Source organism: Chionomys nivalis, chromosome 11 (assembly GCF_950005125.1).
Source record: "Chionomys nivalis chromosome 11, mChiNiv1.1, whole genome shotgun sequence".
Taxonomy (NCBI): Eukaryota; Metazoa; Chordata; class Mammalia; order Rodentia; family Cricetidae; genus Chionomys; species Chionomys nivalis.
In genome coordinates, this window is record NC_080096.1 from 44,679,538 (window position 1) to 45,608,743 (window position 929,206).

General features: G+C 41.8%; 5 protein-coding genes, 1 long non-coding RNA gene and 1 pseudogene across 10 annotated transcripts; 3 read left to right on the forward strand and 4 right to left on the reverse strand.

Annotated features, from left to right (window-relative positions):
- Window positions 1-118,061: 118,061 nt before the first annotated feature.
- Window positions 118,062-651,912, reverse strand: Pde4b (phosphodiesterase 4B). 4 transcript variants are annotated; one of them, XM_057785528.1, is made up of 17 exons: window positions 651,761-651,912; window positions 562,822-562,934; window positions 554,247-554,485; window positions 238,447-238,641; window positions 230,062-230,098; window positions 229,894-229,964; window positions 221,337-221,386; window positions 155,017-155,129; window positions 134,698-134,791; window positions 128,753-128,931; window positions 127,410-127,508; window positions 127,100-127,264; window positions 125,265-125,364; window positions 123,309-123,463; window positions 123,095-123,217; window positions 122,260-122,442; window positions 118,062-120,347 (listed from the first exon to the last, which is right to left on the reverse strand). In XM_057785528.1, the coding sequence occupies exons 2-17, from the start codon at window positions 562,861-562,863 to the stop codon at window positions 119,982-119,984; spliced, it is 2,211 nt and encodes a 736-aa protein (XP_057641511.1). In that variant the 5' UTR covers window positions 562,864-562,934; window positions 651,761-651,912; the 3' UTR covers window positions 118,062-119,981. The 4 variants fall into 4 exon arrangements, with proteins under 4 accessions (XP_057641511.1, XP_057641512.1, XP_057641514.1 ...); XM_057785529.1 differs by lacking the exons at window positions 554,247-554,485; window positions 562,822-562,934; window positions 651,761-651,912 and adding an exon at window positions 496,393-497,086; XM_057785531.1 differs by lacking the exons at window positions 554,247-554,485; window positions 562,822-562,934; window positions 651,761-651,912 and adding an exon at window positions 305,542-305,670.
- On the forward strand, window positions 208,109-224,633 carry LOC130884435 (uncharacterized). Its single transcript, XR_009058022.1, has 5 exons — window positions 208,109-208,306; window positions 209,825-210,043; window positions 211,456-211,546; window positions 213,048-213,210; window positions 224,571-224,633. It is a non-coding gene; the product is annotated as an uncharacterized LOC130884435 (long non-coding RNA).
- On the reverse strand, window positions 411,897-413,390 carry LOC130884433 (uncharacterized; annotated as a pseudogene).
- On the forward strand, window positions 582,584-583,851 carry LOC130884434 (nucleophosmin). Its single transcript, XM_057785533.1, has one exon. The coding sequence runs from the start codon at window positions 582,668-582,670 to the stop codon at window positions 583,544-583,546; it is 879 nt and encodes a 292-aa protein (XP_057641516.1). The 5' UTR covers window positions 582,584-582,667; the 3' UTR covers window positions 583,547-583,851.
- Window positions 651,913-750,657: 98,745 nt separating the features above from the next.
- Window positions 750,658-755,553, reverse strand: LOC130884267 (PRAME family member 18-like). Its single transcript, XM_057785320.1, has 3 exons — window positions 755,470-755,553; window positions 751,346-751,657; window positions 750,658-751,228 (listed from the first exon to the last, which is right to left on the reverse strand). The coding sequence occupies exons 2-3, from the start codon at window positions 751,630-751,632 to the stop codon at window positions 750,949-750,951; spliced, it is 567 nt and encodes a 188-aa protein (XP_057641303.1). The 5' UTR covers window positions 751,633-751,657; window positions 755,470-755,553; the 3' UTR covers window positions 750,658-750,948.
- Window positions 755,554-771,182: 15,629 nt separating this feature from the next.
- LOC130884349 (PRAME family member 12-like) lies at window positions 771,183-773,774 on the forward strand. Its single transcript, XM_057785450.1, has 3 exons — window positions 771,183-771,469; window positions 772,068-772,643; window positions 773,252-773,774. The coding sequence occupies exons 1-3, from the start codon at window positions 771,183-771,185 to the stop codon at window positions 773,772-773,774; spliced, it is 1,386 nt and encodes a 461-aa protein (XP_057641433.1).
- Window positions 773,775-780,490: 6,716 nt separating this feature from the next.
- Window positions 780,491-868,346, reverse strand: Lepr (leptin receptor). Of its 2 annotated transcripts, none has more exons than XM_057784008.1 (19): window positions 867,852-868,346; window positions 848,584-848,643; window positions 842,898-843,227; window positions 840,022-840,145; window positions 828,130-828,335; window positions 821,124-821,266; window positions 819,524-819,668; window positions 812,400-812,690; window positions 812,130-812,247; window positions 809,543-809,742; window positions 806,950-807,098; window positions 805,206-805,365; window positions 805,012-805,094; window positions 801,844-802,060; window positions 797,914-798,096; window positions 796,390-796,485; window positions 794,439-794,544; window positions 793,295-793,370; window positions 780,491-783,986 (listed from the first exon to the last, which is right to left on the reverse strand). In XM_057784008.1, the coding sequence occupies exons 2-19, from the start codon at window positions 848,621-848,623 to the stop codon at window positions 783,162-783,164; spliced, it is 3,492 nt and encodes a 1,163-aa protein (XP_057639991.1). In that variant the 5' UTR covers window positions 848,624-848,643; window positions 867,852-868,346; the 3' UTR covers window positions 780,491-783,161. The 2 variants fall into 2 exon arrangements, with proteins under 2 accessions (XP_057639991.1, XP_057639990.1); XM_057784007.1 differs by lacking the exon at window positions 780,491-783,986 and adding an exon at window positions 784,791-787,122 and having other exon boundaries at window positions 867,852-868,343.
- Window positions 868,347-929,206: the final 60,860 nt, after the last annotated feature.

Below are 929,206 nucleotides of genomic sequence, written 5' to 3' on the forward strand. Positions count from 1 at the left end.
TGGAAACACAAGTACCTTTCCTTCATTCCTATCGCACTAACTAGATCATTTTTTCAAATACACATCCTAGATCGGTGTCCTCTAGAGAACAAGAACCAAACAGGCTGAGATATAGTTATACAGATCTACATAGACGCATGTGATAAGGTGGAACATGAGGCATGGTTCTGCGGGAAGAGAGGTCCTAGGACCTACAACATGTAATCTAGAGGCCCCAAAAGCTGTGATGGTTTGCTATAAGCCCTAAAGCCCAAAGACAAGGAAGTCGGTGTCCAATGGCAGCAGAATATTGATGCTTCACTTGAGTAAAGAGAAAGATTGAACCCTCCCTCTGCCTTTTGGTTGAATTTAGGTCCTCAAGAGATTTAACGCCACCTCCCACAATGTGAAGATGTGTCTGTTTTTACTCTGATTCAAATGCCAGTGTCCTCTAGAAACATCCCTACCATCAGCATACCCAGAAATAATGTTTTACCAACTGTCTGTGTGTAACTTAACCTATTTAAGTTGCCACAGAAAATCAACCATTACACAGCCCAAGTCATTTCTCGATTACTCCATGCCCTGTAGTCATTGTTTACCCTAGTACCTGATGGGAAAAGGATCCTGATGTCCTACTTGAATTTCTTGATTGTCAGAGAATTCTTTTTCGGCCAGGTAGTGTCATGGCTTAGAATACAAGGGATTACTGATCCAAACTAGGGTTAGGCAACTGTCTCTTGATCTGCCATTCTGACTAAAGTCAGCACTGGTTGAGGATTGCTCTGGGGTAGTCACCACAGAAGACCACTCAGGCACAGGTTCAAGCCAATAGAAAGTCTTTATTAGCAGATCAATGACTATGCTGGGTGTTCAGGACCCAAGTGCAGGTCCCAAGCCTTTCTCAGGGTGAGTTTTTAAATGTGAAAACCACATCCTGAGTTGGCACACCCCAGTTAGCAAGGACAGTTATCCAGAAGTTGAAGCCAGGAAGCCAGGTTAGAACATTGAGGGACTTCCCCAGAACTATGGACTTGGATACATTAGGCCTTTGTTCTCGTTTTGGCAGGTGGTGCTTCCTGTATGCTGGGTTGCAAGGCCTGAATGGTACTTCTGTCATGGCAGCACTTGTGCTAAGGTCTGAGAGCCGGTTACATGCCAGAAACCATTTTTCCATGAAGGTATGTAATGAAAAAGAAACCTGTAACCATTGCAGCTCAGATGGAAAGGTATCCTGGCAGTCAGGAACTACAGAATACCACAAAGTTCCTGTACGCATAGCAGTTTAACAGCTGTGCTCCAAGGGAAGGTCTCCCCAGTGCAAGTGTAACAACTGCTTGGGTAGGGGAGGATTTTCCCAGAGAAGTTCAGCATTGCTCTGCTCTGGAGAATTGTTACAGCTCTGTTCCACCAGGGGAAAGTTTCCCTAGTGAAAGTGTTACAGCTCTGCTCCACTCCAGTTCCTGGGAAAATCCTGACAGCTAGGCTCTGCTACAATGAAAGTCACACTGCACAACAAACCTCATTAAAGAGATTTATTGGGAAGAAAGCATCCAGAAGGGTGGCTGTCTCTAGGGTGAAAAGCAGCAGTGAACTGAGCAGGATACAGAACTTATATAGTGTCTCTTTGGGGCGGGGACAGAGTTTTCCAGTGTGGCTTCAGATTGGTGGAAATTTGTGGCGTGATTCTGGGGAAAATTCACGGATTGGTGGAATTTCAAGCCCTGGTCCTGGGGTCAAGTCAGGATGTAGGATGTTTTTTTCTTAGCCTTTTTTACTCTACAAAATCTACAAGAAAGGACCATATATTCTAATTTTTAGTTATTTCCTACACAAACAATATTATGCTATATATTACATATATTTATGGGCACAATAGTTATTTTATAAACAGATAGGCTGTGCTTTATTATATAAATCCAGTAAAAAATAATACTTCTTTTTTTTAAAAAAAAATCATGCTTATCATAGTTCTTTATGGGTTTTGTTCTTGTTTTCCCCAGCCAAAGCTCCACCCGTTTAGGTCTGGCTTTTGAGATTCAATGAAGGGGGTAATTTTGTGGGATTATTTCTATTCCTCCTGGAATTTCCCCAGCCTTTCGGGGGAAATCAAACGGAAGTCTTTACAGTTCTTTAAATATCCTCTGCTTGGAAAACCTGCGTGCAGTAGATAATGAAACTCTCACGGAGAGAAGCAGCCAGCTTTACTGACGGGCGCCTGTTTTTCTTATTGCTCCTGGTTAGAGGAATGTCCTTTGCTTGGGCTGTTGGGATGAAATATCACAGGTATAATTCATAACAACAGAAATTCACCTCTCACAGCTGGAGCCTGAGCAGTCCAGGACCAACAGCAGGCTCAGTATCTGCCAAGGGCTGCTATGTTTCTAAGATGACCCCTTAGAAGACGCCATTATAGGATGGGAGGGAATGACGGGTAAATGGTTTAAATGCTGCGTGAAGCCTACTTTAAAGCCCTTAATCCTATTTATGAGGGAGGAGCCTGTATGATATAATCTTTCTCAATACTACTGCTTCAGAAAATTGAATCTCAGCGTGGATTTTAGAAGGCATACATACATTGAAACTGTACTGAGTGACATTGTGTTCCTTCATGCTGCTCAGATAAACATAGACTCTTCTTCTGTCACTTGCAAAAAAAGAAAAAAAGAAAAGAAAAAAAAGATACTAAATAAATCAGCCCACCCCAGGAAGTGCTGGAGTCTAAAATGCAGTAACACTGGAACCTGTAAGCAAACTCAAGAAACAAATGAAATACAGAAGCTGAAAGAAAAGCAAAAACAGGAAAATGTGAGTCAGACAGCACTAGAGGTGGGTCAGGGGGTGAGGATGGGATGGATGCCATCCCAGACCATTTATTCTGAAAGAGCTCTCCAAACTCAGAGTTCAGACAGCACCAGGAAGTGTGTCAGAGAACAAGAACGGGACCGAGGCCACCCAAGACCACTGATTCTGAAAGAGTTTCCACCAAACCTGAAGTTCTCTCTCTTTTTTAAAAGCTTGCTAATCAAAATGAGAATCAAGGGTCAACTTAGTTCAGGGACACTGGTGGGGGTTGATAGTGTAGCTCAGTGGGAGGCAGTTCTTAGTATGTTCACCAACAACCCAAAAACAAAATCCAAGAAGCAAAACAAACACAAAAACACCAACCAACAATAACACTCCCCTAAAATATAGATATGAGTGGAAGGACAGCCATCAGGATTTTGGTGGACAAAGCATTCCTTTTAGGAATGGGGTCTGAAAAGGGGAGCCTCACCCTAGAGTAGTATTTTCCACAAGTATTTACACTTTTTAAAAAATGACCATTAAAACCTAAATTATGCTCTAGGTCCAAAAAAATAAAAGTAATAATTTCAGAAGGACAATTAAAGACAGCTGAACATGCAATGAGTCCTATTGGCTGAGGAGCTTAAGCTGCATGGAACAAACCTTGGAAGGAAAAGTTCCATGGCTCTTGACAAATTTAGTGTCACTGGGATGCTGGGGTCTAGGTTAGGAGATAATCCGTCTGTGATGATAGACCTAGCAAGCACACACCATATCTAATTACTTAGCTGTGAAAAAAAATACAAAAGCCTTCTCACTCTGCGTTTTCATTTTGAAAACATAATTTCATAAGCTTAATTTCCTAACTGAGTTTAACTAGATCAGTGTCAAGCCGTCAGCGCTTAGAATGTTAATATTCTTTGAGTTCACCTTGGGATTGCCATAGCTCCGGAGGACCTTAGCGCTCTGATCTCTGAAACGGAGGGGTGAAGGCTTGGGTTGAAGCTTTAGTTAGCAAATCCTTTCCATTTAAAAGCCATAAGCTCCTTGTCCCTGTCAGCAAGAGCCCAGAAGGGGCTTTGTCAACAGATCCCATTAGGAGGGGCACAGTTGGGAGTAGAGAGAGAGCTTTGAGAGTGTGTGCTATAATTAAGTTCGACATACATATGCGTATGTTCACATGCAGTGTGTGGGTGACATACATACATGCGGATGTGTTGATCAGCTGAAACTGAGCTGCCTTGCATACAACAGAGCACAGTAAAAAAAAAAAAATTAATGAATTATCCCTGAAACTGCTTCTTGGAAATTGAGTAACTGTGGTTCAGAAGAACAAGGATATCCAGTCCAACTCACAGCAGAACCTACCACCATTAATATGTGAACCATATTTCTGAGAGTTGTTAATGAAATGAATCAAGGTGTGACCGTGATGTACTAATATTAGTCATGCAACCTATCCACTGAAAGTTGAGGTTCGGGAGGGCTCAAGGCTGGCACACAAGAAGAGTGAAATGATCTGCCACCAAAGGGGCACAGCACAAAGCTCCCTGATCCTATCGTTTGCACAGATGACAATTAAACCACATCACGACATCTGTAAACTGGAGTGGGAGAAGAGTCTTGCCGAAGGAATCAATCGCTTTCAAGGTTGCTTGAAAAACAGTGACAGGTTTGCCACTCCTGCGAGGTGGAGCACTGCACTTTCAGCTGGATGTGCACATTATTAAACCTGACAACTGGATGGGAATGATTGTTTCTTTGTGTGATCTAAAGTAACGCATGGAGTGCTCATTTCATTACATCATTTGTTGACTACAGTTCAGTGTGTTAATTTCCTATTGGGGATAAGCTTTTCCCTCCTGGTAGTTCTGAACTATAATAGATGGGAGTGTATTTTACCCCCATTTAAATCCACCGTTGTTGATCTCTTTTGTCTGCAACCTCAGCTGTGCCCATAGTGAGTCTAACTTGAGAAACGCTGTAAAGAATGTTAGGAGCTGTGCTCACTCCAAACAGCAGGTAAAGCCTGGAGTTATTCGTTTGTAGGAAGCTCTGTAGTTCGTAGGCAGCTCCTGGATTCTGGAGTGTCGCCTTCCGTTTATCCTGATCTCGTTGGTTGTCTTGCTGACATCTTCATACGGTCTGCTTTACAGACACTCACTTTGCCCTTCCCAGGCAGTTTCCCGCACCCACACCCACTTTCTGCCTCTAGGTTTACATTGCTGCACACAACATGCACAGAGGTTGTGGGGACAGAAATAAATCAGCAACAGATGGCCACCCATCTAGTAGAGGGCATGCCTTGAAAGACAATGGGGCTCATGCAGAGATGGAGAGAGCCGAAGACTTTATAAAGAAAATAGGGCACATACAAATATGGAGAGAGTGGAGGAAATAATTTGGAGGCCGGAGAATGGAGGATTGGGAAATGGCTGCAGTGAGGAAACCTAGGACCATGGAGAGAATGGATGTCTTTAGGGGAAAGTGTTCAAACCAGTGCCACTGCTAGGAAAGAGCTTGTGAGGCTGTATGGGATCGCTTAGTATAGGAGCCAGCACCGGCTTCCTCGAACCTCAATTATTTAACACCTATCTTTCACATCTCACTTGAGTAATTCGAATCGGAAAACTCTAACCCAGAGCCATGCAGGGAAAGAGATTTTAGGAACGCGTTTCCCTGGTCCAAAGGGAAATGACTATCAAGCTGCTGACAAGTTAACAGCAATCTAGCTCTCTTTGGAATTTTGGCATTTACTCCATTTCTTTTGACAATATTTAACTCATGGATAATAATCATAGAAATAACATCGTGCTTTTCCTTCACACAATGCAACCGACATTTAACAACAAAAGGTTTAAACACCCCCTTTCCCCAAGGAAGAGACACTAAGTCCCACACATTGTTTGTAGGATGTCTAGATAATTTCTATCCCTCTTTAGCTATGTTACATTTATTCCTTTGAAATCCTTTGATGCAAATAATAAATATGTGAGTGACATATAATTATAAAGTACTAGGCAATATGAGATGGAAGATAAAAAAAAGAAAAGAATAATCCGCTAATGTATGGAAATGCAAACCAAAACAATAAAGACAATGAACACAGTCATTATTGGCACCTGATGATTTGGTTACAAAATTTTCATCTTTCTTACACTGTTCTTGTTTGCTTGCCCTCAGAAAGTAGGCTTATTTGCCTGAGTTCTTTACCTAGCAAGTATTCTTCCTGGAGGCCCCTGCTCATCAGCAGTCCTGTCTGTATTAGATTTCTATAGCTTACCCTCTTTGCTTGCCATACGGAGATATTAAAATGTATTTAATTGAATATTTAAAGTTCTAGTTTGAATTCCTTAACTCCCATTTTTTCAGTAGAAAATTAATTTCCTTCTATAATGATAATGACTCTCCTTATTTTGCAGGTGATTTGGCGATATGAGATACCCTTTGTAGTCAGAGGGCAATGTGGTGTTTTATTCAAAGTAATTATTTTATATTCATGGATGTGTAGGGGTTTGGTGGCGCACAAGTGTAATCCCAATAGTTGGGAGGAAGGAAGATCAAAACTTTAAAGCCAGGTTCAAAGACAGCAAGGCTCTGTTTCAAGCAAGAAAGACAGATAGTCAGTCAACCAGAAGCCTAGCCAGGCATCCAGCCAACAAACAAACAAAAAGCAATAAGCCAAAATGGCAAGAATGAGAATTACATTTTAAAAAATGTATTTCTCTTATTTTTTGAGAATATCATACATGGGTACTGTGTTTAGAACGTTTCCACCCGTCCCCTTCCAATTCCTCCCATATCTCCCGACTCCTCAAATCCATGGCTTCTTATTCAGAGTTATGACCCACATATTTATCAGTACAGACTACAGAGTTCATTTGGTATTTATTGTTTATATGTATATGTGTTTATGACTGATTACTTGGGATTGGACAGTCTATCGTGGGGCTCTTCCCTGCAGAAGGTTGCTTCTCTCAGTATAAAATGTTTTTGATGGGTTCTTAGGTATAGAATGAGATGACCTATTTCGTTTTCACACTGAGATTCCCAAATCCATGCATCTGTATGTGAGTGAAATAATGTCTCAATAACAATAGACTAATTGATGATTCAGAGAACAGGCGTCATCCTGATGTTGATGTTTTCTGTAAGCCTTGAGCGGCCAGAAAGCTGTGCAGGGTGAGAGCAGGGCAGATGCTCAAGGATGGTGGGAAATATGGCAAGCCAAGAGAACACTGAGGGAATGAGGCTAACTTGACATTGATCTTCACTGCTGACAATACCTGCATGGAACAATCACACAGCAAAACAAGGAGTTGTGGGACTCCGCAGATGATGGTTCTAGCAGAACCACTCAAGTACGAAAGAATATTTGTACACATGTCCATAAATGTTTGTCCCAGTAAGAACAAATCGTGACCTGCCCCCCACCCCACCTCAGGACAGTTGGCTGGTCTTCCCTGGGAAACTGCCACGCTCATGCTGGGAAAAGAAGTATTTATCATTCATATTTGCTTTGCTCGGTTTTCTGAGCATACTATCAGCATCAACACACACATCACAGGAAGACTGAGCCTTACTCAAGTAAGATACTTTTCTGCTGGGCCTGAGGCTATGGTCCTTGACATAGCCACACCCATGTCATACAATGCATATACCCCCAGGACTTCATTCACTCAAGGCTTTCTTGCTACCCACAACAATATCCCATGACTAAAAAAAAGTCTAGAGTGGGTGGTGGTGAACATGCCTGTAATCCCAGCACTCAGGAAGCAGAGGCAGATCTCCATGAGTTCGAGGCCATCCTGGTCTACAAAGTGAATTCCAGGACAGTCTCCAAAGCTACACAGAGAAATCCTGTCATAAAAAGCCAAAACAAATAAGCAACAATAAGAGAGAAAGAGAGAGAGAGAGAGAGAAAGTGCCCAGAGAAACAGATAGACTTCACTGAAGAATTCTACAAGGCCTTTGAAAAAGAACTAGCATCAAATTCTTCTCAAATTATTCTATATAAAAGAAAAGAAATGAAAGTTTCCAAACTTGTTTTGCGCACGTGCGCGTGTGTGTGTGTGTGTGTGTGTATGTGTTTGAATCTAGTGCTGCCTTGATACCAAAACCAGGTAATGGAACAAGATGGAAAATGATCAACCTATTACTTTTATGCACATAGACACAAAAATTCTCAATAAAATACTTGCATATCACATTTAAGAAACACCAAAAAGATTACATGCAGTGACAATGTTGGTTTTATTTTTGATATTTAGGATGACTTGACACAGATAAAGGAATAAGTAAAATAATTGACACAGATAAGTCAATAAATATAAAAATCGCATAAATGAATTCCAGGACAGAAATCACATCATTGTTTCAATAGATGCAGAAAAAGGCTACTATGAACATAGCTGAGCAAGTATTCTTGTGGTAGGATAAAATGTATTTGGGGTATATACCCCGGAGTGTTATAGTTGGGTCTTGAGTTATGTCAATCCCTAATTTTTTGAGAAACCACAATACTGATTTCCAAAGTGGCTGTACAAGTTTGCACTCCCACCGGCAATGAAGGAGTGTTCTCCTTGTCCCACATCCTTGCCAGCATGATCTGTCACTTTTGGTTTTGATCTTAGCCATTCTGACAGGTGTAAGATGGAATCTCAAGGTAGTTCTGATTTGCATTTACCTGACTGCCAAGGCTGTTAACATTTCTTTAAGTGTTTCTCACCCATTTGACCTTCTTCTGTTGAGAATTTTCTGTTTAGATCTGTACCCCAAACCTAGAGCGATGAAAATTCCTTGCAATGTACAAAAACGACCTTAGAGAAGATTCCTAGTAATGGGGGCTATGGAGTCTGAACTGGCCAACTTCTGTAACCAGGTAAGGCTTCCAGTGGAGGGACTGGGATACCAACCCAGCCATAAAACCTCTGATCTACAATTGGTCTTACCTACAAGATGTGCTGGGGTGAAGGTGACACAGAACTTGCGGGAACGGCCATTTGGTCCAACTTGAGACCCATGCTATAGTCTGATACTGCCAAGAAGGCCACGGAACAGAGACTGGATAGCCTAGAGACTTAGAATAGAACAAAACACAACTGGCAAAAGAAAAAAAAAGTCAGTGAAAAGATTCCTAATGATATTCTGCTATACTAGTAGATCAGAGCCTAACATAATAGTCATCATAGAGGTTTCATCCAGCAAGTGATGGGAGCAGACCATTAGTTGAACACTGGGTAGATTTTGGGGAATCTTCCAGAAGAGGGGGAGGAAGGATTGTAGGAGCCAGAGGGCTCAAGGACACCACAAGAACATGGCCCACAGAATCAACTAAGCAGGGCTCACAGGGGCTCACAGAGACTGAACCAAGCACCAGGAAGCTTGTATGGGTCTGACCTAGCTGTATATATGTTATGGGTTTTATAGCTTGGTATTCTTGTGGGACTCCTAACACTGGAAATGGGGACTGTCTCTGACTCTTTTGTCTGCTTTGGGGGACTTTTCCCTCTTACTTGGTTGCCTCATCCAGCCCTGATACGAGGGTATGTGCCTAGTCTTATTGTAACTTGTTATTCCATGTTTGATTGACATCCTTGTGAGGCCTGTTCTCTTCTGAAGGGAAATGGAGAAGGAGTAGATCTGGGCTAGAGGAGAAGAGAGAGGAGGGACTAGGAGAAGAGGGAGGGAAAACTGTGTCCAGAGACAATGAAAGAGAGAGAGAGAGAGAGAGAGAGACAGAGAGAGAGAGAGAGAGAGAGAGAGAGAGAGAGAGAGAGAGAGAGAGAGAGAGAGAGAGAGAAAGAATCGAAAGAAAATTCAGGCTAAGAACTGAATAAAAATTTCAAAATAAGATATAGAAGTTGCCAGTAAGCATTCTTAATGTAGTCATAAATTTGGAGAGATTGCTCAGAGGTTAGGAATACTTAAAATTAATTCTTTTAGAGAACTAGAGTGTGATGCTCAGCACCCATGCTGGGTAGCTCACAATTGCCTATTATCTCCAGGTCCAGAAGATCTCTCTCTTTGCCTCTCTCTCACACAATACACACACATTGACATAAATAATAAGCAATAACAAATCTGTCCAACATTCTAAGCCATCAGGAAAATGCAAATTAAAACTAATTTGATATTCTATTTTCCCTCAAATGGAGCAGCCATCATTAAAACAAATGAGAATGAATACTGGCAAGAATGAATAGAGGCTATCCACCACTGGGTTAGATTGACTATGTTCTCAGAACAACACTGTGCAGTTTTGATACTGCCTGAGTGAGTCATCATATCATCATGTATTTACGTAATTCATTGATGTCTCTAACTCCTGCTAAGCTGTAAGTCTCAGGAGAGGCTGCTGTTTTTATTTACCACTACATCTTTTGTTTATCATTACATCACAGGACCTGACACACAATAGGCACTCAGTAAATATTTGATGCGGGTGTCACTGGATAGCATCATACCATCTCTTGCAAGGCAGACAGCAGGATACCCAGGAAAACACAACCAGCAGGAGAGGTCTGTTCCAGTGCCACTTCAGTGACTGTCTTGCTGGATGACCACAGACGGGTCCCCTCACTGGATAATAAAACAGCTTTACCCCAGAGAATGGTGTCAAGGTTCTTAGTGTAACTTCTCTTGTGGTCAAATATTGTACATTTGATTTTAACTTTGGTGATTGGCATTTTTATCTAAGCAATAGCAATCAAAGTCTGTAGGTCAAAGCAGGAATCCTTCTTTGGATTCAAGGTTAGCAAAGTCTTCATTATTTTATTCATGTGGCCAGTCTCAGGAACTATATTGATGCCTCTGTTTTTCCTACAAGCTATTGTTGCTGTCCATCTAGTTCTATTTTCAACCCTGAGTCTGTGCTTGCAGGTTGCTTGATGTTGATGAAATAACCTTTGGCAGTTTCATATTCCTCTTCCATAAAAACAAGAGTGAAAATAATTTCCCTATAGGATTACTTGAGGAGTAAAATCAGATTATCTCTGTGAATTTGAAACTCTAGTGATAGAATAAACTGATATGAGTTTAAAGTGAAGAAATTGAGACAGTAAGAAAATTGTGTGTGTGTGAAAGAGAGGGTAAGAGAGAGACACAGAGAGAGACAGGCAGGCAGACAGACAGATAGAGAGAATGGGTATATATATATACACACATACACACACACATATATATGTGAGTGTGTATAAGCATGGGAGAAGGGTGTGTGTGTGTGTGTAAGGGGGGGGGGGAGAGAGTTGCTGGAGCTCATGCAGTTGCAGCACCCGCTTCTCTGCTCTGTATAGACATCCTTGGTTTATCTTACCTAGGTCTATCCCGAGAAAGGGGAAAACAATAAATTATAAAACAGGAACATCCAGTAAAGGGAGCCATTCATCCAGTAGGCACATGGGGGCATAAGCAGTTCTCGGTGTGAAACAGGGGTGTTAATGATACTGGACACTTTTCTTGTTATTTCTTTAAAAGGTTTTTAAGTTCAAGAGTAGGGGATAGGGAATAGCGTTCCATCTTGGAGAGCACTGGGTACAAAGCACAATGTTTTATACCGTCAGGTGTATTGAAAGGGTGTTTTATTGGGATCATGAGGACCATGGGAGGTGTAGAAGGGGAGGGAAGATGAAGGAGCCCCTAAGCTGTTTTTAGTCATGGAGTTTTATCACATCCTAGAAACCCTGAGTAACACAGGTAGGGAGAAGGCAGAAGCCGTTCATTGCTTGTAGGTGCCAGGTGCCATGAGTCAAAAGGGATGAGTTCAAAATGAAACTAACATTTAAGGAAGAGAGAATACATGAGGATGTTGAAGCTGGTAATTATAGCTGGGCTGCAATTAGAAAGGTCTAACGGTGGTTTAGGGACTTTGGGCTGTTTCGTTTTCTTTTGGCTCGATTCTGGGAAGTTTCCCATGTGTCTAGAGCTGGTCTGGTCCAACCTTGAGCTTAGCAATTCTCCTGCCCTCGCATGTGGAGGGCTGGGATTGCTGGTGTGCACTATGGACTCGTTTGTTCTGCTTTTGCAGCTAGTTTCTCTAGCAAGTGAAGTCCGAAGACATATCTGCACATCTTCTCAGGCACCCTTTAGCTTCATTGGCATTGTGCCCCATTTCTCCAGAATTCATCCAACAGTGGACATGTCGATTAGAATTCTGTGACTAATGTACCTCAAATTATATTCTAAATACATTATTTTACAACAGTAGAACACTGGCCCTAAAGGACCTTAGCGAATATACATCCAACTCTCCCATTTTGTAAGAGAAGAGGTACAGAGGGAATGTGAACTTACCCGAGGTCACAGCAGTACTGCAGAGCTGGGTGGAATCCAAATCCTTTTCTCTTATTTTGTGTCTAGTCTACCTCACCCTTGCCCCAAGATGAAGACCGAACCTTGGGTCTTGCACTTGGTAGGCAAGTGTTCTACTATTGAGCAACCCCTAGAGGTGTGTGCCGTCATGTTCAGCAACAAGTTTTTAAAATTTATCTTTATTTTTTGGGGGGGATGGTCTCCAGACAGGGTTTGTCTGTGTAGTTTGTCTGTCCCAAAACTTGCCCTTTAGAGCAGGCTGTCCTCAGACTCAGAGATGGGCCTACCTGTGCCTCCTGAGTGCTGAACACTGGGATTAAAGGCATGTGCTACCACCTGCCTGGCCTGGGATCCAAATGTGTTTTTTTTTAATTAATAAATTTTATTTATTTATCTATGTATTTTTCACATCATGTATCTTGAGCCCATTCATTCCCTGTCCTTCCCATCTGCCCTCTTTTCCTGCACTCCCCTGAGTAGAACTCAAGAGAAAAAAAAATGAAGAAAATAAAATGAGAAAATTTAAAAAAAGAAAAGTAAGAAACTTAAAATCTTATCATGAAAGCTACAGTGTGCCCCCAGAAAGTCATGTTGTATACTCTTCGGCCCATACATCTCTACTTGTAGGTGTTCATTGCAAAGAGTCATTGGTCTGGTTCAAGGCCCCTGGTCTCCACTACACATTCACTCCTGGGCCCCCTCTAGGACTCTTCCTGGGCATCCTGCTAGTGCCCTGTGCTGTGGAGATCCTGCAGCTTTGGGTCTGTGGGTGAGGTCCCTTCACATGCTCCCATGGACTATAGATGGTATGGATGTTGGAGTAGACCAAGTAGTAGTCCTGGGTCTGGGCCTGGTTAGCTATAGGGTTAGAAATGAGGGCAGCTCTCCCATGCTCACAACTTCAGGGTTGGCTCACTCATCCCTGTGCTAACAGGGTTGACTCTATTGTGCTGCCCCGGTGAGGTGCTGGGCCTGCTCTCCCAAGTGTTGCAGCTTGTGGGGGTCAGGGATAGTTCTCCCACTCTTATGATCACAGGGATCCAAATTCTTAACAAGCCCTAATTTAAAGACCATGTTTGCATTAGTTTAATACCTTTCAAAGGACTTTTGTTAGTAAACATTTCAAATACAGAAGCTTACTGAGTTTAATATGTTAATATGTGTATTGATGTAAGTATGTATTTAGATATGAGAGTGAAATATTATAGAGTTGAAAGGCTTCCCCCCAGAATTCTCCCAATTTTACCACTTCTCTCTTCCTTGGGGGTAGTCATCATGACAAACTTGGCATTTTTTCAAGAAACTCTTGTAGGAGTCTGTCTAAAAGGAAATAAATTCTGAAACAGTTACATTTTGGCGAGCTTTAGTTTTTATTAATCAGTGTGGACCTTTAATGTTAAACGTAAATAAAGTCCATTTACAGACCTCGTTGCCTGGGGAAGAAAGGAGAGTGTCCTAAATGGATCCTTCCCAATGGAGGCCCACACTGAAATTAGTTTTACTGAATCAAGATAATGGTTTCAACTATAAGAACTGAATCTTGTTTTCCTAAGAGTAAAAATGGAGAGAAGTGTTTCTAGGTCTGACTAACTTTGTGGGCTGCTATCCTGCAGTCACGCTAAGCTCAGCAGCTCCTGTACCTCCACACTTGGTTAAATTCTCTGCTATGTGTGGTGAAATCCTTGGTGGCATCTTTATTCTGCTCTCCTGTTGCTGACTGCATAGCTGGTACTGGCCCCTAGGTGGCAGCCTTAGTAGGTAATGGTTGTCAAACACGCTTTGTCCTCAGGAGGGTGTATGTCTGCTTTTAGTACTCGGTCTAAATATTGCTATGTATGCATCTTGCTTTTATTCCCCAATGCAGAGCTAAACAAGTAGGGTCTTTATAGGCTAGCCATTTCAAAATGGGAATGGGTGTGAAAATGCCGGCAGGTACTCTGCCAAGGAGAGACGGTCAGAATTTCTTTTACAGGTAAAACCTAGCTGCAGACATGGGTCACCCCCATCCCTCAGTTCTCAGGCAAACTGAGAACTTGGAAGTTGAAATAGAAGAAGGGAAAACAACTGGCAAGATGGCGCATTGAAATTTGAACTCACTTGTGTTTGTCTTCAGAGACCACAGATGGGAGTTTGTCTGGAATCTAAGGAAAAAATTCCAGGGGAAACAATGCAAAAACAACTGTATAAAAATGAATTCTAAGTTTCTGTCCATGTGCTAATTCATGTCTTTCCACGGACACAAGGAAGACTTCTCAGGTTTGCCACGTACCTGCTTGAACTCTTGGTTACCAAACAGATGCAAGATTCCCATGTTGCTATCCATTTCCAGGAAACATGCCTCTCAAGTTTCCCAGGAGCATCTACAGCTCCAGTATGTTGTCCTAGTTTCTTTTCAAGTTTTCTTTCGCGTCTCATGCAAATGAGCCTTGACTTGTGGGCTTTGGAATCATAATCTCACTGCAAGGGAGATACATATTTAAACTGGTATATTTCAGCCCAAATCACCAGCAACCAACTCTATTGACACCACTCTGAGAGTGTGCCAAGTCACACATGCTTCTGAAGTGCCCATGTATATCCAACTGTTGGTAGAAGAGTTAAATATTTATCATTGGGTTCAATGGCAGCCTATGGAATCTGACACCATTCAGAAAATGTGGACACTTTTCAGGAGAGAGGGACCACAGGCCTGCACTACCATACTTGGCTCTTATAGGCTCTTTAAACATATTATACATAATTTTAAAATCTATTATCAATTAATTTGAACCTACAAATTACATTCTATTTAACCCTGCAGATCAATATTTCTGCTCAATCTTGATCTGTAAGATTTCTGACTGTAAATTTCTTTGGTTGGAAACGTGCATGTATTGTAGAAAACTAACTCTGACATGTTTTCTCCAGTAGAGGTCTATTTGTTCTGTCTATGTCTGTCAAACCACCACTATGGGCCTACATCTTTATCTTTAACTTAAAGTTTGCTAGCTGCACGGGTGATTTCTTGTCCTGTGTCATGTGACCTTGGGCTTGTGTTTGAGAATTCTCTGAAATCTGTTCTTCTCTGCTCTTTCCACTTATGGTCAGTTTTAAGAAAGCAAATTCCCCTATTTCTTTCTCTCTGGGGTACTTGCATCCCCTGAATGTAATCAGAGACTGCTCTTTTGTTCCTGGCTGCCCAGACACAAATAATCACACCAAAACTGTATAATTTACAACACAGGCCAATGGTTCCTGCATATTTCTCACTAACTCTTAATAGAACCCATTTCTATTAATCTATGAATCACCACGAGGTTGCAGCCTACTGGTAAGGTTCTGACATCTTTCCCCTATGGCAGCTACATGGCATTTCCTGACTCTGCCTTCTTTATCCCAGCATTCAGTTTAGTTTTCATGCCCAGCTCTATTCTGTCCTGCCATTGGCCAAAGTAGCTTCTTTATTAACCAATGGTAATAAAACATTCCCAGCATTCAGAGGGGCATCTCACATCAGCCTCTGGTCTTCCAGGTGAAGGATGAAGGAACCAAAGATGATCCACAGTCGAATCAAAAGCTATTGGTCTCCTCTTTCTTGTCTGGTTCCCACACGTCTTTATCTCCTGGCTTATTTTGTTCTAATTCAGTTACCTCACAAATACTTTTATCAAGCCATTTTTAGTGCAGTATTTTAATAGACATCCTCAATGTTATTTAGCATGTCTGTCAGAAATAAACTTCTAGGAAGTAGTTTTTCTGAAAAAAAAAAACCTATTACCTGGGCACTTAAATGCTTTTATTTTTAATTCAAGGGCTTTTGAGCATTAAGAAGAAAGCTCACTTGAGGGAAGGAATCACGGGATACTGTCTACTTAGATGAGCAACTAAATGTACTCTGTCCACAGAAGTTCCCTTTCAGGCATCGGCTTCTTCATTCAATGCTCACCAGTTCAGTTTCATTACACTGACTGTTTCCATGTCTCTCAAAAGTAGATTTATTATTTTGTTTTGTTTTGAGACAGAATCTCACTATATAGTCCAAACCAGGTTAGAACTCAAAATTCTACTGTTTTAGCCTCCCAAGTGCTGGGTTTATAGGCATCTGCCACCATGCCCAGAATCAATTAAAAGTATCTTGATTGACTAATTGACTTGATTGCTGGTTTATGGTTTTCTTGTAAGTCAATGAAAATCATACTTCTGAGAAATAGTAATAGTAATTATGGGAAATGATAAAACATGATTAGAGAAGAAAGTAATGACTGCGAATGAATGTTACTTATAATAACTGGGATGTAACAACACCTACAATAAAATTACTATTGTCCTTTATTATCTTAAAGCTTTAATCTATGTAACAGACATAAATTTGGTATAACAAATGCAAGAAATAATCCTTACTAAAACAGGTGACATCTATGCATTGTTTCCAGTGTTACACTGTTATTACCTAATAAAAAAATTTAAACTTGAGGTTCCCATTCTCTCTCTCTCTCTCTCTCTCTCTCTCTCTCTCTCTCTCTCTCTCTCTCTCTCTTCCTTCTCTTCCCTCTCTCCCTTCATGCTCCCCCAGTGTGTGTGTGTGTCTGTGTGTGTGTAAGGTTGACATCAGCTGTTTTCCCTCATCATTCTGCACCTTATCTTTGGAGACAGGACCTCTCATTAAACCCAAAACTCAGCAGCCACTCTGTGCTAGGGTTATAGAGATGCCCAGACAAGTCCAGCTTTTATGTGGGTGCTGGGATCTGAACTCAGATCCTCAGGCTTATTTGGTCGGTGGGCACTTTACTGGCTAAATCATCTCCCTGGTCTGAGATCCCAATTCTTTTAGAAATTGAAATACATAAGAAATATATTTTAACACTATATATAGTTACTATTAGCACTTGTTTTATTTCAGCTTGATACCAATAGCATATTATTATATATAAATGTATCTATAGATAAGTTTATATATTCTTACAGATAATTCATTGGCATATATTAGTATGCATTTTCCATCTAAATGTAATTGTTTAGGTTGTGGAGAATCAAGCATATTTATTGTGGTGCTCACGTTCACTTACTTCCACTGCTAAAACAATCATGAACCATTCACATGTAGAAGGCTTCTCCAATTATTTTCTATTGAAAGCACATGTTTGAAAACATATATGTTCTTTCTACATATATATTTCTAAACACACACACACACACATATAGAGAGAGAAGAACTGAAGTAGTGAATTATTGAGTGCATGTTTACTTTAAAATGTATTAACTATTGCTAACTAGTTCTGAGAAGCAACCCCATTTACTTCTCTCCCAGAAGAGGCACATACGTGCTCTTCCATGCCAACACTCTTCTCAGCACTCATCAGCACTACATTTTTTAAAACATTTGCCTATGTGAGGGTTGGTTTTAATTTGTATTGAGCCTCTCTCATGCTTCCACTCTGCATAGTGTTGTGCATGTATCCTGCCCCTTTCAGAAATGTAGTTACTTTGTTTTCCTCACTGAACTGTAATAGTCATTGATGCATTCATTGTTCAGTTATGCTTGATATAAATATTTGTTCTGATGTAAATGTGTCTTTCCCATACATTTCCTATTGTCTTTTGTGAGCATACATGTTCAGTTTTGCTGTAGTTGAGTCATTCCCAGCTGACAATTTTTTTTTATCTCGTTTAATGGCTCTCTCCTACCCAAGTACATGATAACGACCTTCCTAGATTTCAGACTTTGTTCTATTTGGTAGAGATTTATTTTCAGTTAAAATTTTTACAAGTATTCTTTGAGAATGACATACAGGTTTTTTAAATTCACTTTCATTCCCTCTTCTCCAGCTGTTCCCATATCCTCCCTTGAAACTTTTCCTCCCAACTTCATGTATGTCCTCTTTTAACCACCAGGTCCAATTCGTACTGTGAGTATGTGTTGTGGGGATAAAACCATTGGCTGTATCTTGGGCAATTACCCAGCTGCATCCCAGAAGAAAACTAACACTCCTTCCTTGACAACCAGCAGCTGCCAACAGCTCCTCAGCTAGGAGTGGAGTTTTGGGAGCCCATCCCAATCCATGTTGGAATTTTTGCTGGCTTCATCTATTGTAGGTTTTGTACGTGTAGCCACAGTCACTGTAATGTGTGCAATAGGACTATCATACCCAGAAAGCAGTGTTTTGCAACAGTCCGCAGCAACCTCTGGCTCTTCCAGCTCCATCTTCCAGCTCCATCTTTTCCAATGATCCCAATGAAGGGAGGAAAATCAGCCCTGGGACTCGCATTAAGCGCCATCTACTGGCAGTGACTTTTTCATGTTCATAAGAGGTAAGATTTGCATTTCACCTTTTCCAGACCATTCACCTTGTCCCGGCACTTACACCACGTCTTTTCCTGTCTGTCATTTTCCAACTTTACTGAAATGAGGCACAGTCTCTGTTCTTTCTATTTGACTCCACTAGCCTACATCTCTACTATGGTTTGTTAAAATGACCACGAAGGTCCCTGTGCTAACATCTTAGCTCGCAGAGTGCTACTGTTTGGAGGCAGTGGAATCTTGAGGCGGTAGGTCCTAAGAAGAGGTCCTGAGGTCGCTGGGTATGCCAGCAAAGGAGACTGGGAGACCCTGCTTTCTGGTTGTAATGTCAGCCATTTTGCTCTGTCACGTGATCCACCATTGCCATCCAATACCTGCATCAGAGGCCCCAAATCATGGAATCGCTCAGCCCTACACTAGAACAGTGATTTGGAACCATAAGTCAAACAAATCCTTTCCCCTCACAAGTTGCTTTGGTCCTGGCATTTCATCACAGCAATGATAACTCTGGCTAGGACACGGCTCCTAAGTTATATGGAAAACCTTGGATGGGATTTGACTATTCATCTTATTTGAGTTGAGGAGTTGGAGGGGATCTGCCCTCTTGTCTTAAAATCTGTGAACATTTACTTAGATCTTTAAAGTCTTTCAACAAAAAGTCTAAATTCTCTCAAAAATATTACACTTATTTGGATAGATATAATTTTAGTTTTTTTTATTTTTTGGTGCCTATATACAAGAATACTCTTAGAATACATGCAGATATATATTTCCCATTTATGCATGGTTTTGTGTGTGTGTGCATGTGTGCACACAGTATGCTCTATGCCTGAACCTATGTATTTTTCCCTGTCTCCGTATACGCATTACACCCTGCACAGCTATAAAAATCTCAGTGTAATTTTAGGTGTCTGAGTTAACACCTCAGCTGCTTAGCCCTCCTTTTCTGAAGTTTACACTGAAATTGCCTCTGCTGCCTTCTAAATCCAATGCATAAATTTACTGATTCCACTTGTGAGGTGGACTTTTTCATTTACAAGCAATCATAAATCTCGGAATATACAATTTTCCCTATAAAAATTATCTCTGGATAAAAGCTGTCTCAGAGCAAGAGGCAAATGCTGGTGGCCCAGGAAGTTCCTGCAGTCCCCGACTCTCTAAGTCACGCCTGCCACATCTAAGGGAGTGTTCCAGTGAGGCTTCACATTTCCTGACGTGAGATCTGTGAGGCTGCTCACAAAGGAATCACACCAGGAATCTGTGAGTGGTGAGGATGGTTCCAGTGCGTAGTGGACATTTACAGTATTCGAGGGCTCCAGGCATTGTTTTCAGTAACTTACATCTTTTCTCTCCTTTCGGTTCCCACTGACAGCTCTACGAAAGAGATACAACAATCTGTGCTTTTCATCTGTAGACAAAAGGGTCCAAAAAGACACCTCTCCCAGCCAGGAGGGACGCTGCTTGTCTAGATCACCTGATATCATTTCCTCCTAAGCACCTCATGCTTAAGCCAGAGTGTGCTGGAAGGAACTAGAAGCTGGGGGAGGCTCTGCTGCTCTAGTGAACAAGTGTTGTTTAAGATCACTGAAGGGATATTTTGAAACAAAGGTGACGACTGCATGGCATTCTTGTCTCTTACTGGTTCTCCGGCCATCAGTCACACTGATCTGCTTGTTTGTCATTAAACTCTTATGTCACAAGGTCACATATCCTAAAGGAGGGGTCTACCAAGGCTGACAGGGCAGAGCGATGTTTGTCATTAAATCTAGCTATTCTTCCCAGTTACAGCCAAGCATCTGAATTTGGGCTGTCTTTCTAGGATGCATCCCTGCTCAGTTCCATGTTTGCTCCTTCCTGGCAAGACATGGTTTTGTCCTCTCTGACAATCTCAGCATGATTAGAAATACCCTAATTAGCTTTGATTTCTGTGTCTCAGACCGCAGGACAAAGGTGGGCAGTTCTACAGCCCAACGCCCTCTTCCTTGTCACCAAATTGATGACAGTGACTTGCAGAAAGTCATTCTAGAAACAGACAGCTACTCTCACACACAGAATCTTATCTTGACAATTACTTTTGCTTACCCAAACACGGCTTTATAGTAATACACATAGCAGTGAATTTCCCTACGGCATTTCATGCAGGATCTATTTTGTTGATGCATATTTTATCTCTTTCAGTTCCCACCACTCTCATCCCTCACCCCCACCCTCTCATCCTTCACCCCTCCCTTCTCATCCCTCATCCTCTCATCCATCACGCCTACCCTCTGACCTTCCCCCCACCCTCTGACCTTCCACTCAAGTATTTTCTGGAAACTTAAGTCCTTCCTTAATTGTATTCTTGATGGAATTATGTTTATAGTTGTTTTATTGGGAGCATAGAGTTATTTCTTAGTTCCTTATTTATATACCTAAAATTCAATAATACCTATGAAAACTTTAAAAATGTAAGCAGTTTTCTGATTTATTAGAAAACATAGTTGGCCAGGAAACCTGTCCAAAATTGATATAGAACACATCTAGTCTCAAAAACTCATGAATATGTTATAAATTTTGATAATGTTAAGAATAAACACATTTTATTGGCACTGAATCTCTTAAAATAAAAACTACTTTCTTCTCAAAAGTTAATATAAGCACCCATAGATGAATATTAAATTCCATTAAAATATTTCAAGTATCTGTATCAATTCTACTACATTTTTAATTTGTTGGTCTGGTTCAAGGCCTCTGGCTTATGGTACACCATCAATACTGGTCCCTCACTGAAACTCCTCCCCCAATATCCTGCTGTTGCCCTGAGTCATGGAGATCCTGAAGCTTTGGTTCCACAGGACCAGTCCCTTCACAAGCTCCAGCAGGTCATAGACGGGGTAGATGTTGGGGTGGGACAACTCACAGCCCCGGATGTGGGCCTGGGTGGCACTGAGTTGGTCAGTAAGGATCTCCACCAGGACAGACGCCTCGAATGAGGGATGAGACCAGCTCTTTCGAGTGCAGGGCCTGTTCTTTCTTTGCTGCAGGCAGTGAGTGGAGTAGCTCTCCAAGGGCCACAGAAGGTTGGGGCCGGCTATCCCATGCCCACGCCATTGGGGCCACTTCTACAGAGAGAGTGGTGGGTGCAGCTCCCCTTCTGAGACAGCCAGTGAGGATCAGACTAGTTCTCTCAATCCTAGTCACCAGGGCTAGCTCTCCCATCCCTTCAATAGTAACACAGGGATGGACATGAACACAGACCCTGGCTAGAGCAGAACCACAGACTCAGACACAGCCTTTGGCCACATCTTGGGCCTGGTTGTCACCATGGTCTTGGGGTCTGTGCAGGCCACTCGGATCTGAACAGACCCAGTGGCAGCATGGTCCCCTGACACCAAAATGGACTCAGGTGGTGTCCCAGACCCTGGGCGTCCTTACGGTTTACGGTAAAATGAGCCACTGGCTTCAGCACAGCCCCCAGCTGCAGGAGGGTCACGGACCCAGATATGGCCCTCTGTGGCAACACAGGCCTAGATATCACATGGCCCCAGGTGGCAGCGTAGACCACAGAAAAGCCTGTTCCTCATCGCCTTTGCGCCTTCGGTTCTGCTTCTCTCCTCAGTGTACAAACCACTCTACTTCCCCTTTTCTCCCACTTCCCTACCCACATATCTGCCCATCGTAGTGGTGCCAGGCCACCTGGGGTGAGGGGCGCCCGGCAGGCCAGTCCAAAATTCAGTTTCATTTTATGTCTGTAGGTGTTTTGTAGGATCGTCACATGCCTGCAGTTCCAGGGAAGACCAGAAGAGGGCGGTGACTCTCCTGGAACAGGAGTTAATAGATGTTTGTGAACTACTGTGTAGGTGCTGGGAGTCAAATCCAGGTCCTCTTTAACAAACGAGCCATCTCTGGCCTGGCCTGCCCTTGCCACCGTTTTTAAATTTGTAAAGCTGTAGGTTTGCTTTAGTTATTTTTCTATTGCTGTGTCAAAATAACCATGATGGACCCAACTTATAAAAGAAAGCATTTGATTTGAGGCTCATGGTTCTGGATATTAGAGTTCACGGTCAGAGAGCAGGGAGCACAGCAGTAGGTAGGCAGGCATGGTGCTGGGGCAGGAGTTGAGAGCTTATATCTTTGTTTTGTTTGGTTTTGTTTTTAAGCTAAATTATTATTTTTATTTTTTTTAAAGAAAACAATCTTTTTTCATTATATATACCAATCCCAGTTCCTACTCCCTTCCCTCCTTCCCTCTACCTACTCCTCTACCCCACCCCATCCACTCCTCAGAGAGGGTAAGGCATGCTGTTTTGAGTAAGGCATCCATCCAAAGAGAATAGGTTCCCAAAAAGCTAGTACAAGCAGTAGGGAGAAATCCTGGTGCCACTGCCAGTGGCCCCACAATCTGCTCCAGCCATACAACTGTCACCCACATTCAGAGGGACTAGTTTGGACCTATGCTGTTTCCTTCCCTGTCCGGCTGGAGTTAATGAGCTCCTATTAGCTTATGAAAACTGTCTCAGTGGGTGTCCCCATCATGGTCTTAACCTCTTTGCTCATATTCTCACTCCTCCCACTCTTCAGCTGGACTTTAGGAGCTCAGTCCAGTGCTCCAATGCGGGTCTCTGCCCGTTTCCATCAGTTACTGGAAGAAGGTTCTATGGTGACATTTAAGATAGTCTGAGTGCAGGGCAAGGCCAGTTTGGGTACTTTCTCCACTATTGCTTAGGATCTTATCTGAGGTCATTTTTGTGGATTCCTGGAAATTTCTCTAAAGCCAGGTTTCTTGCTAGCCCCATAATGGTTCCCTCAATCAAAATATCTCTTTCCTTGCTCTCATCTCTGCCCTTCTTCCATCTCGACTATCCCATTCCTTCAAGTTCTTCTCCCCGATTACTTCTCCCCTCGTCTTCCCCTTCTGCCCTCCCTACTTTCCCAACTCCCATGCTCCTAATTTTGTCAGGTGATCTTGTCTGTTTCCCCTTTCCAGGTGGATCTGTGTATGCTTTTCTTAGGGTTCACCTAAGGGTTACTTAGCTTCACTAGGATCATGAACTGTAGCCTCAATATCCTTTGATTTACAGCTGGTATCCACTTATGAGTGAGTACATACCATATTCATCTTTCTGGGTCTGGGTTACCACACTCAGAATCTCAGAATGGTTTTTTTCTAGTTCCATTTGTTTGCATGCAAATTTCAAGATGCCATTGCTTTTTACTGCTGAGTAATACTCTAATGTGTAATGTGCCACATTTTCTTTATCCATTCTTCAGTTGAGGGGCAGCTAGGTTGTTTCCAGGTTCTGGCTATTACAAATAATGCTGCTATGAACATAGTTGAACAAATGCCCTTGTAGTATGATTGAGCATCTTTTGGGTATGTGTCCAAGAGTGGTGTTGCTGGGTTTTGAGATTTGAGAAACGGCCAGACTGATTTCCAAAGTACAAGTTTGCATTCCCACCAGCAATGGAAGAGTGTTCCTGTGTGGTCCTGGGTGTCACGGAACTCAGTCTGGAGAACAGGCTGGCCTTGAACTCACAGAGATCTTCCTTTCTCTGCCTCCCTAGTGCCAGGATTAAAGGCATGTGCCACCACCACCTGGCTGAGGGCTAATATCTTGAGACAATAACCACTGTGTGGCAGAGAGAGAGCTAACTGGGTATAGCATAGGCTTTTGAAGCCTCAAAGCCTGTTCCCATTAGCATTCCTTCTCCAAGACCACACCTCCTAATCCTTCTTAAACAGTTACGCAACTTGGGACCAAGCATTCAAACATATAAGCCTATGGGGGTTGGGGACTGGGTCAGGGTCCCACTCAAATCACCATAAGGTTCTAAGAAGCCTTCCATGCAAATAATTAGACAAACACAGAAGGAATCCTGTTGTGCCAGCAGCCAGTGATAGCCTAGATAACATGTGGTCCATTATGACACTGTCTAGTGACTGGGATGATTTATAATCAAACCTAGCTTGAAGAGACCTAGAATCATGTAGTGGAGAAGCCTCTGGGTAAGTCTGTAAAAGACTTTCTAGGTTCTGTTAATTGAGCTAGGAAGATCCACCCTAAGGTGGGTTGTATTATTTCCATAGGCTGGGGTCCCGGTTTGCACAGAAAAGGGAAAAGCAAGTGCCAGCCTCTTTTCCTGCTTCCTTACTGGAGACACAATGTGACCAGCTACCTCACATTCCTGCCACCGTGCTGTCTACCATGATGGATTGCACCCTCAAATTGTCAGCTAAAGTAAAGCCTTCCTTACATTGCTTTTGTTAGCTACTCAGTCACAGAAAGAAATAACTGGTATGATACCTAACCCTAGAGGCTCCTTAATTTCTACTTTAGTCCTTGCAATCACGGCCCATGGACTCCATCAGTCTTGTAGCATGCACTTGTGGGAAGTGTCCTCTTTCTCCACGCTTAGGCTGATACAGTGACTTCTATGGCATCCCATGGTCACTTACAACACAGAGAATTTCCCATGGCCCTCTGGAATAAATGTGAGTCTTACTTTCTGTTTGTTTTCTGGTAAAAAAAAAAAAAGGCAATTACAAGAATGCCTTTGAGTACACGTGGCTTCTCAGGATACTGACTTCAGGAACAAGTACAAACAGGTAGGGTATCTGGCAATCGGCTGGTTTAAAGTGACCCTTACTTGAGTGCTCCTTAGAATAGTTTTGTCATGTACGTACAGGGCTGCACACACTTTCATGGCTGTGCAGTGTGTGTGATACGTGGTGAAGAATCCCTCAGAACTGAAGAAAAGCAGTGGTTGGTTCACATCAGAATTTGGGGAAGATATTTCGTCAAAGAAGCAAAACTCTATGCTCTAGACACAACATAAAGTGGAGCCAGCACCAAAGGCTAAAGAAGCAGCAGAATCAGTGTGAACCCGAGAAGGAAATGGGGTGGAAAGAGCTTGGAAAATGTTGTGGAGACTGAAGCACCGATTATCACTGGGTACTTGTGATCTCCTGAGTGTTCTAGATTCACTCAGATACTAGGCCCTGCATGAAAAGAACCACAGGAAGTGATCAATGGAAGATACAGTCACACATTGCTTAGCAACAGGGATACAGTCTGAGAAACACGTCTTTAAGTGATGTTGTCATGAGGAGAGCACACAGTTTTCGCACATAAACTAAGATGGTCAGGTGATAAAATATCTTTGAATCGCTGGCATTGACCTCAATTTTGTCACACAGTTTGAAACTACACGTGCCATATGAGAAATTACATCAAGCGGTTTGGGGATTTTTGTTAGTGATTTTTTTTTCAATCTGTAGTAATCTCCACTCAAAAGGAAACTGTCTCAATGAATTTGTTACTTGTTAGAAATGTCTATGTTTTGGAAAGAGGTAAAATAAATCATCTTCTCTACACAAATTATTTGCTAAGCTGGGCTGCGTCAAATATTAAGACTGTGCTCTATGTAAACACCATATCCTTTCAAAGTTCTATCTGGCTGATTTCTATAACCTCAAATGAGATCAACTTCTGGCCGCCCCCTTTGTACTTACTTGTTTACAGTTTATGTCTTCTGTCCTCTACCTGGACACTGATGTCATCTCCTTTTCAGGAGTTGTACATTGGTATTCATTATGTCCATCCGATACTCAGCTTCACCAGGGTTTATTGTTGGCAGCTTCTATGAATTTTGAGTTTTTCAAAGACGGGACTCAAGTCTGAGACATTTCTGAGTGTCCAAGGCAGGACCACACAGGATGAACTCAATCAACACCACCCTGTAGATTTTGTTATCTCTTGGTGTCTTCCCTGTCTTTATGATCATTTAGAGAAGATATTTTCTTTTTCTACATTCTTTATTACATTGTATTTTTCTCATGTCAACAAACATGGAATTATCTAGTAAACAGGATGAGAATGCAGGGAGGTGGTATAACCTTTTGACTCTTTTAAGGTTCTCTTTTTTCAGTACCACTGAAAATGGTGTGTCTGCATTATAACTTGCCTCGTACAACTTTGGCTGCAAAATGAACACAGCTTTATAAGCTGAAAGATGAGAAGAGAAAGAAAGGCCCTGTGTAAGTGATGCTAAGCAAAGCTCATTATATAAATTGCCCACTCTGCCGCACCAGCAGTCACATGCAAGGCAGAGAAGACAAAGAGCATAAACACTAGAGTCTTTGCTCCTAATAATCCTATCCTGGGGTTTTTCCTGATCCTCAGTAATATGCAACTTGCTGATATTTTCAGGTGACCCAGCATATGGAGACCCACTTCAACTTTTTTTTCTGGAGAAGTGTATGGGTGCCACCAAAATCAAATTAAGGGAGTGAACAATTTGCCTGTTTTCTCAAAGGGTGACTCAAGTTATGGATTTATTTTCAGTAGCAGGAAGGATATTTGGCAAGAAGAGTGACTCTCAAAGCCTCTGGCTTCAGTTTGATGAAATGAAGACCCCTTTCTGCTCTATGTAATGAGGCTATGTTAGCTGCACAGCCTCCTAGTCCAGGGGAAACATTGCTAACATTTATACAGAATCTAATAATGACCTGCAACAAGGGCGGCCCTCTGCCTAGAGGAAGGTTACAAAGAGTGGTAGCAACTTGGCTTTGGGAACTCCTGGTCTAGATGTGGCCAGCTGAGTTTTAGATACAGCATTGGGAAAAGATATGAACTTTATCAGCTTCTTGGGCTGTGAGGCCAAAGTCCTCTTCCACGTGTTGCATCTAAGGAGGTTTGATTGACAATTTCTCTTTTCAGTCCTGGGTACATCCCCAGCCCCTAAATCTGGTGAAGCCATGTGTCTAGGTTTGGTGAGTGGTTAGGACACAGAACAGTGCGTGTCTCTGGATGGCAGCAGCATTTAGGTTGGGTGTGAGTTCTGCAGGATCCTTATTTAGGGAGTTTGAAAAATGTTTGGTACACAGCCCTCAAGTGGAAAAAGCCTGCTGCCCCACTTGGGAGGTATCTTAGTTCAGTAAGGCTACTGTAATAAACTAATAGACAGGCCGGGCAGTGGTGGCACATGCCTTTACTTCTAGTGCTTGGCAGACAGAGACAGATGGATCTCTGTGAGTTTGAGTCAGCCCGGTCTACAGAACAAGTTCCAGGATAGGCTCTAAAGCTACAAAGAAATCCTGTCTCAAAAAAACAAAAACAAAAAACAAACAAACAATAAAAATTAATAGACCAGGTGGCTCATGGCATACAGACATTTGTGTTTCATAGTTCTGGGGTTCAAAGTCCAAAACTAAAGGAATACAAGAGCCACATTTTAGTGAAGACCATCCTCAAGATTGCAGTTTCAACTCCTTGTATTTTCATGTCTTTTTGTAATCTCATTCATGAGGACCTTACCTTCATCACCCAACTACCTGATAATACTACTTCCCAAGGCCTGTATTGGAGGGTATATCTCTTAGGGTCCTTTTTGTTATCTAGGATCTCTGGGATTGTGAATTATAGGTTGATATTTTTCTTTGCTTTGTGTCTAAAAGCCATTTATGAGTAAGTATATATGATATTTGTCTTTCTGGGTCTGGGTTACCTCATTCAATGTCATGTTTTCTAGATCCATCCACAGATTTCAAGAAGTCATTATTTTTCCACTGTGTAAATATACCACATCTTCTTTATCCATTCTTCAGTTGAGGGACATTTAGGTTGTTTACAGGTTCTGGCTATGACAAACAATGCTGCTATGAACATAGTTGAGCACATGTACTTTGTGGTACGATTGAGCATCCTTTGGGTATATATTCAAAAGTAGTATTGCAGGGTCTTGAGGAAGGTTGTTTCTTAATTTTCTGAGAAATCGCCACACTGATCTCCAAAGTGGCTGTACCAATTTGCACTCCCAGCAGTAATGGGAGGAGTGTTCCCTTTACTCCACACCCTCTCCAGCACAAGCTGTCATCAATGTTTTTGATCTTGGCCATTCTTACAGGGGTAAGATGGAATCTCAGAGTTGTTTTGATTTGCATTTTTCTGATGGTTAAGGATGTTGGGTATTTCCTTAAGTGTCTTTTAGCCATTTTAGATTTGTTTGTTGAGAGCTCTCTGTTTAAGTCTGTACTCCATTTATGTGGGATGTCCTTCTGCATATGGTTGTTTTTCTTGGCTAATGAATAAAGATGTTTTGGCCAATGGCTTAGCAGAGTAAAGCCAGGTGGGAAATCTAAACAGAGATATAAAGAGAGAGTAGGTGAGTCAAAGAGATGCCCTGTAGCTGCCAAAGGAGAAAGATGCCAGAGTAGAACCTTACCCAGTAAACTATAGCCTTGTGGCGATACACAGTTTAATCAAAATGGGTTAATTTAAGATGTAAGAGTTAGTTAGAAATACACCTGAGTCATTAGCCAAATAGTACTGTAACTAATATAGTTTCTGTGTCATTATTTACATCTGAGCAGTTGGGAAACAAACATGAAGTTTCTACCTACATCCCATTCTTTTTATTGGATTATTTGTTCTTTTGATGACCAATTTCTTGAGTTCTTTGTATATTTTGGAGATCAGCCCTCTATCTGATGTGGGGTTGGTGAAGATCTTTTCCTATTCTGTAGGCTGACATTTTATCTTGTTGACCATGTTCTTTGCTTTACAGAGCTTCTCAATTTCAGGAGGTTCCATTTATTAATTGTTGCTCTCAGTATCTGTGCTACTGGAGTTCCTGATTTCAGTGGGATCGCTGGGAGTTTCTCTCCATTTAGTTTGATGTAGGTTTTTGGCTTGCTGTATATTGCCTTTATTATGTTTAGATATGTTCCCTGTATCCTTGCTCTCTCTAAGACCTTTATCATGAAGGAATATTGTATTTTTTCGAAGGCTTTTTCAGCATCTGATGAGATAATCATATTTTTTTTCAGTTTGTTTATATGGTGGATTGCATTGACAGATTTTCGTATGTGGAACCATCCCTGCATCTCTGGGATGAAGCCCACTTGATCATGGTGGATGATTTTTCTGATGTGTTCTTGGATTCAGTTTGCCAATATTTTATTGAGTATTTTTGCATAGATGGTCATGAGTGAGACTGATCTGTAATTCTCTTTCTTAGTAATGTCTTTGTGTGGTTTGGGTAACTGTAGCCTCAGAAAAAGAGTTTGGCAACGTTCATTCTGTTTCTATTGTGTGGAACAATTTGAAGAGTACTGGTATTAGTTCTTCTTTGAAAATCTTACAGAATTCTGTGCTTACAGAATATCTGGTCTTGGGCTTTTTATTTTTTTATTTTTTTGGTTGGGAGACTTTTTATGACTGCTTCTATTTAGAGAAAACATTTAATTGTGGTGGTTTGCTTATATTTTCAGAGGTTCAGTCCATTATTATCATGATGGGGAGTATGGCAGCAGGCTTGACAGGCGGACATGATGCTGGAGCTGAGAGTTTTATATCTTGCAGGCAGCAACAAGTTGACTGAGACACTGGGCAGTATCCTGCACATAGGGATCCTCAAAGCTCACCCCCACAGTGTCACAGTCACACTTACTCCAAGGCCATGCCCACTCTAATGAAGTCACACCTCCTAATAATGTCACTTCCTATGAAATTATGTGGTTCAATTACAATCAAACTACCACACCATGTATGACATGTATTTAAAATATGTATTAAATTGTTACTCTGAGCTTAAATAACTTATGGATTCATTAAGAGTTTTATTATGTTTTATCAGTTATGGGATACCTAATGAATTCATGCTTTTGAGGAGAGTGGAAACATGCGAGTTTGCTTATCTTAATATCAAATGATTTCAAATACCTGCATATCAATGACATCATAAGAAGAAATGAAAGAAAATTAGATTTTTCTTTAAATATTTATTTATTATGTATACAATATTCTGTCTGTGTGTATGCCTGCAGGCCAGAAGAGGGCACCAGACCCCATTACAGATGGTTGTGAGCCACCATGTGGTTGCTGGGAATTGAACTCAGGACCTTTGGAAGAGCAGGCAATGTTCTTAACCACTGAGTCATCTCTCCAGCCCCCAAGAAAATTAGATTTTGAGATTAAAAAACATATGTCATATGGGGAAAATGAGATTGTTTTTATACATTTAAAGGTTTTTCTTGAGAGCAAGGGTGAAGCCCGTTTTGTGCTGGGGCAGAATTGGAAGCCATCTCTGAGGAATCCAGATCCTAATGAACTCTCTGATGGGTAGAAGTGGGCCAGAGATCAGTTTGCCATTCACCAGGCTTATGCCTCCTTATTAGTGGTACATGACTTAACGCATTCCCTCCTCTCCCAGGCGTCATGCTGGTTGGGTTCTGACTAGCGGAGTACAATATTCATTGCTTTCAGACCTGGGCCATTGTTATCTTGTTTGTAGTCTTCTCTCTTTTCACTGGACTGATGGTATTGGTAGCCTTGGAGCTACCTGCCAAGCATAGAAGGAGCTTACATCCTGGTTCAGTACTTAGCAGAGACCCTTTATCTGACTGGATTTATCTAATTAGTATATCAACTGCTTTTCTCATTTCTCTGACAAAATATCAAACAAGAAGCAATTTCAGGAAGGAGGAGTGTACTCTGCTTTGTTCAAGGGGATGCATTCTATTATGGCAGGCAAGACATGGGAGAAGGAGAATGGGGATGGCTGTCACACTGCATCCACAGCGAGGAAGCAGGGAGCGAACAGGAAGTGTGGCTGGGCTGTAGGTCCTGAGTGTCCCACCTCTGCCATCTTTAGGCCTCTAGAACAGGTTTGTGAGAGGAAGGTAGAAAGTTCTGCAGCTGAGAGCTAAAGAAACCATACAAGGGCAGTGTTTCTAGCTTCCTCTCACAAGCCAGTTCTGAAGGAAGGAACTTAGAACTTGATGCCTTCCATTCTGGTGGGGAAGGCACGGCAGAAGGAACATGAGCCCATTTGGTCATGGGCTGCATTTGCAACCAAGAAGTAGAAAGTGAATCAGAAATGAAGGCAAGCTGTAAAACCTACAGGACTGTACCCAAAGCGCTACTTTCTAATGCTTCTAGAGCTTTCGCAAACACTGTTCCGAGCTGGGGACCAGGTGTTGGAACTCCTGAGCCTATGTGGGTTAGTTTACATTCATACCCTAGCTAGACTGTCTGCTGTAGACACTGGCTGTCCTGACACATATAAACATGTCTGAAAATAGAAAGATCTCCACGGGAGGTGCCTCTAAGGGATTCTTTTAATAGGGATGCCTTAGGAATGATTAAATACTTTATGAAAGGGTTGAATTGTACATTTTTTTAAAAAAAGTTTTCTTCTACTGCAGTGGTTTGCCAGGGGGGTCATGACCCCTTTGCAAACTTCTATCTCCAAAAATATTTGCATTATGATACATAAGAGAAGTAAAATTACAGTTATAGTAACCAAAATAATTTTATGAGTGGGGATCACCACAGCATAAGTAATTGTATTAAATGGTGGCAACATTAGGAATATTGAGAACCATTGCTCTACTGAAGTTTTTGTATTTTACTTGCCCAGGTATCTTTTTAAATTTTTTTTTTTTTTTTTTTTTTTTTTTTTGGTTTTTCGAGACAGGGTTTCTCTGTGGTTTTGGAGCCTGTCCTGGCACTAGCTCTTGTAGACCAGGCTGGTCTCGAACTCACAGAGATCCGCTTGCCTCTGCCTCCCAAGTACTGGGATTAAAGGCGTGCGCCACCACCGCCCGGCTCCAGGTATCTTTTTAAATTGACTATACTTAGATATTCACCTTACAGTTGAGAGCTTATTTTCCTCAAATATCTCTTCCAATTTTCTGTTTGAAAAATGCCATGAGTATTTTAGGCAACCAGAGTTGTTAAACTCATGTTTAAAATAACAGCAAAGACCAAGTGATCCTATGCCACAATAGAAGTCATAACTGGACATGTAGAGGACAAACCCCTTGCAATTAAAGGCACAAAGAAGCCAGTGATAGTTAACACTGTTTTCCAGGATTGCTATTGCTATTTAATGGATTTTTCTTTACATTTCCTATGTTCTATCTAAGCCAAAAAAATAAATAAACAAAAAATAAAGCAAATCCTTAGTAAGCCATCAAATCTATTCAATATTTTAAAAGTTAGGACACATGCATACACTTTAAGCTAAGATCCTTGGTGTTGATCCATGAAATAAGGAAGTCTACTTCACACTGTGAATCTTCTCATCGCCATGATTTGTGTGCGCATATGATGTACTTGCCCTTCCCTGGTCTCCAGATAAGTGATGAACTTTGTTTGCCCTACTTCCATTCTTGTTTCATTGACACTCATCACACTTTCTCCATTTCTCATGGCTGTGTAGAAAGGCATAGGAAAGAAGCAGCTGCTTTTAGAGGAGATGCTAGAAGCATTTATCTCATTTTTAAGGCTCATTTCACCAAACAGATGTTTACATACCACCTGTTGTGACCTGACTGACTCTTTGATTAGAGCAATTGTTTATGATTGCAAGTCTTAAATGAATGCTTTTGTAACCAACAATTTTGATGGGGTGAGGTATTGATTTTTATTCCCCACAGAATCAGAATTGGGTCACACTCCTTATAATTCTCTTTTGTTAGTCCCTGGCTCCCAATTTACCTTTGAATTACCATCCTGCTTATTTGTCCTCCCCTTAGATTATGCCTGTTATCTTATATAGTTGTCAGAAGACATTTTTCTCTTCTGTTTTACTTCCTTCCTTAACATAGCAATTCAGGAATCTTCTCATGGGAGGAGAGAAAATAACTACACAATGATTAAATGACTGGCAAGTCAGGCCAGTGGGCTGAAGGTTGAGCCTTGTCTAAACCGAGCCCTGACAGTATCACATCAACCATGAGTGAGGGGACACTGTCACCCCACATTCACACATTTGCATAGGTGGAATTTAACGGTTTGAGCCATAAATGTTCAGGAGTTTTGGCAACGAAACGATTTGAGCAATTATCAGAGAATCCCAGACCCAGAGAAAGAATCTCATACAATCCCTGGACCCAGATTGTCAGCGAGTACATGATTTCCCCATAAATGATTGACAGTACTTGCAGGGGGCTCAGGCCTTCCTGGATGATGTGAATCCAGAAGGATGTGCTGAATGACAGTCACACTGAACAGCCTTTTACCCACCCCAATCAGAAAGTAGGCTTGACAGCTGAGAAGGGCAAAGCACTTAACGTAGATGATGATAATGGTGACAAGATTTCTCTTCTGCAGAGAAAATTGTGGGTAGGTAAGAAATAGAATTTTTCTTACAGATAAGAAAACTGAAGAACAAAAGAGCTTAAGTTGCTTGTCCAATGTTAAATATTCGCTTCAATATTTTATATTAGAGATTAAAATGGGACATATTTGATATTGAAGTCACAAAGTATATATATGTATATATACATATATATTATAATGATTTGCATAAATTACCTTTAATTCTCATAGGCCGGCATATCTATTTTATAGTGAAGGACCTTGAGGTTAGTTTTAGTGATGTAGCTGTGGTCACTCAGTATGATGGTTGGCTGGTTATAATGTCAACTGGACTGGATTAACAGATGCTTAGAACTGGTGGGGACAGTTTTGGTAGGTCTTTGGAGGATTTCCTAGAGAAGATTGGCATATGTGACATCTGACCTAAGTATTGGTGGTATCATCTAACCGGTCGAGAGCTAGGATGGAAAGAGGTTGAAAGAGGAGGAAGGGCTCACTAAAAATGAAGTCCTTTTATGTCCTTACCAAGGGTACCCATCATTGTTGTCATTGCCCTAGACACCTGACTCCAACTTCATGCCATTTCCCTTGGACTTTCAACATAGTCCCAATGCCAATGGCCCTCAAGTAAACCCCAAGCCTTCAGTGAAAGTCAATACCTCTAAGGCACTCAGCTTCATGGATTGAACAACTATTGAGTTGCTGGATTTCTGTTTGCAGGCATCCACTGTTGGACTAGTCTCTATCATGTAAACCAGTTTCACAGTCTCCTCCTCTATATATTAAGATACGTTTCATTTCATTATATATACTAGATATATTTTATTTTTAGTTATGTGTATTGACTTCTGGCCTTAGCACATATACACACACAAGTGCATGCATACCTGTAAGTATCATTTGCATATGTCCATATATATATATATATATATACATACACACACACACACATGGAGGAAAAGATGAATTATTGGAACAGTTTCTTTACAGGTTCTTAAACCTTGGAAACTACCCGTTATATATACCGGCAAGAAAGGGTGTGCTATCCTGAAGGCCCTTGTTTGTCCTGTGATTTATGGTGGTGTTTGGCTTGTCCTGGACAAAAGTCTAATGTCTCCAACTATCTTCACTTCTTTATGTACCAGGGGCCCTTGCTAGCCATCCTTTGCTTTGCAATCTATGACCTGTGCAGGTTTCTCACCCTCCTGAGACTCCCAAGATGAAGTCTCTGCTGTGGCTAATGTGTAGCTGGGGTCCCTCAACTCTGATGGGGGGTGGGAAGCAATCATAGCACTGAGATTTCTAGAGGTGGAACGCTCGTCTTTGTCTGTGCACTTTCAATGTCTCTGTGTAAATCAACCTGCTGGGAGTAGACACCTCAGCGTGGGGGCTGGACAACCTCAAGTGGCAGATAGGAGGCTCTACATGTTGGTCTCCTTGTGGATGCCACACTCCAGTTGATGAGATCTGCCCCCAGCCCCTGAGGGTAGGGTTTGGCTCCTCATATGTAAAGCCAGCCTCCTACTGCCTACACTTTACAGCTTGTCAGTGTCTCAGCAGGCCCCACCCCCTCAAGAGCTGCCTCTCACACCTGTCTAGCTCCTGGGAAGCTTGTGGATTAAAGCCAGGCTTCCAGACCATAGTTATTCCTTATCCACAAGCCCCCAGGTTGGCTAGGTTTTAAAAAGGACCCCTCTCTAGACAGTGCCCAGCTACTGCCCTCAGACTCAAAGTGACATAATGAGCTCCATCCATCAGCACTGATGGCCCATCTGCTGGAGGGACCCGGTCCCAAGAAAACCTGGGAATAGATTTAAGGGCTTGTACTCCAGGACAACCCAGTTTATGAGCTTATGTTTTGGGAGTGGCTTCTGCTTGCCTTCCCACGGAGTGGAGCAGCTGGGCTCAGCCATTGTTTTTCCAGTATTGTCCGTCTTCGCTCTTTCCAGGTGGTCTGTCCCAGCCCAAAGCTCTTCCCACTTTCCTCTTTGGAATATTCTATGCTATTTTTTTTAAACCCAGGTCCCAAACAGGTAGCTTCTAGTCTCCTGTAGTACCTGGAAATCAATCTCCTTTTATATCTCCAGTATTTTGCGACAAAACATTAACTTTTTCTACTGATTATGACTGCAGTGTATGCACAGTGGATTCTAATTCGTTAAACATACAGTTACTTTTGTGTTTCAACCTTTTTTTAATTTTTTACTTTATTGGTGTTTTTGCCTTTACGTATGTCTGCGTGAGGGTGTTGGATCCTGGAGTTATAGACAGTTGTGAGCTATCATGTGGGTGCTGGGCATTGAACCCAGTTCCCCTGAAGGAGCTGTCAGTGCTCTTAACCACTGAGTCATCTTTCCAGTCCCCAGTGTTTCAACCATTTAAATGTAAAAATTGAAAATCATTCTAAACCAGGTGAGGTGGCACGTGCTTTTAAGCCTTTAATCCCAGCACTCAGGGGGCGGAGGCAGGCAGATCTCTGTGAATTTGAGGCCAGCCTGGTCTACAAGAGCTAGTTCTAGAACAGGCTTCAAAGCTACAGAGAAATTCTGTCTTGAATATATATATATATACATATATATATCCTCTTTCATACTTTAAGAACTCTAATCAATTCTCTAGCTTAGTTTTAAGTAGTAGATTTAATAAAAGATATTTGTTCAATGAAGAAGAAAAACAAGTTCATAAGCAACTAAAAGAAAATGAATTCTTTATAGATATTTATACATAGTAGATATTGGCCCTTCAGTAGCTAAATATTAATATAAAAATTAAAAACATTTTAAAATGATACTTGAAGGGGGAAACCATGGCATAATCACAATTTTATTATTAATTCATCCTTAGTAACCTTAATCTCTTACGGTTATTATATTAATTATATATTAATGATATTTATTATGACATCATCATAGAATAATAACTATATAATCACAGTTTTAAAATACTGTTTAGCTGGCCTCATCAACAGCCAGTGATCTAATCACAGTAGAAAAACAAGGTAAGAAAGAATCATGGAAGGGACTGGATTAAGGAAGGGGCAGAGATGCCAATGCCCTTAGAGCAGTGGTCATCTAACTCAGTCACACAGCCAAGCCCATTTTTAAAACTGAGTTGTTTGTTTTCTTGTGGCTTAGTTCCATTGTTGTTTGCTTTGTGTTTTAGTTCTTTGTGTCTTCTGGATATTAATTCTCTATCAGATGTAAAGCTATCACAGCTTTTCTCCCATTCCCTAAGTCAAATAACATTGCTCTTTGTTTGTTTGGGCTCTGCTTGTGAAAGGCTGTGACTAGGCATCCCAGGCCGCCTGCAAACTCCTCCCCGCAGCATGATAATAAAATTTTTTTAAAGTACTCAAAAGCCTTAGTTATCAGGGTAATACAAACTAAAGCTACTTTGAGAGCCTATTTCTCTCCATTCAGAATGGCTGTTACGAAGAGAAACAATAGCAACTAATTGGTGGAAGTGTAAACAGGTGCAGCTCCTGCGGAAATCAGTGTGGAGGCTTATCAAAGCCGAGGAGCAAATTACCAACACATTCAACAATCCCACACACCCAAAAGACTAAATCCTCTTCAGATACATTTGCACATCCATGTTCGTTGTTGCTTCATTCCTAACACCCAGGAAGTGGAACCAACCTAGATGTCCAACAGCTGATGAGTAGATAGTGGAACTGTGGCACATATGCGCAGTAGAATTTTACTCAGTTAAAAGAGGAAAAGAGAAAAGGAACTGAATGAAACTGGAAAGAATTATACTGAGGTACCCCAGGCTCAGGAGGACAAACGGCATCTCTCATTGTGAACACTGGCTTTGCACTTTTGTGGTAGCATGTTCAATGTTGAGTACCTGTAATGATCAGGAAAACAGAAAGAGATCATTAAAAAGGGATGGGGGGAAGAGGTTCTAAGGGAGGGGAACAGTAGAATACATGTGATATGTAAGTGGAGGGGGCATAACAGGCATAATGGGGGTAGAAAGGTTTAACTGAAATTAGGGGTGGAAGGCAAAGAGAAAGGGTGGGGTAAGGTAACCAGATAAAGGATGTTGAAGAAGCCTTCTGGAAACCTGTTTTGTCAGCTTATTAAGACATATAAATTTAGAAAAGAAGAAGGGTTTGAAGAGAGGCACTGTGCATGGGGGTCTAGGAATCCTCCCCAAAGCCATAGGCTACTAAATGAAAATTCCAGTGCCATATGGGGACACCTTTTATAGTCAGTGAGGTCCCTGGAGGCCCCCAGATCACACAGAACTAAACGATTAGACCCTGTTGCTAAAGATGCTATACTCATGGGTTGCTAGAGATAGAAAGAAAAACTAGACTTGAGCTGGAAATTTCCTCCCTGCCACATAGCTTCCATTAGTGCCAGATGTTCTTCAGGCTGCTGGGGGAAATGAAGCAACAACAGTCTTACCCAGTTGTGACCCAAACAGCTACAATTTGAACCTGCCAGCCTGATGTGCCCACTGGTGCAATAGCGCCACCACCGTTTTTGAGGGTAACCAACTACTTTCTTTGTGGATTTTAGGCCTTTCTACATGAATGCACTGGTTTTTAAAACTGTAAACCTGACCAAGAGTCATAGGATCTAGGGAGGAACATACTGGTGTGTGTGTGTGTGTGTGTGTGTGTGTGTGTGTGTGTGTGTGAGCACACACGAACACACATGTGCACCAGACTTTCATTTTGAATGTACATATGGGTACAATATAGCTTGTAGAAAAGAGAACAGGAAAGGATAAATATTAGAGGGTGAAGACAGACCAAGTACAGATAGACACAAGTTATGGAAGAGCATATGGAACGATTTTCCTGGTTCTATTTCTGTCATGAGCTTTGGATGGTAGTTAAGTGCATGAATATATGTTTGAAAGTGAGGGAGTAAAATCGAATGTGAAGTGGCTGTTCTAGGTGTGAAGCTGTTCTCCGAGGCAGACTTTGGGCCCGGTTAATTTGGGTGTGTGATTTATTTTTAACTTGCAAGATTTCCTTTATAATACAGTTTATAAACATTCAAAATGTACTTATGGCACCCACTTATTATCAACTTCAGAGACCTCATCAGAGAAACCCCCTTTTGCAGAAGATGGTGGTTAAATCAGAGTCTCATACTGGACAGAGTGCCAAAGCTAAGTGACTGTTGAGTGCATGGCTCCATACCACCCCATACCACCCCTTCCAATGGCCTGGGGACATCGAGGAAGAGGAGGTAGAAAGAATGTAAGAGCCAGAGGTGTGCTGCAGAAACCTAACATCTGGACATTATAGGGATGCTGCCGTGATCAACTCATTGTGCCAGGGCTCACTGCACAAGATTGGATTTGCCAGCATTTTATCACAGATGTTGGAGAAGCTTATGAGGCCCTCCCCATCCTTAAAGGACTAGAACAGTTAATGGTTACTGGAGGAGCAGTGCCAGTTTCTTCAGTGATGCAGCCACTGGTAAGTTACTCTTAACTCTAGTAAATAAACCCTCACCCATGCTCATGAAAATAACCATAATTAAATTCAGTGGGTCACATACCCAAAGAGAACAAAATATAAAAGTAGGAGAACTTATTGGAAAGAATAATTTAGTGGGAAAGAGAGGAGGTGAGAGGGGATAATGAGGGGAGCAAGTGACAGAATTCGCGACATACATGCACAGAACCATCGCTGAATAAAGAACACATAAAACATCTCTTTCACCAAAGAAACTGAAGAGAAATAAAGCTTGGAAGCTGCTAGGATTTCTGGGTGGCATCAATGGCCAATGTGCTAGAAGTAACTTCTTTTCATCTTATTTTCATCTTATTTTTAACTCGCTCCTCATAAACTCAACCTTCCACCAACATTTGTGAAAGTCCTCTATACATAGAAGGTTTGCCTTTGCAATGACTTGGGTAAAAGTTGTGTTAAAAACATTTGAACACTGAGATCATTTTATACCTATAGAATATGGAAAAAAACTTTTAGGGTGTTTTCAGCTTATAAGATTTTCCATGTCATTTATGGAAAATGGTTTTAAATTGTGGCTGAGAGAGTTTTCCTGTGGAAGTACTGATTTTTAAATAATTCCTCGGTTTGTGGGTATACACATAGTGATGCATGCATTATATGATAGGAACACATCGCGAGAAGTGAATGTTTTAGTGACTTTTCATTGTGCGAACATCATTAAGTGTGTTTACACAAACCTAGATTTCATGGCTGTAGAAACATCCCACACTGGTCTCATACAAACTAAGATACAATCCATCAGTTATGTGGTGTGGCCCTGATACAATCAAGGAATGAGATAAATGGGAGATATGAGAAGCTGCTGCCCAAGCAACACAGATTTCTATCTTTATGCTAAACATTGCTTATTGCTTTTCTGCCTTTTGATTGACATCAAGTATAGTAAAGTTTTTTTTTATAAATAAAAGCAAATGCTAATACAACAAAATTATAGCATAATGAATACAAGTCAATTTTGGCATTATTAGGTACTAGCCATTACACATTGGTGTGTGCTACACTTTTATCTGAAGGGCAGTCCAGGAGGTTTGTTTACGGCAACATCATCCTAAGTACATGAGTAAGGTGTTGTGCAACGGTGTTGTCATGGCTACAGTGTCACTAGGCAATGTGTATTTCCCAGCTCCATTACAGTCTTAAGGGACTAGAATCATGTGCAGGCTTTTATCGACCAAAATGGGACCGTGTGATCCAAGAGTGTGTGAGCATATGTCATCAGACACAGGTGTTTTCACAGTTACTGCACACAACTCTAGTACCTTTTACAAGACAAATGCAGCAAACCAAGATAATCAGAATAGAGAGGGTTTATGATTCTGAATTGTGTGTATTGTTTCCCAAATTTTAATAACACCATTCTATTCGTTTAGAAGACAATCTTCTCTACTCTTCCCTCAACATTAGAAATCTTTGTAAACTGATGTTCTAAGACAGGAGTCTCTTTGTTTCTTTATTTCCACTGCACACGTTATTTAAAAAATTTTATACCTACTGTATAAACATACTCTCAGCCACTTTTAACATGTTTTTCTTATCAGCTTATAAGATATTGTCTTGTATTAAATAAAATTTAATGTAACACTTTATATACATATTTATATATACATGGTGCTTATGTATTTTAATTTGTTGCTGTACTTGATTTGATTATGGAACTGTCATGTTTAGGAGTTTAAAGTTTTACATGACTAAGTCTATAAAACCGTGTATTTGGTATAAATAGATTTCCTTATAGGCATTCATATCATCTTTTCTATTTTAAGGTCTCATCCACATTTAAGAAATTCTGTGGAGAGTATGATAGCTCCTTATAATATTGAAAGTGTGCACCTATTTTTGTGTTTATCAAAATGTTACTGGTGCCTGGCATGGTGGCTCATGCCCTTAATCCCAGCACTCAGAAGGCAGAAGCAGGTATATCCATGTGAGTCCGAGGCCAACCTGGCTTATAGAGTGAGTTCCATGCCAGTCAGGACTAGCGAAATGCAGTGGAAAGTTGGGGAATGGCTTCAAACTAAAGTGGAAGAAGTGGTTTTTAAGATTCTTGGTTCTTCAGATAACTCCATTAATCAAAAGATCGCTGTCATTCCCAAGATGTGTTCAACGGGGGAAGAAAAATAACAGTTCTATGTAGCTTATAGTGGGATGGGCCCATTATTTAGCCAGGCATGTGAGAGTAGGGACTTGCCTGGCTTGGCAGTCAGTGAGATTCTGCCCTACTAAAGGGCATGGAAATCTTCTCTCCTTAGGCATCCTTCCTCCTGGCTGAAGCAGAGGTAAGTCTTACACAGCTGCACAGAGAAGCAAAGGGAATGAAGACTCTTCCCTGATCCAATCAGGAAGAGGAGAAGCAAGCTTCTGCTCAGTGTATTGGTCAGAACTGCATAGCATGACACAAATAGCTGATCATCGGTGAAGGCAATGGAATGACCGTAACTCTAGATAAACGCACGGGTCGCTATTTGTTTCCTAAGAATGGGAATGTGTGATATGTTATGACAAAATATATCAGATAATTAATTTATAAGATAAAAAAGTCTCTGTTTGTGGCCACAATTTGAGCCCCCATTCTGATTGAAACTGTTGCTTTTAGGTTCCTGGTGTGGGTGAGGGTACCACATAGCATTGACTGGAAAAGCTATTGAAGCAAACTATTTACATAATGAGCAGGAAGCAAGCATAACAGGAACAGGGAAGTGCCGGGTATCACAGTCGCTTTTTGACTGATGGCGCCAACAACCTAAGGCCCTCCCAAAAGCCCGTACCTTATAAAATTTTTACCACCTCCCAGTTGTGTCAACCTGGGCGTTGAAGCATCATCCAGCACCATCCTGCAGTAGCGATGTCTCTGCTTTTAGGACTTCCTCCTCTCTCTCACAAGAACCGTTTTCTGCACTTCTTCCCAAACAGCGGAAGGTCTGAGTCATACAATCAAGTCACTTGTGCTCTTTGTTTAGAGAGAATACAGCTGCGTTTGCAGTTAGGAGAAAGCAGGGGTGAGGCTTAAGAGAATGGCTGTGTTTCTGCCACCTACACGGTAGCTGGCTCTCATGCCTGCCCTGAGAAGGCGTCCTCTACTGTAGTTGTGAAACTCTGTGCCCTTCAAGCTCCCTAAGTCCTGGGCTCATTCCCCAGGACTAGATTGTTAGAGCGCCCCCTGGGGGAAAATTTTAGATGGTCAGAAATAAGCCTTTGAAAGATTTGTGGGATCTTTTTTTTTTTTTTTTTCTTCCTGGATATGCGGCCAGCAGTTTGTTTGCCACACTCTGACTACCATTTTCATCTAGTATACTCGCCAGAGAGCTAAAAGCATCAATGTGTTTGCCGTGGCGGTGTTAGCCCTACGAGAGACTGGCAGGGAGAAACGGCACTGACAAGGACAGTTGGTTCTAAAGGTTTGATGTGATAGTAAAGGAGGGGAGAGATACAACAGAAAGAAGCTTTGAAAATTCTACACACAATCTCGAATATGAACTTGTGCTTTGTAACCTCAGATTACAGTAACCATGATTTATTCTATTGGCCTTTGATATTGAGATGGATGTTAAACATTTATGCCAATTGTTCAGTTAATTCACGAGGGAAACATTGATTCATCCCTGACAAGTATTTTATTTTGTTTTTTCAAGACAGGGTTTATCTGTGCAGCCCTGACTGTCCTGGGACTTGTTCTGTAGACCAGGTTGGCCTTGAACTCAGAGATCTGACTGCTTCTGTTTTCTGAGTGCTGGGATTAAAGGTGCTCACCACCATCGCCTGACATTGAGAGGTCTTTAAAGTTTCATTTCCGATGTTCGTCTTAGCCACTCGTGTATCGCTTATAGAAATCATCTTCAAAATGTTCTCATTCTTTCTCCCTTTTAATGTTTAAATCTTTCTAGCTGAATTTTGTTTTTCTATATTATGCGTAGAGCAAATGATTTATACAAATCACATGTTTTCTAACTATACATATTTCATGTGAAATGTAGTAACTATTGTTGTCATCATCTTCTATATCCATGATTCTCAACCTGTTGGTCGCAACCCCTTTGACAGCCCTCTTATCTACAAAATTATTTACATTATGATTCATAACAGAAGCAGAATTACAGTGATAAAGTAGCAATAAAAGTAATTTTATGTTTGGGGCTCCCCACAACATGAGGAACTGTATTAAAGAGTTACAGTATTAGGAAGGTTGAGAACCACCGATCTGCATGAAATAACTCATTCCCAAGGAGGTTAAGTAACTTGTTCGTGGTGACACAGTTCTAGATGACTCTACAACCTAAAGTCTGCCCCATTATTTCTGCTTAAAGGGAGGCCATCACTGAGAGCAGGTCCCGAGTTCAACATTCATATGACGGAGGATGCTTGCCCATTCTGTCTCGGTTTTAGAATCGCCTCTCAAGACATGGAGAGCAATAAGGATGTGGATGTCATGACGAGTTGGCTGTAGGTTCTGCCCTTACAGGCCCTCCAGAGATGCCTTAGGAGGCCAGCAATTTTATCTGTTCTGTGTTGTATTGGTGTCTGAGGAGGGTGTTATTGAAAATGCCAGGAAATGATAGCTAATCTCTGCATCGGAACATAAGCAGTCGTGGTAATGAGCAATTTGGAAGCAAGAACAACCTGTGTCAAAGACAGAGCCCCGGGGAAGCTGGACCTATCAGGGAAAACAGTTTCAGGAAGAGAAAGGTTGGAGATGCGAAGGCTCCGGATTGACAGCAACAGAGGAACAGGATGTTGGGTTATCCTGGAGACAAGAAGATACCCTTGGGTGCTTATTAGCTGTTGTCCTTGAGTGAAAGACTAGCCGAGATCCTGAGTGTCTGGGAAACACACAAATACACTAAATAGGATTTGCTTTGTTTTTTTTTTCTTTAAAAGGCTGCTATGTCTCCACTCATTTTTTAAGCAAATAAAACAGGATTATTTATTATTACTGTTTGTCTTAAACCTTTGCTTTCTTATATTAGCCAAACTTGATGCCAGAGTGGCTTGGACCCTATCTTTGGTCCCTGAAAAGATTTGGTCCTCATTGACCTTGACAATGACCCCATTCCCAAGCCAGATGTTCTAATCCAGTGTTGAAACTGGGAAGGAAAACTGAACTTCACAGTCAGCAAGTGCCAGTTAGCATCAAAGTAGCCAAATGTGGAGACCCTGGCCTCCACTCCATCCATTCTGGACATTACAATGTCTGTGTCTGGAAATCAGAAGTCACCAGAGAAATGACGTGGTTTTTAATGTAGTGCATTGCATTGGTCATGACATCATCTATGAAATGTAACAGTTAGTGTTATTGTTAAAAGGCCTCAAGGCTTGAAGATGACATCTAAGTCAAGAGGGAGTATGTGAGAAATCTGGGCCTTGCTGATTTATCCTCCTTTGTGCCTGCTCTTATACTCTTGAAAACCCTGAAGCCTAAACACAGTTCTAATTAAAGCTCTCCTTTGCCTCTTTTTTTTCCTACTTGTGGTGTGGTTGCTAATGAGACTCTGGACAAACTAGTGTGAAAGGCGAAGTAGATGACACAATGGGGCAGTTGTACCTATGAGCTAGGAAGGCATTGGCCAGAATGGGAAACAGAAAGCCAAGCCTGTCCATGCTCCTCTCCCTCACTGCCTCTTTCCTCTACTGCGGGCATTGACTGTTTCCGGCTGGCCCATGTGTGATGTAAAGACTGAGCCACAGATGTGGCTGTTGGAGATGAGAATCTGTTTAGGTCACTGGGGTAGACTGTTGAAGGGGACTGTGGGACTGTTTCCTCCTCGTTACTCTGTTTTGCTTCCTGGCTCTGGGGTGTGCATGTGCCTCCTAATTCCTGCTTCTTAGAGGCTGCTCATTGAGCTGTCTTCACTGTTCACTCCAAGAGAGAGGAGGAGCGCGGTTTATGAGGTGAAGATACTCAGCAGGGACCAAACATCCAAGAAAGACAAAGTCAACACATCTCAGCTGGAGGGAGATGAAGTGGTACAGGGGCTTCAGGTACCTAAGATGTATAGCTAAGTACATCTGGTGCTGTCTTGTGGTTGCCTCTGCTATGACTCACCGACTTATCTCACCACAATGAGATCAGCACACAGTTTCTTATCTTCTTCCATCTTCCCCATTGATGTTCCTAGTATATAGGACAGTGCCTTTCGCTAAGCCACATTGGAAGAGTAGACACTAAAAGTCTTTTAAAAATTGACTTTTAGAGAATGAAAGCTTCCCATTTGTTCCCAAAGGGTCCCGTTCCAAGGACTTTAAGGGACACCGAAGGGTTTTCTAGGCAATCAGGGGCTCTGTGTCTTCTTCTGCTCCTGACCTATTCAAAAAAGCTCTGCTGGGGCTTTTTGGTGTGTGCAGCCATGTGTGCCTGCATGTGTGTGTACACACACATATGTATGTGTTGTGTTTCTGTATATGGTGAATGTTGTATAAACACAATTTGTCTTTTATAGGATCCCATAAGGTGAAAATGTTCTGCCTTGATCTCTACCCAGGAACTGTTCAGACTGAGCTATTTCTCCTCCACCTTCCTCCTCTTCCTTCCTCTCATTCCCTCCTCCTCTTCTGCCTTACTTCTTTACTTCCTTTGCTTCTTCTTTCTTCTCCTCTCTTCTTTCTTCCCCTCCTTCTCTCTCCCCTTTCTCTTTTCTTCCACCATGTAGATTCTGGATATTGAAGTCAAGTCTTCAGGCTTGTATATTGTACAGCAGCACTTCTATCCACTGAGCCACCCTCTCAGTCCTCAAAAAAGATACATTGAAAAAGTCCCTTCGATGGCTGAGTTTCAGGCTGTTCTCTAAATCCCTTGGTTTCCTTGGTTTGAATATGTGTGGCTACTATCAGACGAATTTACCCAAGTCCTAAGCTACTCACACTGCAAGAACACTTTGAAAACTTGATACCGGATCCATATCTATTTAGTTAACTGTATTTATTCTTATGCTTTAAAAAAATCTTTTACTGTAAACATAATATCCACCTTTGAAATTTGCTATGTACCATGCACTCAATTCTAAACTGAAAGGTTTTATATTTTAAAAAGCCTTTGATTCAACCAATGAAGTAGACATTATACCATTATTTAAATAGAGAAACTGAAGAGCAAAATAATAATTAATCTGACCCTCAAAATCTTACACTTGGTTAAAAACTGAGGCCATGATGTAGAACAGGTACTTTTTAATTTCATATTACTGTTATTGTCTGCACACCACAAACAGATTGACCCTTGGCTGCTGTAGGCTCAAACCTATGCAGTCAGTTAGCCTCACAGACCCCAGGTCTTCCAAATCCATTACCTGAGCTCTGTAATTGCCTCTGTCCATGTGACTGACCTATGTCTTAAATTTATTTCTCTCTTCTGGTGCTTTGGTGTGTTTTCTTATTAGCAATTGCACATTCAAGAGCTGAGTAGAACAGCTGCTGACTGCAACACATCTGGAAATAGCAGCATGTTACGTGATGCAACCTCTGATTCCATACAGATAAGCTGACAGAGGGCTACTGCCCATCTGATAGACATGGGAAGCCATCATGCAAACTTTCTGGGTCAACTACCCATCTCTTTTACCTTTGCCTTCTGCTCAAACCTGTTCTCCCAGGTAAATCTACTCAATATTTTCTTTGTATAATCATTTCAATATCATTTTAATGATTTATTCTAGTAGACCCTTGCTGAAGAGCAGCTTAGTCTCTCTAGCTGCTCTTTCTGTCTGTTTCTGTTTGTCCCCTCCTTGCTTCACCCCTCTCTATCATGTGACTGACCATTGCCTCAACATCTTTTATCCAAACAACTTCAGCTTACAAAGTGATGGAGGTTACTTTCATTTAATAAAGAAACTGCCTTGGCCCATTTATAGGCCAGCCCTTAGGTGGGTGGAGTAAACAGACAGAATGCTGGGAGAAAGAAGCCGAGTAAGGAGTCGCCATGATTCTCCCACTCCAGACAGACGCAGGTTAAGATTCTCCCTGGTAAGCCAGCTCGTGGTACTACACAGAATATTAGAAATGGGTTAGATCAATATGTAAGAGCTAGTCAATAAGAGGCCGGAACTAATGGGCCAGGCAGTGTTTAAAAGAATACAGTTTCCGTGTAATTATTTCGGGGCATAAGCCATGCGGGCGGCTGGGTGCCGGAGACGGAGACCCGCCGCTCCTATTACAACAGAGTGGCACCCAACGTGCTAATGAACTCCACGTAAAACCTGAGAGGGCTTAAAAAGGACACAGAGAGAATTTAAGACAGCTTTTTGCTGTTTGTGGGTTGCGTGCAGCAAAGAAATTGTCCTGACTCAGCAACAGGAAAAAACTGGCGGTTTTAAAATGCCGGCTTTCTGGGCTGTGCCGCCATCACGATCTCTGTCTGGCTCCTGCGGGAGACAGAGTCTTTGAATGGAGCATTTGGAGTAAAGTGCTATGGCTTGCTTGATGGCAATGTGGACTGCTGTGTGCCTGGAACTGTATGTGACTCAGGGGCACCAAATGGTTCTGATGCAGGATCAGCTCAGCTCCACCATGCAAAACTCTGCTGGTCTCAGGCAGGAACTACCGTAATTACTATAATAACAGTGCAGTTAAGGTTTAGACTGGGCAGGACACAGGCAGTACCGTAATACCTCTAAATGTTACAACTTAGGTTTTTAAGAAGCGCTTAACATTTTAAAAAATACTCCTGGATAGTAAAAAAATTACAGATTCACAATAGAACAGATTTCAGACATAGAAGATCTATAAATGAGTCACAGTGTTGGATGAGTGTACGTAGGCTTGAGAGAAAAAAAATAGAAAAAAAATAAAGTTAATGCCCTTAAAAAAGGGGGGATAAAGTCTTTAAAGAGACAGAGTACAGATAGTTGTAGATTAAAAGAAATAAAAAAAATAAGCCACGTAAAAATGAAAAATTCACAGAGAGTCTGGATTCTTTGTATTATTGTGTTTTCTTTAAAATTTTTGACTGTAAAGGAGCTAAATGCAGAGAGACATTTCATTACGTGGGCTGCCAATCTAAACCAGAATGGATATAAGGGTATTATGATTTCGGAATTTGGGACTAAGGATATGATGCTTTGGAGAGGGTCTTCTTTTGTTTTCACAGAGGATGCGACCCTGTGGATTTCTTCTATCCCAATATGGTATGATAGACCACGCCCTCCTGAAAGGTTGCTGTGAACACCCTCAAAAAATTACTTCACTCAACTGCCAACTGAGATGACCCTGACACACAGGTTACACCATAAAAGATCTAAATACAGCGCCCCCATTCAGCAGGAAGCAGTTTGGAGAGAAAAAACTGCGCCCATATTCCCAAATATTGTTTATGAATATTCTTTTACATTTAAAGGGGGATATGATATAGATATGAATAATTTGCATTGGTATGGATTTTAAGGTCAATTTTGTTATATGTATATGTATTTCTGATCTTGATTAAGGTATTGTGATTGTGTAGTTCATTTTTAAAATGTAATGTATAATTAGGAAATATAGGTTGTTGATGGATAATCATGAATAATAGTCAAGCTTGTAGTCATGTTAGTTAGATTTTCTGGATATATATATATATATTTCAGTTGGATAGACATTCTTCATATCTTTCAAAGACAACAGAATATGGCATTTAAAATATTTTAATAACTTAGGGCTTTTCATGACAATGAGACACGTCTGCTCCTGACAGCACCAATCTACTTCAAGAGGAAGATGGGCATCGAAGAGGCTCCTTATGGAGTTTGATAGCCATTTGGGCAAGAAACTGCTCTTGCCTGGACTGTTGCATAAACTGGACACAGGGAACCCTCAGAGAGAGGACTACTGAACTTGCCTAAAGGTGAGATGGTCTTTCGGGGTTCCTGACTCATGAAAGAGTCTGCGAGACATTCTTCAGGACACAGCAAAAAGTGACTGAACTGTCTTTGGAATTTCCTGCTTGATGAAAAATGTCTGCTGGATAGTATGGGCCTGAAGGCTGAAGATGGATGCCCCAACAGTACAAAAGAACTTTGGGTGACTGTCCAGGCAGTGAGATGTCTCTGTCATTTCTAGAGTTTTGGATTTCTTGTTTACTTAGGTAATATTATATCCTTCTGGAGTCTTTGATGGAGTTGAAGAATGGATAGATAGTTATAGTTTTCCTTAGTTATGATAAGAGATAAAATAGATATAAATATTATAACTAATTCTTGCTTGATAACCATTTTGTTATATGTAATTTTACTATGTTAAAGTTAAAGCCTTTCTTTTTTGTTTAAACAAAAAAAGGGGAAATGATGGAGGTTACTTTCATTTAATAAAGAAACTGCCTTGGCCCATTTATAGGCCAGCCCTTAGGTGGGTGGAGTAAACAGACAGAATGCTGGGAGAAAGAAGCCGAGTAAGGAGTCGCCATGATTCTCCCACTCCAGACAGACGCAGGTTAAGATTCTCCCTGGTAAGCCAGCTCGTGGTACTACACAGAATATTAGAAATGGGTTAGATCAATATGTAAGAGCTAGTCAATAAGAGGCCGGAACTAATGGGCCAGGCAGTGTTTAAAAGAATACAGTTTCCGTGTAATTATTTCGGGGCATAAGCCATGCGGGCGGCTGGGTGCCGGAGACGGAGCCACGCTGCTCGTATTACAACAACAAAGTCAAAGAGAAGTAGCAGCTATGTTCTGGTATTACTATTTTCTAAACAAGCAGTTGAGAAACCTTTTTTTGTTTGTTTGCAAACACATTGAATATTGACAAAATTTCTTTAAAATCTGTGGTGGTTTGAATAAAAATGGCCCCCACAGGCTCACATATTTGAATGCTTAGTCACCAGGGCGTGGAACTGTTTGAAAGGATTAGAAGGATTAGCAGGCGTGGCTTTGTGGGAGAAAAAGTGTCACTGCAGGTGGGCTTTGAGGTTTCTAAAGCCTAAGCTAAGCTTAGAGTCTCACTCTAGGCCTGCAGATTAGAGTGTAGCTCTCAGTTACTACTCCTGCACCGTGCCTGCACAGGTCATGTTCTCAGCCACCATGCTCCCTGCCATGATGATAATGGACTGAACCTCTGAAACTGCCAACAGGCCCCTAATAAAATCCTTTCTTTCATAAGAGTTGCCTTGGTCATAGTGTCTCTTCACAGTAACAGAAGAGTGACAAAGAGAAGGCCATAAATTACTTCTCTAATTACTAAATAAACACTGTATCTTAGTAAAATACTACAATTGGCTTTGACTTGGTTTATAATCTATTTCAGAGATTAAGGTATATGGAAAGCTGAAGAGGCAAGCAGTCAGTGATAAACACTTGGGTAATCAAAGAAATGGGTTGGTATCAAAAGTTACATGTTGAAGTTTTATGTATGCCACTAGACTTTATGACATTGGCAATTTCTTCTGTATTTTTGTATAATCTAAACTTATAGAAACTTGAACCATATCAGTTATTAGGACATGCACTGATTACATGACCTTATTTTAATATTTTGTTTAGAAATCAGTTCTAACTTATTGAGACTTCTTTCATTTCACTGAAATCTACCAGATAGTTTATTTCTACATCTTCCAAAGCAAATAAACAAACACCAAAGTGCTCTGGCAGCAGGATTACTGATTTAGTTTCTTGATGATATGTGTTTCTTTCTCTTTATTGTATCTTCACATCATAAACTTCCACTTGTTCATATTCGTTCTTACTTCCTCTGGGTTGGGGAAATTGAGGGAGGCCTAATTATCAGGTTTGAGAAAGGTATGGGGGAGGGGTGTGTGGGACAGCATGATGGTATCACTGTAGATGGGGAGCTGCAGACTGTGTTTCCACCCAGCTCCCACATGGCTAGCTTTATACCCGTAATAACAACACACAAATTGTATTCTTTTAAACACTGCCTGGCCCATTAGTTCCAGCCTCTTATTGGCTAATGTTAACATCTTAATTAACCCATTTCTAATGATCTGTGTAGCACCACGAAGTGGTGGCTTACCAGGAAGGATCTTAACCTGCATCCATCTTGGAGGAGAGCTGTAGCATCTGCTCACTTCCCTTCTTCCCAGCATTCTGTTCTGTCTACTCCACCTATCTAAGCTGCTGTCCTATCAAAAAGGCCAAGGCAGTTTCTTTATTAACAAATGAAAGTAACAAATAGACTGATGACCCTCCTCCATCATATCACAGATAATAAATGTCAGATTCCAAAAGGAAAAGTGGGCCGGGAGTGGTGGGCTAATTTCCCAAATTTCCCTCATCAGTTCTGTCTCCAATTAAAAGCCATGAGTTTTACACTTACTAACAATATTCCCTTTGACTTTATTTCTATAAAATGAGAATTCTGGTAGACCATCACTGAGAAACATTTGGTCTACTCCTCTAACCCTGTTTATGAAGTTCGATTGACAAACAAAAAGACTGTATACTAGAGTTGTGGGGATAGCTCTGTCTATAAAGTGCTTGGTCCTTAAGGATGAGGATCAGAGTTTCTAGCTCCCACATAAAAGGTGAGTGCCTGAAATCCTATCACTGGGGGTGAGGAGCCAGGAGGATCCCAACTGCTTGCTGCCTAGTTAGTCTTATTCAATCTGTGAGCCCCAAGTTCAATAAGGAGGGTACCAATAGAGGAAGACCTAGGATACCCTCTGGTCTCCATATACATTCACAAACACACACACACACACACACACACAGAGAGAGAGAGAGAGAGAGAGAGAGAAAGATTGAGAGAGAGAGAGAGATTTACAAAGGCATAATATATATACACACTTATACACACATAATTTTAAATTGTGTATTAGGTATTCAATGTGATATATATTTATATTGAGTATATAGTATATAAAATATGTACTAAGTGTACAATGTGATGATGTGATGTACATATATACTGAGAAATGATCAGAGTTGGGTTAATAAGTTCAAACTTCATTTATAAAATATGTGATTAGTCACTATAATCACCATGTCTATATTAGATAGCCAGAACTTACTCATCTTATGACTAGAATCTTATATCCCCTGGTCACCATTCCTCTTGATGAAAAGGCTCTTGGTCACACCATGTTCCTGAAAGGAGAAGAAAACAATTGTATGATGGAGAAATGTAGTTTACCCAGTTCATCCAACTAACTATGAAGAAATATGAAACAGAGGTATTTGACTTTGTCTAGAGAAACTGGAGGGAGGAGGTTCAAGGGAAACAGAAGCAAAAAATCTAAAGATTATCTCATTGAAAGAAGGTCTAGTTACCAGCAGGAGATGCTCAAATCTACTGTTTCAAGCCAGCATCTACCTTTGAATCTACCTTTGATCTCATTGATTCATGTAGATATTCATCCAGATCTATTATGCAACATGGGTGAAATATGATGGCAAAGAGGAAGTGTTCTCAGGCTGATTATGATCTAGCTGGATCTTTCATTTGTCACGGATATGCAAATCGACTATGCTATGATAGGCAAACGAGAGAGCTTTATCTCGTACTGCTCCTGCGCTGACAGTCTCAGCTCTGTCTTACATGGCGTGGGTCGAGAGTTTCATCTCTTCCGATGATTGAAGACCTTAGAGAAACATTTTCCAGGCTGTTGCTGATTCTTCCTTGTGTGGGAAAGGAAGGCTCCACTGTTGTTCAGGGAACCTAATGACACAAAAACACACTCTTGCATCTTGTAATGAATTGGATAAACTAAATTTCTTAGTGTGTGCCTTAGTCTCCTAGTCTTGAAGTTGCAATTCTGTTACTCAACTATTCCAGTAACTGAGATGATCCTAGAAATGGCATCAGATGAAAGGCAAGCTGAACTTGCTGCAGGCACATTTATACTTAGAGAAGTCATTTCACCTCTCAAGGTCTTAGACTTGTTATCATTGAAAAAAGAAATGCTAATTAGGCAATCATTAAAACTCTTTCTAGTCAGAAAAAGAGCAGGGTTATAGACATTGCCACCAGTGCTTTTCCAGAACAAAGAACAAATACTCTGAAGACTTTGAATCTAATTCTAAAGACTTTTTTTTTTTTTTTTTTTTTTTTTTTACTTTTGGCAGAAGGGTAGAAATACAGCAATGGAGCACACACATTGGGAACTAATATGGGAAAATAAATGTTATTAACTGAAGGGAGAAAAATTCCAAACTTGGATTACATAAACAATCTTGGTCAAACATGTGTCAAGAATTGAAAAGGGGAAAAATAAAAAGAGATGCACAGGTGTCATGGAAACCCTAAATCATAAGCAACACTTCCAGATCTCTTGAGGGAGGAAGAGAGTGCAGACAGACCAGAGCAAAAGGAATTATAGACCGGGCCCTGGTGTGTGTGTGTGTGTGTGTGTGTGTGTGTGTGTGTGTGTGCATGTACATGACACTTAGGGATCAGCAAGTGTTTGGTGTGCTGGGAGTTCCAGGTTTTGGTAAAGAAGGGTTGGGCATGACATGAGAGAAGCGGGGGGGGGGAGGATCAGACTTGGAAGTTGAGTGAGTCTAAGGAATGAGACTGTATCTAAGCATATTGCCCTCACTTTCCCCCTTTTTCCTGAACACACATGTCGGGTTTCATTGTGTAATATTTTGTTTGTGTTCTGACAAATACAGCTGGTCTGGAGTCAGCAAGCAGAACTAGCCACTAGTTAACCATAGAGTTCCAAGGACTACAGAGAGAGGATAGGAAGTGATCAGGCAGGGCTGAGACAGGACCTCTGCCCATTTGGACTCAGGAACGGAAGGGATAGGAAGTCACTGTGGCTGTTCCACTGCTTCTCTGTTCCTTCAGGTTTTTACCCCATGCCTGACTCCTGGTTTGTACTGTTACGATTGATTAGATTTATGCATCAGGGTTTATAGTTGCATGGGGGACTATGCAAAACTCCACTCCTTCACTAACTTCCTTCCATTTTGAACTTTGAACCTGCATTAGGGCAGATCTTGTGTAGGTGCAGCATCTTGAACGTCCCTTGAGCATGCAGGGCATCCCTCACCTCAAGACTCTGCTCTGGACTCTGATAAACTATTGCTGGCTGATGACACAGGTATCCCAGGGAAGATCACATCGTCACATTTTCAGGAATCTCTGTTTCTGAGAACGCTGCTTTTCTAATTTGTCTTCTCTTAGCTAGGCTGGTAAAATAGAAGATTAATAAACCAACTCTAGCCAAACAATTTTATTTATTTCTCTTTTCTTTCTTTTTCACTCTCTTTATCCCTTCCTTCTTTCTCACGTGTGCAGGGGGTTGTGCAAGCTACAACTGTTGTCTTTGTTTCCGTTCTCTTGTTTCATTATCTACGGCCATGGAACAGAGCCATCTCACCAACCAATCCACCAAGCAAACTTCTTATGAAAAACAAACCAAAATCTTCCCTCATTGCACTCCAAATCATCCTGGTTGATTCTCTAGGATCCCCCAGTTTCCAGGGAAGAAAGCAACCAGCCAATTCTTAACCACAAGTGACCATGAGGAAACTAGCGGTCCCTCCCTTCAGGCTTATTTCTCCCCAAATCCCATGGTGTTCCATTTCTACTGTTGTGAGATTTGTCAGTTAGGTGCCCCATTGCCAAGCCTTTGGGTAATCTTCCAGAGCCCAGGCTCTTGAAATAAGGCATTTTAAAAAGTATTTGTTATCTTTCGGACCTAAGTTTCAGCTCTTAAGTGTTTGTTTAGGTTCTTAGATTGTTTTGAAAGTCCATGGCGTTTAAAACTACACCATGCCTTTAAGGAGTCAATAATGCTGAAGACAGTGCAGAGGGTCTCACTGAATCCCTTCATTGATTAGGAGAGCAATTAGGATAAAAAGATATGAAAGGTTTTTTTTTGCCAAAATCACATACTTGATATTGGATATGATAACTGCATCAGTTAAGATGCTTCTAGTTAGAAGAAACAGGAAACTCTTATTCTAAAGGACATCCCACAGTAACAGAATGCATACAACAGGATTTCCAGAGCTGGAGCAGTCAACAAGCCAAGCTTGGGTTTCTGTGTCTTAATGGTTCCATCTTGGTTGGCTTGTGGCTGCCTTTAAAATCATATCTATTCTGAGCTGGATTCTCAAGCAAAGAGAGCAACACTGGGCCTGGCTTGAAATATCAAAGCCCACCCCCTGGGACTTCCTCCAACAAGGCCACACCCACTTTACAAGGCCAGGTCTCCAACAATGCCACTCCTTATGAGTCTATGGGGCCATTCTGCTTGAACCTATGAAGACCCTGTGCATGCTGCCATAGTATGTTCATGTGAGTTCATATGCGTGTCAGTCCTGCCATGTCAGCAAGACACTATTTTCCTGATGTAATTCATTCCCTCTGGTTCTTAACAATCTTTTTGTCTCCTCTTTGTGTAATTTCCTGAGCCCCAAGAGGAGGAGTCTGATGACCGAGTGTTCCAAAGTCTCGCAATTTCTGCACATTGACCAGATGTGGCTTTCTGTATTCACTAACATCTACTGCAGGACAAAGTTTATATGACGATGCTTGAGCAAGGCTGATCTATGAGCACAGCAGAATGCCATTGGAGGTCATTTTATCACCATGTTACTTTAACAGAATGATAGGATTTGATTTCCCCTAGGTTTATGGCATATCTAGTTTTAGCTTTTTGGCCACCACACAGTTTCAGGCACAGATTCCATAGTGTAGAATGAGCCTTAGATCCAATCAGATAGTGTTTGTTGGTTTGCTACTCCCTCAATGTCTGTGTCCCTGTTACCATGCAAGCAAGTCAGCATTGTGGATTGCAAGGTTTGATTGCCTTTTTCCTCTGGTGGTGTGCAGAGTAACTACTACTGCTATGAAGACCAGTCAGTAGGCACGAATGCTCTAGTAGGGCCCCAGACCCACTTCTCCCTTTTGATGAAATATGTAAGTTTTTTCTTCAGCAATAGGGCCTTACCATAGTTAGAGAAAAATCAATCAAGAGCTTTGGTAACATCCTGAGTTGTTTGGGGGGTTTCCAACAACTCATGTCGAGGTCTGTAGTGGAAGCTGTCCATGGAGATTGTGTCCATGGTCTGTGCTGGCTCCAGAAATAATGCTGCTGTCCACAAGCTGAGCATCCACTGGACACATTGTTTCCAGTTTTGGGGCCATTATGAATAGGGCAGCAATGAACATGGATGAGCAAATGTCTCAGAAGTAGGATGTAGCATCCTTTGGATAGATGCCCAAGAGTAGTACAGCTGGATCTTTTTTTTTTTTTTTTTTTTTTTTTTTTTTTTGGTTTTTCGAGACAGGGTTTCTCTGTGGCTTTGGAGCCTGTCCTGGAACTAGCTCTGTAGGCCAGGCTGGTCTCAAACTCACAGAGATCCGCCTGCCTCTGCCTCCCAAGTGCTGGGATTAAAGGCGTGCGCCACCACCGCCCAGCTGCACAGCTGGATCTTGATGTAAATCTACTTCCAGCTACCCAAGGAAGCATCACACTGATTTCCATAAATGGTTTTACAAGTTTGCACTCCCAACAGCAATGAATAAGTGCCCCCTTTCCCCCATATCCTACCCAGCATGAGCTGTCATTTGTTTTATTTACCTTGGCCATTCTGACTAATGTAAGATGAAATCTCAAAGTAGTTTTGATTTGCATTTCCCTGATGACTAAGGATGTTAAATATTTCTTAAAGTGTTTCTCAGTCATTTGGGTTTCATCTTTTGAGAACTCTGTTTAGTTCTGCACCCCATTTTAATAATTGGGTTTTTTTATTGTTAAATATTTTGAGTTGATTTTATATTGTATGTGTAATCGGCAAAAAGAGTTTCCCATCCTGTAGGCTGCCACTTTGTCCAAATGATGGTGTCCTTTGCTATACAGAAATTTTTCCGTCTCATGAAGTCCCATGTATTAATCATTGATCTTAGTTCCTGTGCTATTGGTGTCCTGTTCAGAAAGTCTTTCTCTGTGCTGGTAAGTTCAAGGTTTTCCCGCTTTCTCTTCTATCACATTCAGGGCATCAAAACCCTGTTGAGGTTCTTGATCTATTTGGATTTTAGTCAGGAGGCTAATAAGAACAGAATGTGAAAGTCACAAGTTCACAGCTGAAATCGAAAAACTCTATGCTCCCCTCTCAGTAATGATAGCACAAATAGCTTTTGGCTACCAGTTATCATTGAGAAGATATAAGCAGCATGATCCAGGATTATTATAGCTCACCTCATCAGATTGCTCTACTGAGCAACCTCAGAATAGATATGATTTTAAAGGCAGCTACAAGTCAGCCAAGATGGAACCATTGGGAGCAGGACATACAATGCACATCAAGAAATTTAAATGAATTAGAATTATAGAAATGCCTACTTTTTTATTATGCTGAAATTGACCTAGATATCAACAGGAAAATATTTTTAAAATCCAGAAAAAGTGGAAATTAAACATCACAGTTTTAAGCAGCCTGTGGTTCAAAGAGCAAGAAACAAGACAGATGCAAGATGCTGAAATTGTGAATGAAGAAAATACAAATAACACATTTAGATTCATGTGGTACAGCTACAACAACTAGACGAAAAGACAAATAACATATTAGAGTCATGGGGTAAGCTACAAAGCTACTAAAGGAAAATATGAATAATGGATCTAGATTCATGTGGTACAGTTATAACACTGCTAGAAGGGAAAATTGTGACATTAAATGTATACACGTGGCTGGAAAAGTTTCTGGTCAATCGTCTAAGCTTCTAAAGAAGAAAAGAACACACTACATCCAAAGATAATAGAAGGAAATAAAACAAAAGGGGCAAGAAGCTATCAATCCCAGATAAGTTGATAGGGAGACTGTGGAGTGGAAAGCTAGTTCGTGGAGATGACTCCTAAGCAGATGACAAGGAAGCCAGGCACACATGATGCGAACATCATCTCTGTAGCTTACACAGATGTTAGATTAGGTGCTAAGGGGAGACGTGAGCAAATGCCTAGCAACAGCGCAGTTTGTTTGCACGAGCTGGTTGTCTCAGGCAAGTCTTCAGATGAGTGAGTGACGACAAATTCTTGACTGTCACACTGGCTTAACCCACATCTTGATTATAATAGCTGTGTACTCCTGCATATGTTTATCAAAACTCATAGGACTCTATACAGCCACGGTTGATTATTTCATATAAAGTAGCTTCTGCAGGTTAAGCTGGTGTGACTGTTTTTCAACACCATTGACACATGTCATTGTCATACCTAACCTTTGTACTTTTTCTGTAATTTAGTGGTAAAGACGCAGTAAATAGCAAAACAGTTGCTAAAATTATTGGATTGGAGGCTGGAAGAGGCTCTGCAGACATAGTGACTTCATGCAATGTGGAATCCTGAACTTTCCCCTGGAGTGGACAAAGCACATGCTGGGTAAAGCTATTGATGATAGAAAATAGGAATAATACAGTTTTAAATATATTATTATTATTATTTTGGTTTTCTGAAATGGGGCTGCTCTATATAGCCATAACTGCTACTGGACCTCTCTCTTCAGACTCAGAGTTCAATCTGCCTCTGCCTCCCAAGTGCTGGGATTAAAGGTGTGTGCCACCACTACCTGTGCTATTATTTTTAATCTATTTTTTTTAAATTAGCGAATATAAGAAATTCCAATGAGAAAAGGAAAACTCAAAAATGAAGGTCAACAACACACCCTCTTTGGCTGGAATGCCTACTCATGGGTGTCTCACAAGGTGGCTTCTATTTTGAAGCAAAGGCCACAAGACAACGATGTACCACCAAGTGTGTGCAACTTATTTCTTTTGGGTCTTATTCATGGTCGTATTTTACGGTTCTTAAGAAGCAAGTCTCAGACTCCCTAAAGGGAATGACTGAAAGAGAATGGCTAAGGCTCATCTACACCTTGTTACAGTAGGCTTGATGAAGCTTTGTGTGGGTTTATAGAAAATTAGCTATTCACAATTAAGAAATCTGGTTATACCTTTTAACACACTTTCTTTAATAGGTAAAAATTTGTATTTAAAAACATTTTATTATTTTATGTGTCTGAGCTTTGCCTACATGTATGTATGTGTACTGCTTAGTTAGCTAGTGTCTGCAGAGATCAGAAGAGGGTGTTGGGTTCTCTGGGACTTGAGTTCCAGAGAGTTGCGAGCCACCATGTGCTTCAGAGAATCTAGGACAGGTCCTTTGCAAGAGCAACAAGTACTTTTAAATGCTAATCCATCTCTCCAGTCCCCAGATTCTTATTTTGAATAAAATATCATCTTGTTGATATAACTTTCCATTTCTTCAGAAACTACCCCCCACATTCTTTGCAATCTTCATGCTTTCCCTATGGCATGATATTCACTCTTGCTACACAGGTACCATCTGAGCCTTAAAAAAAAAATCTTTTCTCATAATACTTCCTCAAATATCTGTATTTTCATGGTCTATATATCATTGACACCAGCAATCTTCTGATGGAATTTCTACAGTTTATACACTTATGAAAGGGGGGGGCAAAGCTTCTGGGGACAGTGCCTTTAAGATGTTAGTGCATCCACTCTAAAAGAATGGGCCAGCACAGACAACCCCTTAACGTGCAGTGGAAACAGACATACCTTCAAATTAGAAGAGTCTACTCCAGAATCTGATCTTCAGGACAGCGACCATTTTTATCATTCTGATAACCCTTGATCCATATCTCACTAACAAAAAAAACAAATTGTCAGGGCAACTCTGCAAATTGAAGATATTTTCTTACTTTTATTACATTCAATTACAACTTTCCTACACATAATTCCTAAAAATTAATGTCTTCCTTAGTGCATATACATGCATATAAACATATATGTAGGAAGTTATAGGAAATATTAGTTTCTTTGCCTCTAAAACAAAATATAATTTCTTCCTTAGGCTTATATTCAAGCAATAATGGGACCCAATGCTTCCGATTTAGTTAGCTTCGTCATATGAGGGTTTAATTGATTAAGGGTAAACACCATCACTTTACACTTCCCACCCAACCTTTTCTTTTTTTTTTTTTTTTTTTTTTTTTTTGGTTTTTCGAGACAGGGTTTCTCTGTGGCTTTGGAGCCTGTCCTGGAACTAGCTCTGTAGACCAGGCTGGTCTCGAACTCACAGAGATCCGCCTACCTCTGCCTCCCGAGTGCTGGGATTAAAGGCGTGCGCCACCATCGCCCGGCCCACCCAACCTTTTCTTTATCTGATATAGCATCTCGGTTTCTGGGGAGCCCTCAGAGCCTTATGACAATGACATAACTGTGGCCATGTCATAGTTCCCAAACACTCCAAATTCCTCTGTCATTGGGCTCACCTTCATGCTCCTCTTGGAGACATGAAAAGCATACTGTTTCCTAGAATCAACCCTCCTGCAAGTGGGTAATGGAACTTAGAATTTGCCCCTGGTCCATCAACCTGGGCGCCCTGCAGAATCTCCTCTCTACTCTTGTAAGCACAGTGGTGTGGGAAATCCTATGGGTACTTGCTGCTGTCTAATACAAGTAAAAAGACTAGAAGAAGAATCCTCCATCATTCCAAAGACCCCAGTTTCTCTGAGTGTGTAATGACTTTCACCCACTGCTTTGGAGTGGAACCCAGACGGCATAGGGATTAGATCTCACAGGTTGCAGTAAAGTTTAACCAATTGCTAATTATGGTTTGTGTTAGCTAAAATACTTAGAGCAGATTTTGACACATTTTCAGCTTGGTATGAATATAATGTATTAATAGTCATACCCAAATTGGCTACTTTGTACTTTTATGGGAAAGAGTTACATTGAGATTCAAAATTGTTGAGATATATTGAAAAGTAGATTTACCGTATCAATTACCATTATTCGCTATGATCATTATGAGAGCAGTACACCACCGCTGTTTCCCTCTCAGTCCCAGCTCCACCACTCTAAACTATGGCATCCTTCTTCAACTCTATTTTGTGTAGTCTGCTGCCAAGAACAAGGAGAGTGTCAAAATAAGCTTCCCCAATATGGTCAGACTCAGCCAGTCTTGTCTACTCTCACTGCTAGATTTAGGTGAAGGTCATTGTTTTAAGGACTCTGTTACTTGCTGGACTGGAGCAAGGGGAAAAAGTATTTGACCAGTCATCTTTCCCAAAGGATCAACTTCTGTCTGTGCTGTTTGCCTTCTTAATTAAGAACAGCAATTAAGAAAATGTTAAAGCCTCAAGATGTAACTTGTCCCTACAGGTGTTTATAGTCCAGGGGTATATCTGGTCACTTTGAGTACTGGTTATATATATTCTTCTAAGACCTAGGAGAGCAATTGTTTGAGAATAGAATGCCTTTCTGTTTGGGTAAACTCTGAGAGTAAGGACGGTCTACCTCAGTGAAGTAAGAGCCCTTCGGGTAGGAAGCGGCTGACTGCTCTCGTTCCTTCTGTTCTCCTTTCAAAGCCTCAGAACTCCGTGTCATCACAGCTGGTACTTTCCTGGTCCTCTGTGGTGCTCTGCTTTAATCCTGATCTTTCCTATGAATTATAAACCTGTGAAAAGAACCTGTAACACTGGGAATTTGTGAATGTCAAAAGTGTCAGTAAACACAGTCGAAAGAAGTGAGGAACAGCCACAGACAATATGCATTAAAAAGAACTCTTCCTTTGCTTTGACGCTAGTTACAAACTGTGCCAGCACCTGGCCTAGGGAGATACATGTTGTTCTTTTGGCCGTCACTGCCTTAGGCTTGTGTGGTTTGAGGTCAGGGTAGGAGGCTGATAAATGACTATCGCTTCTAAAGTAAAGATCATATATAAAGTATATATGTATATTTTTTACAAGTTATACCATAGGGTGGATCAAGAGCTGCCTCGTATACAGGCTGATAAGATGAAATCTCAGGTCACAGGGGTTGGAAGAAGCCTTATTCTATTAGATCATAAGGGAGTTAAGATGTGTGTTTTAACTCTAAACAAAGCTCACAATCTTGTTTGTGAGATCGTCAAGAAGTTACAGTTTCACTGCTGTGTGAGGACTAAGGTTAATGCCCTCAAGTGTAAGGCATGACCATGGCAATTGTTACTTTAACATTTTTGCTTGAAATATCTGTATAAGAAAGGAATATTGCCTTTACACAGACCATCTTCAGAGCAAATGTTAACTGTGCTGTTGTTAATTCTTAGACAAAGAGAAACTGGACTCTGTGGGAAACCTCCTTCCTCCTTTTTCTTTTCACATCCCTTTAATGTTTCCTGTCTTTCTCTCTTGCCCAAGTTTCCCCTTGAGACATTGGTCCCTTCATCTTAAGGGTTGATGATGGCTGAAGATCCAACAGAAACTTCTCCATTGCTATAGATCTAAAGTCTTGACCTGCGAGATCAAGGGAGAGGACAGAAGACAATTCTAGCTTGGAGAATGGAGGATCATCATTCCTCAAAAGTCTTCATTTACTAGAAATCTCCTGGCTCCCTTGGCTCCTCCTTTCAGAAGCATCAGTGAGTTAAGGAAAGATGATATGCAGGAGGAGTCTAAGAAAAAGGAGCCTCAATCATCCACCCCTGAAGACGTGGGAGCTGAAGGAGATGTCCTTCTCAGCCTCCACTGGTCACCCTGTGGCTTCGCTTTCGTACTGGCTAGCCCTCTGCACTGCTCCATTCTGGCTCTGGTTTAACAGGGACTTGTTCAGGGAAAATGATCAGGATCCTAGAAGAGTCTAAAAAGTTGTATCTTTAAAACTTTTGTCTCAACATGGGTGAAAAGCTCACAGGAGCTGTATCATGGAGTCCCCACCAATCTAATTTATAAAATCTATTTCTTTTATTTGACACCTATTCAGCTAGGAATCAGTTAGAAACAGAGTCCTTGAGTGGTCATAGTTCCAAAGCAAAATACATAATATGATTCTGATGAGATGGTATAACTTTAGCATTATGTCTTGAATTAAAACTATGAATTGATGAGCTCCAATAATTTTTAAAAACATCTGTGGGTAAAGCAATTTTCTAGGTGTCAAGTGTATAGCAAGAAACTCAGTTTTTGCAACAACTATAGAGGCTGCTATGGTCCCTGCATGAGTCATACTGAGACTATGTTTCTTGCCCCAAACCACAAAACTAAGAAATGAAAGAACTAGATGTTACGATGGTGAGCATTGACCTTGTAAGTCCTTGTGTCTGTGTCTATATTCTGCTTATACATTCTGTAAACATATGCATGCATAAATCCCCATGGCATTTCTATAGGAACATTGGAACTTTACCCAAGTGTAAATAGTGTCGACACTGGCCCTGGGATTTTCTTTTCTTCAGATGACAATATTTTCTCTCCAAAGTTCTCACCCCTTGCTTCTTTCTCCTAAAAAAATCATACTCTACATTGAGTCGGGCTCTGTAATCGTCCTCAACCTCTTTCAGAAGGTCTTAGTCTCTTGTGTCTCTAATTTACAATACATCAAAAAATGTGACTGATTCCTGTGGTGCTCCACTTGGATTGTCAGCTTAACTGATGAAGAAATGCCCACAAGCTTTAGTTCCTATGTGGAAGGCGTCAGTGAGGTACATCTTTGGATGTGTCTGGGAGGGCATTTCCAGGAAGAATTAACTGAGTGGGGGACTCCCTCTGAATGTGGGTGTTACTAACTTATAGGAAGGAGGTCCCTGGCTGAATAAAAAGGGGGAATGCTGGTATTCCCATCCTTTCTGCTTCTTGATCCCCTGAGATGTGAGCAAGCAGCCTCTTGTTCCCACACCTTCCCGACACAATGAACTAGAGACCCTAAATTGTGAGTCAGAATAGACCTTCCCTCCCTTAGTTTGCTTCTGGTCCCAGTATTTGATCAGAAAAACAAGAAAGCCAACTAAATCTTCTAGGAAGTTAGTCTTGGCCTCTGGACATAGCATATCTCTGAACCCAACCTTAAGGAAAGAAGTTCAATTAGGCTGACAACGCAACTGGTGTCTGCCAAGTGGGTCTTACATCTCCCTTCTACTAAGAAGAGAGACACGGGAATATTTGGGACCAAATTAAAATGACTTCTATCTGAAACATCTGGCTTGCACATGGAGGGAAAGGAATCGAGAAGACAGCAATAGATACTTCCTGATTAGGTAGTAGTCTGAGGAAAGAGAGTGCATATCTTCTTACTCTTTAAGATGAAGCTGGAATAGAATGTTATCACTTGCATCTTTAAGAAATCAGCATCCTCTGAACTAAGTCAGATGTTTTGCTAGTTACTAAGTGTAATATAAGAGGCAAAATAACGGCACTATGCTCCTTGGCTTCTTGGTTTAAAAGGCACATTCTGGTTCATATCTACATGACCTTTACCTCTCCCCTTTGATAGCATTTACTCTTTTTCTGTGGGAAGAATTTCTCTCTACCAGGCACACACTATGCCCGTCCACATGTCTTTATAGAAGACCTGGAGGGCTAATATCCTTGCCCTCATTAATTGATAGAAATCCAGCAGCTTGCTTGTGATTATACAGCTAATTGGTAGCTGGGTCAAGATGTAAACCCAAAGCCCTAGATTGGATAGTGTCTCAGTATCCACATACTTCCCCATGTCTTGAGTGTGACTTTATTTTGAAAGAGAGTTGTTGCGAATGTAATCGGCTAAAATGTGTTTATAATAGAATAAAGTGGCGTCAACATGGTTCCTGCCCTTTAAGAGGAGCTGAGGGATAGAGAACTGTCTTAGTTAGGGTTTCTATCGCTGTAAAGAGACACCATGACCATAGTAACTCTTTTTGTTTGTTTGTTTGTTTGTTTTTTGAGACAGGGTTTCTTTGTAGCTTTGGAGCCTGTTCTGGAACTTGATTTGTAAACTAGGTAAGCCTCGAACTCAGATAGATCCACCTGCCTCTGCCTCCCTAGTGCTGGAATTAAAGGCATGCACCACCACCACCGGACTTCACAGTAACTCTCATAAAGGAAAATATTTAATTGGAGTGACTCACTTACAGTTTAGAGATTAAGTCCATTATCATCATTGTGGGGTATGGTAAGCAGACATGGTGCTGGAGAAGGAGCTGAGAGTCCAACATTTTATTGGCAACAGGAAGTGGACTGACTCACTGGGTAAGGCTTGGGCACATATGAGACATCAAAGCCTACCTCTACAGCGACACACTTCCTCCAACAACACCACACCTACTCCAACAAGACCACGCCTCCCTTTACATCCACTACTTGGGGGCCATTTTTCTCAACCCCCCCACATGCTCATGGGGGAGAAAACCACATGATAACAGGGGTAGAAGTAAGAGTGCTGATAAAAATTTCCAGTAATGTTAGAAACCAGGAAAAGCACACAGAATGTGCTATGTCCTATTGCTGACAGGGAGAGCATGGCCTGCTCATATCTTGGGGCTTCTATCCTCAATGAAATACCATAACTTTCTGTCATTTTAAACTATCCAGCTTATGGCATTTTGCTATAGCACATTTAAGAAACTATTGGGACTCAGGATTTATTGCCCCTGACATTACTCATTGACATATTAGCAGGTGTTTATTTTTGGAAATTGTAGACATAGTAGTTGTAAGATGATTTGACATCTATTGGCAGTCAATGGCCAACAGGTGAAAATCCCATCCTCTGATCCTCTAGGCAAGGCACAGCTTTTAGTAACTTCAATGAGAAGGCTCTGGCATGGAAGAGCAGCTGAAGGCCAGGACTCCAATTGGTCCCAACAGTCTATAAAGGAGATTTTATAACTCCGAGAGCCTGTGCTGGGGAGAACAGCTCCTCAGAGGGTGTCTGTCACCCTAGGACTCTTATATGACAGCAGGTTAATCTTTATCACCATGCGTTTGCTCGTCTCACCTCCCAGTGTGCACACAGCCTGACCCTACCACCCCAGAGCCTGGCTGCCCTGTTAATCCGGCTTTTCCTGAGTCTCATGCTAATATGAGACTCCTGCATAGATAATTGCTTTTGTATTTCTTCTTTTAACCTGGTTCATGTTTATTTAATTCATAACTCAGCTAAAGATTCTAAAAAGTTACATGAAGCTTACAGAAGCCCAAACAACGTAAACTCTCGCCTGTTTGTGTAGAGCTTTGAAAACCATGTGCCAGGAACTCACGATCCTATGTTCCAGAGCCCACCACTATGGGCTGCATATTTGTACGTTTCCCTTTGCTCTCTCCAAAGGCCAGTCTAACTGCAACTGCCTTTTTTTTTTTTGGTTTTTCAAGACAGGGTTTCTCTGTGGTTTTGGAGCCTGTCCTGGAACTAGCTCTTGTAGACCAGGCTGGTCTCGAACTCAGAGAGATCCGCCTGCCTCTGCCTCCCAAGTGCTGGGATTAAAGGCGTGCGCCACCACCGCCTGGCTAAATGTGTAGCCCAGGCTGGCCTCGAACTCGTGATCCTCCTGCCTCTGCCTCCTTCAGCAAATCCTACCAGCGTGAGCCACCACAACCGGCCTGCATATGCCTTTTAAACATATTCAAAGACCTTATTTGCATTTTATTTTCTTCTGTTGCTTGTTTAGGCTCTACTTCTTGTCGACTCTGCTTTAAAAATATGGAAAACACCTGCCAAACTCAGAGCTCCACTTTCAGTGCCGTTGCCATCATCATGTTAGCTTCTTGTAGAGCCGTCACCTCCATGACCTCTGTGTCACTAGGTCTCTGCAGTTGGGCACCAGCTTCCACTAGTGTCAGTCTGACGAGGCTCAGATTTGTCTCGCCATCTATATCTCTTAATCATATGTTCATATATATAATTGTTGGGGCCCAGAATGTCCAAAGTATACAATACATACTTCAAAGCGTGCATTTTGACATACATGAGGGTTTTAAGTAAAGAATGATGACAGTCTCTCTGACCCCCTAATTCTCCTGTCTCCCACTGACAGGACACTAAATCAGAAGGAGACTTCTCTAAAGACCTGCCCAAAGATAACTCTGCAAAGGAGGAGAGTCTTAATGAAATCCCTCTTCAGCATCTTGCCCATGAGAGAAGATGAACTCACAAAAGAAGGCCAATACCACATTGTTACAGGCTACCACATGCTCATCTGACGGCTTCTCTGAGTCAGGCTTTATTGCCCAAGAGCCTTCTCTTTTGTACAGCAAGACATCCTCCCTTACCTCATTTCCTTGACGAGCTTGCATAACTTGTAGCTATGTCTACGCCTAGAAGACCCAAGCTCCTTTCCCTTGGTAGCTAGGGATGTTATAAAAACTTCAGCCGTGCTGTGCATTCCTTCTTTGACTCTCATAATTTACATACACTCATGAATAATGGACATAATGTAGTGTCAATATATTTTACAGACTCTGTTATTGAGCCTTTGGAGGGCCCAGAGAGAGTTTTTCTTCTCCCTATACCAAATGGGCTTCATGGGAGGTAGTTCCCTCAGGTTCTATTTCCCAATTCTTTAATTGTGTCTTCAGCTCCGTTACATTTATTGTCTCACTTACTTATTATAATTTGTATGTATTTGTAATCTATAAGTTTCATTTACTTCTTTCTAAAATTTGCCTTGGTAGTTTTTGTATACTCTTGGTTTCATGCTTGTTTCTAGTTTCTATCCGTCTGTTCTATCCTTTAGCCTTCTACACATGACTTTTTTTTCTAAATCAAGAAAGGGTTTCTGTGTGTAGCTTTGGCTATTCTTGAAACCTCTCTATAGACCAGGCTGGTCTTAAACTCACAGAGCTCCACTTGCTCCTGCTTCCTGAATTCTGAAATTAAAAGGGTGCACCCCTCCCTGTCCCCTGCTACCTTTGCATTCTTTATCAGGTCGTTCTAACATCTGAAGTTTTGGAGATCATTTAGATTTTCATTTATTTCTTTACTCTTACTTACTCTTTGTGTTTGTTTATTTGTTTTAAGTTGTTAACTATATTACTGAATGGAATGTGTAATATCTAAAACCCTAGATGGGCACCAACTGCAGAATTTTCTTCCAGGGAGTCTGACACTGCCTTACTCACTGCTGCTCCTGGTTTAGGAATTAGTCTGCTACTCTCACTATTTAGTTCATAGATTTCATGTGTTTTCCTTCACTTCTGTAAATGCGCCAATGCATTCAAATCATCTCTATTACATCAACATAGCTAATTATCTGATGGTGTCTTATCTGGAGGGTCCTATAGAGTTAATAGAGCTATAACATTTCCCCAGAAGTTGAAATCTATATACTCCTTTGACAAGTGAAAGGCTAAGAATCCTAGAACTCTCCATTTTCCGGAACGGTAACGCACCTTTTCATTCTATAGGGTTAATTTCTCTCTGCTTTACTTTTCTAGTAAGAGAAGTGAAGGCTAGAGGGATCAAATAACTCTCTTCCAGGTTACTTCAGTGGTTGAAAAACAAAGTAATGATTAGGACTTTGTACTGGAAACTAAGGCATTCCTTAGTCTCAGCTGGTAGTTTGTGGAATAGGAGGATTGAAATCTAAAGGCAATGGCAAAGAGAAAGCTGACCTAACATTAGCTGGCTGCTGGCTTACACAGGTCACTTAGGATGTCAGGCAAGGGTGCTGTTTCTATATCTTAAGTACAAACTGTAATTTTCTTTATCTCAAGTTTGGTGGGCACCTATAAAGTATAATCATGATAAACAGAAAGAAAACAAAATTGACTCACTGATCCAGTGTTTTTAAAGTCTTTAACATATGGTGTCTCTTTGGATATTACAGTATGTATTTTTTAATCACCGGATGTTTTCTTCAACAGCACATGGGAATTAGGCATAATTATATATGCCTATAATCCTAGTATTGAGAGGTTAAGGCAGGAGGATTGAGTTCATCTTGGGTTGCATAATGAGTTCAGTGCTGAGCCACATAGCAACACCTTGACTCAAAAACTCCAATCCGAGGATGCAGCTCAGAGGTAGATTGGATTTCCTAACCTGGTCAAAGTCACAGGTCCAACTGCTACTGCCAGATAAAGGAAAAACAGAAAAGAAAAGGAAAGGAAAAAGTAAAGACTTGATGCGAATGACCCAGAGCTAGGACTTGGGAATTTGTATTCTCAGACTGCTGTCAACTGGGTGTTTATCATCTAAGAAGATTTTGCAAGGTCCTCTCCATCCCTAGAAGTACCCACACAGGGGTATTTCTCATCATAGACTTAAATCTGCGATGGCCCTGACATGAAGAGGCCACTTTTCATCATGGATGAAGGAATGAGAGGGAGCTATTTTCTTGGTATTGAAGACAGAGTTATTGGATTCCTTGTAAGATACCTGTCAGAGGAGCAGAGAAGACCTCTATGAATTCAGCACACAGGCTTTTGTAATGAGTGTTTCCTACACTGCCAACTTCTAGTTTATGTTGAGAACAATCTAGGCATTTAAATAAACACAAAGTGATTGGATTAAAAAATAAAAACAGTAGTTGAGCAAGTGTCCTTGTGGTGTGATTGAACATTCTTTGGGTATATGCCCAAGAGTGGTCTTGAGGCAGATTGATTCTCATTCGAATCAGTACCCAATTTTTTATATCTCAGCAATATTCATAATAGCTAGAACCTGGAAGCAACTTAGATGCCCCTCAACTGAAGAATGGAAAAGGAAATGTACATATACAAAATGGAATATTACTCCGCGGGGAAAAAATGACATAATGAAATTTGCACGTAAATGGATGGAACTAGAAAAAGTCATTCTGATGTAACCCAGACCCAGAAAGACAAACACAAGCCTTCATCCAGTAACTTATGGAAGCAGATGCAAAGATCCACAGCCAAGCACTGGACCAAGCTCCAGGAGTCCAGTTGAAGAGATAGAGGAGGGATTGTGTGAGCAAAGGGAGTCAAGATCATGACAGGGAACTCCACAGAGACAGCTGACCTGAGCTTGTAGGAGCTCATGAACTCTTGACCGACAGCTAGGGAGTTGGCATGGGACCCACCTAAGGCCTTCTCCATGTGGGTGACAGTTGTGTAGTTTGGTCTTTTGTGGGGCCCTTAGCAGTGGGACCAGTATCTGTCCCTGATGCTTGAGCTGGCTCTTTGGAGCTCATTCTCTATGGTGGGATACCTTGTCCGGCCTGATGAAAGGGGGAGAAGCTTGGTCCTGCCTCAACTTGATATGTCATGCTTTATTGACTCCCATGGGAGGCCTTACCCCTTCTAAATGGAGACAGAAGGAGGAGTGGATTGGGGGGGGGACTAGAAGAAAAGTGGGGGAGGGAGGAAGGAGGGGAAATTGTGTAAAATCATTCAACCAATCAGTCAATCAATAAACAAAAATAAAAACAGTATACAAGAACCGCTTTTTCTATTTAAGAGCAATATTGCTTTTCTGCCACTGGGTGGTGGTATAAAACCACTCATGCACACACACAAATGTGGGCTTCTCTGCTTGCTGGGCTGCCGAGCTAAAGACTCATTCCACTGCATGGTTAGTTTTTAAAAAACACCTCAGTCTTGGCGCTACACTGCTTCCTTTTTTCCAAGAAAAACTAGTTCCATTTTCAAAGGTGACAATTTTTCCAGCAATTCTTCGAACGCCGGGTCCTCACTGAGATGGCTCTGCACCTGACACTAGGAAGGCAGGGGCATCCGTAGAAGAGGCTTTTGCTGTTTTGAACCTGGGGTGGCAGTAGATACTAATTAATAGAGAACAAGGAAAGCAGTAACTCTGAGCTTTAGGTCCCTTCTTGGTAAATTCCTGTATGCTTTGCCTGAAGCAGAAATACTCAACCTGGCTGTGATGATCAGATTGTTTGTCAATGACCCAAGGAATCTTCAGAGACCATTCTAGTCACCAAGGTGTGGGGTTGTTGTTGTTGTTGGTGGTGGTGGTAGTGGTGTGTGTGTGTGTGTGTGTGTGTATGAGGTGTATGTGTGTATATGTGTAGGATATGTGAGTATGGTGTGTGAGTATTGCATGTGTGTATATGTGTTGGTGGGGTGAGAGTATGGTGTGTAAATATAGTGTATATATGTGGAGGGTGTGAGTATGGTGTGAGGTATGTATATGGTATATCTAAATATATGTGTGCATATATATGTGTGTGTGGTGTGTGTATATGCATCTGATATGTGAGCACATTGTTTGAACATTGGTCTGTGTAGGTGTGTAGGGGGATGTGAGTATATGTGTATTGTGTGCAGTGTGTACGTGTGTGTATGTGGTGTAGATGTATTTATATGTGATGTGTGAGTGTTGTACACGTGTATGTGTGGGTAGAATGAGAGCGTGGTGTGTGAGTATGGTGTGTGTGCACACGTGAGTGGTTGGATGACATGTATGTGAAAGCAGGTCTGACTCTTCCAATGATTTCAAGCAATTCAACTCCATGTTGGGATGGGGTCTGTTCTGGTTTTCTTCTTGGAAATGCCAGCCTTCATTAGAAGAAAGCCAAGCAAGCTACACATCCCAGCTACCCCAGTGCCCCTTCCAGCACATACTTTGTTGTTCTGGGTTCTCTAGTTTCTGTGACTGAATTTTTTACTCTGGCCTACTTGTGTGCATACCACGGGGCTGGGGACTTCAGACAGCCTGAGACCAGCACTCCATAGAGCATTTCTCACCTGCAGCCCCTTGCTTTTCTCTCCCTCCCTCCCTCCCTCCCTCCCTCCCTCCCTCCCTCCCTCCCTTCCTTCCTTCCTTCCTTCCTTCCTTCCTTCCTTCCTTCCTTCCTCCCTCATTCCTTCCTTTTTCTTTTCTTTCTTTCTTTCTTTCTTTCTTTCTTTCTTTCTTTCTTTCTTTTATTTATTTATTTTTTTGGCACTGTCTTCTTGCCGTTACTCTAAACTTTGGCTTCCTGACCCAAATCAAGTTACCACACAAGCCAAGGGCTTCTGGAGAAGGACTGGAGAGACCCAGATCAGAGACAACATGGAACTAGAAGTAATTAGGAAGAAAAAAAGAAACCCTCTTCTTATAGTGAGCTAGAGGAAGAAGGCATGCAAGTACTGAATGTCAAGGCCCTCAAGCAAGAAAGCATCAACCTAGGGCAGGCTGTGCGTGGAGTGAGGAACAAAATGCACAGAGAAGGGACTGAGGGCAAGAGAGAAGATGATGAAAATACATAACGAATGTGCTCTGAGAGTACCTTGAGTGCTGACGCTGGGGACATAGAGAGCTCTGTAATAAAGTCTCAGGAGATGAGAAGCAGATTTATAACTGGAGAGCTACAAGATCGTCTACAAGTGCTTCGAGAGTAGACAGGATAGGATGCTAGGACGATTCCAAAGAAGCCCAGTGTCGGCTTGTTTGAAAGGATTCCTGGAGGTACTAACACGACTCAGGGACCAGGGTTATAGTCACCCTTGTTTGGTTTTTGACAGAAATGCTTATGCCCCATCAAGGGTCCATTTTCACAACTGATCTCGGCTTCTAGATCTATAACCAGACTTAAGGCTCCTTGGGACCTTAGAAGTAAGCTACAGAGTATGAATAATGAAGCAATGTACTATACCCCTAACTTGAGTTTTCAAATTAACAGAAACAGAATATGCATGCAGATGGATTATAAGGGTGTGGAATGATTGGAGAAACACAAAACTAGATCAGTTTGTTGCTATGGGTTCCACAAGGCAGAGATTTTGGCTTTACTATTGCAGCTCACATAGTTTTAAAAGGTGTTAAGGGTTTATGCAACTGGTTGGCTAAAGTCTGCATTCAAAGAATCGAATAACCGCTATCTCTTGGCTTAAGGTTGTTCGTGGGATTCAAAAGATCAGAAGCCTTAGAATGGTGGAGTGGATTTGCTGTGTGAAGTCTATCCTCCACAGCAGGAGGGTCCAAACAATAGTTCTTCAACAATACTATAGGAAACAGATTTATGAGCTGGGAGGCAGGTCAGCCGGGAAAGCGCTTGGCATGGAAGCATGAAGACCTATATTTGATCACCAGGACCATTTTTAAGCATGTCATGGCACCCATTTGTAATCTCAGCAGTTCGGAGGCAGAAATAGGCAGATTATAGAGGTGTATTGGACAGCTAGTCTAGTCTAACCAATGAGTTCTAGACCAACCAAGAGACGTTCTCTGACGAAACAAGGTTGATGACATCTGAGGAAAACATGTGAGGTTGACATCTAGCCTGTACACACATATGTGTGTGCATGCTATGTTACGTGACAAACCTTTTTTGGGGGAGAGACGGCACACATACCTATCCACCACAGAGAGCAAGCCCATGACAAACCAAATTATGGATACCACCAAAGTCCAACTTGGCGAACCAATAAATTTTATTGGCATAACTTACAGGAATAGAGGTGAGGAGTTACTTAGAGGAGCAGAAATGACTCAGAGACAACTGCATCACCAAAGCCTGGAGATGTCACCCAGCATGAGTGATATCTCAGGAAACCTGGGGTTCTGGAGCACCCCGCACAGCCTACAGGCAACCCAACAAATCCTTTCCAAGAGACTTAATTACTCCAAACCTCTTCCAGGCAGCTTGGCTGGGTTTTGCTTCTTCCAGGCAGTGGGTCTGCTCTCAGAGTCTTCTTTACAGCTTGACTTCTCTAAGACAGACTTTCAACTGCTTACTCTCGGAAAGAAGAGTCCAGTGAATCTGGTCAGTTTCAGGGATTTCCTATGCTATTTATAGTTATTTGCTTTCTGGCTTATGAAGCTCTTCTTTGGATGAAAGGTTTCAATCTTGGAGAAAACTGTTACACAGCAGAACACACACACACACACACACACACAGAGAGAGAGAGAGAGAGAGAGAGAGAGATCAAAACAAAAAGAATAGAGAAGAAATTGACAAAATTATTACATGAACAGTGTTGAAATTAAAAAAAAATAAACTCATACAATGAGCACCAGGGTATTCGAAGAACTCATTACTACTTTTCTATGTATGCCGGACATTCTAGTGGGGGCTGCAGATACTTATTTTGATAATCTAATTACCATGGGACTATTAGGAGCCCAGGTGAGCAAGGGCCAAGTGGCAGTGCAGAACCCTGAAGGCAAAGTGAACGTAACAGACAGCACAGGTAAAGTGACATTCATAATGGTCTGATGTGTGTACACCTTTGGCACTAATTAGTCATGGCATTCCCAGAAACGAAATAGATAGGAAGCCTCCTAAGTGAGTTGTAGCTTGATCTGCATAAGCAGAAAAATTCCAGGATAAGTGAATGACAGAGGCAACCTTGAATTATAGCACAGAAAATCAACTAATTTCCCCTCAACCAATTTCCTGATTTGAGCAAGTTTACAGATTTAGAACTAGTTGAATGAAGAGCAGAACATGTCTCCTTGAAAAGGGACCTTGTTATGATGACTGTAAGTTTTGCTATTAAAGTTTTAACCAAAGAGCCATACAGTCTTTTCCTATGGTGACTGTACATGTGGGAAAGGAATAAGACCTTTGGGGCCTGTTAAATATGAGGTCTGTATTGGCGTTGATTATGGGAAACCCCAAAAAAGCACTGTGGTCTTTCAGTTAGGAACCTATGGAGGCCAGATCTTCAGTGGAACTTTGGCTCAAATCAGAGTCATGGTGGGAACAGTGGGTCCCCAAATTCAGTCTGTGGTTATTTTTCTAGTTTAGAACACATACTTATGATAGATACTGGCAAAAAATAAACATTGGCTCACTGACCCTTGGAATAAAAGTTGGAAGTCCGTGGGAGCCATCTGAACTTCCTCTTGCATGGAAGATAGCAAACCCAATTCAATATCACATCCCTAAAGAGATTCCAGACATTAGTGCCATCAACAAGGACTTGCATCAGGTAGGGATGGCCTCCTTTTAACTCTTCAGTTTGACCTGTGTGGAAGACCGGTCATGGAGACTGGCAACTGATTCTAAGGTAGAAGCTACTGTCCCAGAGGCAGTTTCCTTACTTGAGCAGATTGTTCTGCCTCCTGGCACCTGGGAGGCCACTAAGAATCTTCCAAATACATGTTTCTCCACACCTGTCCGTAAGGACTACCAAGCAATTTTCTTTCATTTAACATCTTTATTATTTCACCTCGAGGTGATATTAATTCTCCAGTCCAGTGTTATAATTTAGTTCACAGAAGTCTTGAGAGCTTTCCTTTTCCACATAGTATCACAGCAGTTCATTATATGGTTTACATTACACTGACTGGATCAAATGAGTTGGAGGTAGCAACCACTCTGGATTTTTCGTGAACTGAAGGGTGGTATATAATTCCAGCCAAAATTCAAGAGCCTTCTACTTTACTAAAATTTCTAGATGTCCAGTAATATGGGTACATGCAGAGAAATCCCTTCTAAGGTGGAAAATATGTTGTTACTCTTTTCTGCTATCACCATCAATGCTTAATGGGCCTGCTTACATTTTAGAGGCAACATGTTCCTTACTTGGACGTGTTATTCTGTCTCATCTATGGCAGCCAACAGACCCAATGGCACTTGAACTATTAGTGCAGACAAAGATGCTGTTTAGATGCCATGGCAGGCCCCTGTATGTGACTCAAAGTGAAAGCCCTTGGTGTTTTGGAGAAAGACTCTGCTGTCATCTGCAGACTACTATTCTACATTTTAGAGACAACCCTTGTCTTTCCATTGGGCCTTAGTGGGTCCTGGAGACTTGGCAATGGACCAACGAGTTATTATATAACCTGAGCTACTCTACATGAGCAGCACAAGTAAGTTACTTGGAAAAGTTTCCCCCGGGGCCTGTGGATCTTATTCCTCTTGAAGTGTCTTCTACCTGCAAGACACTAAGGCCTCATGGGATGTGCCCTATAAGCTGACTGAGCAAGAGAACACTAAAGTGTAATTTACTAATAGCTCTGCATGCTACACAGACATGATCTCATAAGTGGACACTCCTGAAGGGCAGCGTGGAAAGGAAACCTTCACAGTGGGCAGAACTCCGAGTAATATAAATGATCATACGCTTTGGAGAAAAAAAATCAGCCAGGTGTGTGATTGTATACTGACTGACTCACAGGCTATGTAATCAATGAACTTGGCACGAAAATGACTGAAAAACTGGTGGGAAAGACATTTGTGGAAAGAACATATGGACAGATATTTCAAATGGGTAGATGTGAAGAAGGTTGTATCTCCTGTAAATTCTCATCAAAAGCCAACCTCAACAAAAGAAGAGTTAAATAATCAAGTAGGTAAGATGGATGACCCATTCTGTGGGTAGAGTCGACATCCTTTCCAAGGCATCCCTGTCATTGTTCAATGTACCTAGGAACAAAATGGTCCTGGTAGCAGGGAGATAATTCCATTCATAGTTGTCTTTAAAGGTACTTTGTAATAAATCTCGCCAAACAAGTCAATTACCCCTGTAATAAAAACTTCAAAACTCAGAAAGAAATCGGAGAAGAGAATAAAATGTAAAGACATTCCATACTCAGGGATTGGAAAATTAATATTGGGAAAATAACCATTCTACCAAAAGCAATATATGGATTCAATGTATCAAAATTTCCATATTATTCCTCCCAGAAACAAACAAACAAAAAGCCTTAAAATTCTTATCAGAGTTAAAAAGACAGCAGGTGTATCAAACAATCCTAAGTGAAAAGAATATTAGTGATATTATCAAGCCTGGCTTCTAGTTATTCTACAGAGCTACAGTAATAATAACAGCATGACACTGACACAAAAACCAGCATTTAAGTCAAGGGAACAGAATAGAGCAACAAGACAAAGCCATGTAGGAGCCAAAGACTGGACAAAAGGCCGGCTTTCTAAAGATAACTGTGTTGGGAAAACTGGGTATGCACAGACAAATGCAACCAGATCCCCATCTCTCTCCTTGTATGAAGTCAGTTATTGGGCTGGAGAGACGGCTCAGTGGTTAAGATCATGCTATACTCTTACAGAGGAACTGAGTTTGGTTCCCAGAACCCATGATGATGGCTCTCACTCATGCTGATGGCTCTCGACTGCCAATAACTCCACTTCTAGGAGATATAATGTGCACACACATAGATACCCACACATAGAAACAACCAAAATAAAATAAATCCCAAAAAAGAACCAACTCCAAATGAATCAAAGACTTTACTGTAAGATCTTAAACTTTTGGAGGGAAAAATTAAACCTTTAAAGATATAGGCATTGGCAGGAACTTTTTGAAGTCTCAGATACTCAGGAAATAAGAGCAAAAATTGACAAATGAGACCTTATAAAGTTAAATATAAAAAGCTTTGTATAGCAAAGAAAACAGCTAATTGGATAAGTACATAGTCCACAGACAGGTAGAAAAACCTTATGTAGCTATATATCTGATAGAGGCTTAATATCTATAGTATGAAAAATCTCATGACGTGAGCAGATGTTTCTTACCATATACAATACAAGTGACTAGTAAACACACAGAACAGTGTCCCACATCATTAACCATTAGACAAATGCCAACTTAATCTACTTTGAGAATCTATTGGTAGTCATTCAGAAAATGACAAATGCTGACAAACCAACCACCATAGAAATCATTATTGAGGTTCCTCAAAAAATTAAAAATAAGTGAACTGTATGACTGCCTGTACGACACATCATAGAGATGACACCCCTCCTCCAGCTATAAACCACCCATGGTCCCTCAGGTGCACCCCATGTACCCCTCTGTCCTCCATGATTAAAAGTTGAATTTTTTCCTAATAATTCCAATGCTTCAATTTTTAAAGGCAATAAATAATGAATATTTGATTTAAGCAATTGCATTTTATCCACAAAGCTCTCATTCAGAATTTTACTGGTCTAACTAAAAATTGCGGATTTTTCTGACATGGTTTTTCTCATGCCCTTCTACCCTCTGTCTTCTTCCTTGGTCAAAAGCACCAGGTTGTCCATCTTATCATCTAATGCCTCAGGTTCTCATCTACAAATCAGAGATAATGATTTTGTACTGAAGAACCCCATTCAGACTTAATACATATTCCCTAAATAGACTAACGAACTGGTTTCACTAACACTAAAGTGCTATCAAAGATCACATCAATGGTCGTAATCTTGCAGGGACTCCCAACGCCACAGAGGATGTAAACTATTTCCTGACTTGAGCTGTAAAATCGTGCTTCTTCCTTTCAACAGAAGTGACACATTAACAATGTCAATGCCATGGAACTGTGTGTTTCTTAGCACCGATATATTTTTCCAGTGGTTTTTCCCCCCCTGCATTTTAGGGTTGGAAAAATTCTAGAAGCTGTTTAGTTGCTACTGCTCTTTGACATTGGAACATCGTGAAGCCTTGTGATAGAACTACTCGCTTAAACTTAACACAGCGAATCTCAGCAATATCGATCTTTCCCCTACCCAAGCACTATTAGTAGAATTCACCAGCCTCAGTTAAGTGCCAATAAAAACAAAAGAATCTAGCATTCCACTGTAAGTACTGCTGAGAAAAGGTGACAGATGTGATCGGTTGTGATAATCACTTGAGAGGGCTTAGGAGTCATAATAATAAAGTAGAAGGGCGACCTGGGTGGCTTTAGCTCCAGCTGCTTGAATCACTAGGAAGTTCAAACAAGGAAGGATGATTTTGATTTCCAAGGAAATGGATGGGCAGGCAGAAGTAAATGAATTGATAAGGTGTTCAGTCGTTGTGGGAGAAACCCGTATTAGTCAAGCTAGTCACGAATCACAAGTTCCTGAGTCAGGGGCAGGGAGAGGGAATTTGTTGGATGTAGATCTTTATTTTCTTTTAAGAAAGAATCTTGCTGTGCAGTACTGGTTGTGTCGTCTGTGGTGAGATCACAGGCATTGGCCATTGTGCCCAGCTTTAGAATATGGAACATTCAGACAAGCGACACGGGAGCAAGAGAGGACGGTCACTGGCATACTGAGGTGTCATCAAACCTTCCAAATGCAGTGTGACAGGCTTCTGACTGAACTGCGCTTTCTAGCATCCACAGGAAGTCCTTCCTGTGTTTTGCCTGCCTACTATGAGACTTAGCCATTCCTGGTCATGCCCAGAACCTGCCCAGCATCTCCTCCTCTGAGCTCCAAGAAGACTCACAATTCAGAACCAGAACATGAGAATGAGAGGAGATTTACAATAAAGATCCTGTCACTTCCATTTGGGGACGTATGATGCTTTCTGGGAGAATGTTTCCTGTGCAGTGTGGGCAGCAAATCAGCATTCCTGGTCTCCTTTCATCACATATCAGTAAATAGCTTCTCTGAGGTGGCATCCAAGATGTCTCTGTATATCATCAAAGGCTCCCGTGAAGGGAGGGAGGGAGGGAGTAAGGGAGGGAGGGAGGGAGGGAGAGCCATCGCCCTAGGACACTGCGCTCAGTCATCTAGTCACATCTGGTATCTGTAGAAAACGAAGGGAAGGGAGAAAACCACAGAGGATTTAGAAGTAAGTATTAGACAAAAACCTCAGTGGAAAAAAATCATTATACCTATATAGAAAGTAAAAGTGCCGAATACTTAAAAATATAGTAAGCATCACATTTATATCAAAGTTCCAAATACAATCACTTCAACATTCAAATGAGAATGTTGAACGTCATCGTTCACTGAGGAGTCTTTACCAACAAATATAATGCTTTAAGTGGCTTCCTACAACACTGCCCAAGACTTTTGTTGATCATCTCTTCAAATTCTTAGTGGAACTGATCAGCGAGAACCTACACAAAGTATAAGACTGTTAGGATTGCAGAATTTGAACCTGCAGAGCCTAATGGTGTAATCCTTTATAAGGCTGCCCCCAAACAACATTTATTTACTTATTTTTATTAAGTGTATTTGTGTGTGTGTGTGCACGCACATTCGTGCATACACAGATATCAGAAGAATCCAGAAGGGGTCAGAAGCCCTAGAATTGGAGTAGCAGATGGTTGTGAGTCACTGGAGAACTGGTGCTGGGAACTGAACTGGTATCCTTTAGAAAGAAAGCAAGTACTCTTCACCATGCAGTCGTCTCTGCAGCTCTCAGTGTTTAATTTTATAACAATGAAAAAGGTTTTGAATTACAAGCTTCTGCAGAGCGCATCTTAACATAATGAGTTTCTAATGTGCACATTTATATCCATATGCCTTGTAAAGTCACGTGCCAAGCAGGCTAGCCTGAAGCCCACTAAGTGGACTTCTTGTTCATCACGACAGATAGATAGAACATCTGGTATGTGCAAAGATAGAAATCCTGGATCAGTGTTTATTTATAGGAAGTGCTAGAGCCCCCATCATGCTTCTTCACTAACTCATCCCCAGCTGGTAGGCTGGAGGCTGAGCTGGTCCCGTTGATCCCCAGACCTTCCTAGGCTGTGCTGTAAGGCATTCTTCAGCTGATTGGTAAGATGCAGACACAGCACAGTGCCTCTTGACTACACTCAGAGCCTTGGCCTGGAGAACTGTGGGTAATGTGCCCATTGCCAGTCCTTCTCCCAGGATTTCAAGGTGATCTTTGAATTCCTACACTACCCATGATCTCTCCCAGAACTCTATGGCAAGGATACCATGGGCAGTGTCACACTCTAAATACCAAGGGACCCAGTAATTCACAGCACACACGACTTTGATCCGTGATATCCAGTGTAGGTAGGATGAGAAGTTCTTCCTGGGAAACCTCTGCCTAGTTCTGGGTGAGCTTCCGGTAGCCTAGTGAGGGATGTGACTTCCCTCAGGTCACACACTAAATTAGAGACAGAGCTAGGGACAAAACCTAACTCTTGTGTCTGTGTCTCCTGGCACCACACCCCTGTGGAGCCTTCATGTCTTGTCTTTATTTTCCTTTCCCATCTTCCTTCCTCCCAGTGACGCACTCGGCGCAGATCCCTCATGTGCCTCGCCTGTCAGTTAGGAACATTGACTTGTGCGGCTCCACATCTAAGCAGGGCAGTGCTTCTTACGCTCTGAGCAAGTAAGAATGGAGCTGTCAAAACAGATGCATTTTACTGCTGTGTGTTTGTAGAGAGTGGAAACAGGAAGACAGAAGAGTGGGGGTTCATGAGAGAAAGCCTGAGGTGGGATTTCTGTTGTGTGCCATCTAATCTCTCCGTCTGGGGTCAAGGCAGAGTGCTAAATCTCAATGGTCTTGAAGGAGCAACAGAGACCAAACGAGCACAAATACGTGCAAGTCTGAAATAACAGATTAACTATCTATACAAAGTACAGGTGATCTCATTGCTAAAAGAGCTTTGCATGTGTTTTCCAAATTCTAGTCTGCCTGGGAATCTTGCTGACAGCCTGCCGAATTTACCTAAGCAGAATAATTCTAAGCAACTGGTTTGATGTGAAGACTGACTGGATTGGGTTTAATAAGCACCTGGATTATCTCTTTACGAAACGCTGAAATAGGAGCAAGACCTCATGGCTTGGGCTTTATGATGTAGACATTGCCAAAGACTGCAAGGAAACAAAACCATTTTACATTTATTTGTATGTGTGTATGAGAGACAGAGAGAGAGGGGGGAGGGAGAGGGAGGAAGAGAGAGAGGACTATGGCATATGGAGGCCAGAGGTTAGTTTGTGTGGGTTGGTTCTCTTCTTCCACCATGTAGATTGAACTTAGGTCACAGTGCTTGGCTGTAGGTTCCTTTATTATCTGAGACCTCTCCCCAACTATGAATTTTTTAATTAAAAATTCTGATGTGTATAGGGCAACTATTATTTAGTTAGTTTGTGCTGTGATTTCTTTCCTAATGGACTGGAAAGATGGCTCTGTAGTAAAGGGCACTTGCTGCTCTTCCAGAAGATTCCAATTCAGTTCCCAGCACCATGTCAGGAGGTTCAAAAACCATCGATAACTCCAGTTTCAAGGTATCTGACATCTCTCTGGTCTCTGCACCTATATACGTGGGGTATATATACACACATGATGGAGGAAGGTCATTGGTTAAATAATAAAGAAACTGCCTAGGCCCATTTATAGGCCAGCCCTTAGGTGGGTGGAGTAAACAGACAGGATGCTGGGAGAAAGAAGCCCTGTCAGAGAGTCGCCATGATTCTCCCTCTCCAGACAGACGCAGGTTAAGATCTTCCCTGGTAAGCCAGCTCATGGGCTACACAGAATATTAGAAATGGGTTAGATCAATATGTAAGAGCTAGCTAATAAGAGGCCGGAACTAATGGGCCAGGCAGTGATTAAAAGAATACAGTTTCCGTGTAATTATTTCGGGGCATAAGCTAGCCATGCGGGTGGCCGGGTGCCGGGGACGCAAGCCCACTGCTCTTATTACAACACACACACATTCACACAAATTAAAAAAAAATTGTACTGGGACTGGAGAGATAGTTCAGTGATTAAGTTCATGTGCTACTCTTCCAGAGAATCCAAGTTTGCTTCCCAGTACCCATGTTGGGCAGATCACAACCATCTGTAACTCTGTTGCCAGGGCCTCCAACTTGGCTTCTGTGGGTATGTGCACTCATAGGTACATAAGCCCAAAACACACACACACGCACACATGCACACATGCACACACTATGCACTCACATAGTTAAAAAATAAAAATACAGCTTTAAATTATTTCCTAAAGCCAAAACAAATCCTAACAAGCATCAAGTAAGGAAAGTCCTTCCCTCTCTCTCTGCTCCTCTCCTCTGCTCACATCTGTTCTAAAGGTCAGGACACTGCCCCATTTGTCCTTACGTGAACGCAGAACGTTTGTATAAAGCGCTTGCCTTGAATGGAATACGCAGGCCACAGGCTTGTCCCGGTTTATAGCAACCTTATTGGGAACACTTCTGCTAAATGCCACAGCACAGAGACGGTGAACTGCTGACAGGCTTTCTGAATTAGGCTGTGGTCGGCAGCACTGCAGGGGCATGGCTCCAGCACACTGTACAGGCTGAGTTATAGTACAGTCTAGAAAGGAGCATATAAGCTTACTTCTCCTCTGAATTAATCCTGTTCAGAGGCTCCAGGGAGCCAGTCACAGACACATTCCCAGTGGGGTCCCTGTTAGTACCTGTACTTTGGTGGGGAATCTAGGTCTGATTAGCCCCTAGCTCAAATAGGACAGTCTAATGTTATACATGTGTTGTGTGTGTGCATGTGTGATTTCAGCCATCTTACTAATAGAGAAAGAGAAGATTCAAAATGCCTGAAATCCATATGAACTAATATGGTATATTTTCACACCTACTTCCTTACTTGATCCCCATAAAATAATTGTGAGGAAGGCAGAGTTGATATACATATTTTTTTTCTCATTTTTGAGGAAATAAAAAGAGATTGAGGTGTCTGTCGTGTGACTTTAAATGGGTTACATTGTTTGAACTCTGTCTTTTCCTCTCTCTTTGTTTAACCTATAAAATACCAGTTTATCCCCATAGCAACAGTATTTCATAACTAAATTGTCCCATAAATCATAAATCAAGAAAAAGATCTGGACCTAGATTTTCATTCTCTGGCCTCTTTGCACAAACTTTTGGATAACATTGTCGAGGAGGAAAACAATGTTGTTGAGGACTCACAGATTTTGATCCGTGTGCCTGGGATAACAGATCCCACAAACACTCTACGCTGTAATGCATTTGAAAAGCCTGGGCAGTTTGTTTAGATTGATGACTCCTCCATGTAGTCACATGTTAGGCTTCTGCCGTCCTGACTGAAGACGTTCCCAAAAGGCCATGTGCAGAGGGTCTCAGAGCCATGGACAGCACCAGGCCGTGGCATCAACCTCCCTACAGCATGGTCCAGCTGTGCCTCCACAAATAATGTTAGTCTGCCAGAGTCTTCAGGTGCTCACATCTGGATCCAAAAGGCCTTAAGTTTGGTCTATCCCCCTCCTCTCTTTGACAGTAAATGAAACAGAACCTTCTTTGAAATACCTAGCAGACATACAACTTCCACAGAATAGCAGCCAGCCGAGTTGTGAATTGGAAGGCTTCACCCTAGTCCAAGGTATCAGGTGACCTTAGGAAAGTCATATGACCCTGTGAACCCCAGCCTCCACACTTTCAAAGCCGACACAGCCTATTAACTTATCTCTAAGTCAAGTATTCTTAGAGTATCAACAGGTCTTGACAACCAAGCAGGAGGCCCTGCTTAACTGTGTCCAGACAGGAGTCATGACACTGGCCATGTTTTGGTAGGCTGACACAGTCATGGGGCACAAGATTCTGAAGTTAAGGGAATACTCTGATTCTGCCAGGGGTGGTCTGTGTCAATGGTGCCCGAAATACGGCTGGGCAGAGGACTCTTCAAACCCAGAGCATGTAGATATTTGTTATTCTCGAGGGAACTGGACATAAAAAGTGGGTAGTTATGCATGTACAATCTCCCTCTCTCTCTCATCTAAACCTTCTTTGCCAGTCCAGCTTTATGTGCAGATGATGACAATGGTTTCTAATTTGAATTCCCACCTCTATTATCCTGTCCTTTGTGTCTGTCTATTAAAAGCCATCTATAGTTTTCCTAAAATCTTCAAGACCCACCAACCAACGGCTGGCTATTAGCTGTCTGTAAGATAAACTCCCAACTCACTAAGTCCCCAGATTCTCCCCTTTTATGACTATCCACACCAACTTTCTGTCCAGTGAGTGAGTGTGGTGCTCTTCCTCAAGCAACATGCATTGCTCCTCTCTCATCCTCTTCCCAGTATGATCCCCTCCTGTTCTCCCCCCGCACCTGCCAGGGAAATTCTGTTCAGTTTGGAAGCCCAGGAATTGAATCACCTTCTTGAGTATGGTCTTTTTGACTATCCCTCGTGCTTTGAGCAGGTTATTATCCCTTCAGCTGTAGCCCAGCACTGCAACGCGGGCATCCCTCTCGTCTGATTTCCTGGTATGCTCTCTCTGCATCCTTGCTCACATCAGGGGGCACCTGGGGGTGACTCATAGTGCTGCACTTCTGTGTTCTCCGCAAGGCTCTATGAAGAGGAGGAACTCCCTTCGGGTGTTCTGCAGTCTTTACTCACAGAAGGCCTGGCTGGGTAAACAAGAAATCTAGCGTGCCTGGGCTAATTAACTTCTGACATTCTCCTCTGTTTGCAAAATAGAAGAATTAAAAACAGGATGCCTCACATCCCAGGATGTTATAAGAAACATTTTTAAATGAATAGTTGTTGACTAAGAAACAAGATGCACAGGTGCACCTGCCGGCTTAGATTAAGAAAACTTCCTTTAAATAATCCAACAGGCTTTCTTCCTTCTGTGAAGGGTTTCCTGACAGACATCCTCAAAAAAGACTTCTCATTAATAAATTTAATGAATGGCACAAAGAATCTGGGCCTTCATGGCCACTCTTTTATCTAATTTTCACAGGCACCTTATATAAGAGTCACTATTAATCTTGTTTTATAGATGAGGGCATTGAATTTAAGGGATGACATACTTTAGCAAAATTGCCAACTGGTGTGAAGCCCAAATGTGTACACTCTCATTACATTACTCTGCTTTGCTGGGAAGGCCTAGTATCCCAGGGCCTTTTAGGTGTTGCCTGCAAGCCAATAGTCTGAGGAGACTAAATTCTTGAGAGGGGGCTGTCATGTTTGTATCCTCAGTGTCTGGTACATAGTAGATGTTCTCTGAGAGCTAAATGAATGTAGTCTGGAAGGAGAGGAATAAAACATAGACTGTGATCTGTCCTAGGTTGGGTCATGATGGCCAATGATAATGAGCTCTATCATCCATGAAAGAAGCAGAGAACAGAGGAGCCCTTTAGCTGCTCTCAGAGACTGAGTGGAGAAAGTTTACTGTATCTTTACTGTAGCAACGTCACCTCTCCTCAGCCTCCCCTACAGTATCAATGGCCAGTACAAGCCTCTCATCAAAAACCAGTAGAGCAGACACAGCATAGGGTTAGATCACTTGCTGGTTGCAATCACCTGCATCTGCTTTGATCACTTTAAGAGGAAAGGGAATTTACTGGGGACCTATGGAAGCCCACAGCATTTCTACACAATCAGACTTAGAAATCATGCAACTTTTGGTGGATGAGGTGGTGGGGATACAAAACAAGAGACAAGGAAAATGGCAGCCAACACTCCTACTTAACAGCCTGCAGAAGATGGGCCACACACTGAGGGTGCCTAGAATAAGGAAGCTCAGAGTATATTAGCTTCCAGAAACAGCATGTTTTCTCTGGAGTGCAAAGCAAACCCTAGGAACACAATCGCTATTGAGAAGGAGTTCAATGTCTCCTGGAGAAGGAGAGGTATTTCCAGTCACTGATCAGTTATTTTGTTCAACATTTACTAAGAACTGTAGCAAGTTTGCATTGTGTTTGACCTATACATAGAAAACAAGAGAAATGGGGGAGAAGAAGGGGAGGAGGAAGAGGAAAAGGAGAAAGAAAGTATAATTGCTATTTGGTTCCAAGTAAGGACCTAAAAATCCTCTGTCTAAATTATTGTCTCTTAGCAAAAAAAAAAAAAAAAAAAAAAAAACCTGCAGGAATTTCAGAACTGTCCTGAAATTTAACTTTTAGTTTGTACATGGCTCTCCTTCCAGGTTCATACTGCTCCTTGGAGTGTACAGATGAATCTTGCCTTGTCAGTGGGAGATTTGCTTCAGCCTGGTTTTAGGGACAGCCTGCAGTGGGGCGTGAGGGAGGAGGTACTGACACAGCAGAAGGACCCGTGCGATTCCTTTATGTACAATTCATGTGCTTCACACCAATGCTTGAGACAGGCGCTGAACTCCAAGGGCAGGAAGCATACACTAAGGGCAGTGAGAATGGGGAGCTGGCCTCCTTCAAATCCCAGCTCTATTTATGCTTGAGGTTCTTAGACACTAGCCAAGGACCTTAAAGTCCCTGCCACCACAACTGCCTGTGTTAACTGGAGCTGTTGGTTGTTCTGAGCTCCATAAAGCATGGATGAGAGAACGCACTGGAAAAGATTCTTTTCTTTCTGCAAATGAGAGTCACTGGGACTTTAATTTCACTTCATGGACGGAAGCTGGCACTCAACTCAGGGCTACGTTTCATGTTAGTCAGCTCTGTGTCCTCAAATTCTGGCCTACTGCCTAGGTTACTAGAGCTCAACAAATGTTTATTGATGAAGAAATGGCCGAGGGTTTTAATCTTTGCCTGGAATTTCTTTGATATCTGATTCCAAGAATTGGAAATTACATCTGAAGTCATCTGTTCCATGCCTCTGCATCTAACCATACAAGAGAGGCCCTTTGGTGTGGAGAGACTGTTGCTCCAATGATCAGGTCAGAAAACCTCACTGTTGATCAATAGAGTCAACAGCACCAATGTGATACAAGGCCGAGCAAACCTGGTCCATCTTCAGGAAAGGCAAGTTACTTTCAACACAGGCCCTTGTAAGGTCCAACACTTCTAGAATAATTTTACCATCTGTATCTTCCTCTTGGGTTATGGGAAATTCCTCTTTAACACTGTTCTTCTCAACAACAACAACAAAAAACAAATTTGTGTAAAGCCCACAGGTTCCTAAATCAGTGGTTTGCATTTTTTATGGAAATCTATAGGATTCTTACTTGGGCATATTCCAAACAGAATAGAGCCATAACTTACAGATGAGGGAGTTTCTGTATGAGTGGGATGCCCTGAGAGGTGGCCATGCAATCCGGGGTTCAGGCTTTCCTGGATGGCAGGTCTTGTTGGATCTCAGCCAGAGAGTCCTCATTGGCTGCTTGTAACTTTTCCCATGTTGTCAGTCATACTGATGTTGTCTTCCTGAATAGACTGGTCAAGTAGAGAAGACATCGTTGGCTCGGTAGAGTCTTTGCACACAATTGTGACACTTTCAATGACACGCTAAAGTCTTTGTGGTTGTGAAGATCCCCATAGCCCAGTATCTTAGACACATTTGTAAAATGAGGGTAGAAACAGCTTGCTTCTCATCCTGTGATCCAGAATGTTTGTCCCTTGGCAAACATTACATTGATAGCATATATATTGTTTGGAGGGTATTTGAAAAAAATTTCAAATATATCGCTTTAAGCTCCAACTTCTTCCCATGTCAAACATTCTACTTGAGCTATCATCTCTGTTCTCTAGGATTTCTGGAGTACTGTTCACTCTTTAAAAGGGACTAATTTTAAATGAGAGCACAAGCCTCCTCTTCTAACCCATAATAATGCCAGGTCACCTGCATCATTCTGTATTCGACTAATTAATATCTCCTAGATCACCAGCAAAAGTAGAGGTGTCTCAATGCCACTGGAGTCTTGTTGAAGGCCGATGGAGGGGCTGGAAGGAGAGCTTGAAGCCTGGCCAGGTGCCTAGCTTGTGGGCTACAGTCGTCATAGTGGTTTTGTCTCCTAGGAGAATTGTAAGGCACAAGAACTAGATGTGTTTGATTAGAGAACATGATAGGAGCAGCTGAGAGAAGGAGAGAGATTGGCATCACAAGTCATTTTGGGAGGGATGAGGCAGGACCAAACATCCTGAAAACATCTCTGGGCGGGCCGGAACTCTAAGTCTACACACTGATGCTGTCTACGTGAGCCCCCGGACTCTCAGCATGGTGTATGATTGACTCCTTGGAATGTGACCAGATCTTGTCTTCACCACTCAGTCTCAAAAGATAAGACAGGGGAAGCAACGTTGGCGGGTGGGTGGGTGTTGACATATTGCCTTCCCAGTATGGTCAGAGGGGCTAGTAGAATCGTTAGGGGATGTTATTTTTATGCAGGAAATACGTTGCATTATCTCAGAACCATCTGGTGGCAGTACGAATGAGAAGGGAAAGGAGGCTGTGCGCACTGGTCACGTAGCCTTCTCTTGCTGTTTGCAAACACCAACAATCAGGCTATTTCCTGCCAGAAGATCAGGGAATAGCTTAGTCTCAGGAAGGAATGGATCTTCAAGGAATGAGAGCAAGAACCTGTAAAGGCTAGAGGGGGTCCTCTGATGAGAAAACTTGGAAACCCTGAGATGCGTGAAGCTTCTTGGAACATGGAACAGTGAAAGCATGCATGATCTTCCAACTGGATCTTTCCACATGAGACGGATCGGGATTCAGTGGAGCGGAAGCTAAGAGTCAGGGCCAGATGACATCAGTGGTTCCTGTGGCTCTTTCTAAATTCACACTGATGATGATGGAAGGGTTGGATTTGCCCTCAATTTTAAGGGTGTTGCGATCTTCCATGCAAGATCCAGATCTGTGGCTGCTCCTGAAGCAAGGATGGGCCATCTGGGTTGATGTTCTCACATAGCAACATCTGGCTGCAGCTGAGCAGCTGCTGTCTCCAGAAGCAACCACATCTGCTGCCCCACATTCCTCACTGACCACTTCACTCCGTCTCTGTCAGCCTCCTGTTTGCGGCTGCTGCTCCAGAACACAGCGGCAAAGGAAGCTGGATGGCACGCACGTGTCCCAAACGCAGCTTTAGCCCAGAACAGTCCTGCAGAGTGCTGCCAGCACGTAGGCCTTTAATACATATTTGTTTAATAACAGGGAGGGAGAGAACACAACCCTGTCAAAGCAGAGCAGATCTGTGTTTAAACCAAAGCTGTTTGATCTTGAGGGAAGTTATTGAATTGTCTAAGCCTCTGTTTTCCTCATTCGTGAAACCAGGATAAAAAACACTCGTCCTCCAGGGCAGTCTCAGAGAATAACATGATCAGCACATCACGGACCGCCAATGCGTATATATTGAACCCCTGAAAGCATGTTTATTCAAAAGGCTGTTTTCTATGGACCTCTAACTGGAATAACGTAAAAATTCATTTTATTTTAATCAAGTCAAATAGAGAATTGAGGTGAGCTAAGAAAGGAACACTGTGGTGGAAAAAAAGGCAGTTGTCTCACAGTAAGGGCTCAGTGGGCAGAGAACCTGGGGTTCCCCCTCAGTGCAGCAGCAGAATTTACAGGAGCAGAGAGGACACTGTTGGGAATGTGTAGGTTAGGCAAACTCTAGAGACGAACACTTTTAGCGTGTGTTAAGTGCTTTGTTAGGCTCCCAAATATACCAGGGACCTCAATTTTCTTCATCAACAAAGGAAGATGTTGATACCTATGGTGTGGTGTTCCATCCTACAGTACAAAGCAAATAAACAAATGCAGCAATGGCCACATTGGCCAGATAAAAGGATCCAAAGCGGGTGGTGTGTGCCTTTATTTGCTAAGGAAAGGAAAACGTTGAAGACTGCTGTTCTGAGCACAGGATTCTTCCTTCTGTCATCTTACTGTGCAGCTCCCAGGCCATCTGCTTTCTGTTTCCATTCCTGGAAAGTGAGTGAGTTTGCTGGAACAGGAGACCATGGTGTGTGGTACCCAAAGTACCCTCAGTGTCTCCCAGTGGCTGTCAGTATTAGCTACTGGTGGACCATCTCCATGTTTTTCTTTAAGAATTCCCCTTCCTCAACCAAAGAGAGCTGCCTATCCCAAGGTGATACCTAACCACTATGTATAGAGGCAGATCTATACAAAGCTACCATGAGCAACAAAGAGCAGAGAGATTAATTAGGGACAATCTAAAGGGCCATCCCAAGTACATAGATCCTTGCAGGACAAGCTGAAACATCTGTCTCACTACAGTTGACTTCTCTCTCTGCCCGTCCTGTTTCTTTCACCCCTTACAGTCGTCCTTGCTTGCCAGGAGTCCCCCAGGTACAAGACTCCACTCAGAGTCTGTTTCTAGGGAACTTGACCAAGGGTCCTTCAAGCAGTTATGTTAGTCTTTCTGAACTCAAAATGTGTTTGGCTTGCCGTATTTGGGTTGAATTACAAGGAATTGGCATCCATCATCAAGAAGGTCAAATATTTCTTCCTGACAATTCTCTAGTGAAGCCCTTGAGACTACAGTAGATTAAGGGAAATATTTTCCAAAAGGCCACAAAGCAAATGGCATACCTTATTCTGAGCGGGTGACAAAGGATCTGGATCTTGAAGCAATGCACAGTCTGATCAGACATGGCTGTGGGAGCCTCCCTAGGAATCTGACTGGGAAATCCTGTCTCAAGTCTAGAGGACACATGTGCGAAGCCCTTGAGGTTCCTTCCCCACACAGCAGCGGGCAGGTCTATGGAGGCTTCTTTATGCTCCAGCAAGAGAAAAAGGGCAGATGCTGCTTCTGTCCCAGGAAGAGGAAACTGACAAAATCATTTGGGACAGGGACAGTAAGTATCATCTCTCAGTACCAGCACTCAAAGGCTGTTTCCTCTCTGATGTCAAATGTCTTCATTCCAGGTCTGGCAAGGGGAGCCCATCCTTTCTGTAGAGAGGTGGGCATCTTGGCCATTGTAGGAAGATTCCAGATGTCCTTTCAGAAGTGGGAAGGCATGCTCAGCTTCTCTGAGTGTGGTTAAGACCCCTTCAAAAAGCGGTGAGGGAAGAAGGAGCTGCAGCTGGTGTTCGCACATGTTGTCCCTAGAGACCCAGACACACAGAGTCCTATGAGTTGGCAGCCTGGTACACAGTTAAAGTGCAGAGCCCGGAAGCTAAATTTGTCCTTCACAAAAACTCCCACAAGAGGGGAAGGAGAGCACTGTCGTCTGAATTCAGGGGAGGCCTCACCATGACTGTGGACTGGGAGTCTGAAGATGAGAGGTTCCAGCCTGAAAGTCTGTGTTGCCATGTTTCTAGAGATTCTTAAGTGTCCCAAGGTCTTCAAGAGGGGAGTTTTCCTCTGGTAGGAAAACTAAAGGCCCTGCACGAAGTATTTCACATTTTGAGTTTCTATTCTCTCCTTTGTGAGGTCCCCAGCTGTGAGGACTTGGTGAGAGCACACACCTCGCGCCTTCAGAGCAGAACCCACCACCCTTCGGCACACTGTGCCTTCAAGTGACTTGTCCTCATTCTCCAGGGTGACTGACTGGCTTCGAGAGGAAGAGCAAGGAGTCTAACAGTTTTGAGTGTCTTGCAACACAAAGTCATAGAGGCTTGGAGCTGTTACTGGGAACGGACCGGACCATGCTGTGTGTAAGTCTGAATTACTATCACCACCAGAAAAGGTGCCCTCTCCCTTCAGGTAGTTCACATGAGCTTCTCTTAATTCTCACGGGTATCCAGTTCACCCTAGAAGGAACTAGTGGAACTGGTTTCTCTCTTTTGTCTGCCTTTATTATAGTCAATTGTGGCTCACTGAATGGGTACCGTGTGCTGTCCCATTTACAGAGTGTATACTCCCCATGCTCCATAATGACCGAGGCAGCTCCATCAAATGTGATGAAAGTTTCGTGGAGTGGGGATGTTGGGCGAACACACTCTGGTCACCCTAACACTTGGTTGAGAGGCAGGAGTTTGAGGCCACCCTAGACTTCATTGGGACCTCCTATCCAAATACATACATACACACACACACACACACACGCAGGGGGGTGAAGAAGCAAGATGGTAACCAAAGTGTTTAGGAGATGCTTCATGTTCAAGTAAACTAGAGTTATCACAGGGCACAATAGAGGGTCCTGTCACACCCTAACTCCATGCCAAGGTTGGCGTTCTGTTGCAAAATTTCCTCCTTGCCTTCCTGTGTCTCTGAGCTAGAGTTTCTCCATGTCAAAGCAAACAAACAGATTCTTAGCCCTCAATGTTTTCCTTGATTTGGGGGGTCACCTCCTGAATTAATCCTTTCAGTCAACAAATACCTCTAGGGTGGCCTCAGGATTACTGGGGGAAAAATCCAGCCTTACTCCTGAAGGTGGACCTCTTCCTCAGGATTTCCCAGAAGCTTCCCTGGGGATTTCCCTCCAGACATGCTCTCCTTCTGTGGAACAGGCCAGGGCCTGCCAGGCTTCTTTTTCTCTAGAAAGATCTTTGAAAAATGGCTATTGCCTTTCTTGCTTGCTTTCCCCTTCTCTCACCCCCTCCTCCCTTCCTCTTCCTCCTCTCACCCACCCTCCCTTCTCATTTCCTCTCTTGTTCCCCTCCCTATCCCCTTCTTGTTTCCTTTTTTTTTTTCCTTTCTGAAACAAACAAAAAACAACAACAATTGCAAAAGTCCTTTCCAGACCGAAGGCTGAAGCAGGAGGATTGTGAGTTCAGAGCTACTTTGAACACAGCAAGTTCTCATCTCAAAAACAAAACAAAGCCCGGGACTATCTCTTAGATCTGATTTTACCACTCCAATATCTATGTGTTTGGGCACGTCGTTCACTATCTCCAGGCCTCCGATTCTATCCCTTAAAATGTTTGAAGTGTCTTTTAGCTTCCCTTTCAACGTAAGATCAAAGTTAATGCTAGATACCAACACCGGCAGATGAGACCTTAGCCGCCAGTCAGTCACCACACAGCGTGAAGCCTGTCTTTCCCACTTCAAGCATCTTCTTAGGCCAGAAAAATTACTCTGCCGCCCTGGATTTCCAGCACGGTGAAAAGGTTTTGAGGCACTGAGTCTCTGCACCCCACTGTGTGTTTGCTTTAGCTCTAAACCATCGCCATTGCTGACTTGGCTAATGGGCAAAATCACCCTGTAAGAAGACCCCATAAGCCTTTGCCCACTTCTCTGTCTGGTTCTTACTTGCTCGTTTCTTTTAAAGAATCTTTTTTAGATTTATCTATTTTATTTTACGTATATGAGTGTTTTGCCTGCCTTAGGTGCGCATGCCTGGTGCCTGTGGAGGTCAGAAGTAGGGTCAGAGGTCCTGCAACTGGAGTTACAGGTGGTTGTGAGCCACCATGTGGGTGCTCGGAACCAAATCCTAGTTCTTCTGCTTGAACAGCAAGTGCTCTCAATTGCAGAGCCAGCTCTCCAGTCCCCTTGCTTGCTCACTGTATAAACTTAACTCTGTCACTCCCAATTAGAGCTCAATTATAAATATAATCCAAGCTTCTTGATCTCCAATCCTTAAAAATATATTGCAAAGGTTGTGGCTAAGAATATGACATTAAGACAAACATACTAAATCTTCGTAGGCTAGAAGAAGGGGAGTTTCTTAAAGTACTCATGCGGGTGTTGTCTGTTCCAACTAAATAAAGTCTGAATCTCTGTGGATGGGCCCAGAGAGGATGTGCTTGTTTCAAAGTTCCCCTGATTATTCTAACTACGGGTCAGGGCAGAGTATCCCTCTGCTACATCCTGAGCCCATGATCCGGACCTGACTAATGCACCATGAATGGATCCAGGTAAGGGCCGATGATGACGATGACCCGGAAGCCTTCTCATTCATCTCTGCTTCCCTAAGTCACAGCTGGCGTATGTGCCTCAAAAATCCAAACGCACTATTTTTAGCCTGTGCCTGATCGAGGCAGTCTAGTGACCCTATCAGACAAAGAGCCCCGGCAATGACTCTCTCCATGACTAAATGCTTAGGTGCATTCTCTAGGCTTCGGCTCGGCATAATAGCATGAGATTAGTGCTTCTGAAGCCCAGAGTTTTGGAAAATGAGAAACTGTCGCTTTTCAGTCTGCTCAGATAATACTTTATCTCTACAAAGAATATTTTATTTCAAAAAGCTCCTCATATATATGCTTCGTGAACCCTCTGAGCTGCATTTTATATGAATTTGGGACTCAGTGTGAATTGATGAATCTTAATGTTTCTCCCTCCATTCATTACTTAGGTCAGTTTAGATTCGTGAACTATTGACTCAATCGTCCCTTTAATAAAATGGTTGATGGATATCAACTCTGTGCCAAGCCCTCTCCCAGAGAAGTTCTGACTTGTAATAAAACCCCGGGAGTAGCTGGGCCCAAGGGCTCACTTTGCTCTCAGGCCTCAGCATCCGAGTCCCTCTCTCCACTGCTGTGAGGAGGGGTCCCTTCCTTCCCTTTGCAGGAGTCCCAAGTGGCCAGCTCCAACATTGCTGTCTAATACCGAGCCTGTCTCTGCAGCTGTAGCTTGGCATCACTTTACGCAGTGAAAGATCTGTACAGACAACCTTCTTGTCAAAACTAGTAAATGAATGTGGAGCCCAAGCCTGCCTCCTAGTTACTTCGGGAAAGGTCTAGTGTACAGCAGCCAATGGTCATAGCCAACTTGTGTTCTCCAAAACATTGCTCAGAGCCCTGGAAGCCTGATTCAATACAGCCTACGTGCTGCGTGGCAGGTCCCTGGACCGAGAGTTTCTATAGTACACAAAACCCAATGAAATGTCTGTTGTGAAAAGGTGAAGTAATTGGCCTTTCTCTTTTTTTTTCTTCCTGCTCATTCTAATATTTTTCCAATTTTAAATATTCTGTGATTATGTGCCGCCGACATTTCCTTTACGTATTGAGGAAGTGCCTTACAATGGAGCCCTATTATTTGACGGATGGCTAAGTGTCCAGCCTTCTATAGTTGCTCTGAGGTGCCTGAAGGTGGGACTGGTAGTCTCCCTTGCAGCTTTGGCTTCGGTCTACCTCACTGATAAAGATCAATGCTCATTATTGTGTATTTAGGTCGACCCACGGCCTGGCATCCTCAGAACTGTCACAGCCACTGGTTGTCACATAGGGCCAGCTGACAAGTGGAAGATTGATTGACGTGAGCCGCACAGTAGGATGGGTGCAATTGGATTAACTGTAATCTAAACAAACAGCTTGAAAGTTTTATAGCCTGTATTTAAAAAATCTCTATTTTTAAAAACATATAAATCTCCACCTTCTCTGGGAAGAAAGAACAGTTCACTAATATTCTGCCTCCTCCACCTCCTTTTAATTCTTCTGTGTTCCAGGCCATGGCTCCTGGGGTCACAGAGTTGAATGTGGGTTTCCTGAAATTGTAGGTAATGGTAAAATGGTTTCAAACGTGCTATGAGCAAACATTAACTCAAAATCAGGCATATGATGAATTTGAGGTGTTTCTGGCAACACCCCCACCACACTGCAGTGTGTGACTTCACTGTAGGATTCTGAGCACACACGACATGTGCACTTTGTCCCATGCACGCCACATGGTATTAATGATGACTGCCCTAAACTCCTCAGCACAGACTCAAGACTTTTGCACATTTTGAATTGTCCTGTTTTGAGCCCAGATCCAAAGTTCTCTGCTCCTCTAGAAACCCGGTGATTTAACTAAGGATCACAAAGACTTAATGTTTTGCTGCCATCGTCCTTCAACATGGACGCATTAAGCTAGTATTTCTTTGATTATTTTAGAATGTTTAGTTTTGAAAATCGCTGTTTGGATTGCTAACTTGAGTTTCCTGGAAAGCCCTTCAATCAGTGTATTTTCTTTTTTGGCTTGGAATTAGGACAGAATTACCAATAATTCCTGGCATGACCCTAACCAGACTTCTGCTATTTTCTTCGACATACTTATGTAAAGTGGTATTCTCAGCATTTATTAAATTATAAAATCAGAATATCTATCAACTGTGAAAAGTGCTGGAGATTCTCTGTGTCCTGCAGTATCAAATATTTTTATATAAAGGTTTAAATCTTGACTAAATGTTTTTTAGCCCAGTGGGGAGCGGCGGCAGTGCTGACACCATCCTGGGCCTCCCACTCCAGCTCAAGTCCCTTATCGCTCTTCAACATCATCACGTGATCTTACTTCTCTGTTTTTCAGTTTCCTCGCATATTCTTCAAAATCTTCAGTCCCTGGAACACTCAAAGAAGAACTAGCTTCTCTGACATCGTCCTTTTTGATCCTCAGAGTCAAGCTGCTCTAAAGAGGGGAGGTTTCTGCCAAGTTTACCTCAGGACATTGGCGGAGAACCCTCAGCCCTACCCACACTGGGCCTCAGGCCCTGTCAGGACTATGCGAGGCCATGAATCTCAAGTAATCATCTACCACAGACTCTGAATTACTGTTTGAGAAGTCCCTTCCTTCCTTCTGGGCACATGGCATAGCTTACAGGCAATGGTGCCTTACTAGAATCAAGTTTTCTAGTCAGTCTCTGACTTGGGGGCAGTACACTGTTCTGAGTAATTCCCTCATTTTAACCCATTTAACACTCACCAGTGCCCCGTGATGCAAATGCTAGAATGATTACGGTTGTTTATTTGTTCATTGTCAGAGAAAACTGAGATTCAGAGAAATTCAGTCATCTGTCCAAAGTCCCACAGCAATGGCTTCACGGTATGCTCTCTGTGACTCCCCCAGTGTTCTCTCTTATGGAATCACAGGCAAAGAAAAGAGCCTTGGCTTTGAAAGGAGAAAAGTCTAGTTTTGCATTCATGGCGTGATATTGGCCAACTTGGTTCTCACTTCTCTACAACGTGGACAGTCTGTTCCATCAGGATAAGAGCCAAGTGCAGTGACGAATTTAAAACCCCTGTCCATACTGGGCTTGCCGCAAGCCCTTCCCTCTCTCCTTCTGCCAGCCTCTGTTCAAGACAATTGGCCTTAAGTAATTTCTCTTCCTTTTATTGAAGTAATCTTTGAGTTTTCTTACCCACAGCCTGGGCAGGGGAAAGAGAACACTGGCTTCTGGCCAGTTCTTCTCACACAAAAATGATTGATATTGTGCCCACACAAACCTGGAAACGCCCAGAGGGGATAGCTGCATCGGCTCTGACCCAGCAGAGATTTCCCCTGAATTCTACAGAGTTTCAACACAGCCGAGGTTCTTCAAGAGTGGGACAAGCTTCTGGAAACAGACGCTGGCTAGTGTGAGCGAAGTCAGCCCCACTCACCAAAAGGAGAGCCCATCTTGGAGAACAAACTTAGCCCCTGCCTCCAGGATGCCACGTTAAGAACTTCCACCCCGCAACTTGGCATTGCCCAGTGTGTCAGATTTCAAATAAAGAACTTCTCTGGTACCTACTATTCCTTTGATCCTCAGAGGCATTTTCGAAAAGAGAAGTTGCTGACAAACTGACCTCAGAACATAGGCTGAGGGCTCTGAGCCCTGTCCATCCTGTGCCTCAGTTCTCGTCAGTAAGAGCCAATGGCTTCTCTCTTCCATGTAATTGAGAAAATGCACTGTAATAACACATGTAGAACACCTAGGATGAGGACCAGCCTTCACGAGGACACAACCTTCCTTTCCTCCTAGTCATGATGGCAGTGACCCTACTAGCCCAGGGACCAAGCCATGTGCGAGAGAGAGAGAGAGAGACAGAGAGAGAGAGAGAGAGAGAGAGAGAGAGAGAGAGAGAGAGAGAGAGACAGAGAGAGAGAGAGAGAGAACTGAAACAAGTCTCCCAGGCACACTGCCACCACACAAAGAGACCTCTTGGGTGCATCAAGTCTGAACCTTTGTTCCTGTTGTGTGTACTGGAAGGGGGGAATGGGAGAAGATGAAGCCCCCCAGAGGTGTGAACCACAGCTCAGTGGTAGTGCTTGCCTAGCATGGGTGAGGCTTCGGGGTCAAAGGCCAGTGCTTGAAAAAAAAGTGCTCCCCAATTTTCTTCCTCACCTCACTGGGGTTTTCAGGGACCCTGAAAGCATCCCCCATATCCTCCTCCAGAAAGTCCCCTTCGGGCAGGCACATGCAGATTCTTTGCCTTAGTGCCTTAGCTTGAGCACCCTGTTCTCCAGGCAGTGACTCCCTCTGAATCTGAGACATCACTGTCACAAGGGTGCCTGTGACCCACAGCTGTCTGGAACTCAGACACGGCACATGTAGTTATGTCCTAGGCTGGGTCAGCATGGCTAGTTGCAGGAGGACTGTGTTCCCGGGCTGTGTGACTGAGGGGGCGGGAGCGCTGTTCCCATGGTAGCAGGTGTGCAGGGACAGTGGCACGAACAGCTTGTAGAGATCTGCGCTGGGGAGGGCAATAGTCGGGGGAAACCTGGTTCGTGGAACAGAGAAGGACCCAGAAGGGGTTTGGGAGGGAAATAGAATTATTTTTCTGTATCAGATCATCTCAGGACCATATTCAAGAGATTGAACACTTCTATTGTATCTTCTTGGTGACCTGGAGACCCTTATGTCATCCTCGTGGGTGTGGGGGCAAAGTAGAGAGTACATCTATTCATCTAAGTAGATGCACTCAGCAAGGGAGCATGCACTTAATTCTCTCCTCTCACAAACAACGGATCTGGGTCTCCAGAAGATGCAACTGTGCCCTAAAATTAGCTGTAAGAATTCAGTATTACCCAATCTTATGCACAATGCCATTCTACCTTCTCAGAGTCCCACCCGACAGAGGCTATTACCTTTTACCTTGTCCACAAAAGGAAACTGAGGCTCAGGGAGAATTAGTGACTTATCCATCACCACTGCAGGAAGGATGTGAACACAGGCTCTGTCTTCGGTGCTCAGCCGCCACCCACCCCTATCTGTCATCCATGACTTGAGCTGGCCGTTCTCAGCTAAACAGTTGTGGACCAGGCTTGCCTTCCGCATATCTAGAGGTTTTTATGACTGAAAATGCCTTCTGACCAAATCCTACCACTTCCTCTCCTGACTTGCCACTACTTCACCCCTTCTGCAACGACAGAGCTGCAGGATGTCCTCTTTGCACCACAGAAGTGCGCATGTGCATTGAAGGCAGGAAGCATGAATTAGCGGGCTCAACCCTCCTCCAGGGACAGCTAGCATGGCTTGATCTTGGGACTGGCGACCCTGCTGTCTGAGTGGTGGCTCTGCTGGGACACTTTGTACACGTTTTGGTGATTATCGCTTTCTGTCTGCTGGTGCCCACTTCCCATCCTTTCCACTGCGCATCTCCCCACTTGACGTCCATAGTTCTCCTTCTCACATCCTTTGTGACCTTTTACAACCAAGGTCTATTAGCCGTCATCTCCTACCTCCTGACACCCAATACTGCTGGCCCATGGTCATCTCATCACACCACATCCAGGCTCTGAGACTTCCTTCACCATCCCTTCTTCCCTCCTCTCGAGAAAAAAGAAAATGCTTTCCTGTCCTTCAGGGCCAGTACTACCACAAATGATGACTCTGCCATTCGAACTGTGTTATTGAATGACCCGCAATTTTTCTACCACTATAAACTTTAAGAGTAGGAGGATCTGAGCATGCACCCAAGAACTCGCATATGTGACGTGAGGTGGGGAGAATCTGTTGATTCCCCTTTAACTATAAACAGAGAACCTGTTGACTCCCAGACAAAGGAGCCTGGAATCCACTCAGTGGCCTGGGAGGTAGGTGAGGGCTGGTCTCCCAGGCAACAGAGAGTTTGGCCTGTGCTTTCTGTCTTGAGACTTGCTCACAATGTGTTGGAAAATTTGAATTGACCATCCATGATTCCCCCAAGGCACTGGGTGCTATTTTAAAAATAGCTTTGTTAATTTGAGAAATTGAATTCTATTTTTGTATTGGCTTGTTTTTATAAGGTTCATAATTTTCATACATAATTGGGCAATTGTATTTCTTTTCAAACAAACCATTTATTCATTAACGTCATTAATTTTTTGTGCCTATATTTTCTTCTTCATACTGATTTATTTTATGAACCAAAATGAATTATAATTTTGTTGAGAAGTCAATTATGCAAGGCTGAGAATAACTTATGTTTTATATACATGGCATGTTTTTGCATTTAATATGTCCTTTAATGTTGCTTATGGTGATTCCTGATGAAAAGAATTAAATGGAGAAAAATATTGATGATTTTTTCCATTGTAGTCTCTTTATTTAAAAAATTAGTTTATTCTCCGTGTGTGTGTATATGCATGCTACAACATGTATGAAGAACAGAGGGCCTTCTGGGAGCTAATTCATTCATTCCACCATGTCCACCTTAGGGTCGAACTTGAATTTACCTGCTGAGCCATCTCATCTACTTTTTTTATTTTTAGGTTTAGAAAAATATGTATCTTATGCCTTATAATTCATTTCTGACTTAGGCTTTTTAACTGAGTTAAATGTGAATAACACAGATGATATCAGAGAATTTTCTCTAAAAATTTCTTAGCCCTATATTGATCAAATTTGTCAAACTTTCCTTCCAAAAATGGTGCACACATTAAAATCTATGTATGGAGAGCTCAGTCTATAAGCTTTTGATTCTATCTCATGTGTCCAGTTTCTTAGCCTAAAATATCACCTCTTTTCTGAATACCATTTCATATAAAAATCTTTATTATCTGGAATTTTTTGTACTTTTGGTTTTAAGAATTCTTTAGCTGATTTCCAATATTTTTTCCTTATAAACCCTTCCTATTCTTTCTTACCTGTTTTTCCTAGGCACAGTGTTTTATATTATTCTTCCTCAATGATAGTCCAGCATACAGAATTTTACATATTCAATTTTACTGATCTGCCCTGTCTGTTCAGTTTCACACAGTAGTGCACCAGCATCTTGTAAATCACAATTCTTGCTTCTTGGTACTTGGTGCAGTCCCCAAGCTGCACTCCTTGCCCCGTGTCACCCAGCTATCCCCAGGTATCACATGCCTGTCTCGTGTCACACGCCTGTCTCGTGTTTTTCCCATGCCCCAGGCTGTGCTAGGCAGTGGGGCTCAGCCAATTTCACTTTTCAGCTCACCTTTCAAAATTAATCTTTCAGAGTCCTCTAGTTCCTCCAACACAATGAGGAGTGTGAGTGTGTGTGCGCGTGCACGCATACGTGCGTATGTGTGTGCATGCCTGTGTGCATGCTGATAACATTTTCTGGCAGCTTCCAGTGCTCATTTGGAGACTTCCTGAGTTTGGCATCATGACTTCCATTTTAGTTAGCTCCTCGGAAGGCGTTTACACAATTCATATGATACGTAAGCCTGTACTGGAAGGGAGAATCCCAGCTCAGAGGAGCTTGGAACCTTGAGTACAGCTCCCTGGAGCAGCGTTTCTGAGAAGCCGGTTGGAAAGCCGCCTGAGAACCACTACTGGAATGAGGTCATCTTTTCTGTGGGCTGGAGGCTCAGCTTTGGTTAGAATTCAAAGCAATGTGGAGCCGGGGAGTAGGGGGTGGGAGACAGCAATGTATTTTCCCTCTTTATCTATGAATGATATTGTTTATCATTATCTTCTTGCATTAATTTTGAATTAAAATATTGTATTAAGCTATTGTCTTGATTACTAATTTTGGGGGTACTCCCTTAACTTTGGCATTTGATACTAGAGGACTTTGCTTCTCCCAGTATCTTCCTAATGTTGCTAAAAATGTCCTCCTTGTAGGTTAGTTTTGTCCCCCTGCTTCAAAAATATGCCCATGCCCTATTGTACAGTCTGGAAATGCTAACTCTTATTTTTTTTTTAAGAAAAGTCTTGGGGGGTTTTCCTTGTATCAGTTTTCTACCTGTCCCTCAAACCCCCCCTTCCTAGTCATCTCTGTCAGTACTCTCCCCCTCCAGCCAGTCCCAACCTGATCTCTCTCATCCTTACCTGTCCCCAGTCCACCCAGAAGGTCCCTTCTCAGAGAGATCCATGCCCCTCTACCTCCCCCTGGGGCCATCCTTGTTACCTGGCCGCTCTGTGTCTGTGAATTGTAGCGTGGTTAGTCTTTACTTTACAGTTAATATCCACTTGTGAGTGAGTACATACCATGTTTCTCTTTCTGAGTCTGGGTTACCTCACTCAGGAAGATTTTTTTTTTTTGTCTAGTTTCATCCATTTGCCTGCGAATTTCCTGATGTCATTGTTTTTAACAGCTGAGTAACACTCAATTGTGCAAATGTCCCACATTTTCTTTATTCGTTCTTTGGTTGAAGGACATCGAGGTTGTTTCCAGTTTCTGGCTATTACAAATAAAGTGGCTATGAACATATGAACATAGTTGAGCAAATGTCTTTGTCATATGATTTCACATACTTTGGGCATATGCCCAGGAATAATATGGTTGGGTCTTGAGGTATATTGTTTCCCAATTTTCTGAGAAATCACCACATTGGTTTCCAAAGCGACTGTACGAGTTTGCATTTCCACCAGCAAAAGAGAAGTGTTCCTGCTGCTTCACATCCTCTCAGCTGAAGTTGTCATCAGTGTTTTTATCTTGTTTATTCTGACAGGTGGAAGATGGAATCTCAGAGTTGTTTTGATTTGCATTTCCCTGATGGCTAAAGATGCTGAACATTTCTTTACATGTTTCTCTGCAATTTGAGATTCTTCTGTTGAGAAGTTTATGTTTAGATCTGTACCCCATTTTTTAATTGAACTATTTGGTATTTTGAAGTCTAGTTTCTTGAGTTCTTCATGTACTTTTGAGATCATCCCTCAGTCAGATGTGGGGTTAGTGAGGATCTTGCTGTCGTTTTGTCCTATTGACAGTGTCCTTTGCCTTACAGTAGCTTATCAGTTTCATGAGGTCTAATTTTTTTAAACTGTCGATCTTAGTGTCTGTGCTGTTGGTGTTCTATTCAGGGTGTTGGCTCCTGTGTTAATGTGTTAAAAGCTATTCCCCACTTTCTCTTCTATCAGCTTCAGTGTAACGGGATTTATGTTGAGATCTTTGCTCCCATGGATCTACAAGAACAACCCCAACTAAGATTTCTCACGATAGTGAATATGCAGCCTAACCTGTGATCTAATTGGTGTCATCAAAGAGCCTTCCAGTAACTCATGAAAACATATACAGAATCCCACAGTTGAACATTAGGTCAAGCTGGGATAATCCTGCTAAGGAGAAGGAAGAAGGATTATAGGTGTCAGAGAGGTCAAGGATATCACAAGAAACTGTACAGAAACAACCAACCTGGTTCATAGGAACTCACAGTCTGAAACAACAACTAGGGAGCTTGCATGGGACCAACATAAACCCTCTACATATATGTGACAGGTGTGTAGCTTGGTGCATTTGTGGAACTCCTAATGGTGGAAGCAGGGGCTGTGCCTAATGCTTTGTCTGGCTCTTGGAAACCTATTCCTCATACTGGGTCACAATACCAAGCCTAAATACAAGGGGAGGTGCTTAGTCTTACTGCAACTTGATATTCCAGGCTTTGCTGATACCCATCGGAGGCCTGCCCCTTTCTGAACAGAAACAGAGGAGTCATGGATTGAAGAGGGGAGTGGAAGGAAAGTGGGGGAGGAGGGAGGGGAAACTATGGTCCAGATGTAAAGTAAATGAATGAATGAAAAAAAAAAAGCCTTTGCAGATATGATTAAGGATCTCAAGATTAGATCCCTCTGGATAACTGAATGAGCCCCAGATACAGAGGCAAGCATCTTCAGCAGAGGTAGACGAGGAAAAGTCACAGACACACAGTAGGGAAGAGAAGGCTGTAGGGAGACACGCAACCACAGACAATGAGGATGAGGAGTAAGAGAAGAATGAATCTTCTGTCTCTGGTCTGGAACCTTAGAAGGGAAAGCATGGTCTACCAACACCTGGACCTTGGGATTCTGGTTTCCAGCATTAGGAGGAATCCATTTCTGCTGCTCTATGCCACGGATTTGCATGTTAGCAGGCTTTCATTCACTTGATACAGCCTCAGAGGCAGTGCTGTAAATGTTGGATGCTCCAAAAGGTCAAGATGTGCTTAAAGAAGAAACACGGGAAGAAAAACAAGAAAGAGTTTGTGATGGGCTCTCTCTCTCTCTCTCTCTCTCTCTCTCTCTCTCTCTGTGTGTGTGTATGTGTGTGAATTTATCTGCTATTTATGAAGTATTTTATATGCTCCCCCCTCCACCCGTGATAAGAAGCGTGTGATGCATACAGAATGCCACCTATATCCCTTGTAGTTTTTGAAGGAGACAGCAAATCCTCTTCCTTATGACTTCCAAATATCCTGTGTACCTCTAGCCAGATACTTTACCCACTGAGTTAAAATGCACACTTTGCTTTCTTTCTGCTTGTTCCACGATGGCAAATTAACCAAAGCTCCTTGAAGTCAAAGACAGGGTTCCTAAGTTAAGTTTCCAGGTTCTAATTATGTATGTGTTAAAAGAATTAAACTAAGCTATTTTTTTATAACAGAACCCAAATGATATTTTGAAAGAAATTATCAAAAGCTTCCAATTTTTTGAGATGTGGAACACAGCCGTGTTCATTCTAACTTCAAATATATCAAATAAAAATTCCCCCCCAAACCAAAATCAATCTAAACCAAACCCCAAAACCAAAGAGATACCATGTGCAATCTGAGCCTAAATCTGTGGCCTTGTGACCTGGCAGTTTAGCTTGTACCGCAGGATTCTGATCTGGAAAACTGGGTGTGGCAGACTTAGATGGGCTGTTAGAGGAAGACTCTAGTAAATCATAATAGGTATTATCTTTCTTAGTTGACTACACAACCCCAAATGATAAACTATCCGTTTGTGTCCTTTTAAATATACTAGTAGAGAAAGGGGAAGACAAGAAACAGAGTAGGAACCTGTTAACGTCAAGCTAAGTGGGTGCCGGAAGTTTTCTGTCCAAATGATGACCCTACTGTTTCTGGCGTTGCTTTGAGAATATCTGTCCGTTCCACGCATATAATGGAAAACCTTACAACAGTGAGCTCTCCTTCCCACACCCTCATCCTTCTCCATTATCATATGGTATAGATTCCCAACCATATTGTTTTTGTTCCCATTTAAAAAGCCCATGACCTTTTAAAGAGATTTCTTAAATGAGAAAAAAAAAAAGGTACACATTTAATGGTGTCACCACTACGCTTGGCTTTCTTCATTCCTTGATGGTTCCTGTTCCCATCTGGTTTTTTTCTTGCTTGCTTTCTTGAACAGTTCCTATAGTGTGGGTCCTTCAGACACGTGTACTGTCAACTTTTCCCGGGTTCAGTTTTGGAAAGTATTTTACTTACTTGACAGCCTTCCCGCCTCCCCAGCACGTTAAAGACATTGTTCCATTGCCTTCCTGCTTCCATTCATTATTTCTGACAACAAAACTGTTCACATATTTATCTTTGCTGCTCTCTGTAAACACAAGGCTTTCCTTCCTCTGGCTCTCTGGGTACCTCCCCCTTTATTGCTAGCTTTAAGCAACTTGATTATGATGCATGTTATGGATATTTCTCCAAATGTCTTGCGGTTTGGTTTCACCAAGTCTCTCCAGTTTGTGGTTTTATGGTTTTCATCATGTTGAGAAAATTTCTGTCATGATTTTGACAGTATTCCAATGTATGGGCTATGTAATAGGAATGCATCGAGTCTTCCTGGCTCTATTCCTTGGACTTGAGGAAGGTTGTGAAGTAAAGCTGTCTTCAGAGTCAAGACTATGCTTTGAGAGACCTTGGAACACAATGGTCACAAAATGACTGGTTTGTTCTTTTTGTTTTTTTGTCTTTTTAAACTTCTTTTCTCTGGTATTCTGTTTTGAATTTTGTTGGGAATATGGTAACTGGCATTGATTGTCAATTTGACAGGATCTAGAGTCACCTGGAAAGCAAGCCTCTGGCCTACCTGTAAGGGATTATTTAGATTAGGCTAGCTTCTGGCCTGCCTGTGAGGGGTGATCTTGGTTAGGTTTGCTGAGGTGTGGAGAGACATCTAACTTAGAAGTGGCATTGTTCTTGGGCTGAGGTTCAAGACTGAATGAAAATGAGAAGGCAAGCCGAAGCTGTGACCAGTCATTGCAGGCCCCCAATATCTTCACTTCCCTATCGTGATGGGTAGGACTCTAAAACTGTGAGCCAATGCAAACCCTTCCTTCATTAAGATGAGTTTGTCAGGTGTGTCGTTGACTCAAGGAATCAAGTAACTCAGTTTAAATCACTGATCTTCTCCCCTTCAGTGCGTAATCTTCTATTAATCCTAATTGATACCTTTTTTTTTTTTACATCATCCTCATCTCTACCATTTGCAATTCATGTAATGCAGCATGTACTATATACTGCTCTCTCCCCCGTCTAACATTTCTACATCCAGGGTCCATTTTGCTTCCTTGATTTTCCTCCTTTCTTTGGCTATACACTTTTCTCCCCATGCTGGTAACTTCTCAATTGTAGGTATTTTGTAAGCTTTAGTCTTTGGTACCAGCAACTTGGTTTCAAAAAATGTCCTTAGAGTTGTTTAGTCACATAGTTAAGTTACTGGAGAACACTTCCATCTTTCAGAGTCTTTATTTATTTATTTAGGCTTTTCAAGATAGGGTTACTCTGTAGCTTTGGTCCCTGTTCTGAAACTAGCTCTTGTAGGCCAGGTTGGCTTCAAACTAACAGAGATTCACCTGCCTCTACCTCCCGAGTGCTGGGATTAAAGGCATGTGCTACCACCACCCGGCCCAAATCTTGCTCTTGATATTTTCTACTTGGTATTATAGTGGTGTATGTTGTTTTTATCAAAATCTCAATTGTTTGATTTTGATTTTATCAATTAAGACTAGGGAACCAAATGCTGGGGTGAAAGCCTGCAAGCTCAGAAAGACAGAGAAAGCAACCAAATGACCTTCCTCTTCAGCCAATGTGCCCCCAAAACTTTCAAACTAAAACCCTTTAAACTCAGTGTCCCTCCCTTCTACTTCCTGTGCATCTCTCTATCTGTCCTCCTGACTCCCTCTTACTCTTTGATTTTCTTGTTCATGTCTGTCAACTGGTTGCTTGCTCTGCCTCTTGACTTAAGGTTGACTTTATTTAATCCTGTTTATAATAACCAGAAGCTCTTGGGTTAAAGGTGTGTTCTATGGCTGAGCCACACAACAACTAGAAACAGGTGTTTTTGTTTTTGTTTTTTTCAGCAAACAATGTAATCTCAAGGTTTCACAGGGTGATCAAGTATCCTGCATCAGGCACGGTCCAGCACTGATCATTCTTTACCCGAGTTCTCTACACAATGTTGATACCTTTTTGTTGGCTGGTGAATGTGGGCATTGGTACCAGCCCTGTGTCGGCCCTGCCTTCCTGACTTCCCTAGCAGCTCTTACTCTGTAGGAGTGTTCTCACACCTAAGGTGACTGCCATTCTGTTGTGGACTTCAGAGCACTGGGTCTTCCAAAGTTCTCTTTGTGATCAACTCCCTCAGAGGTGAGAATTCTGGCCACGTGGCTCTCCCCTGACTCCCTCACCTCTGTCCCTTCAACTCAGCGAGCAGCTGGGCTCTGCTTGGGATAGCACTCTTTAATTACCATTTCTTGAAGTTCTTGAGACAGTGAACTGGGAGAATCATGGGGTTCATGTCACTCGCTGCCTGTGTCTCAGGGGTCACCCTCCTTCACTGACTTAGTTCTAGTATTAGAAAAGGAATGGTTGGCCACGTTTCATTCCTTTAGTGTCAGGCAGGACAGTGAGTCTAGCTGTTATTATTTTACCATGACTAGAAACCAAAGTCCTAGGTAGCTGCTCACACATCCCGTGTTCTGGACTCACTGCTAGGATTTCATTCAAAATCTCATCTGTGGTCTTAGTTACAAACCAGAGCGCCCTCCTTGCTCTTCAAAGTTGTATTAGTTATTTTGCTGTCACCATGACTAAGATACATGGCAGGGAAACTGAGGGAAGAAAGATTTATTCCGGCGTAGTATTGCAGAGGATTTTCAGTCCACTGAGGTGACAGAGCTGAGCATCAGGAAGAGCCAGGAGATAAAGAGACATTGGGTTCTGGGCTGCATCTTCCCCTTTCCATGTTCATTTCATTTGCACTGTAGCCCATAGCACTCATGCTCAGGGTAGGTGTTTCCCCCTCAGTTATCTGTGAAAGGCCCTCACAAATCTCCTCCAGCTCCTAGGCCAGTGGTTTTCAACCTTTCTAATCCTGTGACCTTTTGATACAGTTCCTCATGTTAGGGTGACTCCCAACCATAAAATTATTTTTGCTGCTACTTCATAACTATAGTTTTGCTACTGTTACAAGTTGTGATGTAATAAATATCTGTGTTTCCCATTTGGTCTTAGGCAACTCTCTGAAATGGTAGTTCAAGCCCCAAAGAGGTTGTGACCCACAGGTTGAGAACCACTGTCCTAGGCAATTCTAAAAGTAGTCAAGTTGATAGTAAAACTTGACCATTATTAAAGAATGTGCAGTGTGCCAACAGCAGCAACAGCAGGGACCTTAGCAGAAGAAGGGCAGAACCATGGGGGATCAAAGGGCATTGTGGAAAAGTCACAATGCATTAAACATTAGGTTCTGAAGCATTATCACAAAAGAGGCCTCTGTCCTTGCCCAAAGAGAAAAATGAAAATGGCTAACAATGAGTAATGAGTTAAAAAAGACAACGACTTAATCTATTAATGTTTGTTTTGTCAATAATCTCTCTCTCTCTCTCTCTCTCTCTCACACACACACACACACACATACACACACACACACACACACACACACACTTTTGTATCCTGACCATATAAATGGTACTTGGCTGGTATCAGATACTTGGTATACCATTTTTAAGTGACCAACTGATCAATAGTCTAGTTAGATGTACCATCAAGCTTAGTATTCAGGGGAACTTGGATCTCAGAAAGTCTATTCAATATTCCAATAAGCACTTTTTTAAACAATCAAGGAGGTAAGTAAGGGAAACACAATTCTATATAATTACAGCCAAAGAGAGGGTTTGAGGACGAAAGAGCAGGCAGATTTGGATAAAATTACTGTACCAACTGAGGACTGACAATAACTCAGTAGCTCAAGGAGGGAGCATTGCTGAAGCAGAACCTCTGCTCAGATGTTCAGTGAACTGAATCCCCAGGTATGTTCGTAGTCATGCTGGACCTCCTTTCTTTCAGCTGTACTGGTGGAGGAGCTTATGGTGTTTGAGATGGTGTGGGTTATGCCATTGGAGCTAAGGCTCATGCCTTGCATTTGTGGAGTCTATGATATTCACACTCATGATCCCTATGAATGAATACTCATAGACTCTTCCAGTGCTCCAGGATTTGGCGAAGAATAATGGTAAGAACTCATGGGACTCCATGACGTTAGTCTCTGAAATATTAGAGATTAAAACTCATAGAGAAACTGGGAGAGGCAGAATCAATTTCTCATAGTAAATATGAAAGTTTGGGACTCTTGGATTAAAGTCAAGGTCACATTTTGATAAGCATAGTAAAAGAAAAATTAAAAACAAATGGGGATAAGATGGGCAAGCTGAAAGCTACCAGGGAGGATATTCAAATATCTTGGTGATAACCAACCTAAGCACCACCTCCCACAAGTTACACTCCCCCCAACATGTTTAAATGAAAACACAAGAAAGACAGAGGAGTTTTGCAACTTGGGTTAACAGCTGGGAGGCAACATAGACCAAGCCTTAGCAGTAAGGCTTCTGTGGATCACAGAGAAAGAACTTTGTGGAGAATAAATGTCATTATGATCTCATGGGGAGAAACGCATCAAAGTGACAGAAACTCCCGAGCATCCAGCTCTCCTTATTATGCTGGAAATCCCCCCTCACCATCTGCTTCAAGAGTAAAGGCCTCTTTCTTAGGCTAAGGAGTCACCACATTCTATCTGGGAACAACAAGAAAAGTCCAAACTATCTTTGTTCTGAGTCCAGTCAAGCCTATTGATGGCTTCTCCCTGGTAGTGTGATCAAAAAACAGAAGCATCGTCTGCAGATATACAAGTTCATTACCATTGAAAGATTCATTTTCCTCTAACAAATCAATAGTGGCTCATCTTAGCATTCTCTAACAGATTATACGTTGATTTTAGGAAATAGCCCTGTTGATTGAAAAAAATGCCAAAAAAACCCCCAAAAAACAAACAAACAAAAAAAACCAATGTTCCCTCTTTAAAGGACACATAAGCTACCAATTGGAAGGCTCTCCTTCTTGTCCTTTCTAGTGAACCCACAAATGCATTCAGTCTTTGATGTACAGCAGTTTCCTCTCATGGAAGAAGAGGGAGGCTCAGGAGACTCAGGAAATACACCTAACAAGTTCAAGTCCAAACAAGATTCACAAGACCCCCCGCCCAGGTTATAGACCCAGTAAACAATTGCCTAGAGAATAGATTATCAATCTGCCTGCACATCATGCAGAGAGCTCCAGGCTTGCAGCTTCCTGCTGTGGTGGGCTTTTCTGCGAGGAAGCTGTCTTTGAATTGTTCAAGATCCTATTGCCTATGCTCCTGTAAGTCTCCCCAAGAGACTCACAGTTTTGTTCAGCTATACATTAGTAAAATCATTGTGTTGTGTTGGTATGTGGCCTATTTGAGCTAGTGAAGAGGTGTGTGTGTGTGTGTGTGTGTATACTGTCTCCTTCTTGGAAAAAGTCTCACATAGTAGACTTGTGCCCCTGTACCACTTCCTTCTTTTCTGTTATATTGGGGGAAAATGACTCTCTAAAAATGTATGTAATATTTAAATTACTTCCTTGAGAATTTCATACTCTGTATTTGTAAGCATTGCAACTTGGATAGAAAGGAATCCTGGCAGTCAGGAGCCAAGAATACCACAAAATCACTGCAAACATAGCAGCTTACAGCCCCGCTCCACAGAAAGGTTTCCCCAATGCAAATGTAGCAACTGTGATCTGGCAGGGGAGAGTTTCCCAATTTCATTATACCTCTGCTCCACACTGACTAGGTGAAATCTGTGACAGCTGGGCTCTGTTCTGGCAAAAATGTCACACAGCACAAGCTTCACTCAAGAGATTTATTGGGAAGGAAGAATCCAGGAGGCTGACTGTCTCTAGAGTGAGGAGCAAAAGCAAACTGAACACAGCAGAGAATTTGGGTGTGTGGCTGGGGAGGAGCTTTCCAGGGTGGCTTGGGATTGGTAGATTTTTGTGGTTTGATTCTGGGGCAAGCTCAGGGATTGGTAGGATTTTGTGCTCAGGGACTGGTGAGATTTTGTGCTCAGGAACCTCAGGGACTGGTGGGATTCCATAGACTGACTCTGAAGCAAGCTCCGGGGTTGGTGTGATTTCAAGCCGTGGTCCTGGGGTCAAGTCAGGGGCACGGTGTTTTTTCCTTGGCCCAGGTCGGATCTAGTTCGGACAGGATGTTTTTTTCTTGGCCCAGGTCTAGATCTAGTCAGGGTGGGGTGTTTTTTCTTGGCCCAGGTCTTGGATCTAGTTGGGGTAGGATGTTTTTTTTTTTCCTTGGCCCTTTAAGTCCTACAGTATTTTTATTCACATCTCACTCCTCCCCATGGCTCACCCCGATACCGGTCCCCACCCTGCTTTTCTAGTCCTCTCAACTTCATGTCCTCTTTTTAAAAATTACCCACACAATCCAGTTATGTTAACCATGTGTACTTCTTGGTGCGGGACTATCCACTGGAGTGTGATTAACCTACCAGAGGCCACACCCTCAAAGTGACTATCTCTGTTCCTTATAAAATGACTTCTAAGGTTGCTTTCTCCCTTAGTGTTCTGTGACACTCCTCTTCCACCCTTCTGGGAACATGTTATTATCTATTGGGGTTTCACTGTGATTTTTGGTTTTCTTCTTTTAATAGTAGAGGGATAATGTCCGTTTTTATTATAACATACTTAATTGTTCTTTGTTTTTTTTTTTTTTTTTTTTTTGAGACAGGGTTTTTAGGTACTTTTGGAGCCTGTCCTGGATCTAGCTCTTGTAGACCAGGCTTGCCTTGAACTCACAGAGATCCGCCTGCCTCTGCCTCCTGAGTGCTGGGATTAAAGGCGTGCACCACCACCGCCCAGCCCTTAAACAGTTGTTATATTTGAAGCTGCCTCCTCTAGTCATGGCTCCACCTCAAGATCTTCATGGCTTCTTTTTCACCGTGCTGAGCCTCTTCCCTCTTAGGTCTGTTTGGCCCTCTGCTCACTGACAACTAGCTACTGAACTGTCCCCTGACTGAAAAGGCTCTAACTTCACCAGTGGTCCTCGCAGAGATTTATTTCCTCATGGATCCAGTGGAGATTTCCATTCCTCTATTATTCAGTCAGGTATACTATTGTGGACAATTTCCTTCTGAAATTATTTCTTCCTTCAGGGATGGAGCATCCCTTTAATCCCAGAACAAGAGAGGCAGAGGCAGGCAGATGTCTGAGTTCAAGGCCAACCTGGTTTACAGAGTGAGTTCCAGGCTATGTAGACTCCTCAAGACGCAAAGTCCTCCTGGTAAGTTTGCAGTAGTATGGTTTCTCTTTCTTCTTTACAGATGTATGCCTTTGTATCACATATTACATACCAGAGTAGCTCTAAGACTAGTCCTGTGCTTACCCCTCTTCTCACTGTACTCTCTCTTCCTAGGATGTCCCCTGGGGTTCTGTGTAACATGAGATGTGCTACAGAAAGGTACACAAGAAACACAACATTAGAACACCTAGTAGAACACCTAGCTCTTTTTGTGGGAGTGGAAATTGGAGAATCTATCTCATAGGATATCAGGGTTCTATTGTGGGTAGAAATGAGCATATTTCAATGAGGCCAGAAGAGGGTATCAGATTCTCAAGAATGGTTGTGAGCCACCATTTGGGTATGGGAATTGAACCTGGGTCCTCTGGAAGAAGACAACAATTGTGCTAAACTTCTGAGCCTTCTCTCTGGTCTTCTGGGGTCTCTGAGCCTTCTCACACTTATATGAGGGTTCAACCGGACCTAATATGAGAAATGATCTCTGAGCACTGCTCCCTGGTCGCTATAGAGTTAGGTGCTTTCCTGTGGCCTCTACCTTAGCACTTCTTATACTGTTGCTGAAGTTTTTTGTGTACACACCTGTTTCCCCATATCTTCCAGTGCACAAGATGCAGAACAGACGTGTGTCTTAGCATAGTACCCATGTTACAGGCCTGTTTGGGCTCAGAAAACCATACTCCAACATGAAGGCTTGAGAAGTGAACTTCATATCTGAGCTTAATTCACCACCTCGTTCTCTGCACACCTCCTCCCATTCCAGGCAGCTTTAGAAACTGGAATTCCTCTTGCCAGAGTGGGCCATGCAAACCAGAATACCTTTTCCTAAAGTCAGCCATAAAAAATAAATATATCACTCCTACTTTCTTTATCATGTGGAAACCCACAAAACATTCTTTGGTCTACCAAACTTGATTGCAGATGAAAAGACTCTACTATAGAAAGGAACCCAGACTCAGAAAAGAGAATTCTGCACATTGACTGATTTTGGCTGATAGAAGAACCCTAACAGACAAGGATTCTTCTGCTCAATTATTATTGAATCATACCATTTACATGATAGTATTGGTTGTGACCTTTCATGATGGGCATGAAGGAGCCCATCCACCCTTCTGACTCTGTAGACTTAAGTGTGAGTTTGCTGATATATTCAATGTTAGGTGCTGAAGATGCATGAGGAATAGTAGACAGGCCCTTCTGTACTCCTTCCCTGATCTTCCTGAGAACGCACAGCCGTGTTTACCTGACAGATGAACTTAACAGAGCAAGAAGCGTTTGAGGAGCCCTTCTGTCATATAAGTGACGTCATGTCTCTAGACACATGATTTCCCAGGAATGAAAAGGATTTGCTCATCTTTTATATTGTTATCATGCTTTGGGGCCTTTGAGACACGAGAGAGAACACATTATAAATAATAAACCGTAGAAGTGTGTGATAGGCAAACATTATCTTACTCTCCAAAGTCAAGCGCTAAAGATTACCAGACATAACATCAGTCACGCGGCAAATTCTGAAAAGATTATGAACATGTAGCCAGGGAGGGAAGCAACTAACAGAAGGTTGCCTGCAACATGACCTCTTGTCTGGTAGTTAGGATTAGTAGATAGCACCAAGGAATGGATGTTTTAGAGATGGTCTGACTATATTTCAGTAAAGTATTTGAACTCATTTTTTTCTGTTATGCTGTTGGCCAGGTATACATAAAGGTGGTGTTATCTGGCTCAACTTGCAGTTGATTCAATTCCCTTGTCTACAGAGCACTGCTTAAGAGATCAGAAATGATCTGGAAGACAGTGGTAACAATGACTCCTTTCCTTGTCCTGTCCTGATGATCACTTTTATTCACAATGCAAATGAAGATATCCAGTGCTTTAGCATCAAAGATGAAGCTCACGAATGCTAAGGAGGACACGGCACCTGAATTAACAGAATCACACTCCAAGATAATTTTAGGCTAAAATTAATAGCAACTGGTAGTATGAAGATATTTTTTTGTATGTGTTATCTTATTTAGCCATGAGAGTAGGGTATTAATATTAGTTTTACTTGCTACACACTTGGAATGTGCCAGAATCTTTGCTTAATCATTCTAAATAATCTATAGATTGCATGAATCCCTTCTATAGAAAAGAAAACTGAAGAACCACCAGGTAAGGGCCCATCCTAAGTTCACAAAGGTAGTGCTAGCATGGGAATGCATGCTGAATATTTGGATGAAACACAGCAGGGAAATATAAATTTTGCAACAAGTTTCAGAAACTTGATTGTACAAGAATGGAAAAGATTTAGTTCATGGGAAAAGTTGTGGAAAGCTTTGCTGGCCTGTGTGCACCTGTGAATCATCTAGGAGAGTCAATGAGGGCCCCCAAACAAACACTACATCAGCTGTGAGGCAGTGCTAGCAACAAAGATGGGCAAGAGTCACACTATTCTTCAATAAATGAGATACACTCTTGGTTCTGTAACTCTGCTCCTGTCTGTATGGGTAAGTCCAGCATAAAGTTATCAGAATTGTCAAAGTAAATCACATGAAACATGGCTGCAGAATCTACAGCTTGGAAAATGTGCTACCTCTCCTTATGTGAAATTGGCATTCATCCATACACACTGTAGCTCAAACATTATTCTATCCTTTGATTCTCTTGATAATCATAAGATGAAGACATTATTATTATTGACTCTGGTATACTGATGAGGAAACTGGGGAACATTGAAAGTCTTATTTCCAAGTTGAACAGGACATTAGAAAAGGAATTTCATGCTGGGATGGTTATTTTTAATTATCAACTTGACACGATGTAGAATCACCTGGGTAGAGTCTCATTGAGGGATTGTCTAGATCAGGTCGACCTGTCTAGATCAGGTTGGCCTGTTGGTATGTCTGTGAGGAATTGTCTTGATTATGTTCACTGATGTTGGAAGAACCAGTCTAAAAGTGGTGGTACCAGTCCCGTGGTTTGAATCCTGGATTGTATGAAAAAGGGAAAAGTGAAAGGGCTACAAACGGGCATGCATTCATGTTCTTTTTGCTCTTGACTGTGGTTACAACTAGCTGTTTCAAGTTCTGGCTGCCTTAATTTACCCATGGTGACCGACTGTAACCTGGAATTTTGAGCCAATTAAACCCTTTCTCCCCTAAGCTGTCTTTGTCAAAGTGTCTTATAACAGGAGTAGAAATTAAGCTAGGACACATGCATTATTTGGGTGCAGATAGGAAGAGGTCAGTGAAGGTGCTATAGGATGACAATTGTTTCTGTCATAGAAACCTGTATGTAAGATATCGAGAATGAATGATGCTCAGTTCTTTACCACTGGATGCTTTTGATAAGGCATGTTTTTGGATGTATTCATGGTGTAGGAAGAGACAGGTATTATGATTTCCATACCCTCCCAATTCCATGAGCCTATCAATATCTATGAAGGCATCTGTCCTCTTGCAACCAGGAAACACATGCAGAAAGGCTATGTTACCTGACATTTGAGTTCATGACTTCTCCCCAAGTTAACTAAAATATTGTTTTGACTTGTGCTTTTCAAAGTCAAAGGTGATATTTCAAACATATTTTAATATTTATCCCTTCATATATGAACATGTAATATATTGAGATAAAAAGGTTTTGTTGATCACCCATTGTATGTAATCTTCTATATGATTCTACCTGCAGCTGTCTGTTAGTTTAATTTAATGATGAGACAATTCAGAGTCAGAAATATTAGTACACATACGCCCATGGTTAGGGAGGATCAAGGAAAAGGACATAGATAGACATAAGATTTTCAAATCCCACTTTCCTCAGGGTCCTGCATTCTTTACTCCCAAGAAATCCAAGGAGATGGATATACTTCAAGAGCTATTTCAATAAAAGCTATTTCTTTACTCTTAAATTGTGAAATTGGTTCAATAACCATCTCTGAGCACTCCTTCTCTTCCAAGTGTTCAGGTTTGAGTGAGGAAATGGATCTGAAAGGAAAGGTCATTGTACCCGAGGGAAATTGGAAGCTGGAGGGAGCGCCCAGAGTGCACATTCCTCACAGCCGCCTGCTAACTAGAGTCTTACAGTCGTCACTAGCTAGAGTCACTCAACAAACGTATGATTCCAGGAACAAGAGAACAGAGGAGAAGGCACCCAGTGCAGTTCTTGCCCTCAAAAGTTACCATTGGTTTAGACAGCTAAATTCTGGCCTGTTGTTCTTGAAATTTCTGTGTAGGACATTAATGAGACTGTGGTGTCCCAGCTGGCCAAGTTAGATGTGGGGCTAGAGAGATGGCTCTACTGTTGACAGCATTGGCAGTTCTTCGAGAAGGCTTGAGTCCAGTTCTCAGCACCCAACATGATGACTCACAAGTGTCGGTAACTCCTGTCCCAGAGTATCTGATGCTTGCCTTCTTCTGGCTCTGTGGGTACCAGATATGTAGCTAGTGTACAGACATATGTGGAGACAAAATACTGGTACACATAAAATATAAATAAATACATTTTAAAGCAAGGAGAGATTAATGAGAAGTCGGTGGGAAATAAAACTAGGACACAGCTAAAATTACTGCAGAAAAACCATCATCCCGAGCACACCGTGGAGGGTTCACAATGAACACTGATGGCCGCAGGCCAACACGGCTTAGGGCTGAGGCAATGGCTCCCTGCAATATTCCATCATTACTGTCACCTGGGGAGAATTATAAGAGGGTGACGTGTAGGCCTCCAGTAAAAGTCATTTTTGTTAGGATTCTCAAGGAGAGCAGAGCCCGAACGGTATTACGAACATGTACATTTTCCGTGCTAAGGACACCCTCAGTAGAGAACAGAACAGACAGTGTTTATAACTATAGTTATCAGTTATGATTTGTATATAAACTCTTGTAACCAATTCACTCTTGTCATTGTGTCCTATGGAAATGTCTGGTCAAAAATCGGGTGGTGGAGAAGGCCTGGCTAGAACCCACAGGCCAGCTTTTGAGTTTCTAAAGAAAGTCAGTAATTTCCTCTTACCGAGGGAATTCTCCCAAAGTGGGTGCTTTACTGGAACACAGGCCACTTCTCTGTGGCTAAGTTAGTAAGAACCACACACCAATTCTGTGTCACGTTTACACACGCACATGTGCACACACATGCATACTCACACACATGCATACGCATGCACACAGGTGCACACATGTATAAACACAGATACAAACACACTCACACACATACACACTCATACATATATGTGCATACACACGTGTACACATGCATACGCACACAGACACACACAACCCACACAGACACAAACATACATACACTTATATATACACAAATCACTCATACATACATATACACACACATGCATACACATACATACACAGAAACACATATACACACCTGCACACACAGACACACACACACACACTCATGATGACTTATTTCTAAATGATGACTTTAAGACTTTATAACATTTAAAGATTTCTTTCCAGAACAATGCAATCTACCAGCAAAAGACTAGACAGACTACTGGGGTAGCTGTGAGCATCTCTATGTGCTCTGAGGTCTATGGTCTAAGGTGGCTCTTTTGGAATCACCCCAGATTCCCCGTGTGTCAATGCATCAACAGGCTTCTTTGCAGTAAACTAATGTACCATGATTCAGAGTCATTGTCGCAGCAGACCGAGCTCAGCAGAGGATGGCTTTATTTACCTAACATACTAAATTCTCCAGAATTCTATAGAGGGAGAAGGAAACGGTTCAAGATGAACAAAGTGGTTTTGTTTGTTAGCCTCCGCCACCCTCCTTCCTGAACATCGACTGAGAAGAAATGTTACGTTTGAGCCTCAGGACATTTTGGACACGGAGAATCTGAAACTTCAGTCGTGATTCAGATGAGCAAAGTGGTTTGCTTTTTGGTGAAGTCAAGAAGAAGAAGAAAAAGAAAGCCTGCTTTAATGTATTAGAACTGACAGCGCAATGAATGGGCCCACAATCTAGTCTATTCATGCTTTTGTTTATTCAGCTCATATAAAAGTCTCTTAAGAATGCATCTGAACACAATATATAATAGTAATAATATTATAACATACATTGTGAGAAACTTTTGAAAACAATATAATGTCTACCTGGAGCAACGCAGTGTTACAGACATACGAACCCATTGGTCATGCACGTGTGTGCCATTTTCTTTAACTGATGTCACAAGGCTGAACTGAAGCATGACACATATTTTACAAACTGAAACTGACACCAGGAAGAGGCCTAACAAGTGTTATCAGAAGCTTCACATTTGTATACTTTACGACATCACTTCACATTCTACGATAAAAATTCACATTGTCATATTGTTTCCTTTCATGATGAATTTGAACGCGTCTCCCCTGCCTGTGAGCAGTGTGGAGGCTAGCTCTTCCAAGTCAGTAGTTTGGGAACACTCAGTATCATCTGTGAGCAAATGTAGTGTTGTGTTTTTAGAACCAAAGCCACAATTAGAGCAGAGCCCAGGGACAACCCAACTCGTGCAAACAGAGACTCGGATAGAACATGGGTAAAAACTGCATCCCAGTGCTCCTAGCCCCTATCAAACTGTACAAAATAAACCTCAGTATAAACCATTTAGTATCGAATGTGAGAATCCTGTTTGCAAAACCAGCTCATCAAAGGGTTGGGCAGAATTAGGGACTCAGACAAGGAAAGGGCAGACCCTTGAAACAATGGCCATTCCTGTCCTCGTTGCTAACTGGGGCTTCATGTTTCTCTTAAGCAATGTTTGGATTATATAATACACAATACAAAACATTACAAGAAAAGGTTGCAACTCTTAGGCAGAGTTTTCTACACAAATTTAACACCACCATTGGCAGGCAATGTTAGATATATAAATTAATAACTTACAAAACATTACAATATGTACACGATGTAATAAATACAAGGTTATAAACAGGAGTAGAGAGGAGTGTTAGTGCAGGAAGGCAGTGCGAGACGAAGGCGGCAGCAGTAAGTTGAAAGTCGTATACTCGAGTGACGAGAGGTGGGAGAGAAGGGACAGCAGGAGGCGTGCGAGCCACAGAGGCATGGAGGCTGGGGCACAGCAGCACACATGGCCTATGTGACTGGGCACTACACAGACGGATAGCAAACACCACAGCTTCCCCCGGGGCTCCTTGGTTTGTTCGGCCTTCTCCATCGGTTTACAGCAAAGCAGAGGAATTTCACAGGGGAAAACTACCCAGGCAGGCAAACATCGAAGTTGCAGGGACCGCTGTGGAGTCCGACTGGACAAAGAGAAAGAAGAAGTGGCGTGTGCTTAGAAGTGCATCTGTCCTGTCTGTTTGCCAAAGTTAGCTGGAGGAGAGCCAAAGATATTGCCCAAGGAAGAAGGGAGACTGTTTTCTTTCCTTCTGTTTTTGTTTTTCCAGAAAGACTCAAAAACTGTTTGTGTCAAATTTAAACACGTGTCTGTGCAGAGGTTGGTACTAAACTCTAGATAGTCAACAGGCGTTTCAAAGACACGAAAACGTACAAAAAAGGCACACAGGTTGGCAGACAACGGGGTGGGTGAGATTTAGAAATGAAGTTGTTAGTAAGTTCAGTCGCCTATTGGGACGGCCTCCCAACACCTAGTGCAGAGCATTCTCTCAGCTTGGTGGCCTCTGCTTTCAAGCCGTTTCGCTGTGATGGGAACTGGCCTCACTACCACATACAGCTGCGGGGCTCCGCCAAGCTTGCGGGCAAGGCAAGGCAGCACGGAAGGGCTATTTGCTTCACGGCCTCGCATTCTGGCTCCAAACTCAAGTAACTGGAAAAGGCCAGGAGGCCTTTGTCCTGGGCAGGCCTTGGCCATGGTAGGCAGGCCCTACCACTCGGCTGGCATGCTTGTCAAAGGTGGAATGTTCATCTCCAGATAGAAGGAGATTATGTGTCGATTGGGGACTTGTCTTCTGTTGCAATGTCTATGTCAGTCTCTTCCAGGGAATCCCTGCTCTCGGGATCGATCACACAAAGTGTCTTTGTGCTACTGAAGTAGCTGTGGCCTTCTCCTTCCTTTTCTGGTCCTTCAGAATCCTCTTCTTCAAGGGTCAGTTCAAATTGAAACTTCTCCATAAGACCCTGGCAGTCTCTGCTCCTCTCGTCCAGGGGAGGGGAGGGGCTCTGGGGTATCATACTCTGGTACCAGTTCCTGTTATCTTCTAGTGTGTCCAGAATGTCTTGAGCATCTGGCTGAACCAGGTCTGCCCAGGTCTCCCACAGTGGATGGACAATGTAGTCAATGAAACCAACCTGGAAGAAAAGAGGACCACACATCCTTTACTGCACGGGCCTTTGAGAACCTGGCACATTGTCGTGGTTTCTGGTTCAAGAAAGAAGACTAACCTAAGGGAACCAATAGTAAGAGATTCGTTTATTTGAACATTTGCTATATCTTAGGTCCTGTTCTACATACAATATAGGCAAACGTCCCTCAATCTTGCAATGTATTGTTGCCTGCTGTTTACAAAGGAGGACACTGAGAGTCTCAGAGACTAAACATGGTCCAGAGGTCATGCAGCTCATAAGTGGTTAATGAGGAACCTAGTCTCCACTTGTCTGATTCCAAGGCCTGTATTCGTCTCCCCACGATATACTGTTTTTCCTTTCATGTCTGCCAGCTAAGTCTGGATACAACTTGGAATGACTTTGTCACTACTTGGATTCTGTGAGTCATTTTCTGAAGAAAGCCCTAAATCTGAAGTGTTCTGAATCAACATTCTCTCCCTGATAACTCTAAAATATTCCTCTGCCCCCAAATGACAGAAGCCAACCTTCCACTCTTCTGGAACTTCTTAAGCCTTTGCAAGAGGACTATTTCACACAAGACAACAACAACAATAATAGTGATAACAAAATACTTGAAAACAATTCAAACCCTAAACAAGCAAATACCTCCTCTGTGGGGTATGGCTGCTATTGTTTAGGATCCATAGTGCACACAGTCATTTCCATCCATAGAAAGAAGGAAAATAAAAACAATTAAGCAGTTCCTTTTGCCCGCGTGCAAGAACATAAAATCCAAGGCTGAGGCTTTGCTGGGCTTTATGCAAGAGCTATACATCCTGCAGGAGCTAGCTGAGCGACCTGAAACTGACCTCCCTCTCAGACAAACAGGAAACATTGGCGATTGGGGCAGGTAGAGAGAGAATAGGCACCATTGCATGGGGGAATGGAATTCCCCTGTCATGGTGGGGGTGGGGCTGCAGAGATGCTGAGTTTGGGATCAAGAGGGAGATGAGCTAGAGTCTCTTTGGGACATTGTGTTGTTGCTACCTTTTCACTCTGCCGGAAACCTTCCTCTGTCATGACTTGTGATATGGCATGTGGCCAGCCATTTAATATATTCAGATTGTATATATAAGAACTCCGCTCATATGTAGGCTTTGCCCCCACTCACCCCATGTGTATGTGTGTGTGTACATGGGTATGTATATGTGAGTCTATGTGTACGTGGGGGGGTGTATGCATGTGTATGTGTGTATTGTATACCTTTTAATGGTTCTTTCCTAACTTAATATGAGCAAGACTCATAAAGCCAGGACAGCTCTGATATGCCTTGATTACAAGATTTTGGCTGGATGATTCAGATATTACTTTGCTCCTACCCATTCCTTTTTCTATCTTATCTCTTTACGTATGGTTTAATGGATTTTTAGAGGCCATTTTCAAAGTGTTTTCCAGGGCCTAGAAACAGACTCACAGCAATGAGCGAACATGAGTAACATAACACAGTGCAGGCGTTTCCTCTCTTTGTCTGCTTTACTTTTAGTAAGAAATGCTTCAGACTTTCATGAAAGGTCATTGCTAGCTTTTTGTTCCTTGGGTTCTGGGATGAGAAAACTCCCCATATCCTAACACAGATGAGGAGTTGAACTCCTAGATGGAGAGGGGACTAGGAGAAACCTAGGCAGTGGGATGGAATGTCCACTGGCTCGGATAAGGTCACAGACAATTGTAAATTTTGCCTAATCCCCCACCCGAGAGACCATGCATGGAGAAGACGAATGAGGAGTATAGTGGAATTAAATGGGTAATTGTAATTTTTTACACATACACACACACACACACTAGCTAAAAGAAAGGCTTTAGCTAGAACTCTCCAGTTGTAGCATTGGTACAGCTCATAAAAACATTGAAAAAAATTCTCAGTATAGATAGATACCTGGGATTTTTCCACGGAAGCTGTATGTTTATCACACATTGGGCTAATCTCCATTCCTCTCTCCCGTTCTTTGTCTCCCTGTTGGAAAAACTCCTCCATGATGCGATCAGTCCATTGCCGATACAATTCCAAGGACTTGGTGGGGTTGCTCAGGTCTGCACAGTGTACCATGTTACGGAGGACCTGAAATGATCAAGTTGTGGAAAATCCCATAAAACTAAGTATAAATACCACCAGAACATCTTATCCCTCTTACCCTAGTACACTCTGTACCAAGAACATTTTAGTCAAATATAATTACAATCCACCCATCGAAAGAGCAGTATTTCAATGGTGCTGGCCAAGGTTGGTTATTTACCATTAGAACCCCCAAAAGAAGCATGTCTATTTTCCTAAACTGACAGTTTTTAAGTTTAAAAACTGGAAGGGGTATTAGGAGCCAAATTCTGCTAACATTTCTTTCCTCAGTTTGGAAAGAATGCAAAGAATGACCCAAAGTAATTACTTCGAGATTTTCCATGTGCGGAAAAAGACCAGCTGATGACAATTTGTTTAGCCAAAACAGACCTAACGAACTTCCAGTTGGTGGAACTTATATTCAGATGTGAGTTTTGGGGACCAATAGTCACATACGTCCTATAACACACAGACATTGCAACTCGATTTTAGAACTAAGCAATTCAATGAAGAGTTAAACTCTATTTTCTTGCATTAAAAGAATGCCAAAGGTATCGTACTATAGGACTAGGTCATCCAGCTAACCAAATTACTATCTTCTTTTTTCTAGAGGCTGCTTGCCTTTGTCTGGCTTTGTTTCATGTTAAACATTAGGTACCTGTATCCGGTCAGTATAGTTGTCCAGAAGGAGAACACCCGAGCTTGTCACTTTTTTAGTTTCTACCATCGTTTTGAGGTCTGCCAGCAGGCTCATATGTTTAGACATGTCCGTTGCTAACACCTGGGGTAGACACAGAATTAGGACACTTAATCAAGTCATTCCCTGAGAGAATATGGCAAATGTAAGTGATGAGCGCAGGCTAGCATCTTACCATGTCAATGACCATTTTCCTGAGCGTCTGGCGTTGCTTCTTGCTAAGATTCTGGAAGATGTCACAGTGTTCCTCCTGTAGCAGTTTGAATCCCACAGCGAGGTGGTGGTTCTCCAGCACAGACTCGTCATTATACATCAAAGCGAGTTCTGAATCTAATAAGGAAAAATGACGAAAATAAAAATGCAATAAAATTGTAGAAGCCAAACACTGCTGTTACTTCAATGTGAAATTAGATCTATCTCTTTTTAAATTGTTCAAGAGCTATCATCCATAGGTCATTACATACTAGGAAAGCAGAGCAAAAAGAGATTCTAGGAGATATTAGTACATGAGTTTTCTCTTTCTAAAAATTCCACATAAAAGGGTTTTTTCTCTTTCATACGTGATGAATAATTTGACATCAGATAAACTATGCTTTCATTTCAGCTTACAATTTCCTTTAAGTTTTCATGAGTGTTGCATTTTGAAAAGAAATAAGATAAAAAATGCTTTGAAGCATTGTCAAATGTATTAAGATTTTCAAACTATACTCCCTTTATATATACTCCCAACCTCTAACAATTGTGAGCTTGGGTTTTCAGCAAATATAATGTGTTGACACAAAATTTTATTTTACCCCAATAACATAGCTTTTGGATGTATAAATATGAAAGCTAAGCATGAATATTTTTCTCAACAATGTTGATATTGAATTTTCTGTCTTCTGAGTTTCTATATCAGAAACTGCAATGCTTAGGGACCCAAACTACAACTTTAGCTTTGTTCTTTCTCTATTTTGACCATACACAGGAATCCTATCATCAAACTCATTAAATTATTCTTTATCTTAACCAAGAATAATAGCCAAGTGATGCAGTACATTCTTAGTGCACACTAGTCGTCTCTCCCTCAGAGACCATAGCTTTCTCTGAAGTCATTTAAACCCCTTTGCTCTGCTAACCTTGTCATCAAAGGCATAGATTTACATGCTCTATATGTCTCAGTACTGTATGTAGCTATTTTTCTCTTGTGAAACAAATGATCAGCATGCTAAACCGACTAAATTAATCCATGCAAAGAAACAGGTATCCAAAGTTTGTGGTTGATATTTTTCAAATAGAAGAATAAGATATTAAAAATGAAAAGGAAAATCAATGTGACCCTCAGATACTTTGAACATCAAGACAAAAATGAACAACAGAAGGTCAGAGAGCACTTTTATAACACTGCCAGCACTAGATGCCAATCATGATCATAACGGGATAATCAGCACTATAAAAAGAAAATGTGCTTGGGCTTTCAGCACGTATATATGGAGCATTAACTGAGACAATGAGCTTTCAATAGCATGGAAATCAGATGGTTTGAGTATGATAAAGTCCTGGGGATAGCTATAGATCCTCAGGCTGCTCAAGCGAGGCCCTTCTTTTGGCTGCATGCCAGTCTGAAGTCAAGGCAGTGTAGATGGACGAGAACGTGTGGACCTTTTAATGACTCTTCCTCCTGAACTGTAGAGACCTACCCAGTGTCCCTCAGGGAATGTTGCTTCTATATGAAGGCTGTCACGCTCAAGCCCAGCATCTCTGCCTGTCTTCCAAAACAGAGGGACTCTAATGACTTACTATGTTGTGTGTGTGTTAACCTCAAAGAAGACTGAGAGTCACAGTCCTCAAGTTTTCTTAGCTTTGGTGGGCAACTCCAAATCTGTTGTTCTTTCTTTCCATATTGTATTTTTCTAAACTTTTGAGCTTTTTTTTTTTTAATAGCTTGCCCTTGACCCTTTCTCCATGCACCTCTAACACTGTGTTGACAAGCTAGACACAGTATCCAGGAAAGGCCTGGGCAATTTTGATGGGATGGAAGGATTACCTCATTATTGCCCTTGTTATTACCCGTAATGAAAACATTAGGAGGAAAAAAGAGCTGCAGTGAATCACAGAAAGGTCTGGAATGACCGTGCAGTTGTGGACTCACTTGTGTTGATGAGAAACTGGTTGGAGACACCGGGATGATCAACATCGTGGATGGCAGCTGCAAAAATGGCAGCCAGGATTTCCAGGTCTGTGAAGACAGCCTGTGGGGACAAAAGAGCCCATTAGCTCTACCGTGAATGTACCTGTCTCCCTCTTCAATCAGTTTCTTCTGCTTCAAAGATCACATTTCACTCTTGTGGGGAGAGGCACTGCAGATTTTTGAAGCAGTTCAGGATGTTGATTTAATTAAGGATAAGACTCTGTTTATCACCCTGTAACCTCTGATGTGAGAAGGATGATGCCCAGAGCTCATCCCATCTTGGTCCCATAGAGGCTGCGGTTTGGTAAGTCATTAGAGCAATTTTGAGGGTATGTGTATATGCCTGTAGTTGGTGTCTTGGATTTATGGCAGTATGGTGATTATGTAACCACTCAGAGAAGCAAGTCACCCTGGCTCTGGGAAGGTGGCAGATAACAACCTTCACAGATAACTAAGGAACCAGGAATGGAAGAGGCTAAACTCCAGCTTTGGAAGACAAGTGATAAAATTTATTTTATAGTGAGGTCACAGGGCATCATGAAATCAGTAATCCATCCACATATCCTCTGAAATCTTACTGCAGGCAAGCATTCAAGTAATTTCTAGGAAACGAAGCCCAGTGTCACACCCTTCACTCCTTCACACGGCCATGATGGCCTCTTTGTCCTCCTCTCTCATGTAATTTGAACCTAGTTCTTCTTTGGCATGCAATGTTGCTGGTTTTTAAGCCTCCCTCTTCTGTTCATTCAAATACTGGCCCTCTTTCTGTCTCTCCTCCACAGACCAATCCTACTGCGCACCAAGCATTCCATAATCCTTTTTCTAAGTCTGCAACACTCATAGCCAATTTATAGCCAAACAACAGTTATCTATAAGTAGGGGAATAGTGCTCCCCTACTTCATGAATGTAAAAACAATATCCCCCCCCCCTTTAGGAGGATTAAACACTCTTAGCTCTATCTCACTTTAGTGTGCGTAGATTTCCTTTTTTAGATCATATAAAAGTCAAGCAAAGAGTTTAGTCTTTCTCTACCTCCCAAACTGAGTCTACCAAACTGGCTGGCCAAGACTTGGCTGGTCCTTTCCTTCAGCAGGCATTACAGTTTGGAAGTACCTGGTTACTCCCTATGGTCGTCTGCCCAGAGGTAGCATGGCTGGGCATATTACTAATTATAATAGCCCATGAGAAACTGTGATTTATAAAGGGAAGAGGCATAGACATTTCAACAGTATGGGTATGGGGAACAATTTCTGTTGGCTTCTCTTTATTAACCCATCTGCTCTTGATTCTCAGTTACTACTTTGAATTCCTAGGAAAATGAGTCTCTTGATGTTTAACCCTAACAGAGACTACACGGAACATTTCAGATCACATATGGATTTTATCCTCCTCGGGGCCTGGGATGAGTACATATTGGGCAATTCAGATGAGTACATACATGCATGTGTACTGTATGACAGACACTAAAGTTGCTTTGAGATGCACTGCATCCCTTACAAGGAATATGATGAAAATAAATCATGGGTCCAAGTCCTTGCCTGATAATTAAATAATCTTCAGTTGGAAAAGATGAAAAATAAAACATTACATTGATACTGAAAAATGGGGAAAGTAGATGTGCTAACCTATTTTTATAACCAACCCAAATTGGTGAATGCCATAATTACTAGAGAGAGAGAGAGAGAATTTCAGTACTCAGGGTCATTTAATTTTTATTTTTATAAATGTACTGCACATTTATGGTACTTTTAAAAATGTGATGGGTAGGTCTACAAAACAGATAGTAACTACTCACATCCAATGCTGGCGTAGAAAGGAGAACGTGCGTTGACTGGGCCACATCGGCAGCATGCAGGCTGTTGTGATACGCCACGTCAGAATGGTAATGGTCCTCCAAAGTCATCATGTAGGTTACAAAGGTGTCGGAGGAGATTTTGAAGGTCTTTAGAAGGTCTCTTTCCTATGGAGTAAAATGGATAAGGGCATGAATAAGTGGATGTCTAAGAAACGGGGGGAGGGGGAGAAACTGTTATAAAAATAACCTGGGATGTAAAATATAAAGAGCTGTGATCCCGGATTACCAGTGTTTGCCCCGCCTTCCTCACCTGAAATATAGCGTACATGATGCACGTGAGGGGTCGATTGTGTGAGTACCCAGCCACGTTGAAAATGTTAAGGCCCCATTTGTTCAGGTCTTCCAGCTCCTGCAATCAAAATTAGAGGGATTTAAGGATAACAGATTTATTTTTTTTAATGATTTAAAACGTTTTGAGAGATTTTATTTGGGGGAAATTGGTGGTTGAGTCTTTTCATGCATCTGTTTAGAGTGTCTGGTTGTATAAGAGTCGGAATGGTGAGCTGGGTATCTTCAATGTGGTAACTGCAGGTTTCTGCACATTATTTTGTGAAGAAATACCCAAGTGGGTTTGCATTTATAAGTTAGTGGCTGACCCCCACTTGCCAAACACCAGTGTTCAACTGATGCTGCTTTCAAAGTCATCTCAAATGAGCCCAGGCTGCTGGTCCTATCCCTCTGTCTGTCCCCTTGCTCCTCGATGGCCCATTAGCAACAACTGCATAACTGTGTCCAAGAAATTCCTCCACCCTTTGCTCATTATCCCGGAAGTCACGTCAGGGAGACTCAGAGTGTGTAGAGCTCACTCCTGACTTAGCATTAACTGCCTGGTATGGCTTTTATCTTAGGGTGAATGGACCACACACAGACCTGGAAGAAATATTGTTCAGACCTTTACTGTGGGAGTATTCCTAAAGTTATCTGCTTGCAGGAGTAATTTATTGTATTTTGAATAACAGCTCATGGGACTGACCTGATGTTTAATTAATTTTTCTCTAATGGTAGCTTTCAGGTCTCATGGAAGAAGTTTTGTTCAGAGGAACGCTTGCTTTACCTTTTGACCAGGCTAGCAAGGACACTGGCAGCACCCATGTAGCCTCCAAGAGGAGGAATGGACGTTTTTCTGACTTTTCCTCCCTGACTGTGCTTTGGTGTATGGGTCAGTACTGTCACTGCTCATGTTATCCTTAGCCCTGTCAATCATGACAGACATTTCTCCTGGTGCCTGACATCCTTTTTCCCACTGTCCTCTGGGATAATGCAGCCCAGCCTGTCGGCTTTCCCTAGGACTTTCTGTGTCTCCCACAGCAGGATGCTGTATCCACAAGGAACTCTGCATTACTGAACCTATACTCAGGAAAAAAAGAGTCCTTCAGTACAGAAGGACTTCAGGTAGGTGCTCCTGCAATGGACCAAGAGGCTATAGCAACTTCCTCTCCCTAAAACTCAACCATTAAACATATGCGATCCCTCTTTTTTAAATGGTGAATGAGGCGGGCATATGTGTGTGTGTGTGTGTGTGTGTGTGTGTGTGTTTGTGTGTGTGTGTGTGCAGTGGGGAGCTGCATGCACACATGCTCAGCTCATGCACACCTTGGCTAGATGATCTTCATTTTCCGTGTTGACTCCGAAGCGAGAGATGCTTGTGTTGTTCAGGCTTGAGCTGTGCATCAGTTTCTTTACTCCGCTTATCTGGGTCATGAGCTGCTGCTTTTTCTTCTTCTCCCTATCCTTCTGGGTGGGAGACGGGATTTCCACATCATTCTGCTTGTCTGCAACAGAACGGGGAACATGCTTTTGAGCACACGTGTGCCAGTGAACAGACAGTAATATCCAGAACAACTTGAACCATGTGTACTGGGGTTTCAGTTTTATACAGAATTCTTGTAGCGTGACCTCTTTGGACCTGCAGAAGGTCCTGTGAAGCAGGGGGAGACATAAGAGCTATTCCATGTTCCTGCAGAAGTAAACTGAGGCCCAGCGGACCAAGTAACTTATCTAATAAGTGGCAGAGTTAAGACCCTAGCCAGTTCTTCTGTTTTCAGTGCTACCTAGAATCACACTCATATTTTTAAAGTGGAGCATCAATACTTATATACAGATGATTCATTAACGTGAGTAATGTATTTTTGTATATAAAACATTCATCACTTGGGAGGCATAAGAGAAAACCTGTCTTGAAAACCCCAAAACTAAAAAAACAAATAAATAAATAAATATAAAATGTTTATTAGTGGATGTAGTGGCATGGGCTTATAATCCCAGCACAGAGGAGGCAGAGGCAGGAAGACAAGGGTTGAAAGACCTACAAGATGAATATGAGGCTAGCCTAGGCTACATGAGCCCCCATCTTAAAACAAACAACAACAATAGGTTCATTGTAAAACACAAACCTAGTTTAATAAAAGCAAACTATGCTCTGCTCTTTTTATTATATTTCTATTCTTTTTGTCCATGTAAGAATTCATATGGTTTCAACCAGGCTCAGTTTAAATAAGAGTATAAATGTTAGAAAAATAGATGGTTTCATAACCTTCAAGTAATTACTTTAAAGCTTTAGTTCCATTACCATTTGAGGTTTGGAATAATACCATAATTTGATTTCCTCATGTTTTGTGCCTATTAATTCTGCTTATAAATAATAAGGCCTCTCATCCATAATAGACCCTTTAGTTCTTAATATGTTTATTAACTATTGATAACCATCTCAGCTAGTTTTCTTTTACAGTTACAAGGTAGCCGTAGAACTAGTATTAGTAAAAATAATTGTATACCTACATGCAGAATCTTTCCTGTAGATTGTTATTAACTATAAAATACTGTATTTCCCTTTGTAGGGAGATGAATCCTGGGTGCTCATGAGAACTTATCACCTCTGTCCTGCTATGGAGATGCCTGTGGGTGCCCAAAGGCAACGATTGGTTCCATGGCTGTCTCACTTCACCCTTGAACTCAATGGAACCTGTGGCTGAAATAGTTAACTCGGCTCTCAAAAGTGCCCTTTTCTGTCTTTGCTTGTCACAGCGAAAATCAGCACGGCAAGAACATCCCCATTTGAAAATGGCAGGCTTCCATAGGGCATGCTGGGATTTGCTTTTAGCCTCCTGCAGATGATGGCACACTCATGTGTCCTCCTCGAGGGCATCTGTCTGCTGACAGGCCCTGGAGACACACCATCAAAGCAAAGCAAGAAAGGACCGGCTTCACACATAGCTTACCACCCGGCTGTTGGGGGGAATCTAGCATTTTCTATCCCCAGCGCCCCTGAAAAGCCTCAGGGTGCTCAGAGGCCTGTGACTTCTGATTGGAGGAGGAATTTTAGTCATTTCGATTAGTTTAGAGGTTTCCAAACTATTCAGTGTCAAACAGCACTGAAGAAATTTGAAAAAAATTACAAATCTATGGGCCCCACCTAACTCTACTAAATTAACACTTTCAAATAAAATTCCCCTGCTGTCTTGATGATCAGAAGTAGATTTGGGAACAAATAACAATCCCACACTCGCTTCTCAGATGAAGTCAACAACTTGTTCAAACTCAAGGGACAACCTAAGGAACAGTTATTTATTCTTTAACTACTTTGTACATAGTGGCCTAATAGCCCAGGGTCCAGGCCTTGAGTTTCTGTTAAAAATCTTTTTCCTAGGCTGGGCGGTGGTGGCGCACGCCTTTAATCCCAGCACTTGGGAGGCAGAGGCAGGTGGATCTCTGTGAGTTCGAGACCAGCCTGGTCTACAAGAGCTAGTTCCAGGACAGGCTCCAAAACCACAGAGAAACCCTGTCTCGAAAAACTTAAAAAAAAAAAAAAAAATCTTTTTCCTGCCACACAGTGGCTGGTGTGGAAACTCTATGTTATTTTAATTTTGAAATTCCCTTCCTCTCTTTCTGTCTATCATTTCATTGCTAATAACTACCACTTCTTGCGAAAATGAAAGGTCACAACACCCGTCCCTCTTCCCAACTACCAGTTTTCACATTTGGGGAAAAGGGTTTTAGGTTCCCCGGTGCCTCTGCAGATTGGAGCATCTCTAGTGGAACCAGCAGCTTTCCTGGTTTGGGTTAATTAAAGGTTCCCTTGCACCCGTAAGTAATTGAGCAGGACAACTGCTCTGTCTGGAACTCGGCAATAAAGAGGAGCAGTAGCCACAGGGGTACCAGTGACATTCATGGGTGTCCCCTATGCAAGCACTGGAACAAGGGGCAGGCTTCTCTATTCGGAATTTCCTCTGGTGAGCATGGAGCCAGCACACTGTGGAAACAACCTGAAGCAGAGACTCAAAAATGGCAAGAAACCCTCAGTGGATTAACACTTCTAGTGGGCGGACAGTGATGGGGACACTCTCGGCTACTGCAATGCACGCGCAAAAACAATCACGCGAATACAGAAACTGGTCTATATCCAAACACTGTTAGTGGTATAATTTGAAGTATTTTCTTTGCTAGAGTCCAGCATCCTATGATCACGAAAATTCTGAAATTCTTTTCCTCAAACCTTAAAAGTTCTAGCTTTCGAGATGAGATGTTAAGTAAATTCAAAAAGAAAATGTTCTTTATCTGTAAAAATATTAACTAGTTTTTAATACAACCTGTAAAAATCTTGCTTTATATGTGTGGTCTCCACCTATACCCTATTCAGTTCCCCTGAGATTAGATACTCTAAATTCCACTTTCCCCAGCAACATGAAAGCCCATTATCATATAATACCATTAATAAGGGCCAAGATTGGTCCATGACTTATTGCCTGGTTTTCTACATCCTACCTGAACATTGTCTTTTCAGATGGGAAAACCCCGACAAGGTTCACAGACACCAGGGTTAGGAGATTTCTTCCTTTCTGCATAGCAGGTTTTAACACCTTCCCACTCTTGTTGGGATATTGTTTTTAAGTTTAACTTCAAATGAAATGGTCATCTCATTTTGTTCTGCGATGATTGCCATGTTCAGAACAAAGCCTTTTCTATAACTAGAAATTGTTAATCCCTTATTTTCTTTCCAGCCATCCTGATTTAGAAAAAAAAAAAAACAAAAACCTCTAGAATAGCATCCACACCACACCCACAAATGGGATCCCTACTCCTTATGTTCTTAAGAATTTTTATTATGGAGGTGATGGTATCTGGTATTTACTTCTAAACTCCCAGAGAGTCAGCTCTGCCTCAGAAAAATATTAGCCAAGTGACTTTGCTTAGATTACTTTATTTTTCTTAACTTCAAGTCTGTTTCCTGTAAAATGAGGAAATGTATCACGAGGGTCTCCACCGCAGATACGACAGTTTATGCGGAGGGCTTCTGGGCCTTCAGGGACACTCCCTTCCCCCTCAGACAGGGCCAAGAGTCCCATACCCTGCATTTGCAGTTCGGAAGCAAGCTTTGCTTTTCTGTACAGATTGCATGTCTGGGGCTCGTGACAGAGGGTCAAGTATGTCTGAGGGAGCTGCGGAGCAACTCGCCCTGTGACAGACTCAGCGCCAAAGTTGGGAGAGGAGAAGGATTGCATCTCTGCTGGGGTTCTCAGACTTCACATGAAGCAGCTGATGCCTCCTGTGTTTGAATCTTTTTCCTGTGTTTTTCTAAGAATCTTCTCATTTGCCATGTACACATCCAAATGTGTGCGTGTGCTTGCATGTGCACATGCGCGTGCGTGTGAACACACACACACACACACACACACCATCCTTCTAACACTAAGGAATGCCATTTGAGTAACTCTTCTTGAATAGTCTCTGGATAGTTTAGTTTTTTGAACAAAGAGAAGCTAAGTTTTCCTGAGGGAGTGTGCCTAGATATCAAATACAGTATTCATGGAAGGATAGGTATTTGTCTAGTCTTAGGATGGAAAGGATTGAAACTAAATCTTATCAGCTCTCCTTCTTGATAGATACTGCTGATTTAAAAAAAATTATTTAGGACAATAAAATATCTTTCTGATCCTTAGCAAGTGATCCTCAGAGGGACACTGGGAAGCCTGCTTCCATCCTGACCTGACCAAAGGCTCAGAGATTCCACGGGCCTTTAACCCTAATCTCTCTAAGGGAAGCGCTAACCCACAGAAGCTCCGGGATTATAAAAGCTATGTGTCTGGAAACGAAGCTCTGATTTCAATTTCACTCTTCTCTCCTGTTGTCAACACCTGTCAAGTGTCCTGAAAACAGTGCCCAGCTCATGGAAAAAAACTGAAATTTTCATGAACCAAGATATGTATGTGAGATGCGGAGGGGAGGATTCCTGTGTTCTGAGATAGAGGGGAAAGCCTGGGGAAGGAGAGGATTAGGGGTTACGCCTCCTCTTTGCTTAGATTCTAGTCACCTCTGGAAGACTGGGTATGTGTAAATATTCCTCTCCTTTGTTCTCTGTTAAAGGTTGTTGCAACTGTAGCTGTGGACAGCAGGTGTTGGAGGGCACCCACACGTGGCAGGAGGGAGGATGGCCTCTGAGACTGGTCCGCAGTTTACGGATCTGCTGGATGACCAGAGGCTGCATGGTCATGCTGGTCCCATGAGAAAGCCCACTGCTGTGCTGTCAGAGGGAACTGCGTCCAAGTGAAAGAAATGGGACCTGCTTTTTAAACAAAGCTGCAGGCAGACCATGTTCTGGAAGGTAGCAAGGCAAATGATCATTTAATAAGAGGCTGTGCCAAAAAGGAAGCTGGGATGATCAGCTGCAAGAATGGGTCATTTCCTTGGAAAAAATGGAGCTACAGAGGCGAGGATGTTTCAGAGCCAGCAGGATCAGGATCTAGAGGCTTCCCATGTGGTTTTGAGGTACACATGCCCCCGATTCTGCAGGCCTCATTAAATTAAAACAGGCACGATAGGTTCATGATACAAAAGTTACCTCTCAGCCTGAGATCAGAAATTCCTAAGAGTCAAACAAGACCCAGGGAATAATTGAAGACTGCCTCTGGAAACCTATGACCAGTGTTATGTGTTAAATACCGTCCACATAATGTCAGAGAACAGTCAGGGATCAGAATGAAAAGTCAATGTGTTGCTTAGAGAAGACAAGGTTTCTTAAGACATGGAACACCTCCTTGCGTGCGCATGCATACACACACACACACACACACACACACATACACACACACACACACCTAGCAAAGCAACAGTCAAATTATTTCCAGAATGCCCTTTCCTGGACTCTGTGGAGGTAGCACATCCCTTAGAAAACACCTCAAAGCCTAGTTACTGGAAGAATAGAAAAAAATATCTGATTTTAGAGATGCTGACAGAGCAGCTTCTGGGTTTGGGTATTGGGCTTTCAGCTGCTCTGCAGGTCCCTCTATAGTGAGGGGTACAGTAATGTGCAGTCATGCAAATGCAATCAACCCATAACAATCTGCTCTATACAACAGGTATTATCATTTCAAAAATACTACCTTTCTGGGCTTATTGTTTTCCTTTAGAGATTGGCTTTAGCTCTTATCTTGGATGGATTTGTTTTCTGTGCTTAACCACACTCCAAATTCACAAGGATACCCTTGACCGGTTGTAGAAATTCGCCCTGCAGAAGCTCAGCAGGGTTCCTGTTAGCGTCTTACCTAAGAACGTGTTTGAAATGTATTCAGACACCTGGTTCCCTGATCTGCTCATCTCCGAGAGATGCGTCAGCTCCCGGTTCAGCATCCTTTTGAACTGTTCATAGAGAAAAGAAAAAGTATTAAGGACCTAGGAAAGAGCAATTGATCACTGTATTTCCAACTTTACTTTCTAGGAACCAAGAGACTATACAGCCAATCTCATTAGATTAACAAAAGCTACGCTACGCATCATAATGTCCCCTCAATTTGAAACCATTCCAATACCACTGTAAAACAAAAACAAAGATGTTTTTAAATTTCCTTAAAATCACCGATTTCTTTTGAGCTTGCAAACTCAGGGAAATGAATTTTAATACAGATCAAAATAATGTGATATCAAAATAATTACTTGAAAATATTGCTACTTTTTAAAATTGGAAATATACCCCCCAAATATTTGAGGTGATAACATATTCAGCGAGAGCAAATCAAGTGAAAAGTTTAATGGAAAATGAAAGGGAGGAGGGAAGCATCCTTTTAAAACAGTTTAGAGAAAGCAGAATTGAAACATATTACATACATTAAAACCATACAATAAAACATGCCCTTATCTCATAAGACGCCCCAGTGGATTAAATGTATACACAAACTCAGTCACTGCCAGTGCTTTCTACTCCACAGAAAACAGATGGATGGCAAAGCATTGGATTCTACCAAAGACACAGAACACAATCAAATCGACCCACCTTGATATAACCCCAAGATACAGATAACAAATAGTTTGCCTCAGGCATTTTGGAGGCTCTTCACGCCACAGTCCACAAATCCCTTTGAAAGAATTCAGTTCTAGGAGAGCAATCCCCAGAGGATCAGCAAAAAACGAGGCAGATCCAGTGGTTAGAGAACCAAAACTTAGAAAAGACAAAGCCTTGCAAATGCACAGTGTTTCCTAATCCACGGCAAACCCATCTTCATTCACACGGCATTCCTGCAAGAAGCCTGTGCACTGTGCAGGCAGAAGAGAGTCACGAAACCAGGAATTGCACTAAGGAACGAGCGCCGGTACAAATGTATTCAGCTGGCCAGCTTGAAGCAGTCCATCCGTCAACAGTCCTGATGCCCGGAGGGGTTCCCACCCTATGTTAGTCCAACTCTGCCAGGGAGCAGCAGGGAATCTCTTTCCCCCGGGAGCTGTCTGCCTGGGAAACAGCCATCTTTTAAAAAGGAGAAGATTAAAATGGAGGAAGCCCCATGAATATTTAAGTAAATCCAAGGTCCCCCCCCCCCCTTCCAGCTAGGTGTTCTTTAACTCTCTCTTCCTCTGCAGACAGCCAGCCCTCTGCAGAAGCAGCCTGACACAATGCTCAGCTATTGTAATTGCTTCCAAGTGAATGTACATTTGATTAATTGGCTCTGAGATTTTTTTTTTAATTGAAAAAGGTTGGAACTGTAGCCGTTATCTGACTCGGCTTCCAGTACAGAAGAATTTCTTTTTAACCTGCTTTAGGAACATTATTTGCCCACCAACTGGGATGCTGATGCATTTAGCCTCTTTTCACAGTAAAATAAAGAAGGAGAGAATTAATTCATTTGACGCAAAAGTATTTCATCCGAAATGTACCATTTTCTGCACTCAGCCGGTTCATTATTATGCTTATTAGGTCATATTCAGCAAATGGATTAAATTCATTTAACCTTTCCTTTCCATGTAGGATTCTCAAGTACATTAGGAAATATGAGATAACATTTGCGGAACGAACAAGGAATTATTTGGAGTTATGCTTATTTGATATTTTAGTGCTGCTACATCTTATATTTCATGTTAGAAACGTTTCACAGTTAAAATTATTTTAGTTTCATTTTAGCAAGCTGGGATGTGTTGAAAATGTCGTTCTTTTCCTGGCTCCCCTGCCAGTCCCTTCTTGTCAGCATTACAGTACAGGCAGTGGGAAGCCCTGACCAAGCAAGCTCCACTCCCCCCCCCCCCCCCCGCCTCCGCCCCCGCACTCCCCTAGGCCCCTATCCCTAGCCTTCCAGGGAGTTCCAGTGCTGCACGTTGAAGGATCAGCAAAGCACCATGGCAACAGCCTGAACTTGTAATTGGCTCTCTTTCCTGTGAGGCATTCCCCTTCCAAATGAGCATCCTGTATCTGACAATAGCTTCACTTCAGGGATCTAAGACTCAGGTCAAACCACTGCTTCTCCCAGAGAGCTGCCTTTTGAGGTGAAGCCCGACTGAATCTGGGTCTCTGCATGTTGGCTCCCTGTACCACAGGCTGTCCTCTGAGACACAACCTGTCTCTTTCTGGGTAGCCCTGCTTGCGTATGTGTGTGTTTTCACAAGTAACCAGACATCTCTGAGTCAATCATTTCTGCTTTGTAGGCTGACATGTAGAACCTCAGTGCAATTTTGAACTCCAGGTGAATTGCATAAATTTCAAGTTACTATTTTTTTTAAAGATATAACTGTCACAATGGCCTCTCACCTTCAAGTCACAAAACCAGCACTGACTGAAGATGGAAAGGTTAGAAAAGACAGATTTATAAGCGCTGATTGGTCTGCTGGCCTTTAGAAAAGAAACAAATTTTGCTTAAACTATAGTAAAAATATCTTACATAATGGCTTGGAGACAGACAATTTCTTCTGTAGCTATTTTCCCCCTATGCACAAGACTTAACCAAATATAATAGTCAAGCAATTGCCCTCGTTTTGGTTTCTTTCATAGCTACGAAATATTTGCAAACATTTTGGAGTTGACTAGGCTTATACTACTCCAATAAAGGCATTCTATCATGTTTTGAACAAACCTTAATGGAATATCTGAAATGGCCAGGCAAAGTGTGTGTGCATGGGGGGCGGGGGTGGATAAAGCAAATGGTCAAACAAAGAGTCCTTTTATGGCTTTAGTCAACTTTCATTCTAGTAGAATAGCCAGGTTTATTAAGACACCTTGGCTGGTCCACAGGCAACAACAGTCTAAAGAGGGCGAGGAGGACTCCTTAAGTGCTGTGGTTGGCTGCTCTGCTCAGGAGATGAGAACACATTGGAAACCCATCATATATGGCAAGATACCTCTCCCTAGCCTCTTTCTCCCTATAACATCCCTTTGCCATAGGGTCCTGTTGGGATACATGGTGCATCAGTCTGTTTGGTAGAAGGTGGTGGTTTTCAGCCATGGGGCTAAGTAAACTGCACACCTTCTCAGCCTTTACAGAAGGGCTCAGTGTTCTCATGCAAGCAAATAGAGGAATGTCATCTCCCCTTTTCCCATGCCTAAATGGATTCTCCTATGATCTTTTGACCAAGGGCAGGGCGAAGCACACCAAAAACAAAGTTTCCCAAAGTCATCCTAAGGTAACCATAAAATACACATGATGAAACATACAAATGGAGGCCATCCAGGGTCAGAAACCAATCTAGACCTTTTAAATGTTGCTTAGCAACCACCACTGGTTTTCCTCAGCAAGGGAGGGCCTTACCACACTGACTAAGGCAATTATTGCTGTCATCAAAAAATACTTATGAAGGGCCCACTTGTTTAAGGCTCTGAAAGACTAAGAAAGGTAGATGTGGCCTTCTAGAAGGGCAAAGTCATAAGGGTAGGGCTAGCCCTGGTGACTGGACAAGCCAAGGACTGGAACTGATATGTTGAGGTGACAGCTGATCGGACAGTTGGAGAATTCAGGGTAGGTAGGTTTTCAGTGTCTGAATTCCATATGGGAGCTGCTTCTGGCATGCCATGGGTATCCATGACACAGCAATCGAACCTCAACTTTGATCTTTTCTTTATGACTGGCCTTGTGACATCACTTCAACTCTCTTCTGTGAAATGAGAGTGACATGTAAGACTCCCAACCCATCTTTCCACTTTAAGTTCTCAAGATTGTGTGATAGATTCTCGACCAGCCTCCTACAGCTTGGGTACAGTATTGACCAGCAACTAGCTCCCCTCGGAAAAATAAAACTCTTTCTATACTGCTGAGGTCAACGGGAGAAGATGGACATACTTCTGTTTCTAAGAATAAACCACTACTAAGGGGAGAGGTATTTGTCCTAACTCAGAGCTCCACAGCCTGAGAGTCTTGGAGCCTCCCTGTCGCCTTACCCAGTTAACTTTTCAATACAAAGGTAAAATGGATCCTGAATGGAATCATGGCCCAGGGACTTGCAGGACTGAAAGGGAATGAATTTATTTACTTCACCAATTTAATTCTCCAAAGGCAGTGGAGAATTTACAAACCGGAGGGTGCTATTTCAAAGACAAGTGAGTTCTCACGTCTCCTGGACACAGATCCTATTTTTCTTTAATAATCTGTCCTCACAAGAAAGCCTTGTTACAGAGTCTACCTAGAAATAATGTTCCCAGGGGAAATGGCCAGATTCCCTTCCCAGCACAGACAAAGTTTGTGAATGAACCCTTAGAACACAAACCTCCCCACATCTCCCTCAAGCTGCATCTGTCTAACACCAGATCTACAAACAGCGCTAAGAAATTACAGTTCCATTTTGAAAAGAGAAGAGCTATCATTTTCTATAAATAACGTAGTGCTATTTTTCTAGAATATTCTTTCTTCGTAAAAAAAAATCATCTGTGACTTTTTAATGGTCTGCTTTTAATTTATTTAATTTTCATGTTCCCAGTATGACAAATAATAAGTATGTCTGTTGTTCAACACAGACTTCCTTGCTTCTAAGTAGCAAGAAGTTACTTAGAAAACATTTGAAATTAAATTTTGTCAGATCCCTTCAGTTTTCCTTCAGCTTCTGAGCCACTCTCCTCTAAAGTGATGGAAACACATCACCATTTTCTACTCCTTCTCGAAAGAGGAGCTTAAGGTTTGTGCACAGATCAGCAGGCTGTGTTCTGAGCTCTGAATGTCTTCCCAGGGAAGGGTGGGATGTTGGTAATACTATGCTTCTTAGAAGAAAAAGAAAGCCAGAAGGCAGATGGTACAAGGAGCTCACACTGAGGATGTGAAAGAGCTGCTGCTTTTAAACTAATCTGGGTTTGCTAGTGGCGATTCTTCACGATCAAAAATATCATTAAAGTAATGGGTTAAATATCTACCTCATCAAAGACCTAGCAAAAAGTCAGTACTTTTTCTCAATGATAACCTGATGAAGTCAGTGACAGAGAGTTTTAAGGACGGGAAAAAGGTGCCAAACAGAGGAAGGCAGCCCCAGTCATTGCTCCTGTGGGTGGCCATCTACGTATGAGCCCAGCTGTGAGACAGGCGCCTTATTGTGTAGGATCTTCCTGTTTTCGCAGTTTGAAACAACTGCCGAAGTCATTAAAGTCACAATGACTTTTTTTTTTTTTTTTAGGGACTAACTTTTGACTCATATTTTATACTCTTGTTAGTCATAATTTTATAAGGATTCCCAAGTATCAGGGGAGTGGAGGGGCTGACAGTCCCTCATGAGATCACAGAGCGCTCAGGGTGGCAGAGAGAGAAGACATTGACCTAGGTTAGTGAGAGATGACTGCAAGCAATTTGTAGCCTCGGGGGAAATTAATTGGCTTCTTATGACTCTGTTTCTTTAGCGGGGTAAGATAGTTGATATCTGAAGTCCTTACTATTTTTTTTTCAAATCTGACTTAAAAATAAAACAGAAAGCGAAATCTGGAGCGAGGATACGGTGTAGCACTTTAAAACCCCTCCCTTGTGAAGCCCACCATTTCCTCTGCTGTTAACAGCTCAGGTTGTCTGGTACTATGCTTCCACCCGCCTGTTCTCCTATGGCTCCTCCGAAACTCCATGCCCTGCTTCGTTAATGATGTGTTCATCTTATTTGAGGGGCACGTGAAAAAGCGCTGAGCGGGTTACTAACTGAGGGACGCAGGAGCTGCAGCCACAGCCACTGCCATGCCCCCTTTGCGCTGGAGTAGCTGAGCCAGAAAACACAGTTCCAGGGTGGATCATGCCTGCCAAGAAGTTCTTCTGCGAGCAAACTCTGGAGTTGGGGCACAGAGTTAGGTCCGCTCGGTGGTCCCATCAGAGAGACTCTCTTCTGCAGCGAATTGAGAACAGAGTAGTTTCTCTTCCTAGCTCCCCAAGGATGTAGTGATTGAAGATAGGTAGGAATCCCAGGAAAAGTGAGCATGAATCTTGTCGTCACAGTTTTGCAACAGAGTGCTGGTATTTCTGATGCACAAAGCCAGTTTTGTCCACCAGCTAGAAGACGAGTGTTTACTCAAGGGATGTATGAAAGGCAGAGTAGGGACAAAACATTAATGCTTTCATACAGAGAACTGGAAAGAGAGAAGTGGGGACAGTATACCGTTGTTAGGCGGGTTAACACTAGCTTCTCTTACTCTTGAGGGTCTTTCTCCCTACCAGTTCTCTTTACTTTCCTTTTTTGTGATTCTTGAAATCTTTTCAAGAGAAAATATGACACACATTATCTGAATGCTGAAATGCTTCTTAGCCTTGAAGTAATCCCCATAAGAATCTTTACAGAAAGTTCTCACGACCACATTCCCTCCTAAATTTCTGCAGTGACACAATTAAATAGACGAAAAAAAAATACTACGAATCTTTCTAAGCACTCACATAATCACATCATTTTATGTAACATATTTCTATATTACGCATGTGTAGAATTGCTAGGTTTGGTAGATAAAAATTCAAGATACTCTTTTAAATGTGAAATTCAGAAGAAACTTTCTGAATATATGTGTATTTCAGATATTACATATCCAAATCCTTCACAAGGAGTTTCAAAGCTGTACTCTCCTCACGACAATCAGTGTGAAAAGCTACATACACTTTTAGATAATTACGATTTTCCACCTAGTTCTTAAAGAGAGATTTTTTTCTTCTTTTGAGAAATAAAAGACCCTTAAGCATTCTTGGAGCTCTGAACTGCCTTCTTCCTTCTAATCTGCAAAGGTGTTTTGGTAGAGTTGAGTCCTGGCCTCACAGTGAAATACAGCTGACCTCCATAATCAACAAATGACCCAAATCATTGAGGCAATTGAGAAAAAGAATTAAGGAATCAAGGCTTAGTCTTGAGTTACTTTTTTATCCCCCCCAAGGTCACAGAATTTTAATATGACTCTAAAGCAAGTGACTAAAACACTTTTTAAAAAAATTACCCATCTAGAAACTGTGCAACTTAAAGTATTGAATCAGATGCATGGATCTGAGTCTGGAGTCCTCTCCTAGTGGAAAACAAAATCTACGGTTGACGATCTCCAGTTCTTCCGGAGGCAATTACACAAAACACGGTTCATCACCCCAAACATTCTTTACATTTTAGACCATAAATACTGGTCATGGGAAGCATTCTACCATAGGGGTTACATCCCCAGCCCCTAGTTTCTAAGACAGGGTCTTGCAATGTTGCCTGGGCAGTCCTTGTGTGTCCTGCCACACACAGCAACCCAGTTCCTTTAAGAACAGATTCCTACTTTCAGACGATAACATTGCTCGAGTTATTGTAAATTCCACCTTCTTCAAATGTCTACTATCGCCGCAGCTATACAGATCTGCAAAACTTTGTTTTGAGATTACCGCTCTCCTGTCCTGAGGTGCTCATGGAGCCTCTCTCTAATGGATTTGACATTAGCTACGCTGTTTTCAGCTGGTGTCTTTCCCATGCTCTCTGAGACACACAGGACAGTGGGAGGTTTCAGAGCTACTTTAAGAATCACTCCTCTGGATGAACATTTCTCAGGGCTGGTTCAGGCCAACAGTCTGTTAAGTTTCAAGGTCACCTCTGGGGTCTATCATGAAAAATTAAAACCCTGAGCTACGCAGGCTTATCCTTTTTTCTTTCTTGGAACAAGTATCTTGTCTCTTTTGGTATGCGTCACATCCACACTGAGAAGAATCTGCCAGAGATGGAAGGTTTAAACAAATTCGTAAACTACAAAGGATGAAACCAAGTGTCCCCACTTATTTGTAGCCTATTAGGGGAGATGGCTATATTCTGCATATTGTTTTCCTGTGACAGCTACCATAACTTAGACAAGATGGACACACGCCTTGACCATAGACTATCCCTGAAATGTATAGTTCTGTTGGGATGAAGGCAATTCCAGAGATGGACACCTAGCTCTTTCTCTGGAGAAGAGGGGACGTTCATTGCAGACCTGCCCTCCTAGTGGTTTCTGATGACACAAAAGCAGCCCTGCCAGAGAAGTCAGTAGCTTCTACTGCATGTGATATAAAGGCAGCTGATTGTTCTCTCAAACTCGGGAATAAACTCCCACACGGTAGCCTAGTCTGAGAAATTGTGCAAGTCACTGAGCCTCTGGGAAACCGAGGATTTCCACCGTTGAAGAGGGACGACTAGAAATGACACATGTCTGTGACCTAGTGGACACTCTAGGCATAGGATTTGTGTTTAAAGATAGGTTTTATTTCGGAATTTTAAGTCCGAACTAAGGCTCTTCCTCACTATGGGTTCACTGTGGCATGGAGGTTTTTTGTGGTTCCTTGGTGCCTAAACTCTTTCGTTGTTGACTGTAACTTGCATGACCAACTGCAAAATTCCCACAATATGTGTGATGTGGTGCCATGTCACCCTGGTTACGTGTGTGACATGTGGTACTCATACAGCTGCTGGCTGACATTTAAATGGTTCCTCAGGCTGAGGAGTGTAACCAGAATTGTGGGAAAGATAAACGAAGCATTTCAAATGAAAACCATAATTTAAAATGATCTTATACTGAGACCATATGATAAAAAAAAAAAGCCTGTTTGGAGAAGTCAGGATGTTAGTAACACTATTGATTAATACTTCTTTAATCTAGCCAATTTCAGCTAATTAGGAGACTTCGGAATTCTCTAGGTGTCGACCGAAGCTAGGAATAATGGCAGACTGCCTGACATAAGGATATCTGCACTGTGTATACATTTGCTCAGATTTGCAGTCAATCTGCTAACATATGAATTACTTGAATATGCTACTGGGGTAAGAGAAACATCAGAAAAAACGCCAGAATGAAAATTATGGCCCAACAGTGGCAAAGTAGTCAGGTGCCACGCAACAGGTAGAGAGGGCTGATGATTGATGGACACAACACATGCTCTTAAGTCCCACCCACCCCCAACACCCCAAGGACAAGGAGTATGAAACAGCAGCCATCACAGGGCTCTGAAGGCTTAGATTCACATCCTTTGGATATAGACTTTTTGAGAGAATGATAACCCAAATAGTGCCAAACTGAACCAGCCAGTCTCTAACAGCCAACATCAAGCTTCCATTTCTGCTCACAAGAAAAGTACATTTGCATATCACCACTGGGGCAGACTCAGAGGTTTCTGGGCATTGTAGTTCTGGGTCATGTGATTAAATATGAGAAGCAATGATGGAAAGAGCAAAGGCTTTTTCCTGAACTCTTCCTAACAAATATCTACCTGTGAGGAACTCATATCCATTCCTTTTCATGAAATAATTTACCACGTGTTTAAAAGAGGACCACTTCCCACCCAGGGCTTCCTAGTCTTTGGCTAGGTTGTCCTATTTTAGCACCTCGTTAATGGATTTCCTGTGGTAAGCACTTTTGTTGAGCATTGGGTGTCTCAGTGGGTAGGATGTTTGCTGTGCAGACATGAGAACCTGACTTTAGATTCCTCGCATCTACAGAAAAGTCAGGTGCAGAAGTGTATGTCTGCAACTCCAGCATGAGTGGAGGGGAAAGGCGTGGGATGGGTCCTGGGATTTATTGGCTAGCCAGTCTAGCTAAAATGATTTGCCATTTTGGTTCAACAAGACATTGTGTAAAAAAAAAATGGTGTAAGCAATAAAGACAATTTATATTGATCTTCAGACTGCACATGCACACTCACTATTGAACACATATAAATGTACACAGATACACACATCCTAAACATCCCCTGGAGCTTTCCTTGAAGAGCAACATACGACCTTTATTCGTTTGAAAATGTCACTGTTAGTTGCACAGTATGCCACTAGACAACACCCAAGTACTTTAATCTCGTAAAATGCTAGTACAAAAGTATCTATTGAAGAGCTCATTAAAAGTTCAACAACAACAAAAGAACCCCAAACTCTCCGAAATTAAATGATATGGACAAACGTTTAAAATATATTCCTGGTAGCTCTTGTTGAAACAGTCCCAAGGACACTCCCATGTAATGCTAAGGAAGATGCAAATAAGCTTTGTAACCAGATCCTGAGTGTTAAAAGGCAGCAGGGAAAAAAAAATCGGCGGTAGCTCATCCTGTCAAGAACACAAATAATGTACTTGCTTGGCCAAGAAAAATATGCCGAGTGTATCAGTCAACACGGCTGTATCTCAATGATCTGACTCAGAATGGAGCCAGCTGCGGTCATCACAAGGAGCAGGGGAGGGGTTTGTAGCTGGCAGGGTAGAGGGAATTCTGGGGAATGTCAGATCAGTTAGGTTCTCGGCTTAGTGGATATCTAGCACAGGGGCTAGAACACACTCACTTCACTAGAGAACCATCAGAAGGTTCATCAGCTTCCTATGGTCAAGAGGACATGCGGAACAAGACTGTAAACCCATAAAATCCTAGCTCCCTCCAAGGCCAGCTGTGATATTAACCAATAGGATGCCAAAGAGGATGGTCTGCAGAAATGCCATGAACAGTGTGTGCACCTGGAGAGGTTCACTGCCCAGGGCCTGACTGTGTGAAGGGAGAGGCCTCCAGGTTATGAGAGGACGAGAGAAGCGTAAAGGCCTGGGCTTATTCATTCGCAAGTGGTAGGAAGACTCTGGTGTTCTTCAGCCACGGTTTTAATAACTGTTCTGACGCTGAGGGTAAAGAGGAAGTTGGAAATCCACCGTGTTGACCAACCAGAGTCAGTGAAATTTTAGTATGTCTTTGCAATCTATCTCTACTTTTCCCCCATACTAAAATGAGTATTTGGGTTCTTTAGTGAGTTTCCCTTTAGTGTAATCTCCTATTCAATATTTTAGCTTTTGATTCAAGTCTTCTGGGTTTGGTTCTAAAAACCTAAACGTCAAATGTCCTTCTTCAGCTGAGGATTTGCAACTTTTCTCCTCCCTCTTTATATGCTAAGAACTGTCACCTTACTCTGCCACATAAATAATAATGCCCGGAGATGGGTAGATAGCAAAAGAGCTGAAGTTAGTGTGTCACGAATCCTTTAAACATGGAATAACTTTCTTAATAAACATTATATCAACACAATTAATTCTTCCTGAGTCATTTTAATTTCCCCCAGCATTTCTTCATTATAAAAAAATGAATAAAAGATAATTACTTATTCATATTTATTACAAAGTATTTGAATTATTTACCTCAGAATTCTAAATGTTAATAATAATAAACTCATCTTGAGCCACAGTGGGTAGTTTCCAGCAAACAATAAGCCTCTATGCTGTGAGTGAGATTGACCTGACTCAAAATGTTTATAAGCATTAATAACATTGACATTGTTTATCAGTGGGCAGCTGCCCATAGGATCGAACCAATTCCACTGTGATGTAGGTAATGGGACTCAAGAATGGGGAACTCAGATAAGTCACGAGAGCTTCACATTGAGACATTAATTTTAAAGAGACCTCACATGGGTAGGAAGGGGGTGACCTGAGATTCCCACCTTGATCCTTGATCTCATCTTGCTGGGTTAGCCACTCAAGCAACTGGAAAAATCCACAGCCCAGTGACTTCTTTTTTTTTTCAAATCCGGATGTAAACTCTCCATTTCCCAACAGACAAAAGGGAGAGATGAGGGGGTTCCAGCTGGATTTGGAATGAGAGCCTATCTCAGTACCGATATCCTCCCTTTATCCCTTAACTCTGGAGAAGTCATAGAAAAATAAAATTGCTTTTCAGTGTGATTATCCCTTGGATTTTCAAAGGTATTATATTAGATTGTATTATCTTAGATATTTAATCTTCACTTTGTATTGATAAGAAAATAGGTCTTATTTATAAAATATTTTCTCATCTATAAAATGGCTTCAAATAAATAGTGCTTAATTAAATTTTTTTCCTGAAAGTAACAGATGTAGCCCCCCGCTACCACAGAATACACATCAGGTTTTCCACACTGGGGGACACGCAAGGGTCCCACAGTCAGAGGACAGTAAATAAGCCTCACCGTGGGGGCACAGCCATGACCATGGTGTCTCCCCTGCCACGTGAATACATAAATAGGACTTTTTAAGTTCCCTTCTGGACTGAAAGTTTCAGGATCATAGCTAGTACAACTAAGTGAAACTATAATTGGAAATCAAACAGTAAAATTTTTTGTTATTTATCAAATTTCATCATCTACAGTAACCAAAATCATTAGTTGTCTGGTCAACACTTAGTTTACTTCGTCCTCTATATAGCACAACCAATCTAATTCAATTGGAAAGATATTTTTACTTAGTGATGAATTTTCTTATTAAGGTATTCAATGCCAATAATTCTTGTGCTAAATCTATTTTTTTATATACTGGTTTAATCTCTTTTTGAAAAAAAATTCTAGGTAGCTATACCTGATTTCATCTTCATAACTGTTTAAGGTTATAATATTTTTCAGTCTGCTCAGCAAACAAAGAACAATGTGGTCTTGTAAGGTTTTTAATAGCAAATTTAAAATTTACTATTTTTGAAATGTAAAAGTTAGAAGATTAAGATGGTTCCAGCCTGAAGGTGGGTTTTACCTTAATAAACTTGCTACACTTCGATCTGGGAGGGCTTGAGGCATCTGAAGCAGTTCACTATGCACGGTGACTGTTTCTGGAAAGGGACATATTGTGACTGCTGAGCAGAGGTACGTGGTTTCTAGCTTTAAGCTCTGCTCCATGAATAAGCAAAGATCATCAGGTGCTTTCCAAAACATGCACACAAGAACAGAAGATTCCCTATCGTCTTCATTCTCAGCAACTTAACAGTTCTTTCTTTGTGGAATCATTTGGCTACTTTAAAGTAAATCAAACAAAGGAAGTTACAGTAAAACCTCCCAGAGACTAAATAGTTTGGCACCAGCTGAGGGAAACATCACATGCCATAGGGCAAGACAGAAAGGAGATGGTAGGTCCCCGAAAAGAGCTAAAGCAAGTCTGGACAGGAAAGCACACTGACAATTGGCGTTATGCCGCCAAGAATGCAACCCCACTGACCAGCATGAGTGTGTGCTGGCGCCTTCTGGTAGGGTATTTTGGTTTTCCTAAACAGTAAATGATCCTCGCCTGCTGAACCCATTTCACCTAGAAGTTAAATATGTTGAAAGGATTGTGTAAGAAGAAGCCTCACCCCCCTGGCTTTTCTTCCATAGACAACAATGGCCAGGAACTTGGTGGGGCTACGCGAGTCTGGGACTATTCTCAAAGATGAGACAAGCAAAGAAAGGCAGGGAAGTAGAAAGAATGGAAACCGAATGCTTGTTCCATTACGGCGCTGCAGTACAGTATTTCAAGACGGCTATTTGGGGGTTCTAATGGACTCCCCTGCTCTACTGTTCTTCTATCAGCGGGTCAGAGTCTCACAGAGGGGGAAATTCCTTGATTTAATTCCTTTTGAGAGATGTGTTCATTTATAAAACTTGCAAGCAGGTTGGCTAGAAGACTGGATGAACTTAGGGCAGGATCCAGTGAAGGAACCAGTTCCTAGATACAGCGATGTAGGAATATTTAGATTAAGCAAAGTACTACAGATCACATTGATTTCAGAGGGCCAGCGCCCAGACTAACTGGCTCCAAACACTTTGATTTGACAGGTTTTTATAAGACTAGAATTTCAAATACTGAATCCCATTCAAGAATACAACTCTATTCTATAACTTAAAAAGCAATAAGAAGAGTAACTTGAACAACAAGAACTAAAGACTAATCAGCTACATGTCCCCTTTCCTCTCGGAAGACAATAAAATAAGAAATCTGTCTGAAACCCGGAGTTCCGCAGTCCCAGTAGCTCTGCTCCAGAGGTATGAATTCTCTATTTTATGGTCAGGCTACAGGCACTGGGAAGGACATTCTATAAGGCTAAACTTCTGCCATCATTTGAATGATAATAAAATCAAAACAGTAAGATGCCCCCCCCCTTTGGGGGACAAAGGGAAAAGTGGTTAGGCAGGGAACATGATTTGGAAGCAGACCACAGCTTTACTATCTTATCTTAAGCTAAGTTAGGAAAAACAAAGCGTGCTGGAATTTTGCACATAAATCCACAAGAAGCAAAGGATGCCTGACACCACTATTCCCATTTTCATGAGCGCTTAGGCACCATTTCTTAGAACTATGAGAGGTCCCCCCTTACCTGTGTTAGAAGGGCTGCCTTAGAGCCCAGGCTGAGTCTGGAATTACTGGCTAGGATAGAGGCTAACAAGGTAACTGCACTATAGAAATTTCAACCAGACCTAACCAATAAAGATCTGCGTTAGAAGGCTAAGACCTCCCACCAAACACTACCCAATTCATTGAAGAATTTATGTACGGGTACCTGTAAACTTTCCTTTCCATTTGTCTCCTCGGGATCCTGATCCTGATCCCCAAAACTCTCTCAGCCTCACCAAGTCCAAAGCCTCATGCAAGGTGTTAGGTAAGCACATTACCACTGAGCCATATCCTCAGCACCAATAATTGAAGGCGCGCGCGCGTGTGTGTGTGTGTGTGTGTGTGTGTGTGTGTGTGCACGTGCACATGTGTGGAATTAGAGCTGGATCTTAGAGCCCCATGCATAGTGGCAAACACCCTACCAATGAGCTACATTTTTAGCCATGGTGCTCTTACTCATGTATGTCAATCAGGCTGTTTCTACTAAATCCCACGTTACCCATCTGTAGGTAGTGCCTATTAGCAAAGAGACTGGATACTCAATATGAGTGAAGAACTTAGCCGAGTGTCTAAAAGCAGCATCTGCGCCCGTGTGAGTACTTTGGCTGTCTACCTCATAAAATCAAGACCCGAAATAAACCACAGAAATAATCTATTCCCACTACTTTGTTTCATAATAAGGAAATGAAAAGATATAAAACAATGATTTAATTGCCAGCCACGGTCGAGTTAGAACTTAGACTCACGGCTTATAGTCAGGTTCTTTCATTTTACTTTGTCTCTATACTTCATATAAGGCCAAGGCTGAGCAGTGAAGGGACAGAACTGGGTCAAAAAAATGCCCGCTTCCCCTCCTGCCTGTCAGGACTGATTTTCATTTTAGTCTGTCCACTAAATCAAGAACATCCTTAACATTTGTCAGGGCGATACTGCAAGCCTAAATGATTAAAAATATAAACTAGGCAATCTCCTAAACTTGTAACCTGACAGATAATCTATCACAGTCTGCAAAGGCAACTAGAGCTTAAACTCTTTCGTCTCTGTACCATACCCTGCCCTCTGCTTGTCTGAGCACTGGGGACCTCACAGGCAAGCTCAGGTGAGGCCTCTGCCCCAGCCTGCACATCCATGCTCCCACACACTTTCTCCCCAGCCCTATGCCGCTGCCTCATGGCTGTTCCCTGGGGCCTTGGTGTGTTAACTCTGCAAAAGCACATCCACACACAGGCCCTGGGAAGAGGGTTCAGAAGCCTTTGGGCAGAAAATGAGAAACTCGGTCACAGGCACAGTGAGGTGTGGAGGGGAGCACATGTCCCTTGGGTCTGGCCAAGTCCCTTCTGTCCAGCTGGAGGAGAACAAAGAACAGGCTAGGGGTCCCTTCAAGCTTAGAGCTCAGGACAAGGTCCCTGTGTTAAGGGAAGTACCTCTCTCCACATCATCATTGGATCTTAGAGCCCCATGCATAGCGGCAAACACCCTACCAATGAGCTACATTTTCAGCCATGGTGCTCTTACTCATGTATGCCAATCAGGTTGCTTCTACTAAATCCCATGTTACCCATCTGTAGGGAGTGCCTATTAGCAAAGAGACTGGATACTCAATATATGTGAATACTTCAACAGCCTGCTTCCCTTTGACCAACAGAGTTCCTAGATGAATCTTTTGGCTAATAAGATCTATTTTCTTTCGATTCTGCTACGGCCAGCATTTACCAGAGTTATTGATCAATTGTTCAGTGGTACAGAAAGTAGCTCATGCAACATTGGAGGCATTGGTTTGCCTTGGTCAGACCACCTTCCAGGGTCATACATTCTGATTTCCTAGCAGCTCCAGGCAGGTAGAACTGACTGACTTTATCCCCTCCCTCTCTCTTTACCTCCCTCCCAAGAGCAAAGGCATTTAGTCAGTACAGGCTCATGTAGAGTTGGAAAAATTAACCATCTGTGTAGCTAGAAGGACTCACTTCTCCAGTGATGATGGTATCTGTATGTGATTTCAGGGTGCCTCAAGAAAGTACCATTTATCTCCCATTCCCAGCTGGTGAGGCTCCTTAAGCAAGTGGTTACTGAAATACTAATATCCTGACTCTTCAGCCTGAAGGAAGCACTGGTATCCAAGACTGGACTTCTCAATTTCAGATCATCCATTTTCATCATCTGGGTCCAAATCTGTCCCAGGCAAAGCTGCTAGAGAAAGAAAGGTCCCAGAGGGGTCCCTTTGGACTGTGGTTAATGATTTGAATGTCGCTGCTGTTGAATACCAACAACAGGCTTGTCTTTGATATTCACCATGCCAGGTACTAAGAAGCCTCGTGATTCTTTTCACCTGAGTCCTAGATGAGAGACTGTGTTTCTCGGTCCAGAAGGGGAAGGAACACTTCCCACTCCTCCCCAGCCCTGCCCCACCTCCCTAGGATTGTTCTGGCCTGTCCTTCCTCAGCCTCTGTTGTTGCAACCCTGTACTTTTCGGCCTGCGCCTCTCAGGAAGGTGGCAGGAAACTCTAGTCACCCTCACAGCTGCTGTGCCATTCCTCCTATCCTCCTCTGATGACGTGGGTCGGCTCTGGTGACAGGAGGTCAGGAACTGAGCCACAGCGGAGGCCGGAAAGAGAGGTCACTGTTTATGCTGCACTCGGGCCGGGGATCCCGGTGGGGCTGTTGGCTTTCTTCCTTTCTAGACTGTTTCTCTTTCCGTTCCTCTTTCTGGGCAGAGCCCAGGCATCCTGTTTTCAAAACATCAGGCTGTTTTTCGGCAGATTAACTCATGCTCTGATGCGTTTTTTGCCTAAGAGTGAGACGGTTCTTCCAGGTGAGGAGGTGACAAGACTTGAAACACATCAATTCCTGAGCAAATCTCAGAGGGAAAGGCTCTGACGACCCCGCACCCCCCTCAACTGGGGCTGCTCCCTGAGGGGTCCAGGCATTCTTCTCACATCAGAAACCATGGCTGTGCCCTCCAAGCTCCTGTCACCTGTTCTGTCTTTTTGCCTTTTGTATTATTTTTATCATTTTTTTTTTTAATTTTGAGAAAATAGTCTCTAACACTAACTCATCTGGCTGTAGGATTCTCTAAAACTTTGAAATTCCACTGGACCTACAGATAGCATCTAGGGATCAAGAGAACTGTTTTAGTTGGGCACAGGAAGTTCATCCACCCTCCTGGAGAAGCACAGGGAAAGTTGGTTATACCTCTGATCGCTCCTTTACTTTAGACCACAGATGGGTCAAGGAAAATCACAGATAAACAACAAGAAAACATCGCCCTGCCCAGATGTCAGAAATTCTAAAGGCTCCTTGCTTTTCCTCTACAGAGCAGGCAATGCTCCACCTTGCCCACACAGACTGGCACCTCTGCCACCCAGTTACACTCCCTCCACAGGACAGTGACTCTGCCGTCTATACTCTCAAGTTCAGACCCTGTAAACAAAGGCCTCCAGGTTGTTCCGAAGTAAGGACACAGATTTGGTTTTGCAACAGTGTAGCAGGGCTCGTAAGTAATCACCCACCAGATTCTTATGCCATGCCAGGGGCACTTTACTAAATGCTGTGGGTACCCTAACCCTGGTGAGGCGAGGCCCATTCTGATATTGTAAAACCGAATCTTCGGTCAGTTAAGTAAGTCGGTTCATGTAAAACAGCGAGTCAGTAAGACGGACAGAATTTACACCATGCATTCCCAGATCCAAAGCTCTTCACGTTTTCTCGCCGCCTGTCAGTGTATTATATGAATACTCCCTTCCAGCTCTGGGATTCAGTTTTGCTGTGGCTCCTTTGTTCAGTGAGAGTAAGCAAAATAAAACCCAATCTGGCTACTTAGTGATAACCTAGACGGTATTTCCAAAGAGCTACTTACACGGATATCTCAGACAATTTCAGCATGTACATTTCAATGCAAAATATTAGTTTTATTGCGCATCACTTCGCCTTGCTTTTCCAAATAATATCAACTGACTTATTTCTGGCGGCCGCACTATATTCTCGTGCTATTATTTATTACATGGGCCATGCTTGCCCTTGCGCTTAGCGTCACCCAAGACAATGATCTGAACGGAACGAATCGATGAGCTGAGGGGAGAGAACTTTCTAACACAGCATTCTCCTGCTCACTCACTGGAGGTCTGCTGTGCCCCACCACCTTCCCAGGCACCCAGAGACCAGGCTGCTTCTGCTTCAGCTCACAAGCTGAGCTGTGCCTAGCCTTTCTTTGGAGTTAGCTCTAGTCAACTTTCATTGCTTCCTGCATAGGACACTCTCAGGGAGGGGTGGAGGCTTGAGGGACTGGGAGCCTCTGGTCTCCACACACACCTCCTTTCATATTTAGCGATACATACTAATAACCTTACAAGACAGACAGTGAACAAGGCCAGCACTCTAGACACACCGTGGACATGAAAACCAGTGGCAATGTGCAGATTCTTTAGGACTGTTCTGTTTCCCCTCTGGCTAGTCTCCTGCTTTGTCTGGGTGACTCCAGATACTCATGGCCTCGATGCCAAAAACTACTGAGAAGATCACCCTGGATCTTTTGATCCACAGGTTGCATCAAATATCACAAAAGAAGAGACTAAGGAGCATCCACTTGAGCTGTGAAGCAGGCAAAGCCCATGTGAAACATTCGATGTAAATCCCAGAGCGATTTGGAGAAGTCACACAGTGAAGCCCCCAGCATGGGGAAGCGGTTGGGTTTTACACCAACCTGGAAAGTCCCTGCTTACCAGGGAGCTTGAGAGAAGTCATAAAATACAAGTTAAAACCCCAATGTGTCCTGTTTCTTTATTCCCCACCAAGTAGAGCTCTGAGCTAAAAATTTTAGAAGGGGCTCATTTCTGCTCTGTTACGGATTGGTTCATGGAAGAGTTCCAGAGTCAGAAGGCCCCTACTACCACCATCTCTCTCTCTCTCTCTCTCTCTCTCTCTCTCTCTCTCTCTCTCTCACACACACACACACACACACACACACACACACACACACACAAACACACACCCCAGCATCTCCTAAAGATGCTCTGCTTCCTCTGCCATCATGGTCTGAAGAGGAGTCAGCAAGCTCTGCTCCAAAGTGATGCTTTTTACCCAGAAAAGAGGAAGGAGAGTGTGATCAGGGTGCACCGTGGGCTGGAAGAGTAGGTGTGGTACAAGTTTCTTCCAGCCTCTGAATGTCAGACAAGAGCACAACACCTCAAGCCTTGTTGTATGGGCCTTGAAGGTGAATTCTGTGAGGTGCAGAGTCCAGGCCTTCCCTCCAAGTACACTAATGTAGATGTATATATAACTTCATAACTTCTAACGCACATACACACCTGTGCACACATACACACACAGATAAAATTCTGCATGAAAACACATAAACAAGCAGAAAAAAAGACATAGCAATAACCTTCACTATATAATGTCAATAAATTAGCACTCTGTGCTCAGATGTTAATTAAACAAATGAGATAATGATAGATAATTAAGGCTACTCAACACAAGTTTTGTTTAGTTTTTCTGGATATTGTAAATAAAATCTTTCCCCCCCACGATGGATGGATTTTAATTTTAAATGATATCACCTTTAAAATTAGGAAAAAGAATATCAAACGCAACTTTCTGTGGTAAAAAGCAAAATATATTCTCTCTCTCTCTCTCTCTCTCTCTCTCTCTCTCTCTCTCTCTCCTTCTTCTTCTTTTACTCTCAAACCATGTCAACATCACAAAGGAATTGTTATAAATCCCCAATGCCCGTCTTCCCAGCAAGAATTTGTCAGCCTGGAAGGTTCTCATTAAAAAGTGGTGCACCTACTTTCTCGTCAAACACGTGTATGCAAGTCCTACCCTCTGCCCGGTGGACTCATGCAGATTTTAGTTTTCTGCTATTTAGAAAGAAAAGACATCTATATTTGTAAAATGGTCTGGAAGCTACGCAGATGCCCTTCATTTTTATCGGATACTATACCAATTCGGAGGTTTGTTTCTGGGTATTAATACAGATTAAGAAGTTTCTGTTTACTGTAGTACCAGGGCACAAGCAAAGAAAGTGTGGCACTCCGACCAAGTCCTCTGGGACAGATCATCGGACAGGGTGCAGTCTGGCGTTTCAGTTGTAGTTTAGAGAAAGGGGTGTCCTTACCTTGTTTGAAGCCATCTCGCTGACAGAGCGGTAGGTCTGGATGGTTTCTAGCTGGTCTAGACACCAGTCTAGTTCCTCCAGCGTCTCCATTGCTAGTTTCTGATATGATTCTTCTGCAAACAAACACACAGACAGGTAGTTAGGCTGCAGCGGCTGCAGGCTGGCCATAGCAGAGTCTCCTCCGCCTCGACTGTTCCCGGCGCCACTGACGGTGGCCCCTTGCTCCTTCATTGTTTGCTTGCCGACTCCTTGCTTCCAAGCTCTCTCTGGTGTTCTGCCCGGGGGTGGCCGGTGCCAAGTTTTCACCCCCTCGCCGGGATGAGGTGTCAGTGATCTACCAAGAAACTTCCTCAGAGGAAGAAGGCGGGAACCTGCGCCCAGACGCTCATCTGCATAACTGTGCCCTAAAACTCAGGGCTGAGCAGAGTTTTCTCAGGCTGCCTCTGCCTTAGTCATCCCGGGGCTCTGTGGGGTGTGTGATGTCATTTCTGAGTGTTTGCAGTCTGGAGGAGAAATGAGGAAGGCTTTCCCCTCCTCTTGCTTTGCTTCTAAGTGAACCGGGCTTGCTATGGCCATGTGGGGCAACTGTTTGACTGTGCTGTTCCCAGGCAGGGCACTCATTCATTCTAGGGGAAATGGTCTGATTGGGTCCCTTTGGACTCCACGACACTGACCCTGGGCAAGACCGAGGCATAAGCTATTGCTTTCTCTTCGTGGATTCTCTCCCTAACCTAGAGGTAAAATGAGGTCTCCCCGATGATAAGACTCCAGTCTAGAGAAACTGTCTGGAGTTTTACGTGAACACGTTTATTGGCCTGGGAGTCTTGTGGCTCTTGTTATAATAAACAAAGCCAAGACTTCCCTTCTGGCAGAGCCAGGGTCACAGAGAAACTCCGAACCGGACTTTCAGGTGGAGCCAGATGTACGCCTTGCCTTTGCATTGATGCTAGGGGGTCTCTTGTCACTTTCTGGAAAATTTTCAAAGTGTTCCACAGCAAAAACTAACAAAACAAACAAACAAAAAACCCACAAACAAACAAAAACGAAAAAAAATACACACAATGTGTTCAAGATCATACATCTGGCTATGATTGGAACACTCCTCTTTTTCACTTCCCAGGGCATGGCATGGGAAGCCAAAAGTTTGTGGGTCTCAATAAATATTTCAGGTTATTGACTTAAGACCTAGGTTAATAAACACAGAATTCATGTTATAATTTTAGGTGAATTAATGAAGCTTCAGATACATAAAGCAGGAAGACTCTCCACGTAGAAGTGAGAAGAACAGCAGTTAGTCCCCACACATTCCAGAACACAAGCATGCAACAGACACTGATAAGATACAACGTTGCTGCCAGCTTAGAGAGAGGTTTTAAGCATGCTTATGGAGAAGCTCTAGTGAGAGCCCACAGTCTTCCACTATCACATGAAGAATAATTTTATGTGTGTCGCAGCAAATACCTGACACAGAAAGAGAAAGAACTGAAGTTCGGTTCCAGAGAAATGAAGTGGCCTGCCCACAGAGGCTCGTTTCGTAGAATTGGGCGTTTGTTTATCCCCACAGCGTGTGCACACTTCAGGGTAAAGAGGGGTTAAAGCTCAACATCCTGTATGTCATACGTGCAAACCCACAAAACCACCGGAGGTGACTCCCTCCATCTTTTCCACACTCTTCAGTGTGCAGACAAGAATTTGGGTGTTTTTAATAAAACTCGAATTTCAAGCCTGACTTGCACATACCTGACCTCCCATCCTCTTCACCTTGGCAAGGTTACCTCAACTCCAAGGCTGCCCTCTCTCTCTAGTGTGACCTGCAGCACCCCTTCGAACTCCTCTGTTTCCTAACAAAAGCGCTTCTTGAAGAAAAGTTGGCCCAAAGGGACAGAATCCTTGCACCCCTACTTCCTCCCCAGCTGCTTGAGCTTCACTGCCATGGTGCCTTCCACATCACCACCTGCAGCCTCTGGAACTGGGACCAGACCTGCAGCAGGCCAGCCAGAAGAGGAGGAGCTTACTCAAAGCTGTGGGGATCAGCAGAAATGCAAAATGACTGTAAGATAAACCAGCTAGCACAAGGCACATTTCTGCACGAGGAAGAGGGGATCTGATCTCCAGCCCAGCTTCACATAGAAAGCACAGAAGTAAGCCACGGTACCTGATTGCTGCATATGGTGCCTGGGAAGTACTGCTACCCTCAGGAAAGCCTGAGATGTGTGTGTCCAGCCAGCAGATCCTGGAACATCCTGCACCTGTATCTATTCTTCTTCAGGCTAATCAGATGATTTTTTTTTTTTTTGGAACGGCTATTTCATCTTGAAATTCTGTTAGATCGATCACTTTCCAAATTCTTTTCCCTGGTAAGAGCTGCTTATTTACTAAAATATTTTTTATTAGTTCTTTCATAATTTCACACACTTTTCATATATATATATTTTCCAAATTCTTACCCCACAGTTAAGATTTTATGCCCTGCGTGTCACAACTAAGGCAGAGGCCACAGAAACAAATGGGAGGGAGGGATGTTCTATCCCTGGCTACTCAGGGTTGTAACAGGAAAAAGTATAACTTAGCCCTGGCCTCCATCTTGTGACTCTGTAGCCCTGAAACCACAGCCAGGTGTTTGGGACCCAGCAGACACCCAGGTGATACCAGTCCAGATGGAGATGAAATGCCTGGGCAAGCTGCCTGCAGAGCCTTGGGCGCGGGTGACGCAGAATAACTCACATACAATGTGATGGGAAAGCACCAGCCCTGCAGCAAGAACCAGGCCGGCTGGCTTTCTCTTTGAACGCTTACTGTGTGATCGTAGACTCCCATGCCCTACAACTGCAAAGGAGGATATGCACCTATAGCTTAGAAAGAGAGAGGGTGTGAGGATGTCTATAGCGCTTAGCAAAGAAGCCAGTGTTCGGTGGGTGAATGAGCAGTATGTAGGAGCAGTCAGTACTGGCAAGCAAAGAAACCCAAAGGCCCAGCAAGAGGGGGGACGCGACTGTGAAGAGGAAGCGAGATAGCAGAACTGCATGCTCAATGAGGTTTCTCAGCAAAGATCTACAGCCCATTTTTGCAGAGTCTGGGGCAAAATGAAAGTGCAAGGCCTCTGGGCCAAACCCCAGGAAAGAGAACTGTTGGAAGAGCTAGAACATGGAGTTTTCCCCTTGCTTCTGTATTCTCTGTCATTGTCCCCCATGAAGTTCTTATATTAAAATCCTTTCAGACGGACAGAGAACCTGCAAAGATCATAGAGTCCAGGCATTCTTGCATCCCGCTTTCCTCATTGCTAATAAGTGATTTTGCTAATAACTAATAATACTTTTACAATAGTGTGATACCTTTGCCTCAGTTAGTGACTTGGTGAGTTTCACTCTCCAGGAGACTTGAGGTGCTGCTTGCTTACAGCTCTCCAGCTGCTGGCAACCTCCCCTGCAGCAGCCAGGTTGCTGTGCTTTGCCTGGCCTGGGAAAGGCAAGGCAAGTATTTTTCCTTGTTGCAAGTGTTGGGCAATGGGGGTTTCTAGTGTCTTAATTCACAGCACAAGCACACAACTGTTTGGTTTCCCAGTAGAGTCCTAAGGGCACTGCTACCCCTTCATTGGACCTGCTGAGTACTAGGTCAGAGGTTGACACAAATTTGTCATTTGGGAAGAGGGAACCTTAATTGAGAAGACACATCCATTAGACAGCATGTAGCTAACCCTGTGGGGACATTTTCTTGATTCGTGATTGATGTTGGTGGGTCTACCCAACTGTGATTGGTGGTCCTAGGTTGTAGGCAGAGACTGCTCGTTTGTTTCCTGGCCACCCAGACCCAAATAATAACACAGAAACTATATTAATTATAACACTGCTTGGCCTATTAGCTCAGGCTCATTATTAACTAACTCTTCAATGGTAATAAAACACATTCACAGAACACAGGGGAATCCCACATCACTGGGTGGTATAAAAAGAAAGCTGAGAGAGTCATGGGGAGCAAGCAAGTCAGCAACATTCTACCATGCTCTGCTCGAGTTCCTGTATCCAGATTCCTGCTATGTTCCCATCTTGGAGTCTCTCAGTGATGGCCTGTGATCAATTGGAGCCAAATAAACCCTTTGCTCTCTGAGTACCTTTTGGTCATGACCTTTATCATGGCAATAAAAAGACTGCTAGAAGAATGTTAAATAAGAAGTTTTTGTCTCATGTAGACACAGGCTCTTTTTACCGTATTGTACCCTTGCCAACTCAGAGCTGGGACACCTTTTAACTATGCTCCACCATAAGACTGCATAGCACACTCTCCCAACCCAGATCTTGTGCCTGTATCCAGCCTCTGCTGGAGATGGTGGGAAGCAGTAGTCACAGATGATGATGGGCAGAAAGAGCCTGCATGGTTTCTGGGATGCCAGGGATCAGAGAAAGAGAATGGTTGAGAAAATCAGGTTGGAGATGTAGCTCAGTGATAGTGTGTAATCACATAACCCATATTTAATTCTCAGTACTGCAAAGAGCAAGCAAGCAAACAAACCAAACACACCTGTCAAAGAAGCAAATTATTTGAGAATTTGTCTAGGGGGAACAGACAAGTAGCCAACTTCATTTGCAAAACACTAAATTCTAAGATAAACTATGAGCTTTGTGGCAGCCAATATGGGCTCTTCTGTGCACAGGAAGCTGTGCAACTACAGAAGTTCTATTTCAAGAAGGCTGTCTCTGGTCCTGTCCTGCATAAAATGGTCCTGAAGAGAGCAATGCTGTTACCACAGGAGCAAGTCTCAAGGGAGCAAGAACAGGGACTGTAACCATGGAGGGTGCTATCATTAAGCCTCATATTCAAGGAGAAGCCACAGGGAAAGTCAACCTTCTTCCCTTTCATTCCTCCAATGGTGGCTGAGGAAGCTTTTCTTCCTTCAGTAGGAAGGCAGTAGGTATTGTATTTGATGAATAGACAAGGATTATAATTAATATTAATCTTGTAATGATATATTGTACTTAAATAGTTCTTTTCTCAAAGGAAATCCACAGTGTTCATTAATCCCTGCAACACCTCTATGTGACAGACAGGCAAGAGGGTATGATTGACTTATATTAGGGCTCAAGCCAAGAGCGAAATGAGAAGTTGAAGACAATAGTGCCCTCCAGATTCCTGGCAGGACTGGATTTTGCTCTATGCTAAAGAGGATTCAGCTTAGAGCAGAGCAGTGACCGTGTTCCTGAAAATGCTGCATTTAAAGTTACGTCTTACCAGGTCTTTTCTACTTAAAATTGCACAATTCTTTTCCTAAATGTTGTCAGTCCCGAGTCTTCTCTTCCCCTTTCTTGCTCATCTAAAGTAGCTCTTAGCAGAGGGAGGCTGTGTAACACTTCCTCAGAAGCCTGGCCTGGCCTTCACATTCATCTTCTACCATGGCTGATCTCAGGTTACTTACCCAAGGTCTGCAAGACTAAACTTCTTCACATATAAAAGGAGGTCAAGAGAACTATCCCGCTCTCAGTGGGAATGTAGAACCAGAGAATACGCACATAAACAAGCAATAAGCCTTTTATCATTATATGTCTTGCAAATGTATCTTCTTTATTGCAAATCGGATGCAAATGCATCGTAGAAAATTAGGAAACAGTAGAGGAGAAAACCTTTACATGATGTGAGTCTCAGTGGTGGACCCCATTGTTAACATCATAGTACAAAATTTTCATTTATGTACGTGTATTTACATATAAATTAAATAATATCACAATGTACAGACTGCTGAGTAACTTTTTTTTATTCAGTCAATGCTCTTTCACCTTTCCCCCATTTGTGTATATAAATTTCCAATTTATCTATTATTTGGGATCATATTTTAATTTCCCAGTCTTTTCATTCTAATCCAATAGCAGTACACATGTGCACGTGTGTGTTTGTGTGTGTGTCTAGAAGACGGACAGACCCAGAGAAGAGTCATGGTGAGAAAGCAATTGGAAACCTCTGAGTAGATAGCCAACTACTTCCAGTCAGCAAACATGTAATAGATATGAAGGCTTATAAAATCAGTGATCTGGCTGTCAGCAGACTTTAGACTCCCTAAACCTGCCGGGCGGTGGTGGCGCATGCCTTTAATCCCAGCACTTGGGAGGCAGAGGTAGGCGGATCTCTGTGAGTTCGAGGCCAGCCTGGTCTACAAGAGCTAGTTCCAGGACAGGCTCCAAAACCACAGAGAAACCCTGTCTCGAAAAACCAAAAAAAAAAAAAAAAAAAAAAAAAAAAAAAAAAAAAAATAGACTCCCTAAACCTGGCCCTGCAATGCAGGGAGCTCAATGTGATCTTATTACCCCCTGACTTTGGACCGAGGTGCCCTTCCAACATTGATACTGTCTCCCGTGAAACTCACCATAAATGAGGAGGTTGGAATTCAGAGAGGCAAATGCTCTATCCCACAAATGTACATGACTAAAAACATCATAGGATACCCCAAATATTAACTTCCCTTCAAATTAAGTGCTATCTGAATGCTGCCTAAATGCTACTCTGACATAGTCCCCTATATATCTCTGGTAGAGAAGAAGTGTAAATATCTTTTCCCTTATGACTCTCTTCTCATGAGAAGGTGGCAACTGCTTGCATAGTGTGTCCAACAGATCAGAACTATTACCACAAGCAACACGGAGGGTAGATTTTTCTAAGCACATATATAGTAGAAGACAAACAAATAAACACAGTTACCAAAAGAGACCTGAAATGACCCAATTTATATAATGTGCTATAGGGGCAAATTGAATCTATGAAGCAGGAGGGAAATAGTGATCATCTTGGGCAGGGGACAGGCATGTTGGTGACTAGAAAGGACTTTTATGGGGCTGGCCATGATGATGGAATCATGTTTGGGGACTGGCTACATGAATCTGATCATTTGGGGAAAGTTTATGTCTTCTTTCATGATTTGTTTCTTTTTGACATTCTGTGTAAGTTTTCTTTCAATAAAGTCCCATTTAGGGAAAGTCTAACCTAAAACTAACACCCCGCACCACCACCAAATACAAACAAAAATGGCATTATTTTCCTTCCTTCCTTCCTTCCTTCCTTCCTTCCTTCCTTCCTTCCTTCCTTCCTTTTTTTTACACAGTCAGGGTTCTTCTTCTTCTGTGTACCCTGGCTGTCCTGAAACTTGCTCTGTAGACCAGGCTGTCCTCAACCTCAGAGATCCACCTATCTGTGTCTCCCTAGCACTGGAATTGAAGGTGTGCGCCACCACCAAGCTCAGGAGTGGGATTTCTTAAAATGCCTTTCCTTCCCTTCTATGAAGCTATGGAAAGAAGCATCTGAACTGGGGCGTCAGTAGGTCTCACACAGCTGAGTGGTGTCAGCCAATCAGTGGGTTTTGGTATAGAACCGACCGGGATGCTGCTATTGACTCAAACGTCAGCAGCACGCACTGGAGTCGGATGGAGCTGTGTGTGAATCCTGCCTGAGTTGCTCGCAAGCCATGTGTGCTGGAACAAAAGACTCCCCACATCACATTCCTTCATTTCTTCACTTTATTTGAGAGCTCGGAGGCTTCACCAGCTGTGAGGATTAAGCAAACAACACATGCCAAAAACATCTTGAGAGTGTTTTTTGTTTTGTTTTGTTTCTGTTTTCTCACCTTCTTCTCTTTGGTTTCCACTCTCCTGAGAGTAGATTGACATGTTCCATAGCTAAATCATATAGAGAAACAGCTTGGCTCCAGGGAAGGGAACACAGGTAAGAGTGGCCACAAATGCCCCTTCTGCTGGGTTACTTCAGGAAAATGCCTCCTTGGTACTTGTCTAGATTAGGCTGTAGGTTTTCACCAAATCCTACTGACATACCAGAGCAGTAACCTATCAGACACCAACAATTGTACATGAAACTGTTCATTGATTCATCCACTCATCAGAAATACACTGAATATCTACTGTGTGTCAGGCCTGCTGCTGTGAACCATGCTGATTGTAACACTGAGTAAGTCGCCTGAGGAACCCAACTGTCCATGGTGTTGACTAGTCAGAGACCCACTTGCCATTCTTTAAATGGTGAGTTTATGAACTTAGAGGCCTTACCAGCTTCCTTTCTGTTTTTCCAAGGAAGTGAGGCATGCACGTTTGTTAGATTCTTCACACTCAGCTCATGACCTTATTGTTATGCACAAACTTCTACTTCTGTACTTAGTGTGGGGGCCTTGAAAGAAGCAGGGTACCCCAAAGTTAGCATGCTTATTACATTATGTCCTTCTCCATAGTGGAATGAATATATGTTAATATGTAATATAGTTTCATCTATATGGAAATAAGGCTTGCTATTTAAACAGGTTGATGCCACTGGCCTATTTATTTGGTGATCTTTATTATGATTTGGTCTCTTGCAATTAACAGTGTCTTCCTTCCTGTCAAGCTGTGGTGTTCAAAGTTGTGTATTTAATGTTGCTAGTTAATGAAACACACTCATGTTGGAATGCAACATCTCAGAAAAACATGTGTTTTGAACCTTAAGTAGAACATTCTTAGAACAAAGTGTAGCCACTAGAGAACACTCACACGCTCTACAGTGCAGTTCTTCCAAAGGAACGATTTATGAGCCTTAGGTGGGCGTTCCTTAGGCTGGATTTTGTTCATGTGTCTTTACAAATATGGGATATTGCAATTGCTTATGACAGGGACTTCACTCTGGGTGCATTCGCCGGAGAGTTTCACAGCCCTCAAGGGAATTCACAGCCAAAAAGTAGGTCATTCTGATGCTGCTGTCTTTAGCAACTTCTCAAGACTCCAAGTTGCAAATCTCCAATCCCAACCAGCGTTTGCGTATATAATGTGACAGCTTACCAGGCACTTTCACTGGCATGTCTCATTTTTCCCTTGAAAAATAAGCCCCATGGGACAGAGTAGCGGCGATGATGTGCAGTTTCCATGATGCACATGGAAAACCGAGGCTTAGGCACGTCCCCCAACTAATGCCAAGGCTTGAAGTGAAAGAGGAAAAGGTAGAAGGGAAAGAGAGGGGAGATAGAAAACCTAGGTTCTCTCACTCAAAGTCCTGTGGATTTTTTTTTTTTAAATAAGCCACAAGCAATGTTATAAACACATGGTCACCATTGGAGTTAGTCTTCCTTGGAGGCACACAAAGCAATGTGAGGTCCCTGGTGTGCCAGCTGGTAGCTCTGTTTTCATCTTGCTTCTTGCCACGCCCCCAACACACACACACACACACACACACACACACACACACACACACACACCTCAGCCTTTACCCAACTGAGAAATTTGCTCTCCAGAATGACTGTGACTTGGGCATTTGATTGTTAATGAAAATTTGTGCTCATCCGATCAAAAAAACAAAACAACAAAATGTATACTTCCAAAGTTAAAGGAACAGAATCATTGGTAGTGGTTTAAAACTTGGTCCCTGGAACACTGTTCTGGAAGTTATGGTCTAGACTCGTCTCTTTCTGTCAACCAATCTTGGAGATATTACTTAAGCTCTGTACGTTCATTTGGTTTCCTCACCCCCACAATAAGAACAATAGTATCTGTTTTTATAATGAATCTTAACTATGTGTAGTAGAACTAAGAGATGGGGCCTTTAAGAAGTAAATAAGTTATATGTGTAATGCCTTCATCGAATGGTATTAGCAACCTTATTAAAGGACTGAAGAGACCTAGGCTTTCTGTCCCTGCCTCTCAAAGAAGGACACGTTAGTGTCCCCTATAGAAGAATTCTTTGCTACAAGATGTATCTTAAAACAGAGAACAGTAAACATGCTGGGATTCTCATATTGGACTTCAGCCTCCCAAATGGTGAGAAATAAAATTCTATTGTCCAGTTCAAGTATTTGGTTCCAGCAACTGGTACAAACTTAAATATCTTCACTTTTAAATTACAGCTGCCTTTGCAGGGCATGATGGTGGCTAGCACCGTGGAGCCATACTGGAGACGGAGAGAGATAAGTGGACTTGAGACATCTGAGAGGGAAAACCTCTTGACCTCCTGAGGGGTGAAAACTCACCACCCTTTCAGATTTTCAGGTCCAGAGACATGACTTTTATCAGAATGTTCTGAGTTCATTCAACACAAACTAGTCCTATGCGTAAGAATCTAATGACAAGTCAGAGGTTAATACATGTAGAGGAAGAGTTTTATCAAAGGCTTTTCATGCCTTCTGGTCATCTTATCACCAAATTATACCCATACGATTGCTGTGTAAGCATAAAACTGGGAGAGCAGGTAGCCAAGCCTTTGAATAGCTCCTTTCTTCCAGCCCTCAGCTTCACTGCTGAGAGATCTTGGCGTCGGCCTTTGCACCTGCCTGCAGTGGCATTGCCAGCTTGGCCCACCTGGTTTGTGTATATTTATCTTTCAAGATTTGGCTTGACGCCATCGCTTCTCCATTTCCTAAGCATTCTAGGCTGAATTAAAATCCTCTAAGCTCTCACAACCCCTGCTGACCACTGCTCTCAACTGGCCTCATTTTACCCAACTGTTTCTGCTTACATCACACCACTAGATGCTAACCTTAAAGGCCAGTTGACTTCCCCAAAATATCAGAATATTGGGATATCCATTAGTGAAGGGAGAGGGACCTGTGCTGATCAATAGTACCAAAGACAAGGCATCAACAATTCTTGGTTCCTTATCCCTTTTGACTAGTCTCCATATAAGCCATTCTCGTTTCCAGTGACTTATTCAGTGTTACAAAAAGTAATGAACTCTGAGTTTCTTTTGCATTCTTGCCTAGGTTTTTAGAGTGACTAGTTTAAAAATGTGGGACATTCTGTCCATCCATCAACAGGACTTCTACAAAATCAGTTGGAGATTTTAACGTCCTCAAACGGCTCTCTTCAGCAAATTATTTGTCAATTTCTATATACTAAATGTTACTAGAATCCCAAGTGACATTTCTAATTGTAAAATAATATATATGTATATATTAATTGTAATATATATAGCAAAATTCAGAGGCAGCACAGATAGAGCTTAAGAACATAGGGATAAGAAGGTGGGGGAAGCCTTGGAGATGGTGAAGAATGGGTGTGGTTTTGAGAGCAGGAACACTGGAGCAAGCAGGGGAGCACATGCAGACAGGTCAGAAGTCAGCCACACCATCCAGTTCCATTCGGAGTAGCAGATAGGCCAGTTCTCTCTCTGGAACATTTGGCTTTGGGTAGAGTTGGATAAAGCTGCAGGGGTAATATAGTCACAGGCAAAGCTTGTTCAGGAAAATGTTTTATGCTGGACCAAGGAATCTGGCTTTATTTGGCAGGCAATGCGGAGCCATTGAATACTGCAACAAAAGAATGGTGTATGTGCAAAGTGCTTTATAAATCTCTTAATCCACTTTACAGTTGTCTAGTGCTTTGCAGATACAAATTACTGTCTATATGTCATTCTTTTGAATCCTCATCATACCTTATCTGAGTAGTCCGGTTGTCCCTACATCATAAAGAGGCAAAGGCTTGGAGGACTGCAGCGTTTCAACCAAAGTCTCGTAACTAGCAAGCATAGAACCCAGAGACTTGACTCTAGTCATGTCGGCTCCAAGTTCTCTGTTTTTTGTTTTGTTTTTGCTATATGTAATGAGCCTTTAAGAAGAGGAATTGATGCCTTGATTGTAGCACGCTGTAACATTATGTCGCGTGGTGAAGGATATGCATGAAATAAACTGTTATCAGAGATTGCTATTTGAAGCAAAAAACAGGTGCTTAAGAAATAATGTCTCAAATTAAGGTGAGTTTCATAAGGAATTGAAGGTTATTTATATCTTAATTTTAGCTTTATTTTTGTTTTTAAAAAATATTTATTTTACTTCTAATTCTCTCTCTCTCTCTCTCTCTCTCTGTGTGTGTGTGTGTGTGTGGTGTTTGCATGTGTCTGTGTACATGCATGAGTGCAGGTACCAGCAGAGTCTAGAAAAGGGTATCTGATATCACACAGCTGGGGTTACAAGTGTTAGTGAGTCTCCTATTATGGGTGCTGAGAACTAAACCCCAATCCTTTCCAAGAGTAGTCCATGCTCTTAACCCTGAGCCATCTCTCCAGGACCCAGACTTTATTTTGAGAATAAAAGAAATATCAAGAGGTAGTAGGTAGCCAAAGTATTGAGTCTCCTGCTGAGCTCAAATGTGGTTTGTGGAGAGGAGACCGGTAGTTTTCTGATCTCACAAAACGTTTTTGCCTAAAATCTCTTTCATCACGCTCTAGGAAAGAGTCTCTACACAGAGCTATCTTGGGTGACTCGGGTCGCATAGGACTTTAGGCAGGTCACCTGAGAGTGGCTTTGCATTTGATAGTTCATGTGCCATGAACTGCTTTAGAATCTGGGACTTCTGTTCCATCCAATATGAGAGCAAACTCACAGGGGTAGCTGCAGAGTACCTGAAATGTGGCTAGTCTATATAAAACATGCGGTAAATGTAACTTTTTTTTTGTATGAAAAAAATTAAAGACAATAGCTCAATACATGGTTATATTTTATAACAGGTTGAAACAATAGTATTTTAGATATAACTTAAGCCAACTAATTTATTAAAATTATTTGTATTCGAAATCTTGGGAGACTGCTCAGTGGTTAAGAGCATATGTCTCTTTTGCAGAATACCTGGGTTCAGTTGCCAGCACTCACATGTGGAATATCCCTTTACACTATGTGAATATATGCCACTGTGATTAGTTTAATAAAGAAGCTGACTGGACAGTAGCTGAACAGGATAAGTTTAGGCAGGATAACTAAACTGAGAATGCTGGCAAGAAGAGGGATGGAGTCAGAAGAGATACCAGGAGACAGAGGAAGCAGGAGTTATAGAAAATGAGGTAGCAAGCCATGAGCCATGTGGCAGGAGGTAGATAAGAAATATGGGTTAGTTTGAAATGTAAGAGTTAGCTAGTAATAAGGCTGAGCTATTGGCTGAGCGTTTATAATTAATAATAAGACTCTCTTTTGGTTATTTGGGAAGTGGATGCCTAGATAGAGAAAGCTGCTTAAACCCACATGGTGGTTCACAATCTGTAATTCCAGCTCCAGCGGGTCTAATATACTCTTTTGCCTTCTGAGGGTACTGAGGATGCATGTGATACACAAACATACATGCAGAAAAACTCATACATATAAAGTAACAATGAATTGTAAAAAAAAGTGTTTATTTCTTTCCATGTGTTTGCCAGAATTTTTTTAATTACCTATAGGGGTTTCACTATATTTCTATTGGGGCTATACTGTCCCAGAGTATAAGACTGTAGCTAAAACCATAATATTCCAAGGCCTAATATATGTAATAGGTAATTTTATTTTATGGATGAGAAACAGGGGAATTTAGTAACTTTCTCAAAGTCACAGACAGAGTAGAACTGAACTTCCGCCTTATTGAGTTTGCCCAGAGTGATCACAAAGGCTCTCACGGCTCTGTGCTGAGCAAGTCCCAAGAAGACTTATTATTATTTTTTCTATTGTCAAGCAAGACTTGAGAACTTGTGTATATCAACTCATCAAATATCTGAAACAATCCCAGTAAATAGTTACTATTCATATTTTATACTGAACAAGCAAACCAAAGCTCAGAAAGGCTACATGGTTTGTCCAGTAAGTATTGGCTAGAACCCAGTCTCTAATCCAGCCTGAATTTACAGCTAATTCTTAGTACCATATCAGTTTATGAATTACATGTAAACACCTTTGGGGCCATTCTGAGGTTAAATTCTCTCAGACTGGCTTCTGGGAAATTGTTTTTTTCAAAATTATTCCAAGAGTCTTATTCGAATCCAAATTTGGGCCTAAACATCCCATTTGATGCTTTTCAGACACCATTTTCCTAGGTGTTCCATTTCCCAGTCTCTTTGGATAGCTAATGAAATTTAATTTTAATTTTATAACAACAGAAAAGAAGCATGATGGCTCATGCCCTTAGTCCGCTTGGGAGTCAGAGGAAGGCAGATCTCTCTGAGTTGGTTTTATCTGGTCTGCACAGTGAGTTCCAGGCCAGTCAATCGTACACTGAAAGATTCTGTCTCAAATAAACCAAGCTAACCAATCAAATCAATCGACCCCAAACCCCATTATTTATCTCAAGTAGTTTCAGAAAGAGCTGGGCGTTCATCTCCACTGGACCCCTGCCCTCAGATCCCATCACTCAGCCCAGCACAGGGTGTGTAATGCTTCCATTAGGCAGAGGTAATCATAGATTTTAGAGATAAAACAGCCGGTCCTCTTGAAGACTTTCTTAGCTAGCATCTAAGCCTCTGAAGTTTGTGTCTATGTGGGGGGTGGAGGTGGGGCTCAGAAGTGGTAGATGTGAAGAAGGAACACCCAGAAGGAAATTCAGACTCTCAAAGAGTTTAGGGGTTTCTAGATGAGCGGGTGGGACTCCTGGCTGTGAATATAATAGATGAGACGGGCCAAGCCGAGACGGGAGTTTGGTGGAGTGTGTGTGTTAGGGAAGGCTAGCAGCGCGCCTTCTGCAGCCTCCCTGAGGAGACAAACACTTGCTGTGTGGCAGCTCTCGCACTTGCAAGGAGATGTAAAATTAGGGCCCAGGTTTCATGGCAACCCAAGTGGACACAATAGCAAACAAGAACAGTTGGAGAGTCTGAGGAGGCCAATGCCGAGTATGTCACAGCTAGCTGGCTCTCCTTCGGCCACCTTCTCCTTATTTAGCCTTGCTTCCGCTGCTGCCCCGAGTTCCCCGGGTCTGGAATCGACGTCACTTCACTGAACACAGTTCCAGACTTTAGAAAAACAAAATTCTGTATTGCCGCAGTGGCTTTCCTGGCCTTTCTCCCTCCGAAGAAGTTTAGTTCTGATTTTTCCCGGTTTACCCTTGGAGTCTGTAGCTGTCAGCTGTGCCTGCTCCTTCTCAGTTTCTTCCGTTCTGGTGCAGGGTCTGCTGCTGAATAACGCAGGGTCTGTTTAAATGTGATTAAAGATTTCATTGTTTGCTTTAGACCAATATTTACCAGTAAAACGCAGCCAATGTAAACGTGCAGGCTAGGTAGAAAATACTGGCTTCAATCAATCTCCCGGAACACAGAGAGACAGACAGACAAGGATTTTAATGGGAATTTTGGGTTTGGGCAGGCCACTTCTGCCATTTTGGCCATTTTTTTTCCAGATTCACATATTCACATATATAGTTGAAAACTGATTCAGAAACTACCCGAAAACGAAGAAAATCTAGATAATGCAATCTTACACTGTTCCAAAGTAGTCTTCTCATTGGCCAAGGTTAGGGAGCTCATTATTTTTCCATAGCGTTTCTTCTGGCACTTGTCAACGATCCCGTTATCTGGTTTAAAAGGTTCACTTGAATCAGGAACAAACTGAGTTGTTTGACACAGCAGTAAACTTAGATCACTAGGCATTTTTAAAATAGCTCGCGATCTAGTGTCGGGGCAGAAACGGAGAGGCCATTTTGAGGTTGAGTCAGCTTAGCCGCCTTCCAGCTTCAGTTTTGCAAACGTTTGCTTGATTTGGTTTATTCATTAGCTGAATTCACTGAATGAATGAGTTGTGGCTACGCTCTGAAAGAATTCTAAGTAGTTGTAGTGCAGGTTAGGAACTACTTAGCCTAGCCAGCCAGTCAAACGGAAAGCCCTAGTTGGCACCTAATAGGCCAGATCTCGGGGGAAGGTCGCAGAAGGATGAGACAGATGGGGATGGTCCCAGCCGAGTCCTCTTCTTACACTGTAAACCTGTGAATGTCACGTCCCCATATGGCACTTCTGTGGGAGGGAACACGGGTCTGAACTGAGGACCAATGAATGGTTCATCTCTAAGAAAGACCACTGAAATTGCTAACAGCAGACTTGAGGAGCACAGGGTAAACAGCAGGCACTTAATAAAAGTTCACTGGCTAAACATTAGGCACTTAATAAAGCTTAACCATCGGCTGAGGTTGTTATATGCATTTTGAATGAAATAATTTGAAAAAAAAACCACACCCCAAACCTGATAAGGGAGATTTATTACCATTAATTTACAAATGACAGGCTGGTGGACAAGAAGTAGCAAACAGGACAGGAATGGATCACCTGGGTTTAAGGAGCCCGCAGTGGATTACACTGGGGACAGCAAGAGCAGATACTCCAGCGGACAAAAGCCTCAGTCCTTCCTGCCCTCAAGAACCATGTGACTTGGGATGGGCCCAGAAAGGAGCACAGAACAGAAATGATGAGGGCATAATAACAAACCAGGTAGAGGCACCCACAGGCAGAAGGGCAGGGCCCAAATGGGATGAAAACAGGAAACGGCTAGATGTCACGTAGGACTTAGCGTGGAAGAAAAACAGGGCAGGGTCACGGTCTGAAATGAGCAGAGATGACTGGATCTGGAGGGGGACTGCAAGGAGGAGAGCCCGGGGCAATCAGGACACTGAGTGTATTTAAGGGGGCTCTCAGTGGGAAATGGCTCAATGAGCAGTTGCAGAGAACCCCTCTGTAAAGACCTAGCCTGACAGCCAGCCACGCAGGGAAATAAAGGTGCTGAGGCCAGGATGAAAGAAAAACAGTTATGTTCTAAGCCATGCTTTGGAAGCTTAAAAAAAAAATAGATCTTCATAAGCAATGGGGCACAAATGGACAACTCTCACCCAGTTCTAAGCTGTGGAGTGGAACACAAGAGATGAGGGGGGTGGGTGCCGAGTGGAAAGATGCCTAGATCATGTGACACGGCCTGATTCCCCTGTAGCCACAGGATTAGGGGTGGATCTCCAGCGAAGGACAGAGCTTTGTTGTGGAGCACCACAGAGTAGTGCCACACGCCTGGACAGGTTCACTGACTTCTGACTGGCTCCTGGGGGAACATCAGCAGGGAATATTTACAGATGAGCTCAGCACCTCCGTGCTCTCTCCCCATTTCACCTGTGGTGGGGTGATTCCCAGCTCCTCGGGGCACGCGCTTAATGTGGGAGGTTGCTTTGCTCTCTCCTCTCAATCTGTAAGCCACAGCGCCAGGGTTTCCCCGTTGGAACAGATTCTTAAAGCCAAAATGGCTCTTGGAGGCCAACCATGTCTTACCCGTCTCTTCGCTTCTCAGATGGTAAAATACCCGAGCACAGAGAAGACAACTAAAATCCACAAAAGCCTCAGCCACTGTCTACAGTTCCCCCAGTGCTTGAGGATACTACCAGTAAACATGACAGCCCCTACCGCTGGGGGATTTACAGTCCCTAGAGACTATTTCAGGGAGACTGATTGCTTTCCTTGAGTAAAGTGCTCGCAGCAGGTTTCCTGGAGGAAGGTGCATGTCGGCAGGGTAATGCAGGATGAATAGGAGTGTGACAGGCGGCAAGGGATAGCGGAAAATGGTAAATGCGTTCTGAGCAGAGGAAATGACATCTGTCAAAATTAAGAGAATCTGATACTCAGGGGAGCTTAGAGTTGCTGCAAGGCTTGACTTAGCCTCATGGCCATTGAGCATGGTGAGAAAGCACCGCTAGAATTAACGGAGGTGGGACTGGGAAGATGGGAGAACGAACAAGCATGAAGAAGACATTTATCGGGTGTGAGGCTGTAAAGAGTTAATGTCAGAACCACAGATGTATCGAGTGTCATAACGGGAGGTGGGCATCTTTGTTTTTAGGTCTTTGGACTAGCTATTGGTCTTTGGCAAATTCTCAGCTGCTGTGTTAGTGTGAAAGCCCACAGGCAACACATGTGGCTGGGTCCCATAAAACCGTAAAACCCTTTGCAGAAGCAGGCAGCTGACTGGGGGGACCCTGTTTGCTAAGCTTATTTCAGAGGGCTTGATGGCCTAAGGTTACTGTCCCACCTGGGGTTGCAGGGTCACAGCCTCCCAAACACTTTGGCACATTGAATCTTCAGTCTCTCTCATCCAAGGTTTGTTAGCTTACAAAGTCATTGGCAGAGGAGGAAAGACAGCAGAGTTCATGTTGTGCCCAGGCCGACTTCAAGCTGAACAAGATTAGTGGGAGATGATCCAGGTGGACCAATGACATCAAAGTTCTTTCAAGAGCAAGGAGCAACACAGGAGAATTAGAACAGCTGGGGGTCTCAGCGATGTGACACAGGGAAGGTTTAATTTGTTGGTTTTGAAGACAGGAAGTGGCTAGGAGTTAGAGTGTGAGCAGCCTTTAGATGGAAACAACGAGAACATGAGTGCTCCCTCAGTCTCTAGGAAGGAACACAGCCTTGCCGAAACCTTGGCCTGTAATGTTTGAAGTCACCCTCGCTGTGTAATGTAACCTCACACGGAGAGAAAATGCGCAGCACTCCCTGGGCATTCTGAGGAGCCCAGATGGCCCAGAGTGAAGAGTGCGTTTCTGTGTGGCCTTAGCTGTCATTTTGAGATGTTCAGGCTAAGGACCAGAGACAGGGAAAGAAGGCCATGTTTCTGGGCATTCAGAGTGAGAGATCCTCCTCAAAGGAAAGATTCCATGGATCCCACAGTCTAAGAGGCTCTTGGGTGCTGCGCTCCACAGGCAGTTCTCCTGGGGCTTCCCAGGCCTCAGTCTAAGGATTCACACCTAAGGAAGGAGGGAGGGGCTCTGGGTGTGAGGGGGAAGAGCAAAGTCACAGCGCACACTCTCTACACAAAGCTCCGGGTGGAGGCCAGCTGCCAGTAACCAGTCCTCACTCTCCATCCCTCTCGCAGTAAGCCTCTCGCCACACCCAGTCATACCACATCATCATTTGCTTCATGGGTGACGTCACGGGCTACTTTTGAGTATGTTGGAGAGGAATGAGAAGCTGATCCCATTGATGTTTGCCAAGCACAGCAGCAGGTGGATGTGAGCACGTGCTGCATATACCTTAACTTAGGGACTGCTTCTGAGGTGGTAGCTGCTGCTGCTACTGCTGCCGTCACACTGTGGAGGCCACCAGGGTCAATGGCCTCGTCTGGAACTTCTCTCAAGCTATCTGGGATGGCTGTGGGCAGACACTGTGCTTTCTAATCTCCTGGGCACACTGAAAACCTCCTAAAATCAAAGACCTCCCCCAAACACCTAACGCGGGACTTTTTCCTATATCAACAAAAGTCACTAGTAGTTAATAGATTAAACAAGCCACACGGAATCTGAATCTCATAGCTGTGATATTTTGACAAATTCATAATTTATCAAACATGTATGCTTGCGTCACCTCAAACCATTCGGAAAACTGTGCTCTGAGGTGAGTCCTTGCAAGCCCATTTTGCTGATAAAAATAATGCATTTCACAGACTGAAAAGTCCACAGAGGTACAATTGTACAGTTTATCCAAGGGAAAACTGAGTCTTGAGCCCACAGGTCTTTGGTCTTTCTGGATGGAAGTCGCCAGGCCTCTCTCTTCTTCCTGTCTCACTTCTGGAAACTTGAATATCTTCTCCATACTAAATTAGCAAGGTCTAGCAACTAAAACAAGATAACAGTTCAACAGAGGATACAGGCATGCCAATCTGATGATGATATATTAATATTTACAGTTGGTTGAATACCTACTCCGACAAGCATGATCCTAAGAACGTCAGACTTCCCGATGTTTAACAGCTCCTGAAGTAGATGCTGTCTTCCTCATTTTACAGCCAGGGGAACTTTTGATTCATAAAGTGTCCAGTATGAATAATCAATAATCTCATTTTCTCTTGATCCCAGATCTCACACACTTAGCTTGGTTCCTTGCTATACGCACTAAGGTCTACACCAGCACAAGAGAAAGATGATTGACAGCTCAGGACTGCGAAACATCGGCCAAGAACGCCACAAGGAAAAACCCTCAAGCCCGGCTCTTAAGGAGGCCTAGTTCCTGCATTGTTTCCCAAAGTGTGAGGCTGAATTCTGTCCTAGAAAAAGAGTTCTCACCTGGGAGCTGGGACAGCTGGGCCTCACTCCCAGCTGTATCATCAGCTCACACAGGAGCCTTGTGAGTTTTAGCAGGGTCTGTTTTTCAGCTGTGAATTCTGGATGTGCCGTCAGGCAATTCACAGGAGTCTCCCAGTTCTGAGGATCCAATATTCTCTCATTCATCTAAGGAACGCAACAAAGAACCTGGCTCGTCCAGAAGATTGCACTGGAAAGAGGAGGTCAGCTCAGCTCACTGAAAGCTCTGCCACCTAGGGCCCTCCCGACCCCGAAACCTGTGTGTGCCTAGTCATCACGTGGTATGTGCTGCTGTGTTCCGGCCTGCTCTCTGTCAGTAGTCTGGAAAGGTAACACTAGATAATAAAATTGTCCAACACTGGAGAACCTTGGCCATTTTTCCGGAAGACACTGTCAGAGACTTGAACATCAGCCACCATAAATGGCTGCTTGACGCTGGGGTGCTGTTATTAACATTATGAATTACAGGAACCGACACTATTTATTAGGATAATTCTATGTATAGCGTGGTGTGCCATGAGGGAGGCCTTTTCCCTCCTCACAATTACATGCTCCTCCTGGCAAATCTAAGGCGTGTAATTATCCCCATTCTCCAAAGAACCTGTGGCTACAGGAGGCTAACTAACTCTCCTGAAGTCACCCAGCCACAGGAGTACGGAAGAGCCTGTTTTCCTATTCAGGCCTGTGGGACCTGAAAGGCACAGTCCCTTCCCACCCTCTAAGCTCCCGTGGTGCTTTGCGGTGTGGTGCCCTGCATGTTGACCTGCGCTGAACATCTGACAAGATGCACTGCCAAGAGGGCTCATGTTTATTCTTAACCATACAATTTGCAAAGTTGCTTGCTCACCTCACGTCATCTGAGTCTGTGAGCAGCCTGGAGAGTAGTGAGACTGAGTGCAAACTCAGTGTCACAGAGGAAGAAATAGTGTCTAGGGAGGTTATTAGAACGTAGAGGCCTTAAAACCCCCTTCACTATACAGGTCACGCAATTGTCTAAATTTCCAACCACCCAGGGACATCATTTTCCTGAACACTTCGTCTCGTGTCTTTAAGAACACACAGCTATTTATATTTGTATTGCAAGACGGCTAGCAGAGGGCCTTCCCGGACAGATGTTACAGACCGGCAGCTGTTGTTTCCTTAAAACTTCTCCGGGGACAATGTGTACAAGATTTCCAAACAAGAACGGTGTGATGAATCCTGGTCCTGTGTCTTCAGGATAATGTTTTCGTCCTCTAAATGACAATGCACACTGAACCCTTTCTTGTGTTGGAGGCTGGTACGCGAACTGTGTTGAGCTTTGTGCCTTCTTTTGGTCTGTAGAGTCATAGGGTTTATAGTACTGAGGAGAGTATATCGTGTGGAGCTTGCTCGCAATGTTTGGCAGGTTAGGTGAAGTAAACATAATTAAATATTTTTATTGAAAATTAACTCTCTATGAGATTGTGTTAAATAAGGACGTTGTCATAGAAGTGCAGACTACATTTCGAGCGTATTTTCCTCTTCTCCTCCATTGTCCTGCTTCTCCACACTCACCTCCTGTTGGTCGTCTTTGCTCCTACATAGATGCACTTTTATTTGAATGTTGAAAAATACATGCATGATTTTTTGTGTCTGTATGACACCTAGGAACCACATATGAGAGAAAATACATAATATTTGATTTCTAAGACTGGCTTAGTGCAGTTAGTTTTATCTCCGGTTACATCCGTGTCTTGGCAAACATCATAATTTTGTGCTTTAAAAAGCTGAAAAAATTCCATTGTGTATTTGCAGCAAAGTTCCTTTATTCACTTCTCTGTTGATGGACGCCTAGGTTGTTTCCAGGACGGAGCTGTTGTGAGCAGTGCTACAATAAACACCAATGGGCGAGTGTCTCTGGGATGTGCTCCCTTGGAGTCTTGGGTAAACAGGCATGAGCAGCCCGACTCTATCATAAGTCAGACCTAGTTTTCGGTTTTTGAGGAATTGCCATAGTGACGTCCATGGTGCCTGGGTTAGTTTACATCTGTGATCACGAGTCTATAAAAGTCCCTAAATCCTTGCCAGAGTGATTGTTCTTTGTTTCCTGATCACTGCCATTGTGACTGCGGTGCGTGCCCCAAGTCTGGCCGAGGAGGGTGTTGTTGGATCACCTGGAACTGTAGTTATAGGCAACGGTGAGCCATCATGGGTGCTGGGAATCTAACTCGTGTCCTCTGAAAGAGCAGCCAGGGCTCCTAATATCTGAGCTTCTCTTGAGCCTGATCAATGCAGTTTTAATTTCCATTTCTCCAATGGCGAGGGTATTTTTATGTCTTTTTTTTTATCATTTGTCTTACATCTATCATGTGTTCACTGAACCAGTTATGGACTGGGTGGTTTAATGCCCTGATTCATGATTTTGTTTTTTATATATCCTAGATAGAAATCTTGTGTCAGATGTACATCTAGAAAATATTTTCTCCCTTCAGAGCCTATTCTTCATTCCCATATTCCCTTGCCATGCAGACACTTAAATTTCATGAGATCCCTTTTATCCACTTCTTGAAATTCTTTCCTGAGCAATGTATCTTGGAGTGTTTCTTCTATTTTCTTCCTAACAGTTGAAGTTCCAGGTCTTTCATTAATATCTTTGACTCACTTGGAGTTGATTTTTGTGCAGGGTGCAAGATATTGACAATTTCAGTTTTTTACAGGATATCCAGTTTGTGCAGCTCTATCTGAAGAGGCTGTCTTTTCTCCAAAGTACATTTTTGGCATCCTTTTCGGAAATCTGTGTTTATGTATGGTCCACGCTGTTCCATCCCTGTTCACGTTTTTGTGCCAGTATCATGCCATACTATTATAGATATGTAGTAAAACTTGGAATCAGGTGTGATGACACCCCCAGAAGTAGTATTTTTTTTTTTGTCCCAAGATTTCTTTGGTAGTCTCTGACACAAATTACTTATTATTGAAATTTACGACATGACAGGGTAATAGGGTAATGACACAAATTACTCTGACATGATATTTAAGATGGTTTTCTGTCTCTGCAAAGACTGTTACTGGTGTTTGATGGGTGTTTTACTGCACCTGAACATTGTTTTATAGAAGATGGCTGTTTTCACAATGCAAATTCTTGTACTCCATGAGCACGGAAGGTATTTCCATCTTCTACTGTGTTCCTCAGTTTCTTTCTTCAGCATTTTAAAGTTTCTAATGGAGCAGTCTTTCACTTCCTCGGGTAAGTCATTTGAAAGTTTTATTTATTTTTTGAAGTCATGTGATTGGGAACATTTCCATGACTTCTTTCCTAGCATGCTTGTTGTTAGTGGAAAGAAAGTCTACTGATTTTCGTTTCTTAATTTTATATCCTGCCATTTTTTGAAAGTATTTGTCAGACCTGTCTTTGGCATCTTCTTGTATAGCATCCTATGATCTGGAAATGATGGTACTTTGACCTTTTCTTTCTATCTGTAACTCTTACTTTCTTCTCATGCCTGACAGTTCTAGCTAAAACTTCAAACCCCATATGAACAAGAGTGAAGGAAGTGGACACCCTAGTTTTATTCCCATTATGGTGGGAACGCTGTGAAATTTCCCCAAATAATATGATGTTAGCACAGTTTTGCAGTATAAAGTCTTTATTATGTTGAGATATGTTTCTTCTATTCGTAGTCTGTTCAGGGCTTTTATCATGAAAAGAATTTGGCTCTATCAAAAGACTTTTCTGCATCTATGGAGATGATAGCATGATTTATATCCCTGAGTCCATTTATTACATTTATTAATGCAATTTATTATATTTATTATTGTTCCTATGTTGAACCATTACTATATCTCTGGAATGAAGCTAACTTGATCACGGTAAATGGTTTTTTTATGCTCTCTTGCATTTATTTTCAAGTATTTAGTTGGATTTTTTTTGTACCTGTATTCACTAGGGACTCTGGTCTGTAATTTTCTCTTGTTGTCCCATTATCTAATTTTGATATAAGGGTTATCCTGGGTTCTCAAAAACTATTTGGGCGTATTCCTCCCTCCCTATTTTATGGAATAGTGAGAGGAGTATTGGTGTCCGTTCCCCTTTGAAAGTCAGATAGCATTCAGTGGTGAATCTATCTGGGCCTGGACTTTGAGTTCGGAAATTAAAAAAGGTTTCAATATTATTGCTTGTTATAGATCTATTTATTTGTTTCATCATGGCTTAATTTTTTTTCAGGGCATGTGACTCTAGGATTCATATATTGCTACAATTTTGTTCTATTTTTGCTGTTTGTGTTCTTAGGCCTCTTCTGAGTTTAGTCATTGTAACTGTACTTGTTTTCTTAATTAATTTCTAGGAATATTTTTAATGCTTTCCTTATTAGTCTTTCAATAGTATGCTGTTCAACCTCTATGAAATTAGGTATGTTGCTCTCAGTTTCTAGTTTTATTCCATTGTGCTCAGAAAGAATACTAGAAATAATTTCAGATACATTTGCTAAGAATTTTGTGTTGGCAGTTATTACCTTTCAAGCTTGAAATACATTATTACAAGCCCTCCTGGATTTTAAACTTTCTATCAATAAATCTGCAGTTATTCTGATGGCCCTGCCTTTGTATAGTACCTGATACTGTGTTCTCCTGAAATTCATTTTGGGGGGCTGGAGAGATTGCTCAGAGGTTAAGAGCACTGATTGCCCTTCCAGAGGTCCTGAGTTCAATTCCCAGCAACCACATGGTGGCTCACAACCATCTGTTAGGAGATCTGATATTTTCTTCCGGCCGGCAGGCCTACATGCAGGCAGAACACTGTATACATAATAAATAAGTAAATCTTAAAAAAAGAAATTCATTTGGGAGTTTGATTTCTTTGAATATACGTATAATATTTAAATTCTTTGGTATATCATTTAGTACACTCTTATTAGAAGACATTACTGTAGGGTCAGTCATTTTTGAGAAACGTACTGCCTTAATTTTTCAGGTTTCTTGTGGATTTGTGCTGTGGCTCATGTACCTGAGGTTAGGTTTGGTGTTGGGTTTTCTTTTCCCTTTCTTTAATCACACTTACTCTTTTCAGTGAAGGTGCTTGAATTTTCACCTAAGGCTAGCTCATAATATCACTGAGATGTGATTTTTCTCTGTGAGGCTTATGTTTGGTATACCAAACTCCATGCCCTTAAACTCTGGATGTAAGATACTGTCTGCAAAAGCAGTCAGTGTTGAGCCTATTTAAGGAAAAATATTCCAGGTGTATCTGTCATTACAGCCCTCTAGAGTGAGATGGGAATCAGGGGCAGCGGAGTCACTCTACACGTGGGCCACAGCATGCTAGGGCGCGTGCACACTACATTTAAAATTAATAACATCTCTCGAAGGGTACCTTACTATTAACATACAGTAATAATCAAATAAGAAATAGTTACCCCTTAAACTCTAACCATTTTTGCATGTGAAGGAGCAGTGATGGCACAGTGTGCTCTAAGATGTTACTCACTAGTTCTGAGCAAGGCAGAGTCAAGGAATAAAGCAGAGTGAAACTTGGGATTAGTATTGATGGATAGAAAAAAGTCAAGGAGGGAGAGAAGGAAATAGAAGTGGGAAACACTGGGGTTGGGGAGAAGAGAAGCTTGCCTTTCTGACTGAAGGTAGAACAGAGAGGAAGAAGTAAAGAACTGTGATCTGATCAGGTAGTCCACAGATCCCAGGCCTCAGGGAACAGAGACACGTGGAGAGAAAAAGGTAAAGAAACGTGATCAGATAGACCACAGATCCCATGTCCCTGGGAACGGAGACACAGAGATTCCATAAACCACTCTGGTGTATGCTTTTTGTGAAAGCCCATTAAAAGGAAATTTTTTTTAAAAAGTAAGAATAAAGTTTTAAAAAGAAAGACGAGGGAAAGAAAGAGAGACATAGACAGAGGCAGACAGACACACACACACACACACACAGAAACAGACAGACTAGAGCAGGGCTGAGTTGGCCTGCCAACTGATGCTGGTTTAGATAAATAAGGAATAAACACACATGAAGGGGGAGAGCTGGGTGGAGTGAACTGCTTCTGAAGTCTTGCTGGGTTGTTGAATGTAGTCTATCTCTTACGATGCTCCTTTAGGGGCTCCCAAGTTCCTGTTACACTCCTGAACAGCCAGGTCACAGATACTGGCCATACTTTTGGGAAATTATTTAGGATTTGTGGTGAAAATTCTGTTCTTGCCCCCCCCCCCCCAGAGGTCCTCTGCAAGGTCAAGTATCATCCTGAATGCTTGTCCCACCAGTGGATAGTCCTTCAAGAACCAGGTCGTAGACGTGCTGGTCAGTCCTCTGAGCAGTTCTCCAGGGTTCCAATTGCAAATGCTGTTTCCATCCCTAGATGGTATGAGGCCAGGTCACAAAGGCTAGTCTCATCTTTACAGATCAGGCTGCAAATGTTGACCCTATTCTAGTGCAGTGCTTTTTCTGGTCCACAACTTAGAATCTGAGTCTACGTTTCCCTGCAGAGTTTGGCTCTGACCAATTCCCAGCTTACTGAACACTGTGGTTTTGATTCAGTATTTCTCCTGAAGTCTAGAGGTATTTTGCCAGCCAGGTTCCAGCAGACAGGCCCATAACACTTGCTCTGAGTTTCCAATAGTACAGGTCACAGAGGTCTAGGAACCCCCTGAGCCACTGACTCAGCAGGGGACTTCTAAAACTGGTAGCTGGTTGTCATTCTAGCTCACTGCCAAGAGGGCAGGCTCTTGCTAGTGCTTCTTCCTCCCTCCGCAGCAGGTGTGACTTTTTCCTCCATCATCTGTCTTTTGTTGTTCTCTTCCAAACATCTGTAACTGAGCTGATTTTCTGAGGTTTTGAGTTCTAAGTGTGGTTCCGATATTTCTTCTCCCTGGAAGGGGGCTCCCCAGACCATCCAGTCCTTACATACTCTGTTTGACCTTGTTCTGCAAGTTTCCTGTCCTACTTTGGGGATGACGGATTTTTCAGTTGTCACCCGTCTCATCTGATAACTGTTACCCCGCTTTCCTGGCTGTGCCTGCAGGTCATCCGACATCTCGGATCCTCCATCAATGCAACTTTTACCAAGTTTTATATGTGACAGAAATTTATCAGTGTCCTCTACTTTCTACCCAGTGAAAGCACACGTAAAATGATAGTGCCTATAACTTTTCATCTACCAGCCTCATGACTGGGCATCTCCCATTAGAGAACGTGGCAACTATTTGAGAGGAGCTAAATTGATCAACATAATTGCCATGTGCGATAGATAACAGGGACGAGGCAAAGCATAAGTGTGTGGCAGAAGAAGCCATATTCTAAAGCAAGTGGCAAAAAAAATATGATTCAATTTTTGGAAAGTTCTGAAGAGGCAAAACCTGAGCTGTGACATTGAAAGTCAAGCTAGTGATTAACTTGGCCAGGTTGGTAAACACAAAAGGAATCAAGGTTTCTCTGGGGCAGGCTACGATCCAGCTGTTGGTGGAGCTACTGATCGTGTGACTATGCTCATTTCACAAAACTCATTGACCTCTTAACTGTGATTCGTGTGGTTTTCTCTCAGCATGTTTGCTATGTTTTGACGACGATTTGAGTATGCCAAAAGAGTTCATGTCACCAACATAAACTCTTTGGGTGAGGCTTAGAAAGAGGTAGTGAAGTCACAGAGGGGACTGTCCTCAGAAGGAGTCACTGAAGGTGTCTAAGTGCCCTGGTTCTCCCGAAAGCTGTTATACTAGATCAGTTCTTCCTACCACGATTACCTCTGTCTTGATATAATGTAACAGGAAGACCATTGCCGGAGATGGTGTCACGCTGCTTGAAGTTCCTACCTTCAAAAGTGTAAGCTAAATAAAAAAGGCTACTTCCCACTAACCAACTGAGGGTATTTTACTATAGCAACAGTAAACAGACTGGTATAGTGTTATATTTCAATAGAAGGACACCAAAGACTCTCATTCCTTGGGCTTTCACACTTGTTACTAGCACATCGAGGTTGTTCTCTTGCACCTGCTTTCTGGGCTTATTAACGAAGCATATGCCATCCCAAATTTTGAAATTCCCTACTAAATTTCAACTATGTCATCTGTCCAATTTTTCCTATTATTCTTGACTGTTGAAGATAACAACATAGTTCAAAGAGGGTGTCCTGTCATCTACAGTGTGAGTGTCCTCAAGTAAACATCATTCAATTTGACTTTGAGTATTTCTACCTACAAACCTGAGGCAGTATTAAATGAAATAAGATGGTCGAAGGCCAACAGAATGTCTGGCATAAACATCTTCTTGGCCCTTAGTATGAATTTATTCTTCCAACACTTTCTTTCCACATTTGCCCAGCCATTATCTAGTATGAATTCTGCCATATTTTAACAGTAAATAAAAAACAAACACTGAACACACACACAGCAATGTGATTGCTTGATTTAATGTATGTGTTTTGGTATCAAGCTGTCAAAGGGAGGGGAAGTTGTGATAGCTAATTGTGATAGTTAACTTGATTAGATTAAGAACTGCCTGGTACAAATGGATGGATCTAGAAAACATCATATTGAGTGAGGTAACCCAGACCCAGAAAGACAAATATCACATAAGTGCCTTTTAGACATAAAGCAAAGAAAACCAGCTTACAATTCATAATCCCAGAGAACCTAGACAACAATGAGGACCCTAAGAGAGACATACATAGATCTAAACTACATGGGAAGTAGAAAAAGACAAGATCTCCTGAGTAAATTGGGAACATGGGGACCATGGGAGAGGGTTGAAGAGAAGGGGAGAGGCAGGGAGGGGAGCAGAGAAAACATATAGCTCATTAAAATCAATTTAAAAAAAAAAAAACAGAACTGCCTGGTAGATTGGCAAAGCACAGCCCAGGAAGTGTCTGTTTTCTTGAGGGCTCTAACCCAGTCAGTGGATGGCATTACTGGGAGATGGGACCAGGTTAAAGGAAGTAACCAGTGACAGCATGTCCTTGGGGCAATCTCATGCTCCAGTCCCTTTTTGACTTTCCTGTATCTCCGATTCCCATCCACTGTGATGTAAATAGCATCCTACACCGCTCCTCATGTCACGATGACAAGTGTGTGGGGCCAAGCAGCCTCAGAATGAACTCTGCAAAACTATGACTTAAAAGAGCAGATTGTGTCGGTGCTTTGTCAGAAGTACACAAAATTTCTAAAAAGACACCTCCCCCCCAACTCAAGAAGTTTTGAGAACCCCTGTCATTTCCATACCTTTCCTTTCTCTTTCCACAGCTGGAAAGCTCCAAGGACTTGTGGACCAGCCTTTCTCACAGATGCACTCCTGTAAGCTCTCGGCAGGACCTGACACACAGTTTCGACATCTGCCCACTGTTTCTCAACAGTTACTATCAAAACATTTACAGTGTTCACAAACTTCCACTCCCACTCCAGACTTCTCACTTTATCCAAGGAAAGATGTCCTTGAGAAGGCAAAGGGCGTTCTGAATCCTGTCTACGCCCCTGTTCATGCCTGAGAGAAGGCCTTTTGCATTCAGATTCCCCAGGCTCCTCTGGTTTCTGTGCTGCCCTCACTTACTGCTAATGTTGCCTCTCCTATTTATCCCACTGTTCTTTGGCCTGGCTCTTTGACCTGCAGACACAGTTACGCTCATCCAGCACAACCTAAAAGTTTTCCTGTAGCCCCTGCTTCCTTAATATTCCATCTTTCTCCATTTATTGCCACCCTCAAGGCAAGCTATGCGAAGTTCTTGTACTTCCTTGCTAGTGCCTCATTCAAATATTTGTAAACTTGCCTATGTTCTCGATATTCAATTGCAGCTTGCTCTTCTCCACCTGCCCCCAGTCTAACTTAAATAAACTGTAAATCTCCACTCTACTCTCCTATCTGGCAATGGGCTCGTCATTTAGATGTCTCCACACCTGTGGACTTTATCGCTTGTCAAAGTGCCAAGATGTCTATATTTCTAGCCAAGATCCGCATCTCATCTCATAGTTGTTCTACAAACTCATGACAAGACATATTGTAGGAAAGAAACTCTTCATTGCTAGGAAACAGCACACCAGTTTCCAAAATCGTCCATTCTGCTATCTCACCAGTAGCAAGCAAGCGTTTACTTTCTGCATTTTCTTTTATGTGAAACAAAGGACTGAACATCATCACGATGACTTCTCTGTCTATAAAATTCTATCATGCACTGTTTAGAAGGGATAATCATCATCTCCTTTGCTGATGGTCCAGCCCTCTCCTGTCTTCTATATTCTTATTGACCGCTCATGCTCTAAGTGTGACATTACGTTCACTTCTTCGAGCAGTTTTTCCTGGACAATATTTTCTGGGACTCCTTGTGAAATCCTTGTAGATATTCAAGGGCTGTGGTTGGATTCAAACTCAATGTTTCCTTCATTGCCATTGATGTTGAATTCCCCTCTGTATGCTATGAATATGTTTCATTACCATTAGTTATTAAAGAAGCTGTTTTGGCCAATGGCTTAGTAGAGTAAAGTCAGGTGGGAAATCTGAACAGAAATATAGAGAGAAAGTAGGCAGAGTTAGGGAGATGCCATGTAGCTGCTGAAGGAGAAAGACACCAACTCCAGCCAGAACCTTACTGGTAGGCCACAGCCTCATGGTAATACCAAGATTAATAGAAATGTGTTGAATTAAAATGTAAGAGTTACTTAGTAAGAAGCCTGAGCTAAGAGGCCAAACAGTGTTGTAATTAATATAGTTTCTGTGTTATTATTCGGATCTGAACAGTTGGGAAGCGAATGATCAGTCTCTGCTTACAGCCATGACTAGACACCAACTCTTTCTACTCAAAAGACAAGAACATTGTGTACCTCTGCTGTGACCCTCCATCATGATCTAGGCTGACTTAAAATGACTTTGTTTGACCTGAGGGTAGGAGTTGTGTCACCATTGTACCTAGAAGGGCATCCCTAGAAGACTGCAATAGATAGACCACAGAGGAATGGATTAGAACATAGCATTGTGCTTACACAAAGTTTTAAAATGCCATAGGTGGGCCCTGTGGGTATAAGTACATGCTATGTGAACTTGATTATGAATTCTGTTCCAGGATCTCATGATGAAAGCAGAAAAGTGACTTTGAAGATGTGTCTCCTGATCTCCACATGGATGCTGTGGCACATGCATGACCACACTTTCACACATTCATCTTGCACATGCCCACAATAATGATAAGTAAAGGAAGTGCGTCCTTAATGAATTATCAGGTAGACACATTGTCCAGCAGGAACGCTGGGAAACATCTGTGAGAACTGATGCCCCTCACCAAGCCATGCCTAGGGGCTACTGCTTTCCAGTCAGATTTGGTTCCAGAGAAGCTTCACAGGGGCTGTTGACATCATGCCCAGTCCCACTCTGGGTCACTTTCTTCTAAAATACACAGTTGTTGTATTTAATCAAAAAACAAACAAACGAAACTCATGATGCCTAACTGCATTTAAATTTCAGATAAATAGTATGCTTTTTAACTATTATGTTGCAATTAGGGTCTTTAAACCCCAAAATGCCTATCCATCTGAAATTCAAATTTAAGTGTGCAATATTTTAATTGGATACTCTGAAGGAGAGGACTGTCTGTAGCCATCTCTAGTCTTCCTACTGTAAGATGTTGTATTCAGTCATGGTTTAGGGAAGAATGGTGCTGCTCACCCATCTGCTATGTGCCTCTGGGTCTCTGCCCTGACTGGAGCACAAGACAGGGCCCTCCAATCTCTCTTGATCTCCCTTTGCCTTCCAAAGCTCCCTCCACAGACTGTGTCCTGTTACCTCAACGTCTTTTTTTTTAATTAATTAATTTATTTATTAAAGATTTCTGCCTCCTCCCCGCCACCGCCTCCTATTTCCCTCTCCCTCCCCCTCCCCCAATTAAGTCCCCCTCCCTTGTCAGCCCTAAGAGCAATCAGGGTTCCCTGCCCTGTGGGAAGTCCAAGGACCACCCACCTCCATCCAGGTCTAGTAAGGTGAGTATCCAAACTGCCTAGGCTCCCACAAAGCCAGTACGTGCAGTAGGATCAAAAACCCATTGCCATTGTTCTTGAGTTCTCAGTAGTCCTCATTGTCTGCTATGTTCAGCGAGTCCGGTTTCCTGAGTGAGGTAAGCCAGACCCAAAAAGAGGAACATGGGATGTACTCACTCATATTTGGTTTCTAGCCATAAATAAAGGACATTGAGCCTATAATTCGTGATCCTAGAGAAGCTAAATAAGAAGGTGAACCCAAAGAAAAACATATAGGCATCCTCCTGAATATTAACCTTCATCAGGTGATGAAAGGAGACAGAGACAGAGACCCACATTGGAGCACCGGACTGAAATCTCAAGGTCCAAATCAGGAGCAGAAGGAGAGAGAGCACCAGCAAGGAACTCAGGACCGCGAGGGGTGCACCCACACACTGAGACAATGGGGATGTTCTATCGGGAACTCACCAAGGCCAGCTGGCCCGGGTCTGAAAAAGCACGGGACAAAACCTCAACGTCTCTTTAACACCTGAGAACACCTTATTCTTTTAGGAACATGTCTTGTGTCTCTTCATCTCCGGGCAGAAGGGTTTTCTTGGGTTCACAGCTGTATCACCTTCTGCAACTAGAAGAAGGACCAATCTAAGCTTAATAATAAAAAATAAATAATAAAACTTAAATGGTTAGTACTGTAAATGAACATAGAAAAGAAATTAAATGTAGGTTACGACGAACAAAGAGGTTTCCAGGAGGTTACACTGATGTCACAAAGCAATGGTTTGGAGAGAGTGGGAACTGAATTATCTGAAGAAGCTGAAGATAATTTTCAAGTTTATATGACTTTCTCCCTCAGCTCTTCCTACTGGGTCCTGAGAAGTTTGTTGGAGGAGGCAATGCTGCTGGGAGTCAAAACACTCCTCAGCGGATTCTGCTAGGACCTTCCCTACCACCTACCATAGAGGATGGATGAGATCTGATAAGGGATGAAACATGAAGAAATGACATTATCCGTACAGAGCGATGTGAGATGAGCGGAACTGAAGAAAAAGAGCGCTAGGTTTCAGGGGATGTAAGCACAGAAACAGACTCAGCTCCTGGAATAATGGAGAACACAGGGAAGACTTTCCGAAGAAAATAAAACAATGAAAATGGGAACTCTACACTATGGCTTATGTGTGGCCAGGAAAGGATGCTATACCAAACACAGTCTGTGATTTTCGTCCATGTTTGTTTGGCACTCAGTCTTAGATCATTTGTAAAAGTACATAACTGTAGTAGAAAGTTTTTTCTAAAAGTTGACATAATCTCTGTAGTGAGCATTCTTTGCTAAGATGTATGTGTTTCTTAAGATTCTGTCATTGCAGAAGGGCTTTGCTGACATATTGGACAAAGTCATTTCATATGAGTGAGCTAATTCATATTATAATTGTGATCTTGTATATATTAATTCCTAAACACTTATGAGGGGTTTTCATGCTTAAATATGAGATTAAATGATGGACCAAATTTTCACATGATTTGTGAGTCCTAGACCTGGCTTCCCATCTGCCATATTTACTGTGTTCTGCTAATACGCGATTCAGATAGCATACATTGGTGTGGTTGCATGGCCTTAAACTGGTTCCAAATAGGAAAAGAGTTATAAATAGCCACATTGGCAAGTCCCAACGTCTTCCTGAAAGTGATATCGGACAGTGAGTGATGGTCTGATGTGAGATCTGGTTCCCAGCAATAGCACCGGACACATGAGTAGACCTGGTGTCACAGCTTATGTTCCTCAGTGACTCCAAAATATCTGCTCCTACCTTTTCCCCACGAAGTTACACAAATAGCAAGCAAACTCCATTCTTGCCAGTCAAAGGCCCTGCTTCTGGGAATGAGCTCATATCTTAGGCAAATGACCCACATTTGGTGTTCAGCCAGCCCCCTCCTGGATAGGGGAATGTTTTGGAAGTTTGGTCTGTGGAACATTTTAGTTAGATCAAGATGCAATCTCTGGAGGTCTCCTGTACGGCACTGTAACCATACTAAACAACAATGTGCTGAAAATGTCAAAATTACTGAGAGATATAAGTGTTCTTACCATACAAAATAGGTAAGAACGTGGAGTATATGATAATTCTCCTCACTTAATCATTATATACATAGAAAACCATGTTGTATATCAAAATACATACCATTTTGATTTTGTGGAGTATATGATAATTCTCCTCACTTAATCATTATATACATAGAAAACCATGTTGTATATCAAAATACATACCATTTTGATTTGTTCATCACACCTTAATAAAGCTGGGAGTTGGATGGGGGAGGAGCTTTCAATCCCATGTTTTAGGTGATTACTAGCATTTACTTAAAAAATTTTATCCATACCCCACTGTGGTGGATGTTGGGGTTACCCAGGAGAAAAAATAGCAGCTTGAGACCGACACAATAGTAAGCAGTCTCAGTGCCTCTATGGGGCTTGTTCCAACACAGACAACTGAACTAGAGTGGTAACAGCAGTGGTGGCAATCTCTGCGTGGCATGGAAGCCCATAGGATGCCATCTGTAACAGAGCCTTGGCTCTTCTTAAGGGAAGTGACTGCCATGTGAGAAACTGAAGGAGATGAGCAGTTAATGACATTGGAGGACAGGAGCCACAAGCAGAGCAGGTGAGAAGGCTCTGAGCTAGTGGCGCTCCAGAGGTCCTGTTGAGGCTGAGGAGCCAGGTATTACCAAAACGTTTTCTAGCAGATGCTAATCACCCTCTGGTGTATTGCACAAGAAAGCAAGGCCTCTGGCTTTTATTCTGCTTTCCGGATTGCCAAACCCTGGCCAGTCGCTTCACCTTTTGAAATATTGCATTTCTCATGGGGCAAACAACGCTAAAAATCTCCCGGCAGGGCTTTGTAGGGGCTCAGTGAAACGATGTGTGTGTGGGAAAGTGCTCTGTAACCTCCTAAATACAAGGGATTATTTTGCTAATTCCGGCCACCGCCCAGGGCACTCCCTATTTCCATTCCCCGTTGTCTGACCAGATTTACTCAGCTAATGCAAGCTAATTTTAATATCATCTGCTGACAGTAAATCAAAAGATGATCAAAAGCGGTACAACCAGTTCTTAAATTCTCCCTGGCCGTATAACACAGTCTATGCGGGATGTCTTTGCAACAGATAACAGTAAGGTGACCAATGGGAGAACTCAGCTAACTGGGAGATCTCTTAGTAGTTCTATTTTATTTGACAAAGGGGGAAACAGGTGCAGGGAGGGTCTTATGAGCTGACCCAGCTAGGGAGCAATGCTGGTCATAGGTTTACTATGCATTTCCCAAATCTACTAAATCGAATGGGCCAGTTCAGCTTTTTAGGTCTTTCTCAAGCCTTCGAGAAACCAAAAGGGACAGTGTATCACAGCTTGGAAGTTATTAGCCTCTCTCTTCCTACCTTACTGTTTAACTGGGTAATGAAAAACTCTGGGTTACAGCTAATCACTGCTGCCCTAACAATGGATTGGCTGAGGAGTAAACTCCAAGGTTCTGAAGAAGGTTTTCTCATTGTAAAAGCCCAGTGACCATGGTCGACGCATTACTCCAATCACAAACTAAGGCAAGGCCAGTAGCAATCCTGCAGGGAAAGGATCCTCATAACTCACATGGGTGGAACTCCCAAACCTTCCATTTTGGAAGAGAGTTGAATCATAGCATAGGTAAGAAAAGCTAAAGGGTGGATTTATGGTTTAATTATGACATGAAGTGCTCTCATGTCATCATTATTACTCTATTATATCAAATTTATGTGGTTGCAAAAACTTGTTTCTCTTGGGCTGAGGATGTAGCGCAATGGTAGGATGTCTGTTTAGTGCGCAGAAGACCCAAGGTTGACTTCGTGACATCCCAGAAAGGAAGGAAGGAAAGAAAGAAGGAAGGAAAAAGGTGAAGGAGGGAGAGAAAGGCAAGAAAGAGGAAGGGAGAAAGAAAGGGAGGTAAGGAGGAAGGGAACAAGAAATAAAAAGAGAAAAGAAAGTCCTCATCCTCTTGCATTTCTTAAAATTTAAGATCAGGTATCTTTTTACTTAACTAAAATAAAAACCAAACACTGTCCCCACAGTAAGAAGACTATGAATTATACTCTAACTTGAGCCACTGCTCACTATATCGAGGGTCTTGGCAAGACTCTAAGACCCTCTGGGCCTCAGCTTCTGAGGAATCTGGAGCAGAGAAATCATATCACTCCTCTTTGTGAATCCCGCGATCACATGGAACAGGAATGACAAAATTGAAAATGTGAAAGTGGCTTGAAGATTATAATCTGTGACTCCCTTGACTATGGTCAACTACGGTGACTCTAGCCTTATCCTCCTATGAGCTGGAACTCATCAAAAGAGAAGGGATCTTAACATAGTAGGGGAAGAGTTCCTTAAATTATTAAACATTATCAACTGACATCAAAAATCTGCCTATCCTGTACTAGGAGTCTTGTGAATTTCACATCTGTGTGAAATCTGGATTTATTTGTAGTTTATATTGTGGTCTGTGGATATACAAATATGTATGAGTATCTCAGCCAGCCACACCCCATGTATAAACACATGTGCATGCACATATACATACACGATTTCATCTCTCTTCCTCTCTTAGCTAAATAGGGAGGAAAATGAAGGCTCTTTGCAGCTAATTGCCTGATATTCAGAGAGCACCCATTTATGATTATTGTTTGTCAACAATGCTTGTCCGGGGACCCAACAATGCTATGTCTGGGGACCTCAGGTAGAAGAGTTAAAAGAACTGGAAGACAAACCATCTGCAAGGAGACATTTGGCTTCTGGAAATAGACTGCGTGACCAGCAGTGGCTCTCTAACCCAGCCAGGGCAGAAAGAAAGACTTCCATGGTGTAGAATCAGCATCTTAGCATAGCTCAGCTCCTCTGGGAAATCATAGACAGCTAATACACGGCATACAGGCCTTGAATATACACAGTTCCTCTTTGAAATCACAGCTACTCAGACTGTTGTTACCTACAAACATTAGCTAAATGCATAAATAGGAGAGTGGCTAGGACGGGGAAGCATTCTGAACCAGCCGTCGGGCCAATCCAGTTCATGCTCTATCTTTAGTTACACAGCAGCCACTCCAAACTGCTCTCCCAGGCAGGTGAAAAGAGAAGCTGGACAAAGACTCTCTGGCCAGTCCCTGAGTAGAGAAATGGTGTGTTGTACTCTCTTTCTCTTCCAACACAGTCTTCAGTTCCTTGGTGGGCAAGTAGAAGTGAGTCCAGTCTGCATGGTCTTAGGGCTACATGCCAGAATGCAAGCTGCCTGCTAGCAGATCCCAGCACTAAGTTGGCATTGCTCACTTTGGTGCTCAATGTCTCTTTTAGAAAAACTTGGGTTTAAAAAAGAGAGAGAGAGAGAAGGAAAATCTATAGAAAACAAATTCATTTAAGGGTGCCACTAACATTTGCTATGCCCTCTACTTTTTATATGATTAGCTTGTCAACCTTGAAAATCACTCAGGGCTAAAGAAGGCCAACGTAGGAAGCGCACTCGAGAGGAAAATATTCTCTGTGTTTATGTCGTGTAGCAAATGTTCTCAACATACATTTACCTGAGGTTTTATTTTCACTTGGCAAACAAATTTACTTAGTGTTTTAATAAAGTTCTTCTGCAATGGCTGCTAGGAACCCAGCAATCTCTACTTCACAGGCTGAGGAGGCAGTCTTTCATGGCCTGCAGATAACCCATTCTGAGCAGAAACTGGGGAGGGCATCTCAGATTCCATTGTACAGAACATGTCCCCTTAGTTTTCCAGTGACGTTCATAAAGTACAAATTTAAGGCAAATTTCTTTTATTCCAGGTAAGAAAACAATATAAAGAAATGTCTGTAAGCTGACAAAATTAAGAAAGCTCACAATTGTTAATGAGCCACAGGTTATCTGAAACTAAACAACTGCTGGAAATGGGAAGGGCTCAGAATGAAACTCTGGGATATAAACATCCCCCAACAAAATGGGAAAAGAATCAAGGATGCTAGGGAACAATGGGGCTAGCACAAGATCCAGGAACACCACTAAATTCAGTCATTTTCTCCAAGATGTTGAACCAAACTCTGTGCCTGTTCAAGGTAGTGCACAAAGATGTGCTAACGGATAAATGATAAGCACAGAGACTAGCTGAAATGACATAATTAATACTAAACATCCCACAGAACAGAAAGCTCCTTAGAGGAAGGCAAATGCCACCGCCACATCTGGCGTGTTGGTTTTAAGAGTCCCATTCAGGCGGAAGCCTCACTTCTGTCCCCCCAAGTTGCACACAATGCATATATAAAAAAACCCTACATAAGAATTGGTAAGATGCCCACATGAGTAAGAACTGTTATGAATAAGCCCTACCAAAACAAAACATTCATTGATCCAACAGGCATGCGCCAGCAGCTCTTATAGAAACAAATCAAAACCACAAGGGATCTTGTCCTTACGGAGTATGCAAGTCATTGATCAATGTTCATATACTCCTGACAACAGCAAGGGAAGGTTGCTATCCTGATGGGGAGTCTGGGGTTTTATATAACAACTTACCTAAGGTCACAGAACTTGTAACTGGTAAAGATGGAATTCGAATCCAATTCTGTATATTTCCAAAGTCTGAGCACTTAACTCCTTGGCTGACTCTCTCCTGTTAGCCATAGCAACAGCAGATTCTAATGAGGGCCAGCATGCCAACTGCCCTGCAATCTTTCCAAATGGAGGCATGCTCTGTTGTTTGTGCTAAAAAGACTGCACTGAACCAAGAGCTCACCCCACTGCATACCAAGTGTCCACCAACTGGAGTCTAAATTTATCTAAAATGTGTTAATCAGACATGTATTAAGCTAACTTAAGACTATTTCATAGTGACATAAAATATAGATTTGCCTTCAAGAAACCTCCCTGGCAAGAAAAGCATGCAAGAGTATTATATCGAATCATAGTACAATTAGGCATTCAACGGTGAATCCAGGATGGCACGGAGAGGGCTGCAAACACTCACAGGGCCCCAGAGGAGGAGATGCTGGCTCCTGAGTAGAATCTCAAGCAGTGGAAGTGGAGTGAGAAAGCACTGACGTGCTCCGGGCAGAGAGGATGACATGCAGGAAAGTGAGAGACAGCTTGGTGTTTGAGGGATTGAAGTCTTTTAGCAGAATGGAGAGGTGTTTGCACCACGCTTTGTGGTAGAGGGACTTGGGACAGGACGGACACTGGACAATGTACTGAGTTGTCAACTCTGTAGCTATGTAAAACAGGAGAGGAGGAGGCAATAGAACCAAATAGAAGTGCCAGGTGTCACATGTGTGGTAAGGCATAAGTAGGTTTCCCAGACCACGGGGACATGTGGGGACTGAGTCTTGATGTCATTCATGCTTAAAAAGAAGAATGAAAACCTCTGGTCTGGTCTGCACTCTGTTTGGGGGGTGTGCAGAGCCTTTGGGGTACCTACCGTCCAACTAGTCCTTCAGGAGACAGAAGCTGCCAGGACCAAACCAGTCTTACTTTCTTAAACATTTTCCATATTTCACTCCATCAGCCATTTGAACCCTCAGGTGGTTCTACAGATACAATCTAGTATTGGGGCTGTATATTTCTGATAAGACACAGATATTTCCACTTTAAGGAACTGATGAGAAAAATATACACACAAAGTGAAGTTGTAAGTAATTCCAAGAAAGTCTGAAACCTGTTGAAAGTTCTCGGACTCAGTGATGTTTTCCAGCAAGTGAATCACCCAGGAGCAGAGCCAAGGCCTGAGTCACACAGCAAACCCTGCACAGCACCTTTGTCCTCTGTTCCTTCACGGGGCTTCCCCTAGAAATTCCTTTTGGACTTATTTCTTATTTTCTCCCCTAACTTAGCCTGTCTCTTGCCAGGTTCTCCATTCTTTGATTTTTCCTTTACTGTATTTCATTTTGGTTTTTTCCTCTTCTTCTGTCTGATGATTCAAAATTCACAAAAATGTAGACAAAATACAAAAAAAATACATAAAATGTGAATTTGAAAAGAATTTAAGATTTATTTTTATATGCATACTACTGACCCATTTTTAAAGTACAGAGGACAAAGAGAAAACTGATAAAAGTGGCTAAATGAATATTTTTTTTAACAAAATTATCTGACTAATTTGGACTCTAAAGGTGAAGGAGACTCAGAGAAACAAATACAAAAGTCACTTTGGGCCTAAGGAAATTAGGTTTTATGGCCACTGTCAGGAGAGTGCCCAAAAAAGTGGTGTCTAGTTGGTCAGCACACACACCCATCTAGGAATAAGCATCAGAGATTGACTCTAAAATTGACTATATCCCAACTCAACTGATCTATCTTCTTTAAAAATCATTTCATCTCTCTTCTGTAAGGTATAAACACGGACCCCATTGGGTGGAACCATTACTGAACCAGAGACTTTTTGAAGCTGATAAAAAATTTGAGAGGATATTTGGTTTAGAGTTCTCAAGCCGATGACTGGAAACAGCCCACCTGGTCACCTTGAAGAATTAGTTGGTATCTTAGTTGAAATGTTCATACTAAGAGGATTTTGTTAAATTATATTTTCTTTGGTTTCTTTCATGTTTCAGACTTTTAAAAAATATATCAGAGTTTTATTAAGTTACCTACAGAACTTGAACATTACTGTTGTGTTCCAAATCCCCATGGCATAGGCCAGGAGAATGGTTCAGAGATGGTGAATGGTTCCTCCATCAACCTGATGCACTATGTGTAATGTATGTAATAGTACTCAGTAAATCTTAAATCCAATCACCTTTAAAATGGCCATGAAGGAAAAGAGTGAGGGAAAAAGTTAAAGAAAAGGAAGATCCCACTGAGCTAGTCTTATAGCTTGTGTTTGCGGGGGAGGAGCATCTCCAGGGGTACTTCAGACCATGGCTTCTCTTCCTGTCCTTTCAGATGCTCTTCCAAGACCTCTAGAGCAGGCTATTGCTGCATGGCAAGATGTCTGTGTCAGCAGGCAGAGTGAAAACACAGAGGATTTGTTCAAAGTCCCATGTGTTCTTCCCTCCTTCCCCATCTGACCTCAAGAACCCCAGAAAGGTAATTTTGTGAAGCTCTGGTGTGTAAATGAGAAAACCTGAATCATTGTACGTCACAACAGAAACCACTAAGCCAAATGCCACAGACCAGATTACCACGTCATCTTCAAATAGGTTGTTATGGCAGGCCTGGGCATCGGGGTCACCAGAATCTCTAGCTGAAGGTGCTTTCAGCTCACCCTTAAGGCGAGCTCTGGCTTTCTGCAAACAGCAGTACATAAAGTCATTTAGAACTTACCCTAGGTTCACTGAACTTAATGTGGGACAGAAAAGCAATAGAAATACTTATGCTCCTTTTCCCATGATGGAGTGTTAGAGTGCTTTGGGTGGCTTAAGGTACTGACCGTATCTGTAGGACAGAGGAAAGTGGGAAGTGAGAGGATTATCTGAGCCAATGGGACTCTCAAAACTGAGAAAAGAGCATATGATAACACAAGTTTTAAAATTTTGTCTTTTTATTAATCTTTGTGATCAGAATTCCAGAATGTTCTTTAACTTTCCAGCTCATTCCATTCAGTAACAGTAGATAATAAGGAATGATCAGATGCCACCTAGCATGTGCTCTGTGTTCTTGGTTCTATCTTTTTTTTTTTTTAACAGTAACTATATTTTCAGATGGTAAGTGGGGAAGCTGTGATTAATATTCATGGTCAACGGTCTACAAATAATGGCTTGCCTTCCAAGGGGCCAGAATCCTTCTAGACTATCATTTTTCCTTTCCTAAGTATATGTGACCTTGGACCAAGTTACTTAACTTCCATCCCATTTCTTTTATCTTAAAAGTGGGGCCAGAAATAGCCTGTCTAAGCGTTTGTTAGATGTGAACTCATAAAGTGCTGCTCATAGATAGTCACAGCTAAGTACTCAATCAGCTACTGGTTTCCATTAGTATTGCAGGCACAGTCACGTCCACTGGAAGATTTCATTATCGTCATCTTCATATGGACAGGACAGGAAGGACATTGCATGATCAAAAGGCATTTACTCAGTGGTTCTGAAGCACTTGTTTACATCAGAATCAAGCAGCGTTATTTCAAAGTGCAGATTCCCCAGTCCTTGCACAGAAACTCAAACTTCATCTTCAATCCTAGTGAGCACCACTGGACTCTGATTATGCATGGAAATGGAGGGCTTCCATACGAGCCTTCGTTTACAGACAACCTCTTAGGCCACATCACCCGACTGTGACTTGTTACCAAAAGTTTACCATCAGGATAGCCACAGCTGACCTAGGTGGATCAGATACCTAGATAGTGAGTGTGACCTTTCCGATTGACCTCAGTTATCAGGAATTTGTTGTAAAGATCAAATTTCGATTTGAAATTACACGGTAGGAAAAGATCAGGTTGTGGCTTGTCGCCAGAGCCCCTGCTGCTTAGCGTGGGCTATGTCACCTGTGTCAGCACATTCGACTTGAGGGGGAAATTTTCCCAGCACAGGTCACCAGGCTCACACAAAAACAACAAACCACAAGCTTCCCACTTTACCAGGCTCTCAAAAGAAGGAAATATGGGGAAAAAATCCACTAATTCTCCAACCACCTCCAATGAATTAATCCTTTATTTAGAGAACATGGGAAAAGAGAACCCAGTTTTAATAGAGCTGGAGATGACAACGAGAGCTTTTCGGAGTACGTTTTGTAGAACGGCAGCAATACATAACATGAAGAAATGAAGAACAGCTTGAGCTGGCAAGGATGCTTCTTGCTGAAAGAGCCTGAATCCTGGAGTCTGCTTTCTACTCTTGCCTTCCCCACTTGCACAGCTTTTTAGGTCTAGGAAAATATTTAATCTCTCTAAAGTTCAGTCTTCTTATCTGTGAAGAGAAGATTCCAAGGAAACCAAGCTCACTTGTTGTTTTAAATGTCGACGGAGATGCTGTCCAGAAAAATGCTCAGCTCAGCTCCTCACACAGGCACACACGTTCAGGAGACGTTAGCTGCCGCTATCAGAACATATAGAAGCATTTCGCATCAAATAGAGATTCTAATTCCTCCACATCCATGAAATCTTGGCCTTGCAGAATGAAGTAGTGAATACTTGGTGGAGAAAGGACCCTTGCCACTAAGAGAAGCCTGGCAAGGTTGACCAGATGGTGTCTAGCCTAGACTTCCTGTAGGAATAAAACTCAAAAGCATTCAATCCATTGCTAGCATCCTCTGGGTGGTTCTATAGCTCTACATATTTCTTTCATGTATGTTACAGTTTCCCCTGCTGAACAGTGTGTGTGTGTGTGTGTGTAGTATGTTTTGTGGAAGGTTCCCTGTAGCTAAGCCTACAAGGCAGCTCTATGAACATACACTAAGGGCAGGAATGACAGTGTACTCCATCATTACTCCTGGCATTGGAAACAGCCCACACCTTCAAACAGCACCAACTAAGTCAGTCCACCTAAGTGTGATTGCTGAATCCAGAGTAAGTCCCTTGTATTTGGGGTTGAATTCATCTTATTTTTCTTATTTAAGATCACTAATGGACTCTCAATTCTGCCTGGAAGACTCATTATTTCAATGCTTCTCTTAAGTCTTTGTTTTCCCCCAATAGAATTTAATATACCCATTAAAGTATGAGTAATAAAATTCGTAGATGCTTCTTGTTCTTCCTTTTTTTTTTCTGTGTATTGACTACTGATTGGCTTTAATACGCTCTGAACTGCTTATGGTGGCCTAAAGGCCCCACGTGATGTGTCTGTGCTCATTTGCCACCAACTCCTTTTGTACTGGATGGCACACTCCATTCCATACCAGCCGTCCTTCTCGCCTATGCCATCCTCAAGGCTCTAGACATTGCTCTTCGTGCTTCCTTCTTAGGCACTTGTCATCTGTTAAAGTCACTTCCTCAGAGACCCTTCCCATTCCCTTATATGGACTCTTTCACCTCCTCCTGTTCTCTCCTGCTTCACCCTCTAAATGTTTTTCAAAGCACTCAATAAAATCACATGATCTTGCTTATACTGTGTACCCTGCTTGGTTCAAATAAAGATCCTTTCTACTCAGTTACCAATGATTCACAAAATGCCCTGGATCTCCGCTAATACTTTACAAATGAAATGGGTTGCTAAATCAGTAACTCTTCAGTGTTCATCTAGCTGAGCGGTTGAAACCATAGCATGGAATCAGAGCTCTGCCAAATAGACTTCAAAAACTGGACTGTAACAAATTCCTCTTCAAGAAACTAGACCCTGGTTCTGGGGGTGACTGTGTCTCATAACCTAATTCTTGCTCCCATCAGGTTTTGGAGATGTTCCCTCTACAAACTGCTTGCCCCTGCTGTCTTATCCCTAGACCAGGTACAGTTTGTTTTTGATGAGTCTCTCTTTGCATTGTTAGATCACAAAGCAGTCTTGCCCTTCAGAGACCCCTTGTACCAATTCATTTTTCATTCTATTGTATGCACTTATTATAGGCCAGGAAGCAGAAAGGAAATGGAGTAAGCATAGAACTCTTTAACACATGTGCAACTCTTTTTATGCCTGTTCTATTATTAACATGCATTTATTTTTCTGGAAAATTGGTGTTCTATTTATCTTTACTTAATAAGTATGTTCAGAGAACATACCATGTGCCTGCCTAAGAACCATATAAATATTCATTTAATCCTCTTAACAAACTTAGGAGGTAGGGAGTATTATTATCATTATTTCATAGTGAAACTGGGGCAGAAATGAGTCATTTGATGAAGAGATGGAGCTAATAAACCGAGGGACCAGAATTTAGGCACAGGCAAGAAAGCTGGACGGTTCATTCCTCGCCAGGGCTGGAAGTCATCTTTCAACTCCCAAGAAGCAGAGTTGATTATTACTGTTCTGGGAGAAAGAATGTTGGCTTGGAGGCTAACTCTGCCAGGGTTATGCCATTAATTTATGTGTTCATAAATATTTATAGCAAGGTTATTCAACACTAGACATTGTGCTGGCTTCAAAGATATGCAGTGTTTCACCAGACACCATCCTAGGGGATTTTATGATCCAAATATTGCATGGTGATGGGGGACCCTGACATGGGAACTCACGGCCTCTCTATTATCACTTCTGAGACTCCAATCAAACTGTTGAGTTGCAGCTATGAATTCAGCATGCCGGGAGAGGAGGTGGGGCAGCTCTATAAGGCTTCACCGAGGAAGGAAGCCACCACTTACCACTTTTACTGCCATTTAAAGATAAATGTGTCATATTTCAGTATCATCCGCGTGTGTGTTAACTGTAATCTCCTTGAGGACTGAGACTAATTTGGTATTGCTCACAGTGCTTAGGATCCTGTCACACACTGACAGCATCCAAGAAGGGGCCTTTGAATGACTTGTGACTGGCTAGGTTCTTAACAGCAGCTAACAAAGCTGGCTATGTTGGGGATTTCTGTGAGCTACTTGAAGCTTGAACATTTAGTTACCATGGCAGTCACACAATAGCCTTTCCTGTCTCTTTGGGGACAGTGACTCAAAGAATAAATGTCATCAAAAACAGAGAGAGTACAGAATTCTCTTTACCAGGTGGGCTAAGTCCCATGTATTTCCAGAGTCAACATTGTCCTCCCCAAAAACCTCACAGCCCCCCCCCCCCACTTATTACAAAACCCTCTAGAACAGGAGTCCTGAGTGAAACCTTGGATTATCTCATCTTTATGATGCTAAAACAGAAGAACTGTGAATCTTCATTTTTTTTCCACCAATGCAGTGAGACGCACTATTCTCTCTCTCTTTCTCTCTCTCTCTCTCTCTCTCTCTCTCTCTCTCTCTCTCTCTCTCTCTCTCTCTCTCTCTCTCTCTCTCTCTCTGTGTGTGTGTAATTATGAAAAGAAACTCACTCATACACAGGGCTAAGACCACTGTTTGCCAGGCTGTATATTTGTTCTGGGAAATGTGCATTTATTAATAATAAAGTCTCACAATGTGGCGGCACATCAGGAGGTAATACAGGAAAAACCCCATTAACTCACCTGGGCTAGTATCTGCCAAGGCCACAGGCTATGTTTCTTCCTTCTGAGTTTGAATTGCATTTCATAATTAAGGTGAAATGCTAGCTGTGCTCCCTTACCTGATTCATAACTATTCAGCACGGCACACACTATGATGGGAAAATATTTAAAAAAATACAGAAAGTTATAATTCCTTATAACTTCAGCTCATGACCCCAAATAGACCCTTCTCCCATATTTACACAGGAAGAAACATTGACTAATAGGCTTCAGTTACCAGAAGCACGTGGCGTCTCCTGCGGAGACTCACGGCCAAAGGAAGACAAACCACCCTTATTTATTTAAGATTTATTTATTTAACCTGCTGGCGGGGCTGGTTTGTTGGATTTGGTTTTACATCCTGGATCATGAAGTTTATGATGGGAAAGAGTATCAGCTGTTTGCTGAAGGCAAAGAAGACTCCAGCTCTTTGGCTTCCACTCACAGAATGCTGGGCTTTGTTGGAGACCCGAAAAGGCAGCAGCTGGAGGGATTGGCCCTTCCTGCCTCAATCTTCTTCTTTTTCTTCTCATCTCCTTCCTCTTCTGGCAAAACTTCTGGTCCAGCCTCGACCACTGCACATGACCTCATTTCTTCTCATATCTTCCCACTTCATCTAACCAACTACTGCCCAGCTCTGAGTGGGTTATAAGTGTTTGATAGACAACCACACACTTTCCTTCTATCTCATGTAAGATAAATATGAAACCTAGGCTTAAATTAGTTGTCATAGCCCTATTGTCTTCTCGGGAGAATGCAGAATGAACAGGGATCAGAGACATGGGCTCAGGAATGTGCAGCAGGAGTTCGGATCCTGCCTCCATTTCTTTACAGTGAAAATGTTTGGGAAGTCAATATCCTCATCTGTAAAGTGGGAATCAGAATAGTGCTTACTTCCCACATCTGATTTGGGTGCTTGGAACAATACTAGTGAGGCAGATTTTATATATCAATGATGCCACCTTTCCAGGTATAAAATTCAGTGTTTTCTTTTTTTTTTTTTTTTTTTTTTGGTTTTTCGAGACAGGGTTTCTCTGTGGTTTTGGAGCCTGTCCTGGAACTAGCTCTTGTAGACCAGGCTGGTCTCGAACTCACAGAGATCCGCCTGCCTCTGCCTCCCAAGTGCTGGGATTAAAGGCGTGCGCCACCACCGCCCGGCTCAAAATTCAGTGTTTTCTATACAGCAGTTTTACTATGTTGATTAATCCTTACCCTAATATTATCTCTCATATACATTCATTGGTATGTAATAAATGTATATTATACCCTACTAGCCCGAGGCAAATAGTGTTGTGTCTTCTTTCATAGTTTTGCCTTTTCAGAATGTTTCAAATAAGGAGAGACACATACTATACACAACCCACAGCTGACCTCCTTTCCTGACCATCACAGTTTTTAGAATCCTCTATATTGTCAGAGCACACATTTCTAGGCTGTTTCTTATTGATAAAGGCTGTGGCATTGTTTTATTATAACACCTTCTGTATGGTTCCGAACCACTAGATAGATAGGTCAACTTGAGTTTCTTAAGAAAAAGAATGGTACTGATATTTGTGTTCAAGACTTTGTATAGATATACACCTACAGTTTCCTCATATGGTTGTTTGCGATTAGAATTGGTGAGCTATGTGGCCAAAAAGGATGTGTGTGTGTGTGCGTGTGTGCGTGTCCGATCCGAGAGAGAGAGAGAGAGAGAGAGAAAGAGAGAGAGAGAGAGAATGAGTATTGGAATTCCAGGCATGTGCCACCATGAAGTGTTGGGGATTGAACCCAGGTGCCTCACGTACGATAGGCAAGCATTCCATCAACCATGCTACATCCCCAGGTCTGAATGTCTAACTTTTGAGAATACCCCGTGTTGCTTTGAGTCTTAAACATTGCATAACAGTAGCCTCATGTAATGACACTCAAGGGGCAACAGAGAAAACATGTAGTTCCTGTTGCTCTTAGGTTGTCTCACTGCTTATAGTAAATGAGAAGGCTATGGCTCGGAAATGGTTAGGGACTTGCCCAAGATCATGCTGCTAATTGGTTGATGAACTGGGATCTAACTTTGCCATGTCTTCTGATTCTTTCTGGTTCTGTTTCTAGTCACAGTAGTCAACATTGTAGCCTCTACTCCAAGAAAGCACAGTTCCAATGGCATAATTGCCTGCTAAACAAACGTAAGTGGATCACTGCATATAACAGAAAACCCCAGTTTCTGTCCTGGGTGTATAAAGCCCTCTGGTATTTTCCTATTCATACTTACTGCCCCAACTCCCACCATTGCCAACCTTCCCTAACTTTTCCTTTCCTGCCTCCACAGATGTCTTCCAGTCCAAAAATAATCCCCACTCTTGTGGCGTCTATATATGTTTCTTATGTTTCAGTATGATCTGCTTTTTTAAGTTTGAATTTATGAACCCATACCCATTCCTTAAGGTAGAATACAGAGCGTCTCTCCTCTACTTTTCTTTCCTAACAGCAGAGTACATCTCTTCTACCTTTCTTCTCCCAACAGCCCTGGCAAAAACGTATGTTCTCCTAGTCCTGTTACTCATGATAGATGCAGTCAATGTGCTGGCTTGGGTTGGAATAACTGAAAAATTCAACTGTAGAAATATATGCCCTAGCAATAGAAATCCTAATTTTTAAAATTTAGTACACCTCTTTTTACGAATTCTTTAGAACAGCCTCGTACAGAGTATTATTTATCCTAGATAAGGCTAGGATTTCTAGCTGGCATCTGTGTTTCCGTGGAAGTTTACTCATGTTCTTATCACAGTTCATTACATACCACCTTGTGCGTTCTCCATAAGACTGGGAGCTCTCCGTGGAAGACATTGTGTCTTACTCATCCTGTGTCTGCATTAAGCAACACAATGGTTCATTCATGTTGCAGTGAGTTCTCAGCAGGGGCAAATGGGTAAACAAACGAGACGGGGAGTGATGGATAAATGAATCTCTTTCGCTGACACGGAAACGTCACAACCAGGTGCTACTCTCTTGTCTGACCTCAGAGTTCTAAAAGAGGCTTAAGCACCTGCATGAAGGCCTCTGCTGTTCTCAAATAGAAGAGCTATAAATAGGAAATGAACAAGTCAAATAACCTCATTTGATAATAGGACTCTATACAAAATACTAAATACTCCACTGGAAAGCACTCTGTTCTGATAAACACTTTCAAAAAACAGCAGGATCCAAAATTAACATACAAAACTCAGCAGCCTTCCTGTAGAGCAACCATCAACATGTTAAGGAGAATTCGGGAAAACAGTCCCATTCACAATGTTCTAAACCAACCAAGCAGGCAAGCACACCCCCCCCCCTCCGCTTGTAATCAACCTAACCAAGCATGTGGCTCACCTTTATAATAAAAAGTTTGAAATACTCCAAAAGGAAATGGAAGGAGGCACTACTGGAAGGAAAGACCTCCCACATTCATGGACTGGAAGAATTAGTATTGTGAAAATGTGCATCCCACCAAAAGAAATTATAAATTTGGTCCAATACTCATTAAAATCCCAACAAGATTGTTCTTGTGCAAAAATGCAATTGCATCGAAAATACAATCTTGCAGAGGCAGGCGGATCTCTGTGAGTTCGAGACCAGCCTGGTCTACAAGAGCTAATTCCAGGACAGGCTCCAAAACCACAGAGAAACCCTGTCTCGAAAAACCAAAAAAAAAAAAAAAAAAAAAAAAAAAAAAAGAAAGAAAGAAAAAAGAAAATACAATCTTAAGATTAACATGGAAGCAAAGAGACCTAGAACATCCAAAGTAATCTAAGCAAAATAAACAATGGGAGAAATATCACCACTTGTGGATTTAAATTCTACTACAGAGCCATAGTAACACAACTAGCATGATACTGGCATAGAAGCAGACATCCAGATCAATGGAATTGAATAGATCTAGATGTAAACCCACACAACTACAGCCACATGAGCTTTGACAAAGAGGTGGAAAACATACATTGGAGAGAAGACATCTCTTCAATGAATGGTTTTGACAAAACTGGGTACTCACATATAGAAGAGTAAGTCTGGATGCTTATCTCTTACTCTGTTCAAAGTGAACGCCAAGTGAATCAAAGACATTAACATAAGATCTGAAACTGATAGGAAAAAGTAGAGAAGACTTCAAGATAGCTAAGGACTTTCTGAACAGAATTCCAGTCACTCAGGAAATAAAGCCATGGCACCTCATGAAATTCAAAAGCTTCTGTATAGCAAAGGACCTAGATAATTGGGTGACGATATAGCTTATAGGATTGGAGAAAATAATTTGCTAACTATATATCTGATGGAGGCCTACTATCTTGCGTATCCGTGGAAATCAAATAACTAAACAAATAATCAGACAACTGGACCAATGGATGGGCTAGCGAAATGGGCAGTTCTCAAACAGAGAAATACACTGACCTTCAAATTACACACACAGACACAGACACACACAAGTTCAGGCTTAGTAACCATTAGTGAGATGCAAATCAAAATGACATTGAGATTCCATCTCACCTTAGAATGACAGATACGAAGACTGCGAATACCGACAAATGCTGGTGAGGATGGCAGCAGAAGGGAAATTTTGCACACTGCTGGTGGAAGTGCAAGCTAGTGCCAGCACTAGCGAAGTAAGTCTTGAGGGTCTTCAGAATTATCAAAATGGATCAACCTTATGGCCTAGCTAAACTCCTTATGGCTATTTATCCAAAGGGCTCCAGGCAACTTATCATAGAGACACAGGCATATCAATGCTGGCTGCAGTACCACTCACTACGGCTAAGTTATGGAGCCAGGCTAGGTGTGCAGCACAGAGGAGCCATAAGGAAAATGAGGTATGTATGCACAACGGAATTTCTTTGAATGAGAAAGAAAAATGAAGTTTCATCATTTGCAGAAAAATTAGATAAACCTGGAGATAATGAGATTGAGGGAATTAAGCCTGTCTCAGAAAGACAAACATTGTATGTTTTTCTCACATGTGGCTCCTAGATTGTGTCTGTCTCATGTAAATCAGGTATGTACATATGACTTGAAAGCAGAAGTAGAACCTTCTAGAGGAGCGAGGGAGGTAATGGAGGGGAATGGCAAGAACGGAAAGGGAAGGAAATATGTTCAACAAGATTGCTTGTATGAATGTCCTATTTAACACAATACCATATAATGCAATTCATTATATGCAACGAAATTTGAAACAATTTTTAAAAAGGAGAAAACTTTCTCCTCTTTCTATTCAGTCCTGAGGGTTCCTCTTTAAGATAGATCAGCTGATTAGTAAATATACATGTGGCCCGTTTCCTTTCCAACTCTTTACCTTTTTCTACACAAGAGCCAAGAAGAAAAGGAGAAGGGGGAGGAGGGCAAGGGGGCAGGGGAATAATTATTTAATAATCACTCATTAAGGGTTAATGATCAAAGTTCAGTTTGAACTTTTCAAGACCCAAGGCACATGGGGGCTGATGCGCACGTACAGTCACAACAATAATAAAGATGATTCTGTCATAACCCTCTGACTGGCACTATTTAAATGGTTCTACATGAAACAGCCCATTCAGTCCCGTAATAATTCAGAGTGGAGGGTTTAAAAGAGAAGGAAATGAAGATCAGAGGCCGAGGTTTGGGGAAGGCATGAGGAGTAATGCTCCTGAAAGCAGAACTAGGATCTCTGGTTCCAGAATCTCAAGCTCAGGGGTAGCACAGACTTCCCCCTGTGGTTTGCCTAGCACATGTAGGCACATGATGGAAGTCTACTGGTTAATTGCTTTGGCTACACTCGGGATTGGGAAAATACTAAGGACCTAATGCGTTGTGGGAAAGTGGTGTGATTTATGGTGGGAGGCAGTGGAAGAGGACCAAGGCTTGGGGGCAGGGAATGCATCTTGAGTGTGAACTCTGAAAGCCCCAGTTACTAACCCATGAGCTGTTCTTGTCTGACAAAGAATTACCCATCTTGACACCCACACACTACTGTTTCTGGGTCAGGGGCCATTTTGGCAGTTTGAAGGCTCTGTAAAATTTGATTCTAGAGTCAAAGCTTCAAACTATTGCCAAATAAAACAACGACTAAGGATTTAGGAGGGTTAAAAAATTTACCTCGAGTCATACACGTGGTTGGTATCAGCACCAAAATGTCAGTTTCCCAAGTTCCAGCCCAGTGCTCTTTTAATTAAGTTACACAGTTTCATCTGAGTTAGGGAAGTTGACAGAACAAATTATTCAAAATGGGACTTTCCAGGGCCTGTCTAGAATTGGATGAGTGCCTCCCTGTGTCCCTGTAAGGCACACCCTAGTTTCACTGCAGATCTGAAATCTAAGTCTCTCCTTCTGATGTCAGATGTCAGGGTACTGCGTAAGCAGCGGGTTGCACTCTGTCATGTCCTAAACACTCTGTCCCACTTCTCTTCCTACTGGGATAGCCTTCCTCAAATCCTCAATCTTCAGTGAAGGGATTTAGCAGAGAGAGGGGAGGGAGGGAGGGAGGGAGGGAGGGAGGGAGGGAGGGAGGGAGGGAGAGAGGGAGGGAAAGAGAGAGAGAGAGAGAGAGAGAGAGAGAGAGAGAGGGAGAGGGAGAGGGAGAGGGAAAGGGAGAGGAGAGGAGAGGAGAGGAGAGGAGAGGAGAGGAGAGGAGAGGAGAGGAGAGGAGAGGAGAGGAGAGGAGAGGAAAGGAAAGGAAAGGAAAGGAAAGGAAAGGAAAGGAAAGGAAAGGAAAGGAAAGGAGAGGAGAGGAACAGTCACCCCATTGGCTTAATTCTGTTAAGAGGAGAGAAGTACAAAAGAACAAAAAGTATCACCTCTAAATGTCCTCTTTACCTAGAATCTGGAGGCAAAAGCACACTCAGTGTAGTTGAGGCACTGATGAGTGCTGTCCAGAGAAAGCCAGGATTGAACAGCAGATGTGAACTTGCTCATGAGGGAGCTCACACCTTTCTGACAGGGGCCAGTGGGCACATCACCTCTATGAGATTTGTGCCAAGTATGTAGGGATTGGAGTGAAACGCTAGACTTCAGGTCTTGGCTATATCACCTGCTAACTGAGTATGCCTTCGCTATCACCTTTGCTGAGGTATAGTTTTATTGGTTATCGAATGGAATTACGTATTGACCTTGTGACTGTTGAGGTGAACAAGACAGAATTCCTAATAGCAAATACCATACTTAGGAAGTCTCCCTGACACTGCATTGACACATCTTTGCCAGTGCCTTGCGTTTCAAGCCAAAATTTGGAAAGAAAGAACAGACACAGAGAGCAGAATAGAATTTAAGTGGATTTATCAAACCAGAGTTCTGCCATCTGTAACCATAATACGGGAGTGTTTCCTTCCGCATGAGTCTACCCAGAAATCTGAGAAGCAGGGTAGTAAGCGATCCACCAACACATTTGCAAAGTGGACGGGAGAAGCATTACTGCTGCAGAGGAAGAGGAGGTGGAGGCAAATGTCTTCAGCACTAGAGCAAACAGGTCTCTTAAGACCTGAAGACAAGGCAAGACCTAGGGGCAAAGAACATGGTGAGCGGCTGCCTCATTAAAGCCACAGACAGCTCCCGCAATTGTGCCTGCTCCGTAACTTGCTGAGGCAGCCCTTCATCAAAAGACAACCTGGAGGTGAGAATGGGGGCCTATGTCTGTAATCCCAGTAGTGCTAAGATGGAGGATCATGAGTTCCGGAAGAGCTACGTAGCAAGGCCCTGTCTTTAAAAAATAAAATAGGAGCGAGGTGAGGCAAAGAGGGAGGAATGTGGTGTTAAGGTGTGTGTCCATCTGCGGTGTCTGCTGTGAACGCGACAGGTGATATATCCCAATTCTTCTCTGAAAGGCAGACACTGTCCTGTGTTATGGTGTGCACCTCTGTGGTCACGGGCTGAGAACTATGGTAAATACAAGTCTGCAATGGACTTGGGAGAGAAGCCTGAAAGTAGTGTGCTCTGCAAAGGGCCTGGGTCATTCTGAGTGACAGGAACACACGACCCAGAGGACGCATGCTGATAAGGGTGTTTGCTCAGCTCTGAAATGGAAGAAATCTGAAGAATCACTTTCTAAGTCAGGCTGGCATGAAAATTTCCAAACGCTGAGAGAGGGTATAGACCTTTCCACCTCACATCCTATCCTGCTCAACTCACCAAGTGCACAGACAGGACCCTTTAGCCTCTCTAACCTCCCCCAAGACATTCCTTGCCAAATTAACCTTTTAGAGATAACCAATCTCAAGTGAGTTTTCAGTAATTGGTTCTGAGGTCCGGGAAGTGGTTTCTGGTAAAGCTGAAGCCCCGAGTTTCATGATCGGCTGCCCAAGCAGAGTGGAAGGTGAGAACAGCAATGCTCCTGTCACACCTCGCCTAATGCACGTACTGTCCAGGTGTGCAAATACAAGGCTGTGCACGCCTGGCTGTGCACGTCTCCCTCTGATATCTGGCACAGTGCCATGAGCTGGGATTGAAGCAAGATGTCAGGACGTGGAGATTTTTATTTCCCTTGACTTTAAATATCTAAATTATAGCAAGAGAAGCGTCATTGCAGACTGACTTCTCTTGAGACGGGTTGTTTACTTTAGTGGCTGGCGGGTGGGTGCCTGTGATAAACGAGCTTGAGGTGTCAACTTGGCTGGGCTGCATGGTACCCGTTACCTAACCAGTAACCGGTAGCTAATTGCTGTACAGCTATGTTGTACATGAGGATGAATCCAAATTGGGAAACTGAAATTAAAGAAGATCTCGTCTATGCAGTCCTCGTGCAAACTCAAGATCAGGATCTGAGTCTTATTTATGAGAGCATCCCCTCTTCTTTCCTAAAAGATATTGTTTAAGAAATCTGTGTAGAGCCCATGGGAGGAGAGAAGACAGGCCTGGTTCCACGTAAGATGAATGAACGGAGCAGCTACCCACAGCAGGCAGAGGGAGAAGACTTTCCAAAGGCAGCAATTTGAACTGCTTGCTTTTAGAGGACTATCCAGAAGGAAGCCTGGAAGAGTGAGGGCCAAGGGAGCAGGGGGGAAGGAGTGGACAGCCTTGAGAGAAGACAGCTGAACTTTCTGTGAAAGGGAAGGAAAATGGAAAAGTATATCACTGGGAGCAGAGACCTATTATGTTGACAAAATTCTTCTGTAGAATGCTTGTTTTCTCCTAGAACAAGAAAGTCACAAACCAGTTTTAGGCACATCTGTGCGCACACGCACAGCAGCAGCTGCCGTAAGCAGACACGGAGTGTCTACAAGGGCACCTACCCTGGGAAGCTGCAGGAAGAAGTAAAACCATGCTTGACAGCCAGTCACCGAATGCCTAGAAGACTGGAGCTTACGAATGTGTGAAGAGTCTCTTCCGGTCCAGGGCCACACGCTTCCTTCTGGTAAGTGTTTACTTAGCTGTGTTAGGTAGGCTCTTCTGGGACAGTTAGGTCTTCTGAGGCCCTGTCCTTCCTGAGACTGAGGATGGGCAACTCAGAAGCTTGGCCTTATCTCGAGCTCCTACAGAGATAGTCACAAAGCCAAAGAGAATGAAAAGGCCCTTCCTTGGTGTTAGTTTCTGACCATGTAGATGGCAGTCCCAAGCTTTTGAAACTAATTGTACCCCACAGACATTGTTTCAAGTTCCCCAAAGTTGTCACAGCTGGACAGTTGCCAAGTCCCGCAGGCTTTCTGTCACTGAGAGAAATTTCTTCCTTCTCCAGATGTACCCTGGCTCAAGGAAACCCTCTTTGGGGCTGGCAAAGGCGCTCGCTGCTAAGCCTGACAATCTGAGCTCAATCCCAGGTTTTCACAAAACGGAAGGAAAGATCATCTGTAATTTATCTCAATTTCATGAGTGAGCATGCACACAGGCAAACAGACATGTGCACAAGCACGCAAACACATGTGCACAAACACACACACACACACACATACACACACATGCCAAATAAATAAATGTGATAAATGTTTTAAAATGAAAAAAGCCACACCACTAATTAGCATTATTTAGTGCCTTTGGAGAGTCTGGCACTGCATTAAACTCTTTACATACAATTGACTAATTCTGGTCTTATGATGATCCATTGTTCAGATTGGAAAACAAAGACCCAGATACGTTGAGTAACTTATTTGTAACGAGAGAGAGAGAGAGAGAGAGAGAGAGAGAGAGAGAGAGAGAGAGAGAGCGCGAGCGCATCTGCACAGGTACTTATATTGGACTCTTCTACACACTGCTGGAGAGAGTGTGAAGCAGAATGATGACTGGGCTATTATGGTGGAGGAGATCCAGACCCAGGCCCTGCCAATCAATCTACTCTGGGGCTCAGATTGAAATTTTGTGTTTAAAATTCAAATTATCTCATGCCGGTCTCATTCTCAAAATCTCTCCATGGCACCCAAGTAAACTGACAATAATGTTTACATATCTTCCATGTTCAAAAAGTGCTCTGCCCTCCTGTTCTGTCTTGTTCCTCACTAAGGCAGTAGCAATTGGGTCTGGGGGTGAAGTGCCTGGTTTCTCGCTCAGCAATCATCCAACCAGCTTCTGTTCAGTCTTTAGGTCTCAAGTTCAAGGTCACTGATTGGTGAAGATCTTCCTTGTGTCTCAATCTACTTCCGTCCCCATAGTAACAGATGACAACAATTAGAGAAAGTGGTAAATAACGCTAGGTAACAGAGTTATAAATGATTTACATATAAAGACTCATTTAAACGTTGCCATAGTGCTAATAGATTTTAGCATGGTTCCTACTTTTACATGTGAAAACCATTGGAGCAAAGACACAGCATCATGTGCCTTCCTGCATTACAGGTACCAAACTGTGCAGCGGTGCGTGTTCTCAGGAACTGTGTGCTGGACCCTAAACAGCTGGGCAGGGTCTACTGCATGCAGCAGTCTATAGGTGGGGAAATGCGGCCGGGCTCAAGAGGAAAGAACACGGGCTTTCTTTAATACAACATTCTAAAATGAACGCTTGACTGTCTGTGGGCACTCTGTGGGCACGTATATGTGAACTGAGGTGCCTTGAACTCCAGAAGAGGGCTTTGGAGTCTTTGGAGCTGGAGGTCTTTTGCAAGCTTCTAACTGCGGAGGCAGTCCCCACCCTTTACAAACAGATGTTATTTCTATTATGTTTTAATTATGTATAGAGGTGTGAGCGTGTATGTGTGAGTGCAGGGATCACGGGTTTCCAAGACACAAAAATCTAGATTTCAGTTCTGCCTTAATGCTTGTCAACCTGCTGTCCTGAAGAAGCCTGGGCTCTCCCCCAAGTTCTCCTCTCAATCTGTGAGCAACAATACCTGAAAAAACAATAGGCAGTAGATAATAGATCCGGAGGACCCCACAGAGGGACTGCCCCAAGGAATAACTGCTACGAGATCCTTCTTCTCTTGCTGGCAGAGGCAGGCATGTGGGGCTTTGGAAATTTCTCGGGCTATCTAGACTCCCGACCCTGGAAATGTGAAGGCCAGAGTATATTTGGGGGTTCACAACAGCATCTGTTGTGGCTGCCTCTTCTGGTTCAGTGAGTCAGATGACCAGCACGGCCTTAGTTCATTTTATAGGCACAGTGAAGAAGGGAATAGGAAATGTCACCCTTGGTCCTTATCAACAGCTCTGGCCGGGAGGAAGTCAAGACAATAAACTCAGATCCAGTGAGCTCTGCTGTCTGTCCTCTATTTCAAGGGGGACAGTCCCTGCTTTGTTTCTCTTCTCTCCAGTGAGACACTTCCCTGAAATGCTCCTGGTTTCTCAGAATAGCTCGAGAAACTGCACAGCGATTAGCAATGAGGCAGACAGCATCCTGTCTCCAGGATCATGCTGTCTCTGGGATGTTGGGATACTTAGAAGGTCCTCTTTCTTCCTTTGCTTTGGCCTAGAAATTTTTTCCCTTCATCCTTTTGCAGGCTGAGTTTGACTTTCCCCTGTGGAGAGGGGAAGGCAGGCAGAATATGTCTGAGGGTGCTTGCCCTGTCCCAGCAGTAGATGAAGGGGGGCTTGCTGTCTTTCTAGAAGTCACCTGCTTCCCTCCATGCTGGGCTCTGCCAGTGGGATTATTTTTGTCTACAAAGGGTAGCTCTGAGCTGGCTTCAACATCTACTCCCTGTTCAGCTGCCTGAGCTGGAAAAACCTGTGTCTAGAAAGGTGTGTGTCAACCCTCAAGGCTGGATTTAAACATGGTTGCAGCGAGCTGTGTGACTATACTCAGGCTAGCTCACATCCTCCTGGGTTTGTGCAAGAAAACGCTCAGATAACTAAAGTCTAACTTATCAGAGTCCACAGCCATTTGCTCTTCTTGGCAGTTTGCTTTTAAGGGTCATAGCCAGACTCAGTATCCTGTCATGTTCTCGACCAGCTCATTCTCTCTCCGGCTCCTCATCTTTTGAATCTATGTCTTAGAGAACCCTGTCTTCCACTCCAAATCTATTTCTGCATCACCAGATCTTTTATGGCAGGACGAGGCAGGTGTTTTAAACTAAGAAAGCTTTCCTTCGGGTCATACAGTATTCCCCATCACCTTCAAGAGACATATTTTAAGATCCCAGGACACGGCAAAAACTACAGGTTCTGCTCAATGGACCGACGGGTGCTGTTTGTTCTTATGCACATATACCTGGGATGACGTTTCATTTATAAGTTAGGCATAGCCAGAGATCAGCAGCAGTAAACAATAAAATAGAATAGTTAGCGTGGCAAGCTGAGTTGGGATTACTTGAAGACAGACACTGTGATAGATAGCACTGTATCCAATCTCCCAACCGAGAGGGTGACTAAGGAAATAACGGGCAGGTGGATTATACAGCGTGAATCTGCTGAGAGAACTGCTGACTCATGCCGGGCAGGATGGGTCAGGAGCGTACGCAGTTTCAACCCAATATTCAGAAGGGCATGAGACTGAAAACTTATGAATCCCCCCCCCCCCAAATGGAATTTCCAGTTTATTACTTCTGGACCAGGTTGACCAAGGATAAATGAAACCTTCAAAAGTGAAACTGCAGATTAGGGAGAGAGGGTTACTGTATTAGTGTGGATGGGAAGTCAACCAGAACCTTTCTGTTTAGGTTCCCTACTGATACCTGAAGCCCTGGGTTCTTAGCTTCCACACACGGACGGATCAACTGCTACGGTGACACACAAGGCATGCTAAGATCTCATGATGCATGCTATAGAAGGCCAATTGTAATTCTGGTGTTTTCTGATGGTTTTGCCTGTGTCAGGTCATTTAATCCTTATAAGTAGCCAATAGGGCATGTCCACTTTGTATTCTAATTAGAAGGTGAGACACACAAGATGAAGTAACTTGTCCTGGGGTCCCAAGGTGGTAGAGGTATAGTTTGGAATGGCTACTCCAGCTCACTGGTCCTGCTCCACACAACCTTCCTTTATTTACTTAAAAAACAATTTCAAGTAGAGAATGATTGGTCCGAGAGACTGATCCGGATTCCTAACTCAATTAACTTCAATATGCTATTAAGTAGCCTCTTTGTGCCAGGCACTACAGTGGGTAGAGAGAATGCTATGGTTTAATATGGTAAGCTCTGTGTATTTAGTCAGTTTCTTTCCTTCTATTTCTTTTAACTTTGTCATTTCTCTCCAAAGTGAAAGAACAGAGTTCACTTCACGTGCCTTAAAGGTCACACGCAATCTATGTTAGCCAAGGACGTCAGCCCTGAGCACATGTCCTGAGAGCCAGCAGGGTGAGGCAAGCCTGAACAAAGCCAAGGAAGCGAAACACCTCTGCCCTTCCAATAGCTTGGATTTGAGCTTGGGCAATCATTCACTGGTCCTTTTTCATCCCACAGACATTTATCGGGCATCTGTTATGTTTTACATTCTTAGTTGGGAGGATAAGACAAGAGGATTTGTATATGAATTTGGGGTACTCATGGTTTAGTAGAGGATAAAACAAGATATCGCAAGTACTATTTTGAGTTTTCAAGATACTAATGAAGAATTTTTGAGACAATAATTGGATAGGATTTGAGAGGGGGCATTCTAAAGATGACAGATAAGTAGAATATTACAGGATAAAACATACATGCTCCAGATGGAGATGGATGAGTTAGGTGGTGTTTTCTAAACACATTCTGTATACTAGGCCTGAGATCAAAACTGTGTGTTTATTTGAATCATCACTCTAGAAGCCAAGAAGCAGGAAACATATGCAGCCTTGGGAGAAGAGTCAATGTGGGAAGGCAGGAGGCAGGAGGCTGACATGTTGATCTCAAACAGCCACGCAAGGCAGGGGTGGGGCAAAGATAAGGCTGGGACAGAGAAGGATTTAGGAGCAAAGTTCTGAGAGCCAACAGTCTGCTAAGAAGGCTGGATCTTAAAGACCAGAAAGACACAAATCAGGAAAACAGTCAAAGAACACACACAAACACACAGACACATACACACAACACAATATGCACACATAAACACAGATGTATGCACACAGAGAAACCCATACACACATATACACATGCACACACGTATACACATAAACACATTAAACATACATAAACACACACACACACACACACATACCATCCCAAAACAAGACAAAGTAACAATAAAAGAACCTTTATCTAGGTTTTGAAGAAGCATTGTAGAACCAGAAAGATGGATGGGTTCAAATTGGCAAAGATTGTGGACAACAGACCACTTCGGAAGGTCGCCATAATGTTCTGGGTACAGGACAACAAAGTCCTTTCCTGCTGGAGAGAAGGGGAGACTAGAAGCTGGCTATCCTGGGAGGGGAGAGAAAAATCGGTGATGGTGACAGTGTTCTCCCGAATCACAGGAAAAAGGACAGGAAGAGCATGGAATCTGTGTCTCCAGATGAATTAAGTGGGGTCACCAAATGTTTCAAGTGTACCCCTAGCAATAAATAAAAAAAGGGGACAATCCACGGAGTGGAGGGACAAGTGGTGAAGTGAGAAATGGGTTCTACTGCCTGTATGGTAGATGATGAGGGCCAGGTCTAAAGAAGGTAATTTTCTGGCTCTGAGCCTCAGTGGTACAAGAGTCCAGGTGTGGGGTGAGTCTTTGGCAGCCATTCCAACTGCAGCTCAGGTAAACAGAGCCATCAGGCATTCCCAGGAAGAGGCAGCTATGTCCTGAAGGGTTTTCTCTGACAGGCCTGGAAGCTGCATGACCAGGCTTGAGGCAGGCAGCAGCTGGGGTTTGGGAGGACACGGGCACGTGGCTAGCCTCCTGTGGGTGCATGGCTGCAGAAGAGGCAGCCACGAGAAACAGTTTGCCTTCCCTGCCGCCTCCTCCACCCTTTGCTACAGAATCTCGGTGGTACAGCACGGTGCCAGCGGCAGAAAAATTGATTCAGAGGTGAGGGCAGCAGCGTTGAGCCACGCAGAGGCAGCAGAAAAAGGCAAATGTGTGTGTGTGTGTGTGTGTGTGTGTGTGTGTGTGAAGGAAATTGTTTATTTAAGGGTCCATACATCAAATACAACGTCAGTAGCAGACGACAGTGATTTGCCTAGACAATGTATGCCACTGAAATAACATCAAGATGGGCTAAATGGAGCAAAAGGCAAGACTCCTTTTTCAAAGGGGACTATCTTCCTCTATGGTCTCAATTACAGGAGATACTTTGGTGCACAAAACATTTAGGCAACAATATCTGGGTGTCTTTTGGAGGCTACTGTAACCAAAGAGAAAGAAAGGCCGGAACTAAAATGCAAAGAACAAAAAGAAACTGTTTGGAGACAGGTCGGCTCCACTGTAAACTTTTCCTTTTCTCTCATAGCAAAACCTGATGGTTGTCTTTGAAAGAAAAAAAGTGTCTGTATCTAGGTCCCTGGCAGTGATTTGCCTCTGGGAGGGCCAGCAATCTATTTAATGACTCCATTGACGTCAATCGCATAACTGAAATACTTACTAACATGCATGATTCCAGCTTTCAGGGGGAGGGGGTGGATGGTGTCTCTCAGCAGCGTGAAAACACGAGGTGGAGTCCTGAGGAATGGACTTAGCTCTTTCTGCAAGGACGGAGAGACTAGATGCTGCTGGTCCCCCGGTCCCATTTAATATGAGAAGAAAGTTTTCCAGCTAAATGAAGAAATTAATTCTGCACAAGTCAAAGCAGCCATTAATAAGCAAGACATTATTTTTGGCTCTGTTTGCTCGGGAGAAACATTTTAGTCATTCACACGTTAGCTGACATACTAATGATTTTGTAGTTACCTGGACTTAATTTTAGACATATATGAAATAATTGCAAATCAATGCAGACAGCTCAGTGTTTGTGTTTTGGGGTAAACTTATACAGGATGTCTATTTTAGACAAAAGAGGTTCTTTCAAATCATTTAGGGACCGCAGCCGAGAACTGCGCAGTTTTTCTGTGCAGTTCTATTCTATGGTTTTGTTTTGTGTGCAAGCTCTTTACACATTCACAGTGTGGAGTGAAGTAGATTGTCCCAGAGATTCAGGCCACGCCCATCTTTCCGAACACTGAAGAAAATGCCTGTTCTTTTTCATTTTCCCCTTTTCTCTTTGCATTTTCCTCCAGGATCTCCTTTATTCTGAGTGGCCAAAACCTTTGATAAGATGATTGCTCTTGTTTCTGTTTGCTCACATGCCTGACGCTTCTTGCTCAATGCAGAAATGAAGCAAAGGTTGGGTTTGTGCTGGCCTTCCTTTCTCATCATCCGACAGGGATCGGATCGGCTTTCAAGCCATAGTTGTCCTCAGAGGGACCTCTGCCTGCATGTATCAGTCCTCTCTCATCCTAGACCCTGGGAGTTCTAGCAAAGCCTTGACCGTCTCAGTGGATCAGGTCTCGAGCCCCTTCTCTATTTCTTAAACAAAATGTGCCTCTGCCACAATTACGTAGATCTCAGAAAAAGTCAAAGCAAAGTGAAGACACATGAGGAGTCATGTGGAGAAATAGGTTTCCTGAGAGGAAGCCTCTTCTTTGCCTTATCAACTGGTAGCGTCATCCCTTCCCGTGTGACCCTGAAGCCTAGTAGAAGACTTGGGCTCTCCAGAGCCTGGGAAGAACCTTAATTAAGGCTGTTGCTCGGAGAGGTCAGCACATTTCACGCTTTACTGGAAGACTTACACTTTCTCGTCCTAGCTCTCCAAATACAATCTTTGCCTTGAAATAAATTTTAATTGACTCCTGTTGAAAAATCACCACAGTTAATGCTGTGGACATCCAGGCTGAGGCAGACGCTGTGTCTGTGGCAGTCTGGCCTGAGGACCTCCAGGCAGTTAGCTCTTCGGTGATGGCGTTGACATAGTTGGTGGCCATTTCACATGATCCATCAACTTGTGGGCTACTTTAAAAACATAAGGTCTGTTCCAAGGGGCGACATTCACAACTTTTAAAGCCAGTGGTACATTTTAGAAGAAATATTATCATAGAGCACCCTACTCCACACATCACTCTGGCTGCTACTACACACCACTGTATAAGATACATCTTGGTGTAAATCAAGTTATTTTGTATGACTCAGAGGTGAGGGGTATTAAAAGCAACATTTCTCTCATCCTTTCATGTAGGAAAAAAAATCCTTCTGCAAAGGCAGTGAGTGGCCCCTTAGTCATTTATCTCCTCAGTAGGTTCTTTAATGACATAGTCACAGACACAGATGAGATGCGTGTAAGAGCCCGGGACAGAGGGTATGGAGAAAGTGAGACAGTTTTCATGTAATCACACTTAGGAATACACACTGATTTATTTTTCCAATTATCTGGTTTGTTTGCAGTCTTTCATTTTGAATATGTCCAGGTGAAATGATATGAGTTCCTGCCTTGTTTCAGACCCCCCCCTTTTATTCTATTTTTTCCCCTTTCTGTTTTAATCACATACAGGAAAAGCCAAGAATTCATGCATTCAAAAGAAAGTGATTATGTTGTGTAAGCTGAGCTGCTCATTAACCTCAGCCTTCGGATTTTCAGCACACTCAAGAGGATCTACTGTGACCTCCCCAGCCTATGCGCACGGGCTTCACAACTGCTCATTCTGGGTTTAGCCCTCATTATCGTTTGGTGGGCTTCCCCACTTCATTGGCAGAATGTCACCTTCTAATTCTAGTAAACAACACAGACTATGGAAACAAAACCAAGCAGAAGTGAATACTTTCCCTAGACACAGAGATACCAGCTCATTACTACCTCTATGAGAATTTTCCTTCCAAATCCAACTTTTACATGGTTCTGGCTAGTTTGATATTTACTCTGCTCCTACTATGCAGAAATAGTTTATCACATTATGACCTCAAAGAGAAGAGAAAGGTTCAGCCTCTGCCTTCAGGAGCCCAGGTTCCCACTGGAAAAGGTACAGTGCCAAGGAACCAGAGTTCATTTGGGAATTAAGAGTGTTGCCATGCACAAAACAAGAACAATCATGCAAAATCAAAACGACAGGATTTTTCTGTTGAGCCCCAAGGGCTGAGAATCGCCTTGGCCCAATAGCAGGAGCAAAGGTGTCTCGCGCTGAGAGATCTCCTCACCCAGAGTTCCGATTGTTCAGAAACAATCACAGCAAGTGTAGGGATCTCATCTGTGTTGGGAGAATTCACTTCTGTGGACAATCACTTTTCATTTATACGAATGAAGAAGCAGCAGAAGAAAAAAAGGGTAGAAGAGGAAGAGAAGGAAAACTAGGAGGGAGAAGAGGTGGGGAGGGGGGAAGAAAATTCAGGAGAAGGGAGAAAGGGGAAGAGGAAGAAGCCATCTTCCCAAGCTGCCTTCTACCTGCTACACACAATGGAAGTCAGTCAGGTTCTGCTGACAATGTGCGTTGTTGCTGAACGCGATGAAACTATCGTCTTGTACTTCTTACTTCTCATATTTCTATCAAAATAGACGAGTTCAAATTCAGTACTTCTAAATAAACGCCTGGTTTTCTTTTCGTGAAAAACCTAGTGTTTTAAAGCACGCCCCAGCGCTCCATGCTTTTGCTCGAAGCCATGTATTTTTCATTGCGCGTTCGAGCTTCTATTTAAACACACCTCTTTGTCATATGCTGATAAATATTAAAATAACAGGAAAAATCTGCCCGACTTATTGAAGCTGATAATAAGAACAAAACACGGGATGTGTGCCTCCTCCCTCTTCTTCTGACTGTGGTTAGCCGTTGGGAAGATTTTGAAACCAGCAATTATGTAATAATTGGTACCACCACAGTCTCTTCCCAAAGAAAACCCAGGATTGTTGTAGTTTGCCACAAAGACAGACAAAAACAAATTGCCTTAAGTATATTGTCACTTCTTTGCTCCATTGTTTCAAAAGCATTTAAGAAAGCTTCAGTTGCCAAGCTGGAGCCAATGCGCCAATAATCATAAAACATCTTTCAAACAGTGTTTTGGCTAATGAGTTCATTTATAGAACCATAAGCACTCTATACCCTTCTGGTATGTGTCTGTATTTATTACAAGAGAAAGAAAATGCACTCTAAATACCCAAATTGGTGTCGGAAACATATTGGCAGAATTGGCAAACAAAACCAACAAGGATGCCTCGTACATAGGCCAATAAGATGAAACAACGGGTGGTTCCAAACAGCTCCTTTGATCTCCCAGTATCCAGCTCAGCCACACACTAAGACCCTGCTCTGTTTCTTTTTATACCTAACGGAAGTGGCCCATCAGCCCGCTGAGGTTTTGAAGTCTGTGGGCAGAACACTGTTTACTGCTTTCTTGCTCATATCACAGGGCTCTGGGGTATACTCACCTGCCTTCACGGCTTTCTTTCATTTTTTTTCCCTTTTTGTTCTCCATCTTTTTTCTTCTAAAAGTTTTAAAAGTGTATACCACAAATACTTCAGAAGTCAATGAGCAAATGGAATCTACTGCCTTTGTTCCTTCGTTCAGAAGTTCGTCATTTGTAACACTCCCGAGATACTTACAGCCATCGTAATAGTTGAGAGAGCATAACATCCAAAGGGGAAGAATCTGAGTGTGTGTGTGTGTGGGGGGGGGCGGGGAGACTAGTGCTGGTAGATTCCGGGTGACCACGGGGAGAGCATCTTAGTTTTCTATGGGGTTTAGCTGCACTTCCCTGCTGTATGAATGAGGCAGGCTCAAGGGAGCAGAACTCGCAGACTGCCAAGAGGTCACCCAAGTGGTTGCATGTGATATGACAAACACATGTTCTGTGTTGTCCCCTTCCCAATAAGCCTTCCTCTCAGCAGATTTCAAGACAGGCTGATACACAGTATTGAAAGATGAGAAGAACTAAGCTGGGTGACCTCCAAGAGAATGACCGGGAAAGAACCTTTGGTTTCCCACCTGGTTGGGATGTGGAGCAAGCTGTAACTTTAGCTAATGCGAGGCGGGGGGGGGGGGGGGAACCATTAATGAGCCTTGGGGATCTTGAGCTAATGTGGGCACCCTGTGGGGGAGTGTTTGAGGTTAGCACTCCTAGAGTTCACTGAGGTCAGCAAGCTGAGGTCAAGTTGTACTCTTGACATAGGCCTGCCTCCTTCTCTCCCGGAAACAGCAGGACCGCACATTTAATTGTGAAGGCCTAGGCATACAGGGAGCACGTTGTCTCAAAGTATTTTTAGTTTGACTTCACTTAGGGTGAAGGCCCAATGCATCTTTGAAAAAAAAGTCACCAAGAGGCACGCTGCTGAGGGTTAGAGTGTGCCTATGAATGTTGTTATTCAAATAACAGGTCTGAATAGGAAACACAGTTATTGCTTTGGAAGAAGGAGATGGGTCTCCTGGCATTGACCTACCTTGCAGGCTGACTCTGGAGACTGGGGCCTGGCTAGCAGCTGGCGACCTCCTGTGGAAAAGCAGAAAGAGAGGCTGAGTATGCACTGAAGAGCCTTCGCCCTTTCCATGATCCCTGACCCCTGGGGAGATTTGCAGGGCATAATGAGTAACCCAGTGACATAAGGCTATCTCCGGAAGGCAGGCTCCTGGAACACGGGTAGGTGATTGCCGTTCTCTCACATCCAGATGGCCTGGAATTTCCCTCAGCGCAGCATCAGGATGCGGCAACTCGCCAGGAAGGACGTTGTTTACCTCAGATCCCTTGCCAGCCCCTCCATTTCAGGTTTTCTGTCAGGGGAGTCTCTCAGCAAAGGAGACACTTGCTGAGGCCTCAGTCCAGATGTCAGCATGAATCCCCATTAAGGACAGAAAGTCACAGCCAGAGAAACCCTTGGCGATTTATCCCAAGATAAATCCCGCATTCTTTTCACCTCAGGAAACTGAGATGTTTGAGAGAACAAGTCATTTGCCAAATGCCACACATGGCAATTGGCCACAGTGATCCGGGTTTCTTAATAGAGACACTGGCTTTCCTGGAGGAATGAGGGTTCCATTTTCCATAAAATCCTTACAGCAAGAGGAAAATGAAACAAGCAAACACACATTCCGTTGTTAGTGCAACTTTTCCTATCTGTATGCATGGTATATCTGTGTGCAAAAATGTGTGTGTGTGTGTGTGTGTGTGTGTTTGCTTGCCCATGCAGGAGTGGGTGATGGCTAGAGGATGAAGTTAAAATGTTTCCCCCAAACATTTCTCCATCGGGAAGAGGATGGAGCAGTGACCTCCCACTTCAGAGTAACCCGCAAGGCACATTAGAATACTTTGCTCTAGGCTGCCTCTGGTCTTCTGATTTAGTAGACCTAAAGTAGCCCTGCCTCTTGGGTCCCATGCAGTGGTCTGCAGTCAACCCTGCCTCTGGGGTCCCATGCAGTGGTCTGCAGTGGACAGATGCATCTGTGTTTCTGACAGGCTGCATTTCCCAGAGGCTGCTGGCACTGATGGTCTCACACAGAAGCCCCCTCAAAAGCCCTGTTAGCAAGAGTCTGCCCCACTGAGGAGCAACAGGATGTTGCTGATCAAGAGGAGGCCAGTGGTGCTGGGTGCAACTGTCCTGACATTAGTGAAGGTATCCTAAAGGGAGACACCTAAAGAAACCTCCCTCTGGTTATCAGATTTACTGAGACAATGGACCCTAAGAAATTGGAAGTTTTCCCAGAGGTCTTATGCTGGAAGAGAGAAATGGCTGACCCAACCAGAGAGTGAGCTTGTCTCTCTGAAGAGATCCACACAGTGCCAAGAACTGGTCAGACAACCTTACAAGACAGAACCAGAGCTGAGATGATGATGGTGGACCAATAATGGGCAGGACCACAGCTTGATCAGAACTTGTTAGTTATGGGTACCTCTTGCCTTCTATTTAAATCTAATATTCCTGTCAGGAGCCTGAAGATAGACTCGTATAGGTATTAGGGAGGAGGATGAGCATGAACTGCTTTGTTTCTCTTCCTAGTGTTGCGACACTGAATAAATCTCCCTTTTCTGCTTCTTACTCTCATTTGACTCTTTAATTGGTGTGCTATGAATGGGCAGCATGCTACTCACCCTGGGCCCAGGCGTTGATGCTCACAAGCTCTGCTAACTCAAATAAACCTCACATCCATTTGGGGAGGTGTTTAAGAAATACTTTTCCCACCCGAGAAGAGTCCGTTTCATATGTCTGGTGGAGGGCCTAGGGATCTGCATCTTAAAATCCTCTTTGCATTCCCATGCACGGGCAGGTCTGAGGAAGAAGTCAAATTCTAAGTGATGGAGAAAGGCATGCAAGGCTGTTGCTGAGGAAGACCCTGCCTATTGGTCAGCTATGGCAGTGACATCACATTCCCCTAAGATAGACCTTTCATGCAGCTCTCTCTCTATAACTGCAAGTTCATGGAACAGAGTCCACAGCCGCCATCAACAGATCCATAGGGTGATCCTGAGTCAAGTTCTCTTTGGTATCTAATCTCCATCTGTGACTGGGTAGGAAGTCCTCATGCCATGATTGCTGTTCTCTGCTGGATGCTATGCTTGTCCCTTCTTAGCTCTTCTACCGGGAGTGTTATCATTTGTCTTTAGGGACCAGGAGATGAAGATACACACTACAGGACACATGGTGCTTTCTAACTGGGAGGCCAGGATTCAAAGCCGGCTGGTTTTGAACTGGAAGTGCCAGCCCCTTTCTCTATCTCATTTCCTGAACACCCCTGTACTACTACCAAGGGCTGTTTTGGTTTGGTTTGGTTGTTTTGTTCGTCCATGACATTGAATGGTCAATTCCAAACTCCTCAGCCTGCCCTGCAAAGCTTTTCGCGGTCCATCCTTACCATAGTTCTCTAGATTATCTCTAGACCCCTCCTCTGTCTGACAGTTCGTCTCAGACCACAGGCTGGCTGTGTGTTCTCTCAAGTTTTTCCCTTGTCAAACTCCAAAATTGCAATTAAAATAGGAGCTGTCTAATTAGGGTTTGATATATAACTCCCTAGATCAAAGGTAAATTTTATGTAGGCAAGGGAAGGCTTGCTCACTGCTCGGTCCTAGGATGGTACCCAAGAAAGTATATGCCAACTAGTCAGTAATGTTTATCGTACGGAATGCTGGACGAACAGATAAAAAATTGATGTACATTTTGCTCAGGTCAAGGTTGGTCTTTTATTTTGCTTTGACCTCATTCTGTTCCTTTCTTATTGATGTTCAGGTCATTCTTCTGTTGGAGAAACTCTGCCCATACTAAACATCACCTACCTTCGAAGATTACAAATCTCCTTCAAAAGGAAATTTTATTCCCAATTCAAAATGGTCCCTCCTCTAGTCACTCATGACGCCATGGTGTTCTATCTAGACCAGAGATTCTTTTTCTTTTTTTTTTTTTTCTTTTTTTTTTTTTAGATTTTTCGAGACAGGGTTTCTCCATAGCTTTTTGGTTCTTGTTCTGGAACTAGCTCTTCTAGACCAGGCTGGCCTCAAACTCACAGAGATCCGCCTGCCTCTGCCTCCCGAGTGCTGGGATTAAAGGCATGCGCCACCACTGCCTGGCTGAGATTCTTTTTCTTCATGTGGCAATTCATACGTATATACCTTATCTCCACCACTGACCCCACAACCTGCTCACAGTAGGATTCAGTTTGACCTCTCCCTCTTTTTTAATCTTCTGCAGGACCCATCAACTTTCTGGCGAGGAGTAAGGATTCCCGAACAACTGGTGGACTATTGACGGAACCAGTCATTGGTAAGAAAGTTTTATGAAGAAGATGCCAACACACTCTCTGGCTGTGTTAGCACGTATCTATTAATATGCAGTCTTGACCCTTGGGTTGCCCACTACGCATGCTCTGTCACATTGCTGTGACTTTGTAGACATCTGGCTGGGCAGCTAACTCGTTTGTGTAACTTGGGACTGTGCTCGGGCAGTCGTGCCTACACTCTGGTGTGTGTGGCCCTCACCCGTGCCATGGAGTTTCCTATATTTTATCATCACACTGCAATGCAACCCCCATCTTCCCATCTCTCTCTTCAGCACAGTGTAAGGCAGGTAAGGAAAGACCGAGTCTCACTCCTAATTGCAGCCCTGTGGTCCGGCGTGGCATTTGAGTGATGCCCATTTCACTGTCGGCCCGCTGGGTTCACTGAACATTGAATTGTGCGTATCTTCCCGAGTTCTCTGGGAGGCTTTTGTGAAAGAAAACGGTGAACTAGGTCTTCTTAAATGTCAGAAACATCTTTCTGAGTAGCATGGTTACTCATATCATCCATTTTTTTTCCTCCACTATTTCTCTGAATTTATACATTATGTAAATTCTTTTGTCTTGGAAGTTACTTTGTGAAGAAAGTATGGCCTTTACTTAAGGTTGCTACTTCAGATAAGCTTCCCTGTGTAGGTGCAAGGGCTGTGCTTACTCAGTGTATCACCACTTCTTGATAAGTGGTCCAAGAAGGAGGGAGGTTCAGCACACTTTAATGACTGGATGCCTCCCAGAAGCCACATTATTGTTGGTAAGACATGAGCCTGGCAGCCAGAAACTGGTGAGTGCAGGAGGGAAACAAAGGCTATGTGCTGCCTGGTTTCCCGCCGTCTCTAACTCAGGAAAGAACGGGAGGAAGTTCCTTACCTGGTTGCTGAAGATGTTGCTAGGCGTGGGGAAGGTGGTGTGGCCACAGCAGTAAATGCTTTTCAGCCTCAATTGTGTGGTGGAGAGAGAGAACCGAGCCGCAAAAGAAGCCAGGAATCTTAATCCCAGTTCTGACTCTGACACCTTCCATGTATGTCGGCCCTGGCAACTCACCCGACCTCAGTTTCTTTCTTACTTGAGGATAACAGGCAGTAACTTCTATTTCTGATGATTTACAGTGTGTGAGGTCCTGTGTGAGGGGCTCCCATACATTTCCTCACTTACTCGGAGGAAATTTGGCTAGGTATTTTCCATATCTGAGTGTTCAAGATTTTATGATTCTCAGTTAATTTAAGTCCCATGCCAAAATATATAAAGCTCTGAAAGACATTCCAGATATACACTAGAGAAGATGGTTATTATTTTTTTTTTCAGAGAACGCCGTACATCATGATCCAACTCTGCCTTTGAAGAACTGTGAACGCAAAGATGACGCGATTCTCTGATCATCACGTGTGTCCCTGATTGCTGACGGAAGATGGAAGCGGCCATCTCGGTTACTGAGTGGTGAGGACATTCAGTGACACGGCTGGTCTTTTGGAAGCCATCAAGGGCTTCAGGGAAATGTTTCTGAATTACACAACCCCAAATGGAAAGCTGCAGCCTTCAAAATTAACTCCTGGGACAACGGAAGTGTAGGGTTTAATTTGCAGCCAAGAAATACAGGTCTGATCCCTCGTTTCATTAAGGTGCAAGGAAACCTCAGCAGAAACTTTAAGATTTTCACCCTTTGGGTGGCAGAGCTCAGGCAGACAATGGGCTGCTTTATACAGAGCAAAGAGCCAAAAGATAAAAGAAACCGTAACTTAGGAGAAGTATAGTTCTATGTGGGAGTTCCTTTTCACATAATAAACCACACTAGCCAGATGTCTCATGAAAACCACTCCAAGGACATAATTACTGCTTAAATGCTACATTCAAGACAGGGAGTGGCACCCTGGAACCCACGTTAAATATCCCAGAAAGCAGCTTCTAAATTCCATGGATCTTACAGCTTCAATTGTTAGCGTAAGCTAAGGCTTGTGGGTGGGATGGGGGATGCTCTCCTTAGGCCATGTGCATCCCTGGTAGACAATCTTCTCTTCACTTCCTGCTCTTTGTTGGTGGGTACTGACTACCTAGCAATAGAGTGGAGCGGATCAATGGACCCGCAGCTCTCCAGCCTCCTGCGGCCACGCTACTCCATTTGTGGCTTAAATCTGACACAGAGGTGCCCTCAGCTCCCATAAGGAAAGTTCTTGAGGATCTGCCTTTTCTTATGTTTTTGTCCTTTGATGTTGATTATAAAGAGATACTTTAAATGATCAACCTTGGATAGGAGTTCACACCGAGAAAGGAGGATTGCCATGAGTTCGAGACCAGCCTGAGTCACGTAGTAGGGTGGTGAATTCCAGGTCAGCCAGGATCGTAGAAGAACAACCTATCTCAAAATTAAACCATCAAAAGCCTCGAGATAAATAGCAAGGTGAACTCTTTAAATTACAGATGTGGGTCTTTGGCATCAGCGAATGCAGATGACTAACTCCTGGAGACACACTCCCACATTTGTCTTGGACAAACTGACACAGTGGGTCACAATTGGAGAGCTGGTCCTCAGTCTGAGAATGATAATGGCTCTAGGACCATCCTGTCTATGACATTTAGGATCTCACGATACTTGCTTCCAGGAACTGTGTGTGATCCGGAACATGCAGGGCTATCTGAAGACCCAGTTCTTGAGAATGTGTCATCAGTGTATCCATCAGCAGGGCTAGGCTGTCTCCAAAACTACCCACACTCATGCTAACAAACCGCACTGAGAATGCTGTGTGTACCCACTCCTTGGATCTGTGTAGCATATTGGTTTGGTTCTGGGCATCTTTACTCATCCCCCTCCCTGTCTCCACCTGTAACATTGACTCTGTGTTAATGTTTGTTCTTAGCCTCTTTGATTATCCTGTTTCAGAAGCTGTTCCTACATAACCGCTCAAGCCATCCAGGACTTACCGGGTGTCCTGAATAAGAGGATCACAGCAGTGAGAGTTGGGGTATTGGGTTCAAGGACACAGAAGCTCACTAGAAGCTGTGCAGGTGCTCACATTCAGGTCATTTAATCTCACCCAGCCTTGATTCCTTATCCATAAAATGGAAGTAATTATCTCTGTCACAACTATTGCTTGTGGAGAGCATTGCTGAGATAATAGATATAAAAATTCCCCTAGGTTCAATAAGACTAGTTTTCAGTTATAATAGTTCACAGTTACCATACCATATGTCACTTTGAGTGCTTTATGAATATTAATTCATTTAATCCTCACAATAATCTTATTTTAAAGTTTAGGAAACTGAAACCCAAAGAAGATAATTACCTTGCCCATACATATGATTTCCAAGCAGTAGAACTCTACGATGTCAACACATACAGTTCCAGAAACCAATTATATGGAGAACAGTGTGCAAGGGTAAGGAAATTTCCAAACTTGGCAGGAATTTTCTAAATCATTAGCGATCTATCTCCTAATAGTTCTCTATTCAGAAACACACATTCACACACATACACATGAGATATTTATGAGACATAAAATATGTGCCAGACATCCTACCACAGTCTGGTGATGGACAAAACCCCATAAAGACAGTGTGACAGGTTATTAGCATGCTGTCAGGTCAGATGGAGACCACTCATCATAAAAGAAGTCGGAGTTTGGCCACGCAGACACTGGCAGGGAGGAGACAGTTCAGGCAGAGAGAGTCCGTGATCAGGGTGGAGAGGGGTAGACAGAAAACTGCCAGACCTCGGTTGTTGAACGTAAGCCTGGGTGGCTGGAGACATGATCTGACTGCTCACTGATTAATCACCCCCCACTTCCTGTTAGAACGTAAGCTGTGAAAGGGCAGGGACCTTGTCTGTGTGGACCACTATGAGGTCATCTGTGCTTAGCGTAAAATGAATGGCCAGGACGTATTTGTGTAATTATGGACGTGCAGGAATGGCTGACTAGTGTGTATGAAATAAATACTGGTGAGGTGGATTAATAAATGAATAAACAGGAAGAAAATCTCCAAACCACGTCTTTGGGTTCTGTGTATTGTCTGCGTGTCTGAGTGTTGAAGATTTGTGATTTGTTTTCTGTTTATGTTTCAGATGCTGGAATATCTTTATTTACATGGTGAGAAATCCTGGGGATAAGAATCAAGGCTGAATAGAAAACTGGTGTGTTTCATATGCACTTCCCACAAATAACTTGATGGTAATCATACACAGTAGGTTCTAATTAAACTATATACAACCTGTCACCTGAGGTCAGATGTGGATCTTTTCATCCTTGGCATCAGAGCTCAAAGAGTAGGAATTTTAGATTAGGTATGTTCCCCTCTTACTTGCTCTAAATATAATACAACTAACTTTACATCCCGTTAACTTACTGGACTGTGAGGCATCTCAGACACAATGCACAAGCATCTATACTTGCTCATAAAGAGTGGTCCACTGTAGTGTCCAGGCAAGAGAATGATATAGTCACACAATCAGCGAGGAAGAAAACACACTCTGGCAGGAGTGCACAAAAGAGTTGGTGAGAGTCCGTGATGCTCCCATATCTAGGAATATGAAACTTGCTCTCAAAAGGATGCCTAAAAACCAACTGCAGGACCGTGAGAGGAAAGCGATTGTTTAACCTAGCCTGTACTGTCTCTGTGCTTCATCTGCTTTATCAGACTCTGGATGAAGCCAAGCAAATGACAGATGAAGACTTTGGATAGAGGTATTGACTGCTGACTGAAAAACCTAGAGTCAAGCCTTAGAGTCAAAGTTTCTTCCTTTTTCTTTTCTTTTTTTTCTTCTTTCTTTTTCTTTTTTTTCCAGGTAGGGTTTCTCTATGTAGCATTGGAGTCTGTCCTGGAACTAGCTCTTGTAGACCAGGTGGCCCTCGAACTCACAGAGATCCGCCTGCCTCTGCCTCCTGAGTGCTGGGATTAAAGGCGTGCGCCACCACTGCCCGACTTAGATCCAAAGTTTCTTTAACCTACAGTGAGTGCATTCATAAGCTAGTGGCTTTGTTCCTGAGGGCTCGAGTTTCCCGTCTATAAAGCAGGCTGAGTGAGTGGGCTTGCGGCCCTCTCCTAACTCCTCCCAAGATCATGGACTCTATCACCCTCTGAGGCTATGTTAGTCTTTGAAACACAAGTGAACCTCGTGGCCCTTAAACTTTCTATTTTCAAATGCCTTGTGTACGGAGGTTTAACGTGTAGGGCCGATTTCTAGGCAGTGTTTGTGCTCGGTGTTCGTCAGTGTTTGGGGCTTCTGTGGGAGGGAACTGTAATTCGGCTTACTTGTTGGGAGCTCCCTGGAGGTTCGTCAGCAGAGTGAAGTTGTTTCTTACACTTCGCAAGCTGGCGAGAACCTGCAAGGACAAGGTTTCCAAACTGGTTAGGGTCAAAGGACTGCATTTAAAAAACCACACAGGCGACAGGGTGGGGATGAGCATGATGCGTACATACCTGGGCAAACGGAGTGACAATCAGGTCGTCGCCGTGCCTGGTGGACACAGAAAAAGAAGCAGAGCAGATGAATTTCAATAATGACACACGAGTCATGCAGAAGTTCATCACTGTCAGCAGCCCACCTGTTCCAGTAACCCTTCTGCGTGGGAGGACGATGGGAGCTGTGAACTCCAAAGAAAAACAGCACCCAGCTCATGATTGCTGGCTTTGCGGTGTCTCCATCTAAAAGCTTTGGCAAGAGAGCATGTGTCCTCGGGGCATACAGTCCCATTAAACGGCAGGCCCAGAGTCCTATAATTCAAACTGACTTGTGGATTTGAGTTGCCAGAGCCAGGAAACTCAAAGGGAGGGCTGCCCATAGGCACACTGTGCGTTGGAAAAAAATGGCACAACAGTCTGGATAAAGGGTAACACTGGATTTCCTGGCTTTTGTTCATTTGAACCACAGCTTTAATACCATTTAAACACAGATTTCTGTCTGGGAATCACATTACTTTTTGTTTATAATATACTCTTTTTTTTTCCTCTTAAAGTACCCAAGGAAAAATTTTTAATGGGAATGTGCAGACTGAGCCTACTACAGCGGTAACAGTGACACTCATTTGGTCCCACCGAGCTAAATATGCTCTGTCTCCTGTTTCATCAGTCTGTGCCAGGGACCAGTGAAAACTGGGTTTGCAGCAATACACTTTCCGGGCTTTGGCATCTGCTTTCGTAATCGGCTAACGACTGCCTTCAGCAAGCGCTCTGCTGAAGGTTTGAGAAACCGCATTGGCCACCATCACGAAATTAGGTTAATTTGCTGGCACCTTATGAATCAGCAACACGGAAGCTGATGGCAACAAGCTCCCCTCCCTGTCTGGCCCACCCCTTCTGTCCTCCATCTTCACGCCAAACATGGCGCTTCATCCATGATCATGTGAGGGTACCCCATAATAAGGAAGCACCTGCCTGGTTCCAAGCACCATGTGAAGGCGGGTTTCAAAGCTGCAGACACACGCATCAGTAGCTACTCTTCTCTGATGCCTTGCTAACGTTGGGGCTTCCACTCTTGTCCTTAGCTAGGCACTCTCTGAGATTTCTTGGAGGCCCAGTTTGGACAGTGAGAAGAAAATGAAGACAAGCTGAGAAGTCGTGCGATGGGCCTCTGTGTACATTAGCTCACTTAACACTGGTGATGCAGCGGGAGGCCGGCACGTTCCGGGCAGCAGCTGCTAACTAGCACCCGGCTGGCAAATGGAAGATCTGAGCCTCTCTGCTCCCCTCTGCCTGTGCTTTAAACACGATAGTTTCTATTCTATATTTGCTACATAGTTGACAAATCAAATTATGCAGTAACCACAAGCTCTCCAGTCAAAACATAATAAGGGAGACCAAAACTACTTTTGAAGCTACAATACATATAAACAAAGAAAAAAAATACAAATAAAGGATACTGGGTGGGACCCAAAAGAGAAATTAACTATGGGTTAGTGGAAGTAAGGAAGGCTTGGCTGAGTCAGGAGTGTTTGAGATGAACTTCTAGGGACATAGCCTGTAAGAAGGCAGAAGAGTTACCTATGACAGAAAAGGCAGTAGCAGAGGGTCTAAAATGGGAAAACAGTGAGTGAGCTCCCTGGTGTCTGTTAGAGCACATCCACTATGGCGTATGGAGAGAGTAAGGTTAGAAGGTCCCATGCACCTGAGCTATGGTGCACACAGCCTGCTATGGTGACAATTCCCTCAACAGGAGGAGGCAAGCCGAGGAGGGCTCTCAGGGATGTGGGAGATGAGACAGACAGACTGGAAGAGGATTTCAAGAAGCAAAATACTAGGGGTGCTGAGGACAGCATGGCAGGGAGAGCCCCAGGAGGAACGGCGAGAAGGTTCCTGTCAATGAGAAAGAGCAGACACAGCCAAGAAAGGAGCAGGAATGACACACCGAAGAGATGCCGGGGATTCTGTCAGAATTCAGCACTTACTTGCATAACGAAAGAATATTTTCATTTAAAAAAAATGAGCATCTGAGAAAATAGTCATGAGCAGAAACCAGAAACGTGCAGAGGAGTTGGGAGTTGTCATGATACCCATGGAAGTTTGGGGGTGCATGTTGAATTCAAGGTGCTCAGACACACCTAGGTGGCATTATGGACCAGGGAGGTGGTGTGTCAGAGTTAGGCTTCCCCAAGGCAACAGGGATAGTTACAGGGGGGGAGGGGGAGATAGGGGAGTGAGCATGGCTTCATGCATAGTAGTATATGTAGCTAAGGCAGCCACAGGAGAAGCTCAGGGCTTTCAGAAAGGAGCTAAAAGGAGAGTCAGAAACGGTTGTTACGAATGGTGCCTGGTGGTTTGCACCCAACTGCCTGTGTTTTCATACGGCAAATGTCCAGATGGGTGAAAGACCTTGCTGTCTGTTTCAATTTTTGAGATGAAACTGACATGGCTCATAACATCCAAGGCTGATTCGGAGCACAGGACATTGATTTGGAGTCAAGCAGATCGTCTATGTCTCCTGAGTTCCTGGAGTTTAAATATCTGATGGCAATCAAACGGTTTAGGAAGACAAAACACCACCATGCATAGATCTGATGTTGGGAAAATGATCTGGAGAGGGAGTAAAACTATATAAACTAACAATCACAGAGAGGAAGGTCACCATGGCCCAATGTCAACAGGACTTGCTCAGTGGACTTTTGAAGCTGTGGCACCAGGATATTCAGAAACAGGAGTGGATTGGAGGATTGCCTGTACTGGCTCCCTAAGAGCATCTGAGCAACTAACTTAATGCTGTAGGTCAGATCATAGCTGGTAGGGAAATGAACAGATTTAGAACAAGAATCAGGGAAGAAACCCAATAAAATAAAACAAAACCTTCCCAGATTGCAGAACTATTTAGAAATCATAACTATGCTAGTTTACAAATTAAGAATAAGCAGAGATTGCAGTATCAAAATATGTGAATATGGATTCTTATTTAATTTTTAATTTCCCAGATTAGAGAAAGGCAGTGTGCTTTCTCTGAAACAAGGTGAAATACTCAGAACCGTTACACAAGCACCCTCTAGTGACAGAATCAGAGCATTACAATCTTTTAGTCCAAGCATGACCCCTCCAAGCTCAGAACAGCTTCTTGCAATTGGGTCTTGGAATTGAGAGTGTAGATCAGATCTTAACCATAAAACAGCTTTCTTTTTAGAAATCAAAATTGCTGCTTCTCACCACTAGACTCTGAGCTTTATTAATTTACTTCGTAATTGTTGTTTTTCACTATATGTGGAATTGTCTTTTGTTGGGCTGTAGTTGATTTCCACAGATTAGAACTGTGGTGGCTGAGAACACACATCCTGCCCCTGGCCGGCATTGTCTTATTTCCCAGATAGTTTATTAAACCGGTGAGAGTTAGACAAGCCATGTCTCTTCTCTGCAAATGGGGGTTCTGTAAGAAATGAGGTATCTTTCTTGGCAGATAAAAGCATTCTATTTATTTAGCCATAGGCATCAGTAATGGGTTCTTTATTATTGAAAATAATAAATGTTATTTATTAAATATAAATATAAATAAATGTTGTCTGTCTATCTTCTGGCTGGTAACAACCTCTTTAAGATACACCTTCTTTAAGCCTGTCCCTACTACAGTCTAGAGGACTTGACTTTCTACTATACAGTCGTTACAGAATGCTTTTGTAGATATTGTTGGGATATTGGAAGGAAGTACCTAGTTGACAGGGAACGATGCTGTCATCTACCATGTTGGTCAGGTGGGAAACTCCCCTCTGCTTCATTTTACCATCACCCACGATGATTTGTCAGTCCTGATCCACAAACATTTCTTACTGTCAGCCAAGCCCTCTCTGTTGTAGGTCCCCTTCCTTGATGTTACATACAGGCAAGGCCTAAGTTGCCCCCTTATTGACTCTTCAGCTCACCCTTTCTCCTGAGCTCATTTCAAACCCAGACACATCCTGATGTGAAGTCCTGCAGCTTCCCACTGCCTGGCTGCAGCAGGCAGAATAACTCCTAGGCCTTGCACAACGAGGGTGAAACCTGTTGCTTCACCGGCCTCAGCTCTCCACAGTCCTTCTTAGAGTTAAGAGCTGGTCAGTCACGGCCTTTTTCCTGTGCACACCCTCCGGTCCTCCTCTCCATCCTCCAGCTCAGCTAGCTGGACCTCCTCCCATAGACCAGTCACCCCGCCTGGCCAGGACTTGTACAAGGCTCTCTAGTTTTGCCTTTATTTCTGAATGTATTAAAGCTGCTAACTGACTTATTCATCGCTTAGATTTTTAAAGGTACAGAAAATCCCTTAATGTTTCCAGCTAAGTAAAGATTCACTAAAAGAAAGATTGAACATGGTGCATATTGATAGTTAGAAGGACAGGGAAATCAGGGATGAATATCCTTATTTGGGGCCTGGTGTGGTTTGCATCCTGGATCTTTGCACTGGCTCGCCATCTGGACTCCTTGGGTTCAAGCCTCTCTTCTCGTCCCATGCTTTCCACTTGAACTGACAAAGCTGTAGTTCCTACCACACCAAGGATACAGGGACTAAATTAATGACATATGCAAAGTACTTTAGCACGTGGCACACAGGCGAGGCTTCATCAATGTATGGTTTTACTTACAAATGATTTGGACCATAAGAGAGATCCCATGTCTTAACAGCCATGCTAAGCCAAGCAAATGAAGCAGCTGGGAGCCTTAGGTACCACACTGTACTTTTTGGTAGTCTATCAATAAGCAGGTTTTAAATTTAAATGGTCTATTATTCGTGCTTTTTGGGTTTTTTTTAAATGGCTTCTGCTAATTTTCAGTAATTTGGGTTCCCACTGAGAAACCTGTACCACAGTATGCGAAGGCATTAGTTTAAAAATGACTACAGCCCAGGAATTGAGGAGGGACCAAGAGACTGACACATCCAGGAGCGTAGCTGAGCTTGCTATTAGGGACCCAGCGAGGACTTCATTTTGTTTTACCAGAAAGACGCATTGCAAGCTATTCTCTGTTGCTAAAAGCCATTTAAAATTTCCCATTTGTATTTTTAACTTATTCCTCTACTCTCACCTAACCTGTAAGCAATTTCTATCTATTCTACTGAGACCGTTCATATAGGGAACATTTCAAAGCCGACATTGTCCTATGGCTAGGATTTAATGGAGCAGAATCATGCAAAGCTTCTCACTTTTGTCTTAATTTGAATTTTGACCAATCCATGCTAGATTGGAAGGCCTCCTGAGAAAATGCCATTCTGAGCCATCCCAGAGGCCTTTGCATCAGGGTGCCTGAGTTTCCATGACTGCTTTTTGTCAGAAAGATCTCTTCTGCAGAGACAGGAGCAATGAGGGGGAGACGGGGAGGAGCTACTGTTCCCATATTGAGTTCAGTTCTTCCTGCACAGTGGTCATCAGGAGAAAGGGCTTTAAAGAGCCTTACTTCGTGGGGCTGGAGGGAAGGCTCAGTGGTGAAGAGCACTGGCTGCTCTTCCAGAGGACCCTGGTTTGATTCCCTACCACCCACATGGTCACTCATTCCTGGGAATCCAATGTTCTCTTCCAGCCTCCGCTGACACTGAACACACATGGAGCACAGATATCCATCCAGACAAATAACCATATACATAAAATAAAATTAATTAATAAATAAAAACATTTAAAATACCTTAAAAGATAAAGGTTACAATTGAATTAGATGAAGGAAAATGTATATTCCTAAAAACATAACTAAAAAGTGGATTTTTTTTTTTAAGAACATCACTTTAGTTTAGTTGTGGACACCAATGTGAAACTGAGTTTTCCAATGTGGCTCTGACAAAATAAACTGCCAGAGGAAACTGGACATTATTTAAACCTTGTGGCTTCTCATATGGAGACGTATAATGTCCTTAAACGTCAAACACAAATTTTACAGTTATGCTTAAATATTTTCCAAACCAAACCCTTCACCCTCATTCAGCAGGGAGATTTTAATGTGCCCTGATATCAGTATGCGAAATAAAGGGGGGTTGTTGGCTCTGCTACCATCTGTACTTTCCTGGGAAGGACTTATCTTTACCGTGGGCTCTCGCTACTTCTCTTTATCTTTAAAAAGGGGGTTTGCTCAATGAGAAGAATGCTTTCTCTGCCGATGAGGACAAAGGTTTAACTCCTCCACGCGGGCACTGAAAGCTAGGCGTGGCCAAGTGTGACTTGAACTCAAGCTTTGGGTAGAGACATGCTGATGATGAAAGCTCCCTGGTCAGAAAGCCTAGCTCCAAACTGTAACCTTTCAGGCAAGAGGGCAGAGAGCAGGAAAGGAAAACTTTTGACTTCTGGCTCTGGCCTCCACATCTCCATCCACATCGTCAGTGCGTGCAACACACACACACACACACACACACACACACATACACACACACAGGGTAGAAGGGGAGATTAATAGAAATCAAAAAGCTAAAAAGGAATAATGATGCTAGATAATTCTTGTGTGTGACATTTTTGCTTTTCTAGAACTGAAGTTGGCAACACTGTACAGGTAAACTTGGGAGGAGGTTTTACCGGTCAGTGAAAGTACCAAGAGGTAAAACTGGTGGCAAGGATGCTGGCTGCTGAGATCCTCTGAGCTGTAGTTGCATCAGCTGGAGACTAAGCTGGCTTGTAAGTTTTAAATTATCTTCAAATTTAAACTCTCACTATAGATTTATCTCACACAAGGAAACAGCAGAATCTCAGCTGGAGTTTAATCAGCCTGTTCTGTAAAGGCCGAGTGACCTGAAGACTCACTGTGAGGTTTGGGGTGAGTTTGGGAATGAGTAGGGTAAGAATTAATCAAGGAGACACATATATTCCAAAGCTAGCTGTCTGTTTGTTAATCGGCGTGGGAATAGGTCTGTGCCTACTTGGAGCGCCCTGCATTTCCTTTGCTCCCCCATGATAAAATGCAGACTGTGTAGGTTTGGCAGTGGCTACAGCTTGGATGTCAGGCTAACAGGTAGCACATGTAAAGGAACCTGGCCCTCGGCACATGCTCATTCCATGTGGGTTGTGTCCTATGCTGTGGAGGTTAGTGTGCCTGTGTGTGACCCTCGTATCATAGTCAATTATTGTCGTCTCCCTGAGAAGACACTGACTCTTGAAGAACACGCTCTTGTTTGAACCCATCTCTGGTGTCTCATACTGTTTCACTCATTTTTTTTAAATCCCCAAATTTTATCACACTGCACAGTATATGGGAGAATCAGTAAATATAAGAAATGTGAATTTTGACCCACTCATGACTGGAATAATTTACGACCGTAGACTACCTTTTTTAAAAAAAGGCAGATTTATTTGCTTTTGCTTTTCTTGTATGCATATGAGTGATTACCTGCATGCATATATGTGCACCATACACATGTCTGATGCCCACAGAGGCCTGAAGAAGGTGTTGGATCCTCTGGAACAAGAGTTGCAGATAACTAAGCCACCATCTGGGCACAGGGAACCAAACCTAAGTCCTCTGTAAGAGCCAGTGCTGTTAACAATTGAGCCAGCTTTCCTGGCCCCCAGGCTAGACTACTTCTATTAAGATTGCTGGGAGAGAGACCCTGCAGGATATTTTCCTGCTGCCAGTCATAAAGCATTTCATGCCCTTTTACCGAGAAGGTAAATCTTTTGGGGTTCCTTTTTAACAGAGGACGAGAAGGAAGTGGACTTTCCTAGGCTGGACATTTTAGGGAGTTTTTGATACTTTTATAACATACAATGTTAAAACCAATTAGTGTGTGCCCAGAAACCTTTTAAGTCATGGGTTTTCAGCAACCAATTTTATTTGGGTTCAGAAATTTAATAAACAGGCAACACGAACCAGTTGTCCTTCTTTAAATAAAAAACAGCTATCTGCAATTAGTATCAGCAAAACAAAGATATCGCCTGTGCTTTGGCTGTTCTGTGTCTCACCAAGGAGCCAGGCAGCAGGTAGGTATGATGGTAAAATCTCACAGAAGGTCCACAGGCATGTGGCTGGATGACAGCCTAGTTAAATGCCCCTGCGCAAAGGCCACGGAGTGAGAATGCAGACAACCAACCACCATTTTTGTTCTGGCCCAAAGCCTCATACGCCCACATACCCAAGTGTGGTTTGTGAAACGTGTTAAGTTTTTCATCCCATAAATGGTTCAGTTCAGGAAATAAGCCCAACGAAAGTTTTCAGATAACAGATGTGAACTGAAGGCTGTGTGTGAGGGTTTTGGTTTGTTTTCTTTGTATGCCTTAGGACCCCCGTCAAAATTCTGCAAGTCCTGAAGATGGATGTCTTTGTCGCTCTTTCAGTTTTCTCTCCTTTCCCTGGGTTGGCAACAGTTGCTGCCTGCCGCTGCTGCAGTAGGGTTAAGGATGAGGTTATTCGCGAGACTGAAACCCAGAGAGGAACAGGAACAGTTTTACTTACTGCTCGCTTGGAAGCGATGAGTTCCTTGACATCGCTTTTGGTGACAAGTCATAGTCGCTGTCGGATCGGTAGAGGAAGGACTCTCTGCGTTGGCTGTGCCCAGGGAACGTGGCGTGAAGCACCAGCCCAGAAGAAGAGCTGGCCTGAGGGTCCAGCGGGCTCCGACCTGGGGAAGGGCCATTTTCCACATCGAAGCTATAAAAGAAAGGAGGGACAGTCTGGTCACTTGGGAACTGCAGAGAACAGTTTGCATACACAGAGAATTTCCAGGCGGCGGGCACTGCGGGCCAGACTCTTCCGGCAAAGCATCACAGATGGTTGCAATCCTTCCCATTTTGTCTGGAGGAAGCTGAATTCTACAAACTTCACTCATTACCCAGGTTTACTGTCAATCAATAATAACCCAAAATTTGGACCAAAGAGCAAAACTCATGACCTCTCAGCAGCGTGACCAATTGTGACAAATTCAGAATGAGAAGCAGGTGAGAGAAAAAACAAAGTTTGTTGCTAATGAGCAACTCCAGAGGGGGCATCTAGCATAGCTGGAGGTGCCAGACGAAGATATCACGAGAGTGAATCTTCCTAGCTGGAAGATTTCTTCCTCACATAAATATCAGCCTCATTAAAGACAGAATTTGCATATTTCTGAATGTTTTGGGAACAAAGTGTTATCCTGAAAACACTCGCTGTCTGATTAGAGAGGCCTTGCCTGATATTTAATATTCATATGTAAATTTAGCCACATAAATGACTTAATTAATCTGATAACACCAAATTACTGGCCCAGGCTGCAGAGCCAGGCCTCTGGAGAAGAATACCACCATTGAGTCTGGCAAAAGAGTGCAGGGGAGATTCTGATCAGTGGCAATCACTCAGGGAGGTGCCCTCCGGCCCAGTGGTATTTGGAAAGCTCCTATCTTGAACACAAACAGGAGCCCTGTGGACTTTGAACCTGTCTCTGCCCCATCCTGCTATCACCCTGGAGCAGCTTGTCCTTCCCACATGTGCTTTTCCCATTCCAGATGTGTTTCCTCTGCATACACAGCTCCCCTTGGCGTCAGATGGACAGTAACCACTCCCCTAGTTTCTCTCAGACTCTCACTGCTCTCCTGTTGAAGCTTGGCAGAGAGACGGTGAAAGAGGCATGCGACATGGCACTGCGATCGTCTTTCATCCAGTTCCACCACAAGAGTCAGCTTTGATTATGTTTGCCGAGCTGCCACAGTCCCCTCACTTATCCCAATCTACTCTTTGTGTGTTTTTTGTTGTCGTTGTTGCTTCTATTTCTTAAATTTACAAGGTGCTTTCTGATATATTATTGCATTTAATCCTAATATCCCTGCAAGTTATATAAGTTATATAATCCAATTCCTTTACACTGAAGGTAAATAAGGCAAAAGAAAAAAATCCATATCTTGTTTAAGGAAACATGCTAGATTACTGGTTTGCCCGTAGTCACTCGGATGGAGGGGACACACCCCGAGACCCTCAGCAGATGCCTGAAAGAGCAGCTGGTGGCCAGCTCCGTACATAGTGTTCTCTTCTACACAGATACACTAGTGACGAAGTTTGTACATCAGTAATGGTAAGAGGTTCACATCGATTAACACTGAGTCGATTCTAAAACTCTAAGGTAAAAACAGAGACACGACTCTGTCGATAAAATTCTTCATGTGAAGACACAGAGAACTGATTCTGGAGCCCCAGCACCTAAGTGGAAAACCAGGCACACCTGCAATCCCAATACTGTAGAAGTACAGATGTGTGGGGGACATCCCACATCAGACACGGATCCTGACAACTCTCTGGCCAGCTAGTCTATGCACATCAGTGAGCCCCAGGTTTGCTGATAGAGTCTGTATCAAAAAGCACGGTGAAAAGTTATTAAGGAAGACATCTAATGTGGTCCTCCATCCCGCACAAGCATGACTGCATATGTGTTTACATGAACACACACACACACACACACACCACGCACAAGAATTTATTAAATAAGAAATATTGTAACAAAATTTATCTACAACTCATGAATGTTTATTTCTAGACTTTTCCATTTCATATTTTTGAACCATTTTGATGATGGGCCACTGAAGCCACACGAAGACCACAGAGGAGGGACAGGCACTCTGGTTGCCAGATAGAAGCCACGTTTTCCCACTCCGTTTCTTTACGGCCTCGGGCACCTCGGGCTTCTCTCGTCATTAGTTCAGAATGGCATGCTGGATAATGGAATGCCGTTTCTTTTCTACCCAGAGTTGTAGTTGGTCTGTGAGAGTCAGTCTACGACCACTCTCGAATGATCCTCACGGGACACCGAGTGCCATCGTGAATAAGCAGGAAGGAGGCAGGAGATTGCCTTGAAGCTGTAGCTTTACTTGCAGCATGAGGAGCAATGACAGAATGCAGGAGTGAAATGCCACCACAGAGACAGTGGATCAAAGCTGCTTTTAGACTCCACGCAAGCACTGAGAGCAAGCCACGCGGGAGGATCCCTGGGGAAAGGCCGAGCAGGTGCCACGGTGACCTAACATGTACCACTATGTACCAGGGTTAACATGACTCCACAGATGGCCCTTCTCAGAAGTCCAGTGGTGTGGGACGGGCAACGTTCCAAGGCTGCAGGCAGGTGTGTAGTACCTTGCCCTTGCTTTCTTGCCAGCCGGCCTGGCTCAAGTGAAGATAAAATGAAGCACACTGCAAGCTCAGTTGGGTGAGACTCTACCAGCTGTTGCTTTGTGGAGCAGATCCTTGGCTGCCCCCCAAATCCCCTACGATCTGTATGTCCTGATTCTGACTCTGAGATCTTCTTTAGAAAAACATTTATTTAAAATAAAAACATTATTTTATATGTATAGCCTATTCTTCTGTCTTGCACCATGTGTATGCCTCGTGCCCTTGGAGGCCAGAAGAGAGTGCAGGGTCCCTTGGGAGTGAAGTTACAGATGGCTGTAAACTATCAGGTGGGTGCTGGGTCCTCTGAAAGAGCAGCTGGCACGCTTAACCACTGAGCTATCTCTCCAGCCCTCTGAACTCTTCTTAACAGCAAAGAGGGTAGGTTCTTCAAAGGTGAAACTGGCATCAGCCAGTGATGATGAGCCTAAGAGTGGAGTGAACTTTTAAATTCCATGGGCAATTGTATTGTTATTCATTTGGTATACATCTTCATAGTTTTTCGATAACAAACCCGCAGAACACAGTGGATATCCAGTTGCCCTAGAGGCTCCAGTATGGGCCAGACTAAAGTGTTTTGTTTGGGATGCCAGGTAGTCTCCAAATTGAGCTTTGTGATCAGTGCTCATGCGGTACCACTGACTATTGTGACCGTCACTGCTCTCTGCCCGCACCAACATCTTGCAGCTAGTATGCCCACCAAGTCTTAGAGCATTTCCCATGAGGTTTCTATTAGGGTTAATATATATTCATTCCCACTATCAGCATCCATGCTGTGTAGAGGCCACGCCCCCAAAAACACTAGCAGGAAAGTGAGGGCCTGAGGACGCTCTGTTAAGCTTACTAAGCACACCTGGTAGGTGACCCGGAACTAGATTCCTCCCTACAGAAACTCTTTCCTCTTTGGTTTTCTTTTCTTTTTTCATTACACTGTCTAAACTCAAAAGAGAGCTTGCTGGAATTCAGAAGAAGCCAGGGAAGAGGTCTCTATTTCAAAGAAGGTGTCTCAGCAAGACACGTCGTCTTTCAGATCCCTGGGGCACTGTTTCAAAGCATCCAGCACAGATGTACAGCTTCGGAACAAACGTGAATCACTACCCAGACACCAGACCCAGGCACAGCCAAATGAGTAAGCAGCCATCACAATGCACCCCACAGATCCAGGGAATAAGGGGGAAGTGTTGGCCCAGAGAGGAGACTGAAGGCAGCCTTATCAAGTGAAATGAATATACCACACAGAAATACGATCAGGAAGAAAAGCGAAGCTGCAATGCCAGAAACAAACACACAAGCAGGGTCGTCATTTATTTAGGGCATTTTCTAGCTCGGCCTTGATCAGGACACACATTTTGCAACCAGGCTTCTTTAGATTAAAAAGTCATTATATAAGCAGTATAAGAAAGCTCTAGAAAACATAGACAAAAGCCAAAGAGATGCATCTACTAGTACTTGTTAGTACTTTAGTATTTTTCCATCCGTGTGTGTGTGTGTGTGTGTGTGTGTGTGCTCTGTATGTGGGGGTGATATGTGGCTAGGTGGTGTGTGTTGGGATGGAGGTGTATCTCCCAGCACATGTGTGTGGAAGGCAGAGGTCAATGTTAGCTGTCTTTCTCAGCTGTTCTTTGCTTTCCTACCTGGGGACCCACTGACTTGGTTTCAGCTGATGAGCTTCGAGACTCTCCCCGCTCCACCCCTCCTCTGCTGTAGTGCTGCCTACAGATAGTCACTACCTTTTCCACCCAGGTTTTACATAGGTTTTGAGGCTCCAAACCTGGGTCCTGATCCTTCTATGGTAAGCCATTTACTAACTGAGCTTCTTCCCAGCCTTCATCTGAACATCTTTTCATACTGATTTGAATATTGATTTTATAAGGTTTCACTATTTACTGCAGTTTCTCCAATAACCCCTTTCCATAGACTACTTCTTGGTTCATCCAGCAGCTATACCCCAGTTTTCAGAACAATTCTCTTACATTCGGTTCCTATATTCACGATTCTAAGTAATTCTTGTATTTGGAGTAGTTAAGATTGCAGATACTTGGACATCTATTATTTGTGAAGTCATGTTGACGTCTCAGGTAAATCTGGAGGATGCCACTCATAAAGTTCTGACTATGTGGTTCCATCTGGACGGAACCTTCATCTGGCGATGGATCGAGATAGAGACAGAGACCCAATTTGGAGCAACGGACTGAGCTCTTAAGGTCCAAATGAGGAGCAGAAGGAGGGAGAACATGAGCAAGGAAGTCAGGACCACGAGGCGTGCACCCACCCACTGTGACAGTGGAACTGATCTATTGGGAGCTCACCAAGGCCAGCTGGACTAGGACTGAATAAGCATGTGATGAAACCGGACTCTCTGAACATGGTGGACAATGAAGGCTGTTGAGAAGCCAAGGACAATGGCACTAGGTTTCGATCCTAATACATGAACTGGCTTTGTGGGAGCCTAGCCTGTTTGGATGCTCACCTTCCAGGACCTAGATAGAAGTGGGAGGACCTTGGACTTCCCGCAGGGCAGGGAATTTGGACTGCTCTTCAGTATCAAGGGAGGGGGAATGGAGTGGGGGGGAGGGGGAGAGGAGTGGGGAGAGGGGGAGGGAAATGGGAAACGGGGAAGAGGCGGAAATTTTAATTAAAAAAGAATAAAAAAAAAAACTCAAAAAAAAAAGTTCTGACTATGCGAATAGGCCATATGGATGTGGTCGTTCATATCCAACATGTGGACCGCAACAGTTCTAAGCGCACCTTTCTTCCAGGATAGAAGGCCCACCCTGACGTCTGGCTCACTCAGCTCCTTCACTCTGTGTGCAGCTCCTCTACTTGGCTGGGCCTGCTTCTCCTACTGGTTCCTCTCAACTTAATCAATGGCTTATTGTCTAATGTCTAATGCTTTAACTGCCTTTTTTTTTTTTTTTTTTTTTTGTAGTGGGAGATTTCGGCTCCTCAGGAAGTGGTGGCAGGAGAGGCTATGCGTGAGAAGTGATGTCCCTGTCCCTGGAAGCACTTTCCTACTGCCGTCTCCAGTACAAGGCTTTCTTCTGAAATCTCGGATCACCTTTTCCAGGAAGCTCTCTCTGGCACTGCAGTCCCAAATTCACGTAGATGCCCACCCTTCCTGTGCACTTCCTCACGGTTCTTTAGGTAGAAGAGTTGCTATCAGAATTGCCAAGAGATCAATTACAGGACACCGCCCCACTCTGTGCCAAAACTCACAGCCGTAGGTGCTCAGATCCCTTTTATGAAATGGCTTAGTAGCGACATATAATCTCCTTGCCTCCTCCTGCGTAACTCCAATTATTTGGGGGTTGCTTATAGAATGCGAAGCAAATTTTAGATGCACAGTTGATACAATCTTTAATGCATGTTAAGAAAATAAAATTGGTACCTTTTACTCAGCTGTTTTCTGTCTGTTAGAGGGCATTCTCAGAACCCATGGGTACATTGGGCTGACTACTTCTTGAAATTACTTGCACACCTCTGTTTAATTCTTCATTTAATTAACTGCTTCCTAATAGATTGTCATATTCAAGATAGAAAATAATATGTTTTTTTATGTCCTCAACATTTAGGTCAGAGTTTTGTAAACAACAGATCCTTAAAAAATGGTTGCCTATTGAGGTCTTTCATCCATTTGGACTTGAGTTTTGTGCATGGTGATAGATATAGATCTATTTTCATTTTTCTACATGTTGATATCCAGTTATGCCAGCACCATTTGTTGAATATGTTTTCATTTTTCCATTTTATATTTTTTGCTTTTTTTTTTTTAATCAAAAATTGGGTGTTCGTAGATGTGTGGATTGACATCCGGGTCTTTGATTTGGTTCCATTATTCCTCCTATCTGTTTTTATGCCAATACTAGGTTGTTTTCAGTACTGTAGCTTTGTAGTAGAGTTTGAAGGCAGCCACAATGAGCCTCACTGAAGAGAAAGTAGGAAGCACACTTGAACACATAGGCACAGGAGACCACTTCCTTAATATAACCCCAGTAGCACAGACACTGAGAGAAACAATAAATGGGAGCTCTTGAAATTGAAAGCTTCTGTAAAGCAAAGGATATGGCCAACAAGACAAAACAGCAACCTACAGAATGGAAAAAGATCTTCACCAACCCTACATTGGACAGATGGCTGATCTCCAAAATATACAAAGAACTCAAGAAGTTGATATCAAATGAACAAATAATCCAATAAAAAAAAATGGAGTACAGACCTAAACAGAGAACTCTCAACAGAGGAATCTAAATGACTGAAAGACACTTAAGGAAATGCTCAACATCCTTAGCCATCAGAGAAATGCAAACCAAAACAACTTTGAGATTCCATCTTACACCTGTAAGAATGGCCAAGATCAAAAACACTGATTGCTGGTGGGAGTGTGAACTGGTACAGTTCCTTTGGATATCAGTATGGCGATGTCTCAGAAAATTAGGAAAATTAAGACCCAGCCATACCACTTTCGGGCATATACCCAAAGGATGCTCAACCATACCACAAGGACATGTGCTCAACCATATTCACAGCAGCATTGCTTATCATAGCCAGAACCTGGAAACAACCTAAATGCCCCTCAGCCAAAGAATGGATAAGGAGACTGTGGTACACTTACACAATAGAGTACTACACAGCAGAAAAAATATAATGACATCTTAAATTTGCGGGCAAATGAATAAATCTAGAAAACATCATATTGAGTGCCGTAATCCAGACCCAGAATTGTAAATTGCTTTTAGACATAAATCAAACAAACAAACAAACAAAAAGCCAGCCTACAATTCACAATCTCAGAGAACCTAGACAACAATGAGGACCGTAAGAGAGACACACATGGATCTAATCTACATGGGAAGTAGAAAAAGACAAGATCTCCTGAGTAAATTGGGAGCATGGAGACCATGGGAGAAGGTATAAAAGGAGAGGAAAGGATGGGAGGGGAGAAAAATATATAGCTCAATGAAAACAACAATAAAAGGGTTGCCTGAACCAATGACAGAATACAGTAACATGCTGTAAAACATTTCTACTGGTTTCTTTCTCTTTATAATTCCCCACCCACACCCCAGTCATCGCCAGCACCAACTTCTGCTATTTCCTTCAAATGCATCTATAAAGGATATAACTTTATTAGATCAATCTAATGAAGAAATGTTGTAAAAGTAAAATTTAAAAGAAACTCAGTTGTGTTTTCCCTGAAACAGACCTGCAGAGAGTCACACTACTATCTCAGAAGTCAGACATGGTGTCACCTTACACCAACTCCTGGGACAGCAGGGGCCCTCTCCCGTCACCCTCAGTGACCCTCTTCTCACGGCTTTCATGACCCTTTGCACATCTCTGCATTTGACTAGAGCAGGGACCACTATCTGCCCCACACCTCCGCTTGTGGTTCCTTCCATCCCTTCTTATCTTTGCTAAGCCAGCTCTGGGCTGGTGACAGGAGGGAGCCAGCAGATGGCAGAAAGCACCACTGTTTCTCAGGGTTTCCTGGCCTCCAATTTAAGCAGGACTTGAGGGAGATGAGAAGTCTACTGGCTGAGCCCAGAAGGGAAAATCGGGGATGAAGAACAGAAGCGCGAGGTGTGTGTAAAACCTTTGATTAAAACCAGGAGCAACTCTGCCTTCAGGAATGCGCGAGCTGAACTGGAAGGTCACACAATGGCCTCGCAATTGTCCCTAGGGTGATGCTTTCCTGACTCCCAATTATCTGCACAAGCCTGGTTTCTATAATGAAGAGTCATAAAGCAACATTCTAGGAATAGCTCATTTCTGAATCAGTAAAAACTTTTTTTTCTTTCAACCCAGCCATTATCTAGTTGAGTTTCTTTGACTGACTCTAACAAATATTCCCACTAAAAAGACAAACTCAACAAAAAAGATTGAAACTCGCATGTTTCAGAGTTATGCACTGCCCTGGGGAGCTAGCTCTGCTTTTTCCTTGGCTGTCTTTTTAAAAACGACTCACTAGGTATCATCTGCACTATCTAATCCTCACACTTTGCTAGGCTTATTCTTTTTGACCTATTTCCAAGAGGGAAAGAATCAAGGCTCTAACAAATAAAACTTCATTTGAAGAATCTTACAACATGACCTCTTTTTAATCTGCTGTTATATAATCTGTACCCAAGGTCCTTTCGTCCACAATCCACTCCTGACTCGGAATCTGTCATGTTGCAATGTCTTCCTCACCTTAGCCTCTCTCCCCAGAGACAACAAGCTCCTTGAAGCAAGACTTATGCCTCAATTCATCTCTGTGTCCCTAGAGCATAGAGTTGACTCTCAAATCAGAACACACATGGTTATTGAATGAACGCAAGAATGTCACAGTTGACATCTCTCATCTGACAAGCCAGATCCATTGGACAGTGCTTGGCAGCCAAAGATCAAAACAGAGTACCTGAGTGGAGCTGCTCCAGCGCTCTAACTTTGCCCTTCCTCTCCAACCTCTGCAAAATCCTAAGAATTCCATCCTGGAAACGACAGTGTCTATAGCCTTCATATAGGTTATGCGTATGTAGGGAGCATGTTCATGAGAAATATTGTCTCAGTAATAGTATATTAGAAAAAAATTACCCCATTTATACTTAGGATAACATCTTCAAAACACTTGTCTACACCAGGTGGTGGTAGTGCATGCCTTTAATCCCAGCACTGGAGAGGCAGAAGAGAAACCCTGTCTCAAAAAACAAAACAAAATGAAACAAAACAAAATGAAAAACTTTTGTCTAACATTTGGTAAAACTATTACACCGGTCAGTACGTCACTGAGTTATCTGGTACTGTAGAGGAGAAGCTGGAGGGATACATCTCTCTATTCACAATAACAGTGACCCACCTTTCTAGAACCAACCCGTGGCTTTCTGAATGAATAACTTAACTGCACAAAAGCCACAGACAGCATGATGATGAGTCCATGCCCTAGCAAGAAGCAGAACTTCTCTGGGCGCAATGATAATAGACTTTTGTGATTCTGTCTTAAGAATCCACTTCTGAACTCTAGGACTCTCCTTCCAGAGACCACGAGGAAAATTATGATGGTCAGTTAATCTGCATGTAGGAAGTAGCTCCCCACCACTGTGTTTTCCTTCCCGGGGGTTTTAAAAATGACATTCATTGGCAACAATCCCTGATAGACTTCACCAGAGAGAGTACTGGAACGCGAAGGGGTATGACCCCGGGGATTCTGGTTTCTAGAACCCACTCTGTGGGAATAAACCGAAACAGGGACTCCCTGTACTCTGATCCCACACTTCAATCTGAAGAAATCTGTGAGGGAAAAAATTTCAGAGGTTCCCCTTAGATGAGACATCTCATAGACATTTTGGTGGTAGAAAAAAGATTGTTTTTCAAGTGTGTATTTGTACTAATGGTGATAGTCATTTAAAAAAATACTTATTAGCACTCACTCTAAGACAAGGCATGGTTCTTGGCTTGCTATTATAGCAGTATGGAAAAGGGTTCCCGAGGTAAGAATTAGAATCAGATAATCATAATAAAAATGGTATTTGTAGATAATGTAGATGCTATGAAGAAAAGAGAGCACAGTTTCATGGCTAGTAGGTCTACCCTGTATTGCTGAGGCCTCTACAGCCTCCCCACAGAGGCACCCTCACTTTCCTCAGTCGTTACTCTCAGAGCAGAGGCAGGGCCGGGGAGTGACAGTGTGCTGGAGAGTGACAGTGTGCCGCTGGATTCTGACTTCTCTCCATTTCCACACCCACTTCAACCAAAGAGTTGGGCTGAACAAAGGTTGGGTTTATTTTATTTTTATTTTTTTCATTTTCAACATTATTTTAGTATTGACTGTCTTAACTATAATTAATATATACATATATGGGAGTACATGTATGTACATATAAATGAGTAAGTATTCATGCATTTACATTGCAAAGGCTTATATCTATAATATATAAGGATTTATACAATTCAACAAAGGAATCTTAAAACTCAATAATAGAGAGTTAAATAAAGAAACAAAATGGAAATATTAGTTACTCTTCTGTTGCTTTGATAAATATCATAACCAAAAGCAACTTAGTGTTTATTTTTGCTTTCAGTTTCAGAGGGATAAAATTCACATGCTAGGGAGGGTATGGTGACGAATGGGAAAATCATGGGGCAGGTGCAGGAAGCTGGCTGATCATATATACACAGGAAGCAGACAGAAAGAAATCAGGAAGTTGAACCTGTGTTTAAAAACCAAGCTCTCCCTGTGTGCCACTTCCTACATAAAATCACCAAATAGTACCACCAGCTAGAAGCCAAGCATTCAAGTACATGAGCCTGTGGGGGACATTTCTAATTCAAAATACAAAAAATAGACAAAGATTTGAAGAGAACCCCCATAGAAGGATGCTATTGTAATACACAATGAGCACCCTTAACGTGTTTTCAAAGCCATGAGTCATCAAGGAAATGACGATTTAAAATATAATGAGATACCATTCCCTTACCTATTACAAAGTTGAAAGGTCTTAAAATTGTAAAGTTAAATTTCTTTAAATGATATAGATTTTAACAATTGCTAAGCTACCGAGTTAATTTTTCTTATACTTTCCCTCTTCTGTGAGCCCCTCTCCCCACAACTATACTTGTATTGGTGCTGTAAGAATTCCTACAGCCAGTAGCCTTTAAGTCACCCGCCCACTTGGACATGGCCTCTTACACTATTTATGCCAATGTAAAATACATTTCTGGCCTCTTTTCTGGCTCGGGATTTGGTTGTTATTCCCTGTTCAAGCAGAGGATTGTGATCTGTGAGTCTATTCCTAAATAATTAACCCTCTAATTATTCTCAATTTCTTTTAAGTGTCCTTCTTCATATTGGTATCTAGGTATTTATTTGTGAATATCATAGCATTTGTCCAGCGTGACAGTTTTCTACTCATCTGTCCCAAGAGGGCTGTGCTCCTCAAGAACATAGAACACCTTTTACACACACACACACACACACACACACACACACACAGAGAGACAGAGACAGAGAGACAGAGAGAGAGACAGAGAGAGGCAGAGGGAGACAGAGACAGAGACAGAGGGACAGAGATAGATAGATAGATAGATAGATAGATAGATAGATAGATAGATAGATAGACAGATAGACAGACAGACAGACAGATAGAGAGAGACACAGAGAGAAAGAAACAGAGAGAGACAGAGACAGAAATCATGATACAGTCCTTAGCGTAAATTCCAAACATTCTTGGGCCCCACATCTGCTCACACCTCCCTGCCTCTGTTCTGGAGAACTCAGCCTCAGACTTCCCTGACTGAGAACCAGGCCGAACCTTAGCTCAGGGAAAGTGTTAAATAAAGATTTGTTGATGAATGAACAGACTCTGGCCTCTCAACTTGCTTAGCCTTTTGCTCTCTGTGCGGCTGCTTTCTTATTGTTTAAGCCTTGGACTATGTTACATACTAAACAGTTTCTTTCTCCAGCTGCTATTTAAACAGCTCCCCCTTTCCTTACAGCATCGATCACAGCTCGGTACCATTAGTATTTGTTTGTCTTCCCTTCTTTTCAATTCTAAACCCCAGTAGGGTTTTCTGCCACACTCACCAAAGGGTTAACTAGCAATGCCTGGCACTTGTCTGGGACACAGTACTAATTCTGAACAACCACCTGTCCAGTGGATTTACCAGTGATTATCTGAACACCAGAGTTGTTTTTGGAAATTCCCAGCACACCAAAATGTCACTTTCTTAGATTTTTGTTCACTTGGGGAGGGGCTGATTTACCTGTGTCCTAACTAAGTGACCTTCCACACAATTCGAAAGCAATTCAAATTTAAAATGAAAAGTGATGAAAAACTTGACATAGATGTGAAATCCTACTTTGTTGTTACCCTGGGCTGATGTTGAAAATGAGATTGTTTTTACACTAAGCTTCTAGGCCATTGGCCTTCCAGAGGCACCAGAAAAGTGAGAGGGGTCTGTATAAAAGATGTGTTCCTAATGCTCCTTGCAAAATGCCATCACTGAACATTTAATAAATTTTCTATTTAAAATTAATTTATATATTTTCTTTGGGATTAAACAGGCCACACACCTCCTTTTTAGTTGAGGTAGAAGGGGTGGAAGGCACAGCAGTAAACCAAATAATAATTGTGGAATTGGAAATCGATGCTTCAGTCTTCGGTCTGCATAGCTATTAGCGCTGTTTACGTCAGTTAGCATCTGGCCCCAAATGTTATCAGTCTTGAGCTCTGCACCTGCAGACAGTCTGACATTTGGATTTGAAATATGTGCTTTGGGAGGAAGAGGCAGTGAGAAAACAGGGAGGAAAAGACGTGAGATAAAATGGAAGAGTGAAATCCCAGGGTTATTCCTTCTTTCTCAGGCAGTCTGTACAGAAACACTGCACTTCGTTTCCCCAAAGACCCTAAGGACACTCAGTGTAGCGCTCCAGGACTGAGCACTCAATGCACGACCCACTTCAGGCCCCTGATCGCTTTGGGAGGAAAGAAGGAACCTTTTAAAAAATACGTTTGCTTATAATTTTAAAAATTTATTTCTTGAACAAATTTACCGGCACCACTTGTATGCCTGGTGTCTGCAGAGGCCAGAGAGGGCTGAACTGGAGTTACAGAGAGTAGAGAGGGCTGAACTGGAGTTACAGAGAGTTGTGAGCTGCCCAGTGTGAGTACTCGGAGGAGATCCCAGGTCTTGGGCAAGGGCAGCAAAGGCTCTTTTTTTTTTTTTTTAATTGAAAAAAAAATTTTCCGCTTCCTCCCCGCCTCCCATTTCCCTCCCCCTCCTCCCGCCCCTCTCCCCCTCCCCCCACTCCTCTTCTCCTCCCTCTCCAGTCCCAAGAGCAGTCAGGGGTCCCTGCCCTGTGGAAAGTCCAAGGTCCTCCCCCGCCATCCAGGTCTAGGAAGGTGAATATCCAAACTGTCTAGGCTCCCACAAAGCCAGAACATGAAGTAGGATCAAAACCCTGTGCCATTGTCCTTGGCCTCTCGTCAGCTCTCATTGTCTGCCATGTTCAGAGTCCGGTTTTATCCCATGCTTTTTCAGTCACAGTCCAGCTGGCCTTGGTGAGTTCCCAATAGATCGGCCCCACTGTATCAGTGGGTGGGTGCACCCCTCGTGGTCCTGACTTCCTTGTTCATGTTCTCCCTCCTTCTGCTCCTCATTAGGACCTTGGGAGCTCAGTCCGGTGCTCCAGTGTGGATCTCTGTCTCTATCTCCATCCATCGCTAGATGAAGGTTCTATGGTGATATGCAAGATATTCATCAGTATGGCTATAAGATAGGTTCATTTCAGGTTCCCTATCCTCAGGTGCCCAAGGAACTAACTGGGGACATTGCCCTGGGCACTCCAAGTTCAAGTCTCTTGCCAACCCTTAGGTGGCTCCCTTAACTAAGATATGAGTTTCCCTGCTCCCCTATCCAACCTTCCTTTATCCCCAATCATCCCGTTTCCCCCAGTTCCCCTCATCCTCTCCTTCACACTTTTCTCTCCCCATCTCCCCTCACCCCCATCCCACCCCACCCCCGAGATGCGGATTCATCTATCCAGCCTTCAGGAAAATGCTGGGAAGAGGTGTGGAAACTGAAGCCCGAAGAGATTATGAAAAACTTGCTGACAAGCATTCAGCTCTTGATGGTAAGTCCTCGGTTTAAACCCATGTTGATGACATACATTAACAAACCGGTCACCTTTAAACGTCTATTCTGTTTTCTTGTTCTACAGATAGATTTCATATGAAGCCAGCCTCTATGTTCTGAGCTCTGTTCTCTCTGCCTCACGACATACTCTCTCTCCTGTATCACCCTTTCCTTTGCACAACAGCAAACCGAACTGGAGGATCTCTATAAAACCAAACCGACCTCCAGCAAAAAGTGACACCCAGAAATTCTACTGGGCCTTAATCACCCACCAACCTAAGGCCCAAGGAATGTCAAGGAAAAACCTTCTGGCTGAAAGTAACACTGGATGAAAATCTAGTTTTATACAAAAGAATGGAGGTTTTTAATTATTAAAATCTCTTCAACAGATTATTGAATGAAAACTAAAAAATTTAAGGTATGTGCGAGGTTTACATATATATTTATATAGATAAATATGTTATACGTATATCTCTATATGTAGAAGTAAATTACATGACAACAAGGGCATAATGTCGAAGAAGGGAGAGATGGAAGCACATTGTACATTATGAAAGATTCTTATAGTATTTATGAAATGGTACCATATAGCTTTAAGTTAGAATCCAATAAGCTAAATATTTTACTATAACTCTTACAAACACAATAATTTTATTAAATGAGAAGCTATATCTAAAAAAGTAATGAAAGAGAGAAAAGTGACAACTAACTAATAGACAAATTTTCAAAAAAGAAGATAAAAATGGAATACAAGGAATGAAACTGAATTTTTCCCAGATGTACTTCATCCCTTGAGCCACCATGCAATGACTCCCCTGCCCCCCAAGTGACTAGTCAACAAACTGGAAGCCACCCAGTTGAATTTTACCAGTTACTGTGGCCAAGCCTCAGCCAAGCCCAGCTTCCACCAAGAGATTAGACCACGCTCAAATAAAACAAAAGCCAACCGGTGACTGGTCGGGCCATGCTGATCTCACTAACATTCTCTGTCTACAAATGCTGCCCAGCCATGCTTTGAAGTAAAGTCCCTCTGATTTTGAGGAAGGTTGCCTAATATGCAAACCACTCTTGATGAATTAAATTCTGCTGATTTGTAAAGAGAACGGATAGATAAGATGAGCAGAGAACAGGAGGTTTAAACCCGAATATGGTGATGATATCTTCAAGTAAAAATTGTCCAAGTTCTACGATAAAAAAGACAGATATTTCCAGGATGGTTTAAAAAACATGTCTCAACTACAACGCAGCTTCAAATAAGTCACCTTAAAATAGGAGGGCAGAAATAGGTTCAGAGGAAAAGATTACAAGCTGATGCACCAAGATGAGGATAGTGGAATGGAACAAGAATTCCCTAATTATACAAAGAAGAAGGTTTCAGAGCCCCAGATACTATCAGGAGCAAAGAAAGTCATGCCATAATGATTAAGGAAGAAACCTGTGTGGATATATAGCCGTCCTAAATATTTATGTACTTCACAACAATTTCAAAACACATGAGGCAAGATGAATAGATTGAGAGAAGAAAGGAAAAAAAGAGAATTATTAGCCTCAGTGATTGATAAAACAGAGGCACAGTAGCCCAGGGCCGACATAGAAAACCATGAACGGCCGGGCGGTGGTGGCGCACGCCTTTAATCCCAGCACTGGGGAGGCAGAGGCAGGCGGGTCTCTGGGAGTTCGAGGCCAGCCTGGTCTACAAGAGCTAGTTCCGGGACAGGCACCAAAGCTACAGAGAAACCCTGTCTCGAAAAACCAAAAAGAAAACCATGAACGTCATCAATTTTGACTAATTGACACTGGGAAACACTGCAGTTAGCAAGGGTGGGATTCACAGTGTTTGCAAGGGTTTGTGGAACATTAGTCAAGGTAGATGATTTCCTAGGCAATAAAATAAGTCTGAGTAACATAAAAAAAATTCAAATCATGCAAAGTTTGTTCTCTTCACGAATGAAATTAAATGAGAAATTAACAGTAAGTCCGGGTGTTGAGAAATCTGACTTATTCTAAATTGCTCATGGGCCAAAGGGGGAAATAACAAGTATTGTGAACTGAATAAAAACGGGAATTACATAGCAAGTTCTGTTGGATAAAGCTAAGGCAGTATTTACAGATAACTCCACAGTGCTAAATGCTTTTATAAGAAAATAAAAATGTCGATGGATTTAGTAGTTAGCTTAAGAAATCGAGGAAATGAGAATAAGAATCTCAAGTAAGCAAAAGAAGAAAGAGAAAAGTGGAAATAAGTTCGAAGAGAGAACAACTGTGCTGGCTAGTTTTAGTTCAACTTGACACAACTGGAGTTATTTGAAAGAAGAGCATATCAACCGAGAAAACACCTCCATAGATAGGGCATAGGCAAGCCTGTAGAGCACTTTCTTGATTGACGGTTGATGTGGGCAGCCCTAGCCTATTGCGGGTTGTGTCGTGCCTAGGCTGGTGGTCCTGAGTTCTATAAAAATGCTTTGCCTGGGCATTTTTTAAAAACTTTATTTATTTATTTTAAAAAACCAATCTTTTCTCATTTTACGTAACAATCCCAGTTCCCACTCCTTCCCCTCCTCCTGCTTCCTCCAACTTCCCACTCCAACCTCATCCACTCCTCAGAGAGGGTAAGGCTTCCCATGGGGAGTCAATTAAGTCTAGCACAGTGCTTTGAGGAGAACCAAGGCCCTCCCCACTATATCTACACTGAACAAGGAAGATATCCTTCCAATGAGAATGGGTTTCAAAAAGCTAGTTCAAGCAATAGGGATAAATCCTGATCTCACTGCCAGTGGCCCCATAGTTTGCCCCAGCCATACAGTTGCCATCCTCATTCAGAGGGCCTAGTTTGGTCCTATGCTGGTTCCCCTGCTGGCAGGCAATAGTCCATGAGCTCCTATTAGCTCAGGTAAGCTGTTTCAGTGGGTATCCTCATCATAGTCTTGACCCTTTTGCTCATATTATTGCTTTTTCCTCTCTTCAACTGGACTTCTGCTGTGGATCTCCACATCTGCTTCCATCAGCATCTGGATGAAGGTCCTATGATGATATTTAAGACAATTATCAATCTGAGTACAGGGCAAGGCCTGTTCAGGTACCCGCTCCATAATTGCTTAGGGTTTTAGCTGGGGTCATCTTTGTAGATTCCTTGGAGTTTCTCTAGTGCCAGGTTTCTTGCTAGCCCCATAATGGCTCCCTCCATCAAGATATCTCTTTCCTTGTTCTCCCTCTCTGTTCCTCCCCCATCTCTGCCATCTTGTTCCCTCAAGTTCTCCTCCCCTCTCCCCTTCTTCCCTTCTCCTCCTTCCTTCTCTCCCCACCCCATGTTCCCAATTTTCTCAGGTCTTGTCTATTCCCCTTCCCGGAAGATCCATGTATGTCTCTGTTACCTAGCTTCTCATGGGATCATGGACTATAGGCTCATTATCCGTTGCTTTATGTCTTATATTCACTTATGAGTGAGTACATGCCAGCTCATCTTTCTGGATCTGGGTTTCCTCACTCAGGATGTTTTCTTCTAGTTCCATCCATTTGTATGCAAATTTCAAGATGTCCTTTTTTCTTACCACTGAGTAGTACTCCATTGTGCAAATGTGCCATATTTTCTTTATCCATGCTTCAGTTGAGGGGCATCTAGGTTCTGGTTATTATCAATAATGCTGATATGAACATAATTGAGCAAATATCTGTAGTGGGAGCTGCGGGCTGTGTTCCTGCCACCCCAGCCCCTGGTCGTCTGGCTAGCTTATGCCCCAAAATAACAACACACAAACTGTATTCTTTTAAACACTGCTTGGCCCATTATATCTAGCCTTTACTCGGCTAATTCTCATATCCCGATCAACCCATCTCTAATAATCTGTGTAGCACCAGTCTTACCAGGAAAGATTCAGCATGTCTGACCTGGCTGCTTGCTTCATTGGATCTGGCTCTGAGAGGAGCTGCCCTGCATCTGCCCGGGAGAGGGGAGCATGGCGTCTGGGCTCACTTCCTCTTCCTCCCAGCATTCTGTTCTGTTTACTCCACCCACCTATGTTCTAACCTATGAGGGCCAAGCAGTTTCTTTATTATTTAACCAATGACCTTCCTCCATCAAATATCCTCATAGTATGATTGAGCATCCTTTGGGTATATAGTCTGGGCTTTTAGAAAAACCTTACAGGTTTTTTGCTTATATATATTACGGTTTCCAGTTTTGTATTTTTATGCCAATCAGCATACAATTAATATTAAGCCTCTGAGTGGATATTTAGGAACTGGTAGATAGGAGAGAAACCTACGGTTACAAACTTTGATATGGAAAAGTAAGGGAAATAAACCTTTTCCTCATCAAGTAACTTTTGGTCATAGTACTTCATCACAGCAATAGAGACGCCAACTAAAACAACAAGAATGGATAGACACTGGGTTCTGAGGAAAGACTGACAGTAAGTAATGGATATATGAGCTCATTTCTTATTTTTATCTCCGTCAAAAGTTTTTAATTTTTTCTGGTAGATAAGTGCATAAAATATATTTGATAGTGGATGTGTAAAATCCAATGTAAAAATCAATGGTTTGAGACTGATCTAACTGTACATATATTAATTGAAATCTCTCTACCTATCTATCTACCTACATCTTTCTATCTATCTATCTATCTATCTATCTATCTATCTATCTATCTATCTATTAATTTTACTGTGTGATATTTTTGTTTCCAAATTCTTTATGATAAGGTTTTTAAATAAGTTTTGGAAAAGAAGAAAGAAATCAATGAATCTCATATTCTTTGAATGACAAAATTACAAACCTGTAGTTGGATGGAGAATGAGAGAGAGAGAGACAAAGAAACAAACTCCCAATATAAAAAATCAGAGGGAGCTATGCCAGGGTCTATTCTAAAAGCAGAGGAATGGTAAACAATACCATGAATAATTTTATACCAACACACTGACAACATCTATAAAATGGATAATTTCCTTAAAATTATATAAGCTACTAATGTTCATACATAAAGAGATAACACGAAGGTGCCTGTATCTATTATGAAATTGATTTTAAGGTTTAGAACTTTCTCACAAAGAAGATTGTATGCAAAAATTTAAAGAAATTGCACTGCTTCTACCTATATTGGAACAAAGGGAATATTTATGACTCGCTGCACAAGGTCAAGGTTTCTCTAATTTAAGAGTCAGACAAAAATCACCCTAACAAGGAAATCTACATAACATCCCCACATGACAGGTATAAAAATTCTTAACAAATGATAGTATAGCCACTTCAATTATACATGAGGATTACTCACAATGGTCAAATCGTGATTATCAAAGCAATATAAGGTTGTTGCAATGCTCAACGGGTCAATGCAATTTTGTTATATTAAAGCCTAGAAAATAAATTGAATAAACATAATTACCTCAGTAGATGCAGAAAAGTCCAGCATCCATTCTAGATTTAAAAAGGAAGTTAATAGGAGAGAAATTATTTAAGTAAATGTTACATAAAAGACATTTGGCATCATAAATTTAGGCAAAAAAAAACAAAATTATTTTCCGTTAAAGATTGAAAAAGAAAGAATGCTTATTTTTACTACCTGTGTTCAGTATTTTGCTGAAAGCTATAAGTAATTGCTGTTAGAGAAGACAAACATCAAAGACATCAATACGGGGAGGGAAGACGTAAGATTGTTTGTTTGTAGATATATGTGGAACAGTCATAAGTTTGTCTATTCACAGATGTATGTGGAGCAGTCATTGCAGCTTCTTCACAGTGAGCACCTAGAAATGACACACAGGAAGCAGGCGAATGGGTAAGTGGCCTGTGGTGTGAATGTCTAATGGATTACCGTGTGGCACTAAGAAGAAATACACTACTGATCCCCACGCCAACCTAGGGAAAAACTAATGGTGTCAAGGTAAAGAAGGCACATAAGAGTGCCTGCTCTCGAATTTATTTGCAAAAAAGTTTTAGAAAATAAATAGTCCGTTTTCTTAAGCTCTGGGTCGTGATGAACATGAGGTCATATAACTGAATGTGAACGTTGAGAAAAACTGACAATGGTAAAAGATTTCTGAACACAGTGGTCGAAAATTAATTCAAAATCAAACATGTAATGGCTCAAGCTGTTCCTGGCACCTTCCAGCTTTGTTGCATTGTGGGGCTTCCCTGTAGCCTTGGCTCTGAACATGTAATATATTCATTTTGCATCCCACATGGAACACCAAGGCCATGCAACATCAAAAATACAATGAGACTATAGTATATGTGAAGTGCAGTGTTTTTACTTTTTAGATAAAGTTTCCTGTTCTTACAAAAGCAATCATTTCATTATGGAAAATACAGATTTCCCCACTTTCATTCTTCAGCATATACTACGCTAGTGTGTCCTTGGATTGTATTGTGTTAGAATGTTTAATTTTTTAAATCCTTAACTTGCTGGTCTGAGTTTCACAAAAACTCATTCAGTGAGTTTTTACTTTGGATTAGGAAAGAATTTCCAACAGTGTCTGAAATGATTTTCAATGTATTTGTGCTAGTTTGTGCCTATGTGAAGTGGTGTTGTGAGCGCTGACAATTTAAAATTGCAATATTGATTGACTCTGAAAAAATATTGAGCATTTTCTATGTTCTGCAGTACCAAATATTCAGTCAACATTTAATGCTCTGTGTAAGAAAAACACGCCCATTTCATTAGTACTTAAATTTTCTTTCATCTTATTAAATGCTAAAATTGTATGTCTTTCAAATAATTGTTTAGAATTAATTTATTTATGATTTATTATCAGTAAATATTATATAGATATCCATACAGAAGAAATGGGAGAGGTCATCAAAATGGAATGTAATGATTGTTTTCCAAGTGTGTCTGTGTGTGTGTGTGTGTGTGAGAGAGAGAGAGAGGGGGGGGGGGCCAGAGTTATTAATCTATTGTTCATGTGATTTAGTGCCAGGTAGTTGATATGCAGGCAGGGGAACATTTGTGTGCAATAGTGGGTGCTTCAGTATGCTGTTGCTAAAGCTTTAAATGCATTTTTCAAAGAACTAGTACTATACTAGAGAGAAATATATTCTATACAGCTTATTGTACAAACTAAGAAAAATGATAAGAATGAAAGAGTAATTTGCATGAGTTTTATCCAATTCCAACTCTTTTTTGTTTGTTTGTTTTTCAAGACAGGGTTTCTCTGAATAATAGCCCTGACTATCCTGGAACTCGCTCTGTAGACCAGACTGGCTTCAATCAAGTTCACAGAGATCCACCTGCCTCTGCTTCCTGTTGGAGGAAGGTCATTGGTTAATTAAAAAAGAAACTGCTTGGCCCTCATAGGTTAGAACTTAGGTGGGTGGAGTAAACAGAACAGAATGCTGGGAGGAAGAGGAAGTGAGCTCAGACTCGATAGCTCTCCTCTCTGGGGCAGATGCGATGAAGCTCCAACCCAGGATGGACGTAGGCTAGAATCTTCCCGGTAAGCGCATCTTGGGGTGCTACACACATTATTAGAAATGGGCTAGTCCAGGTGCGAGAGTTAGCCAAGAAGAGGCTAGATATAATGGGCCAAGCAGTGTTTAAAAGAATACAGTTTGTGTGTTGTTATTTCGGGGCATAAGCTAGCCAGGCGACCAGGAGCTGGGGTGGCAGGAATGCAGCCCGCAGCTCCCACTACAGCTTCCCAAGTGCTGGAATTAAAGGCGTGTGTCACCAGCGCCCGGTCAATTCCAACTCTTAAGAAGTTAATAATTAATATTCAAGGTGTACATTTTGAATGCTATATACATAACAGAGTATGTACATCTCAGATGAAAAGTAACAGAGAGCAAAAGTTTATTTACTGAGTGTTACTATTTATAACTATAACTGTGAGGGTCACTAATACATTTTTCTGATTTATAGAAAATTCAGTGTGCAATTTTATTACTTCCTGTTCATTTTTACAGCAGTTTATTACTTTTAGCCTAAAATATTTGTGATAATTTCATACCATGTGATTTTTCATCTGTTCATTGATGGTTCCCTGGTATGACTGAAACAATGAGAACCAGAGAAAGAATAGGACAACCGGCCAGTGCAGCAGGACACAAACCGGGAGACCAGCAAAGGCGGCTCAAAGGACAATGATTAGGGAAGGCTGCCAGGCTCCCAGCCTGCATTCCTGAGGAAGCCTAGATTCAGATGCAGGCTGTCATGTACTATTGTCCTCAGTTCAGGTGAAATCATTATGTAAAATGTATAGTCCTTATAAAATCATTTTGCATTTGTTTCAGGTACTTTTGTGATGAAATACCATAACAAAAATCTACTTGAGGAGGAAAGGGTTTATTCGGTTTAAACTTCCATATCACAGTTTATCAGTTTATCATTCAGGGAAGTCAGGGTAGGAACCTAAATAGGGCAGGAACTTCAAGGCAGGAGCTGATGCAGAGGCCTTGGAGGGGTGCTACTCATTGCTCCCCATGGCTTGCTCAGCCTGTTTTCTTATGTCATGACGCCACCCACAATAAGCTGGCCTTTCTTCATCAGCCGTTAACTAAGAAAAAACCCTACAGGCTTGCAGCTTGATCTTATGGAGACATTTTCTCAGCTTGGAGACATTTTCTGAGCTGAGGTTTCCAACTCTCAAATGATTCTAGCCTGTATCAAATTGACATAAAAACTAGCCAGCACAGAACTGATTTTGCACTAAAGACTTTCAAAAATAAATGGCATTTGCGATTGCATTAGTACTCAGGCAATGCCCCAGTCATCCTCACACTGGCGTCATTGGTCATTAGTTTTATAAATTAAATCTTCCTGTGATTTAGACCAACATCCCCTGAGTTGGTCATAACTATTTCTTCACCAGAGGAAGTTCCTTTCTTTAACTACCTAAGTGCTTTGGTGAGAAGAAGTCAGGAATAGTGAGGACTGGCTCACCACGGGAGCATCCTCGGGTAACTCTAGCCATCTTTTCCTTGACCATAGAAATCCTAAATCACTTTACAGGCTCCAACTTTCCTGCTTGGAGCATTCTTTTCCAAAGTGAGATAGAGGGATAGTGTTCTGAAGAGGACACAGAAGTTCTTGTTTTATTGAAAATCGATTCATACGATATTCTGACTACAGTTTTCCCTCCCCCAACTCCTCCCAGATCCTCCCTATCTCTCCATCCACCTCCTAAATTTAAACAGATGAAACTTCATTTTCCTCTTTAGCTGCAATTCCAACTGAGGCTTCATTCAGAAAGGGCTTTACTAGTCGGGCAGTGGTGGCGCACACCTTTAATCCCAGCACTTGGGAGGCAGAGGCAGGCGGATCTCTGTGAGTTCGAGACCAGCCTGGTCTACAGAGCTAGTTCCAGGACAGGCTCCAAAACCACAGAGAAACCCTGTCTCGAAAAACCAAAAAAAAAAAAAAAAAAAAAGAAAGAAAGAAAAGAAAAGAAAGAAAGGGCTTTACTGCTTTAAACACTCATCTTTCAATGACAGAGAGTGTGATTACCTCCAGCTCTCAGCCTGAGGAAACACATAGCAGAAAGTGTGATTACCTCCAGCTCTCAGCCCAAGGAGACAGAGGAGACACAGAACAGAAAGTGTGACTACCTCCAGCTCTCAGCCCAAGGAGTCAGAGAAGACACAGAACAGAAAGTGTGACTACCTCCAGCTCTCAGCCCAAGGAGTCAGAGGAGACACAGAACAGAAAGTGTGACTACCTCCAGCTCTCAGCCCAAGGAGACAGAGGAGACACAGAACAGAAAGTGTGACTACCTTCAGCTCTCAGCCCAAGGAGTCAGAGGAGACACAGAACAGAAAGTGTGACTACCTCCAGCTCTCAGCCCAAGGAGACAGAGGAGACACAGAACAGAAAGTGTGACTACCTCCAGCTCTCAGCCCAAGGAGACAGAGGAGACACAGAACAGAAAGTGTGACTACCTCCAGCTCTCAGCCCAAGGAGTCGGAGGAGACACAGAACAGAAAGTGTGACTACCTCCAGCTCTCAGCCCAAGGAGACAGAGGAGACACAGAACAGAAAGTGTGACTACCTTCAGCTCTCAGCCCAAGGAGTCGGAGGAGACACAGAACAGAAAGTGTGACTACCTCCAGCTCTCAGCCCAAGGAGTCGGAGGAGACACAGAACAGAAAGTGTGACTACCTTCAGCTCTCAGCCCAAGGAGTCAGAGGAGACACAGAACAGAAAGTGTGACTACCTCCAGCTCTCAGCCCAAGGAGTCAGAGGAGACACAGAACAGAAAGTGTGACTACCTCCAGCTCTCAGCCCAAGGAGACAGAGGAGACACATAACAGAAAGTGTGACTACCTCCAGCTCTCAGCCCAAGGAGTCAGAGGAGACACAGAACAGAAAGTGTGACTACCTTCAGCTCTCAGCCCAAGGAGACAGAGGAGACACAGAACAGAAAGTGTGACTACCTTCAGCTCTCAGCCCAAGGAGTCAGAGGAGACACAGAACAGAAAGTATGACTACCTCCAGCTCTCAGCCCAAGCAGACAGAGGAGACACAGAACAGAAAGTGTGACTACCTCCAGCTCTAAGCCCAAGGAGACTCATGTGCAAGGCTTTTCTTCCAACTGCTTTTCCTACAGGTCTGTCTGTTGATAGAATGTCTGAAGGGCCGATTTGTTTGACAGACTCATCCACAAATACTTCTCAGCTTTGCCAATAATCCCATTTCCTTGATTTTAGTTCTTTACAACCCATTCTCTCAACATGGATTTTTCTCTTTAATACCCAATTATCTTAACTGACTGGTAAATTACCTGGTCCAACAAAAACATCACTTTCAAAGGGACAGAGGACTCTTCACATAACATCTCTGGCCCACCCATTTCTGACTCACAGGTGCACGTACTGTTTTCTGTGCTATTTCAATAATACGGGATTACTTGGAGAAATGGGAGACAGCCTCAGCAGCCTGGCTGTATTTATTATATACGGCTTCTCAATTTTATAAGTGAGTCACTTCTTCACTATTCTTTCATATTTAAAAAAAAAAATCTATTCTGAAGCCTGACTGCTCTACAACAGACAAGGAAGTTCACTCATTCCATTCTGTATGCCGTTTTACAGGTTTATTCTATTTTAATGTATAATTAGGAGATGCTCCAGGAACATTTATCTAGTGTAGGCGGAAGCCACTTTCATACTTAATGGGACAACTGTGTGTGTGGTAGCTGATTCTCTGTTTTATCCATATGAAGCCTAACAGTTGTGCTAATGTACAAACCACAAATCTCACTGCTGTTTTGGGAAAACAATGCTAAAAAAGGAAAAGACACAAACTCTCAAATAACCCCTGCAGTCTCTTTAGTAGTGTTATCATATTTACTTAGGATGCAAGCGGGTTTTTAAACATTTAAAACAGAACAAAACTGAAAGAGGCATTTATCTGTCCTCATCTAAACCTCTAACTCGTCACCACTGCTGACTGAGAGTCAGGTTCTAACAATATGGTGTGGTTGTGAGAAACGCTTGTATGCCACTGTTGTTGGTGTGTATTGTAACCAAGCTGAGCCACACACTCTCCCAGAACTGGGCTCTCTCCCTTGTGATTGTGTTCTCCATACTCCTTTTCTGTCAGCATCATCTGGAACAGCGTTCTTGGTAACCCCACAGGTCCTAATGCAAAGGTGAGCAGACTCCGTGATGGTAGATGGGAAACCACTCGGCACCTCTAAATAGGAGTAACTCCTTAAAAACTTCCAATCTTCTGTTTGCTCAGAATGATCAGAAAATACTCAGAGGGACTCAGGGGATCCTCTAAGCAGTGGTATGTCACAGCTCTGACTCAGTCAGGGAATTTGCCCAGAGGATGATCTGGGCTTTAACAGAGGCTCTGCCCTTTGTCTGCTAATGGGTCATGGATGGAAGTTCTCTGAGATGTAGCATAAAGTAGTGGCAGAGGAGAAAGCCGAAAGACCACTGCAGAGACTGAGTGAAACAACCTGTGACACAGATATTCACTGTAGCTTCCCAGCCTTGACAGCACAGAACCCATTGTGGCAACACAAAAGCTCCTTGTGGGTCTTTTTAGAGGAGGGAATTGATAGGCAACCATTTTGCCTCATATCTGGACAAGCAGAGAGGTGGAGAAGGTCCAGAAGCCCTCATCCACATAGGGAAGCTGTTAAAGTTGGAAGCAGAAATTTAGCAGAGTTCACTGAAAAAGCTCAGTCTGGGAAGAAGTCAACTGGGGTAAGAGGCTCCAGAGATGATGGCCTAAGGCCAGAAGCTGAATAGGGTTTTGAAAAGTTAGTGAATCAGGAACAGCCACACCATGGGTGGAGGCATTGATCCTGTTGTCTAAAAGCTCATACAATCTTCGCCTTCTGCCTGGAAGCTAGGAATACCTTAGGGACATAATTATAGTCAATGAGATGTAGGCATGAGTCTTTGGTTTAAAAGATTACAAGATTGTGTCAGATTAGATTGAAATTGTCATAGGTTATGAAGTATAACTAAAAATTAGCCATTGCACCAAAACCAGGTAAAGACACAACAAAACATCAAAACCCAAACAATAGACCTGATAAACATGGATCCCAAAATGTTCAATACAATACTTACAAACAGAATAGAGGCATACATTGAAAAGTTTATCCACCATGGCCAAGTTGACTTTTTATCTGAAGTTCAACATATGCAAGTCAATAATTATAACAAACCACATAAATGGACTTAAGAACAAAAATCACATGAGCTTCTCAATAGACACAGAAAAAGCCTTTGACAAAATCGAACACATCCTTGTGATAAATGTCTCAGAGTATGTGGGATTATAAGGGGCATTCCTCAATGGAATAAATTCTATATATGAGAAAACCACAATCAACATCATTGTGAATTATAGAAAAACTTGAAGCTATCCCACTGGAGTCAGGAATGAGACAGGAGTGCCTACTGTCCCCAGTCCTTTTCAACATTGTGCTTTAAGCACTAGCTGGAGAAAAAAGGCAAGGGAAGAAAATTAGAGTGATCCAAATATGAAAAAGTTAAACTTTTCCCATTTGTAGGTGACATGATATTATGCATAATGAATCCCAAAAGTTCTACCAGAAACTTCTAGAAATGACAAACAAATTTAGCAGTGTGGCAGGTTACAGAATCAACTTCCACAAATCAATAGCATTTCTGTATACCAACAACACGCATACAGAAATGGTTGCACACCCTTTCTCAGTAGCCTCAGAGAAGACAAAATGTCTAGGAATAAACTTAACCAAGGTAAAGGACCTTCACAATAAAAACTTTAAACTTCTGAAGAGATATAGAAAGACATAAGAAAGTACAAAGACATCAGTGCTCCTGGACTGGTAGAAGTAATGTTATGAAAATGACCATTTTATCAAAAGCCATTTACAGATTCAATGCAATCTCAATCAGAATGAAGGACAACCTTTATTAATATCTAGAATATAAAAAAGCTTTAAAAATAGTTCAAAGGATGTTAAAAAACGCACCCCCCCAAAAAAAACCCAACCAACCAACCAACAAAAACTAACAACAAAAAACAAACAAAAAACAAAATAAAAACAGTAAGAGCCTGAGACCTGAACTGAAAGTTCTCATACATGAAAAAATGGATAATAAACATCTCAAAAACATTAATTATCCCTAACAATTGGAGAAATGCAAATCAAAAAATTTTTGATTTCATATTATCCTAGTGAGGATGGCAAAGGTCAATAAAGCAACAGACAACAACTGTTGAAGGGTGTGGGGAAAAGGGAGCCCTCATTCACTGCTGGAAGGGTGTGGGGAAGAGGGAGCCCTCATTCACTGCTGGAAGGGTATGGGGAAGAGGGAGCTCTCATTCACTGCTGGAGGGGTGGCAAACTGGTCCAGTCACTCTGCAAATCAGAGTAGAGAATTTTCAGAAAGCTAAAAGGAAATCTACCATATGACCTAAAGCTATACCACTCCTTGGTGTGTGCCCAAGGGACTGGACATCCTAATCTGCAGATACTTGCTCCTTCATGTTCATTGCTGCTCTACCTACAATAGCGAGGAGAGAAACCACCTCCATGTCCTTCAGCTGGTGAATGAGCAATGGACATGCAGTACATATGTGGTATAGACTATGATTGAATTGTGAAGAAAAGTGAAATTAGGACATGTACAGGTAAATTGATGGAGCTAGAAGAGGTCACTGTGAATGAAGCCACCCAGATCCAGAAACACAACTCTTGAACGCCTCTCTCATTGGGGGCAACTAGCACATCTTCAGAGGTGAGCACAGAACCTGGATTAACTGCAGAAACCAGGAAAGTAAAACAGAACCAATATCGAGTTTGAGGGTAGAAAAGCAATAAAGGTGGATTAGCAGACTAAATGTGATCATATGGGGAAATGGGAACAAAGGTGGCTCTAAATAGGGAGAGGAGGGAGAGAAATACAAAGGAGAGAGGTCAGTAAAATAGCAGTAAAGATGTCTGAAGAAGTCAAAAATAAATCATGTTATTAACTATCTACTTAAAATACCTATAATACATATAAGTTGGTGTATAAATACACACATATGCACACACACGTATACACATACATACTTTTAACAAAATTCCTATCTGGGATGACAATGCTCCCTGTAAGAGCTATAGACCATCTAATAAAACTCCAAACTCCAGGCATGAGAAGCCCTCTTCCAAGTTGCTGGTCATGGTTATCCAAGAGTTTCAAAACATTATAGGATATCTCTAATGCCCTTGGCTGCCCTTCGTAGATGGAAGGTGGTAAGTCCCTATTGTTTAAGACATCGTGCACTTCAAACACAGGGCCCAGAGGTCCGTGTGGTGGAGCTGAGCTGAATGCTTCTTCCCAAGAACTAGCTTTCATGGTTCCAGAAGACACCACACAAGCTTCAAAAGGAGGGAAGCCACCAACAGCCCTACCTTGCTATGACACCCATGAAACACAATGGCCCACATGACATGATAACCCCGAGGATATAGTAGTGGCACACATTCCTTGGCATTAACCAACAGCTGTCTAATTAGACTTAAAATCTGCTCCACAAGAGGATATTCATGCCTGATATAGGAAACTTTGCCAACTACCAGGGGCTAGTGAAGTAATGGATCTTATGGGAGAACCTACAACGGATGCTTCATCAAACCAGCGTAATCCCTCACTACATTCTAAGTATTTGCTCTTATCCCCACGTTAAGTGTAGTCCTCCACCCCATCAAGGAAACTTTTCTTAGCAACAGACAGAGACCATGACAGAAAACCACAACCAATTCAAATGCAGAGTGAACACCGGTCCCAAAGAATACATCTATAAAACAATTCCTGCACCTATGGCTCAGGAAACATTGAAGAAGAAGGAGTGGAAAGATTGTAGGAGCCAGTGGGTCAGGGAATTTTCCATGAGGTGTGCCTCTTAGAAATGTTAGAAGCTATATCCACAAAGTCTTGCCAACATGACTGCCTAAACAGGAGCCAAACAACCATGACACCAATAGCCACACTAATATGGACATGGGGGATAGCTCTTCAAGCCTCAGCCCTACTCAAAGAATTACAAGAAACTAAAGCATGCTGAGAGTGAGAGAAATAGTTTTATCCTGGGACAACAACAGCAATTAGTCATCGACCATCAAACGGACAGTTCTGAAAACACACACATAGAAGAAATATTATACAAAATGAGGAAATTGTATAAAAATGTGTGTAGCAACAACTAATGAAAAAAAGAGGCCATGGATTTGAAAACGTATCAAGGAGGAGTATACAGGAAGTTTGAGGGAGATAAAAGGGAGGAGAAAATAATTTACTTATAAGCTCGAGAAGAAAAAAAACAGTCATAATAGATAGTTCACCATATAGAAAATGAACTTTAATACTTAGAAATCCTTCACCATTTTTTTTAATCCTTTCTTTTTTCTATTTGGAATAGGAGCTTGATTCTGGGACAACAAGCAGCAATAATCTAGCATTGAGGTAGGCAACAGACAGGCAGAGGAAAATGAAAAGATGTTGAACCTTTGGTGACGGGACTGAGTGACATAAAGCCTTTGACTATCTACCCCTGAAATGCCTGCTGCGTGAGGTAAATCCAGTCTTCATTGCCATGCCACTGCAGCAGGGGCACTGTCTGTTTTAGTTCGAAACAATCCAAGTGGGGTCAGTTTGCAGACAATGAGGGAGATGACCAGCAGATCTTTATTGGATGGAAAAGCCAACTCCAGAGAAACTGGCTCCAGTCGCTGTTATACCTCCCATGACAAGCAACCCACTTGGATAGAAGCAGATCTGATGCTGCCTTTGCAGGGGAACATGACGTGATGGAAGAACAGGGGGAAGAAGAAAGGGAAAGGAGAAGTGGGGGGGGCAGCGGCATTAGGATGATTTAAGTTTTAAACATGGCAGTCAATCTAGCAAAGGAGGTATCTGGAATAGTGTGGGCATTTGAACATCAGGTTGAGGAAATAAGGGCACAGATCATGATATGTCTGCTTCATTGGAATAGTAAGTGGGCTAGTATGCCCATGCCGAAGAGAGCTAGAAGGATTCAAAGGGGTGATGAGAGTAGTTAACACAGAGTCACTTGGTTGGAAGCCTTCATGAGTAAGGAAAACCGATGCTGACTACAAAGGTGTCGCACCTGAACAACTAGAAGTTTCCAGGATGCCACCAACTGACACGAAGCAGCAGCAGCAGCAGAAGGTTCAGGTTTGGTGGATAAAGATCAGATCATGCTAAATTCAAGGCCACAGATGTCAAAGAAGAGGTGTCAGGATGGAAGGATCTGCACTTCATTGATGATACACCCACTTTAGGCCCATTGCAATGTTTCCTGCATAGACACACTGGGGGTAGTCTCTACAGGTTTTCCCAGAAATAAGCAAACTTATGTTTATATTAATGTACTTTAGGCTCCTAGAGTCCAAGAGGTATCTGATAATGCTGAAGCAAACAGCTTTACAAGTTTGTCAAATAACATAAAAAGCATATGTCAAAGTATATATTCAATAAATGATGCCAAATTTATATTACTTATATTGTATTACCTTAAGTATATTATATATATATATATTTATAATTGTCTGACTTTTGTTTAGCACACTTGTGTGAGTTATTTAATCTTCATAGTCAGTCCACATGGCATAAAACTTATAACTCTATCTATCTATCTATCTATCTATCTATCTATCTATCTATCTATCTATCTATCTATCTATCTATCTATCCATCCACCCATCCATCCATCCATCCATCCATCCATCCACCCACCCACCCACCCACCCACCCACCCACCCACCCACCCACCCATCCATCCATCCATCCATCCATCCATCCACCCACCCCATCCATCCATCCACCTACGCTCCTATCAAACTCGCTATCTAGTTAGCTATCAAGCCAGGGTTGGGGTCAGGCTGTCCTTGTACTCTTCATCCCCTGCACTAGCCTCCTGAGTATAAGAGCTGGGCTATGCGTATTCACCACCATACATGGTTGAGGTATATAAGATTTAATATTAAATTATCTAACCTATAAAACAGTTGTAATATTACCTGCATGTGTCAGAATGTTGCTACAAGGTTAGAAAACACACTTCACATTTTTAAGGAAGAGATAGCCCACAAGGTTTATTTTCTGGTTTCCAGTCATTCATTTTCCAACTTCAATGACACCTGAATTTCCTTTTAAGTAATTTTGCTTTAGCTGCTAAAGTCACCTGGCCTGATGACTACTGAGGCTCTGTATGACCAGACAAAGAGCCTGGATGTCACTCCATCTAGACCAAAGCAAGCGCCCAGTAATTGAAATTTAAATGCCCGCCGGAAGAAGGAAGGGCTGAAAGACTGCTGGTGCCCTCTTCATTCCAGTGAGGTCATCCCTTCTCAGATGCTTCCGCTTGTGAAGTCCTGATTCATCTTCAGGCCCATCTCAATTACTGTCTATTTTATGCTTGCTTTCTGGGCTTGCAATGGCTTTTAGGACACTCAACAACATTTCAATAAATTCCCCCCTGTGCATGTCAATCAAAGCCAATATCTGCTGTAAAAAAAAAAAAAAATCAAACAACTGCACCAGGTATATTAAGAGACACACAAATTTGGTGATGCTACAATAATAGCAATAAAACTAATACGGCTGCTTGCTACTTTTGACAGAAATAACCAAGGCTTACTTAGAAAAATAAATGACGATATCAACACCATGGTTTTCCCTGGTACCTAGGAAACAATTTCTACTTTTTCTCCTTCAAGGGAGCATGATTTCTGGTGATTGCTACTGACCAGCTCCCAAAACTTCTTGGCAACAATTTTGAGACAACTTTCTAAAGCTCTGAATTTGCCATACTGGTCACAGTAAACCCATGCTTGTGGCATTAAAAACAGCAGCAAAGGCCAAGACAGTATCCCAATGTGAGAAGGATAAAGCATGTATAAAAATATGTCAGCAACGAGAAAGAGTAATCTAATTTATAATGCAGAAGGCTCCATTAATGCCGTCTGTCTTAGCATACAAGCAATGTACAGGGCTTCTTCGCTGTTTCAATAATCAGCTTTTACAGCTAATATCTCCTTTAGAAGCCTCTCAATTTCATACTACATGAGACGATGCTAACTCACCAGGCTCCTGGGTGTCTTTCAATTCATCCCTTAGAACAGTTAGATGCCTATAGATCCTCTGGAAGGGGTGGAGCCTTAGGAGCCCCTCCCTCATGCATTATGGGATGTTACTGGGCACAGTCTTATGCAGATCTTGTATAAGTAATGGCAGATGCAAGGAGTTCATGATTACAAGAGCCACGTCACGTCCGGTTCCGAAGACAGAATTTCCCAGCATTTCTTTCCATCTTCTGACCCTTGAATTTATTTTAACCTGCCCCCTCCACAGTGATCCCCAGGGCCTTTGCAAAGGTTGATGCAAGTGTCGCCCTTTGGGCTGAGCATGCGACAGTCATTTACCCCCAGCACCTTGACTAGTCACGTGTCTCTGCATTCACTGCTGCCTACTACCAAAACAAGGTTCTCCGACCAAGGCCACGAGCAGCACTAATCTACGGGCACAGTCAGTATTTAGATGGCATTTTGGTCACCATGTCCATTTTGCAAAAGGGCATCACTATTAAGAAGTATTAGTACTTATACATCTGCCTCTGAGATGGGCCGCTAGGAAGAGCTACTTGGCTTTTATCAAGACACACAGTTTAGAGAGTTTAAAAATAAACGCATGTAGCAATTCTGAGCTGCACGCCTTCTAGACTTTGCTATTTCATCCATCAATACCAAATGCTGCCTTCAGCTTTCTACAGCCTGGAAAAAAGAGCCAGTCCACTTAACAGCGACTGGTTTTAGTTCAAAATAGGAAAATATAATTTGATCTTCACAGCTAAAACTTGATAAACAACTTCCAAAGTAGATGTCTACTTCGTGTTGCTGTATCAAATGTGCACCCTATCAATACGTTTAACCTGCTAAGATAGATAAATAACGTCTCTGCTCTCAAGAACATCACAGGACACATGCAAAACTCTGACCTTAGACTTCTACCAAGATCACATTTTCTGAAAGAGCAGGGAGAATTCCTAGAAGAGTCGTGGAATGATTAAGATTTGTTGGGTCAAGAGGGGTTGGTGAACACTGATATTGAGAAAGATTGCTCATCTCGGAGGAACAGAACGTTTCATAAACAGGGGCTAATTAAGGAGGAGGAGCAATAATTACAGAGTCCTACGTGTTGCTAGTGAGCCTTCTCCCGTGTTTCTCCTTTTTGTATTAAAGATAAGGAAAGAAAGAAGGGAGGCAGAGAAACAGAGATAGAGGCAGAAAGAGAGGAAGGGAAGGAGGAAGAGAGAGAGAGAGGAGAGAGAGAGAGAGAGAGAGAGAGAGAGAGAGAGAGAGAGAGAGAGAGAGAGAGAGAGAGAGAATATAAATGATTGCATGACTGCAACCAAGCCTCACCCTTGTCCTCAGTCTGATCATTGGTACTGCCTCTTCTTGCACAACACACATACCAGACAGTGAACCCCCATCTGTGCCCACAGGTCTGACAGAGGTACCTAGACTATTCCTAGGTGAATATCATGCTGGTCCTTCAGTGTTTGCTTTGTTTTTACTCTTTCTCATGTAGCTGATAGAATGCTGCCCACTTAATCTTTCTATAACAAAAAGAAGCAGCACCTTCATCAATATTGTTCAGTGCCTTCCCATCGCATTTACATAGTCACTAGTGAATGGATAGTCTCAACAACTCGTCCTCTGTTTTTCTTTTCTATTTTACTTTCTTAAAAGTTAGCCAAAAGCTAAACAGAATTTCTCCAGTTCCATTTGTATAATTTGGTTTTCAGCATCTGGGTTTTCCATCACTCTATCTCTTAGAGAGCACTGCTCCCTTCAAATCCTAGCCTTCCTCCAATGTTCTTCTCAAATGCCGCACCCAGAGAACTTAAAAATCACATGATTAATGGTCTTGAATTAATTCAAAAGCCATTTAATAAGTAACTGAATATATATAGTACTAGTCATGAAAATTAGGATTTAGTTTGTGCTAAGAGATCCACCCCACAACAGGGATGTGAAATAAACAGTTAACAGCATAGATTTACTCAGCAAATGCAATTACTGTAGCTACTAGACACCTGCTACACAGAAGGCTGAAACGAAATTTCTCTCTCATGGTTTTCATGACAGGGGAATTACTGCCTGTTCTTCTGTCTGTGTTTTGACTTCATAGCCCTGTTACTGGTTGTAATTTGAAAAATGTACCATTGCACTTTGAGAGTGGAGAGAAGGCTTGGAAACAAGAGAGTAAGGGAACAGACACACAAAGGGTGGACCTGGTCAAAATTTAAGTTTGGAAATGTCCGCTGTTTCCACAAACTGACCAAGTACACTAACTTCAGAAGTTTCAAATATTCTCTTCTCCTGAGTCTGGAACCTGCACAGTGTGCTGACATTAGTCCTGCTGAAAACACGCCCAGAAGGGCTCATCTCACTCGTAAATCTACATGGAGTTGGCAAACAGGTGTACCAGAGGTTCATATCCCCTACGCTTTATATATCCCCGGAAGTAAACGGAGAGGCAGGATCAAAATTCAGGAATAACTCCATGAAGCATATGAACTACAACCCCATTGATCTGGAATTCTTATGATCAGGATATCATGTTTGAAAGTTACTATTGGGCTCAAAGAGTTAATGGACCTGGTTAAAGCTCATCTAAAGGGTAAAGCTGAGGAGTACACGGTTACTCAATACCCATTCCCTTGGTACAGAATTCCCTTCAGAAGGATGTAGAGAAAAGACAGTTGGATGAACCCGGTACATCTGTGCCTAAGTGTGTCTGTGATTCCTGGAAGCACAAATGGATTTGGAACATTCACTGGCTATACAGTCCTAAGGAAGTCTTACCTCATTCACATCTTCCATTCTTTTTTTTTTTTTTGATGGCAAAATAGAGTTAATATATATTGACAACATCATAATAATGGATAAGTGAGATATTGTTTGGAAGACCCCAAATGTAACTTTCAGAATTGGGAATATTAGTAGGTAATAAATAGTAATTGTAGTACTAAACCTAGGATTCCACAGAGAAATGAAGATTTTGATTAAATAATATTTCAACAACAAATGTGAAACTGATAAAATTAACCAAGTAAGCAATTTAAACCCTAAAAGTCCTGTCGATTATTCTCCCTTGCCAATCTCTAGACTTATCCTTCAATCCATCCCACATCCTTCTTTGTTGCCTAGGCAACGATGATGTTTTTTTTTTTACCCCTACTTTTGGCTATGGAGATACCAGCCAGAGAGAGGAAGAAAGGAAACATAAGTCGGTACAGCTGTTTTCTTGCTCCTGATTTCTTGGCTCTGTTGTCTGGAAGCTGCTGTATTCTCTACCACCTTGTTCCCATCTCTTGATCCTCAGGACTACCAGTGGCAATCACTTCCGAGAAATTTTCAGGCAACTCAGCATCCTTCCATAATTTTTAATATTTTCCCCATTAGCAGCTGTTTATCAAATGTCATTTATATCCCAGGAGGACGTTATGATCCATTTGGTTTTATGGTCCCTGCCTGACCAATGACTGCACCAGTTGAAACGAAGCGGAGTTATCATTTCTCCTAATGTTAAAAAATGAATGAGACTGGACTAAATGTGGATACTATGACATATCCAGGCAGAGACTGGAAAGCCTAGAATGCCCCTCCCCTTGTAACTTCCCTCATGCTCAGTGACCAGCTGTGGTTTTTAGGTTGGGAAAATACATTTAGAGCGAATGAATGAGGCAGGAACCACGCACAATAGGAATAATTCAGCCAAATATTTTGTTTATCTCCAAAGACAAGGAACGTATAGCTGGGACTGGAGTCTAGGGGTATGGCCTCTCTTTAACTCAGTGTGCTGTCAAGATGGTAAGGCTAATGCTGAAAGCAGGATATCCAGGGAAAGGGAAAGACTGGGAAAAGCTGGAAAGAACTCGGCAAGTCAGTGACTTGATTGCTCCAACACAACCTCTTCCAACAGCCTTGCCTTTTCTTTGGCAAAACAGTTCATTTATTCAGCCCCTCTTTTCCCTTATACTCTTGCTTACCATGAACCAGTCACTTTGGAGGTGAATGCACCGAAGTCTGTTGTAACTAATAATGTTCCGAGACAATTATTTCCCATATATTTTAGGACAGTAAGATCAGACCCAAAATGCTTGTTATATCTAACGATTTCATGTATTTATGATAAAAGGAATATGTTGTATTTAAAGAGTAATTGATTCCAAGTACTAGGACTGTGCTCAATCAATGTCACACAGATAATTCACAAATATGGTTGAATATTCATAACTATGTTCAGTAATGCTGTTTTTATAACATTACTGCTATTACTTACTGCAAAATCCCAACTCTCCCGGGAATAAACTAAGAATAATTTTTCTAATTAAAAAAAATTGTACTCTATTAGTCTCAATTCTCAAGAGAAATAGAACCAACAGGAAATTAAGCTTGCCTACACTAGAGGGAATGACAAAATGCTTCACTCAAACGACCAAGAAAAATGTTAATCTCGTCCAGAGTCACCCTTGCAGATCTGTCTTGCGCTGTGCTTAATCAAACAGCACACCTACAGAGCCATGCCAAGAGACTCATAAATTTAACTACCCAACCTGCAAGTTGAGTGGAATGCTGAGGACCTGGAGGGTTTGAGACGTGATGCTTTACAGTTTTTGGAATATTTGCATATAATTTATTTGATTCAAAGATTCCCAAGGTTTTCAGAGTTTCTGACAAAGGCTGCTCAGTCTACACTCCCTCCCTCACCTTTTTCCGTCTGTTCCACTTTGATATAATTCCACAGTAACGTTGTAGACCCACCCCAGAGCTGTGTGAGCATCACTAGTTTCACAGGGTATAACTATACCCCTTCAAGCCTCCTCCAGTGCCATATCTAATGCCACGTGCTTCCGGTGTGCCTCCCTAGCTAGAATTTGGGCTTTGGTCTTTCACTCCCTGTCCCGCCCAGTACCTTATGAAATGGGGTAAGAATCTGGTTCTATGTCACCTTTTCATTTGTTCTTTCAAGATTTAATGTCCATGGAGCTAAGGGAACACTAGGAGGACTAAAGGAAGCAGAGAAATACTATGAAACCGACCAGACATTGGTCCAGGGAATCTCCCTAGTCTCCCTCTGGCTCATGTGCACAATCTGTTTTGATAGAGGAGAGAATACATGGTTTTCTGTGGCATGTTCAGATTTGGATAATTTTTTTTTATGTCTGATGGCTCTATAGTACTGATCTTTGGCCTTAATAGAAATCTATATCAGTTCTATGGTAGAAATAGTGCAATTTTATCAGCAAGTAACCAGGGTGGCTTATATCTTCTATCCTCTCTTCAAAGCTCCATGCTAACCTTTGCTGTGTGGGGTCACAGAGCCAAAGAATGAAATCCTTCCTCTCTGTAATGAGGCATAACCAGAAACTAGAAATTCCAGCATCAAGTCCAGGATTCTTCACACTGCTGCTTCTGTTAGCTCTTTCATCTCCTCTAGTGTCTCTCAGTCTCGGGCTTTTGACCATTGTATTATCTTTAAAAAGCAGTGTTTGCCGCTGCCTGTCAAAATGATTTGCCCTCAGAGAATACTTTCTGGCAAGGGTTTATACTATAATCTTTCCATGAACTGGCTGCCTATGAGACGCTCAGGGCTTTCTGACTGCTTCTGTATATTGCCTGTGCTGAGATTTCCATCTCCTAGCTCTGTCTGCTTCTCAAACCCTGTTACCTCTTTGAAGACATTCCCTTGCCTGTCACAGCTAGCGTCTCTTCATGTCACTAGAGTCTAGGCTCCCTCTTTATAGTCACCCACTGCTTGATTCATTTTCTTTCTTATTTATTTTTTATTTTTTTTAAAAGTTATCATTTCCCATTTTTACATACCAATCCCAGTTCCCACTCCCTTCCTCCTTCAGCTCCCTCCAGCTTCGCCCCCCACCTCCGATCCACTCCTCAGAGAGGGTAAGGCTAGGTGTTAGACTGTGTTAGACTTTGTTGACTCCTTAAGGGAAGTTCTGTTCATTTTTCACCTCCATCTCCCTCCTGTCCCTTACTGTCATACTCTTGGAGGCCTGTCCAGTGCTTCACCCGAGTTCCCATGGGGATTTGCTCCTCCAAAGCTGGTCCCGTGAGAGACAAGCATCTTCAGTTTCCTCTAGTTTTCCACGGAACTCTCTAGTCAGGTAAGATTGTTTGAGATTCCAGTAGTAGACACTGATTAAAAATCTGAAGCAGTATTTATAATGTGTAATGTTGGGGGCTATTTGGTCCATGTTCCAATTCTGCTTCTGTCACTTAAATTTTGGCAGAATAATCTCCCTAATCTACACATTTTTGATTTTTAAAAAAATAAAATTGATGTTCAGATTAAACAAGATGGATTTCATCAAATATAGGACCCTATGGGTTTTAAGGGACCTATGACATAAATATTTAACAGAACTCTAATAATAATATAATATAATATAAATAATAATCACATAATCTTAGAAGATATAATAATATATGTATAAGTATTTCATGCAATATCTCCCCAACCATATGTGCCCAGCAAATAGGCATTCGCCTTCAGCTCCCTTATATCTATAACTTTTTAATATCTTACTGCCTCTTGCCTCTGCAAAAGCCGTTCTGGGTAATAAAAACACTCCAGAAAGGAATTCTGGGATGAGTAAGAGACCTGGAGATACATTTGACTTTCATTACAACCTGAAGTTTTCTTCAGTAACAGTCCAAACACGGGGAATTCTAAATGTGTGCTGAAGCTTTGGAGTGAGGCCAAACTACACAGACCATGAATCAAAGAAGTATTTCCACATAATATAAAGGAAATACTGCTTAACTTCCATTATCTTTTTAGATTTTTATCCACTGATTTATCTGCCTATTTTCTTATTTATATGTATGAGTGTTTTGCCTGCCTGCATGCCTGCTATGTACCACTTGTGTACATAGTGTGACTTGTGTCCTCACAGATGAGAAGGAGTCAGATCCCCTGGAACTGATGGTCATGAGCTGCCATGTGGGTGCTAGGAATAGAACCTGGGTCCTCTGGATGGTTAAGGTGTTCTTAACCGCCGAGCTCACTTTCTCTCCAGCCCTACCTTCCATTGTCTTATTTCCCAGATCATAACATGTCCCTTACCACAGGTATGTGTAAGTGGCATTTTCATTTTTGACAGAATTTTTTTATACAATAAAAAGGAAGGCAATTGTATAGCTGGTAGATAAGTCTAGAAAAACAAACAGCAGTAAATTATAGGGGATATTTTGGTCATGATAATTGCTTAAAACTTTTTTCTTGAGAGTGATAGAGAATCATGGAATCATATGTTTACGTTAATAATGAGACAATTAGGGATGAAGGGCTGTCTCACTGGTTTAGAATGTGTACTGCTCTTCCAGAGACTCTGAGATTCATTTCCAGAACCCATGCTGGACAGCTTCCAACTGTCTGTAATTCCAGCAAAAGAAAACCACACACCCTCTTCTGACCTTTCTCTCTCTCTCTCTCTCTCTCTCTCTCTCTCTCTCTCTCTCTCTCTCACACACACACACACACGTAAATTAGAAAAATAAAATAAAAAAGGAATGAGACAATAGATAATACTGTTTGTATTTCCAAAATGATCATCAGGGTAACATGATACAGAACTGAATGAGAAAAGCAGAAATACTGTAAGTCTACATATGAACCAAAACCCACAAGGCATCCAAAATTAAGCGAACACAGGAGAGTCCATACATACACACACAGACACACACACACACGTATGTGTATATATATCTGTGACCTCTCTTAAGCAAGAAAAGAAAAAGAGACTTACTACATACAATTAGTGATTGCTCATAAAGTCAAGTTTCAGAGAAGAGATGATAAAAGAAAAATTGCATAAACGACACAATGCCAGTTTAAAAGATTCTCTGCAACCCATGACCTTGAAGTAACACTTTTTATAGTGCTCAACTAAAAGCGTCTATAAAGAACAAAAATGTCAAGCAAGTAGGGAAATGTCTTCTGAATAATGTGCTCACTGCAGAAGCATTAGGACTAAAATTTAGATCATCAGCCCCGAACTCAGAGCCAGGCATGACAGGGGAGTATTTATAATTCCAGTGTTAGGAAACAAAGTCAACATGTTCCTGGGGACTCATTGATCAGCCAATGTATCCAATCAGTGAACTCTAGGCAAACCAATGAGAGACCTTGTTTCAAAATAACAAGGTGGTCAGTGGTCAAAATAGGCTGCTGACACCAACCTCTGGTCTCTACAAATGCATGGGTGCCATGCACCTATACCGATACCTGTGCCCATAGCCACCCATTGCTCCATCCCACCCCCATATACACTAGAAATGTCAGAGGTATATAGCAAAGCTAAAACATCTACCAAATGGGTATCGGGTCTGCAAACCAAAAGCTATGGGAATTTAAAAGGTGCTAAGGCTTAAGAGTTTTTATCTTAATGTTGGGAAGAGAATGCCTGGAAATTTCTGTGTTACTTTCTAGCAACGGTAATTTCTTTTATGTCATTGGCACACCGTCAGGTCAGCCTTGAGGACAAGGACTTTCTTAGCCTCCTTTGTGAGGTTGCTTCATAGAAAAAGCAGGTGTGGGCTCAAGATAATTTCAGAACTTAACTGGGAGAGAAGAAAAGAAAGGAGAGAGGAGAGGAGAGGAGAGGAGGGGAGGGGAGGGGAGGGGAGGAGAGGAGAGGAGAGAGACAGAGACAGAGACAGAGAAGCAAATCCAGGTACAGAAAATAAGATCTGACTGAGAAATTGTCGAGAAGGAGAATCAGAACTGAGTGGCTCCCCTCAGACTTGGAAGCAGTTCATGCCACCTGTGGCTGATGCCAAACTCCTCACTGGGTGTTTTGAGGAGGATCCAGGGCAAGAACAGAGCTTGCTGCTGTGCTGTCTGCAGGGGAAGCAGTCTTCACATGTTGTCCCTGTTTTTCAGCTTATGTGATGGTGCTGGAAGCGTCGTCACAGACAAGGGACTACCTGGAAACTAAATCATGACTCAGGAAGATTATCAGGATGGGGGGGGGCTCCAGGGTTTGTGTCAGTGTGACAGGTACTTAATGTGAGCCTAAATCATGTGCCAGGATTAACAACAGGGCTCCTGATACGGTAGTGAAGACAAAGGAAAGGACGTTCAGTGCTTATGAGCTGCCAGTGGGAGAAGATAATAAAAAGATAAACAGTGAGTAAATTATATAGTTTATCAGAAATTAATAAATTCTATATAGAAAAAAATACCAGTGTGAGATCAAGATTAGCATTATGAGAGGAGAAAGCTGGGCTTTCTTTTACAATTCAAGGGAATAATCCACTTGGATGTGGAGATGGGCCGGAAATCAACATACACGGTACATTTTTGGAAATATGGAATTCTATGTAGCCCAAAACGAGAAGTAAATTAGAAGCCAGATAAGTAATCAAAATCTAAATGCATGTTGCCTTTACATACGTTATAAATGGTCAATGAAGTTAAAGGTTTAGTATTGATTTAGACAGATTCTGTGAGCTGAAATAAGAAATAACCTGGAGGTGGCCACGAAGGACACTATGGAAAAGAAATTTAAATTTTCTCAGTAGTTGAATCTCATGAGACACATCTTACTATCATCTTTTCTGAACAAAATAAAACAAACCAACAAAACAAAACAAGAGATGAGGTGTGGGTAAGTAGTCTGCCCACAAAAGGTCCAGGAGCCACTGTTGAGGGAATCCGAGAAATCCTCTTGCAGTGGCTTCGGTCACTCCGCGTCTAGAGGTAGGAAAGGAGGAAGGTGCAAGGCACTGCCGTGCATTTGGAATCTTGGGGACTGGACACCTCAGCGATGAAGACTTGAGTTCCCCACTATGTAAGAATGTCCATCAGCTGAGATGCAGCTGAGTTTCCTCAGGTAACTGAAATGGCAGGCAGCCTGAGCAACAGTGCTGTGCTCTGTGACACTCCACAGAACACCATAAGCTAGGGGTAAATGAGAGGCTTATGAACCCTGTCGCATTAGGGCTGTGGACCATCTGGCAACTTGCTTGGTTCCCCTAAGCTATACTTCATTTCAAAAAAAAAAAAATCAAAGCAAACTGAAGTAGCTATGTGTAATTCTACCAGAAAGATCAAATGAGATGCTGTATTCACAAAACATAGGACAGTGCTGATTTATCTATTGCTAATAAGCCAACATCATCTATTGCAAAATACAGCATTGCTACTTAGTCGGTCCTCAATAGAAATACAGAAAATTCATCTCTAGGCAGGAAGCGTAGCTGAGGCAGATGTCAACCACAGACAGCCCCTGAAAGTCCTCTTCCTACTTACTCAGTGGATTAGAAAGAAAAGAGTGGGAGATAAGGGGATTACTGGGTGCTGAAATCCAGAATGCTCATCTAGACTTGTAGGAGAATATGCTGATGATGGCCTATAGAAGGCTTGACTTTAACACAACTGAGAAGACGTGGCTGCCATCTTAGTCTTAGAAGATCATGTCATATCACGTTTATACCACATGTGATTCAGCTAAGCCTGTGTCTAGGTTGGTTAGCATGTCTGTCATATTTGACGTCTGTCATAGGCGGCACAGGGTGCTCTAACATCATGAAACCTCATACACAGTTATAAGACAAAGACTTCGGGCACACACATCCTGGGGTGTATTCTTCTGCTGGAGTGCCCCTCACGCACAACCCAGATTAGTGGGCCTCACTGGCATTTCTTGGGTGCAGTTGTCTGAGAACAAAGGGGTAATGTGCTAAGTGCTGGGAAGTGAGACTTGCATAACTAATTATGGCCTTATCACCAGAAGCAGGAATAGAAGGAGTCACAGTGACAGCTGGGACAGCAGTGCCAGCAGCAGACTGGGAGTGTGATGGGACGTGGGCCATCGCCCTGGCAGGTTCCTAATGTTCCTTGATAGCACACAGTTGCCAGAACTCCTTCTACAGGACTATTGATGGCACTAACTATCCTGCATCATGCCCTTAAATGACCATTTTTCAAAGATATTTGGATTTGATTTCTGCTGCTTGGAGCTACAGAGGCTGACTCAAACCGTGACGGATGTGATTCCTAGAAGAAAGGATAAGACTCCAGACCCAAAGAGCTGTGCCACCCCCTGGCAGATGCACCGCAATGCAGGCGGTCAATGTACAACCAAATGCATAATAGAGTACTTCTCCCAAACAACACGAGCAGAAACCCATGTTCTAGTCCATAAGATAGGCCTGCAGCCTTGAGAAAATTGTGTAGGTAATTGAAAATTGAATCTTCAGATTACAATGAAGTTAAAGAAAATCGCAAATTGGAGTAGAAGGTCAATAAATAATAATTTCAGCAAGAAACAGAATTGGATTCATGGTGCCACAAGGAAGACAAGGGATATCACATACAGTATTGGAAAAGAGGGGCTAGCAGTTCCTTATGCATAGATTGCTATATCAGCTGCAAAGGCCATTGCCCATAAAGAGTGAATGGAAAAGATACAGATGAACCTTATGGGGTGGTCTGATGGAAGACAAGTGGATCATTTCCCAGCATATATTACTGAACATCACCAAGGTGAAGATCCTGAAACTCCAGAGAATTAGAGCATGCTCATTGGAGTCACAACAATCCTGGCCTGCCACTTACTATTGAAAAAGTGAGACACGAAAATCCATTTCCTTTAAATTACCATTTTTCAATGACAATAGAAATATATATACCTCAAAAAGATGCTATAAAAATTAAATAATATGATATAAACCCAGCATTTACCACAGGCATTAAGTTATAGCTAATAAATTAATATCTTTTCACCATTGTCTCACTGACCCACTCCTTGAGGTCCACAAAGTAAAATAGAAAATAAATTGCACATGGTAATATCTATGTGTCATTGGAGGAGCAAAATGTATGTGGTAGGGCTTAGGAGGTTTATTCTGGGGTACATTACAATAAGCTTCTCCTTAAAGCCTAGGTCTTTCACACTGAGAGATACAGAGGAGTGAGAACTACTTCTGAAAGGGGGATATTGTACGTTCCCTTGACAGCACCTGTATAACCATCCTAGGAGACTCTTGATTAGTACCCTGAACTTTAGCTTTCAAACAGCTAGCTAGAGTAGGTAATGTCTCTAGGCCAAACATCATGCAATCTTCTAGGGTTCCCTTACCCAGTCTCCAGTTTTTGACACATGTACACTCAACTAAGTTGCCATTTGGGGCATGGGTAGTGGGGAAGAGTAAGATCAAGCAGTATAGATAATAGTTTTATGTAAGAGAACTTTTATTTGCTCCTCAACTTTCCTGCAGGACAAATTGATGAGAATTTCTTGGCATTTATGGGTAGTTTTCCAAAATGGCAAGAGATACTAAAAAGAGCCCATATAGAAAACATAGACCATCAACAAGGGAGCTGCTTAAGTCACAAAGGAAGCCATTGCATGCATAGAAAATACACTATGTCACTGTGCAAACAAGAGGTTTCCCTTGGGATTTATTTAAAATTCGTCTAAGTAATTGAGTCTTACAGAAGCCAGAAAGGTCACATTTCAGCACCTCAGAAGCTACATCATTTGTTAGGAACAAATACCAGATGATAAACAACCTGAGATCAAATGTTACGGTTCTTTGTGCAACTCTGAAGACTTAATTTCAGGATATGAAAATACTCAAGGCATATTTAGTAATTATAAGTCAATAAGAAGATCCATCCAGGAGGAATAATTATATAATTTCTGCATGGCTTCATGTGTGAAGCTTAGAGAACGGCACTAAGCAGATTCCTCTGTCATTAGGACTGCTGCTGGCGGTGACTCACCATTTGAACCGGGACTACATCACATCCTAAAATAGTGGGTATTCTTGTCTCCCCTTTGTACATATGAGTAGTAGGCAGACTTTATTTCCTACTAACTTAAAAACCTTTCAAAAAAGTTCCCCAAGTTTGATCCCGCTTCAGAGATTATTACCAGTTACAAGATAGAGCTGAATAAACAATGATTAAACAAGAAATCTGTTTTGAAATGGTTTTCATTTGCCTGAAAGAGCTTGCCTTGTTTGGTGGAAAGTTAATTTGTATTCTCAGTGACCTGCCATTATTTATAACAGCAAAATGCCATCTGTGTAAATAGGGGATCCGTTTCTAAAGTCATGAGAGTAACACTTTAAATCACATTAAGACATTTAATTTCATGAGTTTCAATCAAGAAGTATTACAACAATCCAATTATGCATGTACACATTAGGAGTAGGGAGCAGTGATATGTAATGTGTAAAAGTATGCTCATAGATAAGGAAGGAGCAACACGACTGGGCATGCGTGACATAAACAAACCATTATTTCAACCCTTTATTTCACAAAGAGTTAAGACATGTAAATGTTTTATTCTATAATTGACACTTAACCAGTGATATTACTATTTCTAGCCATAGAGAAAAATACAGAATTACTGCATTTCTGTTGAATACAAACCTTGCTAACTTTTTAACACAATGCGCCTTCAGACTTAGATTTCTCTTTCCATAAAGAAGACAGGGACAGCACACACAAGACCTGCACAGGTTCAAACCAGACAACATGTGCCTCATGTGTGTATTTGATGCTGTTTTCCTGGGCATCCTCCACTAGCCCTGACTCTCAGTATCGGTCCCCTTCTTCTGCATCCCTGTGTGCTCTGGTCATTGACTTCGTCTAGAACAAGGATCAGTGTTCAATGCAAGAATGCCTTTTGCTGGTTTTCCTGGTTGGCTGTTTGTGCCTACGTCATAATTACATATCTTCTTGTAGGGAATTTGCAGAGTTCTTTTGAAGGAAATTGAACTGAGTGGAGAAACGGAAAGGTGTTCCTGAGAGAACCTGTCCTGGCATCATGGGAGGATGCAGCCCAGGCCTGGGGAAAGAGATTATGTCTGACTGACCACAGGGGAGACACATGTTGTCAGCACTCAGCTCCTAGAACCATGGAGATCGGAGTTTAGAAACCTGGATTCCTGGAACATTTGTTGGTTCAGTTCTCTCAATTTTACGGCCGTACCCTCTGTTCCTGTTGGCACTAGGAGTGCACAGAAAGTCTCTGGCAGTTGGAAGGACCATGTATGCTTGAGTTCTGCAGAGAAGGTTGAGCAGTCAGCCTACCTGAGTACAGAAACATACCAGGGAGGCATCAGGTGTAGACTCCAGGAAGCAGAATTGGAAGGAAGGACTATTTACCATTTAAATTACTTTTGGTTTCCCTTTTCATATGCAAAATAGTACAATTAAGAGCAGTGCTGTGCTGTACAACATTATTGGGATGATATCATGGGATAATGGCTGTGAAAATGTTTTCTAACCCAGAACAAGCTGAATACTAGTTAGCAAATATCACTCCACCATGGGGGTGAGCAATGTTTTTAACAACACAGGGTTCCTTCCGTACCTGCCACCGATTGTTGCTGTTGCTGGTAGAATTAAATTAGGGATGAATGCTAATAATAAAATATTAATTGGAAAAAGTAAGATTGAATTTTTATATATTTGACCTATTTGTTTAAATACATGCCTCAAGATGAGCAATTTCTTGATTGGAATTTGAACAAATTCTTGGGTGTGTTAACATAATAGTGAACTATACCTACACAAGGAACATGAATCAGTTTTCAAATCATTTGTAATGGATTTACTATAAAAATTGCATTTAAAAACTTGTATTTGATCTTCACAACAGCTGCTTTATGGGGAAACCAGAAGAAAAATACTTTAAAATTCAAGAAATCACCTCTTAGTGGAGTAATGAAGAGACCTGGGAGGTAGAGTTGTTAGAACATCTGCCCCAATCCTCCGATCCCAATTCCCTGATCTCCTTGGATGGTGTGGAGACAATTATTTTCTTTCATCTGAACCTAGAACCCTCCATTCCAGCCTGGGCTATTTCCAGAAGGTGGTCTACTGGATGAACGTGACCCCTTGTAGTTCTGTCTAAAGAATTTACACACAGGAAAAAAAGTCTATGACAAGAAAAGTTTTTCCGTAGCCAGGTCATAAACTCTAAGTTTTGCTTCTCTTTGTTTTCTGTCACAGGGGTTAAAATGCCGGGAGTACCAAAGACTGTAGAGAACATTGTGCAAACATAGAGAAGAAATTCCAAAAATAAATCTTATGTCCCCCATGGCTTTGGAGTCCCTCACATTCTATTGCAGAAATTCCAAGATAAGTCATTACACCTATAGACATGTTTCATTTGAATTTGTCTTCTGTTTTTTAATCAAACACAAAGGAGATTTTTTTCTTTATACTTTACTGTTATTTTTATAAACTTTTTATGATGCAAATGTACTTCTTTGAAAACCAGAAAAAAAAACCCTCCAAAAATTATCACTTGCATTGGAAATGAATAAAAAGTAAGATTTAGAACTCTACCCAGCTTTTTTCAGTCACATAGGAGTGTGGTTTTCATACCCCTGAGAGTTGAGAGAGGGCTTGATGGTTAAAAGCACTTGCTGAACTTGCACAGGATCCAGACTCAGTTCCCAGCATCCACATTGAGCATCCAGTGGCTCATAACTCCACTCCCAGGGCAACTAGAGCTCTCTTCTGGCTTCCAAAGCCTCTACACGCACATAGTGCACATTCAGACAAGATATAGAAATTTAACTCGGTTGTTTTTTGAGAACCACAATTAACCACACATATACCCCAATTCAAAATAAAACAAAAGAGAAACACACCTGTACCCAAGACTCTCAAAGGAATGAAACAGGTGCGCCATAGACCACATGGTTGGATCTTAATCTCTAAATCCAAATGAACATTAGAAATATTAATTGTGTATTAGTACAAAGCTACTGATTGCATGATTTCCATTAATGTTCTTCTTGCCTTGAATCTTGTAACAGTCATGGGCTTGATTTAAAAAAGCAAAACAAAACCTTTGCAAAGAGAGTAAAGCATTGATTTCCATGGCTCACTTTCTTCATTTAGTTCAAGCACACACATTCTCCAATGCAACAAAAACAATTTTTTTTTCTAGTTAAGTGAAATGACAGCAGAATTTAACCAACGTGTTCAGTAGTTGGGCCTTCCTTTTTGTCGTCAGATTAAATGATAGTGAATTTGTGGCTCTCAGGAGATTTCTCAGAAGAAATCCCAGGTTATTGGATTCTTAGTTTCTTCTGGATATATATTTCTTTTTTGGTTTCTTTTTAGTATAATAAAGTTTTTAAATGATTTTTAAAAGAAAAATGAATATACATAAATGGGGAAACTAAACTATAGGCTAGGACATCTTTGAGATGTCTCCTTATCATCAGGAAAACAAGAAAAAGCAGTAAGGTTATATCTGTAGAATTTCAACTCAGTTTTCATTGTGAAAAATGCCATTTCTAAGTGTTTTGTTAAAAATAAACAGAAATATGGTGGGATAATCTGGTTGATGTTTTTCTTATTCCCTGTAACAATAAGTACAAATGTTAGCCGAAATGATAGAGTTAACAGCTATAGGTTATTTTGCTTTGGTTGAGAGAATTAAGCTTATTTATCATCGGCTGCGGCCAAGAATGTGACTCTAGGCTGAGTGTATAATTAGACACAGTCCTTTTTCAAGTGCAGAAACCTGGAGGAAAAAAACCCACATGCTTTTCAAACACATTTTTTATTCTAAATAAAGAGATCTAATTTAGATCTTAAGTGGGAGATTCGCAAATATCTATACCTCCCAGCTCCATCAAAATTAACTTACCAAGAGTGATATTCCTGTTTGGCAAACTCAAGAGGGACTGGAGCAACCTAAACCATCCAGATCTCAATCTTTGCAATTTGATTTAGCAAAGTCAATTACCAGCCTGCTTTCAAATGATGATGCTTTCCATTTGCTTTCTGTTCTTTTTAAAAATCTCTAACTCCTGCTAGGCTTCTTTATTTCTGTCTTTTTAAATGTCTATTTCTGTGCATTTGTTGTTCTTCTTACTTTCTATTTAGTGACAAACTCTTTCACCAAACAAATTACCAAGATCGTCATCTATGGTAGAAATCTGCGTTTTGCTCACACAGGGATAACTGATTTTTTTTTCCTCCCTAGAGGTCTGGTGGCCAAGGGCCATGTCCTCTGTGCTTGTAGTTCTATACCATCACAAGCCAGTTCTGAATCCCTTCCACACACCAGGTAGCACCCCTGATTTTCTCTCCCCTATAGGAAAATGCCCCCAGGTCCTGGATGTCCTGGACAGTGGCAGCATCTCAATCTTAGCAGTGAAGACTGTCAATGCAGCAGAGGGCAAGCTTGCCACACTCTCACTGCAGAGGGGAGATGGTGCAGGCGAGAACAGTTATCTAGTTCACGAAAGGGCTGGGCCTGAACCCAGGGCTCTTGACTCCCTGCCAAAATTCTTTTTTATTTAGCCTTGGCAGCCTGTGTTCAGTTTTTACTTTTAAAGTTCTTTATTCTTTTTTTAAACTTAATGCTGCAAAAACACAACACATTCTCGGGAGTTTACAGCTTTGTGTCATTACCAAGCAATCAATATCACCCTTGAAAAGAAATTCAATAACATGTTCTGTCAAAGGGTCTCAGTTACTTCTTACTGGGTCTCTTGAGGCCACCAAACATTCTAGTTTACTATTATATTTTATTATTAATTTATTAATGCTTACTAATATACTATATATTATTCAGTCAACTCTAATCAACAAGATGGAAGGAGAAGGACACAGAGGCAGAGGAGTTAATGACTCAACAGTATGAGAGATTTCTGAGCTAGACAGCATATTTCTCATTTTGCAGAGAAAACTGAGGTGGGAGACACTAAATAATTTTCCCAAGGATCTACATGCATGGCAAAGGTAAGTAAACTTGAGTCTCTTTGACCCCAAATCTCATTATCCTGAAGCAAATGTTTACAAACCAAGTAAAAAGACAGAGAAGAGGCTCTTTAGAGAGACCTAAGACATTATTCCTAAACACTGCCTTTTTTTTTAGACACTAACATTAAAAAAAAAGAGAGATCTGTACTATTTCTCTGACCCTTTGGCCATTTTCCTGGAAAAAAGGCCAAGTATTTGAAAGATTCTTCCAGTTACGCTAATAACAGATCAAGCAGTGGAGTTTAAACTTTTGGGTGATCCATCTATCAGACACTCATGTTTTTCTCTACATCCTAGGGAAATGTACCCGGGATGTGAACACCCTAGAGAAACACAAATTGTTCCCTTGATGCCTTATTGGCTTTAAAGGATCGCCTTTATCATAATCAGGTTCATTTGTCATCCTAAGATTGCTCATCAGAAAAGGCCATGCACTGAGCTCCAGAGAGAAGCCCCACACCACTGATTATTCGTTTTACAAAACCCACTTTTAAATAACATTTTATAAGACACATCACAAGTGGATAATATATGCTTCTGGAGATAAGAGCAAATCAAACTGCTTTCAACAATTTTTAAATTTATAGATAATACTGAGCCTTTAAAAATTATTAGTGGTAATAACTCAAGTTATGTTGAGTGCAACAGTTGAGGAAATATTTTCATACACATAATTTTAGTGAACACCAAGGGCACCCCTAACGTAAATTACAAACATCAGGTAAATGCTAATCTATGTTTTTAGTTGGGCTATGTTCTAGAGATACAAAATATTAATTAGAAATATCCTTTGCCCTACAGAAAAAAGGAGAACTCACTATATTTGTAATTATCTCCTTCAAGAAATATTAGAAAAGCAAACCTCAGAAATTGTAATATACTTGTTCATTTCGCCCACTTACATCAGAGCTCCCTCACAGCTAGAGTTGGAACCAGAAATTTTTGATACCAAAAGTTGGCCTTGTCTGTCTGTAGGAGTGTAAACAGTAGACATTTAGAAGAGATCGTTATGGGAGCAAAATTTAAGGAAAGTAGTCATGGACATATTCTAATCAATTATTTATATTAGTTTCATAGCTTCTAGCATATAATATTTATAACTTTAGCATTAAACTTTTAATTTATTTTACTTTATCTGTTTAAGTATTTTGCCTGCCTGCCTGCAGGGCTGGCAAACAGAGAGAATAAACTGGAGGAGAGATCTGGGAGAAGATCGAAGAGCAAAGCAAGGAGGAGAGGGGGATATCACGGGCAAGTCATGGGGTAAGAAGAAAGGTATATGGAATAGAGAAAGATAAAAGCCCAGAGGCAGAAGGTAGATGGAATAATTTAAGAAAAGCTGGGAAGAAACAAGCCAAGTTAAGGCCGGGCAGTCACAAGAAAAAGATTCTGTGATTTAATTGGGAGCTGGGTGGCGGGCCCCCAAAGGGCAAAGAACCGAAAGAGCTAAAAAACAACCAGTAACAACGGTCTATGGAGATAGTGACCACAGTCTTTAGTTCACTAAATGACATATGTGGGCTTCTAAGTCTTCTCAGTAGCAAATGAAACACAACAGAGACATGAGAGCAAGGATGTGTCAGTGAACTGAAGACATTTTTTCCATGTAGGTCATTGAGCTAACAGCTAAGAAATGAGCCCCGGAAGGGTGAAGGATTGGAATCACCCAGCTTCGGAACTACAAAACCGAGATGAAATTCGTGGTCTTCAGCTCCCTGCACAGTGGCTCTTTCATAAAACATGCTTTTCGCTGTGAGAGACCAAAATCAGACTTCTGAAAAGAATATGTCTCACACCCAGCTGTTTAAGAGATCAGAGAAATCACGATAAAATTCCATATAGAAATCTTTGAGTCTCTTCATAACTGTGGTGATAAGCTCAGGTAGCTCCCCCTCACTGATAGATGTGTACAACAGTAACCCCGTTTCCATGAGACTTTATTTTTTATAAAATCCATATCTTGTGTTATGGATTCACTCTGTGTCACCTAGCAGTTGCCAACAGATATTGAGCATAAGCTTTAGAAACAGAAAATACTTCTTAACTTCAACTTTCTTGGGTCTTTTTTAATGGTCTGAGAGACTTTTGACAAGTAATTTAACCACTTGTTTCTTCATCTGCCAATTGAGGGTTAGAACAGTGAACCAGACTGGGTGATCTATTCTCATAGGGGACACACAAACATGGCACATACTAAAAAGTCAGTAACTGTGGCACCTGCTGCTGTTATCATTGTATGTGCCTCAGCATTGGGCAATTACATCAAGAGATCATAAGAGGTGACAGTCTTCACATTGACACGAAGCACAAAGAGGCTTTTAGTGGAGACAATGAAACCTTTAGCCGTTGCTATGAAAACCATGTCTCCAGGTGAGCAGGCATTTCCCTCGCTTCCTAAGGACTGAACATATAAGAAAGGCTCCACTCAGCACAGTGGGTCCAGAGAGGAAGGAGAAGGCATGCTTCCTAAGGAGGTGTGGCCAGAGTGGACAGTGTCATGGAAACAGAGAATCTTAAGATCTTGGTGTGCAAGGGGATGGACGGGAGACCCAGGAGGAAGGGGCAGTTCGACTGAATCTACATTCTAAGCAAAAAGGAACAAAGGGTCATGAACATTAAACAGTTGTTTCTAACTGAAATATTAGGTCACTCACATGCCTGTAGGCAATCTAGTTTCAAGTGTCAATATTCCTCATATAACACATGCAATAACTTTTTTATGATATACGCATATATGGAAATAAGTCCAGTGGCAACACAAAGCAATGATTATATTGAAAGATAAGCTCCCAACAACATTCTTTTAAAATTAACCTTCATGAAGCTATCAAAATCATATAATGAATATAAATATATTCCAACCAAGCTTTGAAAATGATAGGTAGAATAGGAAACAATTTACCAAATTAAACCTTCTGAAAAATCTTTGTGCAATGGTGATAATCTTCTAAACCAACCATTCTCAACTGATTATGAGAACAGTCTATATCTAGGTGGTGTTTCCTGTCCTTATACCTCATCATACCCAAGCCTTAGCCTCCTGCCGCTGTGGAAAACGGTCTTTTAGGTATAGTATACCCCTGCTGTCTTGAAATCAGAATATCTGTGATTACCCACAGGAGATCCTCAAATGATTGTGCCCACGAACATTCCCTGGAGAGCGGGCTCGGGAGGCACATGAGTCAGAGCTCGAGTAGCTCATAGTTGGCCAGCAAAGCAGAACAGTAGGCACATGTAAGCTGCTTAAAACCCGCTAGGTAAAACTTCAATGGTTCTGGGGCCAATCCCCCTTCAGGTTCTCATAGGCAGCCCCTCACCCACTCCCCTGGAGTTTACTCTCTTTAAACTCATTGGTTCACCCAACTAAGCTTGGGTGGAATCATCTCTTTGGTCTGTTGGTGGCAAATAGCTCCTTGTTCTCATTGCCCTAGGAAAAGTGCACACCGCACGCACATGCCAGGAGCCCCGACAGTACCCACTGCAGGTTAGCCTGGTAAAGCAAGCTTCTTTTCCCAAAGACTGTTTGAGATGTTCCCACAATCTCAGAAACTCCTAGCCCAACTCCGAATTTTCTTCTATTCAAAATAGTAGCGCTAAGTGCTGGGCACTCTCCCTCACGCCATCTGATGACTTCTAGCAGCGCCCCACCCCCTCCCATTCCTACCTGGACTGAATAAAAGACTTGGAAAACTTGTCTATAATTGCTATAATCTCAAACTTATAAGTTGTCTGATGGACAGCTCATACTCAATAATATATTTCACCAAGTGAACTCTTATGACCCCACTTACTTGATGTTTTTCCCCATAGCTTTTTTCCATGAAACTGCAGCCATCATGAACGATGCTTTTTCCCCCTTCTCTCCTATGTTTTACACACTGTTCCTAGTCAGTTTTACTAAAGCACAGGTGAGTTTCATTTTCTGGCTAAAGCATGTAACTGTCTCTCCCCTCCCCTACAAATCCCTCACACTAGTATTTACAAAGAGCCACCAAAGGCCCAGCCTTGCCTTCATCAGATCCCAGCATTGTCTTTCAAAACAGCCTTTGTGTCGGTATCTCCTATGGAAGATTACTTTAGTGATGTAAAGATGTGTTACATTTGTTTACGTTGTGGGATATTACTTTAACTCTGTAAAGATGTGTTACATTTGTTTACGCTGCATCTGTTTAATTATGTAAACATGTGTTGCTCTTTCATCTTGCCTGCCTAAGATACCTGATTAGTCTAATAAAAAGCTGAATGGCCTATAGTAGACGGATAGGTGGAGCAGAGAGAATAAATAGGAGGAAGACTCTGAGAAAGGAGAGAGAGAGAGATGAGAATGAGGGCGAAAAACAGGGCGACACCCAGGGGGCCAGCCTTGCAGCTGCCAGTCAGCTAGGCGCAGACAGGATATACAGAATCAAAGAAAGGTAAAAAGCCTCAAGGCAAGACATAGATGAAGAGAAACAGGTCAATTTAAGTTATAAGCTAAGACTGAATGTTCACAATTAGTAATAAGTCTCCGTGCCACGATTTGAGAGCTGGTGGGTGACCCAAAAGAAAGCCTGCTACATATGTCCTTCCTGTCATCCCTCAAATCATGTAGACACTTGGCCTAAAATGGCTCTACTATCCGTTGCCTTCACTGCTAGAAATCTCATGAGTACTTATATAGTTCTTGGAAATGTCCTTTTAATCCAAGTTCATTGTCAGATATTATACCTTCATCTTGAACTTTGTTTTCCTCAAGATATGGGTATATGTGGATCCATGGTTTTTCCTCACTTTTCTAACCTTAGGAAGTCCAGTTGTGCCTTCTTATCCCTTACCTCAAAGCACATAACACATGCCAATCAATGCTTAATACCTACAAAGGTAGGACATAGGACTGGATAAAATGACAATCAAATGGTCTAGAAAATGAAAGCCACCGTGTTTTGTGAACTCACAGGAGCGGGGAGGATTCAGTTATGGTTGGCTGTATGCCGTGAACTTTGTTGCCTGCATATATGAATTGAAAGCTACTAGGCTATTGTGAGCCCTTCCCAGCTATTTCTGGCGGGGAATGAGAAGAGGAGGATGGAGATCATTCCCTTTTCCCCAGCAGCCAAGTAGTCCGGCAGAAGAAAATTAGCATTTGAACATATTTTAACACTAATATTTGGCCAAGTCACAAAATTGCCGTGTGACAGGTTTGAGAAAAGGTTCATTGTGGGAAGATGCCTTGGTGTTTAGAATTTATCATACATTTAATGTATTAAGCTGATATAAAATATTACACACACACACACACATCAAACAAAAGCCTCTTTCTAGGAAGTACTGCAACTCCACACTTCATTCCTGTCCTTTTGAAGGGGCCCTGAGTTCAGAATTGACAAAGTCTGCCCCTGAAGAGAGAGGAGGTGAGAATGGTGTTGGTGCTGAGCCACGCTGTTTGGAATGGCCCTGTCACCAGGGAAAGCTGTTTCCTAGGCCATTTTCTGCTTCATTAGAAAGTGGCCTGATTAGAGACAAACTGGCTGTGGGTTATGACATCTGAGAACTCCGGACAAACATGGCTCATTGCACTACAATCTGATTCCAGAAAGGCTTATGCAATTTGCATTCCTTGTGGAGGCTTTCCCACATTTCTGGATAACTGATGAATATTTCTTTTCTTTCCTTTCTCTTCTTCCTTTTTTTTTTGTGCAGGGAAGGAAAAAAACCTGCACATTACTTGACAGAATAGGGCAGCCACCTCTTTGGAGTGAGGGCTGCATTATGAATCAGTGTTTTTCTGTTTCTTCCTTTCATTTACCTGCTGGTTTACTAGACACCCTGGGCGGCTCTGAAACCTCTCAATGACGTCAATGGGACAGAGAAATTGGAGCAGCAGAGACAGCTGCAATGCACCAAGTCTACTGAGGTTTTATTCTTTTCTCCCAGGGTGACATCCGAGACAGATATTATCAATCAAGCTCTTCTGGCTCAGCACCAATCAAAGGCATTTTATCACGCAAAGCAGTAAAAGCTGCAATTAGAACATTGGTTTGGCTTTTTCCCTAGGAATATTTCCTTCATAACAATTAATAATGCAATTAAAACTGGATTAAATGGGAGAATGCTTACTAAAATATTTAATTAAAATATGGGAGCAATTTTCTTTAATATTTCATTTAGCACATTATTTAAGAGTACTCTGTATTTTGTATTAAATTTTTTCAAGCATTAGAAATACTGCCTTTCTTAAAATCACAAATAAAAGGCAATGCCCAAGAAATATGTACATTTCTTGGTCAGGCAACCAAAAGACAGTGACATCTGCCTGGCCTTTAAGGGGTCAGTGGCATCAAAAGTCTTGTGGCAACCAACTGGAAGGCAACTGGCCTTTCATGAATTAACATCCTTTGACAAAATCATTTAAAATAAAAACCAAAAAGAAGAAAAGAAAGCCAATTTCACAGCATATTATTTATCAATTTTAAAATTCTCTTCTTAGGAATAGTCTTCCATATTTGATTATATATAGCATATTAAAGCTGGAAACATACAACACTTAAAGATGTACTTTTTTAAAAAAAAAAAAAGAGGCCTCTCCTCTTTTTTTCCTCTATTTTGAGAAGATATCCTAAACTATTGAAGATGTCTAAAGCTCTCACAGTAAGTCTAAATAATAATTTTCTAATTCTGTTTTTTATTTTATGTTTTATTTTATGATAGCTAGGCATAAAACATTCCCAAAAGAGAGATGAGAACAGAGCCCATGGCAGGCTTGCCTGCTCCTCTACCTGGACCGCTTTTAGGCATACTCCAGTGGTATCATGTAAACCCCGTGGGATGGAGAGAAGATGGTGCATAGAGATACAGACGAAGATGTCAGTGTCAGGCCCAGGGTTACGTAGCCAAACAAACTGGACCTAAAGCCGCTAGTTGAGAAAATCAAATTGGCCGAGAGCTTTTCAGCAACCACCTACTGCCTTCAAAGCATTAGCATCAGCTCTTACACTATTGCATAGCTAGTATCGCAGATGATATAATGACAGACCCTAAAATATGAAAGATCATTGTATAAAGACTTAGATTTGTAATTGGAAACAAATAAAAGAGCATGGGCTTATGTGTCAGCACTGAGATTTGAGACCGGGTAGAGCAGACAGTAACACGAATCTTGCCAATGGGCCATGTTTATCCCTAAAGTGCTCTTGATTATTTGTATTTAAACAGATAAATTTTTGAAAACACCCTTTCATGAATTTAGCTGTGAAACAGACACCGTATGCAGCTGAGCCTCTTAACCGAGCTGCCACTGGTTTCTTCATTTCTGATTTTAGCATAATAGTATTCAGACAGGCATGGAGACTTAATAGGCATGCCTGTAGACCAGTTCTGTCTCCTATTAGGCCCATATCCTTGAGTGACTGCTTGGGGACAATGTAATGGCCTGAAATGACACATGAATAAAGCAGCTCAGGTACTCTAAAGGTGGTCATTACCTTTTCAGATGTTTGTGAAAAATTGTGTATTACTATGCTTCAGTGCCAACATGCTAGTGCACACACACACACACACACACACACACACATGCTCAGTTAGCAACATGAAATTTATTCTTTCTTCCTGCAGCTAATCACCACCAACAGTAGCAAAAAAAAAAAAAAAAAAAAAAATCAAATTAGGGCCATTTCACAGCTGTGGGAAGCCAACTCAGAGCCGGTGGCCTGCCAAAGCTCGCTAGAGTTATAAATGAGTCTAAGTGACCAGGTTATCTAGCCGCCAGGACTCTTCCTTTCTGGCCTTTCTTGAGTTAAGTTCCTCCTTTCTGGCTGCAGGTCCCCTAGTTTATGTCACTGCTAAGGAGTATGGCAGTAAGCTTATTAATGTTTCTCCCGCCTGGAACGTAGTCCACTTGATCATCCTTGTAAGTCATCTAGCCAGAACGCTTCCTGCCCAAGCCCTCCGTGGCTTCTCAAAGCTTTTATGGGGGCAGAGGAGGTTCCTAGCCTGTCTCAGCTGACTGACCTTACATGATATGCAGCTTGATTAATTTCCTAACTTTCTCTTCCTCGTGTGAGTCAGAATCCACCATGAAATCATCTTTCAAGTCTTTCAATTTGTTGCACCGTCTCATGTTTCCATAAATCTTCTGTCCTTTCCCTCAGCTCAACCTGCCACTTCCTGTTAATAAAAGCTTCTATTATGGCTGATGCTGACCAGACCACAAGCTGTATTTGCTCCCATCTGCTTTCTCCCTACTTGACTGAGTTCTGTAGAGTCATAGGCGCAGGGTATTTATTTCTTTGTCCCACCTAAGCAGAAATATCCTGCTGTTGTTGAAACATGCTAAATGGATCCATAGATATCACCATTTCTGATTTTACTTGCTTTATCTCACTGAGAAGGTTTTCACTACTTTTTGGTGTTAAAGGGATAGACTGATATAGGGGACTCATTGGCCATAAGTCCCATAGTCTAGGTATTGTTTCCACTGAGGAAACAGATATGTGTTGCCTTCGAGAGTCATGAGGAAGGATACTACAAGTTCTAGAAATGGGGTCAAATAAATGGATTTGAAGTCCATATATATTTTTTTAATGTCAAATTTTTCATCGTGAATTTGAGAGGTGGGGAGAAGCTTGAAGAAGCTCTGGGGAGGATAGTGAGCTCTGACTTACTCAGCTCGGGGACGGTGGGAAGTGAAGTGGTTTTCTCTGGTAGAGAACGGAGTTGAAAGCATAGTCCACAGATTCTAAGGGCTCCCTGTCCTTGTAAGAAGTGCATTGCACACCTTGACAAAGCAGAAATGCAGTGCAGCTTGAGGTAGGAGTCTACCCAGCCTGCACATCAAGCCCATTAGTCCCTTGTGGACAGCTAGACTGATCCAAATGAGCTGGATGTCTCGGGTCATTTATGTAGTTATTCATTTAGTAAATATTGATGGACAACAGTACCATTCTAGACATTGTAAATTCAATGTTGAGCAAATAGGGCAACTTATGCTTGTTGAGTATCTATTTTAGTATATTTCCCCTTATAACACATTTTGGGATATAATGATCACCCCATGAGGAGTACTCCTTTTGTCCACAGGTAGAGTTCTTCCCTTTCTAAGTCCATACTACTGGATCTTCTCCATGTAAGTTATGTTTCTTTCCTTCCGTTTGTTTTGTTGCTAGTCATCTTGTGCACTGTCCACTGTCTACTGACAAATGTGGTCACTACTGTCTACACATAGACAGGTCTTGACCTAGTCTGGGGTTATCCATTTTCCATTCAATGACTTGCTGGTTGAGTTCCCATGATAACACTGAGGAACAATAACGAATCAGGACTTTAAATGAAATTAGCAATAAAAAAATGAAGGTAGATCCTTACTGATAGATGGTTGATATCTATCAATTGGGTCCTGAAGGTACAAGATTCATTATCTAAAATAAGAAGAGCTGTATCTCTCACTTATATGCTACAATGTTTGTATACAGTGTATCTTCTGTAGTCCCTCTTTGCCCATAGCAAAAATACCATAAAAATTGGTTAACTGCTTCAGTAGGCAATCAAAATATTTTTAGACAAGATCATTAGTCATCAACAAACTGGATAATAAATGTTTTCTGCTTATAAAAGGTCACAAAAGAATGTAAATACACTCATTAACTAAAATTTAAATATTTATATGCTTATGCATGATAACTTAAAAGTTAAAATCATTACCAAGAAATCAGTAATTATGCAAATTGCATTTCACACATGCTGAAAGAGCAAGCATTTTAGAGTCATGCAGAACTGGGTTTTCATTCAGATTTTGCTCAGTGTGTGTTCCAGGAAAATTAACATTATCCAAGCCTTATCTGTAATGCAGATATAGGAGTACCCATTAAGCAGTTTCTCATGAAGAACAGATCAGTGTACATAAGGGACTCTACCTTGGCAAAAGTACATATTTTATGTTTTTAAACAATGTGATACATTTTAATTTATGTAGAGTTTGTTCAGGAGAAAAAAGAAAAATCATAAAATGGTGATTTCACAGTATGCCCCCATGAACTTTGTCCAAATACTATGACAGAGACATATCTATGTGCTTGAACACACACACAATGCATGCTCTTAATGTCCTTATAAAATGAAATGCCATTGTGACAAAAGATGATAATATTTTATTATGTGAATTAGAATTCCAATTCTAAGACGTGTCCTGTCTTAGTTATTTTTGAGGAATGACTGAAACTTTGCTGAACAATGAATGCTTCCAACTAACGCACATGCTAGTGTGAAGCTTAGTTTAGCCTGGGAGCCATTACAACGTGTACCTTTTTAAGACTGCAAGGCACTGCTGGAGCCTCTGATTGATTACCTGGAAATCAATAAAACGCCAAGGGCCTTGAGCTGAGGTTCCGAAAATGTCACAGAGCCTGAATATTTGCCACTTGTGCGACAGACACACCTCCAAGTTGCTGTGTTCTGACTATAGTTTACAATGTTGCTCAGAGCCAACCAGATGTTTCAGTGCTTGGGAACTTTGCTGTGTCAGCTTAAAGACTGGAACACCATCTTAGTTTGCAAATAAGTTCTCAAGTCAAGCGTTCCAGGAGTAAGAGGGCAACTGACCAAGGCTTGTCATATGTCATCTATACAAAATCACTGAAATTTATGGATATAAGTACATATCAAGTAGGACAATTACCCCCAACACACATACTTATTTATTAGCTTAAGTATTTGATGAATATTGTTAAGTGCTGTGTTAGTCTAAGCATATATGTACATTATCTACATCTGTCCATACCATCTATATCTAGATACCTATATCCATGTCACCATCTATACCTACATATCTATATCCATATGTCAATTAGCAAAACTGAAAAAATTCTGTCTCTAATAGAACTCACATTCTATTTCACTTCAGTGAGTGACATGCAATGTGTGGAAACATGCTGTGGGATAACCCCTCTTACGCTGTGAATATATGTTGCTCTCATTGGTTGAGAATAAAAGCTGCTTTGGCCTATAGCAAGACAGAATATAGCTAGGCAGGAAAACCAAACTGAATATAGGGAGAAAGAAGTGTAGAGTGAGAGAGACGCCAGCCAGCAGCCAGAGGAACAAGATGTCAGCAGACTGGTAGAAGTCATTGCCCCGTGACAAGGCATAGATGAATCGAAATGGGTTAATTTATATGTAAGAGCTAGTTAGTAATAAGCCTGAACTATAGACCAAACTTTCTATAGTTAATATTAAGTCTCTGGGTGATCATTTAGAAGTGGCTACAGAACAGGGTGGGACAGAGAAGCCTTTGTTTACAGGAACAAGCATACATAAAATGTAGAAGTCATACTGTAGGCTTTATCTTGGTTAGATCAAACATGCCCTTTTCTGTGTGCCTTTATCTGGAGGGCCTCCCTCACACTCAGCCCCCAGAGACGTGAAGTCCAAATGCCACCCCCTCTCTGAAGCCTGAACTAGCTCTCTATGGGGCTCCAAGGAACTTTATGTTACAACTCTTTTAACATCTCAGATCATCTTCTTGGCAGGTGTCTATCTCACTAACTAGAGGGTAAGGTCCTCCTGCACAGGAAAGTGGCGAGGACAGATCCTTCGTTAGTGTTCCATCACTGGGGCCACTGACCACAAGCACGACAGAGGAGCAATTTCAACAATGTCAGTCAGTGAACGAACACAGTCTTATTCCCGCAGAAAAGGGAAGTTAATCATGAGGGCAGCTGTGATTTGGGTACTTCTTTGCATTCTACCTACACTGAATCACTCATGAACCTAAGCAATATTTTGAAGTATTGTTTGAAGTCGAGTTAATTTGCATGAACTACTTTAGGATTGTTTTACTAAAAACTGATGTGGTGGGCATGGCAATTCAAAAATCCACCATTAATTGTTGACAGAAATATCATTAAAATGATCAACTGATATATTTTAGGGTTGATTGTCTTTGAAGATGCTTAATTCCATCTTTGATATCATTTGGATTAGTAGAGGAGCATAGGTGAAATGTTTAGTTCTTCCTGCCTTCTAATTATCAGGAGGAAATTGAATTCCTGCGCTATACTAAAGGGAATGGGGTTAGCCCTCAGACCAATTGTGTTAGCACAAGAGTACTGACTGGGGGAGCCGCAGGGTTGGAGTGGTCAGAAAGTGAATGAACCTGCAACCTTTAGTCAATACTGAGAGCAAAACTGGTCAGGCCTGAGGTTTTATAGGCAGAACTCTGAAACCACTATCAGATTTGGCAATGCTTGGCCAGTTGACCTCCAGTCTTGGAATCCTTGTTGCAGTCAGCTTGGGGAACTTTGCCCTTATTGATTCAGCTATGCAATAAAGAGTAAACTGTATCTCCTACAGGGAGGAAGGTCTTAGGAGCAAGTGAACATCCCTTCCTGCAATCAACTCTCAGGATAATTTTAGCTCTTCTACTGAACTGATAGCCCGAGCCATCTGTTTTACCCAGCTTAGAAGTTCTAGGTACCATTTAGACTGAATAAGAACACGTTTCTTCTTGCTCTTTTGTCTGCTGAGGAAAAAAGGTTTTTTGCATGCCTCGTCAGGGAAATAATCTCATAGGGTCTGTTTGTCTGTCCCCAACTCAACACAAGTGCATCCGTACTTCTTTCTCAACCCTGCCTCCAACCCTTAACTACACTCAGCTCCAGGCAGAGCACAGTGAGTATGCAGTGGATGATGGATGATTGACATACATGCACATTCTGCTTGAGTAGGCTGTGGGAAACTCCATTAAATAGCAAAGGAAGAACATTTAAATGTAGTTTTTCAAGCACCGTGTACATTTTTATTTCTCATGGAAATAAAATTGCAGACACTTCTTTCTGCTTATTTCGTGTATGGCTAAAATCTCAAGAGGAGAATGCTATCTATAGCACCAAAAAGAATCAGCTTGGGTGTCTATAAATAAATTAGCTGTTGATTGAAATGGCTTTTTCTTCTGTCTGTACCTACCAGTGCCTACCAGCAAAAGATAGTGCATCCAGATTTTGTGACTACTCAGAATTCACTGCCTTTTTTCTTCATCACAGAAACCTAGTTTCAGGCAGGTTTTTTTTTTCTCCTCCTGATGCTCAGGTTATTAGAGCAAAGGGTTATTTCTGAGCTACAAAAAAGCTGCACTTCACAACAGAACCACATGCAGAATTCTAACCTAATGGTTGTCAGAATTGGCTCTTGCACGGTTTGACCATTAGCGTCTGCTCAGAGTTGAGCAGCAGCGAATACGTTCTGTCAGGCTCTATGGATTTTCTCTTAGTTCAGAGAATAAATATTTACTCATTTCTGGTTATGGTAACAAAGTAGTCACTTAGTTCCTTGTGTGGATGGCTATGGTACTCAGTTAATCTCATCATCTGACCTCCTGGATACACTAAGTCTAGGTGCATCCAACTTTAAGGAGTGGTGCAGAACAAAGCATGTGACTCTGAAGTAGATGAGCTGGGTGCACGTTACTGGGTAAAGGACTCCCATTACGGAAGGATTTCTTCCGAGATTCCTTTAAGTTTAGTTCCAGCAGAGTATTAGAATGATTGTTTACGTAGAATTAACTGAATTGGAAGTAACTGAAAAGGGAAAGTGCAGTTTTATTTGTCATTTGAATTTGCTGCTAGCTGTAGTTCAATGGGAAAAAAAAAAAAAATATATATATATATATATATATATATGAAAACTAACTTTAAAACCTGTGTAAGTCAGATTGATTCAACTGGAATCAATTCACTCTTAACCCTAAAGGAGTTATGTAAAAAAAGAGACCAGTCACTAAGTGTAGAAAGTTTATAAATTTTCTTATGGAGGTTTCTAAACCTTCCACTGTCAAAACCTGAAAATATTTTTCTGTTTATACTTCAGCCCTATAATTGTGACCCCATTTCCAACTTGCCATTGCTCCACCTCAAAGACTACAGAGAAAGGCAAACAGACTCCTGTGGGCTTAGCAGCCTTGTCTAAATTTTGTCTTGTTAAAATAGAACACAACTCCATTTCTTTGGAAGTACCCTTGGCTTCCATAGAAACCACCCGAACTAGCCTCCGCCTCCAGGCTGGTGTCTCGTTGAGCTGCATCCTTTCCTGCTTGACTATACTTGTAGGCTCCTCATGGCTCTGTTCTGAGGTTCAATCAGCTTGGTCTGCCCTTTGAGTGTTGCTTAAAGCCATCTCTTCTCTTCTTGTGACTTGGGAACACCAACATTCCTTCCATCCCCAAGTGAATTTGGTTCTGCTATATGGTGACTGGAAGGTCTGTCTTTGATTTTCTGTTTTCCTATAACTTACTTATCCATCAGTATTCTAGTAAGGAACCACTTCCTTTTATAACCCCATTGAACACAAGCATATCTGTGTTGCCAAGGCAAAGCATGCACACATGTATGACTGTTGTAACACCCAATTTAGAGTTGCTTGTTAATTTTCTGGTTCATCTTATTTGATAGTTATACAACATCCATTTCCAGAAACCCAAATGCAGTAGCTGATAAATATCAAGTGTTCAACTAATGTATATTAGAAAGATGAGTAAATCAATGTCTCTAGGGCTAAGAGAATATTTTTAAAAATTAATTGTATAGTACATTATAGATAAAAAAAATAGGAATTTTCAGCAGTGTTAACCAACTTACAGATGAGGTAAAGTAGACAAAAATGGGATTGTCTGTATATGTTGAGCTCTTTGGATCTGATTCTAAGCTAAGTACCTTTATGTCTTATTTAAACACCATAGTCAGCACATCACACCCATATTAACTTTATTATGTTTCTGATATAAGCTTGGTTTTGGGACACTTCATTTGTGCCAGGACCTACACTGAGACTTCTCATCTGGTCCCAATCTTCACAACACTTTAAGGCAAGCCCTGGAAGCTCATTTCTAGTCAAGAACATGGGAGTCCTCACCCATCCAAGCTCAAAGAAGCTGGACTTTCCAGCTATATGGATTGGGCTCATTCCGGCAGTCCCATCTCCATGGAACACTATCGCACTCTCCAAACATGAGCCGTCCACTCAGCTTACATAGACATTTCATTCCCAAAGGGAATGCGTGATCAAATATGTTTAATTCACCCTTTCTCTTCTTAAAACAGTCTGCTTTCTAGAAAGTCCCATTGCATTGTTCACACAGCATAGTTCTGAAACCTAACAAGTGTTTCCTGTCCCTAGCCATCTCTTTGCAGAACATTGATGTTCTGCTCAGAGAAGCACATGACTGCCTTAAACAGGCATAAAGGAGATGGAAGTGGGGTTGCTAGTATATGTCGAGTTCTTTGGACCAGATACTGGGCTAAGTACTTCTATAGCTCAATTAAAGACCACAGTTAGATACATTTATACAAAATGAGAGGAAAATAACTCTTTTTTTGAACCAATTGACCAAATTTCTCTTTAAAATTCAACAGTTCTGAAGAAACAATACAAATTCTAAGCGCCTTTTCCTAGCATGCCTCCTGAATTTTATAAAGAAAATATTAACAGGAAACCTTGTGGTTTGACATATGAGGACTAACTATGTACAAAATGAAGAGTCAGAGTGCTGTGGTTTGACATATGAGGACTAACTATGTACAAAATGAAGAGTCAGAGTGCTGTGATTTCCTGATGAGTTACTCATCAATACTGTTGAAAGTGAAGACAGCAAGGAGTCCCAGGCTAGACACTGTGTAAATCATCATGCCAACTACCCCATCTGCCCTCTAGAACCACGGTGTGCAATGCTCAGGTTTAAAATACATGCGCAAGTTCCTTTGGAATAAATGAGTTTGGAATTGTTCAAGGGCACAAATCAGTTCTTGTGACACCAACAAGTATCTGCTTGGCTCTGGACTGTGCTGTTCTTTGCTCCCCTGCCACCTGTAATTCCCTATTTCTTAAAGCCATTAGCCCCCAAAATGGAGCCACAGTTCAGAGACAACAAGTATATTTTAAACAGTGCAAACTAATCTAAATCTCTTCTATAGTTTTGAAGAACACGATTAGAGCTTGGTTCTAGCACAGTAGTAGAGCAGCTCACCTAGCACGTGTGAGGCCCTAGATCCCATGCCCAGCACTGCCAAAATACATAAACAAAAAGTACAAGACTAAAAATATAATCCATGAGCCACATAAAATACATATTCAGACATGGTTTTTAAAAGTCTTTATGGTTTTGTAATAACTGCCCAATACTTTCTATTTCCTTTTTGTAGGAGTTTAATAGATGAAAGATTTAGAAATAAAGTCTTACTTTAAAGTTCAAGTCAAGAAAAATTCATATTCACAAACTTCACCCTGACTTGAATTAGCAGATTCCTTATCACTAAGGAAAAACTCCAATCAATTTAATCTGCATTCCTAAAATTAAAACAAAAATCAGAAAGTAAAGAACGTTTCCTCTCTGAAAAAGTAAAAGAGCTCTCACTATGCTTAAAACCTTGTATAATTTTACAAAGTGCACAGCTCCCCGCAAGCATCTGCTTATTTGAAATCTCTCGTCATTCATGTTTAAGCATGAAGCCACCTCCCAGTTCTGCTCGTGAAGTGTCAGATCAGGTTTGCGGCTACAGCAACACCTACCAGATCCACGAGTGTCGCCTGGGAGGAGGCAAGTCGCTCACGCGCAACATCCTGAACGCCGATACACTGTCAGCCCACCGCTCAGCAACTTAGCTCATCTTCCGTGCCTCTGCCTGGGTCCTCGCTGCCAGAGTTGCTACTGAGCCCTTTGTCCGTGCATTTTGCTGTCTGATGGCATGCCACTTTCCCTGGCAGGGTAGAGACCGTTCCAGTGTGAGTAGGAATGACTTAGCAAACGACACACAAGGTTGCAGAGGACCATCGCAAGTAGCTCCCTTCAGAAATCAGAGGAGAAAATTGACGTGCAGCCAAATCAGCATGAGAGCTTCCCGTGGGGTGTGTAGACTGCATGCAGTTTACCTCAGCGAAGCAAAGAATCTGAGTATCTGAAACTGCAGAGAACCCCCCTTTAAACAGTATTCATTTTGTCCCTCGCTCTGCATTTTCTCTTCCATGCCCGGTGATATGTCAGCATGTTTGGGGTTTTTTTCTTTTAGCCGAAGTTCACAGTGCTCACATTAATCAAATGAACTCTCTCTTTCCACCCTGTGCATTGCATTTCAAGCTATTGAACCTCCTGTCAGACTCGTTCTGCATTGTTTAGCCCATTCAGCCCACGATGAGAGAACACCTAACACACGGGGTCAGATTTCCTGAATGGCATATGTTAGGCTACAGCCAGGGAGAAACCCTGGAGGGATTTTAAGTCCTTTTCATTGCAGAGGATTACAAAGCAGAGAAAATGTCTGTGTTACACAAAGAAATAACAGTGAGACAGGAATAATGAATTCAACTTTCAGGCTTTGGTGGGCTCTCCCGGCTGCTCTCAGCACGCTGGTGTGCATTTAAACTTCTACCTCCGGCTTGGCTCGGGAAGCCTGGTCTCTCAGTAGAGGCAATGGTTCTTCAAGGCACAGGAACACCATTAATTCAACACAGCAGTAAGAGATTCAAAGACCCTCAGATTGCCCCCAGGGAACCAAAGTGATAAAATATACCCCAAAGACATTCAACAGGGAGGATGGGGTGCCAGCAGTCAGGATCTCCGGGTAGAATATGATCAATACTTTTGCTGACAACAGCAATCTGCTGTCAAATGAGAAGGTAGGATTAGTTGGTGTCATGTGTGTCTCATGTTTTGGGCTTTTTTTCTTATTCATCAACATTTTATATTCCAGTGGTGGGGTATTTTAACTGGATTCAAGTTCCTGGAAGGGTTAACTGGTTTATTTCAGATTTTCTTCTACTTCTCTGCTTCCTAGCTCTCACTATGCCTCAGAGAAGCTGACTTTAGGAAAGAACTCATTTTCTGTGATGGCAACAACTGGCGTGTGTAGTATGTGTGTCTATGTATGTGTGCATATGTATGTATGTATGTACGTATGTATGTGTGTGTGTATGTATGTGTGTATGTATGTACGTACGTACGTATGCATGTATGTATGTGTGTATGTATGTACGTATGTGTGTATATATGTATGTACAAATGTATGTGTGTACGTATGTATGTATGTGCGTGTATGTACGTATGTATGTATGTACGTACGTGAGTATGTATGCATGTACACATGTGTGTACGTATGTATGTGTGTATGTATGTACATATGTATGAACGTACGTACATATGTATGTGCGTATGCATGTACGTATGTATGTATGTACGTACGTATCTGTGTGTGTACGTATGTATGTATGTACGTGTGTGTACGTACGTATGTATGTATGTATGTATGTATTATGTGAGAAGGTCAAAGATTAGACATGACACCCAGTTTCCTACATTGACTTTGCTCATGTGCCCTTGTGTCAGTACAGCTTGCTTTCAGAACATCTAGAAAATGACTTTAAAACCCGAATCACAGGTCGTGCACCCGTCAGAGCTCTGCAGCTCACCTCTACTATCTTCAAAATCAGAACCAAAGTCATGTTAATCTCAAGTGCCACAAATGATCTTGTCATCTCAGCTCTCTGTCCCCACCTCCCATACGTTCAACCAGAAGCTTTTGCTGTTCCTATACCATGCCAAGAATTCTCCTGCCTCAGAAAAATTTCAGAGGCCATTCTCCTAGTCAAAAACAAAACGAAACAAAACTCTTTTCAACTAGGAGCGATGGCACGCATTCACAATCTCTGTATTTGTGAGTCTGAAGCAGGAGGATTGATGTGAGTTCAAGGCCAGCTTAGACTCCAAAGGGACTCCTGGTTTCATGAACACCATCAGCAACAAACTTCTCCAGGGCAAACAAAGCTTCCACTCACATTTTGTCCAGTCATTGCTCCAATGTCAGCTGCTTACAGAGACGGGGCTGCCCATTCTGGTTCTGCATTCTCTACTTGGCCACATCACGGTGTGTACTTGGTCTACTTGGCCTCACACGGTATCTATCACTAACATACAATTTAATATACATGGCATTTGTATCATTGCACAAGGATACCTCAAGAAAAAGAGAGTATGAGTAATCCTCTCAATGCTATATTGTCACGGTCTACTTTACTGCCTAGTATAATGTAGGTGGTCAACAAATGCTTGCTAAAAGCTAATTAAAGCAGGAAGTAAGACGAATGCCAGTCTGCACGTTTATAGGTAACAAAACAGAATATGGTTGTCTTAATTTGTAATTAAATGCGACTTTCATGGAAGCCATATTTCAGGCCAGGATAACTGTGTCCAGGATCTTGTGCATGTGCGGGCATGTGAAAGCACGTGGAGGTCAAAGGCCACGCCAGGCATCATCCTTGATAGTATTTTTATTTTATTTTCTTCTGGAGAAAAAGGTCTCTCACTGAACCTGGCGTCATCAGTTTTGTTAATACAGTTGGCCAATGAACTTCAGCGATTCGCTAGTTTCTTTCCCACTTGTCCTGGAGCTGAAGAACTAAGTCAGTGCATGGAGGATTTTGCACGGGTGCTGGGATCCAAATCCAGGTCCTTATACTTGGGCTGCAGGCATTTTACCAACAAAGCCATCTCCCCTGCCCCCAGGAGCTCTTAGAGGAAAGGTTTTACTTTTTCTAGTGGTAGGGGAACCAACCTACCAGTACAATGACTGAGCAGCGTTCAACAGGGAGGAAGGATGCTCTGGTGACTGAGAGTCAGGTATCTTGCTAGCTAGCAAGGCGGTTTTTGAATGCTACTAAAGGATTACTGTTGGGTGAAAAGGGAAAGATACATTTACCAAGAACCCCTGGGAATCTTTGACAGGAAGTTTTTACAGGTGAAATGTAGCTAATGTATCCTGTCCTTCACACTAGCTCGCTCCTGCAGCCACAGGGACAGGTTAGGATTTTCCTCTTGAAAAGAGGATAGAAAAGCTCTCCTTACTTTGTTTCACAGTTTAAAGAGATTAATGGAAAAGCTTGTGCACCTTTTATTTTAAATCAAACCTTAAGATATGGTCCACTTACTATACAATGTACCTTTATAAAATTTCAGTATTTCCACAACTGTGCGCCTATCGCCGCTATCGCATTTCTTAATACTGTCAACATCCTGAAGGAGACCCAATCTCCATCCGCTACCACCTTCAGCCCCCTTTCCTATTTGGAACACATCACATACATTAAATCATGCAGTGTATAAAAACATGAAAGATCATACTTGTATCTGTCTTCTATAAGTGTATGTCATATACATAAATTGTCTATATATAACATTATTGTGGTTGGTTAGTTTTAATCGCCAACTTGATGCAGTCAATAATAGCCTTGGAAGAATCTCAATGAAAGATTGCCTACATGGTCTTGGCCTGTGGGCCTGTCTACCTTGACTAACTTGGTGTATTAAGACCCAGCCTACTGTGAGTGGCACCGTTCTCTATGCAGGGGGTCCTGAACAATGCAAGAGCAGAAGCTAAATAAACCCAAAAGAAAAACATATAGTTAGCCTCCTGTATATGGGAAGTAGACAAGATTGCCGGGCAAATAATTGGGATCTTGGGGGTGGGGTGGGATGGGGGTAAGGGAAGATGGGGAGAGAAAAGTGAGAAGGGGAGGATGGGGAGAACTTGGGGAAATGGGATGGTTGGGATAAAGGAAGGGTGGATATGGGAGCAGGGAAGTATATATCTTAATTAAGGGAGCCATTTTAGGGTTGGCAAGAGATTTGAACCTAGAGGGACTCCCAGGTCCCCAGGGCGATGTCCCCAGTTAGTTCCTTGGGCAGCTGAGGATAGGGAACCTGAAATATCCCTATCCTATAGCCATACTGATGAATATCTTGCGTATCACCATAGAACCTTCATCTAGTGAAGGATGGAGATAGAGACAGAGACCCACATTGGAGCACCGGAATGAGCTCCCAAGGTCCAAATGAGGAGCAGAAGGAGGGAGAACATGAGCAAGAAGTCAGGACCGCGAGGGGTGCACCCACCCACTGAGACAGTGGGGCTGATCTATTGGGAGCTCACCAAGGCCAGCTGGACTGGGACTGAAAAAGCATGAGATAAAACCGGAATCTCTGAACACGGCGGACAATGAGGGCTGATAAAAAGCCAAGGACAATGGCACTGGGTTTTGATCCTACTTCATGTTCTGGCTTTGTGGGAGCCTAGCCAGTATGGATGCTCACCTTCCTAGACCTGGATGGAGTGGGGAGGACCTTGGACTTTCCACAGGGCAGGGAACCCTGACTGCTCTTCGGACTGGAGAGGGAGGGGGAGAGGAGTTGGGGGAGGGGGAGAAGAGTGAGAGGAGGGGGAGGGAAATGGGAGGCTGGGAGGAGGCAGAAATTTTTTCTTCAATAAAAATAAATAAATAAATAAAAAAGAAATCGCAGTTCAGAAATCACCATCCAATTAAAATTAAAAAAAAAAAAAATCTGGGGTATTGCCGGGTGGTGGCAGTACATGCCTTTAATCCCAGCACTCAGGAGGCAGAGGCAGGAGGAGTTCGAGGCCAGCCTGATCTACAAGAGCTAGTTCCAAAAGAGCCTCCAAAGCTACAGAGAAACCCTGACTCAAAAAACAAACAAACAAACAAACAAATAAACAAACAAAAATCTGGGGTAAGTGGAGTCTTATTGTTGAGTTGTAATAGTCCTTGGTATATTCTGGAAGCAATTTCCTCCACAAATACATGATTTATAAATATTTTCTCCCATTCTGAGTTATCTTACTTTTGTCCTTTTACTTATTAAATAATGTTCTTAGATGCAAAGAAAGCTTATACTTTTTGATTTTAAGTCTAATTGATCTTTTTTCTTTATTACTTGTGTATTTAACATCATATCTAAGAAACTGGATTTATCCAAGTTAATGGATATTTTTGTTTGTTTGTTTATTTTGAGTCTCAGAATGTAATCCAGGCTACCACTGAACTCACAGGGTGGCCTCAAATTTGTGGCAACCCTTTTGCTTCAGCCTCAACAATGCTAGAATTATAGGTATGTATCATCTTGTCTAACTATGAATATTTATTTACTCATATTTTCTTAAACTATCTTCATAGTTTTAACTTGGTAAAATCTTTATAGCTTTTAAACATGTGGTTTATTTTGAGTGAATATTTGCTTATGATATGACTAGAAATACAGCTCCATTCTTTTGCACTGTATAAAATTAGTTATCTTGAAATTATTTTTGAAAAAGAAGCAATCTCTCTCCCACCGCCTTTGAACTGTCTCTATCTTTTGGTAAAAAATACAGATTGATCATATAAGTATGAGTTTATTTATGATCTTTTGATGCTTTTCATTGATCTCTATATTTTATTAGCAAAGTACCATTTTAGTTTTTTGTTTTTGTTTTTGAGATAGGGTCTTACTGTGTAGCTCTGGCTGTCCTGGAACTTACTCTGTAGACCAGATGGCCTCAAAGTCAGAGATCCACCTGCCTCTGCCTCCTGTGTGTTAAGATTAAAGTTATGCACCACTACCACTCATCTGTAAAATACTGTTCTAAAATTAAATTTTAATTGGAAAACTCAAGCCTCCTACAGTTTTTTTTTCAGCTTTGTTCCAGCTATTCTAGGCCCCTTTAATTTCTGTATAATCAGCTTGTCAATTTTCATTTTTAAAAAATTGGTTGTTGACAAGGTCTGTGCAAATCTACTTTGGGGAGTAATGCTCTCTAAAACCTTCTGTCTTTTAATCCATGGATATGGGATGCTTTCCACTTGGCTCTTTTAGAACTTTTACCAGTGTTTGAGTTTTCAGTGTAAAAGCCTTGCACATCCTTGGAAATTTTATTTTGAAGTATTTTATTCTTCTTGATGCCATTGTTGATATACTTTCATAATGTAATTTTCAAGTTGGTCATTGCTAATGTATAGACTTACAGTTGATATTACGTGTTGGTCTTGCTTTTGAAATCTTGCTCAGCTCGTTTGTACTTTAGTGATTTCTGGCCTGTGTGGAGGAGTTGTATGTATTCCTTGGTATCTCCAGTGTAAGTTATTTAACAGTGAAACTGATTTAGCTTAATTACTGCAACTGGAGAAATAAATGTCCTTTGAATTTCTTGAGAGAAACCTACTGACTCTCCAGGGGCAGTCTTAGAAAAAAATGAATAAACTCTGATTTGCATCTCTCACCAAATGTTACAATATTAATATTAGCACAGTTATTATAGTAATAATAACAGTTATCACCTATGGAAAGGTTTATATGTTTCAGGTTTACCTCCGTCTTCTAAATAATCCTACAAGGTAAGGATCATTTTATACTTGTTTTAAAATAGAAACCGAACCTAAGGAAGCAGGTCATGAATTTTCATGGTCGCAGGTAATTAATGATCATTGCAGGGACTCCCACATGAGCCAGAGGAAAGAGGTCTGAGAGGGCTCATACCTGGAGATCTGGGCGTCAACTGTCGTGCAGAGCACTGACTACTGTTTCTTGTACCCTAAACCCTACAACCTATAACACTGGATCTTGCTCCCTTCCTAAGCACTAATGGAGAATCCTGGGACTCGGGAAAGGTCACATACAGGAAAACTTTATTCCAGGATTGCATCTGAAAACGGCTCCCTTTGGCTTTCTGTGAAAACATGTTCTGCAGACAGACAGGATCTTGGATCCAGGCTTGGCTGCCCCTCAGCCACCCACAGCCCCTTTACTGAACAAACAGTTCCACTGAGTGGGGATCGCTTGCAGAACCAGTGCGGTCCACCACAGTCTGGCCCAGAGCAGCTGGCAATTGCTTAACAGGGCCAGCACTTGTTTATGTCACCAGCCTTTAAATTTACTACTGTGGAATGACATCGTAAAACTGACTTCACTCTGAAGAATTTTAAGCATTAAAACATGACTTAATTGGTTAAAGTATACGGTAATAAATTCGCTTCTGTACAAAATCAGACCATTTGAAGGTTTGTTTACAAGCAATCTCCTTTAATGAGTATCTTTTCAATATGAAAAATCAGAATCTGTGCCATTTCACTTATAAATAATAAAAGCAACAACAATGCTGGTTGTGATCACTATTGAATCTCATCCAAATAAACATGCAAATAAAAGCAGAATTATCAAATGCAATTGTAGGGTTTTTCAGAGGACTTTCTCACGAGTCATTACATTTGGCTGCTACCACAATCTTGTGATAAAAGTGCGCTTATTTCCATTTTACAAATAAGGAAACTGATGTTCAGCCTCGGCCTCAACAACCACCGTCTCAGCTATCATGCTAGGTATTACAGATCGCTGTGATCTTAGCCACCGGTGTTCCTTATCTACCGCTTGAAGAGCCTTTCAAGACGAGTATTGCTATTTCCGTTCTGCAGGTGAGTCTTGGGGAGGGTTGAAAGGTGTTCAACACTGTAGCAAATAGAAAGCAGGGAAGGACTTGAGTGTATTTCTTTACAGTCTAGGTTTGTGCCCCTCTAGTAAGGAAGACAATGACAGCTCAATTCAGGAAATGGCCAGTGACCTATAAGGACACCGGGACTAATTGACTTCAAGTCCTGCTGGATCGGATCTTCTGTTTATTATAAGCAAAAGCACAATGGATAGCTCATTGATTCTTATCCTAAGAGTTCATAATCTTTAACTCTTTCCTCAGTTTATCTAATGCCCCCCATCACCTCACCTACACCAGAAGTCAGTATAGACTATAAGCAGATTGAGATTTATAGTTATGGAAAAGTGAGAAGTTAGCTGGCTTTCACACAGCCTGATGCATCCTCTAGCAGAGTTTACTGGATCTGTTAGATACTAGTTCTGGATGATAGCACTATGGAGTTTGGAGGTACTCCATCCTCCCCCATGCCACATTGTTATGTTAGTCTATCTCTCCTTCTCTCTAAACACATGGTGTGTGTGTGTGTGTGTGTTAGTTGAAAGGGGTTAAAGGTAAGCAGAACGGCCAAAATCAAAGTACGCAAGTTACACGACTCTCAGTCCCCAAGAGCCCTGTGAAATTACAAGCTTGTCCCTGCGCATTGTTTTTCCAACAGGGATGAAGTGAGGAGGCAGAGAATCCTCAAAGCATCTCAGCAATGACCTCATACTCAACTTTCACCGAATATTTGGAGTGTCCATAGACAACCCGTGCGTCAGCTATGAACAGGGCATAACTTTTTCATCCGTCAAGAGCACTTGGATTAAAACCAGAGCCCTCTGATGAGCGCTTGCCATGCATAATGGGTGTGATATGGGCACTGGTAAGTACCCAGGGTTTGAGACAGATTCTCATTGACCGTAGCAAGTTTATAATTTAGCCGTCACCAACACGGTTTCAAAGACAATGGAACCAAGTGTCTAAAAGTCATGTGCTTAAAATCACACAGCTAGTAAATTTGAGAGTCTAGGCCAGATGTGTTTACCCCCAAATCACAGACTCTTTCCCTGCCAGAGGTCTGAGCAGGAGAGCAGGGGGTAGGTGTGTGATCTTGAGAACCACGGAAACTCGGTGCCTTCATCCTAATAGACAGTGATAACAGGCTTGGGATGCTGTACGCAGAGAAGCAAAATTTGTGTAATGGTTGTAGCACTAACTCTGTCGGTTTGGAGGGAAAACAGGTAATTTCCAGGAAAACACCTCATGAATTGTGAGAAATCATTTAAATATAAATTGCAAATAATTAGAATTTCTGCAGAAAAGAGAATCTAAAAAGATGAATTGATTTCTTATTCAAAGAATTCAGAAACAGTATCCTGATATTTTAGACTTGGGCAAGTATCCAAAAGCTCCACCAGGGGACAGTTTCCCACACTGAGTCTAAGAACACATACCAAAGGAAACCAAAAGGCCATACTCAGGTGTGTATATGCGTGTGTGCATGTGTGCATGTGTGTGTGTGTGTTTCTTTTCAGTTTTGCAGAGTAACACCTATTAGTTTGCACTGGTTCTGAGTTCTGACCCTTTGTCAATCCAGGCCGTGATATGCTCTATGAATCTCTCTGCACCCAGTGTGAAAGCAAGGATAAGATGCTTATAATAACCTCTCTGAATGATGAGCTCCCAAGACTTAGGGGAGTATACTGTAATTTCAAAAAAGAAAGAGCTGCCTTTTTATCTTCCAAAGGTGGCTTAAGAATATTTTTTAATTCCTGCCTGACAGTGCGTGCGTCCTCTAGGATGAGACTGTGATCTGGAAATAATAACATCTTGATGTCGCAACAGTGCCACTCGCCCTACTGCTGGAGGGCCACAATCCAACTTGGCTCATCATGAAGCTGGATACAGGCACCTCCTCCAGATGAGCTTTGTTTTCATATTTAAATAAAACCTAGAGGCACAGTCAGTATAATTGGATCTTCAGGGGCACTAAGAATCACTTTGACATTAGAAAACTTCCCATAAAGAAAAGATCATCAGCGGCTATTGCCTCAAACCTGGCCATTTTACAAATAAAGAAACGTATCTTAGATACTCCTTGTGTGAGGCCGCTTGGACAGGTAGAATCTTTTTTCCAGTTTTGTAGATACGTTAGACGCTTGTTCCCATTAAAAAATGACACTAAGTAGATTGTGTCATAAGTTTAACTCTCCTTACTGGGTGCTAAATAAAATAATGGCAATTCAGTGTAGCAAATGGAGAGGGAGTTACTGGAACCACACAGACCAGAATTCAAATTTCATTTAGCTTCTTAATCGGTAATAGGTAATTTAATTTCCTGTGCTTTGAGGTTTGCAACCGTAAAGTGAGGATATAATATATGGCACTATTTAAAGAGCTTGAATTTGTGAGTGCCAAACAACTAATTAAAATGGACAGAACTAACACAGGAATTATTGAGCCTTATAATTAAGCCATTGTAATAAATGAAAGAGTAGAGGCAGTGCCAACCTCAAGAAGGACTGAATAGAAAGATTCAACAATGCTTGGTCCCTCACTGTGCCCTGCCTCTCGTCTCTATATGTCAAGCAAGGTCCCTCTGTTAGTCTGGCTCCTCTATACAAGGGACACAGTCAAGCCCTGTGCTTTGGCCTCGCTATGAGAGGGAAGGATGCTTCCCCGCTCTAGTTTTTCTTGTAAAAGTCCCATATGACAGCCTTCATTTGCTCATGTTGGTTACATGACAACTCCCCTAGACAGGAGGTGGCAACTTCAAAGTCCCTATTAAAACCTGCAGTGTGTGGATGAGCAAGAGAGACTGCTTACCTGAGGGAAGAGTGGTGGTTATTAATGACCGAGATAGCTACTATAAAGACTCTGGGTATCTACTATTGTACTTACAGTCAGTCTACTGAAAGTACCTAATTCAGGACTGCCATAATCAAAGAAGGTGAAGGACCGAAAATGCCAGGTACCTAGTTGGAATATTTATCTGACTACAAAATTTTTGATGTAATTTTAAATGTGTATCAGGCAAGATACAGAGTGTGTAAGAGTCTCTAAAGTAATCTGTAAGCGGCAAAGTGACATTATCCAAGGTTAATAGGACACTAGTCAGAGTCCTCATCGTCACTGGGAACCATGACACTTTACAAGAGGACTGGCCAAAACAGCTTTAAAGTTCATGTTTTCTCTTCTGATCTTTCACTAGGCCAAAATATAAAACTCCAAAAATAGGTTCTAGAGAAAACAAATACTGATCTCTCATAAGATTGAAAAGGGAGGCCTGCCGGATGGTTTGGCTTTTAAAATAATCACTCTGGAGAAATGACTGTGGAAGAGAGGGCAAAAGTAAACAGTCCTGTCAGGGAATATCCCAGAAGACAAGCCTGGTGTTGATGGGGCTTTACCTGTACAGGCAGAAGTGGTATTCAATAGTCAAATCCCAGGAGCACGTAGGCCTGCAGACCGGCTGACTGTGAAATGCTAGCCAGAGGTAAAGTCAGCGTTGACAGTAACATGAAGAACTTAAACCACACTGGAGAAAGTGGAATGCTGCTTGTTTCACAGCAGAGTCTTCCTGGGTCCTACTTTGGGGGTGTGAGCTTGAGGTCCTGGTCCACAGAGGGCAGGACTGGAGCTAAAGGGAAAGACTGGGGTGAAAGATGTGAGTGTGGCAGTCATCAGCAGACAGACAACATTGATGCCCAGAGTTCGGTTGGGACCATCTTGGATGTGAGAGGAGACAGACAGACAGGAACTGAATTGTGGACCCTTATGTTTCTGTAAGAGAAGCATCCGTTGAGACTGCTGGGAAATCAGTGGGGCTGACTGCCTGAAGCTAAGAAAAGCAAAGTGTTTGCAGGAGGCACACGGGAATAGACAAGACGGTTGGTCCTGATGGTGATTGTGCTAAAATCGACGTCGGTGGAGTTGTAAGGGTGTGACGTCATCACAGTGAACACAGACAGCTCGTGGGCATGGGAAAGAGGCATGGGGTTTATTTCAGGCAAGAGATGGGGCATCTGGAGAGGATGTTGAGAACAGAAGACATCAACAAAATGCACGTATACTCAAGATAGAGAGCCAGTGATGCCTTAGGAATTGAAAGTTTGAGCACTATAATATGTGTGTTATAAATTCCAAAGGCTGTACAAGGACCAGGTGTTTAATAATACGAATTAAGCGAACACTTACTCTAATCTTTCTCAAACTGCATCGCACAAGGCACTGCACTGCATCCCCATTTATCAGGAGCTGTGTCCCCCCAAATTATTATAGGAAGCACCGCCGTGAGGAGTTTTGCAGAGAGCTCCACTTCCCAATTGTATTGAGAATAGTTTTATTGACAAAGCCTATCCCACACCCAAATTAACTGTTAATAGAGAGCTATCTGTTAACGGAACCTGCCTCACATTCCAAACTATCTAGAGAACTAGGTGGGTCAACTTGTGACTTCCTGACCAAGGAATCGTGACCTGACCCATCGTAACCTCTTGGCCTACGTGACGGGCGTGGACCACGTGGCAAGATCCGTGCCCCAGCCCCCCAAGCTCCTCATCCAGGGGCTATATAAGCTGTAACCATGACTCTAATAAACGGAGGCTTCGACAAATCCGCCTAGCCTCCTTCCTCTCATCAGCCCATGTCTTTTAGGTGGTACCTCTCTGTGACCCTGGAATAACTGACCAGCCAGGCAGGTTACAGACCCTAGACAGAGTAACCCATCAAGGCGGTCTACACCCATTTCCAGTGTTTATGATGACATCACAAAAGTCGTCCTGATGACTTCTCATTTGTGTTCAACTTATAATAGTTACATTGTTGTCCACAATAATAGCTATTGAATTTGAAAAGTGAAGAAATCATTGGTGTTCCAATGAGCTCACCCATTTCAGTGCCTTTCACTCACTCCTGCCTATCACATCTAAAGACAGATGAAAATGCAGATGTTACTTGAGATTTACCTGTAAGGTTGTACCAAATGCTCCTGCAAAGAAGGCACCAGTGGAGTTTGAGAACTACCAAGGCATTGTTATCTAAACACAGAATTTAATCAACCTTTCTCTTAAATTCGTCTTCTTTCTGCTCTGCACTTCCCATCTCTCCTCATTCTTCCATAGGCAAAGTCAAAGACATGTAACGGCACACGTTTCATGAATAACCCTGGTTACAGGAAACTGAGAAGGGGCAGGACCAAAACCAGAGAAGTTAGTGACAAACACCTTCGGTGATAAAAGGCAGGGAATATCATGGTTTGATTCCTGTTTGGGGACTCTTGATGAGGGTCACTAGCTAGCAGGTCAGTCCTGGGGAGAATGACCAGCAGTCGTTACTGTTAGGGCAGGAGGACATCTTTTCACGGATATAGCCAAGGCTGCGGGGTGAAAGGTTAACTCTTGGTGAAATTTAAGTCAAGCCTCAGAGTAAAATATTAGTCAATGAGACCAAATGGGATCCTTAGAGGGGATGAGAATTCTGATCCTCGTGAATGCGTCTGTCCTTCTGTATAACTAGTGGATTGATAGGTTATATTGAGAATCGGTCTGCTATCAAGTCCTTTAGTTTCACTTTGTCTCACCCTCCATCATAAGAGTCTCTGTACCCTTTCAAGGCTGTCATCAAGAAGACCACACCAGATTTTGATCAGAAGCTTTAGCCAAAATAAACTACTTTTCTTTATAATTTACCAAAAATATATTATTAGCAGCCAAAACCTGCTGAATTGTCCAGAATGTACCATGGTTCCTGGCATCTTATGAGTTTTGCACACGCGCGCGCACACACACACACACACACACTAGTCCACTGGTGACAATGGAAGGCTGACATGTAATTAGCCGTTGGTTAAATTAAGGCCAACTAATCAATTAATCAATAATCAATCTATTGTTCAGTCCTAAATAAGTTTTAAAAATACATCTGTGGAAATATTAAAATTAGTTGTCCATGAGATATCTGTGTGGAAACTATATTTAATGTTGAAATGACTTGAGACTGTGGGAGTTGGGAGTGGCCAAGATGGGTCACATGAAATGGTGAAGAGTCAGACAGAGCATAGATGTGAAGAAGTAGAGGGGCCATGGAGGACAGGTAGAGCAAGGAGAAAGCAGAACAACTCTCTGGAGAGAAGAGGCATCACGAGAGAGAGAGCTCCTCAGCAATGGAAAACAACACAGACAACATTGGACTCCAGTGTTTCCTTGGCTTCTGTCTTGATCTCAGTCCTGGTCAGGATGTAGCTCACAGTTTGAGCCCCGTAATTGGAGGAAACATATAAATATGTCTCTTTGTAATCAGAAAGCACTAAGTGGAAGGGGGCATACTTTTAGCTGCATTTGCTCACTTCTTCTTTAAGGCTAAGAGGAAGGAGTAGTGGATGGGAAGGAGAGATGGACAGGGGAGACAGAGGTGGGGGAAGGAGAGGCGGGGGATGGAGAGGTGGGGGAAAGAAAGAAGGGGGAAGGAGAGGTGGGGAAAGGAGAGGCAGGGGACAAAGTCTGTGTTCTGTGTTCTCATCAGACAGAAGGAAAGAAGCACTGAATTCTTTTTGCCTTTAGACATAAAGTGTGTGGAGCAGCCTTCAGACTACACACACGCCTGCTAGCTGCTGGCAATGCAGTCTGCATACTGTAGACAAAATGATTGAAAGAGCATGGTTAATCATGAAATGTCTATGCCCCAATGAAACAATAGGTGGCAACAGAGAGCGGAGAATAGCACAGCCCCGGGGACATCATGGTTTCTCCGAAGCCCCTTTTCTTACACCCTCTATCTGTCTGTCTGTCAGTTCTCTTTCATCAAGCTGTCCTTTGCATGTGCTCAGAGCTCATTCTGTGAGAGTGGAAAGGCAGTGACAGATACGCGTCACACAGAGCTACATGGACCTTCCACAGACCCACAAAGATCATCCCCTAAGGATTCGGCACTGTGGCTGATGTTTAGATCACAGTGATGAGAACCCATTTGCTGTAAGACCTCAAACTAGTAGGAAACAATAAGATGACCAGCAAGGAAGGGTGACAACCCACAATGTATCCGGCACTGGGTCCTATGGAGACGCTGAGGAGAAACCCCTACCACCTTAGTCTTTCCGAGAGGTCAAATAAGCTAAGTCTTAAAGGAGAAAGGAAGAAGAGAAGGGAGCTTGAAAGAGATCTTCGCACAGATATTTAGAATTCCTTCCAGAGGCATTTTGTGATAGGTTAACTCCAAACCCAAATAATGAATTACCAGCATGGCATATATCAGGCATCTTAGCAACTGAGCTATTTTTGGACCCGCTGCCCTCCTTCATGCTCCTCACATCACACCGCTCACACTGCTCCCCCACAAGTCTTGTGAGGACAGAACTCCAAGCTCCCTGGAAGCCACTGTCTGGCTAATGCTCTCTGTTGGCAGGAGTGCTTAGGCGAAGGGACGCCGAGGGGAAGTGACTGCACCTCTCCGTCAGGAATTAACTCAGTCTACAAATACCAACGAACACCTACAGTTTGCTTATTTGCCTTCCCCGCAAGACTGCAGCTCCAGAGGATGAGAAGCTTGCCTAATTGATCTTTGTACCCTGGGAGGCTGGCACAGTACCTGGCCAGCTGAGGAGAAAGATGGGTACACAAATGAGAACCTTTCACCTGTGGGGAACAAAGATATTAAAACCAAACCAGACCAAAAATCATAATGTTCTGGAACAATTGAGGACACAGGAATAGAAATAGCTGCCATGAATATATTTAAGAATATTATGAAGCAGAGCAAGGAGACCTCACATCCAAGAACCGTTAGAGGTTCAAGGCATGATAGCTGAATGGAAAAGTGGCCCAGGTTGAGGAAGGCAAAGGACTCTGATACAGGAGACAAGTAAAAATAGGATACCTGGGATGGATGTGGGAGTCCAGGATAAGGATGAAGCATAGCTATTAAAATGGAAGTGAAAAGTTGAACCCTGTACAGTAGGACTAACTAAGTGTGGACGTGAAGGCATGATGTGGTCAAGAGAGGCTGGCGTTATGTGTCAAAGGTCCTTGTCATGGTTGTTTTTAGGGACCAATTTGGCAAGTCCAGAGGATCCACATAGTCGCTCATCTGAGTTGAGAAGAGGCTGTAGATGTGGTTGTCATCCTCCAACTGTTTTAAGTGAGGAACATTATCCTGAACAGTGTGCAGCGTCGCATCCAGTCGTCAGAAGAGGCCAGACAGGTTTCCAAAGAGGAGGAAGTTTTACCTCAAAATGGTAGCACCAAACCTTCCCAAGTTCTAACCTCATTGTCTCACCCACGAACTTCAGACTCAATCCCAGCCTAAGTAACTGGTCTGCCAGCTGGACTAGCAAGGTTTGGATTTGCCAGACTTCATGACTCTATGAGAGAATTCCTTGAAATGATGCCCTTTTACACACACACACAAACATGCACACATACAAGTAAGTACACACAAACAGTCTCATATTTGTTCTGTTTCTGTGGAAAACCTATGGTGATATGAGCCTTAATATCATATTAGAAAGAATTAATCTTGATTAGGTAGCATTGGTGTGCTGATAATGCTACAATCAGGGCTGCTTTATTACCTGTCCATCTCTGTATTGTGACAAGGGAGGAGATAAGAAACAACAGATCTGCGCCTGTCACCGGTAATTCCACCGTGCTCTTGAGTTTCCCCAATTCTAAGGCATTTCAGTCAACAGCCCTGGGAATTACTTCCAGACTGTGACAACAAAGCTTGTCACTGGAAAGCTTACAAAATGGATTTTCCCTTCCCTGGTAATAAGCAGCGCTGCTATGATCACCAGAATTCCCAAACACAGCTCGGTTGCATCCAAACCCTTCAAGTATAATTACATATCAAAACATAACAGAATTAGTTTTGTGTTTTCAAAAAGAGATGTCATCCAAATAGATTTTTATCATTTCATTTTTATAGCTACTTTGAGGCTTTTATGGTGCCTTTTCATGGGAGTTCAAAATGTGTTGCTGACATAATATGAATTTGTCATTCAGTAGCATTAACTACAATGAGCATTTATCAGCATTGCACCAGGTGTTGTGAGAAATACAGAGAATTATGATAACATCTCAGCCATCCAAAACGAAGAGGGAAATCTCATTCTAGAAAGCTGGGTCTCTCCATTAATTCAACGAATTATTTATTACCATGTATACTGTGTGTCATGAACTCTGGCAGTTTGGGGATGAAGAGATGAATCAAGCATGGTTCTTGCCAAGAGTATTTATGATAGGATGGGAATAGAAAGACAAACAAAAGTGATCCAGGGTGTAACATATTCCTTCCTACTATTTGGGGGGCACTAAAAGAGTCTTTATTATCAAGCTGATACTAGAGGTAACCCTTAAACCCTGAGTCAGCATTGGTCAGTCACACACGAAAGCATCAGAAATTAGGAAGCAAGAGCTTTTATGTGCAAAGTTATGGAACAATAGAGACTTTAATGCTTGGAAAATTGGACATAGGGGTGCATTGTCAATCTTCACATTGTGCCTGGAGAAGAGTACCTATTTATATGACCGGCTTGGCATAGATGGTGCCTATGGTGTGGAGAAACACAGATAAGAAACAAACAACTCCAGGAGATGAAGCAAGCCCCACATTAGCAAGAGCCATGATTCTGACAAGAGAGATTTACCAGGCAGGTGGCAGGGAGTTGCTTTAGCTCATGCTACTGTGGCTTTCTAAGCACCCAACAGTCATGTTCCATCACGCTGCATTCTTCCCTTTCTGTAAGTTCTTGATCCACCGAACACTCAACAAAGGAAAGTCCCAGGAACCGGGGGCATCACTGTTGAATTTTACCAAACACGTAAAGAAAAATGAACACAGATCCTTATCAAACCTTTCCAAAAATTAAACAAAAAGGTAAAGACTTTCCAACTCATTTAATAAGGCAGCACTATTCTGAATCTACAAGAAAAATACAGACTTGTATGAGCATAAATGTAAATACCAGGAAATTAAATCCACAAAATTTAAGAAAGCATTATATATTAAGTTGAAAATCAATCTATCTCAAGACCCAGCAAGAGTGGTGACTCTTAGGCATATACCCAAAGGATACTCAATCATACCACAAGAATACTTGCTCAACAATGTTCATAGCAGCATTATTAGTAAGAGCCAGAACCTGGAAACAACCTAGATGCCCCTCAACTGAAAAATGGATAAAGAAAATGTGGTACATTTAACAATAGAGTACTACTCAGCAGAAAAAAAATCAAAAACAAACAAACAAACAAAACAATGACAACATGAAATTCATAGGCAGATAGATGGAACTAGAAAAAAATAATCCTGAGTGAGATAACCCAGACTCAGAAGGACAAACACGATATGTACTCACTCATTAGTGGATATTAGATGTAAATCAAAGGATAACCAAGTGGGAGAGAAATTAAAAAGAGGTCTTGATACAGAGAGCCACTGTGGGGTTAGGAAGAAACCTGGTGCTAGGGAAATTCCCAAGAATATGCAACGATGACCCCAGCTAAGACTTCTAGCAATAGTGGAAAGGGTACCCCAACCAGTCTTCCCCTGTAATCAGAATGGTGAATACCCCAACTATCATCACAGAACCTTCATCCAATAACTGATGGAACCAGATGCAGAAATCCACAACCAAGCACCAGGCTGAGCTCCAGGAAATCAATCGAAGAGTGAGAGAAGAGAACATATGAGCAAGAGAGGTCAAGATCACGATGGAGAAATCTATAGAGACAGCTGAACCAAGCTCGTGGAAACTTATGAACTCTAGGCTGATAACTGTGGAGCCTCCATGGGACCAAACTAGGCCCTTTCCATGTGGGAGCCAGTGGTGAAACTTGGAATATCTGTGAGGCCCTTAACCGGAGGACCAGGATCTATGGCTGGTGCATGAGCTAGCTTGTTGGAACCCATTCCCTATGGTGGGATGCCACGCTCGGTCTTAATGAAGTAAGGACGGGCTTGGTTCTGCCTCAACTTAATGTGTCAAACTTTGATGACTCCTTAAGGGAGCCCTTACCTGGGTAAGGAGTGGATGGGGAGTGGGCTGCGGGAGGAAAGGGGAAGTGAGACAAGGAATGGCGGGGGGGAGAACTGTGGTTGGAATGTAAAATGAAATTAAAAATATAAATTAATCAAAAAAAAAAACATCTAAGAAACAGCTCAAAAAGAATACAAAGTTGATTTAATGCTTAAATATCAATTGCTATAATATGTCACATTAACAAAGATTTAAAAGAGCAGTTGTCTCTGCAGGTACAGAAAAAGCATATGTCAAATGCCACATCCTTTTATGATAGGAACACCTAACCTATTAGGAATATAATAAAATCTGCCTAACTTGACGAGGCATCTATGAAAATCTAGGGGCTACGAACTGGCCTTGCCCTGTGATCAGACTGATGATTACCTTAAATATCACCATAGACCCTTTATCCAACAACAGATGGAGACAGAGGCAGAGACCCACATCGGAGCACTGGACTGAGCTCCCAAGGTCCAGTTGAAGAGCAGAAGGAATGAGTATATGAGCAAAGAGGTCAAGACCATGAAGGGTTCATCCACTGAAACAGTTTACCTGAGCTAATGGAAGCTCATCAACTACAGCTGGACTGGGAGGGAACAAGCATAGGACCAAACTAGTCCCTCTGAATGTGGCTGACAGTTGTATGGCTGGGGCAGACTGAGGGGTCAATGGAAGTGGCACTGGGATTTATCTCTACTGCATGTACTAGCTTTTTTGGAACCTGTTCTCTTTGAATGTATACCTTGCTCAGCCTAGATGTAGTAGGGAGGGCCTTGGACCTTCCCCAAAGCAAAGTGCCTTACCCTTTCTTAGGATTAGAGAGGGGTGGGGTGGGAGGGTGTGTGGAGGGAATGGAATGATGGGAGGAAGTGAGAATTTGGATTGGTATTTCTTTTAAATCAAATAAATAAAAAAGAAAAGATTTTATAAAAAAGAAAAAAGAAAAGAAAATCTAGGGGCAAAAGTTACAGTTTTGAGGTAGGCCACTTGCCTAGCACATGTAAGGTCATAGGTTCAGCTCCAAGCAGAGTAAGAAAGGGGGGATGAACAAGAATCTCAAAACAACTTAAAATAAATTAGAATATGACACTGGCTTATCTAGGTATAGGTATGGTCATAGGCATAGGCATTGGTAGAGATACCTGTGTATGTATAGATATAGATATAAATGTCAGAACTGAAAGTCCAAAAATCAATTTGTGTATCTATGAACAACTGATCTTCTACAAAAGTGTCAAGACGATCCAATGGAGGAAATTATGGTCCTTTCCATAATTTTTTTTTTCGAGACAGGGTTTTTCTGTAGCTTTGGTGCCTGTCCTGGAACTAGCTCTTGTAGACCAGGCTGGCCTTGAACTCACAGAGACCTGCCTGCCTCTGCCTCCCGAGTGCTGGGATTAAAGGAGTGCACCACCACCACCCATAAATGTTTTCTGAGACTATTGAACATCTATGCATATAAAGTGTACCCAGACTCCTGCCTCAGAGTATATGAAAAATTATCTCAAAATGTATCATAAATCAAAATGTAAAATCTAAACAATAAACTTCTAGAAGAAAACAGGACGAAAATTTCAAAACATTATGTTAGGCGAGTTTTTCTTACATATAATATCAAAACCACAAATGGCAAAAGAAGAAATCAAAATATTGTGTTATAAATAACAGCAAGGGAAAAGCTAAACAATAACCCAGGGAATGGAAGAAAATACATACAAGTTATATAGCTGTTAATTGGATATAATTGTGTCCAAAATATCTAACAAACCTGATAATTAGGCACCAAACAATGCAATTTAAAAGTGAGAATTTAATTGTTATTTTTTAAAAAGTATATAGTAATTGAACACAGGAAAAGAGACAAGCATTATTCAAGACAGATGCACTTAAAAACCACAGTAACATATGCCTTATACCCTGTGGGATGGCAAGGAGACATGGAATAATAAAGTCACAAAAGGAATTGTTGGTCAAGATGTAGAAATGTCAAATATTCCTTAGTTTTTTGTAAGATACACTTGAGCATCCACTTTGAAAAAGTTTGTCAATTCCTCAAAGGTAAACAGGGCTACCATATGACCCATTCACAATAATCAGAGTGTAGAAACAGCCCAGGTGTTTGCCAACTGATAAGTGGATGGATCAAATGCATTAGATCCATATGACTGACGGAAGACTATCGAACATTTATAAGGAATGGGCCTTGGGGATAATTGTGGAAGAAGACAATCCCCAAAGATCACATATTGCCCGATTTCATTTCTGTGAAGCATCCAAAATAGGCAAGTTCATGGAGACAAAACGCAGATCAGTGGTGTCTGGGACTTCTGTACGGAATGAGTACTGAAATATGGTCTCCTTGCAGAACATAGAAATATTTTAAGTTCAGAATCTGGTATTGCCTACACAATTCTGTGAATAAACTGAAAATAGTTTATCTGGATACTTCATAAGGATGCGTCTCATGGTACAGAAGTTGTAACCAGGTATGTTAAGACTATGCATTTGCTAAGCTGCAGAAAGTTAGGCATAGAAGTTATTAGGGCAAGTGGAATCGTAGACAGAAGAGAATTGCAGAAGATATCTTTGACTTTTTCCCAAAGAACAGATAGGATTTGGGAAACAAAGGACCGTATCACAGAAAATCCCACAGGAAGCTAGGAAATTATCACAATAATGATACAGATGAGATGTGACTCACCACAATGAAGAGAAAGTATGTTTCTTTTTCTTTCTATTGTCTTGTACAAGACTTGGTGGGATTTAGTTTGAGACAGAACCAGTAGAGCCTCCGATGACATCATATCATTAAAGACAACTGTCCCATTCAGGGCAGGTCTTTTTAGTCTGGCTTCTCTTGTGAGTTAAGACAATTTCCAAGCGGATACTTTAACGGACAGAATAAAGTAGACAAAAACTGGTCCCTCCACCCGGAAACAAAGAATTGCTGCCGCCTGTAATTTGCTCATTCCATCACGGAGTTACACGAAATCTAAGCTGACAAGATTTACTGGATTTAGAAAATGGCTTTAACCCTGCACCAGGCATTTGAACCAGAAAAGGCAACATGATCTGTAATGGGCAAATGTTCTTCCCTGAACTTGTGTGGTCCCTGGGGGAAAGCTGTGAATGAGGACATTTGGAAGGTATCTGGTAACATGCACCAGTGGGCAAGAATTCACGGACCTTTTCCCAGTTCTCCCATGAACTAACATAAAAGTCAAGTCAATTTTGAACCCCTGGCAAGATGGCAGTGTATCTCAACTTATGGGGCTACTGAGTGAGTCAAATATAATGAATGAATGCTAACTGACTTCGTCATTCAAAACTGGTCATTGAATGGTTGGAGAAACGGCTCAACAGCAGAGGACTTCAGTTCAACTCCCAACACCCACATCAAGATGTTTTGCCCTCTGCAGGCATTGCACCTAGGTGCAAAAACCCAAACTCAAGACACATACATACATTTATTTAAAATTTAGAGAGAGATGTGTGGGGGCGGGAGAAGCTCTTGCCCAGTGTAAAGCACTTCCTAAGACAAACTCAAGTTATACGGACGAGTTTCAAGATATGATGTATTTTTCCTCCATCTGAACTGTTCTGCCTCACACTGGTGGACTGAGTCAAGCATCACAGGTAGTTCGCCTGTCTCAAGACTTCTGCATGGCCCATAACTGCAGTCATATATAAGATCCTTGAGAGCGTGAACCCACTAATGAAAAACAGGCTCTGCAGTTACATACAGCTCTGTATCAAAGATCCTCTTCAGGGTCAAAGGTCATATTGTGTGCAGGAAGTACAGGAACATGGCTAATTTCCTGGAGCACCAGCCTAAAGATAGTTTGTATCTTAGAAAGATGCATTTTGGAATACAAGCAAAATTGACATGCCTAGCCTTGTGTTCTCAGGTTAGCCAGTAGTCTTGGAGTGTGAGGTTCGGGTAGGCATATTACACTTAGCTTAGAGCTGTGTGCGTTGACTGTAGGTATTTATAACACAGGGTGAGAGTCGGTGCTCAAAGGGTCTGGTCTGAGCACTATTCTTGGGAATTGTGCTATAGTGTTAACAAGATGGACCTGTTCATGGAGGTGACGGGTCTAGGCTAATGAAGTCCATACCAACCACACTGCCCAAGCATAACCCTTCCCTATTTCTTGCTCAGTTATGGTCTTGACAGATTACCTTGATGCTATGGGAGGAAAATGAAGGCAATGTTGACCAAAAGAAGGTGTTAGAAGGCACTTCTAGGAAGCTGGGTATGGTGACACACACCTATAAGCCTGTAATCAGAAGGCAAGAGACCAGAGGACCAGGAGTTTAAGTCTAGCTTGGGAAAAGTTGTGTTTAAAGACAATAGAGCTGTATAGAGAGGAAGAAAGAAAGAGAAGAACATTGTGTAGAGGTAGAAGCAGGGGAGAAGGATGGAGGAAGAGAGGAGGCAGTTGTCACCTCCATGAATGTAGTTGTTGATCTATCAAACACTTTTCTAGTTTTACTGACTTTTGCAAATCTAAATAAACATTGCTATCATACAAGAAGCCACATACTTTTTCAAAGTACACATGAAATTTGTTTGGGGGATGGAATATGTGTGTGTGTGTGTGTGTGTGTGTGTGGTGTGTGTGTGTGTGATGTACATAAGTGTGAAACTATGCACAAAAGGCCCAAAGGAGGCATTGTCTTCCTCTATTGCTGTTGACCTTATTGTCCTGAGACATTATCCATCACTGAACAGGAAGTTAACAGTTTTGGCCAGCAAGTTCTTGGGGCCCACTTGACTTTGTACCCCAATGCTGGAGTTGCCAACATGTGTAACAGCACTCAGCTTTTTACGTCAGTGTTTGGGATCCAGACTCAGATCCTTGCACTTATAAAGCAAGAGCTCTTACACACTGAGCCATCTCTCAGAACCCTAAAAATTTTTAATAAAATCAGGTAACATTGCTCACTATTATAGTAAGGAAATAGTCAATAGAAATATAATACCCAATGTCTTCAAAGCTGAACCATTCATGTGGAGGAAAGAAGTGGAGAATCAGGAAGAAAAGTATCCTTATTATTTTATCTCATTCCATAATTTTTAATTAATTTTATGTGCAAAATTTTAATTCATTTTTATGTCACCCCCCAGTGTGTGTGTATGTGTGTGTGTGTGTGTGTGTGTGTGTGTGATACCCTGAAACTGGAGTTACAGACAGTTATGAGCAGCCATGTGGGTGCGGGAAATTGAACCCAGACCCTGTAAAAGAGTAGTCAATGCTCTTAACCACTGAGCCATCTCTCTAGGCAGGCCTCATTCTGTAGTTTTGAAGGACAGTAATTTTCAGAAATAAAAGCTTCTGTGGAAATCACTTACCATAATCTGAAAAGTCACAGAATTGATAAAAAAAAATACATAAAAATGACTCCCAAGGTTCATGACTCAAGGTCTCGGGGCACACTACATGTATCATACGAAGACAGATAACACCATGCCCCTATCCCTCTGAAAGTCCATTTTAACTTTTGTGCCAGAGAAGGGTTCACAGTACCTGAGAGTATAGCTGGATACCTGGGAAACACTACCCATCTAATTTGAAATAAGGACTATATATATCCAGATAAACAGAACCCTAACATACTGCAGCAGAATTCCTTCCAGCACTAAGTTATACTATCAACAAGATTCTCCTGAAGTCTGATAGTATCTTAACAGCTTGGCTTCCTATAAATGAACCATGCACACCCTTTTTTCAGTTCTCCTGTGTGCCTGCTCTGGAAACAGATTTCTACCTATGTATTTCTTTTTTCTGGTCAGGTTCCCATGAACTTAAGGGCAAGCACTTTGCTATTCTGTTTTGTTAACCTGGCACCTGCCATGGGGGCTGGCACACAGAAAGTAATCAAGAACATTTGATGAGTGTCTGGAAAGAATCACACGAAACATTCAGGTGCAAGCAGTAGAGTTTATGGAATGGTGCTGTAGCTCTCAGAGTATAAAGGGGTGAGAGTCTACTCTGAAATCTGAAGAAGGTAAATGTCTCACGGGTGTACTGGTTTATAGAAGTAAAGGTGGAAGTTTCTGAAATTATTTTCAAAACAGAGTAGCCATCTATAGCCATCTTCTTATCACAATCACATCTCTTAAGATGGTACATTTCAGTTACTTAGTTGATATACATATGTTTGACTTTTATGTGCCCTTGAATTAAGGCCCCTGATATAAATTATCATGACTCAAACTTTTACAGTACTAATGTAATCAGATTTTATTTGGGCTGCAGCTCACAAATAGCAAGACAGAGAGTTCTTATTAATTATGAAAGCTCAGCCTATAGCTTAGACCTATTACTAACTAGCTCTTAGAACTTAAATAACCCATTTATATTAATGTACACTCTATTATGTGATGTTACCTTTCTGCCATCTTGCACCTCCCATTTCCTCTCTGTCAGGCTGGTGATTCCACCTTTCTTTTTCCCAAAGTCCTCTCGGTCTCTGGAAGTTCTGCCTAACCTCTTTCTGCTATCGGCCATTCAGCTCTTTACTAAACCAATCACAGAGAGGCATCTTCACACAATGTACAAATATCCCACAACATACTGTTTCAATAACCAAATTACATTCCAAAGTTTTAGAGGTGGAATAGAGTATTTCAGAGCTGAAATAGAGTACTTTTTTTTTCCTCTGTTAAAATTCCCAAATCAGAGAATTTGTGACTTATTTCATAAAACTGTACCTTATTTATTATTATCGCATGTAAGTGTTTACAATGGGAAATTGTGTGTGGTTGCCATGGCAATCTTGAGGTCAGAGAACAAATCTTCAGACTGAGTTACCTGCTTTCCCTTTAAGTGGGGTCTGGGGATGGGACTCAGCTCATCTGCCTTGGGCCACAAACACCCTTATGCACTCAGTCATTTCTGCCCCCTTGTGAGAGTCTTTGGTATATTTATTTTCATTTGATCATAAACTTCTTAAGGCAGGCAGCCATGTCATGCATTTTTTTATATCCTGGGCATCTAACATACTCCTGATAATATAAGGGACACAGGAAATAATACTGGATTGATCTGTGCATGGCTATCCTACGAACATTTAATTCTTCAAAGGAAAAGGTAAAAGAAACAAAACTCTGGAATCTTTTGCAAAATGCAGATGTGAAGAGATCTCGAAAGGTCTATCTTTCCCCTCCCAGTTTGTAGCACTTTTAGCTCCCAGACAGAGTTTTCTTCTTCAAGTTGTTTTACTTTTCTGCATGAACCTCTGGTGTCAATCAGGATTGATGTCTGATGCATCAGCAGAAACTTGACCACGGTAGTTTAAGCAATTGTATTTCTCTTTTTACAGCAAGGAGTCTGCAGTGGGCAGCCCAGAACCCTTGAAGATGTCTGATTAGGCTCTTCATCTCTTTCCTCCAGGATCCTTAGTACAGGCCTCCTGTCTTCCTAGTCGAGAGATGACTGTCTAACTTTGCAAACTAATTAGAAGGAAGACTAGACAGGGAAGCGAAATAGGAGATGACAGCCCTGTCTTCCCTCCATCAACAGCAAAAGCAAAGAAACGTATCTTCTGGAAAACCTGTTTATTGCTCAATGACCCAAATTGAACCCCACAGTCATCTACAGCTGCAAGGCTGCTCTGAGAATGTGATTTTTTTCCCATGTATACTTTTCTCTCAAACTAGAATTAGTGACCCTATCACAAAGAGGAATGTTCAGAAGCATCTGCTACATAGCATCTAGCATCACCTGTCAAAACCTAGAAGAATCACACAAGCATCAAGGACCAGTGATATGACTGAGCTGGTGCCACGTTCAGGAGTCATGTTGACTGTGTCCGTCTGGCTTTCTTATCTTCTGTCAGGGTCAAATGCTGCACTGTATACCCTACATAGTACCTGACCTTGAACAGTTACTACTTTGATTCCCTCTTCTTGTTGATGTCAACCCTACGTGCTAAGGCTCCATTCAGATACTATCTCCATTGTAGCCGCCAACTTCCCTTGAGTCAACCTTTTGCTGTGTAGAGAATTCACAAGTAGGTAGCTGTGAATTGACTTGTTTTCCCTCATTAGAAGGCAAATCTTGAAAAGAGAAGCTGTATTCTGCCTTTTTTTTTTTTAAATATTGAGACAGATATCTAAGGAAAGAACAGTCACCTCTAAGTATTTTTGTACTAATATGAGACTCTGCTGATTCTTCTAGTGCCTTCCCAGCTTCTTGTCCATATCTAGTGCCTGGCTTCTGTATGGACGTCTTCATACATATGTTCACAGTATGCTATAAATATCTCTCCTTTTTTGCTTAAAATTATTCTTTATGTTGGGAGACATTTGTTTAGAGATTTGACTGGTAGCTGACATGAGTACTGAATCTAACCTTCAAATACTCCTGACTTGCAACTCCTTTGTGAATGGAAGACTATAAACTATAAAAGAATGACTCGATGTGACATGCCAAACAAAAAGAAAAACCAAAGAAACAATTAGCTATATAATCCTCTTTCATAATTCATATGCCTTAAGTTACCTGCACTCATCCATCTTCTTTTCCTAATATTCATCTTTCTTGTTCTAATAGAACATGTTTTACTGTATCCACATATACATGCCATTACATATGTCCTTGTAGTTTTAACTGCCAGGGATTTTTTTTCTCTTTTAGTTTATGTTTAATGGTGGATAAGTACATTAATATGCAATTTATAATTAAAATGCAAAACACAAGGCAAAGTTCCAGGGTTTCACAATGGCTGTTCTAGCATTGTAGACATTCACTGAGATGTATAGACTTAGGGTCTGGCTAAACTCACTGTGTGACTTATTTATTTGCATGTGCTTTATGATATATATATATATATATATATATATATATATATATATATATATGAGCAAAATTGTACCACCAAATCAAAACACAACTGTGGTACTTGAAAAGAAATAAAAAAAATTTCCTTAATGCCAATGCTAGATTTGTAACTAACAGCTATGTTTCAGAATTTCACTTTCACTCATAGACTTTTCCAGCACACACACGCAAGCCAATCCAGAAGCTGCTTCCTGTCACAGCAGGGTTATTTTTAAAGCAGGTGTTCTTGCAAATGAACCTCATTGTACCTGCTTTCTAATCTTGCACCGTCAACAAAAAAACACCGTCAGGGTGCTGGAACACTGACACAAGAAATTCAAGTTCCTCCTGTGGCTTCTTTATTAGGAAATATTTGCATACTGAATTTTTGGCGAAGTTGTAACTTTTCTAATTTTGGAGTGCTTTGCATGAGCAAAGTAATGTGTGAACAAACTGAAGATTTACTGTTGATGGTTTCCTTGCTACCTTGTGCTGTCTTTCTTGAGTTTATTTCAACCTATCCCTACTTGCGAGCTGTTTTCCTCAAGTGCTGTGTTTCAGGTGCTGTCTTTATGGGAGTACCATCTGACACAGAAGAGAAGCCCTTGTCCAGACATATAGCATCTTCCAAGGCTGGCAAGAAGAATATTATCTAAAGGTAAATGCTCTAAGATCCCATTCAAGTCTTGATTTTCACAGGCCCAGAACACAAAATCTACTCCACTTGACTTTCTTCTGCATGAGAAGATGAAGTCTACTCTTTGCTCCGAGATTTGGTCTTATGGAAGTCACAGCCCCGAACAAGGGTGAGCATCTTCTAAAAGGAGTCACCACTCTCTCTTCCACTCTAATTCCATCCTTTCATATCCCATCTTCTTCTAAACTACAGAATTCATACAGTCCAGATACGCTCAAAGCATCACCACCAATAGATGCAATGGACAAATCATTTTTAACGACAATTGCACTGAAATAAAGTCATCCCCAAGAAGCCTTGTTCAACCCTTTTTTTGCCTCACTTAATGTTTTGGTTTTTTGCATTCACAGAATTCTTTGTGTAGACTGCTGGCTGTTATTGCAGCAATAACCACAACATACAGTTTTAATTTTTCCCTCAAAAAGTATTTTGAGAGCTCTATGGACCCTGGAACCTATGTTTTAATAATCTTTTCTTGGTATTGAGGTCATTGCAAAGAAAACAGTAGAAGCTCAACAAAAGTTTAATAAATGAACAAAAAGTAATTCTCTAAACATACGTATACAAATGAACATGCATACACACATACACATATGTGCATGTATATTTAGCTTTGCTTGCATTGATATCTTTGACAACCAAAATCGAGTAAAACTCTGCATCTGCCAAGGAGCAGCATATGTGAAACTACTGTATCCAGACAGAGACTAAAATGTTAATATGATGTTTTTAAATATATCCCACAAGCTTCAAAACAGAGCTCTAAAACGCGAGTGGGCGGGGAATGTACCAGAACTGATTTCCACGAAGCTAATTTTCAAGGGGACAAGAATGCTGTGAAACCATAGCAAACAATCAGGGCTCTGCAATGCACCCATTCCTCCCCGTGAGGATGCGACCTCCACAGGAGACTGGACTCTCACTAACAGCACACAGATTCCACTTTTGCACGATTGTTAAATTAAATAATTCTCTGATTATTTATATATCCTTTGGTTGGAATATATTCACAGTCTCTGAAAGCCTTGGGAATTCACAAAAAAAAAAAAACCCTAAATTTGCATGAAATAAGTATTCCTAAAAACAGACAGAAAATACAACTGATTTCTATATTTTATGTTATCAAACAATGCCATATATTTTATATTCTGTGCAATAAAAATTAAGGCATATTTTGCAAGATTTTCTTCCATGATGAAAGCCATGCTCAGCTCTTTTGACATTTAAATGATATTTCCTGCAGCTTATGCAATCATGTGTCATTCTTTGCATTTAATTCATGGCTGTAAAAGTTGCAGCGTGTTCTTTGTTTGCTAGTTCTCTATTTTCAGCTCTGGGAGGCTTTGCTGACCTTTCCCAGTCTTTACATGGTTGCGCTGGCTGCTTTTGGAAGATTGTTACTGTATTGAGGGGTGGTTGGTGAGTGGAATAAACCACAAGGTAACAAAGTGAACTCGCACCCTTTGCATCATTTTTATCTAGTAAGAATAGATTGAGATGAGCATCAAGAAAAGGCATCAAAGGAAAAGGAGGTGCCTACTTCGGGAGGATTTTTCTCTGTTTCCATCTACCTGTTGTGGTGGGTGGTTTGAATGAGAAGTGTCCCCCATAGGCTCATGTGTATCAACACTTAGTCCCCAGTTGGTAGCACTGTTTGGGGAAAGTTAAGGAACCTAGGGGAGGGGCAGCCATTCTGGGGAAGTGTGTAACGGGGGCCAGACTTTGAGGCATTATAGCCTGGCCCCACTTTCTCTTCTCTCTCTGAGCTCCCTGGGTGGGGATGAAATGTGACCTTTCTGCTTCCCAACTGCCAGGTTCATCTTAGGCTCTTTCTACCATGTCTTTCCCGAAGTAGTGGATAGCTAGCCTTTCTGGAACTGAAGCTAAAATAAGCCCCCTTTTCCTTTAAGTTGCTTTTGGCCAGGGTATTCTATCACAACAATGGAAGGATTCATTTTATTTGAGACTTTGCCATTTCCATGAGGTAGAGTCTAGTGTTGACTGGCTTGAATTTGCCTCAACAATGGACAGACTGTCTTATTCGACTCCAATAGTGTGGCTACTTTCATTACCACCAGAACTACTACCTTTCTCTGAGTGCCTGAAATGGGTTAAGAATACATTGTACGATACAATGGGAATCTGGGAGAAAATCATTTTCTTTCAAATCATATCTACATCTTCTGGGGCTAGAACTGTATAGATAGCAGGCATCCAGCCCTGGAACAGATGTGTGTTCTTTTAGAAATAATGACTTCAGTGGTTTCTCTGAGTAACTCCCCACATTCCCTGAAGGAAAGTTGTTGACAGAAGAATCTCCAAAAGTGTCCAGGTTTTAGTGCTTCTGAATTTATGAAGACAGAATACTAAATAACAGAAGGATTTTGCAGATATTATTGAGGTTTCAGACCTTGAGATAGAAATCTGATCTTAGACTTTTCTGGCAGACCCAACGTAACTCCAAGAGCTGTTACAAGAGAGAAAATTCTACTCAAAAACAGGCAGTACAGGAAAACAGGGAACATCAGAGCTTTAGAAGGATAGACTTTTGTTGGTTTGAAGACAGAAGGAGCAACCTGACCAGGAAAGTGGTCAAAATGGAGGAGTCAAGTAACCCTCCCATTGATTGGGTTTTCGTGAGAAAGAGAGCCTTCAGGCACAAGGAACTGTACATGAGGACAGTTTCATCCTAAAGTCTCCAGAAAGGAAGACAGAAAAATGGATGTGAGCTTGGGAAAGTGTAGGATGTGGATCCAAATGATCTATGATCTATTTGCACTTTTGACCCACAGAAAATACAATAATACATAAGGGCTGTTCTACTAAGTTACTTACTATATGGTAACATGATAGACTATTAACCCAGAGATTGCAACCAGATGCTTTGGATCTCAACACAAACTCCTTCCCATAATAATGATGGGTACATAAATTAGAAATAAAGTCAGTAACTTTTTATGGAAGTCAAAGAGCTTCCATGAAAGGGGAAGGATCAAGGTAATTGCCCACTTGTTTGTTAATTAGTTAATCAGCACTATTGCCTATCATGTGACAGAGGGTGTTCTGGCTTAGATTTACTGGAAACAAAAGCCCTAAAGATGAATCTACCAACCTGAGAGGAGCAAAAGTCTAGCTTTGTGATTTGGGTTTAATCTCAGAGTTTATGGGCTTATATAAGTGTATACAAGCAAGTCTACCTGGACTACTTTACTCTGATCAGGTAAATTCAACAAACATTTGCTGGCCTTGAAGATTAGCGAAATGTGTGCTGGGGAGATGCAGAGATAACCAATAATCTTGATGCGCCAACACAGTGGAGCACTTGAGCAGAGACTCAACGACTCTATATCCAATGGATGATACAAGAAATGATGAGTATGATTTTTCAGTTTTTCCTGTAACATAACTCTTATTTTGTTCCTTTCCTTGTGAAATGAAGGACATTGTTTGTCCATCTTCAAGCTCCTTACCATGGTCAGATTAGGGAAAAAAAAACCATTTGAATCTTACCTGCAAGACAGTCTAGTCCACATGAGTCACCCAGACCCAAATAATCACACAGAAACTGTATTATTTACACTGTTTGGCTGGTGGCTCAGGCATATTTCTAACTAGCTCTTACATCTTAAATTAACTCATTTCTATTAGTCTATATATTGCTATGTGGCTATGGTGTTACTTCATTTTCTGCCTGTCTTGTTTTCTCAGAGGCTGGCTGGCTTCTCCTTGACTCTGCCTACTTTCTCTCTATATATCTCTATTCAAATTTCCTACCTGGCTTTACTCTGTTAAGCCATTGGCCAAAACAGCTTTATTCATCAACCAATAAAAGCAACACATCAACATGGGCCTCTTCTTCTGATACTTCTGATACTTCTGATTTGGGGGAACTTGCCAGTTTCATCATACCCATTAGTATTTATTACTCACCTTCAACTGCTTCATCATCCTGTTACAGGCTGCTTTGTGAAAACCAACCCTTTCTTCTTCTTGTTCTCCTTGAAGAAGATGAGCTTCCTGAGAGTAGAAACTGCATCACAGCACCAAAACTGTTAACTCTGGGGATGAGCAAGGTCAGCTCATTACTCAGTATCTCTTCTTGAGTTTGTTAGCTTCACGGGATGGTGGTTCCTTTCGCTATACTATGGAGATATTGGAGTTCGCCATCCTTGTTGGGTTGTTTTGAAGATTACATTCATTTACAGGGTCAGTACTCACTAAATATATATATATATATTTGACATCACAGTGGAGAGCCTCTGACAGTGACTAGACTTGAGAGGCTCAATAAGTATTTGCTAAAGCTTGGTCATTACACTGAGAGAAGAGAGGTGATGAAAGATGCATCTGATTTGAACTATTTCTGTTATTTTCTATCTTTGCCCCTTGTTTTTGGATGGACTAATAAAGATGATACACAAACATCTTTTAAGACTACTAAATGCCAATTTCCTGCAAATCTGGAGACTCTTGATGTAGTACAGACTGTAGCATTAGCCACCTGGGTGACCTCAAGCCGGTCACTTGCTGGTTATGAATCACCGTGTCTACGCCTTATGTTAGGCTTAATAATACCACACTATGCAGCTCAGCCCTTTCTAGTTTCTAATTGAGTGGATTAGAATAAGTGACTCAGGCCGTGAGTCACCACACTCAAGAGCTCTATCCCCAACTTCAGTGAGAAAATTCAAGCAATCCACTGTGATCTCATCCAGCTTTCTGCCACCACGGACTTCCGTGCCATGAGCAAAGAAAGGCATTGAAATGCATGCTCCTGTGTCACTCTTCCTTCAGAGGATGAGACAGTCCTCCTAATCAGTCGGGACCTCATTGTTGGGCTCTTGATCCCCTTCCTTCCCACATGCTATGAGGTTATGAAAGCGCCTAAAGGGCAGAGGCTCAGCTTTCACCGTCAGTCATCCAATTTCCTGACTCCTCGGATCAGTTCTCATTAACATCTGTCTTCCTTCCCTTGGCTATGACTTCACTTTGATCTCACACCTCTTTAGTCTAATATCTAGTATCTGTTATCTTCCTCAAAACTTCTCCAAACCCCTTGCCATCCCCCCACACATTTAAATAGATTTGCATATCAAAGAGCAAATGATACCCTCATTGCTAAATACAAATTTCATTCCTAAATACTAGCTTTTTCCTGCCTGTACCTCTTTATAGCATCTTATATTCTGATTATGTCCTCTTTATAATGCCATCTTTGTTAATTCTATGACTTTTACCATCATGGTGCTCCTACACCTCTGTGGTTACTGTTTTTTTCTGCCTTTTCTCACTTTTCAAATCATAGCTTCCTACAGTCATCTGTCCCCATTTGACTTATCTTCCATTATAAGCATTCTTGTTGCTAGAGAGGAGCATTGGGAGGGAGCATTGTGTGACTTCGTGATCTCAATTACCAACTCCAATAGAATTCCTCGTGTGCATTTAATATAGGACTTGAAGATGGGTTCATTCAACATTCATTTCAGTTGAGGCTCCAAGTGAATAGATGTCAGCTACATTTCAGACTACACCACTGGCCCTGAGCAGAACCTGAAGTGGATAGGACCACTTAGATTAGTGCTGTAAAAATGTACTAAGTGGTGCTAGTATTCAGGCATCTGTATTAGCCTGCCCCTGGGGGTCCTGATAGGATAATGCCTCAGCTGCAGCCACTAAGAGCACTTCCTGTGCACATTCACTATGTTCCCTTTAAAAAGGTGGGCCTTGCCCACCTCCCATCTTTCTTTCTTGCACCATTTTTTAAATTACAAAATTTAACAAGCAGGTAGTAATGGTACACGCCTTTAATCCCATCACTGGGAGGCAGAAACAGGCAGATCTCTGAGTTCATGGCCAGCCTGGCCTACAAAGCAAGTTCCAGAACAGCTAGAGGACTTTTACACAGAGAAACCCTGTTTTGAAAAATAAAAATTAAAAAATGTGAGCCTTGTCCACCTTCCCCACCCCCCTCTCTTTCCCACTACTCCTGTCCCCAGGGACCAGTCTCTGTTCCTCCTTCTCTGCCCCCTTCTCACTCTTCTTCCAGTGACCCTCCCATGTGAGCCCTGTTGTATGGCATGACTCTCTTCCGGCCATTTTTGTAAAATCATAACAAGTGAAATAACAGAGGGATGGGGGTTGAGAAAAGTCATAAGAGGACAAACAAAACTATAAACTTCTGACAGCAAGGGAAATAAAGTCAGTTTAGCTCGTAGACTGTTCTCCAATGATCCCATAAAGAGTCCTCATGGGAAAGAGTCACTTTGAAACATTTAGAACAATCAATTGAGTCCAATATCAGATTACACTGACACCAACCACGAAAGCCAGAGACACTCCCTCCTTCTCTTTCCTTCCACATCCCATCCTTTGCATCTCTGCATGCCTTAAGTGTGAGAGGGCAGGAGCTTTGACTTAAATGCCCATTTGAAATTTCAACTATTAGATATGACCAAATATTTTAGTTATCTAAATGAGGTGATTGGGAGAACTTAAGGTAATCAAGAGTGGATTTGGTGGCAGTCTCTCAAGTTGTACTGGTACGCCACAGATGTTTCTCTATCACTGGCCATGCTCCTTCTCTGAGCTTCCAGCTGATCATCACAGTGTCTGTCCAAGCATCTGCATGTGGGAGCTTCACACACCCCTCCAGTTACCTGTGCTCCATACTAAATTCTTTCTCACATAAACTAGTTTCTGCCTGTGATTTCCTTGATTACTAACATCAGCCATCCATAATTTCTATATTAAGGGCAGCATTTCCAAGAGTCAACTCAAGTACTGAGTATTACTCCATCCTTGCCATCATCCTGATGTTCCAGGCCCTGTCCTTGCTCCCTTGAACTCTTAAACAAGCTTGATTCTCTGACTTTAGTCTGAAATCTCAAATCTACTGATCTACGATTTGATCCTTCGTTGAGGATATCTAGTACAACATGAAGCTTGAAGTTACTAAATTCTTTGGTGATGTTTTTTTTTAATCACTGTAAGAATTACATCTGAGTTCTTTATAACAAAAAAATTTCTCTAGGTATTTATTATTTCAAATTGCATGGCCAGCTATAGTTGTATGCCTAATCTACCCTTCTTTCACAGTGACACCCGGCATTGAGAGGTTCGGTGGTTTGTTGATTTCTCATCTGGCATTGAGAGGTTCGGTGGTTTGTTGATTTCTCATCTATCTGGAGCACAGCTTCAAGCTCTTCCTACTGTACAACTCAGATTAGGAATTCCCTGCTGAAGCCAGCTGTGCTCCTCTTTCATAGACACTGTACTTATTTCTCTTACACAGGATACAATGATATTCTCTCTTCTTGGCATATACTATACAATAATGCACAGTCCTGTGTGCCCCATTTTTCATTAGATAATATTGATTAAACGAAGTGTACTTATCTTATTTATCTATATAGCTTCAAAACCTAAGCTAAAACAAAGTATTTGGCATACGATGGACACAGAGCAAGATTTTTAGAAAGAGAAAAGAAGGAAGGAAGTACAGAGAATCGAATACTGTATAAATCATCTTACATTTCATTTGACCATACAAACAAAATTGTGTGGTGGATATTTTCTGTTTCATAAATGTGGAATTAGCCTTAAATAGTATAAAACAACATAATACTATATATTCCTGCACCAGAATTCATAGTTAGCCCACCGAACCACATTGGCATTCTTATATGGCAGATCTATACATACGTGTGAAATAAGAATTGAGTATCTGATAATATTAGTAGGAGTTTCTTATACTCTGAAAGAGAGGAAAATCAAATGCAGGAGAAATGAAAGAGGGCCATGGAGTTTCTGAGAAGAGAAAGAGGGCCATGGCACCTTTGAGAGCACAGATGTTTTAAGTGTGTGTCTATTTTAGCGCATCCTGTTAGAAAGTTGAGCTTTTCATAAGCTGCCCATAATTGAGTTGGCTTATCCAAAGCAATTCTTCAGGGCCAGCTCTGCAATTCCCTGCACAGCACAACATTGGTCCTCAGGCTGAATCACTGAGTCTTCCCAAGGAAGCCAGCAAACTTCCGTCATGACCAGTAAACTGTCCTTTAGGTTCTTCCCACACTCATCTGTAGCAGTATCTCATTCTAAAGAGACCTGCCCCCTATTAACGGAAGCCCCAGAAGCCCTCTTCTCTACTTTGGGCTGTATGGTCCTTGAGAAAGCAATCTATTCTTCTCTCTGTGTGTGTCATTTCCTTTTTCTTTTTCTCTCCCATTGAAGCAAGAGGCAGGCTCTGATCTTTGTCCAGGTAAAAGTGGGAAGGAAGTAAGATTTTAGGACAGGGACAAAAGAGGCATAGAAAGAATAGGAATTTAGTCCAGCTGATGATTCTTCTCATTCCCTAGCTGGGGGCTTGGGAACAGAAAGGTCCTGGGAGTTGTTTTTTATTGAACTCTAGAACAGTGAGTTTCCTGGTGCTTCTAAATACATCAGGTTAGAAGAAGCTGGCTTAAACTCCCTTGGTACCTGTCACAGCATGACCGCATCAGCGACCTTCCTCCAGAGAGGCCCTAAAGAGGCAAGAGGATCAGAATAGGAGGATTCATCTCACAGTCATGATTTGGGGCCCCAATGGCCAAATGTATGTGGCTGCACTATGTTCATTCTTGCTAACAAGATCCGAGAACCATGAGTCACTTTAAGGGCACAACACCTAAGTTTGAGTTTTCTACCTAGTGAAGGGCACAGAGGCAAAGCTGAAGATAAGCAAGTGAGGTTGAAGACCGTAGTGTTTATTGCAGTCTAAGCCATTGTAATAACATACGTTGGGATTTCACCCAATACCTGATTGATGGTAATAGCCAAAGATGCCCACAGCATGGGAGAAGTAGGTTGTTTCCCTGGGCTTCAGAACTCTGTAGGGCATTATAGTATAAGGAAAATATGAACAGTGTTGAACAAAGGCCACTTCTGTATCTCTGTCTATCCTCTCTTGGTGTCCTCCCAAGTTATTCACTTTAAAGAAAATCACAAAAAGTACAGTATGGAAGGAGATTGCTGGGTCTCCAACCTGTTGTCTGGTCTCAAAGCAAGTAGCCCTGCTTGTATGTCTCAAATAACATGTATTATAGGTATTTTTAGGTAGTTAGCAATATGACTCCAATGACTTTTCCAAACATCCTTACTGTTATTTTTCCCTCCTCTGTACTTAACAGACTGCTGCCCCCAAAGGTGGCAGATAAGTTCTACTATTGAAAATGCCATGCACTTAGGTGCAGGGCCCAGAGACCCCTGAGCTGGAACTGATTTGAAGGCCTCTTCCTTGAGGATTAGCTTTGTTGGTACCAGAAGGCATCTTACAAGCTTTCATATGGGGGAAGCAACCAAAATCCTACCCTGCTGTGATGGCTATGAACCACAACAAGCAGGGCATGATAATTCTTGGGGTCTGGTAGTGGCACTTGGTAGTAAGCAGGAGCTCTGTGATTGGACTGAAGACCTGTTCCACAGGAGAAATACCATGCCTGGGACTGGAAATCAGGGATAGTGAAGCCATGGATCTTAGAAGAAAATCTACACCTACCACTTTACTAAACCAGTGCTGTACCATGAAGTCTAATTGGTCTTAATAATAAAAACCCAGAGTCAGATATTAACGGGTGAGGCTGAAAGCTCAGAGAAGCAGGGCAATCACACACTAGTTCTCACCACTATGAAATCCTCAGATTGAATGTGGCATCTTGTCTCTATAGGACCTCAGACTGAATGAGGCGAGCTCCTGTCTACTCCCATCTTACATTCCTCTCTCAGTTTGGCCGTTTTCCTTCCTGTCTCCACCTACCTATTGTTTGGATTAAAAGCTTCTGGCTCCCAAGTACTGGATTAAAGGTATGAGCCACCACCACCTAGCTCTGATTCTCTTTTAGACTGGATCAATCGTGTCTAGCCCAGGGTGACCTCGAACTCACAGGGACCCATCAGCCTCTGCCTCCCAAGCGCTGGGATTAAAGGTGTATGGCACCACTTTGGTTTCTATGACTAACTAATGGCTAGCTCCACACTCTGATCTTCAGGCAAGCTTTATTGGTTATAGCACAAGCACAATATTACCACACAGCACCATCCCCAATAATATTCTTAACATTTGTCCCTATAGATAAGTGTGCCCTTCACCCCTCATCAAAGAAACATCTCTTTGTGACAAATGATGCTCATTACATAAAATCACAACTAATCAAAACACAGATTTGTGGAGCCCATTCCCCAATGAGACATTTGGTAAACAACTTCCGGGCCTAAGGCTCAGGGGACATTGCAGAAAAGAGGGCGGAAAGATTGTGAGAGCCAGGGGATAATGGAGTTTGTTGTGAGACTGTGTCTCCTAGAAATTTCAGAAGTTACACTTATAAAGTCTCACCAACATACCTGACAAAGCATGAGCTGAACAAGGACCAAACAGACATGCTAAAGTCAACAGGGGAACGTCCACAAAGCCTCAACCCTACACACTAAGGAATACTGTGAGTGGGGGAAATAGCCTTCTCCAGGAAGAGCACACAAACTGGTTATCAGAGACCAAATGGTCAGCCCTGACATACATACAGGCATCCAGATTACATAACGAGTAGGTTGTACACACACACACACTCACACACACACACAATGTATATATATATGAATGCATATATATTCATATGTGTATGTATGTAACAGCGATTAATGAAAGAAAGGAATTTGAAAGAGAGCAAGCAGGAGTGTACAAGAGTGTTTGAAAGAAAGGGGTAACTGATAAAATTATATTATAATCTCAAAAATAAAAGAAATAAGAAAACTAAAGTAAATAAAATTTTTAAATCTATGGAATGTATAAAACCAAGAGGAAGCCTAATATAAAGTATTTTTTGAGATGATAATGATGTGTTAAGATATATTCTCTATAGCATGTATACCATGGGGATGATGATAATAGGACGCTGTGCTCCTCTGGGAGCAATGAATGTGTGGAAACGCTGTACTTTTAAGTTCAAATTGAATTGTTGAGTATAAACTGTTCCAAAAAAATACAATCTTGAAAAAAAAACTAAATACCTCAAAAAATTAAAGAGTTTCCCAAAGTGATGCAACTCAAAAATTTGGTAAAATCATAACATATCAAATCTAGACCCAGTTGATGACAAGAAACAATAAGAATCTATCGATGTAATAGAAATGAATAAAACAATACAAAGAATCAGTGAATTGAAGAGCTGATTCTTTGAGAAGATAAAAAAGACTGAAAGACTCCTGGCCCAACTACTCAAAATAAATGAAGAGAGGATCAAATTAAAAGAATAAAATATGAACAGGAAAACATTACGACAGTCCTGTGAGTGAATATTTTAAAAACCTGTACTCCATTTAAGTTGGAAAACTTAAAAGAAACGAATGGATTTCTAGGTTCAGCCAGACCATCAAAATTAAACCAAGTAGAAGTCAACAAGCTAAATAGACACATAACAAGGGAGAAGATTAGAATATTAATAAAAGGCCTTCCAACTGAGAAAAGTCCAGCAGAACTCTTCCAGACTTTCAAAGATCTACAGCCAAACTTAAACTATTAAAAAAAGAAGAAGAAAGAAACAGAAGAGGCATTCTCAAGCTCCTTCTGCAAAACCAACAAAACTCTAATATTAAAACCAGACAAAAACACAACAACAGCAACAAAAAGGAAACTATAGGCTTGCTGGGCATGGTGGTGCATGCCTTTAATCCCAGCACTGGGGTGGTAGAGGCAGGTGAACATCTGAGTTTGAGGCCAGCTTGCTCTACAGAGTGAGTTTCAGGATGGGTAGGGCTAACCAGAGAAAGTCTGTCTTGAAAAAAACAAATGAACAACAGCAAAAAAACCAACAAAAAGAAAATGATAGGCCAATATCCCTAATGAAACATAGATTCAAAAATTCTCAATAAAATACTTGCAAACAGAAACAGATATACATTGAAAAGATTATTTACCATGAGCAAGATATTTTATCCCTGAAATGAGAGAATGGTTCAATATATACAAGTCAATAAATACAATAAACTACATAAAAGGACTTAAAGACAAAAATGACATGATCTCAATAGACTCAGGAAAAGCCTTTGACAAAATGCAACGTGCCTTCACGATAAAAGTCCTAGATAATATAGGGCAGGAGGGAACATACTTCAACATAATAAAAGTTTCATGAGAAACCCACAGTCAGAAAATCATCCTAAGTGGACAAAAGTTTGAACCTAGCCCACTGAAGTCAGAAATGGTACGCGGGATGTCCACTATCCACACTCCTTTACAATATTGAGCTTGAAGTGCCAGCTGGAACAGTAAGAGAAGGAAAATAAAGAGATACAGGTAGAAAAAGAAGTCAAAGTACCCTTGTTTGCACAGAATAAAACCCAAGTTCTGCTTCAAAGCCGTCAAGTGACCAAGCTCATCTGCGGGATCGCTGCTTGCTCTGCTCCAGCACCCTCCCTCTTTCCCCCTCTTCAAAGTTCACCTCAACCCCTGACCCCCATAAGGTTCTGGATTGGCTTTTTGTTCGGAGACTCTTTTCACCTCACCACTGGGGTGTCAGCTGACACAGAGCTATTGCTCCCCCTTTTTACTTAACGACTCCTTTGGGACACCTGGTAAAATGGAAGGTACCAGCAACCAGGGGACGTGCCTTTCACTCACCGTACTAGCTCTATGGTTAACAATAATGGTTACCACAGGGTAGGCCCTAAAAACATCCCGTTTGAACTGAATTGCTACTACAGATTATGGAACTCTAACCTGAGAATCTGGCCAAACTACTCTAGAATCCAAAACTTTTCAAGTGGCCCTTGATGGCAGAAGTGGAAAATTCCACGCCATGAAATTGTTTTCAGATGGGAAATCATTTAAAATGTATAAAGTTGTAAATAATAAGGGATCTATGACAAATAAGTTTTGTGTTTATAATTATGATCCATTATGTAATTAGGTAAGATTTTATGGTGGATATGCCAGTTGGATTCTGAAATCCATGATACTTCTTTTCTCAAGCATTTCAGACAAAGGTACACAACTTCTACTAGAAAAAATCTAAACTGTCTGTTCATTTTTTCTTGCCTAGCTAGTATACATTTAGCATTCACAAAATGCTGAAGGTTAGTATTGGCATTGTCAGAGTTTCCCACTTACATTGTTTGACATTGTCAGATTGTTTTTAATCACAAATGCTGATTTTCTCTTGCATGCATAGCTTCTTTTTCCATGCATATGATTGTGTGTGTGTGTGTGCACGTGTGTATGTGTTGTACATATACAAGTGTGCTTGTGGAAGCCAGAGGAGGACTTTGGATGTTCTGCTCATCAGTCTACATTGCTCCCTCAAGATAACATTTCTTACTGAACCTTGCTGGGCAGGAGTCTTCCTGTCTCTGCCTTCTACAGAGCACGTTAGGGATGGGCTTGTGTGTATCCATGCCCCAGCTTGTCTCTAGGTACTGGGGAGTAAGCTTGGGTCTTTGTGCTTGTACAGCAGGTACCTTTAACCCCACCACCCTCACCGGGTTATCTCCTCAACCCTGCACAATTCTTGATTCGGTTATCTGGTTTTTACGTCACTTTTAAAAAGAGAAACATGGTTTCTCCTAAGTAATTTGTGTTTTTTTGTAATGCCTTATTTTACTCATCTGATTTTTGTTACATATGGAGAATAATAAGGTTAAATAAATATCTGCTTGGTGGAAGTGACTCATTAGCAAGGTTCCTGTAAGACAAATGGTGCGGTTGTCTGCTTCTTTTTTTTTTTTTATTAAATTAATTTATTTAATTATTAAAGATTTCTGCCTCTTCCCCGCCACCACCTCCCATTCCCTCCCCCTCCCCCAATCAAGTCTTCCTTCCTCCTCAGCCCAAAGAGCAAGCAGGTTTCTCTGCCCTGTGGGAGGTCCAAGGACCACCCACCTCCATCCAGGTCTATTAAGGTGAGCATCCAAACTACCTGGGCTCCCACAAAGCCATTACGTGCAATAGGATCAAGAACCCATTGCCATTGTTCTTCAGTTCTCAGTAGTCCTCATTGTCCATTATGTTCAGCGAGACCGGTTTTGTCCCATGCTTTTTCAGACCCCGGCCAGCTGGCCTTGGTGAGTTCCCGATAGAACATCCCCATTGCCTCAGTGTGTGGGTGCACCCCTCGCAATCCTGAGTTCCTTGCTCGTGCTCACTCTCCTTCTGCTCCTCCTTTGGATCGTGAGACTTCAGTCCAGTGCTCCAATGTTGGTCTCTGTCTCTGTCTTCTTTCATCGCCTGATGAAGGTTAATATTCAGGGGGATGCTTATATGTTTTTCTTTGGGTTCACCTTCTTATTTAGCTTCTCTAGAATCACGAATTATAGTCTCAATGTCCTTTATTTATGGCTAGAAACCAAATATGAGTGAGTACATCCCATGTTCCTCTTTTTGGGTCTGGCTTACCTCACTCAGGATAGTGTTTTCTATTTCCGTCCATTTGTATGCAAAATTCAAGAAGTCATTGTTTTTTACTGCTGAGTAGTACTCTAATATGTATATATTCCATACTTTCTTCATCCATTCTTCCATTGAAGGACATCTAGGTTGTTTCCAGGTTCTGGCTATTACAAACAATGCTGCTATGAACATAGTTGAGCATATACTTTTGTTGTATGTTTGGGCATCTCTTGGTTATATTCCCAATAGTGGTATTGCTGGGTCGAGAGGTAGGTTGAACCCGACTTTCCTGAGAAACCGCCACACTGCTTTCCAAAGTGGTTGCACAAGTTTGCATTCCCACCAGCAATGGATGAGAGTGCCCCTTTCTCCACAACCTCTCCAGCAGAGGCTATCATTGGTGTTTTTGATTTTAGCCATTCTGACCGGTGTAAGATGGTATCTTAATGTTGTCTTGATTTGCATTTCCCTGATTGCTAAGGAAGTTGAGCACGATCTTAAGTGTCTTTTGGCCATTTGAACTTCTTCTGTTGAAAAGTCTCTGTTCAGCTCAGTGCCCCATTTTATAATTGGATTGATTAACCTTTTACGGTCTAATTTCTTGAGTTCTTTGTATATTTTGGATATCAGACCTTTGTCGGTTGCGGGGTTGGTGAAGATCTTCTCCCAGTCAGTGGGTTGCCTTTCTGTCTTAGTGACAGTGTCCTTTGCTTTACAGAAGCTTCTCAGTCTCAGGAGGTCCCATTTATTCAATGATGTCCTTAGTGTTTGTGCTGCTGGGGTTATACGTAGGAAGTGTTCTCCTGTGCCCATGTGTTGTAGAGTACTTCCCACTTTCTCTTCTATCAGGTTCAGTGTGTTTGGACTGATATTGAGGTCTTTAATCCATTTGGACTTGAGTTTTGTGCATGGTGATAGATATGGATCTATTTTCATTCTTCTACAGATTGACTTCCAGTTTTGCCAGCATAATTTGTTGAAGATGCTCTCTTTTTTCCATTGTATACTTTTAGCTCCTTTATCGAAAATCAGGTGTTCATAGGTTTGTGGGCTAAAGTCAGGGTCTTCTATTCTATTCCATTGGTCGACTTCTCTGTTTTTATGCCAGTACCAAGCCGTTTTCAGTACTGTAGCTCTGTAATAGAGTTTGAAGTCAGGGATGGTAATGCCTCCAGACGATCCTTTATTGTATAAGATTGTTTTGGCTATCCTGGGTTTTTTGTTTTTCCATATAAAGTTGATTATTGTCTTCTCCAGATCTGTGAAGAATTTTGATGGGATTTTGATGGGGATTGCGTTGAATCTATAGATTGCTTTTGGTAGAATTGCCATTTTTACTATGTTGATCCTCCCAATCCAAGAGCAAGGGAGGTCCTTCCATTTTCTGGTGTCCTCTTCAATTTCTTTCTTCAAAGACTTAAAGTTCTTGCCAAATAGATCTTTCACTTCCTTGGTCAGAGTTACCCCAAGGTATTTTATGCTATTTGTGGTTATCGTGAAAGGTGATGCTTCTCTGATTTCCCTCTCTGCTTCCTTATCCTTAGTGTATAGGAAGGCAACTGATTTTTTGGAGTTGATTTTGTAACCTGCCACATTCCCAAAGGTGTTTATCAGCTGTAGAAGTTCTTTGGTAGAGTTTTTGGGGTCGCTTATGTAAACTATCATATCATCTGCAAATAATGAAAGCTTAACTTCTCCCTTTCCAATATGGATCCCCTTGATCCCTTTATGTTGTCTTATTGCTATTGCTAGAACTTCAAGCACTATATTGAAGAGGTATGGAGAGAGTGGACATCCTTGTCGTGTTCCTGATTTTAGTGGGATGGCTTTGAGTTTTTCTCCATTTAATTTAATGTTAGCTGTCGGCTTGCTGTAAATAGCTTTTATTATATTTAGGTATGACCCTTGTATCCCTAATCTCTCCAAGACCTTTATCATAAAGGAGTGTTGAATTTTGTCGAATGCTTTTTCAGCATCTAATGAAATGATCATATGGTTTTTTTCTTTCAGTTTATTTATATGGTTGATTACATTGATAGATTTGCGTATGTTGAACCAGCCCTGCATCTCTGGAATGAAGCCTACTTGATCATAATGGATAACTTTTCTAATGTGTTCTTGGATTCGGTTTGCCAGTATTTTATTGAGAATTTTTGCGTCGATGTTCATGAGTGAGATAGGCCTGTAATTCTCTTTATTGGATGGGTCTTTGTGTGGTTTTGGTATCAGGGTAACTGTAGCTTCATAAAAGGAATTTGGCAATGACTCTTCTGTTTCTATATTGTGAAATACATTAAGAAGTATAGGTATTAGCTCTTCTTGGAAGTTCTGGTAGAATTCTGCATTGAAACCATCTGGTCCTGGGCTTTTTTTGGAAGGGAGATTTTTGATAACTGTTTCTAATTCTTCGCGACTAACAGGTCTATTTAGATCGTTCACCTGGTCTTGGTTTAGGTTTGGTATATGGTACTTATCTAAAAAAGTGTCCATTTCTTTTGCATTTTCCAGTTTTGTGGCATACAGGCTTTTGTAGTAAGATCTAATGATTCTCTGAATTTCCTCTGTGTCTGTGGTTATGTCCCCCTTTTCATTTCTGATCTTATTTATTTGCGTGTTCTCTCTCTGTCGTTTAATTAGTTTGGATAGGGGTTTGTCAATCTTGTTGATTTTCTCCAAGAACCAACTTTTTGTTTCATTGATTCTTTGGACTGTTTTCTGTGTTTCTATTTTGTTGATTTCTGCCCTCAGTTTGATTATTTCCAGTCTTCTACTCCTCCTGGGCGCGTCTGCTTCTTTTTTTTCTAGAGCTTTCAGGTGTGCTGTTAAGTCCTCAATGTATGCTTTCTCCGTTTTCTTTAAGTGGGCACTTAGTGCTATGAACTTTCCTCTTAGCACTGCTTTCATCGTGTCCCATAGGTTTGAGTATGTTGCTCTTTGTTTTCATTAAATTCAAGGAAGACTTTAATTTCTTTCTTAATTTCTTCCTTGACCCAGGTGTGGTTCAGTAGTTGACTGTTCAGTTTCCATGAGTTTGTCAGCTTTCTGGGGGTAGCACTGTTGGTGGCTTCTAATTTTAATCCGTGGTGATCTGATAAGACACAGGTGGACACTGATTTTTTTTGTATCTGTGGAGGTTTCCTTTGTTTCCAAGTATGTGGTCAATTTTCGAGAAGGTTCCATGAGCTGCAGAGAAGAAGGTGTATTCTTTCCTATTTGGGTGGAGTGTTCTATAGATGTCTGTTAAGTCCATTTGATTCATTACCTCCAACAATTCTCTTAATTCTCTATTAGTTTTCTGTCTGATTGACCTGTCCATTGGTGAGAGAGGTGTGTTGAAGTCTCCTACTACTAGTGTGTGTGATTTGATGTCTGCCTTGAGTTTTAGCAATATTTCTTTTATATAAGTGGGTGCTTTTATATTAGGGGCATAGATATTCAGGATTGAGACTTCATCCTGCTGAATCGTTCCTGTTATGAGTATAAAGTGTCCCTCTCGATCTCTTCTGATTGATTTTAGTTTGAAGTCAGTTTTGTTAGAAATTAGTATGGCCACACCTGCTTTTTTCTTAGGACCATTTGCTTGAAAAACCTTTTCCCAACCCTTTACTCTGAGTAGATGCCTGTCTTTGTGGTTGAGATGAGTTTCTTGCAAACAGCAGACTGTTGGATCCTGTTTTCGTATCCAATCTCTTAGCCTGTGCCTTTTTATTGGTGAATTGAGACCATTAATATTAAGTGATATTAATGACCAGTGGTTGTTAACTCCGGTTATTCTTACTGCTTTTGGTAGAAGAGTTTGTGTGTCTCCTTTCTTTGAGTTGTGCTGTTGAAGGGTCGCTAGATGCCTGGGTTATTGTAGGCAGTGTTGGCAATGTTGGATTCCTTGGGTTGTGATTTTCCTTCTATTACTTTCTGTAGGGCTGGATTTGTGGCAACGTATTGTTTAAATTTGTTCTTATCCTGGAATGTCTTGTTTTCTCCATTGATAGTGAATGATAGCTTGGCTGGGTATAGTAGTTTGGGTTTGCATCCATGGTCTCTTAGTTTCTGTAGTACCTCTATCCAGGACCTTCTGGCTTTCATGGTTTCCATAGAAAAGTCAGGTGTAAGTCTGATCGGTTTACCTTTATAAGTTACTTGGCCTTTTTCCTTTGCAGCTCTTAATATTTTTTCTTTAATCTGTATATTTTGTGTTTTGATTATTATATGGCGAGGGGACGTTTTTTTTTGATCTAGTCTGTTTGGTGTTCTGTATGCTTCTTGAATATTCAAAGGAATATCTTTCTTTATGTTGGGGAAGTTTTCTTCCATAATTTTGTTAAAAATGTTTTCTGGACCTTTGAGCTGTGCCTCTTCTCCTTCTTCTATCCCTATTATTCTTAGGTTTGGTCTTTTTATTGTGTCCCATATTTCCTGAATGTTTTGTGATGAGAATTTGTTGGTTTTGGTGTTTTCTTTGATCAGTCCGTTTATTTTCTCTATGTTGTCTTCAGAATCTGAGATTCTTTCTTCTATCTCTTGTATTCTATTGATTATGCTTGTTTCTGTAGTCTCTGCTCGTTGACCTATATTTGCCATATCCAGCTGGTCCTCAGTTTGTGTTTTCTTCCTTGCTTCCATTTCAGTTTTCAATTCTTGGACTATTTCCATTACCTGTTTGATCGTTTTTTCTTGGCTTCCCAGGGTATCATTTACGTATTTACTCATTTCTTCAAACTTTTTGTTATACTTCTCATCCATTTCTATGAGGGCGTTTTTTACATGTTGTTTAAGGGACTCTATTGCTTTCAAAAAGTCAGTTTTTTCCTCTTCTCCTGTGTTAGGGTGTTCAAGTCCTTGTGTTGTAAGATCATTGGGTTCTGGTGTTTTCATGTTGTTTTTCAGATTGTTGGGTGAATTCTTGCCTTGGCGTCTGCCCATCTCCTCTTACCGATGCTATCTATTGGGTTTGATTTAATTGTAGCGGGGCAATCTGCTCTCAGTGCGGGCTTCACTGTTTCTTGCCCGCACTATCCTGCATCCAGTGCCTCCGCCGCCCGGGCCTGCCTGCCGGTGCCTCCACCGCCCGTAACTGTCTGTGCGCCGGTGCCTCCGCCGCCTAGGCCTGCCTGCCTGTGCCTCCGCCACCTGGGCCTGCCTGCCGGTGCCTCCGCCACCCGGGCCTGCCTGCACGCTGGTGCCTCCGCTGCCCGGACTTGCCTGCGTGCCGGTGCCTCCGCCGCCCGGGTCTGCCTGCGCGCCGGTGCTTCCGCCGTCTATGCCTGCCTGCCGATGCCTCCGCCACCAGGGCCTGCCAGTTGTCTGCTTCTTACTGGGTACAGCGCCAATCTCCATCTCTTCCCTAGTTCCTCTCTTCTTGTGTTAATGATAATGATTAGGCTCATTACCCTACCTACAGATGTAGTTCTGAGTAACCATTTCAACAGATCCCAGAGCCTCGAGATGTCAGCCTGGGACTGAGTTGATAAAATGACCTTGTAGGGCCATTTCTAAACTTGCACCCTACTTCACATTGTTGTGTTGTCAAAATATGCATGGCATTTAGAGACAATGTCTGGATGCCACCAGGAATTGCCTTTGTTGGGGTTGGATGGAAAAACTCCTTTAGCTTTACCGTCCTCATTATTAAAATAGATATTCAGGGCCTAGAGGGATTGCTTTCAGAGCCTATGTACAAAAGCTGGGCATGTATTGTAATGCCTGCGCTGTGGACGAGAGCTAGGATCTTTGGGGTTCCCTGACTAGCAAGCGTAGCGTACTCAGTGAGTATCAGTCCAATGAGAGACTACCTCATAAAGGGGGATAGTGCTTAAGTGACAATACCTAAGACTGTCCTCGGGCCTCCATGATGACATTCATGTATGCATAGATGTACACACAATAAAATAAAGGAGATTTTCCAGAAAACAGAGTAAGTCATTAAAACTTGTAAACTGGAAGTTTAGTGCATAACGTTCAGTGGGGAAATTACATCTAAGAAGTAAAAGGAATAAAATGGAAAGAAAGGTGAAATGTGATTCTGTAGCTCAAGAGGCTTCCACTGAGTCTACTGGGACACTGAGGACAGCATGATCTTTCAGTGATGTCCTAAACTGGGGCGAAATATAAGCCATGTCAGCTAGTGACTGGGTGCCAGCTACTCCAAGGAGAGAGCATGGTCCTAGACAATAGCCCACAACTGCCACCCCTTGAAAGCAGCTACGAGAGTGAGTGCAGATCAGTCCTTATAGGGATCTGAAAAATGCCCTTCAGCACATGACCCGTGGTGTTTGACATGTTCTTCAGCTAATTTCCAAATGAGATCACACATGTGGATAATGTCTTGCCTCACCCTTAGCTGTGAACACTCAAGGAGTAGTTGCCATATGAATGAATGAATGAATGAATGAATGAATGAAAACTGTTGAAGATGTTTTGGGTAACTGAGGTCATATCTTATCAGCACTTGCTATGTCCTCTGTGTTACTATACTTTACATGTCTCTTTTTGCCTTTTTTAAAGAGGATCTTCCAGATCTCCTGTATAGGGCCTGTTTCTGTTTAACAAATCAATCACTTCTCTCGCCTTCTTTGGCTGTCAGCCTATACTTCTCAGTTGATCAGTAGTCCCACCAAGGTCTGATGCCTATGAACTATAACAATGACCAGCATGGCAAGATATCCCAAAGGTGCAACACTTACATTTTGGTGGTAGCCAGTAACTGTCGAATTGGGCTATTATAATCCCACGATCCCCAACGTGCTCCCTTTCAAATTCATGGTCTCTTTTTTCATTAATTGTTTTATACACACACATATATATTTGTGTGTGTGCATGTACATATACACACATATATGTATACACACATATATGTATACACATATGTGCACATAAACACATAGATATGCATATTCATATATATATATATATATGTATTAATTCTCTTAAGGGCCACATAAGAGAAGGGAAATCAGGCTTGGTACTGTAAATATTGAGAACTTGATGGAGGTGGGTCTTGTATTTATCTGTTGCTTTCATTGGTTAATTAATAAAGAAAACTGCTTGGCCCTGATAGGACAGAAAATTAGGTAGGTGGAGTAGACAGAACAGAATGCTGGGAGAAAAAAGCAGAGTCAGTGAGTCGCCATGATTCTCCCACTCCAGACAGACGCAGGTTAAGATCTTTCTTGGTAAGCCAGCTCGTGGTGCTACACAAAATATTAGAAATGGGTTAGATCAATATGTAAGAGCTAGCCAATAAGAGGCTGGAACTAATGGGCCAGGCAATGTTTAAAAGAATACAGTTTCCGTGTAATTATTTCGGGTAAAGCTAGCCGGGTGGCGGAACGTAGCCCTTCGCTTTAATTACAACAAGAACTATCTGGGGCTAGTGAGCTCATGGATCTTAGAGGAGAACCTATTATGGCCATCTTACTAAACTAGTACAATTCCTAACTATGTTTTAAATATTTATACTTACACCCACAGCTAAGTGTAGCTCTCACCCTTAATCAAAAAAGCTACTTTTTTACATTAGAGACCATTACAAAAAAACTTCAACTGGTCAAAGTATAGAGACCAACTGTTTGTGGGGTACGCAACCTCGGTTGAAACCTCTGAAATACCTAAGGCTCAGGGCACACTTTAGAAGTGGGGCCAGAAAGATTTTTAAGAACAGGAAGACCAGAAATTTTGCCGTAAGATTTTCTCTTAGAAATGACAGTCTCCCTACCTCAACACTAACACAGCCTAAACAAGACCTGAGTACAACACCAATAGACATGCTTTCATGTCTCATAGAGCCCCACCCGTGGATAAAGATAGCCTATTGCTGAGAGAGTGAGATATAGTTTTTCCTAGGGATGAGCTCCAAATGTTTAGCCCTGAAATCATACATGTCTAAGCAACAATAAAGGGACTCATCAAGTTGCATTGATACATACACACACACACACACATATATATGCATATTTATTTGTGTATGCATATCTATGTGTATATGTGCACATATATGTGTGTATACATATCTGTGTATATATGCATGCCCATACACAAGTATATGTGTGTATAAAACAATTAATGAAGAAAGAGATCATGAATTTGAAAGGGAGCAGGTTGGGGATCATGGGAGTAGACACAGCTTGAAGGAGGGGTGAAATGATTGTATTTTAATTTTAAAAAGTTACCAAAGAAATTGGGTCAAGGAGGGTGAGTTAGGCATCTACACAGCTACGTGACTCACCTCTGAAGACAATTTCAAGGCCTTTTATAGGGAGAGTTAGACTGAGAAAAGCTCATCTGTGAAAGAAGTCACTTGCGATTTTCAGGCAACAGGCTACTCTAACAAGATAATATTTTAAAATCATTTCATATTAGCTGGCCCCATACAGGCAATCTCCAGTGAAAACAAAAGAAATCTCTTGAATTAAGAGAATATCAAATTTCATGGTTGCTTTCTTTACATAGTAAGAGTCTTACTGGAATGTTTCCTATAAGTTAAAGAAATCCCTCCAGGGAGCAATAAATCTCTACAGCCAGGAAGCTGGGACAGAAGGCTTGCAGCCAGCCTGGGACACATAGTGAGGGAGTTCAAGGAAGGCTGTATAGCAAGACTGCTTTAGATAGCCACAAAAAAATAAAAACCTTTCACTGAGTGTACTCTCGGTTTCTATTTATTTCTTTAGTGTGCGTGCGTGTGTGTCTCTGTGTGTGCATGTGCACGCTCACACGTGCCTATTCCTACATAAGGGTTATGGCAAGTGTTTGAAGATCAGAGGACAACTACAAGAGTCAGTTCCTACCTTCCATTTTGTGGACTCTGTGGTTGAACTCAAATCATCAACATGCTTAGCAGCAAGCACTCTTACCCGCTAAGCCATCTCACCGGGCCCTAGTAAGTATACTTTCAATACATAGTACGTTTAACTAACCATCTCAGAGGGTAACCATGCCTCATTTTACAAAGAGGTTTGAGTGTTTTGCTGTCACGGGGTCTCTGAGGGGCAGAGTTATGACTTTTAATTTTGACTGCTATGCCAATTCCTGCACTCAATCATTTCATAGTTACTTTGCATTATACTCTTCAAGATGTGTCTTCTCGATGCACAATTACTCACCTCTTCCATCACAGCGTCAAACATTTGTGTACCACTTAGAATCTAGGTCAAGGCTGCAAAGCGAAGAACGCAGTGTCTCAGAATTCAAGCACCCCCGTGGGCAAGGTCATGAACTTAATCAGACAGATCAGAACAAAGGCTCAGATTTTTGTGACCAGAATATACTTGGTGCAATTTCCCTAGTTTGAATTCCACCAGGAGAGTACGCAAAGCTAGGCTACTTGAGGATCTTTCAAATTGTCTTTTTAACAGGAAGCAATCACCTCCAACTTGAGATAAATACCAAAACAGGGTGAGGTTCTTTTTCAGCTTTCAGCATGACAAACACTGCCCTTAGACCGGGCTGCCTTGTCTCAAGTGAACATCCCAAGAGAGTGCTATTGAGACTCCAACATAAAAACATGCTAATGGTCATGGGAAAACCACATCATCTCACACCGCATACCTTAGGATGCTAATTGAGTGATGGCCATGACTCTGATGTTAATTTTTAAAAAATATAATGCCATTATACAAATACAGTCATCATGATCTTGAAATAACAAAAATAAAATAAAGTATTATTCTGAAAAAAAAATCTCCAATGAGAGCTATCTTATAACATAGTGTCTCCCTGGAGACTAGTTATGGAATTTTCTTGCAGAAAACATTTTATGTGATAAAAACCGTGTGCATTTGTTTCCTTGGAAACAAACCTTTCACCTTGATTGCACAGAATTCTAAGTGAAGGGAAGCCAGTAATTAGGCCGAGCATCTACCTATTTCAAACTAGTGAGAATTCAAACACCTGATAGCACTAGAAATAAGTTTGCAACAAAGCCCACTAGGTTCAGTTGCAGTCAAACAAGGAAACTATTTTAGGGCTTCACAACTTAGCCATCTGGCTAGGAGCCAGAGCACAGACATAGCAGTACCTGAACATCCTTACACTTGGTAAACTTGGGCAGTCCCTCAGCTAAAATCTGCAGCTGACTAGGATAATCATGTCATAAAGGCAAAGCCAAGAGAATATCAGGTGAGCAATGAAAATACTAGTTATTATAAGCTTCAGGATGAAATCTCGTTTCTGGGAAGACAGTTGCCTCAAGTCAATAGAGCCCCTGGAGTTGAAGAATAGTCCCTAATACTGCGTTCTGTTTTCTTCATGAAATTCTAGAAAAAGACTCTCTAGACTAAGTATATCCATTATCCTCTTTATTCCACATTCTCTTTAATATAATGCTTTAGACGAGTTTAAACACTATGCCTTGCTTCAAAGTTAAACTCATGAAAAAAAAATGGTTCTTCTAAAACAGAATACAAGTTTTTTTTTATAAATTATGACACTTCGAAATAATTTTAAACTTAGGAAATCTGTAAAATAATAGAGATTTAGCACTCACTCATCCTACTACTCATATGTTCATGATGCAGCTAATATCTTGTATATTCACGATACAGTAATCCAAGCAAAAGCAGCAGGGCACAGTTCTGCAAACCAGTTTTTCATTCATGTCCCCTTTCTGCTCCGCTTTCTGTTCAGTGTCTCAGATTGAATTTAGGACTTAAAGTTCCTTCTTCATCTTTAGACCACGATGTTTCCCTTCCCTTTCCTTCCTTTTTATCTTAGAACTTTGACAACCCCACAGTGATTTACTTTAAATGTCTTCAGAAGTAACACACCCATTAAGAATGCACTTTAGGGGATCAGTGTTAGTAGAAGACATCTTATGGGAGTTGACCTTGAGGGCCACTTTCAATGGAACCTGCTGCATTTTTCTACTACCTGGTTAGTCTTTTTGCTTTTGTAATTGGGACATGTTTGGGGGTAGACCCTTTAAGGCTATGTAAATACCTGGAATTTCTCAATTCTTCATTCATCAGTGGGTCTTGCTTGTAGCTGTTACTGTTATCTGTTATTGTTTTCAAGTGGCAGAGTTTGGTTTCTTTCTTTTTTTCTCTTCTTCTTCTTCTTCTTCTTCTTCTTCTTCTTCTTCTTCTTCTTCTTCTTCTTCTTCTTCTTCTTCTTCTTCTTCTTCTTCTTCTTCTCCTTCTCCTTCTCCTTCTCCTTCTCCTTCTCCTTCTCCTTCTCCTTCTCCTTCTTCTTCTTCTTTTTTTTGATTTTTTGAGATGGGGTTTTTCTTTAGCTTTGGAGCCTGTCCTGTCCTAGAACTAGCTCCTGTAGACCAGGTTGGCCTTGAACTCACAGAGATCCTCCTGCCTCTGACTCCTGAGTGCTGGGATTAAAGGCATGAGCTTCCACTGCCCAGCCAGAGTTAGGTTTCTTTCATGTCATTTATCAACTGGAATTCTGCTGAGAGGAGGAACTTTTAATGATTTTTTTTTAAATTTCATTCTTTACTGCTTTATTTTTCTGAAATATAGACAAGTTTTAAGAGATTAAAGCCTTTATCTTAAAAAGGCAGGGTAAAATAAATTGATAGCACTGTGGATCAAAAAAAATTACAGCCACATGCACATGGGGCTAAACAGAGGAAACATTACATTAGAAGTTTAGAATTCTGAAATTTTATCTGTATTGATGTTAATATTATGAGAAAATTGTTAGATCATGGGCCTTTTTCTAGGGGATGAACGACAATTTTCATATTTCAACTAAAATGTTCTCAAAACACTTCTCTATGCTGTCTGTCAAGTCAGTTCACTTCTGCTGTGTCTCCCCGGGTGTTCCTGGTGTTTACTGTACTTATTATACTGTATTTTCATTGCTGGTACAATAAGCTCCTTGACACCAGGAACCTTATTTTGTGCACCCTCATATATCTATTGTTTATCAACATAGTGCAGGGTACACAGGGACTGTGTACTCCACTATCTGTCAACACAGAGCAATGCACACTGGGTGCTGCAAGGCTGGACTGTGTCCTCTCAAAATTCACATGTCAGATGGTCAATCTTCATGTATTTTTGTGATAAGACTTTTTGAGAGACAAATAAAATTATATGAGACTATGATAATGAGACCCTATGATGTCATTAATGGCTTATTTTTTTAAGGACAGGGTTTTGCTCTGTAGGCTGACTTGGAACTCACTATGTGGTCCAAGTTAACCTGAGACTCAAGACAATCCTCCTGCCTCAGCTCCCTTAGTGTTAAGATTGCATGCATAAGCCACCATGCCTGGATCCCATCAAGTGCTGCATAAAAAGTGGAAGCGAGACACAAACTAGACACTGTCTCTTTTCAGTCACGTGATACCCTCTGCCAGGATATGATATGGCAATGCTTTCCATAATACCAAGAAAAGGCTCCGTGCAGTGAATCAAATAAATGTATTTCTTATCAATTATTCAGCAAAAGGTGTTTTCTTACAATAACAGAGTGGATTAAAACATGAGGCTTAGAAAAAATTAATATTTACTAAAATTTGACTTTGGGGATGGATAAAGACATTGATGGGTGGAAGTGTCTGCCCTCAACGAGTTAGGGCTCATGAGAATTCAAAGTGTTACAGACGAACTATGAGGAGAATACATTGAAGAGTGTTCAGGATTCAAGAAGTCAGCTGATTATACCAAAATCATTTAGCCTTTCTGAATTTTGGGTTCTCCCTATAATTAACTGATTAGATGATATGTAACACCCTTCCAACAGCATGCCCCATCACGCTCTCATTTATTCGGATGTCACAGGGCGATGAGACTGTATACTCCTCTCAAGGCGTCCGATGGAATAAAATTCATAAGCAAGTACACATATTCTTTCGAGCACCAGAACATTTATACTTTATCCTAATTGCATCAGAACAAATCTAGATCCTGTTTCATATTACTGTCAATCTGTTAGTTCTTCAGATCATTTGCTATTTCAAGCTGCGGCATAAGCAAGTATGGTATTTTGGTGCCTGGAACAACATGTATGCATTACGCTTGCCCTGCTTCATGCAAGTTGGAATTGGGAAGCATGTCACCTCTCATGAGACACACCCATGATTGGAGAGGTAAGATCCGAAGCTTAACGGCACCATACAGACTTCCTTTGGTGCAGGATTGTTTCCTCTTCATTTGTAAATGGAAATCCTTTCTTGTATTTGCTTTGCCTTTCTCATTTCAGAGGAGATTTCACTGTCTTGACTGTGTGTGGGGGCATCTGGTGCCCTTTCATGAGCTTCATAGAGGTTTTGTACTGTTGTTATTGTTATTGCTATATCCAGCCTGCAGAGGAACCCAAGGAGAGCTGGTCTTTTTCCCCTTACTGTACAAGTCAACGCCCAGAGCTCCGGGGAATCTATGGGGATTTCTCATGACTGCTTGCCTTGTGAATCCTTCTAGATTCCACAAAGAGCATTTCAAAGTTCTTGGTTCAAAGACATTCATAGCTTAAAAATAGATGACAATAAACCCAATATCACTGTTATTTGACAGACTATGCACTTTGGATGGAGAAGGGGACAGGTTTCTGTGATGAGGAATTAATGTCAATAATTGTTTGTTTGTTTTTTTTACCAGATTAGCACAAGTAGAGTGACATTAAGTCATATTTTAAAAAGAACCTCCTTTAAAAAATATTTTCAAAAGAAAAATTAAAGATTAAGAGAAAGAGAGTCAAGAGGGGAGAAGGAAATAAAATTTAGAGGGAGGAAAAGGCCATTCCACCTGTGTCCCCTTACCACTCTTAAAAAATCGAATGAAAAACTAGTTCAAACATCTGTGTGATGAAAATGCTTGCGTACGAAGCAAGTTGCGCAGACAGAAGTGCTGGAAGAGATGCCCTTGTGCGCAGTGTCAGAAATGTGACATTTACACACTCCCTCTCAAGCCTCTGAGGACTGCAGCTGTCAAACCTGTTGATCCTCCACTTAGAAGAGTGGGCCTATGTTGTTCTGTCCTGTAAAGCTCACAGAAAGGTATCAGAATTTCAGGTTCACTGATTTTAAGGAACGCCTGCTTACTAGTGTTAGGAAACCGCTGACCTTTTCAAATGCCAAGGTGTAATAGGCTGTATATTATCAATGAAGGAAAAGAAAGAAAGATGGGTGAATAGCACAAACTAAAAAATCTGAAAACATCCCCCCAAAAAAGAACCCCCAAGAATTCCTGTTTCCATCCACGTAAAATATTTCATCACATCCAAGTTTCTCCATGTCAGGGAGCAAAGACAGGGCTGCAGGACAGTGCCCATTGTATAGGGGATCTCCCATCAACATGATAACATATTCTATAATTATATGTGCCAAGGTTGTATGTGTGATGTTATTTCAGGACAAAAAATATGTTTACAATATGCGAGTACAACTTTTATGTCTAAAATTTATCAAAACAAGCATAAGCTTCTACTCTCCATACACACCAAGCTAGACACACCAAGAATGCAACATGAGCCAAGCCCACTTCTCAGTGTTCTGCGTGCATTAAGGCATGCATAGTCTTCTAACTTGTCAGGGAGAATTATTATTGATATTATTATTATTATTATTATTATTATTATTATTATAATGTGAAGATGAGGAAGGTGAAGCTGAAAGTTCTGAAGTTTCTCCAGCCACAGGGAGAGCTGGGATTAGACACAAAGCCATGAATCTCCAATGGTATTGCTCTTGACTGTCAGGTTGCCTATAGAGGTATCAAGGAAGAAGAGAGGGAGAAGGATGAAAGAGGTGGTAGAAAGAAGGAAGAAGGGAGGAAACAGTCATAGAGGGAGGGAGATAGCAAGATGCGCAGGAGATTGGAGGGCAAACTGGGAGGTAAAGGGAGACAGGACCATGAGAAAATCACTCAACTCGAGGATGGAGACAGCAATTCTCTCACCAAGCAGCCAGAGCACTCAACTAATAAGTTCCCAAGGCACTTTTAACAACATAAAGAATGCTAATGCAGACCAGGGAAAGTTGCAGCAGAATAAAGAACTCTGTAAGGAAGAGTTAGACCTGCCTTTGAGAGCTGTGTTCGACCAAATTCCCCCAGGCTACAGATAGGAGAATGATGAAAATTAAAACGAGAGATTTTCAACCTTGAAACTCTTAAATTAAATGCAGATGGGAGGATCCGCTTTTCTAGCAGGAGCAGCTCAGCACAGTCTTCCTGTTTAATCCTTAGCCACCCTCTCCAGCTCACCCCCATGCCTGCCCTCAGTTCAGCCAACCAGATTTATTTGCTCTCTCGTTTTTATTAAGTGCTCATTCTCTTCATGTTTGATCAAGTCCTATCATTTCATCTTTCCAAGTCTGAGCTAAAATACCGCCCTCACCACTGCGAACTCTCTCCACCAGACCCAGTCAGAAGTCGACTCCGCTTCCTGGGGGTTCTCTTCTTACTTTGTCTACACCTGTCTTCACACTGTCTTCCATCGTGAACCCACCACCCCAAGTCAGGACCAATCCTTGGTCTGTCTTTATAGACCTCATTACTTAAATTTGGTTTCCATATAGTAGACTGGGAGACTTCACATAGATATCTAATTTACATAATGCACATATAGAGACATTTCTGTAGTCATTATAGGACAATGTAAGGACATATATAGATTTGTATAAACGGGGGCACATCTAAGATATAAAACTTCAGCTAAATTAGAAAACATTAAGACTATAATGTCTACCCAACTCTCAGATTCAATTGTGTGTGGGCCACAAAGGTACTGTTCATGAGTGAAGACAGAACCAGGCCTTATGTTAGATGAGTAGAAGCTAGGAAATAAAATACTGCTACTGATAAAAACTAAGATGAAAGTTACAAAGTTATGTTTAGAAACATAGGAAAACAAGAGTCAAGACACTTTTTAGTTGTTCTTTTTATCAAGATCTGGCTCCTCTGTGTAATAGTCCTAGCTGTCCTAGAACTTGCTTTGTAGACCAGACTGGCCTTTTACCTGTCTCTGCCTCTTGAGTGCTAGGATTAAAGGCATATGTCTTCACACCTGGTTATGAAGTATTCAGAGAATCTTGGATCAGCAGAACATCAGGATTTGTTCAGGTAAGTATCATGATCCAATTCTGAGGGGAGTTTGTTTTGATCAGGATTAAGAAAAATACACCAATACTACATACTCCTCCCATTCAAATTCCAAAACATTTGTCTGTCTGTCTACTCAGAAAGGCAGAAGGGAATGTCAGACAGGGGCTATGCCCTATGGGGATTCCCCAGAGACATGACATTCTAATATATCTGATATCAGACTTAATTCTTAATTTAAGCGTGTTACTGATTTCCTTCTTAGCAGTCTTATGCAGGGTTAAAAATGTTGAATTCTGGACCTCAGTATTAGAGAAATTCACTGTTGGACCCTGAAGTCCAACTACCAGGAGGAGTCACCCCAAGAGATCATCTCTCACACCACAGTTGATGTAAAAGCATGAGGATTTTATTAATTCTGTCATGACAGAATCTTTCAGCATTCGAGAAGCCAGAAAGACCCTGAATGGCTGGTATAGGCTACTTTGAAGTAAAAAGCCACAGAAACAAGGGGGAGAGATGGGGGTGTTCTTTAACTATTATGATTGGCTTATTTAAAGGGATATTAACAATAATTGGCTGGAGAGCAGCTGCCAGATCAGATGAGGTAAGAGGAAACATTTGAGGGTTACTTTGACTTTTTCCCAGGGACTGAGTCAAAACAGCTGTGGACATCTGTGGGTTATTTTGTCCCAATTTCAGGAATGGAGTTCTATTTGGAGAACACTCACAAGGACTCAGGGAGATGGAAAGTTGCTAACATTTTAGTACATGCATGTGTAGTTGTTAGATCCTTGGTTCCCAGGGGAGGGGGGGGCATTACTGCTGAGAGGCCTCAGCTTAAAGTTTTACATTCACAAAATATGTCGCCGTGTCACCTAAGGTGTGTGGCATGGTAGCTCCTTGCATAGCCTAACACTCTATATTTAATGTTATTTCTTGACAATAGGGGTTTTCAATATTGAATGTACGCTTGCATTTCCTAGATAGCTGTTAAAAACTTGTATGTTTAGAATAATTTGAGACATTTGGGCCAATTTGATATTTTGTAGAAACCGAGTGGTGGTACATTTTAACCACTTTCTAGTTAATCCAAACTTAAGCAACTCCAGGGAACACTTCTCTACAGTAAAATCTTTGTAGGTTAAACATTAATACCTTGCTATTAATACTTATTGCATTCATTCTCCTTGATCAGACAAACTCAATGGAGGGAAATTATAGAAGGAAAGATGGTTATGTAAGAGATTAAAGAATTTTTCTGCACAGAAACTTCTCAAGAGTAAATTGGACTAAAATGTCTAATTTGGGAAGATGCTGAGGCCTGATAAAATTCAGTACAGTGTTGTCTATGGGGTGTTCTCTGCAAGGAGTTCCAAAATGGGGTAAGACATGATCTTTATTTTCAGTCTAAGATTTTTCTCTTTCATTTTAGATTTCATAAGCTTTCTACATCAATTATTTGTTCTTTATTAGACTAATACTATACAGCTCACAACTCAGGTATCACTGCTCTCTCTGCCTGCCCTTGGATTTCATTTTATCTGAGAAATCTGCTCTATTATTGGAAGGTTTGTCTAGCTCTTGCTGTAGAACCTTAGGCAACTTAGCTAGCTAAAGGTCAGTTTCTCCATCTTTGAGGAAGAGAGCAGAACTGAGTCTGTGTAGGCAGCTATGATAAAACACCATACACCGAGCAGCTCACAAACAATGGAAAGCTATGTATCCCAATCATAGGGGTTCAGTAGATGAAGGTCAAAGGCTTGTTTTCTAACCAGAAATAGAGTCTTCTTTTGTATTTCCACATGGTAGAAGGGACAGGGCAACTCTCTAGGGTCTCCTTTATAGGGGTACTGATCAATTTATGTGGTTCTGGCCTCTTAATTTAGTTGCCCCCTAAAAAGCCCACCTCCTAGTGTTATGGCTCTAGTGATTAGGTCATGTGATACTGGCAGAACAAGAATGTTTAGATCACAGCAGTTCATAATGATGGAAATGCTTGCTTTCCAATGGTCATGCAAATATTATGTGGAATTATATACATAAAATATATACATATATACATAACATATACATAATATGCTCAACACAGAATCTAGCTCCAAGCACATGCTTATTAATCAATGCTAATTATTATCTGTGGGTACTCAATATAATCAATGCATAACTGATGACCTCTCTTGTCTTGCTCCTCTTAGGTTTTAAAGAAACTAAAATCTCTTAAGAATCTCTAGAACCTGTTGATTGGAGCTCTAACAGTAGCACATGGAAACAAACTCATGTTTATGGTTATTGAGGAGGAAAAAAAGAGTTGTCTTACAGGAGGGGATCCCTGTTCATCCAGTTCCAAGTGACACTAAGATAGACATCCGAGGGACACCTCTGAATCAGCTGTCTTGTTTTTAACTATGTTTGAGCTCTTCATTGTCTCTGAGCAGCTGGATAATCTAATGCCAAGAATTAACATATTAGGGACTACTGCAGTGTGTATTCAATGCATGTGTGAAGGAGCTCAGATTAGGAAATGATTAAAACATAGGGCAGCCACAGTAATTTCGTACTCACTTGTCCTGATGAAACCCATTTTTTTTTTTTTTTTTTTTATAAATCATTAGATATTTTCCAACTCTGCCGGATAATGTAAATTGATGTTTTCCTCCACAAAGTGCTAGTTAAAGTAAAATCTTGGTGGCAATTATAATTGTAAATTGATCACCAGCTTTGAAATACCAAATGCAAATAAAGCTGCTCAAAGCCTAGGACATCTGGAGCAGGCTAGCGAGGCAACTCCGAGTTTGTTCTACAGAGCAAACTGTTCCGGCCGGGTAAACAGATTAACCTTTTTGGATGCTGTTCACACATTGGACTCAAACCCGTGGGGGAAAAGCACCTTTCAGGGATTGGAGAATTCTGAATGCAAATTGTGTTTCAAAAACTCCACATCGAGTGAGAAAAGAGCAGTAAAGAGCCTCGACCCCTTCAGCAGCTGCCAGCATGTGCCGGCGAGCTACAGTCCCCCTGGACTCCAAAGTGGGAGACCTGGCTTGAAGTTCTGTTGTTATGTATGCCTGGTGGTATCCACACCGCTGAGTTTGTTTTCTTTGGTTTTTCTATTCCTCCACACAGCTGTCATAGGGGTTTTTCCTTAAAAACTCGAAGCATACCGTAACTCCAAAACCCTTAGAATTGATCATATGTAATAGGGCTGCATGTTGGTGCAAAAGGCACAGGAGGGAAACACGGAAGATTGAACAGGCAAAGGGAAAGTGCTCTATAAAAAGGACACAGCCTTCCTGGCAGCAGATCCTGTGGACTCAGATGTGTCCTCCTTGCCTGTGACTGCCATCTCGGCGATGCAGATGGAATGCGAACCTACGTGGAGAGCATCAGTAGACAGACAGGAAATCTGATAATCCTCTTCAACTGCTAACCTATGGCAAGTTTTTGCAACTGTGTTTGTGTGCTTAATTAATGCAGTAGACATTTTCCAACGCTCCCTATCAGACTGGTGAAAAATAATGACCCACTTCTGTCCTCACTACACACAGCCCGAGGAAGCAGATGTCCACTGATAATGTCTTCAGATTCTTAACTGTGAATACATGCTTGAAACGTAAAGAATAAGATGAAGCGATCCAAGAACAGTTGATTGAGAGGTTGGGCTAGTTTCTAAGCTTTTGCTACTCCTGCCTTACATGAATGCTGAGATCTAAACCCCGCCTTCATGATCATGAAGGAGGTACTCTTTACCTTTGAGCCATCTTTCCAGCCCTGGATGAGTATGTCTTTGAAAGAGCTTCTCTCTGCATCAGTTTCATGGTTGCCATGAACTGAGCATCTTCCTCTGACTCACATACCCACCAATAATGCTCTCTCTTCCTTCTTCTTCAATACAAGCCCTAAAGCAAGAGGACTTGCTCATGAGCTAAAACTCCTGAACCCTGTACCAGACTTTGCCTCTTTGAAAGATGACTGCTGGAGATATTTAAGTACAATGCTGAATGCTATGATGAAAAACTCACAAACTAACTTGAACGACATGAGAGACGGTCTATTATAATGGAAATAATGCAATGTAAACACTACTCTGTAGCTACAGGTACCCATGTTTGTAGAAGCATTACTCACCAAAGTTGGACACGAGAGCAAGGCCATCTCTATCAACAGCTAAACGGCTGAGCAAATAATGATTATTATTTAGTTTTAGAAAGGAATGGCATTATAATTCATGCTACTATACAGCTGAATTTTGAGAACATGGTACCAAGTGAAATAAACAAGATGCCAAAGAAATTTTTTTTTTTAAGATTTTATTTATTTATTATGCATACAACATTCTGCCTCCATGTATGCCCACACGCCAGAAGAGGGCACCAGATCTCATTACAGATGGTTGTAAGCCACCATGTGGTTGCTGGGAATTGAACTCAGGACCTCTGGAAGAGCAGCCAGTGCTCTTAACCACTGAGCCATCTCTCCAGCCCCAAAGAAAATTTTTGAATGAGCTTCATGGCCATGAGCTATCTAGAGTAGTCCAACTGCATAGAGACAGGGCATGTCGAAACATGGTGGCCGTCATTAGAATAGGGTGCAGAGAGAGCACAGTGAAGCATAAAGAATTTAGGCCAGGATGATAAAATATCCTGGGAATGAATGGTGATGACAGTTATATAATGGCTCAAAAGGACTTGTGTCTGTCAATGATATACTTAAAAATGCTTACAGTGATAAAAAAATGCATGTGATATTTACATATTTTACCACAATTAAAGAGAAATGGATGTTGATTATTTTAAAATATACAGGACAATTATGTTTAAAACTGCTTCAAAATTTATATCATTTATCAATTTGTGTGTATATGTATATGTGTGTGCATGTGTGTGCATGTGTGTGCATATGTGCATGTGTGTGTATGTGTGTGTGCATGTGTGTGGGTGTGGGGGGGTGCTTGTGTGCCACAAAGCATGAGACAACCCTCTCTTTCCATCATGTGAGCCCTGGGATTTGAACTCAGGTTGTTAGGATTATCCTCAGGCCCCTATAACTGCAGCGCCATCTCACTAGCTCCATAAAAAGGCTTTTATTAACCTTGGGCATCATGTCTTTCCACGATGGTAAGAATTTTGTCTGTTCACATTTGTGATGAAAACAGTATCACTTCATCATGTGATCATAAGCAAATAATCTGAAGGTTGTTTTTTTTAATTGATTTTTATTGAGCTCTACATTTTTCTCTGCTCCCCTCCCTGCCTCTCCCCTCCCATAATCTGAAGGTGCTTTATCAATGCCTTAGTCCACGTGATGACTTTCCTGGTTTTTCTGTGCTTCAAAGTAACTTTCAGCTCTGTTCAAACTGGCTGCCCTAGTCAGCTTGTGACCAATTGGATCCATGTACCAGAAGCGGTCACACTGCAACACTTTAGTACAGTTCTTCGTGATGTGGTGACCCCAATGACAAAAGTATTTTTGTTACTACTTCATAGCTGTAACTCTGCTACTGTTATGAATCATAGTGTAAATATAAGCTATGAAGGATGTCTGGCTATGCAACCCTCCAGGAGGTCTTGACTCACAGGTTGAGAAACACTGCTCTAACTTCCCCACCAGGTCTCATCAGAGAGGCAAGAAGCACTGCTGAAGCAGTGTGAGGACAGGAGTCACTCCCCTCCTCGTAGCTTTACTAGAAACAGGCGATCGCTGAGCTGAGTTCTTTCCACGTATTAAGTTCCTTCACTCTGTGCACATCTCACCCATGTTTTCCTGGCAACCTTATGAGGCATACATGATTGCTATGATGAATGCCTTGGAGAAGTCAAATAATGTTCCCAGGTTTATCCGGATACGATTGTGCAAGCAAACGAGAAGACAAGTGGTTTGATTTCAGCATCTATGCTTTCGTCACCAAGCCTGCTACTCTTTGACTGCAGACTGCACCATTCATGCTCTGGATCCACTCACACAGCCGCATTGGTGGCTTGTTTAGAAGCAAACATGCACATTTGTGGGGTCTGTCGCTCATCTGCCCACTTCTGTTTCTCCAAGAGTGGACATGTGTTATGAGGTACATGTAATAGCTCTTGCCTAATCTAGCTAAAACTGCTTAAGTTGTAGATAGTGAGGTAGTAAAAATTTTCCAGGTCCTAGAAATACCCCATTCTTACTCTTCCCTATGCAGAAGAACAAGTTTTTACTTCTTCAAGCTCTTATCAGTTTATACCCTTTAAGAAAAGCAAGGCTTGGGCAATGATTGAAAAGCCAGGATCCTTTCCCCGTGCTGTGCATTTTTAAAGGTTTACAGTGCTTTTCCAAGAACGATTGGATTTTATGTTACTCGGCCCTACTGTACTGCTGGGAGTTTTACATTAAGCCTAATACTCAGCTGAAAATGTTAACAGGAAATTACTTGATCCTTATGCAACCAGACAAGTCTTAGAAAGACTTAAACCTCCCTTTGCCCATGAGAACCTAAACAAAAGAAAAAAAACGCTTACAATATTAATGCAACCTTTAACTTCACCTATAGAACTATCATTTCAACAATGTTGTATGTTCTCATATGTAATTAGATACATTTCAGAAATGAAAACATTCTAGAATGCTCCCAGGACATCTGTGATCTGTTTCAGATGTATCTCCACCAGGACATTCTAAAACAATTTTCAGACACTATGTTCTAACAACAATGCATTAATTACCTCATCTCTTAATGATCAGGAACAATGATTAGCAAGGGATTTTGAAATATCTTATTTAAAGTATTTCAAATTTTGTTTAATGTCCACCATTGAGATTGGAGTCAAGGCACTGATAGCAGAGCGTAACGAAATGATGTCACTAGTACAGGAATAGGAACCTCGCACACAAAGGTCTAACTTAAGGCAAAAAAGAGAGATTGGGCCAGATAGCTTTATTGCCTTATGCTATTTATTGGATTGTCTTGTTTTCCTGTTGGCTCCACAAAACAAACCGGAGTTAAAAATACAGATTGCGTTGGTTTTCACTGAACAACCAGGGCTCCTCTCCAACTTTACCGCGTTGAATCAGTGTCTACTGTATCCTCGCCAGCAGTCAGGAAAACATTCATTTCGCTCTGAGAGGATTTCTCCGGGCCAGAATGTGTCTCTTTGTTGCAGTTTTAGGAGCAGGGTTTTGCTATATAGCTTCGTTTGACTTTGAATTCATACACTTTCTACTTTATCTCACACAAGGAAGAAAACAAAAACATTGGAAACACTCATTTCATAGCTACATCCAGGGTCCTTGAGCTCTCAAGTGCTAGGCACACAGAGATGAAGCCAGGAGATGCTTCTTAGTGACAAGATGTCTCTTGTACATCCTTATGCTCAACAATGTTGATGATATTAATCTTTAGGTAAGGAACCTTGGTGGCTCTTTCAAGGCAGATGGCAGTTTTTTAACAAAGTCAACTTTATAAATATGAATATTCTTCAGTCCCACAACTAAGCTAAACACTTTTGGGGGGTTAATGACTTTACTCTATCACCAACAGGTGAAAGAGACGCCAAGGCCCTTACCTTAAGATTAATATCATCATTGTTGGACACAAGAAATGCAGAAGAGGCATCCGGTCACATAGAAGCCTCACCTGGCTTCATCTTTGCATCAGCTGCAGAATATATCATTTTCATAAAGAACTATAGGATACTTCCTTTTATATAATCAAATTCCCGGAAAGGAAATTGTGTTGTATTCCCTGGCCATGGACCATGAAGAGGTAAAATCTTACTACTGAAATTCTGTTTTAGGTATGATCCCTAGTAAACTGGATAGAAGGTTTCTTATGTGTAGGCTTAGCAGGAATTAACTTAGTGATAATAGAAAGGCACACTTGGACTCCAGGACGTGCCTGCTAAACTGAAGAAGCATCTCTGAGCAAACGCTGCAGGTTCCTCTGTATCACTTTTATTCCAGTAACAAAAGACATGTGTTGTTTTATGGAATGATGTGGATGTCAATTCTAAAAACATGAAAAGACACATACTTTGAAGTTGTTTTAATAGAAGCTGCCCATTAGAATTTTACAATATCTTTAGAGATTTTCATCTAGGTCCAAAGTATAGGATTAAAAGGCTTTGATGGTAATTCCCAAAACAACGAAGACACCTAGTACAACAATATCATAGTTCACTAAGTCGGCTCATCTTAGGGCAAAATCAGCCTTAGTGTTGCCCAGGAATTCATAGCATGAATGGTAACATCTTACTCACAACATCGAGCCTGTTTGGAGCTAGCCATATTTTCATAACTCTTTAAGATGACTCTGTCCCTGAAAATATTAGAGTGGAAATCCCACACTTAAATCAGCGTGCTACTTCAGGGTAGATTCATCTTCCTTAAAACAAACCCTAAAGGATAAATGGTATTTGTATATAAGCCAACCGATGCCTAGTAAATTAATTATTAAAATCCTGGGGACAGCCTTAACATTTGAGTAAATCAATGGGTCTGGGCACCTTGATGCAGCAATAAGGCTGTGGGGGAAGGACAGGCAATTAAATTCTACACAGAGGTCACTCTGATTACAGGTCACAGTGGAGGCAGAAGTTGACAAACCCTAACACAACTGGGTAGCAGAGGGGAATCTTAGCCAGACACTAGCAATTCAAGCCAAACGTGACCATTTAGATTGGTCATGTACTATTTTATTTATTTATTAATTCATCAGCGAATATTTGTTAAACTTAGGTCATTACCAGCTGTGCACCGGGACACTGTGATAAAATCACAGGATTGCATACAAGTCAAATAGAACACAGCTCACTGTGAGGTAGAGGGAGGAGGTGACATGTAACCATGAACACAGAACAGCAAAAGCTGGGAAGGAAACCAAAACCGATGAAAAGAATAAAGGAGAGGGGCTCGGAGGTTAAGAGTACTCGCTGTTCTTCTAGGGGACCCAGGTTTGGTTCTCAGCACCCACACTGTAGCTCAATCCCAGTCCCAGGGGATCTAGTGACTTCTTAGGGCATCCAAGGTACTAAACATGTAGTACACAGTCACACACATGGGCAAAACCCCAATACACATACAAGGAAAGGAATAAAGCCTGTCTAAAAACTAAAAGAGCAAAGTAGAAAGAGGATGTTCTCATTAAGGAAGGTGGCTAACAGAGGCCCCTGTGAGGCAGCGGCATTTAAGCAAGGGCTGGAATAAAGTAAAGAGTGGGATGGGAGAGTGTCTGCACGAGGCACACGGTGGGTGAGAGACCGCGGAAGGCGAGACAGATCTCTGCGTCAAACAGAATTACGGCTTTAATGCGCCTCCTGCTCACTGAAGCATTGAAGAAAATGCAAAAACAATCAACAGCTAACTCAAAATTTATCAATTTTCTGAATACTAACCTTTTATTTAATACTGTCAAATCACAAAAATAAATTGCTTTCAGATATTGGCTTTAAAATACGCTTGCTATTAAGATCCCAAGAAAATGCAGTCTGGCGGTTTAACTGGAATCGCAGTTCGCTCCACAGTTTCCTTGTACTCTTCTCCAGCCATCCGTGCGTGCGTGCGTGCGTGTGTGTGTGTGTGTGTGTGTGTGAGTGCTCGCACACGTGTGAGTGTGTGTGTGCGTTTCAGCAGGAGGTATTGTATATTTTTGTATGGCTTTTAAAAATCAAAGAGCATACTATGGAAATACTCCTGAGTGCCGGCTAGTTCTGTTGTTGTTGGTCTACTTGACACAAGCTCAAGCCGTCTAGGAAAAAAGAACCTCAGTTGAGAAAATGCCAACACGATTGTGGGCAAAACTGGTGTGGCATTTTCTCAATTAATGATTGATATTGGTGGGACCGTCCCCATGGGTCAGGGGCAGTACCACCCTTGGAAAGCTGTTCCCGAGGTGGTAAAGAAAGCAGGCTGAGCAATCCATAGTGAGCAAGCCAGTAAGCGGCACTCCTCCATGGCCTCTGCATCAGGTCCTGCCTCCAGTTTCCTATCCCAAGTTATTGCCCTGACTTCCCTCAGGAAGAGTGTAACTTTAGAGTTACAAAATAAACACTTTCCTTCCCAAACTGCTTTCGGTTGTAGTGTGTTATCACAGCAATAGAACCCCTAACTAAGACAGACGGGAGGGTTAAAAGAAAATGCTTCAGTAAAAATGTTGTTAATGTTGTAATTTAAAGCATAATCAAAGCTTTAGAAAAGCATTTAGAAATGGGCACACTCACTAGAGTCTATGGAAGTCCTTTCTTGGATGCTAAAGTTAATGTTCTTATTCTTGGGACCTAGAGAGCAAAATTTCAAAATTCACCTCTTGAATTACCAGGAGCGCTGATATTTTGAACTGCTGATAAGAAGGAAAAATCAGGTAACATGTTTAATGTGTGGGGCTGAACGATAATTCTTTTCAGAGTGAAGGCTTCCAGCCATGAACAAATAATCAAATAGATTAGCCCTCTCACCTAAAATCAAAATAATTGGCCAAATCACTGAAATAATTGACTGCGTCCTTAGAGAAGGTAAAGAAACAGTGGATTCAGTAAAAATCAGGGTACAGCCTAAAGGTAGTTACTAAGCTGCAGGAGGAATCAAGACATGTATGTCCCAGAGACACTAATGAGTTTACGGAGGACCACAGAGGCATAGATTGTAAGACCTGGTGCCAGAGATGAGGGAGGTACAGAGGAAGGGAGTCCTGGGATCACCTTAATTTGATTGGATAGTGAGAGGAAAGCACCATGGCTGAATCTCAATCTGAATAACTCTGGGCGCTCACGTCCAGTTAATCATAAGTTGTTTCCACCAGCTGCTGACATTACAGGGGGCATCATTAGGAATCATCATATAGTTACTGCCATAACAGTAAAGGTTAATGAGCCCCTGACTAATGATGGCTGTAGACCTCTTTAACGTCTTAAAAAAAAAAAAAAAGAAGGAAAAAGCAAGCTTCAAAAGAATCAAATGGATTCCAAGTAAACTAGCTCTGCCAGAAAAGACTCTATCACTGTTTTTAAAAAGACAATTAAATGAAGAAGTAAGCAATTTGCAATATAAAATATCCACAAGTTAATAAACAGGAAAATGAAGCCTATAAGCAAGAGAAAATGTAAACAGAAAGGGATACAATAGAGCGAGCAGATAAGCACCTTGAAAAGAAGTTAATATAAGCTAATATTGCATTCTATTTGAAGTGCAATAAAGTGGCTAAGAGGAATAGAGAAAAGAAAAAGGGCATAGGATGGAACAGACAACCTACAGTCTAAGTGATGAAAAGACCCCAGGATATTTTATTGTTAACAGGCAGCCCTGCAGGGGAAATAGAGAGCGGGACATAGAATCCACTACACACAGGAGTGCAAAGGGCTCTGCCCTTTCGATTCAGTGAACAAGTTAAATTTAAAAAAAAAAAAAAAGTGCAAGGCTCTGTAACAACAATTAATCAAAGAATGAATATGAAAGGTAGCTAAACACATGAGAAGGGCCTGAGCATCGTTAGCAACAAGAAAAGCACAGAGCAAAACTACCATAATGGAATGCCATAGATCATCTGTACGAGTGTCTGATATTAAGTGAGATGGACTAACCCAATCTGATAGAAACACAAAGTGACTGAAATTATCATTCACGAGTAAAAATGTGAGATGCTTCAAAAACCTTTAAAAACCAGTATGGCAGTTTTATCCTAAGTTGAACACACATTTACCATGCCTGTCAGTATGCCATTCTCAGCTCTTCATCCAACAGAGATTGGTGCCTGGTCCCCCCTCCTCACACCAGCCTGGTAAAGTTAAGAATATTCCAAACCTCGAAACAATCGAAGCGGAAGAACAAATTGGGTGCTCACCCCACCTACCACACAGCAATAAAGGAACAAACTACTGCTTCGTAAAACATAAATAAGGATGTGCTTGCCGCAAGCCTGATGACCTAAGTTTCATTCCCAGAATCCATATTGTGAAAAGAAAGATCTGACTACTACAAAATGTCACCTGATTTTCACATGGGTGGCACAGCACTTGTGCAATACAGTGGCGGGGGTGGGGTGAAAATAAATATAAAAAAAAAGAAATGAGGGAATCGCAGAAACTGTATGATAAATAAAAGAAAACAGAAACAGACTACGCACTGTTTTATGTTCTAGAAAAGCTGTAGTGAAAGAAAGAATGTCCGTCGCTGCTAAATAGGGAAGTGGAGGAAGGAGATCAGCTAGAAAGTGGCAGGAGAGGGAGGATAATATTCCACATAGCAGTTCTCCAACAGAAATGCGATACCCGTCACGAGTACAAGGCAAATATTCTACTAGCCACATTTGACAAGACACAAATGAGGTAATTCGTGACCATTTTATTTAATGCATTAATATACGGTCAATATAAAGTAAAAAGTTATGATTGGATGTATTTCAGTTGAATGTGGTTTTATATTTAATACCACAACTTAACTCGAGCTGGCCACATGTCAAAGAATAAATAGTAGACCCGCATCATTTTGAACACAACTGACCTTATCATGATGATGGCAATCGCTAGATAATTGCATATTTGCAAAGTCTCAGAGGATTTTACAGTCAATGTTGGCAGAGTTTAAAGCAACATCAGTTGGGGAGTTGATTTGTGTATCTGCTAATGTGGAAAACCTGTTCTCACATAGTTGGAGGCAGCACCCAAGATATAAAAGTAATATAAAAGCAAGGTGATTAAACAATCCCTGAGATGTGTGTGTGTGTGTGTGTGTGTGTGTATGTGAGAGAGAGAGAGAGAGAGAGAGACAGAGAGAGAGACAGAGAGAGAGTGTGTGTGTGTGTTTTCCCATTATAAGTCTTAAGTCTTTTCTGCATTTTAATGCAGAGATTTGTGTCTTGGACATTGTACTACTAACCACGACCTAATTCCTCTCAACTTGCTTCCCTCTCTAGCATTGGAGTAATAGCTCATAAGATTACTTCGTACACTGCCCCCTCCCCTGCTGTGTTAGACACTTCAGCCCACTCCTTTTTCTTTACTATATCGTTTGGAAATGGTGAGTACACAAACTTTGCAGGTAAGCAAACTAAGTCTTAGAGAAATTAAGTAACTTTCTCAGGATTGCAATATAGAAAACACAGAAGAATCTGTAAGTTCAGAAGGAACATTCCATTGGACAGGATTACCTCTCACTGTGGAGTTCAGACTAGACGTTCCAGAAAGGTAACGATGCCATCAGATACAGAATAGTAATTCAGAACTCTGATTCTAGAGTGATACCGGCAAAGCTGTAGCCACTTCAGCTTTGTCAGGCTAGACTTTGGAAAATCTGCTTCGCTGTTTCGCCTCAGTTCCCCCATTCTGTCTAAACACTACGGTTCTGGAGTCTTCCCATATTGCTTCATTGCCTAATAGTCTGTGACCTTCGGGAATTAGGAAACCCTGCCTTCCATGTTCCTCAGTTTCTAGCTTGCAACAGACAGCAGGATAGCTTGGGCACAGGGTGTGAGGACACACCGTGCTGCTGTGACTTGAACATGTAGGGTGGGAGCCAGGTCTATCCAAGTCCATTGTTAGCACTGAACCTCAGGTTAGTGCAGAGATCTCTGCAGATCCCAAAGATTCAGTGCTTCCAAACTTATGAACTATTGTAAACCAACAGAAACTCACCTTCCCTCAGATAGCCTTCCATAACTATAACATAACCCTGGAAGTCTGTAAATGACGGGAGAGGCTCCATGACCAAATGGTATTACTGACGTTCCTTCCCATGCAGCTGTCCAATTAAACAAGGTCAGATGTGGATTCAACTTCGGGGACTTGTTAGTTGAGTGATTTTGAATGTTTCTTCTTTTAACAATGACAGGAACAACTCTTATTAACTTGGAAATCATTAACCACTGTTTGTTTGTTTTTTTTTTGTTTGTTTTTTTTTTTTTTATTAAATCTTGGGTATGCCATCTTTTCAGCCTCCCAGGTTTGAGATGCGGTTCAGTCTTTCAGCTTTTCCTGTCTTCTGTCTTGAGCTGTTTTCCCTGTGTAAACATCGCTTAGCCATTCCTGACTCTTTGATCTTACACCTGAGAAAGCCTTTCCTTGGTTGCCCTTATTTCCTTTCTTTTTTTTTTTTTTGGTTTTTCGAGACAGGGTTTCTCTGTGGTTTTGGAGTCTGTCCTGGAACTAGCTCTTGTAGACCAGGCTGGTCTTGAACTCACAGAGATCCACCTGCCTCTGCCTCCCAAGTGCTGGGATTAAAGGCGTGCGCCACCACCGCCGGGCCTTCCTTTCATTTGTTTAACTCCATATCATCTCTCCCTCCCAGCATGTGAGAGCTAAGTCATTATAGGGTCTATTCTGTCTGTTTCCCACAAAGTCAAGAGTGTTATTCAGTAAAATTTCTGTACCATTTAGGATCGTACCTGGCAGAGTGGAGAAGTTCAATTGCAAACTTACTGAATAAATGAACCAGTATCAGCGGTCTAAATGCTTTCTGGGTTCCCAATTCTCATCACTTAATATTGTATTCCGAGTGTGAGCTGCTTTGTTTCTGCTTGTCTGAATGTAGATATAAATACATCAAAATTCAAGTCCCTCAATTTCACAGCGGTTGTTATGCATGTGGTTTCAAAGATGAGGCAATAGTTAGTTGAACAATTGCATAAACAGGTGTTTCTATTACAAATGGTGAAAGAAAGCACTTACTTCAGCCAATCTAATCTTAGTGGTGCCTATTTCCTGGAGAAAAAAATAAGCAGATGAGGATAAACCTGTGCCTTCCTAGTTGCCAAGGGCCAATGATCTTGACAGCTGAGGCTGTTTTGATAGCAATACCCTGACCCAAACTGCCTCACAGAATAGTAAAAATATGATGTGATACACAGAAAAAAATAGCCAATTTTAGAACTAAAGAAAGTTCCTAGATCTCAATCTGCCTCGCTGGTATAATGTCATCCAGAGTGTTTTATTTATAGTAGCTTTAAATATATAGTATCTTTTCCTCAGCCGCTTAGTATTATAAAAAGGGAGAGGATAATACTTACTTTTCTGCGAGTTTGGCTGTCTATAAAGTACCTTCTGTCAAATCACCTCAATAAATGCTGTCTTTTTTTCCCTCCTTCCCCTATTCCCAAGCTCTATGCCTGGCCATAGGCTTCCAGGCTTCCTGTCTAGATTACCGATGCTGCTATTTGACCTTCAGTATGCCCTGCATTGGACCTTTGCCCACTCTGGTGGTTAATATTTTTGTCAAGTTGGTACTGACTAGAATCACCTGGGAAGAGAGGCTCTCAAGTGAGTAGGTGCCACCATCAAATTGGTGTGTGGGATGTCTGTGGGGCATTGTCTTGCTTAATGACGGATGTAGGAGGGTCCAGCCCCCTGTGGGAGGTGCCACCCCTATGCAGATAGGTCTGGGTTATATAAGAAAGCACACTGAGCAATGTTCCTCTGTGCTTCCTGCCTCCAGGCTCAATCCTTGAACTCCTGCCCTGTCTTCCCAAGATGACTACTTGGAACCCATAAAGTGAAATAAATCATTTCTTACCCAGTTGTTTTTTGAGTCAGTGTGGTAACACAACCACAATGCCAGCTAGACCATTCACTAGTATGGGCTGTACAAATGCCACAGTCACACTGTGAGCTGTGTTCTCCATCAACTATCTCAGTCCTCCTTCAGTTGCCACCTCGAACCAAGGTCTTAGATCATTTTATGTACATTTAACACAGATTGAGGATCTTTAATTAGAAATGGGAATTCCAAAATGTTCCAATATCTAAAATATTTTGAGCACTGAGATGAAGAATAAAGAGAAATTTCCACATCTGATCTCATAAACTAGACTGCCCAAAAAAAACCACAGATCCACTAAAAATAGTGTATCTAGTTGCCCACAGGTCATGCAGACAAAGTATATAAGAAACATGAATGGATTTGGCCTTTAGACTCAAGGATCCCAGAGACACCTCACCACGTATGCACAACTATTCTAAACCTAGATAATCCTGATCTCCATATCCTTTTGGTGATCTGCATCTCAGATGATAAGGGATGTTCCTATACCATGAATCCCAAGTCACAACTATGCTGATGTTTTGATTTTGTTTTCTAAGTTGTTCTGGTAAACATTCAACCTGGCCTCTTAGGCCCCTATGAGGCTCATTCCCATATGTCTGAAATATGTTCTCCATCTATTAGATATTTTAGATTACATTTGTCCCCAAATGTTTCCATACCTATTATAAAGAGTTAATAATTACTTAATGGGCTCAAGTGGCAGTCCTCCTCAATGCCTTAGAAGTCTCTAGAATATGCTTGATTGGCAAAGACATCACAGCATTATGGAGTCCTTTTCTTGAGCAATGAGACTTCTTCTGTCTTCAAAAATAATCTGCCTTGCAATTTTCAAGTGTCTACATTTTATCTGCTGGTTATAGATAGGAGTTCATTAGAAGATAGGGGGAAATGATGCCATTTCGAAAGAAAATAAAAAGACCAGGTATATGACAAAGACCTGGAAAAGTGTACATAATCAAACATATGCATTTATTTTAAAATATGCATATGATCATTTATTAGTATTATTAATGCCCACAAGGAGACATTTCATCTGCTTTAGACACTCAGCAGGCAGCAACCTGAAATTTCTGGAATCTCATTCTTTAGGAGGGCTTTCTTCTGTGCTTTTGAAGTTGCCCACAAGAGTTATGTCATTGCTCATAACCAAGGAAACCACAGGAAACTTGGTTGCTAGGAAACTACTGAATTGTCTCCATGAAGATCACCACAGTAGGCTTGGCTTGAATAGAACAGATGTTAGGAAAATAAGACCATGAAGTTGCAGTTACTTAAAAAAAATCCTAGGATGCCTCTTTAATTGCCAGCTAGATATCCCTGTCTAACAAGCACACTTGGCCCTTTTTAAAGGCTATCGGACAGGTTGTATAGGGAGCCACAACGGGGCACTAACAGGGGCTGACAGGCTGATGGCTCCAGAGTAGCAGGTGAGCCACAGCCCCAGTGTGCGCATTCTTCCTTTTCCCAATTAAGCTGGCTACCTAGGGGAAAAGACACAGTGACATGTCACCTCAACTGAAGGGCAGGACTCTGAACATTATGAGACCTAGGCATTCCAACATTTTCTATGTTCCTTCATAGAAAACAAAAGTGTGAGCTAATTCCGCCCCAAATGTCAGAATTCTTCTGAACTAGTGTTTCATAATGGCCCCCACGCATCCGGGCATACACCTGAAGGTGATCTCGTAGTCCGGGATTCCAGCAAACCCACGGCTATTTGTTTCTATGAGGAACTGCACCATGACAACAAGAAGAGAGGAGTGCCTAAACTTGGTCAGGCCCTTGGACCATTTCATATGTGGTCCTTCTCAGAATCTCAGAACACGGGGTCACCTAAAGCTCCCCTCAAAGGCCAGGGTTATTTTCCAGTGACTTGCCCTGGATGCCATGACCTATTGTGAGTCTTTTTATAAATCTATTTAAATCTGTTCAGAACCTAAATGTATTTATTTCCGATATGTACCCTACTATAAGGGAAAAATAGACTTCTTAGGCTGACCAGACATTTACAAGAAGTGAACATCCTTTCCCCCTTTTTATTGTCTTAATTCTAAAAGTAGTCCTTGCTATTTAATATATACATTTGCTTCATTACTAATCCCCCTCTTCTCTCTGTATGTGTATATTTGAGACAGGGTCTCCCCATATAGCCTTGGATGGCTTGGAATTCTCAATGTAAACCAAGCTGGTGCCAAGCTTGCAGCAATCCTCTTGTCTGTTTCCTAAATCCTGGAATTATAGGAGTGTGCTACCATACCCAATCCAGTTCCGTTTCCTAGATTAGTCAGTGCCATTGTTCTCAAATAACCTTCACTTCCAAATACCAACCAATTTTGTTTCTCAAAATGAACTTATTGGAATCAATTCCACTATCTCTTATTCTATTTTATAAGACTTGCGTTTTCCATCTCTGTCCATCAAGGATTTATTAAAACCTTTTTTTCTTATGTAAATTTAGATTTTTCAGATTCTATTAAAATGGATGAGATTTTCCATATATTTTAACCAACGGACAATGATCTTATGGAACCAATGGAAAGTTCTTATTTTTATTTTTCAATAGTTCATGTGTATATATGTTTTTATCTGCATGTATATGTATATGATGTATGTGTATACATATATGTAAACATATACATACATACACACATTCACATACTCTCTCTCTCTCTCTCTCTCTCTCTCTCTCTCTCACACACACACACACACACACATACACACAAAGTACCCAGTGAGGCCAGAAGAGGGCATCAGATGCCCTAGAACTGGAGTTACAGCTGGTTGCTGAGAACTGAATTCAGGTGTTCTGGAAGAGTGACCAGTGTTATTTTCTGCTGAGTTATTTCTCCAAACCTCACTGCAAGAATTTTAAATGAGATGGAGGGATTTGGCAGAGTGGTAGATACTGTGGTATAGGGCTATAGTGGAGGCAAAGAGAATGACTAAGAAACTGCTCTTCAGAGAAAGTACATTTGAAAGAGAAAAGGAAGCATCAATAATCCATTGAGTTACAAATATTTGAGAAGCCCTGTGATTTTTCTCAAATGCAGTCTTAGCAGGGTGACAGGATAAGCAACCCTTTTATATGGAACCTCATATAAAAGTCCTATATTGTCAGTGACAATATGACAATATAGGGATTTTGACAAGGAATTGTCTGTGCAGCTGCCTAATAATGGCCTACTGAAAAGGGGAGTACCTGTGATGTCTGTACTGACATGGTTGTCCAGTTCTGCCCATGGTACTCGCTTGCTTTTTCTCTTTTAGTGCCTTCTGAGATAAATATTTAGACAACATGCCAAGGAGATTAAGTACAATACAAATATGAGAGGAATTACCACCCTTAGCATTGCAAAATCAATACGTTAAAAATGAGTAACTGTCTGAAAGGACAGCTGGAGCCTGCAGTGCAAAGGCCTGCTGTCATTCACAAAGTGCTTTGGTTACATTCTCTACGAATGGTCACCAAGTTCTGACAAACATAATAACATTATCTCCATCCTCAAAAGGAAGAAAGTGGAGGTCAAAGAAGCTGTGTTAAGTTGCTTGCAGCTGGTTAACCAGTGACGGTCAGGTAGTAAGTATGTCTTGTGTTTGGTCAACTCTATACCCATTAGATTGACTAGTTCATTCTTTGAGAGCAGAGGGCACAACTTCATTGTCTTAGTTTGCTGTGATTAAACAGCACAAGCAAAAGCAACCTGAGGAGGAAAGAGTTTATTTTAACTTACAGCTGTAGCTCACTATGACGGGAAGTCAGGGCAGGAACTGTTAGGCAGGAACTAAAGCAGAAGTCATTGAGGAATGATACTGACTTGTTCCCCAGGTTCACGTTTAGCTACCCTTTTTATACCTACCAAAACTACCTGGCCAGAGCTAGCACCTCCCACAATCGGCTGGACCTTTCAAATCAATCAATAAATCAAGAATTTTCCCCAAGGCTTGCCCAGAGGCCAATCTGTTGGAGGCATTTTCTTAACTGAGGTTTCCTCGATAAACTCTAATTGTGTCAGGTTGACAAACTAACCAAGGCAGAAGCTCAACACAGCAACTTTCATTTCTCACTCACTCCGAGTCCAAAGTGGGTCACATGCGGAGCTCCCCTTTTTACCTTCACTCAGAAAACCTGTTCCATCCGGGCTGATATCTCCAAAGCTGATGAAACTCTGAAACCTACTGCCTCAAAATAGCATAGCTTCTCTCTCACCATTTCAAGAACTAAATGCTAGTCACATGGCTAAATCTAAGTGATCAGGAGGCCAAGGATGTAACTACACTGTTCCAGGGAAGAGAGAAGAGAGCCCTAGTGAGTGGTATGGTCTCAAGTTTTGCTAACTTCACCTCAATAAATGTTCTATGTGAGGACACCGAGCAAAGATAATATGGTAGGCTTCCACTTCATGGTAGGCTGAAAAATTATAGCAATGAATACATAGTAGATCTGCCACACAGGCAGCAGCTATAGAGGAACCTAAGGCTCATTCAAGAACAATGTCTAAATAAGCCACCTCTGGATCAAATTGGCAAGTGGTTTGTATATAAATAACATCGTATGTCATGATTCAGACTGGCTGATATTAAATCCCCATCCTTCTAAATCCCTGTCTCCTGTCTAAACTTTCCTCCAAAGCTAAAGACCTGCTTACTAACTAAATAGATAAAGTTTAACAGGATCTACGCTTAGACATCCAGAGGTATGGACTATTCTATAAGTCTCTTCTTGTCCTCAGGACATGGCCTTCTCTGTCATGTACTTTATCAGTGTATATATGCAGCATCCTGCCCCGATGTCAGGAATCTCAGATACACTGGACCCTTCCCTGCTACTCTGCCTCAAATGGCCAATCACTATAGCAGTGTCTGTTCAAGTCAATGTCAAGTTTAAGTTGTAGCTCCTCTCAGGCATGCTGGAGACTCCTACCATCAACTCTGAACCGATCTCCTGGCCACCATGGATGGCAAACAGAGCAATCTTTCTAAGATACCTTGTAAACACTTCATCTCTGCCAAGCAATCCCCACCTGTGCAAATGAGAGACCCTTTGCACTAGAAGCATCACACTTTCAGTTGTATCTTTTGACCTTCAGCCTACTTTCTGGTCACTGAAGTACCAGCCTGTCTCCAAAATCTTACCAAAGCTCTATTCTTCGCAGGCTTCATAACTCTGTGCTTAGATCTCTCTTTCCTTGGCCTGAGAGCCTTTTGTTCAAGATAGGATGAATCCAAATCAAATATTACTTTTCTCAGTTACATCCCTTTCCAACTATCTCTGCCATTCGCCTTGTTATATGGCAACAGCATCGTTTTTTATAAGTCTATCTTCTTCACCAGACAGCATGCTGGGTAGAATTAACTGCCCTAGAGCTTAACGTAAGCCCCAAAGTTTGAGGAAGAATTAGGCTAGAGATGAGCTGAAGACGATAACGCTAATGGGGTGGAACTGACGGCAGGGTTCACACACACATCCCCAAAGTGGGTTAAAGTTTTCAGAGAATAGGAGCAAAATGTGAAAACGCTTTGAGCAACCAGCTAATTTATAAAAAGCAAAGTGTGATTAACAGGAAAGAGGCTGCTTGCCCATTCGCAGTAGACACACTAATTAGACTTCTCCATGGCTTAAAGGCAGGGGAGAATGCTGAAAGTGTGCATCGCAGGGAGGTAAAGGAAGGGTGAGAAAGGAAACCAGAACGAGCTCCAGGCTTGAGATGTCAGCCTCCTCAAATGTAGCCCAGCTTTACTGCACCAACCGGCGCCTTTATGGAAGGCTCAGCGAGCAAAGATACAAAATATTAACATCACACCTGACTGCATGCTGTTTGAGGAATTTCAAATTAGCACACAAGAAAATGCTTCCCTTGAGAGCTATCCTGGCATTTTATATTCACACATTGCAACTGGTATATAAGACCAAAGCAACATGCCTTTAATAAAATACCCCCACAAAGCATGGGAGGGGTGGTTTTCATTACCTTGGTGATTATCCCCCCTTTTTACCCTTCGGAGTAGAGAGGCATTAAACCCCACTGAGCTGATAAAATAGGCCGGGATGAATCCCTATAGCGAGACGAGCATTAGCAGCAGGATTGCATAGATTTCCTAATGCAGAAGCCTGGGTAGCATTTCATTATTGAAGTTGCCTGATTGCTTTGGTTCAAGCCTTAGCTCCAATTCTTTTCTCCCTCTATTTAAAATCACAACAATAAACAAATGAAGCTATCACACAACAAACAGCGGTGCGTGCACGGGCTGAACTGGTCCTCCTCACAGGGGCAGTGGCCCAAAGCGCCGTCAAAGCACCTGTCTTTCACTCTAACCCAACAAAGCTTGCCTTAGTGCCACAAGGAAATTGCGCACCACCTATCTATGCTGATGCTGATTTGTTGTATCCGGAGTCAGCGGAACATTCTAGAGTCTGAGTATCCAGCCACGTTCCTTATTATGGCAATCTAATCCATCTGTCTTCCTCCCCTGCCAAGGTATTATTTCCCTAGCCACATGCAGTGACATTAGATTTCCAGTCTCCCAAAATAAGACTTCCCAGGTGCCCTTCACAGGAGTGTAAAAGGCAGGCCGTGCTGCTCGCCCATATTAAAAAATGCCCCCTTCATTAAATTTGTACCTGCTTCCATTATTAAGAGGACTTTCTAAAATTCCCTGTCTGCGTTCTCTCATAAAAATCCTTTTTAAAAATTCAATGACTTGTTCCAAGACACTTCATCAGCCCATTTCATAAAAAATTTAATGGCGTCTACTCCTCTAAGACTCACTAAAGTTGCTCTGGGTCTGGTGCCAGCTCCAGGTCAGTCTGAGAGCATGTGCTTCAATCTGAAACTGGTGTTTGGCCCATTTAGCCCATAATTCGGAGGTTCATCAAATTTATTATACAGAGAAATGACCCTTGGAGTTTATTGAACATGCGCTTTCCTGGGACCCTTAGATCAGGTACCTACTCAGTAGGTTCCGGGATGGTCTCGTAACAGGTAGCATTAAGAGATTAAGAGTGGCAGGCGGATCTCTGTGAATTCGAGACCAGCCTAGCCTACAAGAGCTAATTCCAGGACAGGCTCCAAAACCACAGAGAAACCCTGTCTCCAAAAACAAAACAAAACAAACAAACAAAAAAAGAGTGTCTATTGTTACAGAGGACCAGTGCTAAGCCAAAAAAAAAAAAAAAAAGCAACAAGTTCAAGGCAAATATATTCTCACTAAACTTCTTAGGACACTTCTAACTCCATCAAGCCGATCCCGCACCCACATCATCACCCTCCCCAAACTTTATGCAAACAACCCATTCATTTCTTCTCTTTCGTGACTAGTCCTTCTTTCTGTTCGCTGTCAAAACAAGAACTGGGAATAGAACCCCAGCCCGATTTGCTGGGTCTCTCTCTAGTTCCCATCAGGAAAAAAAAAATCTTTTCATTTTAACCCAGACATAGCACAAACTTCTAAATTCCAGAAAGTCTCAAATAGAATTAGATGGCCACATACCTGGAAAAAAGACTATAAAAACATCCAAGACCTCCCACATAGGATTCCCTGGATTCAGCCTCCTGACTCGAATAGTGATTTGAAACAGAACCTGCTACTGAGTGTTAGTTTCTCAACCCTTCCACTTCAGGTTTCCCAGGGTCAAATTCAGCATGAATTTCATTTTGTTGCAATGATGTCACTGGCTAGACTGCACATCATCACATGCAGGACTCTGCTGATGCTCTTCACAAAGCCTCTGTAGCGATTCTGATAAGAATACTGTTCACTTCTGTATTCTCCTTTCTTCCTCCTCCTCCTCTCCTCCTTCTCCTCTCCTCCTCCTCCTCCTCCTCCTCTCCTCCTCCTTTCTTCCTCCTCTCCTTCTCCTCCTCCTCTTCCTCCTCCTTCTATTTCACATGTACTACATTTTATGACAGAAGGCTTCCTTTTCTACCTCTGACTGTTAGGAAACAAAACATATGCAGCATTACACTGTATCTCTTAAGTCCCATCTAGGCAATCTTATCCCCTCATTTATTTTGTATGTTCTTTCATGCCTGTATATCCTGCCCTATTTCTCATATCTCTCATAAACAGTGCTATTTTTAATTAAGTTTCCTTGATTCATCCCTGAATGTGTTCATCTATAACTCAAGTCTTAAGGATGCCAAATAATCCTATCGATAACCATCTAGTACACAATCAGCTGATGCTCGCTAATTACAAACTTCATCTGAGGGAGTATGAAGTAATACAATGAGATACCTAGGAAGTTCCTGTGAAAATACGGGCATCTGTAGAGTGCATGTCCACAATGCACGTGTGAGGGTGCATTCATTGGTGACTGAAATCTCAGTTCAAAGGCAAAGGAAATCAATGAAGATAGAGTTCTATGAAGTGGGACTTGGTCAGTGAGATAATAGGGAAAACAATGTGCATGGCTTTGACAGACTGAGAAAGATATTTGAGATAAAATGAACAGCATGATACAAACAGGAATCAGAGGGGAACAGATAGAGTTTAGATGTTCAAGTCCTTAATCACACATACTCTTTCTTCTCATTTGTAAATAGAAATATTTCTAAGAGCTTTGATTTAATTGAGATGAGTTGCATCAAATATTAGTATAATGTATTAGTATAGTCTTACACAATCATAAGTTAGCCATTTCTGTGAGAATAGGAATAAAATCCATGGATTTCCTCTTCTCAGCTGCTGTGACCTGAGAAGATTCCTTAGGCTGGGGACAAAGGGAGGGTAGTCTTGTGAGTTAGCAGAGTCTTCTGGACTTGATGGAGGAGGATTGTGTGAGCTATTTAGAGTTACTGAGCAGGCCAGTGATGAGATGAAAGCAGTGTTTAAGGAAGATTAATGTGGCTGTGCAGGGAGAGAGGGCAGGAGAAAATGCTACAGGCATGGACATGATCTAGGAAGCTGTGCACTTCATGGTCACCAAGTGACTAAGAACCGCATTGGATGTGGCAGAAGACTGTCAAAGAGAGACTCTGAAATACCTTAAGGGCAGTAATGTCTTTCTTAGGGAGGAATCTGTGACTCTATACACGGTGGTAAATGAGTCAAAAGTAAAACATAATCATAGTAATTAATCAATAATTGCCCTCCATTTATCACCCACTAGATTCTGAGCCGTATAGAAAGATGCCATTTCTATCTCACTTACCAGTGTGTAGCATAGTATTTCAAGCAAAGAAAACGCTCCCAATATTTCCCATAAACTTGGTTATTCAGTAATAAAAATAAATTTGTTCTTAGAAAAACATTCAAAGAATACATAATATTGAGTGTTATAAATAACAGTCCGATTTACTGAAGATGGCTAGAGAATTTTACATGAATTATCTTATTCCAATACTAATTTTGTGCAATAGACGGATTATCGTTCATTTTAAACTGTTAAAACAGGCTGGGCGATGGTGGCGCACGCCTTTAATCCCAGCACTTGGGAGGCAGAGGCAGGTGAATCTCTGTGAGTTCGAGACCAGCCTGGTCTACAGAGCTAGTTCCAGGACAGGCTCCAAAGCCACAGAGAAACCCTGTCTCGAAAAACCAAAAAAAAAAATAAAAATAAAAATAAAAATAAACTGTTAAAACAGGTATAGCAAGTTTCCGCTATCCCTTCAAGGTCACTTAACCAGAAAATGGCAAATTCAGAACTCAGAAGAACACATTCAGATGTGGAAGAAGTAGAAAGAGGCTAGGGTAGGCATCTGGTTGGTGTGAAAAGTCCTTTCAAACGAAAAGAACTAGTGGAAACCACTTAATTTTTATACGACTGTACTCCCCAAACACTAATTCTTCATGTGTGTTCCACAAGTAGGAACTGACTTGGGTTATTTAAATCTTCAAATCTTATTCCTGTCGGGCTTATGACAGTTGAGTAGAAGGGAGCAGATATGGAAAAATGAGCATAAAATTCAACAGCAAAAGCCAGATGCAGAGTGGCCGTGGGTGTGTCGTGCTGTGAAGACACAAGAAGATACGAAAAGGCAGCATATGGGGGGTGGGGATGATGGTTCTCAGACTGTGAGGGGGGATGGAGGCTCTCAGGATGTGTGGGGGGGATGAAGGCTCTCAGGATGTGAGGCAGGGGGATGAAGGCTCTCAGGATGTGAGGGGGGATGAAGGTTCTTATGCCTCTTTGATCTAATTCTCTCTTAGCTTGATGTTCTTACTTGTTGCTTTATTTATATTTGAATTCGACTCCTCTGATAATTGGCTTTATAAAATGTATTTACCTATATTAAGAGTATTTTAGCAAAAGCCCCCTTCATAGACATAAGGTAGTACTTTGGATGATGTGTGAAATAAGTACATGTTCTTTTAAGAAACAAAATGGTGTTTTGAAAACATGGTATATTTGTAGCTACACAAAGACAAGTTTTCATTCCCAGACAGAATGTATCTACAGCAAAGAAAAGAATGGGATTTTATTTTTATTTTTTCAGGTCTCATTAGGGTATTTTCAGGCTTCTGTGTCATTGAGCGTTGCTCATTTCACACACACCCACTTTCTCATCCCTCCTCTCCACCTCTCACTGGTGGGATTCAACTTCTCATCTGTCATGCACCACAGATTTGTATACCATCAACCGACCAGTAGCCACACACCCAATCCCCCCCATCTTCTGTTCCTCTGCCTGCATTCACTCAGGTTAGTCATCTCCATCTTTTCTGAGGAAAGTCTGGTAGAATTTATGAATGCTACAATCAGATGCCACGAGGCGACTAGAATGGGCACTCTCTGGATTGCAGCTGTTCCTCTATCGCTGCATGAGAATTTGTCCTTGACAACTTCTAAAGATAATTTCTAACCTCTGTACAACCCAGAAAAACCTTCTACAGCACCTAGCTTATGCCAACCTTACTTTAAATACTTCACATAGCTTAAGTCATTTGATTTTCAGCCCTTCTTCTTCTTCTTCTTCTTCTTCTTCTTCTTCTTCTTCTTCTTCTTCTTCTTCTTCTTCTTCTTCTTCTTCTTCTTCTTCTTCTTCTTCTTCTTCTTCTTCTTCTTCTTCTTCTTCTTCTTCTTCTTCCACCTATGAGTCCTACCTATGAGTCCAAATTTAGATTTCACATGTAAGTGAAATCACACAGCATTGGGCTCTCTGCTCTTGGTTTGTTTCTCACAGTGTAACATGACTCCAGATTTATCGTCAATGTAAGTGGCAGGACCTCCCATTTGAAGGCTGAGTAGCTATTTATTTATTGCACATTTATGTGTATACATATCATATTTACTTTACCCATTCATATTTTAGCAGACCTTTAGATTGCTTCACTGATTGATGACTCAGGTTAGGGTGAATAATACTATATTGAATATGAGAATATAGAAATCCCTCACCACACTGGTTTCAGCTTCTTTGGGTATATGCTTGGTAGTATGATTGCTGAGTCTTATAGTAGTTCTGTCCTCCTCCTCCTTCTCTTCCTCTTCCTCCTTCTCTTCCTCCTCCTCCTTTTTCTTGTTCTTTCTCTCCTTCTCCTCCTCCTTCTTCTTGAAACTCTGTAATGTTTTCTGTAATAGCATACACATTCAATCTAATCCTTGTATTTTATTTTATTTACTTATTTTTGATTTTTGAGACAGAATTTCTCTGTTTAATGGTCCTGGTTGTCCTGGAACTCATTTTGTAGAACAGGCTGTCTTTGAACTCACCAAGATCTACCTGCCTCTACCTCCCCAGTGCTGGGATTAAAGGCGTGTGCCAATATGCCTGGCTGTATTTCACTTTTTAAAGAAAGGGGTCTATTCTAACAGGTGTAGTGGACAGCTGGCTGTGGTTTTGATTTATGGTTCTCTAGTGATTAGTGATGATGGACATGTTTTCATGTACATATTATTGCCCATTTACATGTCTTAATTTTACAAATGTCTTTTGGGGTCTTTTTCTATTTATTTCATCAGGTGACTTTTTAAAAGTTTAAACTTGGTATATAATGTATCATCATCTTGTTCATCCATGCCTCATCTCCTTCCCAAACCTGCTACTCCTCTTCTCAAACATCTCTTTCCCCCTCCCCATATTCTACGGAGAAATGCATTTCATTTGGTGGTATCCCATTTGCTGCTTTGTTTTACCTTTGTTTTGTTTTGTTTGAACCATGGTCTCACTATGCAACCCTGGCTGTTCTGGAACTCATGTAGACTAGACTGGCCTGCAGCTCACAGTGACGCCCTCACTCCTACTGTCAATACTGGGAATAAAAACCTGCTTCACTGCACCTGGTCTGCTCGTCCACGTTTTGTCTTGCTGCCTGTACTTTTGTGTCACAGGTAAAAGAAATCATCACCTCTGTTCAGTGCCACGGAGCCCTTCCCCATTGCTTCCTCATGGCCATGGTTTGGGTTTCATTCTTATTTGGAAGTCTGTATGTTTTGAGTTGCATTTTGTGTATGGTGTTAGTTGAGTTTGTATATGGTGTGGGATAAAGGCATCGCTCCATTCATCTACTTGTGAACATTCAGTTTTCCAAGCAACACTTATTCAACAGCCCATGCTATGTGTGTTCTTAACCCTGTTGCTAGAAACTCTCAGCTGACCCTAAATCAGTGGGGTTATTGATGGGTTCTCTATCTTACACCAGTGGTATGCATTTTGTTACAGATACTGATGAATACCTTTTGTGCATCAGAAAGCATGGTGCCTCCTGTCTCATTCTTTTGCTCATGGCCCTTTCATTCAAGATCATCTGTAGTTCTGTGTGGCATTAAAGATTCTTTTCTCCATTTCTGTGGGAAAGTGACGCTGGAATTCTGACATGCACTGTACTAATTCTGTGGATTCCCTTGTGTAGCATGGACATTTTAACATTTATTCTTATGATCATTGAACATGGGGTAGCTTTTCATTTATTCATGTTTTCTTTAATTTATTTAATTGGCATTTTGGAGTTTTTAGTATATAGGTTTTTTTTTAACCTGAGCAATTTCTGTGGCTTTTTAAAACATGATTGCTTTAGAGGTACACACACACATACACACACACATTTTTGATCTATGACTATTAATGCGGTATCCTGAAACATTGGATTTATTGCTTTTACAAATTTTTGGTGCCCTCTTAGTGTGTAAATGACTATGCCACCTACAAATAAATGCAATTTAAAATCTTCTATTTTCATTCGCTGTCTTTTGCCTTCTGAGACTTGGACTTCTGGGACTCTGCTAAAAAGAAATGGTGGGAATGACCATCTTTGTCTTATCCTTAATCTTAAAAAAGAATGTCAGATTTTACCCCTGACCTGAAAATAACGTTACCCAGGATAGTGTCATGTGATCATTTCTTTGTGTTGAAGTAAATCTCACTACACCCAGTCCACTAAGGAGTCAATCTCGAAAAGAATGCCATATTCTGTTGAATGATAATATGATCTCCTTAATCTCTTGGGTTTTTTTTTTAATGAGATATATCAGGTTCATTGATTTGCATGTGTTGAACTGTCCTTACATGCATAGAATATATCACTTGATCTAAGGAATGACTCTTTAAATGTCTGTAGTTTTTTTCTGGTCGATCTGTTTTTTACTACATGGTCTACCTCTAAAGAGGTCTGAGCTTAAAGTTCATGGTTAACCTCAAATTCTGAAACAGCTTACCTAAGCCTAGGATTATAGTTAAGATTTATTGAGCCTGGTGTTTTAGATTTTTGAATCTATATTCTTCAAAACAATGGGTCTATACTTTTTTTCTTATACTGTTCTATTCTTATCTGTCTTTGGTATCAGAGTAAGGCTAGCCTCATACAATTGGCTTAGAAACTACCCTCCAATTCACTGTCTTTAGAAGTGTTTGAGAACAATTTGTGTAACTCTTTCCTAAGTATTTGGCAGAATTCAGCTTTACTGCTGAGAAGCTCTGGGGTTTACTTTCATTTGAGAATTTTTATTACCCATTTCATCTCTTTCTTGTTATTAGTTTGCTCAGATTTTCCATTTACTCATGATTTGGTGTCGGTGGCTTGTGTGTTTGAGGAGTCTTTTCACTTTGTCTGGTTAGCCAGTTTGTTAGTGGGTGACTTTTTATGAACCTTTCTATAACCACAGCATCAGCAATGTCTTCTCTCCAACTTCTGCAGAGACCTTTTCTCTGTACCCATCAGCCAACTTCATTATTTATGAAAAGTGCTTAGTGTTCATGGATTGTCTGTTTCTGTCTCATTTACTTCAGCTCTAATCTTTGGCTTTTGCTTCTTTCTATTAATTTCATACTTATTTTTTCTTTGTTTCCTAGTTCCTTGAAGTATATTGCTAATATACTTCTTTCTTTTTTGAAATATGAATTTTTTATTATAAACTCCCCTCTTAGGACTGACTTCACAGAATATACAAATGCTTGTATATCATGTTTCTATTGTCATTACAGGATACTTTTATTTCTTAGTTATTGATTTTTGAGTAGCATGTTGTTTATACACACACACATACATACACATAAACACATATGTATGTATAGTGGGAGGGGGCAGAGGAGTTTCACTATGTTGCCTGGCTGGCCTCAAACTCACAAAGATATACATGTCTCTGAGGCATTAAAGGCATAAACCATTCTTTTTTCTTTGGACCTGGTCTGATATACCATTTTCAATTTCTCCTATTGCTGTCTATTATTATGTACTGACTTTCTTTGTAACCCTTTATAACTTAATTTATGTCTCATTTTATCTAAGTATAGACACCATTGCTCTTTCTCAGTTTCTGCTTGCCTTTTTCAATCACTTGTGAACAGTAAGATAATTGAATCTTGATGTATTTTTCATTAATCCCCTCCATATATTTTTACTGGGAAATATAATCTATCTAAATTTAAGGTTGATGATTAATAGGTAAAGATATGCCACTTCTCTTTTGCAATTTCTTTCATACTTTTTTTTTTTTGGACTTTTGTTTCTTTCTTTCCCTTTTCATTGTCAGAAAATCACTGTGTTTACCCTTTGGAGGGACTAAATTCAGGATTTTCTGTTAGAAAATATTGCAACGTTTTAAAAGCACATCGGGTTCTAGTTCTATTACTTTGTTGAGAAATCTCATAGTGACCATAGTGACCATAGAGACCATAATTTGTCTCCCCCTCCCCACACACACATGCATAACATTTTAACAGTTTTAATGATTCTTTAGGATGCCAGAGCTTTGATATAGTATGGCTACTTCTTTAACATTTTAGGAGTATTGGGCGTTTGGATTTACTTTCTCCCTATTACGCTGCCTTGCTTTGCTGTGTGGTTCCATGTGGTTGTGCCTTATTTAGTATGAATATGCACTTTTTCTCTTGATGACAATGTATTTTTAATTTGACCACACATTAAGTTTATGCTAGTATTAAGATTCTTCCCCTTGAAGGCAAACTAATGTTAGTGGAGGAAAAACAAGAAGTATTAGGTTAAAAGAAATCTGCTCACATGACGGAAGTGATCTCCCTGAAAGCTTTTTGTGGGCTTTCTGTTGCTCTGGGAAGGCTCGGGAAGGCTTGGGAAGGCTTGGGAAGGCTGGGGAATGCTGGGGAAGGCTTGGGAAGGCTTGGGAAGGCTTGGGAAGGCTCTCTTCACTTACTCTTTCACACCACGAGTCTTCATTCAAGGCAGCCAGTACAGGAGCTCAAACAGGAACCTAGAGGCAGGAACTAAAGCCCAGGCCGTGGAGATGTGCTGCCTCCCTTTTTTTTTTTTTTTTTTTAGTTGTTTGAGACAAAATTTCTCTGTGTAACAGCTCTGGCTGTCCTAGAACTCTCTATGTAGACCAGACTGGCCTTAAACTCACAGAGATCCAACTGTATCTGTCTTCCAAGTGCTGGGATTAAAGGCATGGGCCACTACTGCCTGGCTCAGCCTGCTTTCTCACAGACCACGTACCCACAGGTGGCACCGCCCAAAATGGGCTGGGCCCTACAACATTGCTCACTAATTAAAAAAATGTCTTACTGGAAAGTTTTTCCCTGCCCTGCCTTCCTCTTCCTCTTCCTCCCTCCCTCTCTCCCTATTTTTCCTTCCTTCCTTCCTTCCTTCCTTCCTTCCTTCCTTCCTTCCTTCCTTCCTTCCTTCCTTCCTTTCTTCCTTCCTTTCTTCCTTCCTTTTTTCCTTCCTTCCTCCCTCCCTCCCTCCCTTCCTCCCTCCCTCCCTCCCTCCCCTCCTTCCTTTCCCCTCTTTCTTTCTTTTCTTCCTTCTCTCCCACACAGAACACTGCAGTTGCTATTTAGGAAAGTTCTCTCTCACTAAGCTACATTCTGAGTCCCCAGCATTTCTTTTTTTTAAATTGATTTTTTTTTGTGGGTTTCACATCATGCATCCTGATACCATCCATCTGCCCATCCCTTCATATCCATCCTCCACCCTTGCAACCTCCCCTGCAAAACAAAACAAAATTCCAAACAAAACAAACAACCAAACTAACAAACATACGGAAAAAGAAAGCCTCAGCATGGAAGCTGTACTGTGACAGAATGAATCCCACAGTATACCCTTCAGTCCGTACGTCTTTCCTTATAAGTGTTCATTGCAATGATCCATCGGTCTGGTTTGAGGCTACTGGTTTCTGCTACACCCTCAGTCCTGGGCCCTCACTGGGATTCCTCTTGAATATCTAATTGTTGCCTTGTGTCATGGAGGTTCTGTAACTTTGGATCTGCAGGTTGGGTCCCTTCCCATGCTCCAGCAGTTCATAAATGAGGTAGATGTTGGGGTGGGCCACCTCATAGCCCTGGTTCTGGGCCTAGGTGGCAGCTGAGTGGTCAGCCTGCCAACATTCCCTTATCAACACCAACAGGTCAAGCTCTCCAGCATTGCCCCAGCTAGCTCACCCACTGCAGCCTGCAGCCTGCAGCAGAGGGGGGGGAGGGGGAGGGGGCGGGGCAGTTCTCCTGCTCTCATGCCCTCAGGGCTGGCTCGCCTGCATCCACACCACCAGGGCCAACTCTACTGTTTTGCCCAGGCAAGATGCAGAATCTGCTCTCCCAAGTGCTGCAGTTGGTGAGATGCAGGGTCAGATCTCATTCCAAACTTGTATTTTGGCTTTCTATTTATGTAAAGAATACCTAATTTTTATAACTATGTCTGAAAGACATGTCAAAGTCCATGGTTTATGGTGGCCACTCTCATTTACTGAAAGAATAAAGTGCAAAAATGTAGGTACATTTTTTTTTTTTGAAAAAAAAGAAGAAAGAAGGAAAATGCCTTACGGGTTTGCCTACATTCTGACCTTGTAGAGACATTTTCTCAATTGAGAGTCCCCCTTCCCAAATGACTCTAGCTGCTGTCAAGGTGACACACAACAGCCAGGACAGACGTGTAATGACAACGAGTCAGGAAGCTGACAAAGAAGAGAAGGAAATTTCACAAGTTCCACCCTAAGCACCTGCTGTAACACAAGATCCTGCCCACTCTGACCATTTAAAACCCCCGAATGCTGGCTAAGATAGCCAGAGTACCCAAACCACAGAGCTATAAGGTAAACATTGTCTCCAAGTCAAGATCCCTTTGTGAGCACCCATGGACACTGTGGCAGAGACAAGGCCCTCCAATTTGTTTTCAGTGTTATGTTAGCTTTTCCCAGATCACTAGTGTGAAGTAAAGCTATTTCAGCAATAGTGTCTGAATATTTGCCAATTTTGACCCATGGTTATATTTTGAGTTTCACTCAAATTTATTTTTTTTTTTATTTTATTTTTTTTATTTTTATTTTTTGGTTTTTCGAGACAGGGCTTCTCTGTGGCTTTGGAGCCTGTCCTGGAACTAGTTCTTGTAGACCAGGCTGGTCTTGAACTCACAGAGATTCGCCTGCCTCTGCCTCCCGAGTGCTGGGATTAAAGGCGTGCACCACCACCGCCCGGCTCACTCAAATTTATTAAACTTTCTCTTTGCCTCTGAGTCTGACGTTTACACTGTTGACAAGCACCTATGTTCTGATAACGGTTGGTTTTGTCAGAATGATGATTTAAGTTCATCTTACTTGTTCAGTTTCTCAAAGTATGCTCTTTGGTCTGTTTTTAGTATCCTAAGGATTGGGGGGCTTCTTTGGTAATGCTGGGACACAGGTTTCCTGTGCAGTTGTAATCACATTCTCAGAAAATGCAAACGCCATGACGTGGAATGATCGAGATGACATGGGCTCATCAAAGAGCTTCCATTGTTCTCAGAAATGTGCCAGTGAAACAATATCCCTGCCATTCCCCAGGAATAATTAGAGACATAATGGAAGTATCACTGCCAACATTCCTTTATGGACACCAAAAGGCCAAGCTTCAATTTCATGTTGTACTACAGAGCTATAGAAATACAAACATCATGGTATTAGAATGTAAACAGACATATTGATCAAAGGAATCAAATTGAAGACCCAGACTTAAGTCCACACACCTATGGACATTTAATCGTTTACAAAAAAAAGCCAGAAATACACACTGCAAAAAAAAAAAAAAAAAAAAAAAAAGACAGACGGCATCTTCTACAAATTGTGCTACTCAAACTGAGTGTCTGAATATAGAACAATGCAAATAGATCTATATTTATCACACTGCGCAAAACTAAGCCTTTGTCATAACACACTGAACGTGATAGAAGAGAGGGTGGAAAATAGTCTTGAACTTGTTGGCACAGGAAAAGAACAGGACGCCACTGGCACAGGCACTCAGAAGAACAATTGATAAATGGGACCTCATGAAACTGAAAAGCTTCTGTATGGCAAAGGACACCATCATTTTAACAAAGCAACAGGGTACAGAACGGGGAAAGATCTTTACCAATTGTACATCCAGTAGAGGGATAACACCTAAAATTTATAAGGAACTGAAAAAACTGGATGTCAAGAAAAGAAATAAAATAATTTAAAAATGAGGAACAGAACTAAACAGAATTCTCAAAAGATGAAACACACATGGCTGAGAAACACTTAAAGCAAAGTTCAATATCCTTTGTTATCAGGGAAATACGTTTCTACTCTACTACTTTGAGATTTTATCTTATACCAAACAGAATGGCAAAGATCAATAAAACAAATGACAGCTCAGCCTATTGAGGATGTGAGGTAAAGGAAATGATCATCTATTGCTACTTGGAGCGCAAACTAGCACAACCACCATGGAAACCAGCGTGGCAGTTCCTCAGAACTCCATCTATCCCAAGATGAAGATATATCCTTCTCGAGCATATACCCAAAGGACTCTACATCTTACTACAGAGACACTTGTTCAACCACGTTCATTGCTGTTCTATTCACAATAGCTAGTAATTGGAAACAGCCTAGATGCTGGCAATAGATGGATGGATAATGGGAATGTGGTACTTTTACATGGTGGAGTGCTATTCAGCTGTTAAACAAAATTATGAAATTCACAGGTAAATTGATGGTGATAGAAAAAAAAATCTTGAGTGAAATAACACAGACCCCAAAAGATAACTTTTAAGCCTTCAATAAACATGCTACAATCTTTATAACCACAGAGGTTAGGTATAGAGCAAAGGACCGGTGAAGAGGGAAGGATCCCCAAAGGAAGGGGAAATAGAATGTATAGTTATAGAGAGACAGGGGGAGACTGGAATGAGACTGTTAAATGAATGAAGAAAGGGAAGTGGAGGTAAGAAGGGAATATGGGAAGGGACAGCTAACACTTAGGACCATTTGAGTGGTCATGTGGAAACCTACTAGTAGAAGCTTCTTAATATACACGCATATGAAAGAAACCTAAATGGAATCTCCAAATAACAGGGCAACAATGCCCCCAACTAAATACCTTTTACCCCCTCCAGGTTCCAGGATGGATTACATCTACTTGAGCTGTTGTCCCAAGGGTCCCCATGGGTTGGTTGCTCTTCACAAAATGATAGTGAAACCCTATGGCTAAAGACAAAACTTACATCTCTCACTGAATCCGGAGAAATCTCGCCAGTGCTTTCCTGCAGCCTTTACCCCTACTGATTAGTGTTCATGGTACTAAAAGGTACTTTATATGCTACCAGAGGAGTGAAAGTTACCACCAACCAGCTACATAACCTGTGATCTACAATAGCAACCTGTCTGCCTAATATACAGGTGTAATGGTGGCATAAAAGGTATGGGAATAACCAAATACTGTCTAATTGTATTTAAGGCCCACTGCATGTGATGGGCATAATGCCTGACACTGCTCAGGTGGCCAGGAACCTGAGACTAGACAGGCTGTGGGCCTAGGGATAGCAGAGTACCATTGTTCAGGGAAGGAACATAGCAATAAAATGACTTCTAACCACATTCTGCTATACCCAAAGATCAGCATCTCACCCAGCCAGCACCATGAATTTGTCTTCAGAGCAGGTGGGAACTAATACGGAGATTCACAAAAGGACAATGGAAGGAGAATGAGAGACTTTGGAACACTCAATCCTAAGTGGGATGTTTTCAACAAATCTTTCCCCTCAGGATCAAGGAAATAGGCACACGATGACTTAGAAAGATTGTTAGCGCCAGAGGAGATGGACAACACCAAGGAGATAGAGCCTTCCAGACGCGACGAGGCTGATGTACATATGAACTCACAGAGCCTGTGGCAGCACTCATAGGGCCTACACACATTCAAGCCAGATAGGGCAGTGGAGCCAAGAAGGGGAAGCGGGCAAGCGCTCCCATCCCTAAGCAAGAAGCTATCTCCAACTGACTACTTGCAAAGAAAAAAATAGTTTTCTCCACTGGAGTCTCACTGGGTGTGGAAACCACACTTGAGGGCAGGTCCCATGCCTAAGAGTGGATGGCCCACACAAATTTAACTCAATGACTTTGTGTGGGTATTTTTGACTTTTTTTTTTTAAATCTTCTTTTTCCTTGCTTCTATATTATGCTTTTCCACTTTGTGTTTCTATGGGTTTTGTCATTATATATGTATTTCTTGTCGTTTTTCTTTGTTTTGTTTTGCTTTTCTTTGTTTGCTTGTTTTGTTTTATTGCTTGTTTATTTTTTTAATTTACCTGTTTGTTTCCTAAAGAGAAAAAAGATGTGCAATTGAATGGGTAGAAAGGTGGGGAAGATTTGTGAGGAGATGAGGGAGGAGAAACTGTGGTCAGACTCTACTGTATAAAAAAAATAGTTAAAATAAGAAAAGCTGGAAGGTGGTGGTGCACGTCTTTAATCCCAGCACTCAGGAGGCAAAGGCGAGGGGGGGGGGATCTCTGCGTTCAAGGCCAGCCTGGTCTACAGAACGAGTTTCAGGATAGCCATGGCTACACAGAGAAACCCTGTCTCAAAAAACCAACAGGAAAAGAGTCATTCTCCAGCCTTGCACTGTAAGAGGTGACGCAGGACTTCATGGGATATATAATCGCAGAAGCACTTGGGAACAGAGTGGGCTCTTGCTGAAGTTTAAGGCTGCTCAAGCTGGAAGTTAATAAACACTAAAGAAATCTGTTGTTTAGAACAACAGGTATTACAACCAAAAATTGGTATATTTTTAAGAAGAGATCACATTTAATACTGGAAAGACTACTTCACAGTTACATAAATTTCATTTTCAAAGCGTTCATCATACTTCATTTAAACATTTCCATTCTCAACTCAGCCTCATTCCTCTAACAGCACGTCATTGTATCCCACAAAACATCGTTTTCTCCTTGACATTTAGTGTCTTCAAATAATATCAAAGAGCCCATTAGCTCTCCTTTCAGTTTCTGCTCAGTCAAGCTGCGCATAATTAACTCCTGTAATCTGCTCTCTGAACGACTCTCCATTTCCTTAATCAGTTTGTGGCACATTTTCTGAAGTTTCTTTCATTACTAGTGATTGTTAAGCCCTATTACTTGGGGCTTTATGGGCACACTACAAGACTATGCACACTGCGTTTGATTAAGTGTTCTGCAGAGTATCTATGGTGGAACCATTTGCAACAACAGGTAAATCTGAGGCATTGCCCACATGACCCGCCGCAAGTAACCAACTGGAATGAAGAGTCGAGATCTCCGGTTTCCCTCCAGGTCCCAAGGAATTTGTGCAACCGCGATTCAGTTAGCCAGCAGGTGTTCTTTGGAAGACTAGTTTTACTTTAATGACTGTTATGTGCGAGGCCACACTGAGGCCAGAAGGTACTGAGGCAAGAGGGGCTTTATGTCTTGGGTTCTTTTTCCTTTGGTAGTCTCCTGATCAGGATCCTCCTTCTTGGCCTGGAGGATTCCTCCAGGTGTTTGTGCTGTGTTTCCTTGGGTTTAGACATGAGAGCCTCAGCTTAGTCAGTCTGCCAGCAGCTTCTTGCTGACCTTGGCTGCCTTAAGACTGCATGTGGGTTCCATGAGAATCCTATTGTTTATTAACACTGTCTTCTGGACCTTCAGGTTCAGACTGTGTTATATGTCAATTTTAGATTCACTACATCTCCTGAGAAAGCTGACTCAGAATTTGAGTCCTCATCCAAGCTACATTGTTGGGTACTCAAACATTGGCAGCACCCTTCGTTTTCCCTATGCACAGATACCTGCTGGTTCCACCCAGCCGAGGGGCTTTTCTGGCATCCATCCTGTGAAGGAACAGTCACGGGCTTCTGAATCATCAGCCTGTCTTTGATCAGCTCTGGGTCTGCTGGCTGGAGTTGGGCTTGGAGATTTCACTGTTTCACTGGGGTCCAGCCAGACCTTTTTGCAACACTGGAGGACACTAAAACCAAGCCTCCACTGAATCCTGAGCCTATTCCTGGCACTTTTAACCAGAAGTAGTTGTGTTATCTCTGCTCAGTAGTTGAGAAGAAATCCTTAAATAGTTTGGGAAATACCAAGGGAGAGCCAAAAACACAGAGAGAAGAGATGGAACTCTCAAGCGGACCTGAGGGTGTGTTTCCTCATTCTTGAAGCTGCTTGGAGAAAACAAACATGGTGCGAGAAAGACATGCAAACATGTCCTTAGGTAAAGTAATCCATCCTTAGATCACAGATTTAAAATTTTGATTAGGTCACCATTTACAAACAGTAGCATGTAGTAGGGGTTCTCAAAGTTGTGGGCAGGAAGAATGAAATGTGATTGGGAAGATGATGTTTGTAGACAGTGAGTTCTAGTGGTGCATGAAGCTACAGTATGCACAGTCATATGATGCTGGAGGTGATAACATCTGGAAAGGGATTTGTTGCACTTGCAAAGCAAGGTTCCCACTGTGCTTTCTCCTGTGCCTGCTGTGATAATCCACGGGCATCCTGAACTAATGCACACAGAAGACTTCTCCCCTCGGCCTGTGTCCTCCTATGGTTTCTGAAGTGGAAAGACTTGTAAAGTTTCCCACAATCTCTAGGGTTTCAAACTGGGAGGATTGCTATGCAACACAGGGTTTCTGCCTTTGAGTTCTACCTTCTCTTGTGGACTCTGTCTCTGGAAGGGGAAACTCAAGTGCTTTCTAGAGGTTGTCTTTGGGGGGAAAGGAGAAAAGGAAGGAACTGGGGATCGACCTGAAACCGCCTGAGGGTCATGGCCTTCTTCACCACGGAGTGTTGACCTCTGACCTGAGCAGACATTCTGAGAATGGGAGGGTACCATAGTGGTTTATCTGGGCAATAATGGGGTATCTCATCTGATTCTCAGACACAGCCAGGATTATTTAGGGGCTTTTACTTGATCACCATAGAAGGTCATGTCACCAATTGATCCTCTCCTGATCCTAGCAAGAAGTATGATCAGAAAAAGAAGTTCTCATCTGACAGAGATGGAGGGCCTGGCTATAAAAGGGAAATTGATATCTTTTCTGGGGTGTGCTGCTAAGTTCTAGGTGAAGGCAGTCCCAGTGGCGCTACAATATGCAGGCATAAACATTGTTTGATTCCTGGTAGGCATCACTTGGCTCTGAGTTGACACAGGACAGTCTCCACAGGGGCATCCTGGGATTGCAGGGCCCTGACTTAAGAATCACCTCGAGTTTTTCCCCTGAACTTAACATGGTTCTGAGATGACCCTGAGGAACTCGGGAAGTTCCTCAATTGTTTGGGGAATGGAGACCATGTTGCCAAACTATGTATTTGGTTCTGATGTCCTTAAAAGTAGTCAAATGAAGACAGACAGTGGCTAGGTGTTAGACCCAAGCAACTCCAGAATGCGAGCTGGAGGCCAGAGCATCAGACCTGCACGGACTATGGTAAAGGTGACCTGAGAGAAAGGTACTCAGCTCTAGAATCTGGAGTCTTCTTATAGAAAGTTCAGTAGGAAGGGGGCAGGGCTTCAGGGCCCAACCCTTGGTTGGCCACACCCTGTGCCTTAGAGCTCAAATCTAGATGATTTATTTTAGCTCCTCCTCCCAACTTCTTAGAATGCAGAAGATGACTGAATAGCCCAGCAAAGCACCCAGGAACTCCTTGAAGTTTTGAAGTCCAACAAGAGAAAGCTGCACTTTGGATCTTTCCATCCATATAACAGTAATTAGGAGTTAGCCAGTTTTACTTTGATCTATATATAGTACCAAGAGCACTCACACATCCCAGCTGAAAATCTCAAATAAACTGTCCTCCTAATGGGAAAAAGAAATGTCTGGAGACACACTAACCAATCTACTTGACACAGGGATTGAGTCCCTCCCTCCACTTAACAACATGCATCAGCTGAGACATATGTAGATTTTGTAAGTTAAACCATATGGGAACATACAGAACACATGCATACCACATGCATGTGCAAATGTAAACATCAGAACACATGCAAAAATATCGTAGTAGAAAATTGGAGGAGAAAATGTAAATATGACTTTTGGTATTTACAGATAGATAAAATAAGTCACAAAGGACCAAAGTGGCCTCACAAAATTGTCTCAATGAGACAATGCTATTGATGGAGTTAGTAGCACCTTTTCCTCTGCTGGTCATGTGACCATACATCTCCAGAAATAACTTGTGTGAAGCAGGGTTACTTCTGCCTATTTCTCAACTACAGAGAAACTGCAGTAGATAGAACAGCTTCCTCGAAACAAAGGAGGTTGCTGACAGAGCAACCAATTATCATCATCCACTGAAAAAGAATGGCAGAATTTCAGTCCAAGAAAGAGGGAAAAGGAATTAGGTCTATATTATTTTATTACAATACTTTCACTGTGTTTGAATATTTGTATTGTTGTTGTTATTCAGTACAATTTAATAGGAAATATGCAAATTTCACCAACAATAACTTTATCTTAAACAAAAGGCAGATTAAAGGATTCGCTTTAGTGTTGTGGAACACACCTTTAATCTTTTGTTTCTTTTCTTTTCTTTTTATTGATATTTATTGTGCTCTACATTTTTCTCTGCTCCCCTCCCTGTCTCTCCCCTCCCCACTTCAACCCTCTCTCAAGGTCCCTATGCTCCCAATTTACTCAGGAGATCTTGTTTTTTTCTACTTCCCATATAGATTAGATCTATGTAAGGCTCTCTCAATGTCCTCATTGTTGTCTTAAGTTCTTTGGGGTTATGATTTGTAGGCTGGTTTTCTTTGCTTTATGTTCAAAAATCACTTATGAGTGAGTACATGTGATAATTGTCTTTCTGTGTCTGGGTTGCCTCACTCAAAATAATGTTTTCTAGCTCCATCCATTTTCCTGCAAAATTCAAGATGTCGTTATTTTTTTCTGCCGTGTAGTTCTCCATTGTGTAAATGTACCACATTTCCTTATCCATTCTTTGGCCAAGGGGCATTTAGGTTGCTTTCAGGTTCTGGCTATGACAAACAATGCTGCTATGAACATAGTTGAGCACATGTCCTTGTAGCACAATTGAGCATCCTTTGGATATATACCCAAAAGTGGTATTACTGGGTCTTGAGGACGGTTGTCTCCTAATTTTCTGAGAAATCACCACACTGACATCCAAAGAGGCTGTACCAGCTTACATTCCCACCAGCAATGCAGAAGTGTTCCCTTTTCCCCACAACCTCTCCAGCATAAGTTGTCATCAGTGTTTTTAATCTTGGCCATTCTTACAGGTATACGATGAAATCTCAGAGTTGTTTGATTTGCATTCCTCTGATGACTAAGGATGTTGAACATTTCCTTAAGTGTCTCTCAGCCATTTTAGCAACGAGACCTTTGCAAGATCAGATCATTGCAAGGTACGTGGGAGAGTCCAAGGACAAGATTAAATAAGTGCTGGGCCCTGACTGTCCACAAGCAATATCTTCCTTACTAAACTTAATTCTTCCTAAACAGAACTTTATTTTTCAACTCATAGTAAATGGGTCTAGAAGGAACTTATCAGAGGATTTTGGTTTTCTTCACACTGGGGGCTGCCGTCTGCCCTCTATAGACATCCTGACCTACAGAGCTTGTCACTGACCACAGTGAACTGTTGTTTCACTACTCTATGGTGTATCTTCCTCTCATAGAGTGGTTGTTCAGAGAGGGTGGTTGTCATCTGACTCAACAGAGTCTCATCACCAATTGCTATCTGGCTCTCATAGGGACTGACACCACTCTTGGCTGTGTTATGGTCTCCATAGTGGGTCAGGTCAGGTCACCAATGTGGTTTGTCATCCGAGCCCCATACTGCAGGGAACTCTCACCTGAACCCTCTCACCTTACGCTGTTTGTCATCTGATTGCAGCTGAAGCTCTAATAAGTCAAGCACAGAAGTAACTGAATTATCCTCAGATGGATACTGTTCCCTACTAGAGGATATCACATAAGCCTGTTCGCGAATGGCAAGCTGTCCTCCACAGCCAGCAACATGATAATCACTGGCTGGTTCTCTTACTCCCATAAATGGATGTATTGTGGATCGCAGGATTCTTGCTAGCAAGCACAGTCTCTTTTGGCTGACTTGACTGCTGACTGTCTCCTTGCTGTCAGGTACTGCCGCCTTCTGGAAATCGGTGAGGGAGGTCTCAGGGGTGTGTGTCAGCTCTGTCAGCTGAGAGCCTTCTTTGGATTTAGTCTGTTAGCAGATGCAACTTGCTTGTTCAAAGCAACACTCTTACTTAATTCTCCAAATTGGAAATCAATGGATTATCTGTGGTGTGCTTTTGAGTTCTTAATAAAGGATGTCCCAGAGTGCTACACTATCCAGATATCATCACTCTGGGATTTCTCGTAAGTTTTACATGGCTCTGAGGTGACATAAGCTGGTTCCCACAGGGAGAGCAGGAGGAGTGTGTGGCTGTGGAGCTGACTCAGGTGGGCTTCCTCCGTGGTTCTCACGTCACCCAGAGAAGTCACCGAGGGACTCTTTAGTTACCGCAGTCATGTTATGAAAGGAGAACATCTTCTTGCTAACCTAAGGTCTCAGCTGTGAGAGCTTTAGTTCCTCGAGTGTAGTCATATACAGGAAACAGAGAGAAGTTAGGTGGTTGCCAGGAGCCAGGAATCTGAGCTGAGGCCAGGGCTTCAGATCTTCAGGAACTGTGAGTAAAGTTGACGTGGAGAAAGCCACCCAGCTCCAGAATCTGAAGTCTATTTTTAGACTCCTGGCTGGGATGTGGGTAGGACTTCAAAGTCTAGCCTGAAGGTCATGGTAGGCCAGAACCTATGTTGGTGTGGACAGTCACACCCAGAGTCCCCAGATAAGCTTCTTCTCCCGGGCACTTAGAATTAAGTGGGTGACTGAATCATTTGGCAAAAGAGCAAAGATTCCTTGAAGCCATTTCTGTAAGTCCCAGCAACCGGAAACTGCACTTTGACTCACTCCACCCCTACCATCACTGTAGCTGGGGCGCTTTACTGCTGGATTTCTTCTTTGCTGAGGTAGGGACACTGAACATCTCTGGGCCAGTGGAATTATCAGATCTACACCTAAGCCAAAGGATTTTTCTCTTAGGAGTTGAGTCACTGTGTAAACACCCAGAATGTGATTTCTAAATTTAACCAGCTCCGGCGCCATACAGACTCCAGCTTCTCAGGAGCTGAAATTTAATCAAAATTACTTCTGGTATAAAATATTGAAAATTCTTTTGGGTCACTTTAGCATTGACAGTCGATTTTTTTATTTGTTTGTTGATCTGATTTTTGATACAGGGACTCCATCTTTAGGCCTGGCTCAAAGCAAATTCTGGATGTTCCTGCTTCAGCCTAGGATTACACAGGAGAGTCACCAAGTACTGTATTTTGTTTACTTATTTACGTTGTTATTTGTTTTATTATATTTGAACAAAAGACCTTGTTATGTTCCCCAGGTTGGTAAAAACTCCTGGACTCAAGCAACCCTCCTCCACAGCCTCCCTTTGCCTAGGGCTCCTTTCACTCCAGCTGAGAATGCCCGGAGTTTTGAAGTGGTCACCCTCTGTGGCACAAACAACCTTCCTGGCTTTCTACCTCTGCCTTCTGATGCCCCCAGTGTTCCTCCCACATACCACTATTCTGAGAAGACAGTGGCATTTTTGGAAACCCAGGCTGCCTGCCCAAGACTGTTTTGCCACACCAGGACTGAATATCCTTGACTATATATGTAACAAAAGTAACGCAGCTCCAAGTCTATGCCAGGTGCCCATAGTCTGTGTCTATAAACACAAGGACCAGTTTGAAAATACCCAACACCACAGTATCAAGCTTTTAAAAGTCCTCTACTGTTTAAAGAAACAGCATGTCTCAACTTTGAAACTTACTTGAGGTAAAACAATCTGGAAAAGCTTTTCTTGCACATGACACATGGGTAGCCCCACCCCCTGCGGGGTTTCTATTCTGTGTGCTAAGCATATCCGAGCAGGAGCGTTTATTTCTACAGCTACCCCAGTTCAGCTACCCCAGTGTGTGTCTCATATGAACTCTGGTGTAGGAAGACTTTGTGGAACATCTCCCTCAATCCGAGCATATACAGACGTAGGACTTCAAACTGCCAAGAATGTGGAGAAAATGAGGATCCTCCTAGACATGAGGTTTGGTTCCTAAAGGGAAGCAGCTGAGGATCCAGATCTTCTACCTCATGTGTTCCCGAGGCTCCTCATTTTCTTCACATTCTCCGTTGGCCCAAGACAACCACCAGAAAGTATTTCAGGTTCTGTAGGGACAGCTTCAAGACAGATCAGACCGCAAGACCCAGAGCCACATCATGGAGAAGATTCCTGAATTACATTTATAAGGTAGCAACAAAACTAATCATATGGTTAGGGGTCACCACAACATGAGGAACTGGAATAAAGGGTCACAGCATTAGGAAGGTGAAGGACCACATACAAGTTGCGTCACTAATTGTAACCTTCTTCCTGTACCCACAAGAAGTGTGGGCAGAGGAGAGGATGTGACCTGACTGGGATGGAGGGACTGGCTAGAAAAGGGAGCTGCCACCTGACCCTCATCAGGGAAATGCTCACCCCTCCGGTTGCCATCAGTCTAAGTTGAGGGTCTGGTCCCCAGTAACAGGCATCTCTTGATAGTCTGGTCAAACACAGAAGTAACTAGATGGTGTTCATCCCAGGGCTGGTGACCACTGAACGATCTCACATGATCCCGTTCAGGAGCTGTCAGTTGCCTTCCAGAGAGAGCATCTTGATTATCACCAGGGCTGCTCCTCTGTCTTCCACACACAGCTGTACTGTGGATCACAAGAGTCTCCTTCCCACTCAGGGTCTTCACCTGGCTGCCTTCTTTGTGGACCCTTTCCTGACTGTCGGGGACTGCTCTCTCCTGGGGATCAGAGAGGGAGGTCTCCTGGCTATTGAGCTCTATCAGCTGAGAGCCTCCTAGGGATTTAGTCTGGTCAGCAGATACAACTTGCTGGTTCAAAGTAACACCCTCACAGGGCTTTCTAAAATGAAAATGGAATTTTTCTGGGGGTGGCTTTGAGTTCTGAAGGCTCTCATAGGGATGCTACAATGTCCAGATGTCATCACTGTTTGATTTCTGGTAGGCATCACATGTTTGAGTTGACACGAACTGGCTGCTCCCCACAGGGGCAGTGAGAGGAGTGCGTGACTGTGGATCTGACACAGGTGGGCTTTCTCCGTGGTTCTCATGTGACCCAGAGAAGACATGGAGAGAGCTCTTCAGTTAGGGCAATTGTGTTAGGGAAAGACAAGACCTTCTTGCTCACCTAAGGTCTCAGCTGTGAGAGCTTTAGTACCCCCAAACTAGCCATATACAGGCCACAGAAGATAGATGATTGACAGAAGCCAGTCAGAATGTGAGCCTAGGCCAGGGCTTCAGACCTTTAGGGGTTGTAAGGTTGACTGAGCAACACCTTCTCAGCTCCAGAGTAGGAGTCGATTTTCATGCACTTTGACTGGGAAGTGGGTGGAGATTCAGAGACTAGGCAATGATAGGCCATGACCTTTGTGGGTCTGAGACCCACACCTAGAGAACCCACTGAAGTCTCACCCAGGTATTAGAATTCAATGGGTCACTGACTCATCTAGCCAGGGGCAAGGAATTCCTTGAACACATTTACAGAGGTCTCAGCAGGATGAAACTGCACTTTGAATCATGCCATTCACAACAACACTTTATTTGGGAAGATTTGTTGATCTTTTCTTTGGTGAGATAGGGACACTGAACATCAATGGACCAATGGAGTTAGATCCAGATAGTAAGCCAAAGGATTTTACTTTTAGGAGTTGAGTCCCTGTGTAAACATCCCAAATGTGATTTCTAGATCTAATCAACCCCGAAGCCATACAGACTCCAGCTCCTTGGCAGCTATAATTTATTCAAAATTACATCTGGTTAACTTAACATTTATATTAGAATTTATATGTTGGTCTGATTTTTTTGATGCAATGATTGCCTCTTACTCCAATCTGAGTGCAAACTGTAGACTCTCCTGCTTCAGCCTAGGGTTAAAATAGAGACACAGGGTATTCTGCTTTACTTATTTACTTATTATTTATGTGGATGTTTGTTTTGTTTTCAGACAAAGAAACTTGTCATGTTCCCCAGGTTGGAAAAAACTCCTGGACTCAAGCAGTCCTCCTCCACGGCCTCTCTCGTGCCTAGCTCTACTTTCCTTCCAGCTGAGAATGCCCGGAGTTTTGAAGCAGTCACCTCTGTGGCACAACCTTCTGGGCTTTCTATCTTTGCCTCCTGATGCCCCAGTGTTCGTCCTATATTCTGAGCAGATAGTGGCAGTTTTTGGAACCCCGACTGCTGCCCAAGACTGCTTTGCCACACCAGGATGGAATCTTTGACTTACATATGTACCTCTGACACAAATAAGGCAGCCTCGAGTCTATGCCAGGTGCCCATAGTCTGTGCCTATCAACACCACCAGGGCCAGTTTGAAAATACCGAGCCCCACAGTGCCGAGCTTTTAAAAGTCCTGTACTGTTTAAAGAGGCCTCGGTGACCATTGCTTCCTGTATGTTTTCACCAACACCACTTCAACCCTTCCCTCTGGGGTCCGACACTGTGGTAGGCCTTGGTACCCTCGCATTGTGGAGCCCATTCCCTGCTTCCAAGGGGTCCAGGACTCTCAGGACCAGGTGGTTAAGTGCCTGTGGTGGGCTGTCCACACAATGCCTGGCTCCGCTTCAATCTCTAGGTATCTAGTCACATGAACTCAGATGATGACCATGGGCTTTTGGTGGACTTTGGATTTCTGTATTCCATGCTTTCTTTAAAATATACTTAACATTCAACTTGTATAAAATGTCTTTGTCATGGACTTTTGTAAATCATGAATGCAAGATTCACAGTTCAAGAAAGAATTTTAACTATCTAGGACCAGTGAAAGGAAATGACAGCAGGGGATCATGTGGATTTCTGAGGTGCCTACCTCATGCATGCTCTGAGTGCTCGTGTATACACAGCAATGGTCTCTTTACTGCCTCCTAACTCAGCTGCTCTTTGATATTTTATGTTTCTGCTGAAATTTGGATCTGTTCACCTTTTTTCCAGTTAGGCAAAGTTTTAGACTGTCCTGCTCAATTAATCTTAGAATGGCCCACACTCTGGGCCACCTGCCAAAGGGCTGTGTCATACTCTGTCCTTCTCCCAGCAGCATTGCTACAGTCAGGAACCCCGCCCCTTACCTAGCAGCTGTCACATCTGCCTCATGCACACACAAAACCTACCCTCCTGTAGCTATAAACTGCAGAGTAACAAGAGCCCTCAGGTGTACTCACTCAAAATCCCAGCTGACCTTTGCTGCAGGGGGAGAAAACCATGTGTGAACCTTTTACCATTCTGGTTGAACGACACCCCCATCAGCTTTCCCATGATCAAGAACCCAACCCCTTATCTAGCAGCTGTCAGATCTGCCTCCTGCACCCACAAAATCTACTCTCCTCTACTTAGAAACAGAAACCCTGTTTTGAATAAACCAATGGTTAAAAAGATTCACTTACACAAAATAATTGATCCTTACCTTTTATGGTAGTGATTTCATATTAGTGATTTTTATTAGAATTGCATTTAAAAGCAACAGTTGCATCTAGTGGGGGCTCTCAAAGTTGTGGGCAGAAGAAAAACGTTAATTAGGGAAGATATTGTTTACGGGCAGTCAGGTTACAGGATGATGATTAGGAAAGAAATCTCAAAGCTTGCTTGAGGAGTCCAATCTGGAATACATCCAGGCACAGGAGATGCACTGGTAGGAATCTACCCAGTGCGGGTTCCCCTGTGTCTGCTGACAGAATCTGAGGGGGAGAATTTCCATGGGCATCAAGGAACATGGTGCACATAAAACTTCTCCCCAATGGGTATCTTCATATGGTCTCTGAGGTGTAAAGGCTTGATGTAAGGTTTCCCATAATCTTGGTAGGTACAGAGGTAGGGCCTCAACTCCGAGGCTTCTTCTGGGACACAGGGCTCTGGTCCTCTGGGTCTGACTTCTTTGGGGGACGCACTCTCTGGACCGCCGGGGAATCTGAAACACTTTCTGGAGGTTGTCTTGATGCCGAGGGAGAATGGGAAGGAACTGAGGATCCACCTGAAGCCACCTGAGTTTCATGGCTGCCTTCCCCACTGGGTGCTGAACTCTCAGAGATGCCAATATTCTGAAGTTGGGAGACTATCTGCTGGCCATAGTTTTCCTGGGCTCTCTGGGGTTTTCTCGAGGGATGCGCCATTACAGCCCTTTTTCCTACGGGGACTTTCTTCTGAGCACCTTTGCTTCTAGATGGAAATGAGAATATCTGAGGACCATGGGTACCCATGACACCTGCTGGAATTGTGTACGTAGTCCCACGATAAGGATCCTCAAAGACAAGCCCCTCGAGACAAGGATCTGGGACACAAATGAGAACTGGGCCCTCAGGATTAGGTACAAAGTCTTCACTAGTTCTGGCTGCACTCTGACTGGAGTCGGAGGCCTGGGCCCCAGTGACAGGTGTCTCTTGGTCCTCCTCCTTGATGGGCTGGTCTGCAGACGCACCTGCCTGTTGAAAAGCAACAGTCTCACTTGTCTCTCCAGGTTGGAAATCGCTGTCTTTTCCAGGATTTGCCCTTGAGCTTAGTGGCGAAGATTGAGATGTCATTGCTGGTTCATGATGGGTAGGCACCGCTTGGCTCTGACCTGTGCTACAGGATTCAGAGGTCACCGCTGTTTCATCACAGGTGGGAACCACTTGTCTCTGAGCTGACACAAGCTGGCTGGTCTCCACAGGAGAAGTCTGAGGGGTGCACAGTCCTGGTTCAGGATCTCCTGGAGTTTCTCTCTGGTTCATAGATGGCTCAGGGATGACCTGCTGGGGCTCCTCGGTTTCCGCAACTCTTTCGGAATCTGAGGACATCTTGAGGAACTGGGTTTTCACTTCTGAGAGCGTAAACTTCTGAGAGCGTAAGTCGTGAGGAGTCGTCCACTATGAAGACAGACAGAGGCTAGATGCTAGACCCAAGCAGCTCCAGAATGTGAGCTGGAGGCCAGAGCGTCAGACCTGCACGGACTGTGATGAAGGTGGTCAGGGAGAAAGGTACTCAGCTCTAGAATCTGGAGTCTTCTTATAGAAAGCTCAGTAGGAAGTGGGCAGGGCTTGAGAGTTCTGCCCTTTGTTGGCCACGCCCTCTGACAACGAACTCCAATCTAGAGGGTTTGATTAAGCTCCTTTCTAAAGGTTTTACAATACATAAGATGATTAAATGACCCAGCAGAGGATCCATGAAGTTCAACAGCAAAAAGCTGCACTTTGGATCTTTCCATCCATATCACAGTAGTAAGGAGTTAGCGAGTTTTACTTTGCTCTTCCTAGAGAGTTGCAGGTATAGAAATGGAACATGGTTGGGCCAAAGGAATTAGCTACAGACCGAGGGTTAAGTCAATCAATTTTGCTCTCAGGAACTGAGTCCCTGTGTGAACACCCAGGATGTGAATTTCTGTATCTCATAGGTTGGTGGGCAATGCAAAGTCCATCTCCTTGACATTTATTAATCTGCCGTTTGGATCTGGGATATTTATTTAAGCTCCTCCCACAGACACATGGAAAGCAGAGGTTGTTTAAGTCACTTGGCCAAGGATGCAGGGCTTCTATGTTGGGATTTCCCGAAAACCCACTGTGAGGAGAAACTGGACTTTCCATTCCTACCCCAGTCTCAGTGCAGGGTTTACGGTGCCTGACCTGCACCTGAGAGTTGAGGCAGAAACTGCAGACAGCTGGTCCTGCAGAGACAGTTCCAGCTGCAGATTTTATTCCTAAGAGCTTAGCTCAGACTTTAATGTAAAGACAGAACACGTGTCACTATGTCTACTGACCAGCTGAACTATGCAGAGTCCTTGCCCTTGACAGTTGCATATTTAAACAAATTCCTTATAGTATGAAAAACTGAGAATCAATGATCACTTTAGCACTGGTAACAATTTTTTTTGTTGTTGTTTTATCTGGTTTTTTGTTTTGGTTTTGTTTTTGTTTTTTTTGGTACAGGGTCTACTTCTTTGGGTCAGGTTCACCTACAATTCTCAAACATCTTGTATAAGCCTAGTTTATAGATGAGCCTTACTGAAACTGTTTTGTATTTTGGGTTTAAAATGGTGTAGATAAGTGGGGTCTCATTGCATCAAACAGGCTGACCGCAGCCGCTGATTTCAAGCCTATCCTTACCCTTCAGCCTCATCGTGTTTAGAAATACTCTCATGGTTAAAGACAATGGCATGTGTTGGGAGTCACAGGAGCCAAGGGGTTCAGGCTTTGGACTGGAGAATGGCTGCTGTTTTCACCATATTTAACCCAGAATACTTTGCATCCCTTCTTCCCCCGCCTCCTGATTGCCTACAGTATTGCAGCCATGAATGATTATTCCAAGCCCATAACGGCAGGTTTTGATGTCTTCTTTTCCCTCCTCCAGGACGGTCTGACCCCGTCAAGGGCTGACTCCCTTAGAAACACATGCGTGTCATCAGACAGTTCCAAGGTATGCCAGGTGCTTAGTCTCTGTTCATCACCCCATAGAGTCTGTTGGCATAAAATACCAGTACTGCCCAATGACACGTGTTTGTCCGCTGGTCCCTAATATTCACACCAACATGCCCCTCAGCTTTCCTCTGGGGAAGTGACACTGTGCTAGCCCTTTGGTGACCTGGCCCTGTGCAAACCCTTTCCCTCTGTCTGTGAGAGTTCAGAGGCCCCAAACGGTTAAGCTAAGTGCCTGAGATGTTGTAGGTATACTCCATGGCTTCCCCTTAATATCATGCTGTCCCTGCAAAGAGTCAGAAAATAATCGTGAAAAGTTTATGGAATTTTGGGTTCCTGTATTCCAAACTCTCTTTGGGAAAAAAAATAGCGATATGAATTAAACAAAAGTACTTAATCTTGAAATATTCACACCTATACTATGTTTTAAATTGAAAATTTTGAACATTAAACATATTTATAGAGTCAAGAGTAAAGACTCCTATGAATATAATTTCCCTGTCTCCAAAAATGTATTTTGCCGGCTATAGTACCCCACTTCTTTAATCCCAGAGTTTAGGAGGCAGCAGCAGGCAGATCTCTGTCAGTTCAAAGCGAGTCTGGTCTACAGTGCCAATTCAAGGACAGAACAACAACAAAAAAAAAAACGAGAGCGGCAAATACTTGAAATACTATGGAACAGCAAAAGTGAAGTGCAAGATGGTAGCACTTTTGAGTTCTGGTCTACGAGGAATCCTGCAGACTGAGGCTCTGCCTATCTCCTTCCATGGAAAGCTTATGCTTTCCCCCCCTCTTTCTTCTTCATCACTATTTAATGTAAATTTGTGATGCTATTTACCCTTTTGCTAGATTCCATATCCTTAGCTTGGCCTAAGTTGAGGCATAATTTAGACTTTCCCATCAACTAGCATTGATAATAGATTTTTTTTCATTTGTTGATTGATCTGATTTTTCATACAAGGACTCCTTTAGGCCAGACTTAAAGAAAAATCTAGATGTTCCTGCTTTAACCTAGGATTACAGTGGAGAGTCACCAGTGGTACATTTTGCTAATCAGTTTCTTCATTTTTTTATTCATTTATTTATTTGCTTACTTATTTGTATTTTTGTTTATTTGTTATATCTTGGACCAAGACCCTATGTTCCGCACACTGGTAAAAACTCCTGGACTCAAGCAGCCCTCCTCCACAGCCTCCCTTTGCCTCGTGTTACTTTCCTTCCAGCTGGGAGTGCCTGGAGTTTTGAAGCCCTCAGCCTCTGCAGCACAAACAACCTTCCTGGCTTCCTCCCTCTGCCTCCTGATGCCTCCAGTGTTTCTCCCACATACCACTATTCTGAGCAGATAGTGACACTTTTTGAAACCCAAATCCCCCTTGCAAGACTGCTTTGCTACACCAGGATTGAATCTCTTTGATTGACATATGTAACCGCTGATACAGTTAAAGGCAGCTCCAAGTCTATGCCAGGTGCCCATAGTCTGTGCCTATCAACACCACCAGGGCCAGTTTGAAAATACCGAGCCCCACAGTGCCGAACTTTTAAAAGTCCTGTACTGTTTAAAGAGGCCTCGGTGACCATTGCTTCCTGTATGTTTTCACCAACACCACTTCAACCCTTCCCTCTGGGGTCCGACACTGTGGTAGGCCTTGGTACCCTCGCATTGTGGAGCCCATTCCCTGCTTCCAAGGGGTCCAGGACTCTCAGGACCAGGTGGTTAAGTGCCTGTGATGGGCTGTCCACACAATGCCTGGCCCCGCTTCAATCTCTAGGTATCTAGTCACATGAACTCAGATGATGACCATGGGCTTTTGGTGGACTTTGGATTTCTGTATTCCATGCTTTCTTTAAAATATACTTAACATTCAATTTGTATAAAATGCCTTCGTCATGAACTTTTGATAACTTTACTGGGTTTAAATGGATTTTATTAGTATAAAATATATTTATAAGATCAAGGGTAAGGAATAAATCCTAAATTATATGAATGCAAGATTCACAGTTCAAGAAAGTATTTTAACTATTTAGGACCAGTGAAAGGAAATGACAGCAGGGGGGTCATATGGATTTCTGAGGTGTCTACCTCATGCATGCTCTGAGTGCTCGTGTATACACAGCAATGGTCTCTATTTACTGCCTCCTAACTCAGCTGCTCTTTGATATTTTATGTTTCTGCTGAAATTTGGATCTGTTCACCTTTTTTCCAGTTAGGCAAAGTTTTAGACTGTCCTGCTCAATTAATCTTAGAATGGCCCACACTCTGGGCCACCTGCCAAAGGGCTGTGTCATACTCTGTCCTTCTCCCAGCAGCATTGCTACAGTCAGGAACCCCGCCCCTTACCTAGCAGCTGTCACATCTGCCTCAGGCACACACAAAACCTACCCTCCTGTAGCTATAAACTGCATAGAGTAACAAGAGCCCTCAGGTGTACTCACTCAAAATCCCAGCTGACCTTTGCTGCAGAGGGAGAAAACCACGTGTGGACCTTTTAGCATTCTGGTTCAGTGACTAAACACTCACCAAACCTTGGAGACTGACAGGAACGGCCTTGAACAGGATTAGGCAGAAGAGGAGACAAATGCTCAGGTCTTCTGCACTCACAAGAAACAAATCACAGAAAGTTACAAGGGAAAAGAAACAATGTGTCTCCTCTTTGAAGGTCATAATTTTATCTGATAAATTGGCTGTCAACATACGGAATAGTCAAAGGATCAACCAATTTGGGAATGTGGAGATTCACTGATTATACCAACACTTGCGCACACACTGGCACAGAAACTCACACATAAATGGAAATATAAAAATGCACTTAGAGATTAGCAAGCCGAGGTGATGGTTATAACACAATGTACATGTAACATTTTGCTATTACAAAGGGATGAGGAAAGTTGCCATAGGAAGAAAGCAAAGGTCCGCTGAAAGTACTGATTTCAAAATAAATTTGTGGAGTCGGGGCACTCGTGAGCATCCCCCTCCAGGAACGAGCATTGGGGAGCTGGGTTTCCTCTGCTTGTGTTTCAACCACAGACACACGGCAATAAATACAATTGGTTCCTGGCTCATGAGAAGTTGACTGCCAGAACGAGCAAATAGTATCCTAAACCTAAAATAGCTGATAAAGTCCCACGCATAGTGTTTGCAGAAATATTGAGACTTTTTCACTGTGGTACAATAAATACTTGCGACAATAGCTTAATATTAGTATTTTGGAAGTTCCTTAGTGGACACACTAATAATAATAACTCAAAGAAAACTTTGGTTATCTATATCTAAATAAAGGGAAATTTATTTATAAGATTCACATGGACAAAATAATTAATCCTTAGCACATATGTTAATTGCTTCATATTTTCAATTTTATTAGTTTAGCATTTATTTAAAAACAATAGCATGTAGTAGGGGTTCTCAGAATTGCTGGTAAGAAGAAATATAATTGTACTAGCAAAGGTATTGTTTGGCCAGTCAGTTTCCGGTCAGGATAAAGTTGAAAAGTGTTGTCTTGAATGCATCCTGAGGTCATCCAATCTAGTAAAGCCTTGGTTGCAGTAGCTGCAGCGGTAGGGTTTCTCCTCCATGTGCTCCCTCCTATGGCTGAGGAGATTATCTAAACAGGGAAATTTTAAGCCACACTGTGGGTGGTCACATGCATAGGGCAGCTCCCCAGTGTGTGTTCTCCTGTGGTCTCCGAGGAGAGAAGACATTGGGAAAGATTTCTCACCATCATCGTATCGACAGAAATAGGGCTTCCAATTGTGAGTCTTCTTCTGGGAATCATGACTCTTGGTCTCAACAAATGAATTGTCTTGGCGAAGCTGTCCCTGGACATAAGCAGAAACTGAAGCACTTTCTGGAGGTGGTCTTGGGGCCAAAGGACCACCTGAATAAAGTGAAGGATACCCTATACTAAAGAAAGTCTCCTGACGACGGTGGCATTCTTCAACACTGGGTGCTGTCCCCTGACCTGTGGAGACATTCTGACCATGGGAGGGTACCAGTTGGCCATAGTGGTTTATCTGGGTGCTACTGAGGTCCCTCGTCTGCTGTTTATAGAAAGCCTTGTATCCTCTAATCGATACCAAGTGATCCCGAAAGAGGTCTATGTCACGACTTAGAACCATCTTCTCATACTGACAAGAAGTATGAAAAGAAAAAGAAGATATCAGTTCACTGGGATGGAGGGCCTGGCTATAAGAGGGAGCTGCCATCTTACCCTCATAAGGAAATGGCTCACCCACTCTGGTTGCAATCTGACTGCACTTGAAGGTCTTTTCCCCAGTGACAGGCATCTGTTGGTCCTTCTTCTTGACGGTCAGGTCCAACAAAGAAGGAACTTCATGATCCTCATCCCAGGTCTGTTCAGCACTGAAGGACCTCACATGCCCCCCTTCAAGAGGTACCAGCTGCCCCTCAGAGTGAGTACCTTGACTATCACCAGGGCTGTTCCTCTGACTTCCACACAGGGCTGTAGGTTGGAACACAAAAGTCTCCTTTCCAAATGGGACCTTCACATAGCGGCATTCTTTGTAGACTGTCTCCTCGCTGTCAGAGACTGCTCTCTCCTGGGAATCAGTGAGTGATGTCTCCTGGTCTTTGAGCTTCATCAGCTGAGAACTTGCTGGGGATTTAGTTTGGTCAGCAGACATGTCTTTCTGGCTAAAAGCAAAATTCCCACTTGGCTCTCCCATGGTCCTAAGTGGATACCCAGTAGCCATCCCATATCTCAGAATTGACTCAAGCACGCTCATCGTCACAGGAGCAGACTGAGAAGTGGAGGGCCCTGGCTCAGAATCACCTGGAGTTTCTCGCTGGTCCTGACATGGTTCGGAGATGACATGCTGGGGCTCTTCAGTTTGCTCAGCTGTTCCAGAATCAGAGAACATGTTGATGAACTAGCTTTTCAGTTCTTAGAGCTAGAGTCCTTAGAAGCAGTCAAATATGAAGACAGACAGAGGCTAGGCACTAGACCCAAGCAGCTCCAGAATGTGAGCTGGAGGCCAGGGCATCAGACCTGCACAGGCTATGATGGAGGTGGCTAGGGAGAAAGGTCAGCACCACAGTCTGGTGTCTTCTTTTAGAAAGCTCAGTAGAAAGTGGGCACGGCTTCAGGGTCCAGCCCCTTATTGTCCACGCCCTGTGCCTTGGAGCTCAAATCTAGAGGACTTGCTTAAGCTCCTCCCCCCAAATTCTGAGACTGCAGAAAGTGACTTAATTACCCATCAACAGACCCAGGAATTTCCTGAAGTCATGAAGTTCAACAAGAGAAAGCTGCACTTTGGATCTTTCCATCCATATGACAGTAGTAAGGAGTTAGCCAGTTTTACTTTGCTCTTCCTAGAAAGTTGCAGGTATAGAAACGGAACATGGTTGGACCAAAGGAATTAGCTACAGATCGGGGGTTAAGTCAATCAATTTTGCTCTCAAGAGCTGAGTCCCTATGTGAACACCCAGGAAGTGAATTTATGTATCACACGGGTTGGTGGGCAATGCAGAGTCCATCTCCTTGACAACACTGATTAATTTGCCTTTTGGATAGAGCCTAGTATCTGGAATATTTACTTAAGCTCCTCCCACAGACACATGGAAAGCAGAGGGTGTTTAAGTCACCTGGCCAAGGATGCTGGACTTTTCTTTGTTGGGATTTCCTGAAAAGCCACTGTGAGGAGAAACTGGACTTTCCATTCCTACCCCAGTCTCAGTGCAGGGTTTACGGTGCCTGACCTGCACCTGAGAGTGGAGGAGGCAGAAACTGCAGACAGCTGGCCCTGCAGAGACAGCTACAGGTGAAGATATTATTCCTAAATTTGCTCTCTGAGATCTGCTGTAAACCCCAAACACCCGGGATTTTAGTTCTACTGAACAGTTGTGCTATAAAGATTTCATGTCCTTGGCAGTTGTATATTTAAACAAATTCCTTATAGTATGAAAAACTGAGGATTCAGTGATTCTTTAGCACCAGTAACAGGTTTGTTGTTGTTGGTTGACGTGGTTTTTGATACATGGTCTCCTTCTTTAGGTTATGCTCACCTCTCATTTTAGACCCTCTTGCCTAAGCCCAGGATTGTAGGTGGGACTTATTGAGCCTGGAGTTTTATTCTTTTTTTTATTCTTGTTTTTATTTGTAATTGAAAATTGTGTTTATATATGGGATCTCATTTTGTTGCAAAGCTGGACACAACAGCTTAGCTCCAGCCAATCCTTGACCTTATGCTTCCTATGTTTTAGACATACTATCATGGTTAATGACAATGGCATATGCTGGGAGTCACAGTAGCCAAGGGGTTCAGGCTTTGGACTGGGGAATGGCTGCTGTTTTCACCATATTTAACCCAGAATACTTTGCATCCCTTCTTCCCCCGCCTCCTGATTGCCTACAGTATTGCAGCCATGAATGATTATTCCAAGCCCATAGGGGCAGGTTTTGATGTCTTCTTTTCTCTCCTCCAAGACGGTCTGACCCTGTCAAGGGCTGACTCCCTTAGAAACACATGTGTGTCATCAGACAGTTCGAAGGTATGCCAGGGGCTCACTGTCTCTGTTCATCACCCCTACAGAGCCAGAGGGCATAAAATATCCATACTGTCCAATGATGCACGTTTGTCCACTGGTCCCTAAATGTTTCCTCCCGCATCATTCTCAGCCTTTGCCTTTCCTCTGGGAAACTGACACTGTGCCCTTTGCAGACCAGGCCCTGTACAAACCCTTTCCCCTTGCCCATGAGAGTTCAGAGGACCCCAGGTCCAAGTTGTTCTGCTAAGTGCCTGAGATGTGGTTTAGGCAAACTCCATTGCTTCCCCTTAGTCTCCATGCTCTCCAGTCAAAGTGTCAGAAAAATAATTGCAAGAAATTTATGGGCTTTGGGCTCCTCTTTTCCCATCTTCCATTATGGACAACATAGCATATATGAATTGAACTTCCTCTTGAAATTTTCAAACCTATACCATATTTTAAATTGAGCTTTTTGTCACTAAATGTATTGATAGAGTTAAGAGTAAAGAATAACTCCTATATTCCTATGAATACAACTCTCCTGCTCTCCAAAAATATTTTCATATCTGAGAAACTGTAAAATGACAACATGGCCATGTTGTGGCACTTTAGTTCCTCCCTTCTATAAAGGGGTCTTTCAGATGAACGGCTCTAGTTATATGTTTCCAAGGCAACTGTTTTTTGTATCTTTCCTATTAATTTCATCATCAATATTAGATGTAAATTTTTCCTATGCAAATGTGAATCTGCTCACTTTTTCCCTAGAATTCATATCCATATTACTCACAGTTGAGGCATAATTTAGATTTTTTCACTCAATCTGAAAGTAGAATACTCAGCAGTATATAGCTATTTTCATAGGAATTATTGGCACATTTTTTTTTTTTTGCCTCACTTACACCTTCCTACCAACCCCAGATCCCTACTCTCTCCATCCCTTCTTCTCTATCCTCCTGGACGCCAGCAAGTCTACTTTCCCTTGCAGTTTAATAAATGTCTCCTCCACTCTCAGACCCTTCCCCATGTGTAGTTACAGACTGTGTATATCACCAAGAGCACTCTCACATCCCAGCTGAAAATCTCAAACAAAACTGTCCTCCAAATGGGGAAAAGAAATGTCTGGAGACACACTAACCAATCTACTTGACACAGGGATCGAGCCCCTCCCTCCACTTAACAATATGTGTCAGCTGAGACATATGTAGATTTTGTCGGTTAAACCATATGGGAGCATGCAAAACACATGCATGTGCAAATATAAATACAAGAACACATGCAAAAATATCGTAGTCGAGGATTTGAGGAGAAAATGTTAACCTGACTTTTGATATTACAAATAGATGATAAAATAAGTCACAAAGGACCAAAGTGACCTCACAAGATTGTTTCAATGAGGCAATGCTGTTGATGGAGTTAGTAGCATCTTTTCCTCTGCTGGTCATGTGACCATACATCTCCAGACACAACTTATGTGAAACAGGGTTACTTCTGCCTATTTGTCAACTACAGAGAAACTGCAGTAAATAGAACAGCTTTCTCGAACCATAGGAGGTTGCCTGACAGAGCAACCAATTATCATCATCCACTGAAAAAGAATGGCAGAATTTCAGTCCAAAAAAGAGGGAAGAGCAATTGGGCCTATATTATTTTATTATAATACTTTCGCTGTGTTTGAATATTTGTATTGTTGCTGTTATCCAGCACAATTTAATAGGGAGTATGCAAATTTCATTAATATTAACAACTTTACATTTTGTTAAACCAAAGGCAGATTAAAGGATTCGCTTTAGTGTTGTGGAACACACCTATACTTTTAGCACTCTGGCATCAGAGACAGGAGGACATCTGTGAGTTTACGGGGAATAAATAGGATCACCTTTGCAAAAATGCAAAATAATCCATCTTCAGGTGTTATGGTAGATGTTGCATATTCACTATTTCATTTCTCATCATCCACAGTCAGCTTTATCCATTTACTATGAGTTGACAAAGTTCTGGGTAGGAAGAAATAAGTTTAGTAGGGAAAATATTCCTTGTGGACAGCCAGGGTCCAGTGCTGGCTCGTTCTTGTCCTTGGACTCTCCCATGCACCTTGCAAAGGTCTGGTTGCATTTGCATGTAGGAGGAGCCGTTCCCTGTTGTGCCTTTCTCTGTGTCTGTGAGTTCTCCTGCTAGGGAGAACGTCCACACACATCCAGGTGTGCTGCACACGGGCTCCTCTTCAGTGTGTTTCTTCATATGGGCCCTGAGGTGCTAAGACTTTGTGTAGGATCTGTCACCAGCCTGCTGTGTACAGAAGTAGCACATCACTGGGCCAAGCCCCCAGAGTCCAGTTGAAGAGAGGGAGGAACGACTATAGAAGTGAGCAAAGGGGTCCAGACCATGATGGGAACACCCACAGACACAGCTCACTGGCTCTTGACTGACAGCAGGGGAACCTACAGAGGACCAATTAGATTTTCTGAATGTGGGTGACAGTTGTGCAGCTGTGGCGGTCTGTGGCACCACTGGCAGTGGGACCAGGATTTATCCATAGTTCTTGGCCTGTCTTTGTGAAGCTCATTCTCTTTGGAGGGATACCTTGCTCAGCCTAGATGTAGCAGGGAAGGCCTTGGTCATGTCTCAAAGTGACCTGCCAGACTTTGTTGACTCCCCATGGGAAGCCTTGCCCTCTCTGAGGAGCAAATATGGGGTGAAGTGGGTGAAAGGTTTCAGGAGCAAGAGGAGGGGAGAGAGTGGGAATAGGGATTGGTATGTAAAATGAGAAAAACTTGTTTGAAAAGAAAAAGCAGAGCTTCAAACTGTGAGGCTTCTTTTGCAGCACAAGGCTCTGGGCCTTGAGATCTGACTCCTTTTGTGGAAGCTGTCCCTGGAATGAAGGGAGACTGAAAAGCTGTTCGGAGGTTGTCCTGGGCTCGAAAAGAACTTGAAGTGTAAAAGATTCCACTCCACTCTGGGTCAAGTTACTAAAGAAACTCGTCAGAAGGATTATGGTTTTCTTCACACTGGGGGTTGACATCTGCCCTCTACAGACATCATGACCTACAGAGCTTGTCACTGACCACAGTGGACTGTTGTTTCACAATCAGATGGTGCATCTTCTTCCCATGAAGTGGTTGTTCAGAGACAGTGGTCGTCATCTGACTCCAACAGTCTCACCACCAATTGAGGTTGCTTTCCGGCTCTCACAGAGAGTGGCACCACTTTTGGCTGTCTTATGGTTTCCATAGAGGGTCAGGTCACCAATGTGGTTTGCCATCAGAGCCCCACTGAGAGTTTGATTACCACTGGTGGCATCCTTTGGTTTGCCAGGCCCTTTGGCGTGTGGAGCCCAGCGCCTAATGTACCTCTTTAAGGCCCTGCTTGTGATGCAGAGGGTGACTGACCACTTGTAATGAAGTCTGAAGGTTCCTGCTTTCCTTTCCTGAAATCCCAGCATGAGCAGAAAGTACATTGAACCCTTTTCTCTCAATCACAGTACTAGCTGGTGACTTTCACTATGGTATTTCTGGATGATGGAGCTAAGGATGCAGAAACTGAATCTTTTTAACCAAGACGTTAGCTTACAGATACATACTTAAACCCAAAAAGTTTTACTCTCAGAAGCTGAGTCCTTTTGAAAGTTGACAGGACATGAATTTAAATCTAAGCAGCTTCTGAGGCATGCAGAATCCATTTCTTTGACAGCTTTAAATTAATTAAAATTACCAATATTACGAAACTTTAGAAATTTGAACAAGTTATTTTTGAATCATGTTTTTAAAAAATTGACACAAACTCATGATCCTCCTGCCTCAGCCTAGAATTATAGGAAGGTGCCACTTGACTCGTCTGTGTTTTCTCCTTTTACTTTTTTATTTTCCATTTTTTTTTCATTTATTTTGGTTTTGATCAGGGCTCATCTAATTTTGACCAATGTTGTCCAGGTTTGCCTCAATTCCTGACTCAAGAGATCCTCCCTAAAGGCCTCCCTGAGTCTACCCCTGCCTCTGGTAACAATGGTTAGTATTCTTTTTAAGTTGGAGACAGAGTCAATTCATACATCTCAAACTGCCCTCCTCCTAGGCAATCCTTTCCCTCCTCTCTCCTGAGGGCATGAAGAGCAGGCAAGCACCACCAGCTTCAAGGTATACTGGCAGGTGTTGATGTCCATCCTTTCCTGCTACCCAAACTGTTTTACCTCATTGGGGACTGTCACCTCTGATCTCTGACACCAGTTAGACTGCTCTAAATGTGTCTGTGTCACCCAGAGCCTCTGCCCATCCATTCCCATAAGTCCTAATTTTGCAGGGACCAATCCTGTCCAAAGATACCTACTTGTACCCTAGTCTCAAAACTTTTAGGCAATACCATTTAAACTGGTGTTTCTGGGTGAGGTGGCTTTATTTATCTCCCTTCACACCTTCCACAGAAGTGCCAGGATGTCCAGGACAGGCTGTGATTCTAAGTGCCTTTGGGCACTTCAAGGATGCAGCCTGGGGCCTACTGGCCCATAGTCTGGCTTCAACTCTCATCTCCTAAGAGGCCCAGCCACCGAGACTCAGCAAAAAGTTTTGAATAAGTGATGGGATTTGGGAGTCTTGTATTCCAATTCTCCTTTTGAAAATAATAGCACATGTGAAGTGTACCAAATGACTTCATCATGGTCCTTACACACCTGTATCATGTTTTTTTTAAAAAATTAATTTTACAATTAGAAAATTATATAGAAATCAAAGCAAAACTTACTCTTGTCTGAAAAAAAAAAGTGTTTTAACTCTTTAGGAATATTAAAAAAAAAACTATTGTACAGTAAGGCGTAGCAAGTTTGAGTTCTTCATTCGAGAAGGTATCTCTTCAGAAGCTTGGGTCTGGATGCCCATGTTTCCATGACAACAATCTCTGTTTCTCATCTCCTAGTTCATTTGCTGATCTATACTTTATGAAAATTTTTCCTGTGAAAAATGTGAATCTGTTCATCTTTTCCCTACCCTAAATATCCACCATCCCCACAGGTAAGAAAAAGCTTTAGACTTTCTTTGCTAAGCTCTCTGGGGGGCTACTTCAGATGATTTACTAGATGGTTATTAGATTATTTATTAGACTGTTTGCCTTACACCTTCCTTACGTACCAGCAGATTTCCACTCTCTCCATTTGTCTCTCTGCCATCCTCTCGAACACTGAGAAAGCCATTTTTTTTTTTCTGTTCCAGCTTGCAGGTCTGCCTACTCTACCACAGAGTGTTTCCTCTGTGTAGCTAGAGACTTTAATAATAGCAACAGGAGTACTTGTGTACTAACAGGCTGAACCCCACCCCCACATTTCCTAACACTGAAGTGGAACTGATTAGGAATGAGTGGAGGCATCTGACCCCAGAGGAATTTACAATCCTGTTGTATTGTACACACATAAGGCAGATCATTTAAAATAATGATTATTTAGAAACTTTGTATTTCAACTTTTATCATTTTATCTGGTTATTTTGGCAATCATATAGACACACTGAAATCAAGGACAATAAATGTGTAGATGTGTAATATGTAGATTTATATTTCACGGTACAAGCCAACATAAAAACATACAGTGCACACATGCACATGCACACCTACACACTCAGACTCACACGTAAACCTAAAGATAAGATAGACTGGAATAAGTATCATAGAGTTTTAGGGTAAAAGGGGAGAAAATCTGTTTCGTTAAAAAGTACTTCCTTTGTAATTATGTGTATGTATACAAAAGTGCAATTGTCAGATGGGTCAGAAGAAGTGGGATCCTCAGAGCTAGTCACAGGTGGGTGTTAGGGAACAAACTTCGCTCCTCTGGAAAAGAAACATGTGATCCTAACCACCGAGACACCTCTCCAGCCCCTAAGACACCTCTGCCCACCCCCAGTAGGGGTTCTTTGTATAGCACTGGCTATCTAGGAACTCACTCTGTAGACCAGGCTGGCCTCAAACTCACAGACATCTGCCTGCCTCGCCTCCCAAGTGCTGGGATTTAAGGCGTGCACCACCACCACCACTGCTGCCCTCTTTTTTTAAATATTCTTTTTTATACAATATATTCTGATCAGGTTTTTCTCTATCCCAATTGCTCCCAGATCCTCTGCAGTTCCTCACTCACCCAAATCCACACCTTTTCTTTCTCTCTCTCATTAGAAAACAAACTGTATTTATTTCATTTATCTAAAGTAAAATAAAACCAGCCTGATGTAGGTGGGTCTTCTTTCTATGTGTTGCTTTCATTGGTTAATTAATAAAGAAACTGCTTGGCCTGATAGGTCAGAACATAGGTAGGTGGAGTAGACAGAACAGGATGCTGGGAAGAAGGGAAATGAGTCAGTAGCCATGATTCTCCAACCTGAGACGCCATGTAGCCAGCCGCCAGGTCAGACATGCTGAATCTTTCCCAGTAAGCCACCACTTCGTGGTGCTACACACGTTATTAGAAATGGGTTAAGCAAGATGTGAGAATTAGCCAATAAGAGACTGAAACTATTGGGCCAGACAGTGGTTAAATGAATACAGTTTCCGTGTTATTATTTCCGGGGTTAAGCTAGCCATGCAGGAGCCAGGCAGGACGAAAAGCAGGCCTGCTTGCCTCTAACTACACCAGCCTAGGGCAAACACACAAACAGAAAAGGATTTTAAAAAACAAAGAAAAAGTACAAGAAACACACAGAGATGAAGAGGCACACATATTCACACACAGATAAACACCATAAAAACAAAATCAAATATCAGACTTATAAGCAAAAGATAAACATAACCTCCAAAAATAGCAATGAATTTGTTTCTGTTGACCAACGACATCTGATTCTTAATACATATAGGAAATAATATCCAAAGGAAGAAAATGCCCCCTTGTGACCAACTCTCCCCTCCCCCAACAGTTTAAGTCAGGTTGGTTTTGGCTCATGGTTCCTCAGTGTTCAGTGCCCCTAGCCAGCAAAGGGTACATGGCGGCTCTCATCACAGCAAACCAAGGAGCAGAGGAATGGGGCTGCCCCGTGCTTGGGTGGCATTATTCTTTCCTCTTTGTATTTCTTTCAGTCCCCACCCATGGGATCTGCCTACATGTCCAGGGGTCCACAGTTAGTCTTCCCTGGACACTCAGTCATGGATGCACCCCAGTGTGCTTCCCCATTTCTTAGATGTTCCAACTCTAAATTTAGCCAAGTGGACAATGAAATTTAAATATTATATTTAATTTCCTCCTAATTTTTTTTCCGGATCCAGGTTTTTCAGTTACCTATCATCAACAAGCTTCAGTATCTCCATTCTATACTGCATGGAACTCCACTTTCTACCACAGATAGTACTTCCATAACCAGAGCCTGAAGTCAGAGGGACAGAGCTGCCTTACCCATGTGGAAAGAAAATGGCATGAAATATAGAATATATTTACAGCTTTAGCCTAAACTGTGGAGACTCTTGGTCTTTATTTGCTTTCTGCCACCCGCACAACAGCCATGCAATTTAAGGAATGGAAGCCAGGAAACACAAGTATGAAGATTTAGTTGTGGCCCCAGGCCAGCTCCACCTCCAGCACTGTCGGGTGGGCTAGGAGCTAACGCTAGGATTGAGAATATTCTTTTTTCTTTAAAAAAAAAAAAAATCCTAATTTCAAGAAAGAGAAAGATGTCCAGAGAAAAATATACTTTGATTGGATACAAAGACACATCAGGAACTGGGCTTGGTGTTGACTAGCACCAGACACCAGAACTCTACTCCTGGTAAATGTTATGATTTAGCAGAAACCAAGTTAAGCATGGAGCAAGGAATTAGCAGTCATCAAATAGAAATCCCCCTGCCTAGAAATCAGTGCTAGAAAGACCCCAGCTGGGGCAGGATGCCCATTGCCTGGCATTTCTCCCTGTGTTTGTCAGTAGGGGGCGGGTTTTCCTGCCACCTGTCCATAGAATCCAACATTTTATTAATTTCTGAGATGTGTGGAAAAAAATGCTTTATTCAGGATTTTTAAAAAGCAACAGGATTTTTTATTTCAAGGGATTTAGCTACACTTTGAGGTGGAATTTACTTGGAACTAGGGAAACCACCGAACATACTCATATCTACTATAAAGCCAAAGCCATCTACTCAGTGTCTGGCAGCAGAGGGTGGACCAAACCGTGGGAAATGTCTGTGTCTGAGCTCATCTGGATCCTTGTTCTCTATGATGATGGCTTAGTCTCCGTCAGTGTCCCTTTACATCCAACACCTCCTGTTAGTGTACATTAAAATAGCTTTATAAAGTATATTTTATGTTAGAAGCTAGACTTAAATTAAAAGAATTCTATATTTTCATCTGAATTTTTCACAATGCATTAACTATTAATATAAGAAAGCATGCATTATATTTCCTCAACCCTAATATGTGAGTTGGTTATAAAATATGAAATTTTAATTTAATAAGGGGAAAGCAAGTCTTTAACTTAATTGTAAGATCAATTTCAAATTCAGAACTATTAAAGTTTAAGCTTCTAGGGGAGAGTTGAGTGTGATTTGGACATAAAAATATGAAGTCGGGGACTGGAAAGGCAGCTCAGTAGTTAAGAGCACTTGCTTCTCTTACAGAGGACCTGGGTTCAATTAATAGCACTTACATGAAGGCTCACAGCCATCTGTTATTACAGTTCTTGGGGTTCCAATGCCCTCTTCTGGCCTCTGTGGATACCAGGCATATACACACAGGCAAAACACACATAGAATAAAAACATAAATACCCAAATATGAAGTCATTAGTCAGGTGTGTGGTTGATACCTGTAATTCCAGCAGAGGCGGGTGGCTTTCTGAGAACTCAAGACTAGCCTGGTCTACATAGGGAACAGTCATATAGCAAGACCTTGTCTCAGGAAAAAATATAAATATGTATGTGTTTATGCCTCTGTGTGTGTCTGCGTTTTTGTGTGTTAAGTTTTTAAAAACTTCATTGTCTTTATCACTACTTCAGTAGCTGCTGGTGATAGCTATTGTTTAATTTTAATAGTTGTCATAGGACTCTCCAAGGAGTCTTCTGTCCCCTAGATGTAGCCTCGGAGCATCCTAGCTGGTGGCTAGCACTGTGCCCTCCCAGGAGCAACTTCCCCAGAGTCGAGCTGCCTTACTGTTTTGTACTGTTCTGCCCAGAGCTCCGCATCTTGCAGTTCACTCCCAGCTTTTCAGTGAGTCAGAAAAATGACAGATCTAGCCCTCCCCCTGAGCCTCTTCCTTTTGTTCCTGTACCTCATAAGCTCCGTCTCTAGTCTAAGTTGTCCTGTGTAAGTATTACTACATAGAAGAGGAGCTAAAAATGTATCTCACGTTGTATATTGAACCAAACAAGAAAAAAAAAATCTGCTGCTAAGTATTCAGAATAATTTTGTGAATTTTTTTTTATCCTCTCTTTCCCACACATAAGAACCAAGGTCAAACATTATGTCTGAAACCACATAGATAATTAGGATTCTGATTGATCCAAGACTTCTAATTCATGGTTGCTGCCAAGGTTGAGGACCTCAGTTCTGTCCATAGGACTCACATGTGGGGGAAAGGAAACTCATTCCTACAAGCTGTGTTCTGACTGTCACACAGGAACAGTGGCATGCGTGTGTCCACACTAATGCATACAGCATACACTTACCCATACTCCCTCCACCACACACGAAATAAATAAATGTAATAAGAAGTTGTTCTCTGAGTCCACTGCATTTCTTCAGTGTTTCTGGCCAAATCAGAGGCTAAATATTTTTCCAGAGATTTTTTTTTTTTTGCAATTTCTTTTCTAAAAATCCTAATTTTGTTGTTTCTATTTTACAACCATGTAATGCAAATTTGGGAATAAAGTGAACACAGAAAAAAAATGAGTGAAAGTCTAGAGAGGAAACACACACCCCTACTCCTAATAAGGGCTTCATATATCACCCAGGTTATCTGGAGAGAGTGAACAAGGAATGCAATATAAAAAGCATTGAAAACCAAAAGTTGGCATAAAACAGTGACTTTTTAGAATGAAGAAAGTCAAAGGGCACTTCCATGAATAGTTACATTCTGCAGCTTTGGAGGAATACACAAACCCACCTGGAACTTTCCACTTTAATTTACATTTTTCTGAAGGTTGATGCATTGTATCTACGTTGTCTTGTCAATAACGCTAGTGTCAAAGTCTACTCATTAAAAGCAAAGGCACGACCAACTTTGTTTGCTCAATAGAAAGACGTCCAGTCATTTACTACTACTGCTAAAATATTGTTTTATCTTTAAGGAAATTTGTACAATAACCACTACTCAACATGTTTACAACACCCCAGGGTGAGCCTTTTTCTTTTTAAATAACCAATGGCACAAGAATAAATTTAGACAATTACACAGTGAAACACAGTAGATTAAAAGCACATTAGGACAGACAGCGTTAGGCCTAAAGGAAAGATAATTAAATGCATTCAATTCACATCCTTTTCTGAATCCTACTATATTTACACAATTCCAAAATGTTTGGCTGATGTATAGTTAGGTAATGGAGGCTGGGAGAAGGGGAGCAATTCATCTCACTACCAAGAACATCATGGTATCTGAAAACATTCAGCATAGAACTGATAAAAGCAAATAAAAATACATTTTATGGTCTAGGCATACAAATAGAGCAAATTACTTCTACCTTTGATACTATTTTTTGTTGCTAGAAGGAAGAACACGAGCACCTAAGAGAACATAGGATGAACCATTTAATATATCAGGAAGGGAATGGAGCATTCTTTACATGAAGATCCAAGGAGGTAAAGACACACATAGGTCACAGAAATACATCAGAAGCCTTTTTGTACTAAGAAAATTTAAGTGGCCATTGGTACTAGAATTAATAAATGAACCTTTTACAACTGTAGATGCATGTGATTGTGTTCACTAATTTCTTAAAACCTTTTTTGTTTTCTTTCTTTGTTTGTTCTTCTCTCTTACAATCCATTCCAACCACAGTCTTTCCTCCCTACACTCCTCTCAGATAAAACCTTTGCTAATGCAGGACTGAGAACCTGGGAATGGAATGCAACCATCACTCTGCTCTTGACCAACTAGGTGGCTAACGTAGGGTAGCATTTTTCTTATTCCTATAAAAGACATTAGATTAGGTCACTAAAGAATTCTGTAAGCACACTACAGAGACTACAAAAGAAGTACAGAGACATTCTGGGCTTCAAGACTCAAAGAGACTAGTTAAAAAAAAAAAAAAAAAAAAAAAAAAAACGGTGCACAAAAATTATAACGAGGGCCCAGACAATTTGGTGTGGCTTTCCTTCCCTGTGGTTATGACTCTTAGAAGATAAGCCATTTTCCAGTCACATGTTCTCCTAAATACATGCATCATTCCCATATGACCATTTCCATCAGTTTCTCAATTCTATGGCAGACATACATTTTTGTCACACTTAAATGCTTCTCAAATCAGGTTGCTACACAACATACATGGCAACTTGCATTCAGTGATACACGATAACAGCCTCTAAATCAGTGGTCCTCAACCTTCCTAAAGCTGCGACCCTTTAATACAGTTCCTCATGCTGTGGTGACCCCAACCACAAAATTATTTTTGTTGCTACTTCATAACTGTAATTTTGCTACTGTTATGAGTCCTAATGTAAAGGTCTGATGTTCGGGGTATCTGGTATGTGACCCCCAAAGGAGTCCTAATCCGCAGGTTGAGAACAACTGTTCTAAATAGATCTATTGTTCCATGTATGGAGAATACTGATGTAAGCTAAGAACTAGGTTTAAATCCCTGCTTTTGTTTCTACTAATGAGGCTCTAAGATTTCCTTCATGTCCAGAGAGGTTATTATCTGTAAACGGACTTCCTGGCTAATGCTGAACCTTAACTGAAAAAAATTTTAAAGTTCTCTCCAGAAATTTAAAGCAGAGTGATACTAATAATAAAATTACCGGATGATTTCACATTTATTATTTAAAATAACCAAAACGGCTGGGAGAGAGGAAATGGCCTTTCTCACTGGAGTCGTGGGGATATCAGCCATCGTTCAGGGCAGGCTAACTCAGAAATAATCAGGCAACACGAAACAGACTCCCGGGCTTTTAGTGGCTTTTGTCTTTTAATTTTGTTTCTATGAGCAAGAAAAAACCATGGAGTTGGGTGGGTAGGGACCGGGAGGGAGGCCCTGGGAGGGGTTGGGGGAAGAGAAAGAATAAGATAAATACGCTGCATGAAATTCTCAAAGAATAATTTTTTTATAAAAAGAAAAATTAAAATAATCTAAATGTTTACTCTCAAATTTGCATTACGTAGTTGTAAAATAGAAACAACAAAATTAGGGTTTCTAGAAAAGACAGACACCGCAAAAATCTCTGGAAAAAAAATATTTAGCCTCTGATTTGGCCAGAAACACCGAAGAGATACAGTGCATTTGGCAAACAACTTCTTTTCTTGTTACATTTATTTATTTTGTGTGGTGGGGGTGCAGGTAAGTGTATGGTGTGTGCATTAGTGTGGGCACACGTGTGCCACTGTTTCTGTGTGGCAGTCAGAAGACAGCTTGCTGGAATGAGTCCCTTTCCCCCATGCGGGTCTGTGGACAGAAATGAGGTCCTCAGTCTCAGCAGCAATCACCTTTACCTGCTGAGCCATCCCTACAATCCCAGAGTAGGTTTTTAGTAAATGCAACTCATAGGCATGAATTAGCACTTAATTAAATATATGGTATGGCATTCTAGTAAGGATAGATGAGCAGAGGGCAGAGTCCAACAAATCAACAACACGCTAGGACTCTATGGTTTGTACAATCCCACATATGTGCAGGAAAACAGTAGATTTCAAAGTGCAAGATAGAAGAGAGCAAGAGGAAATGGGCCAGTGAACACGGTCAATAAATAGTCTAAGGCTACCATCTGGATTTCACTCACCTTAACCCCCTACCAGAAATTGAAGTGCAAAAAATGAACAAGCCCTTGGTGTTTGACTACTAGGCTCTGGGTTTGCTAGGGCTCGCTTTCATACAACCCCCCTCCCCCCCCCCCGCTTTATTTTGTGCGCATCCATGACCTTCCCTTTGCATAACGCAGTGGGGTGACCTCTCCCTTGGCTTCAGCTCCCTCTCATTTTCTGTGATGCTGTTTTACTTGTGTCTCCTCGGAATGGCTTCTTCCCATGGTTGGTTTCTTGGTCTCTCTCCTCCCATGGCTTTGTCTCACACACTAACCATGCCCGCACGTAGTTCATTAGCCTCGCCTCCTTAGCACCATGTGGGGAGAATTCAGTTTTAGCTGGATCTCTCACTAAAAAAAGCTGGGACGTGATTTTAAGTGAGACCAGGAATGCGAGGGAACTTACGGAAATCTAATTCTGCCTGATTAGAACTCAGCTTTGGTCCACGGGTTCCTCGTCCCCCTCAGGAGAAAAACATTGACTCATTTTCAGAAAAGCGAAGGCCCATTGTCAGTTCTCATGTTCCCAAATGGTGTTCTAACTAAAGAGGAAAAGACTTCCCGTTTCAGAAATCGCTGACAAAACAAACCAGAACGCTGTATGAAAAAGCATCTTCTATGGAAGTTTCTGATTTGGACATTTATAGTTCATTTATTCAAACATATTTAGAAATTTCCTACTTTGAAATTTAAGAAATGAACATTTCAAAAAGTGAGAAAAACCCGACTTCATTGCTTTTCTTTCTTTTTGGATAAGGAATTGTTCTAGTTTTGATACAAAGTAAGTCTCTGAAGGATTTGAAAAATATAATTTGCAATGTTTTAGGTAGTACAAACACAGCTGGAGGACTGGGATCTCAGGGGCCAAATACCTAGCTGCTGCAAGGACACCCCAAGGCAAAGAAAGCTGGAAACAAGGAAAGACAGGAAGGCTACCCTCTGGAGCTGCTGAAGAGGTGGGCAGAGGGGCTGAGAAACACCTGGATGACCCATTCCTCTCCATACCTAAGGCTAAGTGAATGAGTGGGCTGACTGGGTCAAGATCTTAACTAATTTTTCTAAGGACTCAACATTCTCTGAGTTAGGAAGGTAACCAGGAGACTAGGTAGTACAAAGACAACTTATTGCCTCGGGAAGTTCAAGGTCACAGTCATGGTACAAAACAGACCCCAGATGCTCCTGGACTGTCTCTCTAATCAACAACAACAAAAATGCCGGAAGTCAGGTATATTTTCCTGCAATTCCAGTGTTTGGGGAGGGGAGATAGGAGGAATGTAATGAGTCTGGTACATGTCTAGGTCACGGGGCACATGCCTATGTTTCATAGCTCATGTCTAGGACACAGGTCTAGGTTACATGGCCCATGCCTAAGTTACATGGCATATGTCTAGATGCATGTCTAGGATACATGGCATAACATGTCTTCAAACAGACAAGTGACCACGAAGCAAGCAAGCACCAGGTGGAAGTTACAGGTCACGCAGGCCATATGCTCTGTACTCTACACTTGGAGAACTCAGCTTAAATCATTTGAATTCTTTGAAAATGAAATTCTTATTTTCCCTAAATGCCTGGCTCTGGTGCCACCATTGTTGCCAGAGTCTAAGATCCTAGGTTTTTTATTGTTTTTACTCCACACGAAAGCAAGGTTCTTCTAACAATTTTTGTGTACATGCTGAATATACATACCGAGTATGTAACTGGTCAGGGCAGAACTCGTGATTTTAACATTTGCTTCATCTGTAGCAACTTCCCTATGAGAGCAAGAGTTTTTAACATATCCACTGACATTCACTCATGTGTCTGCCCTACTGATTATTTTAATAAACATTTCCTGAGCAGAGCTCTGGTATCATAAATCATTCTGAATTTGAAAGGAAAAAAGTGATTTCTTCCATTGCAAAAAGATCAGAATAATAGAATATGCAACGGGTTTGATCTGGATTAAACTAACTCAATATATTATTTCCATCACCCCCAAACACTAGATTTTATAACTCGGTATCTGTTAAAGATGACGTGAGAACTGTCCCTATCAGAAACACTGGAAGCCATTTATTTTTATCAAAGTTTTCATAGCATTCAGATCCCAAGATCTTTTATAAAAAGATCATTCCTGACCAATTAAGAGTTTCATCAAAACCAAGGAGCAAATTTTCTTTGAGCTAATTTCCAAGGTTTGCAAGTGGTCACTTTAATGCACTATATTTGCATTACTACAAATCGAGTTCCTTCGGTGCACAGCCCAGTCCTTGATATGTGGCTAACTTTTGATCAGTTATGAAACCATCTCGCATCAGCTGAACCGCACATTATCATAAGGGACTCCCTACCAGCCCGTGTAAAAAATGGTTTTCCCTTTCACCCTTGGCTCTATGGCGCCTCTAGCTCACCCTTCTTTTTAAGTGAAGCCCTTCCCAGTGGAGTAGCTTTCATGGATGCAACACAGCCATAAGGTCGCGAAAAGCAGAGTTGCCTCGGTGACCTATGGCATACAGCAATCAACAGTCATGCCAGCCAATAAGCAGAGAGAGAGAGTGATTGCTAGCTCTAAGGTCATGGTAAGGATCATGCTTAGAGTCCTTCATAGGGGGAGTAGGGAGATGGTCATCAAACCCTTCTTCAAAATGCCACTCCTTCTGTCCAGCTGCGTGTGGTCATGGGGTGGGTGCTAGAGAACAGAGAGAGGGACGGTTGACTCGAGACCGGGACACTTCTGTGGAGAAGCTTCCATGAGTCCTAGCCTGAGCTAGGGAGGAGATTGCTCAGAGCCGCAGCTGTCTCTGAGTCATCCATGATCCTACAAGTAACCCCTCCCCCAGGTCTTAGAATCCTTTCTTCAGTCTGTCAGCCCTGTCTGTGGTGAATGAACAAGACTCTGTCTCCCTACGAAAAAGAATGCAACACTCGGGCTCCTCTGCTTTGGTCAAACCCCGATTTCGCATTTTCTCTTAGCTTTACAATTCTACAGTTTCAAGATGGTTGTTTCTTAAGCCATCATCTGGGGAACAATGACTATGGCACCTACTGAGGAAAGAATGGGTAGAATGTTAAGGTGACTTCTAAAGTAGGCAGGTCATGGCCTTGGTTTCTAAGAGAGTAACTTATTTTAATATTAGAAAGAGCAAGCCTAGGCAGTTTGGATGCTTACCTTACTAGACCTGGATGGAGGTGGGTGGTCCTTGGTCTTCGTACAGGGCAGGGAAGCCTGATTGATCTTTGGGCTGAGGAGGGAGGGAGACTTGATCGGGGGAGGGGGAAGAAAATGGGAGGCGGTGGTGGGGAGGAGGCAGAAATCTTTAATAAATAAATAAATAAATAAACAAAAACAAAACAAAACAAAAACAAAACAAAAAATATTAGAAAGAGCAGCCTGGTAGTGGAGGCAGCACACCCCTCTAATCCCAGCACTCAGAAAACACTGGAAGGTTGATTTCTGCCTTGGAGTTTGTATTCAGCCTGGCCTACAGAGTGAGTTTCAGGATAGCCAGAGCTACATAGAAAAACCCTGTCTCAAACAACCAAAACAAAAAACCAAAAAAAACAAAAACGAAAAAAAAACAAAAAAAAAAACACCTGAATTTGTTAAGTCTGCCAACATTTAACAAGCATGGCCAACCAGGATATCAGTGCAGGATATCAATGAGGACCAGGATATGAGGGCAGTATTTAGAAAGCTTTGTAGACACTGAACTTTAGAGCTTTTGAGAATGCTACCAACTCAAATATTTTAAAGAAAAACTGTGTTTCCCTAGCTTCCTAGAGAGTTACAAAAAAATACCAGCACTCATTTCCCCTGGACAACTTGTATCAGAATATCAGAATCCCCAAGTGTGGGGTCCAGAAGCTAATAAAATATTTCCAATCTTTAGGAAACTCCAAAGGACTCCCAAAATTTAGAACACCTAAGAAGATGCTGGTCTTGGACTAGCGTTTTTGTCATTCCCATTAAGAAACTAGACACATTTTTAAGAATTTTGTGCCGGTTTTAACTTGCTATCTGCCAAACACTCATTACACACAAAACCATTAGGTTGCAAAAATGAATGGTAGCTACTTGAAGCACCTGTGCACAAACAAACACTACAAGATGTTGGCTGATCAATGTTTAAAAAGGTCAGAATAGAGATAAGCTGCCCCAACAAAGCTACCAGCTCCTGGGATGGGGACAGCCTTTTCTCTATATATATTCATTTCTCAGCAAAGGGCAGTTCTGGATTATGAGAATCCTACTGATAGCCATGTTTTTCACTGCCCCAGAAAGAGTTGGAAAGACATCACAATGCATTATGTACACACCCACAAATTTTAGTATATAATTATGATGCAAATAACTTTAAATAAATACCCAAGTACATGCCCTTCAGGTTTGTGATGGGTACTTGAACAGGCGCTGAAGCACCCTGTTTAGGAGAAAGTGTGTGATTCGTTGCCCATTGACCACAAGCAACCTAAGCACTAAAGTGGGTTTGTCTAATGCTCTACCTGTTTTCTACGTAAGATTGAAAGCCCAGTCTAACAGCACAGGATAGGCCATTGTCAGTTCTCTGCTTAACCCTCCCTGTCGTCACAGCAAACACAGCTGCCAAGAGCCCGTGGAGGAAACACAGCCTCCGAGAGCCCGTGGTTTCACTGCCATCTGTTAGTTGGAAACCTGAAAGAATTCTCCTTTTCTTTAACATCACTTCTTCCTCATTCATCCCAGGTCATGCAGGTCAGCTGGAATTTCCTCAGCCATCTGAGAATAGTTCCAGTGCTTGGAAGAGAATTCTCTAGAACCCCAAACTGTCTCTTTTAGTGTATTTCAAAGTCATTCTAGGAAGCTCTCGAAGATGCTAGTGAACACAGTAACGCTCTCAGGTAAGGATGTTAGCTTTGACAGTGTCCGTGATTAGCACATAGAATTTTGTCTGTGAAGTAGAGAAAGTTCCATTTTGCTATTTTAAAATAAATAAATAAATAAATCTAGAGCATCTCCTTTTTCTTTTAATGAAAGTTTTATGATGCTTAGATGTACAAGCTTGGACAAAAAGTATCTCTCCTCCATGATTTAGGGCATAGAATATTAACAATTACCAAATGCTAAAATACCAACGTATTCAACATTTTGCAAACCTAAATGAATAAACAACCTCCCCCGACTCTGCTTCTAAACAAGGGAAGGCCCGCTGGGAGAACTAAGCATCATCACTTTTAAATTGCTTCCATATGAGCCTCATAATTGTGTCCCTGTCAAGCTGGAGCTAATTAAGAACTTCCAAGGCAGGAGAAGCAAAGGGTATTGCAAAGCTCTCCCCTTTCGCTAACACCAGATCATGCTTTCCTTCATGTATCAGACCATGGGATGGCAATATTAGCTTGTACCAGTTCCACGCTACATCATGGTGCTCTTCAGATAAGGCATGGCACAAAAGGGAGAAAAGGACTTAAAATCGGGTGAAGGGGTAGAAAATTATGAGCCAACTCTCTACTCATATCCATCTTTCATGTGATCGTTCATCTGTCCACAGCCTGTTCTGCATGAAACTAGTAAGTCTTAATACCCTCTTTTTAAAGATTTGTTTTAGGGCTAGAGAGATTGCTCAGAACTACCGCGGAGGGCCTGGGATCAGTTCTCAGAACCCACATGGTGGTTCACAATCATTCAAATCTCCACTTCCAGGGGATCTGAAAGCCCTCTTTCGACCTCTGTGGGAACAAGGCATGCATGTATGCATGTAGTACACACACATACAAGCAAACAAAACACAAATAGTAAATAAGTCTAAGGAAAATTTTTAAAAGATATTGTGTGTGTATGTGAGTGCATGTGTGTGTGTGTGTGTGTGTGTGTGTTGTAAAGGGGGGCAGTATATGCACAGGCCCAAACGGAACACTCAGATCTCTGGAACTGAGTTACAGGTGGCTGTGAGCCATCCAACATGGGTACTGAGAAGGGATCTTAGGTCTTCTGGGAGACGGGCAAGAGCTCTTTACCATTGAACCATCTCTGTAGTCCTGAAGCCTTATACTTAGAGTCTGAGCTCACCTTCAAGAAACACGGCATGACACAACCACTCCTCCATGCGTCATGACAAGCGTTGTAACACAATGGTAAATTCTCCAACACCTGATAACTCTGGTCATTGTCAATGCAAAGACAGGGCAGAGTTGGGGAGTGCGGTACACCCTACTCAGGTTTCCGTCTTCACTTAGATAAGGCTCAATTCTGTCATTCTCATATTCTTCTTACTCATAAAAGATCCATGTCATCTTTATCTGAAGGTAAAAATGCTGTCTCGTTTTCAAAGGGTTGGTTCTAGATATTCCTGATAAAAAGGACAAAGAACCTAGTTACCGCCGGCGGGATGTGCTGCTCGTTCCTCTCTGTCAGAGCTAGTCACTTCCTTTGACGGTACACAGTGATATTCTCCTCTTTTTCTCACTATCTGTTGCTCATATTATTCTCCCCTTGGAAGAAATGCAGGAAAAGAAGGACCAGAATGGAGTGACTTCACAAAGACCTAAACTTGCAAACTTGCATCTGGTTTTTAAGCAACCTCATACAGCTTTATATATTCTCCTACAACACAATGGTCAGCTTAATCTTCTAGGAAGCTGCATCGCCCCAGGAATAAAATCAATTATAAAGTTGTAAGGCTTACTAAAACAATAAAATGTAGTGAATAAAATTATCTTAAGAATACATTTTATGTGGTAAATACATTTAAAATATTTTCATTTTAATAACATGCAACATAAAATTTATCATGAGATATTTTTCAGACCTTTTTTATTATTTGTTGTTGTACCAGGGTTTCACTATATTGCCTTGGCTGTCCTGAAACTCAGAGATCCACCTGCCTTTTCCGAATGAGGACTAGATATAATGTTGTGCACCACCATGCCCACCCAAGCTCCTCCTTCTTTTGTACTAATATAGTATCCAGTTCTATTACATCTATTGTACATCTACATTATTCAGCATTTTTTCCTGTACATCCAGTTTGAGAAAGTGACATTCTAAGTACTCTGTCTTCACAGAGGTGCCTGGTGGCTACCGCATTAAAAGACATGTTGATGGTGCCATTTCTTTGGAGTATACTTTTAAAAATATTTATTATATTATATATTTGAAATATAAGGGTCATTTTTATAGAAAGTAGATGTTCTTTGAGATTTGAGACCTGTCTATTTTTCTTCCTGTCTTTTGTATAATGCATACAGGGTCCGTAGTTTAAAAAAAAAAAAGCCTGAAAAAAGAATATGCACATTAACCCTGCAATATTTAATCCTGAAGCTTTCAAGCCCTGTGACAAATGAAGCCAGACTGAAAACCACAGATATAATTTGCTGGCTGTGGTCCCTTCTGAATCAAATAAGTGATGTTGACATTCAGGAAGCATGCTATAGTAGTGAAAGAATCAATCCTGGCAGATCTGTCACTTATGATTTAATTTTCGCAGAACAACTTACTTAAAACTGTTTCTGAAGTCAGGATTGGATTCCAAGTGTGTGTCTAGACTTGGAATTCTATTTAGGTTTCTTTTATTTTTTTTCCTTGCTCACTGCCATTTTGGCCAGAAAATGTTTTCAATTCTGCAGAGTACTACTATAAGCAGTATCTTAAAAAGCAATGAGAGAGAGAGAGAGAGAGAGAGAGAGAGAGCGAGAGAGAGCGCTTTTTCCTAACTCCATGTTATATGTGGAAATGCTAAAACATTAGGGATGTATGCATTAGCCTCCAAAGGCTTTTGCTCTTGAAAATTTGTGAGAGACATGCTGGAGTGGTGTTGGGTGGGAATGAGGGAAGAAGGGCTCCTTTTCCACACCAAGTATGTCATCGAAAGGGCAAATCTGGCAGAATGAATCACTACTACCCGGTGAAAGCATAATGGTTGGAAACATGTCTCCTAGTCTTTGTAGCAACTCCAGCATTTAACAACTTCCCAGTAAAACCCACACACTACACAGTTATCCACTGAATGAAGGTCCAAGTTCCAGGTCAGCCCCTGACACAGAGAACTGAGGTCTCTGTATGTGGATGCCCTTGAGCAGGGCATTGTAATTTGCGTATTCATTATTGCCAATTACTCAAGGGCTGAACACATGTGAATTCGGAACAACAAAAAAACCATTTATTCTCAATGTCTCATGAAATTGAACATTGTTCCCTTATGTTTTGATGGCTACTATAACAAATCAACTCAGATATGATGGTTAAACCAACAGGAAGATATTTTCTTACAGATGTAGGGGTCATAACGCTGATACGGGTTCACTGGGCAAAGATGAAAGTGTCTCGACACAGCCGTGTTCTTCCTGGAGCCTAGGAGAGGAGCCATTTCTGCCTTTCCCTGTTTTGTCTGTTCACCAGATGCTGTGTATCTAGGTTCTCCCAATTTGTTGATTAGACGGTGTTGGGGGAGGGTAGTATGTACTTTGTGCAGTTCTTTATATATTCTAAAAGTTAACTCCCTGGATGATGTTTAGTTGGCAAAGATTTTTTTTCCCTTACTCTGTGTAGATGCTGACAAGATTTTCAAAATTCCTTAAACTTCAGCCTTCTCACAGGTTCATGCTGTAATTGAGTATGTTCCCCCTCCCTCTATCGGGCTCCCCTTATTTTCTTCTCTCTCCTCTTACCATTGGTTGCTTTGATTCCCCCTGGAAAACTTAAGTCACAAATCTATTTACTACATACATACATGGTTTCATGACTGCATAAAGTCTAGAAAGGACAAATGACAGAAAGCCTTGATTCATGGCTGTCTCCTTGCGTCTTTAAAGCCAACGACACTTTATGTAATCTGCAGTGAAATTTCTCTCTGATCACATTCAGGAAAGGTTCTTCACTTTGAATACTCATGTGACAAGACTGGACACACGAGGGTAATCCAGGAGTAACCTCCCACATCCAGATCCACAAGCTAAACCCCATTTACAGAGTAAGTATCCTATCCACAGGCTTCAAGGGCGAGGGTCTGTTAGTCATTATTTCCTGTATCTCAGTAATAAAGTTAAAGTTGAATTTTAAATCTATCTATCTATTTATCTATCTATCTATCTATCTATCTATCTATCATCTATGATGGCTATTCTTGTTTATCAACTTGGCTATACCTGAAATTAACTAAAACCCAAGTTTACACCTGTGAGGGATTTTTTTTACTTTTGTCTTGTCAAGACAGGGTTTCTCTTTGTAGCCTAGACTGTTCAAGAACTTACTCTGTAATCCAGACTATCCTCGCACTCACAGAGATCTGTCTGCTTCTGCCTCCTGAGCACCAGGATTAAAGGTGTGCGCCATCACCGCCACTGGCTGAGGGAATTTTTTACTTAATTAAAACATTTGAAGTGTGAAGACCAACTTTTTAACTCAGATCTTTTGAGGTGGGAAGATCTACCTATAATCTGTACCATAACTTCTTGCGGTAGTATACACAAAGGACATGGAAGAAAGTTTTGGCTCTTTGCCTGCTTGCTCTGGATTTTGCTGGCAAGCGCATTCCTTCACTGGCATTAGAGCCTACTTCAGGCTTCTGCTGTGTACTGAAGAAAAGCTGAGACATCTAACCTCCTGGACTAAGCAAGCACTGGATTCTTTTTTTTATTATTTTTTTATTTATTTTTATTCTTTTTTAATTAAAATTTCCACCTGCTCCCCGTTTCCCATTTCTCTCCCCCTCATCCCACATATTGCCCCCTCCCCCCACTCCCCTCCCCCATCCCCACTCCTCTTCTCCTCCCCCCACTCTATTCCCCCCCCTCTCGAAACTGAAGAGCAGTCCAAATTCCCTGCCCTGCCGGAAGACCAAGGTCCTCCCACATCTATCTAGGTCCAGGAAGGTAAGCATCCAAACAGGCTAAGCTCCCACAAAGCCAGTTCATGTATTAGGATCGAAACCTAGTGCCATTGTCCTTGGCTTCTCATCAGCCTTCATTGTCTGCCATGTTCAGAGCACTGGATTCTTAAAGCTTCAGTTCGTAGACAGCCTTTTTTGGACTAGTTGGACCACATTCTGTAAACATCAAATAAACCCCATTCTCTCTATATATAGAGTCATTCTATAAGTTATATTCCTCTAAAGAGCACAAATACACTACCTATCAAGAGAAAAAGAGTTATCTTGCTTTTTCCATGTCTAGAGTGTAGTTAATAATCATCTTCCTCCATCTTGTAAGCAACCAACATTGCAATTCTGTCATTTTTCCAACAACACATACCATATTCTCTCTCTCTCTCTCTCTCTCTCTCTCTCTCTCTCTCTCTCTCCTTCTCCCTCACCCTGGTAATACCAGTCCCCCATAACCTGCCATTTTTTGAGAAAAATTTATATATGCTAATAATTAATATTTTAAAATGTTGCTTTCCCCAGCTGTTTCTTATTATCAGAGGACCCATCAGTTTGAAAATCAGCATATACTAGAATGATAACCTAAGAAAGAGGTAGCAGTAAGGACCACCCACAAAGCCAACAATAAAATACATATAAATTATAAAGCCCAACGAATCATGGGCAAAAGTTGAAATCAAGGCACTTTTATTCCTATCGCCTTGGCCTGTGGTGCCGCCACCAGAAGTTACACGTTTGTGTTGACAAAACTGGCAAGCGCCACCGTGCTAACCAAGACATGTTTCTGGCAGTTACCTTTGTGTGCACAAAATACGCAGTCAATGCTCTCTCTGTCCAGCACAACTTCTAATAGATCAATAAGTTGAATAAGAACTTTCCCAGGGTTTGCTAGGTGGATTTATTTTATATCTCATATTTTTATCTACTGTCAGTGTTCAGATTTCTAATGCATCACGTTCTGCAAAAAGGTATCTTAAACAGTTAAACTATCTTTCTGCCTAAACGTTTGGTGGTGAGAGGCATGGGGGAGGGCACCTCCACAAATCCCAATTCAGACAAAGAACGTGCTGCCACCGAGGAAAGGGGTGGGAAGAATCTAAAAGCGGCTCACTCTCATCCACAGCGTTAAACTCGCTTTTCCAGTCCTGTGCAGGTGTGACTTCAGCAGAATATGGAAAGACACAAAGATTCAGGGGCTTCTGGGGGGGGCGGGCAGAACAATATTTCTTTAGGTGAGACTAATCATAGCTATCGGACACAGGGTACCTAACAAGCTCTTAATTAATCCTTTATATCTGTTATCCTTACAACATGTGTTAGTTATTTCTAATGAAAAGATAGCTGGGACTCAAAGAAATGGAGTAAGTACTGGCCAAAAGGAATCCCCGATACATATTATACGAATGTGCTCTTTACAAAGCCCACCTTCAACACATTTAAGTGCCATGAGTCCCCCTTGTCTATGAAATACTCCCTTCAAATACAGAGACTTGAAAAATTAGTAAAGTCTGCCAGTGGCTAAACTACTTGTGGTTAAGGTCATTCAATTAAACAAACTTAATTTAGTACGTCTTAGTTCCCAGATCGCAATCTCTTTTCAAATTGAAATAAGCAAAGTCAAGCCTCTGATATCACTGAGGCTCACCTAAATCATTCACAGCCTTCAAAATCCAGCTCAATTAATACCATCTCTGCAAAGGTAGCCATGACAACACCAGTCTAAATCAATTTCTATTGTCTCACATCCCAAGGCAGGTTTATCAGCCTCTATGACAGGGAGAGGAGGATTACTAAGGAGATGTGAGGGGCCTGGGAGAAAGGAGGCAGCAGTACTGACAGAAGCAGCCTGGTGAAGGAGACTGGCAGGGGAGACAGCTGAGGGGCACCTGTGGATACCGGATGTTGACAACACACGCTTCAGACTCATGTGGGAAGGGGAGGTTCAAGGAGGATGTGTACGAGAAAGCCGTCGTTCAGGAATAGCCCATAGGAGAAAGGTGAATGCACCAATCCTGGTTACAAGTTCACAGTGATCTATAAACAGTAAGGAGTCAGTTTTTGAGTGAAACCAAAGCAGAAGAAAAAAATATGAGTGGTTTCTTGACAGACCAGGTGAAGCTCATCAGCATCATAGCACAGATCATAATATTTCCCTAACTGGCAAAGTACACAGTGTGCTTTGTTAGTAATAGGAATATAATAATAATAATAGGAATATGGTGTTAATAAATAGAAATATCCATATTACTATTTATATAAATAAATATAATAAATAAATGTTAAAATGTCTACAACTTATTTAAAATTATTTTTAAAATGCCACAGGGTATCAAAACACTTCCAAAGGTCGCAGACATGTTCGTCATTGTGATACTAGCAGTGATTCTCTGCGTGGTGTCCAAACGTTGTGACGTTATCACATGGGATACACCAAGCACCTGCCTTCATTTCATATTCGAGTTATTTGTCAATGTAGCCGAATTTTAAAGAATCGTAATAGATATATCGTCCTGTGCTGCTATTCACTGGGTCTTTTAGCATGGAAGTACCTATCATCACACACTGGTAAGCGATGACCACATTTGTGGTTTTTAAATGAAAATACAAGCAACATGATGACCCTAGAAATGGGCAGAACTCCCGAGGTTCAAACCTGGACCCAGCATAACCTTCTGTCTGCAGCACAGAAGACCTGAGTGCTTACAAGCCAAAGGCCTAGAGTCAGCAAAATGGGTCTAGGATGAGCAACTGTTTCATTAGCCTTAGGGCTGAGACCCCCAGGTCACGTCCCTTAGGGCCCCTTGTCTTTGTCAATTCTCATGGTCAAGTACTCTGTCTAGACTGAATCTCGGTTTATTTTAATATTTATATTTATTTATTCATGGTGTGTGTGTGTGTGTGTGTGTGTGTGTGTGTATGCGTAGGTGTGCCACAGCATGTGTATGGAAGTCAGAGAACAATTTCAGGAATCTGCCTTCACCATCTGGAAGGTCAAACAAGGCTTGTCAGGCTTGGCAGGTAGGCCATTTCCCACAGACCAGCCTAGTCCCGAGTCTCATGTTTAACATTCACCTAGAGTGTGACCTTGGTTAGACCACTCTATAACTTCCTCCACTTGTCCTGTCTAAATAGATACAATAATAAATACACAAACCACAACTAGAGTGTTCTGAGAAATACGTAATTAAGGTACATACAGCTCCTGGAATGTGGATGGGTCTTAACAGACCGAGCCGGCAACATTTAATATTTAAAGATGTGAACGCGAAGGTGATGAGTTCTGCTTTGCAGCGTCACCAAGAGGCTTATAAAGTCTTCCATTGCTCTCTTTCTTAGTGAGGGAGAAGAGAAATAGGATGTTTATCCAACAAACATTTAATATGCTTACATAAGAGCATTTATACATTATTAAGAGATTGTAGAAACAGAAACAAAAAAGGAGACTCAACTTATTTCAATATCTGCTAAGAGATTCTGAGTTGCAAATAGAAAATATCGGGGCCATACACTGCATGGCATATTTGGCAGGAACTATATTGTCCTCCCACACTGCAGAAGCTAAAATGGGCTCGAAAAATGATAGAAACATTTTTCTAGACTGCAATATCCCAATGGCATTTCATTGAGTCTCTTGTCTAAGAAATACTGAACTCACTCCTTCTGTTCCTAGGGAGTGAAGTACCAATGTGTAGCCCTGCATGTGACGATGCTGTCCCCCAGAACCTCCTGGACACTCAGAGAAAGTCTGGCTCACACTAGCTTTGTCCTGGAGAAACACTTAGCATCGTGGGATTCAGAAAACACCTTCTGAGTTGACGCATTTGAAGCACGCTTACACACGGATGGAATTACTAGACCTACGCATGTCCATTTTACGCCACCCTACATACACCATACTCCTCCCTGCATCTCTGATGATATTTCACAGTTCTAGGAAACAGCTGTGGCTGAGGGACATGAGGACGTAAATTAGTTTAAAGGAACAGTGGAGGAAGGAATAGAGAAAAAAGGCATGGGGCGGTCACCCCTTGACCCATAAAGTCGAAGTCCTTTGGCATATAAAGTCAAAAGAGGACTATTAGGCCCACTTGTGTTCTAGTCTCTAGCACAACCCTGCCTGAGTCCTTTTGATGCTCTGAGTTCCAGCCTTCTCAATTGCATGCCTATGTGTCATGAGGTTTTTTGGTAGCTCCATAAGCTTTGTGATTACAGGCAGCATCTCCAAAGCCCTGTGTTTAGAATATGAGCAAACAACGCTAATTAACATTTCTCCCATCACTGATTCTTAAAGAGAGGTGTAGGTGGGTTGAGGTCATGCTTGTGTTGGAAAATTGACTTCTTGGATATTTCAAATAGGGAAAAATATATTCATCTACATAAGCATGTACTTGTAATAAAACCGTCCACTGCATTCTCCTAAATTCTGAATGAAAGTTGGGCATATAGGATGTTTGTTCAGTAGCTTGGTGCTCAGCTCATGTGGAAGCAGTGAGACTGAGGCTAGGAGAAAGAGATCTTCCATGGCCCCACCCACACCTAGGAGGTCAACAGAGCAGGACTTCAGCAGCATTTCCTTCGGAAAGCTCACCTCTGGCAGCCATGAAAGCAGCTGTTCTTGGGCAAGGAAGCAGGCACTGGAGGAAGTGAGTCCCTGAGAGCCGTGTTCACTGTGTCTGAGTACACAAAGATGGGTGTGGGTAAGCGGATCTAGAAAACGTCAAATTTTATAAAAACATCACCTTTCATATTCCATGCATGGCATGAAGAGGTGATTAAAAATAAAATGTTACATTACTGACCTATCCTTACTGGACAGTGACTGAATAATGTCAGCTATCAAGGTGAAAAAAATTGAAATTTTTTGAAAATTTTATTGAAAAAAATCATATGTAATAGTTTAACAGTATTTTACTTATTCATTCTGGAAGTTATCATCTCTTGATATAAATTATGTGTATATGATATGTTTTTTTTTCTTCTGCCTCAATCCTGTCTTCAAACAAAATAAACAAGTTGTTTTCGTCTTACTCAGGGGAAGCTAGAAAAACAAATCTGCTGTTTCCTTTTCCTCTTCATCATCAAATGTGAAAACGAATAATTTTATCCCCGATTCCATTTCCCATTTTCCTCCAAGCAGAAAAGTCCGCTGCACAGGGCAGAGGTTTAGACCGGCTCGCCCATTCATTAACCCAATGAAATTGCTGTCATTACTCCTGTTTGAAAGTTAGGCTACGCAACTCGTTCAAAGACTTGGAGACCAAATGCATAGGTAGCCTCACCTTGCTTTGTTTTTTCAAGTTTAATTTTGAAGACAGACTTCGGGATTTAAAACCGGTTCTAAAGGCAAAGAGATAGGAATGCCCACTTTACAGGAAACCCAACTTTCGAAAGCAGGAAAGCAATCATTTCTTTGCAGCCACCCATGTGTGTGCACTCCTTGGCATCTCTCCTCTGGGCTTTGAGAATCTCCAGGTGCCTCGCGTGCTGTTTCTCTCAGTACACAGCATCTCCTATTCGCCTCCTTGACACTGCTTTCTCTTGTTGCTTTTCCGCGCCTCGGTTTTCAGATTGTCCTTTGTGTGGTCATGCCTAGAGCAGCACCAGTTGCCATAGGAACTGTAACGCTCCCCTCATGGATCTCCCACATCACAGGCTAGCACAGCTATGCAGGATACCCCACACCCCCTTTCATCATTTTTAGTCAGTGAACTTGAGACAAAGAAAAAAAAAATGAAACAATCTTTTTTAACAAAGAGTTTCCTCTGTGTTGGCATCAATGCTGTATGCTTTTTTGCTCCAGTTAAGACCATATGCTGTATTATTTGAAGACAACACCGTCAAAGCAGAGGGCAGCTTCACAATTTAGGATCAGTACACTCTCCAGAATCTACAGGATGCTCGTATGGTGGTGAGAACTTACATAAAATATATGTGTATGTGCACAGATACAGAATTGCTAAATATTCATGAAGAAATGGCCACAACTCATTACTCTGTCTTAATATTAGATACTCACAAAGTCAATTGAGAAGACATCTTTTGTTTTTAATAAAAATTTTCCAAATTCTATTCCTACTGAATGATGTCATGGTTCCTACCATACTTTGAAGAGCCTTATTTCTGCCCCTGGTCCACTGGCCATGGATACAGTATATCACTCAGGCTGCTGACTCACTTAGCAATAAGCAATAGATCTCTAATACTGACTTAGATGTGTGCTGTAAATTCAGCATCCCAGATATGGAAACTATAAAGTATTCAGCTAAGTGCCTTTGTATAAACTACTTTCTTTAATTCCTTGAGGCCATATCAAGTCTCTTAAGCCTCTATGATGAATCTGAGAATCAAGGCCTTTGTTGCCTACCTTCCAAAACCCCTACTGCCTTTTCAAATCATATAGCAAGAAATATTTTAATATATATATATTCTTAGTTGTGTTGTTTGAGGTACTGGGGATCAAACTGAGAGCCTGACACGCTCTCAACTAGTAATGGCCAGCCCCACATTTCTTGGTTATTGAAACAATCTCACTGTGAAGCCTGGGTTTGCCTTAAACTCATGACCTCTTGGCCTCCCCCTGCCAAGTATTAGACTGGAGATGTATTCCATCACCGTACTCTGTCATCTCCACATCTTTGTGTAGGATGGTCACATTACTTTTCTTTAATACTAAGCTTCAATATGGGGCGTTGAGACATATTTTCCATCTTTGAGGCAATAAATGACTTAGGATTTGACTCTATTTCCACAAAACTAAAAAGAAAAGAAGGCATTTGAAGGAGATACATCACAGTCATTAAGCCCAAGAAATGCCCGAGGAAATCTCTCTTGGTACTAGCAGCGCCCAGACCTGCCCTGCTGCCTTCCAGATTTCAGTATGCAGAAGGACTCACACCACCTTGCAGTGAGTGCCATTGAGGCCCTGTAACTTCAGAGCCGAGGTGTTCACTGAAGAGCTGTGAGGAATTAGATTCTTTGATGACCATCTTAGGACAAGTGCTTGGTAACACAGTGGTTTTGATTGAAGTCAGCTGAAAATATGGCCCAGCGCTCCTTACAGAGGTCCTCTTTCCCACTTGTTGTTTTGAGGATAGTTGGGGGTGGTTGGCTTTCTGCCGTATTAGCCATCCTCCCCCTGTTTTGAAGCTGTGAGCTGGCTGTACTAACACAGGTTTGTTTCCGTCCTTAGCCCTCTCTGGCAATCAGGCTATGGACATGCAGAGAATATGTGAGGCCCAGTGATCCCATGGTCATGACGCTCAGGAGCTGTCGCTTTTTATTCATACTAATGGGGATACATTTCAGATGAGGTCATTAAGAACAGCACCTCAGTTACCCACCTGAAAAAACTGAGGTAAAGAGTGAAGCGATTTCTGTATGGCCGGACTTCGGGTTCACAGTCAAACTGGATATGGAACCTAATCCCTGAGTCTAGGTTGACACTCCTTCGACTTTCAATAGTGATGAACACTCTAGCCTTGGATGACTTCAGATATAAACTATGGTGAATCTAGTAAACTCTCACAGTTGAGGCGATCAAAAGACTACTGTACTTGTCAGTACAGATAACGAGAGACCCGCTGTTAATGTGTTGGGGTCTACTGTCTTTTCTACTACTGGCATATCTTAGAGAGGAAAGACTCCATATTTAATTCATCACTGAGGGGCTAAAGTGATCTTTCTGTAAGTCCTTTGATGTATCAGGGGAAAAGGGGGTGGTCTCAAGGAGTTCTCAATCAAAACTGTTTGATGTTCAAACAAACAAACAAAAACCCCACCAGAGTGTAACTGAGGAGACCCTGTGCTAGCTCACTGCTGCTCCTTGAGGGCTCCTTCCATCAAGTTCACTCGCTGGCTCACCTTCCCGGGTATAAAGAACCTGGGAGCCACATGGCTCCTTTCATTACTAAGCAACCAGACTCCACGGGTTCTTCCCTCTCCCACTTCTTCCGTTGTCACATAAGTAACACCAAAGGTAGTGGTTACCCCATCCAGATAATTATTTCAAAGCATACTGATTGCCATATGCACATTGTCCTGCTCTCCCAAACCAAACAGCGTCTGACCGAGATTCATTGTGATCACCCTCGAGTCATAAGAGGATACAGGGGTAGGAGCTATTGACTGCTCAGATTATTCATGGCTCTGTAGGAGGAGAGCGGAGCTGATTGCCCCTTAGCTGTCAGGAAACAGCTCATCCAGAGAAGCCTTGGAGGATGGGGGTGGCTGCAAAGTACAAGTTTACTCATAAATAAAGCAATGCTTGGATAATGAAAGTTTAGTGATTCAAAAGCCAATGGCAGTGATGGTGGCAGTCACCGACACATGGTGTTCAGAGGACGGTATAAAAGGTATACAGGGAGAGAGAGCACTGAGCTCTCTGCCTGAAGGGACAAGTTGCTGGGAGTCGGCCAATAAATGAGGACACCGGGAGCAAGTTAGAAGCCAAGGACAGTCACGATCGAAAGGACAGAATTTCTGTGCTCTGTGGAAATGACTCATCTCTCACTGAGCTGCCCGTTAGCCATGGTTACACCCACAGGTGGCCAGCACCAGAATTAACAAGATCCCAATGCTAAGGAAACAAGCAATCCTTCCCTTTTGCAAGACAGGGTAGGCAACCCAGGGGTAGAATGCATCTAACTGTTGTTCTCTATGGGCTTCTTCAAAGATTCTGGACTTGCCTCATGGAGAGGCCAGTTTTAGCTCAGGCTGATGTATTCGGTCTCTCAAACCAGACACAAAAGTTTCATAAAAGGCTTATTTCACTAAATCGTGTCCCATTTCTTCCTAGAATGATGGGTGGTCACAAGAATTAATGCCACAATGCTAATATATGTTATTCTTTAAAGCGGTTTTAAATGGCCTGTCTACTCTTAGTTTTGGTAGCTTTGTTCTACCTCATATATATCTCAAATTAGATAAAAAAGTAATTAAACTTCAGAGGAGCATGGTTTCATTACTGGCTTCAATATTTGTTTTTCTTCTTTCAGAGTTCACCATGGCTGAACAATGGATTCCGGTTGGGGTGGTTTACTCAACAAGGATTTTTTAAAAAGCAATAATAATAAACACGTTAGCTACAATGAGTCCCTGTGTGAAGAAAGGTTCCAAACGTTCCCTCATTGAATAGCCTCCCTCACTCATGTTATTAATAGTTCTAGTCGTTATCCTATCCTTAGGTTCAAAGATCATGTCATTTGATTCTTCTTAATGGAAATGTTTCGCATAGATAGGAACAAGGCCAGATTTGCAGAAGGTGTCCATGAGACTTGTCCCTCAATTGATCATGGAGTACAAGAGCTTCTGGGCTGTGTGCTTCTCTCTGAACTCAGATTTTGTCCCTTCTATGCCACATTTCCTCATGTTAGAAGACATTAAAACAGACACCCAAGGTGCTCAACTATGGCAAAACATTTAGTTTGTGTCTACTGAGATGGATTGCTTGCCTTATTGTGTGTGTGTGTGTGTGTGTGAGAGAGAGAGAGAGAGAGAGAGAGAGAGAGAGAGAGAGGAGAGAGAAAGAGAAATATATATAGAGAGATTTATAGCTTTTTCATCTTCTCAAAAAACTATAGCCTGGTGATTTCTTTGCTCATTTCAAATAAATATTGAATCTCATGACTATTTTGGACCGATAATTTTATTCTTTTTAAAAAATAGATCATGTTCAGAACTTCAGAACATCATAAAAATCGGGAATTCTTTCTACTGCTCATGGCCCACTGAGGATTCTGATGCTATATGGAATTCATTCAATGGTCCTCTGACCTGTGTCCTCTCCCTTCTCCACCGCCATTGCCCTGTTTTGAGTGTTCAGCATCCTAAGTATCTACAGTTGCTTCCTAACTGCGCTTCAGTAGCCCATCCTTTCAAAGGCCTGCTCTGCACTACTGTGGAGACAGCAGTTTAGCTGTGAGACACACCAGGGGGCCAATCAAGGCCAGTTCCCTAGTTCATGATTCTCAACTATATAGGATCTGAAATCACCTGGGGAGGCAGTTGTTTCAATTAGGTTGACCAGGGAGCCTGCCAATGAGGGATGATCTTCGTTGGGTTGAGCGGGAAGACAGACCTACATGGAATGTAAGTGGTTCCATTTCATGAGCTGAGCCTGGATGGAATAAAAGAAGAGCAGATCATGTCTGCTCTTTGATGACCAATGCACTGTAGCCGACTTCCTCAAGCTTCTGCAATGTGACCTTCCCGAGACAATGGACCACAGCCGGGAACTTGAAGTTAAGTAAACCCCCTCTCCCTTGAGTTGCTTTCGTCGAGCTGTTTTCTTAGAGCAACCAGAAATGAAGCTAAGACACGAACTCACTTGGGATCTCATCCCCAAAACAAAACAAAAACAAATAAACAACAACAAAAAAGAAACAAGAGCTCTAGGTTCAGTGAGAGAGAGCATCTCAAGAAAATAAAGGCAGGGAGCACCACAGGATGATGCCCCTTGACCTCCTTTGGACTCTATGTACAGACACACACACACACACACACACACACATACACACACACACACACACATCATGCATTGCATACTCCTAAGAAACATGGAGACTCTCCTTTCATCTTCTTCATATCACCAAAGGATGATACCCTCTGGTTTCCTTTGGACTCTATGTGCACGCGCGCGCGCACACACACACACACACACACCATACATTGTATCTCCTGACAGACATGAAGACTCTCCTTCTATCTCCTTCACACCTACAGTCCACATTACTGTGCACTGTTATGAAACCCAATATCTACTTCCATTCTGTTCTTTTATGCTAATGCTTGTCATGCTCATTCATATTTGAATTTACTCTTCAAAGCTCATTTTTCAAGAGTGTCTCTTTGATCAGAACTTAGACATGCATCTCCAATAATAATCCGCGCATCCCTGTCTCTCTGTCCCCTGTATTAACATGAGTGTCTTGGGGGTTGAGCAGGTGTCGTAGCCATCTCTGTCTGCCGAGCACTAAAAGTACATGCTGTAGAGCTGGCATCTCATCAATGCTTCATGAACTCCTGGTTACATCAGTGACTAAAAATAGGAGCCAGACGTCAGGGAAATATATTATCAGGAGAAATTGGTGCTAAGAATAATTTCAGTAATGCATACTAGGAGGAGACATTTCAGCACAGTGACCACATCTCTAAATGTGACTTAAGAATGATTTCTTTTGGGAAATGACTGTCACCTCTGGGCAGTTAGAGGACTTCGGTTAGGCTTAAAATGGTAGTAAAGACATACAATAACCTAGTACTGCTTTGAGACTTTACAATAGAGAAAAAGAATCCAGGGAGGAAAGAGCCAGCCTGAATAGATGCTAAGTCCTGACAAGTTCTGTGCTGCAAGACCATAACACTTAGCAGAAGATTCGGTGTGCTGTGTGACTGAAACTGGAAGACAAGTCAGCCAAGTGCACATATTGGCTGGTTACTTTATGACAGTCATAGGGAACGTTAAGAAACTGATGTCATTTAAAAGCTGGGAAGAAGTTCATTGGGTTAAAGAATGCATGGTCCTCAAGCATGAGGACCTGAATTCCCATCCTCAGCATCCTTGTCAAAAGATGGTTGATGTGGGATTCCCCTCTGTATGCTATGAATATGTTTTATTACCATTGGTTAATGAATAAAGCTATTTTGGTCAATGGTTTAGCAGAGCAAAGCCAGGTAGGAAATCCCAACAGAGATATAGAGGGAAAGTGGGCGGAGTGAAGGAGATACTATGTAGTTGCCGCCAGAACCTTACCGGTAAACCACAGTCTCATGGCAATACACAGATTAATAGAAATGGGTTAAGATGGAAGAGTTAGTTAATAAGAAGCCTGAGCTAATAGGCCAGAGTGTTATAATTAATACAGTTTCTGTGTGATCACTCGGGTCTGAGCAGTCAGGAAACGAAAGAGCAGTCTCAGTTTATAGATGGGTGTGGTTGTGCACACTTATGGCTCTACTGCTGGGGCTGGGATACCAAAAAGATGAGACTTGATGGGGCCTGCTGACCAGCCAGCCTAACCAAAACCAGCAAAACAAAGGACTAAGGTTCAGTGAGAGACCTTGTCTCTAGAGAATAGGACAAAGCAACAGAGAATTGTACCCAATGGCCTCCTCTGGCCTCCATGTGCATACACACCCACCACACATATGCATACTTAAGATACACACACCTGCAATGCAAATTTTTAAACTTTGATAATTTGTTATGACCAATTGAATAGGTTAATTTTAGTTTTCAAGGCAAATAACACCAGTACTGAGTTTATATATCATAAAAATAGTATCAATACCAATTAACAGAATAATTCAATAACTCACGTTTGAGGTAATACTCCTGTAGTCCAAGAAAAGTAAACTTTTTGCTGAGGAAATAATAACTTAAGGCAGGGTAATAGAGAATATTTTAAGAAAGTATTTAGTCATTGTTCTAAAAACACAATCTTTCCCTCAGTGCTAAAGCTCTGTTTTGGTTAGATGCAATAACTCCTTTACCTATCATAAAGTATAAAAGAAATGTAACGCAACTTTGCTCAGCATAGGACTTTTCACTATACTGACTTCCAAAATTTCTCTTCTCATTATGAATTAAAGAAATGATATCTAAGAAAAACAGCCAATGTTTCATGTGCATGTTGAAAAATTAAGTTTGTGATCAGACGGCTAAAGCCATCCTAATAGCAAGCCATACTTGTTCTAATTCAACAGATGAAAGCATTTGAAACTCTCCAAAGACTTGATTATTTTTCTTTTTTAAAACATTTTTATATAGAAACTTACTCAAAGGAATAATCAAAATATTTAGACATATAAAGACTTTTGCAATAATTCTTTTGAAAACAATCTACCAATAATTTGAAGATGGTTCAACCTATTCAAACTGTTTGTGACTCCATACAACTGAAAGATAATCAGTTGTGGTGTTCAAAACAAATAAAGACATACCTAGTTTTGATTTGGGATCTTCTTAGTTATGTGACTTCAGGAACTAGAAAGAGGTTAGAATAAGCACTAAATATGGGGGCCTAAATAAAATTTAAAAATGGCCATCAGCAACTTAGGAGGATATTTGCTAGATCCTCAGTGATGTTTAGCACCTCTGTAACCAAGTGAGAAGCAAGTTTTCTGTTAGTTTTTCCGTTTCAAAGGTGCCCGACCGCAGATGAAGAGCCACAGGCAATTACGGACTGCGGAGAGAGGAGGAATTAGTCTTCCGCAGGAACAAGCCTCTGGTTATTCAATACCTAGTGGTCAGTCCTAAAAATATATCCACAAAGGCAATACTAAGTGGACTCGGCAGTTTATATTTCCGTATTTATATTCTCCCTCTCTCTCGTTCACACACACACATGCACACACACACAGACACACACGTATCATTGAAATGAAACAGAGGTCATGTATATGAGAGGAAGCAATGGGTATGGAGGTATGGTAGGGCCTGGAGGGAAGTAAAGGAGGGGATAAGGGATGGAATGTATTTTAACAACATAAAATAAAAATAACTGTCATTTTTCAGTCTCTATCAGTCATTGGCCCTAGCTATCTGTAGTTCACAATGTTCAATCTAATTGTCTTATTTGCCTCTGAGTTTATTTCAGAAGGAAAACAAAATTCTTGCTCTATTCACGGTGCCCTACAGAATGCAGTTCTAGTGCCCACTTGATATGCATTCTGCCTAGGTTCCACGCTAATGTGTAGGTGAAGCGTGCCAAATACCACTGAACATTAAACAGGAGATTAAACTGGATTTCCTGTTCTCACACCCATTAAAAATTAGTTTTCACAAATCTGATTTTCATAGTTCTGTTGGTGTTTGGTAAGAAATCAATCCAAATGTTCGGGGGGTGGGGGGAAAGATTTCTTTAGGACTGTGGGCAAGTCACCAGAGATCCTTGAAACGTCAGCGGCTCTCAGGTGGGACAAGAAGAAGCCTGGGTTCTGCGTCCCCTTCGAGGCTCCATACGGAAGTCATGTAAGTTGAAACCACAAAACCAGTTCAATGAGACTCAAGCTGCTGAGTTCTGCGCTGCTTTAAAAGAGGCCTCTGTTTTCTGAGCCAGCAGGAGCTTGGGAAATTTTCCGTTTGCTTGAATAACTGTCATGTAAGCTGCTTGACCAGTTTTGCTCAAAGATTCAGCAGAGATTGATGGAGCTAAGGAAACAAATCCAATCGCTGCCTTCTACATTCTACTTTATTTTATTTCGTAACTGATCAAAAATTCACAAGGATTTTCTTTCATTCTTCTGAGGGCTCCAAAAAAACCAATCTATTCATCCTTTTGTTCCCAAAGCACCCAGCGGGCACTAGTGTAACACAGTAGGCACCCTGATTGACCTGTCCCTTGGTTTCCTTTAGGAGAGCTCCTTAGAGCTGGATTTAGATCCTTAAGCACCAAAAGGCATCAGACTTTTTCGAATTCCACATAAAAATGTCACACAAAGAAAACAGCCAGGCCAGCAGAGGAGACTGGGCACAACTAAGTCACTGCTTGAGGACGACTTGATTTCCCTCACTATTGCTGGGCCCATCCTACTCTCCACATTTGAACAATTAGAAAGGGATTAGATAGTCATTGATGTTTAGGTAATGCATGACAAAATTTATTTTATTTTGAAGGCAAGTGAATTCCCAGCCTTTTTAATAAAGACCAAAACCATTCCCTATGTAGATGAGGCTGGCCTGGGACTCGTTGTATAGACAACACTGGCCTAGAACTCATGGAGAACTACCTGCTTTGGTCTCCCAAGTGCTGAGGTTAAAGGTGACTGCCACCGTTGCCCAGCATGAATTAGACATTCAGAAGAAACTGCTGTAAATAGAGGTCAGGGCACTAATCATAGAGCAGCTCCTTTTTAATGAACTTCTGGTGTGGTTTTCCCCCAAATCCTCACTAAAAATAGTGAATTTTCATTCCAAATCATCTTTACTTCAAACAGATACTAAAGTGATTTACATGCAGAGTGTGCATGCACAAGTGTGCATGCATGAGTGTGCATGCATGTGTGTCCTGGAGGCTGCAGTTTTGTTTTGGGTGTCCTTCCTCAGTTACTCATCCCCCTTAGTTTTGAGGCAGGGACTCTCATTGAGCCTGGAGCATCCTGCTTTTCTACTAGGTTGACTGATCAGCAAGGTCTAGCAATCCTGTCATCTGCCTCCCAGACACAGCAAAAGGGTTCCGTGAGCAAACAACCATGCCCAGCACCTGATATATCTACATAGACGACCTTAGGTCCTCTGTTTGCACGGCAAGTGCTTTGTCAATCCAATCACATCCTCATCCCCTAAGCTTAAATAACAACATTTTAAGAACCAAGTAGCATGTTTTCTTTATACATATTTTCTAAAAATAATAGTCACACTGCAGTGATTTAATTTGTGTATTTTTAACATTAATGGATTAAAATATTTGTTTACTTCTCTAAACAAAGGAAATGATGAGGTCTAGCATACATTAATATGTTGGCTCATTAATTTAGGCAAATTGTCAATAATTCTTTCAACGTTTATAAAATAAATTTCCAAATGAGAGACTTGCTTACTGGATTTGAGGAACAAAATAACAAATTAAGTGCATGGTATGGTCAGGGCAAGGGATAGCTGAGGAAAGGATTTGGCCGATGAAGCAAGCAGAGACTGCATGAGAACATCAGGTGACCGGGTACATTGGCTACTGCCATGGTTTCATGCTACATGGTGTTTCATGGGTACACCGCAAAACCAGAACGCCTTTCGGGAGGTAAGCCTGCATTTCATTATCTTTAGGATATTATGGTCACCAAGTCAAAGCAGGAAATATTTGCCACCATCATTTCAATTCGTCTCTTTTACAATACTCTCACATGGGTCACTTTAAGAGAAGAGGTTAGTGTGTCCAACAAGAAATAACGGTGTGCTCATGTCTATGTCCAGTCTCTCCAATTCCAGAAAAGATGAGTTGAAATTATTGAAAGACGAGGGGAGCGTTAAAGCAAGGAGGGGTAAGCAGTGTCATCACGTGAGCAAGGGGCCACTTCTCCTGCACTGTGCTTTTGTTGTTTGCCTCAATTCTTCTGCTTCCTTAACACGCGGGGCTTCCAAATGGAGCCTACAGAATACCACTTGAAGATGTCCCTATAAATAGATCCACACTGAAAATTCCTTCTTTTCTTGGGCTCTCCCAAGAAAATTGCCAAAATTGCTATTTCCTGAGTAAAGTTGCTTCCTGAAAACTGAATCTAAAAATGTTTCCAATAGTAGAGAAGTATCTTTTGTGGCACATTAAAAATGCAGCTACATTTTTCTTCTCAACTTTTTATCAAATCTCTTACCCACTCTTTATTTTCCAACACTCTGCACCTCAGCATTTCTTATTATTAAAAAGAAACCCCGAAGCAAGCAACTTTCTTCCTGATATCTGGCTTATAAAAGAGGAGTGTCACCTGTCATGTTAATTTCTTAAAGTGGCAATGAGCTGTAACAGTCAGCCCACTCCCCTCCGAGCCCTCCTCTTTGGGAGTGGGAAGAGAGATCCCTTTGTGTCTCCAGTCTCCTGTACCCTGTGAGCTGAGAAAGGGAAGAGAATTGATTATCATTGTAAGGGAACCGGATATCCCCCCCCCAAAAAAAAAAAATAAATAAAAGTGTGCTAGGTTTCTTCACTCAATGATAATCTGGGCTCGAGGGTCCTGGATGCCCTCTGCTAAAAGGTTTGTATATTAGCTATTGATCTTAGATACAAACTCATATCAAAGGCATGCTTCCTCCACAATCGTCATCTTCACAGAAACAGATGGATCTGCAGGCCCAGGAACAATCCGAGTCAAGGTGGTGCTAATAGTTTCCCCATAAACAGGATCCATTCCACGTTCTACTCTGAAAACAGCAGCTTAGACACTCAGAGAAGGAGAGAAGTTTAGAATCCCAGCATTTACCCCACAACCCTCCATTCATAAGGGAGCAGAGTCAGATTCAGACATTCTTCTCAGCAGTTCGCCAGACTGCCTAGAAAACTTTAAGCCAGTTATGAAAAGCAACCACCATTTAGCTACTATTAACTACTGTATAACAATGGTTTTAAACATCCACAGAACAGCTGTGTATAAACTGGGAAACCTTTAACAGATGTGATTTCAATGCCTATCATAAACTTTGCAAGATAAAGTGTGCTGGTTAGTTTGTTGGTAACTTGACACAGGCTGGAGTCATCTAGGAAGAAGAACCCAAAAGAGAGAAAATGCCTCCATCACAATGGTTTGGGGGCAAGTCTGTGGGATGTTTTCTGGATTAATGATTTGTCTGGGAGGACCCGGTCTACCATGGTTGTTTTTCGTCAGTGTTCTAGCACATCGACAGAAAGCATAGTAGGACAAGAAAAAAATTATTTTAGAATTTCAGATGCAGAAATGAAGGCTTGGAGACACTGACCTATGACACTTCCTGATCACAGCTAAGGGAATCAAATGACATTTAAACCAATTTTTTTCTGGCTGCAGAGAGCACAACTGCATATGTTTGTGTGTGGTTAAAGAGACAGAGGGATATATGTACATAGGTAAGTGGGTGGGTGGATGGATGAATGGATGGATGGATGGATGGATGGATGGATGGATGGATGGATGGATGGATAGATAGACAGACAGACAGATAGATAATAGATAACTATAGATAGATAAATGATAGATGATAGATAGATGATTGATAGATAGATAACTATAGATAGATAAATGATAGAAGATAGATAGATAGATAGATAGATAGATAGATAGATAGATAGATAGATAGATGTTTGTGTGTGGTTAAAGAGACAGAGGGATATATGTACATAGGTAAGTAGATGAATGGATGGATGGATGGATAGATAGATAGATAGATAGATAGATAGATAGATAGATAGATAACTATAGATAGATAAATGATAGATGATAGATAGATAACTATAGATAGATAGATAAATGATAGATGATAGATATAGATAGATGATAGATAGATAGACAGATAATAGATAGATAGACAGATAACTATAGATAGATAGATAACTAAAGATAGATAAATGATAGATGATAGATAGATATAGATAGATGATAGATAGATAACTATAGATAGATAACTATAGATATATAGATAAATGATAGATGATAGATAGATATAGATAGATGGTAGGTAGATAGATAGATAGATAGACATGGTAGATAGATAGATAGATAGATAGATAGATAGATAGATAGATAGATAGATAGACAGATAGACAGATAGACAGATAGACAGATAGACAGACAGACAGTCAACCCCTGCATTGGGGGACTTCTGAAACTAAGAATAAAATGAATGTCTTGGTATGCACCACACTGAAACACTAAATCTATTCTTCAGTCTATAACATGCAAAGTTACCAATATTTTTGCTTTAGACATGTAACTGCTATCCATAAAACACAGACTGGCTTTTTACAGCTCATGAACTTTTTACTTGAAGACACAGGGAGAAGCTAAGCAACATAGAAGACAATATGTAGAAAAAATATTTTAAAATTAAAATTTAAAATTAAGTATCTATTAATGTAGCTAATGAGTGAATAACAGCCTCCACACGCAGCCACTGCTTTCCAAAGTCTGCCTTAGGTGCTCCATGCTAAACAAACAACAACTCTCCCAGCCCATGGAGAGTCAACAGTTTTATCCAGCAAATGAGGACATACATAAATAATTAATCGTTTTATAGAGAGCACTCTAACAGCAGTAGAAATAGAATTCTGTGGGACTCTGGAGGAACATCAATAACTCCTCCAAAGAAAACAGAGCAAGATATTACTTTGGGGATACATACATACATTAAGTGTACACGGAGGCGGGGATGGAGAGGGGAAAGAAAAGAATAAAAAGATGTAGCAAAGCAGAACAACAAGTAGGACATTTTTACACACACACACACATATATATATATGACCTTCAAGCTACCTTGAATTGCGGCATCCTCATGGCATGACTGCTTATGTGCCACAGTCTTCCTGCTGACATGGTCTTCAGCCCTTCTCCACTGCAGCCCTTCACCAGCACGCTGCCACCATCTCAAGTGACACCATGGCCGCTCACTCCCTGCTCTCTCTCCATAGAGCAGCACCAACTATCTCTGTTCCTTTCCTTAAGCACATCACTAAACTGTGTAGCACCCAAATCCAGCCTCGTTTCTCCTTTCTATCATCTCAGGTGTCCCCCAAAACTCCTGCTTTCCTCCCCATTTCAAAGGCTTTCTGGGCACTGAGCACTTCTGCTTAAAGCTGCCAGTGGCTGCCACCCTTTAGTGCACACAGAAGAGAAGGATATCTCTTCTCACGCGTATCATTTCATCATGGACGCCATTCCTTATTCCTTACTCCAGCAATATAGTTTTACAGCTTCATATGTTTTTGCCGGTGCAACGTGCACTGCATAGCTTATTATTAAATCATTCTGTGAATATTCAATTAAAGCCTATTTAGGAACACACTTCTCTGTTTTGAATCCAGCACCATAACTCCCAGGGCATTGCTAGGGAGAAAGCAGAATAGAGGTGATTTCCGAAGCTGTGAATGGCTGATGATTGGGTAGATAAGGGGATTCTACCCACTGCACACATCTTGCTGTAGTCATGCCAACACATCCCAATTATATTCCACCTCAATGCCCCTTTCTAATGTCGTTTTAGAATGCTGAGAGACTCCTCAATTATTCTCTATTGGAATTTTATGCCTTTGAAATTTCTAGAGAAGTTCTATAAATCCCTTTAATTTGTTGATTTCTTCTTTCCAATTTATCACACAATGTAGATGAAATAGAGATAACAGGAAGATGTTTCCTTTTCAGCAACATTTTTTTTTCTTACCCACCATCTTTCACCCAGGGATAAACACAATTTTTAACTGGAACTCAAATGTTAAAAAAGGGCCCAAGTAGGTCAGAAGGCTACCCTCTATGGGCAGAAGACTTACACGGGGCAGTTGAGAGGATAAGGGTTTAAGAACTCCCCTCTGCCCTTTATGTCAGGGTAGAAAACAGGGTGCTTTCACAGACAGAAAACAAAGCTGGTTCAGTCCAGGGCTTCCTGGGGGAAGAGGAATGGTACAGTCAGAACTTGACAGACAGATAGGAAAATCTACAACACCCGGAACTGAACAGAGGTAGAAATATAGAGGAAGGACTGTCTCTTTCCAGGTTTAGCAACACAGTGCAAGCTTCTAGCCATGTTATGATCTGAACAGAAAACACAGAGAAAAAGAACCAGGTTCGGAGCCAGTTCAGAGACCAGGTTCGGAGCCAGTTCAGAGGACTGACGGGAAAGGTTCCATCAGGACTAGAGCAAGCGGCTAGACGCTTTTGCCCTTTTCCAGCTCTTTCAGTGCTTGGCATATGATTCTATAGTTAAGTCAGCTCATGAAACTTGGTGACACAGTACCCACCCCACCCAGCAATATTTCATATTATGTATAAATACAATTTGTTGTTTAATAACATTAAATAACACCTTATTTTATGTTATTAAATAGCATTTGATAACATCTACTAACATAAAATAAAATAACAGAGTCAATGAGTCTTCATCTGCTGAAATGCTATGAATTGGGGTCCAAAGCAAGAACTGGGTTACCTTTGCCTTTCCTAACCAACATAAACACACACACTCATATACACATACTCACACATATGCACACACTCACTCACACAATCATATATACACACTTATAGACTCACACACATTTACACACATACACTAACTCAGCAAGAAAAGGAAACCTTTTTTCCTCTCTTTTGAAATATGAAATTATTATATTTCCAGCTCTCTTGTTAAGAGAAAATTTAGATAGTAGATCTTTATTAAAGAACTGTAACTAATATTTTAGGCATGTAACTTAAAAAAAAAATCCATGTCCATCCTTCCTATATCCCAACCATCCCAATCCCCCGAGCTCCTCCCATCCTCCCCTTCTCATATTTCTCATCCCATTTCCCCTTTGCCCCATGCCACCTCACCCTCAAGTTCCCAGTTTTTGCCCTGCAATCTTGTCTACTTCCCCCTCTCCATGCGGATGACTATATGATTTTCTTTGGGTTCACTTTCTTATTTAACTTCTATAGGATCACACATTATATGCTTAATGTCTTTTATTTATGGCTAGAAACCGATTATGAGTGAGTACATCCCATGTTCCTCTTTTTGGGTCTGGGATACCTCACTCAGGATAGTGTTTTCTATTTCCATCCATTGCACGCATTTGCAGCGAAGTATATATCCTATCTAAGTGAGCCATCTTAGGGTTGGCAAGAGACTTGACTCTTGAGGGGTTCGCAGGTGTCCAGGAATATGTCCCCAGCTGGTACCTTGGGCAACTAAGGAGAGGGAACCTGAAATGACCCTATCCTATACTGATGAATATCTTGCATATCACCTTAGAACCTTCATCTGGCGATGGATCGAGGTAGAGACAGAGTCTCAATTAGGAGCAACGGTCTGAGCTCTTAAGGTCCAAATGAGGAGCAGAAGGAGGGAGAACATGAGCAAAAAATCAGGACCACGAGGGATGCACCCACCCACTGTGACAGTGGAACTGATTTATTGGGAGCCCACCAAGGCCAGCTGGTCTGGGACTGAATAAGCATGGGTTGATTCCGGACTCTCTGAGCATGGCGGTCAATGAAGACTGATGAGAAGCCAAGGACAATGGCACTAGGTTTCAATCCTAATACATGAACTGGCTTTGTGGGAGCTTAGCCTGTTTGGACGCTCATCTTTCTGGACGTAGATAGAAGGACCTTGGTCTTCCCGCAGGGCAGGGAATTTGGACTGCTCTTCAGTATCGAGAGGGAGGGGGAATGGAGTGGGGGGAGGAGAAGAGGAGTGGGGATAGGGGGAGGGAAGTGGGGGGAGGGGGCAATATTTGGGAGGAGGGGAGGGAAATGGGAAACGGGGAGCAGGTGGAAATTTTAATTAAAAAAGAATAAAAAAAAAGACCCCCCCCCCCAAAAAAAATCCATGACCTATGTAGGTAAGACTTTAAAGTATGTAAAATAAGACAAAAAATTACTTCGCATAAAAAAAGAGAAAAAACTAACATCCAGGCACAGAAAGAGACAGGGGGGAAGGTAAGGGGGCAGAAGGCAGGCAGCAAAGGAGATTTAAAACCTGGGGTAAGAGACTCAGAGGAAGATCAAAATCCTGGGGTGGGGGAGGGGCTGGAACCTGTGTCACTAGGTTAACCCAGCTGCCATTCAGCAGAGCGAGTGACTCACAATCATCACCCATTGTCTCTAGCTCTTTGAAATGCTAATTAACCAAAAGTCTAACGGGGAAAGTGAATCCAAGTTGAACAAGATGATTTGAATGGAAACCTTGAGACAAAATGGTAGGGGGTGGAAGGCAAAGGGGGCAGGGGGAAGAGGAGGAGAGGGAGAGAACTAGAGAGAGAACAGATTCTTCTGTTTCCCTCTGGTCTCTTGGCTACTGTCTGAGGCATCTGCCCTTCCTCTGGCTTCTTTTCCTGATTGAGCCCTGCTTTCAGCTGGCTGCTAACACATCCAAGCTAAGTTTCAAATGGAACTAAAGTGTGTTTTCAAGTAGACTACTTTCCAGCAGCACATACCTTCTTCTTTTTCTCTTCTTTCTTTTTTCTTTTCTTTTCTTTTTTTTTCTTTTTTTTAGAAGAAGCCTTTAAATGCATTCAATAAATTGAAGCACCTTACATAAGAGGCTGGAGAGTTAGTTCTGCAAAGCCATTACTCTCTGGGAGCTTAGGGGAGTGCTCAGGGAAGACGGCATCCCTGTGGCAGGAGAAAAAGCAAAACAAGGACTGGAAACATGGCAGACAGGCAAGGTGGCTTGGCAAAGACCCCACTGACAGAGTGTGCTCTTTCCTCACGCTGCTCACACTACCACCTTCCCTCAGTGTAAGCCAGGAGTGTCGACCAAAAAACCTGCAGTTGGTGAATGTTGAAACTGAAGTGGTGGAAGGCATGTTATTAGTGACTGCTTAGCGCATTGGAGCCTGGACACCCCATTTGCTTTTTACACCCCACTAAATCTTAACATCTGACAACAGATAAAAGCAAAGGAGGCAGGGAGGAGAGGATGGGGAGAATGAAAACGACTTCTGGTTGGGAATTAACAAAGTCATTGCATGACAAAGCTCTATAAAGACTGTGCCTTGAATGAAATAGAATTTTTATTTTTTGCAACGTGCAAAATCAGATTTGCTGATTTGTAAACTTATTTCAACTTCTTGAGTTGGCTGCCAAAGGCAACTGTGTACAGAATCCTAAAGATTTTCACCGGCACACAGCACCTTATGGAATCATCTGTAATTTATTTCCATAATCTTATCAATGAAATAAAACTCTGCTTTGTGCCCTATACCTGAAAATTTTCAGGTTTTCCATCAAGAACATCACACATACTGTAGGTGGTGTTCTGTTTACTATCACACTGCCAACACCCTATCACTGCGGCTATAAGAAGCATGGCTCAAAGGAGACTGTTAAATAGTAACCTCCATAGCAATAAAGCCAAGCACTGGTCATGGGTTGCTTCAGTACTCGGGTCAGTTTTTTGAGTAGGCACTACTTAACCCCATGTTTGCTGAGGTGGAGACATATCAGGAAGATGAGCTTCTTCTTGGAGGTGACAGGGCCAAGGAGAGTGAAGGCAGAGCTGATATGCAAATCAGGTCTTCCTCAGTCAGTAGCTCATTTTCTACTCTATCTAGGGTCATTTTACCACCCACATCTGAATTCTACTTGGGGGAGCCACAGAATTATTCTTTTAGATGCATTTATTTTTATTTTATGTATGTGGGTGTTTTACCTAAATGTATGTTTACCATGTGTGTGCAGTACCCTTTGAGGCCAGAAGGGACAACAGCTCCTCTGGGACTGGAGTCACAGAAGGATTGAAGACTCCAAGTGGATGTTGGAAGCAGAGCCAGGGTCTTCGCAGGAGCAGTAAATGCTCCTCACTGCTGTAACAGGGAGCACTGAGCCACAGGATTTTCAGGGGTCATGCCAGGGATTTAGAGTCTAATAAGTGATAGAGAAACAGATCAGGCAGCCTGCTTGTAAACATTTTAAAGTTTGAGCCTGGATTATAATTTGAAAAACAAAAATTCCTACTGTGAGAAGGGAAGAAAAGGAACCTTTGAGAACATTTCATCCAGGTGCCCAAAACTTGATTTTTTTCCATGATAGACTTGAATTATTGAAGAGCTTTGGGTACCAGAACCATATGGGGTTCATCAAGAGCTAAAGAGCAAGGGAAAAAACCCACAATTCTACCTCCACATTAATAGAAAATGAACCTTACAGACGGCTGATCAATAATTAAAAATGAAAACAAGTGTTCTCTAATTTACTTGCAAGCTGCAGCCCAAGTCTGTAATAATAGAAGGAGGAAAACATACCGCATAAACACTCATAAAAATAAGTTGAGTCATTTAAATATTTCATTTTCTTTCTAAGTTATTCACTTTTTATCTTAAAAAAATATGAGTTTGTTTTTGTGGTGGGTGTATGGCACCAAATGCTGACCAATGAGAACTAATTTCCCTCCCATCAAAACTATCAACTCAATCCTTTTCCTTCCTTAATCACATCCCTCTGCCCCACTCCACAGTCTAGCTCTAAAACATAATGCCAGGCAATTCTTTAAAAGTAGTCTTAATTCGTTTCCACTAGTCCAGGAATAAAGAATCCTAACATTAACCTACAATTTTCCAGTCCCTTGCCAGTCTATTTACGGACCCACCCCCCCCAATGTAGCATGAAGCATCAAAATTCCAATCTGAGAACCAATTATGGTATTACGTTAGGCTCTGTCTCTCAGTGTCTCAAAAATCTTCTGAAATTGGACTTAATATTTTTTATATTTATTTATTTATTATGTATACAATATTCTTTCTGTGTGTATGCCTGAAGGCCAGAAGAGGGCGCCAGGCCTCATTACAGATGGTTGTGAGCCACCATGTGGTTGCTGGGAATTGAACTCAGGACCTTTGGAAGAGCAGGCAATGCTCTTAACCGCTGAGCCATCTCTCCAGCCCCTGGACTTAATATTTTATGGCACACAACAGAAACAAAACTACCTGATGGTGATTCTGTTTGCTGAGCTGCTATTTACCATTATGCTCATGGGGGGAGGAACTGGAAAGAGGACATTTCAGATTTAAGGTAATATGATGTCAAAGATGTCATAAATTAAATTTAAAGTAGTTCGTGATTCCATGTCTAGATGGAAGGAATTTATTTCTTTGTATTGTAGTGAATCCAATTAAGATGGGCTCTTACCATGACAGTAATATATGATTTATACTTCATATAAAGCAAAAGCACCATTCATGAATATTGCATCTAGGTAAATAATGGGCTTCCATGCTTTTGGAAAGAAGAAACAATGAACTTTACATGCTATATCTAAAATACTTTTTTGAAATAATACTAGAATATAGCATTAGTTATAGTATAATATAATAGAAAAATATTCATTATTATAAATTTCTATGATATAATTGTACCTATCTCAAAATGCTGTCACTCAAACCCTGTGGCATTAAATTGCATCCACCAATTCAGAGCTGGCTTACTACCAAATCACAAATTTTTCCATTTGGTGGGTTGCAATAGTAAACGGGAAATTCCTTCAAACTAACAGGTAAAGCAAGAGCCCAGAGCGCGGCTGCGTTTTCACAGCAGCGATGAGCACTTGGTAATAGGATTCTTCAAAGTTAATTTGATTGGAAGCTGGGAAAAGGAAAAGAAAGTTTCCTCTGCCACTCATTGTATAGGAATGGCAAGGGCTTTACAAGGTGGAACACATAGCCTTGCCACAAAGGCTGTTTGCCAAACCTGTTTGGTTGTCTTGTTCATGGACTGGATACCATGGGATTTATGTTAAGTGGATGTTTCCCTATTTGTTTTGCTGTGCAACCAATGTCTGTACTGGGGTTACACAATTTGAAATGGAGTTCCTGTCAGAAAGAATACAGTTAATACTTAATGAGCACATATTGGCTGCCAGGCATATGCTAAGTATTTATATAAGCATCAATATTAGCAAACACGTAATAGTAGTAACATGGTCACTGAGGTCCATAGTACTCTGTATGTATTAATGTATGTATTCATCCTTTGCGCTATTAGTAACTCCGTTTTCCATACCAAGAAACAAAAGAAAGATGAATACTTGTTCCCTGTTATCACAGTAGAAATAGCAAGCACACCCAGGTCATCTGACTCCAAGGTAGAGAACTCAGTTTTGGCTTTGTGCTGCAAATTGTAGACTCAGCTAACTAGCACTGCAGGACAAAAAAGAGGACTCGAGACATGATGATAGATCTGCAAAAATGTTTGTTGACATTGTCAAGTCCTAACTGTACTCTGAGTGAGGCTACCATTTACCCACAATCCAAAACCAGATTGGATCAAAGCAGAGAGTGTATTCATATGTCCGACCTTGGCCTCTCCTGCTGTAATATGATATTAATCCCTTTAGTCAACACTGACATTGATATTTCAAGGTCATTTTCTAGCCTTGTAAAAGTGATGAACCAGACCTGTGTGTATGCTTTGTTTATAAAGGAATAGTATCTGGATGTTATGTTAAAATTCTTTCTAAGAGTGGGAAGACCAAGAAGGGAGTGAAAAGAAAACATTTTATTGATCAAGACCAAAAGGAACTTTCTTAAGCTATTTTATTTGGAGACGTGAATATCTGATAAGATTCTTTGAAACAAAATTAAAGATTGAAATAATTAAAATAAACTCCTAACTTTGAGGTTTTACACTATAGAACTTCTCAGAGCTTGGAAATGGGGTAGAATCATAAACCTGTAACGCAGGCAGAAGTTTATTGTACCTGAGCAGACAGGATAATTTATGTGGGAGATATTACAGAGGATCAAAACATTTTGTAACCAATTTATAGTACCCTGGGGTAAAGGCAGTTGAGTCAAAAGCTGGGGCCTGGTAAACTGGATAGTGATGTCATAAACAGAGCTAGAAACCCATTCACACAGCAACAGTGCGAGGAGTGACGAGTCAGGTCGATTTTGGACCTGTGCAGTTTACTGTGTGGTAACTGACTGGCCAAGCAGACAGTAAGGAAAAAGGGGGGAAAGGCATTATTTTCCATCTGTGGCTTAGCATTTTCCTCTCTATAACTGTGTTCATTAGAAACTAACTCTTTTCAATAAAACTTTAGGAAAGACTGTTACCACAGAGTGAACTGGCTTGTGAGACTATTTTAAGCATCTACTCCTGTCCCACTGTGGCGGACTTTTTTCATACAGCGCTTCTACTTTGAAAGTACACAGTCTTCTTTTAAATCCCTTGTTTTTCAGACATTACTTACATCATGCCCTTCCTAAAAGTACTTGCAGTTTCTCAATGTTGTCTCAAAGCCTTATTTTTTTTTAAATTTGATAAGTTCTAATATGCTCCTGAGCCAAATCATAAATGCTACCATATTGCAATAACTTGACTCCAGATAGAAAAACAAGTCACAGCGGACAATTAAAATGCTGCCTCTCAAGAGAGGCTATGGAGAGCTAATGAAGGAGTTTTACTTTCTTTTATGTGATCTTTAAAATGTGTATTCAATGCACAAGATAATAGAGTAAGCTAATACAATATATGCACAAAATATGTTAAAGTATATCTAGCTTGTATATAATTTCAGTTCAGTAATTCACATGTATACTTCGAGAAATATGTAAATAGGGGCTGGAGAGATGGCTCAGTGGTTAAGAGCATTGCCTGCTCTTCCAAAGGTCCTGAGTTCAATTCCCAGCAACCACATGGTGGCTCACAACCATCTGTAAAGAGGTCTGGTGCCCTCTTTTGGCCTTCAGGCATACACAGACAGAATATTGTATACATAATAAATACATAAATATTTAAAAAAAGAAAAATATGTAAATATTGGAAATGTGCTGTGGGATAATGCTCTTGTACACTGTAAAGATTTGTCACTCGTATTGGTTTAATAAAACACTGATTGGTCAGTAGCCAGGAAGGAAGTATAGACAAGGTGACCAGACTAACAGAATTCTGGAAAGAAGAAAGACAGAGATGCAGTCACAAGCCAGACACAGAGGAAGCAAGACAAGAATGCCTTACTGAGAAAAGGTACCAAGTCACATGCCTAAACATAGATAAAAATTGAGCTGGTTAGTAATAAGCCTGAGCAATAATCCAAACTGTTGATAATTAGTAAAAGCCTCTGAGTGTTTATTGGGACTGACTGGCTGTGGAACCAGTGGGATGGAAACTTCCATCTAAGAGAAGCCTCCATTTTCCAATGATAAAGTTTTTAATAAAGCTTATATTAATATTCTTGAGATCATTAAGATACAAATATGCTCCAATTCACATTCTGTATTTATTAAGGACTTCACTTGTGTATCAAATTGATCTGCTAATGGTTGCTGTGGAATGCTGTCTTCCTTGCAGAAGATGAGAGCTGCCGCTGTGAAATCAGAGCAGCTGTGACTATATTCATGAGACCCTCTCAAAACTGGCCCACTAATACCCCCTTATGGAAGGGGGTGAGGTGCTCATGAAGTGAGGCAATGCACAAGGGGCTCAAGAAATGTATATAGCTCCACCCTACTCTGACGATATATAATCAATTACAGTTGCTGGATAGGAGACCTTCTTGGGTCGTATAGTGGGCTATGAGTCATTCATGTGCCAAGGGTGAGTAACCCCACACCAATTCTCCTATAAGCAGCCACATAAATTTGCAGGTTCACCAGTGTGTACTTTCTTTGGTCTGTCTTTCGTAGCTTCTCTGGATTGAATACACGTTTGTCACATCTCCCCAGAAACAGTCATGCAACTATGATGAAAAGGAGAATCATGACTCACTTATCTATCCAGAATCTGCACATACAAAAGCGTTTATTAAGATCATGTCTTCCCACAGAGGGCAAATATATTCTTACTCTGTGTGGCCAAGAAAATTCTTTATGCAAATCATATATGCCAGATATATTTGGTTGGCTGAATTTGTGAGTTTACCTAGTTTAAATAGCTTCCTTGGAAAGAATATGGAACAATAAATTTTTGGTTGCAGAAAGAGATTCCAGCTTAATATAAGAACTTCCCCAGTGTTAAAAATTATCAGCGATGAAGTAGCTTCCTTGGGGGCAGTGGGTTTCCTCATTTGAAAATGGTCACAAAGAGACTGATGACCAACTGCCAGGTTGTGATGCAGTTTGTTGGCTACCTGATGAGATGAGGTATAAATGAGATTCCCTCTGAAGGGTATCCAACCCCAAGGTATGACTGTGGTAGCTGCACACGTGTAGAGATATCCTGAGAACGTTCAGCAAAAGATATAATTAAATATTATTGAAAATAATGTTTAACTGTATTTACAACCACTGCCATTTTTCTATTGTCTAAGGTTCTTTATGAGCAGAAGTAAACATATACATAGTCTGTGTTAATAGAGGATACTTGGATAGTCTCTCATTCAGTATTCAACAATCAAGAGCTAGGCAAGAATATGAACAGTAATATATAGTCCAAAAGATAAAAATAACCTCTGCCTCATAGAATCCCTATAGATAACTATCAGAATATGTATAATTGACATCTTCTTCTACCAAGCACTTCTCCTCATTGTGGGATTCCCCCGCCTCTGAGTTAGTCTCCAGTTAAGCAGAGATGAAATGTACTCTTGAAGTACTAAGATATGAAACAGAGTATCGGAAATCATGGTGGAAGGCAAAACTCCACACAGTGCCTAACCAGCCCCATCCAATACTGATGCACTATTGTTAAGCCTTCATTTCCTAAGCATCATTATTAAGTTTATACTATGCCTCATTACTCCTATTACTATGCAACTGGCAATTATTCTAATGTTGGCTCGTGTTTGCATGTTTCTTCTCTCCTGTAGGTAGATTGCGGGCTTTTTAAAGACAGAGAAAATATCTTATAATTGTCTCCCTCTGAAGTCAATGGAATGTTGATCCTACCCATTCTCCACCTGGAATTCCCTGTCCCTTCTCTCTGCCTGCTGCTTTTGTCACTACAGGGCCAGCTATTGAGTGGAACCTTTATTTCTGGATCCTCCAGTAACAACTTCCTTCCCTCAATTGCACTAATTGGAACTGAGCATATGCTAGCTTATCCTTGGCAACATTTTTTCCCCTGCGTCAGCCAGAAATTCTTCCTTCCCTAGAAAGAGTGATTACGCCAGTCTGCGAACCCTCCATGAGTCTATGTGTCTTCATTGGTGCCTGAGAGCCTTTGAAGGACTCACAATATCACCCATGACCCAGCACGAAGAGAAAAGAGTGTAGCAAGATGCAGATGATGTCTAGTACCACAGTCTAGTTGGGATAGACTGCTCTAATGGTTTTCTAGAGGTTATCGTGAAGGCCTAGGCCAGGAAGACAAAGGTCCTAGCAGGATCTTTAATGATAGCAAACTTAGCCATCATTGGGAGCACTCCAATGTACCACTACTTGGCCTCCCCATTCAATAGTAAAGGTCTTGTTTCTAAGTGTTCCTTAAATGACACCATGCACTTGAAATCCTATCTTTCTGACATCCATGATGATACTTCCCAAACACCTGCCTTAACATGAGTCCTACTGTCCTTGCAAGAGGCCAAGAAACCCTGTTGACCAGTAGCAAAATTTTCAAATGAAATTTTAAAGTAGACTTACCTAGTATTCTCAACACTGACAAAAAAAAGTCAGAGATTACAACAATGTCAAGTGATAAGTAAGTCTACAACAGTACCAACCAATGACCGAGTCTACAACAGTATCAACCAATGAGCAAGTCTACAACAATAGCAACTGATAAGCAGTCTACAACAGTACCAACTGATGAGCGAGTCTACAATAGTACCAACTATCCCATTTCTTCGTGTGGGATCTGCCCTAAGTATTGTCGGCATTTTATCAGGATCTCCATCCTGAGCCCACTGGCTACAAATAGCCAGGACCACTTCTGCCCATCTGCACCACAACAGAACCATCAAGACTGACTTCAGGAGTTGCCAATTGTCCTTAGAGGCACAAAAGCACTCCAAGTTCAGAACTCTAGAGACGATCCCTTTAAATCTCCCACAGTCTACACCACAGTGAAAGAGGAGCTGCAGGCTTCTGGCTATATAGTTTGAATTTCACTGAAACTTGTATCCAACTTTCAACAAGCGATGCTGAGAAAGCCAGCTGTCCACAGGAGGAAAAGCAAGGGGCCTTTTCTGCGCAGCTTTGCACTGCACTGCGCCATGGTGCTTGGCTCTTAACGTCTTGATTTCTATCTCCGACTTGGGGTTTTTAAAAAATTGCTACATAAAATTTGGCTTGGAATTAGAACCACAGTTTCTAGATATCAGGTATTGCCCTAAACACAACATACATCTGAAATGTATTCTACAAATTTATACAAAGCAGAATTCAGGCTTTGGTGACTGTAAAATCCAAATAACGAACATTTCTGAAACATATTTTCTACAAATACTCTCATAGCAAATATTTCCCCCAGATGTAAATTTTATGCAACAATGTTTGCATAAAAACTCATTCTACAAGTTTGGTAAAATTATACATATACCATTTAATTATCTTGAATTTCTTTTTGGCTTAGTTTTTTTGGAAAAAAAATAATTCAAGAAGTATCAAAAATCCAGGCAAAACTTCAAAATCTTTCTAAGGAAACATGGATGGAAAGCTCTATGACTTTTGGACTTAACAGTGATTTGTAGATTATGGTATCAAAAGTAAATACAAATAAATTAGAATACATCTTTGATGGTTAATCATAAGTGTCAACTTGACTGATCAACACCTAGGCTAGTAAAAAACACCCCTGGGTGTCTATGAAAGTGTTCCCACAGACTGAAAGATTAGAGATCTCTGATTTACCCAGTGAATGGGTGCCTTAAAAAGTATAACGCCCTGGCATTCCTGACAGTGAAGGAAGGTAAGAGGCGGGCCCCTGGGGGAGTGTTCTTAATGTCTTTTTCCTGCCCAGGGCCCGTTTCTACATTCCTCTTTTCTTGGCTTCCTGGACACCGGCACATGAACTGTTCTTCCAGCAGCAATGAACATTTCTGAAGGTGCAAGATGTAATCAGTCCTTCCTCCCTTAAGATTTCGTCAAGTGTTTGGTCACAGTGATACAGAAACAACACAATACCAACGTTTAAAGCCCCTGTGTGACAACAGACATAACCAATAGAGGAAAAAATAGAACTAGAGACTGGAAAGGTATTTGCAAGTTGTAAATATGAATATGGTCAATATTTACAATGTACAAAAAACTCTCATGATTGAATAACAACAAACACAGATGAAGAAGCCTATGGAAAGGTATATAATGCTATTAATGTCTATGGAAATGTAAATCAAAACCGCATTCCCTCACATATTTATTAAAGTGATTACAGAGAGAGAGAATCGCACATATTGGTGAGGACATGGAGAAATCGGAGCCCTGGTGCAATTGTCCATTGTCCATTGGTGCAGCTGTTATGGAAAACAGTTATGTCAGTGCCTCACAAAACTCAAAATAGAATTGTAAGATGATCCAGCAATTCTACTTCCAGGCATGTGACCCAAAGAATTGGAAGCAAGGTCCCAGATATTTGTACATTAATCTTTATAACAGCATTAGTCACCAAAGACAAACAGGTAACAGGAATCCCAATATCCATAGACAAAAAAAGACTAAACAAAAATGCACTGGTTCCCAGGGGCTGGAGAAGAGCACCAAGTGGGAGTTGTCTAAATGACACCAGTTTCAGTTCAGAAAGATGAAAAGACTGGACTCCACCAATCCACTCGTCCACCGGGAACTGGACTCCACCAGGAACCAGACTGCACTGGGAGTTCCCCACACAAAATGGATGGATGCGGCTTTACCTGTTGTGGACTTACAGACAGTTAAGGCGCTGAATTGATTTTGTTTGTGTTTTACTATAAATAAGCCTTTCAAATACCTGTATCACTGAAGAGAAATAGATTAAATAAAGACAGCTCTACCAGGATTGAAAATAAAAGTTCCACGCCATCATCTTGAGAGAAACTTGGCCTTTCCCTTGGATCCTAGGACAGACTAGACGTCTGAAGGGAGAGCACCCTCTACACTGACTCCTGTTCCAATTCATAAAGTTTGTGTTTGTCTGTTTGTTCATTGCTACTGCTCTCATTTTTAATTCAACTCTAAAATAAGCAAACACTCATCAAGGAAGGGCAGCTGTGAAGGAAGCACGATGCCTCATGGGGAAAGGGTGACATGTTCTAGAATGTATCAGGCCAAAGAACCGAATGGTTCAGTATTGTACTAGAATTGGACAATTCTAAAGCTAAGCCTAGACACTTGGTTTAAAGTCTGGGTTCACTGTTTGCTAACTGTAGTCCTTTTGCCTTCTCGTCTCAATTTCCTAACCCTCAAATGGGGATTTTGATAGCCTCTAAAATCATTGAATAGAGTTTATGAAGCTAGTGGCACAGGCCTGACACAACTAGGTAGCTCCCTGATGCTTGCTAAGCACAACCGTGTGTTGTGCATCTAACGATGAAGTTAAAAAGAACTAACTTCTAAAGAACTTCCCAGAAACTGAATTCTGCATTGCACTGCTCCCAGAGGTGCTACCAAACTCAGCAGAGAGGATCCCACTTGTTTGGCTACTTCAAGAAAACATTCAAACCCTTGAAAACACGTGTGATCCCTGAGAACAGATTGTGAAATGAAGAGAAACTATGATAACTGCTCAGCTCCCTTGGCCTGGTCTCAACGCGGGTGCTTCTCTGGCAGCTTTAAACCATGCAGGAGCAAGTGGGAAGTGTGTCTGCTGTCATGGTGTGTGCGCTATGATTGTTCTCAGAGAAAAATGCACCATTTCAATCAAGTTTTATTCCTAGACTTAAGAAAGAGAGGAAGGAAGAAAGAAAAAAGGAAGGAAGACAAGGAGGGAGGAAGGGAAAAGAAAGAAAGGAAGGAAGAGAAGGAAGGAAGACAGCAGACAGGAAGGAAGGAAGGAAGGAAGGAAGGAAGGAAGAAAGAAAGAAAGAAAGAAAGAAAGAAAGAAAGAAAGAAAGAAAGAAAGAAAGAAAGAAAGAAAGAAATCAAACAAAAGTCCAATGTTTAAGAGTGTTTAAGAGTATCTGCTCTGTCAACTGGAGCCATGGGTAGAATCCCAATGATGCTCCAAGCAGAATCCTGAGCTGCATTACAAATGCAAAATGTTTTTTATGAGGACCAGATGGAAACAGTAAATGTCCAGAGAACTCGAGACCATGTTAAAAATGAAAAATCCCATCCACACACAATAACTATGCCTGATGTGTGCAACTGAAAAAAATAATCAGAAAATACTGAGCACGTGACCTCTCCAGGGGATTCTTTTTCATTGAAAACTAAACCGTCCTTAAGAGTTTCCAACTGGGGACGATTTGGCTACAAATCTCTGGCACAGAAGTTTAGACGGCAGCAGTAGCTAAGCAAAAATTGATAAGCCATAATACTTGATATTTATCATTGTTTTGATACAAAGATGAAAACAATGGTGAGCTCCAGGTCTCAAACTTGACCAAGATTTTAGAGGTTTTAATTAGTACAAGCTGGAAAACCACATATGAATTAATTGTGCTCACATCAGAATTGTTTTTAAATTGGTCTTTTTTATATTTGCTAATTTCTATTGTGCATCTGTTCACATTTTAGAAATATCCTAATTGTTTGACAAATAGATGTGTGTGGGTTCCCTCACAGCCTATAATTTCTGAGGTTATATTATTAGATCCCTCTCTGACTGCCAATATCTGAATGGCAGAATCGGGACCAAAATAAGTATACCCCAGGTGCAGCGAAAAGGCAGATATATCAGCCCTGAGATATCTAAGAACCCCAGTTCTGCAACTACTTCCCAGTTATCAGAAAATATGGAAAATAAATAGCCTCTGTCCTCAGTAGGTTAATTTAATGAAATGACGCGTGATATTAACACACAGTGCCCTTCAAATGACATCTACACCGTGGTAAGGAATACCCATGTTGCTGCTATTGTTTCCATGACCTGGCTGTAGCAAACAGAGTGAGATTCATGGCTTTGATGACTGATTTAAAGGGATCGTTCTTTGTACACTTACTCAGTGGGTACTGTTTCATTGCTATGTAGATGACTTGAATAGAACCACTGTTCCAATGTGATCCAAAGAGACAATTACAATTTAAGAATAAATATTCACTTACTCCTGCCCTCCAATGTAAAACACTGTCCCAAAGGACTCCGAGGTTCTTCCAGTGCCTTGTATTACTGAATAAAGTAGAGGGACAGGACTGACCTCGAAGGGATGGTGAGCACAGTTAACAACAGGATGTCAAAGATTCCTGTGAGAAAGATGTGTAAGTAATCTATCTGCTAATGATGGAGAATCCAAAAGGTCGCCAGGTTATTATAAAGAATGGACTGCAGAGGTTGACCTGTGAGTGAATTTTTTCATGTGTGAAGAAACAAACCAATGACTATTTGTGTTCCATGCCAGTTACACACAGGAAGTTTTATGGTACAGTGAGTGAAATGGGAGGGGGAGACTCAGCATTTCCCTGGCATCCATATCTTATAGGAAGCATGATCAGAATGTGAACTGAAGTCTTCTCCCTATGAGTTTATGCTCCATGCTTCTTGTCGCTCATATGTATGTATGGCTCTTATATAGCATACATATGCTAATTTTACACATCAAATCTCCACCTTGGAGGTGGTAGAACTACATTTACCATTTTATCTGTCACATTGTATCTTAAATTCTCATTTCTTCTCTCATTCAACTTGGAAACTCTGCACTTAAAAACAGAAGGTACCCAAACAGTTGATTATTTATTTATGTCTTTATTCATTTATTCACTCAGCAAACATCTATCAAGTGTTTACCAAGTGGTAGCTCCTGTTCTACCCTTGGACACTGAGCCATGAACAAAATGAATCAAGTCCCCATCTTTGCGAGTTTGTTGTATAGCAGAGGGGAACAAATGAGATAGATGTGGCTATGAATGCAATTATTGATGTCCATATAGAAATGCGCACACATACGTATGTGACTGTATACATTAGGTGGTGATTAAAACAATACAGAAGTTAAACGAGGGTTAAGGACAATAGGAACACTAGGGTGAGAAAGATGTTTCATATTATGATCAGAAAAAGCAGAACAGAAAGTCTCATGTAGTTATCTGGGAGAAACTGCGTCTCAATAACAAGACAAGGCAGATGGCTTGGCTCGGGTACTGCTGATGGAAAAGCAGAGCAGCAAGCTACCTAGTGTGAGTGAGGGGAGCTAGGGTTGGTGGGGAGAGTTCAGGGGATCAGAGAGGGAGCTGACGAAGAATAGGTTGAGACCAGCAACGTCATGGAGTCCTGCTACATGGAAGCAGACCCAAACTCTGAGACACTGTGCCACGGGTCACTCAAATGAGGTGGGGGTTGCTCCAACTCTTTGGTACATAAAGGAGCAGTGTGACTGCTGGCTCGAGAAGTCATTGCAGAAAGCACATTTCAGAGTTGGAGGAAAGTGAGAGATTTATAACACAGGGACAAAGCAGAAGTTGGAGATAAGTGATCAGGGGCCGGAGATCGCTCAGTGGTTAGGAGGACCTGGGTTTGATGCCTGTCAACTAAAAGGCAGCTCACAGCCATTGCCCTCTTCTGGCCAACACAGGCACGACACTCACACCATGCACAAACATATATATACAGGAAAAAAATCCACACACACACACATAATAAAATTTAAAAATATTGAAAAACATTTTTAAAAAGAAATGACCATAATCTAAATTGAAAAGGTAGAATTAATATGATTCATTGATTTATACACAGTGTGAAATAACATAGAAGACAGAATTGTGCAAAGTTTCGGGATTCGTAGCCTTACTAATTAGAAAAAAAATAGAATTGCAGCTCATTGAAATAGGGACCTTGGGACCAAATTGCAACAGAGTTAAGAAGAGAGGGGCAAAATCCATGCCATGGGTTTAGAAGTACTGAGTTTTCACTGTGTGGCTATCTGCGGTACTAGATTCAGAGATGGATCTGGCAAGGGACAGGACGTTGGTGATCATCAGCATACAGAAGCTGTTTAGGTCTTGAGTCTAAGTCATGGTCTGAGAAGAGAGTGTAGAAAACAAGGAACAAAATATGATCTACATTCTTCGGGGTGTTCCAGCATTTAGAGCTTTGAGATGAGGGCAAGTCCGATGGAAAAACGGAAATTGCAGCCCGTCTGTTTAGTGTAGACACTAATGTCCTGGAAAACAAGCAAGCGCAGCAATCAGCAAAGGGCGTGATCCCTGAACCTCGGCTGTGGGTGGGGCTCAGCAGAGTGGGAGAGTTAGCAAGACACCCGGTGAACAGAGACCAAAAGCCCACACTTGCCTAGCAACAGGAGGGAAAAGCCTGTGAAGAAATTTCCAAAGTACTGACTGCAGGGGAGGGGAGTAGGAGAGCAGGGTGGGAAATCCTGAGGTAAGGAAAGATGGTAACAGAGGGATGGGTGTATGGAGCTGCAGAGAGTACTTCAAAAAAAAACCAGGGGTAGCAGATCTGTGGACTGAGAGATCAGTAGCAGGATGGGATGCTGGAGATGCGGGATCATCCGGGACACAGGTTAACCTTGTTAGGTGACTTATGTTCTTGAGCAATTAATCACTCTGGAGTCTGAAGGACTAGCAAGGGACTGGTAGGCTGTTACAGTGAGCAGATAGCAGCTACTTTCCAACACAGGGGGAACAAAACAAGAGTGTGTGGTTAGGGGATGAGATGCAGAATGTAGTGGGGGATGAGACCTCTCCAGACATGGGAGCCTAAGCTCAGGCACAGGAGCAAAACCAGGAAACAAGGACACTGAGCAAGTGGGTGGTTGGCTCGGCGAATAAACAGGTGAATGAATGAAGTGTTTGCCCACACATTGCCATGCCTGCGGCAGCCATGTACTTTCCATTCCCCTCTATGGAAGAGAAAGGATAGAAAATGCCCTTTCATCTTCCAACACATTCCCCTTTGCCTCCACGTTCAAACCTGTCAGATTCTGTAAGTATAACCTCTCCCCTTTAATGTTTATGACAGGCCCATTCTCCGAGCCCCCGCGAGTTAATTATGCTCAAATAGAAACAAATTTCCTAGGCCCTCCCTGTAACGAGGCTCCTAAGGAGACAGGTGAGGACGCGGGATGCTTCCCAGCAGGAGCTGGAGTTAGTTACAGCAGGGGGGAAGCGGGCTGTAGTCCTTGCCAGAAGTGTGTAACTCTGGATCGCAACACATGGACTAACTGTTGTTTCTCGGTATCCTGATTCCCTAATATCAAAAGCCTCATTCCCCTGTCTGTAAATGAAGACCACAGTGAAATGATAGAAAGAAGCATGTGATATAATTCTACTCTTGCCCCCCTTTGAATGTGGAATGGTTACAATATTGTTATTTTTGTTCTCTGCCTGGGGAAAGATTCCCTGGCTACTCACAGTAGCAGACTACCTGGCCTGCGGCTAGGGCTCCAGATTCCAGAGTGATTAATTACCCGAGAAAATAGTTACCCTAACGCAGCAGATTCAAACCTAAAAGAAAGAAATGAAAGTGAAAACGCCCTCTAAAAATGTCAGACATGCACAAATTCAGCAATCCCACAACAGTTTGGAAACAGGGCTGGGGAGATGTCTCCGTGGTTAAGAGCACTAGTTGTTCTTGCAAAGGACCTGGGTTCAATTCCCAGCACCCACATGGCAGCTCAGAACCATCCGCTACTCCAGTTTCAAGGGGTCTGATGGTCTCTTCTCACCTCCACGGCAATCAGTCACACATGGTATATGGACATACAGACAAGAAAATACTTTATATGCACAAAATGAGAGAGAGAGAGAGAGAGAGAGAGAGAGAGAGAGAGACTACCAACACACTTGATACTTGACAAAAGCATTTTCAAACCTTGCATAAAATGTGGGCTAGAGAGATGCCTCCGCAGTTGAAGGTACTTACTGAAGAGGACCACAGTTTGATTCCTATCACCTTTACCCACTTTGGGCTTCTCACAACTGCCTGTAATGCCCTTTTTTGGTCTCTGTAGGCATCTGCACACAGGTAGTGCACATTCATACACTTATACACGCATGCATGCACACACACACACACACCCCACATGTAAGATAAAGAAATAATTTTAAAATGACATAAAATGTACAATTGACTAATACATTTAGGTAATATATCTTAAAGCTGAGGCATTTTTCAAAAATAGCAATGAGCATAAAACTTTTTGAAAGACTCTCATATTTTCCAGAATGCCTGCTATGCTATGCAAAAACCTAGACCACTGTGCAGATACTAATCATTAATATTCATTTCTCCCCACCTAAGGTAAAGGTGGCAGAGCAGTTATAAACCAGAGCACAACTGGTGAAATTGCACCCAGCACCAAATGTACACACATGTCAACTGGACATTTGGGGTTTTGCCACCTTAAAACTGAAAGCCTTTTAGATCTATCTGTTGGGCCCGGACTCCACAAACTCTACATTTTGATTGGCTGTGGTTTCTGCAAACCAACTCCTACACCCATGGCTCAGGGATCAGGCCAGAAGAGTGAGCAGATAGACTGTAACAGCCAGAGGATCAGGGAGATTGCTGTGAGACTGTATCGTCTAGAACTATTCAGAAGCAACACCCAGAAAGTCTCACCACCATGAGTCTAAATGTGAGCTGACAAGGACAATAGACATGATGCCTACATGGATGAGGCCTCAGCTCCACACAAGTCTCAGCAAAACAGAGCTGAGACTGGGAGATGCAGTCTCTAGGGAAAAAGCACCCGGACTGGTTATCAAAGACTAAGTGGTCAGCCCTGAAACTTACATACAGGCAGCATTACCCAAGCTGAGCAGGTTGTTTTTTGTTTTGTTTTGTGTACATAGAGAGGCCATGAATTTGAAAGAGAGCAAGGAGAGGTCTATGGGAGGGCTTTAAGGGAGGAAAGAAACAGGGGAAATGACGTAATTATATTATAATCTCAAAAAATAAAAGGAATAATACTTTAAAATGAAATATAAAAATTCTCAAAGTGGTAGGGGCTTGGGTAGCTCTGGGATTCCCCCCACCCCCCTTAGCTCAAGCTTCTAAAAATATCCATGTAGTAAAAGTTTGGAAAAGAACAAGTACGAATGGTAAATTTTATTTTTTATATTCATTAATAAGGGCTATTGTTATTGGACATGATCAGTCATGACATGTTACAGTTTTTGTTTTGCTTTGTTCTGGGTTTTGTTATTTAATTTCCTAAAAGCTAAATAAATACCATTTTCACTTTTAAAAAAATTCTCAAAGCCTTTAAATCCCATGCAAGCATCATATTTATGAAGGCAGTACCTTCAAAGCTGTAAGATCTGCACAACTTTATGTATATGGAACAGTTGCTTAATTTAACCCATAATTTCCAGATAGACTCCTAAAGAGCAGACTTTTATTAATTTATATGGAATCAGAAGCTTGGCAAGATTCTGAGACACCCCCCCCCGAGGTGTTTTCTTTCATTCTCACTAAGATTTCAGTGTATCTGAGTGGCCCCTTTCCAATGACGTGCTGGTGCCTTCAATGGACCCTTTGTTCTAACCTTTCCTTGCCTTTAAATCAGTAAGAGGCAGACCCCACCTGATCAAAGATAATGAGAGAAGGAAGTCTTTGTTGAGAGAGAGAGAGAAAAAAAAAAAAAAAACACCTTAGTAACCTTTATTTCTGCTTCCTTAAGTATTCTTGGAGATGACCAGGACATAAAGAGCAATTTGATTTAAATGTTGTAAAGTCATCCGGATAAAGGTTAAATACAATTTGCGCTACGGTGCCTATTAGTCACATGAGCTTGTTATCATCTTTCTGCAGGAAGCATGGTCGTGATATAAAGACCCATGAGGTAGACGGCATCCCAATATATCATTTACTCCAGACCCTGTATCCACGCTGTCTCTCACCTAAGCGGGTCCATACCACAGTAATATCTGTGGGGCCGGGCCCCACAAACTCCTCTACATTTTAATTGCCTGTGTCTTTCTAAGGAGAGGTCTGGAGTGGCGTCTAAGGCTCTAGCGTTTGTTAACTGAATGTTCTGTACATACCACCCACATAAACCTGCAATGTTGAAGTCAAGCACACGCCAAGCCTTAGGGTGAGCTCACCATTATCTTCTGTCCAGTAAACGTACTTTTCTTCTCCTACTCAAGGATGCTCGTTAATATTGTAAATAACTCATTAAAAGATGGAGAGAGGAACTACATCGCATCTGCAATTTGTTGATTAGGAAGCTGTGGCTCATAGAGGTTAGCTCACCAACTTCTCTCCGCTCAAGACATAAATAAGTAGAAAGCAGTTTGAGAGTGGCGGCGCCAGCATGCGCAGCTAGAGCTCTGACTCACGGTCAGGCTCTTTCCCACTGCCTCTTGGGGTAAATGGTCTCATATAAACAGGACACCAGGAGGTCAGATGCTACAGACTAGGGAGAACAACCTCAGAGACATTCTTGTACTTTGTAAAGATTCTTTTTCAAAACTTAGAAGGCCTTTCTGCCATCAGTCTAAAGAGACAGTGCTTTCCAGCTGTCTATGCTCACCAATGGAGAAAAGTTCCAGACCCAGAAAAAGGACAACTGGAATTTTAATATTGTGTGAACAGTGAGAGTGATCATACCTTAGAATACATAGTGGCATTTTATGTTTTAAAAAAAAAAAATTTTATTGGGCTAAAGATACTTAATATGGGCTCTTCCAATAAAATAAGTAATAAAATAAGTAATATCTAGGTGATAGGGAAACTGGGTTTAAGTTGCCAATAAAAGCTCACTTAATGAAACTACTGCATAGAGTACTCGAATAACTTATATTATGGTAAACGGTACATAAACCTCAACCCAAAACTGCATGGGCTCTAGACACCTGGGTGAACTGATGCCTACGTGCTACCTGTCTTTAGCACGAGGCTTTTACTTTACCCACATCGCTTCATTCAATTCTCAGAGAGTCCTAATGAGATGCAAAGGGCAGTTTTTCAGATTTGCAATGTGGAAAAAGAAAAAAAAAGCTTGGTGAAATGGGACTGCCCAAGCCCAGGGTTTGGAGAAAGCGGGCTTGAAGAGGGCATGTAATACCCTTTGAAGCTCGCCAGCTGGCCTCCCTGTAATCCCGATAACCAGGAACATGTCAGAGGAGCAACTATGCTCTCTAGACGAGCCTACCCCAGGATCTGTAGGCTGTGGGCATCGCAAAGGCCAAACTTATCCATGTGAGGTTAAACTGCATCTATGGGTTTCCAGGGCAAAATCCCAGTGGGGTGTCTTGGACAGTTGCAAGCAGACGTTGGGGCTCATGGATTATTTTTCTCTCCTCTCTGACCTCTCTTCAGGAGGCAAAAATAGATCTGGTGATGAGAGGGAGGATTCCTGGCTAAAGTGCTGAGGTGATTATGGCACAAACAGGCCGCAGGAGCACTCTCGAATGCTCTGTATTATAACAAACCATCTACGCGCATTAATTTTGGAGAGGAAATAGAAAGGGTGACCAGGAAACATTTGGAAATAAATGAGTTTTTGATGACACTGGAACTCTTCCCGGGCATTTGTTCAGAGTCCTATATTGGCTTTTTAGAGGCAGGATCCTGAAATAGAGAAAGCATCTTCCTATGTCTTGTTTTCCTATTTTTGCCCTCAAGCTTACTGGAGCACGTGGATGAGACAACTTCAGAGTGGTCCTCTCCCTGCCTCACAGTGAAACAAAGGCCTTCAGAATATACATCGATGGGACAAATCAAAGCAATGAAGATTCCCGTCAGGGAGAGAAGCAATTCACTCTAGGTCTTCAAATTAGTTCATTTTCATGTAATTTAGTTTGGTTCATTAAGATTTTACAATTATATGACGATAAATGAACGCTATTTTATTTTCCAGTATATTGAATGATCAGGGTATGGTTATTATGATATATTTATTTGTAATTCTCCTGTATATTTTACCTCTCAAACGGGCACATAAGCTATTTGCTTATGTGTTTGCTTTTGTTTGTTGAAACAGGATCTGACTCTGTAGCCAAGAATGGCCTGGAATACATTATGTAGCCAAGATTGGCCTGAAACTAATGGCAATCCTCCTGCCTCAGTCTCCCCAAATTTGGATTAAAGGCATGTACTACTACACCCAACTCAGAAATGCCTTTGAGATCATGGGTTGTGCAGAGCCTAGCCCCACCTGATACATGTACAACACAATTCCTGAACCTAAGAATTAGGGAACATCATAGAAGGCCCAGAAAGTTTTCAGAGCTGGAGGACCAGAAAAATCAACTGTGAAATTGTGTCTCCTGGAAATGACAGGAAAGTCACACCCATAACACCTCAAGAATATGGCTGCCTACAGAAGACAAACCCTGAACAATGATAATATCAATAGATGTTCTCAAGCCAGAGGGGAAATGTTCCAGGGCCTCACCCTAGACCAAGAACTATAGACAATAATAGTTGCTGAGAAAGTGAGAATTAGCCTCTCCTATGGATGAGCCCCCAGTGTGCTATCCAATACAAAGTGGTCATCCCTGAAATCATGTATACATAAGCCACACCAAATGGACACCGCAGGCTGTGTTTCCATATATGGATGCATATAAAGAGACTATCTAATTGAGAGGGAATGGGAGGGATATGGGAGGAGCAGGAAGGAGGACAGGGGAGGGTGTAAGTGATGTAATCATATTTTAATTTTAAAAATGTAGTTAAAGAAAGCAAAGAAAAAAACATTTTCTCTTCAACCAATCAAGTCTGACTATAGCATCCATGTTTGTGTATGTTTAGAGAATAAGAAAATTAAGCAGAAATATCATACATGTGACTGGTACACAAATTACTACTATACCTATGCTTTAATGCAGTTGATGTCTGTTATATTAGATAGATACATTCTTAAAATGAAATTAACACTTAAAATTCCTGAGCATAAGGCTATATGTCAAAAGTTTCAGAACAAATAATAATACTCAAACTAGCTGCTTTGACTTTAGCTGAAGTAGCATGCAGCGAAGATTCTCTGTAAGAAGTAATATCAAAAATTCCCAGAGAAAAAGCTCACGCGTAGCGTGAGTCATCATATAATGTCAGTTCTAATCCTACAAGCTTTGCAGTCTTAGCAACAAGCCTCTGACCTTCTGCAGGGAGGGGAGAACCTCTAATCCAGTAAACATCCTCTTAGAAACTGTTTCAAGCACTCCAAACAAAACTTTATCACCAGGGAGAGTTATAAACGACTTCAAATATGTGTAACCCTGCTCTGTAGCTGTTTCACTGCGTTAGCTTTCAAAACCAGAGCCACAAAGGAGTTCACGACTTCTCAGAATGCTAGCATACAACACAGTGTGTTAGGGAGTAGTAGAGAGCTCATCGTGCACCCTTTCAACTTTTTGAAATTTGAACTTTTCCTCTTGGGGGTCTTTCCCCATCCCAAAGATGTTTCCAGCCTCTCTACTGTTCCTACTGTCATTGCTGCTCACGTTAGGTGCATATGGTCCTGATGTTACAAATTATCTAGGATTTTCTATACCATTATAAAGCATAGTGACACAGATTTCTGTATCTCTCCACTCTCCTTTTTTAACTGGGTCAGGGGCAAAAGTTGAAGTACTTGGAGGCTATGGCATCTGGTTGAGAATCTCTCCAGGGTTGTTCGGTCCATGCTTATGTATGTTGTTTGCTAGAAATAGCACCAGGGGAAAAAAATGGATCATTCTCGTTTGCCACCTCAAGAAATCCCCAAATGACAGCTGGGACACTGACTTTCCAGGAAATACGGTAGGTAAGAAACTCTCCTCAGAGTCACATCATCTCTCCCTTTGTTTCCAATCTCTATAATTTGCAGTAAGTTTGAGCTGTAAGGAGTGAATTGGGAAGAGGAAGTCAAACTCAGCTCTATCCGGGGACCAGAGTCACAGGCGTTCCCTTTCTCACGAGATCTAAAAAGCATTTTTAGCATCCCTCGAAGAGAAGACAGACACACAATTTCTCAAGAGGCTACCTGGGAAGGTCAACAATTGACCTGGAAGTTTTATATAGTGGAATTCAAGCATGTCTGTGCAAAACAGATTATCGTAAGTGACGGAGGTCCCCAAGCCCCGGTCAGGAAAACACACAGAGAGTTATAAGCAAAGTTCCACTCCTCCTAAGGCATTTTCCAGAGGACAAGGGTTGGCACATTCTTCATCCTGCAAGTCACGGGCTCTGACTCCCAAGCTCTTTGGGGAGAACCTATAAAGAGCTCAAACCGCTGCAGCTCTTGCCTGAATGTCCTTAAGAACAACATGTAGGTAATTAAAATTCTCATTACGGAAGATGTAAGCACAAGGATGGCAAGATCACAGAAGATGGCTCTGTTCCCACTTCTGGACAGTTTGTGATTGAGATCCCTAGTGTTCCTAAGCTACAGCACAAATTGTACTATCTGGTGCATGAAGACTAGCCAAGTAAATAAGTATTGATTAGTCAGTGCCACAGAGCAGCGTGGCTTTACAGCACTGCAAGCTAGGTAGTGTGACTCGTACCCGGGGGCTTAATGAAATGGTTCACATGTAAACCATTTGCCTCACAGTGAGGCGCTACAGTGAAGCTGCAGCTCAGAATCATAGAGCACCAAGCAGGAACCAAGACAGAGCTGTGCTGTTGGCAGAAAGGGAGCACAGCTATTGAAAGGCGAACAGAGTAAAGATGCTTTCAGGATAACTATGAGTCAAATTCCTGCATCCCACCTCCCATACCAGGCTAAAGGAAACATGATCTATGAATAAAAACAGGAAAGAAGGATCATACTTACACATTCTTTCATGGAAAATTAGCCTTCCTTGGGTTGTAGAGGGTTTGTCTAATACACAAAAAGCCCTAGGTTGGATTCCAGGACTGCATGCAATGGGTAAGATGATGCAACAAACTGGAAGTAGAGGGGGGAAGAAGAGAAATGGAGAAATTCAAGGTCATTTTTAGCTACTTAGCTATAGCTCAAGCCCAAGATGGGCTAAATGAGACCCCGCCTCATAAGAGAAAGAAGAAAATGTCTTTCTTATAAATTCCTCGACTACAGAAAACAGGGCAAAATCTGTGCCCTCGCTCATCTTAGCAGGAGTGGCAGCCAATAAAAGGAAAAACATAACAATGTAACAAAGAAGCAGTCTGCACTATATGCTCAAGGGACAATAAGAGGAGTAAAACACAAGAGGAGCTGGAAGGCGGGAAGTGTTCAGTTTTAGAAGGCAGGTCGGGTGTCAAGGTCTTTCTGGGTTGATGCTTAAGGAGATGCCAGGAGGGAAATAAGAGAGAACCACATCATCATCTGCAACACTAATCTTCAAGGCAGGAGAAAACCAAGTGTAGAAACTCAGGCAGGAACACGCTTGGCTTGTCCAGAGACAGGAAGGCTCAGCTGATTGACAGCAGAAGCGATGAGGCCACGGTCAATGGAGGCCAGGCAGTGCAGGCCTCATAAACCATGTATAGTCTTTTCAGGTTTCCCCTAAGAACCAGGTAAATTTCCTAGCGTAATGCTGTTGTAGCCTGACTGTGGACTCACAGAAGGAAGCACCACAAAACCTTGTGTGATAAGCTGAGAGATAATCCAGAAGAGATTAATGAAAGAAGAAAGCAAATGGGATTCTACAGAGGAGGCTTAGGCTTCAGCAGCCAAATTCCTCAAAGCCCCTGCTAGCATGGGTACATCACCGCTTCTTCTCAAGCTCCTTTTCCAATGAGCACGTTAAAAGTCTAATATATTGACATCTCGGGGACAGTGAAAGACCGGGAGGGCTCCATTCATAGAGTGACTCATAAAATGCTTGCTTTGATTAAAGAAACAGATTCAAGCTTAGAGGCATGAGCTTCCATCAGCATTTGGTTCAAGTTCTAGACCAAGGTGATTTCTGAAAAGACAAAATGGAGTTTGTACTTAAAGCACAGTACAAAGTCCTCCTGGTAAACTAGAAGAACTAATGGGGTTTCTCAAACACACTATCCTTCCATGTGTATTGGCCAGGATTATCTGGTGCATGTACTCTGGCCCTCCTCACTTTCCCAGGCTTCCCTCCTCCTCCCATATACCTTGCTTGTTCTCTTTATAACACCAAGGTTTGCCCCTGCTATCCTTACCATTCTCTCTCTCTCTCTCTCTCTCTCTCTCTCTCTCTCTCTCTCTCTCTCTCTCTCTCTCTCTCTTCCCCCTCCTCCTTCTCCTCCTCCTCCTTCTCTCACAGATAGCACTGGCCATGTCCAGTCTATTTCTCTTTCTGTGTTCCAGACTCTTTCAGATGTCTCTGGATATTTTATCTCTCCCACATACAATAAAAACCTTAATCATACCACAGAGTGGCCCTGTCAGCAGTTTCTTTACTATGTCCCCGAGGGCTCACTATTTGTTTCCTTGTTAATGCTTTATTGACCAGATAAAAGGTTCTTTCTCCTTATTCTTTTTCTGGAGAGCTCCTACTCATGCTTAAGACCCTACTTTATTGGCATCTATTCTCTACATGAGAATGTTTTCCGACAATTCTCATGACAGCGAAGAGCACACTTCCATGGCACTGTTCATGTTCCACTGATGATTTATTAACGTATATGTATATATTCCGGCTACTACATGAAGATTGTAAGAAATCTTTCTAAGTTTGTGTTTTTTATACCCAGATTAGGGCACTTGGTGAATATTTCTCTCAATCAACGAACATGCCTAAACTTAGACATCTCCTAAATGATTCCAATATTACTGGCAAGTAACCAAATTACATAAAATACTCTATACACATGCCATGGATTCGTTTAAGAAAGCAAGGCTAAACTACATCCTACAGAAAGCAAGTTAGACGTTCAGAGAAAGCCCAGGCATATGTTATATTGTTTTTCTTTTACTTTTTCCTTTTGTCCCAGCTTTTCCATTGGGGTATAAACATTGGCGTTGAGTATTTTCATATTTATGTATTAGACACAAAGTATGCCTTTCATGAACATTGGTTAAAGTAAGTCTATGGCTATGTTTGGTCAACTTGGCACAAGCTAGAGTTATTTGGGAAGAGAGAACTTTAATTGAAGAAATGTTTCCATCAGACTGGCCCATGGGCAAGCCTGAGGAACACGTTCTTGGTTAGTGATTAATGTGGAAGTGTCCCGCCCATTTTGGGTGATATTTCCCCTGGGCAGGTGGTCCAGGGCTGTATTATAAAACAGGCTGAGAAAGCTGCAGGGAGCAAGTCAGTAGGCAGCACTACTCCATGACCTCTGCCTCAGCGCCTGCTCCGGGTGCTTTTCTCGACATCCTTCAGTAAGAAAGCATGCCAAAGAGTTGAAATATGGAGTAAACTCATTATTGAATAATAAGATAATTACTCGAATTCTTCCCAGATTTCGGATTATGAGAACACGATAGTGATTTGAGTCATGGTGTTTATCACAGCAAATGAAACCTTAACTAAGATGATAAGAAAGTCTTTCAATAGCGAGGGGAAACTAAATGGCGAGGAACACAAGATTTTCCCATAATATCCAATAACTAAAAGCATACAACTAGTCCTTGCAAACATAAGCAGATAGGTTGTGGTGACCACCTGATACATTTGCTATTCTAGAAGGTAGCATTTTTAGGAGGTGGCCAGGATTCATTCAAGACCAGCAACCAGCACCCTAAATTCTTCCTAAAGAATCATTGATGAGTGAGCAAGGGCACCAGCCAGGAAGAGAAGGTTGAAATAGTTAGACAGCATGCAGCAAGTGCCAGGCAAAAGTGAGCAGGTTTACAGCCTGATACTTTACTAGGAACACTGTGCTTCCAAAACTGCAATCTCAGACTGGGGGCAAGGATGAAGAATACACGAACTGAGAATGATACAGTCACATTCTGTCCCCAGCAAGACTGAGCAGTCCCTAAAACACACACACACACACACTCACAATCACATCATCCAACAATAATGCTGATACCCATCCATTTTAGGGAGTCATAAGAAACAGAACTGAAACTTTAGGATGAGGCTCAGAAAAAATGAATAATGGACCAGAAATACTTAGAATAAGAGAAAGAATTAAAAGCCTTTTATATGTATAACATGATTCTGAAAAGAATGCAAATGAAGAACTTAAATGAGATAATATGTGAATATTATAGTAAAGACCTTAAGATACGGGAAAATTTAGGTCTGAAACAGAGTTGTTTATCTTTCCTTCATAGCTACCAATATATATTTGTGTATATATGTTGAGTCAATAAAATCAACAAGCAAAGTACCACTTGATACTCCTCCCTCCTCCATTCAAGCACATTAGTATTAGACATTTTAAAATGCCCAATGAGGGGGAAACAGGATATATAGTACATGAAAAGTAAATCAATTGAGTCGGAGGAAGTGTTTTTCCAATATCTGTACTGTAAGATGGCAAAGTGCTATACTAAGTGAGGTTATTGGAGTTTTTTTTTCTTTTCAGTCTTAAAAGTAGGCTAGACGCCCATATGTCAAAGATAGAGCAATGTGGTTCTGCCCAAGGGTAAGAGAAAGCAGTAAGATAATTATTCACATTACTTCCAGATTTGGGGTTGTACGAACAAGATGATTAACAATAACAAGACATTGAATATCTACTTTTCTTCAGATATTTTGAAAATAATTTCAGAGTCAAAATTATACAGATGTGCAGTAAATCAGTTATTGGCCCAACCTCACAACACGGGTCTCCAAAGCCAGGGCTTCCTGTCCATCCCATCAAAGGAGGAAATCTATAAATAACTATAAAAAGACAAATTTCAGAGGGTTAAGATGCGAACTGCACCCTCTGTCTTGTTTAGCTTCATCATGAAAAATTATTTTAATGTTGTCAATGGAATCAAAGCAACCCAGTCCTCTTGGAAGAAGCCTACCTTCTGTTGTGCAGTAGTGATGTGTTCTTAGAGACTTCGAGTATGTATCTTAGAGCTTCTAATTTAACAGCATGGTCTGAAAAATGTCAGTCGCTGATTGGGAAAGGGCTAGTTACATTTCATCACGACAAAGAGGCAAGACTAAGGTGCACATGCTTGTGCCTCTTTGTGGAACTGTATCATATGGTGGGAAAAATAAAACAGTCTGTGACTTTTAAGGCTGGGGGTGGGGGGTCATTCAAATATATAAGAGACATGTCTAATTTCCAAGAAGGGATTTTTTTTTTTTGCGCTTATACCATGACCATACATTTGAAAAAACGTTAGGCATCTTACAACAGGTGCAACAAAAGAAATAAGCATCAATGCAGACTTTGGTCAGGAGCTGAAAACAAGTTGAGAATCAACTTCACTAAGAGGCATAAAAAGAGGAGAAAGTGAACTGGGAGGACGGGGTTATTTCGGAGTCTGATGATGAATCAATTCTTTATGCCTGTATTGCATTAGATTATGCCAATGTCTTGTTTCTGTTTTTGGCAATTGCGGGACATTTTGTTTTAACTCATCTATTTTATTAGCATAAGTAACCTCACATATCATTAAATTGTTCTTTTTGTAACTTGCTGCAAGGAACTCTGTATAATGCATGAGTAAAACTGGCTCCTTAATCATTCTAAAACTTCATTCTTTTGAAAAGACAAAAACCTCCAGTATTTATAGCTCTATGTTTCTATCACATCAAGAATCTATTCTAAGAAGAAGAAAGGTCTCATTATTATACTCAAGCACCAAAACGCCACATTAATAAAAATATTACCAGAATCTTAAGAATATTTTCCAGTCTTAGAAAATTATCTACCTAAAATTAAAGGTCCTTCATATCAAAACAATGATTTAACATTCCCTTAGCTAGTAAGACACATGCACCTCTTCATTAATTGAGTATTTTCCTTCATATGTTCCTTTAATGAGAACTATACACATACTTATCTTCCTGTATTTAGTTCCACCACTCAAGAGTATTAGATGTAAAGACATATTGTTGAGGAGGGGCAAGGAACGAGAGAGAGAGAGGACTTCTTCAAATCAGCACATACTTTACCACGAACACCGTCATTCTACAAATGCTGTCACCACTGGTAGGTTTTGAAAACTTAGTCACATGTGCTCTACAAGTTAACAGGGAGCAATGAAATAACAGCAGGTGATTCACCAAAATGACCAACCAATTCTGCGATGAAAGCATGCCACAGCCCAGGCAGAAGTAAGAATAACTGCATTATATTTAACTAGGTGAAGCATCTGTTGGTTGAACATCAAAGCAAGACACATCCCTCTATGGGCAACTATTATTAATCAACACATAGCGCATAGAGCAAGCATGCACACTCTCAGGCGAGGAGGAGAGAACTGAGTAAATGCTGATTTCCAAACGTCCTGAAGCCTCAGCTTACTCCCTTGGTTGGCACGCCTCGCATGCAGGCACAGCATCGCTGTGGGGATTACCTTCAAAAACCACTTCCTGCTTTTATTGCCATGGTCCCTAGGAAAATTGAGCTGAAACACAAATACCAATTTGGAAGGCAATCTTAATTTGAAAGAACACATTCCTTCCAAGGAACCTGGGGTGGCCTGGGTTTTACAGGTCAAAGTAACTGAAGGTTGGGGTGCTTTTCCTTGTGTCTCCTCCCTGTCCTGGTTTAAGGAGGCCATCCGAGTGTTTTTAGACTCCATGTAAAAATACATGCCAGGGGTGGGAGGGCTTAGTTCGAATTTCACAGAGAGTTATACTACATTCTTATATATGACATGCCTAAATATGCATGTGTGTATGTATATATAGGTGTGTGTGTATGCGTGTAAAATTTTTAAGTAACAAACAATTTGAAATTATAAATAAAAGTGATTATCAGTGCAGCCTTGTAAGTGGCAACTTAGTTTCCTTACCCTTGCTTGGGCAGCGTAAAGATGAAAGTTGGTGAATATGAAGCTTATACCCCATAGACATGACAAAAGAGCCCACTGTTAGGCTTTTATATGTTAAGAAATAGATTAGAATTGAGACAAAAATATCTCTATTCTTGTACCAAAAATATACTACTAAAAATAACATGCCACAGAACAGAGACGAAACAAAAATCTTACTTTTAAAAACTCCGTTATTTCCCCATTTGCCGACATACGCTTTTATGAGCAGTCATTCCAAAGGGCCTCTACAGTCAGAGGCTTATTTTCTCTGCAACAGCAGGTAGCACAATAACACTTAGGCACACTCTATGTTTGTGCACTCTGAGGTGACCTCCTGTCTCCCTTCAACTCATACTTGTGGTCTGGATCCAGAACAAAACTCAGACGTTCCATTTCCAACCTTCCTAAGTCACTGCTGAGAACCCAAGAATCTGCCGAGCACAGGAGATGCCTTTAAGTCCCCTCTTACCATGTATGTGCCACAGTGAAGCGACGTCGCTGCCGGATGCTTTTATTCACCAACAACTTTCTGAAAAAGCACGGCGAATTCCTCGGCGAACTGCGTGGAGAGATTTTGGGAGATGTAGGTCTGTTTCCCGGTAGCTTGGGAAGCTCCAGTTCCAAGTGCATCTGCTCCTTGAAAGTCTTTATGCAAACCTCGGGTTCAGAAGCAGTAAGTGCCTTGGAAGAATTTTTGGCTGTCATGTCTTGTATGGAGCGCTAGCTTTCACCATGCAAAACAACAGCCTCTAGCATAGCAAAGACACGGCGGCAGGTTAAAGAGCTGCTCCTGAGGCCAGAGAACACTCTTCCCTGGGCTAATTTGGGAAGCTGTGGTTCCAATCCTGGAGCCGTTCAGAACCAGAGCAGCATACTGGGAGAATGGCAAGTCAGCCTGTCACAAGGAGCTTTATCAGGCTGCCTTTGCCTCCGAAAATGCGCCAAAGTGCTTCCTCTGTCACTAGCCTCCTTGTGGATGAGGTTTGTCTGCAAGTTACACACAGAGACTCACTGAACTCATTCAGCTGAATATATCAAACTCATGAAATATTCATGAGGGCTCTTGATAAGTCCTTCACATTTTTCTTTTAAGAAAACCTTATCAAACAAGCTGGATTAACCCAGACAGCAAGCAGAGCCTGGCCACCCAGTCACTTTGGTCTGCACAAAGGGAGGAACCAGAGCCCCGTCCAGCGCGTGCTGTTCAAAGTCTTCATTCAGAATTATCTTGCTCGGCAATGCACACAGCAGTGACTCCGCCTATCAAACGCTATTGGCCCGGGATTCTTTAAACAACTAAGCCATTTCTCCCCCTTAAAAAATGCCCTTCACTGCTCAGACGTGCACTAAAATTGTGTGGCTGCTGTCTTTGTCACAGTCAAAACCGTGACGAGTCAGGGATGGCCAAAAAGCCCCAGTAAAACAGTTTTCCAGACTGCACTTCTGAATCAAAGGGCCGATTTGCTGAAGGCCCCCCCTTCCTTCTCTAGAAGATCCAAAACAGCATCAGTACTAAAAAAATAAATAATAAATAATAAAAAACCCTCCACTGAACAGGCTTTGGTTCATTCCCCCAAGGAATTTAAAACCTAATTTTTATTCCAATAGACATTACCCTCAGTCTTCTGCTGCAGCCCATTGTTTGGGATCTGCCCACAGAAGCCACTCTGTATTGCATACAAAGCCTCTTCTGGCGGCCAAAGCACCCCTCGTTTGAAATGGAGGTAACAACTGGGTAAAATATGCACCCAGGTAATGGACTCCCAAGTCAGGCACTGTACACGTGTGTGTGTGTGTGTGTGCAGAGAAGTGCACAATATGTGTATGTAGGTGGCTATGTGCATCGGAGAGTGAGCTTTCACATTTTTTTGTGAGGAGCACAACTCAGAATGTAGTTGAGGCATGTTGAAAATGAATCCTTTCAACCTGGCATTTTTATTTATTATTTTTTGGGGGGCTGGGAGCACAGCTCCATACATTCAAAGGCTCGTTGACGTATAAAGAGAATCATTGTATATATGTCTCTGAGTGTTGTGCGATCTGTATTGACAGTGATGGACACTGGAGCCAGGTTGATCTCAAACAAATGTGACAAAGCAGTCTAGGGTTAATCAACAAGAATGACAGAAAGTGAAGGCATAGAGCAGGACTTCAGTGAAAAACATTTCTTTTACATGCTAATGTGTAAGGTCACCCAGCTCACTAAAATCCTTCATATACGTCACACACTAAAAATGTGCTAAAGGTTAAAGGGCTAACCAAAAGCAGACCATTGCTTCTGTGGAGGGGCAAAGGATCCCACTGTAAGGCTTGGGAAGTGAGTAGAGCTTAAACTAGTGATTCCTATTTATTCAATGTTGCCCTTAATGTCTGTGCTGCTGGGGATAAACGTAGGAAGTGATCTCCTGTACCCATATGTTGTAGAGTACTTCCAACTTTTTCTTCTATCAGGTTCAGTGTGTTCAGACTAATATTGAGGTCTTTAATCCATTTGGACTTGAGTTTTGTGCATGGTGATAGATATGGATCTATTTTCATTCTTCTACACGTTGACAACCAGTTCTGCCAGCACCATTTGTTGAAGATGCTCTCTTTTTTCCATTGAATACTTTTAGCTCCTTTATCAAAAATTAGGTGTTCATAAGTTTGTGGGTTAAAATCAGGGTCTTCTACTCGGTTCCACTTGACTCTTGAGGGGTTCGCAGGTGTCCAGGAATATGTCCCCAGCTGGTACCTTGGGCAACTAAGGAGAGGGAACCTGAAATGACCCTATCCTATACTGATGAATGTCTTGCATATCACCTTAGAACCTTCATCTGGCGATGGATCGAGGTAGAGAAAGAGTCTCAATTTGGAGCAACGGTCTGAGCTCTTAAGGTCCAAATGAGGAGCGGAAGGAGGGAGAACATGAGCAAAAAATCAGGACCACGAGGGATGCACCCACCCACTGTGACAGTGGAACTGGTTTATTGGGAGCCCACCAAGGCCAGCTGGTCTGGGACTGAATGAGCATGGGTTGAAACTGGACTCTCTGAGCATGGCGGTCAATGAAGACTGATGGGAGGCCAGGGACAATGGCACTAGGTTTCGATCCTAATACATGAACTGGCTTTGTGGGAGCTTAGCCTGTTTGGACGCTCACCTTTCTGGACGTAGATAGAAGGACCTTGGTCTTCCCGCAGGGCAGGGAATTTGGACTGCTCTTCAGTATCGAGAGGGAGGGGGAATGGAGTGGGGGGAGGAGAAGAGGAGTGGGGATAGGGGGAGGGAAGTGGGGGGAGGGCAATATTTGGGAGGAGGGGAGGGAAATGGGAAATGGGGAGCAGGTGGAAATTTTAATTAAAAAAGAATAAAAATAAAAAAAAAAAAAAACTAGTGATTCCTAAGCACCCCCATCACCTGTGACGAGTCAGGGATAGTAATTTCAGAAAACTCATCAACACTTAAACACCCAGTTATAGTGCATTATGAACAAATGCACAGTCATGGAATTTTAGGTTGTCCCGGATGTTCCTTGTCCAGCCAATCATTCCTCAAGCAAGGAAACAGAGCCAGGGGACGAAAAGGACTCATCCAAGTCCATCCTGGTGATTGATGCCACCACCAAATCCCCTACTCAGGCTTCCTGACTCCTGCTGAGTATCTTTCAATTCATTTCAAAGCATGCTTTTGTCTAGGTATGTCTGAATGCATGCTTTTGGGTATCTGAAGATATTTTGAGTGTCTTAAGAAGACAGATTGTTGGTAATATGGAGGAAATATGGCTAATGATACCTACTATTTGCTGAGTTATGCAACAAAGCTGAGACTTTCACCCAAAATAATATGATATAAAACTGGGAAGTGAGATTATATGATTCTACCATGATCAGAGTGACCTATTAGCAAAAGAAATTAAATAGCAAGTTGAGCTCATTAAAGCTGTTTCTCCTATGTATCATATCATTAAAGCTATTTCTCATATTTATGTTTCATGTTTTGTCTTGTTTTTCAAGACAGGGTTTCTCTGTGTAGCCCTGGCTGTCCTGGAACTCACTCTGTAGACCAGGCTGGTCTCAAACTCACAGAGATCCACCTGTCTCTGCCTCATGAATACTGGGATTAAAGGTGTGCCCCACCACTACCTGCCTCGTATTTATTCTTCAAAGTCAAAAAATAAATACACATTTTAGGAATTTCTTCTCTGAAAAGATAATGGCAAATCTCATAGTCGTATATGGATAAGTTTAAATTGAGGTTTTGACAAGAAAATGCTGATCATGTTGCCATTCGATGGTGTTCCACACCTGTGATTTCACTCTGGCAACAGGCTCAACGATAGCCAAACCTACTAACCCCATCTACCAAGAAGGAAACCAGGATTACCAAGGATACCTAAAACATTTAAAAGATAACCAGACTGTTTGAAAGCCTGAGTTCCTTAGTGGGAGTTACAGATTTCATGTTTGTAGTTTTTGTAGATAAATGGAGAAAAAGGAAGGGCTGGGGTCCCAAGGCCATGTCCCCAGTGGCCTAACTTTCTTTCCATGAACTTCAGTTCTTTAGGACTATGACAAGCTAGACACCACACCTTTCATGGGAGATTGAAGATTCAAATAGTGGCATTCTGTACTTGAGAAGCATCTAATGAAATTAAATGGAAACCTTCCTGTCCACATGCAGTTCTTAGCCCTTGGTACCTCAAAAGGAGAAATAAGGAATCATTAGTTTGTAAGTCTGTATTCTTGTGAATTCCTGAAAACTCCATCTATCATATGTTTCAGTGCTAGTTAAATAAATCTCTGGTATCAACATCCTGTCAAAGTAATAGAATAAGGAATAAAATTAATTAGTCACTAACAGATGAACAATTACCTCTTATAGATATTGGGGACATATTAACAACATTTTAGTTTTTTTAAAGCCATAAAGAAGGACCAAGTAATTGCTACCAACAAAATGATATTTATAACATAAGTATAACACAGATTAAAATGTTTTAAAAAACCTCACCACCTTTTATGATCATGTTTTTATATAGTATCGTCTTTTATGCTGCGATCAATGTAAAATTTGAACTTCAAGAGTTACTATTGAGTAAAATTTCTTTGAGTATTATTTTCAGCCGGCCTTTGTAAAACTAAGCAGTTTTTAAAGACACAAAGGTGAACTTTCTGTATCTTAGCACCACACTGAATTCAAAATAACACTGCTGTAATTTGCTCTGCATACAAACTTAAGGTCTGATATAAAAGAACATATTCAACAATTTTCTTCTTAAAAAGTGTAGTTAAAACAAACAATAATAAGAGTTCATTTCTTAATTAAGCCTTTATCTATTTCTCTATCTAGTTCCTCCTTGTCAAAACAATACACCATCTGAGAACTGCCACTAGACTCCATTCAGATAAAGACACCACCAATTCCTTTTCTTCAGTCCAAGGCAAGGTAACGAGAAGGAATAATGCCAACAAAGGACCACAGCCTCTTCTGACCAATACACAGTCAGTGTGCTTTTCTGCAGCAGGATCGGTACACATTACAATTTCAATGCGAAGAAATGGAGCTGGAGAATCATTCTAGCATGACTGAAAGAAACATAATGCACAACAGAATACCAAAATAGCTCCTATTCATCTTGGTAAAGTACAATTAACTGATACATATAAAGAAACTGCCATTGAAATGGCATTGCAGGAAGCTTCCCGTTCCATTCAAGTGCTGGTATGTTCCATCAGACGAACAGTTTCGTGCCTCCATTTCATGATAAACAGATGACATCAAAGCCATTGGCATCCATTATCTCTAGAGCTCAGTTTATTTGTGCTGTATTATAAACATTTCCACCTGAAATAATGTAAGTCGGGGAAAGGAAAAGACTTGCAGGCACTGGAGGTGTCCCTAACAGGTTAAAGACTTAGCTTTGCATGCTCATGGCCCTGAGTTGGTACCCAGCACCCAAACATGATTTAATTATAATGTACTGAGTTCTAAATATGGTAGTGTGGCTTATGATCCCCCAATTCTAGAATGTTCCATAGATGGTACACAATACCTATTCACTGAATATACATTATCTTGTCAGTTTTCAAATCAGAGCATCAAGACACAAAATGGCACAATTAAGGAACTGGTCCTATAGGTAAACACAGGTCTTCACACTCTATAGCACAGATGATTATACGGCATCAGCGCTACTGAAGAGGTGGACAAGAATGCAATAGAAGATGGATTGCTTGTTCCCAGGATGGGTCTGGTCATATTACAGGAAGTTTACTTTTTCAAGTACTAAATGTCTTGAGTCTGAAGTGACCGTAGCATGTTATTTTCATAAGACGACCTTAAGGATTTGTTTTTATCTGCAGACTCACATTTAATTACTCACCGTTGGTAAAGCCGTGTTCAGAAAGATCAGTTTTCACCTGTGCAACCTGCATCCCGAGGAACAAAAATGGGAGGTCACATCACAGATTCGATTCTTAGAGATATATTGTTAGGAAAAAGTGCCTCTTCAGGGTCCTCCAGTAGCTTCTCAGAACCCAGAAGAAAAACCACAGCAGCCTCAAGGGTGTCATATGCATCTCCGCCCTGTCACTGGCAGTTCCTCTCTGGCCTCACCTCTCGATTCTGTCCTCCAGCCCCCTCCACTCCAGATACATGGTCTCCTTGTTCATAGAACATGACATGCAGGCTTCCCTTTTCTTATCACATCTGCATGGCTTACCTCCTTGGCTTCTGGCATCTGTCCAGATAGCATGTGTCTGAAGGCTTTCCCCATCACCCTGTCTGACACTACAATGCCCTGCCTCACTTTCCTCTGTCTGTCAGGACGTAATATAGCACACATCATTTGCTTGCTAATCTTCCTAGAATTTATGTTTCATGAAGCAAACGACTTTATTGTTTTCCTCCCTATGATCCCCGTCTGAGAAGAATGCCTACCACATGTTAAGAATTTCATAACTTAACTGGGTGAGGAAATTTTCTGTCTTTCCAGTGCAGAAGAAAATGGGGGAAGAGAGCAGTCAAATGAAAATGGAATCAACTCCCCCCTAAATTTACGACTGCTAATGTTTACCATTTTAATGATTATTTTTGTTTAAACATGTGAAATTTTTATTAACTCACTGAGAATTGCCTACAATGAATTTTGATCATATTTATTCCTCACCCCTCCACCCGTTCCCCCAAACCCATCTCCCAATTTCTTGTTCCATCGCTTCCGTTTTATAATCCACCAAGTCCAATTTCTGCTGCTCACACACACACACCACTGGATGGTGGGTAAGCTAGCAGGGACCACACCACAAATTTTGTCTCTTTCGTTCTCCCAGGTTCTTAAATATGGCATAAAATTTACAGTCTTCACATGGGAGTCCACTTTACTTCAAACTGTGGGCGAGCGGCTCTTGCATTCTTGCTCATGCGGTATTTGTCTCAAAGATACAGTCTTCTTCCAAGCCTAGCCAGATGGCATCCTGTTGGCCTGGCTTCATCTTCTTAGACAGCAGTTGGACAATTAATGGATTGCATAGAATATGATTTTGACAGCAACAAGTTAGTCCTAGGAGAATTCCTTTAGCTGCTGTTTTTGTTACTGGGGGTTGAATAATTATTAACATAGTAAAGATAGGATCAGACTTTATAAGCAATCCGAGGGAGTTATATTATCACCCAGGTGTCTTATTTTCTGTTGCCTCAGTTTCCTTTTGTGTTTTGGCATCTATAGTCCTTCTTATTCAGTTACTATAATTTCTTTAATTATTATTATTATTATTATTATTTTCACATCCTCACTTCAGGAAGCATACAGGAAGAATCCCAATGTGTTGTATCCTCTGCCAGTTGGGTGGTACCTGGAGGTACAGACTTGCCAAATGCTCTCTGCACTGCGCTTTCTGGGCTGACGGAGCAATTGTGTGCATCATTTTTTTAAAAAAAATATATATTTATTTATTTATTATGTATACAATGTTCTGTCTGTGTGTATGCCTGCAGGCCAGAAGAGGGCACCAGATCTCATTACAGATGGTTGTGAGCCACCATGTGGTTGCCGGGAATTGAACTCAGGACCTTTGGAAGAACAGGCAATGCTCTTAACCTCTGAGCCATCTCTCGAGCCTAATTGAGTGCATCTTGCACTAAGTGTTTTCTCTGGTGGTAGATAACATAGCAGAAAAATGCTGTTTCTCTCTGTTTCCTAGGTCACTGTACCATCAAGTAACGTTAGCAAGCATGAGTCAGATATCCAAAATGCAAAGAAAGAGTGTGTTCCTGGGGTGATTATTACAGAGCTCTTCAGAGAGACGACTCTTAGGATCATTCCGTCCCGCCAGCAAACGGCCCACGAAAGGGATCTCACATCAGTGTTAGAGACCCGAAGGCATGTTTTGGAGGGTCTTTCCCTCTAACATTAGCTTTTAACTTTCGCTTATGCTCTGTCCTGTCCGCCGTAGCCGTGGCTAGGTAAGAAAAAGTGCTAGAGGCTCGGTGTATATATAGCTGAAGAGCTTAAGTATAATAATTGCCTCTAAAAGCCCATCTCACTGTGATAGCCCAAAGATCAAAATAAGAGCAAGGCACACATGAAAATGCAGCAGAATCAAAGTCACTGCACTTCTCTCAGGAAAAGGATGGCATTAAAGGGGCCGCGCCAGACTTGTTCACATTTTCAAGCTATTTCACAAGACAATATTTTCTAATCGAAGTGTAGTGGGCTTTGAAAGGATACAAGGACACGTATCAAGAAAATGCTTACCAAATGGGGAATTATGGGGCTGGGGCTTTAGCTCAGTTGTAGAAGCCTTGCCTGGAATACACGACGTCCTGTATTAAATTCCCTGTATTAAATTCGCAAACAAAAATAAAAACGTAAACAATAGGGAGGGAGTGGTGCCGAAACTGCCTCACTTAATTTCAAGATAAGCTTAATCACTACAGACTGATCACTTTTAATTTGCTCATATTGAACATTCCTTAGAATAAGCAAATTCAATGAGGTTTGCTCTTTGATAATGAAGAAAATGGAAGCTTGGCTACCAGGACTATGCGATCTTAGAATTTTTTCAAATTTAATTTTCTATTGTAAAAGTTCATTAGCATTTGCAAAAATTAATGCCTTTTCACCTTGTATACATGAGCACACTGAGCCTTATGGCAAAGATTCCAAAGGCTCTGCATTCATGTGGCTGCTACAGTCAGGATCTAGAATGCTTCTCATCAGCCGCTTCATACAGCTTCCATTCACATTTCCCTCGCATCTCCAATCCCTGGCACCTCTGACCTGTTCGCCACCATTAAGGCTCTTTCTCTTCAGCAATGCTATACAACCAGAATCAGATTCACCCCTTAAGACCAGCTTCCCATGTTTGGCATAGTGTCCACCAAATGGAGCCAAGTTTTATTAATAGTCCATCCATTTTTACTTCCTAATAGGATCCTATTGTCTCGATGCACCATAATTTGTTTATTCATTGTCTACAAAAGGTATTTGGGCTCTTTTTTTTTTGTTGTTGTTGTTAGAGGCAATTATGAGTAGGGTTTCCACAAAGCTGTATGTACAACTTCTGCATGAGCATTTGCATTTGACACTGTGGGAGGGCACACACCGCACACACAAAGTGGGATTCTTTAGTCAGATGGCAAGTATATGTTGATATAACACAATATCTACCTGTTTTCCAGACCGAGTCTGGTGTTTTTCATTCCCATGGGTAATGTATGAGTGTTCCAGTTGCTCCAAAGCTCACCAGCACTTCCTGTCAGTGGACATTTGATTCAGTGACTCTAACAGGTGTACAGTAGTTCTAGATGCTGAACTGAGTTTACACAGCGCTAATAGCTGCTCCTTACAGCCATCTCTTGTGCTGGTTGTCTGTGTGACCTCTTTCGTTAAGTACTCAAGACCTTTTATCATTTTCAAATTAGCTTTAATCTTTCTATAGCAATGGTTCATCCTCTGTAATCTGTCCCTAGCTGTCTCTTCAGAGCTGTCATTTAGTTTCCACATAGATTATGTCCAGAAACAAAAAAGGTTTTCTTTTTTTTTTTGGCTTTTTAAAATTATTATTTTAAATTTTTAAACAATATATTCTGATCATATTATTTCCATTCTCTCAAATCTCAAAGTCTTCCCAACTTCCCTAACAACCTAATTTCACTTGATGTTCTTAAAAATAAAACAGAAAAAACAAAAACCTTCAAAATAAACAAACAAAAACAATAAAACAAAAATAAATACCAAAAAAACCCCACTCCAAAACAACAACAAAAGCAAGCCAACAAATCCATGTAGTTCATTTTGTCACCTTCTGCCCTGTGGTGTGGTTGACACACTGTCACACCAGTGGAGAAAACTGCAAGCAAACAAGGGAAATCGTGCTTCCACAAGGCAAGAGGACAGGGCCAGCTCCTGAAAGCTGTCCTCAGACATTTGCCTGAACACAATAAGAAGAAGAAGAAGTATAATTTTTAAATGATAAACACTTATACATACCCCAATAGGGGTATGCACACTTACTTGCATGAACACAGTAATAATAATAATTTTTTAAATGATAAACACACATACATATCCCAATAGGCTATCTGCCAACAGTGGGCAAGCATTACATAGTTGTTTGCTAGGGCAACCATAGAGAAATAAAAAAGGAAGCCTGTACCATTTTCACAAGCAAAAGTCCCCTGTCTCTGCTGCTAGGTCACGTGGTCTTTTAATTTTATTTTTGAGATTATAATTTAATTGCAACATCTCTCCTCACCCTTTCTTCCTTCAAAGCACTCATATATGCCCCTTCCCACCCTCCTTCAAATTCATGGCCTCATGTAGTCTTTAACATAAGCGTAATCAAGAGAAGTTCTGGAGGTCAGAAGTCCAAACACAGGTGTTAAAGGGTTGGTTCCTTCTGTAGATTTATGAAGAAATGATGTGGTTTAGGCTCTTTGGTTTACAGATTCTCCATCTGTCTCTTCCTGTTGTCTTTCTTCTAGGCATGTCTACTGCCAAATGATCTCGCGCTATAAGAACATCAGTCACGCTAGATGGACCAACCATTATGATTTCATTTCAATTTTATAATCTCTGTGAAGATCTTCTCAAAAGTAGGCCACCTTGGGGGTTAGGAGGTGATCTTATTTTTGTCATATTAAAACAAATGACCATAGAGTAGCTACTAAATAGTAAATATGAACACTAAAGTTCAGGTAATTTAAACGGTATAGGAAAGTGACCTGGGCTGACAGTTTTAGAGAGACTGGTTCGGGTTTATTTAGACCCATTGTTCCGAACGAGTGGGGATGTGTCATAGCAGGAATGCATAGGGGAAAAAAAATCATTAACCTTGTGATTAGACAGTAAAAGTCAGATGAAGCATGATAGGTCCCCCAGTTCTCCCTGAGGACACACTCCCACTGATCTGGGACCTCTCGCTAAGTTCTCTGCAAACGCTTACTCACCTTCCAGCAGCAGCATGCTAGGAACCAACTTGTACCATATGGAATTTGGGGGATACTTAGGATCCACATTTTGACAGACTAAGTGCTTCAAGAAGGAACAATCTGTTCTTTGATCTCCCCAATTTATATCCCTCTCATTGGCAAACGATGAAACACACCATCCCATGCCAACATTTTCACATCTCACCCTCCCGGCGTCAGCTTAAGTCCCAAGCCACATCTCATTTAAATAAACCAAATAAGTTATGCGGGGAACTTGGAAGAAAGTTGCTCTCCATTTATGAATTATAAAAGCAGTTATCGGTTTCCTGAATATAATGATGAGACAGTCATAAAAATGATAATCCTTTTCCAAAGTGAGATCCTGGAAGAGAAAAAAAAGGGCTCATAGACTGCAAATTAGTTCAAAACTAGCAAGGCAAATCCCATCAGGTTTTAAGATGACTCTTCTCTACTCTTTTTGCTAATTTTTAACTCAGTTTGTAGCTCTCTGATCATACTACAGTGATAGTGCAGGGCACCAAGGCTCGAGGCAGTCACAGGCCTGACACCCAGTCTTGCGCCCTCTGGAAAGTGTGGAAAGTGGCAACCTCAGTGGTCTATGAATCACCTTCTAGATCACTCTTCCCTTTTCTAAAAGATCACGTGTATTTGCCACCAGATGTTTCTATTCTCCTCTCGCCTGCCCAGAGAATACCCGAAGTTTGACAGTCTCTATTGTCTACTGTCCTTTCCCTCAGTGCAAGCTGGGAGAGTTTCTGTTGTTGATATGTCAGTGACAAAAGTCTTGGCTGCTTTGTCGTTTGCATCGGTCAAGCCATCAGGCAGAGGGTACCCAACAGGTGAGTTTTGTATACCTGCATCTCGACGCCTGGCTTTTCCTGGTACTAGAGCAGATCCAGGATACAGATAGCATTCCCATCATGTCTCATGTCTCTTACAGAACATAACTTACTGCATTCTTGTTGTTGTAAAACAATACAGATAGGCTGAGAAGTTTCTAATTTTTCATGTTCTGCATCTTTTTTATTTAGCAATTTCCTCTGTTTTCTCTTTCTCCTTTTCCGTTGCACTATAAACAGTACGGAGACACTTGGATATGCCTCTAACGTTTTGTTTAGAAATTTCATCTAAATGCAAGTTCCTCAATCACAAAGTATATTTCCCAGGAAAAAAAATGTGGAATGTAATTATGCCAAGTTCTCCACCACTTTTTAATCAGGATTATATCTTTTCTCTGGTTTCCAGTAACGCATTTCTGATCCCATCTGCAAACTCATCACAAGCATTGTTGGCATTTCTCCCACAGTCTCTTCGTGGCAATCTGACCTTTGTGTACCAAGCACTTCAAATCAAGTCAAATTAAATTTGCTTCAAACCTACGTTCTCAATCTATGATACTTGTTACAGCAACACCCCACTGCTTCCTGGTAGAACCATAGGCTGAGAATCGTAAAGAAGAGAGCTTCATTGCCCTACAGTTCCAGAGGCTAGCGCCTAAAAACCAGTCATCAAGATTGGTTCTTTGTGAAGTTCACAAGGGAAGGACACATCTAGGCACTTTCCAAAATGTGAGACGGGAGAGGTAGGAGCCAAAAGAGAGGCAGCTGAAGAAACCAACCTGTGATCAAATGTTTGCTATGCCCTAGGTGCCCTCATTTATTTGTATTATCATACCTACTTCATGACTCTGAAGCATATAATGTGTCTTATACATTGAGAAGCCAGACTACTGAGAGGATGAATGGATTACCCAAGGGAACTCCGTTGGTAAAACTTAGGACCAAGCCAGGGCACTTGAAACCTTAGTCTTTAATCTACTATTATTTCCTTACAAAGGAAAAATGAAAAAGAAATATAGATATGCCCTACATAAAAATCTAACTTACAGCATAAAAGTCATTCATTGTAATCATCTCATAATCTGAAATTAGAATCCTAAATACATCCATAAATGCCATATTTCAGGGCAACACAAAGCAATACGAATGTGACAAAAATTACTTTCCATGGCTGAAGCTAGGGCTCATTAGTGAAGCACCAGCCCGGGATGAGCAAGGCCCTACATTTAATCCCTCGTGTTGTAAGCATACTTCCAACCGTGTAGTAAACTGGTATACTCATGAGTTATTTTAAAAGACCGTTTTGTTTGGGTGTTTGCATCAGCTTCAAGTCAGCATGGACGAAAGCTATGGGAGGCACTTGCCTCGACCTGCCTCCATTGGCTGTTCAAAATTAGAACTTACTTAGCCTTTGTGTGTTACTAAAATTCTAGAAATTATTCTTTGGTATTTCTTTCTCTCCTATCTTAACCTTAGGTATATAAGTAGTACTCTTTGATTCTATTTCTAGCCTGTTTTACCTTCTAATGATATCCTTGACGTGGATACTGAGAACTTCTGTTAGACAATTCTGGGTCTTGATTACGATTACCACAGACCGTGCTGTGGTTTGAAATCCACACTGGCTCTACAAGCTCTTGCTGGGCTTGGAAATTCCTTTCTGTGTGCTCCATTAACTATAGTCAGTATTTTTATCTTGCTTAAGAGCCAAGGGACTAAATTATTAACATTCCTACCCTACTTTAATTGCATTTATTTCTTAGTTCTCGAATGTGGGTGAGGCTTTAGAAGAGGAATGGAAGATGCTTCTTTCTGCCAACTGCCAAAGTAACATATAGGGTCTCTCTTCTTCCTTCCTGTTTCCGCCTACCACCATTTCTGGGTTCAGTTTCCAGATTTCCTAACACACGTGGGGGTTTCTTTGTGTGGCATCCATTAAAAGACATGGGCACTGCCTGCCACAGGATGCTGCCAAAGAAATGTCATCTTTATCAAATGTGAACAAACCCAGAATAGGGCACATTCAAAGGAGAAAAAGAAAAGCGGCAGCCCCTCCCCCCTTTGTAATAAGCGATTTATATTCTCGATCACAGCCTCTGATTACAGTTGTAGATTCCAGCAGATTCTTTACAGCTAAGAAAATGTGTCTCTTGAGGCAGAGATCCAAACTTCTGAATCGTGACAGCAACAGCTGAGCCCTAAAGATAGACAGTCAAAACACTATTTTCTGTACATTTTCAGTTGTTAAAAAGCAGTTACAGTACATTATGTCTGAGATACATTGTTTTAACCCCATGAGGCTCTGCTAGGAGAGTATTTATGACAAGAAAAAAACTGCTAATTTATGCCTTCTTTATACACATGTAGCTTTAAAAAATAAGTCTTGGCTTTTTCTTTCCCTCATTGTGACGTTTTCAAATGGTGTGTGTGTGTGTGTGTGTTTGTCTGTATATGTAATCATTATATGTATATGTAAATGTAATCAATCATTACAGTAGGCTCTCATCTTAAATAAATGAGACTTCATTTAAATACACAAGACCCATCAAATGGCACCCCCCAATCCCCACCTGCTCAGCATTGCCTTAGATATTTCTAAGGTTCCCTTTCTTATCTCCTTCAGGAATCTATTCAAGTCTTGCCCTCAGAGAGGCTGCCCCCATCCACTTACATGAATCAGCACTCTCCTCTCCTCCCAGCTCTGCTCGTCTAATGTTTCCTACCACTCCTGCCTATACCTGCCCCCACTAGAATAAACAGACAACAAGGACAGCGGTCTTTACTGTTTTACTTGCCACACTGACCCCAGTCCCTGGAGCAGTACTGGGCATATGGTAGGTACTCAATAAACGTCTGTTTAATAAAGAAAATAGCATGGTGAAGTTGCAAAAGTATTCACTCTGAGCTCCTGTGAAGCACCATCTGCCCCGTTTTCAGTAGTTCCAACCAAGCACTTAGGCAATTCCATTTTATAATCACTGAGAAGATGCTGAAAGAGATGGTTGGGAGGACCAGCCACAGGCAGAAGCCTTGACTTAAATTCAAAGGCTTTTAGGGGTCTTTGAGTTATTACCGCTGAGGCTCCATTGAATCCTGACCCTCCATAAACAGAAATACAACATAGTTCCTTCTTCCTTAGTAGGAACCTTGCTTGTAGGATGGAAGGCAGAGAAAAGTGTGAACTTGTGACCTTCCCAGTAGAGGAGCTACACCACCCAGAAGGCTTTGCTTTCCAATGGCACAATGGTAACACTGTGTGCTGAGCAGTGATTCACCGAAGAGCCGGAGCTCTGCCAGAGGCAGGAAGGCAATCTGTACAGAATACTTCATGCTGACACGGCTTTCTTTTGATTTCAAAATGAGAGCTACAGTTCAGGGAAAGGTAAATGCCCAAGTGACACGCATCTCTCAGGCAGAAGACCCGCCATCTTTGAATTTCTTTTTATGGAATTTTAATACTGGAGTTCCCAAGAGAGCTTTCCTTTTAGCAAATTAATCAAAATTCTGTTTGAATTTAATTTTTACTTATTGTAAATAGATGATAAAGATAATGATACAAAAGAAACTGATGATGATGACAAACCCAGAGAAACAGTCCAAAACAATTATATTATCAGATGGCAAAAAAAAATATGAAGTAATAATGTTTAATGGGATTTTGAAAAAATGCTTGCAAAAATCCCAGCTGGATAAAAAGGGAATGAGATGCCAAGGTGCGAGACCTTTACATCTGTATAAAATTCTAAGTGATTCAGTATTCAAAACAGTGAGCCTGTTGTCAAGGAGACTATGGGAAGCACAGTAATTCTGTTCTTAATTCTAAGCTATCATTTATACGGTCCAAAACCACGGCATTATAATTAAGAACTTATTTTGCCATAGATAACATTATATTTTCTAAAGAGAAATCTGAATGTTTTTATTAAGATTCCTAGGCACAAAAAAATACAGCAATCTCTAAAGAGTCTGCATGCAAAAATACTTATGTGGAAGAAAATTAAGCCCTGTTAAACTGAAGCACAATCAAGACAGAACATGGTCTTAATGAATGATTTATCAGTAGTCTGTGCATTGAAATCAGACCTAAGCCACCTTCTTCATCACCCTTGGGCAATACCTTTAAGCTTTCAGTTTCTGAGTTTCTGAACCACAGACATCAATGTTCATATCAAGTACTCTACAGAGTAATTTATGTAAATGAACTAATTATGATTTAAATTTTAAATTGCACTTCACTTTCAATTGCAATTTGGCACATATATCTGCATAGTATTCTGCTTACAAGATCTGCAGTGTTATAGATACTACCACGTTCGGTTTTAAGTATTCTCTGTAGAAAGACATTCCAGGAGCATGGACCCTGACTCTAATAGCTACCTGCTGGATTTCTATTTTCCGACTTTCCCAAACTTACTTTAGTCCTCCGGGACTAAAGCGTTTTAGGAAATGGGAAAATACCCTGATTTTTGAAAATTTGAATATATAGTAGTTTGTGAAAGAGCAAGAAACTACCTCCATTTCCCAATAGTAGAAAAGATAAGATCCAGTCTTGTTTTTTCTTAAAAGTAGAATAAAAAAGACAAAAGGGGAACAAATATTGGCCAAGGGATTATTTTGTTAAAACTTTGTGTTCTTTAGACTGTGGTGAAATAATCACAGCATACCAGCCTTCTTATATAGAAAATTTGGCAGAGAAAGTCTGAGGACCATGACATTTGGGGTAACAGTACCTTTCTGTCATGATTCTCTATTCTTTAACTCATGCCGGTGGCTCACCTCATGTTACTCTGTGGCTGGCACTTGAAGTTCTATTTCCCTAGTTATTCTCAGCTCAGCCTTAAAGTCTGATGCCTTGTACATGCAAAAGTGGACGAGGGGAACTAGAAGTTTTGGGTTCTGATAAGTTTTCATGTCCCTGTGGTAGATGCAATATCTGTGAACCAGTGCGCCACACGATGCTTCCAGCATTGAGTTGACAAAATTCCAGTGTACAATGAATGAAGGAGAAAAATATACAACCACTAAAAGACGGCTACGATTCCTAAGTGTAGACTCAATGGGCTAAAGGTAACTTCAGTTACACAGTGAACAGGGACTTTTTCAAACGCAAAACTGCAGGTGAGAAAATGGGTGTTATCTCATGCCAAGTGAAATAATTGGTTTTGAAACATGGAGATAATGGTTTGGTGTTCTATACAGCATTACCACTGGCCAGAAACTTACTCAGAGTCAAGGAAAGTCAACGGAAACCAAGAAGCAATGCTGCTTTATGAGTTGTAAGCTTATCCTCGGCTAGCTTTCTTATATAGCTAAAGACCACCTGCCTAGAGAACGGAGCTGCCCACAATTGGCTGAACCCTTCTACATCAATTAATTATCAGCACAGTTATCCCCCACGGACACGCCCACAGACCAATTTGACCTAGTCAATAACCAAATGGTGCCTCTCCTCTTAGGCTGTTCTGAAATGGAGATAATGGTTTGTGGGGCAGCAAAATAAATATTGTGACCAGTGATTACAATGGAAATTAATGATGGCAGCAAAGCCACATGGAGTGGCCCACTATGGTCGTGTTGACATATATTTATTTTCTATGCAAGAAGCTAATTAAAGATGTAGTTTTAGTGTTAAGCGGCTTGTTGGAAATATTAGTGAGACCTTAATATGGAATTATGTTCAAGCAACTTGTGATAATCATATGCACAGCTCTGCGTATTGTTGTATATGCCACAATTACCCGTGCAGATTCTCTAGAACATCTTAGAGTTCATTAAAAGTATCCTGTTATGGAAACTTCTGGGAAAGAGTTCTCTAAAGAAGGATTAGAATCATGGACAAAAATGATCTAGAATTTTCATCTGGGTGGCATAAATCTCTCCTCTCTAAATGCCTTCCTTCTGCAGGTACTACATTGTTTTATATGTTTTGTGTGGGACTGGTCACATTCACTTGCTCTGGTATTAAGTTGTTTCCTTAATCAAACTGTGGTCATCTCCTCTAGATACAGACATCTTAAATCTCAGAGATCCTTCCACCATAACTTTCTGCAATTTTTTTACTCATAACAGGACAGCAATATGTTAAAAATGAATTCAGAAGAGCCACAAACTGCCAGTTCCAGGGAGTCTGCCATGCTCCAGCAGCTTCTCAAATATACCAATCTCACACAGAGCATGGTTTCACCTCCTACTGAACACTTAGCTCTCTGGCTCTGAGACTCAAGCCCCAAAGCTAATAAAAAACTGGAGGTTTTCACTAATCCCTGTCACCGGTAAATCCTTTCTCCAACTAGTACATGACTGCTATAAGCCAAGTGCTGTCTGGTAGAGCATATGTAAGTATATGGCTTGTCATTGATGTTGACGAACCTAGGAAATCTACAGATATTCCCAACTCCCTGTGAATGGCAGCCTCCCCCTGCCATCGTTTCCTTTTCATTTAACTCTGTGCAAATGGGACTCCATTAAGGAATGTTTCCGTGGAACATCCAGTTAACGGGGAAAGCATGTAGGGGCGGAGATTTTATCCCCTTCTGTCGTCAACTCGCTAAGGCTCAGCGTTGGCCAGTGGTTCTCCTGATAAGACACAGAAGATCATGAGCAACACAGCACTTTGCTCCTGCAATGCCACTTGAGTGTGACCTAAAGGATGCTTGAGACACAGCTGTCACTAATCCAGAGTCTTCTAAGGCAACAACGCATGGTGCATACCACGATTATTTTAGAAATCTTCTCTCTACTAAAAAGATGGGTTTTTATGCAGTGGTTCTCAGCCTGTGAGTCGCAATCTCTTTGAAGATCAAATGACCCTTCCACAGGGATCGACTAAGACCACCGGGAAACACAGCTGTTTACACTACGATTCATAACAGCAGCAAAACTTCAGGGTTTTTTGTTTGGTTGGTTTTGCTTGTTTGGTTGGTTGGTTGGTTGATTTTTTTCGAGACAGGGTTTCTCTGTGTGACAGCCCTAGCTATCCTGGAATTAGTTCTTTAATAAGCTGGTGTCAAACTCACAGAGATCCTCCTGCTTCTGCCTCCTGAGTGCTGGGATTAAAGGCGTGTGCCACCACTGCTCAGTAAAATTACAGTTTTGAAATAACAACAAAATGATTTTATGTTTGGGGGTTACCACAACACGAGGAACTGTGTTAAGTGATCACAGTGTTAGGAAGAGTGAAATCCGCCAATTTAGAGGATCGCCGCCTCTAAGAAAGGGGGAAAATGAAACTAATTCCCCAAATAGTCATGCAGAGACATTAAATCAATGCACATGGCACAGGATAAAATCCCCTCCAAACGTTTCTTCAACTCTTAGTCCATTTTTCAGTAAAGAGTCATGAGCTTCGGAATGATTCTGTCTCTCACACACTCCACATTACACCTCTTGGCCAAAGTCACTTCCATACCAGAGTGACTGATCTACATTATACATTATCCTTCTATGGGGAGACATTCAACTTCACCACGGCTGTCTCCAAACAACTAGAACCATGAAAAGCTGTTGGGAAAAATAAGGCTCATAGGTGAATTTTTAAGGAATTTAGCCATTCCAACAGATATATGACCCAAATGATAAGTCATTATCAGCAATACTGAGAAAATAGCAAGCCTGAGAACTGATGAGCCTGGTTAGTGGGTCACTCACTGCAGGAAAGATCACCTGACCTTTGGGAGACTGGTTATCTATGTGATAAACTGGTATCTAGAGTCAATAGCCACCCGACCACACATCTGCCTCTAAACACAGACATAAATGGAGGGTCAAAAACCTTCAAAAGTAGCCATATCTATTAAAAAAAGAGACAGAACAACCCAAAAAGCACAGTATAATAAACTAATAAGGCAAATAGAGCCTCTTCTCAATATAACCAACCAAACCAGCATGATTTCCTAACAAAGGACAAGTAACCCTGTGGAGTAAGACAGTTGCTCATGTTTCTAAGCTCTAAGACCTGACATTTGGAAGCACAGAGGAAGGAAAAAGAAACTCCAACCTACTTTGTTTTGTTATTCATAGCAATGCTCAGTTCAGAATCCTCTCAAATTTCAAATTGTTTTAATTACAGGGCTATAGCAATATGTATGCTGTCAAGATAATCTAAAGAGTTAATCAAATTGGGTGCTAATAATTAGTTGCAGCTCATGTTTTATTTTTTTCAAAAACTGGTGCTGCTGTAAATAGCATCCTTGTTGAGCACTGTCTAAGACTTCATGGGTGGTGATATTTCATTTGTATTTTAATAAAAAATTTGCCCAAAGATCAGAGAGTAAAACAGCCCCACTGGTCAGCCTTACAGACCAGGCAGTGGTGATCCACACCCTTAATTCCAGGAACCACACTAGCTTGCCATAGAAACCAGGCAGTAGTGGAGCACGCCTTTAATCCCAGCCCTAGAGAGGAATATAAGACGGGAGGAGACAGCTCTCAGACAGTCTCATTCTGGGAATCCTGGAGGCAGGATCACTATTTCAGACAGGGGGAAGAGCTAGTGACTGGTTGTTTTGCTTTTTTTGACCTTCAGGTTGAACCTCAACATCTGTCTCTCTCCCCCTCTAACTTGACAATGATCATATGAACCAAAGATCTATTCTGTCGGGTTCAGAATCTTTTTTTACATGTCATTTCCTGCCATTTCTCTAGTCCCCTTATATAAACAGCTTATAGCAGAGAGTATGAGTGATTACATGAATACAGGTGTGCAAACACATGTACTGTGTAACACTTCTACAAACAGCCCCCAGTGCACACATTAGACAACAGCACATTCAACCCTGTGTGCATTTGACCACTTATGCTGATTGGTACATTTGCACAACTCCCCTCTGCTTCACACTAATAAATTCTTCCTCAGTCCAGTGTTATTGATCTCCTGCTCTTGGAAGAATCCACTGATACCTAAGGTTGCTTTTCCACAACCTTTTTGTATTTCCATTGTACAATATTGGTACCTTTATCATGCAGTAATTATATTACAATACATATTAACATATATAAATAAGGCCTGCTTTTTTGCTCTGCATCATGCATACTCAAGAAGAATGTATAGTGAGAGCAAGAAGAAATATACAGTGTCTAAAGTATTTGGGGGACTGGAATTGTTTGTTTTAGCATCACAAACAGCTCCCTTATTCATATGTACTGAGAAGAGAGAACATCGTAATATTTTCTATATAGGTAAATTGTCCCGTGTTGTTTGATCTCACTAAGATCTGGAAGTGGGGTAACCCAGCCTGCCTTTTCAACTCCAAACATGTTTGGGTCAACAGTCTTCCAAGGCTCATGGGTCTAGGAATAGGCTGCTTCTCCTCAACTCGGTGACAGGAAGGGAAGAGAAGAGCAAATAGTCACAGATTAGAGCCTTGCGTCCTTGAGGACCACTAGACGGGGACTCATTTCCAACAGAGGTCACAAATGTTTAACCCCAGTGATGCCCGCAGTGGGAAGGAGCGCCCAGAGGACCACCATGGGGAACTAGCTCAGCCATACAGAGACAGTTTACCCAGGAACCTCTCCTGTAGGTTTATGTTGGATGCTGTGAGCAACTAATTTTGTGACATTATCTCTGTTGTTATTTGTTTTTTTTTAATTTGGAAATCTCACAAAAGGGGATATTTGCTCTGCTCAGTAATTCCCCCAATAGGAACTCTAGTTGACTGCCTCAGTAGAACTACCCAAATTGATGTCCTTTGGACATTTTGAGCAATCAATTTGATGATTTTTTTTTATATTTATTTGCTACATATTTTTTTAACTCGGGCTTGATACTTGTTTAATAATCTCACTCATTCAAAACTGAAAGTATGGCTAATGTAGACCAGTCTTTGGAGACTTTGCTCAGATAAAACTAGATGGGGGCACTTGAATATATTAGCTCTTGTCCACAAGGCAAGATCAATGCAATAAACGCAGCCATGCTACGACAAACTCCAACTATAAACATGTTCATATAATTATCTTCTTTGAATTAAAAAATGATATGGTTAGCATTTAAAAATCTCACATAAAAAGTAAATATATGTTGAGTAATAACTGTATCAAATCTGGCTCATATGTTACCAAAATATTCTTCAAATGTCAGTTTATTCTGATACACTAAAAGTTGTGATTGTTTATAAAATATGATGTTAAACAGAATGTTAAGTAAATATCTACCATGTAATGTAAATGTATTTACAATGCCAATAAATTTTGGGGAAAAACAACCAATTTTATATCATTTAAAAACTATAAGTGTGTTTTTAATGCTAATTATCACCTCTTCCTGCAGTTAGTGAGCACTTCCCAGAGCGTCTGCAATCTCCAAAATCAGTGATAATAGAACCAATAGGCAATGCAAGAGTCTGTGATGAATATTTCATACTCAAACCAAAACAACAAAGAAATGCAAATTTTTCAAAAATTTACTTCAATCATTCTAAATCCCACTGTCACATCTAAGAACGCTCCATGGTGACAAGTGTCTTCTCTAACAAGAGCAACTTCCAATACCTCAAAGATCTTATTCTAGGTAATGAGTAAAACTGCGTGTGTACCTGTGTATGAGAAAGAGATAAAGAGAGACAGGCATGCATTTGTGTGAGCATGTGTGTGTGTTAGCATGTGTGTGTGCCTGTGTGTGTGTAAGAGAGAGAAAGAGAGATAGAATCAAAGACAAAGGCATGCATTTGTGAGTGTGTGAGTGTGTGTGTGTGTGCCTGTGTGTGAGAGACAGAATCAAAGACAGAAGCATGCATTTGTGTGAGCAAGTGTGTGTGTGTGTGTGTGTGTGTGCGTGTGTGTGAGAGAGAGAAAAAGAGAGATAGAATCAAAGACAGAGGCATGTATTTGTGTGAGCATGTTTGTGTGTGTGTGTGTGTGCGTGTGTGAGAGAGAGAGAAAAAGAGAGATAGAATCAAAGACAGAGGCATGCATTTGTGTGAGCATGTGTGTGTGTGTGTGTGTGTGTGTGTGTGTGTGTGTGTGTGTGTAACTGAGTAGGAGGATCATAACTCTCTCATTGGATGATGGAACTCCAAGTCCTTGTCTGTATTTACCTTGTGTGTTGACCTATTGCCAGTGACATAGAACAATGCCGGACATACAGAGCAGACATTCAATAATCCTCTGTGCGATACCTTAATAAACAAATGAGATTTTGGAATTAGAAGAGAAGAAGGAAAGAAGCTATGAGGGACCCCTTGGAAATGTACTTCTTGTTGATCTGAGAGAAATGCCCATTGGAGTTCCTCTAGTCTGATACCTCTTGTAAAATGTGTAAATGGGCTGGCAAGATGGCTCACTGGGTAAAGGTGCTTGCTCTCAAGGCCAATGATTCGAGTTCAATCCCAGGGATCCCATATGATAGAAGGAGAAAAACAATTCCCCAAAGTTGTCTTCGACCCCTTACCCATGTGTCGTGGCACGCGTGTACACACAATTAATAAAGTGACAAACAAATAATAAACACACAAACAAATAAATAAGTTTTTAAAAGTGTATTAACGGAGCCACATGGTGGAGAAGCCACACACTGTCAACAGAACAGCTGTGGCTAGAGCCCATATCACCAGTGTCTCCGTCATTGTTAATTCCATCAGGTCATTCTGTCCACAAGCAAACACCAGAGACTTCCAGGCAAGAAAAGTTCTATCCCTAACAAGTGTGCAAACTCCTGATACATGACTGCTGTGCCAGGAACTGTGCCAAACACTGAGAGTAACAAGCACAGAAGATATAATTGGTGCCTCATGAAAACGAGTTTGTGGAAAGCTTGTTCTACTAATTGAAAACCATCATACTTCACAATTTTTATTGTTAGAATTTTTCTTGCCAGATAAACGGTTTGAAAACATTAAGTTACATTCTTGTGGGAGAAAGCCGCATTCACTTAAAATAAAAAAGTAAAGAAAAGAAGACCTGATAACGTCCTCAGAACTGTTCATCCCTCTTTGGTTTTTAAGCCTATGAGAGCGGCTAATATGATTTGCTCTTTATAAAATGTGTCTGTGTTTATTCCAAGGAGCCATCCCTCTGTACTGGGTTTATTCTGACAACAGTATGTCCTTTGTGGCTCTTTGAGAAAAGACTCCTGCACCAATCTCTCTTAGGTCTGGTAGCCACAGATTAGGCAAAGCTGAATTCTAATTAATCAGACAGTCAAAGCTTTGTTCTCCCTGCTCCACAGAGGGATATGATACCCTCACTCTCCGAGCAGCCATCAATTCGTGGTTGTCCAGGCTGTTCTTGTTCCTCCAGGTTTTCCCCACTCACCTTTCCAAAGCCCATCCCTACATAAAAATATAAGAACTTCTAACTTCTATGTTCCACAAACACAGCACATATGCCCACAATTTTGTAGAAAGCTATGCAAAACAGTCCCTTGGAAATCCAGAAAGTTCTAATGACCAAAGGAGCACAATGGACAATGTAGACGGAAGAATACAACTTCAGCCATTCAGCTCAGGCACAAGCACCCCGCATGACAACTACTAACAGACCGTATTTTTCTACTCTTATATCTAACAGACACAATTCATTCAAATACATCTAAAACATTTTATATTTTTCTAGTTTGTGGTTATGAGAGTTTTGCCTGTGTTTATCTATGTGTACCATGTACATGTCTGCTGCCCTTGGAAGGTAGAAGAGGACATGGGATCCACTGGAACTCGACCCACAGATGGTTGTGAGCCACTAAGTGGATGTTGGGAACTGAACCCAGGTCCTTTGCAAGAGCTACAAGTGTTCTTAACTTCTGGGTCATCTCTCAAGCCCCACATTATCATTTTCTAACCTTAATAATGTACAAAATCTTTATTCACTGACCCATTTCTTCATAAATACTATCAAGTATCATCAATATTTCAAGAAAGTCTTGCCATTTTATAGAGAGAATTGTTCTGGTTTCACAACACACTAAATTTAAAACTTAGGATTTTTTTTTCATTCTTCGGAAATGTCATAGATGTATACAAAGTATTTTTATCATCCACACAACTTCCTCCCTCTAACTCTGTCCAGACACCCCAACATGTCTCCCTCTCAACTTCGTGTCCATCTTTTTAAAAACTAATCACCCACTGAGTCCAATCAGTGCTGTCCATATGCACAATGTTGCGGGGCCATCTACAGGAGCATGTGCAGTCTCCCAAAGAAAAATGATTCTTCCTTCTTCAGCAGCCGTCACCCATGAATAGCTCACTGGCTAGCGTGGGGCCTCAGGGGTGCTTTTTTTGTTTTGTTTTGTTTTGTTTTTTTGCTTTTGTAGCTGTCTTGTAGTTTGATTGGCTTGTTCACTTTTTCATTTCAAACATCATTTCAGCTTGGACTTTCTTCAGCACTTTTATCTCTTTATTGAATTCTATTTCCATGTCATACATTGATTTGCTTATTTCATTCAGCTCTTTGCTGTTGCTGCTTTCTTAGAATACAGTCACAGCTTCTTCAAGCTGCTTGAACATAGTTATAAACTTTTTGAACTCTTTGTCTGGGAGTTCTTGCAGGTTGTTCCCATTGGGACCATTACTGTGAGGTTGGTAATTTGGGAAAAAACTTGGCCTTAGTTTTTTCCTGCTGCTCTTGGTTTTGCTGGAGGACACGCACTTCTCGAGTTAGTTTGTTTGTTGGGGATTTTGGCTGCTGTTGTTTGAGTCACTTTTCTCTGCATGATGCTCAGGAGATGACTAAGTTGTGGGAGGGTTGAGATGTCATTTTCCTCAGCAGGAATGATATTTATGGCCACAAGTTCTGGCTCTCAACTTCCTCTGAGGGTCCAGTACTGTCTGCAACAATAATCACTATTCTAAGGTCAACATACCTCCCTGTTGCTGTCTGGTATGACTCTTCATGCCTAGATACCTTCCCCTGGGCTGCCTTTGGCCCTGCTCTGGGTCCACAGCTTATACCCCAAGTTTTATAGTTCCAGGTGCCTCTGTGTCTTACCCTCTCTGGGCTACAAAGTTTCTCCCCTAAAGTTTAGCCCTCCTGGTCTTATCATAACATTGTATAGCTTGTTTTAATGAAATAGTAATATATTTTAATATCTTTTTATAGTAGCAAATATTCTAAAATATGGCTTTAAATGGTTGACTAGCTCATTATGTGGCTTCAAATTAAATCCTGGCCATTTATTAGAGATGTACAGCCCAATTAAAAGCTGTAGACCAAAAGAAGTAGAATGAAATAGAGCCTAGGAACCACCAGCCTTTTTCTTTGTTCGGACCCATTGGAGCTCCCTTCTTGCTCCCTTCTTCACTTGCTTCATCTATTTCAGTAGATACCCCCTCCTCAGTTTCCAGAGGGTCTCAGGTGTCTTCTTGAACAGCCACTTTGGATAATCCACTTGGTCTGAGGGCCTACATGGAATAGCAAATCCTAGTATCCTTGCTACAGACTTGAAAGAGAAAATGCTATGTAGCCAAGTCCTATGTTTAGGAAAACTCCCCCAAGTCAAACATTTCTTACTGCATTTGGGTCAAGGTTTCACCCCTACCCAGCCAGGCATGTCTGGAAGGTGTAGCACGATTAATAATAATAATAATAATAATAATAATAATAATTTTAAAAAAACACAAAAAAAACAAGAGACAGAATTTGGGGTTCAACCTGAAGGTCAGAAAAGCAAAACAACCAGCCACTGGCTCTTACCTCTACCTCAGTTCAAAATAACGATTCTACCTCCAGGAATCTCAGAATGAGACTGTATCTGAGAGCTGTCTCCTCCCATTTTATATTCCTCTCTAGGGTTGGAATTAAAGACATGCACCACTAGAATTAAAGGAGTGCACCACTGGGAATAAAGACATGCACCACTGGAATTAAAGGAGTTCACCACTGGAATTAAAGGCATGCACCACTGGAATTAAAGGAGTTCACCACTGGAATTAAAGGAGTGCACCACTGGAATTAAAGGAGTGCACCACTGGAATTAAAGGAGTGTACCACTGGAATTAAAGGAGTGCACCACTGGAATTAAAGGCGTGCACCACTGGAATTAAAGGCGTGCACCACTGGAATTAAAGGCGTGCACCACTGGAATTAAAAGAGTGCACCACTGGAATTAAAGGAGGGCACCACTGGAATTAAAGGAGGGCACCACTGGAATTAAAGGCGTGCACCACTGGAATTAAAGGCGTGCACCACTGGAATTAAAAGAGTGCACCACTGGAATTAAAGGCGTGCACCACTAGAATTAAAAGGAGTGCACCACTGGAATTAAAAGAGTGCACCACTGGAATTAAAGGCGTGCACCACTGGAATTAAAGGAGTGCACCACTGGAATTAAAGGCGTGCACCACTGGAATTAAAGGAGTGCACCACTGGAATTAAAGGAGTGCACCACTGGAATTAAAGGCGTGCACCATTGGAATTAAAGGAGTGCACCACTGGAATTAAAGGCGTGCACCACTGGAATTAAAGGAGTGCACCACTGGAATTAAAGGCATGCACCACTGGAATTAAAGGCATGCACCACTGGACTTAAAGGCATGCACGGCTCAGTTTCTATGGCAAACTAGTGTGGCGACTGGAATTAAAGGTGTGTATCACTACTGCCTAATCTATAAGGCTGACCACTGGGACTGTTTTACTCTCTGATCTTCAGGCAAGCTTTATTTATTAAATACAAATGAAATTTCACTACAGGAAGGTGTCTTATATTAAAGCAGCAAACCTCCCTATACAGTAGGCAAGAAGGCATACTGTGATATTGGCTGCTACAGACATAGTCACAATTGACTGCTTGTTATCTCCTGGGTATTTCGTGCTTTTCTGAGCTCCCAAGCTTTTCTGAGCTCCCGTGCCTTTGTTTCTTTGATTATCTTTCTGCCTCCATTGCCATCCTCCTTCCTAAATGAAATCCAACCTCTCCTCCATGGTGCAGTGTGTATCACCTCTCTTGTAGATTTTAGGAACCCGTGATAACGCATTTTTCAGTTCTGGGGCGATCCTGCACCTGCTCCTGGAAAATGGAAGTACCACATAACCAATTCATTGTTGTGTGTCGCTGAAAGAAAGCTCCCGTTCAACTCTCTGAATGATGGGAAGCAATTATGTTCATTTGTCAAGGTCGTAGGGTCTAACCTAGCAGATAGCAAGTACTCAGGAAGCGCTAATTACTATCATTATTACAATTATGAGTGTCTACTAAAGAAGTGCTATAAACTTGTCATTTTATAATAAATATTATCTCTCAACAAGACTGAGAATTACGTAGAGACCCCTACAGTTAGCATGGCTAGTCCTGACCTCCTCTCCGATTTGAAAACATGTCAAGCCCTCTTCGTCATTCCGAGGCCCTTGAATTTCTGACCCCTTTTTCTTTCCTGAGTCTCTTGGTGGCTCATTACCTCGTCCAGATCTTTGCTCAGTGTCTACCTGCTCAAAGGCAGCTTTCTGAACCTCTCTAGAAAGTTGCCCTCCCCAGGCTCCAACCCGCAGGCTTTATTTTCCTCTGGCAGCCATCAAACTTTCTCCATATGGCTGGTGTGTTCCACATATGCCATCTTGGCAAAGGGAAGCTTCAGGGGGCAAAACATTCGGTCTGTAGTGTCTGCGACGGTGCATTCTGTGTGCTCCTGACCACAGTAGCTATCTCTGCATCACATGCAAACACTCGGATGCTTACTGCTGTGCACAAACTAGGTACAGGCAAAGGTGCAGGCAACCCTGAACCCCAAGCTGCACCCAGAGTGAGGAGTGACTGTGAGGGTTATGTGTCTTCAGTGTGTGATGCCTGTTCACTAGCATTTTTTTTTTCCTTCCTTCTAAACTTCAAGCTTTCTAGAGACATCTAGTGGCCTCCAGGGACACTGCTCAAAATCACAGAAGGCTTTTGAGTGGAGTTTGGAGCCCTTTGTTTGCAAACAGTAGATCACAAAATATGCTGCCCTTCTCTCTCTCTCTCTCTCTCTCTCTCTCTCTCTCTCTCTCTCTCTCTCTCTCTCTCTCTCTCGTATGAAATATGTGTGTGTGTATACATATATATACACACACAAATTCACGTCCTGAGAAACAGCATTTATTTTACCGTTATTTAATTTAAGATGATGATTCTGAGTTCCAGAAAGTTTGTCAAATGCCCCAAACCAGAAGACAGTAGAATAAGACTGAGATTCAAGCCTGCCTGACCCCTAAAGTGATGCAGAACTCGAAGCATACAGTCCTACGGCCAGAGTGAAGCACTGGCTCAGCAAGGCACTGGTGGTTGTGAGCAACAGCTCCCAAGGCAACGGTAATTGTTTCACCCTCTCTTTCTCAATGCTTAGGATGAGATTCTTGCTTCCACATCCATCACTGGGCTTTGATTTCCTTGGGCTGTAGGAATCCACTCTGTTTCCCAATGAAAGCAAACACCTTCCCCAAGGTCTTGATTCCTGGGTGTAGCGGAAAGAAGAGCGCTAAAAGGTACAGTGGGCTTCCGGAATCAAAGTTCTGCTCTTGAGATCAAGAGTCTGGGACTTGGGGCATCGATGCAAAGCACTTATACACCCAGGAATAAAATATGGATATATGTGATGCATTGCACTGGCCTTCAGATAGCCAAATACATGAACTGGATGTAGTCGAAGATGGGACCTTTTGAATGAATCAAATTACTAGTTTGATCAGTTGCTGAGTTCAGACTTTTACTGATGATGGGAGGCATTGTGAACAGTGGGGAAAGCCTGACTTTTGGTCACCAGTACTGCCTATTGTAGGCTTTGTGATCAAGAGCTGAATGAACCAAATCAAGATTCTGCCTTCCCATCCCTAAAAATGGGGAAAATAATAGCTACTTTGAAATATTTTTCAAATGTAAGTAAAGCTGAAGCTTCCAGGAGAAGAATAACCCACAACAGTACTTATTATTACTAATACTGAATCCCCGCCCCACACCTTCAATTGAGTTATTTCCTTGGAACCTGCCGGACACCTGACTCCAGTTTCCACCTCTGGCAGACACTTGTGTCATATCTGATGGGAAGTTCACCTGCTTTGTGGGTTACTCATCCTTGATGTTCAAGCAGGCCTATCTCCTCTCTAGTTCCCTGCAGTAGGATTACAAAAACGCAGTTTTTTAAAGAAATTTGCGTTGATAGAAATGGTCATTCTGTAAGTGAACACTGTAAAACACAGGAGGTTGATACAGAGTCAGAAACAATGAAGCAAATCTGAAATCTGGATGGAAGCTTATCAGAGGGTAATGCTTTCAAAATTCATATGCAAATGAAGCCACATAAGGGAAAAATAACCTGTGCATTTAAAGCCACACAACAGTGATTGTTGGGGCTACAGGAGACAAACAATGCGACCATGCTGCCCTCTAGTGTTGGAAAGTAAAACAAGAGACACGCTTTCTTTGCTAATTACAAACTTAACTTTTCCCAAATCAAGTACTAACCAGCACGTTCGCAGTCAGAAGTGACATCCATAAATTAAAAGCATCAGCAATACGAATGCCACATGACTTATCTGCCTTTCATTTGTACAGCTCACTCCACGCCTCGACAACGTCTCCCACTGATAACTTTATTATCAATGCTTTTGAAGACTGTTTGAAATTACCTCGTGCCCATCATTGAGTACACACATACATCTTGTTTATTGATGATGCAGACACAGTGAGTTTAGCAAAAGAGGAAAGAATGCATAAAGGCCAGAAGGCTAGGGAGTTTCTGCTGCGTGGATCCTATGCCTCTCATACAATCTCTGAGACGAGATGAGGAGTCCATTAATCTCACTCATTTACTCTGACAGTGATGTTACTGATGACACTCACTGAAAGGAGGAACTGAAAGCAGGCCTAAGATACTGCTTGAATGGAAAGGATGTGTCTGTCTGTTTTCTAGCCCTGCCCATGTGTCACAATGAAGGGCCCGAACCAGCAATGTATTCTCTCCCGCTCCCAAGAACGGTTATCTGAAATCAAAGGATCCATGGTGCCAAGCCTCCCCACAACTTCTGTAGACTCCTTGACTGCTTCTGCCCCGCTTCTGGTCACACCCATGGACCTTTGGTACCACTTCCACAGAGGCACCACTCCAGTCTCTGCCTTCATCACAAGAGCCTCTGCCTCCTGCTGCCTGACCTCTCCACATGGCATTTCCCTTTCCTGTTCAGACACTTGTCTGATGGGATGCGGGAACCTACCCTGTTCCAATACAATTTCAATGTGGTTACATTTTCAGATTCTATTTCTAAATCAAGTCACAGTGTGATATCAGAAATAAAACTGTGATATATATTATTGAAGAGGCGCAATTTAACCACAACAGCAAGAGAATATATAACACTCTTATTGTAAAGCAAAAGCTCCATGTCTTAAGTAGAACACCTTCTATTCTTTCCTAAATCTTTCTCATAATCAAGCTACTAGTGATCACAGAGCATCATTCTAAATAAGGAGATACCTGGTGGAAGGACGCCATCAACATGGATAGTTAACCTAATAAAAAAAAAAACGTACCCTAGGCAGCTTAAAATTCCTGATGTTTTCTATAGTTTCAGAGCCTGGAAGCTTGAGAAGGAAGGGCTGGTGTGTTTGGCTTTGATGAGGGCTTTCTTCCTGATTGGTGACGGCCATCTTGTCACCCTATTTGAACTTGAACTTTCTCCAATGAATATGGGAATGGAAAGAATGACAGTTCATCCTCCCAGCCTCCCTTTCTCATCATGAGGTCTCTGCTCTCATGACCTAATGAACCTCTTATTACCTCCCCAGAGTCTTACTTGTATAACCATCACACCAGAGGTTAGGCTTTCAATATTGAAAAGGACACAATTCATTCCATATCAGGGATGGTATAAGCAAACAGAAACAAAGCTGATACTTGGTTTTCATGGGTCTTACTGGGTTTGACTCTGTTACAACCTTCTACACTGGATCCATGTGAGAAAACTTACAGGAATGTAGAATTTCTTTTCAGTGTTATCCTCTTACTCCGTGTGCAGGAGTAATGCCATCAATTATGACGGGAAGAGTAACCACACGCCAAGACAGTACCAAGCACGTCAAACTGAGGACACTGAACATACAAACACTATGGGGAATTATGTTAAATCATGTAAAACTACATACATGAAGTATGTATTTAGAGCATGTTGGCAAGCGAGTGCCCTCTAAGGACTCACTGATAGACACAGAAGGGCGTTTGAAGTAAGGATAAAGTCCTGCTTAGTGGTTTCTAGCCATCCTAGTCTGTGTCCCAGTGTCGTTCACATATGTCCCCAACCCTTTCTTTGCTGTGACTTTATTTTCTGAGGGTAGTGTTCCTTTTCTAAAACCAGTAAGTGTTAATGCGTAAGCAGGTGCTATTGTTGAGCAGCTGTTCCTTCCATATTGAAGCATTCCCTAAGATTGGGAAGGAGTAAACAGTGTTCAGGAGCCAGGAGACCCCAGGGCAGGGGCCACTTGCAAGTTCTGTAAGGAACTGGCATGCTACGGCTCTCACGTCGCTCAGGTTTGGGGGGACATTTTCAGTGATGCCGCATATTTGAGTCACTTTCCTCCTTTAGGCAACCCCAGCACCCTCGTGAGTTCACATTTCTCTTCTAGTGTCCTCTCTATCTTGAAAAGTAACGTGGCCTGTGTAGGCTCCACGCCAAGAACTTACAGTTAAGTCGTCCACCATTCATGATTTTCAGACAGGGCATGAGGAAGGCACAAAAAACAGACTCAAAGCGTCACTGCTGGTTGATGCCAGCAGCCAGGTCTACACTCAGGCTTTTGATTCCAGGACTTATGACGTGAATCACCCTTCTTCTTGTTGGTTCATATGGTAATGACTGTAGTTAGATTTGTCATTTAATCTTTTATAGAAAGTTTTCAAATCCTTACAGGTCCTGACATCAGTGCTTTTCAGTGAGAAGTTTAATAAGGGACATAGGCAGGATTTGGTGCCACGCTTTTCAAACCACTGAGAGTAGGCTACATCACTCTACATGAATCTGCAACCCCAAATCAGCTGTGCTATTGATGAAGTTAACGTACAAAAATGTGGGCCCTCCTGTTTAAAAAGACTTAATTTTAAGGTGTATCAAAGCGTTAGATAAAAAGTTGGGACCCCTGAATGCAAGAACCTTGATCCTGCCTGGAACCATTCCTAAACCTACCTCATGTTCAACGGTTTAAAGAATTTTGGGGAGAAGAGGCAAGACACATTAAACTTCTCTGTTTCAACATCTTTGGTGTTCTTTTCCATGGCCATTTTTATGGCCCTGGTTCAAAAATATCTGGGAAGAATAAAAACAATAGCCAAGAGTCAAGGAGAGAATATAGCACCGCATCTGGCAAGTGCTGTGAGACCCAGGTCCAGAGATAACTTACATGGAAAGGCACACAGCCTTGAAGATCAGAATTCAGTCCCTTTGAAGAAAGAATGGGACCAGAGAACAAGTGGGTAACTGATGTGGGATTTCTCTCTGCATGCTGTGATTACCATTAATAAATAAAGAAACTGCTTTGGACCTATAGCAGAGCTATAGAGGAACAGAACTTGGCAGGGAAAACTAAATTGAGATATAAGTGTTAGCCAATAAGAAACTAGAGCTAATGGGTCAAGCAGTGATTTAAATAATATAGTTTCTGTGTGCTTATTTTGGGACTGAGCAGCCAGGAACCAATAAGCAGTCCCTCTCCTCCAACAGGTAACCCTTTGGATATTACAGCAATTTTCTTCAGAATTTTACAACTTCTTTCTAGTCTAATCATAGAAATTATACTGGACTATTTCTGAATGACTGAAATGTGTGACAGAGCAGAAAGACCCGAAGTGTGTTCTGTGAGCAGAAGAGCATGCATTTGTTTGGGTTTTTGTTTGTTTGTGTGTATGTTCGTTTGATTAATAAGACTGACTTAGGTCAAGCTCTCCCAGGAAAACTGAGATAGATTTACCTGTTGGGAAAAGGGGGTCCAAAAATTCAATCTGCCTAAACTGAGGGAAGCGGGCTTTTCAGAGCCAGTGAACTCTGGCAGTCACAGGAACAGCTTCTGACAGCTCTGTAGGAAGCACACGCTAAGACGGCCTTGGTCTTTGAGAAATAGCCAGCCTCACAGGCCATTGGCACAGATGAGCGTTTCCCTCCTGGGAGGTCCAGAGGAGCGGTGGCAACTCCACAGGGCACACTGCAGAGACTATAAATTTTTAGTGCTCAGTTTAAGGACTTACAACAAGTGTCACCTCCTCCCCAGAACTTCTGCTTCCCTCAGTATGGAGGCTGGGACCTCCCCAACCTCATACTACACGGCAACCATTCCATGGTACCTCACGCAGCTTGTAAAGCCTACCTTACACTAGTAGACAAACAAATCTTATATGGGCAGTGACTGAACCCATGAATAGTGGTGTTGAAGAGAGGCAAACTCTTTCTCAGGACTAGCACAGTAGCAAGTCCAGTGGATACTAACAGGTGGGACAGAGCAATAACCACACATAGGGATGTTAGAGGTTCCAGCACTGAGGTAAGGGTTTTTAAAAAGCAGCTGAAGCAACAATATGCAGACTAAGTGCTAACCAGGGATTTATCTCTGAAAAATTATTTATACTCCCCTATCTCAGGCTCAGGGAACATTGCAGAGAGGGTGCCAATAGAGTAAGAGCCAAACAGTCCAGTGAAATGCCATTCTCAGGACAGGATGTCACCAATGCAATCAGAAGACTAGAGTACCTGCAATTAATTGTGTGTAAGACAGAGCCTCTCAATATTCAGCCATGGATAGAGGAGGGGGCCTCATCTCTTACTGCTGAACTATAGGCCATTTGTAGGACTCTGTCTTCAGTTTTATAAACACTGGTATAACCAACAGATTACAATGGATAGCTCCAGTCCACAGAGATGGCCTTCGTCAAACCCAAACAACAAATAGACAGAAATGTGGGAAGATATTAGCAGAGAAGAGGGGAGGTGAAGACATGAGGTGGATGGCGAGAGATGGTGAAGGTGACAGCATTCAGAAAGCATCATATACGTGTATAAAATTATCACAGAATGATTTTAATTTTAAAAAGAAATAAAATAAAGAAGGTTAGGGCCAGAATGTCCATGAAACACACACACATACACTAGTGGGAAGGTAGAGAACAAACTTGTGAACAATATGAAAACCAGAGGAGAGGAGCCAGAACTGTTAAGGAGAATTACTGTCATCCTAACATTGTGACTCAATCACAAGTTTTCAAGAAAGAGAAACCTCGAGTTCTTAAAAGCTCAGTTTTAGAGGAAAACAGAGAAAGGAGGCTCATCAAAGGCAAGACAGTTTCACTGAAAGAGTAATAAAAAGTTCTGACATGACTGAGGCTCTATCAGTGTAAAATCAGTTTCCTGAAAAAGGAAACTAAAATTGCACCACTTGGGTGTGAAGGGATGGGACACTAAGAGAGCTGACCAACATTTACTAACGGACCCCTTGAAAGGTACACTTTAGGTGGGAATAACGACCCTAATGCACCAGATCTAAGTTGACAAAAGCAAGAGTCAGCAAACAAGAGAAATGTGTGTAATAATCACAATAAGCTTGCAGAATTAATCAAAAGATCACAGTCATTATTTAAAAAATAAGACAGGTGAGACTGTATATGCATCCAGAAAGTGTCTGATCTTCCGAAGCTTTTTCAGGGGACATTATTTACAAGTAATCACTAGAGAACAGCGAAAAGCAAACAATAAAATTGAGAAAGAGTTTAATCAATTAAAAAAATTAAAGGAAAGGAATAAGCACAAAAATGAGAAAGAAATATAACAAAAGTAATATTAGCAGCAAGGCCAAAGATACCAACAACTATGATGAATATGAATGGATTAAGTTTGCTATTTAAAGGACAGATGGTGAGATTGATTAAAAAGTTCATTAGAGCTCTACACCATAGTCAACAGACATGTCTGAAGCATAAGGATATGAAAACTTGGGAAGGAAATACGTAGTCAAAAGCATTCTAAAGAAATATGAGCTGGAAAAACACAGAAATTATGGAGGTAAAGATAGTAGTGTCATCATTAGAATTACTGTGTAATGTATGTGATGGAAGCAATATATCAGGAGATGCAGTAATTCTAGACTTTCATATTCAAAGAACAAAATGATATCAAATTTTACTAGCTAAAACTGATAGAATTACAAAATTGTCATTGTTATCAGAAACGGTGATTCCAACATACTCCTCTCAGTTATTTACTGATCAAGAAAAAAGCAGAAATGTTGAAAACTACACACAAAAAGCATGTATTACATTATACAAGCAGCTAAAGAAATGATCTTCACACACATACAAATTTGTTAAAGGCATTCATAGTAGTAATAAACAAATCTTAACAGAAATTATAAATATAATATAGAACTTATTTACTTAAAACCATGAAGACAAGGTAGATCAATAAGAGGAAATGTAAAATACTTGTTTATGTTTGAAAGATGAAAAACAGTTCTAGTAACTTATAAGGCAAAGAAAGACATTGATAGAAAAATCTTAAATATTAAAAATTGGTTGATACTAAAACACAGTGCAGGAGACATAGTAGGAAGTCATTCTCTGAGAGACAGTTAAGGCCTTGAACACAGACATTACAAAGGAAGATGGCTGGATGCACGTGAGCCAAATATCTAATATACAGTTTATAAAGGAACAGTTAGTTAACTAACCTAAAAAAAACTAGAATGGGAATTATAAAGACAAAGAACCAAATCAATAAGGCAGAAACCAAAGGCACAATATGGAGGCTCATCAAAGGCAAGACAGTTTCACTGAAAGAGTAATAGAAAGTTCTGACATGACTGAGTGAAGAACAAGGAGCACATAAAGAAACAAAGTCAAGAATGGAGACAAGAGCATGACTACAGACACAACAGCGAACAAAAGTCCCGGGGGCACCATGGATGCACTTCTGAATACTGGAGGCATCCTTTGTACCAAGAAAGCATGCTATTGCTCAGCCAATGCAATAAAAAGAAAATAAATGAAAAGAGTAAAGATTAGAAAAAGAAAGAACAAAAGTATTAATATTTACAGAAAAAATATCCTTCTTAAAATGCAAGGGAAGCTTTAGACAAATTGTTGTAAATAATTAAAAGAGGGAGCAAAGAGGAGATGAATATTTGATCAAAATATAAACCTAAATTTATTTTCATTATCACCATAGTTTGAAACTAGGAAGATGTACCTTAAAAGGGCAGTAAAAACCAGGGTGTAGAGAAGCAGATGTTACAAAAGGCATGTAATATATAATAGTAAAAGTTATCAATTTTTTTACAAAGCTAAATAAGTAAAGATAACACGTGCTAATGGATAGATTTAAAATCATTAAACTTTCAGCTCTCTACCATGACTCCACAGAATCACAATCCTCAGTAGAGCAGATGAACTTAGATCTGAGAGCAGAGTGAGGGAACTGCTTATGGGGGCACAATTATCAGTTCTGTGCACAGACAGACACACAGACCTAACAGGCAAGAGAGAGGACACAGCACTGGACTGTTAGATGGCCAGAAGCCTTCTATGTGGCAGAGGGGGCACTTCGAATGGTTGAGTGGAGAATGGGCTAACAGCAAAGTCTTAAACTCTCAAAACATCTTGGAAAATATGGAATAAAATTTTTCACACCCGGATTTGAACAGCATTTCAGAAACACTAAGCGTTGACCACACAGAGACTGAAAAGGTACAGCTTCATTCACTCAGACTTTTATTCACTGACTCCTCCGTAGAAAGAATGAAAAGAAACCTGTGAAGAACATGATGTGTTCACTACTTGTGTATGAACAATATTAGCTTTTAAACATGTTCTTTAAATGCCTGAAAAATCACTGATAAAGAAGGAATACATGGGAATCTGAACTAAACACCCCAATGGTTTGGTCACAGAAAATTAAAAAAAAAAAATGGCAAATGAACCTTTGAAAACTGATGAAATTCATCAGTAAGTACGCAAGCACAAATTACGGCCACCAGATGATTCTATTACACAATGGCTAGGTCAGCAAAAATTAAGAAGGCTGGCAATATTAAGAGACAGAGTACAAACAGAAATGGGAGTTTCTGGACTGTGTTGAGGAATTTCCAATTACTTGGAAAAATAACTTGGCATTTCCTATGAACTTCAATATGTGTTTATCCTGTGAACAGACACACAAACACTTAGATAAAAGCTTGTGCACATGTGCATGCCAGGAGATAACTAAGGTGACAAAAATAAGAGACAGACATGACGTCACAGTAGTGTAAACAAAGGTAAAGACAGCGTCTCAAAGCTCCACCACACTTTCTGCCAATAATGACTCACAGTTCACACTTTTGCTGGGAACCTGCTGTTAGTCAAAAGAAACAAGGAGGAAATCCTCCAAAAAACTGTGACCTGTACCTTCTCCGATATTTATATCTAAAATACGGTCATAATGGTAGTGTTTGCCCGTGTCCGTGCACACACCTGTGGGCAAGTTTGTGTGTTCACAAACCTGCAGGAATATACGTGTGTGACATCAGCTTTGAGAACATGGGGCTGAGTGATTTAGCCTGAGGAGAATGATGGAAAAGCTGCTTGCAACAGTAATCAGAGTACTGTCAAAATGTTACTTAAACCAACACCTTTGCTTCCTAAACTAAATCAGAACCATGTTCCCAAGAATCTAAAAATAGTGCCCTCTAGAATGTGCCGAGTTCAGTCTTTCTCAACCCTTAACTGCTCTCAGAAGCAGGACTGTCACTGTGGTAAAAACAGCTCCACTCTTGGGGCCCAGCACATCATTTATAGCTTCCGCTTCAGGTTAAATACAGAACGAATCTGCTGACAGTTTGGAAAGCTCCCTATAAGAATAAATTCCAGAAGAAAACTGTAGAATCTTTTCAGGTTTCCTCTTAGGACACCCCATTGGCTAAGAGCCATGGGCCGAACGGCCTTTGAATGACAATTGAATGCTCTTCCAACATTTCTGGTTTACACTTGCTAACTCAATAGTAGCAGATTTCTTACCTAAAATCAAGAGCTTTCCTAACATACCACGCTCAGCCCCAAATACACTTCCTGGACTCTGTTAGACCTCCGAAGTTAGCTGGACAGTTCCTACCCTCAAGACGACTGTGTGATCCAATGAATTATTAAATCAGCTGTTGCTGGTAATGTCAGAATTATGCACACAAAGTTTAAACGAGAGTCAGGAAGGCTTCGTAAAAGAGGTCAGGCCTGAGCCAACGGTTTTTGAGAGACACACAGTTAAAATGCTTTCTAATTAAACTATAGAAAGGATAAAACCCTGCTCATGAGGGGATGAGCTGGTATACCAGACTATCATCAGGAAACAAACCTAGTCTGGAATCCAAGATCTGAGTACTGAAGTGCAGTTTGAGTAACGTCAGCTCCAAGGGAAACTCCAGTTCCCAAAACTTCAAAAGGCAGTACTGGACCATAGGAAGGTTTCTGATCGGTAGGTAAAGGCCAGCATTCCTCAGGAACTTGAAACTAGTTCCCACCTAGCAGAAGGAGGTATTTCCCCTATCCCCGACATAAGGGGCTAATGGTTACCTGAGGTACCTATTAATATACCAAAGTGCATGCTGGCCTCCAGGTTCCTTCAGGATCCCCACAAGTACCTGTCACAAATTTCAAGCCCCATGCTAGCTAGCATCCTAACCCTTCTCACCTCCTTCCTACCCTAAACACCTTCCAGCTCACTGCCCCCACCACTACCCCTGCTACTTGTTCTTCTCATAATCCTGCCATCCTGGCTATGCTATGAGCATGCCCTCCCCACCTCCGCCGCCCCGCTCCTCTCATGGCCAGGTCCGGTCTGCCGGCCATGTTCAGTCTTTCTCACTCCCTCTCTGCTCCGGACTCGGCTAGATACCTCTGACTGTTGTCTCCATAATACCTCCAAAAAACCTTCCCCTTAACAATACATGGAGGGGTCATGCCATTAGTTTATATGAGTAACTATTCAAATTCTTTGTGCGCATGTGTGGGTTGTATCCAAACAGTACTCTGTTCTTTGTATTATATTGCAGTAGCAATATCCCTTTGTTGTGGCGGCCATCTTTTACGGTAACAGGAGGCAGACACATTTCTGTCAACAGAGTATGGTCCTATAAAAGGAGTCACACTTTCCCCAGGATCATGCTTTATATCTGAACACCATCATAAACTCTCTACACTCCTGGGAAACACTTTCCAACAAACTGCTTATGCTGGGCCTCAGCACAAGAGGTCATAGCATGTCACTGCTGGAAGGTTTATGGGCTGCGCCGACATCTGAGACAGACTTTGTTTCCAAGCATAGATAAAGTAGCACTAAGGTAAGAGGAAAGACAAATGAACGACTCTAATTTGTCCTTGCAAAAAAACCATACACACAAACCCAGAAGCGGTGCAGCCTCGTGCGATAACACATCTCTTCTCCCAGTGGTGCCAATCAATGTTTTCCTACATTTCTCTGTGTTCTTGTTCATGGCTCTCAGTGTGCACATGGATGGGTGCCATGTAAATTGACTTGCTGTTACTTTAGTGACCATGATGAATCAGTCTAGATCTAGCTAGTTTAAAAGAACAGGAGCGAGGGAAATGTGCAGTCGGTAAACTGATCACCATGTAAGCAGAGGGGCCCAATTTGGACCCCCGGGATCCACATATTAAACAAATATGTTAGTGCGTCCTTATCCTCCCAGGCTGAGGACACAGAAACAGAAGGATTTCTGGGGCTTACTGGTCATTATGTCTAGACTAATTGTTTAATCAGAGACTCCATTTCAAAGGTGGTGAACGGCCTTCCTGAGGATGACATGCCGGGTCGTTCCCACATGCATGCGCACATGTGCTTATCCACACGTGAACATACACACATACATGCATACATACATATACATCCATAAGAGAACAATACAAAGTTGCTTTAATTTTTAAAAATTATTCACTGAATTAAATAATCTGCATGTGAAATATACAGCCAAATTACTTTAAAATAAAACATACGTTAGAAAAAGGAAGTGGAAAATCTTGGTGTGAGCATAAAGGTGAAGGTTCATGCACAATTGCATGGCCCTCCCCTGTGGCCACTGTAGACTCCAGTCTAGTTTCACACTGGTCAAGAAACAGAGAAATTTAAGTATCATACCTCTACTTTTGTATCTTAACATCCCATACTTTTAAAATTGTATCTTAACATATTTTTAAAGAATTAAGGGACCAAGATTTGAAGTATAGGTCTATTTCTCAAGACACGAGTTGTGCTGGCTACTTTTATGTCAAGGGTTGTCAGAGAAGAGGGAGCCTCAACTGAGAAAATGCCTCCATAAACCTGGGCTGCAGGCAAGCCTCTACAACATGTTCTTAATTAGTGATTGATGGGAGAGCCCAGCACATTGTCGATGTGGCCCACATGGGCATTGCGGTCCTGGGTTCTATAAGACAGCAAGCTGAACAAAGCTATGGAAAGCAAGCCAGGAAGCAACACCCCTCCATGGCCTCTGTATCAGCCTTGTCCCTAGCTTCCTGCCCTGTTTAAGTTCTTGTCCTGACTTCCTTGGATGGTGAAAGTGATACGGAAGTGTAAGCCAAATAAACCCTTTTCTGCCCACGTTGTTTTGGTCGTGGTGTTTCATCACAGCAATAGCAACCCTGACTAAGACACTACTTTAATGGTTTTTTTTTTTAATGGAAATGTGTTTGTGTGATATGTTCAAATCAAATGTTTGATAATTTTCTGTGAGATCATAATAATTTTTTGGTCTCTTCAAGATGTGGCTATGGCTCATAAACTAATAATTTATTTTTATATTTAAGTGTTGGATAGTTATATTTTATGACAGTTTAGTTGCTACTGCTTCAATAGAATGATTTCTCCAACTTGAAATTATTTGAAAAGAAATTGTTCAAAAATGAAAATACTGAGGAATGATGAACTAATCAGCAAACAGTCTATAAAAATGCTTTCTTAATAACATAACTCATGATTGTGCTGAAATGTAGGCAAGAAAAATACATGTTCTGGAATAAAAATGATAATCTTTTTTATTACTCATTCAAGCATCACTGACCATCCAAACAGTTTTCTGGGCAAAATAATCATTAAATTCAATCATCATTGACACTCTAATAACTCACCAAAAACATAATCCATACAGATTGAAAATGTTATTAACCCAGGCCACTGTTGATTTTTTTTGATTGCTACAATGATAAACTATACAAATTTAATAGCTTAAAACAATGAATACAGATATCATGGAGCAGTTTTGAAGTTTCAGAAGTCGAAAATTGGTGAGCAGGGTCACATCCCTGCCGCAGCCAGTGTGGCTTGGCTCTAAGAATCTGACTGCAGACGCGAGAAAATGAAGAAAATGCAGGCACATGGACACAGCTGGAGAACAGCTGGAGAATCACGTAGGCTGAGCACGTTCTGATGAAGCTGCCCCAACTGTGCCACAACCCAGAACCTCAGCGTGTTTACTATGTGGAGCAGACAGGGAGGGCTGGGATAGGAGGCCTCTATAGGCAGCAGGCTCAGGCCATAAACATTGGGGGAGTAGGAAGCTCAAGTTGCTAGTTCTGCACACACTCGTATAGGGCAATCTTTTGCTAACACTAATACTTGTGCACACTGTCAACATTCCTACTTGGACCAGGAGAGGCCTTGCCATCCTCTGGACCTCACTGGTATGGGGAAGGCTTTGCCAGTCCCATGATTTGGAGTCATTGGGTCTTTGGCATGGCTGTACCCTTGTCAAACACTACAAGTTCACTCAGAACTTCATTGTTTCTTTGCACATTCACTTGGGCCTTTGGTGTTTCTATATTCACTCAAGTCTTCTTTGGCTCCCCATACATTCCTTCAAGAGATCCAGAACCTTCTCCTAGCTTTCAGAAGGAGCTCTTTACATAATTCTATACCACTCCAAACTTTTCTTTCTTGGTTCCATCTGTTTCTCCAACTCTCCCAGGTGCTCGCATAAGGACCTTGGTGATTACATTAGACTGTGTTATCCAGAGCCATCTGCCCACCTCAGTTCACCACCGACTGCATCTGCGAGTCTATATTAGTGGGCGTGGGAGGTTAACACGTTCACAGATTGCAAGGATTGTGGGGATAATGTACTGCTTACACAGTATGCCTCAATAAGATAGTTTCACCATGACTCCGTAAACAGTAAACATCTGTGTCTTATGTGGATGTGTGGGACTCTATTTTTGTTTGTTTTTCAAAACAGGGTTTCTCTGCAGCTTTGGAACCTGCCATGGAACTAGCTCTTGGAGACCAGGCTGGCCTCGAACTCAGAGATCCTCCTGCCTCTGCCTCCCAAGTGCTGGGATTAAAGGCATGCGTCACCACCGTCTGGCCTTATATGGACCTCTTAACTTATACTTTGGTCCAGAATCTGCAAAATCAGGGACTAAGAGATGAGAAAGAATGTCATAGAATTTGGACTACGGAAACCTGAGAAGGAAGGCAGAACTCTTACATTTTAGCCAGGATTCTAAGGACACAGGAAATGTTTAATGCTGTTTCTCCAAATTTCTAGGACAGAGCACACTCTGTGCCCTGTGGGGGTGTCTCCAGCAACTAGTCACGGAGACCTAGCAAGGACCTAAGGTAATGATTAAACCCGATGATGACTTGCTAGTGAGTCAGGCATTTTACTAGGGACCATGCTTGCATCATCTGGCACAACCATCATGAAAGGTGGGCAGCATTACCAGTATTTCACAGAGGCAGAACCTTAATCTTCATGCAATTAAGTGACAAGTTTACAGGATGTGTGCTTTTAACTCCCAGAATACATTTCCATATCGTATGAATCATTGTATCTAATTATACAGAACTCTGGGAATTTATCCTCTTTATTATGGGCAAGCCATTGGGAAAGTTAGTTTAGGTGTGTTGGCTATGCCATGATAGGAAGATTTGCTCTGGCTAGGGAGTATGGCCCCTGGCCAGTACTGTGGTTTCAGAGATGATAGCTAAGAAATTCCCTCCACAAAGGTTCAAAGACACTTGAAGCCCTCCGAGTCACCTGGGAGATTTCTTGAAATAAGGAAGAGAAAATAAAATGTACACACAAGCACACACTTAGAGACCTATGGGATTTGGGGCATGTTATTTTTAGCACCACATAGTAGGTGCGCACATTTGTGAGGTTATTTCTTAGATTCCTGCAGACACAGAGTGCTCATTGACCAGATCAATGCACCCTTTTCCCGTTCTCCCTCCCCAGCTCCATTCCCTGTCACTAAGATTCACTACGCTACTTTCAAGTCAATTTTTTTCTCTTTTAGTTTCCATATCCGAAAGGGAGCATTCAATACTCGTCTTTCTGTGTCTACCTTATTTCCCTTAGCACGCTGTCTTCTGTATCCATGTCACTCCACAAATGACAGGGCTTCATTTTTTCTCTATGGTTGAATATCACCCCATTATGTGTGTATCACATTTTCTATTCCATTCTTGCTATCCAGTTATTCATTCATCTATAGATGGGCATTAATGAAACAATTCCAATGACTTTTATTTTTTAAATTTTACTTATATTTTTTGTATGAGTATGGGTGTTCTGCCTGCTTGAATTTACATGCTAATTGTGTGTGCAGTGCCCAAAGAAACCAGAAGAGGGTGCTGGATCTCCTGGAGCTGGAGTTACAAATGATTGCTAGCTACCATGTGAATGCTGGGAATTGAATCCGTGGACTCTGCTCTTAACCACTGAGCCACCTCTCTGGCCCCATGATTTTCATTTTCAGCAACTTTCCTAATGGTATTAATACACTGGCCTGGAGGACAGCCACCAGGGACCATGACCTTCTGCAGGAAGTTCCTTAGAGGAGAGAGACTCTCCGTGGATCAGGAAGAAGCCTACACATTTCTGCCAACATTCTCCCACAGAGGTAGACAGACTCTCAGTTTCTAGCTCACAAAGCATTCAGATTTGTATCCTCACACCAGGACTTAACCTGAGCTTAGCATTCTGAGTACAATTTAATAGCCAGGAAGGAGAAAATGAAAAGTCCATTCTGCTGCAAATAGCAAGGAAGAGCTTCAAGTTAAAGCAAAGTTAAAGTTTGTGTCTGGGGGAATAGAACATAAGGTGAAAGAGAATGAGTTTTTTCCAAAGCCACTTTAATGCCACAAGATTTATGTGACAATACATGGGTTTGTTTAGTGTCAACGTCTGAGCATGCACTACCACTTTTCATGTGTTTATGGAACAGTGCGCCCAGTTCATGCAAACAGAGAGAGGGCGAGAACCGTAATTTCAGTTTTAGAGGCAATGGCTTTTTTCCAGACAACCCTGAAACCCTGAGCCAAGGTAATTATTTTTTTTTTCTAGATCATAAAATACTAATTCCTAAACCCAAAGTAAGAAAAACAGGAAACCAAATCTTACTTTAATGTTTCTTTTGGGCCATCACTTCTCTCTTTCCTTTCCTACTCTAACCCTTTCAGAAATAACACATATTAGAATAGAGATACTGTGTATTTTACTTCTCAATATGATAATATTCCAAATGAAAAAAAAATGGCCTACCCAAAGGTCACAGTGGGGAGTGACACTGTCAATCTAGAGACCCTAAGCATTGGCAGCAGATCAAGAGATGAGACGCAGTCTCACGTGCGGGAGTGTTCCTCATCCGTGATGCTGGGTGAGCCTGAAAGACGCATGAGCAAAGGGACTGCGAGTTTCACTGACAGGAGGCAAAGGTAAGCATAAGCCTCCTGCTCAGATCTCGTGTTAGAGCAGAAATAAAGACCCATTAAGCCTGGGTGGGAGACCCAGAGTTACAGTTGAGCTGGGCCGTCAACTACACAAGGGACCACCTTTAAAAAGATGTGTTCATTTTAACCTGCTAAAGACATAGGTGGGATAATTATTCCCTTAAATAGACAGTACCATTTTGTTTCCCAGAATTCCCATCGTCTACCACATCCTCTACAAGTTCAACAGCCCATGACTAGGTCTGACCTCCTTTTTGAGTCCTAATTGACAAAACTGCAACTTTCTATTTTTCTTTTTCTTTTTCTCTTTCCTGGCTCTTTCTTTCAGATGTCAACCATAACCTAAATATACATCTTCTGGTACTGTGGATTTCCTTGCTCTTTCTCTGAAGTCCGGCTCCCTGCCTTGTGGCAGATGCTCATAAGGACTGGCCTTAAAGCAGAGCTGTTTTCCCTCCCCACTCGCCTGACCTGGGATCTTCTTCTGAAACTCTAAGAAAATTGCCCCCAGTATCCATCTAAGTCCTTTTTTGTTTGTTTGTTTGCTTGTTTGTTAAGGAGGCTAAGAACCCTAGAGGGGACCTTGGCTTTGCTGGCATAACTCAGGATTTCCAAAGCGCTCTCAGGAAAGCATTTCTCCTGTAGCACACAGAGTAACTCCAAGAATTTGCTGATGCTCGCAGTTCATACTAACTGTGCTATGTTGCGACGGACGCTACAAGGGTCTATCCGCCCACATCTCCTCAGCTGGTGCTGCCACCACCTCCTGTTTTCTGTGCGTAGTACAGATGGCAAACACCCCATCTCCATTCCAGAGACATGCCCTGCTAGCTGTCTGGGATGCCATAGCTCCTTCCCCTAACCAAGGCTGACTGCCAATAACCTGCCGGTATGGTTGGTGGACAAGGCTTTGTCCCAGTGTGGGACTAGCTCTGTCATGCAATTCATCCTTTACATGGTGGAACCACAGTGAAGACCATCTGTAGTACATGCTTGCTGGGTCTTTCTCCACTGCCCCAATCTCTCCTTTTCCTCAGAGCACACTCCAGTAAACCCACTAAAGAATGATCCTTGTCGCCAGGCGGTGGTGGCGCACGCCTTTAATCCCAGCACTTGGGAGGCAGAGGCAGGTGGATCTCTGTGAGACCGAGACCAGCCTGGTCTACAAGAGCTAGTTCCAGGACAGACTCCAAAACCACAGAAAAACCCTGTCTCGAAAAACCAAAAAAAAAAAAAAAAAAAAAAAAAAATAGAATGATCCTTGTCTCAAAGTCTGCTCTGAAGAACCAAATTGAAGATACCTGGCACCAGGAAGTGTTCCTAGGATGCTGGCTCTAATAGTGGAGGAGCTGGAGTTTGAGCATTTCCCAGATAGTTTATAGGGAGAAGAAGCCTGTTGCTGCTAATGACAAAGAGAGCCCTGGATGTCCTGGGAATGCTAATGGTGCCCATCCCCAATGGTGACCTGAGGTGAGACACAAACGGGAGGTAATGTGATAACTGAAAAGATACCCTGCTTGTTTTAGAGACATGAAAAAAAAATAACAACCAGAAGAACTGAGGGATTGGTTGGCTGTTGCTAAGCACCATAGATTAAGAAATAATGACATGTTCATGTTATTAATCAAGAAATTAAAGCAAAGTGCGAGTGAGAGGACAGCCTCGTTAGCATTTAAATGGAATCCCTCTTCTTCAGGAGGGGGGCAACCACAGCTAAAGAGCAGGGGAAGTACTTGGTTATCCACAAGGCTTTCCATGGCCTGAATTCCGAGGCTCTAGTAGGGCAGGGGGCCTGATCATTGGATGGGGTGTTTTTGAAGACAGCTACAAAGCTAGAATCCTGCCCTGATGATACTTTACATCCTGTGTGCCCAAACTAGCCGTGAGTTCTCATTGAGTGGAAGACAGAGTTAAAAACACACACACAGTGTTACACAGGGCTCAAGTGAGGCAAGCAGCTTGGATGACATTTCTTGCCCTTCTTAGGACTTACATCATCCTCTCATGACTAATCACTACGGTCAGATCTCAGCACGGCCTGACTCAGGAAATGCTAGGTCAGCTTAAGCAAAAGGAAAATGATATGTCTTCGAGTCTGGATAAGGAGCTAGCGAGCTACCTTTGCCACCTGGGAGTGGTGTCTGAGGAGAGCTAGACCAAGAGGGGACCGAATAAAAAGATATATTTGGGGATGTTTTCACTGTGGTGAAATGTCCCAGTGACACAGGATTTAGAATCTCAGGGAGGGGGATTAACAGGCTCTTGGAAAGGCGGTTGAAAACTTGGGCAAAGGAAAAGCCTGCATGTAGAGACACGAGGATCACTGTAGCAAATGACAGACTCCACAAGGACATTGACGTCTCAAGAAGCATGCATGCAAGACGGGCCCATTGTGTAGGACAGGAAACCTTATTCCATAGGAGGCCCAGAAGGCACCTTTATTAAAACAGTGAAGGTGGAAGGATACCTGTGTCACTCAAAGCCTGGGGATAGAGATAGGTAGAAGATAATGACCATCCGTGCAATCAGATCTGTAAACAGGAGAGGCTAGTGGAAAGCACATGCTCACTGAAGAGAGACGAACAAAATGACTGCCACACCTAGGGCATTTAGAGCTGACTGGCAATTATCAAGCTGCAACATGTATGAGGACGGCTCGAGAAAGATGTCTTGGCAGCATCATAATATGTAGTCCCATGCTGCAACTCTGTATGGTATATTCTGCTATACACATAAGCCATAGCTCCAGCCTATGGCTCCTAGACTATAAGCCTGCACAGAATGTCACTATGTAGACACTATAAGCAATTATGAAACAACAGTAAGCACGTATGTACTTAAACATATCTAGACATAGACCAATTAAAGTAAAAGTGCCACAGGACTGGTGGTCCCTAGTGTAATCCTACTTAATGCACGACTGCAAAAAAGAGGGTGGACCATGGAATATTGCAATAAACAAGTTAGGAGATATAATGTTGTAATAGAGCATTTGACAAGCAGGCAAAAGACCCAAGGTTCAATCCCCAATGCTGGAAATAAAGAGAGGGGGAGAGGGAAAGAGAGAAAGAGAGAAAGTAAGTGGGAAGCTAGCAGGAAGAACGAAGGAGGGGGAGGGAGGAAGGAAAATTACAATTAAGTTAAACTACCCCAAGCTAGCTAAGCTATCACTTTAGTTAATACTGCTGTACACCACATGCGATTTATGAGAGAGTAATCCATTCTTGACTATCCAGCACATCAACACTGACCATTGTTTTCTCTTTCTTTCTTATCAGAAGGAAGGCTAGAATAAACTCCCATTTGCAGAGACATACAGCAGAGGTCACTCACCATCTTGCCCTGAGGCTATGCTAATTCTTCTGTCTGTCCTAATACTATCAGAACAGCCTTAAAGGACTAGGACACTCTGCAGAACATCACAATGGCCCACTAGATTGAGGATGGCATGTTAATTGTACTGAATGAAACAAAATTGTACTGAATTCAGTTAATTGTACTTAAACAAAACCCAGTGACAGAGGCTTTTATAAAGGTAATATATTTGGAGTTTTAATGTGAGCATCATGATAAATATCTTTTGCAAAGTAAAATACTAGTTATTTATTGTTCCTCCAAACTGAAAAAGAGACATGACATTTGGTAGCGGTTTCCAAACTTGAGGATCTGCATATAATCCGAGTACCAAAAAGACTCATTGTGTAAGACAACACAAAGACATGGTCGTGTTAAGTGGAGCCCAAAGCAGGAAAGATGCAGGACTGTTGCTTATTGTGTTCCAATGGTAGCAAAATACATTCTGCACAGTAGACGCTTTCAGGGCTCCAGACCAAAGCTATGACATCTGTATCACAGGATGCGTTGCCACCTTAGCGCAGTGATGGGCAGGAGGCAGACTGTACCAGCCCATCTACCCCCGATTCTGCATCCTTGGACGGCATGCCCACGTGTGTTAGTCACTGTAGAAATATTTACCATAGAGACTCAGCAAAAGATATCAACCAGTGTAATATTTTTAGAGTTAATTAGAGAGCATTTACCAACACACCACAGAGTCTACCAGAATCACCAGATCATAGTCAGGTGACTCCGGCAGCAATTTGCCATAGCATGGAGACGATGTGGCTGAGACAAAGTCTGTCAGTTCATGAGGCGTCAGGAAATTGCACAAATACAGCCCCCACCCCCTTGCCCTATGTCACCATCACAGCTGTTTCTCATCATTTCACATCTTTTAGCTAACTCAAGGACTGTTTTCTGCTTCCTGTTGGCAGAGGAGGAGGAAAACTCAAGACTTGTTTGTAGATGAATCAGCTGGATATGTGGGGGCAGGCTAAAGAATGAATGGTAAATGTACCACTAAGTAGCTCTGAAACCACTGTTAAGAGGGGTGTCCTGAAGTTGGCATATTTAGACTAATGATTGGTGACTGATGACATAACCAAAACCAGAGTAGTAGACTGAACAGTTCTGGGTAAGAAAGAAACAGTTCTGGGTATGAATGGACCTATAGGAATGGGCTCAGTCTATGGGAACTCTTATATTGTGTGTTCATGTCTGGCACTGAGGAAGAAGCCAACAGTACACAGGCCTGAAATAATAGCTTCTTGGGGAGGCTGATAAAAGAAGATTGAGTGCAAGGCCTGCCTGGGCTTCAGAGTGAATCCAAGACTAGCCTGAGTAGCTTGATAACAGCAAAGAAAACATTTGGATTTAACTTAACTTTAAAAAAAATTGAAGGAGTAAAGGTATGAGATTAGACATCTGCGGCAAAGCTCGTGCTTGTGGGAAATGCATTAAGCCTGAGGTTTGGTGTCTGTTATACAACAGTGAAAAAAGCAAGAATTCCAAAGGTGCTTTTCCCAGTGATTTTCCCCAGAGCCCATAAGCAAAACACACAGCTCAGAAGCAAACACGGTCTGCAATCAAGACCACTAGACTCAGAGAGCCTAAAGCGTGGAGTATGAAGTCAGTAACTGTCTTCAAATTGCCAAACTCCAGATCAACTCCCTGCCCTTATCCTGTTTGAGGCAACATGGCTGCTTTCCGTGTCCTGATTGGATCCCCTTGTTCCTGTATGGCCCGGGCAGCTTACACATGTCATCTTCTCTTGCTCTTTGCACTGCTCCTCTGTTGGTGTGTGTCCTTTGTTTGCTGTAGAAACTCATTTGGGGACTCCATAACTCTTGTGTATGAAATGACCTTGGAACATCCAGCCAGAAATAGAATGTGCCCATCAAATCCTTCTCCTCAGGGTTCAGGGAACCCCAAGGAAGAGGAGGCAGAAAGAATGTAAGAGCCAGAGGAGTTGCAGGACACCTAGGAAACAAGGGCTTCTAACTCAACAAGATCTATGCATCTATGACTGCACAGAGACTGTGGCAACACAGGACCTGCACAAGTCTGTACCAGTCAGGGTACTAGAGCTGAAAGAAGTGGATACATGTCCACATTCCTGACTCAGAAGCAATCTCCAACTGATAAGCACTTGCAAACGAAAATTTAGTTTTTTCCAAGGAAATCTCACTGGAGAAAAAACTTCTCTCCTCCCCTCTCCTCCCCTCCCCTCCCCTCCCCTCCCCTCCCCTCCCCTCCCTCCCTCCCTCCCTCCCTCCCTCCCTCCCTCCCTCCCTCCCTCCCTCCCTCCCTCCCTCTCTCTCTCTCTCTCTCTCTCTCTCTCTCTGCTTTTTGAGACAGTTTCTCTATGTAGTAGCCCTAGTTGATCCGGAACTAGCTCTTATAGACCAGGCTGGCCTCGAACTTACAGAGATCTGCCTGCCTCTGCCTCCTAAGTGCTGGAGTTAAAGCCGTGCACTACCACCCAGCAACAAATTACTCCTAAAAGTAGTCTGCATGCCCAGCAGTAGATGGCCAACAGAAAATGAAATCAGTGGTCTCTTTGGAGGTTCCTTGTCTCATAATGTCATGTCAAGGTTTCTTCTTTTTAAAAATATTTTAAATTTTATTTATTTATTTATTTGGCTTTTTTGAGACAGAGTTTATCTGTAGCTTTGGAGCCTGTCCCTGGAACTAGCTCTTGTAGACCAGACTGGCCTCAAACTCACAGAGATCTGCCTGCCTCTGCCTCCTGAGTGCTGGGATTAAAGGCATGTGCTACCACCACCCGGCCTTGAGTTTTATTAGATATTTTTTCTTTTTTTACCCTATAGGTCCTTTGCATGCATGCACACACACACGCACGCATGCATGCACGCACGCACACACACACACAAAAACATAGAGGCTTCTAGTTTAGTGTTATGGAATTCCTGAGCACGCAAAAGAAAGGGTGCCTTGTGCCTTCACTTTGACTCTATTCCAATGTGTCAATTTTTGTTATATCTTAGTTTATTATTATCCCTTAGAAGCCTGTTTGTTTTCTAATGAGAGGCACAAGGAGCAGAGAGGGAGAGTAGAAAACAGGGCATGGCTACCCTCAACTCCTGCCCCAGTGATGTATCTCCTTCAGCAAAGTTTCCTTCCTCAAGATTCCACAGCCTTCTCAAACGGCACCACCAACTGGGGACCAAGTGTCCAAATACAGGAGCCTGTAAAAACTTTTTCCCAACAAAACCACAGAAGGAAATTTCTTACTCTGTCTTACTTTGTCCATGGCAAATAAAACCTCTTTGTATCCCAGACCTTGGGCCAGCTCCCCTGACTCTCACCCAAAGGGGTTATATGCGAGTTCATTTTTCATATTTATCTTTATATTATTTCTCTGGCATTGACCTTTTATAAACACATAGGTCTATATTTACGACTAATCTAGCAAGCTTGTAGGAAATTCAGGGTCATTTTCTGTCGTTGAATTATTGTTGAAGCAATTATAGCATTGGGAGTCATATCAAGACCCTTAGTTCAGAACAGGCACCAGAAAACTGCCTGGGCAAGCTGATCTATACCACTGCCTATTTCTGTAAACAGCTTTATTGGAACACAGTGACACTTGCTTGTTTATACTCTGTTGTGTATGGCTACTTTGACAACACAGTAGCAGTGCTGAATAGTTATGACAGACCTTGAAGCTCACAACACTGAAAATATTTACTGCCTGGCACTTTACAACCAATACTAGCTGACAGTTGGTTTAGACATGGGATTAATGCCATATTCTCAGCACTCTGAGAGGTAAGTACAATTGTTTCTCACACACGGTACTAGGCTGACTTCCTAGGTTTACTACCCAATAAACTTTACGTTTTTAAACGTATTTTTTTTTGATGATTTGGGAATTTCACATCATGCACCCCACTCCCACTCATTTCTCCATCCCTCCTATCTGCTTTTCACCCTTGTAGTGCTGCCCTCGAAGGAAAATTTTAAAATAAAAAAACCCAAAAACTTAAAATAAAATAAAATACATATAAAATATTAATCAATAAACAAACAAACAACAACAACAAAACAACACTCACTCCTCCATGTTTCCCGCCTCTGCATCAGCTCTTCATTCATCTCGGTGGCCCGGAAGTTTCAGCATATCACGTAGTAGACCCTTTTATGCCAACCGTTCTACCTGCAAACTTCATTGTGTAATGTGTTCTTGATCAGGTTCAAGGCCTCTGGCTTTTGGTACACCATCAATACTAGACCCTCACTGAAATTCCTCCTCAGATATCCTGCTGTTGTGCCAAGTCATGGAGAGTCTGTGGCTAAGGTTCCACAGGACCAGTCTCTTCACTAGGTCGTAGATGGGGTAGGTGTTGGGGAATGCCAACTCAAAGCCCTGGCTGTGTATCTGGGTGGTAGCTGAGCTGGTCAGTTTGGGCCTGTGGGTCCACCCCTTCAGGTGAAGGAAGGAGCCAGCTCTACCCTGCCATGGTGAGGGGTGGGCCAGCTTTCCCAAGTATAGGGAAGCAGTTCTCCTGTGAGATGGGCGGGGCAGCTCTCCCAGGGCCCACCCACCTGCCTGGCACCACTTGACTACCCAGTGCCATTGGGACCTAGTGGGTAAAGGACGCTCAGGGAACTTTCATCAAGTCAGTAGCAATGGTGCCAGCCGGCTGGAGCCCTATTGCCTCACTTGCAGTAAAACACTCAAAGTGCTCTACTAGCAATGCCAGCAGTCTTCAACGATCAACATCACCGCAGATTCTTTCTCAGAGAAGGCACGTTGCCCTAGGTAGGTTCTTACTGCTGTGAAGAGACACCATGACCACAACAACTTTTATAAATGAAAACATTTAATTGAGCCACTAACTTAACAGTTTCCGAGGTTTAGTCCATTATCACCATGGCAGGGAACATGGCATGCAAGCAGACACGGAACTGGCTACATCTTGATCAAAAGGCAACAGGAAGTCAACTGACTCATTGGGCAGTATCCTGAGCATAAAAAACTTCAAACCCCACCCCCATAATGACATACTGCATTTCCTCCAACAAAGCTATACCTACTCCAAAAAGCCACACCTCCTAACAGCGCCACTCTCTCATGAGATAACAGGGGCCGAATACAGTCAAACTACTGTACATGCAAAAGCTTACGTTTGCTTAAATTTAAAAGTAAATTTAGAGCTAATGATTGAATTTTCTTGTATTTTGTAAGACTATACTTAATTAAAAGAAAATAAGCATGTTATAAATAAATTAGTAAAATGTATTAGGTGACTATGGAATACGGTATATAATTTCCAGATCCACTTCTCTCTATACCACTGACTCCAGCATAAACTACTGATAGTTGAGACACGGTGTATTAGTTATTTTTTCATTTCTGCGAATGAATATTTAACAAGCAGCAACTAAAGAGTGAATGGCCTGTTGTGGCTTATGTTAAAAGGGGTAGAGTAAATCATGGCGGAGAAGGCAGGATGGTAGGTAGGAGTCTAAAATGGCTGATCACATTGAGTCTACAGTCAGGGAGCTCAGACTGAATGGAAAGTGGGATCACACAAAACTCCAGCGCCTGGTCCAGTGACCCATTTCCTCCAGCAAACGTACACTTCCCAGATGCTACACAATTTTCCCAAATGGCGCCACCAACTGGGGGCCAAGTGTTCAAATGTACAAGAGGGGTACATTTCACATTCAGACTAGAACATTCTGCCCTTGGACCCATAGGTTCACAGTTATTTCATGATGCAAAAGGCATTTATTCCCATTTCTAAGGTCTTTAACAGCTCCAATATTGTTCAAAAGCCATCTCCTCTGAGAGTCAAAGCAACCCAATATGGCTACTTTTATGTCAACTTGACACAAGCTAGAATAATTTGGGAAGAGACAACCTCAACTGAGAAAACGTTCCCACGATATTGGAGGGTGGGTGAGCCTGTGGTACAATTCTCTTGATTGGTGTCCGACGTGGGAGGGTCCAGCTCATTGCGGGTAGTGCCACCCTTGAGTTTTGGGTACTCTAATAACATGGAATGAACGAGCCAGTAAGCAGCACTCCTCCATGGCCTTGCATCAACTCCTGCCTTTGTGATTTCCTACTTTTTCTTCATTCACTAATAGACTATGATGTAGAGCTGTAAGCTGAAATAAACCCTTTCCTCCACAGGTTGCTTATGGTCATGGTGTTTTATTACAACAATATAAAATCTAACTAAGACAAATACTTTATCTGTGAGCTTCTGTAAAATAAAAAAACAAAGTTATATACATCCAACATCCAACATCATAATATCAAAAGGAAAGAATGAGGTCATAACAAGGAAAGATTGAACCAAGTAAGGCCAAAATCCATAAGGATGAGTGTTATTTCCCGCAGCTCCGTACTGGACACTTGGCACTCTTATTGGATCATCTCAGTTTCAAAGTACTTGGGTAGCCTTGCCCATGCTCACCCCAACTAGCACTGTTCACGGCACACATGACTCCTACCTTGGGCCAGCTCCACTCCCTACCTGCAGATTCAGTAGGTGTACCATGATTCGTGTCTCCCACATCCTAGACTTCCCATTGCAACTTGGGACTCACCTTCACAGCTTGCATACTGGCCTTTCAGGGCATCCTTATAAAGGCTCTAGCACAGTGCATATTGCCTGGGTTCATGGGACTTCTGGAAGTTTGGTACAAGACTCCAAGATCCCTTCGAGTTTGCCTCTTTCATGCCTTGCAAACAAGTACCATATGAACAAAACTACCAACTTCTGCTACCAACTCCAGATGGGGCCTGGCTTCCTTGTACAATAGTTATGGTGGCTTTCTGTACGCTGACACTGGGGAAAGACTTTTCTGGTTGGCCAGTTTTGAGCAAGGATCCCCTTTAATTATACCCTCAGTTCAGTCTCTTTCTTTTTAATTGAAATTGCATTTTCACTGGTTGGAGCCTTTGGTGGGTAGGGTCTTGCCTTCAAGGCATTTTCCTATTGCCCTAGTATGAAACACATTGTTTTTTTAAAAGATGGTTTTAATCTCTTTAACAATTACATCTACTTTCTCAGTTGTCATATCTACAACTTTAAATTCATACCTTGCCTTACAGAGAGGCACATTTAACCATCTCTGGGCTCCATTTGCTGCTTTCATTATGCGTATACAAGAAGAGCCATCGACAGTAACTTTCACACAACCTGAATATTACCTTATCTTGAAAGGTCATCAGTCCTACGCTGAACTTATTAGGCCATTATTTCCCCTTACTTATCTTTTATTTCTGAGTTTATAGTATAGTTACAACATCTCTCCCCTTCCTGTTCCCTCTCCAAACCCTGCATTATACCCTTCCCTACTCTCCTTAAAATTTGTGGCCTCTTCTTTCATTAATTGTTATTGCATGCATATATGGTTGTATATATAGATATATATTCCTGCATGTCTGTCTTCAGGACTGACTATCTGGTATTCGACAACAAACTGGTGTGATCTTCCCTGGGAAGAGCATGTCTCCTGCTCCAAGCTTTCCCTGGGTGTCTTTAGCTCTTTGTGAAAATCAACACCTATATAATAGTCTCACCAACACTACTGCCCCAAAGTGAGCTGACCAAGGACACTACCAGTGGACATACCAAAGTAGACAGAGAAAAGCCTGTGGTGCCTCAGCCCTATATAAAGTCCATTAATTTTGAGTTTAGCCTCACTCATGTTCTCAGAGCACAGCCAGATTCTTTGCCAGAATTTAATAGGATTTAATAACCTTATCATCCGTCCACTTCCCATTTCCCTGTAGGGTCAGTTTTCCTCTGAAACCTCATGAGATGGACCTTCACTGTCTGCAACTTTCTAGGTCCCCTGAAATCCTACCAGAATGACCCATTAAGTTCTGCTTACAGTGTTTCAGGGCTTCACTAGCCCGTCGTTCAAATTTCTTCAACATTCAGTCTGCAAGCCTGTTTCAAAGGCCTGGGAATCAAATGGTCAGGGTTGCCACAGCAACAACCCAAATTCTTGATACCGATTTTCTCTACTAGTTGTTTGTTGCATTATTGTGACAAGATATTTAAAAGGAAATCATGTAAGGGAGGAAGGGTGTGTTCTTTCACAGTGAAAGAAAACCTGCAGTTCATCACGGGACTGGGAAGGTGTGGTGGCAGAATCCTGGGACACCTTGTCACAGTGCATTGTCTGCAGCTGGGAAGCACATAATGCATAAGAAGAGGCTTTGGTTTGCAAAACATCAAGGCCCAAGCCAAGTCACCCACTTCTCCCAGCAAGGGTGTTAATCCCAAAGGTGTGTGTGTGGGGGGGGGGGGAGTTGTGTGTATGCAGGTACACACATATGGAATGCCCATGGAGGCACATTAGACAATGTCTAATGTCATCCTGGGGACATTTTTCAACTCCTCTGAGGAAAGAGTTTCTTATTGGTCTGTAGCTCACCAAGTAGGCTAGGCTGACTGTCCAAGCAACTCCAAGTACCCTTATTTCTCTGCCAGGCTCAGGGCTGGATTATAAGAGCATACCACTACACTCAGCATTTTTTATGTATATCCTGGGGCTCAAACTCAAGTCCCCAAGCTTGAGAGGCAAGCACTTTACCCACTGAGATTTCACCCCAGCTCTCACAATACAGCTCTCATTCTTACTTTGACTTATAATGGGGTGTTTTATACCAAATCCAGAGATTTGTAAAGTGGGATTATAATTTTAAAAGCTAAAGGCAACAGAAACATTTAAGAACTACCCAATAATAGCATTCAAGGATACAGTCTTCTGTTCTGAATGAAAAAGTATCAATACACACTGAACAGAATTTTAGTGAAATAAATTAGGCTGTTCACTTTACTGTATGCTCGACAGTGTTGCAAATGCATCCCATTCTCTCCTCCATGGGCTCCTTCCCATCTTAAGAAGCAGATACTCTTGTCATCTTTTAAGAGTTTTTTTTTTACCCTGCAGCACAAGAAGTCAACAGTCTTGTGTTTCCACAGACACTGACTGCTGTTTTAACAACACAATTGTATTTGAAATAATTGGAAAATAAGATTTAGAATCGCCATTGGCCTTTGAGGCTACTCACCACTCCTGGCTCACGGTTGTTATAGCGATGCTGGGCAGCGTCGTCAAAGGTAGAGTGGTTGGCCTGCAAATGCCATCCGCCTCAGGGGTCCTTGCCCTCTCACTCTGTCTCTGCGACAACGGTGGCAGCTGTAAGTTTCCCGAGCAGCACCTTCGGCCTCTCCAGAGGTCAATTCCAAGGGTGTAGCTGGAAGAGCTGTAGGATTTACTCAAGCTACATTCAAAATAGTCCTTACCATTCTGGAGGAAACAAAAAGAAAATAAGAAAGGGGGTGAAACTCAAATGTCTACAGGGCAGAGCTAAATGAGAACCTACATGATCCAGCTGTCAGTAAGGAAGCCCTGATTCATTATCTCACTATCAGAGTCTACAATTGACCCTCAGGAGTCTAAGAGAGAAGCAAGATGGGTGAAGGTGGGGAGTGGCTGGTTTCTATCTTTCGGATAAACCTATCAGTTGTATGTTCTTAGAGATCTTTAGATTCAAAGGTAACATTTATCAGGAGTAGTGTATGAATTGGAAGATTTCTTTCTTATTTCTCTCACTCTCTTTTTCTTAAAACAAAATTTGATAAATAATAAAATTTAGAAATTAGTTTACCATTCTGTTATATGCTAATAAACTGCAAATAAATATGAAATCACTTACTCAGTGTTTTAAAGAAAAAAATGTTTTCTGTGTTAAGATATCAGAGTGTTGGTAATTAGAGTCTGCTGGCTGTTCCTGCTCCTACATACAAACCTCATGGCTGGCAATGTTGCTGTTTTGTTACTACTGAATTAGGCAAGAGTTGGGATAGAAGATACACACAGCATCCAACCCTAAAGAGCCCTATTCAAGTCCATGCCAAATGCTGGCACGAATGGCGTACAGGTGACAGGACAAAGCATTATGATAGCGAGGAAGAGTCTCCCACCCCTGCCATTCCTCTGCGTGACTATGGTTCCGGGTACTGCTGGGAATGGAAATCCCCAATGAGGGTCTGCCTGGTGCACTGTTCTCTTCCGTCCAGAGACTGACTGTGTTGCCACCTTACGATGGCCACTCAGATCAACCAGCAAGAACTGGAACTTTTCTTCTAACCAAGAGCCCTGTCATCAGGCCAAGGCTGCTCAGATGAAAGCACTGTTCACACTGAACCTGGAGTTTCAACAAATATGTGATGTACATTATCCCAGTCTCGCGCTGCACTACTTAAGGTTTCCTTAGTAGAAAGGCATGGTATCTCACTTCCCACACTGTCTGCCCTGTCGGTTAACATTTACATGTCTGTACAAGACCATGTTTTTGATTATTCTCTCGGTCCAGAAAGTTACCTTGTGGTCTCAGAAATGCTAGGCAAGTGCTCTACCACTATGCCATCTCCCCAATATCTCCTTTTAAAATATATGTATCTTTATTGATGTTTATGTGTCTGTTGAGGGGTGCCGGAAGAGGTCAGATGAGGACACTGGATCCCCTGGAGCTGAAGATACAGGTGACTGGGAGAAGCCTGATGTGTGCCTAGAACCAAACACAAGTCCTCTCTGAAAGAGGAGCAAGCACTCTTAACCATGCGCACTATCTCCAGCCTCCTCAATCTCTTCCTACTTTTTATTTTAGATAAGGCTGCTCTTGAATTCAGCGTACAGCCCTGGCTGGCCTTGAACGTGTCCATCCTGCCCCAGTTCCCTACGCATTTGAGGTTTCAGGCCTATGGCATCAGATCAGCAGATAAAGCCATATTCGGATGGCAAATCTGGGCAAGAAAAGATTTGGCAATTTTCAGGAGCTCCACTCTTTTTACCTAGAAATGGAATATTATCTTTTATATTTGACATATAATTTTGAAATACCATTTATTTAAAATTTAGCATAAGTGCTACTTGGTGACAGAAAATTGACCCAATCTAGAATCTTGCAGGGTGTGAAATGCCCTAGAATGTATCAGAAGGTTTAATGCTTAATAATTGGCTGCGTACATTGTAGCTCTAGTAATTTCTACATCCCGGGGATGGTGTGTGTGAGAGAGAAAAAGAAATTAGAAACAGAGAGAAAACTTGGCATATATCTTTCTTAAAATACTTAAAAGAGACGAAATATACAAAATCCTAGTGAAGATTAAAGGTGAGTATATAAGAACAAACTGAAGGCTGGAAATCATAAGTCCAGCAACAAATATGTATGCCAAGAAAATCACAGTCTTCTAGAAGGCAAGGCATCAACCATACATGAGAAACACTGGTCCAAAGTAAAGAAATGAAGACACCAGGACTTTCTGATTAAGTGTAGAGTATTCTTCTCTTTTAGGAAAAGTAAACACTACCAACCAGGTGTAACAGCAGTAAATGGATTAAATGAATTCTTGATGCCTTCCCTGGGGATGGACAGCAAAGTCATTCCTCACACAGAAAACATCTTCCACACTGTGCTGATGAGTTTTTGTCAACTCAGCACTGGCTGGGTCTTCTGGGAAGAGAGAACCTCTGTCAGACTGGCTTGTGGGCAAGTCTGTAGAGCATTTCCTAATTAGTGATTGATCCAAATGATTGATGCCCCAATTCACTGTGGGCAGTGACATCTCCGGGCTGGTGGTCCTCGGCTATATAAGAAAGAAAGTTGAACGGACCACAGGAGCAAGTCAGGGAGCAGCCTTTCCCCACAGTCTCTGCTGCAGCTCCCAGCTCCAGGTTCCCACCTTGATTTCCTGCCCTGACTTCCCTTCACAGCGGACTATGAGCAGAACGCGAAAGCTAGAAAAGCCCCTTCCCGCCCCCCCCCCAAGTTGCTTTTGATTATGCTCTTTATTACAGCAATTAAATGCAAGCTAGGATAGAAATTTGTACCAGGATCATGAGGTATTGCTAGGTCAGACCAGATCAGACCAGAGCATGTAGTTTGGGGAGGATTGTAGAAGTGTTCAGAACTTTGAGCTAGAAGAGTCATTAGTTCTTAATGTTCTTAAAGCTTAATAGGCTGGCTCTGTGGGAACTTGAAAGGTAAGACTGCTGAAAGCAATGGAGACGATGAAGGCCTGGCTTGCAAAGCTTCAGATGGAAGTTTAAGGGTCCCTCAGCCACTCCCCCGGGGCTACTCACGTGATATTTTGTATTAAACATCTGAGGTTTATGGTTGAAGAATCATCAGAAACATAAACCATGAGAATGAAACCTTTGTTTTACTGGGACAATTGATGCTGGTTTGCTCAAGGTGAACAGTCAGCTGTGATTAGGAAGAGACCAGCATCACTGAGTTGAAATCTCCTAGGCAGTATTTCTTTAGGGTGGCACCCAGACTGTCCCAAGAGAGCCAAGACTGAATCTCATGCTGGTAGTTGAATTTGGTAATGTGTTGGATTCTCCACAATTTACTGGTTTTGGTGGCGTGAGAGCTTCAGGATTGAAGGAGTCCTGGAGAGTAGCTGAGGCTTGGCGCTATGAGAGGACAGGAGAGGCCCAGTGAGGTGCCCCCTCTGTTGCAGCCGAGATCCCAGGATAGTTGAGGTGCCTCAGCTGAGGTATGACCACCAAGTATAACAGCAGGTATGGAATGGAGACAGCCTGAACTTGTGAGATCAGCTGTATGCACTGTGGATGGCAGAGCCGGGAAGGGGAGGTGCCCAATTCCTTGGGAGCCCAGAAGATCTTGAGTAAAATACCAGATAGATGCCAGACACTGAGTTACAGGACTTGATTTATGACTCTGGGCCCCGGCTTTGCTTTGACTGATTGTCTTGTAGCAGAGCTCTGGTTTTCCCTTCTTGAAATAGGAAGTATAAAACTTTTCAAATTTTATTTTATAGGTGCCCACAGCTGACAGACTTTGGACTTTTAGAGAGACCTTCAGTTTCTTTAAAGAGACTGAACTTTTTAAAGGCCATGAAACTTTTAAAAGTTGGAATGTGGTCTACATTTTGATATTGACATTAACATGAGATCTTGGGAAGACAAAGAAAGGTTATGGTTTAATAGTGGTGTATATGTGTGTCAAGTTGACAAGGGCTCAGCTGTGATGGTTAGTTTTTTTGGTCAACTTGACACAAGCTAAGGTCATTTGGGAAGAGAAAACCTCAATGGAAAAAAATGCTTCCATTGCAAGACGAGCTTCCAGTCTTTTCTTGCTTAATGATTGACAGGGAAGGGACCGGTCCACTGTGGATGGTACTACCTCTGGGCAGGCGGTCCTGGGCTGTATAAAAGAGTAGTTGATCAAGCCATTGAGAGCAATTCAGTAAGCAATGTTCCTTCATGATGTCTTCAGCTCCTGCCTCCAGGTTCCTGTCCTGACTTGTTTTCACAGTGGACTATGGTCAGGAAATGTGAGCCTAATCCACCCTCGCCTCCACAACTTGCTTGTGACCATGCTCTTCATCACAGCAATAAAAAGCAAACGAGGACACACAATAACTTACCAACAAGTTAAGAATTTGCAGATTTTGAGTCAGTCTTTGAGATAAAAGAATCTGCTTCCGAAGCCCTTGGTGAGTATGAAGACACATCACCACAAAAGAACATGACGAAACGGCTTTTCAGACACTAAACTCAATGCTGAAAGAAGTATTATATTCAGAACAATCAGAACTTACATGCAGAGCTATTTACAATTACCCCGAAGTCTGTATTTATACCATAATTTATAGATTGCTCCTCTATCCAAGTTATTACCATCCTCAAAATTGAACTCAGTTATTTCAGCTAATGGACTTGTGATTTGTGCCTGAATTTACTATTTTTAGCCATCATAATTCTGACCAGTTCTGATAATACTACTCATAAATCAACTATCTTTGCAGGAAGGAATAATAATTTCAATGGTATCTCTAGTAATTACAAGGTTATATTTCTTTTCAAAATTCACACATCCCTAAGTTCACTTTATGTCGGAATAATGCTTGAAGAAATAACTGCTTTTAGATTCTCCTCCTATTTCTGAATAAACATTTAAAAGTCATTAGTCTTGCCAGCATAATTACAAAAGTTACCACAAAGGGCAAGCCGGAGGCACCTAAACTGGCAGAGTCTTCAGGGCAGAGTGCAAGGGGCTGACTGAGTGTCTTTATCTCATTGCAAAATCAAGTCAGCACTCCTGACACGCCCGGGGTGTGCACAACGCTTCCTCAGCCATGCATGCCTCATGGTTGCCGTGTGCTTGGTCTGCCATCTGCTCCATCAGGTTTGGAGTGTTGCTGGCATTTCAGCTCTTCAGTGGCCCTCATGGCTAGAGGAGGGGCAAGGTCTTCCCAGAACACACGCTGTGCTTCCATTCAGATTCTGTTCTCTATCACCGGTCAGGTTTTCAAGCCTTGTGACATCAGAGACGGAGGTTATGAAAAGCACCAAGTGACATTCAGCACTCCCATCAAAGCTAAATGTCATGGTGTTCCTTGAGACAGTTACAAAGAGTGTGCCTCTGAGAAATATGGTTTTATTGTAAGCAGTCATCACCAATTACAAGAACAGTCTGTCTGGAGGAGACCTTAGCCACCCTTATTCGTTGTTTTCTTTTCTTTGAAATGTCTTGGTATCCATGATTAAGAACACGAAACTGTAACTGGGGCGTCAGTGTGGATGCTTGGCTTTTGGTTCTAATACACATGTAGGTGTGGGGGTGCACAGTATATAGATACATACATGCATATTGAACTGTATGTCTTACATAATTTATACATATATATGAAGTTATTATCGCTCCCTCTTTTTTCAATATACACATAGTCATAGGCTCTTCTAAGTCTTCAGTCCTATTGTCTTCCCTCCTCCCATGACCTGAAACTCCCTCCTACCCTTTAATCTCTGTAGCCATTATTAATTACAGTGCTCAGTGCTCAGGTCGCACATGATTGCATCTCACCTCTATAAGTCGATTTTCAAACACAAAGTCGTGAATGCGCGCACAAGTTTTAGTCACCTGTTGAAGGTCTGGTGCATTTTGAGTGTATCAAGACAGAACCGTAGTTACCCATCCTCGTACCCCACAGCCCCAAGCAGAGTGTCTTGCCTGAAATAAGATCTTTTCACTTACTGTTCTCCCCTTACCAGAAATTCTCCCCCAATATCCTTACAGCCCACGCCCCCACTGCTTACACGTCTCCTCGCACAGCCGTTTTGTAAATGCTCTCACACACAGTCATTCTCTGCTCCCCAAACTGACTTCTCTATCGCCTTTACCACAGCTGGGATGGTTCTGTAATTTATTAACTTATTTCCACCTTCCCTCTGGAAAGAAAGGCCAAAGTGAACAAGAGCTTATACTATTAATTGCTGAATCTCCTTGTAGAACCAGTATCCATATTTGACACACAATGTGTATATATAGTGTATAGGTGGTATTGAATGACTATTTAAATCATTTAATTAAAACTTGATGAGTTAAATTAAAATACAACAAACGGCGTCTGATGTAAGGGTAAAAGCTTAATTGAAGAGCATGGTACATAAAAGTTAAGTTTCTGTTGTTCCAGTGAGTCAGGAGAGATTGGGAAGCACAGGTGACGGGTGCTGTGGCTGAGAGAGCCTGGGTGGAAGAGGGAAGTGCTCGCTCGCTCGGCTGGCACTGTCTTCCAGAAGGGAGGTCAGCTTGGAATTCAAATGTGTCCTTTAAAATTTCCTGGGAGTCATCTTTAAAGAATCAAAGGAAATAAAACTTGTCTTTGACAAATAGTTTAATATATCTACAGTGCTACCATTTTAATATGTATTTTATATAAAAATATTTTTATTCTTAAAATTTATATGTAGAAAGATTCACAATCTGACATCTAGCTTGTTTACAGCTCACTCCATCCAGGCTGCCGCTCTGGACACAGAAAACCTATGCATTATTTACCCACTGTGGTTTCAGCGGGGTTGATAATACATGACTAATTGCTTCTTTTCTGCATATTTCTGCAAGTGGAGTTCCTCCTCTTTCAGGTGGTACCATCCCCATCCCTTATCCCCTCAGGGATAATCAAGATTATTTCTCTAAAAATACAATGAGAAAGGGAAAAAATGTTGCAATGGTTAATAATTATTAACTTGACGGTGTCAAGAATAACTCAGCAAACAAGCCTCTGGGTGTGTCTGTGAGGAAGACCCATGCTAAAAGTAGGAAGAATCACTCTGTGGGTTGTAGTCCTGGACTTCGAAAAAGCGAGACGGGGAGGAGCTAACTAATCACCAGCTTCCATCTCCGTTTCCTGACTATGGATACAATGTGACCAGCTGCTTCAGACTCTCACCACCATGCCATTCTTGCCCACCATGATCATGAGCAGAAATAAATCTTTCCATCCTAAAGTGGCTTTGGGCATTCTGCAACTGAAACATGGAAAGGAACTGTTACAAATGGTTTGTCTATCAATAATGAGCACTGGGCCATTTTAACCTTTAAAACAAATCAAAATGCTAAAGTACACCAGAACAGTACATAAATTGTATTAAGGGCTGACGTCAAACTTCTTTTTAAGAAAAAAAGATTTTTCCATTCCAGAAGTTTCCCGGTAGACATTCTAGGCAGAGCACGGCCATCTAAACACAACCATTCATCACCAGTGTAAGAAATGGGATGGAAATGGTGAATTTGTATGTGACTGGGATCCAAAGCCCTAAGATGAGGCGCAGTCCCCCACAGGAGGGGCTGGTGAAAAGGACAGCACAGGACCAGACCACACTACACTGTCGTCCCTTTCTGGTATAACAGAGCTAAATCAAGTCCCCTGTCCTGTCACATTCCTTGTGGTTAAAAGAAGAGTAAGAATGGAGAGACATCTGCAACACTGGGCAATCCCTGGAGATATGACGTTTACACCAGTTAGAAATAAAACCTTGTATGGGCTTTCCTTCCATCTATGAAATAGGAACTCAAAGGTAAACTGAGTCACAGTACCACAGCAAACTCCCTGTTCCTCTGGCATTTTACAGGAAGTAAAGGATATCACTTATTTTTCTCCTTTCCTCTGTACTTTCCCTTTGCACATCTGATTGGTGATATATAATTTGATATCAATTTTAAAGAGTAACTGGGTAAGGATTGTGCAATGAAAGGCCAGTGAAGGAGTGGGCAGTTGAAAGCAGAGGCAAATAGTATCAGCTGACCAGAGCAAAGCTGTGGAGACTGTGTACAGACTGAGAGCGACGTGGAGTCAGGCTTCTCAACCACGATGGACTTTCTGGGATCATCTTTAAACAGTATGCCTAGCAGGTGTGACCTGAAACTCTGCATTCCTGATAGTCACTGATGTGAGGCTCGTGCTGCTGGTCTGAGGAACACTCGTGAGCACAAGGTGTAGTGGGTGTGTATAAAACACACCCTTCTTAGTGCTAAAGACCCTGCCATGGGAAGTGACCTTCAGGAGTTTGCTACACGTGACTAAAGTATGAGAAGGTCATGGTGGATGATGGGACAGTGTGCAAAGATGAATCAGCTCATAGACTTGGGGCAAGAAGAGAATTATTCCTGCTGTTCATTTCACAGAGTGCTGGGTTCGGATGGTCCAAACATGAAGTCACAGAGCGGCAGTACGAAACACCCTCCTCTGCCTTTGCGTGGAATTGTGCAGTGGCTCATTTACTGAGCCAGGAGCAGGAATGGGGCCACTGTTGCTGTCGCTACTTACGTCATCTGCGGTGACCGCCATCACGCTCCTGCTCTTCTTCATCCTAGCGGTGGGAAACGGCTCCTGCAGGGACTTCTGCTGCTCAGTGCAGCTTCGCTGACTGCTGTTTCAACCTAGGGAGTTAAAAACACAACGGAAAATTCTGTATCCACAGTTAAATAAAAGCATGTGCTACATTCCTTCAACCAACACAGGATGCATACACTAAATATATACAAGCAAGTACCACAATTTAAAAGACAATTGAACTTTATGTTCTGCAAAGAGAGAATGAAAACACACAAGAAGCCAAGAAACTGGCACAAAGATATTCATAAGAAACTGGCACAAAGATATTCATAAGAAACTGGCACAAAGCTATTCATAAGAAGAGAATAAGAATAGGAGGTAAGTTACACTCCAGGTAACCAATGCTCACGAGGAATATGAAACCATTACACAACCAGATATGCTGCACATGCCTGTAATTCTAGTACCCAATGGCTGGGGCAGGAGGTTCTAGACCAGCCTTACAAGGTAAAGCCTTGTCTCAAAATATTAATTACAATAATATATAACTGTATGAGACTTTATAATTCAAAAAGTACTTTCCCACAAAATATCTCATGTTATTCTTATAAGGCATGTTTTGGGACTGGAAAGGAAGCTTGGTGGTGTTTGAGAGAGAGAGGCACAGACAGAAAGAGTGAGATAGACGAAGAGAGGGATCGTCTCATGCCTTTTTGCCTAATGATAGAAAAAAAAGTCAGAAAAATGATTTGGCCTGAGTAAAATAGCAAAACCACGCAACATTCAAAATCTAAAGAATATGACTCCTTGGTACTTTCCAAAAAAATGGTCTAATACAAACCAAGGCATAGGAGGAAATGTACCCTTAAGAGATGAAAACTTAATCTTCACCACCAGTTTCAGCTCCTCACATGGAAATCACACAAGAAATAAATGTCATAAGTAACTCAGTAAACAATACTTAGAAAGCGTGGGACTTCCTGGCTATGTCACATCAGGCCATCTGTGGTAGACAAGGTTTGTTCCATGGCATTAATCTAGGCAGGTCACTGGAAAAAACACAGAACTTCAGTATCGCTAACATTTAAGGGGCTACCTCATGCTCTAAGCTCTAGCAGAAAACCAGCCTAGGGGCTTATGAAGACTACTGAACGTAGCAAGAATATAAAGTCCAGTCCCACAACAGACCATATGAGAATGCAAGGAATTCTGAGTGTGCAGAACTTAACCCGATGCAGACGTGAAAGAAAGAAAAAAAAAAAAGAGGCCAGGAAGTGTCCATCACGAGATCTTGGCTTCAAAATGCTTTGTATTGCTCACTCTATAGATTTCATCTTTTAATATATGCTTGATGTGAAAATTGGGCTTCTCCACCATGAAGATGCACATAGATTAAAAGCATGATAAGACCGCAGCTCTGTGCGGAGGAATACTAAGTAGTGGAATTGTACAGTCACCCAGGAAACCGGGGTTGAATTCCTAACACATAATTTGACTATATTATGCAGGAATTGGCAGTGAAATTTATGCTGCAGATAGGAAGTAGGGAGAGAGAGAAGCTTTGCCTTTGTAGGTGAGCAAGAGACACAGACACTTAGGCGTGCAAGCTTTGCCTTTGTAGGTGTGCAAGAGACACCCTATGGACACTTAGGTGTTTGATTCAATATGGTGTGAAAAAGAATTCTCTCTGTCTACAGCAATGAATGAATGAATGAATGAATGAATAAACACTATGTTCTTCTCATGCAGACCAAACAGCAGTAGGCAGATGCTTATGGTTTGATTGTAAGGCAGCTGGAAGCTGAACAAAATTAAGCAAGTAAAGATCTTGCATCGTGGAGTTTTCATCTACCTGATAGTCCCACAGGGATTTCTAGAAACAAACAAAAAGCTCATACTCCTAAGTTAAAACATTTAATTACATTTAGGCCTAAATGCGGGGTAGAGGACTTGTTTATACTCAATCAGTCAAAGTCTATGAAAACGTTAACACAGCAGAGTATTAAAGGGCTATATAAATGCAGCGAGATAAGGGTTACAGTTGGAATCTTGATGCTACATGATGAGAAGAATTTGTTTAATGGAGATAGTGCACAACAACACAGTGGTCAAAATATAAAGGAACACCCAGTACCATGATATATGAAAGATAAATAGGTCATAGATAGATGAGATAATAGATAAGTTGACAGATAGGTAATAGACACATAGATAATAGAGGCATGATAGATAAGGTAAATAAAAGACAGATAGATGATCAACAGATGATAGGTGACTGATAAAAAGAATAGCTGATTAATGATAGTACCTAATATCATTTATATAGATGAAATATATCATTATATAGATGATAAATAAAAATTTAACATGTGAAGATTGTAGCATGTACGGATGGAAATATAAGAAAACTTATAGATAGAAAGATAACATGCTTCAGGAAATATTATTATATCTTTTTGAGAAGCAAGAATACTTCTGCCAGGCCTTCACTGTGGAAATAAATTTTATGTATTTGAATTATTTGAATTTGGAGTTGGAATTTGGAGTATAAATTAACGTATCTTTAACAATGTACTCATTCTAGCACGGAAAAAAGCAAGATTGCAAATTGCATGGCAGCTTACCAAATTACAAAAAAGTCAACATCTGTTATATTTTTTTAAAGACACATAGGAGAGATATCTGCTTTTGTGCATGTTCCTCAACTGACTGTCCTGTCCACTCTTCCCTTTCTCATTCCTGCAAGGCTGCTCTGCAGGGATGGTGTCTGTGGTCCCTTTGGACTACTGACTCTGGATGCCTTCAGCCTAAGGAAAGTAGTTATAGAGACTGAGACCAGTGGGCAGGAAGAAAGAGGTCCCTTATGTTGGCCACAGTACAGTGATGGCCACCACACTCTGCTCTAGAACTCAGCTCCCACAGACTTCCCTCTAAGGGCAGAACAGGAAGCAGCTACCTACTGCTGCTAGATTCAAGGTATCCTAATGCCCCTATCTTTTGTAAGTAGTTTCTCAATTATCTCTCTTGTACTCACTTTGGGACTATAGTCTATTTCCTTCTAGGATCCTGACTGATAGAGATTTGCTCTCAAAACTTGCATGTCCCGGGAACTTTTTAAGAATCCTCCACCGTTCTCTTGTGTCTAATATAGTGCCTTGCATAAGTCGGCACTCCACTTCTATAAGCAGACTCTGAACAGATATTGTTCAAGGACTAAATGAGCAAAATCTGTCTCTGCAGAGATTTTAGTCTTCTCATGATGGCTCGGTGCTCTACTGTCTCGTGTTACTTTCAGGAAGCAGCAATGGCTCCACTTCCTCACTTACGGTTTTGATCCCCTTCTGGAATCTTAAGGAACACGAGGATGGAAATATAACACCACGGAGTGTCAGTGTCTATTGCATTTCAACTAGGTCAACACGGTCTGAAGTTTCTGCTTTCCCCAGCTTTACCACTCACGTGCATGGCTCCAGCAACCTCAGAGCAGCACTCAAATGAAGAAAGCACGTTTATCACAGGTAAAGAAATCAGGTCTCAGTAACAGAACTTGCCCCAAGTCATACATTCCGCAGGTTAGGACCAAAATTCTAGTTCTAAATATGGTTTTCCCCTCAAGTGTAGAGTCCAGAAAAAGAATAAGACGTACAAATGAAAGGATGGCCTTATCGGAAGAGGAAGAGGATGTGGGGGGAAGACAGGAGATGAGAGAAGGTGACGGGAGTCAACATGATCGAAGTATATTTACATGGACGCAGTTTCAAACTCCGTCAGCCTAATTGGGAGGCAACACCAACACCCAACAGCAAGATGGCAAGTATGATCCCCATCTTCATGTCACAGGGAAATCCATTATTTCCTGCACTTGGTAACTACTAATAACAATGTCTAAATAAGCAAAAGTCAGCGCATTCATCTCTCACGATAAGCCGGATGGATATTGCGGACAGCATTTCAAAGTGGGGCCCATGAAGTGATGTTTTAGGTTTTTATTTTGACCAATGTTGTAAATCAAAGTTAAAGTGATCAATTCTGAATACTTTAACATGTTTAATAGTGTAATACCAAAAGGGGATGATTTAGAAAGATGCTGACATTTTTGCATGTCTTGGATTTAAAGTAACTATTATGAACCATGGGCTAGATTATCTTCACTTGAGATCATTCTTCCATTATGACATTTATGACCGCTATGTACTTCATGAAAAGCAAAATACTTAAACCAAAATTAAAAAGGAATGCTGGCAAGTGTGGTGGCACATGCCTGTGGAGACAAGAGGATCAAGACTTCAAGGCCAGTCTCAGCTACAAATAAGTTCAAGGCAGGCCAGCCTGGGCTACATCATGCCTGCAATCCCAGCTGGCACTTGGAAAGTGAAGGCAAGAGGATCAAGAAGTCAAGGCCAGTCTCAGCTACATACCAAGTTCAAGGCAGGCCAGCCTAGGCTACATCATGAACTCCTGTCTCAAACAAGAAAAAAAACTATATATATATATATAATATATAATTATTTCTATATATATAAATTATTTCTATATATAAATTATTTCTATATATAAATTATTTCTAAGAGTTTTTATGATGACGATGACTCTAAAAATTCTCTATTTGTGACACATTTAAAACTAACTTTTCTGTGTTATTTCAAACTTGTATATCTCCTTCCTAGCATCCTGTGAGCTTCAAGGGATGAGGCATTGTTTGTGTAACTGGCCTCTCGCCCTGTGCTTTTTCTCCACACGGGTTCAAAGGCTCACAGACAGTGAAGGAAGAGCAGCTGACTACCTGGCAGCATGGAAATTTGACCTTGGCACATTAGTTACTGCTATGAGCGTGAGAAAGGACTGGGCTTTTGATAGACAGTGACAATCATTTTAAAAGCCCACACCATAGTCATATGCTACATCAAGCCCTACAGACAGGGAGATAAGGGCGCTATGTAGGGTTCAGAGGAATGCTACGAAGGTTTAAATGTTATCTTTTATTCTGGAGATGATGCACAATAAAATTTCACTTCATTGTGTTGTTGGTCTACGCAAACTTCTGATCTGATAGAAATGAACTGGCTTTAATTCAGCGGCTGTGTACAACTTATAGTGAGAAATGGGAATCCTCCACCCTCCCACTTTCCTCTCCACTCCATCGGTCCACACTGGGACAGAGCAGAATCAATGGTGAGAGCGAAAGTCCTCTTAAAACCTTTAGCCAGACCCTTGACTGCAATCTTCCTTTAAGCGCCACTGCTTCCCTGACAAAGTCACCTTGTGCGTTCATGCCTTCTCCAAGGTGTTGCGTAAATGCTGGTTCTCCTCTGGGAGCGAGGAGGAGTTTTTGCACAAGGACAAAAGTAAGGACCCATTTTCTTGGTCCCCACCCTACTGGCTCATTTTAAACCCTTCCTGGCACATTTCCTTTGTCTCAACGTCTATTCTGGATAGAGTATGGCATGGTGGTGTGGTGTAAGAACCAGAGTCAGCTTAACCCAGGGTGGGAACTGAAGATGTCAGCTTCTTCACAGTTATTCCCTATCCCCCTCTCTATCTTGTATTTCTTCCCTATTCTTCCCTCTCTTCTCCTTGCTCAAGAATACACCAAGACAGCAGTCAGAAGTCTTCTGCGTTAAGTGGCCAATGAAGAAATAAGATGCATCGGGCTTTAGTTAGGGTCTTTCAGCTTCAGGCAGTACCTGGTAGGCTCTACTGTGCCATACTGAGACACCACAGACCACGTGCCAGAGCTTCTCCTCACAGCTGGCTGCCTTAGGCATCAGAATATGGCTAACTGGCAGATAAACTAGAAGAGAGCAGGGGAGAAGGAAAGCACTTCTTCTCCCGTGAGCATGGCCCACAGGCAGATGTAGACTCGGCCCTATGATGGTGACCATTTTGGAGCCAGGTTTTGATGTGCCCTGTTCCTGCACTGGTATCCTTCCCCCGCCCTCCCAGACTCTTCTCACGCCACCCATCTGCCTTCTTCCCTCAGTCCTGGAAGTGGTCGCTGCTTCTTACAACCAGTAAAACTTCACACTGCCTAGCGGCTCCTTTGTATTTTCATTATCTGAAACTTCAAATCGGTCTACTGATTGAAGTTCTTTCGTTTCCCTAGCTGGACTAGAAGTGCCCTTCACTTTACTGGAGACACCTCCATCCTCTTTCTGGAGGTGGTTGCTCATTTCCAGGGGACCAGTAACTCACTTCTCTCACGCTTCTCACACCCTGAGTCTTGTTTAGAAGAGGACTGAGGGGTTGACAGAGTTATGACTGGTATTGGCACCCACTAGACCAGAAATAAGTTCCAGACCGCATCTGTGCATAGCACCTCTTAGCCGATGTGAAATGTCTTCATGCTGGGGCTCTTTCTAGTTTGATGTCCTGCTCCGCGGCATTTCAGATAGGGAAGCATCCGTAGAGGAGATAGTTAAGAAAGCAAGGGCACGATGTTGTTTCTTAACTCAGAAAAACGAAAATCGGCTGCTATGTGTCAGAATTTTACTCATTTATGAATTATTAATGTCAACACGAAGTCAGTAAGTATTAACATCATAAAATAATTGGCATGAAGTCTTGCTCAAAAATTGAGTTAAGTTTTTAGTTCAGGCTGGCATCTAGCATAGTATAAATGCAGGAAGGAATGCTGGCCACGAAAACCCCTGAATACCCATCTTCACTCCCAGCTCTAAGTCCATCTAGGAATACCCATTCACTCAATTTGAGGTCGTTGGCATCAGCTACCAGACAAAAGATTTTGAGTATAATAACTGTAAACTTCATGAATCTGATAGAACTCCAGTAACTTGTGAAAATAAGTAGAGCCTATAAAGTGAGCCCTCAAGTAGGAGAGCTGGATAGGTGTGCATCAAAATCTCCGTTGAGCCTGCATCCACATTCTGGGATTGTTGTGACTGATTACTGCTGCTTTCCAGTCGACGATAGCAGAGGCAAACGAATGGAGAACGTGCTTTCTCCTATGAATGGTCAGAGGGAGATGATGCCATTGTAATGGGGAATAATCAAATTTGAGAAAAATTTACACGGAGCATAAACCCTTCATGGTCTTGGTGTAGTACTACTATAACGTCATCACTTTCAAGGATGAGTCAAGAATTTTACAGAAAATTCCAAGCAACGGAGCTACTAGTAAGTTCCAGACCAGCCAGGACTATACAACGAGACCCCGTCTCCAAAGAGCAACAACCAAAAGTTCAAGGTTACAACAGCTTACAGTGTATACTCTCTATTTCGAAAAAAGCATTTTTTGTTGTAATACAGTCTTCTTGCTCAGTTAGGGAAAACCATCAAGGATTTTTTTTAGATTAACTACTGATAAGTCTTATGATAAGAAGCAGAATTGCTCGCTTTGCCTTAGGAAGTAATTAGCAGCACAGATAATGGCTTGTTTGAATGGTATCCAGAAGCAAAGAAACTACACTAACTGCTGCTCGGAGCAAGTCCATCTCATGAGCAAACACTTAAGAGAAAATTTTCCCTTAAAATGTTTCCTTTTTAATGACTAGTATGGTACAGGCTTAAAAATCAATGCCCATGTTGACATAAAAAAGAATTTTTAGTATACAATGTATTTGGATAAATGTTAACTTCCCGGAATAACAGGACATAGAGAACGTGGCTCATCGACCCCATGTGTCTCCTTGCATCAATTATACTTAATGGATTTCTTAGAGAATTTTCTCTGCAGGAAATGCTAAGTAGAAAAGTTTAAAGGGATTGACTTTTTTCTTTATTCTGTAGAAAAGCTGATACCACTTGTTAATTTTTTATATATTAAAATAATATCACAACACAAATTGTTTCTTAGCTATACAGGTTACAAAACAAAGAAACTCTAACTCTATCATTTAGTCGGTTTTCTTTTGGGACAGGAGGCCTGGGGTAGACAACTGACAGAGAGGAGTGAGGATGGCTTACAATTCCAGGCCCGGGCAGTGGTGGCGCATGCCTTTAATCCCAGCACTCGGGAGGCAGAGGCAGGCGGATCTCTGCGAGTTCGAGACCAGCCTGGTCTACAAAGGGAGTTCCAGGACAGGCTCCAAAGCTACAGAGAAACCCTGTCTCGAAAAACAAAAACAAAAAAAACAAAACAACAGAAAAAAAAATAATTTCAGAGGTTCGAATCCCATTGTCACATGATCATGCCACTGTGAAACTGCAGTGGTACTTTAAGACAGCATGGCAGGCACTTGGTGGAAGATCTATGTCAACCTCACAGTGGTCAGGAAAGAAAAAGAGAGAGAAGAAGGGGCTGGGATCTCAGTCTTCCAACCATTGGCATACCTTCAGTGGCACAACATCCTCTAACTGGTCCTATCTCTCACTGATTCCACCATCTCCCAGTACCATCACAGGCTGGAGACCGAGTTTTTAACACCCGAGCCTTTGGGTAACAGTTCAGATCCAAACTATAGCATTCCGTCATTTTCCCTCAAAGGTCCATCTCTATCGCACTTTGAAATGCGTGCTGCCCAAGCTTCTCCATAGCCCATAAGTTTTAACGGTTCTGGAGTCACTCACATGCCCACATCCAATCTCTCCTCTGAGACTCAAGGAGACTCAGCTAGAAGTCCCTATAAAAATAATTTACATAATTCCAACAAACAGTGGCATAGAAAAAATTTCCATTCCAATGGGGGAGAATAGGAAAGTAGGGGGAAAGCAGGCCCAACACTTAGCACAGGACGTTTTCAATCTATCTTAGTGTCTGCGCTCCAGGACAAATGGTAGCATGCTGTCCGTACCCTATGGCCTAGTTGGTGAAGCCCCCACACACTCTGGGACTATCCCTGCTCATTACCTGCAGTTTCTCTCGGCTGTTCCATTTGGTTGACCTCTTTCTCTCTCTCTCAAAGTGCCGAGGCAGCATCTGCCTGAAACTCAGAGCTTTGCACATCACTTCGTCCTGGACTGTTTGTAGGGACTTCCGTCCTGTTTGTAGGGACTTCCGTCCTGTTTGTGGGGACTTCTGCCCTGTTTGTAGGAACTTCCGCCCTGTTTGTAGGGACTTCCGCCCTGTCACATTATGCCTAGCCTCCCAAGCCTTTCAAACCTCCATTACCCATGAACGCTTGCATTCTGAGTACCCGAGAATTTCCATGCAGGCTTCATGGAGAGAAGGTCATGGTCCGCTGCTACATAGCTTGTGCTCGCGCCGCAACTACAGCGGCCTCTGGGTGCCACTAAAGCTAAAAACCGGAAAGCAAAGCCTAGGGGAAAAAATTCCCTATTTATCTGTGGAAACAAGGCACACAGAGCTAGCTTTTGACGCCAAAGCCTTTGCAGCGAGTTTCTACCTTACAAGTTCTAAACTTCTACTGGGTGAAACCCTGTAAATTCCTGCGGCACCATCAAGGTACCTCTCAAACTGTACCACCAAATTGCAGGGCATTTCTTTCTAAGGCCACTAATCATACTCCCTTTAGCCAAAGGAATATTCATACTGTAAGGTTTGTATTTATTATTATTTAAAACTGCAAGCTTTTCAAACCCATCTGCTTGCCTTTTTGTGCCTGATTCTCACTGTGACTCTGGCTTTCAGCAGCCAGCAATATCCATACCACCAGCATCACCGTGCTGCCTAAAAATATTCTCTCCATCAACTGGTCCATCACTTTTAAGTTCAACCTCGAACAAACTTCCCATGCATGCGCAAAATGTAGTCAAGTCTTGACTGAAGTTTACATAGGGTGGTCTCTATTCCAATCCTCAGCATCTTCCTGGTCTTCACTTCCTTTCAAAGAAGGGAGATCGGCACCACCTTCACTGTCCAAGGGCTTCACAACTTTCTAAGTTCTTGCCGGAACTGCCCATGAAATGCCACTTCTAACACTCCAAGCTTTCTCTATTCTATTCTATTCTATTCTATTCTATTCTATTCTATTCTATTCTATTCTGTTCTCCAATGTTTTCTAACTTCTTCCTGTAAACCCACTCCAAAGGCGTTGGCAGAGGCAACAGCAGCAATGAGCTCATTTCTTGATGTCAATTTCCTGTTTAACTTCTGTCGCTGCGACAAAATGCATGGGACAAACAACTTGGAAGAAGGATGGATTTATCTCGCCTCACAAGCTCATATTTTTAGTGCGCAGTCACGAGATCGTGCTCCAACCACGGTAGGAGCTGTATGTTCACTTCCCGACGGATGGAAGGCAAGTGTGGGGAGACAGAGTTCCAGCATCCCTCCCAAGGGCACAGCCTCTTTCACATGCCAACCTCTGACTGGGACCTGTCTTTTAAAGGTTCTACCACTTCCTAATAATAGGAATGAAGCCTTTAGGGTGGGGTCTTCAAGAACCATTCCAGATCCAAACAGCTATCTACAGAACAAGAACAATGATGTTATGAGACCTCATAGCATCTAAGGGTTTCTACCTCTTGGTTCTCACAAAGCCAAAGTGAAAATTTGGTGAAAGAAGAATTACAAAATTTCTACTGCTTCCTAAAAGGTATACAAACAGAGAAAAAGCCAAACATAGCCATAAAAAATATATTAAAAAATTCATTCTACTAAACATCTCCCTACCTGTGCTACAATTTAAATCTGCTGCAAGTCTTGGAGCTATTTAGTAATGAGTATAAATCTATTAGAACTATTTTTGAACACCAATAAATTTCACCAACTTTCAACAGAAATACAAATGGTCAAATGGTATTCATGATGATGTGAGGCCCGCATTTCCATCCAACAAGAGCACTGAGCCCTTCTTTTCCAATCAGCTCCTCACAACACAAAACATAAGTGAGATTCCCACAAGAGGCAGAGACTCACCAGATTCTGTAATGCAAAGATGAATATGACATAGCCTTTGACCTTAGGAAGCCCACGGTCTAGGTTCAGAAGCAAAGGACAGATGATTATCCAATGCTCAGTACTCTGCCCTGGGCATGTGTCAGGACCATAGTGCACGTGAGAAGCTGTGTCCGGGAGAGACAAGGGGCACATTAGGTGGACAGATGAAGGAAGAAGGCCCGCTGTATGGGAAAACACTGGGAAGGGCAGCTTCATCCAAGAGGCCATAATGCTAATTAGTACCTATTCTTTATGATTCCCTGTTATTTTAAGAACAATGGAAACCTTTGGTAAAGCTGTCAACAATCCACTCCCCTGGAGATCTGGTCGCTTCTTGCCTCTGGGGCTTCAGTTTCCTGTTCTGGCTCCCCCTTGCTTCCCCACCTCATCTTTTTAATTCACTGATCTTAGGAGGGAAAGATTTGAAGTTTACCCAGCATGCCTTTCTGCTCTGGGTACTCCTCTGACACCACAGTGCTGCCCCGATTTTGCCTGCCTAACTGGTTTATTAGGCTTTGACTTTGATGTTATTTCTTCAGTAAAGCCTTTACAGACTCCTTTTCCTGTCACGTGATTTCAGCACTTTCCCTTGCTCACAGTCGATGTCCCAACTGTATGCTTATCTTATGATGCACCTAACAAGTACTGTTCAAACTGAGACCCTGCCAAGCAGAAGATAATTGATTGGGTAAGCATGAGCTTTGTGCTTCTTTCTAAAAGTGCGCTGAAGGCTTTGTCAGTCAACAGCAGAAAGCAGAAACGTAAAATAGATGTCTGATGAACAACGGTTCACAAATGCTCAACGCCCTTGCCTTCGTGATGAGTTATGAGTTGTGCCAGGCACTGTCCTTCACTTGTAATGGAGCCGCCTCATAACTCTTGCTGTCTGCGGCTCTAATTTCAAAGCCGAGAGTGCTGAAGCAGCACAGAAAGAGCAAATGACTCACTCAAGCTCACTGAGGTTGGCAGTGTTCACACCAGGCACCACCTGGGTCGACAGAACCAGCTGTGACTTCCTGGGAAAGGAGGAGAGAAGGAAGCTGGGTCAGGGAGGACATGGATAACAAGCGGGAAGACAAGTGGGATTTGAGAGCAAGAAGTAAGGCAGATGTTTTAAAATGAGAGAGGGAGAGAGGGGGCGAAGAAGGGGGAAGAAGCAGGAAGGAGGGAGGGAGCAGAGCATATGGACCTGGGAACAGCTCCTCTTTCTCAGTCTCATAGAATTCTGCGTTATGATGAAAATTTAGGTTATGTATAGAAAACCATAGATTAAAGCAGAACTGAGGTAAAATAATAAACCGCCTCTGCCTTCTCTTATGTTAATGACAATTCACACATATGTTTTCCTTTTGAACTGGGTTTTTGTTTCAATATCTAAAGATGTTCTTAAGCTATGCAGAAATCATGATTTCACATATACAATGTCTCTAGACTTTTCAGAATTGTCCACAATGCCATGTTGTTCACATCTTAATGAAGCATTATGAAAAAAAAAAGCTAATGGCCGAAGTTTATCCATATACAAAGCCCCTATCTAATTTTCATGAATTATACTTTCTTCTAGGGCTGTGGAGATGGCTAAGTTGGTAAAGTGATTAATGCTTGAGAACATGAGTGTGAGGTCTTGACCTGTGTATGGTAATCTAAACTAGTAATCCAGCACCTGAGAGAGACAGAGACAAGGAGACCCCCTAGGACTCCCTGGCCAGCCAGCCTAGCCTACTCAGAAAGTTCCAGGCCAGTGACAGACTCTCAAAAACAAAAGAGTAGACATGCCCTCAGAATTGATACCCAAAGTTGTCCTCTGACCAACACAGGCTTCTACACACACATGTATCCATCCACACCTACACCTCCACACATGTACACATTCCCATACATACACATAAAGTGTCCATTTAAAGGAATAAGACCGAGACAAGAAATTACAACATTTACAGATGCTTTAATTAAGCAAGCACAAAAAATTTCTATCTCCTTTTCTCAGAAATAAAACTACACACTTCCCATGAGAAAAATGACAAAAGTATGAAACAAATTTCCCGAGACCTCAAGTGAATGCATAACATGATATTTTCTAGTTTAACTTAATTAATTAGACATTAACTCTGGCAGTGATGCCTGCCTAGTTTAAAGACGACTTCTGATTTAGGTCCCAGCATTCTGTCCTATCCCTGGTAGAGAATTGGAGGATGTAGATCTAGATGGTCATATGAACCAAAGAAACAATCTTAGAAGATGACAGAAACCTGTGAAGTCATAAGGGAATTATACACAACACTGAGCAGAGCATCAAGGAGTACAGGAAAACACATTTGCTGCATGTAGTTTTACATTAAAAAAAATACCATTTCTAATTTTTAAGATGTAAATTGGGCTTTGTTTTAAGAATGGACTTAAAATGAGTTTGACTATATATATGTGTATATATATATGTATGTATATGTAGTTAATAACAATATATACATATGTATAATTGACCTTATATGCTATATATGTATATGTGTATATGTGTGTGTGTGTGTGTAGGGAATGAAGCCAACTAGACAGTGTGTGTAACAGGACAAGAGGATCAACAGTCAGACAAGCAGAGCATCTCAGTTTTAATCTGCCCACATTCTGGAATTCTGTTTACTATCTAACTGGGAGAGGTTCTGCCACTTAAATGGCAAAGCTGAAAACCATAAAACGCATTGAAGCAGTAATGTTCAAACTTCATTTCCTTAAGCGTATGTAACTTCTGCTATAGGTGACTTCTTCGCTGCACAGATGGAGCATAGAGTTCTTGGCCTGTTGACTTGTCATTCACCTAGTTATTGACACACGACAACTAAATCCTATCAGCCTGGGGTTTGGTCTATAGACTGTGATGTGCATACCTGCCAGTTCAGTTAAACATTTGTTTCATTTTGATTTTTTTTTTTCTTTTTCGAGACAGGGTTTCTCTGTGTAACAGCTCTGGCAGTCTTGGAACTAGCTCTTATAGACCAGGTTGGCCTAGACCTCACAGAGATCCGCCTGCCTCTGCCTCCCGAGTGCTGGGATTAAAGGCGTGCGCACCACCACCACCCAGCTTTATGTTGAATTTTAAAAGGCTATTCACATCTGGCAGCATCCTAATCTAAAAAAGACAAAAGCAAAAACAAAAAAACCTTCAAGACAACCCTTTTGTGTTAAAATACTTGCATACTCAGGCATTCAATCATCCATTCAAATGTCCCCCAAAATATTTACTGAGCACTGTGGAGAGTGATATACACGTCCATGCTGAGGATGCATCGTTGGAAAGGAGTGATTTCTTTCCCCCAGGGCTGTGGAGTCGAGCACGGTCCTAGCCAGCAATGAACAACTGATGGAGCTCCATTGCAGAAGCACGTATGTGCATGACACCACCGTACCACAGGCAGTCATGAGCACCAGGAATGACTTCATAGAGAAGGCGAGTCCACACCGTGTTCATGGAAGGCAAATGGAACTTTTCCAGAGAGATGAGTTTACTCATATGCAAAACAGGCTCTCTCTGAATTAGTTTTTAAAGAGGCATTTGCTCTTTCTAACCTTTGCTTCTATTAGTGAAAAGCAATCATTTGTTTTCTATATTCCTGCTGCTGCTGTAATAATATGGGATCAATATGAGAAATTTTCAAATGTTGTGTGCTTCTAGGAAGATGGAAGCAGAGGTATTTCTGAAGTGGGCCGAGGCATCTACGGAGTCTCCTCTATGAATTCCACTCTTTGTGAGCCAGGGCTTACGTGCGGGAAAGCTGTTCGGGAGATGCTGGCTTGAGACAGCTCTGTCGTGTACTAACCATGCTGCATTCTGTAAATGTATCCTTTTCAGAAAGATAAGGATGCTGCTGTCTACCTCACAGGTTATGGTGAAGATAAACCAACACAGTGGGGGCCGCCTGCCAGAGTTTTGCAAGCAATGGGTCCCCATAAAAACCATCTGCCAGATTACAATTCTATTAACTACTTCAGTTAAGTTTCTCTACACAAACAATGTCCTCTTTCAGATCCACTTCCCTCCTAAAAGCAACACTAAAATATCATAGCCTTATGAAATTTATTTGGGGCTATTTATCCCTGAATTTTCTTATTACAAGAGAATGTAGCAAATGCTTCACGGTACAGAAAGGCGGGCTCCAGAGATCTGGACAGGTAGTCAATATGAATTTGACAAGGTAAATATTACAATCACTTCAAAAGCATAAACCGTAAAATGAGTAAATAACATAGTGTCTGAAATGACATTAATTTCGAGTCCTTCAGACTACAGCCTACTCATAAGGTGATTATAAGGATGTTTTAAAAATACAAATTACCATTCAACCATGAAGGCACTGTCAAATATTCTTCCTCCACAATTAATGGGTGGGAAATAATACTTATTTCTCTCTTTTACCATAAAGCTGGATGTTACCTGGGTCACAAAAAAAAGCCTTGTGCTTTTCAGATTGTCATTAAAAATAGATTTTTTGAGCCAGCAAGATGGCTCAAAAGTGGATAAAGATACTAGCTGCTAAGACTAACGATCTGAGTTTGATATCTTGGACCCATATGGTAGGAGAAAACTGATTCCTACAAGCTGTACCTGACCTGCACATAGGCACTGTGATATTCGCTTGTGTGCATACATGCACACATGCACACCCACACACATGCGTGTGCACACACACTACTAATAACAATTGTAACTTTAAAAAACGTGCGTCAATTATGACAGCCAATACAAGCAAAAGAGTTTACTATTGTTCTACTAGCTGTGTTGCAGAAATTATTTAAAAATAGCAATTCAAGATTTTTTTTTTTTTTAGCCGGGCGGTGGTGGCGCACGCCTTTAATCCCAGCACTTGGGAGGCAGAGGCAGGCGGATCTCTGTGAGTTCGAGACCAGCCTGGTCTACAAGAGCTAGTTCCAGGACAGGCTCCAAAACCACAGAGAAACCCTGTCTCAAAATACCAAAAAAAAAAAAAAAAAAAAAAAAGATTTTTTTTTTTAAAAAACATCATGACAGGGCTAGAAGATGGCTCAGAGGTAAATAGCACTGGCTGCTCTTCCAGAGGTCCTAAGATCAACTTCCAGCAGCCACATGGCAGTTCACAACCTATAATTACATCTGGTGCCCTCTTCTGGCATGCAGGCATACATGCAGGCAGAACATTGTATATATAATAAATAAATAAATCTTTAAAAAATATTACAACAGGTCATCAAATATCAATTACAGAATTTCAAGGTCACACGGGTCTTTCTTGCTTACTCTTTGGGAACTTGTGATCTCAGAAAGTATCATATATTCTTTTTTATTTTTCCTAGATAATAATGACCCTGAATCTACTGCTGATTTGGTCTTGACTTCCAAGCACCCGGAACTGCAATAGTACAGAACATTAATAGTAGACAGTAAGTACCTGTCACAAAAAAAAATCCAAAAACAAAAATAGTAAAATCTAAGGTGAAATAGCAAAAGAAGCAAGAATGTGTGCCTGTAAAGCAGAGCAAAAGGCAGCAGTCAAGAGCAAAAGCAGTGTGCAGAGCAAGGCCAGTGTGAAGAGGCAGCAGGTGAGTTCATGACTGCAGATATTGGGATGGCTAGAAACCAAAGTCCAAAGAGGCACCATGGGAAATGACGATAAGCTCCAGATTATAACCCGACTTGCCTGTTCAGCTGTTCAAAGGTGCTTTCATTCAGACTTTGTAATATTACAAAGCCAAATTAATTTACTTCTTTTGAGGGGTCCTAATGCTTAAAATATTTTATCAGTTCTTTGAGAATTCATGCACCGTATTTTGATCAACATTCACCCCAACTCCTCCCCTTAACTCCTCCTGATATAAACCCTCACTTCCCTCTCTAAGGACTTCACGTCCTTTCTCTTTGTTTTGCTTGACAGCTCTGATTTTTGCTCTCCATCTTTTTTCTGGCTGAGGGCCCATATAAAATAAACCATGCATGGCTGATCTACCAGGGGCCACCCCTTAAAAACAAAATAACTCACCTTCTCCCTTCCCCAGAAGCTATTGACTGTCACTGGTTCCTCAGTTATGGGTTTGGGGTTTGCAAGCCTCATCCCCCACCCATGCTGGAATGTTCCCTGGTGGATCTTGGGTAGGTTATGCAGTGAGCACATGAGCACCCATCATGTCCAGAAGACAATTTTTTTTTTTGGCTCCAGTTCCTCCCAGCTCTGGCTCTCACATCTTCCCTTCTTTCCCACAGTGGTCTGAGCCTTGGAGAGGGAGTGATATAGATACCCCATTCTGTGGCTGAGCAATCTACAGTCATTTATGTGATGATGCTACATCCAATGGGCAGATACACAACAAGAACACACAACTTATCCATTATCCAGACATTTGGTTTGTTTTTGAATTTTTGCTATCATGAACAAACCTTCAATTAATGATGAACAACAATGAGATATTCATAAGAACATATGCTCTCATTTCTCAATGGGAATTACCCAGGGCTGGATTTCTGGATCGTGTGCAGAATGTATGTTTGTGTAGTTTTTTTTTCCCTGAGTGACTGAACTCTTAAACCCCCAGCAGCTGCAAATGAGCCTAACAGGTGGTCTGACCTCTCCCCCAAACTTACTACTGCCAGGAGTTTGTTTACCATTTTAGCCATGCTAGCGGGGGTGCGGCAGCGCCTTATTATCTTGATTTGCATTTAATTAATAAATAACAATGCTGAGCATATATTCATATGTGGACTTTCCATTCATGGTGCCTTTTAGTGTGATTTATATGTTCCAATTTTTGTCTATAATAGTACATGGTTATTTCTTCCCTTACTACTTTGTAGCACTTATTTATATATTCTGAAAACAAACATTTACAAAAACACATGCTTTAAAGGTATTTCCTCCAACACTGAGGCATGTCTTCTGATGATCTTAAAAGTGTTTTTGCAGCAGAAGCATTTTTTAAGTTTGATGAGTTCCAACAGATTCATATTGAAAGCATTATGCATATTCCAAGAAAAATATTAACACAGAGAATGTAGATTACTTTCCTATATATTTTTCTATAAATATTTATTTAGATTAATGTGTGTGTTGTCTATGTTTATTTTTGGACATGGAATAAGTTGTTATCTGAGTTAAATTTCTTTCTCTCTATGTGCCAGGCATCCCATAGTGGTTGGGACAATGCTCCCATTCATCACTGAATTACTGAAGCACGGTCCTTAGAGAAGCACTTCTCATACATGTGTGGGAATGCTCTGGACTCTCCATTCATCACTGAATTACTGAGGCACGGTCCTTAGAGAAGCACTTATCATACATGTGTGGGAATGCTCTGGACTCTCCACTAGTTCCATCAATCTTCAGTATCTACCTCTTTGGAAACACAGCATGGAATTGGAACTGTTTAGTGGAAATACTAAATTTCTGTTTCTCATATTGACCTGTTTTTAACTTTCCAAAGAACTTTTCATTTTGATATATTTAGAAATATCAGTTCTTGCTAACTAAGTCTACCTCATCTTTATCTATAAGTGCAATTTATGTGGGAGATAGCTATGAGTCATTTATATGCTTGTGGGGAAAAATATACACATGGAAGAATATTTCCTTCAAATAATGCCTCCCACACACTTCCCTTCCAGGACTGCCACCAGCAATTCGCCCCTCCTTACTTTGGAAATGTAAAACAAACCCTTACATACACTCCATCTTATGTCTGAATTATATTAATATACTCTCATATGCTGGATATTATTTGTATACTTGTTGACAATGAGTATTTTCTTTATTTACGAAAAGTCTAATTATAGAAACTGATGACAAAACTGGCTGAGGAGGGAATTTGAGCTAATGAATAGGGTAAACGTAGGTAATTTCCTCATGAAGCCTGGCTATATAGAAACAGAAGAAAGGGGATCAAACATTGAAACAAGGGGAATGCAAGACTCCTGGCATTGCTTTTGCTGAAGACTATTTGTAAAGAAGAAAAAAACTGGTGTGCAGGGAGCGGCGGAAGATGAAAAGATAACAGATGGAAGTGAAGTATGAGAACCTCAAGTTAAAAAATAAACCCATGTAGGAAGGAAGCAGGGGATGGGACGAGGGGGATGCGATATGTGAGCAAGGAGGTGAGGCGAAGAGAATTCATTCCTCACATGTGATCTTGTCTGTTTTAAAATACTGTCAAGTATTCAGAAGCCCAAGATAAGGGGATACCAGGATCCAAAACCTGAGCAAAGGCCATAAACAGGCGTTAGGCTGTGTTTTCTTTCCTGATTGTCTTTAACAGTAAAGCAAGACCCTGTTCTGTTGAAACAGTGACTCGACCATGGTAGCTTCAAATGTTCATGTCATGCGTGTTTGAGTTGCATGGCATTATGAGACTCTCTGATTCGAAGGCTTGGGGGCAGATAACATGGGTTCCATCCTGACTGGGTCACTACCATCATCAGGAAGTATGTGAGCCTCGCAAGCCTCGGCTCCTTTGCCAGCACAGCAACTGGATGCTAGATCCATTTCGTCCAGTTCTACCATTCTATGATCTATGGTTTTGCTTGACCTTAAAAAGCAAAACTGCAGAATTGGAAGCTTGAGTTTCATTAAGAGAAACTCTTAATGTTGGGGTACAAATAGATAAACTGCAATCCAAAACAGGATTCATGCTAATGAGAACAGCAAAGCTATATTAGAGATGCAGGGGACAGTCAAATCCCAAAGTCCCATGTCAGAAGTTACAGAGGCATGTTTAGTTCTATTAACGACTCCTACAATGGCCTGATCCCTGGAAGACGTTATCATTTCCAACAATGAGAAGTAAAAATAGCGTTCTTTTTAATATCACCTATGTCCTCTATCGCAACTTATATAGATGCTAGCTATTTTTATATGGGGACCTTGGAAATTCAGATGTAGGATTCCTTAAATGGAAAAGTGTGTACATTTTTCATCTATAAAAACACTAAGGTAGCCCTGGCGTGATTCCGTCCTGCGTGCCTGTTCTGAGGAGCAGCAGGCAGAACCCTCCGGCCGACTTCTCTGCCACCGAAGAACGCGCCTTCACCTCATGGAAGACTCCATGGACATGGACATGAGCCCTCTAAGGCCTCAGAACTACCTTTTCGGTTGTGAACTAAAAGCCGACAAAGATTATCACTTTAAGGTGGATAATGATGAGAATGAGCACCAGTTATCTCTAAGAACGGTTAGTTTAGGTGCTGGGGCAAAAGACGAATTACACATCGTAGAGGCAGAAGCAATGAACTATGAAGGCAGTCCAATTAAAGTAACACTGGCAACTTTGAAAATGTCTGTACAGCCAACAGTTTCTCTTGGGGGATTTGAAATAACACCTCCTGTGGTCTTAAGATTGAAGTGTGGTTCTGGGCCTGTGCACATTAGTGGACAGCATCTAGTAGCTGTAGAGGAAGATGCAGAGTCAGAAGATGAAGATGAGGAGGATGTAAAGCTGCTGAGTATGTCTGGAAAGCGATCTGCTCCTGGAGGTGGCAACAAGGTGCCACAGAAAAAAGTAAAACTTGATGAGGATGATGATGAAGATGATGAGGATGATGAGGATGATGAAGATGATGACGACGATGATTTTGATGATGAGGAAGCTGAAGAAAAAGTTCCAGTTAAGAAATCTGTACGAGATACTCCAGCCAAAAATGCACAAAAATCAAACCAAAATGGAAAAGACTTAAAACCATCAACACCAAGATCAAAGGGTCAAGAGTCCTTCAAAAAACAGGAAAAAACCCCTAAAACACCAAAAGGACCTAGTTCTGTAGAAGACATTAAGGCAAAAATGCAAGCAAGTATAGAAAAAGGTGGCTCTCTTCCCAAAGTGGAAGCCAAGTTCATTAATTATGTGAAGAATTGCTTCCGGATGACTGACCAGGAGGCTATTCAAGATCTCTGGCAGTGGAGGAAGTCTCTTTAAGAAAATGGTTTAAACAGTTTGAAATATTCCGTCTTACTTAATTTCTGTAACAGTTGATATATCTGGCTGTCCTTTTTATAATACAAAGTGAGAACTTTCCCTACTGTGTTTGATAAATGTTGTCCAGGTTCCATTGCCAAGAATGTGTTGTCTAAAATGCCTGTTTAGTTTTCAAGGATGGAGCTCCACCCTTTACTTGGTTTTAAGTATGTATGGAATGTTATGATAGGACATAGTAATAGTGGTGGTCAGATGTGGAAATGGTAGGGAGACAAATATACATGTGAAATAAACTCAGTATTTTAATAAAGTTAAAAAAAAACACTAAGGTAATTCTGGATGTACTGAATGAATCTAGTCAGTATTATAACTAAGACTCTGACTGAAATAGGAGACACATGTCTTGTAATACCAAGCTTGACCATTTCATAGGCTAGTGAACACATAGAAAATGATTCATCAAACTATCAATAAAATCATACTATAACTCAATAGCTGTGCTATTAAATATTAGTGAGACCACCAAAAAAGGTGAATGGCCAATGCTTGAAATGATAACAAATTCCACCAAACAGACATTTATTTCCATTCAACGATTTAAACTATGTAAGTGCATGAAGACCTGTGTCCCTTGCTAGACAGTATCGCTCACGCGAGCACTTAGTTTGAAGGGTTGCTCAAAACCTTAATGACAAACAAATTGATTAAAAACAAAAGCCATAGGTTCCAGGCTCCATGGAACTTCAGTAGGAAGTGAAAAGTAACAGAACGATGTGTGTACGACCCACCCGCGACCAGGGAGGACTGGTTTTGTCTTTGTATTTATTATCTATTTTAGGTTGTTTTGGTTTTTAAAGCGATTTTTAAGTTAATCTACAGAGTAGTGGATTTCATTACAGTTTATATGCATCTATGTCATTACCTTTTGTTATTAGCCATCCCCCTCCCTTCATGTGTTCTCTGTCCACATCTGGCTGATCTCGAATCCCCTTCCAAGTAGTCCCCTCCTCGCAATTCATGCCACATGTGTTCTGTTACCTGCTCTTTCCCCGTCTCCTACACTTCTGAGTTCTTTCCCTCCCACAGTCCTCCTTCTCATTTCATCCGAGGAACATTGAAACCTCAGGTCTGAATATGAAACAAAATGTGATATTTTTCCTTCTGAGTCTGACTTAGTTTGCTTCACGTGACCTTCAGTTCCATCCCTTTCCGTTGAGGAATCATTTCCACTCTTTCCACTCTTCTTTACGGTGGAACAAAACCGCATTGCGCATGTGTACCACACTTTCTTCATCCGTTTGTTTGTTGATGGACATCTAGAACGGCCCCATTTCTTAGCTATCACAACCAGTAAAGTCAACACGGACATGCAAATATCTCTATAGTGTACTGACGCGGACTCCTTCAGGTGTATACCCAGGAGTGGTATAGGTAGGCCACATGCTAGTTCTATTTTTAGTTTTGTGAGGAACCTCCGCACTGATAATCATAGTTGTTGTACAAGTTTACATTCTCCCAGTAGTGAGTAATGATTCCTCTTTTCTCACATCTGCAGCAGCATTTGCTGTCATTTCTTTTCCTGATGACAGACATTCTGACTAGAGCCAGGCGGAATCTCAATTCAGCTTCTGGTTCTTGCTTTCATGATTGGTTAATCCTGATAGTCAATTTGACTGGATCAGAAATCAACTAAGAGGTGCAAGTCTCTAAATACACCTGTGGGGGATTTTGTTGATTAGGTTTAATTAAAGTATGGAGACCCACCCTAAACGTGGGTGGTACATTCTGGTATCAACACGGACATAAAGAGGTCCTAGGAAAAAGCGTTTGCTTTCTGCCTGCTTACTTCCGTGTCTCTTTAGTGATTTCCTCCATCCTGTTCCCTAGGATATCTGCTCTATTGCTGCCACGGCTGGTGTCATTTCCTTTGCTGATGGGAACAAGCTTCCCTGACCTTCCAACATGAACCAGAGGCTCTCCAAGAATCCTTCAGGCCTTCAGTGTCAGAATGGGAGAGCTGAGGCACCCCAGCAGATGTACTGAGCAACTGCTGGGTCTTGCCTCTCTTGTACCAGACAGCCATTGTTGAATTACCCACTCTGTATTGTGTAAGCCAATCTAATAAATCCCCTTTAATCCGTAGTCATTCTGTTGTTCTGTTTCTCGAGATAACTCTAATACATTTTTTATTCTGTGTGTATGTGTGTGTCTGATATAAAACACAAAGGACATCTTTGATTTCTGTTTAACAACCCACTTTCAGAGTACCAATACACGTGCCCATGAGATAGGCTTTAGTCTGTTCACAAAGATTCTGCCCTTACAACCTAAATGCTTCTGACCAGATGCTCCCAACTTTGCAACAATCAAACACCAGCACGAGTTTCAGAGGAGACGGCCCATATTCAAAGCATAGCAGAGCACCTATTCCTTCAAATGCTCCTTTTCTCTTTGAAAATCTTTATTGAAAAGCATTATATACATGTAGATGCATGTGTGTCTAAATACAAGAATACATGAAAACAAAATAATGAGAATGCCCTTTATCCATCTCCTGTGAGTTGGCTCTTTTACATGTACACACTATTTTTCAAATAGTTGCCACTAGCCAGAAAGTTTAATTAAAAAGCCATTCTAGCCTACTTTTGATTATAAACCTTTTACTATGCAGCTCTTTAATATTAATGATGGTTATTAGTTGTATAGCATGCCATTATGTCTTTGTCATAATTTTGCTAATCACTTGCGTGTTAATAGACTATGCTATTAGAGAACATATTGCTGAGAATAAAACATTCTTAAACTTCTAGGAAAAGGCTATTTTCTCCCTGTGGTGTTAAGAGCCAATCCTTTTGGATTTTAACTCGCATAACTGGTCAATAACACACTTCGATAGCCTTGCTTCCAGATGCAGTCTAACCAATAATAGCAGATGGAGATTCTCAAAGCCAGCCAATGACAAACACTCCCCCTGCCCCGTGACTGGGAGCCTACTTCTAAAGAAAGCCAATTAGCAGGAGATGGCCACCAGTTATCATTCTCTTAAAATATATGCTCAGCCCATCATTGAACCTCACAAGGGCTTCAAATCCCAGACTCTATGTATCCTAAAGCTCTGCATAAAAAGCAGCCTCGTGCTCTGCTTACAGATGCTGTGTCCCACCGGCAGAGCTCTTCTTAACAAGGCGATGACACTGGCAGACTTTCCAATACTGAGTGGCATTTCTCCTTCAATTGATCACCACCAGTGATAACTCATGCATATAGGTCTGCTTTTCCTTTAAATGACTTAAGTGTAAATTCTCTGAAAGTGCTCATTAGTTCAATTGGCACAAGGATGAAGAATATTTTGCCATTATTCTAGGGAGTTCTTTTGGTTTATAATGCCATTCCTACAGTAAAAATATACACATGCCAAACACCTCCAAAAATATCATATTTTAAAATGTTTGTTGGAGTAGTTGGCATAAATTTGTATAATCTCTTTGATTGGTACTTTTAGGTCATTTCAAGTGCACAGGTTAGCACAGGAGTAAAACCCATAAAGGAAAACAGACTGGGAAGGTTCAAACAAAATTCAAGCTATTCCCACAGCAGGTCCTACAGCTAAAGCTGGTATAAAGTAAGACAATTGATATTTATTCTAATTAGTACATGGATTTTTTTTTTAAGAAATGGTGTTTTAAGTTACCCTCTTCATTAAACAGACTCTGTAACAGAGCTCATCATACCTCAAAGATGAAAGAACAATTCTCAGGGTCCATATCTGTGGACATAAGGGCAAGGAAACTAGTCTGGTAGAGGAAATGCTGGGCGTTGGTATAGTCCAAACAACGACCTCAACCAATGGTTGCCTCAAGTTGAATCTCGGTGACTATGCTTTCATGCTCTCTGCACCTTCACAGTTCTTATTCCTTTCCTGTAGGCCACCCAGAAGTGGAAAGGACCTTGATGAGAGCAAAAGGCAGAGGTGGTTTTTGAGAGCCAAGCCCTTCACCAGGTAGGAAGACTGGATCCATGTGATACAGCAGAGCATCCAGGATCAACACGAACACCAAGAGGGAAGAAGGGGGTCTTACGGAGATGCTCTCGTGTTCAGAAAACTAAGGACACCAAAGGACCCCGAAACTAGCAGCAAGGCAGAACTGTTATCACCCTGAGGCCTAATGTGTCTCAGGGATGGCACAGAGCTGGTGAAACCTGCAAAGAACCAGAGACAGAGATGATGGTACCAACTGCCTCTTCTTCACAGAGGACCACAGAGTCTGCAGAATCCCAGATGTGAGAGCAAAGAAGGTAGGTAACCAATGTCCATTCCGCTCCTTCCAACTCTTTTCTCTTGAATTGGTACCCATGGACCAAAATCAACAGAAATTAAGAGGGCAGGGAGTACCTTGTCCAGTTTGGGCTTGTTACGCAAAACACCACAGAATAGTGGCTTATAAACCAAAAAACTTGTAGCCCAAATTCTAGTGGGTCTTAATACAAACCCAGAGTCAGATATAGAGGATGATGCTGAAGGTCAGAGAAGCAGAGTGATCAGCCACTAGAGAGACCTTTTACCTCTACCAATGCTCAGACTGAAGGGGCCATTCTGTCCTCAGACCGCATCTCTAGACTGCATCTGTCTCCACCAAACCTCAGACTCACTGAGTTTCTGTCTCCTTCCACCTTATATTCCCCTCTCCACCCAGACATATCACTCCTGTCTCTACCTCCCTAGTGCTGAGATTAAAGGTGTGTGGTCCTAAGTGAGCTCTGTTTCTCTTTTAGACAGATTCAGTGTTGCCCAGGGGTCCTTGAACTAACAGAGATCCCTCTGCCTCTATCTCCTAAGTGCTGGGATTACAGGTGTGTGCCACCACTCCCTGTCCTCTAGTGGTTTAGCTCTGTATTTTGATCTTCAGGCAAGCTTTGTTTGTTAAAACACAAACAAAATAATCCCAACAGAAACTTTGTTCTCATTGTTCTAAGTGCTAGAAAGTCCAAGATCAAGACACAGGCAGGTTTAGTAAGGGCTTATTTCCTGGTCCATTAACTGTGGTTTCTCTTTGTATTTTCTCATGGTAGACATAAGGAGAAACGACAGATCTCTAAGCATTCATGAGACCTCATGACCTAGCAGATTGAGCAATGTTTCAGGACATGATACGTGGAAGCTGTAAATATTTTAGGCCCTAAAAAAACTTCCTAGAGGCCATCTCCAGAGGACAGAGAATGGATTAGAAGAAGCAAACAGAATAACTGGTCTTACACTGCGTTGGTAGCCTTGGTTATCAGTTGCCTTTGTCAAGTCTGAGTGAATGTAGTCAAGGTGCCACCTTAGTGGCCCGTATTACCAGACTCTGTTGGCCAATCATTAAAAGAAGCTGAGAAATTGCTGTATTGTTTCTTCCCTGGCCTGGTTTCAAATGTACCCAATAAAGGAACAAAGATGGAAAGACAAGGGCATCAACTTTACGTGTCCTGTAGTAACCATGCTATATATAAACATTTGTGGAGTCAAAAATACTGATGTTTCAGGGATGGCAAGTCAACTACATTTTTCTTTGTCATTGCATTTTATAAACCCTGTGTAATGAAAGAAATATACAAATAAGAGAAACAGCATTCATCCTTTGATAATGAAAAGAGAAAAAGATGGATACAACAAATCTTCAGAAATCTACAAAGTAAGCGGCTCTTGAATTTTGTTAATAATTGTTATTCTTCAATTGCATCAATGACCTTGAACTGAAATACAATGGACAAATCTCTTTCTGTTTTCTTCTATAACCATCTACAACCACTCAGGCTGAGGAGTCTCGGTACCTAATGCATAACCCCCTTCTTTAGTGTTTTGGGCCAGGCATGGTGACTCACACCTGTAATCACAGCACCGGGAAAGGCTAAAACAAGAGGATTACCATGAGTTTAAGACAAGCCTGGGATACATAATGAGTTCTAGATGAGTATGGGATAAGAATGAACCCTCGTCTCTTAGATAACTGTCTTTGTCACTGTTCCGCTGTTGTGAAGAGATACCTTGACCAAGGCAACTCTTACAAAAGAAAGCACTTAAATGAGAGCTCTCTTTCAGTATCAGAGATGAGTTACCATCATGGTAGGGAGCATGGCAGTGGGGGGAAGCCCGTGCTGGAAAAGTAGCTAAGAGCTACAGCCTGATCTATGGGCAGCAAGCAGAGACAGAGAGAGACACTATGCCTGGCATGGGTTTCAAAGCCTACCCCAGCAACACTCTTTCTCCAGCAAGGCCACACCTTTTCTCCAACATGGCCACATTTCCTTTTCTACTCTAAAGTCCTAAAGTATTCCATATTCCTCCAACAAAAAGCATTGTCAGGCCTATGACAGCAATACACTACTCCCTGGTACACAGGCTCTCTTAGACACTCTTCTATTACTGCGAAAAGACAATATGACTAAGGTAACTCTTATAAAAAAAAGCACTTAAATGAGGTAGGGTGGCTTACAGTTTCAGAGGCAAGTCCATTAATATCATGACCAAAGCTAAGGCAGGAACTCAAACAGGTTAGGAACCTGGAGTCAGGAGGGGCCATGGAGGGATGCTGCTCCCCATGGCTTGCTCAGCCTGCTTTCTTATAGATCCCAAGATCACCAGTCTCAGGATGGCACCACCCACAATAGGCTTGTCTCTCCCCCACCAATCACTAATTAAGAAAATCCCCCACAATTTTCATACATTTTGATCTTATGGAGGCATTCTGTCCATTGAGGTTACCTCCTCTCAGGTGACCCTAGCTTCTGTCAAAAACTAGCCAGAACCTCAAGTTAGGAAGATTCAGAATATGTAAAACTCTTTATCTGTATTATTCTTTGAATTATAAAATAGCCGAGTAATCTCCAGATCTTGCAGTAATATTTGAAAATAAATGAAGCGCGGGATAAAGATGAGACTGTAGCATGAAGAGAAAATGAGTTTAGAGGGAATGATTTGGGGCAAGCTGAAAAGAAAACAGTTACCGTGGTTTCCATTTCTCGCTCTACGTATGCAATACTTAGGAAACCTAACACAGCATCTCCAAGAGACAATGAAGTATTTTAGAATTGTAGAAAGAGAGCTGATAAAAAGTATCTCAATCACCAAAACAAAACAAAACAAAAAACAAATAAAAAAAATCCTTTTCTATTTAGGTTTTCTCTCTCTCTCTCTCTCTCTCTTTCTTTCTTTTGTTTTCTTTTTCTTTTTTTTTTTTTTTTTTGATTTGAGACAGGGTTTCTCTGTAGCTTTAGAGTGTGTCATGAAACTCGCTCTATAGACCAGGCTGGCCTCAAACACACAGATATCTGCCTTTCTCTGCCTCCCGAGTACTGGGATAAATACAAAAAAAAAAAAAAAAAAAAAAAAGAATAGTTCAGGAAAGTCTGCAGTTATTATGATGGCCATAATAACTACACTGCACGATTCAAGAAGAGGAATGCGTTAAGTTGGTTTTTAAAGCTGCTATCGTGTCCCTGCCTTCACATATTATAAACATGACCCTGTCCTACTCTTGCTTTTTAAGATTCCTCTCACACACACAAAACTCCTCAGTGCTGCTTTCTGAAATCCCAGCTCTATGCCTCCTACCGTGGGACATGGTCTCCGTTTCTCACTACCGCCTCCCACATTGCTGCAGCTCCTTGGTTCCTCTGGCTGTTGACACTTCCCTGTCTCCCAAGTCGCACAAGAACCCCTCTGTTCTCCGAGAGCACAGCAGTGGAAAGGACTGCCCTTCCTAGTTGTCCATGCCCTTCGCTTCTCTGCAACCCAGAGCCTAGTGTTTCCTTTGAGAATTCCATTTCTGTGGTCCCTGTGGTATACAAGCTCTAGAGAAGCAGGGCTTTTGTTTTGCTTGTCAGCATGCTCTATGCTCAGGAGCTGTCTCAGTACGTATCCTTGCCTGTGGATGAAGAGGTGGAACCAAATCTAACTCTGTGGGTCTTGCCCAAAGCATTAAACCCTAGAAGACCTTCATCACCTTCCTATAGAGTCGGAGCAATTATAGCCGCTATACTGCTTCCTCACAAGAATGCTGTTAAAATGACATGCGTTGATACACAGGAAAGAATTCTTTTTACCCAATGCTCTCATTAAGCCTTTGCATTTTCCTCAGCTATGCTGAGTATCCAGTGCTGTGCACACAACAAGGAGCCAATCAACACACTAACTGATTAACGATGAAGGAAATTTCTCATGATCCAACGCTGTCATTCTGCCCACTATAAAGTGTGGTTGTTCTTCCTCCTCTTCACTCGACAATGAAACAGATCTGCTTGTGCCATGCAGAGGTTGAGAGCTAAGCATTATGCCACTGCCAACAATGGTTAGTAAAGCTTTGGTCTAAGTGCTAACTCTGCTCAATGCCGAGAGCATTTCAATCCCCACTTTTCCATTTCCTTCCCATTTTTCAGTGACCCAGGGTCAGGGGAAGCACTAACCTTACTGAAGAGCATCGCTCCTCATTTTAAATATTGTACACCATCTGAAGCCATAATCCGTCTTCTCGTGGTGGCTCACCGCTTGTCATTAATTATTCAGTTATCCCACAAGTAATTTCATTATTCATAAACGTGGTCTTTTTTTTTCCCTGAGAATGATTTCAAAATCCTCAATAATTTTGTAAGTAATTATGTATACAGGTTTTTCTCTGTAAGTCACATGTTTTGAAATATGGCTAAATCTGATAGACACATGTAAAATCGAAGGGAAACGTGAGTTTAACAAGCCCAAAGAAAGAAATTAGAAAGCAGCTTGTCTATATGTGATTTTTCAACCATAACATTACACGTGGATCTAAAAAGTCGTCATTAAAGAGAACAATTTTTCGCTTTAACTCCTCTTATTTTAAAAGCTTGTTCTATCTTGCTTTTAGCACAATGCTCACGCTTTCACAAAAGACTCATATCTGCAGAGAAAGAGAGAAGCCTATTGTATTCAAGGGTGATAAGTCACATTCAAAGCTAGGCAAATTGATTAGTGTATTAAACTGACGGCTAGCGGTAGGACTTCGGAGGTTATGTTTCTCGGCAGGCATATTACAGGGTTTTGCTGATCCTCATAATAGGAATGCCACCCAGTTCAGTTAGGCTGACCCACACAATGGAAGAAGCCAAGAACAGTCTGCTGAAGGCACGGTCAGATGAGGAGAAGTATGAGCCGGCTAAGGCTGGACAATCAATCCTTTAGGCAAATTTAAAGTCGTCCTTTCCTACCTGGTAACTACTCAGAAATAAAATAGAAATTCTAATGAACCTGGTGCCAGGAACCGTGTCAAGTGTTATATATTCATCTTAACAATAACTTGCTGAGAAGATTTTCTTTTCTTTTTTTCTTTTTTGTTCTGTTTTATATTTTTGACACACAGTTTCATGGAGTCTTAGCTGATTTTGAACTCACTGCACAGCTGAGGCTGATCTTGTGTTCCTGCCTCTACTTCCAAATGCTAAGATTGCAGGCATGGGTCGCCACGCCCAGTTCAAAGTCCTTGTTTGCATCTCATAAGTAAGAAAACAAAAGCTTTGAGGTTACACAACTTCACACAGATCCCAAGCAGGCAAATAAGGCATGAATTGCATGCTAACTAGCTAGAACTTCTACCCTGTCTACCACGGTGCACACTGATAGTCAAATGAACATGCCATTCAGTATGAGAGGAAGATGGACCGTGTGTCACAAGATGGTAAATAGGAAGTCTGAATTTAGTTCTTACAAGTTGTGACCCAGAACTTTAAGTCCAGGATGAATTCTGAGCTTAGTTGATAAAGCATTCTGGCTTCAGAACTCACCTTAGTAACCAAGCTTCCATCTTGTTCTTGAAAGCAAATCTCTACCTTGACCCTCAGTTCTTCTGGCTAATCCCCACTCATCATCCCCTATTCTTGGGTTGAAATATGCTTCCTGGGACCCCAGTATTGATGTCACCTGGGGCTCAGTCTTACAGCCTGATTCCTCCTCTAGTGTCAACATCTCTAATAGAATGCCCCACTGTCATCGTCCATGTAGCCCTTCTTACTTATCTGGCTTGTAGACCATTACAATTCCTCATAGGTGAGTATGCCTAAGTCATACCATGTAGATGTATTACAAATTAAACAAAGACAGCCTTAGTCATACCAGCATAGAGCCTGTCTTATTGCTAATAATGCATTTATCTTGTTTAATATACATGACAAAGCCATACTCTCCTTCTAGTGCAATAAAACTTATTTATTGATGATTTTTAAACATGAATTAGTGTAATTTAAGTATCTGCAATAATTTGCTGATTTTATCATCAGTCTTTAGTAGGAGTATCTGTCTTCTAAAAAGCCAGAGAAAAATAAACTGATTTGTTTATTTTTGTTTCACTTTTAAGAATTAAACCTCAGATAATTAAACCTCTGAATAATTTTAATATATACTAATACATTAAGTATTTTTAACCATTTTTATTCCTTACATTTAAGCGGGACCAAAGGAAAACTGAAAAACCAGCTGGGCAAACTCCAAACTCTGCATCCTTCTGATGTCAAAATGCTCTTCAGATCTCCAACTCCTTTCAGCTTTGTTGACTGCAACACAGTTCTCTTTCTTGGACTGGCTCCACCCCCTGTTAGCAGCTTTCCTGTGCAGGCATCCCATGATTCTGGCATCTCCAACATCTTGGGGTCTCTAAGCCATCCAGGCTTCACCTTCACAGCTTCACACTCTGACCTCTCCAGACCTTCACGCAGCAAAACATCTGTCAGAAGCCTGACCTCGGTGGTTTTCCCTAGCGACAGAGAGGGGTTCCATAACCCCTTTCTTGTATCCTTAATTCCAAAGACAGAATCATGTGGACAAAGCTGCCAAGTTCTGCTGCTTTCTGGGGCTAGACCATGGCCCCTCATTCAATTACATTTTCCCTAGTTTTCTGTTTCAGATGGTCTCCTTCACTAAGGTTATCTATCCTGAAACTTGCTCTGTAGACTAGGCTGGCCTCAAACTCAGAGATCCACCAGTCTCTTGCCTTCTGAATGCTGGGATTAAATGCTAGCCTGCCTGTCTGCCACACTCTGAAACCCAAACTAATCCTCACAGTCTCTGTCAAGCAGTAATGTGGAGAATTTGCTACTTAGTGTGCCATCTGCCCTTTAATGCTTCCTCACAGCCTCTGTCTCTCTGGAGCCCAGGAGCAGTCTCAGGCAATGCTATGATGGGAGATGGAATGTCTGTATTCATTGGAGCTCACGTCAGATTTTTAGAAAGAATGAGCTTGAGCCAAAGAGAGTCCAAAAAAATCTGAAAATTTAAGAATTACAAAGCTCTACTAATGGCAAATTTGGCAATGAGGAAAAAAAATGAGAACTAATAGACTAAAACACACGCAAGAAAAAAAAAACAGGAGGAAGAACCATGTGTTACATATTTGCTTCCTTAGGCCTAGGACCCAACTTGATTCAGACATTTGGTATCTACTCTTCAAGTGTTTATTAAATGACCATCAAACAACTACACAATTACCGTAACATAAAACACAATGGAATTTTCAATATCAGCATTAATAAAGAAACAAAAGATTTCTACAGAGAACAGATAACAAGATAAAGAATGCAAACACACACACAGAGACACACACAGACACACACGCACACACACACACACTGACTAGGAAACTAAGACATGTGGTGCTTGGCAGATTGGCATCTGTTTTTCTCTAGATTAGACATCTTGACTCTGTCTAAGCAAAGAAAGTGACCCATCCCAACAGTCAAAGCACTCAGTGGGTAAAGTTACTTGTCCCTAGGTACTGATAGAAGAAAACAGTTCTTTAACAGAGGTGAATCACTGGTCGGTGTTATCATATAGTCTAGTATATCTGAAACATTTTTAGGGTGTGATGCATAACAAAAACCTATCAGTATATGGTATTAAGACAAAAAGTCAAAGCTGCAAACTGTTGAAGACTGTGTGCCTTCACCCAGATGAAGAAAAGGGCAAAAAGCATTCCCTCTCAGAACAGTTTAGGATGCTCTGGTTATTAATTAGTTAGGGTCTGGTGTGGGAGCCCTAATCCCATGAGACATACCTTTATAACTATAAGAGTCAAAATAGATTCCAAAGTGGAGAAGAAATAGCATTGAACTTGCCATCTGTTGTGGATTGCCAAAGGTCTCAAAGACTTGATCAGATTCGGAGTGACTTTTACTAGAGACCCAGGATTTCACAATCTGATGTTGTATTCCTTTGCTTTGTACTATGAAAACACATTCTCTTCTAACCAATAATTCACCTTGTGGTCCTTATAGTCTTGTTTAAACAGGCTTTTGTGCTCTCAGTACGTTTAAAAGTTTTGTTTTGAAACTTCTAGATTAGACACTAGAGAAACTACTGTAGGTATTTCCATCATTTGGCTTCAAAAAATAATTAAAACGTGGACTGTAGAGATGGGTCAGTGGATAATGGGCAAGCCTGAACGAAGACTTAAGTTCATATCTCTGGGGCCCACTTATGGGCTGGGTAGGTAAGATGTCCCATCAGTAAGTGCAGCACTCACCATGCAGAGAAAGCAGTGCCAAGAACAAATTAGACAGCTAGCCTAGCTGAACGGAGCAAGCTCTGGGTTCAAGAGAGGTTGCCTCCAGGTATAAGATGTGAAGAGACTGAAGAATCCTCTTAACATCAACGTTGGTGTAGAACTTCCATATCCATGCATACACACATGCATGTACCCTAACATCTGACCATCACAAACATGAATACACATGTGCATACATACCACATACAGAGACACCGGCAAAACTAAACTAAATATGCTATATAAAACTCTCCGGAAACCCATGCCAGAGGAAGAGACAGCATTTGCCTACAGCAAGCATCTTTGGTATGAAAGCTAAGGCTATTTCTCCCCAAATGTCTTGGAGAAAAAAATAAGAACTGTTACAGAGTGGAGAAGAGGACTGAACTGCAGAAGCAAAGCCTTAGTATACAAAGATAAGGGCATGCGCGAAACGCTCTGTAGATTATTGCATAAGCCTAGAAACATCATAGAGTCTAATCTCAGACTGGATAACAGTGAGATCCGGAAGTGTGCTGACTTTGCTAGGAGGAGGATCTTCTCTTCTTTTTCTATGGGTCTCTCTGCTTTCTGAGAGATCACGGTTGCAGACCATGATAGAAGCAACACAGGTTATTACACCAGTGTTTCAGGCCAGAGGACTCAGGGCTGAGATGTATGACCATTTCCCACCCACTTGCTTAAGGTCCACAGGCAAACAAAACGAGGGCCACACAGGATTGGTTCTTGGCCATAGTGTGGTAAACTCTCTTTTATGCTCTTATCTTGGTCGGTTCCTCACTCAAAAACACAGTGACCTTGCTAAGAGAAGGACAGAGAGTTTATCACAGTATGGCCAGGAACTGTTTAATACGAGCCACAACTTGTCATGAAACAAGGATGAAAAAATATATATAATTAAATCCATATATTACTTTTTAAATTTTCAATTCCTATACACAATATTAATTGATATTGCTTACCATGCTTTATCCAGGGTAATGAAATGTTTTCAACTAAACGTGAGCTTAGTTTGCCACATGCTGTTTCACGACTATCAGTAGGTGCTTCTGAGAGGCACTAACTATTGTCAAGCTCGGTGACCTGAGTTCCATCTCCAGGACTCACGGGGTGGAAGGAAAGATTTGACTCTTGCAAATATATATCTAGTTAACTGACACTTGCAGCAGGATAACCTTCACTGTGGGTTCTCATACATGACATAATACAGTGTTATTAGGGCTGGAGTTCAGCCCTGTGTGGGTAACATGGGCTTCTGTGGATTGACCAGTGCACATAACCAGCGTCTGTAAGGAGGTGCCAGGCCCTCGACACTGACAACCTGAATTCGAATGTTTGCTGCGGGAGTAAACTCGTTTCCAACACTCTCGGCGAACACAATGGGGCTTAAATGAATGTGACCATCTAAGAATGAAACTCTCTGGAAGCAACCGCAGATGACAAGATTGGTTCTCCATAGAAGTAATCCACCGCAACAAAATAGATACCTGTTTCCATTTGGAGGTTTCCAACTCCAAGCTCTAGGTGAGCTGTGTGCATTATGCAACCTGCCTGATGGGTGAGACTAATAACTAATAACACAGCAGCATGTAGGGAGTCTAGAAAAAGAAGGACCAAAAGTTAAAAATAAAATTCTGGCAGTTTTTACACAACAGCGTCAGGGTAAATAAACAGAGCGTCTAGATGGCAAATGTATCTGGTTACTCAGAGAGTTGACTCCAAATAGTCATTTATTGCTATTTCTCTCCAGTACACTTACTATGCATGCTTAATGGTTGGTTAGACAGTGGACCTAAGACAGCAATTTCACATTCTAGGAAGGATAAAGGAAAAATAACAAAATATGAATAAAATAAGAAATTATTAAATGATGGTAAACACTACTGAATAAAATTGAGAAAAGATGATCTGTAGGAGAAAGGATGGCACTTTCCATAGATTTGATTATTCCAAAAAGATGTGACCAGGAACACTTGTTGGAGCTGAGAAAGGTGATGCAGATCTCACTGGGAAAAGAGCAGGAAAAAAAGGAGAAGAGAGCCAAAGAGTAGAGAAGGGAAATGCCAAGGCCCCAAGGTAGATGTTAGTGTGACAAAGAAATGGTAAACACATCACAGTAACTGGATCCAGAATGTGATGGGAATAGGAATAGCTGAGGCTAGACTGTGCGGGGTTTGTGGACCGTCTCAAAGAATGCGGCTTTGGCGCCAGGCCAGATGGACAATCATCAGGTAAGGACATGGCATTAATCTGATCTGACTCACATTTCAGCAAGTTTGTTTCAGCGGTGCCATTGGCACTGAAGTGGGCAGGGGGTTCTGTGCAGGCTACAAGGGAGTTAGAGAACTGCAGCATCCTGGCCTAAAATGATGGAGACAGAACCAGCAAATAGGCTGGAAATGAAGGCAAGGCGTGAGACAATTTGGACAGTAGAACTGACAGGCTAGCCCAAGGTACCAGGCTGTAAGTAAGAGAAGGTTAGAAGTCAAGGGCGACTACACATACTTGGCATGATCTCCTCGCCAGGCAGAAATACATTTAACTGGGGTTGTTACATGTTGAGCACAGATAGTGGTCATAGATGTTTATGTGGTTGAGGCAAATAAACCTTTAGAAATGCTTATCACCTTGTACATTGATTCAATGAGCACAAGGAACACTTTGAATTGCTGTTAATATCTACATGGTGCCATTTCAGAGAACACCCGTTATTAAAAAAATGCATGAGTTTTAATCATAGAGATTTATCTTCTGTCAACAATTAATGAATTAAGAAAATTCTCATTTAGTCATAATTTCAAGCATACTCGCTCATTGTAAACAAGAGGGAAACTGGAGAAACGGGTGAAAAACTGCTTTCTGACACAGAAAAATGCACCAAACCATGAACTCACAGAAAGAAAGGCACAAAATGCCTTCAGTGTGGAGTCACGCTCTGCACACAGTAGCTGAGAAAGGCTACAGAGAACACATAGCTACACTAAGCTGCAGGCCCAAAGGTCAGGCTCCACACAGGCCGAGGAGGCAAGATGCTGGGAGACAGAGATACAGAGGTAAGAAACAACGCAGACAGGCTCCAGAAACACACAGCAGATTCCTAGACTCCTCTGAACTCTGAGATTTCCATATGTGTGGTGGGATTTCATAACCCAAGGCCAGAAAAACCAAGACCTTAGAAGCTAACAGCTCCTCGAGACTCCGTAGCTAGGAAGTGCGGAAGTTCCACCCTAAGGATAGAGTCTTTAGTAACCACTCAGAGGTGTTGGGAGAAAGATGAGCTCTGTTCGGCTAACACGCCTCCAGAACAAGGGCTCCCTCCTCCAGACTCATTCCTTCAGATCTAGTGAAAAGTGCTAGGATAATCTACAAGAAATGCAGGCAACAATGTAGAAGAAAGGTAAAGGGAGAGGGGGAGAAATAAAACCCGCACACAATGAGAGACTCACAGTGGCTATATCTGGTTTAAGATAAACTTACAAGGATGAGAAACTAAAAGCTGAGTCTTTCCTATAAACAGTATCAGCCAATAAATAAATCCACCTCTGACCCAACAGGAAGCCTGAAGTAAGCAGGCAGTGCTCCAAAAGAAAATACACTACCACCCAAGGCCTACAGAGCATCCATTACCAGCCCAGGGTTCTCATTTGAACCAGAGCTCAGCAAACCATTCGAATGTCTACGCTACTCATTTCCCAGGTTGACAGATGACCAGGTCCATTTCAGACAAATAAGAAGGATGTTGGTTCATTAGACACAGCCGATGCCAAAGGGCATCACTGACTAATTCTCTACCTTTTAATTCTTTCTAAGTCTGCCCTGGAACAGGCTCTCAGCAAATAAAAATTAGAGCTAAGGAGCTAATAATAAGGAATACTACATATTCTTAAATACTCAAAACAAAACATGGCACAAGGCATAGGGAGTAAGAACAGATGGGAGAAAAATAAAAACAGAACGATTGTAGATTTAAACCCAAATATTCCAATAGTTGCTTTAAACAGAATTTTTTTTTTTTTTTTTGGTTTTTCGAGACAGGGTTTCTCTGTGGTTTTGGAGCCTGTCCTGGAACTAGCTCTTGTAGACCAGGCTGGTCTCGAACTCACAGAGATCCGCCTGCCTCTGCCTCCCAAGTGTTGGGATTAAAGGCGTGCGCCACCACCGCCCGGCTTTAAACAGAATTTTTATCTTCCAATTAGAATATAGAGATTATTAAATTTAACTGGCGAGCAAGACCCAACTGCATAAGTTCTGTTCATCCTAAACTTAAAATATTTGGGGGAAATTGTTGGAAAAGATGGAGCCATGAAGTCGCAGTCACCTAGTACTTGGGTATAACATTTTCATACCAGGGGCTTCAAACGAGAAAATATGATCACAACCAAAAGAAACAGTGTGATGAAGGAGTCAGCTGATCAAGGGGCCATAGTAATTTTCCACATACATGCACCTAAAAACAGACTCCAAAGAACACTAAGCAAAAACTAACAAAACTAAAAAACAAATAATTTCAGGATTTTAATTATTCAACACTCTTCTCTCAGTTATTGAAAGAATAACCAGACAGGAAAACTGCAAAAATAGAAAAGAAAGAACAAAAGAAAGAATTCTTGAGTATTATCAGCAAATATTCAGAACTGGCATTTGTAAATCATAAAACCTATAATAAGAGTGTGCATATATTTTTTTGGCTATAGCTGAAGGAAAGCAACGTAGCTACATCATGGGTCATAGAACTTCCTTGAAGGAAAAGGATTATATTAATTCAGAGGGTGTCACATGACTACAATAACAAAGAAAACATTAGGAGAGAAAACTGGATGGACATTCTCAAGTAAATATAGAGTACAAAAATAATTTTCTTTCTTGTTTTTTGCTTTTTGTTTTTGTTTTGTTTTGGTTTTGGAAAGGGTTTCACTGTGTAACCTTAACTGTCCTGGAACTCACTCTGTGGACAAGGCTGGCCTTGAACTCACAGAGATCCTCCTGCCTCTGCCTCCCAAGTGTTGGGATTAAAGGTGTGTGCCACCACTGTCCGGCTAAAAATCATTTTCATGCAATAAAGACAGAAAAAGAGAGGGATAAATACTTAAAGCAGTATTTACAGTCGGAGACATGAAGTTAAGTGATATAATAAAAGCTAAAATAGAGAGATGACCCCAAGTTAATATGCTAAGGTTTCACTTGAGGCTTGTGGGAAATCAAACACATAAAGATTAAAAATGGAAATTAATAAAATAGAAAGTGATAAAGAACAGAAAATAGAAAACATGCAGGGTTTTGTAAACATTAATAAAATTGACAAATTTTTATAAAACTGACTGAATAAAAAAAAAAAAACTAAGTGACACCCCCAAGTGTCAGTGACTGTTTGTAACAATTGAAACTCAGGTACTGCTGGTGAGGAACCAGATGGTTTGGAAAACAGGTAGACAATTCATTTCATACAATTCCACTGCCATGGATCTACGAGGTGTGTCCACTACCAATTCAAATCCACTCACTACAGTAAGCGCCTAAAATGTGGGGCAGCTGTCCTGGATTCATGCCCACTTCCACTGACTCTGTGATAGTACCTTTACCCTGCTAATGCTTCTTTTGCTGGATACCACAGGGCAAAGCCTGGTAAAAGAGGGTTCCAGCAAGAGAATACAATGAAAGGTTTCTCTCTGGTTCTGGCATGTTCCTCACATAAGAATTTTGCAAAGCATGCAGGGCTGTGTGTCCCTTTTTTGCTTTGCTTTTGTGTCCTCCAGTGGACAAAAGCATACAACATTTTCCCCTGGAGCTTTTCCCTGGAACAGCTTTGTGGCACAGCCATACTGTCAGGGAGCATCTACGTGAACAGCTTGCTCTAGGGACCACAGATTGGACTCTCTCGAGCACCACCTGCTACGCACATTTTGCTGTTCATTTCCTGGCCAAAGAGAAGTGTCACTGGAAGGACTTCCACTCAACCGGCTTCCCTCAGCACCTCTTCAGGATGCTTCAAAGTCAAGGGAATGCCCCTTTATTCTTGGCTTACCTGAGACCCCTCTAGGATGCTTCCTTGTGTTTAAACCAGTTAAAGGGTTTCCTTTGGTAACCTAGACAATGATGTCCCAACTGTGTACCCAGATAAGTTTCTGCATGTAGACAGCTCCTGACTCTTCTTAGGCAATCTCTGTCTTCACCTTCTTCTAGAACTCCTAAAGGTAGAGATCTGTGGGTGAGACTCGTCATGAGAATTCTCCACCATGTACTGAGTTCCTCCATACCATCTTAAATGAGCCCTGAGTTTTATCCCAGGGAGGGAAATAGACTCACCCTTGGGTGTTTGAAAACTAATCCTGTACTCCTTAGAATTTCACATCTTAATAGCCATTTCAGCTGTAACTCTGGCTCCAGAGTATCTGTAGCCTCTCCTTTCCCAGGATGTGAACACATAACCCCAACCCCACATACATAACTAAAATAAAACACATCTTTCAAAAAGGAATGAATAAATAAATAACTTGTGGTATATTAGTATAACAAGATATTATTAGCAATATAATGAATGGGCTACCAATACATGATGCAACAAGAATAAGTTTCACATTTTGAACAAGAGAAAGAAAATATTATTCATTCAAGAGTTTATGATTCCAAAAAAAAGAGTTTATGATTCCATTTATATGAAACCTAGTATTTGCCTGGAGTTTCAGGTAGTGCAAGAAAAGCGTGCAGGACCTGGCACAAGCAACTCTGTGGATAATACAGCTCTGTGTGTTGTGGCTGATGTTCAACCGTTACACATATTTGTTAAAATGTAACAAGCTGTACATTTTAAAATGAGTCACTTTTATCACGTAAGAACTACACAGAAGAGTATATTAGTGCACTGTTTGTTTGCTGTTTGATGACTTTGTCCTGCTGAGCTCATTTAGATCTTTCTGAGTTTCCAGACATTTTAAGCCAAGAACTTGATGCTACACGATGTATTAGAAAGCTGCCCACTTCTACACCTTCCAGGGACACTCTATGCTTCTGCGTCCTTATCCCCTGAAACCTAGGTAGGGGTGACGGTAAAGACAACGGCTCCAACTTTCACTCACTGGTAGACTATTGAGAATTGTAGAGAGTCATGTCAACTCCCACCAGAGAGCTGATAATCAGAGATCTGCAATCTGCTCATAGTAAGCCAACCAACAGATAGAGCAGGTAACCCATCCTGAGCCCCATTACCCCTGAGCCAAGGATGTAACACTGAGTTCAGCAGAGAGCTCCTACCTTCTGGACTGGGTCATGGGTCTACGTTCACATGCACAGTGACCATGGTTGAGTGACAGCAGTTGTACTTTCCTCATGGTGGCCATGGGATGAGAACTGAGTCTATGGAGAGTGACTTACACAACAGAGGGTGGGTAGCAAGATCTCAGTAAATGCTTTATTGTGTTGTTATTATTACCTTCCATGCCTTGTTGCAGGTACTACCGGCGTTTAGATGTGGTCATAACAAGAGCAAACAAAAGCATTTCTCAACAGTATGAGAAAAGATTATGACAGTTATCACAAAGCTATAAAATCCATAATGGGAATGTCCTCAACGACACATTGTTATGCCATCGCTGTATTGTTATAGTTTTCCATTGAATGGGTGCCAGGGCCGAGTTATTTACTGTATACAAGGGCTACATTTCTACGTGTGTAACTCCATTAAAGATTATTATGGACCGACATGTTTTTAAGCTTATCTGATAAGAGCTAAGAAAATTTTAATAACAAATTTCTGATTTAAAAAGATTTTCGTGTATGTCTAATCACTGAAATAGAAACCATCAGGACTCTATAACTGAAGTGAACTACATTAATAGCCAGCTAGTAGGGCTAGAACTCTATAGCTTTCAGAAACACCTATTGCCACCTCCTAGGCCACAGAGTGCAATGCAGACAATACTCAGACTAGAAACTATTTTCTTCCCTGGTTTGTTCATGATGACATCCTTAGTATCTTAGATTCATAACCCTTCCTAAGTTAAATTAAATCAAAGTCTGTCATCATGGAAAGCAGGTTCCTTCATAATATATTCCCAATTTTCTCCTGTCTACAGCATGATTTTTCACGACTTCTCTATACCACAACCAATTATATTATTCCTCTGATTTTAGACGTGTTTTAGTTTTTCAATTCTGACTCCTTTTGTTCTCTCTGGAATATCATATTCTTACCCAATGTTTCCCTGCTGGCATATAATTTTTCCAATATTTAATCCAGTCTATTGAAGCTTATGGGTCTCCATGGGAGAGTTCACAGAGAGAAGTCATCCCCCATCCTCCCTGCACTTCCTCATTGACTGAACTAAATGCGAAGAGTCGTCTACAGAGACTTTAAAGTGCCAACAGCCACCCTGCGTGGATGCTTCCCAGGAAAAACTTAACAGGCAGACCTACCCAATGCTGTCACTGAATTGGGCAAGGTGAGGGAAGGCCTGAAGTTGGAAGAACATGAGAACACAGGAACTAAGATCTTGTCTGGAAAAAAGATTTTAAAAGATGAAAGCTCACTTGAGGCACCTAAGCGAGCAAGGCTCAAAGCAGCTACAAAATACTGGGAGGAATAAAATGGGAACCCACTTCCCATCCTCTAAGTTCAGAAGGCCCCAGAGATATGCTGGAGGGTTCAGGTGAATTCCAGTAATAGATGCAGTGCTCAAGAAAGATGCACCCGATGAAGTTCTTGGGCCTAGACAGTACAAAAGTAAGATCAATTGTGACTCAAAGAAGACTATCTAAAGACTTACATGGACATCAATCCATACGGAGGGAGAGCACCAGGACTGGGCAATACCTGGGTAAGGTATTATGACAACAAAGGAACTTTCCAACATCACCAAACTGAGACCAATTACACTAAATATCTTTGCTTTCTTTTTCTGCACTGCAGTCCACCTTCCCCCAAGCTAACGGAGCTTAATCAGTATCTTAGAGCCAGACAGTGCTTAGCCACCTATGGTAAATCCAGGGTTCCAGCTGTTCCTCACACTACGGTGGGGAGGGGGAGCTTTGAAATACATACGAAACTGGAGTTTTAAACTGGGTTAAACTAAGTTTTAACAGTAAAAACACGACTAGGAAGCGGCAGAATCTACCCCAGGTGTACTGAAAAGGGCTTCAGGAAGCAGAGTTGAAAACTTAAATTGGAAAAACACAAGTATATCAGATGTTCGAGAAGTGTATATTCCTCAAAAAATCACTTATAATTGCTTATCCCAGTGGGCACAAGAATGCTATAAAGGTTCGCTTCCAAGCTGCTAAAATTGTTAGGTTGGATGCTGAAATATTACAGAGAGAAAGAAAGGTTTTGCATTGCTATATAAAAACAACTTATCATATCATAGAAGGCTGAATACAGAAACGATAAGTGAAGGTATGTCTATCTGATGGGGCAAAGCATCCACCATCATTGCAATTTTCAACACTGGACCGTTTACACTGGAGTTACATGATCGAACCTCCGCAGAACTCTTCCTTAGTGCAACTTCTTTAGAAATCATTTGCGCTTCAGAATTCCTCCATAATTCTGTAATAAAAAACAGCTGACAAAATTGCCAGTAGTATAAGCAATCATTAAGAACCTCCGGCTCATTTTTGTTTTGTTTCAATTACTTTTCAATTTCAAATCCGACACCCAATGAGTTGCCAGCGGAGTTAGGAGCAATGAATACCCCTGGCTCCCTAGAAAGCCTCCATTTGTCTAAGGAAGCACAATGGTCTCAAGAAGTCCAGCTCTGAGGACATGTTTCTGGGTAACGTTATCAAAGCTGGCAAGCACTCCCATGTATGCTGCTTTTATTCCCCTTGGATGGGCTGGCTAAATTACCGCCAAGCCAAAACCAAAGAAAACACTTCTTTCTCAATTTTGCTATCTCCTTTAGCGCCCAGTACACCATTAGCGGCCAATAAATGCTCTTCTTCTGTAACTGTTTTTGCTGTCTTGCCCACAGGCTTCAGTCTGTTTTTAAAGCAAGCAGTTTATGAGCACCAGACATTAGGCCCTTCGGAAGGAGCAAGGATTATGATTATATATTGAAGTCGTGTGGATGAGAAATAAAGCCAGTTCCCCTTAGGCCACATGCAAAGAGAAACCCTGGCTGAGGGATGAAAGTCAAGGCCATGGAACTTTGGAAACAAAATCTCAGCCGTTCCCTCATAGGCATGCCTCACGCGGTAGCTTTGCTAGCAGCATTGTCTATACCTGTCTTGTCCCCACGTAGGTCCTGTCCTCAAAGGAGGCAAGTAATATTTAATCTCACACCAAGCAAGCATATGTACAGACATGCTAGTTTTAGAATAATTAAATTTAACCAAAAGGAAATTTCAAATCACAGCTTTATCTTTAAAAGTTGGAAGAATGTTCTGTTTGGGTACAGAACTTGTTATTTGCAAATGTAAGAAAAGAGTGGTGGTGGGGGGGGGGAATGCGTGTATGTGTTTCTTTGAGGAAAGAAAAGAGAAGATTCCCATATAGAAATAAAAGTCACCAGGGTGAAAAGAGTACAGGAAATGATCTAAGAGATATCAGAACACATCTTTTGAAATATTTTCTGTGACCTTCCTACGGGATACATGAGTGCTTCTTGCCCACAGTTAACTGGGCCTTCTCGATCTGACTTATAGGCCATTGTGCCTCAGAGTGTAATTACTGCACCCCCTCTTCATGCCTCTCAGTGTCTCCCAGACTTCAGCACAGTTCCCATTTCCTTCATATAGTGGCTATGCCCTATAATTCTGTGCCTGTAGGTCTCCATTTTCGTCTTCTTCCTTTGTCCTATCTATATACACTTGACATACCTGATCATTCCACCATACCCATTCCCTTCCAGACATCTGTGCTTACAGAAATGCCACTCAAAGTCTGAGGATGTCAATGGCATTCCTGAGAAACATATTTGGATATACACGGTGGACTTGCAGACTGCTCTATGATAGCATAACACACTCATTTGTATGTTAACCCACGAGGTCATGAATTTATTCTTATCTGCACAGTTCTTGATGTAAAGTCTTTGTTTCTCTTTCCAGCAGATATATGCTGAGCACATACCATGAACTAAGCACCTTTTTAAGTTTAGAACAACAAGTCAGATGAACTTCATAGGACTTTAGAGAATATAGCCTCTGGCATCACCTAACACATACATGCTATAGTTTAAAATACCCACTATTTAATTTGTTTAAATATTTTCATCAGGAGTATCAGTACATGCTGGTTCTTGAGCCTAGATCCCCCCAAATTGTTTGTCCTTCAAAGCCTGCTGTCCATGCTCTCTCCCTTGACCTAACCTTCCCCATCCACACCGCTCTTGGTGATACTGAACTCACTATCACGGATTTTAGCACACCCACCTCACCCTCTGACTTTTTCGTTTCTCCCACTAACAATAGCACCCTCCCAACAACGCTGACTCTTTTGCTATCATCTTCTTCATCTCCACGCTGTGCTCACTGTCAGATCCTGCCACAGAGCCTCTGCAATACACACAAATCTGCTTCTTCTCTGTTCCCTTTGTCCTCACAAGTCTGTCACTACCCAAGATCTTTCTCTGACCTTCCCAGTTCAGTTTGTTCTGGGAACAGCTCCAGGAGGCACAGTTCTGTCCCTTTCCCCCTTCTGTATAAATTCATGATGCCTCTGCAGATTTAAAGGCTGAAATTCGGGCTCTCCATTGACCCTGGTCTAATTTTCTAACTGTACTCCTGCTGTTCCTTGGTCTGCACCATAAGCGTCAGATAAACCAGATGTTCTGCTTCATCTTCTCCAGCACATCCTCAGCCAAGCTTTCCTCCCACATTTGGTTCTTCTCTGCACTGTTTTCCAACCCATGGTTCCCTATCTACTTCAAAGCCTTATTCCCCTACCGACATTGAAAAATTCTCCTATTCCAAAACCAGCAAAGAAAATATGCTATGATGCAACTTATTTTTGCTCATGTATCAGTAATCTGTGTGTTTTAGGTATAAATTAGACTCAAGATTGATGAAAGAACAAAGCAGGTGATTTTGGAATGGCTCTTCTGTGTTCTCATGCAACCAAACTACTACATTACTGTTCTGTAACTCTTTCTATGTCTATTTGCTATACTAGAGTAGCTTTTAGTATTGAGTAGTCTTAAATAAAATCTCCCTGTAACTGTTCTGGGGTTCAAGGTTCCCGTCTACTGACATACTGAAAGGGAAGAATAGAAGCTGGAGAACAGGAGGCTCAGAGGTTAGGAGAATTGGCTGTTCTTCCAAAGGACCGAGATTTGACTCCTAGCTTCCACATATTGGCTCACAGACCTCCATAACAGCAGGTCCAGGAGATCCAATGCCCTCTTCTGGCCTCTGTGGCCACCATGCATGCACAAGCTATACACACATACAGTCAAAATACCCAAGCATATAAAATAAGGACAACATTTTTTTAAAGAAAGGGTAGTTTGATTGCATTCTCCCAGATAGTAGATTCCTTGAAGAAAGATATTGGTGTATCTTTCACTGGGTTCCTTTGTTTTATCAGTTTAGAATTTATATGGATATCAATAAATATCCATTAGCTGCTTAATTGGTTAATTATTTTAGTAGAAAGCAATCCAAGATACCTTGTTTTCTATATATAATGTATAAAGTTTCATTTTCTAATTTTAATTTATTGTATAATACTACCAGTTATTCTAAGGATGATTTTTCAAAGAAAAATAAATTCTAGAGATAATTTAGATCAGAAATTAAACTTACTTGGTAGTGACATGGAATTCTATAAAATCTATTAAAGTCTACACCAACTCCAAATAAAAATATATTCTGAAACATTCTTGTATCATTTTACAGACTATTCTCAACCGTTCAATGCCTTCATTAATATTACCCATGACTTCAGGTGAAGAATTCTGTTGATCTTCAATTCAAAGGTGGAGAAATCTCAGGCTCAAAGAGAGTAAATTGTTTTCCCGGGGTGACAAGGTATTTTATCCTGAATCCTGCTCTTACCATTATATTAAGTGTATACAGGAATTAAGTGTATACTGAAATGTTTAGCTCTGTGTACTCTAACCACAATTATGTAATCAGTATTATTATATAATTCTGTATCCTACCAGTATCCTAGCAATTTCAAGAAGTCCCAGATCCGTGTTCCCTTTCATTTACTGTTTTTAAGAAGCCCAAACATGACTCAACACAGTGATTTCAAAATCTCATCTGTTCTCTTTGACAACAGATACTTGGTTCAATAAAAGTAGATATTGATTGCCTTTTATGTGTTCAGCTCTGTGCTAGAAGCTGAAAATCTAGAGATGAAAAATACATCTGTAAGATCCAGGGCAAGCCACTTCCTCTGTCCTTGGAGACAGAGAATAGCTTTAACTCATCCGTGCCCAGCACTGGGCCTGCTGGTAATGAGCACTCATCAGGTGCTGCTGTGTTATCACAACTGAAGAGGTGGCTCATCTTTACACAGCTCATATCTCTTCTCAAAGCTTTTTCTCTGTCATTTCTTTTCCTAAGATTGAAACATTGCTCTCCCATCTTTGGTTTTCTTTCACATTATTGATATTTAGCATAGTGTTGAAAATGCTTTAGGTAAATCACAGCTTTCGTGAGATTATTTTAAAGGCACAACAACTCACTGAAATGATGGTTTTCTTTTCTCTTTTGTTTTTGGTTTTGGTCTTTTGAGACAGGGTTTCTCTGTGGAACAGTATTGACATTCCTGGAAATTCCTCTCTAGACCAGGCTGGTCTAGACTCACAGAGCTCCACCTGCCTCTACCTCCCGACTGATATGATTGTAGGTGTGTGCCACCATGCCCACTTCATGATGGGTTATTTTTTTAAATGTACTAAGAAAATAATTATCTTGGAATCCAAGTTAATATTATTTTATATGTAAACAGCATAATGATATTTTTCTTCTTAATCTTGTATTTATATTAAGCAGTTACTTTAAGGTGTTTACACTGGACATGGTTTATTATAGAGGCATTTGTCTTCCTTTGGTTCTGTTACAACTTTTCATAATATATATACATATGTATATATAACAGATGGACAATATGTTTTTATATTAAATCTAAACCCTTATCATATTTATTAAGAAACAAGATAGCCTGTAAAACTATTCATTAACTGGGTTTTGAGGCTACAGTGGGATCTACCTGTATGGCATAAGACTCAGTAACCCTCTTCCTATTCCGTGTTATTTACACTCTACGTTCACATCACTTCTTCCTTTTTCCCTGCGTTATTTCTTTAATTTGGAGGGGGGAATTTCAAATATGAGTACCATTGTGCATCATTCCTATTCTTTCTCCCCCTCTAACACCTCTCACACCACCATCCACCTCAAATTCCGGACCTTTTCCTCCATATTATACCCGTGCACACACACACAACACACACACACCATTGAGTCCGTTCAGTGTTGCTCATAGGTATATGCGTCTATGACTGACTACTTGGGATTTCTATCATTTAGCAGGGGCTCATCCATGGATAAAACTGATTCTTCTCCTCTCAGCAGTCATTGGTCATCTTTGACCATGTCCTTTGCATCACAGAAGCTTCTCTGTTTCAGGAGGTTCTATTTATTAACTGTTGCTCTCAGTGTCTGTGCTACTGTGGTTATACTTAGGAAGTGGTCTGTAGTGCAAATGCATTCAAGTGTACTTCCCACTTTTTCTTCTATGAGGTTCAGTGTGGGTTGTTTTATGTTGAGGTCTTTGATCCATTTGGACATGAGTTTTGTGAATGGTGATAGATATGGATTTATTTTCATTCTTCTACATGTTGATATCCAGTTATGCCAACACCATTTGTTGAATATGCTTTCTTTTTTCCATTTTATAATTTTTGCTTCCTTATCAAAAATTAGGTGTTTGTAGGTGTGTGGAATGATATCCGGGTCTTCGATTTGTTTCCATTGGTCCTCCTGTCTGTTTTTATGCCAATACCAGACTCTTTGTTTTTAGTACTGTAGCTCTGAGGTAGTTTGAAGTCAGGGATTGTGATGCCTCAAGAAGTTCCTTTGTTGTATGGGATTGTTTTGGATATCCTGGGTTTTTGGGTTTTTTTTTTTTTTTCTTTTCCATATGATGTTGAGGATTGTTCTTTCAAGGTCTGTGAAGGATTTTGGTGGGCATTGCATTGACTCTGTAGATTGCTTCTGCTAAGATTGTCATTTTTACTATGTTAATTCTACCTACCCAAGAGCATCAAGAGCATGAGAAATCTTTCCATTTCCTGATGTCTTCTTCAATTTTCTTCTTCAAAAATTGAAAATTCTTGTCATACAGGTCTTTCTGTTTGGTTAGTGTTACTCCAAAATATTTTATGTTATTTGTGGCTATTGTGAAGGGTGATGTTTCTCAGATATCTTTCTCAGCCCATTTATCATCTGTAGAAATGAGGGCTACTGATTTTGGGGGGAGTTAATCTTGTATCCTTCTACATTACTGAATGTGTTTATGAGGTGTATATGTTCCTTGGTAGAATTTTGTGGGAAATTTATGTAAACTATCATATCATCATCAAATAGCGAGAGTTTGACTTCTACTTTTCTGATTTGCATCCCTTGATCTCCTTTGTTTTCTTATTGCTCTAGCTAGGACTTCAAGTACTATATTGAATAGATATGGAGACAGTGGACAACCTTGTCTTGTTCCTGATTTCAGTAGAATTGCATTGAGTTTGTTACCATTTAGTCTGATGTTGGCTGTTGACTTGCTGTATATTGCCTTTATTATGCTTAGGTATGTTCCTTGTATCGCTGCTCTCTCCAAGACCTTTATCACGAAGGGATGTTGTACTTTCATCATGTGGGTTTTTTTTTCAGCTTGTTTATCTGGTGAATTACATTGACAGATTTTCTTATGTTTAATCATCCCTGCATCTCTGGGATGAAGACTCCTTGGTCATGGTGAATGATTTTTCTGATGTGTTCTTGGATTCTATTTGCCAGTATTTTATTGAGTATTTTTGCATCAATGCTAATGAGTGAGATTGGTCTGTAATTCTCTTTCTTAGTAACATCTTTGTGTGGTTTGGGTATCAGGGTAATTGTACCCTCATAAAAAGAGTTTGGCAATGTTCCTTCTGTTTCTATTGTGTGGAACAATTTGAGGAGTATTGGTATTAGTTCTTTTTAAATCTTGTAGAATTCTGTGCTGAAACCATCTGTTCTTTGTTGGGGTAAGGCTGTTTCTTTGTTTGTGGCTGCCCAGACCCGAAATAATCACTCAGATTCTATATCATTTGAATCACTACTTGGCCAATAGCTTAAGAATATTTTTAGCTAGCTCTTATATCCTGAACTAACTTATCTCCATTAATCTGTATATTGCCACGTGGCTATGGCTTACCAGGTAAAGTTCCATTCGGCATCCTGTGTCTGTCTCCAACGGAGCTACGTGGCATCTCCCTGACTCTGCCTACTCTCTCTCTCTCTCTCTCTCTCTCTCTCTCTATATATATATATATATATATAGATATAGATAGATATAGATAGATAGATAGATAGATAGATAGATAGATAGATAGATAGATAGAGATAGATAGATAGATAGATAGATAGATAGATAGATAGATAGATATAGGTATAGACATAGACAGACATAGACACAGACATAGATATAGATATATCTTCCAGCCTGGCCATATTCTTTTAAGCCATTGGCCGAAAGTAGCTTCTTTATTAGCCAATAAAATCAACACATATACAGAAGGACTTCCCACACCAAGTCCTGGACTTTTTTTGGTTGGGACACTTTTGATGACTGTTTCTATTTCTCTAGCAGTTATAGGTATATTTAATTTGTTTACCTTGTCTTGATTTAATTTTGGTAAGTGATATTTATCCAGAAAATTGTCCATTTCCTTTAAGTTTTCCAATTTTGTGGAGTATATGTTTTTGCAGTATACTCTAATGATTCTTTGAATTTCCTCCTTGTCTCTTGTTATGTTCCCATTTTTGTTTCTGATTTTGTTAATTTGGGTATTCTTTCTCCACCTTTTAGTTAGTTTAGATAAAGGTTTGTCTATTTTGTTGATTTTGAAGAACTAACTCTTTTGTCTAATTGATTATTTGCAGTGTTTTCTTTGTTTCATTTTGTTGATTTCAGCTCTCAACTAGTCCTCCTGGGTGAATTTGTTTCTTTTTGTTCTAGAGTTTTCAGGTGTTCTGTTAATTCACTAGTGTGGGATTTTTCCAGCTTCTTTATCTAGGCATTTAGTGCTATGAACTTTTCTCTTAACACTGCTTTCTTTCATTGTGAATTTTAGAAAGTTTTTAATTTCTTCCTTTATTTATTTCTTGACCCATTGTTGATTCAGGTGAGCATTGTTTAATTTCCATGTGTTTGTGGGCTTTCTGAAATTAGTATTATTGTTGAATTCTAATTTTAAGATATGGTGATCTATAAGATACTTGTGGTTATTACAGTTTTGGGTTTGTTTTTGTTCTTGTTTTGTTTTGTTTTTGTATCTGTTGAGGTTTGTTTTGTTACCTGTGTTCATTTTTTGTTTGTTTGTTTTCTTCGAGACAGGGTTTCTCTGTGGTTTTGGAGCCTGTCCTGGAACTAGCTCTTTTTAGACCAGGCTGGCCTGGAACTCACAGAGATCCACTTGGCTCTGCCTCCCGAGTGCTGGAATTAAAGGCATGTGCCACCACTGCCCAGTCATGTGGTCAATTTTTGAGAAGGTTTCATGATGTGCTATTCTTTTATGTTTGGATGAAAATTAACCTGGGATGCTGAAGCTGCCAGAAAAAAAACAGACAGTTCCCTACAAGATACTTATGGTACAGAAAAGTGTTTTCTATCAGGACTCCATTAGCTCAAGCATTAAAGCCAACAATTGACAAATGGGACTTCATAAAACTAAAATGCTTCTGTTCAGGAAAGGAAAGGATTAACAAAGCGATGAGGAAGTCCACAACATGAGAAACTATTTTGCCAGTTATATGCCTGGCAGAGGATTAATAGGCAGAATATAAAAAGAACTCAGAAGAAAAAAGAACTATGGAAAACAGTCATCAAGATGATAAATGAGCTATGAATTTGAACAGAAGGCTCTCAAAAAAAGAAGTTAAAATAGTTAAGACATATCTTTAAAAGTGTTTTTTTTTTTCTGTGTTTAAAATCATAGCAACTTGAATATCTGACAAGGAGTCAGCCCTAACCTTGGAAAGCTGGATGTAAACAACATAAAGATTTTCACTTCAGCTGCTGCTGTAATTTCAATTTTTAAAGGACAGAATGAAAATTTCTACCTTAATTATGGCCTTGGCATTGCTACTACTTATGACTAGTTTTCAGAAATGTTATTTTCTTTAGAACAATCTTTTAACTTCATCAACCAACACAATGGTATTATGCAAAGCATTCATTAGCTTCCAAGGTGCTCCTTTGTTCCATAAAACTCTTTCTTTTTACGCTTGTCACTTTCAGGCAACAAAAATCTGAGATATTGTGAATCTCCAAGAGTGAGTCACACTAGAAGAACCTTTCCAGAAGGACTTGGGAACTTTTTCCTGTCTTTCTTCAAAGGACAAAGAAAGCAAGGGAGTGTAATTAAGTGAATGGCTGATATCAAACCATCTACTGGAGCTGAACTGAACCCTGAAAAAAATCTCTTCTTGCAATAAAGAGAGACACATATATACACAAATACATATGCACACACATATAAACACACTGATATATACCACAAATACATACACATGTACATACACACAAATACATAGATACAACACACACAAATATATACCACAAATACATGTGCATATAAATGCACACCAATACACACAAATATTATACTACAAACAGATATGCACCCACATATAAGCAAGTACATACACACAACATACACACAAATATGCATCACAAACAATATGAACATCCATCCACACAAATACACCTATTTATAATGGTCAAAAGGATAGATGAACCAATTAAACCAGAATGTAAACTGTTTCGACCCAAATTATTTCTACCTTGAAAGCATATATCTCTACAGATATTATTTTGGTGTGATATCTAATGTTATCCTTCACAACCAAGAGGCAACTATATACCTTTTCACTGTGCATTTTGATGTGCTAAAGGACATACAAAACATGTTAGTAAACTGTCTCACCTGTTTTGTAAAAATAATGTCAATCCTTAGGCTCTCTCCAGATTACATTGCATAAAGGCTTCTGCCTACAAATTGGAAAAATAAATTGAGGGACTGGAGGCATTACACATTGGTTGATAGCCTGTATGATGCTTGCATAGGAACTTGCTTAGGTTCCCAATATCCATGTGTGCAGACATGGGCTCACCACCTCTGTAACTTCAGCTCCAGGGAATTTGGTGCCCTCTTCTGGCCTCAAGAGGCACTATAATCCACCTCTAGCAAAAACCAAACTCACACACACAGACACATAATTAAAACGTAAAAATAGCTGGGCACGGCGGTTCATCCCAGCACTCGGGAGGCAGAGGTAGACAGATCTCTGAGTTCTAAGTCAGCCTGGTCTACATCCTGAGTTCCAGTACAGCCATGATTATATAGTGAGGCCCTGTTTCAAAAAAGCAAAAATAAAACCTCCTAAATAAAAATAAATGAAGAGGAAAATAACCTTTCATATAATTAAGTTCAACTAATTTATGCATGGAAGTAAAATAAAATGTAGTCCATTTTTATTACAATATCTTATAACCAAAAAATGAAAAGGACACTACAAAAGTATGTTATATTAGGTACGCTTCAAGCAACATCACATCCCTTCCGGACTGTCCAATGTCTTGTTGTCTGGTTCCTGGAGCACATACTATGTTTGGAAAGTATCTGAGTTCTTATGAATCAGGTTTTGAAAAATACTAATTTAGGTACTATCTATTTGGATGTGATAAGCATTTTGCTTTCAAATAAATGAGTGTCTTGGGTAGTATGTACCTGTATCTAGACTATCCTTGACCATAGGAATTTAACGATAATTGGTGTTTGCTGGTCTATTGGAAATTTAGAAGTATACAGCAAAGGTATCCAGCAATTGAGCTCTTTACATTATGAGCAAATTATACCCAGAAACTATGGTGGTAATACAGAAGGAAATAACCCTCTGAGCTCTGGAATCCTGTTGGGAACGGGCTTCACTCCTTCTTGTTACATGAAGGCAACACAGAAATGAAGCAAAATCTCATAGAGGGAGAAAAACTTCAACTTTCCTTTCTATGTGGATCAAGCACACACACGCCATTCTCTACAAACCCTGAGTGTAAGAATCCTTAGAAGATGATGGAAATGATTAAAAGAATGCAATAGAGATAAAAAGAAGCCTTGGACATAAGAACTGTAAGAGGATAGCATAGGTGTTAAATTTATTCAGTGTAAGCACAGAATACCAGGGCAACAGGAAACCATAGCGACTGCTGGTTCAGCCCATTCACTTACGCCTGAAGCCAAGGAGGCTCTCTGCCTAGAAGAAGTTATTACTGGCCGCTACAGAACAGAATGTAACCTTTGTGAGATGTTGCCCATCAGCTGTGGGCAATCCTATGTGAGAAAGGTAGGTATGCAGTAGCATCAAAGGGCTCCAGGGGTCAGATAACGCGACAGGGTAAAAAGGCCAGTACAGGATACCTGGTCCTGGGCTGGAAAGTGTATGATCCAGCTAGCAAACAGTTCAGCTGGACTGTTACCTTCTTACTCAAGTCTGGTGTTCACGACTATACTGCGTTGAGGGAGTTCAGAAGCCACAATGTTTGTGCAATATGACATGCAATGTCTGGTAACTTGATGGAGGTGGGTCTTGTATTAATCTGTTGTTTTTATTGGTTAATTAATAAAGAAACTGCCTAGGCCCATTTGATAGGCCAACCCTTAGGTGAGTGGAGTAAACAGAACAGAATGCTGAGAGAAAGAAGCAGAGTCAGGAGTCGCCATGATTCTCCCACTCCAGACAGACGCAGGTTAAGATCTTTCCTGGTAAGCCAGCTCATGGTGCTACACAGAATATTAGAAATGGGTTAGATCAATATGTAAGAGCTAGCCAACAAGAGGCTGGAACTAATGGGCTAGACAGTGTTCAAAAGAATACAGTTTCCGTGTAATTATTTTGGGGCATAAGCCATGCGGGCGGCTGGGTGCCAGGGACGCAGCCCCGCTGCTCTTATTACAACAGTAACTAATTCTGTTTCTTGAACTGCTGGGCAAACCAATGCATCTGTGGCCCAGCCACAGACTACAGATCTCTAGTTCATCGATCCTGATCTCAGAAAACATTTTCTTTTTTAATGTGGCAAAAGTAGGCAAAGTGCAGTTCCTCTCATGGCTTCATTAAGGCAGGCAAGTGCAGAGAACTTTCCAGTGAAAGTTCTGAGAGGATGTGTGTTTGTTTTCACTTTTGCTTATTCAGCCTTGATATAGGTCAGCCACAGCCTGGTTGTCTAGACTGATGGACACATCACTTCCCAGTCTTATCTTAATCTGTGGGCTTTCAGAGATCTTATCTAGGTGATGAGGTAATTTGAATGTAATTGATCCCCATAAGCTAATAGGGAGTGGCACTTTTAGGAGGCGTGTCTTTGTCAGAGTGGGTATGGCCTTGTTGGAGGCTTTGAGGTCTCATAAATCCACAAGTCATTCCCAGTGACTCAGATCATTTCCTGGTGTCTCTTCACACCAACGGAAACCCTAACTAAGACAAGGGACTAACATTTTTCTGAGTTATCAGCATATTTCTTTGTTCATAAAAGCTGACATTGGGCTTGCACTGAACACAAAGGAAGACAATATCAACTCTTCAGAAACTTATAAACAGTCCAAGAACTGCTCTGGGAAGCTCTCTTTAGGAAACTGGGAGGAATAACTTCTATTAGCAAACACAACAATATTAGACATGGTTTTCTATCTATCCACTATACCACCTAAAAGCTAAGGTAGGTATACCAGAAGGCACAGAAATCAACAGCAAACTCATCTATACCTCACAATCCTTGGTTTCTTATTTTGTTGCACCTGTTGTGACCTAGCCATTAAATCATTTAATAAGTACATACTTTTTGAACACTGACAACAATAAATATAATAAAATCTATAGAAACTTATGAAGCTTATAAGAACCTTATGAAGCTTAAATTCTAAGGTAGAGAGGCAAACATTGACACACTGGTGTTCTGATAAGTGTTTAACAAGCATGTGTCAGAGTGAGGCTCTGAGTTGTCAAGTTTGACAATTTCTGAAGAGTAAATACCCATGTGTCTTATATCGATGTGACACTACAAATGTAAACTTGGGAGGGACGCTCAGCAGAAATATTTCCATGTTTCCCTTATCCATATTTAATAGCTGAGACTATGCTTAAGCCCAAAATAAAGCAGGAAAAGATCAGCTCTCAGAATTATTATCTAATTTTATATAAATCATAAGTTCTTATTATTTCATAATTTAACTTTTAGAGATGTCTGTGCTTTAAAGCTGTCTTTAAAATACCAGAAAATTTTAAAATTGGCCCAGCATGCTAGTAGGTAGGTAGACAGATAAATAAAATAATTGAATGAGTTTTTTAAAATAACATGAAGTAAAAAATTCAATGAAGAAAAATGAAGCAGAGATTAGATTTAATAAACAAAAAAAAATGAGAATCAAAGCCTAGAAATGGTCAGCCGAAGCAAGAACACCCTCTACCACCACACCTACCTAATACCTAATTCATGCCACTGGGGCTGGGGCTGCAGTGTGTACTGTGGTAACCCATGCTCTCCTTGGGCATTCATCACACTGATAAAGTACTTCCTTGTATTGAGCTTAAATCTATCCTCTATCCTCTACAGCTATGGTTTACTGCTGGCCTTATTAAGCATAAGGAGTTTCATAAATGAGTCTCAAGAACACGGAGATCTGAATGTCTAGGGAGGGGAGAGCCAGTGAAGCTGTTATGCCATTGCAGCTGCTTTTAATCTCTCATTATAGATTGCAAGTTTTCATCTGAGAAACCATTTTTATAGCTAAAAATCTGACTTAAACCTATTTCCATAAGCATATAATTTTTCCCACCAGTCTGTGAAATTTGCAATAACATATGATTAAAAGAAAATATGCTTTATTATAAATTAGCAACAAAGATTCTTAAAAGCTAAATAATTTAACATAAAAGAGTTTATTTTTCATTACTAAAAAGATGTGCTTCAAGTTCAGTCAGCATTGATCTCATGGCTTATTTATATTTAGCTTGGAAAGTCACATGGTTGCATTGAGTTCAAGGAAGAGCAAAATTCCCCATGTTCAGGAAACATGAAAATATTAGGCTGTGGTTTAATCCTCATCACAACCTTCCAATCATCTGGCAAACTATGCATACTCTTTATTCCTAGTATTAGTCCTTTGTGTGTTCTCTACAGCTCTTGGTAAATCTAGAAGGAGAATTATCAATTACATGGGTCATTCTTTGCTTTTTAGTTTCATCATTGTGTTGTTTCTACGTTCTTCATTTTATTAATTAATCTCAGCTCTTATATTTATTCTTTTCTTGACTAGGACAAGATCTTTCTGTGTGATACACAGCCCAAGCTGGCCTGGAACTTTTTAGGTAGCCAACACAGGCTTCCAACATGATCCGCCCATCACACCTAGGTCCTCTAACTTGGGATGTATTTGCTTAGGTTAGAAAGTTTAACTCATTATTCTTTTTATTATTACTTTCCCATTGGGGCTTGTGTAGAATCCAAGGCCTTGTGTACTGTGGGTGAGTGGTCTCCAGTGAGTCACACTCCAGCCCTCCTGTTTTTTAATCATAGAGGCTGAGTACTAAAGACACACTTGACCCATTCTAGCAGCTTCTCTGACATTCTGGTGTGCTGCATTTGTAAATAATCTCAATGAACTTTTTGTTTGTTTATGGGGAAATTTCAGACTTAAAAACAGGTGCAAACCAATACAGAGATTTTTCCATGTACCACCTGGAATCCAGTTTCCTCTGCTATTAATATCTTACATAGCCCTGCTATATTTTTTTTTACATTTTCAAAGCTTGTGAGCCAATATTCATGCATTACTAGTAATAAGAAAGCATGAAACATTATTAATATTTCAACCATTTTCCCATGAGTACCTTTTTTCCATTCCAAGATACTCTCAAGAATACTGTATAAAGGTGCCGTAGCTCTTTACCATTCTGTGGTGTGAAGACTTCTTACTCTCATTAATTTTCATGGTTTCAGTGGATCTGGGGGGGGGGTGCTTTCTAGGTATTTTCCAAATGGCTTGGGTGTAGCTGATGTTTTTATCATTATCGAGATGGACTTGGGAGATTGGAGGGTAGTTAATCTCAACTTGTCTGAGCATCAGGTACTAGCTCTCTACACAGACCAACAGTGGCAGTGTCAGATTTTACATAATCAGGATAATGTCCTCCATAGTTCTTCACTGTAAATTAATGGTCTTTTTTTCATATTCAATTGTTTTGCCAACTAAATGCACAGTCAAGGCAAAGAAAATTAAACTTGGCCTCCTAGAGAAGAAAACATATCATAGTCTGTGGAAAGTATTTCTGTAACAATGGCTTGTCTTCTTCAATCTATTCCTTTTTTAAGATTTTTTTTTCTATTTTAATCATCTATTGTCAGGAGCATTTGCCACGAGCTATTGTGGGCCATGATACAATTACCACTTATAGCAACTGATAATTCAGATGTCAGCCCACCAGAGAAATTATTCTCAGATGGAGGGAACCCACCAGACAGGGCTTGCAGGGCCACTGACTCTGAAAGCTGTTGTTTCATCTGTAACTTCACTTGTGCAATAACAGCCGTGATAGCTCCCCGTTATCATGCATTTTCATGTGATGTGCATATGTAATCTCATGACTACATCTCAGTACTATGGGCTCATATATCTGTGGATGGTCAGGAAGATGATTTTTCATTGAGTTATATATTTTGATATATAGAATATATACTATGACATTTATCATATCTAGATCTATTTGACCCATGAGAACTATAGACACTTAAAAATCTGCTTTGGCAATAGGTTTTTGATCCTACTGCACGTACTGGCTTTGTGGGAGCCTAGGCAGTTTGGATGCTCACCTTACTAGACCTGGATGGAGGTGGCTGGTCCTTGGACTTCCCACAGGGCAGGGAACTCGGATTACTCTTAGGAATGATGAGGGAGGGGGACTTGATGGGGGAGGGGGAGGGAAATGGGAGGTGGTGGTGGGAAGAAGGCAGAAATCTTTAATAAATAAATAAACAATAAATAAGTAAATAAAAAAGAAAGAAATCCGCTTTGGTTTTTTTTTTTTTTTTTTTTTTTTTTTTTTTTTTTTTTTTTTTTGCTAAGACAAATTGCACACAATTAGCTCACTTCTACCTTAGAGCAAGTTCCCACTAGACTAAAGGATTTTTGTAAACAGATCATAAGTTTCAAACCTTACAGCTATGGACAAGGTCAGAGTCACAGGTGTCCAACCAAGGTTGCTACACAGAGCACCTAAGAAGAGCATGACAATTCTTCACCTTCCAAGTCTGCTAACAATAGACCTGTGTCTCAAAGTTTGTCACTGGGCAGTGTGCGCCCAGAGTCTGATCACAGTCTTACTCCTGAAACCTTGAAACCCTTGTGTGGCCATGGTAAGTGACTTGGGCTTCTTATTCATTTACCCTAGGAATGTGCTTTTGACCAATGAGAGCTAACTCTTACAATGTTTTTTTATTGTTCCAACTTGAGAGAGAGAGAGAGAGAGAGAGAGAGAGAGAGAGAGAGAGAGAGAGAGAGAAAGTTTGGAGGTTACAAAGAGAAGAAGCTAGGAGAAATTAGAGGTAGGACATGAGAATTAGAACAGAAGAAAAAGAATAAAGAGATTTGTTTTGAACAGATGCGAAAGAGTTCATTCATTCACCCTCAGATACCCTAAGAAATAAGTTCATTTCATTTGCCATAGCATCCAATCTGAACCATGAATAGGACCTTGGGACTGGACTCCAAAGGCCCTCAATAATTTGTATATGTGTGGATATATGTATATGAGTGCAGGTTCCCATCAAGTCTTGAAGAGGACAGTGGATCCCCTGAAGCTGGAGTTGCTGGTGGTTGCAAGCTACCCACTATAGGTTCTGGGAGTCAAATTCAGGTCCTCTGTAAGAGTAACAAGTGCCTATAACCACTGAGCTGTTTCTCTAGCCCCCAATCTATTTATTTTTAATCTCATATTCACATAAGTAATGTTCTTGGTTATGTTTCTTTCATTCTCTATCCTGTAACTGAGAAACTACAGTATCATTCTTTTACTGGGGAAGCATTTCTCAGTTTGTCTCCCATGAATTTGTTTCTTGGCATTTCATTTCTTATAGTAGTATAGGCTTCTAGACCATCTTGTAAATCTCTTGCCCATGCTAGAATATGCCTTATCTTTGAGAATTCATAGCTTTTTATCATGATGCATCTGACAGGTACTCTAGCTGATTTCTCTATATTTGAAGCATCAAAGCTTCTTGATTAATCCATTATGGAAGAGGAAATGGTAAATTGTAGCCCATGAACAAAATCTATCCTGCATGTATTTTCATGCAGGCTGAGCTTAAGAATAGATTATACTTTTATGAAGTAGTTATTAAAAACAAAAGAAAAATAAAATATGATCTAGAGACCAGATAACTCATAAAACATTAGCTATTTACTACCCATCCCTTCACAAAGAAAATCTGCTGCCTAGGGCTCTAGAATAAAAGTCCATATCCCTTATATGTTACAGTACAAATTTGATCAGGAACCTGAGTGGGGCATGGATAAATAACACATTAGACTATTGAGATCATTTTTCAGGGAAGCACTGAGAGAATTTAAAGATACATCTATTTCATCTCCTGTAAAACAACTTTTCCACAGTAAGACATCTCCTGGAGTCTCTGAAACACGGCCTTGGGAAAGAAAAGCTGTTGTGTTGGTGAAGAGTTTGTTAAACCCCCTTTGGAGGGGAATCAGAAGTCTCTCAGTCAACATGACTAGGAGTATTGAAAAATCCAAAGCCAGTCCAGATGCAAAATGGGACAAAATCTGAATATGACTCCGACTGCCATAAAAATGATGACACCATCACTGCCAAGTGGTCACAGATAAGCCAGAAGGATGCTGTACATAAAAGAACAAGTAAAGTGGCTGTTTTAAAATCTCAGGAAAAAAAAGAAGACTCAAAGCTCAGATCTTGTTGAAATGTCAGATCAATAGATGGTGTGGATAAAAATATAAAATAAGAAAGAGAAGACAGATGTTTCAAGCAAGAAGCCTCCCTAGAGCTCATCCCACTGTCTTCGGGGTTCAGCCTAAACCAGTCTCGTTCCTCTTTTGTTCTGCCACCTCAGTGAGTCAGCTTTTTGTACAGGTATTCACAGGATGATAACTACAGTTCCCAACACAGTACCTTCTCACCAATAGTCCAACAGAGAGATGGAAAGCAAGGTGCCCTCGATGCCTTTGCTTGCCTCTCCCCATCCCTGAGAAACAGGTTGTTTTTCTCAGACGTCCTCAACCTTCTTTTCCTTACGTCCTCTAATTAGGATAAAGTCTTGTGCAAGTACCTATCTTTTAAACTTCTATTAGAAGTGGGCGGGAGAAAGCATTCTGCCATCACTGTGAAAGAGAGACTGGAGTTGATGGACCCAGAGTAATAGTTCTGAAGATCTAAGGCATCACTAAGGAACACGGTAGGGTTTGATCTTACAAAGCTGGTCCTACTTATTGCCTGCACCCAGCACAACCCAGAATACCGAAGAAGCGGAAACAAAATTGTTTTAACCATGATTAGCACAAAGGTCTACCAAGAAGGGCTCGCTAGAGATAAGATTGTAAGATAGTGAGACCCACCTAGTCCATCTCTGGCTATATACCCAAAAGTCTTGAAGTCATAATTTCACAGAGATAACTCACATGCACATGCCTATCAACAGATAGACGGAGCATGAAAAAGTAGACATATACATAATAAAATTTTATGCAGCTCTGAAGATTAAATCATGATTGGGTCAGGAAAATGAATGTAACTGGTAAACATTGTTATGCAAAATAAATCAGACCCAGACTGACAAACATTGCTTATTTTCTTTCATACACAAAAACCTACAATTAAATTGTGTGTAAATGTGTGTGTGTGTGTGTGTGTGTGTGTGTGTGAGAGAGAGAGAGAGAGAGAGAGAGAGAGAGAGAGAGAGAGAGAGAGAGAGAGAGACTAAGCTTAAAAAGGGGATCATGAGAGAGAGAGAAAGAAAAGGTTTTATGGGGAATTGGAAAGACAGAATGTCATGAACTACACATAGACAGGAAACAGATTGGGAGACGAATGGGGGAGGAAGGAAAGCAGCTGGACGGAGGGAGAGAGAACTGGGGAGAGGTACAGGTATCAATTAACGAAGGAATAGCCTCATTATCTTACAACCTCCAAAACGCACCCCTTCTTAATACCACAATCTATGATCTTGGGGTTTAAATTCCAGTGTATGAATTTTGCGGGAACGCATATGCTCAAACCTTAGTGAGCATGAACAAGTGACAACGTCATACTGAACAGTACTAATTCTCACAGCTGTAAGATTAAATTGTTACAACCACTTTGGCAAATGTACATAAAGTAGCATGATTTTGTAAAGTGAAGACACTTTCCAGTTTCAACAATTCTACCCCCAGATATAAGCTGTGCAGATACTGCCTAATATGTGCATTTAGTCTACACACACACGTATGCATGCACGTACGCATGCAGAAACAATTCAAACATCCATCCATGGGTGAGTGAATGAATTGTGCTGAAGTCATTAGAACTATAAATAAATGAGCCACAGCTGCAGGCACCAGTATGAATGAATCCCAGAAGTGTGACTGTGGCAGATTACATAGTCTGATAGCATTTCTGTAAGGTCCAAATCCTGTTTAGGAAACCACATACCTGTAGTGATATCTAATGGGAAGGTCAAAATTCTGATCAGAAAAGGAATGACTCCTGGCATGAAAGACAAGGACTGGCAGGCCAGGAGGCACAGAAAGTATTAGCTGCAATCCTATCCTAACATTCCTAACATTCAGAGTTTTGAGTTGAGTCATAGATTAAAGTCATTTCATTATGTCTTATCTTGTATTTCATAATGTACTCGTTTTTAACTGCTATGAATTTTTCACCACACAAGTGGTAGATACTTATATATCAACACACTTTATGATGGGTTTCATGACTAATATTTTGGGGCAGTCAAGATGGCTCAACAGGTGAAGGCACATGCCTACAAGCTTAACAACCTGAGTTTGATTCCCAGAAACAATAGAAGAAGAGAACCAACTCCCACAAGTTGTCCTCGGACCTCCAGAGGTGTGTCATTTCACAGAGAGAGAGAGAGAGAGAGAGAGAGAGAGAGAGAGAGAGAATAAATATTAAAAGAACAACATTTTTTAAAGTTCTATGAGTGGTTCTCATCATGCCAGGAAAAATTAGCAAGTCATTAATTTGGGGTTATCTAAATAGAAGTTAAAAAACAAAACAGTAAATTTTAAGTTTCTCTCTGATGAAAGACAAAGCAGGTGCTACTAACCAGAATGGGAGTTCAGAAGGAGAACAGATCTGGGGAGAAAGAAGGGCAGACACAGCACATTTAGGGGTAGTAACTGAAAAAAGCAGTCAATTTTTCACTTATCATAAAACAAAAAGTATTTTCTGTCTGGAGACCAGAGCTACAGAAACTTCCTTGGGCAGTAGGATCTAGCCATAGGAATTACAGTGCAGAGTCTTTGCTACTTTCCAGGGAAATGTGACTCAAAGATGAAATAGCATTGCAATTGAATTCTTGAATAAATTACAGTAGGGTTGATTAGAACTTACCGAACTTCTCAGTTTTCCACCAAGAAGCAACCTTATGCCTCTCTGAGTTGAAAGAGGTGACTTGTTGCTATGGCAATCACTTTCCTGCAACCACAAGCAAGAATAAAATGCCCCACTATTTACAAATAACAAACCACTTCAAGATGACTGGGGGCAAAATGAATCTTCTTCCATTGTGCCTGACCATGGTCATGTTGGACATGGGAGACCGAGTGCCGGTGCCCTGCTCTGCATCCCTTGCTCTTCCAGGAACTCACAGAACTCAAAGAGTTTAGAAACTTTGGCCAGAATGCCTTCAGATTTTATCCACATCAGTGCCATTCTTTCCTTCTAATATTATTTTCCTGTTCTTTCCTAATAGCTAAAAGAGACTGGATGAGTGATTGCCACCTTAACTCTTTCTGACAGTCAGTATATCACACCAGCAACCTTAGTCCACACTCTTCCTTCGTCATTAACTTTAAATCAGTCATCACCAAAAAGGTTTCTGATGATGGATGCTAAAAACAGCCTTTGCCCACACTACCTACATACTACTAGTTCTTAAAGCAGATGATGTAAATATTCTATCTTCCCTCTGTTAATGAAGTAAGGGAGAAACAAAGGGGTTGGATCTTCTCATGTGCTTACAGCTATCACAGATGGACACCAGGCTGAAACAAATCCAAGGGGTGGGAGCCATTTTCAAAACAACCTGGTTGTACCTTACTCAAAACCTATGCTCCTATGTGACATGCATAGCCTCTTAAAAAAAATTCACGTCAAACCTGGAAATCATGTACTGAAAGACATTTCTAACTACATATAACATGTAATCTCACAGTGAGAAACCAATATGCATCCATAAATAAAGACTGATGGAATTTCATGAAATACTTGAGTTTATAGTATTGAAAGTTCCATGTTTCTGTAGTGAATTGTTGAGATTGCTCTACCCATCTAAGGAGCCTAATGGTTATTCAGAGACAGTATCTATTCTATATTTTTAATGATATTTTTTGTGTGCCTGAGAAAATGGAGAGCCAGTCCTCTACCAAATCCAATAGAAAGAAACAAGCTGTACATGCTGGCTCTGCCTTTTAACTCCAGCACTCCAGAAGCAGAGGCAGATGAATCTCTGTGAGTTTGAGGCTAGCCTAGTCTACACAGTGAGTTCCAGGACAGTCAGGAATATGAAGAGAGGCCCTGTCTCAAACAAACAAAAATAAAAATTAAAAAAAAAAAAGAAGAAGAAAGAGACAGAGAAAAGAAAGAAAAAAGGAAGGAAGGAAGGAAGGAAGGAAGGAAGGAAGGAAGGAAGGAAGGAAGGAAGGAAGGAGCTTCAGGCTCTTTGTACATCCAGTACAGATCTTGACTATACCTTCATTTCTTCAGTGGACCCCAAGAGACAAATACTGTCACTTTCTTTCTTCTTTCTATGTTAGATCACAGTCAAAGGCCTTCGCCTATTTGCTGTCATGGTGCTACTAAAATGTCACTAAGGACTTTTTCTAACCAAACCTTACAGTTTTTTTTCCTAGTCTGCTCTTGCCATGTTTTCTTTTTTTTATTAAGAATTTTTAATACAGTCTTTTCTCATTTTACATAGTTATCCCCATTTCAACTCCCTCTCCTCCCCCTGTTTCCTCCACCTCCCCACCACACACCTCCCCACCACACACCTCCCCATCCACTCCTCGGAATGGGTAAGGCTTCCCTGTGCAGTTAACAAAGTCTGACACTTCACTCTGAGGCAAGACCAAGGCCCTTCCCCCTATATCTAGACTGAGCAAGGTATCCCTCCAAAAAGAATGTGCTCCAAGATGCCAGTTCAAGCGCTAGGGATAAATCTTAGTGCCACTGCCAGTAGCCCCACAGACTACCCAAGCCTCACAACTGTCCGCCACATTTAATGGCCTTAATTTGGTGCTATGCAGGTTCCCCTGCTACCAGTCCAGAATCGGTGAGCTCTCACTAGTTCAGGTCAGCGCTCTCTATGGGAATCATCATCATGGTTTTGAACCCTTTGCCCAAATCTGGAATAATAGGGAAAAAAGAAGAAGGAGGAGGAGGAGGAGGAGGAGGAGGAGGAGGAGGAGGAGGAGAAGAAGAAGAAGAAGAAGAAGAAGAAGAAGAAGAAGAAGAAGAAGAAGAAGAAGAAGAAGAAGAAGAAGAAGAAGAAGAAGTACATCCTTCCATGTATCAAACTGTCTCTTATTCTTTTTATTGTGGTTTTTTTCTTACCATGTTTTCTCTGAAACTATACATTTCTGTCCTCTTCTTTTTGGTCATTCTTCTAATTTCTCTTGTAGTCATAATTAACTCCTCACTGTTTATAAGACATTTACAAACAAAACAAAACCAGGAGAGAAAGTATAGCATAGCTTAGATTACACAATACAAATAGAAAAGTTATTAGACGAACCAACTGGTCCCAGTCACACACAACACTAGATGTATGACCCTCAGTCCTTCACTCACCAAGCTCTGAGACCTACAGTGGACCAGACATAGGGTAATGAATAGAGAGTAGTCAATAATCATCACAATCCCTATGGTTGATTATATTGTTTGCCAAATCCATTCTTTCTGTGATGCTCTTAGTGGTGAGGGGAACAGAGACACAGCTCCATACTATTATCCTCAGTAGCCCAAGGAGGTCTCATAATGTTTAAGATCCCATCTTGGGCAAACACTCTGGTTTCATGGGTTTGATGTAGAAAAGAATTTCAGGACTAGCCAGTATGAAGCCAAGTTGGAGTTCTATTGAAGGTATTTTAATTAGCATGAGGGCTAAGGGACAGAGAGGCACTCAGAAAGAAATAAGGACCCCAGACATGGGAGTGGGTTTCTCAAAGAAGACTCCCCCTTGATTGTCATTACTGTCCCCACAGGTATCAGTTCTGTGGGTTTTGAAGTTATTATTCATAAAGGGTTGTTAAGGAATCTTTCTGAAATCATAGGCTAGCTCCTGATGGGTACCTACAATTGATAAAGATGGGAGAAGGTAAGATGCTTTTATTGCAAAAAGTCTTCTTTGAGATATCTACAAACTATCTGGGAAGATGATGAGGCCCTGTGCAATCTCAAGCACGCTTAGGCCTTAAACCTAGTTCTTGCTATACTAACCTAAAATATTATGTAAGAAAAGGAGTATTAATTCAAAGCTAGCAGCCTTCACAGCAAAAGTTGCTTGGGGTTCTTGCTTGTTGATAAAAAGCTTTAGCTAAACTCCCTTTCTCATGTTCTCATAATTTTTCTTGTCACTTTGTCCTTTGCCAATGCCATCCTCACATATCCCTGCTGGGCTTAGGAACAGCCATGTGCCCTTTTTTGGCCAGTGGACACTGAGAGAATTCCAAACTCTGTATGTATACCAAGTCTCTTGCTTTTGGCTCTGACAAATGGCGGTGCTCCAGATGAAGGCTGCTCTGTCGCACTGACCCCAAAGCATCTGAACATTGGTGAGTTATCAATGGAGTGCTGAGTGGGACTTGATGCATGGAAGCCACTGGAATATTGACATGTTTTATTATCGCAGCATGCTCTTTCTTCGATGGAAGAGACTGATAGATATTAGGTAAATAATAGCATAAAAGTCTGGCATCTCTAAGCTTCAAAATCTTTACCTGTGTAGCAGCACGAGGCTCATAGTTTGTTACCAAGATTTTAAAAGTCAAGATATGAAAAGATTTTATTCAAGTAAGCATCAGCCATCTACAGTATAGCACACCCTCAGCTGGGTGAGGAAGCCATGGCTCATTCTGGCCATTAAGGAGTTCCCATGAAATAAGCAAAAATTACAGTTTTATGGCTCTAAGAATACCAGAAAGCAACAGATCACTCTGCCAGGGAGAACTGAGGTGGTAGCACAAAATAAGGCCAGGAAGACATAGAACACAAGACACAGAACAGAATCTAGCACAGAAGAAGGTGTGCATCCGGGGTAACCTCCGTGTGGTTCATAAGGTGTGAGTAGGATGCTCTCAGAAAAGAGCAAGACACCCGGGAAGACATCAAGCAGAATCCTGAGAGGGAAGGGCCCAGTGCTCCCAGATGGGAGGTGGGTTCTACGCCACAGGACACTGCTGGGGAATTTTAAACAGGGAAATACCACAGCCAGGATTGCATCCCAGAAACATCCATTCCTTGCAGTGCTGAGGGTAGAAGGGGTTGATGAGAAACGAATTAGAAAGCATTCTTACTGAGCTATCATGGGCATAAGACCAACTATAGGAAGACATGGCTAAAAGGATCCAGTCTTGTTTCTTAATTTCTGCACTCCTATCTGAGAGGAGAAATCTCGCTGCCTTATCTAGACGGGCACTAGCCTGAAGCATGACTATTGTAAGGATAGCCTTATAGATTGTAAATCGGTCAGCACAGCAGGTGTCCACGGCAGGAACAGTTTCATAAGAGAGGTTTTTATAATATATATTGGTGAAATTACAAACTAGACACATGTGTTATCGTAAATATAGGAATAAAGATGTGAATGAATTAAGCAAAAACTGATCCAATCTCTAAAACACTGATCAATAATCTTATTGCCCACACTTGTAACCGTCCCCACTTACTCATAATGTGTAAAGCAGAAACAAATTATACTAAACAAATGTGGGTATAGAGTTGAATCATGACAATAAAAGTTATGATAGTATACACAGGGAGCTAGAGTGTGGCGCGCCATGGTAGAGAGGACATAATAAACATACTCCTATGAACTGCAGAGATGGGGTAGATAAACAGCATACACATACACGCTGACAAACACTTTGTTCTGTTCAGATTGTCTTCTCTGAAACAGCCAAGGCTCAGTCATTTCAATTTTACATTTTCACTTTAAGTCATTTTTGTTTTTGTTTTTGTTTTTTGTTTGGTTGGTTTCTTTTTTCCAGACAGGGTGCTCTAGATATCTTGAAACTCACTTTATAGACCAGTCTGGCCTCAAATTCACAGAAATCCACCTCCCTCTGATTCCCAAGTGCAGGGATTAAAGGTGTGTACCACCATGCCAGGCATTTTAAGTCAAATTTAAAGCCCGTGTTGCCACCAATAATAAATGGAAAGTTGTTGACTCTTAAAAATGGAATTCGAGATAATCTAAATCTGTATTCCTGGGCCGTGATTTCAAAACAGCACCAGAATAAACTGTTACTTATTTCCTTAGCTGGGGGTGGGGGATGACTAAGGTGTCCACGGTGACTCACACCTGTAAGACCAGCTCTCAGGAGGCTGAAGCAAGAGGACTGCTTTGAGTTTGCCCCATGCTATGCCATAAAGCGGACTTTGGGTGAACCTGTCTGGAAAACTTGCCTCAAAAGACACCCAAATAAACAGATAATATTTAAAAAAAAAAAAAAAAAGGCCGGGCGGTGGTGGCGCACGCCTTTAATCCCAGCACTCGGGAGGCAGAGGCAGGCGGATCTCTGTGAGTTCGAGACCAGCCTGGTCTACAAGAGCTAGTTCCAGGACAGGCTCCAAAACCACAGAGAAACCCTGTCTCAAAAAACCAAAAAAATAAATAAATAAATAAAATAAAAAAATAAAAAATAAAAAAACTTTTGAAAGTTGCTGCTGTTGGAGAGGCATCCATAGGCACAACCTCCTTCCTCTTAAAGGCTAACTCCTTCAAAGGGGGAGATGAGCATGGCCAGCCCCGTGAAATAACTGCACACACTCTTGGCTTCTCCCTAATTGTTTTCCTGGTTGTGCTTCCTCTGATTAGCAAGGACCTGCTGGCTTTAGATGCTGTCAGTATGGTAGATATCAGGGTAACAGCCCTGGGATTGGGCGCTCCCCAGAAGACACGCATTTTGGCAAGGTATATGCCAATCTTGGATGTCAGCTGCGAGTCCACAACTCGAGAAGAATCTGACCCAATGTTCTGTTTTGACAGTATGTTTAAGGAACGTATTTGATTTTACTCTGATGTAAAGTTATTTTTGAAATTATAATTTTAGAAAGATGCTTTTTAGAAAATGTGCTTCGTCAAGAGGCTACTTGTGAAATGGCTAAAATTACACACAAGATTGCACCTTGCTTTTATCTAATTTATACAATATCATATTCATTTCTCCGATTCAAAAATACTCTACAAAAATACTTCTCATAGATTTGATCATAGCACAATTTTCTCACATTAGACAATAAGGCTATTTCTCATCTTGCCCAATTTACTAAGAATGTTGCAATTGACATTCTTAGTAAAAACCCATGGTGAGACATCTTTGATCACTACCTTACATTGAAAATAGAGTAGAACCATTTCATTATTATTGATACAAATTAATAATTTACCTCTTGAGAAAACTGTGACAGTATCTATTTCTACTCACAGTTTTAAAGGTCCCTTTGCCAGAGAGTCTTCAGCTCTAGCTACCCTTTCTTCCTGCTCTGGCTCAAGCAATTGAGTAGAAGAAATGCTGGGTCTTTTTGCTTCAAGCTATCCTTCTCCCATCACAATAAAGATTTAACGTATTTTCAACTGTTTATTATTAAATAGCTGTCAGGTTTTGGATAATCACTGTATTTCCACCTTACTTTCAAATATACCTCTATCTGTGTCTCTGTCTCTGTCCATCTCTCTGTCTCTGTCTCTCTGTTTCTCTCTTTCCCCCAACTGGGCTCATACACATGCTACCCCACCTATAGTGCATTAGTAATCACGAAAAAGAGAACAGAAATCATGCGGATCTGAGTGTCTGGGCTGATCACAAAAGAATGCTGGCATTTTGATCACAAGTGGACCTCCTGAGACTCTTCTATAAAAAAGGACCAGAGGCTGTCCAAAGGAGCAGCCACAGGGAAGGAGCTGAGCCCTGCAGTGTGCTCTTCCAGACTTTCTACGATGACTCTCTCTCTCTCTCTCTCTCTCTCTCTCTCTCTCTCTCTCTCTCTCTCTCTCTCTCTGTGTGTGTGTGTGTGGTGCATGAAGGGAGGGGGAGAATAGAAACACATAAACCTAGGACATGGTGCTGAATGGGAAAACAAGGTGGTGGCTGAACCATTTCTATGGAGAAACACAAGGCTGTGTTCAAATTACTAAGCATGTGTACAAATTATAAGGCATGTACACAAATTATAAAGCATGTGTACAAATTGTTTTGTCTTTGTGTCCTTGACCCGAGTTTCTTTCCAAGGGTCAGTATTTTTAGAGCTGATTTCTAAATACATCTCCTCTAATAGGAAAGTACACCAACCATTTCTCTGTGATTATTTTTCATTTTTGTACCACTTTAAATTAACTATAACTCCAACACTTTGGAAGTTGAGGCAAAAGATTGTTGGGACTCTGAGGCCAGCCTCACTACACTGTGAGTTCCAGGCTACTTTGGGCTGTGATATGAAACCCTCTCAAAAAAAGTTTAAAAACAAACAAACACACGAAAGCCAAAACTACTTTTCTTTCTGAGTTGTTTCAGATTGTTAAGTAAGCTGAGGAGATAGCATAGGGTTATCCTCAAAACACCACTCCCATCTTCCCACTAACAGGGACTCAGTATCTGGAACAGGCTACAGTATGATGTTCAGTCTCAGCTTGACTTTTAATTTTGGTTGTACTTCTTTTTAATTTACAAAGCCAGCAGCATCCAATTTCTTCTCCAAAATGACCAAATATTTTGTAAATAATTATGTTCCTCACGCCGTGTCTTGAAATTCTGATTTAATCACATCGATGGCTTCCAAATTGATACTTCTTGTAAATTAAATTTCTACAAAAGCAGACATACAATATTTAATTTTGGCTCTCAAAGCGTGTGTGTTTGCTTAAAGTGTATGTTGACTGAAGAATGAATGAATATATGTATTCTGGGAAATTCAATATCTTTCATGTAGCCATGTACTTTCTGATTAGCTAGAACAACCTTGCTAGACTATAGTTAAGTATTTACCGAAGCCATATGAAAACGTATGTCCATGAAATACGGACTGGCAAGAGCCTAGAATAACCTAAAAGCTATTCCATAGTACACAGATAAACAACCAGAAGTGTATCAGTACAACACTAAGAAGAAAAATTAATTGAAAAAAAATGGACTGCATGGAATGACATTGAGTGATTTGCATAAAATATTAAAAGCTATGAACTGGCATGCCATGCAAGAAGGGTGATCACTGGTTGCTCCAGGCTAAGCTGAAGGGAGAAACTGACAGCAAGGCCTCTGGAGGTAAGAGTTAGGGGTGATGGAAATACCTTGTCATTGTTTTCATGACGGAATGCTCTTGGGCGCCATTCATCACTGTGGACTTTGAGTATCATGTATTGTACTTACTGAGAAGTCAATCAAGAGTTTTCAAAAGCTGCAGAGTGTGCACAAAATAATCTTGGGTTCTAGAAACACAAATTTTACCTTTTCATCAATTTCTTTCATCTTTGAGAATGTCTGCTTTCATTTATTCTTGACAGTAACTGTATGCCCATCTATGATATGATATTTTTAAAAAATAAATTCAGCTAGAGTGGTAAGGGGGCAAAAGGATTTGGAGAACAACAACCTAGCAAACAAGAGAGAAGGCAGCCTCCCATCTTCAGCACTTCTATCAACCAGCAGCTGCCTCAAGCAGAGTTCTGGCAAGCGATGTAGCCTGGTCAATTTCGGACTGAATTTTCTGTCCAGAGCCCAGAGCATGCCCCAGTCCTTCTGTCCACTTGGCTCTGTGTTCTGAGTAACGCCCAGAGCTCAAACCTTGGCCTGCTTTGGGGCTTCCTCGCTGGTTTAACCCTTTGTTCAATGTTCTCAAAACACTCAGCACTTGCTCTACCATCACACTAGTGAAGACCAGCCAGTCAGCACTGTCTGTGCTGTACGACATTATTTTTCAAAGCTCTGTCCCAACACAAATGTAGAACTTCTGAGCATAAATGTTCTGAATATATTCTGTCATGCTTTTTCACTATTGTCCAATATTTTTAATTAAAAAGAAACAGTTTTCTTAATTTTTCTCTTTTTGCTTCAAGAACTATAATGCCTACAAATGTACCCTTAATGTCTTAATATTACTGCATAAAGCAACACATCTCTTAAGCTTTGGAGAATCTTCTTTTAAAGAATACACTGCTCCACATCATCGTCATTACATAGCATCCATGGTTTCCACAGACCAACAATGAAAACACAGGATCACTCCATGGTTCGCGTCTCAAAGCCCTGCAACACAACCACACCCCAAGTACTTTGTGGATAGCTGTCATTTTCTATTTTAAAAGCATCTCAAACTCTGCATGTTAAAACACAAAATGCCATCTCTTTACCCATAATTATGACTCCCCACTGTTCCTTCTTTCCCTGCCAAAACTAACAACCCCCACCCCGTAACTAAAACAGGAACTTGAACATTTTAAGAATTGACTTCTCATTACACACCTTGCATCTAAATGAAAATTGCAATGGTCTTCTATAATTGGATTATTATGTAAATATCTCTTTATTTGTCACATAAGATTTCAATGTATAGCGAATGGTTGACACATCCCATACCTTTTGGCGTACAAACTGAACATCCTCCTCCCTTGTAGTTTGTTGGTGCCAACTCTGGTCTCCCAATGGTCTATGCATTAAAGGGTTGGTCTTCCTAAGTAGCTATGGGAAGGCAGAAGAATAGTTGTAGAGTGAAGCTTAGTGGGAGGTCTTAGAAGTAGGACTGTGGGAACCAGTCTCTCACCCTGCTGACTGGCTTGTGATGTGAATCTTTTGTTCTGACACAACCTCACTCCTTGGGTTATCTGACACCTTCACCAGAGACCTTAAACCCAATCCTGGACCTTCAGATCCATGAGCTGAATAAACCTTTTCCCTCTGTAAGTTAACTGCCTCTGGTAATTCATCACAGCACTGTGAAGTTACCATGGTAACCCGCACTCCTAACACTTAGCACATCCTCCTGAACTCCCTCCACAGGCTTCTCTCGCCCTTTCCCTAATTTCTTTGTAGTTCTCATACTCCTGTTGTCTTTCTAAACGTACTTAGCACTGCCTGTCCAGTGTTCACAGAAACATCAGGATCCTTATCCTGGCCAAACAGTTTTTAGTTTCTGGACCAACTAGGATTGGCTGGGACCTTCAGAAAGTGTCTTATAGGCAAATGGAAGGGAGTCGTGACAGAGAGTAACTGCTGGCTTTGAGTGTGTGCTTCCATAAGGGACTTTAGAATAGGGTTCCCTAGCCAGTATGCCTCTCTATATAGAGTTTTGCAAGAGACTAAGCCAGCCAAGTATGCCCCAAAATGTGGAAAATTTTTTGACCCACTTAGAACAGAAAGGCCCTCAAAGTTACCCTGGCATTTTGCTATCCTAGGCATTCAGCACCACAGACACATGGTTAAAATCTACATGACTACAGCCACAGAGGCTTAGAAGAGATCTGTTCAACTTGGCCCGAGACCAGGGGACACAGCAGAAAGTGATAAATGTCACCTCCTAGCAATTAATTCAATTCAGGTGTGGCAGGACAAAGGGTCATCCCTGAAGGAGGGGGTCTAGTGGGAGGGGGGATGAAATCAAGACGATAACTGTTGGGAAGATATCTAGGAACCTAGAAAAGAAATTCTTAAAACAGAAGCTAAAGCTGAGCGTGAAACCCAAAGATGAGTCAGAGGAACTCCAGCAAAAGGTCAGCTCTGGGGAAGGAAGCCAGTGATGCCAAACCAGCAGAAGGCTGCGAGCCGAGACCAGGGAGGAGGCAGCTCCCCTGCCACCAAGGCCAACAGAGGCTCTCTCCATAGAGCCATCCAAAGCATAAGAATCATTTTACAGAATAAAATTCCTGACTTAATACCCCATAAAACCCTAAGTGATCCGAGCATCATCCCATTCAGGGCGGTGGCCCTTGATTTCGGTTTAGTTTTGCTTTTCTATTTCCTTCCCTTACTCCTGTGTGCTTTATCAACTTTTATGCAGTTTTGAAATTTCATTACAAAAATGGCAGTTTTTAAGTTTTGGTTTTTATTTTTTACATATTATTAAGTTTATAAAAATTGTTTTTATTGAGCTATGTATTTTTCCGCTCCCCTGCCTTCCTCTCCCTTCCCCTTCTACCCTCTCCCAAGGTCCCCATATTCCCAATTTACTCAGGAGATCTTGTCTTTTTCTACTGCCCATGTACATTAGATCTATGTATATATTTCTTAGGGTCCTCTTTGATGTCTAGGTCCCCTGGGATTATGATTGTAAGCTGGCTTTTCTTTGCTTTATGCCTAAAAGCCACTTATGAGTATATATGATATTTGTCTTTATGGGTCTGGGTTACCTCACTCAATATGATGTTTTTCAGATCCATCCATTTGCCTGCAGACTTCAAGATGTCATTATTTTTTATCGCTGTGCAGTGCTCCACTGTGTAAATGTACCACATTTTCCTTATCCATTCTTTGGTCAAGGGGCATTTAGGTTGTTTCCAGGTTCAGGCTATGACAAACAATGCTGCTATGAACATAGTTGAGCAGATGTCCTTGTGGCACAATTGAGGATCCTTTGGATATATACCTAAAAGTGGTATTGCTGGATCTTGAGGAAGGTTGTTTCCTAATTTTCTGAGAAATCGCCATACTGATATCCAAAATGACTGCACAAGTTTTCGCTCCCACCAGCAATGCAGAAGTGTTTCCTTTACCCCCAACCTCTCCAGCATAAGCTGTCATCAGTGTTTTTGATCTTGGCCATTCTTACAGGTGTAAGATGGAATCTCAGAGTTGTTTCGATTTACATTTCTCTGATGGCTAAGGATCTTGAGTATTTCCTTAAGTGTCTTTCAGCCAAAAAATAGCAGTTTTTAAGTTATGTCAGATAGCCAAATTTTTTTTTTGCCTAGCTTGGCTATGATCAGTGTATGCAGTATCACATAAGGGGAAATTTAAATGATCATATTACCAATAATATAAACACAACTTGCATTTCTAGGATCTCTACCTTAACTTTTTGGCCACATGGCATGCAATATGCTAGGTATCACGAGTACTCACTGTGAATTCCTGATGAAACCCCTAAGAGGGATTATTAGCCCCAAATAGGTGAGAAACGCAATGCTGGAAGAGATCAAAACCTTTCCCAAGACCCTACAGCAAGCAATAATAAACGGCAGGGATGAGGTGTAACTCTATGATACATCTGATCCCAAAGCCTGCTACCTTACAAAGCGTATTTGGCAAAATCTGGAGGCACTTTTGGTAGCACAACTTGAGTGAGGTGTGGAAAGTGCTACTGCCATCCACTTGGTAGAGGACACATGGCTGCTTCTCTGCCCAAGCAGGAATTGTTCTCAATATGTCAGTGGGATCAAAGGTGAAAAGCATTTAGCAGAGTGTTAAAAGGCCGTGAGTAGGCTCTCCATATTAAAGCTCTACACACATGAAAGGTGGTAGCAGCATGTACTTAGGTGTCAAAAGAACCAAATAGGAAACACTTGCAAAATTAACTATTTAGAATATAATATTTTAAGGAGCTTTCTAAGCCAATGGAGTTTTAAAATGCAGGCTTTGAAGAGAAATGGCCCTAGGTTTTGATCCCAGTTCCAAGAGAAGTCAAAACATTTTCTTTGACTCTGTGAACCACTCAGTTTCCTCACCTTTAAAACTTTCAAACAAAATTCAGCTTATCTCCTCATGGCAAAGATTGTATAAAGTTATATATGTGTCTGGAACATTTAAACTCAATCATTTAAAAAAAAATATCGAGTCTTAAGCAGAGACTGGAAAAGTAATACGAACTCATGCAAATCACTTGACTCTTCCTCCATGACTGGGATCTTCAAAATACATACCATGTTTTCATTGCGGGGTTATAGTAAGAATTCTGCATGGAAGCATTTTAAAGCATTAGCAACTTGGTTGACACTTGGAGGGTTCCCATTAAATATTATTTACATAATATCCAGAAGTAAACAATGCTGAGTCTCTATAAAGGTATAATGGTTAAAAATAAGAACTGCAGGTTACCTTTGTGAGAGCCAAGCAGAAACTGTGGACTCAGGTGCCCTGGAATACTCCAAAAGCTATTACTACACTTGGGTGAAGCCCTGCCATTGCGCTTGTAAAGGAAGCTATCCACACCACTTCCTGCCCACCCCCTGGTGCCAGCTCTCAGCAAGCATCCTCCGCTGGCTCAGGAAAGTCAGGATGACTTATCCAGACTGAATGAGAGTACAGCCCTTGACTGCAGTTACTGAAAGAATAAAAATTGAATTCTTGAGCTACAGTCTTAAATGCATTTTATGAACACCAGAATGTTCCACAGCAGTAACTATTCATAAATGAACAGAGCGCAAGCCCCGGTTTATCAGAAGGCATTCACCGTGCTACCAGAAGAATGACTGTTAATGACGATTTGAGGACCGTCTCTGAAAAGGGACGGCTTACCAGGCAGGAATAGCAAAGAAGTTACTCATTTAGAAAATTACTTCCTGGACAAGACAGATTATACCTAAGAATATAATTAATTGTACTTCAGAGAATGCTATTTAAATTTCAATGAGCGTAATTAGAAACCACCCAACCCTAAGCTACTAACGCTAAGATTCCTTGCTGCGTGTTTAAAATCCTTCTCAGCAGCTATAAGCAGGAGTTAGATTCCCTTGTACATTCCAACAGTTCAAGTTGGAATAAAGTCTCTCACAGGTGACTTTGCTACTCTGAATGGCTTAATGAGTGTGTTTATTTCTCTTCTTGATGCCACATCTTTGTCACTGGCACAGAAGATATCTCATGGCAAACCTGTCTATTGCACTTTCTTAGTTCATTTTGCACAGCAGGGCTTTAGAGGGATCCCAGGGACTCTTGTGCTTTCTGTTTCACTTTGAGAACATTTAAATGCTTCCTTCCCTTGCAATTAAGGTTTATAGTAAAGGACTAAGAAACTTCATTTTTAAAAGATGATTAATTTGGGTCCTAAGTGCATGTAGAATTTCCATATGAGTAGAGCTCTGAAATGGGGCTACATCTGAAAATAGGGTGTTCCACCTGCCGCTAGAAAGACAGCAGAGGCATGGTGGGTGGCCTGGTCTGCCCAGTCATCAAAATTTGCAGAATCGATGCTGGTTTGGCTTGGAAGAGAAAGCAAAAGGCAATAGTGGAGTATTTCTACACCTAGAAGTCACACCCTTGTGCAGAAGGAATGAGATCCGTGGGGGAGCACGCCTCTTTAACAACACCCACCCAGGAGAGTCTACAAAGCAAGCCTGATCAACGTAAGAGCTAAGGGTCTTTTCAGGACTGGAACCCTTGCTGGCACATTAAAGTGGTTCTGCATGAATAAGCACATGTATGAATGGCTTGAGATTGAGATGAGAGGGATTTTGAATGTGAATTTTAAAACTCTGAATAATGAATACATTTGAAGAATAATTCATCTAATTTGTTTTACTGCGTTCTTTATACATTCATAGGAGACATATGAATGAGACGGCTCATATCTACTTAGGTTTAAAGAAATTCTATCAATAAAATTGAAATTAATTTCCTAAGTACCAGGAAATAGTACAGTTCATCTGTAATATTGTCTTAATAATAACACATTTTATTTTAGAGTGAAAGAATATTAGATCAGATGGAATTTAGTCACTGGAGCTCTAAGAAGACAGAAGCAGAAGGAACATTTCACATTTCATTGACTCTAGTACTTTCTATTATTGCTACTTCTTTATCCTATCAGACACCTTCATTTTATAATCAAGTCATGAACGCTAGTTGACTATTGAAGGCACAATGGAATTAAGCTGTATTCTGTTTTTCTGATTTGAAATGCTAAAATGCAGGGAGAATTCGCTTGAGAATTGATACAATAGCCAGTACACACAAAGAAAGTTCCCAGTGTTCTGAAGACAATCAGAGACCCATACAACCACCAAGAAATGACTTGTTCCGAAGCACATTGCCTTGAAATGTCAGAATTTTGGTAATATGATAATGCTATGTTTTCAGATTGAAAACATTACATTTAAAGGATCAAGATTTTAAATAGTAGAAAATTATTAGTGACTATACAGACAAATATGCCTTCAAAATTCAGAAGTAAATGACTCTCTAAAATTCTACATCCAGAAAAGCTATCCATCAGACATAAAGCCAAAGGAAGACAATTTTAGTTGTAAAACATTTCAAAAGTTTTACCCTGAACACATTCTTTCTTATAAAGGTTTAAATTATGCACCATCTAGCAGTAGAGAAGATTAAACAAAGGGGAAGCTACAGACGTCAGGACAGAAGGGATCTGGCATAACAAAGAGGTTATGAAATCCACAGCGTGGTTATCCTAAACAAGGTATTAGCCCCCACCAAACCTATTTCATCTTCTCTCGACACAGGCAGACAAAAACTCCAAGCCACGCTTTCAATTGGAGTTTCATCATAAGACAGAGAGACCCAAGCAATGAAACAATGAGATTTAAGTGGTAGGGATGTACGCTTCTCTCGGGAATAGACAATCACATCCTCTTATCTTTTGTGCCTCAGGTAGAGTCAAGCATGCTAACTTTAAAACCCACAGACTGAAGCTAGAACTGTCTCTACTCTAATGTCCCTGAATGACTGCAAGAAACAAAGCATGTTCACCCCATTGAGGCAAAATGGCAGCCCAGGGCTCCCATGCTCCTCGCCCAACCCACTCCAAACTGTTTCATACCGTCACATGACAGCGAAAAAAGATCTCTGTGGTACATAGTAGATGTAAAGGCTTCATGTGGAAAATAACAACTGGACCTTCCAGTGCAGTTTGGCCGCCCCAGCTCTCCACTGCTCACCTTTATCTCTCTCGTACCGTCTGCTAAGAGTTCTTCCTTCTCTATTTGTAGCTACTACCAGGAAGGATGGGGCGAGACTAGGGTACATTTCATCCCGTTCTAAGCACCTCACTGAATTTGACTTTCCTCTTCATTTTCATAAGGCAGTCCAGAAAATTAGACAATGTATTGCAGAGATCAAAAGTAACACAAGAGATCAAAGCCAAGGAAACGGGTCTGTGTGTAAAGTGCTTGTCACAGATACATGAGAACTTGCATTTGAAAACCCAGAAGCCACATAAATCTCGCACAATAGCACACACCTAGAATTCCAGTGCACCTCAGGCCAGATGGGAAGCAGAAAAAGGAGAATCCTTGCTAACTTGGAGTATGCAGCACCACCAACAAAGAGACCACGTCTCAGGGTGGAAGGCAAATTCCAGCCCCTGAAAGTGTCCTCTCACCTCCACATACATGCATACATACACACTTTTAAACAGACACAAACACACACATGTGCATGTACATGCATGCACACGCATGCACACACACACACACAAAACGAGATGAACAATCCAATTTACAAAGTATGACTTTGCCTCATTAATGGACCGTTTTGCTCCATTTTAGCTACTGTATCCAGCATCTGCCACTTATGAAATCACTCCCAAATATTTATCTTCAAGAAATTGCTCAAGGAAATAAGACAGAGAAAAGCGGTGTCCCTTTCCATAGTCCTGCTTCCTGGCCACTTTCACATGTCAGCTTTATGGCTTCCTGTTCATCATCTAAAACCTGACATGAGGAGGAGGCATTACTCTCCCACAAAGGTACAACTTTTACCATGACCTTGCTGGCCAAGTACCTTAAGCACTTTAAATCTTGAATGTCTGATGAATTTAAAGGATGCTTTATTAAGGGCTGAAGAGCTGACACAGTGTTAACAGCATGCACTGTTCTTGCAGAAGACTCAAGTTCAGTTCCCAGCATCCACTATGAGGAGTTCACAACTACCTTTAAGACTGGCTGTAGGGGATGTAGTGCCCTCTGCTGGCCTTTGTAGGCATCTGCATTTATGTCTAAAACTCGTACACGGATACACATACACATACACCTAATTAAAAATAGATGTTTTTCTTCTCTTTAAGCATGTCCCATCACACAAAGGAAGTGATGCGACTATTGGAAGCTCTTTTCTAGGTTTAATATTCACTGCCACTATGATTGCTATTTGGAGAAGAGCTTCCTCATTAATAACCATTTAAGAAACTAAAACTATTTCTGACATCTGGGTAAGCCTATTGCTATATTGCATCATTCCATAAAGCACCATTCTCTTTCCCTCACAACGCCATTCCTGTGAGAACCCAATGCACAAAGACAAACATTGTGCTGCTGTGTAACTCAAATCCAAAAACCCCACTGCAAACCCTGGGTTATGAAACTCACATTTGGAAATTATCATCCATCTTCTTGTTTACACATGTATGCTGCTATTTTTAGGATTTATGTAACATCCTGCAGAGCAAACTAATGCACTTCACATCCATTATTTCATTTCTCTTATAATAGCCCTCTGAACTGTGGTGAGAATTGTTGCCTCATCCCATTTTAATGGGAAAAATTTAACCAAAAACCTCTATTATACTTCTTGATGGGAACAAACAGCTCCTACATTAATTGGAAAATAAAACCCTCAATGATTTGGGTATTTTCACCAATACCCTACATGCGAATAGCAAAGTAGACCCATTTGGATTCGGTGAATTTTATTCTTTTTCATGGTAAGCATCTGCTCTTAGATATTAATTATACATAATATTAAAAATAAATCAAAGTCCACAGATATAAACTTGAAGACAAAAGGACAGTGTTTCATAAGCACCTAGTGTATAACATGGCCAGCGTCTTATTTCTCAGAACACCATACTTATGTGTGGCAACAATTACAGGAAAAAAATTGATTTTTCTTCCTTTGCCACTGACTAAATGGATATCCTTTCTTAATGTCTAATGCCCCCCTAAAGTACTTCTTTGTTTTATAAAAGAATAAAGCCAGAGGGAAACCTACATTAACTGACAAAGAGGGCAACCAACCTTGCTAGATGTTTTTCTTAAGCCAAATGGGGAACACATTTTTTTTTCAGGGCTCATTGGTATGCTCCAGCTGTATCCGCATCTTACCAAAGTTAAAGCTAAGTAGGAGGTGTGACTTACAGAAATAGAGTTTCCCTCTTAAAGTTTCGCCCATTGAATAAAATTTGAAGTCTCTGCTTGGCAATACAAAACAGAAACTCTTAGTTTCTCATGCTATTCTTTAAGCAATGGAATTGAAATCTTTACAAATTATCCAAAGTTTTCGCACCTAAACATCTTCAAGATGAGAATATTTATACAAATTAGCCAACTTTTACAATCTAAGATTGGTAATTATGAAGGTCTGTAGACATTAATTTTATCCTTCAGAAATATAAAATGTAAAATTGTAGCAATTTATATATTCAGATGAGAATAATAGAAAACTTAACAATTAGTAGATTAAACCATTAAGAGGTTTAATTTTCTCCTGTAAAGTTATGTCTGGAGGCCCACAAGGCTGAGCTGACATCTCTTCTCTAAGACTCGCCTCAGATCTAAGCTTTATATATTTTTTTCCATCATTCCAAGCATATGGATCTATGTCTAATGGTTGGAAGATGGCTGCTCATCAATCATAATAAAGTCACCAATGCTTAATGGAAAGCAATAAAGTTCTGGAACCTCTGGGTGCTTGAGATGCCTGCCTTTTGTTCAGACCATCTAATCCTTGTCATTGGAGACACTGGCAGCTTCAAGGGAGGCTGGGAAGTTGAATAAAGTTATCCTTTCCTACTTTTGCAGTAGAAGAAGATGAAAGTGAAATTGTGTGATAAAAGAGTCCATCTGCAGCAATTGCTGTACTTCCAACCCAATTCAATCTAATACCGTCTGCTTAAGTCTTGCCACCATTGTCGTTAGCATGGTCAGCACTAACTGTGTTCCCCTGAATGGTCCAACACGTTGTTGGGTAGATGGATTTACACGTCTCTTATTAATGCAAAGTTTGGATCACCTCAAAATATTGTGCTAATCTCAAATTTTAAAAATAATTTTCCAGACATTTTTCTCATGAGTAATATTTAATTCCATAGAACTATCTCAAGTTTTCCTTAATAGTTTGTCCACTAACACTAGAAAGAGCCTGAGAGATTAATATGATCTCAAGTCTTGTTATGTACCTGGGCCCACACACGCTGGTGATTACTATCATCTCAATAATAAACTCAGGATTTCCAACTCTTAGTCCTCACTTGGGGTCACCTTGAAAACTTCAATATCTACAGCATTTAGAAAAGAAAGGACTGTAGTGAGAGGGCTTCACTTTATGATCTATGATTTTTTTTTCAGACACTCTTTCCTTTTTGGCGTTGGGTTTTTCGATCTGGAACAAATCAATACCATGAACAAGTGATCTTTTCTGGAGGAGTTCTAGTAGATTACAGGCCAGTCAATGGGTGCACCCTTTAAGCATAGGCAGACAACCTCTGAAGTAATCAGAACTACTTTAACAATTACTGCTCTTCCATCTTAACCTCTGAATTCAGAAACAATTATGCTTCTGTGGTTATAATTACCTGAATGCACAGTAGTATGAAGGCACAGGTAGGGTTTTCTTCTCCCCCTCGGAAAATGTTCCAGTAAAGACAGTAGCATCACTCTGTGCTTTTTCAGTTCCTATCATATGATGCACTAGAGAACAGTCTCAGAGGGACACTCCTCTCTGTGCAGTAAGAGAGTGGTAGCGAAGCAAACAGGAGCAGATCAAAGAGCTATCCAAGGAGTCCTAAGATGTGTGTGTGTGTGTATCTTCCCATGCATATGGGGGAAGAGAAAACAAGCACTGTGGGTTGAATCGCCTCTTTGTGTTTCCCACTGTCAGTCTGTTTGAACATCTGTTAGTCCTGCAACATCCTTCTCACCTACTAGCTCTCAAGAACCTGCCAGGAAAACATATCCTTCAGTGTTCTGTGTACCAGTGCACTATGCTCGGGGCAATTGCCACTGTCCTCAGGCTTGCAAGAGTGACTGTGATAATAAAAATGAGGGATTAAACCTAAGTCATTCTGCCCAGCAAAGATGACCCTGAGTTAGCACGCGAGGATAACAAAAGCCTGCATCTAGAAATCTTCCCTAAGACTTCATCAATCCTCCTATTAGATACAATACGCTCATTTTTCTAGGTAACAAGCCGGTATGTTTTGCAAATTTCAAAATATGCCTGTTACTAAAAAGAAAAATTACTTTCGGAAGTGTGCCTTCTTCTCAGAAAGGGGTGCTAAGGCATCAGACCTCCCTGTGAACATCGCGTCTCCTCAGAAGCCCATGCTGAGGAAAGGAACCGATACATTGGAAACAGTAAAACCTCAGAGCCAGCAAGCCCAGTTGCTGGTGAACGCAAGCTGCTCCGATTCCCTTTCCGCATCTCAAGGTCTCTATGTTCTGAGGTGTAAAACAACAGTTGACTTCTGAGATCACTTTCTGCTCTGAGAAATACCATGATTCTGTGTGCTAGCCCTGAGACAGAAACCAAGAAACCAACAGCCTGGATCTTGGAATCTTTTCTTTAATCCCTTTGACATCAGCAAGTACTTATGCAAATAATCATATTTTCCTCTAAGATTTCAAGTGTCCCTGGATAAAGGGTTCTTTTAGCTCTTCCCACAGAGGTGGCAAAAGATTAAAAGGACTAATATTTTTCAAATGCTTAAACATAACCCAGAGAAAAACATCTCAGAGAAAATGGCATGCCCAGGGTTTTGTCTAGGGTTTCAGTGGTAGAATGGGGCTGGGTACTACAATCCACCTGCAGGAGTAGGGATTAACTTTAATGGGAATTTTAAATCGGGGTTTCGATAATTTCTCTACAACAAATACATGTCACGTGGAAATACAGCCCAATAGTATTTTCAATTACATTAATGGATAACGTGGCTAAGGATTTAAGTTGTCGAAAGAGCACATACCCCAGTGCAGACACAACAGAGAACACGCATCTCTCTTTGCCTCCTCCACTAGGCATGCCTGGAATCCTGGAAGTGATGCCAGAGCCTCGGAACAGTGGGAAGAGGCTGGAGGACTGTCTGGTGGCTTCTGGTCATAGGGACAATACAGCAGTGGGGTTCACAGGTACAAAGTCTCCTAGCCCTATCATAGCCATAGATGGCGAGGGAGATTCATTCTTCCTATGTCTAAATAGGGCTGAGCTAAAAACAACAGGTAACCTTAAAACCCAGACATGGGAATTCAGTCACAGCAAGCTCCAGGGCAGGGACGCTCTTTATTCGTACAGCCTAAAACTAATATCTTTCTTCACCTGCAGGAAACATGCAGCCTGTGCTGGGGAGGCTCCCGGTACCTCACTATGGGCCGGCAGCAGAATTCAGAGGAAAGTCTAGATGCACCAAGCAAAGCAGGCAGACCATAAGCCATTAGGGGTGAAACTGTCACTGTTGCCCTGCAAAAATGGAGCCAAGCCTGCATGCTAAACATAAAGAGAATAACTACCTGCCATAAAGCAATATTTAAGGAGGACTCAGAGCCTTCTAACATAATAGCAAAAAGCAGGGGGTGGAGAGGAACTCTCCTGTGTAGTCACAACCAGAATGCAAAAGATTAACAGGCACCAGCTCTGTGCCTTCCATGGAGGAAGGCTATGCTTTATGGAAGGAATTATGAGGCTATCAAAGTTCTAGCAGTTGCCACTACTGGGTGAGCAATCCCAGAAGAATTTCAAGTCAGAGAACAATCTGACAGGACTTACAAATCAGTGTCATTTTTAAAAATAAAGTAGGATTAGAATCCATAACAGGAGCCAGGCCGTGGTGGTGCACGCCTTTAATCTCATCACTCAGGAGGCAGAGGCAGGCAGATCTATGTGAGTTCGAGACCAGCCTGGTCTACAGAGCACGTGCCAGGACAGGCTCCAAAGCTACACAGAGAAACCCTGTCTAAAACAAACAAACAAACAAACAAACAAACAAAACAAACAAATGCCCCAACCCAATAAAAACAAAAAGAAAAAACACAGAAAATCTAGGGAGAAGCAAGCAGCTCTGAAAAGATCAGACAGCATTTCTAACCATGAGAAAAGAAATCAATTCAAGGAACGACGTAATCAATAAATAAGACATCAATAAAGGCAAGAACACCTATGGAATGCCTCTGGACAGTTACCCAAAAATCTTTCAGATTATCTGTGATTGGAGAGTAATACAGAGGGTCAAGATGAGTCCAGCAGAATTTTCACAGACAGCAAAAGAATGGAGGAGGCAAGGCGAAATGGGCTCCAATATGCCATGGATTCTTAGTAAGAAACACAGGAATCCTCTGATTAAATGAGCGCACAAAAGCCCAAGAAGCAACAGTAAAAGCCAGTTCACACGTGAATACACTACAGTGAAACAGTAAAGCACCATGGACAAAGAACACACTGGGGGCCAACTTCTCAACAATAGCGGCTGGGAAGCTGGGTCTTCAAAGTAATGAGGAAAGCAATTGTCAGTTCTGGATTCTTCTCCCCAGTGCTCTATGATTAAAGCACTGGATGAGACACAGTTCCAAACAAGCAAAAGGGACTCGGAGATTTCTGTCATCTTGAGGAACAGAAATCCAAAGGAAGAAGAGAAATACAGGAAGCACAGGAGATACAGCTCAAGTTAAGTAAGCACTGACTGCAAAAGCAATCAAGAGAGCCAATTATATAAAGATGACATGCTGTATAAAAATACGGTAGAACTACTTTGCTAAAGAATTTTGAAATAAGATGAGTATCAAGACAATACAATTATGAGGTCCTTTACGTAGTTCTAGAAAATAGAAATTTTCATTGACTGTATCTAGTAAGACAAAATACGAAGCCAGGTGTGGTAACTCACACCTGCAACCTTGGAACTTTGGAGTACTGGTAAGAGGATCTGAAGGTCAATGTCTCCCTCAGCTTCAGGGTGAGTTCAAAGCCAACCTGAGTTACATGAGACCCTGTTTCAAAAAATAAAACTAAAATAAATAAAAAATAAAAGACAAAACAAAATGAAGTGTCTTAAAAACATTTTTAAAGTCACGGAAAGTAAAAATGGGATATGTAATATTCAAATCAATAGACAGAAGTTGAAGGAAGGAAGGAAGGAAGGGAGGAAGGAAGGAAGGAAGGAAGGAAGGAAGGAAGGAAGGAAGGAAGGAAGGAAGGAAGGAAGGAAGGACAGATCATCAGATCATGGAGGGATGGAAGGACAAAGAGGTGTCCTTCAATGCCAACTGACGCCACATCTATTAAAACTGGTAAAAAATGAGCACACGCGGTGCACTTTGTCACCTCTGACATTAAATTCGTGTGCTGTTTTCTTAGACACTGCTCTATTATACACATGTGAGGAAGAACTCGGATTGAAGCAGCCATGAAAAGCTGGTGTGACTAAACCACAATGGAAGCCATCCCAGGTGCTCCAGAGCTACAAGGATTCCTAAAGTTGTGCTGACACTGCGATCTTCATCTTCCCACATCCACTGGTCACTGGATATGGCTGCTCTAGAAGATAGTGTGTGTGGCTGCGGACAAAGGAGTCCTCTACAGCCCCATCACTCCCCGGGGTTTGCACCCACTGAAGGTATTCTCTTAAGAAGATTCTCAGAGGCTGAGACAGCAAGTTCTTCCAAAAAGAAGGATTTAACACATCATATTCTCTACCGTACTAATACAAGGGACTTTCAATTAGTGCTAAAGGAATCCACGTGTCTGATACACAACCACCTGAAGCCTTTTCTAAATTATGCAGCGTGGGTTTCTTAGAAAAAGCAATAGGTCAGTTTCAATGCTGCAAATAATGTTTTGTTTTGTTTTTTTTAAATACCAACATCTAAATCTTTTAACTCAAGACCTGGTTTATTTCTCATGAGCCAAAACAGGTAGCATAAAGAGCTAATGGCAAACTGAAACTCTTTACTTATACCCATTTTAAACGGATTGCAAGTCAGCACAAAAGTATCTTTCCTAAACGCACGTACACAGCTCCTGTCATTGTTAAATATTGTCTCAACCTGGACAAATGACTTCAAGAACCCAAAACTATATATGACTTACTAATTGCTCCTCAATCAAAATCAACCCTATTAGAAAAGCAAACAGGCATATCCGAGCAGGTAACCTCTAGAGAAATAAAAGATAATTCATCTCGGCAAAATATGCCAAGCTAGAAATAAACTAAGAAGTCAGTCAAATGAGGAAATACACGTAGACATGTTGCAAAATTGCTTAGCTCACAAATATGTCAGGAAATAGGAAGGCGATGATCTGTTTGCTAGACAGCCCAAATATATTAACCATGCCATCTCAACTATCCTGTTCTTTTCCAATACTGTACTTGTTTTGTTTTGTAAATTTACAAACTGGAATTATTCTGTTTATAAAACTTAAAAATAATAGAAACTAGAGTAAATATGTTCCTTGCTAAGTCCTACATGTATTGATTTGAAGAGCTGACTAGGCCAATTTTACACTAAAAACACATGTTTGTATTAAAAGAGATTTCTCTTTCCTGGGATGTCAGAAGATAAATGAGGTACACTGAGCAAAATCACAACTACATTTGCTTCACCTGAAATCATCGGCCTTCTACACATTATCAGCAATGCATGTTCACAAAATCTCCAGGTTCTTCCTCCTCGGGTCACACATAAAAACATTGGGATTCCCCAAACAGGGGTGGGAGGCCAAAAATCACTGCATTTAAAAAGTGGGTTCATCAAAAGAAAATGAAATTATGATCTACTAAAACTGCATGAACTTTTTATTACTTTAATCATACATTTCAACTTAATTTGCCTTTCTCACAGTGCAGCCAGGAACTGGCAAGAGCTACGTCCAAACGATGCATGTGCTCTACGGGACAGTGGCATCTCATGGAGATCGAATATAGGGAGGCACAGAATGCATTTCAGTTTAGCGGCATCATACACCTGTGATGTAAACCCAAGATTCCTGCAATGTAATTTTTTTTAAAAAAATCAGTTTTGCTTTAAAATCACCCCAGGCATGCTATGTCATGCGCATGATGGACACCTGATTAAGAACTAGTCCTCAAGCTACAGAGAAACCGTGTCTCTCTAAACAAACAAACAAAAACTGGACGAATTAGTCCCCACCTTCCTCTTAATACTTGGTCAACACCGTGGCTTCCTCGGGCTCAGATTTTTGTGTTGAGTGTAGCACATGGAAGGCGGTGTGTGAGGAGGGAAGGAAAACAGAACTGGGAGAGGAGACCAAGCAGAAGGAAAGTGAGGTGAGGGGCAGCAGGCCTCCCACTCCCCAGTCATGGAGCTTCTCATGGCAGCCCAGACACCAAAGCTTGCCAAAAGTTCTGGGCACAGCTTTGGTTCTGCAGAGGCTTAGGTACGCCCGGCTTGGGGACCCAGCTATCTAGGTGTGTGGGAGCATCCTGCGGCAGCAGCCCTGCAAACTCTGGGCAGTTGGCCCCCAGGCATCACCGCCCACTCGGGGCTCCGCACGGGGAATCCTTCTGCATGTCTCCTGGCTCGCTCTGCTTCCCAATGACTGTCTAAGAGGTCCAAGGGCCCAGCGGCCGAGACTGAAAGTGCCCTAGGGAAGGGTCCATGGGAGGATTGGTTCCCAGGGGCGACCGGGATGAACCTAGGCTGCCAAACCGGCCTCGAGGTTCCAGAGCCCGCAGTCGGTGCGGCCGCGCTGCGATGCGGCGGGAGGCGAGGCATCCTCAACCTCAGGCTGCGCTCCCGCGCCAAGCTGCCCCGTGGGCGAACCTTGGAGATCCGAGGGAGAGCGACCCGCAACCTCATCTCAGGATACCGCGGCCACCCAAGCGGGGCCACCAGAAGCGGGGCGCTAAGAAGCTCGGGTGCCTCTCCTGTGCCACCGGACCCCGACCTCCACCGACTGAGCCCAGAGCCGCTGCTCCCCCACGCCTCTCTCTCTAGCACTGCGCGGTACCCGAGACCCAGTCGACAGGACTGAATGCTGCGGCCACCGAGGCCACCACCTGTGAGCCACCGCAGTCGGGGCCTCTGGACCGTCGCCCTTGGCTCCTTTCCTCTCCCTCCTACCTGGCCGAGCTCCCCGGCACTCCACGCGCGCGACCGCAGAAGACTTTTGCAGAAGCTCCCTCACTGCCAGCCTGCGCTCGCCGCAGCCTCCTTCCACCGCGGCTGGAGGATTACGCGCAGCCTTGCGTGCCCATCAGCCGGTGCGGACGATCCCGAGTGGAACCTCAACTCGCCGGCCCCCGCCCCCATTCATAATCCCCGCAGCCGTCTGCCACTACACGCCGCCCCCGCCCCCGCGCTCGTTCCCGCTCGCTGGCCCTGCGATGTGTCAGTGGCTCGCTGTTCATCTGCCACCCAGACAGTACCAAGGGCTCCCGCACCTCCTGGCTGCAAGAAAGGGGGATGGGTCCCCCTCCAGGGGGGTGGGCGGGTGAAGAGAGCCTGGTTTATCACTCAAAGAGCCAGTGGGAGCGCAGGAGCCCACCGCTCTCCTGTTGCACAAAGGACTCCCTGAGGGATCAGCTTTGGTTCCTGAACCAAAGGGTCATATTATTGCTGAGCTTGTGGTCCAGCAACAGCCTGAGAGAGGGTCTCATAACTTAGGAATTCATGTGACAGGCCACCAGGCTTAGCCACCTGGACCTGAACTATCGATCCTGTTTTAAGAGAAGAGATGGGCATAGTCCTGCCACTGTGTGTGTGTGTGTGTGTGTGTGTGTGTGCGTGCGTGTGTGTGTGGTCCAAATTAACCAATCCTTTTAGTCAGAATGTAAGAGAAGGAAACTGGCAAGAAAAAGAGGAAGCTAGCGAAGGAATGACTTCGTACCTTGAACTGCCGAACGAATTAGAGACCAGACTTTCTTGGATACTTTAGCAAATCTCTCAATTAATTCCCATGACCTAACAGGCATTTTGCACCAAGCACATGGTATCAGATTGGCGGTGCGAGGATGGTAGGATGGTTGAGACACGAGTTTGCCATCTAATGGGAGAAACAACCATAAAACCCAAAACGGGCAATATAAACCATCCCACTACAAAACATGTCACAATTGCCCTAGTGGAGGCATTTTTTTTTTCGGCATGGAAAGGAGATGGGGGGTCAGGAATTTAGAATCCTTCTGAACTGTCCATATTAAAGGGCATATAAAGGCTCACCAAGAAAGCGAAATCTTCCATATTTTCCCATTGACCCAACCACAGAGGACAGGGCATACCTATACCATAAGGGCAATGGGACTTTACCAACTCTCGCTGTGCACTGTCTGCCAAGGAACACCCAGATCTCCAGCGGCAACGCTGCCAACTGTCCAGTGCCTCTTCTCTTTTCCGGCTTTTTGCTTTGTATTATATGCCATCCGCTACATCCATTACCTTGAAATTGAGCCCAAAGTTAATAGCACAAAGGCAATGAGTCTCTGGAGAGAAGCCAAAAATCCCTGCAATGTCATGGTTCTGACACAGTCTCTTTTTCCGAACTACAGTGAGAATTAATTAACTAGACTTATTAAGTATGAAGACATCATTGTCCAAAGGCACAATGAATGGGAGCCTAAAATGCGATTTAATCTAAGTAAAATAGGACCAAGTTGAGTGGCATGCTGTTCTTCTCTGGATATTAAAACTTTGAAAAATTTAATAGCTACTAAGTCTTTCAAGGTATTCCATCTTCTTCAGAAAAAAAAAAATCAGTCCAAACCATTCTTGTTGCCAAAAAAAATTAAATATACTGCAATCTGATCATGGCATCTGTTATTTAAACATCTTTCCTACCTCTTGCTGGAATTTAAACATGCTAACAATGGGAATGGGCAAAGATTTAAATACCATTTTCGACAAAGTTATACATGTTCACTCACAAACTCCCAAGTGCTTTTACTAGTTGCCACGAGAAGTCTCATTTGATCAGAAGTTACAGGGAAAAGTCCTTAGGAGAAAGAGCTTAAATTAGCCAGTGAGGCAGTAGAAGACACAAGAAAACACACACACACACACACACACACACACACACTGTCTCTATCAAAAGCTGGAATAGATGAAACAGAATCCGGAGTAGGGCAGAAAAATATACAAAGAGAGAGTGATGGGAAAGGGGTGTTTGGTTACCAAGGAATCCAGCAAACTTGAGCAAGCAAAACCACCATCTCAAAGAGGCTTAAATCAGCATGAAATGCAGAGGCTCTAGATCCTGCTTAATTTAACCATTTGCATCAAAAGGTAGACATTTGGGCTTGAGAATGTGAGAATACTAAAGTTACCCTGAAACTTAACTTCAGGAACTTTCTCCAAAGACTTTAATCACAAAAGATAATAATCCACTCAATAATGATTACTAGCATAGAAGAAACTGGCACTAAAAGAACAAGAGATGGACACACGATAGATACCAAGATATAGTAGCAAAGTTCCAGAAGAAACATCAGCTCTCACCAATGTAGAGCTAGAAAATGTTCCACAGAGGCTGCGTAGCTCTGACTGACGTTTATAGGACTAGGAGGATTAAATGGAGAAGAGGATGGGAAAGCAGAGTAAAGAAGAGAATGTGGGGAGGGGCAACTAACACTAAAAGGTCTCTAAAAATCCATGTGGAAATCTGCTACTGTAGAAGCCTTCATGTGTGTGTGTGTGTGTGTGTGTGTGTGTGTGTGTGTGTGTGTGTAGGGAATTTAGATGGAGTCACCAGATAATGGGGTAGACAATTCCCCAGCAATACATCTTACACTAACAAACAAAACCTTCAGTGCCAAGAATGATTTACATCTTGTTGAATCATTAGCCAAAGAGGTTCTTTGAGTGCCTACACACCCACCAATTGCCCAAGACTCCACGGGCTATTATTTCCCATATGATTGCTCGCTGTAACCTGATGGTAGGCCCTATTGGTAAAGGCAACTTACTTATGTCATCCAAAACAGAGAAATTAAAATGGTGCCTACCTAGAAGCTTCACTCCAATTGACTAGTGTTCATGGTGCTAGAAGGTACTTTATATACTACTCAAAAAGGAAAGTAGCCATCATTTAAGCCAACTACAAACCCTGCAGTCTACATCAGTGGCCTGCCTGCAACATATACTGCTGCAGTAGTGGCGCCAATGTTATGGGAAAAAACAAACACTTTTTTTGATTGAATTTAAGGCCCATTCCATGAGCTGGAACCTTTACCAAACACTATTGAAGTTGTCAAGAACCTGAGACTAAATAGGTCATGGGCCTATATGAATACCTAATACAATTATTCTGCTAAAAGAACATAACAATATAATGACTCCTAATGACATATGGCTATAGCCATAGAACAGAGCATTGTTCAGCCCTCATGAAAGAAGCTTCTCTTGCAGGAGATGCTGAGAGATCTACAACTGGACAATGTGCAGTGATAGAGTTTGACACCTTCAGCACTAAATGAAATGCCTTTGTTCTCAAGGCCCAGGCACTTATGCAGAAGAGACCAAAAGATTGTAAAAGCCAGAAATGGAAGAAAAATAAGAAAACAATCTCTTCCATTCACAAGAAGATTGATACACAGATAAACTCACGGAGACTGTGACCACATTCACAAGACCTGTACAGGCTCAAACCAGCAAAATACTAGCACTGAGAAAGAGAAGTGGGCACAACATTCCTGTCATCCCAACCAAGAAGATGGTTGCAGTTGGCACCTGTTAGGAAAGGGAATGCCAGTTTTCTCCAGTGGAATAACACTGGGTATATCATCCATACTCCAGGGAAAGCCCCATGCCTGGAAGTACTAGACACAAAACAGCCTCTCCCACCATGTGTGTGTGTGTGTGTGTGCACGCCAAAGCATTGAAGAAAAAATAGTCAAGACATCATAAATTTTTTTAATCAATAAGATCTAGGTCTTCAGGGAACGATGATTTCTCGCAAGTATACTTCCAGTAGTGTGTGTGTGTGAAGTTGCTTTTCCTTTTAAAATCAGGTTATATTATTTGTGTATGTAACTCCTTGCAATATAGGTGTAAAAGAGATCAAAACCTTGCATGACTATCTGCTTCCCCAAATAGAAACTCAGGTGAGAGATGGGGTGGATAAAATGAGATAATATTAAAAAAATAATAAGAAAAAGAAAGAAACTGTCACAGAAATGAAAATAACATCAGAAACAACCCCAAAGGCATGGGACAGCAAAGACAGATGTGAAAGTGACTAAAGTTAAATAAAATAAACAGGAATGGTTCCTAAGTGCTATGAAAGGGTTGTCTTCTTCTATCAAAACACAGCACAGAACCACAGCACACATGAGTAGCATCTGTGAGAACAAGTCATACTGCTAAACCAGTAAAAAGAGTTTCCATTCTTGAAACTGCAGGAAAAAGACTTGAACCAACATGATGAAAGCAAACCCACGTAGTAGAAAGCAGTGAGCCATAAGGGTTGTGCCAAGTCATGTACAGCAAATCATTGAATTTTTTTCAGATCCTTCTCATTTTTATCATGTTAAGTTTCTATATTTTGAACATAAAGGAAACATCCTAAAGCTAAAAAGAGAAAAGATAAATTGTAAGGGGAAAAAAAAATCAATCCAGTTTTCTTTGAGGCACCATTCAGAGCCTAATGCCAATGAGACGATACAAGACTGTCTCGAGGAAAGACCACAGAACTCAGGGGAACATCCAGAACACACAGACCAAACTGCTCATCGGACATGAAGGGCCAGTCTAAAACATTCAAAGTCAAAGAAAAGTTCCTGCACTTGAGGAATAAACCGGGGGCAGCTTTCTCCGAAGAACTGCCGGTGAACAGTGAGCACGCACCTTACTCCAGAAGTAAGAATGTAAAAATATGAATGACATCATGTGTAGGCTCTCGGAGCCTGGAAATGGCACGAGTCTCAGAACTCAGGAGGAAATGACAAAGGTGCTGTACTTATAGTTAGCTCACTGGCTGACTCATCTGGAGTCGCTGAGACTGGTGGTGTCATTTAAGGCTGGCATAGAGGTGGTAGACTAAGCTTCTGTAATAATATAAAGATAAACCCGAAGAAATTTAACTTTTAAACAAAACACTATCTGGATGAAATGCAGTGTAGAGAATGTATGTCAGTTATCATGGTTTATAACTAATGGTTGTGTGTAAAATAAGAGAGTTTGACTATTATATAAAGATAAAAAAGTACACACTACAAGACAGATCTATACCTCAAAACACACTTTTCTAAATTTACCTGTATACATGTAGATGCACACTATGTAGCAAAGGTGTGCATACACCTCATACATATTCAAATACGGAGACAAATACACTACATACAAAGGTATGCATACACTCATACATATTCAAATACGGAGACAAATACACTACATACATAAAAAGGTATGCATACACTCATGCATATTCAAATACGGAGACAAATACACTACATACAAAGGTATGCATACACTCATACATATTCAAATACGGAGACAAATACACTACATACAAAGGTGTGCAGACACCTCATACATAGTTAAATATAGAGACAAATATCACTCAACTGGTAATTAGTTTTAATTTTACGACATTTTTAAAAGATCATTAAACTGGATTTTAAAAAAGAAATGTCAATGCTCCATTTGAGAGCTACATAGAAAGATTTTGAACTGTAGAAAAGAAAAGGAAGGTTACACACACAAACCCCAGCTCTACATAAACAGGATAAAAGAAAAAACTTAACAACAATAAGGCAGAAGCTGTGAGAGACAAATCAGAGTCGAAACAAACACCCTGTGAGAAAAAATAATAATATATGTAAAGCAAAAAATAAAATTCACGGTAGATGTGAAAGTCATGAATATCTATGAACCAAATGCACAGTAACAGCACATGCAAAACAGGTATTACAGAGACAGGGTGACGAGCCGGAAGGAAGAACCAGAGCCAGAAGACTCCTTTCCATGTCTCCAGTCTAAATCTGTGTGTACTCACATTCAGTGCCTCAAAAGGAGAGATGACATGTTCTTTTTGAGCCCGAATTTGCATCATTTTTATGAATGTAAATTTGAGAAAAAATCATTGTTATGGTTTGAATATGAAGGGTGACTCAGAAAGCCTCGTGTATTGAAGACTTAGTCACTACCTCAGGGTACTATTTGGGAAGGTGCTAGGTACTGTTTAGGAGGGGCCTGGCCAGAGGAAGTAAGTCAAGTGAGCCATGTGGATTGTACTTCATCCCAGGCTCTCTCTTCTTCTCCCTCTGAGAATTAGAACTTTGGAAACTGTAGATCAGACTTTTCCTCCTTTAAGTTGCTTTGCTCAGGTATGTCACAGACACCCAAAGTGACCAACATCCATGCATCAAATCAGAAAGATATGATGCAAAGAAATAAGGGATCGTTTGCAATGATCTGCAATCATCACTATACAAAGCTAAAGATGAATCGAAAATCAAAACAGCCGAAGTACTTCCACTTGGAAATTATAAACAGAAACTTTTTGCTGATTCCCAGAAACAAAATTAGCAACTTCTAGAATCGTGATATGTGAAAACACCATCATAAATGTGCCGCGCCAATTTACCTCAGTGAATAAGTTATGCACAACTGAAATATTAGAAAGCTAATTGCTAAATAAACAGAAGGAAAACAGAAGAAATGAAATAAACAATTTAGAGGGATCAATACCTGAGTGAGAAAAGGAAGTAGTCCTAGTCTTCTCTGCTGCTATGATAAAACCCTGACCAAAAACAACCTGGGACTGGACAGAGAGTATTTCATCCGAACCAGGTTACACTCCATCATGTGCAGAATGCAGGGCGGGACCCAAGAGGCAGGAACTGATTCAGAGGTCATGGAGGAATGATATGTAGCGTGATTAATAAAAACTCAGAGACAGATATTGGGGTTCCACCTAAAGATCAGAAAAGCAAAGCAATCCAGCCACTGGCTCTTACCTTGACCTCAGTCTGAAAATGGTGATCCTGTCTCCAGGAATCTCAGAATGAAGCTGAGACTGAGACTCAGAGCTGACTCCTCCCATTTTATATCCCTCTTTAGTTCTGGGATTAAGAGCATACACCTCTACCTCCTGGTTTCTATGGCTACTAGTGTGGCTACTGGGATTAAAGGTGTGTGTCTTTGCTGCTGGATCTATAAGGCTGGTCAGTGTGGCTGTTTTACATTTCTGACCTGCCGGCAAGCTTCATTTATTAAAATACAAATAAAATGCCACTGCATTCCCTAGATGCTGATTTTTAAGATGTGGTTCAATGACAAAGTACTAATGTAACTTCTGCAAAGCCCTGGACTTTGAAGAGCTAATTTTTGAAAACAGAATCATAATGCCAGGTGTGATGGCTCATGCCTTTAATCCTAGATCTTGGGAGGCAAAAGCAAGTGGATCTCTGTGAGTTTGAGGCCAACCTGATATACAGAATGAGTTCCAAGAAAGCCAGGGCTACACAGAGAAACTCTGTCTCAAAAAAAAAAAAAAAGAAAGAAAGAAAAGAAAATAAAGAAAAATAGAAACATATTACCAAAATAATTGCTAAACCAATCAGTCAATAAAGAAAAGCTATATAAATATACAAACAGATACAATAAAGAAACAGAGAATCTTAATATACCCCCTAATGGTTGATTAAGTCATAGTACAATTTTCCTTCCATTTAAAATATTTCTCTCCCTTAAAAGTAAAATTAAACTCTACAATATCAAAGATACAGCACCTCCATTGGGAATGTCTGTTCCAAAAGGAAAAAAACATTTGAGAGCCTGGGCTAAAGGGATACTTTTAGTTGAAAATATAATTAGATAAGTCTGACAGAGAAGAAAAGATTTTAAAAATGAGAAAACCTTCAATATCCCTCCAAATGAATTGCCAAGTCAATAAGGTTTTCCAAAGGAAATCTTACCAAACCCTCAAAAAGTGGGTTATTCTTAGAATGTACAAACTTCTAAAGAGTTGTAGTTTTAATTGTATAAATAATTTTAATATTATAAGGTATGTGACACTTATCACATAAGGACTTCACATAAAAGAAACTTATCAATCTATCTTAAATATGATGTTATTTAGGTAAATAATCATAGAGGAACATTCAAAGAGCAAAAGCCATAGGATTATCTCTAGAAATGTTGAAGTGGCCTTTGAAAAGGTCAGGAATCATTCTTCACTTAAAAACCCACATAGTTACCTAGGCAAGTATGAATGTTTTCGTCACAAGATAAAGAAATACAACTACCTCAGGAAAAAAAAAAGGGGCTATATCTAAAGACAAGATACTAAAGGTATTTCTACAAAAATAAGAAAAAAGTATGAGGCAATACTATTACTACTTTTTAAGGTCATGGTATGCCTATAAAGTCAATGTGGAAAGAGGAAATTGAGCATTAAAGTTAAGGAAATTTCTGGTGGTTAATTTTATGTGTCACTCTGACCTAGACAGTTGCAAAATATTTGATCACACTGTGTGAAAGGCACCTTCTGATTGGTTTAATATAGAGATGAATAACCAATAGCTAGGTAGGAAAGAATAGGCAGGACTTCCAGGGAGAGAGAGGAATTTGGGAAGAATCTGAGCTTCCTGGCACTGAGCCAGCCAGATGCAAAGAAAGTTAGACATATAGTATAGAGGAAAGATAATGAGCCACATGGCAGAAAGTAGATTCATATAAACAATTTAATGTAATTTATAACAAATAGTTGGGAACAATCCTAAGAAAATGCCAAGCTTTCATAATAAATAATGATTCTCCATATCATTATTTGGGGACTGGCAGTCTAAAGAAAGTCTGACTAAATTTGGCACCCAAGATGGGGCACATATATCCATATATGGCCTGAGAAAGATGAAAAAAGTTCTGGACACAAAGCTGGATGGTCTGCCTATTAACAGCCATTTCTCAAGTAAGTCCAATGCCCATGGTGTACAGAGGTGCAGATCCTTTAGAAGACCCTGCTGTGCAGTCAAGCACTTGAGCAGGCAACTCACCATACTACCCAACATTGGGTAGAAATGCTTGCCACAGGCAGGCCCATCAACTTCCCAGACCAGGAGTGGTAAATGTGGCTGCAGGCAGGCACAAGGCTAGCTTCTCACAGAAAGGCAAACAGTAGCTGTAGCTCAAAATCAATAGGATAGCCTGCTGGACCCATGCAGGAGAGGAGCTAGCCACAGCACCACGTGCCAAGTGGAGTCATGTAGCAGATGTCGTGGTGGTTTAAGGTTTGGCTCTCATATGGTCAGAGAAAATCAGGTTCAGCTTGCATTCCCACCAGCAATGCAGGAGTGTTCCCCTTTCCCCATAACCTCCCCAGTATAAGTTGTCATCAGTGTTTTTGATCTTGGCCATTCTTACAGGTGGAAGATGGAATCTCAGAATTGTTTTGATTTGCATTTCTCTGATGACTAAGGATGTTGAGCATTTTCTTAAGTGTCTTTCAGCCATTTTAGGTTCCTCTATTGAGAGTTCTCTATTTAGGCCTGTACTCTATTTTTTTTATTAGATTATGTGTTATTTTGATGACCAATTTCTTGAGTTCTTTGTATATTTTGAAGATCAGACCTCTGTCTGATGTAAGGTTAGTGAAGATCTTTTCCCATTCTGTAAAGCTGTTGTTTTGTCTTGTTGACCATGTCCTTTGCTTAACAAAAGCTTTTCAGTTTCAGGAGGTCCCATTTATTAATTGTTTCTCTCAGTGTCTGTGCTGCTGGGGTTATATTTAGTACAGCCCCTTTGGATGTCAGTGTGGCAATTTCTCAGAAAATTGGGTAACAACCTTCCCCCAAGACCCAGTAATACCACTTCTGGGTATATATCCAAAGGATGCTCAATCATGTCACAGGGACATGTGCTCAACTATGTTCATAGCAGCATTGTTTGTCATAGCCAGAACCAGGAAGCAACCTAAATGCCCCTCAACCAAAGAATGGATAAGGAAAATGTGGTACATTTACACAATGGAGTACTATACAGCAGAAAAAACTAATGACATCTTGAATTTTGTAGGAAAGTGGATGGAGGTAGAAAACATTATTTTGAGTGAGGTAACCCAGACACAGAAAGACAATTATCACATGTACTCACACATAGGTAGTTTTTAAGCATAAAGCAAAGAAAACCAGTCTACAATTCACAATCCCAGAGAATTTAGACAACAATAAGGACACCAAGAGAGACTTACATAGAAATAATCTGTATGGGAAGTAGAAAGTATAAAAAGACAAGATCTCCTGAGTAAATTGGGAGCATGGGGACCTTGGGAGAAAATTGAAGTGGGAGGGAGGGTTAGAGAGGGGAGCAGAGAAAAATGTAGAGCTCAATAAAAATCAATTTTAAAAAAAGAAAATCAGGTCCAAACTGAGAAAACTTCTAAATGGGTGGAGTACACTTTAAAATGTTCTTAGATGCAAAAAAAAAAGAAGAAGAAGAAAAGAAAAGAAAATAGGTATAGAAAGTCATAGAAAAAATAAAATAATAGTTTAAAAATAACAAAGTAAGATCTTTAAAGAAAGAGTAAAGTAATATAAAAAGAATAAGTCATGTAAGGACAGGAAACATGCAGGGTGTCTGGTTCTGCATGGTATTTAGGTGACTTTGAGTTTTTTAATGCTGATGAGTCAAGTGCAAATGCTGCTGAGAGACACTGGATTGTAGAAAAACTGCTGTATTAAACCAGCATATATTTTAAATATGTCTTAACTTCAGAATGGAAGTCAAGAAATGTGTTGCTTTGAGGGAGAGATTATGCTCTTTTTGTTTGTTTCCACAGGGGAAAAAAAGCTATGGACTCCTTCAATTACTAAAGATCAGATTTGACTAGGGAAGACTTCCTGAAAATTGTGAATGCAAACATGAAGGAAGAAATCAAGAAAGACTACAAGACAGGTGATGTATGTGCTGACCCATGTAGTATGGGAACAGCTCTGAGACTGGAGAAGATATGATATATCTTGTTGGCTATAGAGTCCTCATGATTTATTATTACATACTATCCTTTCATATGGCATAGGTGGAGATTTATATGAAATTTTGCTTATGCAATCAAAATAAACATATAAAGTTGACAGATGTCTGTCTTTTACTTTAAACATAGAACAAAAAGATCTTTAGCTAATTTGTACACACTGCATATTCCATAGTTGTGTTAATGTAGATACACACACACACACACACACACACTAATGCTGTGTGTTATAATCCAGACTGACATCCTGAGAACCAGAAAACCAGAAAACAGTGTTCTTGCTCAGACTGTGATGGAGAAAAGATGCTTCCTTTGACTTATCCTCTTTTAGGTCCCAGGTGGACTGGGTGCTGCCAGTCAACAGCTGGGAGGGCAAAGCCAATGGATTCAAATTCAAATTTCAGAAACATTCTTGATATACATCAAGAGATAGTGTCTAATAAGCTATCTAGGCATCTGTCTAGGTCAAATTGTCACATAAAATTAATATATATATGTGTGTGTGTGTAAATATATACATATATGTGTGTGTTACTTTTAAAAGTTTGTGTGTTTTCAGAACAAAAGAATAAAAAATTAATAAAGATAAGTATCCCAGGTAATCCAACCTCTAAGAATGCCTCTGTTGAAAATTCCTCAAAAATTGGCAATTAGGACAACTTCAAATCAGCTAAGATGGCCCAATCTCATAGGCTACTCCAGCTAGGACTTCAGATAAGCCTTACATTTCCCCATCATACCAACACTGGACAACAGCTAGCTCTCCCAGGTCTTGACTATTATCTCAGTTTTCTCAGGGTCCCAAGGAAGTTTGTGGTGGTGCCCAGGGACTAGTTTGAGTCTCTCTCAACTCCCCCTCTTTCTTCCCATCATTTTTAGTTTGTAATTCCCACCTAAGATCCTACCCAGCTACCAGCCTGTCAGATTTTTATTAACCAATGAGAGACATACATATTCATAGTGTAGAAAAGGATTGTTCCACCCCAGAAAGCCCTGTAAAATTCCAAACAGACTCAGAAGAAAGCATGAATGCATGGAAAAACAACCATGCTTTGAATAGATTATAGAATCAGGAACTCTTAGTTCTTAATTATAATTTAATTCAATAACAACAGAACATGCTTATTTTAGAACCAGAAATGTGGATTCTATAGTCCATATAGAAGAATAAACTAGAATTAAATCTTAGAGAAATGATGTGGAATTTCCCTCTGTATGCTGTGAATATGCTTTATTACCATTGGTTAATAAAGAAGCTGCTTCAGTCTATGTCAGGGCAGAATAAAACCATGTGGGAAATTTTAACAGAGATATATATAAAGAGAGTAGGCAGTGTCAGACAGACACCATGCAACTGCCAAAGGTGAAAGATGCTGCCGGAACCTTACTGGTAGGCCACAGCCTCATGGTGATACACAGATTAATAGAAATTGGTTAATTTGAGATGTAAGAACTAGCCAGAAATATGCCTGAGGCTGTTGGCCACTGTTGTAATTAATATAGTTTTTGAGTAATTATTTTGGACTGGACTGCAGGGAAATAAAAGTGTAGTCTCTGTTTACAGAGAAAATCAACAAAAAGCTAAACCTAAAAGACATTTTAAAAAAAGACTGAAAAATTAGGCTATCTCAAAAAAAAGAAAGAAAATTTTATATATCAAAAATTGAAAGAGGAAATTTAAAAGAAATGAAAAGAAACACTCTAGGTACAGTCAAGATCAAAGGATAAACTGAAATCAAGATCCTCTCTTTCATTGCTGGGGAATATAAATCAAATCATCTCTTATAGTAAGAATTTAGTCATGTAGGTTTATATTAAAAACTCATGGGGCTGGAGAGATGGCTCAGAGGTTAAGAGCATTGCCTGCTCTTCCAAAGGTCCTGAGTTCAATTCCCAGCAACCACATGGTGGCTCACAACCATCTGTAATGGGGTCTGGTGCCCTCTTCTGGCCTGCAGGTATACACACAGACAGAATATTGTATACATAATAAATAAATAAATAAATATTTAAAAAAATTAAAAAAAAACTCATTTACACTCTGACCCAGAAATTCCATTTTTAACATATGTTGGGGGCTAAATATGCTAAAATAAACTCAATGCAGTGATACTTACCACAATCGGTGCACACTTAAAAAATGCATATGTAAATCCACGTATTGTGGTATTTTAGAATTAACAAAGCCTTGGAATTAGGCTAATATTTTTAAAACTAAACTACAGTCATACAATAGATTATTGCTATATACCCTTTTAAAATTAAGTGAAAGCTTGCTGTGAATGGATAGATAAAGTTTCCAAAACGTATTCACTTCCAAAATGTATTATTACCTTCAAAAAGCAGTTGGTTACCTTAGGGTTACAAAAGAATAAACCTTAAAATATTTATTACTCTTAATTGAATATGAATTTTAAAGATTTCTCAATGGCTGCTCAGCATACAATGAAGTCGTGACCTGCAGAAGTGGAACGCGGCCTGGGACACATACAGCAAGTGATGCGTTATACTATTTGGCTTAAGAAACATGATGATTTTTATCTAGTTAAGTGTTAAGGAAAATGCATTTAAAAGTCATTAGAGGTAACACGAATTATGTGTTCTGATCTCACGTACTCCCTTTGATCTCAAGGGGAAATTTGACATGCCGCAGAACAATACTAGTACTGAAAGTGATTTCTTTCCATGGAAAGGTCAAACTAATTTTCCCATGAAAGGTATAATCATGTTAGCAGGCGTGATTCACTTGGCTATTTCAGGTGCGTAACCTTCCTTTTTAGTTAATTAATCATATGCTCAGTTGTCAAAAGGAATGACAACCTCTCAAAGTTACCCATAGCCCTATTTGAAAGCTTCTTTATATTTGACTTCAGACCAGGATGGGCTGATGTCAAAGCATGAAGTTGATCCTGTGACTTAGTGAACTTGTAATGAACTCCAAATCCACCTCTGCTCTTCTCAAACATCAACCCTTAAAGGAGAACAAGCATTGCTCGGATAAGGCCAACCTCATGACAGAGTCACCACCAAAAGTTCAAGGTAAGGGCCAATGCCAGTACTTGGTCAACAGAGATGTATGCAGTGTGGGGGACTATGGATGTGCCTTCGATGTGCCACCTGGACTAGCTTTTGAGAAATGACCCCTTTGGGAGTGAAAGCCCTGTTCCAAGGCAACTCAGTTCTGCCTAGTTCTGCCCTCTGCAACCTACTTCACAAACAAACTTCAATTTCTCCCAAGTCTCTGAAGTATAAATATGGGTGACAACATGAGATATTAGAAACTCCATTAAAACCTTGCGTGGTGGCACACACCTTTAATCCCAGCACTTGGGGGGCAGAGACAGGCAGATCTCTGAGTTAGAGGACAGCCTGGTCTACAGAGAGAGTTCCCAGACAGTCAGAGCTACACAGAGAAATCCTGTGTCAAAGAAAAAAAAAAAAGAAAGAAAGAAATTCCATTGATCCCATTTATAATGAGAACCAGCACGGTTGGTAAAAATCAGCAGCCTTCTTTCTGCTGGGATTACAGTAGCCTCCTGGCAGAAGTTATCAGGTTTCTTGGACAGTCTTGACTATCCGCAATATGTGATAACTTGTTATGCACACAATAATATGTACTCCCTGGAGCTGCTGCAAGATTGGAGAGGAAAATGTATGCAGAGTTTTTGGCATGAATTTGAGTCATTAACTTATTTTCTCACTAGTGAACAGACTTAATTTACTTGGCCACAATAAAATCAACCAAATTTCCATGAATTTTCATATCAGTAGATCATTATTTAAGAATTAGCAGAAATCCGAACATGATCTATTAACCAATTTCCATACTGTCTAAAGACCTCATTGTCTGAACCCTGATCCTTAAACATTAGAGCAATGTTAATTTCCCTAATGAATGGTCTCATTGCAAATACTGTTCATATTACAAATGGCAATATGCAATATTGCAGTGTGAAACAATGCGAATTTGAATATAGATTATTTATTTTATTTAGAACTCATTGGTCTCTAGGTAAGAAAAGGAAAAACAATCATCCTTATTTGTGATGGCTCATCAAAAAGTGAACCTGAATAGCAAAGAAGAAATTTTTATTTATTTAATATTCATTATTATAATGAAGACTTAGTTCTGTGTTTATTCATCCATTTGACATTCGTCAAACATGTCACACATATTGAACACTTCAATAGACCGTGAAGGATTCTAATTGCTTAGAATGCAGCGTTGATTAGGGGGAGTTCTGGCCTGCCAATGACTACCAAGGTCAAACCTTGTCTCTGCCGAATCAAAAACTTAGTCCTCCAAGTGGATTTTACTCAAGATCTGGATTCTGCAGCATTGCAATAACTTGGCTAGAGTAGCTTAAAGTACCAAGTCTCAAGAGTTAAGATGCAGAAGTCCAAGTTCAACTTCAGTAAGCTCTGCTGAATGGAGCCCATCTTTCGGGTCACATGGTCCTGGTCATCTACAGCTAGGAAATGACAATGATAAGAAGCAATGTAGTGATTGCTGGCAGCAGGAAAGATTTGGTCTGCAATTACCCATGGACACTAACACTACCCCCACCACAGTGACGGCTGCTCTGGAAGTTAGGAGTTTGGAAATACATTCTTGGCGTGCAGTCATAGGTCTAGCTAACTTAACCTGCTCAGTGGGCTTGGACTGGGGAAGGCTGTGCCCTCAATCACATCAACACTTGGGGATCATGAGACAAAAGGAGCCAGCCATGAAGACTGAAAATCAGAAGAACAAGGATATCAATGACAGTTCCAAAGCAAATGAGCAATATCTTTAAAGAAGAAAGTTTTCCAAAACGACAAACAAATAAAAAGAACTTGCATACTGCTTACTAATTTAGCAATCACCAATGACATTGACAGAGTCAAGTAAGAGGGGAGAAGGGTTTTAACAAAGTGGACTTTTAAAGACGTATTATATCTTTAGTTTTACATATCTTGTGGAGCGGAGTTGCTACTGCACATGAATGCAATGCCTGAAGAAGTCAGAGGATTCGAACCCCCGGGCCAGGAGTTACTGGCAGTTGTGAGGCACCTGACTGGTGGGAACCAAACTCAGGTTCTCTGCAAGAGTGGCATTCAGTTTTGATTGCTGAGCCTGCTGTCCAGCCCTAAAGTAGATATTTAAAAGAACGGAGGGAGCTGAGGTGATATGTTAGTCAGGAAAAGCAGAAAAGAACCGGTAGCCTAGCACTGAGATCCTGAAACAGACAGATCTCTGGGACTCCCTTGCCTGCCAGCCTTGCCTGTTTGGGGAATTCCAGGCAAGTAATAGACCCTGTATCAAATATGTGCACGCACATGCGTAAGTGTGCCTGTGCGTGCACACCCATCCCCCCTCCCCACGCACACAGAGGAAGAGACGATAGAAATGGATAGATACTATGCTAGGCAGTCTTCTGAACATGCTCTATAATTTGAAACAAAGTGAATCAGAAGCTGAAGAGAAAATTTTTGTTGTAAAAGGGGGGTGTTAGAGAGTTTTAGATGCTGTGTGGAGATACCACAGTAATCGTGAGGAAATGATGATATAACATCAATATGATGGAAGAGAAAAGGGAGTTGGGGTCTGTATTTGTAACTTTTCTTTTGCTCTAATAAAACACCATGACCAAAAGCAACTTAGGAAAGAAAGAGTCCATAATGAGAATCCATAATGACAGGGGAAGCTTACAGTCAGCAACCACAGCAGGAAGCTCAGAGATTATGTCCTTGGCCACAAGCAAGAAACAGAGAGGGGGAAGTAGACATGGGGCAAGCCTGTAAACTCAAGACTGCCCCCCAGTGGTGTACTTCCACCAGCAAGGTTGCACCACCTCCAACTGGGAACAAGGATTCCAGTACCTGGGCCTGGGGGGGGAACAGTCCTCACTCAAACTTCCCCAGGATCTGGGCATTGGTGAAGTGCCCAGAAATAAGAACAGTTTATTGAACTAGGAGTGGATTTGAAATCTGTGAACAGAGATGCAGGAAGCTGGGAAAATATTCGCATCAGATCAAAATGTCACATAATGTGCCTGTTTTCACATTGAAAATGATGCATGTAGGATCCAGCAGATGAGGAGAACGGCTATGATGCTAGAAAATGGGCAAAAGAGAAAGGACAAAGTAACTGGCTTTTGTTTTTATCTTTTCTCTTTCTTTTTTTTAGATACTGTAGAGGGATTTAATCGGGGATACGCAAGCTGTATGTTTGTTGGATAGTACTGAAGTGAATGAGCACGGGTGCAGCGTAGGGACAGTTAGCCTTCTGGTGAGTTTCTCTCCAGCCACATCCAGCTATTCGGTTGATGGCTCAGAGGAAACAATGTTGCATGAAATCAGTACTGTTCTGTTAGGTCAGTAGAAAGCTGAAAGGTAAGCCTGGGATCCAAAGCGCAGGAACCAATTAGACAGAAGGGAAGGGATTGACATGAAGGCTATAAGGAATAACGCGTAATGAAGGCAGCTTGCAGCAGCAAACTGAATCCTGGGAAGGAAATATAACTTCTCAAAATAAAACAGGAATAAAGATTAGGTAAATATCAATTAGCAAAACAACTAGATGCAATTGATACTTTTTCTTAATTGTCATAAACTCTGTTGGGCTAATTCTCCTGAGGACTTCTTATGGGTTTTAATCCCCACTGGAATGTAACACCAAGAGAACTGTCCTTTACAAAATATAAAATTCAGTGAGTTTCAGTATATATCTAAGGTTGTGTACCAATTGCCACTACATAATTCCAAACCCTTTCCATCACTCCCGAAAGATATCCATACTAATAGTGTGATCTATTATGCCTTCCTCTCATGCAAACAACTGTTTTATTATGTCTCTGGATTTGCAATTCTAGACATACCTTAAAAACAAAACCATACAATGCCTGACTTAGGGTCTGGATCCTTTTGCTTGTGTTCGGGGGATTAATTTATCTGTAGCACGTCGTATCAGGACTTCCTTTTCTTATGTCTAAATAGCACTCCACCCTATGAGTGCACCATCCTTCACGCAATCATAGATGGATACTGTTTTGTTATCATAAAAAGGGTTACTTTGTATATTCTTTTTTTTTAAATTTTTTCGAGACAGGGTTTCTCTGTGGCTTTGGAGCCTGTCCTGGAACTAGCTCTCTAGACCAGGCTGGTCTCAAACTCACAAAGATCCGCCTGCCTCTGCCTCTCGAGTGCTGGAATTAAAGGCGTGCGCCACCATCGCCCAGCCTACTTTGTATATTCTTGTACAAGGCTGGACAAACGTGTTTTCAATTTGCTTGAGTATAAATTTTGCAGTAGAATTTCTGGGTTTTATGCTAAGCCCACATTTAGCCGCTAGATTGTTTGCCAGAATGGATGTGTCGTTTTGCATGCCTGCTAGCAGTCAGTAAGAACTCATGTAGCAGAACAAACAAGATCACTCAGTGCACTAAAGGTGCTGGCTGTCAAGTCTGAAAAACTAAGCCTAATCCTCAGGACCCACATGGTGGAACGAGAGGATTGACTCCTACAAATCATCTCTGAGTGAGTCCAGTGCCTGAGTCCAGCTCCAGCAGGGTTCAGGTCCCAAAGACGAGGTGTACAGTCTGCGGAGGAAGGAGACCGACAAGATCTGAGGGTGAATCAGGATGGTTCCTGCTTTGTTGAAAAAAAAAGCTACACCTTTTATACTGTTTAATTGTACAAAGGGATAAATGGGAATGGGAGAAACGGGGGTTGTCAGTTGAGGCTGAGGAAGCTAGCACTGACCTAGATAAGTTAATAGGCACCACAGTTTTATGTCAATGGAAGGGTTACAAGTTTCTCTTGCCAGAAATAGTGAGAATGACTCCCTTGTAGCGAGTAGAAACTTTCTTCAACCCCCTGAGAGAATGGGGACTTACGTATAAATGTCTGACCTTGAGAAAAGGACTGTCTTGGGGCATCAGACCACCGGTGACAGAATGTTGCAGTTTTTTGTACATCTTAGTTTATGCAAATAGCTAAAGCTTAAAGTGAGCAAAGACCTTAGGAATTTATAAATCTTGATTATCAAATACACTTCATTTACCAAACAAATATTATTTATATACCTTATTTATCAAGCATATGTTACTTATCTAAATTTTCAAGCAGCTTGATGCTAACTTGTGTAGGAGTAGGCACAGTTATCATACTATATGGGTCCATGGTGCCAGGGATTTTTTTCCAAAGAATGATTTGGTTTAAAGAGGGCTGCCACTGAATACATCCTCATCCTCTACTGAAGCCCACACAAAATTTCCCAAAGGGAAAGGCATAAGGGAACACTCAAAAATACATAGTGAGGGGGCTGGAAAGATGGCTCAGAGGTTAAGAGCATTGCCTGCTCTTCCAAAGGTCCTGAGTTCAATTCCCAGCAACCACATGGTGGCTCACAACCATCTGTATGGGGTCTGGTGCCCTTTTCTGGCCTGCAGGCATACACACAGACAGAATATTGTATGCATAATAAATAAATAAATAAATATTTAAAAAAAATACATAGTGAGAATCATTAAAAATGCAAGTAAAAGGGTGCTGGAGAATTGTGATGGCAAAGGCGAAATCTGTGGAATTTTGTCAAGAAACAATGGCTACCATGTGGTCCACACTGCTCCAAAACATGTAAGTACACACACAAAAAAGCGCGCACACACACACACTTATACACAGTCAACACACACTCACATGCTCTCTCACATACAGTAAGTTAAAAAAGTAGAAATGCTTTCTTTCATAAGTCATTTAGTTATAATGTCTATTCACAGTAAAAAAAAAGACCTACACACATATATTTAAGTATATTGTTTGTATTTCAGAGAAAATGTTCTCCATTATATTTTGCTGAAAATACTCCTCCAAAGGTCCTAATCTCTTTTCTCTTTACAGTTGAATAAAATTCCATTGTGTGTGTTTGTATATATATATATACTACTTTTTATCTATCTGCTCATCTGCTGGTGGATATCTAGGATATTCAAAATTGTAGTTATTAGCAATGTAGTTATCATTCATCAATAACCAAAGATGCATGAGTATCCCTGAGATATGTTGAGACCTTAGGGTATATACCTAAGAATGACATAACTGGGTCACATGACTGTTGTATTTTCAGTTTTTTGAAGAATCTCAGTAGAAATTTCCAGTTACAATCCCACTAATGGAAAATAAAGGCTCCACGTCCCCACCTCCTCTCCACAGCAGTAATTGCTGTCATTTGTGTTCTTGGTTGCAGCCATTTAGACTAATGTGAGAAGGAAGGACTCTTAAGGAAATTTAATTTTTCATCCTCTTCTTCCAAAGCATGGTGAATACTTTTCCTAATGTTTGGCCATTTGTATTGTTTTCCTTTGAGAATTTTCTATTCAGTACTTTAGTCCATTTATAGGTTGGGGTGACTGGGAGAGTTGGTGTTTAAGTTTTGCAGTTCTTTATATAGTCTATGTACTAATCCCTTATCTGACGCATACTTGGCAGGGCTTTACCCCCTATTTTGGGGCTTCACTCACATTTCCCTTGCTGTTTATAAGCTTTTCTTATATCATGCAGTCTCTTCTGTCCATTTTTTTTGAGTTATTTCCCATGATAAAATCTTTTGTAAAGTCTTTCTTGTGCTGATGTTTGAAATATTTCCTCTATTTCCCCCCTCTAGCACTATGAAAGTTTCAAGGTCTTACACTTAGTTCCTAGATGCATTGTGTGTGTGTGTGTGTGTGTGTGTGTGTGCGTGTGTGTATGTAAGGCCCAGAAGAAAACCTCAGGTGCCATTCTTCAGACACTATCCATATTTTTATTTGTGAAAAGATGTCTAAGCAGCCTGGAGCTCACCAAAGAGATGAAGCTGTTTAACCAGCAGTCCCTAGATCTGTTGCCTCCTCCTCCCAGTGCTAGCATCAAAGTCACATGCCACCAAGCTTGACTTTATTAATATGGATCCTGGGGAGTCAACACAGGTTCTCATGATTATAAGGTAAGCAACTTGCCCTCTGTGGTAATGTTAAAGAAAATGGCTTTCAAAGGGAGTGGCACTATTAGGAGGTGTGGCTGTTGGAGTAGGTGTGGCCTTGCTGAAGGAAATATGTCACTGAGGGGGTGGACTTTGAGGTCTCTTGTGCTCAAGCTACTCCCCATAAGACAGTTCACTTCCTGTTGCCTGAAAGATGTAGGAGTCTCAGCTACTTCTCCAGTACCATGCCTGCTTGCACGCTGCCATGTCCATGATGATAATGGACTGAACCTCTGAAACTGCAAGTAGCCACCCCATTACATGTTTTCCTTTCTAGAGTTGACATGGTCACATGTCTCTTCTAAGGTTGGTCTTACTAAAGATCTGCTTCCAGAGACCAAGAGTGAGGTTCCTGTCTCTGTACGCTTCCCAGCCTAAGCTGAGACTCCTGTTGCCTGTCTTTTGCAGCCTGTCAGCATCCGACCTTCCCCCTCTACAACTGGTTCCCAGGGCTGCCTTTAGCTCTGGGGTTCAGGCAGGCTAAATTCAGGCTCTGGGTTCTATGGTTGTAATCCTTGCAGGCCCTCCAGGGCGTCTCACATTCAGATAACAGATTCTCCAACAAAATGATGCTCAGACTTGTCTTAGAGTGGATTCCTTTCTACTGCAGACCTATCCGCGGGAGGAGAGAGTGCCTCCAAAGCCACAACTCTTGGGGAGCTTCAGAGGACTGAGGCTCTCATGAAGCTGGGGTTGCCATTCTCTCTTCACAAGTGACTGAGTTGACTTTTTCTGCTTTTCCGTACCCTTTCCGGAGCTGCTCACATGAAGCTATCCTGAACGTGGCTGGCTTACTCTTGTCTCTCACCCCAATTCTCTGTACATCTCAGTCATCCTGTCACTCACTGTGTTGGTGGATTTCTTAAGCTCTACTTCTCCTCTCTTAGAACCACAGCCAAATTCTTCCTTGGTCTACATTGTCTTCTTCTTCACTAAGTCGCATTGAAGCACCGCCTAGCAACCATCTGACCCAGAAGTACAAATGTTACAATGAAAGCACAATTTAGCTTTTTTGTTTCATCTTTGTGTTGTTTCAGGTATAATCTAAGAAACCGCCCATTAATCAACATTATGGAATCACTCCCCTACTTTCTCTAACAGTTTCATAATTTTAGCTATACTTACTTTCATCTGTGTTTATGCTGCATGTTGGGTTAACTTTTGTACACTCTGTGATGCTTGATTGTCCCGCCATCATTTGTTAAAAGAACCATTCTTTCCTCACTGAATTCTATTACCACCCCCTTGTCAATAGCAATTGAACTATAAATGTAAGAAATTATTTCTGGAATCCTTAGTCTATTCCACAGATGTGCATTTATACCATTACACAAGCACCACACTGTCATCACTGTGCTTTGTGATAAGGTCTAAAATAGTGAAATGTGTGGCATTGTTAAAAACAAATTTCTCTGTACCCCTTGCATTTTCCTTCATTTTTGAATTGGCTTAACAGTTTCTAAAACAATAACAAAAGACAACTAGACTTTCTAGAACAATGAAGTATAATGATCAATTTGAGCAATATTGACATCTTTAATAGAAATGTTTTCTAGAGGATAGATATATGTCTTTCCATTGATTTAAGTCTTCTTTCATTGGATTCCAAAGGCACTGCAGTTTTGTTTATCATTTGATAATTTCATACAACATATTTTGATCGCATTCATCTTTCTCTCCTTACTCCTCCCACATACCCCTACACACCAAACTTCATTCTGTCTTTCCCTCCCTTTTTCTCTTTACCCCCCCCCCATCTCTTTCTCTCTTAAAATTCATTGAGTTCAATTTGTGTTGACTGACTACTTCTGAGCATTAGCCTCACCACTCCATTGAAGGAAACTGGCTTTCACTCTCCTGGTAGCAGTCAAATGTCAATAGCTGAGATTCCTGTGTACCTGCCCTCTTCCTTTGTTCTGGAATTTCTGTCTGACTTGAGACTGCAGGTCTCATGCATGCTGCCCCAGTCTCTGTGAACTCATAGGTGCATCTGTCCTCTGGAGTCTGGAAAATGCTGTTTTCTTGAAGTCATCCACTAGCTTGAAGAGACTTTGACCTTTCTTACACCCTTCCACATTACTCCTTGAGTCTTGAAGGGAGGGATTTGATAGAGATAGCCCATGTAGGGCTAACATTCCACAGTCTCTTCTGCATGCTCACCAGTTGTGGTCTTCTGTGTTGAATGTTGTTTACTTCAAGAAGTTTCTCTAGTGAAGGTAGAACAATGCCTTGATCTCTGGTGTATCAGTTACTTTTCTACTATTGTAATAAAAACCATGACCAACTTAAAGAAGAAGAAAAAAAGAGTTTGTTTGGAGATTATGGTTCCAGAAGGTTAGTATCCATGACAGCAGAGCAGAGGTAGCAAGCAACAGGTGATTAGCACAGCAGCTGAGAGTCACTCCTTGAGCCACAAGCAGACAACAAGAGGGCTAACTCAAAATGACACAAGTCTTTGGAAACCTCAAAGTCCATCCTCAGTGATATACTTCACCCAGCAAAGCCACGCCTCCTAATCCAACCCAAACCACCACCAACTGAGGACTAAGCACTCAAATGCCTGAGACTTCTGAGGGAGATCTCATTCAAACCACCATATATGAGTATAGCAATAAGACACAAGGAATCATGTTATTGCTATGTTCATTGTGTTTTTCCCTAAGTCCCATGACATATTTAGGCTCAGGTTGTTGGTTCCATTGGTAGTATCAAGTATGGGTTCCATCTCCTAGAGTGGGGCTTAAATCTAATCACTTTAAAAATAACAACCCATCTGTCAAGATATGCCCACTGGTACAATGATGGCATGAATGTTATGGGCCTATCTTGCAGATCAAAGCTGAGCAGCGTATCATTATTTTGTAGAATTATTAAAACATGGGCACCTGCTTATCAGCCACTGTTCGGGTGTTCATTGTTAACTCTGAAAACAGGAAGAATGGAGCTCAACCAGTACACTTAAGATTTAATCGGCCTCTGCTGTTTCCTTATGAGAATAAGCATAAGTTCTACAAAATAGTGATACGCTGCTCAGCTTTGGTCAACATTACACAAACTAGAGTCGCCTGGGAAGAGGGAGCTTCAGCAGAAGAGCTGCTCCACGGGTTTGGCCTGTGCTGCATTTTCTTGATTGATAATGAATGGCCCAGCCCACTGTGGGCGCTGTCACCCCTGGCTTCCCTCAACAACAGACCACAAGCTGTAAACTAAAATCACCTTTCCTTCTCAAGTTTCTTTGGTCACGGTGGTTATGACAGCGACAGAAAGCCAACTAGGGCAGGTAGATTGGAATCCTCCTGTGGGGTTAAAACTCTCTAATAACGAGCCACCAGGATATGAGTGTCCAGACACAGCGCATTTTTTTTTTAATTCCTTGAAACTATTATAATGGTTTAAGAATTACTGACATGGAAAAAACATTAAAAATGTAATTTGTTTCCTCATTTATCGCCCTAGTTTATTTTCTGTATTTTAGTACACGTGAGTGATTTGTGACGCTTGCTGGCAGTCGGAACATTCAGGGCTGTCTACACAGCTTATGGGAGAAGGAACTGGACTGTGAATTTACTCCCAGGTCAGCTATAAAGAATGACTTTAGAAATAGCCTTCAGAAGTGGGAACCTACCAGAAGAGTGGCTATAAAACAGGTAAATGACTTATAGGAATTAAGGATTCTATCAATAACATGCAAAAACAACTGCAAACTTGCAAAAGAATTGTAGGTTTAGCAGCTGTACAAACCTACACAGGCAATAGGTTACTAAGGAAAGTTTAATGATGACTCAGAGATTTAGAAATTGGGCCTTGTAGCCTTGCCTCTACCTTCAGGAGAAGACATTGGAAATTTTTATTTGAATTTTTCATTAGGATATTTTAGGTTTCTCAGCAAACAGAGCATGGTACTTAAGTGAGTCCTTCCAGGAATTGCTTTTAAAAATTCCTATCCACAAGCATTCTCTGTCTCTGTCTCTCTCTCTCTCTCTCTCTCTCTCTCTCTCTCTCTCTCTCTCTCTCTCTGTCTCTCTCTCTCTCTCTGTCTCTCTCTCTCTCCTCTTCTCTTCTCTCTTCTCTCTCTCCTCTCTCTCTTCTCTTTCTCTTCTCTCTCTTCTCTCTCTCTCTTCTCTTCTCTCTTCTCTCTCTTCCCTCTCTCCTCTCTCTTTTCTTTCTCTCTTCTCTCTTCTCTCTTCTTCCCCCCTCCCCACACACACAGTGTCACTTCCTTGCATTCAAGGCTTACAAAGAAGCAAACTGCTCACTGGTTCTTTTATTACAGACTAAACCATATAATAAGATTCCACTCTTTTGGTAATTTGCCTCTGCTAAGGTATCTTTTAATTTTTTATCAACTGTTTATTGAGTGTTCCTGGTATTTTAAAGCAATTAAATCCTCATGAATGCCAGGATGATTTATCTGCATATTTCCCAACCTTTTGCAGAATCTCTTAATGGTAATGTATCAGTGTCTCCATTTTTTTTTCCAAAAGAGGTGAGTTCTCACAGCAGGGTTGCAAAATAATTCTCAGCACGCTTTCCTGACTATCACTGTGTGTGACAAGAAAGAGAAAGGTGGCTAAGTGGGAAGTTAACAAGGGAGAAGATGGCAGAATATATCTCACCCCAGAAGATCGGAGTTTCTGAGCATGCGTATTAAAAGAAATTAAAACTGAAGCACTTCTTTGATCCAGCACTTACTCTGAATTTTCCCAGGTGGTGACACGCTTCTCTCTACAAGAGTAAATTGTTTCTTATGAGAGGCACTGGTTCTGGCAGAGCCATTTCCTGTAAAGGAAAACAAGACAGAACAAAATTACTTTGTTACCCAGGCTGTAGTATTCAAGAGGCCAAGTGGGAAAGGGCAATGTACTCAGGAGGAAAAATGTTAAGGCATAGCTACTATCTTCAAGGGATCTCTTTAGGCCAATCACATAATACTGCTTTGCTTAGTTTCTTTTTCTGGAGAGTAACCTATTTCCTATCTACTACATTTCCTGAGGTTTAGGAATGAGAATTCCTGTGATAACGCTCTTTCCACTTATCATCTGTAAGGAACTGCAAATATAGGAGCAGCCCCAGAGGTTCACAGATCAAAACAAATCTCTCAAAGAGCCAGGCCATAGCTTCTCAGTGTTGTCTTAGCTGCTAAATTGCTTCTAGGATGTTTGAAAAGCAACCTATTAGCTTCCCGGATTATCAGCAGGGGCTCCGTGCATTAGTTAATGCATCTGTTAGTGGCCTGTTGGAAACTATACTAAAGATTTGTGCTGACTCCTTTGTGATAGTGTCTGTTTAAGGTGGTTGGATCAGTGCAGGGTCACATGTATCTATAGCAAAGTCATATGGAGAGACCACACAGGTCAGTTAAAGAGCCGCTGTTGTACACTAGGAGTATTGTAGTTTTCACAGTGTCCTTGGCCAACGAAACAAGAAAGGCGTTTCCTAGCTAAGATTCACCTGTCTCCTTTAAGATACACACAGTGCTTCACCAAAGTGATTTCTAATACTTGGACTCCACAGTCTGACCTACACTCAGGCCCCAGTTTCATGAACGATCTGAAAAATCAGAATGCTAATTTGAAAGTAGAACTCTACCTTCGAAATGTAACTGGAGTCTGATTGTTCTTAAGAAATAAAGTAGGTAGGATCAGTAAATGTGTTTTTAGTTCAAAACTAGGAGAAAAACACATCTCTTTCACCACTGTCGCCATTACAATTCCCTTGTCCAAGGCCCCAGCTCTGGGTTATAGAGCAAGGAATTAGCTCGTTCATAATAGATGCTCAGAAACATTCATACAATACACTTAATAAATATATCCTGCAAGCACCAACACAGGCTTGACAAAAAGAATGTACTCCACAGACATTAACATTTGAGATGAAGAACATGCTCCACAAATGCCAATGCATGCTTGACATGTAGAACACATTCTACCAAAACATGCTTGACATGTCGAACACACACCACACTCACTGTACATTAATTCAGCTATATTTTTCTGTGACATTCATGGTATGACTTTTCCTTCTGCTGTTTGTGGATCAAGATGTAGACCTCTCAGCTCCTTCTCCAGCACCATGTCTGCCTGCATGCCACTATGTTTCCTGCCACAATGATAATGGACAAAACCTCTGAACTGTAAGCCAGCCCCAGCTAAATGTTTTCCTTTATGAGAGTGATGTGGGATTTCCCTCTGTATGCTGTGATTACCATTGAAAATAAACTGCTTTGAGCCTATAGCAGAGCAGGGTGGGGTGGAACAGAGCTAGGCGAGGAGGACTGGACTGAATGCTGGGAGAAAGAAGGGCGGAGTCAGAAAGATGCTGTGGAGCCGCTGCCAGAGTCAGACATGCCAAAACTTTGCTAGTAAGCCACTGCCATGTGACGATACACAGATCAATAGAAATGGGTTAAATTAATATGTAAGAGTTGGCCAATAAGAAGCTAGAGCTAATGGGCCAAGCAGAAGTTTAATTAATACAGTTTCTGTGTGATTATTTCAGGGTTAAGCTAGCTGGGCGACTGGGAAGAGCAAGTGGCCTCCTCCAACATAAGGATTACCATGATCATGGTGTCTCTTCACAGCAATAAAACCCTAACTCAGACAAGCATAAATCAACCCCATTATCATTTATGTCTCCTCCCTACCATCTGGCTCCCTCAGGCAGATGATAGCATGGGTCAACAGAACCCGTTGTTGCAAAGATGAGTTGTAAAACAAAGTGACAGCAAATTAAACAGCTGGTTATCTGTCCCTTTGCTGTGACAAAGGGGCTGGCAAAAAAACAAGATAAGTGAAAGGAAGGTCTCATTTCCCTGGCTTACAGCATGGGGTGATACAATCCATCATGGCAGAGTGTAGGGACGAGAGTAACAGCAGTGTTCTGGTCATACTATATCCACCGTCAGGAAGCAGAGAGTGGACAGGGAATAGGGCTGGGTTATGAAACCTCCAGGGTCACCCTCTGTGGTTCCACAATCTTCCCAAGCAGTACCACCAAGAAGGGCCAAGTATTCAAACACATGAGCATGGGAGCTGGGCAAATGCCTCACTGGGTAAGACTGCTTGCTTCACAAGTGTGAGGACCAGAGTTTGCATGCCCATCACCCGGGTAAAAAGCCAGGTGTGTCTGGGTGTTTGTAGTCCCAGAACTGTTGTGAGAAAAGCCATGAAGATCACTAGACTTACAGGCCATCAGCCTCACTTCGGGTTCAGGGAGAGATCTTGTCTCAAAGGAATAAGGCCGTGAGTGAGAGAGCAGGGCATCTGATTTCTTTTCGCCTTCTCTGCCATGTATACACCTCCATACACATGTATAGACCATGCGTGTACTCTACAAGTGCTTACACACACATACTCACAGAGAGAGAGAGAAAAATAAGCAAATGAGTACCTATGGGGCATTTTACATTCAAACAGGAACACCAGAATACCCTAACACTGAACAAGAATCAAGCTCGAGCCTTCTTGCTCTCTTGACGCCTGTGCTTGATTAATCAGAATCAAGCCAGCACACCCTCTCTTAGTGGTCTCTTGAACACAACATGGCTGCAGCTCATCAACCTTCTTGTCAAGCAACTTTGACCAGAAATCAAATGTGATTACCAATCAAGCTCGCTGTGGACACAGAGAGGGACTTTCCACAGCTGAGAACTGCGGTTTTCCCATGTCTGAGTCTTCTCCACACATAAAATACCCCTGCAGTTTCTTAAAGAAACACAATCATGATTTAAATGTCATGCAATACACAGCTTTGTTTACCAGTACATTTCTCATTTACACATGTATTTATGTGCAAGGAGTAAATTGTAATAATTGACATATGTTTGCCTTAGTGAATTGGAAAACAAAAATCTATTAAAGACAACCCCCAACTAGTTAGGCATCACAGGCTAACAGGTAAAGGGAGCATCTCATAGCCAGGCTTTAGGCACAGCTGAATATTGCGTCAGTGATCACTCAGAAGATATGAATTGCACTACTATTTAAACAGAGAATTCTTTTATGTAAATGAGTGTTTTGCCTACATGTATGTCTGTACCACATACACAGCTAGTGCCCATGGAGGCCAGGAGAGAGTATCAGATCTCCTGGAACTGAAGTTACAAACCATTGTGAACTATCATGTGGATGCTTGGGATCAAACCTAGGCTCTCTACAAGAACAATTCATGCTCTTAACAACTGAGCCTTCTCTCCAGGCTCAAAACAGAAAATTTTCAAAACTAACTTTTATCGAATTTTTTTCTTAGGCAATATCCTAATGTACCCAGTATATTCTGATTACTGTAATCCCACCCAACTGTTCTCACCTCTCTTCCATTGTTATTACCCCTACCTAGTACATGCAAGTCCGTTTCTCACATTTCTGCTCTTTTGGTTGGTTGGTTGGTTGTAGCCACTGAGTTAAACGAGTTCATCTGTGAAATATAGGCTTGAAACTGTCTACTGGAGCCTTCAGGATCCTGGGGCGGGGGGGGGGGGGGGACTGAAGACAATGACTACCTGTCCCCATGTGTCTCAGCTAGGGCTTCTGTTGCTGGAAAGAGACACCATGACCATGACAACTCTTATAAAGGAAAAATATTTCATTGTGTTGACTCACTTATAGTTTAGAGGTGCAGTCCATTATCATTATGATGGGACCTGGCAGCATACAAGCAGACAGTATGCTGGAGAGGTAGCTGAGAGTCCTACATCTTGACTCGTAGGCAACAGGAAGTGATCTGCCTCACTGGGCATGACTTGAGAATATATGAGTCCTCAAAGTCTGCCTCCACAGTGACACACTTCCTCCAATGAGGTGACCCCTCCCAATAGTTCCCCTCCCTTGGAGGCCATTTTCTTTCAAACTAGCACACCATGAATCCACCAGCAGCCAAAAGTTCAACAGGGATGGGTGGGATTCTGTTGGTCCCACTCCATCGATTATTGATTGTTGGCAGGCCCGGTCTTACTCACAACCATTGCAAAGAGTTGTTGCTGCAGTGGTACCTTGATTGTATTGCCTGTACCATACCCAGAGGATAGCCTTTCACGGCCCTTCTTCTGATTTTTTGGTTCTCCCTGTCTTTCTGTACACTCTTCCATGGTGTTCCTTGAAATTAATGCAAAGAATTATTATGCCATCCTGTGAGGACAACTATAAAGTGAGGTGCAGAACTATGACGTGTGTCTTGGGGAAACAATCCAAACAAGACAAACCCCACTGAGGAAAGAGCAGATGGGTGGAAGATATTCCTGGTTGCATAGTTCACGCTCCAGGCAGCAGAAGCAAAACAGTAGAACTCGGGAGACTGCAGGCACGCAAGGGCATGCCCAGCTGGAAACAGGCTACCTAAACACATGGTTTTTAATTCCTTTTGTTTATCAGCATCTACAAGTGCTTGCTGTATATCAGACAGGTTAAACTCTAGCCTCTGCTCTCATGAAGGGTACAACATCACCAGAATAAGAGAGGTTTGTTAATCAGATAACAGTTCATTGCTGTTGTGGCGACTGCGAGAGCAGTGCCGGTATAAAGGATACAGAGAAGAAGGGAAAGCAGTGTTTGGGGTCAGGAAAAACGTGCACCAGAAATGAATGTTTCGACCACATCCTGCCTGATGAATCGTGAAAGCCATTTAGCCCACTGAAACATTGTTTCAACTTCATTTCTAAATACTATGACTACTTTATTTCTTCATCCTCAGGGTTCTTTTTATATTTTAATTGAAATTTTACTTGTTTTTGAATGACAGCAAGAACATTTAAATAGTTCTTCACAGTGGCTTGTAGCTACAGATAAATTGATACTATGTTGCAATGGTGCTAGTCTGTCCATAACATTGTATCTTTTTCTATCCTCCTTTCCGGGTTTTGTAGCCAACTTTAGCAGGATAGCAGAGCACCACAAACTAGCTGATAGATGTAACCAACCTTCAAAACAACAGTGGCACATCCCAAGGCCAAGCAGGATCCTTCTGATTAGCTGAAGCTAATTGGCTCCCCGGAAGCAAATCTGTAGTATATAAGCCAGGAGCTCCTTGTGGCTGGAATTACATGAGGAAATCATAGCTTGAAAAAAAATGTCAATATGCAGAGAGGAAAGAAAGGGGACACTAGAAAAAGAAAACCAAGAATGAGAGCCAAGAGGAGTAAGAAGGAGGGAAGGGAATAGAGAGTAGCCTAGCCCTGCAGGTGACCACCCCTGAAGTCAGGCCAGTCCCCAAAGCCCTGACTAATCAGTCTCAGATATAGCTGGCTGCCCTGATTCCAACCGGCTGAATCACTGGTGGAATGCATTAACATTTTCAAACTTAATTTAGTATCCCACACATGGCAGGAACATAACAAATATTTGTTAAGCAATAAAGGTCTTGAACAGTCCACAGGAAACATGGGGCTTGGGTTTCCGCCGCAGTGGAAACAACTGACACTCTCTGGAAAGCTTCAGAGAGCTGGACAGGAACCGGATTGGAAATAGCCAGGGCATCACGGCTGCACACTGTAACTCAATTTTCCAGGCTGAGATATGTTTGGACTCAGGTTTATTTAATAAGCACCCTATCATAATACGTCTTCTAAAAGCCATCTTCCTGCTCCTGTGCTTCTCTCTCCCTCTTCCTGTACTGATGTGTCAGTAAACTCCATTTGCCCTTCTTCCTGTCTGGTGATTCAGCTACTGTGGAACATCATTCGGGAGCAAAAAAAAGGGGGGGGGGAGTTATCATCTCCCTCCTCCCCCAGGCCTCTGAATGTATCTTCACTGTTCTATGTGTCCAAATACTACTATTAAAAAAAAAAAAGTCTATGCAATAGTAAGAGGCAGACAAGCAGACAACATTACTGTGCCTGCTTCATAATTAAAAGGAGGAGGAAAGGGAAGGTGGCCCTAGGGATTGTGACCTAAGAGCCTCAGGTGGGCTGAGAGACTCCAGATAGGAAAGGTGCTAACAGATTCTGTAGGCTGTCCACTCCAGGAAGCTTCTGTTGAAATGAACAGGATCTACCGTGTAAGGCTGCAGGGGAACAACCCTGCAGATGGACTCTTCTAACCGGTTTCCTGTCTGCCCTACAAACCCCTGCACTCCTGCAGAGAGCCTTTTACCTTCTTTCCTTCTGATTAAAAGACAGTTCTGCTCCTGCGAGTTCAGCCTCCTCTTTTTTCCACAAGGCCTTGGTGAATCCGGATCTAACAGGGTCAATGATGATAAGTCTAATTAAAAAAAAAAAAGACAGAAAACTCACTTCATTATTTTCTGCTTTGAAACAAGGAAGAGGGGTCATCCTTGCACTATGAGTTTTACTAACTTTCTGCCCAAAGAATTCTCTATTAGAATAGAAAACCCTCACAAGTCTTAGAGACCACTCAGGCGGCTACCCACGGGCAGAGCTGTCCATTCATAAACTGTCTCGGCACATGGTGCAAAGGAGAGACTTGGTGCCATGAGCCCCAAGTTTACTCTGCATCTGGACAAATCACTTGCTCCGCACAACTCTCACCTATGATTTGGAAATGGTTTTAAGGATCCAGGAGTTAGACGGGTCCCTGCAGACACACAGACAGGAAAAAGGCTCTAGATAGACCCAAGGACTTTGCACTGGAGCATGTAAGATGGCTGACTTCCTAGTACGTCTTCTCTAAGGCAAAGACTCCATGGGCTTTCTTCCCTCTCCATGGAGAGAAATGTTGAGGGTAGAGACTTTCAAATCTCCCACTGGAGAGCTACTGTGTTGGGAGCCAATCAGCTTGACTGTCATTGTTTGAATTATCCAATCTCCTGTGGCAGCCTAATTCTAAAGGGAGAAAAGGAGCAAGTTTTTTCCCTAAACATAAAACAAAAACAAACAGAAACCTCTACCCTCTGAGCAAACTGTGATGCCAACTCTGATACCATCCCACCTGAGGAAGATGTCTCTTTATGAGTTTTCTCCTCCTCCTCCTCCTCCTCTCTCTCTCTCTCTCTCTCTCTCTCTCTCTCTCTCTCTCTCTTTCTCTCTCTCTCTGTATGTGTGTGTGTCTGTGTTTTTCTCTTTTTCTGTGTGTGTGGTGTATCTGTCTTTGTCTCTGTCTCTCTGTCTTTCTGTCTCTGTGTGTGTGTCTTTGTCTGTCTCTGTCTCTCAGAAAAAGAAACACAACCCTAGAGGACACCATCCTTGACCCCCAGTTTAGTAGTGTGGAGGCTGTGGAACCTTGAAAAGGCAAGACGGGAGAGAGTCCATTAGGGTACTGGGCTCCACCCTCATGAGCCCGTTTCAGGGCCTTACTGATTTCAGGTAAGTGAATTCATTTTCACAAGAATGGATTTTTCATAAGAGTAAGTCTGGTTCTTGTCTGGTTTTCTTTTTGTCTTGCCAGTAGTGTCTTCCACACATGTGCTCCACCATTGGGTCAGATGCAGAGCTGTAAGCTGAATAAAAGCTCCTTTTCTATATCAAGTACCGAGCATTTGGTATTTTGCTACAGCAATAGAAAATTAATATATTCTTCTATAGAGTGAGGTTGGTAATAACAACGTATTTGATTGGTTAAGTATTAATAAGCTATTTGAAAGGTTTTAAACAACAAGGTTTTCTATTATTATATTTCATTTCAGGATGGGTTTTCTATTGATGTTTCTGTTTTCTTCTTGGAATATCTACTTCAAAAACCCAAAGTTTGGTTCTGTCTTACACTCTTCTGTATCGTTTTCCTCTTTGCTTGTCTATATGATCTGTGCAAAGAAAGCAGAGGCAAGAACTAGAGAATATCTTCCATTCCATCTGGGACACCTTCAAGCGTACTGTAAATAGGTGCTATTGCTTTATATATAAAGATGTAAGTCATTAGTAAAAATTGTTTTATATTCCACAGACATCTTTAGAATAATGATGCTGGTTTTTCTAGCACATGATACAGCATGATTACAAATAACTGCAGGCAGCTACTTAGCCCACAGTTCTCCACCGACTGAGATCAATGTGATGGTCAGCATCTCTCTGTCACGAATGGGAACAGACTAAAAGAGCAATACTTCTTTGTCTGTCAACATTCAGCCAAAAGCTAGATGCTAAACATGAATTCTAAGTTGCCCAGACTCACGGGAACCTGGTCAGACACTGCCTCTATGGGTTCAAACTTCAGTCCCAGATTCACTTGGTTATCGCTGGGTTGTTAATTTTTGAGAGATTTCTAAATTGTTTTTCCTCCTGTTTCAATCTTCAGATGAGTTCTTCTCACTTCAGGATGGGTTTTCTGTTGATGTTTGGGGACCGTTTCTGTTTTCTTTTTGGAATATCTACTTCGAAAGCACCAAGTTTGGTTCTGCCTTACCTTCTTCTGCATCATTTTCCTCTTTACTTATCCATATATATTCCAAAATCCATCTGTACTTTTCCCTCTTTCTCTTCATTTGGTGTGAGAATTTCACCTTTCTCTTTCATACCAGTGATTTGTGTGAGTCAGGCACAGCCCACGCATGGTGGTTCCATCAGTCTTTCCATTCCGTGCTCTGCTGGAGGCAGGTTCCTTCTGGTCTCCTCCATTTCCTCGGTCATCTTAGTCTATTGATTTGTCAGGATGCCAATCTTGACCTGATTAATCTTGTACTAGCTCCTTCTAGCACCACTTAGAGTTTTTTGTGTTTTCATATATATGTGTGTGTGTGTGTGTGTGTGTGTGTGTGTGTGTATGATAGAGAGATAGAAATGTATATATGCATCTATTTATTTACTTTAGTTGTCTTGTACTGTTCTCATATGATATCATATAAATCATGTAATGTCAGACATATCTAGCATTGCTCCTCTGAGCATTTATTTTATATTTTATGTTCTCCTGTGGGCCAGTACTCTAAGATTCTCTTTGTACTTCATTTGATTTGAGAAGGGAGAGTGCTTCAGCTTGGCTTTGTGCATACATAAATTCTATGAGGTCCACAGTTCTGTTCTCCTAAAATTTTATTTGTTATCTCTGATCATTTTCTGGGCCTGAGGGGAGGTGTTCCCTGTTCACTGGGGAAGACCTTCAACTTTGGGTTTGGTATCCAGGCTCCGTCAGATTCAGTCAGTACTGGTTCTCAAGTGTGCCCATGTTGCTCTTCTCTCCTCCGGGCAGCTTCTCTTCCAGCAAGACAGCAGAGGACTCTTGTGAACTGAATGCAGAATGAAAATGATTGGAATGTGCCTGACCCCTTTCCTTTCCATTGACTTGACTTTGGGTAGTTGGTGTCTAATTAGCCAATAAGAAGAGGCACATGTTTTATTTTTTACAGTGATATATTTTTTAATTTATATTTTACATTTGCATAAAATATAAATATATATTCAAATTATATGTGTTTCTAGTTATATACATAGATGATATACTTTTTTCAAATTCTGTCTTGTAAGTAATTGTCAATTTTTGGAGAAGTTTCTGATGGTAAATTTTTATGGCATTTGTTGGTTCGTTTTAATGAGTGAGCACGTCTTTTCTCATTTAGTTAAGTATTATGAGGAAATCCCATGCTCCAACCTCACACCATCAATTTTGTTCAGCCATTAACACCAAAAAATAAAAATCATTCTATTCTCATTGTGTTCTTATTTTCTGTTGATTAATCATGCAATATCTATTTACTGAACATCTATTTCAGCCCAAGAATTCTACTCATACCTCCTTAGATCAAAGAAGAAAATGATTTTCATGTTGTAAAATGGATTGATCTCTTCCTCCAAACTCTCCAAACTACAGAATTCGGCACTTTTAATTTAATGTTTTCATAACTCATGAACTCTCAAGCTTCCTAGTCAGTCAGGTCACAAGCCTCTTATCCTCTTATCCTCTCCCAAAGCTTTGACAAATGCCAATGGTTTCCAATCCAGATATCAAAGCTATTTACATTCAAAGAGATGTAGAACTAACTCCACAAATAATTGAATAATTAACGGATGCAAGCACCAGAGATGCTCCTCCCTTCTCGGGGGACTTCTTAGAAAAAGAAAGCCAAAGAGATGCCATTTCCTAACTCAATAGCATCGGTGGCTTGTTTATGCTCAGCTCCACGAGGCTGCAGACATTTAAGAGTAGTAACCAGAACTGACACGATCTCATTATCCCCTAAGGCCTTGTCTGCCCTGAGTATTGGTGAGAGAAGGTGACATGACCATTAGTTTTGTGTCCTGCTTGTGCAAAGGGGATTGTCAAGAAAAAACATGACCGGCAGTCTCTTCAACTCCCAGTGAGCAGATCTGGAGATGTTGACAAGCAACATAGCACTTTCCAAATTGAGTTCTGCCGAGCACGTAGCAGAGTGCATTTCTGATCTGTAAAACTGGAATGTTTGTGAAGCAGAGGGACATATAGCATTTGGACTTTAATCAAATATATCCATTGTATAGCAATTTCTCACTATTGATTATATTTGAGGACAGGTGTTACCTTTTACACTCGTTTTGCTAATACCTAATGGCACATGACTGTAATCCCCAAACTCCTGTTTAAGAGACAGTGCTATATATAAAGGCTTACCTCTGTGTGCCCTCTTTCTTTGGTACTTCTAATGGTGGTTTAAACCTAATGACTTACTGAGACCCAGATATATGCATGTTTCTGCAAGTGGTGCCCCTGTACCTCTCTTCAGGTTCTTCTCACTAGGAATGAGTACCTATGGATGGATCTTGAAAAATGGGACATGACTTGTCATCTTTTAAGTCGGGCAAAGGAAATGTCTTTCTTTGTTAGACATATAACCAGAAGAGAGTTGAGGCTGTCAGGGTGGAAGGGATTTAGGATTTCCAGGTCTTGTATCAACACTTTGTTTCAAGATTCAAAGAATTGATTGTAAAGTTTTAGGTTTTGGTCTTGAGGTTGCATGAGAATAGATATCAACTTCTTCCCTGTCCCATGGGGGTCCAATGGGCTTCTTTGTGTTTACTCTGTGCCTTTCATGTCTGTATTGGGTGTATGTATGCTGTATGTGTGTGTGTAGTGTATGTGTAGGCCAGGAGATGGTATCATATCCCCTGAAGCTATATAGGTCCTCTGTGAGAGTAATGCATGCTCTAAATCACTGAGCCATCCCTTTAACCATTGTGAGATACTTCTTAATACCATCGTATAGCCTAATGCCCGAGAGTCTGATCTCTGACTAAGTATATCTCTCCCATGAAATGTGTACACACTGAGAGACTAGTTTCTCACCTCTCTCCCATTTATTCCTACTAAGCCAGTCTTTAGAAGACTCTTAACCAGGACAGACACTATTTTCAGATGTGTTGCTCAGATAAAACTCAACCACACACCTCAAATAACAGGTGCACTTTATGATTTCCAAGTCCCAGAGAGAGAAGACCTCCCTTTCTGGGCCAGAGAGGGGAAAGGGGCCATCTAGGACATGTATGGTCAACCAGTGAGCATGGAACCTGATATGGGGATACCTATGACACTGAGCCTTTTCTAGGGTTTGCATGTAGAGAGCTGTAAACGGTGCACGTAAATCAAGCTGTCACGAAACCTCTATGGTCCTATATATAACTCTAGCTGAGCGGTGGCTGCTACCATGTCTGTGCAGTCCATGTGGTGTGCAGAGATGAATGGGGGCAATTATATTTCACTGTCCTCTGAGGAGGGTATGTGAGGCATCAAAGTACAGAGAAGGAGGAGAAAGCTGGAAGGTGTGTGGAGAGTGAGTTCAGGTTTACCGTGAAGAAGTTAAATTCGTGTTCAAAGGGATGGCAAGGCAGCTTGAAATTAGCCGTCCACTAAGCCAGGCTCAAGTATAAACACTGTGAGTGGATAACCATTAAATTCCCATAATTCAAAATAGTTGAGTCCCATAATCCCTCAGTAAATGATATACAACCACCTATCACTCTCTATATACAGCATCTATAAGTTCTTCTGGGGACAAATCCTCATTTTTCCAAAGAGAAACCAATTTCTCCCCTGCTTTATGCCTAACCTTCATAAGAGGAACATATGGTTCAATCTTAATTTAAATGCATTTTAATACACCAGCCTAACACAACAGCTGGCCACACTCCGTGCTTGGCTCTTGAGGAGTTGTTCCCAACTGGATTTCTAGCAGTCACCTGATGCTTCTGTGAAGTCTGAACCTAGGGTCAACACGACCAAGGCTGTAACAGGATAGTCCTTACATAGGAATAATGGAAACTGGAAAGAGGAACAGCTTTAATGGAGAGTTGAGCCAAGGACCAAAATCAGTCAATGCACACAGCCCGATTCGGTTACAAAACATGGGGCCTCAGGAAAAAGAAGTTGGAACACACTCGTGAGATAAACATACGTACGTGACATAAACACGAAATCAAAAGTCAAAAATATAAGCTAAGTAGTCGCCGAAAACGGGTGTCTGTTTCCAAAAGCTAGGCCTTTTCTCCTTTGAGCACCGTACTCAGACTCATCAGCTTCATTTCAAGGCAAACACCCTGTGTCCACACACCACACAGTGGCGCCTAGCCCATAAAAGACCAGCAGAAATGAATCATGCATTCGTAGAACAAGGTCCATTTGATGACGCTGCTGTCAAATCCTACAAGCAACATAACAGGAATCGCAGGAGATGAAGGGAGGCCTGAGGGGTTCCAGGAAAGCATCCGCACAGTGATCTTCCTCGAAAGCACTCCAGAGGTCACAGCAGTGTCCGTGGTTCGGTGAGTTAGCCATCCTAGACAGAATTGGAAAAGAACCGTGCCACCGTTGTGTGTTGTAACATAAAGTAACCGCCCCTTACGTAGTTCGCATCAGAGGCGGCAGCTACAAAGTTAGATGGAAGCAAAGCAGAAGGCGGGGGAGGGCAGGAGGGGGGGGTAAACTTCAGAAGGCAGTAAGTGCAAGTCCCCTGCCTCATAATCACGGCTCTGCTTAACACCATCACCATTTAACAGTGTCTTAGTAGCAGAATACACACAAGATGTCAGCTATTCAAGTTCCACTCTTGCTCAGGTCCAGGGACTGTGAGCCTGTCAGCCCTGGATCTGGATCGAGCATTCCAGCAACAGCGCCGGACACTAACAAATCTCAGTCCAGCGCGTCTTCTCCTCAAGCACTTTCCCACACTGATTACACAGCCATTTCCGTCCTGTACTCTTTTGGACCGTCCGTTTTCCTCTTACACTTTTCCCATTTTGTCTATCCTAACACTCGGGGGTTATCTCATTCTCCTGGGTCTCCACCCAGTCACAACACAAGAAAAGCCACTCCGTCAGTATAATCACCAAAGACTGGTCACCTTTAATCAGCGTGCCCTAGATGTACAAAATAATGAGTTTCATTGTGATAACTTTCTTCTGTTTTTGATTTTGTCTCTGAGATGGGATCTTCTTACAGAGTGCAGGCTGGCCCAGAACTTTCAATCCTCCTGCCTCCACTGCCTGAGCCATGGGACACGAGGTGAGCATCACTGTGTTCAGCTATTGCCCTATTTTCATTCACAGATACTTGATGTTTTGTGCGTATTCTCCCCATCCGTCTTTCTTCCTCCCTCTCCTTCCATCTTATCTTTATACTCATTCTTTTGCATTTTGCTTTATGTACTGTTTTCTCTCTCCCTTTCTGCCCATGAGACATATACTCTACTCTTTTTTTTTTTTTTTTTAATCTTTTTTTTATTCTTTTTTAATTAAAATTTCCAACTGCTCCCCGTTTCCCATTTCCCACCCCTCCTCCCACACATTGCCCCCTCCCCCCACTCCCCTCCCCCCATCCCCACTCCTCTTCTCCTCCCCCCAGTCCATTCCCCCTCCCTCTCGATACTGAAAAGCAGTCCAAATTCCCTGCCCTACAGGAAGACCAAGGTCCTCCCACTTCCATCCAGGCCCAGGAAGGTGAGCAACAAAACAGGCTAAGCTCCCACAAAGCCAGTTCATGTATTAGGATCGAAACCTAGTGCCATTGTCCTTGGCTTCTCATCAGCCTTCATTGTCCGCCATGTTCAGAGAGTCCAGTTTCAACCCATGCTTATTCAGTCCCAGTCCAGCTGGCCTTGGAGAGCTCCCAATAGATCAGTTCCACTGTCACAGTGGGTGGGTGCACGCCTCGTGGTCCTGATTTCCTTGGTCATGTTCTCCCTCCTTCTGCTCCTCATTTGGACCTTAAGAGCTCAGACCATTGCTCCAATTTGGGTCTCTGTCTCTCTCTCGATCTATCGCCAGTTGAAAGTTCCTGTGCCATTCTCCATGGCCTCTCGTCAGCTCTCATTGTCCGCCACATTCAGAGTCCGGTTTTACTCTACTCTTGTCTTTTCAGCGGACTTCCGTTAACCTGGTGCAACTCAGTTCCATTCATCTCCTTGAATGATGGAGGAAGGTCATTTGTCAATAAACAAACTGCCTTGGCCCATTTGATAGGCTACCCCTTAGGTGGGTGGAGTAGACAGAATAGAATGCTGGGAGGAAGAGGAAGTGAGCTCAGATGCAAGGCAGCTCCTCTCAGAGACAGACGCCATGCTCTCTTCTCCAGAGCAGACACAATGAAGCTCTGACCCAGGATGGACGTAGGCTAGAATCTTCCCGGTAAGCGTACCTTGGGGTGCTACATACATGAACAGAAATGGGCCAAGCAGTGTTTAAAAGAATAGAGTTTGTGTGTCGTTATTTTGGGGCATAAGCTAGCCAGGCAACCATGAGCCCGGCTGTGGGAAGAGGCCCGCAGCTCCTTACTACACTTGAAGATGACTGCACCCTGTTCTTTTTACAGCTGCATAGAACCCTATTGTATATATGGACCACATTTTCTTTGTCCACTTACCTGTTGACAGGTACTTGGGCTGGCTCCCTAATATGCTATTGCAGACAGTGTTGTGGCTAACACAAGCGTGTAATAGCTTTGTGGTGTGCTGTCTTCAATTCCTTGGGGTATATTCCCAGAGGTGGTATTGCTTTATTGGAGGAACTCTATTTTAAATTACTTGAAGGATCTCCATACAGGTTGCCATGGTGGCTGGTTGAATTTATACTCCCACCAGCAAGATGCTAAGGGTCCTTGTGTCTTTACCAGCCTCCCGAGCATTGGTTCTTGTTTTCTTGATGACATCCACTCTAACTACAGTGAGATGAAAGCTCAATGTACTTTTGAATTGCACATCCCTTATGGCAGATGATGTTGAGTTCCTGGACTTCATTTATTGAGCATTCCTTTGCCAAGATATCCATTTTTTTTTTTAATCCTTCAGGCTTTCTCATCAGAAAACATCTCACCCAAATCTTGAACAAATTTATTTCTTTTATTCACATGTCAATTTGCATCTTCTTTGAAGTCATCGATCACGTCTTCAATTCGACTTTTATCACAATCAGTTTGATGTCTTTGGATCCAGTTATTGAAAGGGAGTCACCAGAGGTTTCTAGGACTCTGAGAGTTGTGGAGGTGATCCGCACTGAGGGGGCTGGGCAAGATGTGGGTACTTTGTGATCCCTGTGCACTAGTCCCCCTCAACTTCCCAGAGGCACAGCCACACAACGTTTCCCAAATGAAAGCGCCCTCCACTTCCCTCTTCTTCGCAGTTCACACTTCCCATCATGTAGACCTGTAGTTCACACTTCCCATCATGTAGACCTGTAGCTGTGAACCAGTGTGCAAGCCACAGCCAGGTTCCTGGGCCCATACTTTCATCTTAGATTAGGTTCCTCGCTTAACCATGGGGAGGACATTGTGACTTTAAGATTTAAAAAAAAAAAAATGTGTAAGTCTCTGATGGAAAATAATCTTAAGTGGTAGACACCCCACAATACCAGCACAGAAGCACCATGGGGGGCTTTCCTTGAACGTGTGTTTGCTGCATAGATCACAGCACAGTCCTCTCACCTTAAACACTACTGTTTCAGATTATCAGAATCTGTCTCCATAGCGGGCTCTCTATCTTCTTCGGAAATTTTTTTTCCTTCTGTACTATCTTAGTTACATTTCCATGGCTGTGATAAAACACCATGACCAAGGCGATTTATAGAAGGGAGGGTTTATTTGGAGCTTATGATTCCAGAGGGATGAGAATCCATCACCATCACAGTGGGGAGCATGGCAGCAGGCAGGCATGAAACTGGAGAGTTCACACATTGACCCACAAACAGGAAGCAGAAAGAGCTAATTCAAAATGATAGGAGTCTTTTGACTTCTCAAAGCTCCACCCCCATGGCATAGTTTCAGCTAGGCCATATCTCTTAATCCTCCCCAGACAGCCACTAACTGAGGATCAAGGTTTCAAATTCTCAAGACGTATAGGTGGCATCTCATTCAAACCACCATACCAACCCTTTTGCCAAGTGTCTAATCTTAGAGTTCTTTGCTTCTTTTACCTGGTCTGTGTTGTTGTGGAATATCAGTTTAAAATGTGTTAAATTTCTTTATGCTGTAGAATATTTGTTTAATGATGCAAAAATGTGCTGCATTCTTTTATGTTGCATTTGTTAGTTCTGTAAATCTGTGTTACTTTACCTATCTGAAACATTTGATTGGTCTAATAAAAAGCTGAATGCCCAATAGCTAGGCAGGAGAGAAAAATAGGTGGGGATGATAGGCAGAGAGAATAAATAGGAGGGGACAAAAAAGAAGGGGCAACTAGGTTGTTTCCAGGTTCTGGCTATTACAAATAATACTGCTGTGAACATAGTTGAACAAATGCTTTTGTAGTATGATAGGGCATCTTTTTTTACTTATTTATTTTTACTTAAAAATTTCCATCTCCTCCCCTCCTCCCATCCCCATCCCCCTCTCCAGTCCAAAGAGCAGTCAGGGTTCCCTGCCCTGTGGGAAGACCAAGGTCCTCCCCCCTACATCCAGGTCTAGGAAGGTGAGCATCCAAACAGACTAGGCTCCCACAAAGCCAGTACATGCAGTAGGATCAAAAACCCAGTGCCATTGTCCTTGGCTTCTCAGTCAGCCCTCCTTGTCTGACACATTCAGAGAGTTTGGTTTGATCACATGCTCCACCAGTCCCAGTCCAGCTTGCTTTAGTGAGCTCCCATTAGATCAGCTCCACTGTCTCAGTGGGTGGGCACACCCCTCACGGTCCTTACTTCCTTGCTTATGTCCTCCCTCCTTCTGCTCTTCATTTGAACCTTGGGAGCTCAGTCCAGTGCTCCAATGTGGGTCTCTGTCTCCAGCTTCATCCATCACCAGATGAAGGTTCTATGGTGATATGCAAGATATTCATCAGTATGGCTATAGGATAGGGCCATTTCAGGCTCCCTCTCCTCAGCTGCCCAAGGATCTAGCTGGGGACATCTCCATGGACACCTGGGAACACCTCTAGAGTCATATAAGGCATCTCTTGGGTATATTCCCAGGAGTGGTATTGCTGGATCCTGGGGTAGGTTGATCCCGAATTTCCTGAGAAACCGCCACACTGATTTCCAAAGTGGTTGCACAAGTTTGCATTCCCACCAGCAATGGATGAGCATTTCATATCGATATCACAATAGGATTCATGAAAACCTATCCTCTTTTTCTTTCATTATGTGGCATCTAGTATCCATAGACAGAGTGCAAGCTTTAATTCCTCTGTCAGTAATTCGTGATGGAATGGAATCAGATCCCATGTGCCCACATATTCCAACCCTGAAAGACAGCAACAGATTCAAGAAATGATTCTACCCAAGGCTGACTTGGTGAAGCAATGAAATTATTGGGGTTACAGAAGCGTGGATTGAGGAATGACTCGCAGGAACATGGACAACTTTTAGACAACCACACCACTCAAGCAGAGTGCCGTTCCTTTCAGCAAGTACTTAGTATTTTTTTCACCTTGGAGAGGAGCCCCAAGAGTCTTCCAGGTTTTGTGAGCTTCCTGAGTCTTGTGGGCCTCTCTCCTCCCTTCAGAGGGGAATGTTTCAATCCCAAGCAAACAGTTCCACAACATAGAGACCTATCATGGAGGCTCTACCCAATAACTCTCTTAGTCATAAAATAGCAGAAAGCTTTTCTCAGGAGTTCTCTTTTAAGTGCTATTAGAAGATGGCACTTATGCAAAATGATAGTCACCAAATAATGTTTGTAAAAAGTATCTTGATTTTTAACAAATAGATATTTAATCTTTGAAATGCCTTTCAAAACAGTAGCTAAATCTCTAATTAGGAGTAGACAAGTGGTCTCATTATTTCTAATGAGAAGAAATACATGTAACAAGAGCACCATAGAAGGACTTTAGAAAGTCATGCAGCAGTTTTGATTCTAATTAACTGGAAGTATTTAAATGTAGTTAAGTGAGTTGCACAGCAGCTTTAATGCTTCAGATGCCAAACTAAAAGAAACAGAAAAGTCATGGTCTTTGAAATTGTTGTAACGTCATTTTTTAACTGTAGCTTATCTCCTGAAATCTGTCATGCTCTAAAAATATTGACCTTAAAACAAGAATATTTACTTGGACTCAGAATAAAGCAGGATGGTAAGAGGATGCAAATCCACAGCCTAGAGAAATGGCTCAGTGGTTAAGAACACTCGCTGCTCTTCCAGAAGACCAGGGTTTGATGGCTCACATTGTCCATAACTCTAGTTTTGGGAGGATCTGATGCCCTCTTCTGGCCTCTATGGGCACTGCACACATGGTGCACAGACATACATGCAGGCAAACACCCTACACACACAAAATAAAATAGTCTCCATGTTCTTTTATACCTGAGATTTCTATTTCTATATTTTTCAAACCAGCCCTTTTTATGTTGCTTCACTCTGGGCAATTTATTTATTTATTTATTTATTTATTTATTTATTTATTTATTTATTTATTATGTATACAATATTCTGTCTGTGTGTGTTTGCCGACCAGAAGAGGGCAGCAGACCTCGTTACAGATGGTTGTGAGCCACCATGTGGTTGCCGGGAATTGAACTCATGATCTTTGGAAGAGCAGGCAATGCTCTTAACCACCGAGCCATCTCTCCAGCCCCTCTGGGCATACTATTTAGGGTACTCCTAACTTCTTCTGAAGTATATGACAACATCCTAGTCTCCACTCTGCTGTGATAAAGATGGTTTTCTTATTATTTATGATTACACACCATACTTCTTCTTTTTTTTTTTTCAAGACAGGGTTTCTCTGTAGCTTTGGAGCCTGTCCTGGCACTAGCTCTTGTAGACCAGGCTGGCCTCGAACTCCCAGAGATCCGCCTGCCTCTGCCTCCCGAGAGCTGGGATTAAAGGCATGCGCCACCACCGCCCAACTTCACACCATACTTCTTAAAGTTAACAAGACATTACATGTGCTAATTACTACATGAATTAGCCTTTTTATATACCTATAATACTAATTAACTTACTATTCTGCTCTTCCACCAGAACTTTACCACTGACCAAAGTTATCCCGTTTCCCTAACTGATCTTCAAACAGGGACATGTATCTACCTAAGAGTGCTTAACACTTAAACTGTGTTACTATTAGTAGCCACAAAGGAATCTGTTTTCCAGTCCTAAACTTCTTCATTTACATCTTCTTATCAACATATAACAGTAGTTCTCAACCTCTGGGTCGAGACACGTCTAGAGGTCGAATGACTCTTTCATAGGGGTCCCTTACGATCATTGAAAAATAGATATTTGCATTGTGATTCACAGTAAGTAGCAAAATTACAGCTATGAAGTAGCAACAAAATAAGTTTATAGTTGGGGGTCACCATGATGTGAGAAACTGTATTAAAGGGTGGCAGCAATAGAAAGGTTGAGAACAACTGCCCTTTTCCCACTTCCCTTCCCATGATAGCCTTATTTCTCCTCAAAAAAGAGAGTATTTAAGTGCAAAGCCCTTATTGATCTCAAATCTTACCAAGATAATACTATATATTAAACTTAAGGGAACAAAATAAAGGAATCTATGAGAGTATTGTTTTCAGGAAGACTTCGTTAATGCAAAATCAGGAAACCACAAGTTGAGAAGAGGAGTTAATTTAAAAAGAGAGAGAGAGTCCAAAATTATACAATGGAAAAAAGAAAGAGTCTTCAACAGATAGTGTTGGCATAACTGGATGTTAGCATGTAGAAAAATGTAAATAGATCCATATCTATCACCTTGCATAACACTCACGTCCAAGTAAATCAAAGACCTCAACATAAATCTAGTTATGCTGAACCTTATAGAAGAGAAAGAGAGAAGTAGCCTTGAACACATTGGCACAGGAGACCACTTCCTAAATAGAATACCAGGAGCACAGACATTGAAATACACAGTTAATAAATAGGACCTCCTGAAACTGAAAAGCTTCTGTAAGGCAAAGAACACTGTTTTTTTTTTTGTTTTTTTTTTTTTTTTTTAATTTTTTGAGACAGGGTTTCTCCGTAGTTTTTGATTCCTGTCCTGGAACCAGCTCTTGTAGACCAGGCTGGCCTTGAACTCACAGAGAGTAACCTGCCTCTGCCTCCCGAGTGCTGGGATTAAAGGCGTGCGCCACCACCGCCTGGCTCAAGAACACTGTCAATAAGCCAAAAAGGCAGCCTACAGAATGGAAAAAGATCTTCACCAACTCCACATCTGACAGAGGACTGATCTCCAAAACGTATAAAGAACTCAAGAGCCAGGTGGTGGTGGCGCACGCCTTTAATCCCAGCACTCGGGAGGCAAAGACAGGCAGATCTCTGTGAGTTCGAGGCCAGCCTGGTCTACAAGAGCTAGTTCCAAGACAGGCTCCATAGCTACAGAGAAACCCTGTCTCGAAAAACAAAACAAAACAAACAAACAAACAAAACAAACAAACAAACAAAAAAAAAGAACTCAAGAAACTTGACATCAAAATATCAAATAATCCAATTGGAAAATGGGGTACAGATTTAAACAGATTCTCAACAGAAGTCTCTCTAATGGCCAAAATACACTTAAAGGTTTGTTCAACATCAGAAAAATGCAAATCAAAACAACTCAGAGATACCATTTCACACCTGTCAGAATGGCTAAGAACAAAAACACTGATGACAGCTTATTTTGGAGAGGATGTGGAGTCAGGGGAGCAATCCTCCATTGCTGATGGGAGTGCAAACTTGTACAGCCACTCAGTTTGGCAGTTTCTCAGAGAATTGGGAATCAGTTTACCTCAAGACCCAGCAATACCACTCTTGGGCATATGCCCAAAGGATGCTCAATCTGACCACAAAGACACTTATTCAACTATGTTCATAGAAACATTACTCATAATATCCAGCTCACTCGATGAGGTCTGTGCTCTTAACTCCTGTTTCATAGTCTTCCTTAGGAAGTGTAAAGTTGCTGCAGAATGCCCAACCTTAGAGGGAATTGACCCATTTGAAACCCATCTTTCTCTGGACACTCATCACAAGGTTCCCTTTGACTTTGGGGCACATTTTTCTCTCAAGCTCCCTGATCTATAAATGCCCTTTCCCCTCTGTGCTTTTGAAAAGAGTGCCTTATAATCCATTGAGATATAGATGATATCAATTCATACAAATAACAAATTTACGATACTGACCCAGTACTCACCCAATTATTTTCACTCATGGTGCATTCATTTATTTCAATTAGGAGCTTTTCTTCTTCGCGTGTATAAGTGCTATTTAAAGTGAACATGATTATTAGCTAACCAGGATTCTACAGAACGGTTTCTAAGAATTTAGTCATAAATTGCAGCTAATTTACAGCTTCTGTGCAGTTGGACTTCGGCAATGTTTCTCTAATTGGCTCACTAGTGTGCAATACAGCAAACATGGGAAAATAAAAATGAATGATAGGTTCTTATCATCTAAAAGTAACTAATATTAATATAGGGGTATGTGTTCTGCCAGGATTTTATTTGTTTACATTTTTACAGATATGTTGTAAAATTGATATTCCATTTTTAATCTTATTTAAGTACTCGTAAAGAACAGTTTACCATGCCCACAATACTCTTCCACAGCACGACTTCAGCAACTGTGGATAATTCACAAGTGTAGCAGCCTTCTTTGAACCATAATATAAAGTCAGGCAATCAGATTGCTCTGACTTTTTTTCTGTAGCAAATATGATAAACAGACATATCTTCTAATTACTACCTTTTGCTTGAGTTCATAGGAAAAGATGTACTGGGGTAGAAAGCAGACCCTGCTGTCATAGGGCATCACTGTCCCTCTTCCTGTGCTTGCTCTGGGAGTGTGGGAGAAAGCAACACAGAATTCAAGTTCATGATGGCAGAAAGATCATTTTTATTACTGTTTTTTTTTAAAAAAAAAAAAAGAATTAGATTCATAGTCAACTGGCTTTATTAGTAAACTGACTTTGAAACCAACCAAGCTCATAGACAACCCTAACCCCAATGCATTTTCACAGGCTTCCCAACCTCCCTTTCTAGGGAAGAGATTCCATAGAAGAAAGGAGATTGCGCTCATCCGGCAGGCCTGCTCAGGAACAGAACAGAGACAGCTTACGTGAGCATGCCTAGTGTCTCCTCCCAAGCTTGCCAAGCCGTTCTTTCTTCCGTGAAATTGTGAATGGTAAAGGAAGTCTGGAAAATGTATTGCTCTAACTAAAATCAGTCTGTCCATAAAACAGAGTAAATGTTAGTGTAGATTCTGCCACACACTTGCCATTGGTTTGCACTGAATGGTTTAGTTTACGAAATCTCTGGCTACCTCGACAAGGAGAACCAAATCTGCTGTTAATGTAGTACTTTGATTTCTAGGAGGCTCAACTTTTTAAAAATCATTTTAGGTTTATTTATGTTATTTTATGCGTATGAGTGTTTTCCCTGCATGCTCAATTGTGCACCATATGTGAACCTGGTTCCCACAGAGGTCAAAAGAAGGCATCAGATCCCCCTGGAACTGGGGTTACAGGTGCTTGTGAGCCACCATTGTAGTTGCTTGGGTCCTCTGCAAGAACAGCGATGCTCTTAAGCACCGAGTCATCTCTCCAGCCCAAATATGCTCAACAATTTTTATTCTTTAGTGACTCTTCTTTGTGACTCTGGACCGTGTTAAATTGAAGATTCGTTTCTTTTTAGACTGACTTATATAACACAGGGAATGGAAGGTTAAAGATTTTCTGTATCTATTATTTTTTAAATTTCCAATTTTCCCTTTGCCTCTTATTTCTAATGAGAATGATGTTTATTTTATATTTTGAAACTCAGGGACAATTTTATTTAAGTTTAAAAGGGAAAACCCTGGGCAGGCAAACTAAATCTCTGCAGCTGTCAAGAGAAAAAACATGGAGACACAGAAGAGAGAAAGCTGTACCATTTGAGTGAGGCAAGGAGGTCAATCACATAAAGTATTAGCAGTCTCATGGCCAAAAACGGACAGGGAGCTTGAGAGAGAGAATAAGGAACTGAAAGCATGGGGAGGGTTGGGGAGAAGCATGGTTAGGTTTTGGCCAGCATTCAAAGAAAAGGGCAGACAAGAAGCAAATAGAAAATTATGTCTTTCTAATTCAGAACTGAGATAGTTTAAGAGATGTGTCAAGAGCTCATGATGACCCATGTCAAAAACACTAGAAGGCAGGAATTCTGGGAGGGAAAATATATTATTTCATTAGAGTGATCAAATTGTAATTACTTCTCATATCTCTTCAGTACAACTTACAGGAGATCTGTCTTCCTGGGGGGTAGCCGTGCTGTAATTTTCCATTTGCTTCTTCTTTCTAATAAAAGTATTGTTTCTATTGTTTTTTTTTTGTTTGTTTGTTTGTTTTGGTTTTGGTTTTTTCGAGACAGGGTTTCTCTGTAGCTTTGGTGCCCATCCCGGAACTAGCTCTTGTAGACCAGACTGGCCTCGAACTCCCAGAGATCCGCCTGCCTCTGCCTCCCGAGTGCTGGGATTAAAGGCGTGCGCCACCACCGCCGGGCTGTTTCTGTTTTGTTTTTTTTTTTTTTTTTTAGTTTATTCATTTATTTATATCTTTATTAAAGATTTCTGCCTCCTCCCCGCCACCGCCTCCCATTTCCCTCCCTCTCCCCCATCCAAGTCCCCCTCCCTCGTCAGCCCTAAGAGCAATCAGGGTTCCCTGCCCTGTGAGAAGTCCAAGGACCACCCACCTCAATCCAGGTCTAGTAAGGTGAGCATCCAAACTGCCTAGGCTCCCACAAAGCCAGTATGTGCAGTAGGATCAAAACCCATTGCCATTGTTCTTGACTTCTCAGCAGTCCTCATTGTCCACTATGTTCAGCGAATCCGGTTTTATCTCATGCTTTTTCAGACCCAGGCCAGCTGGCCTTGGTGAGTTCCCGATAGAACATCCCCATTGTCTCAGTGTGTGGGTGCAGCCCTCGCGGTCTTCAGTTCCTTGCTCGTGCTCTCTCTCCTTCTGCTCCTGATTTGGACCTTGAGATTTCAGTCCGGTGCTCCAATGTGGGTCTCTGTCTCTGTCTCCTTTCAATGCCTGATGAAGGTTAATATTCAGGAGGATGCCTATATGTTTTTCTTTGGGTTCATCTTCTTATTTAGCTTCTCTAGGATCACGAATTATAGGCTCAATGTCCTTTATTTATGGTTAGAAACCAAATATGAGTACATCCCATGTTCAAGCGGGTGCACATGCATGCCTGAAAAGGCCAGAAGAGGGCATTGAATCCCTTGGGGCCCCACAGTTGTGAACTGCCCAGTGTGGATGCTGAAAACTGAGAGTCCTCTGGAAGAGCAGTTTGTGCTCATGGAAGCCGAGATCTCTCTAGCTCTAAAATAACTTTTTAAAAAAGTTACATAGATCATTTAAAGTCATTAAATAACTAAAATGACCGAAAAAGAAAGAAAGAAAGAAAGAAAGAAAGAAAGAAAGAAAGAAAGAAAGAAAGAAAGAAAGAAAGAAAGAAAGAAAGAAAATCTCTGGTAATTTCCTGTTGGGAGACAGCTACTGATAAGGTCTTGTTATCTTCTCTCTGTCCTTGATGGATGGATAATTAGATGACTAAGTAGATTGTACTACAGAAGCAGCCACGTGCCAGTCGTGTGTGAAGCTGGTCATTTGCTGTGTTGTAACTTGCAGCATATGTTTTAATTTCTTAAAAATTCATCCTTATTCATGAGTCCATCTTTTTTTGTAGACATATTCAGAGATATTTATATTTTTTATGTAAACACATGGACTCGTATTTATCCCAACCGAGCAGTATATGATTAACTACACTTTATATATAGTATATATATATATAAAACTTTAATATAGTGACAAAATAAGAAGTATTTTAAACAGAAAGTTATATTTGTACAAGTATAAATGGTTACAACTTGGGCCACACCCATTCAGTCTGGTGAACAATAAGTTTCTGCTTGTATCTATTGTAACATTATATTTTTAAAAAATTTAAAGGGAGGACTGGAAAGATGCCCCATCAGTTAAGAACATTTGTTGCTCTTGCAGAAGATCCAAGTTCAGTTCCCAGCACCCACATGGCAGCTCACAAGCACCCATGACTTCAGTTCCAGGGGATTCAGTTTCTACTTCTAGTATCCATGGGTACCAGGCATGTACACGGTACATAAAATATATACAGATAAAATACTTGAACACATAAAATAAATAACCAAAATAACATTTCAAAGTATAAGAAAATGCATTTTAGTCAGGTGGTGATAACTCATGCCTTTAATCCAAGCACTTTGGAAGCAGAGGCAAGTGGATCTCTGTGAGTTCAAGGCCAGCCTGGTCTAGAGAGGGTATTTCCTTTAGATCTGTGACTGACAATCTTCTATAAATAGTAATAGTTCAGAGTTTGTAGATCTCATGGCTTCTGTCACAGCTACTGAATTTTGTCATGGTACAACATACAGTGTCTCTCATAGACAATAGGGAAACAAATGACTCCGACTGTGTGTCAATATAACTTTATCTATCAAAGCAGGGCAAAAGTAGATGTAACCTATGAGCTTCAACTTGCAGACCCCTGTTCTAGATGAACATTGAAATCATTTTGCTTGGTAGGTTTTGTTGAAATTCTATCAAACAAAAGTATTAATTTAGGCTTAGCCTCTTTATTATAACTGGCTTCCCATCTTGGAACAAAACATGCTGCTGATCAATTTAAATTTATCTCTAGTTTTTAGCAAAGCTGCACGCACTTGCAAAACAATGCCAGTTTCCTATCGTCCGTTTTCACAAGGCACGTTCCAGGCCAGCCTCTGCAGCTTGCGCTCAGAGTTCACTGCTTTGGGTGGGACCCATCAGAAAGAGCATGCTCCTTTCCCTCTCCCACTTTAAGTACTTGCTGTGGTAGCCACTACAGAGTTACACATCTATCAGTGATTTCTCTTAGGTCAAGTCCTCAGGTCAACTACAATGAGGACACAGAGAATAGATGGCTGAAGGAGGATGGTAGACTTGATAATCACCATCTGAGAAGGCAATCTGCCCTCCGTGCATTCGCTTTTTCTTTTCTCCTCTTAACACAGACTCACTATTTTCCATTGACCCCCATGAAACTTTGTCTCTTTGTGCCTGTCAGTGAAGAGATGAGTGTGATCTCGACTCTCTCTTTAGCATAAGCAACAGAATTAAGGGCATCACATATAACTGCTGGAAGTCATCCAAGAGGACACAACCAATATTAATTTCATTGAGTCCAAGGCAATCATGTACATTGTTTGTAAATGTGCAATATTCACCTCTGACTGGGAAATTATATACTTGAAACCAGTGACATGCTTAGAAGGAAGGATTCTGGATCTTTTCCAGTCAACACTAAGCTATGTTTTTCTCATTGTATTTATCTTATTTAATGTTGGATGTGTAACACTTTTGCTTCTGATGTTTCTTGACCCTGGATCACATAAAACCTAGTCATTTATTCTATATACAGTGTTCTGCGTGCATGTGTGCCTGCTGGCAAAAAGAGGGCACCAGATCTCATTACAGATAATTGCGAGCCACCACATGGTTGCTGGGAATTGAAATCAGGACCTTTGAAAGAGCAGACAGTGCTCTTAACCACTGAACCATCTTTCCAGCCTGTGATTTCTTCTTTTTGTTTTAGAGTTTAGCTCTCAGGTGTGCTATTAAGTTGCTAATAGGATCTCTCTCTCTCTCTCTCTCTCTCTCTCTCTCTCTCTCTCTCTCTCTCTCTCTCTTTTACAGGCACTCAGAGCTATGAATTTGCCTCTTAGAACTAACTTCTATGTGGAAAGATGGGTCAGTAATCAAAGGCTAGGCTCACAACCAAAAGTAAAATCTACTTATTATTTTCTTTTCAAATGCTCAGAATTCAAATTCATCATGGAAAAGTGTGAAACAAGGTAGACTTGGGTAAGTTACTCAGACTTCTACTACTCAGCATTAACCACTGTTAAAATGGGGTGGTGAGAGAGCTCAGTGGTAAGAGCACTTGCTGCATAAACATGAGGACACGATTTCAAATCCCCAGAACCCATGTACAGCCTGGACATAGCCACGTACACACCTGTGACTGCAACTTCGTGGTGGACAGAAACGGGGGATTGGCGAGGCTTGGTGGCCACCAGTCTGGCTCCAGTTTCAGTGAGAAACCCAGTCCCAAGGTAATAATGCCGAGAATGGTATAGCAGACACCACCAGCCTCCTCTTGGCTCCACACCCACACCACACACACACACACACACACACACACACACATGCACGTATGCCACATGCATTCACATAGAGAAAAGAAATAAAAAAAAGTAAAATTTAAAACCCCCTTCTTACATAGAGTTTAAAACAAACAGGGAACTATTTTAACTACCTCATCTTTCATGCCTGTGTTCCTTTAGACACTTTCTGTAATGCTAGATGCAAAGTCATATTTCAATTTGAAGGAATTTCACGAAGTTCTACCAGACGTGCAAAGGATGACTTAGCAAAGACTGCACCGTGGAGCATCTGGTGTGCTGGTTGTTCTTTAGGGCACATCATTTAAAGCCCAAGATGTATTCCATCGAGCTGTTCTTCAGAAGGTACAGAAGGATCACAAATCTACCTGAAGTTTGTTTAAAAAGCACCTGCCTTCCCACACCCCATCAACACCAAATATTCACCTGTGCAAACATCTTCCTTCTCAGCCGTTAATTAACCAGCGGTTGGCACTGGTTTTAAGGGGGTAAAGGAAGGAAGACCAGGGTTACGCTAGTGAAATGCAAGAATTTCTGACTGAGTCATTCTTGTTTAAGGAAACGCCCTACAGTCCCTCAGCAAACCTATGGCTTCCATGAATACAAATCCATATTCCTAATTAGTCTTGCAGTTAAAACATTAGGGCTTGCTTGCTCTCAGCAAAGCCGCTATTAAACCTTGAAGTGTTCATTCTGAGATTCTGTAGCTATCCATTTGAAAAGATTTAAAGCAAGCCTCTAAGGCTAGACGTGGGCAGCCTTTCCCAGCAGTTAACTGAAACAATCATCCAAGAAAATAGGTTGAAACTGTGCTGGGATTTCTGACCTCTTCTTACCTGAATCAGACCCAGCTATCATTTAATAATTTCTGATTGTTTCTGTGTAGGCGAGTCTTCTCTGGCATTCTTCCAAGCATTTTAAGTGGAGAGATTGACAGAAATGCTTCTTCTTTTGCTGGTAGGGTAAGATAGAAAGAAGGGAACAAAAACAGAGAAATTGAAATCTGTGGGCTTATTGTTCCCAATTATACTTTCAAAAAAAAAAAAAAACCACGATCTTAAAAAGCTATCTTTTCCACCTCTGTTTTGACTAATAGGGTACAGAGCAGAATGAAACCACAGCCAAAATATATAAAAAGTTGAGAGAGTTAGAGACACAAGGATTTGTAAAGATTTCTCTGGTGAGAGGAGAGCTTTGCTATGCAGCTCCATCCAGGGGTATCCACAGCAACGGATGATTTGCCTCGGTCTCCTGAATTTTACAGAGAGGTCATCCCCTGGCCTTGTTGAAAACTTCAAATTATTTTCCAAATCTAGAAGACACTAGATAATGAACCTGGCCATCCTCCTGGGAGAAAGATAGAGTGAAGAATTAAAGTTGTCTCTCTGCAGTGGATCAGAACTCCCAGAACTGATGAGGGCAAGGGGCAAGTGCCTGTCCCCTGTGGCCTTGACATGAACCACAGGGAGAAAGAAAACCACGTTAACCCATGACATGCTGACAAAAAGGGTATCTATTAAAGTGGGAACAGCAATGAATCAGAATCTATTGAACTGAGAGCTGGAAACTCAGGAGCAAGGAGTGGTGGGATGGTGACCAGGACAAGGGAGTGTTGGGAAGGTGAGCTGCCACTCAGATGCTGCCTGCTTTCAGGGGGACAACTGAGAGGCAGCAGGGTGCCCATGAGGCCAGCTTCATGGGAAGCACCAAGGTTACAAGGTCATGTGACAGGAGGCAGAGGCAGTAGCAGCCTACCTGGGAGGAAGTATCAGAAAACAGAAGCACACTTCCTCCCTGGGACACCATATTCTTCAGTCCGTACATAAAGACAAGCTGGAATCTTCAGCTGCACATTTGTCTCTTATGAATTAAGGCTTATTTGAATTTTTAAGAAGAGACTATTGAATCATGAGAGTTGGCAGTCTAATCTAGAACATGTGAAGTATTTCCTCACTAAATTTAAATTTATTTATTTGTGTTTTTTGAGACAGGGTTTCTTTGTGTAGCCTTGGCTGATCTGGAATTCACTCTGTAGACTAGGTGGGCCTCAAACTCATAGAGATCCTCCTGCCTTTGCCTCTCACCACCATTATCCAGCTTAAAATTTACTTTTATTGTATGTGTGCAAGTGTTTGGCCAGCATGGGCACTTGCACATACATGCGCACACATGTATGTGTGTGTGTGTGCATGTGTGCATATGCACGCAGTACCCATGGAGGCCAGAAGAGGGTGTTAGAGCCCCTGAAACTGGATTTCCAGTGGTTTTAGACCACCATGAGGGTGCTGAGAATTGAGCCCTGGTCCTCTGCACCAGCATGAACAACTCCTAACCACCAAGCCATCCATCCTCATTGAAATTATAAGAAGAGAAACAATGGCTGACTTCATGACAATTCACACATTGCCTATAGCTGTTTAAAATTCAGATTTTCCTGAAAGAATAATGTGCTTACATGAATCAGAACCAACCAAACTTCTGTAATCTTTAACCACACTCTAGGAGGTATTGTTTTCCTTCCTATTTTACACCCAAGAATGCTGAGGCACAAGGAGCTGAAGTACTGAACAGAGACCATAACTGAGAAGTTGAACTTGGCACTAAGTGGCCAAATTCCGGATTCTCCAAACTCCAAAGTTAGATGCCACCACTCAAAAATACATAATGCGTGAAAAATGTCTGAATTGCCTCATGGGTATCTAGGAGAGGGTATCTCTGGAGAGTTTGGAGATCAAACTCTCCTCTGCTGGTACAAAGAACAATAGCATTGGCAATGCCTGAGGGCCTTGCTTTACAAATAATTAGCTTAGAAAATGGCTGAAAGACACATCCTTAACTGTCAGAGAAATACAAATCAAAATATGACCTGATGATTCTCTGGATTTCCTCTACGTCTGTTGTTAAGTCCCCCTTTTCATTTCTTATTTTGTTAATGTGGATATTCTCTCTCTGCCCTTTGGTTAGTTTGGAGAAAGGTTTATCTATTTGGTTGATTTTCTCAAAGAACCAACTCTTTGTCTCATCGATTCTTTGTATTGTTTTCTTTGCTTATATTTTGTTGATTTCAACTCTCAGTTTGATTATTTCCTGCCATCTAGTTCTCTGGGGTGAGTTTGCTGCTTTTTGTTCTAAAGTTTTCAAATGTTCTGTTAATTCACTAGAGTGGAATTTTTTCAGCTTCTTTATGTAGGCATTTGGTGCTATGAACTTTCCTCTTAACATTGCTTTCATTGTGTCCCATAAATTTGGGTATGTTATGTGGTCATTTTCATTGAATTTTAGGAAGTCTTTAATTTCTCCCTTTATTTCTTCCTTGATCCATAGATGATTCAGGCGAGCACTGTTTAATTTCCACGTGTTTGTGGGCTTTCTAAAATTAGTATTGCTGTTGAATTCTAGTTTTAAGCCATGGTGATCTGATAAAAAAAATGGGATTATTACAGGTTTTTTTATTTTATATCTGTTGAGGTTTGTTTTGCAGCCGAGTATGTGGTCAATTTTTGAGACGGTTCCATGAGGTGCTGAGAAGAAGGTATATTCTTTCCTGTTTGAACAGACTATTCTATAGATATCTGTTAAGTCCATTTGAGTTAAAACATCGGTTAGTTCCCTTACTTTTTGTTTATTTTTTGTCTGATTGACCTGTCCAGTGGTGAGAGTGGAGTTTTGAAGTCACCCACTATTAGTGGGTGGGTTTAATGTACGATTTAAGCTTTAGAAGTGTTTTTTTTTTGTTTTGTTTTGTTTTGTTTTGTTGTTTTTTTTTTTTACATATGAGGATGCCCTTATATTTGGGGCATAGATGTTCCTCTTGATGGATTTTTTCCTTTGACTAATATGAAATGTTCTTCTTTGTCTCTTTTAATGTATTTTAACTTGAAGTCTATTTTGTTAGATATTAGAATAGCTATACCAGCTTGTTTCTTAGTTCCATTTGATTGGAAAATTTTTTCCCAACCCTTTACTCTGAGGCGATGTCTGTCTTTGAGGTTGAAGTGTGTTTCTTGTATCCAGAAGAAGGATGGATTCTGTTTTTGTATCCAATCTGTTAGCCTGTGACTCTTTATAGGTGAGTTGAGTCCATTTATATTACGGGATATTAATGACCAGTGATTGCTCTCTCCTATTAATTTAGTTTTCGTTGTTGGTGATGTTGATTTGTGTATTTTCCCCTTCTTTGGGATTTGCTGCTGTGAGATAATCAATTGTCTGTGTTTTTGTTGATGTAACCAACTTCCTGGGATTGGAGTTTTCCTTCTAGTACTTTGTGTAGGGCTCAGTTTGTGGTTAGGTATTGGTAGAATCTGGTTTTGTCATGGAATATATTGTTTTGTCCTTCTATGGTGATTGAAAGTTTTGCTGGGTATAGTAGTCTGGGCTGGCATCCATGGTCTCTTAATGTCTGCATAATGCTTGACAATGACTTTCTGGCTTTCATTGTCTCCATTGAGAAGTCAGGTGTAATTCTGATAGGTCTGTTTTTATATGTTACTTGGGCTTTTTCCTTTGTAGTTCTTAATATTCTTTTTTTATTCTGTATGTTTAGTGGTTAAGCTTTTGTTAGACTTACTGTTTTCCTTTACTGATAAGTCTATTTCCTCTATTGTAGCATCAGTGCTTGAGATTCTCGCTTCCGTCTCTTGTATTCTGCTGTTTATATTTGCATTTATGGTTTCTGGTCACTTTCTCATTATTTCTGTTTCTATAATTCCCTAGGCTTATTTTTTCTTTATTGCCTCTATTTCAGTTTTCAAGTCTTGAATAGTTTCTTTCAGATGCTTGATTGCTTTTTGCTTTTTTCTTTTCTTTAAGGGATTTACTGATATCTTCCAATTTTTTGTTTGTCTTTTCCTTTATTTCTTGAGGGAATTTTTTATTTCCTCTTTAAGAGAGTCTCAAATATTCTCCTGAAGTTATTTTTTAGGCCATTTTCTTCTGCTTCATCTATATTTGGTTGTTCAAGTCTTGCTGTTTTAGGATCTCTAGATTTTACTGGTGTTGTGTTGCTCTTTGTGGTGTTGCGTATGTTCTTACCTTTTCTTTCTTTTTTTTTTTTTTTTTTTTGGTTTTTCGAGACAGGGTTTCTCTGTGGTTTTGGAGCCTGTCCTGGAACTAGCTCTTGTAGACCAGGCTGGTCTCGAACTCACAGAGATCCACCTGCCTCTGCCTCCCAAGTGCTGGGATTAAAGGCATGCGCCACCACCACACGGCTTGTTCTTACCTTTTCTACTACTCATTTTTTCCTCTAATTCGTGTGGTTGAATCTGTCTGTGACTCTGGAGATTAATCTTCTAGGCACCAGTGGATCCAAGGCTCAGCTGATTGCTTCTTGCGGTGCAGTCAGTGCCAAGGTTCCAATTATCCCGTTCCTGGGGTTTGCTCAGTTCCTGTGGAGTTTGCTGTCTCAGGCCTGCTCCGGCCTAGGTTGCCAGCTCAGACCTGTTTCTGTAAATGTCCCTGATCTGGATCTGCTTCTGCAGGGGTCCCTGACTTAGGGTTCATCCTACAAAGGTCTCTGACTCTGATCTTCTCCCTCGGAGGTCCCAGACTCGGGTGTGCCTGGACCCGCAGAGGACCTGGCTCAGGCCTACTCTCTCAGAGGTCCCAGATTCATGCCCAGACCCACAGAGTTTTCTGGTTCCTGCCTATTCCCTCAGAGGTCCCAGACTGATGCCCAGACTCGCAGAGGTTCTGGTTCAAGCCTACTCCTTCGAGGTCCCAGACTCATGCCCAGACCCATAGAGGTTCTGGCTCAGGCCTAATTCCCAGAAGGTCCCAGACTCACACTCAGACCCGCAGGGGTCTCTGGCTCTGGCCCACTTGCTCAGCAGTTGCTCCCCTGTACCTGCTCCTGTGGAATTTACTGTCTCAGGTCTGCTCCAGCCCAGGTTGCTGGCTCAGTCCTGCCACTGCAAATGTCCCTGGTCTGGATCTGTTCCTGCTTCCATGGAGCTTGCTGTCTCAGGCCCACTCTGGCCGAGGTCACTGGCCCAGTCCTGCTTCTGCAAATGTCCCTAGTCTGGATCAGCTCCTGTTCCCATGGAGTTCACCATTCCAGGCCTGCTCTGCCCTAGATCGCTGGCTCAGTCCTGCTCCTGTGGAGTTCACTGCCTCAGGTCTGTTCTGGCCTAGGTCTCCGACTCAATCCCGCTCCCATGGAGCTTCAGGCCTGCTCTGGCCTAGGTCACCAGCTCAATCCTACTCCCATGGAGCTCGCCAATCAGGCCTGCTCTGGCCTAGGTTGCTGGATCAGTCCTGCTCCTCTGGAGTTCACTGCCTCAGATCTCCTCTCCTTCTATGTTGTAATTAACCCACATGACCTCACAGTCCATGCCCTCTAGCAATTACAGTGCCTGTAGCTTACCCCTGCCTACTTACCACTGGGCGTGTGTATGGAAATGACTTTCATCTTTGCTATTAGAGAGGTCTTAGGGTGAAATCAGTTTGGCTTTTTAAATAAATGGCACTTTCGCAGCACACGGTAACCACAGTGAAGACAATACTGGAGATTAGACGTGGATGAAAAGAATCCAGTATGCTAGCTACGTAACTACTAGCAACCACTGACTCCTGTGTGTTTATCAACTAACCTGCAGTGGCTGTCAGAACAGTTAGAACCACCATTTATAATAGACACTTATACTCAGAAAGAGTGAAGGACTTAACACACAGTCAAATAAGCAGTAGAATACGGCTTCTACCTCTGGGGGATTCCAAAGCCTCAAGGAAATGGAGGATGTGGACCCCAAACAAGCTTGAGGGCAGCCTGAACTGGCGCACTGAGACAAACATGTGACTTACAGAGTAAGGACCAAGAGAGGTCTGTGCAATAAAGGTTATGTATCATCAACCAAGGACCTGCACAGAGGGAGTAGTAGGTTACCATTCAGGAAAGAAGGCATCATAAGACTCGGAACACTTTTGGGTCACTGCTTTCCTCTTCTTACACAGCACAGCTAGCTCACCACTTGGTGGGATGCAAAGGGAGGCAGGGTATAGCACTTTGGGTTTCAAGTCCTGGATTCAAGGCTCTTCAGGTCTGGGTAGAGTCCTGAATCTATAGAATGTGAATGCCATCTTAGCAAAGACAAGGAGTGTGATTGGAAATCTAAAGCACGTTGGACTGCCTTTTGGTGTGATGTGGGGATGTGAGAGGATGGTGCTAGGACAGGAGGGTGAGGACATTTTCTTCATCTTGACTCTGGAGAGATTGAGGAGATTTTTGCTCTGAGATGCCTTCATAGACAAGGTGGTGCTAACCTTAAAACTACATTACCTCAGGCTTCTGGAACCTTGTTCTCCTTCTAAATGCAACTTACTTCCTTGAGTGGAAAAAAAAAAAAGAAAAGTAACAGACCAGGAAAGATAATCATAAATTTGCAGGACCGAGTATATCTTTCTTTTTAGGTTGCTGTCAAGGCAGCTAGCCTGTTAGGCCATCAGTGTGACCTATGCCCACTCCAGGATCTAAACACTTCTGCAAATCTTAAGGCCACATTCTAACCCATTTAGGGCCCGGACTCTTATATTTGAAGGCCCCACCTTACACTGTATTAAACAGAATGAATCTACCGATGTTTTCATTTTACATGTAATATGTGTGTGCTATTTCAGTTGGCTTTTCTTTTGGAAACATTTAATTTAACATTGGTGTTTTTCAGCCTTGCAGTTTTGTTTGTGTGAAGCCAATCTTTTTCTTTGGCTCTCCAGGCCTTAAGCATTTTCATAAGCTCTGGAAAAGCCGATGAGCTTTCAGCTTTAGGAGTGACCTAGAATAGCGGATGCCTGAGCGAGCAGGATTAAAGACAAAAATCTCTTCTCTTCTGTGTGTACAAATAACAGCGCACCTTTCCTAGGGGAAATGCAAGGCCTCTGTGTGCCCAGCTGTGCTGAGGCAGGCCATGAGAAGAAAGAGAGAGCCGTGGCTCTGGGGCTCAGAACCTGATGAGCAGTGGGGACTTCAGTCAGACCAAAACTCTGAGTGTTGTTGTTACCAGGCTCAGAGTCTGGACCAGGTGTTCCTGGGTTTTTATTCAAGAATGAAAGCAGGGTGCACACAGATTTGCAATGTAGCAGGAATACTTCATTCAAAGCAAAGCAAGAGCACAGACTGAAAAGGAATACACTGTTAGGATCGACAGAAGGCCAAAGGAATGAAGGCTTCAAGGACATAATTCGTAATTCTTTTTTCTTTTGGTTTTCTTGAGCAAGGTTTCTCTGTAGCTATGGAGCCTGTCCTGGAACTAGCTCTTGTAGACCAGACTGGCCTTGAACTCACAGAGATCTGCCTGCCTCTGCCTCAAGAGTGCTGGGATTAAAGGAGTGAGCCACCACCACTGGGCATCAAGGACATAACTTGTATCTCCTTCAAGAGAAGGAGAAGTTTGCTTACTAAGCAGAATAGCAACTGGAGTCCTCGTTTTGATTGATCAATTAAATTATATAACTATTTCTCCAAAGTTCATGTCCCGAAGCGCATCTGAGTATTAATCATGTGCATGCCCAATTATAGATAGGTGTAATATGCCAAGAAGGAGATTGTCCCTAAGAGTTCACTCTGAGGGCATAATTACCCTTATTGTGCAAGTACCTAAAACCAGTTCAGGCCTGGTCATTAAAGGAAAAAGAAACTTATTTGTGGTGGCTTGAAAGAAAATGGCTCCCATAGGGAGTGGCACTGTTAGTGGGTGTGGCTTTGTTTGAATAGGTGTGTCACTCTAGGGGTAGGCATGCAGACCTCTCAAAAATGTAAGACTCTCAGTTCCTCCTCCAGCGCCATGCCTGCCAGCATGCCCCTGTGTTTCCCAACATAGTGATAATGGACTGAACCTCTGAAACTGTAAGCAAGCCTCAATTAAATGTTTTCTTTTATAAGAGATGCCATGATTATGGTGTCTCTTCACAGCAATGGAAGCCTTAGTTAAGACGGTATTCCATAGTTAAGAAAGGGTATGCATGCAGTTTGATGGAGGGAGTGGGTTTCCTACACTGCTAAAAGGTTCCTAGGTGCAGTGTTAGGAAAAGGGTGGAGAGTGTACTGTGCACATACACAAAGGCTGCCAAGTGTGTTATTAAAAGAACGGTGTGTGCCTACCCCATTTCAAAGAGAATCCCAGATGGCTAAGCTATTCCCTATGCTTGCCCGTCTCAGGAAGGCTCATGGTAGGGAAGCCTCAACAGGACTCACCCATCTATTGAAGCAGACAGTTCTTCTAAAGGACATTCAGGGATGCTAAACTCAGTACAGTATCTATTTCTCATTATCTTCTCTGGCTTTGCACAAAAATTCTGGTTTTGTACTAAAGTTTGGCACATTTTGAACTCAGAGCATAGGTCTGAGATCTAAGTCACGTCATTCATGTGTTGTAAATTTACGAGCCCCTAAAAGTAGCACGTAGAGAGGTTCCACAGACATGTTCTCCCTAGATAAGTAGCATAGGACAACAGGAGACAGAACTCAGAATGTGGACCGTGGCATGGATGTAAGAGAGTATGGTTTCAGGTAGTTGAAGTCACATGTGTCAGGGTCCTCGAGGGTGATGCTAGGCATGACTGGTCATGAAACTGTTCAAGGCGCAGCATATGTGACTAATGTTCAAAAAGAAAAAGGAAGAAAATAGGCATTTCAGTCCTCACATCTTCTGCTGGAAAGAATCAGGAAAGAAAGTGGTGTCCGTGTCCTCTCGCACACTAACTTATACCCGGCGCACATGCTTTGGAGAAAAGGACCTGGCCGAAAACATAGCATGCTGAAATCACCTACCCAAGAACTTAGGTCCATCTGAAACTGGATTTGGGCAGAAGTGATGAAGCGGTATAGTTTTAGAATTGAGTGTCTAAAGTGCTTTTCATCTTGTGAATATTTAAATGATAAAAGAGCAAAGTAGTAGAAATATCGGTCTGGGAATATCTCCAAACTTTTCATTGAACTACAGTTGGCTTTGCTATTTTTCACTCCTCCTTCTGAAAATTTTTTAAAGACAAAAGCAGAGAAAACAGCAAAACAAAATCTCAGTGCCCAAGAATCTGTTTCAGTGAACATCAACGCCGGCTCTTGTTTTTCATTCATTCCACCCTCCCATCACACACACACATAGTTCTCTTATTAAACCAAATCCATGAAATAATATTTTCTTCTAAGTACCTCCTACCAGGTGTAAGGCTGTGGACTTTGGTTTTTAAACAGTACTACTATTATGTCCAAAAGATGCTTTACTCTCAAACACCATGTGAAATTCCCAGCCTGTGTTCAATCTTCCTTCATAATCTAGCTTTTTATATGTGAACCTCTACACTGCAGCATCCAGCATGGCTCCGGGGACAGACCTGACTGAGATGGTGAGGGAATGAGGAGAAGACAATCACAGACAGACACATAGAAAGGAAAGCTGGGATTGGGCAGACTGGGATCTCTGATGGAGAAACTGAAGCACCTGGAAGCTCGGTGCTTATTATATACAGTTGACCAGAGGGACAAGGTTATCATTGAACAGGGAGGTGGGGCTATTGTATACAGTTAACAAGGGGGAGGTTATTTCACACAGTGGAACAAGGAGACAGGGTTTATTGCTTACAGCTGAACAAGGAGCAGGTTTGCCTAAACCCAGTAAAAGTAATCTATTTAGAGGAGAAGATATCCGATCATAAGTTTACAATGGGGAGAAAATTATAGTGAATATTTTCTGTACACTCTATCAATATCCACACATGGAGGATGCCTTTGCCATCCCTCTGATCCTCACCTCACCCACGGCTCTGAGGCTGTGGAGTCCCTGACGCGCTGTGCCAAACCCTGCAGTTTCACTCAAGACTTCACACACGTGGGGCTTCTCGTGCTCCCCACACTACATATTGAATTTCTTTGTTGCTGTTGTTCCGCTTTTCATTTTTTGTTTTGTTTGTTTGATTGTTTATCTTTGAGACAGGGTTTCTCTGTGTAGCCCTAGCTGACCTGGAGCTCGCTTTGTAGACCAGGTTGACCTCAAACTTAAAGAGATCCACCTGCCTCTGCCTCCCCAAGTGCTGGGATTAAAGGTGTGTCCTACCACCACCCGGCCATATTGAATTTCTTAGTAAGCTTCTTAGATATCTTTTTAATATATCACAATACTTTAGAATATTTTAGGGCAGAACTTAGGTAGATGGAGAAGACAGAACTGAATTCTGGGAGGAAGAAAAGTAGAGTCAGAGAGATGCCATGGATCCACCAGAGACAGATGCTTGCAATTTTACCTGTTAAGCCACTGCTGTGTGGCGATACACAGATTAGTAGAAATTGGTTAAATTACGATGTAAGAATTAGCCAATAAAAAACTAGAGCTAATGAGACAAGCAGTGACTTAATTAATACAGTTTCTGTGTGGTTATTTTTGGGCTAAGCTAGCCAGTTGGCCAGGATGAACAAGCGGGCCCTCCCCCTGCAACATAAATTAATCGTATAAACTAATGAGTTTTATGGTAACATTTTCATACGAATCTATAAAATTTAATTTATCCTTTTGTAAGAAACATTTTTGGTAGGGTCTCTCATATATCTATTTGTATGATTGAATATTCATGCATTTCATGACTTCCTCTATGCTAGATAATTTCTGGTTGCTTGTCTATAAACCAGGAGCTAAAGCCAAGATACTGAGAGCCAGTGCCCAGTTTCACACCTAATACATCCTTGGAACAGAGCCACATTTATTTACTTATGTATTGTCTTGCCTGTTTTCACAGTGTTGAGAGAACAGCTGCCATGAACAGTTGTGACAGAGACCATATTGCCTACAAAACAGAAAATCTAACCTGGCCCTTTAAAAGGGAGCCCTCATCATGGAGTAGATATCCAAACATTTTGTAGTCCTTTGCTTAATTGGTCACGTGCCTGGAATATTCAAAGTAACCAGGCAACAGTCTCAGTTTCATCTTAGAAAAGGGCAGAGGGACACCTGAAAGACGCATTCCTCTTCTGTAGAACAAGAACCTCTAGCCCAAAGACATGAGGTCATGATGATAGAAAAGACAGATGACCCAATGAAGTCAGCCTCTATCTTCCCTTGTTGCCTAGAGTTTAGAGTTCACTGTTACTTGGTTCCCTGTTTCTGGGCCTATGGTGAGAGAGCATACCACAGTGGAATGGTGGACAGGAAGCAGAGAGAGAGTGGGAGAGGATAGAAGCACATCCCAATGACCTGCTTCTTAACCCTAGCCAAGGCTCATCTCTTAGTATTCCAGTTCAGCAGGGACTGATCAGTGGATTAAGCCATGAATGAAATAAGTTTGCTCCTTTATAAAGAATGCAGCCAGTTGAGGACCAGGCCTTCAACACACAAGCCTTTGCAGGACCGGGGGGAGTAGGGAGAGAAAGACTCTTCATATCCAAATCACTATGTATACTGAAAGACGAGCTTGTCAGCAGAGTCCCAAGGTGCCAAATGATGAAATAAGGTAGGACTTGCAGCAAGTCCTTTCTTTTTTAAACTCTGCCAATGAGTTGACCTGCCTCAAAGACCAACACTCAAGACCATGATGTCCCAGTCAGGTTCTGCTCTAGAGAAAAGAAGATTGTAGGTTTCTTAAAGAAGTATTTGTGACTGTGCTGTGGAATAATCATTCTGTACATTGTGAATATATTGCTCTCATTGGTTAATAAAGAACCGACAGGCCAGTAGCCGGGCAAGAAGCATAGGTAGGACACCCAAATGTTGGAGAATGCTCGGAGGAAGAAGGGTGGAGCCAGTGAAGAAGGGTGGAGCAAGACATGCTGAAGGACAGGTAAAGCCATGAGACGTGCCACAATACATAGATTAATGGAAATGGCTGAATTTAAATTGCAAGAGCTAGTTAGTAATAAGCCTGAGCTATCAACTAAGCATTTGTAATTAATATAAGCCTCTGTGTGGTTACTTGAAACTGGTGGCCGGGAAAGAAAACTCCACCTACAGGACTTAGCTTCAAAGACTGAAGGAACAAAAGGAGACCACTGCAGCAACCCAGAGAATAATTTGCAGCATGAAAAGTGGGGGGGGAGGGCACCAGCAGAACTCCCAGGAAGTGACATCCAAGTGGGAAGAGACAGGGGTTTCCAGGACTGAACACATAAAAACCTATTTCAGCTAGTGTTGAAATTCGGAGGTCTCAAAGCTGTGCTCAGATTTACTGTGGAAGAACATGACCCTAGCCAAGGCCTTGATTATCAAGAGAGTCCAACATCTATCTGGTGAAGGGCTTCAGCATGACCTATCTACTGCCTGCCAAAGGTCATGACACTCAAATGCTGGTGGCAGCCAAGGGGCTTGAGGCCACCTGAGTGACTCTGAAGAGATGAACAAGAATAAGGAAACATTAGGAAGTCTATTTCTTCTTCCTCTGTCAGTGTCCAGCTTTTCTGCTGTCTCCTACCAGCAAAGGAATCTGAGAAATACAATTCACCGAGTCCCATGCCCAGCATCACAGATCATACGAGAAATGGAGTGTGTTACTGAAAGATACCAGATTTCAAAAGCCAGGACACATGCCCATAGGCCCCTGTATGTTTATCCCCATGAAGCACTGCACCTTGAGCTATGAAAACCAGCTTTGCCATTATGCAACTAAATTCTGCCACCATCCCCATAAAACAAGAATGTAATTAATACTGCATTCCCTTATTATATAACATCTATGATCCTGAAGGAATATCTCATATTCTGTATAAAAAGAAAAGAAAAAGAAACCCACAGGTACAGGTAAAATAAAGGATTCTAGGAGAAAAAAACAATATTTCAGCTCTCTCTAAATGTGAGAAGCCTTGCAGTCCAAACACTAACAACACAATGGCCTGGATGTCAGAGGACAGCTCAGGTGACCCTACCAGGCCACTCAGCAAGGTTAAAGGCTGGCTTGGGTAATAGCAAAAGAGAAAATTCAAAATTGCAGACCAGAAATGATGTCAGGGATAAGGAAAGGCCAAGAGAAGGGGCACTCTGAGCGGGGGTGGTGGGGGGTGGTGGTGGTGGTGGTGAATGTGGACAGAGGGATCTGTGTACCCGGCATGAGTCAGGAGCTGTTCTAAAGCTGGACTCCCTGAAGAAGGAGCCCCTGGGGAGAATTCCATTTTTAATTTTCTTAGACTAAAGCAGCAAGGCCCCAGGCCTAAGGCCCAGTGGAATGGAGGACTTTCTCACTTCCCATTGTTCTGATATCTTACTTTTTTTTTTTCTTTCTTTCTTTCTTTTTTTTTTTTTTTTTTTTTTTTTTTTTTTTTTTTTTTTTTGGCTTTCCCTGCCTAGGAAAACCTGGTCTGAGCAAACACAGCTGCACTGTACTGAAACCACTTGCTGCTTTCCTGTGATGTGTGAGTTAATCACTGTTGCATATCAGAACAGAACATCAGAACCATGGCCTTTGTGGCAGGTAAAGAGAAGGATCTAGAAGAGGTGCTAAGCAGAATGCTAGGCCCAGGGAGATCTTCCTGATGCTGTGGTTCTCATGGGTCAGCATCATCTTCAGCTGTGTTTTCACTCACAGCCCCTGCTTCAACCCACTCCACTACACAATGCAGTGTCTGCAGAGTATCACTGAAGTTTGGGCAGTTACTTCCATGGTTGTTTCTGCCTTAGATGTCCAGTTCCTGTCCCCGATCTTGATGCCAACCTGACTGGCTAATTGTTATTCCTTCTTCAACTGCATTCTCATGCACAGCCTCTGCCTTTTGCCAAAAGAGCTCGTGGTATCATCTAACATAGACTCCCAGACAGCCTTGAGCATCCCACACGACTGTCTGCCTCTCCAACCAGACCCAGACTGCTGAAACCAAGCACTTGCCTTCCTCAATGCAAATATAAAAGCAACTCTACTGCCTGAACTACAAACAAAATTTGACCAATTCTGAAGAGGCAATAAAAAGAGTTAATAAAAAGCCTTGCATTTGGGGATTATATGAGTTATATACCCAATTTTGGGATTCAGATATTATTCAGTCAACTCTGGGTAATTTGTGAATGTCATTGGCGTGCCAGTCAAACCAACTCTCTAATAGATAAAAGCAGCTTTGTAGCAAGCTTTTTCATTTGAGTTATCAACCAGTTTCCAAATCATGGCATGGAGACTTATTATTAGTTATGAATGCTTGTCCTTAGCTTAGACTCGTTTCTTGCTAGCTCTTAAAACTTAACCTGTTTCTCTTTATCTATGTTTTGCTCAGGGATTTTTTACCTTTCTTTCTTCTGTGTATCTTACTTTCACTGTTTCTTATGTCTGACTGGTGACTGCCTGGTTTCTGGCCCCAGAGGTGATCCTCTCTTTCTCTCTCATTCTCTCTATTCTTCCTCTTCGCTTGTTCTTCTGGAGCCTAGATTTCTCCTACTACTTATTCTCTCTGCCCACCAGCCCCACCCATCCCTCTTCTGCCTAACTATTGGCTTCTCAGCTTTTTATTAGGCCAATCAGGTGCCTTAGGCAGGCAAGGTAAAACAAATGTAACACATCTTTACATAATTAAACATATGCATAAACAAATGTAACACACCTTTAGACATTTCAAGTAATATTCTGCAGCATAAATAAACATACCATGTCTTTGCATAGTTAAAATAATATTCCACAATACAGCGTCTCTGGGTCAGATGGCCCATGTGAAGAAAACTGAGAGCTAGAAGAGGCAATTGGGAGACATTGAGAACAAGAGTGGAGAGAAAAGGAAGCAAACCTTGGCAGAACCTTCAGGATTAGATGGTTGCTTAAGAAAGGGTAGTGTTGACAGAAACTCCCATTGCTTCAGATTTTGGAAGGATGATGGACCAGCTTTCAGAAGGGGAGCCAAGGAGGAAGCTTCCTAGGAGCAGGAGGTAAGCTTGATTTAGCTACACAGGGTGTCATCTGCTAACTGGGAGAGCCTCACCAGAGCTCCTCCCAGCTTCAGTGAAACATCACCTAATGTGTAAACTCTAACGTTCATGAATATCTCCAGTCTTTGTGGAATCTTTCCTCCCCCGACCCCACATTAAAACAAATAAATAGTTGTTTCTAGCTATTTGCTTACAGAATTTTCATGTGGGCTTGGAAAGAGACTGAGGTGGGGGTGAGGGGGAGCATCGTGGTTGAACAGGATGCTAGAACCAGAGATAATCACAGAATATATGTGAACAGGGATGCGGACAAATAGGGACAGAAAGGACAGACAGACAGAACAATGAAGACAGCGCCAGGGATCTGGACTCTAGCCCCAGACACTTGTCATTTCAACTATGCTAGTGATAACACTAGAGGTGACCAATGACTGTCCTCCCTCTTCCACAGTTGTGCGTGAGCTGTAACAGCGAGGTCTGGTGACTTTCTTCTCCGCCTTCCTTATGTTTGCCAGGAAACAGTGCTGCTCAGTTTTTACTGCCAGTGTGACACAGCCTAGAGTCACCTGGGAAGAAGGAACCTCACCTGAGGGATTACCCAGATCACATTGGCCTATGCCCATGTACTGGGTGGGGGAATTGTCTTGATTACTGATAATGTGGGGGTGGGCAGCCCACTGCAGGCAGAGCTGTTTCTCAGGCAGGTGTCCCTGGTCTATATAAAAATGCTAATTATCAGTGAAGCAGGCAGGGAGTAAGAAGAGTCCCACTGGTTTCTGCTCCAGGTTCTTGCCCTGACATTCCCTCAGTAATGGGCTGCTTCCTACAAGCGTGAAGTGAAGTAGGCCATTTGCTCCCCTGAGTTTCTTTGGATCGTGGCATCCATCAGAAAAACCAGAAAGATGACTAGGACACCACAAGAAAGTGTCGGGTCTGCACATCCAGACTCTGATGAAAAGATACTCTTGAAGTTAAATGGGATCACACTAGTTCATAACTAGTTCACAACTGTTTCTAAACAGGAGACCAGAGACTAAAGACAAGGAATAGCCCCCACTATCCCCAGTGCTCTCTCTTGCTTGTGAATCAAGATATGAGCTCTCAGCTATTCCTGCCACCACGCTTTTTGCTCCACCATCACGAACTCTAAACCCCTGAAACCTTAAGCCCAATCAAATGCTTCCTCTTATAATCTGTCTCAGTCATGGTGTTTGGTCACAGCAACAGAGAAGTAATTAAGACAGAGGCAAGCAAGTAGGAGCGGCTGTGCCCAGCGAACACTCAGGAACTGTGAGCGGGTAGTTACAGTCTCCATGTCTTCATTCCACTCTTGGGAGACGTAGGGCATCGAATGATCCTCCAACTGCCTGAAAAATGGGGACATTAATGATCCCAGGAGACCAATCCTTGTTGCTAAACAAGTAATAAAATGAGAGATTTTATATTAGCAGTTAAAGTTCCTGCTTGTAGAACTTGCTGGTTGCATTTCTTCATAAATCCTGAGCAAACAGAAGATGAAGGCAAGGCAGGCAAACAACGCAAAGAACAAGCAGTCCAGCGCAAATACATAAACATTGCCTTTAAAGGAGCAGGGCGTCTAAGACCCTCCTGTTTATGGGCTGTAGCTGTAGGACCTCTGGGGCAACCCTACTTAACCAGATTTCTCCTGCACTCAATAAGCACATCGAGTGTGACTATGCATGCTCTTCCTTTATTTTGCTAGCAAGTAAGCAAGAAAAGCCCTGTAATCAAGTTATTACATGGGAAAAAGGAAGTTTCAAGAATGAAAAACAAGCCGGGTGGTGGTGGTGCACACTTTTAATCCCAGCACTCGGGAGGCAGAGGCACCCAGATCTCTGTGAGTTCAAGGCCAGCCTGGTCTACAAGGACAGGCTCTAAAAGCTAAGAGAAACCCTATCTTGAGAAACCAAATAAATAAATAAACAAATAGATAAATAAATTCAAAATGAAAAAAGAATGGAAAACAAGGAGTACTGAAGCAGGCAAGCATAGGGGGTAGTTTAGCAACCTGGAACTCTGCTTGTCTTGGTTTATGCAATCCCCTTCTAATAATGCACATGAAAGCCCAGCTTCTTTATCTATACATAACAACCCTCTCTGCAGCAATGCATCCCATAATTGCTGCATTATCGAATGCAGCCTCACCTGCACTGGGATATGTATGTACCTGTCTCTGAACGTTAGGATAAGTTTCTCTTCCCCTCAACAACCATCAGATGTAGACAAATTCTATTCAACCATGCTCTCCTTGTGCAAGAGAAAGGTCTGAAGTGGTTTGGGGTCCATGTATAATCCTACAGAACTGTGTCTCGAGTAAACTTTCATGGAGAATCCCTATTCACTGTCTTATGCATATGTATTATTGGGCGCGCATAAGATCAAAATCAGATGCATTATGGGAAGGGACAAAGCAGTAAAAGCAGAGAATCACCCTCTTTATGCCCCTTAGTAAACAAACTCCTCTTTCTCTTGATTTCCCATAGAAGGATGCGCTGCACATCAGCCAGGACCCTAGAGTTGGAGTGTCTTCACCCTTGTCCACGACTTGCTTGCGGTATATGCTGGCCTGTCCTATGCCTTTGTCTTTAATACATTTTCTTGTTACTTTGTGTGTGTGTGTGTGTGTGTATCTTGATTTCGGTTCCCTGAATAAGAGATCAAGAACCTGGAAACACCTGACCCAGATGCCTAACGGAGGACCAGGACCACATACCGAGAATGGCTGAGCAGACAGCTTCTTTTTTGTTTGTTTGTTTTGTTTTTGTTTTTGTTTTTCGAGACAGGGTTTCTCTGTGGCTTTGGAGCCTGTCCTGGAACTAGCTCTGTAGACCAGGCTGGTCTCGAACTCACAGAGATTCGCCTGCCTCTGCCTCCCGAGTGCTGGGATTAAAGGCGTGTGCCACCACCGCCCGGCTGAGCAGACAGCTTCTTGCAGTTCTCCTTGTGAATGGATCTTATGTAAGGCTGGAGCAGTCTCCAGCCTGCAGCTCCGCTGGTCTTTCATGTGGGTTATTAGGGAATGATTGTCACAGCCTGGTGGCTGTATTCACCTTTGGGGGAGGGTTGAAATAAAGAACTCCATTTTAATCCATTTCTTTTGACTTTCTCCTTTCTGAGTGTCACTAATTAGCCATTTCATGGCTAGGTTGGCATTGTCATGGGTTGCCAAGACGGACCTGCCTTGTGCTTTGATCTGATCCGGCCTCGAGTTGAAGGGGGAATGGCAGGCAATTGTGATCACTGGCAACCCCCTGCAGCCACATTAAAGCAACAAAGTGGTCCAGAAGAAGCAGCTGTCAGGCTTAACTTCTTGTACTCCACACCAAAGTCCAATCTTTAATGCCAGCAGAGGTAGAGGCAGGTGAATCTCTGTGAGTTCAAGGCTAGACTGGTCTGCAAAACAAATCCCAGAGCGGTAGGGGCTGTTACACAGGGAAACCCTGTCCTAAAAAACAAAAACAAAGCCAGGGGGTGGTGGTGCACACTTTTAATCCCAGCACATGGAAGGTAGAGGCAGGCAAATCTCTGTGAGTTCAAGAAGAGCCCAGTCTACAGAGTGAGTTCCAGGACAGGCTCCAAAGCTACACAGAGAAACCGTGTCTCGGGAAAAAAAAAAAAAATGAACAGAGAACATTTATAGTCACACCCGTTGCATTTCCTTCCTGGCTTTGGATGTTCTGGGTGTGACTATCAAGCATCTGATGGCTGTCATGATTGACCAAAATGTTTGGCACCAAGAGCATATTCCCAGACACAGCAGATCCCAGGGAATCTTCTATATTAATATTAATACCAAATTCTGTGTACTTCTGGCCTTCTGGGGTATTCGGTGCATTCTAGGTCAAGAAGACACTTTAATATTTTATAATTTGTCATACATAACAGAGGCTTAGAATGCTCAGATAAAAATGAAGGCAACAAATGGTTTCTATTTTGCTTCCTTTCCTTTTTCAATCTTAAATACACCAAGCACAGGTAGGATAGAATCTTTGTGTTCTAGGCTACTTTTTTTTTATTGATTTTAATTCAGCTCTACAATTTTCTCTGCTCCCCTCCCTGCCTCTTTCCTCCCCTCCAACCCTCTCCCATGGTCCCCATGCTCCCAATTTACTCAGAAGATTTTGTCTTTTTCTACTTCCCACGTACATTAGATCTATGTATGTCTCTCTTAGGGTCCTCATTGTTGTCTAGGTTCTCTGGAATTGTGATTTGTAGACTAGTTTTCTTTGCTTTATGTTTCAAAGTGACTATTGTGTGAGTACATGTGGTAATTGTCTTTCTGTGTCTGGGTTACCTCACTCAAAATAATGTTTTCTAGCTCCATCCATTCATCTGCAAATTTCAAGCTGTCGTTATTTTTTTCTGCTGTGTAGTACTCCATTGTGTAAATGTACTACATTTTCCTTATCCATTCTTTGGTCGAGGGGCATTTAGGTTGTTTCCAGGTTCAGGCTATGACAAACAATGCTTCTATGAACATAATTGAGCACATGTCCTTGGGGCACAATTGAGCATCCTTTGGGTATATACTCAAAAGTGGTATTACTGGGTCTTGAGGAAGGTTGTTTCCTAATTTTCTGAGAAATTGCCACACTGATATCCAAAGTGACTGTACCAGCTTGCACTCCCACTAGCAATGCAGGAGGAGTGTTTTGTTTGCCCTACAACCTCTCCAGCATAAGTTGTCATCAGTGTTTTTGATCTTGGCCATTCTTACAGGTGTAAGATGGAATTTCAGAATTGTTTTGATTTGCATTTCTCTGATGACTAAGAATGTTGAGTATTTCCTTAAGTGTCTTTCAGACATTTTTGATTCCTCTGTTGAGAGTTCTCGGTTTAGGTCCGTACTCTATTTTTTTATTGGATTATTTCTTCTTTTGATGACCAATTTCTTGAGCTCATTGTATATTTTGGAGATCAGCTCTCTATCTGATGTGGGGTTAGTGAAAATCTTTTCCAATTCTGTAGGCTGTTGTTTTGTCTTGTTGACCATGTCCTTTGTTTTACAGAAGCTTTTCAGTTTCAGGAGGTCCCATTTATTAATTGTTTCTCTCAGTGTCTGTGCTACTGGGGTTATACTTAGGAAGTGGTCTCCTGTACCAATGCATTCAGGTGTACTTCCCACTTTCTCTTCTATAAGGTTCAGTGTGGATGGCTTTATGTTGAGGTCTTTGATCCATTTGGACTTGAGTTTTGTGCATGGTGATAAATATGGGTCTATTTTCATGTTGATATCCAGTTATGCCAGCACCATTTGTTAAATATGCTTTCTTTTTTCCATTTGATATTTTTTGCTTCTTTGCCAAAAATCAGGTATTCAAATATGTGTGGATTAATATCTGGATCTTCTATTCAGTTCCATCGGTCCTCCTGCCTGTTCTCATAACAATACCAGGCTGTTTTCAGTACTGTAGCTCTGTAGTAGAGTTTGAAGTCAGGGATTGTAATGCCTCCAGATGTTCTTTTATTGCACAGGATTGTTTTGGCTATCCTGGGTTTTTTGCTTTTACATATGAAGTTGAATACCATTCTTTCGAGGTCTGTAAAGAATTTTGCTGGAATTTTGATGGGCATTGCATTGAATCTGTAGTGTGTTTTTGGTAAGAATGCAATTTTTACTATGTTAATTCTACCTACCCAAGAGCATGAGAGATATTTCCACTTTCTGGTGTCTTCTTCAATATCTTTCTTCAAAGATTTAATGTTCTTGTCATACAAGTCTTCCACTTGCTTGGTTAGAGATACTCCAAGATATTTTATGTTATTTGTGGCTATTGTGAAGGGTGATGTTTCTCTGATTTCTTTATCAGCCCATTTATCGTCTGTGTACAGAAGGGCTACTGATTTTTTTTAATTAATCTTGTAACCTGCTACATTACTGAAAGTGTTCATGAGTTATAGTAATTCCTTGGTAGAATTTTTGGGGTCCCTTATGTAAACTATCATATCATCATCAAACAGTGAGAGTCTGACTTCTTCTTTTCCAATTTGTATCCTCTTGATCTCCTTTTGGTGTCTTATTGCTCTAGCTAGGACCTCAAGAACTATATTGAATAGATATGGAGAGAGTGGACAACCTTGTCTTGCTCCTGATTTCAGTGGAATTGCTGGGAGTTTCTCTCCTTTAGTTTGATGTTGGCTGTTGGCTTGCTGTATATTGCCTTTATCATGTTTAAGTATGTTCCTTGTATCCCTGCTCTCTCCAAGACTTTTATCATGAATGGATGTTGTATTTTGTCAAAATTCATCCTATACTGGAAGCTTTTGTCACTTTTCCTAGATGACCAGCAGGTGGAAGCAGAGCACAATGCATATTAGAACTTTGTCCGGAGGCCTGGGAAGGTAACATTAGAGATTGAATCCCAGTTTACCACGTGTCTACTTATCTTTTTTTCTTTTTTCTTTCTTTTTTTTTTTTTAACTTTTAATGGTGTAAAAACAATATCATTTAGTAAACCACTACCTGTGGGAAAGAGCAAATCTCCCAGGCAGCCATAACGAGAGGAAAATAACCCAACTTTACAGTGTACAGCTAAAGAAGGGCTGTAGCTTCGGTAAACACGTATTCAGCTTTTCATATGCCCAGCTTTGTAATTCAAAGAGGCATAGTGTTAATGCCAATCTCATGATTGCTTCCCAGTTCCCTGAAGAAACGGAGCCCAGAACTCCTGTCCCCATCTATTACCCATTCCAGTTTTTCTAACACCGAAGCCCTCATACCCACCCTGAGAGGTGTTCTCAGAGAATGGACATGGATGTGATTTTTGGCCAACATGACACACACAAGAGTCATCTGAGAGGAAGGAACGTCGCCTGAGGAATAGTCTCCATCAGATTGGCCTGTAGGTAAGTCTGTGGGGCATTGTCTTATTTGATGATTGACGTGGGAAGGCCTGGTCCACCATGGGCAGTGCCACCTCTAGGCAGGGGGCCCTGCATTATATAAGAAAGCAAGAGGAGAATACCATGGGGAGCAGTCAGTAAGCAGCATCCTCTGTGACCTCTGCTTCGGTTCCTGCCTTGCCTTCCCCCAATGACGGACTGTGATTAGGATGCAGATGTCAAACAAACCCTCTCATCCCCAGGTGCTTATCAGAGCAATGGAAAGCAAAGTAGAACAAGAAGCATGCTATCGGGCAAGTGGACTTACATGCGTTTAGTAAGTCAGTCCTTGCTTTCCTATTTTCTGGATCTGAGTTGTTGGGAAAGCTTCTAACCACCATCCCCTCACACACACACACACACACACACACACACACACACACACACACACTTCCTCATTGTGAGAGTTATGACAATTTAGATAAGAACACACAGTTAAATAATCAGTAAGACACTTGGCACATGGGAAGTCTTCCATGAATGGCTGAGAAAAAGATGCCACTTGGAAAGAGGCTGGCAAGTGGAGACAGAGGCCTCTGTGGCCTGTTTGCAGATAGAGCTGAAAGCTGAAGATGAAGTCTTGACAGAAAATCCCTCCAGCTCTGCAAACCCCACAGACGCCCGAGACTGAGACTTCACGGGACTCGTTCTAGGTTTCCTACCTTTCAAAATGAGCTTCATTCTTCTGCTTTGAGTTCTGATAACTTACAATTTTGTATTTATTTGGTCAACACTAGTATCCATATAATTGAGTTCCAGAACTCCTAACCCATGGTTCTGTAAGAAGCAAACGCATAACGGCAGTACAGGGCGTCTAGACAAGTCTCTGCCTTGCCTGTTGGGATCTCCTAGAAGTTTCCACAAAGCCCCTTGACGAGGCTGTGTAAACTTTAGCAAATGCTGGAGGGGGGAGACTCAGTTGCACTGCCTGGAAGTTGTGCAAGGAGCCCAGAGATGGCGTTTTCATGGGTCTTCACGCTTGCTGGGTTGAGCTTCTCCATGATGCAACTGCTTTAGGTTAACCACACATCTGGAGGCAACCCCAGGAGACTCAAGAATCTAGGCTTGGGTGAAATAATTTCTTTGGTCTGTCCCTAGTATCCTGTCAGGGGTTAGTAGAAGTTTCATATTGCCTCAAGAAAGGGAATTTCTCATATCTGGCATTAAGGTTTCGCTAGACAAAAATACAATGAATCGAATAATCTAAAAGCTGTTGCTTTGAGAAGATAAACAGGACTGACAGACTCTTGACCCAACTGACCAAACTAAAGACATGACTCCAATCAACAGAATCATAAATAAACAGGAAAACACTACAATAGACACCAAAGAAATTCAAAATATTGTAAAAGAATGCTTAAAAAAAACCTGTAACTCATTAAGTTGGAAAATGTAAAAGAAATGCACAAATTTCTAGATTTATTCAAACTACCAAAGTTAAATCAGGAGGAAATCAACAATGTAAACAAACCATGGCAAATAAGAAGATTGAAACAGTAATAGAAAGCCTTCCAACTAAGAAAAGGCCAAGGCCAAACGTACTCATCACAAATTTCTACTCAGATTTCAGACAATTTATAGCCAATCCTTCTTAAGTTATTCAAAGAAATAGAAACAAAAGGAGCACTCCCAAATCCTTTCTACTAAGTCAGCATTATTCTCATACCCAAGCCAAGTAAAGATGGAAAAGGAGAAAGAGAGAGAGAGAGAGAGAGAGAGAGAGAGGGACGGAGGGAGGGAGAGAGAGAGAGAGAGCGAGAAAGAGAGAGAGAGAGAGAGAGAGAGAGAGAGGGAGGGAGAGAGCGAGAAAGAAAGAGAGAGAGAGAGAGAGAGAGAGAGAGAGAGAGAGAGAGAGAGAGAGAGAGAGAGAAAACTATATAGGCCAATATCCCTGATGAACATAGATCTAAAAATCCTCATTAAAGTACTTGCAAACTGAACACAGGAATATCAATAAGATTATCCACTACAGCCCTCTTCATTTTATCCCAATGATGCAGGGATTGTTAAATGTACACAAGTCAATAAATAAAAGTTACATAAATGGATGTAAAGATAAAAGTCACATGATCATCTCTGTAGTTGAAGAATGTCCCTGGCAAGATTCAACATGCCTTCATGCTAAAAGTCCTAGACAGTAGGACTGAATGGAACACCCCTCAACATGATAAAGGGTATGTATGACAAACCCACAGCAAGCTTCTATTAAATGGAGGAACCCTTGAAAAGATCTCATTGAAATCAGGAGTGAGACAGACTGCCCACTATGCCTGTTTCTTTTCAATATTGTGTTCCAGGCACTAGGTTGAGCAGAAAGGCAACAGAGGGAAACTAAAGGGATACAAAGAGGGAAAGGAAAAGCCAAAATAGCTCAATTTACAGGTTATATATATATATATATATATATATATTTTGGTTTTTCGAGACAGGGTTTCTCTGTAGTTTTGGTGCCCGTCCCGGAACTAGCTCTTGTAGACCAGGCTGGCCTTGAACTCCCAGAGATCCACCTGCCTCTGCCTCCCGAGTGCTGAGATTAAAGGCGTGCGCCACCACCGCCCGGCTACAGGTGATATATTACACATAAGGGGTCTCCAGATTCTACAGGAACATTTCTAGAAATGATCAGCAATTTCAGCAAAATGACAGGATACAGAATTAACTTAGAATAACCAAAAGGGTTTCTTTCCCTTTCCCCCCCCAAAACAGGGTTTCTCTGTAGCTTTTGGAACCTGTTCTGGAAGTAGCTCTTATAGACCAGGCTGGCCTTGAACTCATAGAGTTCGGCCTGCCTCTGCCTCAAGAGTGCTGGGATTAAAGGTGTGCACCACCACCACCCTACCCAAAAGATTTTCTATCCACTACCAACAAATATACAAAGAAAGAGATTGTGGACACTCCCATTCACAATAGCCTCAAAAGAAATAAAATGTCTGGGAATAAATCTAACTAAAAATACTAAAGACCTTTACAATGAAAACCTTGAATCACTGAAAAAAGAGAACAACACTAGAAAATTAATGACGTCACGTGCACACAGATTGGTAGAACTGGTATTACTAAAATGACCACCAACCAAAAGCTGTTTACAGATACAATGAAATCCCAGTCAAAATCCCCATCTCATTCTTCTCAGGAGTAGAAAAAAAACAAAAAACCTTATCCTAAAATTCATTATGTAACCAAAAAGGCCCTGGATAGCCAACACAATACTGAGTAAAAAGACCATTGCTGGAGGGATTACCATTCTAGATTTCAAAATATATTAGAGAGCTAAATAGCTAAACTAGCAGGATACTGGAACTAAACAGGTATGTAGACCAACAGAAGAGCCAACGCCCTAAGCGTGAGTACATGTAACTCCAGTCATGCGGTATTTGAAGAGGTCAAACACACGCACCTCAGTCACGTTGTCAACCATTATACAGCAGTACGGATCGTCCTGGTCACATCTGAGTGTATCTCTCTTTTCTATTCTTTCAGTTTAGGGTGGCGCCTGTCTTTCAAAGCTAAGTTTCTTATAGACTACACAAGGTGAATTTCATTCCATTTAGCCAGCCTGCCTTTCGGTTGGAAAATTGAGGACATTAATATTTTAAATTATTATTTAAAGGTGTGTGCTGGTTGCAGTAATTTTGTTCAGTTTCGTTTTTCCTCTTTGCGTTCTTAGAAAGACATTGTGTTTCAGTCATCACAACTTCATTTGTTTCCTTGTAGACATGTGACTGTGTTTATTCCTTTCTTCAGTCCACAGCATGGGTTGCAATGCTCTCTCTGGGGTTTTTCTGAGGGATATGAATTCTTTTAGCCTGTGTTGATGGAAATTTTTTCTTTCTCCTTCCACTGTGGCAGCTAGTTTTGCCAGGTACAGTAGTCTAATTTTGCAGCCATGGTCTTTGAGGACTTGTAATGCATTGATCCGTGTCTTCTAACTTTCATCGTTTCCACTGAGAAATGAGCTGTTATTCTGATGAGTTTTCCTTTATATGAGAATTGTTTTATTTTTCTCTAGCACTTTTCGATACTCCTTCTATATTCTGTATATTTAGTGTTTTAACTACGGAAGTCCATGGGGAATTTCTTTTCTGGTTTTGTGTGTTTGGAATCCTGTGTGCTTCTTGTATCTGTATGGATATATATTTCCTTAGTTTAGGAACATTTTCTTCTATGATTTTGTAGATCTATCTGATCTATGCCATAAGTCAGGGACTCTTCTCCCTCATCTAGGCCTGTAATTTAAAGATTGTGTCCTTTTGTGGTGTTCCATACTTCCTGAATGTTGCTTTTAGTGCTTTTTCGTTCTTTTTCATATTCTTTGCTTGTTTGATCTAATTCCTCTACTTTATCATCAAGTACTGATAGTCTATCTTCTACTTGATTCATACTACTTGTAAGATAGTCTCGAGTTTTCTATTAGGGTTACTGAATTTTTCTATTCATGTCAGCTTGAGTTCTCTTCAGTATTTATATTTCTTTATTGAAGTCAACTTTCAAATCTATGCTCCCTTTGTCCTTGTTTTTTGTTACATTTTTTATTGTTTTTATTGAGCTATATATTTTTCTCCCCTCCCCTCCCTTCTCCCCACTCCCCTTCTATCTTCTCCCATGATTCCCACACTCCCAATTTACTCAGGAGATCTTGTCTTTATTTCCCATGTATATTAGATCCATGTATGTGTCTCTTTAGGGTCCTCTTTGTTGTCTAGGTTCTGTGGGGCTATGAAAAGTAGGCTACTTTTCCTTTGCTTTATGTCTGAAACCCACTTATGAGTGAGTACATATGATATCTGTCTTTCTGGGTCTGGGTTACCTCACTCAATATGATGTTTTCTAGATCCATCCATTTGCCAGCCTTGCTTTTGCATTTTTTTGGACATCCCTCGGGTGTTTATTCTCTTAAAGTTAATTGAGCGTTTCTTTGTGTCTTCCAACTTCTGAAACAAATTTAATTTTGGATAGAAGTATATATATATATACTATTTGGATTTTTATTTATTCTTTATTTTTATTCTTTTCCTTTTTTCCTTGTTTATTTTTTGTTTGGTTTTTGGAGGTTTTTGTTTGTTAAGACAGGGTTTCCCTGTGTAGCCCTGGCTGTCTTTGAAACCCCTCTGTAAACCAGGCCAGCCTAGAACTCAGATCTGTCTGTCTCTGTCTCCTTAGTGCTGGGATTAAATGTGTGTGCCACCACACCTGGCTCTAAGATATGAATCTTCGAATACTATAGTTTTCCAATAACAACAAAGCATGACTGTTTCAATGAATTTCCTGCCTTTCAGACTGTTGCTTTGGCCACAATCTTAAATTCTGTTTGAGAAAAAAACTAAACTGAACAGTGATCTGTTTACCTGATCTGTGTTCACCATCCCTTCCCCACTCACATCCCTCCTGTTAGATTCAACAGGATAATAGCTGTGGAATGAGGATGTCAAGAGATGGCTCAGAACTGAATACACACCAAGGATATTTAGATGTAACATGCTCTATTTAGTGTTGCTTATATGCATATGTTTGTAGGACTGGCCACTAGGTATTGGATAACCAATCCAAAGGCCCAACTCTGGGAAATACCAATTCTCCCTCAATCAGCAGTCCTTAAATACTTGTAGCACTTAATCTAGGGATGGAGTCCCCATGGGGCGTCTCCTAAGTTGGATGTCAACTGGTATAGTCATTGTTCAGTTCTTATTTTAGGCAGCCATATTGTGTCAATATCACAGATGTAGCTTCCCTGTTATTTCTAGAAGATGGAATCTCAAAATACACTTCCTGGGCCTCATACCATCATTCTGTCCCCTCTTCCATGATGTTCCCAGAGGCTTAAGGGCAGGAGCTGCATGGCAGATGTATCAGTTATTGCTGGTCACCCCATGATCAGATATTCTCTGAACTTTGACCAGCTGAGGATTTCGATATCCATCTCTTGCAAAGAGAAATTTCCTTAAAGGTGAGAGCTACAATTATCTATAGGTATAAAGGTAAATGTTTAGAACAAAGTTAGAAATTATGTTGGTCTAGCAAAGTGGTGGTACTAGGCTCTCTGCTAAGATCTATCTCCTCACTCGTCAGAGATAATTGATTGGCTATGTTTCCAGTGCCAGGTGTGATTTTCTTGCTGCTATGTGGGCTTTACACCCAATTAGGCAGCAGTTGGTTACCCTCGGGATGTGAGAGCCACTATTGCACCTTTAGGGATATCTTGCCATGCTGGTCACTGTTGTGGTTCGTAGGTGTCAGAGCTGGGGGGAACCATTGGTTACTTCCCTCCCTTGGAAGCTGGTATCGCACCTGCCAGTATGAGCACTGTTGCTAGTGAGTGTCTTAATCGTGATAATGGTTTGCAAGAAAAAGATGGCTACTTTATATTTCATCAGGAAATGGCCCTGGGACAGAAAGATGAAATAACGATACATCTTCTGGATGCTTTTCTAATATTTGGCAAATTTTCAAATTGCTAGTCACTTTGTTGGTCTTCATTTTTTCAGCTCTAATGTAAATCTCCAAAACTCAAGAAAGGTTTATATGCTAGATTTTTTTTCCCACTTGCTAATTTAGCTGGTTATTGTGGAGGTTCTCACCATTCTACTGCCACCAGGGAAATAAACCATAAGAGGCAAGAAGAAAAAACTAGTTCAGCACAACGTGTTATCTGAGCTAGTTCAAACTTCTGCAATCTGACTCTGAGAAGTTTATTTTTTAACAAATTTAAGCCCAGTACAACTTTGGGAAAAATTCCTCATGACTGTTATCACAGCAAAGGTTAGGGCATGACTGCATGGACACGCCTTCAAAAAGCACATCTCTTTCTAAAGTGCTTGTGGGTTCTTTCATAGGAATGGGCTCTACTGACTAAGAAGTGCTGATGATGAGAGTCTAGGGAGGATGGGTTTGTAGTCAGTATAATATTAGTAAACTCCTTTGCAAAGGACATGAGACTTCTTTCATAAGCATGGATTCTGTTGATAAGAAACAATGCTCAGGAGTCTGGGTGATACTTTTGATTTTTGGACATAGGGTTTCTCTGTATAACCTTGACTGTCCTTGAACTCTGTAGAACAAACTGGCCTGAAACTCATAGAGATCTGCCTGCATCTGCCTCCCAAGTTCTGGGATTAAAGGCATGTACTACCACTGCCTGAGCCAGAATCTAGGCTGGCTCTACAGAATAGCAAAAGATCACCAGGTTGTAAACAACATCCATTCCAGTCTTGTAATAGGCATAAAACCCTTCTGCTGAAGAGAAAAGTCTTCATGTTTAGAATTTCTGGCTTCTTTTTTTAATGCTTATCTATAAACATATAGACCACATGCCCTATACAGTTCTGTGTATAAGTTCTTTACTTCTCTTAAAATCTCTAGACCAGCCTGGTCTACAAGAGCTAGTTCCAAGACAGGCTCCAAAACCACAGAGAAACCCTGTCTCGAAAAACCAAAATAAATAAATAAATAAATAAATAAATAAATAAATAAATAAATAAAAATTAAAAAAAAAAAACCTCTGTTGTTCCGCAAATAAATAGTTAGACTTTGCAGATAGTCTTTCAAAAACCACCATTGTCAAAAATTATCTTTGATTGTAACATGGTATGGGAGGGCCTTCTGTCTATGTGTTGCTTTTATTGGCTAATGAATAAAGAACTGCTTTGAGTCTATGGCAGGGAAGAACAGAACTAGGTGGGACAAGCTAGAGTGAATGCTGGGGAAAAAAGGGCAGAGTCAGGAGAAGCTATGCTGAAACTTTGCTGGTAGGCCATGGCCTGGTGGTGATCCACAGATTAATAGAGATGGGTTAAATTAAGATGTAAGAGTTAGCCAATAAGAAGCTAGAGCTAATGGGTCAAGCAGTGATTTAATTAACAGAGTTTCTGTGTGATTATTTCGTGTCTAAGCTAGCCGGGTGGCCAGGACAAACAAGCGGCACCTCCTCTCACAGTAACAAAAGAGGAAGAATGGAGTGTGTGGATTCATTCTTTTCACTCCCAGGAAATGATCCATTAGCACCCACCTGGCTTGCTGTCTCATTAGTAAGCCACACTCCAACGCCAGCGAGTTGTTCCAGAATACTGTAGGAAGCACTAGCGACAGCAGAGCTCAAAAACAGGATAAACACAGGCCATCCTGGCCTGGGTGACCCTTTCTTCCTGTTATTGAAGCTTCCACACTCAAGTCAAACCACTCAAAGCTAAATTTTAGTTTTAGCCGAACTTTTGTAAATATAACAGAGCCAATGGCTGCAGTTTGCAGCCTATAAATGCCCTCCGTATGCCTTTCTGATGTCACTTCTCCACAACTGGATGTGATTTTCACACTCACCATTATAATTTGTTGGTATTTAAAATATAACTTGTTTATAAAGGATTTTTTTTAAACTAATTCTTCCTAAGTAATGCTTTAGAACTGTCTTTTTTTTTTTTTTCTAGCTTCACACACAGGTATTTCTGATCACTCAAAGGCTATCCTGAACCACCTTACTTTGCTGAACTCTTTTTTTTTCAATAATTGAAAATCCTGAACTCATTCAGGATGAACTCTTTTTTTCAATAATTGATGTTTTGAGTTTTTCTTTCTGCTGCTGTGCTATTTCCCGCAGGCATCACACGTCTGCTGGTTTCCTCACTTTCCAGAACTCTTGGGCCCTGGATCTGCCTGAGCTACTGACCACAGCTAGGCTGTCATCTGAGAAAGGCTTTCCTGCACAATCTTTATACACAGAGGGTGCGGGGCAGAGAGCCTGGCTCCAGACAACACTGGACAATGTCGCAGAAAGAGGAATTTGGGGAACTGCTGCAGTCAATTTCTCATAAGGACTCTAATGGGTCAGTTGCCCTGGAGAAGAGAATTAGCATCTCTCTCTTCAAGTACCCTTCATGGCAGATCAAACACCTATCAGCTCTGAAAGAATAGCCCGTTCCCCTGAAACCCTCATCCACTTCACCAGGACTTCATTTCCTCCTGGCTTCTGACTCAATGGCCTTATTTGTTTGGTATAAATCATCCCTTCTCTGATGTTTTGAAGTACACAGCATGTGAAAGCAGTGTGTAGGTGGTAGAGGGGATTTTCATGAAGCCCCAAATAACTGAGCCCCCAGTACCCAGACTACCTCCAGGAAGAAACAACAGATAACTCTTTACAGAGGCACAGTGATACCCAATGATGACATCAGTGCTCTGCCCGTGACCAAGGGCAGCATGAGTCTAAGCAAAACAGACTATATAAGAGGAATACCAGAACTACCATAACCAAGTCCCATCTCTCTGATCACTGCACTCTGGAACACTGGTGAGTGGCTGGAATTAAATGGATTCAGACATAAAACTGCAACAGAAGCACCTGGTGCGACACAGATTCCCTGGAGCTCCTTGACTGTCTGGTAGACTGCCAGCTCTAGATCTGTGTAGATGAGAAGTAGATGCCCAGATAGGTGGGTACTCATTCAGCACTTCCTGTGGGATGGAAGGGAGCAGATGTTGAGCCTAGGCCCTGAGCTATAGGCTAACCTACAATCTGATTCTTTACAAAAGGATTCAGATGCACTTTCCCAAATGAGGAAGGAGAAAGACAAGAAGCATAAACTGGAGAGATTTCTATCAAGCCAGAGCCCTCTTTCTTTCAAAGGGAACCAATAGACAGTTCATCACTCTCCTGCATTGCTGGACAGACACAAATGCTAGCCTACTAAGCTCACCATGAGAATACAAAACTGCAATTCAAATTTGTTTATTTCAGTGCAGTGGGTAAAAACTATGTCCAGAAATTAAAGTCCTAGATAAATTTGGTGTCAGGGCATAAAATGTAAAAGTGAGGGACAATATATTTAACCTAGACATCTTAGAACTTCTAAAAAACATGCAAACATTAAACATGAATCCAGAATCATTTCTAAGAGGAAACAAGTCACTGTGAGTTAGAGTTATCAGCTATAGAATGCAAAGTATTACTAGCACAGTTCATTAAAAATAGGTTTCAGAGCTGGATGGTGGTGGCACATGTCTTTAATTCCAGCATACTAGAGACAGAGTTTGAGACTAACCTGGTCTACAAAGCAAGTTCCAGGACAGCCAGGGCTACACAGAGAAACTCTATCTTAACAAAAAACCCTAGATGTTTGAATATTAAAAAGATATACTAGCCAGGCGGTGGTAGCACATGCCTTTAATCCCAGTACTCGGGAGGTAGAAGCAGGCAGATTGCTGTGAGTTTGAAGCCAGCTTGATCTACAAGAATTAGTTCCAGGACACACTCCAAAGCTACAGAGAAACCCTGTCTCAAAAAACAACAACAACAAAAGATATATTAGAAATTATAAAAATGGCAGCAGGTACCATTTACCTGTTGAACTGTTTTTGCTACCCATGTTTTTAAAGACTATAACAATGAAGAAAAAAAAACAACAAAAAAATGTGATTCAAAATTCTTTATTGCTACTGGATTATACAGACACAAGCAAACACAATGGCAACTGATCAGCAGCCAAGCCTGGTGATACACCCTTTTAATCCCAGCAGTCCAAGGACAGAAGCAGGTAGATCTTTATGAGTTCAAGGTCAAACTAATCTACAAAGCTTTTTCTAGGACAACCTGGGCTGTTACTTACGTAAACTCTGGCTCAAAGAAACCAAAAGCAAACCAAAACAAACAACAGTTCACCGCCAGCCATTTTTAACGCTTATCAAAGGAACCTGCTGTCCTTTAGGTCAGGGCAGGGACTTTTGATCCTCTCTGGGAAGCCTTTTTGTAAAGGTTGACAGGCAGAAGTTGGGAGTTAGGAAGGACAGGGCCCCACGTCACGTGGCCTAACAGCTGGACTTGGTGGCATCAGTCCACACCTCAGTACTCAATAGGCTGTGTTAGGTGGGGCTAGGAGGATCTTTTTTTCTAGAAACATCTTCGTTGTTGGGACAGGGTTTCACCGCCTAGCCCAGAGCTGACCACACTCACCTGAAACTCACCCTCGGGTTCTAGAACTGCAAAGCAGTCAGTCTGACACCACCTCACTGCTTAGCCTTTCTCCAGTTCAAATATTTGTTTTGCAAACGTTGCATGGTTGTCAGGCTTGTTGACAGGAGCTGAAAATTCTAGCACTTTGGAGGCAGATGCAGGAGGATTCCCTGCAGCTTAGTTTACGTTTTGAATTTCAGGTTATCCCAGTTTGGGAGGTTTCAAAAACAAAAAACAAACAAGAATGATATGGATTGATAAGTTCGTTTGTTTTTTGAGGTGAGGTTGTTTGGTAGTGGGGTTTGATCCAGGACCCGACCCATGCTACAGAATTGCTCTGAGCTGCCTTCAACTCATTCACTTCCTTTGATTTTTACATAGAGACAAGGCTACCTCATGTACCCCAGACCGTCCTGGGGCTTGGGACTGTTTTCTCCCTTACTCGGGTGCTAAGATTCCAGGAGTGTGCCCCAGCCCAGCTGGCTTCCTTTCAAGCCAATTTGAGACGTGGGTATTCCAAACTGACAGGCTGACCCAACTGCATTCCTACAGCCTCAGTCGTCAGGTCCCTGGTCTCCTGGCATGTTATCAAAATAGCAAAAGAGAGAGGGCACCTCAGAAAGGCTGGGAGCAGCAGCAGGCTGCCTGGAGGAAGGGATGGAGAATGGGAACTAGCCAGGGTGTGGCGGCTAATCCTTTGACCCCCAAGGCCTGAGGAGGCAGAAGCAGAAAGATCTCAGTGAGATTGAAGCCAGTCCGAGAGAGCTACACAGGGAAGTGTAGAGCAGCGGGGGCTACCTAGTGAGACTTTGTCTCAAAACTAAACATTTTTTTTTCTTTCAGTAAGGATGCCGGGCAGCTAATGAGATGGCAGAGATGGCACATAGCATTTGGCATTGATAATGGTTACCTAAGTTCGGTGTCAGGAACCCACGTGTTTGAAGGAGAGAGCGACTCCCCCTACCTCAACATGTATTCTCCATGACCACTAGCAAACACAAACACACGTACAGATGCAGAAATGAGCGTGGGAGCTGAGCAGGGTGGTGGCGCAAGCTGATGGTCTCAGCATGGATTGTCTGAAGAAGGATTGCAGCAGCTTGGTCTAGAATGAAACTTTCTCTCTCCTCACCAGATAAGACGATGAGAGTTGGGAGTCAGTATCAGAGAGTGCCTTGGCAGTCAGGCCATGAGGAGCTGACTGGTTCAAGTCTGGAAGCCCTGATGCGGGGAGCTGTGGTATTCTAGGGTGGGAAGAGAGCAAGGGCCAAGGAGAAGCAACACCCTTTGGTGGAACCAACCAGAGCCTTTCTCCCGCAGGGCTCTTGCCACCTGCGTCCTGCAGTGGCTTGAGTAAAAATGTCTCACCACAGGCTAGAGCGCGTGAGCACTTGTCCCCAGGTGACGAGTGCCATCCAAGGGGGCTTAGGAGAGGCGGCCTTGCTGGAGGATGAGAGATTACAGTCTTCCTCTGCTTCCAGTTCCCCCTCCCTGCTTTCTGCGCTCCATCTGTCAGTTCCCTATTCCAGACGCACGCTGCTTGCTTCCTGCCTCCCACCACACTTTATCCCCCCCAGAACCTTAAGTCAAAATAAACTCCTTCTCATACAAGTCGCCTTGCTCGTGGCATTTTATCTCAACAACATGCGGGTCGTTTCTCTGAAACCTTGGCACGCAGTCAACAGGGTCTGACCTTTGACCTGTGAGAGTACATCAGTGGCCAGTAGAAATGTTCAAGTCAAACAACTGTCCCAGCCATTTAAGACTTGAGGTAGTAGGATCGGAAATTCTGTCTGCCTGTGCTGCAAAACAAGTTCACAGCAGCCTAAGTGACTGATAAAAGACCTTGTCTCAAACTAAAGAAGTTCTTACAAAATGTCTGGGAACAGTGCTAGAAGGCAAAGTGTTGGTGTAGCACACACACCTGGCTCTAGGTCAATCCAAAGGACAAGATAAAAAATAATCGCTATCTACACAGCAACCAGTCCAGGTGTTGGAGCTGTGATAACTGTGTGCTGGGTATGGCCTAGTGCAATCAGGCAGGCCTGGTTGTTCGAGCTCCCAGAACCTGAGAGGCTTAGGCAGGCTGAGTTCAAGGTAAACCTGGTTGAGAAACCAAGTTCCTGGACGGCCAAGACCACACAGAGAAGTCCTGTCCTGAAAACAGAATAAGCAGTGGTAGTGCACTCCTTTAATCCCAGCACTCGGGAGGGAGAGGCAGGTGAGTTCAAGGCCAGCCTGGTCTACGAACAAAGTCCCAGGACAGGCTCCAAAGCTACAGAGAAACCCTGTCTCAAAAAACCAAAAAAAAAAAAAAAACCCCCCAAAAAAAAAAGAAAGAAAGAAAGAAAACATAATAAAAACAAAGAAACAAACAAAAATGTGATAATTATGTAATGGGAATAAAACCCAGAACCTCTCCCGTGTCAGTCTGGGAACCTCCACTTTGCTACATTTCCATCCTCCCTTCTCCTTCGTCTAGGGAAGACATTCAGGGCCCCCACACAGCAAAGACTCAGAGATGACCTATTTACCAGCCTCTGCTTAGATTTTGTTTTGTTTTGTTTTTGAGACAGGGTTTCTCTGTGTAACAGTCCTAGCTGTCCTGGAACTAGCTCTTGTAAACCAGGATGGCCTCAAACTCAGAGATTCACTTGTCTCTGCCTCCTGAATGCAGGGATTAAAGGCGCGAGTCACCACCACCCAGCTCAGCTCAGATTAGATTTTTAATTTTTACTTTGGACATGGTCCTATTAAGCTTTCCAGTCTGTTCTTGAATTTAAGATGCTACAGTCAGGACTAGAGAATTGGCTCAGCAGCCTGACAACTTAGGCTCAAAACCTATAGATAAAGATGGAAAGGGAGATTAGACCCTTAAAATGCTGTCAAATGTAGAGCATACATGGCATAGCATGTGATCACCCCAGTCACATATCACAGACAGACAGACACACTCACACACAGAGACACAGACAGACCCACATACACACAATAGAATCAAGAGTTAAAGGGTATATAGCCCAATTCTCTGTTAAATGTCATTATAGTTCTGTGCTGGCTTTCATAAGTGTGGTGATTCCCAAGTTAGGTTCATTTCAGACACAATTCCACTATAATGGACACTTTACATACTATTTGTCAAGTAATATAACTTAAGTCACATCAATAGTGACAGAGCCCAATTCTAGGCTTAAAGGCATGCTGTAAGCAGTAGATCGCCTTTAATAAAACATGTCTAATAATTCAAAATGCAAAGTCCTAAAAGATGCATCTACAAAACACATACCTAAGGTTCTGGGAACATTGTGGAAGAGGGGGCAAAAACATGAGATTCAGAGGCTCAAAGAGCTTGCTGTGAGACCTGGGCCTTCTAGTAATGTCAGATGCTACACTTACAAAAATCTCACCAACATGAGTGCTTAATCATGAGCTGAACAAGGACTGAACTAGACATATCAAAGTGGATAAGAGAATGGCCAAGAGGCCTCTCAAACACTACACATAAAAAGCTATAGGCAACTAAAGATTGCTGTCAGTGGGAAATTAGTCTTCCCTAGGGATGACCCAACGATTAGTTATCCAATACCAAATGGTCAACCTTGAAGACATACATTCAAGTCACATTTACTTACTTAAATTTTTCTTTATGCATATGGTTGTTTCCTTACATGTATGTCTCTGCCCACAGAAGCCAGAAGAGGCGATTGGATGCTCTGGAATTAGAGTTTGCAGATGGTTGTGAGCCACCAATAGGTCCTGGAAGTGGAACTCTGGTCCTCTGAAAGATCAGCCAGTGCTCTTAACCACTGAGCCATCTCTCCAGCCCCAATGAGGGTTTATTTACAAATATATGTGCACATATATATGTACATATATTTATATATGTAACAATAATTATTGAGAGAAAAGATTATGACTTTGAAAGAGAGTGAGAGGAGTTTGGAAAGAGAAAAAAGAATGGAGAAACTGTGTAGTTATAATCTCAAAGAGAAAAAAATTGATTATTTGTTTCATGTGTATCTGTAGGAGTGTTTTACAGAGGATCAAAGTTTAAATCCTTGCACCCATGTTAGGCATTCCCATGTCTGCAACTTCAGAAAAGTCCAACACCTCTGGCCTCCACAGGCACCAGGACTCATACATACAAACACAATATTTTTAAAAGTTTTTAAAAAAGAAAATGTTACAATTAAACACATCAGTTTGTATGACTTAAAAATGCTAATGGCGGGTGCCAGTGTACAGCTCAGTTGGTAGAGCCACAGTTCAGTATACATCAAGCCCAAGGGGTGATGGCAAAACAGAATAAACTGGGTGCGGCGTCACATGCTTGTAATTCCAGCACTCAGAAGGGAGAAGCTGGAGGATCAGAAGTTCAGGATCATCCTCTAATGTGTAGCCAGTCTCTAGTCAGCCTGGGCTACATGAATCCCTGTGGGGGGACGGGGAATAAATAATCAAAAACTAAAGAAGAAAGTAGGCAGTAGTGGGTGCATGCCTTTAATCCCAGCATTCAGGAGGCAAAGGAGGGCAGATCTCTTGAGTTCAACACCAGCCTGGTCTACAGAGTGAGTTACAGGACAGAAAGGGCTACAGAGAGAGACCCTGTCTCAAGGGGAAAAAAAAAAAAAACTTGGCAGTGGTGGCTCATGCCTTTAATCCCAACACTGGGGAGGAAGAGGCAGGTAGACTGGCTAGCCTGGTCTACAGAGTGAGGTCCAGGACAGGTAGGGCTACACAGTGAAACCCTCTCTTGACACACACACACACACACACCCACACCCAAAAGAATAAAGTAACCAAGAAAAAGCCCTGGTACCCCAGCTCCACACCACAACCACCAACCCACACACCCCATCATGATATGGACCACATGGACCATTCTTCAATAGACAGGGTTCTGCAAACACTATCATTTCCCAGGCAACCTTGATATACTATAAGAACATCATCTGAGCACAGGAGAAGTGAAACACAGGACACAGCTCTAGAAAGACGTGATTTGAGGCTAAGCTAACACTCTAGGTCTCAACACAGCAGACTGGAAGCCACACTGAGTCACTCAGAGCACAGGCTGTATGGTGCTGTAAATAGAATGTCCTCATGCATTCAAGCCTTTGGATGTTTGGCTCCTAATGGGTAAGGCTTTTGGGGGTAAATATGGAGGTGTAGCCCTTTGGGAGGAAATATGTATTTTAATAAACAAAGGGTTGCCTGAAGATCAGAGAGTAAAGCAGCCAGTCACTGGCTCTTACCTCGACCTCAGTCTGAAATGGTGGATCCTGCCTCCAGGAATCATCAGAATGAAATTGTGTCTGAGAGCTGTCTCCTCCCATCTTATATTCCTTTAGGCGTACAACTCTACTGCCTGATTTCTATGGCAAACTAGTATGGCTACTGGGATTAAAAGTGTATGTCACCACTGCCTGGTCTATAAGGCTGACCAGGGGAGCTGCTTTACTCTCTGATCCCTAGGCAAGCTTTATTTATTAAAATACAAAGAAAATATCACCACAAGAAAATAAACTCCATGTAGAGTTTCTTTAATGCCCGTTATCTTCTCTGAAATAGATAGTGCTACCAGGAGCAGACATGCCTTATTGTCATTAAAAAAAAAAAAAAAAAAAAAAAAAAAAAAAGGAGCCTATGTTCAGGGTGGTAGTAACACATGCCCTTAATCCTAGCACTTGGGAGGCAGAGGCAGGTGGATTTCTGTGAGTTCAAGGCCAGCAAGGTCTATAAAGCAAGTTCTAGAATAGTCAGAGTTGTTACATAGAGAAACCCTGTTTTGAAAAACTAAAAAAAAAAAAAGAGCCGATGTTATTAAAACATCTTAAATGCCATATTCTGTACATCTCTGAGGTGTTTGAAGATGACCTGTATATCTAAAATATATCTTTGTTTGACCTTGAAAACATACATGATGTGACTACAAGTTCAATTATAATAGATGACTAACCTGCATTTCCTTATTATCCTAAACAGTTGGTAATAATAGACTAAAAGTTTGCATTACATTGTTAAATAAGCTGTATAATAGCTTGAACAAGAGTAGAAATGTATGTACAGTATGCTTTAACAAAATTAATTCCAAATTTGTATACAATATATAAAAGTCCAATCCAATGTAAAACATTTAAAACTAGTAGTTGCTTTTTAAAAGTTGATTCAATAATCTACCTTTCATCTTATTATATCTATATCCTCCCTTTTTTCTTTTCATAGCAGATTCAATAATCTTCCCTTTTATTATATCTATATCCCCCTTTGATTTCTTTACAAAGCAAGAATCTTGAATCTAATTTCCTCTGTTTAGCCTTTTTTCTGACCATTAACAATAATAACTTGTAACCAACACCCCTATTTAGCATTCCCTGTGGGAAAACCTTCCATTGATGTTTTAGTAGGCTGAGAATTATTATAATTATTATTATAAATAGTAATAAATACATTATAAAAATTATTATAATTTGCCTGTGAAGGGAAACTTTTCTCTTTTTTTGTAAGGTATAGCAAAGAAATAATCTTTTAAAGCAGTAACTCTAAGAGGCCATCCTTTAGACAATAGGGAAGGCAAAGAAATTCCAGATTGTAGATTGCATTGGCTGAATCAACATATTAACAGCTCTTAGATCTGTTAGCACTCTCCATTTTCCAGATTTCTTTTTAACAACAAATACAGGAGAATTCCAAGGGCTGGTTGATTCTTCAATATGCTGAGCTGTACCAACTGTTCTAAAGCTTGCAGTTTCTCTTTTGTTAAAGGCCATTCCTTAACCCATACGGGTTTTTCTGTCAACCATTTTAAAGTTAGGGCTGTTGGTACCTCTGAGAGTTCACCATTTGTTGTTCTGTATTTTTGTACAGCCTGAATGACAGGTCAGTGACTGTTTTTTACAGTACCTTATAATATCCTTCCCAGAAACATGAGTTGGTTTATGGTTCATTTCTGAGACTGCAGGAATGTTAATTTGAGTATTCCATTGTTGTAACAGATCACAAACCCATAGATTCACTACTATATTAGCTACTTATGGCCTCAGCTTTCCTTTCTGTCCTTCTGGCCCTATGCCTTCAACCTATTTCATGCTTTGTTTTACCTAAGTTAGGGTTCCGATTACTAGAAATTTAACATCTGCCTCCTGCAGAGGCCAATTCAGATGCCAAGATTCTAGAGTAATAACAGTCACTTTTGTACCTATGCCTCATAATCCTTCAATTATATGCTATCTGTTTATACTCTCAGCTTTGGTCTTTTTTTGTTTTTTGAGACAGGGTTTCTCTGTAGCTTTGGAGCCTGTCCTGGAACTAGCTCTTATAGACCAGGCTGGCCTCGAACTCACAGAAATCCGCCTGGCTCTGCCTCCCAAGTGCTGGGATTAAAGGCGTGTGCCACCACCGCCCAGCAATCAGCTTTGGTCTTTGATCATTTATAGAAGTCTGCCAAAATATACGTTTTCTATTTTCTATTGGAATTTTTGTTTCATCCTCCATGGTTATTCTATCATTCATAGCAGTATGGTTTTTTACAACAGGTCCTGGATTTTCTAATTTTCCTGGGGAGGTGTGTCCTCCACAAGGACTGGGAATAGTTGGGCCACTTTCAACTTGAGGGCCTGCAAAAGGTCCCCCAAGGAATTTCCTGATGGTAATGGGTTGTCTTGTCTTTTTTAAAATCTACATTTACTGGTCCAATATCAGCCTTTGCCACATCTTCTGCATAATCCAGAAGTTTGGGGCCTTCTATTTGGGTCATTTTGACAAGAAATATTTTTAGGAATACCCTGTCCATAATAATCCCTTCTCAGATGGCCCATTCTACCATAATTAAAACATTTGGTATTTTGATGTCTCTTCATACCTTTGGTAATCGCTTCTCTTTGCCCAAGCATCAGTGTTATAGTCAAATGACTCAATATTGGCTGTGTGTAGGTCTCACTCATCCATTCGTGTTGATCTGATCTTTAGGAGCCCAAGTATCCTTTTGTATTCTAAATTAGTTTTTCAAAAGCCATAAATTCAGTAAGTACTCATCTAGCATCTGGATATGCTACCCTTATTAGTACAGCTTTAGTTGATCTTTGCAAAAAGTCACTAAATAGTTCTCTTGGGCCTTGTATAACCTTAGTATATAAAATAAATTCTTTTTCCTGTTCTTGAATATTGTCCCAAGCATTCAAGGCTGCTGTACAACATAGAGACAGGGTGTGTTCATTGTATATAAACTTCAGGTTGAACCCTAATATCTGTCTCTTGGTTTTTATTAATCATGCTACAGTGTGTCCCTGGGGTTGTGGGTGAGGATAGACTTTGAAGTCATTCTTGGTTTGTTTTTTGCCCTTCCTGCTTGGATTTTGAGATGTGTTGTGAACCCTCAGTGTCCTTTTCCAGACTCCAGCTGCTTGCTGCCAGGATTCCCTTTCAGGATGAATTCTTATCCCTCTGGAACCATAAACCCAAATATTCTCTTTCCTGTGTGCGTAGCCTGTGAGGTTGATGCAGGAAGGACAATCCAGAACACAGGGTAGAGAACAGTCTGTGCAATGTCCAGAGAACTTGGCTTCTAACAGAATGAACAACCTGGGATGTGGCTCATTGGGGACAGAGCTGACCTGACATGCAGGAGCTCCTGGAATTGATCTCTAGTATCTTACAACCCTGGGAGACAGTACTGCTCGAGTTTAAGACTGACCTGGTCTGGAGTAGTTAAGGACCATGTGATCGCTGGAGTACAGAAAGGAGGGCAAGACTGGAAAGAAACCAGAAGGGAGAATGACAGGGTGTGGGACCTGTGTCTATCAGACCAATACTCTGGAGGCTGAATCAGGAATAACCTGTCCAGCTTCAAGCTTGGATAGAGTTCGCCATGCTTCAAAAAAGGGGAGGAAGAAAAATAGAAAGGGAAAGCAAAGAAAAAACAAGAGTAGAACAACGAAATCTCTACAAGTTTGTCTAAGACTCAGTCCTCCCATTTGTATCAAAACAACCTCAATAAACCAACATTATCAGAGATTTTTATGACCTTGACTTTAATTGAGATAAGTGTTTTGTTGGAACCTCCAGCTCACCCCTGCAGGATCCAGAAAGCCCCTTCCTATCTCTGAAATCTCCAAACAAAAAGAGGGTCCAAACGCCCAGTTATGCATTCTTGGAGGCTATAGCAACTCCTGAAATTGCCAGCAGCCCAAATCCCAGCCTAAAGTGTTCAGCTTTTGACCATACTAGGGCATAAACCCAGCTTGCGACAAACATCATCACCCCTTGCCTATAACCTATATAAGCTCCCTACTTCAGTTTGGGCATGTGGTTTCTCCAGTCTTGTTCTCTGGACTTGAGAACCCACCCAGGAGTTGCTTTGTTCAAATAAAACTGTTCTTGTACTTTTACAAGTCAACTCATTGTGGCTTACAGCATCAGCGGAAAAAACTATTGTTGGGCTACAAGAAACCTTTTATCTTAGTGCCAAAACCCAAGAGGAGTTGAACCTACCCTCCAGGTGGACCAGGTCCTCTGGCCACGTGGGGAAGCTGCTCCTCTCCCTTTTTCTTTCTCTATGCCAGATGTGATCAACTTTCGACTTGAGGTAAGTCACCCATTTTCCAGCCACCACCTAAAGAGGTACCAAGTGCCTCTCTCTGGGCCAAGGACCCCTGGGAACCTATGCTAAGCCAAGAACATGCCAGGGCAAGTCTGATCCATTTCCAGAGCAGAGACAGTCTCTGTTCTGGGGGACTGTTGTGTTAGGAGATGTCTTTCCCAAAGGCTGCCCCTATCCCAATGCTTGACCCCAGGCTATTGATTGGGGTGCCTCACCCTAGTCTTCTGTCTCTGGTACAGGCTTGGAAATGGGCAACCCTGGGTCTCAACTTGATCCTTAGTCACCCCTGGGGTGTCTGCTATCAGATTTATTCAAATTGGGGCTGTCTCACACCATATAGCCAAAATAAATGGTTTGAACTTCCTTATGTCTAGGGTTTTTGAGCTCTGCACGCCTGCCTCTCCCTCTGTTGCCAGTGCTCAGTGGCCAGGTTTGGTTGGCCAGGGTTGTGATACCTCCAGTTGCCTTTTCCACCCAGGGATTGACCTTGAGCCCTGATCCCAACTGAGCTGCCCAGGTCACCAGCCCTCTCTTCTTGTCTCTTCCCTGTTCTGTCTGCCTCTTTCACATCCCCACTCCAAGAGGGTCTTTTGCTCTCTCTCTCCCCCTCCCCAATAAACCTCTTGCACTAACCCTGTGTTGCACAGTAAGCTCTCTAAGTGGCATACTTTGGCAGGGCCCACCAAAAGGTACCCACTTTGTGTTCGTTATCTTTCCATTGTTGCTAAAGACTCACTAGGCTCTCCATGCATTTGGTCTGGCCATGCCGGGATCCTCCCTGCCTGCTCCACCCACAACAGATCCTGTCTCCCTGTTTGTTTCTGTCTGTTCTCCCACCACCGTGCTGGGATCCTAGCCACCTGATAGCTGCTTCTCTTGCTGCTGACTCAGGTAGAATTTATCCTTTTCAGATCTAATGGTGTTTAATGACGAGGCTATTGATAGCTTCACCAGTTTAACAGCTGCCCCCGCCCCCAAGGCTACAACTACCTTCATAGTTCATTAGTTAGTCCATTAGTTAAGATTCCTGTTAAAACTACAAACAGATTTACCTTCTTCATAGGCTTCATGGTAAAGGAAAAACAGGTTTCAGATATAACTTTCCGCTAAAGGAACACGGGAAATAGTTTAAGATGTATAAAGGTGTTTAGTTTAAGATGTATAAAGGTGTTTTTGAACCTCTCTCCCCTTTTTTTTTTTTTTTTTTTTTTTTTTTTTTTTGGTTTTTCGAGACAGGGTTTCTCTGTGGTTTTGGAGCCTGTCCTGGAACTAGCTCTTGTAGACCAGGCTGGCCTCGAACTCCCAGAGATCCGCCTGGCTCTGCCTCCCGAGTGCTGGGATTAAAGGCGTGCACCACCACCGCCCGGCTTCAGCCTGTATTTTTATAGAACAATGGACCAACAGGGCGGGGATGGACCCAGCCACAATGAGCTGGGCCCTTACCACCCATCACTAATTGAAAAAATTCCCTAGAGCAGGATCTTATAGAGGCATGTTCTCACTTTTCCATAATCCTGAAATCAGGTCTGGAATAAAGAGCCAAGTTAGCTGCTAAGAACTTCTCTCTTAGCTACTTAGAAGGTTGAGACAGGAGGATGGCTTGAATCCATTAATGTTATGCAAGAAATCTGATGGTGCATCCCAGCCGAGAGATCTTGCTTGCCTAGGATCACAAACCCTGGGTACTCACTTCGGCATTGAATGACCTAGAAGTGGGACGTGCCTGCTGACCCAGAATTCAAGATTTGAGGCATGGAGATAAGTTAAAGGCTGGCTTATATTGGCTATATATCAAATTGGAGGACAGATGTGCTACACCAATTTCAAAATTATCACCAGCAGTGATAGCTCAAGCCTTTAATCCCAGCATTTGGGAGGCAGAGGCAGGCAGATCTGAGTTCGAGGCCAGCCTGGAAGACAGCCAGGCCTCTACACACACACACACACACAAAAAAAAAAAAAAAAAAAACCCAGTCTCAAAAAATCAAAACAAATGAACAAACAAAAACTGTATCTAGCAGGAAGACAGGCTTGGTTCTCTGACATAAGATGGTTTCAGAGAAGACCAGTCCAGCACATGGACTAGAGAAATGAAATCAAGGCTGGAACCTGAGCCATGGTCCTACACACCTTTAATCCCAGCATCTCAAAGGGAAAGCCAGGAGGATCTCTGAGTTTGAGGCCAGCCTGGTCGACATAAAGAGTTCCAGGCCATGCAAGAACTACAGAGTAATCCCTATGTCAACAAAGGAATTGGATACGATATATGATGGCTGCTCACACTTATCAAGAGGCTGCAGAGACCGTATTGTCACTTCCTTGAATCTATTGCAGGCAAAACAAAAGCATCCAAAAGTACAACAAATAATTAGTCATGGGTGTGTACGCCTTTATTTAATTTCAATGTTCCATAGCTAAAAACCTGGCTTGTCTGGTAGTCTATGTGTTCAGGGTCCAAAGTTTCTACATAGAGTTCCAAGTCACATGAGATGTCATCATGACTGTTTGGGGGCTGGAAAGATGCCAAGGGAGTTAAAAGCAAGGACTAGGTCCTTCAGAGGACACAAGTCCCAGCACCCATGCCGCATGGCTTACAACCAGTTTATATGTAAACTCAAGATTCAGAGAGGTCGTAAGAGATCCAATTCCTCTGTCCGCCACTGGCGCTTTTCATTTCCTTTTACGAACCAACCTAAAAAAATAACTTGGCACAGTATATCTTCTCACCTTGAGCCACTCCATGAAGAAACTACTGTAGTCCTTGAGAACGACATACAAGATGGTATACTCGGCTAGCACCTTCATCAGCGGCTTCCTTCGCCCTGTTTTGGGATCTATTTCCCCTCGTTTGGTCTCTGGAGAGTTGTCCCAACGATACTGTGGTCCCGGACATCCTTCCCAGAAGTCGTGATGGATCTGTTGTAAGTTGAGCACTTGTAGTCTGCACCTACTGTGGTTCAGACAGAAAGGAGCTTCAGAGGACAATTGTGATCTGTCTTGATCCCACAACTCAACATTTTCTTTGAATTTCACCCACGGCCTTTCCTTCCAACTCAGCCTCTCTCACCTAGGCCAAACGGACTGGTTACACAGGAAATCGATTCCATTCAGCACAGCCTGGAAGTTATCCCTTTGGGCGTATTCTATCAGGGCCCCCAGAGGGAGGGAGGGGAAGGGCCAAGATATTACCATGGCCGTCACTATCCTTGCTTGTCGGTTAACGAAGGCCTGTTTGAACAGTGGTGGGAAGAACACTGTGGGCAGGTTCTCCAGAGAGGAGATGGCCAAGTCCTCATTTCTTAGCAGCCCCTGAATGGCCAGATGTTGGAGCGTAGGCATTTCCTGGAAGCTCATCTTGAGGGCACCAGGTAGAGGGATCCTGTGGAAGCATCCAGAAAGACATCCTTTCAGACCAAAGCCTAGAAAGGCCTTTGCTTCTCCCTCACAGAAAGCACCCCAGGCTCAGAGTCACAGCCCAGAAGGGAGGACCTGGTCCTCCCGTTGGATTTTCTATCTGCCGCACTCATAACCGCAGCTCTTCCAAGGCACCATGGTAGAGTGTGGACTGGCCATGTGAGGTGTGACTCACCACTATTCTACCCTACCCTAACCCCTGCTGCCCTGAGTCCTACTCCAGAGGGGAGCGGGTAACCTAGAGAGACTGGAGCTTCATCCTTTTAGGTGAACCCTTGCTCCATAAGTCCCTCTGGATGAGCTGTTCCCAAGAGTACTGGCCTCATTCTGCCTTCAATTCTGGGTCCTGGCTGGGAAAAATCTGTGAAATGCTTTTAAGAACTTTAGAAGCAGATGTGGATACCCTGAGTCCTATCCCAGTGTCTGGGAGGATGAGGCAGGAGAATGGCCAATGTGGCATTGACCTGGGACAAGGACAGTGTCCAACACAAGCGCAGGGACTGGACTGAAACAAAAGCTTCCAAGCAGCAATGGTGAGAGCTTAGCATCAGCGTGAGGAGCAGCTGAGAGGCCGAGGTCTGTGCCCAAGAGGGCCTGCATGTTGCTTGCAATTAGGGGGAAACTTTTGTGAGAAACAAACTCTAGGGTTAGCTTTCCCTGAACTTCATTTCCATTTGAGGGGTGGGAATTCAAAGTAGGGTTTCTCTGTGTAGCCCTGGCTGTTCTAGAACTCTCTCTGTAGACCAGGCTGGCCTTGAACTCAGACACCAACCTGCTTCTGCTTCTCAGCGCTGGGATTAGAGAGGTGTACCACTATCCGGCTACTGTTTGCTTTCTTAGTTCTCAGTTTTATTGTTGTTTTGAGATAGGGTCTCACTACGAGACATCCTCTGGCCTGAAACCTCTTGTTATGCAGACCCGGCTGGTCCTCTTAAACTCATGAGATCTGCCTACCGCTGGCCTGGGAGTGCTGGGATTCAAAGCAAGTATCTCCACCCCAGGCTTCTATCTCATTTAGACATAGATCTCCCTATGTATTCCAAGGTAGCCAGGAACTGAAGAGCCTCATGCCTCAGCTCATCCCTTCAAATCTGAACTGCCACCCACTCTGTGCCTTTTAATTTTAATTTCTTACAGTCTTTCCAGGTTCCCCCTTTCAAGGGTCCTAGCTGACCTAACTTTCAACCTACCAATGTCAGTTGCCACTGTAGCTAAGATTAGTGGCCCATTCTTCCACTGTGTTCCCAGTACTATTTTTGAGGCCCATGTAAAAGAAAATATTAATATCAAGGGACTGAGGACATAATACAGTCATTTAGAGCCCTGGCTGTCCTTTTAGAGGACCTGGGTTTGATTGTCAATACCTATAAGGCAGCTTGTGCCATATAGTGACAAGTCAAGATAGTGCCAAGGTCCTGCCATCTTGTATTCCTGCTGAGGCAATTTCAGTGTTAACTAGAATGTGATCTCCTTGATGGAAAAATCCCATGGAAAATGACCTAACATTATCCTAGGAAGTCAATGTCACGTCATACTTATCTCAGCCTAAGTTTAAATCTCGGGAACGTTTGAGTGGGGTCCCGGCTGACGCCTATAGAGACTTTCAGTTGGCTGTAAACTGTGTCTGAGTGGTTGAGTGGTTATTTTAGGTGGGTTACCTGTAACAATATGTAACTCCAGTTCCAGGGGACCTGACCCCATCTTCTGTCTTCCATACACACACATATGTGGTGAAGACAGATGTTCAGACAATCATACATAAACCAGCATCCAAAGATTATTACAAACCGGTAAAAACCATCAAAAAATAAAATCTCAAACTGGGTAGTGGCGGCCGCACGCCTTTAATCTACTGAGGTTGATCTCTGAGTTCAAGGTCAGCCTGGTGCAGGAGTGAGTCCTGGACAGCCAGGGGAACTCAGAAACTCTGTGGAAAAAATAAAATAAATAAATAAATAAAAACAGAACAACAAAAAATTCACTCAGGACTCTGTTCTCGTGGTGGGTGAGTGCAGCCTGAAAACAATTTGAGATCAGCCCAGGCTACTAGAGAATCTATTTTTTTTTTAATGAAAATAGAAAAAAAATCACCAAGACCTGGTAGTGAACTTAAGAGGATTTCTGTCACTTCAAGGCCCACCTCGAAGTGTCCAGGACAACCAGGGCTACACAATGAGACCCTTTCAAAAATAAAGATTTTAGGGTTTTGCTCCCTTTGAACTCCTCCCATTTTGAAATTTTCTTTTTTCTTTTTTTTTTTTTTTATTTTTCGAGACAGGGTTTCTCCGTGGCTTTTGGTTCCTGTCCTGGAACTAGCTCTTCTAGATCAGCCTGGCCTCGAACTCACAGAGATCCGCCTGCCTCTGCCTCCCGAGTGCTGGGATTAAAGGAGTGCGCCACCACCGCCGGGCGTGAAGTTTTCATTGTCAATTAATAAATCCACATTCACTCTGCATCTTAAAAGAAAGAAAACTTTTTTTTTTTTTCAAGGCAGGATTTCTTTGAGTAGCTCTGGAGCCTGTCCTGAACTTTGCTTTGCAGATTAGGCTGGCCTCAAACTCAGATCTGCCTGCTTCTGCCTCCCAGGTGCTAGAGATTAAAGGTGTATGCTAAAAAGAAAGGAAACTTCTTTGAAAGGCAGAAGCTGGAGATGCAGCTGGGGTGGTGTGTGCTTACCCAGCTCACAGGAGACCCTAGCTGTACTGTCCTAAGCACTGTACCCAAAGGCCACTATGGTCCAAACCTCCATTCCAGCACTCAGAAGGTGGAGGCAGGAAGCTGAATCTGAGTCAAAACCATTTCAGCTACATTTAGATTCTTGGTTAGCCTGGGCTACAGGAGACTCTTGTTTCAAAATAGCAAAACCAACAACAATAAAGCCAGAAATCAGGACTGAGGAGATGGCTCTGGCAGAGGGTCTGGATTTGGTTTCCAGCACCCTCATGGTGACCCAAACCAAGCACATCTCCAGTCCCAGGGGATCCCATGTTTCTTCTGACCTCTTAAGGCATCAGGCACATATGTGGTTCAAGTACACAAACGTAAGACAAACAATCATTCACATGAAACAAATTAAAATTTTAAAAATAATCTTTAAAAGCCAGGAATAAACTGGACTGAAAAATAAGAGAATAGAATTTGGTCACCCTAGCCAGAACCACCAGAATTAGGAGGCTGAGGCAGTGGGGAGACACAGTCTTATAATGCCAACATTCCACAAAGACAGAAGCAGGAGGATTACAATTCCAGCCTGCCTGAGTCACGAGACCACTGCTGTTTTTCTCTGGGTAACCCCAGCTGTTCTGGGACTCAGTGTCAAGCTCACAGAGATTCACCTGTCTCTACCTTCCAAGTGCTGGAATTAATGGTTTGCACCGCCACACCTGGCCTCAAATTTTGATTTTTTTTTTTAAGCATTGTTTTTTAAAGTTCTATTTTATCGTTTTGTGGGGTGGGGGTGCACATTCGTGCCCTCTGCCATCATCGGTGTTGTGTGGACATCAGAGAACAATCAGACAGAATGGGTGCCCTCCTCCCGCCATGCAGGACCCAGGGAGCAAAACCCTGTCTCAAGACAACAAACCCATGAATTCACAAAAAAAGCAACAACATTGGAGATGAAGCTGTCCTTGAAGCCGAAAGGAGTGAGTCTTCAATCTGCCCAGCGGAAAAGAGAGAAATGAGAAGTCTTGTGTCCCCCAGTTTACTGTCCTTAGAAGGGAGTGGCTGAGTAACACGAGATGGATTGGGTGTTCTCATAGGGGTTGAGGGTCTTACCAGACACGGGCCCTAGTGACACAGTCCTTTACCCAGCAGATTCAGGAGGTGGCTCCAAGCTCCCAAGGTTCTCCTGCTGGCGTCTTTTCATTCCCCCTTTCACTTCTTCAATTTACAGCCTTATGGACCAACCACAGGCTGCCACGTCATCAAATTGGTTGAGACTCCACCCATTTTATCTGAATTGGGATCAGGTGTGTCCAGAATGACTGAATCCGATCACTCTCTTGACAGATTGAACGGAGACTAGGGAGAAAAACAGCAACCCATTCATGAACCCCCTTCAGAGTATTTCCCTTCCTTACTTCTTTTCTGTCTATCTCATGGTTTTTGTTTCGAGACCGAAACAAAATATATGTATAAAGATATAACCCAGTTGACCTAGAATTTTCGAAGTTGCCTAGGGTCAGCAGGAACCTAAGGTTCTAAGTTGCCTAAGGTCATGTCACCTGTCTCTGTCTCCACAATGAAAGGGTTACATGAGTGAGACTCAAAGCCTCCTTATTTACAGATATTTTGGGGGACAGGGTTTCATTGTATAGTTTGGGCTGAGACCCAAAACTACAGAGTATTTTGGCCTGCAGATCTGTGGATTAGGATGTCCAAGGCTGGAAGCCCCTGAAGGTAGAACCTGTGACACAGGGCTGGGGAGGGCAAGTGACGTGGGAAAGGATGGTGTCTCTGACTCCCTGGTGGTGACCGTCTGCAGCCTTTGTCCTCTCACCTTGAATTCTTCACTCGTGCCTGTGTAGAGCCTAGCCAGAAACCCCGGTCCTCTCGTCTCTAACAGAGTCATCCAAGTCCCAGGGAAATATGACAGATTGATAATCCCAGCTACTCAGGAGGCCGAGGCAGGAGGTGATAAATTCAGGGCCTGTGCACAGTGAGTTTATAACCAGCCTTAACATTCAGGAGACCCTGCTTCATAAGACAGGAGTTGCTGGGTCCACTGGTGCAGAACTTTAATCCCAGCACTCTAGAAGCAGAGGCAGGCAGATCTCCATAAGGCCAAGATGAGCCTGGTCTAGGTTGTCAGTTCCAGCTACCCCGTGCTAGAGGTGAGATACTTAGAACAGTGGGATGGGTGGGGTGCACACCTTTAATCCCAGCCCTTGGGAAGCAGAGCCAGAGGCGTCTCTGAGTTGGAAGCCAGCCTGGTCTATAGAGAGAATTCCAGGATGGCCAGGGCTACACAGAAAAACCTTGTCTCAAAAACCAAAAACAAACAAACAAGCAAAACCCAACATTTTTGTTGTTGTTTTTCAAGACAGGATTTCTCCGTACAACAGCCCTGGCTGTCTTGGAACTCTCTCTGTAGACCTGGCTGGCCTCCAACTCAGAGATTCCCTTGCTTCTGCCCCCTAAGGGCTGGGATTTAAGGTGTGTACCACCACACCTAGTCAATGACAAAATTTTTCAGACCTAGAGAGCTAGGCCAACTCACCTAGCAAATAAGAGATTATAGATAAAATACTAAATTTCTAAAAGAAAATGTAATACCAGGAGTGACAGAAAATACCTTTAATGCCCACACTCAGGAGGCAGACACAAATTACTCTTATCAGTCTAAGGACAGCTGTTCTACATAGTGAGTTCCAGGCCAGCCAAAGCTGTGCATTCAAATCCTGCCCCAATAAAACAAAATGAAACAACCTGGGTGGTGGTGGTGCATGCTTTTAATCCCAGCACTCAGGGAGGCAGAGACAGGTGACTCTCTGTGAGTTCGAGACCAGCCTGGTCTACAGAGTGAGTTCTAGCACAGTCAGAGATGCATAGAGAAACCCTATCTTGAAAAACAAACAAACAAAAACAACAAAAAGAAAAAAGAAAGTAGGGCATGGTAATTTACACTTTTAATTCCAGCTTTCCAGAGGCAGAGGCAGGTGGATCTCTGTAAGTTTAATGCTTGCAGCCTGGTCTACATGGTAAGTTCCCCCAAAAAGTCAGAACTACATAACCCAAAAATAAATAAATACATAAATAAAAGATGAATGTATTCTTTTTTGTATTTATTGAGCTCTACATTTCTCTCTGCTCCCCTCCCTGTCTTTCCCCTCCCCCCTTCAACCCTTCCCCAAGGTCCCCATGCTCCCAATTTACTCAGGACATCTTGTCTTTTTCTACTTTCTACTTCCCATGTAGATTAGATCTATGTAAGTCTCTCTTAGTGTCCACATTGTTAGTCTAAGTTCTCTGGGATTGTGGTTTGCAGGCTGGCTTTCTTTGCTTTGTATTTAAAAACCACCTATGAGTGAGTGCATGTGATAATTGTCTTTCTGTGTCTGGTTACCCCACTCAAAATAATTTTTTCTAGCTCCATCCACTTTCCTGCAAAATTCAAGCTGTCGTTATTTTTTTTCTGTTCTTTAGTACTCCATTGTGTAAATGTACCACATTTTCCTTATCCATTCTTCAGTCAAGGGGCATTTAGGTTTTTCCAGGTTCTGGCTATGACTAACAAAGCTGCTGCTATGAACATGGTTGAGCACATGTCCTTGTGGTACGATTGAGCATTCTTTGGATATATACCCAAAAGAGGTATTACTGGGTCTTGAGGAAGGTTGTTTCCTAATTTTTTGAGAAATCGCCACACTGACATCCAAAGGGGTTGTACCAGCTTGCATTCCCACTAGCAATGCAGAAGTGTTTCCTTTCCTCCACAACCTCTCCAGCATAAGTTGTCATCAGTGTTTTTGATTTTGGCCATTCTTACAGGTGTAAGATGGAATCTCAGAGTTGTTTTGATTTGCATTTCTCTGATGACTAAGGATGTTGAACATTTCCTAAAGTGTCTTTCAGCCATTTTAGATTCCTCTGTTGAGAGTTCTCTGTTTAGGTCTGTACTCCAATTTTTTATTGGATTATGTAATCTTTTGGTGTCCAATTTCTTGAGTTCTTTGTATATTTTGGAGATCAAATTTCTGTCTGATGTGGGGTTAGTGAAGATCTTTTTTCATTCTGTAGGCTGTTGTTTTGTCTTGTTGACCATGTCCTTTGCTTTCCAGAAGCTTTTCAGTTTCAGGAGGTCCCATTTATTAATTGTTTCTCTCAGTGTCTGTGCTGCTGGGGTTATACTTAGAAAGTGGTTCCCTGTGCCAACACATTCAAGTGTACTTTCCACTTTCTCTTCTATAAGGTTCAGTGTGGCTGGCTTTATGTTGAGGTCTTTGATCCATTTGGACTTGAGTTTTGTGCATGGTGATAAATATGGGTCTATTTTCATTCTTCTATATGTTGATACCCAGTTATGCCAGCGCCACTTGTTAAATAAACTTTCTTTTTTCCATTTGATATTTTTTGCTACCTTGTCAAAGATCAGGTGTTCAAAGATGTGTGGATTGATATCCGGGTCTTCTATTGTGTTCCATTGGTCCTCCTGTCTGTTCTATGCCGGTACCAGGCTGTTTTCAGTACTGTAGCTCTGTAGTAGAGTTTGAAGTCAGGGATTGTGATGCCTCCAGAAGTTCTTTTATTGTACAGGATTGTTTTGGCTATCCTGGGTTTTTTGCTTTTCCAAATGAAGTTGAGTACTATTCTTTCGAGGTCTTTGAAGAATTTTGCTGGAATTTTGATGGGCATTGTGTTCTATCTGTAAGATGAATGTATTCTTTTTCCACTTTTCTTTTTTTTTCTTTCTTTCTTTTTTTGTTGTTTGTTGTTTCTTTTTTGTTTTGTATTTTGAGACTGGGTTTCTCTATGTATCCCTGGCTGTCCTGGAACTCACTCTGAAGGCAAGGATGACCTCAGTTCAGAGATGCAACCCACCTGCCTCTGCCTCCCGAATACTGTGATTAAGGACATGTGCCACTACCAGGCTTTTCTTTCTTTCTTTTTCTTTTTTCTTTTTCTTTTTTTTTTTTTCTTTTTCTTTTTCTTTCTTTTTTTGGTTTTTCGAGACAGGGTTTCTCTGTGGCTTTGGAGCCTGTCCTGGAACTAGCTCTTGTAGACCAGGCTGGTCTCGAACTCACAGAGATTCACTTGCCTCTGCCTCCCAAGTGCTGGGATTAAAGGCGTGTGCCACCACCACCCGGCTTCAGGCGTATCTTTTTAAGAGTGCCTAAGTTACCCTGGCTGCCCTAAAACTATGTAACCAGGGTGGCAGTGAACTCACAGAGGTTCACTTCCCCCAAGTGCTGAGATTAAAACTATACATCCCCACACCCAGCAAAGAAGGCTGTCTTAATTTAGATTAACGTACTCTAGAGAGGCTGAGACAGGAGGATTTCATATTTGACTAAACCTGGTCTAAAGCATAAGAGGCGAATCTAGGCTAGAAAGCAAGATTCTACCTGAAAACAAACGAACCCCCAGAAAGCCTAGTATAGCTGGTGCTGTATTCCTTTAATCCCAGGATTCTGGATGCAGAGGAAGGCGAATTTCTGTGAGTCTGAGGACAGCAAGGTCCAGGCCAACCAGGCCTACTTAGTGAGACCATGTCTCAAAGGCAACAGCAAGGAAAAAGAGAAAAGCCAGCTTTTTGTCATTGTGCAGGTCAGCTGGGACTTCAAATATATGTCCCCATCTGATGTTCATGTAATCGTGGGGATCTAAGCGGGGTTTTCCTGAATGTTAGGTACCCATTCTACCTACTGGGCTTCAATCATAGACCCCGGTTCCAATGTATTTTGAAACTACTATGTCTATTGCAATTAGATTTAGCTAGAAAAAAAATCAGAATTTTATTTGAATCTTAAGACCACTGTACCCGTGTGTTACGTGTCTGTTTTGAGCCACAAGGTAGGAGAGAGGAGAGAGGCAATATTTATGAGTTCCACAGTCTTTAATAAACCACCATATAAGATATAAACGCAGAAGCCACAAACATTTGTTGCCAATTTACAGGTACATTTTTCACCAATCAGGAGTCAAGGATTACGGCTTTCCCTAGGTATTCTATTATTGCCACCTGCTGTGTTTCTGTCGGCTTAGGGGATCACCTGAATCTACTGATTTTTAAATACCATCTGAGTCTCTATCATTCTTTTTACCAGTAAAGATTCGGGAGTCAGATGTTGGGTGAAAACCTGCTAGATCAGAGAAGCTGAGAAGCAACCAACTCACCTTTCTTTTTGACTAGAGACTCAGCAAGAGAAGTGGCTCTCCACTCACCCCAAACCAAAAAGACCTCGAATCTCTAAGTCCCTCTTTACTCTTCCTGTGTATCTCTTTATCCGTATTCCTGGCTTCTCTGTGGCTAATTCTGATCAAGGCAGTTGCTGGCTGTGCCCCCCCGATCTCAGGTTAATTTTCTGAAGGCAGCCTCAGAGTTTCACAATGTTATCAAAGATCCCACGCCAACAGTCAGCTGACACAGAATGGTCAACCAATTAATCTGGTCTTTTTGTTGTTAGGTACAGCCATATTGTCTTAGAGAGCTAAGGGGCATATAGCAGACTGCTTCTATTGTTTAAGGAGAAACTTGGTCAGCATTTGGAAGGTTTCCAGGTTCCCTAAAGTTTGGGAACCTTAACTCTGTTTCATTCTATAGGTAAAATGGAGTATGAAGTCAAAATGGCAATACTTAAATTAAAGGTGCTTTTGCCTGCTTCCTTCTCATGGACCCACTGTTTCCATGTCAATTTTGACCGCTCTACTCTGGACCTCCTACATCCTATCCCACTCCTAACGCACAGAGGCACTGTTCTATGTCCTCTTTTTCTTTCAGTTTTTCAAGACAGGGTTTCTCTGTGAGACAGCCCAAGTTGTCCCAGAACTCACTCTGTAGACCAAGCTGCCCTCAAACTCATAGAGATCCTCCTGCCTCTGTCTCCCAAGTGCTGGGATTAAAGGTGTGCACCATCACTGTCTGGCTGTTTTATGGCCTCTTGAGGAGCAATTACTCCCTTAGGTTTAATTTCTCAGTGCACAGAACTAACCACCCCCATCCTTGTCAAAAAAAAAAAAAAAAAAAAAGACAAAGTCTGGCCTGAGGTCTCAAACCCAGAGATCATGACTCTCAGGACAGTTATAGGCAGCAAAGTGACTCACTTGAGCTGCCTTATGGCCTTGAGTGCACCCCTGAGCTCAAGGTAACTGTGGTCACATCCCTTTGTCAAAGGGTATCCAATGTCATTAGAGCTCTCCTGAGGGACCAGGTAGAGTTTCTGGTTCCACTAAGTCAGATTTGCCAAGTGGTGGCAAAGGTTCTCCAGACAGTCTTGGAGATGTCATCGTCATGGAAACAGATCTTGGGGAACTGGTTGCATTGAAATCAGGACAGACAGAAGGGCTCTGAACTGAGAGTGCTCCACCCAACAGTCCTTCAAGTCCGGGGTCTTCAAAAGAACTGCAACTGTCTCTAGGAGATCATGGAGAAGCCCAGGAAATAAATGGGAAAGTACCGCACCACTGAGGTTCAGGCTGTAAGCTGATTCAGGTCCAGGCTCAGGGGTAGATGATTCCAGTCTGAGCCTGAGAGCTTGAAGGGAGTGATGGTCTTCAGGCACTTAGGTGGAGAACAAGAGATGAGTCAGGCGAATGGTGTTAGAGATTGGTAGGTGGAGGTATTGACGTCTGGGTAGAGGGCCCCTCTTGGTTCATGGTCACACTGCCCATACAATGGAGGACAATGTCCAGGATGTTTCCATTGGAGTCTTGTCACTCAAGTCACACCATGCTGGTCACAGGCCTGTCAGCATCATATGGGACTGGTCCAATCCTCAAGTCTGCTGCTTTTTTCCCTGATGACAACCAGACACCACATTGCTGCACACATCAGGTCAGCAGGAAGGTATAACCCAAGTAAACCCCAACAAAATACTTGGGGTGTTGCTGACCCCTGAATCTTCAGCACAGCCTCCCTCTTCACAGTACTCTCCCCAGCTCCTAACACTCAATCCTAGCACCAATCAATTCCCACCACCTCATCAGCTTCCTGGTGTTGGTAGATTTTTCCTGCGCTTCAGCAGCCATTCCCAAATAACCATTCAAAGACTTACTTATTATAAATGCTTGGCTGATTGCCTAGTCTTGTAACTAAATAGCCATTACAACCCATTTCTATTAATCTATGTGTTGCCCTGGGGTTCATGACTTTTACCTCTCTTACATGTCCTGCCGCCTTTCCATATGGCTGGTGACTCCTCTGACTCCACCCTCCTTCTTACCAGTACTCTCTGTTCCCTGTAAATCCTGCATAGCTATTGGCCAATCAGCTCTTTATTAGCAATAAAAGCAATACATATTTAAAGTGTACAAAGATTGCTCCATAGCATTTCTTCTTTTTTGTCTAATTAAAGGAAGGTTACTTTAACATAGTGAAATTATATACAGCAAAACAGTAATCAAATAAGAATTAAAGTTACAATATCCAGTCCATTTGTATTTGAAAAAGTTAGAGAAAATACTCTATGATTTATCCTATCATTATGAGTCTAAAATTGTATATCTAATTTACTTTTTACCATAACTAAGGAAAACTTTAACTATGACTATCTAGTCTTCCACTCCATCAAAAATCCCCAAAATGTGAAATGTTATTAACAACAAGGACATCTGGATGCCTGGACACTCACCCAAAGTTTATCACTTTACTCCTCATTCAAGGACTTTATTATTTAATGTGCGTGTTTGTGTGTGTGTGTGTGTGTGTGTGTGTATAACTATCTATATCCTTCTTTTCTCTCCCTGTTTAGCACTGTTGTTTTGGTTTTATTTTGTTTTGTTTTGTTTTTGGTCTGGTTCTGTCCTTACTGAGCATCTGTAACCCTTTCTTATCTGCATAAGCAAAACTCCAAACTTACCATGCAGCTCACCATCAGAGAGCCCATTGCTGATTCAAGACCACAGACAGAAGCTCGGAGATACCTCTGTAACACATTATCAATACTTAGTCCATAGCTTAGACTTATTACTAACTAACTCTTATATCATAAATTAACCCATATTTCTATAAATCTATGTGCTGCCTGCCCCAAGGCTTGTGGCTTTTACCTCTCTTCCATGCCCTGCATCCTTTCCATTTAGCTGGAGACCCCTCTGACTCCATCCTCCTTCTTCCCAGCATTTACTCTGCCCCCGAAATCTTGCCTAGCCATTTGGACCATCAGTTTTTTTTGTTAACAATGAAAGCAATACACATTCACAATGTATGAAGATTGTTCCACAACTGCCTGGGCCCTAAGCATCCTGCCTCACAGAGAGAGTTATAGCCTAGCTGGTGCCAGTTCACACACCATCTCCAGCTCCATTAGAACCACAGGAGCTGGCCTACATCAGACACAGAATAATCTTTAAAAGAAAAAGAAAGGCTGGCTCTGATCAGCAGGACAGTAATGTTTTCAGGCGGTGGCTTTGAAAGGAGACACTGTTCTTAGACACATACAGGAGACTCCTAGCAATCCTCCTGCCTCAGCTGACCCAAGGGTATGAACAGGTAAGAGCCACAACTCCTTAAAAGACTTTTGCTCTCTTCAAAAACAAGTAATGTTAAAGATGACCCCCTCCTCAGACAACCAGACTCAGCGTGTCTTGTGTGATCTTTCTATTCCTTATGTAACCGAGGAATAGGAACTAGGGTCCTGCAGGTGACACCGTGACACTTTCGGTGACTCTAGAAGGAAAGCTCATCAAAATCCTACTGACAGACATTTTTCCACATATAACTTTCTTTTTCAACTTATTCTTTGTGTCTTTCACATCACGCGTCCCAATCCCAGCCAACTCCCATACCCTTGATTCTGTCCTCTGTCCCTGCAAACAGCTCCCCCCAAAATAAAACAAAATAAAATTTAAGATAAAAGAAGAAGAAAAAGAAAAAAGGAAAAAATCTAGTCATAAAAGCTTCCATGCGACACAGTGAGGCACGCAGCCAACCCCCTTATCCATACATCTTTACATGCAGGTGTTCATTGCGAAGAATCATTGGTTTGGTTGGAGACCCCTGGTCTCACTACCCTGTTGGGTCCTCACTGGGACTCTTCCTGAACATCACTTTGCTGCCTGTATTGTGGAGATTCTGTAGCTCTGGGTCCGCAGGACCACGTCCTCCCCACCCCATCCCCACCCCCTACCTGTGTCCCAGCAGATCAAAGTTGGGTTGGATGTTGAGTGAGCCAACACATAGCCCTGGTTCTGGGCCGGGGCAGTTGCCAAGTTGGTCCGTCCACCGGCTTTCATCTGTCTTTACCACCAGGGTGCGCTCTCCTGCATTGCCCTGGCTAATTTACCCCTGGCAAAGGTGAGCAAGGGGTGGGGCCATTTCTGCTTTCACATCCTCAGGGTCTGTTCTCACACACACACACACACACACTTTCAGGGTCAGCTCTACCGCGTTGCCCAGGTGTGGTGTAGGGGCCAGTTTCCTGAGTGCTGCAGCTGATAAGGGGCTCTCCTTCTCTTATGACCTCAGGGCCAGCTCTACCACCTGCCTGAGGCATTGATGGGCAGGGGTCTCTCTAACAACATAAAAAACAATTAAATAAAATCTCAACATTTTCTGGTTAATTGTATCCACCCATGTACCTGGGTATGAAGGACAGAAGGGCCAATCCAGCCTGAGCCGGTTTTGAGAACTCTGATTAAAAGTTCTCTTGCTTCTCAGGTTGACCTTTTGTCCAACTATCAGAGGCCTTTATTTGAAGATAGCTTGATGGTACGTGTTAGTAAGATCAGAGTGCATGATGACCAGACTGGAGGATACAGAGTTCAAAGCCAGCCTGGGCTTCACGAAGCTAATAAGAAAAAGAAAAAAAGAAGGAAAAGAAGAGAACACTGTGGCTTAGACCACAACCCCATGCTTTATGTTGTCATAGGTTTTCTTTCAGCCATCTTTGTTCTTTTTTTTTTTTTTTTTTTTTTTTTTTTTTTTTTTTTTTCGAGACAGGGTTTCTCTGTAGCTTTAGAGCCTGTCCTGGAACTGGCTCTTGTAGACCAGACTGGCCTCGAACTCACAGAGATCCGCCTGCCTCTGCCTCCCAAGTGCTAGGATTAAGGGGTGTGCCACCACCACCAGGCCTTTCAACCATCTTTGATGGGGCCCCAGCACTCCCAGCCTGAATATGCTGGATTAAAATTCCAGGCCCTTCTGCCAAAACCTCCTTCTTGAGAGAGCAGTTCCTCCTTGCTCAAGGTGGTTTGAATTATCTTTGAACATAATCAACTGAGCAGCCACACAAGCAGGGAGTAACAGAGGCCCAGGCCAGGTAGAAGGGAAGGGACTGTCAGTTGACTCCTTCATATTTAAATGCAGAAAGTTCTAGGGCTTCAGCTGCTGCATTGAGGAAACGGCTCAGTGTCTTTCCACCCCTGAAGACACAGGACTCACATGACTTTGAACTTGGAAAGCAACGGGAACAGGTCAGCATCTGTGAAAGACAGCACACAGCAGTCTTCCAGGTTGCAGGGTCTGAGTGTTCCTTTGAAACTCCCATTCTGCGAAACCCACACTAAGACATCCTTCATGGAACAACATTTACAAGTTTATAAGAGTCTCTCTGACTCCAAATTGTCACTTAGAAATGCAGAACTGTCTTTCTGACTCTAAAAGACATCTGTCCCTACAACCTCTTTCTCGTTCACCACGTCAATCAAAGTCCGTGAGATCTGAACCCAATGCACACAGCTTTGCTTCCAACACATTGAACACTGTGAGAAGCAATGGGCTCCGGGTCCCCTTGATAAGAGCCCTGTCCCTAGACTCCCACTGCCTACACAGCCTGGGAATTGTTCTGACTGGGGTGATAGCAAATGAAGAAACCAGACACAGGTAGAGAAAACGGGTCACTAGTGTGCCCAGTGCTCTGAGGGAGGCACAGCAGCTACAAGAAATTCAGCGCACTAATATGCTTCTGGCGGGGTAGCCAGTCCTGGAGGGGGTCTTTGTGGGAAACAGTCTCAAGCTTCAGTAATCCAGGGAAGGAAGCAATGGTTGATACATTCTGCACATTGTCACCATCCCTGGATCTGAAGCATCAGGGTCCTTGATATTTGCATGTTCATAGCAGCAATGTACCTTCACTCGGGCCTCATCCGTTCACTGTACTAGGCCTCCATTCCTCAGCACCAGATGCAACTTTTCCCTATTTCTTGCTGGCAAAGAAAAAAAAAATCTGTTCTCTCAGTACACATTAATGGCAGATGCCCACAGCAGAAGAGACCGCCTTGGCTTGCCTTTTTGTCCCTGAGTTTATCCAGGAGCTCAGGACAAGGTTGAGACACTCTCTCTATGAGGATTTCACCTAAATTGTAGCCGGGCGGTGGTGGCGCACACCTTTAATCCCAGCGCTCGGGAGGCAGAGGCAGGTGGATCTCTCTGAGTTCGAGGCCAGCCTGGTCTACAAAGGGAGTTCCAGGACAGGCTCCAAAGCTACAGAGAAACCCTGTCTTGAAAAAACAAGAAAAAAAAAAAAAACACCTAAGTTGTCACAACACTCCAAGGAGGGAGGGTCCAGCACCTGTATCAGCTGGCCCAGCTTGTTTGAGTGATGCAGAAGGTTCTGCGGGACAGATGTGGGGACCTTGATGAGCTGGGGCAAGCAAGAGGGCATGAAATGAGGGTCTCCCATCCCACACTGTTCAAAAGTCGAGGGTTTCCAAGTCACCTCTGAGTCTCTCAAGGAGAACTCCAAGAGAGCACGGCAGCCAGCTCTCAGGTTCAGACGCTTGAGTTCAAGGGTGTCCAGATACTGGGTCAGTAATCCAAATCCAACTGTGAGATCTCACAGTGAGCAACAGACAGATTTTTCAAGACTGTCTTCAGGCGCTTTAAGGAGAGATCAAGAGATGAGTTCCAGCAAATGGTACTGCACAGCAGTGCAGCTCCTTTTCTACTCTCAATAGCAATGACCACATCAGACTGGCATGGTACATGTAGGAAGGACCACCCTGAACAAAAGATAGCAACATCCTAGAGACATTCCCGGAGACCTCCCTGATCTCCGTCCCTCAACACAGCCATGTTTCTGTTCAGAGTCTTCACCACTTCCCTCATTTTCAGCACATTCTCACCTCCTAAACCCCTTTCAGGACTCAAAACCACTTTTCACATGTGAGCGGTTAGGGGCATGCCGGTGCCTGTTCGCACATCTATGAGCACAGAGAGATAATCTGCTGGGATATTCTTTATCTGCAGAACTGCTGGGGTCGCAATGGCCAGACAATTATACCTGCAAAGGAAAGGATGGATTTTCAGTGGTTGTTGACCTTCCCTAGCTGTGCAGGCCTTTTACAGGAGGCCCTTTAGAAAGTAGACACTCCTTTAATCCCAGCACTCGGGAGGCAGAGGCAGGCAGATTTTGTGAATGGATACTGAGGATGTGGCTCAGTTGATAGAGTGTTTCTCTGGCATGCAGGAAGCCCTGGCTTCCATCACCAGCACCGCTTTTGCCAGGATGGGAGGCTTTCCTGTATTCCTAGACCTGAAGAGGAAGGGAGAGGGGCAATGAAGGCATCCATTCAGCACACTGGCTAAAGAAGGTAGACTCCACAATGGAAGCTGAGCCAGGACGTAACAAGAGACAGGAGCAGAGTCGGGCTGTAGTGGCACACATTGCTAATCTCAGCACTGGGGAAGAAGAGACAGGCAGATCTCTGAGTCTGAGAGCAGCCTGGTCTACAGAGCAAATTTCAGAACAGCTAGGGAAATCTTGTCACAAAACCTGCCCCCACCTACCAAAAAGGCAGGGAGATTGGAGTAAGTTTCAGTTAGCCTGGGAAAAGTGGTGATACCCTGTCTAGACGAACCATCAATACTGAGAGCTGTGGCCAGATGCCAAGAGCAGCTTGACAGTGAATCCTGGAGAATTAGGCAGTGACTCCATAGCTACTGAGAAACCCTGTCTCTAAAAACCAAAAATAAAAAAATAATAAAGGAGAAGAAGAAAGAGTGTGGACCTGAAGGGGAGGGGAGGGGAGGTAGAGAGAAACTGAGAGGAATAGAGGGAGGGGAAACTGTAATCTGGATATATTGTATGAGAAAAGAATCTATTATCAATAAAAAAGAAGGAGGGGGAGAAGGAAAAGGGAAGAAAGGGAGGCAGGGAAGAAAGAAAAAGAAAGAAAAAAAGAAAGAAAGAAAGAAAGAAAGAAAGAAAGAAAGAAAGAAAGAAAGAAAGAAAGAAAGAAAGAAAGAGAAAGAGGGAGGGAAGGAGGGAGGAAGGGAGGGAGGGAGGGAGGGAGGAAGGGAGGGAGGAAGGGAGGGAAAAGAGTCAGGGCAGTGGTGGGTGGTGGCTCACACCTTTAATTCCAGCCCTCAGGTGGTAGAGAAGGCAGATTTTTGTGACTTCAAGGCCAGCCTGATCTACAATAGTGAGTTGGAACTGCAGCTCAAAAAATAAAAAAACATTTAAAAAATAAATAAATAAAAGTAGAAAAGCCTGGCAGAGCAATTTTCCTTTTAAATTAACAAAGATCCATTTCTTTTTTTTTCATTTACATATTCTTGAATTTTCCCTTTTTTTCCTTTCTCTCTCTCTTTTTTTTTTTGCATAGAGCAACGAGCCTAGCGAGTGATCTAGGCTGGCCTTGAATCTCAGTTCCTCCATCTTTCTCTACAGAGTGAGTGGAGGGATTGCAGGTGTGCACTCCTGGGCCCCGTTGGTGGAGTTCTGAGGTCTCACCCAGGCTTCATGAGGATGAGCACTCTGCCAACTGTGCCGCATCCCAGAGCTTCTGCTGAGGGGCACTGTGTATATTAATATTTTGCCTGCATATCTGTATGTATATTTGTGCATCATGTATGTGACTGGTGCTTATGGAGGACAGAAGAGAAAGTTATCACCCCTGGAACTGTGGGTAAAGACAGCTGTGTGCCATCATGTGACTGCTAGGCACAGAACCTGAGTCCTCTGAAGACACAGCAAGGGCTCTTAACCTCTGCGCCCTCTGCCTCAAACCAGACTCTTTTTGTTTTGATTTGTTTTTCATTTGTTTATTTTGTTTTTCCAGACAGGATTTTTATGTGTAATAGCCCTGGCTGTCCTGGAGCTTTCTTTTGCCTCCTGAATGCTGGGATTAAAGGTGTGCTCCACCATCCCCAGATCTAAAACCAGTCTCTTAATGTGTTTGTGTGAGGTGCAAAGTAGGAATATTCAGTGTCACCTTGGCTGCTGGAGGGAGGGTTGTGTTGTCGGGAAAACACCGTGTGTGAGCACCCGTGACTCAGCTTGGCAGGAACTCGGGCCCTGGGATTCAGACAGTGACTCAGACTCCTCTTTGATTGCTTTGGGCTTTTCAGTACTCGCGGTTAGCTTGTTTTACACATCTCTTTTTATTGTATGTGCATGAGGGTATGGCCTGCACGCATGTAAGTGCACTGAGTTCAGAAGATGCCATCAGGTCCCCTAGAATTGGAGCTGTGGATGCTTGTGAGCCACCCTGGGAGTAGTGGGAACCAAACCTGTATCTGAACTGCTGAGCCATCTCTCCTAACGCCAAGTTACTCAGGTGTTTTTGGAAGTCAGTATACAGCCACAATAGTCTTTCTCTATTCTTTACATCATGTGTTTATTTTTATTTCTATTTACTTTTTACTTCTTTCTTCCTTTCTTTATTTGGTTTTTTGAGGCAGGGTTTCTCTGTGCGACAGTCCTAGCTTGTCGTGGAACTAGCTCTGTGGACCAAGCTGTCCTTGAACTCACAGAGAAGAGCAGGCTTCTGCCTGCAGAGTGCTGGGATTAAAGGCGTGTGCCACCACCACGTGCCTTGTGTTTAGTTCTTGAGGCAGTGTTTCACCCGCAGCTAAGATGTCCTTGAATTCCTCCTAATTCTGTTTCAGCTACTGAGCTGTCTTCGATGTCCTTCTCTCAAGTGGGTTTGACAATCCTCCTCCCTCCAAGTAGGTCTCCCGTAGTACAGGGTACTCGGGAACTCACCAAGCATCCTGTATGGTCCACCCTTTTCCCAGACATTCTTCTTGAAAGGCTTTATCACTTCTGGAATTTCGGGTTGTTTGCATGGGCTCTGAGACACTGACTGCAGCCAGGGTGGTGCAAGCTGACAATTCACTTCCTCAGACTCTAAATGCTGCATGTGGCCCAGCTCACAGGGTACATCCGGGGGATGGGATTGGGAAACAGTGGGAATGGGATTGAGAGGAGCAGTGACTAGTCAGCTGAGACAGCAGGGAATGTGTGTGTAATTGTGAGTTTACCCATGCTGTCTGCCAGGGCTTTCTTTTTTTCTTTTTCTTTTTAGATTTATTTATTTATGTGTACAGTATTCTCAGTATTCTGTTTGCATGTATGCCTGCAGGCCAGAAGAGGCACCAGATCTCATTACAGATGGTTATGAGCCACCATGTGGTTGTTGGGAATTGAACTCAGGACCTTTGGAAGAGCAGCCAGTGCTCTTAACCGCTGAGCCGTCTCTCCAGCCCCTCCTTTTTCTTTTTCTTTCTTTTCTTTTTTCCTTCGGTTTTTCAAGTTAGGGTTTCTCTGTCTTTGGAGCCTGTCCTGGGAACTAGCTCACGTAAAATCAGGCTGGCCTTGAACTCACAGAAATCTTCCAGCCTCCGCCTCCAAGTGCTGGAATTAAAGGCATGCGCCACCACGCCTCCGAGTGCTGGAATTAAAGGCACGCACCGCCGCCACCACCACCCGGCTCTACCAGGACTTTCATGACTTAATTTGTTTTGGTGGTGGTGGTTTGCTACAGAGGTGTGACTAGGCCCTTTAGTGATTTCTTCGATAGGGAGGAAGAAGGGCTTCCTAAGCCTCAGCCTGAAAAAGTCTTTCCAGAAGCGTCCCCGTGATTCTGGATCCTGAGGATCTACAAGAATGAGTGACGAAGCCCAAGCCACACACCTGCAGCAGATACTGCAGCGGCTGCTGAAGGACGAGGCCTTCGCCATCAGTGCTCTAGATGATCTGCCCATGCAGCTCTTCCCTCCACTCTTCAAGGAGGCCTTCACCGGCAGACACACTAACGTCCTGAGGGCAATGGTGGCAGCCTGGCCCTTCCACTGCCTTCCCATGGGGTCCCTGATGAATATATCCCACACAGACACTTTGAAGGCTGTGCTCGATGCGCTGGATTTTCTGGTTACACAGAAGGTTCATCCCAGGTAGGTACGACCCTTCTAATGGTGCTACAGGTCCAGTCAGGGGACAACCGGAATGAGGGAGAGTGTAGTCAAATGTGGATCTGAGCTTTCTCACTGGGCCAGCATGGAGGACTGCAGAGGCCTTTTGTTCTTTTTGTTTTTCGAGACAGGGTTTCTCTGTATAGCTTTGGAGCCTGTCCTGGAACTAGCTCTGTAGAGCAGGCGGGCCTCGAACTCAGAGATCTGCCTGCCTCTGGAGTGCTGGGATTAAAGTCGTGTGCCACCACCTGGCAGGCCTCAGATCTTGTCCCAGAAGGTACAAAAGGCAGTCAGATGTGGAGGGCAGCTTAGTTCTGACACAGCCTCGGAGTGAGCCTGTCCCTGTGCTTCCAAGCAAAGTGGGATCAGGTAGGACTCACGGGAAACATAGTGAGGGCAGAAAAACAGAACTGCAGATGCCAGTGAGGAAAAGAGCCCTTCCCAGAGGAGAAGGTCATGGGCGTGATGCCCATGAAACTCTGAAAACAAACAGTTATCTATGAGACAGTGGAGGACGGGAAGAAGGGCAGACTATGTAGGGTCTGATCCCAGCTCTTGCTATTTCTACCTGTTTTCCAAGGAGGTGGAAACTCCAAGAGCTTGATTTGCGGAAAGTGCACTCGGACTTCTGGGACAGACAGGCTGGAGGCACAGATATCAGCTACAGCCAGCAGGTCCTGAGTCAGGAGCAAACTCGGGCACCCAATCCACGGTGTGCTGTGAAGCAGCCCTTGAGGGTGTTAGCTGATTTTGACCTGTGTGGGGAGCATCTCAGGGAAACTGACCAATACCTGTTGAGGTGGGCCAGGCTGCGGAAAGGCTCAGTGCACTTGTGCTGCAGGGAGCTGAAGATCGGAGCATCACACGTCTCCACTGTCCTAGAGATCCTGAGCATCTTAGACAGAGACCGTGTCCAGGAGTTGGAACGGAATTCCTGGTGGCAACGGGGAAGCCAGTCCTGGCTTGCACATTTCCTTGGACAGCTGGGAAATCTTCTGGGAATCTCTAAGACTGTCTTCAGCGGTGACTCTGCTCCACCAGATGTGAAGAGCTGTGTTACTGAGCCGGTTCCACAGTTCTCCAACCCTGACGGTCTCCAGTGTCTCTATATGAATAGCATCTACTGTCTAAAAGGCAACTTGAAGGCATTGCTGAGGTAAGATGGGAAGATGTCCTGCAGACCAGAGCAAAACGTTTCTCTGTGCTCTGCAGATAGGGGACCCTTGGTATTTGCCAGGCATAATGGATCCAACAGGGCTGGAGACCCCGTGAAAGGATGGCCGCCTGCCTCTGTGTTAGTGTGGGAATGGCTGTGTGGGGCATCAGTAAGGGGCTGAGAAGCTGGAGGAAATCCTGGCACTAACACTGAGTGCCAGAGGCTGGGGTGAAGCAGTGTGAATGGGGATCAAGTCTGCTGCTGACGTCTGTATCCAGAAGGTCTGCAGAGATACCCCAAGTACGTAACTAGGTCTTTAATTGGTTTGTTTGTTCAATGTAGCCCTGAGGCGGCCAGTACTGGGGATTTTGGCTTTAGTAAAGGAGTGTCACTGTGTACATCCTGAAGCAATCCCACTATGGTGTTGACTGACCTTGGTGTAAAACACTGTGAGCTGAGTGAGAAGGTATTGACAGCATCCTGCTTTGCGTGCCTCTCGAGTAGTGAGACTGAACTTGAGCAATGCTAACCCATCCATCATAGCGTCGACCAAGTCACTAACACTTTCCAACTCCACTTGCCAGAGCTCATTTCTTGTCTCTCCCTAGGTGCCTGAAAACTCCCTTGGAGAACCTGTCCATCACTCACTCCCAGCTCTCACAGGCTGACTTGAATCATCTACCCCTGAGTCTAAACCTACATCAACTCACACACCTGAACCTCAGCGGTGTGGTACTGTCCCATTTCAGTATTGAGCCCCTCTGTGTTCTTCTGGAGAGAGTCGCAGCCACTCTGAAGACCCTGGAATTGGAAGGCTGTAGGATGAAGGTCTCCCAGCTCAGTGCCCTCCTGCCCGCCTTAAGCCAGTGCACCCAGCTCACTAAGATCGACTTCCACAACAATGACAGCTCCATGGCTGTCCTTCGGGACCTTTTCCACCACACAGCAAACCTGAGCCAGCTGGCCCTGGAGCTGTACCCTGCTCCCTGGGAATGCTATGGTGACGAGGATCTTGTCCTCGAAGATAGATTTGCCAGACTTTGTTCTGAGCTCATGGATCTTCTCCGAGCCATAAGGCGTCCCGGATCTGTCTGCTTTGCTGCTGGTGCTTGCTTTGTGTGTTATGACTAGAGAGCAGACATCTTTGTGGACAGAGGGAGAGGGCTACTGCTGGGCACTGGGAGGTGACCTCCAAAGGAGGGGGGGTGTCATCAAATAAACGCAGAATGTTGTGGGAGAGAGGGGATTAGGAATAATAATGTAGCAGTTCAGTTGGAAGGGGAAAGTTGTCATGGAGAACAATGGGACCATGGGGACAAGTGACTTAAGAGTCAAATAAAATTTGGTATTTCTAAAAGAAGCTTCTAGCAGTATCTATTAACGAAGTGGTTGTTCCTGGGTGGTGGTTTTGATTCACTTGTCAGACCCTGGGAAGGTGAAGACACCATCTGAGGTCCTTCTTGGCCACTATTCTTGTCTCCATTCATATGTAATTACATATGAAATTCATATGTAATAAAAATCTTTCTTGGCCAGGTGGTGGTGGCACATGCCTTTAATCCCAGCACTTGGGAGGCAGAGGCAAACAGATCTCTGTGAGTTCGAGGCCAGCCTGGTCTACAAGAGCTAGTTTCAGGACAGGCTCCAAAGCTACAAAGAAACCCTGTCATGAAAATAACAAGAAATAAAAAGTAAAAAATGTTTCCGACTAAAGAACATCCCAGGCCTGATGAATTCATAATAGAATTTTAACAGACATCCAAATGAGTACTATAGTCAATCCTTCTTAAACTATCAAAACAAAGCAAAGAGCCAGCATGACTGTAATACCAGATAGAGACAACAACAGTAAAATAGGTGACTATCCCTGATGAACATAGATCCACGTGCTTTCAATGCAATACTTGCAAGCACGACGCAGGCATACATCAAAAGACCATCCACCATAAACATTTATCTCTGAAACAGCAATGTTTCAACATACCCATGACTTTTATATAATAGAAGTGAAAATAGCCTTCTACAAAATCCAACTTGCCTTATAGCTAAAACTCCAACTAAGCTTCTTGCTAGGGAAGACTCCAGGTTCCCGCCATCCACCTCAGCCCTTTCTCATTTGCAATAAATTTATGTGGTGTGTTTGTGTTTTGTGTTTGTCTTCTACTACAGCTGTATTTGTTCCTGATAGAACTGCCAAAAGCCCTTTTAGATGCTGTGGAGAAACTCTGGCTACACAAGAACCTCATCCCTTTCACCCCAGGTCCTCTGTTTTCTCTGTTTCCTTTGATGCTCTGTAGTTCCCTGCTGCTTCTGCTGGCTCACTTTGGAGCAGCGCCCCCTGGCGGTGGGACAAGGCACTGTCACCCTGAATCAACCCTAAACCTACTTCCTCTCACTGGATCACTGGCTCTCAGGTTCCTACCCCTCTTTCTGTGAAGCGTCTCAGCTTCACTCTGCAGCCAACTCATCTGCCTATTGCTCTTTAACGCTTATTTTTCAAATGTCTCTCCAAGAATGCATGGGAGTAATCTCTTTTTCTTTTCTTTTTTTTTTTTTTTTTGGTTTTTCGAGACAAGGTTTCTCTGTGGTTTTGGAGCCTGTCCTGGAACTAGCTCTTGTAGACCAGGCTGGTCCCGAACTCACAGAGATCCGCCTGCCTCTGCCTCACGAGTGCTGGGATTAAAGGCGTGCGCCACCACCGCCCGGCGGGAGTAATCTCTTGATCCACTGCAGCGGATCCTGTTCAAATTCCCCTTCTGCTAAATGACCAAAGGACTCCCTCAACAGACCTAGAAATAACCCTCTCTGCCAATGACTCTGCTCAGTTCTCAGCAGCTAAGAAAGAGTTGATGTCGCTGTTTCCCGCTTCTTTTGAGGCTCTTGCTCCCCAACTCTTTCTGAGTTTATGGGTCTTTGCAATGATAGAATGCCTTGGCTATAAACCAAGATTCCTAGGAAATTACAGATAATCTTGCTCCGCAGTAATTGGTCAGCCCAGAAAGGAATGTCTGTCTCACCTGAGAGACAATTTCAGGGAGGAGAGGCTGCAGGAGAGAGACCTGGGCTACAGCTGCAATACTTTCCTTATTCCCAACCCCCACACTGCCCACGCACGCCTACAAAGGACCACAGCCAGCTTTTTTCCCCTGGCAGGCCCCCCTCATTTCTGTGGGAGAGAGGCTGTCCTTCACTGTGTACTCGAATGCAAACAGTTCAGTCTGCTGAAGGTCAGACTCCAGTCTCTTTCTGCCTTCTCTCTTTTTAAGCTGACTCATAAATCCTACACTTTCAATTTATAGGTATTTACCAACTGGATATGAAGAAAAGCTAATTTTTTTGTTTGTTTGTTTGTTTTTTGTGGTTTTTCGAGACAGGGTTTCTCTGTAGCTATGGATCCTGTCCTGGAACTAGCTCTTGTAGACCAGGCTGGCCTCGAACTCACAAAGATCCGCCTGTCTCTGCCTCCCGAGTGCTGGGATTAAAGGCGTGCGCCACCACCGCCCGGCAAAAGCTAATGTTTTACCTACACTATGATAACTATGGCTAGTTAGCAATAATGGATTGTTTATTTCAAAATAGCTAGTCGAGAGCATTTCGCATGTCCCCAACACAAACTTAAAATGCCTGAAGTGATGGCTCTGCGGTCACCATAATCTGACCACTGTTTGTCAGACGTATGTATTGATCTGTCACACTGCACCCTATACATGCACAAAATTCCTAGGTGTCCATTACATTTTAAAGATATTTTAAATCGAGGCTGGAGAGACAGCTCAGAGGTTAAGAGCACTGGGTGCTCTTCCAGAGGTACTAAGTTCAATTTCCAGAAACCACATGGTGGCTTGTAGCCTTCTATAATGAGATCTGGTGCCCTCTTCTTGTGTGCATAATAAATAAATAAATCTTTTTTTAAAAGATATTTTAAATCAAAGGTAAAATAAGGATATTCTCAGACAAAATCTAAAAGAATCGATCATTGTTGATCCACACTATAAAAAAAATACTAAAACCTTCACTGAAGGGATACTATACCAGAGAAAAGAAAGATACAAGACGGGATAGCATTTCAGAAGTCCAGCCAGAGAGACTAAAGAGAAAATAAAACCATGAGTTTGATGTTTATAAAGTACACAGAAACTGCCGGTTGTGGTGGCACAGGCCTTTAATCCCAGCACTTGGGAGGTAGAGGCAGGCGAATCTCTGTGAGATGGAGTGCAGCCTAGTTTACATAGTGTGTTCAGACTAGTCAGGACTAAATGGTTAAAGTCCGTCTCAAAAAGAAGTAAAGAGGGCTGGAGAGATGGCTCAGCCATTAAAGGCTAGGCTCGCAACCAAAAAAAAAAGGGGGGGGGAGGAAGGAAGGGAGGGTGGGAGGGAGAGAGAGAGAGAGAGAGAGAGAGAGAGAGAGAGAGAGAGTTGCACAGAAACCAAAATATCAAACAATAACAAAAAAGGCAGGAAAGGAATTGTTACACATCTGAGAAATACAAATTAAGAGTAGAAACAACTGGACAGTCACGAGTATGGCAGCCATCGCTAAGGCCGTAACATCCTGAGTGATGGCACGTGATCTACGGAGCAAAAGGGGCGAAAGGTGGTGCTGATGCAATCCACAGCTGTTTGGCAGGAGGTAGCAAAGCTACATCAGATCAGAATCTAGGCAATCTTGTTTCTAGGTATCCCCACAAGGAGAAACACATACAAATTTATGAAGCTATGTGCAGAAAGTCTCTGTAGCAACATGGTATATCCAAGAAAAACTTGGGTCACAAATATAAAATTACAACAAACTGTTAATAGTCACTAAAATTAAGGAAGGAGTGTGGCGATAAAAACCAAATGATTTAAACATGGAAACGTGGTCAACTGCAAGTTAAAGTAAGTATAAAAAAAGATACATAAATCAATTTGAGTTGGGTTTAACACTTGCAACCAAGTACTGAGAAGTAATTTTGCAAAATATGTGTCAGAATGTAATTGTCTGTGAGAATGCCCATCTCAGAATTGCTAATATGAGGTTATAAATCATATAGATATCCTGTTAAAAATTATTATGGTTTTAAGAGTCTCGTCTTTTAAGATTTATTTTTAGTTAAGTAGATGGAGGGGTATGGGCACGTGAGCATGGATGTCTGCTGAGTTCAGAAGAGGGTGTCAGGTCCCCAGGACCTGGAGTTAAGGCAGTTGTGAGCCTCTTGAAGTGGGTGCTGGGGACCAAAGTCTAGTGCTGTGGGAGAGCATCCAGTGCCCAGCCACAGAGCCATCCCTCCAAACCCTAAGTCATCTTTATAAAAGGATACAATGTAATTATTAAGCAATCACTAGGCTGTTACTATAGTTACATAGTAATCCTAATTGTATAAAGCTTTTAAGACACATGGTGTGGCTGAGAATAGATCTCAGCAGCAGAGCACTTGCCTAGCAAAAGCAAGGCCCCAGGTTTGATCCCCACCCTGAAAGGATACGCCCACCACCCTGTAATGACAACAGAGGAGGTTTGCGGATTGGTAACTGCTGACTGAGCATCAAAGGAAGCCATTACTCTTTACATATTTCTCTATTTGAAATTTTTCCTAAGTTACCTTTTTAAATTTAAAAAAAAAAATGTCAGAGCACAGTTTAAAATAGCAAAATTGCAAATTACTAGAAGCCTAAATAACAAAGTGTGATCATGACTCATTCCAAGAGACGAAACACCCCAACCAAGAGCTCTAAGGGGATAAGATCCGTAACCTTTCTTAATGACTAAGGTGGGCATATTTCATCACAGGTGGTAGCAATGCTGCCAGAGCCCAGTGTGCATCTGGGTAAGTGGGACAACTCAGTGGCAATGAGGAAGTACTTAGATCTTGGAGTTTCCAGACTCCTACCAGATGCGAGATGAATGTTCATAGGAATTCCAAGGCCCATTCAAAGGCCAACAGCAGATATTAACTATTTACATAAACTATAAGGTTATGGATAAACTAACCAAGTAACGCAAGTCCACGATAATTCTCTTTTGTTTTTCACCTCTCAGGATCCTAACCCTGATCCTGCACAATGGAAAGATGAAAACATGTCTCTGTGACTATGATGCTAACTCTCAGACCTCTGAAGACTTACAGAGAAGCAGGGTAATTACATAGAACACAATTAGAGATACATCTCCCAGTGCTTAGGTTTATAACATTTATTATCATACAAATTCTCATGAAACAGAAATACTTCCTCGCCCAGAACTTAGACACAAGTTGCAAGAGTAGAAGATGCACAATATAGGAATCTCACTACAAAATTAAGCATCTTCCAAGTTCATTCTCAGGTCCATGTTTTTTGGATAAATATTTTATTTACAACAAACCCACTTAGATCTTTATAACATTGAAATTTAGTGTTACGCATCTTCTGCTCTGTGTATTTTGAAAAATAGACATTTTCAAATGCAACTTTCCAAAATAAATACTGATAAATTTTATATAAAAATAATTCATTCGATACAAACCCCATCCGTGGAATCCATTTCAGGTTGCTCATAGAAACATGTGTCACCGTGTCTCAGTTGTAACCCGTTGGAGTTTAAGTTGCTCACTCAACATTGACGATGCGTGCAAAAGCCTTGACTCTTACAAACTCGAGGCTCCAGGGAGTAAACTCGCTGCCTGGGTTGCCTCCCTCTCACAGATGGCTCTTCACAGGCTTTGCAACTACACCGAGGGCTTTCCCACCTGCAGCCTCAGCTTAATCACGCTCTACGGTGCGCCATTTTCATTTTGTGCTTTAAAGTCCGAGAACGGGTTTTTCTCAGGAACTACTTCAGAGCATTAAAGCAACTATTAAGATGAGTGTCGGAGGATGAACAAAGATAAATTTCCTCTGAGAGTCACCCGGTATCAGAGATCTGCTCACATCCACTGGAAGGGACATAGAGCTGTAGGCGCAGCAGCTCTTGATTCGTCTGCTGCCCACGCTCCCGGTGTACATGCCTCTCAATTCTCCCAGCCTAAAGTAGCTAACGTCAACACTACTAGAGGGATGTGAACATATGCTTGACATTGGCAAGAAAGGGGTTAATTTTACAGGAAAAGTATGAGAAAAATTGCAAGACCATCAAGGCAAAAGGGTAGAAATCCTAACTTCAAGTCCAGGCTCTCCCACTGGCTTGGGAACTTTACCCAAATCTTTTTTAGAAAGAAAGGGACATCTCTGGTCAAATGCAGAGCATCTACAGATGGAGCATAAGGCTGCATTAGGAGCCCGACTTTCAGAGAGACAGTGTGGCTTCTGGTTTTTCATCTTTGTTCTTCAGAGTTTGGGTGTTGATCTAGGAAACATAAAATCCTGCCACTCCTAAAACATGACTTCTCTTCTCACTATTTGGAGTGAGCCATGGCTCACACGATGAATTCACTTTCTATACTTTCTTTTTTTTTTTTTTTTTTTTTTTTTTGGTTTTTCGAGACAGAGTTTCTCTGTGGTTTTGGAGCCTGTCCTGGAACTAGCTCTTGTAGACCAGGCTGGTCTCGAACTCACAGAGATCCGCCTGCCTCTGCCTCCCAAGTGCTGGGATTAAAGGCGTGCGCCACCACCGCCCGGCTCACTTTCTATACTTTCTATAATTGAATTTAAAGAGAGTGGTTGTTTTTCAGTTTGAGACCTTTAAAAGACATATTCAAAACTCTACAGTCATCACAGGTTTATTTTGTTGTTGTTGTTTGGGTCTTTTGTTTGCTTTTTGCTTGGTTTTTTTTTTTTTTTTTTTTTTTTTTTTTTGGTTTTTCGAGACAGGGTTTCTCTGTAGCTTTGGTGCCTGTCCTGGAACTAGCTCTTGTAGACCAGGCTGGCCTCGAACTCCCAGAAATCCACCTACCTCTGCCTCCCGAGTGCTTGGATTAAAGGCGTGCGCCACCACCGCCCGGCTTGCTTTTTGCTTGTTTATTTGCTTGTTTGGTTGTTTTTTCAAGACAGAGTCTTTCTGTGTAGCTCTGGTTGTCCTGGAACTCACTCTGTAGACCAGGCTGATCTCGAACTCAGAGATTTGCCTGCCTCTGCCTCACGAGGTCTGGAATGACAGGCATGCGCCCCCACCATCCAATTTCATCACAAGATTTTAGAGGTCGAGTTTGGAAGTTGTTTCTCAGTGAATTAGAGCTCTTGGCAGACTGGCGTGATGCTTGGGGTTAACTCCAAACACCAAAGATAAGTTCAAAAACTACTGAAAAACAAAACTCCAACATTCATATTGAACTTCTTGATCCCTTAAACATTTATAGGAGCCTTGGAAAGAAAAGTGGGATTATTCTGGGTTATCAAATATCACATATTTTCCTTAAATTTTACAAAACTTGATTTAGTAACAGTTTTCACAAGGACCCAGTGACTAGCATGTAGCAATAGTGAAATCATCTTTCACAAGTGGAAATCAGAACCCAAGTCACTGGCAATAAACTTGACATTATTCTGTGGGTACCCATAAACCAAAGCCTGCTCTGACTATGACGGCAAATGTCAGTCAGACTTTCCGACGTGATTTCTGTTTTTAGAAGGAAACTCATCTCAGCACAGCAATGAGCTCACATTCCTATGCTCTTCCTAGACTCTTCTAACTCAAATGTGCACAGTAACAATGCGCTCACATTCATTTGCTGTTCCTAGACTCTTCTAGCTCAAATCCGCAGCATTTCAATGACTGTTGGATCTATGAATTCACTGGCACTCACACACCATTTTTGCTCCTGAGCTGAAGAAAATACCCATTGGTTTCTCTTACACACTGATCTGGGCCCAGAAAGCCCAATCCCATGCTATCACAGCAGACATGCCCAGTGGTTAATTTCCCACTGAGTGGGAAAACTTTTAAATTTCGCATCTCTCCTATACTGTACCTTCAATTAATAGGCTTTAGCAATAGATAAATATTAAAAGTGATAGGTAGGTCAATTTCAACATGCAATAATTTATTACTGAAAACCAGTAGAAACAAAAATTTTCCTGTATCTTTGCACAGAACACCAACTGTGCTCTTCTGCCTTCTCATGCCAAAACAGGCATCAGCTGACGGTAGGATCCTGGGCCATTTTGCTAATTCATGGCATCTGACAGTTTCATTGAACATGAAGTCTGGGGGAAAAAATCTAATTACGGTGAAGGATCTGTCTTATCACTTAGAACTGCTCATCATGAAGCTATGGCAGGACAGGATCTACTTAGGTTGATGGTAAAACCAACACCCCAGTCTCAGGTCAGCGTGAAAGGCTGCTGACACTTAGCAGTACGTAAGCATGTCGTTAACACTAATGTATTCACTCTGACGATACTGATACTCTTGGAATTCTTCTTGATAGTGGACACCTGAACGTGCAGGGTTTTTTTTTTTTAACCTGACTTTTTGTTTGCTAGGCTGTCTTTGAGTCATCTTGCTACACCGAACACTGAAATAAACAATACATCCCCACATCGGTTTTCAAGTCCAAGACTAGGTCTCAATTATTCAACCATCACCCTGTTTCCTCTCACTGGGTCTTCTTTGATAAGATCAGTTGTTTTGATTTCAAAGCATGGCAATGTAAGAGCTAGGTCTAAAACTCAGTCAGTAGCATTTAAAGGGTGTGAACTAAATCTGAATTCTGGTTCCATCGATCATTAAGTCTGGGACTTTGGGCAAATGACTTTATGGCCTTATCCTTGGCAGGGGGATAATGATACAGAGAAAATGTGGAGTGTGTCCCTAGTGCAATCATTGCAGTCAGCAAGTTAAAGTATGCAACCGTAGAGTACAGTGGTTGCTTTATCTAGTGATAGCCAATGCGGGGAGAACTAGCAACCTGGTGGAGACAGGGAACGATGGTGACTCTAGAGAGGCATGCAGTGGCATGTGGCAATCCCTCAGAAAACAATCACTCCTGGGCACTCTAGTTGAGGCTGGCATCCAGCTCTCCACACTGCTCACACTGCTGGTGACGAAAGTGTCATTCTAACAGAAACTTGCATCCTTTGTCGTGGATCCTGGCTTTGCTGCAACGTGACGAGCTAACCCGTCCCTCTTCAAAAGTGTAACTTCTTAGAGTAGGGTTCAATTCTCTAATTATATTCAACATTTAATGGCAGGAGAATTCAAAGAACACAGTCGGGTGGCACAAAGTACAAACATGTCACATACTTCCGAAGCACACAAGGACACCTGGCCAGTTTAAATGTGCAGGTGCACATGTGTGAATTTGCACAACACAAGACAATTCAAGGTGAGGCAAAAAGAAACACCCTTGAGACAATTATATCTCAGGGATCTTAGAAATAAGAGACCACCCCAGTCTAGCTTGACAGTATATTCAATGAGAGTCCATCTACATGGCTAGACTCATGAAGGCTTCCTTCTGTGTTTTGTCTGTGTTAGTGAGAGAAGATAGGCACAATTAATTTGAAAACAATCATTTTCACACTAGACTCTGACACTTGACTCCCACATCCACAACAATAAAAGAATATATTACACATGATAGGCTCTACGGGCACACAACACTAGAGACTGCTTGAATGAGATTACACAGTGAGGTCGCGCATCTTAGTCTCCATTATCTTATGACTGTGAGCGGAACAGGTTTGAAATTGCGGCATGTAAGGTACGAAGGTCTTCTTAGCAGAAGTTCCTAAATTCAAGTTATTTTCTACGAAGTGTGAGCAACTCTCCTGGAGGATTCGGATGTCACTAAACAGACAGTGGGCTGGGAATGGGCACAATACTCCTGAATCGTCAGTCAAAAACATATCAGTCTCTCTTTTTTTGATGGAGGTGACCCCTAAATAATAGATAGACTTCTCACTCGAATCTTCTTCAGGGAAATTCCCTTCCAGTTCCAAAAGTTCATCCAACCCCGAAGATGAAACTGGCGGTGAAATCGTGTTGGGTTGCTGATCTGATAATAGGAAAAACGCCTGGGCCTCTATCTCCCAGGAGCTGCTAGGGAAAGACACTCTCAGTGGGGAGTGTTCGCTGGAGATGCTCTTGCTGACAGAACCGTGTAGAAGCTCTTGCTCTTCCTCGGTTTCAACCGTTTTCGAGTGGCTGACGAGGGTTGCATATTTCACTGAGGGTTGTCTCTGACACTCATCCTCACAGGTTACCTGGGTGCTTGGAGACCCAGAGAAGGGGGCACTGTTACACTGGTCACTAATACAAATAGAACCCCTCTCAGGATCTGGAGTGGTCAGAAGAAGCGAGACCATAGCTGCTGGTACCATCTCATCTTTATTTTTCCAAGCTGGATCAACGCTGATTTCTTCTGAAATGGGTTCAGGCTCCAGAAGAAGAGGACCAAATATCACTGACTCTGCATGCTTGGTGAAAAGATGCTCAAATGTTTCTGGCTAAAAGAAAAGACACATTTTAATGTTCAGTTTGTTACAACTTCATTCTTTCACACTTGCAGAAAGGTCAGCATATAAGGTCAAAAACAAGGGACACCAGCCAACTACAAATAACACAGTTTGGGGTTGGAATCTTGAAATATCAAAAACCAGAAGGGAGAGACAGTCTTGGCTTCCCAAAGTGTTTTTCAAATGGTACAACCATAACCACACAAATCGCTCTTCAGCGGTAAAAATGAGCTGGACATTTCATTATAGCCATGGGCTACAACTAAGTGAGCCATAGCTGCAAATGCTTTAGCCTCCATGGAGCCTGGGCACTGTGACTGGAGAATTCTCTCCTCAGAAAAAGCCATTCTATGTTATAGTTGTCATCCTATTTTATAAGTGATTCTATTTGATAGTAACTTCTACAAAATGACTTCTGAAAAAAGCCATTCTATTTTATAGCAAATTCCACAAAATTAAAATTTGATCTCTAGGCATGAAAACCAACCAACGAACAGAAAACCAGGTTGGAATACAACAGAAGGAGCGAAACAAGTTTTCTAGAGATAGTACCGACAACTGCTTCATACCGCAGGATACGATGCAGAGGGGGAGTAACTGACTCACATACCTGCCTCTGACCACAGTGAGAATCTGCTTGAGGGTAACTGAAAACGACAACCAGTGGCACTTACTTGCTGAAGATGATGAAAGAGACACTGACAGACTTGAACACTGTTATTCCTTATACATAACTTCATGTAAAGATATATCCTATGGAACACATGGAATGAAGACAAACACACAAGACAAATGTACAGCATGTTTTCTCTTTATAAGAACAAGGGTTACATAACAATGAAATCCTGTCAAGCAGCTACAAATCAAAACTCTGCGTGCAAAAAGCTCAGTACAAACAATGTAAACTTAAAACATAGAATTCAAATAAAAATACTGCAGATATATCACATTGAATGGATTACGTTCAGTTCATAGATCATACGTGTGATTTAGCTTCTGAATGTTACAGTTTTTTAAGCTAATAAAATGAATTCTGAGTTATGGCCTGAGATAGCAGTATACTCAAATGTTCTTCATAATGGCAAGCATATCCCATATAAAAACACAGCAGTTGCAAACTCTTAGCTGAAATATATTAGTGATTAAACAGTAGGAATAAATCTACTGAACGCTAACTATAGTAATGGCATAGACCTATGTCAGTGTTAGAATACTGATTGACAAACACTGCTAAAAATGCTACGAGAAGAAAATGGATCCTACTCCCACACTGTTTCTGACGGGAATCTGTACATTTGTGACTTCCTCCAAACGTTCTATTTTTCCCCTTAATATTTCTACTAAGTATATTGCTGAATTTTTCTAAACGTTTAAACAAGTTTGACATCTGATCCACTCATTTTGCTTTCTTCTTTCTACCAATGTGGAAAAGTAGAAACAACATACAGCATGTAATTGAGTTCATGTGTGTTTTTCAAATGATCTGTTCCATCTCCTCCATGGGCCCTAAACCTTCTTAATGAACAGCTAATTGTGGAACAAGTCACGGCCATCTTAAAAAGCATCCACGTGGAAGGTTTAAATAATAAATGCTTTTTAACCACACATTACAGAACTATATATTATCAATGGTCACAGAACTTCTTCAAAGTATGTCTGTTCAAAATTTATTTCACTCTGTGGATATAAGAATTGAAAAACAACCTTTCATAAGACATTATATTACAATGATGTCTGTTAATATTAAATGAAGAAAAGGGGGTACAACCTTCCTAGTGTCTTAACTTTCTTTAGATTTCCAAATAAAATTACCAATCACATCTAAGTGACCCACATATCTTAAATTTGAATGTTATTTGTGTCCATCAATTTGGTTTAGTTTGAATGTAAGCAATAAAGTCTATACTATATATTAACGTCATACAGATATGGCAAGACATCTGTTTTTCAGGGAGAAAAGCCCTGTAATCACCAGAACCTATTTGTAAAATCCCAGAAAGTCTCCCATTTTTGCACACCTCCCTGTCTGCCAGAAGTCTTCGGCTGATTCAGTGGAAATAAATTGATTCATGGAGGTTGTTATTCTCTTCTGTTCTGGGCAATTTGACCTGAGTGTGTAGGGTTATCCTGAAATGAAGGATAGCTTCCACTGGTCTATGTGGGGTTGTCCTCATATAAAACACAGCTTCCATTAATGTGTGGTCTATGTGGGGTTATCCTCATATAAAACACAGCTTCCATTAATGTGTGGTCTGTGTGGGGTTATCCTCATATAAAACACAGCTTCCATTAATGTGTGGTCTGTGTGGGGTTATCCTCATATAAAACACAGCTTCCATTAATGTGTGGTCTGTGTGGGGTTATCCTCATATAAAACACAGCTTCCATTAATGTGTGATCTGTGTGGGGTTATCCTCATATAAAACACAGCTTCCATTGGTGTGTGATCACCACAAACCACAACTTCTGGCTTTCTTTAAACTAAAATGAGAGTTAGAACTTAAGTCATGTTCAAGACTATAGAAAACTAAAATTCCTAGATTGTTCCAAGTTTGGTACACAAAAGCCATGTTATTCAAAAGAATCTGAAATTCATGAATTTATAAGTGTCCAAAGAATCTAGTAAAGAAGGTTTCACACATAGAAATAGAAGCTAAATACCTTCCCTGTAGTGTGTGTGGGTCGGGGGGGGGGGAGTCTTTGCAAAGCTGGATGTCAGAAGTTGCCTGTTCGAGCTCCCTAGTTCCAGCAATCTCGACCACATTTCTACCACATTTGGAAACAGAATATATTCCGACAGCAACAGTCACACCATTAACATTTTCTGACCAGAAAAACAAAAATTTGAAAGCAGAGACCATGATTGTTAATATCAAACTTTAGGTGCTCTGATAATTAAGCATATACCCCAAATGAACTACATCAAACCCACATAGTGGCCACAAACATACATGTATGTCTCTATTAAGTTCATCATATGTTAGTTCTTAGTAATTCAAACAATAGTTTGGGTTTGCTTCCCTCTTTCAAAATGTAAACATCTTCTAATACTCTATGGACTGTTGGGAAGTTGGTACATTGGGTTCATCTGTGGTGGTCATGAGAGACTTCAAAGAATGTCCGTTCTCTGTTTAAATAAAATAGAACAAAATAAGAAAGTAAAATAAAATGGTCATGTAGAAAGCCAACGACAAAAGATTCCAACCCCTCTCTTTCCATGGATTCAGACTCTATGTTCTTGCGTTGTGTTGCAGTGATGTGCACAGGAGAGGGGAGGGCCAGGGTCTGAAGGGATTTCTCTCTCCTTACTGAATGCCAGGGATACTCTAAAGCCAGGCCGATCACTCTAGCAGGGAAGACTACAGCAGCAGTAGCAGAATAGGTGAAAGAACAAGGACTCACTGAAGAAAGGGGAGATAAAATCAACAGTAACACTGAACAGTGTGAGGGGTGGGAAAGGATAAGGGTTAAGTGATGAGAAGAAAAAAGTAAAAGAATAGACTTTGTTCTCCGGGTGCTGATTTTTGGGGAATTAAAGTGATGTGATAGGCATGCGAGAAATGGAGAAGAATAACAATCTTTCAAAAAAAAAAAAAAAAAAAAAACCAAACCAAAACAAAAACGGTAGCTCAAAAAGTTTCTGTTTGAAGAAAAAATGAAAAAGTAAGTTTTTCTAAAGTTGCAGAGAACCCAGAAAGTCACAGAGCAGTGCACAGATGGGCAAACCTGTCAATGCCCGTGAATCCGTGGCAGCATCCTCACGCTGCTCTAGGAGCAGTCAGAATTTAGGGACATTAAAGTGACCTGCTGAGAAGATTAAAGGCAACACAGTTGAAAGTCTTGGCGATTGGGGGAGGAGTGAGGCAGGAGACTACAGTTTCAATAGTCTACCCTAAGCTACACACTTGTATTCCTCTCCAACTCTTCAAAAGGCAGACAGAAGGGCCAGGGCATGTACCCGAACAATCACTGGCAGCCATGCTTCCTGCCAGCAGGGGTGGTGGGCAGCTCAGAACAGAGAAAGGTGGAAAATGACAAGCTGTTCTATGGGAAAGAGGAGGGGGTGTTCACTAGCCTGAGTTCACAGAATGGAGACACCACCAGGCCAATGGTGAGCTGAGATACTTGCCAGGAAAGCTGCAGACATGACATGCAACCAGCCCAAAAGAGAGAAGCATGCTGCAGTCAATGCAGCTGGAAGGAGGCGAAGATCTGAAGAGCCCTTTGACATCAGCCATGGAAGATGCAGAATTTGGAGTTTGCCCTGACGGATTTCAGTCTTTGGGCCAACATTTCCTCAATATGCTACCTTTCTTCCCTTCTGGAATGGCAATATATATTCTGTGCCATTGTATGTTGGAAACATGTGATTGGCTTTTTGATTTTGGTTTTTACAGGTTTTACAGCTAAGAGATTTCCTTGAGTCTCAGAAAAGACATGACTTTGGACTCTGAAACAGTGTAGAGACTATGGAAAACTCTGGGAACTTCTGAGTTGGACTGAATGCAGTTTTCATTACGATATAGCCACAAGACCAGGGAGTGGAATGTGGAGGCACAGGCTCATCTATTTACATGCTAAGTTCTCAGTTAATGGTTTGAGAAGGATTAGAGGGATCAAGAGGTATGACCTTGTTGAAGTAGGTGTGGTTTGTTAGAGGAGGTGTGTCACCGGGGGTGGTGGACTTTGAGATTTCAAAAGCCAACCCCAGGCCCAATGTCTCTCTTTCTGTCTTTCATTAGGATGTAAAGCTCTGGGCTACATCTCCAGCACCGTGCCTTCCTGTGTCCTGCCACATTCCTCACCATGATGATAATGGACTGATTTCTGAAACTGTAAGCAAGTCTTCACAGTTGAATGGTTTCTTTTTATTTTTTTTTAATTTTTTTCTTTTTCCTTTATTATAATATACAATATTCTGTCTGCATGTATGCCTGCAGGCCAGAAGAGGGCACCAGACCTCATTACAGATGGTGGTGAGTTACCATGTGATTGCTGGGAATTGAACTCATGACCTTTGGAAGAGCAGGCAATGCTCTTAACCTCTGAGCCATCTCTCCAGCCCCGAATGGTTTCTTTTATAAGTATTGTCTTGGTCAAAGTGTCTCTTCACAGCAATAGAACACTGTCTAAGGCAGTATTGCTTTTGATGTAATATAAGCGAAAGAAATGAAAATGTTAAAAGTGGGGGAAATTAATTTTAGGGAAAAGTTAGAGACGAGCTTAGATCTTTAGGTCTTATAGATATAGGGCACATCCATAAAAAGTAATGCTCCTCCAAATCAGGATTTGAAGAACAAATTAAAGGAAATTTATGGATTTAAAATATATTACTTAAAAAACTACTGAATCAGGCTGGGTGGTGGTGGCGCATCCCAGCACTCAGGAGGCAGAGACAGCCAGATCTCTTGTGAATTCGATGTCACCCTAGTCTACAGAGCTAGTTCCAGGACAGCCAGGACTGTTACACAGAGAAACCCTGTCTTGAAAAACCAAAAAAAGAAAAAAGAAAAAAAACAAAAAACTACTGAATCTGAATTGGTTTTTAAAAACATTGGATTTCTACTGACTGTTTCCTTTGCATTATGCCCTGGGATATATATTTGCCTGTCTATTCCTTTGTCTTGAAATGAATATGCAATATTTTGTTAATTCATTTATTGTTTGAAGGTCATTTGGATTTTTATTCAAATTTTGGCTATTATTGATAATTTTTATGAATTTTCATAAGTAAATATTCATGCAAAATTTTCTTCATTCTTTTGGTAGAAATGTTAGGGTAGATAACTGAGTCCTGGTTTCAGATGGAAAGAACTGCCAGACTCTTCAAAGCCTGCACTGTCTTTATATTCCTAAGGGCAGTCAGAAAGCTTCAGTGACTCTACTGTCTAGTATTTCTGTCTCTTCCGCGATGGACATCCCACAAACTGTGGAGGGTCCGTCGTGGTTTTGACCTGCATTTCTCAGATGTCTAAAGATGCTCACCATGTGTTCACTTGTAAATATAAAGGAGATTTTGTCTTTTACATATATGGTCTCTAGAAAAATGCCTAGTCAGATCCTGTACCTACAGGGTTTTTTGTTGTTGTTGTTGTTGTGTTAAAATAAATGTAACATACAATTGACCATCTCATTTATCTTTGAGTGTGTCATTTAGTGAGTATTAACCACACTAGGGGACACAATGGCAATATGAAACTGAAGGCAAGGATTATCACTTTGTCAGAGGAACTTGGGTTTGAATCCAGGTTCTTAATAAGACCCGGTTGGGTATGTAGTCAGGGCAAGCTACCAACCCACCCTCAACCTGTCTTATCATTGATTCTTAATAGTGTATCTTTGTTACACCCTAAAAATACATAAACACTACATATACCGGAAAAGAGAAAGTGAAATACTTACAAAGGTAAAGAGAAATCTCTCACAAATAGGGATATTCATAGCCCTCTGTCTTTTAAAAATAATTTACACATTAGGGACTGGAGAGCTGACTCAGCATTTAGCAGCACTTCCAGCTCTTCCAGAGAACCTGAGTTACTTTCCCAGAACCCAGGTCAGGTAGCTTCTGTCATTTCCCACTCTGGGGCCTCTGGTGCCCTCTTCAGGCCTCTGTGTGTACCTGCACACACACACATAAAATCTTTTAAAAATTTCACTCCAATTTCCAAGACTCTGGAAGTTTAGGGTGGCCTTTCAATTTACTTAAAATATCTTCCAGGTGCTCTGATACATCCAGCATCATCCTCAACTCCAACAGGGGGAAGTGGGACGCCAGGTAAGCCAGAGAGACTAAAGATGGCCACTGATTGACCCGGCCTATGTCCTCTCATTTCTGCCAGGCACTTGGAAAGGAGGGCACATTAATCTGGTACAGGCTCAGACTGTATTTGCTGAGGTCAGTCTGGCCACGCCCTGTCTTGAGCAGAAGTTAGATTTCCTTTCCACGAAAATATGAAGATAAAATGCCGAACATGCCATGCTGGACGGGGAGAGGACTTTAGCTTCCCTTTAGAGGCAGCATAATGACTTCCTTGAAGCTTTACGGTTTTTATTTAGATGGGCATTTGGTTATTTTAACTTAGAAAAGAAAACTTTGTATTTAAGAGGAAAATGTGCCTAGTCTGTTCTCTGTGTTTCCAGTTTGAGAACACATCGCCAATTGACTGTGAGAGTATCTACATGGAGTCAAGTAACGACTCTCCGTCATCCCCATGTGACTGAAATACCATTCCTCTTCCTTCTTTTACCTTTCTTCTTTCTCTTATGCTTGTTTGTTTCTATGTAGTCTAGGCAGGCCTCAAAATCACTATGCAGCCCTGGAACTCACAACCCCCCTCCTTATGCCTTCCAAAACCTTGGATATGTATTCCAGGTGTGCACCATCACAACCAGACCAAACGTCAATCTCTTAATCATGCCCACTCATACCCTTCCATGCGCTAAGACAGGTTTCCACATCCTAACCCTCAGCACACTAGCACTTAGACCTGTGAAGTGATTTCTAATGATAAACTGGTAAGTGTTTATTGTCCCCCACCAGACTGTACAGTCCAGGAGCAAACAGAGTGTTTCTTACCAATATAGCCCCAAGGTATAGCAAAGGTGATTGGCAAAGGACAGGTTTTTAGTAAAATTACAAACTGATAAAATGAATACATGGGAAGTGAAAAATGAACAAGTGTTACAGAAGCCAAAAGATAAGTTCTTCTTCCTTCGACCTAGCCACTCTTCGTGGACCCTGCTCTTGGAAGACAAGGAGGATGTCTTAAAAATTTGTTCTAGAGTTTAGCGGCAATCTCTCCTTATCATCTGTAAACACTCGCTCTGGGCCCATTGCACACATCCATGGATGATGCGCGTGTGCATCTGAGATGCCACCACGATTATGAGAAATGCGATTGCACGAATTAGTTGTGGAAAAGAAAGAAGAGTGGTATTTTGTGAGTTGAAAACAACTCAGGAGCACTCCTGAAATAAAAGGAGCCCCAGGAGAGAGGCTGGGAGGGCACAGTGGGGGAGTCAGAGGCAGGAGAGGCTAGCATTGGGGAAAGCAAAGATGCCACAGGGTGCATGCTTAAATGCAAAACCGCACAGCTGCCGCTTCTGAAAACAGGCTGTTAGTTCATCTGATGGGAGACTCTGACTCAAGCAGCTGAGCTGCTCGTGGTGCGTGCACGAGCACCTGTTTCTCATGGACTGGCTGCAATGCTGTATCCTGTTCACAGCAAGTCGCGTGCCATTTGAAGGCTGGGGGATCAGGTTAGTGGGTTGCTGGCAGCATTTTTTAAAAAATGAAAGATAGTTAAAAATATTTTTTCCTGGCCGGGCGGTGGTGGCGCACGCCTTTAATCCCAGCACTTGGGAGGCAGAGACAGGCGGATCTCTGTGAGTTCGAGACCAGCCTGGTCTACAAGAGCTAGTTCCAGGACAGGCTCCAAAACCACAGAGAAACCCTGTCTCAAAAAACCAAAAAAAAAAAAAAAATTTTCCTCTCTTCTCTTCCCAGCAAGATGTTTCCCACAAAATTTCTCCCATTTTTTCCATGCCTATATATCTGTGCTAGGCTGGAAGAGAAAACATGTTTCTCCCTGTGGGTCGTGTCAATATCCAGAATAGCTACAGTTAGAATAAGTTCCCAGTGGGGAAGCTAATCCTGGGTCTAGAATAAGATACCTCACCAGAATAAGCTTTGTTTTTCTCTCCTACATTCGATGACAGAATACCCCAGGGGTAACTCAAAGTCTATTATGTATAAATATGTAAACAGTAGCATAAAACAATAACTGATACTTATTAAGACCTTTAAATGCTGCAAGTGTTGAAAATCTTTCAACTACAAATCTCCATCACTGAGTTTTATTTATACTGCATCCTTCCGATTGCAGCATCTGAAAATAACACGTACTTATAAGTAATTGTGACTATTAAATAGTAGAAACATAATATCAATTCTGAGCTTTTTGCCTAAAGACAGCTCATTTGTACTGAAAAAAAAAAATCAGTCAACTATCTATTCCCCATCTTTGCTGCTCCTTTCCGTTGCAGTATTTATTTCTTAGTTCACCGTGACCAGAAAAGAAGATAGGTGTATTATCAGCTCTCATGGAATGAAGGCTGAATTTTGTCTCCTCTGACCAAAGCCTTACACCCGGCTATTACTAAGGGCAAATGATGAACAGACTCGTCAAAACAAACTGGACAAAGCAAAGCCTTCTAAGCCTTAAAGATGTGTAAAGATCTGGAAGTTCTATCTAAAATGCAACCTGAAATACTCTGGGTTAAAATACATAAACAGTGACCTTTTGGAAATTAAGTCCTTGTGCCCAGGAACAATTCTTGGGGTTTGGAACGTCTTCCCAAAACAGCTTTTTCATTCTGCAAAGGAGAGATGAAGCCCTGTGATTAGAGAAACACTCAAAATGAAAAGGCACTAACAGCTAGCGAGCACACAGTGCCAGCATGAGTGGGCTGGATCGCCTCTCTAGGGCCGGACCGATGTTTACATTTAATCCCACAAAGTGATCACTGAATGTCTGTGAAGAAGAAATTAATAACCAATCCTTTCTTACTGAAAGCTGTGTGCCAGGCAGATTTTCCTTAGAAGACATTTTAAATAGCCATCGGTCACCTGGGCCCACTCTTAGGGCATCACCCCTGTCCTTCAACTAAATATCAGATTGTAATGTCTTCCCTCCATTTGATGGAGGACTAAAGCTTCTGTGGATCTGACATGAGTGAGACAACCTCGTGAGCTGGGTGTTTCAGTGAGTGGTTTGGCACCCACAGAGTCACCATTTGTCAAACCAGATACCCAGGAGCTTTCTGCAGCACCATCCTCTCGGGGGCAGAGTGCTGCCTGCTGCCATTATGGACTGCTTCTGGTCACCATGCAACAGCTACTTGTAAGGTCTTGAGATCTCCCTAAAATCTTCAGATTGCAGAACCCTAAAAGCCATTTTTACCAAACCTAAGAATATACTGTCCAGGGTTTCTTGTTACATGTCAACTAATTACTGGATGTATATAAAGAAAAGCTGTTTCAGCCGGGTGGTGGTGGCACAAGCCTTTAATCCCAGCACTTGGGAGGCAGAGGCAAGCAGATCTCTGTGAGTTCGAGGCCAGTCTGGTCTATGAGAGCTAGTTCCAGGATAGGCTTCAAAGCTACTGAGAAACCCTGGCTCAGAAAAAAAGAAAAAAGAAAAGAAAAAAATTTTTAAAGCTGAATTCTGCCTTCAAGTTTTTGTTGCCCTATTGAGATGAAAAGTCATTTGCTGAAAAAACAACCTCTCCTTTTGCGTCATGTGAATTGTACATGGAATACATATAAAGACATTTTCAATACTCTTATGCTAGTTAATACTGTGAGTTAGACTTTATGTCAAATTTTGAATATGCTTAAGCTACATTCCTTATGGCAAAAGTGCTTAGCACCAAACGCGGTACCTCTGGTGTGAGATTAACAGTGTTCCGAGAAGCAGGACACAAGAGGAAATAATTATGGGCACAATCACATAGAGCCCTGCATCACTCTGCTGCTTGTCCACACCATCTGAAAGACAGACACAAGTCAAACCATCCGTCACTTCAGGGGACTGTTCTGCAAAACCATCCTCAGAGCACATATTCCAATTTCTGCACTACCTCCAAACGTACGGAAACTTATAAAAGAAGAAATTAGGAGCTGCAGAGATGGCTCAGGGGTTAAGAGCCCTGGCTGCTCTTGGAGAGGGCTGGGTTCTTTTCCCAGCACCCACACAGCAGCTCACCACTGTCTATCACTTTAGTTCCAGGATAGCTGATATCTGATTCCCTCTCTGGCCTCTGAGGGTATTAGGAATACATTTGGTGCACATATATGTCCAGGTAAATACCATACACGTAAAAATTAAAATAAGTGAGTATTTTTAAAGGAGAAATAAGAATGCATTATAGCCACCTTAATAGTTGCTTTGACTACTAGCATATTGGAAATTTAGCAAAGCATTGCTTTAGAATTATGTCCTTGCCAGGCCGCTCCTTCTAATCTTTAAACTAATGTTTAAACTCTATGAGTCCAACTAATGTTGCTGTGAGGAACTCACTGTCTGCTCCTGCAGACCGTGTTGGCGGCATCCACCAATCCTTATCCTTGTAGCTCTGACACACCGGTGTCTTGTTGCTTAAGGCCTCAGGGCCTTTACAAGAGCTTTCTGGCCTGATGATCTTGCTGCTGCTTTAGCTACCATGTTCACGCCTCAGGGCGTGACACGTGGCACCCCAGCTTGCCCTCCATTCTCAGATGTTCCGGCCCCGGCTTGCCCTCCATTCTCAAATATTCCGGGGGGAGACAGGTGGCACCCTGGCTTGCCCTCCATTCTCAGAAGTTCCGGGGGGGGGGAGACACGTGGCACCCAGGCTTGCCCTCCATTCTCAGATGTTCCAGGGGGAGACACGTGGCACCCCGGCTTGCCCTCCATTCTCAGATGTTCCAGGGGGAGATACGTGGTACCCCGGCTTGCCCTCCATTCTCAGATGTTCCAGGGGAGACATGTGGCACCCCAGCTTGCCCTCCATTCCCAGATGTTTCAGGGGAAGACACGTGGCACCCCGGCTTGCAATGCTCTTCCCTTCCATTCTGAGAGCTTTCCTCAAGGACCAGAGCCCACAGAAAGAGCACCTAGCATCCTTTCCTCCCCACGCTCTAACTCTCTGTCTTCATCTCACCTGCATTTGCCCCCAGGCCTTGCCTTCCACCGGGTTCTGTGTCTTAAATAATGTATTCACTGACCATCACCCCCTGTACAGCATTGAGACCCAAGTTCCCAAAGGCAGGCTTACACTCACCACTTTGTCCTCGGTCCTTAGAACAATGTCCAACACGTACTTGTTGAACAATAAATAATTATTATTGTAGAAGCAGTGAAAATGCTTCTCTTTAGAAGCTATATTATTGGGCTGCTTGGATTTCACAACTTAAAAAGGAATAAGAGGTTTAAAATATGGGTGAGTGCAGTAATACAAACAGAATGTGTCCAGTGAATCTAACTAGCCAGCTTCAGATACATTTATTTCCCTTGAACAACCCAATGACACATCTAGGTAAAACTTTCAGCTCTTCCCTGACCCTATGAGGAAGAAATTAATCCAGCAGCAGCATAACTACTGAGATATGAAACACATAGAGAAAAGAAAGTAGGGCTGGAGAGACGCCCCAGCAGGGAAAGCATTTACCGTGCCGTGCTGACCTGAGTCCAACCCCCCCACCCTGAAACCTGGACTAGAAGGCCAGGGGTCCCAGGGCTGTTCCCGAGCCTCCACTCGGATGTGGGGCACAAGCACACAGCATCAGTACTAGCGCACATATCACACACAAATATTTTTTTTTTAAAGAAAGAAAATAACATTTTTCTTTTACCTTGGGTGAAACCATTAATTATCTTTGGTTTTCCAACTCCTTCCATAAATACTGGGTAAAGACTAAACTGATATTTCTCAATGGGAATAAAGTTATCTGAAAAGAAAAAAAAAACAGTAAGAGTTCGTGTTAACTAAGAATGAAACCTATATAGAAAAAGTACAGACTGTGCTGTCCCAACACTACTCATTATTTAAGGACTGGCTTGAAGGCTGAAGGGATTTCAGAAATAAGCTAAGTGTTCCAGAATTTGCTAGCAATGATATTTACTTTCAAATATGTTTTCAAAACTCCTCCTCACGATTGTCACCCAGATGCATGTGCCGCCTCTTTGGAACCTATTCCCTATGGTGGGATGCCTTGTTCAGCCTTGATGCAGGGGGAGGAGCTTGGTCCTGCCTCAGCTTGACGTGTTGATTCCCACAGGAGGCCTGACCTCATCTAAGTGGAGATGATGGAGAAGTGCATGCGGGTGGTAGGGGGAGGTGGGGTGAGAAGAGAGAGGGAACACTGGTTGGTATGTAAAAGAAATTTTAAAAATTATGGAAAAAAACAAAAACATCTTCCTCAGACACAAATGACCGGTTTTCCAAGGGCATGCTCCGGTGATAGCTGAGTTTGCTCGAGTTCAAGACATTTTCTCTCTTTTGCTCCTGAATTTCCTGCTCCGGGACAGTGTGTTGTCCTTTCTCCTACCATCCTTGGGGTCTCTTGTACTATCTGGGGTCTCAATAACGTGGAGAACGATGATCCCCACAGCAATGTAGGAGACAGATGTGACAAGGATTCTCACAGACGCTAACGACACATGACCAGCAGCCCATAAGAGGCAGAGCCCCGAGAAGCCTGCATTTGTCATCCCTCTCTGTGATAGGATAGAGCAAACCATCCACGGCAGGCATAAGAAATGTGGTCCCTTGTTTAGAATTTATAATAATTGTTGGGAATGAATGAGAAAAAGTGGGTCTTCTAGATGGCATAAAACCAGGGCAGCCCCCATCCTCCCTTCTTCCTGGCTCTGTTGGAGTTGGTGCTATCCTGTACACTTACCTCTCAGGGTAACTGGCCATTCTTGGCGGGATCACACTGACCTAGGTCAGCTGGTCCAAAATCCTCGGACTTCCAGCCTAGCCCCTCTACTCACTGCTTAGTGACATTCTGATTGGGTACTGAGTTGGGGGTGCGTGGCGTTAGAGCTTAAGAGACATTAAGAAGGAAGATGGAAGCAACATAAACTCAACTAAATAAATACCTTAGGTACACTTTAGAATAAAAGGCTATACGATCGTCACATATTCTGACAGAAAGGGTTGGGGAGAAGGTTTGGGACATCTGATTGCATCTGTGTAAAACATAAAAGAAAAACGCTCACAGAAATACAGCAAATATTCTGACCAGGCAACACGACTATAATTCAGTTGGCAGCCCTTGGCGTCTGCATTTGAGATGGTCATTAACCCTTTTATTGTCTAAATTCCCAATCTGTGGTGTCATCCTAACCCATGAAAGGTCCTGTGAACATACCGTGGATGTAATACTTCCTAACATTCGAAGGGATCCGAAGCCATTTCATTCCGTCGTCTTCATTAAGATTCTTCCATTCAATAACCAGGTATATTAGGTTGTAATCCCCGGGTGCCAGCGTCCAGGAAACGATCACACAGTTGCTGCTGAGGGGGTAAGCACTGAGTGACTGCACGGCACTCACTGAGGGGAAGAGGAGGAAATTATTTTAAACTCAAGATTAATTAAAAATGTACTAAGTGCCTTGAGGAATAGCCCAGACGAAGGGAGAAGGAAGAGGAGGCAGACAGTTGATACAAATGAATTGGCGCTCATGCAAACAGAGTGTGCGAGTTTATGTGGAGAACCAAAGTGATTCTACCTCAGATCTAAAAGCAGACTTCTGGTAGGGTCAAAATTGCTCTCAGCTGGAATCACACACAAGCCTATTAACCAAACTCTTCGATTCCCACACAGTTCTCTCTCCCACTGGTGAGTGACATTTCCAAAGCTGCCCTCAGCAGAGTCCCTTCAGAAAGCCTTGGAGATTTCCACACCTGAGGAGGCCATTCCTCTCATGCCTACATGGCCCCACAGGCATGCGTGTCTCAAGCCTCTTTCTGTTGTGTCTGTTTCTCCATGTAACAGTTACCCTGGTTTTCATTTAGCATCTCCCCTGAGCTGCGAAAACCTGATCAGGTGCGCAGCTACTGGAAGCTAAGGCTTCCCCATCCCAAACCCGTGTGTGTGTGTGGGGATTAGGACTTGGTTCCTAATCCATATCGTTTCCTCAAGATGGCTTCTCTACCCTCAACCCAAGATCAAGTTCCTGTTTACTTTCTTTCAAAAAAGAATCATATTCCTGGTCAGACATGGAGGCATGTCCCTTCAATTCCAGCATTGAGGGGTAGAGAGAAAAGTAGATCTCTATGAGTTCAAGACTAGACTGGTCTATCTGGTGAGTTCCAGGTCAGTCAGAGCCACATGAGACCCTGTCTCAATCTCCAGGACCCACAAAGAAGTGGAAGGTGAAATCAGCTCCACCAAGCTGTCTCTGACCCGCACACACGTGCTGTAGCACGTGTGCCCATAAACACATAGCACACGTGCAGCTCTCACAAGGATACAAACACCCTAATACATTCTTAGTTAAAGATAATAAAGCATCTTTAAAGTTTAGAAAGTGCTCTGAATTTTAAAGAGGGTATAGGGCATATTCCAACAACAGCCAAAAATTTTATTATGAAGTAACTCTTGGAAAGGTTAGTGGGAGGGGTGTAGAGACAGCAGAAATCAGTGTCTTTCTATTTAAAATAGTATCTCTGATGCAAAATACAGACTAGAAGCTCCTGTTGAGAGTGACTCTTAGGCCAGCAAGGTGGCCCTGCAGGTAAAGGCACCAGTTACTAAGCCTGACAACCAAATTAGATCCCTGGAACATGCATGATAGAAAGAGAAAACCAATTCCCACAAAGTGTCCTCTGACCTCTATACATACTCTAGCATGTGCATCACCCCCTAAAATTAATTAGCTGTAAAATATATTTTATAAAAGAAAGCATCAATGCTTAGAATGATCAAATATACCAACATTAATTAAAAGGTGAGGCATTCACTACTCGCACGAAATAAAGCCCACAATAGTTCCCAGCTCTCAGCAACTGATTTGAGTACATATACCATATTATGCTATTACTAAAATAGATAGCATTTTATATATAAGAAAATATTATAATTAAATATATACTATAGTATATATAGTATGTACTGATAGAGTATTATATATAAAATGTTCTATATTCTAATTTCTAAACAGAGGTAGTGACTCACCTCTACTGCTTCAAAAGGGTTAAGTTATTAGATTTACTAGACTATTCTGTTGCAAATGATCATAATTGGGTAGCAATGTATTTTTCACACAGAGAGTAAGTATGAAAATACGCTGGATTGCTTAGAGGTGATTTATTTATTTATTTATTTATTTTTTTGGAGCAAAAGAGAATAGTTTATTACTACCACTAGATAAATTAACAGCATTGTTTGTAATTGCCATTGTTTTCTTTTTTTTTTCCTTGCTGATTTTTTTTATTAATTAATTAATTTAATTATTAGAGATTTCTGCCTCTTCCCCGCCACCACCTCCCGTTCCCTCCCCCTCCCCCAATCAAGTCTTCCTTCCTCCTCAGCCCAAAGAGCAAGCAGGTTTCTCTGCCCTGTGGGAGGTCCAAGGACCACCCACCTCCATCCAGGTCTATTAAGGTGAGCATCCAAACTACCTGGGCTCCCACAAAGCCATTACATGCAATAGGATCAAGAACCCATTGCCATTGTTCTTCAGTTCTCAGTAGTCCTCATTGTCCATTATGTTCAGCGAGACCGGTTTTGTCCCATGCTTTTTCAGTCCCCGGCCAGCTGGCCTTGGTGAGTTCCCGAAATTGAAAACACTATCCTGAGTGAGGTAAGCCAGACCCAAAAAGAGGAACATGGGATGTACTCACTCATATTTGGTTTCTAGCCATAAATAAAGGACATTGAGACTATAATTCGTGACTCTAGAGAAGCTAAATAAGAAGGTGAACCCAAAGAAAAACATATAAGCATCCCCCTGAATATTAACCTTCATCAGGCGATGAAAGAAGACAGAGACAGAGACCAACATTGGAGCACTGGACTGAAGTCTCACGATCCAAAGGAGGAGCAGAAGGAGAGTGAGCACGAGCAAGGAACTCAGGACGGTGAGGGGTGCACCCACACACTGAGGCAATGGGGATGATCTATCGGGAACTTAGAGGTGATTTAAACAAGAAGGGCTATGCACAGGTTCCATACTGAAAGGGGGTGCCCAAGCCCAACTCATACACTACAGTGCAACCTCCACACCTGAAGCCTGGGGAACCTCATAGAAGAGGGAAGGGACAGACTGGAGGAGCCAGAGGCTCAGGACATCTGCTGTTGGATAGTGTCCTCTAGACATGAACTCTACATGGTATCACTGCTGAACACGAGCAGTGTAATGACAACACCAGCCAACATGCCAGTGTGGATGGAGAAATTCACATGGTCCCAATGAGGGCTCTCTAACAGGCCCAAGGATGGCAAACATGGCTCTGGCAGGTCTTGCCCACCCACCTTTCCTCTCCCTTGCTAAACCATTAGATTTCGTTCATAAAGCTAGCCACCAAGGTCTATTCCCTTATTTGGCCCCTTCCTTATGCCTGACCAAAACTCTAAGGTGCAGTTATCAAAACACTAAGGTCCAGCAGTCAAGATTTATTATTTGACTACGTTAGCTAACATGTCCAATCGGGACTTACCAACTCATCCTACCACAGACTTCCCCATTCTCTCCTTAAAAACCGCTACTGTAGAGCCACCTTTTGCTGTCTCTGTCCGATCCAGAGGCATTCACCCCCAGCTCTCACCCCACCCCCCTTATCCCTCTGGGGTAATGAATCTCCTTTGTGCTGAGAACTTGGTATCCAGGAGTGTTCTGTGCTGACTCTAAGGCCTCCTAGACCCACCACTAGGGGAAGAGCTACAGGTGAAGAACGTATGCTTAGAGAGGAAGAACCAGTCTCCTCCATGGAGGAGTTCCTTCACAGGTGGACTAATCCCAAGTGGTCATCCCTGGTCACGGGTACATATGAGCAAAGCTAAACAGACCTAGTAAGTTAGACATATGTGTGTATATAATATTTAAATAATAAAGAAGAGATCATGAATTTTAGAGGGGGCACATGGGGGGGGATTGGATGGGGGAGAGGGAGGAGCAAGAGTGATGTAGATGCAGTGCTGTACAAAAAGTTATGCGAGCAGGCTACCTCATAATTTAATAGTGGGGCTAGAATAATGATGATGATGATGATGATGATGATGGGATTCTGTGTGAAGCACCATAAAAACAAACAAACAAACAAATAGGGCAATCAACTGCTTCTCAGCATCTCTTACCTTTACTCATCAGCCATGAAAACGTTAGATTAAAATTTGCGAGCGAAGCACCGATGGAATTGACGGCTAGAACGGTAACCGTATGCGCTTGCTCTGCCCACAGGAAGGTGAGATTGGTCTGATCTCCTGCATCTTCTGACCACGTCCCGTTGTGGGCAGTACGATGCTGGACCACATACCTCCTCACACTGCACAGGGAGTCGTTTTTCATCAGGGGCTGGAGTAAACACAAAAATTTGCTAGCTCGTGGACCACAGCGTTTAAACCAACTGAGCTCATAGAATTCTGCTTATACATTCCCACTAGGAAACTGGACTTAGACTGCTCAATCTAGTGCTCAGGCTACTTATTAGCTCTTGTAACTTATATTAATCCATTATTCTGATCTATGTTAGCCATGTGGCTCAGTACCTTTTTCAGTGGGGCAGATCACATCCTGCTGCTTCGGTGTCTGGGCAGGAGTGGGAGGAATCAACTTTCTCCTTCCCAGAATTTTTCTATTCTCATTGCATCATTTCTACTTTCTGTCTGGTTTTTCCTCCTATACTTCCTGCCTGGCCAATCAGCGTTTATTTAAAACATGGTTGACAGAATACAGACAATTCTCCCGCACCATGGGTAAGATGTGAGAAAAGGTCTGTAAGGAAATACCAGCAAATACCAGCTTTATTTCATCTGAAAAATCTATGTCATTTTGATATGTTAATATTTTTCAATCACAAGTAAAAACATCAAAGATATTAAAAGATGCCCCTGGCTTACCTGTATGTTTACCACCTAGCCCTAAAATGAGCATTTCTCTCAAGTCCTCATTTCCTTGACTGAATAATACTGTTAGAAACACTCCTTCCTCTTGAAAGGCCCTCCTAGCTTACAGAATCAAGGATATATGCAGGTATACTCTGTACACATATGTATACATATTTATATAAGAACCATCAATGCTTAACATGAGCTTGTATTAATCTCTAACTCCAATCTGTGACCGCAAGAATCACTCTGGCTGACTCTCTTGCTAGTCTGGGTCCTCCTGGGAGAGCAGTGAAAAACATATGCTGTGCCCCATTCATCTTCTTAAGTTTTCCATTCCAAGACAGACAGAGGGATGGAATAACTGCTAGCCTACATCCCTGGAAAAGAAGTGCATAGCTCCAAAATGTTTATGCAGTGCCTTCCATCTTTCACACTTCCCGCTAATTTCCAAAATCAATCAAGACTTTTCCTTTGCCACTGGCAGGAAGGTAATTTCATATACGTGTGACAGTCGTAACTCATCTGTATTTCATCCCCAAATCCTCCAGTCTATAATTTTTTTTAAATCTGTATACTTTAAGGTTTATTCTTTGCCCTGTGAAGTTTCAGGTTTGTGTAAATGTATAGTGTTATGTGCCCACCATTTCATTTTCTACTGAAGAGTCTCACTTTGGAATAATGATTATAAATACAGCAGCTAAAATAACTCATGTGTAAGTTTTCATGTACAGAAAGTCTTCATGTAACCCAGGTAATCATCTACGAACACGATGGTCCATCAAGGCTACACTTAACTTGCACAGTGGCTGCACAGGTGTGCATTGCCACAAGAAGCCAACCAAGTTTCTTGATGCTCTGAATTCTCAATCAGCAATTTGAACGTCTTTAAAAAGCAATTAGCCATTTTAATAAATGTGGACTCATACCTCACTATGGTGACTCTCTCCCTATGGTGGCTCCCACCCTACGGGCGACTCTCTCCCTAGGCGACTTTCTCCTTATGGTGATTCTCTCCCTACGGTTACTCTCTCCCTATTGTGACTCCCTCCCTTTTAAGTTTAAGTTAATTAAATTAAGTAAAAGTGAAAATTTAGGTTTTGCATTACACTGTATATAACTCAAGCCATAAATTTACAGGTAGCTGTCATGAGGACAATGTACATACAAACTGTTCTTGCCATTATAGAAAGCTCTACCAGACAATATCACAGAGGAAACATGGGAGCCAGGCATAAGGAAGGTATGGGAATGATCTAGGAAGAAAAGCCATTTTTCTGTTCAACAGCATGATAGAGTATGAGGAAGGAGAGGGGGTAACTGCAGCCTGGGCCACAGGGTAGTTGTTACAACTATGAGGAGATAAAGAACAGCTACTTAGATTTTGTTCATGGCTGACTCAACTAATGCCTGAGCAATATCACTGTCAGTCCCTCTCAGTGTCAATTCTTATTTTTTAAAAGATTGATTTATTTATTATATACAGTGTTGTGCCTGCACGTATGCCTGCAGCCAGAAGAGGGCACCAGATATCTTTACAGATGAGTTACTAGCCACCATGTGGGTTGCTAGGAATTGAACTCGGGACCTTTAGGAAGAGCAGGCAATGCTCTTAACCTCTGAGTCATCTCTCCAGCCCTCAGTGTCAATTCTTAATGTTACTTTCAAGCAAAAATATTGAAATGGAAGACTGTTTAGAATTGCATTACCATATAAACAAAAGTATATAGTAACTGGAATTATAAATGAAGTATACACAAATTCCTACATACCCCAATTTTTTATATAGGGTCAGTCTTAGATCAGGAAACTATTTTTAGACATACATTAACTTTCTTTCTCTTGGGAACTGAAATTAATTTCACATTTACATAGTAAACATTACCTACCTCGTATATTTTATTCTAAACTTAAGCTTAATATCTACTCCTGAAATTATTTGGGATCGAAATCAACTCTTTAAAAGAATGGATGCTTGGCATTTCCAAGTTGATCATTCATCATTATAGAAAACATTCATCCTTTGCCATCACATAGGTGAAATATTCTCTTACATCTTATGTGCTTAAACTATGAAGGGAAAGCCGTGGTTACACTGTTCAGGAATCAAACTGTGGACTTAAAGCAACACTAATTATCATTTAGTAATCTTACCCTGATACAGATGACAAATACGAAGCCCAAAGAGCCCAAGGCATCACCAAAGAGCAATGACACAATTATAATTGACCTGAGACAGTAATAAAGGCTCCTGACCATGTCAAAACCCCAGATACTTAGCTCTGAGCAACCACATCTCAGAAATGCATTAAAACATAAGATTTGGGGTCACTTGTGAGATTAACAATACGACAGGGTTATAAACAAAGAATAGACAAACAACTGCAGAATAAAATAAAAGACAGAAATTAGATATACCTTCCAAAGCAAGGTGACATTTCTCTCTCTTTTAGTAACATCCCCATGCATTATTCTCCAGAATTCAGGTCCTCTCATAGGAACTGCAAAACAGCAGGGAGCCCAAATTGGACACGTGTTCTTAGAACGTTTTCAGTCACATCTGAAGCACACGTGCGTGCACTTTCAAGAACCATTAGCAGGTGTTCACAGACCTTTTACATCCATGACAAGCGTGTAGGCGGGCCTGCTCCAATTACTCCAGTACCCAAATCCATCCAGCCGCCTGCAGCGCACCTGTACCACGTAGACAGCACAGAGGTCCAGCACCGGCAGGCTGGCAGACTTTGCTTTTGCATCAAATACATCGTGCGTCTGTAACAGAAGTCACACCGTCAACACCAGTGCCTCCTGTGGGTCCCGGAGTGAGTGTGCTTTAATTTGAAACCTTAACACCATACCATACCTATGACAGAGTGATGCTGTATTTGTTTACTTCAGAAACACACAATATTTGGCTAGTCGGAGGAGGGCTGCTTCTCACATCTGGTCATTCCCTTGCTGACTCCTTGCACTTGCAAGGTCAATCCCAAGCACACTCTTGCTCTACTGCTAACCCTTGCCCTTTGATCCTCTCTCCACCACAAAGACAAGAATTCAACAATGGCGGTCAGACAGGGCGCTCTCTAGAGAATCAAGCTGACAAGACTCTCACATACATATAGTCCAGCAGACGTCACTGGGCTAATAGTACAATCAGGGCATTTAGTATTTCCATTCTTAGCAAGCTGACTCTATGGTTGCTTACTAAAAGTAGCCTCTTTCAAAGTGCCCCATGAACACACATACTGAAAGATATCAGAAGCTTATACAAAGTGTGGGTCCCTGAAAGAAAAATTGAGTGTGAAAACAAAGGAAGAAATATGGCAAATATTTCTTCAGCAAGGGCCTTCTCCAAACCTTTAATGTTATGAACTGCCTCTCTACACCAGGAGGGTACAATGAGGTAGGTTTTCCTGAGCCTAATCAACAAGGCAATCTCTGTTTCATGAACAGTTCATTGGGAAAATGCCCTGTCAACTATACTTTGGAAAATGCTGAAACATTTTTGTTCCTGACAAAGATTAAACTTTGACAATCTAAGTCAGTACTTCTCAACCTTCTAATGCTGTGACCCTTTAACACAGTTCCTCATGGTGTGGTGACCCCAACCATAACAATATTTTCATTGCTACTTCATAACTGTAATTTTGCTACTATTATAAATCATAATGTAAATAGCTGATACTTGATCCCCGTGAAGGGGGTCATGACCTGCAAGGCTAGGAACCACCAATCTAAGTAATAAAAGTAACTATATAATACAGGAGAGTATACTGTTGTATGGCAGTGACAATGGCACACAATGAAACTCTGATACACTATAAGATGCTGGTGCACGTTTGACTCATGTGGTTACATGAGACATGCAGGAGCTTCGTCATGGAAGGCAGAGGGGCTCACAGGGCCCACACTTCTCCCTGAGGATTTTACCACTGCTAGGGAAGAGGAAACATTTTCTGTAGAAGTACAGCCACTGGCAAGCTGCCCATGTTCCTGGAAGGAAATCCTTGCCAAAGATGGAGAAAGGCAACTGCCAGGAAGAGGAAGGGAATCAGTGGGAGGGGATAAGAGGTGGTAAGGGGGATGAATATGATCAAAATACATATGTGCATATGTATATATATATATATATGAAAATATCACAATGAAACCCATTATTAAGTATAATTAATATATGTTCATAAAACACTTAAATAGCACTTAGTAGTCTCAGCATTTCAGAGGCTGAAGCATTAGGGGGTTCACAAGTTGAAGGCCAGCCTGGGCTACAGAGTAGAGACTCCAATTTACAGAGGGGCATGGGAAAGGAGAGAGGGAGAAAGAGCAGAGAGGACATCAATTAGAAGTAAAAGGTACCTTCCATTGTATGTCTTTTCCATTTAAGCCATATCGAATCTGGAACTGAAGATTATTCTCCGGAAAGACAGGCTTTTCCCAAGATACTTTTAATAATCCAATGTTTATAGTAATCTCTGCTTTCACACTAGATGGAGGTAGTGGTTTTACTAGAAATTTTAAAAAATAACATCATGTAATAGTTACTTAAACAGTAATATCAACCATCTTTATACTTCATATTTATAAAGCAATACACTCCTTAGAGCTTTCTCATTCGTTGACTCATGCCTATAGCTTTGTGTAATACATAGGAAAGAGGATTAGCTCTACTTTGAAAGCAAAGAGGTTCATTGGAAATCTCATCAGTACATTAGCGGTGTCACTTTGCAAGGGCAGAGAACACCTGCTGACTGAGCCATCAGAAGCTCCCTTTCTACAATCTGAGATAGCAGACTTTAATTAGCAGAAAACAGAGGTGCATATGGTTATTGTCCTAACCATAGGACAATAAGGAAATGTGACTTGTTGGACTAGGATCTGGAAGTCCAAGCACAGATTAAGCATCTTGATCTCCTAATTGCGTCATGACACTAAGCATCAACTTCACAGCGCCACACCCATCTTGACTTCCCTTATACGGGATACCCCTGGATGGGGCAATGGGTTCAGCTGCCATAGCAACATGTTAAAATACTTAGGTACTATACTTTCCCACTGGTAAGGAACTTTTCTCCTGAGAATCTCCCCTCCTATCTCAGATCTTCTCGGCTCCCTTCCACAGCTGCCACAAGTCAGCATCTAACAGGTCTAACAGGTCTGAGTCTCTAGGATGACGGCCAGGACACTTCTCTTCTTGGGAATTATTTCATGGTTACCTCTACCACTGAACTATCCAAAGAGAAATGGTCCTTGGCTGGAATATGAAGTACACAGCCCTGGTGGCTGCACAGTATAGAAAGAAACCCATAAAGAGGGTTGTACAGGTGTTGTATGAGGGAAAACAGGAAAGGTCTCTGTAAGCATTCGTGGTCTGCCCCCGAAACCTGTTGATTCCCTCAAGTTCAGTAAATCAGGACACTGTTGATTCATAGAGGGCAAAGGCTACCTGGACTGGCCATAGAGGACAAAGGCTACCTGGACTGGTACAACAGGAGTGTTTGCCATCATTCTTCTCCTCCAAGTCTCATTTCTAAGAACAACCACTGTGTAAAAAGTGTGGTCTCTTGTTTGAGCTGCACTTTTCAATCATTTAAGCAATCAACACTAGTACTTTAGACCATTCAGGACAAAAGACCTTGAACTTGCCATTAGTATGTAGTTTCTCGTGATCATTAAATTTCTCATAGCTCATGATGGTATTCATCACTAACCCTGTAAGACGATCAAACTTTCATCTCTGGAAAAGGCCATTTCTTTTTCAAGAAAAGTCCACATTTGAGGCTCTGTAGAGACTGATTCTTTGGTTGTCGTTCAGTGGGTCCCATGGATGGATTCAGTGGCTACCAAGAGGGGATGTATACACTGCCCCCAGTGACGCACACGTGGGGGGAGTGGGAAGAGCCACACGCAGTTGACAGGTGGTACAGAATGTCTACGGGCCTGATCTAAGTTTTAAAAGCTACAAAGAGGTGGAGCCGACACTTACATCCCAAAGCTTAATTTCCACATTGGTCTCTTCCTAAGGCAAGAAGAGCCCGACTTAAATTCTTTGCTTTAGTTGAGGAAATCAAAACACCCAATGGTTTCCAGATAGGATGTTGCTGACCTCATGTTGTGTGTGACTGCTCATGGCCCTTTATTAGCCTAGAATATTGAGTAGTAGGAAAGTACCAATCACAGTTTAAAAAAATGGAATCGTGCAAAGAAAAAGATAATCAATTCAATTGGTATTTATATAGGAAAACATCTAGTAGTTAAAACAAGTTCATCTGATGTTTAACAAAATCTAGATTCTTCTTCAAATGTGTGCTGATTAATTGAAAAATATACTGATTTTTGACATAATTTCCTAATGAATAATGTATTGCAATAAAATAAATGACCAGAAATGGGTAATTTTTAAACATCCCACAGTGACTTTGGGAGAATACATCAAATGTATTCTTTGAATCCTTTAATCTCAAGATACTCTCTAAAGTAGTCTGTGACTATCATTAGAGATCTCATCATCTTTGCCCACTTTCTTCACCTTCTTTGGATATTTCAAATGCCTTTTACCCAGCCTCACAAATTAAAGTCTTGAAATATGGCTACTTAGGTCACAACGCCTTTAGATTATCCAGGTGAAGCTTTCAGATTAAAATAGCAAATGCTTTCAGGGATACTTTATATTCATAGAATTGTGCTCCCAGTGCCACAGGCGACTCATCAGGTGCTCTGTGGAAGTATCCACCTGCCAGGAATCTGTTATCCATATTTACAAACAAACATGTTACAAATAATATAAAAAATAAAGTCAAAATGGCAATATAAAATCAAAACTTCCTAGGGCCAATCATCTTCTCAATTTCTCTATAAAGGAAAGCATTTTTTTCTTCAGAATCTAGTGTGATTAGACAGCATCCAGATGGCATCCAAACCTAAGGAAAATGCACAACGCCGTCTGACGTACCTACAGAGTCAGGAAGGACACACGTGGGTGGAGAGTCAAGTGAGCCTAAAGAATGGTTGATCCTGATCCACATTGTGTAGCCAGATAATAGAAAGATCGGCTGGAAAACACATTCATAAAATCCATCCCTCTGCAAGATGCAATTTTTGGGCTCAGATGCAGGATGAATAGATGGACTATCAGAACAATACAGGCTGCTCCTTAAAAGATATTAAAAAGAAAACAGCCAGTTAATATGTGGTATTAATAATAGAAAAGAAGACATTTTAGAACTCTGATTTGTTGTTCAAAAGAGAGAGTGTTCTCTGTATAGAAATTAAAGTTTTTATTAAAAAGACATTCTTGAGCTCCTAGCTCTATCTGGATTTCAGTCTTTCCACGGAAACAGTAACCATAAAAACCTTGCATGAGCATTGAGTAGTGAATGCACTGGGAAGAACCGACAAGAAGGCAAGGTAGAGTCGCAGGACTGTGATGGTCCCTGGAGCCCACTGGTTCTCAGTCTTCCTAGCGCTGCGACCCTTTGAAACAGTTCTCCATGTTGTGGTGATCCCCTTAACCATAAAATAATTTCATCGCTACTTCACAACTGTAATTTTGCTACTGTTATGAGTTGTAATGTAAGGATTTTTTGGAGATGGAGGTTTGTCAAAGGGGTCAGGACCCACAGGCTGAGAACTCCTGTACTAGAGGTTTGCATTGGTGACTTGCTTGTAGCAGTACAGATCCAAAACTGGGCACTCCTGGGGCAGAAGCAAAGCAGGTTCTTCTTGCTTCATAAAGTGGGTTAAATTCCAACAGAAAGTGAGAATACAGCTGCTGGAAATATTTGGCTTGATCAATAGTGCCGTAATGCTTTCTAGTTCAAACTGATGTAATTAAAATAAATGCCAAATCCTGATTCATACGTGAATGGTAATGAAATATATTATTCATTTTCTCAGAAAGAATTCTTTTAAACATTAGGAGTCTCGACAAACCTACTTCCTCACAGAACACAAGGTGTTTCTTCTCTTTGAAATGGTCCTTCTGATACTGTTTGCTCTGAGAATGCTATTTAACCGACTAAAGCTCTGACTGTTTTCTCCAGGGATGACAATGAGAAGAAAAAAGAGAACGAAAACACTAAAATCTTTTCTCATTTACCATCTTTGCAATATATTCTCCTCAAGGTTATCACTGTGTGTGTTTGTGTGTGTGTGCTGCATATGTGTGTGTGTTCGGATAATTAATGGTGAGAGAAATACAGTAACAGAGGGATGTGTGATCATCACTGGATAGAAAAATAGCAGTGCAGAAACACAGGTCCACCTTGAACGATTAGCATCACCATCATGAAAGCAATAACCATGTAGTGATTGCTCCAATGGGATGTTTCCTAGATGCTGTATTACTTAATTACAATGGAAGGAAATGCCATTAATTCCCCCTAGAAACCATATAAATCATAGCATTTTCTCCATTTTACAGACAAGGAAATTAACATGAGAGAGGATCACAAACTCATAAGTATTGGTAGTTGGTCACATGATGACCCTGTGAATGTCAGGAGGGTAAATGAGCCATGAGGCTTATAAAATGGTCTTCGGCAAACATGTGTTTACCTGGGAAAACACATGAAAGGCAAATGTAATTACAATGGCCTATCAACTTTCAACTGGCTTAAAAATATTCATAGCAGATAGGATAAAGACAATAATTCTTCCCACTTCAGAAATGCAGAAATTGACATTTTTCTTCCAACCCTGCAGAGGAGTCAACGCAGAACATGAGGGACAGAGTTCAGATCACAGGATTTGATCCTGTGATACATTTTCTGAGCTGAAATTTTTAGTTTTAAGAAGAAATGGGCACATTGTAGAAACTGAGATTGCCCAATACAAATGTCAGTATCACAGCCTAGAGTATAAGAGCAGTAAGCATGCTGGCTGACCACCATGGCATCCTCTAAAAACCAGAACGTGTTTATCTTCTCAACAAGGAGATACAGTTTAGGACATACGCTATGTTGAGGCAAGGGAAATACTGTATGGAGATGTCTCAAATTTTTAAGTAAAGAAAGGTAAAAATAAATAAGCACACAATTCTCTTTATTATTAATTTCTTACCCCTAATTAACTACTGTTTGCTTCCTAAATTAAGTCACTTTTTTCTAAAACAGTCACATCTTGTAGGATCTGGCCCTTTTGCCTTTTTCCTAAAACACTTATCATTACTTGAATGATAGTCAACTCTTTTTTGGCACGGCTCACTTTAGGCCATTCTTGGAGCCCAAATACACTGCATAGGAAATAAGTCTCTTGCCTCCTTTGCATGTCACTCAAAGACTCAAAATGCAATCCCAAGAAACCGTTTGGCAGACATGACAATATGAGGTTAAAACACAATATACATTATACATATAATATAATATAAATCTCAGGTGTGAATGTTTTCAAAGATTACAATGTATGTAATTCCTCACAAATTTTCTAGCAAATTAAATTCAAACTTCTGCTCAGGGAGAAAAAATGTGCCAGATTTCTGCTATGGTAAAAGATAACTGGCCCTGCCCGGAGAAAAACCAAGAAGCAAAGATAAGACATACCTGTGATACCTCAACTGCACAGTGCTTCCCACAAGGGATTGGATTGTGCTGGGTGACCATCTGCAAGTCATTTTAGTTAAGTACCCGTCAGTTTCACATGATATATTGATATTGACATCTATTTAAAACACATTAAAATATTAATACAAAGTACAAACACCAAAAAAAAATAAAGTATGAAAAACATTTTCTTTAATATAGGACTCTCACACAGTCCGTGACAACGAGTGATCTCGTGGGACAGAAGGAACAAGGCCTTGGGGTTCTTACCGATCACATATAACTCAGCGTAGCGATGGTGGCACTCCTGCCCACTGCAGCAGTACACTGCGTCATAGGCAAACTTCCCGCGGGGTCTGGTGGCTTTCAAGTTGGAAAAAGTAACTTTGCTAACACGGTCATTCACCGCGCTATACTGGATTTCAGGGATTTTCTCGGCTAGATTCATCCACCAAACTATCTGTTTGGAGGAAATAATTTGGTTTTCATTCTTGTAGATGCAATGGAAGGAAGCGTTCGATCCGACACTTGCCAGAATTTTGGGTGGAAAATACATGACATCTGTAACACAGGGAGAAAGGTGGGCACTCAGACGGGGACAGAAACCATCCTGCGAGTAGCCGGTACCTCAGCAAAGAGATCCCCATATTTCTAATTACCCTGCCAGCATCAAGTCAGCGTACTGAGTGACTGACACTATGGACATCCCGTATAGCCCCAGGAACCCCTGCTCTCAAGTGAACAGAGCCTCCAGGAACACCATGACAAGCTTCTAAACGTGGGGCTTATCAAGTGTCATTGTCAAGGGACAGATGAAATAAACTAAAATGGAATATCATTTATCATTTCCACAATGATACCTTTTATACCAGACTATTAAAACTGAACATGCACGTGTGGGCACAAACAAAAATAAGTAAGTAAATAAACACATGTTAAAGGAAAGAGAAGGTGCAGTGAGATGGTTTAGCAGGTGAAGGTGCTTGCCACCAAGTCTGAGGACCTGAGTTCGGTTCCTAGGACCGCCATGATGGGATGAGAGAATTAACCACAACAAGGTGTTCTCTGATCTCAGCATGTGCATGGCGAAATGTGTGTGCATGCAAAATAAGTGAACTTTTAATTTCAAGAGGCTCAGTGAAACATAGCATGTATACTGCTATCGCTATGATATAAAATCCTAATGGGAAGGGGTTGTTGTTATTGGTTTTTAGTCATACGTATGAAAATTTATTCTAATAAACAGGCAAAGAAATGAGTCAAATGGCTGGCCCTGTAATATCATGCTAAATTTACTGCAATAGTTTGTATACGGGCTCTCCACATTGGACACTTGCACTGAGTGTATCTATGGTAAACAGAAACGGGGGGATAGCAGCAGGCAGACGCACTAGACTACGGGCGTGACTGGGTGTAATCCCAGCCTCGAGGACACACAGCCTTCACCGCTGACCTGTGCCTGTCTGTCGCACACGAGAGTTGGCTAACTCCACTCGGTGAGCTCCACAACCTCACCGCCGACCTGTGCCTGTCTGTCGCACACACGGGAGATGGCTAACTCCACTCGGTGAGCTCCACAACCTCACCGCCGAGCTGTCTCAAAGCCTCCGAGTAGCTGTTATTTTCTAGAGAGGCACAGAGTGACTTTCATCAATTGAGGCTTTTCGTTTGCAGATTGTTTTTAAAGCCGCAAGGTATTTTAGTTCAACATCTAATGCATCTAGTGAGGCTTAGTTGAGAAATAAAGTTAAGATACACACGGTTTGTGGCTGATTGAATGCTTAAATTGAGGCTTTAACACAAACATTACAAGTGACAATCTATAAATTTATTCTAAAAATTGATGAAACATATGAAAGAAATGCTGAATACTTCAACACTATCCAAAATTTAGCCTGAGGAATAGGACAGCCATGACTTTTTCTTTATGTGACCGAAATCCACTGATAACTTTGCATAGCTACATTAAAGAATTTTATTAAAAGGAGATAGTGATAATATTGTTATTAATTTCTCAAAAGAATAAAGGCCACGAATCAAAGCATTTCTAGATGAATGGTTTGATTTTAGAATGTGTCCATCACAGGCCCCGAAATGGACTGTTTAATTCCAGGAGCAGGTGCGCTGAATTTTCTGTCAAGGGGAAACATGGGTCCTGACTCAATGGAGATGATTTGTGATTCAGGAGCATCACCAGCCATTGTGTCAGCGCAGTGCATGATACTGTAAAGAGAAATGTTTGCTGGAGCTACTTAACTGGGCTAGTTTCTGTTTCCTCATATAGTGAGTTTCTTTCTCTTAATTCTCACCTACTAGCCCTCAGAGGCAGCTAAGCCGCCTGAGATCATCAGGCAGCACTATGGCTGAGACTTTAAATGTCCCCAAAGGTCCATAAGCTAAAGGCTGGGATACCAGCCTGTGCTGCTATTGGGATCTATAAACCCTCCATGAAGGACAGTCCAGTAGAGGGAGCCAGGTCATTTGGAGTATGCCCTTGATAGGGACAGTGGGACCCAGGCTCCTTCTTCATTTCTTTTTGCTTTCTGGCAGCAGTGAGCTGAACAGACCTTCTCTCCTGCAGGTTCCCACTGCTGGTGAACTGTGTTATCACAGGCTTAAAGCAACAGGGTTAAAACCTAAAATAGGAGCCAAAGTAAATTTTTTAATCTTATAAAATTAAGTTTGGGGGTAATTTTTACTAGAAGCTGCTATTTAATCACTTTTTTTTCTGTTCAGGGTGTCTGAAGTCCAGAGATACACCTGAGTGATAATTGACAGTCTAGCTATTAATACGCATGTGGTTGACTATTGCACAAGCTAAACGATAAGGTTGCGTGTGTGTGCTTTATAATATCTATGTTGGGGCACAGGGGTCCCCCAACATGAACAAGAAATGTCAATCATGCAGGGGTGTCTCCTCAATGGAGGAGATGCAGATCAAATACCTGCCTTCCATCCAGAAAGCTGAGAGTGGAGGTTCATAACAACCTCCTGGTCTTTTTGCTATCTGAAAGGGCAGACCTCACCCTAATTCCCCAGAATGGTTATCCCAGACTCTTCCCTCCCAGACTCTTCCCCATCTTAGGGGAAAGGTCATGAGTACTTTATGGTCTGATGGCCTCTTTGCTATCAGAGAATACAGTAGACTCTAGGTCTTCGAGCTATAGAATCTACCCTCACGGTCACATGCACTTTGTAAAAAAGTCCCTATGTAGTCACACCTTAAGCTTTACTGTGCACCTGGAATTAGACGGATTGTTGCCTGGAAACCTTTCCCCAGTTGTACCATGTTTTAAACATGCTAACAATGAACTGTCTGGTAATAGACTCTCTGAAGTCTGATCCAAGCTGACAAAGTCAATCTGCACTGAATTTTCATTTTTATCTCTTGGTGCAGTTCATTTCTCTGTATGACACCTGGAGGCCCCCCCCCCATGACTATAATATATAAGAATGCAAAATATGAGCTGATATTTGAAAAAAAACAAGCAAATTTAAACTTGAAGTTATTGACATACATTGTAAAGAAAAACAGAACTAAAAACATATCCATCTAAAAACTTAAATTGAATGAGATCAATTATTTGGCAAAATGTAACCAACCAGTGTATTGTATGAAGTTTCTAGAAAAGCTTTTATATTCAGCCCTGAATCCTGGCAAACTTTGAAAAACAGCATTGATTCTTTTTAGAACTGCCTCTTTTTCTTGAAGGGGAAGTTTTAAATTTTAATTATAAAGTAAAACAAGAAAATAAAGCAACATCTGTTTACGAAAGCTAAGCACATTGCCCCGTGGCTAATAAAGACAGGCTTTTGGTGTGTGTAGGCATGGGGGCCTTCTCCTTCCTTCACACAGTTTCCCTCTTCCTCCAGACCTGACCCATCACACCACACAGAAGCCTCCACCTGGGACACTGTGGTTTGCGTTTCCTCCATGTGACTCCATAGGGCACAGCTAGTCAGTAAGACCTACTAGTAGAAGACTGTCTCCTTGGGAAGCAACCACAAAGTTCAAAACCTGAATTACCAGCATTCCATTACACATATGGAAACAGTAGAAGGTTATCTGAGGAATAAACACATAAAATCACCATCTAAATCTATTCATGCCAGATCCCCGAGTCTCCCAGGCTGAACTATTTATTGTCCAACACTCAGTTCTGCTCCCTCTTACTTTGTGCCAAGCAGTTAGTGTCGATCTTCCCATCTCTTTAGGCTTTGAGATTCTGAACATGTAGGCTGTGAAGTCATGAACTAAAATGACATCTGATAGTTACCGAATGTCTGTTATGAGTCAGGAGTCATAACACACGCCTCACTGTGCTATTTCGCCATATAAAGGCCGTCCATATGAAAACATCCTGATCTTACAGACAAGGAAACTGAGGCACAGAAAGGTGAAGAACCTCTCCAAAGAAATCATATTGATGGCTCTTGTATAAACTGGCAGACTCCAAAATCAGTGCTTCTCAGACACTGATGCAACTTGCTTTGTGTCTAATTAACACGTCTTCAATACTAAGTAATCAATAAGGGAACTTGCTGAATGAAATAGATTGACTGTGCTCGGTATTTTACATCGCCATGGTCTGAGCATCCACCATCAACCCGAGTAAAACTGAACAAGCAGGCTACCAGAGGATGATTAAGTGTCTTCCTCACAACTCAACGGGGGCAGGGTTGGAAACGGCACAAGACTCTCGGGGGCTCGACAAATGCTGCTTCTCGCCTCCCTGAGGAACGCGTGCATAAACCACCATTTCTCTGATGTTAAAAATAACTCTGAGAGGTGGCTGGATGCCAGACACACGGGCCTCTGAGTCACTGCAGCCAGATGGAGAGCCCAGGGGATCGCTCACACCTGAAAAGGACTGCTGAATTACATGCGCAGGAGGTGGAAGTTTATGTCGAACGTGGGACAGTCTCAGTGGGCCCCCAAGAGTATCAGCTGGACCCACAGTGTTCTCAGTAGCAACAGGCTCTGGGCTGGATTTCCAGGTAGAGCTGTGCCAGGCGTTCTTAGCTGGTACCAACAGGTTGTTGTAGCAGTTAGGATTCCAAGAAGAGAACAGGACCCACCCACAGTTTGAACAGCCTCTACCAAGCTTGCTTTATCGGTAGGAAAACCTGCTGTAGGGATAAAATCAATTTTTTACTGTTGACACCTGATACTGTGGGACAGCCATCAAGTCGACAGGAAACAGTTGCAAGATATCGTGGCACACTGTCTACAGAATGAGACGCAGCCTGCAAAATGGCTGATCTTTACAGACACCTCAAAGGCTTTTGACATGAATACAGATTTGATTCTCTGAGTTATGGTGAATATAGAGATCAAACCAAAGAATGCAAAATAGTCAAAGTGGGGGGAAAAGGGAAAATTTAAAAACAAAACAAGACACACACACACACGTGCGCGTGCACACACACACACCACACACAGTTTTAGGGTCTGGCCAATGTATGGGGGAAAATATAGTATCCACTACTGTAGAGGGGCCACCCTCTAAAGACACTGGCATTGCTCGGGTGCTGTTTGGTGGTACTACAAGAGGTCCTGGGGTTAGGGGGACAACTGGTGTTTCTAATCCCCAGACCCTTGCTGGATCACCTGGTTCTGTCCAAGTGGCTGGAGTCCAGTCCAGCAGCCAATGACGGCACAAGTGAGAGACACCATAGCAGCCACTGCTGTTGCTGCTCCTGCCAGCATTGCTGGATCCCCAGTATCCTCCAGCACAGGGTGATGGGTACTCCATCCCCACCTCCAGGAACTGCAGCTCCTCTACTTGGCTTGAGACAACTCTTAGGCCCTGCTCAAGGAACACTGATATACAGGCCTCTCTTCATGAATGAATGCCCTCCACCAGAAATTAGAGGTCCACCTTCCCCAGGAATGCATGCACCAAGACTCTAGGATGTTGCAAATGAAAATTATTCTCTTTCCCCTGTATTACACCTCATGAAACTGTGTAGCATGTGAGCTTTGTCCCCTCTCCCTATTAGTTATAGCTAATAAAAATATGCAGAGCAATTAAAAAATACTCTGAGAGTACAAAGATTTTACTCTGAAAACTCCTAAAACAGCCTGCTGAGATGTCCCAGTAGGTGAAGAGCTTGCTGCACAAGCCTGAGACCCTGATTTCGAATCCCTGGCACCACAGAAAAAGCCAAGCCCAGTAACCGAGGCCTGTGATCTCGGCACAGGGAAGCAGAGACAGTAGGATCTGAGGGGCTTGTCCAAGCAGATAGCCCAGCTGAATCAGCAAGCTCCAGGTTCTCAAATATTTTTGAGACTCAGCAAGCTTCAGGTCAAATATTTGACCTTGTCTCAAATAATAAGGTGAAGTTAGAAGATAACCAACGACAACTTCTGGCCTCTTAAACAGAACGCCTCTACAGACACCCCCCCCCCCACCCACTCTCTCATGAGTACACACGCATCGAAAAATAAACATTTTAAGTGTTTATCTCTTTGTTAAGATTTATTATGTATATAATATTCTGCCTATATGTAGGCCTGCATGCCAGAAGAGGGCACCAGATCTCATTCTAGATGGTTGTAAGCCACCATGTGGTTGCTGAGAATTGAACTCAGATCCTCTGGAAGAGCAACCAGTGCTCTTAACCACTGAGCCATCTCCCCAGCCCTTAGTGTTTATCTCAAAGGAATACGTGTGGATTCTAGACAAAAATGAAAGAGTTAATGACATAAGTGGCATACACTCTAGATTCTTAAAGTGGAAATTTCATGCTAATTTTGTATCTTTTTTAAGTGTTTCATTATGTAGCCAAGGCTGCTCTCAAACTTGTAATCCTCCTCTCTCATGTTTCAGAATCCTGGAATTCACTGGCATGATTAAATTGTTCACTTTTTCATATTAAAAAAAATAATTCCGAAGAGGGTATTTTTGAAAGCAAATAGGCACTCAGATGCAATTTTCAGTAACAAATCAGCCTGCTCAAGATTGAGGAAAGTGGGGGCTGGAGAGATGGCTCAGAGGTTAAGAGCATTGACTGCTCTTCCGGAGGTTCTGAGTTCAATTCCCAGCAACCACATGGTGGCTCACAACCATCTGTAATGAGATCTGGTGCCCTCTTCTGGCCTGTAGGCATGGAGGCTGAACACTGTGTACATAATAAATAAATAAATCTTAAAAAAAAAGATTGAGGAAAGTGTAGTGTGTCATAGACACACAGGTCTCTAACGCCAATACTCAAGATCAGCCAAGGTTATATACTTAGACCTCGTCTGCAGAAAGAATTTTAAATAAAATGTTAATATTATCCCTCCCTTCTTGTTGAGGGAAATAAAAACTGAGATGTTCATGATATACCAATGGCAAGGAAGGCAAGGTCTGGGAGAATATTTCCAGAGAAGTTTGTGCAAGCCCTACCTTGTATGGAAAAGATTCGAGGCAAACTCCAGTCACTCCAGATTCCTGAGTCGTCCAGCCTCTTGCTCCGCACCTGAACTTGGTAAGAAGATCCCGGAAGCACACAGTGCACCAGAAGGGACGGAGTCGAAACAACTTCAGTAACCTGTGACATGTTGAAACAACAGTGCATCAAGTTGGCGAGGAGCATTTGCCAAAGCTGAAAAGAAGCAAGCCTCGGCAAATCTCAAAGAAGCAGAGCATCACAGACGTCTGGCCACAGTATTAAAATAGGAATCATTGACCAAATGAAAAAATTTGATAAACAGGAATTTTAAAGAGCCTGTAGATAAGCAATTGTGTCAATTAACAAGTATTAGCTGAATACTAATGCCAATGTAGGCTTTAGGGTTTTTGAGAAAGGGTGTCAAAGTTCCTGGGAATCTGGTAGTCACATTTCTGTCCATTGCATATCTGGTAGGGAACAATGAGCAGAGATGCAGAGAGGGCTGTCAGGGTCCTAGAGAGGGAAGTTGCCCAAGAAGAAGAGCGTGAGTGATAGTGACGTCCTGACCCTGAACTTCAGGACAGGGGTCAATACAGTTTATAAACCAGAGGGCAAGATATCTGAGGCCAAATCTTGTGGAAAACAAACTCTAGCTAGGATCTCCCTGTGTGGCACATTCAGTTTTCCAATAAGGTGCTTCAGCTGAACTTCCTGCTTTCTTCAAAACTGTGAGAAGAAGACAGGGGTCAAAGGGTAAATAAAAATCATGAAAAGCATGAAGTGTGCCTAGAGCACGGTCCTGTGGTTTCAGACTCACTAATGAGGAAGCATCTCGGGGCAGCCCTCACTCTGTGTCTATTCACCGACACCAAGGGTTCCCTAACCGCTCTCTAAAAATAAGGCCTCAGAAAGTAACACAGTCCCAAGAAGATGGATTTCTACCGGAATCATGCGGCAGGAAGGCTCACTGTGTGCTGTGAAAGCTTTCTCCTGAGGCCACAGGTCATGCGTGACCTCCTCCTCCCCGCCCACTCCGGGCTGGGACACCATCCCCTCCACAGTTGTATCACTCACAGCCTCAGCCACACCTGCCTTCTGCACTGCTCTTCCTGGTACCCAGTCTCCCGGATCCCTACAGAGCCATCTCCTCCAAATCCTTGCTCAAATATCACCCTCCCAATGACGCGTGCCCCAACCGCCCCTTAGTATGGCAATCTTTCCTCCTCCCCTTTGGCCCCAAGGCATCTTGGGTATCTTGCTGCATCTAGAATAGCTCCTGGCGACAAACAGGCACTCAAAACACACATCAGCATAAGCAAGAGCGGGTGCTGATTGACATCACAGACGCAAACGATGTGTGTAAACGCACTGAGCAATGAAAATGGGAGGATGCAATGTACATCCGCACTCTACCTATGAAAATGGTTATAATTAAGTTAAAATTTTATAACTGGACTTTCTGTAGTATGTATAATTATCTCAATATGTGATATTCATTATAATTCAGTCCTTACGAGAAACAGGCATATTTAGCAGGCAAGGGTAATTTCTACAATACTTAAGAATCTTTAATCGCTTCTCCAAGTTTCACTTTCTTTACCAAAATATACTTACCTCTCTTGTAACTGTAGAATTCTCTGAATATTTCACTTGATATTGAAGTGGAAACGGGGCCTCTGTTGGGCTGTCCCAAGAAATCTTTAAATTACCATCATCTGTGATTTCCATATGCAAACCTATCGGTGGATCAGGCTTCACTGAAGGGGAAACAGGAAAAAAAAAAAAAAAAGACTTTTAACCCAGGCAGTTTTCACAGCAACCATATCCGAGCAAGATGTGGTTGAAATGAATTGCCAGCATAGCTTGCCTTTCAGATACTTAAAAAAATTAAATCATTTGAGGGCTAATTACAGAGTTAAAGCAGAGATGCATGGTGGGCCCTTCCTCTGTACCATACTTAGCACAGCAAACCACTGTCTTGGTCTCTTTCCCCTGTGTGGGAAAGACTATAAACCAGTAAGGCGAGTTGTTTTGATAAATGTGATTTCCCTTCTGTAAAATGTCTGCCTAAGTTCACTTGGCCTGGTAAGTTTCAAACTTACTTGGAGTCTCTGCCTAGATGCAGTCACTGCACCTGCTTTCACTGGCCCTGAGGACAACAGCAGAATGCAGAACACTGCTCAGAAAATGCACAGACCTGGGTAAAAGCCAGCATATCTGTCCATGTAAAATACCAATCCAAACACGCCCACTCAGCTCAGAACAGACACTCCCATGTAATAAATGGACCACTGTAAGGCCCTGACTGTCTCTCGACATAGGAGTGGGGTCTTTTAACTTAACGGGGACTTTAACGAGGTAAATGATTTCTGAGTTTAAAAGTACACGTGCTTATTAACATCTGTATGTGTATGTGCATACAGAAGTATTTGATCATGTCTATCGTTATGAAAACTTTTCAAATATGGGAAGAAACAATTTACATATCTTACAGGTAAAGACTGCGTTAATAAATTATGGTTCATAGCATAAAGGAAATTCAAGCAGTCATTAAAAATCACATTGTAGTAGAATATTGAAAATGTTTAACTTCTGAAGCTCAAGAGGTTTATCACAAGTCATACTTTGATTATTTTATGAAATTTATTTTATGTGTGTGTGCGCTTGTGTGTGTGCACGCACATGCATGCACACACATTCAAGTACCCTAGGAAACCGGAAGGTGACCTTGGACCCCCCCCCCACACCAGGAGCTAGAGTCACAGGGAGTTGTGGGATGCTGTGTGGGCACTGGGAACCGAACTTGAGACCTCTGCAGGAGTAAGAGCTTTCAAATGCTGAGTCAGTCTCCAATTTATATCCCTGAGTTGTTAAAAATAGTCAATAGCATATTTATGGCAGATTAGAAGTGTGTATAAATGGTAATCTGTACATGTATTTGTCCTTTGAACACCTCTATATTTACAAGGTTTGTACAATTAATAGGAAATTCTAAGCCTGTAGAAATTACTATTACAGGGTAAACCCAAGGGAAAACATATAGATATCCTCCCAGCTATGGGAAATAGTCATGACTGATGGGCAAAAAATTGGAATCTTGGGGGTGGGGTGGGATGGGGATGAGGGGGGATGGGGAGAGAAAAGTGTGAAGGAGAGGATGAGGGGAACTGGGGGAATCGGGGTGAATGGGGATAAAGAAAGGTTGGATAGGGGAGCAGGGAAACTCATACCTTAGGTAAGGGAGCCACCTAAGGGGTGACAAGAGACTTGAACTCGGAATGGCTACCAGATGCCCAGGGCAATGTCCCCAGTTAGTTCATTGGGGCACCTGAGGATAGGGAACCTGAAATGAACCTATCCTATAATCTTACTGATGAATATCTTGCATATCGCCATAGAACCTTCATCTAGCGATGGATGGAGATAGAGCCAGAGACCCACACTGGAGCACCGGACTGAGCTCCCAAGGTTATAATGAGGAGCAGAAGGAGAGAGAACATGAACAAGGAAGTCAGGACCATGAGGGGTGCACCCAACCACTGAGACAGTGGGGCCGATCTATTGGGAGCTCACCAAGGTCAGCTGGACTGCTACTGAAAAAAACATGGGATAAAACCGGACTCTCGGAATGTGGCGGACAATGAGAGCTGACGAGAGGCCAAGGAGAATGGCACAGGAACTTTCATCTGGCGATGGATCGAGAGAGAGACAGAGACCCAATTTGGATCAACCGTCTGAGCTCTTAAGGTCCAAATGAAGAGCAGAAGGAGGGAGAACATGAGCAAGGAAATCAGGACCACGAGGCGTGCACCCACCCACAGTGACAGTGGAACTGATCTATTGGGAGCTCTCCAAGGCCAGCTGGTCTGGGACTGAATAAGCATGGGTTGAAACTGGACTCTCTGAACATGGCGGACAATGAAGGCTGATGAGAAGCCAAGGACAATGGCACTAGGTTTCGATCCTAATACATGAACTGGCTTTGTGGGAGCTTAGCCTGTTTTGATGCTCACCTTCCTGGGCCTGGATGGAAGTGGGAGGACCTTGGTCTTCCTGTAGGGCAGGGAATTTGGACTGCTCTTCAGTAGCGAGAGGGAGGGGGAATGGACTGGGGGGAGGAGAAGAGGAGTGGGGATAGGGGAGGGGAGAGGGGGGAGGGGGCAATGTGTGGGAGGAGGGGAGGGAAATGGGAAACGGGGAGCAGTTGGAAATTTTAATTAAAAAAGAATAAAAAAAATATATATAAAAAAAAAAAAAAGAAATTACTATTACAATAACAAATTTACTGGTTTGAACTGTATTCCAACCAAAATTGACTTAGTTCTCATGCATCCCATCTGCTCAGGAATTTAGAGAAAGTTTTTTGTTTGGGATTTTTTTTTTGTCTTTTCATTTATTCAAACCTACTGACACTTATTTTTTGTGACTTATTACAAGTTTAGATTATTGTAAGCAGGGTGACTAAACACTAAACACCACATAAATTTTACTGGGTTCCCAGGACCAAAAACAACACAAAAATTAAAAAAAAAAAAAGAGTAGTGCAATTATACACAATTGCAAGCGAGTTCACATTTCCTATCTTCTACCATTATACGCTCATTTTAAAATAAATTAAAAACATTTTCCCCTGGCTCTCCTATATCCAGCCCAGTAATTACTACCACGTCATCTACTCTGCCAGAGAAATGTCTTCAAAAGCACTTGGGAGACCTTCCTTCCACCCAGCCCCACCCACCTAACCAGCCTACACTGGCCAGCTCCATCTCTCCATCTCAAAGTCTGTCCTTATGAAGACCACTACTGTATGGCAATTCTGACGTCACTTTACAATTAAGTTTGTTCTGCCTCTCAGAACAGCATTCCACACAGCTACACACACTCTTGTTGAAATTTTTTTTTTGTTTTGTACATGGTTTCTCAAACAATACAGTGTTTTCATTCTTACTAATACCTGTTAATTTCTTACATTCTGAATTCTGTTGGGTGATCTCATGGAATCCATAGATTCAACTCCCAGATATATATTTCTCCTAAACCCTGGAGTCATACATCAAACTGTCTATTCAATACCGCACAGGATTCTAATAGTCATTTCAAACACAACATGATCTTGAATTCTGCACACATACCAGTCTCAATATTCCTCTCTGAAGAACTGGTGTTTCCATTGATGGAGATTGTCAGAGGCAAACTGAGGGTAAACTTCAGTTTCTTTCTGTCCTTTAGATTGTGTGGTTTAAGAAGATATGAGACCTAAAATATCTCGGAGTAACTCTAACCATACAAGTGGAAGACTTGTACGACAAGAACTTTAAATCTTTGAAGAAAGAAACTGAAGAAGACACCAGAAAATGGAAAGATCTCCCATGCTCTTGGGTAGGTAGACTTAACATAGTAAAAACAGCAATCTTACCAAAAGAAACAAAAAATATCAAATAAAAAAAGAAAGCATATTTAACAAGTGGTATAAGCATAACTGGATATCAACATGTTTTTTTTTTTATTATGTATACAATATTCTTTCTGCGTATATGCCTGAAGGCCAGAAGAGGGCACCAGACCTCATTACGGATGGTTGTGAGCCACCATGTGGTTGCTGGGAATTGAACTCAGGACCTTTGGAAGAGCAGGCAATGCTCTTAACCGCTGAGCCATCTCTCCAGCCCCTGGATATCAACATGTTGAAGAATGAAAATAGACCCTTATCCATCACCATGCACAAAACTCAAGTCCAAATGAATCAAAGCCAGCCACACTGAACTTTATAGAAGAGAAAGTGAGATGTACACTTGAACACATTGGCACAGGAAACCACTTCCTAAATATAACCCCAGTAGCACAGACACTGAGAGAAACAGTTAATAAATGGGACCTCCTGAAACTGAAAAGCTTTTGTAAAGCAAAGAACACAATCAACAAGACTAAACAACAGCCTACAGAAAGGGAAAAGGTCTTCACTAACCCCACATCAGACAGAAGTCTGATCTTCAAAATATGCAACGAACTCAAGAAATTGGTCACCTAAAGAAGAAATAATCCAATTGAAAAAATGGAGTACAGACCTAAACAGAGAACTCTCAACAGAGAAATCTAAAATGGCTGAAAAACACTTAAGAAAATGCTCAACATTTTTAGTTATCAGAGAAATACAAATCAAAATAACTCTGAGATACAATCTTATACCTGTAAGAATAACCAAGATCAAAAACACTGATGACAACTTATGTTGGAGAGGTTGTGGGGTAACGGGAACACTCCTGCATTGCTGATGGGAGTGCAAGTTGGTACAGCCCCTTTGGAAATCAGTGTGGCTATTTCTCAGAAAATTAGGAAACAACCTTCCTCAAGACCCAACAATACCACTTTTGGGTATATACCCAAAGGATATGTATATACTACATGAACATGTGCTCAACTATGTTAATAGCAGCATTGTTTGTCATAGTCAGAACCTAGAAACAACCTAAATGCCTCTCAACCAAAAAATGGATAAGAAAAATGTGGTACACTCACACAATGGTGTACTACACAGCAGAAAAAATAGCATCTTGAATCTTGCAGGCAAATGGATGGAGTTAGAAAACGTCATTTTGAGTGAGGTAACCCAGACCCAGAAAGACAATTATCATATGTACTCACTCATAGTGGTTTTTCAACATAAAGCGAAGAAAACCAGCCTACAAATCACAATTCCAGAGAACCTAGACAACAATGAGGACCCTAAGAGAGACATACATGGATCTAATCTACATGGGAAGTAGAAAAAGACAAGATCTCCTGAGTAAATTGGGAGCATGGGAACCATGGAAGAGGATTGAAGGAGAGTGGAGGGGTAGGAAAGAGAGCAGAGAAAAATGTCAAGCTCAATAAAAATCAATAAAAAAAATAATAAAAAAGAATATATGAGACCTCAAAGCCCACCTCTACAATGTCACATTTCCTCCAACAAGGCCACACCTCCTTATACTACCATTCCCTTTGGGGCCATTTTCTTTCAAACTACCACAACCATCATAACAGAAATAATAATCACTGTATCCACATTCTCACATAATACATTTTAGTTCTTCCACAGCATTTACAAATTTTGGAAATTTTATGTTCAAATACAAGAAATTGATTTTTCCTTAAAATTATGTCTGCCTTAGGATAGAATTAAGAGTTTCCAAATACATATAAACCCAATGCTGACACTTTTCCTGAACTACTCTACCTAGGAAACAAATTAACTGCAATGCTGATCTAGGTGCTTTTTAAAATTACTAGATAGAACTAGCTTTGCAAAGATAAAAACACAATGCTAAATAAGTATGTTAACATTTTGTTCCCCATGACATAATTTCACAATTGCATTGCTTGGGTGCTATTATCACTATGTTGTACAAAGTCATGCCTACATCTCTAGAGAACAAATTACTTGAAAGTCCTAATGTTAAAATAAAATGTTTAACAAGGGTTCAAAAGAAACATCTTGAGGCATACAAAAAGAAGCAACATTTGGAACTGTATGGAAAATTGTAACAGATACATGGAAAAGTTTTTCCAGTGACAGCAAGACCCATGAATCAAAAGCCAATGTGGAGCGTTGATTAGAGGGTGGGGAAGGGGCTGGGCTGGTAAAGCGCCTATCACATGGATTTGGATCCCTGGCACCCACATAAAGCCCAGGCATGGTGGTGTTTCCTACAGTCCTAGTGCTGAGGGGCCAAATATAGGTGCATTCCTGGAGCTCCCTACCCAGCTGGTCTTGCCAAAGTGGGAGGGAGCTCCAGACTCAGTGAGAGACCCTGTCACAAAAAATAAAATAAGGAAGACCAATAGAGGAAGAATCCCCACATTGACCTTTAACCTCCACATGGACCTGCCCACCACACACATGCACACATATGAAGAGTTGTATGTTGGCATTTCAGGAAATAGAAATAAAAATCAGTAAAGCTGCTGAGTAACATACAATTGAACACAATGTACATCAGCGTGCATATAAAACTAAGTAAGTACCTTAATACTTGTGTGCTTTTCATATCTATTAGCTAAATATTTAAGTTTATTGAAGGGGCTTGAGGATCTCTGCAATAAGAAAATGGGGCTCTCCACCATGTGAGACCGTCTTGTACTCCGGCTCTGGAGTGGATGGCCTGACTGCTAACTGATCAATGGTTGCCTCTGCTCACTACCCAGGCCTGCTGTGGGGGTAGAAACCCTGCCCTTCTTCCCGTGGCATCTCCAGCCCCTATAATAATCTTTGCACACATGACTCCTAAGACAGATTTCTTGGAGGAATAAATTCAGGTAAAAATGCTTCTAATAATTTTCAGAAACAGTTATCCGAGATGTAAACAGAGTCAAATAATACATATCCGTCCACTAAATCCAAGACGTACAGAGGCCACGGCTGCTTCAAAGGATCACTTCGGTGCTAAGGTTAGAGACATCTACGACTGTGAACACAGGGAGAAGCTGCCTGTGAATCCCCAGTACTACATTTCCCATGATTTCCGGTATTGTTCGAAGTGATGGAAGCCAGTGACAATCTTTAACCCATAAGCAGCCTTTCAACCCCTTCGCGTGACTGATTTTTTTGTAAGAGCCATTGTCGTTCTGAAGCACAACTTACCAACAAGTGAGGGCTGCACTGACATCAGAGGGGACTGAAAAGTGACACTGGCAGATGTCATTTCCAAATACATCAGAAGAGAGTGGTTGAGTTTGGCTCTTGGCACTGGCACATCGCAGTCACAGCCCCGAACACTGCAGTTGCACTGCAGGGCCTGGAAACTGTCTCTCGAGGGGGCCCGGGACAAATCATCTGTGACTTCAGGCCTGCATTTAAATACAAGAGCGAAATGTGAGCATGGGGGTGGGGATACTAGACTAAAGTATGTGACATTATCAACCTAACTTGGGGGAGCTGGGAGTGTTCAACTGAAATGTCACATGACGTACAAAGTGGTATTCGGTCACTTAGATGCTAAGACATGTCCTAATTCAAAAGCCACTAAAAATAATTAGTCAATAAAGAAGATTAAATGGAATCATAAAACATAACTTAAAAGACGGACTAGAGAGATGACTCAGCAGTTAAGAGAACTGGCTGCTCTTTCAGGGGACCTGGGTTCAATCCCCAGCACTCACATGGCAGCTCACAACTCTCTGTAACTCCAGTTCCAAGGGATCCAACACCCTCACACAGACAACATGTGGGCAACACATCAATGTACACAAAATAATATATATGTGTGTATATATATATATACATATATATATATATTAGGTTTTATATATATGTATACACACACATAAGTATGTATAACCTACAAGAATGGAGGAAAGTAGCCAGGCAGTGGTAGCACACACCTCTAACCCCAGCACACACCTCTAACCCCAGCACTTGGAGGCTGACAGATCTGAGTCTGAGGTCAGCCTGGTCTACAGAGCAAGTTCAGGCAAATCAGAGCTACATGGAGAAACCCTGTCTTTGAGACCCTGTCTTTGAGAAAGAAAATGGAAAAAAGAAAAGGACAAGAAATAATGAGATGAGAAAATAAACAGAGGCTTGGGAATAGAGTTAGTGTCATTAAATGCAAATAGGCTTCACTTAGAAGGCAGTCATTAGCAAAGTGGGAAGAAAAAAAAAGACCCAATTACAAACCTCTCATAAGAAATCAATTTTAACATTAAAATGCAAATTTACTAACAGAGGGCATTAGAAAAGGATGTGCTATTCCAAGACAAATCAAAATAGAGCTGAATGTCTACATTGACGTCAAGAAAGTTGAATTCAGGGCAATAATTATTTACAATGGTAAAGAGGATCATTCATAACAAAAAAAATTGTGAAGAGGGGTCACTAAAAGTACATAATAAGTATTTATCTAATAACAGGCAAAAATAGGCTTAGTAATAGTTACTGGTGGAAAATTTAACCATTCTCTATAATGAATGTAGCAAGTAGACAAAATGATTCGGGATTAAGAGCTGAACAACGCTGTCAACCAACTTGACCCATGTAGTGGGACTGGTCCTCCACACGCTAACCATAGTAAGTTCACCTTGCAACAAGCCAACATTTAACAGTACCAAATTGTTCAAAACAAGCCATCCCTCACATAGAAGGACAATGTTCACAAGAGCTGCAGAATTTCTCATAGGGCAACGAGAAAGTAGACTCAAATATGTAACGTGTTGCTTATTTAGCTCTTATTTGCTTTCAAGTAAAGTTTATTCATACATCTAAGAATTAAGCACAGTGTGAAGAAGAGGAGAAGGGCGGGGACTGAGGAGATGGCTCAGTGGGTAAAGTGTTCGCTGCACAATCGCAGGGACCATAATTGAAACTCAAAGAACCCACTTAAAAGCTGGATGTGATTGTGAGCAGTACTCTGAGTGCAAAATGGAAGCAGAAGCAGGAGACTTCCAGAAGCACTCAGACTAGCTAGCCTGGTTTGTCAGCAACGAACAGGACACCCTGCCTCAAAACGAGGTGGGATGTGAGGACTGCTGCACTCTGACCCCCTACACACACACACACACACACACACACACAAGCATGTGTGCGCACACAGGTTGCTACAATCTGTTTAATTCTTAGATATATGAACAAACTTGAAAATGAATAATGATGCAAAAACATCTGTCAGATTGATTTTAAATCTGGCTTATTTACAAACCTTACCTTGTGCAAAATTTTCTAAATAGAGACATAAGTATTTAAAACTCAAGATTTGTTGCTAACAGCCAGACATGGTTCATAGAAGGTGCATTCGATACTCTGATAAATGGTACAATTATTTTTTTCTTCCCAGGAAATTTCTCTATAAAATTACCAGCACTCTCTAAGCCAGGTCTATGCTAAACTGGTATGAAATACCACCAAAGTGTGGCACCTGAGGTCTTAATTTAGGAAAGATGATAACCAACCCCAGTTTAGAGCTTTTGAAGAGTAACTTCACCCACATTAGCTTTGCAAATTGACTATTTGAAGTTTCATACCATGAACTGAAAAAATAATGGCACCACAAGCAGGGTGGTAGTGGTGTACACTACCCAAGTCCCTGCACTTGGGAGGCAGAGGCAAGCGGATCTCTGTGAGTTTGAGGCCAGCCTGGTCTACAAGAGCTAGTTCCAGGACAGGAACCAAAAGCTACGGAGAAACCCTGTCTCGGAAATCCAAAAAAAAAAAAAAGATATATGATATGTACATATATATGCATATATATTCCATTAATTATCTAGATTACAGCCCTTGGCAATCAATTTTCTCTTCTCCAAGTTTTTCTTATCCGGCATCATGAGGTGGCTGATATTCAGCTCAGGAGTCCACACTGACCATGTCCTGGGTTCAAGCACTTTACCCATGGATATGAGTCCCCTCACATCCTATGCATCCCTCTCTCTGTCACCTGAATTCAGCGATATCGCCAAGTTCTCCAGCCCCATGCTGCATTCTGGAAACTTCTCCCACCATAGACAACTCGGGCAATTTAGAGCCTGCTTTGATTCCTTCCACTATATAAGTGGCCACTCCCGTGCAATAAAGTAGACAATGTTCCCTGAAGTCATCTCCTGAGTGGTTCATCTCTGCGCCCTCTACCAACCCACTGGTGTTGCCTTCTCAACTGGGGACACCCCGGGAATGACAACAATGTCCCATAACTCAGAACGAAAACGTGCATATGCCCAAGTCTGGTAGACAGTTGGCTATATCATTTGAAAGAAGGAGCTAGTCAAAAAACCCTCAGTAAATACTTGCCGTTCGTCAACATCTCCAAGTTGGAAAACAAACAAACACCTGTCATCAACCTGATGGCCTGAGTTTGATTTCTGGGACCCATGAAAAAGAGAACTGACCCCTGCAAGTTCTCTGGCCATGGCTGTGCCGTGACACATGCACCCACACATACCCACACATGTATATACACATACACACAAATAAATTAATGTAAAGATAGGTTTGAACTACCCCAAGCCCCTCGTTTGAGATCAGCTAGCTTCTCACCAGCTCATGCTTGCTTTTCTAAATATTTCCTCGTCTTGGGAAGCAGTTTGCTTGCTGGCCCTCTGCATCTGCATTACCAATGGGAGCAAAGCCATGACCAAAGGGCCCACCCTCCCTGGCCAACGACCCATAGAACATGGTGAAGGTTCTCATGATTTCCTTTTTTAAGAGAAAAGATAACAAAGAAAAAAGCCATTAAACAAAAGGAACCAGTGTTTCCAGGGAAACTGAGGTTTCCCTCTAGGTTCTGAGCCTGTTAATAAAAAAAAAAAAACAAACAAAAAAAAAAAACCCAAGGGAGACTCAGAAGGAAGCTCAAGGATAATTTTGGTGGAATTTGAGAGAAAAGCACCAGGGCAGGAAAGCTGAACACCTCAGCAGCTACCTGGAGGGGTGAGATAAAAAAGAGGAAGAGAGGGAGGCAAGCATTTGGAGGTCGACGAGCAGCTGCGTGGTGGAAGATGGAGAAAAATGGGAAAACCCAGAATGCCAGGGAGAGCATGCTTAGGGTTTGGCCAGCATCCAAATTAGAATATTAACCTTCATCAGGCGATGAAAGAAGACAGAGACAGAGACCAACATTGGAGCACTGGACTGAAGTCTCACGATCCAAAGGAGGAACAGAAGGAGAGTGAGCACGAGCAAGGAACTCAGGACTGCGAGGGGTGCACCCACACACTGAGGCAATGGGGATGTTCTATCGGGAACTTACCAAGGCCAGCTGGCCGGGGACTGAAAAAGCATGGGACAAAACCGGTCTCGCTGAACATAATGGACAATGAGGACTACTGAGAACTGAAGAACAATGGCAATGGGTTCTTGATCCTATTGCACGTAATGGCTTTGTGAGAGCCCAGGTAGTTGGGATGCTCACCTTAATAGACCTGGATGGAGGTGGGTGGTCCTTGGACCTCCCACAGGGCAGAGAAACCTGCTTGCTCTTTGGGCTGAGGAGGAAGGAAGACTTGATTGGGGGAGGGGGAGGGAATGGGAGGTGGTGGCGGGGAAGAGGCAGAAATCTTTAATAATTAAATAAATTAATTAATAAAAAAAAGAAAGAAAGAAAATAAGAAGTTATGATTTTCTGAGTAACTAAGAAAAGTGAACAGGCAGTGGTTCCATAAACCACTGAGCGGTGAAGGGGCTTCCGGGTAAGACAGACTATCTCACTAGGAGGCTAATTAGTCTGCCCCTTACCTCACAAGTCTGTTGGGGAAACAGGATTCTGACAATGTCTGAGTGAGTGAAGAGTAGGTTACTGGCCCAGTGATTGACAGGACAACTATAGTAACTCTTTGAAGAAGGTCATTTAGAAGGTCATGTCACCCCCCAGGCCAAGAGGTAGAATTTTGATTCTGTTCTTCTGACAAAATAAGTTTTGTCTTAGTGGGCCTCCATAGAGCCTAGATATTTTCACTTTTCAATAAAGCAATTTAAATGCTAAGGACGGTCTTGCCTTCCTTACGTTGCCAGAAGAATAGGAGGTAGGGCCCAAAGTCCATTAAGAGAAAGATCCATCCCCGTTGTCCTACCAGCTAACAAAAATCTGCCTAACAACTGACATGGGAATTATGTAATATCTAGTCTCTCCAGAAATAAGTTAGAGTCAAGAAACAGCATCTGAGGAAAAACAGAAGTGAGAGGGCTTATCTGCTTTTAGAATAAATCTGAAAACTGTGGTAGGGTCAGTGAGGTAGCAAAAGCCTAGTGACTCTGGGTAGCTTTCCTTGAAAAATCTTGTCTGCTTCTCCCGGGTGAAGCAACATCCAAAGGCTCCCCACCAGTCCTTTGGGTAATCTGGGGTCAGGTACTTCCCGGTAGAAAGAGAGATAATGAAGACTGACTTGTGTCAATATTGGACACAAACACAGAGAGGTCTGACTATGTCCAGTGAAGCAACCTACCAGGGAAAAACTTAGGAAAAGACACGGGTATCTTTCATAAAGGAGACAAAGAAGGGAGGTCCCAAAGAATGAGACCAGGTACCTCAAGAGAGAGAAGCCAAGACTCATGGGGCATCATTCCTGAAGCTACAGAGGGACAGGACTAGCGTGGCTGAGGGGAAAGTTGGTCAAGGTGTGGAATTCTTCGCATTGAGTTTCTAGGAAAAGCAGGTGTGCAAGTGTTGACAAAGTCTGGAGAATGCCTGTGACAACAGGCACAGTAGGCGGGGTCAGGAAGAACGGTGAAGCCGTTCAAGGCTCTGAAGCTCGTGTGTGTGCATTTTGAAATCACCAAATGTTGATTGAAAACCGGGGAATGGAAAAAGTGAAGCCGCCTTTAGTAGCCAGGAAGGTCCAAAGTCACTCCCCAGCGTGACTTGGCAGGCAGCTCTTTTTGACCTGACCTGGGCACTGCTCCCGTGTTCACTGGCTTCCTAGCTCAACCACACTCAAGCCTTCAGTCTTCCAGCTCTGTCGTCTGTGCCACGGGCATTCGCGAATGCTCTCCACTCCCTCTTAGTTCATGTGTGTCTCTTTTTATTACATGACCACACTTTCAAACTGGGATACAGCATTTTATATTTTTACAACACCTTGTCAGCTCCACAGTGAAAGGTATTCTGTAGGGCTTTCCTACCAGACGGAAACATCCTGCAGAGAAGTTCCTTAAGCCAGAAGGTAGACAACTCAAATAGCTTCAGGAAGTCCCTGAAACTGACCAGATTTACTAGGTCCCATCCTCCCTCCCCGAGTAAACAGTAAGAAAGAGAAATCAACCAGACTGATGACTAAAAGGGGTTTAGATCAACTGAGTCACTGAAAACCTGTTGAGCTGCCTGCAGGTATGCAGTGTTTTCCAAGTCCCTGACTTTGCGGCACTGTCACACATAGTGGGGTGGGCTTTGGTGGTGCATCTGTTTTTGTCATTTCTTTTCCTGTAAGTAACTCCCCACCCATATTCCTGTATATAACCCCAATAAAACTCATTGGTTCACCAAGGTGGACTTTGATGATATCCTTACTTTGGTCTGTCATGGGCTCCCTATCTGGAGTGAATAGCAGTGTGTATAGTTTCGCCAGGAAAACTCTCCTCACATAACCAAGGGAAATCCTGTTGTGAACACTATTTCCCCACACTCACAACGTGAGGCTCACAGTAGGGACCTTACAAAGGAAAGGAAGAACTTCCTCCCTGGTCAAAAATAAATGTCTAAAGCAGTCCCAGCATATCACATTTGTTAGAGTATCTCTCCTTCAGGTTCTCAGACAAACATTAATAACTGAGCTCAAACAATGCTGTCCATTTGAGGATATATTTATAGGTTTTTAAATCCTTTTTAAACATCAAATTTTATCTCCTGGAAAAACACACTTTTTTCACACATGGAAGTCTTTGAACAATTTCGCTTGTGAATTTTGATGGAACAAAATGGTGATTTCCTTAAAATAAAAAGATACATTTAACTACTGTCTTAAAGCAAGTACCAGCATTTCTGATTAAGGAACTTGGCCATAAAATAATGCTGCATAAAGCACTGTGCATAAGAGCATTGCCAAAGCATTCAGAGATGTTGCAGTAGTCTTCAGAACAGAATTGGTTCTAGAAGCCAAAGATCCAGGAATGACACTCAACCAAAACCAACAGCCTGGAATCAGTATCTAGATACAATACAACATATATTCTCCCTGACTTCCAACCCCCCAGCATTTAAGCAGAAACTACCTTTCTGGGCATAAGCATCTCAGAAGTAGACATCCCTACTGGTGAAAGAAGCAAAGAGCTTCCCATCCATAAATGCAACCTCCATTTTATGACCCAACACCAAAATTAATTTCCTAGCCATGGGCAAAAATAACTCACAGAGTTTCAGTTCTGAGTAGACTATTTTCCAATGCCCCACCCCACCATACACACACATACAAAGAAGGATGGCCCTGGACACAGCATACATAAAATATAACACAAGCTGAAGGTCTGGAAATCCTGGCAGATTATGCCCACAAACAGCAAATGCCAATGGAGGCTGAGCAAGCAAGGTTAAGATTCAATGCCCTAACAACTAGAAAGAGGCCAGGGATTTATCCACCTGTCTTTTGGAAGTACTTTCCACTGACAGCCATGATCACTCTCCACATAACTCTAGTCTGCCTTTCTATTGCTGTGTAAAAACACCTTGAGGGAGAAAGGGTTTATTTGGCTTCTAGGTTCCTGTCCACCATGGGGGAAAGACACCTTGGGAGCGCAACGTAGGAACTTGAAGCAGAAACCACAGAGAAAAGCTCCTCATTGGCTTGATCTCTACACAACCCAGGCCCACCTGCCGAGGATAGCACTGTCCACGGAGGACCAGCAATCAAGAAAATGCTCTACAGACATGTATACAGGCCAATCTGATAGAGGCAGTTCCTCAGTTGAGAGCCCCTCTTCCAAGTATGTCCAGATTTGTGTCAAGTTGACAAAAACTGAACCAGCACACCCAGTGTTTTTGAAATCTGCTAGATTTGGCTAGCTGGTTCTCCCTCTAGCCTGCCCCAAACGGAGAATTAACTAGACTCTAACTATGGTTTTCACATGTATCTGGTGAGGCAGTTTGTTTTAGGGACAAGGACTCAGTCAAATCTGTTATTCCAGTGTTCTTTCATGGCAATTATTAGTTACCAATAAAGGCAGAGATGGAGGTAAAGACATAGTATTTCTAAAAGTGTATCTTATGCATGTACTAAAGATAAAGGGATATGCTCAATTTAGCCATGCAGGAGCAGGCATCACCCGTGCCACACTGACTCTCATTCCATTATTTTCAGACACGTTAAATAGAGCACAGAAGGGAATCATGTGTCACTGGGTGCACTTCTGTAGAGGGACAACTGCAATCAACAGCTTTCTCCCTTTGTAACGTGTACAGAGTCCAAGGTCGTGGTGAACTGATTGCCTACCGCGGAAAGGAAGATAATAACTCTACATATTTGATACTTCCTTAAAGTTGTTCCGATGGTTTTCATTTTTACATCTTTTTTTGAGATTTTCTTTTCTTCTTAATTAACTGTTTAGGTAACAATACTAAGGACTGGGATTCACTGCAGGTTCTTCATACCTATGTCTCCTCACACTTTGTTCTCGGTAATTTCCTTCTCTACTGCTCCTATGTGCTCCTCACCCCCAGAGCTGGTTCTCTCCCTGCCTGGGTTAGTTCTCCACCTTTGCTTCCCAAGTGTGTGTATTTCATCATTGTTTTATGCCTCCATTAAGATAGCTTCCTCTCTTCTCATGATCCCTTTTCTAGACTCATGAGCTACAAACACATGTATAAATAATATAAATACAGAGAGAGAGAGAGAGAGAGAGAGAGAGAGAGAGAGAAAGAGAGAGAGAGCGAGCACTACAGCTCTGTCTCATATGGTCTTTATGTTAAAGTACTTTCTTTTTATTCTTGATGTCTTCAGGGTTTTCATCCATAAAGAGATGCTGAACTTTGTCAAGGGCCTTTCCTGCATCAATTGAGATGATCATGTAATATATATCTCCTTAAGTATGTGTATATGATGGATTATACTTCACTATCTTAGTTGGGGTTTCTATTGCCGTGAAGAGACACCATGACCATGGCAACTCTTATAAAGAAAACATTTAATTGAGGGTGGCTCCCTTACAGTTTCAGAGGTTCAGTCCTTTATGTCCATGAAGGGGAGCATGGCAGCGTGCAGGCAGACATGGTGCTGGATCTGATAGTGCTACATCTTATAGGCAAGAGGAGGTCAACTGACTGTCACACTGAGTGAAGCTTGAGAAAAGAGACCTCAAAGCCCACCCCATAGTGACACACTTTCTCCATTAAGGCCACACTTCCTAACAGTGTCATTCCTTTGGGGGCCATTTTCTTTCAAACCACCACATTAATGATTTGTGCATGTTGAACTAACAGAAATGAAGGCCCATTGCCTGTGGCTCACAGATGAATTGGCAAGGGTTGTGAATGTATAAGACAGTATAAAGGCTTCCTGCTATCAGATGTATAGGAAGAGCTAATCAAATACTTACAAGTCAGTAGATTAAGTGTGTGTTCTTACTCAAAGAAATCAACTAAACCTTACCTAAATTATAGCTGCAGATTTCTTTCTTTTTTTTTTTTTTTTTTTTTTTTTTTTGGATTTTTCGAGACAGGGTTTCTCTGTAGCTTTTGGTTCCTGTCCTGGAACTAGCTCTTGTAGACCAGGCTGGCCTTGAACTCACAGAGATCCGCCTGCCTCTGCCTCCCGAGTGCTGGGATTAAAGGCGTGCGCCACCACCGCCCGGCCAGCTGCAGATTTCTTAAGCCTAGAACTTTTTATTCAATCATTAAAAAATAATTCTCCTTTTGTCATACAAGCAGAATGATACATGTCAAAGGAATGGCCAGACCAATCATTTTAGCCCCTGACTGAGACCACAGAAGGGCTGAATGTACCTAATAGCTCATATGGTCATGACGGCAAACACAACTTTAATTCCACTCAACAAAGTACACATTTTTGGTAAAGCCAGTAAGTAAATATGGCATGGACTAGAGGCCTCACAAACATTCATTCTTCCTTTTATCACCAGTACTTGCTGCTGGACTTTGGGTTCTTAGCTCTGGAACTTCTGCTGTGTTTTAAGAGCAGGTGTTCCTTTACCACCTGCCTTCTGAACCAAAGATGGGACAGCTGTGTTTAGTCATAGGCAGATGCTTTCAAAACACCTGGACCAGATAATGAGTATTTGTCTCTCTGCTACTAAAAAGGACTGTTTGCAAATTTCAGTAGCTGGAGCCACATAAATGCAACTGAAGGCAAAAATGGAAAATTAGTAATTTAAAAAAACTATAATAGAACTTGTGTCATTGGTTTTAGAACTTTTGTCACTGAATAATAATTTTGAGTTTTTAATACTTAGTCAATGATTAGTCTCTTGACACTTCCATACAGGTGTGTAAAACATTCTGATTGCTCTCACTCTACCCTTTCTTAACTCCCTTCTGCCAACCCCTATCCCTCCCCACAAATCCTTTTCCTATAATCAACTCTTTTTATTTTGCGTTGTGACCCATTGAGTTTAACCAGGGCCATCATGGGATTTGAACTGTTGATTTGGATCTGGCAGGATCACCAGTGGCTACATAAGTAAAGACAATGACTCTTCCTCTCCCAGAATCTATCTGCAGCTCTTAGTTCAGCATAGAGGATGTGGTAGTTTAAATAAGAATGGCCATATCTCTGAATACTTGGCTCCCAGTTGGTGGAACTGTTTGGGAAGGATTAGGAGGCGTGGCTTAGTAGGAGGAAGTATGCTACTAGGGGTTGGCTTTGAGGTGTCAAAAGACTTGCACCATTCCCCCTGTGCTCTCTATTGCCTACTTTGCATTTTGAGATGTTAGCTCTCAGCTGTTCATGCTGTCATCCCTTCACTCTCCCATCATGGACTCTAAGCCTCTGAAACCGTAAGCCCAATTAAACTCTATTTTTTTTTTATAAATTGCTTTGGCCAGGATATTTTATCACAGAAATAAAAAAAAATGACTAATACATCTAGTAGAGTCCCAAGAGGCTCTCCCACATCCATGAATGATTATGGACAGAGCTAGTCTTGAGCACGCCCAGTGCAGGCAACCACAGGTGCTGTGAGTTCCTGATTGCAGTGTCTGTGCCCTGCCCAGAAGATGACTTTTCACCACTCTTCTATCTTTCAGCTCTTACTGTATAGATATTTTTAAGGATGGAAGCAAAAGGTTTGTTTTATCTTAGGCACCTTGCACCCTTACAGAATCTCTAAAATAGAGAGCTTACAAAAACATCTAGCATTCTTATGATGGTTTAATCAATCCATATAAAATGGAAACTAGAGCCTTCACTTTCTTCCTTGTCCCCTTTCATTACTGAAGCATTGTCAACTCTTTCAATTTGGGTATTCTCCTGGACCCATCTTTAATCCAGCTACCCACCACAGAAGGAGTTTCCTTCAGGGTGGCAGCCTATAAACCCCAAGTCCTCCTGCCATGGCGCATCTGAGTTCTACTGGCTTTGTGAATTTACAAGATCATTAGAAAGTAGGCATCTCTTCATCTTTCTCATTACATCAGGCCCTCAATAAAACCTCAGTCCTTCTGACAGGCCTCCAACTGCTGCCCATCCATTTAAAATCTTCCGAAAGACAATATCAAGTTGTTTTAAGCCATTCATGTTGGCAATGTTTTCAATGCATTTTGTACACAGTGAACAACCTCTCTCAGTCAGCAAGTGGATAGGGATGTGTTGGAAAGAACATTAGGGTAATTCCTATAATAAACGTATTGGCCAGTTCACACAGAGAACAATGTTCACATTTCTTTTAGACTGTATGTCCATCCACATCAGCAGCGTCTCCACGCCTAAATAAACAGGAAGAGAAAGGAGAAACCTAATGGGGGAGATGGATGTAAAAGCATACAAACAACTTTTTATAATGCGCACAGCTGCAAAGAAAGTACAGGGGTGGGAGGGGTTCATAACCTACATCTGTGCTTTAAACAAATCAGGTCAGATGACTAGCCAGATTAATCTCATCGGTACTCACAGATCATATAAAAGATGGACCTTAGAGTCATAATTCTTGAGGGGGTTCTTAAGCAACGGCTCCATGTGACAACTGAATAAGGTCAAGTCCCCTTTCATCCAGCACTCGATGTCCCAGTTTACACCTGCATTAAAAATAAACTGCATTAAGCCGGGCGGTGATGGCGCACGCCATTAATCCCAGAACTCGTGAGGCAGAGGCAGGCGGATCTCTGTGAGTTCAAGGCCAGCCTGGTCTATAAGAGCTAGTTCCAGGACAGGCTCCAAAGCTACAGAGAAACCCTGTCTTGAAAAACCATCAATAAATACATACATACATACATAAAAATAAACTGCATTAAAACTGAAAAACACTCTCAACAACCCAGTCAAAGAGAAGCACTGAACTGAATTTAGCAGTGTTCTGATACTATTTCCACTGCCCATTTTGAGAGGGGGGAAAACAGGCTGTTTGGAGTGTGTTTGCATAAGCCATTCAGGGCCTTCAACCCCTCTGCTCAGTACCTCGGTGTTCCCCTCCCCACCTTGCTCCAACCTGTTTTAAATCAGAGAATTAAATTCAATTACCATTTCTCAACTTGTTTTTAATCTCAAGCTACTTAAGCAGGATAAGACTCATTTTTATTTATCTTAGGTCAATAGATCAAGACAGCGACCTGTAACCACTTGTAACTCCAGAGCCCCAGGACCCGAGGTCATCTTCTGGCCTCCACAGGCAACCAAACACATGTGCCATCACACACACACACACACACACACACACATACGCACACGCACACAAGCATGTGCGTGTGTGTAAATAAAAGTTAAAATAAATCTTTTAAAAAATATATGACTAACAAGGCAAAACTGACAACACTAACAGTTAACCAAATAAGAAGTATTTCTAGCTTTTGGGGACCCTGTATGAAGGAGAAACCTATATGAAAGAAGAACAAATTAAAATCCTTTAAGCCACTCCTTACCTTCCTCATTTTAGTCACAAAAACTTTAGTTCACTTAAAAGTTAACTAGTTATTACCCACTTATAAAGTTGAAATACATAGTATGGTAATGATTTCCCCTCAGAAATAAAGAATGTAGTGGCATTTTTATCATTCAAGACTCATTATTTTTTATTTATTTATTTATTTATTTATTTATTTATTTATTTATTAAAGATTTCTGCCTTCTCCCTGCCACCGCCTCCCATTTCCCTCCCCCTCCCCCATCAAGTTCCCCTCCCTCATCATCCCTAAGAGTAATCCGGGTTCCCTGCCCTGTGGGAAGACCAAGGACCACCCACCTCCATCCAGGTCTAGTAAGGTGAGCTCAAGACTCATTATTAAGAACGTGTTCATTCTTAGTATATTTAATAATCAATGGGATAGCTAAGCTATTCCCTTAGTAATCAAAAAGCTTCATTAACATTTGTGAACTCAATTGGAATTATTCCTAAGTTGTTTTAAAATCTAGTTTTATAAAAAAAATTAAGTTTTATCATTATTCTTTTTGCAATGATTTATTTTGTTCTCTCTCTCTCTCTCTCTCTCTCTGTGTGTGTGTGTGTGTGTGTGTGTGTGTGTGTGTGCCCGCATGATTTTAAGTGCACCAAAGGCATGCATGTCCACAGAGGCCAGAAGAGAGCATCAGATCACCTGGCACTGGAGTTAGAGTGGCTGTGAGTCTCCTGACGTAAGTGCTAAGAACCAAAACAGGTCCTCTGCAAACGCAGCAAGTGCTCTTAAGCACTGAGCCCCTGAACCCAGGTCCTCTGGGAGAACAGAGGCTCTTAACCACTGAGCCATCTCTCTAATCCTTTCTTATTCTAAACTGATTTCAACTTAGTATGCTTTTCCCTGTGTAAAGTGTTAAACCAGGCAGATGGGGGACATCTGACAATATCTGAAGATTTCTTTTGTTTGGTTTGATGTCTCACTTTGTAGCCCAGGCTGGTCTGGAACTCACAGTCCTCCTGTCTTTGCCATTCATGTGCCACAATGACAGGCTGGAGATAGATATTACAATTACAGATAAAGATATTTCCTTCAGTACTGTGTAGAGACCAGGGCTGGTCAGACTAAAGAATTATCTGGACTGAAGGGTCATTAATATCAACTGGGAAATCCAACTAACACCACACAAGAGTCCTTACTTAGGTATGCCTATTCTTCCCTGTTTGGGGTCTTTTCATATAATTGAGCCAGTTGAGTCTTCTCTGTCCCTTCAGAAGACTTAAAAATAGTTTTGCTGTTTTAATTTTTATATACAAAGTTAACTAAGCTTGCTGCTTTCAGTATACATTATTCTTAAGGCAACAATTAAACTCACTCAGCATAACATATGGTTTCGGGGAGATTCCTTGCCTGCACAATTCATTATAATTTTAAACATTTTGAAATTTCACTACTTCAACAGAGGTGTTAGTAATTTGATATTTTATCTATTTTAAGTGTGCTTTTTTTTGCTTCCAAGAAAATTTAGACTCCAAAGAGCATATTTACAAGTAAAATAGTTCCCTTAATGATAGTTTTGCAAGCTATAAAAATGAGCAGAGCAGCCTTTAATCCCAGCACTTGGGAGGCAGAGGCAGGCGGATCTCTGTGAGTTCGAGACCAGCCTGGTCTACAGAGCTAGTTCCAGGACAGGCTCCAAAACCACAGAGAAACCCTGTCTCGAAAAACCAAAAAAAAAAAAAAAAAAAAAAAAAAAAAAAAAAATGAGCAGAGCATATATATTTGTCACACAATGAATCCTAATTTTAAAATGATATAAAGTTATAACGCATGTTAATCACATAATATGATAGCTAATTCATACAAGCTATGGATAATTAAAACATTTTGATGGATACAGGCATAACACAACAGTGTAGACTTGGGACATGAAAGTACTTACCTAGCTGGCGAAAGACTAAAGCCTTTACTGTTGAAGCCAGCATCTTCCCTTCGGTTTTACTTGCTAGCACAGAGCAATTTGTACCTAGCTCAGTCCCAAAGCAACAGTGGAAAACGGTTTGGGATGACTCAGACACGTAGACACCACTTGCATTAAAGCTAGCTTCGACATCTGCTTCATAACCCCCACTCAAAGCCGAAGCACTCTTTGGGATTCCGGCAGGTGAGAGAAAGGCGTCCCCTGTTGTGTTTGGTGGTGCACAAAACAACTTAAATCTCCAGGGAGCAGCTGGATATGACAGGTGAAGTGCAGCTATCCCATAAAGAAATTCTGTTCGGACAGGAAAAAGACACAGGACACAAGTGATCATTTTGACAAAGATGTAACTAGAAAATGCTAGAGACTTAATGGTGCAGTCCTCAGAAATACTTAACCTTCAAGTGAATAAGTCTGAGCTTCCACCTTCCAGTGCATCAGACTTGAGAACTTGATAGATTTACTGAACTAATTGCATTCTTTGGCACCTCTGCTTTGGAAATTCATGCATCAATTTTCTTCGTTAATCTAGCAAGTTTATATTTTAGCATGAGAAAATTTACATTAACTCTCTTCCTTTTTATAGTAAAATTATTCTAACTTTTAGAATAAATAAGAAATATCTGGATGTTTAATGATATCAATAAGGACTAAAGCACTTTTAATCGCCATTAGAAAGATCACGACAGTATGTTAATACTTTTGGAGAAAGTTTGTCTCTAACTTAAAGAGAGTTGCAAGGTCTCTTGAACTTTCCCAGGAGTCTTGAGATGTATAATATCCTATAGGAAAATCCCCAGTAAATGATGCAAAACAGTCCTTCCAGGAAACTCACACTGCAGGTAAATCATTACCTTTTCAATATAGACCTAAGAGCATTTGCAGCACTATACGCAAAAAGCTGCAAATTTTGAGCTGGTCTTTAAGTAAGAAATTCTTGAAAATAAACAATTAACTCTCTACCTTTCTTCATTTTACAAATGAATCTGAATAATTTGATGACCTCCTCATTGTATACATTCCCTAACGCAGTGTGAGAATTCTTAGAATTGTGTGTGGAATGAGAGCTTTTGAAGAATTAAATGCAACAAAGTGTAAAGAAACAGAAGCAAACAGAATGTTCTTTGGTTCCCAGATGGACAAAGTGAAGAATTCAGACAAAGGCATAATATTCAGTTCAAAGGAAAAGAATAAAACCAAGCAATGAAAAGACACAGGGAATGTACACATATATCCTTAAGAGGCCATCACGATGACACAATCTGCATGGTTCCACCAAACATACTGGTTGCCAGGATTTAAGCCGAGCAGAGAGGTGAATAAGTGGGATGTGTGGATACTATTCTGTCATTGCCCAAGGCCACAGGTAAAAAAGAGTGAACCCTGATGAGAACAATAGAATTAGATGATAATAAGCATCCGAGTAAAGGAAAAAATAATAAGAAAAAAAATACACTTACAGAACATTTGTAGTTCCAACTACTCAGGAGGCTGAGGCAGGAAGACCCCTGGAACCATCAGTTTCAAGACCAGCCTGGGCAACATTGTGAGACCCTTGTCTCAAAAGAAGGGGGAAAAAATAAAAAAGAGGGGAGCAGTCCATTTATAATAATTACACTTTTAAAAAGTGTGTAAAGAAGTGAAACGGGCTGGAGAGATGGCTCAGTGGTTAAGAGCATTGCCTGCTCTTCCAAAGGTTCTGAGTTCAATTCCCAGCAACCACATGGTGGCTCACAACCATCTGTAATGAAGTCTGGTGCCCTCTTCTGGCCTGCAGATATACATACAGATAGACTATTGTATACATAATAAATAAATAAATATTTTTTTAAAAAAAGAAAATTTAAAGAAAAAGAAAAAAAATAAAGAAGAGAAAGATTTCTACACTAACCATAGAACATGGATGAAAGAAATTAAAGACAAATGGGAAAATATTGTATTTTCATACAATTGAAAGAATTTTTTAAATTTTTTTAAAATTTCACTATCCAAATCAGTGCATAAATTCAATGTATTTGAATTTATCAAATTTAATCCATACCAAAATGTCAATAACATTCTTAACAGAGAGTAAACACTACAAAAGTTCATAAGAAACAAAACAAAAAAACCCCACCAAAAACCAAAGAAATTATGAAAATTATGTTCAAGAACAAAGCTGCCACCAGCTAGGCATGGTAGCACATGCCTTTAACCCTAGAACTCGGAGCCAGAAAGCAGGCAGATCTCTGACTTTGAGGCCATTCTTGTCTACAGGGCAAGTTCTCAGACAGACAGGGTTATAAGAGTGAAATCCCTGCTAGAAAAAAGGAGCAAATCTGATCCAAACATACACACATAGGACCAAGTCACATAAGTAAAACAGCATGGTTCCAACAGGAAAAGATGCCTGAATCGACACAGCATGATTAAGAACTCAGAAATAAATCTGTGTATCTAGAACCAATGAAGCTTCAACAAAACTGCCTACCAAAAATTCCCTGAAAATTTAATGATCTGTTTAGTAAATAGCACTGGAAAAAAATGAGCATTCATAAGAAATAAAGAAACTATACCACCATCCTTCATGATACACAAAAATAACTTAACATGGATCCGTGGCCTAGCAGACCTATAACTATGACTAGACTAAAGTCAAGCTGGGAAACACTGAGATTGAGCTATGCGATATTTTGAGACATACTCCTAAATCACAGACAATTACAATAACAACAATGACAAAGATTATGTCAAACTCTAGTTCGTCTCTGAGAAGAAAATATTCAACAGAGTGACTGTTCAGATGTCAAAGTACAGAACGGGGAAAAATGTCTATAAACTGTGTGCCTAATATGGGGTTACTATACAAAATAAACAAGGGACCCTGCACCAATACTGCACTAGTTGAATTCTGTGCCTTAAAAAGAAAAAGAGGATTATGACATTGGGAGGGAGATGTATTTATTGAGAGTATGGGGGTAGAAGTTGAATAGGACTAAGATATATTTTATATGTATGAAATTCTCAAAGAATTAAAAACACTCTAATCAGCAGCTAAGTCGAATCAAAATCACAGTGATATGTCACTCCTGTTAGAAAGCCATTCTTAAAAAGACAAAACGAACAAGCATTAACCAAGGTAAGAAGGAAGAAGACTCCTCACTCACCATTGACAGGTGTGTACATCAGTATAGCCATTAGGGGAAAAGGCACCAATATGCCTCAGAAATGGAAGAATGCGGTCCAGCAACCCTACTATGGGATGTCTATCAAATAAAGAAAAATCACTCATGCTGGTCACAGCAGTGCTCATGATACAGAGTCACCCTAAGTATTAACAAATGAATGGGTAAAGGATTGTTTATATACACACATTTACACTGGCCAGCTTTTCATTTCCATAATGAAATATTGGACACAGCCTAGCTTTACAATAAAAGGGGTTTAGTTTTGAAGACTAAAAGTTCAAACAACATAGTAAATATTCAAGGAAGTGCTATGGGACAATGGTTTTACCCTTTAAAGATTTGTTTCTTGTACTTGTTTAATAAAATGCTGATTGCCCAGTAGCCAGGCAGGAAGTATAGGCAGGACACCCAGCAGGAAGTAGAGGTGAAGCAAGGAGAACAGAGGAATTCTGGGAAGAGGAAAGCTCAGTCTGCAGTCGTCACCCAGACAGAGAGGAAGCAAGATGAGAATGCCTCGCTGATGAAAGGTATCAAGCCAAGTGGCTAACATAGGCAAGAATAATGGGTTAATCTAAGATGTAAGAATTAGTTAAAGCCGGGCAGTGGTGGCACACGCCTTTAATCCCAGCACTTGGGAGGCAGAGGCAGGCGGATCTCTGGGAGTTCAAGTCCAGCCTGGTCTAGAAGAGCTAGTTCCAGGACAGGAACCAAAAAGCTACGGAGAAACCCTGTCTCAAAAAATCCCAAAAAAAAAAAAAAAAAAAAAAAAAGAATTAGTTAAAAAGAAGCCTGAGCTAATAGGCCAACCAGTTTATAATTAAAGTAGACCTCTGTGTGTTTTTTTGGGACTGAACGGCTACAGGACTGGACAGGACAGAAACCTCTGTCAACAAGGAAGAAAACCTGATGGTGTGAACATCAGCGGCAGGAGGATACCATGGGGTCAGGTATGAGCAGAGTATTGGATAAAGCCAGATTTGTTCGATAGGAGCCAAAATTGAAAGGTTCCACAGCACTTCCTGATATTATCATCCAAGGACCAAATCTCCCATCACAATGGATCACTGGGAGACAATCAATTTACATACACTTTCAAACAACAGATATTATTCCATCATAAAAGAAGGGAAGCTACCATTCTCAACACAAGGAGAGCATATGTTAAATAAAGCCAGGCACAAAAAGGCAAATGTTACATGACTTCATTGCCCATGAATCTACCTTAAACAAGTAGAGAGCAGACTGTGAATCATGATATAGCGGAGGAAGCTGTAGCTGAGTCACTCAAATAATGCGTATATCTATACTTAGACAGGAAGAGGGCCAAAGATCTAACACACAGTGTGCCAACTGTAGATAGTGACAATATATACCTTCTTGGAAAATGTTAGGGGAGCAGATATGAAGTGCTTAAAGCATTGAAATGATAATATGACATAATACACTTATCCATTAATTTCAACTTTCCATATTTTACAGATTCCAAACACTTCTTATGTGATAAATCCATAGTAACAAAATACATATGTTATAATTACAAATGAATTTGAAAAAAGTCTAGGCACCAAAAACTAAATAATAAACTAGGTTTCCCTATGTTAAAAAAAAAAAAAAGTTATTGGCAACGTATGGCTAGTTCCAAACAGGAGAATGTTTGAAAATGATGGCTCACTAAAACTATAAGACCATCAAAACAAACAAAAAACAGCTGAAGAAGCTTCCTCTGAAGGACAAGTCTACAACTGGTGAGAGGAGGGATAGGTATATATTTAACTCTCTTGGAAAGTTGTGGTATTCAGTGATCATTCCAAACATATGCATATCCTTGATAATATCCCCTCAGAGCATCATACTGTCATGACTACAAAAGTATACACCTGTATTTATATATGTGATTGTAGGTGTGTGTGTGTTTCAGACCTTGCACTTAGATACCATTGGTTCTCTTGAGTCTGTAGTTTTCCAACTGCAGATTAAGAAGCACTCAGTCTTTGAAATTAAATGATCCATTTGCTTATAAACATATGCACACATGTGTGAACACATGTGCACATGTGTATACTCATACATACACATGTCACCATCAGTTCTGTTTCTTTATGGAGCTTTAAAACACAGTTAAAAGTTTCTTACAGTTTAGAAAGTCCTAAAATTTGTCTAAGACCAACAAACTCAACAACCAGGTATTTGAAGTGTAAAACAAAAAATCTCACCAGAAATATAGTCAGTCAACTAACTGCCCAACCTCACACACACATAAAATTCAAATCAATAAGATTGAAACACAATACTTGTCTTCTTTGATGTAGTAAAAGGTGAAAGAATAGTGACATGCATTGCTAGTGGAACTGCACAAGAACAGTTATTTATAGGCATGGGTTGGGACCCCAAAACACCAAATTACTGTTCAATATAAAAGTTCCTCTTTAGAAATTAATCTACAGAAATATCCTCCCAAATACACAAAGGTGTATGCAACTTACCCCAGTGTAACAAAGCCACATAGAATTTCTGACAAATCATCTTACTTCAGAGATGTACACCTGGAAAACAAAACAAAAAACAAAAATCAAAAACAAAGCAATACACATAGAAAACTCATTGGCCATCTATGAAAAATACAAAAGAAAAAAGATTACAAATAAGTCTAACTTCAATGCTCTAATATATAGGGTCAATATTACAGAATCATTACGTGTCAAATTATACTAATTTTTGTGATGCGTATGCTTTCTTACAAAGTAAAAAAAACAATTAAAATTTAAAAGTCACTCTGTTTCATTATGCTATACAATCCAGGGTAAGCATTGCAGGATAAGACTGAATTCTTAGCAAGGCAACTGTTCATAATTTTGATTAAAAACATAACAGAAAATCTAATGACCATTAATATTACCACTGTTATATCTTTGTTATCCTTATTTCCTAGAGTTATTGTTATAATACTACAAAGTCAAGCAGTTATGGCACAGGTAATAATTTTACATTCAATTTAAATAAAAAGGAAAAAAGGTTTACAAAATGCCTTTGTAAACACATTAATTTGCAGATAAAGTAATATTGATATTAGAGAAATTAAAGGTCTGTCTCATGGCTTAGAACACCTCAATACAAAGGATAACTTCTGATAATATTTCACATAAATTCTATTCAATCAGAAATGTACTCTGTAAATAAGGTTATTTCTTCTGCTGTCATGAGTTAGAATGATAAAATTTTAATATATTGGGCTTGGAATTGTGATGAAATTCTACATAGTCTCTCTTTGTCTCTTTCTCTTTGTGTGTAAGTGTGCACATCTGTATGTGTGTGTGTCTCTCTGTGATATGTGTGTGTGTGTGTGAACCAGAGGTCAACATCAGCTGACTTTTTCTGTGACTCTATCATTTTGTGGGGGGGGGGCAAAGGGGGACAGGCTTTCTCATTGAACTTGAAACTCACCATTTCAGGGATCCTCCTGCCTCTACCTCCCAGCATTTGGGTAATAGACATGTGCTCCCCCAATGTGTAACAAATTCCTCTGAGATAAAACATTTCATCTTGGAGGGGAGCTTATTAAGAAACAGAATGTCCTAAGGGAGGTGAAGAAATTCATCCTACAGGGAATCTCTTTAAGCTCAGGAAGTAAACAACTCAAAAGCTTCAGGAAGTCTCTGAAACTGATCAGATTCACTAAGTCCCTCTTTCTCAAAGTATATGTAGGTAGTAAGGACTGCTGAGAGACACTCTCAGAAAAGCCTAACTGCCCAGGAGAGGCAGATCAGTCAACTGCCTGGAAAGGGCTAAGACCACATGAGCTGCTTGGGAGAGACATTTTCCAGCCCATTGAGGTGCCTGCATATTGTGCAGGTGCTCCGGGTTTACAGTTTTCATGAGCTGATACCTAGGCTTTAATGCTGCTGTCATTAAATCATCTTTGCTCTTGTAAGTAACCTCTCATCTATACTCTAATAAGTAACACCAATAAAAACATCAGTGACTAAACTGGGCTTTGGTGGTGTTCTTATTTCAGACTGCTGTCAGTTCCCTCTGTGGGGCAAGTAATCGTTTTTCATCTCTCCAGGAATAGTGCCAATGCCAACATGCACTTCAGTCACTGAGTCATCGCCCAGTGCCATTTCCGTCTTCCCTATGATCTCAATCTGAAGTTCAGCCTGATGTGTGGTGTATTTTGAGATGAGAAGCCCTGAACTGGGTGTTATAAGTCTTAGGTTCAAGTTTGGGCTCTTCTAACCAGCCTTTAGGACTTGGGGTTTCAACTCCACATCCCTCTTGTTTATCTGCAAATCTAACTGTTGGATGATTTTAGCAACCTTTTCCAGAGCTGCCTATAAATGGAAGTTTTATTTTAAATAGAAATGGCACCCTCATTACAGATACTGCTATAAAATGATCCAAAAACATGCTTCATATGAGAAACAGCACCAGTTGATGGGTATGTTTGTGTATTCTTGGGGACCCTAGACATGTATAAGCAGTTGGTACTTTAAAATATTTTTTCTAATATGCTTGTTTTTCAAACTGTGCTTTTCATCAGAACTTTGGTTCTTTTTAAAAATTTACTTATGTATTGTGTGTGTGTGTGTGTGCGCGCGCGCACACGCTCTATGTACATGTATTCCTGCATAACATAAGAGGGCATCTGATCCTATTCTAGATGGTTGTGAGCCACCATGTGGATGCTGAAAATTGAACTCGGGACCTCTAGAAGAGTAGTCAGTGTTCCTAACTGCTGAGCCATCTCTCCAGTCCCCAGAACTTTGATTCTTTATTTGAAATCTCTAGAAATTGGTTCAGTGCTTGGAATCCTCATGACCTAATTGTAAGAAATGTATGCAAGACACACACACACTATTTTATATTACCTACTCCTAGTATCAGACTTCTCATCAAATAAACCCAAGAAGAATATTCATAATCAGGATGTGTCATGAACACAGTGTATTGCTGGAATACTTTGATAAACTAACTGTAATTCCATCCCAAAACAGATTTGATTTGCATTTAAATAACCAATCTACTAAGTGGACAAATGCACCAGTTGATCCCTTGAATAAGGAAGTTCACTGTCCCATGCAAGACAGAAACTATTCTTTCAATGTTAATTCATGCCACCAGGTTCCATTCATATATGGGAGGCAAACAATTACAGATATGAACAGGCATACAGACTGTGAAAGTGCTTTCTTACACAGATTCAATGAAAGAAATATTTATGTTCACCCAAAATAAAAGGAATCTAAGGACACTTACAGAAACACAAACATGACATAAAAATGACAGAATTTTAAACCTATGATTAAGAATAATAAAAATGGACATAAAGGATGGACCAAATGGCCTATGTAATATAATGTTTATATTCAGAGACTAGTTCTGCTACAGCCTTGGTCAGACAAGTTTCCTTGTGGTGGGTGGCAGTTACTGCTGGTCAAAGTCTAGAGAATAAGTGCTCAGGTCTAAAGGGGACATCACTATTGGCCCCTCCAGGGCCAAAGGAAGAAGTGACAGGAAGAAAATATGTGCTGGGGGAACCCCTGTTTTTGGACATAACATGCTGTTGCATTTCTGAGCAGTGGCTATTATTACCTGCACTAGACTGCCCCCCTTGATCTTCTTTAATGAAGGACAATTGGGCTCATGAGGTTCTACCCCTCCTGAGGATACATGGGCAGTTAATAGTTACTAGGTGGGGAGAGAGATTTTCTTCAGTGATGTAGCAATGGGTAAGTTCACCTATTTAAATAACCAACCACTCATGTTCCCACAAGTAACCACAAATAAACTATTTGGCATTAGCAATAAGAGAACAATAGTTGGTTCAAGAGAGAAGCTGGCATGCAAAAGAAGACGTTCGGGATGAGGTTTAATAGGAGAAAGGTCCTGAGGACCATGATCCAGCCATGAGGCAGGGAAGCATTAGAAAAGGAACAATAAAATGTACCATAAACAGCATAAGAGGGCTTTAAATGGAAGGAGAGGCTTCCCTTTAGAAAGGTTGTTCATTACAAGAGATAATAAAGGAAATAAACAGCAAGCCAACAGCCAACATCAAACTAAATGGAGAGAAATTCACAGCAATCCCAATGAAATCAGGAGCAAGACAAAGTTGTCCACTCTCTCCATATCTATTCAATATAGTTTTTGAGGTCCTATCTAGAGCAATATGACAACAAAAGGAGATCAAGGGGATACAAATCGGAAAAGAAGAAGTCAAACTCTCACTATTTGCTGATGATATGATAGTTTACATAAGAGACCCCAAAAATTCTACCAAGGAACTTCTACAACTCATAAACACTTTCAGTAATACAGCAGTAATATATAAAAAAAATCAGTAGTCCTCCTGTACACAGATGATAAATGGAATGAGAAAGAAATCAAAGAAACATCACCCTTCACAATAGCCACAAATAGCATAAAATATCTCAGAGTAACGCTAATCAAACAAGTGGAAGACTTGTATGACAAGAACTTTAAATCTTTGAAGAAAGAAATTGAAGAAGACACCAGAAAATAGAAAGATCTCCCATGCTCTGGGGTAGGTAGAATTAACATAGTAAAAAGGGCAATCTTACCAAAAGCAATCTACAGATTCAATGCAATGCCCATCAAAATTCCAGCAGAAATCTTCACAGACCTCAAAAGAATGGTATTCAACTTCTTATGGAAAAGCAAAAAATCCAGGACAGCCAAAACAATCCTGTACAATAAAAGAACTTCTGGAGGCATCACAATCCCTGACTTCAAACTCTACTACAGAGCTACATTACTGAAAACAGCCTGGTATTGTCATAAAAATAGACAAGAGGATTAATGGAACTGAATCAAAGTCCCAGATATTAATCCACACATCTATGAACACCTGTATTTTGACAAAGAAGTAAAAAATATCAAATGGAAAAAGAGAGCATATTTAATAAATGGTGCTGGCATAACTGGATATCAACATGTAGAAGAATGAAAATAGATCCATATTTATCACCATGCATACAACTCAAATCCAAATGGATCAAAGACCTCAACATAAAGCCAACCACACTGAACTTCATAGAAGAGAAAGTGGAAAGCACACTTGAACGCACTGGTACAGGAGACCACTTTCTAAATATAACCGCCAGTAGCACAGACACTGAGAGAAACAATTAATAAATGGGACCTCCTGAAACTGAAAAGCTTTGGTAAAGCAAAGGACACGATCAACAAGACAAAATGGCAGCCTACAGAATGGGAAAAGATCTTCACCAATCCCGTATCAGACAAAGGACTGATCTTCAAAATATACAACGAACTCAAGAAATTGGTCATCAAAAGAACAAATAATCCAATTAAAAATGGAGTACAGATCTAAACAGAAAATTCTCAATAGAGGCATCTAAAATGTCTGAAAGACGCTTAAGGAAATGCTCAACATCCTTAGCCATCAGAGAAATGCAAATCAAAACAACTCTAAGGTGGCCGTCTTGCGCCTGTAAGAATTGCCAAACTCAAAAACATTAATGACAATTTATGCTGGAGAGGTTGTGGGGTAAAGGGAACACTCTTGCATTGCTGGTGTGAGTGCAAATTGGTACAGCCCCTTTGGAAATCAGTATGGCGATTTCTCAGAAAATTAGGAAACAATCTTCCTCAAGACCCAACAATACCACTTTTGGGTATGTACCCAAAGGATGCTCAATTGTACTACAAGGACATGTGCTCAACTATGTTCATTGCAGCATTGTTTGTCAAAGCCAGAACCTGGAAACAACCTAAATGCCCCTTGACCAAAGAATGAATAAGGAAAATATGGCACATTTACACAATGGAGTACTACACAGCAGAAAAAAATGATGACATCTTGAAATTTTCAGGAAAATGGATGGAGCTAGAAAACATATTGAGTGAGGTAACTTAGACCTAGAAAAACAAATATCATATGTGCTCACTCATAAGTGGCTTTTAGACATAAAGTAAAGAAAACCAGCTTACAATTCACAATCCCAGAGAACCTAGATAACAATGAGGACCCTAAGAGAGACATACATGGATCTAATCTACATGGAAAGTAGAAAAAGACAAGATCTCCTGAGTAAATTGGGAGCATGGGGACCATGGGAGAGAGTTGAAGGGGAGGGAAGAAATAGGGAGGGGAACAGAGAAAAATTTCAATAAAATCAATAAAAAAGAAAAAAAGAATGAGAAAAAGAGCCATCATGGACACGGCAACGGGGGAAGCCCAGAAGTGAAGCTTAGATATAAATGGGGGAAGCTTCAGGGGAAACAAAGCCCAGAACAGAAGGGATAGCCATGGTTTATACATGTTAGGAGGTGAGGGGAAGTTTGAGACTGTATGATTTCGACGAGAAAAGTCTGTGTGACACGGAGCATGGAGGAGTCAGTTGCAGGATAGCACCATAAATAAGGAATTATATAAACCATCACATTCATGGCTTTTAATTCTCAGTCTCTGAAAGACAACTATGAAGGGCATGCCTGATTTCTTCAAGCTGTAGGATCTGGCCTCTTAGACTGACCAGCGACTTAAAAACAGTTGATTCACAGAACAAACAAAAGCAAAGTAAAGGGGGACTAGCTGGGAAAGGAAAGAGGATCCATGGGAGGGGGCGGGGACAAGAGAGGGGATAAGGAGATTAACATGATCAGAATATATTATCTACATATGGGGAAATCATAATGAAACTGTTTCTTATACTTATATTTTATAAAATCAAGCAAAGAGTAAACTAATGGTAAGTTGACCAAAATAAACCTAACACTGCAAACGCCATTCATTTGAATATGCTTCCTAATAACAAGCCAGAGCTTCCGTACCTTCAGAATTCAAATAAATCCAAGCTACTTAACAAAAAGGGAGCAGAAAACCAACACCAGACCCTTGGGCCTCTTTTATAAGGACATTAATACTATAAATAAGGTATTCACCTTTAATTTTATCTTAAATCCCTCATTGCTTGTGTGTGCATGTACGTGTGTGACCACATGTGTATATGTGCATGTCAGATGCCCTCCCCAATTGGTACCCACCTTCTGTCTCTGAAACAGGGCCTCTCACTTGGACCTGGAACGTAACAGTTTAGTCACTATCTATACTACTACTTTTCAAAAGTAAGAGATCTGTTTATCGTGGCCTTTTTAAAATTTATTCTCCAGCTCTTTCTACTCACTCCACCCTGGATGTCTCCGCTAGAGCAGATTCAGCAGGGCCCCTCCAGGTAACAGACCATCACTGAGGGAAGTCAGGGCAGGCACCTGGCGTTGGGGACAGAAGCAAAGGCCATGGTGAGACCCTGCTTGCTAGCTTGCTGCCTTTGACTTATTCAGCCTGCTTTCTTATGCAGTTCAGGAGTAGCACTGCCTCAGTGGGCTGGGCTCTTCCACATCTGTCATCCATTATGAAAACATCCCACAGGCTTGCCCACAGACAAGTCTGACGGGAGCGTTTCCCAACTGAGGTTCCCTCTTCTCAGATAACTCTAGCTTGTGTCAATTTGACAAAAAGCAATAAGGACAGTGTGTGTGTGGTATGTAGTATGTGTGTGACATATGTGAGTTGTACATGGTATGTGTATCGGTGTTGTATGTCCAGTGAATGTGGTATGTGTGTATATTGTGTGTGCATGTTGTGTGCATTGTGTTTGTATGTAGTATGTGGTATTTATGTGGTATTGTGTGTATGGTATGCATGCTGTATATGGTATGAATGTACTGTGGGTATAGTTGGTGGTGTGAATGTATGTGGTATACATGTGTGGTGGGTGGGTGTGTATATATATATAGTGCGTGTATGGTGTGTTGTACATAATATGTATGCATGTATTATTGTAGACATATTGTGTGGTGCATATGTATGTGCTTTATATGAATGATGGGGTGTATGGTGTATGTACTATGTATAGTATGTGATAAGCATGTAGGACTTCATAATGTGCATGTTTTATATAGCATGTCTGGTGTATGTATGCATGAGGTACTGGCATGTGTGATGTGTATGTGCATGGGATGCAGGTATATATGTGTATGTATATATGTGCATGGGTATAGTATATATTTGTTTGATATATTACATGCAATGTGTATATATGAGGTATATATATGTGTGTGTGGTGTATGTACTATGTGGATGTGTGAGGGGTTATGTATGGAGTGTGTGTTGTATGTGTACATGTATGTGTGTATTGGTATATGTTTATGTGCACAGTGTGTGTATGTGCAATATAAGGTGTGTGTTGTATATATGTGAGGTGTGTATTGTGTGGGGTCGTGTATTGTGTGTGGTATGTGTGCATGCAACTGTGTATTGTATATGTACATGTATGTGTATGTCGTATATGTTATATATTTATGTGCAATGTCTGTGCAGTACACAGTGTGTGCATGTTACATGCGTATATGTGTGCTTTGTATTCTGTGGAATGTGTGGGGTATATATATATATATATTATGTGAGTGTGTGTGGTACAAAGGTATGGTATGAGAGCTGTGGGTATAATGTATGGGTGTGTACAGAATATATATGGTATATATGTTGCATATAGTATGTATTGTGTGCGTATGTATAGTGTATGATGTGTGTGGTGTGTGTACAGTATGCATGCATGATGTTTATGTGGTGTGTGTACATGTGTATTTGTATGTGGTGTGCATGTACAGCGTGCATATATATATACATGTATGGTATGTTATATGTGTATTATATGGTTGTGTGTAATATTTATATGTTGTGCATGTGTGTGTATCATGTGTGGCATGACTTGTATATGATGGGGGTGGTATATGTGTGTATGTAGAGCTGTGTATATGGAATATGTTCTGTGTGTGTGTGTCATGTGTATGCTTGTGTGGGAAGATGTGGAATGTATGGTGTATGTGTTGGATATGATGTGTGATATATGTGTGTATGTGTGTGGGGGGTGTGTGTGGAGTGAGTAGGGTGTGTGTATTGTGTATGTATATGGTGTGTGTATGAGGTATATGGAGTGTGTATGTGTGGGGGTTGTATATGTGCTGTATGTGTTTACATGTGTGGTCTATTATATGCGTTAATATATGATATATGAATATGCACATATATACTTGGTGTACATGTGTGGTTATGTGCATGTGTTTTGTAATATGTTTATGTGTATATATAGTGTATATATATATATGTGAGGTATGTGGTATATATGAGTGGTCTATGTGTATGTGTGTACATGTAGTGTGTGTGTATGTGAATGAGTGGTATTAGGTAGATTATTTGTATGGTTGGGTTTTCCTTTACTGTGACAAACACCATGGCCAATGACAACGTGGGAGAAAAGGGTTTATCTTGTTCACACTTTACATCACAGTCCATCATCATCAAGGAAGTCAAGGCCGGAACCTGGAGGAGGAACTGAAACAGAAGCTTATTTGGCTCTGTCCACCTGCTCTCTTACAGCACCTGGAGCCACCAGCCCAGGGTGACAGTGCCCACAGTGAGCTGGGTCCTCCCACATCAATCATCAGTCAAGAAACTACACAAAAGCCTTCCCGCAGTTTAATCGGATGAGGTCATTTTCTCCATTGAGAGTTCCTCTTCCAAAATGACTCCAGCTTGTGTCAAGGTGACATAGATCGAGTCAACACATGGGTGTTTGACATATATGTGATGCGACTGTGTACACACATATATATGCTTATATGTGTTTATATATGTGAAGTATGTGATATGTACATGCGTGTAGGTATCGTGTCGTATGTGTATATGTATGAGGGTGTGGTATATGTGCTTGTTAATGTGGGTGTGTGCACATGTGCATATGGGAAGTATCATGTGGGTGTGCATGCGTGTGGTGGCATGAGATGACTCCATGTCTATCTTTCCTCAACTGCTCTCCACTTCTATCTTTTTGGGGACAATGTCCCTCGCTAAACCTGAAGCTCATGAGTTCAGCTAGCCTGGTTGGCCAATGGGCTTCAGGATCTATCGGCGCCTAACGCTGCAGCACCAGAGCTGCAGGAGAAGGCCACTCACTGTCCCCAGCTTTCCACATTGGTTGTAGGAGTGGAAACTCAGGTGTCTGTGCTCGTGTGGCAGGCGTTTTGCCAGCTGAGTCATCTCTCCTAAATCCGTATTTGAGTTTTAAAAATAATTTTTATATATTTTAAGAAACATAGCAGGTACTTGTAAATAGTTGTGGAGTAAATTAACATAGATGGTATACAGTTCCATATCTTTAAAATGACATTTTTTTAAAAGCTCTTCAGGAATTTAGACAGAGAAGATGGTTGGTTGGAATATGCAACGTTTGAAGAAATCTTTAGAGAATCAATCGTCTGGCCTGAAAGGAACCCGCGGGACTGCTGGATGTTCAGTCAGTCATCCACCCTGCAGAGTGGACCGGACACTGAGGGCCTGGTAAACACATCTCACTATAAACTCCAAACAAAAAAAAAAATTGGCAACTCTTCAGGAGCTCCAGCGCTCGGGAGAATGAGCCCTTCGCCTCGCCTGGGCAGCACAGCAGAGTTGACCCTGTACACGGGCATGAGTGAGTCAACCCTGAGGGTATGAGAGGGCATAGCTGGTACCGCCTCCCTCGTCTGTGGCATCCGGACTAGGGCAAGATGCACCCTCTTGTCCCTACTGCCTCCAGCTGGTGAGGGAGCTTACCCCTCTCCCAGCTGCAACGCTCAGGAAAGAGGGCCCTGAACCTTATCTGGGCAGCACCGCGGAGCTCCGCAGCCAGGGCACACACGGGTGAGCTAGCTGGTCCATGGATAGAAACATGGGAGTCCTGGCCCTACCCCACATCTGCCATATGGTAGCATGGGCTGGGGAGAGACGCCCTCGCCCCTGCGCCCGGACCATCAGTGTGGTGGGAGAGCTGGCCCTGCCCCTCATTAGCTGCAGCACTCAGGAGAATGGCCCCTACTCCACGCCTGGGCAACATAGTAGAGCTGACCCTGAAGGTGAAGGTGTGCAAGAACCAACCATGAGGACATGAAAGTTGGAGAACTGGCCCCACCCCTTACTCATCAGAGGAGAACTTGCCAGAACAATGCAAGAGAGCTCGCCCAGGCCCAGAATCGGAGTTGGCCCACGCCAACATCCACTCCTATGCAGGCTCTGCTGGAGCACATGAAGGAACTGGTCCTGCGGACCCAAAGCTGCAGAATTTCCACAACGCGGGAAAACAGCAGGATAACCAAGAGGCAGCCCAGTAAAGGCCCAGCATTGAGAGTGTAGCAGAAACCAGAGGTCTCGAACCAGACAGATGACTCTTTGCAATAAACACTTGGAAGTAAAGAAAGATCTATGGATAAAAGAGTTGGCTATGTGACTCGCTGTGTCAGACTGCAGCTTCCATGATGGGATTAATTTTTCTCTCTTTTTTTTCCTCTTAAATTTCATTTTATTTTATTTTGGCGGTAGGGGGAGAGGTTGCAAGGGCAGAGGGTTGATACAAAAGGATGGGGAAGCGAATGGGATGGAGATGCGTGATGTGAAAGACAGAAAGAATAAAGACGAAAGCTAAAAAAATCAGACTTGTGTTCTACTGAATGGTCATGTTTGGGATTTTTCTGAGGAAGATCAGATGGTTCAATAACAAAAGATTACTTCGCCATTTTATCTATTAAATCCACAAACAAAATCAAAAGCAGTCTCAGTCAGTGTCTGATGAGCAATTAGACTGAAAAGAACATCATTTGTAACTTGCTCCAGTGATCTCCCAGTCTCTGAGCCTGTGGAGATGCCTGTGAATTAGAAAACCAAGCCTGGCATTCTGCTTGCTTTGACAAATATCAAGTGGTTTCAGCTACTGCTAATGTTTCTGCACTTCCTGCTAAAGACGCCTCTATTTCATACTTAAATAACAACTGCTAAGCATTTCATTTGAATATACATGAACTACTATTTCTTCAAGAGTCAAATTTTAAGAAAATATATACAGCCTGATCTATTTCTAGTGACTTTATCATTTTAAGTGTGTCTGCTTTCATTTCTTCACTTAGAATAGGAATTTATGTGTTCCTATCGATGTGCCTGGTGCCTGAGGAGGCCAAAAGGAATGGTCAAATCTTCTGGAACTTGAGTTGAAGGCAGTTATGAGCTACCATGTGGGTGCTGGGAATCAAACCTTGGTCCTCCCAAAGCAGCGCCAGTGCTCTTAACCACTGAGCCATCCCTCCAGTCCCTCAATTCTTTTTTTTTAAAGTAAACAAGACTTTTTCACAAGTAGGGTGGCACACTCCTATAATGACAGTATTCAGAAGATGACCACAAGACTGAGGCCAGCTGGATTGTATAATGAGTTTCATGCCAGCCAGGGTTTCATCAGGTCTTGGAATAAAACAAAACAAAACTTTCCCGTTACCTTGGCATATGCATCTGTTCCTTTGAAAACACGGCTTCGAGTGCTTTCTTCACTTACAGTTTCCAGCTTTGGCAAAGACACTCAATGCCAACTTCACACACACACACGCACGCACGCACACACGCACGCATGCATGCACGCACAAACCTGCACACAACCTAAAAAAAAAATCCCTGGGAGCGAAGAGATGGCTCAGCAGCCTCAGCAGTTACTAGCAGTACTGCTCCTGCAGAGGACCCAAGTTTGGTTCCCAGCACCCACATCAGACATCTCACACAGCCTGTGTTCCCAATTTCAGGGGATCTGATGCCTTCTTCTGACCTCTGTGGGAATCTGCACTCACACGAACAAACCTACACATCTATACACACATACACATAACTATACAACAAAGTAAATCTTAAAAAAAAATAACTAAATCCTTACGAGAGAATTCCCTAACTAAAATATTTATTTCTATACTTTTCTTATATGAATAATATGGTTTATTGTTTTTTAGACCAGGGGCTGGCAATATGGCTCAGTTGGTGAAAGCACCTGATGCCAAGCCTGACAGCCTGAGTTCGATCCCCAAGACCCTACTGGGGAAGGAAAGACCTGACTCCCACACGATGTTCTCTGACCTCTCACGCGCAGAGGCACATGTGTGTGCGCGCATGTAAACAAAGTAATAAAACATTTAAATAAAAATAATCCTAAGTGAATTCTTCCCAGTGAGTTTAGAGCTAAAATTTTAAATGAAGAAAATAGTAAGAATCCTAAGCTCCTGGTGGCGTATCATTAAAGATCGATGGTGCCTAATATTTAAAGAATCCAACTATTTAAAAAGGGTGAACCAGTGATATTGCATTTGCTTAAAGTTCATAAAAGTTTTCAAAAGTGAATACTTGCTTGCCCTTGTGTGAAGAATGGAAAGGAATGGAAGGCCCACCGCAAGTCAGGGAGCTGTGTGAGATCAGCCATGGGGACAGTGAAAGGCAATAGGAAATCCTGTGGAAGATCTGATTTACAGGTTTGGAATGTGTTCGCCAAAGACAAGCAAGCCAAGAACCAGGCACTGCTTTCTATGGCCTGCTCTCTACCTCCTACCAGTTCTATGAGACAGTCTTTCCTGGATCACACCTGGGACGGGCACCACTGCTCTAAAACCCAAGGCCATTAGAGAAATACTTGGGTATCTCCCACGTGGGTCTCATATGATTAATATGCATGATTTTAAAGGATGCACCTTATAAACATAGTGGAAATATGATTAATGAATATTTGTTTTTGTGCCAGTGAACTTACTCTCTATTTAAAATGAGTCAGTGGTCTCACTCCCTCTTGCTCTTGTGTGTGTATGTGTCTGTCTGTGTGTTTCTCTGCCTCTCTCTCTCTCTCTCTCTCACACACACACACACACACACACACACACCATAACTATGCATGTACACGATTTATCTTTTTTCATCTCCTAGACACCAAGCATCTTGGTTCAGAAATTCTGTTGGTGGATGCAGAATACAATTGTTTGATTATCTCATGTTTATAGTTTCTTAATTTTCATAGGTTAAACACCCAAATCACAGCTGCCAGTCAAAGCAAAATGAGGAAATATAATTCTGGGGAAAAACCTAAGTTGTCCTTGCGTTCATGAGACAGACATTTGGTAACAGCTGTTCTTACACATGACTTCACATTTTTTAAAGCCGATTATAACATCATTACAAAAGCGCCTGCGAATCTGTTTGGTTCAAAATTTTGGTTATTATTTAATAAAAATATATGTCATGCTTAGCAGAGTCTCACTATCCAGCCCTGGCTGGCCTGGAACTCCCTATGTAGACCAGGTTGGCCTCAAACTCACAGAGATATTTCTACAAGTCCTGTGATTAAAGACACATGCTTTGGAGCCCTGCTTATTTTGATTTGTTTGCATGGATTGGTTGCTGTTGCTTTGTCACTTAGTAATCTGACCATTAGTTCTGTCCTCTAAAGATTATTTTGCAACACGCGCCTGAATTCTTGTAGCCTTCTATATAGCAGCTTCCAGAGGTCAAATATGCTTCCCAAAGCGCATGCGTCGGGAGCTCAGGCCACAGAACAGCATTATTGGGAGGTTAAGGTTTAACGATAAGGTTAAGGTCGTAAACAAGCTAACACTACTGCTGGACTATTTTGGTTTTGTTTACGTTTGGCCTCCTTGGTCTCTGTCTGGTGCTTGCTTCCAACCCTGCCAGGATGTAAGGTATCAAGAAAGGTCCCATAGATACAGCCCCTTGCCATTGGATTTTCCACCTTCAGAATCCTGAGTTGAATATTATTTATACCATCTTCATTATAAATTCCTGTCTGTGGCATTTTGTTATAGCAATAGGAAAAAGTATGGAAGGGACCAAGTGAGGGGGATTGAAAAAAGAAGGGAGGAGCCTAAATATCCATATTTGGGGAATCAGCTTTGTAAATGTATTCTAGCCATTCTCACAGTTTGAATCTGAAAAGTCTCTGAGAGGCTCTGATTTGAACACTCACTCCACAGCTGGTATCTAAGAAGGCTCTAAAGGCTTTGATGGCCCGGGTGGGGGGGAGACACATCCAACTCAAGGAGGTGGGTCACCAGGGTTGGGTCTTACTGGGTATGTTATCCCTAGCTGCTTTCTGTCTACTGTGAACCTGCTCCTGCCTTCATGCTAGTCTGCTCAGATTCGTGGAAGCAAGAGACTAAGGACCTAGTCCTCCAAAATCTTGACCTAAATTAGATTTTTCCTACTTTAGGTTGTTATCCATTCTGACCATAGAACATCCAAAGTATCTGATACCAACATCTAATGCAGCAGTTCTTCATCTGGGGGTCATGACCCTTTCAGGGAGTCACATAGCAGATATCCTGCATATTAGGTATTTACATTATGATTTATAACTGTAGCAAAATGAAGTAGCAATGAAATAATTGTATGGTTGGGGTGACCACAACTGTATTAAAAGGGTCACAAGTATTAGGAAGATTGAGAACCACTGAATTTCCAGCAATGAAAACAGAAAATCAGAACAGTAATCAGCAGAAAAAAAACAAAAACAAAAACAAAACAAAAAAAATACCTGAACAACTCTGACACACTACACCCAAGTCCACACACTGGAGTTGAGACTGAATGAAACACACACACAAAATTAAAAATTCTGCCCTTGTGATAGTCTCTTTCTAACAATAATGGAACTAAAAGATATACACACGGCGTTTTAGAAGGGGAATAAACTCTATGGAGAAAAAAAGCAAAGAAAAAGGGGACATTTGCATTGCAAAGTAAGAAGTCAGGCAAGATCAAATATCGCCTGCAGACATTTGAACAAAGACTTAAGGGAGATGTGGGTTACAGAGACAACCATATAGACATCCAGAGATGAGCAATCCAAACAGAGGAAGTTGAAGTGTAAAGATGGTCACTGATACCCTCAAGGAAAGCCAGGAGCCCAGGAGGAGGAGGAGGAAGAGATAGGAAAAGAATGAACGAGAGATCAGAGGGATCTTATAATTATTGCAAGGATTTGGGCTTTGACAACATCTGAACTGGAAAGCCACCAGAGTGTTTGGAGCAGAAAAGTGTCATGATGTGATGGGTACGCGTTACTAAAATTTTTATTTCAGTGGCCGTAGAGATGGTTCAGTGGTTAGCTCCTCTAAAGAACCCATGTTTGATTTGATTCCCAGCACTGACATGATGGCTCACAACAATCTATAACTGCAGTTCCAGAGAAACTGACACCCTCTTCAGGTTTCCATGGGCACCAGGCACACCATGGTATACCTACATGCATATTTTTAATTTTATTATTTATTTATGTGTGTTTATTTGTGCACATGCCTGGGCATACCCACAGAAGCCAAAAGAGGGCGTTAGAGTTCCCTGGAGTTCCCTGGAGTTAGAGTTAGACTTGGTTTGATTGTGAGCTGCCTAGCATGGGTGCTGGGAACTGAACCCAGGTCCTCTGGAAGGGCAGCAAGCACTCTTAACTGCTGAGCCATCTCTCCTCCCCCTCACATATATTTTAAAAGGAAAATCTTTTTCTTTTTCTTTTTTTCTTTCTTCCTTTCTTTCTTTTTGAGAATAGAGTGAAGAGAACAAAGACTACAAAAGGATTAATAAAAGGGTCCCTGCAATAATCCAAAGGTGAGGGCGGTCTGTAATGGCCACTGGAATAATTGAAGCAATCGTGTTCTGGATTTATTTTGAAAATGAAGCCGAGAAGATTTACCTACATGTATACATGGGGTATGATAGAATGTAAGGGATGAACCTTGACTTTAAGGTTTAGAACCTAACTAATCTGAAAGATGGAGATGGGAGAGACTGCAGACAAGGGATCATGGAGATCCTACTGGGAGCACATTGAGCTTGAAATAAGTATCTACTGGACAGCCAAGTGAAGATGCTGAGCGGGAGGCTGGGTAAAGGGGTCTGAGGCTCAGGGCAGGAACTATCACATTCTGAGTCCTCAGTATACACAGAGAGAAATTATAAGAAATGTTCAAAGAGTAGAGAGAGAAGAACAAACATGTAAGGAGCTGAAAGACCAGCGGAGCAGACAGCAGGGTACAGAAGAAAGCAGGGAAGTACATACCGTCCTGGGCAGGAGGGGAAAGAGGGGGCAGCTGGGACAAGGCTGTGAATGGGTAAAGTGCAGTGAACACTGAGACCAAATGGCAAGGGTGACGTCATCAGAGACCTGACAGTTCCATAGACCTGGGCAGAGTGTTCAGAACTAAAGTGCCATAGGAATGGGCTTAGGAGAGAAAAGCAAAAACATAGATAATATGAACAGCTCTTTTCGAAGTATTTTGTTTTAGAGGAAAGAGAAGAAACTAACAATATCATAGACATAATATATAGCCTAAATAATCTATAAAAGGACACACTCAACATTCATATAAGTTTTCCTTTAAAATAGGCAAAACTAGGCTTGCGGTAAGAAAGAAGCAAGTAACAAGTCTGGACATTATCAGGTTATCCTCCTCGAATAATGAGGAGAGAGGTATTTGTCTTATAATTACCCATTGCAATGATTTGCTATATAGTTTAGCAGCCAACAAAATCATTTTATGCATTTCTCTCTATATTTGCTACAGTTCAAATGCTAAAGACCAAGGTCACATGACAACAGACATATCACTGCTGTACTCTAAAATCCACCTAGAAGAGCTGGATGCTGCTCGCTCAGTAGAGTGCTTGCCTGGGAAGCCCTGGGTTTGATTCCCAGCACCCCATAAACAGGGTGGTCCATACCTGTAATCCCAGCACCCGGGCAGTACAGGCAGGAGAACTTCAAGATCATCCTTAGCTACAAGGTGAGCTTAAGGCCAGCCTGGGCAATATGTTCTTTCTATGTTTGGGGTGTACGTGTGTGTGTGTGTGTGTGTGTGTGTGTGTGTGTTTGAGAAGGAATATTCTAAACTATAAACAGATCAGATTTAAATAGAAACTCCCAAAGCCTGTATGTCTGAAGTCTGGCCAGTAGGTGAGCATTTGCACTTTCCTAATTTAATTAAAATTGGAATTTGTAAATCACATACAATCTTAAGAATTTGAACTGAGCATAAGCTTTTTCTTCATTTTTAACTCCACAGGACATTTTTTTTAGTATGAATGTTTGCCTCTAAGGATAAAAAAAAAGAATGCAATACAGTATCTGCCAAGGGAATTCATTTATTTTGGCTTTTTTTTTTTTTCTGGATATGTTTAGGTCTTATTTCCAAGACCTCCCACTTGACAAACACAAACCATTTGGTCCTATATTAGTGATCTAAGTGTGAAGCAATGACTGGGTTTTTTTTTTCCCTCAATAAATTCATGGGAGAATAAAGCTTCGCATTGCAAAAGAAGAAGGGGGACCCTGCCAAGCGTCACAGCTCCCCCAGCTGTAAATGAACTGGCCTGGGTATGAGCAGCAGATGGTTGCAAAGTCCCAGCTGTTTCACAGACAAGCACCAGCAGGGTATCTGAGTTCTCAGACTCCCTGGCTCACCAACATGGAATTCACTTCACTCTGTTCACATTTCAAAGGGGGTTCTACGGGGAAGACAAATGTCTGGCTAGTTGATGCCCTTTCTAGCCTAAAGGCAGCAAAAGAACTAGCTGAAAATAAGTTAAAATGTGCTCACAAAGGAGTACTTCAAACCCATTCTGCTCTCCCAGATTGCACACAAAGCATTTGTGGGTGGTAAAAGATTATTTCATTTTAGACCATGCCCAACCAAAAGAGCTAGAAAATGCTTCTCTGTCTATCCTAGCTGGCAATGGTGAACTCTCAATTTTCAAACCAGTAACAGGAAAATACTGTATGTCATGATGAAAGCTACTGTCTCATTCTGTGCCTGCATAAGTGAGTCGAGGTGTTTGGTTTTTTTTTTTTTATCAAAAGTGAAGCAAAAAGTAATGGCATTGATGCTTTATAGTATAAGTGTGTGTGTGTGTGTGTGTGTGTGTGTGGTGTGGTGTGTGTGTTCCTAATTTCTGGTTGATCTACTTAGTTAACCTCTGCTATTTTCTGGGATCCATTCCAAGACCGTGAAACATATCACTGAAGTTGGCATCTCCGTTATTGAGGTTCTTTTCAGAGGCACTCTGAAGTGATCTGAAAAACCACTCTATACGTTCTGCACACAGCTTTATGCTAAAAGGCCATGAGCACCACCCAGTAATTGATGGGAAAGTTACAATTTTTGGTGTTCTCTAAAGTATTTTTTCCTCCAAATATGCAATACCAAAAAAAAAGTACTATGTTAAAGCTACACATTTAGGCATTTCTCTTTCTTCTTTCTTTTTATTTCTTTTGTTTTTTAATGTTGGAGACATTAGCTTAAAGGTACTTTGATTCTTTACATTAGTGCCAAGGGACTCATTCAAGTATAGACTATATATTTCCAAGTTCTTTACAAATGTTTTGTTTTCTCTACAGCTGTTAGCTGAAAAATCCTGAAAACACAGATAAGTGCACATAAGAACCCCAACCGCAAGACCATGAAATTAGCAAGACTGACAATTTCAGAAGTCTACATTTTTTTTAATATGGAGTACACCTGAGCTATTATTAAGAGTACCTCAGAAAAGATATTAATCCAATCCTCTAAATATAATAAATGAAGAAACCCACGGAGGTTAGTTTAAGCACACACCACTAGAGATAAACTGGAAATCACACCAGAACTCAGGTGCTATATCCCCAGGTCCGGAGCCCTGGAGGTGTGCTCCTGTGCCGCTGCCTTGATACATACACACAGACCCTCAGAAGAAAACTCTCTCTCTCTCTCTCTCTCTCTCTCTCTCTCTCTCTCTCTCTCTCTCTCTCTCTCTCTCTCTCTCTCTCTCTCTTCCCCCCCCCCCCAAGTATTGTCTCTCCCCCAATACCCAGTTTCTTAGATGGCGTCAACATACCTGAGTTTGCAGCAGGATTCCTCGGTCCGATCTGGTTTTTTCCTCACCGCTGCAAATCCTTTTAAAGGAGTGCTTCGGCTGGGGCTCGGCTTGGGGCTTTGGTTGGCTGGCCGGCTGGCTTTTCTATTTGTTTTGTTTTTAATTTGCTCGGGGAAAGGGAAGAGGGTGGGAAACTAAACCCGCCCCACAACACATTTTTTTTCCCTTGTGTCTTTCAAACCAACCCACCCTCTCTCGCCCCGCGGGGCTTAAGGGGTTGCTGTCGCAGTCCCAGGCAGTTTCCAAAGTGGCAGGAGGCCTGGAGAAGTTACACAGCCCTTCGCAGGTGCCGCCCAAATCAACAGCCCTGGTCCCCAGACCTGCTGCGTCCTGCTGCGCAGTCCTGGGCGGTCCCGTGTCAGGGATTCAGAACGGAAATGGGGTCCCGCCTGTGTCGCGGGGTGATGCGAAGCAGGGAATGCCTGGGTTCTGTGTCGCTGGATCTGGAGGTGCTGGTCACTAGCGCGCGGGCGCGCCGCTCTGGGGCACTGGTCACACAGGTGACCGCGCGGCAGCGGGGACGCTGCGCGCGTGGCCGAGGCCGGCGCTTGGGCGAACCTTTGGGCTGCTCCTGTCCTCCCTGGCCTCTACAGCAGCAGGTGTGGGAAATGCTACACTAATAAACATAAGGACTGGGAGAAGTGGGAAAGGGAAACAGAAAAGACCCCAAATAGGGAAGTCGTGAGCTCCCTGTCCCCCAAAGTGCATCAGTCATCATCTCTGCCTTGCTTGTCCCAAAAGGAAGGAGGGCCATTCCTTATTCTAGTTAGTTAACGATCCCCTCGTTTTCCATCCTGGAACTCAATGATATTGATGTAGCAAGTTGGGAAAAAAAAAAGTATCTGTCGTTATAGAGAGTCAGTTTCCAACCTCAAACTACATATTTTGTTGTTCTCTGATCAAAATGTGTATTCATTTATCTGTTTACTTCCTTAATGAGTGTTTATTGAGAACATGTGCTATATTACTTTCTTTGAACTTGGGGGAGGAGGACATACGCGTTCATAAGATTTCCAGTTTTACAGCTGATCTGAAGGAAAACAGAGAGAAGATGAAAGAATAAAAATAAGTGGAGATACTTTAGATTGGGTAGATGGCGATGCACAAAAAGCTTCTAAGGTTAATTTAACCCGCATTTCCCCCAGGAAGGCCATCAAAAGTGGGCACAGCAGGGTTGAGATGAATTCATCCTTCATTATTGGGATGAGTCTTCACCCCAAAGGCACAGGTATGAAGAAGGCAACCCAAACCAAGGCAGACACTGGGATTGTGCGGCCAGCTCCTGCTCCGATGGATGACCCGTTACGGAAGCTGCCACCCGTGGGATCTGTAATACATCCCCTCCCCATAGACACGTTCTTTCAGGACCATCAACACTTTTCTGACAAGCACGTGGCCCTGCGGACCATATGTTGAAGCCGACTTGTTCAGAAATAGCTTAAGTCCTTATTAAATAGTCTCCATGGACACCCGAGGCAGTCAGCATCAGCCTAGGAAAGCTTACCTTCGGTTTTCACCAAACTGTGGCATAAAGGCAAACGGACGAATGTCAGAGATAAAACTGAAGTTGAGATTTTGGTGTCTCCAGATTATTATTATTCTAACAACACAAAAAGAAACCTTAACAGAGTAATTAAATAATCAACTTAGCATATTCATTTCCTGTGGTTGCTATAACAAATTACTACAAACACAATGTTTAAAACAGTCGAGATTTATTCTTTCTGCTCGGGACCTCAACAGGTCTGTAGTCTTCCTCCCTGCTTCCTGAGTAACCAGGGGACACTCCAGCCTGCCTCTTCCACCCCTAGATCTCAGACATTCTTTGCTTGTGGCCACATAAATTCCAATGTCTGCCTTTGTCTTATGCTGGTTTCTTCGCTCGTGTGTCTACTGTTTCTATTGTAAGAACAACTGCCTTCGGGGTGAGGACCCCTCCAAGTACTGAAGGGTGAGTTCATCTCAACTTCCTTAACTTAATGATGTCTACAAAACTTGCCTTTTTTCAAATATGGTCATAGTCATAGATTCTAGGGATTGGGCCATGGACATTTATTGAGAGGAGGACCACTAATGAGCCCATCACAACAACTACTCCTGAGTATACACCCACAGGGATCTAAGTCAACAGGCCACAGAGACACTTGCACACCCATGCTAACAGTTGCACTGTTGAAAAATGGAGTGAGTCTAAATATCCATCAAGAGAGCGGCGAGGCGGGGTGTGCCTCAGTTGGTCAAGCATGGCCGTGCAAGCGTAAGGATCTGAATTTAATCCTCAAAATCCATGTGAAAATGGCAGGTACTGGAATCTATAATCCCAGAACTGGGGAAACAGAGACAGGAGCACCTCTGAGGCTCACTGGCCAGTCTATCCTAACTGGTAAGCTTTAGGCCAATAGAAATCCTGTCTCAAAAGAGATGAACAGTGTCCTGAAGATGACATCTAAGACTAAGATTGTCCTAAACACACATACACAGTATAATTAAAAAAAAAAAAAACATGACGAATGGAAAAACAGTTTGTATAAAAAATGATTTATTCAGTCATAAAGGAAAATAAGGTCATGATTATCCAGGAAAATACATACACAAAGGAGATCACTATGTTAAGCAAAATAAACTATATTCAGAAAGCCAAATGAGAGAGAGAGAGAGAGAGAGAGAGAGAGAGAGAGAGAGAGAGAGAGAGAGAGAGAGATGTTAAAGTAGAAAAGAACTTATATGGGAGAGGAGGGAGGAGAAAAGAAACAGAATACAAGCAACATGAGGGATAGGGGGAGTTAAAGACTGGAAAGGGGGCAGGGAGGGTAGAGGACAATGTGGAGGGGGAATGTGGTGGAGGGGGAATGTGGTGGAGGGGGAATGTGGTGGAGGGGGGGAATGATGGAAACAAGGCAAAATGGCGCATGTGCGTTACATGCCATGCAGAAACCTGTTGCTTCACATGTTAACTTCAATAAAAAAATTAAACACCTGGGCATTATGAAAAATGACTACCCTAGAAAAAGTACAGAGGCCCAAAGTCTCCATTCCGTTGGAGCCCCATGCATTGCTTGAAGGTTAATCACAACCCACTGCAAGCCCCTCCTACTGCAGAAGTGGATTCCACTTAGATATGTCTGTATTTCCGCACCGTGTCACAGCACTGAATGTCACCACACCTCTAGCTTTGCATCTAATTAACTGGATACCTGTGAATCTCCACCTTGCTGGCACAAGGATTCATTATTTATCTCAGGCCCGGTAAAGAGCTGTGAAGGAATAAATGGGTTAGAAAAAAATCACAGCCAGCATCTCTGTCGGGAGGTAGAGTTCACCAGAGCAAAACGGATTAACACCCTGGCTCACTCCATAATTTTTTGGAGGGGAGGGAAAAAATCCATAAAAGGAAACTTAGTGTAAAAAAATAAATGAATGTGTTCACCTTTTTTCTCTTTTGAAAAAAAATCAATAGACTGCCCATTTACACAGATGCAAACCCCACTGGGAACAATCAATCATGGCCGAGCTTACGGCTACAGAAACTGGGTAAAACACCATTTTGGTTGTTAGTTTCAGAGTGTAAACAGTGCCTGATTATCGCCTTGCAAATCTTGATGCAGCCCTTCATGAACCCCTGAACTTCCATGACCGACTCTCTCCTGGACCACCTCTTTCCTCCTCAGCTTTCCTTCTCATTCTTCACTCTTTGCATCTGAACCCTCAGCTAACAGGGATGCAACCACCATGCACTGAATAATCACACTGGGTGACTTACGGGAGTCACAGACTCATCCAGCAACCAACCTTGTGGTCAGTGATTTGAGCTGTGACCACAATCCAGAATGAGTCTCCTGTTACACACACACACACATGCACACGCACGCACACGCACGCGCACACACACACATGATTGAACTTTATGAAATGAGTACCACATAGATCTAACAACAAAAGAGTACTGTTCTTGAAAACTTGAAGGATGTTGCAGTTTGTTTTTTAAAAGAAATTCACTAATACAATCAATAGTGACAAATATTCAATCAAAATCTTAGATAACAGTAAAAGGCCTCTTCTATTTAATTACACTGAACTGCATTTGCTGGGTAAATAATGAAACTATTAAATAATGGATTCTAAGGCCCAAGTAAACACTAGCAAAGAAAACCTTTTACATAAAGGTGTTTTAAGTTAGGGTCACATGACGTGCCAGTAGCTGATAACTGGCAGACCCACCTGAGTAAATAGTAGCTAGTCCCTCTGTCTGTACCAGGAATTCATTTAAAAGGGGGAAGTTCCAAGCAGATAATACAAAACTGATAGTGTTTGAGCCTAAGATCAATTTTCCAACAGTGCCTCTAAAACACACTCAGTTCTCAACAGGTTTTAGCAAGGTATTCTAAACAAAAGAGTTAACGATCAGTGAAAGGAAAATAAAGCTTTCGGAGGGAAATTGAAGAATAAGAAAAACCCAAGTTCTAACATAGTTGTGAAACAGGATATTATCAACAAATCAAGGAGAGCTAACTGACAGGCTGGCGATGACTTCTTTAAGTGGATGATATTCAAAAGCTCTTCTAGCAAAGGTGTTGTCTGTAGGCTCAGAATGAACCAGCTCCTCTGCTGCTCATTACGTATTATAATATATGTTCTATACCATAAGTCTTCTCATTATGTATTATAATATATGTTCTATACCATAAGTCACACATACCGTGTAATATATTATACTCATGCTGTCGCTCTATGAAGGCTTTTCGAGCAAATGCATGTCATGAAAAGAAACACGAGGGGAACCAATATCTTTAGAACAAATAACTATCTTATGGTCAAGCCCTGTGCTGCCAGAAACAAATACTAGGGACTGGGGAGATGAATCAGTGCTTATGAGCATTTGCTGTTCTTGTAGATGACTGGGGTTTGATTCCCAGCACTCATGCTGGTAGCTCACAAATGCCTTTAATTCCAGCTTCAGGGAATTTGACACTGTCTCCAGGCCTTTTTCCGTACCTGTATGCACATTCAAATGATAATATGCACACACAATAAAATAAAATAAATCTTTAAAAAAAATACTGTCCAGATGTGCTGGTACATGCCCTTAGTCCCAGGCTTTGGGAGGGAGAGGCAGAGGCAGAGACAACGAGAGAGGCAGGTGAATCTCTATGAGTTCCAGCTAACCTAGAGTGATTGTATGTTCATTTCAGAGTCAGACAAAAGGGCCATCTGAAAACGGCTATATGGGAGTGTGCGTCCCTTATTAAGTGAGGCCTAGGAAGTAAAACCATTCACATGGTCCTGAAAGGCTGAGGCAGCCCAGCTAATGTTCAGTCTGTTTTCCCACCTAGTGCCCCAATCCATAACTCATTTATTTCATCTAAATCCCTCTCCGTGGGGAATGCTGTTGGCAAGGATACAGAAGAATCATATTCCCTTGACTGCCTGCCAGGGAAGTTCATAGCCCCTCCTTGCACTGTGATCCAAAACTAAGTAAGCAAGAGGCTGGAGAGATGGCTCAGTGGTTAGGAATGCTTGCTGCACAGTCAAGAAGACCCCAGCTCAGACCACAATACCCATGCAACAAGCCAGGCTCCGTCCAACACACCCCTGTGACCCTGGCACTGATGGGGCCAGAGGCAGCAGGACTGTTATGGTTTGCTGGTTGCCTGCACAGCTGTTAAGTTCCAGGGTTTGGGGTCTTGTTCAACAGTGAAGTGCTTGCCTAGCAGAGGTGAGGTTCAGTGAGAGCCAACAGCCTCAAAGGATTTAGGTAGAGAGTCATAGGAAAGGCCACCTGATGGCCGCCACTGACCTCGGTGCACACACAGGCGTGCTCACACACCATAAGCGCCATACCACAACACACACACACACACACACACACAGATAACATTGTTTACAATTTTGTATTAAGGATGAGAATCCTTCATGCAAGATTAAATATCAGTACCAGAGCATGATTTTTTTTCCTCCAGGATTCATTAACACCGTTTCAATACTTGATGCTCTATCTTTATATTTGCTGTCTACCCACCAAATTCATCAGAAGTGGACACCAACGTGTAAGAAAATTTTATAAACTCACCAAGTCTTACAGGTTAGGCAAATTTATTATTTCATTGCCCCTGAAATATAGTGAGAAATAAAGTTATGAGAATAAGTATTGAGAACTTATTCTTGAAAGAGGGCTATAAATACATGGTTGGGCTGAAATCAGAATTCTGCAACTAAATGGAGCTTTGCACTGAAACGCTTTTCAATCTATGGCCTTACAGAACTTGAAGTGGCCAATACCTCTGATTTTCCTGATGCTCCATCTGTACACACACACACACACACACACACACTACAAACCAATTTTCACAAGCATGAAGCATGTTGTTTTCCGCAGGAACATGATGGGATTTGAGAGTGAAGCCCACCAGGCATATTCACCGGCCAGCAATCCACCTCTCGCCGGCACCAGCCGTGGAGGCTACAAAAGCGCTGCTTCCTCCAGGGCTCTGGTTCGGAATTAATGGGTCCCGAAAGATGAATTATCTCTTGTCTTGGCCACCGCTGTGACCTTGAGGAACTTTCTCAGCCACTCCCTTCCTCCCCCTCCTCTGTTTTTCCTTGACTCCAAGCACGTGGGTCTAATCAGGCTGCCAAGTGTAGTATCCTGGCGGCACAGGAAGGCCGCGCAGCACGTGGCCTACGCTGGACCTGTCGCAGTAACCTCTGCCTGTGACTCCAGCTGGAAGAGAGCATGGGAAAGTGATTGGAGACGGGTCAGTCCAGATTGTTCTCTGAGGTTTTTCCAACAAGATCTGGTGTGAGATACCAAGGTGTTGCGAGACAAGGGGCAAAGAGCTTCCCCGGTCAGCTGCTTAGTGCTGTTTGCCCACATCCACCCCCAGGTTCAATCAACAGCGGATTAAAAAATACTTTTCAATTGTGTGCATACCAAATGTGTGTCGGTATTTCCTGGTCATTATCCCTTCATGGTATAATTCTTTATATTATACTAGCGATTCCCACTAATCCGAGACATGAATATCCACCGCTCTCAGCATACGTGGAGGTATTAGAGCCAGTCTGCGGCTGGTGCAAGAGCCGGATGCATGTGTGGCTGAGAACCGGAGCCGAAGCTGCCGGCAGCCAGGTCCTCTCCGTGTAAGCAGCATGAGCTGGTGTGAGACACAAAATTAGAATTTCAGGCCGCATAAATAAATGTCAGATATTGTAGCTCTCTGTAACTTTTTTCTGGTGTATCCAAACTTAATTTCCTCAATAGGATCCTGTTTACCAACTGATAGAAAACGGTCAAAGACTTCCAGTTCTTGATTGGTATGTTTTGTTTTCATATCTAACTTCCAGGCTGGGAGGGGACAGCACTGGTGTGGAGGACACGGTCAGCATGAGCGAAGGCCCTGATCCCTGGACATCTGTTGAATTTGGCCTCTGCCTCCACTATCTCTGTCTTCTAGTGTTGATCTATATGGATCCATGCCAAAGGTTATTTGAGACCAATGACTGTCCCTGTTTGCTCGAGGCCTCTCTGAAGAGCATAGAGACGTTAGAGACGTGTGCTCCAACACACCCTGGGTTGCAGGCACCATGCGAAGGCTTCCAAGCCATGCATGATGTCTGCCTCTTGCTTGGGCATTACTCCTCTCCTCCGAAGCTTTGCTGAGTCGAGCTGGAAACAGATCACCAGGGATGGCAGCCCCTTCTGCTGCTCTGAGTCTCTCAGAACGTTTCTCTCCAGACTCACTCAGAGCATCTACTGATTCTTCCCCACCGGGCTCCATCTGAGAAACGAACTTCGCCCGCAACTTCAGACTCTGTGTTATGGTTTTATGTTTACCATTCTTGGTCTTTTAAAGTGCATCTGAGTTTAAACATCACTGAGTACAAATGCCTACTGAGCGTCACTCAGTGATGGGATCGTCTCAAGGATGCAGGGCCCTTTTTACTCAGGGCAGCATCAGTGTTGCCTCTCTGCTGTCTCCCCTTTCTTCCTAATTGGGACAGCTCTCTTAGTCTTCAGAGCTTGAATTTGGTTTATTATTATTTTTGTAGAGTCAAAGCACAGTGTGCTATATAACATCTCCTTCTGTGGTAATGGACCAAAATTACAACGGAGTTGTGGGGAGACATAAAAGAAAGCTCCAGGGGGAAAAAAAAGCACACCAGATAACCAAGATAACCCTCCACAGAGGGCACAATGCCCAGCATGAAGCACGTGTCTGGTCCTGGGTTCTGTGTGCCACCCAAGGGCTTGGCCATGCCTTCCAGAGGCCCAACTCCTCCTCTTCTACTTCTTGAGTTACCACAGCCACTGTTTCCCTTTTCACTGCCAATCACCCCAGCTACATTTCTGCCACCCCCACCCTGAAGGATCCCACCCAACACAGCAGGCAGGCCAAGAGGCCATGGTTTTTATTATCTCCTCGAAATGGATATTTCAACACTCAAGTAGCAGGGAAAGCAGACATGTAGGTGGTCCGCAGAAGCCCTACAATCACTGGGAACCTCCAATAGCTCAGCCTTTCTTACTGTATGTAGACGTGTTATTACTATGCAGTTTAGAACTCAGGGCTAGAATCACCGGTATGCATCATCTCCTTGCCAAGCTGTTCCCATCTTCTTGATATGAATATCCTTTGCTCTATGACCAACTTTCTCCATGTAGTAGAAAACCTGCTGAAGCCACTCCCAAGTTTTCCATAAACTACTTCCCAACACGAAGTAAAAGTCTGTCTGTGCTTAAAGCTTCTTTAATTCGGTTTCCATAGTAAAAATGTAAAAAGAAAGGAAATTGTTGAGTTTATTGATTTTTCTCATGTGAAATAAATAATAGCTGGTATTCAAATTATAACTATAAAACAAAATTCTTATAATTAGGGGTTTTAATTTTATGTGTATGAGTGTTTTGCCTATGTAGTCTAAGAGCTCTACATGCTTGCAGGATCCTCAAGGGCCAAAAGAGGGTGTCAGATTCTCTGGAACTGGAATTACAGATGACTATGAGCCAACACGAGGGTGCTGGGGACTGAACTCTGCTCTTCTGCAAGAGCAGCAAGTACTCTTAACCGCTGATTCATCCCTCTAGCCCCTATAACTAAGCTCTTAAAATTCCCTTTCAGAAATGCATAAAGAAAAAATTGAATTTTAAGAGATCACTTTGTATTTTTGTATCACAGAGAAGAAAAGATACTTAGAATAAAAACCAACAGACTTGCTTCAAAGGTGAAAATTAAAATGTTAATAAGTTTGCAGAAAAAAAGTTAATCATAATTTGATATTGCAGAAAGGACACTGCGCTCTCGGCTTGGAATGATATTAAAGCCAAGGAGACTGATGAGTTCCGGGACATCACCCAATGTTAGGTTGCTTCAGCACTCTTGTTTCAATTGTAGATTAGATGGACTTGACATTATGAAACACATTCAGTTTAAAACACCAATGCACACAAAATGTCCAGTGTGTGTTGCTTAGTGATGGAATCATTTATGAAGGAACGTTAGTAATTTTTTTATCATCAAAGGCTTGGTCATAGTGAAGATGCAAACAGTTCTGGATATACGTTCTTATGCCCTCCTCCATCGGTCCTCTCTATGCCCTCCCCCATCGGTCCTCTCTATGCCCCACAAACCTAGAATTTAATCATTGTCACCAAACACCCACACTTCACTGAACCATCCATGAACTGCTTGGTAAATCTCCCCAGTGCCCTCTGGGCCCCTTCCCATGCCGATCCTCTACCAAGTTTCCAATGAAACACAACACTGTGTTTTCGAGATTCAAACAGTGTGTGTTGTAACATCTCCTTCTGTAGCAACGGAAACAGAACACAGCCACTTTAACTTTTTTCACTCCTCCTAGTTTCCTCTGCTACTTTTCCCCTTTACCAAAGGATTATGCAAACTGCGGGACCCCAGGAACCTGAGTGCCCACTGTGACAGTCACTGGCAACTGCCCCCAGTTATGCAAGATTCTTGTGGTAAAAATGAATTGTGGCTGAACACTCTTCATCTTCCAAGTTGGGCTCCCATTTGGATGAGTGGTTCCCAGGCTCTGTACTTCAAAAATAAAATTTAAAAAATGTGTGGAGCACCACCTTGTTCTTGCCAACTCTTGCTTTTGCCAAATAAGGATTTGGAGAAAATAATGTTCTCTACCAACATCACCATGTCATACTGAAAAAAAGGCCCTTTTTAAGTCCAAGAATGCAGATGGGACATTGCCTTAGCTTAAAAGGAGGGAGGGGACTCATCAATCTCAAGAACAGGAAGCTAATAACTATAAGCTAATCGTAGTCATCAATACCCTAACGGAAAATAAATAGTGCCTTCAAAGGGTCAGATTAAAAATATTTTAGTAAATAGAAAGTTTAAATATATACAGGGAGAGGAAAATTACAAACATATATCTAATAGAAGATAACTAAAATACACATACATATGGAGGAGGGGAGGAAGGAGAGAGAGAGAGAGAGAGAGAGAGAGAGAGAGAGAGAGAGAGAGAGAGAGAAAGAGAGAGAGAGTTACCTAGGGACTAGCAGCAGCTGGAAGCTGTTAGCCCTACACAGGCTGAAGAGGGAAGGGAATCATGTTTCCAGGGGAAAATGAGAGCTGGAATTGATTAACAGAGAGAAAGGAGAAGATCAGGGCACAGATATGCATCTGCCGCCGCCATTCCACCTAAACCAACCGAAAGTCCAAGCAATAGGGTCTGAAGATTGTAGTTGGTGGGTCAGGCCCCCTGGAGCAGAGAACAGGCCAGACAAGATGAAAAACGGAGCCCAGCTTCATTAACTGTGGATCTAAACTCCATATGGTGTAGAATAAATGAATATGGGGATTGCCGGGGGAAAATGGCACAACCACTAAAATTCAATTCAAACTTAAGTATAAATCAATGTTTTAGATGAATATATTTATCATAAATAGTAAGTTAAATAAACACAAGGTTTTCCCAGCGGCATTCACCTGCGTTTCACCCTGGGTGACGTCACTGAGGCTTTGACTCGGGACACACAATGTGTGCACTTTGCATTGTGCACACAACCAAGCACCATTGCCCCAACAAACACTACCTGCAACGTCCCAACCCAGATATGATTCTGTGACATCACAGACTATAGTGTCCTACTGTGCAAATGAAGCTTTCTGCTCCTACAGGAACTTGATACTGTAATTATGGAAAACAAAGACTTCTAATATTTTTTGTCATCATCCTTCAACATGCAAGTAATAAATTGGTGTATCTGTGGTAGAATGCTAGAATGTTTGATTTTAAAAATTGCTGCTTTAGTCATTAGTTTGAGTTTTCATAACACATCATTCAATGAATTTGGGGATTATGGCAAAATTTCCAACAACTTCTGATGGCCCTAAATACTCTGACATCTTACACTATGGATTTATTCGAAGCAGCAACTCAGCACTGACAATTATAAAACCAAATTACTAACCTACTCTGAAATACATTGATGATGTTCTACACTCAGTATGAAATATTCAGCCAGGATTTCACTCCTTATATATAAACATAAATAAGCCAACCCATCTCGTTTGTGCTCAGTTTTGTTTTCACCTTTAATAACTGGTAAAATTATGAATACCCAAAAATTATTTAAAAGAAATTTCTTTCTTTAAAGACTAATTTATTTACTATATACACAGTGTTCTACCTGCATGTATGCCTGCAGGCCAGAAAAGAGCACCAGATCTCAATTACAGATGGTTGTGAGCCACCATGTGATTGCTGGGAATTGAACTCAGGACCTCTGGAAGAGCAGCCAGTGCTCTTAACCGCTAAGTCATCTCTCCAGCCCCTACAATAAATTTCTTTATGTCTTATCATCTGTAAATTTTAAGTTTTATTCCTATGTCACATGCTAATAGGATAACACAAGTATTTCACAGGTACAAAGAAATCATACATAGAGAAGATTTAGGGAGCCCAGCATTACAGTGTACTGATGGGCTTTGACAATGAGGAAATAGGGATCAGGCAGAGAAAGGGGTATGCATATAAATGACTTTTTTCTTTTTCATTTTGTTTGTGTAGATCAGCTGATTTCAATCTTCCTAAGGCTGAGATCCTTTAGTACAATTCTTCATGTTATGGTGACCCCAACCATAAAATTATCTTGTTGCTACTTCATAACTCTAATGCTGCTACTGTTATGAATCATAATGTAAATATCTAATATGTGGGATACCCGATAGTCAATCTCCAAAGGGATGGAGACCCACAGGTTGAGAAGTCCTGTGTAGAGACTGCACATGCGTGGAGGCTGGAGGTTGACATCAGGTGTCTTACTTCATTGTTCTTCCTCTTATCTTTTTGGGACAGGATCTCCCACTAAGCCTACAATTTGCTGTTTGCTGTTTCAGCTCAACTACCTGGCCAAAGAGCCACTGGGATCCACCTGTACACACACACACACACACACACACACACACACACACACTGTACCTGCCAGTGGCATAATGGCCAGCTTTTACCTGGGTTCTTGGGATTTGGTTCTTTACCCACTGAGCCATCTCCCTGTCATTCTTTTTTCTCATTTTAGTAGAGGAAAGTTATAGGATAAATTTTAAGATCTAATGTTGCTTGTAGCCACACTTGAAACAACCCTTAATTAATGGTTCAACATCCAATGGAATGGCACCAAGTGGTCCTGAAATGGACAACCTGTTCCAGGACTTTATATTTTTCTCATTGATTAAAACCGCAGCCTCGCAAAGATATAAAATAGAAACACCATCAAGCACTTCATTGAGTTCAGACCATTTGCCATGAATTACAGAGAGCCACTTTTACCAGAGTGTTCCAGACTACTGTATGTGGATGGTACCTGGGCACTTTAAAAAGCCCTGGTACCGGGCTCCCATCACCATACATCCTGAATTGGTTGAATAGGGTAAAGATTTAAAGGAATTTTTTTCAAGAATCTATTTCTTTTTATTTTAGAAGCTTTCAATTTACAGAAAATTTGATCTTTAAAAAAAAGTGCAATTTTCACGCCCCTTAAACCAAGTCTCCTTTCTGACCTACAACTACACTCGTAGGATGCACTGACCTAATCAATAAGCCAATACCAACACATAATTTTTTTTGGTGTAAATCCACACATTATTCATATTTTCTTTTTCCCGCAAACATCCTCTTCCTGCCACAGGATCCCCTCTAGGGTGCTGCATATATGACTTTGCTGGGTTTCAGTAGCATTGACAGTCCGGAGGAGTCCCCATCTTGTGAAATAAACCCCAGCCACTGCCTTGTTTTTCTCAGGGTTAGGCCATGACTGTGCAATTCATTGGGGTGAAGACCAGAGAAGCAACATGCTTTCTTTTCTTTCCCATTGCCTCACACCAAGAGCGCATGCTATCCACACAACTCCCTCCTCCAATATTGGTCTTAGTTACGTGGCTGAGGTAATACCAGGTCTTACTTCCTTTATGCTTTGTTTTGGTTTTGGTTTTTCAAGAGCTATGTAGCAGCTCTGGCTATTATCCTGGAACTCGCTTTGCAGACCAAGTTGGCTTCAAACTCACAGAGATCCATCTGCTTCTGCCTTCCTAGTGCTTGGGTTAAAGGCATGCGCCACCACCACCTAGCTCGGGTTCTACCTCTTAAAGTAACTCTTCTCTTCTTGACCCTTTATTCTTTGGGAATAAATCACCATGCGCGACCCACACTTGAGGACTGGGGAATCAGCTGACTTCCTTGAAGCTCCTCTGCACGGGAGATCTATCTTTTCCATGGCTTACGGTGTGTTGAATTATTTATATCAATAGATATAAATGTATACTTTGTATTTTAGGTTATAGGTCAATGATACTTTATTGTGATGCCCCACTGCTTTTGGAACCATTAAAGGCTTCAAACGCTGACTTTTATTTCCCTTTAACATACCCCATCATTGTAGGTATATTTAAAATGATTTCTTTGCTTTGGGGCACAATAACATCTGCCACATTCATTTTTTATATCTCCTATTATTGAGTAGACAATTTCTCCATTGGAATAGTACTAGAAAAAAAGATCTGGATAAGGCTGAGTGTGTCCTTGCTTCTCCACCCTTCCAGAGAGAGTGTGTGTGTAATTATTTACATATATTAACCTCTGTAACTATTGCAATGAAGGCATAAATTCATGTTGATGTTTCCACTTCTCGTTTATGACCACAAAGATCAGTCTTTCCATCTCTTCTTGCTCACCCACAAACTCTTTCATCAATGACTAGAAACCAACATGAAACTGAGTTCCATTCACATCTGCTTAAATCTATTTATTGCCTCCCCCAAGAAGAAACCCTTATCAACTAGACTACAGGGCTAATGGATAACCCTATATTCATTTTCAAAGGTTTTTAGGTCATCAAATTTTCTCCCCAGTTCCAATGAAGGAGATTAGAATAAATTACTTTGTCATACTCCATATTCTACTCTGGGATCTTCTTGGGTGGTTTTGTAAAAATTTTTATGTATTAAGGCCCAGCATGTATTGTAAATAAAATTCTATGGACTTCAACAAATCCATACATAGTGTTGAGCGAATCCATCATTACACCAGGCAAAATGGTTTGGCCACTGACATAAAATACTGTCTGTGCTTTAGCTACTCAGTCTTCTTCCTCCTTTAGTCCCATAATGACTGAGATCTATTTGTTGTCTCTCTAGTTTGCCCTTCTGTAATATGCTACAAGTAAATTCATATGCTATATGACCCTTTTCAACTGGCTTCTTTCTCTCCTTCTCTCTGTCTCTGCCTCTCTGTGTATCTTTCTCTGCCTCTCCCTGTGTCTTCCCATTTCTCTTTCCTCTCTCAATCTGTGTGTCTCTCTGTATGTCTTCTTCCTTCCTTCTCGTGCCCTCATCATTCTCCCACTCTTCTCTTAACTCTAGAGGTTGTTTTCCTCTGTAATCAGTCCCCAGAAGCTATGGAGAATGACATTACCTTTCTGCAATGTCGCTCTTTCCTGCGCTCTTCACGTTTCAGCCCCACTGGCCAGGCATTGCTGTCCTTGAACAGTCACAAGCACAGTCCCAGATGGAAGCCTTCCCACTGCCAGCCCCTGCACGTGAGAGCCTCTCTTGCTCCGCGTGTTCCTGGTCATCTATCTCCTTCATCTAATTTACATGCTTGCTAAAATGTCACATCCACAGTGAAGCCCTCATGAACACAAAATCGAAGTCCTCCGATGACAAATTCCTTCATTTCTACTTGCAGCCCTTGGTCCTTTGTGACACATCTTATAGCCCACTATCTGAGCCATGCTAATGGCTAGCTAGTTAAACCACTTTAAAAATCACTCTAAAAAAAAATAAATAAAATAAAAAAATAAATAAAAATCACTCTATTCATTAGCCAGGGCGGAGTATATCAGACAATCTAATTTTATTTTCTCCAGGTTTTGAAAACTAGAATTCAAGATCATGTCCTTCCCATGGCCTGTGTTTGGCCTGAGGATGGCTGCTCTTGCTGAGTTGCCAGGGCTCTTTTCTGTAAATCTGTGCCTCCAGTAACTCCCTGTATTTTCAAATTCCCTCTACTAAAAACACTGGTCAGATAGAATTAGGATCCACCCCTCTGGCCTCTTTAAGGCCTACCTCCAAACACATTCACATTCAGAGGCAATTATGCTTGGAGCTTCAGCATACACATTTCGGGGAGATACAGTGCAACCCACAATAATTATTCTTCCAGGGAGCAATTATTTCTTGTTTTCTATTGAAAAGGGCAGAGATACGCCCCCCACTATGTAGTGGTTCTCAGTCTCAGAACTAATAAATATGGCATGTATGGAGGAGACACTGAGTATCAGATTCTGAATATCTTTAAGTGTTATGCAATATGGAGTTTGAACGTGTCTCTGAAAATTGAGATGCAACACAAGAAACAGATTAGGAAGGTTGTATATGAAATGTACAGAGATACTAGGAGAGAAGCAAAAATTAATTGATGACATCCAAAGAAGATGAAGACAGGAGAATGCCCAACAAACACATTCTTCAGATCCAAACCTCAGTGGGAATGGAAATGTACTAAGGTTCTTATTTTTGAAAACCACCGCCCCAGAATGCCAAGCATCCTCCACATTCTGTGATAATCCTAACACTTCCCTCTGACAGAATTTATTCTGATTGTGCATGGTTGCTGTGGAAACTGAGTCTCAGAGATGTTAAGCATCTTTCCCAGCTAGTAAATGGGTAGTGTGGAGCAACAGCTCAGGGCACGTCTTTTACCTGCACAAGGCCCTGGGTTCCACAAAAGAGGGAGCTGATATTGCTCCCCATCCATGTGGTCTAGTTTAGGTCCTTGCCTCATCAACTATGCCAAACCACGTCACGGCTCCTGCTGCGGGTGTGGGCTACCTGGAACACTCACTAAATGGGGTTTGAGGGGCTTGATTTTTCCCTTCCATCTGTTGACTCGCCCACAGAGAAGTCTGTGAAAATACAGCAATGCTCTGAGGAGCTTACTCTCCATTTCCCTCATCTTTCCTACCTCCGAAAGAACAATGCTGGACGCATAAATGTTTAATGGCCTCCCCCTACTCTTCCAGTAGACCAGGGGATAGAAAAACACAGCAGCACAGTAAAGACCAATACCCTTTGAGGTGCCTGGAGGTGAGAGAGCTGTGCTCAGGTGTTCACTGGTTTTCCTTTCCAGCACCTTCATCAGAGGTGCGCCAGTGAACACTCGCCCTTGAGACAGATGTCAATGAACCCATTCTCTAATGACACTGAATTAGAGAGAAAGCAGTGTCTTGATTCCTGCTTGTAAGCAGACTGCGTCCAGATAAAGACAGACTTTGAAAGAGAGCATCCTTTTGTGCCTGACAAAAGAAGGCTTGGGCTATTCTTCAGTGAGCTTTTAAAGAAAACTTTATGTATTTGTACTTAGATGACAAAATATCATGAAGTCAAGCATATACCTGCATAGCACAGGCATTTAGAGGAACCATTGATGTCATTGTGAGGTAACTGGCAGCCCTTTGGAGAATCTAAACTAAAAACAGGAGAGAGAGCCTGGGGATTAGAAAAGAAAAGCACAGGGACCGAATAAATGCCCTTCCTTCTTCTGTTTATGTAATAAATGCACTTACTGTTGCCATGGCAAAGGGGCCAGTCTGTTTTCTCCTTCCTCTGTCTCTACCTATTATTATATTTGATACCAGAAAATGCCATGCTTCCCATTGGCGTCCAGGATCACTGTGTTATCCATGTACTCTGTATTCATCTCTCTCCTCTGTAGCCTTGGTTATGGTTACAGAGAAAGGGCGGCTGATGGCAAGAGACATGGCTTCTACTGCATTAGCAGGATGATTGGAAGGAAGGAAGTGGAAAAGAACCCAGCATGTAATGAGTCAGGAAGGCCCTCCTAACCTTGGAAGGCCCCTGCGCCCCAAATGGAAGACTCTAAAGATGTCATTTGAAGCAAACACCACCCCATTGGTTAGCTAAATTGACTCAGTACAGGTTATTTTGGCCTTTCCAACAGCCATAACAGTGAGGAGCATATTCTTGTCTGTTATAACTAGGCTGAGATCATCAAATATGAAGTCTGAAATAGAAATAATAATAACTCCACAGTGATTGGACAGCATATCCTGCCAACTTCATTATGCCACCCTGGGTGAGGGACAGAGCATACTGCTATGTCTTGAAAACATGACAAAAGTTTTACAATCACATCACCTCATTTGTTAATTTGCCTATATATTCAAAACCATCAGTTAGGAGCATAAAAGGGGTTAAGTACTGGTTTAAGTTGGATGCAAAAACAAAAAACAAAAAGAAGAAAAAACAGATTTATCCTTGCTCTCAGAAATTTACATTCCAGTCTTGTCATATGAGAGGCAGATAAATTTTCGTTTAGAAACTAAAAGACTGAGTTTAAAAGTCTTGTCATATGAGAGGCAGATAAATTTTCGTTTAGAAACTAAAAGACTGAGTTTAAAAAGCTACACCTGTGGGGATAGAGAAGCTAGGGGAGGGCAGCATCTGTGTTACGTAGTCACGAAGGCTGAACCAAGTGCTCTCATCCTGTTTGTTTGCTCTGGGGCTCGGATGTACAAACGCTTAGCTCAGAATGTTCTCTCTCACTCCTATTCCACCCATCGTGAGACACTGGCTGTGTTTCCTTTCATAACTACCTCACATCCCTGGCATCCATGTTCAAATAATCCCACAGAACAAGGATGCCACTGACAAGCTTGGGGTAGGAAGGGTTCCTAGTCTCAAATCTCAGAGGAACCCAGTCAAGGAAACATTTGGCTCCTATCTGCAAATAACTGAATACCTGTCACGAGCAATAAAGAATAACTTAGGCTTAAAGTAACAAGAGTCAAAATTGAGATAATTGACCAAATATTACAAAGAATAATTTTTTTAGTCAATGTGTATTAAAAAAACTTCTCTGAGGAAATACTTTTCAAATTGTAATATGCATATGGTCCTATTAAACATGAATTTTGTTTTCAGGTCCTGATTAGGGTCCGAGGTTCTTCATTCCTAGCAAGTTCTTAAGTTGTTGTGATGTGCTTGTTCTAGAATGGCCTCTTGGGTCAAAGTGAACAAGAGTTATCCAATAATGGCACTTATTCGAACATACTGGGTTGCTAATCGATGATAGTGTCTAAGTCTTTTTTTTTTTTTTTTTTTTTTTTTTGGATTTTTCGAGACAGGGTTTCTCCATAGCTTTTGGTTCCTGTCCTGGAACTAGCTCTTGTAGACCAGGCTGGCCTCGAACTCACAGAGATCCGCCTGTCTCTGCCTCCCGAGTGCTGGGATTAAAGGCGTGTGCCACCACCGCCCAGCTCTAAGTCTTAAATATAACTATCTGCCAGCATTCTAGCAGAAAGTGTTTCCACATGACATGGAAGGATGAACTCAATGTTTCCTTTCAAGTCAAATGATTAGATTCAATAGTTTTGTCACAGAAATGTCCATGTGGCTACTCTTTTCCAATCAAAATACTTTCACATAAATAATTTAAAATACTTGATAAGACTTTCTACCCCAATTCAGTAGATGCCAAAAAAGACCTTACATATTAGGTGACAAGGTCAAAGTCTTCCAACAATGTGCAGAGTGCCTACCTACTCTTAGCTCATATCTGAAGCCGGATCAACATTTAACAGTGAACTAAGCAGAGATGGTTCCTGCCCTGCAAAGGTCAGCTCGGGACATACCTACAAGATGCATTTCACTTGTTATTAGCACACTGACATTTCAACGAGGCTAGGATACGGAAACTCTATCATCATGACAGTGAGATGAAGGAGGCGGCCAGCCACCATCTAACATGTCAGAGGGATAGGAAACTCCAAAGGCAAGGGCTGCTGGGCTTGCCAAGCAGCTCTGGCTCCATCGGGATGCACAGCATGACTCTGGCGCGTTGACAGGTCAACTTTTCACCCTGTTTCAAGGAATCCTGGCAAGAATGAAACCATTGTGACGGCTACAAACAGACTAGAAACTCTGAAACTTCCATCAGTTGCTTCCCCACAGATGGCCTAGCCTCTGCCTCCCCCTTTGGAAGCAAGGACAGAACAAGTGGTGAGGGAGGATCTGCCCCCTTTCATACTACAGATGACACATGGGACCTCACAAAAAGCTAACAGGGTCCAAGACCTCACAGACTGAACTTGTATGAACTTTTTAATTCCTTTTTTTTTCTAATACTCTGGCCCAGACAGCTTCCCTCCCTGCCTTCCTCCCTCCTGACTTCCACCCCCTCAAATAGCATCATAGAAGAGCTCCATCTTGTCTTAGCTATCTTTCCAACACCTGGAACACTGTCAACCCAAGTGAGAGAGATGGCATGAGAGCTAACTATGCAAGTATGGGGGACTGGGTTCAGATTCTCAGCACCCACAGAGAAAGCTGAGCATGGATGTATCAGCCCTGGACAAGGCAGGTGGACCACTGGAGCTTGCTGGTCAGCCACTCTCGCATGGAAAAAAGTCAAGATCTCAGTTTAATGAGAAACCCTGTGTTAAAAAAGTAAGGAGGTCGCATGGTGGTGTCTAGCACTTAGGTGCGGGGGTGGGGGGAGGCAGAGACAAGTGGATCTCTGTAAGGAGGCCAGCTTGGTCTACAGAGCAAGTTCCAGGACAGCCAGGGCTATACAGAGAAACTCTATCTCAGAGAAAGAAGAAGAAGAAGAAGAAGAAGAAGAAGAAGAAGAAGAAGAAGAAGAGGAGGAGGAGGAGGAGGAGGAGGAGGAGGAGGAGGAGGAGGAGGAGGAGGAGGAGGAGGAGGAGGAGGAGGAGGAGGAGGAGGAGGAGGAGGAGGAGGAGGAGGAGGAGGAGGAGGAAGAAGAAGAAGAAGAAGAAGAAGAAGAAGAAGAAGAAGAAGAAGAAGAAGAAGAAGAAGAAGAAGAAGAAGAAGAAGAAGAAGAAAGGAAATAAGGTGGAGAAAGACAGAGGAAGATACCTGATGTTCATCTCTGGCTTTTACACATGCACAGGTACTCAACTCCACAAATATATATGCACACACACACAGAATACTAATAATCCATTATGAACCAATCAATGCCCTCTATCTCCCGTTTCACTGTTAACACAAGGTTCAAACCCTTCCATTGTTTTCTTAGTAATCATTACTTTCTACCATTATTCCTGTTGCTATCTAAGCTCATGCATTAGAAAAGAGAATGAAGCTGGCATGTCTTTCTACAATCTCAGGCCCCTTCATTGTGTGTCAAATATTGATTTCTCCCAGTAAACAGTCTGAGATCGAGCTTTGAGTGTAGGTGGCTAATTGGAGAGTGATCTATGAAATATCTGCAAGGGAGTAGGCAGCTGGAGCAGGCAAGGAAGGTGCTACAGGTGGCCACAAGAGGAACTCTGATAGCAGGAAACAGAGGTTGTCTTTCTACCCCCAGACTGATGGGTCATCCGCTACCAGCCTCTCCTGAGCTGCAGCATCATCTGGATGAATCATCTCTCTTCCTCCAAGGACCAGTTCTAGCCCTGGGGTCTGAAACAGGAAGATTGCCATGAGTTCAAGCAAGCACCAGGCCAACCTATGTTATAGCATAAGACCTTATTTCCAAAAACAAAACAAAACCTGACAAGATGACTAAAGAGACAAAGCCACTATCAGACACAGACTCGGATAGGAACAAACATTGAAATAATCAGATTGGAGATTTCAGAGAGCTATGGTTAGTAAGTTAAGGGCTGCAGTAGAGAGCATAGACAGCAAGCAAGAGGTGTGTGCTTTAAGGAGAGGGATACACACTCTCAGAGAGGACTGGGGGGATGGACCAGTAGGCGAAGCACTTTTTCCACAAGCATGGGGCCCTGAGTTTGAATACTTAGAACCCACACAAGGGCCAGGTGACCTTTCAAAAAAACTGTGGAGATATGATTGAGGAAAATATCCCAGTGTCAAGCTCTGGCCTCCACATGTGCCTGCTTACACACTTGCAAAAATGTAATGCATGCGCACGCGTACACAGACATGTAGGAATCACTTTCTTATTGTTGGAAACCAAAACCAACAATGCAGAATATCTTCTGAGGGCTCATCAGTAGACTTAACATAACCAAGAAAAGCCTTGGTGATCTTGAGCACAGGTCAATAGAAAACATCCAAAACTGAAATTCAAACAAATACACAAACAAAAAAATCATTAGAACAGAATATATAAGAATTTTGAGGAAGTTTATAAAGTAATATATGTACACTGGGGTATCAGAAAAAGAAGAAAAAGATATTGAGGCCAAAAAGGTAATAAAAGATTTTAAAAATCCAAAATTAATGAAAGACACAAAGATCACAGATCTCGGAAGCTTAGATAACACTAGACAGATGAACTTTTATTTTAAAAAACCATGTTTGGTATACTTAAGCTTGACAGAAGCAAAGAGAAAAACAAAACCTGCCAAGAAGAGCACCATGAGTAACAGAAACCCACCTTACTCAGAGAGGTCAAAGATAAGAATTATAGCAGGTTTCTCATCAGACATCATGCAAGCAAGAAAAGACCAGAAAGCATTTTTTTACTGTTGGACAAAACACTTTTCAATATAGAGAATATATTAAGACCTTTTGAAACAATCAAAATTTGAAACAATCAAATTCCAGAAGAACTGGAAATGAAAGAAATATTAGAACTTCTTGAGGTCAGACACGGAAGCCGCTACAGGTAAAATTCGTACACTGTAATATTTGTGCAATGACAGCAATAAAAGGAAAAAGGTCACCACCCCATGCAAAAGCACAGGTGAAAAGTAAGTATGCATCGTGAAGTAAAACGCATCCACCTGAAAAGGCTACAGGCTGGCTTGCAATTGTATGACAACTAGAAACGCAGAATTTAAAAATTAATGATGTCTCAGATTCACGGGGAAGAGGAGAATCAAGTGAAGTGTGGGCGATTTTAGGGAAGGAAAATTCCTCATTGTGATACTTTAGTCAAAAACTCCACAGAACTATTATGGGAATGTGGTTACATGCAAACTTGAAAGCACACTTAAGGAACCACAGAGAGGAAGGAGTTCAGAGTGCGGTGAATCAAGCTGACCAGACTGTGGGTCTGTGAAACAGCACCTTTGAAGGGGACTGGGGAAAAAGACACAGCCTTGAGCAACAGGGAAAATGGGTGGAGTCTTGCCTAGAGGCAGAAGAAACCGCTGTGATGCGCCCCCTTCATTTCTGTTCTGATAAAGTCGTATCCCACAGAGAGCAGGAAAACTGTTTTCAGATGGGAGAGATAACATTTCTCACCTTCTGAGTAGGAAGGAGACTACAGACAAGAGGAGCGAAAGGGCTAAACTGACTCATGGGACTGCAGCTTGAGTCCGCGCCGAGCTTAAAGCAGATATAGATGAGAGCAAATGAACTTGTGCCCAGTCGCATGTGGAAACAGATGGAGACAAGCAGGAGCAGCTAGGGATGTGTGGCTGTACAGAGATAAACACAGAAACTTGTGTTTCCTTTATCAGGTACAGGGATCTAGAAGTCATGACAACCCAGTAGCTGTGAACATCTCTGTCTTTGTTGCTTTTATTTAGATATAAAGCTGCTAAAATAATTTTGAAAAAACTAAATGCCTCTTAAAGTATTTAGCTAAAAGAAAGAAATGTGGCCGGTGTGTAAACGAGAAAATAGTTCTGGTACAGTCTAGACAAAGGCTGGTGAAGGACACAGCCCACTCGAGCGTATAGCTCCGGCAGGCCTTGCCCTTCTCTCCCGTTCTTTCCACCTTGCTAAAAACAGCTAGATTACATACCTAAAGCTAGACACCAAGGCCTATTTCCTTATTTGGCCACTTCTTCCTGAGACTGAATACCAAGGTCCAGCTATCTAAGTATTGAAGTCCCGCATCAGAAGCCCCCTTCGGCTCAACTAATTAACATGCCTAATTAAAATTAAACACCTTATCCTAACATGGGTTTTTTTTTTATTTTATATAGGCAGTTCATTGTCTCTGCCCCTTTCCTTTGTCCCCTTCCCCTTCTCCCTTGTCCTTTATCTCCTCTACCACCACATTCTAGCCCATTCTAACACAGACGGCCCCTCTTTCTCTTCTTAAAATTATACTGGCAAGGTCCTTTACTGCTGTTTATCTTTCTGGGTCAGAAACCAGTCATTTTAACTTTTCTTCCTTGTTTAATAAAATATCTCTCTGTGAAAATAGGTGTTTAGGTGTGGTTTGTGCCTAATCTGGGCTCTGGGAGAAAGCTCACACTATGTGGGAGTCTCCTTCAGCAGAATAAGGTAAACAGAGTACTATTTATTGATAATTGAAGGCCAATGAAACAAAAGAAAATTAGAATTCTAGACATGCACAATAAAGGAAATGGGAAGAACATGGTAATATAAGACCCTGGAATACAGAAAAGCCAATGTCACCATCATGGAATAGAGAGAGGTCAGTGTGTGATGTCACTGTCATGGAATAGAGAGAGGTCAGTGTGCAATGTCACCACCAAGGAATAGAGAGAGGTCAGTGTGTGATGTCACCACCATGAAATAGAGAGAGGTCAGTGTGTGATGTCACCACCAAGGAATAGAGAGAGGTCAGTGTGTGATGTCACCACCACGGAATAGAGAGAGGTCAGTGTGTGATGTCACCACCAAGGAATAGAGAGAGGTCAGTGTGCAATGTCACCACCACGGAATAGAGAGAGGTCAGTGTGTGATGTCACCATCATGGGATAGAGAGAGGTCAGTGCTCAATGTCACCATCACGGAATAGAGAGAGGTCAGTGCTCAGTGTTATTGCCATGGAATAGAGAAAAGTCAACTCTCAGTGTTGGGGTGCCTCATAACCAGGTGGAGATATCCTGCATTATGATATTGAGTAAACACCAGTTGTATATTTCCCGTTTCTTAATTCAATATGGTATACAACCAGTTAATTTAAGGTTCTTTCTCCCTTTCTTCCTTGCTTCTTTTCATTCTTCCTTTCTTTCTTTTGCTTTGAGACGTTAAGGAAAACATAATATTTTGGGGACCAGGTTGGTGGTGTACAGAAAAGTCACAGAAAGCAAAAAAGCAAATGGAAGAAAAGAGAATTTCAAGAAGTGGAAATTAAAATGAGAAGCAACTGTTGGAGATACGAGCCCTTTGAAGACCTCTAAAATCAGGAGTTTGGGAGAAGGTAGTGGGTTTCCTCTAAGTCTGAAAGACGGGTGACAGGCAGAGCACACTTCTGTGAAGCCAGTGTGTGAAAGGGCATGGAGCCGTGTATGCACGGGCCCATTTTACAAGCGGAATCCTGCAAATATTGGCTGCCCTGGGTTTAATCGATGTGAAATGTTAAACTCCAGCACACAGTGGCCACACACCAAGTGAAAGGAAACTACAATTTACTTGTTGCCATTTTAACGGGAAAATACTACGCCAGCACAGAAACTTTCCTTGTTTGCTTGTGTGTTCCTGGCTTGCTGCCTTCTCAAAGTAAACAAGACAGCACTGTCCCATCTCCCAGAACAAAACAGCAGTACCACGTAACAGCTAAGCCAAGAAGGAGAACTCCAAACAGACACAACCAACTCCTTTCGCCAACTTCTAACTCTGTTGATGCTCTTCTCTCTTGATTACATAAGTGGGAATGTTTTTAAGTTACACGAAATTTTCAGCCAAGCCTAATGTGTGGGCCTGGAATCCTAGCTCCATGGGAAGTTGAGGCAGGAGGACTGCAAATGCCAGGCCAGCCTGGACAAGCCAGTGAGACCCCAGGTCAAAGCAAACAGTGGGGAAAAATAAGCTTGGGATTAGAGCTCAGTGGAAGAGTGCTTGCCTAGAATGCAGAAGCCCTCAGCTTCAATCCCCAATGATGCAACATTGGTAAATAAAAGAATATGTAAAACAGGATAAAGATGCATTCTGGAGATCAGCTGGATAACCATACAATCAAAAGAGTTAGCATGTTGTATCGATTAGCTTTTCTGTCGACTTGACACAAACTAGGGTCATCTGGGAAGGAGGCCACTCCGAATGGCATTTTCTTGATTAGTGGTTGATGTGGGATGCCCAGCCTACTATGAGCCGTGTCATCCCTGGACAGGTGGTCCTGGGACGTATAAGCAAGGTGGCCGAATATGAGCCTGGGAAGCAAGCCTGGAAGTAGCACTCTTCCAGGGTCTCCACTGAAGCTCCTGCTTCCAGGCCTCTGCCTAGAGTGTCTGTCCTGACTTCCTTCTCTTCATTAGCTGGACGCTGAAATAAACCCTATCCTCCACAAGTTGCTTTTGGTCGTGGTCTTTATCACAGAAACAGAGAAACTTAAATAATATGCATGGTAAATTTTATGTGCGTCAAAAGATATAAAATATGAAAAGGGTAAATTTTCTTAGAGACAAAGAACTACAGGCAACTAATGACTGCTGGGAGAGGAAGAAGTAGCCTGTCCCAGGGATGAGCTTCTTTTTTTTTTTTTTTTTTTTTTTTTTTTTTTTTTTTTTTTTTTTTTTTTTTTTTTTTTTTTGATTTTTAATGATTTATTAGGTTCTGAAATACTAAACATAAAATTGGATTTGGGATCATCGGTAAGGATGGTTGTAAGACAAATAAAGGTGAACAAGGACAACAGACAAATCTCCTATAGTAAATATTCCTCCCGTTTGTGTATTTGAAGGATCTTGGACTTGTTTTTTTTTTTTTTTTTTTTTTTTTTTTTTTTTTTTATTTATTTTTTTATTCTTTTTTAATTAAAATTTCCACCTGCTCCCCGTTTCCCATTTCCCTCCCCTCCTCCCAAATATTGCCCCCTCCCCCCACTCCCCTCCCCCTATCCCCACTCCTCTTCTCCTCCCCCCACACCATTCCCCCTCCCTCTCGATACTGAAGAGCAGTCCAAATTCTCTACCCTGCGGGAAGACGGAGGTCTTCTATCTACGTCCAGGAAGGTGAGCTTCTAAACAGGCTAAGCTCCCACAAAGCCAGTTCATGTATTAGGATTGAAACCTAGTGCCATTGTCCTTGGCTTCTCATCAGTCTTCATTGACCGCCATGCTCAGAGAGTCCGGAATCAACCCATGCTTATTCAGTCCCAGACCAGCTGGCCTTGGTGGGCTCCTAATAAATCAGTTCCACTGTCACAGTGGGTGGGTGCATCCCTCGTGGTCCTGATTTTTTGCTCTTGTTCTCCCTCCTTCTGCTCCTCATTTGGACCTTAAGAGCTCAGACCGTTGCTCCAAATTGAGAATCTGTCTCTACCTCGATCCATCGCCAGATGAAGGTTCTAAGGTGATATGCAAGAAATTCATCAGTATAGGATAGGGTCATTTCAGGTTCCCTCTCCTTAGTTGCCCAAGGTACCAGCTGGGGACATATTCCTGGACACCTGCGAACCCCTCTAGAGTCAAGTCTCTTGCCAGCCCTAAGATGGCTCCCTTAGATAGGATATATACTTCGCTGCTCCCGTATCCATCCTTCCTATATCCCAACCATCCCAATCCCCCGAGCTCCTCCCATCCTCCCCTTCTCATATTTCTCATCCCATTTCCCCTTTGCCCCATGCCACCTCACCCGCAAGTTCCCAGTTTTTGCCCTGCAATCTTGTCTACTTCCCCCTCTCCATGCGGATGACTATATGATTTTCTTTGGGTTCACTTTCTTATTTAACTTCTATAGGATCACACATTATATGCTTAATGTCTTTTATTTATGGCTAGAAACCGATTATGAGTGAGTACATCCCATGTTCCTCTTTTTGGGTCTGGGATACCTCACTCAGGATAGTGTTTTCTATTTCCATCCATTTGCACGCAAAATTCGAGAAGTCATTGTTTTTTACTGCTGAGTAGTACTCTAATATGTATATATTCCACACTTTCTTTATCCATTCCTCCATTGAAGGGCATCTAGGTTGTTTCCAGGTTTTGGCTATTACAAACAATGCTGCTATGAACATAGTTGAACAGATACTTTTGTCATTTGATGTGGCATCTCTTGGGTATATTCCCAATAGTGGTATTACTGGATCTTGGGGTAGGTTGATCCCAAATTTCCTGAGAAATCGCCACACTGATTTCCAAAGTGGTTGCACAAGTTTGCATTCCCACCAGCAATGAATGAGTGTGCCTCTTTCTCCACAACCTCTCCAGCAAAGGCTATCATTGGTGTTCTTGATTTTAGCCATTCTGACAGGTGTAAGATGGTATCTCAAAGTTGTTTTAATTTGCATTTCCCTTATCGCTAAGGAGGTTGAGCATGACCTTAGGTGTCTTTTGGCCATTTGAATTTCTTCTGTTGAGAATTCTCTGTTCAGATCAGTGCCCCATTTTTTTATTGGGTTCATTAGCATTTTAAAGTTTAGTTTCTTGAGTTCTTTATATATTTTGGTGATCAGACCTTTGTCTGTTGCAGGGTTGGTGAAGATCTTCTCCCAGTCAGTGGGTTGCCTTTTTGTCTTAGTGACAGTGTCCTTTGCTTTACAGAAGCTACTCAGTTTCAGGAGGTCCCATTTATTCAATGTTGCCCTTAATGTCTGTGCTGCTGGGGATAAACGTAGGAAGTGATCTCCTGTACCCATATGTTGTAGAGTACTTCCAACTTTTTCTTCTATCAGGTTCAGTGTGTTCAGACTAATATTGAGGTCTTTAATCCATTTGGACTTGAGTTTTGTGCATGGTGATAGATATGGATCTATTTTCATTCTTCTACACGTTGACAACCAGTTCTGCCAGCACCATTTGTTGAAGATGCTCTCTTTTTTCCATTGAATACTTTTAGCTCCTTTATCAAAAATTAGGTGTTCATAAGTTTGTGGGTTGAAATCAGGGTCTTCTACTCGGTTCCATTGATCAACTTCTCTGTTTTTATACCAATACCAAGCTGTTTTCAATACTGAGGCTCTGTAATAGAGTTTGAGGTCAGGGATGGTAATGCCTCCAGACGATCCTTTATTATATAAGATTGTTTTGGCTATCCTGGGTTTTTTGTTTCTCCATATAAAGTTGATTATTGTCCTCTCAAGATCTGTGAAGAATTTTGATGGGATTTTAATGGGGATTGCATTGAATCTATAAATTGCCCTTGGTAGAATTGCCATTTTTACTATGTTGATCCTCCCTATCCAAGAGCAAGGGAGATCCTTCCATTTTCTGGTATCCTCCTCAATTTCTTTCTTCATTGACTTAAAGTTCTTGTCAAATAGATCCTTTACTTCCTTGGTTAGGGTTACCCCAAGATATTTTATGCTATTTGTGGCTATCGTGAAGGGTGATGCTTCTCTGATTTCCATCTCTGCTTCCTTATCCTTTGTGTATAGGAGGGCAACTGATTTTTTGGAATTGATCTTGTATCCTGCAACGCTACTAAAGGTGTTTATCAGCTGAAGGAGTTCTTTGCTGGAGTTTTTGGGGTCGCTTATGTACACTATCATATCGTCTGCAAATAATGAAAGTTTAACTTCTTCCTTTCCGATTTGAATCCCTTTAATCCCCTTATGTTGTCTTATTGCTATTGCTAGAATTTCAAGCACTATATTAAAGAGGTATGGAGAGAGTGGACAACCTTGTCGTGTTCCTGATTTTAGTGGAATAGCTTTGAGTTTCTCTCCATTTAATTTGATGTTAGCTGACGGCTCGCTATAAATTGCTTTTATTATATTTAGGAACGACCCTTGTATTCCTAATCTCTCTAAGACCTTTATCATAAAGGGATGTTGAATTTTGTCAAATGCTTTTTCCGCATCTAATGAAATGATCATATGGTTTTTTTCTTTCAGATTATTTATATGATGGATTACATTGATAGATTTTCGTATGTTGAACCAGCCCTGCATCTCTGGGATGAAGCCTACTTGATCATAATGGATAATTTTTCTAATGTGTTCTTGGATTCGGTTTGCCAGTATTTTATTGAGTATTTTTGCGTCGATGTTCATGAGTGAGATTGGCCTGTAGTTCTCTTTCTTGGTTGTGTCTTTGTGTGGTTTTGGTATCAGAGTAACTTCAGCTTCATAAAAGGAATTTGGCAATGACTTCTCTGTTTCAATATTGTGAAATACATTAAGGAGTATAGGTATTAGGTCTTCTTGGAAGTTCTGGTAGAATTCTGCATTAAAGCCGTCTGGACCTGGGCTTTTTTTGGTGGGAAGGTTTTTTATAACAACTTCTAATTCTTCGCGACTAACAGGTCTATTTAGATTGTTCACCTGGTCCTGGTTTAACTTTGGTATATGGTACTTATCTAAAAAAGTGTCCATTTCTTTTACATTTTCCAATTTTGTGGCATACAGGTTTTTGTAGTAAGATCTAATGATTCTCTGAATTTCGTCTGTGTCTGTGGTTATGTCTCCCTTTTCGTTTCTGATTTTGTTAATTTGCGTATTCTCTCTCCGCCGTTTGATTAGTTTGGATAGGGGTTTATCAATCTTATTGATTTTCTCCAAGAACCAGCTTTTTGTTTCATTGATTCTTTGGATTGTTTTCTGTGTTTCTATTTTGTTGATTTCAGCCCTCAATTTGATTATTTCCAGTCTTCTACTTCTCCTAGGTGAGTCTGCTTCTTTTCTTTCTAAAGCTTTAAGGTGGGCTATTAGGTCTCCAATGTGTGCTTTCTCCGTTTTCTTTATGTGGGCACTTAATGCTATGAACTTTCCTCTTAGCACTGCTTTCATAGTGTCCCATAGGTTTGAGTATGTTGAGTCTTCGTTTTCATTGAATTCAAGAAAGACTTTAATTTCTTTCTTTATTTCTTCCTTGATCCAGGTGTGGTTCAGTAGTTGACTGTCCAATTTCCATGAGTTCATAGGCTTTCTGGGGATAGCATTGTTGTTGAATTCTAACTTTAATCCATGGTGATCTGATAAGACACAGGTGGTTACCGATATTTTTTTGTAACTGTGTAAGTTTGCTTTGTTACCGAGTATGTGGTCTATTTTCGAGAAGGTTCCATGAGCTGCAGAGAAGAAGGTATATTCTTTCTTATTTGAGTGGAATGTTCTATAGATGTCTGTTAAGTCCATTTGATTCATTACCTCCCTTAATCCTCTTATTTCTCTGTTAGGTTTTTGTCTGATTGACCTGTCCATTGGTGAGAGAGGAGTGTTGAAATCTCCTACTATTAGTGTGTGTGGTTTGATGACTGCCTTGAGTTTTAGTAACGTTTCTTTTACATAAGTGGGTGCTTTTATATTAGGGGCATAGATATTCAGGATTGAGACTTCATCCTGGTGAATTGTTCCTGTTATGAGTAAAAAATGTCCATCTCCATCTCTTTTGATTGATTTTAGTTTGAAGTCAACTTTCTTAGAAATTAGTATGGCCACACCTGCTTGTTTCTTAGGTCCATTTGCTTGATAAACCTTTTCCCAGCCCTTTACTTTGAGTAGATGTCTGTCTTTGTGGTTGAGGTGTGTTTCTTGTAAGCAACAGAATGTTGGATCCTGTTTTCGTATCCAATCTCTTAGCCTGTGCCTCTTTATAGGTGAGTTGAGTCCATTGATATTAAGTGATATTAATGACCAGTGGTTGTTAACTCCGGTCATTTTTCCTTTCTTTCTTTCTTTCCTTCTTTTGGTAGTAGAGTTTGTGTGTTTCCCTTCTTCAAGTTGTGCTGGTGGAGGGTCATTAGATGTCTGAGTTATTGTGGGCATTGTTGGACTCCTTGGTTTGTGATTTTCCTTCAATTACTTTCTGAAGGGCTGGATTTGTGGCTACGTATTGTTTAAATTTGTTTTTATCCTGGAAAATTTTGTTTTCTCCATTTATAGTGAATGAAAGCTTGGCTGGGTATAGTAGTCTGGGCTTGCATCCATGGTCTCGTAGTTTCTGCAGTATATCTATCCAGGACCTTCTGGCTTTCATGGTTTCCATAGAGAAATCAGGTGTAAGTCTGATAGGTTTACCTTTATAGGTAACTTGACCTTTTTCCTTTGCAGCTCTTAATATTCTTTCTTTATTCTGTATGTTTTGTGTTTTGATTATTATATGACGAGGAGATGTTTTTTTTTGATCCAGTCGATTTGGTGTTCTGTATGCTTCTTGGACCTTCAAAGGAATATCTTTCTTAAGGTTGGGAAAGTTTTCTTCTATAATTTTATTAAATATATTTTCTGGACCATTGAGCTGTACTTCTTCTCCTTCTTCTATCCCTATTATTCTTAGGTTTGGTCTTTTTATTGTGTCCCAGATTTCCTGAATGTTTTGTGATGAGAATTTGTTGGTTATGCTGTTTTCTTTGATGAGAGTGTTTATTTTCTCTATGGTATCTTCAGTGTCTGAGATTCTTTCTTCTATCTCTTGTAATCTGTTGGTGGTACTTGTCTCTGTAGTTCCTGTTCGTTTATTCAAATTTTCCATCTCCATCCTTCCCTCGGTTTGTGTTTTCTTTATTACTTCCACTTCATTCTTCAAGTCTTGAACCGTTTCCCTTACCTGTTTGATTACTTTTTCTTGTTTCTCTTGGTTTTCTTGGGTATCTTTGAGAGATTTATTCATTTCCTCTACCTTTTTGTTTGTAATCTCTAATTGGTTGTGGCAGTTTTTCACCTCCTGTTTAAGGTCCTCTATTATTTTCATAAAATTCACTTTTGGGTCGAATTCTTCTAATTCTTCTGGATTAGGGTGTACACTTCTCATTTCGGTATTCCTGGATCCTGGTGATGTCACGTTGCCTTTCAAGTTGTTGGGGGAGTTCTTGCATTGGCGCCTGCCCATCTTTTCCTTCAAATGGAGCCAGGAGAGGCCTGATGTCTTGGACCAGTCTTTGCTGTGACTAACTCTCTAGGTGTATCTCCTCAGTGTAGGGGCAGGAACCGTTCCCTTCCAGATGAACTCCTCAACACCAAGACATGGATGCGTGGTATTCCAATGACCCGCGTAAAGAAGGCCGAATGCAAGGGGTCGGGCGGGGTCGAGTAGAACACAGGCGACACTGCAGTACAAGCTGGAGGTGCCTGCACTCCCTTTCGGGGGTTGCTGAGGCCTGCCCGCTAGGCAGGCACTCACTGCTCTGGTTGGGTAGCCTTAGTGTAGGGGCGTTTGTGCTCTCTACCGGGACCGTCCGCCCCAGGATAGTACACACTCACCCGTCCCGATGAAACTTCTCGGCACCTACACAGGAACTCCTGGATGCCCCAATGAGCCAGGGACAAAGGGAAGTAGGGCGCAGGCAGAGCAGGTCCAGGAGATCACAGCAGAGACTGCAGCCCCAGCAGCAGGGGCCCGCTTTCCCTGGCGGGGACCTTGAGGCCTGCCCTCTAGTCAGGCACTCACTGCTCTGGGCTGGTAGCCTTAGTGAAAGGGCAGGAAACTGTTCCACAGCTAAGGACCTTGCAGACAAGGCAGGCTTGGGGGTGGGGGTGGGGAGCGGGTGTGTAGGAAAGAAAGCCTTGCAGCAGGAGTTGGGGGGGGGGGGCGATTGTGCTCGCTACCGGGACAGTGCGCCCCAGGATAGCACACACTCACCCATCCAGATGGGACTTCTCAGCACCTATGCAGGGATTCCTGGTGGCCCCAATGAGCCCGGGACCAAGGGAAATAGGGGGCAGGGAGAGCAGGTCCAGGAGATCACAAGCAGAGACTGCAACCCCCGCAGCAGGGGCCTGCTTCCCCTGGTGGGGACCTTGAGGCCTGCCCTCTAGTCAGGCACTCACTGGTCTGGGCTGGTAGCCTTAGTGAAAGGGCAGGAAACTGTTCCACAGCTAAGGACCTTGCAGACAAGGCAGGCTTGGGGGTGGGGGTGGGGGCGGGTGTCAGGGATGAGCTTCTTTATCAGCTATCTAATACAAAGTGGTCATCCCTGAAACCATACACACACAGACACCAAAAATAGACTCGGCCGTCTTATTTAAACATTTGTGCATACACATACACTAATAATGAAAGGAAAAGAGGCTAGCAGTTTGAGAGTAGGGCGATGAGAGGGCTTTGAGGGTAGGTAGCTGGGAGGGGCTGAAGGGAGGAAAACATAAAAATTTTAAAAAATAAAAGTTTTATGTTATAGAAATTTTACCACAATTAGTTTTAAATTTAAAAACAAAATAAAAGTACACAGTGATCATTAATTGGCCACTATTCCCATAGAGAAGAGAGGGGAAAACTGGAATCATCTTGATCCAGGCAAGGTTAGATTCTGGGGAATGTCATCAGGACAAAATTTGACCCAAGTACATCCAACTTAGAAGACATGGAGAAGATAGTTTAAAATTCACCATGAGCACTAAGAAAAGAACTAGAAAACAAAGCAAAGCAGATCATAAGATAAGGGATGCTGCAGAGAGACAGACAAAGGATTGACAGGGCACAAGAGCATGGTAGCCATGAGGAAACGCGGAGCAGCAAAGACTTCGGTGTGGCGTGGAAGCACTTCAGGGTGCGGGGTTGCAGAGTTGGGACAACCAGAAATTGAAGCTGGAGAACCAACCACACAGATCTGCCAGCGTGGAGACAGGAAGATCAGGGATGCTTCATGGGGAGGGGGCAGTTACAAACTTTAAAAGAAGATAGATTTTTGCCATGACTGATGGAGAAAAGAGCAATTCAGTATTACAGCAACAGAACCTGTAGAAAGAAATTTCTGTCCCACCCTGTCCTGGTACTGTTCAGTCCCAAATAAACACATAGAGGCTTATATTAATTATAAACTGTTTGGCCTATTGCTCAGGCTTATTATTAACTAGCTCTTATGACTTAAATTCACCCATAATTCTTAGCTATGCTTAGCCACATGACTTGGTACCTTTTCTCAGTGAGGCATTCTCATCTTGTTGCCTCTGCATCTGACTGGTGACTGACTAATTTTCTGCCTTTCCTCTTCTCAGAAGTCTTCTAGTCTGGTTGCCCTACCTATACTTCCTGCCTGTCTACTAACCAATCAGCATTTTACTAAACCAAGATGAGTGACAAATCTTTCCAGTGTACAAGGGCATTATCCCACAGCATAACCCCTCTGAAGCCAGGACAGACCAGCGATGGTGGGAATGTGTACCTAGCAAGGACATTGACCCAAATGTAGGAAAATTAAGAAAACAATGAGGAAGAGACTGGGGTCCCTCAAACCAGAATGAATCATTAAACAAAATCAAATGGAGAATGGGATTTTAATTGGACAATAATTTAATTGGAAAATAAATGTGCAAAATATGTATTTACAGGTTCTATTCAGTCTCCCTAACAAGGAAATGGTCCTCCTCATGAGGCTTCATCTGATTACTGCTGGCATTTATAACTACCCATACCTTCTTCCAGGAGGTGAATAGTCATTTTTTGTTGAATTAATAAGTTAATATGCAATAAAATATAATCTATTTATTTTTCAGGTTTTTACATTTTTTACTTAATACAATGTAAACATTATAATGAATACAGCATTCTGAAAACAATGACAAGAGAAATATAATTAGTTCTAATACAATACCCTGCTCCTCCCCACACTTCTGCCCTCCTTGCCCCCACCTTACCCCCCCCAAGTAATGCCCCCTTATCTTTTCATAGTGCATGGGTTCTGTTGACCTTCCAATCCCTCTTTGGTAAGGTTTCTCATTTTTTCCATCTCATGGGCCCTTGTCTAGTTTCCTGGCTTCTCTCACTTACTCCCACTTAAATACACATCTTTAACCTTTAGAAGCTAAGAACCATGTATGAAAAATACCATGGAGTGTTTGTTTTTCTGGGCCTGGGTTACTTTCACACAACATAGTACGCTACAGTTTTATCCATTTTCTTGAAAACATCATCACTTATTATTTCTTGATAGCTGAATAAAACCCCATTTGCATGTGATTCGTGTTTTCATTACCCAATCACCTGTTTATCCATTGAAACAGGATTTCAGGTAGCCCAGGGTATCCTGATTGTAACATGAAGGGGGGGCTGGTTGTTTTTGGTTTCTATCCTGCCCAGTCCCCCAGCCATTTAGTCCCAGAGAAAATCACACATAGATCTCTATAAGTTATAAAGCTGATTGGCCCATTAGCTTTAGCCTCTCACTGGCTAACTCTCACATCTTGATTAACCCATTTTTCTGATCTATATTAGCCATGTGGCTCAGTACCTTTTTCAGTGAGGCAGATCATATCCTCCTGCTTCAGTGATCTGGGCAGGAGTGGAGGGAATCAACTTCCTCCTTCCCAGAATTCTCCGGTTCTGTTTGCATCGTTTCTACTTCCTGTCTGGTTTCCCACCTATGTTTCCTGCCTGGCCAATCAGCATTTTATTTAAAACATGATTGACAGATTATAGACAATTCTCCTGCACCACCTGATACTTATTATATAGCCAAGGATGACCTTGAATTCCTGATCCTTCTGTACCTACTTCCCAAATTCTGGAATGACTGGTCCACATACAGTTAAGGAATAAAAAATGAGATGGAATGAAATGGTAATAAAAATCAGGACACATATAAAACTGTTTATTGAAAATCGGTATGGTTTGATCTGGAAGTATTGAGCTTGGGATCTCTGGGAATGATGGAGGGGAAACCATGAGCTTCCCAAGTCCAGACTATTTCAAGGTTAGTATTTCTCACTGGGCAATACACTGTAAGCCAGTGGTTCTCAGCCTGTGGGGTCACAGCCCCTTTAGGAGTCAAATGACTTCTTCACAGGGGTCACACATTGGATATCCTGCATATCAGATATTTACATTTCATAACAGTAGCAAAATTACAGTTATGAAAATAATTTTATGGTTGGGGGGATTACCACAACATAAGGGACTATATTAAAAGGTTGCTGCATTAGGAAAGCTGAGAACCGCTGGTATAAGCAGCCCTTAGCAAATGCCTACATTACAGGAAGGATCACAAATGACTGTAATTGATACAAAGTTAAGTTCACATATTACTTAGCTCTACTTTTTGGAATAGCTAGAAACAGTGTTCTTCGCCAGCCTCAAAGGATTCTAAGCAACTGCTGGTTTCAGCAAATGGGTAGCTTAACTCCTATTCAATTTTTCTCAGTAGCAAAAACAAATCCAAACAAAAAGCTAATTAAATAGAAAAGCTGCCGTATAGCTCACTTCTCAATTTTCGGGGCCATCCATTCAGCTTTAAGTACTCCTAACAGCTACCTTCTAAAAGGCAAGAATAATGGTAAAAGGGAAACTCAATGTTCCCGGCTCACAGTGTTTCCATCTCTGCCCTGGTGGATGACGGAGCAATAAAGATGATCTACATACTCCCTGACTACATGGCATTTGGCTGTTGCTGAAAACGAAGTTTTTTATTTATACCCCAGACATTCCAAAGTTCTCTAGGCCAAAGGTTGTATGGGGAAAGGGTCTCTCCTAGAACCCAAAATTTGAGCTAGTGATCCAGGCTGATGAATCTGATCATAACCCTGTTTGAAAGCCTGAATAAAAGCCAAGTAAAGGTTGATGCTGGTGACCTAAATATTTGTTCCCCAGGAGTAAGTTACTTAGTTGAGATGTTGGCTTAAAAAAATCGCATTTCTTGCTCCAGAGTAATATAAGCACTTTAGATTTTCTGAGCGTTTATCATCTAAGTACAAATGGACATATTGGCTGGAAATGGGTCCTCTTTTCAGAGTTGATGTTCTTTGATACATTTTGGTGTATATTTGGGGACATATTTGTAATTTTAAACTACATGACAAACTTTAACAACTTCATATCTGAAGTAGCAAACATCGTTAGGATCAGGCTGGTATCTCACCAGCAACAAAGAATACAGTCGGGGTGCAGCAAAGAAACAGCATGGGGATGGGGAGGTGGCTCAGTGGTTAGGAACATTGGCTGGGCTTGAAGAGGATGAGGGTTCAATCTCTAATTCCAGTTCCAAGGGACTGGACACTCTCTCCTAACTTCAGTGAGCATCAGGCATGCACACAGTACACAGACATACATGCAGGCAAAACATTCACACGCATAAAGTAAAATAAGTTTAAATTTTTCTTTAAGAAACAGAACACGTTATACGTACGTGTGTGTGTGTGTGTGTGTGTGTGTGTGTGCGCGCGCACTATTTAGCCAAGAGTGGTCATTTTGAGGTTTTAAATCTATCTTACAGTTAAGAGCTAACTCAAGCCCCATCAAATCCCCTGCTTTCTAAATTGTACCCCACGCTGCTATTTAAAATCTACCCTGTAGATTGCGCCGTCAGCCACCCATACTCCCCAGCCTCCCCGTGAGTTTGAGCTGGTTTTTTGTGACTACCGTAACTATTTACACTTAGATAGCCACAGTCCTTTCTAACTCTTGGCTCCAATCTGAGGAAACTTACTCAGGAAGGAGCTTGGAAAATACTTCCCTAAGTCATCCAAGAGGGTGGAGACCAAAACACAAGCACTTCAGCCTTCAAAGGCACGGTAGCTGGCTAGGAAGAACTTTTTCCTATGTCCAAAGACAAAACACACAAAAGAGACAATTTTTTCACAAAACTTTAGAAGATGAAATATTATTGTAGATGCATCTAGAGTCTTAAATCAGCGTGTTTGTCTTAAGGGGCTACCCTTTCCCATAGCTTGCCTCTAAATACCTTTCCTGCCACAGACCAACTTGAGACAACCAACACCAAAGGGGAAAAGTTCAGAAAAACCCACAGTGAACTAGAGAAAACAGACTCCGTGCCAAGAAAGCAAAAACTTAAGAAACGCAGGAGAATCGACTCGACTCACAGGGAAAAAAAAAAAAAAAAAAAGCCTGGAGAGTCCTCTCAGGGAAATTCCTGTTCTCCCCAGGAAAGGGTCTGATTTCCCTGAGCACAAAGATTGTGTCTCCTCCAGCAAATTCTTACCATTTTAAAACATCAGGATGTCCAGAAAGTGTGCCATGCTCTTTTAGGATATCTCCCTTCATCCTCTGTTTTGCAAGGTGCTGTCTATTTCATGTGAATCCCCAGGAATGAAAATGCTAGATGTTCTTCACTGATGGTCCATTACATAAGGGACTATATGAAGTGCTTTGCAGACATTCAGTCCTTTAGCCTGCACACAAGTTCCTGTGAGTTGGTAGTATCTATCACCTTCAAAAACTAAATAAATAAACGGAGCCTCCTAGAAATCAAGAGAACATCTTAAAGATTAGGAGATCCAGTATCCAAATCATTGGTTTCACGCCACACTGTTTTCGCCATGAGTGAATATGGATTTGCTCTGTGGGAAAGGCACTTGCTTGCCACCAAGCCTGATCACGCAAGTGTGATTCCAGAGACCCACATGGTAGAAGAAGAGAACTTGTAAAAGTTGTCCTTTGACCTCCATGGGCTCACCATGGCACATGCATCCAGACACACATACAAATAAAAAGTGCAGTTCAATTTTTTTTCTAAAAGAAAATTGACTTTCACTTTGTAAAACTTGGTTTATTGCACAGTATTTGGACTAGAAAAGCAATGCATGGTTCATAATGTCTACTGAAACTGCATCCGCAAATGACAGAGACCCAGATCTCAAGCAATATTCAAAAAAGTGGCTGGGAAATGGGTGTGTAAATGTTGAAGGATTCGGCTGAAGTAAGGAGGTGGGTTAAGAAGCCAGAGCGTTGATATGTTAAACTTTGGTTTTATTCAAGATGCATAATTAGAGCAAGACTCTCATTGGATCTGCTGATCTGCAAATATAATCACACTTACTTATGGAAATATGATCAACTATTTCTCATTGTTGAATTCTGACAGAACCTGTACTCAGTCTTTCCATATATACCATGTATAAATACACAAGCCATATAGTTACATATGATATAAGCATGTATGTCATATTATAGTGCATGAGACTCATATGCCTCTCCAGTTATCTAATATTTGCTTACTATATCTTCAGCAACTCAAAACGGTAGGTCATTCCTTCTGCACTTAAAATAAATACGCCAGAAAGCGTGGACTCAGAGTGCAGTCATCCACACTGAAAACTTGCTACCTTTTATTTCACGTATCATTTTTCATGAGCTTGGCACTGGTAAATTGTTAGATTCTCACTCCACTAGTGATAAGAAGTAACTAGAAAGGGAATATTGGGTGAAGTACAATTAATAAAAACTCAGAGATAGATATTGGGGTTCAAACTGAAGATCAGAAAAGCAAAGCAGCCAACCACTGGCTCTTGTCTCTACCTCAGTCTGAAAATGGTGATCCTGCCTCCAGGAAACCTCAGAATGAGACCATGTGTGAGAGCTATCTCCTCCCATTTTATAGTCCTCTCTAGGGCCGGGATTAAAATCATGTACCAACCACTACCACCCCATTACTATGGCAAACTAGTGTGGCTACTGGGTGGCACTACCTGGTCTGTAAGGCTGATCAGTGTGGGTGTTTTACTCTTTGAATTTCAGGCATGCTTTATTTGTTACAATACAAATGAAATGTCTCTACATTTCCCCTTTCTGTCTAAAATAAAAAAGAAGGCTATAATATAACAAAACTATATGCAACAAGTACAATAACTATATACAATATATACAAGCAATAAATATATCAACAATGTCTAGTCCACTTGCATTTGACAAATTCAGAGAAAAATACTCCATATTTATCCTATCTTGGTGAATCCAAAGTCTTGTACCTAATTTACCTTCTATCATAACTTGCTTCCTGCATCTGGTAAGCAATGAAAACTATAACTATCTAGTCTTCAACTACCTCAGAGACCCACGAAAGAAATAATATTAACTGAGCAAGCAGGAAGTGCAAGCAAGTGACTTTCAAAAAATGTAAGTAATGACAGAAGCAGCTGACTGCCTGGACAGTCACCCAAAGTTCCTCTGCAGCGTTGGGGCATCTCCGTTTTTTGGGAATGTGTGCATAGTTTTCCAGGCTACTTCCTGCTGATTGGAGGTGCTAATAATCTTGTGGGAACCCAAAGAAAATTTAGGATTATGGTCAAATCCTGACTGGAGTATTCTGTGAGGCTGGATCATGTCAGCCAGCAGCTGTTCTGGATGTAGAATTCAGAGGAAACTGTGACAGAGTTGCTCTATCAGAGATTTCTTCAGGGGGTCTTCCTTGATCAAACCTTATTTTTCTTAACCCAGAATGAATCCTCAGCCTCTCACTTCTTGTGGAAGCAAAAGCAAAACCTCTTTTCCAAAGTAACATATTGTTTGACTTAAATTTTGAAGTCAAGGCATTTTCAAAATACATACGTTGGATTAATCCATCAGCATTTATATCTTTGGCTGTGTGCCTAGCCTTTAACAGCTGAGCCATCTCTCCAGCCCATTCAGCAGCATTTATAATCAAATGTGTTTTAGCAGCTGTTGCTCCTTCCTCAGCAGTCAAACAAGTCAAAGTCAACACAATAACATACAGTATCCAGATTCTCTGTGTATTTTCCATCTTTACATGAAAGCAAAGCTGGCTGGAGAGCTGGGAGTGCTAGCTTTTCTCCCAAACCCAAGTGGCTAGGTTTGGGTCCAGTCTGGCCTGTGCCAATGGCTAACAAAACTCAAGCAAATGGCTTTTTCATGAATTATACCTCAAAGTTTGGATGCCAAATGTAGCATGAATAATAAAAACTCAGAGACAGATATTAGGGTTCAAACTGAAGAGCAGAAAAGCAAAGCAGCCAGCCACTGGCTCTTACCTTGACCTCAGTCCAAAAATGGTGATCCTGCCTCCAGGAAACCTCAAACTGAGACTGAGAGCTGTCTTCTCCTGTCTAACAGTCCTCTCTAGTTCTAGGATTAAGGGTGTGCACCACACTGTGTGGTTTTTATGGCAAGTTAGTGTGGCTACTGGGGTTAAAGCTGTGTGTCATTGGCTACTGGGATTAAAGATGTGTGTCATTGCTGCCTGGTCTGGAAGGCTGGCCAATGTGGCTGTTTTACTTTTCTGATCTTCCGGCAAGCTTTATTTATTAAAATGAAATGCCACTACAATTGGGGGCTGAAGAGATGGCTCAGAAGTTAAAAGTTTGTGCCATTCTTGCAGAAAACGTGAGTTCAATTCCTAGCACCCACACTGGCCAGCTCACAACCATCTGTAACTCCAACTCCAAGTAGATCAGACACCTCTGTCCTCTATGACCACCTGCATACAGACAGGCATTTAAAAAAAAATAAAAGGAATATTGCTGGAGACAATATTTTCTGTCAACTGATGTGACAGCTGACAGCAAATAGTAAAACAATAGAAAAGATATTCAAGCTGGAGAGACCCCTCAGATTTTAAGGCTAAACTCAGAATCAAAACATCAACACAATATTTGCATACAAAGCACCTCATTATGGTTCTGAACTCCATCCTCTGAGGCTTCCTTTTGGAATCTTAGAATTAAAAGACCTGTCCTGCGCTGGAATTCCCCTCCACAAAATTCCTGGTGGTTATTGCCATGTGGCTCTGCCATAAACTGGAACCACGCTTTGCCACTACGCTTCACTGTGCTGCTGACCCTCTTCATCCTCAGACGAACCTGTGTACAGATGGCACTGCACAGCTAGCTAGTCAGAGACCGTCTGGCCGGGGCTCCAGAAGAACATTTGATCATCAGTGTTGAAGGCTGGCTGTACAGGCTAGCAACACAAGCACTATACGGCCGCCTGTGACTAATCTGTTTTTAGGACAATACTGAGAAGCGACACCACTTCTAAACGGAAAGGGAAATAGACTGACCTCTCTGAGTGTATTCTCTGCCTGTGACGCGATGAAAGGTTTATGTAAGCAGCCTTGAACATCATGTATAGCCCCAGCCCCCCTGTGAAACAGGATGCTCTTGATGACAAGCAGAAAGAAGCAATAGCAAGACAAGCATCTCTATACTGCCTTTGCAGCCCACTCGGTGTGGACCTGAGTCCTGGCTCCTTCATCCCTTCTGTGCTTTCTTCCTCACTTGCAAAGTGTGCATAGTGAGCTGCACCCCCTGACTATTAGAGGCAAACAAATCATCACAAGAGGCCCTTGGTACAGCACTGCTCCACCTCCTCCTGAGGCCCTTGTGCTGGAAGAGATGCATCCGTTTCTACCTCTTCCAAACAAATAACCCCGAGCTTCATTTTCCTCACTGTGTCTTGCCTCTCATTTGTAAAATTATTGTATTGGGATAAACAACCTTCGAACTTTAACACTCTGTCCGTGTACTGACACAGCCCTCTTATTCTCTGGGAATGGAAATTATTTACTCAAAGTCTGTGTTAAGCCAACACAATTCTCTTCGAATCCTACAAAGTAAAACCTGACCTGATCTTGATACACTGTCATAACTTCCTCAGAGGACCCTAATCAACACGTGGTCTTTCATTTATCTTAATCTGTAAAACTTTTGCTGCGTTTTCCTTCCTTCAAGCCTCCTCTGAGCTTCTCTCCTTCTGTTTCAGGTTTCTGTATCACTTTTCTTACCCACATATTTATAGTTTTATCAATGAATTATACTTTAATATGAAAAATGAGTGAGTTTCAGTCTTAGTATTAAATCAAAATATTCTGTAGAATTTTATTTTATGGCAAAAGAGTTCCAGGCATTAAGTATGTTCAAGATTAGTCTGGACTCAGAGAAGGGGGTGGGAATTGTTCTATGGAGCCCACATTCATGATTTTCTCCTATAGAACCTAGAGGCTTGGCACTCAGGATAACCTGCACAGAACCTGCCCGAATGATGGCAAGACATATTCTGCCAGATTTTTGCAGACTCTATCGTGAAAACCTTCTACCAGATTCTGCCTGGCCCATCCAGTCCTCTCCCATCACAGCCCCAAGACAAGTCATGCAGCCATCTTCAGTACCAGATTCCTAACTGCCCACCCAAGAATTCCAAATCTTTAAAATGATTCCAAGCCAGAAGACCAAGGAAGCTCTCCCTGATGTAAGCCAGGGCATCTGATTTTGTTTCATTGCATCCTTTGGAACAGAACTTCCCAAGAAATACTCAGCAAATATAGGTCTGTGACGGTAAACACTCTTTGCGATGTAGTAGTAAAACACAATATAGTTACATAAACTTGGGGAGCTTTGTGCTAAACAAAATAAAACAAGTTCCCCAGGGCTCTCAAGATGCTGCTATATCTTGTGAATTAATACTTCCAGGCTCTTTTAATTGGAATCCAATAATTTTCTCCAAAGCGCATCTATGAAAATTCAGAATACTAACACCAGCCACTCCAGTGGCCGCCACTTAAGGTGAAGGATGAGGATGCTTCCCACCCTCACTGACATTGGTCTCGGTGATGTAAGCTGCTTTGGTCAATAGAATACTAGAGAATGTGATCGAAGCCAAGGCCTCGAATATTTTTTGTTTAAATTAGCTTATCTTTTGACTTCTGTCTTTCCCATGGGAACTCATCCTTAACTACTTGTTCTAGAATAATGAAAAACACATGGAGGAGACTTGAACCCAGCCAGTAGAGGAAAACTAAGCCTGGGTGACCCACGAACATGAAGAAGCCACCCAAGGAGCTCAGCCTAAATGAGGCCTCCTGTTTCTTTCATTACGTATTATTCCTTTTTTCTACTTCTTTAACAGGGCAGAGCCCAGCCTGCCTCCAGCTTCTCAGGGGATGGGGGTAGAGTTTCTCTCCACACTCCTATTCACTGCCCATTGACTAATTTTCTCAGCTATATAACTAAAGCATGGCGTATTAGTTTTACAGACTGAAAGACGTCAAAACAAGGGAAGATGTCTTTGACTCAGTGTTCCATAAGGTTCTCCTCATGGTTGCTTGAACCTATACATGATGTGGGATTCCCCTCTGGATGCTGTGCGTGTTTTATTACCATTGGTTAATAAATATCTGCTTTGGGCCTATGGCAGGGTAGAATAAAGCCAGGTGGGAAATCTGAACAGAGACATACAGAGAAAGCAAGCAGGGTCAAGTAGCTGCCGAAGGAGACAGAACCTTACTGGTAGGCCACAGCCTTGTGGTGATTCATGGATTAATAGAAACAGGTTAATTTAAGATGTAAGAGCTAGCTAGAAATATGCATAAGCTATTGGCCAAACAGTGTTATAATTAACATAGTTTCTGTGTTATTATTTGTGTCTGGGTTGCTGGGAAACTAACGAGCAGTCTCTGCCTACATATACACATGGACTGAACATCATGGAAACAGAAGCTTCAGACAGAGTCAGTTGTCCCCCTGGGGGTGGACAGGACGCAGAGAGGGGAAATAAGGGAAGGAACCAGGACAAGGTATAGCCAAGGCCATGCCTCTAGTAGCCTACTTCGTCCTGGGGTGCCTTACCTCCTAAAAGTCCCAGAACCTCCCCACATCGCTGGGGGCTCTGCTTTCACACCTCAAGCATCAGAGAAAAATTTGCTAGCATGCTCCAAATCTAGCTTCAGCTTCCACCCCTTCTATTCATTTCTGTCTTTTGTGGTTAATATGTTTGACTGAGGTGGGTGTAAATTTTTGGATTTTAGTGAGCTTCACTCATTATATACCCAGGAAGACCAAGTTTGTTTCCTTTTTTTTAAAACAATCTTTTTTTTTTTTATTTTACATGCCAATCCCAGTTCCCCCTCTCTCCCTTCCACCCGCTCCCTTACCTTCTTTCCACCCCACTCTCCATCCACTCCTCAGAGAGGGTAAAACCTCCCATGGGGAGTCAACAAAGTCTGTCACAGCACGTCGAGGCAGGATCAGACCCTTCTCCCTGCATCTCGGCTGAGCCAGGTATCCCTATGTTCGTTTCTATTTAAACTTCCTCCAGACATAGTGGACCACACCCGTGAAGGGGAGCTCACGGGCTACAACAGGAGGATTGCTAGTTCAAGAACAAATAACAAAAGAAAAACTAAACTTCCAGGCTGAACTCTAGCAAATCATCGTAAGAATAGTCTTGTGTGGCTTCCTCGTCTCTCTCTGAGCTACTGTTGAGAACGACCCTAGGCAGAACTAAGTTCATCTCCATGAAAAGCAGTTTGGGAAAATGAGTTCTGGGACCCTTCAAATCCCCTCTCCCTACAAGCCTACCATTATTTTCTAGTGTTCAACAGAATTGGGGCAGCCTTTAGGACTGGGCATACTTTCAGCTTCCCTTACAAGCCTCGGATTAATTGCTCTGTGCGAGAGTTCTAGTTTGTGAACTGGAATGGGTGGGCCTACCACCCAGACAAACTGGGACTTTCAGGACTAGTAACTTCCAGTGATGCCAAGGGCCAGGTCTCCTGAATCCTGCCATTGGTACTTTTCTTCTTCAAATCTATCACATGCCTTTTTTGTGTATTTGATTCCAATTTAGATCTACTGTTTGATTTGGAAAGACATCAAATAATGACTTCAAAAACAAGAACAAAACAAAAAAATCTCCAGGTGAATACTAAGAACGTGTGATTTTAAGCATGGATTCTAAGAAGCCTTCCATTTATTTAGTTGAGAAAAAAAAATAGAAATCCAGTGTCCTCTTACCCGATAGTTCAAGCAACTTTAAAAGCTACTTCAAAAGGATGGAGAGTTGTAGGAAATGACTAAATGACACTGAAAGCAGCACTCTATGCTTTAAAAGTTCAAAAATTAGGCAATCTGTGTGGCAGAAAGATAGGACCTACAGAAATCAGGACATGGCCTTGAACGAGTCCCAGAACTGATAATGTAGGCAAGGTATGTGCTTGTATACTGAAACCAATAGCTAGGGACTGGATATGTTTAAAAACATCCCTGTTGAGGTCATTTGAGGGCAGTCTCTTTATTGCGTCTTTGTAAATAACACCTGCTATTGGCCAGGTGGCCCCAACACTGTGCGCACTGCTTTGATGATGTAAACTACCAACTCAGTGCCCACCCCAGAGTTCCTCGGAAGCATTCAGGCAAGGCTGTGATGTTTAGGTCAGCAAAAATGTTTATCTGCACATTTCTTGTATGATTGGAGATAATGTACGCACTCATGTACATTCATGCTTCATTATTGGATAATGAAATATAAAGCTGGTTATCAAGGGCAGCACTTGCCCCTGGGTTTGACTGTCAGCATCACAACAACCATCCCAGAGGACTTTCCTGTGTCAGCATCCCCCCAGGAGTGATGCTTGCATGAGCAGTACAGGCAAAACCTTCAGCTGTACGAAGCTATCATTCTAGAGAAGGTTAAGTGAGTGGCAGGTGAGCTGCTCTAGGCAACTAAAGCTCTTAGTAAGGAGATAGTGAGAACTTCCCTGGAAACCTCTTAAGTATTAATGGAGACAGGGCATAGAGGCGGCTTAAAATATTAAGAATGGCAGTTGGGAAGATCTTATTGATATGGAGGCATTTATCTTTTTATTATGCTTAAAAGTTTGAGGCTGCTGAGTTGGTCAGCATCATGGGTTCCAACCAGTCAAAGGGAAGTGTTGGCGGAGGTTGCTTGTTCGTTCCTGGATGCCCAGACCTGAAATAATCACACAGAAACTATATTATTTGCAACATTGTTTGCCAATAGCTTAAGTGTATTTCTGACTAACTCTTATATTCTAAATTAACCCATTTCTATTAATCTGTGTATCACCACATGGTTATGGCCTACCGACAAGGTTCCAACACATCTGTGTGTGTATATATATATAATCTTCCAGCCTGGCTATACTCTGTTAAGCCATTGACTGAAAGCAGCTTCTTTATTAACCAATAAAAGCAACACATATACAGAAGGACTTCCCACACCAGGGAAGAACAATGTAAGGAATCTTCCTTGAGTAGCTAAATGCAATCTGTGAAGATTTTGATTCCAAAGAAAAATCATGGTATTTCTCGCAAACAAACAATCAATCAATCACAGGAAGCAGAGAGAGCAAACTAGAAATGGTATGAGTCTTTAAACTCTCAAAGACCACCCCCAGTGACATACTTCCTCCAGTAAAGCCACATCACCTGGACAGTGCCACCAGCTAAGGTCCAAGTATTCAAACATCTCCACCTATGGGAGGCATTCTCATTCACACCACCAGAGAGAACCATGAGAGAGGAAGACACCCACTATTGACCAACACATGCAAACGCATGCATGCATACCTACACACATGCACACATGCACAAGATAGGAATGGAGAAACAAGAAAGGGGTCAGGTTGTGGGCGATCTTAAGGGAAGGTGTGTCTTTTGCTTCTGCTGTGTCTTCACATGCTCGCTGTTGCCATCTTTCTCTGGAATCTAGTATAGTGTGAATGGCTGTGGGGAGATCCCTACTGCTGTAATATAGTGTGTTTCTCATGGAAACATCTTGTTCTACTGCACAATTTTACTATTATAAAGATGATTTCTTCCTAGGCTGTACTGTCTCATTGATAATGATATTGTTAATTTATATAGAGTTTTGATGAATAAAACCAAACACAAGGAAATGTTATACAGCTAGGACCCATGAGTTTTACCTAAGAGCTACATAGATTGCAGCTCAAGTTAATGACCAAGAAAAACAGCTGAGTCCCAGGAACCAGGCTGGTTCAAATTCCTTTAATCTTAATGCTAAAAGACCCTGTCACAGGTTTTGGTGTGCATCATTAGCTGAAACAAAGCCTCATAACAATTTCTGGTTAGATCAGATGTCTTAGTAATAGCTTTAAGGTGAAAAAACCAAGAAGACAAACTGAAATTTTAAAAAGGCACACAGTTACCCAGCATTGGTGGTGCATGGAGATCTCCATGAGTTCAAGGTCAGCCTGGTCTATAAAAGCTATTTCCAGGACAGCCAGAGCTACACAGAGAAACCTTGTGTTGGGAAAAAAAAAAAAAAAAAAAGCACATGTTTGAGTGAGGTCAGAGAACAAGAACAAAACCTCCCATCATTAGCTGTTATTAGCTGTTGTACTTTTTTACTAGGACTGGTTGATGACCAAAGGTGATGATTAATTCTTTATACCCATTTCTGCCCTCGATCTCCTGTTATAAAAAAAACTATTGAGGAGTTGGTATGCACCCTAAAGTTCTAAAGTACAACTGACTGGTTCTTTTTCATATATAAAAGTTTAGATTTGCAAGTCCTTTAAGATTCCTTATAAGTAATTGGTCCTTCCTTTGTAACTACAAAACAGAGCCTGTCAGGAAAAGACCTGACTGAGAAGAGCATCTTGCTTGCCCACATGGTTAATCAATAACAAGTTGCTTGGGTATGAACGTACGTGGGTTCTTGGAATAATTTGTTTTTCACCCGTAATGCGTAAAATGTTTAATCATGTAGGGATGTGGAAAACACGCTGTGGTTTACTGGTATTCATTGCAATCATCCACTTGAAAAACAGAATGTAGCCACCTTGTCACTTTTATATTGCCGCAAAGATTTCGTTGGGGTACACAAGAGAAGAATAAAGAAGGAAACCATCAAGAGGGTGAGCGTCTTTTTCCCTAACACCCTTGGATAGGAAAGCCTAGTACACTGGCTCCGCTGACTTTGGGGGTCCCTTCTGAGCCCTGCTGCTGGAGGCTGCCCCCACTCCAGGCAGTGACAGAGGGAACTGTGGGGGAGAGGTCTGAGTGGGAAGAAGAATGGAGAGTTGAGCAGAAAAGGGGATAGCGAGAAAGCTAACACTAAGATAATTACAAAAGCCACACAGATGGATACCAGCTGTTTTTACAAGACACACACACACACTTCATGCACACCTTATACAGGAGATAATTTTCTTCTCCCAGAGGTCATGGGTTGCCAAATAAAAAGCCCAGTGCCAGACACCGCCCCTCAAGTTATTGGTCAGTAGTATCCTGGAAACCCCCAAAACAATACAATATACTCTGTTATCATTGGTCATGGTTACCTAGCAGAACTTGATGCTAAGACCCTATAACTTAAGACACCATATGCTTTGATGACAGGACACAGGAAATAAACAATCTGGTGCTAACTAGAAACCTTGCTCCCTGCTGTCTAGCTTTCCCAGCACCAAGGGATACTACACAGAAAGCTGGAGGTGAAAAGTCAGCCACAGCCTTACACAGTCATGAACCCTGCAAGTTACAATAGTGACTAGCCTGGCAAAGTAAGCCTGTGGTGCAATAGTGACAAGGGTGCTATTGGGGTAACTAAATGCCTTCTCGGTGGATTTGAGGTCCACTCCAAAGGAGGAAATACATGCCTGGTATTGTAAATCAGGCTAAGAGTCCATGGGTAGGCGGATCAGAAGCCTGGGGGGGAGGGGCTACTACTATTAGTTTGCTAAGCAGACATAGAATCAAAAGACCTTCTAAATACAGCCCTCCGGGGGCTGGAGAGATGGCTCAGAGGTTAAGAGCACTGGCTGCTCTTCCAGAGGTCCTGAGTTCAATTCCCAGCGACCACATGGTGGCTCACAACCATCTGTGCTGAGATCTGGCGCCCTCCTCTGGCGTGCGGGCATACATCGAGGCAGAATGTTGTATACATAAATAAATAAATCTTCTAAAAAATAAATAAATAAATAAATAAATAAATAAATACAATCCTCTGTACCTATAGATCAGCACTACAGTTTCACCATCAGCCCTCATGAAGAAGTCTTTGTGCAGCAGACAGCGGTTATCAATAGAGATCATCAATAGTCATCAATAGAGATCAATTGATGAGAACTGTGAGGCAATGAGAGCTGTGAGCGGATGAGAATTCTGTCTCAATCAAAGAGAATACGTGTCAGTGGAAATTTAGCCACAAATGGGACATTTGGACCACACCCATTTCCTGAGGCTCAGGAGCATCATGAAAAAAGAAATGAAAAGATTATAAGATCCAGAGGTTTGGGAGGCCTGGGATAAAAGAGTGTCTTCTGGACAGGACAGGACTGTGCACACATGACCTCACAGGAGCTGCCATTGGTTGCATAAGACCCGTACAATGGCAAGCCAGGCAACATTCCAACAGAAGTGGGAGAGGGACTCAGATGCTCCAAATCTCTTAACTGAGGAACTAGTGACAGTTATGGTTGCTAGGAGAGAGGGAGGGGCGGGGAGAGAGAGTCAGTTTCCTTTAAGGGGAGGGGAGAGCTTTTTTTAAAGGTGTGGTCCCAGATAGATTACCCATGTTTCAATGGATGGTTCTACATCTGTGCATATATGGGCTGCACAAGTCAGAATCAGTGTGTCTAAAAGACAAAATTAAATTAGAAAGGTGAGGGAGAGGTCATGAAGTTGAGGGTAGGTTAAAAGCTAAGACAGAGATCTGGGAGGTACCGGAGGGATGAAGGTGACTAAGATTGAAATTCCCAATGAATTAATTTAAAATATTATACAGAAAGTACTAACATTTGTTCAGGGTTAGAAGCATAAAATAGTAGCACATTGGCCGAAGGTTAGTAAAAAGCTCCAGATATCCTAGCTTACAGTCCAGGAGACAGTTCAATGATTCCGCTACGTCACCATCAGATGTACAGAGCATTAAGTCAGTGGCAGCTTAAAATAAAGACAAAAGTCCAAGGAAAACACTATGTGTGGCTGTCAGTTCCCACAAATGAGAGCAAAGACTAATCTCTCTTTCCAGTCACCAGCAGCAACAGCTCAAGGATACTAATGACATCACCAACCTACAGGTGACAACAAACAAGAAGGATTAATACACCGAGTGACAAAACCAAGATCCGTCCGGAACATTTCAGCTAAAGGTTTACTATGATGGAATTTGTCATGGCTATTTCAAGTTCTTATCCTTATATCCAAAACCCACATTTATAAATAGGGTGTTAAGGAAAGTATGGCCTGAGAGCAGTTATGCAGATATGACTTCCTTCGAGTCAAAGAACAATGATGCCATCGCCACTTGTTGAGCATATCACTGAACACACTGTAAATGTTCCCTAGCAATCTTCATAGTTCTGAAAGGGAGGTCATTGGCATCTCCACTGTAAAGATGAGGAAATAGGGAATTTGAAACTTTAAGTAAAATGCCTAGAGTCCAAAACCTAATCAGTATTGAAACCTGGGGTTAAACCTATCTAAAACCATGTCCTAACCAATATATTGCTACTTTATTTAAAAATAATAGTATTAATAAAAGACCTAAAGACATTCTTTGGAATGCACATGTCTCAATTGGATTACTGCATTCCGTTTTATGGAAGTTCATTCCTTTGTTAGGTAGAAATAGAGAGAAATTAGGTGACAGATTCAACAGATAGGTGAATGAATGGAAAGATAGATAGATAGATAGATAGATAGATAGATAGATAGATAGATAGATGATAGGCAGACAAACGGACGGATGGGGAGACAGATAGACAGATAGATAAAAGACAGATGGAAGGATGGATGATGGATAGATGATGGATGGATGGACAGATGATAGATAGACAGACACAGACAAGATTTTTCAAAGGCATATTCTGAGAGGGCTAGCAACCATGTCCCATGAGATATGAATAAAGAAACAAAGAACTCTGTGCAGTATCAGGAAACAGGCTTACGTGTTGAGTATAGCCAAAATGGCTCTCTCATGTTAGTTTTGTGACCTTGCATCAGTCTGTCACCTGTAAAGTGTGTATGACAATCACTTCTCAGCATTGCTGCTTGGAAGCATTAGAAACGGTGAATATGAAGCCTCTTGGCACAGCCCTGGAACATGGAGAGTGGTGCAGATAGTAATACCACCGCCCTTTGTGGAGATAAAGAGCAAGGACCCTACCTTCGTATGGGGCGAGCACTCAAAATGGCAGGTGTCAGAGAACCTGCCTCCAAGTGAGCATCCTTCCCGAGAGACGTTTAGCCAGAATTATGAAGGTGCAGTAAGCAAAACACCGATTCCTTTCAAAGATGAGCTTCTAAAGAACAGGTGTGCTTTCTCTTACCTGCAGAATGATGTCACCAGCAAGCAAAGTCCTCACTTCCAGTTGCAGTGAAGGGGTAAGATTCAAGAAGACAGGTTGCCGGTCACTTTCAATCTCCTTGGCTTCAGTGGCATACCCCTTCTTGATTAATTCATGAAAAAAAGGATTATTTGTAATCTCAGGACCGGGAGAACCTTCATTTAGGAAAGCAAGCCCGAAGGAAACGTGACTTTGGCATCAATTAGGCTTTTTAAAAAAGAAGGCAGGAAAAGACAATTAATGCATTCTTTTTACTTGTAGAAATAGCTAAAAGACCAGAGGAATAGAGTTAGTTGAACAGGTTAAAAACAGATATAAAAAAACTGTAGTTGACATGTCTCAGTCTCCCAAATAATGGTAGCTTGTGATTTGCCACGTGGGGTCTGGGCGGTGTGGTTCTATAGCCTCACACTAGCATACTACTGCGGGAATGATTTTAGCCATGTCTTTTTCCTTAATGAAAATGTTTTGAGGACCTGAGCTGCTCTTTGCCTTGTCATTTGAACTATATTTCATCACAGCCCGTTTTACTATGTTTGGAAATTCATCTGGGATGATGAAAAAGCCAAATTACAAACTGGCCTCCAGCCTTGGGGAAATAACTTGGGTATTTTGTTTATAGGCCAGGGGGATGAAATCTGCCCCTTTGAAGCCTTCCTCTTGACACATTTCTGGCCAGGCTACACGGAGGAAGTAGATGTTTGAAGTGCAGGGGATGTTGTGTTTCTCGTCTGGGCTTTGGAAAGTTTTCACAATATGAAACTGATTAAAGTGGAGGCACGTGGTGCTCCTCCTGCCTGAAAACCTCCTCCCCTCAACCCTGGACAGAACACTCTCCATATATCCGTAGATCCCGTTCAAAGCTGTCAGTCCCTTACCAAGCTGTCCCCACTAGCCCTCCGGTCTGCAGCCCCAACCACCCCCACATTCCATGTCTTTACCTCACTGGCCCCTCCAGTCTCCCGTGTCCCCACATGATTTCCGATTATGTATTTATCTGAGTGGTGATTATTCGCCTCTCTCCCCAGATGAATATAAGATGTCACTTGATAATGTTTTCCACTGTATCCTAACACTTAGCACAGTGTTGGCATGCTTAAAAAAATATTTATTGAATGAGTGGGTCCATTCCAACTTTTTATGACATTAAACCACACAAAGACATAACTCATTGTCAACTTACCAAGAACTAAGCCTTCTCGGAAAGTTAAGAGGTCAGCCCAACTCGCACCACAGCTACATGTTCCCTCCTTTGGGCCCATTTTCTACTTTTAAAATATGCCACTGACATGGTGGCATATGCTCTTAATCCCAGCTCTAGGAAGCCAGAGGCTGGAGGATCTCTGTGAGTTCGAGGCCTGCCTGGTCCACATAATGAGTTCCAGGATAGTCAGAACTAAATAGTGAGACCCTGTCTCAAAAACAACCAACAAAGCAAACCAATGTCCCTGTAGAAAGTGTGTGTGTGTGTGTGTGTGTGTGTGTGTGTGTGTGAATCCTTGAACACATGATTCTGTTTGTTCATCAAAGTCGGGCAAAGGTCCTTTGGAAAAACAGATTGATGAGATCTTTCTTGACTGGCCACGTGGGCAGAAGTATTCATGCCAAAGGGCATGAGTGACACAAACAGTGATTAGTCCCCAGACCTGACACATTCCCCTGTACTACCGGGGACTACACTGTTTGCCGATAGTGTTTTTGGGAAAAGTAAAACTTTAACTCAAAGAGTGGACGTGTTTAGGTAATAGTGATGGTTTCTGATAAGGTGGGCTGAGAGACTTGCTTCTGGTCTTTTCTATGCCCCATCCCCACAATCCCTTACCACAAATTCATGAAGTCCACTACTAAGTTCATTGCACCCCTCCGCTTACAACAAGCACTCAGCAATTAATTCCGAGTGCCTAATGGAGCCCACCTTCCATCTGGTTTCTTCTGTAGGGAGACAGTTAAGAATAATCAACTAAGAAAGCTATGCAGGACCCAGTACGGGATAATGTTGCATGTGATTGAGATATGAATATTTAGCCACCCTATGTAGAGCCCCAACAACAGACCAAAAAAAAAAAAATTCTATCCAAGTTTATCTTAAACAGCAAGTGTACTGAGTTTACTTACAGAGCACAGGTGAGCAGTTACCTACAGGAGCCTGGAAGACTGGAAGCCAAGTGCAGCATGGGTCACAGTGAAAGCTGCGTCCCTGGAGCTCCCTGTAGGAGTTCTCATGAAATCGTTAGTGCTCATATAATCTTGGTGGTATGGGGGGGTGAGTCTTGGAATTTTCAGGAACTTCCTAAAATCTGCAAGTTTCTTTTACTTCTTGAGTCTTAGGGAGCACCCCCCCCCCCCAGAGGTGAATGCTTTCAATCTAGAGGAAGTAGCCACACAAGAGAAAACAATATGGAAACTGTGACCACTGGGTTGCTGGAGTCTAGAAAAAGATCTGAGCATTGGCCATTCACTGTAGACACGAATGATACAGAATTCTTCTCCCAAGGGCTTTGCCAGGTGTTCACAGTAAATGCTGGAGAAAAATGCCCTCCCTCCTGTTTACTTCAAGGAAGAGCAGAGAAGGAAAGGAACAATTTAGAAATACACGAGGGGTCCTCTTAACACAGTGGGCGTGCCTTCAGGGGAGGCCAGTGAACCAGCTAACCAGCTGGTGCCTTACCAGAGCCTAACTGACCTAGAAAGAAGGGGATTCTAACTGGAGCCCCTGCTAGCCTTCTTGATGCACCTAAAGGAGGAAAAGCTGAGACCTTGAAGACTGTTCAAGTCCCAAGGTGTGGTCTCACTCAGAGATGTCACTGAAAGACCACAGAATGTCCCTCTCCCCTCTACCTAACGCCCACACCACTAGAGCCCCATTTACAACGGTTCCTTCACCCAGCACATCATGCCTAGCTACAAAAAAGAAAAAAAAAGTTGCTGCAGCCATGCATGCCTGAAGTCCCAGCTAATTAGAAGGCGGAGGCAAAACTTGTGAGTTTAGGCCTAACCTAATCGACATAGCAAGATGAGAGGGGAAGAAAAGAAGAGAGGAGAACAGGAGAGGGAGGAAAACACACTAAAAGAAGAAAACCTAATTTTAAGGAAAACAACAAAGCATCGGACAGGAAGAGCAGCGGTGGGGGCGTTGGAAGACCTGACAGAGACTTACAACAGCTGTGACTGACATGTCAAAAGCTTTAACAGGTAAAGCAGACAGCAACCAAGAGCAAATGGGCAACTGAACAAGTAAGAAAAAAAATCAAAAGAAATGCAAGAAAGAAAAACCCGACTAGACTAGACATAGACAATGCGTCAGATAGGATGTTAGTAGACAAGGCTGATGGCGCTGTCTTGTACAACCTCTCAGCAGAGACCTCCAAAGCCAAGAACACAAAGAGAAGAAAAATGGAGAAATCAAAACAGAACACTCAAGAACTGCGGCAGATCTGTAAAGATATTAACTTACAATGTGCCTAATAGAAATGTCTCGAGAAGGGGAGAATAGGTTTCTCAAAACTTATTTTCCTTACTTTTAGTTGACCTAGCATAACGTCTTGTGCTAAATAATAACAGCAAGAATGCATGAAGTTATGTATAGCTGGGTATCTTTTGTGTGTGCTTATGCATGCTTAGCTATAACTAAAGGAACGATAGCCATGGCACAAAGCAAGAGAAAGGAGTTTGGTTATTTTGCTATTGCAAGACGCTCACAGAACCCATGAAAGTATGCAGATTTTTCTTAAAGTACAGTTGGGTTCATTTGTAAACTTAAATTGCAAAATTCAGGGTAACCACTGAAAAAGTAAACAAGAGGGAAAAGGGGTGGAGGGGAAGAGGAGGGAGAGAAAGACTAAGAAAGGAGGAAAATGGAATTACATAAGATGTTCAAAATGACAAAAGGTAGAAAAAGGGTGAAAACGAAATCTGGACCAAAGAACAAGGAGGAACCGCACAAGTCTGGCAGACATTGATCTGTGACATCAGCAATCACTTTGAATGCCAGTGGTCAACAGAGAGCTGACTGGGGTGGCCAGATCACTCCCAGCTCTATGTTAGGGACCACGCATAGGTCAAGAAACAGGGCATTCCGGTCTTCCTAGAGTCCCATTATATCCTCCTACTAGCCACCTCAGGAGACACCTCCCTGACGTCAAAGGACAGGGCTTGGCTTCCGGCTTTGGCAAGCCCTCGTTTTGGACCTAGCTTCTTTCACAGCACATTGTGTTCGTGCGCATCATCTAGATCTTTCAGAGACAAAATGGCTGCCAAATGGTCAACAGCACAGACATCCTCACAAATCTAAGGACACACTGACCCAGGGTGGACTGCGATGTCTGAAGCTGGGCCCATCAGAGGGAGTGGCTTTCTGGAATCAAACAGCACACTGCGAGGTTTGAGAGACACTCAGCATCAGGTTTGTATCCTCACCAGCACAATAAGATGGACAAATAAAATTTGCAGTCAATCCTCATTTGTGTTAGTTTATAACCACTGAATTTTCCCCAATCCTCTGTTTCTTCCAAAGAACACACAGCTCACTTTGGGTCGTGGGAGACCAGCATACCCTCCTGGCTCACTATCCAGCTGTGGTTTTGTGATCATTTGCTGTAGTGATATTTTGTTGGTGTTTTAACAAAGCTTGCCTGAAGATCAGAGTGCAGAGCTAAACCAGCCTCGGAGTGGTGGTACACACCTTTAATCCCAGGACTAGGGTGACAGAGGCAGAGGGATCTCTGTTAGTTCAAGGCCACCCTGGACTCACACAAAGGTGATCCTGGCAGTTGGAATCCCATGCCTTTAATCCCAACACTAGGGAGGTAGAGACCAGAGTGATATGGCTGGGCGGAGAGATGACTATAAGGTGGGAGGAGACAGGAGCTCAGGAGAATCTGAGGTTTGGTGGAGACAGTTGGAGTCTGGAAATGAGGTCTGAGGACAGGATTGCCCCTTCGGTCTGAGCATTGGTAGTGGTAAAAGAACTCTCTAGAGGCTGTTCTCTCTGCTTCTCTGATCTTCAGCATTAATCCATATATCTGACTCTGTTTTTATTATTAAGACAATTAGAATTAGTGTTACAATTGCAAATGTTGAGTCTGTTCTGTACTAGAATAGACTTACTTTTTATTTTAACTTTGTGATCTGCGTGTGTCTGTGGGGGGGGGTGTACACAGGTGCACATGCATGTGTATGTATGTATGTATATGTGTGTGGAAGCCAGAGGTCAACCATGGGTGTTGTTTGGCAGATGGCTGCCTATTTTACCAACTTATTGTTGTTGTTTTGAGATAAGGTCTCCCACTGGAACCTGAGGCTCACCCATTAAAGGATTAAACTCAGATGGCTGATTAGAGAGCCCCAGGATCCTCCTATTCCCATCTCTATGGCTATAAGTACAGGCCACCGATAGGAGGAAATGGAGCTGCTGATCTGATTGGAAACCATTTTGGTAGGTTTTCTCTCCTCCCCTTCATCCCCATCCTCAGCCCCTATCTCCTCCTCCTTACCTAACCCCACCTCTCCCACTCATACCCCCAACCCCGGTGAACTGGATCTTCTCTGTTGGGCCCTTACCTTCACCTCATTTGACTCCCAGCTATTCTCACTTCCCCAAGGAAGTTTATAGGCTCACGCAGCAGATCCCACCACATCAGGGGGGGCTACGGGTATAACGGGTGCACCTCAACTAGATGCGCCCTTTCTTTCCGTTTCTTCCATATCTTGGGTCCTGCATTCCTTCCTTGAAATACAGGACTCCTTCTGTATTCGCTGTTGCTCAGAAATCAGGCATAGCCTGGCTGTATGTAGGTCTATGGTGTATACTATTCATCAACTACATAACATGAAACATCCCTTCCCCTGAGACCTAAAGAAGGGGTGTCTACTCCGTCTCATCAGAGCCCACCGTGTGGCTGTCTACCAGTCGATGGCATTAATAACTCCCCTACTAAGTCGCTTACCCCAAAGGCAATTCACTCCATTGTCTCCTTTGAACTCCCAAACCTAAAATCTTTTATCAACATAAACACGTGTGGGCACTGACAGCAAAGCCCCAAGTGGCACAGGGTCAGTTCCTAGGGTCGCCATGGCAACAGCGGTCCCACAGCATCCACACTTTTGCAGTCTTGTTGCTTTTTCCACCTCACTCTCAACCCCTTCTGTCAAACCAGATGCCAACACCTCTGCCTCTGTGCTCCACTCCAGACCCAAGAAGTTATTGCTGAAGGCGTGGTACAGCCAGCTTAACTGTTAGGACAGAGCTCCTGTTATTTTGTCGATCCAGCATTCGTTGCCAACCTTACTGGAAGCTGGCTCCCATAAGAACGCACCTCATTCCACTCGCTACCGGCTAAATTTATCTGCATGGAATTTAGCAACATGGAATTATTAATTAGGGACCAAGCTATTTCCTGAGCACTTTTAACACAACTGTGATTTTTTTTTCTGACTCTGATTCACTCTCGCTGCTGAGCAAAGTGCATTCATTTATGGTTTCAGGTGTTTGCCGTGCTCTTTTCTTCCTTTCAAAGACAGATTTGGAAGAGCAATTTTGGGGAGAGTGATTTCCCCCCTCTCTCTACAGAATACTTTTAATTAAAATGCACTAGAACTATCAATCCCATTAGGACTCGAACCATGCTCCTCAAACTCCTCTTGTCGCAGCGCTGCTACCAGAGTGTTTTAGGGTCAACCCCCAGGCCCTAGCAGCCCTAACAAACTGGCTCCGTCACCTGGCTCCAATGGGCTAGCTAAACAGGAAAATAATGGCTTTAATCCCAGCACTTGGGAGGCAGAGGCAGGCAGAACTCTATGAGTTCAAGGCCAGCCTAGTCTACAGAGATAGTTCCAGGACAGGCTCCAAAGCTACAGAGAAACCCTGTCTCGAAAAACAAAAATCATAATAATAGTAGTAGTAGTAGTAATAATAATAATAATAGAGTGGAGCAGAGAAAGATGTATTTACCACCGCCATATTAGAAAAAGGAGCAAATACAGACATCCAATGACTGGCCCCTGACATGTCTGTTCTCAGGACCCTGATGTAAGAGTAAGTTAAGATGGAAGCAGACTGCCCTTCCTGGTCAAGGAGAGGCCTGTCACCGACACAGCAGTGCCTCCACTCGTTTGTCACAGCTGTCGGCGCTGTGTGAAATCTTTCTGGGAGACAAACTTCCCCTCTAGTTGGTAACAGAACTCTTGGGAGACTCCTGGGAGAAATTCCAATTCCCTAGGGTCCATTGTCTCAACAGTCTGGGAGCTGAAGTGACAGGAACAAGGGTCTCTCTTGGGGATAGCCTCAGTCCTGCTGGGGCAGTTGAAGCTTGTTGTCTCTGAGTAAATGTTTTTTTTTTTAATTCTTTTTTTATTATTTATTTATTTATTTATTATGCATACAATATTTTGTCTGTGTGTATGTCTGCAGGCCAGAAGAGGGCACTAGACCTCATTACAGATGGTTGTGAGCCACCATGTGGTTGCCGGGAATTGAACTCAGGACCTTTGGAAGAGCAGGCAATGCTCTTACCCACTGAGCCATCTCTCCAGCCCCAAGTCACTGCAAGGACCTCTGAGGCCCCATGGGAAATATTCAACCCTCCACACACTAACCCTAACTCTTAGCCACTCCTTGCCAACTGGCCTAGCACATGCAGCAACAAGCAACAGATATACTCAAAAACATTCACACACATACACAAATATTAGACATTTTTTATTCAAAAAAGATTAACGTGAAAGAAGGCAGCTGGCAAAGACTGGAACCCGCCTTCATTCCTGGGTTACATGTAACAAAATAGCGCATGTGCTTTCTAGAAAATTCCTGCCATCTCTGAGTGAGGGAAGGGGTGGCTACTAGGTAAATGACCTATAAAAGGTCATGTGGCCACAGGCTTTGTGTTGCTATCTGTCATGGAGTCACAGGGTCAGTCCTTGGTGATTTGTTTTGGTTCTGAGTTTCTGGGCCGGTGGTGGCGGCAGGAGTGCTGCAGAAGCTGTTGACATCATGATGGACAGGAGGCAGAGAGAGGGGCTGGGGATAAAATGCTCCAAGGACCCATGCCCAGTGATCTACATCCTCCAGGTTGATCCAAACCCTCCTCCCCCTGCAAACTTTCCCCAGTCTCCCCAAATAGCACCACAAGCTGGGAACAAAGTGTTCGCGATACAAGTCTGTGGAGAACACTTCATATTCAAACCATAACAGCAATTCAGGGGCTATTTTGTTTTTTAACTTGTTTGGGGAATTTTTAAATAACCACTTATTAGGATAATGGGTTTACAGATATTATAACAGATATAACTGGGGAAAAGGCAGGAAGCAACTAAGTGAAAAATAAGGCAATTTCTAAAAATGCACATTTTTAACACGCACATGAATTTCGGAAATTTCCAAAACCCAGAATATGCTAGCAGACATTCCATTAGCAGCCACCGGGGGCACTTTTGAGAGACCCTCCAGAAAGAACTGTGTAAATAAATGCAGAAAGATGTCCACATTGAGAACCGTTTACCTAAACACGCAAGCTACTTTGCTGCAGTAAGAGACAAGAGAAAACAGCGAGCTAAGTCCTCCCACCCCACCTAAACATGGAGCAGGTCTTTCCTACCGTACAGAACATGAAGAGCCACAGTCCTTCAGAGTCACTTCACATTGTGTGTGCCTTTTCTGTCCTTGTCCCTTTTCTAATACAGCACTCTTTGTGTGTATGTGTGCACACATATATGTAGACACAGATTTGTAAGAGTACACGTGGAGGCCAAAATCTATGTCGTGCACTTCCCTCCACTGCTCTCCATTCTCCAATTCAGCTAGTCCAGATCCTCAAAGATCCCCGGTGAGTGTCAAGAATCTGAACCCTGTTCTCACACTTTGGTAGCAAGTTCTTTATCCACTGCCGTGTCTCTCCACCCCTTCAATACAGCACTGTCTGGATTGGATTGCCGCTGCACCCAAGTCTGCCATCTCCCAGGGGAGACTGCCTCAGGACAGTTGTAATGAGGGCCTGGATTCCTTCTATCAGATGTCGCTTCCAGTGCCAGGATGCTTCTCTTCAACTACAGTTAGAGCAGATCACAACCAGTCAGGTTTCCACTAAGACAAAAGCACCGGAAAACAAACTTTCTGGTCCCCTTTCCAGAAACAACGCATCCCAAGGCATGATAGAATCTTTTTAATTTAATGTGCACAAAAGCCTTTACTGAAGGGTTAAGTGACAAGTTTGACTTGAAAAGTGACCATTTTCATCATGCCACACACCCAAAAGCAGATTCAGAGACCTCTGGCTTCATAGGTGGACTGCACACACC

Excerpts from the sequence above, each read along its gene's own strand:
- Pde4b (XM_057785528.1), bottom strand. The coding sequence starts at position 562,863 with ATGAAGAAGAGCAGGAGCGTGATGGCGGTCACCGCAGATGAC. Across the intron at positions 230,099-238,446 it reads TCATCGCTTCCAAGCGAGCA|GCACGGCGACGACCTGATTG; the intron begins GTAAGTAAAACT and ends TGTGTCCACCAG. Across the intron at positions 155,130-221,336 it reads CTCCAGAGTCAGCCTGCAAG|AAGAATCATATCAGAAACTA; the intron begins GTAGGTCAATGC and ends GTTTGTTTGCAG.
- LOC130884434 (XM_057785533.1), top strand. The coding sequence starts at position 582,668 with ATGGAAGACTCCATGGACATGGACATGAGCCCTCTAAGGCCTCAGAAC.
- LOC130884267 (XM_057785320.1), bottom strand. The coding sequence starts at position 751,632 with ATGAGCTTCCAGGAAATGCCTACGCTCCAACATCTGGCCATTCAGGGG. Across the intron at positions 751,229-751,345 it reads AACCAGTCCGTTTGGCCTAG|TAGGTGCAGACTACAAGTGC; the intron begins GTGAGAGAGGCT and ends TCTGAACCACAG.
- LOC130884349 (XM_057785450.1), top strand. The coding sequence starts at position 771,183 with ATGAGTGACGAAGCCCAAGCCACACACCTGCAGCAGATACTGCAGCGG. Across the intron at positions 771,470-772,067 it reads ACACAGAAGGTTCATCCCAG|GAGGTGGAAACTCCAAGAGC; the intron begins GTAGGTACGACC and ends CTGTTTTCCAAG. Across the intron at positions 772,644-773,251 it reads AACTTGAAGGCATTGCTGAG|GTGCCTGAAAACTCCCTTGG; the intron begins GTAAGATGGGAA and ends GTCTCTCCCTAG.
- Lepr (XM_057784008.1), bottom strand. The coding sequence starts at position 848,623 with ATGATTTGTCAGAAATTCTATGTGGCTTTGTTACACTGGG. Across the intron at positions 807,099-809,542 it reads TGTCCTTCCTGACTCTGTAG|TAAAACCACTACCTCCATCT; the intron begins GTACGTCAGACG and ends TAAAATTTCTAG. Across the intron at positions 796,486-797,913 it reads TAGGAAGTATTACATCCACG|ATAACTTTATTCCCATTGAG; the intron begins GTATGTTCACAG and ends TTTTCTTTTCAG.